General features: G+C 37.3%; 5 protein-coding genes and 1 long non-coding RNA gene across 11 annotated transcripts; 2 read left to right on the top strand and 4 right to left on the bottom strand.

Moving 5' to 3' along the window:
• Positions 1-95,530: 95,530 nt before the first annotated feature.
• Positions 95,531-103,277, bottom strand: LOC127383087 (uncharacterized). The gene is made up of 4 exons (XR_007889112.1): positions 103,212-103,277; positions 102,962-103,076; positions 102,717-102,790; positions 95,531-100,414 (listed from the first exon to the last, which is right to left on the bottom strand). It is a non-coding gene; the product is annotated as an uncharacterized LOC127383087 (long non-coding RNA).
• Positions 103,278-191,773: 88,496 nt separating this feature from the next.
• On the bottom strand, positions 191,774-206,530 carry LGSN (lengsin, lens protein with glutamine synthetase domain). The gene is made up of 3 exons (XM_051613736.1): positions 205,441-206,530; positions 194,977-195,155; positions 191,774-192,973 (listed from the first exon to the last, which is right to left on the bottom strand). Exons 1-3 carry the CDS (start codon positions 206,528-206,530, stop codon positions 191,774-191,776), a joined length of 2,469 nt encoding a protein of 822 aa, XP_051469696.1.
• Positions 206,531-281,355: 74,825 nt separating this feature from the next.
• On the top strand, positions 281,356-295,705 carry PTP4A1 (protein tyrosine phosphatase 4A1). 2 transcript variants are annotated; one of them, XM_051613792.1, is made up of 6 exons: positions 281,356-281,620; positions 288,834-289,382; positions 290,924-291,016; positions 291,386-291,516; positions 293,134-293,208; positions 294,111-295,705. In XM_051613792.1, exons 2-6 carry the CDS (start codon positions 289,278-289,280, stop codon positions 294,226-294,228), a joined length of 522 nt encoding a protein of 173 aa, XP_051469752.1. In that variant the 5' UTR covers positions 281,356-281,620; positions 288,834-289,277; the 3' UTR covers positions 294,229-295,705. The 2 variants fall into 2 exon arrangements, with proteins under 2 accessions (XP_051469752.1, XP_051469753.1); XM_051613793.1 differs by having other exon boundaries at positions 281,421-281,620; positions 288,837-289,382.
• Positions 295,706-306,456: 10,751 nt separating this feature from the next.
• PHF3 (PHD finger protein 3) lies at positions 306,457-353,156 on the top strand. Of its 5 annotated transcripts, none has more exons than XM_051616245.1 (16): positions 306,457-306,631; positions 315,339-315,607; positions 322,805-322,963; positions 324,184-325,999; positions 334,891-335,218; positions 336,222-336,399; positions 338,739-338,889; positions 339,345-339,501; positions 340,526-340,642; positions 342,831-342,962; positions 343,549-343,675; positions 344,183-344,378; positions 345,168-345,315; positions 346,236-346,325; positions 347,568-347,763; positions 348,956-353,156. In XM_051616245.1, exons 2-16 carry the CDS (start codon positions 315,364-315,366, stop codon positions 351,130-351,132), a joined length of 6,216 nt encoding a protein of 2,071 aa, XP_051472205.1. In that variant the 5' UTR covers positions 306,457-306,631; positions 315,339-315,363; the 3' UTR covers positions 351,133-353,156. The 5 variants fall into 5 exon arrangements, with proteins under 5 accessions (XP_051472205.1, XP_051472206.1, XP_051472208.1 ...); XM_051616246.1 differs by having other exon boundaries at positions 306,458-306,631; positions 315,431-315,607; XM_051616247.1 differs by lacking the exon at positions 306,457-306,631 and adding an exon at positions 322,470-322,555 and having other exon boundaries at positions 315,524-315,607.
• A 2,309-nt stretch (positions 353,157-355,465) lies between these two features.
• EYS (eyes shut homolog) lies at positions 355,466-1,041,685 on the bottom strand. The gene is made up of 40 exons (XM_051613735.1): positions 1,041,392-1,041,685; positions 1,040,752-1,040,918; positions 1,034,290-1,034,543; positions 1,022,769-1,022,873; positions 935,763-935,885; positions 924,989-925,093; positions 905,808-905,930; positions 903,989-904,102; positions 903,476-903,589; positions 902,913-903,026; positions 880,859-881,056; positions 875,472-875,593; positions 841,642-841,763; positions 818,285-818,544; positions 811,503-811,599; positions 810,539-810,646; positions 809,757-809,902; positions 792,566-792,737; positions 791,970-792,048; positions 778,832-779,031; positions 710,117-710,241; positions 706,171-706,295; positions 698,390-698,639; positions 633,185-633,375; positions 629,984-630,075; positions 613,298-613,448; positions 573,306-573,418; positions 549,646-549,875; positions 504,827-504,991; positions 495,546-495,699; positions 465,329-465,437; positions 461,662-461,882; positions 410,126-410,298; positions 397,053-397,235; positions 392,616-392,782; positions 392,279-392,423; positions 384,985-385,159; positions 378,657-378,829; positions 366,357-366,518; positions 355,466-356,664 (listed from the first exon to the last, which is right to left on the bottom strand). The coding sequence occupies exons 1-40, from the start codon at positions 1,041,683-1,041,685 to the stop codon at positions 355,466-355,468; spliced, it is 7,320 nt and encodes a 2,439-aa protein (XP_051469695.1).
• A 700-nt stretch (positions 1,041,686-1,042,385) lies between these two features.
• On the bottom strand, positions 1,042,386-1,134,114 carry LOC127382309 (protein eyes shut homolog). The gene is made up of 9 exons (XM_051613733.1): positions 1,133,445-1,134,114; positions 1,131,251-1,131,364; positions 1,092,314-1,092,507; positions 1,088,915-1,089,039; positions 1,083,861-1,083,975; positions 1,064,378-1,064,537; positions 1,047,253-1,047,357; positions 1,046,845-1,046,984; positions 1,042,386-1,042,565 (listed from the first exon to the last, which is right to left on the bottom strand). Exons 1-9 carry the CDS (start codon positions 1,134,112-1,134,114, stop codon positions 1,042,386-1,042,388), a joined length of 1,803 nt encoding a protein of 600 aa, XP_051469693.1.
• Between the last annotated feature and the right edge of the window lie 19,319 nt (positions 1,134,115-1,153,433).

The following is a 1,153,433-nucleotide window of genomic DNA, read 5'->3' as shown; positions in this document are numbered from 1 at the left end:
ATGTCACTTCTGAAGATATGCCATCAACCCTTAAAAAGCAAGGCTGAAAGGCTATAACTTACTGTGCAACATCTGCCACCAAAGGCTAACAATATTGTTATGTCTTTTTTCTGGCATATAACTAAAATTCAAACATCACTATAGATACATAATTCAGTTTGTTTCTTTTAAATTTATAATTAAAAAAAATCATCCTCAGAACAGAAACTGAAGTATACCTGTTGTTTACTAAAGGGTAAAAGAATAATTTCTCAAATTGCTATGTACAAACTTCCTTTTCTCTGTAGCATTTGAAAGCACCAGCTAAACTCCACAAAAGAGAATCAGAAGATTAGGCAAAAACAACTGCAATAGCCTCTAAGTGTTTACCTTGAAGCAGTTCTGTAGTCATTCACTTCTTCTTTCAGATCTTTTTCTTTGATTCTCATTCTCAAATGCCATTCAAAGAACAGTGCTCTTTGCAGTGACATATTGGCCTAGGATTTTAGTTTGCAAATTATATGTAAACATTGGGAAATTCTTTTTAGCTTCACTGGAACTTTTTCTAAGATAAGCATTTAGATACTCAATTTGGTACTACTCAAGAGGGTGCTGGCATAGATTTGCTACTGCTCCTCATAGCAGTATGAAGAGGCAAATTCAACAGCAATGTCAGCAGTCAACTCCCTCTGTGAACTTTTGACCTAAATTTATTTATAATTTGGCTTTTCCTCCCTCCTTCTTTTAATACATTGAATAAAATATGAAGGGAAAAATAATTACTCAACTTGATTCCACACTGTTATATTTCAACTTCTGCTCTGTCTTACAAAACCTCTAGTAGGAATGGTGACCTGTTATGTTCTAGTCATCTGAGATCTGTGAGTGTTTTCAGTACCATCAGGCAGAATTAAGTGGCGAAGTGTGGCTGTGCTAGTAGCAGGCTGTGCAACCCTGTTTCATAATGGAGTGTGTTGTGACTGGCTGCTGCCTTTCATGTGTGAACCTGCTCCTGAGTTTTCTGTCTCACTTATCTTATATATGGAACGTAGCCTGGGGAGTTCTCATAAAGATATTAATGTGCCTGGTATGGTAACTACTGCTGTGCTAGCATGAAGACTGATGTCACATGAAAGCTCTTTCACTGCTGGCCTTTTGACCGTTGTTATTAAAGTGCTAAAAAAACCCCCCACAAACTAATCAACCCCCCTCACATTTACTGTATTTAAACTGCTTGTTTAAAGTGGTGAGGATTGTGATTGGTTGATTTTCTTTTTTAATCCTCCACTCAGGTAATAGACTCATCTGTAAAGATTTTGTTTTGTTCTGTTAAATTATTGTTTCTATGAAGTCTAAATTAGACAACCAAACAGGAAAATATAAAAGCTAAAATTGGGATAAACATTTAGGAAAAACAACATGTAAAACTACAAGTACAGGTTATGCTTTGATTAAAAGCAAAAGAGGACCTTGAAGTAACCATTTTGTATCTTGGCTTTACTACTGCTGCCTTCTTTGCCTCCTTGTATGCCTTCCTGAAACACTGGACCCTCCATTTACCACCACCTCTGCAATCATTGATGATTCCACTTGATAGAACAGCTCCCTTCCTCTTCTCTCCAACCTACTGCACTGCCTCCAATGACATTTCTGTGGCCTTTTGGTACTGTATTGTTGGCTATGGATTCGGAGCTGGTGATAAGAATGTGAGGCTGTAAACTTAAATCTGGGAAATGGAGACGTGAGAAGAAGATGGGATGTCAGAGGTGTAATTCCACTTGGCCAATTACATCTTGTGATTAAGTTATGGAGAAGGTATACATACCCACAGGGTTGCATTTTTAGAAGTTACCACTTCTGTATCTAAGTAAACAGAAATGGGGCTAGGAAAAAAAAATATTTTTATATAGATGTGCATAGATATCAAAATGGGTTTTGCTAATATCTCTGCTGGTGTTGTGTGACTAGATTATTTTGGAGAACTTTTTCACTAGGGTATTTTCTTAGGCAGAAACTGTATGCTGGGTTTGGAGATGGTTTATGCAGAGATCCAGCTGTTTATAAGAAGGCTTTCACTTTAGCTTTACAAAATGGATATCCTGAGTTCATAAGCTATTTTTTAGACACATAAAGCGTGACCTGAAGGAAGAAAATATTGATCTTATCATTGCCTAAATCATGCAGGTGTTTGTATTTACCATTCTGTTCCATTTGTGGTAATCCATTGTAGATCAGGTTTGGTATGGGACTAAAGGGATAGGTCTGAGTTCTTATTTCCAGGTTGGGCAGATTTGCCTATTAATAAACATCTACCAAATATAGCAGTTTTCACCAACCTTTAAGAAAAGTATGAATATGATTATGTTGTTGTTGTCGTTGAACTATGCTTTGCTGAAAGTTCGTCATTTTTTCTTCTGCATCTGAAATAAGTATACCTGGAGCCTTAATTTGATCTAAGCACTTATTGGCATTAGTGTTTAGAGCCTTTCACACTGTGCAGCTTTTTGTTTTTATATATATATTCTTTGAATTTAATCAGAGATGCAAATACTTAAGGACATAATTCGAGTTTGTGCCAAGGAGACTTTAAGTCTGTAAACTATTGAATTAATATTTACATCTCTACCAGGAAGGTACTAAGCAAAACTTATCACTTAGGATTTGAATGTTGAGGGAAAAAAACAATGACAAAAGCCACACAGTACTTTAGGTATGTTCTTATGAGAAAGGGAAGAATTACTTTTTTTGTTAGCAAATGCTTATAGAGGTTAAATGTTTTATGCATTTCATGGGTTTTTGAATCATAGAGATGTCTTTGATACATATTTTCCCTTCAAGAGGTAAATTTGCATTTAAAATTTTAGCAGCTACTAAACTGTCTGCTTCTTTAAAGCCTGGTGTATCTTTTGAGTTTGGTCCCTGCCATCTAAAGAAAGATGCTCACAGAACTACATCCTTTCAAGTTGTTTTCCAAGAGAGCTGTTCGTGAGATTTAAAACTTGTCTTTCTATTCTGTTATTAGAGTTGAAGTCTGTTAAAAAAAAATCTTATTTTAATCTCACGCACTATGCAGAGAAAAGTTATGCAATGTATTACATTTTTAACAGTTTTACCTAGGGTTTGCAATTTCCTCCTAGTCCTCAATTATTACTTCAAAAAGGCTTCAAAATTGTATTAGAAATAGTTTTAAAGCAACATGATCAATGCTAAGCAGCTCATATTCTGACAGCCCAAATCTGAAAAGAAATGTTCTGTTTTATTGAGGAGTATTTTAAAACATAAAATACCATTTGGAGAGGGAGAAGGGTCAACCTTGCTAAGTCTCTATAATGCTTCTCAGGTAGTTTACATTAATGATCCATGTCTATCATACATCCCAATAATCTTGAGTAGGAACTTTGGTTAACTTTCTGTTTCATGTTATAGTTTTCAGTCAAGCACCATTTCATTGGGTAAGATTTTATTCTGGTACCTGTAAAATAGCTCTGCTGATGCTTCATAAAAGCAGTACCTTCATCTCATTTTATGCAATGCAGGTAGGTCTTCTTTGTTAATTACTTGTAGCACAAGACGAACTAATCAAATTGAGTTCTGGATATTGGTCAGACATCCTGAAGAAAATGCTGGGAAAGGTAAGTGTTTTTCCAGTATAGCTAGCATCATTCAGAGAAAATTCAAAGCTCTTTCTTTTGCACATAGGCCTAAATCTTTCCCATTATTGAGGCTCTGCATTTGTTTCATCTTCCAAAAATGTTGATTTTTATATTACATGACAAAGACCAAAATTTTGTAGTGGCTTCAGTTTTTACAGATTTTCATTTCTATATGTATTCACGTATAGATTTTTACATAAGAGTTAATTTCTATTGAAGAGAAACTGTTAATACTTTGCTTGTACATAATACAAAATATAATTAAGTAATTTAAAAGTCATTTTTATGCTATTAAAACTATAGCTCAGAGCTCTCTGTAAAGTACTTGCAATTTCTTAAATAAATTCCAGTGCTTGGTGTTGAAACTGGTGGATAAAAAAAAAAAAAAAAAAAAAAAAAAGAGGTATTAAATGACGCAGCTGTTATTGGGCATTTGCAGTGAGATTCATCTGAGCTAAGACATCTGGAAGTTATTTGTCTAAACTTAAATAGCCAACCCAGACCACTGTCATCTTCAGGAAGTAGTGACCTCCAGGAATACATAAGAAAAATGTGCACCTTTAGAGGGCTCTACACTTCCTGCAAGTATTAGTGTGCACGGCAAGTTCAATGAACTGGCACTGGAACCAATTTTACCTCCATTAACTGTATGGATACATATAGTAAATAATTTAGAATTAGACAACTAACATTTAGGTGTTCAAAACTAAATTTCATCCTTATGTTCCAATACTGTACTTTAAAGGGTGTTTTCCATGCATAATGTCATTCACTATGTAAAAATGATGCAGAAGTGAAGTGATCCAGTACTCTGCCTTTCATTCAGAATGTTGTAGTCTCCTCTGATCTGCACCTGTTTGGAGATAGTCTAATAAAGCAAATATGTTAGGAATCTGCTACCTGTCCTTAGATTTCAGGCATATGGCTCTTGAGATGTGAGACCTGAACTGTCCAAACTTCCTGTGATAGCTCAGTCACTGAAGTAATCCCAAACCCACCATATTTATATAGCAGCATTTGGTACCTTTCTAATCTTATGCAAGTTCAGCCATTCAGACTAATAGCAATTTCATTCTTTCAGGTAAAGGACAAATGCAAATAGATCAACTGCAAAAATTGTGCTTCTCCCTGTTGTAAAATCCATTTGCTTCTTGTGCCAAATAATTGAGAGTGCATTGTGTGGTGGGCAAAGTCAAACTGACCACTCTGTGCTTTGTGAATTTGTACTTACTAGAAGGAAAAGGCCATGAAAAAAATTGCAAGAAAGGGAAATAGAGAGAAACTCTCAATTTACTCTTCTTATTGCTTTCACTACTGTTTCTATTCTGATTGACAGAACAGACAAATAATATCCTTCAAAGCCATAAGCTGTTTCAGCAGATATTCTTCCATGTGAGCACTTCAAATGTATCTTGACTGAAGACACACACACTAATCAGAAAAACAAAACCAAAAACAACAAAACAACAGATTTTCTATGTCATTCTGTTCTTAGATCAAACCCAAAGTGTTATCTTCAGGACTTATAGCTTTGTCTTAAAAAGTCTTGGCCATGCTGGACCACTGAAGATGGCATTAGAGAACTTCATTTCCCATAGATATGATTAATTGCTCTTCTCCCTCCTATACCTGAGCAGAGCAGTCATTGCTCTAGTGCCAGCCCTAGGAGATGAAATGCATAGAAGACAGTATGTGAATTTTTATGGTTTCTCCTCACAGAATGAAGGGAAAGAATGTTTATCTTTCATGTTTGAAGAATAATTGCTGTGAAAAAAACACCACAAAAGACTTGGCTCTTTCTCTGAAATCTTACAAAAAACACATTAGTAATCAATTATTTATAAAACTTGGGAAAACCCTAGTATTTCACATATTTTCCTAGCCTGAAAAATACAAATATGGAAAAATACACATACAAAATTGAAACAGAATCTTTCTGTCTGCGGTTCTTTCTCCCCAGACTGATTGAATTATCATAAGCATTCCTAAGAAAACATCCAGATCTCAGGGGAAGCAACCCATTCCTGCAAAGGCAAGTGAGATTTCAATAAGAAATAGATTGTTGAAGTTTAGGAATTACTGTCACTTTTCTTATTTCCTTTTTTTTTCTTTTGATTTCTAGAGCAGGTTGCCAAGGACTGTGCCCAGATGGTTTCTGAATATATCCAAGGATGGAGAACCCACAACCTCTCTGGACAACTTATTCCAATACTTAGCTACCCTGATGGTGAAAAGTTTTTTTCTCCTGACATTCAGATGGGATGTCCTGTGTTTCAGTGTGCAGCCATGGCCTCTTTTCCTGTCACTAGGCACCACTGAAAAGAACCTGGTTCTGTCTTCTGTACACCCTTCCTTCAGGTATCTACACACATTGATGAGATCTTCCCTGAGCCTTCTCTTTTCTAGGCTGAACAGTCCCTGATCTCTCAGCCCTTCCTCATACAAGAGGTACTATAGTCCCTTAATCATTCTTGTGACCCATCAGTGAACTCTCTCCAGCATGTGCATATCACTCTTGAACTGGGAAGCCCAGAAATGGACAAGGTACTCCAGGTGTGGCATCATCAGGACTGAGTAGAAGGGAAGGATACCCTCTCTCAGTGTGTTGGCAACACTGCTCTAATGCAGCTGAGGGTATCTTTAGCCTTCATTGCTGGAAGGGCACATTGCTGGCTCATGGTCAACTTGGTGCACACCAGGATCCCTAAATCCTTTTTGACCAAGCTGCTTTCCAGCTTGTCAGCTCCCAGTATATCCTGGTGAATGGTGTTGTTCCTTCTGAGATGCATGGCTTTGCACTTCCCCTTTTTGAGCATCATGTGATTCCTATCAATTTCCCAGCCTGAAAAGGTCCTTCTAGATAGCAGAGTGTACCTCTGGTATATGAGCCTCCTTCTACTTTGGTGTAATCTGTAAGGTGAGGGTACAGTCTGCCCCATCAGCCAGACAATTAATGAAGATGTTAAAAGGAGAATGACCCCAGTATTGACCCCTGCAGTACACTGGTAGTTAGTGGCCTCCTACTAGCAGATTTTGTGCCATTGATCACCACACTGTGAGTGTGGCTGATCACAGTTTTCAATCTATCTCAAATTCTGTTAATCCAGCCCATATTTCATCAGCTTCTCTATAAGGATCTTACAGGAGATTGAAAAGCTTTACCAAAGTCTAAGTAGATAATAAACTGTCCTTTCTTTTATGTAGTTTTTCTTAACATGTTAGAATGTACCAAACAAAATTAATGTTATGGCTTGGGCTGGACTGACAAGCAAGGTCAAGGAGAGCAGGTTATGTTGGAAGACGTTGGATTGATACCAAATTTCACCCTTTTAAAATGATGTTTCTATAGACTACAAGAGATACAGGACTTGTAAGTTCGCCTGGTAGCAGAAATTGTGTCCTAGACCTCATGTTTCATGAGTGAGCCTTAAATACACTCAGATGTGAGAAAAATGCTGCTTATCTTCAGAAAATGTTTGTTCAAGGTACGAACAGGAGTGGAAGTACAGGCAATATGACTGATGAGAAGTGTCTTGAACTATGATCCCAAATCCTACTGCAGTTAATTATCTACTTTTGAAGCTCTGAGTCTCAGAATACAGAAATTAGGCATTGTAGCTGTGAGCCAGTAGGTGTCAAGGGCTACCCAGAGTCACTTTAAGGCTCTGAGAGAGAAAATACTGTATTTTAGTTTAATGCAAGACAAACTGGCACAAATCTAATATGACAAGCAAAAAGTGCAAGTGATTTTTTTCTAATGTATAACTCTCCATATGTAAAGTACTGTGTTTAAATTATCATATAATTATTTCCACAATTTAAAGCTCTTTCTTTTCTAAAAATAGATGTATGTAAATTTTACGGAGAGCTGTTCAATTCCTTTCATTAAACAAACAGTAATGTAAGATCCTGTGTCTGTATTTGTCAACATATTCCTAAAACTTGTTAATTAACCTGAAAACATATGCATGACCTAGGAGTATTTTCCTTTATGAATCCCTATTAAGTTCTAACTTTCCTAACAGTTCTACAGTGAAATGACAGATGATAACAGCTCTAAATGAAACATTTAATAAATACATATTCTGGAAATTTCTTCATCCATATCAAAGACTGAAATAATCTATTAAAAAAGACATTTTAAAAACTGTTATCTTTTTTTTCTAACCAGTGTTAAATGAGCTGTAATTTGCCATGAAACAGTAGAATGTATAGATATCATTAGAGCTAGCTACTGGATTAAAAAGAGTAATTCATAATTTTGACTCTTGAATTTACACAGAACCTTTATGTACACATTTCCTTCCGGAGAGAATGAGATTTAAGGATATTTCTGCTGACAAAGGGACATAGATACTAGTTTATTGCTATCTTATGTATCTCCTTTTCCTGTAGCTGTTTTAAATGAAGAAGTACAGAAAAATAAGAAATACAGACCATCTTACTGACATGGTAAGAACCAACCCATTTTTATTCTCAGAGTTCTTCAACAGGATTATGCTTTCACCTGTACTGGTAATGTAACCAAAGAATTTTTTTTTCCTTATTGGTAGTACCTTTGGGGAACATTAATCTCCAAATAATTGAGAAACACTGGCTAAGCTGTTAGTTTTAAATTACACATTAGTAGCTGTCTTTTAAATTGACAGTTAGAGCTGTAATTGAGAGCAATGGTCAGATGGTGACTACTCTGAATTTTTACTGCTTTATTAAATTACTGATCTGATGCAACTCTGCACCTAGCTGGGGTGTTTAATCATAAGCGATTAGAATCTTTTTAGTACATAAGAGGAGGAATTGTGATTTTAATCCTTCCTAGCACAAAGCTTTCTATTCTGGTTTGGTTTGTTTCTGCTCTCCAATTCTGGATGGATATGTTTTCTTTTAGTCTGTCATCATGTCTGTACTATTTGCTGTAGGACCTTCAGTGCGGGACTCCCTCAGTTGCTTAGACCTTGCAAAAAATCAATAATAATTTCTTATACAGAAGGCAAGTACAAAATATTCTGTATGGAATACTTTCCACATTGTGGCACAAAGATCAGTCATTTTAGTTTTTTTCAATTTTGTTTTGTTTTGGTCTGGTGTTTTGCAGAGAATTTATTTAATTTATCAAATTATTTGAATGAATCATTGTACTCTCATGAATGTTATGCAAAACAGAGTAAAAGATACTTTCTCCTTAAATTCTGCATTGTTTCCTTGTGACATTGAAAATTGCCATTCTAAAAGAACTCCTCATATTTGCCATCTTTACTATCTATATAAACACAGTACAATTCTTAAAACTGCTATTTTTGCTAAGTTATATTTGTAGAGATATTCATACTGAGCATTCTGTTAAAATTTAGTATTTGACTACTATGAGTGCTCGCAGTTGAATGCTTTCACTAAAACACTCAGGTTGATCTCAGACCTGCACTTTATAAATAGAAGCAGCTGTAGAAATTACTAGATTACTGAACTGTCTGAAAGCCAATTGTTTTTAGCAGTAATGGACTGAACTCTCGGTAGGAATAGAAACAACAGCAGAATTTAATTTAATACTTGAATCTAATTTTAACATGAAATATGTACTTCATAGCTTTCATTTCAAATTTGGATTTATCTGGGCCATGATTCTCTTTTTAAGACATTTAGTCACGAACTGCTGCATTTTCAGATCTCCCTGCTAAATTTGCAGTTATTCTGACAGTTAACAAAAATATGTCTCAAAATAAATGCAGCAATATAGTGTAGTAAGGCTTACCAGATCTTCTCATCCTGTGACATTATTTGCACACCTGGGCTTTCTCTCCTCATCTTAATTAATCTAGATTCTTGTATTTCCCTCCTTTAAGTTCTTTGGTTTGTACAAGAATAAATTGTGCACAAGTCAAGGAAGGTTTAGCTCAATAACCTCTAAAATAAGTAGTGTAACACAAGTTATAGTTTAAAGCTGTACCTGACAAAGCATCTTAACATTATTATTTGTTTTTATATTAATGTACTTGATGGAACCATTAAACAAGATCTTTCCTATTCAGTGCAATATTTGCTAGGGCAAGGTCCCATGCTCTGGGGCTCCAGAATTAATGTATCATGGTTGCTTCACATTAATTTTAGTAACTGTGTAATTCAAAATAATAATTTAAGCTTTTTATGTTTGATCTGATAAACAGTATAGTAAACAAGTATATCTCTGAGGGAGAACCACGTCGTCATTTTCTGACATTCAGGAACTGAATATGAAAGCACAGTTTTTTCCTCTGTCATGTCAAAATCATTATTTTAGTAGGGCATGTATGCTGGGTGGTTTCAAGATAAGTAATTTTGATTTTTATGACACTACGTTTTCTTCTGTGCAAATAAGTACTATAACTAACAGGGAAGCTGAATGTGGGTATCCAAGATGGACTGGAATCTATTTTACATGAACTGACACTTGGTCCTTCCTGTGGTGTTTTTTTTAAGATTGAGTTGATGTCAAAGAATATATGATCCTCACTGCCTACTGAGGAGCTCATCATTCAAAGAATGACTCCAGGTGCTCAGGAGGCTGGCATTTTGTGCCCTTATTTATTTTTCCTTGTTCCTCACTGTCACCAGTGTTCATGTATATTCTGCTTCCAGTCACCTCATTGATAATTCCCACTTGTGCTACTGGGTCACAGGTTCAGGCCCCTGCTCAACACAGCACCTCTCTCCTCCATGGTCCAGCAGAGACACTTTAAATGGGAGGCTGAATAAGACGACCTTCCAACCCAAATTTCTGTGATTATATTACTTTCTTCTCTTGGACTACTAAGGCACTGATGAGTTTAGTTGATTTCTAAAGAAAATGGATTATAATTTCTTCTGTCAAGAGATACCTGAATCTAATGAGATTACAATTGGTTATAATTCATAGACCAAACTCTTCAAGACATTACAGTCATATTGCAAATATTAGAAGTTAGGAATATTATTTGTATCCCTTTCCTAGTTCCAGAATGGAAATGTGAAATGTCATTGAATCATAAGCTGCAGTGTATAAGTGATTTTTCTTTTGAGTACAGTTTGAGGCATGCTGTCTGCCATTGTCAATACTTCATTGGAATGCACATATGAGTATTTTGTGTTTTGGAAATGCCTTGGCCAGAATCCTTTAAGATTAGTTGTGGAGTGTTTTTGAATTATCTCCCTTGTCCATCAGGTTACCAAGATGCTGTGTTTGATTGCTGCATCATTATATGCAGTGTGCTGCTGTGAAGGGATGCAGCACAGGGTCCACATCCTTTCGCTGCTTTTGTGGAAAAATTTGACCCTTAGTACTTGTGAAGTGAGCATGCTCTTAGCTATTTTTAACTTTTTATGTAGATTCTGGGATAGAGGGTAGGATTCTGGGATGTTCTTGTCCATTGTCTCTCTGCTGAACAGAGATGTTTATCTCTGTTCATTCTTTCTGTTCAGTTTAATGTTCTCAGTATGCTAAATCTCTCTTCAGAGTTCTGGGCAATATCTAGAACATACTAAAAACTAATCTATGAATTGTGAGGAAAGATATCATATCTGCAATTCTTTTAATATGAAGTCTGCCTTGACTTTTCTATAATAATCTGATATCCAAGTGTCATATGGTACTGAGATAGTGACTGCCCTGGGCAGCCTGTTCCAATGCCTCACCACTCTTTCAGTGAAGACATTTTTCCTAATATAAAATATGAACCTCCCCTGGCACAACTTAAGGCCACTTCTTCTTGTCCTGTCGCAGGTTACACGTGAGAAGAGATCAACCTGCACCTCACTACAACCTCCTTTCAGGCAGTTGTAGGGAGCACGTTGCTACCTTCCTTTATTTCAAATTACTCTCGTTTTTTCCAAAACAATTTCTGAAAAGGAATACAAATCCTATGTCAACAAAACACAATGTAATGGCAAGACACCACAGAAGCTTGCATTTATTGTCAGCTGTACACTCACCATTTTCTCCTGAATGTTATTTTCATAATAGATGATACAGAGAAAACCTATCTTGCACTCTTTAATGGAACATGACAGTAGCAGTTAAGCCTGCATAGGAATAATTATCTCTGCCCAGCACCACACTCAAGTTCTTCCTTTGAATTGCAGTTAAACTGACAGCCATTCTGTTCACTTGCAGCAATACAGGCTGTCCTGGTTTGAGCCAGGATGAAGCCAGTTTTTCTTTTGCTGATTTTTTTTTTATTTCAGTGAGCTTTCTTCAACTAGCAACTGTGTGTTCTGCTAGGTTGATAAGACACTGGAATGTTTTTGTAATTGCTGGGCTCTCAAGGTTGTGCCTTTGCTCTGCTGGCTCAGACACTACGGGGGGATCTGTGGTCCCCCCCGTGGGAGGCTGGGTTAGACGAACAGCAAAACTGGCCAGAGATATTCCATTCCATATATCTACGTAGGCTCGGGGGAAGGTCGGAGATGACAGAAGAAAACTTCCTTCCTTCCTGCTTCGCTCTCTCGCCGCTTCACCTTGCCTGTCTATCTGCCTTCCTTTTTCTCTCTTTTCCTCTTTCTTTTGTTCGTGGCCGGCGTCTGGGAAAACACCATCTGCCCATCATCGTCGAACCATCGACCTCAAGCCCTCCTGACCCTCGTAACTCTCTGCCTTCTCCAGGAGCAGCTTCGGGATTCCTCGGAATTGTCTCATCTGAGGGAAGTGCTGTGGAAGTTGCTGGGGGTGGGGGGAGGCGAGAGGCTTCTGCCACACTTTTGTATAATCACTATATATATATATATACACTCTAACATCACGTATTAATATTCTAAATAAAGTTGCATGGTTCAGTTTTCAATCTAGACAAGTCTCTTTTTTTTCTCTCTCTCCTTCCCTACCTGGGTAGGAGGGGGAGGGGATCGAGAGCATTGTTGTCCAACTGGGTCAAACGTTGACACAGGCCTACCTCAGCCAACCCATCTATGCAGTTAAAATTATTTGGCAGTATTCCACTTTATAGTTCAGTTCAGCTTAGTACTGCATAGCATTCAAATTAAAAAACAAACAAACAAACAACAACAAATCACCACGAACGCCAACCATACAGTTACCAAAAGGTGACAGGGAGGGTTGATTCAGAATAGAATGTTTTAACAGGGCAACTGATGTCATCTACTTGGACTTGTGCAACACATTTGACACTGTCCCGCACAGCATCCTTGCCTCTAAATTGGAGAGACATGGACTTGATGGATTCCTCAGTGGACAACGAATTGGCTGGATGGTTGCACTCAAAGCATTGTGGCCTACGGCTTGATATCCAAGTGGAGACCTGTGACAAGCAGGGGTGGGTATTGGGACATCTTTGTCAGTGACATGGATGGTGGGGTCGAGTGCACCCTCAGCAAGTTTGCCAACAGCACCAAACTGTGTGGTGAGGTTGACATGCTTGAGAGAAAGGATGATATCCAGATGGACCTTGACAGGCTTGAAAGGTGGGTCCATGCAAATCTCTTGAAGTTCAACAAGGCCAAACACAAGATTCTACACCTGGGCTGAAGCAATCCCAAGCAGAGAGGTTGGGCAGAGAATGGACTGATAGCAGCAGGACTTGGGGGTGTTGGTTGATAGAACAAGCCTGCAATATATGCTTGCATTTCAGAAAGTCAACTGTATCTTGGGCTGCATCAAAAGAAGTGTGGCCAGCAGATCAAGGGAGGTGATTCTTCCCCTCTACTCAGCTCTTGTGAGACCCCTCTTGGAGTACTGTGTACAGTTCTGGAATCCCCAATGGGATTGCAGATTTACCCTCTCCAGACTGGTTGTCCCAGTAACAGGGACAGCGATTATAATCTTCTCACTGGACCTGTCTCAGTTTTTTGGCTCATTAATCTGTTTTCTGCTCACTAGCAATATAATGTTAACAGGAAAGATTAAAATTGACCATTCTGGTATTTAGGGCTTGTTCTTGACAGATGTGAAGCATTTGATTGCCCTTAAGATGAAGAAAGGAAAAAATGCATGTCTCCCTGGGTGGGTGCTCTTCTCCCACAGGTTAATTTATAAAAGATGCATTACCCTACACAACATCTATGTTTTAAAGAAATATGAACAACCCAGTCTTGGTTTCTCTCAGCATCTGTGACTCCTGAGGTCTGAGAAAAAGTGACAAAGCTAAAAGACAATGGCAAAATATCCTACATCTTGTACTAAATGCAAGAAGGAATTGAAGGAAAATATTTTTTTCATTCCTATTCCCAAACTCTCCTTTTTAGCTCTTTCTATTGACATACTTGCTTTCAAAAATGGTGTTGTTCAGTGAAAACATTGAGCATCATGAAGAACTGATCCATCATGAGATAAAATCTAAGCATGGTGTGATAAGCTAGTTATGGTTCACAGCAAGAGACAGCTTAACTAGCTGACAAATGACAAGTCTGTTGTGGCTTTTGCTGGTCCTAGTCTTTCATGTGCTTCTCTAAGAGATTTATGAAGAACACGGTCCTCTGTAGGATATTCCTTCCTGTGCTCTATTACTACTGCAGTTTTGACAGCAGTGCATCTTTTTGCTTCATCACACAGGTACTCTGGAAGCCCATAATTCAGAATATATCTAGATGTTACTTCCTCATGCCAGCACAGGTTGCTGCTAAAATGACTGAGTTATCAATATATTTTAATTAATGATGCGTCTCCTTTCTTTCGAGTCAGACCACAGAGATTGCACAGCAACTCTCTGTAGCTCCATTACTATTGTGGGGTTTTTTGTCATGGCAAATAAAAAAATTCATGGCTACAGGAAACAGCTTAAGCAAGAAATGTGCATTTTGGAGAAAATGAGTATGCATGCAGCCAGGTTTCAGAACTCCACAAAGGCCTCAAATCATCACTGAACTTTGGCTCAAAGTGGTGATTGGACTTGAGTTTTCAGGCTACAGTGCAACTCACCCAATTTCTGTTCTACTTCTATCACATGAGTAAAAATTAAATATGCAAGCAAAACCATAAAGACCATGAAGGAGTATCAGCATTTCCCAGAAGTTCTGTTTATTGCATTACTAGATTTTTTAATTCATGAACTTTCCTCTAATCATGTTAGTATTGAAGTTTATTATTTTTACTGATTGTGTCATTAATCTAATTACTAATGAACAGTAATTAACTGCTGATTTTCTGTATTCGCAAAATAATGTTAGTTTGTAGAACTAATATGCTGCTAAATTTAAAAATAGGTAACAAGTAGACTTTTCTTATACATACACATACATAAATGAATAGTATTAATTTTCAGGCTTACTTTTACTATTTCAGCATATTTTTGTACAAGACATCCTTTCATTTCTTTGGACTCAAAAATCTAATTATTTAAGGAGGCATAAGAAGTGGGACTCCTAGGTTATTATTTTCTTATCTCTATATATTGTCATGTAGATTGAATTCAGAACTTTCAATTGTCAAAAAATGCTGTGTGAAAGCTGAAAGGTTCTATACTGATAAGCCATTACTAAGAGAATAAGTTGGAGAAAAAGTAGATATGCAGGACTGAAGAGAACTTGTAACCAAATGAGGGGGGTGTTGCAGCCAGAGATGTAGAAGCATGCTAAGTAAGATATAATTGGCAATACTTACTTTGAACCCACAAATAGCATCATAGGAAATGGTACAAGCTTTTACAGCACAATAATGATGCTGGGAGTGTACTGAGCCTAAATACATAAATTGTACAGAACCAAAAAAGGGTAAAATAAGGGCTTATGTCTCATAGCACAGTGAACATCAAAACATGTTCAAGTAGGAAAATCTGCAAGATGAAAAAAGGCTGTAAAATAAGCAGGAAAGAGGTCTGGTAGTACTCTTGCATAATGTGTGGGATGAAAAGCAAAACAAGTACAAATTTGTTGAAAGCAGCTGAGATCACAGAATCACAGAGTTGCAGAATCATCACAGTAGGAAAAGACCTCTAAGATCACCAAGCCAAACCATCCACCTAGGGAAGAGAAAGAAGGAAAAAAAAAAAAAAAAAAAAGGAAAAACCACAACCACACACCCCACCCCAACAACATGCCCTGAATTGCCACATCTACACGTTTCTTGAATACCTCTAGGGATGGTGACTCCACCACCTCCCTGGCTAGCCTGTTCCAGTGCCTAACTACTCTTTTAGTAAATAAATTCTTCCTAATATCCAATCTAAACTTCCCCTGGTGCAACTTCAGACTCCTTCCTCTGGTCCTGTTACTATTCACTTGGGAGAAGAGGCCAACACCCACCTCCCTACAACCTTCTTTCAGGTAGCTGTAGAGAGCAATGAGGTCTCCCCTCAGCCTCTTCTTCTCCAAACTAAACAATCCCATTTCCCTCAGCTTCTCCTCACAGGACTTGTTCTCCAAACCTCTCACCAGCTTGGCTGCTCTTCTCTGGACACACTCCAACAACTCAATATTCTTCTTGTAGTGAGGGGCCCAGAACTGAACACAGCACTCAAGGTGCAGCCTCACCAGTACAGGAGCACGATCACCTCCCTTCTTCTGCAGGCCACACTATTTCTGATACAAGCCAGGAAACTGTTTGCTTTCTTGGTCACCTGGGCACAATGCTGGCTCATTTTAGGCAGGCTATCAACCAGCATCCCCAGGTCCCTTTCTGCTGGGCAGCTTTCCAGCCACTCTGCCCCAAACCTATATTGTTGCATGTGGTTGCTGTGACCAAAATGCAGGACTCTGGACTTGGCCTTGTTGAACCTCATAAATTGGCTTCAGCCCATGGATCCAGCCTTTCCAGGACCCTCTTTAGAGCCTTCCTACCCTTGAGCACATCAACACTCGCACCCAATTTGGTGTCATCTGCAGACTTACTCAGGGACCACTCAATCCCCTCTAGATCATTAATAAAGATATTGAACAACACTGTCCCCAAAACTGAGCCCTGGGGGATACCACTGGTGACTGGCTACCAACTGGATCCAACCCTGTTCACTACATCTCTCTGAGCTCGACCACCTGAACAGCCAGTTTTTACCCAGCAAAGAGTGCACCTGTCTATGCCATGTGCCACTAGCTTCTCTAGGAGAATGCTGTGGGAGGTGATGTCAAAAGCTTTACTGAAGTGTAGATAGACAATATCCACAGCTCTTTTCTCATTCATCAGGTGGGTCACCTGGTCATAGAAGGAGATCAGGTTGGTCTTCACCCTCTATTTGAGGAAGGGAAAGGAACTGAAAAAAATAACAATGAAAGAGCTAAATGACGAACAAAGAAGTCACCCACTTCAGTACTAGTCTCCTTCACTCAAGAGCACTCCAGCCACTTGAGGACCAAAGCCATTTGGTTTCTGACCTTCACTGCCAACTACATCATCAGCTCTGATTACTGCTCTGCATGTGGCTCTGAATGTATAGAATCAGTACTGCATACTAATGGTGAGTTTAGGGCAAGATTGTTATGGATTAATTATTTGAATACATAGTGATAATGGCAGATAATGAGTTAGAACTAAGTCTTGGCAGCAGTGGGGTTGATGAATGTCTGTCTCATAAAGTGCTGTTCTGAAGTTTGAAACTGGCCTGATTTACTGATCTTTTAATGTTTCCATCACAAAGATCTCTAACTTCCTGTTTGGTTTTTTTTTACATGTACAGCCATTTACTTAACTGCCAGAAGGCTTTGCACAAGACCTGATGGAAACTCACTGACATGTCTCGTCACTCCCTTGTAGCCAGTTTGAAAAAAAAAAAATTTAAAAAAATAATATATATATATATAAACTGAATAAACTAATAAAGACAAATAAGCACATTCTAGTAGTAAGGGGCTTCCCCTCACCTAAAACACACATCACGAGAACTAGTTTTTCTTCAAATTTAACTTTCTTCTTGTTCTAATGGACAATATTAAAGATGTGATGGGAGCTGGAAGAAAGCAGTGGAAATTATACAAATCCAGGTGATGGAAGTGCCAGAAAAGCTGAGAAGCTGTTGAGGAACTGCAACACATTCACTGAGGGAAAAAACAGGGTGCACTCATGATAGAGCAGTGGAAATGGGTAAAGTCAGGGATCAGCTTCAGACTAAACTCTTCAAAGAAATGTTGCCTTTCTGCAACCAGAATCCAAATTAAAAACAGACAGATAGAGGAAACTCTTTCTTGTAGGTAGGATAAAGACAGGGAGACACCTTACTGATCGCCATCATGGGCAAAACAGACTCAACTTGGGAAGAATTATTACCAGTTAAAATATATTTGTGCAGTGAAAATTTGAAAATACCTCAATTAAAACAATTACCAAGCTCATCTTCACTCTTTCATTCCTGACTCCCAAGTAGTGCTGGGGGGCCAGAGGTAAAATAGGGTGAGTACCCAGCAGTTCATCTGTCCCATTCCTCTCTCTCACATTTTTCCACTGCTCCAGCATGGGCTCTTCATGAGCCACAGTTCCCTCACAAGATATCCACCTTCTCCAGCATGGGGTACTCCATGGGCTGCAGGGGAACAATCTGCTTCTCCTTGGTCTTCAGACACCACAGGGGAATTTCTGCTCTGGCCCCTAGAGCACCTTCTCTGACATTACCCACTCTTTTTGTCCCCTCCTCATCTCTCTGTCTGGTATTTTACCCTTTTTTACACACATTTTCCCAGAGGCTCCAAGACCTTGGCTGAGGGGCTGAGTCGTGCCCTGCAGGGGGTCACTTGGAGCCAGCTGGAACTGGCTGTGTCCGGCACAGGGCAGCCCCAGCCTCTCCTCACAGAGGTCACCACTGCCAGCACCAGGGCACGTGAAGCCCATGCAGCCCCACATCTAGTTTTTCTTTCCACTGCATATGATTCTTGTTGGTATTTTATGTGAAAAGAGCTAACTGCATTTCTTTTTCTGATATCTTATTTCAACACAAATACAGTTACAGGAAATAGTATTGTATTAGTCTGCAATCTTGAAAAAAAAGACAATTACCAACTAGAGAAGAGCCTATCATCCCTTGGAAGCTGCAGCAGCAAAAAGTGTTATTGATAAATACTTGAGGGACTACCAGCTATGAAGGTAAAGGTTGAGCAGCCTGTGTTACATCTGAGGTGCTGGGAGGTTGATTTGCTGAGAAAACTCATGTATTGTATCATAGCTACAGCTTTAACCACAGATGTGAGCTAGAGGTTTTATCACCACCTGTGATAGACAGTCAGAGGTCACCTATCTCTGCCTTGCCAGGCTCACTGTCTGGCTGAAAGGGGCTATGATGCAACATGTCAAATTCTAAATCATTGGTATTAAGAATGACATTTTGCCCCTTATTGTAATGGATATATTATCATTCTTCAGTACAGTTTTACAAAACATAATGGGGTTATTATGGGATTATTACTAGGGACACAAGACACTCCTAAGGTGGATCTTCAGGCTAAGCAGTGTTATGGTTTGGGAGACCCCGACACGGTCTTGAACATCTATAGAGAGAGAGGGTCCTTAGGACCCTAAAACACTGGAAGGGTCAGTATTCCCGGCCACTTCTGTCACAATCTATAAAAGCCAGGAGAGCTGAAAACTGGGCCCTTCTCCTTTCCTGCTCCTTTCTCCCTGCCGGGGCTGCTGCTGGTTCCTTCAGTTTCCCACGTGCTCGCTCCAGAATCTGACTGCATTGGGTGCTGTGAGGAGCTGTGGACCTCTCCCCTAGAGTGGCCCTGCCTTTCCCATATCCCTACCATCATCAGGATCTGTTTTGTATATAAATACTTACCTGTTTTTCTCCCACTTTCTACCTTTTTTCCTTGTGTTATAGTAAATTTGTTTCTAGTTTCAATTTCCAAAGTGTAAGTCTCTCTTCCTTATTCCTCTTCTGTCTTCCCTTGGGAGGGGGGAGAGGGAGAGGGGTAATAGAGAGCAATTCTGTCCTTTGTTTTTTTGGGATTCGCTTTTAAACCAGAACAAGCAGTAATACAGTATTTCCAAAATGTGCCTTTTTATTTCTGAGTTTTGGAAGTTAAATAAGATGCATCTACTAGTGCTGTAGTGAAAATTTTACTTAAAAAATAACATTTTTTTTATACCACAAAGTACATTGTTACTTTAAATACGTATTTTATATGTATTTATATAACTTGAGTATCTAGACAAATCTCACAGAGGAGATCATTTGTGGAAAGAGATTTTCATGATATGATTCAGACATAAGAAAAGCCGGTGCTGTAGAATGTGTTCTTCGTGCACAATTCCTAGCAAATGGACCTTTCATTAGAAAAATTCTGCAACACCTGTGCCCTGAACAAGCCTCACCACCTTTTATAAAGTTGCTATGTAAACCAAAATAATGGAAATTTGGCATGAAAACCCAGTTATATTTCCAGGAACTTTTTCATTTATTTAGACTTACATGAATGCTAAAAATGAGCTCACGAGAAGCTTTAAGTACCCTTGACAAAATAAATTCTAAGGACAGCAATCTGAAGTAGCCCAGAAATAAACTGCCTTCTTTTTTGAACAGCTTCATATGTGATTAGTACAATTACAGATCTGTTCCTTCCATTGCAAATATTGTGAAAGATAAATCTTTGAACAATAATGCTAGCTGGCAGTGTGGTACAGTAAGGATATAACATTTGTAACTCCATAGTTCTGCAGTGCCATTTCAGTAAGTCTCTATATGTCAGATCCCTCTGCCTATTTTTTTTCTGTGCAGAACTGCTATTCTCAGTGTAATTGGAGCAGGGAATGGATGGCTTCAGATGTGGTGTCACAAATGGTGTTTGCATTAAATTACTGTCCTGTTTGATCTTTAAGATACAATTATTTTTCTAGATTTCATGTGGAGCAGTTATTTGCCTTTAAGATCCTCTTCCTCCTCAGAGAGATATGGAGTGTGTATAACAAACATGCATTGCAATAGTCTGTGGTAGTGCTTTGTCCTTGAAAGTGGCAAAATGGCATGCAAGTTGCATTGATGCAAAGGGCAGATGCAGTCAAACCATGGTTGGAGAGACTGTGAAGCCGTATGATTGCCATCCACCTTGTGAGCATGTGTATCTCCCCAGCCAGTGAAAAAAAAAAAAAAAAATTAGAATTGTCTTGGCTACTTTTCACTCTGTCTGACATTATCTCATTTTCTTATAATTTGCTCTGAGTACTAAGAAAACAAAAACTGTACCAAACCTTTGTGTTGCTTTTGATAATTTCAGCGATTCAGGCATATATTGCTATTTCACACAGCTGAGAATCTGGAACAAAATGATTTTTTGTTGCCCTAACATTAGTGACATTTAGATAATCTGACAAAATATTCTCTTTTGCATTTCTGATGTTTCTTTATGTACATGCACAGTCTACTTGTGCTTTTGCTTCTGAAAGCGAACAAATCAATCTGTCTCTCACAAAAGAACAGCAAGAAGCCTGTAAGTATCCCTTGTGAAAGAAACTTAAAAATAAGAGATAAGTGAAATAACCTAATAAAGTCTGAATTACTACCCAAAAAACTGGTATTTTCTCCTAGTACCAGCACTGTCTGCAGAAAATGAGCACTTTAATGAATTGTGTTCAGACCCAAGTGGAGGATGTCAGTGATTGAAAAGAAAACATTTTTGTTTATATTTTTCACCATGAGGTAGTAATATTGACTCAAGCTGAGCAAAAAGATACTCTGAGTATATATGAAAGACTACTACTGGCCCCTCAGTTCAAGAAGGACAGGGATCTGCTTGAGAGAGTCCAGTGCAGAGCTACAAAGATGATTAAGGGAGTAGAACATCTCCCTTATGAGGAGAGGCTGAGGGAGCTGGGTCTCTTTAGCTTGGAGAAAAGGAGACTGAGGGGTGACCTCATTAATGTTTACAAATACGTAAGGGGTGAGTGTCAGGGAGATGGAGTTAGGCTTTTCTCAGTGATGACCAGTGATAGGACAAGGGGTAATGGGTGGAAATTGGAGCATAGGAGGTTCAAGGTGAATATACGAAAAAATTTTTTTACTGTGAGAGTGACAGAGCACTGGAACAGGCTGCCCAGGGAGGTTGTGGAGTCTCCTTCACTGGAGACATTCAAAACCCACCTGGATGCGTTCTTGTGTGATGTGCTCTAGGTGACCCTGCTCTAGCAGGGGGGGTTGGACTAGATGATCTTTCGAGGTCCCTTCCAACCCCTAAGATTCTATGATTCTATGATTCTATGACTACATTTAAAAGAAATGTTAGGATCCTGTTGTCACAGTGCAGTACACTGCAATTTGATTCCTCTTGCCTGTCTCTTCCATTACAATTTATTACGACAGCAAAGCTAGAAATCCCAGCTCCTGCCTAAGCAGGAAGCTTACCTGGATCAAAAAATAAGTCATTGGTGTATGCCTAGAATGAACACCACAATAGGCATGCCCATTTCACCTTTAGGTGAAAAGTCTTTTTGCAGCAGTGGCAAATTACACCTCCCCGGTTTACATTTGCAGTGCCTGTATTGACTCTTAATTATTGAGCTAACTCACTTAGGACTAGATTGGGGGTCCCTGCACAATATTGCCTACTGGAGGTGCCAACTTAGCATTGATCTGGTGAAGATAATGATTGCTGCATGCCCACAAAGGAAAAGGTCCTCTCTGCTCCACCCAGAGCTTTGCTAGACAAAGCACTAGGGCAGAAGATACTCCAGCTTGACAACTTTACTAGCTGAATTGTATCACCATGCAGCACCCAGTGATCTCTCATGATGAACTGAAAAAAGGAAATTTAAAATAATTTTCTGGTGACAAATGACAAAATAGCATGAGTGGTGGTACACATTTTATTGTGATACAAATAAATGTCTTGCCCAGTCACTGAGTACTTATAGGGAAACTGTACAACATACAGTAAGGGGGGGAAAAAAAAGGAATTTTTTTTAAATTCACAGTACTGGGTCTAAATGATTGTAGCTTTGTAACAGCATGGCAATGGTAATTAATCATATTTTAATTAAATGGCATTGTGGTACAAATCTGACTCGTTAAGTCACCCACAGATCAGTTTACTTAGAGTTCAATACCCATGTGTAACTAATATGGCTGAATATGATGCAAAGAAGTCAGATAATACTTTCATAACAAAAAAAAGCAGTATTATTTTCTCTGGAGACTTTGTTGATTTTTGCAGTGGTGCTTTTAAAAAATACTCCCTCAATATCCTACACAAGTTTGAATTCTGTTAAATCTATTTCTTACTTTTTAAATTACTGGTGTAGCCATATGGTAAATACTCCTTGTATTTGTGCAGGCATCATCTATAAAGTAGGTTGAGGTTCTGCAGAAGATTTTGAAGTATTCTACAATGGTGAAATGTGGTTGTATCTAACATGAATTTTGGCCCAGAGCATTCCCTAGACAGCAGAAATCAATGTAGGGGACTAGATTTTACTGGGCACATTGTGTGAAGCAGTGGCTAAGAAAGAAAATATACTGCTTAGATAAACGGAAAGAGGAACAGAAAATGAAAGCACAGAGATATTTTTGATTCTCTATGATACTAGTGAGATCTGTCTTATTTTTTACTAACTCATTTTAAAACAATGTTGAGGTATTTGAAATGGCTTTAAAAAGACCTACAAAAATGATAGAAGTTCTGAAAAAAAAGCCGTTACAGTGAGATACTAAAGCAGCTCAATCAATTTAGCTTAATGAAATGAAGTTTAAAAAGTGATCTGATCATGGTCTATAAATGCAGACACTTCCAGCACTGGAGGGAAGCTTCATCTATCAAAGGCATGAGAGACCTACAGCCTGAACACTGAGCATAAGTCAATTGAGACTAGAAACACGCATTTTTACAGTGAATCATCACTAACCAACAGAACAAGTTAACCTAGATGCTTGATAAGTGTTCAAATAAAGATCAGATGTCTTTCTGAAATATACATCTCAGCCAGAACAGAAATACTGGGCTTGATCTGCCCTTCAGAAAAATCAGATACGTTAACTGCAGGTCTCTTAAAATCTTTGGGTTTAGCCAGTTCTGCTTTTTTTTTTTTTCTTCTGTGACAGAACTCTGGACTCAGTATGAAAGCTGCACATACACTATATAACAGCACGGCTTTCCTGGGCTGCAAATGAAGTTTGCCTGTCCTGTAACCTAGGTTCTTTAGATTGCTTCTGGGGGCAGATTCACCACCTCACTGCTGCTACAGTCTCCAATTCTACTGTAAAATAAGAAAGTGAGAAAATTCTTGATTGCTGTCAGCAAGAAAGGCTGAAGAGCCAGCTTTAGGACTCAGGATATACCCTGTAAAATTGTCGTCTGGCAAGAGGGAGGCTGTTGTGTGCATCCCTTGGGCCTGCCCTGATTAAATACACTCAGAACAAACAACTTCAAGAGTATTCATGTAAATGAGAATCAAACCTTAATATTGCAGGTTATAACTTTAGGGTCAATGCTCTTTGTATAACATTGTTAAAGCCAGCTTCCCTTTTAGAGCAGCACATCCTATTAGTGTTCCTAATGGAGATTTTTGGTTCTGATTTGCCATGAGCTGTGGAGCATTAGAGATACAACATATTTAGGCTGTATTCAAAATTGGGGACCTAGGAACATTTTCAAGTGAAAATACTTACTGAAACAATTCAAAAGTCCATTCCTAATCTTGCATGTGTGTTTTTTTGGTGGGAAGTTAGAAAACTATTTAACATTACTGCTGGGAAGGTAGAGACAATACAGGGTAGTCAAAAAGGTGCTATTTTGCTGCTTTGTTCTTTGGCAGATTTTGCTTTCAGTGTAAACAGTAAATAGGACCTTCCAGTGGAACAAATTTTAAAGTTGTTGTGTAATTACTTATTCCTTAAATGTTTTATGAATACCCAAGTGTAAATTCATCTAAACTATGAGCTAATGTTACTACATAATTATTGACCAGGTAACTGGCTTTGTTGCAAACCAGTTTCAAGACGAGACTTTCTTTGTAAAACTAATGTTATCTTTCATTTCTGGAAGTGCATGAAGTATCAAAACAATTGTCCTAGTAGATTTTGTTTTGTAGTGTATTTCCAAACTTAGAAAGTTGACAAGATGTCACTGTCACTCATTTTTAGATAGCCACCATTTATTTGTCTTAGAGACAAAGACAGAAGCAAGATTGAAGACAATTATGCTTTATTTCTTGATTAAAAACTGCAGGAAGTGTAGGAGATTTCTTATAAACTGACGTTCACCAAACTGATAGTCTACAGGTTATCACAGCTCTTTCCTTTTCTTTCCCAGGGTCACAAGAGACTTCTATTTTACTTTTTACTTCAATGTGATAACATAGAATTTCTAGCTGAACCTCTCTCTTCAGAGCTGTGCTGGCTCTCAGACAATTTTTAAGATCAGAGGCAAATGAACCAACCAAGCAACTTGAAGAGACAAATACCACTCCAATGCATATTTACTACAGCAGAGTAAAATTGTTCTTCATATCAGCCTTAGCTCCCAGTACAGTTTGGACAAAGGTACTCACTTGAGTAACATTAGAATGTCTGCTATGGCTGCTTTCACAAGATGGGGAAAGGACTGTCTTGTTTCACCTGTCAGTGATGTGTTTCAAAATCTATCACACATCTCTCTTTTACCAGTGTCTTCCTTTGTGCTTTACAGTTTCTATCCCATTAACTTGCAGTTTTCTGTTTGCTATTTACTATTTCTGTTTTTCTATTTACTCAATTTATTACATCTGCCTCATTCCAATTTCCTTTTTTTGCATACTACTTCCTTTCCCCTTATTTCCTCTCCTGCTTTTCTTTCACCTTGTCTTCTGTCCTACTAGTAGCCTTCCATGGAGTTAGCTGGTTCCTTTTCTTCCTACAGTTCAGTCTTTAAACCTTATAAAATTACTCTGGTATTGCACACTAATATGCATTATTTACATAATATGTCTGCAGTGGGTGAAATTAATTACTGCCAAAATTCTCTTGATACTGCTGAAGTTGTTCCTACATTCAGCAATAAGAAGGCTGAAGGAAGTATTTTAAATTTCATAGATGCTGTCACCCCAAAGAATAGCAATGCATAGAGGTACCTTTCAAAAACAGAAGAAAAAATGTAGGTTGTGTAATGAAGTTATTTTCTTTAATAAACAAGATAGAGGCTTGTGTCTCTTGAGTACATTCCCACTAGTACAAATATAAGCAAAGCAGAAAAAGTGTGAGTTGTTACTCTTCTTTCCCTTTATTCCTCCAGGCTATTATTTCAACATACTGTTTTTAGGGGAAGGCAATGTGGTGTTTCATATGAATTATGGATAAATCTGAAATGTGGGTATTAGGGTGAAATGTATATTTATTTAAATTATAGACAAACACAAATGAAGAGATTCAAGTTTTCTAATGTACCGGTTCATAAAGTTGAGAAGTAACTGAATCTTGGAGTGAGACATTCAAGATCATTAAACAGAGAATTAAAGCAAACTGCTCCTTATTTTACTGAGAAAAACCTTTTCTGTGTGTATCACTTAGGTCACAAAGAATTTTTTTTTTTGTCTTTTTAATAGAACAACATATATAACTGTGTCAGTACGGAAGTAATAACTTACTGGATATATGCACTGTACGTTGATACTGTTAATATCAGAAGTAATGTTTTTAGGTAAAATGCCTTCATGCCTCACAGTGCCATACACACTGAGGGTACTGGTACAAAAGCAGTCCTCAACTGAGTACCAGACTGTTGAGTAGTGTTCAATGTCATCAGCAGCAGGAACAACTTCATCAGGTCTTCTCCAAAAACTGTGTCTAGTTGTCTCACTACAGAACTATTTTGTATGAAATCTGTTGATTCTAGAGACCTGGATATTTCAAAGCTTTTGCAGTATCCCACGAGCCATCCCCTGTACTTTCACACAGTTCACACTGATTGTCAAAAATGCTTTATAAATAATTCAGAAGCTAAAAAGAAAAAAAAAAAATAGGCTTAATATGGGGCATTTTTTTGTTTCTCAGAAGAGGAAATGGAGAGATATCCCAGCCCATAAGGCTAGCACAAAGGCAAATAAAATTATTACCTATTTAAAGGGTTGCAAGAACAAATATATTAGTAAAAATAGTAAGAAGGCCTACAAATTCAACAAATAATAAGTGCCCACATCAGTTTTAGACTTTATGTTTCATACACCCTTGGCTCCTTGCAATTCTTTTCCTTCACACTGGTAGTATAACCACAGTTGTGCTGTCCCTCACTATCAGAGTTTGATTTCTAATTTCTGACTTAGAGAGTCAGGAGGCAGTGAATATTGATTCCAAAATGTTCAGGTTGTGCATATGTTTTTCAAGCAGTGGGCTTTCCCTGTTGTGGGAAACTGTTCTTTTCTTCCCCACATAAGTCTAAACAAAATGCCTTTTAAGCCAGCAAAGGCCTCTCCTGATTATCCCCAGCTAACGAACTAAAACAGACTTGCTTCTCAAGGACAACTGAACCCAAAACAACAGATGTGGTACGGGACAGAAAGGATGGGTGACAAGCCATCCTGTGCCCCTGGCAGTCACCGCCTTAAAGTAGGGCTCATTGGCTCTGGACAGTGACACTGACTGGACAGGTGGGTCAGGGGGTATCAAAGGCGGCGAGTGCAGCAGGTGGGCCCTTCCCTCCTCCCTGAGGCCCGTTTGGATGCTTTCTGTGTGGCACACCCCCCTGCTGCGGACACTGGTGCTGGGACCCTGCCTGCCTGCCTGCCCCGGGTCCAGCCTGGGCCTCAGCGCCAAGCATGCCGGGGTCGTGAGCCCTGTGGTCGGGGCTGGAGCCCGCTCCCTGTGTTGCTGCCGGTTGAGGGGAAACCAACAGACACACACATTCACACACACACACATCACAACACACACAAACACACCCCTCTCTGCATACTCGCATACACAGCCCGACCTCTTCAGGAGGACTGACGTTGGGCTTCCTCCCTTCTCCCTTTGGTCCTCAACCCCCTCTCGGAAAGAACGCCTTAAAAGCACGGGACCTTTTGCATAACTCCCTAAAGGACACATTCTTACTGCATATATATATATGCAGTATATAATATCCCTGGTAGCCATTTACATTTATATTTTCCCTAAACATCACACCTCAGTTTGTGTTAACCCTTAATAAACCGATTAATTCGTGAAGTAAACATTGGTCTTAGAAGCAATTTGTGAGCGTGGTGGGGGTGTATCTAACTACCACTCTAAAATACGGTCCCACAGCAGCCGTTCCTCTGTGAAAGGCAGCGCCACGTGTGACTCTTGGTCTTGTTCAAAAACCCCTCAACATCACGAGGGGGGGAAGTCGCGAAAACATCCGGACAGCCGGTAGCTCCCCAGTAACGGCTCGCGACAGCTGTCGGGCTTCTGGAAACACAGTTGTCCAAAGCAATGGTTTTCAAGTTGTTTGTGGATCCTAAGGGTATAGTTTATCACTATGTAAAACAGCACCAGGGCACAGGTCTAAACATTCGTATATGCTTGTTCATGCTCTTAAATGGTCGGAAGAGCGTTATGAACAGTTTGAAATCCTCCCATCAGGGACCTTTCCCAATAGGCAGCCAGGAGATAACCACTTTATATAGGAGGAGGGTGAGAATATTTTGCTATGGATGCCAGCTTGCTTCGGGCCAGCAGACATTCCTTGGATTATTTTATGTATTGGTATACATTTAGTTCAAAGATTGTTACTTCAAATGTGTAAACAAAGGGTAACTAACAAAAAATAAATTTAGTGTCAGAAGACTAGGTTTTCCTTTAAGTTTTTAGGGGGTGTACAAATAGAAGACATCAAGCACTAATGAATAGGGAGTTAGAAAACATACCAAAATTTCTTTTCCTGTCATGGTGTGTTTTCTCACTAAATGCCAGGCTTATCTCTAACAGTATTGTCTAGCTTGGAGAAACTGTCTGCACATACAGTGTTTCAGACAAGACTTGTGGAAAATAGTGCTTTAAAAATACATGCATATATATATATATATTTATAAAATATAACTCAAATTTAAAAGTTGGCATATTAACATGACAACATCTATTATTTGTTTTTAATGACCAATTTACATGTTGGTGAAACAGAGATAGTGTTGGTCTTTTTTTCCCTCCTTTTTTGACCCTAAGGTTTTATTCCTCTGTATCATGTAATGAGGAAAGATAAGGGAATCAAAGTAAAGATGCTGGAGAATGAAGTAAAACACCAAAATGTTTTAATAGAATACCTAGAGTTCATTTATATAATTGCTACTTTTGGTGGAAGGCCATAGAAAAACTAACAGTTGAAAAATTATGTAAATTTGAGGCTAAAGTGAAGCTATATTATGATAGTGTATATCAGACATGGTGTTTGATACAAAAATGCCATGTCTCAAAGATCCAGATCTTACAGCCTTAAAGAGTAGTTCTGCGAAAGGTAAAGCATTGTTCTGATAACTGTAGAGAAGTTTCCCGTATCTGATCAGTTGCAGGTAGGGAGTTGCAGAGTTTTACAAAAAATAAGGTAGGTATGCATAAGGTTTGAAAAAGGAGGAGGGTGAATACCAGCATTCACTGAAATGCTTTTAATTATGCTTGGTACAATCAAAAGCTTCACTGAGATCACAGAAAGAGATCTCTGAAGTAAGATCTGAAGTAAGGAACAGGCTGCTGAACATAAATCACTCCAGTTTCTCATCAGCCATTAACATTTACAAAGTAAAATACCTCTGATATTGCTTGTTTATGTAGCAAAAGCCATTATCTTCTCATGGTTAGATTGTGATCTTCCGTTTTTTGGTGGTGTTAATTACAGTGTTCATCTCACCTGGCATTACACGTCTAACAGTCATGTATTTGACTTTGTGCTGGTTACTCTGGTTTTCAAGTGAAGGAGAGAAATAGGCACCTCTCAGCTATGGAATTTTTTTTCCCTAGCATGGATGAAGTCAAAATAATAGGAAGATTTGACGGCATTTCTTCAGCAGCAAAGAAAGTGTTGGGAAGAGAACAGTGATATCTCTACAGAAACCTGTTGCACACTGGAGGACAAAGTGTCTTTCCATATAGCAGCATCAGCCCCTTTTCGCTTGATCTGGTATAAGTTTTGAAGAATCCCACAGTAATTTCAACCAAAGCCCATGCCCTTTCTCCCCGATGTCTCTGACTGCCTGCTGCAGTCTCATCATGTCTGAGAGCCTGTCCAAAACCTCCAGCAGCCAAGAACATATTTGTAGTTTTCATTTTGAGTGTTCTGGAAGAGGACATTGGGCAACTGCATTGGGCCCACTTATAACGGGAGACATGAGTGCTGCAGATGAGATTTTTAGAAAATGAATAAAAAAGCCTACTGATCTTAGCAGACTAATTGTGATAAAAGAAATACATTCCCAGAAGTCTAAGGTTGCCATTTCTAATCTTAAACTTGTGATTATTTGGATACCTTGACACAATTTTGTTCCACTCAAAACATTCAAAGGGGAAACAAGATTCCATGAGCCCAATTCTGTATTGATCTAATGCTTGCAGAGTGTTTTAACTCATGCTGATGTCAATCTTATTAAAATTACACAAGTCATAGAATCATAAATTCATAGTATCATCAAGGTTGGAAAAGACCTTCAAGATGATCAAGTCCAACCGTCCACCCTACCCCTAACCACTAAGCCATCTCCTGAAACACCGTGTCTGCCTGTTTTTGAACACCTCCAGGGACGGTGCCTCCACTACCTCCCTGGGCAGTATGTTCCTTTGGGAATACCTTGTCAAATACTTTGCTAAAGTCAAGGTAGACAACATCCACAGGTCTTCCCTCAACCAATAAGCAGTCACTGTGTCATAGAAGGAGATGAGGTTAGTCAAACAGGACCTGCCCTTCATGAACCCATGCTGACTGGGCCTAATCACCTGGTTGTCCCACCAAAACCAGTCAAGAAAGTGAGTGGAAGAGTATCTCTGTTAACATTACTCTTGTCACAGTGGCTACTAGCTGCTGAAATTCCACAGAGCTATGATGAAGATATATTCTTCTAAGGGCAGGAATGCAGTTCCTATGAACAGGAGAACAATTCTATAGTACAATCCATACTTCTAATTATTGTACATTAGACAAACAATTATAACATTAAACTATTCATATTTGATTGTTGAACAGGAATAATTACAATAAGAACAGGCTTCTTTTATGTTCTTGTAACTACTGGCTACAAAATTTTTATTAATAAAACATCTTCATTATTTATGCATTGCTCCCAGTCTTTAATTTTTGTTTGTTTGTTTAGTTGGTTGGGTTTGGTTAGGATTTTTTGTTTTATTTTGTTTTCCTCCTAACAAGGTTATGGCTAGCCCATAGGTATTAAGTACTAAGAAAAGACAATGAGGGAATGAGCTGAGCACTGAGGAGGGGAAAGGACTGAGCAGAGCAGTAATATTTCTGGTGAAGGGATGAGACTGAAGCAGCAAAGCAGAGGTTTTGGGCTATTTCAGTCTTAAGCTAGTATGTAATATCTTCCCTTCATTTCTTCCTGCCATCCTTGAGAGAAGCTCTTCTCCAGCAGCCTCAATAATTCCCGAATAAACAGGAATTACAGGGACCATTCCATAGTCACTCCTTTAATAGATTCCCCAGCATGGGAGCATGACAACATCAGCAAGAGTTTTGTTACAAGTTCTGTGCTGAAGGGCTAGTGAGAAAATAAAGTGATTATAGTGATCCCAGATTTCAGATCGTATTCATCAGTTGGATTTTACTTCTGTCTTTGGTTAATAAAATTTAGAAGCTCCTTAGTAACTTAGGAAGTTAAATATAATTTTCTAAAAGTATTGAAAACCAAGTTTACAAAGTATTTAAAACATTAATGAGGTAGGAATATTTGCTAACTGTCCTACTAGGAATTATAAAAGGAAAATGTGATTATTACTGTGTGATCATATAATCAAGACATAATAACTATAAAAATTAATTAAATATTTGACCTGCTTATATATATCAGCTGTATATTAGAAAAATTTAGTACATACATTTAAGTATGTATCTGTCTATGTATGCATCTGTAGAACAGCCCTGATTGGAAAGGACCTCAGAAGATCATCCGGTGTGTGTATATAAAATTTAGTGGTTTTCTTTCTCAAATGTCTACACATGCTGCTCCCAAGAGCCTACATTTCCTTGAAAGTCATGAACTTAGTTTTCCAAGTTACTTGGGAGCTGTGAAATTCTAAACTTTCTAGTTTTCTATGAAAGGTGAAAACCACTGCTTCATCAGTTGAACTATCTTGTGATGGTTTTAGCTTCATACTTGAATTCTATACAGATTCTCTTGTACAGATGGAAAATGTGAGAAAGTTTTTTTTGAGAAAAAAAAAAGCTAAAAGGGTAAGTTGTAAAACAGGGTGAACATTCCTGCAGGTTGCATCCTTTAAGAGATGTCTTTCCTTTTGTATAGGAGAAAGCCTATAATGTCTTGCAAATCCAAAAGTGGAAATACTGGATACTAAAATGATAAAAGGAAGGATGATCTGGTAGCATTTTTAAAGGATTATCTTCAACAAATTACTTTGGCCCCAGGGCAGTAGTTTTCTAACACAGGTCTTTGCTCTCTGATATAGTTTTAGCAAGTGCCATCCAAAGTTTTGAGTAATTTGATAGGCAGATTTGCAAAGCTCCATAAATTGTCCTTTAATTTCCAAATGTGACACTCATCAATTATTAAACTGTACTTTTCCCTTTAAATTATATGGGCTGCTCTGTCCCCAGAACCACAGAGATACCTGAGCATCCTCATGCTGCTAGAGGAGGAAGTTGCTTGTTACCACTCAGTCTGGCACACATACCATGTGTAGGGTCTCAGCCACAGACTCATTCCCAACACATAGAAAAACCTGCACTGAGGGAATGAAGCATCCTGTATAACATTGTCAGCTTAGTCATAATATAGCTCTATCTTGCCTCAAAGGAGAACCTGGTGCATTCAGTTTTATTGTAATACGTAGGAGTGGAAGTGGGACTCCCAGAAATTTTGCCTTCATTTTGTTTTTTTGACCCCAAGGATGGAAATTCTCCAAACCACTTTTGGGTGGTCTGAATATGTCTGTCTTGAAAAAACTGTAGATCTTTCAATCTATGACATGTATGGCATACCACTTCCTAGTTTTATTAAGTATTTGCATTTTATCGCAGTTCAGACTCTCTTTTTTGATGATGGAAATATTTGCTACATCTGCTTACAGCTGGAACTTCAAGTCTTCTCTGTTGGTTAATAATATGAAAAAAATCATTAATCCTGAAAATATTTTCCTTGATGTGGTCTAGCTTGGTTTGATGAGAAAAATATTCAGGCAAAATCCTGAAGTAGTAATTATTTTAACAGTTTTAATTTTCTCACCGTTCACTGACTGAGAGCTCATGCCTAAATGATACATGATCTAGGCTGCTTTCTCATTTGGAACAAAATTCCGAAGTGTTCTTTAAAATATTTCAAAGATGGCTCATAAAGTCTCTTACCTGCAGGTCAATACATTCCGTACCCTATCAGCTGAACATTAGACCATCAGCTTCAGTGGACATTGGGGGCAAGCTTTTTTCTTTCCTGACTGGTGCAATCACAGGCAAGATGAAATAAATATTCTGTGGCAAATTGTAAGAATGTGTCTGTGTGTCTTGAGAAGCCATCACCACTCTATCCCAATTTCTATTACATTTGTCCTCATTTTTGCTCTGATTGTTTTTGCCTAATGATTTAGTAAATATTGTCAGATTTTTAAAATTTCTTCTATTAAAAAAAAAACAAACCAGAAAGGTGTGCCCATAATTCTCAGTACAAATTATTAACTCTGTGTTCACTGTAATTAAAAGCTTATGTTTTCCCAGTTCCTGTAACCAGTAATTATGTCCCTTAAGAATGGATGTAGGGTAGCAACAGATGAAAAAAAAGGTTATAATCCTAAAGGAAACCTAAAGAATAGTATTCTGTGTTTGCTTTTTTGGATGGGTTTGGGTTTGTTGTTGTTTGGTTTGGGTTTTTTTTTTTCCCTTTTAGTTCAGTCCCCAGTGAAAGGCACGACTCAACCTGTCTCCTTCGGTTGTTGCTAACTGTTTGAGAGACTTCTATTTCTTGACTGTAAAGATCAGATACATTGAGGCTTTTTTCATCAGTGGCTCTTTAGTCTGTGATGTCTTCTTCAAGGTCCCATACTCCCTATTGTTGTTCAGAATCAGGTATTTATTTTCTAGTTCCTGTAGAAGAAAACTTAATTCCTGTTTATCTTTGAAGAGGTGTTAATAGGTTTTTCTACTACATTCTTTCGTATTTTATATCCGTAATTACTTTGTAATCAATAAGCTATTATTGCAATAATAGTTTGCATGGATTATTTCATGCATTCTAATTTATTAAATAACAGTAACATGCTTCTTGTTGCACAGCACACAACTAATAACAGCAGTTACTTCCAATGCCTTACAAAACTGTTGCTGTCATTTGCAACTTTAGGTAGGGAAGATTCCCAAAGAGCAAGTGACAAAAATGTGCGATGGGCAGATTCTATTCCAATGCAAACTACATAAAACTTTTGCCTTCAGATTTATTTATATATAACCACTTAACATTGCTTAGATAGGAGATTTCTTTTGAAGCTTTCAGGGATACTTTCAAGTCCTAACTACTTCATAAAGTGCGAGTGACCCCCACAACACATGGCTGTCAGTTTGAATGGGATACCACCTCCGGTCTAACTTCTCACTAAGACAGGCAGCTGTGCTCTGACAAAATTACATTTTTTGCTATTGAGAACCACATTTTCATGTGTTCTGTAAGCAGTAAATTTGAAAAACATAGAATTCATGCCTTCATATTTTAACAGTTGATCTACAAATCATTATGAGAGTATTTTTAAGACACTCAGATATATCTGATCCAGAATGTTAGACAACAGAAAAGCCACTGTAACTTTGATATCTTCTTTTTACTTCCCATAATATATCCTCTAAGAAAAATCCGCATATCATTAAGGAAAGTACAAGCTCATTTATCCTAAAAACTGGGCACATGAAATTACTAAATTTGATGAGAACAAGAAATGTAATTGCATAAGGAAAGTGAAATATTAGTAGAAGTAAAATAATCAAACTTCTCAATACATTTTATTTTATTTTATTTTATTTTATTTTATTTTATTTTATTTTATTTTATTTTATTTTATTTTATTTTATTCTACTTCACTTTCCTTTGACATTGTCTTCTTTTAACTTGGAGTAGTGGTTAAGTATGTCCACGTAAAGTGTATATGTGGATATGTAGATGGAAATAGATACATGTAATGTAAAAGATCCCAAAATGTCAGACACCACCTTCCCACCATTCATGGTCTTGTAAAGGAGAATACATGAGAGATGTTAATCATATTATTTAATCTACCAAAGACAAATTCGTAAGTATTATGGTGGTACTGATGATGAACAAAGTAGAGGAGAATGAAATAGGAAGGATGTCAGAAGCTGGTCCTTAAATGTGATCCAATAATTTGTCCCAGAAATTTGTCCAGGCAGGATTCCTCTTGTCCTTCTTTCTCTTTGCTGAGTGGAAAGAAAGGGGATGGAAAATATTTCAGCCCTTGTCACTGTCAACGCAGGCGGAGTAATCACCTTGGGTAAGGTTAAAGCCAAGGCTCTGTGGACTGTATTCTTTCTACTAACCATCTATTGCAGGAAGAAAGAAGGGGAAAAGCAGTTCTTATTTATACCTGTACAGATGGTACCAAGGATGAGGAAAAGAACACAAAGTGCTCATGAAGGGCACTCCCTAGTGCAGTCCCACAGCCAGTGGTGAAAACTAATTTTAAAACCTATGTACTCTTTACATAATTGATAAGAATTTGTATTATGATAGATTTTTTTAACATTAATAATTATGTACATATGCGTTGTTTCCACATTAAATGTAACATTTTAATGTAATCATTTATCAAATAACTTTACATTAATTTTTTGAAGTGTGGCTGTGGCATGTCCAGGTAATTTTTTTCTCTCTGAATACAGAATCAACACGAGACCTTCACTACCTGCTATTCTAAAATGAGAGAGTTTTAGACTGTCAAAGAACTATCATCTGTGGTATTAACTATCAGTAATTTTACTAAAATGCTGATGTAATGTGAGCTAAGAGCATTTGACTGATTTCAGGGGAAAAAAGTGCAGTTAGCGTGTGTTTATGAAATTGAATTGCCCTGAAAAATTAATTGATTCTTCAGTGTTCATAAAGTTTAATCAACAGACAGGAAAATTGATAGTTTTATTGCTAAAGTAAGTCATCATATATGTACCTCTGTGTATATTGTGAAGATATTCTTAACTCTTCAGTCCCTGCACTTAATAATCCAGAGCTGTAATTAGATAATGATAAAACCAGTTCTCTCAGAAACTGCTTTCCTGGGTGCAGTTGCACATAAGAAATTCACTCAAATGTATCTGTAGTAATATATAACTGCACAGCCATGCTTGGATCACTGTTGCTGTAGATGACTCAATTCATTCAAAGCAGAAGGGAAAAACAGCTATGCCTGCAGAATAATGTTCTTACTCTTGACTCCCTGCTAGCATCTTCCTCTGTTTGATCCCACCCTTACAAAACTGTAATCATCAAGTTCCAGGCAGCATGCTCTTTAATGGGAAAATTGAAACAGGCTGAGAAGATTACTTCGAAATGCAGGTACCACAGGATTGTGCCCTGCAGTGTGATGTGATACAATTCAGAGACAGGCAGCTGTAGTGCTGCTTAAATTGTGGACATATGGAATGAGATCAAAACAGTCCAACAGGCATTGAGGGAATACTGCCAGGAGGATGTTGCAGGAGAGTGTTTCATTGTCGCCTTCATTTCATGGAGATAAAGGCTTAGCGGGGAGCAAGTGAATAGTTCTGGTCCTGATTACAAAAAACAAGAGGAGGTCCTGGAGAGAGGCTGCAAAAAGAGTAAGTTTAAAGTCCTAAGTGACACTGCTAATTTGAAGGCTTTCATCCCCTGTCTTGATTTCATCCTTGAAAGTAATGGCTAGTGCAAGGACCTGTCTCTGAATGTTGGAAACTCAATTACACCCTGTGTTCATGTGGGTTGATTAGCTAGTGGCCTTCCACAAGAAGGCAGTCACCCTGGATATTTTGCTATGGATGTTCACATGCTAAGAAGATATGTTTTTCAAACTGTTTCAATGCTAAATTCAACTATTCATCTGTGAAAAGTTCTTTTGAAACACAGACCAAAACCACTGGTTCTTTTAAATTAAGGACTTCAGATGGATATCTGTTAAATATTTGAGAAAAACAATGCTATGGTAATAGTTTATTTATTTTGTTGAAATAAGATTTCAAGCATAACCAGTTCTCTGTTATTGTTTCTGATTGAACAGAATCCACAGACTAGCTCTGTGATGATTCTAAAACCTCATGTTCTTCTGTTCTTGACTATGACTAAACAGCTAATGGCACTCGAATTGACATTGACATGATCAAAGCCCATAGATATTTGAAGATACTAATATAGAAATGAATAATTATACTTACATTTCTTGCTGTGTTTCAGAGAAGATAATTCTCAACACTCAAGTCATGTCAAAAGTAAGAATTATTAAGGTGAATAATCTCTAACTAAGTGACCAATGCATATGACACTGAGAACAGAGTTTGAAATGTGCTGTAAACTTTCTTCTTGCTGTATGTTTAATATGTATTTGTATTCAGGCTGTTTACATATTATAGAAGTGTTGATTTACTTCACTGTTTCTCATGGCATGAAGAAGGAGGACTTGAAAGCTGTTTGACAGGAAAGATTTGGGAAAGACCAGCCACAATATTGATAGTTCCATCTTATCATACCTCTATTTGCAGATAAAGTGGAGTGTGTGTAACAAGAAAGATAATGCAGAGTTCTGTTACCCTCCATTATATGCACAAAAAAGAAATGATTAATAAGATGGACCAAGACTTCCAAGAAGAGGCACTAGGCAGAAATTTTTACAAGGTTTAATATGATGCACTGGCTTGGAGAGAAAATGAAATCTTAAACCAAGTCATCTGTTGAGAAGTTGTTGTTCTAATACATGTGGCATCTCTAAAAGTCATGGAGAAGAGGGTCAGTTTATTAGCACTGCTATACTTATTCCTTGAGGACGAAAGAAGACAAGCAGCATTGCTTTTCCCATTAAGGAATTCCATCTTGAAACACGTCTTTACTAATCTTTTTTCCTTAAAACTTAAATACTTAATTTAGATGCTCAAGTAAATTCACATTTCCTTAAATTTTATTGATACCTCTTACTATTGTGCTTATTATTTTTCAGTCTTAACATATTCTTACTCTTCTCAAATGGAAAAGAACTAATGAAGTTTGACATTTCTCCACTTAGTCAGCCAAGCACAAAGCAATCTAAATATTCCTAGGTTAGCCAGGGCATTAACATCTAAACCTACCATCCTCTGTAAATCCAGAGCTTTCTATATCCTAAGCAGGGGCTATGTCCTAATTTCAGGTTCCTGTTGGAAGTTCGCAAGCTCAATTTTATAGCATATTGCACATAGGAAGAAGATATTGGGAGTACTTGTCTTTCCAGTCACTTTTAACAATAATATGTGCTCTTGATGAGACTTCTAATCATTTCCAAATATGTAAAATTACACACTAGGCATTCACTTCAATATTTTTTTTTGAAGTTATACTAGGTTTTTCCATCAGCCAAATGCTTAATGTTAAAAATTTTTAAAATAGGAGAACAAATCCAAGGTTATACTGTTTTGTACCTGCAGTTCAAATGCACACACAGCCTTCATTTCAAAAAAGGTATAGTCCAATTGGAAAAGCTGCAAAGAAGGCCTATGAGAGTGATTGAAGCCTCTGAACATGCTGTTATAATGTTTCTTAGTTTATAAAAGTGTGCTGGTTTGTAATTCAGCAGGTTTTGTCTGTCTTTCACTGTACTTTGAATAAAATTACCTTATATGTAAATAATTTTCTCCAAGGTTATTTTAGATAACTAACTCCTCCCTAGTACCCTCACAAGGTATCAAAATGGTATCACCATTTTTAGGTCACTTGTCACACAGTGTAACAATTTAAGCAAGTGCTTAAATTTAAGCATATGACTGCTCTTTGGTACATGGGAACCTTGATGAACTATTTTGCAGCTAAAGAATTAAGTCACATGAACTTCCTGTCTTTCAAGTGAAAGATAAGCCATGAAGTTGGTACAACTGAGGTCTTTTAGACATCCCAGTACTTTGTATGGAATGAAATAATTAACAAATATGAAGCAATTTATATAGCATCTGTCTTACTGATATTGAATCTCTATGTTTTGTTTCACCTTGTTAAAGCAAAATTTGCTTTTATCTGAGTCAGAATGTTGTATGTGAGTTCTTTGATTTTCTAATCTCTTTCCACATCATTCTTTTAATGAGATATTATCCCATATAAATATCTTATTGCATATTCTAAATTGTGGCTACTGCTAAAATTTATAGACACAGAGATACAGAAACTGACAGAGACAGACAGTAACAGAGTAGCCAAGGGCTAAGGTGAGCAATATGTCCTTCTAGCCTCAGTGCTGGTCAATATCTGAGTCAAACCAGGTTTGGTCAGTATGCAAATATTTCTATGAGTCAGTAATCTTACCCCTATGAATGGTGAGCAGCTCAAGAGCCCTTGGAGCTCTCCTGAAATGACAGCAGGTGGCATGCCTAGATCTCCGTCTGAGTAGGGGTGCCTCTCAGGCTTAGTCCTCGAGGTTAAGAAATTCCTTGTCACAACAGATTGTTGGTAAGTGATTATTAAATTGCACACTAAGCTTTGAAGCCTTCGCTAAGTGATATAAAGGATTGATAGCACATATATCATTCTTTAGACATAAACTGTTTACCAAGCCTGGAACTTGAATTGGATCCAGCCTCACCTAGACTCCTCTCTGAGATAGAGTTTAGGAAGATGTTCCTTTCCAAAACTCATGACTCTGTGAGGGTCTCCCTAACAATTTTGTCTGACCTACCCTTTATGCAGTAAATAATCAAGTGTACTTTGCTGTTGAACCTTGCAAAACCTCTGTTGCCTTAACTATCAAAATTTGTTAAATCACTGTTGTATATCAAGATATGTTGCTTCTCTCTTATGGGGGAAGTGTGTCACTCCATCAGCAACAAAAGTCCAAAAAGAAATTGCTGACTAGTGGAGTCCCTCAGGGGTCCCTACTGGAACTGGTATTATTTAATATTTTAATAGTAATAACAACAATAAATTCATATAAATAATATTTGTTAATTATTATAATTATTATATATAATGATGATTTTATATACGTTAATAATTATTATTTTAATTTTTATTTTCATCAATGACATAGTGGGATTGAGTGCACCCTCAATAAGTTTGCAGATGACACCACACTGAGTGGTGCAGTTGACATTCAGGAGGGAAGGGAGGCCATCTAGAGACACCTTGACAGGCTTGAGAGTTGGGCCAATACTAACCTCATGAAGTTCAAAAAGGACAAGTGCAAGGTCCTGCACGTGGATTCGGGTAATCATCCGTATCAATACAGAGTGGGAAATGAATGGATCAAGAGAGGCCCTGTGGAGAAGGGCCTGGGGATACTGGTAGATGAAAGGCTGACATGAGTCAGCAACGTGTGTTTGCATCCGAGAAAGCCAATTGTACCCTGGGCTGCATAACAAGAAGTATAGTGAGCAAGCCAAGTTATGAAAACTATAGGGGCAGATTTCCTACAAGGTCAACCAACAGTTGTACCTTGTGCCACTTTAACAGCGAAGCCTTCCACTAAGAGGCTTTCCTATAGGGGCTCACCCTATTGAAGCTAGGGTGAGATCTTAGTTTTCAGCAAATAGTATGTCTGATCATAAAGCATTTGAGTTTTACAATTTTGGGGTATCTATACTAATTTCTGCAGATTTGCTTATTATTTTAATCTTTTTACTGAAGTCTGCCTACTAGCATGCAAATGCAGTTCAGCTCGTGAGACATTTACAAAAGATTTAATTTGATAATTCACTGTAAATTATTTGTGGAAGCTGATGATAGACATCTACTCTCCAGGGAAACTGAGAGCTCTAATTAGTTTTGGACAAGTGTGTTATCATCTGTATAAACAGGGTGTCTTAGGAAAGATTATGGGTTATGATCTTATGTTCTTCGTTTTGCAGGCAGAATTCCTCATGATTGCTGAAAGGTTAAATGCTTTGGTCTGTTGTTACGAAAGCAGCGTAAGTTGGTGACTGCAGCATTGTCCTGGGAGATGCACGTTCAAGTCCTAGCATGACTACCCACTATCTTACTTCTTAACCTTTCACAACTCGTATCACCAGTTTCCCATCTTTTTCTTTTTTCTATATTTGAGGCTCCCTTGGGTTGAGCATAGATGTTAATTCCCTGTATAGTCTGACAAAAAATCTCGTTTTATATTATCGTATCACAAATTCATAAGTATGATCATTATTTGCATCCATAGTTTGTTTACTATTCAGTTTTGCTCTCTTCGACCTCTGAAATTCAAACCTTGTATTTTCAAATTTTGCTTTTGTTAAGCAGTTGTCAAAAGAGTTGTCTATTTAGCATGATTCATGGTGAAAAAGTATATTTAAACTTTTCAATTTCATTTCACATTTGTTTTACTGAGTTTTCTTTTTCGTTTATTTGCAATTTAAACTTTTATTTTAATCCATTATGTTAGACAAGAGAGGGGTGGGGCAAACTGTATGCATTGTTCTTTGTTTAACTTGCATCACTTTGGATCAGCTTTTATCAAAAGGTCTCCCTATAAACCTATACAGCTCTTGACTTCTAACACTTTTTTTCACATTAGAACCCAAAATAATTTCTAATGTAATGGTAATTTTTTATTCCTTTTCACCCTTCAGCCCAAACATCATTATATATACTGTGCCTATTTCATTAAAAATAAATGAATAAATAAAAACAGCAGCTGGCTGTAAAGCTCAAAGAAATTACTGTTCTGTGCAAATGTAGTAATACTTACTGTAAGTTGTTATTCTTTAATGTGATGAAAATTTTGAGAAATGAATAGACAATTCAAGATATTGATTATGTGGAATGAGTAGGAAAAATGACCCAAAATTTGGAAAACAAGCTTATTGCATGAATAAAGAGGTATGCATATATTTACACATACATACATAAATAGATATTAAAATATTCTGTGTTGCTATGGATACAAATTGTCCAACAGTTTTCACAGTTCAGCCAGATTATTCTCTTTACACCATGTTGGCATAGTATTTGAAACTGCAGTTTTGAATGTACATGTATGTATCTTCACTTAAAATGGAATTACTTAATAAAAAGTGAGAGAATTAAAAAATATTTTTCATTATCATGCCATTTTGACCCCTACAAAATAATAACATTATAAAATAATTCAGGTTGGAAGGTGCCTCAGGAGGTCTTTCACCTACATTCTTCCTCACAGCAGGGTAAGGAAACAAATAATTGAGACCGGGGCTTTATCCAGCCAGGTCTCAAAAAGCTGCAAGAGTAGAGACAGCACAACAGCTCTGAAAAACTTGCTCCACTATTTAATTATAGTCATAATGTAAAATGCTGTCCCTATGTCAGAATCTCCCTTTTCAATTTATGGTCATTGCCTTTCAACCTTCTGGCATGCATAGCTGTAAAAATCATAGAATCATACAATGGTTTGAGTCAGAAAGGTCCTTAAAGATCATCCAATTCCAATGCTCCTGCATGGGCAGGGACACTCCCACTAGATCAGGTTGCTCAGAGCCCCATCCAGCCTGGCCTTGAACACTTCCAGGGAAGGGGCTTCTACAGTTTCCCTGGACAACCTGTACCAGTGTCTCACCACCCTCACACTAAAGAATTTCTTCCTAATGTCTGACCTAAACCTTCCCTCTTCCAGTTTTGGTCCATTACCTCTTGTTCTCTCACTATAAGCCCTTGTAAAAAGCCTGTCTCTTATCTCCTTGCCGTCTTACCCATAAGAGCTGGGGGACTAGTTATGTGCCCTCAGAGCTGCCTCTCCTCACACCCAGCTCACTCACAAAGCAAGTACTCTTGCCCTTGACAATGTTGGGTGGATCAAGTCTGCTGGACTTGTGCACAGATATCAGCATCACCTTTGGAGGTCCCAGACTGGATTGCACATCCCATATATGTTGCAACAAGGACTCATAGAAGGGAATAGCTGTTTCCCTCAGTCAACTCCGAATGCTTCTGTAGACAAAGCCCAGGATGCTATTGCTTCCAGTGCTGCTCAGTCATACTGCTGGCTCATGGTTAGACTGCTGTCCACCAAGACTCCGAGCTTCTTCTTCTAACGGGAAATATTGGTAATTTGTTTCTAGGTCATATTTTCTGTATGTTCACTTTTTTAGTTTTTTAGGTGTTGTTTTTTTTTTTAAGCAGAATTCACTTTTGTGAAGTCGAAGGCATCTTGAATGACATTGCAGAATTGAGTTTTTCTGCTCAGGTGAAATTTCCTGTCAACAATTTTCTCTCTCTGTAGAAACATCAGTTTTGAATACTTTTGTTCTTTTTTTTGTAAAATTCTTTATACATTCACATTTTATAAATTCAATCAACCTACTTATTGCTTAGCAGTACTGAAAACATCTACTCTTCAATAACTGTCAGTTGGCTCAGGACCATAAATTGCAGGCTATATCTTTAATGTGGATCCTAGTACTCAATTTTACTTTCTTATGGGAATATGTTAACTTCCCTGTGACTCTATGCATCTCCAAACAGGCCTTTAGCAAGCTGTGGGGAGCTTTAAGTTGTGTAAAACAATTTGGTTATTTGATGTGTTTAGTGTTTGTAATATATTGTTAACAACTCTGTGTACCAATATAACATTTACCCTGGGCATGGATTTTAAGTGGAAGAAATTAATTATAAGACACTACTCAGAAATACCTTAATTCTTAAAGATTGCTTGCTTAAAATAAAGCCAAGGGTTGAATACAATCTCATAGTCACTGGGGAGAGATTAAGCTTTCTTCTTGTGTTGCATTTGCCCTTTAACCAGTGAGTGTTCCCAGTACAAGTCACATAATAGAAGTACAGTCTTGCTGTGCAGGGTTGCAAAGGAAAGGAACAGACGCTACAAAATAATCCTGGCTGCTGAGCAATATTACAGTTGCTATCAGGTAGGTAGAAATGGTAGCACTGAGTGGTAGCTCTGTGCATGTGTGTGCAAGAATAAAAGCTTGATAGGGAGTTAAGTTTGCTGCAACCTTTCCTCCTCTTTTCTTCTCAGCATAGAAATGTCTAAAAACTGTTTAAAATTCTAGACTTTTTTTCTTTGAAATCTGAGTTTCTTATTCTAACTTTATTGCATATGAAATTATGCAGTTCAGGAAAATGTGAGAAATACAGTGAAGTTTCTTTGCCATATACTGTCTAAGCTGCTAGTACAGTATTGGGCCTTGGATAAGAAACTTCACCCGAGCCCAACTGGAGAATTAGATTAAAGCAGAACTTTAGGGCAATCAAATGTCTCAACTGAAATTAGTATTACACATACATACTATATATATATATATGCAAACAATTGTGATCTTGGAAATTTTTCAGTACAATGAGAGAATATAAACAAAGGCTGGATGTTTAAAGATTCTCAGGCACTTTAATGCTCACTTCTGCAAAGCCTTATGGTGAGATGCAAAATGGGACATAGGTAACCAAGGTGAGAGTTGTGAATGTGTCTCCAAGTTAAGTCTCCAAATTCAGATTAATCACCCTCAATGTTTTTTATGGTCATGACAAGGAAAAGTAACCCCCCAGAGAGTTTCATACAGCCACATCCTAGGTATGACTTTAAGAATGTGAACTTAATATCCCTGCAGCACTCAAATTTCCAGATACTGCTTTTTACAATCCCCTCACGCATCAGTTCAGAACATAATGTATAAATACAATGGTGACTGAAGCTGTGGAACAGAAAGGCAGATAAAAAGTTGAAAAATGGGTCTAAGCTGATGAGCATGTGGATGGTGACTGCATTAAAAAACAAAACAAAATAAACAAAAAAACCCCACAAACAAGAACAAACCCTCCCCCCCAAAAAAAAAACCAAAAAACCAACAAATGAAAAAACCCCACTAGATAAAGCAGCAGAGACTGAAAAATCTATGGCAAGCTTTTTGGTAAGTATGTTAAGAGTTGACCTTGCTCAAAAAGCTTGGATCTTGAAGTATTTACTTAACCACATAAACTTAGTGATTTGAGAAAAAGCCAGTGGAAACTGATGCAAGCCTCAGTCCGTGCCAAAGAGCAAATGGCAGAATGATTACTGTGCATTCTTATGTCTTTTAAGCCAATCATGCAATTTGGAAGATTTTGTCCTTTTCAGTACTTTAAGTTGACTGTGCAACAAATAATAGCTAACAATATGAAAGAAAAAAGGTGTAACAAGGGCTAGTAGTCACAGGGAATGTCTTGAGTTCCTATGACAACTGAGGACATTCTGGAGGGTGCAGAAGAATCCCGTCTTAAATATGTGCCACTAAAAATGTTCAAAGAGGGTATTTTCCTTTTATTATTGAATTTCCATTCAGAATTGGTTGCTTGCTTAGTATCTAGTTGAATGCTAATAACATACAGTACCATGACAAAGCTGTTAGTATAACTTCAGAAAGCTTTGTGAGTAATATATAGCTTATATTCCACAAAAGTAATTAATACAACTACAACAGGGAGAAAAGTTCTGCATGTTTATCACTTAATTTTATCTTCTTGGCTTCTAACAGCCATAGATTATAAATAGTTCACTGTACAGAGCCTGGACTAGGCTGATATATTTTATGGGTTTGTCATGGGGAAAGTGTTAAATTTCATGCCCTGTCGCAGATTAATAGCAAAATTATATTAATACAATGAAGACCATTTATATAGTTTAAACTGAATTTCAGAGGCATACTTAGAAGAAAAACAGAATAATGTAAGAATTTACATAGGAAAAGAATGGCAATACAATGTTGAGACACCTTGTAAATTCTCTATGGTAAGAGAGAAATTCATATTACATGGGGTTTACCCCTGCTGTATACATGTGGTTAAAAGCAAGAGCATGAAATCTTCATATGCTTTCTGATTTATTCGTGTGACCAGGTGGCCAAGAAGGTCAACAGCATCCTGGCTTGCATCAGAAGTAGTGTGGCCTGCAGAAGAAGGGAGGTGATCGTGCCCCTGTAGTGGTGAGGCTGCACCTTGAGTGCTGTGTTCAGTTCTGGGCCCCTCACTACAAGAATATTGAGTTGTTGGAGTGTGTCCAGAGAAGAGCAACCAAGCTGGTGAGAGGTTTGGAGAAGCTGAGGGAAATGGGATTGTTTAGTTTGGAGAAGAAGAGGTTGAGGGGAGACCTCATTGCTCTCTACAGCTACCTGAAAGAAGGTTGTAGGGAGGTGGGTGTTGGCCTCTTGTCCCAAGTGAATAATGACAGGACCAGAGGAAATGGTCTGAAGTTGCGGCAAGGGAGGTTTAGATTGGGTATGAGGAAGAATTTCTTTATCAAAAGAGTGGGTGGGCACTGGAACAGGCTGTCAGGGGTGGTGATGGAGTCACCATCCTTGGAAATATTCAGGAAACATGTCGATGAGGAACTTCAGGGCATGAGCTAGTGGCCAAGATTGTAGGTTGTGTGTTGTGGGGCTTTTTGGGTTGTGGTTTTGTGGAGTTTCATGGTTTGTTGGGTTTCTGTTTGTTTGTTGGGTTTTTTGGGGGGTTGTTTGTTTTTGGTTTTGTTGTTGTTGTTCGTTTGGTTGGTTGGTTTGGATTTTTTGGTTGGACTCAGTGATCTCAGATGTCCTTTCCAACCATGACTATTCTGTGATTCTGTGATCTCCCCTAAATACCTAAATGTTAGACATGTAAGCTAATCATCCTAGGTCCCTTGAAAAGTTAGAAAAGAGAAATAGGCATTTCCTGAGGGTGATTCATCTCCACTGACCCAGACTCAAGTTTTAAGATGACATTAAGTGACTTCTGGATTTTTCTGGAAGAACTACTCCAGTAAGGTCAATCTTACATTTTGTGTGGGCCTGTGGGATGACTGCGGATCTATTCTGTGGATAAATTTTTTATACAAGACCTTTAGAAAGTGTTGAATAAGACAGTGGTAGAGTACAAGAACAAACCACAGGGAATTGGTCTTTTCTAGTCACTGGAACAGCGAATTAGTGTTTGTCTGTTTTTTGATACCTTCAAAATTATAAATTATTCAGAAGATCATCTATGCCACAAACATCATAGAAGAGCTTTATATTTTCTGTTACAAAGACTTATGGAAAAGGCCTCAATGTGGCAAATGTGTATGTTTCACACAATTTGTCTGTAAAAGCCTCATATTTTCCTTGTTTGGATTCAGCAAGATATCACAATAGTTTTTCCTTTCAAAGTCATACAAAGCCCAGCATGTATTTTATCTCTATTTCTTTCTACTGTATCTTTGTGATATTTCATATTTTCATCTCTTGCTTTCAGCATTACTATTCTCAGAGTACTATGATGCTCAGCCTCATCAGTTGAAGCAATAATCATAACATCAGCAATTATATCTTCCCTGAAAGTATCACCAAGTGCCTCATAACTCTCTATCTACAATATTTCACTGACACATTTAATCTCAAATGTTAAACTAGAAGACTGATAATGTCCTCCTAGAGAGTTAGAGGTACGTAAAAAGAGACATACCTCTCTAATTTTACCTGCCAGGCCTTATCTTTCTTATCCAAAATTGTAACAAGTAGCTTGATTGCTAATTGATGCTGCAAATCTTCTGATGTCAGTACTGAGCAGTAGGAATAGGCATGGTGATATTTAACCTTCTGGTGTTAAACATATTCAGTCTTTTTTTGTTCTTTGCTTTTTTCTGCTCCAGTCAAAGTGCTGATGCATTCTCTTGCAATAACAACTTTCTCTGCACTTCCCTGGCTAAGGACAAAATTTTGATACCACCAATCAATTGAATCGTAGCTGGTTGCCCTAACTTTACTATTCATTGTAGTAAAACTACATGTGCATCTTAACTGAATTTTAGGTTTTTCAAGTGTAGTAGAAGTTATCTTACTGCAATCACATGAACCTAATGCAACACTTATTTCTATGTAAATGTGCTCAGATTCTCCAATTCCTTCAAAAGTATTAATGATAAACTATGACAATAGCCTCTCTCAATGTTAAATTTATCATTAAGTGTCTCTAAACTGTATACTAAAGGTGTTGTAGATGGTCATTCAGTTATGAAAAATTGCAATTTGCCTTGCTTTTCTGTCTGACACTTCCAGCTTCACCAGTTCTTTTGATTAAAAGTCCGTTGCTGTGATGGAAAGATGTAGGCTGAAAAAAAGATAGTATCTTTTGAAAGTGCTCTCAAATTATCCTTAGTTTTCTTCACCCCAGTTCTGCTAAGGAGAGCAATTCTTGATAATCCTTTTATCTTTCACATGGAACTCTCCTTGTGCTTATCCTCAAGGAACACAAAAGTCTTGGAAACTATTGATGTCAGCAATCAAGTCTGGTTAATAATACTGCCCTGACTGGCATGTGCTTTGGAGATGCACAGGAAACCCTGCATCTGCAGGGGCACTGGTAACTTTAGAATCCCTTCACCTTTAGCTTTGCTACTTCTTCTTTTCTAGGAAACTCTGAGGTTTGTCAGTCATTCAAAAGGTCTCTGAAAACTTTCGGCAAAAGATAGTTGCCAGAGAGGAATTTTCTTTGCTAAAAGAACCAGAGCCAGGAGGTGGACTTTGCATGATAAAAAGCTCAGGATAGTTATACTTTTATTGTGGGATGGCTGGCACTGTAGGGATTTGCTGTTCTGCATCTCTGTGTTGTAGAGGAAAATGCTAAGAGGACTGACAGCCAAAATATGAATGTAGATCACTCTAATTATTTCTATGAAAGTGAGGTAGTTAATGGTTTTGCTAGAAAATAGTAATTCTGCAATATTTTTCTGTTTTTAGAGAATGAACTGGATCTCAGATAGTCTGTAATGCACAGAGAGTTAGGAAGCAATAGGGGTAAACACTATCATCTGAGGTGGCAAAAACTGTGTCAGTGTGCTTTATGTGTCCAGCTGAGCAGAAGCTTCATATTTGCTCTCACTGTAACAAAAACTGAGCAATTCAACATCTCTTCTACTTGTGTGTCTGCTAATGCTCGTTCTTATTCTTGATGTGTGGCTTACCACACAGGCAGCATGACAGAAGTATTCCAGAGGTGTGACATTTATGTTCCCATATATGAGACCAAATTTCCACACAGAACCTACAGAATTTCCAAACAAAATACTTAGTTTTTCAGAAGTTCCAAGCATCTGTGCAGGATTCAAGGGCACACTGCTAGACTATTCTGCTGGCAGACACCCGTGTCCAGCCCCAGATGTTGTCAAAGTTTAAATAAAAGCTCAGTACTACATTTTCAACATCCCTGGACATTTTAGAACATCTGCACAATGGAAATACCCAAGTTCTTGGAAGCTACAGAGGCAAATAAAGGCCATGGGATCATTGAATGACATGTTGGAAAGGACCTCAAGGATCATCTGGTCCAACCTTTCTAGGTAAGAGTGTAGTTTAGATGTGACGGCCCAGCACCTTGTCAAGCTGAGTCTTAAAACTGTCAAGTGTCGGGGAATCCACCACTTCCCTGGGGAGATTATTCCAAAGTCCAACTGTTCTGTCAAGTAATTGAAAGAGAAGTGGACTCATTGGTTGTTTGTGAAATGTGACTGTGATATGCAGATATTTGTGTGGGAAGGTACAACAAAGAACACAGCCACTAGAGTCACATCTTCAACAGAGACAATGCAGTTCTATGAACTCATTCCTCCTAAAATAATGTATTGCACATTGAAAGAAGAGGACAAACATAACAGTGTCCTGTTTTCTAGAAATGACATCTGCTGCACACTCAGAGTGGACATTCATTCACTATTTTAGAGGTGGTGGCAATGACTGCCCAGCAGAGTTGGTTATACCTTTGAAGCACCATGGAAGCCAGCAAATAAAAGAAGTGTATTTGTCTCAGGCTGAACCACAAGTTTAGTGACAGACTGTACATGATGAATGAGGCAAAGTTAATATGTTGATAAATGACTTGTTGATAGATAATGTAGAACCAAAGACAAAAGTGGAAGCAGCCAGATCAAAACCAATGAGAAATCTAAACTGTTTTGAAGCAATCATCTTTACAAATGAAAGGAGGCAGCAGAGACTATTGTGTGAAAGAATTGTTTCTACCTTAATCCACAAAGGTGCAAGTTAAACATGTAGGTATATTTAAATTTCATGCTTGTTTCACAGTCCTAGTACCTCACAAATACATTATCCCAACAAGACAACAATCAGTTTAATTTGATACTTGTCACTCAAATGCTGTTAATAAGCTTGCAGTATTCATATGACTGGGTATTAAATTAATCATATCCTAACACATGCTTAAAAGAGTCTCTGCTTCCTTTTTTTCTGAATATAAAGGAAGCTGTGGTAGATATGGCCAGTGTAGCTGTCTGAAATTAAGTGACTCTGTCTGGAGAGGTAAAGATATTTGGGTGAGGCTTACATTGGTCTGAAGGTCTAACATTTTCAAAGCATGCAGTAAGAAATAGCTTGAAAGAAGATTGAGGCACATCCCCATTTCTTTTTAAATGAATGCCAAATGTATCGCAGACATGAAAGATTTGAAATATATACGAACTATTCACAAAAGAAAGCATTTCCAAAATCAGACTTCCTTCTGTGAACAGAAGTTCGGGCGTAAGAATTATGTGAATGCTCAGGAACATTCATAAATTTCATTTTATTACCTGGATTATATCAGGATTGAATGAACCTTGACAGACGAGTTTAACATTACCTAGATAAAGTTTTCATATGTATGTATGTGTCTTAATAAAACTACAAACTCTCCTGACTATAAATAAACATATTATTTTTACCTCAATATGATAGTAGTTAAGGGTGATTTAAAAGTGAAAAACTCAAAAACTATTCTAACTTGAAAAAAAACAAAACAACAAACCAACAAAAGAACAACTTAACTAGCTTCTTGGTTTTTACAGGATGTTATAAAAAAGTTTCTGGATAGGAATTTTTTTAAGCTGCAGGTTTTTCAGTTGACAGTTAGCAAAGCAGATGTCTTAGGGGTAAAAGTCACTTCCAGCATCCATGAATAATCAGAGAAGCTCTCTGGAATAACACAAGGTAATGTAGATCACATTGAAGCCCTAAGGGTCTTCAGTGAGGCTATGACACATAGAATGTGGACTGGGCAAGAGCTCAGTTAAAACAAAGATGGCATAATCAGTGGCCCAAAACATTGTGTTGCACTGCCAAAAAACATTCACCTGTATATGTACAGTTCCTGTAAATAATACTGATGGACTGGAAGAAAAATAAGTGTGAAAAATGAGAAGCTTTACCTATACAGACAGGCTCTTCAGAGTCCCTTTCCTGGACCACTGGACATAAATGCTGTAGTTCACATGGCAAAGATGAATACAATAATCACTTATGCCAGATCTTGGAATCAAAGAATCACAGCTGGTTTGGGTTGGAAGGGACTTTTAAAGGTCATGTAGTCCAACCCCTCTGCCATGGGCAGGGATAAATAAAATGGGTTTAGATGACAGAGTTCAAAAGGATTGACTTGCCTGCACTAAGGGTAAAGGAAAGCACCAGCAGCATTAGAATAGAAAAAAAGAAAAACTTGGTGTGGACTTTGTCTTATTTATGTAGGAGAGTGATATAAGCTGGAGTGCATGCAGCCCTGACATGGGTAAGAGATTAAAATTTATATAAATTATTGTAAAGCCCATGTATTTTTCCTTGCTGAAATAATACTAAATGCAATACATGGCATTTGTGAGAGAACAGGGATGGGGCTGATCTCATTTAACTACAAATACATACAATATTTATAATCAATGGAGAGGAACAAGCATTTAAGATGGATAGGTCAGAAGATTTACTTTACATCAGAAGAATTACACCTTAGCAGTGCCATTAACAGCACAAATATATGAAATAAGGCAGGTGAATACCTACCTTTGAATTCTTACTGCAATGTCTTATATAAAATAACATATATTTATAAAATAATATTAATTACTATATCGTATATAGACCTATATAACAGAATACCCTTCTTTTTTTTCCCTCCATGTTTTCATTGGGGTAGTTTTTAATCAATTCAGCCTTCAGTAATTGATATAAGCTTGCAGTTTGTACATGCCTGTGCACTTAACTGGCTTTCTAATGCAAGTGTGTTCACTGATTTGGTAGAAATGAATGAAACTGTATTTGCAAGTTTTGGGATAACTTTGTGTGCTGATAATCCAGCCATTCTCTGAATAGCCAAATTCCATTTGGCATCCGTTGTCCAGCCATAATTTTTTTGATTCAACAGGATGAATTCATGCAGGAAAAATTGCCTCCAAATGGCATGCAAGGCAAGATGGAACAGATGGTCTTTGCATGGCAAGAGCTTGTTTGAGTAAATCACACCTTGTTTTGCCAGAACAGCCAACAACAGCAATATTTTATATCAGTTGTTGCACTTTTAGGAGGAGATAGAGAATATGTACATTCTTATAATTTCTAAGAGAAATCCATGAAATCTCTCATGCTTGCACAAATTCATAAAAGGTTTGTTTGGAATGGTGTTCCTTTGGTATAAGATGATGATATAATTATAATTATAATTATAATTGTTATTGTTATTATTATTATTAATATTATTATTATCATTATTATTATCATCATTATTATTATTATTATTATTATTATTATTATTATTATTATTATTAATAATAGAGTTCTAGTTTTTCCCTTGCCAGGAAAAATATTAGCTCTGCTGCATTTCAAAGACACATACAGGTATGTCAGAGTTCTGAACACATCATCAGTCTAACGGAACTGACATAATTTAGATACAGTGTCCAGTACCTCTGCCTGGAAACTTTTACTGATACAAACATGATGTCCATTGTTTCAGTGTAAGAAAACCAATATGATATTTGATTTTTGTTATTAAAATTGCTTAGCTAATCGAGGTTCTTTTTCAAATGAATGTCTCTTCCCAATAAAATAAAAATAAAATAGTGGAATTGCTCAGGTTGGAAAAGACCTGTAAGATCATCCAGTCCAACCTTTAACCTAACTTTACCAGCCTATCTTTACCAGCCCACTACTAAACCATGTCTCTAAGCACTGTATAGAAATGATTTTTAAACATGTTCTGGGATGCTGATTCAACCACTTCCCTGGGAAGCCTGTTCCAATGCTTGATAACCCTTTCTGTAAGGAAGTTTTTCCTGACATCCAACCTAAACCTCTCCTGGCATAACTTGAAACCATTTCCTCTTGTCCTATTGTTAGTTACTAGTCAGAAGAGACTAGTGCCCCCCTCACTACAACCTTCTTTCAGGTAGTTGTAGAGGGCAATGAGGTCTCCTGTCATTCCCCTCCTTTACAGACTAAACAGCCCCAGTTCTCTTAGCTGTTCAGTGTAAAGTTTGTTTTGCAGACTCTTCACCAATTTGGTTGCCCTTCTTTTGACCTGCTCCATCACTTCAATGTGTTTCCTGTACTGAGGTGTCTAAAACTGAACACAGTGCTAAAGGTAATTAGAGTAATTAGAGAGCATCAAAATATAAATGGCAGTTATCATCATAAGTATTGTTTGCTTCAGTTTCTTCTATGAGTGGATAGTATCACAGGTTAAGAAAGGAGGTCCTTCCCAAGTACCTCATATATGATTTTATGGAGGGTTATGAAGTTTTGCTTTTATTAAGTCATTATTTAGTATGCTAAATTCTATCTCCAATTCTGCAAAACCTGCTCTTTGAAGTGTTACCAGTAACACATAGAAAATTATTTTATATAGATATGGATGAGAATAAGGTTTCAAACATTATGATTTTCCACTCAACTTTGTAATTACCAGTGCTGAGGTCCTGTGACTACTTGATTTCATGGAAAAAGAGCAAGAAAAAGAGGTTTGAGGGGCAACATGGGGCAAGCACAGACTTTTTAATGAATTCACACTAAAAAAAAAATTATTGAAAGCTAGTAATTTTATTTTACAAATATTTGACCCAGATATTCAACCCTCTCGGTGTCTGATATTTGCAATACACTGTTGAAATATGGTCATATTTTCTCTGGTAGGTTTCATGGACTATCAACAATACAGATGATGCAGAATTAATATATGTAGTGCACTATAAAAAACTGCAGACTGTTGTTTGGTGCTATATTCATAAAATGTATTTTTAAGTAGTTTGTTACAAATAGTTCTTGTATATAAATGTGATAGACAGCTTTTGAATTCTCTCTAACAGCTTCTATGAAACTTCACCAATGAAACTGTCAGATGCCAGCACTGATTTCTTGGCGTACGTGCCATGATAATAAGGAAGTCTTCTGTATCTGTAGGTGTAGAATTCAAGGGAATAGTTAGCAATCTTTCATTAAACTTACATAGTTCCCATGTTTTTTTTTCTCAGTTGTTTTGATGACATAAAACTTCATTCAGTGCATTAGAAGCTTCAGCCTCTAAATCTGTTGAATAAATTATCTTCTAGATGGGACTCTACTGGTCCAGTTGCATAGTGGACTCAAATGAATGTACCACAGAGAATGAAATGTCATGCTCAAAAGGCCTTCAGAATTCAAAGGAGAATGTAAAAGTTTTAATGGGACTGTGCAAAAAGTTGACGGGATGAGATTCAGCAGAGAGCAGAAAATAGTTTCTTCGTTGTCTTCAATTAGAAAATGTTTTGGTCTATTAATCATAAATAACATGAAAATAGCTGCATATTTTTCTGACATTATTCTAATAAATATTTGGAGTAGACAACAGGGATTTAGCTTCCTCTGAAAAAGTAATTTGAACATTAATAATAGATGATGTAATGCTTGGGTCTATTATTTATTTATGAGCCATGAGACAATTGATGTTCACATGTTGTCAGTCATTTAGAAGTCTCATAGATAATATCTCCTTGTTTTTATCATTTATTTTCAGACTGTTAACTTTATAGTTTTCTCAGAATACTATACTACAAACTAGGATTTTCTTTAACCTTAAATTTAAGAATATTTTATATTTCTTCATTAAGAGTAGCTTGTGTACACTCACCAAGTTCTCTCTGTCTGTTAAGAAGTAAATTCTACTAGATGTGAAAGCTTAAGAAGTGATGAGTTTAGAATATGGAAACCTGATAGGGAAAAGGAGAAGAGGCATAGGTTGATTTCCGTGGGAAAAGTGGCATAACTGCCTTAATTTGTAGGGCAGTGCCAGAGAAGGAGTTTAGAGAGGACCTGTGGAGGACCCTATGCCAGAGCAGGTGAATGCCCAAAGGAATCTGTGACCCTGTGGGAAGCTGGTGCTGGAGCAGGCTCCTGGCAGGACCCGTGAGCCCATGGAGAGAGAAGTCCACACAGGAGCAGGTTTGCTGGCAGGATTTTTGACCCCATAGGGGATCCACACTGGAGCACTCTGTTCCTGAAGGACTGCACCATGTGGGAAGGACTGTCTCCTGCAGGAGGAATCCCACACTGGAGCAAGGGAAGAGTGTGAGGAGGAAGGAGCAACAGATAAAATGACCTCCATTTCCTGTCACCCTGCACTGCCTGGGTGGGAGATGCAGAGAATTCAAGAGTTCCTATACCATTGCGTGGCTAAGCCACCAACAGAGTTTTATAAACTTAATTTAGAGGGAAACCTTCTTAATCAGGGATTTTTATCAGGAAATTTACATGTGGTGATTAGCAACCTACCATGTTCAATATGCAATCTGTCTGGAGCTAGTATTGACTCTTTTTTTTTTTATTCTTTTCATTTTTAAACATTTAAAGTAATGACAAAATGGTCCAGCTTCATAATGTTCCATTCCCAGGACTTAACAATAATGGAATTCTTAGATTTAGATGTGTTCCTACTTTTCTTTTTAGGAATAGAAATGTAATCTGGAAGAGTATTAATAAAACTTAGTGTCTCCAAAAAAAAAAAAAAAAAAGTGACGAAATTATTACAAGAAATGTAAGGGCAATGAAGAGAGACTTCAGGGCCCTGGGACGGCTAGTTAGGGGGTCTGGAGCACAAGTCGTGTTTGCCTCCATACCTCTTGTAAGAATGGGTGGAGAGGTAAACAGGAAGAGTTTACTTATCAAGGAATGGCTACGAGACTGGTGCCAAAGGCAGGGCTTTGGTTTTTTTGACCATGGGCTGCTCTACGAGACACCTGGCCTGATGGTGGCAGGTGGGATGCACCTGTCCCAGAGGGGGAAAAGGCTTTTGGGGCAGGACTTAGCAGGGCTCATTGAGAGAGCTTTAAACTAGATGTGAAGGGGGAAGGGGAGAAAACTGGGTCTGTTAGGGACAAGCTCAAGAGAAACATACCAGGGCCTGAAGGGGGGTGGTCTAAGGAGGATTTGGTCCCACCAGTGTGCTCTGCTTGCTTCCTGAAATGCCTGTACACCAATGCACGCAGCATGGGGAGTAAACAGGAAGAGTTAGAGGTCTGTGTGCAGTCTAAGGGTTATGATCTGGTAGCAATAACAGAGACATGGTGGGACAGCTCACACGACTGGAATGTGGCCATGGATGGCTATGTGCTTTTTAGGAAAGATCGGTCGGTGAAGCGAGGTGGTGGAGTTGCTCTTTATGTGAGAGAGCAACTAGAATGTATCGAGTTTTGTGCAGGGGCTGATGAGGGGCAAGTTGAAAGTCTGTGGTTAAGAATTAAAGGGCAGGGTGGTACGGGTGATACAGTTGTGGGGGTCTACTACAGACCTCCTGATCAAGATGAGGAAGTTGATGAGGCTTTCTACAGGCAGCTGAAAGCAGCCTCACAATTACAGTCCTTGGTCCGCATGGGAGATTTTAACTACCCCGATATCTGCTGGAAGACTTACACAGCCAGCCTTTCACAGTCTAGGAGGTTCCTCCAGTGCATTGACAACAACTTCTTAATGCAAATGGTGGATAAGCCGACTAGAAGAGGAGCGCTGCTGGATCTTTTGCTCACCAACAAGGAGGGCCTTGTTGAAGCAGTGGTGGTCAATGGCAGCCTTGGCTGCAGTGACCACGAGATGGTGGAGTTCAGGATCCTGTGTGGGAGGAACAGAATACCCAGCAAGACCAGAACCCTGGACTTCCACAGAGCAAACTTCGGCCTCCTCAATCAATTGTTAAGGGAAGTCCCATGGGACAGAGTGCTAGAAGGTAAAGGGGCTCAAGATAGCTGGACAACATTCAAGGACCACTTCTTGCAAGCACAGGATCAGTGTGTCCCAATGGGTAGAAAATCTAGTAAGGGAGCTAGGAGACCAGCGTGGTTAAAAAAGGAACTGCTGGGCAAACTCAAATGGAAAAGGAAAATCTATAGATCATGGAAGGAGGGGCTGGTTACTTGGGAGGAATATAGGACTGTTGTCAGAGAATGTAGGGAGGCAACTAGGAAAGCTAAGGCCTCCTTGGAACTTAACCTTGCAAGTCAGGTTAAGGACAATAGAAAGGGCATTTTCAAATACATAGCCAACAAAACTAATACCAGAGGCAATATAGGCCCACTGCTGAATGAGGTGGGTGCCCTGGTGACAGAGGATTTAAAGAAGGCAGAGGTGCTGAATGCCTTCTTTGCCTCTGTCTTTACTCCTGCAGGCTTTCCCCATGAGCCCCAGTTTCATATAGCCCCAGTAGAAGTCCAGATAAAGGAGGAGTTTGCCCAGGTAGATGAGGATTGGGTTAGGGATCAGTTGAGTAATCTGGACATCCATAAATCGATGGGTCCGGATGAAATGCATCCAAGGGTGCTGAGGGAGCTGGCAGAGGTCATTGCTAGTCCACTCTCCATCATCTTCGGTAAGTCATGGGTAACAGGAGAGGTGCCTGAGGACTGGAGGATAGCAAATGTCACTCCAGACTACAAGAAGGGCAAGAAGGAGGACCCGGGTAACTATAGACCGGTCAGCCTCACTTCCATCCCTGGAAAGGTGATGGAACAACTTGTCCTTGGCACTATCTCTAGACATATCAAGGAGATGGGGGTCATCAAGAGCAGTCAACATGGTTTTACCAAGGGTAAGTCATGTTTGACTAACCTCATAGCCTTCTATGAGGAAATTACTAGGTGGATAGATGATGGTAGAGCGGTGGATGTGGTCTATCTTGATTTCAGTAAGGCATTTGACACCGTCTCCCACAGCATCCTTGTAGATAAGTTGATCAAGTATGGGTTTGATGATCAGGCAGTGAGGTGGATCAAGAACTGGTTGAAAGGAAGAAGTCAGAGAGTTGTAGTCAATGGGGCAGAATCTAGTGTGAGGCCTGTGACTAGTGGAGTCCCTCAGGGGTCGGTACTGGGACCGGTGTTGTTCAACATCTTCATCAACGACCTGGATGAGGGTACAGAATGTACCCTCAGCAAGTGGCTGACACACCAGAAGGCTGTGCTGCCATTCAGAGAGACTTAGACAGGCTGGAGACTTGGGCGGGGAAAAACCTGATGAAGTTTAACAAGGGCAAGTGTAGAGTTTTGCATTTGGGGAAGAAAAATGTCATGCACCAGTACAGGTTGGGGGCTGACCTGCTGGAGAGCAGTGTAGGTGAAAGGGATCTGGGCGTCCTGGTAGACAGGAGGATGACCATGAGCCAGCAATGTGCCCTTGTGGCTGAGAAGGCCAATGGCATCCTGGGGTGTATTAGAAAGGGTGTGGTTAGTAGGTCAAGAGAAGTTCTCCTCCCCCTCTATTCTGCATTGGTGAGGCCGCATCTGGAGTATTGTGTCCTGTTCTGGGCCCCTCAGTTCAAGAAGGACAGGGAACTGCTTGAAAGAGTCCAGCACAGAGCCACAAAGATGATTAAGGGAGTGGAACATCTCCCTTATGAGGAAAGGCTGAGGGAGCTGGGTCTCTTTAGTTTGGAGAAAAGGAGACTGAGGGGTGACCTCATCAATGTTTACAAATACATAAAGGGTGAGTGTCAAGAAGATGGAGTTAAGCTTTTTTCAGTGATGACCAGTGATAGGACAAGGAGTAATGGATACAAATTGGAGCATAGGAGGTTTAAGGTGAATATCAGAATTTTTTTTTACTGTGAGAGTGACAGAGCACTGGAACAGGCTGCCCAGAGAGGTTGTGGAGTCTCCTTCTCTGGAGACATTCAAAACCCGCCTGGACGCCTTCCTGTGTGATGTACTCTAGGTGACCCTGCTCTGGCGGGGGGGTTGGACTAGATGATCTTTCGAGGTCCCTTCCAACCCCTATGATTCTATGATTCTATTCTATGATTCTAAGAGTGAAGTTGAGCCCAGGAATAAGGGAATAGTGGAGAGAAGTTGTTTTAAGATTTGCTCTTATTTCTCATGCCTCTACTCTGACTTTTGATTAACAATAAATTAAATTACCTTCTTGGAGTCAAGTTAGTCTGATGTGTAGGGAAAAGATGGACCATTCTCCACGAGTCTGTTTTTCCTATGGTAGTAGTTGGTGAGTGATCTCCTGTAATTATCCCAACCTGTGAGCTTTTCTTTGTATTTCCACCTGTCCAGCTGAGGAAGGCAAGGAATAGAGGAGCTTGGTGGGCATCTGGAGTCCAGCCAAGTTCAGTTCATCAAAAGCATGAAGACCGAGCCCTGGACCAATTTTAGGATACAACATGATCTGAAGGAGAGGCAGAACAAAGAAAGGAACAAAAGTTCCACTTACTCAGAAAAAATCATGACTTCTGCAGAAATACTTTTGAACAAAATGGTGTTTTCATACTGGCCTGGCCAAAATTAAAGGATGACAACCTAGGTGACTCCTACAGGATATAGGCTCTAGCCAGCAGGCATTTCTTTGAAGGTTAAATGTCCACCAGTGTATCTTACCTACAGAGATAATGGTAAAATCATCATAAATAGATATGTATAAAAAGAAAACAAGCTGGATGTGGTGTTGGTGGATATGGTTTAGGGGAGAACTTTGTAGAGATGATGGTTGGACTTGGTGTTCCCAAGAGTGTTTTCCAACCGGAATAGTTCATGATTCTGTGATTCTATAACAACTTGAAAAAAATATGGGACTCTTGTTAGGATTTAACCTATAAGAGCAAGAAATAAATTTCTGTATTACTTTTCCAGTTACTGATTTTTCTATATAGGTTAAGTCAATGTGTACTTAGAAGAATCGAGATACAGGTTCTTGTTACCCACAAAACATTCACTGCACTATTTCATTCTCTTATTTTCTAGGTTTGCTTGCTGTGCTCTAATTTGTATAATATTTTCACTTGGATTTTCAGATTTAAGTAGCCAGCTGTGGTTTACTCTGATCACACTTGGAATGCCAAAAATTAGCTTAATCCAAAATTTTCCATTCCTACTCATTTCTATGCTTCAGGAAATAGAGATGTGCTCTTCAGAACAGGTCTTTATGATCATATATAAACTTTTCATAAATGTTTTTCCAAAATCCAGTAAAATAATAAATTTAGGAAAAAACAGCATGAAATCAAAAGCTTAAGAGTGGCAAAAAACAGGTATCTTTTTAAAAAGCATCTTATTTTGTGTGTTTGATATTTATTCTTTTTCTTCAGGCACAACATATGGAGTACATCTACAGTAGTTATTTCTGTACTTTCTATTTATAAACCTCTTTTAAGTCCACCAAGGAGACACATTTTTCAGATTATCCCAAAAAGCTCTCTCTTAAAACTGTAAGCATGGTTTCTTTTTAATGAGCTTCTGTATTTTCTGTTCTTCATTCGAGATTTGTTTTTTACAGCCATCCATTACTTTTTAAGCGATAACTGAGGAAATTAAATCAGGTTTAATTTTGTATGTACAAAAATTAAAGGAAAATGTCCTGGGAAGTCTGTACTCAGTATGAAAAGTCTCGGAACTGCATAAATCCAGTTAACTGCTCTCAGGTCAGTCCAGCAAGCAGTATTTAACCACAGTACCAGAGTTTGAAAGTGAAAAATAATGTTCAATTAACAAAGATAACTATACTGTGAAACAGAAAGTTGAGAAGTACAAATAAAGGAAAATGAAATTGCAGAGTGTTGGAGGTTTATGAAAGTAAAATGAGGAGACATCACATCAAAACTTAATATTTGGAAAAATAAAACATAACTAAATGAATATACTGTTTACCTTAGTGAAGGAAGAAAAGAAGAGGAAACAAAAGTAATCTACAACACAGAAATTTTGGGGGTGGTTGATGACTTACAGAAAGTCTATTTAAATCTGCCTGCTGTTGATGTGAAAGGAGAGCAGTGCCATTTGATTTTTCTCAACTATAGAAATTACAAAAATTATTATCCTTAAACCTGCAGTAAACATTTTAATAAATCAAGACAAATAAGGTCATTTACATATAAAACGGCTTTGAGGTTTTTTTAATCTGCTCAGTCAAAAAGCACTCTAGGAACAAATAAACAATTTTTAAAATAACTTAGGAGAAAAATGCTGGATTCTGGGAAATGCTGTCCTCTTCACCTTTCATAAATAAGGGTAGCTTTTACACATAACCACAGACTAAAGTAACTGATTGCATTAGCTCAATGAAAGATAAAACATGCTGTGCCAAGTGCATGTTGCCAAATATGAGCAGAGCACATGGAATGGCCAAGATAGCAATGGGCCAGTGTGAGACTGAGCTGTGGTTATCACTGTAAAACTGAAAGTACTGAGAATAAACCACTTTGGAGTTACTGGTGAAGAGTTTACTGAGACCCCTGATCTATCACCTGGTCTTGTGTCATTTCCACAAGAGCAAAGAGGAGAACAATGGAAATAACAAATTTGTGTTTCCTAGAGTAGTTATATATGAATTCTCTGTTTATGCAAAGATTCTACTGACAACTGGAATTTCTTTAATGTTTTCCAGAATCACTGAACCAAAGAATGATTGAGGTTGGCATGGACCTCTGGAGATAATCTTGTCCAAACCCCTCTACTCAAGCAGGACCATCTAGAGCCACTTCCCCAGGACCATACCCAGGTGAATTTTGAATATATTCAAGGATGGAGACTCCGTAACTTCTCTGGACAACTTATTCCAATACTTAGCTACACTGATAGTGAAAAGGTGTTTTTTTTCTGACATTCAGGTGGGATGTCCTGTATTTCACTGTGCAGCCATGGCCTCTTTTCCTGTCACTAGGCAATACTGAAAAGAGCCTGGCTCTATTTTCTTTACACTCTTCCTTCAGGTATTTACACATATTGATGAGATCTTCCCTGAGCCTTCTTAGGAATTCCATTCCTCCATTCCTCAATGATTTATATCAGAAGTAACTGAAATACCTACCAATGCCTCTATAAATAACTTAATCTAAATCTCTGGTCCAAGTTCTTAATTGTCTTTTCAATAATACCCCCTTTACATGCTGTTTTTAATGTTCAGGGATTTCTGAACACTCTTACAATGTTTTGAACAAAATTAGGGCAAGACTATGCAGAGATATTCTCCTTATAGTGTCAGGTATGGTGGTTTTCAGTTTTCAGTTGTTTTTTTGTTGTTGTTGGTTGTTGGTTTTTTTTATAATGGATACAAGAATAGCTTTCCTGTGAGACAGGGCTGAGAGAGTTGCAAGCATTTGGCCTGGAGAGGGGCCTCTGGTGAGACCTTATTGCAGCCTTTCAATACTTCAAGGGGGCTTATAAGAGGATAGGGACAAACTTTTTAGCAGGACCTCTTACGATAAGACAAGGGATAATGATTTTAAACTAAAAGAGGGTAGATTTAGTCTAGGTATAAGGAGGACATTTTTTACAATGGGAGTGGTGAAACACTGGAACAGGTTGCCCAGAGAGGTGGTAAATGCTCCATCCCTGGAAACATTCTAGGTCAGCTTGGGCAGGGCTCTGAGTAACCTAATTTATTGAAGATGTCCCTGCTAATTACAGAGGGCTTTGACTAGATGACCACTAAAGGTCCCTTCCAATTCAAATAATTCTATGCTTCTATGATGCAGTTAATTAAAAGAAAACTGCACCAAAAACAGTGAAGCATTGACTTGTGTGAGGAGGCAAAAATGCTGACAGAGCACCACATGTAACTCTTTGTTTTTTCACCTCAGGCTAACTCTCTGATGAAGGAAAGGCCAGAGTTCTGTCTTTTGGGGACTCTCAGATGCATTATATTGAATTAAGCCTCAAGGCTATTCCATCTAAAATCCAGAATTAAGACTTCAATAGTACTCAGTCAATTTTGTAAAGAGTTGGCTTCTTGTAGGCATACGTGTAAGGCACATAGGAAAAAAGATGATACTGTTTAAAATCATATTAAGTTTGACATAAAATCTGTTGGGCATTTATTGACATTCTCAATACCTTGTGCCTTTTATACAGGGATCCAATACAATGCTTTCACTGATTTTTAGAAGATATAAGAAAATGTGATTTTTTCTTCCCTCACTGATATCTGTCTTTAAGATGTGACCACTCTTCTGGGTTTTCTCTGATTTTTCAAGCTGAGAAGAAAAGCTTCAATGTTGACTTTTTCCAAATATTTAATAATTTCTTCAATATCCCAGGCGTGGTTTTAACAACTGATCAATCTACTTAGCTTCTGGTGAAGCAAAAATTCAGAGACTATAAACAAAATGGTCTGGGTGCTGGCATCCACAATGAAGACAATTATTTTTAGCATTCCACAAGCAAAGGAGTCTTCCCTAGATATGCCCAGCTAAATTTGGTAAGAATGTGCTGAAAGAGAATTTCAGTCAAAAGCAATCAGAGGGCAGCTGTTTTACCTTTGCCAGTAACAATCTGCATCATTTTCTGCTATTACATTCCATAAACCAGTTGCAACGAGACATAACCATTATCACAACAGAAACCTATTCTACTAAAGTTGCAGTGATGTTTACCTTTATGCAAAGTGATGTATTTGTTGAAATGTAAGCCTCCAGGCAAAAAGCAGCTCTAGCTGCTACTTGCATTAGTCATTCAATTAAGAGACCTGTCTTTAGCTTCTGTGTATACAGCCTTCCTAATCTGCATCCTAGTTTTGGCTCATTCATTTCCTGCATGGTTTGTACACAGTGGATGCCTCCAGGACCCTCTGACCTGCTGTGCTTTGCAGTCTGTACATCTATGTTTGACAGACCATACCTACACTGCCAAAATAAGTTGGGTTCAAGGCCAGTCCCGCCAAGAGCAGGCACAGATTATTTAGAGAGCAAACTGGTCAGGCTGGGCTCAGGCACAGCCTCCAAAACAGCTGGCTATTGAGAATTACTATACCATCAAGCACACCCAGATAGCCTGTTGCAGGTCTCCTGCTGCAATAGGAAGGAAGCAAGATGCTAGGGAGAAAGTTGAACACACTTTTTCAGAGCAGTCTACATGTAGTTCCTACATCCACCCCATGCACATCCTTTCTGGAGAATATACACGTAATGTCACTTTGTAGCAGAAGAGAACCACGTCGGTAAGAAACCCACAGTTCCAGTTCTCTTCTTGAGCAAAAGTGAAACAGGGAAACTGCTGACTGACAGGCTGATCTGATGCATAATTACCCTCTTTAGCCATACCTCAAATCAACCCTATGTCAATGTTCCCTATATCCATAACGATTGTGTGAACTGACTCCTGAATTAGCAGGAACAGTTTACTCATGGCAACAGTAAGGACAGTCCCTCAGAAAGGCCATTGATTAAATGTTTGTAGAGCTTCCAGAACTTTTTCTTTTTTCTTTTTTTAAAAATTTATTTATGTTCTACATTGATTTTAATTAAGCTCCCTCAACGTGAATTAGTGCATGGAGGAATATTAGTGTTTTTTAACTGATATTTGAATTTTAAGTTAAATATCTGTTGGAGATGTTGAAATATTTATTATATAGGTTAACTATGGGCACCCAGAAAATGTTAAGGGCCATGGTATTTCTTCAAGCTGGCTCATTAGGAAAGCAGCCATGCTGACATATCACCAGCAGGTCTTTTTCCAGAGAATTTCAAGTCAAGAAGTTGCTGGGTCACAGCTTTGCTCTCAAGTTTACGTTCCCAGTGTGTGAGTATAATCTGTTCAATGTGGATTTGAGACTACCATATCCCTATATGCAAAATCAAGGGAGAAGTATTTCAAGTAGTTATGATTTAATGTGTTCGTTTCTTTAGACTTCTTAAATATTCATACAACCAAAGCTCTAGGTGCACATACAAAATATTAATTGAAATTCCAGGACCATAATGAAGTCACGTGATATATGTATCAGAGCTACTTTGTCAGAGGATATCATTGCATTCTAAAAGATGTATTGCTCTCCAGAATTGTTCAATGTTTTCCTTCTTTTCTTTTGACCTAAATGTTATCAAAGAACTTTGATTTTTTCAAATAATCTGTGTAGCTTTAAATGGAGAAAAAAGCATGAAAGAAGACTGGCTGTGGGAAGGGGAAGGAGAAAAGGTGAAGGAGAGAGGGAAGACGAAAACAATGGAAGAGAAACAGCAAATAGAAACAGAAAAAAAAAAAAAGATAAAAAAAGAAAGAGGAAAAAGAAGAAAAAAAAATAGGGAAAAGAAAATGGAAAAAAACAAGTGCATGGTTCCTTATACTGAATAGGACAAACATGTATGTTCTACAATACCTTGTTATTATGATAGAGGTTTATTATCCATTAGACTAGTTCAATTAAAAAAAAAAAAATTATTTATTTGAAAAGCTTTGATTAGGAAATTTGAAAAACTGTTTACTATCACAAACCTTCTCAAAAATTTCTTCTGACCTGATGAGACAAATTAGGACCCCAGTGATGATTTAATGGAGCAATCAGCAACATGTCAAATCTGATTGATGTGTCCCTTCGGAAACTTGACAGATTATTTGATCCCCACTAGCACAGACAAATCCTCCCCAGAAGACCTGTTGCTAACACAAGCTGTAGAAAGATTTTTCCTGTCAAGTTTTTATTTTGCCCTTGAATTGAGATGGTGATTTATTTTATTTTTTTTTGCCCAACCCCTTTGCTTCAATTTGATTTGAATAGTATTGTCCTGACCTAAAGATGTTATTTATGGCAGAACATAGCTCTTACCTTTCAAAATGTCAAAACTTTTATTGGGTGGTGAAACCTATTTCTCTAATAAAACTAAATTTAAAAGTAATACATGCAGTTTGGACAAAACACCAGTTCTACTGTCTATACATGCATTTTAAAAACAATGAAATTCATACTAAGAGCCAAGACGCAGTTACCATCTTTATAGATTTTAAATCTGTTACTGGAGAATGACTGCAGAGAAAGACAGAAGGCAAACAGGCATAAAACAATTAGAAGCTCATTTTTTTCAAAACAACTACAAATTGTTTCATGTTAAATGATTATTTGTTTTTACAAAGTATGCATATTGGAACATTTTATTGAAAAATGTTGTAGAGATTTTTGCTCTGACTTGTGTCAATGAAAAACTGCATGAGGTGCTTTTCTTCTTCCAAATCTGTTAACTTGAAAGGTGTCTGTCCCCTCTGATTTACAGTCCATTCACTGTCTTACACACAGAAGTTATTTTTTTAAAGATGTCATACCAAGCTGCAGATAGAGTGGTCTGATGTGTGTTAGTAGATGTTATCCTTACTAAAGCAGGGAAATTGAAAGCATTGTAAGTAATCATAGAATCATAACATTGGTAAGGTTGGAAGGGACCTTAAAGATCATCAGGATCAAACCTCCCTGCTATGAGCAGGGACACCTCCCACTAGACCAGGTTGCACAAAGCCTTGTCCAACCTGGCCTTAAAAAACTCCAGGGAAGGGGGCTTGCACAACCTCCCTGGGCAACGTATTCCAGTGCCTTACTACCCTCATGGTGAAGAATTTCTTGCTAATATCTAACCTAAGGCAGTTAGCATACACCGTTTATGCAATGCAAAGTGCATCATGAAAAAAATACAAATAAGCAGAGTGTTAACAATGGCTGTCAGCAGAAAAAGTGAGGTGGCCAGGCTACTCCTCCCTGTCAGAGCAACTCAGTGGACCTCTGCAGCTAACTGTGATGGAGGTATGCATGCAGAGGGAAACTTCAGGAATGCAGAGCTGGAGTATCCTCCTCTCTTCCAGTGCTGCCCCTCAAACCTGGTGCTGTGGAGCAGGGAAGACTCAGCATGTTGCCAGCACTGCAGTGCAGCAATCCTCCACTGTGCCTGTCCAGCAGCAGGTTTAGTCTCCTGCTGGGTCATGGTGGGAACAGTCCAAAAAAAAGCAGCTCAGGATCTGGAGAGTTCAAAGATGGGGACACCTTTTGATTCTTGGTCTTTCTGGGTGCTCTGTGTGCACCCAGCTTTTAGTGATGCAGCTTTTTCAGTTGCAACTAGAAGTCAAGAGTGTTAGCTATGAGTGTACATGAACTAGAGTGTGATCAATGATGAATATGAGTGGGTAAGTATGCTGGTAGGTAGATTTTCGCCACATAATATCTGCAAGTAATTTCCATTAGAAAGACATGGGCTTGTAGGGAGAACTGGGAAGAGAAAGCAGAACATAAATTCTATAAATTACTTAGGTGTATATGAAGGTGTTTATTTTTCTTCATGAAGTATAAAAAAGTCTGTTTAAGCTCTCAGCAGTTGAATAAGGTAATTATTTGCAATGCATTAGTAATAATAAAAAATTTCATAAAGTATTCGTGATCTGAATCAAGAGCGTGTAAGGTCATTTCTTTTTAATGATGTCAATTCATAATTAAAATCAACACAAGAGGTTTATTTTTGGAGGATGGGAGCTGATCTTTAAATGTGCCTGTTACAGATCTTGTGTCCAGTCCCAGTCTGACTGCTTTATTAAAATGTACTTGGTGTGCTTCTCTAACAAAAATCAATTTCAACACCTTTCTGTAAACAATTTCCTTCCTGTTAGAATAATTTTTGTTTGTAATTATAAAATCATCAGTGTAACAAGATACAATTGGGGTTTGAAGAGTATAGTTTATTTTTTAATTACATGTAATGAATAACGGAAATTTGATTAATCTAATGAAAATGTATTTGAATTTGATTGTTTTATTTTAGTTTTTACTAAATCAATTTCTAAGATGTTAATCACAAGAATACTTGTATATGTTCTACAACTTGAACTTGTTGCTAAATATCCAAAATAGGATTGAAGCAATGTGATCACTTATTCCTGTTGTCTCCTAGATTACATACACATGAATGTGGTCAGTTAGGTGACTATAGTGAAATCTGGTTTCTATTAAAATTGAAGATACAATTCCTAGTGTTGTAGAGTGGTCAATACTTTGTCCTTGGAAATGCACAGCATAAACAATTAGGAAGGTCTTTGAGAATAAATGTTGCTTTCATTTCCTTCAGTCTATGCAGCTCTGACTTGAAAGATAATGGTGACCCCTGGGCCTCATTAACATCCATGGAGTCTGAGGATGTTCAAGCATTGTCTCAGCAGCTTACAGGTACCATGGCATAGTTCCACACCAAGAGCCTATTAAAGTTACTTCTAAGGCTCTCTTTGGCTCTGTGGACATAGGATCAGATTTGTTCTGTTAGCTCTGAAGGTCAAAGGAAGACTTAGCTTTCGGAGCTATTGGAAGTCATTCTTTGATAATGAGTAGACAATATCTTAAGAGATTAATCTGACATAGCTGACTGTCTTACACTAATTTTCAGTGGTTTTAAGTCTGACTGCTGCAGCTGTGGATGTTCCCTCTGGGCCAGGTTGGATGGGGCTTTGAGCAACCTAGTCTAGCGGGAGGTGTCCCTGCCCATGTAGGGGGGTTGGAACTAGATGGTGTCTGTGGTGCCTTCCAACCCAAACTATTCTATGATTCTATGATGTACCTCAAAAAAACTCTTAGGTTGAGATTATTTGGGTTCTGGAGTTTTCTCTTTTTATATACTGATTGAAAGAATAATTTAAATGAGTGTTTAGATTTTAAGTGACAAATTCACCATGAATGCAACTGAAATTTCAAAAATAATTATCAGTTCATGTGCTATCGGGTTTCCTATGTCGTCCTTCACACATCACAGAATCCCATGAGCTACAGAAAACTCTACTTTGTGGGCATTGGGGTATGCCAGTTGGCTGGAGCTATCCGTGGGTGCAGTCTTCAGAGATTTGGAAGTGCTGCATCAAGGAATGAGCTGCTATTCAGGATGTTGAACTGAGCCACACCTCTTCCACCAAAACAAACAAATAAAAAGTAAAATAACCCCCCACACACAAACTAACAAAAACAAACAAACAAAGAAAAAAACCCACAAAGAAATATTTCCCCTCAGCTGTAATTATGCTAAGAGTTAAGTAAAAAATGGTTTTGGTTATAAAATTGAGATAGAAATTGTATATGCTTACCTGCAAACTGGCTATTCTGGCCATGCAAATAGTCATTCTGGACTATAAGACCAGTTCCAGTGTCATTCTGAGAATGTTTATTAAATTATTCTGATGGAGAATAAGGAAATAAACAACCTGATTACTGATATTTTAATTCTGGATATTTTTAGGTTTCTAAACTGCAGGATGTTGAATATTCATCCCTGATCCATCAAAAAACATGTTTAAATTTGAGGATGCCAAGACTATATCCCTAATACATTTTCATTTTAGGGAAAATAGGGTTCAATTTTTATTTGAGTTCTGTTGGTAATGAAAAATGGATATTTCATCATAAAATTAGCAACCTTGCTATGTGTGGTTTGAAACTGTCTTTAAACACACGTTTTATGACTACACATCAAATTAATGTCCTTGCCTTGGAAAACCTGCCTATTTAAGAGAAAAAATTAATAGAAGATTAGGAAAAAAGATGTATTTACAACTAATTTATAATGGAATTTGCAGCAAGACCATGTAGCATAAAATCTTAATGGAAAAATAGTCTGTATACTCCTAGTTCACTTCTGCTAAAATTGTAATCTCGATTAATGATATTATATCACATGGAATAATTTCAGTTCAGACATCTCTGCATAGGACTGACCTGTATTTTATATACAATTAAAGCAGAGAATATTTTTATAAAAAGGAAGAAAATGTTGTTGGCGTAATATTTAAACACAAGACTAGGAGACACATAGCATTTTGTTTCTTAAATGAATTTATTCACTGTTTTGATACTGAAGACATTTTTGCATTTATCTAAAACCAGAAAGAAAGATATTTTTCCTAAGACATCCTTCTTGGACATATATAGTTTAAGTGTGCCTTGTTACATGTAATATCTCTATGAGTTTTACTTAAGGTCTTTGAGATGCTCTAATAATACCCCCACCTGATAGGAAAACATAAAGCAAAGTAATAGCTCTGAGTGTCAAGGTGACTGCTCATATTCATGCCCATATATTAGGCTCACTCAAAAAATATGTCATTTGCCAGTTAGATATTATTAGCAATCACAGTTGGGTAGAAAAATAATCAGGAAAAACCTTAGATCTATACTAGGCAAGCAATGTAATTTTTCAAGTTTTTTACAAGAAATAAGTTCTGAGATCAGTTTGTCATATCATTCACAGGACACAAGGAAATATTTATTCTTTTAAGGTTATCATATGCCATATGCTTTGCTCTATAGGTTTGCCAAAAGCCACTTAATGCCATATGTCCTAAGCCATTTGTTTTTCAAATAGTACCTCAGCTGTTGTAGACACTATCTGATGAAAATATTCAGAAAAAGCTAATGTCTGTGCTTTGCTACTATGAGACACTCCATTTTTCTGTGTAAAGTAGGTATCATGAGAGACAGGTACATTTTATACCTTAATATTGACTTTTCCTTGAGAGAATTTTAAGTGACATATGTAGTTCCATCTCCTATAGCACTCAGCAGAGGGAACAGGTTTGCCTGCACAGGCAGGGGGATGCCAATCCAAGCAGGCCACTCCATCATTCCCTAACAAAAATAATAGAACTCAGATCATTGAGAAACCTGTCAAAAAGGTGTTTAAGAAGCAGTGTTTAATCACAGAATGTTTGACTGTGTAGTGTATAGCTAGGAGGAGCAGAAATGGGGAAAGCATCCCTCAACTCTAATCTTTCTTTCCCACAACTGTTCGACAGCTGCCCTTCCCATTTCTTGAAAAGTCATCAATGCCAGTCTTTCGGAAAAAAAAGGTTTTTCGTTGTCATTCATGATCCTTTAAGCAAGGCCTTAACTTAGGGCAGAAGTAGTGCTGCAGGCCACACACCAAGTTAAGCTGTTTCTATTGAGTTAACCACTGTCTTTTTCAAGAATCTAAATTAAGGATTTGTGGAAGCTGGAAGCATGTTTGGGGAAATATAGTAGTAGATACTGGTAAAAATCCTAGAATGTTGCCATAAAGGTTATAATATTTGAGTGTATTTTATTGAAAGGTTTTTCTTAACTTTTATGTCACTAATTTTGAATCTTATTACATTTCATAATTTTACCATGTATTTAACTTTCAGTCTAAATCATTATCATTCCACCATCACTACTACAACTGATTGGGGAATAAACCAGAGCAGTGTAAAATGTGCCTCAACTGTCTCCAGGGGACAGTAGTCTTGCAATTTAATTTTATCTTATCTTATTTTATTTATTTTATTTTTTCTAATGGGAATGGCCTTCAAGTGGCAATAGTGAGCAGTTAAAACATGCAGTTGCCAACCTCCTAGGAAGGCTGTTGCTGGCAATGTGAAATGAAATACACTACCCTGACCCAGTTTTCTATAGCAATCATAGAAGACAACAAATCTGAGCTGTCTTGGTCTTGAAACTGCTAAAGAGGGGGGGGGAGAGGGAAAAAATGAAATTAAAAAATCTGTATTTTCAGTGTTACATGTCTAGTTGTACATAATCATAATAAATCTTGTACATAATCAGCACTGTCAAATTTGAGGAAATGCAGCTCTGCCCTACAATGTATCTTGTTCTATACAAAGAATAAATTAACAAGGCTTTACAATGACAAGTCAACAGAAAATGTACCATATTTTATAAAAGCATTTCGTAAAGCTTGCTGGAAATGTCTATTAAGTTACAACAGCTGATGAAGGATCAAAATAATTTATTTAATTAAAAATTGCAGAATATAGTAATCCCTGTTCTGGTACAGGACACTTCAAATATCCATAAGCTAGAAGTCTGCTGATTAGCAGACTATTTCTGTAGCAGCAAATTTGTTAGTGTCACAGGAGCATCTCAAACACAAGCAGGTGATTATCAGTGGTTTTAAATTGCTAATGTGGTTCGTGGTATGTTTTTTATAAACATGACTGTCTCTGGCCACTGATTGGCATACTCAGAGTTGGTGGTCAGTAGAATGATTGCTAGTCCATCAGCTTTCTATGATTTGGGGGGTTTGTTTTTGGGTTTTGATGAGGGTTTTTTCTGGAATCTGTATCAAATGCAAACATATGTAAGAAATAGAAATCAGTGGTCTGACATTTAATTTTCAAGGCAATATGAATTTCCTTTATATTTTAAGTTTTTGCCACTCACAAAAAGGAAGTCTTAAGAGAACATTGAGTTAAACATCTAACTAAAAATACAATTGAAAATGTAAGACTGCAAGGCAAGCACAGTTACTGTTTTAAAAGACGTACAAAGAATGAAAAAAAAATAATCAGAGGCTACAGTCAGAATTGACGAGTTATGGCCTTTTTGGGAAAAAAAATATAAAGTATACTTCACGGCAGAAGAAATTAGATTAAATATACATTTATATATGCCCTTAAGAAAAAATCCTATGAGAATTTGCAAATAGACCAAATAATTTATTTTTCATATTTTTAGAAACTAAAGATGAAATCTTAAACAGCTACAGAAATTACATATGAAAACCTGCTGCTTTATAGCATTAGTAAAGCTACAATGAAGGAATGAAGCTCACCTAGACTTGTTTCCTACTGAACAGAAGCTCTTATCACTGAAATCACCATAGATAAGCACAACTTTACACAAAAATAGAATCATAGAAGAGTTTGTTTTGGAAGGAACCTTGAAGATAACCTTGTTCAAACCCTCCTGCATGGGCAGCGACACCTCCCACTAAAGCAATTCTCAAAGCCCCATCCAACCTGCCCTGGAACACCTCCAGGGAGGGAGAATCCACAACCGCCTTGGGCAACCTGTTCCAATGCCTCACCACCCTCATAGTAAAGAATTTCTTCCACATGTCTAACCTAAATCTACTCTCTTCCAGTTTAAAGCCATCACCCCTAGTCCTGTTGCTACATGCCCTTGTAAAATGTCCCTCCCCAGCTTTCTTGTAGGACCCCTTCAGATACTAGAAGGTAGCTATAAGGCCTCCCCAGAGCCTTCTCTTCTCCAAGCTGAACAACCCCAACTCTCAGCCTACTTTTCTCCAGCCCTCTGATTTGTGGCCCTCGCCTGGACTTGCTCCAACAGCTCCATGTCCTTCCTGTGTTGGATGATCTAGAACTGGACACTACTTCAGGTGAGGTCTCACAAGAGCAGAGAAGAGGAGGAGAATCACCTCCCATGACCTGCTGGCCACATGTCTTTTGGTGCAGCCCAGGACACAGTTGGCTTTCTGGGCTGCAAGTGCACATTGCTAGCTCATGTTGAGCTTCTCATCAACCAACATGATCAAGTCCTTCTCAGCAGATCTTTTCTCAATCCATTCTCCACCCAGCCTGTATTTGTGCTTGGTATTGCCCCAACCTATGTACAAGACCTTGCACTTGGCCTTACTGAACTTCATGAAGTCGGCAGAGGCCCACCTCTCAGGCCTGTCAAGGTCCCTCTGAATGGCCTCCTTTTCCTTCAGCTTGTTGACCACACCACACATCTCGGTGTCGTCCACATATTCATAACAAGTCTCTAGACGTAAATCTAGACTTGTTTGTTCCTTCCTGCTGGTGAAGAAATGAGTGTACTTATGGTGGAACAAAGCCATTTGGCTGTTGCATTGAGCCAAGTAGTGTTTTTAGGAATAAGACATGCAAGCTGTTTGTAATATCAGAGTGGGAAATTCTTGAAAAGTAACAACTCAGAGACACATTAAGTTTTGTAGACAACTAATTATTCTAGTCCTTGGATGTCTACAGTGGAAATACCTGGTACAATCAGAGAGCCGATCTTGAACTCATACCCAGACTCCTTAGCTCACCAGTACAATGAGATTATTTCTACTACCACTTGTTTGGGGTTAAACTGATAATTCAGATGGTGGAAAATAAGTCTTATAATTTGTGGTTAAGAGTTTGATCTGTGCAGTTTAGAAAGAAAAGCTTGTGAGGACAGATATTTGACAGAAAGAAAAGGGGTCCCATTTGGAGTCAATGAATGAAAAAGAGAAGTAAACAAAGATGTTTTAGATAAAGAATAGCATCTTGACATCCTGTCGATAGACCTTGCTTCATTCCATCTGACCTATCAGATCTGACTGTTCTTGAGTTGCATCCAGAAGCTTATGACCAAAGGAAAAGAGCTTCAGGACCACTTAATCCAAAACCCTACTTAATAGAAAGTTAAGAAACAAAAGCAACCTGTTTTGCAACACTGAATTTCTCAATGCATTTTTTGCTGGTCCAAGCAAGTCTAGCTTGTTGTCAAACTTCCACAGTCTGAGAACAGGCAATTCCCAGTTTCTCTCTTTCCCTCAGACCTCTGTGTTTTTTGGACATTTTTGTGAGAATCAGCATTTTTTATTTTAGTTTATCATTGAGATCTTCCCTGTGCCATTGCACTGACAGCAGGAATTGAGCAGATATCAAACTATAACTGTTTGGGTTTTTTTGCTGACTACTTCTGAAATTACTTATCTGAATGAATTTCTGCTTTCTGGGCCAAACATGATTCTTGCAGGTTACAAGTCTTTAGTAGTCATAGACAAAGTAATACCATCACAATCAAATAAACATGGGCAGATTATGGTGACAAAGATAAAACAGTTTCTCTACCCCCTCATTTGCTTCAGATAATACTTGTGACAAAAACATGTATGAGAAATGGAGCTGCACTGCTTGATAATTTTTTTCTCCCCGATTTTTTAAACTGAAGCAACTTTAACATTTCTAATGGAAATTTCAGAGCAGTTGCTCCAGAAATTGTTCTGCTCTTGTCTGTCGTATATGAGCCAGGTCAGAGAATCATGGAACCCCCACCGAAATATGGCACTGGGGCACTGTTCCATTTTGAGTATGATGTGAAACCAACAGTCTGACTTCTTTTTGTTAAAGTTGAATGTTAATTTCACAAGAACAAAGTTAGTGTTTTGTCCTCTGTTCAAACTTGAGTCTTGTACTTTCTGAGTTCTCCAGTAGTTTACATAAATGTAGTTACTATTCTTTCTTTAACAGTCACTTCCCAACTCTTAGAATGACAGGCAATCTGTCATTTGTATAGCAAGACTGATTTTCTGAGATAAAATTTGGACTTTTCCTTGCTAACAATCTGTTTTTCTAAATGCTTTCTGTGGAGGAAAGGACACTAGAGCATATCTCTGTGTGATTGTCCAGTACACTCCATTTAACTCTCACTGCAAGTTTATGCAAGGATGATTTTCAAAGTGAAAGATCTAAAACCCTGGATAAATTTTCACATACCCATCTGTAAACATGACCCTCTACTCTGTCTCACACAATAGTGGGTAGTTATAGAAGCACGACACAGAAAGATAGTTGTCTCAGAAGTACTCACTCATCTTTTTCTTTCTCTGCACCAACAATTTTGATTTTAGGCATGTTGGACAAACTTAGCTCTTGTGTGCTGTAGCCAAGCTCGTTGCTACTACATCAACAAAGCTATAGAATTCCCATGAAGCTACTGCAAAGTGGGTAGTGGGAGCTGGGTTTCCTTCTTCTGCTGCAATATGGCCCAACAGTAATAGCCCATGAAGATGCATTAGAAAGTTTGCAGGTTAATCTGTGCTTTCAGTGGAGCTGGACACGGTTGGCAGTCCTTGGTTACATCTTTGGGGTTTTCTTTGCAAACAAAGAGATGGAATTGCTTTTGTGGCTTTTAAAATGAACAGTAGGACTTCAAAGAATGGCAAGCTTTTCTTTGCAATATGTCCTAAGAAACTTACTAGCTAAAGTTTGCTTTGACCGTCCTATTGCTGTGGTGATTATTCTTTGATTCAACGATACCCTGAGTCTGAAATGTAAAACAATGCATGTGAGAAGAAATTTTGCTAGTCTGAGCAATTAAAATGCACTTAATTTCACAGAATCCTACCTCAGAGCAGCCTTAAATATGACTGCATAAATTGCATTAAAAAGTCTAACCCTGCATCACTTAAGTTTTTTTTGTACATCCTAATTTCTCTATGCCATTGCAGTATTTTTAGATTTATTTCCTTTCTCTATATAGATTGTCTAATGCACAACATTTTCAATAAATTGTTAACATTTTAGAATTAGTGGCAATTATTCATGCAGTTTTGGAGGAGACTGAACTAGAAAAAGTCTAGTCTGGCTATTGTCCTTGAGAGCTGTCAGAAGTAATGATAACATACAAACTACTGAATGTAATTGCTCTTGATATTTTCTTAATCTGAAGTCACTACCAAGGATTGCACCATATTTGTATTAAACAACAATAGCAGACAGACCATTCACAACAGTTTGCATTAGTGTGGTTGTATAGTCTTTCCTAATATTGCAAAGCTTTGCTGACTTTATTTGGTGAGTGTAAGTCCACGTGGCTCATACATACAAAGCTATTTAGGACTGTAGCCTGTATTTAGGTCCCTCATTCCCATCAATTACTATGGGAACTAGCCACCTAAACACATCAGGAGCCCTGTGCCTGCAGTCCTTGAGGGTTCGTTTCAAAAGGGCTGCTAGTAGTTTCTTGTAGTGTGAAGGTTCACTAAAGAGCTTTTAGAACGCTCCTGATAAAGGAAAGGGATAGATAAAGATATATATCGTTGACGTGAGGTTCTTTTTTGCAATCTGCAGCTGGCTCAGCTCAACGTAGTTGGGTTTATTCTTCCTGAAGTTTTGCAAGACGCCAGCAATGTCTGCATAATAAAATGTTTCAGCTTACCTTCCTTAACTGCAGACTACAGGTAGGGATACGTGGCTTTTTCTTTATCATGGCCTATGAGATTTTTGGTATCACCATTAAAAAATTACATCCCTTGGTCCTTGCTCTCAGAAGAACTGATAATTCTTTTGCTTTGAATATACTCTGAAGGTTTGTGGACAGAGACAGTGCAGAATATAATTATTTCGTTCTTCAGCACAGTTAATACCTTTGACACAAAAATTGTAAGTATCTACAGTCTTTCACTAATCCTGAAATTGGGAGGCTTCCCACTTAGATGCTAACTGTCCAAATTTACAAGGACTCCATGAACTTTCCACAATATAAAAGAAGTAACAGCTACAATTAATACCATGACTAAAGAAGACTAGTTCTCTCCTTTTACTGAAATGGCAGTGTCTCTTTTTTTCAGTGCAACTGCAAAAAATACAGATGTCATAGATCATATACAATACCATTAAGATATCATTTTATTTCTTCTTGTCTTAACTAATTTTGATTCTGCAAGTGGAATACCTCTCTCTGGAACACAAAGTATTTGTCAATAAATAGTATTTGAATGAAGCTAGACTTCATACTGACAAAGTTTACAAATGGTAGCAGAAAAATATAAATATCAGTAATATCAGTTTACTTAGAAAAAGAGAAATCTTCATTATTATTTTTAAGCAGTACATTATTTTACAGCAGAGCACGCAAACTGTGATTCACTTTCCATCAAAATATTGGATTCTTCTTTGTCCTATAGCTACAAATTTTTTGTTGTTGATGCTTATATGACATTTTGTAAAAATTACTATTGTTTTGGTATTTATTGGTCAGCAGGTGACTATTCCATATTCCTTTTGATGTGCAGCAAGTTGTCTCTCCAGGTAGCATGGGGATCTATTCCTTATCTGTCCACTCCCATTGAACCAGACAGAAAACATGCCTGTTTATCCTGAAACTCCAAGGTAATAAAGGTTCTCCAAGATTGTCAGAGCTTGCAGCCTTCTTACCCACTGCAGCTAATGAGATCTGACCAAAATTCTAGTCTTCAGCATGATGATTGATGCTCCATTACCTAGTTCTTATCATACTCTCCTGTGCATCCAAAATTTATTTGATCTGAAGCATGCTTTCCCTGCCAAGTCCTTCAGCCTGGGAGCATCTTGGTTTCTGCTGAAGTAGATGTTTACCAAGAAACTGCAGATTACTGTTACTGTGTAAAAGTGGTGCCACCTGCAGTATGTGGTTGAGGAGGCCACCCTTCCTCCTAGCCATTCCACTGCCATCTTGGAAATCCTGTGACAACCTTGCAAAGTTTACACAGATTGCCCCTCACACAGACCATCTAAAAACCTGGGCATCCCAGCTAAATTGTGTGTGTTTGCTTCCCTTGTTGCCACTATGGAGAACTGTGTGATGAAAAACCTCCTGAAAGAGATTAGTGAGGAATGGTATTCAACCTCAGGAAAGTGTTTGTGTCACCCCATTAACTGTAGTATGAGTGTAAATAATTGCTTAGCCCAGACACATCTTTCAGATCACTGAAATTACATGCAGTAACTTCTATTCTGAGATACCCATGTTGCTCGTTATTTTCTGTTGTCTTTGTTGTGAGTAGTTTGTATACCTGAAGCTAAAAATATGTGGGATCAGAATCTCCTATAATTGTGAATGGAATTAATTCACTAATGAATTACTATCAAGTGCATCCATCTGCCAATAAGCTGGATCAGATACTAGGTAATTCCACATAAGAAGAAGAATTAGTTATTATCATTAAAGACAGCTGAAAGATAAAGTACTTTTTTTTGGCCATTTGAATGAAATTTTTTTTTTCATGTGTTTTCCATGAAAATGTCATTGAGATGCAGTTATATAAATTATTAAAAATCAACTACCTATAATGATTTACAGCATTAATAACTCTCAATAAACAAACAGTTAAATGCTCTAATATGCTATCCATATATTTTAGAGTTACCAGTGACAACTTTTTGCAATGCAAATCATATTCTTATAGGATCAACATGGTGACAGAGGAGTCTTTTCTTCCTTTCTCAGCACTAAAGGGTTTTGTACAAGAGAGAATAAAAAGAAAAGGGGGAGGGGAGAAAACTCCTTTGTTTTATAGAAATATACCTTTAAATTTAGAGAATAATGCCAGAATAATTCTATGTTTATTTCCAGAAAATAAATACTGTAATTACTAACATTATTTCTGCACACCTTTAAGCATCTTGAAGATTTTATGGAACAATAATTTATCCATGAAAACAGTCTGTTTCTAATGCATTCTTAAACGCTGCAGTCAGGCTCTTGCAGATGCACTTGCAAAGCCTGTGAGAATGTTTTTGAAGACTCTTTTTCATTAAGCCAAATTATTTGGGTTCACTTCATGCAGTTATATATTTTGTAAACCTTGGAACAGGATGTTTTTTCTCCTAAGCAAGGCTCTCAGGTTTTTTAGTTGATATGTTAAAAAGCACCTTTCCACTTTGGTACTGCTGTGAAAATGAAAATTTTATTTTTGTTTACTGAGAATGTTTTTTAAAGGCAAAAGACAAATTACCTACAGAGAGTTTTACTGGGGCTCCATAAGAATGCTCATGAATTTTTAAATAAAATAAAAAAATAGGAAAGATATGACAACTTATATTGTCCATAACTACATTAAAAATAAAATTGTATTTAGAACTGATAGCCATAAGGTGTACATTCATTAAACTCGTTCATGTGCACATGGCTGATGCATTACTGTAGAAAAGTGAATTTTGCATGTATTGAAGAGAAAACAGTTTTATTTCAGGTCAGCATTACTTGTACGCAGCTGGAGCTGAATCATCTGCTTTTTGTAAACAAGTTCAAGAGGATATGTTCCCAACAAACTTCATGGTGTCCCTACAGCTCTGTGACAAAAGAAACTTTGTTTGCGGAACTATGAAATACCCCTGGGAAAATCACGGAGTGTCATCTCGGCACATATTTCTCCACAGATGGAAGATAATCAGGTGATTTTGAACAGTCACCATGGATTTACTAAGGGTAAGTCATGCCTAATCAGCCTGATACCCCCACCTTGATAAAATGACTGGATTTGAGAGTGAGGAGAGGGCAATGAATATAATTTATTTTAACTCCAGCAAAGTGTTTGATGCGGTATTTGACAGATTTCTTGTGCCCAGTTTGGGACATCACAGTCTAGATGTGTGGACAAGATTTGTTATGGCTGTGGTTAATGCACCGTTTTCCATCTGGAGGCCAGTAGCAAGTGCAGGGGGTCTGCCTTGGGACTTGTCTTGTTTAATATCTTAATCAGTGACCTGGAGGAGGCAGGTGAGGGAATTTTCATTAATTTAAATTATTCAGTGAGTTCTAGATAGATTGGACAACGAGTCTAGGTGAGCCTCATGATATTCAATGAGAACAAATGCAAAATCCTGAACGTGAGAAGGAAGAGTTTCTTGTAACAGTCCTTGTTGGGGTTGACAAGCTGGGGAGTAGCTCTGTGGTAAAGGTCTTGGCAGTCCTGGTAGGCAGCAAGTTAAGCGTGAGCCAGCAGTGTGCCATAGCAGAAGAGACAGCCAACAGCATTTGGAGCTGTACTAATAAGAGCATAGCCAGTCGATTAAGGGAAAGTATTATTCCCAGTTTTGGAATACAGCACCAAAAAATATACTAATAAACTGGAGCAGGTTCGGTGGTTGTCACCAAAAGCTCAACTTCTGGAGCACTAGCCCTGTGATGAGAGGCCCAGGAAGCTAGGCTTGTTCTGCCTGGTGAAGGCATGGCTTCAGAGGGATCAAACAGCAGCCTTCCAGTACTACAAGATTATAAAGAAGACAGATCCAGACTGTTTTTAGTTTTGCATGATGGGAATACGAGAGACAGCAGACAGGACTTTAGAGAGATTTAGGCTTTCCCCACAAGGAAATCACAACAGCAGAACAGGCTGCCCAGAGAGGTTATGGAGGCTCCACTCCTGGGGGTTTCCAAGACACAGGGTCAAAAAAGTCCTGAGCAAAATTTAGCCTGACCCCATAGATGGCCCTGCTTTGTGGAGAGTGTTAGACTGGAGACCTCCTAAAGTCCCTCCACACATGAATTATCAATGATCTAATGAACTGGCCATATTGAGTCTTTAATGAAAACAAGTGTACCAGGGCATGCTATCTTCTTCTGCATGGAAAAAGGTGAAGCAAACACGACATTGATGCATGCATCTGCACTGCTGAAACAACATTTCTACAACACCTTTCTTGGTTGTTACAATAGCAATCCATTTTAACCCTGAAAAAAAAAGATGTTGTTTTGTCGAACAATAGCTTGCACAGAACACACACACAAATTCTGAATGCTCAGAGCTCCCTATTTACTCTTCAAACAGGTTTCTAAAGCCTGATAAATGAGAACATTTGGTACAGAAAGATGAGAAGAATGCAAAAAGCAGTGTCTAAAGAAAAAGAATCACACTGTGCTTACCTTAGGAAGCTGCCAGTATATAAACAATGAGTTTGGAAAAATAGTTCAGTTCATACTGAATGTTGTGATGAAGCTGAGGCAATAGCACAGAAAATGGAGAAACTTTAAATTGAAGAGTCCTGGAGACTTATTTCCATCAGGGCTACAGAGTATATATGATTTCTAAAGCTAATGTGCAACACTAGTCACCTAAAATATGTGTTTGGGTGAAATTTGACATCAGAAGACCCCAGTGATATCAAGAGAGAGGATTATGGTTCATATTCATTTGAGAAGGAGCTGGAATTTTATTATGGTTATAGTAATTGGCATATTTTTATGGATTCATTTTTTAATTTGGCACCCACTCAGACTTCATTGCTCATGCAACAGTAGCAGTGTGATGGATTACTGTGTTTTTTCCATTATTATTCAAATAAATTATTTTTGCTCATGTACCCAGATGTGAACGACGTCATGAGTTCTAATCTAATAATACAGACTGTTTGGAAAATATGTGCTATCAATTAGAGGCATTTTATAATAGAAACGATAAAAAGAGTCATTAATGAAAAGTAGTTTGTCTCACTATGTACTGGCTTCAGTTAATCAAAGGAGCTTTGAAATTGAGTAATTAATTAACTTTGACTGGTTTTGTACTGATCAAGCACTTTCAGAGTTGCTGGAAATCTGTGAAATTCAGTTCTTCTGTAAAGTAAAACAAAATTAATGTGGATTTTTTCATAAATACATTTTATTCTTTCCTCCCAATAATGTATTATACCCCAATGTTTAAGTAAAAGAAACAGGTGAAAAAAAGCTGGGAAATTCTATTATTACAGTCCATTTTTGAATGGCACCTTGCTTATCTTTTAAATGATCATGCAATAAATAATTAAATATATCTATCCAATGCATTTTTTTTTTTCTCCCCCCCTCCCCATTTCCCTGTAATATTTTAACAGGTGCACAGATTCTCAAAAAAAACCAAAAACAAACAAACAAAAACTTTAAAAAATGTCTTGAGAAACAGAATAGCTATGTGACCAAATCCCTGACAGCATGATTATATAAATGAACTTTTCTGACAAAGGTGTGATCTCCCACAGTTCTCTAGTGTGAATTTTACACAAGGAGAGAATAATGCAGGTCAGCAGAAAGTGTTATATTAGCTTCCCTCCTTATGCAGTAGTTTCCAGGCCAGACTTCCTAGCAGCTGAAAACATTATTGCACTCCTGCATAGATCTTACTTCATTTTGACAAAATTATCTTTCCTGATTTTTATGGAAGGGGTTTCTCTTGCAAATGTTTTTATGTACACCACAGGAATATGAGTTTACATTTTAAATTTCATGGGCTCATACGTTTAAAGGTTTATTTAAAACCTATTTTCTTCTTTATAATTTCAGTCAGGGAAGGAAAACTTCCTTCTTTTTGTTACAAAGTGTTTAGTAAAAAAAATTTACCAGTAGTCCCTTGTTACTAAAGGATAAGCAGCTGAATTAAACTGGCTAGTCCAGCTTTATTTTAAAAATTGTAAACATGCACATGTATGTGCAATGCAACAAATGTAAATATTGCCAGTTGGAGTAAAACAAAGCTTAGCTATGTATAACATTATTCATGGCAATTTGAATATGGCAAAGAGAAACAGTCAGAAAATTGATCCCAGGCATACAATCATCCATCCCATACCCAGTAAAGGGTCTACACTGCACGACTTAGACTACAAAGGTATTAATGTGGGACCTATTGCAAAGAAGGTGCCAAAAGTCATCGCCTTCCACTGACAGTAATAGCAGTTGAAAATGCTCAGCAGTATGACAGGAAAGATTTATACCTTTTATGTCCCAGACAGTCAATCATGTTATGCAAGGTCACAGGCCAACAATGAAAGATTTTTTAAAGCTTTTGGCAAAAAGGATTAATGAAATGCATTTCAAAAATTGTGTTAAATTCAGCTATCATAGCTGTAATATAATAGAAATTACAATAATGTGCTGTATTTTTGCCATGTTGGTAACCGTATAACACAAAGGAACAATGACAGATATGTTCTAAAATTGGGCATGCATTTACTATAAGAATGTCTATACTCCCCATGGGGAATGTCAATACTGTTCTGTGTGGGTGAATAAACCTAAGACCATAACACAACCTTGGAGTCTTTGAGAACAAATGGATAAGCCTGATAGATTTAAAATGAAATGGCATATCAGTAAGTTTAATCAGCTTTTTGACATTTAATATAGTATTGGATTGTGACTATGGAATCTCATATGATGGCTTAAAAAAGCTATAGCAAATATATTATTGACCATTAAGTACTTAGAGCAATTTCTCTATGCCTTTACACATTCCTTACTACTTGGCTGCTGTACTACTAAAATCTGTAATATTTCTTCATAAGATTACATAATGAAATTGTAATTATAAAAGCATGTGATTATATGACAGATCATATTCATATGCATGCATGTTTAGCACAGCTTGCCTATGATAATAATTGGAAAGAGAGTGTTACTGAAATCCATAGCCATCTTAGCTCTGATATCATGGGCCACGTCTTCTTTCATTTTTCAGAACAGGCCTATCATTAGGGTGACATATCAGCTCTCATTATGTCAGCATGTCAGATTATACAATATAAGTGACTGTGATGTGTCAAACCTGGAAGGAATGAATAAGGCAGGACTCACTAATACACTATGAAAGTTTCCAGGTTTTTTTCTTCCACCACCCATCTGTCCTGTTGTATCAAAACCCAGTAAAAACAGATGCAATTCTATTTTGTGCTCAAGTGGGTACCCCTATTCTGTGCAAATGGATAGCCCTGAATAAGCACCCTCCAACATTTTTTACTGAAACTTAAAACAAACATCTCCTAGGGGTTGTTTTGTTTTGTTTTGTTTTCCTGAAGATGTCATAGAGCTCAAGGGATTTGTGTCTTAGGGTTATTTTGGGTGCTTTTTTTGTTCTTTGCTTTTTGATTATTTTATTTTCCATTGAGCTCTGTCCACTCCTCCCCAGGTTAACATGCTACAGCTGCAGGTAGAGCTTGGAATCCAAAGGAAAAAAGGAACAAGACCTCTAATACACCTTCTGTTCTAAGGCACACTTCTCAGCAGGTTGTCTTCTCCCAGACACTATTATATGTCTCCAGATACCTAACAGTAGCTCTTCATACCTTGTTAGGTGAAATTGCTGAAAGTATTTTAGCAGTTCAGATTACTGGAATAGCAAGATGCAAGTAAGAGACTACGGACGAAACACACTAAAAATCAAAGCAAGAAAAGCAAAATAACCAAGAAGTTGGATGATGTCACATTTTATGGAGGTGTTTTGGTTTACATTGTAGTTATTTAATTCATAACTGCAAAAGGTACCAAAAAGCAAGTCCTAAACTTGAATATGTAGGACCAAATAATGACCACCAGAGTTTAAAGGGACTTCTTCAAGCTGCCAGGAAACCAAGAAGTTCTTTAGCACTAGAGGGAAACAATTAATGTCTTGGCATTATAAGAGAATGAGAAATTATTTGGTCAAAAGCAACTTGACAGAAAGGTAATAAAAAGAAACCAGAAAAGATGTAGCAAAGATTTTATAGTAGAATGACCTGAATTATCTGCCCATAACAATCAAAATGTAAGTGAGGTGTTTCTGACAGATTCTTGGACTTTATATCCATTCTTAACCATGTTTTATTCCTCAACTTTACTAATGGTATAGGTGAAAGTATAAAATGGCTGGCATACTAGGAATATGATAGAACACGACAAAGGGTAGATTTAGGTTGGACATTAGGAAAAATTTCTCCCTTATATTAAAGAACTAGGTTGTAATTTTTGTAAATGTGCCTTAACACAAGTTTCACCAGTACCACAGGAATCACTGAATTCTGCAGCCTGGGTTATGTGATATCTTACATTAGATGAATTACATTGCCCTTAAAAACCTACAGCCTGTAAATCGTATGAAAAGATCTGGGTCTGTAGTGAAAGCAGATCACCTGTTAAAAAATGCAGAAATTTCCCAAACTGCCTGCTGAACTAAATAATATCGTGCACCTCCTGCAAGCTTATTTCCTCCTGCTGCTGCTCTCTGTGCCAGACACTCCTCTGCCCATGCATGTGTTTCGACAGGTGGCATTTCTTTGTCTGCCTTCCTACTTATTTATGCATTGGGTTGGCAATCTCTTTTGCTGGCTTGTTTCTTTTTGTCCCAGTTCAGATTTTCTCTTTCTGCCTCCAGAACTGCTTGTTGTCATCTTATGCCAGACCACTGGAAATGTGTCTGGATGCAGAAATGCCTTCCTGCTTCTTGGGAGGTTAAAGGATGAGTCTTTCCACAGCATTTAAAAGTAATGCCATTGTTCAACTAAGTTGTGCCTGAAGGACTAGAACTCACTTTCCTGGCATTATAAAAACATGTGGGTAAACTACTGAAGTTGAAGCACTTTTATGAGAATTTTAAGTTTAAAAAGGTCTTTGAAACTAAGTACAGGTTCAGCCCAGGGGGAAAAAAAAAACAACCAAAAACAAAACAAAACCAAACCAAACAAAACAAAACCAACCAACCAAACAAAACCCAGACGTCAGCTGGCAGAATTATTTCATACACATACATACCCTCATTGTTTACACACCTAGTGGGTGTGCTTATGGTATTTGCTTACCCTGATGCTCAGCAGAGTAAATGATGTCATTGAACAGAAGTGGATTAAGTGGATATTTTTTAAGGGATCTAACAGACGTCTTCTTTTTAGCCATATAGCTATTGCCATGACCCTCAGTACCTTTGCTCAACTGCAACTGTATTTTCATGGGCACGGTGCTGTGACATTCTCCCATTTCAGAGGAAGCAAGAATTTTAAACAGTAAGGGTAAGGCCAAGGATGGTGTTTCCCAAACTGAGACAGTTATTTAGGAAGGCAGTTCCTATTTCAAATATGACTGCCACATTTAGAGTCAGATTTTCAGAAACTACTCAAAACTAAAACTTATGCTACCTCTTACCAGCCAGTTTCTTAGTTGTGACATCAGAGTTGAGATTGTCCTGGCTTTACTTCGGAGGATATCTCACTTCTTGGAGATCAGCATGTCAGGGATGTGGAGATTAAGACTAGATGCACGCAGAAGCAAACTGAAGTTTCCACCTTGCTTTTGCAGTTCGTTTCTCCCATGTGGGAAGCAGGTTTTAAAGAAGTAGACTCAAGACGTTACCACAGGATAAACTGTCTAGCGAACTAACAGCTACCTGAACTCCCTTGTATTCAGAATTACAGAATCACAGAATTGTCATGGTTGGAAAGGACCTCTGAGATAACCAATTCCAAGCATCAACACACAAAAAAATCCCACCAAACAAACACAAACAGCCACACATACCAACAAAAAACAGCCACAAAAACCCCCACAACCTCAGCCACTAGAACATGCCCTGAAGTGCCACATCTACACGTTTCTTGAATACCTTCAACATGGTGACTCCACCATCTCCTGGGGCAGGCTGTTCCAGTGTCTGACCACTCTTTTAGTATAGAAATTCTTCCTAATAGCCAATCTAAACCTTCCTCGCTGTGACTACAGGCCATTTCCTCTGTCCTATAATTATTTACTTGGGAGAAGAAGCTGACACCCACCTCCCTACAACCTCGTTTCAGGTAGTTGTAGAGGGCAATGAGGTCTCCCCTCAGCCTCCACTTCTTCAAACTAGACATGCCCAGTTCTTTCAGCCACTCCTCATATGACTTGTTCTCTAAATCCTTCACCAGCTTGGTTGCCCCTCGTCTGGACACGCTCCAGTGCCTTTTGAATACTGTAAAGACAGGAGCGTAGTCCAGAGATTAATACAGGTTCTTTTATAACGTATGAGCACAACCATTTAGAGCCAAATTAGTTTTGGGGTTTTTTTCAGTGGAAAGTACATTGCCTTAAAAAGGAGTTCAAAAGGAATAAAATGAATCAGTTCCATTCAATGTAGCCTGCAAACATTCTTAAACAAAAAAAAAACAAAACCAAGTGTAAGAATACTGAAGAACCAGATGGCTCTTTTTTTATTTTAATGAAATATTTAATAATTTATATTTAAATATTTAACTTCAACAAACTTATTTTAACTCTGAGGAAACATATATTCAAAAATACGTATTTTAAACTCAAAATATCAAAAGAAAAATAGCCACACTTAAACTAAAAACAGAAACTGAACTGCAACACTCCAAGCACTTTGTTCCAGGTTATAGTTGTTTTGATTTTGATATAGATTGTTGTTCAAACCAAAAGCCAGTATTTTTCTCTTTTCAGTTTTGGCCTTAATATTCAATCAATTTAATTTTATTGCCTTTCCCGGTGTATGATTGATGTCATCAGAGAATAATATGTGCAAGAGGCTAACTTTTTAAATTGGATTATACTGCCATACTTCTTGCTAGAAGTGTTGTAGACTAACAAAAAAAACATGTTGATAAATATATCACTGTAACATACTGTATTACAAAGAGAAGCTTATGAAAGCTAAACATAATTAAACACAGCACTGATAAGCAAAAATACCAAAAACATCAAACACAACAAGGGAACTAGGAAGTGATATTTTAAATATTTAGGAAGGAAATCATCTGTGAAGTCTGATACTTCAGGCAATTAAAGAGAACAAGGAGGAAGTATGACAGGTGTTTAAATTAATATTACTAACTGTTCAAATGTAGACTTTGCCTTCAGAATGGAAGCTTATTATCAACACTTGAAGTTTGAATATATTTTGCTAGAGGGAATAATTGCATTAGCACAAAGGCAAGTAGCTCAACTCATAGAGTTCAATGCAGAAGTGGTTTTAAATTCTGTGAAGTCCAATTATGATTGCTCATCTTTACAAGTAATATATTTGAATCTAGAGCCTGTGACATGGACAGGGAGCAAGGAACTAATATTTCTAGGTGTATTTCTTGCCTGATACTCAGAGAGGCAACATCTTGGTGTATATACATTGCATAAAAATGTATGAAGCAACAAGTTGTTGTATGAAGCCTTCCCTCACACTGTCCTGCTTCTGAGACCATTCCCTAAAGAGAATGACTAATCAAATTAATTCACACTGTTTAGGCCAACAATTTAGATGGGGTTTCTGACCACTCACTCTGTTTCACACCTTCCATGAAAGGAAAGCAACAAAAAGAGGCACTGTATAACCATTGGCCTAGAAGCCTGAAAGTTTACCCCACATGGAGATTAATTATGTATCAATGTTCAAGTGCTACATAGGGATTTTAAAAAATGCCTAGATTAGATTTTTCACTGTCATGAGTGAATATATCAAATATATTTTTTACTTGTCTGTATCTCTTTCTTTTTGCTTTTGTAAACAAAGAACTCATCTTGCTGACAAGTTTACCATCCACAGTCTGGCTTAAATGCCATAATTATGCAAAATTCTCCTTTTTTTATTACACGTACAAAAGAGAAAATATAATTTGAAGCAATGATTGGAAAACAAAAATGATAACACTATTGTCTCCTCAGATTATAGGATTTTGTTGTTAGAAGGAAGCATTTGCCTTTCTGCCTTTGAAAAATGTGGCTTGGATTAATGGAGTTGCCTTTTCTTCAGGAACTGCTTGGTTAATACAGTGGAACTGATCCATCCTATAAGAGACCCTGCAGAATCTTCACAGCAGATGGATGCTGTCAGAAGAAGATGACAAAATTTCCCAGTATATATGTGGTGTGATCAGGGTCACTCAAGCTAGGAAGGAGACTCAGAGGAGAGCCTTCAAAACTATTCTTAATTTACCTAGACCTTAGTGGATGACAGCAGGAGAGCAATCACGGTTTTTGCTGCAATGTCCATTTTGGACTCCAGAATACAGTTATTTAACAATATGGCAGTTGTTGCACCAAACAAGCAGCAAGTGCATGTGGAAGGAACACGGAATATAACTGTGTCTTGGCAGTGACTTAAAGTTTCCCTCAGAAGTTTTTTTACACTCCTACCCAGAGCAGCTTATTATCTCATACTGAGAAAGCAATATTTGCATTTTCAAGAGAAAGCTTATTTGATCTTCCATCTTCTCTTAGATTTATGCAGCTTGACAACTTTATTCCTCCCTCTGTTCTGTCAAAAAGTACCTCTAATTTTTCTCCTGCTGTATTTGGTTTGCATGGCCACGTTTTGGTCATGGGAAGACTGCTAGAGTGGCTTCTGTGAGAAGCTGCTAGAAGCTTCCTTTATGTCCCATTAAGGCAATACCATCTGGCTCCAAGACAGACCCACTGCTAGCCAATAGTAAGACCATAAGCAAGGACACCTCTGTCTTCCCTTATTTAAGAAGGGGGAAAAGACTGCCATGCAACAGCAACTGCAGCCAGAGAGAGGAGTGAGAATATGTGAGAGGAACAACTCTGTGGACCCCCAGGTCAGTGAAAAGTAGGGGGAGGCAGTGGTCTAGGCACTGGAGCAGACATTCCCCTGTGGCCAGTGGTGCAGACCATGGTGAGGCAGGTTGTCTCCCTGCAGACTGTGGAGGACCATGGTTGAGCAGATATCCACCTGCAGCCAGTGGAGGACCCCATGCCAGAGCAGGTGAATGCCCAAAAGAGGCTGTGAACCTGTGGGGAAGCTTGCACTGGAGCCGGCTCCTGGAAGGACCTGTGACCCCATGTAGAGAGGACTCCACACAGAAGCAGGTTTGCTGGCAGGACTTGTGACCCCATAGGGGATACACACTGGAGCAGCCTGTTCCTGAAGGACTGCACCCTGTGGAGAAGACCCACACTGGAGCCTGTGGGAAGGACTCAAGACAGAGAAGTCCATGGAGGACTGTCTTCAATGGAAGGGACCCTACACTCTAGCAAAGGAAAAATGTGAGAAGGAAGGAGTGCCAATGAAAACATGAAGAGCTGCCCACAATCCCCATTTCTATCCTCCTTTGCTGCTCAGGGGAAGGAGGTAGAGAAACCAGGAGTGAAATTAAGCCCAAGAAGAAGGGAGGGAGGAAGGTGTTTCAATATTTAGTTTGATTTCTCATTGCTTCTTTCTGATTTGATTTGCAATAAATTAAACTAGTTTTCCTCAATTCAAGTCTGTTTTGCCCCTGACAGTAACTGCTGAGTCATCTCCCTGTCCTTATCTCAACTCAGGAGCTTTTTGTTATGTTTTCTCTTCTCTGTCCAGATGAGGAAAGGAGTGACGGAGTGGCATCCAGCCAGGGTTAACACACCACCTGTCTCTGATCCAGAGAAATCATTACATCCTTCTGTCCTCCCTGATGTAACAAAACTGCCAATTAAATTCTTTCACTGCTTTCCCATTTTCTTTCTTATCTAGATCTTTTTGGATGCCTAACATCTCTCAGATATTTCTAGGAAACTGCAACAACTCACTGCAACAGAAGTTCTGTCAGGTCTCTGGTAGTTAGCCAACTTCTCCACAGCCATCCAAAGCCCAGCCATCTAGTTTTTCCCATTTTTTTCTCTCCTTAACTGTTCCAGCTGTCAGCAGGTTACTTCAATTCAATTTAGACACATTAGTCCACCATAGCCACGCTGAATCCAATACATTAATAAATAGCATCTATCTATTATATAATGACTATTGTAATGACAAAATTCATGTGAGGAATAGAGTCATGGGGAGCTAACAGGTCTCTTCAGACATTACCAAGTACTAAGTATAATATGATTTGTGTTGGTAAAAGAGTGCTAAGCCCAGAATCCATCTGTATTGTTTTAACATAGTCTAAAAAGCCACTAGGATAAGCCATCTTCAACAAGAGGCCTGCAAGTAAAAAGCCCATGTGTAATGTTTCCCCATGGTCCACCTTTCATGTTCATTTCCTTCAACTGTGTTGAGAATATAGACAGTTTTAAAAAAAACAACTCCTTATACTTATTGAACAAAACAATCTTTGGGAGAAATTTCCTTGCTTTGTCAGCTTTTTTGACATTATGTGTTTTACATTATATTGTAATGATACCAAGCAGTCTAAACTTAATCTTCCAATTTCACACTAACATATAACTCAGGGTGCAGATCCTTCCCACCCTGTTCTAACCTATCAATAATTCCAAGAACCCAGATTACTGCTCCCACTCAAGCATAATTTAGGACAAAGACCTGTATATTTGTCTTCCAAACCCTTCAAACTTTTATCAGTACTGACTTTTTTTTTTTACTTTTTTTTTTTGTTATTGTCCTCTCAAATGTTGAAGGATATTGTCATTCAACGCTGGTAACAGCACTTTGCGAAAGCACTGCCCAGTGCCATCGGAGAAAATTGTGAGAAAGATATTAGTCTATCTTAGCTATTGCTGTCTGAAGATGTGAGGAGCATAATTTCTTACATGACCTTATGATCCTCAACACAAAATAAGTTATTTTCTTATTTTCTTAGTATCCTTTTGGGTAGAAAACAAAAGTGAATTCTAGAGCAAAGTACTACAGCTGAATTGCTTTAAAATTATTCCAATTCTAAGACTAGTTCTACTTGATAATCCCAGGGAGATAACTACAAATATAAATGTCTGTGGTGTTTTCTTTTCAATCGTTAAGAGACAAGTTTAGGAAAGCGAGTTCTACAATTTCCTGACATTTACAAACGTGAAGGGTTTTTTAAATTTACACCTGCTGAGGACTGTTTTTTAACAAGGACTGTTGGAATTTACAATTAGAGTTAACTCAATTTGACAATAAAAATCTTTTCTACTTCCTAACAACTGACATCTTTCTTTGAAGGTGTATCTCAAAGAACTAAAAAGCTGTTATATTAATTCACTGTGCCTAAAGCAACCTCTGTAAATTAAAACTGCCATTTGAGTAAATTCCAAAAACAGCTAAAAGTGTTTGCTATGGAGAAATACAAGGCCTTTAGAAACAAAGATCATAACATTTGCTTAGTTCCATTAGAATTTATGTGAAAAAACCAGCATGATTTATCAGCAGCACCTGAAAAATGCCATCTGAACAAACTTAACACTGCCTGGCACAGGAGGCAAAGGTAGCAGCCTCTCTGTGAGAATAAGGCAAGAATTTTCTCAGGAAAATCAAACTAAAATGTATCTCACCTGTTCAAGGTGTGTATTTTGCTGATGCCTTTTCCATGCTTGAGGTAGCTTTCATAGTCATACCAGTGACATTTAAGGAGCTAAAGACTTAGCCTGGCCCCTGCCAGACCTCGGCCGAAGGCAGTTTCACCTCCATCTCAGTCTGCCTGTCGATCAGCTGAAGCCTGTAGCTGCTGCCCGGCGTGAAATTCCCATGGTTACTTACACTAGCAATAGCTAGAAGTTCTTGCTTCTCATCCACCTTTCATCTGAGCTTTCTCTAGCTGAGGGTGAAGGAGTCAGGCTGAACATAGCAGAGGCAGAAATCAAGGTCCTGGGTGTTAGGGGAAGTAACAACTCAGGCTGCCAAACTTGCTTAGGCCAGCTGTCTGGGACCCCTAATCTATGGGGAAAAGAGTGGTATCAAAACTTAGTAAGTAATTATATTTATATTTAATATTAATTAATAATAATTCAGACTGCTCAGGCTGAGTCTTGTGAAGAGGAGGTGGTGTTAACTGAGGATAATCAGACAAAGGGAATGCTCTTCCATTGGTAAAAGTAACAAGGCAGGAAATTTCACAAAATTAATTTATTTCTCTTTCCCCTCTGTCAGAACACTAATTTGTACAAGATAATATTTCTGCAGAAGAAAAGGATAATATTAAGTCAAAAGATAGATTAAACAAATTAAAAACAAATCAAGCAGGACTCAGCTTTCTATTAATATATATACATGTGCTATGTTTTGCATTCTTTTCTTTACTATTTCTAACTCCATATTTCAGGAGAAATCACATGCAAGATACAGTTTGAGAGCAGAAAAATACTGGCAGCTCTGTGGAAGAATCTACCTTCTGCTACACTGCCTGTAATCATGTACATACCCATAAGGCTTTTTGATGACTGACATCTGATAAACAGAAATGGTGACCACAGAAAACTCTTTTCCAGTTTTGCTATATTAACTTCAGTTAAAGGAAGGATTCCACTACTATGCATGCAAAAGCACTTTTGATGGATTAGAACTGTCCAAAGCTAATGGAGGAACCTAGGCTTTAGATATTATTTAGTGGATCAGAATGAATAGAAAACTCTCTCAAGATTCAAGCTTTATGGGGACATAGAAATTAATGACGTTAACCATTTTCTCTAATTAGTATCTTCATTCATTTTATTTGTTGCACAACATGTCCATGTTCCTATGTACATGGATGTCTGGATTTTGCTAATAACATAACTCCATGAACTCATCAGAAAATAGGGTATCAGTAGTATCACTGATTGCTTAGCAAGGGCAAATCCCTCATGTTAAGAAACTGATTTTTCATGTGCCTTCGAAGACTATTATTCTCACACAGCTTTCCGAATTCAAACATAAAAGTTCACCTTTTCATTTCAAATTTTCCTTTGTATACATCTCCTTCAGTGTGTATTAATGGGAATATTTATCTGATGCCTTGAAACATAACACCAAAACCACAAAGCTATAAATAGTATACTGTAGCAGTTTTACATCATCTAAAATGCAAGTTGACTCTATAACACAGATTATTTTTGCTTAATAGATTTGTGAATTCCAGACTGCATCAGTTCTGCATGTAGTAAACATCTGCTAGCTGCTTTAGTAACATTGGTATGTGCAGGATGCTGCCTACTAAGAGAGGAGAGTGCCAAAGGACTTATGATCTTTTCTTAGTTCTGCAGAATGGCATCAATCATTCACAGGAGAGAGAAAGAATGATGAAATATCTCACATTACAAATTCAGAAGTCTTGTGAGTGCACCTATACAATAGTGCAGAGATTTATCCTCATGATTCACTGATTTAATCCATATAACTCCAGGAGTTGTGTTTTTTGGAACAATATAGTCACATTTTATCAGGAAGCATGGACATAGCTGCACTGCAGCAGTTAAGTACAGAGGTGCAGTTATTGTAGCCTATTAATATTTTCTGCAAGTTCAGTAAGGTCTAAAACATGCCACTGTTTTAAAGAATTGTAGAATGAGCCATATACACTACCCTGCTGAGAAATTAAAGCTTGGTGGCAGCAACTAAGTGTGGGCATCCTTAAGGGATAAGATCAAAATAGCTCATGCTGAAGCGTAGTATCTCTGGGGCAGATAATACACAGTTCTGCAGTGGGAGAAAAGTTCATGAAGGAAGAATGTAAGGTTAGAGGGAATCTGAGATCAAAAGAATGAGAATGACTGAGTTTGGGGAAGCGGAGACTCACACAAGATTCCAAGATGCAAATGATGGAGAAACTGGGAAAACAGTGTGAAAAAAGAGCCATGTTTTAGTGTTGGATTATTTCCTTAGGCAGCAACCATCGCTGTCTTCAATTGTGTTCTTCCTGGACTAGCTTCTTTCAAACTGCCTCAGCCCTAAAGCATCAACCAAGATGTCTTCCATTGCACTTTGCATTGGCTGTATAATAAAGGCCCTTGGCATTTTGCCCTGAAATGGGAATCTGGGAACTTGCTCCCTATTTGCAGATTGTCTTGAGCTCATTCTCTAGCATATCTGGGCTCTTTTTATCTGAGAATTCTTCTTTGGTTTAGTGGTGGGTTAACCTGAACTGGCTGTCAGATGCTCACCCAGCTGCTCTCTCCCTCTACCTCCTTAAGACTGGGGGAGAAAATAAGGTGAAAAAGCTTGTAGGCCGAGACAAAGACAGGGAGATCACTCTCCAGTTACTGTCATAGGGAAAATAGATTCAACTTGAGTGAAATTAGTCTAAGTTATAGCCAACTAAAAACAGAGTTGGATAGTCAGAAGCAGAGAAAGGAGCATCTTCACCCCACCCTTCCCTTCTTCCCAGGCTCAACTTCTCCTTCATTCCTGACTTTTTTACCTTTTCCATGTCCTATACAAGGTAGTAGAGTCACCATCCCTGGAGGTATTCAAGAAACGTGTAGATGTGGCACTTCAGGGAATGCTTTAGTGGGCATGGTTGTTTTTTTGTGGGTTGTGTGTTGTTGTTATGATTTTGCTTAATTTCTCTTTTTTTTTTTTTTTTTTTTTATTCTGGACTCACGGTGATCTCAGAGGTCTTTTCCAATCATGACAATTCTGTGATTCTTTGATGCTGGGGCAGGGTGTGTGGGAAATGGGAGGCTGTGGTCAGTCCATAACAGCTCCTGATACTCATTCAGCGTGGTGAACTTCACAGATGTCAGTAAGACTTCCGTGTATGAAAAGACCACAGGAGAAAGGATTAGGAAACTGGCTGTAAGTTTGTGCTGGTTTTGGCTGGGATGGGCTTAATTTTCTTCACAGTAGCTGGTATGGGGCTGTGTTTTAGATTTGTGCTGAAAACAGTGCTGATAATGCAGAGATGTTTTCATAAATGCTGAGCAGTATTTACACACAATTGAGACCTTTTCTGCATCTCACCTCACCCCATCACTGAGTAGTCTGGGGGTGGGCAAGGAGTAGGGAGGGGACACAGAGTGAGCGAGCAGCTCTGTGGAGCTTAGTTTCTGGCTGGGGTTAAACCAAAACAAAGTTGAAGAAGAAAAAATAATAATTCTTTTGAGAGACTGAAAAAAGAATGCTCTAAAAAAAACCATTTCTGGAAAAGTGATTAAATTATGCTGCTCTATTTCTTTTCTGTATTTTTACTAAGGCTCTTAAGAGTGTTTTTGCAGGCAAAATGAAAATAAATGTCAGGTTTACTATATTTTGATATAGTTTGTATTTTAGATTATTTCTATTTATATAATATATACTTTACACTCCAATTTTACATTCATTCATAGCAAATCAGATGTTCTCATAATAGTCAGAAACACCCCAGACTAAACTGCATTTTTGCACTGCAGAGTGAGTTACAATTGCCAGAAACCAGGGAATGAGCTGTATAATTAGCCACCTGCAGACAGCATGACTGTTTGTCTGGTTAATCTATGATCTGGCATCCGGGAGAAATAGTTCAAGAAATTGTTTCAGTTTCCAGGTAAGAAGTTTTTGCAGAGTGCTATTTTATAGTTTAAATGCTGTTATTTTGTAGTGCACAATGATGGATGAAAACAATACACAGTCATTTATATATTGATAGATTAGATTTGGAAAAGAGCAGCAAAGAGTAGTCTTCTTCCTGTCACTGGAATCTGAGAGAAACCTAAAGCCTTGAAACAGCAGAAATCTACTTACAGCATTTCTAGATTGATTAGCTTCTGTTTGTCTGATTTCTGCTTATTCCAGGAGATTCATAAAACATAATTTCATTACTTGTCTTAGAGAGTTCTATTTGTTTATGCGAGATCCTGGCCAAATGCTCTATTGAACTACTGTTTTATGAGTTCTGTTTCACAGGAAACTCAATATTTTCTTTCCAATAGCAAACAAAAATTGTCTTTGATATTATATTTACCACTGCAATAGCCATAGTTAATTCAGTTATAGCTAATGGATTTCATTAATTCTGTATAATTCTTTCAATTCCTAAATATACTGCACTAAATAGGGTGCACTTTAAAATATTTAGTTGACAAACTTCAGTAAAATTGAGCATTTGCACTTCAGCCTAGTTTATAGAAAGTGTAGTTTATGGTTCAAACCTAATGTCTTAAAATAATTAATAAAAAACCAAATCTAAAACAGTGGAATTATTACTATGTTTTGTAAAATAAGCAATACACTTTTTAGTTTCCATTTGTCTTAGTCTGTAATATCCTCTTACATCACTTTTCTTATTCTTTCATAGATTCATCTCAAATATGGAGATACATTGTGTATTTTCAAATGAACTCAACCTAATAAACCATTTGCTGAGGAAGAGAGCAAGACAGCTGTTGTTTTCAACAATCATGACAAGGGGAATGTAAATGTTCCACATAATGCACAGAGTTCAGCATTTAAAACCATCCCCACACAAATAACTTGCATCAATACCTCCTTGTTGCAGAACCTTTCATAGGAGAAAGAGCAAAGCAGAGACTGTATTTGGTGGAAGGATTCATCTCACATAAAATTTCCCTTTGATCTATGCAATCCATATATCTTCACAGCCTCCACAGCAGTGCCTTTTTGACTGAAGAATTATCTGTCATACTCAATAATGAGGTGCACTTTCACAAGTATATTGTATGGATTTTTGTAACAACACTTCATTGGATTTGTAATCCTTTTTCCTTAAGAGCAGTCACCCTTTTACAAAATGTTCAATACCTTGGAAAACAGAAAGGTTATATAGCATTCAAGTTGCTTTTGTGGTCCTTCAGACTGCATAGCCTGAAAGATTTCTACAACTTACTGCTTATGGTTTGCCTTTCCATAGATGCTTTCCTATTGTACACTGACAAGTACAATAAAAACACCTTTGCTGTGGGTCTCATACCTAAAAAAAATAAATCTGTGATCTGATGTCATTTTTTTATAAGGTGGTTTGTTTGTTTGTTTCCTAGACTGAATACCTTTAGTTTCAGCTTCCACATTAGAAGAGGTAAAATACTCAAATGATCTTGGTTGATGGTAAACAAAACTTTAGTTTATGGCTGGGGAGGTTCAAGAGAGTTTTGCTATACCAGCTCTAAAGACAGGGGAAAAAGATTGCTTTGTAGAAACAATAAGCCCTGAAGTCACACTAATTCCTGCTTTTGATGTTTATGTCCACAAAAGGAATCTTTAAAGCCATCTTTTCAGCTGCTGACTGATTTGGAAGGTTATAAGTCCACATGAACACCAACGTTTTGACACTGATCCAGTTCTGCTTCTGTTCATATTAGAAATTGCTTCTGTCTTGACATCGTTGCACAGAGCTATGTACATCCCACAATAAGCATTCTTCGTCCATGCTCACCATTGAATATAATCCAGCAGGTCTTTTACAGCATTGTCCTGGTCCAGGTTACCCATGAACTGCTGTAAGAGAACAGTCCTTGGGCCTGGCAACTTCATATCGAACTCCACCAGATTCCATCAGCTTAAACATTAACTTACAGGTAAATTTCCACTTCAGTTGTCTCAAATTCACATGCAAACTGACTCCTGCAGTATTCTGGCAAGCTAATTGAATACTAATGCAATCAGGAAAGTAACTTCTTTATTCTTTATTCATTATGTCTGTATCCTGTGACAACAGATATACAGTAAAGCACACGTTGATGATATGCAGGGAATATAACTGTAAAAATATTGCATATAGGCACCTGAAGCAGCAATGAGATTGCTGACAGCAACCTCTGTCAGCTATACCTTTTTTATGTATTGTCACCACAAATTACACAGTTTACTCTTTGGTCTACTGTTGTCAATAACCTAGCTAGTCTGAAAATCTTACCTCTAGTGACTTCTCAGTGTCATGAGAAAACCTAATGAGATCAAAACAAAGTGTATGCACAACTACAATACACAATTCTTTGGACTCAGGATGGCATGCAAATCTATTTTGGATGCTTCCAGTGTTCGGGGTGACCAGAATGCCTGAGAGAATATTATTTAAAAGAATGGACACAGAAGAAGAAACGGTAATAACTGATTATTTCAGGAAAGCTGCTGAACACTAATTTGCTATAAAGACTATACCTCATCATTTAAATAAGAAATAATTAATTCTTGGTTACACCTGAGACCCAAATACTGATATATAATTAGTCACTGTAAGGCAGAAGCATCAAAACCAAGTTTAGAAGATAAATGTAGTGTTATGCAAACCATCCTCTTTTCTGCTCAAAATTCTGCCTCTCTACCTATCATCTTTTCTCTGCAATAACTCAGGAAAAAGCCTTTGAAAAAGCTAAATTACAATAAATTTTCTAAATGGCAAAGCATTGCAATGCAAGCTCAATTATCACCACTACAACTTCTGGCAGTGTTTAATCACTTCAGAAATGTTTTCAAAATAAATGTTTTGAACACTCTTGATGCAATGGCCTGGAAATATAAAGACCATTTCTATGAGACAGTTTGCAGGAAATTGCTTGATGGAAAATATTGCGTATATGAATCTTAAATAGCTTATAGACTATCAACATCTAGGAAAAATCTTTATAATCTTCAGCATAAATTGAAGTTACACATAGTGCCTAGATGGCAAGAAAACAGATGAGCTGTGATAACAATTCAATCAAAATGGTATAAAGTCTAATGGTGTTCTTAAAATACAATATGGTTCTCCTAATGGCAGTTCCACCCCTGGTGTGAATTTTGGATAGATTACCTTTCTGACTGGAAAGAACTGAATTCTTTAAACTAAATGTCAGCATTAAAATGTTTATTCAGTAAACAATCCACCACCATCTACAAGGCTACTGAACACCTGCCTTCACAGCCCATCAGCTCACTCTAGCTGTTCCTTACTGTCCCAGAAATTCAGGTGACAAAGTACTTACTCATTTCAGTTGAGATGTCCAGAGGCTTCGAGACTTCTTAATCCTTAGAAAGCTCCTTCTGCTTACACAAGATAAAGTAGGGATACCCCAAGACTATAAACTTTGTCTTTTTGTCCATCTTTATGAAAAGACAGTCATTTCATACACTTCCCTGACTGAAGAATTCTCCGATTAAAAATTCTTGGCACTATTATTGCAAGGTCTGTATTTAACTGCCTTACTCAGCCAGGTAACAAAGATTTTTGCTAGACAGCAAATTTTGTTTCAGAGAGTGAAATTAAAGACAAGCTTAATATTTTGTAGCTAGCACATGGGACAGAAATATAAAGAGGTCTTTCATTTCTGATCCATCTTTGTTGACCTGACAGTAACATTTGACACTGTCAGCAGAATCTTTACTTTAGGGTGGGCTGCTTAGATAATTCATTCTGAGTTCTAGACTGTTTCATTATGGAATTAAGGGAGGACTGGAATTTTCTTGAGCTTTTAATTCACTTCCTCCCATAGCACTGAGCAGTGTCATCTCACTAACACTGCTTAGTATGTATTTTTTTCACAATACTCTCAGTTGGTTCCTACATGCTTCAGGTATCCAGATTAGATTCAGGGCTTGATGGAGAGCTGTTAAATGCAATTTTTGTGAACAAGACTGTCTTATCTGTCTGCTGACAATGATAGCCTGATTGCTCATTCCCAGGAATCTATGCAAATTATCGTGAATTGGATTTCCTCTGCATGTTCAACTTTTGGAATGATTAATGACCTTAAAAACATCACTTTCCCTGGTAAGCCATCTGCCATTACTTACAAGAAGGCATGTGCTTCCAGTAGTACAGAAATTATCTCCCCAGAATACCTCAGTGATGGGAACAAATGAGGTTTTCAGCAAACCACAGATGCCCAGGGCAGCCTTCAGAAAATAACAAAGATATCTTTTTGACAAGAAGGCCATAATTTTGCAGACAAATTGAAGTCTGAGAGGTGTCTGTTAGGGAGCAGCAAGAGCAGGCTGCTCCCCAGGGAAGGAGAGCTGGGAGCCAGGGTGACAGGGAGGTGGGAGGGCAGTGTCCTCACCAGCAGGGGCACAGTCCCACCCTGTCTGAGCAAGGAGAGCAGGGCAGGTCCAGTGATGGCAACCGGGGTCAATCACAGGCCAGAGATCCTCAGGCAAGTCCCTGGTGAAGAAATACGCCTGAGGTCAAGCTGGGAAGTCAAATCAGTGGGTGAAGGTCTACATAACTGAATTTACTACAAGTAGTGCATTTTACAAATAATTTATGTTTTCTTTTATGCTCCTTGTTACACCTAAAACTGATTTTTTTCCAGATCTAAGCTGGCTTTTTTTTCTTTGCTTTGCTTTCTTCTCACTTCTCTGATGAATCTCTGGTGTCAGCCAGTTTCCATTTCTCAAGGCCACCTCTATCATAGCAAACTTCTGTTCCTCCACACTGTATCATCACATTAGAGCTATAAATATGTCAGTCTACATGGAATAATTACTTGTAACTATCCCCTATATAAAACCATGGCTATAGCATATGAAGATAAGCAAAACTGAAACAAATTAAGCGTAGCCACCTGGTCATTAGCACGACTGCTATTGCAGCTAAACTAAGTATAAACAAAGCTCCAGGCAGGTCAAAAAAAGTTCAGACCAAGCAAGCTTGACAAACCTAGTCCTGAGGCCATGCAAACACAATAAAAAGCCTTAGGAAAAACGGTATTTATGGAGCTCTAGTCTACAATATAGCAGTCTGTTTGGGGGGGGGGGGGAAGAAAAGAAAAAGAACAAGAAAAGGAATTTCTGCTTTAGAAATTATTGCACATTCTTATTCAAGAATCAATTGATCTCTTGATTTTAGAAGAAACTTTTTTATTCTGGAGTGTTAAATAAAATATATGCTTTGGCAAGACTTGGGAGAATTACTGAGAGTTTCTGTTGTAGTAACATTCAAATTAAGGATCACAGCAGCTATGAAGTAATTTATTCGTTAATATATTCAGGATGTTACACTTACAGGGCTGCAGACTGAAGAAGAGATTTCTTATTCAGAACAATCTTTGCTTAGTGAGAAACATCTAGTGTTTATTTTGGCATGCTTTTTTTGCTCTTTGTTAAAGTGGCTGTAGGGTAAGTGTGGAGAATTTAATACATCTGCCTTTGTATGGTACTGACAAGAATTTAAAAACAGCTTCTAAAAGCATTGATGGATTTGGGCTGGGTGTAAAACATTAATCTTATTTGTAAAAACTAGTAAACAAAGACACAAATATGCATATGAGTACTTAGTCTATAATCCTAAAGCAAGGCTACATGTTCCCCTCTGATCTTCCATTAGCTTCCATTAGTCAAGAGACAGCTGGGAGAGCAATTGTAATATTTTTCATCAAATTTACAGCTTAGTTTGTTGAGTCAAAGTGAACTCCAGTTCAGCTGAGTTATAGGAAACAAGTTGAAAGCAGAGCTTTTTAGATGGGATGAACTGTTGATGGACACATTTCAAAGTGCTTGGCGGCTTAATTCTGTTTTATGAAGAGAAAAATCCAGGAGTCTGGACATATGCCCCAAACACCTAAACTTTCTCACTTCAAAAGAAATAGACCAAAGATATTAGTCTTCTTTAAATATGTTAGTGTTATTCCAAATCAGAAATTGAGTTAGGGACACTCAAATGGAAACTCACAAATACACCAAAGTCACAAAACTCAGAAGTTTCACCTAGGTCTTGAGCTAAAACTTCACAGACTTAGGTTCTTATCCTAAATTATAAAAGGTGTCTCAACTCTATTTTAATCTTGAGTTAGAGATTTTTTCTTGCCTGCTTGGAAGTAGTTTGGGTTTGAAATCTTGATTATTTAGACATTCCTAAAATAAGATGTTATGATGCTTTTAGCTAATCCCTGGATTACTTTGCCTAGAAATATTCCCAGGTCATATGACTTTTGAATGTCTTGATGACAGGTAGCTGTTTTCTTCCTTGGTATTCTCCTCTATTAAATTCATAAATAGCGGATTTCATTTTCCTGAGAGGTCTGAACAGGACACTCTCAGTTAAAAATTACTAAGGACATTTTCACAGGCATTACAAATCAAACCCACTATAGATTCCTGGTTAGGAAGAATATTAATTGAAAACATAAATGCTGAATTCCAAATAAAACTAAATAAATACTAATATATTAAGATGAAAGTGACTTATGTTAGTGCGGGTGTCTTCATCAAGCACAGCTGAAAGGGGCATGCAAATATCAGAGGAGTAATATATGCATGTAATTCTGCTGTGAGCACATCTGGAATGACTCAACCACTTCTGAGTGTAACATTGCCTAAAATACTGTGTTGGAAACACCTCTATATAAGTAACGATAATAAGGATAAAGATGACAAATTAGTCAAGAGTACAGATAACATCCTTGAAAGTGAAAACACATTTTGAGATGTATGCATCAATCACCACGATTAACAGCCCTACTCACATGGTTCAGTATCCAGCCATATCCATCACATGTGCTTTCTCGGACTGCCCATAAATGGAACAGCCATGTATTTTCTTCAGTGAAGGGTAAAGAAAAGAGTATTAAAACACTCATGGAGGTTATTCTTAGAACATAATAATTAATTTAATAATTTATAATTAATTATCATAATTAGTTATGAGGCATAAAATATGTGACTAAAATGAATAGGATGAAATTTGTAGAAGTAAAAATGTAGGTCATACCTTAGATGAAAATATTTTCACTCTGAGATCTACTGGACTGTGGATCCACCTGTTAACTGTGGTTCTACTTCAAGGAAGAAGAGAGAATTCTCATCTCTTTTGCTGCTTCCTGTGACTGATAAAATCAGATTGAAAAAGCCTTTAGAGAAAGTGCACTTCAGTTTTCAGCTCATTTTCCACACTATAATCTCTTTCTACACCCTTTTTCTGCTGTTACAAATTACTTATTGAAGGGAAAAAAAAGTCTTACTGTTGAAAAAACTCTTCCTGGGAAGAGAAGTAGAGACAGATAAAGGCAGCTTGAAAGACACTTGGCAAATGCATTTCTGTTTCTAATATTAGCCTGACATTAAAAGGATAATGGAATATGTCCAAACTGTCACTGAACCTTTCTCCTCTTCCTGAAAATGTAACTGCAAACAAGTTGGTAGATAATGCAGACATAGAGCCTTCCAAAAGAGCTTCCTAGGTGAATGCCTCTGAACACCTTTTACATATTCCTAAAAATGTGTAAAGGAAAACTAGTTTGTTCGAAGATAGCTGTCTATGCCTGTCTAATATTGCAGACATTCATTAAGATATATTTGGGAATTATATTAAATTTTTCTTCATGTCAGCTAACAAATTTTCTTTTAGAACAGAAGGAAGTAATAAGAACTGATGTGGACATATAATTAGACAATTAAGGATAATTTTCTTGGAGGGAAAAAATATAATTAAAAACCCCCCACCAGAACTTTGAAAATTCTTTTTATTTAGGAGTTGTAATTTTGACTGGGAAAGTAAATACAGAATGTTCATATTCTAAACTAACCAATGGTTTAGAATGTTATTTTAATTTGATCTTTCTCTAAGAGTATTTGCATTTCATTATTTCCTGCTAGTATTAGTGATAATATGGATTTCAATCTGATGCTGAAATTAAAATATATCTTAGTAAATACTATGCATAATTAGTGTATTATATTTATCAAGATACACGAAATATTAAACAAAATTAAATCCTATGCTATGAAAGCCAGTAACAATTTAACCATTAATTTCAGTATTGCTAGTGTCTTGTCTATTAAACATACATTCTTATGCAATACAGATCTAAGAAATAACATTGCACTTGTTATGGTGTTTTGGTAAGTCCATGCCATAACTTACGTGAAATATCCTTGAGCAATTAATTGCACATTGTGTGTTTGGACAAAGCTTTTCACATTAAGTCAAATCAATAGCGTAACTTTGAAACACATCTTGGATTTATCTGCAGAGAAAAATCAATATCTATCATTGCAAAAAGGTTAATAGTATCTATTAGTATGAAGGCAAAAATTGTTTTTAGTTATTAATTTACAATGTAGTCAACTGGCACTGATAAAAAATATTTACATTGTCCATACATCCCTACAATAAGAATACACTGACCCTAATGAAGCAGGCACACTGAAGGTTTTATTCTGAAAGACTTCACAGCATTAAAAAGTGAATGAGAGATCACTTCAGTCCATCTTTCTGTGTAGTCCTGAGAAGAGAGTTTCCACTTCAGTTTTCCAGAGCATTGTGCTCTCTCTACTGGTGTTTGAAGTCCTCTCTGGAGTACACACAAATAAATAGCACAAAACATTTAGCTGTGCAAAGACATCAAAATATTAGATAGGACAGGATGGTTATGAAGTAACTGAGGTGGGAAGAATCAAAAGTAAATGATCAGTCATTGAGTGACAGTTCAAAGTTCTATAAAGTAATCAGATAATTATTAATGTTAGACTTCTGCTTACCCATCTCTTCATGAACCAGTAAACACAGTGCTGTTCTGTGATGCTCCTGAGGGACAACCTCCTCCTGGGGGGAGGAATGACATGCATCATGAATATGTGATAAAAGAAAGTATGGGGGTGGGATTCCCCTACCTTATTTCTCTTTTAGAGTCATCACAAATGTATCAAGCATACCTAAGTACCTTCTTGCTCGGATTTCAGGCTGAGAAAAATTCTAACCAATTCAAGTCATTTTTCAGTGGAAGTTTTGGGTTCATTGAAGCCTTCAGGGCCTGAACTCCACACTATGGACTTCCTCTAGAAAACTGAAGCCTTCTTTAAACCTCTACAGGCCCAGTTTATATTAACAGCTTCCAACACATCATACACAAGCCAGGATCAAGGCATCATTGCTGGCACTCAGAACACAGAAGAGAAAACCAGTTTCATCCCTTAAGGGTATATGTTTCAAGGCACAATGACAGGCATACTGATGGAAATACTACAGTTAAGACAGCAGGTAGTAGTGCTCCTGTCCCATCAGCAGGCAGACCCTCATTTTCCCTGTGTTAATTTTCTAATCTTTCCCAAATGCAGAGGGAAGGGAAGAAACCAAAACTTACTTACCCATTGTTTTCTGATCAAGTAGAGATGTCAGTTTTTCCTAGATCTTTATGTGAATGGGATGAAAGCTCAGTGCTTGATTTACTTTGAGGACTTCAGCATATTCCTGTTCTCACCACTCCTACAAAGTCAGGCTGAGAGCTGTGATTGTTCAGCCTTGAGTACCTGAAGGGGCCTACAGGAAATCTGGGGAGGGACTGTTTACAAGACTGTGAAGCAATAGGATGAGGGCCAACAGTTTTAAACTAGAGCAGAGTAGATTTAGACTAGACATTAAGAAGTTCTTTACAGTGAGGGTGGTGAAGCACTGAACTGGGTTGCAGAGAGGTGTTGAAAGCCCCATCCCTGGAAACATTTAAGGTCAAGCTTGACAGGGTTCTGAACAACCTGATCTAGTTAAAGAGGTCCCTGCTCACTGCAGGGGGGTTGGACTAGATGGCCTTGAAAGGTCCCTTCCAACCTAAACCATTCTATGGTCCTACGATTCTGCTGCTTCAAGCTTTTTTCTTTTATGTGCATTGAGACTCCCCTCCTATTATTCTTAGCTTGCTTTATGTATCTCTTGTGGTCTAAACTCACTGCAGCCCATATGTTCACAGTACCCTTTACAACAGCATGCACTCTATACAAATGTAGCTATGTGCCACCCTACATTTACCTGAGAGATGGTGATCCTGTAGGGTTCCCCCACAGTTTAAGTCTGGAGCATCAGCTGCAACTCTCTTCTAATTTGCAAACAAAAAAGTTACTCATAGAAGATACTGTCTTGTTTCTTACAGAGGGTAGAAATGAAAGGAAGAATACTTTTCTCAGGTTTACAAGCCACCATCCTTTCACTTAATTAACAAAATAAACAAGTTTAATGTTCTTACTTTGTGCAGTCTTGCTATCACAGGTTGATTAAGTACACTTAGCTACAAAGACTCTTCGACTGCTCAAAATTAACCAACAAAAATCTTTCTGTATGAACTTATGAAACTGGATTTTTCTCTCAAATCCAGACACAATATGTGCTATGAGACTATTTATTATGAAGTACATGCGTGCTATGGATATTTTAGTCTTTAAAGGGTATGATCATGCAATACTTATCATTCTTTGCAGGAATTGAAATAGCAAACTGGCTTTTCTCCTTCTTTTAGAAGACTATCATGTGATTTGGAGCTGGCACACAGAGGGCTGATAGTTTGTAATTTACAGTAGATAAATTCTCTGGAATGTCATAAAGAAAATGTAATCTAAGATCTCCCCTAGCTATACCTCTTTACTTCTTGTTATTGAGATGCTTACAGCCTATTCTATGTTCTTTCTTCTAGCAGTGTTAATTTTAAATCCAGATGAGATCTGCATTTTAAAATTCTATTTGAACAGCCATTTAGATGTAGAAATTTTGCTTACGGTTTCTGTGAGAATGTCTATGAGGTGTCCTATGTTAACACCTTCCTTTACATTGATTGCATAATGCAGTATGACATTCTGTGTTAATAAGTTTTTATTAAGCTGGATTCAGAGGCTGCTTCTCTTGGGGATTAAAGAACTTGTATAATGTAGCTTTCTCAGTTCAGTGGTGTTAGAAAGGATATGGTGATCTTCTAGTTAGGAAAAGTGATGGCTTTAACCCATTTTCCTATTTTTTCACTGTTGTCAAACCTGAAACACAAAGATGTGTTTCAATAAAATTAGCAAGCATATATGTGTTTGTTATTTTAATAGCCAATGAAATTTTTTTTCCACTCTTTTGATGATAAATCTGTGATTTCTCCTATCCAATAAAAGCCAGCTTCTAAATTAACTCACTCAAACATATCAACTGAGGTATTTAACATGATATACATTAAGATACTCATAAAAAGCTGCTCAGCTGAACTTTCCAATTTAGATTTCTGCTGTATACTTAAAATGTAACTGTTTTAAATTATATCCAGTGGAGTAGTTTGGACTTCCACGTTATAGCCTTAGCTGTGATGCACAGATAAAAGGCTTCATTCCGTAGAGCAGAAAATGGAAGTCTGCCTGGCTACCTAAGGTCAAAACTTAACTGAGAGTAAGAGAAAGAGACAAAAAACACAGACATTCAAGTATCACTGAAGTGCAAGTCACTGCCAGAGTTCAATGCCTGGGAAGAGCTGGGAACCTCCAAAAACTAAGCTCATTGATACTCTGAATTGCCAGTGCATAAGGAGCTCTTTTTTTCTAGTCAATAAATAAACAGACTCTTAAATCATAGAATCACACAATCTTAGGGGCTGGAAGGGACCTCGAAAGATCATCTAGTCCAAACCCCCTGCCAGAGCAGGGTCACCTAGAGCACATCACACAGGAATGCGTCCAGGCGGGTTTTGAAAGTCTCCAGTGAAGGAGACTCCACAACCTCTTTGGGCAGCCTGTTCCAGTGCTCTGTCACCCTCACAGTAAAGAAGTTTTTTCTGATATTTATGTGGAAACTCCTATGTTCAAGTTTGCATCCATTGCCCCTTGTCCTATCACTTGTCATCACTGAAAAAAGCTTGGCTCCATTGTCCTGACACTCCCCCTTAACATATTTGTAAACATTGATGAGGTCGCCCCTCAGTCTCCTTTTCTCCAAGGTAAAGAGACCCAGCTCCCTCAGCCTTCCCTCGTAAGGGAGATGTTCCATTCCCTTCATCATCTTTGTGGCTCTGCCCTAGACTCTTTCAAGCAGTTCCCTGTCCTTCTTGAGCTCTGGGGCCCAGAACTGGACACAATATTACAGATGGGGCCTCACCAAGGCAGAATAGAGAAAAGCTCAGAAGACCTTAAGAAACAAAATTACATTCCTATGTGCTGGGATAACTAGGGGCAGATTTTGAATGAATAAACAGTCATATGCATACTTAGCCCATCCCCTTGAATTAACTAAGCATAGGTCCAAACTTTCTCTTCCAACATGCTCAATATGCTCACCACTCCTGCCCTAGGCCACCCCCATAAACATGCAGTAGGGTACAGCAGGGCAGAAACGGAGCTGTAAAGCAAAATAATTTTTTCTGAAGACCAGATTTCTATACTGTGTGTGCTCTAAGGGGTTTATCTCAAAATATTTTGGCTCCATGCAACTCGGTTGGAGTTCATCAGGTGTCTTCTCATGTGTGCCCCCCCTCAGTTTTATTACAAATAAATTGAACTTATGTGCCCTGATAGTAATGTAATGTAATGTAAAGCAAAGCATTATACATAGGAATAACTGAGGATATATTTCTGAACAACAGTCCTGATCTTACCTGCCACACCAACAGAGGTGAAACCATCATGTAAATCTAGCTAAATGGACACAAAACAGTAAATAGGTGATAATGCAGAGAATATTGAAGTTATGGTAATACTGGAGATGATGGAGTGCCAATTGCCAGGAATTTTAATGATCTGGGAGTCATTAGTTTCCCAGCTAATGAGAAACTAGGACAATAATGATATACTAATCCTCTTTACTTCCAACCAGTGCTCCCATAATGAAATTTCATTTTCGTGTAACAGACTTGTTTACAATCACCCATTCTTCTTTAATTCAAAATGAAGTTCATTAATTTAATTGATTTCCCAATTAATTTTGAAAGTATTGTATCTTAAATCCAGCTGCAGTTACACAGTATAGAAACTAGAAGTTAATTTTTATTTTTGAGTGAACCTCTAAACTCTGATTGTTAGATCTAACAAAATTCTCGTGAGTTGTTTGTCAGCATGCCTCAACTGAGGTAAGTAGAGACCCAAATGCTACCTTTCCCTCGGTGAGAGAATGTGCTGCCATGAAGGTCTCTGTAAGGAGGAGAAGGGGTAGATGTAGGTCCTAAACCACTGCAGGAGGGGATTGACATAGACGTACAGACTACTTGTGTATAAGGAAAAGATATGGACAGTATGGAGACAGAGTCAGAGACACCAGAGGAAAAAACAGTAAAATGATAGCTGAGAACTGCAAGCAAATTGCTTGCTACACTTTCTAGGTGGCACTGAAAGAGTAATCGGCATTCAGCTCAGCAGGTGCCCAGCTTGTCCCTATTGAATAAGAAATGGCTACAGTCAGGAAGCACAACTGGTCTGAACACAGGTACTTTCCAGTTTTTCACCAAGCTGGGAAATTGTGGTTAAAGGATATCACTTCTATATTTATTTCTCCTTAGTATCAAGTATAGAGTCTTAGGCTATCTAAACATGACTTAATTTATCTAGCAGTGATATGCATGACAGGGACACTAAATCTTTCGGCCTTCATGCAAAAATCCAAGATACTGGGACAACCTGACCTGTCTCTGCAAGAAGGCCATGGCCACCAGCTCACAACTGTTGCTACTGTCTTGTTCCTACTAGTCTACCCTCGCTACAGTCATACACATAACACAGAGGTTAGATATAGACTTATTTTATTTGTAATAGGAAATTTTGGAACCTGAGTTCACTAGGGAAGAGCTTCTGATGTGGAGTATAACTATTCTTTTTAATATATATCCCAATGTTTGATTAGCATAAAATTTTTGTTATTCTTATACATTCGATATCACATTTTAATTAGTGCGAACACAAAGTTTTTCAGCATCTTTTTGTCCTAGTATGTTCTCTGCCTATTTCAAGGGTTACGTTGTCTTTTGTGATTCACAAAGTTACTCCTTCTTGGGAAACCAACATTTGAATGGAAAACAGTTAACAGCTCCTACATGGTGACAGAGCTGAAAATATGTAATTTTGTATACCAGGCAAATCAATACAGAATAATTGTATTTTGAAAGTTGAAATAACTTTTTTAAAAAACAACATAAAAACAACAAACCCAAGCCAAAACAAAACAATTATCCAAACATGTCTGAGAAGTTTCATTTTAGAAGGTATGAGTTGCTTCTTTTAATGATTCAAGGGGAAGATTTCATTAACAAGTTGCACTTTTTAAATTATGGATATTTCAAATGGCATGATGCACAAGAAGCAAAACTATCAAAATTCATTAGGAGGCAACAGCTGTTTTATGTATTTTTAAACTGTAGCCTAAATTGATTGTGCTTGTTTGTCTATAAACCAGCTGTCCATTCTATATTAAGGCATCTATCAGCTCTTCATAGAAAATAATAGCAAAAATTAGTACAAAACAGCTTTTAACTCAGAATCTTGCAAAGACATTACCTTAAAAGATTATAAAAAGAAGAAAAGAAAATGTAAATCAGACAACTATAAAAAACAAAACCGCATAAAATCTGCATTAAACTTAATATGTTTTATGGCAACTAACTTCAGGAGCTTTCAGCTGAGTAATTAATCTCAAGACAAATTGTTTTATTAATATTAATATTTTCCTCCACCTTTGTTTGATAACAGTAAGGATGATAATGTGAAAATACTAACCCTCTCACACTCCATTAGGAATTTAAAATTTTATTTTAATGGGCTACCTTAATCTTGGTACTAGCTGTGAAAACTAAGCCTTGCACCTCTCCACCATCATTAAAAATGGTTAGTGGGATTTTGTTAGAGCATTGGCTCCTACAGATATCCAAGTCTACAGTTAAAAACATGAGCATGGTTTTGGTTCTCTCAGTGATCAAAAATAGTTGCAAATGTGCAAGTATAGCTCAGTGATTTCATGCTTTTGCTTCACAGAACTGTAAGCAAGACAGTGCATTAGTTTAGACATAAGAAGATAACTGCAATCTCTTTAAAACTGCTCTCTCTCCTTCCTTTACAGAGAAAGGAGAAATGATGGTTGTGGGACCCAATTTATATTTGAAAGGTAAGTGTAAGATGCCAAATATTTTCTTGCGCAACTCTAATTTTTTGTACTAATCATTTTCCTGTTTAGTGATGGATGACTGCTGAATAGCTTAGCACTTCAACAGTAATTGATATCTGAGAAGCTCTCTGGAAAAACACCTTGACACTAGGCAAGGGACTTACCCAGGGGCTGTGTAGTCAGGGACCACACAGCCAAATCATGTTATATGTCTCTGAAAAATTCATCCCCACTTTGTGCAGTAACCCGAAGACTCCTTATCTCTTTAGGAATCTTCAAGGTGAGCCACATGAGCCACATGAGCAATTGCTAGAAGGCTTGAGGAAGCCCAAAGCCAAAGCCATGTCTGACCCTGGGTGACTTCACCAGGGCTGGTCCTGACCCACACTCATGAACAGGCTGACATTCCAGCATGGCCCAAATGCCTCTCTGATCCAAACCAAAATGGTAATGCACACACACACATCCCTACTCTGCTCCCTTGGGTTAGGTAAAATGAAGATCCATGATGAGAGTGTTGGAGAGTAGTCTCAACAGTTCTAGTACTACTCCAAAGACCTTTTTTTCCCTCAGTGCACGCACCTCATCTCCTCCTCATTCAAATCTCCCAGTGAAAAAGGGGTGAATTCTGTTCCTCAAACTGTTTCAGAACTGCACCAAGCAAATCCAAACTAAAGTATTGTACACCAGGGGATGAGTCCCATAGAACTGTACTACACTTAGTTATAACACTGAAAGAATGGGGAGTTATAACATGCATAAAGGATCTTTGTCATATATAATTTCTGCAATTATATTAACATAAATGCTTTCTGATTAAAAAAAAAATATATAGGAAAAATAAGCACAAAATGCCAAAAAAACAAATTTGTATTATACGAATAATACTCATTGAGAAAATTATCAGCAAAGTCTAATAACTGCTGTCAGTGGATTGCTGGAAGGTAAAGAGAAATAGAATATCTTATAACCCTGAGATCTAAAAAAAGCCCAACAACAACAACAACAAAAAACAACAACAACTAAACAAACCAAATCAAACAAAAAACACCCAAACCTCAGCTATTTCAATTTTGTTTATATTGACAGTTTCATTAATTCTTTGAACTGAATATACACATTTTGATTGAAATTTGTACTGAGCAGGAATTTTAATTTACTTATATTGACCTTTCTGATTAGTAAGAAGTCCTTGAGAAATAACTAATTTTATTATTTTATTTCATATCTTTGGTTGATTTTGCTGAGTTCTGATATCTGCATTATAAGCAAATGAATAGAAAAACCTCAAGCAGATCAATAGCACCACCCTTACCTTTCCTCTTTTCATTTCTTTAGAATGGAAAAATTGCATGATGCAATTCCTTTGCCAGTTTATCTTCTGAAACAATTGCACATGAAATTTAAATCATATTCACACAGTCTATTTAATATGTATTTCCATTACTACTTGTTCACATGCAATAAAACAAAAAAGAACACAAACTCGACACAATGGGTAGAAAAGCTGAATAAAACAGGTGGTATAAAGCCATTCAGGTTCGATTTTTGGTATTTTTCACTGTTTTTATCTTGGATTGTCAGATATGTGTTATTTCCTTTAACAGTTTGAGTTAGACTGGAGTGTCTGTGGATGTCCAAGCTTAAAGTTATACCTGCTAAGAATAAGAGAAGTAGGGAGAAGAGATCTAAATTCTTTATCGTGCAGCATTATCTTATAAGATTAAACAGTTAGGCACCCCAAGGATTTATTTTAGCACTGAGAGGGGGCTAATTAAAAATTTTAATGATAAATGGCATTTCTTTTATTTGAAGAATGAAAGAAAGCATTCAGTGCTTTTATTACCTATAGATTTTACATTAAATCGTCTTTGAGGTTTTCTGAGTCTTTGTGTTTTCTAAGGGGACCTGAAAATTCAATAGGACTCAAATTTTGTCAGTCCTGCTCTGTCTGCAGCTGGAAGTGCAATTCAATATTAATGAGATGACAGCTCCAGTGGGAAAGAGACAGCAGTCTCATTTATTGTACTAAAATATTATTTCAGGGCCAACAATACTAAAATACATTTTAAAAACTCATTTGCATTTAGCATCTAAGATAGCAAACCAACAACTTTTCTTCTCTGCATAACTGGATTGAATGCTTGCTCAAGTCAATGATTAACTTAAGCTTGAAGGAAGCCAGGACCTGGAACTTCAATCTATGGATCTGATGTTCCCCTTCCTTACCCTTAGGTAAATCTTGCCAATGGAAACAACTTACTGCAAGCAAGGAATGGATCAAATCCCGGACTCCCAAATCCCATAAACAGGTGAGCTAATTTTGTTGTAATATACATACTTGAAAGTTAAATCTGAATGCCAATCTAGAATATAAAGTAACATTCTGAAGGACTGCTTCCCAGTTGAAGTGTCTGGAGTAAATTGTTTGAATATAGTACAGGTCAAAAGCTTTTAAACTGCATTGAAAAAAAGAATGCTTTTATACACTATCCTACCAAGGGAGAGATTTAAGGGTGTTGAAGTTCACTTAAGGTCCTTCTGGTCTTTTTGTGACTCCTTCTCTGGCACTAAGATAAAGAAGAAAAATAGCAAGAGCTGATTACTATCAGAAATTTGCCCTGGTTTACAACTATATGAGCCTGCAAGGACTATTTTGCCTCAGGAAATGTATTTTAGGCTATTACCCCAAAATATTAATTTACATTGTGTCCTTTTTCCTATCTCATAAGATGATTTCTCATTGCCTTCTGAACCAATAACATTTTTTCATATTTAATAAGTTAAATCCTGCTTAGTAAGGGAATTCAATGGTCTGTAGTCATATGACGTAAGTTTTAGAAATAAACAGACGATGCACATTTTTATTGTATTTTATTTCTAGTAATAGAGGCACCATGCATTTTACTCTGAAGAGACACCTCATAAGAAACGAGACACCCATCTTTGTTTGATGTTGACTACTGTGTCTCTTTTGACTGAACTAAACAACTGTTGTGTTTCAGTACTTACACTCACAATAATATATTGCTGATAGTATAAGATTGTTTTTCAGTTACTTTTCCTGCTCTACTAACAAATAAATCTGGTGTGTTGATAAAACAGAAACTTCTAAGTATTACTTAAAATAAATAACAGAATATACATAGCCAAATAAACAATTTTAAACAAGTTCAAAATATTTAAGTGTTGAAAAATAACCAGTTGGGTAACTGAGAATGTCTGAAAACTCTAAATTCCTCATAAGAAGAAATTAAAAATATTTATTATTTTTCCAGATTAATTTTAATTTTTTTTTACCCTCTAGGTTTTTTTTTAAATTAAATTCCAGTGCTTAGGTTTTTTTATATGTAGGATATAACCTAAGAGTTTGCCTGAGTTTTAACTGAGAAAATTTCTGCCTGAAAGTAAATTCTGAAGTTGGATATTTTTCATTTACTTTTACTGCACATTTCCAACTACAAAACGGGCAACTACCCAGAAAACAAATAATGTTCTTTGGAAGCAAATTCATCATAAAAAAGAATTCAGCCACAATTTTTCTAGAGGACTTTGGAGTTTTTCACACCAAAATCAGCAATCTGAAACAGAAGCACTAAAATGGAAATAGGGTAGTGAAGCATTTGGCCATGTGTGGTTCTTGTCTCTGTTATGTACAACAAATTTTGTCCCCCTTAACAGGAGCCTGACAGTGTTTGTAAGAGTCCCCTTGCAGTTTCCAGGGATCATTACGTAGCACAATACTAGTTTGTCCCTTTTCTAATATTATTTCTCTCCATCAGTAGCATGATGCACATCTGATCAGTCTAATCACTGTTTTTTTCAGCATTTAGTAGTAGTGTTGGCATTTAGGGAATCTGTACTTCTTTGGTTTTCTTTATGAAGTATTATTGTCATTTGTTTCTTTTACCTGTCAAAAAACCATTGTCCCTCACACCTGTTTAAAGCCATGTTTATGCAATTCAGAATGTTGACTGGGAATTAGGATTGTCAGAAAATTTTCTTATAGTGGTTTTTTCCATAGAATGTGTCAGTGCATCAATACCAAAGCATTCTGCGAGAAAGGGACAAGGCCAGCAGTGCTTTGAGGAGCTTTCTCTGCCAGGAGGGATCTTGGCTGGCTCACTGTCCAGCTGCTCCCTAACATGATGCTAGGAAGCCCTGCCCTGGTGGTGATCAGGTCCTCAGCCTTCTGCCTGATTTGCCAGCCAGGATCCTGGGATCCCAAGGAGTTCCAGTTCAGATTCTGACTGTATTTGGCAGGCAGGACATTATGGAGCTAGGACTCAAAAACTAGGGAAGTCCATAAGCTGCTTCCTTAGGAAACAGACACACAAGTCTCTGCATTCCAGCTTAATGAGAAAATTGGCAGGTGTCCTGCCATATGCTCTGAGATACTTACAATGGAAAAAGCCACGAAGTTTCCCATTTCACTCAAAGTTTGATAACATTTCAAATTTTTGACATGTCATATGCTTTGGATATTTAAATATTTCTCTAGCACATCAAATAAGTTCATTGCTCAAAATACATAGTCAATCTACTTTCGATATTTTTTTCAGAAATCAGGTATTTCTGTCATTTTTTCATCCTTTCAAATTATGTATGCATTTTCTTCTCTTGCCATCTCATTATGAACAGCCATCTTCTTGCTCTTAAAATATGTTAAGTGGTATTGTAGCATTTTCCTTCTTTCAGACTCCTGTTTTCTTAAATTGTTGTGCCTTGTCTTTATTGACATACTAATTTTACAATTCTGAGAATTCAGTTGGTCGTTCCTAAGCTTTCTGTAGTTTTGCAAGAGTCTCCTATTCCTAGTTTCAGTCGATAAACTATGTTGTTTGCATAACATGAAATTTTCCCTTTGTTTGGTGATTGAAAGGTGATCTTCAGCACATGCACCACTTCTTTTCTCATTGCGGAACTGTTTGTACTTTTTTCCCTAAGCAGCTCTGTGCTTGTATTCCAGGGTTTTTTTATCTCAAGCATTTCACTGCTCTGTGATCAAGAGATGAGTGCATAAAACATAAACACCTCATTTTCAGGCTGTTATCAGTAATGCATTATGTAAAATGGAGATCAGACCACTGCCTCCGAGCATCTGCGCTCTGTAGTAGAAGGTACAAGTCTAAAAGATGTGACAAACCTTAGGGACAGCTGAATGTGTGTAAAAGAATCTCACCCTATGACTCTCTGAAGCTTAAATCTTTTGATGCCAAAACTCAGAATGGTTCCAGAGAAAGAAAGGAAGTTAACAAGAAATTGGAGGGAGCAGATTTAAGATTCAGAGAGGAGTTAAAGACAAGCATTTGGAAAACCAAATATCTGCATCTCTTTCATAATCTTTAAGGTAGATTTTGTTAGATATTTCTCACAAGACTAACAGAATTAATGAATTTCTGTTGGGTTTTTTATTGCCAAAAAAAAACAAACAAGGTACAAGTTTTGCAAATCCTGGAGAGCAGGAAAAGTGAACTGATATTCTTAAGCTTATTTTCAGTATTTTTATTGGGTTGTTTGTTGTCGGTTTGGTTTGGTTTTGGGGGGTGTGCAGAACTCATCTCATGAAAAAATGAGGCTCTGAAATGTCTTTTACTTATTTTCTTTTATGGAAATATTCTTCCTTTTATTTTTATGTTTAACTGGTTATGAAATACATCTCCATACCTAAAAGATAAAGTTTTTTAGTAGGAAATTTCTCTACCTATATAAAAGTCCTTCTGCTGAAGGGAGGGGAAAGGAAAAAAATATAAAAATACGTTGTCAACCCATGAACTTACTTCCAGATGAGTCCTTTCAACCAACGTTATTATGAAGGCTTATGAGACTTTTATCTTATTTGACACAAGCAAACACACCAAAAAAAGACAGCCTCCCCCTCCCACAACAAAGATGGTCTATGTGCAGATAATTTTGTCCTCTGCTGTGTCCTCATCCTTAAATACTGGGTTCAAGTGCTGAAGGGCAAAAAAGAGCTGTAAAACCCTGTCAGTGTTTATACTAGTATGGTGAATGAGACCCCCTATGTAAGTAAAAGGCACAGATGAGAAGACAGCACCAGGATCAAGTTACACCATGCAACGTGGCAGATCCAAGCAAGGTTCAATGCTCGTTTATGACCCTGATGTAGGTTCAACACATGCTTTGGCTTTTTCACTGCAGGGGTGTGAAGACATTTCCCAGACAGGTTTCTGCTTCACTTCCCAGAGACATAGCACAGAATATCCACAACAGCAGCTAAATTCTGTGTCTGTGTATATGATTGCAACTGATTGAAGAATTTACACTGGATTTACAGCCCTTAAGACCTTACAGGCAAGTCTCTGTTGTCCTATAAATCTAACTGTGGCAGGAGGACTGTAAGTCCCCAAATATAACGTCTACAGTGTGCTTGTGTTGCCTCCCAAAGTAATTATTCTGCTGGGATGAGAAAGAACAGGTTCCCTGATACTGCAGCTTCCCTGCAATGGCAGAGGAAAGAGCCCCAGCTGGCACGGAGGAACTAGCACTGCAAAAGCAGTAATTTGTATTTATTACACAGTTTTCACAGACTCTTGTCTCCTCAGAACAAGAAAGAGACTGAGAAAGAAAGTCTTTCTTTTCTACTTTGTCCTTAATGGAGAAGATCTATCATTCTTTGCTCATGCTGAAATTCACGTCAGCTTTCTGCATATTGTTAAGTACTGGACATAATTATAACAAATGATCATTGGTGAATTTGTTTATTCCTGAAAATTGAGGGACAACTTAGTGTGTGTTATTGCCCATTGTAGCCTTCCAAGTTTCAAAGAAAGCAAAATAAAGCTGTTCTCAACAAAAACAATGATCCTAAATCCAATAGAAAGTTTATTTACTGTAGCAGCTCCAAGTTCACATTAACTTTGACAGGCTTGAAAGGTGGGCCCACGCCGACCTCATGAAGTTCAAGAAGCCTAAGTGCAAGGTCCTGCACCTGGTGTAGGTAAATGAAAAACTCGACATGAGCCAGTGATGTGCAGTTGCAGCCCAGAAAACCAACTGCATCCTGGGTTGCATCAACAGAAATGTGGCCAGCAGGTCAAGCAAGGTGATTCTCCCCCTTTATTTCACTCTTGTGAGACCCCACCTGGAATAGTGTGTCTGGTTTTGGAGCCCCCAACATGGCAAGAGCTCAGGGTGCAAGTCCAGAGGAGGGCCATGAAGATAATCTGAGGGATGGAGCACCTCTCCTGTGAAGACTGGCTGAGAGAGTTGGGGCTGTTGGAGAAGAGAAGGCTTCAGGGAGATCTTACAGCGGCCTTCTAGTATCTGAAGGGGGCCTACAGGAAAGCTGAGGAGGGACTTTTTACCAGAGTGTGTAGTGACAGGACAAGAGGTAATGCTTTTAAACTGGAAGAGAGAAGGTTCTGATTAGGTGTTAGGAAGAAATCCTTTACTGTTAGGGTGGTGACACACTGGAACAGGTTGTCCAGGGAAGTTGTGGAAGCCCCCTCCCTGGAGGTGTTGAAGGCCAGGTTGGATGGGGCTTTGAGTAACCTGGTCTAGTGGGAGCTGTCCCTGCCTTTGCGGGGTGGTTGGAACTAGATGATCTCCTAGGTCCCTTCCAAACCAAACTATTATATTATTCTATGATTCTAACTATGTTATGGTTAAAATTTTAAAGTATCTCAAATTTTGAGTAATTAATTTACCTGAAGTAACAAAGTTTTAAAAGCCTTTCAATTTTAAACATAAATGTATAAAAGTATAAAAATTCCTGCTTTACCAAGCTAGGCTGTCCGCGCCAGGCCTTATATAATCTAGGGAAAAATTTTGCTTTAAAGACACATCTTCCAAGCTCCAGATCAGAAGTTATATTAAGATATGCCAAGGTCTTGCCCTGAGCTGTATTTCCTTCATGCAGTGTTCCAAGCAGTATCTCAGAAAGCATGAGGTGGAGAGACCATTAAAAAATCATTTTTCCATGACAAGCTGGAAATGAAACAACTTCTCTTTTGACATAAGTCAAGCCATTTAGTCTAGCTCCTCACAGAACTACATCCAAGGTGTCTCTAATGTGAGACAAGTGAAAAGGGATGAAGGGAGATACTGATTGTCACTGGAGCTCAAGAAAAATGTTAGCCTGTATTAAATTTTCTTTTGCAATATTCTTTTTATAATTTGAAAAAAACTGTTATAAGTCTTATTTGCAAATAATTTTGTAAAATATTGTGTTGTTGTAGGAAAGCTAAACAAACAGTTCTTTCACCTATAAATTATTTCAATGCAGGCATAAAACTATAGCTAGAACACAATCTTGAAAAACAACCACTGCAATGAATTCCTCCTTTACTTACTTCCAGAAGACAGCAGTGTTGAGAATGAAAGGAAATAGATTTTAAAAGTTAGTAGCCATTCTGATAACTGTGTTGAAACATATATGAACTGCTTCAGTACAGAATTGCAGATTTAGTTCTTTGCTCTCAACTTTTATGTTACTACACTGTGTGATTATAAGGAGTGGTTCAAATGGGAATTCAACAATGTCCTTGTGGACAGTGAAGCCTCCTTGCTCTCTACCCTTCTCATTTATTTTGGTATATACATATATATATACACATGTATATACACACCTCTTAATAAATAACTTCATTTACACCACTTCCCATGACAATTTCATTGGTGTCATCATGGCCTTAGAGTTATTTTAACAAAATCTTTGGTTTCAAAACAACTCAGCCTCATAAATGGTTTATCAAAATATGCTGATGGTCACTGACCAAGAAATACTTACTCAGCAATTCTAAACACCTTCTAGTCCAGCAAATTACTTTATCAGCTAGTTGTCTTGCCCTATTATTCTCTTAAAACACAGATGCATTTATCTCTACCAAAGACAAATAATTTCTAGTTTTATCTTCGTTAAGCCAAAGTCTTTGTCAGCTAGATGTCCAGATGATTGGTTCCTTTTTCTTAACCCAATGTTGATTACTAAGAAATTCATAGGTTCAGTAAGAGACTTCCTACGAACACCATCACAATGCATATGAGAATTATTAAGAGGTTTTGTTGAACCATATCTGCCTGTCCAGGAAGGAAAAACATCCACATTTCTATTCCCCTCTAATGTACTTCAAATTAGTATCAAATTTCATCAAGGAACAGAAAAGCAACTACAACAGTTTTTTGATTTCAGAGACCCTGAAGTAAGTAGTTATCAGACTTAAGTGCAATAGTTTGACAGAAATAATTAGCAAGAGTTTGGAAAGGATTAGGATTGAAAGTCAGAGAAAGATGGTTTGGTTTCTTATTTTAAGTTTCTGAATACTGCAAAGAGACTGATATTCCAGTTACTTCTGGTTTTGGTGCCATTATTTTCAATCATATTATCATAGCTATTCGCTCAAATGTATCAACTGTTCGAATCACAAGGGTCATGGGACTACAGAGAACTGGAAAATTATCTTTTATTGTCTTTAAAGGACTACTGAGAGTATGGGGATTTTTTTAGAAAAGTCGAAATGTGGAAATAACATTAGTAAAGGCCCTGATCATTGGAAAAATGGTGAAAAGTGCATTCTAGTTTCAGCTCTGTGTTCTGTAAATACTCAGCTTCATCATAGACCAGCTTTTCAAGTATTCTAAATTAGTACAGATCCATTTAAACCATTTTATGCTCCCTAAGGATCTTCCCCAAAAACGTGTCTGAGAGCTACTGCAATGCTAGTACATGGCCTGTCATCAGCAGAACTACTTCTGAATAATATTTTTTCATGGCAATTTACTGAGCTTTTCTTTTATCCAGAGAAAGACAACTTACAACTGAAGTCTTCAAATGAAATAGCTACACTCATTTAAATGAATATAACAAACAAAAATAAAGTGCTATTTGCATATACTAGTGAATGAACAAAATTGAAGGTATATCTAGTAATTGGTTTGCAAATTAAAAAATGTGTTCTTTGTATTTGATGGAGAAGCAGAAAATTGCAAACATTGATTTCAGAATAGAAGCTATTCTCTTTATTGTCTAGAGATTGCCCATCAGAGAGCAATAAATTTAACTCATAGTGATCTCTTGGTATTCATGCTAAAAACAAAACAGAAAATAGGGTTATTTTCTATAGCTACTTTGCCTCCAATTTTGAGGTTTCCTATGTGTTTGCTGCATCCTGCAAAAGAAAGAAAGAGAGAGGGAAAGAGAGAGAGGAAGAGAGGGAGGAAGGAAGAGAGGGAGGAAGGACTGAAGAGAGGGAGGAAGAGAGGAAGAGAGGAAGAGAGGAAGAGAGGAGGGAAGGAAGGAAGAGATGAGGGAAGGAAGGAAGGAAGGAAGGAAGGAAGGAAGGAAGGAAGGAAGGAAGGAAGGAAGGAAGGAAGGAAGGAAGGAAGGAAGGAAGGAAGGAAGGAAGGAAGGAAGGAAGGAAGGAAGGAAGGAAGGAAGGAAGGAAGAGAGGAGGGAAGGAAGAGAGGAGGGAAGGAAGAGAGGAAGAGAGGAAGAGAGGAAGAGAGGAAGAGAGGAAGAGAGGAAGGAAGGAAGGAAGGAAGGAAGGAAGGAAGGAAGGAAGGAAGGAAGGAAGGAAGGAAGGAAGGAAGGAAGGAAGGAAGGAAGGAAGGAAGGAAGGAAGGAAGGAAGGAAGGAAGGAAGGAAGGAAGGAAGGAAGGAAGGAAGAGAGGAGGGAAGGAAGAGAGGAGGGAAGGAAGGAAGGAAGGAAGGAAGGAAGGAAGGAAGGAAGGAAGGAAGGAAGGAAGGAAGGAAGGAAGGAAGGAAGGAAGGAAGGAAGGAAGGAAGGAAGGAAGGAAGGAAGGAAGGAAGGAAGGAAGGAAGGAAGGAAGGAAGGAAGGAAGGAAGGAAGGAAGGAAGGAAGGAAGGAAGGAAGGATGTTTTAAAGACAACTTGCAGAAATATGATTTGATTGAACTCTGTTGTGACTGAAGATTTCTTTCAAAGATCCAGCACCTTACTGAGAATATTGAACTCAAGTGAATAACCAAAAAACTAACATCAATGTGATAAGTAAACTCAAAGTTAAGTACAATAAGATGTTATAAAACAACCACAGGTTTTTTAAATGTGTGACACAGACTATAATGACAGAAACAAAGGAATATAACTAACTTATGACCACAGAAGCTGTAGATCCTTGCAGGAGGCAGGAGAAAAATTAGTTGTCTATTTTAAAAAAGTTTTGTGACCATGTGCACAGATAGGACAAAACGGTGCTGTGCTACAACTCTGTCGTCCTGAATTGCACGACAGAAGGATCTGCTGCAGTGTTTTGTAATGTTCACAATGTATACCCTATAAAATTATATTTGACTGTACATCAAGAAACCAACTGAAAAATAACATTATTTGTTAGACCACACAAGGTAGCTGAGAAAAAAAACGGACTTGCTTTCAGGTCCATTAAGTCACCTTCAGACTTTCTTAAAAAGCTGTGTCCAGCCATACTTGCATATGGAAATGCAAGGGATTCAGCCATTCTTGCTGTTCCTATGGACTATATTAAAGCCACATTTTGGTTAGGACTGCTGCCCCCGCCCATATGTAGCACAGGCCTTGCTTTCCTTCTTCTCTCCTTTGTTTTGTGATGTGTAACATGAGAGTTTCTGTTGTGATCTACAAGGTAAATCTGCACAAGTGACACAATTTTTTTGCAGCTGGACATATGCTTTTTACTGCTGCCATTTTACAAGTACTCCAGAATTCACTTCTTTTTCAGTGTAAAATTGTTATTGACAGTGTACTGACAACAACCATAAAATATGAACCTAATCAGAAATAACGAGTCTTCCTCACACAAGAGTTATGGGCCTGGTCCTTTTGGGTGACCAATGAAAGCCGTTTTCTGTGCTTTGCAGAAGATGTTTACAGATGGAGAAACAACTAGAAACTAACTGCAATTGGCTAAGTCATTTGGTTTTTTTTGTGATCCAGTTTATTCTGAAATATGGAGCAATGGTCATCATTGGTATTTTATCATTGTAATAATGACTGAAGACATTTTTAAAAAAAAATCTAGTGAGTCCCATTAATACAAAAATGTTTATAGCTGTCTGTCCCATTCTTGCAATGAAATATGTTTGATGGGGCTGCCAGTTTGATGTAACATGTTTGAGAGCTTACTTCGGAATTAATTTTAGTTAAACTGCTGCTAGAAGATTCGGCATTTATCAAGACTGCAATCAAAACTAAAAAATATAATCACCATCAAGGGATACCTCACACCACACTTACATTATAAACACATGTAACAATAGAGAGTGGATTTAGGGCAATAACAGAGCTGCTAGATAGGACTTCCGAGCATATCAGATGTGCTGAGAGAAAAAAATATTGAATTTGAGTGCACTGCTAATTGTCCATAAAAAATATTTTAACACCTTATCATAATACAGCTACAAATAATAGCTGAAATGTCAAGTTTCATTTGCCTACAGTAAGCATACTACTCATCTATGAGCTACAGAGAACTTTCAGCTTCATTTCACTCAGTACCTGTTTCAATGTACATAAACTTTCTGCAAACTGCCTTAAGGCAGTTGACCAAACCTAGGGAATTGTTTTGACAGAAAAGCATTGCCAAAACAGCTCTTCATGATGATATGCCAGGGGTATGTCAGAAACTAGGAGCACGTCTGAATTGCGTGGCACAGCTCTTGGCTAAGGATCACCTAGGGGGTAAATCTTTGTAGGCTGACTGAAGTGCTGGCAACCCTTAATGTGCTCTTAACTGAAACCAAGGACCAGGCAAGCCTGCAGTGCAGTAAGAGAGAGGAAGAAGGATTGTCATGTCATTAACTTTAGCACCAAAATAAACTTTCCAAGATGGCATTTGCCACTCCTTTAATATTTAATAGAGGACAGCATGAGACTCCAGAGGGAATTTAGAAATCCTAAGCAATGCAGTCCCTATAACCCAAATGCAAAACTTCCTGTGGAAGCACCCACCTTGAATTTAATAATACGAGAACTCTAAGTATCCAAGTTTTATCTAAAGTCGGAAAGCATGAAAGCTCCCCAAAACTCCTTTCATTTAAATTTCTGTCGAGAGTCAGAAGGATAAGTAATGCTCAAATACTGGTGGAGGAAGTGAGGAGGAGGTTCACAGAGCAAGCTGAATTTTTTTGTTCAGCTTCTTTACTGCTTAGATTTTTTTCCCCTGAATTCCAGCAATGTATTTATCTATATGCACCCCTGATGAAAAAACAAACAAACAAACAAACAAAAAAACGCACAATCAAACAAACAAAAAAAGCACCAAGAAAAACAAAACACCAAAAAAACAACCAAGTATTTTGATTCAACTTTCAGTCTCTGCAGTAGAAAATGAGTCTGTAGATATTTTTAATACAAAGGTTAAAACCCCTGGGCAAGCAGAAGCGAACCTGACATTTTTAACTTCAGGTAGTACTAAAATAGACTTTACAAAAGGCATTGCTTTTTATTTTCCTTATTTTATTACAAACAAGTCCTAACATCTCTCTTGAGAGCAAAAGCTGTCTAATAGTGATCTTTTTAGTCAATTCATCCGGTAACAACAAATGAACATTATCTTGACATTCTGTACATTGTTCTAGATATTTTCAGTTGTTGCTATTGTAACCTGCTTTAAGGCATCGTGCTGAACACAAATCCAATTTCTAAAGCACCTGAAGGTACTGGCAGTACTAGGGAAGTATGCCAAAGTTGTCATCAAGTAGACTACAGCAAAAGATGATACAAAGCTGAGCTGCAAGTCAAAAATTAAGCATCTTCTAAAATGTTTGACAGAAAGCAATACAGCCATAAGGGCTTATCCAGAGGAAAATCTACTGTAGCAGCCACAATGAACACAAAGGACAGGAAAGAACATTCTCATTGTGTTCAGATACTGGATTTTTTTTGTACAATACATTGATTCTCTCTGCAAATATATTTTCTTTTCCATTTCATAAAGGCTGCCACTGAAGACAGTGGGCTATTTTAAGTATGTTTTCACTTTTAAAAGGTTCATGTAAATATATACATCCCCTACTGTATGGATATCAGTGTTTTCCTCCATACTTTCACTATTTAAGAAAAAAAAGTGTGATATTTAATTACATTTTTACAGAAAATATCAAACAATGTATACATACCCTTTTCGCATCTTGTCAGGGCTTATATGATGAGGACTTGACAAGACAGCAGTACAAAGATTTGTTACCCTCACTTCCATCATTGCTTTTTCAAGGAATCTTAGAGATTAGAAGGAGGACTAAAGAGTCTCCATGAGTCCTTTAATGGTATACAGAATACCTAATTGTGAGGAACTTTAATTTTCTTTTGTTTAAAAGATAATCTGATAAAAGATAATTGATTGCCAAGTAGTTATATTTTTTAAATAATTAAATATCTGCAGTCTCTAGAAATAAATAATTGCATCAGACAAGGCCACTGTAATTGTTTTTTCCTAATGAACGTCCAATAACCTGATAATTACTGTCTGAGTCACTTCTTCTTCCAGGAAACATTAATAAAGTTAGGCTATTCAGTTTCTAATAGTAAATAATCATTAATACAGAAGAAAAATTAAAGGAACTTGTGTATAAGCAAACAGTAAAAAATGTTTCTTCAGAGATAATCTTTGCATATTTGTCACTGGAGTACTTTTTACAGACATTGCCATTTTCAGATTAGGTTTTCCTTTGGACTCTGTTCTCCAAGTAACTCCAAAGTGTATTCCTCAGATCAAAAGTGTGTTCTTTCACAGCTGACTGACCAGGCTTTGTTGCCTTTTTTTTTTCCTTTGAGCTTCTGATGTCAGTTTGCATCTGTGATACGAAGCGAGGAAGAGAAATGTAAGGCATATTGAGATAGGGCAGCAGTGTGGTGGAGTAATAAAACCAAACCATACTTGGGAATGTTGGTTTTTTTGTATGTCCAAACAAGCATTGCAGTAGAGCATCAACAAGCAGCTCACAGAATCTGTAGTTCAGCCTAAGCTACTGCATAAAAAAGAACTTAAAATAAATTTCAGACATGCTTTTCTTATTCTCTGTCTCAAATGGGTTGACTTTCTTGTCTTGGAGTCACTCGTAGTTCTAGAAACAAGTGTATATTGGTCCCTTCCAACCCAAACCATTTTATGATTCTATGATGTTGAGAATACCTGACAGACTGAAGCTCAGACTGCCTTGTGTATTGCATTTGTTTACAGTCAGGTGAAGTGTGATGGGAAAGCAAAAAAAGAAAAATAAATAAACTTCCAAATACTATTTTATTTTTTTTTCCAGAATAAAATTAACTACATAGAAAATAGGTCTAACTGTTGGTATAATTAATGCTTTTATAGAAGAGTAGCCTATGGATTTCTCAAGTTTCATTTAACATCTATTTTGAAAATATCTTGAACTGAAAGTTTTCACCTTGGGAAGAGATCACAGAATCACAGTATCACGGAATGCCAGGTTGGAAGGGACTTCATGGATCATCTGGTCCAGTCTCTCTAGGTGATACTATAGTTCATATGAGATGGCCCAGCACCCTGTCAAGTTGAGAATTAAAACTGCCCAGTTTGGGGGAATCTACCACTTCCTCTGGGAGACTATTCCAATGTTTGATTGTCCTCATGGTGAAAAATTTACCTCTTGTGTCGAATAGGAATCTCCTCAGGAGTAACTTGTGCCCATTACCCCTTGTCTTCTCCATGTCACTCCTTGTAAACAGAGAGTCTCCATCTTCTTGGTAGCCACCCTTTAAGTACTGGAACATTGTAATGAAGTCTCCCCTAGGCTTTTTCTTCTCAAGGCTGAACAAACACAGTTTTCTCAGCCGCTCCTCCTATGGCAGGTTCTCCAGTCCTCTGATCATCATTGTGGCCCTTCTCTGGACCCTCTCCGGCCTGTCCACATATTTTTTGTAGGGCAGGGGCCAAAACTGAACACAATACTCCAGGTTTGGACTGACAAGCACCGAGTAGAGGGGGATGATGACTTCTTTATCTCTGATGGTGATGCCCTTGTTGATGCAGCCCAGCATCCTGTTGGCTTTCTTTGCCACTGCAGTGCACTGTTCACTCATGTTGAGCCTGATATCCACCAAGGCCTGCATATCCTTTTCTACAGGGCTGCTCTCCAACCAGGTGCACCCCAGTCTGAACTGCACTCTTGGGTTATGTGTTCCCAGGTGCAAGACCTTACACTTCTCTCCGTTCAACTTCATAAGGTTCCTGCTAGCCTCCTTCTCTAGCCTGTCTAGTCATCCTGGAGGGTGGCTCTCCCTTCTGGAGTATCAGCTTCTCCACTCATCTTGGTGTTGCTAGCAAACTTCATCAGGGTGCTCTTGATCTCAACATTCAGGTCACTTAGGAAGATGTTAAATGACCTGAAACTGCCTGACAATCACAGAGGAAATCTGGGTTCCACAGGTGGAGTGGTAGACTCATAGCAAAACTCTGGCTGGGTGGCTATTGCTGAAAGATAAAAGGCAGTAGAAAATAGCTTCATAAGCTGCTGTAAAGCTCAAATTGAGGCTTGAGCTCCTAGAGACCATGCTCTAACTTAAAATTTTGATTTTGCAGCCTTTAAAAGTGTTCAGTTATCCTTGCTCAAATCTTTTGTCTGTTCTATATACATGCATACAGTAGAATTACTATTTGGACAAGTTTGAAAAAGTATTGAATAAGCTTTCTGATTCTCAGCTCTGCTAAAATTTAGTACCACTATAGCAACATCAAGTTTGCAACACAGACCATATTTCAGCCAAAAAAATACTGCAAATCCATATACTGCAAATAGTGTGAGTTTTCTTTAGAAATCATGTATGCAAAATCTTGTTCTAATCTGTATGTAGAGAAAATACATATATACATTTTCTGTGATAGAAGATCATGGTTTCATATATTTCATGTAGATCTAATTCGTATTCTAAGTGCAGGAAGAAGACAGCAGCTGGAAAATACATTGATCTCACAAACTGCGAAAATGTAGAGACAATAATTCAGGATTCCTTTCTGTGTCAGTAGGATTCCTCCACACTTCAACAAATGTTTTCTGCCTTCTGCTGATCCCTGCATTTTGCTCTGACTTTCTAAATGAAAGCCTTTCCCTCAGTGACCAAAATGACCACTTCGTATACTGCATGAGTGATGTTTTTAATTTCTCTCTCAGTTACTTTGGACATGTATTAGAAAACAGATGGTTATAACTGTGCACTTATGGAAGCATAAATAAGCATGCCACTTACACTGAGGACATCCTCAGTGAGTAGCATTTAGTAACTTCATCAGATCTTTTTGACCTTGGAAGCAGCTACTGTACTCTGGAAACTAACACGTGAGAAATGATCTTAAAACAAAACATATTTCCAGCTCAACGAGAAAGAAAAGTCAATCTGTTTAAAAGCTGAGCTCTCATCTTTTTTTGCCTATGCTATCAAAAACACAGGTACCATAAAGAAAGGGGTAAGATTTATGGGTTTGTTTTCCTATCCTGACTCCAACAAAGACTGACATGCTGTCCTTGGTAAAGACTGCTATTAAACATATCCAATTACAACCATATTATTTTTATTATCTTTATTAGGGTTATAAAGTTTTATAGGTTAGATGGAATATTAAAATGCCTCAGTAATTCCAGTATACACATTTTCTTGAGAACAGTCAAAAAGAGCCAAATTACACATCAGAGAGCTAATGTAAGAGATAACATACTTCTTCAGTTGTACTTGTAGCTCCAGTATTAAATAAACAATTTTGGTTGTATTGACTGAGTTTTTCTAACTGTATTGATGTACTTGGAAAGAACTTAGTCTGGAAAATAAAGCTTTATTTTAATATATCTTACTAAATTCTACATCAAATCATATCCTCAGAGAGTTACATCTCGCTGCTGCCTTTGATGAAGACAGGTTTTGGACCATTATACAGAGGATCATTCATTTTGGGATCTCTCTTGCAGCCCTGAGAGGTAAGGCAAAAGTACTAGGGCCTAGATTTTCAAAGCTATTTAGGATCTATGGGCCACTGAAATTAGTGGAATGTTTGTTAACTGGTATCTGGAGGAATTAATAAATAACTCATACTTCACATTATAGGTATTTCAATACTGCTCATCTGTAATATATTACTAAAAATGAGATAGATGCTCTCATTTTCCTAGTACAGAGTTTTGAGTCCACTTTTTTTTTTTTTTTTTTAAAGAAAAAGTGTCAGTAACCCACCATATTCCAGTGCATTCAAGTACACACATAATTTAGTGGAGCTGTCAACACACATTACAGGGAACCTGCACCATGTTTTTCTTCATTTCCTACTCATATACCAGAGGTAGAAAGACTAATGTTGTCACAATAGACAGGAAACCAGCAGAACTGTGTCATACATTTTATCACCAGAAAGCAAAGCAGCTGTAGCTATGTAATAGCTCTGCCTTTCAAATGCTTTATCCCGTCTTTCATTGTGTGATAGGGTATTTACTGTACCCAGACTGGATATCACCATGAAGTGAATGTTTTGAGCACGCGAAATGTCACTTAAATGTGTAAATGTGCAACTAAAAACAACAAAAATTTTGCACAGATGCTATGAAAACACTTACATTGTAGTCATTTTACTTTCCTATTTTGTGTTTTGTTGGTGTATCTTCTGCTTTCTAATTTCATATTCCTTTGTTTGCCTAATTAATGTACAGGAGAGCTCAGATAAAACATACAAACCATGTGTAAGAATCCATTTTCTTATATTTTCTTATCTTTTTTCCTTTTTTCCTTATATGACCTCAGTATGTTTTAATAATAGATGTCTTATTCCTTAGACAAATATCTAATTCGAAAGATATCTGAGAAAGGGTTATTTTTAAGTTGGTTGACTGGACTTATTTCTGTTTACCTAAACCATGGGTTTAGTATAACTATATTGCCCTTTAAAAAAATTAATTAATCCGACCTCAGTTGTAGAACATACTTGATGTATACCTATCCATGAACCGGAAACTACAATATGAGAAGTTCACCAATATCTTACATGAAAAGATGGATTGTCTATTTGTTCATCACCCTAGTTTAGATGTAAGCCGCTCTCTGCTGTGCTCCAGTTGAAATACCTAGTTAAAATTTCCAGTTGTGATTGAAAACAGTAGAAACAACTCAAAAAAGTTTCACATGGTTCAGGATTTTGCACTGAAAATATTAAATTATTTTACATGTTTTCAAGCAGTGCTACAGAAAAATGAGGAAAGCTAATTGTGAATGTTAACTACTGTGCCACAAATATTAACCATTTTAAAGAAAACATATCTAGCCTAACTAGTTCAACCTGTTTTAATAATATTATTCTGTATGATTGAGGAAAAAAAAATAAAATAAAAGGCCCTTTAGATGCTTATAGTTTTATTTCTGTAAGAAATTTGACTTACTAACAGATGACATTTCAGTTTTAAAAACTGCTACTATAGCGTAGCATTAGAGCATGATTTCATTGCTTTATGGAAACCATAATAACAGATCTCAGAAAGCACTAGTTCATGTGAAATTATCAAAGAATTTCCTCGTAGGAAAAAAAATACCTCTAAAAGAATCCACTTAGGTCCAGCATTGTTCAACATTTTCCATCTGATAAAGCAATTTCTCCTACTCAAAAGGCTGACTTGATATTCAGATCTGAGCCAAATGACATAAGGGAGAAACATGAGATCATTGGCTTTTTCCATGAGTATGCAGCTCCATGCAAGAGTACCAGTCCACATTTCCTCCTGCTACTCACTGCAACTACAGTATGAAAACCTTCGCTGCACAACTGTCTCTTCTTACAGCTTCTTCCTCTTTTTCCTCCACCATCCCAACTTCCTTGCCCAGTGTTCTTGTTAGTCTTTCTTTGGATCTCCTTGCTCAGAGGCATTACTCTAATGTGGAAGTGATTCCAAATTTATACAAATGTATAAAGTACATCTGCCAGTTTCTAAGGCTGAATTACAAAGGAATAAAATAGACTTCAGCACTTTTCTATCTGCCCCAGTACGCATTGTCAGTTTGTCCATAAAGTGAGGATTTATTTGAGCACAAGTAAGCACACATAAGTATCATATTTCTCATAACAAATATATGTAAAGAAGCTTTCAACACTTTAACTTAACTACTTTTGAACACTAAAGCAGGCATAATGTATGCATTGTTGAAAACACATCCACTTACCTTAGAAAAAAAATTGTGATGGCAAATCCAACCACCACATAACAAAATTTGCATTATAATAAAAGAGAAAAGTACATATTTTAAACAATCTATGAATAAATCTGTTTAAATCCCATTAATAATGTACCATTTATAATAGAAATCTAAGAATAGTATTTTTTAAAAAAGATTCTATCATTGGAAAATAAATTAAAATCTTTTTGTTCAGGAGTATTGATTTGTTTTAAGACTGTGATCCAGAATCAATGTTCACTTCTTTACATTTACTTCCAGCATACAATGCTTATGATACATCCATTCCTTCAAATGAACCCTTAGGATACTATCTATTACTAACACAGATAACCACAAGTGTGTTTCAACACCACATCCACCAGATACAGTAAGGAGGAAAAGGACAGCCAGAAAAAAAATATTATCTGCATGTTCAGACTACATATGATGTTTTAGTTTAAACCATACATATCTGAAATGCAGGTACATAAAAAATATCTATTATCAAATCAGCACAGTCTTCATTTTTGCAGGTAGGCACAGCTTCATTCTCATCAATGAATTGTTCCTTAAATACAAGTTTCCAATCAAATAGATTACTGTCCCTAACTCTCAAGTGAAGTCCTACCTGGAAAAGATGGTTGAAACACAGATCACAGAATAGCAACACATATTCTTCACAGTCTGCTGAAATCAACACCTCTCAATGTTAAAGGGAAAAAGTTCTAAAAAGCAAAATGTTAAAACGATCTAACAGCTAGAAGATTCACTAACTCCACATGACACAATGAGTGTGGAAAACTTTCTGATGCTATTCCAGGATATGATTTTCCAACATACATTCAATAACTAAAAATCTGTAAACTTTAATTCTTTATAACAAATTTAAAATTATAATATTTCCCCTACAGGTGTCTTCTAGGTCTATTTCTTCTGCTTTATAAACTTTTTTCTACATCTTCTGTAATTAACATTTCTGTACTTGCAATTACTCATTAATTAATTCCATATAAGTGTTCAGTGATAGCCATATTGTTCTATGTTCTAATGTTTTTCAGATAAATCTAACTACTTAACAAGCTGAATAAATTGTAAAAATTCAAAAGTATTTTTCTCTATTTCTTTAGTAATAATTCCATAGGAAACATCTTTGTAAGAGATACTTTCTGAAATACAATTCATTTGTATCCTAATGAATTAAAACTGATGACATCTGTTAAAACCAAAAACACCATGTAACTCATAATCCACCACAACACTGTGTTTTCGTCATATATAGTAAAACTTTGCTGTGATTCTGATCTCTGCTATATTTGCCTCTGTTACTGCTGCCAGTGAAATTTTACTAATAGTGGATTCTGTAGCAGACAAGGACAAGATAAGAAACAAAATTTACTTCAGTCATTAGCAGTATGATTCCACTAAAAATATTTCCTACAACTTAAAAAACTGAAAGAAACCATATTTTTGGTGGATTTTTTTGTTTTGGTTTGGTTTTTTGTTTGTTTGTTTTATTACAGAGGTCTTTGCACCTAAATAGAATTTAACTGATTTTATTACTTCATCTACTTAATAGAAAAATACAGATTATTAGATTCTGTTACAGGCCGTGATCACCCAGTCTATTCTCCAACAAAACATAGACTACAGAATCCTTTAAATTAATTCCTGTTTGAGCCTGAGAATATAATTTAATAAAATATCCAGTATAGATTTATAAATATTCTCCTGAGATGGAGAATCCATTAGTGAAATGCTTACTATACACAATTACTTTGTCTTTGGTAGTTCTCTATTAATAGATATCTATTCCCAGGAAATGATTTATCGATTACACTGGGGTCAGCCCCACAGACTTGTCTTTGATTAGACAAATAGTTTGACCTATATATTTCAGTGAGAGCCATGTTTTTCCCACCCTTCATCATTCCCAAGATTCTTCTCTGAACCTGCTCTAATTTCTCTACATCCTTTCTGCACTATAGATGTTGTACTCCATGTTCAAGCAATAATAATTCCACTGTCAATATGAAATACACCCACTTGACATTTCCTCAGTATACGTATTCCATTGTACCCCAAAGGGGTTTTTTGCCCCAAACTTACTAAATGGTTCCAATCTGTTCTTCCAGTTCACTGACAAAAAACAGTAAACCGCATAGCCAAGAGCCTGTTCTTCTGGGACACCCGGACAAGCACATCTCAGTGTAGATCTTGCTACTTGCCTGCAGAAGTGTAAGCCAGATTCAGCAATACTGTTACTTTTTCTAGCCAGCTTGCAAGTAATTGGAAGATTGTTTTTTTATATATATAATAATTATATTTCTTTATACTCCCTTTGATTGGTGTTTATTTCATTATCCTACTTTCACTGCTAATTAATCAAACCCTATCTCAGCTCAGACTCAATATCATGTCAATATAGTTTTCATTTAACCCAGTACTTTTTCCTTCCTTTTTGAATACCATGACAGTGTTGCCTTTCTTATACTTCTGCTAATCTTTTGCAAATCTTTTGAAAGACAATAACAATGTCTCAAAGAACTTCTTTCTGGGGGCATAAAAATTCCAATGGTTGTATCATATAATTATATGATACATTTTCTCAATTTTATTTCTATCTATTGTATTTATATACATTGACATTTGGAGATTACTCTCCAAATTGCATCAGCTCACTTCAAAGAGGGCAAAACCAACATCACCTACTGGGAGGTTGAATAAAGATCATTTAAACAGGAGAATCAGGTAGACAGCATTCAGTCTGTCAACAAAGATAAGACTTAGGATGTGGGTGGTGGCTTACACCAGACTGAGCTCCTTCTTCAAGTTTCCTGCTTCTGCGTCAGGCTCCTGAAAAATGATACAAGGAGTGAGCAGAAAATGGTAAAGTTTACAACCTTTTAAATGCATGCTGTTTTTTTTTTTTTTTTTTTTTTTTTTTGCTAATAGCAATAGATTCCCATGATTTAAAGCATCAGTTAACAAGACAGTTATCTGTGGTACTAAGAGGATTAAATTCCCATCTTTCCTATGTCAGCCATTTTAAAACCCTTTTTATTATGAAGATGGCTTACGCAGACTTCATTTTAAACATCTTAAAATTATATCCAGTCTCAAGCCTAGTGAGCCCACTGCAAAGACATTCTGAACTTGGCATTGATGTAAAATCTGGTTGCAGAGCCCATAAGAGCTTGCCTTAATTCCCAACCATCACATGTTCTGATAAAGCTCTTAAACATTAAAGTTTGCATCAAAATCACAGCTTCTGTCACTGTCATAGACTTGTCCGTCCCACTCAACATTTCAAAGCAAAGCATTAAGAATGTTTTGGCCAGAAAGAAGGTAAGGGGGGTAAATGCAGCAGCTTGTGCACTTTCTTGAGAAGGCCAGTCTTCCATCTCAGTATCAAATTACCTGCTTAGTAGAGTTACCTACAAATTAGCTAGAATATAGCATTAGACAGAAATGGTTACTGAGACAGTGAAGCTCAATCTGCTTTCCATGTGCACATCTTGGCCAGCTGGGAACCACTGTGCCAGGAACATGTGGCTCTTTCACCTTGAAGGTCTTGCTTACAACATGTGCCTCAAGTCAGGAGGCTGTATTTTTATCCCTTCTCAAAAGTAAAAGCAGTTCTTTACCTACTGGGTGACTGCTATACCCACTGAATGGTTGTGTAGAAAAGGGTGAGTGGGACCGCTTGACCTGCTATAAGAATGATTCCCTGATACTGAATTACAATACTAACACAAATCAAAACCTTACTAGATCTCTTTTTAGGCCACAATATATCTGAGATTCCCATGCCAGTATTGGTTGAAGTGCCCTCCAAAAAGTGGTACATGTTTAAAAGCTCCTTGTTTCTTGTCTGAAAACCATTTTGTGACTTCCCTTGGAAGAAACTGTCACAAAAAAATAATGTAATATTAGCATCAAAAGAGAATTTTTAATTAATCATTCTAACCTACTCAACTAACAATATCACCTTTCTGTGTTCAGACATTTCTGGACATTGCAAAAACATAACCTTTTCTGAATCTAATTATATCTACAAAGCTGGTAGCTAAACCCAAGTCTTGGCACATTTTTCATTAGTATGAATATTAAAAATCATCTTATACATTCAAATATTCATTTCTTTAAGACTACTAAAAAGCAGTCCAGGCTTTTATATATCTGGTTTTAATGTGACCTCAGCAAAACCTTACATATTTTTATAGCTATTCTATTTCCTGCATAATTTCTACAATCTCACTTAAGTCTACTTGGCAGTTGTGGAAGAACTTGTTTAGGGACAATTTCTAGCTGTATATAATAATAACATCTATCCAGCAAATTACTTGTTATAACTTCTTGTGCATATTGGATGTCAAAGCTGAATTGAAGCCAACTGTTGGCAGTGGTTGCCATACAAATTCTTTCATATGACCCTGATGCAGGAGAGGTGCTGCTTTGTTTTGGATTAAACAGTTGAGGTGTTTGATGTTTCACTCCACTTCCAAAATCAGGAAGTACAGAATGCTTAATGAGGGAAGTGACAGACAGAAAAACTCGAGTCAAACAAGTTTCAAAAGCCTGACTGGACCTCAAAAATCGTTGTTTACAGCTGTTGTTGTTTTTCACTCTCTGCTATCAACAAGTTTTGTGAATCCATTGGAGAAAGTGTTTCATCCACCTCCTGTGGGAGCTCCAAGCAACACTCAGCTCCAGCACAGTCTCCGCTCATGCCGTGAGCTTATCTAGCAGAAGTTCATGACATTGAGCCAAACCTGTAGCTAGCAGTTGAAATGTGCAGAAATGTTTGTATTGTTCACATGGCAAGATGTCCAACATAATTCAATGGATCCACCACAGGGCACAGCTGAGCCCCTTGGGCAAGATGGTGAAGGGGAAAATAATGCCTGACAGACAGGAGTGAGGAAAAAAAAAGTGAGAAATAGCCCTGCAGACACAAAGGTGAGAGCAGAGGGAGGGCAGGAGATGCTCCAGGCATGGGAGCAGAGATTACCCTGCAGCCCATGCAGAGGAACCACACTGGAACATTTAATGAGGACTGCAGCCCATGGAAAGTAGCTACACCAGAGCAAGGGAAAAAGCAAGACGGTGGAAGTCCCAAAGAGGAGCTGTTGTGGACTGACTGCAACCCCCCTTCCCCACCCTCCTGTGCTGCTTGTTGGGGGATGTAGAGAAGTCAGGACATTCTGGGAAAGGAGGTGGTGGGAACAGAAAGATGTTGTTTTAATTTTTGTTTTTGTTTCTCACTATCCAGATCTATTTTAATTGCCAGTAAATTAAGCTGATTATCCCCAAATCATGCCTGTTTTGCCCATAATGGTTACTGGTAAATGATCTCCTTGTCTTTCTCAGCCCATGAGCTTTTTTATCTGTCCTTTTGAACCAGGGATTGAGAGATTAACTGGGTGGGCATCTGGCCATATTATTAAACAAAACCAAAAGGTGTACATTGGTTGGAAAGGTGAAGGGAATGATGAATAGTTAATGAGGTAAGATTCAGTGATGAAAAATTACTATGCAAATAGTTTCAGGTTGTAATTTTGGACAACTACAGAAAGACAGTATTAAATGTGTGCACAGCCATTGTTCTTGCCTGTAACATTTTTTTAAACAAAGAGATTTTTAAAGCATGTTTTTTAAGATGTATGGGAGTTACCTTACTCTCTCTCTCTCTTACTATATTTATACATGTGCATCTACATATGCCTATACATATCTGTTGATTAGGATATCTGTTTAGAATTCTGTTATTCTTAACTAGGTATGTGTTATTCACATCCTTAATCTCCTACTATGCCAGAACAAATGTATTAGAGGATTTTTTGCAGTAAATTCTCCACTTTTGTAATGGAACAAATACTCCTTTGACAGCTTATTATTATGAAAACTCTGGCTGCTCACAGCATTTCAGATATTTGGAATGTAAATGCATGTCCTGCAGACAGTTAATGAGATAGTCAAATGTAATTTAACATGTTTTTGATTCTCAAAGGTAGCTTCACCGTGTTAGTGCTATGTGTGTATATCGGAGCATAATTTATCTGTGTATGTTTGCATCTGACCAGCTAAGTATTACTCTGAGCCACCAAAAAATAGCTGCAGCTAGAATACATTAGAAGTTTAAGCCCAACACTTCAGAGGTTATTCTCTCTAATCTCATCCTTCAGAAAAAGGAGCCTTTCTGTTGCAATTAATTTTAACACTCTGGGCAATCAGTTCTGAGTGGCTATTACTCCAGGCTGTTCTTGTCTCAACTTCACTGGCTAGTCATCATTAGCTTTTTCAACATACTGTAATTTAGCTCTGAGTTCCTATATTGTTTTCTCACATTCTGTTTTTGTTTTATGGGTGTTCTGTTTGGTTTTGTTTGTGTTTGTTTGTTTTCTTTTAAAAAGTGACTAGAATAAAATTACTTCTTAAAAGCACAGGGGTTGATTTACCTTATTTCATATGTCAGCAGTACAACAAGGTAGACAGTGTTTTCCTTTAGTTGTAGTCAGTAAGAGAACAAAAGAATCAAGGCTGCTGCTAATGGAAGTCATCATTTCTCAAAAATCAAGAAGTAATTATCAATATGTTTTTATAGCAGATTCAGATATTGAAACTACCAAAATGAGCTTTCCAGGTACATAAAGAGAGACCTTTTAGTCAGTATTGGGGTTCACACACAGGAGTCTCTGCTTTTCAGTAACTGATGCAAAAGCATATACATTATAGCTTCCACAGAAGGCTTCTGAGATGTGCACTCTGGCTTCCTCTAAATCTAAATTATATCAGACAGTGACTAAACCATTCTTTGTAGGGAAAAAAAAAAAAAGGAGGAGGGAAATTAATGGCAAAGTACTAGGACCAAGAAATATGCTATTGTGCTGGCATAAAAGACTAGATAAGGAGGGATGAACAATAGAGAACAGAGATTTTTGTTACTCTCATTCCTAGAAAACCTGATTAAATGGAATAATTCCCTTCCTAGGGCCATGCTAAGGTCTCCTGCATTACAATGCTAAGGTAGTATAATTTCCACCCAAGTTAGTGTTGTAATCTTTTATAACAACATAAAATTATTCCCTGTACTGAGAAACAAAATAACAATAATATACAGAAAACACACATTAAAACATTTACTGAAATATTACATGGTTGCAATAATTACAATTAAAAATAAAATCAATTGAGTATTAAATTCAGTTATTTTATACTTAGAACTATGTCTTTCTGAGATTGCACGTTTTCATTCCCTGGATCTCAGCCTGTGAAAAGTTAGCCAGTGCTGCCATAAGAGGTATCTTCTCATGCAAGTACCCCAGGAGAAAAGACAAACAGTCAGTTCTAAGACTTCTTCATTTGTTTTTGTTAAAGGAAGGCATGAGAATTATAATTTTTTCTCCTCTTACCTGAATAACAGTAATATCTTGAATTATTTCAGGGCATATCTTCCTAAATCTGCAGATCAGTGCAACACATTTTTATGACCAAAAATATATAGAAATTAAAGGAGTGATAAGATATAATTGTGAAGTAAAAAGGAGCTAGAAGCTAAGATGCAGTTCATGAACAATTTCTTCCAACCTGTCATTCAGTATTTGTCCTATATGATTCATTCCCCTAATAGAAAGCTTAATTTTCCCAATGAGACCTGACAGCTTTCTTGAACTAGTTTCACAGATGATATCTGTCATGAGTATAGATTGATGTGTCTCAGGTGGCATTACAAATGCCATTTCCAGTTGATCTGAGAAGGAAAGACAGAAACAAGACCAAAGCTTTATGAAAAGCTCATAGATTATTTTTGCGGAAAATGAAAGAAATTTCAAACTGACCTTTGAGGGGAAAAGAGACAACACTTTAGGGCACCTAGCCCAGTAAACAAAGTGACACTTTTGCAATAATGCATACACTTTGTAGATTGAAAGGTTGCTTGATGTTTAAATTGATCACCTGACAACAAAATGTCAAGATCTTGTTCATAACTATGCAATTCATTCTGTCCATGAATTTAATCAAGAATATTTAAGAATGCTAAGAATCAAACTCATAAAGTGTAGACACTTACTGTGCTTGAATATCAGTAAGCCACTGGGCTGTTGCACATGTACATATCCAATCTCCATTAAGAAAAAGGATGCGAGTTGCTCAAAAAAACCCAAGAAAAAGCATAACAAAGTAATCATTACAGTTCATATTAGGGGGAAAAAAAGAATTATTATCTCATTTTTACTATGGTGAATATCTTTGTTTGATAATGATAATAGGGTTTTTTCCTCCATGTACAATAAAAAGGAAGCACAGTAACGTAATTTAAGAAATGTAGTATTTAGATTAAGAAAAAAATAAATAAATACAGCAGGTATAGTTCTGTGCTTCATTTTGTTTTCATGAAGAATCTACTATTTGTAATGCTGGGCAACTAGCTAAGCCCATGCTAAAATATTTACCTTGAAGATTCCTTTTGAATGAGTTGTAAAATTTCTTTCCTTATAAACACGGAAAGTTATCTCAAATTTACAATATGTAAGTTAATATATTAGTGGCTGCAAATGTCAGAGTTTTATATGTAAAATTTAAATGAGAAACTACAGTTCTATACAGTTACATTCCTTCAGCTGAGTCAGTTCCATTGTACTGCTGAAGCTGAATGTTTCCAGGATGTTTTAACTCCAGATGAAGAATGGATTACAAATATAAAAAAATGTTCCCGTTCTCAAAAACAAATGTTTGGCTTCCCCTGAAAAGCAATCTGCTTTGGACATTATCACTCATCAAAAAAACGAAGGATAAACTCAGAGTAAGAGAAGATTATATAATGATCAGCTTGTCTGTGCATGACCTGTAATCTGAAATGGGAGTTTATCTCAATGAATACATTAACTGCTGAGTCTTTACCTGGATAGAGTGTCTTATGTAAAATCTTGCTTTGGCATTCTGCCATATTTCTTTTCTTTTGGAGCAATGCATTCAGCATGGAAGCCACACACTAAATCAGACACTCTCAAACAGGAGAAGGGTTAGATGAGAACAACAAAAATTATCAAAAACTCAGAAACTAAGACCTGTGAAGAAAAGTTAATAGAACAGGGCTGTTCAGCCTGGTGAAAGATGGATGAAGGGAGACAGAACTGTCTATAAATGCAGAAGGTGATGTAATGAAGTGAACTCGGACCACTTATCCCCCTAGTCAATAAGGAAAGAAAAAGTAGTAATAGACTTAATGTATAGAAGAGATGACAATATTAAACTGAACTATTGATAAAGAATGGGATTTGAAAAGTCTTTCCTGGAAAACGTGTGTTTTCACCATTGGCACAGATTTTGGGTCTAGGAAAGATGCTACTCATTTCAGGTTTGTTTAGAGATATCTAAAGTAATCCTATCATGTTTTCATGGAGTGAAAGAGCACTTCTGCAACTCAAATCAATTGTGTGATGGCTGAACTCTAAACTACATTATTGCTGAGACAATTTTTGTATGATGATACATATTTATATCTGTGTTACAGTATCTGGCAACTTTGCAACTGAATGCTTGAGGTTACTCATTAATTTTACCAATATATGTACAAAATCCAGTATTTTTCTGGGACAGATGCACTTTATTTGATTTTTATAGCTTCAAAATTACTTCAAAAATTGTGATTTGCTAGGCATTTATAGCTGCCAGCAACACATTAAAATGTATAAATTTGGCTACCCTTTCAAACTGATTTGACCTCTTTACCTTAGTAGTCATGCATTTATAAAGCATGTTCAGAATACATTCATTATCTTACCCACCTGAGATTTATGTACTTTAGATAAAGCCTTTAATTTCCTGTGAGAAAACAGTAGCAAAATCAATAACTATTTATAGCTCCTGTGCTTACCTGGAAAGAAGCATTACTTAATAAACAGAAAAAATAGCCTGGCATTTTGAGATACATCTTTCTGAGAGAGCCACACCTTCAAATTAAACTAATAGAAATTCACTGGTAGGGCAGCAAAAGTATTTTCTGGCAAAACAGACTGAGCATTGGCAAACTATGGGCACAGTTATACATGAGAAAAAATTTTGCTACTCTCCTTTCATTTAGCTAAATAACATTTGAAATTATTTGCCAAAAAGAACTATAAATTTAAATTTACATTCCTATCTATGGTCTTGTTGTTTTCTGGATGTTATTAAGAGTATTCTGATTTGCTATGCTTTCTCTAAACATGAGCTAAGTAGCACTTGAGAATCAAAAAAGTATGTAATAAATCTTAAACGGTATTAAACTTTCTGAGTTAATTTCATAAAAATATATGGCAGTTTTTTCTTTCATTTTTCTATTTATGTCTTTTCTGTTAATGCCAAACATAAGATGATTAATTTTAAACATGATTGTTTATAGTTATCCTTTTGACTATTTTCTATTAAATAAAAAAGAAGTCCAAGCCTTCTGAATATAATCTTCTCCATTTTTCCATCAGGAAGGTTTCCTAGAATTTGGTAAAGATTGAAGTTCACTCAAATTCTTGATGATGTTTTTGTTGCCAAGTATCATGTCTGAACCTAATGTAGGGTTCCTTGGAGCTGCCGGAATCAGAGATACACAAAAAATTTAAGGGCACGGAAAGCAGAAATGTCCTTTTGAAGCTCAGACGTTAAATACAGCCACAGAGTCATGATTCCACTTGAAAACTAATTTTAATGTTGGGGTTTTTTTTTTGTTTTATGTGGAGCAGTTTGAATTTTGTTACCCCACCACTGGTATTTACTGTTTTGGGGTCCATATGTTCTGTAGTGTGCAAGCCCATGTTTCAGGTATATGTGTTCACAACATTTCTTCCTGTCACTATATTGTATCATAAACTCTAGGCTCATGTATTAACTAGTATGATAAAGTCTGTAGTGTTTTTGTGTTAATTATATGTGGACAACAAAATCTGTGGCTTAGTAAAATGAGGAATATTTGTGAGGGTATACAAGCCGTAAAAAGGGAAATAAAAAATACAAACATAAATTAAAAGGGAATTTTTAGAAGTTCTTGGAAAAATTATTTGTAATAATCACACTTGAAAGAGACGCCTTAATGTATGAAATTAAATGAAAGAACAATTAATAGCATCCATTGTTTATGAGAATAGATACCTCCTGCCATGGAACTAACTTGGTTTTGATTAAGTGGAAAAACTCTTTGAAGTCAGGACTTATCTTAATGAGAATGTCCAAGACCAAATAATAAAATTCTGAACTAATAACTCTAAAATATTTTTAGATGTCTGAAATAAAGAAAAAAGTCAGTAAATGACTACATGAAAGTAATGTGTTACTCTGTCTGGCATCACTGTTACAGTGAAAACTTGCAGTATTTTTAAGGTATTTGTCATCAGGTATTACACTTCTAAGAATGCTCTTTTGAAAAATGCATATTAAAATAATTTTTGAATATTTATTCAATTCACTCTGTAAAGATTGAGCTAATTCAACACTCACATTTTGTATATTTTTAGCTGTCATAATAATAATAGATGTTTTATTGTAAGGTAATAGTGTACTCCACACACTCATTTGAACTTCTGAAGTTTGTCATATTTGGATATATAAGTAACAGCTTTAGTAAGGATAGAGTTGGGTTGAGACCTTATCACTTATAATACTGCGTAAGAAAGCAAAACAGTGTTAAATAATGGCATTACAGTTCAGAAGTGCTATTAATTTGGGACTTGTGTAACTTGCTGAAACCTCTGATTTGGAGATTAATCAAACCCTGCAGCAAAATCTGGCTGGACACATGATTTCCAGAGCTCTCTTGGAAAATATATCAGTAAATAGCTGTAAATTAATGAAGCAGTGAAGAATTTTCCTAGTCATTCTAGCAACCACTTAGTGGAAGCTTGAAGATAAACCCATTCAGTGATGTCCCTGTACACACAGAGTCCAACCCTCTACCTTGTCAGCAGGTTATGTATAGCACCTGTCACTAATGTCAAAGGAGTTTGTGTGCATTCGTTAGAATATGTTTGCATTACAAAAATGAAACTTGCTAAATTTATCAGATTAGAAATCTTGAAAATCAATTAAGGGAAAAGAACTCTTGGTTGTCTCTGCACAGTGGTTGTTTCATAGCAGTCCGTGCCCTGCTGTGCAAAAGTGGTGTGTGACAAACACCAGCCTGGCTTCTGAAGCACTTGGGTAACTGCTACTCATCTCTCACAACTTGCTTGTATTTTGGTCCTCTGTCTTCTTCTGCTTTTCAAAATAAAAGTATTTTTAACCCAACTTAATGGAGAAATGAGGCTTCTGAAATCCATCGGGCCTTCTCTTGGGCTCACTGACCTGTTTCAGCCAAGTCTGGCAGAGGGACAGGTAGCTTCAGTTTGGCAAAAATCATTAGCAGTGTAGAGCAAAACAACCTGCCATACACCTTGTTCTCCACAGAGGATTGCCAGGGCAAAGCTGTTGCTTATTTGCTGATGAAGCAGCTGTTGCTATTTACTGAGTTTAGGTTGATGGGTATAAAACAGATGAGTGTTCTATAAGGAGGGATTTCTGGGGGTCAGACAACACCAGTTGTAAGGAAACAAGCTTAAATTGTTCAGCTACATAAGGAGAAAGAGGTTGCTAAGGTTTGTAATCCCTGAAGTGTTCAAGTCCAGGTTGGATGGGGCTCTAAGCAACCTGATATAGTGGGAAGTGTCCCTGCCTATGCAGGGGGGTTTGGAACTACATGATCTTTAAGGTCCCTTCCAACCCAAACCAGTCTGGGATTCTAAAAGGGAAATTAAAAATACAACATGCTACATACTTGAAAGGAAAACAAATGTTTCTAAGCAGGCTTGTGTGTAATATGACTACAGACTTTTCATGTTAATCAACATACAGCCTGGAACATTACTTTTTGAGAATTTTTTTTATTCTGCCAGATCACTGAATAACCAAAGACCTAGTTGACCAAACCTAGTAGAATCCCCAGTCTGTGTGTGATTATCATCTAGTCTCAACAACTCAAACTGATGGGATGAAAACATCCATTCGATTTTAGGTGCTAGAGCAGCACCTTAAAAAAGATTAATGTGTTCCTATTAAGAGAGTCAAACTGAAAAGAAGGGCTTGTTAGGTGATTCAAGCTTAGGTTTTAGGCCAGCAGACTGCCTAAATTCTACAAAACACTAGGGCAAGTTCTTGCTAAACACAGAGCCAGAGTCCAAAGAATAGATGCATAAACTGCAGGTGCAAAGTTAAGGTAAAACCAAAAATTGGAAGGCTCTGTGGTCTCTGTGATAGACACTATTTTCTGCTGTGTGTTAGAGTGAGTTCTTCGATTATTTGGAAATCAGAGTTTGTTTTATCTCTTTTTTTTTTTATTGTTCACTAATTGTAAAGAAGTAACTATTTCTTCAGATCTGAATGCAGCCAAAGTAATGCTGTATTATGCATGTATTAGACTCTATTTTGCTTAAATGGGTAGTCATACAGTATTCTCTATCATTCTTTCCTTCTTACTAACCCTTTATATGGGAAAAACAAGCTGTGAATTTGTCATAGAATCAATGTGGACAAGCCGACTAGAAGAGGAGCGCTGCTGGATCTTGTGCTCACCAACAAGGAGGGCCTTGTTGAAGCAGTGGTGGTCAATGGCAGCCTTGGCTGCAGTGACCACGAGATGGTGGAGTTCAGGATCCTGTGTGGGAGGAACAGAATACCCAGCAGGACCAGAACCCTGGACTTCCACAGAGCAAACTTCGGCCTCCTCAATCAATTGTTAAGGGAAGTCCCATGGGACAGGGTGCTAGAAGGTAAAGGGGCTCAAGATAGCTGGTCAGCATTCAAGGACCACTTCTTGCAAGCACAGGATCAGTGTGTCCCAATGGGTAGAAAATCTAGTAAGGGAGCTAGGAGACCAGCGTGGTTAAAAAAGGAACTGCTGAGCAAACTCAAATGGAAAAGGAAAATCTATAGATCATGGAAGGAGGGGCTGGTTACTTGGGAGGAATATAGGACTGTTGTCAGAGAATGTAGGGAGGCAACTAGGAAAGCTAAGGCCTCCTTGGAACTTAACCTTGCAAGTCGGGTTAAGGACAATAGAAAGGGCTTTTTCAAATACATAGCCAACAAAACTAATACCAGAGGCAATATAGGCCCACTGTTGAATGAGGCAGGTGCCCTGGTGACAGAGGATATAAAGAAGGCAGAGGTGCTGAATGCCTTCTTTGCCTCTGTCTTTAATCCTGCAGGCTTTCCCCACGAGCCCCAGTCTCATATAGCCCCAGTAGAAGTCCAGATAAAGGAGGAGTTTGCCCAGGTAGATGAGGATTGGGTTAGGGATCAGTTGCGTAATCTGGACATCCATAAATCGATGGGTCCGGATGAAATGCATCCAAGGGTGCTGAGGGAGCTGGTGGATGTCATTGCTAGTCCACTCTCCATCATCTTCGGTAAGTCATGGGTAACAGGAGAGGTGCCTGAGGACTGGAGGATAGCAAATGTCACTCCAGACTACAAGAAGGGCAAGAAGGAGGACCCGGGTAACTATAGACCGGTCAGCCTCACCTCCATCCCTGGAAAGGTGATGGAACAACTTGTCCTTGGCACTATCTCTAGGCATATCAAGGACATGGGGGTCATCAAGAGCAGTCAACATGGTTTTACCAAGGGTAAGTCATGTTTGACTAACCTTATAGCCTTCTATGAGGAAATTACTAGGTGGACAGATGATGGTAGAGCGGTTGATGTGGTCTATCTTGATTTCAGTAAAGCATTTGACACCGTCTCCCACAGCATCCTTGTAGATAAGTTGATCAAGTATGGGTTTGATGATCAGGCAGTGAGGTGGATCAAGAATTGGTTGAAAGGAAGAAGTCAGAGAGTTGTAGTCAATGGGGCAGAATCTAGTTGGAGGCCTGTGACTAGTGGAGTCCCTCAGGGGTCGGTACTGGGACCGGTGTTGTTCAACATCTTCATCAACGACCTGGATGAGGGTACAGAATGTACCCTCAGCAAGTTTGCTGATGACACCAAGCTGGGAGGAGTGGCTGACACACCAGAAGGCTGTGCTGCCATTCAGAGAGACCTAGACAGGCTGGGGACTTGGGCGGGGAAAAACCTGATGAAGTTCAACAAGGGCAAGTGTAGGGTTTTGCATTTGGGGAAGAAAAACGCCATGTACCAGTACAGGTTGGGGGCTGACCTGCTGGAGAGCAGTGTAGGTGAAAGGGACCTGGGGGTCCTAGTAGACAGGAGGATGACCATGAGCCAGCAATGTGCCTTTGTGGCTAAGAAGGCCAATGGCATCCTGGGGTGCATTAGAAAGGGTGTGGTTAGTCGGTCAAGAGAGGTTCTCCTCCCCCTCTATTCTGCATTGGTGAGGCCACATCTGGAGTATTGTGTCCAGTTCTGGGCCCCTCAGTTCAAGAAGGACAGGGAACTGCTTGAAAGAGTCCAGCACAGAGCCGCAAAGATGATTAAGGGAGTGGAACATCTCCCTTATGAGGAAAGGCTGAGAGAGCTGGGTCTCTTTAGTTTGGAGAAAAGGAGACTGAGGGGTGACCTCGTCAATGTTTACAAATATGTAAAGGGTGAGTCTCAAGAAGATGAAGTTAAGCTTTTTTCAGTGATGACCAGTGATAGGACAAGGGGTAATGGGTGTAAATTAGAGCATAGGAGGTTTAAGGTGAATATCAGAAAAAATTTTTTTACTGTGAGAGTGACAGAGCACTGGAACAGGCTGCCCAGAGAAGTTGTGGAGTCTTCTTCACTGGAGACATTCAAGACCCGCCTGGACGCATTCCTGTGTGATGTACTCTAGATGACCCTGCTCTGGCAGGGGGGTTGGACTAGATGATCTTTCGAGGTCCCTTCCAACCCCTAGGATTCTATGATTCTATGATTCATAGAAAATTTTGGGTTGGAAGGCACCTAGAAGATAATCTAGTTCCAACCCACCTGCATGGTCAGGGACACCTTCCACTGCACCAGGTTGCTCAAAGCCATGGTCACATCTTTGATTATTGAAGGTAGAATACTGTAAATAAGTGTTCATGAGACAAGATAAAACAAATGTTGGAGAGATTCTATTATAAAAAAGGTCACTGCAGTGGCAGAATTTCTCAGGAAAACAGTTAGAGATTTTATTTGGATATTTCAGTGTCAAAGACACCACAAGATAGTTGATCTGATGTTATTAGTGTTGTCTTTTATGAACAAACAAAAAACCCCAACAAAAACAATGTTTAAAACAAAAAAGGTGAGAATTAAACCTGAAGGAGTATCAGTCATGTTATGTAAGTCCTTCCTTATCTTGCAGCCAGAAACCTGGCCAACAGAGCTGTGAACCAGAAGCTACCCCTCTCATACAAAACAAATTACATTTGGCTTTATAAGATACAACATTAAACCAAAATATTGCAGACAACTGGAAAGGTCTGGGATCTAACTGTCAGTGTAACTAATTGCAGTAAGATGTTATTGAGCTAGATGTACAAACAGAATATAAAATAAAATTTAGGGGAAAAAAAAAAAGTCCTTGCTCCAAATAACTTAAATGTACATTTTAAAAAAATAGAGAACAAGATGTTGGAGCACAGAAGTATATCTTCAGTGAGACAAAGAAGAGACTGCTTAATGTTTTAACATGTATGGAACAGAACCTAATCAATAGGGATGAGGAGTAACTTCTGAATATTGATCTATGAATGACATGTCTAACCGTTGTCCAAAATAAACAGGCACAGAAGAGCAAATAGCAAACTGACAGCAGATCAGCAATGATTGGGAAGGATAAGCTGACTGAAGGAATGGGTTACCACACCTGACAGATACGGGAGGCATGTGAGCAGTTCCCATGACTGGGCAATAAGTGCCTCTGTTGTCATGCCAACAACGCATCTAAGCAGAATTTACAAAGGTGAAGCAAAAGGAAAGATATTATATGGGTTAGAAAATAACAAACCTAGCTAATGAGCACTCTCTGTACTGCCTACAGTAATTGTAAATATTTACTCCCATTGCCATCTTATCAATGTTGGATAATGTGCAAGAAGGGAGTCTAACAGGAAGCACAAGCAAGAGTACTGAAGTTTATATGGACTGCATTACCAAGCCTGTAATTTTACGAGAGGATTCCTGAAGGCAGGACAACCAAGGGTTCTACAATACTCCTATTATCACAACTTGGTGAGGGGCTTACCACCCCTCCTGCTAGGAAAGATGCTGCACTGATGCACAAACCCCTGTTTATCCTCATCCAACCACCACCATAACTATGTAACTGTGTGGTTTCCTGGTTTTCAAATGCTTTTCAAACATGTTGACTTACCTGGAAAAATGGAAGATTCTGGTATTTTACACTACAGTGATTTTATAACTGGAGACTAGCTAAAACAACAACAAATACACAAAATATATTTGGGGGAAACTGAAGACAAATAAAAGATAAATATCGGTAAGAAAGAAAATAACAGCTACTATTTACTGATTCTGGGACAAGGGATCTATATAAGTTTATTCTACCTGCAGTTGCTAAGGAAGTATGGTTTCTCATTAATTCCCTCTCCTCAGAAGGAGGAAGAAGAGATATGAAAATGCACTTTGAAGGTGGGAGTCAATCAGCCATTGAGAGATGAAACGACATTTTCAGCCTCCCAAGATTCTCATGCTGACTCCCATTAGAAGATGGGTATATAATACATATATTTTGGGTGTTTGTTTTTTTCCTTCATATGTAAGCATAATCACAACTATGAATGACAACCCTTATTTTTTTCCATCGTAAGTTCATGTTTACATAAATTATATCGTGTGATCTATTAAGTAGGTACATGTTAAATTTCCAGGGGAATGAAAATGTGTTTGAGCTACTATCAAGCTATTTAGGAAAAGGTTTATGTATGATTGATTCATCAAAGATGCACATTTTATAGAACAGTTTCAGCTTCTCCACCCATCTGACAAATAGATATGCTTCCCATCAGAGACTTCCTTGTTTTTGCTTGTCACATGCAGTGAACTGCTTGGGAACATCAGTTTGCAGATAAAAAGCTGTAGGAGCACCCTGTCCATGGGTGGCCCCTAAATAAATCTGGCACAACAATCTTCCTCTATATAATGTTCAAAACAAGAACTATTTCTATAGAATGTCTCAGGATTTTAGGGTGAGGAGCTGAGCTTTGAAAGCATGGAAATAATGAGAATCCCAGTTTAATGTCCAGGGGCTATACTGTACAGACTTGTTTGAGTTAGTTGATGATGCTTAGGGAAGCAAGAAAGTGAAAATTTTAATCCCATGCATAAAGGGCAAGCCTTTCAGTCTGTTCTGAAAGTCATCTTTAAAAAAAAATCTTGTCTTCTTCTAACCATTTTTCATTACACACTTTTGTACAACTTATTTTGTTGTGATTTAATTCACAATTGCTAATATGCCAAGCAAATTTACTTTAAAGAATGTTTTCTTTTTCAGAACTGCCCTAGAAATAGGGCTCCTCTGATGTCCAATCATGTATGCATAGTGTTCATCTCTATTATAAAATACATGAGATCTGTAATTCCAGCTTTGATGCATGACTGTAAAAGTGCTAAGATTTAAAAGCCTTGAGGTGATGTTGAGTTCATTATAGGAATCTGGCAGCGCTTCTTCTACCAGATAAAAGAAACCTAATTATTGGTCTCTACAGGAGACACTTGTGTCGACTCTGGATGCTGTAATTTCTTTTGTAAGCCAGTCAGTTATAATTTCTGTACTGTTCATTTCCCCTGAATGGATCTGGTACTTCAGTCAAGCTTTTCAGCAAATAATCTTCATAACACGAATACCTTATTTTTATTTTCTTATCACAAGAATAAACATTGATCTGATGCTTGAGAAGATTATATTTATTAGAGATTTTTCAGCCAAATTTCTATTGCTTTCCCTCTTTCCTGACTCTGTAGAAGAGAATCACCATCTATGTGAGATATTGTTTATTCTATTTATAAAATACATAGCATTTTTCATCAGAGTGAGGTTACAACATTATAAATGTGTTTTAAGACTTTGAGGTGGCAGTTAATTGCTCCAAATTAAATAACATTTTCAGAAGACTGGATATTGTGATAAATGTGTTGTGATCTGGTCCAAATTTTCAAGATCCTGAAAAAAAGTCGTAGAGGTGTTCAAACTGAGGAAGTGTTGGATGTTAATGTGAATTGGAAGGATCTTAAAGTAAAAGAGAAAAATATAATCACTATTAGAAAAAGCCAGATAGAAAATACAGGTAAAACATTCAAAAAAAAAATCTCAGAAAGAGAAAATTTATTACACGCACCATTCAAATTATAGGAATATCAAAAAGAGAATTTTCATCATGCTATATGTCCCATCATATTTCTATTAAGTTCCAAGTACGTTGCACTTCTTTCCTTTTGCCTCCTGTTGTACCTTTATCTCTAATTGCTATTGTATATTTGAGAACTTGTTGGGGTCTTTTTTCTGTCTGTTATCTGTTGGTTCCTTTACTTTACACTCAGCTTCTTTCACATTATTTTATCATTCCATCATATTGCTCGTTTTCTCTACTCAGAAAAATAATCCATCAAATAATGGTATTATATGTGACTGCATTTTTAAGCATGACCTTGCATCCTTTTATCTGATTTCAGCTGACATAGATCCAGTCACCTCTGCATTGTTCATTGGTTCACTCGCTTCCTGAACAAACACTATAACAAAGATACCTATTCTTTGTCTCTTGCTGTGTTTGGACTTTTTTCTCATCTATAATTTAGTAATAATAATAATAATAATAGTAATAATAATAGTAATAATAATAATCACTACATATATGGATTACCATGCTCAAAACACCTTTATATTTAAACTTAGATTTTTCCAAAACAATTTTGTACCCACAGATTCCTATTAAGCTGGCTTCATTTTGCTGGGCTTATCTACTCTGTCAGTGTATTGAAGGGAAGTAAAGCTGGAGTGCTTTTTTTCCCCTGGAAATGGCTTCTGATAGTTCCTTTCAGGGAGGAGCAGAAAAGAAAATGAAATGAAATAGTGTAAGGTGAGAGCTGCTTTGCTCAAATTACTTCCCAAGATACAATAGAAACAAGTTAGCTTGCATGACAAAGCTCAGGGTAAGGGACTGAAACTCAAAATGATTGATAAATTTTGGATGTATTCATCTTAAGAAAGGAAGGAGAATACATTTGTGATTTATTGCAACAAGGCTCATTTTATTGACATATTTTGTTCCAAAGGCTCTAGAATATGCATTGTGCATATTGACCATCTGCTGAAACCTCAGACCTAGTTAAAAAGTAAGAATAGAACAATGAGTTGTTTTATGCCTCAATTATATGGAGACATAAGTTTCATCCATCAGTTTCATAATAGATAGTAATAACACAGGAAGTGCCTCGCCAGCCTGTGAGCTATGAGGTAATCAACAAAAAGGCTGTTGCTGCACAAATCTAACAATCAGAGTACGATTTAGCACAAGCATTAGTCCCAAAATCTTTAAGGACATACCATCCTTACAAACGATCTTGCAAACTGTCCATGGAATAGACTTTAGTCTAGTTATTACATATTCTTTAGCTGGGGAACAGAATGATAATTACGAGGGATTACAAACTTGGTATCTACTCTGATTTTAAAAAACAAAAAGTCTTTCACTTTTGTGCAACTCGGTGCTTACATTTGCACTGCTGTAACTGCTGGAGGCTCTAAGTAGGTGATGCTGTACTTGAGATTTTATATGAGATGATGACTGAGGGAATTAATAATTTATTTGTTTCAATTTGAAAGGAAAATAATGGTGTTGTAAAGTGATAAATTCCTACCAAGTATTTTTTAATGTGCTATTGCATCATTTAAGACAGAAAAGCCATAATCAGCCAATCATATAAAAGTGATCCTGGATCTTAGTGTCTCAGCAGAGAACAGAGGATGTATTTAAAGGACAAAGTCAGGCTTGGGGCTGTGCAAACTGTTAGGAAGAGGAATGTTCAGAAGATTTGGATCTATAAAATCAGTTGTTAGTGTGCTCAGGATTGATACAAAACTATGAATTCTGCTGGACCCGGGAACTCAAAGTGAGATATTCACATCCTGCATTGCTGAGAAGTGTGTGTGACATGCTTAAAATTACTTTTGATATGTTGGTTTACCCAGTAGCATAAGGCTAACTCAGAATATGCTAAGTAAGGACTACTAGTTGACTGTATGTTGACCTACCCTCATTCTTATTCTTTGTCCTGAATAAGCAAACTTCAGTCCTTAACAGATTAAAATCAAGCCAGGTCTGTCACAGTATTTTAGATGATCTTATATCTTATGGGAGCTAGAGAAGTCAATAGGAAATGAAACAGTATTAAAGAAAGAGAATTGACACAGATATTTCAGTATCTTAAAGACAGGTTAAGAAGAGCTGCTAACAAGGGAATACTCCAAGATACACCTAATAAAGATTATTCTACCAAGGAGGCTCCAGGGCTCAACAGTAATGCTTACTAAGGGTAGAGAAGCTGAAGGGTCGTCAGGAATCTGTAGAAATCCTTGGAAGGAAGCAGTATGCTCCAAGCACTCCATCTCTTCCAGCCAGAGACAGAATTAGTTGGTTTAAAGTAATATGTCAAAATTTATTAAGGAAGGAATAAGGGGAAATATGCATACATAGGAGAGTTTATATCCTATGAACTTCTAGGTAAGTAAAATGTTTTCTTCTGAAGATGACATTTTTTATCAGTGCAAATCAGACATTGACAATACCCATAAGGAAAGAGATGCAGGTGCCAAATTATACTTGTCACGTTAACTTCTCTGAGTATCATTGCACCTTTGAGAAAGGAGCTACTTGGCCTTGGGCTACTGCATTTGAACTGAATCTGGGAGTGATGCGAAGAGGCCAGAAATAACTTACAGCTCATGCTCAATCTTTAACTATGACATTGCTTTCTGCTTCTTTCTAGATGAGGACAACCCTTATGATCTTTTTAGAGGTATGTCTTGGATTAATTGTGGGAGCCTTGAAAGGTTTGTCTTTGTTCTCCACGTGAGGAGGAGAGAGGGTCTATAGTTCTAAGGTGGTTTTTTTTCACAGTGTAAGCCAATAAAGTAAATGTGGTGTAAAATAGGGACAAAAAGTGGAATGTAAGAACAAACCTCATTCAGAGATGGTCAGAAAAGGTCAAAAAGTGATGCCTTAGAGTAACAACTATGAAATCTTTTCTGTCATTTATAAAATTGGTTCAGCCCTCTGAAAATCCCTGGAGTTTAAAGATATTTTTTTTTTTTACTGAATCAGTTTACATACTGCTAGTTATAAAACCAGACACCATATTATCCACCGTGAAACTATATAATTAGTTTCTTTATGGAACTGCAGTTTTTGCTAGATAAAATAAAAACTATCACCAAATGCAGATGCCATTATGAATATGACAGGTCATTTATGGAAAAAAGGTTGTGTAAAATAACATCTGATAATTTGTTGGAAACATTAGCATATAGATGGCTATGGGATGTGTGAAATATTATCAGAAGAATTCTAATCTAAATTGCTGCAATGTCCAAATAGGGGTTAGTGGTTTGTTATTATGATGCTTATAGTAGTTCAGACTTAAACAATTTATAGACCTAACATTCAGCTGTGAATAGAATTCTGCATTCTTCTCTTTTTTTTTTCTGTTAAAATATTGAGAGTTGTTGAGTTGAGAACATAGATTATTGTTATTATACTCAGATATGTGATCAAGTGTTCAAAAGTGACTAACAATCCTGAGGAGAAATGACAATTTTTTGCTCCAAGACATTTGTATAGCTAAGGCAACATTTTTTCTAATCATACTATATGACTAAAATTGGTAGGAGTGTTTTTACAATTCATGCATGCAGGAAAAGGAAGAGTTTTTCTTTAACTCTGCTCTATTAGGGACTATGTTAGAAATGAAAGAAAAAAAACTACTTAACTGCAGGGACACTCTTCATGACAGGGACAAAAAGCCAACAAATTATATAATTTTTTGTGCAAATTGAATAGTTTAAGGAGGTTATCCCTTACCTATGGACTAAGAAGTGTCATTGAAATGAGGACCAGAAATTTCCTGAGACTGAAATTTAAGATTATCCACATGCCAAGAAAGTAATGAGATGGCAAATGAGTTGGAATTCTCTTCCAGGCTGCCCAGGGAGCAGCACTACTGAACTTCATGCCCTCCACTGCTTGCGTGGACTGTGATCTCAACTTCAAACTCAGTGCCAGGAATCATTCATCAGATCAGAGATAACTCCTAATTTTTCACATGGATATTTGACATTCCCTCTAAGAACTTCCATGAGAACCTTTGCATCAAAAATAATATTCTAACAGCTGCACATGTACATGCTACTCTGGTATCTTTGCTCTAAAACTTAACATGGGAAAACAAAGCCCTTTGCCCAAATGCCAGCGACTGTTTCCTACTAGTAAACTTGAAAAATTCCACAGTGCATGGAAACTATAAAAAATATCAATATCATTTCTGCCTGCTGAATGTGTTGCTCCATCTCCTCCAGGTCTATGCTTTCTAATTGGAATTTCTCTCCATCACATATTTTTTAGTTCTGTGAGCCTTTTCTTCAATACTAATACACTTGCATACCTTGTTTTTTAAGTAAACACACATTATTTCCAGTGTCTGCAAAGGTATAGGGAATAAAATTTTCTGCAGCTAGGTACATCCTAAAAGAGCTGCAAACTACATATGAAGAAATCAGTTTTCTTCCTGCTTATTTTAAAAGGAAACTCCCCCTAATCAAGCCTCTCAGTAATGGGAAATTGGGATTAATTCCTCAATAAATGAAGTAATTTTACATATTTGTATGTAAGTGGGTCAGAAAATACATTAAACATATGATGGACAGGACCTAGTTCTGAGCTGATTTGGGGGAAAACTTAAGGTTTTTAATTATGAATGTAATTTACCGTGACAAACTGCAATAACAGCTTCTGATTTTTTTTCTAGATTAAAAATCATTAAAACATTCTCAACTTTTTCATCTTAACTCCCTTACTTAGCGTAGGAAAATTATTCTTATGGAAGAGAGAGTGATGGGGTTTATGTGCTGGTTAGATTTTTGTATTTTTTTAAGCTGTTTGATTAATGAACTAGGCCTTACATAAGATAAAAGACCATAATCAAACTTCTAGGCATGTGTCTCAATTTCAGCCTATGTTTGTGTTCTTGGAAAAACACCTACCTACCCTCCAGCTAGAACAGCTTTCAGATCATTAACAACACAAAATTAGTTAAGGATACTTCCATAATCACTTATGGCCCAAAGTTTGCCCATTTTGAAAATGCAGGGCTACATTGCCTGCCCTAAATGCGTGGATCCAACTGTTTGACTGTAATGTTATCAATACCTCAAATAAAGCAGCACTATGTGATTTTGCAAAAGCAAAGTTCTTGTCTAGAAGTGTTGTTGTGTCCCTTGCAGCAGCCGTCATGTCTTAAAATACACATTCTTCTCTACCAGGTTACCTAAAGGAACACAAGCTGGAAAAGCCACATAAAACTGATATTAATTTAAATGATATCGCATGCTCTCCAAATTCCAGACCTCTAATTATGATTCTGGATTATACTGGGGATAGGGGAAAAGAGAACTTGTGCCAACAGCTAGGCACGAGGAATTGTGAAGCTGAGGCCATGCAGGGAACCACTCCAGTGGGTTCTTTCCTAAGGTGAACTGAGACATTGTTGCATATCTGTCCTCATAGCAAGCATGCAAATATAAAATGAACCTCTTCATTCATCTCTGACTAGGTCAACTAGATGTTCTGGTTAATTGTTTAAATGAGTGTTAAGTGATTTCTCTCTCACATTTTCTAATGCAAGAGTAAGACAGCATAAAGTGACTTGTTTCCTTTCTGTATTAATTGGTGGCTTGGACATTTGAATGCTTTGATTTATTGATTCAATTTTAATTGTGACTTTGATTGCCACAGTTATGATCATCACTCCGTGTCACTTTTAATTAGCTCTCTGAAACTGTAATATATCAGATTGATAGTGTTTGTTTAGTTTTATTAGAAGGATGAAAAAGCAAATATAAAAACCATAAAAAAACACAGATTTGTACTTCCTCCACCAGATTGCCACACGAGTCATGTACTCAAGGCCAAAGACAAAATTACTGTACTTGCAAACTACCTGGCTCACCTTCTAAATTAATATTAAGTCACTTATATCTGACTTGATCAATAGAAATGAGTGGAATAGGTTTCTTTAATCTGAAGATTAGACCATGTAGGTGAAATACAAGTTATATAGGTATTTCATGCTATTTTCTTTGTACTGTTTTAATGGAGCATGGCTTTGGATCAAAACAATGTTTTTCAAATAAAATTTCCATTTTTATTAGAATTTTTTCTGTTTTCTGATCAAGTGGAAACTAAAATGGAGTTATCTTTGGGTAAAAACTGAAATTCCACTAAAACTGAGTTTGCAAACATGAAATGTTTTTTTCAGCACAAGATTTGAAAATCACCATTTTGAGAACTTGGGTTTCTTTCAGAAAATAATTCACTGTACTTGCTCATCTAATGAACCTCAGGAAACAGAAACTGGAATTTTAGGCCCACCCAAAACACCATTTTAAGCCATTAATAATGCTTTTCTACTTCAGCCTCAACATTATCAATGAGTACGTTACATCCCCATTGCCTATTCATGGAGCAAGGCTATGATGCCCAGGAAAGAGTTCACTCCAAACATTACCAGCAACAAAAGAATCTTTCTAACTCTGAAATTTCACAACTTTGAGTAATGTCCTGGCTTTAGATGCCAAAGGTGAGTGTGAGGAGCATCTGCTCTGTTTCCATCCTCTACAGCTTTTCTGAGATACTGGGATCATGCAAGCAACTGGAAACGGTGTCTTCAAGTCTCATTCAAGAGCACACTAAGCACAAGCTTAGCAGGCTTCTTTCACTGGACAAGAAAAATACTTGCTTTTTTTTTTTCTTTTACATACATACACAGCTTCAACAGATAAAATAAAAGGGTTTATTTCAAAACGTCTTGTGTGCTTGAGCACTCACATGGAAATGAGAGACCTGTGTTTTTAAATTTAACCAGGGTGAGAATCTGAATCCAGGTGTCCAGCCAATAGAATGAGACCTTTATTACCATCATGCACCTCACTGGCAACCTGGCTTCTCTACACTCATAGCACAAATATTACTAGAACTAGATGAACTGTAAGGTTCCTTCCAACACAAAACATTCTATGACTCTGTGATTCTATGATTAGAGCAGGCAGCACAAACTATAGAGCATGTAGGACCAGGAGAAGAATATTTCCCTTGTGTATCCCATGAAGATTAAATCTAACATTGGTGCCAGGTAACTTAACCGTCAAGACCTGGGTGCTTTCCCACAGCTCAACAAATAGGTACCAGCATCTAATGAACTTCACAGATTGAAATTTCCCTATGCAGAAAGTGTCCTGGGTATATGAAGGGTTCACGATATTTGTGAGATGTTGAACATCTAAAATGACAGGTAGCTTCCCACATAACCCAAGGGGCAGCCCTGCTGCACTATAGGCTGACACCAGCCCTTTTCTGTGAGGCAGATACAACACCAATAAGACACTGAGTTCTTGTCTGCAATGTTGCAGAAGCCTGACTGTCTAGGGAGCTGGGCATCTTTTCTTCTCCCTGTGCTGCCCTCACAGAAGCTGAGATCTACAGGGATCAGGAACATGCTGAGAACCTCTGAAGTGCTCCCAAAGAGCAGCTCGTGGTGGCCTCCCCCCATTGCATTCACAGCCCTGTGAGGGATTGTAACAAAACCTCTAAGGATGTGTTTCTTCCTGTTGTTCACATCATTGAAATATTTGTCAGCTGCAAATGATGGTGGACCAGGGTCAAGTTCTAATTGGAACCTCAAGATTTATCACTAGTCAAAATACAACAGCACTGTTATTTATTCCAAGAACTCTGAAATTTTGCCTACTAGTTAAATAAGCAACACTGCAGCATTACAGCATTATTATGCTGCAGTTTTGGTTTACAACTTTAGGCTGGATTACAGAATGAAGATTAAAAGAAAACATTGTTTCTGAAGGGGACTGCAAGGCTCTTGCGGTATTTCTCCTTTCTGTCGATTAATTTACATTATTGCATTATGCAATGTTAAAGCACCAATTAACTCACAGAAAACTTCTCCGGATTATTAATCTCTGCTTTTCAAATAGCTAACTGAATTACTGTTGTGTAAACCCAGGGCATTATTCATGAGGCTGTGGCTGCAATGACATTTCTTTCAATCTTCAACCAGATCAACCATATCCTTAATGAACATGAGCAAATGGGAAATAAATCCAACACAGGATTTTGATAGTGGACTTGAAAAGACTACAGTCTATCAGTCTTTGAAAGAACTGCATAAAAAAAGCAAAAAAATTACGTTTGAATTATGCATGCTGAAAGGAAAGACAGAAATGTGTCCTGGTTGCATGAAAACATTAGAAATATTGTGATGATCAACTTTGCTGCATAAGCCTCACAAATCTCATTAAATCCACCATTCCTACTCCACAGCATATCACATCAGATCAGCATAACTGATTATTATGACTGTATGCTAAAAAAACAGAAAGCAACAGTAAGTTTCCAGGAACCTTTGCTTTGTATCCTTGACTAAAATCTCAGTGATTTTACTATTTTCCCTTAGACCCTCCAGTATATTTAGAATCGTATGCAAAAAAATTGAAACTGAAAATTAAAAGAAATTTTTTTCTCATTTTAAGAGACAAACAAGTATATTTTTGCATTACATTCTTTCTATTAAGCCAGTCTCTGCTGGGAGATAGTTCAATTCATGTTTTAATCTGAAAATCTGTTTTTTTTCAAATTCCTTTCCACAGTAAAATTAACTTGCCTCCATGATGACCATTTCTGCAGCATATGCACCATGCTAGAACACTAGACTAACTCACTGCTGTTAGTACCCACCAGTACACAGTAGGTTTTCGCATCAAGTAGCAGACTGATGAGGAGGGTCAGTGGCATTCAGTGCTACTTTTCCACCCATTAGACATACAGAGGTAAATCCTTGCCTCTGCTTTAAGACTTCCATATGAAAGGTGGGTACTGCTACAGAAGAGGTTTCCTCCTCACTTGGCAGGACAGGTTCTCCTTCTGGAGACCTTCACCCACACGTAGTCTCTTTACTGGTTGTGTGGGATTTTTCTGTACTTCCATGAGGACTTTACCTATAAGCACCTGACATTAAGGCAAAAATTAGCACCCAAGTATAGAAAACCTGAACATATCCTTCAGTTTGTAAGGGCCTTTAATTACCACACTTACATGAGTCAACAACAGCTGGGTATTCTATACTCTGCTCAAAAGCTATTTTTATTGACCTACACTAACACCCCAATCACTTCTTTCTGTTTCTTGTGTTGTGTCTGCATGGAAGCAATTGGGGGTCCTTTCTGTTAGGCACTGTGGATTTTTTTCAATAGCTATTTACTTGAAAGAGCTTGCCACTCAAGTGTAAAGACAGGAATGGATGCAACAAAGATGGAGGAATCCCAAGATAACAATGAAATTATTACAAGGAAGGAAAAGTGCTCGTAGCAAACCAGCCATAAATCTAACCAGCTAATTTGAAGATTAAAATCCTATAACATCTGCATGTGAGGGAGGACCATACCAGCAAGACTCTGCTTGCTGGTTTGTCTAGGACGGTGTTGCTAAAACCATAATCCCACCCCTTTTCAGAAGAGGAAAGCTTTGCCAGTTTTCATAATTTTGAAGGAGATGGAAGAGACTAATGAAACTAGCATGTCTGGAAAGGACTTCAGTCAGTGTTGCTGAATCTGCAACTTTCGTAGGAAAATAAATTTTGGCTAAAATATTTCATTCAGTCTATTGGTGAAGAGCTATTCTGGCCATGGACACAAAGACGTAGCACACGCTGTATATCACTCAGGATTGTCAGCTAGACCACATTCATCATTCATAGCAGCTTTGGCAAACCACCAAGGAATGCTTATTCTCAGACATTTGCAGTGCTAACTTCACCAGAGATTTCATATAAAGCAAATAATTAAATAGATGTGAGGTAAAACCAGAAGATAACATAGGTGCAGAGCTGCCACCTACTACTGTAAGTAGTAATAAGATCTTTACATGCAGCCTCCTGTTTTTGTTTTTAACTGGTCTTTGTTTCTATGCTTATGTAGTGTTAGTAAGACACTTTATTAAGAGAAGAAATAAAACTAAAATTCTTGTATAGAGTGGGGGGGGGGGTGTTTCTGTTTAATTTGTATAATATTGCTACATCATTTGTACCCATTTCAGTGAAAAGATTGTAAAGGGACTTTATCACACACTATGCCTGCAACCAATTAAGGGGAAAAGGGCCTTTGTTCAGCTAATCATCTGCCTGTTATCAAAATTATCCTTCTGGGCCCCGTTTAGAAGTCTAAATACCTCTGGCAGTTGAAGTGTAGTGCATGTAAATAATTAAAATTATAAATATCACAGAACAAATGAAGTTGCTAGTGATCTGGTAGCTTGCCAATAAACTTTTTCTCAGTGAATTCACTGAGATGAGAACAAAGAAGATGCTGTAATCAGACAGCATATGGCAAAGTTATGTCTGAAGTTTCCAAGCAGTGTTCTTTTTCTGACTCATATTTAAATTACATGCTATGGAAACAGAGGGTATATAACTCAGCTTGTGGTAGAAGACAGATGTTCCAGGCAACAAGAAAACAAAGGATTACACTTCAAGTGTCTGAATTTATGTTTTTCTTTGTATTTTTATGCTCCAAAAGTAATACGACAGATGTTGAATATAGGACTTTAAGTCGTTTGCCAATAGAAGTCATTTTACATTATTAAATAGAACACACCTCTTTTTCAAAATAATTCCATGAGCTTCATGAATAAAGCATTTTGCAACTGCAGGTTCTCACTTCTTTTTTATTTACTTGTACTAGAAGTAGTAATAATACCTTTACATGCAGTTATATATGATTACTAATATATGTATTTATTTATGAATCAGAAATAGCCAGAGCTGTGTTCAAATCACCCAGGCAAGGAAGTAAAAGTACTTTACATAAATATTTGAGATTGTCATTTGGTCTGGAGTGATGGTCCACAGGTCCTAAATTTTTTCCATTTTGGAAACATCTGTAGAATTTGGTATTCAAAGATGTGAAAATTCACTTACACTTAAAATGCTTTACTTTTTAGGTGCCTGAGCACCTAAACTCATTTCTTTTTCTATTTGAATGGAATTCTTAAAAAAAGTCATCTGCCTGTGAAAGGTAAATAAACATACTAGTCATGTCAGAAAATAAATTAAAAAAAAAAACAAAAAACTGGCCACGCACACATATCACTCCTCTTTTGTGCAGCTGTGATTAGAAATAGTGCTTGCAGAAATAAGATTTACAGCATGACACCAAATTCTGGTCACCTACAAATAGCTATAATGGATGATAAAAATGGCCCATCATTATTCTGTCCCCAGCAGTGGCCATGAACACAAGCCATGGAAAAAGCAAAAACAAAACAAGCATTTATGATATCTCCCATGAGTACACTCAGCCTCTCCTATTTTATGCTGAGGAGGACTCCTGACACTGATGCAGATTGTTATTTAGTTTTCCTTATCAGATGTCTCTTCCAAAAACTTGTGCAGTAGCCTTTGAATCCATGTAAAATTTTTGCTTCCACAAAAACCTTTGGAAAGGAATTCCACGAGAGTAATGCTCACTGCAATGCCCTTGTTTTCCTGCTGACAGAGGTAATGAACTGTTTAACTGTGATTTCCATGTCCCTCATCATTCTGCAGATCCCTGTCATATTCCCCCTGCATAAACTCTATCTGGGCTGCAGCAAATTCATTGAGTCCTAAAACTGTTTCATACTTCTGATCCTTCCCATCACCTTTCCCTGAATCATTTTTCATCCTTTAATTAGAGTAAGTGGACCAAAACTGAATGCCTTGCTTGTGAGTGAGAGAACTGAAAAATTTATTCCACAACAATGTATGTTTGTATTCTGCTCTTTTCCCTGCAGTTCTTAACTCTGAATTTGATTAGCTGGCTACTAAGCACTAAGCTGATGGTCTTAGGGATTCACAGGGCAGAACCCCAGATCTAAGTACTGTGTTCAGTTCTGGGCCTCTCACTACAAGAAAGAGTTGCTGGAGTGAGTTCAGAGAAGGGCAACCAAGCTGGTGAAGGGGCTGGAGAAGAAGTTATTTCAGGAGAGGCTGAAGGAACCGGGTTAACTGTCTCATCACCATTGCTATCTGTTCTCATAAATATTCTTGCTTGTTTCTGGATGAAGAAGAAAATACATTTAGCAGGTTTCTTGAGAGGAACCTTCATCCCAAATCTCATTAATAACTTACCAATTGCAAGTTCTTGCAAATATATTTGGTGCCTCATAGCCACATTTACAAATCTGGGAATGTTGGAAAAAATAATGAACACAAATGAAAGTTTGCTTTTAAAATCACAATAAGGCAATTGTGACTTCTGTTATTGTGGAGACAGTGATTAGTTATTCTGTGGCCTTGGACAAGTTTTGGTGCCATTGCTTGAGTCAAAGTAATATTTCTTGAAAGCCTCTAAAAGAATATGTGCTGGAAGAGCTGTTAATCACCACTATAAGCAGTCTATCCTAAAGTATTCTGGTCAACATTTATATGTATTTCTTTGTTTCACAGTATTCTTCAGAGGACAGTTATTACTGTTGTTGTTGAGATGTTTTGATACATGCTACAACTCAGGAGCTAAACTAAAGATACATGATAATAAATGTCCAGTATACAAACAGAGGATGTTTCAGAATTGTTTGTCCATACTGCATACAATTTTCATTTAGTGAGTTAACTCTTGAAACTGTATTTCTCTCTATTTGTGACAAACACTATTTTCATTCTCCTAATCTAAATTGAACTGTGTGTTGCAGTAAAGTACATTTCTTCAATTATAACTCTGGACTTACATAATTTTCACACATCCCAAAGTCTAATGTGAAGGATACAGCATGAAGTAATGCAACTTTTATAGATGGGAAAGCAAAATTAAGATAAAAATGCCATTACTTAACTTCAGGGGAAAATGTAATTGCAAGGTTTGAAAGTAATTTGAGTATTATTTGAGAAACTGGATGACTGTGTGTGGAGCTCTACAAGACATGGGAAATGTATTTCTTACTCCCTCTCCTTTGAAAGGTGCAAAGGTAAAAGATGTTAATCTTGAAGTGGAAGGCATCTGGATTTTTTTACATTATTTTTATTTCATTTCCTACCTGAGCACAATAAGAGAAAATGGCTTTTTCCCTGGAAAAAGACCTATTTTAAATTAAGCTTCATATGAAAAGGAAGCTTTAATAAAGATGTTTGAGACATATATTAACAAGAAATGAAGTAGTCAATAGATAGAAAGCTTCAAAAGTTCAGCTATGGAACTACCTGTTCACATTATGAATCATTATTAAGCTATGATCACTGTAGTCTCTGAAAAAAATCAAAGCTGTAAAATACTTCACCCTGTACATCTGAGTGAAAAAATGAAAGTAGTTTCTCCGTATTAACCAACTGAGCTACAGAGAGTTTAAAATGACCTTCCTAAGGTCATACAGGACATCTGAACAGGGACTTTCTCACTGTTTTTCTGTTTGCATTTTTTTTTCTGTTCAATCTCTTGGGATTAGTGACTGGCTTTTCCTAAATCATATGTATGCCCTAACATAATGCAATGTTGTTCAAGTTCCCACTAACAGCAGTTCTGCTCAAAGTTAACATGGTGAAGTCCTAATAATATAATTAATCAGAAAATGAGAGATAAAGAACTGTAAAAAAAAAGTCTTAATTTTATTTTTAATGTTTCACTTTTTAATTACTCAAGAGACAAATCAATTTAGCTAATTTCAGGTTTCATTTGCTTTGGAACATGTGATTTTAAATGTTTGGGTTTGTCCATTGTCTCACTATTTGTACTGTTTTTACTTAATAACAATTACTTAAACTTATTTTTACATTGTTTGTAACTTTTTCACCAAAAAGGAAAGAAAAAACGTAAGTGAAATCTATTTTTCTTCCCAGCTTTTAAATGTTTTCCAGGCTTCCCAGTGGAGGAAAGAAGAGAGATAAATTTGAAAATATTAGAAATAAAATTATCTCATTATTTTTAGAAATATAAATTTTCAGAATTCCTTCATAAAATATTAAATAAGGAACATTGTGAAAAATAATATGTTTCAGATTTTTTCCATCTACCAAATCATTCTTGAATTTAAGGTTTACATTTGTAAAGTATATGTATAATCTCAAATGTGTCAACAATTAAATAAGACAAAGTAATAAGACCCAGTCCCTGGCTTAGGAATATCCTGCCAAGGAGATGACATAGAGGCAAGAAAAAGAGGAAATACAACTAACAGACTAGTTTAGTCAAATATATTTTCATGTTGGTGATCCAGGTTTTATTAGTTTAAATTAACTTCACATTTTTAAATATTAAGTGTTTGGGGTCTATACATTTGAAATGTAAGCCATTACCCCAGTTAAGCACCCCGGTCCTGTACTGCAGATCTTGACTTGCAGGTGGTACATACAAAGCTTACACAGACTCAACATCTATGCTGAAGAACAGAACTGCAGCAGCATTCATGGACATCTACACAAGATACCAGATTTACAGAATCAAAATATCATGATTATTTGGAACACATGAGATAAGACCATAACAATATTAGGCAAGGTACAGATGCATGAAAATATAGTTCATCCTCCCAGAGCATGATTTAAGGCTACATGAAGAAACAGTGAGAGGTTACATTCAAGCAGATGAGGCTAATACACAATACCAAAAATATTTTGGACAATTTAAATGGTTAATGTATCAACATCCATTCAAAAGTTTGTAGGCATTAAAGCAACCACCCTTTATTTCTCCTCCAACCAATCTTTTCTATCAACAGAGACTGAAAGAGGTAAGAAGAGATGTTCAATGCCGCACTGCCATACATGCATGCTGCCTGAGATGTTTCTCCCAGAAGCACTGAAGCAAGGAGGCTGGCACAGCAGTGGCAGGACCTGCCTATCCCAGGCAGTCATGCTCTCCATTTGCAGTCCAAGGACTTTATGAAGTTGTGATTCTTCCTTGTGCACAAAGGGAACAGTTGCTTTATGCTTCCTAGGGATAATTAGTACAGTGAACATCTGGTGCAGAGGTGAATGTACACCATCCAATTAATTTTGCTTAAAGTGAATAATAACAATATGAGCCCAGTGTTTCTTGATAAACTCACTCAACTCACTCAAAGCACTGATTAAAGAGTAAAATGTCCCACATTCTAGTAAATATTCTTAATTCTCTGTAAGTCAAAACTTGCTCTGAGTAGAAAAGAGCATATCTTTAAGAGTATTTTTATGAACAATACTGTAATAAAGAGGTTGCTTATGCCACTCTTAACAATGATTAAATTTTTCTCTTTATAATAAAATATATTTAAATTACTGAATACTAAGCTATTATTTAGTCACAAAAAAATCATATTTTAACATTCTCATTCTACTTAGCCTAACAAGTAAACTGAATACTTGTATACACAAACTAATAAACTTATCTGTAAATGCAAAGAAATTATTCTACCAACCTGATCTATGGAAAGAAGAGCCAGGGGTAAAAAAAACCAAACCAAACCAAACCAAACCAAATAATAATAATTAAAAAACCCACAAAAAAACACAAAAAACCCCCCACCACAAACAAGATGTTGTTCCAGATTTCAGTCACCTTCGAATTCCAGATTGTTTTGATGAACATAATGTAGAAGCACATGCCATCTGCAAAATTTGTATTTCCTATATATCGATTGACAGGAAGAGTGGATAGTTGGTTCCAGACTGTGTGAATGGGTGGCAGATTTTGTTCTCTATAATATATTTAACAATACCCATATTGACATTTAATAGCATTATCATGCCAGCACATGACATTATGAGTAGAAGATTAAAAAACATTTAAAGCATTTAACTGACTTAAATTCAACAACTGACCCTTGCTGACACTACTTAAATGCTATTTTACAAAGAAAAAAAAATGTAGCTTCAATTGTTCACAGCCTGTCAGTCCTTCAAATTACTTTAGAAGCAAATAATTTTATTTTTTTTTCTTTTTCAGAAAACTGGCAGCTTTTCCACTGTCCTACATAGAGGACTGTTGAACAAGTTCAGGCACTGAAGGAGCAAAAGGAGATGCTGATAATGCTGTGGGAACAACCCAAGAAAAAAGCTTTGCTTCACAGGCTGATTGCACTACTGTCCTTTTGCTAATCTGAAACTTCACCATATTGTCAAATTCTTTCCTTGGAAAGTTAACTACATCCCCAGTTTTTCTTTAATTGTTTTTGGTCTAGAATCACTGCTTGATATTTCCAGGTATTTGACCTGAACTATGTAACACACTATGGCAGGGTGAAACTTCTGAACTGCTTCTCCTCTGATATCTTCCTGGGCTAGCACAATTTATTGTAGTGTTTCAGATGCCAATGGAATAACTAAGTACCATTTTAACTTTGGTGAGAAGGTAGCATATAGTTATTTAGACTAAAAATCAGAAGAAAACTCTGTACTCTTTTCATTGAGAATACCACATTTTTAAATAAATTCTTAAAAATGAGGGATAGTGGAGTGGGTGCTTTGGAAAAAAAATCTAATAAGAAGATCATATGTATAGAATAAAATGGTGTAAAAGATCTGTTTTCCCATTATATCTCTCCTTTAAATGAGAAGAAACACATTCATTCAATTTGTTCTAAAATTACATTTGAATTTATTTATGTTTGTGTTTCATTCTTTCTTCCTAGTTATTGTAACTATTTTCATTGTCCTACATGCTCTCATGTTTCCTCAAACTAAAAATCATCATGAATAAATACCAGTTCAGTTTCCCCTGGCATCCTTCTGCCCCTTTCAATTGTGGTAAAACAAATTCAAAGGAGTCCTTTTTGTAGTTCATACATCTGCATTTTCTTCTGACCAATACTTTAAGTAAGTTTTCAAGATTTAATTCTAGTTTATACAAATTTACCTTTTCAACTTACGTTACAATTTCTACACCTAAATCTTCAGCTATGATTAACATTTTTCGAAAACTGAGTACTTTTGTCTGCAAGGATCAACCACATCGACACACACAGCATCAACTAGCATTTCTAATATCTGCACAGGTCATTACACATCCTATTTAGCCCCTAATAGCAGTGATTTATATGCTTGATCTTCTTTTTCATTATCCTTGTCCATCACCATAAACTGTTTTGTCTTGCTAGAGAAACGCCCACTTCAGTAAAATTTTCTTATATAAAACTAAACAGAATGCAACTTATCATACTATTTTAAAAGAGGACTTGGATATGTAGAAAGATGTAACTTTTCCAGTGAAAAATAAGGGCAATAAGAGTCATGACAATGGGCTGCCTTCCTACTACTCATTTGCTAGGGGCAAAAATGGTGTTCAGTTAAAGCCATGCCAGGAACATGGAAGGTTTAATATTTCCTTGTGACTTTATAAGGGTTTGTTTGGGCTTGTTCCTCATTTTCTTTAAAATTTAAGTCAAAAATTCTAGTCTGCTAATTTAAATATATTATTTAAAAAGAGCCCTCATTTTTAATTTAAAGCAAGCTCTAATTTGGGGGCTGTGTATGAGCAAAATGGAGGACCCTTCATGCTGACAGCAACTAGATAAAAATGCAGAGGTATGATTAGTGATGTCTGTATGCTTCAGGTGTGTTAAATACTGCACAGTAGCTCAGCATTAATAGCAGTGCTGCCTGATAGCTTTGTCTCTGTTAAGATAAAGTTATTGTTAAATATAGTGATTTTTCAACCCCATGGCACTTTGAAGAGTGTGCTAGTACCAGGACACACATCCTCTTTTGAAAACCATGTGAGTTCTCTCTCTACCTGCTGTGCTTAATTTCAAAATCCAATGCTATCATTAGGGAAAGATAGCTGTTTCCTCATGTGTCTATGTGCTTTATTTCACACCAATTTCATCAAAAACCTTCCATGGTTCTTGTTATAAATTGATTCTGTGCAGCCCTACCTGACTTCCAGACCCTAGAAGCAGTGTTTTTTTAAAGTTTAAAACCTTGGGCTATGACAGATAGGAATAGCCAGGGACACTTTTGGTCCCATTGTAATTCCATTGAAACCATTTCATTTACAAAGGGAATGAGGTTTTCATACAAGCAGTGTATTTTCTAGCAGTTAGTACATCCCTGCACACTGTAGCACTGTGCAGAGTGCAATATGCTTTTATTGGTTTGACTGGAAAGAAAAGAGAAGGAAAAAGAAATGTGCAACTCCAGGTCTCACGGGATGGATGCTACATAGGCAAAAGCATCATATTTGAGTAGTGCTAAGGTGGTAAACCTGGAAGAATGGCTGGACTGATGGATCTTCATGGAACTCACAGCAATGTACAGTCTGCATTAAGTTATATCCCAGAATCCGTCTTGTTCTTCGATTTATAGCACTATTTTCACATTTTAGTGTGATCAACTGTTTATAATACTTGCTCCTACAGGAAGTATTTTTTACATCCTTTTTGTATTCCTTCTTTAGATTTCTTGTTTTAAAAGCTGTTATTTGGTATTGATGTTCATCAGTTTTGTTAGTAGAGACAAAATAAAAGTTTGTTTGGCCACTCTCCACCTGAGATAAAAACTGCAAGTAGGCCAATTTCTCTATTTCAACTGCAAATTTGGAGATTTCTAGAAATAAATACAGGGTTTGGGCTTTATTTGTTATTGGGAAAAAGACATTTTTACAATAACAAAAGTATTATCAAGTAGTGATTTTGCACCTTTTTTTTTTTTTTTTTTTTTTTAATACACTGTTAACAAAAATTAAAAACCCTCCTAGGCAAAAGCAAAGTCATAAAGGGGTTGAACAGAAGAAAAGAGTTCTTGAACATCCCAGCACAGGCAGAGTAGCTTCTACAGCTCTGCTTCATGGGACACAAGCTCTTTTTGTAATGCTAGGATGGAGTGACCTCATTAGTGTCCTCCCAATACCTTCTGTGAGCACTGCATTCTGGGCACAAAAAAGAAGATGCATCCTGCAAGGTACTCTTAGAAAACCTTACACTTTCTGACTGAAAAGGAACAATCCTTTTTCTCTGACTCCAGGATATTTCTGGGCAAGGAAATTATTATTGCTATTCCATGCAAAAATGAGGTCTGAAAATATACCATACGTAAGAACTGATTGTGAATCGGATATCAAGACACTTCAAAAATAAAACCATGGAGTTTCTTCACATGGCTCTGTAGTGAGTTTTGTGGGATACAGTCAGATAAATAGCATTAACTTCATTGGTCTGCTGAGCTAGAAACATCAATCTTGACCTAACTCTGAAGTTCTGATTAGAGAGAATTTCAGTGAGAGTTTTCCTGGAATTGCAATACTGGAGTGATGCCCACTGTCTCTGCAAAGCCAAAATGGCATCAGAGATTACTGAACATGCTTCTTCACGTATCAGTGAATCCATGCAATATTTGCTATTATATTTGCTTTCAGAATGTCTCAATAACACAGATGGTGCAATTAGGTGGTTGGCTTTGATAAGTTGCACCTGCTTTTATGGCCTCAGAACACAATATCTCTGGCCATTTTATTTCTTAGAGCATCTTTTTTCAACTGCTGCAAAGGTACTTTGTGTTGTTTGCATTGCATGACAGCAAAGTATGTCTTTACAGGAATATAAAGCCACTTTTGACTTACTGGTACTAACAGAATCATACAATTTTTACCGTTGGCTGGAAAATGACGCCACAGTGTGATGTGTGAAACAAAACTGCATTTTGCACACAAACTTCCTTGGTGAACTCAAAGAAAGTCTGCAATTACAAATGTTCTGGCCGGTAATGACAATCCACCTTTTTAAATTAAAACAGAATGTATTTTCAAAAGGAGCTAAGGGAAAAAAATAACAAGTGCTAAATGCACTAAATGCCACAGCTTAAAAAAAAGGTCTGGTTTCCAAGTGAAGCCCTTTGATTTATTTCCTTACAGGGAATTTTCTGGTGCCTTCTGCCATCAGCTAAGAAAAGGGAGCTTATTTTCACAGTGGCACTCCAAGCTTTCCCAGATCTCTGACGTGAGCAGTGAAGAGGTTAAGGGACACATTAGGACTCAACAAGGATTTGGAAATGACTGAGGAGTAGGTAAGACCATAGCTTAAACCAGAGAGCAAGGATGAGTCTGTCTAAATTTGAGAAGAAATTTTGGTCACTAGTAAAAATTTTGTAAGCCTTGGATGCTTACATTTCCTCCCCTTTAAATCTCTAATAGCTAATCAGAAGCTTTTACTTAATTTTGCACCTTTTTCACAAATTAGACGGTTTTCCTGTGTCAATCAAGACTTTTCTAATCACATCTCAAACCTATACAAAATTCTGGAAAATCTGTAGAAGGTGTTGGTAGAAGGCTCAGAGCTGGACAAGAAGCACTGGGCACTGCCAGGCATCACTCCATGGCATCCTCATCTTGTCTGGGCCAGGCCCAGCAGGTGCCCATGGGATGCAGGAGCACCCTGTACCCAGCCAGTGACACACAGCACACAGGCAGTGTGGGGCACCCCTCCTCGGTTTGAACATGTGACCATGTGGGGCACCTGCACATGGCTCCAAGCAGGTGACAGCCTGAGGGACCTGCACCCACAGAGAGGGCAGGGAGAGGTACCTGAACTGCCAGAGGGTGCAAGGGTGCAGGTAAGTATGGAGGGGTACATTAGTTATAGAAGGTTTTTTGGAAATCTGTAGGATTATATTAACATTTTTCAAGCATCTGGGATTGTGGTTTATCTGTTGTGTCACCAGTATCGATGTTGAATGTATAGCTCACTGATTGCCAGTTAACTGTCATTAATAAATCAATAAAACACTTTAATTCTGACTTCATTTAAACCATGTGAGTTGAGTTTTTCCCTGTGACAAATATGATCTATTGCTACACTGATTCAGAGGCCTGAGTGCCACAGAGGAGGATACAGGACCACACTTACATCCATAAATAAATAATGACTCTTAGCTCAAATGGTTCAACAGTGGTACAGTTTAAAATAGTGGAATGTGGAGATTAAAAAGCCCTAGAAAACAGAAACTCTCCTTGTGGCACCACTGTTAATACAGCATATTTTGCAAACAGCAAGACTCCACATGCTTGGTAGCTACTATTTTATTTTATTTTTCAATTTATTGAAATACCATACTTTCCAACTGCTGTTTACTGTCAACTTAAAAAGAAACTAAAACATTTTTTACTATTTTGGCTTCTATATGGACAGAATGAGTTTGAGATACTAGTTTTGAACATCGGTGCTTTGTTGCCAAGTATGATTTCAAGCACAGACAAATCTGGTTAGCAAATGCAACAAGCTTAAGTAATTATAACCACCATGTCGAATACACAGGTTAGACTGAAGGGACTTATTACAGCAAAATCTTCAGTTTACTCTAGAGACAAAGCACTCCTACAGCAGAGAACAGAGTCAGCCCAACAGAGACATTAGTCAGAAAGAAAATCTGAACCATGCTCCTCACTCAGAAACCATGCTTCTCACTCAGAAACCAAAAGTATGTGAACAGTTGTCTGAATATTTACTAGGGAGAAGAATCAAAAAGCCAAGAAAGATGACTGAATTTCAGAAAATGAAACACTAAAAAGGATTTTTAAATTATATACAAAACTTCTGCCCTGAATCATTCCTAGTAGAGCAGAGTTTCATGTGAAGAGACAAAATTTCCCAGCAGTTCCAAAACAGAGAAACAGACAGAACCTTACTGACATCCCAGATCCTAAGAAGAGATTGTAGGGCAATTTGCTTGTTTATAATCAGACATTGTTTCTCAAAACATCTTTTGATTCTACAGTGGACTGTAAGGGGAATGCTTGAAGGAATAACAAAACTTTTTTTTTGTTATCACTTTGTCATACAAAAAGCTGACACCAGAAATGAGACTGTTTCCCCTACATAGGTAGTGTTTTAAATCTAGAGACACCAGAAACAAACATGAATTAATTTTGCTTCTTGTCTGTGTATGTATTGCTAATTACAAACAAGAGTATCCTACATTAATTTAGGAATATAAGGAATTTATTTTAGAAATCATTTAATTTCCTAAAGTTGATCTTTAATAAATGTAAAAGAAATATTCAGCTTGAGAATTTTTTTAAGCATTAGCACACAACCTTTCTACCTAACAATAGATTATTTTTTTTCCCTTTTATTTTGGGTACTATTTGGTTTTGACAGCTAGTCACAGGAAAAAATAACACATCTGTAATTAAGATGTTTTTTCTCACCAGTTTAGTTCTGTTGCTCTTCATCCCTAAAGACCTATTCATTGCCTGATGCCTGAAAATCTCAGCTATAAATGCCATAATCCCTTACAATCAGAAATAGTAATTAATTAGTGATAGAGCAAGATCAAAAGGTTTGGCATTCTGGTTACATTCAGATGAGAAGATTTGGGTGTTCATTCATACTTAAACTTAAAAATCCAAACAGCTGGAAAATGCAGAACTGGACCTAAAAATTTCCTGTAAAGGGGTTTCTGAATGCAATTTTAATACTTCAGGGTAATGGCTGAGCTAAATGACCAGTTTTGTTGGATTTTGACACCTGAATTCTATAATACTATACAGACTAAGAACTGTAGTATCAGTAACACATTCATATATATATAACATATACTCATAGTTTCCCCCTCTAGCCCTCCATCTGAGATTTGTATCCAGACTAAAGTGGAAAAAAGTAAGAGGAAAGTGCATTTCAAGGCCAAGTTTATTGTTATTACTTAAATGCACCACAACTGTTGATGAATCTGAACACTGAAGAAAATCTGAATAACTGCCATTTTTATTAGCACTATTAGCAGGCACTGTGGTAAAATCAATACAAAAATACCACATCTGATTCAACACCTTTGTAGCAAGACAAATGTGAAAATGAAGTATAAGAATAACAATTAAGCAGTATGTCTACAAAGTAGTATGTCAGCCAACTGAATCTCACCTTGGTCTTGGCTACGAATTCCCAGTCTTTTTCTTGGATCAGCACAAGTGCTTGTGCAATCAAGCACATGGCTACATCCTACTGCTCCTACTGAGAAGTATTTTTATTTTTCTGCATTAGTGGTTAGCAGAACAAACTGTCTGAATTGGCTGGCTGCAAAGCCACTCAAGTGGTGCTGGCAGAACTGTGCAGCAGGAACACACCATGGAGAGCAGGTTGAGGAAAGCCCAATGGGAAATCTCTTCTTGAGACCAACTAGAACCAACTCTGCTCTTTAAATGTTATTTTCTGAACTGTGTCATTGATCACATCATACATATCACAAAGGCCATGTGATAGTGTTATAAATTATATGGGCAACTCTGATAGATGTATTATGCTCTGTCATGCTATGCATAAGAAGAGTGTGTGCAATATAAAATTAAGTCTGGGAAGGCAGTTCTTTGTTTTTGTAAGAAGAGTTGCCTTCTATCTCATCTTAGATTAGAATTGATCTTGTTAAGAAGGAAATTTGCAAGAGATTAAAATTTTATATTTTTGTATTTCTAATGTCACCAAAACATGCATCTGCTTATTAAGGAATATAAGATGGAAAAAGATCTCCTTAATTCTCTGATTCAGTTCCTTGCCATTGTAGACAGCTATACTACATAATCACTTTCAGAGTTTATCAAGCTTAAATATGTAACATTTTTTAATCAGTTTTAATCCACCTTTCAGTGTTAACCAGTAATAGAAAAAACATCACACAGTTCTCAATATTGTTTTTAAACACCAGACCAACAAGGTCTTCAGTTTTCTCCTCCAAATTTCTTCTCCAAAAAATATGAGACAGGTTTGTCTCATGCTGCCAGTTGTCTTCTTCCCTACAGGTTCTGTAGTCAAAAATGGCTCCTCTGTGTTTCTCATTCTTCAGCAAGCTACATTTCTCTCTGAATTCCTTCAAGTTCTTCCAGAATTTTTCAACTTCAGAGATTTTTCAAAACATATGTTACCTGGAATGCAGTATCTTAATCTGTGAGGTTTCTTTAGATACTGATGAAAATTATTAACCTCTCACAGGTAGACATAACAACACTACTCCCTTCTCATCTCTTCCCAGCTCACCTGCCAGCACATTAAGATGCAGTTTAGGGTAAAGACATGTAAGATATAAATACAGTATCATGCCCAAAAATCAAACTGGAATTAATGAAATAAATCATGCTCATGAGGCATACAGACTTTCTTGTCCTATCAAATAAGAATATGACGTTGGGACATTACCAAGGATGTTCAACAAAGGTTTTGCACTTTTTTTTTTTAGAAGTACTTTTCAAAGAAAACTTTTCTTCTCTTAACTTTCTGAATCCAGATGTGCACATCAAAATGAGAAAAGAACTGTAGCAGTCCCTTTTCTCAAAGTCAGCAGGAAGTATGGCTTAATCAAAATGTATTAACATTTTTATTACCCTTTCACTGATTATATTTCCATATCAATAGAAACAGCAGTATATAATTTTAAATAATTAAATCTATTTTTAAATTTAATCAATTATTTAAATCAAACATACGCATTTATTCTCTGAAACTGTTAAACTTCTTATAAGACCCATAAAAATGGTTATGAGAAAGGAAAAGGAAAGGAAGGAAATTCGTATATGCTGGACCACCATAGGCATGCAAAATACTTGAAGCTTTCTGTAATTCTACTACAAAGGCCTTAGTGACCAGCAAGCAGAGAATGTTTGAAAAAAACCTGAGCTATAAATAAGTCAACAGATCTCAGTCTTTATTTGAATTGGCAATGTAGCAAGTAAAAGGAACATACATCAGGAAAATAATCACCAAATAATAAATAATTACAAAAAATATAAGCATTTGCATAACTGTAGTATAACAGAAATGTTTTACAAAGCAGGTGGTATTTTACTCCATAATACTACTATTACATATCACCACATTAGTATGTAATACTTCTGTAAAGTGTGTATTTGAGAACTCAGGAATGGAAAATATAAAAAAAATGCATTGAATGAGAAGTAGCCTTGGTCACACAAAAAAAAATAAAATAAAAAAATGTTGACATTAATCTTCCTGAATCCTACAGCTCTCAGTTCTGTTTGCACCCAAGCCAGTCACTAAAGTGAGTTCTCCTAAGGCTTTTGTTTCATTATTCATAGCGTTGGCTATTCTTGGCGCACCCACAACACCCTACAGACCATGTCTCACTTCTTGGAACAAAAAACACAGGGAAAGTGACAAGAAAAAATATTTGTGTGGAATTTTAAAAGAATAAGATGTACTCACTTTCTTCTTATGCACAGGCCAGGGAAGGATTTCCAGCTGAATTCTGCAGTCCTGAGCTGGTCTGTATTCACATAGTCAAGAGCAGAATGTTACACCTTTGGAAGATGTCGTTTTCAAAACACTTTCTCTTTGTGTTAATAAATGTGGACAGTTAATTTACTGTATATTTTATGACAATGACATTCAAATACTTGGAAAGCATAAATTCTAACACAGATTGCCCTTGGCCCACCCTCTGCATCATCGACCTACCTCATCTTTGTTTCACCCTGAAACAACAAAATGCCAAGCTCTGAAAGTTGATTTGGATAAATTTAGAAATTGCAATGAATCCTGATGGACAAATAAAGTAGGTCATCGCTATGAAGTGTGCATTTCAGTCCTCTTAAAGAAAATATCTTCAAAACTCATAATGCATCTTTCATACTTGTGAGAGGAATGTTATACTTCACAGAAGTGAAATATTGTATATTTACAATGATTCATTGAACCATATTCAGGCATTCTGTAACTGGACTATTTTTTCCCAAGCACATAGGAGACAGAGATGAAGCATGGTGAGCACAAATTGAGATAATTTTAATAAGGAATTCAATGCCTATGCTATGGTAATATCATGCAACTTTAATTAGGGAAGTGCTAACAGCTACTCTCATATTGCCTGGTTGTTTGGATACCTTTATACATTTTTGTTTTAAGAAAAAAAGCTGAAATTCCACTTTAGATTTTGGCAGTTTGTTTCATGTTCTAGTCCTCTAACATAAATACAGATCTCTAAATCTGTGTTTACCAGTACATAAAGTATTTTTAAAAACTGAAAGATTTGGTGGGAAAATACCTTTTTCTGACACATTTCTACACATTAAGATTTTTCTTTCTAGAAAAGCCTCGACATATTTATCTTTCATGAACTACCACAGAAAAGATACACAAAAGCAAACCAAAGCACTCCTCGCTGCAGATGACTCAGCTGTATGATGCTGCAAATCATTATAAATATTAAGGATAATTTGTTGGTCATGGCCTAATGAAGAAAAGTGTCCTGGAGTGCCTTTCCCAGCTGAAAACTTGAGTATTTGGGAAGTGATTTTGAGCCTTATTTTCATGTTAATGTCTTGTCTGACATTTTTCCAGCAACACACAGAAGAGTATAATTTAACAGGACATGCATAATTTAAAAAGAAACACACTTTTTATTTGGATTGCCATTATTGATCCAAATATCAGCTCTCCAGTCTCAATACATTTGGCTTCACAAGGAAAGTTATGGTATCTTTCATGTCTACTGGATAATTCAGTAATGACCAAGTGCTAAACAGTTGCTGGAGCTGAAATAGTCCTGGTAAGAGTTTTTGCATATTGCTTTCATCAGTTGAGTGTAATGGCATTATTCTTATCACATCCACATAAAATATACAGATGAGCAGGATTGATCTGTCCAAATGAAGATACTTATGAATGTCTGAGTTAGAGCTGGACCTTGTGGTTTCTGTTTATAGTGAACGGAGGCAAAATGAGTAAATGAGGGTATAATTCACCCTGAACCTGAAGTCTGTAACAGGTCAGATAAATCAAAATCAAGAAGGACCAGGAACCAGGACAACTAGGTTAGAGGTAGACATTCACCATGTGTGCATCTAAAGACGATATGACTGATATGACTGATACCCACTTCATACAGGGAGGACTGGCATAGTCCAGCCACATGCATCAAATTCGCTGAAGCTGATGCCCAGCAGAATTAGTTCAATGGAGTAAAAAATTACTCAAAAAAACTGCAGCTGAATTCTGGGAGTTATTGATTCCCACAGTGCTGGGTTTTTTTTAAGATAATTCAAAATTAATTTAGACCTAAAGGAAAGTAGAACTGAACAGACGAAGAAACTCAGCTAAAGAAAACAGCTTTGAGAAATAAAATATACTATATGTCCACTTAATACACTTCTCAGCTGCTTTCTTCCTCAGATACACAAGAATGTCCTCTGAGTTACACAGTTTAATAAACTGGAGCTTTATATTCTTGGCCAACCCAGAAAATAGGAAAAACATGCAAAGACGTCTGAAGGCATATTTGAATTATTATGAAAGAAAACAAAGGGTGTATCCCTCTTTCCTTCTCATGCCTACCCTTTCCATACTCCCCCACTCATGCATCTGAATGTAGTTCTTATATAAAACACAATAAATAAATCATAGAAACATAGAATGGATTGAGTTGGAAGGGACGTTAAAGATCATTTAGATCCAGCCTCCCTACACAGGCAAGGACACCTCTCAGTAGATAAGGTTGCTCAGAGCCACATCCATCCTGGCCTTGAATACTTCCAGGAATGGGGCTTCCAATAAATTCAGAGGGAGGAGAAAGACACAAACATAGGAAAAAGGGAATATTCCATTTTCCCAAGCATTCCATTGATCATTTTCCCTCAAATGTCTACATTTTTCCCTGTCTGTCCCTCATGCTCTCAAGGCCTTGTTGCACGATTTGTAAGAGTCAACGAGCAGGCAAGCTGGCTGCAGACAAAGCCCCACCTCCATTTGCCTCCTGCAGGCTCAGCCCCCTCCCTCAGAGAGATGAATCACTTAATTGCAAGTACCTTGTGACAGTCTTTCCCTTAGCAAGTGCAGTAATTTTAGGGAAAGCAGTGTAGAATACAAGAGAAAATTTCAAAATAGAGCTGTTCGAAACTTTCTGTTTAATTCAATAAAATGTAGTGGCAGATGATATTTTTTAAAAAAAATTTCATAAGATACTATAAAAAAAAGTCGATTAAAACCTATTACCCTAGCTCAGTTGCATCATCACAAAGCTACTTGTTTTGTATTCCTGTCTATGGGACTTTATTAGATTGATCCCAATTCAATCCTTCCTTAAGAAAAGAGAGTAAATTGACAAGGGGAAAAAAAAAAAAAAAAAAAAAAAAGGAATAAGTAAATTCCAACACAATTGTAAGGTGCAAAATTCACACTTTACAAAACCACAAAATCTCAGAACACAATGTTCTATAAAATATTAGGTCACCGCCAAGGCAATAAACTCTAATAATTATAGACATTAGATTTCAAAAGGTATGTTTTCCAATGGTTAAATTACCTGTTTTCCTAGTAATTTAGTTAGGTGAGACAAAAAGGTATGTCTGATGTAAAATTTGAAGCTGAAATGCCCCTATTAATATGAGGAAACCTGACACGTATTAATAAATGCATAATAAGAGGATTTGAGTCCGTATCTTACAATTAGAAAAATTAAAAAGGATAAAAGAAAGAAAATACTATTTCTTCTTTCACTGTCTCCAACACGAGACTCAACGTATGATCTCAAATGAGCTTTCAAATAAGTTCCTAAACACAGAAACCTAACCAGTTCTCAAAGCATTTATTTGTATTTCCTGACTAATAATGAGCAGTACCAGGCCTCCCGGCAGAGGAAACAAGCGTGCCACACCGAGAAGGTTGCACCGAGGCATGAAATCCCTTAGCTCTATCTAGTGGAGAAAAAGGAGCACACTGTCTGTGTAAGAGCTGCTTACTGCTTTTGCTTGCGTATTTCTGTGCCACATAGAGACTTTTCGCTTTGAATAGTTACACTACCTATAAATGGATTTGAGTAATGGCACAATTGGCTGTGTTCTTTAGATGAATACTTCTGTTTCCTTCACCTTGCACTGTGCAAAAGATAGGCTTTAATAAATAATAGTGAGTTGAGTCTGTAGAGAGAAATAGTATTTATTAAGCAACTGGTATTATTGGACAAAAACAAGACATTTTTTAATCATAGACGTTCTTTTCTTGAACTAAACCAGACTTGTATATTTTTTCATACTAAACTAAATTTTCACCCCAAAAGTATTATTTTCATTTTCTCCTCTCTTTCCTTACATTGGTTCTGAATCTTTTGTTTACAAAAATATTGCTTGTCTCTTCCATACACAGTCTTGCATAAATAAAATGACTATGCCAATAATAAAAATATAATAGATAATAAGTTTGTTAGACCATACAAGGATTTTATATTTTTATTTTCCTTTTAAAAACCACTTTTCTGAAGGCAATTTAGTATGGCATCCTTTCCTTCATTTTGATATATTACGCCTACATAGACAAAAAAAAGACAACAGGGGAGGAAAATGTTTAGACATATCTATTAGCTGCTAACCGTGTTCCCTCTTGAAACTTGACTGTAAATCCAGCCCAGGCTTCCATCTACTCCTCCAAAACTTTGTGTGAGCAGGAGGATGTGCAACTGGGTTCTCAAGTCTGGAGCAGAGCTCGTTCAGGCAGCATGGCCTTCACTGTGGGCTCAAGGGACAACGCCTGGTATGGGGTGAGGGAGGGAAGGCTTTGGTGAAGATAAGGGGTATTTTAAAACCCCAAGGCCAAGATCACCCTTCTCATTAAATTCAAGGAAGCAGCTGAAACTCACGTTCCCTCACAAAAGCAAGATGAGTTCAATGAGTACCTCTATACCCTCCAAGCAAGTATGCTCACTCATCTCTTAACAAGATACTTGTCAGACAAAGGATGTGGGAGCTACAGTATTCTTGGAGCTGTTGTACCATTTCTTTGTTATTGTCATGCATTGCTCAAGTTTATGCATATTTGGCGTCTCCCAAATGAACTAATGAGATGTTTGCCACATGAGCTATTTTTGAAGGCCTGCAAGAAGAGTATACTTGTGCTGAACGTAGCTGCAAACTTGTTTACTGGACTGAGAAATAAGTCTTTTTCTTCTGAGGACTCTTGTTTAATTCTGCACAATATTTGGCTTTTTGTTTTGATACATAAATCCCTCTACAGTTGAAACTTCATGCACTGCCACAGCATTGATCTGCTGAAACATTTTAACTAACTTCCTTTAACTTTCCCACAGAAAGGCTTTCAATCTAGAAAAAGTTTGTTTAGGACCCACCAGCTCCTTGATGAATTGTCATTTCAGCAATGGAGTGGTGCTATAAAATTGTGTAACTCCAAGGAGAATCCCTCAAATCTAAATAAACCAGGACAATCTTGGGAAAGGAAAGAGAAGTGAATGGAAATGAAAGATCACAGACTTAGCTGACACTAGAATAGTTATTGTACAGCTGTAACGAGACATTCTCAGTTAGATACATCTTTTGACAGAGTAATACGTCCAGCTTCACTCTAACAAACTAAAATGCACTAGAAATATACTTTTTTTTTCCCCAGTGTAGTTGTGTTTACATTAAGATTTACATCTACAAATATTATAGAAAACTGTACTGCTAACTATAGTGAATTTTTAGGCAATACAGTATTTTTTTAGACTGATATAGCTTGCAAAAACTAGGCAAGTTTCATCTGAAAAAATGCAGCACTATTTTTAGTATAAAAGTTTATCTAATAAAGATACTCCTTTTCCTCCCAGACTTCATACCATCTCTGCTACAACGCTAATACCTGCAACTACCACCACCATAGTACAAAATTATTCTAGTATGGACCTGCCTCAAATCAGTACTGTTTAACTTTCTTTTTTCTAGCATTTTTCAAAGTGTAGACACTTTAAAAGATTCTCCAGTAGAGATACTGGTTCCTGTAGAGCAAATTTTACCTTAATGTCCTTCAGTAGCTTTAGCAGATTTTTGTTTAGACCAAAGATCCTGAGAGATCTGTGGAACCATAGATTTGAATTAATCTATTTTGAAACAGAAGACATATGTATCGTGGCTTTGTGTCATGAGATTTTACCCAGAATTAATATGAGGAATTGCTGAAGATCAGAGAGGAAGTGACTGGCAGAGTTGAGAAGAGGTAGCCTGATTTGATGCTTAGCTGTACACCACTCAACTCTTGTCATTTGGTTTTGGTTGGGTTTTGGGGTTTTTTGTTTGTTTGTTTGTTTGTTTTTCCTGAAGCTGAAGAGAATGTTAAAGCAAGTCTGGTGAGAGTGCAGTGCTGTCTTGAGAGGGAACGTTCAGAAAAATATTGACTACAATGAAGATGCCATTTTGCTGGGGATGGAAACATCCCTCTTCTGTTTGGTGCAAGACAGTGGTCCATCAGAATTGTATCAGTTCTAATGCATGGTAACACTGTTAATAAATAAAACTAATATTCTTCTGTCCTGCTAATATTGGTCATGCATTCAGATCTTGATGATTTATCTCACTTCCTAAGCCAAAAAATATATGCATACTCACACATTTCAGATTATATAACTACTTGATACTAAAAGCTAGAATGAAACTAGAAATATTACTACAGTTTTGCAATTCAATTATTTCAAAATCAAAACTCTACATCATGGAGAAATGCTGTAAAACCAGAAACAATAGAAATGAAGCTTGATGAAAAATTTCAAAAATCCTAAGAACTTTTTGTCCTTTAGTGAGGTTGTAGAGATCATTTTAAAGTTCTAAATATAAGTAGGTAACAGTAATTCATTCTGCATAGATTGCCACTTAATTTAATTGTAACAAGCACAGTTGCAGCTACACCCTGAGAACTCTCTGAAAATGAGGAATGAAACTGTCAGATTATTGCTTATTGATTAGGAGAAAAAAAAAGAGTGTAAAAAGCCTCCACAAATCCTGAATGCTCTTGTTGACAACACGAAGTAGCTCTGCATAATGCATAGGCAGTGATTAGACATTTATTTGATTTACTGAAACACTGCTACTTAACAGTTTGCAATGCATCAGCCTCCTGAATTGGGGCTCAGACTGCCATGTGTCTGCATCGATGTGAAAATTCATACTAGGAAACTTCCAGAGAAGTGAAATGCTTCTGGTCTTTGGCTGAAATGTTTTTGACATTTATTTCTCAGACCTTTATGTGACTATACATTATATTGGTGAAGGGATACCATCTCACTCCCACCTTTTTAAATTATATAAATAGCTACATAGATTGTAGGCCATATATGTCTGTCTCCAACTACTATCTATATTGTACCTTGCCTATTAGAAATTAGTCTTTACTAGAGAGTATAGGCTTCATTCCCAAATTGTTTATGATTGCAGCTTCTCCTCTTGATTGCCTGCAGACATGTAACAGCAAACACAGTAAAAAACCGCTGCATTTCATGTAACACTGCCTTACAACTCACACTATCACTCTGCATTCCGCTGTAATTCCTGATTTGCAGACTACTGCTGTAGGCAGCCCTGCAATACAAACAACGATCCATGCAGAGCAGCACAGAGGTGCTAGTGTTCACAGAAACTAATTTGTGTCTAGTAGTTGATCAGCCTCAGGAGGTGCCACACTGAAGACATGTGGAAGCACAGGAAGTCCTAGAAACATCTGGGATTAGAAGTACTTTGTTCCCTTAAATTTTTAGGTATAGGTTAATTAAAACTCTGTTAGGAGTCTGCCAGCACAGAGCCCAGTCCCAATCCTGGGACAAGCAAGCCAACATTTCAAGGACTCTTTCAATGTAATTTCCACAAGTTCAGAATTTTATGAAGGAACAGGCTTCCAGCTCACACAGTCCACCCAGAGAGACACAGCACCCTCCACTATCACAGAAAAACAATAGTTAACCTCGGTATTTTCCCAAAAATTATTACTTCGAACAGTGGGGAAAACATAAGGTAGATATTGTGTGATGATTCAGCTGGTTTCAACAAAACAAAATAAGCATGCTGCCATTTCTGAGTGCAAAGGTGGAGAGTCTATCTCATACAACCGGAATGAGCCACATGTTTTTTTCTAACCAGATTAATTTAAAAACCTGTTCCCCTGCTATTATGAGAAGCAGATGGTGGCAACACCCATTTCTGTTCATTACAGCAGCAAGGTGGGTAGTGCAAGCTTTTCAAATATATGCTTCCCTCCGAGCAAGTAACCCAGATCCACAAAAGCAATTCACTGATACTTTGTGGCATTTCAAGACTTAATGAAAATTATGCAAGATGACATAAGCATTTCCCTGGTCATTCCACACAGCTGCTTCTGAAATCAGCACTGAGCATTTGGTTAGAGTGGTACAGCAAGAAAAATTGACATACAGGGATGTTACTGGCTTCGAAAATGCTTGGCATGCTGAAGGCTACCCATAGGCTCCAAGAAGTGCTCTGTATGGACTCTAGATTTTAAAATAAATTAATCTCTTTTTATCCTGCATGAGAAAGAAATAAACCAAGCAATGCATAGATCAGTTGATACTGCAAGTGCCTTTGGCTGGGCCGTGATCCAAGTGACAGACCACTGTCATTCCTGGAGTCAAGCACTGGGCTTCAGTTTTCAATTGAAGTTTTCACAAAGCTTCTTGGAAATACTGTTTGCCAGTGACTAGTGAAGACTTTACTGAATGGCAAAATATCTCCAAAAGACAGCTGAAAGTTACTTTCAACTTTTTATTTAATGAATCCTTATGCTGCTAAAGTAACCTAGAGAGCCCCAGGATTATTTCAACCTCACTGTCAAGTGAGGTCAGCAGGTCAGCAGTGATGGAGCATTGTGCAGAATGCCTATGCTAAAGAGACCATCTCACTGTCCTTGGATGTTTAAAACTCTTTTGTTAATATGTCCCTGTGTTTTGCAAAGCTACCCTGTTTCCAAGCAGCTTGGTGAATAACCCAAAGGAAGCACAGATTTGATTTAGCAAAAGGTGGCCAAGTTCCATGTACAATCTCAAAGTCAAAGTGATTTGCCATTTTCCTTAATTTTACCTGTCAATGACAGATGCCCCTGTACCACTACAGCAATAATATTAGCCCAAATAAAACACGGTGTTTGATGAGCCTTGCTGTAACTTAGTGGTTCATCATATATTACACGGGAGCTTAAAGGTTAACTCTATTGTGAATCTCCATTATTTAATGTATAATACAGAGAAGCTTAGCATGTCATTATGTTGTAAATTTATATTGATTTGCTGTACAATATTCAGAACCTTACGGTGTACTTTCATTGTGAGACTCTCCTTACTCCCAGTATCATGCAGCTGTAGATGTAATTGTGACTGCAACTTCAGTGTGAAACACTCCCATTTCCAGAGGGCACAGAAAATTTCACTAATGAACTCCTAATGATGTGCTCACTGAGTCCTGTTGGAGAATAGGCTGGACATTAACAACTGCAGCCAATGAAATATCTAAATATAAAAAGTTGCCTCCAGAACACCAAATTTGTGTTAAAGTACACGATCTGTTAATCTGCCCACTAACGAGGAAGATTGTTTTCTCCAAGACATCTAATACCCAGGCATCTACAGTTTACTATGTGTGCCTCCTATCTCCCAGCTTTCAAAACCCTCAGAGAAAGAAATCCTGATATTAGTAACACTACACATCATGATTCCCCTCCAAAAATTCCAAGATTTTAGCTAAAACCCAGTCTTTCACTTAGATTTGCTTTGGGCCAGGGACACAAGTATTCAATCAACCTCCTACGGTGAGTTGACTGTGGCCAGCAGCTGAGCACATACCCAGCTGGAAGAGCAAACACAAGAAAACCTCATGGGTCAAAATAAAGGTAGTGTAACAACTGAAGGAAAGTGGGGTGTCCCAGTTTAACTCAGGATTGGCGATTAAACTAATTACAATAATGCTCTCTATGCCCTCCCACCCAGATAGGGAAAGGAGAGCACAACAAAATATTGTAAAGGCAATCACCCATCTACCCCTTTCCACCAGCAGATCAATGCCCAGCCAGTCTCTAAGCAGTGTCTTCTTTGAAAATAAAATATCCCAGATTTATTGCTGAGCACGGCATCAAATAGCATGTGATACAACTTTTTCCAGCTCAGGTCAGCTGTTCCAGCTCTGTCCCCTCCCAACTCCTTGCCCACCCCAGTCTACTCACTGACAGGGCAAAGTGAGAAACGGAGAAAACATTGATGCTGTGTAAGAACTGCTCACCTTAGCTAAGACACTGCTGTGTTTCCAACACTGTTTTGGTCACAAATCCAAAACACAGAACAATATGGCCTGCTATGAAGCAAATTAACTCCATCCCAGTCAGACCCAATACACTGTTAAATGATGTATATGAGAACAGTGTTCAGTAAGGTTGTCTTTAGCCTTGACTTTAAAGTCACTGCAACAGAACTTAAACAGTGCAGTATAGAAAATAATATAATATTTTAATTACCTTTTAGAGATGTGTATTTCTCACTACTGAGTAGCCAGGGGCCCTATGGGAGCTATTCTCCTGTCTGAGGTGTACCAGCTAAGTATCTAAAATTCAGTGGGGTGAGTCTGCTTTGAATTCAACTCAATATTCTGCAGAAAAAACACATAGAGTGTGTATGGAAGACACATAACTGTCATGTATTAACTGCAATCCTGTAAGTGGCAACAGGTTCCACCTCATACTGAAGATTTATAAGCCAAATAAAAAGAAAGCTGTGAAAAACTAAGGACAGCACATTTACCAGTGTCGTAACCAGTGGGAGATGGTAGAAAAAAACATTTGTGGATGTTGTTATGGTAAGAGTTAGAAAACCAAACAAAAGAAATCAAAGAGCTCTCTTAAATTATGGATTCGATTGAACAATTGTTGTTGCATACCTTCAATCAAAGAAAATTGCTCTGTAGTTGCAAACTCATCCAAGAGGTTTCTCACCTTCAACCAACCATTCTTCATCCAATAGCTCCTGACCCTTGCCTTTCTGGGTTTTTCTCAGGTGCTGAACTGGAGCTTTCACAGAGCACTCACACCTGCTCAGGCACCTTCACTCCTTTCTCCCCTTGACAAAGTCTAACACACATGTTTAGTGGAACTGCTTTTAAATGGTTTCTCTTCTCTTTACTGCCATATCCTGGGATCACATTTGTATGCTTTCCACAGATGGATTATAAAAAATGCTTCAAAACAACAGAGTTGCAAAGCATTAATTTACTTGATCTGAAAGAACCTTGCAGGATTGGGGTTTTTTAAAGTATTTAAAGAATTTTGAACATATTTGAGCTCTTTACAAAAATAATTAAGATATTGCAACAAAAGGGTTGAATGAATGAGATTGTTAAGCCAGCAACTTTGTAAAGAGATTTAATATGTGAAAAAGGTGAGGTGGGTAAGCAGACATGCAGAGCAAAGCCTTATATATAAATGTAGTTGGAATCACTTTAAAATGGTAATACCATGTGCTGATTGATATCTAAACTTCCAATTGTTTACCCAGAAGTTCTGGGCAGAACTAAGTTTTTGCTCAGAAATAGAAAGCTGGTTGGAATTGGTGTGCATTGAGTGCCTTTATGTGCTACATATTTACACTTTTCCTATAGAAGAGAGGAAAAAGTAAGTTGGAAAGGAAGGAAATCAGTATAGGCAAAATGGCAGTCCCTAGAGGCAAGTAGGCTTCCCAAAGTGTTTTAGTAAGGATGGTGTACATTCAGTTACACATACTGAATACTGCCATTAAATTACTTGTATTTGTGTTGCAATGTTGTTAAAGACTACATAAAGATGATACATACATGCAGACTCACACAAATATACACATATACCTGTTATTAGATTAAGGTTTATATAATGTTATTTAGAATGAAAACATATTTTTTGTCCCATGGTGCATCCTTTACGGAAAAGGCTACACAAATTCAACAGTTAATGAAGCTTAACTAAACAAATTAGAAAGATATGCATTATCTTTCAGTGCCATACTACCCTTTTTTAAAAATATTGTAAGTACATTTATAAAACATATAGGCATATTTTAATGTGGCATTTTTCAGCACAGCAGGAGAGCTTGAGAACCCAGAGGAAAGTTGCACAGTACACTGCTGCCCTCTGCCTGGAGCCTGAAAGAAAAAGACTGAATATTCACTTGTGTACACTGTGACAATGGCTACACAAGCAGTAGAAATGATAGTTAATAAATCGTGTTTTCATATCTCACAAAACCTGAAGCCATTGGAAGCATGGCACTTCCAAATAAAAAATACCCTACTGTATGTAGGGCTTTGTAGCTGTTGCGTTGTTTCCTGATACTATAACACACCTGCCATCTCGCCATGGCTTGCAGGGAAACTTCTGCTAGGGCACCTTATTCCCCTTGTTCCTCACCAACCACCAGCACAGCTCTGCCTCTCCAGCTCAGCTCTTCTTTTTTTCTTTTTAAGTGCTCACTCTGCTTACCTCTTATATCAGTTCTTTCATATGTGAATCGCTGAGGTGCATCTGTTGTCCCTCTAATGGCTCCTTTGCTGGATTTGGAGCAGGGGGAGCTTCTCAGCTTCTTGTCAGAGCCACCCCTGGTGCCCCTCCCCCACTACCAAAAAACCCACCAAACCAAACCAGCACTATTTATTGCCTATCAAATCAGAGAAATGTAATGAGAAAAAACTCCTAAATCTTAAAACATCTTCCCCTAACTCCTCCCTTCTTCCCAGGCACAACTTCAGTCCTGAATTCTCTGCCTCTTTCCCCCAAGGAGAACAGGGGAACAGGAATGGGGCCTGTGGTCAGTTCATCATGTCTTTGTTGCTCTCTCCTCCTCAGGGCACGGACTCTTCACACTCTTGCCCTGCTCCAGTGTGGGGACCCTCCCACCACGGGTTCTTTTATGGGGTGCAGTCAGTCCTTCAGGAATAGACTTCTCCAATGTGGCTCCCCCACGGGTTCACAAGTCCTGCCTACAGGCTGCAAGGGAATCTCCGCTCCGGTGCCCGGAGCACCTCCCACACCTCCTTCTTCCCTGACCTGGGGGTCTGCATTGTTGTTTCTCTCACATATTCTCACTCCTCTCTTCAGCTGCAGTTGCTGTTGTGCAGCAAATTTCCCCCCTTCTTGAATTTGGTATCCCATAAGTGCTACCACCATCGCTGACGGGCTTGGTCTTGGCCAGCAGTTGGTCTGTTTTGGAGCCAGTTGGCATTGGCTCTGTCAGACATGGGGAAAGCTTCCAGCAGCTTCTCATAGACATTAGAAGACCTGCAGCCCTCCCCCCACTACCAAAACCTGGCCACGCAAACCCACCAGAGGAACCAAGATCTCGCATGGATAAACATATAGAAAAGGAAGAATGTCAAAAGCAATATAAAGATATAAAGATACAGTCTGCTTAAAGTTGAAAATAGTAAAGAATGATTTATTACTATCAGAAGCATCTTAAATAAGGCTTTGCAACATCTGACTGTTCTGGAAAATTAGCAAAACTACAGATTTCAAATGTTGTTTGTTCTGTTGTTTGTTTTTTTTTTTTATTTATAACCCTACATAAGTTTAAATTATCTATCAAGATAATGCTCAAGACATTGATCTTGGACATGCAGAACAGTGAATAGCCTTTTCAAACAACACTTCAAGATGAAATGTTAGATGCAGCAGTCAATAGTAACTGATTTCAAATGATCAGTATGAAGTAGTTATTTTTTCTTGCTGCCTTTCTAAACAATATGCATGAAAATTTGGGAACACACACAACTTTAAAAATTCATAGTTTCTCATTATGAAGTATTTTTTATGTTTTCCCACAGAGTTGGAATAATCTTATTTCAATTATATAGAACATAGTTAGGAAATAGTATTGAACAAAATATTGACCTAAATTTAGGACACTCTAATTTCAAGCTGCATTCTTGAACTTTCTTTAAAAAAAAAAAAAAAAAAAGTTATTAATTTTCTGCAAACATTATTTTTTTTTTAATCATATAGTCACTGTATATTCAGAGCCTTTGTCACTGAGTGCTACTTAGAAAATACATGCGGATTTCTCTTATCTTCTATAAGATAACCTGTAGAACATCAGTTTTTGTTGTTTTTTTGTTTGTAAATAATATCTTCCTATATCTTAATCAAATATCTGTACATATATAGTGAAAGTTTTAGGTCTAATGTTTTTATTGCTTCAGTGTTCTGACTAAGAAAATTATATGGGTAGTATATATAATATATAATGAACTCCATGTTCTTTAAATTTAGTTTTAGGAGTTCATTATATGCTACCTATTAAAAAGTGACTGTATAGAGTGACACATAATTGTAAATCCAAGGTGAGCAGCAAATTGCCCTATAAACCTACCAAAAAAAATTGTTTGCAAATTGGCATAGTAAGTGGCATGATATCCTACTAATATCTATTAAGAGGAAAAGTAAACCTTTTTATCTGATTCTTTCATTTATTTTACCATCACTACAATAACATCCATAAGAAGTAAAAAGTAGAAAGTGAACCTAAATATCTTCTGAGATTTCGCCTTAAAAATGTGGTCAGTGTTATGCCAGCGTAGCTTTCCAAATCCCAGAAGAAATCAGAGTAGTATAACTCCATTTTATAAGGCATTTCACTGAGAAGAGTAAGATCACTTACATTTTAATATGCTTTATTTTTAAAGAATAATTTGTGAAAAATAGATACAGATCTGAGATTGGTTTTTAGAAACTCCACTGTGGCAATTCATTTCTATTTCAAAATCAACTTCCAGAAAAACTTTAAAATTAAGATAATTATGCCTGCAGAAGTTCAAGATGTTCCATAGTTATTTCTGGTACAACTTTGCTTGGTCAGTGTATTTACTACCCTAAAAAAATCCCATCAAATTAAGACACATTGTACATGCAGAATTGTGCTTTATTACAGCTTTGCTGGATGAAGAGCAAGTAATAGCAATTAATCTGTGTGACTGCTGGGAGTAAATCATGAGCATGGTAAGTAAGTCATCTGAGCAAGAAAAGTCTTTTAATGGGTGTTTTCTGCCAAGAGCTTGTGAAGGCAAGAGTGGGAAATAACCAGAAAGAGAAGACAAAAGACAAGTCAGACAGATTTCCAGGCCCCCTGAAAAATTAGACCCACCAAAGCAAATCAGCTTGGAGCAGAGAAAAATAGTCTCGTGACCCGGGCATCCAAAAAATGTGTCAGGTGAGTAAGGGAGAGACGCAAATCTACACATCAACCACAGACTGAGACAAGAGAATGCATTTATCATGTTTCCTCGCATTATTTATTTCCTTTTCTACCCAAGTATAAAGTTATTCCTTCTTTTGAATTCCACAGAGTTTTAGTATACCAGGAGCTAAATTTCCAGTACAATATTTTGTAGGGGAAGAGTGGAAGATCCACCAGTAGGAAACTAGCATGTTTCAGTTGACACCTCCTAGTTCTGCAGGCTGACAGATGCATTGACTGAATCTTTTCACTCCACTGATGAGCAGTTTCACTCACAAATTCCTATATATAGATGAAAATATTGTGCCAAGAATATCAGAAATTGCTGCTAATATGGAGGTGAAGTATGAAACCAGGATTATCTTCAGTAATAAAGGACTATACTGGCAACAGTAACAAAAAAAGAAAGCAAATCTAAAACCCACCTCCTGCCATTTAAAATCTTTTTTTTTTTCCTTACACAGCTGGCCTTTATAATTTTAGGGTTTTTCCTCTGCTTTAACCACTATTTGTCAGTATCTGTATTAACACCTTCACTCGTTCTTTCTTGTCTTAACCAACCCTTTTTGTTCCTCTCTTCATAATCATCTTCTTCATCTTTGATATCAGGTTTCCCAGTTAATTCCAGTTTAAGATCTTAATTCTCTGGTTTCTTTGCCTTTTTTTTTTCTCATTTGCTATTCAACTCTGAAGTAACCCATAAACTACCAAAACAGACATTATACCAGCTCCTTTTTCATTGCACAATAATAACACTCCTGTCTTTCTATGAATCATTCTGTCTTCAAGCCACCGTTTTATTTCTTTTAGTGCCTTCATCCATTATAATTCTTGCAAACTTCATTCTGTAGCAGGATTCCTGATATATAGATTACTTCATAATCCCTCCTGTCTTCTTATTCGTGCTCATTAAGATACTGATTCCTGCTTCTTAGGATCTACAGCCTCCGTCCTTTGCCCCTCTCTCTATAATGTTCATCATTCTAGCCTAACTTTTAAATCAAACTCAAATTCTTCTGGCTTAGAAACTCTTCAGCTACTGAAAAGAGGCTGATAAAAATCCCATAACCACACTGAACAAGTATTTTCCCTGCTTCCTTAGTTCTCCTGCCCCACTCCACTGCCCCCATTATTCCTACTTTTTTGCACAATATACAGTTCCATTACAGTTGTACAGTTGTGCTTTTCCATTTCACCTTCTCTTTTCCTCTTTTTGCTGGCAGGTCTGTTCCATTTTTCAAAAACCTGTTACTGTTATTTCATGAATATCAGCTTTTCGCTGTCCTGAATGTACACAGACGACAAAATGCAATCACCATATACTATACAAAGGAGGGGAAAAAATCCAGAAATGTTAGGAAGTTTTAAATACATTTACAAATCTCAAGATTCTTGGCCATTCACTGTATGCATTCACACTGCATCACTACACAAGAGTGTTCCCTCTAAATAAAATACCCCAGGCATTTATTCCTTTCACTATCCATTTCTTCAGTTTCTAACTCATAATGTTTCATGGCAATGAAGTATCGGATAAAAGTTTCACCTAATGCTTCCTTGATGCATGAATCTTTTTCAAGTGCAACAAGAGCATCTTCTAGTTTCAGAGGGACTGATGAATGTTTCAGATCCGCAGTGTGATCTTCTTCTTGGAGCACGTCATCATACCTAAGTTCTCTCTTCACTCCATCTAGACCCGCAGCAATAGTAGCAGCAAGCACCAAGTAGGGGTTTGCTGCAGCAGAACTTAATTTATTCTCTATGTGAGTGCCTTTTCCACCATGACTTTTGACATTAAAGGCACAGCTGTTATCATTATATCCCCATTTTGCATTGACAGTCTCTTTTGATTCTTTACTGTATTTAGAAAAAGGCTTGCGGCAGCTGGTGGTAGGAGCCATCAAGCAGCTGATAGCTGCTGTGTGTGCCAAGAGACCTGACAACCAGTTTTTTCCAATATCTGAGAGCTCCTCAACTCCATAACCAGCAGAAAACAAATTCTTCTGGCCATTCACATCCCACAGGCTATGTGACAAAGCCCCTGAATTGTAGAATCCTGACTCTGAGAAAAAGCTAGCTATGTAGTTATACTTCTTAGCCACCTCTTTAATGCCTGTTCTAAACGTGAAGGCACTGTCAGCAGCATCTATGCCAAACTCTGGATGAAAACTAATCTCCATTTGCCCAGGCCCACTGGAAGAAGAAAAGCTTTCAATATTGGCACCAGCATAATACATTCCTTCAATGAGTTCCTGAATGAAAGTCTGGTCGTGGTTATTTAGTATCGTGGCAGCAGGAAAAGATATTGTCTTTGAATTTACAACTTCAGTAATGCCATAAATACAGAATTCATACGTGAAGGCAGAGTGCAGAGAAAAACCATTGTCCTGAAGCTGACTCAGCTGTTTCTTGGCAATGTGCCTCGGTGAGGTCATTAGTGGGTAGCCCAGAATGGTGAAGGAATCACATATCACTCTTGCAGTCTGCTCAGTCCAGGGTAGTATTCGAAATGTTGATAAATCAGGGTTCAGGATTATGTCACAATTAAAATTGGTTGCATTTATGTAATCTAATTCATTATCTTTAGGATTCAGGGTCAGCTCAAGATAACTTCTGGGCATGGCAACACCATTAATTGCTTTCTCCTAAACACAGAGCAGAATGACAGATTACCAAAAAGAGCTCAACAGTATTTTTATGTAGGCAAAACATCTAAAATTTAGATTCTGGGTAAGAACAATGGTGTTTTTCCTAAAAGAACATCAAAATGCAATGATCACTAAAGTGGAGGGCAACAGCTGGCTACTATGGTCTTTTTGAAGCAGAACAACCTTCTACAAGATTGGTATTAAAACCCTGGCATCAAGTATCCCAATGACGTTTTTAAGTTTCCATTAAAAATTTTTAAATGGTTCAACACTTATCTTGCATGGTCTCACAATTATGGTCATACAATTATGGGTATCACCAGTTAGGTGCAAACTGTGCAAGTCAAACATCCATCTATAGTTACTCCATTAAGCTTCCATATCTTCAGAAGATTTCATTTTACATACTTTATTCTACATTTGAACAGAGAATTTCAGCTCATGCAAATGAAACGTAGACAGGAACCCAAGGAAGGATCACCTATCTGCAAACAAGCACCTTTCCAACTTCTCTTACATTCAAATTTTTCGCTTGTGAAAACTTTCAGTATGACAGATTTTATTTAATTTGGCTCATGTTCACATCTTACCTGTATTCTTCTAAGGTAAAGGATTTCCATCTGAGTGAGGAGACAGAACAAACCTAGAAAGGGGCAAGCTCAGAGCTGAAAATTTGCCTATCCAGCTGGAAAATTGCTGAAACACTTCAAACTGCATATGGCTGTTTCTTTTAAAATAAATAAATAATTTAGATCTGCCTTCTCTTAACTAGGTGGCAGTCCAGGGGTAGCAATTTTCCCATAACCAAAACTGCACAACATGGAGAATACTGCTAAGCTGTCGATTTGACACTGAAAAGCTGTTGAAGGCAATTATCTTTTAGTACTACCTATCCATCCTCTGACCCCTCTAACCAAAAATGTGAAAAAGAAAGAAAAGGAAAAAAAAAGGGAAATTACTCTCAGTCACTCTGTGTGTATACATATGTGTGGGTGTGAGTGTACACATACACCATTTTTTAGTGTCCTTTGAGACTGTCAGGCAAAGCTCTGATTTGGTAAGGTAAACAAATGCTCTCCTTGAACAAGCTGATCTAAGCATTTGCAACTTGACATAGCAACTGAAAGAGAAGTTGCAATTAACCTACAACCCCTCATAAGAATTTAAATGACTGAGAGAAAAATTAGTTTGATAAATTCCAAATTACATCAGGAAGAGCAAATTTTATCTAGATTATATTGTTGCATTTAGCAAAATCTAAAAGGGAAAATACAAAAACATGGCTAAGGCTTCTGAAGGTACTTGAAACAAAATGATCTACATCTTTTCACCTTCATATATTTTTTTGTGATCACTCAGTAAAGCTTAAAATATTCATAGTGGTATCTGAGTAAAAGTATAATGTAACTATGTATATCAAGTATCACGGAAGCAATATATTTAAAAGACTGATAGCTCAAGGATGCAAATGGTGAGGACTGCTTCCTCATTTGGTTCTTATACCCTGAATCATCAATTTAGCAAATATTGCTATTAGATCATCATGCAACCAAATTGTATTTTCTTATGTGACTGATGACTATAAAATTTCTCATAGCTACGGTGATCTTCATTAAGTCATGTTCTTTCTTTCAGTGTTTATTCTTTTCTTTTTGCAATGTAGTGGTGTTCAGTAAAACAAAATCTTTATAACGCATTGAACCTGAAAAGATAATTCTGAGGGAAGAGATTATTAGAAGTTAAAGAGCTGAAATTACTAGCCTTATTTAATTAGATTACTATCTGGAAGAACATAAAAATAGATGACTGCAGTGTTGAAAAAGTCCACATCCTTTGGGAACATTAGCAAGTGGAGGGAACAGATAATTTGTCCTAAGTTTGAGTTTCTGTCTGCACTACAGGAAAGAAAAAAAAAAAAAGCAAACACAACCACCACCACAAATTAAGGAGAGGGCCACGAAAACACATAAAAGTACAGCTAGAAACAAAAAAAAACTTACGTGAAAAAAGCGAGAAGGAATATTCTTTGATCTTGACACACCATGGAGGTCTATTGATTCAAATCTGACAAACTGTATGTTGTCCCTGGCCATCTGCTGCTTAATAAATTCAATATGAGAGAACAGGTGAAGCAGAGTTGGGCTTCGAAGGCTGTTTACATCAGACTCTTTGCTGGATGCTATAAGTGAAGAGGAATGTTCACGTCAAACAAAATAATGAATGCTGGAATACAGGCTGTTCTCCTAAAAAGAGCAATAGAGGAAAACTGTGACATGAGGTGTAAAACAAAAACAAGAAAAAGATGTGGATCACAAAATATCTTAGTAAATAAACACACTTCTTCTCTCCTGAGGACCTGTATAAAATCCATTGTTTTTTGACAATTATCTATAACTTAAATATTTTTCATGTTGATAAGAGAACACAGGAGAATGGTAAAGCCAGGAATTTCTGGGGGATGCTTCAGCTGGTTTTTTGGGTATTTTCAGGAGCACAGAGAGAAGCTGGATACGTATTTCCCACTGAAAATAGAATTCAAATATTATATTTTTTCAATGCATTTGAAAAGTTCATGGATACAGAAATATGATAAAGAGGGCAACAGTCTTCTACTAAACCTTTCTCAAGACCTTCTGAGGAGGCCTGCAGTCTTGTCCAGCAGAGACAGCAGACTTTTAGAAGTTTATGTATTTGCTGTTACAGAGTTTTTTCTTAACTGTTTTACAGTAGCTGTAGGACTGTATAAACTTTTTTATACGGAAGCAATAGCATCTGAGTGTAACATCTGTAATGGAGCAGAGAGCTGGGCACAGTAACTTCCTTACACAAACTTATTTTTATTATTTGAGCTAAACTACATAAGGTATTAATTTCCATGTAGTATGATAAACTAACTAGACCAAGGTTAAAATTTGATATTAAGATATGAAAAAAATGTGGAAAAAATCTTTCTTTCTACATTACTGGGAGGAAAATCCTCCACTCCTCCAAGAAGGCTGAGAATATGATCATGTGATTTTTCACAGATCTCTCAGTTCTGCAGTGGTTGATCCACAGCAAGCATTCTTCACTTCCCTTCCAGTGGAAGTTAAAAGCTTCATGCTGAGGCCCTACAAAGGCTGGTGGGAGCACTACCAGTCTTTCCAGTACCAAACTACCCAAACTGGAGTCTATCTCCTTCAGCAGTAGACAGCAGGCACAAACACATCTTTTTGACCTCCCTTTTGGGGCAAGTGGGGCTCTCCAGCTGGTCCAGCACAAGGCTGTCTGATTATTCCATGACAAGGCAGCAAATTAATCCACAGTCACAGATTTCTTGGAGCCTTTGAATGGAGCATCAGATGTCAAGGAGGTGGCAAGGTTACTGTGGTCAGTAAAGTAAGAAAAGGTTAAGTAATAAGTGTTCCCAGAGGAGCGGCAGGTGAAAGCACAGCACAAAACTTTAAGTAAATAGAAGAGTCTATAGGAACACAGAAAAAAGAAAAAAAAAAGAAAAAAAAAAGGGAGAAGCAAGAGAAGAATTCTGTTATATCCACTTCTTGTAACATTTTCTGCTTTGATCTGCTTCAGCTGTAGGCTTCTTATGGGAACAGCTTCTTCTCTCTGTCTTCTGCAAACAGTAGGGCAATATGTCCTTTAAAAGATGTACATTAAAGAAGCAAGTCCTGTTTACATATTTGTAAACAATCATCCCATAATGATGTTTTGCAACATAAATGTTTACTGGCATTTAGCAAATTCAACCTTTTTATGAGCCAGACCATCAATTATAAGTTTACTAACAGGTAATAAAGTATAGCTATTTATTAGATTAATAGAATTTTAAAGATTCTGAAATTTTTCTTACAGACTACAGTGAGTAGCAGATGAGAAGCCTGAGGTTTCAGCTTTGTAAAAAGCAGTGTTTAATCCCTTATTCTACACATGCTTAATTTCCTGTGCAAACATGGTAGACATCTCCTGTATCCCACCCGTCACACAGAGATTTTTGTGTCTTTAGGTTATTCAAAGTAAAATTTGACTGGCAATCCTTGATATCAGAATATTGCCAACTTTTGATGTAAATATTGCAAGTATTTCTTACAATGTCCTGAATGTTGCCTGCTATATTTGCATCTACTGAACAAACATTTTTCAAGCAAAAACACATAATTAAGGAAAAAACAAGAACTCTAATACTGACCAGAGCAATTTTTTTTAATCAGTATTCCTGAGACACTAATTATATAAAATCAATATATTAAAAAAGCATGAATGTTATATGCATTATACTTAATTTAAACATCTACCAATGGGAGATAATTTTCCAAATTTTATTACTTCAAGATATAGTTATTTGAATAAATACATAAACACATAATTAGATTATATATAATAACATTAAAGAAAATCCCCATAAAATAATGTTTTAAATAACATTAAGCAAGCAAAAATTAGTAATTGAAGAAGGAAAAATTTGTCTTCTCCAGGGGACTTATTATGAATAATGATAGATCTTTTTAAATTATTAGACTAAAATTTATATACTGGTCTGTTATCAGTCTAAAATTAGGCAATATACCAGTCTAGACAGCCCAGTAGTCAAAAGACAGATACTTAATTATTTACAGTAACCTTTGTCCAAACTCTGTTACAATCAATAGAAACACTCCTGCAGCTTTCACATACTTTTTAGTGGTAGTTCATCTTTTATATCATTTGCAGATTATCTTATTCATTGAAAGAAGAAGTTTGTATTATAAATAAAAAATATCATCATGATTTAATATCTCTGACTCATTTTGGAAATATGAAAGGGAATTTGTTTCTTAAATAATATTAAGTGAATAACTACTCACAGTACTTTGTTTTCTCTAGCACAGGTCCTAAAATGTATTTTCTTGATAACCACTAAATAAATCACCCACTAACTAAGCCTGTGAAGCCAATGATGACTAAAGTTTGGAAAGGTATAGTAGAGAACTGAGTACTCTGTCTTTTTCCAGTTCATACAGTCATTATCCAGAGCAGTAGCAACTGGACATAAAGTAGCTAATAAATAATAGACATGTCTAGCTGATTTAAATACACAGTCTAAAAGTCTTACATACTTATGAGGGATGATTGTGTTCATTAATATAAGTGTTTCCCTTGTTTTATGGGCCTTTAGAAATAATGTCATCTTTCATTTCATTTCAGAAAGTCTACTTATGAAAACATCCATAAATTTCAAAAGATGCTCAGATTGTGGTTGAGATTTTAATTTTAAATATAAATCCAGACTGGCCATATTTCTTAAAGCAGAATGATACATACAGATACTTAGATAGATACATCAAATCAGGAGTACAGAGAAAGCACTTAATGTTTGTTTTTCTATGACTCTATCTGTATTTCTCATTTATGTTATCACCGAGAAACAGTATTACTCATATTTCTTTTGTATTTAGTACCATATGCCTACAAATATAAACAAATTATCTTCACCTATTTAAATAATATTAATAACACAAACTTAAAAATATGTTTAAAATCTGCAAATTATATTAGTATTTCTAGCAGAAAAGTGGTGCCATTCTTAGATTATTGGTACTGTAATGATTCAGATTGCTGAAGGCAGCTGACATTAGGAGAGGGCAAATACTTAACTTCAGCTTTCTCTTCTCAGCAACAGAAAACTGCCATAATGGAAGAAATCATTTTGCATGGCCCGTTATTAAATCAAATTGCATCTAAAGCAAATAATTTATCTGCTCTACAAGAGTTGACTGTGTCAAACTGATGAAACAAAAAGAATGTGCTACATCTTGCCAGGGGACTTAATAATGGCAGGAACAGGCTGACCTAACAAATGTAGTAATATTGGAAACTCTTCACTGAGAAACAGGATGTAACATAAAGTTATAGCAGCCACCAGAAGGTAGAATCTAGACACAAACTACATAAAAAAGGAGACATGTTTCCATTAGCTCTCCTCCACTTTCTTCCTCCCGCTCTGTCTCCAGCTGTGCCAGATGTGCTCCTTCTGGAAACGACCCTGCTGCAGCCATGCAGCTGCTGCCCACCCTCACCCTGCCCGGTGACACGGGGTCTGCTCTCACTTGAGTCCCACACATGTCCCTGTGCTCTGTGGCATATTGTGTCACCTGTTACTGTCTCAGAGCAGTAGGAAATACAAACCCTTACAAGCATAGGTACTGCTGTGCCAGTCAAGGCAGGGTTTCATCACACTATGGCTGTCTTTGGTATCAGCTCTCTATAGGAAAGGCAAGGCATTCTTTGCAAAATAATCTGTCTAAAGATAATTGGTTCTGCAATTCCTCACTAAATACACGGTCTTGTGATTAGAAGCACAAGAAAGATTAATATCCAGATTTGTCTGAATTTCGTCTTCATCCTTAGAAATCTAACACAGGGTACTCTGAAGATTTGTATTAATATTGACCCCATCTATAAAACAGATGTGTTTTTGATCACAGAATCATAGAATCATAGAATGGTTTGAGTTGGAAAGGACCTTAAAGATCATCTAGTGCCAGTCACCTTGCCTGGGACAGGGACACCTCCCACTAAATCAGGTTGCTCACAGTCCCATTTAACCTGGCCTTGAACACTTTCAGGGACAGGGCTTCCACAACTTCCCTGGGCAACCTGTTCCAGTGCCTCACCACCCTCACACTAAAGAATTTCCTCCTAATGTCTAACTTAAATCTCCTTCAGTTTTGATCCATTACCTCTTGTCCTCTCACAACAAGCCCTTTAAAAAAGTCCCTCCCCAGCTTTCCTGTAGGCCCCCTTCAGATGATAACTCCTGGCAATGAGTCCCACAGGGTGATCACACATCTATACCCTTTTAAATCCTATGGAAATTTCTGTCAGTACCAATTTAAATATGTCTGCTCATCTTTACAGGATTCTAGTTTGTGTACTTAAGATCTGCCAGTCTTCTTAGTTCAGTATATTACTTAGTATTCTCATGTTTGTCTTCAAACACTGAGTCTCTATTTCTCAAACCTCATATCACAGCTTTTGCTATGCTAGACATTATTCTTACTGCTATTATTTAAAGCCTCTCTTTCCTATTCCTATCTGCTTTTTAACATGCTAAATAGAAATGAGTGCTCAGTTACATTTGTATAGTATTATTGATGTGAATAATGATCAGAAGCATTTCCAGTTGAAAACATCATGTCATTTATATTTCTTCGTTAGCCAGAAATAGTTTCACCAAGAGTGTTTACTCATCGGTCAGTAAAGTATTTGATTTCTGCCATAAAAGAAATAAAAATACCTCTTATTTTTGCTCCATTATGAGACCCGTAACAGGGGAATAAGTATGTAAGCACACCAGAAACTTATCAAAGCATGGGAGACAGTAATACCATTTCCCTGATCTGCTTTATATCAATACTTTCAATGTTTTTTTCCATCCATTTCTTTGTCTCATGACAGTCTGCTTTCTTTGTTAATCTTAACTGTGAGACAGGCTTTTTTTTTGATACAGCCACTGAGAAGCTCAGCTTTTTTTCATGAATTTTATAGCTAATTTAGAGACTAACGAACAGCTTAAATCATCCATGAATTGTTCTTTCCAAACTATATGACAGCATGACACAGCTTCTCAGAGGATATAAATCATAAAGAATTGAAAACAAACTAAGATTTTATTTCTCAAATATATGGAAGAGAAAATAAATAATACTTATTTTTTCTGTCTTCCAGGGTATTTTATAAAAAGAGCTCTTCTGTATTGAATGAGAAAATTATCACTGTTTTATAGACTAATACCTCTAGACAAGAGGATGTGAAAACAAAATATGCAGGTGGATGAACAAAAAATTAGTGTGATTAATACCCACTGGAACTACCTAACTAATAATCCTAAATATGATGAATCTAGACTGGCACCTCTTCCTTCAAACTCAAACAGAAAATTTAGGTTTAAGGAAGGAATCACTGAGCAAAATCCCATGCACTGAGGGATGCACTACTGCAAAATAGATAGCCATTTCCAGTCTAAAAATGTTTGACCTAATTAAAAACAATCAAGTGAGATTGAGTGAGCGTGCCTTGTTAATTGGAAAGCAAGGTTATTTAGGAAAGAGAAGATTTTGCACAGTACTGAAGGTAAGGACTACTCTTTTCTTGAATAAGTCATAGAAGAAGAGGTAGCTGGCAGAGAGATCAAGCTGAGAATACATTTCACTTATATTACATTTAAAGTAATTGTTTTGGCAAGCTTCCACTAATAATAGAAAGTAAGCAACTCCAATGGGTGGAAAGAGTTACTGCCTGAATACACCTCTTTCTCTCATAGAGTCACAGGATGACTGGCTTACTACGGTCACCAGAGTTAGATGAGTTGGATCTTACCTGAAAAGGACAAAAATATATCAGAAAGATAGGATGGAAGTTCTGTCTGAGCATTTTTGTTCTGTTTAGATTGAGGGTAAAAATGGGAAATCATATCAAGTCAGAGAGTAGGAAGATTTCAGTTATTGGTGTAGAAGATAAAGACAAGCTTTTGTTTGCTTTTGGGAAAAATAGCTGCTCTTTAGAGCTTGTGAGATGAAAAAATTAGCAAATTGTATATAGCTCAGTTCAGAGGGAAAAGGAAAGAAATAAGCAGAAGATATGACAGTTTCTTCAACAGAAAAAAAAGGCAATCAAGTAGATTTAGGAAGGAGCTGAACTTCAGCCCTGCTATGCTTGAGTTCAAAATGTCAACAGATACATTAGAAGTTTCATGAACTGAAGATGAGGAAGGAACAGTATGGCTTTGGTTTTTCATTTTAGGAGAGATGCAAAAGCAGCACAGTTATGTAAAACACAAAGCAGAGAAAAGCAGCAAGTGAAAAACACAGTCATAAATAATCCCCAAAGTAAGACATGGTTATTCTGCAGGAATGACTGCAGAAGCAATGAATATGAAGCCCCTGGAGTAGGAACTTACATACCTCCTTTGAGACTGACTAAATATACTGAGCAGAATCAGTGGGGACAGGACATGCCTCTTCCAGGTGAGCACAGAGAACAGTAAAACCATAGAGAGAATTCAAATTTTCTTTGAAGTATGTAGGCAAACATTTTCATTTCAATGAAGCAAAAAGCCCAGGCTGTTTGTTTTGTTAAAATGTTCTTTTACATGCTTTCATCCCTAACTACCAGGTATTGTCCTTTGTAACAGCTTTACTACCAAAAATAAGACCTTTAAACAAGTTAGGAATTATAAAATTAGGTTATTCATTGTAATGGAAAAAGGAATTACTTGTAGGACTGATGAGCTCCACTCTAAAGGATGAAAGATAGCCTGTTAAGCAGCTACTTCATTTGCTTTTTTAAAAAATGGCAACTTAGCAAATGAACTTAGTTCTGGATTACAGCACCCACATAACATTTCATGTGATTCTTGAAATGTTCAAACCTTTTTCTGTGAACTTGGAATTTCAACAGTCACTAGGTAGCTACTGATGCCTGCAGCTACAGCTAAGTCATATTTTCTTTCTTAAGAAATTTCCTTCTCCCTCCTACAGTTCTTGATCCCATCCTGGTCATATTTATGTGGTTTCACTTGTAGTATGCTCAAGAAGATGAGTTCTGTTGAGAAGGCCTGCTCCTGAAGCTACTCAGGTTTCTGCAGGTGAAGCTCTGCACTTTGCACTAAAGAAGATTTGAACAAACTTTTTCATCCCCAGCAACAGACCAGGATGTACAAAGGGAATTGGAAGCCTCAGGTGACAGCCTGATTAGAGGGTATTGTACACCTACAGCCATGTGGATGTGCTGTTTGAAGGTCCAGGAGAGAGATTTCTCCCAAGCCTGCGAGACCATATGTAGTGCTGGCAGTCCCTGACTCCTGCAGCCCCCTGTGACAAAAAGAACCCGAACAGTGTGGTGTGTCACCATCCTTTGGAACTTCACATTGTGTGAATAAAGCTATTTTCTTTGGCTTCCTCTCTGCCTTCCACAGCATAACTACTCTAATTTAGTATCATGAAGAGCAGTATGTGATGATGTTGGAGAGGTCAATACACACTTATAAGCTATATATACCATATGTATAGTACATGCATGCATTCATGTATGTGTGTATGTACAGACTACGAATTGCTAGTTAATGCTATGTACATGAAATTTCACCTGAATTTTTAACTTTTTGGAAGCCTCTCTCTAGTTCCCCCAAGCATGCAGGTACTGAACAGCTTAAGCACACATCATTATCATATATAGATACTCATGCAAATAAAATCCATAAATTCGTGTTAATGCAGCGAGTGTGCTTTTGCCTAATTAGCTGTATGTATTATTTCTGTATTTCCCTGGTGATGAATTCAATTAAAAAAGCTTTATCTTCAGCTCCAGTTTGACTGACACCGCTCAAGTAATATTTTTTATCTTGACAAAAGTATTTTGTGTGTCTTTTTTCTATTATTTTTTTGCCGCTGCCCAAACACTTCTTTTACAAAACAACTGTCAAGCAATGGACAAAATGCACATGCAGAAATACTTCCACAATTTCCAACCTGAATTTTTGAAAAAAAGATATGGATTTATTATTTGAGAGAGATGTTAACCATATGACTGTGTTTCAATCCTCTAGATTACACTGAATAACTAAAGCTCCGCTATGTCTGAGCCTTTCATCTGCTGACCTCCAGAGACTGTCCCTTAACTGTGTACTGTTAGAAAAATAAGATATATTCCTGCCATATTTGACCATGGCATCCATATGTACCTAGTGCTGAAAACAGCAACCAAATAACTGCACTGGGCAATGTTTATGTAATAACCATGTGTATGTATGTATGGACATATGACCTCAGTGCTCTCCTACTTTGTATTCCGTATTAAAGAAACAAAGAGAGGAAGAGAACAATTTACTTCTTAATGTGTATTTTTAAATCAAATGTTTCAAAAAATTTTGGATCAAGATTTTTGTTTTGAGCAAGTTCAAATATTTGAAAGCTTGAAAAACACAAGAGCTTGTATTTCAGAAGTACTCAGTGTTGAAATACATTTAGATCCAAGACTTCTGTTCAGGCACTTTGGTAACTACAGGATTTAAGATAATGTTTCAGTCATTTAAAAAAATAGGATTTTATCTTATCAAACTTAATAAAGTATCACTCATAGCAATGAAATACTGTTTATGCAAAGGCTCATTAAGGACTGCAGAATGTTATCTAACACTTTCTTCTCTTCAGTTAAGTTACTGAACGTATTGAGCAGGGTAATAATATTGTACAAATGTAACTCCTACCATTATTGGAAAAGACCCTTGGGATCACCAAGTCCAACCATCATCCCTACTCTACAAAGTTCTCCTCTTAACCGTATCCACCAACACCACACCCAAACAACCCTTAAACACATCCAGGGATGGTGACTCAACCACCTCCCTGGGCAGCCTATTCTAGTGTCTAACCACTCTTTCTGTGAAAAAATTTCTCCTAATGTCCAGTCTAAACCTACCGTGTTGCAGCTTGAAGCCATTCCCTCTTGTTCTATCGCTAATTACCTGTGAGAAGAGACCAGCACCAGCCTCTCTACAATAGGGTCTTTTCCAACCTGAATAGTTCTATGATTCTATGATTATATTTTATTATGTAGTTAATGATGGACAAGGTATTTTACCAACCAAGATGAAAGATTCCTAGTTCTTGAATCAGTGAGCTAAATCAGAGGGTAAGGTAACTATACTGAAAAGATGATAAGATTATTTGAGCCTCATGCTCCTGGAAATTTATTAATCTAATATCTATTCAACTGGCAAATTGTTGTTTGTGTGCTTCCTGGAATAGACACAAAACAATGAACTGCTCAAGCCCCTTACATAATCATAGCTAATAGCAGCTTTCAGTCTGCTCATCCAGCTAGCCCTGAAGTTTAGCCTTTACAGATTCAAAAGCCACAGGCTATTAGTAGCAATTAATTGATTCTATAGATACTTCCAAAATGGACGTATTGAACAGCATGAAGATAAGTGGAACTTCTCTGCCTCATTTGCTTTTCTTCCCTTTTAGTTTACATTACATGTTTTTGTATTCAAGTCCTCTCACATGATGGATAATTGAAAATATCATCCCTACATGGGAGCAATTTCCACAGCTGGAAATGTTAATGAAAAGGAAATTTTAAGAAGCCCAGACTCTGACAGATATTTGCAGTATCTAGCATACCTTTGGGAAATGTTGCCTGACCTCAATTTAAATGAGGAAATATTTAGGTTTTAGTGAAAAAAGACATGACCACTTGCACGTGGCTGTTTTAGCAGGTAGGTGGGCTTCAGAAATCCTTACTTAAAAAAAAAAAATAAAAGCACCACAGTTGTAGAGTGCAATTTCTGATCCATCCCAATCACACAGAAACTACAGGTGTCAGTTCTCTCATGCTCTAACTATGACTAAAGTTTGCAGCTTAACAAAACCCCTCAAAACAACAGTTAGCATTTTCCTTGACAGCAGGTGATGTTTAAATACCCTTACCGTCCTGGCCTTCGGAGGAGTCAAACTGCATCTCGGGAGCTGCATTTTCTGCATTCGTAGAAGCTGCTGGTGGCCTCTGAATAAGTTGATCCATGTCGTTCTCTGCTAGTTGATGCTGATCAGACCCAGCAGAGCTGAGGACCAGGAGAGTTTTGCTCTTCTGTCCTGCTCCCTCCTTGTGGAAGCTGTGGTACTTTCGATTCTCCTCTCCAAAATGGGAACTAAAAGTCTCAAAAGGTCGGCCCTGCTTGTCAGCTGTTTTCTCCCAGGGCTTCAAACTTTTCTGAGGAAAAGACCCACCTGCCTTGCCACTGTAATTGGGCCCATAATCAGGCAGAGGACCTTCACTAAGCAGGTTTTTCAATTCTTGCAAACTTCGTTTATAAATGGCAGGTGTCCTTGTGAAGGACTCTCCAGTACAATTTCCTTGTGGGGCCACAGCTCTGTGCAGGGAGCCCATCTGTGTCACAAGCAACTCAACATCATCTTCTTCCATCTCCTCCCGTTCATCTTGCTCACTCTCTGCCTTCTCATAACCGTTCTCCCTGCCCACTGCCTTTATGCGCCCAGCTTTCCCTGCGCTCCTCACAGGCCACACAACCACGGGCAGCTCCATTTTAGCTGCTGTATCTATGTGTTCATCTATTGTTCCTATTCTTTTCCCAGGGTCAGCATTTTCCTGGATATCTTGGGTTTCTCCAGACATATCTTCTTTCACATCACTGCTAATCTGAGGACTGTCACAACTCCCTTGGTCTTTTTGTGCTGGAGGAAGGCTAGTCAGGTTTTGAAGAGGCTGGTCTGATGGTGATTCTGAGCAACCACGGGTTGCTTGAAGGGGACAAGGAACTGGGATTTTTGATGTGTGGGACAGCTCCATCTTCTCACTTTCTAAAGGAGAAACGTGCTTTGTAGGACCTTTGGCTCCCTTTTTCTTTTTGAAACCACATACATTGTTGCCATCAACTTCATCATTGTCACTTTCAGGTATGTTCTGTAACCAGTAATAAAATATACAACCAGATAACACACATGAATGAAACAGAACACAGCAATGGAGTACTATGAGCTGCACTTGTAGCACTTCCATTACTTCTTGCTGATGGAGGTATCTGTAGACAGAGCTATTTTATTTTTTTTAAATTTCACATAATTCTTTTACTAATGTTTTACAACAAAATTGCTGAAAATGCCTTCATAATGTAGTTATTACACAGATTTAGATTAAAATATAAGACATTGTACGACTCATGACATCATTTGTTAAATATGTGACCTTTAAATGTGAAAAAAAAAAAATTACATTATTACATTTAAGTATATTCTTGCTCAAATTAAAAGCATTTGTATTTATAAAGGAAATAATTGTCCTGGAATGCAGAACACTGGTAATCCTTATGAGTAAGGTGAGTGAAACCTTAAAATAAGCAGCTTTTAAATGAATTTCAGTATCTAATCTGGCCAAATAACTGGACTTCCAGGGCAGTGGTCAAAAGACAAACCCAAATGCGGCTGTGTACACAGGAAACAACCAGAAGATGATGGTTACCTTTATATACAGTATTGATGTGATATGTATTGTAGTGGTGGGAGCAGATTTTTAAATAGATGTAAACATGTGACAAAAAAGTGTCAAAAGAAGGCACAAAAATTAAACTGCTTGTGTTATCCTAAAGAATATCAAGTGTCTGGATCATCATCCCTCCTAAATATCCTGATCCTACCACAAGTATGATTAATGCAATGGTGACAAGGAAAAGGACAGGAAATCAAATCTAGATACATTCAAATTATAAAATAACAGATATTTTAATATTTTGGTTGATTAATTATTTCAGAAGCTATCAAGGTAGGGGTTGAATTCTCCATCTCATGATGTCTCAAAAAAGACTCCATAATATGGTTTAACCAAAATATAAATCACTCCATAATAAAGTACAAATTGTTATATTGCTTCTGGATACCTACTCAAGCATGTATTTAAGACTTGGTAGCTTAACCAATAGTTCTTGGTTTGCCTGGGTTGAGATGGATTTACACCTGTAAAAAAACTGGGAAATCATGATATATGCTCCAAACGGGGCTGCTCTTTACCCTTTTCACAAAGGAAAATTCTTCACTCTCTCCAGTTTCTGTATTTCCAAAAGAAGTAGGGGTCTGCACAAAAGCAAAGTGAATGCCACTCAGGATAAGGCAAAAGAGATTCCTGTTGCCTGGCAAAAAGCATGTAGAAGAAAAGGCGGCGGTATCTGATGTGCATATGGAGAATTATAACACAGAATTTTACTGTCCATCGCCCCTAATAGTGAATGAAACTATTCACTACACATGGGGAAGAAACAGGAGTGCTAGAGGAAACAGTGCTTCCCAATTGGAAAAAAACAAGTAATTTTGAAATAAAAGAGACATCAAGTAAAACTTCGAGATGTATTTCAAAACTGTTTTCTGAGAGAAAGAAGATAAGAGTTACATCTATGATAGCTATGGTTGTAAAAAGATTATATTTTTAAATTAATTTATGAAAAATATTTACTTAAATATATGTTGTTGCAGAGATTGCCAATATTAAAATATCCTGATTTATACTTTATGAATTTTTCAGAATTATTCTGTTTCCCTTTAATAAATTGAAACCAGTGACATAATGACAAAACCTTCTGTATTTCTGCTTTATAATATATTCCCACACTCTTTGCTCAAAGATAATCACTGCAAAATTTAACGTTAGGCTAAACTCTCACCTGTTGTGTCTATTATAGATATCTTAAAAATTGTTGAGTATAATGACTGAAGGAAAGATGAGCACATCCTTTTGTATAACACCTATATCCTGAAGTCAAAGAGTACCTCATGTATCAAAAGCAAAACATCAGAAAACTGTCTGTCCATATAATTAGCCATTAGAAATGGTTTCATGAACACAAGGTACCATCCCGACATTATTATTCTTATCGAAACAGATTCCTTTTGAATAGAGATGAGCAGGATAAGGACTGACCACTTGTAAATTTGTTAATGGAAACATTCCTTTGCAATAGAGCTTTAATAACTAATGTGGCTATAATAATTTGATAATTAAAAGAAAGATACGGGGCCCATTACTCTTAAACAAAACAGATTACCTTCAAATACAAAAAAAAAATCACCTATAGAGAGCAGTCTATGCATTACTTAAGGCCCTCAGCACAAGGCACACCGACTTTGTGTCTGAGAATGACTCTTAATTTCTAAATAAATTCAGGCATTTATGGATTTTCATTTATAAATAATTCACAGTATTTTCTGCGGATAATTAAATAGTGTTAGATTTGTTTCAAGGAACAAATACAGCATCCCTTTACATTAAACACAGTCATATGCATGAGTTATGACACAGCCTTACTGTCTATTAGTTCATGTGGTGTCTACCATCAGAAACGGCCTACTGCTTGGACACAGAGGGGAGAGTATCCAGGAAATAAGATGTAAGAATTATCTTTAACCTTTTATTTCTAGCAAGTTTTGTTTGAAGAAGACAGGGATGATTAAGTAAAATAGGCCTTTGAAAGGGCAAGTGAGCTGGATACAGAGTGTGACTTAATTTCATGGAACCATGTGTCCTGCTGTGGAAGGAGGGAAAGCAAAACAGTCATGGCATTAATGTGACAAAAGTTCTGATCATTTTTTTTTATTTCATTGCTGAATGTTCCTACTGTTTCTTTGTTGTGAGGCAACCGTAACAGGAGATACTAAAGCTTCTTGAAAGTTGTCTTAGCCAACATTTGTTTCAGCATCATTCAATTTTTATGTCCTTGATTTCAAATATTTACTAGCACCCTAAATCAAGGTCTTGAAAGTTCCAAAATTTGCTTCTCTCTCTTAGCAAGCAAGCGCCTGAGTGGCGAGTCGAATATTCTTGCCAGAAAGATTAGATCCAAAAATATAAACAGTGTGGGCCACGTTATGCAACAAATCAGAGATTTAGATTTTCTTTCTAAAAGATGTATCTGGTGTTAACCATCATTGATAGGTTTTGGTGTTACCTCAAGTCCTGATTTCAATCAGGACTTCGTGCCCTGATGTGCAACTCATGCACCTCTACATTGGGGGTTTGCACCTGGTTTTGTTCAGTAGAGGCAGATCAGCACAAGTCCTACAACAGATAGGAAGAGTAGGGGTGGATCAGACTGCATTTACCCTTATGAATAATCTCAACTCATGCAAATAACACTTTTGCTTGTCTTTACTGGTTAACTACTGTGTCACTTCAGGTACACAAGAGTCTGGACGTCTGTGGCTATCAGCAGAGTGTAAGGGCTACACTTGCGCATTACAGCAGCATATGAGGGCAACATGCAGGTAGGAAGAGAACAGAATAAAGGACAGTATCAGAAGACAAATATTTCAGCATAGCACTGATGAAATTGCCTGTTCTGCTTAACCCAATTACATGCCATTTCTGGCATGCCAACAGGCTTCTACAGCTGGTAGACAACTTAAATCTTGTGGTAACATGGAAAACATACATCTAAAGCAATTTTTCGTAATCAATTTGTGTTCACTTTTAGGCTTTGTACAAGCTCTGAAGTGCAATAACTGTATCATGAAATACAGCACTGTCAAAAGGCTGTTTATCTGGAAACCTGCCAATCAGCAAGCTGAGAACCTTTTGGAAATGTAAAGTGTTGCCTTTTGGAGGAATAATGAGTGCTGAGCTTTCTGGTGTGTGAAACACAGGTGAAAGTCCAAGGCAATTCTTGAACTTTTGCCTTAAAAGGATTTTATAGATGATAGAAAATATATCTGCAATGTTCTATGACACAAATTCAGAACTGCAGAGGGGACCTTCTGTTTTTTTCCTGCTTTTTGTTTTTCATGACATCAGGCAAGACTGCAAATGCTATCAGGGTTTATAAAACTCTCTCAAAAGATGTATTGAGAAGAAGAGACAGGGAAATGAGAAAAAGAAACTCACACTATGGCATTTGAAAGGAAAAAAAAAGGGAGAAAAGGAGTTAGTTTAAAGGATGCTATGTGTAACTGTACGTGATAGCAGCAGAAAGATTTCTATCACCAAAAAAAAGGGTGAAAGAGGCAAGGTGCAACTCTAGCAGGAGCTTTTGTGTATCTAAACAAAAAGATAACACAATGTTCCTGCTACTGGCTACCCAAAAAGTGATGCACTCACTCAGCCAGCAAAAGGCACTGGGATCTCAGTCACAATCTCATTTTCTATTTTGTTTCAGATTACTAAGCAATTATAGCCATTATTTTAACTAACTGATAAGAAGTCAGATTATGATCTTCCTGAGTTGTTGCTAAAGATTTTTCAAGAGCAAAATATTAATTTTGCAAAGAACATCAAAGTGTCAAAATGTGGTATAACTAAGAATTAGAAAAACATAGGAAACAAACAAAAAAAAATCCTCCTAAGCAGAAAAGTCAAAAGTACACACAGTTTAGTTGGTTGAATTTTTTTTTTTATGAAAAGCTAAACAGCTTCTCTTAGATTTTTTTTTTCTATTATATATTTTTAAAAAATTGAAAAACTCGCATGAAATATTTCCATCTAAAAATCTAAAAATATTTTTCAAATTGTGCTACATGTGATATTATTCCCATTGTTACTTTCAAAAATAGTACAGTTTCTCAGAGTACTTCAAGTGCTATGTAACCATAAACACTGAGGAACTTTCTCTGACTCACTTTGGCTTTTACCAGACTCCCCTTTTTTACAGCACCCCTCCACGTCAAGTTTAATCTTTTTGTGTGATGACTCAAAAACAAGAAGTCAGGTCTCAACAAGAGACCTGTTTAAGACCTTAGACAACAGTGCCCATAAGGCAAGTATGCCTGTGCCCAAGTGCTTTCTCTGCCCCTTCCCCTGGCAAATGGAAAGCATTGCCCACCTGCTTTCCCAGTAACCAGGGAGTGAAGGAGCAGAGGACACAAGAAGAAATTATCTACTGCTGGGATTTAGTGCATCTTCAGTGGTCTCTGAAGCTGCACAGACTTGTACCAGGAGGGAATGTGGCCCATAGAGTGGCAGGAAGGACATGACATACATTTCCAGGGAGTAGATCCAGGCAGAGAGAGGGGATTTGGCTCTTGCATGCTGTGCTAAAAGAACGCATGCTATAATGAAAAGGCACCGGTGGCTTGTAAGCTAAGAGACATGATGCACGCTGTCAAGATATTGCTGTGACTAATTTCTCCCTCAGTGACCCTGTGTGATGAAGTGGTTCTTTCAGAGTGATTTACAGCTACAGAAACCTCCTGGTGAAGGACTTGCATAAATTGTAGGTACATGTGATTATTTTTCAGTTAGAGAAGCTGAAGCACAAACTAGCCACAGGTTGCTGGGAAATGTGTGGCAATGTAAGGAGCAGTAGCAAAGTCTTCTTACTTCTTCAAAATTTTTTAATATACTCAAGATTATTATTCTTTAATGTGAAAATTAATGGGATTAGTTTAGCTCACAATACTGTATAATTTATTTTCACATCTGACATCTTCTTTATCTGCTACTTCCATCCAAAGCCTTCATGTTGTTTATGCAATTATCGGATGAGCTCCTCAAGGTCATTAATTCTCTGGCTGCCTCAAAGTAGCAAAGTTGTCCTTGTGATAAGGTTATTTGCAAATACTTTCCCTTGGACTATGCCACCTGCGCCATGTGGAAAAAAAAAATCCCTAAAACAGTCTCAAAATGAAGAAGCTGATCCTGCCTTCACAGTGACTTGTCATCACAAAGATACACTGGTGTTATTATCTCCAATTTGCAGCAGTTTAAATGAGATCTAAAAGCCAAATCCATTTCACAGCTGACTAATCCTCAGGAAGATGTTTGCAATGGATCGAATTTAATGACCTACAGAACTCATGTCTAATTTCTATGACTCATTTCACACACAAAGATGGTCTAAGAGGCAGTCAGTGACTCAGAGTAGGTGCACCTCTGGCATATAAAGTATCCATTTTTCCCCTTGAAAAAAACTTCTAGTAGCCTCAATCTGCCTGCACCATCACTTCCAACCCACATTACATCTTTCTCAATATTATTAATGAAACGTTTTAATTTCACATTTTCACATGAAGATCTGGGCACTACGCAAAACAATAGACACTTTTAAATTCTTTTTAAATTTTCTTTTATTGAAAGTATGTATTAGAACTTCAGGACCAGAATCTGTTTTAAAATGCACTAATCTAGAAACTGAGCTGCTCCACTTAAGTCACTAGCCTGAGTCAAGAGTGTCACTTGTCTAAATCAGCCTGTGATCCATGAATTATAGTGTTTTCATTCACATTCATGAAGACAATCTGTTTTCCCACAAATCTTAATGGGATCATATTGAAAACTTCTGATACTTATAAATGAAAGATATCCTAAGTTATAAAGTGGTAGATTTTCTTCCTGAAGCAAATGAGGGGCTTTTTGGCTAAAAAAAGAAGCCTTTCTTTGACCTACATTTTCTTCAGAATTAGACCATTCCCAATACACATGCATGAAGAGCCTTGCACACAATCCAAACTCACTTGAAATCTTGAAGTGGATACCAAAAGTATTTTATATCAGTGTACCTGCTCTGAAATAATTCAGTCAGTCTCTTACCTGCTGAGTAAGATCTTCGTTTCTGTTCATGTCCTCTTCATTCTAGTTCAGGTCACCATTAGAAATGGCCTAGTAAAAGTCTAGTAGAAACACATCCTGTATTTATAGGCACAGATACAATAAAGGTTAGTTAAAACAGAATTGCTGTAAAGTTCTTTTCCCAGAAGACCATGCAGATGATGAACCATAAAGAGCAACCCCAATGTGTGATGGCCAAGAGCACCACTTTCTGGAACAGCGTTAAAGTAGTAAACTGACAAATGCACATTACTAGCTGCCTGCCTGCCTGGAAACAAAGACAACTGGGTATAAAACTGTTTTGCTCAACTTTTCTCCTCACAAAAGGCTTTTGTCCCATAACAAGCCATTTCTGTTCTGGAATAGAAGCTATTGTTAGGCTCCTTAGAGGTAAAACCTATATTGGGCATTATAACAACAGTATGTTATTGAGGCACATGGACAGGGATTTGAAAGGCACAGCACACTGCAAGAACAAAATGCAGTAGTAGTCTGTTATTCTAGGTGTTTGTATGTTGCTCATTAATATTGGTGGATCTGGCTGTATTACTACTGAAGGAGGGACTTTTTTGTATTAGATCTCAAAAAATATTTAAAGATTAAATAATTAAGCTTGTCTTTCTTATGTTTATTTATTTATCAGGTTTAACATGGGTTCAAAGGAATGTGTTTAACTGACATGTCATTCTTACAAGTTAATTTAGCTGAAAAAACCTTACAGGATGAGTATATCGGGTGTGCTTACAGCAGCCCTTCCCAACAACTGGTTTCTCAGTGAACTCAAGTAAAAATTGTGTTACAAATGACCTTTAATTACCCCATCAAAATAATTACCCTGGGTTAGGAGCTATAGTTCATAAAAATCTTAGGTATCTCTAGTCCCAAACTATGTTTCTGAAAATCCTTCCTCATCTTGGAGGCACCAAAAAGCCACAGCTTCTAACTTTGTAACTCTATCTGCACCATTTCTGTAACTGTTCTGAACTGCCCCACTTGTCACAGAGCAGAGCAGGCAAAAGCTGAAACTTTATTAGTATTTAAGAAATTCTTGCTTAAAAGACTTGACATTTTGTCAAGCAGACATTAAAAAAAAAAACCAAACACTTGGCTCAGTCTATAGGACTGGGCTGGTGCAAGACAGAAAGGATGGAAGCCAGCATTTTGCTTGCAGAATACTTTTTCCCAGAATTTGCCCTCAGACAGTTACCACAGAACAGTTAGCACTATTGCAGAGATCCCTATTTTAGCCAACATCCTGGTGCCACAGACCTATAGCTTGCCCTGGCAAAGTTGCTTGCTTGTCTGTGTTGTGATTAACTGTGCCAAGAGGAGAACAATTATGACCAGGACTACTTAGACCCAAATAGTCTGAGATGCATGAGGCTGGGAAGAAACAGACCTTCTGGATCTCCACTTTTTCCATTTTTAATATTAGCCTGAACAACTTCAGCCCATATTTTGAAAAAGACACACTTCAGTTTAAATAGCTCATTCATCAGAGAAAAAAAAATTCTTCACAACAAGGGTGGTCAAACACTGGCACAGGTTGCCCAGAGAGGCAGTGAGATCTGCATCCTTGGAGATACTCAGAACATGACATGCAAGGCCCTGAATAACCTGCTACAACTACAAAGCTGGCCCTGATTTAAGTGGTGGATCACATCTGGTGACTACCACAGATGCTATCTAGTCTAAATTATTCTGTGATGGTACATCTGACTCATTTATACATATTTTTAATGAATTTGATGGCATTTTTAAAAATACAAAATATCTTCACTGTACTTTGTGTTCTGTTCTGCTAAACTGAACAGAGAGATGAGAAAAAACACCTTTTGTCTTAAAGAGTGTAGCTTTTGAGGCACCAATCTTGCAACCACCATTAGTAATGAATAATATTTTCCTTAGCATTTGAAGGATCAGCTATTTCTATCTCAAGTGCCTATTGGATCCTCCTAAAAACACTGTTGTTTTGTTCTGTTTTCTGTACAGGATGAAACAGGAGAGGGTTCTGTAAGAGGCCTGTGAGAGGCTTCTGTTTTCAGTAGAACTGTGCTGATCAGAGAGGCTGAGAATCTGAGCCAGAAACTGGTGGAAACCCATTTCACATCTACCACAATACTGGAACTACTGCAAAGAGCATAGTTTTGTCAGTAATACTCATTATCTTCCCACCTTTGGCAAATAAGATAAATCAAGCCAAATCTACTGTATCTGCATGAAAAATATTCAGGTTTTTATAAATAAATTGGCTTTTATCTATGGATTCAGAAGGATATTTTCTGTCAGCAGGCTTTTGCAAAAAACTACTTTCACATAGATGTGGGAGTATCACTTCATAAAAGCAAATCTCTCTGCAATCTTTCTCCAGAAAAAGCCGCAGAGAGGAAGGCATTCTAGAATCATAGAATCATAGAATCCTAGGGGTTGGAAGGGACCTCGAAAGATCATCTAGTCCAACCCCCCTGCCAGAGCAGGGTCACCTAGAGTACATCACACAGGAAGGCATCCAGGCGGGTTTTGAATGTCTCCAGCGAAGGAGACTCCACAACCTCTCTGGGCAGCCTGTTCCAGTGCTCTGTCACTCTTACAGTAAAAAAATTTTTCCTGATATTCCTCTTAAACCTCCTATGCTCCAACTTGTATCCATTACTCCTTGTCCTATCACTGGTCTTCACTGAAAAAAGCTTAACTCCATCGTCTTGACACTCACCCTTTACATATTTGTAAACATTGATGAGGTCCCCCCTCAGTCTCCTTTTCTCCAAACTAAAGAGACCCAGCTCCCTCAGCCTTTCCTCATAAGGGAGATGTTCCACTCCCTTAATCATCCTTGTGGCTCTGCGCTGGACTCTTTCAAGCACTTCCCTGTCCTTCTTGAACTGAGGGGCCCAGAACTGGACACAATATTCCAGATGTGGCCTCACCAATGCAGAATAGAGGGGGAGGAGAACCTCTCTTGACCTACTAACCACACCCTTTCTAATACACCCCAGGATGCCATTGGCCTTCTTAGCCACAAGGGCACATTGCTGGCTCATGGTCATCCTCCTGTCTACCATGACCCCCAGGTCCCTTTCACCTACACTGCTCTCCAGCAGGTCAGCCCCCAACCTGTACTGGTGCATGGCGTTTTTCTTCCCCAAATGCAAAACTCTACACTTGCCCTTGTTAAACTTCATCAGGTTTTTCCCCGCCCAAGTCTCCAGCCTGTCTAAGTCTCTCTGAATGGCAGCACAGCCTTCTGGTGTCTCAGCCACTCCTCCCAGCTTGGTGTCATCAGCAAACTTGCTGAGGGTACATTCTGTGCCCTCATCCAGGTCGTTGATGAAGATATTGAACAACACCGGTCCCAGTACCGACCCCTGAGGGACTCCACTAGTCACAGGCCTCCAACTAGATTCTGCCCCATTGACTACAACTCTCTGACTTCTTCCTTTCAACCAGTTCTTGATCCACCTCACTGCCTGATCATTATTGTTAGTATCCAGTAGGCAAAAGGGAAGATGAAACAAACAAGACTGTGTTTATTTTACTTTTATGATTTCATTCCACATGAGAGGCATTTCCATTAAAGGTAGGTGTATTATAAAGTACAGAAATGTTTATAAGTGTACAGAAGACTTTTATAACTATAATTATCTGTGCCCGGAGTGAATGGCTATTGTAAAATAAGGCAACAGCCGCCAGCATCAAGGTGCAAAGATAATAGGCCTAGAAAATTAAGGTGGGCAGAAGATTTTGGTGTTGGCCACCAAGGAAAGTGTTGAAGAGTAACGACTACTGCTTGATCATGGAAGCAGTTATGAAAAACCTCCACACCACCCACATCACACTGACCTTGGCTCCTGGCAGATGGATGGGCTAGCGCAGACCTGCCTCTCAGGCTCTTCCTCCTTCAGCTGTTTGTCCCATCTTCTCTCCTCTCCTCCTTGATTACAGAAGCACCTTTTCCATTCTTTAATTCCTTCAGGTAGCTGTAGCAAAATTTAGTTCATCTTCCTTGCTAAGAAGCCTTGAGATGGTTTCAATCTTAACATTAGCATACGTCAGTGCTGAAAAAAAAATCCAGCTTATACAGGTTACAAAACCATATTTAACACCATTAAATAAAAATCCAGTAAATCCAGTTCCTCAAGGTTGAGTATCACAGTCTTATAAATTTTGATAGATACATTTCTTTGTAGCATTATTAGAAGAGACCCTCAGAAGAACAGCTTATAAGGGTTTGGTTTTTTTTTTCTGGAGGAGAAGCAGAGATGATCTCTTTTAGAACATAGAACTGATTTCAAAATTTTGTGTAATTATTTAACTGAAATATGTTTGGCTTCAACCACAGTTTATCAAATACTAATCTAAAAACCTAGACACTTTGGAAATATGATACAGAGGAAACATCACAAAAATGATCAATTAATACTTTAAGTACAGGTACTTTGTATGCACTGTCTCTCATGAATAACTGGTAATGAGAAAGTGTGAACTGCTCATTATCCCATTAGTGGCTCTTCAGCAGCTAAAAAAGGGATACAGCTTCTCTGAATACAGCTAGTGAGGCAAATAGCTGCCTATTCACCCGAGCTCTATGCTGTTGAGCTGCCAGCAACCCACATACACACCACTTCAACACAATTGTGGCATAAAACTATTTCTGATTCCAGCTACCTATTTTAGGGTTTGTTTTCACTTATTTATATGTATGTTTGTGATCTTCTCCCATTCAAATTGATTTTACAGAAGGGAAAATTTCTGTACACTCTGAATTAAAATTGTTTTAAAACTTTTTGTTCTCCTGACTGGTTTTGGTTACCTTCAGCTGTTAATTTATCTTGGTCCCCTGAAATGCCTAAATTGTTTAAAAAAAAACTTCAGAGAATACAGATTTTGTATCTGGGATAAGTCTTGGATAGTGTCTTATGCTTCTCAGGTTGGAGAAAGCGAAGCTTGCAGCCTATCATCTTACATCTTAAGGTATAAGGGAGGCTTACATTTTAAGTGTGAAAAATTTCTCAGAATACTTTTATCACATTTTTTAAATACTTAAATTGTATGGGATGCAGCCACTCCAATTTCTGAATCTGTCAGACATGCCAGAACACATTTATCCGTGCTGACTCGCTTTAAAAGTAGTGCTCTCCTTAAAGACAGCTAAAGTACATAAGTAAAGGTTAACAGATTAAAAACAGTTCAAATTGAAAATCATTTCCTCCAATTTCAGAAGCCTTAAAAACAAAAGGCTTTTTAAAGACTTACAGTATTCTTGTAACAGGCAGAGATTTCCAAACAGGTGCCAGCTGGCTAGTGCTGACTAACAGCCGTACTACATAGTACTGTACAGACATAAAAGCTGATGGATTTTTTACAGGCCTATCTCAGAAGCTTTTGAGAACAAAGACCTCTGAGGTCCCCATTTCCAAAGCTGGCAATAACATGGTCAGCAAAAGCAGATGTTCACTAAGTCTCTACCTCACCACCATAAATCTATAAAATTCTGTACTAATACCTAAAGGCTGCATTGCAAACCCAAAAGAGGAATTCAAACATCAAAATCCCTTCAGAAAATTCTGACCTAATGTGTTCCTTCACCAAGAGGTTGTATTTCTAGTTTTACCTCTAGCCCAGTGCCCTGCTATCACTATTAAATTACACCGTGGTTTGTCTTGCACAGTGTCTTTTTCTTCACCATTTCTTCACAGCTGACATACAGTATTATTCAGCATCAAGATTTAAAAAATACTTAAGACAGTTAAATTCTAGTTTATATTACTACTTAGCAAAATATAAAAATAGAAAAACAATTAGAGCTTAGAGTTGTACTGATCCTTACTCAGTTACTGTTGCTGTCTTTCTGCTAGGCCCTCTTTCAGGATTTCTTCATATGGTTTTCTCTTCCCACATTCTCACAAGTATGCTTTCTCTTTGCTTGACTACTTTTATCCAGTATCCCCTATTTATTGCTCAGAGATTTATACTCCAGTTAGCTAGCTAGGCATGCCTCAGCAAAGCACTGCTCACTCCTTTATTTGCAGGTGTCAAAAGGTGAACACAAATGGTACACACAGACAAGGATAGGACCGAAAAATTGGCATAGGATGTCTTAGAAGTTAATGGACTTAACTTTTACATCAATGGCATGTATAAGAAATCTTCTCAACAGGTAATAAGCAATTATTTATACTCATAATAACTGCACTTGTCAAAAAGGTTGATTATTTGAAACTGTAGCACTATTTGTCCTTCAAATGATGCCTTAATATATGGTCTCCAATTTCAGCGTTAAAATGAAGTGACAGACCTTATGTCCTGGTTTAAGCCAGGATGAAGCCAATTTTCCTTTTACTGATTTTTTTTTTCCTTAAGTAAGCTTTCTCATAACTAGTAGCAAAGTGTTCCAACTAAGACTGATAACAGTGGAATGTTTTTTCTAACTGCTGGGTCTTCAAGGTCACATCTTTACTCTGCCAGCTCAGACACTATGGGGAGATCTATGACTGAATTAGACAGACAGCAAAATTGGCCAGAGATATTCCATTCCATGTATCTATGTAAGCTCAGAGGAAGGTCAGAGATCACAGAAGACTATTTCCTTCCTGCTTCTTCTTCCCTTCACTTCCATCCATGGCCGGCATCCAGGGAGGACTCTGTCCATCCATCACCATCAACCTCTGGGCTCGAGCTCTCCTGACCCTCATCACTCTGTGCTTTCTCCTGCAGCTCTGGGATTTTTCAGGACTGCTCACAGCTAAGGAGAGTGCTGTGGGAGATGCTGGAGGTGGGGGGAGGCAATAGGGGTTCTGTACATTTCCTGAGTATATTTGTATATAATTTTATATATTTTATTTTATCATTGGTGTTTAATTAAAGCTGTGCAGTTTAGTTTCAATTCAGAGAGTCTCTCTCCTAATTCTCTCTTTCCTTCCCTTCCTGGGTGGGAGGTAGAGGGGATCAAGAGCATTGTTGTCATACTGAGTCAAATAGTGACACGTTATTACACCTTTCCCCATTCTTGGTCTTTTCTATATTAAATGTGCAAACAAAATGCTGGAATCCTTTATTTATTTTACTCTTGTCAACATATTTTATTTATTTTATGTACTGAAATTTTAAAATTGCTTTTTCAAATTATAAAGAACCACTGATTAGGAGATCTTGAAGAGTCAATTTATAAGTCAAAGTGATAAACTTGCACAAACAGACAAGACCTTGTGACTCTGTGTCATTCCTAATAAGAGGAATCAAATATTTTTGTATTCCTTCCATTGCTTCCTCTGCCTTATTAAGTGACTGGAAATTATTCTGTTTCTGTTATCTATTGCTTTACTTTTTGCTTTCATTCTCTGCCAAAAATAGAAATTCTCTTCCAGCTTGGAAGCCAGTCTGTTCTTCGTATATTAAATAGAGCCTTGCACCGAAAGTCTCCTCATTGGCCAGCTTTACTTGCAAAGCATATGCTACTTTACCTGCTCCTGCACACAGCTGTCACTGTAATAGGATTTAAAAAAACAACTTACAGAATAATATTAAGGTTTTTAGGTGATGATGAATATTAAATTGAAAACAAACTAAGACCATAGCTAAAACAGGAATTCCTGTATCCCTAGCTCTGCCCAATACACCTTCCTCCTTTGCCACCATGTTGGAAATATATGGTCACTGCCCTGGCAGTCACACACTGCTACAAGGAAGACGTTGCAGCAGGTGAACACCCATAGAGCTGTGCAGCAGCTAGAAAATTGTCTCCATGCTTTCCCATACCTCTTCCAGCATGGCATCAGCTGGGAAGGCTGCCTCACAGCTCGTCACATGTAGCCCATGCTGAGGCATAACCTGAGACAAGTTCTGGGGAAGCAGACCAGCAAGCCAGGAGCAAGACACTCCTCCCAGTGGACATTAGTGCTGTGCCTGGCCCCGCAGACTATAATTAGCAACTAAACTGGATTAAATTAAATCCAGGTAATGCTTGAATTTCTAATTCTGCAAAATACACCATGTGAGCGTTAGTAACAGTATTCCAGTTTTACAGCTATCTCTGTAATGCTGTCTAGCAATTACTCACTCTCTGAGGTGAATTCAAAGAAGCTACACAACAGAAACTGCACAACAGAAGCACCAACACCAGCTCTGCAGCAGATGGGATTTTCCACATTAATTTACTATGCAAAATCCTGGCAGATGTAACAGATTTTACTTGACTCATCAACACAGCAGTGTCACAGACGGAGGTGTTGTAGTTACAGATCTTTGCATCCTGCATGAAGTCTTGGTAATTCATTCCAGAATCAGGCTAATTTGAGAGGCCGTGAACTCATGCTGGAAGGTTAGATGGTTACCATTTGCTGTCAGCATGGACCATGCCCAGGGCAGCATGGTTTGATTCTTGTTAGTTGCTACCACTCTCTACAGCTTTTTCTTTTCCATGTTCAGTCAGTCTTCAAGAGCCTTCTCACACCTAGTCTACCAACCCCATTTTAGCACAAGGTTGGGGGAAATGTATTGTCTTCTTAAGGCCTCTATGGTTTACAACTTCCTACAGCATTTGCCTTTATTTTCATCTTCCATGGCCTCCAGGTGAACACCACAAAATTCCAGTCATGCCTCAATGTTTACTATTTGTCTAGGGTTACCTCTATGTACACAACCCTGACCAGTGCAGAAAAAGTAGCAAAATTACACTTTAACAGCATTGACCTTCCATTTAAACTTAGGAAGAGAGTTTAGATGTGTCTGTAACACAGCTTCCAAATTCTCCCAGGTTAAACCAAACAGTAGACTGCAGGCTGGCACTGAAATGCATTAACACTCCAATCAGGGGTGCTCCATGACAATACAGTGGTGGAAAGAGAAACATCCCTCAAGTACACCAGGAACAGACTAATCCAACCACCTTGAAAATATTTCAGCCTGCCTGGTGAATGACTTATTTTTTGCTGAGGAACTACCAGTGATTTCATAGAACACAATTATGCAAGTCACTGAAAGTAGGGACATATACCATAGGAAAATTATGAAATTTCCTATGTAATCTAAGAGTACTAACAACATTAATGAAAGTCATTCTGCAATTTTCTAATTGCTGTCCAAAATGTGCATATAATAGTAATGAGAGAATAATTATCTGCTACTTTAATTTGTACTTGTAAATTGGCAAAAGTCAAAGACATTGTTTAGTCCACTCTGACGTGATCTGCACTGATCTAGCCTAGATAGTGCAGACCTGACTACTCACTGCATCTTTGCTACCCACATGCCTGAGTTTTCCTTCAAGAGAAGCATGGTCAAACAGAGGGTGGCATTCATCCATTTCTTATCCTAACACGGAGTCAGGACACAGCTGGGAGCACACCAAGCAGCAAGGACTATGATGGGCATTCTGCGGGGCATACAATCCCACAGTTAGATATACCCAAAAAGGAGCATTTCTAGCCTCTTTAAATGGCTGGACACGATCATGTCTAAGTCTGCAGCAATGCAGGTAAAAAGAGCATAGTCAAGAGAGCTGCTACTCCATTAGGTTTCTCTGAGTCATTTTCCCTTGTTTATTCTTGGTTTACTAGAATTTATTATCTCCTCTTCCAGTGGTGTTTTAAAATGCTCTCAGGTTTAATTAATCCAGCTGAAGCCAGGAGAACTGCATGTAGCTAATATAAGATCTTTTTGGTAAAACTTCTGCTATTTCATGTTTTAAAACCTTAAAATAGTTTATAACGTGTTGATGGAAAAGATCAGAATAGAAGTGAATCTTGTAGGAATTAGACCTTCTTAGTCATTCCATTAATATCCCTGGCAGAATAGCCTTGCAGGTAATTAGGCAGAAGGGATAAAAAAAAATACCAAATTCCTAACCTTTCAATCCCACCTTCTTTTTTAACAATGTCAAAGAAGCGGAAAACACTTGTCATGTTCTCTATTTACGTTAGGTGGCACCATCCTCACAGAGTTATGGTTTGTAAAGCAGGGATTCTGAAACCGAGAATACCTTGATTCAACAGGTACTTGATTTGCAAACAACAGGATCGTCTTACATTACTTAGGCAAGAAAAAGTACTGAGTTTCCGCATAAAAGAAAAATTTCCATTACTGAAGAACAGCTGCAAGGAACAGCTAGCAGACAAATAGAAATGCCAAGGGATTTACCAGTTAACCTTGCTTTGTGATAGGCTTATCATTAAACCTGCAATGCACTCTCCATCTCTAAACAGGTTCTGTTCCCAGAAGAGTAATAGCTAAAACCCACCTATGATTCAACTTATTTAGCTGGGTTATGATAATTTGCCAGGACCTTTACATTCTTCAGTTATTAATGGAGGAATTTCTAAACTAAAAAAAAAAAATAAATAAAAAAATAAAAAATTAAAAAAAAAAAGTTTACTGAGGTTGTCAATTCTATTTTGTAATTTTGTAACAGGTTCTGACTTCATTTCAACATGGGGAGAACCACACTGTGAAGACAGAAATTTTAAAAAACTTTTAGAAAAGGAATGAAAGTGGGGGTAAGTGGCTACAGCAATCAGCTTCAATTAAGATCAGCTCCTTCTCAAATCACCTACATGTCAGGCAAGGATATCCAGTGCTTGTAGGTGGTACCCCAAAACCAGTGGTAATATGTAAGAAGGCTCCCTGCCTCTGAAGAACAGAAAAATTTGTGCATTCTTAAACACATTTCTGCAAAATGTTTTCAGTCTGATGTACTTCAATACTTTTGTACCAGTGTTCCAGCTGGCTGTAGTCCTATTTCAATGTCATTAGTCTTCCATTACAGCTGAAAATCTCATTAGAAAGAAATTCTTACAAGGCTCACGACACTGGTGTCCCTGGTCTCTAGGAGAACTCTTGGAAGAACTGTACTTGAAAGCCTGGGGTTTAGTTTTGCCAAACTTGGAAAAATAAATACAGTCAGATAGGAACAGATGTATGGGAACTGTCTAAGTAATTCAGGAACTTGTAAGGGATGTGACATTCTGTTTCATTGTTCCATCTCCAGTTTAACACTCTAGCAGCTCATGCAATCAGTTTAAGCAACCTCTTTTTCACGGCCTAAGAAGTTATGGACAAATTTCTAAAGGCAAATAGATGCAGTTTGGAATTTTCACCCACACATCTTGTTGCTTTTATTGCTGATAATCTTCTGATACCAAATTTCCCCTCAGTGCAAGCTCATGCCATTTATCAGTGCTCATTGAGACAGGCCACCCAAACAGCCTGTGAATAAAATGGGAGTTAGATAACAAAATGCTTTTTTTAAAATCTCCTGAGGACCCAATCTGCAATTTTAGATACCAGGTAAAGACATCCTCTGAATACTATTACAACTGGTGGTATGGCTTTTCATAAGTTTTAAAATTTGACCCACTCGGTTTATGTCCAGACAAAAGAGCTATGATAATTTGAAGCTATGATTCAGAGTAGGAGATTTAGGTAAAACACGTTAAGGAATGGAAGGCCCTAAACACTTCAGCTTAACTGTGTCTTCAGATGACTTCATGCCATGGTCATGCAATTATTAAATGCATCATAGTATTTCAGTCCCAGGTAAGACTGGACTGATTACAAGACACAGCCAGTGTTTTCCTGCCCATATTGCTAGTTCAGAGCTGAATTCAGGATGACCAGCTTACTTCTTAAAAAATCCTTGCCTCATGCAACAGCAACAAGAGTTACAAAATATTGCAAAAGAACAGAGTATACTTTCTCAAGGAAACTGCATTGCTATCAATGTTAAAAATTTTTCAAAGAACTGCAGCAAGGTCTTGACAGCAAGGGTTCCTGGGTCACTTTAAAGTGCCTTTCTGCATTCCCTCCTACTAAGGGTCTTTGCAGAGCAGCTGTAATGGGTTTTTCAGCACCCATTAAGTCAATTGGAAAATGGAAACACATAGCTGCCTAATATATGGCATTTATAAAATTACGAGTCATCTGGGTCTGTTTTCAATATAGCAAAGCACAGTAGTCCTGGAAAGCAGATTTACTCCCACAGAACTGTGCATGTCTTTCTTATACCCTTACTGAGTTAATAATACTGTGCATACTTAGAAAGAGGAGGAAAGACTCAGAGGCTTTTTCTGTAGTGTGCTGAAACTGGGACTGTAACGGCAGCTGCAGAAAAGAGGCTTGACTATAAAAAACAACCATAGGAGTTAAAAGTAGTTAATATGTATAGCAGCACATATTACAGCAGATAATATAATGAATTATTATAATCATTGTGCTGCAATTTTGCACATTTACTTGAGTCAAGTAGTATCAGTGGATTCCACAAATGCCATTTATCATTTGTAATACTTGAAGCAACCATCCTCAAGGTTGAACCACTGAATTAAATACTCATTATCTATAATAGGAAAGGAACTGGACAGAGTGGAGTGTGCTGCCTCTGTGGCTTTATAATACACATACTTAGTGTTTCTGCGGAATCCATTGAAATACCACTGGGTCAAGGCTACATAAATATATGTATATATTGTCATTACTGTTATTTTAATCAAACCTATGAGGATAATTCATACCCTGATAGACCTCCAGAAAACAGTATGTAAACATTTATGTGCACAACAGATGAATGGACTGAAGGGATATAAAGAAATCAGTATGGTAAACCCTCTAATAGCACACTTTTGACCCATCACTCCTCCTTGCCAATAGTGGACTATTAGAACACTTGCCTCCACTGGTGAGCCTGACATGGATTTGGTACATGCCCACATGCCCAGTGGCATTCCACCTAGCAATGCCTTGGCACAGTTCAGGACTTAGCACAGGCCAGGGACCATTCCTAATAAGTGACTTAGATACATCAAACCCATTTTGGAAGGCACAAGAGACTAGATATAGGACACAAGATCACACTTACCATGCTTCTGCCTTCTCCAAGAAGGTTAGGTACGGTATCATAGGCAAGCTCTTCTTTCCCACCTCCAGCCCAGAGGTTCAAACTCCTGCTCACAAATAATTCCCTCTATCCTGTACTACTTTTAATAATTAATGAATACTATTTGTAGCCACCTGCTTGCATCTTTAGCAAGTACCTGAATGTCCTTCCAAACAGAATCCAGAAAAGGTATGAGGAAAGCCTCTCTATCTGCTTACATGAACAAGAAAAGGTGCCAAATCCCTACTTCTTTGCTACTGATTCAGTGTAATTTAGAAGACAGGTTTTTACCAGTGATCCATGTAGCAGGCTGCTCTAGCCAAGCATAAGGTCATGAAGTGTAGGAGCCCAAGGTAAAATCCCTTACAAAAACAGCAAAGAGGAACCTGACCTTGTAATGAGACAGTGCCTTCACTTCTGCCAGGCTACATCCACCTAGAAAAAAGATTAACATGAAGAGTGGAGCAGGTGGTTAAGCACCTGATTGGTGTGATAAGAGGAGAAACTTCTTGCAGAGGAGCACCAGAGCCTAGTGCTACACACTGGCCCAGGTTCAAGGGATACTTGTTGGGAGTGCTATGGAGAGTGAATGTTCCCAGCTTTTCCCTTTATATTCCCATGGGTATTTGTACCAAGGAAATTTGTACCTTCTATGTACAGAAATCCAGTAGAGTGTTAGAAGTGCCTCAGGGCAATAAAAGGTTTTTTTAGTTCCCCCAAAGTCATTGAAGCAAATTTACTCTGTAGGGAAAGTACACATAACAAATCCGGTCAACTAAGGGTAAAGCAACAGCTTAAAGGAGAATTTCCAGCATCTTGATTTCCAACCTCCAGAGACAAACAATGTCTGACAACTTTCCTGCTATCCCTTCCTCAAGAATTCCTCTGCTTTTCCTCTTGTAACCTGCCTTTCCATCACCTCTTTCTCCTTCCATAATTCAAGTTATTACACTCCTTTCCTTGCTCTCCTAGTCCTAGCATATATTTCCAGCATGTTTCTTCCAGTTTCTTTACCCCATAATCCCTGTTCTCTTCTTGCAGGCTCATTTTTAACCCTAAAACATAGATTACCATCCTTTCTACAGTCAGACTCTAGGAAATATTTAGGCTCCATTCTGCAACTGAGCTTATTCTTCTCCTTCTTCCCCATAGACCCTATCTCACCAGTCTCCTTTTCTGCAATTCTTTCCTTTCTCAGATCATAGAATCATAGAATCAGGGAATCATTAAGGTTGGAAGGGACCTTAAAGATCATCTAATTCCAATCCCCCTGCCATGAGCAGGGAGCCCTACTGCTAGACCAGGTTGCACAAAACCTCGTCCAGCCTGGCCTTAAAAACCTCCAGTGATGATGCATCAACAACCTCCCTGGGCAACCCAGTCCAGTTCCTCACCACCCTTACAGTGAAGAATTTCTTCCTAATATCTAACCTAAATCTCCTCTCTCTCAGTTTAAAACCATGATGAGCACTATTCTATGTTGCTTTCCCTTCTATGTACAGAAATCCAGTAGAGTGTTAGAAGTGGCTCAGGGCAATAAAAGGTTTTTTTAGTTCCCCCAAAGTCATTGACTGAAGCAAATTTACTCTGTAGGGAAAGTACACATAACAAATCCAGTCAACTAAGGGTAAAGCAACAGCTTAAAGTAGCAACTAACTTCACAACGATCCTTAGTTTCTGTAGGAGATACCTAAAATGCCTAAAGTAACAGCTTTCTCAGAACTTCCCTTAACCTGTGTAAATTGTGATTGACATAATTATTAAGATTTTGAGAAAAAATGGGAGGATTGTCATGGGCATGATGGAAGGCTTATTTTTTACATCAGAGCTATCCCTCTGCCAAACTGAAAATCCCTGCTTCAAAGGAGCGTGGTACTGGAGCATTTCAAACAAACAACCTCGAAGTATTAACATGAGCAAAGTGGCACTTTCTTCCAGAATTCATTCATGGAAGAAACTGAGTTATTTAGCTGAAATATTATGGAATTCAACTAGGGGCACAGGCAGGCTTAAACTCAGTGCTTCAAAAAGGTGCAAACAACTAAAACCCGTATTATACAATGGGAATGGAGGCTGACTTCACTGGTGCCTTTAGTGGTGCACAGTAAGAGGTGCTGCCAGCAGCACCTGTAACAGACACACAGAGTTCTGACCCTGCTTGTCTTTCCATTACTGCAGCAGGGAGAAGGATCTTTTAATAGAAACACCAGAATAAAAGGTTATTAGTGATCCATTTTATAGAATATTCATTTATTCTCCACCTAGCATTCCATTTTAATTAGGAACTCAAGAAGCAAATAGGAAAGAAACATTGTCTGAACATATTTCTAACATTATTCTCTATGACATCTCCAGAGCAGACCTCAGCCCTCAACCCATGAGAGACAAGGAGAGAAGTGAGGAGTGAGAGATGAGTATCAGTCGTTCCTGTATGCCAGCTGAAGTTAACAAGATGTACATGCCACTATGACTCAGCAACAACAAACCTGCAATTTCCTGCAGGTTTCAGGCATTTGACATCAGAATGACTCAGCATCCATACCGAGAGTCAAGGAATTCTTTGCACAGCACCAGAGCATCTTCAAAATAATTTAGGATAAATAACTGTAGTTTTCAAGGTCTTCTTTTTATCGCTTTTTCAATTATTGCAGTAATCTTTCAGTGATTGCTTCAACAATGAGATACCACTGCACAGGACTGGTTGTGGCTCCACTGCTCTTACAAAACTGGATTGCATCTCCTCTGAGAACACCATCTTTTTACCAAATCTTTGGTATTTGGCAATACTAAAATAAGTAAACACACAAATATTATAAGGTAGGACTTGTCACTGAATTCTGGTCAAAAGGAGCTGAGCCACATCTTACAGGCTTGAGCACTTTTCATGCCTAAGAATGAGAATCACAGAATCATTCTTGTTGGAAAAGACCTTCAAAATCATTGAGTTTAACTATAACCCAACTCTACCAACTATTAACCTAAGTCTACCAAGTCCTGTGCTTAAATCATGTTCCTAAGCATCACATATATACATCTTTTCAATGCCTCCAGGTATGGTGTTTCAACCACCACCCTGGGCAGACTATTCCAGTGTTTGATTACCCTTTCAGTGAAGAAGTTTCTTTTAATACCTAATCTAAACCTCTGATGGTGCAACTTGAACCCATTTCCTCTTGTCCTGTTGCTTGTTACTTGAGTCAAGAGACCAATCCCCCCCTCATTACAACCTCCTTTCAGGTAGTTGTGGAGAGGGATTAAGTCTCCCCTCAGAGTCCTTTTATCCAGGCTAAACAACCCCATTTCCCTCAGGCATTCCTCATGGGGCTTGCTCTCTAGACCCTTCACCAACTTTGTTGCCCTTCTTTGGACAAGCTCCAGCACGTCAATATCTTTCTTGTAGTGAATGGCCCAAAACAGTACTTGAGGTGCACCAATGCCAAGTAGAGGGGAACAATCACTTCCTAGTCTTGCTGGCCATACTGTTTCTGGTACAAGTCAGGATGCCATTGGCCTTCTTGGCCACCTGGGCACATTGTTGACTCATATTCAGCCAGGTGTCAATCAAAACCCCCAGGTCCCTTTCTGCTGGACAGCTTTCCAGCCACTCTTCCCCAAGCCTGTAGGTTTGCATGGAGTTGCTGTGACCCGAATGCAGGACTTTGGCTTGTTGAACCTCATGCGATTGCCCTCAGCCCATCAATCCAGCCCAGTACAGACCCCTGAGGGACACCATTTGTCACTGGTATCCACCTGGATGTTAAGCCATTGACCACTACCTTTTGGATGCAACCATCCAGCCAATTCTTTATCCACCAAACAGCCCACCCATCAAACCTGTATCACTCCAATTTAGAGAGAAGGATGTTGTGGGGGACTGTTTTGAAGGCCTTGCAGATGTCCAGATAGATGACATCCATGGCTTTTCCCTTTTCTACTGATGTAGTCACTCCATTGTAGAAAGCCACTAGGTTGGTTAGGCAGCACTTTCCCTCAGTAAAGCCATTCTGGCTATCTCAAATCACCTTACTGTCCTCCATGTGCCTTACCATGTCTTCTAGGAAGATCTGTTCCATGATCTTCGCAGACACAGAGGTTAGGCTGAGAGGTTGGTAGTTCCCGGGCTCCTCCTTTCTACTCTTTTTAAAAAATGAGTAATGTTTCCCTTTTTCCAATCACCAGGAAATTCCCCTGACTGTTACAACTTTTCAGATTTCATGGAAGAGTGGCTTGGCAACTGTATCAGCCAATTCCCTCAGGACTGTGAGATGCATCTCATCAGGTCCCATGGACTTATTTAAGTTCAGTCACCACTTGTGACTGGCGAAGCAGATCACACTTCACCCAGTGAACAAACTTCCTAGCACAGCCCCACACTTCCTAGCACAACCTCAAAGGGAGTTCAAGGGCCTCCAACTCTGAATGAGGAGTAGGAACAGAAAACATGCTAAAACGAGCAAGATTCCTCCACCCATGCTTTGAAAGGAGGCCACAGCTACCCGTACTTAATAAGTCCCATGCAGAGAGCACAAATTCACTCCACAGAAGAATCATTGTGTTTCTCCTTCACAAGGGCATCTAAGCACTAACATATGGACTCATATTCCTACAATGAATAACAGACTCCTATTGTCCAAAAGTTAGATATGTCAAGTTTTGACATCACTGATGTGAAAAACAACTGAGGGTCCAAATCTGATGATGGATAATCTCCCACTGTCACATAACAGAAGTTGTTTCAGTCATCCCTTCAAACAAACAGCTGAGGAATTAACCTCAAAACTAATATGCTGAAAGAATGTTACTTAGGTTGCAAGTTCTTTTGCTATCATTTACTTTTTTAGGTGCTGCTGTTCCTAAGCAAGCTTCACTTGTGCTGTTGGCAACATAGGTACTGGCCAGCTTCAGTCCATATGTGGGAGAGTCATTTTAGCAGTTGCTCTAGCAGCCACTTTAGTAGCTTTAATCTGCTCAACCTAAAAAGCACACAAGTCCTTGAATGTGTTCACTTGACTCTAGGGACCACAGCTGGTGGGTGACCATCCGGCGGGGAATGCAGGCTGAGGAACTGAGGTCTTACACTGGAAGTTAGGAAACATCAGATAAATGATTTCCTGGCAACCTTTATTCTGTTCCTTCATGCAACTACATTTCATTACAGTCTTTAATTATGTAATCACATCCTATTCTTCCCCTTTTTTGCCTCTTACATTTAATGCAAGAAATGGATCCCCATGGTAGCTAAGTTAAGGTTTCAGAGGCAACTGTAGCTGTAGTGATCACTAGCTTCTGTGCAGCTTGACCATTCATCTTAAAATATATTTTGGCATAGTTTTTTTAATGTATGTTTATAAACTGATAATATCAAAGTCAGCTGAATTTTGAGTGTTCTTTACCATAGCTTTGCAAGTGGCTAGCAGAGGCAGTCTTTGCTTTTCATGCATCACAAGCTTGAATTCCAACTTGTATTGCCTTGTGAAAAGTTTCAGTGTTTGGTTGGTTTGTTTCCAGGAGAAAATTATTTCTACTAAACACTAAAATGTGATCATTTTTCATGTGAGATATTGCATTTCACTGAAAATCACGAAAGAAAATGGGATACAAGCAATTGAGCTGCAGTTCCCACAAGGCATGAAAGTAGCATTCTACATTAAGAAAATATAGTTTTAAACAGAAAAGTTTGTGGTTGAAAATTGATGAGGTCAGGCTCAGACCATCAACATCCAATTTTTCTCCAAAAAGCCAGTATTTTCTTTGAGAGAAGAAAATCAGTCCTCTTATTAATTCTGCTTCCAAGTGGTAGCCAGCACTGTTTGAAAATGTTACTAGGCAATGGCAGGACAGCAGAGAACAAATGAAAGAAAATTCTTTCCTCAATGTACTTTAACTTGCATTTGGATTTTAAGAGAAGAAACTGTTTCTAGTTTTGTTTACTTAGCCTATTTCAGCTCTTTTGTTTATAGTTATAATGAAGTTCTAGGGGCAGGATGAACTGCCTCAAAGAACACTGCGTTTCTGTCCCTGCCAGCCAGTTCCTCCAAGGACTGAAATACAGCATTATGTTTTCTTTTTGGCAATATAAGAAGTTTTGATATTCGCTCTTTATGCCTGCTTAAAAGTAACTTTTCCAGCAAACTACTGACCAGACCTGAAAGCTTTTTGCATTGCTCTGAAGGGGTTTATTCCCTCTGTTTTAATCTGTGATTAGCTAATATGGTCTCAATCTCAGGTTTGCTCTTTTTTGAACTAGGTGGCTCATCTGTCATGGCTACTTCTATTCTGGTCCATATCCTCAGCCTGTTTATCTGGGTCTGCCTGCAGTCTGTGCTTGACTGCCTTCAGGCAGGTGTTCTTCATTTCAGCTCCTCTTTTTGGTCTCATAACTAAGCCTAAGGTGAGACCATAAAAAAAATCAAATACTACATGAATCTGATAAAAAACAAAGGTTTCTTAAAGGTCCTTAACCTGTGAACCTATTTAACCAGTCAAGGAAATTCGATGTGTCCTGGTTTGAGCCAAACCGTGACACGATGCTACCATGGAACACAGGCAGTACTTGAAACTTATAAAGTTTCATTATAATACAATCTTTTAGCTGATGGGCTTTTGTATTAAATTCTTTTATGAATATTTAGGAAAACAGATTTTTCACTGTACAGCCCCGAGACTTTGTTATGGCTTGCACCAGACATCCTGTGCCTGGAGCTAATAAATAGCTGCAATATAAAAATTTAAAAGGCAACACTGCAGATTCCTATGGGATTAATCCTTTTCAAAAGTATTTCATACTATTGAAATGCCTCTACCCCACTAAAATCAGGAGTTTAATCAGAAGTGGCTTGATGCAAATTGCCTATGCTATCTCATCGCTATATCAGTTTATGGGAAAGGGAATCCACTGCACACAAGAGGAACCTCTAACTAATCTGTTCAAGAAAAGAAAATTAGTAATTGTTTTTGCTTATCTGAATCAAATCCACTACTGTGCACTGATTATGGATCTTCCAGAGAGTCGCTGTTGATTTGTGGAAACATTTCTTGAGATAAGCATTCTCTTTTCATGGTATAGCGACAAGGGGGTTTTAAATTATGGTTCTCAGGTTTATTATTATGAAAATAAACATTTGCATGAAAAGAGGATTTTTATTATTTTATATTTATTCATAACACCATGACTTTTTTGCATTTGTTTAATTGCTTTCATCCTTGAAGAGCAATAAAACATCTGTTTGTTACTACTAACTAGTTGCTATCTATCATAATAGTCCAGCATAAATTAATTCTTTTTCCATTAATATCATACAGACATATGTGACATTGCAGTGGACTGTCATAAAAAATACTATTTTCATACACATGCTTATGATAATTTTACATGGGAGATAAATGACTGCCAGGAATAGAACTTTCACACAACTGTTTCTAATAAAAACAAGTAAGTAACAGCACAGCACAAAAACTTACTGAACTTCGTTGCTTTCAGACTACTGCTGCTTCCTGTAGTCCTGCTTTGGAGTCTTAATGTCATGCGTAAGTGAATTTAGGATGCAGGAATATGGATACTGCTTGTAGAAGATACTAAACAAATAAAAAAACAAGCCAAAACAAACAAAAAAACAACACAAAAACAAAAACCCACAAAGCAATGCATTATATTTTACTATCATACTTTTTCTCACTTTTTTACATGAGTTTGTGCAGCCATTGCAAAACTGCCACAAAAGAAAAAGCACTGTTAGAAACTAGTTTTCTGTAGGAATAAAACATATGGCTATTTTTTAGTGAGCAAAATAACCTTATGAAAATACCTCCATCTTTGACATTTTTGTGCCTATTGAAGCTTCAGACACTTAAAATTTACTTACAGAGGCGTAATCAAAGCCTATTAATCCTAATTTTCTCATAATTAAGCTATTGAATCCAGGTTTAAATTTTCAAGTCCAGTCTTTTCTTTATGGAATACAGACTAACTGCTGTTAAGGATATAATAAGGAAGTACAGGCCTTATGATATGTCCTCATTATGATGTTTCCTATCACTCAACATAAGCATGATTTAATCACACAAAAAAAGCCCAACAAACTGAACAGTTATGGGTGCTGGAAATCTGTCTGAAAAATGGATCATACACACAATATAATGTTTTATTTACATTTTCTTTACATATATTTACGGAAGCCTCCTGCTACTGTCATGTGCTGGCCAGACTATATTTCCCTTTATGTATTGGAGACACCCTTTACTAGAGTGAAGAATGGCATTTCTTTATCAGACCACAGGTTTCATCTGATGAGCTTTTCATTCCTCTTTCCCCCCGTTATTAGACCACATTTCTGAGGTGAAGGACTAGAGCATCCAGGGCTGAAATTCTTCAAACTTCACAGTCTTCAAGCACTCTTGGGACTTGGAGAGCCATGAGTTGCAGCCCACTGTACTTTCCCTATGGAAAATTCACATCAGCGGAGCACCCTGTCCGCTTTACAGCATTTGACTGCTGCCTTGCCACAAAGACTGGATATAAAATAGAAAGCACACAACACATTGTCTGTGCCTTCTGGCTGCAGCACACTATATAGTTCAATGATCCATCTGGAAGTCCTGGATCTAGTTACAGATAATAGCCACATAGTTCCACTTCAATGAATCCAGGACCCAACAGCCAGAGAAAGTCAGCAGAGTATTTTAACTTGAGGTTGAGGTCCAGGGATGAAGAATACCACTGATGGGCAGAGTCCATTTGCCAGTGTTTTTTTACCATTTAGGAGGATTAACAGAAATAATGGTATTAAATTCAACTCCTTTCACCATTTAGTCAAACTAATAATTAATTCATTAATATTCACTTGTCTTCTTGAGGGGTGACTCACATTCATGGCTGAAGTGCCATATATTTCAGTCTGACTCATCACTATTTAAGTTCTGAATTGTTCTGTCTCACATTGTTTTCAGCTAGGCTGCTAGTCTTTGCTTACATTAATAGCTTTGCTATGGCATCATATCTCCCTCCCCAGAACCCTCCCAGCATCTGTGGGCACACGCCAATGTTTGCGGGGTGAGGCAGGATAGAAGATTTACTGTCTTCTCCGTGAAAGAGGAATCCTGGCTCCTCTGAAAAAGCCAGTGACAATTTTATCACTCCTTGCTGCTGAGTGATCTAAAAAAGGCTTGGAAGGTGCTTGAGAACTAAAGCTGCTGGTGAGGCAAAGAAGTGGCAGTCACTCCCCACCCCCTCCAAGAATTCGCATTTTTCAAGGGGGATTTTCCTCTCATTTAAGCCTGAAAACATTCCTGAGAGGAACAGTTTGTCCTCAAGTTGGCATAGTGTTGCACTAAACATTTGCCACTTACTGTTCTGCAAGCTGTTAAGCTTCCTGTGAAAGCAGTAAGATACCACAGAAGCACTCTTTAGTAAACAGAGTCCTACATCATTTTATTAAGGCACTGTGGCAATACTTATCTGGGAACAAAACAAGGGGAAGTTGCATCAGTATGTGGGCTGCAAATGGGGCAAGGGGAACTATTATCCTAAATTAAGACAGAAAACCAAATTATATTCAACCAGGAAGCCTTTTATAAGGAACAGCATGTAGAAAGAAAAAACAACTGTAATACCAAGCATAGGTTATAGGATAGACAGACAGAAACAGAGGAAGGGTGTAATTTGAGACTAGTCCTGACATGTAAATGCAATGGAAAATAAAGAGAAGAAAAACAACAGAATTTTAAATAGGATCTGAAAAAAACCCAGAAATAAGGAAAAAATGCAATTCTTACAAAGATTCTAAACAGCATTCCAAGTGAGCAAGAAGTCCCTTCTTTTCTCACAGTGCAAGGACACCAGTATCACACTGGTCAACACAGGCCCCTAGGTTGGCTAAGGCCATTGTGATTTCCTTACTTAGTGAACTGTGAAGCTTATTTGCAGTCTTGAGTCATAACTCTATTTGCTATGCACTTTAAAATCCCCCTACTGCTAGCCACCTAATTACAACACAAGCATTAACAGGTAAATGCAGATGAACATCGCTCAGTGGATCTAGGTGGTCCTTTCTAATTTAGCAGTCCCATAATGAGAAAGCACCCTGAAACTTTATTGTTCACCATGACAGGTATTGGTCAAGAACACCCGCACCCTAACTGGCGACAGGTTTTGCAGGTCTCTGATTTTCTTAATGGATCTCAGGAAACATAGCAGAATGAGAGTCCTGTGCTTGCCTGAATCCCTGAAAAAAGTCATCAGGCTGAACCTGTTCAAGAGGTCACAAGTGAGCAACTTGCTGGGACAAACCCATGAAAGCACTGTGTTACTTTACAGAAGATTAAACATACCCAGAACTTCCCCCTGATACTGAAACCAGCTGGAATGGAATGTCCTATATCTGTGTCCAAAGCACGGTAGCTGCTTCCAAACTGCCTAAAGGGAATGACCTCTATTCTGTAGTAATTCTCAGGTAGTGCCCAAGAACTGCTGGAAGGAGTCTGAGCTGATCCAGCCCAAGCCAGGGACCAGGTTAATGGTCTAGCACTACAGATGACTGAGTATATTAGTCCAGAAGATTTAGTGTAAGAGACAACACCTGTGGCACTAACCTCAAGCCCTAACCTCAAGGAAATCATGAACAAAATTAACTGAAGGAGAATAAAGGTACTTTCATGAACTTGCTGCAAAAACACATTAACTGGTTTGCATGTCTGTATGTACCAGAGGCAGAAAACGTATTGATACTCCAGAAGCAAGCTCCTAAATGAGGTCTCGTTCAACAGAACTCTGCTTGGAAGGGCAAACTCAGTACTGGAAGCATAGAAACTATTTCTCTTTGCCTGTTCCTACTGCAGGATAACGGATTTGTTGAGTACTATAGAGAGCAAGGCTGAGGAGGATGACAGTGGCCTCCCTATTTACATACAGACAAGATCAGACCACACCAAAAGTGCCTGACTTACATAAGCAAATTGTCCTCCTGTTTGTGTAAGCAATCCAGCTAGACCACAAATACCTTTCCAAGTGCTCAGGTGAAAAGCAGTTGCATGTCATTGTTCTGAGAAAATGCTCTGAAACCCAGAGCCCAAGGCTATGACATCAACCACAGACCAAGACTGGATGCTGGTGAGTCATGGCATACATAAAATAGCAGCATTTGTGAAGTCCTTCATAACCAAGTCCAGTAACATTCATTGTTCTTAATTTGCAACTCACTTGGATTAAATTGACATAATTGGAGAATCTGACTCATAGCCTTTTAATAAGTATATTTAAAATTCTTATTTATAAAATACATGCATTTTATGCTTCTGAATTGACATAAATGAGCAGTATTTGCTTCTAAATGAGGTAATGCTGAATTTTACCCTGTAAAGGAGGGAGAACCTAGTTTCTTAGTGCTTGTTCTGTGGCTGAGCTGAGAAACTAATCGATACCCTGAAATTCTATCCCAAATGAACTTTTGTGCTAACTTGTGCCTTACAGCACAACTGAGAATGTACAGCAATGCACCGAGTCAGATTCTGCCTTAAGCCATGACTGGGTTTATGTTGCTCTAAAAGAGACTAGAGTTTGGCCCACTCCCTCTTTCTTTTTTTCCAATACCAACTCCAGTTCTGATTTCCCGGATTGCAGGATAAACCCAAACCCACTTATCCCATGTCAGGGCGGCTGGTTTGGGGCAGCAGCAGAATGAGCTGTGCTTAGCAGCAGGGGCATGAGCAGGCGCAGCTCAGCAGTGTAAGGCTGGTGTCACTAGGCAACAAAGTTACCATGGTTACCAGCATCCCAAGTGACTTGCGGATTTTTGAGATTAGTCATTCATCTAGAAAAGCACTTTAAAAAAATTAAAATAAAAATTATTAATCACAATACAACACTGTCTCTGCTTAAATATTGTTGTAATGACAAGATGCCATTAAACAGATCTTACTTGACTGGGACCTGTTTGCTCTGCCTGAGACTCAGAGAGCTCTAGGTCACTTGCTTTCAAACATTTGGGGCTGCAGGGTAAGTGACACAACCAGACTTTTGGCCAGGGGTGAAATGTTTTTAAATTAATTAGGGAAATACCCTAGAAAATCTTTGACTGCTACAGGAAAAGCAGTAGAGTTCCTTTACATATAAATTGTTCAGTGAGACTGACTGTTCCTTTACCAGAAAGATGGCATTGGTGTTCAGTTGATATGTATGATTGTTTGTTAATTAATATCAAAGTTGCCAGTAATCATGTGTCCACACTAATGTTCTCATATTTGTCATCTTACATGTGCTTGAGATTTCCAAGTTGTAAAGGTAGCTCAGAGAGGGCAGCATCCCAGAAGCCTGAATCAAGCCAAAGAAGCAGGGACTTAGAGTAGCCAGGGTCGTCATCACCTTTCCTCCAGCACTTGCAAGAATGTGATTGTGTGGAATACACCTGCATGATTTTAATGAAACCAGAAAATCTCCAAAACCCTCAGCAGTCCATAGGCACTACACTCCTGAGCAAAATTCCCTCCCAATTCTAAGCCTGGGAATCCATTCAACTCTGCATTTATGTGCCTCTTTGAACACATCCCCTGAGACACTAGTACTACCAGTCTCTTTCCTACCACTTATTTCACCTAATTCTAAACAGATGAGTCAATAAAATTGTTTGTAGTTAGCATAGGCATGCATGGATTTGCCCTTGCATGAGGAGTATGTTTAAAGTGATTAGCTCAGTCATTCCTTAGAGGGGCTTGTAAACAAGTTCTTGATTTCTGGGTGTTTGGGGGATGCTAATTAGAGTTTACAGTAACATCTCTCCTTACTTCATCAGAAGAAATGGTAAAGAAACATACCAAGGAGCTCAGCTGGTAATTAAAAAGTAATCATATTTTCTGTGATATATTGGCTACTTTCAATACAAATGTAAAATGATAAGCAAATGAAGTAATGATAATACATATGCTATATTTAGCATATATATATGTATATATAACCTATCTTGCTTAACCTATCTTAAAATGGTTTACTTTATTTACCATCGGAATGAGGCAGCCCCAGCATCTTACTTTAATCTACTTAATCCACTTCTTTATTAAAATCATGCTTTTCAGCTGTGATCACTAAGCCAAATAATACACAGTGTGAGCAAAAAGCTTAGGAAAATCTGTATAAACTATTTTGATCAGTCTTAACCAAAAGATGAATTTGGCTTCAAACAATGAGCCTTTTTTTCTATGAAGCCTTTTAGGAAATCCCACTGCAAATATTCCTAAGCTGAAAAGGTAGCTACTCAGGGTACCATTTGTATGCTAGAAACATTAAATTCGATTTACTGTGCATTGCAGAAAAGCAGAGGCAAAAGAAGAAGAAAAAAAAATTGTCTGACTCAATCGTACATTTACAATACTGACACATTCATAAACCACACTGTGATCAATCTTGTGGTTGGGCTTCAGTGATGTTGGCTTCCTTGGACATAAGAATATGGTATAAGCTCCATCATTTCATAGATTTTGCTTCATGAAGCATAAATGTATATGCACATCTACACAGTTTCCTTGCAGACATTCTCACACATGGTTGCACAGTTAGCAGATATTCTGATACAATAATCAAGAAAAAAACCTTTTCTCAATCAGACATGTGGAGAAGAAACACAGTGTTTTAATCCCAAGCAGTGAGGGGTTTCTTTGTAAATGATGTTCATGATGAAAATCTTAGGCTACATAATTAGAATTAACATATCTTACACTGAGGTGACAGTCATCTAGAAAACAACCCAAAGAAAGACTGGAACAAGACACACTACAATGGATGTTTATTATTAAAACCTATTTGAATTAGAAGTTGGGCTGCAAATCTCATAACAAATTTATTTTCACATGACTACCCAGATTTTCTGCTTCAGACTGGCTCAGAAATGCCTTGGTCTTTCTCAGTGTTACTGCATTTCTGGTCCCAAAACCAGAGGCATAGCAGACTGCAAAAAATGAAGGAATAAATTATTTACTAAGTAAAACAAACCTCTCCCTAAACATTAAAGCCAAAGCTTTGTTTCGTATAAATTTGTGTGTTGTACTTGATTGACTTTGGCCAGACATGAGCACTTGAAGTGATGTTTTTTCACAACCTATACTGTCCAAATGAAGCTTTTCATTCCAGACCCCAGACTTCTTTTTCATTCTAAGAGAGTGTAAATTTCTACTACATGCTTTAATAAACAGACTTCCCCTCCTCTAATTGAAGCTTAATTATTTTTGAGATCTCAACTATTTTTCCAAGAAATCAGACTGGACTTTCCAGTTATTAGGGAGGATTTGGAAAATCACCATATATGTAGAGTAACCTCAGCACATACAATTATATCAACCTCATTTGTGTTTGACAAAAAAAAAAATTACAATTATTATTCCAAGACTGGTTTGCATTGAACTGAAAGTTGCTACATTAGCCTGGACCTGCCTCGTAAAAGATTCAGATCTGGATTTAAAATGTGCAGGTTCTTGAATCTTAGGACCTGGAGCTGCCCATAGGACTCCACAAAATATTTATTTAAATCTGGCTTTGACTTTTTTGTGCCATTATCATCTGCAAAGTTTTAACAGACAGATTCTTGGTTCAGATTCTTCAGTGACTTCTATTAATCTGTTCTTTCTCCCGTTTTCTCTTCATTATTAATCTATTCACTGAAGTGTAGGAGTTGATGCTGAATGCTAAGAAGTACCTATTAGCTTGCTAATGAAGACAAACACAAGTATTTTTGCAAAATCCTAACAAGTGTGACTAGCTTTAGAAGAATTTTCTGAGGTTATAAAATCAGTTCTTTATATAAAGGGGGGCTGAACTTTCACAGAAGATAAAAGTTTGTGTATGTGGTTCTTGTACAACACTGTAATATTTATTTTTTAATGTATTGTTAGAGCATAGGTGATAAAACATGGTCAAGTATGAGTGCTTTTACATTTCAAACTTCATTAAATTGAGTAAAATCTTACCATTACTGAGCTTGTGGCTGAGTGCAGAACAGATTTCTCCCCAGAAGAATGCCTGGAATTGGCTGTTAGATATGATTTTTCTTAATTTATTTCACCACTTCATGCCCTTCAATTTTATAGGCTGATATCTGTAACAAACTGCAATTTTAACATCTGTTTTCACAACATTTTTCCCATGGGCTTCAATACAGTCCAACAATATTTCACATAGTTTGTGAAATACATATAAATGGACAAAATTCAAGTGGACTAGAGTCACAGTCGCTGAAATTGATCCCACTTACCTCCAGTCTGGTTTTGGGGGTTGAATGTACCTGGACAAGAAGTGACCTCTCATGCTGCTGAGCTTCCCTCACCTGCAAACATTGTTAGACCTGCTGGGACCTTCAGGCCCTTGTCTATACCCAATTTGTGCAAAATTAATGCCTTACAGTACTCACTAGCCTGAGAGGGCAAACAAGAAGGCACGTATGTTTACAGCCTTTTTGAGAATGTCTCTCATTCTGGTTCCTGATCTGAGCTCTGCCCATGCAATATCCATTTAAGAGACATGGGGTAAAAAACACAAACAGTATTGGGAACAGACATTTCCCCATTCCCTGTGTGTTTTTTTCTTTCCAGCTCTATGAATTTTTTGCAGTCTTTTTCTGCACAGTGTTCCAGCTTCATCCGCACTGTAGATTATCCAGCAGCCACGTGGTCCCTGGGCTCTGAGACAAAGAAGGTGTGGTATCAGCATCTCCCAAGAACAAGGGTGATGGCCAAGGTCTTATATTTTCTGAGCAAGTGCTCTGTTTCCCAGGCTATTGAGCAAAGGTAGGTTTTCCTTCAAAGGGAAATCAGGACTGGCCCCAAAGGTGAGTCCCTCCATGCCAGAGTTTCAGCCATTGAACTAAGCACAGTGTTGGTGACCAGGCTGTGCCCAGTGTCCATCTTACTGAAAATACTTTTCTAAATCTTTGGAAACCTCTACCATTTCTTCAGAGGTCAAAAGCATCTAATACAATGGAAAATTGCCAGAGATTGGCTTCTCAATATATATCCTAAGACAAATGGTAACAAATCAATAAAGTGGGTTTTTTTGGTCCATTGGAAAATATTCTGTAATACAAATCAATCCTCAATTAGACTACTGAGGGGAAAAAACAACAACAACCTCAAAACAAAACAAAAACCCAACACCCAAAAACCAAAGAGCACACACACACACACAAATTTTGTCTGCTTTATTAGGGCCATCTGACATTGCTTAGAGTTTTGTTGCTTGTTTTTTGTGGCTTAATTTGTGTAGGTTGCTGACCTTGCCAGGAATGCATATGACATCTCGTAAGCATGTCATCTGATTTACTTAGCTCTGATGTGATCATTCTTTTCCATGTGAAATGCTAAACAAAATCCATAACTGAATCAAAGACCTGTACATTTGATGGTTTTGTTAATACACTGTATTTAACTAACTTTCTGAAAATCTTTTTATCTGTGTAATTCTCTTGGTGTTAGTCACAAAAAATAATACAAGTGCGTCACCGCAAATAGTATCTACCCATGGCAGCCCAAGCCATCTTTAACATCTGTAGGATTGCACACTAGATTGTTTTATGATATCCCCCATGAACAGAAGGTGTTAACACAACTTAACTGAAGGAAGAATTTTTAGGGGAGGATAAATCAGATTAAATTTTCATTGGTATGCAGTGAAATGCATGGAAGATCTGATATCTGTCCTGATGTTTTCTTCTTTATAAACATAGACAAGCAAACAGTCCACTTCCTTATATGTGTGTAACTGATACATATTTATACATATAAAAAATTGAGAAACACATAAGGAAAAAGGAGGTAAAAATGCTAGTTATCCTAATCCAGCCATCTTAAATTAGAAAACAGGCTCACAGATTTCACCTCAGAGAAGATATTGAGAAATCTGGAGGCGGAGAAATCGGCAGTTGAAATTTATTTTAATCAAATTGCAAGATAATTATTGTTTAATATTCCATTTTAATATAGTTTATTTTCTGCCTGACACATCTGTTAATCTGTAAGAGTTTCAGAACTGTTCTCAGTGAGAATTTGAAAGCATAAATTACTCATCACCACCTAATTTGTTAGTGTCCACAGTCAAAAAACATGTTTGTATTCCACTATACTTGCACGGCATCTGAAACAAACATAACGTAGCTAAGGTCACAAGGTACCCGAAAACAAAAAGGTAGAATTACAAAGCTAATGAATTAGGCAACAGTGAACTTCAATTTAGATAGCTGAAAATACTGGCAGTCCCAGGTTGGTTGTTCCCATCTACCTGTTGGAGGCTTCTGACCTCAAAGCCCTGCTGTGTGAAGAATCCTCTGAGCCATCCTCAATTTACTTCAGGCAAAGGTGTCTGGGCTGGTACAAAGTCTTATATCACCACTGCCTCTGACTATCTTGTCATCCGACCTGAAAGCAGATTAGAAAATGAATGCATGAGCCTTTTTGCAGCCAAGTCATAAACAACTGAGTGGTACATTTGGGACCATTAATGGCTTTGGCTGAGACAGGTAGATTGTGAGGGGCTGTTTGCCCATAGCCGGATGGATGCTTTTTATTAAATTTACATTGCTCATGCAAAGAGTCTGAGTTTTCTGCAGGCAAAAGATTTATATTGGAATGTGTTTTGAGTATCTTTCTAAGGTCAGTAAAGCATTATTTTTTTTTTTTTTATTTTTTTTGCTAAACAACAATCTCCCTTTGCTGTAAGCTTTCAAAGATTTTTTTTTTCTTTTCTGTTTTGTTTTGTTGTTGTTTTTTTTTTAAAGTAAATAAGAACACTCATGGTCATAATCACTGCCTGTGACAGGATGTGGTACAAGGAGCTTTCCTTCCAGGAATTAAACAGGGCTGCAAAGCTGGAGTATAGTTTTCTAAGTCATCTGCAAACATGCCCACATCCAGGCACAAAGACACAGAGCCCTCCAGAAGCTCCAAGACTTACAGCAGAACAAAGCAGCCAGCATTGTTGATGCAGAACCTGTTTAGCAAAAAGCAAAACAAAATGCTGAAGAAACACCACTGGTTCTGGAGGTCAAATAAATTACTTTAGAGCAGCTTTCCTCATCATCCAGATGTGAATATTGAATTGTTCATAACAACTTCTGCCATAGTCACATCCTTGGACAGTATATTCCAAACACTGCAGGAAATGCTACACTCAGCTCATTTTATTACTATTTCCTTTCAGCTGGAAACACAGGGGATTTTGTTTACTTTTTCATCATGACAGTATTAAGTTACACAAACCAAACAATTAGTCAATAAAATGTTTGTTTGTTTGTTTTTTTAAACCAGTAGAAGACTATTATCTCTTTGAAAAGCTGCTTTTTTTATTTCGCAATTATGGCAAAAAAATTCCCCTTGAAATTATCAATTCTAGCTGCAAACACAGATGAAACATGCTCAGGCACAGTGAGAGGCAGCCACCACAGGAAGGCAAACTGGGAGCCAAGGTGACCCCAGCATAGGTAGCACCTCATCAGCAGGGCAGAGTCTCACAGGGTCTGATACAAGGTCCCTCAACAGTGGCAGACACAGCAAGAGGTGAACCAGGTCCAGCATCCATCCAGGGAGTTCAGATAGGAGCAAAAGAGATAGGGCTTGAGACAGGCTCAGACATATGCCTGAGGGGTCCATCCAGGAGATCAGTCACTGACAGCACAGGTCTGAGGTCCATCCAGGAGACGAGCACACCTACACTACATCTCAGGCTTCAGGACAGAAATGAAGGACAGGGAGCCCCAGGCCAGAGCAGGGGGGCCTCAGGTGAGGCTGGTCAAGGCCATTAAGGCCAGTTGGTTCTCTCACGGCCCTGACATGTCTCAACATGAAGTAGCTGCAATATGTGTTACAAGTCCTTCTTTATTGCAGCTTTCCTACAAGAAAAAAAAGAAATCAGTCCAAGGATTATACCAGTATCAGTGGTATCAAGACATTTTGCACAAGTCTTAGAGGAGAAAGTTTTATTTGATGTTACATTTCTTTTACCTATCTTGAAAACCTTCTAAAACACTATTATATGTCTTAGTACTAGATATATTCCAGCCCAGGACATAATTTCTTATTTTGCATTGTGTTAAACCACTACTATTTATCCCTTATCAATGTTTCAGTTAAGCTCTAGGTTGCGAGTGCTGTACAAGTCTAAAACAGAAACCCAGCAGCAGTTAGTTTCTGCCTACAGTAAGCTTTGCTCAAGATACTACAACAGATACAATAAATAGTAGAAAAAATAGAAAAGGAAATATAAAGGAATTTAGACTGTGTGTTAACAAAAGCCAGTAAAACGCATTTGCATCATTTCAGTTTAATTCTTTGGTTGGAAATTACACCTAATTATCAGAAATCCCTTTTTGTTGTTTATCTCCAGTAATATTTCTGGAATACAGATTCAGATTAGTGTAAAATTCAACCCACATAATTACTGTTTTGTTTCTTTGTCACCAAACATTTTCTAGTATTAAGAGTTCCTGGCACTGAATTTGAAACAAAAATGTTTTTCTTAACTGCCCTAGGCTCTAACCTAGCAGTACCCAACATCCCCTTGGCTCACTGGCTAGATCAGTATCTTGTGATAATGGGAAATGGATACAGATCTGCTATTTCTGAGGGGAAGCAACAAATGAATATGAGATACACAGCAGATATTCTGTTCTTCTGACACAAGCTCGGAACACAGATCTCTCCAAGATACTCTTAAATTCTACAGATCTGTGAAACTTGGGGATATTAGTAACAAAGCTTTAACATGTACAGAAATTATTTAATAAAATAAATCCTACAATGTCTAGCTTGAGTATCTGGTCACCATATAACCTTCTTTTAGAGACCACAATTTTGTAAACAGCCATTAGAAAGAGGTAGGAATAACATACATCACAGACACACAATGTATATGTTGTTTGCTAAAGTCAGACATAAGGGATCACTTTTAAAAAAAAGGGGGGCTTGTGTCTCTTTTGGATATTTGGTGCCTTTTTCAAACCTGCAGATAAGTTCAACTATCACCAGAGATCAAAAATTCAGATGTGTCTGTGGAGGTTTGGCTTTTTAAGCCGCATTTTGAAGAATTCATCAGTGAGGACTATATTTAAAACACAAATGAAGGCTGAGGACACAGAGCTGCCCTTTACATTTTACACATGAACATCAGTTTGATGTCACATCTCCTTTAGCAAGGTGGATGTGCAACGTCAGCACTACCCACTACTTGATGAATTTTAAGTACAAATACCTTTGGATTGAAACTTAAGCTCTGGACAAGGAACTAACTGGATAAAAATGGTACTCACCATCTTTTTTGCTGGGACTCATATTGTACAGAGAACAAAATAAAAAGTAATTTGGCCACAGAGCACAAATGCAAGAGGGAATATGATGAAGTAGGCAAAACCGCTCTAAGCGCTGATCCTGATCCAGAGGTATTTTACATCTTTTACCTGTGACAATCTATTATCAATGTTCATCGCAGAAATATTTCAAAATCAAGATCACTGCTATCCTGGTGCACACCCTAATTACTACTCTACAGGGTCAAGATCTGACTGTTGTTGTTGGGACCTCTATTTACTTTATGGTCTTGTGTTCCTATATGCATTGGCCTTATTCCCACACATCAGCCACATGCTACAGTGGGTCTGACCTATCCATAGCAGCTCTACCTGACTGAAAGGCAGGAAGCTTACTGCACTGCTCCTCACAGAAAGAGAAAAATTCCAGTCAAAAGCAAGTCTTTTGAACCTTTAATAGCTTAGGATCTATTATAGTTACTTTTGGCAGGAAGAGGATCAAGTACAGTTTAAATCTTGGGACTGGACATCAATCCCATAAATAAATATAAGCAGGTCAAAGGAGTAGCTCTAGCATCCAAGCCAGCACAATCATGGATGTCAGATGACATTAAGGAAATGAGGAATCCCCAAAACCAGCTTGGATCCTCCAAAAATACCAGTAACCAGAACAAGAGCAAAAGTTACTCAGTTTTAGATTCAAATTACTGCAGACAGTGAACTGCTGAGCTGCTTGGGCATGTAAGTGGGTTTGAAAGCATTCCTCTGTATAAACTGTGGAAATTTTGTATGCTTTTCTGAGGGAAAAAAATATATGAATACTTACAGGTTTCCCAAATTCTTCCCTGGTATGAATCAAGCAATTTTTTTTCCTGTTTTGCTTCTGAACACACTATTTTCTGCATCTGCAAAGGCTGTGCAGGGCAGTCTGGTAGCCCATGCTAAATAAGTCTCAAGACCCTGTGGTGCATGGCTGGAGACCTAGGCCTTTCTTAAATTAACATGGGTCGTCTCAAGGGAAGAACAAATAATAGTCAAGTTATTTGATATCAGCTAATCCTTTCAGAAACTGCACTGAAAGTCAAGAAATCAAATTGCATTACTATACCTTGGTCTAGATTTTCACAAATAAGTAATCCTTGTATATAATCCTTGTGTAAAAAATAATACAAGGGGTAGCTGCACAATACAATCATTGCAGTATCAAATAAAGCATTTTATCTTACAAATTATTTGTTGCCATTACTTCTGAAATATCTGAATATTAAATATGTTTGAATACATTAGGATAACTGGTAACACAAACAGACTACACTTGTCAGAGAGCTCTTTAACAAGGATACAACTCTGTCAGCAAGTCCTTATCTGCTGACAAAGCTAATGAATGTGCCTCATGAATCTTTATTTTATTATTCTAATATAAAAATTTGGTGTTGACTTGAAGCTGTATTCCTGTAATGAGTTTCTATCTTGCAAAACAAAACTTTAAATCATATGTGTATAGCAAATATGTCCAAGTATAGGTGCATAACTGAAGTCCAAGAAGCAAAACACAACCTTAATGAGGCTCCAGAGGTTCAATAGGGTTAATTAAGAATAAATACCTAGACTTGTTTATATTTCTTTTATGTTGGTTGGTAGATTTTAAAGCAGTGCACCTTTTTCACATATTTCTATTCAGATGTGTTTTCCTTTATAAATGATATTGAATTTCAGCCCCTTGAAGCCCTCATATTTATTTATTTATATTTTAGCAGACTATACCTTTGAGAACATGCCAGTTACAGATACTTAAAGCTGTTTTGTTCTTCCAAGACGGCATCTCTTATGAAGCAATCTCCAAATCCCATTCCTCACCTAAACCTTCCCTTAGTTTAGTTAAAGCATAAAAAGTTCTACTCATAACCAGCTGATATTTGACAGACATCACATGCAATATTCTGACACATTTTCCCAGGCAAGGAAAATTCAGTCTCCACAATAACTCTAAAGATGGGTCATAGTAAATTTTGTCTATTGCTCAGAGATATCTCTTATTTCCAATCAAGAATGGTTATCAGCGAGTAAAATTGCAAAGAAAAATACTAGTAGGTTTGACAAGATTGCATCTGCCTCTTTGATTAAATTTAGGTATTCCTTGACTTGTCAAGTTTCACACACTGAAGCTAAGATACATGTGGTTCCTATTTCCAGCAGCTAAGACTACATGTATTTACACTTTGTGACATCTCTGCTTTTCTGTTATCCCACAATCCCAAATTAATCACTCTTATCAATGCACACTAGTAGGTCTGGCCTATAAGGTTAAGGAGCCAAAAAGAGGCCAAAAAAGGGCTACAAGAGAAAAAATGTCTCTGTTGAGGAAACACAGAATCTTGTGGAGCCAAGACTCTAAAATATGGAAAGTGTAGTCTTGGTGTTCAAGAAAACAGGAAGAGATTAATAAAAATTTAATTCCAGCCCAGCTTCCCATCAGTTTGCTGAGCCATTTTACAGGGTACTTTTCCTATTAAGTTATTCAACCTTAGAAGACTACATTTGCCTTCACAATGAAGACATACTAGTGATGATTTGCAGGGAACTGCATGCTGATTTTTATCTCTCTTTACAGTGATATCCAAGTCTTCTAAATTGGCAGTTACAGTGGATCTCTAGACACTAGCTACCCAAGTCTTGATTTTAAAAATTTCATTTCCAGCTTTCATCCTCTCATGTCAATCACTAACATGGAGTTTGGGGTAATGCTTAGCTCACTCTCCTCCCCAGAAACACAGAAAAGTGGTCAACTGAAAAAATTGCCTGGAGAGACTCAAAAAACAGCTTCCTGCTACTTCCTTGAGCATTTTTCATGATACATTAGCCACTTACAGGTGTCAAGCCTGGACCTTTTGGCAGCATAAGCATGGCTAGATCCTAACCTCTACCAGGAACTATACATTATTTCTCTTATAATAAGTAATAATTACCTTAAGGAATTAGTATTAAAACTCCTTGATGAATTTAGACTTTGAAGAAGCTTTTGTAAAGATTCTTTGACAAAGGCTCTGTTAAAAAAGTTCACTGTTAAAGGAGGAAGCAGGAAAGTCCTTTCATGTACTAGTAACCAGTCAAAAAAAATAAATAAAGATTACAAATCAATAGTAGATTTTTCACAAAGAAAGAAGGTATCAGCAGAGTCCCTCAGGTATCTGTGTTTAGACATACGATATTCTTAAACAATCTGGTTAAGAGGCAAGTAGTGGAGCAAAAAATCTCCAAGTGGTACAAAATTAATGACAAGAGCCAGCTCTGGAACTGACAAGGAAAAGTTACGGAATGGTCTTGTGATACAGAATATCTACACCAGAGTGCCAAATAAAATTCATCCTTCATCAATGCAAATTCCTGCATTTCACCATGAAGGGGAAGAAACCATAAGTTGACAAACATAATATTAGATTTCAAATGACCATGAGGAAGGAGATCCTGGAAGTAGATCTTAGGGAAAGTTCTCTGAAAACATCTTTTCAATGTTCAGAAGTGATCAAAACAGAAAATAGAACAGCAAGAAATATTATGAAAACAGTAAAGAATTAAATTGAAATAAGGCATTCTGATTCTACCCCAAAGGAACACAGTAAAATTGGAATATAAGGATAATTGGGGATTTGGAGTGTTTCCACAATAGGAAAGATCACATAAACTAAGATTCTCTAGTATGGAAAATAAGTAAGTATGAGGGAATTGGAGAGAAGTAGGCAGAAACTGTGAAAGGCATAGAGAGGGTGAATAGGGAATAACTATTCACTGTTTCCCATAACATAAAGACAAAGTAGAACAAAATTAAATTACCAGGCAACTGGTTTAGAACAAATAAAAGGAAGTGTTTTTCATGTGACGTATAATTAAATTGTAGCACTTATTGCCATAGGATGTTTTGAATGCCAAAAGCATAAATGGGCTCAAAAAGCAATTAGACAAGATTAATGGAAGAATTCATGAAAGACTTCCATTCTAAAAGTCCCAAAGTCTCAGATCGCTGAAAGTTATAATGGTAAAAACCATGGGAAAAATAATTCTGTGTTTGCACTGTTTTATTGTCTTTCAAGATCTATTATTACCTATTGTCAGAGACAGATCAGTGAGCTAGACAGATGTTCCAATTTAACAATGCTGTTCTTTTACTTTGACATAAGAGTTGAACTTTTTTTTTTTTTTAATTGGAAGTATGAACTTCACTCCTATTCTAAAATGAGCATATTTTAAAACAAAAGTTATAGCTGGACTTTGTATATGTGGTTGGGCAGTGCTTTCAAACTAGGGATGAAATTACTGGTTTGGTGCTGTCCCAACTCCATCAAAGTGTAGAAGCTCTAGTAATTTGACTGCTATTTTACTCTTATATGCTACAATTGATGGTGTCAGTCTGATTTCCAGAGGTGAGATGATTGCCTCCTAAAGCCATATTCACAATTAAAACTCCAAATACAATGGACCTTGGTTCAGTATACTGCAGCCTACTTCTTCTTCACTGAAAGTGTTATCAAGCGTTGGAACAGACTGACCAGGGAAGTGGTTGAGTCACCACCCCCAAAGGTATTTAAAAGATGTGTAGGTGTGGCATTTAGGGATATGGTTAAGTGATGGACTCAGCAACATTAGGTTTTTGCTTGGGCTTGATGACCTTAAAGGCCTTTTCCAACTTAAATGGTTCTGTGATTAGCAAGGCACACTGACTGCAGTACATCACAATGCTTGCACTGACAACCATTCATTCTGTGCAAGGTCTTAGGATGCACATCTGTAAACCCACAGTACTTTAATTGCTAAGTGATTATCTGAAAACTGTTGATACTGTGCAGGCTTTTTCCCTGCACCTATCAGTTTTCAGGAGCAGTAGCCCTTGTCTAATTTTAAGTACTTTAAGGAATAAAAATTTCAGAGACCAGTTCTCCTTTCAGACCTATGAAAGAGCTTCAGTCTAGATGGTTGCAATTGATGTGACAGGTGTCAGTGCAGGGTGTGTCAATGCAGCCCGTGTTAGTGAACTTCATTAATTCCAGATATGAGACTGGAGTTTTGCCTATTAATTTAATGCATGTTTTCCTAGTGGTTAAGAAGGTGCTGTACCATTAAATAACCAAGGGAAGGTGATGGGATAGGCAGGAAAAGGAAAAACAGAAGCAGAGATAATTTCACATCTTTATTACTAACACATTAGTTGATACTGAATGTGGAAGATTTAGAAAACATTATAATAATTAGTTCAGAAAAGACAATATTAATGAGTTTTCTTGCTGATAATAATACATAATAATAAACCATGTCCTGATGGTTGTTCTTCTATGCTGTGTAGCTCTTTTTAATTTCTCTACAAGTTTTGTATATGAGTGTACTTCCTCTTTGACAACTACGAGGAATTTAAACACTGTAGTCATTATTTTGTGGAATATCCCTCGTTTTCATCAATGTAATTAAATAACAGCGCTTGGAAGCCAGGCAGATTAATGGAACTGTGGACTCTGAGGCATATCATGCTCTGTAGAAACAATCACTAGTGGTTCAGATAGTGCAGATGATAAAGCCAATACAGACAAGCAACCGAATTTAGACCAATGACGTAGGAATGACGTAGATTAAGTTCACACAGTTACAACACTGACAAATCCACAACCATGACGCTCAATGAGAACAAACAAGCCTGTTTCTAGTATTTTAACATGCATTAGTTGCCAAACATACTGTGAATAGACAATGTCTTGATAGCTGCAATATTCTAGATGGTCTGAGACATGGCTACATGCTTTGTGCCAGTTTGCTTTAGTCAGATTACTGCACAGCATCATTATAATTCAGGCACCAGATAGTTGTAAATTTACCAGCAATGTCAAATCTTTACTTACTGCCGAAATGAGCTGAATCTGAGGTCCAGATGAATAGGCAGCAGTGGGAGGACGGCAGGAACAGGTTGATATGGCACTGGGAGTATGTCTCACAATGATCAGCATCTCGAAGTCAGCAGCAAGAAACTAATTGTCTGCAAATTATTTTATTTATCAGTTCATCAGGGCAAATTCTAACCTAATGATATTTAAATTTGATACGCCTGCTACAAAATCAGACAGACCATAAATTAATTCTTTCTAAATTACAGCTTTCTCACTACAAAAGCAAACAAATAAAGGAGAGAAAATAATGATTTTATTTGATCTTTCAAAGCTAAGTTCATAATTTGGATTGTTTACACAATGATAAATTCCTGAGGTGTAGATTCACTCAAATGCCACCTAACAATACTGAAACCAAACTGAAAAGTACTAATCTAGCTGGAGTCTTGCAAGAGGTCTTCACTCCAGCTGTCTATTCCTGCCCTCTTGTGAGATCACTGCTAACTTAGCACTCAATGGCATGCCCACATTTTTTTGTATTTGCTGAGTTCACTTATTTTTCTAGTTTTAGTTTTACTTGTGACTTGGAAATAAAGCGCATCTGCAAAAGGAAGGGATCCGTTCTGTTCTGCAAATTTTTGAAAGGCTGACACATCTATGAAATTGGAAAGAATTTGTTTATATCCATTATCTGTCTAAGGGTATGAACACCACATTTTTTATCATGCCCCTGTCTGGAACTTTCCCCTTTGTTCTGAAACAAGTTGTTTTGTCAGTATAATGTTTCAGTCCTCTTGTGTCTTCTATACCTTCACAGGGACAAAATTTTAAATACCATGGAAGTGTTTCTGCTTGTTCCTTTGCTACACTGTATTGTCTTTGCCATGTGATACTTGCTTTTTTAAACTCCTTGCAACCATGTTTCTTTCCCAATCTTTCCAATTCTTTTCCTGTGTTCACAATCACAGTCTGTTGGCAACACATCTTGTTAGAACTTAAGAGACATTAAATACCTCATTGCCAAGGCAGTTCCCCAATATTCATTTTTATAAACTGCTAATAAATGCATTTTGATAGCTGTAACTGTATATTCTGAGTAGCTGGTAAATATAGTAAGATATAGCTGCATGTGTATTTTTTTCAGATGCTGACCCAGAACAGCTTCCTTCTAAAAAAAGTTCTCTGCCTAGGCAGGACTGGATCCACCAAACCACAACAGTTCCCTGATAGTATCAGACACTGAATAGCAAAGACTGAGATACAGGGCTGATCCAATGAAAGTATATACTTCTGCTGGTGCCTTCTGTGTCCCCTGTCAGATATTAAAGCCATATTCAGAACAGTCATCCAGTGCTCTCAAGTTTGATGTCCTGACTGCAGAGGAGGATTAAATGAATGTTTGAAGTTGTTACTGATTTCTTCTGTTTGCATTAGTCCTTCTCTAAAGGACCACCATAGACACCTGAGAGATCTTAGGAAAGGAAGCACATTTTAAGAGTCTGCAGGAACACCTATCAGATCTTCCAGATTATGAGAAGATGGCTTCATCCTTCCCGAGGATGAAGAGCTTATTTCTGAGTCTGTTAATTGCCTTTTTGAATAGTGTACAAGCATCTCCTAATGTATAAGTCTATTTGCTACAGTGGAAATCAAGAAAAGTTAGGTTCAGAGTCCATAGGGGGCTCTAATCTGAGCAGTGCTGCTGGTCTTCTTCTATGAGTATGTGTCTGTATCTGAATGGATATGCTTTGGCTCCAAACTGTTTTTCATTTTATGGGCATAAAATTAGGTTCTGGGTGTTCTGCAAACAGGGACATTCTGCTTCTAGAGATACAATTATGAACTTGCAGTTATGAAGCCTAGCATAGAATCCCATTCCAGGCTCCATTTCATCTCTAGAGCTGTGGCCTGTCTGTGCAAGGCCCACATAGCCCATATATCAATGGCCCTCTCACATTAGACCCACTGAATGATTGATTTCAGACTCAACACAGTCTGTGAAAGGCGCCAAGCTCTTAACTACAGCTCTTCACTCTCTTCCACTGGACCTATCCTATCACTTCTGGAAGTTCCTCTCTCCAAGCAGAATCAGTTAATCTCAGGATATTCTCAGTTAATCAGGATATTGAGCAGACACAAACACATCACCAATCATCTCATGCTATGCACATTTTGCAAAACTTTGTCCTTCCAGTGACCCATTGATAATATTTCATGCCTGGGTGCTTGTCTTTCCTTACAGTACCACATTTTGAAACATTACTAGACATACACATCCAGTCTTCTCGTGGCTTGAACAAATAGACGTTTTCATATCCTTGTCTGAAACAGACCAATTGTTCTCCTTGCTGTGCTAGGGTTGACATGTTATTCCAGAATATCAAGGAGAAAAACAGTCCTGAGCTCACAGCAGAGCATGGCAGGAAATTAAACAATTCTCTAAGATCAACACAGGCTGTAGTAAAGAACTGCCAACAGCCACTCGTTCTTCCTTAGCCTATGATACATGGGAATGTCACTGTTCCCATCGGAGGCTTCTGCATCCGTTCACAATCCTCATGGCACAACTGTCTGCTAACATTCATATTTCTCTAGTAACTCCAAAATAGTGTGGAATGACAGGTCCAACAGAGGTGGTGATGAAGTTAGCAGGTCCCAGACAGCCAGTCAGTCTGGACTGCACAATTTCCAGGCTGTCAGAGTCCCACTGAGCTCAGCAGTGATTCATTGGCTGGGTATATACGAGTACTCACATGCTTGAAACAGAAATATCATCACCTGCAAAAGTCTTTCCAGCACAGTGTTTATGTTCTCACTCCAGTACAGGTGGGAAGTTAGAAGCAGTGGCTACATCTGGCAGAGCCAGCCTCCTGGGGCAGCAGTTGAGCTCTGAAGCAAAAAGCAGATAGACAAGCACCGGATATGGCAGATTAGTAGAAGAAGAAGACAAAGTTAGATCCAAGACAACTCAAAAGATCACATAAAATACACAAGAAAAACTGGCAGAAATAATAATATATGATATTTTCAGTGCAGGCAGTGACCAGTCATGACCTGACCTTGCAATTACATGTTCAATTTGTCCTAATCTCTCCTACCAGATAATCTGGCTCTGCACCGATATGGTATAACTGCTTTTATCATTAGACTTCATAACTACGTCTAAAATCAAAGAAACACTGTGTTCTCAAACCTGCAAGTTTTATAAATCTATAGTAAAATTCCATCAGATACCAAGTAAAGACTCTCTTGCTTTAATAGAACACTCCTGATTCATTTTTGTTGAGACTCACACATATTGAAAAGTATAACCTGAGAAAGAGCTTTATCTTTTATATCTCTTTTAGATCACCAACTTGAAAACTTTTTCATTGACTAACAAACTGTGTGTACATATATATATACATACACCCATGACTCTATATATGGTAACCTGATGTTATGGGAATTTCAGCATCTTATAATTGTGACTTATACATAATACTAACAAAATAATAGGAAACAGGCCTGGAAAGGATCAGAGCGGGTAATTTAGTGTTATTCTCTGCTGCAGTGCAGGATCAGGTTTGTCAAACTTTATGAGTTTTATGTCACAGAAGATGCAAGTCTATTCTGTCCTTAAAAGTTTTCAGTGATTGATATGCCTTGGTCCCCATAACAAAAATAAATAAGTAATTAAACAAAGTCTCAATACTGAGATTGGAACTAAAACATTACATTTAAAAATCTTCAATACTGGGTACACTCTCTTTTCCCCTTTTGTTTATGTTTTGTTATAAAAAATTTCAGTACATTTTTTTGCCTGATTTGAGGATTTGAAACACTGAACATTATTTCTCAGCAAAATCAATAGTACTGAATAAAAAAAGGACTTGCATGGTATTGGTTACAATGACATAAAATTCCACTAGTCTAAAACCCAATAGAAAGAAAAAGTCAGTGAGACTCTCATTTACTTAATAAGAAGTGCGTTTATTGTAATTTTCCAGATTTTTCAGGTCTTTTTCAGATCTAGATTTACTAGATTCTTTCAACTAACTGTAAAGTCTCTTCCAGCTGAATGAGGCTAAGTTGGCAGTAGGAGATGAGTAAGTTAGTAAGTTTAACTTACTCTGCAATTAAAATTGCTGGGCTATATATGGGAAGTGAAAGAAAGATTAATGTTCTTTATCTACATGCTTGCTCCAATAGCAGAGTTGTAACTGAAATACTAAGTTTGGTATGGGCTGAATTATATACAGAAAAGTTTGTGTGTAAAAGCATCACAAGATGAACTTGGGGTACTTGGTGGACAAAAAGTTGGACATGAGCTGGCATGAGCCAACCATATATTGGGCTGCATCAAAATAATCGTGGCCAGAAGGTCAAGGGAGGTGATCCTGCCCCTCTACTCATGAGACCTCACCTGGAGTACTGTGTCCAGTTCTGAAGTCCTCAGCACAGGAAGGGCATGGAGCTCTTGGAACAAGTCCAGGAAAGGCCCATGAAGGTTATCAGAGGGCTGGAGCACCTCTCCTATGAAAACATGCTGAAACAGTTGGGGTTGTTCAGCTTGGAGAAGAGAAGGCTCCAGGGAGACCTTATTGTGGCCTTCTGGTAATTTAAGGGGGCCTGTAAGAAAAACGGAGACAGACTTCTTAGCAGGGCCTGTAGTGATAAGGCTTAAACTGAGTAGTTCAGTAGTGATGGTTTTAAATTAAAAGAGGGTAGATTGAGATGAGATATAAGGAAGAAATTTTTTACAATGAGGGTGGTGAAACACTGGCATAGGTTACCCAGAGAGGCGGTAGAGACCTTATCCCTGGAAACAGTCAAGGTCAGGCTGGACAGGGCTCTGAGCAACCTTATCAAATTGACGATGTCCCTGCTTATTGCAGGGGGGGTAGACTAGATGACCTTTAAACGTTCCTTCCAACCCAAACTATTCTATGATTCTAAAAGAAACAATACAGCAAGAGGTAAAAGAAAAGCCTGTATTGATAGCAAAGGACAAAACTGACAGCAAACTGGCAAAGACTGAGGAATGTTGTTTTGTCAAGATCAGAGGGCCCATGGTCTGGTAACAGAAGAATAGAAATAAAGATACACCATATTGTATGTATCTTTCCTGTTCTTCTTATCCTAATAGGAAAGCAGATTGTAGCCTTAAAGATACCTCAAATGAGGTATAAAAACAATGGGCAACATATTTTCTAAGATTCATGGAAAGTGAAATTAAATTTTGAAACAGAAGAATCACCCTAAAAGAATGTTTGATTTCTAAATGATATTGAAGAGCAGTTAAAAAACCTGTTTGTTATCACCAGTAAAGAGGAAGCCAAGAGACATAGTGAGAAATCAACAACCAATACTCTTTTTCATCTACGTAAGACAGAGATGATCCTTACCAGACCACACGGATATACACATACATCTCTGTGCTTGTGGATATGAGTGAGTGAAAACCTAGGGCTGACTGAAATCAGTTTTGTTTGAAATAATATACTGTTAAGTAGTCATGTTGATGAATGTGCCTCTATTTTTCAGGATTGCCATCTTTGCTGTGACAAATTCATAATTTTTCTCCCTTTGTTCAAATAACTGAATTAAATGTTTTTAAATCATGCTTAAATTATATTTGTCTTGAATTAAAGTTTCATTTTGAGTAGTAGAACTACACACAATTAAAAATTGGCTTATTTGTAACTGCTCTGGTCATTTGGTGGTATCTATTCTTAGAGTAACAGGGTACCCTACTCTGGGTTAATGTTTCCTGAAAGTTTAATAATGGACAGACTATATGACATGAAATTCAGTATGTCTAGAGCAATTATTTACTCTTTAGGTCCCATAAATTTTCCATTATTTATATATAACACACTACAGAAAAACGTTCAGATATTTGTCTAGTAAAAATCAGATTGTATTTCTCTTTTTATAGTGAGGGTAAATTCTTGTTCTTGGAAATCCTGAAAATGTTATCCGAAATTTCTTGCTTAGTCACATAGAAACATTCATACCTAATGATAAAGTAAATTTCCCCCACATTTGGCTGCTGACAGTTTCAGCGCTGAGCAAAATACTCCCAGTTTCCACAGAATGAGATTAAATCTGCCCTTTTCTCATGCTATTCTTGCTTGTAAACTCATTGCAACTGAACAGTTGTTAGAGTACAAGTAGAAATCAAGACTTTGGGATTCTGTTAGCAATTAATTGCTTACTTTTCAGACCTGTGTAGTCCTTTAACTTTCATTTCTGTTTTTGTCTACAGTATTCATGGTATAGTCCAGAATCTCATATAATTGAGCATGAAAACAGATTTTAACAATTACTGCAGATGTCACAATGTTGCTTTTAAAATCTATTTTACCTCAAACATCACTAAGGTGTTGATTTTTTCATGAACTCCTGATTATTCTTCCTGCTATAACACCCTTTGAAACTTCCTTTTGGTGGTGTTTATGTTTGCCCTGATTTGGGTCACTTTACAGAGTTCCAGTAAGAAACATCTGCTTTGCTCCCTGCCAGTGGTTACAGTGTGAAGTCAAGGAAAGAATGCTGCACAGGCAGTGCAGGAGAACCAGTCCCATGGAAATACCCCTTCCCCAGTGGTCACTCTTTCTCCATCCCCTTAACTGTAGCTGGGACCTGTGGAGTTTTACAGAGGGCTTAGCATCCTTACACCCACACACCTTTGACAGAGCTGAACATGAATGGGGCTCTGAGCAACCTCATCTAGTTGAAGATGTCCCTGTTCATTGCAGGGAGGTTGGACTAGATCACCTTTAAAGATCCCTTCCAACCCAAACTATTCCATGATTCTATGCCTTCTTTGCTGATCATAGCACTATTGTCTTGGAAACTCCTGCATGTTTTGAGTAACGTTTTCTTTCTTTTTCTTTACATCCAGAAGGCATATATTTAAGTCCAAGTGAAATGAGCTCTAGCAATGATACGGATAGCCTTCCACTAGTCATATATATCCTGGCCATGTTTTAAAGTCCCATCACTAATTTTTCATGTCTGCCAGGAGAGGTATGATGTAGAAAACATCTGCAGAAAATGTAAGAGGGGTGGAAGGACATGAAATTCTTCTTTCCTGCTTGTAGTAACAGATTGGGGATATCCTGTTACCATTTGATTCTGCCAAAAATGCCAAAAGCCACTACATAAATTATCCTCAGGAAAGGCTGTCATTAGCCTAAAGGCTGAAGTGACACACTAGTATCTGTTAATGTTTAATACCTGCAAACTGTGATTTTTAAAACAAAACTTGATTATTTTTTTTAAATGTAGATTTTATCCTCTGCTTATATAAATAAATTTTAGTGGCTTATTCCATTTTGCCCAATACTACAGCTGAATTTCTTACTTTTCAAAATTGTTGCAAAATATAAAATACACTGAAACAGAAATCTGACTCTCCTATATCCCAGTTTAAAACTACTCAGTTGTCCTTTCTATCTGTACCAGTGAATAATTACATTATAAAAATAAAACTGCTTCACTGTGTTTTTTTCTCTTCCCTATATTCTGCTGATTAGCTCTTATCATATAAAAGGGGAAAACTGCTCCATATCCTGATATATTAAAATGAAAATGTGAATATATATTTTTTTCTTTTCACAAGTGACCCAAGTACTGCTTTTTTCAAAAGAATGCATATATCCACTACCACATAGACTGTAGAAGCCTTTATCATCCATTGGAAATTGTATGAGAACATCTTATAAATTGGTCCTCTAAGAGAAGATAGCTGGGAAGAAGCCTGGTTTGGCAATCCTGTCCAGAGACAGTTTTCCGTATTGGTCTTCAATGCAGTGACATCCAGTGTAAGGTGGCAGAAGCACCTCTGGCAGATATCCACACAGTATACGAACCATAGGATTACGTGCCTGCAAAGCTGAAGAAGTTGGCACTACCTGAGTGGAAGACTTTTGCATTAAGCATCTTTTGGTATTTGACCTCTGCCTCAGATAATGGAGAGAGCTGTCAACTCCCTACCCTGCAGGGACTGTGGGAAAATAAATGCCTTAAAAATTGCAAGAGTCTGAGACCAACAGATAAATAGTCTTTCACGTTGCTTTCTAGGATAATATGCTGTGTTCAGGATCTATGATAGAATGCTTAGTCTAAACAGATGGACAATGCAAAATAGTGGAGTGGAAAATTTACAGATGGTACAGAAATAATTTCAGGAACAAAGCCAACATTTTCAAATACAAATTCTCAGAAGCCATGCAAACAGTGAAAGAAGCATCTTGCCTGAAAGAGGCGGCTCAGAAGTGTTGGCTCTACCAACACAGTCTGCCCCTGGCTATTTATTTCAGATTGAATTCTAGTTTTAGGACTTAAGTGAACATTCAAGCTTGAAAATGTTCACCTGTTGCTCGCTATAATGCTTCAAATCAGGAGTAATGTAGATCAAGTAAGTCATGCCATGAAATATTCACACACAGTAGCTGCTCATAGAGCCTGACTCCCAGGTATCACAATCACTTCTCATTATCTAAGGAGGCATTAGAGCATCAAGCACCTGTTACCCACGGGCATCAACTGATTACTGTGGTGGGTTGATCCAGGCTGGGCTACAGGTGCCCACAAAAGGTCCATGAACTGCTCCAGTGCGATTCCTTCCCACTGGGTACAGTCCTTCAGGAACAGACTGCTCCAGCACAGATTCCCCAGAGGGTTACAAGTCCTGCCAGCAAACCTGTTCCAGTATGGGCTCCTCTTTCCAATGGGTTCATAGGTCCTGAAAGGAGCCTGCTCCAGCACAGGCTTCCGACACAGTTACACCTTCCTTTGGGCATCTGCCTGTTCCAGCGTGGGGTACACCATGGGCTGCAGGTGAATATCTACTCCACTTTTAAACTCCATGGGCTGCAGAAGGAAAGCCTGTCTCACCATGGTCTTCACTCCAGGGTGCAGGGAAATCTCTGAAGCACCTCTTCCCCCTCCTTCTTCACTGACCTGGGGGTCTGCAGAGTTGTTTCTTTCACATATTCTCACTCCTCTCTCTGTCTGCAGTTGCACAGCAAATTTACCCCCTTCTTAAATGTCTCATCACAGAGGCGCTACCACTACTGCTGATGGACTTGGCCTTGGCCAGTGGTGGGTTCATCTTGGATCCAGGGGGCATTGACTCTATAGAACACAGGGGAAGTTTCCAGCAGCTTCTCACAGAAGCCACCCCTGTTGCTACCAAAATCTGGCCACACAAACCCAATACAATCACTTTGGACAACAATTTGCCCCAGGAAAACAGCAACCATGAGAGTCTGTGTGAAAATAGTCAAAGGACATTAGAGCAAGATTCCCTCTCTCTTCCTTTTTCCTCTTCTTTCCCTGTGTTTAGCTTACCTTCTCCATTTTGCTCATTTCATTTTTTTTTACTAATTTAACCTCCTTCAGAAATTTTATTCCCAAGCAAGCCTCCTGTTTACCTAATCCTCCTTCAGTAAGTCCTACAGCGGTGTAAATCAAGCTTTGGAATCAGTGTACTGAAATCCTTGTGTGATTGACAAGTCAATGGATCAACTTGACTCAGATTTCTGAAGGTGGCATTTGACTGACAGAATGAGTTCAGAATGGATTATTTCAACCTCCTCTCTTTTTTTTCTTGTAAGCCAGCCCAGATTTATTTTTTTTTTACCTGACACCTTACAAGATCAAAATTTCTCATTTTTGTTCCTTTACTCTTCCTGTCCTCTTTCCCCAACGTCTTCCCAACCTTATCTCTGAGCTCTGCTGGTTTTGTTGTGTTTTTTTTCTTCTATAACAAGATCAAATTAACTTACACTGTTTCTTCACTGTTTATGTTTAAGAAATAGAGCTCTCTGCTGGTACAAGGTCTGACATTTATTGGTTGAACAGAGTCACACATTTTTACAAATTTATTATAAGAAATAACATATTTCACTGTATTAGTTTATGTAGTTTACAAAACAATGTTATACACTTCAGAATAGGTATCAAAAAGTGGTTGTAAGTACACTATACATATACAAATATATGTGTGGAAGGATGGGCAGGTGTATGTATGTGAATGGATACATACTACCATTTCAAAAACAAGACTAGAAATATAACCTTGAAATCTGTCGCAGAAATACGTAAGTCCTCCAAATGACTGAATTTTTACTTTCCAAAAAGCAACAGTTTGGGTTATTTCCTGCATTTACTGAAATAAAATAAAGTGGTTATTAATTTCTACCCATAAAAGAATGCCTGTAAGGCTTTTTCTTCTGTGCAGCTCCTATGTCAGTACTTCCTTCTTTTTGAATATCATGAGGATGTCAGTATTTTCTTAAACTTGGACCAGTTTTGCATTTACTGAGGGTAAATTCCATGTATTTTCAGTAGAGGTTTTCCTAGAAAGTTGTGGATTCAGTCCCAGTGTTTACAGTGTCTCACCAGAACAGACAGATTGTATTCCAGTCACAAATAAAGCCATCATGTTTTTTTCCATTTAGATACATGATTAAAAATGAAAATTACAGCAATAGTTTAAATTATTATTTTAGAGGGTCATTATTAAGATTATAATTGTTTGAAAAAATAAGGAATCATAAGGTCCTTGACTAGAGTGTGTCAAGAATCTCTTGCAATCAGTGAGAGGGATGGCAGCTTTTTAATTAAAAATCCTAAGAAAAATTTTCAGGATTTCTACTCAGATAATGCTTCCTTGAAATCAACATTATTTTCTTCAAAATATATAACAGTAATTAATAGGTGAATATCTTATACAAGTGTGAGGAAATATTTCAGCTCTTTAAACACATTTCTAAAAAAAATATTTTTTTCAACAAATGCAATAAATGATTTCAAGTAGTAGGTAAGCATTATCTGTAGAATATGATTCCTGATTATTTGTGACTGATACCTTCAAAAGAAAGTCAATCTGGTTTTCTGTAAAATGTATTTATAAATTGTACAGTTTTAGATATTTATTCTTTAAGCCATACAGTAACACATATCGCTTCTTAATATCCTACCAACATTACTTCATTAAATGACTATGTTATTTCAAAAATTAATCATTTTCAGAAGAATATAGGTGAGGCAGAAGGGGAGCTAAGGCATCTTATCCTTGTGTGCTCCTTCAGGAAAAGAAGTTACCTCCACACAACTCTCCTTAGAGTTCATAGAAGCCTTGACAGAAGCCAGTAACACCTATAATGCCAAGATTTCACAATATGTCTACTATTTTTATCAGTTCCTGAAATAGCTGAAGTTTCACAGGAATGTAGTATATTTTCTGTGCACTTTTTCATTATTAAAGTAACATGATTTTAAAATAAATTGATGTTTGCATGAGACTTGAAATGAACTAACAAGGTTATTAGCAAAGAGAAGAGACTGGATTTTTGTGTGATAAACTAATTAAGTCAAAATTCAAATAAAAGATATAGGGAAAGTAAGCTGCTGCTGCAATGAAAAGCCACTGCAATGTATGTGCGTGAATGATTTGACTTAGCTCCAGATACATACAAAGTCCAAGATGTCATCCGATACTTTTAAATTCCAGATTAGTAAGAAAATAAAGGCAACATAAACAGGATACGAGTCATCCTACTCTTGCTAAGACACTGCTGTTCTTGCTACAGCATAAGTAAGGCAAAAGTCAGAGTCTTGACCATTATTATTCAACAAAATACATCTTCTGGACAACGGAATTTGCCTAGAGAGACAAGCCATTCATAGATACTTAACTTCTTACTTAAAAGTGCGAAAGAAAAAAAAAGAGGGGAAATATGCTTAGTTTATCATAATTTGAACATTTTTTTCTAGTTCAACTCATGTCTGTTCTTTCTCTTTATTGACATATACTTAAATATTATCTTATCCAACTTACAGCTGAAAATAGAAATAGAATAGAATAGAAAATATCCTAACAGTGTAAATTCCATGTAACTTTCAAATTAGTTCACTTCTCTCGTTTGCCCTAGTTTTAAAAGAATGTCCTTTCTCCTATGGCACTGAAATAACTCCTGATTTACACAATATATGTGCAAGAGATTTCTGGTCCTTCAGCATGGGATTGTTCTTTTATGAATATTAGTGGATTTCATTCTAAAATATATATAGAAATTATGCACCTCTCCACCTGATTTAGCTGAGGATTGATCTGGTTTTGGAAAATAAATTACATGTAAATTAAGTTGCTTATCTGGGATTTCTGATTGTCAGGACGCAGATAATTGAAGGCAAGTTGGAAAACAAACTAAGCTTTCTTCTAGAAAAACTGCCAGAGTGCTCGAAAAGCAACGGGACTTAGAAATACTTGCTACATACTTAATGAGGCAAAAAAAGCCATACTTCATTACATTATTGTTAGCTGTTCAGTATTCACTGCCATTATTAGGCACTATATCTCCCTTAACTAAATTAATTTTATTTCTTTTTTTTTTTAATTTGATATAATTTTGCTTAGATGTTATTTCTTTTACAAAAATGAGATTATTTTGGACTTGTACTGGTGTAACTTGGAGTAGAATGAGGCACTGAAAGGGCAGGTGGCTGAGATAACCATACTCAATACTTTTCAGTAGAAGCAGCTGAATCAGTTATTGTAAATGTGCCCAATAATAGTTTTTTAAGCTGACACTTTCCATACTGGAAATCTGGCTCAGCACAGAAACTTTTAGAAATGTTAGTAATAACACTGGTTATTTGTGAGAAAACATGTTGTTTTCTACATATATATTAAAAAAAAAAACCAAACACACACACACAAAAAACAAACACAAAACAAAACAAAAGCAAACCACAAAACAAACCACTAAAACAAACCAAAACATTCTCAGCAATATTTTAGCCCCATCTCACTCTCCCTCTTCTTCTCAATACTTCGTGCCATAGTTTTGAACTAGAGCAAGACATGGATATTTCAAGGATGGACCTCTAGCTGTCCCTGTCAAATACCACCTCAAATTGCCACATTATGGAGCTTTGAAGTCCCACTCACACATAACCATAGATACCTGTGAGAGATAACAAAATCCTTAGAAATTCCATACTCATTAAATACATTAAAGCTTTACAAGGCTTGCAGTGATGTGTAGACTGTTCCTGCAAAATCTCCATAAAGTGAATGACTGAGCTCATGCATAGAGTTTTGCAAGTTTTCCCTTTCCTGGCTGTCCCCAGCTGCTGCCTCAGAGAGGTTCTGATGCAAGAGGGGAAAAGCACAACCACGTTGTCTGATTTTTTGTGTTAAGAACTCAGACTATAACTGTTGTCAGAAAGACCTCTGCTCTAGACATACAGATTGCTAAAAATACTTCTTTATTTGAAAAATGAGGCCTCAGCCTTCTCAGTTAGACACATGAAATTAATGGATCCCTTTGACCTTAACCTCTCCATTCTTCAGCTTCCTTCAAATCAAATAGGGATAAAATACTCCATTATTTCACGTGAGCACTGGGAAAATAAGTTAATGAATTTTTTTTTTTTTTTCAGATGCAAGTGATACATTGAAGAGAAAAATCCATGAGAAAGCTACTGATTCAGAGAAGAATTTAAATAGTGTGCACAGTCAGCTATAATGAATTAGGCAGTATTTTAAATATGGGCTCCTATATCATAATACATAGGCATTTGGATGTCCAACTAAAATTGGAGAGGCATTTTTCATTTTGGCACTTACAAACATTTTAGTGCTTGGTTTCTCAACCTCATTCACATTTTTATGTTTGTGCATATGTCTAAAGTGTTTAAAAAAGTGAATTTTGCTGTAGCAGTACTTCAAGTGTGTTATCAATAGCAAATTCTACAGCCTCTGAATAGAAAACAGCTGCTTTATGACTGCCATGATTGTTTCTCCCTACAATTGTTAATAATTCATTATAGAATGCAGTTTGCTTTTACAATCTGTTTTTTCACCTTATGCCCTGCCTTGCATATTTGTAACTAGTGAGAGCTGAAGAGTTGTAAGAGACATGCTTCCTCACTGCTTTGCAACATGCTTACTGCTATGTGGTTGTCCAACCTCAGTATAGACATCTGTTTGTAAACATTTTAATCTTTCAGTTGCTCATCATCATGCAAATAAGTCCTTGATGTTAAATCTAGAGATGTGAAGGGGATTAGCAGGAATGTATTTTCTACTTTGTTTTGTAGCTAATTTTTGCAGGTGTGGCTCACAATTAATAAAGGAATAGATTTACTTGGTAAGAAAGTGCCATATTTACATAAACATTGTCCAAGGAAAGCCACAGGTTGACATTGCAACTAGAATTTTAATAAAGTGGGAACTGTACTATTCAATAGCTTAGAGCTGATAGAAAAGACAACATGCCTATACGTTCACTCCAACACCACGGTTACAGCCAACATGGAAAAACATCAAGAGTAGCAGATGCTGTGGCAAATTTTGCACATCATCAGAAAGAAGACTTGAACTGTTGCTTCATTTATACACTGATTTCCAGAAAGAGCTTTTTTAAAAATAGCATAGCCAAAACCACTGAGTCGGGACATCATGATAGCCAAACAGGTCACCAAGAAAACAGCAGTCTAACTAATTTAAAAGAGAAATAATCCTGAAGATGAAAACTAGAAAGAAAAAAAGAAAACCTCAGGGATCCAGCTGAAGCAAACATTTAAATCCTAAGAAAAAAAGAGTTTATACAAAATAATGTCTCTGAGAGAGGTCACAATAAATCCAGATCAACAAAGATTAAAATAGCAGCTGAAGAAATTCACCATAGCAAATCAATTTTACACAGTAAAAGTCTTTTATCTTAGTGATAAACTAGAGACAAACTGAAAGCATGTAGGAGAAAATCATAGAATAGAATACCAGTGATCTTTGGAGTAATATATCAAAGTTACATCTGGAATAACATCTACGTTTTAGTAAATTTAAAGATCACAAATGTGAAGAGATTAAGAGAACATAAAACTTGTGATGAATCCTGAGATCAGGACAATTGGGCGTACCAAATATAATATGTAGGTTAGAAGCATCCCAAGACCCCAGTCAGAAACAAAACCCAGGTAGAAAAAAAACATGAAATCATTAATGATCAGCATTTTAAGCAATGCATTATTAACAAGATATAGACTGAACTTGTTTTATTCATTGGAGCTTCTACAGGATAAAAAAATGTTCTCACATTTTTTGCACTGCTGCAAGTTTATCCATACATGAAGGTTCTACAAATGCTGGGTGTTTGTTAGGATAGCATTCAAATACTTATGTAGGTGTTAATTAGACATACCAAGCTGCTGGGGACCAAATAGAACACCACTTTTCCATACACATCCTTTAAAAGAACAGCTTCTGGACCTCTCAGCCTAAACTTAATAAAAGTTAAAATTCAGTTAACTGTGCACTACCTTGTGGTTCCCCTGTTCTATCAAGAATGGGAATATCTTTTAAGCTCTCTTAAAAATTCCAAAGAGATCAATTTGCATTACAGTTAGAGGAGAGTTTGCATCTAAGATTTCAAGCACTATAATAAAAATATTCTCTCTTGTGTCCTAAATGCTTCATCAGAATGCCTAAAAGATAAAAACTACAAGAGGTTTTAAAATATACTGAAAGATAGCAGGACCATACAGTCAGCACTGTTCTCTATAAATTCACTGTTGATGCTGTTGCAGGCCTGATGTGATCTCACTTCTAATCTGCCTGTACTTTTCCAGACCTTCCTCCAGAGATCCAAACTGTTTAATGTTGTCACAATATTATCCAAAAACTGTTCCTCCAGTACATTTTTCTACTCAATATCTGAATCAGATAATACTTGTAAGTCCTCCAAGTAATTGTAATGTTTGCAACACCAAACAGCTGCTAGCAATTTTACAAAAGACCAAAAAAAGCTAAGAGGTTGGAATGAAATTCTGAAAAGTCAAGCTCTAAACTCATTTTAGAGCACCTTGGATTATCTCTGCAGTTTTCAAAAGACAGTAAGAATAAAATGTTGTTGTAAGCTTTCCCATATTCATTCTTAATGTCTCCTGATTAATATAATGAAAATACAAATGAATCATAAATTTATTACGAGTTTCACTGAGATTACTCAAACTGACTGGGACTAAAAAAAATAGTGCCAAGAATGTCTGTATATATACATTACTATTTATTTATTCTATTTGTATATACTAAAGCAGGTGGGTCAGAATAAGACTTCTGAAGCACTGACAACATTCCCCTCACACGAAGAGTGACTTGGACTTCAAAAATCAAAAATAAAGAGTTCTCATGCCCTCACTAGTCCTGTACTAAGAATACTGTATATTACATTATGGGTTTTGTTTATGTAAAATATCATTTGAGTATGAATACATATCCATTTATCTACATAAGTAGATATGAAGATCAAAATTATCTTCAAATCCCACTGCTTTCGAATCACATTATAAAAAAAATCAATAAATTATCAAGAGATATGGAACAGGTAACAAGAAATTACAAATAACTAACTAGAAATTACTATAAGGTTTAGACCTGCTAAGGATTTGACTTCTTAAAATGAGTGATTCAGTCATAAAAGCAAGGATATTCAAAGACGACTGAAAAAATTGACAAGATAGACTTCAAAAATCTGAGGTATGGTAACTGAGAAAAGCAGCATTTCTTTTTCCATCATGTATTAGTGATTTAGCCAATCAGATTAGAAAACAGCAACATCAGAAAAAAGCAAGAGTTTTAGTAACAACACACGTATCTTATGATTTTTATTACTGCAAAGATACTTAAACAGCAAGGTACACAAGTGAGAATAATTATAAAGAGCACTGGACCAATTCAGCTGATGGAGTCATGTATCCTTGTAGATGTGCACAACACAAACATCAGAAATGGATTATTTAAAAGATTCCTGCCACTTTTTTATCTTTTTTTTTACAATAATTGTCTATTTACATCTTCCTGACTCCAAATCTAAGGTTCCATCTCAGTAAACTCTGGTGTCAAGAGAAAATCTTCAATGGATTATCTGCACAAAGTCTCCTCTGATTCTTCAAAATTAATTCAGACCTTGCATGCATAGCCTACTCCTTCAGTTACTCAACAATTTATTAAAAGTATGCTGGTCTTTAAATATGTGAGTGTTCTCATTTCCCTCTGCATACAAATGATTCTTCCTCAACTTTATCCAGAGGCATGGAGACCTTATGTAGTAATAAGGAAGAAGAATACAAGACATGTACAAGCACTGGTATGTGAAAGTTAACTTTAAGCTAACTTGAGCCACATGTTCATAAACTGCCAGTACTTCACTTCAGTGTCTCTAAAGGTCAGTAGTAAGACTATGGGCACTAGGTCCAAAGTGCATGTGTATTCAGATTCTAGGCTTTTTCCAGCCACAAACAAAGGTTTAGGAGGTCTTTGCTACAGATTGCTGACCTACAATAGCACTGAAGTGCATAAATAACACAAATACATGAAAAAATTGCTGATCTGTTCAGAATACTTTCTGTATTTCTAGCTGCAGGATATTAAATAGTATACTAGATTTCTTTTTACCAAAGAAGAAAGATGAAGCTTAGTTTCAACAAGGCATTTTTGCATACACAGATAGTTGTTTAGTTTAGTACAAACACAGGTGATTAAGAAATCTCAATAAGAAAGTTAGCTAAGTAATCTAGCCTTGTCAATAGTGACAAGAGGCAACTGGCAATTATTAACTAGGAGTTCTCTGTATTTGTTTTAAGTTTTCAAAGTGCTGCATAAGTCCCATTATTGTTAAATGTCCCTGTGCAGAAATTGAGAAGCTATCATCTTAACGATATTTTCCTAGTCATAGTCATGGAAGTGCTAAAAGCAGTAACAACTCTGGTGCTGACATTCCCCATTGCCTCTGAAAACATTCAATTTGAATTAATATGAATGGTAGCTTTAAAAGGTATTTTACCCATCAACTGAGCAGTAATGCATTGCTTTTAATTCCAGTTCCAGAAGGTTGTAAATCAAAACTACAGACTCCTTTCCATAATTTTAAGAAGGGAACCAAACACCTACTGTTGTTTTGTTGGTATGTTCAAATGAGAGGCAACTATCTTGCCAAATTTGAAGAACAGTTTTGACTGATCTAAAAATATGTTTCTTTAGAAAATCCAAAAATGTGTATCTTTTAATATGTTTCTGTAACATCTGTTTGGCAAAAGCAGTTGGTCCACTTGGGTTGCAGGTTTCTCTCCTAGTAATAGAATCTAATAGTTGGGTAGGAACTCAATTGGGCACTAAGTCAATTTGCTTCTAGCTAGTATTTTTACTGCATTTTATCCCAGTGCATCCAAAATGAGTGAAAAATGCTTCTAGATTTTCTAGATGTTCCCTCCCCCCGCCCCAGCTCCCCCAGTTTCTTCTTAAAAGCCAGCATTTGCCAGGTACTGATTCCAGGCTAAATTGCTCCAAACCAAACATCATAGGTCTTAGTGGCAAATGAGCTGGAGAAGAATTTTTTTCCCAGGAAGTTTTGGAACGATACCTCCCTTGCAAAGAGTGAGACTGGAAATTTGAGGTTCCCCACTCCCTTGTACAGTGTCTTCTTTTCACCTAGGGCAAAAGAAAGGAGAAACAGATGCTCGCTTGCAGGCAGATGCAGACCTGCTAGAATCGTACTGCATTTTCTGCCATTGCAAGGCCTTTGGAAGACATGCTTTTTCCCTTAATGCATCTACCTGTCTCACCCATCTTTCCTCAAAAATAAGTGAGTATTTTAAAAATCACCTTTTGGCCTTCTCTGGTAAACTGCTTGCGTTTTCTGGTGAACAGCCTGTTCTATCGGCTAATTTGATATAGCTAAAATAGAATGCCAAAAAGCTTTACACAGCTTTGCCCTACAAACACACACAAAAAAAGGCGCTTTAACATAACTTAGTTTATTTTTATATGTAAGAGTAAAATCATAAAGCTGGGCCTGTGTCTGGGAGACTTCAGTCCCCAGAATACTAGTATTACAATCATAAAAATATGGCTTTGTAGAGGCTATCCCAACTTAGCTAAAGTATTGCTCTCCTGACACTGTCATATATACACAAAGCTCTTCTTATTCTTAGCTCCCACCTGCAGTTTATAAATAGCTCTGGTACTGTGTGCAAAAACAGGTTGCAAATAAGTTGGAAGGGTAGTGGGAAATAACTTACCTTTTAGCTGGGGTCTGATTATTTTTTGTACTGCTACAGTAACCAGAGTCAAAGCACTGGAGTGCCCTTTGTGCTTTAAAAATGAAATATGTCCTTTTTCTCTTCTTGGGACTCTGTGAAAATTATTCATAAAACAATATTAAAGTTGAGTACAGTAATGGTACAGTAATTGATCATGAAACAGCTGAGATAAAAAATAATTTTACTTTTTTTTCTACGCTACCACTCCTTGACCTTTCTTCAGGCAACATCTCTGACTGACACTGACATGGGAAAAGGAAGTTTGGTGAGATGAGGGCAAAGGAGCAAGTAACGTCACTGCAGCAATTAGGAGGTACCCAACACACCCAAGAGCAGCAGTAGTACAAAGAGGACATAGCAGCTACTGCCCTTTGCCCATGGCCCACATGATCTGGTCTGCCTGAAGAAAGGTGCTATCAAATTAGACTTTGTCTGGGTAAGATCTGTGGGACAAAGAACAATTTGTACAGGAAGTAATGATCCTAAAAATCCCAATTTAAAAAAAAAAAAAAAAAAAAAAAAAAGTTGTACTTTTGCCAAGCAGCTTATCGGGAGCTTTGAAAAAGGTAAGTTTCTCCTTGCAAGCAAACTGCCCTACACATGTACTCTTTTTCTTCTTTGACTTTTTTTAGAGAGACACTATTAACCCTGCAAAAAGGCAGCAAAATCCAGTGAGTCTATAGTCAGATAGTTCTTCCTTCAGAAAGCTCAACATAGCGTCTATGAGGTCTGCTCCTAAAACTGAACAGCACCTGTCTTTCCAAAACAGTTTGCTCCTGTGCCCTGCCTGGTATTTTCAGCTGGAAACCCTGAGCACAAAATCACATTGCATTCTCTATTTAAAGAAGATCTGAAAAGAGACACAATAAAAATATTCAAATGCTTGGTCTCCGGAGATTTCGAAACTGAGGATTTGGCACCATATGACAGAAATAGCACACAGCAGTATGTAAATGACTTAGAATGACAACAAAAATTGATATCTTGCTGCCCAGACAATAAAAAATCCTGAGAATAGTGAAGTGAGAAATCCATGTTAAGTGTGATGCCAGACAGCAGCAAAGCATTCCTGTCCACTTGTGATCCACAGTCATGAATTCCTGTTTGAGAGTAGACTGGATCTAGATTTATTCCTTCTAGACTGCAGTGGAATGGTTTCTGCATAACTGTCTTGAGGTTAACACACTGCAAAGGCAAGGACTTCCTTGAAGTTAAAATTTGTCTTCTGTCTCAAACCCATATTTCCTATTTTTTAGAGTATTTTCAAAATTACGTGCTACCTGTAGGAGGCAAATAAGGTTCCAGAAAGAAATAGAACACATTTTAAAAGGACACAGAGAGGGAATCAGGAACTTGCCAACTGCATTTCTTAGAAAAACACTGCAATAAACAACCAAGCAATTTGAAGGTCTTTAAGGAATAGTCTAAGAGATTTGGAGGGAATCCCTGCATTAAACCAATTTAATCTTCTAAATCAGGCAATAGGCCTTTTGGGTAGGACAGAAGTAGAAAAGATCATACGTCATAACTTGCAAAAAGTTTTTTGATACTTCCATGAGACTTCATTTCAAGGAAGCAACAAAAAAATGTTGATGAAACTCAAGTAAGCTGGGTGCAAAAACACTTGGGAAACTATTTTAACTATTTTTAAAAGAAAATACAAAATGAATAGTTCATTGTCCAAAAGGAGGGATGAATGAGTTTAAGACCACCGAAACGTTCCTTATATCTGGTATTATTCAATAATGTGTAATCAGTAAATTAGATTATCACATGAAAGAGTAATTTATTACAGTAGTATTTTATATTAGGTTTTGGAGAGTACATAAGCAGACTGAATGACAAAATCAGAATTTGGATGCTTGCACAGACTGGGGAAAAGATCAATGCAATAAGAAAGTAAGACAAGTTAAAAGCATTATTCTGTTTGGGGCTTACCAAAAGTACAACTGCAAGACGACTAGAAAGAATTTCTTCAAAAAAGAGTCTGGGAGTCACTGTGGTTCATAAGCCAAGGTGAATCAATACTACCACACTATTGTGAAAAATAAGCCATACTGACATGTCTAAACAACAGTGTTGCAGACAATCCAAAATGAAGTAGCATTTCTACTTGTACAGACAGGGATGGATGCTTGAATTGAACATTACATGCTGTTTCAAGTACCTAACCAAGAAAGGAGCTAGACCAACTGGAGCAGGGTAAGAGGCAAAATATGTACTCTAAAGCAAAAGACTGAAGGAACTGGCTATATTTGATTTCAGAAGAAATATAAACCTATAGAACTCCCACAATGATTTAGGCAGATAGTCCATCAGTTGCTCTATAAAATGACCAGTGCTTTCTCTGAAGTGCCGTGAAGTGTCAGGCCCCTTCCGTTGTCTTCCTTCTGAATAAGAAAACCCAAACTGAAAAGATGGGGCACCATGTCATCCATATCAAAGATTGCAAGGAAATTACTGCTACTGGATTTTCTTTTTTTTCCCTACTTAGCATATCTGGCTTACTTCCATAAATAACTCCATTATTAGTAAAGTCAGCACAAAATGCACAAAACACAGGACTGAAGCAGATGACACCCCAGATCTTGAAACAGAAAACGCCAATGAAAACAGACTGGGGGGGAGGGGAAAGATAAAATAGCAATTTTAAAATTAAACTGGAAAAAAAAATATCTACAATATTTAACTGTATTTTGACATATATTTTAAAAGGTCAGTTTTAGCCCCTCGAAGTTAGTGAAATACTCATTGAAAATCAAGGGACCTATATACATACAGCAAGCCCGTTTTTAAGCAGATGAGGGCCTTAGCAAAGTCTCCCTTATGCTGTTTAGTCCAGCAGAAAGACTTTGACAAAAAGCCATTAAAACACTCTTTTAGCTATTAATATTGAATTTAAACTTTTAAAAATATTTCTAATTTAAAAAGGCCTTGCAACAAAAATCAGAAGTTACAACATACTTTGTCCAGTGAGAAGAAAAAACTGTTTATTTAAAAAAGTAAACTTAGTAAACTTTATTTTGTATTATTGGGCCCCTCTCCCAAATTACAGGGAGATCTCAGACATTAGTAATCAACAACCATCACATATTATTACCGTGTGGAAAACGGTGCTTCCTAAGGCCTCTAAGTCAGGTTAAAAGGCACGACAAATGTAAACTCTTTGTTCAAAATCACACCAGGAATCTTTTATTTCAACACCATGTATGGCTGAAACGATACTGAAAAGAACATTTAAAGATTGAGCTATTGCTTAGCTAGCTCCATTTTTCTCTGATGTCTGTCCTTCAGAAGGGATCTTCAAACCACAATTTCCTACATATTGCCATATTAATGGCAAATATGGAAAACACTGTTAGCACCAAAGGCTCTCTATTTGTCCCTATGGCAAGGCTGTGATTCACCCTCTAATATGTCCTAAGGAAATACTGCCAGCCTGTCAGCTCAAACGACTTGCCGAGATAAAAGTCGTGATTTATCCAGAATGTCACATCACTGGACTGTTCCAAACAGTATCTAAAGAAAATCTAACTTAAATGAAATAAAAAAGGTTCAGCTTTCCTAATGTAGAAGCTTAATCTACTTCAACAGGAACAAACAAAGAGACATGTAAAAGTGCACAACAGAAAACATACTTGAGAGCAGTATCGAGCAAACTTTATTTAAAAATATTTGTCTTCAGGATTAAACCTGTAATATTTAAATTACCATCTACTTGGATGTTGCCTAAGTGGCAATTATTACTGTTAAGCCTGCCAAGCTGACAATCACAGCATGTGCTTAAAAAGACCATGACTATCTTCAGTCATGAAAAATCCTTCTTGAGCAAATATCCAAAGCTTTAACATACTAGGCATAAAGTCAATTACAGAGACAATTTTTTGTTTAGGAGACAGAAGCAACACCAGGAATTCACTGGATTAAAAAAAAAACAACAAACCAACCAACCAAATGAAAAAGGGCTTCACAATGCTCAGTTCTATTTGTGAAGTACCAGAAGTATCAGTTCTCTACTCCCTCTAACCAGTCCATAGGCAATGCATACCAGAGTTCCAGAAATAAACTGAAATAACCATCCCCTCCAAAATCAGAAGCAGATTTAGGAGATGAAAAAGGAAAACAACTCTCATCACTAAAGCATCTACATGATGCTATACCAGAAATTGTTATCATACCACACCTTGTCTATGAAGGGCATATTTACATTAATGGGCAAAAGGGCCTCTGCTAAAGCATTAAAATGGATTCAGAGCATTTTATATAAATATACATAGACAAATAAACAAAATATAAAGAACCCACTGTAAAGTCTTTCAGTTTTTAAAATGTGTTAGTGCAACATGTAAATTTCCTACAATAAGCTGAATTCTCCATGACTCTTCAAACACTTAATTCCACTCAAAACCATAAATGTATCAAATACACCTCAAACACACTAGCACATGAATTTCCATAGCAGAAAGGTTCCTCGTCTTAGCATAGAGCACACGTCTGTTCCATCATCATACACGCTAAGAGACCTGTGATTGTTCAGCCTGGAGAAGAGGTGACTCTGGGGAGACCGTATAGCAGTCTTTCAGTGCCTGAAGGAGGCCTAGAGAAAAGCTGAGGAGGGACTTTTTAGAAGAGCATGTAGCGATTGGACAAGCAGTAATGGCTTTAAACTGAAAGATAACAGATTTAGGTTAGACATTAGAAAGAAATTCTTCACTATGAGAGTGGTGAGGCACTGGCACAGGTTGCCCAGAGAAGTTGTGAATGTCCCCTCCCTGGAAGTGTTCACGGTTGGATGGGGCTCTGAGAAACCTGATCTAGTGGGAGGTGTCCTTGCCCATGTAGCAGGGGGGTTGGAACTAGATGATCTTTAAGGTTCCTCCCAACCCAAACCATTCTATGATTCTATAATCAATCTTCCTCTAGAGCAGTGCTCATTAAGCGCTACATACCAGTAGCGGATGGGTCAAATGTGTGCTGTGACCATGTGGACTTCAGGCCATGGAAACAGAACAGTCTTCCTGACTGTGCTATTGAGCGAAACTTGGACATAGGAGAGAAATGAATTAACAGTTAACAATCATGAGACTTTTTAAATGACTGAACAAAAGGGTGCAGTTTGAAAACTGTTTTTGAATTAAGACATCCATCAAAAAATAAAGATGAAAATGGGAAGGGGGGGAAATGCATGAGACCAAGCTACAGAAATGAAGCTAACAAAGTAAAAATTGACAAGACCAAGAAATTAAGAAGAAATTCATATACACAAAATGATCCTCAGCGGAAAACTCTATAATTAACTCTGTTAAATTTTAAGTATTAATGAACTTCAGAAATTTTAAAAGCAGAATTTCCAGGCAAGACAAAATTTAAGAAATTATACACCACCTTTGTGTTGTAAATACCATAAGGATTTTGAACTAGCTAAATAAACTCAACTAAAGGATCTTCTATTAAGTCTTCTTTTCCCAATAAAGATGTGAAAATGTGTATTTTGTAGTTTATCATCTCCTTTGCATCAGTGTGTGAAATTTCACCCCGATTTCTGTACTGAACCCAGCAACATGTGAATTTATCAGAGCATGTGAATTTGTCAGACTTCTGATTCATTCCACCTTACTCTTCAAATTAAGAAACTTTAGAAAGCCTGCATTTTCTCCTTGCAAGAGACCACTGAATCTACTTTTTGAGTTAAACAGGCAGAGTCCTTTACATGTCTCACAGTTTTTTTCCAGTCTTTGAATATTTTTTGCATCTTTGCATTCTCACCGATACATCACTGTCTTCTTCATGGCTGTGGATCTACCACACCTCCTCAAACAAATTTTACAGAAACAGTTGACACTGTCCTGCCGTCTCTGCCACTCCATTACAATGTCTTCTTTTCAACATAAAACCACAAGATCACAGAACCTGAGAGACAACACAGCACTGAACCTAATCTGAAGAGGGAGGAGAAAAAGGGCTAAGAGTGGGAGCAGTAAGTATAAAGGAAGGAGTAGGTTATGGCATGTGAAAAATACCACAACAGGCACCAGCCACACTGGCTTTTTTAATATCAGAAAATAATCCAACTTGAGAGGTCTGTGGTCAACAGACCCGCACATGGTATTTCAGTAGTTAATATTAATGCTATTTCAAAATAAACATCTCTCTACCCTTTCTCACAATTTCATGTTTTGTACCTAAGGATCATATAAGGATCTATTTTACTTGCTTGTCCATTATATCCCTGGACTCTTCTTAGAGTAACAGAAGCATTCTTCAAAACCTTGAATTCTTGCCTGTGTTCCTGATTTTAGTTGTTATGACTTCGTGTGTGCTTGTACTAAAACACATTTTTGAGTGAACACAAGATATTAAATAAACTAGATTACTCTGCATAACTATGTCAACATCATTGTTAATTTCTGTTCATTATTCTTAGCATCAGTCACATTGCTTTTTCAGTGATCTTTGATTACACTCCTTTGATCAAACTGTTTGAACACATGCACATTACAGTTATGCAGTTACTTTTATGCCAAAGCATGAAGTTAATTTCTTTACAATAACTGTTTTCCCTAGAACTACATTGATTTGCATTAATTACTTTATTATCCTTTTTTGTTTTAATCAGCTTAGTCATGTATGACTTTTTAAAGAGATGACAGTCTAACCCAGTCATAGTCAACTCACTTCACATTTTTAAACATTGGCATGAGATGGGCATAAATACAGCCTTCAGAAATTTCACAACAAAAAGCTACTGTTAATGTCAGCCAATCAAAGACGTACCAGCAAACCCATGAAGTGTGTAAATTAATTCCATACAGATTGGCTAGTAATGGACATGACATCAGTACCCATATAAGATCCCCCTGATTTCACTCAAATTTAAAACAGGATTAGTTCACATTAACAGTGAAACTACATCCAACTGACACTTAAATTCAGATTCTCATATTTCTTTCCAGTATCCAATTGGAATTTTGTTGCCATCATGTTGATACAAAAGATCCACAAAAATGTCGTTAACAACTGACTTCTGTCTAGAGTGATGAAGGAAGTGTTTGCAGAAGACAAGCACATTAAGAATCAGTATTTTGATTTAGTCTTTGAGTAATACTTATATTGGTTGATTATACATAACGATACATATTTAAAAAATAAGAGCTTAAAGTTTAACTTTCATGAATCCCATAGAAGCAGCATTCTCAAACCAGAACATATGTACTAGCAAGAAATTAATATAAACCACTTCAAAGTGATGCATGGAGACTATGTGACTGCATGTTGAAGACTACTTCCTGTTCTGGTGCCTCTGGTTAAAAAAATAATATAATGGATTTTTTTAAGTACAGGAAGGTTGACAAAGATGACCAGAAGTAAAAAACTGCTTCCTAATTGTATTAGGATTCCTCTTCTTGAAAAAAATGGCTAACAAAGCATATAAAGTATATACATTTTTACATAAAGAAACTTAAGACAATAAGACAACATCAGATTATCAGAGATTATGAGCAGGTTTTACAAAACAAAATACAGTAATCATGAGGTATACCTCCCCATTTTGATTTTTGGAACTGTGGTATTCTCTGAATCGACAGGTTCAATGCACAACTTCATAGTAAAACTTACAAAAAAACATTGATACAGCCAACTAGGTAAGGGGTGGATATTCAGGCTACACCTAAATTTTATTTTTGACTTGCACTGCTTCAAAAATATATTCAAACTTTTTCTTCTTATAGACTCTTTTAATAAGAGCTGTATTCATCTTCCTAGTACCACAACAATAGTGATGATAACATCTTTGCTTCTCAAACTGATACCAGTGTCTTTAGAAATCACTCCACAGATTTCTCTTTACAAGCAATTATATATTTTTTTATCTTTAAAGTTCTTCAGGATTTTTGTCTCTTATTTTCTCTGTTCTCAACCCACTTTGTTTCATCAGCCCACTAGTTGGCACCTTGTAACTACCCACGTGTCAATTTCTCTTGTAAATATCTTTGACTCTGTCCTGTTATATAGTAGACTGCTTTATTGTAGTCTACTTCTGTGTAACACTTGAATTATGTCGTCATCTCAGAGCATAAAACACAGTGACTGCATCTAAAGTGCCAACTGATGTGACAAAATTAATCACAACAAGGGGGTCCAAACGGGGATTATCATAATAAAATTTAGTATTAGATAAAATACCACTGGCATTCTCTCTAAAAAAAAACAACAAACAAACAACAACCAAAAACCCCCAAACAACCCATGGTGGTTTTAGACTGAGCTAAATTCTTTCTTCTTAAGGAATACAGTTTCAAAGAAACTGCCAGTGACTCTTATTTCCAGTGTTTCTACTGTGCTACAGTACTGAAAGGATGTTGCGGCAGAAAGTAATTTGATCCTAAAATCCTAATCAGTTTATCGTGCAATGGAACAGTAAACAAAAGGTTGCATTGTTGGAGAAGAAAAAAAACAGCAGCATGGATTAAAGCAGGTAAAGAGCTGTTCAATCAGTCTCACAACTCAATCCTGAGAAAATTCCTCAAGCTTTACTGATGACAGAAGCTGCGTTTACTTCTCGTTTTTCCCCCACCACCTTCCAAAGTTTGTAACCATCAACAAATAAACAGTATTACAAGCAGCCACTAACCTTGGGATCACCTTTTTATATTCTAGGATTCTGAGCACGTTTTCAAGAACTTTTACATGGAGAAGTGGAAACAGCTGCAAGTTCACCAGACGCATGCCCTAGCACAGAAAATCTGCATATAATGTCCTAGAAAAGACATTTCATGGTCATGCCCACCTGAAGCAAGGTGGAGCGAAAGCTAATACAGACATGTTCCAAATAACACATCTCTCACGTGTCAGTTACCATGAAAACCACCTCTGTACAAACCATGGTTTCTGGAGGTTATACAAAACAAAAAAAAATTAGGGCAAACCCACAAACCAGCCACGCTTTTGCACAAGCCAATACAAACTGCTGAGACTCGCCATCAAGTTATTCATTTTTCTAGGTCAAAAAGAACTTTTGCAGATTCCTTTAAACTGCAGAGTAACAATAACATAAGATGAAGAAGAAAGGCTTGACTAGTTGTATATAACTGGAGTATCAGAGTGACTGAGGCTAAAAATAGCCGATTATTTCATAAAGCTAATGCTGACCCACATTAAGGTGTCTTCCAGATCGACGGTGTCCAGCTGGGGACTGACTTCCATGCCTCTGACATGGCACAAGTGACACTACAGGTGTTTCCCACCGCCGGCTTTCACCCAGGAGACGTCTGCCTTTCAGCAGCGCCTGTACCTCGGCAGACAGGGTTTCCTAGGGGGGAGAGAGAAAGCACAAGGCTGGAAGAGTCCATATTGCTTCCCACACCACTTCTGGCCTACTGGGCTGATCGCCCATCTGTAAAACCAAAAATCATGATTTTTATCTCTGCTTAAAAGCACGGAATAACCTGCGGACAAAATGCGCTAAGAGCTTCCTGTCAGCATTACACTTGCAAAGGAGGTTTTGGAGCCCGAGAGCCAAGGGGCTCAGGGATTACAAGGCATGCGGAGCCGCTGCCATTGCACCGCCGCCCAGCCTCTCGGCCCCGCTCGGAGGCCGGAGGGGCCGCAGGGCGCCACGCACCAACGCCTCGCAGGGAACGGCTCTCCCGCCCCGCCCCACCGCCCCGCACGCTGCGCCGCTCCCGCAGCCCCCGCGCTGCCCTTTCCGCCTTCCCCTCAGCTCCGCCGGGCGCCCTGCCCTCGGCCACCCCGAGGAGAGGTCGGCCAAAGCCGGCGGGCCGCCGCCGCAGCCAGGCGCTAGCCAGCAACCCCGTGCCCGGGGCGCGGGGAAGAGTCTAGAACCGGCTGCCCCGGGGGAGCCTCAGGCCGCGCCAGACGCTTCCCGGAGAAGCCGCCGGCAACGGGCGGGGGGGGGGGGTGGGGCTTCCGCGCAGAGTGGCCCCGGCCCGGCCCCTGGCGGCGATCCCCAGCGCCCGCCCGCGCGTCCCGCTCTGCCCCCGCCGCGCCGCGCCCCTCCCCAGCCCCGCCGCCCGCTCCATTCACTAACCGGTTCTCGCCGGCTGCCTCCGCCTCTCGGCTCCCTCCCGCCTCCGCCCGGCCTGCCGCCGCCGCGCCCCCCGCCGGCCTCGCTCCCGCCCCGGACGCGCTGGCGGCGCCGCTGATTGGGCGGGCGCGACGCTTGTCGCTGACGTGCCCGAACGAGGGGCGAGTCCCGGGGCACTTGTGCGGGAGGCGGCGCCGAGTGTCCCTCCTGGTGCAGCCGCGTCCGCTCCGCGCCAGCCTGCAGAGCCGCCCGCTGCCGCAGCTGTATGGTCCAGCCCCGCTCCGCCGCCGAACCCCCTCCGGCAGCTCCGCGGCCTCCAGCGCCTCCGCCTCCTCCTGGTTCTGCTCCTCCTGCCCCCGGCGGTGGCGCCCGCACCCCGGCTGTATGATCAGGCTACAGTCTTCAATGAGTAACCATATTCCTGTGAGTGCCGCTCGTCCGCCCGCGCTCCCCGCCTCCCCTCGGACCCGCGCCTTGGCCGGGCGTGAGCCCCTCCGGCTGCTCGCCTGTGCTCGGCTCCCGCACCTCTCCCCTCCTTCCTTTCCCCCGCCCCGTCTCCTCCATGTTGTCTCTTTGTTTTGTCGCCCGGGCCACGCCGAATCCGGGCGGCTTCTCGCAGAGCCGGGCTGCGGCTCCTCTCGGGCGGGCCGCAGGAGAGCCGGGCCAGCCCGGCTGCGACGCGGCTCGGCCTCCCTTCCGCCTCCGGGACCCCGCTCCCCCCTGCCGGTGCCCCTTTCCCTTCTTCAGCCGGGGGAGCGGGAGGGGGAGAGGGTGACCTCTCCGCGGGTCCTGAGCGGCCTGGGCCGGGCACAAAGCCGCTTTGTGAGCCCTGCTGCCGCCAGCCCCGCCTGCCGGCCCCGTCTCCCCCCGCCGGTGTCTGTCTGGCGGCGTCTGCCGTGCCGGGGCGTGCGGCCGCCGGGAAGGGCAGCGCCCCTACAGCCGGGGCTCCCGCGCCCCTGGGCCGTGTCAGCCCGGAGGCGGCGGGAGCCGGGAGCCCCCTGCCGGGGGGAGGCCGGGGCCGGGCGGCGGCTCCCGGGGACAAGATGGCTCCGCGTCGGGAGCCTGACCGAAGCGTGATGCGAACCCGTGACCGCCGCAGCTGGGACGGCGGCACAGTCCGGCCCGCAGGGCGCTGTCGCTGCCCGGGCAGTGTCCCGTCGCCGCGGAGAGACGGGTGGGCCAGAAGCCCTGCGGCGCTGGGGGCGGCCGGAGCCCGGGGCTCTCCAGGCAAGCCGGGGCTTGCCCGCCGTTGCCCGCCCGCCGGGGGGTGCGGCGGGGGCCGAGGGCGGGGAGCGGGGGCGGGCCGCGGCGCTGGCTGCCGGCCGGCGCTTCCCCCGCCGCGGCCCCACGTGCGCGGCGGCCGCCGGGGCCAGGGCGAAGGCGGCCGAGCGGCTTCTTTGTCTCCGGCGTGCTCGGGCGGGGAGTCAGAACCGGCTGCGGGCGAGGACGTGAATCCTTTCCGAAATGAGCTTTCTGCAGCAGAGGTGGGGTATGTCCGAGCTCACGTATGCAGCCCGCCTTGTTTAGGCTGGGCTCTGAGACGGCCCCTCAGCGGGAGGAAGAGTCCGCAGAGGCATCATTTGAGTACACGTTGACGTGGATGTTTCTGTTAGTCTGCCGTTGACCCTCAGAAGCTCCCTAGTGTAGTACCATACCATAATTTTGGCCGAACCGGCTTCTAAGACATGGCCATCTGGCTTTTCAAGGAAGTAATTTCATTCCGGGGGTGGATCACAGTTCCGCACCAGAAATTCAGGCTTTCTTCGTATGCTTGCCTTTTTTTTTTTCATTTTCCTGTTGTAATCTCGGTGTCTGTGCTAACCTAACATCTGTGACCACAGAGCACAGGGTACATTTCGGCACCAACAAGGCAAGGCTTGCCTGGTGGTAGTACATCCTCCAACAGTAGAAAAGCAAGAAAGACAAAGCGTTTTATTAAAAGCAACTAACTGTATTATGGCAATAGTGGATACAGCATTAGTGGCCATTTTGCACAGGTCTTGGTTGCTGTCTGCTAGCTAGCTACTCACTTTGCAAATATGAGTTGAGAAATGCACAGTCTTTGTGGCATGAGGGTCCTATGATTCTGATGTTTCTTATTGCTGCTGGAAGCAACTTCCCAGTATGTCTACCTTCCTCTGCAGAGTTTTTCCAAAGCAGTGTCTCAGAAGTATGAATCCTGTATCCTTGTAATCTTATAAAACCGTCAAATCAAGAAACCTGAAAATGGCACTTAAATGCTGGCTCTTTTATTCCATTGCTGATGGAACAGTGAAGAGTTTTGAAATTGTGTACAGTAACAATTGTTTCAGGGTGAAATTGTGGAAGAGGCAATACAGAGATTGCACAGGCATGGGAGGAAATGTGAGAGTGAGAAAGAAAAAATGTATGACAGATGTGGCAGGAGCCAAGGGAGAAGGGTGTCATTGTCTTACTGAAACTAAATGTGTCTGTAAGACAGTACATAAATACAATTTAGCCTTTTCTAGTAGCTTCTATCCTGTGAAACCTTCCTGTTCTGACAGAATACATGCCACGTAAGAAAGTTGTATCTATTTCAGTGTGTAGGCTGACTGTAAGCGATCGCTTCTCTTAAGATTAACCAGAATACTCAGATCAGGGTATTACTGAATTCTAAACTGGTACCAGTTTGTTACTTTATATTTAAAAAATTAAAACTCACTCTATCACATCACTACAAGAGGTATCTTTATGTTGGGTGGTGAGGAACTGGAATGGGTTGCCCAGGGAGGTTGTTGATGCCCCATCCCTGGAGGTTTTTGAGGCCAGGTTGGAGAAGGTTTTGTGCAACCTGATCTAGTGTAGGGTTCCCTGCTCATGGTAGGGGGGTTGGAACTTAATGATCTTTAAGGTCCCTTCCAACCTTAATGGTTCTATGATTCTAAATGTAAGTCTAGAACTCCTTACAACTTTCTTCCCAGACAGGACTTCTTGTTTGGCTTTCATACCTGTATTAGACTTTAAAATACAGCAATAACCGTATTTGTGTGTATATGCTAAATTTATCATGTCGTAGCTTAAAACCTAATGGAATACTTCTGAGAAGGACAGCAGGATTTATGTAGTTTGCTATTGAAGTGACAGTATTAAGTTATTTTGAGACTTCTTGCTTTCAGAAACTTAAAAAGAGGATGCATTAGACCAGGAGGTGGAATGGTTTCTGTGATGTCTTTTTTTTTTCCCCAATATCTGTTAGGACTTTTTTCCTTTTTTTTTTTAATTTTATTTTATTTTCATAGTCCCAGCTAGGAAGACAGTCACGTGGCCTCAGTTTCATCATCTCTGGAGATTGCATTGACTTGTTATACAGGAAGCTTTGAGATAATTTTTTCTTCCCCCTAAACTACATACTTGAACCACAAGAACATCCTTTCTTTTCAGAGTATGTCATAACAAATTTATGATAAACCTTTGGAATCTCCTGTCTGTGACGCATGAGTGTGTTTTCTTAGGCCATGGGTCGCTTCCTTTGGCCCAAAGTGAGTAGTATTATCACTGTGGCTATCACACTACAGGCATTTGTATGCCCAGTAGATAGGAGGTGCATCTTATCAGCAATACCTAATGAAGGTGTGCCTCTATCTTGCGTAATGACTCCACAGTTTGTACCCCTTACCCTCCCACTCCTCCCTGTTTCCCTGAGCAATTGTTACTTAAGGCTTGAGTAGTGAAAGAAAGTCCAGGGTTATTTGTCCCTCCATCCTTCAGTAACTTCATGTCAGGCAGCAAGTTAGAACAATAAACTTACTTGCACGGGTTCTTAAATTGTAACAAAATGTACTTTAGTTTAATTTTCTAGTTTTGATTCTTTGATTCAATAGGTGAGTGTGTGGCAGGTCTTGACTTCAGAGAATGGGATCCCACGTAGTTGATTCTGGGCATAAATGTTTCTGATCTATGAGCAGGTGGATTGAGCCACTATGAGCAGTCTCACACGTCTTTTAAATGGGAAGTGTCATGTAACTGTGTCATCAAACGCTTTTGTTTGCATGCTTCTCAAGATGCTACTGAGTTGTGAACAAGAATGTCAATGGCATGAGATAACCTTACACCTTTCTGTTTTCTACGCATCTGTAACAATCAAATAGATTACTTTCATAAGTAGTTTTTGCCAGACATCAGTTCATGCTTCAAACCCAGAATAAACAGACATGCGAATCTGCTTGTCAGTGAAGACTGTCTCAAAGAAGGGCACAAATTAAAACTTTTATTTTCAAGATGTCTTCCTCTTGCATGAATAAGCTATTCTCTAACTTGTCCTAGCAAGAATTATTGTAGATGGTGTCATCATAATTAACATAGCTTTATTTTGTATTGGACAGGATACCTTCTCTTAATAGGTGGCCCTGGCATACTAACCTTAGTTTTGTTTTCCAAGTCTGTTTTGATGGATCTAACAGTCTTTAAGTGGGGTTTTTTTGTTTGTTTTCTGTTACTAATAGAAACTACTGCTTCTGTTTCTAAAACCTTTCAGTGTTAATTTTCCTCAAGAAAAACTGCCTTAAGGAGTTAGTCTGTATGTGGAGCTTTCTTGCTAGCAATGGTGAAGTGATGGCATTCACATCAAAGGAACATGTGAGCTTTGCTCCTTTATAACGTGGCAGCAGCAGCTGCCAAGGCAAATAGGGAGTCTCAGATACATGCTTGGTTAGGTCCTTAGTTGAGTGAGTTAGTAAGGTGCTGATGTGTCTAATTGCTAAGCCAGTATAAAGGAAATTAATTTGTTTGTAGGGGTTAATTACACATAGAACTCAGACTTAATGTTGCATAATGTACTTGCATCAACTTTGTATAAGAATTTGAACTGTTTCTAGATGTGATTGACAATCTGCATTCAAAAAGTAGGATTTATTACTTAAATAATGCTTTGCTGCCTGCCGTCCTTACTCCCCACAATGAGTTTGATACCAAATTGAGCACTCCTACCTGCATCCTAAAGGCAGCCTGCCGACCAGGCTGGATGAATTTGGATTATTTCTTACTTCCTATTTGCCCAGTATGGGGTCATGTTAACTGAATTCTTTTCCCCCAGATTGAAAGGCTGATGGCCCCACTCTTGCTCACTTGCATGCTTTTCTGTGTCTGTTTCTCACAGCCTTCACTCTCTCATCCTCTACGAGGGAAAAGGACTGGCTATAATTCTTCTCAGCAGTCTTAAGAAGAGATAAACATGAGATCTGCCATTGCATGCGAAAAGCAGCGTGTTAAGACCTTCTGCAGCTGTATCTGCTTAAAGCTATAAGCTAGCCTGTCCCTTTTTGCTGTTCTGCTTCTTAAACTAATTGAAAGTGACTTTAAACATGCTATCTTCGGTTCTTTTCGGTTGCTATTTTAGGTGTTTCCTAGGTCTGGTCTTTTTAATGCACACCTGCTGCCTTCTAGGGCATGGCTGGTGTGTCAGATTATGAGTCTTGGAGTTCTTCTCTGAGTATAAATGCTGGATTATGTACTTATCTTAGTTTATTTCTGTGAACTTTCTTATAGTGGTTAACAGGTTTTTGTTTTGTTTTGCTTTTTAAGCCATGCTTGTGTTTAAGCAGCATCCTTACCAGAAAACTGTCTGAAAACATGGAAAAGGATTCCTGGAGGTGTTTGTTCTGCTTTTTCTAAAGGTCCTTTGTAACAATGTGTGATGCAGCTCTACTCATCTGCTGCAGTCCAATCTCTTAATGATTTTTATCTTCTCTGTTACTGAACTTCCTCTTCTCTGGACTTATGAATGGAGCAAAGCCATGTCTACAACATAAGCCTTGTTGACGTTCTTTAAATTGTACTGGACTTTAAGAACTCCCATACTGCTAGAATACCTATCTATGATTCTATACCTCTTAGAAAACTCAACAATTATTAGACTGTTGATCTGTTTGATTTCTGCTCAATGCTAATTGCTGTTAGATAGACTCAATTATAGTCTTATGCTGCTGTGTGGTTTAGTGCCTGCAGTGGAGTCTTGATCTGACTCCAGATCCTAGATGGCAGTTAGCAACCATGACTTCCTTGCATGTAACTTTCTTCCTGCCCACTAACAGAGTTTATTAAGGTACTGGCTATTATCAGGACTTACTGTATGGTTGTCTTTAGGGCCTGATCTTTAGAATTTGCTTTTTCCTCATTGGGAGGCTTTTCAGCACAGGCTGCTTCTTTCATGGTGCTTTGAATTGAAAGGTTTCAGTGCAGAGTACTGAAATACTGTCTCCTTTTCTCATGTACACTTGTCCTGATTGCATATGTGGGTAAGCTGGTTTATAGTTTAAAAAAAAATCTGAACATTGCCACAATGAAGTTATAACTTCTGTTTGGTAGAAACTAGATTTATGAAGGTAAAGAACCAAGATTACTGTGTCTCAGCTGGCAAAAAAAAATTATCATATTTTTAAGGCAAGTCTGTGGTAAAAATTCTGTAACAGTGTGTGCTCAGATAATCTATTTCCAAGGTGTCTTGAGCAATGTTTTGTTTGGGTGTGCAAATAGATGGATCCTTTCCAATGTTTGTAGTTGACTGACCAACATAAGTAATTTTTTTCTGCTAAATAGTTGTAGGATTAATGATGTTTGTCTCTTAACACCAAAGTATATTTAGTGGACATCTGGTTCAACTTGTACCTATCTTTCAGGAAACAAAACTTAGGTCGTCTTTCCTTCTGTTCCCTAGGCAGGTATTGTCAGCAGCACTGATACCATGGCTGGGCACAAAACTATTTCCTCTGCTGCAAGGTTCCACGATGTATAAAATAATTTATTCTTGGTTCATTTGTAAAGCAACATCTTTAAATGATTACACAACTTGGAGTAGTTCAGCAGCAGCTATCTTTCCTGGTTGTGCATCCTGCAGTAATTTTATAAGTAAATTTGACCATAGTAAAATAGCACACAACTAGGCAGCAAAAACCTGTTCAATAAGCTTGCCTGTTATGAGTCTGTGTGCCTTGAAGGTCTCAAAAACTTGCACCTTTTTGTTAAGCCACAAAGACTTTGCACTTGCTTCTAGGGACTCCTGTTTGAGACAGGTAGATTAGATGCATTTTTTTCCTATTGTCTGTTCTGTATGTGAGTTAATGATGCTTATGTGCAACATCTTTAGCCTTTAGGACAATAGATTCTGCATCTGTGTAGAGACTGGTAGTTTTGTGTTAACACTAGAAATTATCTTAAGCTCAGCTTGAATATTCAGGAAATCTCATCCTTGCCTTCATGAGACCACTTAAGGTCAGTGTAACTTCAGCAGGTGTTGCCATGTCTGTCAATTCAGAATGGAAAATACAGTTGTATAGACATCCTGGAAAAGCTATGATTTATAAATACTAGGATTCTTGAAATGTGCTCTCTTGTTGCTATGGTAAGCACACTTGAATTTGCTGTTTTACTACATTTCAGGTTTTGGTGTTGAAACAACCCTATGTGGAAACTTTGCATTAAGTAAACATTTTTTCAAATAATCCTTGCTAAGAAAGGTAACAGGGTTCTTAGGCAAACCTAATTCTTGGATTAAAAAATAAACCTTGTGAAACTGCTTAGTTGCTCTGGCTTTATTTTTTCATTTTATAATGCTTGGTGTCTTCTAAATAACCTTGCTTCACCTGTGCTCATTATGCTTTTTTCCCCCTTTTCTTTACAGCAGTTCTGTGGTGTTCTTGGTCACACATTTATGGAGTTTCTGAAGGGCAGTGGAGACTACTGCCAGGCACAGCACGACCTCTATGCAGACAAGTGAACTGTAGAAATTCAATACTACTCCACCAAGAAGCCCCCCTGAGAGTGGTTGACCAGGATAAGAAGTATTGAATTGAAATTGGCAGAGCATTTAACAACAGAATTCAGACCTGGATGGGGTAAACCTCTGTGCACTGCCTTTCTTTTGCCTCAGTATTACTGGATTGAAGAATTGCTGCTTCTTGTTAGGAGGTTCATTTCATTTCCCATTGCTCCCAACGTCATACTTCCAAGCACTGAGAATTCACGTGGAGTTCAGTGAAGTAGACTTCAGTTTCTCTTCATCACTTCTGTATTAGAATTTTTTTTAATCCTTTCATAATCTTGTTGCATGTTAAACTAAATCAACATGGCCCGAATGAACCGCCCAGCTCCTGTGGAAATCACCTACAAGAACATGAGATTCCTAATCACACACAATCCAACCAATGCAACCTTAAACAAATTTATAGAGGTAAGGCCAGGACAGAATTCTTATTTTTTGAATGCCTGACCAGAATGCCTTATTAACGGTGTTCTTCTTTACTAGTTAATAGCAGCTTTGGAAGCCATACAAAGAAGTACTGAGACTGTTCACATACTGACTTTTTTTCAAATACTGATGCCATGCTTTGAAGTCCTACAGACAAACCTTTTTGGCCTTTACAAAAACATACTTCTGAAAGTGAAGTAAGGAAATAGTACTGTATAGTAGATTGTACTTTAAGTACATTGTTTAGGTCTGAAAACAGGAATTTTCTGGGAGAGTTCTGTATAGAACAATGCAAAGATCTGCTAATGGAAAGAACTAGCATTTAGATTAATCTGAAGTGGTGTAATGTTTCTTTTCACCTATTACATAGTGATTTAAAAGAAGAATTCACTATACATTGTGAATCAGAATCATAGGAACAAATAACAGGATTGAAGTATGCTTTCACTGCTGATTTCCCTTTGTTATTAGTAAGTCATGGTAGGAGAGCAGCTTAATAGAATCTTCTGAGTGTCATAATGTCTTATTTGAGTGAAATATATGTCAGTAGGCTTGCTCTGCATCCAGAGTTGCTGAAACTACTTGAAGTGTTTTGGTACGTGCTGAAGTTATCTACTGACTAAAGCCAAATGGCTTGGCTAATATCTGAATTTGTCATGTAAACCTTGCATCTAGCATGCTGAAGATAAAATGCACAGTTAAAAGGGTGTGCATGTATGCTAACAATAAGTTCCTCCGATGTTACTTCCAGGTAAGGTCTGAGTTTGCAATGTAGTCCCTCAGTAGCAAGATTTTGAGTGTATCGTACCTCTCGTTTGCATTCAGTGTGGGATAGTATACAAAAAACATAGTGAAACAGTATTTGCTTGCCTTTATACTCATGTCTTGATAAAGTATGCTGAGGCTGTGCTTCAGTTATTACCATGACAGTTACAGTGTGAGTGATGGGTTGTTGCAAGCTCAAGGAAGAGTGCTCCATTTATTTATTGATTGATTGATTGATAAATGGAGGTTAATAGCAAAGTGGAAAGTTAAATTTTGTTACCTTCTAGTTATGATCGCTCCAGAACTGGAATAAGTTATTATCCTGTGGTCATAATTCTCATTAATAAGAGGTGTTACAAACCTGTTGTTTTAAGTAGAGAGATAGAAGGGGAGGATTTAAAATATGTAGCTTTGCAAATCTAGAAACTTCCTGTACCTTTGAAATTAATTATCTTCTGGAGATGGACTACTTATTTCATCAGGATGTTTATCTAGATTTGATTTTAAAAGCAAAAAGTCTGATCCAACGTAACAGAACTCTATGCAGAAGAGCTTGAAGGTATCTGACATGAGCACACACAAGTTTTCAGTGATGTCAGCTTTCCTGGTTCTTCAGAGTGGCAAGCATTTGTGCAAGTTTACTTACTGAAACTTTTGGAATTATTTAATAAGCTAACCTACTGAGAAAATTAAATTGTAAGTTCTAAGTCGGTTTACTCCTAAAGCAGGTGGTGCTTTTTTCTTTTCCCACTCCCTAGGAACTTAAGAAATACGGTGTTACCACAGTGGTAAGAGTGTGTGAAGCTACTTATGACACTGCTCCGGTGGAAAAAGAAGGCATTCAGGTTTTGGTAAGTAGTGTAAAAGCAGACTTTAAAACCAACCTACCCTTCACCCCCCTTAAAAATAAATTCAGTACTACCTTATAAAGTCTTCAAGTGTATCCCATGAGCTGTTGGGGGCAAAAGCTCTCTTGTCAGGAAAAAAAAATATATCTGTTTTTTGAGCAAAATCGGTGCAACAAAAACTGATCAAAAGGAATATATTCCTAATACTGCTATAGTTATACTATTAGAAAACCATACACGAGTGGTTCCCTTAGCTGTCAGCTCTTTTGTACAGTGTCCCCTACTTTTTTTTGTATGCACATAGCATATTGCAAGCTTAAAGAGTTCTATCTTTATGTATTTTTTTTTAATGCATGTCATGCTATATTCTAGGACTGGCCCTTTGATGACGGTGCTCCACCATCCAACCAGATTGTTGATGACTGGCTAAACCTCCTTAAAGTTAAATTTCGTGAAGAACCTGGTTGTTGTGTTGCTGTACACTGTGTTGCTGGTCTTGGAAGGTGGGTAAGGTTTTGAAGATCTGTTCAATTGCCATCCTTGGTCAGACTTGCTGAGATTTAGTACAAAAGTTCTTTGAGGCAGAAGTAAAATAGTCACATATCCAATATTGGAGTGACTTCACACTTAAAAGTAGTTTAGAGGACAGCAAGATATTGTATGTGTATTTTAGACATAAATGACTTTTAGTCTGCAGATTATGCTGTTACCACAGCTCTTGCACAGAAAGTATTAAATTAAGTAAACTAATACATTCTTATACCAATCATACTGATTACTGTCCACAATTATTTTCTCTTCCTTTTTTTTTTTTTTGAGTAGTTTTGGTTTTAATGACTCACTTTTAAGTTTCCTCTTCAAATCTTTATTCAGCAATACTGCTATGAGTACTCTTACCATGAGCCACAAGCAAGTGGGGTCCAATAAGTGGCACATCAAGACCAACTTTCATCCCTGTTGGGGCATTGAAAGTGTTCTCAAAGTTCCAGAGCTCTGTTTCTGTCTTATTTTTAACACTGAGCCTTAGAGTTTTTATGGATAATGCCAAATACTCTCTTCTAAACCCTGTTCCCCCTGTCTGCTGCTGCTATCATAAGTACAGTCCAAACAGTTGTGAGAACATAAAGGTTTTGCTGCTGTTATTTTAGACTGAGAACTATATCTGTTCAAAAAGCAGTTCACATATTCTACCCATGTGTTTCAACATTTCCAGTATAAAATGGAGGATTCTGGTCATCTTGTCTATGAGCCTTGCTTATCACTGTTTGCATTATGGCTTCACATTTAACAAAGTTGACTGTAGTGGTGAAGGCTACTAAAACAATTCCTGTTTGCTCTTTAGAATATGTTTGTCTTTTTCCTCAACACTGGACAGTTTACTAGTTGAAAATATCACCCTAGCTTTTTATCATGCAAGGTTTTTTAAATCCCTAAACATACAAAACCAATTAAGCTTGCTATACTAGATACACAGCTCTGGTGTTTTGTCTTGGGTTTTTTTTCTTGTTTTGGGGTTTTAAAGCCATAAATTGCTAATGTATTTGAGTTTGATTTTTGTCAAATTTTCCTGACTGAAAACTGTATTCTGTCAGATCAAGAATACTGTGGTAAGCAGGGAAATACTCAGGTGGGCAGCAGCCAGTGGATTTCATCTGTTCCTAAAACTTGTGACACTAGTTCTGTAAGATTTGTCAGTTCTTATTGGACCTGGTTTCTGCCTTGGGATTCTGACTGCTTCTAATGATGCTTGTTTGTGGGAATAGAAACCTGTATGCAAATCTTCTACAGAATCAATTTGCTTTGAAACAAATGGGTAAAGATTACTTGCATTTTATTCCTTTTGTCCTCTTCTGTTAACTAAAGTCAGACAAGCAAATTAAGGTTTAGTTAATTTAGTTAATTTAAACCATCTCTTAATGAGGATGGGTAACTCAAAAACAGAGTATAATGGCTCAGTTAATGTAGAAATGTCTTCTGCCTGTCTTTTTTGCTTCCCCAGCGAAGAAACATCAGATAGATACCGGACAGGAAGGAGAACTGAGGAAAGCAAGCTCCCTTCTGAATATGTACCAGAAAATGCTAAATTGATTATTTCAATTTTTTATTTTATTTTTTTCCAGAGCTCCAGTCTTAGTTGCTCTTGCACTGATAGAATGTGGAATGAAGTATGAAGATGCAGTGCAGTTCATAAGACAGTAAGTATAAAGCTAACATCTGGCTGTTTCCAAGATTTAAAATATTGATATATCCCTGGGCACTAAAGGAAATTCTGAATGCTGTTTTCTCTTTTTTTCTTTTTTTTATAAGCTACTTAGTACATCTGAACTTATTAACACATATACTGCATACAGTCAGTATTGTGAGACTTGGCCTGTGGATGGGTATTACCTGTTTCTGTGCAAACCAGAATCATTAAGTAATTATTTGAGCAAGTTTAACAAAACAAAACTCAAACCCCTTAACTTTCAGTTAGATCTGCATGGTTGTCTTTATTATTTGTACATATGGGAAGCAGAATACCTTTGAAATTCAGTTTCTGCCTGATAGTTGGAGCTAACACTCATTCACATTTTGGATCCTTTCTTCTGTATTGGATAAAAGTGTGCTAAATCTGGAAGTCTACCAAAGCAAAATATTTCCTTTAGTTTTTTTTATAAATGTATGCAAACTGGATGAGAAGGATTTTTAGTTTTGATGCTTCAACTTTGCAGGTTTCAGCTATATTTAAAAGAAGTTGTAGATCATACAAACAACACCAAAATATTTCTTGCATAATGGCCACATCTTCAAAGAATTAAATTCAGCTTGTAAATGTAAGATCTTAATGTAAGATCTTTGGCTTGTGCGTATTGGAGGCTAAAATCCTGTCTAAAATGCTCTGTACTCCTTCGAGCCTGTGGTCCAAAGAGGTATTTGAGAGAGGAACCTACCACCCTCTTTCCTGGCATGTAACTTTTAATTACCCTCATTTCGGTTAAAATCTTGACTTAATGGTGGGGGTTTTTTAAGTGACCCAAAAATATTTTTCTCTGGTTGGTGATATTTCACTGAGCAGTAGATGAATGTTCTGTTTAAAAGAATTTTTTCCTCCATCTAGGAAGCGACGTGGAGCTTTCAACAGCAAGCAACTTCTGTACTTGGAGAAGTACCGCCCCAAGATGCGTCTGCGTTTTAAAGACTCCAACGGTCACCGAAATAATTGTTGTATTCAGTAAAGCTCATCAGCCTATAGTACTTCTTTGGGAGTAAAGAGTGGAAACTAGAATTAAGCAGACTGCATGCCAAAGACATGAGTCTGATATTTTTTAGTAGTAAAGGAAGCTTCCTTAGGAGTATTGAATAGGCTAAAGGTAGAAATGCAACTTGTATGTTTAGATAAATATCCATCTCTTTGGAGACCCAGTAAATGTTTTTGCTGTGCCCTGTTTCTGAGCTGTCTCCATGTTCATTAATTACCTGTTAAATATCCTTTAATCATGCCACTGAGTCTTACCCACCTAGTTTCAATTACTTAAAATCGGGGTACAAAAATAAATAAATCTGTAGAGAGATTAGGTGCCAAAACACCCAGCATATCAGATATGTTTTTCCTTATAAATGAACATAGTTCTGATGACGTGAGAACTACCAGCTTATCTGGACCTTACTATCTTTTTTTTCTACAGTCATTTCAATATTGAAGAATATGGTCTCTAAGATAGTCTTGCCTGCTCACTCTGTTTTGTCTCCCACAATCGCACTAGAATTATCAGGATTTGCACAGTCTGTCTTTTTAATACGATGAATTACAGCAACCTTTTTACCCCAGTGTCTGTACTTTTCTGTTACTGAAAACCTCTCCATTTTACAAATCATTACTCTCTGGTTAATCATGTAGAAAATATTTTAAATTGTACAGAAGCACACAAGTCTTTAATGTTTCCAGACAAAAAGCCTTACAGTAAAATCAATGTTGGCACTTCATGTGCAACTTAACAGAGGGCCTGAAAAGGTTGGGAGGGGCTATTTAATATTTCTAGTAAAATGTTGCCTTTGTCTTGTGCAGGAAGTATAGAATATGCCCTTTACTTCAGTAAATATTTTTTTAAAATGTAGAAATGCTTTGTTATTGTAGCGAAAAATTCTTAATCAGAAAATTTCTGAAAAACCTTGTAGTTTCTTTTACTGTACCTATTGAAAGTTGTTTACCAACTATTGCTTTGTTGAAAGTGTGATTATTTTTTCTTTTTGTTTTTCCTCCTTGAGTTTCTGCTATGACTTGGGCAGACCTCTGTAATATTTTGTATGCCTTTCAAGCTGCGTAACTTAATATTTGGATACTTGATAATTTGTTTTATTATGTAATTGATAAAATGGTGATGTGTATTAATGTTAGTTTAACCATATATTTATACTGTCTTGGGAATGTGTGGTTATAGTTCTGTGGGAGAAATAATTTGCCAGTGTTCACCAGCTTGTAAAATCTAGTGCGAGAGCTTAAACATCTAAATAAATACTGAAATGCACTTACGAAGTTTGCCGAAACGCTCATGAATTTCACTTATTTTTGTGTACTTTGTCAGCAGTCCTGAGGTGCCTACATTCAGAATCTATCAGGCATCTGTTTTCTTTTTTAAATCTGGGCCTCAATGTCCCCTTTACTGTAATGTTTGCTGTTTGTTTTACTCATAAATAAACATGGACATAAATTAATAGCAGAAAGTACGGTATTTCTTTATGTAGCTTGCTTGTGACTTCCGCAGGACTAACATAGGTTACTAGCTTAGCGTTCTTGAAACTGCTTTTGCAGTAAATGCAGCTGGGTATATGTATCTGTAAAGCTTGGAAAACACAGTTGGTAGTATTAGAGTTTAATTGCAAAGTAGTGTGATAAAACGCTTAATTGTCAAGACTGATGTTGTGTCCAGTCAGGAGATATTCCCAAAATTAAGTGAGCTAAGACCTGTGCAAATTTCAGTTTCCAGAGTGGTGATGTAGCTTCCTGAGGAGAATGTTGGTATTAGCCAGCTGAGGTGCTGTTCTTACTAGTGATAAAAGCTTAGGCCCATGTCTGCTTAAAATTAAGCTATGGTTAAGCACACCAACGCCTTTCTACTAAGAGACTAAAAAATGTTGACTGTATTCAAAGTGTGTAGGTAAGCTAGCAGATGGAACTACATATAGCAAGCAAAAATAAATTTTTATGTAAGTGATACGATTTTACAAAAAGAAGAAATGCTTAAATGGAATTACTGTATCTTCATTTAGGCTAAAGCCCTCTATGGAAGATGGGCTCTGTTAAATTTAAGTTTAGATGCTTTGGATGACAGTGTAACTGGTTTGTCCTTTCGTCAAGAGTTATGCTGTAGCGCTACTTAGATACAAGATAGCACACTCATGTATGCAAGACTATTTTGTGCTGAGTACGTAGTGGCTTGGGCGAGTATGGTTTGTAAATGGTAGTAGTATTTATAGGAATCCCTAGCATGTAGCAGAAGTTAAATATAGGAACCTCAGTTCCTATACTTAGAGGGAGAGCATGATCTTACGAATATCACAGCAGAAAACTGATGGGTTCTCTATGTTGTTCTGTTACATAGTTCCTAAATAATGCTGAGGGAAGATAGTAAAGCAAAAAATTCTGTAACTTGGTATCCTAAAACAGGTAGAAAGTTAAACATTATTCTCTTGAATCTGACTTGGAAGTGCTGAGCAGTCTGTTTCAACTGAAGTCTGTAGAAACTGCTTAAATATATATGAAATTATGCAGTGCTACACATTTCTGAAGAGTCCTGAAGCATTTCAGTCTGACTACTCAAAACTAGTTGATACTTCTGATGGTTCATCTCCCTAGTCTTCATTTCTCCAATGAATTAAAATCCATTCATTCCAGTCCTCACATAAGGAGGGCAGCTGTGGAGATAAGCAGTAATTTCTGAAGTAATCAAACTTTCCTGTAATACTGCAGAAGAACCAATAGGAAACTGGTTCTGAATTAAGTACAAGTTCTGAGTTAGGCTTAAGGTCTTTGGCCATAAGGAAAGTTGTCAGGTGCTGCTCATTCATGTGAGCATTGTTTATCCTTGCAAGGGAGATGAGAAAAAAAATCTTGTGTAATTTGGTGTTAATAATTGAGAGAGCCAGATTAAGGTTTCATAAATGACCTTACCTGTATAATTTTAAAGCATTTGAATGCTTAACTGCAGTATTAATAATACTGATTTCCAAATTATTACATATTAATATAAAATAATACCGTTTTTCAAACAAACAGACTTTTACATGTAAGTAGAGATTTGCCTTAACACGTGGTGGAAGAGATTTTGAACTTGTCAGGCAATTAACCATATGCTAAAAGAAATACTTAAAACAGATGAGATAAAAACATCTCTTAATGGTGAGATCATACTCTGTCAAGGGGGCATGTTATAATACAGTCTGTTTGCAGTGTTGATATCTACAGGCAGATGTAATAAATCACACCTAACTTGTCTAAATGAAATAGTTTCAAGTATTGGGTAAATGTTGGGTATTTCTCTCAGCATACTCTGCTCTTAATGTGTAATAAACATTGAAAATTATAACCTGATTTGACTTTTTTGATACAGATTTATTCTACAGATATAGGCATGATTTTCTTCTTGATAATCACCTGCATGAATGCTGTTAATTTGGATAGATACTGTTCTAATGCATTCTGTCCTCAATGCATTGATAATTACCTCAATAACAACACAAGTTACTTATTGGTGGAAAACATCTTTGTGAGGGTAATAGTGGTTAAATAGTGGTCTGACAAGAAACGATAAGGACAGTGCCAGAAGATCAAGTTACCTCCTTCAATTTCTGATTCAAATGAGAGCTCTTTCAAAGCATAGCTGAAGAAAACCAGATACCACTGTGTTTAGATATATTGAGAATGCTCAACATAGAAATCCTCAAATAGTAGAAGATACTCTGTTTCAACACTACATGTCACCTGTGTCAGTGTAACAGAACCTAAATAAGTGGAAAAGGTATTTTCAAGTGGAGCCTTCAGTCCACTTTATTGGTGGAGTAACAGCAGTAGCACATCTTCATCCCTCAAGTAAATTTCCACATAATAATACTTTCTCAGCACATTTCACAGGTGCTTGTTCTGAAGAAGACAGAACTTGATTTATATTTGGGCTTTGGAGGAGAAATAATTGAAGACAACCTATTCTTCCCAATCCACAGGACCATAGCTATGATACTGATCTGACCAGGACAATGCCCTCTCAGTGTTGTCACACACTAAATTGGCTGGTACTAATAGGAGGCTACACACAACTTAGTTTACCTTCTTCAGTTCCCCAGTAAATCTGTGCATCACAAGGTGGGGTGTGCAAACCCCAGCGTACCTTTAACATTTCACTGAACTCTACAACTTTCAATTCATCCTAATAAAAGCACATAAAGGCAATGGGAGCATAGCAGATCTGCAAAACTGTGCAGGGGGGTTCCCTTATGCTGCAAGCACAATCATCCCTATAAGTTTTAAATGGAAGGTTTTCTACATCAATACACACCCCTCCATCCCAGGGATGGCCTTCCTTACTCTTCTCTCCACTGTTGCTAAGGCAGGATTCTCACTTCTATCTTCCTTCTAAGAGGCAATTCCTTGTTGGATGCTATGGATGCTCTTGGGTGCTGTTTCGGGTCTCCCCACATGCAGTTTCTCTGCACCATGTCTTTAGCCAGCCAGGATTAAAGTGGCTAATAGGCAGACTTTTTTTTCTAGGCAGGCAGTTGGTGGCCATTTCCTATTTTAATCTAATCAGTCAGACAACTATATAACACCCAATCACATATCCTTTTGATGGAGAGCATCCAAACTTCCCCATATTTGTCTTTAATCACAAACCTGATGACTTTTTTTTACTTCTCCCATTCTTAGGCTTCATTAAGATGTCTGATCCTCAGTGAGTTCTTTGGTGCATAAAGTTGTTTCATACCCTGGAAAGTCCTGACCTCCCAAGTTCTTGATTTCCGTGTTTTGTTCCTATTTTCCCTGTTTAGAAATGCTTGGTAATTTCATTTGTCTGCTTGTCCTCAAAAATCCCTCCTGGACTTCCTTATTGGTACCTAGTGTTCTTCACTGGAAAAAATCAAGAAGTACTATTCGATGGCACTTTATGTTTACATTGCTGTGTCAGTTGTCTTCCAGCACCACCAAGTATTTATGCTAATTTAAACTTGGGTCTCAGTAAGTTCTATGAAATGACAAGCCCTTCCACATTGTAAGTGTAAAAGGAGAAAACTGGAAGGTTCTAAGCAAAGTCCAGGAAGAGAATTAGAGAGAATTACCATGTTATTGGCTTCAAGCAGTAGGATGTTTTTGAAGATCTCCTAATCCTCCCATTTAGAGAGACAGAGTAATTTAAATTGGACAAAACATTAGGAGGTGATCTAGTCCAACACCGTGCTCAAAGAAGGGCTAACTTCACAGTTAGATCAGGTTATTTAGGAGCCTGTCTAGTCAAGCTTTGGATATCTCCAAGGATGGAGATAACTCAGTCCCTCCACACTTCTCTTCTAGGGTGTGACTGCCCTCCCAGTGAATACTCTTCCCTTGGTTCCTAGTCAGAATTTTCCTGGATGCAATTTGCCTGTTTCTCCCATTTTTTCACTGTGACCTCTTAATTTGCTTACTAGGTAGCTGAGACAATGCTAAAATTCCCTCTTCAGTCTTGTCTTAAGGGCGAAGAAACAGAGAGATCTCAGTATGCCATGTGCTCCAAGCCTCAAATCATCTCGGTGACCCACCCGCCACAGTTCACTCCAGTTTTTCAATATTTTTCTTGTACTGGTGAGCTTAAAACTGGGCACAACACTCTAGATGGGGTCCATAATAATTTCCCTTGACCTGCTGCCTGCTCATTTTCTGCTGCAGTATTTCTATTCAATTTGTACACCAGGTCCTTTCTGCAAAGCTCCTTTCTTGGCCAGTTGACCCCCAGCCTGTACTGGTGCACGGGCTCTTATATAACAGATGCAGGGCTTCTCATCTTATGCTATCAGATTGGCCAGACATAGCTTGACCTTGGTAAATCCAAGTTGGCTTGTACAGAATCTCTTGTTTTTCATGTGCTTGAAAATGGCTTCCTGGAAGATTTGCTCCATAACCTTCAAAGCAAAGGAAGTAAGGCTCATGGGTCTGTAATTCCCTGGAGCCTCTCTTGCCTTTCTTGAAGGTGTGCATGAAGTTTTCCTTCCTCCAGTCATCAGAAACCTCCCCAGTCACCATGGTCTTTCAAAGATGAGAGCACTCCCACAACAACTTCAGCCAGCTCTAACAGTACCCTTGCATGCATCCCACATGATCCAGTTGGCTTAATTGCTCCTAAACTCCATCTTTCTCTACTGTGCTTCAGTCTTGAATAAGAAGACAAAGGCTGAAAAGTTTATGGAAGTAAGGACGTAGAATGTGAATAATGTACATGGAAGCAATTCCAAATAGCTTCACGTTTTCCAATTGGAGAAACTGGAAAATGTCAGTGTCAAAATACTGAAAGAACTGATTCTTCACATTTCAAGTTCTGAGTCAAGAGGTGCTGATCTCTTCCCCTTGGTATCCAGTGGTAGGATGTGTGTGAATGGTTCAAAGCTGCACCAGGGGATGTTTACACTTGACATTAGGAAAAAATGTACTGAGAAGGTGGTCAAACACTGGAATAGGTGTCCTAGAGAGGTAGAAGATCCCTGACAGTGTTTGAGACATTTGGCAATGCCCTTAATAACATGCTTTAACCTTTGCTCAGCCCTGAGTTGGTTAGGGTGCTGATCATTGTAGGTCCCTTCCAGCTGAAATATTCTCCTCTCCTCTCTTCTCTTCTCTTCTCCTTCTCTTCTACTTTTCTATGCTCTACTCTACTCTACTCTACTCTACTCTACTCTACTCTACTCTACTCTACTCTACTCTACTCTACTCTATTCATGTACCACAACAAAGGCAGAGGCAGGCACCCAGGGGCAGTTTTTTTGTCTGTGGTAGCTAAGGCTGGGATTGAACCATGTAGCTGCAGTTGTCTCCCTACATACCCAACCTCTCTCCCTGAGGAGTGCCAGGAACAGAGACCTGTGTTAGCAAGGATGCCAAGCCTAGGAACAGATGAACTGCAGAGCTGAGTGGTGCACAGCCAGCATCCCTGTAAGCACTCCACATGATGTCCTGTTTGTGATGCATAGCTATGGAGGTTCCTACACATTAAGACTGAAAACATAGTGCCATATAGCTGGTGGTTAGCAAGTTCAATAGCTATACGTAAAAAAAAGGGGGGAAATTAGTAGAGCAGCTTTGGACCTGTGATAATAACAAATTCTGAGGGGGAAAAAAATGGGTGGAATAAAATGCAGAATGGATTTTCCAGAGTCTATTATGCCATACTAGAAATTTTTAGTTAAAGTGGAGAAGAAGAGTTACTAAAAAAGTTTAAGGTAGAAAAAGCAGGAGACAATAGCAGATAATAATGGAAGGCTGGAAACAGGAGATGAATTTCTCAACAATTCATTTGGGAACAGTGGTTTTGTGTACGTGTGTATATTATAATAATAATATAACAAATAATATCTAATCATACATAAAATCATATAATGTGTAAGAATTTATCTATATAGATATAATTATTTAATTGAATTTCAGAAAACCTAGAATATGATAAAGAATTGTGCTGCCTGAGGAAGATCAGAACGGCATGTATAGTCCTTGTTACCTTTGTCTAAGACAGATTAATTCAAATTTAAAAATGTGTGCTCAATAAGATTTCTTCTCCAACAGCCTTGAGGACTTATAAAATTCAAACTTTGAACCTTTTAAGGTCTTTAATTTGATTTTTGCTTTCCAGAGTGACGTATCATATACACTTCAGTCATAAAATAATTTATTTTATTGTATTTTTCCTTAGTCTTCATTTACATGTTTCTTTATTTAGAATTTTGAGATTAAGAAACAATTTCTGTATTTCTGCACAGTGGTCACCTGAAGATCTCTTGGTTCTGTGCTCTGTTATTCAACATAACAGTCCCCCAGTCCAGCAATCCCAACAAAAAGGCACACTGCCAGTCTGTACTTCTAGGACCATGCCTGTGCCCCTGCTACTTGATGCAGTATCACACTTGCTGGTAGGAAGCACACTTAAAACAACTGGTTATTGAACATAGAGCGTAGAGATGAATGGAGAACATGTGTGCAATGCTCAGCTGTACTGGAAAAGCAGAGGAGAAATCTCTCAAGTCAGAAACCAGTCTTACAGCAAACTTTTACACATTCTTAATGCAAGATATATGATGTGCACACTGCAAGGTATATGAATAAAGCTCTAGGAATATATATATAAAATTACATGAATAACACTTTCTTAAAATAGTTGATGCTCTCTCAGATCTCTCCTTACAATTAATTATACTGGAAACAAACAAAAAAACACTAAAAAGCTCTGATAAATATATAATGAGCATTTGTCCAAAATAAAATTATTTTTACTATAATTTGCTACCATACAATTATGTGCACAGAACATAAAAACTAAGGTAAACAATACTGGAATGAAATCTCAGGTATTCAGAGGATTAGTAACTCTAGCAGCAGTTCCATGGGCAACTGCCCAAAATAGTTTGGGGAGTAAGTCTCAAAGGCCTGATATATGCTAGTTGTCATAGTTTGTTTTCCTATAGCCCTCCAAAAATTCAGTCAAGGATGATTTTTTTACCCTGGTTTGCACGAATCTCTGCAAATAATTGCAACACCATCTTGTCTTCTGGGATAAAATGCCTTTTTTTTCAGTCTTGAATATCTGCATTCCATTGGATAATTCTTATAAATAATATGTAGTTCTACTAAAATCTACATTTAGTCTTACAGTCAATGGCTAAACATTCTTTGTCTTTGTTCTCCAAGCTGTATTGTTAATTTTAAAAGCCACAAGCCTTTTTACCTGTGGAACTGAACAGTTTTCTGCTGCTTTCCAGAGTATGACATGCCACTGCTGTTTGATCCAATGACAGCAGCTGCTGGTAAGTTTTTTTTTGGGAAAGAGAATGATCTTATCTTCACCTTGGTGGCAAGTGGATAAAGTGAAACAGGTTACAGTTCCTGTACCAACTAAAGCAAGGGACGGTGAGCAATGAAAGGAAAAAGTGTCAAGATCAGAATCTCTTAAGAAAAAGACACGCATTTTTTATATGGGGCTAGAAAAAGGTAGATTATTAGCTGTTACTGTCCTGAATTTGAGAAAGGCCAAGAATTTTTGTTACAACAAGCAGAAAAGATCTGAAGAACTAACAGTTTTAAATTTTGCTAAGGACTCTAGTTCACAATAATTTACATACAATAGGCTTCAAATGAGCTAAGGAGTTTCCTGAACTATTGATATTGGCAAATCCTGGGTATTTTGAACAGGTAGCCTGCTGTTCATCCTAGGAAAAATCATAGCAAATGTGGTATGAAAGACAGTTATCTAATTATTAAGAGGTGTAAATGTAATATTTATGACTTTTCAGAAAACAGCAGAAAAAAATAAGCTTGTTTGGTTTTGTAAACTCAGCAGATAAATGCAACTGCTGCTGCTGCATAGATACTTGAATGCCTTTCAGAGGTCTAATTCTGCTTTGTATGACATTCTAAAAGGTTATGCAATTTACAAAATTACTTTTTGTAAATTTAAAATCATTTAAATCAAGTATCTTGGGAAAATTCAGATAGACATACCCAGCCCAAACAAGAATGTTCCTGTGAAACTTTGCTTCAATAGTTATTGGCCTATCTCAGCTGTTGACAGCAGCAAATACTACCCTGCAGCATGGGAGAAAACCTGGCAGTCTGCTATGATACCCAGGACCTTCTTTATTGATTTAAGTGTATGGAGCAATCCAGCTCCTTTCTATATTTTAACAGCTGGACACCTAGTGATCTACACTCAAAAGCAAGCCACGTTTAAGACCAGTAAGATATCTGACCGTGTAGAGCATATTTTCAAAAATATCATTTGGAAAAAAAACGAACAACAAAACATGGAAGGGCAAGGGAAGGCTGTAAGGAAAATAATGTAAGAAACTCTTGGAAAGAGTTGTGGCTGAAAAGAAACGTAAAACTATAAGCAAAGAAACTGCCTTCTGCTGCTGATGATTTCCCATGTGTTCAGAATACTGTTCAGCAGACTGTTTCTGGAAAATAAATAGGTTGCTTTCCAATGGGAACAACTTGCAAGATCTGGACTACTAACAAGTAGCTCATGTGTAAAGGGACAACATGATAAAAACATTGCTAGCAAAGATAGCAAAGGATACAGTCAGAATTGTGTATAGCTGATCTGTCATTGTATACGAAGATCCCTGTAACACTTACTGAATTGTCTATTGGGACTTTTTTTTAATGCTAAATTAAACCACAACACAGGTGCTACAGGTGGACAAGTCCACTGTATATGTTACAGGCAATTGTGACTATAAAGGTACTGGCACAGCATGGGTCATGGCAAAAGAGAAGCATCTGAACTATCCAACTGAGATGGGCCACTGGAGTTACATGACTTTTGAAAGTGCAAATAAAGAACTGAATAGGGCAATGAACAATGACCAGATTACTAGCAGTGCTTTGCCTGCTGCTTGTATCAACAGGAATGAGATCAAAAGTGTTGAATGCTGGAAAATTTGCGCAATGCAAATGTGTTGAACTGAATTTCACTTCAGACAGTAATTTCATTTCTTAGTATAATCTTGACAATATACCAGAGGTTTAGTGCATTGTTGAAAGACTGTGCCTAAAAAGCCTTTGAAGAAATTGCTGCAAATTGCCCAGTAGCTCAGTTCCATACCATTATAAGAAGGCAGTATTTTTTTAAAGATGCTTGCCTTGGAAATGAGAAAGAATTTCTCAAACTAGGAAAGCACAGCATGAAATCTGGAAAAAAACCCTTGTGGTGATTTGTGTAAAGCTGACTAAGGAAGGACAGAAAGAAAAAAAATCAAGAGGGTTAAAAATTATGCTCTGCTTCAAAGGTGTTACTATCTTGTTGCAACTACCCTGCATCACCGCTGAAAAGTCACTGTGTTACTACAAGTTCAGTTTAAAGCCTCTTTTCTGACTGTGATGGCAGCAAGTGGCATGACAGAAAGCCCTAGAGAACATGCATCTCGAAAGACTCAAAACAGAACTCACAAAAAAAAAAATAAATATCCATTTTAACTTCCTCATCTTTGTTATTTTCCCCTGGCATCATATAATGTTTGATTTCATCAGAAACTATGAGTATGGAAAGGCAGTGCTAATACACAGTCATTCAGAAGATAATTCTGAATTTGACTTCTAGAAATAATGTTAGAAGTGTTTTCATTTTTTGGGTGAATTAAATTTGAAGCTTGGTATATGCAATAGCCTCCCCTTCCCCCCGCATTACTGCAATTTATACTAGCCATCAGGCTGAAAGAGCATAATGTATTTACATAATGCTATAATGTAAACTGAAAAGAGAGTCCTTTTCTTAATGAATGTGATGCAGAGAATAAATTACTTCAGGTTCTGATGACCTGACAAACCCATATCCTAAGAGTCCCTTCGGTGGGGATTTGTGTGAATGTGTGCCACGGGTACCTACCGTGCACATGGAGAAACTGTTACTGGAGGAAGGCCAAGGAGAAAATGCGTGTGCTGAGAGGCAGCGTGAAACACGTCTCCTGGGGGCTGACAGGCTCTGGACACTGTTCCTGTTCAGCCTGTAGTAACTGATGAACCTGACACATCAAGAGCTGAAGGAACCTGCCCGCAGCCGCCGGCACACAGTAAATACTGACAAGGAGCAGGTTGCGTAAGTCGGACTGCACCGAGGACGCTGGCAACTGCTCTTTGCAGACAAAGGCCACAGAATTACCTCCGCGCCCCTCGGAGCGGTGCCGGGCCGGCCACCCTCTGCAGGGATAGCGGCCCGGGCCCCGCTGCCCCCGCGCCCCGCTGGCCCCCGGGGAAAACCTGCAGGCCCTCCCGGCCACCCTCCAACGCCGGGGGGGCCGTGGCCTGTCAGACGCACGGCCCAGCGGCTGCGCCCGCGGGGCGGACACCTGGACACTGTGAGCCCCCGGGGGAGCCACGCAGACCGGCTGCGGCGACGGGCCTGGCGTGGCAGGAAGCGCAGTTCCGACACCGGACGGCAGGCCTCGCTGGGAAGAAGCCTTCCGAAAGCCTTCCTGGCGGCGGGAAACACGCGAAACACCCCTTACCCCTCCGCCCCCCGGCCGACCAGACCCGGCCTGCCCCGCCGCGCCGGGGCCCGCTCCCCGCTCCCCGCTCCCCGGCGGCCGCGGCCCAGCCCGGCCCGGCGCCTGCGCGGCGGCCCCTCCCCCTCCTCCCGAACAGCCGCGTCACGTGAGCAGCCGGGCCGGCGCGGCGCCGCTCGCCTGACGCCGCGGGAGCGCGCCTACGGGGCAGCGGGCACGCGGCCGGCAGCGCGAGCCGAGCCGAGCCGAGCCAGGCCGGGCCGGGCCGGGCCGGGCCGGGCGGGACCACCGGGGCCGGGGGAGGGGAAGGCGGCGCGCGCCCCCGCTCCCACAGGCCGCGCGCGCAGACCCTTCTCCCTTGGGCGCCTCCTCCCTCCGCGGCCGCGGGGCAGCGCTGGGCTGCGGGGCAGGGTGAGTTACCGCCGCCGGGCCGCGTCGCGGGCTGGGCAGTTGGAGAGGGAAGGGGGAAGGCCGAGGGTCCCGCCGCCCTGCGCGGTCTCGCCCTGCGCGGTCTCGCCCTGCTTTCGCCAGGGGCGCTGCGGGCGACCAGGCAGGGCTAGGCCGGGCCTGCCGTGGCGGCGGGGCCGCGGCCTGCCGTGGCCTGGCCCGGCCCGGCCCTGCCTGGCGGCGGGGCCAAGCGCGGCGGTTCGGCGCGGGTGGGACGCGGCCTGCTTCCGCCGCGGCGCGCCGGCACGGGCCGGGCGCGGAGGAGGCAGCGTCTGCGCTGCCCGTCGTGCAGAGGCGGCCCGCGGTCTGGCTCCGGGCCCGGGGAGCGCTCCCCGGCGGATCCCCGACTGCTCCGCTCTTGCCGGGCGCAGCCCCGCGGCGCCGGCGCTGGCCTTTTGGAGGCCGCGCCCCGCGGGCTCTGAGCCGGCCGGGACCCGGGCTCCTGGTCCTGCCACCCGACATGGCGCTCTGTCCTCGAGCTCGCTGCCCGCGGCGGCCTCTCCCGTCCCCGCTCTGGTTGGCGGCCGTGCGCGACCCTGCCGCAGGCTCCCTGCCCGGAGCCGTCCTGCTGCTGGCTTTTCTGCATGGCCTTCCCTGCTCCGCGTTTATTAGGTCTTGCCCCTTCTTGGCAGTGCGTGTTTCTTTTCAGTTCTTGAGGTGCTGATGCCTTCTTGCTCCATACGAGCCTTAGGAGCCAATTTAGACCCTGATGTTCTTCCTGCTGTTGGTCTGACCTATTCCGGGCTCCTCCTCCCGTCTCTCAAACTTAGCATCATCAACAGTTTCTGGGTTTAACTCTTGTGTATAGTACCCACTGTAGGAAGTGTGGGGGAAAATGTGGTTATCAGTGGTACCCGGGGAATTCAGTGGCCCGGTGGTGTTTCCAGATTCTGTTCTTGGACGGGATGCTCCTTCTGAGGCGGTGTGGACATACTCTGGTATGCAAATAATTGATACCTATAGGGCTTTGGAAGAGCTGTTGCTCACATGATGGCAAGTGTGCTTTCTGTTTGGTTTGCACAGTGGAGACCTGTTTATAACCATGAGGTGAGGAACTGGAAGAAGAGCACCGTGTGCAGTTTAGTTTGAGTTAGTAGTAGTAGCCTGCAGAAGGAAGCGTAAAAGTGAGGAAAGGAAGAAAAGAACATGGGTTGACAACATCTGTACCATACAAATTGTAGTTATGGTGTTGTCTTTTATGTGGCTGTTAATCCATTATGTACTTTCTAAGCAGTAATTTTTATGAAAATTGATGTTGCTAAAGTGGAAATATTGTAGAATTAAATGTAAGGGTGGTAAACATGGCATCCTTGGATGCATGGAGTCCTTAAGGAATTTCAAGCAGCTGAAAGGGCACCTAACTACACACCATATTGGCTAGATCTAATTCAGTGTAGTTAACTGAAGTAGTTCAACACACTGATAAGGTGTTTCTGAGAAAGCAAAAGCTCTAAATATCTGTAATTATTATCTGCCATATTTCTGTGAACTCTTCTTTCTAGAATCCTTAGCTCTACATCATAAATTCTACTCATGTACAAAGGGCTGAGGTGATATATGCTGCAAGACATTTTTTTAGCAGTTAGTGGAGGTTTACATTTCTTAGAGACTTAACTTTCTCTGCTCAACTTCAATATTGTTAAATCCAAGTCGTAAAAGCACAAAGGGGAGATAAATTATTTATAGGAAATAATAAACTTTCATTGTTTTATTGTACTGTTCTGGCATATTATGTTAGGAACTCTTTTAAAATATGAATTAAATATTTTCAAAAGTTATGAAGTAGCAATAACAAAGCCTACCAAATCGGTTTATGAGTGTTCATTATGTAGAAGCAAAAAGTGAAAAGTAGAGACAGCTTCTGAAATATGCCTGCGTGGTATCAGTGGAGGATGGTGTATTTCTGTGAAAAACTTCAGAAGCTTAATGGCTAAACCTTATTGCTATTTCTGAAAAATAATTAAAAAAAGCAAACAAACCCAGCCCGAACAAAAAACCCCCACCCAAATTCTAATGTGTGTTTCCAGATGATTCTTTATCAGAGAGATGTTGACAAATTCAAAAGATGTTACAAATGAAAAATTTCTGTTTGGGGTGACTGACAAATAGTCAGTATAACCTGTTACACAGCTTAACCTTTATGCTGTATTCAAACTGAAAATACTTGAAACAATTTTTGAGGAACTTGAAGGTGGAAAAGCATAAGAGTATTGCTGGGAAAATAATCTGTTAGCATATTTTTCGTTTCAGGTAAATGTCTCTTGGTAGTGAACTTAAAAGTTCTAGGGTATATGCAGTGATGGAGAGATGAATATAATTATGTGTAATATTTGATTATGCTTAATTTTTGTGTGATTTAAGGGTATTCATTGATGGGACAGTCCAGCAAAGGAAAACAATCTACTTAGCAAAATAGATTTGAAAGATTTCGCAATGTAAAGATGCATTTGTCAGAGAACACAACTTTTAGTGCAGTACTTTGTGCCTTTTCCAGCTGCAAAGTGAGGATAAGGAATGTATTATTTTGAGGAGAGGTTACTCTGTTTAAAGTGAAACTGTTAGGTTGATTTTCTATGATACAATAATTTGATCTTGTATGATTATGAAAGGGTTTCTCTATACTTTTTCTACATTTAATTGTCTTATAATTAAATCCTTTGTTTGAAATTTACTTTTTCTTCATGTTCACTGAAATGAGGTACAGTTCTGGCTGGTGAATGTAATTCTTCTGAATAGTGAAGATTTGATAAAGAAAATATATTGACCAATCTTCCCTTCTTTTGAATACTGTAATAGCAAGTAACAAGGGATCTGCTGTGTCAGCAAGGGGAACAGCGTGTAGATTATAGATAGATTTTGGGATGTTCTTATTATTTGATGTCTCAGACTAGTGATATTTCAGTAACAGGGTCACTTGGTGTCTGAAGATTTTAGGGCGCCTCAAACACAAAAAACATGTAGACGAGCTGGTTAAGAATGAATGAAATACTCAGATTTACATTTCTTGTTCTGTGGCATGGCATTGGTTTTGGTGCCACTAAATGCTAAATCTTTAATTGTAAATGAGAGATTATAATATTTATAATATATATAATATATAAGTAGGGGATTTAAATAAGAGAACAGGTGGCACCTTATAGTTTGATGATTCTGGTGTACAACTTTGTCAGTGTACCTGGGCCTCCTTTACAGAAATATTAGTGTTTCAAATAAACCTGTTGAGTACATGTTGCTGTTAGGCTGGTCTTTAACATAGTCCTGTTTCATGGGAGATGGGTGAAGGAGAAAGATCAAATTTGATTCCACTGAAAGATCAAAGCTCAGCAAAAAATATTCCATCTTTGTGGCTAAATTGCTATTTGTATTCTCATAAATCAGACTGCTTATCCTGTCAGAAATGTTTTGTCGATTAATTTGATTCTTGTAGACTACCCTAGATGATGAGATTTGAGCCAATGTGAGGCAGAGCAGAAAACACACAGGCATGAGAGTTGTAAAGTTGAGGTTTTCTTGCCGACTGTGCCAGTGATGCACTGTCTGCTATTGATTTCCTTTTTTTCCCATGCTGTCTTTAAACTGTGAGCTCTATTGTCCAAAATCTGTTACTACAGAAGACCTGGGTCTTGCTTTTGGTGCTGTAGTACCCATAAATGCTATAAGAATGAATGCAGCTTCTAGTGCTTAAAACACTGACAGATAGCAATTTAGCAATAATTTTCAGGTAGGTGCTTGTGACCTTAAACTTCAAGGGTTTGTATACAAGGAAAGGGGAGGATAGTAAAATTTGCCTATGCTCACCATCAGCATTTTGAAGTGACATGATTTGGTAGGTGGGTTTGAAGTGTCAAGGTATCAGTGAGCACACAAGGTAGTCCAGCATCACAGCACCAGTGAACAAAGATGCACATTTGATACCTTCAGTGCCTTTTTTAGGTACAGAAATCACAAAAAATTCATGTCAGTAGAAGTGCAATTGCCCCCTTCTGCTAAAAAGTTACTGTCAGTTATTGTTACTTATTCTTTGATTCCTCAGTGACATTGCAGAGTCAGCCTTTCCTATTTGTTTTGACATCTAAGGTGCTATTGATCCAAACAGCTCATTCCTGTTGTATACTTTTCTGGTTAGCATTTATTACTACTACTTGAGGAAATAAATATAATATGGAATTTTTTAATGAAGTCTTATCACTGTTTTTATGACTAGTCCTTGCTTGCAGATACTTTGTGTGCCTAAGCTGAAGGTGTTTACAGGACAACTGACCAAGTCTTTTATTTTGAGTGTTGCAGTGTTTCTAATGTTAATCCACTCAATAACTAGATTTACAAATGCTTTTAAAATTAAAATGAAAAGCTTTTAAAAGCACTAGCTAGTTTCAGTGAATTGGAAGCAATAGATACTAATTCGGAAAGGTACATAAATGAAATGGAGGAAGTTGTAGTGTTACTATGCTATCTTCAGCAGCTTCAGATTCACTGGTTCAGGTAGGTCAGTAGATTGGTTCTTCAACAATCTTAGGATTTTAAGTGTCCTAAATCAGCACTGTGAGTTTTTTTCTTTTCTTTGGTTAGGTTCTTTCAGGCCCTTGCCCCCTGTTTCAAATTTAGGCAATTTTTTGTTTAGTTTCTTTGTAGAGAAAAACTATTTCTGAAATCTAATTTCTGAGGACTTTGATAAAACAGATTTATTTTTAAATTGACAATAATTAAACATACAGGAACTTTGTATAGTCTTAAGTTTAAAATACAAGCTAATATATGAAAGTCAAGTTTAAAACGTAAACTGATATATGAAAGTTGTTTCCTGGGCAGAGAGGGGAGGACAGAAAGTAATTACAGTAAGTTTTATTTTAAAGTGTGAGACCTAACTTTCGCTTAGTGAAATAAATCATGTAGGAATACTACTAAAACAGAATAAAACATACGTAAAGGAAAATAATAAGATATAAAGACAAATATATCCAATGAAAATCCAAATACGTAGTTGGAAAATTAAATACTTGCACATACCTGGCGTTTAAGGGAAACTTAATTTGGAATGCAAAGCCTGAGTTGCAGGCCTGTATGCAAGCTAGGAAACACTCAGAATTTCTGGTAGTATATACTGTTTGTGATCTGTTTGAAGTGGGTTTTAGATAAGGTGGTAGAGACATGGTGATGCAGTTGTGTATCTCCACTGAAGTGTTTTGCTCTGGTCCAATAACAAAGTAATACAACAAGAATAAAAATAATTTTCGTTTCATTCAAAAACTAAACAATGAGAAACTTCAAAGTTGTACAGTGTCTCTAGTCCCGATATTAATCTTCACCTCTAAGACTAGTTTGAAAAGATATGCTTGTTTGAGATCCAAGTTTCTTTCCTTAGCAGGCAGTCATTCTGACTATTTATCTTGTACTTTTGGAAAGTCACTTAGAGCTACTCTAGATGTAATGAAAAAGGACAAGAGAGAAATCTGCCGTATAGGATCCTACAGCATGTTTATTTCACGTCAGTATTTGTTGGGATATGAGGCAATGTTGTACCAAACTTAACAACTAAAGAAATGTGTTTTATAAACTAGAAGACTCAGTTTTTCAAGAATGAGAAAAGATATGTTGAAAACGTGAAGAGATTTTATGGTGGAAATGGGAAAATTCTGGAAGTCATGTTTAACTTGACATGCTTTTTCTCTTTAACAGGGTTGGTCTTAATGATGGATTTTAGTTAGTCAGTTACTTCCATATGTACCTATAGTTGCAGTGGCGGGCTGAGTGAAACAAATCAGTCTCGAAAGTGTAAGAGAAGTGTACTTTAAGGAATTGAAGAGAATGCCCTCTACACCTTTTTCATAATGGTCAGATCTCATTGCAGCCACACTCCTGCATCTTGCTGTGCCGTGCTCCGATCTTCATGAGTCAGTGGGTGGGAGAAGTTTCATGAGTGTCCAGGCTGAACCTGGCTGGAACTTCCTCCTCTGTCATTTGTTCCTTTGCCTTGTACATGAAACACTCCTCACTGGTTCTTCATACATGAGACTTGCAGTATTCTGTTGTTTCTGATTAACTACTCAGTAACACTTTTAAATTATTGTGCAATGGGAGTACACATGGTATGTGCAGTTTTGCTGAGAGTCATGTCAAGCCACTGGCCTGCAGGGTTCAGAGGGAGGACACAGCTGTATTCCAGGGGAACAATACATTCCTCCTCCCAGTGGTTAGTTATCTTTGGAAATAAGTAACCATGAAAACTTAACTGTGTTTTTAGGTATACCTCTGGCTATTTTTCCTGGTATTTAAAATGTTTCAAGTGCAAAATAAGCCATTCACAATTCATGCACTTAAGGCATTGTGTAAGGGAAGAATTTTTGTTGTTGTTTTGTTGCAACTGTGTCTAGCAATCATCTGTCTGCTCTGAATGGCTGCATGGTAGTCTTACAAAAAAAAGTCCCATTGCTGAAGATAGAGGTTAATTTCTGTAAGCAGCGTTTTTTTTAGCGGGGGTTAACATACTGCTTGAGCCGAGTAGTAAGCACTGCTTTCATAACAGCAGTGTTTGAGTAACTGTTGTATATGTTCTCCTCCTATCCAGAAAAAAATAGAGATACATTGGTGCACCTGTGTTCAAAGCCCTTGCCACTCATTTGTATTTAGTATTGGGTACACAAGATTTGTTACAGTAATTCATGGATATTTTATTACGGTGTCATTGTCACTTGTTAGGGTCAGAGTTCATCATTATTGTCAGTCTGTTACTCTTGTGCTCCTGTGATGCTAATATGAAAAAAAAGCTGTCGTTATGAGAACGTGTTTTAAAGTACTAGATTATGGCATTTGTAATGATTTTCTTACTTTGAGACATTATCTTGTATATCAGATTGTTGTAACTACATGGCATAGTAAAAAGAGATTATATAGTGCAGCATAGTTCTTCCTCCCTTAGCTGCTTTATTTGTTGTCAAATTTGGAAATTATTTTGAATACTGCGAAGTGCGGACTCATCTAGGTGCTAGTTCGCATGGTGTATACATAGATGCACTGCATTGGTTGATAAAAATACTGCACTTTTTGGTGTAGAGAGCTTTCAAATTATAACATAATTGTCTGCTGCAAGACTGTTACCTACTTACTAAATACACTTGATTTGTCCTGCCTTCCCTTCTTGCTAGCTGTTTGGTGAGAATGACATTTTGTATTAGGCTGTTTTGTCATGGTTAGTATGCAGATACTGAAAAGACACCATGCACAGCAAAGGTGTAATGCAGTACCTGACCATTGTTTTCTTCTGAGCTGCCCTATGGGAGAAGGAAGAAATTGTCATGATGTAAAAAAACCCACCATTTTTCTTGCTCACCTGTAGTTTTTGTAATCTTGTGAAATTAAATAAATTACATAAATAGGGTTAAAATTGTAGCAAAGCTACATGACTAGGATTTTCCCTGTTGATGATCAAGAATGTTTCACTAACATGTTTAAGGAAGCATTCTTAATGTTTTAATCAGCATGACTCAAGTACTGCATTTATTTAATGGCAGGTTGCTGGAGTAGGGATCTAGAAAGTAATTCAAGTACTACAAACTCAAAATCTCACTTCTCCTTTTCCTTTAAAAAAAAAATCTGTATTGAAAAATAAATAAATCCCCTCTAGTTTGTGAGGGGAGGATGATGAAAGAAGGAGTGGGAGAGAATGTATGTCCTTTTCTGTTTCCAAAAGCTTGAATAGCTTTGTGTGCCAAAAATGGTCTCTCACACTTCCCTGTATGCTGAGTTAATCCAGGCACTACTCCATGACCATATTTATTATAATCATCCTTCTCTACTCTAAGTATTTGTTTTGTTTATGATAAACTTCTGAAGAAACATTTTGCTGACTTTTCTGTTGTGCAGTTCTATATTCTTCTTACTTGAATCTCTGCTGCATTGGTTGCATTTTTGCTATATTGCAAACAAGTGATGTAGAAAATAGGTAATTCCTTCTTATAAAATGTAGGTGCCATCTTTGAATACAGACCCTTAAATTTTACCTCAACTTTCTGAAAAATGAAGCCCTTTTGAAGCCAGCTCAGAATTCTCATGTACTTGTGTGAGGTCAATTTTACATATCAGATCTCTGTAATTTTATTGAATGTAGTGATAGGTGAAAAATAAGAGGTAAGAATTTAGCTTAAAAATAGTTACTTGCGATTAAGTATTTGGTAGTTCCTCTATGAACAGAAGTATAATCTAGTATAGGCTAGTATTGCCTCTTATGGCAAGCTCCTGATCCTTCTTAGCTCCCTTGATGTTAGCCGAAGCTGATCTCACATTTCTACATTTAAAGATAAAGAAAGATGCACGCTCACAGTGCTGCTAACCAGGTTCACTTGTTCTTGATATCCCTCTACCCCTGGTTTTGCACCCCCTTGGGTTGGTTAAGATTTAAAGACGTTTTAGAAAGGAGGTGTTTTAGTTAACCAATGTTAAACACACTCTGTAAAAGTGGCAGCACAATTATGCTGATAGAGTTTATCTTAATTTAGCATAGGATATCTTTTAAATTTAATCAGTTAGAGAGTTGAGTTTTAGATACACAGTGGGCCATACTAAGCCATAAGCAGATTTTTTTTTTTGGTTACAATCTAAAATACCTTAAGAATTCTTTAGGTGTTTTACAATTTGTAGCTTATTTTCTTATGGTATTTTTCTTGTCTTTCTATAGGGCTGAAAGACACACAGGAGTCTTCATGGATATAGTTGATACATTTAACCATTTAATTCCTACTGAACACTTAGATGATGCCCTATTTCTAGGATCCAACCTGGAGAATGAAGTCTGTGAGGATTTTAGGACAAGTCAAAATGTCTTAGAGGATTCGCTGAAGAACATGCTCAGCAATAAGGATCCTATGCTAGGATCTGCAAGTGCCCAGTTCTGTTTGCCTGTTTTGGATAGCAATGATCCCAATTTCCAGATGCCTTGTTCAACAGGTAAATCTTACAATTTTTTAAGATTACAATTTAAAATATAGTTATACTCTAGTACCAACCCTTTTTGGAAATGTAGAAATAATAATTTTGGATTTCTGTCTCCTTCCTGACCTTTTTTGTTGTGCTGCTTACATGCCTGGCATGTAAACTTTGTCTTGACTTGTACTAGACAAATCAAAACTTTACTTGGCAATAATTTACACATAGTCAAGACAAAGCCTAAATTACTTCCGATCCATATTACGAGCCTTCCTCTATTGTTATGCCACAAAGTTAAAAAGAATTGCACAGTTTTCTTTTTGCTACTTTAATAGAACCTTGAGGCCATCCTTAATGTTTTTTGTTTATTTTTGCCGTAGTCCCTCTCCTTGTACTTTTTTTGTCTGTAACTCACCAAACAATATTGTATCACTCTTAATGTACCTAAGACTGTACAATGTACACAGCTAAACCAAATTCCTCCTCTAAATTTTTTTTATTTCCTTCTGGTAAAACAATTATGTAGATTCTTGTTTCATGCTGCATCCTGTGTATCCTCCTGTAAACCTATATTGCATCTAAAATATTCTAATTGATTCCTAGGGTACAGCTGAATATTTTGGAAGTTATAGGGAGACTTTGGGGGGCTTTTTGGCACACTAGATGGGTATTTCTCCTACATGTAATCAGTAGTGCAATAATGAATGCTATTGATACTTAAATCATGACAGCTAATTTTTAAGGTTGCTGTCCATTGAAATAAGTGACCTAACTTACCTACTTGGGGGCTATTATTTTAGGCTGTCTGAAGACTCAGGGAATCAAAACTGATAGGATTTATGCTGATTTCATAAATTTAGCTTTTTGTTAACTTTTGCGAAGCCACTTTTTTAGTGAGTATATTAAAGCATCCAAGTTGGGATTAAGGTAGTAGGCATCCATAAGGACATGAAGTGTTCTTGCTGTTACTTGTTTTTGTAGTTTTTAATGAGAACTGTCCTTACTCTGAGATGGTAGGACAGCCATATATATTAATAGGGATTTTTTAGTTGAGAATAATAATTTTAAGTTTGAAGCAAAGTTTATTTTCTTGTCTTTCTTCCTTATGATTTATTTAATTTATCTGAGTCTGTTGATGATCTATCATGGTTTATGTGGTTTCCTGCTAAGAAGGCAATTGTGCAAGATGATAGTACCCTTGGTAAAATTTACCCATAAAAAGGTTGTTTTTCCAGACAGCATGCACAATGCTCATCTCTACACCAGCATCAATTTGTCTAAAAAAGAAAAAAGCATAACTCTCCCCACAAAACTTGCCTTGCTGTATTCTGATGCTTCCAGTTCTTAGCCCTGCTAAGAATTCTGTCCCCATCTTTCTTACAAGCTCCATTTAAGTATTGAAAGGCTGCAATAAGATCTCCCTGGAGCCTTCTCCAGGCTGAGCAACCCCAATGCATACAACCTTTCTTTGTAGGAGAGGTATTCCAGCCCTCTAATAATTTTTGTGGCCCTCCTCTGGGCTCACTCCAACAGGTCCTTGTCTTTCTTGTACTGAGCCTCTCAAAGTCAGCAGTATTGGTGCATGACTAGCATCAAGGAGCATGAGAATGGCTGTCTGGTACCTGTCTATTGATAGTAGGAGCTATATCAGTACATGTAAAGCAGTCTCATTTTCTTTTTTTGGCCTGAATCCAGTTTGTGCCTGATAAAAATGGTTTCTTCAGTTAGATAATGTTGTTGGTCTTTTTCTACTTGGTAAGGTTGCTTTGTAATTTCCTCTGTGTATTAGAATGAAGTTGTCTTGTTCAGCTTTGAATGAACAATTATGTGTTTGGAGAAAACAAGAAGGTACTTGACAAGTGATCCTGGTAATGGCTTTGAGCAGAGATAGAAGTAACTATAATTCTTTCACAAGCTGCAAAGAGTATGGGTCAAATTAACAAATGTCATGCTGAAATCTTTTTAGGGTATATTTGTGGAGTGACTGCTAAACGGTAAAGATGTAGTCAGGTTTGTGGGGTTAGACTGAGCAGATTGTTGCTTTTATAGCACAGTTACAAAGTTTTCTTTTAATTCCGTGAATGAAGGTGCAAGCTATTCACAGATCTCATTTGCTGCAGCTCATAGGAGCTTTGCAGTAATGGTGGACATTTACTGTCATGAGGCAGGTATTAGCAGAAAGACCTGCTGCTGATAGTGGAAGCTGATATAAATACTCTCTTTGGCAGCTTAAGGGCAGAATTTGACACAGGAGACTTTCGAGAATTAAATGAAACCTGAGTTCTTGAAACAATCAGAAGTGTCCCATAACATAACATGTTTTAGGTGTCTCTGTACTTCTGTTCATATGTGTGGTCAGGCAGCTGTTCTTCCCAGAACTAACGCAGGAGGGTAGATTATGTAGACAGCTCTTGGGCATCTAATGTTTAAAGTGTGGGCAGATGTGGAAGCATGGTTTTGAGGTTGTTGGTTTTTTTTTTTACTTTCTGAGCAATTCCTTGATCAGAAGTGAAGACTGAAGTTTAGGATATGACATAACTCTCGAGAGCAGCACCTTTCGTCAACTTTGGATGGTACCCTAGTGATAGATTTTCTGTTTTGTTCTATTCTTGTTGGAAGATACGCTGGAAGCTTCTCCACTCCTTTTATGGAGCATTGCAGGTCAGGCTGGTCACATGCCAGTGAACTAAAAAGCCAGCATTCATACTAGATTGGAATTTCTCAGCTATTCTGAATTCTGTAGCTTTTCAGGATGTCTTTTACTGGGGCAGTTTATTATACATATAACAGAGGGAATGGAATTTGAATTGCCTATAATCTAGAGATGTCTCTGGATTTAATAATAAATGAAACTTCTAACCAATTTTGTTTATGGGTATATTTATCAAATCAGTTATTTCTAATAAATGATGAAGAAAACTGACTCTGTAAGAGTGTATAAAGAGTGTTGGGGACATCTTTTTTTCCTGTCCTTCTGGATTGCTGCTGGGAAACTTTCCCCCAAGTGGAGTCTCTTCTTGTTTTAGCCTGTTTTAATGAGAGCTGTTGAAAGCAGCATCGGCTCAACTAAAATTGAGATCACTTGCTGAATCTTTGCAGCTAAACCAATTGTTCTGACTACAGATACCTCTTTTCTTTAGCTGGAGTCCTGTCTGGCTGTGTTAGCCATTTCACACGCTTTTCATGTGTATTTCTTCTCCTGCGTATGAAGTAATTTTGAATGTAACCTTCACATTGCAACCCAAATCTACAGTTGTTCCTCTCAGTTTTTATACCTGCTTTATACCTCTTCATGCCTGTCTTCCTCTAAGATGTCCATGTGAACAGTTGCAGTGTCTTGTGACCAAGGTAGTAACTTTCATGTATAAAATTTAAATTTACTCTATTGGTATTGTATTGAAAATCTAGAGAAAGTTTATTTAATGCACTTACCTGTTCGTAGATAACAAATGATCAGTTTCCCCCATTTTAGATCCATCTGAAGACTTCAGTTATTTTTTCCTTTGGGTCAGTTTTGTGGAGTTTTACGGATAGAGAGAAATTGGATCTGTAGTAAGGAACTGTTGCAAGGCAGTTTATGTATTTAAAAATCACAGACCTCATCTAAATGCCCTCCTACTAAAATAATTTAATTTGATTTGAAGTGCTTGGTTTAATGGTATGTTTTTACTTTATTGTTGGAATTTGTGCTTTACTACTCTTTATTTCCAAAGTAACAGTAGGTGTGTGATGTAAATCCATCTTTTTTTTTTTTTTAAACGGGGATTAGGTTATCCGTCAAGATACATGCTGTATTGTTTCTTAATTGATTTTCATATTTTTTTATTCTAAAGACAGGAAAAATCGCTTTACAATTTAGAGGTTAGTGGAGAATGGGAGTAAATGTTTAGTTACTATTTCACATAGTACTTACTGTGATTCTGTTCTTGCACTAGGCAGTCAGTAAAAGGTACTTGCAGATAAAATCTCAGTAAAACAGGTTACATGCTTACAAAAAAACTTATATAATCAGTGACCTAGTTTCACTTGAAAATACTTTTTTTTTCTAACAAAGAACATTTTAAATTGTTTCTTAAACATACGCATCACAAATATTAATATGTAAAAGGTTTTCAAATAAAATATACCATCTTCATTCACAGTCTTGAGACTTAGGGATAATTTTTTTAGTATACATATATATGTTTCATTGCTTTACCAGAGTTTATTTAGCTACCTAGACATGTTATTTACTGCTTTAGACTGTTACTGCTCTTAATTGAAGCATAATGTTAGTTTTTATGTTCTCATCTCATATAAGAGTAGAAATTTCAAAATATTAAACTACTGCTATATAATTTGTGATGCTAATAGAATTAAAATGTGGAATCTGCTATGGACTTACTTAGTCCTGCTGTAAGCATAATTTAGGTGGACATAACATTAAAGCACCACAAAGCAGTGACAACAGTGGAGTTCTGTTCTGTGTGGTTAGCTTAACATAACAAAATCAGGGCTAACATCTATAGAAAATAAATCTATTTCTACACTTGAGATCTACATTGACCAGTGTTTTGAAAACCTGAATATTTCTGTGTAATTTTGGCAGAAGACAGTCAAGGGAAGACTTGTGTTAATAAACATAAAGATTTATCAATTTCAAAAATTTTAATGCTGTTTTTAGGGCTCTTTTCTCCTCCATCCCTCGTCTTCCCCCAGCAAGTAAGGCTTGTTTTCCTCAATTTTACATTGCTGAAGAATTAAAAAACCAGTCATGCTTTTGTTTTAATTTGTATAAATTATTACTTTAAATTTGCACATAAACTATTTTTACTGTATGTTATTTTTAACGTATATAAAATGAGTCAGTTTCACAGCACAGTACTTTGGCAATTAAAATACTTTAAAAGTAATGGGGATACTCGGTATACTATGTTGAAGGCCAGTGGTGCCTCTTCCAGTATGAATGTGTTGAATGGGATTCATATTTTCCTTATTTGCAGCTTGTTCCATTGTACACTGGTGTACAACTTTTCTATTAATTTTTTTCTTTATTTTTCATTTATTCTATCTTTTATTCTTCTGTCTTAATTTCTATATTTATTACTGAGTTAATATTTAGATATTTATACGATCATATATGTGTCTTTCTTTTTAGTTCGGCCTGGTTTTGCTTTTGTTGGTTAACTTTTCCTAGTTCTGTTTCTCTACCTCCACTTCCCTTTCATAATTTAATTTTCCAGTCTCCTCTGTATCTATTACTATTCTATGTCACTTTTTCTCTTCCCAGCAGGGTCTGTGTCGAATGCTCCCCATCCGAGAGTCTCATGGGGCTGTACTAGCTGAGTTATAGCTCAGGTCATTTGAAATTAGCAAGATTCTGTGCTTCAAATTCTTCTGTAAAATTAAAGCTACAGCACAGAGTCTTGTAAGTATGAAAATACTTTAATTCTAATATTTCAAACTGTCTGTCAATAGTAAACTGAACATCCCTTTCGTTATTAATAAAGGAGATTGTGTAAGTTCAGTAACTTCAGCAAGAATATTGTAAAACTCAAGGCTCTAATGGCAGCCCTGAAATCTGCTGTTCCAGGAGTTGTCCTGAGTAATTTTTGTTATGTTTTCTTCAGTAGCTTAGTAGTTTAGTTCTGCACTGGAAAAACAGAAGAGGATCCTTATTCCTAGTATGTAGCTTAGAGCAAGTAAGTGATTAAAGAATGTTAGGGTGAGTGGAGTAAGACCAGCATTATCAGTCCTTTGCAGCTTGTGTGAGATATCTGTGTACATATGTACACACATGCAGGCATAAAGGTGGATCGGAAATTGAAAGCTGCTGGTAATTTCCAGAAACAATTTTTTCCTATGAATTGATGTATACAGTGCAGCAAGTAGAAATTGTGGTTAAGATAAAATGACAAATGGTAAATTTTCAGCTAAAGAAACTCCTAGCTTTCAGCTCCTGGTGACCATCTAGTTAGGAGGTTCAGAGTGCCAATTATCTGGTGCCAAGGTCAGCCTTCCTTAAGAGGCTGTTTAAAATGTTTATAATGTTTGAACCTTAACATGTTGTTTGTTTGTATTTTTAATTTTTTCAAGACAGGTGATTGTGGACTGATTTGCAGTCTTGATAGGCTTGATTATTCATAACTGGCTTTTTAGCAGTTTTACAACTCATAGTGCCTTCACAGGAGTGTTACTTTTTTTAAGTTGGAGTAACACGAGGCTTTAAAAGGAGCAGGAATTGATGGATTTTTTTTTTTTGACAGTTTAAAATTCAAACAGTTTTTTATTTCTGTTGCCTTATTTTAATTTCTAAGATAGGTATATTAATTTAAATAACTTCTAAGCAAGCAATTGTTAGAAATTTTTAGATATCTTATTTCTGTCATGTGAGTTACTTTATCTTAAAAATGCTTTCAGTAGGTGCCTTAATAGTGAAAAATAGTCATACTTGGTTGTTTAGAGTCTGTTGTGTTTGTTAGATTCTCCTATGTGTTTTGTAAAATCACTTGGGTGTTTGGCTTTATCTCACAAGGATTCATTAATCGCACATAGGATCTTGGGATAGGAGAGGTGACCATTGTAGAGCCCAACTTAGAGAAAGTGAAGAAGAGGCTGGTACAGTGCCCTGACTGCCTCTTAAGGAAACCTATTTTTAGGAGCAACCTCTGGGACCCTTCTCAGGTTAGTGGAGGATAGGAATGTGACAAAGCATTCTCTGACTCTCCTGGGAGACTAGTGCATGCTACATTCAATGCTTTCCCAAAACAGGGTTGCAGATACAGATATGTGGGTGGAACTGGGATCTTTAAGATTGCATCTTGTGAGAAAACAGTGATATTTAAAGTCTTTGCACTTCTGGATCAGCTCTTTCTGCTGTTTACCTTTCTTCACTTTTTCTTAGGTGGGAAGGGACAGTGAGGGACAGCTGATCCTCTAAGACTGGGGACCTTCCTGTGGCAAAAAAAAAAAACAAAAAACAACAAAAATGTGAGTCCCCAAAAAAGCTCTAAGGACTATCAACAGAAATTTTAAGCTTTGAGTGATAGCTTCTTCTACACTGAAACTGCCTCACATGGAAATTTTCTGTCTTGCCTGTCTTAATTTTCCCTGTATTGTTTGTTTTCAGATGGCAATTTTTTTTATTTTTCCCTGTCTCTTCACCTGTCTTGCTCAGCATTACAGCTGCAAGCATTTTTTGATCATGTTTAGACTCTGCTGTTTGTTTGTTTTTTCCAGTTATTGGTCTTGATGATATTATGGATGAAGAAGGAGTTAAAGAGAGTGGTAACGACACCATTGAGGATGATGAGCTTGTTTTACCTAACAGGAATTTGAGGAGCCGTGAAGAAACATCAGTCACATCACCAAGAAAGTCACCGCGTCTAATGGCACAAGGTGATCATTCAATAGATGATTTGTTTTTATACATTTGAAGTAGTTTGAATTTTTAGAATCCCACCCCCCAACATTTAAAAATTTTAAAAGTAAAGCTTTGCTATTTGATTGTTCGAGTTCAGGTACAGACACCACATTTTTTATACATTGCAGCTAGAAGTTAGCATCCATAGGGTACTACTCAATTAGAATTCTTCTTTTGTACATATTTAATGTCTTCCTTATAGCTTGTGGTCCTTAAGCTGATTTTTTGATATTTCAATCCTTTTATCTGCATCACATTAACACTATGGTTCTTCACCAAAAAAACATGTTGTTTTTGCAGACAGCATTGGAATATTAGGTTAGCATGTCTATTTATTTCCAATTTAAATTTTAATTAAGTTTATTTTTATTTGTGTCTTTTCTTTTTGTTTTAAATTAGGTCATAGTAATTGCAGTCATGAAGTCTTTCATCAAAATATCTCAATATGCTTAATGAGTAATTAAAAAAAATACTGAAATTCTTTGTGGTAGCTAATTGATGATGGTTAAGGTTTTTCTAACTTGTTGAACAGCTGGAGTTATTGACAGCTCTGCTTTTTCCCCCTGTAGAGTAAGCTTAGTTAAAAAGATAATATTATTTAATAATAAATAGGGAAGTCAGAATTTAAATAAGCCTGTGGTACAGAGCTGGTGAATATGCTTTTTAAAAAGGCACTGGAATGGTTTCTTGTTTAGAAAATGTATGAGATGCAAAGTGATAATGTGACTGAATCTCAGATTTGTATACTGTGTTCCCTGAAAGCTTTGTAAACTTCACAGATATGCTTCTAATCACAATATAACTTGTGCAGTTTTTGCTAGAGATACAAAAAGTTGAGTGGTAGAAATGTAGGATGGAATTTGATTGTCTTTTTTATCATCACTTCTGCCTCGTACATTAATGAGATTTTACATCTAAACTGTGGCAATGTAAAACTGAAATGCAAGTAATCGATAACATTTTAAAATAGACAGCTTTTGGTTTGGGGTTTTTTTGAGGGGCTGTTTGGGGTTTTTATTGTTTGTTTGGGGTTTTTTTCGTGTTTTTGTTTGTTTTTTCAGTTTCATAAGCAACTAAGTTTTAAATTATCTTTTGTCTAGTAAGCTAAAGCAGGCTAAATCAACTCTAGGTAATTATTGTATTTGCTAAGAGGAGAACACAGTAAGGCTAAGACGTTTTCTTTTTCCCTTCCTAGAATCAGTACGGAGTTTGCGACAGAGCACTTTAGCCAAGCGTTCAAATGTTGCACCTCTTGTTAGTACCAAGAAATCATCTGTAAAAAGTGGATCTGCTCCAAAAACTGGACAGAAACAAGAGAAGAGTCCAGCTAAAGAGACAGATGTTGCTGCACCCTTGAAAACAGAACAGCCTAAAGAAGTTAGGCGTAGTACAAGGCGATCAGGACAGACAGAAGGAACTACAGCAACAGTAACAGCATCCCAAACTAATACAAAATGTCTTCCTGGTCCCAAAGAGGTGAATGAAATAAAGTGTGAAACCCTTGAGCAGGCAGAAGTTGAGGAAACGTCACAAGAGTTAAGTTGTGGTAACTTATCAGGAGACGGTTCTCCTTTTCCTGGAGAAACAAAGGATGCAACAGAGGTTGCAACAAAGACTGAGTCTGGGAATGTGGATCCAGTTTGTTCAGTATCTGCAGATACTGAAGTTACTGCAGTTAAGAATGAAGCAAATGATGTGATTGATTCAATGGGCTCTGAAATGTCTTCAGTAGAAAAGACTGAAAATAAAACAGAGGAATCAGAAAAGAGAACAGAAGAACATAATCAGAGTGGGATAACTGGAGAAGCTAATGATCCATGTAGTGCTTGTGTGAATCCAAGTGAAATTTGTGAAACGTTTTTAAGTTTGTCCAGCTCTGTAGAAGAGAGGGATGACTGTAGTTTAGATTCCCACAATGTGGAAGTTCCTGCTGAAAATACGTCAGTAAAGGAATGTGTAATGGAAGCTGCAGATGATAAGGGAGTGGAGAAAACAGCAGCTTCATCTGAGAAACTATTGGACAGTAGTATAGAGTTTGATAATAAAGAGTTGAAAAACAAAGAGTTTACTTCTGCTGACCCAGGAAATGGCATTTTAGAAAGCACTGTTCTTGACCCAACAAGCCAAAATGTGCAGCAGCAGCTCAGCAGTACTAATGTAGATGGCCCTGAGACATCAAAAATTCATGATGATGGTAAACAAATTAGCATTTCATCAAAATGTGAGAAGAACACTAAGCCCAGGCATAGTAAATCTATAATACAGAGTAAGCAAAATCTGTCTGCAAGTACTCGGCAGAAATCGGGTACAGTGCAACAAGAAATAGTGCGTTCAAGAGCAAGAGCTGGTCTTACTGTTTCAGGTCTTCAAAGTTCAGCAAGTCTGAAGCGGACTGCAGATGACCAAGAGGGTCATCAGCATCCAAATAACCCAGTTAAAATTAGGAAGAAACAATCTGATCTGGGTTTGAAAGGCAAGACCTTTGTTTCAGGGATGACTGTAAAAAAGCAGACAAATGCAATGCTGAAGAGAATACCCTGGGTCCAGGCTTCTGGGCAAGTACAGAAGTCATCAATTCAAAGAGCAAGTGAGAAATCTCCTACTCATCAAAGCTGTTCTAAAGACACTCACCATTCTGTGCACTTGTTATCAGGGCATGTTTCAAATCTTGGTCAGAAGCAAGGCCAGGGTCATAAGCACCAGCTTGCAACTCTGCTAAAAACTAATAGCTCCACAAAGGAAGAGGCAGAGACAAAAGATCCCTCTGTTGTAGAACCTCTGAAGGAGGATGATAAAGAAAAAAACAAATCAAAAAGAACTGATAAGAATCTCCAACCCCGGCAGAGAAGAAGTAGTAAAAGTCTTTCACTTGATGAACCTCCATTGTTCATTCCAGATAACATTTCAACTGTTAAACGGGAAGGCTTGGAACATACCTCTGCTACTGAAAGCAAATCTGTTTGGGTGCCCAGCAAGCAGTGTGGCTTTTGCAAAAAGCCACATGGCAACAGGTGTGTGTGGCTTTGTGTCTGAGGAATTTATTATTGGTCTCAGAAGATTTATTTTTTTCCTCTCTCACAAAATGTTTCCTACTGCTGGTACCAAAACAATAAGGCAAGGCCTTAAAATGGAAGCCTCTCTGTTACACTGTCGATTAATTTCCAAAATACATGGATTATGTCTTTTAATTATGTCTTTTAAATAGGACGTTAGAAACTAGTTTAGCAAAAAAAATTCATTAGCTATGTTTATATTAATACATTTTTTGATGAATGTGTAATTCTGGTATGCTGTTAAAATATGTACTTTAAACTTGACTTTTTTTCAGAGAAGAAATAAGACTTAAGATGTCTGTGGTCCAGATTTCCCTCTTTCCAGAGACATCTTATGTTGAAGGATCACCAGCAACCAAAAAATCAAGTAGTTGTTTACATGACTTTCATCTGCTAGAGGCCTGATTATAATACCTAGAGATACAGGGGTTTTTTCAATTTGTATAAGTATTGCTGTGAGGCTTTTATGTAGCAGGAGTAGTGAAGTTAGTTGGGGGGGCCATATCTGAAATTGTCTTTAACTAAACCAAATAGTAAATAGTACTTTACTAAACCTAATGAGGTTGCATCTGACGTTGATAATGTCCCTCCATGACTGAAGTTTTTCTTCTACGCTGTAAATAAACTGAGAAAGGCTGTTGGGCTCCACTAATGAGCTATCGATCAAAACATAAGAATTCCTTTATTACCACTTCTTATTTTCTGGCTTTAATATTGGAGTATTTTTTAGTAGTTGCAGTTCTGACAGTTTTGGTTTTTTTTTTTCCCTTTTCAAATTGAAGATGTTTCTGATAGTTATGTGAGAGAAACTTTTAACAGTAATTTTCAGTGAATGTGCTTTAGAGCTCTGTATGTCCAGGTGAAATATGGAGCAATTGCCTTTGGTGCCTGAGGTTTTTATAGCATTCATTTGTATCTAAGAAGAGCCCTTGTGAGTTTTATTGACTTACTATACCATGTTTGAAAAACTGATACATAAAATTCATTTACTGTGCAGCTATAGTAACTGCATCAATGTCACCTATTAAAAGAATTAATGCTAGGTTTGCTTTGCCTGCTTGGTGAAAATTACGTGATTGAAGGGACACTCAAACTTAGTTCCTTAAGTTTTGGTTTTTTTAAAAAAACATGCCTTTCATTGTTTCAGCTGTTTCGTTGCCATTTATGCCTCTATAATAGTATTTAATTTTATTCAGTTTGAATTTCCTGAGTTTTTATAATCTCTTGTACTTCTACCATTGTGTTAATATATGGGTAGTCTGTTTTTCAATGAGTCATGAAAATTCAGAAAGTCTGCTTTGTCATACAAAAGCTGTTCTAAGGATATTTTTAAAGGAAATGTGCATATTTGGAGTTAAAACTGCTTGATACCTGTTAAATCGAACTCTTCCCGTTTGTATTTTTGCTAAGATTTTAAACATTCTGTGGGTTTTCTTGTTCTTAATGTCGTTAGAGTTTAGAAAATCTTAAATTTTATATACTAAATGGATCTAACCAATACTTGGAAGACACGTTAGTGAGGCAGGACTACATCTGCTTATTCTAGTCTATGAAGTCAAAATAATGCTACAGAAGATACATATACTATGTGTATCCTGTTACAGGTTTAAATGCAACAAACCAATTTTGCAGCCAGCTCTCACTGCTGCTGGATGAATAATGTAATGTATGGATCAACAGCTGATGTTGGTCTAAGAGACCCCTTGAGTTACCACAGATGGTGATTATGGTTATCCTCAGCTTTGTAATGTCAGTCTTAAATTTGTGTTTGTGATTTTTTTTTTTTTCTAATATGTCTGTGTTACAAAACTGTTGACCCAGCCAGCTGTTTCACTGAAAAATATGAGATTCACTAAAGCTAGAAAGATACTTAGTAGACGAACACAAAATTCTTGTGTATAGAGTGTTACAGACATACTAGTGGAGTGAGGAAGCTTGCAGTATTGAGCCTTGTGCTTAGTAATAGAAGACTGAAGACTGTCAGTCCAGCATCATCACTATTCTAAGAAATGAAGTTTGGATTTGTTCAAGTTACTTTTACTTTGTAGATGCTGCAAAGAACTCTAAGTCTTTCAGATTTGCTTTAGGTAAGATAGAAGCAAAACTCTTATCTTGGGTGCCTTGGCATTTTTGTACTTGTTCAATTTTTGCTGCAAGAACAAGAAAACTTTGCAGTATAGCAGTATACTGCTTTCCCAAATCCCAGTGGATTTGGCTGGGAAAGGAGGAATCCTTTTTTACAAACATGTGACTTGCATGATCAAAAAGTTACCAATTTATAACTTGTCTTGCTTTGTAACAGGCATGCCTGTATTTTTCTGTTAATAGATTTTAATTCTTTGGCACCTGAGTTGTGAAGAGTAAATATTCATGCTCTCATGTTTTCCACCTGTCTTGATGCTTATAAACTTGAACCAATGTAGCTGTTTCATATTTTATATCTCCATTACCCAGAAAAGTGGGTTGTCCAAGTTTGGCTTTAGTGCTAATTGTTTTAGTCAGTTTGCTTGATGTATTAACATAACTGAAACAAAATTGTTCTTTTGTAGGAAAAACAAAAGCCTTTTTTTTCTGGGCCTGTGAGATAACAACACTGTAACTTTCTGTATTTACTAATTCTGGGCACATGCAAAGCATCCTTTTTTCAGTGCAAAGCTTTAGCTGTTGTTACTCATAGCGTTGCTTTCAACTTGTTTGACTTTGCTATTGTGTTGCCCTATTGCTGTCAGATGTTTTCTCATCAGCAAATAGCTTAAGTAATACACATAAATGTGGGTATGTCTATGGGTATGCATAGAAAAATATTAGAGTGAAGTTACTAAACCAACTTCTTAATCAGTTAAAATGGTATTGAAAATACTAACCTTTGTCACAAACAATAGTTATTTTTCCTGAAGACGGTTCAAAGGTCTTTACAGACAGGTGAAGAAGGAAAAAATGTTTAATTTCTTGGCATAAAGCCAGGTGAAGATGAGAGCACTGCAGACTGAGCAATCTGCTAATAGAAGTTTGCTTCTTGTATGCATCATATGCATCCTTGTGATGTAGAGGTTCATATTTTAAATTTCTCCAGTTTTCACTGTAGATGTTCCAGTTCTCTGCAGGCTGAGATACAACCTAACTTGACCTTTTTCAGATTGTCTCCCTTGTCTTCGTGGTATCTTGTTTAATAGAGGAAATTCCACCAATTTCTGATTAATAATTCATAGTATGTAACTTGAGATACTCTTTTTCTAAGCAAGTTTTGTAGAAAACACTGTATCAGGGCAGAAGTTTGTAGCTTTAATTTGTTGCTGGTGACTTCCTCTTTTGATTTCTGTGATTCTAGTAGTGAGTTTTTTTAGTAGACTTTGGGAGTTTGGGCATTCTCTTTTGTGGTTTGTTTTGTTGTTTTGTTTTTTCTTGTTTTGGTTTGTTTGATTTGTTGCTTGGGATTTGATCATGCAGTTTGTGTGGTCACATAGAAATTTGCCTTCTCAGAGCTTACAGAAAAATTAAGTAGTGCAGAACCAGAGTTTTAGTTAGGGTCTTCTTTATCCCCCCATTTCGACTGCTTCAATATAGAGAAAAAGGTGGTAATATTATAAAAGACAATTGGGAAGTGTGGGAGGTGAGTTAGCTAAGATACAGGATTCCTGCTCTCTTGCATACACATAGTCACTAAAAAATTTCTGCACAACTCCAGTACAGGAAATTACTTTGGTTGATGGATGAAAATCCGAAAGCTGTATTTTTCCTGTAGTAAAAAATATTAGGACACTTCTTTTTGGAAGTAGTGCTAGTATTTCAGTAAACTATTTTGGAACCAGGCAATCATAAAATTTTTAGAACCAATACAAAGAGAATGGTTGAGGAAGGAGATGAAAGCTCCAAACTTATAAATACCGTTATGTGTGCATGTTTTTTAAGGGTAGATGCCTGTACAGCAAATGAATAATTCTTGTGACCACATTCTTCATAAGAATCAGTAACAGTATGGCTAGGATTTATGATTAGTACCAATACTGCTGGCAGTATCTTTTTCCTGTGCTGAAAATTGTGTATAAAGAGATCTGTTGATAGTATTTCTTTGAAGTTAGATTGTTCTTGTTTCTAGAAGATCAGAACCTGAAAAAATGCGTTACCTGTGTTAGATTTGTACAAAAAAAGGAAAAAAGAGAAACTACTTGCGTATATATGGTCTGAACAAGGTAGTGCACATTTTTTTGGACAAACACTCATGTTACTTGAGCTTTGAATCGATCCCATATTACTTCACTAATGTGGAACGTGAGCTCTCCTAAAGCTGCTGTGAATATTCAGGTGAGACACAGTGGTATATACAGATTTGCAACAGATTTTACAGAAGACTGCTGAACAGTGCCATTAAGAGGATGGAGGGCAGGGGCAGAAATGCAGATAAGGGACATGCTTTAAATCCTTAAGTCCTTAAAACATCCTTAAAAACTCCTCTTAGGCGAGTTCAGCGTTAGGACGTAATTTTCAATAGAGATGTCCCTCCCCATTCTGGGTGGTTGGAACTAGATGATCTTTAAGGTCCCTTCCAACCAAAACCATTCTGTGATTTTCTTTTGAGATTTGAGTCCTGTTGCAGTGTTTTCCCTGTGCTATGTACCACAGGTGCAAAGGACAGAAGTGGCAATTATTTCTATTATAAATAATTTTCTGTACAAAGTCACAGAAATAATACACTACCACTTAATCTTAAAATGCTGATTACTGGCCCACATTAACTATTCTGACAGCTCTCAGTTTTGTGTCTCTTACTTTACTCAAAAGTATAGCTTTACAGCAAACACAGTTTTTGGTTTCTGCCCATTTTACTTATTTCACAGTAACCGATTTCTGTGGAAACTTGGTTTTGTTACATAAACTGAATGTATGTAAATTAAGATGGCCTCTATATGTTGAAAATAAATAATCCAATGCTGAGTTTTTCATCTAACAGATACTTTTAATTTACTGCAAGTAGCACACTGAAGATAATTTCCCAATCCTAAGAGAGATTGTGGATGCTTTGTAGTAATTATTGTCTCTTTTTTAATGTGTCATCTATTACTTTCTGATTTCAAGGTGCATCTTTTCATGCTGATGTGTGGACTACCAAGAGGATTCTTTAATAAGAGCAAAACCATAACGTAGTCTGTGCAAAGGTTTTAATGAACTGTAGTACTTGATGTCACCTGTCAACTCTTTTTAGAATTTTCTTGAACAAAAATGTGTTTTTATAATAAACTTCAGTTATTGAATGTGGCATGATGTAATATTTTAAAACAAATTTTTCTTTCTCTTGCAGCTTTACATTTTCCAATCCAGCCTTACAACATGGGTAAAACTCCTGCACTTCAAACTTGAAGCAATCTACAGTCAGAAACTTTGCTGTTTTAATAGTCCAAGATACCAGAACCTCTTCAGTCACAACTCTGACAGCAGTGCAAGACGACATCCTTGATCATTCAAGCCAGGCTTCAGTTTCTGTTGACTCCTCTTCTTAGTCTTTGAGCATTGCCTATTACCCAATTATAACTGCCGTTAAAAATAATAAGAGATTACTAGTGTCAAAATACTAGTAGAAATAGTGAATTTTTTAGGCAGGCAGCACCAGTATTTTTATTACCATTTTGTATTAGGTTTAAGGAAGGCACTACATTTAAGCAAGTAAACACTACATTCTGTTTTATAGTACAGGCTTCATGGACATTTAAGGTTCTCTTTATAGTTTCAAGTTTCTGAATCCTGAATTCTGAAGGTTTTTTTGTGTGTTTGAATATCTTGTAATTGAAACCTTATTGTGAAGACTGGAATGAAGCCAAATGGATATTCCGTCTTCAGTAGTTTGTTTTAGATGGCTTGAATGACATGTCTGTCTATATTCTTAGGGAAGAACGATCTGTTTCTGAAACAAATTCATTATAGGTTTTTTTACTTTTTTTTTTTGTTTGTTTGGTTGGTTTGTTTGTTTGTTTTGATAGACCTGAAAATAAAGGTGTAAGACTGGATGCCTATCTGGTGCTTTACTCATCATACACTATCCTTATTCCCCACTTACAATTTGTGACCTAAGCTGAAAAATTCCACATGCTGTCAATTTAAAGTTGGAGATGTGCAGCATCTTGTGTATTTTAGTCTCCAGAGTTCATCTCTGCTTTTTTCAAATTTAGTCTGTGTTCTAAATAATGAATTTTGTTAGTTAAAGTTTGAAATCTGCCTTGTTAATTTAACAAATTAGTCTCCAGTACCTGGGTTTCCAAACAGGGTAAAATAAATAAATATATTATTAATTAAAATTCCAGTAGTAGTTGGGGCTTCAATATGGTATATTCTTGGTTTCCTTCTATTTTTAACCAAAAGCCATTAATTCATTAATACACTAAAATACCTTTTAAACAAGAAACACTTGACTGTATGTTTTGATCTTGCCTTCAGCTCTGTAGAAAATTTTACTTTTGGAATTTTTGTAATCTGTTTTGGAATTCCCAAAGCTTTACTAATAATTTCTTGCTGTGGTGAGAGATGTAACCTATGTAAAGCATCCCCTTGTGAATCCTTTCAGTTGTCAAATAGGCACGTGTCTGTATGTCCTGCCATCGTGTTTGGCTCTAGGTTCTCAGAAAGGAGCAATCATCTTTGCATTGGAGTCCATTGCTCTTGTTCTCCTGTTGTGTTTGCAGATGTTGTGGTCTTACTCTGGTAAAACCATCAGAAGCAGTTGTCTCCTGTCTGTTACCTTTCTTGTATCTTCGCTTTGCTGGAACATGGACATGAAAAGATTGAGATACTGACAAAATGTGAAGGAACCTCTGCCTTTCCAGTTAAAACTGCTAAATAGACAGGCAGATCCTGTTTGCTTATCATAATTAATATAAAAAAAATGTACTTGCAGCTCAGAAAAAAACGAAAGTTAGAAAAGAGAAAATAGTTTTATCCACAAACTAGATTAAAAACCGGTTTCTTCAAATCTAGGAAACGGCACAATAGGGTAGTGATGCTGGAAATTACCTTCTTCTCAAGCTGCTGGAGCTTAAAAGCTTCTCACACTTGTTTTGTATCAAAATGCTATTTATTTCAGCAGCATTTAATCCTGATTAGTTTTTGGTAAGCAAGGATGGAGAGTATATCCACAATATCTTCTGTCTTTCTCTTGTATTTCAAACACCTGCTGTTAAACAGATATTTCATCTTCTGAGGTACCTGTAATTTCTTGAATAACAGTACCTGCATCAAATCATCTGGAGTGTTCATCTACAGTTCTGGAAGTGAGAGTTCCTCTAAGCATGTTGTGTAGTATTTAGATGGTTTTGCAAAGTAGGTAAGTCACCAGATAGCAGATCCTAGCCTTAACAGGAACATACATATATTAGGGATTATTTTCCTTAGAATCATTTTGTGAAAGAGATATATAGGATATTAGATTAAAGAAACAGGTCTTGCAGATCCATGTATTTAGCTTGTATAATATATTGCTGAAACAATCAGCATTTCATTCAATTACTTTTTAAATCAGGTCTGCCATCTATGGTATTTAAAAACTAGTAATTCAGTGAATTTTTCAGTATTAAACAAGCACTCACGGTTTTCGTAATACACTTGCAGTTTTTCTGGATTTTCTTCAGACTCATAGTACATACATTTAGTATATATTATGTAAATTTAAATTTTAAAAAAGTAAAAAAGAGGTCGAGAACATAAGTAGATAATGCAAGATATCTGTGTCATTCGAAAGCAGATCTTTAGTAGTGATGCTAGATAATTAGTTTAAGAAAGTTTTGTAAGAAATAATTACAACAATTAAGTCCCCTGAAATAATTTTATTGAGGTGTTTAACCTCTCCAACTTTTAAATTCCTCATCCTTCCAGAATAGTTCCACTGGAAATTGTACCTTCCAGTGCAATTAGATGCTAGTCATACCTAATTAAGGTTTCAAAATACTTCTACAAAATAGTCAGAAATTATTGTTTTATTTTAGACCAAGTGAACTTTTCAACACTTTGAAAATACTGTCTGTACTTGAAATTACTTTTAGTTTGAAAATTATGAAACAGTTTAAGTGACTGTGAGAAGTGTCCTTTAAATGATAACTCATCTCAGTGTCTGAAGCATTTTTAAAGTGACTACTATCTCTGAATAGAGTAGCTGAGCAACAGATGTATCTTATTTAAAACTAGGCAATCAGTCTCTGCAAGCTAGCCAGATGTAGTTGGAAGCCAAACTCCTGGCCCTGTAGTCACCAGTGAAGAGTCAACTTTCTGGAAATAATTTAGTAATAATGGCCTAAGGAATGTGATGTAAAATACCAACTCATTTGGAATATCTTGATGCTTCTGTACCAGTCATATTTGTCAAGATGCTCAGACATCTCTTCCTGCTATGGAAGATTGAAGCTGATACGTTCCTGCTGCAGGGATGATGATCACTTTTGAAGAAAAGCAAGGATTATAAGTTCTTCCTGTAAAACTTCCTTTTCAAGTCTATAAACAAAAGTTCACTGCTTTTGAGAGTTGTGGATTTTTCATTGGTAGATACATATTTTTTAATATATTCCTGTCAGTTTGGTTGTAATAGTCTGAAAAAATCCTGTTGGTAGGATTTGGGGGCAAGTTACAAAAGACATAGTAAGGTTATGATACTCACTTGGACTATTGTAAAAGGCAAAAAGCCTGGTTCTCAGGAAGATAATACCATGTCGTAAGGCTGGAGATGGATGTAAAGCTACAGAAAAAAAATAACTTGCAAGGTAAGAAGGAATTGTTGAGATTCACAAATCAAAACAAGTATAGCGCATTCTGCTTAAGTTACTGTGTCTTCTTTCATAGCATATACACTGACTTACGTCTTGTTTTGTTTTCAGATTTATGGTAGGCTGTGGTAGATGTGATGATTGGTTTCATGGTGATTGTGTTGGACTGAGTCTTTCTCAAGCTCAGCAGATGGGTGAAGAAGATAAAGAATATGTGTGTGTGAAGTGCTGTGCTGAAGAAGACAAAAAGATGGAGTGTTTTGATCAAAGTGTAACAGATACTCAAGTGAAATTTGAAATCCATAGAGAAGAAAAGGCAACTGAGTGTGAAAAACCGGGGATGTCGAAGCAAATACCCGCTTGTAATCTAAATGTAACAGCTGAAAAATCAAAGCAAACAGAGGACACTGGGAAGCACAAAGTCAAAATCTTCAGACGAGTGAGTCTTATTTGATGCTTAAATTTCTGTTAATTATTGGGAGTAGGAGTTTCCCCCTAATTCCCTGCCATTTAAAATACCATGTTTCAAACACTTTTGTGAATCTAATTTAAGACTTCTCCATTATTGTTTTTAGACTTATTAATTTTCTAACTGGCCTGACTTTTTCAAGGTACTGCTTATAAATTCCTCTTTTATTGAGCAGGGTTATGTGCACATCATGTCTGTGGATATACATTTACAGGAGTATGAAGCAATGGTGAAGGACTTAATGTGTTTTTCTTTCAGATTTTTTAACACAGGACATCTGTCAATTTGCTGTGTGATATAAACTGCAGATCTTTTAAATACCTGTAAAACAAAATATGGAAACAGTATTTTAGTTATGATTGGTTTAACTTCAGATTGTATGTTGAAGAAAATGCTTAACATTTTAATTAGAGCAATTATCGCTCATTGTGTCTCATTTTACTAACCAAAGGATTATTTCCAGGAGTGGTGAGATGTTTTAATTACAATTCTTTGGAGTCTTTTAGTATATAGCATCACATTCATTATAACTTAATCATCAGTAGTCCTTTTTGTTGTATTTATGAATAGTTGTATTGTAATTCTGACATGTAAACTATTCTATTTAATTTTGGTCTTTATGTACTTCCTAATCATAAGTCACTTCCTGTGGATACGTGGCTAAAACTGGGTAAGGGATGTTAATTGGAATTCCTGACCTTTTAAAATAGCTGAAAACATACAGCTTTTCTGCAAATTGCCTGTGATGTGTCTTTGGCCAATATTTCAAGAAGATTGTTAAGCAATACATGGCAGTAATTTGGGAAATTGTTCAGTAACTTTTTAGAAAATACTGTATGATGGTGGGTACATCCAAGGAATTCGTTGTACAGGATAATTAAAAAGAAGAAAAATGGGAAGAATGTGTGGTAATTATGTAGTGGTTTATTGCAGCATTGAGTAGTGTACTAACACATGTAAATGTTTATTGCAGGAATCTGGTGATGGGAAGAGCTCTTCTGAATCCAGAGACTTGGATCTTAAAAAAGGGCAACATCTCCCTGTTCGAAAAGGATCACAAACTGCTGTAATTCCTCGGCGGTCCCCTGAAGATAAAAATGAAAAAATAAATAAGGAGTCCCTCAGTGTGGTGGAAAGGCCCACAAAATCAGGTAGTGAGGTTTGGTGAGACACTCCACACTGTAATTCACATACATTCAGGATGATGACTGACTTTATAGTACCAGTTTTTTTAAACCATGTTTCATAATGCAAGTCATGGTCATCTGTTTGTTCCCATTATGTTTATGATCCTTATTTCTCATTTTTTTTTAAACTTTTTTTTCCTCAGGTAAGTATTTCCTGTGTAGATGTGTGCATGTTTCCTGTTAGAATAGTAGAAGATGCTCACATAATCAAGAACTAAACTGTATTACACTTTATTTCATATTGGAGAAAACATTGAAATACTCTTCCATAAAATACTATTAAATACTTAATGTACACTCTCATTGCTATATAAATTGCAGTTGGACTTACTGATGTCTTTTGCTCAAAATGGAAAATAATAGGATTGACTAATTTCAAAGAGGAACATTGTATTGCACATTAACCATCAGATTTTCTTGTACATTTTACTTGCAAGGTTTGAAGGGGACCCATTTCCCCTCCTAGCAACCTCTATGCCCTACCGAGCTCCCTTCCAGGTAGCATTATTCTTCTAAGTTCAGGGTATTTTGGGACTGAAATCTCGGCAGCAAAGCTATTGACAGTTTTTGAGAACTGTGTCTTTAGCTCCAAAACTCAAGCTTTGATTTACTGTCTAAAAAATATAACTTGCTCTTCTGGTCTTTTGCCAATGCTGATGCATTCCAGTAACTTTTTGGTGGAGGAGAGCAATTTTAAAATGTCAGGGTTAAGTGTAAATATAAGTATTTTATACTGAATGGTATTTTACTAGACTTAAAATACCTTTTTGTTCAGCTTTGAAATTCTGAGCCACAAAATAATTTACATCCTTTTTTAACTGCAAATTACATGGAGTAAAGACTCTTCTGGCATCCATGAAATAATTATTCTAAAATACATTGTTTGAACTAAGAAATGACAGAAAAGATTTTTACAGTGATGATTTCAGAATATAAGTTAATCTTAAAAATTATTTTTAACAGAGGGGAGGCTTGGCTGTCTCTTTTGGGACTATTAGCTAAAAATACTAAGAAGCGTGTTAGTTTTAATCTCTTAACTGCTTTCAGTTATGCTTATGGTGACATTGTTTATTGCTAAGCTTGCCCATCGCTTACCTGTTACAGGACTGTGTTTTCAGATGTGAAGGTTTGCCATTTCCCCAACCCTGTTAGGCTACAACTTTGGAAAGGCTGTAGTCCAGTTCTTCATCCTCCTTCTGAGGAGATGAGCAAAAAAATGTATTCATCAAATAAAAGCATTATTAGAGCTGCTTTTATTTAACAAGCCTAGCGTATGAATACTTCAGATCACAGCACAGAATAGCAATCAGCTACTTCAGGTCTATACCATCTAGCTGGGGAGGAAGGGCAAATCAGCGATTTTGATAAGCATTATAGTCATCTTGATGATCCAGCCATGCAGCCTGCCTGACAGAAAAGGAAATCTCTCGTTTTATAGCTACTTGAAAATGTTGTTAGTTTACTCCTATATTAATTGCATCTTAAGTTGCTCTCAATAATAAAGTCTTCATTTAAGGATCCAACACTCAAGTTAGATCTTTGTCAGTCTTCAGCTGCTTTTTTTCAGAGTAGAAAGTGAATAAATATTTTTTTCCTGTAGCTTTTGTAATAGAAGCCTATTGCTCTAAATTAGTGACATGGTCACATGCTGAGGCAAGTGAGCTTTCAGTTGGTATTCTGAAAATTGAAGCTTGAAGGAATTTGGGTTTTTTGCTTTAATGATTTTAATTTTATTAGGAATTTCCATTATTTATATTATTTATAACTCAGACCTTACAATGGCTTTGTTTAGGAGTGTCTGTTACCTGAATCAGAAGCTAAGATTATTATACTTGAAATAATTTTGATACGTAACAGGTACAGAAATGCTAAGTTTAAAGAAAAATGCTATTTTGAAGTAACGTTTAATATGCATATAGTATGTGCTTCCCAGTATATTATTTCTCAGTTTACTCATTGAAATATTAATCTGTGCTATAACACAAATTCAGAGTCAAAAATCCTACTTAAGATCCAGCTAATTAGCGTTGATCATCTTGATTCAGTCTATAAGAAAATACCTTAATCAAAGGGCAGAAGTCCTGTTTGTTTCTGCTAAGGAAGTTTCTTCTGGATTAATCTGTGCAATGCAAAATCCAAACCAAATAAGAAAAAAAATTAACAACCACCCTGTGAGTCCCCTCCTTTTCTTTGAAGATGAATTCTTAGGAGTTTAAAAATAAAACTTCATTACATCCAGTAACAGCAAAGTTTTAACAATGGCTTGAGTCACTTACAATTTTTAATTTTGTGTGTTTTGATAGGTGTTCATGAGAAACAAGAAATTAAGAAAAAGAAAAATGAAAAAGGATCCGTTAGCGCAACACACCTGCCAGCCATGCCAGCTTCCAAACCTTCTGCAGATCAGATAAGACAAAGTGTCAAGCAGTCTCTGAAGGAAATCCTGATGAAAAGGTAAAGATACTTGAAGGGGGCCTACAGGAAGGCTGGGGAGGGGCTTTTCAGCAGAGAAGATAGTGATAGGACAAGGGGTAGTGGTTTTAAACTGAGAGAGGGGAGGTTTAGGTTAGACATCAGGAAGAAATTCTTCGCTATAAGGGTGGTGAGGAGCTGGAATGGGTTGCCCATGGAGGTTGTTGATGCCCCATCCCTGGAGGTTTTTAAGGCCAGGCTGGATGAGGTTTTGTGCAATCTAGTCTAGTGGTAGGGTTCCCTGCTTATGGCAGGGGGGTTGGAACTTGGTGATCTTTAAGGTCCCTTCCAACCTTAATGACTCTATGATTCTATTCTATATGTTATTAAATTAAATTAGTATTTTTTGTTTGTAATTATTTTCTTTTTGAAGGCAGGGAAAAAATACTGATTATTTGAAAGCATTTGGTAATTTTTGCTGTTGTGTTCTCTCACAGATTGACAGACTCCAATTTAAAGATTCCTGAGGAGAGAGCAGCAAAAGTTGCCACAAGGATTGAAAGAGAGCTGTTTTCTTTTTTTCGGGACACTGACTCAAAGTATAAGAACAAATACAGAAGCCTAATGTTCAATCTAAAAGATCCTAAAAATAATGTATGTATTATATTTCTGTTACACTTTGCAGAAATCTTTTGTTTGCTGCAGATTAAAGGAATAATCTTCTGTGTAGATAGAATATTAATCCTTTCACGAATTATCCAGTTTGTTGGGTTTTTGTTTTTTGGCAGACTTTCCCATCTCTTTGATGTTGTTTGGCCTCTTGAGCACTCACTGTTCTCTGTTTCCCATCATTAATTCTTCAACTGCTTGCACCCAGTGGTACTTTTTATAGTGGGATTTCAAAGTGTAGTGGATATAGCTTGCCTAGTTTAAGTGTTCATCTTCACTGCTAATCTTTTGTTTGCATGTTCCTGGCTCCCCCATAACTCTTTCCTGTTTATTTAATTATTTTTGTTTCTGCCCAGTAGCTTGTCTCACTGTGCTTTTTCATACCAGATTTCTCAAGCTCAGTCTTCACTCTTTTCTGCTCTCTATGAGCCCATTATTCAACATCATACTTACCTCCTCTACTTGTATCTTTTGTTCCTATTATCAGTTAATCTGATCAAGTTGCTTTGCCTATAATATATTACTATTACAAGTAGCCAACTGTAAATTATATGAACAGACTAACTTCTGTCACTGCCTTCTCTTTGCTCATGCTGCTACAATACATGGGGTTTTTTTACCCTGGAATTCACAACAGTCAATCAAGAAACACAGACATCCTCTTTAATACAAGCTTCTTTCTGCTGTGCAATGCAGGGGATTTGATTTGCACCTTCAAAAAATTAGTCTTGAGTTAATTGCTGCAGTGGACATAAACTCAGTATCTCCTTTGGAACAACAGTTAATTATAAGTCTTATCATTAAGGGGGATCTGTAGATACATTCTTTTACGTAGAATAAACAAAACTCTAGAGATAAGCTTTTTATCTTTGAAAATCTGCTACTGCTTCCTACAGTGGGAAATAATTACAAAAACACATGATCCATATAGCTGTGTAGAGTATGTTGTTTATTTCCTTCTTTGAGCTGGTTTTGTCTTGATAGCTTAAGGTAACTTTTCTTCTTCTAGATATTGTTTAAGAAAGTACTGAGAGGAGAGGTTACTCCAGACCATCTAATAAAAATGAGCCCTGAAGAACTGGCTTCCAAAGAACTGGCTGCTTGGAGACAGAGAGAAAACAGACACGTGAGATTTGTTAACTTTTGGTGTTTAGTTGACTGCCTAAGCATGTTTATCTTCTGTTTTCTGGTTGAGGTTGTGTAGAAAGAACAGAATGCATGTTGCACAAAGTAACTTTGACTAATCAGGAGGATCTCTAATTTAATTAGTATTCAAAACCCAAAGGGGTTGTTAGGACAGAAGTGAAAGAAGTGTAGTAAATTCCTGAAAGGGGGAGAATGTGCATTTTTCCTTAGCTGTGCAGCTTTGTTGCTGCTTGCTCTTTTTTTCTTCTGTCTCAAGACTGAAGGCTTCTTTGTCCTTATTTCCAAAAAAATTCTAAAGCTCTCACTGGAGCTTTATAGCCACCAGTTTCTTAAAAAGGTAGAGATAGCTTTTTGGACAAACCAAACCAGTGTTGTTTATAACTCACATACCAATGGAGCATGAGAATTCACCGACCAAGAAGTAAACCTGAAAACTTGATCTGCCAGCTGGAAAAGCAGTGTAAAGGAAAAGAAAACCTCACAAAAACAAAAAAAAGACTCAACCAAAGGGTAGGAAGCTTACTAGGTTAGTTTAAGCATTACTTTTCTTGAAATAGAAAGTCATGCTGTATTTATACCTGTATTTACAGGAAAAGCAGGAATGTAAGGAGCTGTATTTTTATAGAAAATTACTTTTTCTTAAATGCTACCCTGTTCATTAGGCAGTTTGTCCAATGATAGATAACTGTAGCTGCTTACAAATGCCCAGTTTGCAGCATGAAGTTTTATGGTTTACAAAATTGGATTTGTGTTGGCAGAATCTTTGGTTTTATACGCCACTTCATAGAACTGAAAGGCACAAAATTCCAGTAGTGTTAGCTGGTATGCATCTTGTATTTGGGTTTTATGGTACTAGGAATTGTTGGCTAGATTAGATTACTTTGATAAAAAATTAATGATTAGTTATTGAAACATAGAAATAGATGGAAATTCATCCTCTTGAATACTGTGTGCTCAGAATGAAAGAGTGTTCAATGATAACTGATTCAGTACTGTGGGATACTGTTTCAGAGACTGCAAGTTGCATTGCAACATTAAGTATCCCTGTTTTTTCTTCCCCTTTTCTTTATGTACTGTGACTAGACTTGTTTATGAAACATGACAACATTTTGCTACTTCCTATAGAAAAACAGTTGCTGAATTAATGTATCATCTCAAAGTAGTTTTGGGGGCCTAGAAAGTCAGGAAAAGCTTGTTTATTCCTTCGGTAGCTGTCTAAAGCCCATCTTTTGTATTACATCTTCCTTATATTTATTTTGTTGTTGTAATATCCATAAAATACTGAAAGAAGACCATACAAAACCATATTCCACTGCTGTTTCCTTCAAAACAAAAATTTGTGCTTCTCCATAATTGCTGAAAGGTCCTAAATATTTCAGAGAAATACTTCAGCATTTCTAAAGGCTGAAATGGAATACAATGTGTAAAGTAAATAGCAACTTACCATTTGTCTGTTATTTTTCTGTTCCCTATTTAAACAAGACTTTGTGACTGCTACTTACTCATTTATTTATTTTTTTAATTTTTGCAATATGTTCAGAAGTCACTGTAGGTATTTGGCAGACAGATAAAGCAATTGCAGAGTTCTTGTTTCCTTATGAAACCAAGCTTAAATATTGGGGACAATGAACACAAGCTGTTTTTGGTTTAAGAAGTAGAAATTTTCCTTAAGAAGCAATTTTAGGAAGAATGGTTTGTTTTATTTTTTGTGACAGAGCAAAGCAGCAGTGCTGATCAGAATTAGCATATCGGTTACTTTAAAAGTACATTAAAATGCTTTTTTGAGGTAGAGTGTTAGATTTATGTACTCAGAAACAAACTCATAGAAACAATAGAAATCTATATGCATTTATGTCCTACATTACCCCTATTATAATGGGAAAAGAGTTGATGCATTTTTTTTTTCTTTAGTTCTTGGAAAATCAGAATGGTCTGCTTTATAACTTGTTTAAATACATTCCTGATAAGTCCTGTCTTTACTGTAGGTGGAGTTAGACTGGCTGCTTGTGCATTTGCTTTATGAAACTACCTGACACTTGCCAAATAAGAAAATACTCTTTTTCCCTCAGAGGGTTTCCAAATTGCAGTCCTATTTTCTGTCATTATATTTGTGCATTTGCAAATTTTATTGCATGGAAGTAAACATAAATAACTTCCTGTTTTTACAGACAATTGAAATGATCGAGAAGGAACAGAGGGAAGTTGAAAGAAGACCTATCACAAAAATTACTCACAAAGGAGAAATAGAAATTGAAAATGAAACACCAATAAAAGAACAAGAGGAAGTAATGGAAATTCAGGTAATAAAGAAAACTGGCAACACGACATATTTAGTTCATAGATAATATGCTTGTAAAGTGGTTTGTGCATAATTTTGTTGTTCAGATTTGTAATTATACATTAGGTCTGTTTTAAGTTTAATTTTTCTTTCATTCTCACTGACTTTCTCTTCTGGGCCTGGTGATTTTTTGTTTTTTTCCGAGTTGTGTCCATGACTGTATGATGAATTCTGGCAATAGCAGAAAATATTCTAAATCTTACCCAAAAGATGTTTAGGAATACCAATTCATTCTTTTAATGCATTTGTAGATTTTGTGATAGCCTTTTAGGCTATACAGCTGAAGTGAGAGGTTTGTGTCTGAAGGGAAGAAAATACTGTAAAATATTTAAGCAATAGGAAGTTGTCAAAGCCCCACCCCTGCAAACATTCAAAGGCAGGTTAGATGGGGCTCTGAGCAACCTGATCAAGTGGGAGGTGACCCTGCCCATGCAGGGGGGTTGGATCTAGATGATCTTCAAGGCCTTTTCCAACCCAAACCATTCTACGATTCTATGAATATTAATAGAGGAAAAAAGGCTAACTGAAATGTATTTGACTTTTCTTAGGAACCTAATACGAAGTTGTTTGAGAAGTCAGAGGAAGCTGAAAAAGAAGTAAATGAATCTTCATCTCCAGACACCACAAGTCAACATAAGAATCATCTCTTTGATCTTAACTGCAAAATCTGCATAGGTAATTTTGAACTGTATGTCAAAATAAATACATAACGTTTGTTTAATGCTTTTCAGTCATAAATCTCAATATACCTCAAGAATGTGAATAAATGTGGTTTTTCTTTTTTCCCTAGTTTGCTGACAGAGATGTGGAAGTAGCGTTTTACACCATAATTTCCAAAAGAGGCTATTGAAGTGATAGGCTATTGGCATAGTGTTGTCTTCTATTTAGAAAAAAACACATAAAAACGCAGAGAAAGGAATCCCTTAAATGACTGTACGTGCTGTTATTGATGCTGCATTTCTTTATCCTGCTGTATTACACTGGCAATATTTATGTGTAATACTACATAAATATATACAATGTGTGAATTTATACATTGTATAAATACATATAAAATGTATGATGTCTTTATCCTGTCCCACTTAAGTGATAGTATTTCTGGTGTGTCTTCCAAGTCTTCAGAGGAAGTCCTCTTGTTTTTTCAATAAAAAAATAAGAAGCATTGCAATTCATTCTCTGCAGGCCGAATGGCACCACCTACTGATGATCTCTCTGCGAAAAAAGTGAAAGTGTCTGTTGGAGTTGCACGGAAACAGTCGGACAACGAAGCTGAGAGCATTGCAGATGCCCTTTCTTCAACATCAAGTATTTTAGCTTCAGAATTACTGGAGGATGATAAGCAAGACTCATCAAAGTCGTCGTTCACACCTCTCCCAAAGTAATAGAAACTGTAGAAACAGTACCTTTACATGGAAGACATTATTAATCTTGTTAAGCTATTATGACTAAAGCTAATTGTTTTAGTGACACTTCATTAGTCCATTTTGTGTATTTGAAATTGTGCACCTCTTCTTAGGAATGGGGTTCTCTGCTGGAGTAAAAGGTGCTGTGCGGTCATAAATAGTAATACTACATATGTTGTGATCACAAACTTCTACTTACTACTTTTTCTTTTGGGGAAAAGTAAATTGTGTTATATTTTCTGGTGCAAAAAGGTCTAAAAAGGTGCATGAATTGAAATTTAAAATGTCAGGATACAGACTTCATGTTCTATTTTGCTGCTAAGCAATGTAGTATGTACAGTGCTGCAGCTGAATGTGTGTGTACATACCTGCACATGTGCACAGGCTGTATGCCGACTTCTGCCCCCTCCCTGCAGCAGGGGAAGATCTTACCGGCTCTGCAGAACCTATATGTGTTTGTCTGTCCTTTCTGGTAGCATTTCATAACTCTTGGACTAAATAACTTCTGTGTTCTCAAAACATACAGTAGTGAATTAATGTGCTGCTTACCTGACAGTCCTTCGTGTAACGTTTATCTCCTCCACTGAAAGACAAGAAACATGGTTATCTGCCTGTCTCTTTTCATTGGCTGTCTAGTATGCTTAACTTAAAAAGAAAACAGTTGATGACTCTGAAGTTCTTTTACAAAGAAAGATAATGGTTTACATATCTTGCATTATACAACATGTTCTAACCAAAGTGGCTTTGTGTTTGTTGTTTTTTAGGTCAGAAACACCTGGTACCGTGGAATGTGAAAGTCTGTTCCTTGCACGCCTGAATTTCATCTGGAAGGGTTTTATAAATATGCCTTCAGTGGCAAAATTTGTTATTAAGGCTTATCCAGTTTCTGGCTCATTTGAGTACTTAACAGAGGTACTTATGTTTACTGCAATGAATGAAAAACTTAATTTATTAACTTCAATGACTTGTTTGCCTTGCAAGCTAATAATAGTATAATAATGAAAAGTGGTGATGCATGGTAATTGTCCTGATAAAGCATTTGTGGGAGGGCATAGGTTAGGGTATGTATTTGTAAGTAAAGTATTTTTCAGTTCGTCCTACATGGACCCATGGTTTATCAGGATTAAAATTATTTTACATATTTTAAGATGTTTTGAGCTCATCTCACTGCAAGAATGTTTCTTGAGGATGAGCAGCAGCATTTCTAAAGCTGGTTTTAGAAAATTGGTAACTGTTTCCTGTTTGTTATGGAGCATCTTCTGTAGTACACAGAAGCAGGGAAGGATAGGACAAAATTTGCTGCTGAAATAGCCACCTTGGTGGCATCCATTTTCTGAATTAGAGGTGAGAAAATTGTAGCTCAGTTTTGAAGTGAGAGCATTAAACAAGAGAATGTCTACTTGTGGTCTCTGCTGACAGTGTGAGAAGACTTCTTATCTACTACAGAAACCTGCATAATAGGGTTTATTTTTTTGTCTGTCTGGTAGCAATTCTGGTCCTAACCTGTTATAAGACTAAATTGTCCCTTAAAAAATAAGTTTGTGTAGTGCTCTCTTCATTGTAGTAAATAATTTTGGGGAAAGTATGGATGAACAGTGTTGAATGATAACTGATTTAGTACAGATCATTAATTTTGCACTGCAAATCTTAATTTAAATATCCAAACTTTAAATTAGTTTGTTTCTGCTGTTGTAACTTCTACTGATACTTAAAAATCATAATTTAAGAACCGTAAGAATTAATTATGTTTTGAATACATAAAACAGATACTAGATGAAGGATTTACCACAATTTTTACATTAGATTCAGATTTCTGTTGTCCTTTCTCATAGGATTTACCTGATAGTATTCAAGTAGGTGGCAGGATATCTCCTCACACTGTCTGGGAGTATGTAGAAAAAATCAAAGCTTCAGGGACCAAGGTAAGAATTTTACATATTGAAGACTTGCTGTTTTGTTTAATATGCATCCTATTCATCCTATTCCTATTTCCCCCCCCTGCCCCTCCCCCCCCCCCCCCGGAACATTGGCAAAACACATGACACTTCAAGGATAACTGGTGGTTTTTTTGAATGGGATGGATGACAGCTGATGGTGTTTATTTTCTTGCTATCTAACCTTAACCTGCCACATGCTGTTTGACAATATTTGTATTCATTTGAGACAGTAACTCAGCATGAATCTCTGGACACCACTTCACATAGCTCAATAATTACAGTATGCAAAACCATCTCAGTGGTTCTCTGCTGGACCTGTCCCACTGTCTGCAGTTGTCCTTGAGTGGGAGAGCCCAAAGCTAGGTAGTATTCTGCAGATGCTGTCTCACAAGTGCCAGATAGAAGGAAATAATTGCTTCTCTTGGCTTGCTGGCTGCTCTAGTTCTGACCCCCAGCATGCGGTTGGCTTTCTTGGCATGGATGAACTGCTGGTTTTCACTCAACTTGTCCACCAGGACCCCTGTGTCCTTTTATGCCAAGCTGCTTTCTAGCCAGTCAAGTGACCTGGCCTGTCCTGGTGCATGGGATTATTCCAGCTCAAGGTTTAATTTGGGATTTGCCTTTGCTGACCTTTGTGAAAGCCCATTTTTTCAGTGCTTACCCTCTGAATGGCAGCCCACGCTCCTCCACATATTGACCACTGTCCCTAATTAGGTGTCATGTCGGTTTTGCAGTCTCCTGTCCCATCTTCCAGGTCATTAATTAAAATAATTAAGCAGTATCAGCCCCAGCATCGACTCCTTAGCTGGGCTTTGGTCATCATTCCGGGATCTGAATACTGATCTTCCCCTAGTATTAATGGGTATCTCAAATACAATGGACTACAAAAGTAAAGCTTTCTAGTAATTTTAAGAGGGGTTGGGAATGATTACTTGGAAGCTGGCATGCTTCCCTAAAACTTGTTATTTAGCTGGCTCATAAAATGTTGGGTTTTCTGTCCTGCAACACAATAAATTTTTTACACTAAATTATTTTTGTTTTCTTCAGTTCTTCTTAGTTATTTTTGGCCCTTTTTCTGCTTCTTCTGTCTCTTCTCTTGTTCTCTCTGCCTCCTTGGGGCTTTTTCTCCTCTGAACTGTGCTTTTAAATTAAGAGCCGTCACTAAAACAATTAAAATTTCATAGAAAAATGGATCTGATCATCTTTTTCCCCCTCTGTTTTTAACAGGAGATCTGTGTGGTTCGCTTTACCCCTGTAACTGAAGAGGATCAGATCTCCTATGCCTTGTTGTTTGCCTACTTCAGCAGTAGAAAGCGTTACGGCGTCGCAGCTAACAACATGAAGCAAGTGAAAGATTTGTACCTCATCCCTTTAGGTTCCTCAGACAAAGTCCCACATCATCTTGTGCCTTTTGATGGGCCTGGTAAGTACAGCTTGGAATTTGGAATTTTATTATCATAATGCTACTTAAAGAAGTTTAGAACAGAAATATAAGAGAAAATTAAATTTTAAAGTGCCAGCTATTATGTTCAAACATGCCATGAGTTTCCCATAGTATTATATGAGTTTTCTTGAAAAGACATGAATTTCTTGTTGTAATATGATTCTGATACTCTTTAAGTATTGTTGTTGAAAAGCTTACTGCCTGCATCTTCATTTCAAGTTCTTTATTCTGCCTCTAACCCAGGTGGCTTTGTAGGTTACAATCTCAGTAAAGTCAGTGATGTGAGTGAACTATAATAGCTGTGTACTGAGTTCCAAACTGATACCTTAAAATAGTATTTTTTGATGTACTAATGTATGTAATGTACTCATTCCTTTTTTTCTGAAGTGTTCAAACTTTCTTAAAAAAACCCCAAAATACTACAACAACAGAACCAAAAATCATGGAAAATTTAAAAAACAGGTGGGCAAGGAAGAAAAGAACTTGTCATGGCTCTTAGTTGTTCTGCTTACACCTGAGTTACTTTGTATAAATTTATTTTGATTATAAAAATTTGTGGATGATTTCTTCTTTTGAGATAGGTGGGGGCTGAAAGAGAGGATGAACTACAACTCAAGATTTTTTGCAAGAACAAAACACATAATGAAGAGATAGTTAATCTTATACTTTGACACACAGTGCCTTCCTGAAATGAGGAAAGCCATTTTGGAAAGTCAGGCTTGGTAAACTTTGAAGAAGGACGTCTAGCACAAATTGGTTGGGAGACTTTGTGGTGCAAGTGTGCTAGCCACATTTTTTTTCCTCTTGTGCTTTGCTACCACTGTTTCAGACTGTAGCTGTGTTAGCTAACATGTTGTTTAACTTCTCCGCTTTTTCTTATGTGACTAGATGTCCTCTATATAACGCGGTCTTGTATTCTATATTTGGACATGTCAGTGGGTGATACACTGCTTTAAGAATTTTTAATTTCCAGTGTTTGAAGTAATAATTTTTACATAGGAAATACATTTTTTATTAAGTATTGATTGTTGTGTTTAATGATGGAAATTTCAAATGTCATAAAGTAAATAATTTAGCTAATACATTGTAAGAGCATGGGGGTTATTTTTGTTAAAATGATTGCTTTAACCAAAACAAGGAGATGATAAATTGCTGTTACAATTTTGTGCAGGAATTGAAATACATCGACCAAATTTATTACTGGGATTGATAATTCGCCAGAAGATGAAGAGGCAGATAACTGCTGTTACAAGTGTAACTAGTAGTTTTGTGGATGAAGGTTCTGAGAGTACCTTGAGTAACCTGCCACCAGAGAAGAAAAGCAAGCCAAACAAACCTGAAATCTCTCATGAGTTGGCACTAGAAGAAGAAGAGGAAAATGATTTTTTTAATTCCTTCACAACTGTGCTACACAAGCAGAGAAATAAGCCTCAGCAGGCTAATGTAGAAGATGCTCCGGCAGCTATTGAACCCTTGGTGGAAAGCACCAAACATGAACCACCAAAGCCTCTCAGATTTCTTCCTGGAGTCCTGGTTGGATGGGAAAATCAGCCTTCTACTCTGGAGCTAGCGAATAAACCTTTGCCAGTGGATGATATCCTTCAAAGCCTGTTGGGTACAACAGGGCAGGTATATGAACAGAGCAAATCAGAAACAAGTCCCAGTGAAGACACACCATTATTAAATGAACAAGCAACTTTAAAAGAAGAAAACATGGATGTTGCTGATGTAACTACTGAAGTTAGTGAAGGAAAGACTGGTTTGGATGATGTACAAGAATCCACTAATGCTACTGCAACTGTGGATGCAGCAGCTGTAGGAACCTCAAGTTCTGCAAGAAGTGCTTCGTCTTTGGTAGGGCTGAGTCTTAAGGGAAAACCTCCAGATGTCTCCACAGAAGCATTTTTAGCAAATGTATCTGCACAGTCACAGAATAAAGAAACTGAAGAAAGTAAAGAAAATGACCTAAAGCGGCAGTTACCCGACAAGGATAATGTTGCACAGGAAGTCAGAAGGACTGCAAATTCCAGCTTTTCTTCTTCCTCATCAAATGCAGGGAAAAAAAACAAAGAGAGCAATGTTAATGTAGGCTCTGCTGAAGGAGCCACTGCTAATACCTCTAAATCACCACCATTTATTAATCTTAAAAGAGACCCACGACAGGCAGCTGGACGAAGCCAGCAGAGTAACGCTTCAGAGAGCAAGGAAGGAGACGTTAGCAGAAATGAAGACCGACAGAACGCTTCAGGAAATGATCAGATGGAACCAGAGAATAAACCAGCTTCTGGAGAAGTGGGCTTAAGCCTGTATCAAAGTGATGCCCAAGCAGAGACGCAGTACAGTTCAACTGCAGCAAAAGCAGATAGTGCAGGTGCATCGCAAGCGGAAGATGCCAAACACTCGCAGGAAGATCCGCTGATGCAAAACATCGAAACAGTGAACTCGTTTAGAAGGGGACCGGCAGCAACTTCATCTCATTTTGAAACTGAAAACTCTTCTCGTTCTGAATTTATTTCCAAAGTCCCAGGCCCTATTACAAGTGGCACATTCTCATCTGTTAGGCCTCCACAGCAGAATTTTCAGCATCCTAAGTCTAATCCACCTGGATTTCAGTTTCAATCTCCAGCACCACATAACTTCCCTCCCCAAAGCAACCCTATGTTTGGATTTCCTCCTCATTTGCCACCTCCACTTCTTCCTCCTCCAGGCTTTGGCTTTCCTCAAAATCCAATGATGCCATGGCCACCAGTAGCTCATATATCAGGTCAGCCACCACACTATGCTGGACCCATTGCACAAGGGCTACCAGTGGCTCACAAACAATCAAGATTTTTGGGGCCAGAAAATTTTTTTCAGAATAAAGACAGCAGGAGACCAGAAAGACGCCACAGTGATCCTTGGGGCAGACAAGAACAGCATTTGGAGAGAGCGTTCAACAGAGGAAAAACTGATCAACACAGACAAAGGTTTTACAGTGAATCCCATCACCAAAAGAAGGACAGACATGAAAAAGAGTGGAACAACGAAAAATACTGGGAGCAAGACTCTGAAAGAAATAGACGCAGAGACAGAAACCAGGAAAAGGAGAGGGAGAGAAAGGGTAGAGAGGAAGGACAGAGAGACAAAGAAAGATTGCGATCTCCACACAGTGATAGGTCTGCTGATGGAAAAAGCCCCAGAGAGACTAGAAATCCAGAAAAAAAGACAGAGAAGCCTAAAAGTGAAGAACAGGCTCATGAAAAAGATAAGGAGAGGGAGAAAAGCAAAGAGAAACATAGAGAACGAGAAAGTGAAAAGAACAGAGAGAGACATAGGGACCACAGTGACAGAACTAAAAGCAAAAGGTAAAAAGATGCAGGCAGCCTTTTAAAATTCTATTTAAATAAACTGTTAGAGCAATGTTGTAAAACTTTGTATTAAAAACAAACAAAAAGCCTGCTAGGATTGTGCCATCTTTTTTATTCAGTGTTGGTGTTTTGCAGAAACAAGTCTGTGTTTTGGTACCAGTCGATGTACCAATACTCATCCTTTTTTTTCATTATACCAACTGTCGCTAGAAGTAGGAGTTTAATATTTTTAAAAAATTTACATTGCTGTATATTCAAAATTTTTAAGATTCCTTTTATTAATATGCAATAAAAGCTTAGAAATTTTCTTGCTGATAAAGTTGGCTTTAGTCAAGTCTGCAATATAGTTGCTGCCTTTGGTAATTTGTGCTCTCTTCTGTTTTAAGATGCTCTGGTAATTTTAAAGGTGAATTTCATACAATAACCTTCTTTATAAATTGCACTGTTTTTAAAGACCTGTAGCAAAGCCTCAGAATCCACACACATTACAACAAAATATAATATGCTCAGTGGTGTGAAGAGTTGGGGTTTTTTTTTATAAATTATTCAGTAGTACAATAAAATAATCAAGTGTATTTCATTAGTTTTTCAAGTATTTCCTAAGCATCTGAAGCAGTTTGTGACCAGAAATTGGAAGGCTGAGCTGCTCAAATGTTATTGCTTTAAAATGCACTTGTTTTAATAAGAAAGCATTTTTAACCTAAATTCTTGGAAATATGATTTGTTGTAGTAAATTCATTTCTCCCATCATTTTCCATGCTTCAAAAACTTGAATACCTAAGCTTGTACATTACTTTGTGTTTTGCTATCCTTTTTACTGTAAAATGTAAATATTTTAAGGGATATTTTGATTCTAAAATGATAAAACTTTCTCACATACTGTGTGTGTTTGATTTCATAGGTGTAAAACTGTAGGCTAAATATGGATATAGCAGTTACAGGGTTACAGAATGTCACATCTGTTGTACACTTCATGGCTTGGCTGTGAAAAGTTTTGAGGGGTAAAGGGGGGTGGCAAGGGCAGAGAAGGATGTTTGCACCATTGGAACTTTGAGTTAATAGGTATTTTGCAGTGATTGCTATCTATCCACTGATGCAAAACAGAAAGCAAAAAAAAATAATCTCCTGCTCGTACACTTCTTGAAATACACTGGTAATTTTCTTGAGTTTGTCAGAAACAACAAAAAAATTGCATTATATAAAGAAAAACTTAGTTCTGTTCTGTTTTTCAGTGATTTGTTTTTTCCTTTGAGTACATGACTTTATGTACTGAAGTAGCATTTTGTATTTTGCTGTGGTTTAAAAACACACAAATTGTTAGTTTTAATTACTATCATATTTTAAGGTAAAACTTTACTTGGATACCTTGCAGGTAGCTTCATGGTCAAATTGACTAAAATTAAAAATCTTGCACCAAATAATGGGGATAGCAGACTTTTAATAAGTAATTTGACATGATCAATAATCTTTTCCACATTAATTCCATGGTCTGTATACTAGTGTTGCCACTGAATATATCTGGTAGTATTATGCATGTGTTGTGTTGTTTAAATATTTACATCAGGGTTCTTTAGACAGAGAAGTGCACCAAGACATTGTTCTGGCTTTTGGAGTAACATGTAAGTTGGCAGCTCTGTTCGTGAAGATTTTCTTTTGATCCATTCAAAAGTCATCCGCTCCTGGTCCATTGGTGATCTGTCTCTCATATTCACATCCATTTGTGCTCTAAAAAGAAAGGGGAGCAGTGAAAATTGCAACTGTCTGTACAGAAGGGACAGGAGTGCTTTCTGCCAGATCTACCAGAAAACATTTGTCTGGAAAGAATATGTAGACATTTTCCAAGTTTGCCAAGTGCTTTACTGTCTGCCTCTTATATGTAGAACCTGGAGAGAGCCACAGTAAAACTGCTCTTGAGGAAGAGTTTTGTTAAGAGTTCAAAATTAACAGGCAGTGACAGTTTCCAGGATTTGGTCCTAGAATCTGAGTTAGTGTAAAGAGAATAAATCCCACTACAACAGGAATAAAGGATGTTGTCTTCTCTGTTGCCTTCAGTCACTGTCCTTCCAATACTCTTGTTAGCTGGAGGCACTCTGATTACTTGTTTTACACTCAATTGCTGCTCAGACCACAAGAAGCAGTTTGCACTGATGAGGAACTGGCAGTACACCAGCAGTCCCAGAGAGAACAGGATAAACCCTAAATGTGCCCCCATACCCAGCATCACATGGCCATAAAAGGCCCTCCTTGGAGAAACTGGAAGAATCTGGAGCCAGCTTGGGCTTCATGAGCTGCCTGTTGGGAAGAGCGGGGAAAAAAAGCTGTATTGCATCAGGCTGATCACTTGAGGGTTCAAAGCAGATAAAGAGGATAAAAAGAACCTCACAAAGAAGTTTGCACATCCTTATTAAGACATCTTGGGGTAGTTCCATCACCACCGTAGTTATCCTCAAGTAATCTGTGAGTGACTTGGCAGTGCAGTCATTGCTACATACTAATTATGGTTATGTCAAGAGTAATGTGTGTTTCCTGGTTTTACTGTGCTTACTGTCTCTGCTCGTCAGCTTTATGGAAAGACAAAAACGCCCCATCAGAAATAGCTACTTGTTTCTGATAGGTGCCCACTGTATTTGGAGAATTTCCATGTGAGGAGCTGATGATTTATTACGTGCTTTTGAGCCAACAGCAGAGTAAAAAAGGAAAATACAGGAATCAATCACTATTATTTTTATTTAATGGTTATACATTAAGACAACAGTCAAATAAGTAATGTAGATACTATCATAAATCACTTAAGCACATTAAGATATAACTTGATTTATTTTGGTTTTACTGCTCACTAAAGTTTAGAGTATTACTGAGCTTTTACAGAAGGAATAGAGTTTTTGCATATTTATATGAGGAGCTCTTTTTACTTTTGACATTATAAATCCATGAGGAAGATAGTAATGAAAATTGAATTTACTGTGGCCAAGACATTGGTTTAGTAAAACTTCAAAATCTCATGTAGGGGTATATAGACCAGAAGGGTATAGCTAAAGGAAAGCAGTTCTTAGACTTTCTAGTTTTTAAGCTGTTAGGAACTGAAGTTAGTGGTAGGCAGACTGCCCTGTTCCCACATTCCAGCTGTGAATGGTTAAAACAAGTTTTCATGTAGTCAAACATGGGTGGCCTCTGCTGCAGAAAAACAGCAGGCATATTTATATATCTGTGCAGTAACTATGTAAAATACCTTTTCTGCACTTTAATTATTTTAATTTTACTGTTTTAATGTGAAAACAGGCTTAAGTTCTACCTTTTTACTTAAATGCAGACGAGATAGGGACTTAGAAGGGAGGGAGAAAAACTTCATGGAGTTAACAAATGCAGACTGGTGTTACGATGTTAAAAATTCTCATTGCAATAAACATGCTTTAGCCCCAAGTGCACCTTTTCTTCCCCTACCAATTTCAGTTTTTACACCTGATCTTAATATTGCAAAATTGTAAAAGAGAAACTGCATTCTAATAACATTTAAGTGTTTTAGAGAACCAGGAAAGTTGCTTGTTCTCATAAAGCAACAACCATATAATACTGGATTAATGGTTGGCTTTATAAGCTAATTAATACTTTATTGTCTACAAACACATTTCCAGTACAATAAAAGAAAAAAAAAAACCTGCAGAATTTGTCATTATTTAAAGAAAATACTGAAGAGTATCTTTCTACAAGTAATTTTATGAGTAAACCATCACCTCACGTGTTACACATGCTATTAATACTCTGCATTAATAAAACTGTCCCTGATTTTTATTTTATTTTTTAAGTGCTTCCAGAGGTCTGTGAAGATGAACCAAGGGCTGGAGCACCTCTCCTGTGAAGACAGGCTGAGAGAGTTGGGGCTGTTCAGCCTGGAGAAGAGAAGGCTTCAGGGAGACCTTACAGTGGCCTTCCAGTGCCTGAAGGGGCTACAGGAAAGCTGGGGAGGGGCTTTTTACAAGGGCTTATAGTGAGAGGACAAGAGGTAACAGGTTAAAACTGGAAGAGGGTAGATACAGGTTAGAGGTTAGGAATAAATTCTTTAGTGTGAAGGTGGTATTACACTGCAACAGGTTGCCGAGGGAAATTGTGAAAGCCCCATCCCTGGAAGTGTTCAAGGCCAGGTTGGATGGGGCCTTGAGCAACCTGATCTAGTGGGAGGTGTCCCTGCCCATGCAGGGGGCTTGGAACTAGATGATCTTTAAGGTCCCTTCCAATTCAAACCATTTTATTCTACATTGTTTTCTTAGTCTTACACTGTCAGCTAACACAAGAAACAGGAGGAAAAGGAAATTAATCACTATGTAAAGAGTTTTCAATTATTTTCCATAATTTCCATCATAAACATTATACCCTTCTGCTTTAATTAGCTGAACCTTCTTAGAATCTTGGAAGAGCACAACATCTTTAATTTTACCAATAAATTCCTTCTGAAAAAGCCCTGCAGTAACTATTTTGACTTTCCTGCCAATTTCAAACCCACCAAAGTAACAAATGCCACCATAGTTTAAAGCAGTGTACTTTCTGTCTGGATCAATATCTTCAAAAAGAATTAGCTCCTCATCAAGATACGCCTTAATACAAGTTTGGTTTTGAACTACAGTAACAAAATGCCATCTGTCATCAGAACAGGTGGAGTGTTTGCTATGAATTAGAGGAACAGAGATTCCTTCTCCAAGATTAATCACAACTTTTAATGTTCCATTGGCAAGACCAATGGCAAGGAAATCATTATCTTCATCTTCACCTTTTCCCATCCATACTATTAAGCCTTCAGTTTGACTGGTAGTAAAATTTACAGAAATGCGGCTATTCTGGAGGTCTCTTTTTCCATAATAAGGATCTGTATATTTGATGTAGGAGTTGCCAACAAACTTGGCTATGAAAAATGTGATTTTTCTGTCACAGTACTTACCTGACCAGCCTAGTGCACATACACAGATATATGAAAATGAAGTAGATTGAGGAATACAGAGAGCTTGAGCCCCACACCTGTTTTGTGAACAGTGGATTGGTTGTTCACATGTGCTCCCTACCCATTCTTTTGGGCAAGAACAAGAAAAGCCTGAGTTTTTAACTTGACATATTCCATTGTTTTTGCACACTGTGTAACCACAAATGGTTCCATCACAGTCACCAACGTTGGCTCCACCTTTGGGGTCAGTCACGGTAAGCTTCAGTTCCCTGTTGTTTATAACAATTTCTCGTATACAACCGGTGAAACCTGTGGGTTCATTTTCTACTGCCATTGTGTTGACAAGGTTTAAGGAGGATACTCCTCCAACAAAAAAATCTGTGTGCGTGTCTAGTGCATTCATTCCAGGAGTAGCTTTTTGAGTCATGTTGATGCCATCCAGGTCCAGGTAGCCTTCAGTACCAACTCTTCCTGCTTTGAGCGAATGCCATGTGTTTCTATTTGCAAGGACCTTCTGAAAGCTCTGTAGAATGACTGTCTTGTCTCCAAGATTGTAGCGTAACTGTACAAATCCATTTAGTAATGATATGCATAGAAAGTCACCTGTAAAAAACAGTATTTCACAGTTTTACTTTTTAGTGGAAAACAGGATGTTCATAATCCTGATGCTTTCAAGCCTGCAGTTCCCCATATCGGTAACATATTTTCAGTAGCCTTGTATCATCACCATGTACAAACCACACAAATGGAAATGTTCCCTGATGAGCCTCTCACGGCCTTTTTTTCTTTTCCATTGTTGGAAACTAAGTTCATGTTTCCTTGAAAGAAAGAAGCCAAACATTCTAAAAAGCTCAGCTCTGGTGCAGAGACTAGGTACCTGTGAGATACAAGGAAAGAGGATCACTTTGGCATCTAAGGAATGTGAGTTGCTGTTGCCAAACAAAAAAGAATCAACTTTTGGCCAAGTTATAAATAGCAGGATACTCTCAATTTCTGTATGCTGAATAAAGGCTGGGGGGATTTGTCAAGTTTAGTGCAATGAAGGTTTGTCTGCACCAAACACACTGTTTTCCCTGAAGCTACTTTTAGTGGGGATGTTTTGGGTTTAATAATCTGACCACTGTAGGAATAGATCAGGTTTTTATTGAATTAGTCTTCTGGAGGCCTCCATGACATGAAGTATTAGCAGGGAGTTACCTTTTCCTCTACTACCAGTGTTTCTGGCCTTACAGGAACTATAAAAGGAGTGAGAGTACCACTTTGAAATATACTTGTACACATGAAGAAGAAAAGCTGGGAAAGGTAGGAAACGGGAGCTGTAAAGAAGGTGTGTAAGGGCAGAGATAGTCTGAGTGGGTAAGGTGATGGATGGAGAAGAGAACAATGGAGGAGTCTGCAAATGAAAGTCACAGTTTTAAATTATGTTTATTTTTTTTTTATTGCCTTTGGAAATACTGGGCATAAGGTTGTTGATTTTTAAAAAAAGTATAAATTAAATTAATAAATGTAAGCTTTCTCTCCTGGTAGTTGCCAGTAAAATTTAAATTTCATGTAGTATTTTATTAAGGAAGAAATACTTTTAAATTTGGAAAGTACAATTTCCTTAAAGATTCAGCAGGTGGATCTGTTGGTAGAATGAAGTTTGATTTCTTGGGCGTTTTAATTTTTTAGTATATCTAATCCTTGAATTACATTACTTTTAGTGAAGTTAAAAATGAATGGCTTAATTTACTGGAGTCTTGTGGAAGTTACTAAAATGATACCTCTCTTTTCAGCAATCATTCAAGCTCCCATTCAGGAAGGGTGGAGATGTTTCAGTTGTATTACTGGCTCACCTTCCCTGCCTGACACCCACAGAAGAATGAGAAGGCAGCTGTTCCTTTTTCCAGCTCCAGTTCTGTGATGCTAGAGCTCTTCCTTCTAGCTTGCTAGTTCCATTTCTGAAGTTTTACTTGACCTGCATTTAGTGTTCTTGTTTGTTTCTACTTTTTCCAGAAAATAAATACAATTCTCTCCACTTGTGGTTGCTCTTGCTCAGTGATGTGGCTTTAAGCTAACTTAATTTTTCAGTGCACTGTTTGAATGCACTCATCTCGCTTGTTTGAGCAATGTGCATAACCTGCTTGTCTGTTTCTTTGATGAGGACCTCAATCTTAGGGTCAGAAAGGAGCATCGGAAAAAGTTTCTGAACTACCTCTTTGACAGCCTTCAATCCTCTCTTCTTCCCAGACATGTGGACTTGCTTAAGAACATGAATACTCATTCTTTGCTGTCTAGGAAGAAGGAAAACATCTGACCAGGGTTGCTTGCTCATCTGTCTTGTAATCAAGAGCTGAAGAAGCTGGAACTTCTCCAAGACTTTCTGGTCTGCAGAGAAGGTTTTTGATAGCTTTACACATTTGACAATGATTTGTCTGGGATGACATTAGAGAAGTGTGCTTCAGTGATATCTAAGGAAAAATGACAATTTCAGCAGTTAGTCACAGTGCTTCTGACTCAAGCCTAACAATGTCTAATGTTGCTAATATACCTGCAGTCAGTTTTGCAGTCTTGGTGCAAGAGCAAATCTGTATTCCTGCATCTGCTATTTGTAGTGTATACAGAGGTTATGGCTGAGTACTCTGGATTATAACACAGATCTGAGGCCTCTCTTCAAATCTGAGTAACTTTTATTCTGCTAGTTGTGAACAAAATTAAAACTTCAATTTCAGTTCTTCATGATGCTTTCAAGAGACTTTCTTATTCCCTTGGTTAGACCCTCTCTTTTCACAGATGATTTGCTGGCTTAGGCTTTTGCAAGAACAGCAGAGTGTTGAGATAAATTTTATTATGTGGATATTGATCCCAAGGTTCAGCACAGTATTTCTCCATGAAGTTTATCGTGCCATAGGTACTACTCGGGGACTGACTGAAAATATTTTAGGGCTCTAGTATAAGGTGCTGCATGCTCAGTGTCCATGAATCTTCTCATAGTGAAGGCAAATTATGGACCTGTCTTTGTTGTTCTTCCCTTTAGCAACCAGTGACATTTTCAGCAAGGGACCTCAGTCTGCCCTGTCTCTGAGGGACAAGTTGCACAGCTGGAGCCTGTGCAAGCTTAGGCCCTCACAGGAATTGCATCACCCTTACAAACAAGTGGCATCCTTACAACTGAATTTCTTGGCAGTTTCAGTATGGAGACCATGAAGCACGGTAGTTTCCACTGTTTCAGTCTGGACATTATTCAAACCTTAACTGGGGCCAGAGGTTTTTCTGAAGACGTTTGCTTTTGTTAAGCGTGAAGGTGATTACATCCTCAGTTCTTCCAGGATGAGACTTCATAGCTGGTCTCTCTGGCAAGTTCAACCTACATGCAAGACAGACAACTTCGCTTTCAGCTTTTTCAATTAGCATCTCATCTACCATGGACTATTTATCTGCATCAGAAGTATCATCAAGAAAAGCAAAAAGCAGAGACTCCTGAGGCAGGCACTCACAGTCATTACTGTGTTGTGCTTGCAAGCCTTTGCCTAGCATGTGGGATGGTGTGCACAGAACTGTAAGGCAATCTGTCTCAGTACAGTTGAATTTTCTTTGGAAATAGGCTATTGTAGCTTAGCTGTGGCTTGAAATGGCAACATGTCAAGACCATGGGTGTTAGATAACATCTTCAGTGGTTACATCATTCAGTTCTGTTCTGATGCACCTTCCTGCCCGTCGTCTTCCCTGTTTCAGTAGAATAAAGAGGGGATTTTTACAGTCCAAATGCTAAAAGATTGTTTCCTTGTCTCCTCAGGGGAAGGGGATTATGTAGCAGGTGTTCCCTTAAGAGAACAGTTCTGCACTTAAATACACTACTACTTGCAAACCCTAGCTCAGGTTTTTCACCAAACGCCTGAAGGTCAAAGTTGCTCCACCTCAGGGTAGATTGTCTCTGTTCCATAGTAGAAGGCAGCACTCCTAAACAGGTATCAATTTTTCTTCATCACTTTAACTTTCAGGTTTTCATTTTGTGAACAATTCTCACCTTCTCCCATATCAGATGTCAGCATTTCCAGAAGCCAAGTCAACTCTATGTCCTGAGCAGTCAGTTCCTAAAACTGGAAGTTAATGAAGTCTCCTCCTATAGGTGCATCTGACTGCCTCTGTGAGATTATCCATGATGGTATCTGCTTATCTGACTTCGTATGGTGGATTCTGAATGTGTCACAAAAATTTTTAGCTTGCTACTAGTCTCAGTAAGTATGTAAGTCTGTAAGCAAGTTGGTTACAGTCATGCAGTTCAATTTAAAATTTTCTCAAATGGTGATAATGCCCTTTCATGTTCAGCCTTTATTTAGACCTGCAGGTGTGTCCGTATATCCCTGTCTTGAGAGGGCATCATGCTTAAGCAGTATCAGGTCACCATGTTTTTATGTTACCAAAGGAAACTCATCTACATCATAATGTGTCAAAGATTTTTACAGTTGGAAACACATGGTAGGAATGCTGCACTATATTTTGAGATGCCCTATTCATGCCAGAAGCACTACCAGGCATTAGCAAATGCTATAGTGATACATTTACACAGCTGTATTTGGCAAAGATCTCTGCAGCTACTGCTTCAGTATAAAATCTGCCCAGTGCTGATATACTTCCTAGGAGGACTGAATACAATGTCAGAGGATCTTAGGCTGACAGGCCACAGGCAGGGAGGGTATCCTGGATGGTATTTTGAACATTTCTCTTTCAGGGTCACTTCCCCACAGTGACTCAGTCTACCTCTGTGCTCTGTGTGTGTGCGCATACAAGGTGAACCCTTTATTACCTGTTAAGAGTACCTGAATTTATTCCTACACTTCATTGCAATTTGACAATAAGAACTTCCATTAGTTTTTAAGGCCAAAGGAGCATCCTTTCAAGCAACTTCATAAGCAGTCTTCTAGTCAGTGGTGTTGACCTTTTTGGTGCTGATGTCATGTCTCAAGTGATACAGAGATCCAAGTCCCTCTAAAGTCTGTTTGCTTGGAACTCACTGATTAGTTAGTTCCTGGACTAAAGGTCTAGATTCCTTTACAAATATTTGTAAGACATCTGATGCTTCTCCTTTTTTCTCATCCTGTGTTACAAAGCAGAAGCCTCTGTTACGATATTCTGTTGAGGACAGAGGCTTTGATAAGCTCAGTGCTTCAGAAGCTTCTGCAGGGTTGGTGTCTCCAGAGCTCTAGACAGTGGTTTCCTGGTTACAGAACACTTGTGTTCTTGGTTCCTTCAGCCATTTCAGAGCCCTGGGACAGCATCTCTGGATATATGTTTGTCGGCCTTAGTCTATGCCTTCTGTTGCTTTTACCTCACCTTTCCTTCCTCTAGCTTATGGCCACAATGTTAGTTTCTGTCATTGTGGTATTGGGTAGCATTTCCCCCATTCCACCTTTTTTTCAGAAACATTTATTCATCATTGGGACTGTCTTGGTGAGAGAGTGAACATTTGAACCTTATACTTCATAAGCAGTAACATTCCCAGGAATCATTCCCAGTTAATGAAAAGGAACTCTCTTACCATAGCTTGGTTTCAGTATATGCTCATCTTTGATTGAAATTGACCCCTTTAAGCCAACATAATGAAGTGCCTGTGTCTCCAACAGTAATATTGCTTCTGGTTGGTACGATGCATCATACCTCCAGATGTATCTTTCCTCACTGTTCTTCCTTGCCTTGCTGAACTCAGTTCACATTGCTTTAATTCTTCCTGTTCTTTAGTTCTCCCTTCACTTTGCTATTCTGCATGATTTTCCAGGGACCCAAATCATGTCCTTTTACGCTGTGACACTTTATGTATTCTTCTAGGAGCAGAACTTTGCTAGTCTAGTAAAGGCTGAAAGAACCATGTCAACCTCTAGCCGAATGGTTGTACTCAGTGGCTAAGGAAATTGACGCACTGGGGTCTCCACATGAGAGGGAACCTAACCGACCAGTAGTCGTCCCTCACAGCTGGTCTCCTGCACACTTCCAGGAGCCCAAGGCCAAGGAGAGAAAGCAAAACAGAAGAGGGAGGCCTATAAATGGGTAGAACAAAAGAACAAAGGACAGAGAGAGGAGATGAGCCTTACTGCCACCTTTCTGCAGCCTGTGCTGCTAATTGCTAGCCAATAGCACAGAAGCGTGGTTGAAGTTTGTTGTTTTCTGCTTAATCTCTATCTTTTATTGCCTTCCTTGTCCTTAGGGTTTTGTTAACCTTGACTCTGTCTTTGCCATGGTCTGAGTGCATGCACACAGACAGGTATCAGTCAGCTGACAGGTTATAGCAGCTTGTTGCAGCTATTGTAACTGGATCTTCTATCTAGTGATGACCATAGCCAGTGCCTCTAATGAACACTTAGAGGAACCACCCATGGATATGTTTTTGTGCATTATTACAAAATGGTTCTACTTCATGTATGGAGTTGCGTGTCAGCTAATACAAGATTGAGAACAGGTATTGAGCCAAGCCTGTAAATCTCTCAGACAAGTAAAAAATCACTATGTCAGCAGGTAGATTCCAGCTTTCACTTGGGAGCACCATCCTGGAACAGAAGAGGATAGCTAGGATCCAGACCTATCCTGCAGACACATGCATCTAGAAGGGACAGGCAATTATCTATTTGTAGGTTATAACACTGAGCCTCACCTTCCAAAAATGCTGCTCTCCTTGGTAAAGAAACTTTTTTCTTTAGTCACCCTGGCATATTTCAGCTGCTAGAAGGAGCCACCTTCCTCCTTGGGCAACCTCAATTTGCCAGCTTCCATTTTGGTTTGCTTGCCAGCAGCAAACAAGTAGTAACAACACTTCATATGCAACAGATTTCAGGACAATAGGGATGCCTATTCTGTCACACAGATAGCTGGCAACTCTGCTTCCTACAATGCTAATTTAGTCCATACAAATAATCTCAAAACTAAGGACAAAGCAGAAATATGTCCCTGTCAGTTAAGGAAAATGGCTGCCAAGAGAGAAGACTTAACCACTCTGTTCTAAATGTGGGTGCATAACAAATTAATTTCTGATTAGGAAAAAAAACACTCCTCCACTGTGGGTATTCTAGAAATTCTACATATTTTCAAAAGATTTTAGTCCAATTCCGTGATTCAGTTTTCACCATAAGCATTGTCTTGGAAAAACATGCAGACATCACACACCTCTACTGGCTGTTTCTTATTTTTATGCTTTATGTTTTTAAACTGAAATGCCTTAAATATCAGTAGTTAAAGCTCTGAGGTTTTCCAGACCAGGTAGGCAACATAATCCTATTAAGAGAGAGACAGAGCACTGGTGTTGCAAATGTTGAGCACTAAGTGTAGAATGAGTCATTCCATTCTGTTTATTAACCTGACTTCCTTCTTAGTCACTCAGCATAACATTTCTCATCTCATCAGGGAGCAAACCTTTCCATCACCCTGGCCTAAACTCTAGAATAGTGCAGACAGTCTGCAGCATATTGCACCTTCATGAACAAATGTAAAGCTTCAGTACTGCTATGACTCAATGAAAAACTAATGCTCCTTACTGCCTTTTAACAAGGCCTTCAGGAATATAGAGAGGTCCCTATGTAAATTGATTGAATTGTACATGGCTCAAGCAGTTGATGTGCATCCTAACAAACCTTGTCTGAATTAAAGGCTATTTATTCAATGGGGCTCTCATACTTTCTTTGGTACAAATAGGATACAATGGACTTGAGAAAATTGTGAACTGGGCTGGCCTTCTTACCAATCCTCTGCTGACTTCCACAGGAATGCTGTATTATTTGCAGAGACCTCACTCAGAAGCAGTGCATCTCCCACATTTTTACCTCATTGCCATAAAGCAAGTAATCAAAGAGGGGGAAAAAAAGTCCCCATATCGTTCTGTCTGCAAGTTTCCAAACTAAAATATTCATACACAGCTGACTTGTTGGTTTTTTCCTCCCATAATAATAGCAACAACAACGATAAATAATTTAAATATTGCCAATTGTTGGAAATTTTCTTTGGGCCTGCAGAAACCTATACTACCAGACTTGAAGTAATGCTACACATTCAGAAGTAGCTAACAGAGCAAGAAAACCAGTGACTGACAGAATTCTACGAAATTCACAGGTTGTTTTCCATTTTATGCCAATTTGCCAGGTGTTTAAATGTGTGTACTAAAGAAATTACATTGTTAGAAGAGACTGGAACCAGCCTATCAACTTTCAAGTAAGAAGACTAGCCATTTACCCACTCTTTCTAGAAATGCATGCAATGTCCTTTGAAAAGAACAAAGCAAGAAGGAAATGTTTTAGTGGAAGTCTCCTGTTTATTTCTTCATCCACTAAAGATTTTTTTTTTTTTTTAAATTATGAGATTATTTGGAAGTGGCATGCTCCTGAAGGGTAGGTCCCAGTGTAGTGTTTATATGGGTGACAAGCCAAGCCAATGTATAACCATGCCACTGTGAGATGCTACAACTAAGTATCTTGCTGAATAAGCTGCATTGTCAGAGCTCATCTCTTAAAAAAACAGCACTGTCTAGGAAGGAAAAAAATGTTCTAAGTATTCTAAGTATTAAAAAGGAATTTTAGAAAAAAAATCCTGTGATTTTGGCAATCAGTTTATTAAACCTTACATAACTGTGTAGAAGAAAAGGTTATATATAAAGTGCATTCTAAACTAATCCCAACAGAAAGCTCTTTCACATCTGCTGGCTGCTAAGAATACTTCTGAGTCTTTCATCAGTGTAGTTCTGTCTGGATTTGACAGGATTAGATGAAGGCAAATATAAAAAGCCAGATGATTAGCTTTTCCTAAATATTTCAAAACTTCAGGACAGTTAAGATGGAAGTAAGAAATTTATAAAGAAATTAAATTACTCTATGGAAAATTATTTTTATTTTGAAATTAAATTTATATGATTCTAGAAAGTGATTTAAAGAAAATATTTACTCCTTTGCAAAATAAACATCCATGAATGGCAGTAGGATGAGGGCATGCTCATGCTAAACCACTTCTGGCCCAAGTGAAACAGACTTAGCACTCTCTTTGATGTTTCCAAAGAGATACTTAATTTCTTTATATGCTTGCTGCTTCCATGACCTCTGACTATTATTTTGAGAGAGGTCCATTTTTCCTCTTATATTTTTCATGGCCCGTGTAATGCTTTAGTTTATCCAGGAGAGATCTATTCACTGAGAATCTCAGAATTTGGCCTGTAAGTAATAAAATTATAAAAGATTCATTGTAGAAGACAGAGCTCTTTGCAAATAAATGTATTTTTATTACAGATGTTCCATATATTTTTCTTTGAAGCTGCTTCTCAGTGTGGGGTTGTAATAAGAAAAAGGCAACCGTGTGGTGCCAGCAGTGTGTGATGTGTTAGTTTTACTGAACAACAGCCTGTTCAAACATCTGTGTACAGAGTAAGAAGGTGGTAAGTTTGCCATATGTGTTTTTATATCCATGTGTGGCTGAGTATGTTTACTGAAATGCCTCAAGGCTTTAGGTTTTCAACAAGGAATGTAAAAATACATGACAGTTAAGAGCTATTTTTGTCATACAAAGGCCCATTTTTGTGTAACACACTGCTTAATATAAGTGAAAAATTTGCTCTAAGATCATGTTATGAGTTGTATGTAATGCTTCTATTTAAAAGTGTGCAAGACACCATATAAATGCAACATAAAAATGATGTTAATAAAGTAAGTACAAAAAATGTTCACCTGAAGGACTAAATTTTAAAACGTAGTTACATTGGCTGGCAAAATATATTTTCTTGCCATGAAATTTTAGGAAGTTAATTCAGTAAATTTTAAAATACTTTTAATTTTGTTTAGATTTGTTTTTCACGCTGCATATCTGGCAAATGCAGAATTGTATGTTTTGCATGCTGCACCAACAAGCTTTTCAGCATTACATAATAAAAAGTCAAATTTCTGATGAGCCTTATTAGCTCTCACATAGTCTGTTTGCTTTCATTTAACTTACTTGATTTGGTTTTATATTGCTTTATTTTTGGTCATTTTGAAGCACTGGGCCAAACTTTCAGGCCTTTAATCCTACTGTAGCTGCACTGAAACTGTGGGAGCAGTATCAGTAAATGTCTGTTGAAGAGCTGGCTACAGTTATTTTTCAGGGGAAAAATGGTTTCCTGAACCACTTCATTAAAAACTTGCTGGCTTTTGTCTAACCAAACATTTTGTTATGCATCTTTTTTCTTATGAACATGATTATATTCACAGTCCAAAACCCAGTAACCATGGACAATGAGTTGCAGAGACTGAATTCCTGAATCACTCCAATGTACTGCCTGGGTGTATAACAGCAGCAAACTGGAATATCCTTACCTGACTGAGTACCCCAATGCTGGGCAGTGTAAAACAGGATACCGTCTGCAGACAGAGGCTGGAACTGTAGTTTGATATGGGTCTTATGCCGGATATAAAAGGGTGCAAATGACATCCATGATGATTCGTTATTTCTGAAAGATGGATCACTAATGGAAATATCTGAAAAATACAAGAGTAAATGTCTTCTGAACGATATCTGGAGAGAACTGCATTATTATGGCACCAGTTGTCCACAGTTATTTTGTATAGTTCATAAATGCTGGACGTAATACTTTCAATTCTTCTCTTTCCAAAGACAAAAAGCAACCTAGATTCAGAATAAAACTTAGATAATAGCAAATCAATGCCATTTTGTCTTCTGTGTGCCTTTTTCTTAATTAACATCAAGCCCGTATTTGTAATGCAAAATAAATGTGATTTGTTTAGTGTTCATTTTTAAATGTAAGTAAATTTTATATTGTTTAAAAATTATAATGCAAAATACTTCTGCAGGAGTAAAAATAAACATTTATTTCTTCATCATACAGATTAAAACCTTAGTGGACGATTTTTAATGAACTGCTTTGCGTGTCATAAGAAAGTTCATCCTAAGTGGAATACGTTCATTAATTGTTGTGGAAATTTGTTTTTAGAATAAATCATGCTGAGATGCTTGGTAATTCAAACTGTCTTATACTGAAATGAAGCACTTTCACACAATTACAGTGAAGATACAACGTACACTTCTGAGCTATACACAACTTCATCACTCTGTCTTACCCCTTTTCTCGGTGCTGATTGTTTGTATACCCCTAAGAAATCAGGCTGGTTAAAATTCCTTCAGCCAAATTATAAAGTATTCTACCTTTCTATGCTGTTTATGTTATTTGAAATGGTTTCCAACAGTTTCCAATTTTTCCCATTATAATGACATCACATATTTATACACAACGACATTACTGTGTGGTGAGGTTGACACACTGGAAGGGAGGGATGCCATCCAGAGGGACCTTGACAGTCTTGGGAAGTGGGCTCATGCAAACTGCGTGAAGTTCAACCAGGCCAAGTGCAAGGTCCTGCACCTGGGTTGGGCAATCCCAAGCAAAAACACAGGCTGTGTGGAGAACGGATCAAAAACAGTCTGGAGGAGAAGGACTTGGGAGTGATGGCGGATGAGAAGCTCAACATGAGCCAGCAATGTGCACCTGCAGCCCAGAAAGCCAACAGTGTCCTGGGCTGCATCAAAAGATGTGTGGCCAGCAGGTCAAAAGGAGGTGATTCCCGGTTTACTCAGGTCTCGTGAGACCCCACCAGGAGTACTGTGTCCAGTTCTGGAGCCCCAAACATAAGAAGGACACGGAACTCCTGGGCAGGAACAATACAGCTGGCCTGTGTGTTATTTTCCCCCCACCAGATTACAGTTAGTACTTCTCAGGAAGGTGCGTGGATTTCGCCTTACAAACTCTCAGTAAGTCTAAAAGTGACTTTTAATCTCTGTAATATCAATTATAATAGATTTATGAAATGCTCAAATGACCACAGTCATAAGCTATTATTCAACTCGTGTAAATATCCCCATGCAAACACATTGCATAAACAAATCACTCTCATCCTAAGCATCATAATAGCTGCAATGGTATCAAGGCTAGGCAGTGTGTCTACTAATGCATTACATAATGTCAGAAATGTTAAGTTCCTGGAATCTACACTTAAAAGCTAACAGAAATAAAAATAGTTTTAAGAGAGCAATTACCCTTGAAGATAAATAGCAATAAAACTTACTAAACAGATTAGGTGGTGTAATTCATATCACTAAAACTTATAAGCACTACCAGGTGCAAAAGACAAAGTAAACCAATACATTTTCATATGGATTTTTAGGTGCTTGTATTTTTTCCTGAAGATAAGAGACAATGTTATCCATTAGCAGTTAAAGAGGTAATCCCTATCCTGATGTCATCATATTTAAAAATCAATCAGAAATAATAATTAATTTTGTACAAAGACATTTTTGTTTTATGCATCATTTGGAGGTCAGTCTTCTCTTGGCAAATTTTTGCACAGCAAAACTGACATACGGAGGAACTGTGCCACAGCAGTAAATCTTATATTAAAATATGCTGTTGCTGCTGCTGCTTAAAAGGTCATAGCAGGTGAAGTGTACAATGAGGCATCTGAAAGTCTACATGTCAGATTGCGTTTCACTTTGTCAGTGCAGTTAATGGACAATGACTAGTGTGGAAGCAACATGTTCAGCTGCAGCAGGACTGAAATCACACATTGCTTATCTTTGGAAGGCATTTGAAAGGAAGATTGCTATGATAAAAAGCCTTGGGGCAGAGAGAGAACAAGGATGAAAAAAGGTGATTATTTTTTTTTTTTATAGTATCACTCAGAGAATGGATTAAATCCATGGCTTTACATTACAAACAGAGTATTAAAAAGTAACACCCACACCTTCAGCAGTAGATGTGGAAATAGTTTAGAAAGGAGGTTTTATCCTAATTTACATAAATCAAAGAAAATAATTAATATTCTTCATTCTGAAACTTACAAGATGCAAATATTTTATTTCCATTTTGCTAAAAAAGTGTTTTTATTCCCAATAAGTATATCTTAAATAATGTCATAAAGCAATGCATTTTGCCACAGTACAGCAGGAATAACTACTGGAAGTACTCGAATGACTTCTATTTTGCTTATAAATTATCTGGACAACCTGTAAGAACTGACTGCATGAATGGAAAAAAAAACAAATCTGTCTTAAGAGGCACATGGAAATGTGCACCCACAGCTCAGGATACAATGCTTTGATTCCACTGCAGTGCACAGAGATGATCACTATAAAAATAATTTTTGAAAAATGACATCTATAGATAGATAAACTTTTAAGGTGAAGGATAAGACAATTTAAGCTTTTCAATTTGCTTTTCTGGCAAGCATATGCAAAACTAACATGTCATGTTGACTAACACATGGAATGCTGAGGTACTTTACTGTTGTTTTCTTGGCAACTTTTTTTTCACCATTTAAGAAAAAGAACAAGCTAAGATAAACTTGCACAAGATAGTTCCTGTGTCACATATGCTTACCCTAAAACAAATGAGGTGAGTGGATGTCTTTGCCAATCCTATAAGCTAAATCTGTTGGACTTGTGCTGTGTAACTACATCACTCACTAGGGTGCCCATCACTGTGTGGTGCATTGAAAGCACAACAAGCATATAAGTGAACATTTCTGTTCTGTATCTGATTAATGACTCACTTTTTGAAGCTGAGTACTAGTATCTGATGAAGCTATATATTTCTAAATTATAGCAAGAGAAACTCTAAATCACTTTAGACCAGCTAGAGCTATGGGAACACAAAGTTCCTGCAAGTACTATTCCTGAAGTGTGCTTTTTTCCCCCCACTATTATGAGTAGGTTCCTCCTGCTATCCTCATTTGAGCCTTGTAATACTCTTACATCCTATTCAACTGTTGTTATGAACAAAACTTTCTAGGCTATTCTCACAGCTCAGTTCCCACCACTGAAGCAGAAGTGCTTGTACACATCTCAGTCTACATTTTGGTGGCACTACATTTCAATAGTTTCTTTAAGCAGTTTGCTTCCTCAGAACTCCCAGCAAGCCCATGTTGCTGTTCTGCGTGTCAAGGAAACTTGCAGTGGAAGAGTAAAACACTCAACATGAAAAAACTGAATTCAAATTTCAAGACAGAAGCAGAGGCTGTGGAAGCAAGGATGGGCTACCCAGCAGGAATACAGAGCCAGTGCCTGAGTTGAACAGGGATGGAGTTAGGAGTCAAAACTCAGCAGGGGTTGAAACTGGCAAGGGATGTGAAGGGAAACCAGAAGGGCTTCCAACAAGACTAAAGGAAAATGTGAGGCCACTCCTTGAAGGGGACCTAGTGACAAAGGACATGGAAAAAGCTAAAATACTCAAAGCCTTGTTTGGCTCATTTTTTCACTTGGTAAAGCCTGATCAAGCCACCCAAGTCACAGAGCCTGGTAGCTGACCTTGTGGAAGTGAAATATTATCTATGGCAGAGGAAGAATTTGGGAGCACATCAGCAAATCAGACACACACATGGGCAAGACACCAGCCAGGATGCACCCCTGAGTGTTGAGGAAGGTGCCCAGTATCACCATAAGACCGCTTGCTATCAATAAGCTCTGAAAAATCATGGTAATCACAGGAAGCTCCTGATGACTGGAGAAAGGCAAAATACCACATCCTCTTCCAACAAAGGCAAGTAGGATGATGCAGGGACCTAGAGACCAGTCAGCCTCACCTCACTTGGGAACTATCATGGAGCAAAACCTCTTTGACACAATACCCAAGCACATAAAGGACAAGATGGTGACAAGATCAAATTGTGTGTGAGCAGTCTGACAACTTTCTGTGAGGAGATGGGTGATTCAGTGCAAAGCCAAGAGCAGTGAATATTGTTTGCCTGGAGACTGACAAGACCTCACAGTCCCTCACAGTGACCAAATTGGAAAAAAGTGGTTTGGATGGATGGGTCAGTCTGTGATACTAACTATATCAGTTTGCTTTTCTTCTTTCAAATCCTTTTTGCAACTATCAAAAACAATTGGTATCAACCAATATTTTTCATAGAACCCTGTCACTTATCACAACAAATCTACTGTCCTGACTGCAAGCCACAATTCTGTCTTGGTATTTGCTTTGTTTTGGTGGCATTAGAAGCCAGGTTTACTCTTGGGCAGCCCTGAGGGATGGGAGCTGGGAGCCTGGTGCCAGGAGTGATATAGCATGGCTGGCATGGCCGAGACCTCTACTTAAAAGCTCCTCTTGAGCACTGCTGGAGGAAGTTCCTGCTGGAGCTTCTCAGCAGAGCTGTCTTTGAGATCAGTGCCAGACCCATATCTAGGCTGGCTCTGAGACCAAGTGGAGAGACCCTCAGGAAGCAGTGGGAGGATGCGCTCAGGGCCCTGGCACTTATGGTACAACAGTTCATTAGCAATAAACACTTGTCTAAAAGATTTAAACTCCACAATCAGAAATCTTCAGTGGTTTCAATCCTTCCTAGAGAGTGGAAGTCTCTAGTCTACAGCTCTGTTTGGTTTTATTGCAGTGCAGTTGTAATCTCTACTGTTACCTAATTAGAGACCTAATTAGCTAAGAAGTAATATCTAGGAGCATATGGCTAAATCCCTAAAGAGATCTCTGGTTTTCCAAATCCTAAAATAGCTGTTACTAGCCAAAGTCAAAAGAGTAGACCTCAGCTTTTCAGTATGACACAGATTAAGAGATGAGTGCCTAAGAATAAGCAAGCCAGCAAATGGTACTGGGAGCAGCGATGAAACTTCAGTACTAGGAAATCAATTGGATCAGAAATCTGAACCTGATTCTCCTGCATCTGAGGATATGGCTGTTATAGCCAGGATATGGATAATTCTTTTGTCCAATGAATACTGTAGTAAACAAAAATTTCATAGAAAAGATGAGACAATAGAGGAAAGAAAGGAAATCTTACATACCCAGTTGCTCAGTTACTGTTACAGTCTTTGAGGACATGACAGATTTCTGTTCATTTGCCTCATGATAATGAAAGTGAATGCTTAATCACCAGGCAATTAGGAAAATGTGATACACAAAATCTACAGAAGTTTAATCCATGTCTGGCTTTGGTAATAAGCTTATTCTAGGTACTAAAATGCTCTGAAGGTGCTTTCAAGATGAAACCTCTAATGAGAAACACCCAGTCTGAGATTCCCTCACTGAGACCACCAAGGTCCCTCTGGAGGCATCCCTTCCTTCCAGCGTGTTGACCACACCACACAGCTTGGTGTCATTGGCAGACTTGCTAGGGTGCACTTGATCCCACTGTCCATGTCACCGACAAGGATGTTAAAAAGCTCTGGTCCCGATACTGACCCCTGGGGAATGCCACTTGTTGCTGGTCTCCACTTGGACATTGAGCCTTTGACCAGCACTCTTCAAGTAAGACCATCCAGCCAATTCCATATCCACTGATTGGTCCTTCCATCAAGTCCATGTCTTTCCAATTTAGGACAGGGTCAAATGCTTTGCACAAGTCCAGGTAGATGACATCAGTTGCTCTTCCCTTATCCACCAATGTTGTAGCTCCACAACATTTGTCAGGCATGACCTGCCCCTAGTGAAGCCATATTGGCTGTCACCAATCACCTCCTCATTTTACATATGCCTTAGCATAGTTTTCAGGAGGATCTGCCCTGTGATCTTGCTGGGCACACAAGTGAGACTGACTGGCCTGTAGTTCCCTGGGTCTTCTTTTTTTCCCCTTTTTAAAAATGGGGGTTATGTTTCCCCTTTTCCAGTCAGTGGAAACTTCTGTCTGGATGCTTTTGGATACAAGTTTGAACACCAGGGCATTTCAAAGATCACCAAACACCTGCATTTAGAAGGCCTTCTTAACAGCTAAATAGCTCCACTAACTCTATTGAAGACATTCATTAACCATAATGGGAACTTATATATTGAACTTGCATGCAAAAATTTACATCTAGGTGCCCTGCCTTTAAAACCAGTTTCTACAGTGGACACAGTTTCTAACTCTGAATACCTTCACAAAGTAAGGTGACTAGCAAATTCCAGCAAATCATTCATGCTCATAGGCGAAGTCTGAAAAGAATTCCAGGGCCATCCTGCTAAGTGCTAGTTAGCTGCCTGTGTCTTGTTCTTATTCAGTTGGGTAAACTGAGGTAATGGTAAGTGCATGACTGAATTTTTATTGGGACATCACGTCACTCATGACTGACCTGGTGTCGAGAGCATTCCTATTGTACTGCATATCAATCCCTCCATTTTGTCATGCATGACTTCCCCTTGAGTTTATATACCGTTAATCCATGGCATATCTTTATATAGACAACTCACGTTATTCTATTTGGCACTTTAAATTATACAGAGCAATATTATAACTCCGTGTTTTCTTGTGTCTATCATGAATAATAAGTGTACTGGACTGCTGCTGAAAAATTTGAAAGCTTAGATTGCTTTCTGAATAAAGCTTTAAAAGTACCTTTTATCCTTATAGAACATGAGTGTTATAGCTACTATTTAAAGATTTTTCTCATGTTGCCACAAGTTTTCAAAAAATAATAGTGGAAACAGAAAGCTTGATGGGACTAGTGTGACTTAAATGACAAAGAGAACACAACAGTCACTGTGACTCAAACCAACAAGCTAACAAGTGCCTGCAGTTATCCTTTAAACAGTTAAACACAAGTTTCCAAATAACAACTATGAAATACTTTGTGCATTAAGCCAGCAAGTCTAACTACATTGTCAGATAAAGCTAACAGATGGGTGCATGTATGTGTGCTTGAATGCTTGTACGTAAAGTGTCTTACGTAACATTCTTGAGTTAAATCATACTGTGAATTAATTTGTCCAAACCTGGCAGTCAACACATGTCAAGCAGTGTTCTAGACTATATAGAATGAAAAAGATCTTTACAGTAAAAAATATTTCAGAAATCCATTTCTGCCATTTTCCATTAATTAATTAATTAACCATTATTACGAAGATGGATTAAATAGTTACAGAATTGTCATTATTTTTTTCCTTTTCTGCCAAGCTACCAGGTATTAAAAAAAAAAAAATGCTGTATTTTTGTCTTAGAATAATGGAACTTAACATCAGAAGAGTATCTAGAAAGTTGACTTGAGCTGATAAACATGGCCAAAGGAAGTTGTTTTCTATTTGCTCAGTGAAATGGCTTTATTGTTTGACAAGTATCTCATTAAATTGAGGATAGAACAATGAAAAGTTCCTTCCATATGCTTTCCTTTCTTCTAAAGCTGTACACTGACAGGCAGTACTTGTAGCTACAGGAGTCAGAGACTAATATACAGTTGAAGAAACACATTTATTCCCTTATTGCTTTGTGAAAAGGGCAGTAGCATTCCATTACGATGCCTTGAAGTCGAGAAAAAATATTTTAAAAGGTTTTATGAAAGTATGTGGCACAAACTAATTCTGCTAAAGAAGAAAACTGTTAAATAATTTAAAATGTACAAAAATATTGTGATTAAAACCATGCTTATATTTTAGCCACTGGCAGTTCTTCTCCAATACTGCCATCTACAGAATCTTTCAAATATTACAGTGCTGTCCCATTAAATGAGAATATTATGAGGTCTGTGAAATCTCACAATTAACTAATCTGAAATGGTATGCCTTACTCATTCCTCTGCAAAAATCGAGTAAATTATCCAGGACATAAATTCCATATGTTTAGTATCTGGAGGAATTCTAGCTTATGTGGAAATATATCTCAATGCTTAAAAGAACATCTGAGGAACTTAAAATGGGCTCCAGATTTGGAGATGTTATATATAACTTCTGAGTTATATTTTCTCTGAACTTTAACTACTGGTCACTGCTAGAGACAGGATTACTGGCCTCACACAGGGACACTTTTTATAAGAGGAATAAGCTGCTGAGATACAATTTAGCAGAGATCACAATATAATTGCAGGTAGTCTTTATGGATAACATCTCTGTATTTTTTATGTTAACATGTCTTAATAATTACTAGTTATGAAAAAGGTGTTGCATTCACATACGTAATAATGATGTCTTATAAATCAAACAATCTGCCACAAAAGAGTTTTAGGCTGTTGCATCTTACCCAAGGAAGAATCATCCTTGACACTGGACCTTGGCCACTTTTTCTCACAGTAGTGAACACATTGAAGCCAACAGGTCTACCATATACTTGCAGGAGAGCTGAAACAACCAGGTCCTTAGAGATTTCTTCCTTTTCAGAAACCTTTTAGGATATCTAATTACAAAGCAAGTCATTGGGCCAAACAGAATGAGCTGGACCTGGTGTTCAAAGCCATGCAGTAGAGTGTCCCAGACAAAGTGCTGGGAGTTGGAGCCTGTTGTTGGTTTGAACATTGTGTGTTAATGAAATAACTAGGCTAAATGACATGCTGCTCTGGGTTGGAGCTTCACTTCTTAAACAGAAGACAATTTAGAGTTGTCTGGTATTTCAGTTGCAAACCTTCACTCGAATGAATAAAAAAGATTTTGTTAACATTGCATGTTGGTGTCCTGGAAAATATAACTACTTAAAAAAAAACCCTTATATAAACTACTTCCCCTGTAACCTTGTGGTTAAGGGAGTACAAACTAAGAATTAACACTGTGCCAGATTTTGGCAATGTTTGGTTGCCATTTATGCTCTTCAGGATTTGGGCTGGTTTTGCTGTGTTACTGTTATTGTTGTGACATTTTCAAACCAGTGGATCAGAATTATTTGTTGCTTCGTGTGTCAAGAACAGTCTTAGAAGTGGTCTGAGTCCAAATGACAATGTTAACACCAAGTAAAAATTATTCCTCCATAAATTTTCCATTTCCTTCCTATTTCATTGCAACCACTTCTATTTCTGGCAGTATAAATTAATCATTTTTTGTTTGTTTACATCAGTGTTACCTTTAGAAATTTAACACACTTGAAGAACCATTCTGTCTTATAAGTGTTAACAAGTTTGGACAACACAGTACATCCAAGAAGTGGAGCTTTAAGATATTCTAGATTTAATGCATTACTCTGCCTTGACTGACAAAGCTTTGTTCCTTGGACTCATTCAGACCTAATTTCCCCTCTCTCCTTATGGATGCTTTCCTCAAAGTTGCTCTCAAATGTCATAGGCATCCTCCTACTGCACTTCAGTCACCAGTGTGCTGCCTACTTGCAAAAACTCTTCCATCTTTCTCCTAGAAAAGCAAGTCCTGGTGCTTGCTATGGCAGGTTGAAGTATGCAATGACATATTTACTCTCAGAGTGTCTGACCAAAAAATACTTGTGTACCACTTGCTGAATAGGAAATGCAGAGTAATTGAAACTGGTACACCATCAAGTCGGTTGACTTCTTTGAATTTCCTCTAAACTATATGATTTAATAAACATTTTACTGCAATGTCCTGAGAACAGTGCTCAGCATTTATGCTTTGGCAATGGGCATTGTGAGAATGGACCAACTAAGCACTGTGAATTTCAGTCAATATGAGCCATTCAAACTGTGCTCTTTGACTGATCTTGCTCTCCCTGGATTTATTATTATTTTAAATTAGTTTTCCAACTACTGAAAACTTGTTAGTGCAGCTCTGACTTCTACAGCTTAACCATAATGTATCACATCTCTGTGCTGACAGTCATTGCATCCCTGGTGGTTTAAGTTGCGGCTATAAGCAGGACACATCACACTTCCCTGTAGGAACAGTTATGTCCTCATCTGCACATATGCTTTCATCTCTCATGTACATAGTTCCTAAAGAACCACACACATTTTTGCTTGATTATTGCCAGTTTATGTTTAAGTACCCTTAACATTTGTGGTTAGAGTACTCTTCCTGATTACTGTGGTTCTACCCCTACTGTCCCTCACTCTACCTGACTTGTTCTCATGCAATGCATACTGTTGTACTTTATTTACCGGTTGCTATTATTTGGTAAAGCCCTATTTGTTCTTACTCTTTGTCACTCTCCTCTGCCTCCTTGCCTCATAAATCTCTTCTGTCTTTTTCTCACACTTCTTGCTTGCTTGCTTGCTCATTCAATTAGTCTTCATCATTTAATTCCCCTTCATTCTCTCCTGGTCCCTTGGGCTGTTCATTGCTCTCTGCCTCTTTTTCTTTTGGCTCCAATAATCACCATCAATCCTGAGATGAGATATTCGATCTTTATAAGCAGCTGTTTTTTAGCAATTTGCCATCCACTAAAAGTGCAAACTGTGCTTTGAAAAATCTCATGATAATTCATTATTCTGCCAGAGTAAGGTGAAATGCAGGGCAAAGAGTTTGGTCAGGACCTATAGTCCCTATTCATAAAAATAAAGCTTTTAAATAAAAGAGAGGAACCCTCTAATGTGTTTACCAGGTGGAGGAATTACTAAATACATGACAATCCACAAGATACACAATTTTCTGTTGCTCAGATATAAGCTACATGTCCTGTTAATAGTGGCCATCAAAAGATGATCCAAATCTATTCTGAAACTAGAATACAGGAGTGTTTAGCTGATTAATTACCTGCTTTATGTACAGGACATGTCCTGGTGATCAGTGTCCTGAATTTAGATGGCATTACTTTTGAAAACCTCACTTGCAATGAGAATTCAAAGTTTAAAAGTTCCTATAAAGAGCCCTCAAAAGCTGTTGCAGCAGAAGCAATAAGAGCAAGCACATTCTTACGCGGAATAAAGAATGTAACAATGGCTTTCCAGAAGCTATATTCTCTTTGATTTGAGCCTACCAACTGCAAGTGCTTCCTGTAAGGGGATTTCAAAACTGTATCTATCTATAGGGTGAGGACTGCAAATCAGGTCAACAGGTTCTGTTTGTCTATTTTGTGCTTGAAACTCCTCACTCTGTAGGCACAACAAGGGAGGCTGGACCTCAGCACACAGTTTGAAAAGGGAGCTATTTCACAGTAATTGGAGTTCTCCAATAGATGCCCAGAGAGCTTCTTGAGGGAAAATCACAAGGTTGTACAAAATTAACTTGAATCGAAGAGCAGCAGAAAAGAAGATTCAGACTGTTCTACATCTTCTTGCACACAGAGATGCTTCAGACACTGACAGGAGAAGTCCCCTGTGTATCCACATTGTTAAATATTCATTTATGCAAACTCTCAGAGAAGAAAAAAGACAAACTATTCCTACACATGAGGCTAAGAAAGGCAAAACTGGCAAACTGAACACATATTTTGAGCATGACATGTTGGATGAAAGCCAGGGAGAACAGACACTTTAAGATCATTACAGTGATGTTTCCATCTTTTATCATCATTCTCAGTGCATCCCTACCCAATAGCTGCTGAAGTCAACAGGAATCTCTCCATTAGTGTCACAAGAAATCGGGTAAGGTCCCAGATGCTCCCTACTTCTGAAGTTTACTCAGAAGTGTACTACTGAGCTCTTAAGTGTATTTCTCAACATACTTCATTATGGTAAGCTTAAGAATTCAACTAAGCACTGTAATGCTACTCTGCAATGCTTCTTGCTCCCTGGGTATCTTATAATGCTGTGCTGCCCATGAATTTGGTTGAACTGATTTGAAAAAATTGAAGGAATAAATGGTGTTAAAAATATGTAGTCAGAAAACAACATCCAACAGTTCATAGCTTTAAATCTCTTGATTCTTCTAACAGAATGGAGCACCACTTTCTTAAATAAAATGTATTTTGTACTTTGTGTCTCTATGTCACTTTTAAATTATATATTACAAAATATTGGTTTTACACTTGGGCATTATTGCATAACTTTATGTACAGGGTACTGTCCATTTGACATACCTTGTTCACAATAGGTACCGGTTGTTCCAAGAGGACAGTGACATGTGTAGCCGTCAGGCAGTGGCACACAGGTACCCCCTTGCTTACACTGATGGGGGGGGTCATGCTCAGGTTCACACACTGACACGGTTTCTGTGCAAAATGCACCTTTCCATCCAGACAGGCAGGCACAGCTACAGTGGGGAAGCAGGTGAAAGGAAGGAATGCAACATTATTACCACAAGAAATCAACATGTCAGTAGCAACATAATCAAGATTTTCAAGTTTGGATATCTGTATTTAGTCAACTGATCCAAAACATTCAACAGAAAAGTGTAGCAAGAAAATGTCTTATGCAATTTTTTGAGATGATTGTTTTATTGTAAAAGAAAACCACACTTACTAGGAAACATTTTACTTTGATTCTTAGAATTACAATACTAAATAAAAAAAACCCCAAACCAAAACCTTGTGGCTTTTCAATGTTCTGCTCTACAAATAACTCAAAAAGGCCTCAGCTTCATGAACTAAGAGGAGTCAAAGTGGACGTCAGAAGAGAAAGGAAGGCAGTGAAGAGCAGCCATTAAAATAAAATAATATGTCAGTATAGGATAACTGATAATAATTCCAAACTTTAGCTGGTAACAGGAGTCTGTCAGCAATGGCCTCTTTTTTGGCCATTATTCATTTGCTGAATTCTTATAATCAGCACATTAGAGGTAGGTTTGGTGAAGCACTTGATGAAAAAGAGGATTGTGGACCATGAAAGAGGTGGCAATGTGAGTGTTATGTGTATCTATGATTGTACGTCTATGCCATAAGCAAATTTTCTAAGCTGACCAAGTCATTGGACTTTTTTTGTGTCCACTACTCTTTATGCCTTTCTTTCATCCAGGCCAGGAGAATTAAAAAAAAACCACAACAAAAACCACACTAACTGGTAAATTTAAAATTAGTATGAATTCTATAGAAATTGTTAGATATAGAATACACTTGGCACTGATGTTAAAAATGACCTCCTATCTAAAAAGTTTAAAAATAGTTACAATGAAAAGTTGGATCTATTTGTATCTTCAAATTTCATGACGCTTTACAATAAAAAAATTGTTCCCCTGCAAAAAAGCACTTACTGATTTTTACCCTTAAAGTTTTCTCTCTCAAGGTGAAGAATGACACCTCATATATTTTGATTGATTCTTAGCCCACATCTTTTTGCATATGTGCAAAACCTTTAATTTTACTTCAAACTCACTGTGCTACACTTTTTCCACTAATGAGCCCACTGTTTCTAGGCAAAACATGGTGAGAAGACTGTGAAACTCTGCTGTTTCATCAAACCTTTCGATCACACAACAACATGTAAACAAAGCACAGCCAACAAGCCCTTCTGAGCAATAAACAGCTATTTGGAATTAAGAGGAAAAGAGGACAGAACCTTGCAAAAGCAAATGCACCTCAATTCATCTAAGTCAGCATCAGCATGCTTTCTGTCTCAGCTATAAATGTCATGCTTTGATCCATGAAAGCTACTGAGAAGGGGAAGTAATTTAACTCTGAGTGCAACAGAAATGTCCCTTTCTTGGCTTGTGAAGCAAGGTGTCTGGAGCTGAAGCTACTGCTGTTGGGAAGCATACTCAAAGGTTCTTCTCCTTTCCCTTGCTTATGCCTGCATGTCTATTTAGCTGAAGAAACTGAAGAAGTTTGCTGTGGCCTGCAGTGGCAAAGGTCTATCAGGGAATGCTACCTCTTCTGCGTAACACTCTTAAGCAATTTAGAGAAGTTTGGATCGAAAATTTCCTAAACTTTAGAGAGATAAGGGAAGAGGCAGCAAATCCCTTCCATCATGTGACCTGCCATGCTGGTCTAGTTTTCTCTGTGTTTTCTTCATTGTGGTTGCTTGTTATGGGTGCTTGTTGTTTTTCCAGATCAGGAGAACCCAATAGCTTGCAACATTACTAGTGCCCTGACTCTCAGGGATTTAAAGACACATTTAGAATCATAGAAAATCTCAAGTTGGAAGGGACCCAAAAGATAGAGTCCTGCTCCTTGCAGGGTGACCTAAAACTAAATCATATGACTAAGGACACTATCCAGATGCTCCTTCAATTTCTTTAGATATGAGGTCACATTCATTCTGAAATCAAGAAACCCTCCCAGATGGCTTCCAGTTGCCTTCCTAGAGGCATGTGAAAGAGGTAGCTTGAGACCAGGGAGACAAGATTCTGACAGAATGCTCAAGTTTAGGCAATTAGGGATCCTCAAGTAGGTGCCTGACTCACATGCTAATCAATGGTGTTGCAGCTGAAACAGTCAGGGGAATTGGAGCACTACCCATCCCACAAACCAATACATGCACAATTAACAATGAGGTGCTGTGATCAATTGCCTCAACATGGGCAATTAGTGCTATCTGATGTACAGCGATGTATCTGAGAGACCTGTGTGATACTAGCAGATAAGACAGAAGAACTGCGGAAGACTTGTGCTCTTCTGGACACCCAAGAAAGACCAAAAAAGGTATCCCATGACCTGTGCCATTAGAATGCCACTGCTGAGAAAACTAGAAAGGCCTGTACCACCACTGACTGTGATAGCATCTTCCACATTTAACTTACCTGGAGACACTCTAATTTTATGTGTCTTAGGAGCTAAATCTCACTGCAAGATAACTTCCTATTGTCAAGGTTTTTCAAGGACATGAATTAAATTGATTCTCCCATACTCTAGCTTTTGAGTTTCTCAAGAGCAACTGCAAAAATGTCTCATTTTTTCTAGAGCATATTTTTAGGTGGAGAAAGAATACTAAGACCTTGATAGTGTACCTGAGAGGAAATTGGATAATCTTGAATCCCCTAGTTTTCCAAAGGACTTAATAAGGTGCACTTCACAGCACATGCATCACAAAGGCAGTCAGATAGTTCAGGAAGCAAGATCTTTTAAATTCACAGCTCCCAGAGAAATGCAGCAAAAGATGACTTTCAGTTCTGGAAATTTCAGATACCACTTCAAGTTCTGCAATATTTGTATTTAGGAAGCTCAAGTACGGTTTAATTTAATGTCTTTTTCTTTCTCGTTTGCTGCTTGTCAAATGCTTAACAGTGTCATGCAGTATTCATAGAATGGCTTTCCAGGCTCAAAGTCCCTTGCCAAAGCCAAATAGAGCTCTGAAATAAGTAGCGCAGTTTCTAAATAAGTAACAACAATTTGATGTCACTGTTGATTACAGATCAGATCCTGAAATATATTGTATAACATTAAAAAAAAGATCATGAAAAGTAATTTCATTTTATAAACTATGCAAGCAATGTGTCTGTATGTACTACATGAAATGCTTACCATCAAACCAGAGGTATTTCTTGAACCTCACAGGGAAATAACTATAGGTTCTAAAGGATTTTTGGAACAAGTTGGAAGGTTTGCTTATATCCAATATTCAGACACCTGAATTTAGATGGCTACATGTAACATGGGCATATACTCAATGATCACGTATCAGAGGCTCAAACAATTTTGTATTGTATTGGAACTAAAAGATGCTGAGCAATAGAGGAGATCTCTAAATAAAAGTAGCTTTAAGTTCAGGCAGTGGAAAACTAAGTATTGATGGAAAGCAGTCTATTTTCATCCTAAAAGGTAAAAATAGAGTTTGAAGAAATTAAGATTGGAAGGAAATTAACTATATTTAAATAAAAAGAACAGAATGCTGCAAAAGTGTCTAGTAAATAAGCCAAATCGAATGACAATTTTTAGATAGCAGACCCACCCCCGAAAGTGGAAACTTTTATTGATCTAAACCACAACAATTAAATAGAGAAACACCTTTCCCCTTACAAACTATAGAAGTATGTCCTTGCATTGAAGATGGGTTCCACTGTTGCACTGATAATTGGTTCTAATTGAATCTAACCTAATAAAGAAAGTACAGCATCTCATTTTATCGCTGTACCATAGTATGATTTAATTTCTTATAACTAAATGGTTAGTGCTTTTAAAGCTATAGAACACTGAGAAATCCACATGAGGCTTGGAGATATGAAAGAAGATTTATCCGAGTCCTAAGCTCTTCTGAAGCAGCAGCTGAAGGCTAAATGGTCTACCTCGGGCTATCTAAAGTGACACTACACACTTATGTTTAGTAACTGAATCCCATTCATTCTGTTTGAAGTACACACAAGACAGACATTTTCTCTTACTTCGCCAACAAGCAATAGCCATAACTAAGACATCATAAACAATCTTCTTATACGTAGTTTTCTATTTCCTATGATTCTGTTGCATAAATAATGGATTATATTAATGTAACTTGGACATAAATTTCTTCATTTTATTATTCAATATTTCCTCTTTATTTTGAAAAAACATAGCAGTTCTGCTCTGTTGCTGGCCAGAATGTAAAGTTTAATGCTATATATTGCTGCTTCTATTTAAATCAAAGCATTATCCCTATAGCAACTGATTCTACAGCTAAACAGCACTGCACTCTTTCTGTCAGGGTGGTGAAAGCAAGACATAAAGATAGCTCAAAACAGCAACAAAAACCTCTGGAGAGATCTCTTTGAGGAGAAAAAAATATCTGAACACAAATCCAGTTTCCTTAAGGACTCTGCTCTTCAAAGGAACACTGCCCATTTGAAAACAGAAGTTTCCTCTGAGAAAATGTGACACTATTGACAGCTACTATATTTTGACAAAAATTATATGCATACTACATCCACACCTCTTTGCCAATATTTCACTTTTTTGTGAGAGAGGAAAGTGGCCACTGCTGGTACATGCATGCATATATACACGGTTTGTGAAGAACTAGCTGTCCTGAAATATGAGGAGAGGAAAATAATTCAGCAGTAGATCACTACAAATTAAAAACAAACAAAACCCAGAAAAAGCAAATCACACCCCCCCCTATTTTTAGAACAATCCCTAAACAAATCTGTAATACAAATTATGAAACTATAATGATGAAAAAGAACTTTGCCTATATTAAGCTTCCAATGTAGCTATGTCATCAGCTGCCATTCCAGCCAGCCACCTGCTTTCAGGATATTCTCTAGATGGTGGTGGTGGCTCTGTGTACCTTGTAGGCAAAGCTGGGCAAGTTGCTGAAGTAAGGATTTAGGGTGGTGTAGGTGGGTAAATGGAAGTGGCATTCTTCAGCACACATTTCTGATATGTTTGGTTTTTTTTTGCAGTTTTGGTTTTGTATCTCCTCTAATATGCACATAAGTGAAAAGAATATCACTGTATTTCTTGTTCATCAAAAAGATCAAACTCTGAATGTCAAGTAAGTAACAGTTCTAGAAGTGCAACAGTTGGGACATACAGTAGTGTAACCACTGGAAAGCAATCCCAATGTATATATTTCAAAACATTTCCTTCATTACTTTATTTAAGGTAATTTCAATATGCTCATAAGGGAAATGAGGAGAGAACTGAATGCTACATCTCAAGGGTAAGTTTTCCAAATTTCAGTATAGCCTTACTTGCTTTAGAAGCACTAGTTTTGTATAAGTTTTCTTACAGATGAAGATTTGTCTCAGGAGCAGCAAAAACAATTTCTGTATAATTCTCTCTCTGACACACAGGTAGTGTGTTTTTGGCTCGACAGGTGTGCAACCTCTTTGTAGCACACAGAGGAGAGGTCCTTGCTATTTTGAAGAAGAATCATACATAGAGGCTGCAGAGTGCAAAGGCTTGCTGTCTGCTCTGTTTTCAGGCAGTGTCTTCAAGATGTTTTAAATCAGCACTTTTCTCTTAGCAAAAAAATAATGCAAGTAGGTGTAAATAAATGAAGATATGTGAAAGCACATGAGAGGAAGCAAGTATAATTAATCTTGGCAGATACTTTTAAAATCAAAAGTTCTCCTCAGTGAAGGTTTTACAGCTGAGTTACAAAGTGTTTGAAAACAAGATTTATTACAATGGAAGTGATGACGCATGTCAGCAATTTGGAACTGCAAATGTACTTCCTTTTTGCATGCCTTACAGTCTGGACACTAGGACGAATCTACACTTAGTGATAAAGCATGAAAGACCATAGTCTTGTCTTCTGGGCCAGTTGTCCTCACCACCACATATTATCCCATAGATCAGCCAGGTGAACATCTTATTTGATGAACTGACCTAGTTCAAGCAATTTTAACATGAGATCCTGACTAACACACCTTGTTTTGTTTTAAATGGGTTAAGAAGGTCTTACATGTGAAACTGAAAGAACACTTTAGCAGTTTTTTTTCTTTCTAATAAGGTGATAGGCTCCTGGAGACTTCTGTTATCAAGCCACTAAATTACCATAGTTATTAGTCTAGAGATCAGTCTATGCTACAGTCTACAAACAGATAAATATACTTACTAAACAGTAGAGCCACTTTCTATGCACTTCCCACCATTTTTGCATTTTATTAAACTACATGGGGAACCTTTACACTGTCCAACACTGCGACCAGAATTGGGGTGACCTTCTGGAGTCCCAGGTGATTTAAATTCTTGATTCATGCTGGTACGAACTTGAACATCAAAAATGCAACCTTAAAAGTAGAAAGAAAAAATAAATGAAGTTTAAAACAGATACAGGAAGTCAAACCAAACCAAAGGACAGTGTCAACCCTCAATGAATGAGTTCCACCAGAATGTCTTCAATGAGTAGGCAAACATACCATCTACATGAGCTAAAGGTATGCAGCTATTTTCTGTTAAGACAAATGAGTGGATGGTTTTATATTCCTGCATTTAATGATAGGTAAAACAACAGAAATAATAGACAAGGAATAGACAAAATACAAAGTCAGTGACTAATGAATGACTAGGTGCAATTTTGAGTTTACACATGCATGCTTTTACAGGAATGCATCTATATCAGACAAAAGCACTGAAAAAAACCCCAACAACCCAGAAAAAACGATCAGAAACCAAGAAGTCTGTTTAAAGTAAAATATGTAAGATTCCAGAAAAAACTGTCTAATATAATTCAGGAAAGGAATAAGGACTTAGGCAGAGAAGAACTCCTTCAGGGAAAGACCCAGATTCTCCCCTTAAGTGAAATGGCTCAGTTCCTGGTACACACAGGTCATGTCGCACATGACTGCACTTTAAAGTAGGTATATACTGCTCCTTTAGCCCCTTAATTTCAGAAACGAATTCACAAGTTTAATGTATACTAGTAAGGCAAACACTTCCGTGGTCTGTTACTTAGTCCTGTGGGAAAGTGACCTGTGGCCACAATTACATTATCAACCTTTTAATACTTTCCAAACTGCATCCAGACTGCTGATGAGAAATGGTCTCTAGACAATGTTAAGTGCCTAAATACACTAAAGAATTGTTTGGAAAAGTGATAGTTGTCACAAGCCAACTTTTTGTCAGGGACCATTCTAAGAATTTATTTGTAGAGATGAATGAGTGCCAGTGCCTGGATCTATGCCCTGACTTTTTTTTTAATTTGCTAACACATTGGTATCTCAAGAGAAAACAGAAGCCAAAGCTTCAGAGTGAAGCAGAGATGTTCCCTACTTTCTACTTCCAGGCAGCTCCAGTTTAGCCTCTGGGCTTTCTGGGGATTGTCCCTTTAGACAGTCTTTGCTCTTCCTAGTGACTGCACAGGATAGTTAGCCTTATGGGTCTAACTTAATTAATCAATATTTCTGAATCACATTTCCAGATCCACATGCTTATTTATGAACTGCAAAACTGAATATTATGTCATATTTTTTTTATTAAATCCTAAGTAACTTTTCAGTACATACCTAAACATCCAAGTGATTTAGAGTCACATTTAAAGATAGCCTTAAGCACTTTTGAAATGTCACCCAGATCCGTGTATAAATATATACAATTTTAAACTAAAAATAAGCTTGTGAACCACTTTAGTTAAACCAGTACAGAAATGTATTTGGAAATGCTCATAACTTTCTAAACCTGATTTATACAATTTAGCTGATATGCAGTGAATCATAAGAATAGCAGGTATTCAGCAGTGCCTGCCAAAGGCTTCCTACTTAATATTAAAAGCAGAGAAAGAATATGATATGAAGATTGCAGGTAATCATCACACTGCTTTTTTAAAAAATCACTTAGAAAAGAAAGACTTGCACCTGAAAGACACAATTAATGTCCAATTCTGAATTTTTTACCATAATATTTGTTCTGGAAAAAATAGAAGTAATATTCATAGTAAGGTAACTATTTCAACTACAGTTAGAACAATGCTAGTAAAACTAGCTTTCTTAGACAGGCTTTTTCTGTACTACACACATTTTGCAGTTCTCTTTAAATTGAGACATAACTGGTAATTCAAAGCCTTGTATTAAGCAATTTAAAAATAACCTAGTTATAACTTTAAACCTTCATATTATTGTTTATTTGCTTTTAACAGTGTTGGTTTTAGGATGTCATGTGCTCATTAAAACCTAACAAATATTTCATCTGTTTATCAGTAGCAGATAAAGCATGTTCTGTTCTCCTGAGTCTTGCTGGAGTACTAAGAAAAGGCAGCCCAGAGCTCTGTGTAAACAATGGAAAGCACAGTGAGTACCCAAGAACTGGTAAGGTCACCATGGAAAATAAACTACCATTTGTGTTGATGACTAGTTTAACTCTACCAGCAGAACACCCAGGTAGAAACACTTCTTGAGCACTTGTAAACAAAGCATATAATAGGTACAAGAGGGTTTTGACCAGTTTTGTGAGCTCAACTAAATTTTTCATTTAATTTTCTTATTTCTATTAATTCTTAGTCAGTGGAATGTAGATGAAGGACTCAAAGCAGCAATTTGAGCCTGTTGTAGCATGCACTATACAACCTTCTGCAGAGGGATCAGCTGATGAATGTGCCTTCTTTCTGACCAGAACTCCCTCTGGTCTGCCAGTTCTGGGCCTCTTTTAATGAGAGACTGCCAACTATTCTGAATAGTGGAGAGGTTTTGTGAGACAGCCAAGTTTGCAAGAGAGACTCAGAAGTTTCTGAATTTGTAGGTTAAACTTTGATTCTGAAGATCAGAGTTTGATGCAAGTAAGCTGAAATCAGATGCAGGACATTACACTCACAGAGAATAAACTGCCTTTTTGTCATCTTTTGTCTAGTGACTTCTTAGACCACACTTAGAGCTTTCTATCAGGCTTTTTTTACTTTCAATTTAATTTATAGCTTTCATCCTAATCAAGCAGAGCTCAGAAGCCACGAAAGAGCCACCAAGAAAGGGCTAAGGAAACTTCATAGATAATATAAAAATATATGACTTTGTTATTCAGCTTTCATTTTTTTTTTCTGATATATATGCAGCAAGAGAGCTGACAGAAATAGATACATAGATAAACTGTGGTCTATCTCAACACAGTACTGAATTTACACATTGTTAAGATTCTACCTGTCCTAAAGTGCTTTGTTCTTTTCTTGTTTTTCTTGACCACTTTTGAGTAGTGGTCTGGTAGTCTAAAAGATAAGATGGACCTGACAATGACTACCTAGTGCTGCTCTGATCCAAAGAACCAAAAGGTGTGTATGAGTCATATGAAACTGTGATGTAAGAAGCAAAAACTACTTGAGAAGTCACTTTCCTTCTGTGACATCTGTGATGCAGGAACATAAAGCAAAGCAGTCTTTGCCCTGGCAGACTTGCAGTGTATTCTGGCGTATTATGAACATAAGCCTTGACCACAAGGCTATATCTATATCTAGATCTACTTGGAACTTAACTGAGTTCTGGGTTTACTTTATTTTAAAAAGTGACCGAAGCAGCTGGAATTTTATTTACTTCTTTGCAAAATAATTTATACGAAGAGGTGGCTCTTCCAGTGTGAAAGAAGTTCCTCAACAGTTCACCTTTATGGTCAAAACTTCTTTTGTCTTTTTACTTTCCTACTTAACATTATTTGCTGTCAAACAGGTTGCTTTTATAGCTGTACTTCATCGTATTTATGAACAGGATCACAAGAACAATCAGTTCCTCCTCCCTCTCTGCTCTTCACTTATTTCTGGATGAATGCCCTTTTCTACAGCAATTGCTTCTATGGCTAGAGACTGAATCCTGCCACAATGGTAGCATGGATTACGAAACATCAGAAATTTCCCTTTTTTTTTCTCCCTGACACCAGATTTTTCTCTGCCTGTCTCAGAGATGTAAGATTTGGAAATTCAGCTCTAACTTCTGCCCTTTTCCAAATAATACTCATCTCATTTTCTGCAGGTGAGTCATAGAGTTTAGTTGTGCAGATCTGAACGTGAGGCTGTTGATTTTATACTCCACTTCAGACTGTAGATAATGAGCAGGCTGAATCCCTTTGGTCCCAAGACTTGCAGCTACCTAAAACTCATGCTGACTTTTTAAAACAGCTGCAGTATGCTCTGCTACACACCTCAGAAAACTCTCAAAGATCCCTTAATTACACCATTACAAAACAATGAAGAAAAGCTGGACACTTAAGTAAACTATACTACCACTTTTCCATTTACAAAAGGCTTCTGTAAGCCCACAAGGAGCAACAAAAGCTCAAAGTTCAGGGCACCTCAAACTCGGCATGAACTTGGCTGCTTCATCTGAGCTCTATCTTTACTAGTTTCTTCAGCTTCTCATAGGGGATGAAGAAAGTTTTCTAAATTGCTCAAGATACCATCAAACATTCTTCAGCCTAATAAAAGAATCTGTAGGTGTGTGCTGGTTTGGTTCTGGCATGGTTTTTGGTAGCAGGGGAGGGGCCCCAGGGTTGGCTCCTGTAAGAAGCAACTAAAAGCTCCCCAGTTCAGGTGGCCAAGGCCAGGTCCTTAAGACAATTGATGGGCCTCTGTGATTAACATATGAAAAAACAGATACAAGACCTGAGAGCAGAAAGCAAAGGGTTAGCTGTGCTAGAGAGGTGAAAGGCAGTGTCAGGTTGAAGATAGCGAGGTTGGTGAGGAAGAAGGGGGAAGAAGGTGCCTAAGTAGAAGTTCCCCTGCATCCCACGTGAAGATGGCAGGCTGTCCCCCTGCATTCATGCAGGAACATTCTTTGACGGCACCAGGAGGGGCAAATGTGGATTTGCTGACAGTGGACTTGGATCATGCAGCCATGAAGGACCCCCTGCCAGGGGAGGTGACTGTTCCTGTGACTCTGTGGGAAGCACATGCTGGAGGAGCTTGCTCCTGACCTCGTGGCAAGGATTCATGGAGAGGGTCGCGAAGGACTCTCTCCCATAGGAGGACTGTAAGGAATCCTCCCTGAGGAGGAAGGAGCAGCAGGAACCATCAGCCTGTGAACTGACCCTAAACCCCATTCCCTGTCCCCCTGTGCTGCTGGGTTGAAGGAGGGAGAGAAACTGGGAACAAAGTGATTTGGGCCCAGGAACAAGGGAGGGGTGGGGTGACATACGCGAGCCCTGCTCTTTGTGTTGTCTGTGTCCTGTGTGTGTTTGATTAGTGTGAAATTAAATTATTATTTTTTCCCCAAGTTGAGTCTGTTTTACCTGTGACTTGTCTTGACCCATGAGCTTCTAGCTGGCCTTTGTCCTCCCCATCCCAGTGCATGTGTGTGGGGGGAGCTGAGCGAGAGGCGACGTGGCTGGTTCTTTGTTGTCGTGTTAGGGCCAAACTACGACAAGGTGTTGATCGCCAAATTTCCTACACTTAGAGTTCCCAATCTTTTAATTATTAAATTACAGCTTTTTAAAGACATGTATTTTCATTTTCCTCCTCCCCAATAGAAATCACTTGAACAACTGCATGCAAGTAAGGGAGAAAATGGTCTGAAGCAGCAGCTGTACAGAGTAAAAATCCTAAATGACTGCATACTGATCCAGAGGAGAGTTAGTCTGCAGCACCAAGGCTGATCTCAATGTTTCTTGGTCCAATAGTGATTGCTTACAAAAGGAGATGTACACCCTGGTATTAGAAACAAAATGGTTTTAATAAATCATGTCCTTAAAAGCAGACAACAGCTTTCCAAATGCCTGAGTACTTTAATCAACTATGTGCTAGATAAATTTATCTTGACTGTCACTTCCAGCGTTCTTCTGTGGGCTCCCTATAGCTGCAGATCAGCTGAAGTAAAATGGTTCAAATTTTTTTTATGTTAGCGGTACTGCACTTCTCACTTTGGAGAAAGGCTAATGGAGGTTTATTTCTGATCCTGAGAGCTGAAACTGGGGAGATTTATGAGTTAGAACAACAAATGAGATGCTGACTAGATAAGAAAATGTCATAGGAAATCAGGCATAGGGAAGCTAATAGCTTCCTTGAAAGTCAATATGCTCTGGGCAGGACAGAAGCTGCTGCCGGGCACTGGAGCATGGAATGAATTAGCAGATACAGTAGACTTAATACTGTGAATGCTAGAAAAATGAGAAAATGTTTATGTGCTACATGTTGGACAAAATTATTTTTAAACAGTTAGAACAATTAATAAATAGTATGCTAATTAACAGTATATGAACTTTAAAGTATTTTTCTATTTTTGGAAGAAAACTCATCCTGCATTTGTAGAAATTTGGCCATGGCAATACAGTTGCAACATGAGGAACCAGCAAAATTTTGTGGTTAAAGTGAAGCACCAGAGATTCCCCTTGGTCACCGCTAGCTTCAACATGTCTATAGAAAAAGCCAGGAATATTTAACAAATATTGACACTATTAAAATACTTGCATAGACATTATGGTTTATGATATGCCAATTTGCAACCAAGATATGAAAATTGTAACTATTCAACCCATGCTTCCTGAAAAGATGGAGACAGATGAATTGTTAATTCATACGACTTTCTAAGTGAAAAGCTGATTACAGCATAAGAAACTTGATTTTGAGGAAGTTTCTGTGTAAGAAGTAAAAGTAAGGTAATGGCTGGTAAAGATGCAATTGTGTGGTACTAGTAGAAATGTAGTGTAAAAGCATATGAAAGTGAATATTATTGCTATGCTTGCCTTTTGTAATGTGCCCCTGATTTTATAACTGAGAACTGAAACTTTGCTCTGCTATGGCAAAATGTTTTCAATTGAAAGGCTTTCCAGTGCTTAAAATAAACTGAAGTTTAACTTACAAATATTGGACACATTATTTCTATGAAAGTAAGGAATGCATATGCAGAAGTTTTGTGAACAAATCCTTTGTTTCAATCCTGATCCAACTGATAGGAGTTGAATTAAGATTTCTAGAGAGCTTCAGGTATCAGTTTTGATGTAGGAGTTATTATCTGCTGGTTAAATAGGTGAAATAGTCTTAATATGAATTACTTAGGTCTTGTCTAGAGACCTAGGTCACAATGTCAGGAAAAAAAAAATCAGATTTCATAATAACCTATCTGAAAGAAGCTTTCAGCATAGAAATGATTACCCAGACCAGCACTACCTGTAATAATGGTCAGAGCTTGCTGAGAGAAGAATCTAAACTGCTTTATGCAGAGAAAGGAAGCCCTTTTGGAGGGATGGTGTAGAACAGAGGCAGATGGAAATAAATGATACAATGGCAAACTTTCAGAAACAGTACTAGAAAAACTTCGCAAAGCCTCTCTTTGCATCATGTTTCTTAATTATTGTAGTGAAATAATGAAAAAGCCACAGGAATCTCAGCCAAGGAGATTCTAGTTTGCTTCCTTGTAAGACAGGGATTTTTGATCTTTATTTCTTAGGCAGCTGAAACAATCCAGTGCATGTTTTAAAAGGAATTGAAACAGTATAATCTTTACCTTGAAAGCCATTCATAAATCTGGATCCCCTTGGTAGGAGTTCTGGAGTGTACTCTTGATAGCCTCCTAAATAAAACTGACTGAAGACGTTGAGTCCAACCAGTCTCCCAGGAGAAGTGACAGTTTTATTTTTCTGATCATCCACCTTTCAATGAAACATTTATATTTGTTACAACAAAGGAATTCACCTAATTCATGAACACCTTTTAATGAACAGAGTTCCGCAAACTTAACAAGGAAACTCAAAAGTAGTTTTTAAACTTACCATATAAAATGTGAAAAAGAACCAAAACACTTCTATCTAAAAGCTATCTTTCTAAGGGAAACAATTTCTTACCTTCAGCCAGCCTTTCTGGAGACATCTGCCAAGATGGATGACATGAATATTGAGTGTCAGATCAAGTGGTCTACTAATGATAGTTGCTGTGCCAGAACCTAGATTGTAGCTATATACTACTCTGCCACTACGGAGGCCTAAAACCAAGAAATCATCTCCATTTAGACCTGAAAAGACAAAAATAGCATAACTACTTATTCCAGCATTTAGTGAATCCTGATGCATAAAATATGGTTCATATCCATTGAAAATATATCAGTTTAGGAAAACTCTATCCAGAAAGGTTTTAAGTTTTGTATATATTTTTAATATTCTCTGTTTAACTTGTAATACATTTGCAGTATTCTTCTGGATTTAAAATAGAAACTGCAGAGACATTTGAAAGTATTTACAGGCTTTTTGAAGGAAGTTATTTTTCACACTAGAGTAGGTTAGTGACATCCACAAATACCTTTGACTCTGGTGAATTTAGCAGTTATTGCTCTTCCCTCCCCCGTAACATTAATACATTTTCAACACTCTCCAAAACCTCAAAAAATGCTAATTGAAATTCTAATTTGCATGTGAGAATAGCCCATGTCTTAAAGCTATTTTGGCATATTTCCAACTTTCACAGTACGCACTTTAACGGCCCCAAAAACTTGAGGGCACCTGCTCCTATGAGGTAAGGGGAGCAACAGGGATACTGGCCTAAGGAAGCCCTAGCAGCTTCTAACAAGCTTGGTTAGGTGCCCTTGACCCAACAATGCCTGGAGACTTTATTGCTGCTGTCCCTGATTAGGGAAGGTCTAGAGCATTTGTTACTGAAGTTTCTCTAAGTCAGAACAGCTGTATCATTTAATTCTCTGAAGTCTTCTTAAACTTTCAAGTTAGAACTAATTCCTTTGAAAACTGGCAATAAATAATCTAATGTCTTTACATTTAGGACTACACGTTGTACGTGTAGCCTGTGCTTTTCAGGTACTATCCTAGAAAATCTTATTTGAAGGATTTTAAATCTGACATAAAGCTTGTGAGTAAGAATTCAGTTTCTGGACCAATTCCTGATCATCCATGTAGATGGATTTTTACACTGACATGTCTGAAGAGAATTCAATACCTCTTCTCATGTAGGCAAGAGTAGAACTATTGTTAATTAGAGAAAACTTGTTTATTTTTACAAACCTTGCTCTTTCTTTTGCATGTACTCTTTGTATGGTAAAAGAACTGGGATACAAACAAAAATAGAAGGGAAGAATATTCTCAGTCTTGGATTGGGACGTGTTGAATTGAAATTCAAAGCCATCAATTTCTTTTTACAACTCTCCTGTGAATTCAAGCAATTCAGTGCTCAATTTCATGCCAGTAAGCTGTGTTTTATTTGCTATTTTCTTCTGTTTTCATAAGGCTATCTTATTTTGTATTAGTTTTAGGGAAGGTCTCTTATTTGTTCTTGCAGTGTCATATGGTGATGCTAATTTCAGCCATGTAACTTGATGCCCCTGCCCTGAGTGCGTGGGGAGTTTGCTTCATTTGCAAAAGATAAAGTGGACTTTTCCCCACAAGAAGCAATGATAAATATAGCTCATCCTCACACTGAAGCTCTGCATACTGTTTTTTCACAGCCAAAACTGCCATGTTCCCCTTACCTTGCATACTGCATTATTAATGTGGAGAGGGAACAATGCTCTACTTTTTCTATACAGAGATTTGATTTTTCTATAGTTATTATTTTGGTGCAACATGAATATTCATAAAAAGAAAAGATTATTCAAAAGAATTTCAATACACAGCCTCTGTACAAAGTGTACAGTTATATACAGTTTAATAGAACACAAACACTGTTCATTTTTATTATAATTATTTGTTCATGACTGAATGAAGCCCCATTGCCTTCAGTTACCCTGGCACATTACCAGTGAAGGACTTCCAAACTGTAAATAACAACCTTTTTTTCTTCTTTTTTTTTTTTTTTTTTAGTCAGTCCCAAAGTTGCTATTTTCAGCAGTGTCCACAATGTACTTGTGTGATTTGGCCTGCAAAACTAGGGGAGGCACATTAATGACAAAGTGTTATTTAAAATGATCTGTGCATTTTTAAAATTCTTTTTTGGAAATTAACTACATGAAAGAAATGCAACAGTGTCACCATCCCAAAACACTGAGGAAAATTTTAATTAATAGTTTGCATAAATGAGACAGCATTTAACTGCTCTGTTGTTTTTTTATTCTTTTTGTCTTACTCTTTGTCTTCACGAAGGATGGAAAAGAAATCAGACTCTCAAATAGGCTTCAAAGAAATCAGGCCATCTTAAATTCACATTATTTTTATGGATTTCTGATCCATTTATTTAGAGACTTAATAATACTTCCCTACAGCAAGGGCACAGGCTGTGAAAAAGCTCAAGCTCCTCACAATGAGAGCACTGTTTCTTGATACTTTGTAAAAGTGAATTGTTAGAACAACAGCATGTCCTTTGAAATAAGCCAAGAACTCTCGGTAAGAAATACTGCTTTCTGGTAATTAATATGGCAGTTATTCTGTCTCCCCAGCCATGGAGAAAATAAATAAAACTGCTACTCAGCAATTTACCAAGCACCTCATTTTTTCTCAGCTTCACTGACACCTGGAGCTCTGCTGCCCACCCATCATTTGACATAGGGCTGCAGAAATGCATTACTACTATATGGCAGTGTTCATGAAAGAAATTATATGCAAGATAAAAGAAGCCAGGCTTCCACCTGACAACTACATAATAAGCCCAGAATGCTACTATTCTAGTTAATAAAAATGACACCAGTAAAAAATTTTTTATTCAGTTCATCTCAATATGGTTGCAAGACCTATACTTCATAATGACTTTGACATTACAGGGTACATTCTGTGGGCAGGTTCATTGCAAGCAAAATGTAACAGGCTTAATTATATCACAGACATATAAACTGCCAAGCCCTCCTAAGCAAACATAAAACATTTCAATAGACTAACAGTGTACCACAGGGAGAAGGCAGAAGCAGCCCCAAAGTGTACAGAACCTTAAATAAAGAAAATTAACAGACCTAAGAATATATCAAATATATCAACACAGTAAATGGAGGATACCCTGTATCTTATTCAGATGATGTATTGCAGTTGATGTGTGCAATATATATGTGACTGCATAAGCCCCCACACCCCGGCAACTGGTTTTTAATACTGCAGTTTGAGATCTCACTATCTTAAAATGGCTAGTAACACTTTCTTCCGCCTTTCATCTTCCTGCAGTATTAGTTTTCTGATGCTGTTCTGCGTAAGCATAGGTTCCCATACCTGTCAAACTCTCATGATGTTTTGGATAAGGTAAAGACTTTTATTTACATCCCTAAATCACTTTTCTGCTGTGATGGGTTTAGACCTAAAGACACATTACCAAACCTCCCTCCTAGGCTTCAACAATCTCATAGGACAGTTCCCAATGCAAAAGTTAGCTCATGCTCCAATTGAAGAAACAATTCAGGAAAAAAAAAAAAGTATTAAATATGAAGTAATTTCTACCCTAACTGCTTTAAGTCTGCATTAACGTGTCATTAAATTTTTCTCAACTTTCATCAGTACTATGTGTTCTGGGCTGACAGTAATGCTAAGATGGACAGAACACAAATAGTATTACTGTTTCACCAGATTTCAGTGCTAAGGACATGTCAGTCTGCCACAGTGGGTTGCTATGAAGAGGTACCTAAATTATTGGTACAAATGTTGTAGTAACAGGATTTATATCACCTTTTTAAAATAGATTCATATGACCTGCTTCTAAGCTATGTTAATCAGATCAAGTTGAATACTTCACTATACAAATTGCAGCACAACGTATTCATAGCTAGCTTGGGTTATACTACATTGAGTGATCTCAGGGGTTAGGGTCTCATATTGTATGTAAATAGCAAAGTCCAGATCTGGCTGCCACAGGATTGGATTTCAAAGATTTCTGTGGGCCATGGAAGTGCCCACTGTGACAACAGTAGCAACTCATGGCTGCTTCTGCAGCAGGTTGAGGACACAAGAAGAAACAGCAGGGTGGCTGTGGCACGTTGGATGAATGAATTGATTTTCCAATAAAGCATCAGTGGAAGAAGACTTGAGGCAGCAAGTCTCAAAACTGGGAACTAAATAAATGTATTCAATAATGAAATTAAAGTTTACAACCAAAAAGAGAACCTTAATCTTCTGGTTCCCATTTATTTTTTTCAGAAATATTCTACTTGAAGTGTAACTACTAGAAGCTGTTATACTCCTCCTTAATGAAAAGAAACATTTATACAATCTGATTGTTTACAAGTCAATAAGGTATTTAAGAGATTATTTTTATCCTAATGAAATTATATTTTTAAAAAATCAATAAAAAGCTGTGTATATTTTTATCCTACTTGTTTAATGAATATGTGAAAGACTATAAGGATAGGTAATAAAAACAAAGCTTACCTTGGCCCTTCTGTCCAGTGAAAAAAATCAAGTTATCTTGTAAAGCTGAGCGGTGGTTTGCCAACTGAAATTTCAAGCGGAATTCAAAGTAGAAGGTGATATTTGGGATTGCAGAATAAGCTAGGAATGAGGTATAGCCGAAGACATCTGTGCCACTGAAACTAGGCTGGCTAATATTAATAACTGGATTAAAGAAAAAGAAATCCAGTGTTAGGGCAAATTCTTTAACATATTTATTTGCAAGTTCTATTTAAACAGCCCAGTTTAGAACTTAAAAACTAAAAATATTAAAATACTGACATTTTGGTATGTTGTCATACTGTACACACATGCGGATAGTTTGGCTTTTCTCTGAGAGTAATCTCTATTTCTTTGCTTTGTAAATACTTATTTTACAACTGAATTATTGACAATTACTGCCATCTCCTGGATTCTAGATAGCATTGTTACAAATAGAAGTACACTGCAGTATTTATTCAAAACTCAGACAAAAGAAACTATACAAAGAAATTATCCTGTTAAAAGAAACACCATCTCTGGCTCACATCTGAGTGCAAGTGAGTAAAAGGCTGTGCTGCAGAGTTTAAGGAATAATAACTCTTCACAGACAGAGAAATAATAAAAAGAAACAAGGGGTAATGATTTTAAACTGAAAGAGGGCAGATTTAGGTTAGATATTAGGAACAAATTCTTTACTATGAGGGTACTAGTAAGGCACTGGAATAGGTTGCCCAGGGAGGTTGTGGAAGCCCCCTCCCTGGAGGTGTTTAAGGTCAGGTTGGATGAGGCTTGTGCAGCCTGGTCTAGTGTGATGTGTCCCTGCTCATAACAGGGAGGTTGGAACCTGATGATCTTTAAGGTCCCTGCCAACCTTAATCACGTTACGATTCTGATTCTACAAATGGATGAATTTACAGCACAGTGAATAGGACCTACACGAATTACATTGTTCACATTATTCACTTCATAATTTAAACTGTCTGAATATTAAGGAATTGAGTATTTTAAAATGTGTAACTTACAGTATTTTTTGAAAATTATTTAACCTTTTTAAACTCTCATTTATGTTCAATTTAATGCAAATTTCCTTTATGTTGTACACTGACCAAGCAAAGCACATACCTTTTTCTAAAATACCTTTGCCAACTATATACTCCTCTTTCCTCCAAAGCTGTGAAGGCCGCAAGGTCATTTAAACACCTACTAGTTTTGTGACACATAAATGTATAATTTATTCTCAGAAAAACTGCACATTAAAAAAGTACATCAAATCAAGGATGCATATATATCTTTACCGGTAACCAGTCAACACAGCACTGGTACCAAGGACTCTGTTGGAGCTGAGCAGCCAGGCTTCTGTAGTCGATTCCTGTAGTTGAAGCCCAGGGCAGAGATAACATAAAATGCTGGTTTTGACAAAAGTGAAAAACAGAAGGGGAAGAATAGCTGAGTAAAGCTTAATCCTGAAAGACTGGGGCTAAATTTAAAAGAGTTGAGCAGTTATCTCCAAACAACCTGACTACCAAATTTGGCTGATCCAGTAGGATACTCCTAAGGCAGTAGGAGGCATTGGGGGAGGAAGGAATACATAGCTGCACCATGTACAAACCAGATTGGGAAGTGCTAGTAAAGAATTATAATCTTCTCCAAGTAAATCTGTGTTAGCCTAAGTACCTTTAAGCATCTGGCCTTAAATACTTACAGGGTGGGAGAAACAATGACACATAAATGTGAAAATTATGTAATAATCTCTAGTTTCTGGAATCTGGTTCTAAATTTGCAACCTGGGAAAACTGCCATATTGGCACTGAAGTGGCAGACAACACCGTAGTATCTGCCTCTGACAAAAGGTGCAGACGTAGGCTCTGACAAACCTCTTCTAGCACAGACTCAGAGTCTGCAGCAGTACAGAGTGTCCTGTCCCATTTATTAAGTACTACTTCACATGTGGCACATTATGCCTTGTTCTGTGATTTTAAACGGGAGCCAGGAAATTTCCATATGAAACAGTGGGTTTGCCCTAATTAGAAGAAAACTGGCAATAAGCTTGTTCTCAACCTAGTTTGAATGTCTCAACATAACCTCCAGTCTCAGACCTTTATGAGTCATGTGCATTGGAGGAAAACCATAACTTTAACATACTTAAATTTTGTGTTGGTTACAATCCATTAGTATTCGCTCAGATTACCTGAACTTGCCTGAGGGAGGCTCAAATTCTGCATTTTTAGCTTCTCAGGAAGCTATAAGACACAGGCAGCTCATTTAATACGAAGTATTCTTCCTTTTACTTTTCTTCATATCTCTCTATATATTTAATAAAGCACAAAATATTTAAGAGACAAGAAGATTTCAAAGTAACGGAAGCCTTTGTGTTTGTTGTCTTTTTCTGCTCCCCTTTATAATGGAAAAGGCAAAGTCTAGCACGTGCCTCCACAGAGCCAGGTATTTTGGTTTGCTTACAGAGATCACTGACGACTCTATTCCTGACAAGGTATTCCTGGCAAGGTAAAATGCTGTTCTCAGGATGAAATATGCCATTGCCTCAGCTGTTTTCTTGTTATTTTCTTGCCTTTTTACTTTCTCCTTTTAGAATTCCCTATAAAGATGGATTTGAACATTGTTAAAGGAATATCCTGCAAAGTGTTCTACAACAGAAAGACCTGGACAGTAGGAGGATGCCACTCCCACTGACCAGGCACACAGCATAAAGATTGTTAAGATATCCATAGTCTTAGATTATTACTGCATACCAGTTTCAATTTCACTGCTGTTTTGACATGTCCTAGAGCAAAAGGCTCAAAGATCTCAAAACTTAAAACTAAACCCACATCTCATTTAAGCAAGAATAATTTTGGCCTGTGAGCTGGGGGCAGCAAATTCAGAACTACTGAGACCAGACTCAGCTTTTCTCTATGCTTTTTCTTATGTAACAAAGTGACAGATTTGTTGGGTGCAAGTTCTTTTGGAGTCACAACAAAATTGTGTTGATAACAGCACTGTTCCTATTTAAGGTTATTTAAAAAATGTATTTAAGTAACTTCTATACTAAAATGACGGGCATGTGCCTAGTCTTTTAAAAAGGCAGAAGTGGGAACTCGCCTTAGTAAGTTAAACATGTTAACCAAAATTTAGTTTGGTAAGTTTGCTATTGTAGGGAGTTGCTATCATTTGACTTCAAAGACTAGTATCACCATGTATATAAAGCCTGTGATCCCACACATGGCCTGGGCTCCCCACAGTACTGAAAAGGTTGGCCATTCTGTCTTAAGATTGTGATTTCATCTCCGGCTTTTAGGATAAAGTCTAAGAACACAGGCTCAAAAGAAAACTTATAAGGCCAAATAATGCTGAAGCTTTATAGCAATAAATTAACAGAAAATGCAACAGAAAGGTAAGTGGTTTTATTAAAAATGTTAATATCAGTAAATATATAGACAGCACTACTCAGAATCTGCAGACAGGTTGTGTGTGCTATATTTGGTAAACTGTTAGATGTAAAAATCTTGACACTGTCAAGCTTCTTTAGAGATATCAATTTAGGGTCTAATGGACACCTCAGAGATAGTCCAAGATCAAAACACCTTAGACAGAAGTGACATGTATATGGGAAAAGCTTACATATAATCATACCTTCTGCACTCTCACAAAAAAATTAAAAATAAATAAATAAATAAAAATCTGTTATGGAATCTTTTTCTCTGTTCTGCAATACAAACCCATTTTATTTCACATTAGTGTTTGTGGTCAATGGTTTGATGTCCAAGTAGAGACCAGTGGCATTTCTCAGGAGTCGATATTGCGACTGGCACTGTTAACAACTTTGTCAGTGACATGGACAGTGGTATTGAGTGCACCCTCAGCAAGTTCACTGGCAACACTAAACTGTGTTGAGCTCGACACACTGGAGGGAAGGGATGCCATCCAGAGGGACCTTGACAGGCTTGAGATGGGGGTCTAGGCAAACTGCATGAAGTTCAACAAGGCCAAGTGCGAGGTCCTGCACCTGAGTCAAGGCAATCCCAAGCACAAATACAGGTTGGATGGAGAACAGATTGAGAGCAGCCCAGAGAACTTGAGGGTCCTCACTGATGAAAAGCTGAACATGTACTGCCAATGTGCTCTTGCAGCCCAGAAAGACAACCATATCCTGGGCTGCATCAAAAGAAGGGATGGGGCTTTGAGCAACCTGGTCTAGTGGAAGGTGTCCCTGCCCATAGCAGGGACATTGGAACTAGACATCTTTAAGGTTGTTTTAAAACCAAACCATTCTATGATTCTATGATAACAGTAAGTCCAGCAAATCACTAATAGTGGGCTAAACTTCATATCTGGGCACACAACATTTTACAAAACAGTGGTTATCAAGGAGGCTGGCAGAAAGCAGGGCATGTTATTCTTCTCCAGATGAGCAACTCCAGACTCACCAATGTGTTAAAGGAATTTCAAATTTCCTGATCAGACTGTCCTTTTTTGTTACTGGCTTGCAGAAGCACTACCTGCACTTGTTACCCAGCTGCCATACGTAGCCCTGATCCCCTCTGTGTTGGTCCTCCCCTGTGTGTGCGTGGTGCTTGGATTCTATCTGAAATGGTGTGTGACCACTATATGGAGCTATACATGTGTAAGGCATGTGGTCATCAAATGGAGAAATACTGTAAAAGGCAATAGGAGCCCCACAAGAATGTTTTACAAAAACTATTACATTATTTTAGTTTACTTCTTCACAGTTTTCTCCGGAGTGTTGAAAGATTTTCTCACACCTAGTAAATGTCAGATGCATTATCTAATTAACTACCGCATCCTTAGCAGGTAGGTACATGCAGTGTTTGTAAGTAAGACCCTACGCTGGTCTCTGGAGAGTAAAATGTATTTAGAAATGTTAATTAAACCTGATTCAAAAGCTTATATTTCTGTCTAATTCAATATATCTGGCTTGAGAGCTATTCCATATTTTACCAGGTTCTGGACTGCCACTTACAGATTTTATAACACATTTTTAACCATTAATATTCAATATTATTTACTAAGAGATCTTTATCCAATCACATCCAAAAGTTAAAGGTTATCTATGTAAAATATTCAATCATTGAGATATCTTCCATGCAATGACCTTCAGTAGTTTAATTTTAAGACAGACTAGTTTGCCATGCTGTTACATATTTTTAACTTACAAAAAACCCCACAAACAACAAAACTCACTAAAAAACCTGTATGAAAAATACACTGATTGGCAAAACTGTGTCAAGCAAGATGTTTTGCCTTTTCCTTTTATAGCCTTTTTTTTTTTTTTTTTTAAATTATAAAGCTATGGAGCAAAGACTGTGCATAAAATTGTATAATCTTCTGGCCCACCTTCCTTGATACAGAGTCCTTAAAAATGTTATTTATAAAATGTTTGTGGCTGGTTGAACTAGCACAGCTAACCACCTCAGGATATTTCCTTTTCCTGCCCAGACACCATCCAAACTAATTCCACACTTGCTCTTGCAGTGTACAGTCTGAAATGGTAAAGAAAAGAGATGTGTCCCAATGGCTCTGAGTATAAGCCATGCAAAAACACACTCCAAATTAACACTGTGCCCAAACCACACACCGCTCTGACTGAGGACTGAAGACTTTTATCAACTTTTTGTCCTTGATCTTGTCCTGTGTCTCTTTGTCAGTCCTACACCATTCATCATTGTCCTTTTCTGCATTCCTAGTACTGAAAAAATAATAGGGTATGGTATGTATGTCCCAATGCCTCACAAACAAATAATGACAAATTATCCCATTATATAAATATAGTAATATGGTCGGCTACCTACTTCCCTAACGTTGCACATGATATCAAAGATAAGCATAAAAGTGGGATGCAATAAATCAACTATAGTTTGAAAAAAATCTTAACAAAGGAGAGAGAATAAAGTGGCAAAAAAAAAAAAAAAAAAAAAAGGTTTCATTATCTTTGAATTTTCTGTTAAGAGTTAAAATTAATGTTCCTTTCAGCACTCACTGCCAATGTATCTTGAACCACAGCTTTACAATATGTTGCAAAAACCAAGACAGATGAAGGAGGTGAAGGAAAAAGAAGAAAACTTCAGGCTACAGAATTATAATCAGATAACCCACTTTTTAATATTATCATTGACTAACTGTGAATAGTTATCAGCTCATTGTCTGGCTCTAGGATCAGCAGCCATATACACTGTGGAATGAGTATTACTCAGTTTCCCTAAATACCAGCTCATATATTTGCAAAGGCAATATTGAAAAAGGAATGTATATTACTACCCAGCATGGTATTTTCCAGTCGTCTAAGCTGTACAAAGTCTTCAGAAGAATGTCCTTTGTCATCACGAAAGTCTGCCACTACTGATTTGCAGTATAGCTCTTAATACACCAAAACTCACTTTTGAGCACAGAAATGTTGATGAACAGAGTGCAAAATGTTTTCTTAGCTGAGTTTAGAAAAATAATTTTTAAAGCAGCTGTGCTATTCCTTCTCTTACTCATCTTGCTTCTAATGAAGCAGCAAGAAGATTGCATGTTTGAGCTACACCACATGCAAGTCTTTGTTAAGCTCACTTAGCAAAGCTATATGAAGCAAGTTATAAATGCATTTCTATAAATTCCTATATATTTACAATCACCAATTTTAAATACTGACTTGCATGCAGACCTCTGGCACAAGGTTCTGGTAGGAACCTCTCTCTGTGCACTGCAGTACATTAGGAGGTATTAGATCAGGGAATGCAGTCTGACAGGTGAAGAAAAAAATGGTGCTGCAGTTCCCCTGTCCTTTGTGCCTGGAAAGATGCAGAGAGATGGAGAGGACAAGGAGCTACCTGGGGACCAGCCATGGAAATGAGGTGAAAGGCCCTGCTGTATGGACATGTGATATCTGTAGCATACCTTGGAAGGACAGGCTAGATGAGGGAGCTAATCTGGCAATTATTTTACATGTTTTGCTAGCTCTACATTGAAGCTGTTTTCTTTAATAGCCAACCAGCTTTCCTTGCTGGAAACTCTGGGAAGTGCAAGAAGGAAGAGATATGGGGTGCTGGAGCTGCAGGGAAGTGCAGCGTCAGCTGAGTGTTCAAAGGGGTTGTTGAAGACTCTTGATTTGTGGAAGATGATTGCATGAGGAGTTGGGGATCCATATAACAGGTTATTTAGTTTTATACCTTCTCCTCCCCGCTCCCAGTAAATACTTAGGTATGAATTTTATTTGTCTTGTGGTATCTGTAGTCACTGGGCCCATGGGCCCTATTAGCTTAGTTTATTTCTGTAATCATACACACTAGCAACTTGTACTTTGGCTTGGAAGCAAAGATTTGAAATAAGAAAAGTTATTTCACTGCTCAAGGATGAAAACATGAATCTGAAAAACTGGTGATGCAGCAGTGACATTAATAACGTGGGTGTGAGTGCACCTATATGTGTTTTGAACATTTTTATGACATTCCTCACATTGGAAGGTAGCGGGAAATTAAGGCCCAGCTAAAAGCAAATGAGCCAGAAAATAACTTCCTTTTAACAGGAAGAAGACCAACTTTGATCAGCATTCCCTAGTCAGCATTCCCCAAAGTCTCTTACCACTGCCCCAAAACCCTGAGATGCAGTTTTTGCATTTCAGCAAATCCCCTTTGGGCATCTGATGTCACCAAACTGCAGGATTTAGTCTGTAGACCCAAACAACCCTGAAGGTGACACTGTGTGCCAAACAAAGCTGCACAGAAGCCATTTGCTTGCAGGCTAATTTTCACTCTACAGAGCTCGGAGCTACATCCTACAGAAAAGCTGCTGGAATCCTTTGGACTGTGAAGCGTTACCATAAATGTTGCTCAGCAGTGTCTCAGGGAACATACAGATGGCTGTGAACACATGCTATGGATGGTCCTTTTCAGAGGGTGTTTATCAAATATGATGTCACAGTTAGGTCTCTAATGTTGTCACACATGTACATATGTAAAACACAATGTGAAATTAAAACACAGAGACTTGGTCTAATACATTGCAATTGACACAATTACTCATGATAGCAACGTACATTCCTTTGAAATCCTCTGAAATTTACCTTTGTGCTTACAAAGCATTTGTTCTTGATTCCTGGCTTAATAAAATGCTTCATATTATGACCAAAAACTTCACAGAAGGGCCCAGTTTTTTTCTGTGACATATAATTAACAACAACATAAAGAGTTGAGAAGTCTAGGTGATAATTACCATTCCCGGTCAATGAACTATTTCTGCTTCACTCACATTGAGGAAGCCATCACAACTCTGCCGTACAATGATACCCTGGTATTTCCTCTGTAAAATTTCTGCATCTTATATAACAACATTTCTTACACTGAGATACTTCAGACATTTTGGCCTGACATTTTACAGACCATATCGGTTTCCTGCACCAACCAGGGTATTTCCTGAGTCTGCACTTACATGAAAGTGTTAAAAAATACAGAAAAAGGAAATAAAGGCTGAATACATAGATGGTAACAATTGAACACTTATTTATTTGTGTATAAGAACGTTGTCCTAAGCTGTTTCTTTTGGTGAGATACAACAATAGCATTTTTAGTAATTTGGCTAATTAAAACTATTTTACTTTTATTTCATGTTAAAACTAGTGATTTTGTCACATCTATATTAAAATAATTATAATTATTTATTTTTATAGAGTTGAAGTATGGTCATATGGACATCTCTCTAACTGTCTGAGCTAAAGCTTCTCTTTGGATCAAACAAGCACCACAGATTTTCATTTATATCTCAGATCCTATTAAATGACAAATCTCCCCAAATTATAGGCAGTTCTAGTGCTAACTTAAGTCATTGCTTGCTCCATAATGAGTTGTTGAAATGTCTTCCTGGCTAACTTTTAAAAGTTCTCAAAAGAAAAATAAAATATAAAGGAAGCAATTTTTGAAGGCATTTAACAGAAAAAAATGTTCATAGCACTGTTGGAGAATGTGTATTTATTGGGTCTGTAATGATGCTGTTTGTAAGTACTTTCATTCACCAGTGCGATCCTAAATAATGGAGGAGATGGACAATTTGTAAGAAACACAATGCAAGCAACTTTTTACTAAATTAAATGTGGCAGGACATTTATCAGACTATGGTTTGGATGTTGGCTGCTTTCACACAAAACTACTGAAAAGCCAGAGCTGAGTAACTGGACTCACTTTAAATGATACAGATCCTTTTATGTACAGCTTTAAAAAGCAAAGTCACTTGTGAGATTGAGTCAAGCTGCCCATGTAGTCATAGTCTCTGTTCCAAATTGTTGCATATTGATGATGTGCATTTTGTTTTCTGTTTTAGTAAGTGACTAAATTCTTGTTTCAGGCAAGTCCACCCACCTGAGTTGACAGTCACATGATTATGTGACAAATGCTAACATGCACACCCAACAAAGCAGGGCAGTGAGACAGTGGCAGATGTTCCACTACCCTGCCCCACCTACTCCCAGCACTATCGCAGGAACCATCAGCTCACCACAGGTCCATCTCTGCAATTGCAGTCGAGCACAAATCCCAGAGGCAGGCGGGAAACCAAGTTAAGTATTCAGAGGAAGGGACATCCTGTCTGGGACCCTCCCAGGGCTGCCCCAGGAGACCCTCAGCTCTAGTGTCCAGGTGTGACATTCACCAGGATGAGTGAACACTAGAGCACCTTTTGGACAGGAGGGTGTGATTGCCAAGGGGCATGGGACACATTATGGGACACAAGTGAAGAACAGCATTTTGGAACAGCACAGGACTAATGGGATGATTAAAGGAGGAACCAAAAGTGGAGAGAAGGAAGGAATTAGGTGATTTGAGGAGGAACAAGTGTGGAAAAATAGAGTGATACAGGTACAAAAAAGACCAGTCACATATAAGTAGCTGGCTGATCAGTATGCTGGTCCCCCTGGGTTCATGATCTGATCAGAGCAGCCTTGCTTCTGACTTATATTATGATCCCTCGTCCCCTTTGGTCCATTATGCCTTAGCTATATGGCTTCTTGAGAGAGTTTTCAATATATAATGGTCATGCTAACAGTCATAACATGGTCATCTAGTGATAAAAGCAACAAAAGATGTGTAGTAAGAAATTATGCATTTTATTATATATATTTGGAAAATTCAACATGCTTTTAGAAAGCTTTTCTTGATGTCTGAAATAAGTATAAAGTAACTAAGATAAACTCAAAGCAATTGTTCCCGGCCTGCAGGGAACTGCAGTATGCTCCATCTGCTTCAGAAGTGGAAGAAAAGTCACTGTTAGTCCCAGGAGCCTGTCTGTTTTCCAATATTTATATAGGTTTATACTCTCTCCTATGAAGCTGGGTATTCTTCCCTGTTTTGCTTGCTTACACTGATGATATTTCAACTCAATAAGATTTCATTCTTTCTGTATTTTCAAAGCCTTCAGCTCTGTAGTGTAATCAAACTAATGAATTAGTGTACTTCCTCTCAATTTAGACCCTCTCAATTTTTACTGAAACTCCCAATTCAGTTAGAGAGAGCTAACTACAAAGAGCTGTGGAAGAGCTTCATTGAACGACCACAGGGAAAAAGATGATACTAAGTGTTGACAGATGTAAATTGAGGTAGATGACAGGAACAGTCGTAGCCTTAGATACAGAACAGTGAGCTCTCAACACCCCATCAGCATTAAAAGAAAGAGGTGTTAGGAGATTTAATAGGCAGTTTCAAGAAAATGTCAGTGTACTCATAAAAGGAAACAGAATGGAAAAAAATATTTAAAAAAGGACAGAGTAAAACAGAAAACTGTCAAACCACTGTATAAAGCAGTGGCATTATCACACCTCGAATACTGTGATCAGCTCTGGAATATCATTTTAAATAAGGATGCAGTGGAACTGAGAAGGAACAAAGAAAGGCAGCCTGGATTACTAAACACACAGCTTGCTGGTGTCCCAAAAATGAATGAATCAACTTGGACTATTCAGAAATATTTTTGGGATGGTTATAAAAAGGATATGTATAAAATCAGGAGAGGCATGGAGAAGGTGAACAGGGAAACACTCATAAAACATGGAACAACTGAAACATCTGTTCTAACACAGAAGCTTGAGGCATTAATGTCATTAGCAATTGGTGTAATTAAGCAAACAAATGGAAGTACTTCAGTGCAAGCTATATACTTAAGATATGGAGCTCTCTGCCACAGGATGTTGTATATCAAGTTTACATGGACACGAAGACCAATTAGAGAAGTGCACGGAAGAAAATAAATCTATCAAGGGCTAACCCAGATACAAACTGCAGCACAGGAAGCCCTAACATCTTGTACTACTGCAAGTTATGAAAGATTACCAAGGAAGTGTCATACATGTTTCATGCACTTGCCTACTTGCTTGCTTCTGGCTATCAATTATCAGGGTTAAATGAAAACACAGAATCACAGAATCCTAGGGGTTGGAAGGGACCTTGAAAGATCATCTAGTCCAACTCCCCTGCCAGAGCAGGGTCACCTAGAGCACATCACAAAAGAACGTGTCCAGGCGGGTTTTGAATGTCTCCAGTGAAGAAGACTCCACAACCTCTCTGGGCAGCCTGTTCCAGTGCTCTGTCACTCTCACAGTAAAGAAGTTCTTCCTGATATGGAACCTCCTATGCTACAGTTTGCATCCATTGCCCCTTGTCCTATCACTGGTCATCACTGAAAAAAGCTTGGCTCCATCGTCCTGACACTCAACCTTTACATATTTGTAAACATTGATGAGGTCACCCCCCAGTCTCCTTTTCTCCAAGCTAAAGAGACCCAGATCTTTCAGCCTTTCCTCCTAAGGGAGATGTTCCACTGCCTTAATCATCTTTGTGGCTCTGCACTGGACTCTTTCAAGCAGTTCCCTGTCCTTCTTGAACTGGGGGGCCCAGAACTGGACACAATATTCCAGATGTGGCCTCACCAAGGCAGAATAGAGGGGGAGGAAAACCTCCCTTGACCTACTAACCACACCTTTTCTAATGCCCCCCAGGATGCCATTGGCCTTCTTGGCCACAAAGGCACACTGCTGGCTCATGGTCATCCTCCTGTCCACCAGGACCCCCAGGTCCCTTTCTCCTACACTGCTCTCCAGCAGGTCAGCCCCCAACCTGTACTAGTACACAGGGTTGTTCTTCCCCAAATGCAAAACTCTACACTTGCCCTTGTCGAATTTTTTCAATAACAAAACATTGATAAAACATAAACGTTCATCTACTGAAAATTTTGGAAATGTCTTCTGATTAAGATTTAAAGAGGTAAAGATGTATATGTTATGAAGAACATAGACTTTGATCCAACCTGAACATTTTTTAATATTTATTTTAAAAGGCACTTGATATGCACTGCTGAATCAGCTCAGAACCAGTGTTTATATTCTATATGCAGATTTTTCAATCATTACTTCTTGCTACATTGAGTATTAGGGGAAAACTAATTCCTCGGATGTTCACACACAGGAATTTCTGACCTAGAACAATCAATGCTTGAGGAATAAAAGTCCTTTGTTTGATAATACTAGTCAAATGACCTATTTACTTAGCTGTATTAATTTCTCTTCATCCTGTCTCCTGTTTCATAGCGAAGTACTGGTAGGTTTTAAATGTTTCCCCTTTTTGACCTGAAAAATCAGCCAAATTTTAGCACCTGAGGGTTTTTTTTACAATCCAGAAAGTATTGTTTATACATTGCTTTTATTTACAAAATGTACAAAATCATGCTTTCCTACGTATATAAAAAAATCAAATTATATGAGAAATTAATTTACCCAAAGAAACTCTCGGTCAAATCTCTCTTTCAGCTTCTCTCCAGGTAAATTATTTAAACACACACTACCTGGTGTTTCCTAACTTGTCTGCTCCCAGCTTCTTTGATCACTCTGACTCTCTCTGCCTGACACTGTTATGAAAGAACATGCAAGAAGGGTGCTCAGCTCAGACACTCCTTGCTTGTGACTGGATTTCGGATTGTGCTTGTAGGTGGGGAGTTGGTCACTTCCAGTGCTTTGCCTTCACAGCATTTGACCTGTTTCTTACCAAAGCTTCTAAGAATGACAGAAACTATGACCAATGCATGCAGAATATTGTTCTTACCATCACTGCAGAGGATGCCAGATCTTCCATATGGACAAAGGCAAACAGCATCTTGCCTGGACTTTGGAAAACATGTGGCACCATTTCCACATGGATTTTCATCACAAGTTGCGAACTGGCAGAGTTTTCCAGAGTAGAGTTTAGGGCATTCACAAAACCAATTTTCTGCATCACTGACAAATGTACATTAAAAACAAACAAAAAAATATGTGTAAGTACCAAAACACATTTAAAAAGACTAGATGGGTTTTACACTCACAGAAAATCATGGACATTTGACTTATGATTGTAATAAATATCTGTGGGTTTACTCTCTTTTTTCTTTTTTTTTTTCCTTATGTACCTGGCATTACAGATGCCAGAACTGGAGTTGACTTGAGTACTTTATGGGTGACCCAAAGTTCTTTTGGGTTTAGTTTTATATTTTAATTTATCCTTTCCTTCAGCATAAGATATGTGACTTTTCTAATGTCTCACTAGTTATTTGTGCTGCTGGTTTCATAACAGCTGTAATAACTGCTACAGAAAAACTGCTCTTCTTTTATGTCTGAAAAAAAGAAAAGAAAGAGAGAAAAAGTAAAGTTACTAGTTTATGTTAAAAATGGAAACAATTTGTACATTCAGGTATTAAAAATACCTTTTGACAACACCGTAGAATGTAAAGAAAAAAATAAATATGAATGATTACAGTAGTTTTTATATTAAAATTTAACTAGAATAAACAGGTAACATCTCTCCTTTCATGTATCTTATGTTCTCAGTCATAGAAAGAATATTAGAAGAGGCAAGGGAAAAAAATAAATTCTAATCAGTCTTGAGGGGTGATAAACATGTAAAAATGTGCACATTCTGTTTGTATGAATTTTCTTTTTTTTTAGTATACAAAGATAGCACAATAGCACATATGGTAGGAAAACCAAAATCAGATAGGAAAAGCAAGAGTGTAAGATATTCCCATCTATCACTTATTATAAATATAATTTCATTAAAGGTCTTATTTGATTTTCCCCTTGTTTTATGACTGAAATTGGATGACAGCTAGATAGGTCAGTTGATGTGTTTACTATACATCCTTGGTATCAAACAGAAATATGTCTGTCTTACACTTGATAAGGTCACATGTGACAATGAGTATGAATGCAGAAGACTTAATGTGAACTGTATCAAACCACAGCCACTGTGTTTTTCCTGATAGCACATAATCTTTAGGATGTTCAGTGATAAAAAGTCAAAGACATGTCATTTCTAAAAATCTGCTCACTGCTTATAATATCCATGCAATCAGGCTAGAGAAAATAAGCTGAGAGAACTCATGCATTTTTTAAAAGAGGGAAATAAGGAAGTCTTCTGACAGTCTTTGTGCATAGCAGTTGATTAGTGTGTTTCTCAACTGACCACCTGCAGTTGGGGGAGCGAGGATCTCAGCTGGAGAGTCTGCCAGAATGAATCTCATGAATACTGCCTCCAGACACCTTTGCAAAAGAAAATTGCCATCAGCTGCAATAATAAATTTCTGTGTGTAGCCTATTCTATTTATAGATCTGCTGCAGGCAACAGGAGAGGAATGTAAATGAGATACTCAATTGCTTTCGTTTGTGCAGCTTAAGGAAGTCTGCTTTACAATGGTTTTAATATCTGCATTGCTGTTCAGCTAATTAAAAAAGCAACAATAATCTGAGCTCTTTATAGAAACCTACAGGTGGTGTTGACAAGCTCTGAAACTTATGAAATATCTTCCTGTTTACTTATATAAAAGAAGACAGCTCATTGCTGCTGACTGCGAAAATATAGAGACTTTAGTCCTCACCTTTAAAAAAAACATTTTTCATGCATTCTTTTATTGAGCTGTATATGTCAAAATTGGCCATCTCTTTTTATAGTCTTATATTTTGTTATTGTGGAGATGATTAAAAATAACAGGTCTCATAAGAAATCGTGAGAAGTTTATTGTTATCAAAATGAGCAATGTTCTATCATTTCACTATTGATGCCATTAAATCCTAATAACAAAGAAGAGTGATTCCCAATGAGGCAAAGAAAACAGTTTCTAAAAATTTCTACAAAACAATGCAAAGCATGAAAATATAACAGCTAACGATACAGAAAAAACTATCACAGCTAATTCATAAGAATTAGTACACTGAAACATGAAGTCCCACATGACTTCTCTCCCAAAGCAGTCTGCCACTGTACACGATTAAGAAAAGGACAAGGTCTTCCATATTCTGCTGAATTAATCTCTGCTGCAGGAAACACAAAAATGCCTGAATGACAAGGGAATTCTCTCCTCCCAAGTGGGTTACACAATTTAATTATATCCTGCAATCTTTTATAAATGCCAGAAGCAAACAAAAAGGGACAGCAAATCAGAATGGTACTATCTTTTGGCTATACAGTACACCTGTGAATGGTTCAAAGGAAAAGCCACTGGATAATTACAAGCACAAGCTGAAGAAAGAATAATGCATGAAAGAAAGAAGGAAAAATCAGAATTTTAAGGTTGCAAAATTAGGAACAAATTTGAAATGTTTTGCTGAAATGTGTCATATGTCTATTCAGATTCAGAGAATGTTTTTGAAGCAAATCTCCTTTTGCCCAGTTAAAATGCCTTGGTTCATATTGTGGAGTGATCTCAAGAGTACATTAACTCAATTTCTTTCAGATGGACCTGCACCAGAAGATTGTCTCATACCTCAGGTATTCCAGCTGCTAATGGGTATTCAGTACATGGGGCCAGACCAGGTCTAGTGTGAGTTAAAGCTCCCTGAAACATTAATAATGGGGATGTTGATTCCTCAGCACTAATCAATTTGCCCTGTAAACCTACTTCTATTGAACTACATTATCTGCTAATATGGATGCAGATTTCTAAGCCATAAACAGAAAATCAGGTAGCTCTGTTGTATATTATGTATCAAAAAGGCTCCAGATTTTAAACTGGGGTACTGATGAGCTCCAGAAGGAAAAAAGTAAGCATTGGGAGACCAGACAGAACAATGTAGAAAAGGAATCAAAGAGAAGACCAGTACCCCTAGAGCACCATCACCTCACATCACCAGCCTTATCATATATGAAGAAAAAAGTGTAGGAAAGATGAACTGTTCTCCAACATTCTTATAATCCTCCTCTTAAATGGTAAGGGACATAATTTTCATTGCCATTTCCCAATTTAAACTATTCCTTTAATCGTTGCTCTAGACATTAGATTGGAAAGAAAATCAATAAGCTTTTGCAGGATATGACATAATACTGGCAATACAATAATATAATAATACAAATTTTTCTCCTTGAATCAGTACCACATCAGTGACCTGATTTAATGACATTTTGATAACTTATCTTTTAAAATATTGCATGATGCGGAGGGGACTGAATTGTAGCAGATTAGTAATGCAGTAACAGATGTATTTAATCACAGTTTTGGACTTTTAAATTAAGTCAGTTTTAAAAAAAATGCTATAATCCCTCTGAACAATGTGTTATAGACATAATTTATACTCTGGTGATACAGCAGTGTGGCTCTACAAAGCAGAGTATCATTTTCTATATGCCTGGGCTTTTTTCATCTTTAAAAAGGGAATGCTATGCTCTGCGATTCCCACTGAAAGCACTGTACACTGTACTCTCACATTTGTGTGGCCAAATGTGAGAGGGCTTCCCTGAAAGGAAGCCCACTGAACACCCTTTAATCATGACTAAGCTGGCAATGTCAAAAACTAAGTGTGGCAGTGGGCTCAGCATTTAATGACACAAGTTCTTTTAGCGCTCCCATTATCCTATCTAGGACAAAGCTATGGAAGTTGGAGGGAACAGCTTCCCAAGCTTGTTCAGTTAATAAATAGTAGATGTAATTCAGTTTATTTTACATTTGTTAGTATTATTTATTCATAATGCCATTTTGTTTTAAGTTATTGGAAACTGAAAGGAGCATCATATTTCATCAGTTTAAACTTTAAATTGAATTACAGTTCATGCAAAGACTCATTAAATCTCCTCCTAGAAAATGCCAGGATAACGTAAAAGTGATTAGGAAAGGTTTGTGTAATAGCCAAATCCACAAAAACACATTGCAGTCAGAAGTATAACCTTATCTCAGCGATAAACTTAAAAATATCAAAGGACAATATATAAAGGAGGCATTTCTTCCTTGTGCACAGCAGGTGTTCTTCTAGTACATAATATATTTCCCAATCTTTCCTTGTATTATACAGCTCAAAAAATCAATTCAGCCTTCCTGCTGCTTTAGTACTCAAGTTTCCTCAATTACGGTATCTTCCCTAGATCTGAGTGCTTTTGTTAGCTTTACTGTTTCAAATCCTTTTTTCCCTATCAGGAATTATTATTCTGCAGGCTCTGGTGATTCACTTTAAATATCCCTTCCTTTCACTGAAAGCACTTTCTAAACTGCTTCTCTTTGTATAAACAGCCACTGACAGGCTCTCATTAAATCAAGTCTCAATCAATTGTGAACTAAATCGGTTTTGAAAACTCCTTGGGAAAATATTTCCAGATTGGTTTGGTGTACTCATGGATAAAACTTCTGCTTTCAGTTTTCTTTGAGGCAGGCTTTACGAAAAGTTATTCTGGTTCTAGCATGGACTAAACAGAAGCTCACATTTAAAGGATACTTCCAAATTCTTTGATCCAGATTAAAAGTATTGGAGTGGGGATGTTCTAATTCCACTTCAAAAAGAGAATAGGAGTGGCAAAAAGGTTGCAGCACCTCACTTGCCTGCTGCCAGCATACAAGAAGGAGACCATCACATATAAAATAATTCAGCTCAAAGAGAAAATTATTTTATAGGACTAAATTGAGAAATGCAATTAAATACATGCTTAATCCATCCCACCCAGAAAATGAGAATCTGCTCAATCTTATCATTAAGCATATGTATATGAGTTTCTTTGAACAAGAATCCATACTTAAAAATACTTTAGAAAAACCTTTAAAAAGTCCACTGGAGTTGTATTTGAATTAGTCATGACTTGGGGAGGAGAGAATTTGTTTTATGGAAATGATGAAGGAGTAAGCACTCTTGCTTATTGGCAGAATATTAATTTCAGACTATCGAAAATTATATTATTTTCAGGAATTTTGGATTATTAAAATTTATTTTAAAATGTAATCATTTCAATATCTAACATGGTACTATCTAACTTTTCAGGATCATAAAGCCTATTCTGGAGTCTTTTATATAGGCTCTTTAACCTCCACTTTCCATTCAAATAGTGAATACACAGGTGTTTCCTCATCACATGAAGTATACACATCCATTAACTAATATGATGCACAAAATTCATGTAACAATTATGACCATCCCTGTCACACAAGAGGATAGACAATTGCGGTATCAAGCAATTCTGAACACATAATACTTAATAGTGGATGGTTAAGACCTCTCAAAAAGGGATGCCTTACAAAAGAAAGTACAGCAAGAAATGGTTGGTGAAAACAACCGCTGTGGGCAACAGTCCATTCATTCCCTGGCCACATCTAGGAAGAGAAATAATGGGCTGTCAGGCTGGGTGTATCACAAGGGCTGTAATTAGCTCTGACACTACTCTTTTCCCCAGTTTCCCCAGCCTTTTCAGTTAAACCTACAGTTTACCTTTCCTTGTGTGGTAAGAGGAAAAATAGTATATAGATGATATCTGCTAAAATGTACTTATAAAAATAATATTTTTTTTAAATTGAAAGGCTATGATGTTGGTAAAATTAAAATTAGCACTTTATGGAACATAGCCAGGAACATAAAGATTTTCAACAATACAATGTAGAAGCCAGATCTCCACCTTTCACTGAAATCACATGCTGCCTAACTTCTGTTTGTCTTTTGCAAATCTCTCATAAATCCTTATGATAGAAAGTTTACAATTGCTCCCAGCTGTCCCTAGAGCCCTACACAGCCTTTGTTTCAACATATCTACTACTTGCAGCAGGACTCATGAGCACCGTATGCAAAGTCATAACACTGAACATTGCTGTGCAACATAGTGCTTGTTGCAGTGTTTCCATTAAAGAGGTAGTGTACATTATTGTTCTTTAGTGTAAGACTTTTAAAACAATATTTTAAAACAAATACATTCATTACTTCAATGTTAGATGAATGTATAGGTCAAAGAACTATAGAATTTAGTAATTTCTAAGATTTCAAAGTCTCCTCGCAGATCAAATGTAGTTAGCTACACTGATTGTGAGGAATAATTTTTCCTAATATCCAATCTAAACCTCCCCTTGCACAACTTAAGGCAGTTTCCTCTCATCCTATGACTTGTTACTTTGGAGAAGACACTGCCCCCACTTCACTACAACCTCCTTTCAGGTAGTCATACAGAATGATAAGGTCTCCTGTCAACTTCCTTTTCTCCAGACTAAACAACTCCAGTTCCCTCAGACGCTCCTCATATGACTTGTTCTCTAAACCACTCACCAGCTTAGTTGGACACACTCCAGCACCTTGACGTCCAAGTAGTGAGGGGTCCAAAACTAAACACAGTACTTGACGTGCAGCCTCACCAGTGCTGAGTACAGGGGGACAATCACTTCCCTAGTCCTGCTGGCCACACTATTTCTGATATAAGCCAGGATGCTGTTGGCCTTCTTGGCCACCTGGGCAAAATGCTGTCTTATATTCACCTGATTATGACCAACACTCTCAGGTCCTTTTCCTCTGGGCAGCTTTCCAGCCACTCTGTCCCAAGCCTGTATCATTTTATTGGGTTGTTCCAGTTCAGGGGGCTGGGTACTCAGAGAACAACTGGTCTTACTATGTCTTACTACTAAAGACTTAGGCAAAGAAGGCATTAAGTACCTCAATATTTTCCTCATCCTTTGTCACTGTGTTTCCCCCTTGGAATCCAATAAAGGATGGAGATTCTCTTTAGCCCTCCTTTTGTTGGTAATGTGTTTACAGTAACAATTTTTATTGTCTTTCATGGCAGTAGCCAGACTAAATTCTAGCTGTGCTTCGGCTCTTCTAATTTTCTGCCTGCATAACCTCATGGCATCTTTTTAGTCCTCCTGGGTTGCCTGCCCCTTCTTCCAAAGGTCATAAACTTTTTTTTTTTTTCCCTCAGTTCCAGCCTAAGCTCTCTGTTCAGCTAGGCTGGTCTTCTTTCCCACCAGCTTGTCTTTCAGCACACAGGGCTGGCTGGCTCACGCACATTTAAGATTTCCTTCTTGAAGAATGTCCAGCCCTCTTTAACTCCTTTGCCCTTTAAGACTGCCTCACAAGGGACTTTGTCCACCAGTCCCCTACACAGGCCAATGTCTGCCCTCTGGAAATCTGCTAACTCCATTGCTTACTTCTGCAATAATTAAAACCACTATAATTTAATGATCACTATGCCCAAGATGGCCTTCAATCATCACATCACCCACAAGTCCTTCTCTGTTCACAAAGTCCAGTGGGCCATCTTTCCTAGTTGGCTTCATCACCTAGTATGCCACACACTCCATGAACCTCATAGACTCTTTCCTCTCTGCTATACTATATTTTCACTTGACATCTGGTATAGTTGAAGTCCCCCATGAGAACAAGGGCTAGTGATTGTGAGACTTCTCTCTGCTGCTTATAGACTATTTCCTCTGGCTCTTCATCCTGGTTGGGTGGTCTATCATGATTCCAACCTCATCTGCCTAACCCCTAACCTCTGAAGAGTTTATAGCCATCCATTACACCACTCCAGTTGTGTAAGTCATCCCACCGTGTATCCAGGAGACTAATAACAACAAAATTGAACAAGAAAATATTAAATAGTTTGTAAAACATCAGCATTTACTCTAAATTCACAACATAATAATTTTGAACTATATTGAATATAATCTAAATGCAGAATCGTCTACTGTGGAAAAAGAAGGAAAGTTTGTGTTAAATCTAGGTTTTTGTTATACTTTTTCTCATTTTCCTCCTAGTATTTTTTTTAATGTTTCTAAACCAGTTTTTTATTTATGCATTTATTATTTTAAATTTTCGTAGATGCAATCTCTTCCTACCTGACCCTGAATTCAATTTAGAGAAAGTTTTCATAAGCACTTCTTCATTGCATTGTCACTAGTTTAACCAATTTGCAGCTCTAATACTCAGTGTCTCAGCATCTTCTTTGTATCTAATTAGCACCCATTACTTTTTTTATTTTAAATACACCCTTAATCATAAGGAGTTGATCATCAGTACTTTCCGGTAAGCCTGCTTTATGTACAGGGCTTGAAACCAGGAATCTCTAAGAAATCACATAAAGGGTAAGCTAGGCTTTGAACTTGCACGTCATCATCACCTTCCCCACAGTGATTTGCCCTCTTCACAAAATTACTTCCCAATACCTCCTCTTAATTCAAATGCACAGCCTTCTTTTTAATCCTAGGTAAAATCTCAGGTCCTTCTGTTTTCAACTCAGTCTTCGAACTTTCTACCTCAACAAAATGGAGATAATTTCACCTTACACATGTAACACAACGTAGTATTTACATACAAGCATTAATGTTTATAAACATGTAAAATCAAATGAACCCTAAGCTATGAATAAAAGCAACAATTACAGAATGTTCTATGAAAACTTGACAACATTGTAATGAGACAAGATAAATCATAGCTGGTAATTTTTACCACTCACTTTGGATACTCCCTTTTCTAACAATCCTACAAAAACTGCAAGAGATACATTCTGAGTGAATGAACTTCATGAAGGAGAATCAAAATTGAACCTTTCTCAGAGGGTTCGTCTTTCCATATTACATCTGCACCCTATTTTTCTCAGTGATTGCCATAAGAAAAGTTGTACCTCACTTGTTCCTTTCTTAATGGAAACACGAAACAGGGTGCACAGGCACACACTCTGCTTTATCTCTGGACAGCTAATGAAGCCACAAGAATTTTTACATGAGACAGAGCAGGTATTATCATGAAGCTTTTCCATGAAAGGGGATGACTATGAGACATACTTTTACAACAACATTTTAATATTAATGAGAAAGTATATCTCTCCACTTTGCTTATTCAAAGCTTACAAGTAGCTTCTAATTTTTTAATTGCATTTGTTTTCTATCCATGAGCCTTGAGAGCTTCTGTTATTTTCTGATTCTTTAAGCTGACAAAGTAGAAAATAGCATTCCTCCCTACAAATCATGCCTTGAAGCAGTAAGCATTCATGGACAGGTATTATCTGTTTTTACACAGTGCCTAGTGAAATGTAGCCTCATGTTCCTTCTGCCTATACAATACAGCAAATATGATAAAATAGTAACATAAACCAATATATGTCTAAGATGTTTACAAAAATGTACCTTTCTTGTACAATGTCATGGTGTAATTTAGATATTAAAAGTGGACCACTGACTTAATCTCTAAAATGACAATCCAGGATACTGCCAGGACTTTTACACATTCTTTGAAAGAGTATAATTTGAGATATAACCAAGTCATTTGCCTATAGAAAACAGTTTTTCAAGCTCCTGGTCAAATGAAGGTTATGACTACACATGCAGCATAGGAGATTGTAGCCTGTCAAACATAAAATCTTGGGAATGTTGTAGGCTGAGTTAATTTCTATTAACACCTGAATCTAAACCTATGATGAAGCTTGAGGTAATATATGAATGAAACAAGTGATTGCACTTACTGTATTTTCTACACATTTCTACAAATAGTGCTTGCAAAGGGTGGTAGATTAGCTGAAATTCTCTGGCTGGCACAAACTAGATCATGCAAGTTTCCTTACCAATGACCAAAGTAATTTCTCTGCCTCAGAAGTAATTCACACCTCTGTGCTTTTTCAATCTGTGGTTTCTTTGACTGACAAGAGCTTTAACTCTAATATAGATAGCTCCTAGAGAATTGAAATAAAACTCTGGGAAGTTCCCAAAGAACTTCGTATAGCTCTCAGACTAGAACATCATAATTCACATGATACAACTGAATTGGTAGGTCATGTTTGAAGAGCACTTATTTCAGGAATCATCTCACATATACTGGGAGATAAAGTCTACTGCTAATTCTTATTTCAGCCCAACAGTGGTGTTGCATCATTGGAGATGTATCTAATTACATTGTAAGCATGAAATGTGTGCTGCTGCTGCAATGAAGCACAGATTCCCTTTGCCCATGGCTCTACCTGAGTATCTCCAGTTAATTCTGACTAAGCTATTTCTTTAAATGACATCAAAGGTAAGTCAGAAAAACTGAAAAGAAAAAGTGATTAGGAACTTCAGTGCATTTGAAGGACCAAATCTTGATCTGTCTACCACATTTTTCTCCTACTGCAAATTAAAGATAACATAAAGGAGACTACACAAACCTTTTATGAAGACTAATTGTTTAACTTTGCACAACTATTTGAATGTGAGAAGTGCAAGAGAAGTCCTGAGTACTAGAACTACTGACAATACCAAATGAAGTAAAAACTTAGCAATCACTATGTGCTTTCAATTTTTTTTACAATATAGTCTTTATCAATAGCTTGAGTTGTTCTGTCTTGTAGCCTGACCTTTTACTTTGATCACTGCCTCAGCTCTGAATTTCACACATTCCTGGATGATGGCTATGACTTATGAAAGATAAAAGGTGTCCTAAAGACTGTGAAATCAAATGCTATAAACCACAAAGTTGGCATTTTTCAAATGTGCAAGAACTGTAACTGTTAAGAGTTGTTCCACTGTTCAGAATTAGCATAGTTGGGTGACACACCAGGCTAAACTAATGAAGAATGCAACAGAAAAAGTCTGTTTTGTAGCTGACCTTTAGTATTGGTACAAAAGGCCATTTGTGTACCATTTTCTCAAACAGACCTAACCTTAAACGCTATGAGATTAGTCTTTCTCTATCTGCCACTCAAGTGGCCAGTTAAACCAGGTAATGTACATGACTATTTGAAAAAGTAAATTCTAGGAGAATTTATGTTAAAGGAAAACCAGTGCATCACAGGATCATTAGCAGTACTGTTAATTGCTTCCAGACTTCCTTCAGAGAAACAAGTCAGTTCCTCTTCTTTGATATCATGATGCTAATCCATTTTTTTGCATTTATGCAAAAGAATAACAGGATGTATTCTGTCAGTCTGGCATCTTATCTTGCAAACTTCAGGCAAATGGAAATAAGCTGTTCTTTTAAATAAGACACTCAAACTTAAAAATTAATACTGGAAGTAACCCAAATTCAGACTGGAAATACATATGCAAACATTAATAAATGCAGTGGTGTTTACAGTAGTCTTGTGGAAAAAGCAGACATGATTTTACATCATTTTCTAGATATAGGGTGTCTACAACTAAGGTTTAGCAAGATGGTGGGTATGACAATATTAACCTTTGAATAAAAAAGAACATCTTCAAGTCTTCTGAACATTTTTGTTTTCCAGTGTTTCTCAGTATGATGTCTATCCATGCAAAATGAAAGTGCTGGAATAATTGCTAATTAGAACGTCTCACTCTAATGTCTGGATATTTTATAGATAGGGCTGTTTACTACTGGGTGGAATGAGTGGTGCTTCAGTCTCCAGCATATGCTGCATTTTTCTTGACAGAAAGATGTCACTGACTCAGTAGCAAGAATGGTGATTTGAAAGGTCTATCAGTATTTTTGTCATAAAGTTTCAAGCAGAGTAAGGAGATCATGGAAGTAGAATTAAGACCTATTTGACTTAGCTTTAATCTAATTAGCAGTTACCAACTGCAGTGAAAATGTTGTGGGCTGTTTAACCCTGACTGCTAATCCTTCAAGGAAATCAGGGGGTTATTCACTTTACTAGCACATACTGATATTACTACACATCTTGTCTTCATGAAAACTATCTTAGTTGTGCCTTTTCCACAACCTAATATCTCTTTATTTTGCTTTACAGGCATGCCCTCTGTGTAACCATAGAAACAAGCACAGAATGAACTGTGATGCCTTGAGGTCACAAGATTGTTTTAAGGTTACCACAAAATGGAAGTGAGAGCGTCTTAAAAATAAACAAACAACAAAAACATGGAAAAAATAAGGCAGAGGGCTAATGTAGCCAGAGGAAAGAATACTTGTTAACCCTTCCTGTTTACTTCCTTTAGGCAACTTAAAACAAACAATTGCCAAACCCATACCAGTGCAATGTTGATGCAGAAATGTCTTCCTTTGCTATCAATACTCCAATCAGTGAAATGCACTTCAGAGCTAGCAAGTATAATAGACTATTGCAACAGCTCAGTTAATTTGTTGGGGAAGAAAGTTAAACATGTTGCTTGTGCATATACAGTGATTTGGTAATGACAGCAAGTGCTTGGGTGTTTTCCTAGGTTACTAGGTTCAGCTGTCCAAATCAGGACAGCTCTACTGAAATCTTTGATACTCTTGAAAAGTCACAGCTTTTCACACAATTTAACACAAAGAGGCATAGTTAGAATCAGGTATTTAATTTGGGGGTGCTCAGAGGGAAGAAGGTCAACTGGAATCCAATTTTCTATTTGTGGGCTGCTCATGCTTTAATATTAGAAATTTATTGACAAAAAGAAAAACTAACCCTGGAGTACCAACTGGAACCTCAGTGCTCTTTATTTCTGTTATAGGCCTCATCAAATGTAGGGCCAGGCCCCCTACTGATTATATCTGGCCCAGAGCAACAGACTCTTTCACTCTTGAATTCTTGACTGCAAAGGTCTTCACTTCTAAAGAGGAGGTGGAAATTTCTCCCAGAAAGCTTCTGAGAGACTTGGGTATGTAAAGACTAACCTAGAACATGCTCTGGAGTCCAAAGGTTATTTGAGGCATGTACCATAAATTACCCTAGAATTATGAATACTTAATAGAATCTGAGGTTACATAGCATTTTTGTTTTACAGGTGTAAAAATTAAAAGTACAAATTCCATCTGTATGTCTAGCCAAATGAATTATACAATTATTAGTCAAAGGAGTACAATGTCTTTGTTAACTGGTTCTATTTCCTGATGTGCTTTGTAAAACCTTTTTAAGAGATTCAGGACTGCAAGGCAGTTCCCTGCAGTTGAGGTCCCTCCATAACTAACCAGCTTTCACATCAAATAATATGCTTCTCTTGAAAATCCTACCTGTGACTGTATTTTCAACACAATAGCTTTTAATGTGTTGAAGAGTCAGACCATGGTGTGAATGTTCAGGTTGAGTCTGAACCAGATCACCAGTTCTGTGAGGATCATAACCTCTAGCACAGTGGCAGATGCTTTAATGCAGACAAAGATCTTCATGAAATCACTTAGCAAGTACAGAGGATGGTAAAACAGCTGAATTCTTTGATGCATGTGCTTAATTTTGCTCATTGAATCAAAGGAAAATTAAAAAGAAAAAAGAGCTCTTGCTTTACTCAATGTTATGTAATCCTGAAAAGCTAACACTAAAAAGTATGCAATTGTGTGACAAATCAGGATGTGATACAAATCAAATGCATCCAGAATAAAAATAGAAAACACTGGCTTTTAATACAGAGGTGGTAGTATTTTATTTTTTTTTTTAGTTGGATAATAAAAGAAAGGATGCAAGAAGGCAGGAAGTCCTACAGATACACAGCTATGATTGTGGTATATAATCTCTGCACTAAAATGAGGTGCATTCAGAAGTAGAAAACTATTATGTTATATATTTTTGTCACAAACAGGTATAGTTTTCAATCTGCTTTAATTTTATTTTCTTTTTAATTTGATTTGTGAAAACCTGACTTTGTTAATATTCACATAGAACATTTTATATGTGATCTGAGTAAACATGGAATATTGTAATGAAGGACATAAATTGTTAGGTCAGTTTGACATTGTATCATCTATGAGATAAGAGCTTTAACAGATCTTTAACTTCAACTGATATAAACCATAGCTGATTATAAACATTTACTAACCATTTTTCTGCTGAACTATTAAAAATCTAAAAGCAATGATTAAAGTTAATTAGTATTTTAATTTTTCAAACAGCAATAACCTTTGTGCCACAGTTGTACTTGTGGGAGGGGGAATTCTGACACAGGCTTCTGCTAATGCAGCTTGACTGGGATTGAATCTGGATTGTGCCTGTAAAGAAAGCAAAGTAAGAGCAGTTTGTGTTGTAGTTGTAAGAAGCTGGCTCAAGTCCTCCAAGATCTTGTAGTGCACAAAAACTTTTCTGGCAGAAATTTTTATAACTCAGACGGCTTTTCCTAAATGTATTTTCTGTGTGTGATATAATTCTGTTTCTCCTAGTATGATCTAAACCATTATGCCAATGTATCAGTTATGGTTTTCCTACGTTCCAGCAATTGGCTTTGTGCTAGACTGGAAATTACAGTACTGGAAGAACAGAGGCATTCAATGCTAGGGTGTTTCTGTGGTAAGCTTTTCATGGCTGTAATTTTTCAATTCCACCGGTGGTAGCTATAGCAGCATCACTTGTACAGCTTCTGTGGCAGCTTCTGATATTTAAGGAAGGTTAAATTTTTTATAGCTCAATGCAGTTCCATAAAGCACACTACTTGTATTAATTACACAGTTACTATTAAAAATTAACTTATGCACAGTGAGAGTATCTGTAATAAATGTTAGAAATAGAAAAAAAAAGATACAATGGAGTGACTTAACAAAGAACATTTGAAGCTGTTCAAGTAAAAGCTCTAAGTAGAAGACACTTTAAAAACTGGTAGACATGGCTTTTAAAAAGTCTATACTATATGTAACTGTAACTAAGATTTTGGTATATTTGTCCATTTTTCTATCTCCAAGTTATGTCCCAAACAGATAAGCTTATCTATTTTACACAGGATTCCATAAGTCTCAAATTTGAGGGAAAACAAGAAAAAAAAAATCTTTTGTGGTGCCTCTTTAGCACTCTATTTGTTATTTATCAAATATTTTTTTGTATCCATAGTATTGAATTTCCACCCCTAGCTAAGCTAAGCTATGCTACTGATGCAATACAATAAGATGGAAGCAGCACTTAGACTCATCTAAGTATCACCAGCATAAATCATACAGGATCACAAACCATACATTAATCACTCCTTCCTCATACGTCACCACCTGCCAGGGGATGGCCGGTAATGTGACCTCTCTCATTCTTAAACAGTTGCAGGCAGTTCCTGAAATAGTATTATGTCCTATTTTATGAAGGTTAAGTATCCTGGAGAAAAAGCAATGTCCTCTTACTACCCAAGCCATTAAAAAGCCTTATCTCCCATTCATCATAATTTCAATGAATTGCTCTGTGGTCACTGCACACTCCTGCCTGCCAGAGAACTCAGCTCTCTGAAGAACAAAATCTGCAGCACGTTCCTACCACTGCAAAACAGAGTTTTTCCACATGTACAGCAGAGATTCTGTGAGAAAGCCCCAAAACACACTTTATTGCAGCCAGTCTAATGACAAGAAAAAAAAATTCTCTTCCCATTGTCCCAGAAGAAATTAGTGCAATGTTCACAGTGGCTCGCAGGAGTCACAGCTGTGCTCTGACCTATAAATGAAAACTAGTGATCTCCCAGCAAAAGAGCTGTGGCAGATGAGGCAGCATCATACACTCTTTCTTTAATGAGATATGAAAAAGAACTGATGATCTATCTGATTCATTTTTAATGTGTCTTATTAACTCATGGGAGAAACTCAGAACCCTTTCTTCCTCCAGACAAAACCATACTCCATTTTAGCTCATGTGACTGGCATTCTTGAAATGGAACCTTTTTGCTTCTAAGACCTGTCCTGCAGCCGAGACACACTGACACAAGTCTATGCCTCCTCACCTGAAACAGTATAGAGTAGCGGAGACACATGCCTTTTTTCTTTTGCTACTCTGGTAATATTTACAAAATAAAGAATTTTGATGAGTGGCAAAGAGAAAAAAGGTGAAAAGTGAAAAAAAACAGTTACTACACTGTATCACATCCAGCAGCAAAAAGAGAAGATCTTCCCTCCTGGCCCCGAAAATGCTTTTGATTAAAAATGCTGTTATTTTAAAGGCTAACCTCTACTGTTATTACCCTATTATTATCACCATCTAATACTAATATCACTTCTAATACTGCAAACATTTCACACTGATGAGATAGTCTGCCTTATGACAGTAGTAAAAAAGGAAGTTTCATTTTCTTCTAAGTTGAAATTTATACAGGATTTGAAAAACATGAGGTTTTTGTTGGGAAGTAGCATTTGCCAGAGACTAGATAGGGCCCTCATGCATTAGATGTAGGTAAAATTTTATACTTAATTTATTCATAGTTTCTCACTCCCACCAAAGAAGCCAATCACCACTGAAGAAATAAACAGTGAGGACACTCTCATCTAAAAAGTAAACAAAACATAAGGCAGCTGGATGTGGACTTCGTCTATTATTTTATACATTGACTTAATACTGAAGTATAATCTTCTGGCTATTTTGCAGTTCACTGCTGTTGCAGCAGATCAGAGAATCAGGCTCTCAATATTTATTTCAGTTAGCTGTCCTGCATCTGACTGGGAGAGAGTTCATTTTCTTCACAGCAGCCTCTATGGTGCTGTTTTGGATTTGTGACCTAAGCAGTGTCAACACATCAATGTTTTAGCTGTTGCTGGACAGTAGTTGCACAGCATCAAGGTTTTCTCTGCTTCTCATGCCATGAGTAGGCTGGGAGTGGGCAGGAAGTTGGGAGGGGACACATATGGGACAGCTGCCCTGAACTGGCCAAAGGGATATCCCATACTCTTGCATCACTTGTTGGTTGCTGTTGTGTTTGTTTGATTTCCCTTTCTTTTAATTTACTTATTAAACTGTCTATATCTGAACCCTCCAGTTTTCTGGCTTTTACTTTTCCAATTCCCACTGACCCTGCTAGATGTGCATTAGCAAGTGACTGGGGGGCCTACCTGTTGGCTGCGGTTAACCCACCCCCTTGAGTAACTGACAAATTCTAAATGGGCCTGGGAGCTGCTGAAGCAGTCACTCTGGAGGAGTCTGCATTTGGCATGCCATTCAAGGACAAATTATGTGGCCCAAAGACTGGAAAATGTGGACTTTGCAAGGGACATTAACTTCCTGCAATTCTTCCCCATTTTGATAACAACAAACATTTGTCAGAGTGAGTTCACTAGCAGGTCAGGATTTGTGTGACAACCAGCCTGCAACACATTTTTGTCAAGAAAGAGAGAGCAGAAATCATGCATATCCTTAAAGGCTTTCATACTTCATTTTTCACTCTGTTCCTGCTGGTTCACAGACCACAGCAGACACCTTGCCCTGATTCTAAGACAACAAATAAAGAAAACCCACTACCCTGGAGTCTGTAGAAATGCCAGTAGCATTCCCACAGAGGTATGAGTATGTCCTTGGAGTTTACACTAAGGGAGGCTGAGCAGCAGCACATCAAAATACGCAAAGACCTCTTGGTCTGGCTCAATGGTGTCCTTGAAATCCAGGAACAAAAGGGACTGCTGGGAAGACGGGCTGCTTGCTATCAAGGGGATCTTTGAAGATGGGGAATATGTATCATTATCAAGCTGTTTAGCAACTCTTACCTTTGCTTAATAGATGTTTTTCTCTACAAACCTGTCTGATCCCTTACTAAAACTCATCTCAACTTTGAACATCGACATTGTGTGGCACTGCTCCACTGCTTAAGTATCTACCTCTGCTCTGTTCGAACTTCTGTCTCCTTTTATCATGTGATGCACACAAGCTCTTCTATTAGAAGATGAACAATCATTTTCTATTTGCTTTTCTCCTGTCTCTCTTGATGTTGCAGACATCTTTCATAATACTCTCAAAACATGTCTTTTCCACACCAGAAAATCTCAAAGTAATCTGTTGAATGGAGACATTACATTTCTTCAATCACCCTTTTGCCTTTTTTCCTTTAACTTCATCACTCCTTTTTGAGATGAGAGAATAAAAAGACAAAAAACAAGTGGGGTAATGGAGCCCTATCAATTAATATTTGTCTATGATTTCCACACCCTCCCCTTCCTTAGCATTTGCTCTTTGCTTTCTTAATTGCTCCTGAGCACAGAGCTAGTGTATTTTACAGACTACTCAAAGAATATTAGAACCTATGAATTTCCAAAACTTTTCCTGACAGGTAGTTGCTGATTGAGAGCCAGCCCTTCCTTTTGCAAAGTTAAGATCTTATCCTCTTTTAATGTGTTTTACTTCTCAGTATGTATTGACTTTATGTTTATATTGAATTTCCATCCACATTTATCCCTCAGTACTTTGTGAACACTGATACAAGTCTTCACAGTCGGACACCTACACAACAGCCTTTAGAGGTAAAGCCTGTAGTTTTACAGCTATTTAATTTAAAACAAATTCTGTTAGAACTTACAATGTCTGCTCGTACACTCATCCAAAACTAGTGATTAATTTTGACTTCATTTTAGCACTATTTGCTCTTTGGCCTTAGCTTTGTGTGTTAGTGTACTGGCTTGAGGGAAACACTTTTTTCAACACTGAAAGATTTTTGTTTGGAAAGGAAAGCTGAAAATTGCTGAATGCGAAATTACCCATTTTATTCTTAATTAAGCAAATCACTACTGTTATTTTTGTATTTGGATTTGAAGTCAGGCTCATAAATGCAAGGTTTCATAAACAAAAGCAATAATATCACAGAATCATTCTGGTTGGAAAAGACCTTTAGGACCAAGTCCAACCTAGCACACTGCCAAATCCACTACTAAACCATGTCCTTAAGCACCACATCTACAAGTCTTTTAAATGCGTCCATGAATGTAATATAATTTGTAAAGTTTCATAATGTAAACTTACGAAAGATATTTCCATGCAAATGGATATGTGACTTTCTTTGCATTAGCATGCTGAAGACAGCTTTAGTGCTAGCCAAACATTGCTGGTGTAAGAAGGGCTTCAGGACATTCTCTACAAGCTTGCCTGAGCCCTGGGTACATTCCCAGAAAACATTTATGTAAAACTGCATTCTCTTCACTGAAGCTCATACACAAGTTGTCTAGCTTTGATGTGTCTACTTATGTTCTGCTAACTTTTTAGAAGAAACGTTTTTTTTTTTCCTAAAATAACAGGAGCTTGAATTACTATGAGCATATTTTTTTTAAATAAGCTTATATAGAATAAATGAGTCAGCTTCCGAACAATCAAAAGAAGCACCCACTAGTCTGAGACTTTTAATTCCAAGCTGCTGCTGGTATCTACTACAGAACTGAAGGGGCAAATGTGACACTAACTAGCAGGCAAGTATCATTGTCACAAGGACATAAGCAATCTTGTAATTATAAAACCCAAGAAGATAAAGACTGTATAGGATGATATACTGGATGTAACATCATAGGAAAAGTTCCCCTTCCACTGCTTTTTTGCTTAGCTGTAAGTAATTAAAAAAAAAAGAAAAAAAAGAGCAGCTCTTAGAAAAATGCAGTAAGTGCTGAATGCACATACATGATAGTGGAACCTCTATAAAAAGAACTTGCAAATAAATTGCAACCATTGTTGGTCCAATTGGAGAATGAACTATTTTAGCAAATGAAATTCTGCCCCGCATGTAAAAAATGCTTTGTGTATTTGCAGCTTGTTATCAGAGAGCAACTGGTTGCTTCTAGCTTTGGTATCCAGAGCAGTAAGCTTGAGTACAAGGCAGCACAGCTGAGAGCCTTCATCAGTCAGGTTTCAGAACTGCTTTATGACAATTTGCAGTGTTTATTATTCTGGCAACTGTCTGTAATGTAAACTCTGTGGTCATCAGGATAAAATAATGCTCTTATACTAATATGATAAATCAAAACTACTACGTAGAATTTATTACATATATTATGATGATCTTGGTTCAGCATTCTCTTAATGTATTCCTCTGCAATAAGGCCCTGTATATTTGCAGTAATATACTGCAATTTTATACAGTTACATCCAAGCTTTATTGAAATAACACTGCATAGAATTTTTACGCATTTTCCTAAAATAGCAGAGACATAATGTAACCCAAAAATTGCGGGCTATTTCATAATGCATGAGATGTTACAATTATGCCACTTTTGTATTGTAAAATGTTCTTTTTTGCTTCTTGGTGTCTCAGACACTCTCTTCAACACTGTGCTACTTCACTCCCTGTCACTGATCTCAATGCAAAGAAGTATAATTTTACAGCACATTATTGTTGTATTTTCCCTACCATTCTACAAAGCATTGTAAGAAGCAGTTAAAGAATAAAGGAGTTTCTTTTGCCCCTGCTTCCCCATTTTCTTTGCTTTATTTGCACACATTCAGAGAAAGCTGAAGGAACCACCACATTTATCTTGCTGAATGCTGTTACAGACTTTATAAAATCAAGGGAGAGATTCAGGGATCATGCTAATCTTATACATAATTTTATTGTCCTTCAGACACCCTTAGATGTAAAAAGCTATGTTGACAGAAATTAAGACTTTATCTGCCAGTCTAGGAGTTTGTTTTTCAGTCAACATAAAGGTATTACAGAAGTCAGTGCTCACATAGTTTACGAGAAAGGAATACCCTTGCCTGTTCATAGAATCATAGAATCATAGAATCATAGAATCATAGGGGTTGGAAGGGACCTCGAAAGATCATCTAGTCCAACCCCCCTGCCAGAGCAGGGTCACCTAGAGTACATCACACAGGAAGGCGTCCAGGCGGGTTTTGAATGTCTCCAGCGAAGGAGACTCCACAACCTTTCTGGGCAGCCTGTTCCAGTGCTCTGTCACTCTTACAGTAAAAAAATTTTTCCTGATATTCATCTTAAACCTCCTATGCTCCAACTTGTATCCATTACTCCTTGTCCTATCACTCGTCTTCACTGAAAAAAGCTTAACTCCATCTTCTTGACACTCACCCTTTACATATTTGTAAACATTGATGAGGTCCCCCCTCAGTCTCCTTTTCTCCAAACTAAAGAGACCCAGCTCCCTCAGCCTTTCCTCATAAGGGAGATGTTCCACTCCCTTAATCATCCTTGTGGCTCTGCGCTGGACTCTTTCAAGCACTTCCCTGTCCTTCTTGAACTGAGGGGCCCAGAACTGGACACAATATTCCAGATGTGGCCTCACCAATGCAGAATAGAGGGGGAGGAGAACCTCTCTTGACCTACTAACCACACCCTTTCTAATACACCCCAGGATGCCATTGGCCTTCTTAGCCACAAGGGCACACTGCTGACTCATGGTCATCCTCCTGTCTACCATGACCCCCAGGTCCCTTTCACCTACACTGCTCTCCAGCAGGTCAGCCCCCAACCTGTACTGGTGCATGGCGTTTTTCTTCCCCAAATGCAAAACTCTACACTTGCTCTTGTTAAACTTCATCAGGTTTTTCCCCGCCCAAGTCTCCAGCCTGTCTAAGTCTCTCTGAATGGCAGCACAGCCTTCTGGTGTGTTCAACTCCTGAAGTAGGCAAGCATTTTCTCCAGTGTACAACACACTTCTGTCAGGAGGGGACCCTAAAGCAGTACAATCTTGTTGCTTAGCAATATCAAACAAACAAGATTAAACACAATTCTCTTCATCCTATTTTCCTCTGCCCCGCACTTGTTCTTCTTCTGAAATATCTGGAGGTCTTTGTGACTAAGCCATACTAAGATCTATACAGATTGATAGCCTATATTTTTTAAATATGGAAAAGGCGCTTTTATAAAATTCTTTAATAGAAGTATCATCCACTAGTGAATGTTTAAAATTATTAGACTGCTACTAAACCGTAACAATCCACTTAACAATGATGTCTGTGACAAACAAAACCAGCTGTCAGATCCAGATTCCTTAAAAAAAAGAGGAAATACTGTGCCAGGAGCAGATTTTATTGTCCAAAGATTAGAGAAGCATAGAATGGTTGAGATTGGAAAGGGTTTTCTGGAGGTCACATAGTTCAACCCTCTGCTTAAGCATGGTCACCCACAGGCAGTTGCCCAGGACATTGTCCAGACAGCTTTTGAATAGCTCCAAAGGCAGAAACTCCACAACCTCCCTGGGCAATGCGCTAATAATGTAATACAAAGCAAATTCTAACAACTTGTGAATGTATTTTACTGCTCATTTCACACCTTATCCAGATAGTTATAAGGAGAAAAACAAGAAATACAGACACTGGCAACCTGAAAAAGAATCACTTTAATTTCAAAATAGATTTTACCTAATAATGGTTAGAGCATTCAGTCAAATGGAAGTTGCTTACACAGGTGAAATAACATTTAAACAGTTCAAACAGACAGTGAAGGATGTTCACTGGATTTTGAGCATTTTTTATGCTGAAAATGCTTGCTTATCAGTGGGCTAGCTTGAGTTTATAAATGTTTGCAAACAAAAGCCAAGTAAGACTTATTTTTCACAAACTGTAACATCCAACTATTGAACTGAATGATTGTGATTTCAGAATGTTCAATTTTCCCAGCATTTTATGTTCATCAGTCAGTTCAAATTACTCTTTTTAATACTCTATATGAGATGGGAAGATTAAAAGTGTGTTAATAAATGTATACCTAACATTCAAAAGCTTGCATGGATCACAGATGAATCCATGCCTGTAAAGAATTAAAAGAATTTCTTTAGATGAGACAAATGATGCTGAATAAAGATGCAGAGCCAAAAGAGCTGAACAATGCTCAGGAGAATATACAACAGAGAGAGAGCTATGTTACATAGGGAGAAAGTTTTTATTGTTAGAAAAAGATAATATATTTTTTCTCCTTTTTATGTGATAAATACAAATCTCATAACTTTTAATGACATGGCCTCTTATACACACATTTCAAATTTAGCTCGCCTATATACTGTTTAATACACTAGGTGGCAGCAAAAAGTAAGCTAACGAATCCATAACATTAAGATAGAAATTAAGATTTCGTAAAGAAAAACCTACATTATTTCAACAGAGAATAAAAGTGAAAAGAAATTCTAGTCTTTTGCTTAGATATTTTCCATTAAACAGTGCAATGCCTAAGCATTGCCTGCATCCATAGGACTATTTATTATTCTATCAAAAGTGTTCAAAACGTTCCTTCAAGTAGAATCACTATGTGGTTCAGTGCAAAGAAAGTGAGTAACAAACCCGATGGTGCTAATAGATGCACAAAGGACTATGCCATGCTCTCAGTAGTGTGGGTCATATATTTTAGTTAAAATGATATGCAATACATATATATAAGAAAATGCTGAGAATATAAGGCTCTGTATTCCAAATTATTTGTACTGCTGCCTCCTCTTCAATATATTTTAGTTTTTACAATTAGGATTTCAAACTGCAGCCATGCAGTGGATATATTCCCTAAGAAAAAACCAAACCAAACCAAACCAAACCAAAAAACCAACAAAAAAAAAACAACCCAAAACTTATGTAAAGCTGCTCCAGTTAAATCTTATCTAAAATGTCTGCCAGAATTTTAGGTATAATACATAGAACAGCTCTACTGATTTAATACTCTCAAAACCATTTGGAAACTGTTATACAGTACTTATAATGGATCCCATTACAGTTAATTACATACATCTAACTGTTTGCTTGCCTATACAAGAGATAAAAAACTTACAATTAACAAAGAAAAGAATACCGTAATTCTTATCTCTTGAGAAGGAATCCCCTATAAATGTCACCCTATTAAAATAAGCAGGGAATCAGCACATAGATTAAAAGACAAAGAGGCAAACTATGCAAATGCAAACAAGCATTAAGCAGATAACTTGCTATTTATAATTCTTTATATATCTTTATCTCTTCCTAACTTCCCTTCTATCACAGACAATACACCATTTTTACTAGGTCTTACTTTACATCCCAACATGCTCTCCCACATACCTATCTTCCACAGGATTAGCTTTGTCTAGGAGAGGAGGAATGAGGAAAAAGAAAACAGACTCTGCTTAGAGATCACAAAACTGAGTATCAGTTGCTTTAGGTTATACAACAACAGAAATTAAATGATCTATTGAATAAATCAGGATCAAACATGATGGAAATTTGTTGTCTAGAGAGATGGAGCACCTCTCCTACTACATCAGGCTGGCAGTTGGGGTTGTTCAGTCTGGAGTCACCTTATCGCAGCCTTTCAATAATGACCGGGGCTTATAAGAAAGATGGGGACAAACTTTTTAGCAGGGCCTGTTGGTTTGGACAATGGGTAATGGTTTTAAACTAAAAGCGGGTAGATTTAGGGTAGATACAAGAAAGACATTTTTTACAATGAGGGTGGTGAAACACTCAAATAGGCTGCCCAGAGAGGTGGTAGATGCCCCATCCCTAACCCTAACCCTAGCCCTAACCCCATGCCTGGAAAAATTCAAGGTCAGGTTGGACGGGGCTCGGAGTAACCTGGTCTATTGGAATACATCCCTACTTATTACAAGGGGGTTGGTCTAGATGACCTTTAAAGGCCCCTCCCAATCCAAACCATTTTATGATTTTATGATACTTTTATTGAAAAACACACATACAAACACACTTCCATGTTATTTCTCAATGGCTTTATATTAATTTTAATGAGTTTTTGCAATACAAAGCGAAATTGTTTAATTTTCCATTCTGGAAGTATGGTTTCTCAATTAGGGCTAAAAACATCTTTGCACAGAGTTCCATGGGAAATGTTCCTTTTTTGAAATGGTTGTTCTATTTGGATGAAGTAATGCTGTCCTCTGGAGACATGGGGATTACCTGTTCTGCCATGAATTCAGAATCAGGAAACACAGCAGATCATGGCAGAGAAATTCTTTGTCAACTTTGCAAAATAGCAATCTCCTCAGCTACTGTAAAAAGGAATAGTACCCTGGTTACAAAGAGTTTTTTTAAAAATGGTTTTACTACTACCTCGAAAGAGAAGTAACTATTCAAATGCAGTCAGTACAGAAGACTTCTGCAAGTTTTATCTAGCTAAGAGCTTTTGCTGTAGGTGGAAAAAATGTCCCAGTACAACAAATTACACCTCTCAAAGAACCCATTTTAAAATTACTTAAATTAATATGTTTAATTTACCAAAAAAAGTTCCGCTTTTTAATCAAGGTAGGGATATAACTTTGGTGATAAATTGTATTCTGACTGTATTCTGTATATAAAGTGATTGAATGCCTTACTAATGTGTGAAGTTCTTTGTGGCTTAAGCTACGGAACACCAAACCACAATTTCTGAAGTTAATAAATCAAATTGAAAAATACACTTAAAGGACCCGTCTCTGTACTACTTAAATGCAGCCTTTCAAATGCAGGAAGGAAAAAAAAATAGTGGCTTAATGAGAACTGAACATCTGTGCAGGAAACAATCATTCATTTGGGTGTGCAAGCAGAAACGCAAGAATCCATCTCGTTTTCCACTCAGTAGGTTACTCCTGTGTAAATCTGCCATATGTATTTTTGAAGTACCAGAAAATCTTAAGCATTGAAAACAAGTAAGACTTATATCTAAGGCCTCAATTGAAAGAGAATAGCTTTGTTCCTTAACCTCAGACTCAGACATTTAACCAGAACTGATGAAAGGGATGAGTGTCCCTTACTGAGTTAACAACGATGACTCTCTGCCACCTGGGTTTTCTGCAGAGGTTTTCTATCTGACCACCAAAGCAGCATCACACAGCTTCACAGTTCTGACAGTTTCACTGCAAAATACAATAGACCTACAGAGTATTTGCACCTCTCATACTATCATATGAACTTTCCTTTTGAAAGGCAACTATTTTTTTTTACTCTGCTTCCCCTTTTGGGTCAGGTGGACCTTATAGGGATCCTTTACTGATACAGTATTGCAAACGACAAGATCTGCTCAGGTAAACACATTTATACATGCAGCTTTAAAATGCTTGCTCAAATTATTACTCATATCTCAGAAGCTCTCTTGAAAGGTAAGTATATAAATCTGCATTGAAGAAAATGTATTCCTCTCTATAAAATAAACTGAAAGGACTATTTTACGCATGATTTTATAATAATTCTTGAGGGAGAAACTGTTTAGAGCAACACACCTAGCACGCAGGCTTCACACAAACTCAAGAAAGCATTAAGAACATTTATTGTTGCAGCAGAAGTCCAATTAACATTGAGCTAAACTGAAGGCATGACTTAGAATTATCAAGTATGCAGATAAGATGAGCAGGGCAGAACAGGATCAGTGTCACACCTTTGGGTATGTCAGAAGCAATGTGTACTAATGTATTATTTAAAGGATTTTAATGAAAACTGAATCAGATTAAGTGAACTGTTTCTAATCTGCTTTTCATCAAGCCAAACCCTACTCTGTGATAATAAAGCCCAAGAAATCTAAAGAAAAATAAGCAGTGATCAGCAGAGTGTGAAAAACTTCAGTCTGCAGGGCCAAGAGTCAAGCACCAACTTTCTGTTATTAGTTGACTCCCAAGTTGCCAAGACTTACTTATACTTTCAAGAGCAATTAGTCATTGATAAAAAATGCCACTTTTCTCCTCCAAGGACTGTCAGGCATCACAACCTCTACTTAGGATTTCTCAAGTGGAATATGCATTATTAGTTTCTTCTCCTCATCATCAAATACTCCCTCAAAACTGGCACTTCTCATCTGTAATTAACAAACAGAATGCAAGGTAAAGTGCCACAAGTCTCAGTTGGGCAAGTAATAATGTGAAATTGCTTCCACAGACTCCAGGTCTTTTGAGAAGAATAAAAAGGCTGTACTATATAACCCTCTCCAGACCATCTCAGACTCTACTGCTGTTTCTCTCCTACAACACGCTCCTCTGGGGCTCTAAAGACCACTAATTAGTAACAACGAATTTTTTTGTAGTAGCCAGTTGATACAGAAAACTGCATCAATATTTCTACTAAAACCCCTTTTTTTCTATGAACTGTAAATACTTGTGCAGTCATTTCAAACAAGTTGCTATGAAGAAAAAATAGTCTCAAGAATGCAGCTACCACACACAAGGACTGATAAGCTGTCACTTTCATAAGAAAGCAGTTAAATTTGCAACCTCAGTTTAATCTTTTACTAGTTTCAGCCAAGATAAAGGGACACTTCGAGTTTACTTGACCTAGTAACTTCACACACAGACCAACTTAAAAAGATTTTGCTAGAGCTGACCATTGGTCTTGGCTGGTGAGAAATATATATTGGTGGCTTCTTTTTTGCAACATTTCTTTTCTCAGATCTAAATTTTGAAACCTTTCTTACTAAAGGTGGTAAAGACAAGGTAAGAGTGAATGGCATGTGTACTTCCCACTCTTAATGCCTTGTCTAGTCTTAGAACTATATTAAGATTGTTTCTAAATTACGAAGGGAACAAAATCTTCTCTCAGTTTCCCAAGGGTTTCAGTCTATATTTTGCACTAACTAATCACAATTTGTCTCTAACCTTTGCTTCTTGTCTATTATGTTGGCTTGTTGTATTTCAGCATCTTGCCCCATAAGCTTCAGAGAGGCTGATTCACACCTTCATGTGTTAGCACTACATTGTTTTAAATGTTGCAGCTTGTAACACTCAGTTCCAATTATTTTTATGAAAATGGATATGACAACAACCCATGTCTCTCTTACCTCTAATTGGATTCCAAGGTTTAAAAGGCATTTTTCAGCCCTTTTAACTCTGCATCATGATTGAAAAAATATTATTTCTGTAACATTGCTCTTGTTGCAGCACTGCAGCCCAGTATTTCTAATAGTTTCCAGATAATTCCTCCTTGATGTGTTTCTGCTATATGATATGTCTTTCCCTCTGGGCTTCTTTAAGGAAAATTATTCTCCACAAGGAGCTCAGGAAGACATTTACTGCATAGCTGCAACTGCCAAGAAATTACTATTTTTACCATAATGCTACTTCTACAGACAGAGCAAGGCTATTCTTTCTATAAAAGCAGACACGCCAGTTAAAACTTGAATGCCCAACTTAGTTTTTTTTTTAATTAATTTTCTCTTTGGGTCACAGCTTAAGTTTGACTTAATTCTACGTATTTCTAGACACGTACCAAATGCAGTGCCACGAATCCTTGATGATTATGTAAAAAAAAAAAAAAAAAAAAAAATTCTTACTTATGTTTCACAGCAATGGCAGCAATTACTTAGCCTTCTATCTGTTGTATCTGTAGCTCCCAAGAATACTGTTTCCAGGCTCTACATTTCCACTTGCATGCAGACTTTCAATACTTAAAGAGTCCAGATTCAGAAAATTATTTTCTGAAATATGCCAACATATTTTTGTGCCTTGGAGAGGTACTGTACATGTGTACCTGACCAAAGCCACCTGAAAACAAGTAAAAAATCCTAATTAGCCTGTTTTTTGATGATCAAGAAAAGGAACAAAACACTAACGGAATGTCAGCATGTACTAACACAAATTTTAAAAATTAATTACCCAAATTTTCTTTGATTTGAGAAACTAAATCTATTCCATTCAGCTATAAATATTAAGTGATGATCAGGAATGCAGCAATAAATTCTTCCAGCTTATGAGAAGTTATATAGAAGTGTCCAGTTATGGAGAAGTGTCACCATTATCATGTCTAAAAACTTAAGTGCAAAATGCAAAATTCATGAAGGTGACTTGATTACTTAATTAAACAATAAGACTTAGCAATGAAGACAGAGGAAAGACTGCAACATGTTAAGAAAAAGTAATAGCACTATGTCAGTGCTATGAGCACACTGCCAGCTCACTATGCTGTGAGCACGATGTCAGCAATTTGCTGAACTTTTAGCACTGCCAACTTGGCACAATGATTTAGCACTTTCAAGGAAAAGAACAAGAATTCTTCAGAATGTTTTAAAAGAGGCAAAGATGATGGAAGAAGGGACTTCATAATAATTAAGAAAAATTTATCCTCCCTAGTTATGCACTGAAATCTGATGCTCTCCTACACTTATGAGTTGGAACACTCATTAATTTTAATTATGAACCAGAAAAGTAAGAGACAGTAACTATCTAGCACATTGTCAGTGCAGCTCTGACACTTGTTCTTCAGCACAAAATGAGAAATTTTCTCCAGTCAAATATGTAGCAAACCCCAAATCCTATTGTTTATAGATTTGTCCTACATGGTTTTTTTTGAATGTCCAAGAGAAAAACGAGCTCTGTAATCTTCCCCAGGTGTTTAATCTGGGACACATTAACTTCTTACTAGTGTACTTAGTAAGTCTCTTTATAAAGTATCACTAAAGAATTATAAATACAATTAATGGAGAGATCATTATTAACAGCTTTAAGTAACCAAACATTCACTGAACCTACGTTAATCTTTACTGGTACGTAAACCTAAAAACTGAAAACTACCCAATCTTTTAAAAATCTTAAAAAAAAAATTACGGTTAATAAACTCACAAAAGCCACCAAGGTCCTGTCTTATCTGACTTCCCTTCAGCAAATCTTCCTAAGTATTTAGTAGAGACGTATATATGACTTACTACTTAATTAGAGCTCCATAAATAGAACTGTACACCCAGATATTTGCATTTATACAGAAACAAAAATATTTGTAATTTTACACAGAAGCTAATAAATTGAATCTGAAATTGAATAGTCTTTTTGCCTTTAGACAAGAACTTTAACTATTTAGACATGTAGATTAGAACAGTATTTAATTTCAATTCAGTTACTCTCCATTTTTTGCATTATAGGAAACAATACTTGATTACACTTCATAAGACACCCTTCTTTACACTTTACATGGAAAATGATTAAAAATGGTTATTAGAAAGGAGAAAATACCACAAGGCAGATGAAAACTTTTTCTAGAAGAGGATAAAGCCTCAGCTTTCAAATATAACACATTGTATTCACCGAAGTAAGTTTGAAGGAAGCATTAGATGTGAGATATCATCATAAGGCTAAACCCATGACCGTATCATCTGTCTTAGCAAGGAGCAGCACTGCTCTATCTCAAGAAAGACAGAGATACATTAATGAGTCCCATTGACTACAATTATTACCAATAAATAATTTTTGCTGCTAAAGTGGCAGAAAGCACAAATTACGTTGGAACAGCAAAAAGAACTGAATGCATTTTAAGGGATATGCTACAGGTAAAGCAAATACAACAGGCATACAAACAGATTCCAAGTAAACTCTGTTGTCGATGCTATGGAGTATCTCAAGATAGACAGTCACAGTGATGCACCTGACATTAAATCCATGTTTTCAGTGGACTTACAAATATGATAAAGTACTTTGGTTATTAAAGTTATAAAGGAAATATAGACAGATTTAAACCAATTAATAATTTGGGATCTTAAAAAAACCCTAGCAAAACCCCTCACCAAACACAGCAACCAAAAAAAGAGAGGGTATGTTTCTGTCCTAGGTACGGGATTCTCTCATTTCTGGCTTTTGCACATTTTGCAAGCAGTCAGATTGGCCAAGTGTCTCAGGTCCTCAGTTGTCAGTACTATCCCCTGTTGGAGGCAAAACCACTGCAGGACCATCAGTAGGACAGATCGTGTAACCATGGTTCAGTTGCTCCTCCTCACAGCTCAATACCTTAATACAAATCCACCTGGCTTACACTAAAATGTCAAACTGGGTGATGAGATGCAGGTATACATTCCTTCACCTGACACACAAGTGGAGCAGACAGCTTGAACAGACACTGCCAGCATTATCTGTCAGAACTCCAAATGAGTTTAGCTAGAAATGAAAATTTCTAAAGGACCAGGGCAAGTTTATGTGACACCTTTCTCTTTGGGCTCTACAGTCTACCTAATTCAGAAAGTAAAGCTGGCACACTACCTGAAATAGAAAAATAATGTTCCTACAAGTATATTTGCTTACAGTTTGGTGATTCCACCCAAGTACCTGGAACAATGGATTTTGGGACTGCATCTGGCAAACTAAAAAAACCCTAATTAATTAGAAATAAAATTAACAAATATGAAAGATAGTGTTTATACCTTAACTGCACATAAAGAAAGCAAAAATAGGTGAGAAAAGATACTTCAATCATAACTTAATCATAACCTAATACCAGCAATAAGATTACAAAAAGCAAGAAGAAAATACAATTATTAACCAGTACAATAACAGACCAATTTAGTTAGCAAAATGATTGCATTTGAGCTAGGAGAGTGGATATTGGCAGTGGGGAAAATAATGGCCCCTAGATATTTTAGTATTAAAATGTGAAGAATTAAAGCATTACAAAGGAAAAACCCAACAGCATAAGCAGATCATAAACCCTAATGTAATAAAAATAATACAAAAATGGTGAAATAGCAAGTATGTCTGGAACAGAGGTTTTAAAAGGAAAGCAGTCTTTAGGAAAAAAGCAGGGACTGGGGTTAGCGCTGCACAAAGGTGTTATGATGGACTATAATTATTTCTCACGGGAAAAAAAGGGTGATGCTCTCATAATGCAAAAGAAACCTAAAATATCTGGGCCTCAGGAGATAATTTATTTGGGGTTATATGCTCAAAATTGCTAAACTGTACAATAATGTTGACTGGGGGTGTGCATACCTGGCTCACCTTCAACAAAATGTCCTCAAAACCAACAGCTGACAACACAGGCTGAGTGTGTACCAGTGTGTGTCATGGGACACCCAAACCCACCTGTTTGTTCCAAATTCATAATGCTAAGGAGGAGCTCTATGACATCAGCCAGGCAAAGCAGTAACCAAGGAATTATAGAGACTTCTGAAACAAAGGACTCACCTTGAATTGCACTGTAGAAGCACAGAAATTTGTAAAAGGTGTTGGGAGAGGCGGGGTCAGGAGCAGTGACCCTGGTTGGGCACCACCCGTCATCACCTGGTGGAATCCCCAGCCCCGCCTGGATGAGGCCCAGCAGATCCCTGTAGGGCACAGGAGCAGCTTGCACCCAGACAGAGATCCACAGTGTGGGGGTGGCACAGGAGGACCTCATGGTGTGTGTAGGGCTATGTGGGGTGCCTGCCAACGCTGGTGGCTCAGCAGGGTGTCAGCAGTGCAGGGGTGGATGCTCAGCTAGAGCACCCACATTTCCATAGGACTGTCTGCATGTGGGGGGCCCACGCTTTTCAGTGTTTGCAAAATCCACTGTCTTTGAGGGGCTGGGTGTGTGCAGCCTATATTTGGTGTACATTAGTTACAGAAAGTTGCTTAGAAATCTGTAGATGTATTAGCCTTCTGCAGTGTCTACTGAGGTTCATCTGTGGTATTGCTGATATTGATCCTAAATGTTTAGATCATTTATTGGCACTTCAGTAATAGGTCAATAAATATACATAATTAATAAATCAGTAAATCACTTCAATTCTAATTTAAACCACATTAATTAAGCAGCTTTTCCCTGTGCCAAATATCTGTAAAAAATTAACATAGAAAAAGAACTGCCAGTATAAGCTGCATCTAGCTTACTATAAAGCATAATTCTAAACATACTGTTGTGCCTATATATTTAGGGAACTCTGTAAGTCAAAATGAAAGTAGCAGCTAATTTTGCACACTTCTTGGAGCTAGGAAGGGCTTGAAAGTGAACAATCTGAGCTACTGGCTGAAACGACAAAAAGTTTGTCTAAATTGAGAAAATAGGTGTAGACAGAAAAAAAATTGCCATTGTGGATACCCAAATAATTATATATATTGCACTGTGGCAATTTGTTCCCAGCTGTATCAAACACAGATGAAAGCACTTAATGGGACAAAATCTCTGAAGCATTCAGTTGGCTAAAACCAGATGCGAAAGTTCACAGTCATATTCTCTGTAGAATAAAGGAGAGCCCTGAATTAGACTCCCATTTGTCAGACAGAACTAATTGGTTATTACTTAATATTTCTGTTCTCTTTTCTGATTATTGAAAAAAATCAGCCCCTTTCCTTTTTTCTTTAAAGAGAATTATAGGCAAAACAGAAAGAATAACACAAACATAATGCTGTTTACCAGTAGCTATGGTGACTGCTTGAAGGAAAGGGTAATACGTTCACAGAGGAAAAATAAAAACCCACACTGTCTCCTCCTTAGAGTAAAATAAAGCCAAATCAAGCCAATTCATTTGTTAATATATATTTCTTTACCCTAAGAAGCAGAGCGGGAAGGGAAATAACTTTCTAGAGCTCAATGCATTAATTGGAAAACTGTTCTAGGAAGAGTGTCATAACACTTCAGGAATTCTATGCAATATCATTATATTATATTATCTTTCTGTGCTATAGATCTCTGTAATAGCTGACAGCTTTGTAATAATTAACTCCTTCCAGAAAGCAGGATGATAGAGTGGAGGGAAAATGTTAATAGTTCATGCAATAGTCAAGATTACTGGCACGCTCTCATTATAAATAATTGAATCAAGTAAGTCTCCTGGCTGTAACATATCCTTGAGATGTTGGATTGTTGTTCATATTGATGTGGTTCAGGAACACAATATTGATTTAATCATCCTTTTCTATTAAATCAGTGTTGAGAAAACAGGCCAAGTTTATACTCCTCTACATGTTCATTCTGAGATATGAATATCTGAAAGTGCTTATTTGCAGCTGCCATCTCTGTTTGCTCTGCACCTATTCAGAAGCCATGTTTAAGCTGCAGTACCAAAATACTGTACTGCTTAATCATGAGCTCGTATGCATTCAACTAACAGTGAGCTCTAAGGAACACATCCAGTCCTTGTATTTTAGCAACATTAAATACATATTAATACCTAAAATATTGAAAGAAAATGTGACAGAATTGACTTTACATTAGTTCAGAGCTTACAGTGTAACCCTGCTGTTCTTAATCAGGCCTGTATGGATCACTTAGACACTCTATGGCAAGGGTTGCAAAGTCATCTAAAGATGAAAATACTATTTTTTTTTTCCAAATGATTAATTCTCAGACTTCTTAGCAACACATACACTTAACTGTGACTGCTATCGCTAGGGGTAGAGCAGGTTTTGCCCTTTTCCTTGTGTCAGAGTGAGAGGTGAGTGGATTTCTCTTTTTCCCCGTTTCACTTTACGCTGACACCCATAGTGTCACACGCTGGTAGCAGCAAGCCAGTGACACTACAGCAATTTCTCTCCAACAGAGCCATTCATCCAGCGGTCTGAAATGACTCAAACAGCACTTTATTGCTCTGTTTTCTGTCTCTTGTCGTACCACCCTTTCTCTCCCCTTCCAGCTAGCTACAATTCTCTGAAAAGAATAATAAAGGTAAAGCTGAACAAATCTCTGATCAGTAAGACTGCAGTGGTTTTGGTGGTATCACCCCTGCCCCTAGTCTTTAGCTTATATGCATAGAAATCACTTAATAAGCTGAAGACATGTTTATGCATACTTCTGACTGCAGGTCCTTCATTGATTTCTAAGGATGATCCAGCAGAGTATGGCAATGAAACAAGCAAACAAGCACCTTAAGAACTTTTATTAGGTTCTAAATGAGCCACGGTTTCTCAGATTTCCCTCCTGTTGTTTTCTGTTCAGTTCTATAATGCAGATCAATACAATCCAGGGTTATTCTGGGTGAACAAAAAGTTGTTGAATGTATCCAGCTGTGGGCTTGATTAGATTTTCACTTCAGTGGTATAAATCAAGAGTAACTCCACACAGGCAAGGTAAACTCAGCACTCTAAAATGGTGTAACCTCAGATGTAAAATGAAAATCAAGCTTAATTTTCTTTCTTTATCCACTGGCAGTGTTAGCTCTAAATCCTGCATCAGACGACAAAGCTCCTTGACATGTAAACACTGAATTGTACAATTGCTATTTATTAATTTGGGCAGAGAAGAATATGCCCCTAACATCTGCTGGCAAGAAAAACAATTGGAGATGCCGCTTGAAAGAATACGTACTTCTGCCTCTGTGACTCAGATGTCAGTGCATAATTCCTGTTTGAAGAAAAGCAAGTGTTCTGAAGAAATGCTGGTTAGGGCATAGGTTAGCTCAAACAAACAGCAGTTCTGATGGATGGCTGCAGTATGTTGATTTTATTTCTTTATTGGCATAATGTGTTCCTGTGTTTTTCCTTATGCTCATTTTGCTTTCAAAAAGGAAAACAAACAAACAACTCTCAAGTTTTATTCCTATATTATAAATGCAGGATAAAAAAAAATGTTTTCTGTACTGTGAATGAAAAGAAGGGAACAGTGTCATGCAGGCTCTCGCCTATGTGCTTACACACTTCACTGCGCAAGAATAATTTAGTGAACACAGCATTTCTACTAAAATACATCATTTGCTAAATCTCACTGGATCTACTTACATAATAAATCCTTTTGGGAGCTAAGTAGCTTGATCAGCCCACACACAGCACTCTTCTTCAATATGGCATAGAAAGGGAAATGAAATCAGGAAGAGCACAGGAAAAAACCCTCAGATACCACAGTAGTGGTGAAAAAAGAGGAAACAAATAAAAACAATTTCCCTTCCTTCCCATGCACACAGAATTTTTTATGCCAATATAGACCAGCTTAAACAGCACAGAATAATTATTAGAAGTAAGCAAGCAACCCTGAATTTTCCTTATTGAAAAAGATACTGCAATGAAGCACAGAGCAAAAAAGGTAGGAGTAGTCGCAGAAAATGGCACATCACTGCTGGGCATTATTATTCCTGCTCTCCTGAGGTCTTAATTTAGAGCATGCTTTTTAAAATTTTTTTTAAAACTTTTTTTTTCCTTTCATTCTTTCTTTTTTTCTTAAAAAAGCTGCAGAGTTAAAAATGTAGTGGAGGGACTCAGCTTACAGGAGACAACTATCATTCTAACTGTCTTAAAAAAGTAACAATACATAAAACCACAATGACAAAATAGGTCCCAATACGGTACAGTATTTTTTTTTTTTTTTCTTGTTGCATTTCAAATGTTAGCTGACATAAGGATTGTCAGAGATGAGTTTTTTTTTCTCCTCTCTATGAAATTTAAGCTCTGCAACATTTCTGCCAAGCTACTGACAGCAGGAAGGTGCTTTTATGAGAAGAAAATTGCTTGAATATGCTACTGGGGGATTTACTTTCTCTGTAGCCCTAGTTTTATTTAAATGTCATAAAAAGCCGGCAAATGGCGATTATTGCCAGCTCTGCAAAGTCCTCCTTTAGCTCACCTAAATACAAATCGACTGGATTTTGTCCAGAGGATGTTTAATGCAAGGTCCATTTCTCTAGCTGGGAGTGGGTGGCACTCCAGCTGTAGGTGGCAGTAACCTACAGCTCCTCGGTTTCCGAACCTAGCAGAAGATTAAAACCAGCCCAGGCACACAGAACAGTGTTTCACTCAGATGCAAAACAACAAAATACAGATAATAAGGATTTATCCCAGTCAAGGATCTCAGGATTTTCCCAGCAAAGGAGTTTGTGAAGCATCTATTTAAATTATGATCTCTTTTATTTTAAATAAAGAGTACAAATTGAGTATTTTTCTTTACCTTGTGTGTGCTTTTGTTTTTTTCAGAGAAGATCTATTTCACATACACATGCTCTTGGACAGTGTATAATAAAATGAATAAAAATATAGAATCTGGCATTTAAAAAATGTTAATTTTTTAATCTTTATTTTATCTTCTTCTTTTTTTTTTCTTTTTTTTTTTTTTGTAAATTGGGGTAATTTGTGGTAGGTGATATCAGGATGCTCTGAGTATTTCTTTTGGGTTTGTGCCTAAAGTTGCAGTGTTCCTGTCTAAGGGAAGTTAATCACACATGTCCCTAGCTTCTTAGTATAAAATGGTAGAATACAGACCCAATCTGTGTCAAGGACTAGAGAAAAACACGTATATCGACAAGGTTACTAAAAATGAGTATTATCAAGACAAGCAAACAGTTGCAAATTTAAGCATCCAGGAGTTAGGAAGAGCCCAATTTATACTGAAAAAACGACACCCCAAAATATGGACAAAAACATACTAATGAACAAAATCATTATCTATTGATAAATATACCAGTATATCGTTGCATACACTTACATAAAAATGCACATCTGGTTTTGCTACTACAGAAATAGTACTCCATAAAAAATTGATCAAATCTGAGGTTTTACCTACATCGTTTCCAGGCAAAAAAGATACGTTAATTTCAATTACTATTTTGCACCCATTTTGCACCTAGCAAGGTTAGTTCATACCCATGAATGCTGTCTTGTTCATACTAAATCATAGCATTTTGCCATCAAAGTACAGGACAAACACCCTCTCATTTTAAACCTAAGCATTATAAGCCCACATCTGCTCCTAAATCATCAACCCAGCTTTAAAGATCTGCTTGAAAACAAACAAGCAACTGTCCATAAATAAAAGACTGTCCTGATACTGCATCCTGCTCCATCTCAGTATTGGCTCCTGCCTTGCAGTAGTTCATATGCAAAACATGCTCTCCTACAGATGGAATCCACTTGTCCTTGCTATTAAGTGAAACACAGCAGGACCCAGAGAGCATTTGCTGAAGCTGAAAACCGACTTTATAATTTAGCCTTGAATCTCGAGCTGGCATAACTATCACATTATAAATCTGGATGCTGAGTCTCAACACTTGTAAAGCAAATAAAAATAAACTCCTGATTGCTTTGTCTCTCTCATTGCATTTTAAGCATACATACTAAAGCTAGATTTCAATGTTAAAAACATCTGATGTTTGTCCACTTGAAGAATTTCAATGCATTACAATTAAATAGGTAACTGCCAAGAGCAAAACAAATACAATTTGTCTACCTCACCAGTTTTCAAAGCAGGGAAAATAGTAAGGATATTCAAACACTGCAACCACTTTTAAAATGAGTGGCTACATTTAAGTTCCTGTGAAACTAAATCCATGTTCATACATTGCATTCTTGCTCCATCATCCCTGCAACAGTGACAAATCAAGGAGATGTTTTCCAAGGGGCAGTGCAAAGCTCTGCTTCCATGGTTTAAGTGAATCTTAAGTAGGCAAAGTTCACCCTCGGGAAGGCACGGGTATAAGAATTGTACTGATAGAATCAGAGACAGAGAGAAAGCACCAGGAAAAGCAAATCGGTTGTAATTGTGTTTCTGTGTAGCCTCCAGGCTGGGGGGTGGCATTTAGACCTTCTGCCTAATTGTTAGGTTTGGTATTACGCACCAGGAAGACTTTTGGGTAAAAGGAGAATAGGGTTATATCAGGCATCAACCGCAGGAACATTTTTTTTAATCAAATTATCTGCTAAAACTGCATCATGTAAGTTGGAGTAAAATTACTTTATGGACTGTTTGTCTGGAGGAGCAAAAAGGGAGAGTTGAGTCCAGCCCTTTAGTAAATTTGTACCTTTCCTTCATGAAAACTGCTTGTGGGAAAGCTGAAAACAGGTTAAAAAAGCTAGCTGCCTTTACAGTACACGATTTATTTGTTAATGGTTCTTAACTCCAAATACTTCTCAGTCCAATTTACCCCAGATTTTTGTAAAAAGTTTATTCTCTCCCTTACATTAGTATATCCAGGTAGTGACTCTGATCTCTGTAACAGTATCATGACTACTAATGAACATTAACAAAAAAATCGGGACTACATAAAATGATAACATGATGTAAACAAGCTTAGCTTGAGTTTTGCAATTTAAATCAGCCTCTGAGTATTTTGGTAAGGTATGAAGTCCATAATTAATCCCTGAAAGATCCAGGAAAGAGCTTAAATCTGGGTTAATAAATGACTGTGTTTCGTTTCCAGTTAAGAAATACAATTCACTCTTTCTGAAAATGGTTTAAATAATGGAAAAGTGGATGAATAATTGGGTGAGTCTGACAACTGAAATGTAATGATGCTGGACTACCATATTATATACTACTACTGTGCTGGTTTTGGCTGGGAGAGTTAATTTTCTTCGTAGCAGCTAGTATGGGGCTGTGTTTTGGATTTGTGCTGAAAACAGTGCTAATAAAGCAGAGATGTTTCAGCCATTCCTGAGCAGTGCTCACCCAGAGTCAAGGCCTTTTCTACTTCTCCCACCATCCTACTAGCGAGTAGGTTGTTGGTAGGCTAGGAGCTGGGAAAGGACACAGCTGTGACAGCTGACCAAAGGGATATTCCATACCATTCCATATCACGATGTCATGCTCAGGATGTAAAGCTGGGGGAAGAAAAAGGAAGGGGGGATGTTCAGGGTGATGATGTTTGTCTTTCCAAGTAACCGATAGGCATGATGGAACCCTGCTGTCCTGGAGATGGCTGAACTCCTGCCTGCCAATGGGAAGCAGTGAATTAATTCCTTGGTTTACTTTGCTTGTTTGCACAGCTTTCGCCTATTAGACTTTGTCTCAACCCATGAGTTTTCACACTTCCACTCTTCAATTCTCTCCCTCATCCCTTGGGGGGGAGTGAGTGATTGTCTGGTGCTGTGAGCCAGCTGGGAATAAAAGAATAAATAAAGAATAAACCCTGTATATATTCAGCCTACAGACTGTAGCAGTCTTCATGTTTTACTTATACAATTGTGTTCAAAATGCTATTTACAACTCAACCCTCCTTGTTGTTAATAAGTATTTTTTTAGGTTTAACATCTCTGTTATCGATTCTATACCATTTTCTAACATATTTCCATGTATTTTACAGTGACTTTTCTTGGCTTTTCCAGACCCCTGCTCTGATAAATTCTGAAGAAAATAAATTAAAGCTGAACATAATTGCAGGGCTAAAACTGTCATCAAGAAAAATAGATATAAAAGGTTATTTATAGTACAACAACAATGCATCTTGATTTGTTTACTTACATTTCATTAATAGAATTATTCACTCCCGATGTACACCAGTTTGCATGTCTGTTGGGGACTTACCTGTTTGTTTTCTCAGTTTCCTCATCTTTACAACTGGGAGAAGTTACAAAATAAGCCCAACTGCCCTTAGCCCCCTCACCAACATTTTATTCTAAAACTCCATATTATAATGAAGAGAAGACAATTCTGAACAAAGGAACAATACATATGGCACAACTATAGCTACCACATAATTAAATACAGTGCACATACATGCTCATGTGTTTGCATCTGTTCCCACACAGATACTTAACTCACACTTCACTAACTCCTGATGATTGCAGCAAAGATGATGACATGGTAGCTAAGTGATGATGAAATTTCACATCCTATTAGCAGCTTCAAAGGCTGGTTGTAAACAGAAAAGAGATGTCATGACCAGAGCTTCTGGAACTGAAGGCTTCCATACCCCTTTATAATCTTGACAAAATTTGCAGGGAAATGGAGAGAGGTATCTCTAAATAATAGTGCTGCTCAGAAGAACCCTTACAACTGACAGTTTCAGTAACTGTTTGAAGCAACACTTCTGATGCTGTTTTCTGTCTTGGACATTTTACCTTGAGGGAATCCTGAGGTACTCCTTGCCACTGGACTTTTTTGGAACTTGATCTCATTTCTATTATAACCCATTCAGACATGAGTGTGAACAACTGCTAGCACTTCTATATTCTTTTATGTACACACTGAAATAAAGTATCCATTAAAGTACTTTGTATGTTAGTACATATTGAAGTAGTCCAGGTACAGAACTAAGTAGGATGTCCAAAAACTCCTATGAGTATTTCATGTGGCCCACTTAAATGTCACATCAGAAGATGGTAAGAACTAGCACAGTCTTCTATGTAGCTTCTCTTCAGAGCAATGAAATGTTTTCTTAGCCATCTGTAAAACGCCCCACTGAGAAAAAGACAGAAGAAATCTAGTGCATGTGCTAACCTACAAGCCAGATGAATTGTCCAAATCACACAATAAGCCTAGACTGATGGGCATGCTGAGATGGTGACCTGAATACAAGAGAACACAGCACTCTTTACTGAAGGCTCATGCCTGATGGAATAATACAAATCATGCCTTAGCTTCCCGGATCATCTAACACATAACTCCTAAACACTATCAGATTTTGAAACACAGAAGAAGCAATACCAGCTGTACTCTTACAGTAAAACACACAACAAGCATAGTTTAACTGGGTATGACTAATAAGTCTAGTAATAATACTACTATTAAAATGCGTAGTCTGTCTCTTAAGGGAAACATCAAGCCCTTTAAAGCTGTAAAGGACTTTTTGTTTAGTAATACATTATTGTAGATAGATAATTGAACAGTATTGATTCTGAAGAAGAGATACACAAGATAGGCAAGAGATAACTATTACTACAAATAATCACATCAGCTTTCAAGGTACCATTGTGAAAGATGCTTACTGTTCCACAACTAGTCTATAGCAATGGCTCCACAGATTATGGAAGATGCCAATGAACCCATCTTAGGCCTTGTGCTGACCTCTTCTACTCTTCTACTATGATTTCAGGTAACCTAATGCAGGCCCTGGTAAAGGACAAATGGGGTTTTGTGGTCCTTTTATCTTCATATTTCCTAAGATACTATAGGTTACAGAGAATCAGTCTTTAAAAGCAGTTGTTTCATACAAATTTTAACCAAGATAGTATTTTTTGAAGAGGGATGCACTAACTCTCAAAAGGGACACAAGAAGTTTCTGGATTCTCTATGAATGACATACTGGTCTTCCCCTTCACTTAAGGGTAATACAGAGCTTCCTCTACAACATGCCAGACTGCTACTTAATCTGAAATAACTGGAGCCAGTTGTGGGGAAGACTGTTCAAGCAGCACATGTATTGACTCATGACAACCGGCAGAGAAAAAACATGTGAGGGACTAGTGAGGTTACTTTTCCCTTTGAATAGTCAGCTGGACAACTGCAGATACTCTGGATACATGTAGAACATCTCGTCTATTTCTACCCTTTCTCCTCCCTAAAAGCTGTATTTTAGCTAGGTAAAATAAACCTAAACTAAATGTATTATATGCATGCATACATGGCATGAAATTCCCATGACTATGTAGGCACCACTCTTTCTATTAAGCTGTACACATGATCATAAAGTTGGTTGTTTCTAGTTTCCTACCTTTTTAAAAAGCAAACTTAAATATATGCTGCTACTGAGAAACAAACAAGATAATAAAACTAAACTTGGTGAGATGCTAACCTTCTGTATTAATATGATACCTCATATCCAGACTTCCAAAATTCCATTTGTATATTAAGCATGTTCTCAAATTCAACAAGATACCAAAGGTGAAGAAGGTTTCTTGAAACCATAATCAAAATCTGTTCTGTTCTGTGACCTCACATATACTGCACTCTTCCTTTCAATATTAAGCTCCCCAAAACAGAGATTCAGAACAATGATGTTCTCCTCCATTCAATCTCCAGTCAATCATGCAACTCAGGATTGCAATTTCTTTTTTTTTTTTTTCCCTCCCTTCTGTAATTTGCATTGCTTGAAGTGTAGAAATCCATCACTAGTAGGTAGGTGTGTATGTCAGGATAGCAGCAAAGGAATAAATGTTCTAACATATATTACAGATAGTGCATTATTAATCTTCTGCAGTACCAGTCCTGTAATTTTATTGTAATATCTTACAGTAAACAGCTAAAGCATATAATGGGTCCTCACGGAAAACTTACACATTTTACTGAAAGGATTATCTCTGTGGAATTTTTTGAAAACCATTAGTTCAAGGAATATTTCACATTTATATTTTTTCATACACATACTACATATGATACAACTTATAACAAAGAGTATCAGCTATCCTATTTGTCAGAATTTATAGCTAAGTGAAATTCTTCTAAGAATCCCTGAGCTGCTTCTGCAGTTGAACAAATATGTATGAACAGTTTTTGAGTATTTCTATATACACTTAAAACATCTCACTGGCCTTGGAAAAAAGATAGCATTCAGTGCATTTTGCTGATACGTTGTATTTTAAAGCTACTATAAATCAGATACCCCTTTCTGAATCAAAGCTACCAGAAATGCTTATTTGGTTGTGTTACAATTCTCAAAAATGATGTTACATAATATTTCTGGGAATGGAGTCAAAACATTCTAAGATGACTGGCATTTATTGGCACTTATTAATATTAATATTTAAATACTGACACTGAAATTGTAGCCGTGGCAGCTTCTCTGATTTAAGTACAGTTGAACTGATCTACAAACATCATGTTTAATAAATCTGTACACAGCTTTCCTATTATCTAATAAGGTATTTAAAGTCTTATTTGTATTTGGATCCATGGTTTTCCTGCATGCCTTTTTTTTAGTGTGTTACTTTTCTCACTGACCAAATACTAAAGCTGCAGATCTGAGAACATAAAAATTTGTTTTTTCCACAGACATTTTTAATAGACCCACCACTGCACTGCATAAAATAAAAATAGGGAAACTTTTATTATTTGTTCATCACTTTTTTAAACTTGTTTGCTCGGGTTATTTTTCAACTGCCAGAATTTTTTAATTCCTCAATACTTCTATAATGAAATGACATTGAGAAGCAAACAAATTTGGAAGATTGCATTGCATATTAATAATTAGTAAAGAAACCGCATATTCTAAATTAATTAAAATATAAATTATGCTTAATTAAAATGAGCAACAGTCTAGTACTAGTATATTCAATAATATTTATGAGCTTGTATTTCCTCATACATTATCATTGCACAATTTTCTGAGGGTCTACAGATGTTTTGTCTAAAATTGAAAACATCAGCTCCTAACACTGCTATCTTAAGGGAACACAGCTTTGAGTTCTTTGTCAAATCTTTAATCCATACTGCAAGAAACTGAGGAACATAATGGCTAAGAATTAAGGTACAATAAAACGGGAACGTGTTCTGAAACTATGTGAGATACACCTAGTTCAACTAACTTGGTCTTGAAACAGATATTTTAACACAACTGTGGATTAGAGTAATTTACTATCTAAACTTGAAGGGCAAGAAGCCAGGTTAAAATGTCAGTTTCCACTTTAAAGAAAATTAAAGGTGGGAGACATGCATGTTTAGTTTAGAAAAGAGTGTGCAGAGTTTTTATATGGGGCTTAAGCCAAATGCAATTCCATTTTCCAGAAAGATCAACCTGAATAAATGAATTCCCTATCTGTCAAGATCTAGTGTCAGGAAAAGTGCAGATGAAATTTTCTCTTTTGCTTATTTGACTTTTCTGTGAAAATACAACATAATAAATGCATGTCCAACAGGATTTTGGTCATTCTGAGCAGCTCAGTGGCATTATCTTTCACACTTCTCAAAAATTATGTGGAAGATTTTTAAGAATGACATTTTTTTTTTCCTAAGATTATGTGAAACCTGAAACAATGATCTATTTCTCTGCCAGAAAATAAATTAGTTCGGAAATAAATTTAAATTAATTCTTCTCTTCACCAACTCCCAATCTGAAGTAAGTATTAGAAAACAAAACAAAACAAAAAAGGATTTCCAAATGTGAATGTCTTTGTAAGTGCCAAATTCCAGCTAAACTAGCTACTCAATCTCATTAATATACAGGATCCCAAACATTCAGATCCCCTAACCAGTCTTTCTAAAAAAATTGTGTGTGTAAGCATGAATCAAAATAATAATAATACCAGCAGTTTCTGGAATTGTAAAACATGTAAGCCTCTTTAGTATTACCAGATCTGCCCCAAAACAATCCCTTTAAAAGGAAGCAGGTTATCTTCTTCATGGATATTACATATCTGCTTATGGTGCAAATTCTGAAAAGATGTGAGAATACACAACTCCCATCTGGAAATTTTCTTCTTTTGCAAATCACCTAAAATGAAATTGAATCCTTTTGTTTGGTTTGTCTTTCTGCAAGAGGTGAACAGAGTAGAACTTAAAACATTACTTCTGGACTTAATATGGATGTTAGTGAAGTTAACTAGGATTTAGACTTGTAAAAAACCCAAAAAATGTATATTTGTCTGAGTCTCTTAGTCTATAAAACAGAACTATTAAAATATTCTTAATATATGTTCAGTTCTGCTTTTCTGACAATATGGTTGCTTTTTTAACCAGACACACCTACATCTAAAGCAGTGATAGTAAATCCATGAGCAATTCTAAACATTTGGTCTGCAATGCTGTTAGCAGTTTTGGGAGGTGCTTCAGTGCTCCTTGGTTTGAAAATGGGCACTTACTCATTCTTGTGTAACAATTTTATCTTCAGTTGAACAAACACACAAATCAGATTTTGTGAGCTGGAAGCAAACTACAGCTCTGTGTAGAAACTGGAGAAAAGCATTAATAAGGGCATAAAAGCCTATCCTTAAATGAGTATATTCAGCCAAAACTTGACATAAAATGCGTTTTTGGCTTATGGGCACAAGGAAGCACAAGAAGTGCTTCTGGTACATGATCTGGGCAAGGTTCACCATGACTACCCTTTCAAATGGAAAATGAGATGTAAATAAAAGTTGAAAAGAACATTTCAATGTCTCTGAAGTCTGTAGTTCAAGCTCCTGCTGTTTTTCCTGAAAACAGTCATATTCATAATGACATTTTTTACTGTATGTTTTAATTAACACTGAGGATATATACTGAAAAGAGACCACAACATTTGTTAAGTCACTTCACTTGGTCTCTGCACTATCTGCAACATATGGAAGTCTATCACTTAACGAAGTTCAACTATAAAATTTCCTTTAACTAAAAGAAAGCTAATCTAGAACTAATTTTTATACCATTAAAAAAAGGCATTCAAAACATTATCAGATGAACTTAAGCAGTTTGGATTGAATTTTTGATGTGTTGATCAGATATTTAAGGTTTAAGAAGAATGGTGTGATGCTCCAGTATGCAGAAAAGAGTTTCTGAAATACAATTTTAAATATGGCTTTTCCTATTCACAGATCAAAAGTTACCCTTCAGATGGGACCTATATATCTAGGAAGGTATTTCTTACATTATCAGGGGACGAAAACTGAAAAATTACATTCCTCATGTATTTTTGGTGATTAAAGCATTCATAGTGGTTGAAATCTGAATATGTGTGTCTCTCTATTGAAATGTATTGCTAATTGAGTTTGATTTTTCAGTCTTGGTTAATTGATTAACATTAAAGGACCCATCTGCTGCACCAACACATGAGGAACAACAGTAAGAATAATCACTATGAGAATAGTTTGAGACACAGGAAACATGATAATTTGTAGGAGCAATTAACTTCTGAGATTGTACTCTTCTCTATAAAAGCTAAGCTTGTCTATGCTTGCTGTTTCTTGAGTCTTCAGAAAATTTGAAGCAAATGTATTAACCACTATGAGTGTAGTGTCTGACATAATCACCAAATTGTTGGTGAAGTAATTTTATGGGTTTATTTCCTACACACAGATGTGTCTTAATTAACACTAAGCTTGGTTTGAAACATCTGGCTCATATGATCAGGGGGCCACACAGAATATTAAGAGCTTCTTAGGTTAATCTTTCCATGCCCTTTTCAAACACATACTTTTAGTCCAATGCACTTTGAATTCACAAAATTAGTCATAGAACGATATGACACTCAAACCTTCAATTTACTGAATAGTTGGTTTTTTCCTCTGAAATTAACCAGTCTCTGGAGTTCTACATTACCATGGATTTAAAGTGCAGTAAAAGAGCTAGTGAACTTGCTTCTAAAAACAACTGAGCATTTACACAGAGAGTGCTTTGTTTTTAAAAACTAATAAAATAATGACTATGTAAAGAATTACAGATTTTCACTGATACTGACCCACTCACCTGATACAGCATATGTTTAAATACTCTTGAAACAGAATGGCTTTTGTCTTATACACAATTTTTATTGTCAAAATGTAATGGGAACCTGGATAATGTTTTTTAAAAGTGAAAGTGGAGTGGATCTTAGAAAGAGTGAAGACAACTACAGATTTCCAATTCCACTATATGCTATGTTCAGTAGTTTCACAGCAAAATTATAGTTGTGCAGCCCATCCACAAGTACATGCCTGGCCATCCTGGGGCTGGGTCTGACCCTGGTTCCCCTCACTGGGCTTGATTCTGATCCATCACCAGTGGACTAATGTCCCAGCCTGGTGTCAGTCTGTCACTATCCCCAGGGATGTGCCTGATGCCCAGGGTTGGGGCCGTCCTATTCTTGGGACCCTAGATGCTGGGCTCTGCTCCAACAGACCCCTGGGGAGCTCCTAATGCAACCAATGCCCTGATAACAGGGAGCTGCTGGCCTGTGCTTCATCCTGAAATTTTGTATCCAAAAACTAGGTCCTGTCTTTTGCTACCAAAAATACAAAGAAAACTTTTTTTTCCTGCCAAATAAATATCTTCTCCATAATTACTGTAATTAGTAGGATGAACACTACAATAGGATTTTTGTACTCTGATGACAAGAAAAGGTAATTAACTTTCTTTTAAAAAAGACTGCAAAAAATATTTCTTATGAAACACACCTGTCTATGCCCGGAAGCAGGTGTTGACAAACTCCACTATAAAACATGCCTGAGCTATTTGCTATGTAATACTTTCAGAATCAAAAGCTCAAATTAGTTGGAAAGCACTTGAAGAACATCTTGCAATGAAAATTTTTTTATTATTATTTTTTTTGCCGCTAAACTATGTAATTGAAACAACTGGCAAAAATTTAAATAAGTCAATAATATTTTTATAAGAATCATCTAATTGTTGCTTGTTCTATCTGAATTCTCAAAGTATTGAATATGAAAATGGACTATTAATAATGTTTAAGGGAATATTTTTAGCATTACGTCTTATTTATGGCTCTCACTGGCTGCAGTCTCTTGCGTATAAAATCATTATCTGAAGATCACACAGTTGTATAGTCCACTTACATCACTTGAGCATCGGAACAGAAACCTGGAAAGTTTTCCCTCCAACCTATACACAAAGTGTCCACCTCTGGCTTTTCAGTTCTCCTGCTCCACACATGACATGGTGAGAATCACTACAGGTTGATGACCCAAGTAATTAATGAAATCGTTGCTAGGATAAAGCAATTAATAAATTGAAGCGGAGCAAGGGGACAAACTTCTATCTTTCAGCTACAAGAGGTACCAAAGCATGTTTGCAACCAAAGCACTAAAGGAAGAAGGTGACAAGCCCAACACACTTGAAATTGGTCTATTTAATGAATGCATTTTATTACAGTATGTACATTTACTAAATAGATTCCCAGTAGTAGCAGACACTGTCTGGAAAGAAGGAGAGGAAAACTACAGCAGAGAATCTCTCATAATTCCTTTTGAGAGATGCTTCACCAACTGAAGCACTGGATTTAAGTCTTAAGACAACAGATTCCAAGGGATAAACTTTGTACAGTGTTCAGGTCCAGATGAAAGACGTTCTGGAGCAAGATCCGTCAAGGCTAATCAGAAGGTATACAAGTCATTGTTTTCCCATATCTCCTCAATCTGCTCTAACCTGTGGAAAATGGAATTGGTATGCAGAAAACTGTAGCATTCCCCAAAGGGGTTTTTAACCCTGGCCTTCTGTCAGGCAGAGTCTGTGTAAAATGCCTGCCAGTACTCCTGAAAAATGACTGCAAATTCACATCCCAACTTGCCACCTTGTTTACATCCTCTACAAAGAAAATGGTTCAGATAGACAACTTACCAGGAAGTGAATCTTTTAGGTCTGTCACACTTGTTAGCAAAGCAGAAGCGATTTGGCTGATTACATGTTATACAGCAATGGAGGAGTGTGTTCTAACATGCATGTTTAACTCTCCAGGAAAGAGAATGTTGCACACACTGTGCACAAAATTAAGGTTCAGGGCTTTGGGATGCAGGAATTGGTCCTGTAAAGACCATTACCTAGGAACCTATCCAAGTGAGATCTCCAAAATCTGAAAGAAAATCTATTGTGATAGATTTTGTTGGCAGTCTTGACAGCTTAGAGGAATGATCAGCCTCTGAAAAAGCAAATTCTGCTCTGGCAAGCGAATAGTATGAAAATAGAGCTGTAGAACTTGGGTGTGAAAAATAGCATCTGGATCCTCCTAGAGAGGTGAAGCTTACTGAATATGGACAGTTTGTGAACTGACTGAAAAATATATGTACACACATATAAAACCAGCACACAAGGTGAGAAGAGAGGGAAAGAATGACCTTCCTTGATCCACTCTTTCTTCCTAATGTAGCCCAGGATACTGTTGGGTTTCTTTGTCACTAAGCCACATTGCTGACTCACAGTCAACTAGTTGTCCACCAGAACTGGCAAGTCTTTTTCTGCAAAGCTGCTTTCCAGCCAGTCTGCAGTATATACTTGTGCCTGGGGTTATTCTACCCCAGGTGCAAGACTTTGCACTTCTTCTTGTTGAATAATATGAAATTCCTGTTGGCTCACTTCTCCAGCCTGTCGAAGTTGCTCTGAATGGCAGCAGACACACCTGGTGCATTAATCACTTCTTCTTGCTTCATATTTAACACTTGTTTCTGGGGTGCTCCATGTCTCACCTTATAGGTCATTAATTTAGATTAACAGTATTGGATCCAGTGTTGAGACTTGGGATGCTCTGCTAGTGATCAGCCTCCAGCTGGAATTTGTGTCACTGATCCTTTCTAATTTTTGAGCCTGCTCTTTATCCAGTTTCCCATTCACCTCACTGTACACTTACCTTGGGAATACTTAATCTGTTTGTCACTGAAGATGTTATTGGAGGCAGTTTTGAAGCCTTACTAAAGCTTAGTAAACAACATCCAAAGCTCTCACCCATCCATCAAGTCAGTCTTCTCACTGTGGAAGATGATCCTGTTGGTTAAGCACAATTTCCCCTTCATAAATCCATGGTGACCACTCCCAGCTACTTTCTTGCCTTTCATATACTTGGAAACAGTTTCCAGGACAATTTGCTCCTTCAGTCATAGACTGCTGACCAAGTCTGGGACTAGGAGAAAACTCAGCCACACATAGACTCCTCTCTCAGAAGGAGTTTAGAAAGCAAAGGGGTCCATTCTGGACCTTGTGACTTAATGGGAGGGCCTTCCTCATTCTTTTCCCTGATCCCTATGCAAATCACTCCAACCCAATCTTGACTCAGTCTCCCCAATCTCTGTGCAAATTATTTCCTCCCATCCACATATAAGTCACTACAATCCAATTCCAGCCCCTACATGTTCCTTCTACACAGTAAGTAATAGTGTAAATCTTGCCACTGAACTCTGTTGTGCTTTTATAAATCTATATTAAAATCACATTTTCCCCATAAATTTGTTGGTGATCTTAAGTTCTTTCACTCTTGTCTGCGACAATAAGTATTCTTTGCTCCAGACTTTCTCCTACAGGTCTCAGAAGAAAATGATTCCTGAAGGCCAGTCTTATCAATAAAGACTGAGGCAAAGAAGGCACAATGTATTTCAGTCTTTTCTAGATTTTTTGTCCCCAGAACAGCAAGCCCATATTTTTCCAAGTCTTCCTCCTTTTGCTGCTGATGTACTTGTAGAAGCATTTGGTTTTGCCTGGCTTATCTCCTGCCAGATTAATTTCAAGCTGGACTCAGGCTTTTCTAACCCCGTATCTGCACATTTGGACATTTCCTCTATATTCCTCCCACGTGACCTGGCCATGGATTTTTTGAGTTTTGTCAGGAGCATCTTCTTCACCCATGCAGACTTCCTGCCACTTGATTTCTGCTCTTCGGAATGGATCATTCTTGGGCTTCGAGGAGGTGATCCCTGGAAATTAGTTGGCTGCTGCAGAAAATAATGAAAATCATGCTTCCATAGAGCTGCTTATTCCTGGTTGGCACATGCAGAGTCTTCCATGACTCTTCTGGACAGAAAAGCAGTGACTCATTTCAGAGCAAAAGTGTTTCTGAAAAGGGCTGAGCCCAGAAGTTGGAAAACAGAAAAAGCAGGAAACAAATCCAGTAGTCATGAATTATTCAGGACCCAGGAAAAGGAAACAGGATTCCATAATGGTAGACGACAGGCCAATACATAGAATGACAGAGATATAGCAAGGAACAACAGAGGAAAAATAGACTCATTACTGTCAAGTACACTTAGTTTCACCAGTCTGGTAGGCAAATTGTGTGTTTTCATAAAGTTATGTTGCCCTCAGTTGTGCTCTAGTCAAAGAAGGCTTAGAGATCAAAAACCTGTTTCATGTTCTTTGTGTGCTCACATCAACCAAGAGAGGCAGAGAACCACCTCAAAACTTTGATTCAAGGTCTCCTCAACCTACGAAACACACAGTGGTCCAGAACTTTACAAAAACTTTAGCCTATGTTCTGTTCAGCATTTGCCTTGAAGTTGAAGTACAATTTTTAAAATAGACACAGCAGCTACTTCACAAATTCTATCAACTTTGAACAGAAATGTCAGTGCCTTAGACAATTACCAAGTTACTATCATTTATAAACTTACCATGCTCCAACTGAATCATCATTCAACTGAACCATCATCCTCTCTGCTTTTAGCTCATGCCTCCTCCTTTGGACCCCATTTAATCTTTCAGCATGATGCACTTTAACTTTGTTTGTTCCTTTGACAATATCTCTTCACACAGGGTGAAGGTGCTGACTTATTTGTTAGTGTTTTCATACCATGATGAAGAAGGCCTATGCTGTGTACCCAGAAGCACACCCTGAAAGTGTGAGGATACAAGGCCTACTAAGATACAGATTTTTTAGACAGAAGAATGAGATCTTATATGTTTCTGTCCAAAATATCTATACAAAGAATTAGTCACTGAGCCTTGTAGGGGAACTGATCTAGTTGATTGCAAAGGAATTCTGGCAGCAACCAAATACGCATACAGTATGGGTAATGTAGTTACATTTTACATCTTTTTTCATGTAAGCAAATAAGGTATAAAATCACTTTGGTTAGGCATGAAGATGTCACATTTTCCATTTAGTACTATCAGAACAAAAAATTGGTGATTACTTCATTACACAGAAAATTATAGTAATTTCTCATTATGTATGAATCTACCAGCCACAGTGTATGTAGATAAGAGGATAAAATGATTAAAGAGGTAACTCTTACCTAATGCAGGTCCCACCATTGCGACATGGATGATAATTACATATTGGAACATTGCAGTTCTCAACATTCCTCCCTCCAAGAGCCTCATCTATGATGAACAACTCTTTATTGTTAACTTGAAAATCTCTTATGCATCCTTTATAGCCATGTATCTGCCCAGCACACTGATGAACCTCTTCATGAACAGGAACATTTCCAAGGAAGACTGATCCAAGGGTGATCTGCAGAAACAAGAAGAGAATCACCAGAAGAGAATGTGATTTGTGACATTCATGTAAGTGATGAATGGACAATAATTACAGATAAAGGAAATTGCCATTACTTGAAGCTGATAAAAAACTGTGATACTTGCTGAAAGGATTTTTTTTTTTTTCAAACGTGGTTCTCTATTTAAAAAAAACAACAGTAATTCATACATAAAGAGTGGTTTAATGTATTTGCTTATCTTCAAATATCTAAGACAACATATATCCCATGAAAACCAAATTGGAATTCCCAGCCTTAACCACAACAATCATGGTAAGGTCTTCTCATTGCCTTCCTCATTTCTATACGATGAGTTCCACATTTGTGGTTGAGGGTTGGTGCAGGAACACATGGGGAAGCTGTAGACTTGAAGACAGAGCTTTTCTTTAGGATCTAGGACCTACAGGTCACAAGGGGAAAATAGAAACAGGATTTTACTTTTTTTTGGATGAGTGGCAGAAAACAGACTGCTATACTGAAGCCCAGGGGAAAAGGGCAAGTTTTTAGTAGTAAAGTCTAGGGCCACAAATGCCTAGAACTTCCTTATAAAAGTGTCAAAGAAATACCCACAACTATTTCATACTGGGACTGACCAAATCATATCAGTGCTAAGTATGGAATTTCCTGCGCTTCCTGATGTACGAGTCAAACCCTTGACCATAACACATAATGGATCTGTGACTAATTTAGCACTATGAATTCCACTCCTCAAGTTGATGCCTGACTTCCCGAGGTTCTGACATGGGGCTTCACCATTCCTAAGTTCCTCTGCTAAATGCCTGTCCCTAAGAATTGAAAAAAAAATATTTTTTTCTTTGTGATCGTATCACACTGTGATGCACTTATTTGTACAATGTCATTAATACAGATAGTGGGTGAAACACAGACAATTCAAGTCAAGTAAGAATAAGCCAGTGGAATAAAAAATACATCACAGCATGTGTAAAACAAAGAGATAATTTATGTGAGAAGATAATTTACAATGAAGGGTCCTTTCACTATCATATCCAGACATCAACTGTAAAGAACTAGGAACAGGGGGAAAACATGACATTGACTTATTGGAAATTCATACATCTGTATGATTTTGCTTTGGTGTTTCCTGTCTTGCTTTTATCAGTCCCGGAGCTCTGCTGCTGACAATTTCAAGTGAAATTCAGAAATACAAAGAACATGAATACCTCCAAATAGTCCTCTACTTACTGTGTCTTTCAGTTAGAATAGAAAGGAAAAACAACTTACTTATTTTAGAGCATGGATAAAATTAAATCAGATTTTTCATGTGGAAGAAATCTAAAGACATTAACTCAGCACTTGTCAAATTCATTTCATATCACTGGACTTCATCCCTTTTCAAAGCTATAAACAAGCATAGCTACAGACAAGATTTGTGAGTTGTATTTGAAGACAGACATTTTATCTCTGCTTGTGCATCTGTTACAAGAATTAAGCAAAGCATTGAACTGGAATGTAGAGTGCTTAGGACTAACAGAAGTGTTTTTAACATGTCTCTTGCAATACAATATTTTATTATTGGGCTAATTCTACAAAAGCATTGGCCTTGGGGGTAGATTCAATGTAACCCAGAACAACTACAGTAGGCTCTGCTCAGATTCTCACATCAATGGATTTTATCATTATGTCAGATGTTCAGACTCCTCAGTACACCATAATACACATTTTTTCCTGTAAAGGTCCTACTCTGAATTTAACTGACTTAAAAAGAGTATCTGTCAAGGAAGCACACAGGAAGAATTCCTGTAAGTCTTCTTAAGAAAATAGCAGGCTTAATATAACATTTTATTAATATTATTTTAACTTCTGTAATATTCATGCTTAACTTCTCAAATACTAGTTTGAAAATGTCCTTCTTCACTTGAAACCTAAGTAGTAAGAAGGATTAGCTTGGCCAGTAACATGAAGAAATTTATTAGTCCTCCCAGAGATAAGAAATGTCTTCTTTTTCTTCATTTGTGTACTTTGAAAATAAAATAGGGGTTCTGGAAGAGTAGAAGCAGATCTGTGAAGTGTAATAGCTAATTATGAGGATATGACATTCACACTAAATAACACAGAAAGTGTTATTTGAAAGTATAATTTCGTGCCATGATACACCCATTAGTGGGTACAGCACATTAAGTGCACTCCTATTAAGGAGTTTTTGCACTGTTTTATCCTAAAAGAATTAACCTGGCATGCTCCAGGACTGCTCTGCAACATGAACCAAAATGTGTTAAGTGGGGATGATGGAACATTCCCTTAAAGAAACAATTCATGATACAAACTGAAACTTAACTGTGGATTCCCACCAAAAGAAACTGAGTTGTAGACTTACTTAGGAACCAAGTAAAATTTCCTGATGAGGGGCAGAAATATTCTGATGTATGATCTTAGTACATGATACCGAAGGCGGCTACTTGTAAGCTTTTCTTTGAGTGAGGTATTGCTGCCTTCTCTATAAAATTAGATATCTATAGGTAAGTTCTTTTCCTAGATTCTCTATGCAGAAGCTGTAAATAGTGTTTGCATTTTGTCAAGAGTTATGAACCTGAGACATAAAAGGAGAGACAAAGGAACCTTCTGCATTGTGACACCAGGTTGATAATCCAGAAGCTATGAACAGACAAATGATGAGGCTAATAGCAATATCTAATATAAGTTAATTCTTTTTATCAGACTGAATAAACAGGAAATAAATTCTATTACTAACTGGCAGTGCATAACGTGAGATACACATCATGACTAGCATCTCTACAGCTAACTGTCCTGCCTTCTAGTGAACAAACTTCTAATGTGATCTGTCAATCACAGTTCAAAGTTTCAAGTCCAAAAATTTTTAAAATGCATCATGCAGAAATAATGTTGTGGTGAGTGAATGCATAACAAAAAGGGGTGATAACATTGAGGCAAAACCCAGAAAAACTCAAGATTTGGGAAAGCTGGCCCATTGTCCATTTAGAATGAGTCTCCTGATACCAATTTCAAAATAGAGACAGTCATTTTTACAATACTATTTGGAAGTGAAGTCATAGCAACAGTACTGACACCAGGTTAACTGATGATTTGTAACTGCCTTCCACTAGTTGTTGTGGCTTGCAAATCAAAAGTAACCAGAATTACTGCTTAACAATATCATGGCCTATTGAAATGACACTGCTAACATTATCTTTCTTCTTTCAAGGACTTTAGGAAGCTGAAATAGTTTGGCGAACTGAAGAAATTAATGGAAATACCATAGATGCTTGATGTGAAAAGACATGTTGAAGAGAAACTAAGTACCTATAATGATATCTGAGGAGGAGTTACATTTCCTCCTTTAGAAAAAGTTAGAATGTGCATTCTCTCTTTAGAGTAACTAAAGTGCATATGATGATGAAATGTTCAAAGCAAACAGCTATATTTTGATGTTTTGCAGACTCACCTGAGGTGTTTGATACGAGAGAGAAAGTCTGTGTTGTACAGGAGTATTTCCATCTGCAGCCATTTCAATCATACAATAACCTTCAGGACTGCTCACCGGCAACATATAGCTGGAAGGAAACAGAAGATCTCATTAGGGTTTATGCTGTTGACAGCAAAATATTCAAACCTCACACAGGAAAGGCCAGGTGAAAGAGATGTTTCTGTCTCCATGAAAGATGACAATCTAGTCACTAATAATTCCAGTTTCATGGCTACTAGGAGAATCTAGGAGATAAAAGATGTAAGTTTCTTCTACTCATGTCCCTCTTCTATTTGCTTTCCTACTGTTCTTGACTCTAGTGTTTGAAATGTATGCTGAGACAAAGAAGAAAGAGATCTTTACATGCGTAAGTGGGTAATGATAAATTGTAAGTGCTAACTGGGGCTGACATATGGTCTCCCTAGTATAGAGGACTGTTGGACAAGTAACATCAATGTTGAATGATACTGAACTCCCTAGGTGGAAATTTCCTTTTCCTGCCCTACAGGGCAAACAAAAATGGAATAAGAAATGAAAGGCTGCATACCTCTGAGCAGCAAGATTACACTGTGATATAGTTATCACTACTTGGGAAGCATGCTGTTATTGCAAATTCTGGTACTGAGTGTCAGAGATAAAGGTAAATAGAACTTGTAAAGTAAATACTGGCAAACATTCACTGAGAATTCTTCAGGGTCTTTCTATTATGAGATGTGATTAAATGCTACTAATATTATAAACAATACATTTCAATCAAACAAGAAGAGTCTAAAATATACTGCTTTATATTTAGAAAGGATATTTGCATGAACATCCAGCAATGGCAGAATAGAAGAACAGTAGTCAATAGATTATTTAAAACTAAGCTCTGCTATTTCTGTAGAGGCAACTCCCAATTCCAGTTTGCCTCAGTTGCAATTTTCACATCCTTTAAAAGATAATGTGTCCTTTTCGGAAACATGTTAAGATTTTCTGACTACATGCATTCTGCACATGAAACTCAGATCAGTCAAATCCATATAATCAGGTTTCCAGAGCAAGGCCGTTAAGTAGAACAATGTTACATTTTTGTGTAATATTTCACAAAGGTTACACAACAGATTTTACAAAAGATTCTGAAAAAAAGATTATATATTTATATGGACTGCCAAATTTTCAATTTCGTTTTTTTTAGCCAGAAAAATGTTAAAGGACATTGACAGGAATCTCATAAACTATTTAGTGTTGGGATAGATTGTTTTTTATGTTAGGTTATAGATAGAGAAAGAGTGTATTTTAAAGCCAAATGCCAACCTTTTCTTATACCACCACTTGGCTAGCTGTGAGCAGCTGCCATGGTATGATTTATCCCATATTATGCCTTGAGCTTTGCTTTTGTACTCCTGTGTCTACAGTCTCACTATTTTATCCTTCAGTATAATTCAGTGTGAAATTTAGAGTCACAGTTTTTACCTCTGAAGTTACTGGGAACATTGTATTGACATAAATGGATATAATGTTAGGCCCCTCATGAATATTTATAACATTCACTACAGTGCAGTGATTTCTGAGTGAGCACCAAAGAAACAGTGCATCTACTAAAACAAGTCTCATAGGCAGTGTGTCTATATGAGCAGGTGATGCACCCTTATTAATAAATTCTACCTTTCCAATGGTTATCTTGCTTCTGGTTCCAAAGCTAATCCAGTCAATACTAACTCATTGACTTTTCACTGTGCTCTGCTGCATGGGGCTGAAAAGTGCTGAAGTATCTAATCTTTGTAAATAGGCAACATTTTCCTATTTCTGAACAAGGAACAACATATTCTCACTATTTTGTATACAGAATTCCTCTTGTTTTGGTTCCTTCCTAAGGGAAAAAAAGTGGAAGTTTAAAAATAGAGGCAATTAAAATAAGCCTTAAAGATCACTTGATGCTGACATGATCCATACTGTGGTGTATTTATGTAGACAAGCGCAAGTATCCTAAATCAAAATGGATAATAACACAGTCACCCTTATGCACACACACCTGGTGATCCATTCTACCTTTAAAGAATTGTCTCAGAAAAAAAAAAAAAATTCCAAAGGAAAAAAACCCAGTATCTACCAACAGCAGCTATTATACAGTGATTTTGATTATCATGTCTCAGCTTCACAAAGGACACAAAGTTATTTTTTTTAAAGATGCAGCAATGAAATCTCAAAGAAGAAACCTGATTTGTTTGATGTCAGCCAGTAGATTAGATCAGTTGAGAGGAAAAAAACCCACAGCCTATAAGTAGCATCCTACTGCCCTGTATTCTGGAGTACATATTAGGAAGGCTATCACTACTTTCTTCAATATTTGCTCCTTTCTCTGCAAGGATTTCCAAACAAAGAATACTTGAAATTTCTCTATTGTATCTCACAGAAAGGAGAAACTGTCATTTGAAATGTGAACAAACTGAATATTTTTCATGCTTGCATTACCACAAAATTAGGACTGTTTGAATTTGCTAGATTACTTAAATATGCTTAGAATAGCTTTTATACAGAATCAGAGCATGGAAAATTATAGTCCATGACAGTTTTCTAAGAAAATTATGAAAAAAATGAAAAATAGCAATTAAACCAGAAATGCTGTCTCTGTCTTTACTATGGCAGTTAAAACCACAAAGTGCTACAAAATGGACAAATGCAAGACATAATTACACTAATTTGTAAGAACAATGATGGAAAAAAGAATGCACTTGAAATATTCTGTGGCAGAAATCACCTGAACTAAAATACCACTTCATGTATCTCTATAACCTGATAATATTTTTCTTGTAATCTGAGATCTACCTTAATCTTGCAACTGGATAAATACAGTTGTATTATTGCATGCATCTCACTGAAGATTGAATCCATTATCCACATTAGAAAAGATAAAACAGAACTGATGATTTACGCGCTTGACCTTTTTTTCTTTATTTTTCTAATTAACCTCATATTATGAGATACTGACCTCACATTAAGAATATCTGACATGAAAGTGGCTCATCAATGACATCTTTAAATTTTTAAGTATTTTTATTTCAGTTGTGCTTTCTCACTCGTTTAGATGCTGAAGGCATTTCAGTCCATCTGCCTCACATCTCAGTGGCAAACTTCAGTTGCATTCAAAGCCAGCATATTTTTTCCCTTCAGAGACAGTGATAGGGGAGAATGCAATATGAATCCTACTTCAGGATTATTTTGTCAGGCATCAAAATTGTGATTCATGCACATCACACGCATAATGATATAAAAAGGATTCACAAAGCAGTCGAGAATTCAGTGCGTGTTGAGTAGGTATGGGAAATGGCTGTGTGGTGAGGATGTATGGGAACGTTATGTACAACAATCTAAATAGATCTAAAGCCATGTGGAGCCCAGCCTGTTCTTGTAGATGCTAAGGTACAGGCTTGACGTAGTCAAATCTTTGTTTCTGCAGATTTGAAAGAAGACGTTCAGCCTTCTTTTCTGCGCTTGGCTTAGAATAACATGATTTTTTCATAGCTCCTGTGGATTTTACATAAGCTTGTTAAGAACAAGAATTAACACAGGATTACTACAGAGGCCATTTCTTTACAAAGACTCATGGGCCTCAACTGTTGCAAAGCAGAAGTTACATACAGTGATTAATGACAGTACTAGCTTCATCTTGATTAATTATGTGCATAAACACTGAATTTCTAACAAAGTGCAATGCTTACCTAACACGCCCATACCTATGACACAATTTTGGATATTGGATTAATTTAGGCCTGGAAATGACACTGAAAGAAATTCTCTTCAACTAACTAAGACTGAGGCGCTTCTAAATCAAACGTTACCTGGTATAATCTTGCTTAAGCAAATGTTTTAGCTTAATTATCACAGCTACTTTTCCACATGAGAAATAAAATTATACTTCTTTTTTTCTTTCAAGTTAGTCAGCAGGTGGCACTAAAGGAGCACAGCAGAAAGCATGAACACAAAATTCATACTGATGTCTCTGCTAATCATTGGAAAGACTGACTTCAGCCCTAATTGATAGCATGATTGCTTCAGCTTCCAGTTTATATCAAGGGAAACACAGTAAAATATCTTAAACTGATTATATATGTGACAATATGGATGAGAATAGGTCCAAAGACTGGAACTTCTGGAAGACTTCTAACTGCATTCACGCATTATAATTACCTAATATATTCACGTAAAAACGGTGCATTCATGGCTGTGTAAACATACTTAAGACAATTTAGTTTATAGCAATTATGTTTTCTATATAGTGCTGAAGGTGCAGCCATATTTCAAACAGATTAAGGAAAGGCATAACAAAATTAAAATGTCAGATCATCAGGTATAAAAAATCTCCAAGCATTTTAAAGACAATTGGCCTCTGTTCTTATCCAAGCTAAATTAACATAGTAGGATTTTTTCTTAACAAAGATCTCTCACTGATCTCACACAGACCCAGATTTTTGATCTTCTAAAAAATTATTGCAAACTAGTTATAGTATTGCTCATTTTCAAATGCCATAACTGGAGGATTACATTTAGAACTATTTGCTATTTTTTCCCTACAAGCTGACAAACAGTAGCACAAGTTAACAGAACATTAGGGGAAAAAATCCTCTTTACTGAAAAAGTGCTGATATTAAAGACACAATCTAAAAGGACTCCTGCAAAACACTGGAACAGTGGCTTCATTTACACCCTTGATTAACCAGAGCAGTTGTCAAGGGAACATCTAACCAGATGTCAAGTCATACAGGAGATTTTTCAAGAACAGCGATTTCACTTTTGACTGAGCACATTCAATCCACAAGTGTGAAAATTTGTACTGAGTCTTACAGTTTTAATAATCTTTGTGTACTTCTTTCAAAAATTCATGCATTTACCGTTTTTTTTTCCTTAAAAAATATATTTAAAATATTTCATTATTAAAACCATACCTTATCTTCCCAGAATTAACTTCAACATACTGCTTTCCATGGAAATGTTCACATGTCTCTCTACCCTCTTCTATTTCAACAAGGTTAAATTTTGGTATTTCTTACCACTTTCGGTTACAACACTAAGAAGCCATAATTATAAAAATGAGTGCTTCATTTTATGTCTGACATTTTATTTGAAACCAATGAAACATCTGTTGTAACCTCCAGCCATTCAGTACCAAATTTCAGGTTTTCTAGTTGTTAAGAGCTGACAGATCTGTAAAAGTGTGCCAGTAGGGGAGAGGGGGAAAAATCCTCTTTACTGAAAAAAAGTGCTGATATCAAAGATACAATCTAAAAGGACTCTCACAAAACACTGAAACAGTGGCTTCATTTACACCCTCGATTAACCAGAGTATTTAACAAGTGCTGGATTCTTTACCTGGGATGGATAATCCTTATACATACAAACTGGGGGATGAGAGGCTGGAGAGCAGTCCTGGGGAAAGACATCTTGGGGTTTGGCTTGATGGCAAGTTGAATATGAGTCAACAGTGGGCTGTGACAACCCAAAGGTCAAATGTGTCCTGGGGTGCATCAAGCACAGCATAGCTAGCCAGTCCAGGGAGGCGATTCTCCCACTCTATACTGCATTGGTACTTCACCTCAGGTACTGTGTGCAATTTTAGGTACCTCAATATAAGAACTTCAAAGTATTAGAGTGTGTCCAGAGAAGAGCAACCAAGATTTGTGAAAGATCTCAAGGGCAAGAATTTCAAGGAATGACTGAGGTCACTTGGTTTGCTCAGCTTGGAGAAGGCTGAGGGAGGAACTCATCACAGTCTACAAATTCCTTAAGGAAGGCAGTGGATCTCCTGTCTTTGGTGACCAGCAATAGGACATAAAGAAATGGAATGAAGCCACATGAGGTGTAGTTCATATTGGACATTAGGAAAAGGTCCTTCACTGAGAGGGTGGTCAGTAACTCAAACAGGTTTCTCCAGGGAAGTGGTCACACCACCAAGCCTGTCAGAGTTCAAGGAGTGTCTGAAAATGCTCTCAGTCATATGGTTTAGTTCTAAGCAGTTCTGCGAGGAGCAGGGAGTTGGACTTGAAGATCCCTATGGGTCCCGTCAGTTCTGCTGATAACTTATTTTCAGTGTTTTCTAAATTGGGCCTTAGAATGTCTGATATTCCTGCAAGATTAAAGAGTTTTTCCCCACTAAGTGAAGAAAACCAGTTAACAGTCCTTGGCAGAGTTACACTGAACACTACATTCCCTGTCACTGCTGGCACCTTCCTCACATCCATGCATCAAAGGCTGTTCCTCCTAACAATGCAAACAACAGATTCTGTTATTTGTACTTAAATTTCTCCCTTATTCCTGGATCAGTTTTACTAAAATATGTATGAAAAGATGAACTTAGAAAAACACACAATAGATGTACAAACTTAACACAGTGAGCCCTTGAAGACAGAAAATTAGTGTACATTAGAGTGGGCACAGTAATGCACATTTTTGGGGTTCTAGCCTGCCTTATGAATATAAGCATTTGCTCTGATATATTTGTACCCAGTAATAAGGGAACTACAGCTAGGATACAAATTATACTGCTCATCTATCTCTATGCCTTATATAGCTTGGTGTCTTTGAATGGCATAGTGCGTCCTGCACTACTGCATTGGTTCTCTTTGATTCAAAAGGACACTAGAAGTCCCGCTACTCGCTACTGCAGAAAATGAGAAAGATTTCAAGTTGAACTGGAGATTTTTCCTACTTTTATACGTAGCCCTTTGTCAGCTCAGTTTGTTCCTAAGTGCTCCATGTTGCATTGATGCAAAAGACTACTTAATGTTTTAAATGAAAAGAATAGCAAAAAGGACCACCTAAAAAGAAGTGAAAACAGAGTTTTGAGAACATCAGTCCAGTTACATTACTTTGACTTTGAAAGTCTTCCAAACACTCCATTTTCACTTTCTTCATTGTGGTTGCAAACAAGAAAACATGAAAAGAAACTATACAGCTGTTTTTTGAACACAGATACATAGTTTTATGGAAATACAAGTCTCAGGCACCACTTTCAACATCAATTTCCTTTTAAATTAAATGTCTTGTATTTGCATTTGATTACAGATTTATTGACAGGGTGGTTTTATCCACAGAACACACTTGTTTTTTTGCCAGACTTTTTGATTTATCTGTGGGAAATACCAAACAATTCAGTCAACACTTCAAATGTATGAGGAAGTTTCAACTGAACTGTACATGTGATATTTACACTAGAATTCCTATGTAATACAGAGTGATCTGAAGAGTAATATAATAATTTTTCTACTAAATCCCTCATTTCCACCCATTTTCCTACACAGGTCTTTTTAAAAAATCTTCATGAAAGAGAACATTTCTGAATGAGAAAAGTAACACAAACAGAGAAATCTTACAGCTCTTCTTGATGTGATTTTGCATGTTCCAGGAGGTCATAAAAAAAAATCTTACCATATTAACAAAGCTGGTTTTATTTCAAATCTTTCCTACAGACGCTTTATGAACTTTCATACAAAGATAATACAGAGTACTACTTGCCTTTTGTTTCTTAGTAGATTTTCAACTAGCATAATTTGCTGGACACTCAGAGAATGCCATTTTTCAAAATTCTGACTTAGAAGGCCCAGCAAGTACTGTGGTAGCAGTTTCAGAGAGTAGGCCAAATTCTACCAAAGTATCACACAGGTCAATAGATTCACATTAACACAAGGCAGAAAAATATGACCAGCTCTTCCACAATTTGGATTAATCCAGGAAGAACAATGGCATCGTTACATGGCTCTAATATTAAAGTTGCTGAGCATTCTCCACTCAAACATATATCAAGCTAAAAGAAAGATATATATGTCTTCATAAGAGTTTTTGGTTTTTTGTTTTGTTTTATTTATGTTTAAAATGTTTATTTATTCTACTCTTTCATTTCCAAGGTATTTTCTTTCATTTAGAGATAATTTAATATAATTAAGATTCACCAGAAATTGGCTTGATGCAAATAATCAGCTTTCTTCAAGTTAGCTTTTGAGGAGGGTGTTTTGCTAGGCTTGTTATCATATAATCTAGTAATAACTAATCTATTATTAACATAATGAACACAGTGCTTAAATTGGCATAATAATTATAAGCAAAACATACTTCACAGTGGATTTTGAAAGCTCCTTGGACTTGAAAATCGTTATACAACTGACAACAGTTCTACAGTAGAGATCTTTAAGAGCAGATGACAAACTGAAAATAAGTCAACAATGTCACCCTCTCACAGAAAAGGTAAGCACAAAAATGGGATGTATAGATAGCTATAGACACAGCAGACAAGTAAAGCATTCTTCTGCTTTCTTCCAAGGCAAGGACAATGAATGATGTCATATTTCTTAATGACCAACTTTATTAATCAGCAAGAGTTTTGCCCTATCCATTTTCACTAATCACCATTTCTCTGTTCCCTTACTGTCATCAACATATTTGGTATCTGCATTACATCATTACTATTTCTGGAGAGCAGTCCTGAGGAGAAGGACTTGGGGGTGGTAGTTGGTGAGAAGTTCAACATGAGCCACCAGTGTGTGCTGAAGCCCAGAGAGCAACTGCATCCTGGGCTGCATCAAAAGAAGTGTGGCCAGCAGGGCCAGGGAGGTGATTCTGCCCCTCTACTCTGCTCTGGTCAGACCCCACCTGGAATACTGCATACACTTCTGGTGCCCTCAGCACAAGAAAGATATAGACCTGTTGCAGAAGGTCCAGAGAAGGGCCACCAAGATGATCAAAGGCCTGGAGCACCTCTGCTATGAAGACAGGCTGAGAGAGTTGGGGCTGTTCAGCCTGGAGAAGAGAAGGTTCCGGGGAGACCTTGTGGCAGCCTTCCAGTGCTTGAAAGGGCCTGACAGGAAAGCTGGGGAGGGGCTTTTCAGCAGAGAAGAGTGATAGGACAAGGGGTAATGGTTTTAAACTGAGAGAGGGGAGATTTAGGTTAGATATTAGGAAGAAATTCTTCACTGTAAGGGTGGTGAGGAACCGGAATGGGTTGCCCAAGGAGGTTGTTGATGCCCCATTCCCTGGAGGTTTTTAAGGCCAGGCTGGACTAGGTTTTGTGCAACCTGATCTAGTGGTAGGGTTCCCTGCTCCTGGCAGAGGGGTTAGAACTTGATGATCTATCTTTAAGGTCCCTTCCAACATTAATGATTCTTTGATTCTTCTGTTGCTGCTACATAAGACTAGTAACCTTCAAATGGTGCACTGCACTGAAGAATATGTGGGCCAAGAGAATCAAGCCTAGAAAATGCTTCAAGAACCACTGGAGATATGGAGAAGTGACCTGCAAGGTACATTTAAATCCAGGTTTCCTCAAATCCAAGATACATCCTTTTGTTTTTGGCATTCTTCGAATGGATATCAGATGTTGATAATACCATATATCACTCTGGCAAAATCAAATGAGCTGAAGACAACAAGCCTAATAAAGTGGACAATATAATATCCAAGTATGTAGTAGGCTGCTACATACAAGAAATAAGTAATCTTTCCTTTGTCTCCATGTCAGACATTACAAAAAATCTCTCTAATAATATGGATACTGAGCAGATTGCATGGGCTTGTACAGGCTCCCTCATTGGAGGTTTTTAAGGACAGGTTAGACAAACATCTGTCAGGAAAATGCTTTTGTTCACCTTTAAACTGTATCTTTTCTCTTTTGCTGTGGAAATACTAGTAGAATTGAATAGCATAAAGAGAACAAATATACTTTATCTTGCCTAATATTGTCTACCTTGCACAGAAGATGAAATTTCTTTATTTAATATTGACATACAGTTTTTCACACATGAAGAATCTAAAAAAAAAAAAAACCAACAACCCAGAAATTCATGTTTGTGATAAGCACAATACTAGCAGAGAAAGGTAGTATCTACATTAGATGAAACAGGTAGTGTTTATGCCAAGTTATACTTAGCTTGCTTTACGCCTCACTTACTCCAGCTCTGCCAGTCCAACAGTCAAGTATATGATCCTTTAGTAGATTGGTTAATAGGACTCTCTATTGCATATATCACAGGCAGCATGTGCCCAAAGATCATTTACTTCAATGGAATGCTTTTCTTCAACATATATATTTTATGAATAATGACTTTAAAGATATCTGCTCTCAGACTGGCTCCTAAAAGGAAACTCTAAATTCTGCTCTTAGTCATATCTCTGCAATTCCACTGGCTTCACAGGGACTGCACTGGTGTAAACACAGTACTTCCATGTCTGCAGTCTTTGCACAGCTCATTCTTCCCCTCCAATCTGGCTTCTCAAATTCACTGATTTTCTATGTAGATGTAATTGCATTCAAGCAACTTGATTAAAAATTACATCACAGAAAGGAAAGTTTGCTTCCTCCTTCAGTTAAAAGCTTCCAGTTAAAGCCTATGCAACTCCTAATCAAAAGTGTGGAAGATATATGGAAAACAGAGAAATTAAACTATAATCTTCACTGAAGGAAAATTCTGATATGAAAAAAAAAAAACAAAAAAACCTTTTATATGAAAGATTAATTAAAAAAAAAAAAAGAGTATTTTGGTTTCAGAGTCTTTAAGGCTCATGTCTTCTAATCCTCTGTAACCTTAAGTCTTTGGACCTTGGAGCTACTCTCACCCTGCCCTAAATGAGACTCAGCCTGCTTCTCATAGTAATATTCAGACAGCCTATTCTTGGGCTCTGCTGATGACATTCAAGTAATTTGCTTCTTCACATTCTCAGAAGCATACAAGGCAGAAAAAAATCTCTGCTGTAATTCAGGAACAGATGCTGAAGCACCTATATCCCCTATACAACTCTTCTGTAAAAGTCTAAGAATGCCTAATTCAGTTGAATTACATTAAGATCTACTGAAAATATGGCAAGAGAATGTGAGTCAGGGCATACGGAGGATGAGACAGCCTCTTAAAATAAGGTATTCAGTTGTCCACTATAGTGCTCATTTAGAAATTATTATTTTAGTCTCACTGAAGGTACAAATATATGCTATTGGTAAAGAAGAGTTTTCTATGTATGACAAGAATTATAATAGCATTTTATTTGTGGTAAGCATTACTTCTTATGCTGTCATAAACAAAGGGCCAAGCAGACCTGTAGAGCATACTGCAGAACGGTAATACACCATTTGTAGCCTAGAGCAAACTGGGAATGAGTACTTCATCTTTCCTAGTAAGCTTCATCTCTCTGCCTACAACCTTCACCAACATTTTGTCTCTTGTTTTGACACCGTCAGTAAGAAAGAAGGTAAGTCCTTGTCATCATATGCCCTTCAGGCTCTCTTCAACACATGTAAAGAATAACACTGATTTTGGACAAATGAGAGGTAGCAGTGCTACTGAAAGGGCTGGGCACATTACAAATCTACTTTCACAAAGTGTGAGCAACTCACCTGAAGTCAATAATACAAAGTAGAAATGTTAAATGACACACCCATTTACCAGACTTAAGATGTATCAATCTGTGAAGCCAAACGGCCAGGCAATGCAATCAGTTAACGGCATTTTTAAAAACCTGATTTTTGATACTTACTTTTTTGCACACAAAGGAGCAGCATGGAGTAGATCTGTGCTTTCAGAATACACACAAAAATATAGATATAGAATTATATATCTAGAAAATATAGAATTGCACAGAATTTACAATTCACTGTTGTCATCTAGCCTGATTAAAGGGGTCCACTCACCTCTATCTGTACCAAAGTCATTAGCTATTTTGTTGTAGCTTGTTTATGATAACACATATTCTGTGGGTTTCCCTAACATGAAAAAGTATGACCTTTAGAACTGTTATGTCAAAGAAATAAAGATTCTCATAATATTTTCATATGTACTTGATACTTGAAGCTGTCTAAATTGCAGCATCCACCATGAACAGCTAAGAACATTTTGCTAAGCTATAACCAACTATTTTTTTAAAAATAGAGAAAAATGGGACTGCTTTATGGTGATATGTTAATACACATTTTAACTGCAATCTTCTTTAAAGCTACTCTTAAATACACATGAAAGTACAAGATCATAACGCTTATTCCCTATTTGAATATAAAAAGGTAAAATATAGATTATAAAGTAATTTGGATGTGCTTCAAGAGAGACTATTTAAATAGCCAGATGTATGTTTTATAATGTCCTATGAATGTCTCACTTTTTTTTCAGTCACTCTGGTTAGTGATGTATATTGGAGCTGAAATGTATTGTTTGGAAAATACGTACTGGACAAAACTCATGAATACTAACTGCCAAAAACCAAAATACAAGGTAAATATAATACATTCAGCTCGTATGAGAAACTGTGTGTTCATAAATAACCCTTTATTAAGTTTTCTGTTCTTTAAACAAGACAGATTACTTTCATCAGATTTTAGAAATAGAAAGTATGAGGTGTTCATGGAAAAGGGCAATCTTATATGATGTGAAATGTGCTACATTTCTTCATGGGTTGACAAAAAGAAGCCTTTTAACAAGATTCTATTTTATAAATGCAATTAATTAAGGAAATTGCAGAAGTGTAAACAAACACCATAATGACTGCTGCTCTGTATGTACAATCTGGTTTTCCTCTCAGATTAGGGTTTTTTATTCATTTTGATGTCCACTTTTTCGCTTAAATATCATGAATGCAATTATACACATATTGAATTTGGAATTATTAGAAACTATTTCACTACAAGAAAAAAAACAAGATTAACTATTTAATTTCAAAGGGATGCTCGGTGCTATTAACCATGTAGACACTTCCAGTAAAATTTCAAGATTCAATTTATCAGAATAATCATTTTCAATTGACAAAACATTTATTTCACATTAAACCATCTCTGATCTGCACAATGTAGGTTAGCTGCACAGAAAATCAGAGTCAATTTAACTATCCTATTAAACAACATGAAATAAAAAATTTCCTACCTGTAATTGTGATTTCATTCTGATTTGTGCCCACAGCAGCAATAAATCTCATTTGGTTTGATCTTACCCTTAAACTGATCTATTTAGTAGGAAATCACATGTCCAGTGAAAAATTAAGAATATAAAAATGTTTGGGCTGCCTGTCTTTGTGGTAAAAAACATGACAAAGCTTGTTTACAAAAGAAAGAGCTGAGTTAATAAACATACAAAATACCATATTTGTCATAACAAGGCATATGGCAAACTTTACCTTTGTGTATTGAAGCATAAGAAACATTTTGAAAGCCTGGATCCTCCAGTGTCAATACAGCAGAATAGCTCCTAATAGACAAATGCTACAGGGAGAAAAACACACACCTAGAGTACAGGTTCAGTAATTGCTAATTTTCTGTATGTTTGTATTCATGATTCTGAATGGTCTTATTGCAGCATTCCTCCTCCAAAATTATTTGAGGGTTTCTTTTATTTTAAATGATTAGTGGGAACTTTAGAAAAATGGAGGTAACATGATCACATTGTGGACATCACTTTACTCAATTTGACGATGATCAATAGTTGAGTTCCATAAGATGGGTTGTAAAAAAACGAGTTTTTCAAGTTTTGTTTTAGAAAATAAATAAGTACATAAATAAACAAACATATATAAGGGTATTATGGGGGACAATGATGAAAGCCTTGTTGAAAGGACAGCAGTTTGTTAAAACAAAGTTCATCTTTTAAAAAATGTTTTAACTGAATAGCAGTATATTTTAGGAAACAACTTTACCTGTCAGACATAAGCTATTTGTTAAGATTATTTTAGTCTTCAGCTATGAATCTCAGCACTTTGTGATTATTAATTAATTTTATAATAACAAGGTTTCTGCAAATGTATCACAGGGAAGGAGCTGAAGCAAAGACAGTTTTAACAACTTGCCCAAGATCATGTCCCAGGAATCCCAAACACATCAGGTGATTGTCATGGTTATATTCACTACATAATCATTCCCATATGAAGTTACTAGAAACTAAGAAGAAAAAATTTAAACCCATCTCACTTTTAAAGAACATATCTTCTGTACAGGTTAAATTGTAGCACTTAAATATTTATCTGTCTTCAGTGATTAAGTGCTTTCTTTAATGATGAATCTGAAAAATTTCCTCTAGTATGTATCTGCCTCTCATTTGTGAACCAGAGGAAGACAGTGCATAGGAAGATATGGTGAGCAGGATCAGATCAGCTAATCCTGCTCCTGGTTTCAGTAAACAGCTATTGTATTGGTTTTTTAATTTAAAAATAATAACAAAAATAGGCTTCTGTCTGGTCAGGATAATTCTGATGGTGATTCAACTGTAATATGTACTGTATATAATTAGATAAGCAGACTAAGTTGTGTGTGGAATCTATTATGGAAAATCTACTGCATCATTAATTAGCTTTATTTTGTTTTCATTGTTTTCCTTTGATCACCCTTCTCTCACTCAGGAAGGGTTGGAGGAGCAAAGGCAGTTCTGTGTTTGTGTTCTATTGTCACTGCCAAATGTTGCTGTAACAGTTCGGATAGGTAGGGCACAAACAGCCTTTATTTGGCTTGAATCAGAAACTTACTCTGCTGATGTGAATAGTCAGCACACTTACTTTCAGAGGGAAAACTGCAAAGGAGAGAGTAAGAACTTACTAGGCAAAGTTGTTAATACTCGTTTTTGATCAACTCAATGTCTTGTCCTCCATTCATGCTAATGATTTAAAGCACCTTAGTTTTATAGAAGATGTCCTTTGGAGCTCATAGAAAACCATCCTCACTTATCTGGGATTAAAATGAGCAGGGATACTTCCAGTTGCTGACATCTAAAAGATCTCAAATGTTTGAATATGCACTTTGGAGGAATAAAGTATCTGAATTGTTCTCTTTCTGTTGTTTAAGTGTATGCAATGAGATATGAAAAGTGTAGACTATATAACTACAATTTCCCCAGTTATTAGGCAATTTAATTCATTTCATTGTCTGAAGCTGAAGCAGCACTATGCCCTGAAAGTTGCAGGTGGCAAAATATTAGTTCATGTTTAGTTCAAGAACTTTTGTAAGGTGAGATGAGATATACCAGCTTCTTGCAGCTTACCTTGAATTTAAACTGAACGATTCTGTGCTGCTTCATTGCCTAACTAATGTAGCTGTAAATGTTTTGGCCCTTTGGTCTTCTGTATTCAGTTTGCAACCTTTGGCATACTTAACAGTCTTCCTGCTCACAAGTGAGAAAAATGACACCCTTTCTTTGTCTTTTTAAAAGCACAGTTCAAGTAGTTAACAAAAAATAAAATAAAGATAAAACATCATAGAAAGAATTATAAGCAAGAGCAAAAATGTGTTCTGCATTTAATAACCGATTTAGTACTACATGAACAAGCTAAAACTACTGAAAAAAATCCCACAACCTTGTTGCAAACCTATGAGAAAACATGACCAGCTGCAATTAAAATTATATGGATAAATCACTTTAAATCATAAAGCAATAGTATGAAGTGAATTCTGACAGTTTTGGACCCACTGTCAGGATAAGGTTTGTCTTCTACACATTAACTTTCCAAAGTAAGAGTCAACAGAATCTGGTATAAAGAATGAGAGAAGATTTTTCAAGACTTAGGTCTCTTTGTTACAATGAAAGTAAATCAAAATGCCTACCACTCTACTATTAAATATTTTCCCTATTATTAAATATGTGCTCTGTGCTTTGGACAAAGAACACCAAAACAAACCCCAAACTCTCTGCCTTAAATCTGAGGCTTAAAGAGTTTAAGAGGAAAGAGATGAAATAATATAGGCTTTGGAAGCATTCTCAGCCCTTGAAGCAGGAACTGAGTATTTAGCGAGACAGAAATGCTGCATCATTGTCTGGAAGAAACTCAGTGCATCACTACCTGGATTCTAAAATTGAAATATATTTATTTACATTTAGCACTGGCTGCTGCTGAGATTATTGTCTTTATCAAGCAACCAGCAAACTCCATTTATGTGTCACTTCGAGCCTGTTTTATCCTACGTAACTCCACCTTATGTTTTCAGTAAACTGCATGTGTACATGCTGCTCTACAAGGGAATAGAAAAAACACCATTGACAAAGTGATATGATAGAAGTGCTAGATTAACTACCGACATGAAATATAGTTAGAAATCTGGGGCAAAGGAGACTACCAAAGTATAGGGGTATGTATTTGGTCCAAATAACTTCACTAAAACAAAGCAATATGTACTTATCTTCTGTTAGAGATGAAGGAAGAACTCAATAATAAACACATTCCTTTTTGGCTGCTTCAGAAAGAGTGTTTTTCATCTTCTTCAGCCAAGGAAAGAAATAGTCAGATCATGCCTTGTCTTGGGTCAGCCACAGACTTATGTTTAGCTTCGTATTTTTCACAACAGTTGCTGTTGAGCAAAACTTACACCTTCACCCAGAAGGCAGGCAAGTATGATCCTGTTATTTTCCAGATGGGTGAACAAAAGAGGTTGCAGAAAATTGTTTCTGACAGTGCTGGGAACAAAACCCAGGGGCCAAACCACCTATCAGATTTACATAAAATGTATTCAAATGCAAGAGAAAATGTATTTTCTGAAGGTGTTTTGAACAGCTGCTGAGTAATTCGGTAGCAACACAGCATGCTACGCTATAGCTCCCACTGTCACATCTTTCATTACTACTAGTCCCCTACGTGCTGGCAGCTCTGACAAGACAATGTGAACTGTAGGGGGGATAAAACAATTTCTGTGACAATGTACAGATCCCTAGTTCCTGGTGTTCTGTCTAAAACCCATCAGTTCAGTAGAAAATCGTATCCACCATCAATGCAAAAGGATGACTGCAAACTGCATAGAAGCTGTCGAGTAAAAACCACATGGACATATATCCCAGAGGCACAGATGTGAATTGGTGCTGTATAGGTCCCGTCTCCCCAAATGGGAAAATGTCCAAAAAACATATGATACTGCAGTTGAGCAAAGCCTCCAAAAAAGGTAGTCCACAGCCTGAAGAATAATTTTATTTTAAAGTACCTCAAATCTCCACATATGGGTTAATATGGTTTACTTGGAGTGTGCGCTCAAATGCAGATTTGGCCTTATATAACATTTCATAATTTCCTAGCAAAAGCATAGGGTTTCCACAGACACGGAGAACCTGTTTACAAACTATGTTAAAATTATTAATATCTCCTGAAATACCTTGTAATGCAGCAGAAGCTTCTTATGTCTCTGGAAAGACAATAGTAGTGCTAGACATTCATTACTTTTCTATGTGTACATTTACTTTTCTATGTTCAGTATATGCTAACACTTAGAATGTGACTACGAGAATTCTGCAACATATTAAACTTTACCTTCTTTTGAACAACAAAAGTATAAAACCTTATAGAATCATTAAGGTTGGAAGGGACCTTAAAGATCATTAAGTTCCAACCCCTCTGCCAGGAGCAGGGAACCCTACCACTAGATCAGGTTGCACAAAATCTCATCCAACCTGGCCTTAAAAACCTCCAGGGAATGGGGCATCAACAACCTCCTTGGGCAACCCATTCCGGTTCCTCACCACCCTTACAGTGAAGAATTTCTTCCTAATATCTAACCTAAATCTCCCCTCTCTCAGTTTAAAACCATTACCCCTTGTCCTATCACTCTTCTCTGCTGAAAAGCCCCTCCCCAGCTTTCCTGTCAGGCCCTTTCAAGCACTGGAAGGCTGCCACAAGGTCTCCCCGGAACCTTCTCTTCTCCAGGCTGAACAGCCCCAACTCTCTCAGCCTGTCTTCATAGCAGAGGTGCTCCAGGCCTTTGATCATCTTGGTGGCCCTTCTCTGGACCTTCTGCAACAGGTCTATATCTTTCTTGTGCTGAGGGCACCAGAAGTGTACGCAGTATTCCAGGTGGGGTCTGACCAGAGCAGAGTAGGGGGGCAGAATCACCTCCCTGGCCCTGCTGGCCACACTTCTTTTGATGCAGCCCAGGATGCAGTTGCTCTCTGGGCTCCAGCACACACTGGTGGCTCATGTTGAACTTCTCACCAACTACCACCCCCAAGTCCTTCTCCTCAGTACTGCTCTCCAGCCATTTTTCCCCTAGTCTGTATTTATGCCTAGGGTTGCACTGACCCAGGTGCAGGACCCTGCACTTGGCCTTGTTGAACTTCATGAGGTTGGCACTAGCCCACTTCTCCAGCCTGTCAAGGTCCCTCTGGATGGCATCCCTTCCCTCTTGGATGTCAGCCACACCACACAGCTTGGTATCATCTGCAGACGTCCTGAGGATACACTCAATCTCACTGTACATGTCTCCAACAAAGACATTAAACACAAGGCAGCACTGCCTATAATTTAAATAAACTACAAAGGTCCCATGTTTATTTCAGTTTTGCCCACACAACTAGGTATGCAAGAAATGTAGAAAAATAACTTTCTGTATCATTTCACAGTGCCTTCTGTGGTGTGCTGACCTTGGCCATCTGCCAAGCTGCACACTCAGCCACTCTCTCACTCCCCCTACTCAACATGACAGCAGAGGTGGGGGGATGACAAAGCTCCAGGGTTGAGATAAAGTCAGGGAGATGATCACTTGCCAATTAACATCACATGCAACACAGACTTGATGTGAGGAAAATTAATTTAATTTATTGCCAATTAAATAGATGAGTGGTGAGAATTAAGGAAAAAAAATAAATTAAAACTTTCTCCCTAAGCCATTTTCTCCCAGGCTCAACTTTATTCCATTCCCAGCTCCTGTATCTCTCCACCCCATGTAGTGCAGTAGAGGGATGGGAAATGTGGAGTTGTAGTCAGTCCATAACAGCTCCTCCTTTGCTCCTCTGTGCTTACACTTTTCCCCTGCTTCAGTGTGGGCTTCTCACGGGACACAGTTTCTTCATGAAATACCCACCTGCTGCAGTGTGGATATGTGCTCTGGCTTGGTCGCTCCATAGGCTGCAGGGAAATCTCTGCTCTGGGGCCTGGAGCACCTCCCCTTCTTTGATCCTGGTGATCACAGGAATATAATTTTCTTTCCCTTTCCCTTCCGTCCCTCCCTCCCTTTCCCTCCTTCCCTTTTCCTTCCTTCCTTCCTTCCTTCCTTCCTTCCTTCCTTCCTTCCTTCCTTCCTTCCTTCCTTCCTTCCTTCCTCTCTCTCTCTCTCTCTCTCTCTTTCTCTTTCTCTCTTTTCCCTGGTGCACCACCACCTTGGCTGGGGGGCTCAGCTGTGCCTTGCAGAGGGGCTGGCTGGAGCCGGCCGGAACCAGCTGTTTCAGGCAGGGAGCAACCCTGGTCTCTCCTCACACAGGCCACCCCACGGCCCCTACTGTCAGCCCTGGGGCACCTGCACACAGGACACCTTCTTTCTATAAACTTTGCATGCACCTTGCTAAAAGACTAAGCTTCTGACATAAATTTATTAGCTGAAAACCTAAGTGTCTTATTTTGCCACCTTGTCAGTACCAGTATGACAGAAATATCTTTGAAAACTAGTCCATTTTAAACTATCTCTGTTCTGAACAGCATAATGTAATAGATGTAACACTAGCACAATCTGCACACCTAGCCTGTTTCTGATGAAAGTGTGTACCTGCTGGTTCTGCTATGTTTCCTCACAGCTTAAATTTCTATCTACAGTCAGCCTCCAGTGAAGTGCATGTTTATTTAATTCTGTATTTCCAGCCATATCAAGGACAAGATCAAGTAAGGGTCACAAAATGACAAAGCATTTGATGAAGGTGATGAAGAAGATACAACATCAGCATCAGTAACTACATAGAAAATCAATCAACAAAGCTAGAGAGTGGGATGAAAGGCAAAGCTGCACACAACAACGAGCAAGTACAGAAGAAAGTTTCATGGGCAATTTGAACTTTAAAGGTCTCTTCCAGCCCAAACTATTCTATGATTCTATGAGTTCACGGCCTAATAAAAACACAGGTCTGTGTGCTTCAAAGAACAAGCAAAGGTTAATAAAGACAGTCAAGTTAGTGGAGAGAGGAATAAAACAGGTTTTCCCACAAGAATTGACTACATTCCAGAATATAAATTAGTACCATAATTGATGTACTTTAGTGAAAAGGAGAGAAATACCTTCCTTCCCTCAGTTGTGTTCCCTAAATGAGTTTCTTTCAGATTTTCAGAAAGATGCAGCTTACATGTCTGTCTCTCAAACCTGACTACCAAGCAGGACTACTTAACAAACGTGAAAATTCTCCTTAATACTCTCCAATCAAGTGATTCAGTTTGCAGTACCAAATTTTCCTACTGCCCATGTATAAAACTAGACTTTAAATGGATAGTCTTGAAACAATCAGCTGTTTATTTGGTTCCTTTACTCAGATAGGTAAGTTCTACTTCCACTTTAGAGCTACGCAAACGAAGTAACAAGCTAACATTAACGAAATCCTTTAAAAACACATCAGAAGTTTGTTGCTGAGCTAGGAGCTAGCTGATGATTTAGATTAAGAACTGTTCCCTACTCAGCACAGGTGGGGAAATTTAGCTAACCCTGCAGCAGTGTGGATTGCCTGACTTCACTCCCTGTTTGTTTTTTGTGCAGACCTGCCCTCTGATTCCTCCAAAATTGCTGGTGCTCATCATGTATATCAAAGATAGCCAGACTGGCCCGTTGGGAGATACATTTGCTTCCCCCTCCCTCCATCACTCCTTTTTTGGACACTCATGCAAAGACCATTTGCCTACTGTATTTTTAATTTTTACTGATTTTCAATATTAGCAGAGCAAAAACCACTTATTGCTTTCAGCTAAAGCAAACCTGTAGAGAACTGTGAACTGTTACAAGCACACTGAACCAATTTTATTTCTTTATCAATTTTCCAAACAACAGGTTTGAGGAAGAGAATTTTCAAAAATTGCTTTGCCTTTACAGATTTTTGTTTTGGTTTGGCTCTTCAGAACTCACAAACACAGCAGTGTAAACATTTACTATCATCTCCCTTCTTAGGGAGAAGACAACACGGTCCCTTCAATAAGCTACTTGGCAATATACTTCATTGTTACAGTTCCATGTGCTGTGCCAGACTAACAGAAATCAAACAGCTGTCTGAAAAGGCAGCTAATGAATTTTAATGAATTCTATATAATTTAGAAATAAATTAATAAATATTCAAAGTACCAGAATATTAAACAATATTGTTTTTTTTTTCAATGTACTAGATTATGTTGAATTTTAATAGTTTATTATTCCCTCTGTAATCAAGTGACTCCTTTTTCCTTCAAGTCACAGATATCTGTGATACCTAGTGTCTCTTCAGTAGTACTGAAATCTTGTATTATCATATGAAAGAACTGTTCTTCCTTTCAAGCAAATCAGAAAGGCTCCGCATTCTGCTTCTTCCCTGGAACAGAGGGAACAACCAAATATTTTGACATCTTTACTATCTGTTTCATGCAGTCCAACATAGTCACAAGAAGATGAAAAAGTGAATCACCTGAGATCACTGAGCAGAAACTATCCATCTAGAGAAAGTGCGAGTAAGCAATCACATCAACAGTACCTGGAATACAATGCTTTATGCAGCACACAGAAATAAAAAAGACCACAGCAAACTTGAAAGGATCAGTATGCACCACTATAGCAGTGTCTCCTTTAATACACAGAAGAAGAGTTCTAAATAGCTTAGCAAAATTCTGGAAATTTAGGTTAACTGCAGTTTATAATTTCCATGATATATTAAAATGCTTTAACAGTAACATTGCAGAAAGGCAAAGAACATATTTTTCAAAGCTAATGTGCCCAGAAAATGGGAATTTGGCTATATGGACTATTATAACTTTAATCTTGTATATTTTTCCTTGCATTAATACAGACATTCTTTTACACATGGAATTTAAAAATTGTAACATCAAGCCAAATATAAAAGGAAAAGGTAATGAAATGTGCATTCATTATGTTTTATAATTTATACCTTAATTCAGGTGAATCCACAGCTCATTGTCTTTAGAAAACCCAGTAAATTGTGACATAGAGCCTCAGTAAAATTGCATAAACCCTATCAGCAGCATCAGACACTGAGAAAGTAATATGTAACTATTGTGAAGATCAAGAGTGCATTGAAATTGTTTATTTAATGTGATTATTAATACTAAGCTTTCTTTGGAAAAAGAGATTTTCTAATTATTCTTGTTTCTTCAAATTACACTAGCTTTTATTTATGTCATTTTTTATAAGAGGGGCTGCTATACAAGGAGTCAGAATGTTTTGAATCATCCACTACTTTAGTCATGCTTTGTGAAAGTTCTATCATGAAAAACTAACAATCTTTTTACCTATCTAATTACCAGCATATTTTTAGTATGTTTAACAATTAAATGCTGAACATATATTAGAGATTACCATGGTCAGTAAATATCTGATCTTCTTTAACCATGTGAATATTGATAAAACAATTTTTTTAAGTGTCCCTCATTAGTCCTATTCCTTCTACCATTTCAGTTCAAGTAGGTAAGATATAAAAAAAATATGCTATCTTGGACCACTTGGTATTTCTTTACAATCAATAATTGACAGCAGTGAAGGTGTACTACGGAAATGCTAGACTTGTATTAGGAAAAAATATTATAATAAAAATATTCATAAAAATGGAGAATATCAACCTTCATTATTATTTTCAAGTCTACTCCTATACTTTAGATAGGGAGAATAGTGGAAATGCAATAATATTATTGGTCAGGAACGCACCTTAACCACTGGAAAGATTAAAAAAATCCCTTCACTTATACCACTAGGCTACACAGGCACTCTCACTGGAACAGTCACTATACAAAATACAAAGCTTGACTCATGTCAAAATGACCACTGACAAGACAGAAATGGCTTCCAAAGCATTTCTTTCTTTGCTTACCATCATAAAACACAGAAATATAAAATAATTTTGGTTGGAAAAGACCTTTAAGATCACTGAGTCCAACCACCAACCTAGCACACTGCCAAGTCCACCACTAAACCATCTTTTGAATTTTTCCATGGAGAGTGACTCTATCATTTCCCCAGGCAGCCTGTTCCAGTGCCTGACAACTCCTGTAGTAAAAAAAACATTTATTTGCATGTCTTCTACATCAGTGAAAAGTTAAATCTTCAAGTCTTTGTGGTGACTGATTAATTATTTTACATAGTTACGAGACAGTTATGCCTGCAGGCAAGCTATATAACATTTTAAAATAAGGAAGAAAAACATATCTCTTATTTTCAATATAAATGTTGTGTAAGAAGTGGAACAACTTTATGGAAATCAACATTCTTCAGTTGTCACAGGCATGAAGAAGGGAGCTCACAACAGTCTTTCTTCACATATAATATGTCTATGTACCCTACAAATAAATCTATTCCTAAGATAGTATACTTGTGCAAACAAAACCACAGTTTGGTAGAATTTATTTCTTGTGCTGATTTTCAAATTAAATTTTATGCTTAAAATCTCTAAATGAAATAGGATTTATCGGTCTTCTTTTAGGATGAGTTATTTCATCCCAAAAAGGCAAATGCGATCCAAAATAAACTCCTACAAGTTACTGTAATTTTTCTGTGTTAACTGATTTTGCTTTATTATGCTAAGTTGAATATGCTTACAAATATAAATACCCTCTAGCAGTATTGGCAATACAATTATGTTACATTCTTAAAACAGATAATACTACAGAATCATAGATTGTGTCATTCTTAAAACATACAATATGAAGATGAAAATAAGAGCTATCCTTGCTTCTTACAGCAAATACAGCAATCTGTAGCATCTCATTCTGTGAAGTAAAACCTTAAAATTCTGGTGGATGTTACCTTGAGGAATGGAGGTTAAATTATGCCCTTTTTTTTCAGGACACTGAAGGGCAGACAAGAATTTACTATGTCAATTTCGAGCTCAAGTTCGGGGCATATTTTTGAGTTAAAAGTCAGCATTTGCTCCCAGACAGAGTTTAATTTATCAGAATGGCAGTTTTGACTTACATAAAATTACCAACAAAATATAATTTTTAAAATTCTGTGTTCAACAGAATAATGGAGGCTGGGCCATTCTAACAGGACTTTCAAATGAGATATTTGTTTGAAATCTACGCTTGTATTTTTCATGGTATTAAGCCATTCATAAAATGTATTCTTTTTATCATTGAGGCTCACAACATCAGAACCTTGAATTTTCAAGTAGATTTGAAGTTGCAGTAATTGTAACAGAAAGAGGAGGTTATCAATGGGTAAAAATTATTGCAAAAAAGAAACAGGTTTTGATTTGCAAGCTCATTCTTTTATCTTTTCAGAATGCTTGTCTTTTAAACATCAGTGTCTATTTCAATGGAGGCAGGAAACCTAAAGACAAGCTGCCAAGTTTTAACCGAATGGCAAAAAGGCCCAGCAAGTAATAATAGTAGGAATTTTTAATTTTTGCCATAAATTCACATAGTTAAACAGAAAAACTCATTTAGACTAGATATCTAACTTGAAAGCAGGTACAGTTAGATTGAGTGAATACAACTCAATAGTAGAATGACATACTATGAATGGGAAGATTAAAATAAACCATCCAAAATTAGTTAATGATGGACATTCAATTTCATACTATTATAAATCTACCTGGCTAGAAAATTTAAAAATAAAATCATAATTGTATCCTTAAAAATCACCCTGTTCTAGGGAAAAGAAAAAACCATCATGGCCAAAGCACTTCTGTCCTCCCCTTAACACAGACACCATAAAAAGCTCAGTGAAGGTAACTGCATTTAAAAAAATATAAATCTTTATGGAATTAATAAGACAGTCTACAAGCATTCATCATACAAATAGCATTTAGTAGGCATATTATACAAAGGTTTGTTCATATTGAGAAAACAAAAACCACCAAACCCAATGGGTTCTGCAGTTCTTTCTTAATAGAATGAAGCAATCGATCTGGTCATGACCCAGTAAGACAGATATGCAAAAATTTTTGGCAGAATTTTCAGACTAGAATAAGAGTTATTAACCACCCAGGTATCTGCTGGAGAGACAATATAGCAGTGTTCCAGCCATCTCATGACAATCTCATGGTATGGGTGCTCAAATAGACAAGAAGTGCAGATGCTTTGTTGGACCTGATACTTACAAACACAGAAGCATGGGCAGGTGATCCAAGAGGACTATACAGTTGCAAAAAAAACCTGGAGGGACAGGGTTAGGAAAGTACTTGACTATGGCAAGTGACATTCAGGGCAACAAGAAGGAATTCTACAATAAAACTAGTACCATTAGAAAAACTTAGGAAAATGTGGGCTCATTGCTGAATGGGGAAGGCAATCCCCTGAAAAAGGACCTGGAAAAGGTTGAGATACTCAGTGCCTTCTTTACCTCAGTCTTTACTGCCATAACTGTCCTTCAGGTCAATGCAGGTAATCTTTCCCCTCTGTTCTACAATGGTGAGACCACATCTGGAGTGCTGCACCTAGTACTGTGTTCTCCAGTACAAGAAAGATACCGACTTAAAGACTGTGTTCAGCAAAAGGCCACAAAGATGAGTAAGATACTGGACTCTCAGATATTCAAAACCTGACTGGGCATGGTCTTACATGCTTTATGTGCTCCTGCTTGAGCAGGAGTGTTGGACAGGATGATTTCAAGAGGTCCCTTCCAACCTCAACAGTCATGAGGTTCTGTGTTTCTGTGTTCTTGAGATATTTCTGTAAGGCCAGTTACTTTGAGAAGCTGTAGTCTAAGGCAGAACATGAAGGGCACAGCAATCCAAACATCTGCTCTCCAAGTCAATAGCTAATGAGCTTGAATAGCCATAGCAGTTGATTTGTTGACTTTGACAGATCACTGATTAAATACTGAATACAGACACTGAATGAAAGCAAAAAAATGTTTCTAAACACATCGAGTGTTCTGTTCAAACATGAAATCTGAAACGGAATCAAAGACAAAATGTAATCTTTTCTATGCTCGTAAAGGGAATTCATTCTCTTATTTATTTCAGGTAGCAGGCCACAAAGAATAATTTAACTGGTTGATTCTCATGTTCCACAAAATGTTCAATTTTAATTGCATACACAATAATATATATGCATTAGTTTGATGTAATGCATGTATTAAGGGACTATTTTTGAGACTGAACAGCAGATGTAGTGGTTTACCCAAGTAAAACTGCAACAGATGGATTGATGGAACCAGGATTAAGGTTTTCAGAGAACAAACAGTACGTAAGCAGACATTGCGCAAACCTTCCTATCTTGTAGTGGTAAATGTGATTTTATGAAATACATATACATTAAAAACTGAACTGAATGGATTACTGTTTTTACAAGGCTGGATAAAACATCATCAACTGCTATTTTTAGGTTTTGTCCTACTAAGGTTTATGCTAATTTACAATCTGCAATTTCTGTAAAAAATGCAGTAAATATAAATATGTATAGTTGTATATGCAGTCCTGTTATAATTAAGTCAAAATTTAATTCCAAATGTATTACATTTACTTCATGTCCGACAGCACTTCTGGTTTTATGCAAGACAATATCCACATGGGTTTGATTCACATATGTGTTGACTTAAGATTCAAAACTAAAATATACAGTATGTATACATCCATACCCCTAATTACAGAGTGACAGAAAACTGCAAAAATCTACATGCAGTATGTTCACTTAGGGAAATACATGAAATATTAAGGCACATAATACAATGATAAAGCTCTGTGAGGATGGGCACTGTGTTAATTAAATTCCAAAGCAAAATTCTGACTATTCTGAAGGTAAATAAAATGGAAAAGGGTGACACTGTCTTACACAGCCATTATTGTAATTAATGCTTGCCTAGAATCTTCCAAACAGAAGAGAATCTGGCATCCCCCATCAATGTCTAGAAAATACTATCTAAACTTTTTAAGGTAATATAATTAAAAAAAAAATCATTTAAAGAAGAAAAGTTGAAGACATCTAAAAATAAATAAATCAGTAGTCCTACTATAAAAACTAAAATCAACCCCACTATCTAGGAAAATCAAAATCCTGGTACCTTGATTATCTCAATCTCATGCTTGTTAAAAGTTACTTTCCTTCATCCACTGAATTGATGAAACACCATCTGGCCCCAGTGACAGTCACATCACTTTAACCACAAACAACGTACGGTATATTTTGTATCAGGCAAACACATTTCAGAACCACATACAAAATCAAATGTGTTTGAACTGAATGAATAATTTTAAGGAACAAATCCATAAAAGAAATCCAAACTACATCTGGAGTGTGTACTCACAGATTTAACTGAAAAAATCCATACAATCTCAGCTTAAAAGTAACAAAAAATTAAAAGCAATTAAAAGCAAAAAAAAAAAATTAAAACAAATGCATATTTTTAAAACCAGCAATCAAATAATTCTAAAATAAACAGAAATGGAAACAGTTAATAAAGCTGGATTGAAACAGGTCTGTAGTTTGTTTAGGAAAGGCAAAAAAGTAAGCAATCATAATTCCTTTGTTTTTTTCTATAAAGCTGTCATGTCACAAGGACAGTAAAGGCAATGACTGAACACTTAAAACTAACTTAACCTTCTTCAGGTTAGAAGGAAATGGCTATATCTAAGGAAGCTAATCATACAGTTAAGAGAAAGCAATGGCTGTAAACTAGCGTATCCCAGCTTCCTTTATATGGTGCATTTAGAATTAAAAAGTTTGGAAAGATGAAAATCTGCTGCTATAGATGTTATTGGTTGTCTTAATTATGCTTTTTACCCACTGGAGCCAGAGTTGCATCCAGAACTGGAGTATCTGTCATATATGATTTTATAGACTTATTCCAAGTCAATTTTAACATAAATACTGTCTTCCACTTGGACTGTTTTGAAACAATAGCAAAAATAGTTATTTATTCCAGTCCTTGTCACTTTTCCTGCATTACAGGGAAAAAACCTCATTAATTTTGCAGGTAACACATAAAGATAGAGTTATCTATCTTCAACAGCCACCAAGAGAACACAAATCAACAGTTTTGTCATGGATTCATATTTTACATCCTATGATACAAGATCCTGGGGGCCACAAATGCCTTGTCAAGTTTGCTTTTTTCTTTGGCAAAGGTTAAGGATGATTGCTGAATGACTGCAATTTTATTGCTGTTTGGTGAAGGATATACTGCTCTTTCTATGTTTTAGGAGGACTCACAAGAATAATGACTAGTCACTCTGAAGGCCAAGCCCATAAACCCAGATGCATGTAAATCCTTGTCAGTCACAGTCTACAATCACACCTGGCAAGTTATTTAGTATCCCACAATTTTAAAGATAGCAGCATAAATTCCAGTAAACAAAGGTAATGTGCAAATTGAACTGACATTACTTTTAGTGCTTGTAACACGGAGAGTGAAGCCATAAATATATAGGTGATAATTATAAGGTAAAAAAGAGAGAAATAAATTTATTTTTCATTGCGAACTTGAACTCTGTAGCCACGAAAATTCTTTCCAATGCCCCTTAAATGCATTTGTTGCTAAGATATTATTATACTTTGAAAACTGTACAGCATTTTAATGTCTTAAGCTTATGAAGCAGACAATGCTACCACAGCTAATACAGTGCAGACAATCAGCTGACCAATGTCTCACAGAAGTGTAGTCTCTGAGATTAAAAAACAAACTTAGAATTGTTTGTTTGTATTGAGCTGTATACTTGTAACCAGGGATCTTTTAAGAGAAAAAAAATCTTTATCTGGTGGCTCATAGGAAGAGGAAATGATATAATTGTCTTTGTAAATTGTACGTACATTAACAATTTGTACAAAAATCCAAAAATAGATTACTATACTGACAGCTAATAAGTGATTAGATGTGAATATATGGTATGCAGCTTTGTTTCATTAATACTAGGCATTAATATTAACATAGAATAAAAGGAAAAAAACATTGTTTTAAATGGAGTATAAGATTAATGTACTGACCTGTGGCTGGAAAGAAATATAAGGTGGAATTGAAACAGTTTCTTAAGTGGCAGATCCTTTCATATACTGAAAACAGGTTTTGTATTTATATTCTATCAAGTTTGATTGGAAAAAAAAAATAGTAAAGATTATGGGGTGAGCATAAAACCTAACTAAAACAAGCCTAAACAGTTTCTTCTCCCCATACCAATCTACTCTATATACTGAAATCATCAAACCTCCTGGCATCAGTAGCATTTTAGAATTTCCCAACATTTACATAATACACAGCTCGGAAGACAAATATAAAAGTCTTCAAGAGGATGCTTTTTATTTTTCTTTTTTTGGTAGTAAGAAGGTAATTTTGAGAACAGTGAAACTTTCAGGGAAATTTCGGCAGTCTCCTTCATATAGCGTCCTCTTAACAGCAAAAAAGGTCCTAGTTAAAGCTACCTTTAATAAATTCCCTCACATCATAAATGCTTACAGTTCAGATGCACCAATTATCTCTGATACTTTAATACTTTAATAAAGAATATATTAATCATGGTAACTTGGAATTTTATACAAACACCAGAATTATTTCTAAAATATTTTAAAAATAAACTTTACATACTTTACCATTATTTTAATGCAAATACATTAAATTAATAATGTAAATACAACACAACATTAATATTATTTCATTCTAGAATTTTCCTAACTTGCACATATGAAATATCATGAGTGGAAAAGTGTTAATGCATTATCAAGGCAAGACAATAATAATTTTTCCAAAATTTTAAGTTAACCATTCTATGAACTATTTTGTATACTAAATAAAAAATGGCAGTACTGGTCAGCCACTGTTGTGTACTGCTGACAGTACAGTTGCATATGTAGCTATGATGGCTTATTGCATTGCAAGATGTCGGCATGTTCATTTTCCATATTAGAAGTATACAATAAACGAATCCTATACTTACCACAAGAATTCTGATGACAAATTTAATGTATTAAATGAATAAGCATAAATTAATAAGCATGCAATATGAATTACCCATTTGTAAACTCCAATTTTACATTTAAATTGTTTCAGTTCTCAAACTGACTTCCTCTGTATCTGTAATAGTGTCTGGAGATGGAACAATTAAGAAGTTCTGCAACAGACTGAATTACTCTATGTGTACTGAAATGTTTTTTCAATCATGAAAAAAGGTTTCCAAATATACATAAAATTGGACTTTGAGGAATCTGGTCTACAGGCAAGTGTCTCTGCCCATGCATTGGAGCTGGGATGAAATGATCTTTAAGGTCCCTTCCAACCCAAACTGTTCTATGATTCTGCAGTTCCATGACTTGTCTTTTTATTGTGAAAAAAAACCAACAAAACAAAACCAAAACTTATGTCATGCTTTATTTCTCAGTATATATGACTAAAACTCTTTAGTGTAACATAGTGGTAAGTTCTTACCTTATTGTGATAGGGATTAGTATACCCTTGCTAATGGATTGATTGACGGATACAGTCAGAATGTTCTGAGAGTTTCCACAGCTGAATCGAACTGTTGGTCTTCCCTCCACAAGATACAAGTGAAGAAATTGTTCTCCAAAATTCCTTTCACTAGCTTTGAAAACAAAATACAGACAGTCACACTCATGAAAGTGTAGGACCTCAAAAAATATTCCACACTACCGGAATATCATTGCCAGTCATAATGCCTACGTGACATTGAGGAGTCTCCTATCCATTTACAGGATTGATTCAACTTGAGTGTGTGTGAGAATATGTATCAAGAGCTGATAACAGATCAAAGTAAAATACAATAACTAAAAGACAAATTTATTTTCATACCACTCTAGTAGCCTAAACCCTTTATCTTTACATCAATTGAAGGTGAACTTTTGTCTACATCCAGCAGTATCATGGATGGATGGATGGATGGAAGGAAGGAAGGAAGGAAGGAAGGAAGGAAGGAAGGAAGGAAGGAAGGAAGGAAGGAAGGAAGGAAGGAAGGAAGGAAGGAAGGAAGGAAGGAAGGAAGGAAGGAAGGAAGGAAGGAAGATAGATAAAGAATTACTATTTCATTCATCTCTTCAACCATATTATGGAAAACAAAAATGATAAGAGAACATCTCTTTCATATAACCTCTGTAAAGATTATGAACAATTCACCTTTCCCAATTAATGATACATTTCAGACTTGACGACAAAAATAATTGTGAGCTACCAAACATAAGACATACTGTGCTACTTGTGCAGTTTAAAATAAGAACGTAAAGATGTTTTAAAAATACTTTCAATCTTTCTTCACTTCCACTAAGTAGTATATTGTAAATATGACAGCTAAATATTTCTATTTAAATTTTGGTTGGAACATTCTTCATCTACTAAAAAAAAGAACTGACACCTACAATTGCAAATTATTTTGGATGGGTATTTTTTTATTAATTTGAACTTTGAATTTAAATGTATTTACTTCTCATAGAAGGTAAGACACAGTTCTCATTTAGGATTTTTATTCCCCTTCAAGACAAACTATTAAAATGTTAATCTGTTTTTTGCAATATAATTTACTATATTTAACTAAAGTAAGAAAGATGTAATAGCTAGCTTATGAAATTCAATGTAATACACATATTTGTTTTGCAGTACTTGAGCATAATAAGTTTACTATGTTTTTCTTAACTTCCAGATTCACAATGCTTGGAAACCTGGAATCATGATTTCCTGAATCCTATCTGTATCCAATTCTTCAGCTTGTCTGGAGCACATATATCGCTCCACAACACATCCACAGTACAAATAACCTTTTTATGAGAGTATGTGGTAGGAGAGAACATTTGCTTCCTTTTTGTCCAGTGGGATGATAAGAAAAAAGAGGAAACCAATACATGCAGAGGCACAAACACGACCAACAAATGGAGTCTCAACAAGAACCAAACCCGGTTGGTTACATGAACTGGTTTGGGCATGCACAGTCTGGTAATGCTTATTTCAGTAAGATTATCTGATTAAGGACCCTGTAAAAATTGGATAATACAGAAAAGGAGAAGGCAATAAGGAAAACACAGATGTGACAAAGAAAAGAGAAACAATGACAAGAAACCAGTTTTGTCAGCCACACTAATGGATGGGCTATCACGAAACTTGATACATCATCTGTGAAGGACTGGACTTTTCCTCACACGAACACAATATGCCCTTTAGGTCAGCAGTCATAACTAATTTTAAATGGCTGCTCCATCAGGCACTTTAAACCCTCTCCTGTCTGCTCGCCTCCTCTGCCACAAAACAACTTAAGACTCCATGAGGGAGTAACCAGCCACCAGGGAAACCAGGGACGGTGCAGCAGGACGGGAAGAAAGTCCCGCCTGATTGGCAGGGAAGACCCAGGAACAAGAGACTTGTCAACCGGGGACAAAGGAGTGAGTCCCCAAGAGCCATAAAGAAACTGCCTGCCTGCTGCTTGTGGCCGCCCTTTGGATGGACACTGAACCTGCTGCTGCTTGCCTTTTGGGGTTTCCCTGTTCTTTGGGGGTTCTTGCTCGCCTGCAGTCCCTGCTTGCCTGCAGAACCTGTCTGCTGTTAACCACCTGCGGTGAGACTTCTTCCCATCACCCCACACATGGGCTGTGATACCTGAAATCCAATTGTCAGAAGTTATAGACTACCATGTATAGCACAAGTTAAAACCATCTGTCCTTGAAGGGATTGTGAACAGCGTTATGCTGACTCCAATAAAAGTGAAAATGATGAAGTAAAACTTTATAACTGTATCAGTTTTTTATGACCACTTTATTTTGCTTTGTGGCTAAATATTAAAATTTGGTTTGACATGTTGATGACATTAAATAATGCAAAAAAGTAAAATCAGTAAGGAGTAGAATAAAGAATTCATAATGGATTTAATAACTAAATATTTCTCAAATCATGGATAATCTTGATTGGCACAAATGTAATAATTGTGCATTTTTTTGATTTTTTTTTCTCTGACATATTTAACAAGAAATCTCCAGCAAAAATTGGATTAGTTTATTTGCTTCTGACATATGTAGTAATTTTTATAAAACTTACATCCCATCTCTTTCCCCATGTTTTTAACAGACAACCTCTACAAAAATTAGTTAGTTCTCGGTAATTGTTACTCTCAGCCAACCATTGATAAAATCCTTGATAATAAAAGCGTTGAAAAGGAAAATCGTCTTCAACAACAGTATAGTAAGATTTAGTAAAGTGATGTCCTGACAGCTACTGATTCACATATTCTGCCTATCAGTAGCCTATAAGTGTCTTTGTTTTCTGTATATACATATTTTATTGTTCTTGCTTATTTTTATAGATATATTCACATTAACTGCTAATGTTCACTTCTCTTTATATTAAGACCCATGAATAAGAACAAGTGGAGGAGGCATGGATCTCCTTTTTTTGGTCCTCACTGGCTGTTGTAATACATAAAGATAGATACAAGTTTTAATTCTTTTACAAAAACCTTAAAATTCTGACTTAAATATACTTCTTATGTATAGTTTCTGATTCAAATCCATTTGTCTATCAAAAGCATCTTGTCTTGAAATTTCTCACTGTAATTAAATGTTAAGTAATGATCTGCCAGAGAAACATACAATCTCATCACCACCTCTTAATATGAGGTATTTGTAAAATGGATGATCTGAAAGTGGACTAACTTAGGGAAAAAGAAAAAAAAAGTAAAATGTGCAATTTTTTTCTAGTAAAATACACCTGAAACAAGCAGATGAATGCAATTTTCTTATTATTTTTAAATATGCTTTCGACAAAGAGGATTATTCTTCTGTATCTTTGTGAAACTTATTTGAACTTTAATTATGGAGGCATTGCTAACATCAGTACATTAACAGAATATTAAAATGTCATGAACATTAACCCTTTCTAATAATTCTGCAGTTCTTGTACCCAGTGAATGCCCTAGCCTCCAGATTACTTTCTGCTGACAGTTCATTTGTCAGCTGTTTGATGGTAGCGCAGCTTTGAAAAAGCAGTAGCAGAAGCAGGAGTTGTACTACTATTAAAAGGAGCACAGCTGACAACAGCAACTTTTCTTTTGAAGTGAGTAGAAAGGAAGAGGAAAGACAGAGCAAGGAGCAAAAAACAGGAACGAAGGAGGAACAGAGGGAGCATATGGAACTCATAAAGGATATTATGTTCATCGGACTGAACAGCTTAGTGCCTGCAGACAGAAATAATAAATTACAAAATTCTGGAGAAAACCTGTATATGCACACAGTATTAATTCAAAAAAAGTGAAGAGATACTTATTTTGCAAATGTATATAATACTGCATTTTACATTCACGTAAAAACTAGCAAGGATATTGACATGGACGATCATAGCAAGCATTTGTATTATCTGAAAAGTAAACTAATTACAAGAGAGAAGCAGAACAAAAAAAAAAGGAGCAAAAATAAGGGAAAGAAATTGGTGCTATAGAAAGGGGAGAAGAGCCTGACAGAGTGAAAATGTAAAGCAAAGATGTAATTAATGTTAAATACAGTATCAGAATCCTACAAGTTATGCAGTCCTCCACTACTTTCTGTGTCTGCACTCAACAACCAGGAAGAGATAATTAAGCTGTGTAATGTTAGAAGTCTTTGTTCAGATAAGATGAAATAAGCTTCAGAATCAACCCTAATGTGAAGGAACCTGAGAAGTACTCAGCTGAAAAAGACACAGAGTAGACAATGATGTAAACAAGTGAAGGGTTGGAAGTATACATAAGTATAGGGAAAATGTGAAAGTGACACATTCGTGCCTAACTCCTTGCATCCAGAAAAATTAAGAGCTTTTATTCTATATACATCCTTTAATAAGAAAAGTGAATCTTAAAAATCTGGAATACTTTATGTTCTGTTAAACAGATATGCCACAAAGGAATTAAGTGGTAGCATTGAAACCATCACTTCTTCTACTGTTCCTGTAATTACTAGAAAGAAAAAGCAACACCCTCCACGGTTTAAGACATTCCTGTAGTTAAGAAACTTGCTATTTTCAATGTATATCTTTTTGCCAGCTGATTTATACTTCTGGGTTTCTATTGTAATCAGGAGAACAAAACAATGCTTTTTAGCTGTATTGAAAAATAAATCTTTTTTTTCCACCAAAGTTCCAGATATACACTTCAATTACCAGTATTTACAAAAACCATAGAAATTCCCTGAGAACTACACCATCATCAGCATTACTATTATTACCATAAGGGAACAAGTCACCTCTCTCCTCTAAAGCCATTAAAAAATATGCATTTCTGTGACATATCCCCAGTTTGTTTCAAAAAGAATCAACAAGGCATTTATAAACCTACACTCTGTAACAAAAGAAAGTGTACTCATACACCACCTGAATCTCATGGTACACATTCATTTCCCTTTCTCTAGTACAGTCTTATTTTCATGGGCCACAGAAATCCAAAGGCTTTTTCAGATAGTAAAGCATGTTTGAATTTTCACCTTAACTACTGATTTTACTTCTCTTCCGCTGCCACGCATGATCTGTTACATGTTACTGTTCTTTAGATGCAGCTTTATTTCAAGAGCAGAACCTGCCCCGAGATGGTCTCAGCCCACCCTGCATGCATATTCACCTACATGAGTCAGGGGTTCAGAGAGAGGGAAATGCAAGTGTACAGATTTCAGTAAAAAACGTCATACAAACCCAACAGCAATCACTAGACAGCTTGAAGGAGTTCAACAAACTTACACATACACAGCAAGTATGAATGCTTGAGAGGCCAGTATAAAGAACTTCAGATATAAATATGTTTTTTCATGTTTTTTTGTTTGTTTTTTTTTTAGTGTTTCTCTTTACAGGTAATTGTTCTACCTACCTCAAAGAGTCAAATTTATGCACCTGTGTTGACTGGTCTGAAAATTGAGTATCTTTGCAAAGATATGTGGGAAGTGAAAATTGCATTGTCACTAATATACAAATGATGAATTTTTGTCTATGATTTCTGTATATTTGAAAATGTGTCTGTAAATTTTTAACTTAATGATTGGGCCTGGAATAGCCTTAGGAATATCAAAAGTGTCTTAGGTGCAAGTTCTAGTCGGATGGAACTTTATGTTTAAAAACTTGATTTTAAAGCATCCATCACAAAATCTTAAGATCAAAATCTTAATCCTTCCAATCAACAGAATCCAAGAGATAAGAGCCTGCTAGGAAGACCATTTTCTTACTTCTCCTTCCACCGCACATCTATTATTTATAGTATTTCTACTAAAAGAATGATGCAACATTTTTATTAGCTCATGAAAACTCATTGAAATAAATTCAGTCCAGCACTGAGATGAAATTGTATTTCCATAGATAGTAAAAAGCTTTTTTACAGTAACATGTTACTGAAGAGGTTTTGAATGGAAGAACACAAAGTCGAATAAAGGCTAGAAAAAATGCACATAGGCTAAACACAATTTACATGCTCTGGAACCATATAAAGAAGGCAAAACTAAGGCTCCATACAGAAAAAAAAAAAAAAACACCTTATAAAATAACTATGGTGGGATCATTCCATGCAAACCCTTCTGACACAGCTTCAAAGTTTTTTTCTTCTAGGGTATTTGAAGTGAAACACACCCTTGTGCCACAAAATTCTCTAAGTTCTACTCTTCTTCCTGATGTTATTTTTATTTACTTTTAAAATGAAAGACTTTTGCCCAAAATGTATGCCTGCTACACCTGCAGAGCCAGAAGACTGAAAAGACATAAACTCACATTGGTTTAAAAATACTTTCTTCTCTTTCTTTGCATTTCTTTTGAGATTTTCTACAATAGGTAATTATCTCTAAGTTTCTTAGTAGACCACTAGCTTTTGAATTTATGTTTGATATGAGAAAAAAGCATTAGTTTCTACTTCTGGTACAGAAAGATTCTGTGTACTTGTACACATGTAAATAACTTCTCTGTTTAAATGTAATTGAGGAAAATTAATATTTTCTCTGATATTCAAAAGCAGAAACTATCTCAAATAGAAGGACATAATCTGAAAAAGACTAGAGAATTTTTTTTGAAGCAGCAGCATCTTGAACATATTTGGTATGATCTTGATTATTTTAAACTGGCAATCCCTCTACCTAATTCAGTGGGGTTTATTTTGCACTGATTATCCCTAGGATTATCCCGTATCTGTATCCATATAACTGAATTAGGCATAACTATTTTTGTTAAATCAGTATGTCTTAAAAAATAAAAGCAGTGGTAGAAGGAAATTCACTGGGATATGGAAGATGAAATTCAGAAGCATAATACAGCTATCAACTATGCTCACTGTGGTGTCCTCCCTTGGTACACAAAGAAGGCACCCACACCCTGTCTTCCTTTCACATCATCATTTCAGCTGCACCTAAAATTTCAGGACATAACCCTGAGGCAGCCTATCTGCTTCATCCTGTGTTGCTTAAGATACTTAAATCTCTGAACATCTACTCAAAATACTCGACCACACTTATGAGACATGAAAAATTATGTGCAGATTACCTGTCTTATCACAGCAATTAGTTAGAACTAGACATATAAAATGTAACAATTTCTAGGGTTCTTAAAACAATTTAAAAAATTACTAGCAACAAAGCAGACATTCCACAGCCCGCATAGATTTATATCATAGTCTGAAAGCTCAAGATAACACTCATCTCTGATTCTCAACACTAACTACTCTAAAGGAACTCACTAATTCCAAGTATGGCTAGCTCTAACCTGACAACTGGAAAAACCTAAAAAGAAAAGGCAGAGACATCTAAAAATTACCAAGATTGATATGCCTCCCAATGCACTTTCACTTTAAATGATGATTATGAACACAAGTGTGGAATACCTGCTACTAAATAAAGCTTAGTTTGTAACTCTGTCTTGTGTAGCTGGATGGAAACAAAAAGAAGGGGATATCCACTGTTAATCTTTCTGTAATTTCTGTATAAAATGCAATGGAGAAGCAAGTATCTTATATTTGTAATTATGGGAAAGCATAGATAATGAAAGTGTTGAAATTTTAATTTCAGTTACAAATTTTGCAGAACGTATCATGTTTGCCAAGTAAGCAATTTCATTAAGTGTAAAATAGTTGAGCTGTAAACTAGGCAAACAACATCTACCATTGCAAATTCTGTTTCAAAGTTACTCCAACCATCATTGCTCCCCAGTTTCTTAAATTTGCTACATTCAGATCAAAACCTTTTCCAACAAATAGTGACAGAAACAAATTTGGCTCTGGTTGTAGGATTACACTTATCCAAGTTTTCAGAAAACACCACTTTGTCCTAAGGATAGTGGAGAAACTTTCTTGTTGAATTTTTATTTTTCTTTTTAACAGACATTCTTACTCATTAGGCTTTATGGGTAGATGGCAAGATTTACTTTAACTTTGGCTGGAAGCCAACCATTTTGCAGTGATGAGGCAAACAAAATTATTAAATGCCAAATATATTCAAAGTACTTCCAGTGACCTTCCTCGAATCCTTCTTGAAGGACAAAAAACGCCTCTTGAAATGGAAATAACTAACAAGTATATAACACTTCAACATCAAGAACTGCTACATCATCACTTATGCGTGATTCTTTGCAAATTCTGCAGCCTTCTAGCTTAGGCAGCTGCAGCAACGGCGGAACTATAACAAACAAGGATTTGAGATAGCATTTTGAAAAGCAGTGAACAGAAATGTCCAATTAGGGGCTACAGGGTTCTATATCTAAATAAAATATTATACAAGTAATAATAAAAGCCATTATTAAATAATGCCAAAAAAGCTTAGACTACTTTTAACCTTGGATTATAAATATTTACACTGTGCAGGTAAATTCATATGTATTACTTCCAGTTTAATATAAAAATAACAAAAATGAATAAAAATAATTTATATCAACAAGCTTGCTTTGTGTAGATGAACCCTAGGTAGCTGCATTGAACAAAGAATGCTCCTAATAATTTTTTTCTTTGTGGAGTAAATCTATCACACATTGCAGAACACATATTTTTCTAGCTTTTCCTCGGTTCAGGAAAAAATCACCTCACTTTCCAGGTTTTCCATTTGGATAGAAATGCATAATGAAATACTCTGCTGGCAGAGAAGCCTGTTTTTCCTGCTGACTAGTAAAAAGCATACTGCCTCAGAAGTTCATGCCATGCAGCGAGGAATGAAATATGCAGGCAAGAAGCAACATTCTTATGTAGTATTAACAAGCACACATCCAAGTTCGCAAGTGTACTCTCCAGGGACCACAATAAAATCCTCTCAAGTGTGAAATCACAGTAAATACTCTGAAATACAGAAAATTTGCAGAACCTAGGCTAAACCTGCAAGTCAAAAAATCTTTGGAACCAAGATCACAATTATAATAAAAACTCAAAAATAAGTCTCAACTCAATTATGCAAAAGATGCCTCTCTGTAATAAGTTGTTCAACATTTGTATTTTAGAGCTGGAACACTTTATTACTGGAGTCATATGATTACTATGTTCTTTCTTGTAGGAAGCAGCGTTTTCAATTTTAAGTTATGTTTTGCTCAATGAGTCATAAATCAAAGAACTTTCCAGAGTAACCCAAAGACCGATAGTTCAAATTTTATACTGCATCCTGCATTAGAACACCAAAAGGCTTTTACTGCATTTTAATGACTCATTTTGCTGCTGAACAGGAAATGCCAGCTGATGTACACTGAAGTTAATAAAGACCTGAAGGAGCTAAAACTGATACTTAGCTTCAAGTATCAGTGGTACTCACTGTAAAGAATTGTGCCATTTAGAGCAGTTGTTTTCACCGTCAAGTACAGAGTCGTCAGATTGCTTCTTTCCTGCCCAGATGCAGTCTTGGTCTCAGATACAGATGTCAGAGAAGGTAGTTCCAAATAAGAATTTCCAGCAAAGGATGGAAAAAACAGGGCTGTGTCTGAAATGAATAACCAAAGGGTAATTTTATTAATTTATTACAAAATAAACTAATTAAATATGGTATAATCAGCAAAGCACATTTAAAAACATCTCTTCTGAATACCTGTGAATAGTGTAATCAACTACATTGAGCATGCATTTAAATGTACTTAATTTCAAACCTTCAAGTTAAATATGCAGAAAATGAAAATGTTCTAGCATCTGCATATTACCAGAAGTGAAAAGACCATTAAAGGAGGAGTACTGCCAGACGATGCAATATAGTTCAAAAGACTGAGACAATTTTTTGCTTTTTACACGTGTCCATGCAGAACTTTCATTTTGTGACATCCCTGTGAAGTACTTTGCACAGAATCACAGGATGTCTTTGGTCGGATCAGACTTCCAAGATCATCCAGTCCAGTCTTAGACCTTAACACTGCAAGCTCGCCACTAAACCATGTCCCTAAGCACCAGGTCCACATGCCATTTAGATGCCTCCAGGGATGGTGACTCCACCACTGCCCTGGGCAAACTATTCCAACGCTTGACAACCCTTTCAGTGAAGAAATGCTTCCTAATATCTAACCTAAACCTCCCCTGGTGCAGCTTGCATCCATTCCCTCTGGTCCTATCACATGTCACCAGGGAGAAGAGGCTGTCCCCGTCATTGCTCCAGCCTCCTTTCAGGTAGATGTAAAGAGCAATGAGATCTCCCCTCAGCCTCCTCTTCTCCAGACTAAACAACTCCAGCTCCCTCAGCTAATCCTCAAAGGACTTGTGATCTAGGCCCTTCACAAGCCTCACTGCCCTTTTTTGGACATGCTCCAGCACTTCTATGTCCTTATAGTGAAGGGCTCAGAACTGAATACAATGTTCAAAGTGTGTTTTGGTTTATAGCTGTAGATAACAGGTGCAGGTTTTCTTCATTTTGAGGATATGCAAATCTTCTGGGTCTTATATTATGATGAAGATGCTATTGGGCAATATATACATTTTTCCACTACACTACTCCTGTCATTAAAATAAATAATTGCAAGACAAAATGGTCCGCTAGGAAGGCTTAACATTTGCAACATTTATTGCATTAATTACCTTTGTCATTATGGTTTTTTTACCCTGCAGCTGTGATAATAATACCACTCAAGCAAGAAAAAATAGAGTAAAACTAATTGAGGTTGGGCAGAATGCTTTCTTGATGCCTTAAGCATCCTAGTTAAGCATTACTCCTTGATGACTGTCCAAATTCATCACCAGGGGTATGAATAAGGTATGAGCAACCAGAAAAGCAGTCTGAGTTCAGATAATGTTTTTGTAAAGAAATTTTTAATTTAGTGAACTAAATCTACACAGTGGATTTGTGACTGATGCTTACACATAGACATGACTAGTGCATGTTGGGATTTTTGTGTTTATTTGCTCTATTAATTATTTTACTTGTGAAATTGTTCATGGTTTATTCTCTACCATTTCAATTGGATTTAAGAAGAAAGAACATAATGAAACCGCCAGTTAAACAATGTGTTGAAGGGCATTAATTACAAAAATATGGACACATCCTGACAGCAAAAGAAAGGCAGGGCAGAAAGCAAGAAGTAATGTTTCTAAATGGTAGGTTTGGAAAAATCAGGATTGTTGAAGGAAGTGAAAAAATTATGGGATGAAAAAATTTCCTGGGAGGGTGGGATTATGGTCAAAGGCATTGCAAATCAGAAACAGACCTACAGAAATATGAAAATGCTGTTTGTCTAATTGAATTCATACTTGCAAGGGAAGCACTGCTTAAAGATCTAGCTACTGCAGTCCAGGGCCACACTCTTAAGGGTTCAAATGGATCTAATCAATGTCTATAAATATCTGATTGGAGGACATGGATAAAGAGGGAGCCAAACGTTTCTCAGTGGTGATGCCCCATGACAGGCAATGGGCACAAATCAAAAACAAGGAAATGTCACCTGAACAGATGAAAACACTTTTTCATGCTGAGGGCAGTCAGACATCGCACACAGGTTGCCCAGAGAGGTTTGTCAAGTCTCCATCCTTGGACATGGCTGGGGGAAACTTGCTCTATGTGACCTTGCTGTGCTTGAACAAATGGTTGGACTCCATCGTCCCTTCTAAACTCAGTGATAGGGTGATTCTGTGATCCTTCCCACAGATGCTCTGTACAGACAACATTAATTCTTATTCTTCAATCATCGTGCCTTCAGAAACCTCAGTGTCGTACACAGTGCTCCGAATATAATGGTACATCTTGCAGCTAAAGCTATTAAAATATTTTATTAGTTTTAAAAAATACTAAACTTCAAGATTAACTGTCCACAATTTGTTTTTTTACATTAAAACCAGTATTTTGTGTCATTTCTTTCAGCTAGCTGAAGGGGAGGAGGGGGAGAGAAAGAAGGGGAAGGGAGCACAGGATGTCCAGGCATTTTTTAAAGGAAGGACAACCTCCTCAGTCATTTAGTTAGGATAATTCCCTTCAAAGGAGAGACATTCCATAAAGACCTGCAACATTCCAAGCAGTCCAGCACCCTGCATCCAGAAGTCTCTGCATTTATGGAATGCCAAAACTACTGAGAAAAATATTATTTCAACTGCAGTGACTACACCCTCAATGCTGAACCCAAAGCAGCTCAGGACTCCATTACCAGTGCAGTGAAGTCCTCTCAGGAATCAGCAGCAGGATATATAGCAAAGACAGGAGTCTTCCTCAGAGACTTAAACTCATACCTTGCCAACTGAGCCATTCAGAATTGCTAAGAGGCAGAGTATACCCTCTCCCCCATGGTGTGCAAGCTATTAGTCTGCTGATCCTCAACAGTCACTCTCTGCCCTGAAGCTGTACAACAGTTGCAACCTGTCGCAACTGTTCAACATCAGCAGAGAGAGCACCAGGAGCACAGGGGTTAGTCCTCTCCTTGGATGAAGGGCCTATGTGGGCATCTCCTTGAGCTTTTATCTTCACACAAACTGGGATTGATTATCTGCAGTGTAGATCAGAAGAAGGAATTCAACCTCCACAGGTAGTAAAAAAAAAAAAAAAAAAAGCCACTAAGGCCTTCTTGAGTTCAAGACACCAAGGACAAAGCTCCTACCCAGCAAGATGAATCCACTATGAAGCATTTCAATTCAACAGCAGAGAAATACTGAAACAGGACACAAGACAGCTGTGCCTTCTATGCCCTGTAGGGGACAGAGAGGTTTGACTAGTCACAGACTCTGCAGGGAAGAACTTCCCAGCCTCAGCGAGAGTGCTCTGACAGAACATTCTCTCTACAGGAAAACATAGACATGAAAACCCTCTAGGGCACTCTCCTCCATTTGGCTTAAAAGCTAACTTGCAAGCATCACAAAAAAGATGTAGTTCTTGAACAGCACAGAAAAATCATCAATCATACTGTTATGTCATTTTATCTTTTGTAACTTTGTTAGTTAAACTTTTTAAGTACACATATTGTCTTGTTCCTTAAGCCTTGATGAATAACAAAGCTAATTCTGAGTAAATAATATACAAATGAGAACTCAATTCCAAAAGCAGGTCTGGAGAGGAAACTAATTCAGTGGCAAGCATTGGTTAGGTAAGAAGCCCAGCATATGTCAAGACAGTGAAGAGCACGCAGGAACACCACCATCCCAAGGGCACCTGTAGCGCTATCCATCAAGTCTTCTTGTCTTAGCTTGTATATAGTGGAAATACATTTTAAGTACTCTCCATATTTGTTATGAAACATGCAACTCATTTTCAGTTTTGCTGGATTTGGCAAAAGCAATAAAATACAAACCCCACTTTTCAATTATTATCATCCGCTCCACTGTTAGGTATAGGCAGCCTCCCCTCGGCTCCTCTGGGCAGCGGTCCCAGGGCAGCCCCTCCTTCTCTCTCGGCTTCTCCGGACAGTGGTGCTGGCCTTCCAGGAAGATGCAGCCGTTTGGCTTCCCTGGCAACTGGCAGCAAAATGGGGGTGGGGGGACCTCCGGCCCTGGCACCAATGGCTACGGAAAGGACCGGGTGCTCCAGGGGTCAGAACCCCGGCACACTCACCATGAAGGCTCAGGCTCGATCCCTGGGGCAGGCAGGCCAGCAGGCAGGCAGGTCAGCAGGCAGGCAGAGTCTGGGCACCAGGCTCCACATTAGGGCAAGCCTGAGGAACAGCAGGGGCGTGTCCCACGCAGGAAACGTCTGAGCAGGCTGCCCCTTTTTACCTGCTGAACTTGCTGCTTTTCATACCCCAGTGACCCCCTTGTCCAGTCAGTGTCAGTGTCCAGAGCCAACTGGCACCCATGAGCCCCAAGTCAGGGTGGTAACTAGCAGGAGCAATGCATAACCTGCTGCCCATCCTTCCTGCCTTGAATCACACCTGTTTTACTTCTGTTTGTCCTTGAGCAGCAGGCCTGTTTTTGGTCCATTAGCTGGGTTTAATCAGCAGAAGGCCTTTGCTGGCTTAAAAGGCATTTTGTTTAGACTTATGTGGGGAAGAAGAACTGTTTCCCACAAAAAGAAATACCGCAATTCTAAATGAAGACCTTGTCAAGCAGCTGCTGCACTATACAGGTAACTATAGATCCCTTCCATAAGACTATGTTAAATAGTAATAAAAGATTCCCCAACACGGGGAAGGTGACATTCTACAGACAATAAGAAATCATCATGTGTCTCAAGCATATAATCAATAACGGTAGACAGTGAAAAAACATAGAAAATTATGTTTAGCATGCACATGAGTACACAAAGATGGTTAATGTAAATGCTTTCTAAAAATTAACAAAATATTAGCCTTGAAACAAACACTCGGAATTCCAAGTGAAAAAACAAAACAACAAAAAAACAAATCAGAATAAAAAGTAACTTAAAAACCAAAACAAAACTTTGATTTTTTTACAAAACTCTGATTTAGCAAGAATTAAGTCCCATGTAGCACTGAGCGTGGCTGCACACTGGTAGGTTCCATGAGTCAGAGCTAAAGAGGACACAGCTGAACTACAATAAGCTAATAAAGAAATACTACCAATGCCAGCTACAACATATATATAAAATGCTACCAGAGTATGAGAGCATTTTGGTTTGTTTTCTATTAACATTTACAGAGCTTCATATTTCGAGACAGTTGCTGACAAGAAGTAATTTTGTATTTCATTTATTTCTCAGGACAGGCTGACAGAAAATATGGTTACTTTACTCTTTCCTGGGGTCACTATCTAACACTATCAGCTCTGTCCATGACCCCAAGGGACTGTTCCTCTAAAGTAATGGTCTAAATTGGAGTTCATGCACCCCAGGGTGTGCACAAGACAATTCACTGGGGTGCAGGAAGAAAAATATTAGAACTAGCATAGTACATATTATGTAATTTATAAATACATTTGGTGGCGTCCTCAAAAATTTTCTACTGATGGGCTACATGATGAAAATAATATGAAGACCACTGCACTAGAGGAAAACTGAAGGGCAATTGGGACTTTCCAACCGTGTCCCACACAAGAAGGAGAGGAAACCTAATAGGTTCACGAGTATGGCAGTTCTGTACTATGAAGAATTTCTACAAAGGAATCGCATTACAATTCTTTGACAGGATTGGCAATTAAACCAACGACAATAATGCTCTCAATCCCTCCCCCTCCCACCCAGGTAGTAGATAATGAAGGAGAGAGACTTCCCAGATTGAAAACTAGACAACTAAACTAGACAACTTCAATTAAATACTAATGATGAAAGAAAATATGTACAATTAGATACAAGTATGTGCAGGAATGTGCAAAACCCTATTGCCTCTCTCCTCCCACAGCATCTCCTGAGCTGTGAGCAGTTCCCAAATGTCCTGCAGCTGCCGGAGAGAGCGGCAGAGCAGACAGGAGCTGAGGGGAGAGTTATGAGGGTCAGGAATGCATGGGCCTAGGGATCAATGGTGATGGATTGAGGGAGTCCTCCCTGGATGCTGGGGATGAACAGAAGAGAAGGGAAGAAGGAGCAGGAAGGAATTTGATTTCTGTGATCCTTGACCTTACACTGAGCTTATGTAGATATATGGAATGGAATACTTTGGTAAATTTTGCCATTCGTCTAGTCCACTTGTCCCTACGGGAGGGCTGCAGATATGACTCCTCTGCTCCCCGTAGCACCTGAGGCCGCAGATCAAACAAGCAGAGCAAAATGACCTTGGCGCCTCAGCAGCAACATAAACATTCCAGCATTATCGGTCCACTAGCTGGAAAACTTGCTGCTAGCTAAAAGAGAGCTTACTGAAGAAAAAAAAAAAAAAGTAAAAATAAAATTGGCTTCGTCCTGGCTCAAACCAAGACACCTACATTTAAGATATTTAAACAGGATGTTACTTTTTGAGATACTAGCTGTTACTATAACTAAAAAGTGACACACATGACACTCTACCAAAAAAGGACAGTGAGAAAACTAATACAGTACAGCTTCTCAAAGCTGTATGGTTCTTTTAGACATAGAGTATGTCCCTGTTTCAATAAACAAAATGACTTAATGAATTTTAGTCCCCAAACTGTTTTTTTTTTTAGGATATGTATGTGTCTAACAGCTTAACTGATGAAACTCAGGTCCCTATCTGCATACAACCTCCTTCTGTGCTAAGTTTGGCTTAGTACTGAATTCTATTAAATTTTATCAAATTCTATTAAAAATAAGAGTTTTTAATCTTGAAGATATATTAAGACCTATCAACTGCACCAGTGTTGCTACATACATTCAAATGACAAATATATACACACTTCTAATACTAACCATGAGTATCAGAAAAAATACCTACCACGAAACCCTAGAAAGGGAAGTCATGCATTCATCTTCTTGTGGGACAGATCCAATCAAACATCTGACCAAACTGTCTACATTCTACAGAGCAGATAACTAGATAACTTCATTGAAATTCCTAGGTCCTCTTTAATAATGAAGATAAATGGATAATCCTATAATGTGATTCTCCTCACCTTCTAATAAACATATAAATACGCCAGATGAATCATAACCTAAACCCTCCTATTTCTCTCCAGTTGCTGTAAAAGCACTGGAGGGGGCACTAATTTAGCTGTAGATATGTAGACCAGCAAACTTTGAAGTTAAATTAACAATTCTCACTCTTGTCTGTGTATCAGAACCAAATGGCTGGCTGGAGTATTTTCTTAAGGCAAAAATAAGTTAATACATTAGTTCTGAGTGGAAATCTTAGAGATGAGAACTGAACAGGATGTCAGAATATTTAGTCAGGGCCTAAACTCTGAATTTACTATTTGCATTTTTCAGTTTTAGTGGTAAACATCCTGTGACAGAAATCTGAAACTTACAGACACATTCTGTGCTTGTTCTTCCTTTTCATCACTCGAAGAATATAGTAGAGCACAGATGATAAAACCTTTTCCATTTTACCAAGAATGGAGGTGTTCCCAGTAGGGAAAAAGTCAGTTTAGCAGCAATATCAAGGGATGGATGAATACGTGACTTGCTCAATTCATCTTGTGATCCCAGAACATCGCAGAGAATCAAATTTAAGTACCTGAGAGTAATGAATTCTTTTATCTCATGTTCATGGTGGGAAGAAAATCAAAGTGAAATAAATATGATTCAGAAGATTCCTAGGGATTAGGTCTGGTACATACAAAGTCTGACTTGGATATTTAATAAAGCATCACACACACCTACAATAGCACAGAAATACAATAAACATTTCCTCAATTACTCTAACTAAAGAAATATAAAAAAAAATTGATTAGGTGAGTTCAGCTGTTTCCAGACAATAAAATATGAATCAAAATAAATCTCACCTCTGCTGCCTTCATTCATTTCAATGCTCAAGAGCCTTCTGCTTACTGTAACTGAACTACTACATTATGAGGCAAAAATTCCTCATGGAATAAGAGGCACAAGTTTTTCTTTATCAGGCCAGCCTGGTGCCTTGTTGATAATGCTTTCTGCTGTCAACTGGGAGATGTGAATTCAGATCACTGACTTAATCTCTTACTTTGCAGATTGCTAGGGGTTTTGAATGGCAGAAAGACAGTGTGTTTATTCATGAAGACTTGGAGGAAGCACTGAGAAGCAACGGGTCAAACAACTAATCCTTAAGAGCAGTACATAATTTCATTTTCATTGAAGGAAACTGCCATAAAAGTGGAGCAGTATTAGACAAAGAGTTAAAAAAATTCTGGGAAAATACAGCAGATTATGCTATTATAAGTCTCTTCTGCATTTTCTGAGCAGGTATCATGCATCTTCAAAGGTGCAATGAAACACAGAAGAGAAGAAGGACTGATTAAAGGAATGAGATGGTTTCCAGACAGGGAACAGATCGAGCCTATTCAACATGGATAAAATATGCAGAAGAAAATGTGACTAAGAAATTACTACTCCATGTCTTTTAACACAAAACCAAAGTACATGCAATGGTGCTGTTGGGTCACACGTTTGAAAAACAGAAGGAAATTATTATTAACTTTCCAACAAACATACATTTGCATTGGGTAATTTACTGCCACAAGACATGATGTGCTTCATAAGTAATTAAAAAAAAAAAAAAAAGGAAAATTATAAAAATACAGGAAAACCAATCCACAAGACCAGCAATATAACCACAGCTCAGGAAATCCTAATCTGACTGACTGATGGAAGTTGAAGTGATATATTTTGAGGAAAATCACAGTCGCCCTGTTTTTTATATCCTTTTCAAAGTATTTCTGACTGGTTTCCTCAGAGACAGGATATTGAGCTAGATGACCTACTGGCCTGATCGGACTGGTCATTTTTATGTGACTTTTTCTGCTTTCAATATCACTGCTAAGATTGCATGACAGAATGTAAGAGATATGCACACCATTTAACATAAAGGAAATTAATTATTCCATAGTTACCTGAAACATATAGCAATTCTTAAGACCTAGTGCACAGAGATCAAGTTACCCACTTCTTCTGTCAGCTGCACTATAATACATAGATTAACCCAGTGTATATATGATATTAGTTTTATTTCAGAAAAAAAGTAAAATATTGATATGCTAATAGTTTTAGCACTCCTTAAATGCTGAGAAGTTCAAGAGGTAGCTAAAGAAAAGAAGCTATATAAATTGCAGATTGCCATTTTCAGAATTGTGAGCCCTTCAGTGCCAGTTTGTTTTTCAGACACACTCGTACACAATTCACAAAGAAAAATAGCCTTTTTACCATGTCTAACAATTCACACACCTTTGGTTTTGGTATGTGTACCTACCATGTTATACTGAATAACCTAATTACCTGTACTAATGATTACAGGGCTATTGTGATATCTCTGATCCTTGCAAACTTTGGTTCAGAAATGGCTCACAATAAGGAGACAAGACAAATAGCATGCTGATGAGTCACACAGAGAGAGCTTACGAGGAAAGAATCCTGATAGCACTCTGTGTTACTTGCAGAGGTAAATTCAGCAACACTTCTCTGCAATCCAATGAGGTGGAAATGCCCGTAACTATAACAGCAGGTGTGTAGCTCTGCTTATTCCTGCACTTAGCAGTTCACAGAAGTCCCATAGACAGAGTTGAGACATGCAGGAGCCATTTTCCATATTTTACAGAAAGAGAAGGAACAATAGGATCTGTCCCATCATGAAAACTCTGGGGAGACCTTATAGTGGCCCTCCGATAACTGAAGGGGGCCTATAGGAAAGATGACGAGGGACTTTTTAAAAAAGGGCCTGTAGTGACTGGACAAGGGGGAACAGTTTCCAACTAAAAGAGGGTAGATTTAGATTAGACATTAGGAAAAAATTCTTAGTGTGTGGGTGGTGAGACACTGGCACAGGTTTCACAGGGAAATTGTGGATGCCTTATCTACAAGTGTTCAAGGCCAGGCTGGATGGGACCTTGAACAACCTTGTCTAGTGGGAGGTATCCCTGCCCATGCAGGGGGTTTGGAACTAGATGATCTTTATGGTCCCTTCCAACCCAAAAAATTCTATGAATCTATGATAATATGCACAAAACAAAATCATAGCAAAGCAGTTTGATGTTCATGTGCTTTGGGAAACAGGAAGCCACAAGAAGAAGATTTTTTTTTTCATATTCCTGTTTTGTAGGGCTCAATATTCCTCTTCCAACCTTATATTTTAGGGGGGAAGAATCACCTTTTTTTTTTTTTGTCTTTTTTTTCCTAAAGCCTGTTGCTATACATCAGCAAAGTTTTAACTGCATTAGTTTACAACAGATGAGAATTTCCAGCCAAATCCTGTGCAATAGTAAAAGGAAGAAAATGGCCAGTCTCACAGAATAAAATGAAACTTCTTCAGTTAATGCCCGCTGTCCTGGTTTGAGCCAGGATGAAGCCAATTTTCCTTTTACTGATTTTTTTTCCTTCACTAAGCTTTCTTTTAACTAGTAGCAGAGTGTTCCAATTAAGACCAATAACGGTGGAATGTTTTTCTAACTGCTGGGTCTTCAAGGTCACATCTTTACTCTGCCAGCTCAGACACTACAGGGAGATCTATGACCCCCCTGTAGGAGGCTGAATTAGGCAGACAGCAAAACTGGCCAGAGATATTCCATTCCATGTATCTACATAAGCTCAGAGAAAGGTCAGAGATCACAAAAGACAACTTCCTTCCTGCTTCTTCTTCCCTTCTCTTCCATCTATGGCCGGCATCCAGGGAGGACTCCATCCATCCAGCACCGTCGCCCCCCAGGCTCGAGCTCTCCTGACCCTCCTCACTCTGTGCTCTCTCCAGCAGCTCTGGGATTTTTCCGGACTGTTCACAGCTAAGGACAGTGCTGGGGGAGTTGCTGGGAGTGGGGGGAGGTGAGAGGCTTTTGCAGATATTTGAACATATTTGTATATAATTGTATATATTTTCTTCTATCATTAGTGTTTAACTAAAGCTGTGTAGTTTAGTTTTCAATCCAGTAAACTCTCTTTTCTTCTCTCTCTCTCCTTCCCTACTTCGGTGGGAGGGGGAGGGGATTGAGAGCATTGTTGTCGATCTGAGTCCAACGGAGACAGCCATGAGGCATGCTGAACTGTCCAGCTGAGAGATGCTGTACAGTTATTAAATTCTGTTATATTTTACTGGATTTTACATAGGCATGTAAAGTAAGACCAGATGTGTAACAGAATGACATGAGAAAGGAAAAAGGAAATTTATTGATACTCAGTTCAAGATTTTGTGAAAACAGGTATGACAGAGGTACCTCAACAGAAGGTACAAAAAGCAGTGAAGAATTTGGGTGCTGAAAAAATCCCGAACAATCTAATTATTGTTAGTCCAAATCCATGAACAAATTTAGCATTTTACTACCTGCTTTTAGTAGTTTTGAAAGCAACAAAGTCATTTATCTTTCTCTGTTTTATTAGTTTAATCTCAAAAATTTATCACTGTACTCCTAAATGTGTTGGATTTTGAAGTCAAGAGACTGTTCCTAATTTATACTAGCACCTAATCAGATGTATTTTACCACCTGCATTCAGAATGATGTCTAAGTGCTTAACTCTTTTCCTGAATATGACAAAGAGGAAATTGGGAAGCTATTATCTAATATTTTCTTCCAGCTCAATATATTTGACATGAAATAAGATCTTTGGAAAAAACACCAGTTTTATCTATTTAAAAAATAATAAAAAAATAAAGAGATGAAGGTCCTTTCTATCTTCATTTATATTTTTCAATCTCTCCCAATTACAGGAAAGATTCTGAGGCAGACTTTGAATATCAACCATAATTTATACTGGAGTTGTCATAAAGCGCTACTATATTTGATGCTGAAAAGTTGCTTGCTTTTAAGGTCACTGTGACACATATTATGGCAAATTTTAATGAAGCGAGGGCTTGAAAAAGCTTTTGAGGATCACTCATTAATATATTTATTCTGTAAAGTATCACAGAAGGTTTACCTGAACATTAGCTTTCACATTTTTGATTCAAGCCTAATGAACTGATAAAAGGACTGAATGAAATGAAGTACTAGTTTTCAATGGGGGAAAAAGGCAGCTGTTGGAATACATTGGAATACTGTTACAGTAATGTTCATGTACTAGAGATCATACATTAGTCATTGTAATGAGAACTGTTTGGTGACACAAATGAATGCAACCCAGTAGCTTCATTTTCTGTTGTTTTACAGAGAATCTCAGATAAATGTGTACATATTTTATTTGTATATTTGAAATTTTTAGGTTTATCAAAATTCTAAGGCCATATTTTTGCATTATGACATATCAATGTATTTTCAGTCAACACAATTTTGCTTCTGCCAAGTAAATTTAATTTTATTCTCTGCAATGGTGATGGAACACATAAACATTCCTGTCCCAAAGGATCAGAGCAATAGTTGCTGAGTAATTTGCTATAAAAGTTCCATTTGGACAAATACTCAAGACTTTTTCAGTGTATGTCATATTTATTCATTTGAAGAGGAATTTTCCATCTGAATAACACTGCAAACTAATTTGTCATATGGCTGGCACCAGATAATAGATATCAATATTATATGTGAAATGCAAGCTGTAGTTTTAAGCGCACCAAATCTAATGTGCTCATGTAAATTAAAGTTTCTGTATTGCTACATTGTGCAGGCACCAAGTGTGTATTACTTTACTAGAAGTAGACTTTGCTATTTTTACTTAGACATATAGATGGTTCATTTACAGAACTGTGTAAATCTAATCTGTATTATTTTAATCTGAGCTTGTTTTCATAGGTTTAGGTTGCAAAGGTAGTTCCTGAAACTTCTAATTTTCTGGTTATCAGCACCTTCACTGTAAAAGGAAGTTCCGCATAAATGCGGAAAGAAAAAAGAGAAAACAGTGTTTCAGTGGCACTACTGCTGTGCCCCTGTGAAACTAAAAATTTTCTTTATCTTCCTACTAAGATGTTGATAATACAGTACTGTTCATTTCAGGTATTTATGAATGCTCTCCTAATATTTTAAAAACTTCTGCATAAAACAGAGAAGTTAATTTCATATGGTGTCAACTGGCTAATCAACAAATGATCAATTGACATCTTTCTAGCAATACTTTTAATGTAGAAAACACTGATTTAACCTTTTTACATTACTCTTTTGAAATTAATTTCAGTCTGCCTCTTTAGACTTTGCAAGATCTCTAAATCATATTTATATATATTATGGTTTTTATGCCTCTGTTTTGATATGTGATAATCTACGGTCAATACATTATTCAGTGTTTCTCCAGAAAAAGTTGTTAAATTATATTGAGTTTGGTATGCTGATTTTTATTTTTTCTTTTTTTTCTTTTGCACAGTCAGAATAAATGGACAGATGGAAGACTATGGAAAATGTGGGCCCTCTCCAGAAGGAATCAGGAGACCTGGTCATGTGGGATAATGGAGAAGGCTGAGGTACTCATTAACTGTGTCTCAAGTCTTCACCAGCAAAGGCTCTGGCCACACCACCCAAGTCCCAGAAGGCAAACACAGGGACTGGGCAGAGGAAGATCTCCCCACTGTAGAAGAGGAGGTTTGAGACCATGTAAAGAACCTGAAAGTGCACAAGTCCATGGGACATGACAAGATCCATCAGCAGCTCCTGAAACAAATAGCAGAAGAATTTGCAAAGCTGCTTTCCATAGTATTTTAGAAGTTGTGGCAGTCCAGTGGAGTTCTCACTAAAGGGACACGGGTCAACATAACTCCCATTTTCAAAAATGGAAAAAAGGAAGACCAGGGTAACTATGGGCCAGTCAGTATCACCTCTTTGCCCAGCAAGAGCATGGAGCAGATCCTCTCCAAGGCTCTGCTAACTAAGTGGAAAACTTGGAGGTGGTTGGTGGAGGTGATGGGGTCACAGCATTGGTGGACGAAGGGAGGACAACTGACATAATCTACCTGGACTTGTAAAAAACATTGAATACTGTCCTGCATGACATCCTGGTCTCTAAATTGGAAAGATATGGATTTGATGGATGGACCACTTGGTGGATAAGGAATTGGATGGTTGCACTCAGTAGTGATCAATGGCTTGATGTCCAAATGGAGACCTGTGATGAGTGGCATTCTTCAACACTAAGTACTGGGACCAGTGCTGTTTAACATCTTTATCAGTGATCTGGACGATGGGATCAAGTCCACCCTCAGCAAGTTTGCTGATGACACCAAGCTGTGAGGTATGGACAACACACGAGGGAATGGAGGCCATCCAGAGGGACCTTGACAGGCTTGAGATGTGGGCCCACACCAACCTCATGAAGTTCAACAGGGCCAAGTGCAAGGTCCTGCACAAGGGTCAGGACAATCTCAAGCACAAATACAGATTGGTTGAAGAATGTATTGATAACAGCCCTGAGGAAAGGGACTTGGGGGTGTTGGTTGATGAGAAGCTCAACATGGCCCAGCAATGTGCATTTGCAACCCAGAAAGCCAACTGTGTCCTGGGCTGCATCAAAAGAAGCATGGCCAGCAGGTTCAGGGAGGCAGTTCTCTCCCTCTACTCTGTACTCGTGAGACCCCACCTGGAGTACTGTGTGCAGTTCTGGAGACCACAACATAAGAAGACATTGGAGCTCCTGAAGCAAGTCCAGAGGAGGGCAATGAAGATGATTAGAGGGCTGGAGCACCTCACCTATGAAGACAGGCTGAGAGAGTTGGGGTTTTTCAGCCTGGAGAAGAGAAGGCTCCATGGAGAACTTATAGCAGCCTTTTAGTACCTGACTGGGGCCTACAAGAAAGCTGGGTAATGGCTTCTTACAAGAGCTTGTAGGTTTACTCAATCAGGCTGTCAATTTGATTTACAGCATTAGTTTGCAAACATACATGGTTAAATGAATAGCAAGGTGGCCAATGAAAGGACAGAGATAACTTTATCTTACAGAAGACTACGTGTAGACAAAAATTTCCTTTTCTCCCTAGCTTTACTGCAGAATTCAAATACATTAGTTTCAAGATAAGCAAAACTACTGCTTGGTAATAACTCAAGTTCAGGTGGCCAAACTACACCACCAGAATACAGTTTGGAAAATATAGTAAGTGAAATGCTGGAAAGCAGATGAGAAATTATTTCCCAGTGTTTGCCAATTTTTAAGAAGCACTTTATTGTATACATGAGTGTTTCTGCAAAGGATCCCAGTAGGAAAATTCTCTTATTTTCCTGGCAATGAAACAAATACAGCAACATTTGTCATGGACTAAAGTAATCCTTGTATCTTAACACAACACAAAAGGGAATTTTAAAAAGGTATGTAAGCAGCAACAGATCCCAAGTATATTTGGCTTGATTATGGAACAAATGCAGGAACTACTAAAAAAATTGTTTGATGCTCTCTGATGTAAAGAATAGGAACAAGAAGTTGTATTAAGTTTATGTGGCAATAAAAGGATGTAACATGTCAATGTTAGAGAGTTTCTCAGTGTAATAAGACATGAAGCCCTTAAAATATTCTTGTTCAGTATGCTTTTTTTTGCTCAGTTCAGAAGTTAACAGCACTTGTGCTACTGGAAGCTTCCCTGTTATAGAGACAAAAGCAGGAGGCCAATGTGGAAGTAAAAGGGACTCACATTTTGTAAGCCACTGAGCTCCCCTTTGTTCTCATGCTATGATGACCTATTCTGCCTACTCACACCCACAGTTAGATCATCTTGGAGACTGCACTGTACAAAGCACAGCAAAAGATCTGAAGTTTTTTTAAAGCTTCAATAAGAAATGAAGTGCAAATAATTAAACTTCTTCCAGATTAGGTTGATTCCTACTCACATTTACGTCTCTAAGGAAACAGCTCTTCTTTTCATCTCAAGAATTGGTGCTGCTGCACTCCATCAAGCAGAACTCATCTGAAGCCTGTCAGTTATTCCAGTGCTGTAGGACTCAATGCACTGCATAGCTTTTCACTACTGTGCCCAGAGGATGTAGAGAAATGACAAAAGTTCTCAGAAACCACATCCAAGCTTCCTGCATTGTGCTGTTGAACTTCTTTAAAAATACTTTTGTTCCTTATTTTTGTTACTATTGTTTTTTGAGGGACAAAAGTCTAAGCAAGTGTAATGGAAAAAGACCACTAAATTAAAAAAAAAAAAAAATCATGTATCACATGTAGGATTCACCACATTAGTGCTATTTATCTATCTTAAAAAGAAGTAAATTTAAGTAATATTAAATAATTTATTTTTAGCAATTTTTGAGCTAGGGAATTCATGTCATGATATCTTATTTCCCATTAATTATCTACTTTTAAATAGTGTTTTGCGTTCTCACATAGATTTTCAAAGTATCTTTCTTTCATCAATGTCCACTTCCTTACTTAGGATTTAGAAATCTTCAGATGACCTGACCTACGGCTCTGGGGAAAGAAATCCTACACTTCAGGACACTCCTCAGATCATTGAGGCATTTCCAGATTATTGACTACTGGGTCTGAACGCCGATTAATTTCTGCAAAACTGAAGAATCAGCTAGCTCAAGATTAGAAAACCCATGTTGAATTTAAAGTGGTAGTCATCACAAAATACTAGGTCACAGTCACCATCACATTTTCTTTCTAATGTTTCAAATTAAAATTAGAAGAAAAAATCAATCTCCTGATTTTTTTCACAGCTGCAGAACCCATTTCCTTAGAAACACTTAAAAACTATTGACAAAACACACTGTGCAAATAGTAGCTTTTTTTGCTTGTAGTAATTTATATATTGTTGTCTATTACTTTGTGACACTACACATTTTTATATGCTCTTTCCAAAGACCAGGAGATGAGGTGGTATCTGAGGTTGTTTACCTTTTTTCACACTTATCTTAAAATGGAAATTTTGAGGCCAGAAGTTTAGATATGAATTACAGGCAAAACCACATCTGGTGAAAACCAGCACTAAAGACAGAATGAAATTATACAATTTTGTATACAGTATATTAACTTTCCATATTTAGACAGAAATGTTTTAGCAATTCTAAATTATTATTTCACTAGGAAAACTTTCTGAAGAGCACCTTCTCAAGGATATCCTCAAGGAGTTTTTATCAACCTCATGCATTTGCGTTCTGTGGGACATCTTCAAAGACAATCTTAAAATGTAGCAAACAATGTAAGAAAAATGACATTATAATCATTGGAAGGAGTTCTGAGTCCAGAAGCTTTTTGTAGATGTGATTCAGAGAAAGGTGATGAAGATATGGGGAAAAAACCCAGCCCAGAAGAGAAATATTTTTCTCTCATGGGTATAAAAGGCAGATATGCAATCTATCTCTCAAGCCTGAATGAGGGAATTGGGGGTGAAGGGAAGTGGGGAAAGAAGAAAATTTTTACACTTGAGTGAACTGCTTAGATCACAGCAGAGTGAAGTACAAATCATGTTGAACAAACCTACTCTGTAGAACTGCAGTTCATAAGAACAGATCAGTTTTAGGATACTGCATCAAGAATCCACAACAATTCAAGGTCTTGGAGAACTAATTTTGGGTTACAGGTGAGTGGAGTAATTGTCTGCTTGAAGCTATTGAAAACTACAGAGTCTGGACTTAGAGTGTTCTTTTCTCTCCCTTTCTGATTTGGATCAATGCTTTGTACAAACAAAATACAAACTCTCAGGACAAGTAACTTTGTATTTTGCTTGATATTTGCATGTCTACTAATTCATTAATCTTCATTGGCAAGCCACAAATTATAATTTTAAGCAATTTATTACATCTCAATTAGAGGTTTTGTATTTGTCCAACAGCTGTTCTCCCAGCAAACTCGTAAAGGCCATTTCAAAATGAAGCTACTGATGTTGCTGTGACACGCTGTTTTTTCTCTTTTTAATAAAATCATAGACAACCCAGTAAACAAATCCCATTATTATGTTAGATATTTATTTATTTAAAGATTAAATAAATCCACCCATATATTCCATTGGAATATCACTTCACTGTCACACATGCAGCTGTGAAATCAGTTAGATTTAACACAGTGAGCTAAAATAAAAGCAATTTCTCAGACTGGAGAGGCAAACACACCTGAGGGACAAATACCAGCTTTTTATTACATTTTTGTTAAACTACTGAAGCTTTGATTTGATTCAGTATCAGAAAATAAATAAATAAATAAAAAAATAACACCTTCCCTTTAAAAGTAAGCATTTCTGATTACCTTATCTTCCCTCCATCCATCATGATTTCAGAACATATATTCTAATCAACTCTAAGATTTCAAGATTAATACGTTACCTCAAGTCTGATATTGATTTCAGATTTAGCTTTAACAGTCTTTCAGCAGCAGCTACAATCAAAACCATACTAAGTCAGGCAGGAATGCATGAGGCAAGGCAATAATCCGGATTATGTGATTGCAGAGATCTCAAACTATCGAGTTAAGAAGTCTGCTGCCCTCAACAATGGAAAGCCAAAGGCACTTCCAGCGTTCCAGCTGGTGTATTTCTATTTTTGACCTTAAGAGTTGCTCACAAAGGACTTGCTACATCCAAAAGAGTTTGGCAGCAAATTCTGAAAGGTCCTATTCTGCCTCTAGAGACTATGGGCCTGAACTACATAGAGTAAAGCCTCTCCCAAGATCTGCTCTTACATAACAAAACAGTTACTAATAAACCCTTTTTATTATGACATGGTACTTTAGGATGGGAGATTTTATTTAAAATCATTGGTAAGGGCTAAGTTTCAATTTGAGAACTACTTGCACTACTATCATTTTCTAGACATTCTTCCCAGTCTGATGAGCAACTGCAATTGTAAAACAACCTTAAAGCAACACCACAGCTTTGCCACTCACACCATATGATACTATGGTTCTCTAGAACATGATAAAGAAAACAGGAAAGCAATTAATAGAACAATACTGAAATCACATTCACTGCTACTTTTCAATACATGTTCCCCATCTGCCTTACTAGTACTTGCTTGGCTATAAATAATCATCTAAGAATTATTTCTTTTTCAAATCACAGAAGAAAAATGAGTATGAGAGGAAAAAAACAAGGTTGAAATGAATTACCATCCAGCATAGCTGAGATGCAGTTTAGAGCAGTAGCAGTGGTTATTATTCTTCTAAAAGAAACAATCTCAAAACACACTGAAAGGGAGATAAAAGCAAAAGAACACGTCCCAGGATAAGGAACACCTGCCCTTTTAACTTGTGGTATCTAATTATTAAAAAAGGGACACTGCGTTTTAGTGCTGTCTGATTTTTCCTCTGAACCGTATTTTATCCTGAGTCACACCTCAGAAATTTTCTCTGTCTCAGTTCTGATGGATTTCAGATTGGAAAATGTAATTGCTTTTCTGTTTTTTTACTGCATTCATTTGGTAACAACCCTACTAAAAGGTATCACAATGGATGAACTGCAGTTAAATGATCCAGGACAGATTCAATCTAATTTCTTTACTAAATCACTTTAATTAGTTTTGGACTGTCAGTTGTTACTCCCTAGATTTTTTAAACAGAAAAACAACCCACAACTTTCATTTCAAAGAAGGCTCCTACACACTTTTCTCAAGTAAAATAACTTCTCACAAATTAAATAAAAAATGGAGAAAAAAACATGTCATTAGTATACCACTCCCAGTTTATAACTTGGATGATAAAGGCACAAAATAACTAACATCTGTCATCTTGAAAAATACTCTTTATTATCTAATGTTCAGAGTCAGACATGTAGCAGTCTTGTTCAGACTGATTTAAATTCACATTTATTTAATCCATGCTTATAAAAATAGAAATTTGCCATTTGCTTTGTTTTTCTACATTGCTTATTGATGTCAAAAACAGTAGTACAAAGCCAAAATAAAGAGACTATAAAGCTAAGTACGATAGTGACTGCTAACACAAAGCATGAGCAGCTGTCACTAGCAATATAAATAATCATAAAAAATATACTTAATATATTTTTTGTATCTTGGGCCAACAGAATGAAAACTTGTTTATGCTTTTTCTTTTGTGCACAGTATGTAAATACACAAGAGATGTTATAAACCTCACAATACAGTGTACTCCTTTGTTCCTAAGCAGAAACTGTTTTGAAAGAAGTTTCATATTGATTTTAAAGAACAAATTGTGTGAAATAAAGCCATTATTTCAACAGTAAAATGTTTTAAACACTACGCCAAAACATTAAATGAATTTGTAAATCCTGTTGGCATTAGTAAGAGTACATGGTAGTGGTTTTGTTCAGTTATCATGTTGACTTTGTTAGATTGTTTAAAAATTAATCATTGAGGAAGAGGAACAAGAGAGAGAAAATAACATGAACACAGATTGAAAATTAAGCCTTCCCCAACCATCTAAGTAATATAAACTGACATACTTGCTTCTTAATCTGTGGAAAATTTTCACTTAGAATAAGAACAGAGTGACGTCCCTTTTTATTCTTTGTCAAAATAATGCATCTGCTCCTATGGCATACAGCTCTGTCATGGAACTTAAAGTGTGGCAATTGAACTGATACTACTGTGGTAAAAATGTACTGAATGGCCTTTAATTATATTCACACGATTACGTAAGGAGGTATCTGGAGCCAAAACATCACAGAATCACAGAAACATCAACATAAATTAATAATTTCTTCTCTTCCTTTAGATGTCAATCCTGTTTTCCTGGTGGGGTTAGGATGGCACCAGAGCAGCAGCTGGTGCAGGTCACTGATCAAAGCTCTAAGTGGAATGTTAGAATGGAGATTTCCAGGCACAGAAATATGAAGGAGGGATCTGAGTTATCTTATCTTCAGATCTGGGACCAGAAATGTCAAGGTGGTATGTCTGTTCTAAAGTGCTGACCCCTGAAACAAGGACTAGCACGCGGGACAGAAACACACGCAGCCTCTTATAACAGAACACTTTTTTACCTAGAAATAGCCAAGCTCTAGCACAGATGAAACTTGCCTATGAGCCAAACTTATACAAGTAAAATCCTGATGTCATAAGAACAGGTAGCCCAACCACAGCCTAGCCTATCCTCTTTAAGATAGGGGCTAAGAGAGGACACCACAAGAGAGGAGAACAGGAACATGGCAAGTACGCAGTGATGCTTTGCAAAAAACTGCACAATTTGCAGCTTATGGTCTGTATGAGTGTAAGATTTTGTCTTTGCATTTAATATCTTTCAATGAATTTTTATATAATGAATTTATAGAGTTTGCTTTTTGAAGCCATGTAACTTATGGTATCCACAATATCCTACAAAAAAAGAAGTCACACTGCTTAATTATGCTACGTGAAGAATACCAGCAGAAGAATACCCAATGATTTCAACCAGGCTGAGGGTTTTTTTTTTTCTCTCAGAACATACACTGCCTTAAAAGAGGTCTTAAAAGCTGTGGGAAAATATGAATCCATTAAACATGTCTTTGGACATTCCACTAGCAGTTATGCGTTACACCCCAAGAATTTAATTCCAAAACCGATTTACTTTCTTTTTGTTTTGTTTTGTTCCTGAAGAACTCCTTATTTATCTTCAGAATCTGAAAACAAATAAAACCTACTGGTTTTAGCACATTTGTTGAGAATAATAATAAAAAAACAACTATTGCAGATTACAAATAAAATAAATCTGATGACTAAAGTGTATATAGCTGTAAGAAAAATATAACCGACTACCATTCCTAACATCAAAAAGAATAAAAGAGAATATATTCTGTTAAGAAATTACTTTCTACCAGTAGAAGGGAGAACTCAAGAAGCCCTGAGCCCTCAACTGTTTCTCCACAGTACCCATTCTGATGTCATAGGAGAGATTTCTGTTCAAAATCCTCATGTTCATACAGACACGTTTAGCACTTGTCTATCTGTAAAAGTAAATTAATTTTATTCTTCAATTAATTGGATTTTTTGTCTTCTCACAAATACTACTGTCTGATGAAAGAATTGAAGATTAACTAAATTATCTGAAAAAGAACATCACAGATCACACAACAGAGAACAATAACAACTTTGAAAACGAAGGCAGGAAGATGTTTCTCTAAATGAGCTATGGTTTTGGAAACAGTGAAAATTCTAGGACTATAGTCTTGTTAATTTATGAATTAGATGTAGAAGCTTATAATGTTAATATTCTTCAGCTGCTCATTACTGTGCCCTCAGATAAGATCTTTTAATAATGTCAATTGTGAATCCTTTCAGTACATTTCAGTACACAGCAGAACATGTTAGCTTAAATCATCTTACAAATGAGAGTGTTGCAGAATCAATTTTTATCACCATGGATTACACTAATATCCTAAATTAGGTGAAAAATTAAACAGTAGACCCACACTTTGCCAAGCCTCTGAAAAATCTCTAAAAATAAGCCTTTTGCTTCATGCACTCACCTTTTTTCTTCCAAAAGCTAAAGCAGCATTCAGCTTTTCAGAAAACAGAACACAATATAGTTTTACAATTTTGTTAACTCTTACACAAATCATGAAATGAGTACTGCCTTGGGGCAGGCATGTGCAAAACACAGCTTTCTAAATTACCAGAACACCCTTAATAGCTTAATTAGCCAAAAATAGTAATAATAAACCCTCAACACATACTTAGCAGAAGCTTCTTTGGCCTTTGTTTCCTCTTCTTATTTAACTCATGCATTTTTCATTGGATTGTATTGTATATTAGTATAATACATAAACTATTATTGCTAAACTCAGTTTTTCAAGAGTTACACCTTCTCCTGTGTTTGGTATTTTGGCACGATCCTGTTCAGAATTTTTTTAATTGAAGAACTCTCAAGCATGACCAAAAAACTCAAACCAACTCCCAAGCATGACAAGAGGCTTATGGTGGTCGTATTTTAGATAATCAGAAAGGTACTACTGTTGTGTAAAATCAAAGAAGCAAATTACAAAACCTTTTCTTTAGGGTTTTGTGTTTCTTGGAGAATTTTTAGGAGCATCGCCTTGTGTGAGAAATTTTTTTTCGTAGTTATAGAACAGCTGATGTGGAGCTTAAGCCCAGAACATATAGGCATGGCGTTGAATACTGATGTAAAATGACCACTGAAATTTGGTATGTTAAAGTTTGTAACAGCATATTTCTATTTCTTTAGCTCTACTACACATCCAGTAACGCTAGGTATTGTGTCATGGTATCAGTGGGGCATTACTTGACATTTCCGTAAAACAGAGTTTCAGTTGTTCAGCACCCAGTTAAATGAAACAAATTGAAATTTTGACCACATAAAGTCTGACTCATGCATGGCCAAAAGATGTTACTAGAATGCTAAAATTTAACTGTACAGACTGAAAGGAAAACAAGAAAATTAACATTCATGGACTAAGTCTGGCTAAACTCAATTGACCTTTACACCTCAGAAAAGATGCCCATCATTCATACTTAGAATCACAGAGTGGTTGGGGTTGAAAGGGACCTTTAAAGATCATCTAGAACAACATTCATTGCTTGAGTGAGAACTGCTAAGGGATGCTGTATTTGTGGCAGCTGGGAAGTAGCCTGCATATCACACATTCATGTGGGGAGGTAGAGCTCTGGCTACCGCACACTACCCAGAGCTGAACATTCTGAAGCTGCTTCTGCATACCAATTAACCGTGTACAATGTAGCACTAGGGCCACTCCAGGGAGGTGAGGAGATCACTGTGAGACTGTGAGCTTTCAATGATCTATATAGAAAGACTTGCAATCACATTTCCGATTCAATGTCAGTACCATGCTGTAACAAGTTGTACTATGAGTAATTTCAAACCTATCAGTTAAAGCAGATCTGTCATGTCCTAGAGATAAATGCTCTAAATGTCAGTAATTCAGTGAGGATGCTAGTACCTGTTATAACAGGTGGACTAGTTATAAGCGCTCTGCTTATTTGGTTAAAAGAAGAGACCTGAGAGTTTTGTTGCATGAGACTCTTCAATCCTAAAAAAACAGTCTGCCATAGTAAAGGATAAATAACGTTTATGAAATGTTATTTCTTAAATCTCTTCACAATTCTATTTTAATTTTTAAAGAAATTCACTAAATATTATAATGTCAAAACTAACAGTGGAGTCCATATTTCTGTCATGTGAGTATCTGATAGTGCAAAAAAAGTACGTTTTAGACTACAATTAGCTGTTTAGCTTGCAGACACTGCTAAATCCTAGTGCAGACACCTTTAAGACTCTACTACAACATTCGTAATACATTTTCTCTTTAATTTTTCTGCTTTTTTTTGACCAAGATGTTTGGGTCAGCTTACATGAAAGTTGTACTAAGCTGCACCATGTCAGCCAAATCAATTGGTTACAAATAGATGACCTTCATTCCCATCAACAGAACAAGATCTGCATTTGCTCCTTAAATAGAGTATATATTCTTCCATCATTACTCTCTTCAAATAATGGAAAGATCCTCTGAAATGAAACACCTAAGAATGCAAGTGGTAGAATCTGTGTCAGCAAGTACTCTATGTTTCTGGTCTTAATCTTTGTAATAGATAAAATACACAAAACAATGCACAAAAGTCAAAGACAGGTACTGATTCTGTCATTCTCTCACTCATAGTACTCATTCAATGGATACTTTATACATAGTCACTTTTATCAGTTTATAAGTGGTTTGTTAAGATATCCTAGGCAAAATACATAAATAATGAGAATTATATGGCAATTTATATATAAAATATATGCAGGTGATGACAGACACCGAAGTGCCTTATGGCAGGAGTGGGTTTTGAAATGTACCATGCATTATACTATTTTCCTCTTGTTCAAGAGAGATTCAAAGCATACAATCCAGAGACTTTTTGCTAACAGCAGTTGGGGCAGTTCCCCCTCTGCAAAGTTTTCATGACTAAGTACTGGTAATAGAGGGAGCATCACAGAATACAGCTACAACATGTTTCAAAGTTCACTGTTCACTGGGGAAAACAAGGCAGTTTCTTCCTTGAGGGGCTGGGTGTACAAGTTCTACTGATAATGATCTACTGCAGTAGGTTTTTTTAATAGAAACTCTCACAAAAAATTATGTACAGTGACCAATGCAAAAGCATACCAAGTTTTGTTATCATCAAAGCAAAGGAACAGGAATGCATTTGGCAAGAGGACATTAAGCAAGATGACTGTATCACATTTCTGACGGTATCCAAGCTAAATAAGTGCCTGTGTCCAACATTCACCTGACAGTCCTAAGTCCTAAACCAACAAGTTGAAATTTTGTCAGAAGCAGCATGTCTTTCAGTCATGTGATGGCATAACCTGCTACATTCAGATATTCCACTGGAGATCCTTTCATTAGTGGTGGATCTGTGTTTTATTCTTCAACCATATATTGCCAACTAGCCAGGACATTTTCTTAAATGTACCTGTCTAGACAAGAGTGAAAATTTTCTGCAAAAATGCAATATTATAGTCTGTGTTCTCCTTACCTGAAAGTCATTTGAAAATGCTGGTGAGGGGATAGGTTCATTTATGAAGTGACACACAGCTAACTTTAGCATAAGATGCAATTTCACAGAAACTTCATGAAATAAGGCAGAAAATTCAATTATCAGTGTCTGTCATCCACTTCTTTCATGGAGGTGTTGCCACTAGTGATGAGATACAAAATAGTAAAAAAGTCTGAAATGTGGGATTGTGAGGTTTGATAAAGCCAAATGCAAATTTAATCTCAATATACTACATCCACTTAATGGACAGTTTTATTTAAATCCTTTAGAAAAGCTGTCATTTGCTGACAAAATGCTGAAAAAGCCCTGCAGAAGATGATACATGGCTGAGGTATCAGCTAAATATACTGTTATGAAATTCAGTGACAGACACAGCTGCTTAAGCAAATAGTTTAGGATATCCAGAATTGGAGATATTGTTAGTAATGGATGTTATTGTGGAGAAAATGACAGATTGTTTTTTCATTTTACAGGTATCTAGGTCTGCTAGAATTGCTTCTGTTATATTCAAACCCCTGTGGTGCTTCTGAAGCATGCATCTTGTCGTAAGAAAATCGTGCACTCAGACTCCAATATGGCAGGCTGCAAGATGAACTTAAACAAGGCCTAGGTTCACTAAATTACCTTTACCATAAAAAGACTGAAGTATACAAAGTATGGGTGGCCTGAAAAAGTAGAAAATAATAAATTATTATATTTCAGAACAAACAAGACAATTACACTGCAATTACTGCTGTCCATATATAAAGACAGCATGCTTTTAGCATAAAATGAACATACTTACAAAAACCTCTACTATCTATGGAAAAGTAGGGAAAGACATGAGAGTTTCCTATGGCCACAGAGGAAAATGGTGACAACCACTGGAAAGAGAACAACGGTCCACAGGGGCTGAAAGACTTCTGTTTTGTTTGGGCTTTATTACCATGTGAAGATTGGCACTCACAATTAGTCAGAATTTCCCAGAAGTGAAAATGTAGCAGCAGCTGTATCACTAAACCTTTAGCCTGGGTTAGAGTGCCAAGAAAAAGAAAGACCAGAGCAACTGTGAAAAGATTTTAGAAGTTATACTTTAAAATCTGGTCATACAAAGTAGTTATAAAGCACTTGTGGTTTGTCCTTATTTTTTTGCCATAAAATATAAACTTCAATGTTTAAGCAAACATTCAGAAATGTAAGAGCTACTTAGATGACGCTGAGGCGTATTTTCAGCCTTCCTTGCCTGTTAATGCTTCTGCCCAGCTCATGTCTTTAAAGAATATCTGAGGATTCTTTATATTTTCCTTTATCTCTGGTTCTATTTAGAATTCAGTGTTAGATTAAAGTAATAAAAAAAAAAATCTGTTCTGGTTGCCTTAGGGTGATGTTGCAGCCTCAACTAAACAGGGATGAATTATAGAATTTCCAGTTTTATTACTACCAGTGTAAAGCATCCAAATAATGTCAGTATGAATTATATGCAGATCCCAGAATCATAGAATGGCTAGTTTTGGAAGGCACTTTAGGCACCCCTGCATGGTGGGTTGGATCCCACTAGACCATGTTGCTCAAAGCCCCATTCATCCTGCCCTTGAACATTTCCAGGAAGGAGGCATCCATAACTTCCCTGGGCAACCTGTGCTAGTGTCTCACCACCCTCACAAGAAAGTATTTCTTCCTAGTGTCTAATTTTGTCGTAATGTCTAACCTAAATCTACCCTCTTCCAGCTTAAAATCATTACCCCTTGTCCTATCACTGCACATCCTGGTAAAAAGTCCCTCCCCTGCTTTCCTGTAGGCCCCCTTCAGGTACACTGTAAGGCTGCTGTAAGGTCTTCTCAGAGCCTTCTCCACGCTGAACAGATCCAACTCTCTCAGCCTGTCTTCACAGGAGTTCTCCAGCCCTCTGATCATCTTCATGGCCCACCTCTGGATTCGCTTCAAGAGCTCTATGCCCTTCTTGTGTTGACGGCTCCAGAACTGAACACAGTACTCCAGGTGGGGTCTAACAAGAGCAGGATAGAAGGGGAGAATCATCTCCCTTGACCTGCTGCACACATTTCTTTTGATTCAGCCCAGGATATAGTTAGCTTCCTGGACTGCAAGTGCACATTGCCGGCTCCTGTTGAGCTTTTCATCAACCAACACCCTTTCCTGGTTTGACACACTCCTAGGTCTTTCTCTTTAACACTGTTTTCAATGCATTCTCCATTCAACCTGTATTTGTGCTTGGGGTTGCCCCAACCCAGATGCAGGACCCCACACTTAGCTTTATTGAACGTCATGAGGTTGGTATGGGCCCATGTCTTGAGCCTGTAAAAGCCCCTCTGGATGGCATCCCTTTCTTCCAGAGTGTCAACCGCACCACACTGTTTGGTGTCATCAGCAAACTTGCTGAAGGTGCACTTGATACCACTGTCCATGTCACTGACAAAGACGTTAAACAGCACTGGTCCCAGAACTGAGCCCTGAAGAATGCCATTTGTCCCTGGTCTCCATCTGGACATCAAGCTGTTGATCACTACTGTCTGAGCAGGACCATCCAGCCAATTCCTTATCTGCCAAGTGGTCCATCCATCAAATCCATATCCTTCCAATTTTGAAACCAGGATGTCTTGAAGGACAGTGTCTAGACATCCTCGCTAAACAAAATCCCAATAAATACAATTAACATATACATGAGAGTTTACAATTTCAGTGCCATAAACCAATAGCCAACTGTCTAATAATCCTCTTAAATAAGCATTACCTTCATTTTACAAGGGAAAAGCAGTGTTCCCAGTCAAGTGTTTATACTAATGAAGAGTAGTGAGTCATGCACCTTAAGCCAGTTAGAAAACCTGCACCTTCAGCAATGGCCCAGCAGGCTCAAACACAACACGCTACTGTCTGGATGATAATAAGAATTCAGTTTTTGGCTTCGGGCTTTGAGTTTAACTCTCTGTTTACCGTGGCACACAGCTGGTTGGTCTTCAGGCTAATCCCCTGTCCCCAGGCACTAATGGTTACAGTTACCTGGGCATGGAGAAGGTCCCAGAGAAGAAGCAGGGAGCGCGTGTGCAGCCACAGCCAATTGCCATGCGCCATGGGAACTTGAGCCAACCAGAAGTGGGCATTCCCTCTTCGCTCCTGTGAGTGACAGGAGCTGTGGTGGCTGAGGGAGGGAGCTGCCAAAAGCTGTCAGGAGGCAGCTGGAGCACTTTGGGGCAATAGTGTCCTCTGGCCCTACCCAATACACATGGCTGGGAGCATGGCCATGGTCTGCACAGTTATTTCAGTCTCAGATACTTTTATATCCTGATTGAAACACCAATTGCTTATAGTGTTCCCAAGGAAAGGCTACTAGAAAAGGACTTACTGACAGTTATAAAGTGATTGCTTATACTGCACTTACTGCATTAAATTTTTAACAAAATTGAGCTCATTACAAAGTATGCATTCAACAAAGTTCATTAATAGCATGGCATCAATACAAGTTTGGGGCAAAACCAGAGTCATGTCCAGCTGTCTCCAAGCACACAAAATACAAGCTTGACGCCAAATTCAAAGGACTGCTTAGACACATGCTGTATGATCTATTGTCAAATTAATTCATTTAGGGAATAAAAATTCATAATTTATTTAAATATTTTCAGGGTTTCAGTCTGTTTCTAAAATTTTGAATTTAATTTATGTCCCATTCTCTTTCTCTAGTTTTCTGTACAGATCTCTCACAATTGTCTCTCCTCAGTTTGTTCAACAGAAGAGCGATCTCCATCACTGAAGTCTCTGATCCAGATCTTAACAGTCAAAGTCTAACATCTGCTGAAGTACTAGCATTCAATCTCCTGCACTGATACAATTAAGCTACATTCACAGATTCTGTGTCTTCAGATTTGAAAAGAAAGCATGTATAGACAGGTAAATAAATAACTTTTTTGGGTTAGAATGCCCATGAAAAGTGGGCTTGTGGTGATTTAAGATGGGGCAACTTCCTATTTCCTGAATTAATTTAGTGTTTTAACACTTATCAAAAATACTTCCTCTTACTTTTCTTCTATGTCTTTAGGGTAAAATACAGCCGATGAAATCTTCCTGCCCAGTGGCCAGAAATGACAAGGGTCAGGCAAGCAAGCAAGCATGTAAGGCAGGGCTAGGACATTTACTTCTAAAAACCCTTCAGTTTTAAGGATTTTTAAATCATATTACTTCCTGGAGTTGCACTGCATGCACAAGTATGGAATGAGGGAGAGAAAGAAAGAACTTTATCAACTGCTGTCCCAGTTATGATGGGCACTGATCTGTTCAGAAAATTGGCTCTGCACAGTGGTGTGTGAAGTCAGAATCAGTGAGAATTCATGGAGGCTCTGGAAAAAATGAGACTGCAGTTTTGGTGCTGCAGTGAAATAGGAAAGGCAGAATGCACCAGATCAATCACTGAATATTCTTATGAGCAGGTAAAGCACTGACCTGACAGTTATTTAATTGACTGCAGCTGACATGAAGCTTGGTATGGTGGAAAAAGTACCTATGTAGTTGAGGTATGATGGATACACAAAGCCACAACATACGCTAGCATTAACGTTAATCAATTAAAAACTGACTTGGTGGTGAATGATCTGTAGGAGTAAAATCTATGCAAACCATCACTTAGTGAGCAGCATGTTTTTCATATATTGAAGGAGCGGAAAACAATGGAAGACTCAAGTCATTGCTGCTGTAAAAAGTGTCTCTGCTTGAAACTTTGTAACAAGAGGTAGCATAAAATGCATCTCTAATTATAAAGAGAATAAAGGAAAAAAAGCAACCAGAGCCTACAACTGAAAATAAACCGCACAACTATTTTTGATTCCTGGCTTAACTGTTGGCACTAGCTGACTAACTTTCTAAGCTCATGTTCACCCGATCCAGTATGAGTTATTCATGCAGGTGCTGTTTCTAGTTAGTGAGTCAGCTGAGTGCCTGAATCCTCTGCACTGTTTTAGGTGGGTGAGATAATGGATGCCCAAGAAAAGTCTCCTTCTCTTCACTAACTAAATGTATCTAGGATGTCCAAGAAGGATGCAACTAACATCAGTATTACTTTTAAAAAATTAATATGAAAAGTTGATCCATACCAGGGAAAATTATCCAATCAGTTTTGAAACATGCTTTTTCAATTCTTGTTAAATATTAATTTCCTGAATACTTTACACCCTGACATGCAAAGACTTGAAATATTGTTCTTACTAAATGAGTCTCAATTAAGAATATGATTAATACAGGAAAAAAGTTGCAGTACATTGCAAGGTTAGTTTGATCAATTGGTAGAGCAAGCAGAGTCTCCTAGCCAATTTTATAGGCTGATGATCAAGAGAGAGACACTTTTCTTTTAAAATTACACAGTATAACTTCACTGGATATGAGTCACAGGAGACAAGTCATGTGGTCATTCACAAAATGCCTAATCCTAATTAGTAGTAAGGACATCAGCAAGTATGTATCACCACTCACAGTTCACTAGGTTCTAACTTAAAAGCAATGCAAATCCAAAGTCTGTAAACACCTCTTATTTCATATATAAACAATTTGAAAGCCAAATACTTGCTTCTAGAAAGCTGGGAAAATGTGTTGTCTGCTTAAAAGCTATTCTCACATTCTGCATCTTTTTTTTTTTTTTTTTTTTTTTTTTTTTTTTTTTTTTTTTTTTTTTTTTTTCCAGAAGATAAAGCTTCCTTCCTGTTGAGGGAAAGCTGGATACATAGCACTGTATATCAAACAAAAGTATAATTAAAAAGACAATGCAAGGAGTGACAGCTTAGCTACTTAACCTGCTGGCAAGTTATACTTCACTATCTTCAAACTGCTGTAGTTACAAAATTGCCAGAAAAAACTGTTACTTTATCTAGCAGTGAATAATGCTTGCAGTGTTTTAGTTCTCCTATGCCCATCCATCTTTTTTTTCACCTAGCACTCTAGTTAAAATAACGCTCTCCTACCTAGTTTTGCAATGCAACTTTCCTTTTTCACTAGTCTTTTATAAGGGCATGCTCTCTCAGGCAATGGATTTAAGTGATTTACACAGTGTTAGACCAAAGGGGAAGAAATGTCTGTGTCCCCCAGAGCAGCCACACTTTTAATCGAATATAGCTCATAAATCACATTTACAACTTTCAGAGCTCAATCAATAGGATACTTTATAGTCTGTAACAAAATTATCTGGAAAGAAGTAGAAGTACAAGAGGGATGTTACTGAGGGACCACACACATCTAGGCTCTGCACCCTGTCTGACTTTAGGGATTAAGCTGCCAAATTTAACAATGAATGATCTCTCCCAGAACTCTTAATGCATTTATAAGCAAAGCATAGTTGGCTGATAATGAAGCATTCTAGGAGGCCATAATCAATAGTACCAAAGCCCAACAAGTTTCCTGTTCCACTTTACCCTAGTTTGGGGATAATTATTAATACCTTTCTCATTAAACTTTAGTTAAAGACTTTTGCTCTCATGGGCAGAAGTTTTCATGGCTTTGGTAACTTCACACTATTAAATTTCTCTGAAGCTCTCTCCAAGTAAATCACAGAATACAAGGGATTTCTCAATGCTAATTCAGTTACATGTCTTCCTTAAGTTCAATTTGCATATTTATTATAGCAAAACCTTCACCAAGTGTTTTAATTGTATAATACTGAACAGCTTCCTTCTATAAAATGCCGTAAAAATTACTTCATTGTATAATACACAGAAGTTGTTGTTTGTATAGTACTTCCTCTAGGAACGAGGTAAATAAGTCAACACCAGGTTTATAAATTACTGCTAAAATATCCACATAACTTCAATTACATACGAGATAACTTCCTCATAGTTTTTGGAGTATGCAATAGAAAATGTGAACTTAATCACCTCAAATTAGGTACTTCTTCAAAATTTATTACCTACTCATATATTCCACTAATGACACAAATGCGGCTTTTTTCCCCTGGAAAAGACATAATGAGAATTCATACACTCTGTGCTAAGAGCACAAATAACAAGTATTGCCACAACCTCTTGAAGATCTAATGACAGCAGTTCCATAAAATTTAAACAGATGCCTGCAGCTGTTGTATCAATATTCAAATTGCACACATACTCCAGTGATACCAGGGAGTGCTGGCTTAGTGACTTCTAAGTGATAGACTACTCAATAGCAAGTTTTCATTCAGATGAAAATCATCTCAATAGACCAAGTTCAGACAGCTTTGCCTTTCATTCCTTTTTCAGACATCTGCAGAAAGTATTTGCAAAGATCTATATGATTCCAGATTTTGAAGACAGAAGACTAGAACACACTAAACACTGAAGATGTGAGAGCTGTTACCAGCTCTTAAAGCATACAAAGTATGTAAGTTAGGAAACAGTACTGATCCATTAAGAATTTGCATTAAAATGTGTTTCCGTCACTACTTTCAACAACTTAGATGGAAATTGCAGAAGACAAGGAAAACGCCATCACAGCTCAGAAGTATATTCTCTTGCCAAACAGCAAGGGACTTTTAATATTACGTCTATTAAAGAACATGTTGCCACTGATTTAAGACATCTTCATAGCTGAAAAACCATTAAATTAAGGTTCTAGCTGTGACTGGGTCTTTAGCTGGTTTAAATACAGCCTTTTGAATAAAAACCTTCAGAATTTCTTGCTTTAAAGGAAGGTGGGAGAAAGTTCTTTGTCACAAAAAGTGCCCAATTTAATGCCAAATTACTCTATTTCAGTTTTAATAAACTCTCTAGGATGCAAGGTACCAAGGTACCACTTCCTGAGATACCTCCAGAAGTAACACGAAGAGCATCCCTTATACTACAGGTCCCGTGGGTTTCTGATGAAGACAAGCGAATCTGGTCACAAAGTCTGTAAAAGGTTGTTTGTTCTTTGTTCTGTGGTAAGACATTCAGGTGGAATCGTAGGATACTGAAGAGGGGAGCTGCAAGGATCTGAACCATAGAAACCAACTGTTCGAAACCTGCCTGACATCAATGTTTTAGGAACTAATCCAAAACAAAATATATACATGTCTAAAGGTAACCCCAAGCTTTGAAATGATATTTGGATATCCCCATTTGATTTCCCACATACAGTATGAGGACAGTAGGTCTGCTAAGGTTTTCCACTATGGTGTTATGCAGACCTGATGAGTGAGTCAGAACAAATATGATGTGGTGCCAGATGGTCAGCTTCCATCTCTTCTTGTAAATGGAGAATATGGCATATAACAAAATCGCCATATTTCTTTATTTTCTATCATAATCAGAATTCTCTGACATACAGTCAGATGTGAAAATGTTGGCAATACCTTTCTGGTGTTGCAGGGACAGCAACGGGATGAACATAGAGAGGCCTGTCTGCATGATCTTGTGCAGAAAACACTAAATCAATTTTTATACAAAGTTGGCAGGGCATGAGTAAGATCTGGTCTAAAAGGCATGATGCTGCAGTAATGAACACAGATGGTAGCAATTTTCCCAAATGTGTGAATTCCCTTGCTAATAAAATCACATTATTTATGATTTCTTCACATACTCCTTCAAGACCAGTGATTTCTCAGATGAAGTTAGATCATGACCATCTGTCACTGATGATGGTGACGTGCCCAGAGCAGTGCAATCACACAGCATCTGGTCAAAATGTAATTCAAAAGGCCAATAATGGGAGCATAATGTGGAGTATGATATGATAAAAGTTCTCATATCGCGAAACAGCTGTATATTCTAGCAAGGCAAGTAACATACTGTGGGGTCTGGATTTTCTTCTGATTGCAAAATTCTGGAATCAGTACTAAATCAGATAAGCTATGAATTTATAATTTTTCTCAGGAGAAATCACATATCAAAGCTACTACAGGTTTCTTAACATCTTGAATACATGCTGAGCATTCAATTAGTAAGAGGATGTTTTCTCTCGTATCAGCTAATAGCCAAGGAAAGATGCAGCAAGATAAGATTTTTTAATTACATGTGCAACTGATTCTATTAGAAATTAGGGAAACTGCCTTTATGCAATTATGAGACTGACAAGTGTATTTTTTATTCATAACAAATAGGATTTGTTGCCAAGAATGAATTACTGATACTTAATGTACAGTCACAGTAATGATATACAGAAATAGGTATTTTAAAATTGATCAGTGAAATGAATCCTCAATATTTTTTGCTACTTTACCATGAAACACATAACTAGTTGGTTCCAGGAAACTAATTCTGCAAAGCTATGTGACATTGTCTTTCACAAAAACATCTCTCTCTCAAGTCAAACTCTCTGGAAACTAATCTCTCTCTATGCTCAGCCTTGGTGAGGTGGTGGTTTTTTTTTTTCTTTTTCTTTTTTCTTTGCTACCTTTAATTCAGCTTTATAATCTACCATGTATACCAAAGAAAACCATTTCTGTGGTCTCACTAGAGTGATTCAGGCTATCTCAGAATATATGTATTATTCTTCCTCCCTAAGTCCTTCCCCCCTTTCTTTTATTCTTACTGTAGATCTGATGTGGCATGTGCAGAACACCAAGCTAAGCTGGGTAGTGGATTCTGTTCTCTGCTGTATCAGATATGTGATGGTCCAATGACCACAAAAGCAATGGAAATAAGCAGCAAGCCACTGCAGATTTTGCAAGAAGGGCTTATGGAACCAGCAGAAAAACACCTAGTACAGGCAAAATACAGGTCCTGTGGTCAAAGACAGAATGAGTAAAGCACAGTAATTAATAATGTCGAATTGTAACATAACTGTTTGGATATACTGTCTGAAATAATCTCTGGCTGATACCAGTGAAGTTACTCTGCTTTTAGTTCAAATTCTTAAATAATTTCCTAACATTGTCTCAAAATGTAACCCCCAAATTTTCATGAAATTGTTCATTTTCACCTTCACAACATTCTATTAATCTTGATGATCACAACTGCTGCTAATTCAGTTGAGTCTCATGCTCTTTATATTACATTAGCTTTTGAAAGCAGCTGATATGAATGATCAGACATCCCAGGATTAAACAAGGAAGTAAATAAGGACCTCACAACTCTACATAGTGAAGTGCTGATTGGAAAACTTGCTGGTCCTACATTGTCTCAGAACATTATGGGCAAAAGAAACAATATTAATATTTACAAACATTATGAAGTTATTCGAAGATTAACTTTTTATCAGTTTTTGCTTTCATGGTTATTCTTCTGAGTAGTTATGGAGTTATGCTGCCGTACCTTTGATCAACTACAAAGTTTTCCATTGTCTGCCAGAATAAAAAATCTTAATTAAAGCATAGAAAATAAATGGAAGTAACAAAAATAAAGATCCTTTCCCTGCCTCTGCTCCCAAAAAAGGGACAAAAGTTCACAGCTCAGTCTTTATTTAGTGGTGACAATAAGGAAACATTTATGCTCAGAATTTATATTTTGTTTAGTAAGTGTCTTCTCATTTCCAAAGTTATTGTCACCACAATTTATAAAAAAAACTATAAAGCACAGTGTGTGCAAATAGCACATAAAAGCAATGAGAAAATGGAAGGAGCATTTTCTGTAGAAGTATTTTTACCACTAAGCATTTAGTAAAAACATCAGTAGTAAAGAACCTCACTTAATCTTGTCTCACCCACATTCTCTACTAAATGGCACACAGTACACAACAGTTCTACTGACCTGACCTTCCCACCAGAGGGGCCACCACAACCACCTTTAGCCAGAACCACAGAATGCATCTCCTGGTGGCTTGTGTGAAATGAGCAGATTAGTCTGAACAAATGCTGTTTTAGGTGAGCAAGCTAAGCAAAGGCGACATGGCTCAGGCTGCCTCACACAGCGATATTACAGCTGATACCCATATACTCACATGCACTTTGCTGTATCTCTTAAGTTACCTTTAGATTACACCGGTTTGGACTGGAAATCAGAAATTTTTTCAACAGAGAACTACAAAAAGAGTAAGGCAACCTGTACCGGTGGGCAGGCACTAAGCAGAAGATATCACCTTCCATCTTAGCAAGGACTGAAAACCCTCAAACCAGGATGTATTCTTTTTGGCAGACTATCATGCTTTTAGGATTGACAAGAAATTGTCAAATAAAAGAATATATTAAAAATGTTCCTATCTTTATACTGTGTCTCTTAAAGAGATGCAGAGTCAGTCTTTTCCTGTTCTGTTCAGGCTGCACTGGGGGGGCAGGGGGTTGGCAAGTGACAGAGGACTGTAACAGCTACCAAAAAAAGGAAAATATATAAATGAAAAAGGATGACAGGAAAAGAGAGAAAACAATAATGAAGTTGAAATACAGTATTTTTATGTGCTTTTTGTGTATTATACACACGTACACTATAACATATAACCAGTTTATTATCATTTGGGGGGAACAAAGTTGGAAAATAAATAAGGAATTAATATCCATACTGCAGGGTCTGTAACATAACATTAAGAAAGAAAAGAAGAAACAGTGTTGGTCAAGTTCAGTAAGAAGTATTTCTGTTATTAGCAAAGAGACTACTATCCATAGATTACTTTAGCATTTTTCTCCTTCATTCCCTTTTTTTATGACCTGATTGTATCCTCTCTTAAAAGATTCATTAATCAAATGTGAAGGAAGAAGACATTTCTTTGTTAAGGAGAGCATTCTCCACTTTTAAAGTGGAGAAGGAAAATAGTCGTCTTATAAGAAAAAGCATGGCATATATAAATGAAGACACTGCCAAATCTTATAAAAATCCTAATGTAATGCACAATGACTAAGCCTCATTGATTATTATGAATAACATCATAGAGTAATTCATAGAGTCCTATATACTTTTGGCAGGTTGTTACATGAAAAATAAAGATACAGAAATACAGTAGTACAGTATTAATCTACTGCTTCTGAAAGTGTAGCTCAGCAGGATTTCAGGGTACCACTGTGGAGTCAGAAGAAAGAAAATCTCTGTTCTGAAAATGTGTGATGTATTTTCAGAGGTAAGAGAAAATGTGAACAAATGGAGGGGCTGGTATGGTCCCTGCTGAAACCTCATTTTAACAACAACAAAGTAGAAGGCTACCTCTGCAGTGAGAAAAGATGCTAACACCACAAGCTGAAAGTGTTTGTGGCAAATGTCAAGTATAAAATATTTATTTCCTTTCTCAAATAGTTTTGAGGTTTTATTGGTATTCTCTGTGTTCAAGAATATTTTCAGTATTGAGCTGCCCTGTCTCACAACCTCAGAAATCAACCCTTCCTGCCATTAAGTAACACATTAGTAGTTTCTTTATCATGTTCCCTGTTCCTTTCCTTATGTGTCATCAACTTTTTAGCATGCCTGACAGGCACCAAAGGCTTAATCACTTTGTTTCTTCCCACAATGGTGGCAAGAAAAACTGGCTTTTTGTATCATAGAAGAGAAGCCTCAAATGGAGATTTGCTGTCCCGAGGAGCCTCAAAGCAGTGTCTTTCTAACATTTGTATTGGAAATTTTCCTCTCCTTTAAACAAAAATAGTTTGAGATTTTAAGTAAACATAACCACCAGTATTCTATGATGATGCATAAAAAGGCATTTGTCAGGCACTTTTAATTAGATATCTTCATAGAATCACAGAATGGTTTGGATCATCTAATTCCAACCTCCTTGCACAGGCTGGGATACCTCCCACTAGATCAGGTTGCTCTGAGCCCCATCCAACTTGGCCTTTAACACTTCGAGGTATAAGGCTTCCACATCATCTCTGGGAAACCTCTTCCAGTGTCTCCCCACCCTCACAATGAAAAACTTCTTCCTCATGTCTAGACTAAAGCTACCCTCTTCCAGTTTAAAGCCATTACCCCTTCTCCTATTGCTACATGCCCTTGTGAAATGTTCCTCCCCAACTTTCTTCCCTTCAGGTCCTGGGAGGCCATTATATGGTCTCCCTGGAGGCTTTTATTTTTTCATGCATAAGTAAGAGTTTTATTCTTTGGCCAGGAAACTTCCCAGACAGTGACTGTCCACAAGACCAATTTCTCCAATACAGTAATTTCCTCTGTAACCACATCATGCAAGTAGCCAGTGTCATAAAAAATGACAACTCCCTTTGAGAGGTAACATGGAAGGGTCTGCCAGTTGGAATGTCCCTCTGGAAGGATATAGAAGAAAGATGCTTTAGTGGGGCCTCCCTAGAGAATCCTGATGTTTGCTAGCTGAAGCTCCCGAGAGTGGTCTGGGAGTAGAGCAGTCATTGCACACCTTTGCATCCAGGAACTAAATAGTCCCACTGTTTATAATCGCAGCATTCTTGAAATCAAAGTGTTAAGATAGCAGGATATACTATTATCCTAACTCTGAGACACAGGTGATTTAACTGGAAAAAGACCTAACTAACTACTGTTTATTCTGTGCTATAAAAGCAAACCCAGTCTTCTGTGTCTCCTTCCTGCAGGCTCTGTAATAAAGCTCAAAGACATTATTTAATACCTCACCTGCTTTATTACATGGTATTTCCTGTGAAAGAACACAAATGAGTCAAGGTCAGAAAATGAGCATTGCCATACCACCTGGGGAGAAAGAGGACATTACCCCTGATGACTTGATTATCAGCAATTTAACACCAACAGAAAAAAAAATGGCAGCAATTCAGGTGTTACTGAATGAAAGTTTTTCCTGAAAATGCTATAAATGGAGAAGTAACAAATGAAAAAAGTGAGTACTTGTCTTCTATGCAAAAATGGTTTTCTTTGAATGAAAAATTACTACAAGGAGCTGGAAGATTAGCACCTGAAAAGGTTACAAGCTTTAAGAAACAATAAATTTTTATACTAGCATTTTCAAGCAGAAAATTAAGGGAAGAAAGCTTGTTCCCTACAAATTCTAAACTTGCCATTATTTTACTTTCTGTTATATGTTCCTGTTCAAAATAGCAGTTGCTCTCTAATTGTTTCAATTCTTCTAAAGATTATTATGACAAGAAAACTTTCACCCACATTAAATAAATACTGATTTGGATGCCTGATGTTAGAAATGCCGAAATTTAATAGGTCTTAGTTGCATCACGAGACAAGAGGTTCTACAGGTTTTATCAATTGTTTTTCTCAGAAATAAAGGATAACTGTAAAAAGTGCTTATCCATGCAAACCTTTATAAGAAAATGCTACAGATGTCTCATTTTTTAAAACATCCAAATGAAAAAATAAATTTTAAACAATACTTGATTATTTTAAATGGCTCATGACTGGATGTCAATGGATGTGAATACAAAACAGAGAATGCACTAGAAAACTGACAACAGTTTAAAATGTTACTATCACTATCAACTGTTTTCACAATAATCTTTTAAAGCAACTGGCATACAACAAGCTCCATAACGTTCTTTCCCAGAAGAGACTTCCAGAATATTTCTCAAGTCTCTATTCAGTAAGAGAACCCTATAGCTCTATATTATGCCCTATAGAGATAGAACCTATAACTGTTTTGAAGATGGTGCTTTAGGGGAAAGTGGCAGTGCAATGGTAAATAGCTTTACATAGACTGGAACACCAGTTGTTAGTTGGCTAGTGCTTGAAAAGCTCTTTCCTTAACTCAGCAAGGTTACTCTTTCCTCTAGGTATAACTAAGGTGTATCTTAGGCTGTAATTTAATCACATTTTTAATCTATTCTTAATAAACATAGAAAATTGCCGTATCTGTTTACCATTTCATGAAGTCCCCTCAAAGGGCTTGAGATGTAGATTGTTTTTTACTGAAAAGCTACACAAATGACCAAACTAGGAACAGAATAGAGAGATTCTGATTCAGAACCTGATGTAGCAGAATATATTAAGTGCATGAATCAGACAGATTTCTTACACTCTTACAATTAAATGCATGTAAAGCATACACACTCCACTGGATCTCAGATATAATTTCTAAATTAGATGAAAACATAATATTAACCTTTATTAAAGCTCAGTCACACTGGCACTTGGCTTTGAGGTGGTAAAATTCTACAAAACTGTTCAAGAAGGCAGAAGTGTTAGCTGAAAATGGTTTCACCCCTTCCATGTGAACCCAGCTGCTGTTCCCTCAAAATCCTGTTTTCCTTCAATTTCAAAAACACTTCAGCAAATTAACCCACAATAAAATTAAAAAAAACTGGTAGGTAGTACCTGACAAAACAAGATGGCATAAGACTGCAGATATTTTAGATGTCTTCAGAAAAGGAAAACATTAGGGACCATCTGCTAAGTCCAGGTGACTGGGCAGCTAATGAGATTACTTGAAGATGTAGTTACAGAGTGCTATGAAATTACACCTCATAAAGTTTGCCCAGTCTGACACTGTTCACTTCAAGACTATGTCCATGAGTAGAAGTGCAGAGGAGAATTTTTAAGTTCATTTAGATAACTCCTTTTTGCACTGCTCACCAAAACACTACTTCTGTTGAATTTCATTGTCTTAGGTAAATTGCGAATGACTAGCTATTTCCTACACACAACTTTAAAATTGCTATAATTGCAACTAAGGAATCAAAGCCAGTGTACAAAGTTATTTGATTTCTGGCTAAATCTTAACTAGCCTCCTCATCTTCTAAACCACCATTCTAAATCTGAAGGGAATACTTACTATTTTTTTTTCTTTTTCCATCTAGCCCAAGCACTAGAGAGGTGATGTCACATATACAAACAAGTGCATTTTGTGGGAAACCAATAGGTATTTTCAAGAGTTTAGACACTGGCTGTGGTTTAGAACATCAAAAGAATTGCCGAAGTTAAACATATCTAAGCACATTATTTCTTCTATTTACAGAGTCCTTCAAAGTTATGAAACATTTTGAGGGAGGACAAAATGGGTGAAAAGACACTTGAATTCTGGGAAAAAACAAGAGGATATGTGGTAACAATACACTGTTCTTTCTGGATACCTCAAACTGAGTCTTGAATGTCTCCTACAGCAGACATGAGATTGTGTCGTTCTAAGTATGGCTGAAGTCACAGAAATTTGACTAATCACATTTATTTTCTAACACAAAACATAAAGACAAAAAAACCTCAAAACAAACCCAACCTGTCAGCAGAGCTGAATTATACTAAATAATGAAAAAAGTTAGAAATGTTAAGTCAAGAAAAATGCCTAGAAAAGCAGCTAATGAAAGAAAACTCTAATGTTTGAGGTGACACAAACATTGGTCAACAAACAGGAATTCAACAAGTGTTTCTCAGGGAAAAAATGTAGCTAAGTGACCAGGTGGGATTGCTGCAAGATAAATGCCTGTAATAGCCTCTCATTTTATTCCTGGTTTTTCAGCCTTGTCAAAGGAGTTGACCTTTAAGTAATGTACATAATATACACAGGCAATGTATCAAATTAAACGTATTTCCTGGTTTTAACACATGACATTTAAATACTCTTTTTATGGAACAATTTAAAATACTTTCACAGAATACTAAAAATTTTGGAGACTTTAAAAAATGCTAATCTTTTAATTAACAGTCATGGACATGCTTTCTTTGCACATGCAAGACAGTGATATTCCAAACCTATTGCTATGAACTTTACAGTAATAGACAACCATCTGCCTTCTTGCTAAAGCAGAAGCATTACATTTTTTTCCACATGTGTGCAGGGATTTCACAATGAAGCAGATGTAACAGCTTAGCTAATAAATAATTGTTTGATGGAGGAAAGAATGATACATTTCATATTAAAGTAAAAAATATGTTTACCCAGAAAGGAAAAAGAAAAAAAGGTACACTAGCTACCTTTCACTGCATTCCCTATCTACACAACCCTCCCTTTCTATTAGATGACCAAGCACTACTGTTTAGTAATAAAGATTACATTTACACTGGCAGCAAATTTTCTAAGCTGCATTATGTATCCATAATTTTGTGTTTCCTTAGAAAAATAAAGATAGCTTTCCATTTTTCCAAATGGGCATTTCTCATTTCAGAGGTATCTGATTGCTTACAGTAAATAAACAACGTATTTAAATAAACTGGCTTGGCCTTATGTATCCATGATGACACTTACTACTTTAATGTATTTCTCGTAAGGGCAGAACAAACTGCTGGAGTTTATTAGTTAAGGAACAATAAATAAGAAAATGCAATACTGCATCTAGTAACACTATTGAGTTGAACCATGTAACTGAGATAACGACATTCACTTGTTTTCACTCAAGAAGATGGTATTCTATGCTGTCAGAAATACACAGTTGTGACTAAGAAACTTAAGTGGTGTATCTTAACCTAGACATGAAATAAACAAATACACACATTCTACTGAAGCCAAGATGCCTACACAGGATTTGTCTATAAGACCCTGCGGTATGCTGTGTGACCATTACTACACCAGTTTAGTATGTGATATATTTTCTTGCTGAAATGTACTTATTGGTAGGTACAAGATAGATCACTGCAATTATTAGTAAGTACATACTTCTGAAATGTACAGGTATACATTACAGCATGACTTAAAAAGTTCACAGCTATCTTTAATGAGTCAAGTGACAATTCCTTGACTAGAACACAGTTTCTGGATTGCATACACGATAATTTACTTTCGCCTTTGCAAGGTCTGTAGTAAATTGTAAAATGATTGCAGATGCCCTTATCTCCTGTAATTATGAGTTCTCTCTAGACTTCTGGAAGAACTGCTCCCTGAATTTATAATATAATTGTGGTTCAGTTGGGTAATTTCTGGTCTCATGGCATGAAAATTATCAATCTCATTGATATTTATTGGATTAAATAAAATCACATAATGCTTTGGTTACTTTTCAGCTGCTGAACACAGAACACATCAAGTCTGATCCTGATCTATATAAATATGCAATATGACAGCACATGGCCTGGGTTGTAGCTGGCCCAGTGAGGTGCTGATGAGCCTGTCACATATTACACCCCTTGCTGACCTGGGAGCACTAAGCCCAAAGCAGGAAGCTGTTCCCTGTATGGATGGTGGGGTTGCACAGGATAAAAGCAGAGTTCTGTGAAAAGAGGAACTCTTTTAATTGCCTCCTTCACACAAAGGGAAAAAAAAAATATGTTCTTCTTCCAGAGCCAGAACTATTAAAAAACACATCCTACGCAAAAAAATGGATCACTGTTAAAATCTCATCACCAAGCATGTTTGCAAGCTTCAGCAAAGCAAATGACACCTCTTCAAATTTTAGAAAAAAAAAAGATATCTAACGGAAACTAGACAATCAACGATTAAAAGCATGATATTATTATGCTGCTGAGGTTATATTCTCAAAAGGAGCTACTTGTGTCAGGTTTTTTTAAAGCCTGTATTCTGATTTTATCGAACGGAATTGTTTACAACTGTGACTTGTTGTAATACTTGCCTGCTTTTAATTTGCTCTTCAGCTAATCATAAGTCATATTTTCACACATGATTTTTGAAATCAAGTCCCAGAAAGAGAGAGAAGGGGACCACTTCATTTACACAGGTATGATAAACACGTGAAAGTCCCTTGGAAATGCAGTTAGAAGACAGTGAACTCACCCCATTGTATGTACTCAGCAGGCCTGTACTGGTTAAGCTTCAAAGTAGAAAACTTATCAGTGTGACATGTTTTTGAAAGATCAACTCAAAAACAGCTGTCTTAGTCAAAAGAGTGGAAGGTACTTCTACCAAAGTCGGTGGCACAGGGAAGAACCAGTTATCAGCCCAGATAGTATGATTCAAACACAGAATATGTCATTTTTAATTAAAAACACCAAACCTATGAGACTACTGGAGACTGACAGATCAACCATCAGAAGAAGGCAGCAATCAGACTCTGGTGGAAGGCACCACTGGGATCCAGACAACATGCCAAAAGAGAGTTGTCCATATACACTGATATGGCCTATTACTACAGCATGTCTATCAAGCTCCTGCTTATATTTAATATTGCTTTCTTCTGGGTTAATCCTCCATAAAAGCCAGAACCTGCTGCCATCCAAAATACTGCAGATGATGCTGATACAAAGGATGTTAACTACATTCTTTGGAACACAGAAGGGAATTCTGGCACATAAAACGTGTGTAAATAAATAAAACACTCAAAAATACTGAACATTCTTCATTGAAATGCACACTGAAAGGCAACTAAATCTGTTATGTCTGAAGGAAACAGTCTTTTTAGGTTCCACTATTTTATGGTGCAGTTTGCATGGGTCCCATGTGTTGAAAGCAAGTGCAAATAGAATGCCCAGATACCAAGTGCATAGAAGATATTAACAGAATTCAATTTTAACACTGAAAATTCAAAAATATATGAATTAATTCATTACAAAATAGAATAAGCTATAGAAATGGGAAACAAAGTATTTTGAGGAAATTTTTTCTTAAGTTAACTTTCTTCTGCCTTTGCCTATCTTACATTGCAAGTAAGTATTAATCTTAATGCCTCAATTAATCTGTTCTTGAGTTATCAACAGTAACTGGGATGAAAAGAAGGGAAATATGATGATTGTTACCTCTTCCCCTTTTCCTGCTCCAAAGAAGCGTAAGATTTGCATTTCAAAACTAATAAACCATGACTACCTTTTTCGCAGAACCGACCAGTGAAGTGCAGTGGGCAGTCGCACCAAAATGAGGAGGCCCCAGTAGGCAGAGAGAGAGGACGACAAGTCCCTCCGTTACGGCACAGCCCTTCCTGGCATACAGACTGCAATTTGGGGGAAATCTGAGAGGGCACAACTGGCTCAGGTAACTCAGGCACACCAGAAGAAACCATAGGGAATGCCGTTGACAGATGTGTAGGTACAGGAATCCTGAAAGGAGAGAGACAACATATCAAAACAAAACCAATATCACAAGAGTTAATTTTGCCACTATACTTTAACTTAATTTAAAAACTGTAGGCTTTTTTGTTTAGAAATTCAGATTATATTTAAGAAAACATGAGTATATTAGTAATTCCCAAATCAAGTCCCCTTCCTGAAATCTAGTAAAACTATAATGAATATATTTTCTTCCCAAGAGGGAGCAAGAAATAATCTCCATGTATGTAGCACATTTTGTACATGTTCTCCTAAGTCCTCCTGTTCAGTGGATGTTAACAACAGAGTGATAAATAAATACAAGCTTGTATTAGTAAATATTTTATTGCTTGAAGTTACCAAATCTTGTAAGACTGTTCTAGAAGACATGATTTCCATACAAGTAGATTAAGCATGCCTATGCAGAAGGAAAATCCTGTAATACAGCAATAAAACATCTTTCAATTCATGGAAATAACTGTGGAGAGGGGAGGGAAAGGGAGATACTTTGTTTTCTTTTTTGTTCCCCATAAATTGTCTTATTTAGAATGACATTATATCTCTCTTCTCAGTTTTCTGAGCTCTCACATTAACTACTATACTACGTTAATAATTTGCCTCCTTTTCAATGGTTTCCTACCTCAAAGTTACTAGAAATTAGTTTCAATATCATCTGTTTGTCCTCATTATCAACTGGTTTTTGTTTTATGAGCCAAACTTGTGACTCACTAAAACCATGCAAATTTAAGGCTACCAATTTACCAACCAAAACGACTTACGTGCATCACACAATTTACTATAATGAGGGCAGAGTGAAAGGAATCAAGTCATAAGAAGCACATTAGAGAAAGGGAGACTAGGCTGAACTGAAATGTCACTAACATTTTGTCCAAAACAGTACACAGAAATTAAATACTCCATACAATGCCAGTCAGCATTTTTGGCAATGTGTTAAACATCAACAGCCATATTCTTACTCATTTTGGTGAAAACAGTAGTATAAACCTGCTTTACAAAAAATAAAATTTAAATAATTGTATATTGCCACCTGCTGCACCCTCCATTCTCTCCTTGTCACCTGCTCTTGAATCAGCTAAAACTTCTGCTTCACCATACTGTAGAGGTTGCAGTATGTCTTAAAAAGAAGCATCTGAAAGGGATGATGCATCATGAGAACAGAGTGTGTCTGCAGAAGCAAGAGAGATGGGGAGTTAGTGGTGTGCTGAGACAACTTGAGTGTGACTTCGCATTCACCACTCCAGGCATGTATCTTCTCAAATCTAGCTTCCAAATTTCCAACGTATCCCATTTAGTCAGAAGAACTTGAAAACTGATTTCAATAATTTACTTTTTGGAATCCATATTTTAGAAATTAGTAACAATCTTACTAATATTCAGAAAGAAAACAATGTATTACATCCCATGTAGTGTACAAAGGTCACTACTGAAAAATCAGTACTCTGAATTATCAACACAGCACATGTACAAAAACAATTATATGTGCTGAGAGGCAGGTAGGAAGGAGAGAACCTGGACAGGGGCCTAGGATGACTTGGCACCACCAGCTTCCTGGGGCAAATAAGGCACCAGTATGGGGCTGCTGGGATGATGCTGGCAAGAAATTGTCCCTGTCCCAACAACAAAGAGGAGACATGCAGAGTGATTATGGTGAGGGAAAGTATTAGGATGGAATGCTGAAGCAGTGACACAGACTGCATGCAATACATAACACAGCCAAAAGACACACACTGTGGTGGTTAGAGAAGAGCATCCAAAAAGATGGCAGACAACAAGCAGGCTGAGAACTTGCTGATAAGAGGCTTGGAATTTTAAGAAAATAAGTGACTTCTTGTTTATTTCTGTTTACATGAACGGAATAACATTATTTCTATTTATATGAACAGAATTACAATAAAGAAATTGCTAGGTTTATAACCATCCTTTTCTCTCAAGGGAAATGACTAACATGATATTCATATGAGCTATTCCGTTCAGAGCAACATGAAGGGTGCAGTAATGTGTGTCTTACCTTCTATCAGGCTAGTACAGCAAATTAAAAGTGCTTAGTCACCTGCTGCTGAGATTATAAACACTGATTAAAAAAAAATTAAAGCCTTAATTTTTCTCCCTAAACCAAAACTAAATGTATTACAAACTCTGAACTAATAGTAGGTTTACATAGAGAATCAAGCATTTACAGGAGAAATTTATTGGGAGCTATTCCTGGGATTTAGGGTTGAATTTTCTGTTCCTCCTGGAAAAAAACAAAACAAAAAACCAAAAACAACAAACCATCACCAACTAAACAAAACAAAACATGGGGAAGCTGTCACTTCTAGCTATTAGAAAGATGATTTCTCTAATCACAGATAATCCTCTGGATGACCATAGCAAAATTTATTCCTCTGAATCTGGTCACAGCAACCACGAGAGGTAATAGAATGAATGAGAGGGATCTGCCTGACTGGCAAAATACGCGTTCCTGTGTCCAGATTTCCAGACATGGAAGTTTCAAATCCCCTTTCTGATGGGAAGCTACTGTTTATCTCTAGAATGACAGGAGTCTGTTTCAAATAAAATCTAAACAGTTCAAGTGACACAGCCTTGCTTCGCTTTTTTGGTTGACATTCTAATCAGTGGTGAAGAAAGAAAGGAAAGCTCCTTGGGCAGGTTGATTTCTCTCTGGTTCATTTTCTAGTCTTCTGCAGGGTGTCACTCGTCACAGTGCTGTTCTGGATGTTTTGCTTCTAAATGGTGCCTGACTGCTTGCAAGCCAGCATGGCTTCCAGGCACCCTGCAGCTCGCTGCCGTGCTGCAGAAGCAGAGAAGAGTTTGCCTGGGCTGGTTAGTGGGACAGACCTCTGTAGCCATTCAAGCCACTGCAGGGAATTAGCAATGACCTTGGCTCAATGCAGTTTAACTAAAACATTTATTTGAATAATGAGCCGGGAAGCGTTTAAAGTAATTAAGTAATTGAGGCGTTAGAAGCTTTGACAAAGTGTAAGAAAAATAAATCAGCCAAAAATTGATTCACTGATACTACACAACAAGGCCACAATTTTCTGGGTTTTTTTCTTTTCAATTTCCCAGCCTGTCACTACATCTCCGGTCAATATTGTAAACAAAGATCTTCTAACCTGCTGCAAGCATCAACACATTGTTTTTAATCTTAATATGAGGTCAAACAGCTGAGTTTTAGAGGCCTGTAGCCTTGTGTTTCATGGCTGAGTGCATGTAAGTTGGAAATGCTTGTCTAAATATAAATGTTAGTGCTATTTGAAGTCTTGTTTATTTTATTTTACATTCTTTACCACTCAAGGAGATAAATGATCAACTGAATGGCAGTGATACAGTACTCCGGGTTCACCCTTGACATTATGTCGTTAAACAAAAACACACATAACCTAACTGACTGTGCTTCCTACACTTCTCTTTTCAAAAGCAGTCTGAAATTACTAGTGTGTGGAGTTAGAGGCACTAACCAAGAAGTTAACACAGCACTGGCTGTGTGCTGACTGGGCAGTGCAAGAGCTCAGCCACACTGGGTTGCTGGTTTAACCCCTGTGCCTGGGCCAGGGACCTGGACCAGCTGGGGCTGTTCAGCCTGGAGAAGAGAAGGCTCAGGGGAATCTTATCAATTCGTATAAATGCCTGAGGTAGAAGGTAGGGAAAAACCTGGAATCAAGACTCTCCTTGCTGGTGGCCAGTGAAAAGTATATGGGCAATGGATACAAACTGAAATATAAAAAATCCCACTTAAATATAAGAAAGAAATTCCCCCCCCCCCCCCCCCCCCCCTGCATAGGGGTGATCTGTCTGTATAATGGACTTCCAACTGAGACCTGCAAGAAGAGCAGAATTGTCCCTAAGGTAATGAATTATCAGGATGATGGCAGTCATGTCTGCACAAGCACTCTGACATTTTTCCTGAAGCAGGTTGATGAGACATGCAATGGCAAGGGGGTCCCAATGATACGATAACATCTCTACTGCCTGTATCTTCTGGTACTTAGGCACTTAACATTTTATTACTGAAGTAATGGATTTAGCCTTATCTGATATGAGTGTGATAAGGAAGTTTGTATTTTTAGCTTGTCAATAAAGTAATTTGTGCTGGGAAGCAACTGCTTTTATTTGCAATTTTCTTAATCGGCGAAGTGTGTACATGCCATTTTTCTTAGGTTGTGACAGATTATTTTAAGCAAATGTTTTAGATTTTGGAGCCAAAAGAAAGATTTTTCAAGGACGTTAGCAGGCATGGTAGAATATAATTTCAATATAGTTTCCCTATGAAACTGAAAACAACTACACTTCATGGAAATGTTAGTTTAAACAGGAATTAAAAAAATCTAGTACCTGGCATGTAATTTGGCAAGAATGAACAAAGCCTTTCACAAGCTATTTATTTCACTGTTCCCAAGCATGTCAAGAATAATACTTTAAATGGCATTTCACTGACTTCAGTGAATCTATGGAACAGTAGATCTGTGCACTTACCCTACTGGAGAAAACACTTAAATCACTCGACACAGTAATTGAGAAAACAATTTAAGAGGTTACCAGAGGGGGATTATTTTTGTGCAGCAGTTTATATCTCAATCTTATTTCCTCCCCCATCCCTATCTTTGTTTGATTTGGAAGAATCAGGTGTCTGTCCTTAAAAGAAAGATGACTTACGATCAGGCATATCTCTTTAAAAAATTCAGTTCTCAATGTATGTTCCAGGCTGTGAGCCCAGCTTCTTCCTCCTACTAGGCACAACATTTGGTAGCAGAACTCAGTGATACTGTAGTTGCAGCTTTCCATTTAAAAATTCACAGTTGGTATATCATTTGCAACTGCTTTTGCACACACAGAATCTCATTTAATGGTGCAAACTCTTAGCAATGCAAATAATATATTTGATATACAGTGCAGCCAAGGGTGTGAGAATGCAATTAACAAGATACAACCAAGTTTATAAAAGCTTGTTCTACAAATCCAAAGAAAAAAAATCATGAACTCCAGGATGCATAGTGGTGCTAGATTTGGGAAGAAATGTCAGATATGGAAAGGGAGGTGAAAGAGAAAAAGGAAGTATATAGACTAAGGTAAAACTGAAAGGGCAATTACCAACAAAGTTTTGTAAGTCTCCATGAAACACCACTGCAAAAGTTACTGCAAGGTATATCAGCATTACAGACCGTATCCCAACTGCAGCTGCCGAGAAGCTCTTACCACTGATAAACCACAAAAAAAACCCCAACAACACTCAAAACAGCTACAAAGGAGCATATCACATAGCCTATATACCACAGATACAGCTTGGTCTGTTCGATTTCCAACCCTTTGAGACCTTCAAGAGACCTCTCAAGGGAGCCATCTGGAAATATCCTCCCACCGGAGGTGAAATTCAAAATACTCAGACTCCAGTTCCGCTTGCTTGAAAGCATGTAATTTCCATAGACTTTACAACAGATAATTGTGACACAGATTTTGCATTAACCATATATGTCAAAAGTGTAATAGCAAAAGCCTTCTTAAACAAGGTATCAAAGTCTTCCATAGAAGAGTCTCCCTTAGATGATATCTGAAAAAAAACAAAACAACAAACAAAACCAACCACCTTTTAGTCCCTAAGTTCAGAACCTGACAAATAATGGCTTTGCCACAACTGAATTTCTGTACCAAATCCAGTCTTCCTTTTACTTAGCTGGCTTGCAGAAGTGAGGGAGCACTGAATCTCTCAGTTGTTCACTGGATATTACTTTGGCTTGGTTTTGCTGTTTCATAGCCTTCCCCATTCATCCTTTTAAGCCTCTCAATTTTCTGTCATCCAAACACTAAACTCGACGAAGGAGCACTGCATGGACCAATGTGCAGATCTTACACTTTCTGCAGCAAATCTTGAATCTGTCTGAACTTCACCTTTCTGTTTTACGTTTAGTCAATATCAGAAAACCTCTTCCAGTTTCATCGTAGCTGCTGTTTAGGAAAGTAACACTTGAAAGGCCTGAGTACTCTCTGTGCTGATTTATGCAACTCATTGTTTCTTGAAAGAAGTGATTTTGAATGGAAAAAATATTTTCATTTCCTCCTTGAAACTTCTCTCAGGAGATAAGAAATGTTTTGTTTGTTTGTTTGTTTGTTTGTTTTTAACATGGCACTGTACTTGTCCTTCTGAAAAGACTCTGCAAGATTAGAGTATAACAATTCTGTCCTAGTCTGAAATGGCTGAGTACATCGTACTAGATAAATTGAGTTCCTGTAACAGAGATGCTGAGAGAGCTATCTGAAAAATCTTAGTTCCAGAATGATGTCACTGTTTATCAAAGCTTCTACCCAGCTTCAAGAGACATTCTTCCACCTCTGTGACACCATCCGTAACTTAAGACTCCAAAATGGAAGATTACTTATAGCATATCATTGCACAATGTTTGTGTGTGTGACAAAGGAAAAATCACTTCTAGATCCTAAATATGTAATTGATTTCTGAAGTATTCATGCACGTCAGGTAAGGCTTCTGCACTGTAGTTTTGGGAACTGTAGTGGCCAAGCCTTTGGTCTTTGTGCACAGTGAAGATTCTCCACATGCCTAGAGCCCTGCCTCACCAAGAAAGGAACCAAAATCCTTCAAGAGAAATATTAAAAAAAAAAACAGTTGATACAGAGGAAAAATCCAAATCTGTACTCAGATGAATAATCTAAACCAAGGGATAAGAACCATATGTTGAAGACTTTTCCTTTCTCTGCTCAACCTAATGCTTGTTCTATGCAGGACAGAATAGACCAAGGGACTGGTTTGTAGAATTCCTACAGCACTTCTGGTAGCAGACTGGCAAGCTTGTAATTCCATCAAGGTGAGGACACAACTGAAGTCCACTATCTGATAAAGCAGAACAGTGCTCTTACTGCTGATCTGAAAAAAATAAAAAGGGAAAGTAGGTATGTACCACCACTGGATAGGTCTTCTACATTCTCAACTCAATTTCTTCTGGGAATGCTTAGTAGATCTTGCCCTCTGTGAGATACACTTACTAAGGATGAGTTGAGCCATTTTCAGAACCTAACAGGAGTAAGGGGTACTCTCAAGAGAATCGAGGTACTTCCAGAAATACATATAAACACACACCTTTGCATTCTGGAGTATCAATGGAACCTGATTACACTACAGCTAAAATGCAGTTTTGAGAGGAAGTACTTTGATTTTAGGCATCTAAGTAATTTTCAGAGACAGAGTCCTTAATCTCTTTTTGCATTTTTTCCTTATGTGCTGAAAATAGTTATTGCCTACATAATAGATGTAGGGGAGGCCTACATTTCTTTATAAATATTAATTAAGATTGTTGGAGATAAAGCATGTCGCTGTTCAAAGACTGTGTGACTGAAGAGAGATCGAAATATAAAAAGGCATCATGTATCACACCATATTGAAACTACTGTAAGAGCTGGCCTGAGCAAGATGAGACAGACATGTAGAAATCATTAGTACAGAAAGAGTTAAAAATGCAGAGTACTGTTACATATTATCTAGTCTTTCTTCTAGACTTAATTTCTAATTATATCTTAATGCTGGAGAAAGTCTGGCATGCATAAACACAAACATCATGTATTCATCAGTAATCTGGCATTTAATTAAAATATTACTGCATTCTCATTGAGTGTATAAGAAAGAATGTTGTAAATATGGCAGGTCAAACCCCCCCCCCGTGACAGCAACAGGTAATAGTAAAACAACTGTACTGCTGAAAACTTCCTTAATACTATTTTACAAGATAACAGATAAAACATTAAAACAATAGGCTGTTATATAAATTTTTTTTAATGAGGAAAAAATTATTTTATTGTCAATGAAGCATGTTTCATAGATGAGAGAGTAAAAAACCTCTCACAATGGATCTGAGTACTGGGGATTACTGAAAACCCAACAAGATAAGAGCTCCTATCCTGCTTGATTATCTCATGCACCCCCTCATGACCTCAGTCCACCCCATGCCCTGTTATGTTCACTAGGTCTCCACTTCCTTCCCAACTTTCTTCCCAGCTGGTCTGGGAAACTCAGGTGGAAAGTCATGTTGATTCACACTGACCCACTTCTTGTAGTAATTGGTCTTGACTGTTATCAGCCACAGTCCCTTTGCAGCCCCTGATATTCATCTCCATGCATCTTTCTCATCTTCAGTAACTTCCCCCACTTCCAGGATTTTTCCTCCAGCCAGAATGTTCACCTCCTTCCTTCCTGGCCCCAAGACCACATATTCTTTTTAGGAGCTCTTGTTTTTCAGCACTCACTTTTCTTTCCATAACCCCAGCACTCACACTCTATGTAGAAGCACAATATGAGATCAGCCTCCTAAATGGTGCTTTTATGTCATGTCTTTTGAAAAACTGGAAGCTTCAGGATGTGCTACTTTTGTTTGGTCCAAACATTATAGAAATTTACAACCACCTCATACTGATTGCAGCTACCAACTAGGAGGCTTCTGTTTGAGAATTCAAAAGTCTAGTTTTGGATATTTATGTGTATGCATGTGCAAAAATGTGCTGCCTCCTATTGTTTACAGTTTAATAATTTCCTCCCCCCCCCAAGCACTATCATATTTTGAATGTCCTAGTATAAGAGGCAATGCAGCTAGATGTCTTTTACTTCTTCCTTGTAATAACATAAAAATGACTGTAAGGGCACACTAAACAAAGGGATGTTCTTATTAATGGAATTTTCCTAAAGGAAAGTTGTTAGATGCTGTTGTTTCAAGCAATTGGAAAACTATTTAAATTTCAGCCACAATGTGTTTTTGTAGTGAACACTCTCACTTTACTTGAGAGGGAACAAATAGTCTAACAATTACAATGACAGCAGCAACAAGAAAAATCATTAACATAGTAATTAACATGTTCAATACTTATGACCTCACGTTCAACCTCTTTTCAGTTCCAAATTCTCCAAGGCATCAGAATATCACCCAAAATGGCCTTTTCCCTCCTAAATATTTAAGTCATTTCATCAGCCAAAAAACTCTTGGGACAGAATTTAGTTTGTCAAACACTATCTGCCTAAGAGTTTGGAAAACTGTCTGAGGTCATCACCTTGGTTCTCTCTGTAGATGATCTACATGGAGAGAGGCATCTTCAGTTCATCCCATTGTAAGATAGGTGACCACCTTTCTCCATGTAGTACCGATGAAACTAAACAAATTAACTCCGACCAGTGAGGACAAATTCTCAGTTCTAATCACTACGGCACACTTAAAATCACGTATGTTTTGATTATATAACCGAAAAAAATCCCAAAGCATTTTTAGGTATTCAAAACATTTGCTAAAAGTATTCCTTATTAATTGCATACCTTTACAGCAAGGATAGATCTTACTTTACCCTGTTACAACCTAAACCAGCAATTTTAAACTCTTAAGCAATTTAAGTTTGTAATGAAGACACTGATATGACTCCAAGATTAGCAAGATAATGTGACTCTCATTTATCAAAATATTAAAACATGGAAAGATAGCTAACAGGCGGCATTATCAAAACTGAGAAGTTTTATTGTTAATGTGAACAACTGCAAGAAAAGTGCAGAAGTTCACAAACAAGAAACCCCAGATGCCTTGTCAGTAGATTTTGGTCTTTCCTTCCAAATTGCAAAACGGCACTCAAAACTGTCTGCAGAGGAATCAAGATCAAATGCAACAGAAGAACAACATGCCACTGTGCTGCACTGAACTACACAGTTTTGGTTAGGTGTAGGAATAATTAAGGAGCTGCCTTTTCTTGACCTGGATTACTTAACAGAAAAATTCTAAAAATGGATTATTCATACCCTCCCATTTTCTTACCAGCCTAAAGCTTGTGATACGGCAAGATCACATGGAGGCAGAGAACATATTAAACTAAAAAGTGTGTTATATTGAAATTATAAAGGGGTCAACCTCTTCCAGGGTAACACTTAAATAAGTTGGTATTTCCCATCTATTGAACCTAAAAGCTTTTGGTTTTCATAAACACTATCTGAACCCAAATGGTATGTCATTGAAGGTTCAAGTATCTGGTTGTGATCTGCACCTGCCAAAGCAAGAGACAAAGAGAAACCTGAGGTAAAACTAGGAGAATATTCTCAAAGGCAGAGTGAATACTATTGCACTGTATTTTTCTCCCATTCTTTCTTCAGTAATTCTAAGTCATGAAGGGCACCTATATTTAAAGCATCAATATTAGTGATTTAACAGGGTCATTCTCTTAAAGCCAGTAGACATAAGAATATAAGCCAAATCATCATCATCATCATCATCATCATCATCATCATCATCATCATCATCATCATCATCATATCAAAATCCTAAGCTTTTTTAATGAAAGGTATCATTTGGACACAATCAGGAAATTAAAAAGTTATGAGATTACTTTGTTGTTCTTACTGTTAACTTTCTTTCTTTTTTTTTTTTTAATTTACTTCATGGTTTCCTTGTGAAAAATGTAAAGAGCAAATTAAGAATTCAAGATTAAAAATATCTAAACTTTTGATTTGATGAAAATAAAATCCACTGTGGCATGAAGATTGTGCTTTGTCATTTGTAAAGGGCTTAGCAGGGCTTAGGAGATACAAATACACCTCTTTTAGCAAAATATAAGAAGTTCCTTCAATTAGTAAAATGTAATGAAAACCGAATAAAGGCCATATGCCCAATGAGAGAATTTACCTTACTCTGTTTATATCAGAAAATGTATTTTGAAGGAAAAAAAAAATAATAAATTGCTGTAAATAAAATTAATCTGACTTGCAGCTAGAACCATCTTGCCACTGAAGAGTTCTGAACTCTGCTGCATTTCTGTAATATACTTTAATTCCATTAAGAATGTTTTGTATCTTTTGATTTATGAAATGGATTTTAGAATTGGTAAATGCTGGAAGCCAGTTGTTGATGTCACACCTGTGTTTATAGTGCCCAGAAACTGAAGTGAGCTAATCACTTCATTTCATACACCACTTAATTTTATACCATCAGCTAAATATGTTAGGCAGTTAGGTCTAAGAAATCATTGAATTTTCAATGGGCTGATGTCATTTGGCCTTCAGCCTTGCTCCTTACAGATGTAAAAATTTCATATTACATCTTGTAACTTCAATAAGGCCTTTTTTTGATGGTTATGAAATGCTAAGTCATGCTTGCCAACTAGGACCTTGTATGAGTACTAGAAGTGCAGCATCTCCTCCTATCTACCTCTTAATTTAAGAGTGGGTGAAGAGAGGAAAAATGGGGAAATCTGGCTTCAGAAAGCTGGTCTGGAGCATATATATCTGAACAAGTCCTTGTACAGCACAGAGACAGGCATTTTTTTGAAGTTAATTGGTTTATAATCATAGAATCAGAGAATGACCAAGGTTTTAAGGGAACTTAAAAGATCATCTAGTTCCAACCTCCTTGCATGGGCAGGGACACCTCCCACTAGACCAGGCTGCTCAAAGCCCCATCCAACCTGGCCTTGAACACTTCCAGGGGAGGGGGCATCCACAGCTTCCCTGGGAAGCCTGTGCCAGTGTCTCACCACCTTCACAGTAAATAATTTCTTCCTAATGTCTAGCTTAAATCAACCCTCTTCCAGTTTAAAGCTATCCCCCCTCATCCTATCACTACACACCCTTGTAAAAAGTCCCTCCCCAGCTTTTTTGTAGGCCCCCTTCAGGTACTTAAATGCTGCTATGAGGTCTCATTTGGAGCCTTCTCTTCTCCAGGCTGAAGAGCCCCAACTCTCTCAGCCTGTCTTCATAGGAGAGGTGCTCCAGCCCTCTGACAATCTTCACAGCTCTCCTCTGCACTTGCTCCAAGAGCTCTATATCCTTCCTGTGTTGAGGATCTCAAAACTGGACACAGTACTCCAGGTGGGATCTCATGGGTGTGGAGTAGAGGTCTACTTTTTGACACTGCTTGCAATTTTAACAGCTCAAGGTTTTATGAGCTGAAGCCCTACTCCTGGTTTTCCATATACACAGATATATTACTAGTTTTCCACTATTGCTATGACCAACCACTGCTTCCTTTAAACTTCAGAGCTTCAAAGTAAATTCTCAAACCCATAAGTAATGCTTCTAGAAACTTAACAGTGACTTGAGAAAGATGTGAGTAGGAGCTGAAGGTGACAACACAAATCCCAAACTTATGTGTGATTTTTAGTGAATTGTCAAAAATATACATGAACACCTAACTGCAGTTTTGCAGACAAAGCAGTGATTTCTCTATTCTGAACAGTCTACACATTACAGAATTTGATCTTCTGAGAGCCAGGGTTTCTTTTTGTAACTATTCATTTTAAAGTTTAAACATATATTCTGAATTGCTCATGCTTATGGTTTATGCTTTTAATATGCTTTTTTTTTCCTGAAGAAATATATTTATCAGAAATATATCATGATCTGTCTTGATTTTTAGCTTAAATTTCTCAAGCATTTGTCAAGAGCTGTGATTTCACTTTTAAAGGAAGGAGTAAAAAATTACAGGATATAATAGGATTTACAGCTGTTCTTTTTTCTGAAAACAAAGATCAATAGCATATTTTTCAAAATCATTTTACTAGTGATTCAAGGCTGTAGGGGGCACTGATGCACTGTAAATCTACAGTACTGCAGAGCAAGAGTCAGACAAGATATGATTAAATAGTCCTGCAGGTTACAGATACAGAAAAAAAATATAAACTATTCATAATCAATTTAGTTTTTGAGGAATTAGGTAATTGTAAAATATTTATATAAATTTTGGAGGGGAATTAATGTTTCTTTTAGTGGTAAATATATTTGTTTTTCTGCTGCAATCAAGTAGTTGTAGGGATAAGAGTGTTTCCTTAACTTTAAAACCAAGGTCCCTTGAAGGATGATACATCTTTCTAGTATTGCATTACTTAATATTACAGCCTTAAACAAACAATCCTCATTCCCTGTAGAAAATAAAATTTTGCTTAGCTTCTCCCCAGAGAAGGATGTTTATTGGTTGTTGATAATAACTTGCTTATATATTAATAAGCCAATACAGATACGATCTGATTTACAGACTCGTTTAATTAAGAATGTATTATAATAAGAAATAATTCTACATGTTGACAAATATTATCTTTTTTATCAGCTTATTCAATATTTTTATTTTAGGAGCTAAGAATTATGGCATCTAAGATGTAGAGATTTCCTGATAATAAGAATGTATGAAAATTTACCACTCAGCAACGTATGGTAGACACACAACTATGCCTGCATCATCTATTTTACATTCAGTACTACTTATTTATTCTTTAATTCCTTTATGCATTTTTAAATTATTTTTTAAAATGCAGCTTACACCAGAGTTTTATCTCTGTTTCTCTCAGATCTTCATATTTCCCACAGTTATAACTGTACTAAGCCTAATAAGTTATGGCTGTCTAGAGAATCCTTTCTAGAAAGACATAAAGTATAATTTTCATATAGCAACACATGAAGAAGACATCACTTCAACTGGCACTTTGTACCAAGTATAGTAATCATTACTGTTGCTTTTTTTGGTTGTTTTTTGTTTGTTTGTTTGTTTGTTTGTTTTATTACCAATTCAGATGTTCAGGATACAGCTTTTAACCATTGGTTCTCATGTGCTGGTCTCTACTGAGGTAAAGAAACCTCCTTCATGTGTGTACCTCCTCATTAAATATATCTGCTGTCTTCAAATGCACTATAACCACTTCAGCCACAGTTTAGAAAACAAAAAACAAACAAACAAACACAGAAAAAAACCAAAACAAACAAAACAAAAAAACAAACAAAAAAACACAAAAGAGACTAAATTACCTAAGTATCTTGCTGTGGGTTGTTTTTTTTTTTTTAAATGTATAATCAATTTCTTTGAGGATTTTTTAGTTATACCTGTCATCTTTTTAGGTCCTGCTCTAGAGCACACCATTACACAATGAATTACAGCACAACCAAAATCACAATCAATAGTGTACACAGAAATGAAATGGTGTTATTTCTTGTTCAGACACACAGAAACCACATTTATCATTTTGTTCCAGAAGCTTACATTGAGTTGCTTGTCTGCATTAGCAAAAAAGCCAAAACTCTTCAGGACAGTGCTCTTCCTTCAGGGTTCAGCCCATTTAAAGAAAAAACTTGACATATGAAGTTTTGTACAAAATTAATTTATAAAAAGTTACTATAGATTTCCTTTTTTTAGGCTTTCCTTTTCTTAGACTACTTTTGAGCAATTTTAGAGGAATTTTATTGTAAATACCTTGTATTAAGTTATTTGCATATTAATATACATTTTTTTATTTATAGGATAACAATATGTATCACTACAATGGCCATCTTCTGGATATCATTCAAGGACTTTAAAAATATAAACTTTTAAAACTTGGATTCTTTAATAATTTTTAGATCTGAAATGGACAGTTGCTATTAAAAATGCACTGCCAAAGAGAAGCCCAAGTCACCTTTTTAATTGTAAAAAATGTTCAATTTTTTTTCAAAACATGGAATACTATTTGTGATGGATTTTACTTTCTATAAAAACACATAAGGTTTTGTGAGATTGTTGAGTGTTGCACTTTTAGCTTTGTAAATTAGGTTTTTCCAAACCCACAAAGACTTTATAAGTCATGAAGACCTGTGGTCTATTCACTGAGATAATGAAGGAGACTGAATACATGCCAGCAGAGATCTGCTGGCAGAATATAACTGAATTTCCAAACTTTTCTCTTGATATTCTGGCTGTTAGCAGTTGAGGGCAGCGCTTACGATTTCTTATTACTTCTGTATCAGATTCAAAAGTGACTCTCAAATATAACAAAAGTCAGAGATCACAAAGTGTTCTACCAATTGAAGCTTCCAGTAGTCAAATTATTCCTTTCAGTACGATTCTCATTCTTACTTTCCTGTGGAAAATGCCCCTCTTCACAATACAGTCTGGTATAACAAGAGCAACTACATCTCCACTACGAGGCATTCCCTGCACATAACCCAGAAGTCATGCTCCAAACCTTAATTATTTGTATGTAACAAAACATTGTTTTTATCTATTTCTAGATTTCTGTAATTGGAATGACATCAAATGCTAACACTAAAGCTAAGTGTGATTGTATTCCAATAAGAAAAGCATGAAAGATAAGTTCTTTTACTATTTAATTGTTTTTAGACAATTCTTTCTGTCATATACTTAGCTCTTCTGAACCACTGTTCATATTAAATTTAACACTAGTTATATAGGGAAATACTCTTAAAGCAGAATTCTGTCAAACCATTCACATGCACATCTTCAAATTCTAGACAGGAAGAAAAAAAATGAGATTATTTTTTCTATTCTAAACCAGCAGAAGAAAGGTTTATTATTCACATACCTGTCTGGATAGAAGCCCAAGTGATTATTTCAGGAAGCTACTGAACCATAACACTTGATATCTTGTGTCACTAAGATAATTTTTCTTAGGCATTAACGTTAAGTTTCCAAAGAGTTTTGCAATGACTACAGCACATAATATTTTTAATGCTGTGAAAAATACATGTAGTGATGTTTTAGGAACTTTGAAAAATGGCTTTCAATTTAGTTTCTATTCTGTATCAATGCTGTTTTGTTTTTTTTTTAATTCTAGCAAAACCCTTCTGTTTTCATATTTATAATATTTTTTTTTAGGGGAAGCTGTATTGAAATCTGAAATGGAAAAGTTACGCTCATGAGAAACATAGTCTTTCCTATAAATCCTAAATATGTATTTTCTTGATTTTTTTTTTTCCATGGTTTTACATTTAAAAAGTTAATCACGTTCAAGTGTAGTTCTTGTTTGGATGATGAAATTTCTAGAAAAGTATAAATACTTGATGCAATCTGGCAGAACGTAATGATCACTGTCATTAACACAGAGCAAACCCGAATGTTACGGCAATCCGCAGGACTCCTGGAACTACAATCCTTGATGCAAAGCAAAAAAGATAAATCCTCTTCATTTGCTGGAGCAAAAAATACACAGCTGAAATCCTACACTTCTCCACCCTTCAGATTACTGTATAATCCATGGTAAGAAAGGCTGAAAGATTGCAAAAAGGCTATTAAGATATCTTGGCAACCCTCTAATTCTGATCATTGCTGATGCTGAAGAAACTCCCAAGTACAGAGAATTCACTGTGTTGTCTTTTAGACTGTAATGTTTCCCTGAATTTCCCTGAGCCACGCCAGGCTGGTCCACTGAGCTCTGTCACATCCTTAACTCTCTTATCTTCCATGTAAGAACTTGTGATGTTCTGCTGAACAGGCACCTGCTACGTAATTTCTCCTATTTCCTCATTTTAAGAATGTACTGTGGATAGAAACACCAGCTTTATACATTAATCACAGTTGATTGTGGGACTTTCAATCTACCATTCAGTTTAAAGAGGCCAAAGCAGATATAGATTTGTTGTAACACAAGCCTGTAATACATACTTCTACTTCCTAAAGTATTTATGCAATGAATTCAGTTCTATGAGTGTTCTGATTAAAGCTTAGTACTTTATTGCCCCAATGTATAAAAGGATCACTTTATATGCAATGGTTAAGCATCTGGGGTGAAAGAGGATGAATGAATTCCATTAACAAATTTAGTAATCTAATATAGAGTAAAAATCACCAGTAACTGGAGATATTCAATATTATATAACTGCACTAAAATAGATACAAAGGTGTGTCATGAGTACAAAATAGCATTTATCCAGAACTGGAACCTTTTATTTAGCACATGGAACAAATATGTTATAAAATAATGAAGTGTACACAAAAAGTATTAGAGATAATTTCATTTAAAAACCTATGACTCTTATTATAAGAAGGTTTTCCTTCCTTGCAACTGTGTCAGAGTGTTTTCCAAAATATCTGATTGTGCTTTTATTTATTTGCATTATCACACTGCCTCAGACTTATACATTGGCATGTGTACATTGACATATATACCTGCAAATGCCTCCTCGAGAAAAACCAGAAAAAAAATGAATGTAATGCTTTCAGTCTTGTTTTAGTACCTTCCATGCAATTCCAGCAGAAATCAAGATCTCATTACAATTGTTCAGCACAGACACACTAACAGTGACTGCCACTGAATTCTGTTGACAGAATTAAGAAACAATCTTCTGTTGGTATAATGCACATGCATAAGGTTACAGAAGATTAAGTCAAGACAAACATCACCAAAAATTATGATTAACCTTTTAGAAGTAGCGAGTTGCCCCAAGAAAGGCAGATGTTAGTTTTGTGGGATGCTGATGAGAGGCAACCTTCCCCAAAAATGAGAGAAATGTAATATTAACAAACATATTATCTTTGACACTGTCTCCCACAGCATCCTCGTAGATAAACTGAGGAAGTGTGGTCTTGATGGTCAGGCAGTGAGATGGAGCATGAACTGGTTGAAAGGAAGAAGTCAGAGAGCTGTGGTCAATGGGACAAAATCTAATTGGAGGTCTAGTGGAGTCCCTCAGGTACTATTCAATGTTTTCATCAACGATCTGGATGAAGGAATAGAGTGCGCCCTCAGCAAGTTTGCTGCTGACACTAAACTGGGAGGTGTGCCTGACACACCAGAAGGCTGTGCTGCCATTCAGAGAGACCTAGACAGGCTGGAGAGTTGGGCAGGGAGAAACTTGATGAAATTCAACAAGGGCAAGTGTAGAGTCTTGCATCTGGGGAAGAACAACTCCATGGACCAGTACAGGTTGGGGGCGGACCTGCTGGAGAGCAGAAAGGGACCTGGGGGTCCTGGTGGACAGGAGGATGACCATGAGCCAGCAGTGTGCCCTTGTGGCCAAGAAGGCCAATGGCATCCTGGGGTGTATTAGAAAGGGTGTGGTTAGTAGGTCAAAGGAGGTTCTCCTCCCCCTCTATTCTGCCTTGGTGAGGCCACATCTGAAATATTGTGTCCAGTTCTCGGCTCCACAGTTCAAGAAGGACAGGGAACTGCTTGAAAGAGTCCAGCGCAGAGCCACAAAGATGATTAAGGGAGTGGGAACATCTCCCTTATGAGGAAAGGCTGAGGGAGCTGGGTGTCTTTAGCTTGGGAGGAGACTGAGGGGCAACCTCATCAATGTTTACAAATATGTTAAGGGGGAGTGTTAGGAGGATGGAGCCAGGCTTTTTTCAGTGATGACCAGTGATAGGACAAGGGGCAGTGGGTGCAAACTGGAACATAGGAGTTTCCATGTAAATATCAGAAAAAAAACTTCTTTACTGTGAGAGTGACAGAGCACTGGAACAGCCTGCCCAGAGAGGTTGTGGAGTCTCCTTCACTGGAGACATTCAAAACCCGCCTGGTGACATTCCTGTGTGATGTACTCTAGGTGACCCTGCTCTGGCAGGGGGTTTGGACTAGATGATCTTTCGAGGTCCCTTCCAACCCCTAAGATTCTGTGATTCTGTGATCTTACCTGTATACATTTGACACACGGATTTGTCTAATATACATTACAATTTCCGTAGAATACTTCAAAAGATTGAGCTAAAGGCTTACATAACAATTTACAGTGATTTTGAGGATTTGTAACAGCAGGAAAGATGAGATATGTCACTTCTGTATTTTTTGTCTTTTTCAACATTGACATCTCTGTAACTGAAAAGTCAACTGAACAGGAATGTCAAAAGAGGAAGAAAAGGCAGCAGAAAAATATCCAGGTTGGATGGGGCTCTAAGCAGCAACCTGGTCTAGTGGAAGGTGTCCCTGCCAATGCAGGGGGGTTGGAACTAGATTATCTTTAAGGCTCCTTCCAATGCAAACCATTCTCTAATTCTGTTATTCTGTTATGGTTATTAACATATGACCAAAACATACAGAATGGAAAAGGGACTACTCAAACATAAGGAAGGGGATTAGAGCTTGTTGGAAATAGTGTAAGTGAGGTGAAAATGGAACTGAGGGCTTACTGAAAACATGCAGAGATCTCCAAAATGTGTTGCACAGCTCCTGAGAAAATTGCCTAATGCATTAGGAAACTCATCAGTCCTCTTGATGGAATGGAGCTTGGGTAATGCACATTCAAGAGCCTCTTTCCTAAATGCAAATAGCAATCAGAGTCTTCTAGCTGAAATAAAGCTCGGTTTCAGCCTGGAAAAAACATCCTGTGATAAATTAACAGCAAAATAAAAGAATTAAAAAAAATCAAATGTCCAATAGGCAATAATGAAGAACTCAGCTTATTAGCTGAGTGCAAATCAGCCTTGTAGATTTGCATTCATCATTATTCTTCTGTATCACAGTAAGGTATTTTAAAAAAAAAGAACAAATAATGGCTTGGATAGATGTATATGAACATGCATATACACATGCATATAGAGATGCATACACATATGCATACATTTTTTAAATAGCTGTGTGTGTGTATGTGTGTGTTTGGAACCTCTAAATTTACTACATGCAGTAAACTCTGAGAGGACTATAAAGCAGACCTAGCTCCCAGACACTAAACCAGAAGTGAGCTGCAGTAAACATCAGCTTTTAATACCAGGACTCAAAGCTTCATTTATATCTATCATCTGAACTCTACCTGGAAGTGACAGTCATTTTGCCTGCAAATCCATTCCAGTAATGATTTCTGAAATACTTACAGGAGCTTTATATTGCATTAACACCTCCTATGTATCTTACTTGCTTCAAAAGAAGGAAAAAATAAAATGAAGATTTCATTTCTAAAAAGATCTCATCAGAGATCTGCTATTTCCAATTGTCTCTTCTACTTATGTTGGCCATCATATGATCTCTTTCAAAATTGCCTATATATTCATAGCTCTGAGACACTAATAATTTTAACAGAATCATAATATAAACTTTGACAAGATTTAGATAAGTATATAGCCTAGTGTAATTCTAGAAAACTACCTATTGGAGGGTGACCTTTGCTAATTCCTGTTACAACCTTTCCTGAAAGCAAAAGCTGAGTAGCTCAGAGGACTCTTCTGGCTGCAAATCTGATCTCAGAGAGTCAAGTTTAAATTCATTATCCCGCCAAAATATTATTCTGCCATTTGCTATTTTACTTTGGTTACATCTTATGTCAGAAAGCTCTGATGAGTCCTTATGTGATACATCCCTCCTAGCTGATCTCTCCCTCCTGGGATATCACATATTACAGCGTATTTGCAAACTCCAGGCTTAAACAGTGATGCATGCTATTACGAGAAGGATCCGGGCCATGACCTTAAAGATTAACTGAGTTAAAGCCTCATGCTTGAAACTTCAGTGTTTCTGAGTATGCACAGAAATCCTGCATCTTTCAGAATGATCAGGATTATTGAAAATTTTATGGCCTTTGATCTTATCCCATTACACAGTGCTGCCTTTATCAATCCTTTTCTTGAATTTAAGATGAACTTAGCACCTACTTCCAAAACTACATGAAAGACAATTTCCATGTTGCCCCCATCTCCCATTTAGTCCTATGAGGTTAAAATACTTTACCCTCATTTGCAGTGTATATTTGCATCACAAAATATGAATGAACAAACAGCATTCTTGCCCTATATATTTAGGGTAATTCAGACAGCAAATAATCAGATACATATGCCAGTGAGATTAATTTTATGGCTTCATTTTTTACATTTCTTAATTCTCAAAAATTTTAAACAGTAACCTAAATTGCATTAATCTCTTGAGATAACAAACACAAAGTATACAATATAATATGAAAGGTCCTGAAGTAGCGATGCCTATAATTTTGAAAATGTTAATAAACTGTATCTAACATTTGTTTTTGAAATCTCTCTATATTCCTTGCACATACTAGCTCATCCTTTTGGCCTTTTAAAATTTAAACAGATCCAGTTAAAAAAATAGCAGAATGCATTTAAGTAAATTTCAAAGCTATTGAAAATTCATAAGCTTAAAATTTACTCACAAGCCTATACACTTTAAGAAGTTCCTGCATGTCTCCCTTTGGCTGACCTACACCACAATAATGAAGTAATCCAAGCTGCTGGAGCACCAAGAAGTAAAAACCGTAGCAGAATAAAGAAGTAAGACTACAGAATGGCTAAATATGCAAATGAAGGGGCATTAAAAAGGATTAAAATAAAAAAAAACGGGTGATGACAGGTAGAAGGTCAATTGAAGAAATACATGGTGCCAGTGGATGGATGATAAATACAGTAAGAAGTTGGGTTGCTTTGTCTGCCACACTGTAGAGTATTCTGTTACAGCCAGGCAGCAGTAACTGCAGCACTACAGAATCATACCAGTTCTGCAAACACAATGTAAGCACACCAGGCATTCTAGCATTCACCAGGTACTCGTATTTGCAACACACATAATACATTATAGCCCTATTTAAGCAACTTGCTTCAAGCATTTTCTCCTTCCTTCTCGAAACAAATGCCTCTTCTTGAAGAAGCTTGTCTTGCAAAAAGAGAATGGCAGCTGGACTTGCCCAGTGCTTTCCGGGAAGCAGAGTTTATATGTAAGGACCGATGACAGTCAAGATGCATGTGTTAAGTCTCAAGTGAAGATGAAAGGGTGATGCAAGCTGCCATGTGTGTGTAGATACGAAATTCATGTATCACTGGGCAGGGAATATGTAAGGAATATGTAAGCTTGCCAGGCTTCCCTGCAGTCCACTTCTATGGGACAACCATGACACCAAGGGAAATTCAAACTAATTTCAATTATGTTTCCATGCTTTTCACAGACTGGAATAGCTGTGATTTGGATCAGGATGGAGCCAACTCTGTGGAGGCTGCATGAGGCTGGCCAGTGCCAGGCTCATCTGCAGTTCTGGAACAAAAAACAGAAGGAAAAGGAACATACTGTTCAGGATAGATCCTTCCAGCATCCTTTCATCTATAAGACTATTTTCAAAGTACATCTATACAAAGTCTCATATTATTTTACTAACTCAATCAGTTACATGTACCCTCTAAATATGTCCAAGAAGCAGCTGTACACAATAATCACCAAGTTCTGATTCAAATAAAGAAATCTTTACCATCTATATTAAATGTAGCAGCCATATTTCTGTACTAATTCGCTAACTATGAAGTATCAGAATCAATAAGAAATGCAAGAAATCTTGGCCAATAATTCTATATAGTATAGCAGAAAATACAGCATTCTAAATAAAACAATTTTAAAGAGTCAAAGCTGAATCTGTCAATAAGCCTTCTTCCTGTCTATACAGCTTCTTGAATGCTATTGTTTCTGAAATGACTGGTTATATAAACTACTCAATAGTTACTGAGTTAACTCAGTTAACTTGTTTACTCACATCTCCATGAATTTCTTTTCTGCACAGAGGCACAGTTCCACAGAAAAGAGTATGTGTCCCCATTTTGGAAGAGACCACAGTTCTGACTAGGAAAAAACTTTGCAGAAAAGCAAAAGTGGAGCCATCACTTCTTTCTTAGCTGCATTTGTTAGAACGGAGGCCGGAGTTCTGTACTGTGTGCAGGACCTACACCCACAACACACCTACAGAATTTCTTCCAAACAAAATGTCTTACAGAGTGCAAAGGATTATTTTTCTGTCATGTTTGGACAGGAGATGACACTGAGCTGCTATTCTAAATAAAAATGGTGGCAAGTGTAATAAGCTAAAATTCATATTCACAGTAAGTTTTACTGGCAAAAGCTTTGATGTCTACGACTAGAGGCAGCTGGTTGGTTAGATAACGGGTTTGATGTTTACACTTCTTTCATACCTTTGAGTGTGATGTGTGTAAATTCATTAAGAGGTTAGTGGTAGAAGCGAACACAGAGTCCAGTTCTCATGGATCTTTTAATTAACAAACTAGTGAGCCACCACTAGGTTTCTAACATGCTGTTACAATAAAAAGAGGAACATTAATTAAGCTACTCTGTAAATCATGCTAAAACCATACTTTGTTATTAAAAACTTAATTATCTATATATGCAATTAATCTCTATTTCCTATTGTTTTCAACTTTCCCATGTCCAGACATGTTATATGCCAAAATAGAATCTTAATCTACACCACTGTCTCTGTATAGCCTTTGATTCAATTACTGTATGATAAGCAGCAATGAGAATATGCAAAAGTGAAATAAAGTGGGTTTTTCTTAATATTCAGAAGCAACGCTTTGCAGCATTTTCCACAATCTCATATATAGTAAACACAGTAGCAATTCACTAGTATTTGTTACAAAATTAATGGAAACCCCCAAACCACAAATAGAAACACAACCAGCACATCACTCCACCCCCAAGTCCTGTATTTTGTTCCAGATTATCTTGCTTAGTGTACTATGTTTCAGCATCCAGTGGGCGAAAATTTATTCTAAATAAGCTGTCAAACTTAATGGAACTACTTGGCAAAAAGTATCTTACATAAAGAAAAGGCTTCAGAAGCATAAAAGAAAGCACAATATCCACATAGAGAATAACTTTTTCTTGTAACCTTTGTTTAAATAATCTAAAATAGTCACCCCATTTAAGGAAGAAAGCAAAATCAACAGTTTCTTCTAACTTGAAAAGGCAAAGAGGGTACTTTACCTGCAATTGCCAACATTATTACTTCCCACAGCATTAGAGAAGTTGAAAGGTCCCACATTATTGATTTTTATGACTTGTATACAGCCAGTGAAATTGCAGACAGGTCCAGTTACCTAAGAAGGAGAAAATACACAGCTCTTTTGCTTGTTTACTTTGTAATCAGTTTTAAAATAATTAAATTTCTGTAAAAGATTTGTAAGGTATTTTAACCCTACTCCTGGAAGAACCCTGCCAGTCTCCATTTTTTCTCTAATGAAATTCTGTTAAAAAAAAATAATAAGAAGAAATTACAGCGAGATAAGCTTTGAAAAGTCTACTTTTAAGTTTACTACATTCCTGCTCAAAAGCTATTTAGTTCCATTAATCATGTTTCAAAGATGCCTAAGGAGGTACTAAAAATGGGAATCACTGTAGAGGCAGTGAAACAAGACAGAAAAATAAGTTTATATGTGTATCTTGCTAGCTGAACAAATAACGCTGCCATGGTATGTTGACAGGTGTTATAATGCACAAACAAATCTCAAAAAATGTTGCAACTGAGTCTTTATGGACTGGACTACTGGACTAGGACAAGTTCCTGGTCACACCAGATCACATGTACCTGTCCTTGGGACCATGTAACAGTTACAACTCCATAGATTATATAATAAATTTCATGCCAAAATAGGAAAAAAGTACTGCTAGGACTGTTCGTGAAGATGAAACTCATTGACACAGCTAAATAGGCCCTGAGAAGACTATGCAGGAATGAAAAAACACAGTTAAAAGGGGAAGAAGGCATGACCTAAGGCACATAAATGACTACTAGAAGAGAAGCAAGTCTTGGCTTTGTTCTTTAACACTGCAGAGGACCAACTCCTAACACTGACCATGTAGTCAGGTTTAGATACCTGCAAGTTTAGATACCTGCAAAACCAAAAAGAAAAAACAAAAAGTCATTGAAGTAATAATTTTGTACAGGAGCACTACATAAGAATAAAAGGACTTTTCAAAATAAAATTCAAAGAAATATCCCAAAGGGTAAAGCACATGCACACGAACACTTGAAACAAGCTATCAGAGGTTCACACAAAATGTAAATAAACTACTAGGAAAAAAAAGAGACTACAGAGACCCTCCAAAACCGGAATGTTTAAATAGCAAGGTACCAAATGTTTACAAAGGCTGAAAGACATCATTTAGAAGTTGGAGTCATGTCCAAATGAAGGAAAATAAGAAGGTATATAAATGTTGGCAGTAAAAAAGCAATAAAGCAGGCCACGTAAAGAAAAATAAAATCTTGAGGAACAATTTGCTAAAAGCATAATGGCAAGTGTTAAATGCTTTTTGAAATCCAACCGGAGTGTTAAGCCTGCCAGAGAGGCTGTAGGGCCAATAGACCATCAAAGTACAAAAGGAGTGTTCAAAGAGATAAGGCTCTAGCAGGAAATATAAATGAACTCTCCAAATAAAAATTTAATGTAGAAGAGCTCTGGGAGGTTCTCATGCCAGAACCCCTTTTTAGCAGGGATACATCAGAGATCTGTCTCAAATGGAAATATTACTAAAAAATGTTTTAAAATAAATTAACAAAGTGAACAGTAGCGGAGAAAAAAATACCAAATAGTGTTGCCTGAAGGTCCTAAAAGAAATTACCCAGGTCCTCACTTAAAATGGCATCCAAATAATGGGACTGGTAAGTGTGGATTTTTTGGGGTTTTCGTTTGAGTTGGGTTTGGGTTGTTTTGGGTTGCTTTGCTTTGTATGATTTGGGAAAGGGAGACAGACTAAGGATTGCAAAGGCATACTTCAAACTATGGATCAGGAAATCCCAGATCCATTCTATAAAAAATATTAACAGCTACATTAAAGAACAGAATTATGAGATATATAGATGAACATAATGTACTAGGGAATAGCTGAGATGGTTTCCAAAAGGGGAAATAGTAACTGAAACTCAAAGGAGCAACACTGAATATGTAAAAAAGGATGCCTTAGCACAAAGTCTTTGATTTTCAAAGTGCTTTAAACAAGTTTCTATGAAAAAAGATTATAAAGTAACTCAGTCACCCTGGGATAACAAGGAAAGCCTTCAATAAATGAAGAGAATGGATAAAAAAAGAAGCAGAAAAATTGGGAGCTTTCTCAATATGGAGAGTCCCTAGAAATTCCCTCAGCAGTCTGTATTAGGTCCAGTCTCTTCAGCATATTCACAAGTGGCTTGAAGTTTCCTACATTACTTAGGATAGCAAAAACAAAATCCTGAGAATGTCACAATATTCAAAAAATATAAAGTAAGGATGATGAAATATACAAGAGTTTCTGAACAGAGAAAGATGCTATAGACAGGGAATCTTTGCTCAGGAAAACCCACTATTAAGCAGAGTTAGAACAGAGTAGTGTGCCGCCAAATAGGGAGTTTTCAGTTTCTCATGGTACAAGACCAAGAGGACATAAAAGTACATAAATCAGCATGAAGATGAAGGCAAGCTAAAAGGTGTACTTTTAATATGACACAAAATTAAGCTGTAGGATTCTGTCACAGGATATTGTGGATGGTGTAAGTCCAAAATGGGTCAAAAATGGTCAAATTAAAGGGAAGAGATTTTTCCACAGAAGCCCTCTGTATGTCTTTTCTTATCATTAAAGGTCATAAAAAGAATGATGACCTCTAGCTAGTATATTTGCCTTCTACCTCACCAGTCAGTATGCCACATTTCATATTGTGACAGCTTCTTGCTCCGTCAAGACCCTCGAGACAAAACCACCTGCCCTTTTCTTCAAAAGGGAAATGAGACTTCGAAAGAATGAAAGATTTCAAAGCTCTGCTTATTAGAACACAAAAGATTAAATTAGAACCATTTGAAAATATTTCTGATGTGCTGGATGAGATGATAGATAAAATCTCTCCCCTTTCTTCTCTGCCCTTTAATTTTGTTTTTTAAGAAGTTCAGTGGCTTTGATACCAAAAACATTTGGTGTTCCGAGTGCATAACAGCTGCTTCTGTGTCCCAAGGAAAATGTCCTTTTTGTCATCACTTCTACAGGATGGCTGAGACACCTCCAAGCTTTAAATAAGAACCCTGTTCCCCTCCGGACTGCGCCAGTCTCCTTTCCTCCCACAGGCCTTCTGTCTAGGGCTGCCTAAAGCTGCTCCCAGACTTTTGGAAAAGGACAGGTGGTGCTCTCCCGGCAGAGAGATATGCTGCACAAGTACGACGTGGCTGAAGCAAGGTGAATTGTTTTCCTCTGCACTTTCAACTGCTCTAAAACATAACACACCCTGCCATGCCATACACAAGCAACAAAATGAACCAGCCTTCTAACCCATGGGAGGGCTCAAAGTTCGGGGATTATTTTTTTAGCAGCAAAGGTTTATGGGTAGTTAAGACTTTAAAACAGATGTATCACTGTGATAGGACAATGTGGGAAGTTATCATAGAATCATAGAATCCTAGGGGTTGGAAGGGACCTCGAAAGATCATCTAGTCCAACCCCCCTGCCAGAGCAGGGTTGTGGGTAGTTAGGGTCCGGCGGCCGGAAGATTTCGCGCTGTACGGAAAGATAAGGCCCCTCTCCTAATAGCCAATAGCACTTAGTTCACTATGTAAGCAGACGGAAGTGACACCACAGACCTAACTCATATAAACACCGCGGTAAACACTAATAAACGCCATTTGCCATCCACCACATTGGTGTCTGTGAGCTGATGGACCGAGCGGCCTGGGGTTGGCCGCCGTGCCGTTCTTGAACCAGGTCGTCACGCCTTTCCTCGAAAGGCAACACAGGGTCACCTAGAGTACATCACACAGGAAGGCGTCCAGGCGGGTTTTGAATGTCTCCAGCGAAGGAGACTCCACAACCTCTCTGGGCAGCCTGTTCCAGTGCTCTGTCACTCTTACAGTAAAAAAATTTTTCCTGATATTCATCTTAAACCTCCTATGCTCCAACTTGTATCCATTACCCCTTGTCCTATCACTGGTCTTCACTGAAAAAAGCTTAACTCCATCGTCTTGACACTCACCCTTTACATATTTGTAAACATTGATGAGGTCCCCCCTCAGTCTCCTTTTCTCCAAACTAAAGAGACCCAGCTCCCTCAGCCTTTCCTCATAAGGGAGATGTTCCACTCCCTTAATCATCCTTGTGGCTCTGCGCTGGACTCTTTCAAGCACTTCCCTGTCCTTCTTGAACTGAGGGGCCCAGAACTGGACACAATATTCCAGATGTGGCCTCACCAATGCAGAATAGAGGGGGAGGAGAACCTCTCTTGACCTACTAACCACACCCTTTCTAATACACCCCAGGATGCCATTGGCCTTCTTAGCCACAAGGGCACACTGCTGACTCATGGTCATCCTCCTGTCTACCATGACCCCCAGGTCCCTTTCACCTACACTGCTCTCCAGCAGGTCAGCCCCCAACCTGTACTGGTGCATGGCGTTTTTCTTCCCCAAATGCAAAACTCTACACTTGCTCTTGTTAAACTTCATCAGGTTTTTCCCCGCCCAAGTCTCCAGCCTGTCTAAGTCTCTCTGAATGGCAGCACAGCCTTCTGGTGTGTCAGCCACTCCTCCCAGCTTGGTGTCATCAGCAAACTTGCTGAGGCTACATTCTGTGCCCTCATCCAGGTCGTTGATGAAGATATTGAACAACACCGGTCCCAGTACCGACCCCTGAGGGACTCCACTAGTCACAGGCCTCACACTAGATTCTGCCCCATTGACTACAACTCTCTGACTTCTTCCTTTCAACCAGTTCTTGATCCACCTCACTGCCTGATCATCAAACCCATACTTGATCAACTTATCTACAAGGATGCTGTGGGAGACGGTGTCAAATGCTTTACTGAAATCAAGATAGACCACATCTACCGCTCTACCATCATCTATCCACCTAGTAATTTCCTCATAGAAGGCTATGAGGTTAGTCAAACATGACTTACCCTTGGTAAAACCATGTTGACTGCTCTTGATGACCCCCATCTCCTTGATATGTCTACAGATAGTGCCAAGGACAAGTTGTTCCATTACCTTTCCAGGGATGGAGGTGAGGCTGACCGGTCTATAGTTACCCGGGTCCTCCTTCTTGCCCTTCTTGTAGACTGGAGTGACGTTTGCTATCCTCCAGTCCTCAGGCACCTCTCCAGTTACCCATGACTTACCGAAGATGATGGAGAGTGGACTAGCAATGACCTCCGCCAGCTCCCTCAGCACCCTTGGATGCATTTCATCCGGACCCATCGATTTATGGATGTCCAGATTATGCAACTGATCCCTAACCCAATCCTCATCTACTATGTCCTCACCTATCTTGACTACTTCTGGGGTTATATGAATCTGGGGCTCATGGGAAAAGCCTGCAGGAGTAAAGACAGAGGCAAAGAAGGCATTCAGCACCTCTGCCTTCTTCATATCCTCTGTCACCAGGGCACCCACCTCATTCAGCAGTGGGCCTATATTGCCTCTGGTATTAGCTTTGTTGGCTATGTATTTGAAAAAGCCCTTTCTACTGTCCTTAACCCGACTTGCAAGGTTAAGTTCCAAGGAGGCCTTAGCTTTCCTAGTTGCCTCCCTACATTCCCTGACAACATTCCTATATTCCTCCCAAGTGACCAGCCCCTCCTTCCATGATCTATAGATTTTCCTCTTCCACTTGAGTTTCCCCAGCAGTTCCTTTTTTAACCACGCTGGTCTCCTAGCTCCCTTACTAGATTTTCTACCCATTGGGACACACTGATGCTGTGCTTGCAAGAAGTGGTCCTTGAATATTGTCCAGCTATCTTGAGCCCCTTTACCTTCTAGCACTCTGTCCCATGGGACTTCCCTTAACAATTGGTTGAGGAGGCCGAAGTTTGCTCTGTAGAAGTCCAGGGTTCTGGTCCTGCTGGAAATTCTGTTCCTCCCACACAGGATCCTGAACTCCACCATCTCATGGTCGCTGCAGCCAAGGTTGCCATTGACCACCACTGCTTCAATAAGGCCCTCCTTGTTGGTGAGTACAAGATCCAGCAGCGCTCCTCTTCTAGTCGGCTCATCCACCATTTGCATTAAGAAGTTGTCATCAATGCATTGGAGGAACCTCCTAGACTGTGAAAGGCTGGCTGTGTAAGTCTTCCAGCAGATATCGGGATAGTTAAAATCTCCCATGAGGACCAAGGACTGCAGTTGTGAGGCTGCTTTCAGCTGCCTGTAGAAAGCTTCATCAACTTCCTCATCTTGATCAGGAGGTCTGTAGTAGACCCCCACAACTGTGTCACCCATACTACCCTGTCCTTTAATTCTTACCCACAGAATTTCAACTCGCCCCTCATCAGCCCCTGTACAAAACTCAATACATTCTAGTTGCTCTCTCACATAAAGAGCAACTCCACCACCTCGCTTCACCGACCGATCTTTCCTAAAAAGCACATAGCCATCCATGGCCACATTCCAGTCGTGTGAGCTGTCCCACCATGTCTCTGTTATTGCTACCAGATCATAACCCTTAGACCGCACACAGACCTCTAACTCTTCCTGTTTATTCCCCATGCTGCGTGCATTGGTGTACAGGCATTTCAGGAAGCAAGTAGAGCACATCGGTGGGACTAAATCCTCCTTAGCCCATCCTCCTACAGGCCCTGGTATGTTCCTCTTGGGCTTGTCCCTAACAGACCCAGTTTTCTCCCCTTCCCCCTTCACATCTAGTTTAAAGCTCTCTCAATGAGCCCTGCTAAGTCCTGCCCCAAAAGCCTTTTCCCCCTCTGGGACAGGTGCATCCCACCCGCCACCATCAGGCCAGGTGTCTCATAGAGCAGCCCATGATCAAAAAAGCCAAAGCCCTGCCTTTGGCACCAGTCTCTTAGCCATTCGTTCATCATCAAACTATTCCTGCTTATCTCTCCACCCATTCTTGCAGGAGGTATGGAGGCAAACACGACTTGTGCTCCAGACCCCCTAACTAGCCGTCCCAGGGCCCTGAAGTCTCTCTTCATTGCCCTTACATTTCTTGTAGTAATTTCGTCACTGCCAACCTGAAAAATCAGCAGTGGGTAGTAATCAGATGGATTTACCATACTAGAGAGTTTCCTTTGAACATCTCTAATGCGAGCCCCAGGGAGGCAGCAGACCTCCCTGTGGGATGGGTCAGGTCTACAGATGGGCCCCTCTGTTCCCCTCAGAAGGGAGTCACCCACCACAACTACCCTCCTTTCCTTCTTAGTTGAAGAAGTCCTAAGTCGTGGAGCTGAGCGACAAGTCATAGGCGGTTCACTAGACAAATCTGTCACTCCAGCTTCATTTTCCTTTCCCTGAAGTTCCAAGACCTCGTACCTATTCTTCAAGGGCAATTCGGAGGATGGACGGAGTTGGGAGGGTTTTTTCTTTCCTCTCCGAGGACGGACCTCCCTCCATTCCTCCATGTTCCTGAAGTTCTCTCCTTCTGTCTGAGAACAGGAGGGGAGGGGATCCATCACTTGTTCTAGCATCTCTTCCTCCTGCCCTTGCCTCAGGGTTTGACTCCACCAATCTATTTCGTTCTCACATTCTCTGATAATTCTCAGTCTTTCAACCTCCTCTGTCAGTCTAACCACCTGCCTGAGGAGATCATCGATTTGCTCGCACCGCACACACGCGGTGCCACTGGCTCCCTCTACTACCAGTGCCAGGCTCAGGCACTCGCTGCAGCCAGAGACCTGCACGGCTGCGTGCCTGCTCAGAACCTCCGTCTGAGTTCCCATATCCTTCTTCAATACAGTTTTAGGGCGTGTTGCCACCATGCTAGAGAAATTTACTGGTGTTCTCTGCTTCCTGCCTCCACTCACGCCGCTCTCCCCCTGCCCTCGCGCCACTTCACTTCCTGTGATGGCCGCTGCTGCTCTGCGCTCTCACCGCTGCCGCGTGCTCTGAGGGAGCTGCCGAGATGGCCGCTTTTAAACCTTGCCGCGGTTCTCAGCCACACCCCCTGCCACGTCAGCCTTCCTGCTCCTCTCAGGATTCCCGCTCAGACTCGGGTCTCCTCGCTCTGCTCCGGCTTCGCCGTCTCCGGGAAGCCCGGTCTCTTCTCTAATCCTCAGTAATTAAAGGAGCAGCTCTCACCGCTGCCGCTCTGCGCTCTCACCGCTGCCGCGTGCTCAGTTATGTAACTGTTTAAGGAGGCATTTGAAGTCAGCAAAAAGTTCAGCTGCTGGAATGAGGAAGGTCAGCTCTTCTCTGTAGCAAACACGTTTTAGAAGAGTGCACCGGAGCTTCCTGGAGCACAGAAACAAAAACCTCATTCAAGGACTGGAGGTGATTACTTCCTTCCTCAAAGTTATGCTTCAGATATTCAGAGAACAATATTATTTGATATACCATGAGGGCTGACACAGACTTTAGATATGGATTATGGACAAGAGAAGACTCTCTCTAACTCCTTTGCCAGTCACTTTGGCAAGGAAGTAAGGGTGATGGACTGTCAAGTGTTATAATCAGCAGGCTGCACTTGCTGCCATTATAATGACAAATTATACAAGGTAATCTTTGAAAATGTATTGTCTTTTTAATTTTCACATTTTACTTTTTATAAGATATGTTTGTTTGTTTGTTTTTTTCCTGCCTTTTTAAAATCACAAATAAAACATCTTTCAAATTGACAGGATGCAGGATCTGTTGCAAATTTAATGTGAACACAGACAGAAACAATTACAGAGCTGGAAATCATATGACAGCCGTAACATTCCCTAAAAAAAATGAAAAAACAGTATTTTGATATTGGTCACATAATTAGACCTATTAGAGCTCTGCTTATTCTTATCTTCCTTACTGTCTTATGAAGTTTCACTAATGCTTAGTTGTCAACAAAAGCCCTCCTTCTTGAAATTGTAAAAACAAACAAACAAAAAATAGAAAACAAAATGACTCAATAAATCCAAAGGTCAGCTACAGCACCGTTTTAACATTTATGACGGCTATTGTGCCTAGGTAAGTTCTTTCAAGACTGAATGTCAGATTGGTAGGGAAAATTCACAATGGCAACCTATGATCCATTTTGCACACTGCACAGCAAAATAATTGCTTAGTTTGAGAATAAACATTTATCTGCATATGCCCCAAACACTATTATCAGTGAACATTTTAACAACTATTTTAAGTGAGTATTTAAACAGCATTATTTCTTTCCCTCCAAATACAAACACTGTTTGGGCTCCCAATAATTTTTCCTACACTGATGTATTCTTTGTTTTGTAATCTTAACTATACCACAAGCATTTTGGTCAAATAATTACTTGCCTCTGGAGTGCTGTGCTATCTATACAAAAACATACTGTCTTAAGACATATTTAGGAATAAGGGCTATTGATACAAATAATTAACAGTTAGCAGCTATTATTCCGCTCTTTTTGAGACCGGATAGTTGTTTGTGATTGCCAGAGTACTAAAACGTAGACTTCACAATGTAGTTGGGTTTCCTTCCATTTTCAAAAATACATTAATATGCTAACAAACTCTAATACTTAAATTGCCTGAAAATGTCAGGGTCATAGCAACACCAGAAAATTAATTTAATACAATTCACTATTCAGAAACTATGCTGATATGTTTGACATATAGTAACTATGGTCTTTAAGTGCCCTTTATACTTGAAAAAATTAGTATAGATACTTACCTGCTAGGAAAAGTTCACACATATATGCCAAAGCATTTATCAACATCCCTTACTGACTAGCCCAAATTTGAGCTGATGTTAGGCATAATTAACCTAAAATTGAGTTCCATAGTGAAGTGATCTTGCATGTTGTCCTTTCACTACAGATTCATAAATAATATAATTACATTTTGTCTTCTAATCAGAGCATTTATAAAAAATAATTAAAAATAAAACAAAGCATAGCACACACTTGCCTCATTTGTCCCTGCACATCATAAACTTCATATATCTTAAAAATTCTCACTACAGATATCGTAATGTACCAAGATAAACTATTCAGTAATCTTTCACATTTTCCTGACTCCTGTGAAATAAGCCTGGTTTTGCAGTCCAATTTCTGGAATTCTGTAAAAGACTGTGAAACTTTTCAAATTACAGTATTTTAAACATAAACAAAGTGGCTGACGTATTTTTCAATGCTCTAATAACAACTTAATTTATATATACTAGCAACATGATAAAAAGTTTTGGAAAACAATGCTTAACTCCAAGATAAAAATCAACCTTGAGATGGCAGTTTCTCTAACAGTTTTAGTTCTTGCTCATCATCAGAATCATATGAAGTGATCATAATGAACTTTAAAATTAAGCAAGTTCAACTCTCAACACTGTATTCACTTCAGATGGCCCAAACAGAAACAAATTTGATTAATCATCTCAGTTTTAACTTGCTTGAATCCTACAGTAACTGAACTTCAGTATCAAACCTACTAAATAAAAAATCAAACCCCCAAAAATAACAGGTGTTCTGTTGTTTGTTTTTTTTTTTTTAAATATCCTAAATTCCATGGTTGCTGTTGTTGGTCCTTCATCCTTAAAGAAGAATTAGTTCTTTAAGAAATATTATTTTAAAACCTATGTTCCTGGATTACATATTGAATTAAATTTAGTGCAAAATAAAAGTATATAGATTACCAAATTAGAACAAAGGCAAACAGAACATGCTTAATCCAACAGGACTAAATTCTGCCTTTGTGTGCCATTGAGTGAGCACTGAAGCTTGCCTGCATTCAAGGCAACATGCTACAGGAACGATACATATTTTCCCTAGTCTCTTGAAGCCACCAGTTTTCAAAGATCTGTTAAAAATCAAGACTAGTCACTCAGACACCACCTTTAAAAAAAAAAAATGTTAACACTTTTGTTCTTCAACTCAAATCAGAGGTTGCAAAATTTGCTACTCTGGTAGTTCTCCTCTTATGGGAATTCAATCATTTGTGAGTTCTTCTACTCTCCTGCATTCTAGGGCAAGAAACTGAGACTATCCTCTCACACTGCATTTATGAGTGGATCAGTAGTGGTAAAAAACGGCTTGGATTGTTGTACTTTACAGTGGGAATCAGACTGGTCCCAGATTCTGACGGAGTCAGCTCAACATATAAAAGACATTCATATTCCTCTTGCATCATTTTTTCATCTAAATTGACTGGAACTGTAAAACTTGAGCATAGATGTTTGTCTGTCAATTTCTCATGATTCTGCTAGTTTGTTCTGGCTGAGAATGGTAAATTAAGCCACAAAGGATTAATTAAAATGAGTATGTCTGAAAGAATCAAGGTTACTGAGAGAAAGTCATCTTTGGCTAAGATTCCTCTTTTAAACTTGCTCTTGCCCTGCAGTTAAGCAAGTGCAATGCTGCATTTCAGAAGTGATATGAAGACTATAAAGAAGGGAGGAGTTTCATGGCTAGCAATGTCTGGCCTTTTTGTAAATATTAGGGTCTCTATACTTATAAGCATAATGAATAACTCACAGTGTTTGCTATTGCAATTCTTACAAATTTCAACTGTAACGTATCTTTTTTAATTCTCTGTTCTTGATGTGGTACAATACCTTGTCCGTGGACAAACTGGAAAATATACAGGCCTGAGATCACTAGAAAAAGTAGAGTGAAATTTGGAAAACACGCTTCTGTTTCTTATCTATTACAGATTCTATCAACTAAATATGGAAATCAACTTATCCCCCTATCAAGGAGAGTACTTCCCCTTTTCAGAATGATGCTGAAGCTAAGCATTTTGTGCTACACTAATATAAAGTAGTATTGCAGCGTATTAGAGGGAAGCTGTTTGAATTCAATCACCCTGAACTAGTTTTCAGTCCAAGCCAATTAACTTCTGTAACTCTGGTTCTTGTTCAATTAATAACCAGTAGCTCAGACCTACAAACATTTAACCCAAGAAATGTTTGTATCAAGTATATGTATTATATACAGATGGATTTCATGATACTCATGGGTAGGCTTCAACTCAGGATATTCTATGACATCTGAAATAAGATTCAGTGTGAAACACTGATTACTGAATTACTTTTAAAAAAGGGAGGGGTTTTAGCAAGACACTACATTTCTGAACTCGAAGATTTAACTTCTTGTCTAACAGAAAGACATCTGCATGTTAAAGAAATTAATACCCATATGATTATCAGACTACCTCCTGGATAAGGAGGAAATACCTGTGTTTCAGGGAGAATGACTGTATTTATCTCGAAAACCTTGGAGGTCTTTAGAAGGAAAAAATATCTACAAAAGTTAAAATGTTCCAACAAAAAAGGTGTCCATTTAGTGAATGTCACCTTGAGTGAAGAGGTATGTGGTATTAAGAAGAGGTTCATTTTGTCAGAGTTCTAAGACAGTTGAAGAATCTCAGATGAAGATAAGAAAATAAATTATTGAATAAATTTTTATGATTTTGTGCTTTCTTATGTCATGGCTGTACATATCATAGAATCATAGAATCCTAGGGGTTGGAAGGGACCTCGAAAGATCATCTAGTCCAACCCCCCCACCAGAGCAGGGTCACCTAGAGTACATCACACAGGAAGGCGTCCAGGCGAGTTTTTAATGTCTCCAGAGAAGGAGACTCCACAACCTCTCTGGGCAGCCTGTTCCAGTGCTCTGTCACTCTCACAGTAAAAAAAAAATTTCTGATATTCACCTTAAACCTCCTATGCTCCAATTTGTATCCATTACTCCTTGTCCTATCACTGGTCATCACTGAAAAAAGCTTAACTCCATCTTCTTGACACTCACCCTTTACGTATTTGTAAACATTAATGAGGTCACCCCTCAGTCTCCTTTTCTCCAAACTAAAGAGACCCAGCTCCCTCAGCCTTTCCTCATAAGGGAGATGTTCCACTCCCTTAATCATCTTTGTAGCTCTGCGCTGGACTCTTTCAAGCAGTTCCCTGTCCTTCTTGAACTGAGGGGCCCAGAACTGGACACAGTACTCCAGATGCGGCCTCACCAATGCAGAATAGAGGGGGAGGAGAACCTCTCTTGACCTACTAACCACACCCTTTCTAATACACCCCAGGATGCCATTGGCCTTCTTAGCCACAAGGGCACATTGCTGGCTCATGGTCATCCTCCTGTCTACCAGGACCTCCAGGTCCCTTTCACCTACACTGCTCTCCAGCCGGTCAGCCCCCAACCTGTACTGGTACATGGGGTTTCTCTTCCCCAAATGCAAAACTCTACATTTGCCCTTGTTGAACTTCATCAGATTTCTCCCCGCCCAACTCTCCAGCCTGTCTAAGTCTCTCTGAATGGCAGCACAGCCTTCTGGTGTGTCAGCCACTCCTCCCAGCTTGGTGTCATCAGCAAACTTGCTGAGGGTACATTCTGTACCCTCATCCAGGTCGGTGATGAAGATGTTGAACAACACTAGTCCCAGTACCAACCCCTGAGGGACTCCACTAGTCACAGGCCTCACACTAGATTTTGCCCCATTGACTACAACTCTCTGACTTCTTCCTTTCAACCAGTTCTTGATCCACCTCACTGCCTGATCATCAAACCCATACTTGATCAACTTATCTACAAGGATGCTGTGGGAGACAGTGTCAAATGCCTTACTGAAATCAAGATAGACCACATCCACCACTCTACCATCATCTATCCACCTAGTAATTTCCTCATAGAAGGCTATGAGGTTAGTCAAACATGACTTACCCTTGGTAAAACCATGTTGACTGCTCTTGATGACCCCCATCTCCTTGATATGCCTAGAGATAGTGCCAAGGACAAGTTGTTCCATCACCTTTCCAGGGATGGAGGTGAGGCTGACCGGTCTATAGTTACCCGGGTCCTCCTTCTTGCCCTTCTTGTAGACTGGAGTGACATTTACTATCCTCCAGTCCTCAGGCACCTCTCCTGTTACCCATGACTTACCGAAGATGATGGAGAGTGGACTAGCAATGACCTCCGCCAGCTCCCTCAGCACCCTTGGATGCATTTCATCCAGACCCATCGATTTATGGATGTCCAGATTACTCAACTGATCCCTAAACCAATCCTCATCTACCTGGGCAAACTCCTCCTTTATCTTGACTTCTACTGGGGCTATATGAAACTGGGGCTCATGGGGAAATCCTGCAGGAGTAAAGACAGAGGAAAAGAAGGCATTCAGCACCTCTGCCTTCTTTAAATCCTCTGTCACCAGGGCACCCACCTCATTCAGCAGTGGGCCTATATTGCCTCTGGTATTAGTTTTGTTGGCTATGTATTTGAAAAAGCCCTTTCTATTGTCCTTAACCCGACTTGCAAGGTTAAGTTCCAAGGAGGCCTTAGCTTTCCTAGTTGCCTCCCTACATTCTCTGACAATAGTCCTATATATAAACTATATAAACATCTCTAACTGGATTGGCTGGCTATGCACATTGTAAATATGTAATACTTTTTTTTCTACCTCAGTGTCTTCTAAGGCAAGGGAGGTTCCAACGTAACTAAATGGGAACACAGTATTTCTCACACAAAATGTAAGCAATGCATCAGCTGGCACATTATGGCTTTCAACAAATGCCTTTGTTTTCCAAAAACACTTCAGACAATTCTAAATCTAACAGTCTGGCATATCTGAGCTACAGGACAAGGTGAGAACTGGTATTGTGGTGGTTTGCAATATTAGTACAATGGCAACAAGGAGAGATGCCTGACACAAACAAGGTGTTTTTGAACACGTGAATTCCAAGGTCACCAAGATGTTAGTCCCACATATTTATGTGATCAGAGGTGTACCTACAGTACACAGATCACATAAACATGTTAACCATGATGTGTGAAGAAGGTAATGAATCCATACACTTCCAAAATGCCTCTAATTCTCTTATAAGGCCAGACAAATTTTTGTATTCCAAAAACAATGAACAATACCAATGAGTAAAAAAATTTAAAACCTCTATCAATTTTTATAAGACAACTGACAGTTTACTACCCACTGTTGTCTGCACTGTTCTTCAGCTAGATGTGACCATCCCTGTGACAAATAGAATAGGAAAATACATCAATAATTCATTATATTAGCATAGATTGCAATTTCTGGCAGTTTAGCTTGGAACAATTGAGAAGTCATGACCTGTTTTCACATCTCTCCTGAGGAGACAAAAACCTATAGCAAAGGACTGAGGTAAACCACTGGATTCAGTTATTGAATTATTTGTTTTAGCTTTACATTTTTTGCAGTTTGAGAATCATAGTCCTGACAGACTTATGATAGTATGTGTTTCCCCAGAGCTATGAACTATCTTGGTACTTCCTACCCATTGCCAGAGGTAGATGTTGGTTAATGTGGAACATCTCCTTTTGTTCTAGCTGTCAATTCTATCTCCCCCCACCTTGACTCATATACTATTAATATACTTGTCAAAAGAAACACTTAGCACTTGTCTTCAGTATTGTGGGGTTGTTTTTTTTTTTTTAAATTCTTTTTATTGATAGTCTTCAGGAAAGCCAGATGACAAAAATATCAGCTTCACCTGTATCCACATTATGCACTAGATGATCTAGAGGAGAAATAAAACAATATTCTAAAAACTGGAAGTATTAAGTAAGTTCTTAATTTTAACATTTTTTTAAAAAGTATTAAAATAAACAGACAAGCATAGCAGATTCTAAACTGCTTCCTTAATTGCTCCTGTCACTCAGACCCTGCAACTGTATTCCCTCCTCTCCCTCCCTAGCATTGATTTAAGCCTCAATGCTGACCTGCTCTATTCTTCTAAAAATGAAATCTTACTTTTTTTTTTTTACTCTTAACATACCTCAGGTTTGCCCATTCAGGGCAAACACCACAGTGTCATCCACCTTCCCTTTCTTAAGGTTCTAATGCATTTTTATTTTTTCTTTAGTACATTCCAACTGTCACAAAATTTTAAAAGCTAATAAAAGGCTTTAGAATTACATATAAAAAACATGTTTATGCAACATACACAATACCAAGCTTGCAGCATTTAGTTTTATATTCAGTCTTCACAGATACTACAAGTGTCATTAGTAACAGTATAGAGATCTGGTACTTAGAGGGCTCTCAACCCTCCCTTCCACTATTCTGCAGCACCCGAGGTTTCTACTGCCACAATGTCATGGTTTGGTCCTAGTCAACAACAAAGAACCAGCCACGTGACCACTCACTTCTCCCAGATTCAACTTGAGGCTGATTAGGGCCCCTGGTTCCTCCTCTACAAGAACTCTACAAACTCTTTCCCATAAAAACCCTGCAACTCAGTGGAAGCTGAATGATCTCAAGTGTTTCTTCAGTAGGGAGTATTTGTCAAGTTAGTAGAAGACATTTCACATACTGATTATCAAATGATTAATGTCACATGCTAATTCAGCTATATCAGAAGCCAGAAAGAATGAACTTTTATATATAAATACATACATACATACATGCCTGCTTGTGTGCACAAAAATTGGTTTATAATGTGCTCATTTATGCTGTTAACCAGTAACTCTTTTAACTAAATATATCTGGTTAATTTAAATTCCTCTCCTCCAGCCCCAGTAAAGGGTTCAAAAATATTCTACTGTATGCAAGAGAGCTACAACAAGACAGCAAGTCTGCAGCACAGATTAACAGTTTTTTCCATTTTCGCAAACTCACTACAAGGCAAAATCAATAGCCTTTTCTTTCAGGTATTGAGTATAGGTGAGCACACAAATGGTAAACAATACAGGATGATGTGAAAAGCCAGGATATTCCTGCCATTTCAGATTTATATTAACATTTGATCTTAGAATTAATTTGCATTCATGTTTAAATACATTATAAAAATCTATTTGGTTTTATTTTTTTCCTTTTTCCATACTATGCTGCCTGTTCTGTGAATATGTCTGTAAAACAGCATTCTGTTACTTGGAATTAAAATCTGTATAACGAACCAGTGACACAATCAAACCACGTTTTTTTCTGTTTACTATTATATACAGAGAAAGCTGCTTCCGGTAGTTGTATATATAATTCTCAGATTTTGTAAACAGCACCACAGTAGGTAGAAGCTAGGAGAGTAAGAAGGAGATTTAAACCACAGAAGATAGTGGCCGGTACTGATACAGTTACTAATCTTTACTCCCTTTTGCCTTCAAAAACCATAGCATTAATACTATTTAAATGAGAAATAAATTATTTTATTAAATGTTTCCTCCTCCTTTGTTCTTTCATTTCCAAATCTCTTTTTATTTAGAAGAGTACAAAATAAGAGTTATTTTTCTAGTTGTTTCACATATAACAGCTCCTTTCTTGTTTTTGTGATACACACACACAAAAAAGATAATTTAAAATGTGATAACCATGTTCCTCTTCTAAAACTGACTTTCTTCATATTACAGTAGCTTAGTTGCCTACTACCATTAGAGTAGAGAGCACTTCCTGCTGGCTTGGCAAATAACTGTTATTTTACTGTTTTTCAGGCTCAGCTATTTGCTGCGTGCCCAATAGGTACATTCAGATACTCAGTTTAGAGTGAAGTCATTAAGCAAACAGCACTGAAGGGCTTATTTGCCAGGGATCAGGAATGGCCTCCATTTACTTCGTTTTCTGTAAAAACTGCCTCTGCTACATAGATTCCAGTTGGGAAAAGAAATCAAATAACAAAGTGAAATATCAAAGCTGCTGAGATTCATAAAGTCAATTTATTCTTACTGAAATAATGGAAATTTGTGTGTAGAAGATCAATGAGCATGGAAGATCCCAGGAAGATCCCAGGACTGAGAATGAGTGTGGAGAGAGATCATAAACATTTTTTAAAAGTAGGTTCTAGCGGAAATCACACAACTATGAGACTAACTTGGCATGCATAACAGGAGAACAAATGCTTTTGGTATCAATGAAGTCTCTGTTCTTCAGCAAAACATTTGACTTGTTTTTATTCACCAAGTACACACTCAGCCTTAAAAATATGACAATACCTCATATTTTCTTTTGACAAACACTGAGTACATCAGAGATACACTAGTTACCCAGACTAATTCTGGAAGGGCCAAACAGTAATCACAATAATTTAAACAGAGCCTAGACAAACAAAACTGCAACTTTAATGAAGATTTTGTGCTTTGGAAGGAAAAAGCACTAAATTAAAGGAATAATTTAAAGAGCTGAAAACTTAAAAGATGGAAGGTGTGAAATTTCCTTAATTAAAGTGGCAGAAATATCTGGCAATCACCAGCTGGAAGAGGTTGAAGATTGACTGACGATTGAAGAACATGAACAAATAAACACACAAAGAAACAGCAAAGAATGATACATGTTAGAAGTACAAAGCATAAAGATGAAATAAAGCTTGCCGAAACTTAAAACTGATTTGGGCCTTACACAAAATTTAAGCATACTGAGGAAAGAAGAATGGCTGACTACAAGTGAGGAGAGGGCCCAAGTTACAAATACTGCAGCTGTCACCAAAAACCTTTGTCCTACTAACAATGGAGAAGCACTTCTAGGGTTCTCCTAGACTGTCTTCTATCAGTGTACTGCTGCAATAGGCTGAACATTATTAATGCTTCTATTTTAAGTTAGTATTATATTCCCAAATAATAAGTTACCCCCGTTAGAATGAGAAAATATGATGTATTTCCGTATGAAGCCACAGAGTGGACTCTCGTTATAAAAAAAGTTCCACAGAAGAAGCCAGATGGCAGGTAACAAGACAAAGTAGGGAAGCAGGAGACTGTGCTTCAGCAGAGAAACTGAAACTGCTGTAAGGAGATCACAGCAGAGAACCTGGGCTCAGTGGTGACTGAGAGGAAAACAGGATCAAATAAAATGCAAATTCACCAAACTTCAGAAGGCAGGGAGAGACTAAAAACCTACCTAGAAGATCATGGTGAGTGGGGAGGATTACATCTAGACTTTTTTCTGTAATTTATCTGAGATCATAGACAGATTTTATTATAAAGAGGTTAAATGTTCTAGTTTTTATTCTACCCAAACCTGGGATGTTTCTTATTTTGAAGACTTTTGGTCTTCTTTGGTTAAAAAGAACCATGCAAAATGTCATGCAAGGTAGCTTCCTGTAATTTGCATCAGGTTCTCAACTGTGAGAGTATTTGTGTAACCTTCTCTTAAGGTTGCATTAAGAAACCCATTATTTCAACATTCTCTTCACTGAAAAATGAGGGAAGTATATAACCTCATATGACAATTTTCTTGCTGGGGCACCTCTTCTGGTAAAGAATTATTAATATTTTCATTTCAGAAATGCTGGGAAGCCTGTTCCAATGCCTGACCACTTTTTCAGTAAAAATAAAATTCCTAATACCAATCTAAACTTCCCCTGATGCAAATTGAGGCCATTTCCTCTTTTCCTAGAGGTTTGAGGATGGTATTTAATGTGTCTTGAGGAAGATACTTAAAAATGTGGTAGCTAAAGATAGTATTAATTCTGTCCTAGGCAACCTGGATAGGTAACAAAAACTTCAGAGGCTCTTGAACACCACACTTAAATTCTTTCTCCATCTCATGACCAGGAAGGTATCTTTAAGGAAGCTGTAAGCAGCTACTGCTGTGTGTTGGGATTATATTTATTTACAGAAAGAGAACACAAATAATTAGGTAGCAGGACCCATCAGTCTTGGTATGCTATTGAAATATATCTATCCCATCACCACAAGATAGGGATCCCCCTCTACATAACATGGCTGGCTACATAAGATGGATGGCTAGTCTTAGGATAGGCTGTTAGGATTCCCTGCATCTTGATTGTCTTACACACACATTTCCCTCACATGAGGAAAGAAATATATATTAAAAGATGGCAGGATAGCTGCATATTGATCATGAAGCAGATGCTCTCTGAGCACCCACTGAAGGAGGGATGATTAGCTGCAGAAATCGGGGAAATGACAGGATTCAGGAGAGAGGAAATCAGGAAATAGGCTGCTAAACAATTCTTGTCACTTGTGAACTATTCTGCTGATGTATGAGTTTCTGAACCAATAAACCAAACCAAAACATCAAAACACCAAAACTGGGGTGAGAAACTGTCTGTGGTTTAGATTTATTGCTCTGAAATCAGACTGAGCGCCCATGAACTGGTGACTATGTCTGTGGTCTTCTACACCCATACATTCCTGATCTTAACACAGGTAAAATAGTTTCTGATCAGAATAGTCAGATTTTGAGTTTACAGGCTTAAAATTACACAAAGAAAATGCTCATTCAGGTGTGCTGATTATAGCCTAAAGCTAGCATAGGTGCTTTTTTCTGTATTTATATAATACATTGTCAAATTTTTTAATTATCCAGCTTGTCAGTCACTTCAAAATCACAACCACTGCATCATTTTGTCAGTGGATCTCCAAATACTGCAATACCGCATTATAAATTTTGCTGAGGAACAGAAATTTCATTAACCTTTGTGAGTTCTGGTGCTCTGTTGACTTAAGGAAATAAGGCCAAGTGAATTTGTACTGATGGCAGGAGACTGCCAATTATGACAGGAACTCGTGTAAACATTTACTATTATCACAACAAGTCAACAGAAGAGTAAATTGATAGCCAAAGGAGATCAGCTCTTGATTTTATCTGTGTATTATGGGAATGCATTAAGAAACACAAGGTAAGATTTACGCATTCTCATCAAGTGCAGAGAGAACCAGCCTGCAAGAGATGAACCTTCAGCTCCTGAACACACAAAGAGTGGGCAACTTACTCTAGTGAACTGTTGATTGATACGGTCATTTGGATAATTACTGCATTAGTTGACTGACAGATACACACATTCTGTTAAATAACTTTCTGCCTTGTCAAATGGGCTGTAGTCTTATTTCTTCTGAAGCTGAAAGGGTCCTACCTAAACTACATACAAGTAACTGCTGTTGCACAGCTCCCTATTAGGTTTATCAGGCTTAACATGCCAAGAACTACAAAGGAAGATTATAGGCAACTAACTGATATCTGCTGATATACATGGTAAACATAACCCCTCTTCTGATGGGTAAATCCTAGCTCTTCTCATTCTTCATTTATAGTGAGTGGCCACCATTCAAGTCTCTTAGAATTCTGCCTTGAAAAAGAGGCTGAAAGGGAGGGATAAGCCATAGAAATGCAGGTGTAGAGTGCACATGAAATTTCTGTGTGAAATACTTTTATACATTTTCTGTCCAAGTAGATAGTCTGCCATCAAGCTTCTTGCAGAAGGTCCCAGAGTACACTTATGCAAAGAATGATTACAGTCTATTCTCCCAGGCTTCGAGATGCTGCTTGGGAACAGCAGCCTCTGTTCAGTTCAGTTCAGTGTTTGGAAGGAACTCAAAGTGATCAAACAACAGATGTCTAGGATGCAAACACTGAAGAGCATTGCTGTATTAAGTCACTTCACCATAGTTTCCTGAAGCTTTGAGCTTTGCTGGAAGGGACTGATACCAAACACATCCTCTAAGGGCTCATGACAGTTATCTACTAACTGCTCAAGCCTTACTTCTCACTTACCAACCAGACATGCTGAAATTTTCCAAAAAGGATCTCAAGGAGTTACACAGAGGAATTACTGAAATGTCATCTTCACAGATTATGACATCTATTGCGCTTCAGTGATTCAAGACAAAGAAAAGTATTCTTTTACATTGTTTGCATAACATGTGGTGGCAAACCTATACTTACAATTCTCAAAGATATGTACATTACGAATTGCATTGACTTCCAAGATGTCAATGTGAGGCCTTGGCTCCATCAAACACCACAGATTCTGCACAGCAGACTCCTTGAATGTGGTCTCCCCATCCCATAATGGTATTTGCCGCCACTTTATAGATAACAATTACTTTTGAAAAAGTAGCTTCCAGACTGGACCATGAACAATAGGCACACAAAGGTGAAGAGCCTAACAGGGTACTTGAGACACATACACACTCCCACATTTCCAGTTAAGCCAGACAATTTGAGAACATGGAAAAAAGATATTGGATAAAAAGGCTGACTATGCTCAGCAGGAGATAAGCTATCCCAAATGTCTGCAACTGCCCTGAATTTTGCACGCTGACTAGAAAGAGACAAATGGTTAATGTTACTAAAATAAAACAGGTCGTTAAAGAATGAAAGCATCACACAGACACTGAAAATTTTCTCCCAGGACAATTCCCATATCAGCCCACACATCAAGAGAAGGTGTCGGGGAGATGTCTTGCCAGTGAAAACAGGTTGTGGCTGTTCCCAGGGTCCTGTTGAATATGCAGGAGCTGTGGACTAATTAAGTGGCAACTTCAACCACAAACTGAAGATCTTCACAGCATGTCAGCCTGCCAGCTATGGGAAAACAAGTGCCCTCACAGTAGAAAGACAAAAAGCATCGTGCAGCCTTGCCAATATGTTCAAAGAGAAATGATGACCTGGATTTGAACTTGCAAATTCATAAAAGCAACTTGCATGCAGGTTCAAAACATTGTCATCCCTTCAAAATGTTCTTCAAAATAAGGAAATAATCTCTACAGAAACAGAATTACATATTTGCACATCACCGAAAGATACCTCTCCACATCACCAAACCAGTATCTTTATCATAATAAAACTAGTGTCTCTTTGTTTAGCATGTAGGCATGAAGTTTTTGGCAGTGGAAAGGGTGTTGAGGTGACCTCTGTGAGGAGAGGGCTGGTGTTGTCCAGACACAGCTAGTTCCAGCCAGCTCCAACAGTCCCACTACATGGCACAACTGAGCCCCTCAGACAAAATGGTGCCACTGTGAAAATGCTACAAAGGTATAGGAGGCATGGAGAAAAAAAGAGAGAGAAACAGGTGTGAAAATCAAGGTCAGTATCTGCTCCATGGTGCCAGAGTAGATATTCCCCTGCAACCCATGAAGAGGACTATGCCAGAGAAAGTGGATATTTCCTGAAAGAACTGTGGCCTGTGGAAAGGACCCACAGAGGAGCAGGGGAAAAGTATGAGGAAGAAGGAGCATCAGAGAGGAGTTGTTAAGGACTGACCAAAACCCTCCTTTCCCCTGCACCACTTGGGATTGGGGCAGGAGTGTGGAATGAAGTTCAGGCTCAGAAGAGGAAGTGTGGGTGGCAGGTGGGCTAGGGGTCAGGGAGAAGGTACGGTTTTGTCTTTGTTTCTCACTTCCCAAATCAATTTTCACTTGCAATAAATTATTTTCCTCAAGTCATAGAATCATAGAATCATAGAATCCTAGGGGTTGGAAGGGACCTCGAAAGATCATCTAGTCCAACCACCCTGCCAGAGCAGGGTCATCTAGAGCACATCACACAGGAATGCATCCAGGTGGGTTTTAATGTCTCCAGAGAAGGAGACTCCACAACCTCTCTGGGCAGCCTGTTCCAGTGCTCTGTCACTCTCACAGTAAAACATTTTTTTTGAATATTCACCTTGAACCTCCTATGCTCCAATTTGATCCCATTACCCCTTGTCCTATCACTGGTCAACACTGAGAAAAGCCTAACTCCATCTCCCTGACACTCACCCCTTACATATTTGTAAACATTGATGAGGTCACCCCTCAGTCTCCTTTTCTCCAAGCTAAAGAGACCCAGCTCCCTCAGCCTGTCCTCATAAGGGAGATGTTCCACTCCCTTAATCATCTTTGTAGCTCTGCGCTGGACTCTTTCAAGCAGTTCCCTGTCCTTCTTGAACTGAGGGGCCCAGAACTGGACACAGTACTCCAGATGCGGCCTCACCAATGCAGAATAGAGGGGGAGGAGAACTTCTCTTGACCTACTAACCACACCCTTTCTAATACACCCCAGGATGCCATTGGCCTTCTTAGCCACAAGGGCACATTGCTGGCTCATGGTCATCCTCCTGTCTACCAGGACCTCCAGGTCCCTTTCACCTACACTGCTCTCCAGCCGGTCAGCCCCCAACCTGTACTGGTACATGGGGTTTCTCTTCCCCAAATGCAAAACTCTACATTTGCCCTTGTTGAACTTCATCAGATTTCTCCCCGCCCAACTCTCCAGCCTGTCTAAGTCTCTCTGAATGGCAGCACAGCCTTCTGGTGTGTCAGCCACTCCTCCCAGCTTGGTGTCATCAGCAAACTTGCTGAGGGTACATTCTGTACCCTCATCCAGGTCGGTGATGAAGATGTTAAACAACACTGGTCCCAGTACCGACCCCTGAGGGACTCCACTAGTCACAGGCCTCCAACTAGATTCTGCCCCATTGACTACAACTCTCTGACTTCTTCCTTTCAACCAGTTCTTGATCCACCTCACTGCCTGATCATCAAACCCATACTTGATCAACTTATCTACAAGGATGCTGTGGGAGACAGTGTCAAATGCCTTACTGAAATCAAGATAGACCACATCCACCACTCTACCATCATCTATCCACCTAGTAATTTCCTCATAGAAGGCTATGAGGTTAGTCAAACATGACTTACCCTTGGTAAAACCATGTTGACTGCTCTTGATGACCCCCATCTCCTTGATATGCCTAGAGATAGTGCCAAGGACAAGTTGTTCCATCACCTTTCCAGGGATGGAGGTGAGGCTGACCGGTCTATAGTTACCCGGGTCCTCCTTCTTGCCCTTCTTGTAGACTGGAGTGACATTTACTATCCTCCAGTCCTCAGGCACCTCTCCTGTTACCCATGACTTACTGAAGATGATGGAGAGTGGACTAGCAATGACCTCCGCCAGCTCCCTCAGCACCCTTGGATGCATTTCATCCGGACCCATCGATTTATGGATGTCCAGATTACTCAACTGATCCCTAAACCAATCCTCATCTACCTGGGCAAACTCCTCCTTTATCTTGACTTCTACTGGGGCTATATGAAACTGGGGCTCATGGGGAAATCCTGCAGGAGTAAAGACAGAGGAAAAGAAGGCATTCAGCACCTCTGCCTTCTTTAAATCCTCTGTCACCAGGGCACCCACCTCATTCAGCAGTGGGCCTATATTGCCTCTGGTATTAGTTTTGTTGGCTATGTATTTGAAAAAGCCCTTTCTATTGTCCTTAACCCGACTTGCAAGGTTAAGTTCCAAGGAGGCCTTAGCTTTCCTAGTTGCCTCCCTACATTCTCTGACAACAGTCCTATATTCCTCCCAAGTGACCAGCCCCTCCTTCCATGATCTGTAGACTTTCTTTTTCCACTTAAGTTTGCCCAGCAGTTCCTTTTTTAGCCATGCAGGTCTCCTAGCTCCCTTACTAGATTTCCTAACCATTGGGACGCTCTGATCCTGTGCTTGCAAGAAGTGGTCCTTGAATGTTGTCCAGCTATCTTGAGCCCCTTTACCTTCTAGCACCCTGTCCCATGGGATTTCCCTTAACAGTTGATTAAGGAGGCCAAAGTTTGCCTTGTGGAAGTCCAGGGTTCTGATCCTGCTGGGTATTCTGTTCCTCCCACACAGGATCCTGAACTCCACCATCTCATGATCACTGCAGCCAAGGCTGCCATTGATCACCACTGCTTCAACAAGGCCCTCCTTGTTGGTAAGTACAAGATCCAGGAGCGCTCCTCTTCTAGTCGGCCTGTCCACCATTTGCATTAAGAAGTTATCATCAATGCACTGGAGGAACCTCCTAGACTGTGAAAGGCTGGCTGTGTAAGTCTTCCAGCAGATATCAGGGTAGTTAAAATCTCCCATAAGGACTAGGGACTGTAGTTGTGAGGCTGTTTTCAGCTGCCTGTAGAAAGCCTCATCAACTTCCTCGCCTTGATCAGGAGGTCTGTAGTAGAGCCCCACAACTGTATCACCCATACCACCCTGCCCCTTAATTCTTACCCACAGACTTTCAACTTGCCCCTCATCAGCCCCTGCACAAAACTCAATGCATTCTAGCTGCTGTCTCACACAAAGAGCAACTCCACCACCTCGCTTCCCCACCCTATCTTTCCTAAAATCACGTAGCCATCCATGGCCACATTCCAGTCATGTGACCTGTCCCACCATGTCTCTGTTATTGCTACCAGATCATAACCCTTAGCTCGCACACAGACCTCTAGTTCTTCCTGCTTACTCCCCATGCTGCGTGCATTGGTGTACAGGCATTTCAGGAAGCAAGTAGAGCACACTGGTGGGACCAAAACCTCCTTAGACCACCTGCCTTCGGGCCCTGGTGTGTTCCTCTTGGGCTTGTCACTAATAGACCCAGTTTTCTCCCCTTCCCCCTTCACATCTAGTTTAAAGCTCTCTCAATGAGCCCTGCTAAATCATGCCCCAAAAGCCTCTTCCCCCTCTGGGACAGGTGCATCCCACCTGCCACCATCAGGTCAGGTGTCTCATACAGCAGCCCATGATTAAAAAAAACAAAACCCTGTCTTTGGCACCAGTCTCTTAGCCATTCGTTGACCTGTAAACTCTTCCTATTTATGTCCCCACCCATTCTTGCAGGAGGTATGGAGGCAAACACTACTTGCGCTCCAGACCCCCTAACTAGCCGTCCCAGGGCCCTGAAGCCTCTCTTCATTGCCCTTACATTTCTTGTAATAATTTCATCACTGCCAACCTGAAAAATCAGCAGTGGGTAGTAATCAAAGGAATCTACTAGATTAGGGAGTTTCCTTTTAACATCTCGAATCCGAGCCCCAGGGAGGCAACAGACCTCCCTGTGGGATGGGTCTGGTCGACAGATGGGCCCTTCTGTTCCCCTCAGAAGGGAGTCACCCACCACAATTACCTTTCTTTTCTTCCTGATTGAAGAAGTCCTAAGAACTCGGGGTGACTGACGAGTCCTAGGTGCTTTGCTAGGTAAGTCTACCCCTCCAACTTCATTTTCCTGTCCCTGAATTTCCAAGGCCTCATATCTATTCTTCAAGGGCAATTGGGAGGGTGGAGGGGGTTGGGAGGGTTTTTTCTTGCCTCTCCGAGGTTGGACCTCCTTCCATTCCTTCATGTCTCTTAAGTCCTCTTCTTCTGTCTGGTGACAGGAGGGGAGGGGATCCATCACTTTCTCAACCTCTTCCATCTGCCCCTGCCTCAGGGTACAACTCCACCAATCTATTTCACTCTCACATTCTCTAATGGTTCTTAATCTTTCAGCCTCCTCTGTCAGTTCAACCACCTGCCTGAGGAGATCATTTACTTGCTCACACCGCACACATGTGGTGTCACTGACTCCCTCTGGTACCAGTGCCAGGCTCAGGCATTCGCTGCAGCCAGAGACCTGCACGGCTGCGTGCCTGCTTGGAAGCTCCGTCTGAGTTCCCACATTCTTTTTCACTATGGTTTTTGGGCGCGTTGTGACCATGATCTCTCTATCTAGCTAGTTTACCTGTCCTGCTATGAGAAAGCAACCACTGCTCTCTGCTCCCTGCCTGCCCTCGCGCCTGCCCTCTGGAGGCCGCTGCCGCTCTCCGCTCTGCGCTGCCGCGTGCTCGGAGGAGGCTGCCAAATGGCCGCTTTTTAAACCTTGCCGCCGTTCACAGCCACACCCCCTGCCACGTCAGCCTTCCTGTTCCTCGCAGGCTTCCCGCTCAGACTCGGGTCTCCTGGCTCTGCCCCGGCTTCACCGTCTCCGGGAAGCCCGGCTCCTTCTCAAATCCTCAGCAATTTAAAGGAACAGCTCCCACCGCTGCCGGTGCCACTGCCGCTCTCTGCTCTGCGCTGCCGCGTGCTCCAAGTCAAGTCTGGTTTGGCCATTATGTTAATTGGGAAGTGATCTCCCTGACTTTACCTCAACACATAAGCTTTTTCCTCTTCTTCCCCTGTCAAGTTGAGGTGGAAGAGTGAGTGATCATCTGGCACTTATCCAATCTTCACTCATCACACTCCTGAAAACTGACATAGGCTTAGAAGGCAGCAGGATGGTGAAGTTCATCAAATGACCATTGATATCTAAGGTCAAACACTGAACATAAGAGGACCAAACGATGGTAGATGATGCTGCAGTTGCATGCACTAAAAGGTAGAAAGGAGAAAAATAGTATCAAGTAATCCAACACATACTTAAGGCTGCTGTTATGCAGGAACGAGCTGGTGGGAACAATGCAGACAATCCATGATTGATAAGAGCTACCATCTGTGAGGCTGGAAAATGACTGTTGAGTTTAACCTTGAGAAGCACCTAAGGGAAGGAGGTAGAAACAAACTGTCTCATTCTTCCTATGAGCCATTAGAAAGATGAGGGAACATGGGATGACACAGCTTTTAAGGAGTAAAGAACTTAAATTGGTTTTCTCCAGCAGATCCCTCCATTTCCCTTGAGAGCCCTGTGAAAAACCTGAACTAGGAAGGATACCAACAGGAGGTACCTGATACATCATGAACAGTTTTCAGCACTATGCAATAATTGGTGACAGTGGCTTAAAAGTCCTCTAAGGCACTATTCAAAACAGATTCTGCAGTTTCAGGTACTTTATTGATGAGTTCTTACTGGTGAACAAAGCCTAAAAGTTTACTAGTTAAATCCGAGGGATACAGGAAAGTAAGTAAGCCTTTTCTTCTAGCACTCAGTCTCTTATCCTTCTTTCCTGTGAGACACATGCCTCTATATTCCTCTGATGCAGTCATGAAAGTAAAGGAAAATGACAGAAGAATACATATAGCTACTGAGTGTTCCCGGGGGTTTAGCAGTTGTAGTCCATTCAATTTACAGATAAGACTAAGAGGGTAATAGTTGCCAAACAGCCTGGTCAGGCTCCAACAAGGCCTGAATGATGGAAAATAATCTTGTATAGCCTAATACAGAAGAAAATTTCCATTACGCTGTGTTTGCGTTCACTCTTTGCACATTGGACTGAAGTTTCCAGGATCAAACAGCACAATGGATTAGCATAGGAAGGCAGACTTAACCTGAAAATCTCCAAAGCCGAAGAACAACACATCTCAAGGTCTGCATGCCAGTAATAGATGTGTGTGAAGTCTGTCTGTCTCCTGGAAACTGTTGGGAAAACTATGGTCACAGTGCCATAGTATGGCAAGGCACACAACACACCCTGAAGGAAAGTTCAAGCTTTTGGCTCCAGAGCAAAAGAGGGGAGGGGACTCAATAGAGTGAATTACCAAGGATAGGTAAACCTGTCAAACCATGACATCTTCCTAGGGACTGAGGTGAGAGTGTCCGACCGATAGTTTCCCACATCTTTCTTCTTACCCATCTCAAAGATAGTGATATTTGCTCCCCTTCAGTCTTCAGGAACTTCTCCCGATTGCCATGACCATTCAAAGATCATTAACAGTGACCTCATAATGACATCAGACAGCTTCCACAGCATTCATGGGTGCACCTGTCAGGTTTCATTCATTGAGTTTAAGTGCTCCCTAGCATGGTCCTTCTCCACCAAGGATAAGTATTTCTTGCTCTAGGCTTTTCCTCTGGTCTTACGGACTTGGTATTCCTGGTTTTATCAGCAAAGACCAATGAAAAGAAGGCACTGAGTACCTCAGCCTTCTGTATGTCATTTGTAACCAGCTCCTCTGCTCCATTGTTTCACTAAGAGGTAAAGAAGTGGATGCCTACAATGGACCTGTGTTTCATGTTAAGAATTGAATCACAAGTGTCAGTACATAAAACATACTGTGTCACAGGAAACGAGGTACAAGCTCACAGCTGGCACAAAGTTGAAAGGGAGTCAAAGCTGAGTTTCTAAAATACAAAAGGCAAAGGGTTACTTCTTTCAAGCAAGAAATACATAGTAGAAGAGCATTTCATCTCTGTACAGTGTGAAATGATTGCAGATATTCTTATATTCCGCATGTTGACTAAGAAGAAAGAGATCAAGCAGGTCCTCAAGAGGCACTGCAACAGAAAAGCCTTCTGGTGTCACACAGGAATACACAACACGTACTTTCTTTCAAATATATATGTATTTTTACAGTGGTATATCAATTCATTGGAGCGTGCCCACCAGTTGCCTTTAGAAACTGAATGATAACATGCTATTTTCCTTTTAATTTATGATTTATTTCCTAAGCCCTTATTTCTCTCTGTAGGAAATATTAGCCAAAAAGGTTTGTTCCCTATTAAACAGAAATCTGAACTCGGTTCTCTTATTAAATTCTCCAAATACAGAGTTTGTTTACATCCTGTTCCCCATAAGGTTTTTCAAAAATTATCTCAAGAGAACAAGATAGAGGAAGTTTCAGTGAAGCGTTCGTGTGTGTCTTTCAATTTACTGAGGATGCTACCTGCTTAGCTTCAAGCAAAAGAAAAGACAGGACTTCAGGCACTGTAAGTATGAAACAATAAAAATACTTCTAGGAAAAATACTTCCGTAAAGTCAAATTCTGAGGGGTCTGCAGCAAGACAGTGGCAGTCATCATAATTTGGGTTTTTTTCTTTTCTTCCTGCACTCCTTTAACTTCAGACTCAGAAGCTTCATCAGTTTGATTTCTCCATGTACAAACAGAGAGGTCTAGTAATTTCTAACTGCAGAAAAGATCTTCTAGAGAACTTGACTAAAGCCATGCATATCGAGACTCTCATACAAATAAGAAACAGGAATAATACACACGGCTCAGCATTCTGATTCTGCCCGGAGTTTTGGAGTGCAAACCCATTGTTTTTAATGTTGTGATTCAGTGTGGCTGTTCATAGCCAAGTCCTGCTGTACAGATGGCCTGGGGCCATGAACTTTTAAGAAGTTCATTGCCTTCGACCCTATAAGCATGTAGTGTAAATATAATATTACTGGTTGATGTTATCTGTAGCTCTGTATGAAGTGTAATGAACTTGGCATTCTGCATTATCTAATGAGACAGAGTTACATTTTTTAATCTTGCTTATAGTAATCAGTTTATGCTGTGGACTGACAACATACTATATATAAAGAATGCAAACACATTTTTTTCATGTAGAGTTGTTGATATAAATGAGAGCTATGCACATCTGTGAGGCACAGTCATTTGAAAATGTATCACTTTACAGATAACCTTAAGTGTCCGATTTGATGCAGATGATCACGAGAAAATATCTTGATTCCTCACCAGCAATTTGTTCTGGGCTATGTACTTAACACAGTGAGGGTAACAGAGCACTGGAACAGGCTGCCTGAAGAGGCTGTGGAGTCTCCTTCTCTGGAGACATTCAAAACCCACCTGGACGTGTTCCTGTGTGATCTACTGTAGGTGATCCTGCTCTGGCAGGGGTGTTGGACAAGATGATCTTCAGAGGTCCCTTCCAACCCTGATCACTCTGTAATTCTTTGATTATATTAATATTAGTATCAATAGTTCATTTATATAATATTTACATTACAATAATTACTATGATACAAGAGCAAAACCAATGTAAGGTGTAGTCTTTCCCAGAAAAAAGACTATATAAAGAAAGCAGTCAAACAAACATATACAAACTAGCACAAATCCTTTTGCACTGAAATTTCATGCAGAAAGAAAAACATGGTGTTAGAGATATATTATATATATGACCTAAGCACAATTATGTTAGTGCTTGTTAAATACTAAAGCAGGTTAGAAAGGGTAAGGCAGAAAAAAGAGTAATAGGAGAGTTCAATGACTGCCAAGCAGTCTGGTAAGAAATCATGACAATATACGATACAGGGACTATATTTTTAGATGCTGTAAATAATGGTTTCTCGGAACCATTAGAAAAACCCCAAGAGAGATAACTCCTGGCTTTGCATTAAACCAGGCACAAGATTTCTTTAGATATATAATAAGCAAAAATCCCCAACATTTGAAAACACTGACTATAATGTATTCAACTTCAGTGTCCTTCTGGGATCAAAACACACTTAAAAATCCATCAACAATAGTTTTAACTGCAACAAAACATATTTAGTACGAACAAAAAGAGAAGGCCAAATTAATGTGTGGAATGTTTGTATGTTACCAAAAAACACTTCCATAGAGTTCATATAACTATGCATGTTCTAGCAGGAGAAAAATAAGAATCAAGCATTAATTGTTTTTTGGATTTTTTTAAAAGAGCTACAATGACAAAACAGCAGAATAAAGAGGAAGTTTAGACAACATCTTTCAGGGTGAAATAAGGGTAGGGGGTGTAAAGGGAACTTATCTGGTAATTTAAATCTACAATTGTGAATATTCAAAAAGGTTCTGGGATATAATTTATTTCAGGATGAAAAAAATACTCCTAGAACCATAGAATCCTAGAAACATAGAACAGCCCAGGTTGGAAGCAAACTTGAAAGATCATTTGGTCCTACCTTTCATGGGAAAGGTAGCTTAGATAAGATTACCTAGCATCCTGTCCAATGGCATACTGAAAATCTCAAGTGATGAGGACTCTGCCATGTCCAGAGTTGTTGTTCCAGGGATGTTGTTCCAGTACTACTCAAAACTTTCCAAGATGTGAAATGCAGGAAGCCCGGAATTGTTTAGACAGTATGTAATTTATCACATAAACTGCACTTGCTACCAAAATACAGGAATGTGGCTAGGGAGGGACTTCTTACCAGGGCATGTAGTGAGAGGACAAAGGGTAATGGCTTAAAACTTGAAGAAGGGAGGTTTAGATTAGACATCCGGAGAAAATTTTCACTATGAGGGTGGTGAGACTGTGCTGGTTTGAGCCAGGATGAAGCCAATTTTCCTTTTACTGATTTTTTTTCCTTCAGTAAGCTTTCTTTTAAATAGTAGCAGAATGTTCCAGCTAGGAATGATAACAAACGGTGGAATGTTTTTCTAACTGCTGGGTCTTCAAGGTCACACCTTTACTCTGCTGGCTCAGACACTACAGAGAGATCTATGACTCCCCCGTAGGAAGCTGAATTTGACAGACAGCAAAATTGGCCAGAGATATTCCATTCTATGTATCTACATAAGCTCAGAGGAAGGTCAGAGATCACAGAAGACAACTTCCTTCCTGCTTCTTCTTCCCTTCTCTTCCATCCATGGCTGGTGTCCAGGGAGGACTCCATCCATCCATCACCATTAACCCCTGGGCTCGAGCTCTCCTGACCCTCATCACTCTGTGCTTTCTCCGGCAGCTCTGGGATTTTTCAGGACTATTCACAGCTAAGGAGAGTGTTGGGGGAGGTGCTGGAGGTGGGGAGGTGGCAATAGGGGTTCTATATATTTCCTGAACACATTTGTATATAATTGCATTTATTTTCTTTTATCATTGGTGTTTAATTAAAGCTGTGCAGTTTAGTTTCAATCCAGAGCATGTATCTGCTAATTCTCTCTGTCCTTCCCTACCTGAGTGGGAAGGGGATTGAGAGCATTGTTGTCGAACCTGAGTCAAACAGTGACAGAGACCCTGGAGCAGGTTGCCTAGAGAAGCTGTAGAGGCCCCATCCCTGGAAGTGTTCAAGGCCAGGCTGGATGGGGCTCCGAGCAACCTGACCTACTGGGAGGTGTCCCTGCCCATGAAAGGGGGTTGAAACTAGATGATCTTTAAGGTCCCTTCCAACCCAAACCATTCTATGATTCTATGATTCTAAATACAATGCAAATTTTTTTAAAAGGAACAAAGAAAGGCCAAAACAATTGAAGCAATCTATATCCCAGCAATGAAGATTATAAGCAGGAAAAACACAGAACAATATGACATAAACAATAAAATTTTGTAAAAGGAAGTTATGCTCTCTCAATTACTAGAATTCCTTGAACACATTAATGGTCATATACAAGAAGGTCACTGAACAACATAGCTGTTTTCAAAAACATTTTGACATTGTTCCCCAAGAACAAAATTAATAGTCATGAGAAATACAGAAGGTATTATTTTGGGTTAATAAACTAGTTAAAAGAGAGTAAACAAAATTTACATGTACTAGGTCAGTTTTCACATTGGTTAGCTGTCACAAATATTGCCAACTGAGTCCTGTGCTGTTCATCACATTCACAAATTATCTGAGAATATAGGAAGTACTGAGGTGAAAAAGTCTGAGGATCAAAACAAACTATTCAGAACAACCAAAAGAGTAGCTCCATGCAGAAGACTGCAGAATTATCTGTTCATTTAAGAGGCAGGATTCCTGATTTCAGGAAAATGTTTAATTGTGTAAGAACAGAACATGTAGACCATGACATCTCAATCTAAAGGAGTAAATGTAAATATGACAGCAGTCAATAAAGCAATGAGTGACATGTAGATGTATTTTTGGTGATGTGACAACTTCCTGTTTAGTCTCTATCTGTGTATTTATATGAAACTTCATAAACATATAAAATAGCTTGAGGAACAATAAGCAGAGCTCTTAATCGGAATAAACATTTGAGTGATGCAAAGTACACCCTAAATGAGAAATCAGAAAGAAAATACCTGTCAGGATCTAAGGCTGTCATGTCAAGATCCAAGAAGCAATTAGGATGTATAATGCATTTCAAACCATCAAACTCTTTGAAAAATTTTTCTGAACACTGTAATCACAAACTTGACTACAGAGCAGATTTAAAATATGTACAATGTGTGTGACTAAAATAAAATTAAAAGGGAGTGACATAAATACAAGGACAAGTGCTTTCATCACTTTTTAAAAAAATACAGGCACTGGAATTGATGCAAAGAGGAAGAGCTCCAAGTTTCTGCAATGTAGCACAGAAACCACATGAAGATGTTGGATAGTTCACTTTCATTTGCTGTATCACAGCAGAACCTCAAATTCCAGTGCACAGCTACTACAAGTTAAGCACCTTTACTCCACTATATCTTGAGTGAAGGCTAATGTCTGGCAACTAGCTCCCACCTACTTACTCTGCCCTGAGCTACAGCATAAACTCATGGAGTAGGTGATGTTTTTCTTATACCAAATTTGAAATATCCTTAGAACAACTGTCAAGATTTATAATCTCATAAAAAAAAATTATAACCCGACTACAGGTCTCACTGTATACACTGATAAAAACACTTAAGAAAACTGAACATTTTTTAGAAAACGTAGACGTCTCTGTGAAGTGATCTGGCAATTTGATTGGCAATCACTACGTCAAAATTATGTCAAAATAAAATGGTTTTACAGATCATGATTCTTACTAATTAACTATGAAGATTTCAGAAGTCCTGTGGACCAACAGGAAATCTGTGAAGGTTCAAGAACTGGCCTTTCTAAGGTTTCAAGCTACCCATTCTTGCTCATACCAGTGTAGCAAACAATTGCAGCCATGTAATTGTTTCTTATGCCTTGCAATCTTATGAAAGATTGGATGTCCTTTTACTTCGTTGGCATCTCCAGGATTCTTAAGTTGAAAACTGCAGCCCAGGGGGCATTAACTGGGTCAGGAACACTGTAATTTGCTCAAATTCAATGACTACTCAAGAAGAGTGTTAAAGCATCGTGTAAATATAATATTATTATAAACTATTTTGTGAATGTTATTGGCAGAGCTAAACTCTGCAGCTTTATCAGATCAGGTGACTTCCAGATAATCAAACCTGTATACTCCACACAGATTGTACTGAATTCTCCTGCTGCTTTGCAATGCTCCAGTAAGGGAAATGGATTATAAATTATGTCTAACTAGACAGGTACAGAGGTATGAGTGTTGCTTTGGTCTATGGAAGCACAACAGCTGTAACATACAGCAAACTGTTTTCAGATCATTTGAAATAAAGGGCCTCATTCTATATTTTGTGACACTTGTTTTACATTGTCTGTTTCTTCTCTCAGTGCCATTGAATTCAGTGGATGAGTAATTGCAACAGAAACAATGCCATTTTATACATTTTGCAATCATGTATTAAAATGTTTTAAACATTTTTTCTACATAAGTTAACACCTGAGAATATTCTGAGGCTAATGGGCAGTTTTGTAGCACCATATGACTGTGATATCACCCTGTATCTTTTTCTAATACATGCACAGCATTTTTTTTTTTTTTTAATATGTGCACTCATAAAAATTTTCACCAAGGTATGCACAAGTAGTCTAACTGAGACTTTAGATGTATAATTACTTCTTTCTTTTACTTAAAACACTAAGACACTACGATCCTAAGCATATAACTCAATTATCTGATTTCATTTCCCCATTGGTAAAACAGGGACACCAATGCCCACATATACATTTAGGCTTTCCACTTAATCTTTAATCTTTATTTTACTTAGAAGATTCTTCTCCTAGTACAGAAGTTTCTTTTCCTTCTGAAACTTCCCATTTTGAATACTTGCAGATTTTAATTATAGAGAACTGCTTATGACAAAAAGGAATATGAAGACATAATGATATTTCACATTCTTAATACTAAAATACAAATAAGCCGATAAATATAAGTTATTGGAGTAATTATAGCAGCAGAAATAACACTATTACCGCAATCAACTGGTGCTCTAGGTATTGGAAAACAACCTTTAATTTCCCTTTGAGTGTTTAAATCTTATCGCTGCAGAGGAACACACTATTGTAAACAATTATCGATACTAAAGATAGTATGAAACAAATTATTCTGAAACATGTAGAGATTTCAGAAATAATATATTTTTTTTCAATTTCTGATTCAAAATGTCTTATTTTCTGTGTGTAATGAGGTTCCTGTTCCCCTGTTGATGATTTTTATGTCTTAGAAAACAGCTATAATAAACAGGTTTTAAAACCCAATATTTGTAAAAGGTGATGCTATGTAATTCTTTAACTGATTTTTTTGTTTACCTGTTTCACAGATGTGATGAGTTTGAAGCATGCTTGAAAAAAAAGTAATAAAAAAAGAAAGAAATATCAACTGCCCTCCTTCTGTCCAGAGCCAGTCATCTCAACAGGAAAGGTAATCATACTGGTCAGGCAGTTTCCCCATGGTAAATCCATGCTGGTTGTTCCCAAGGACTTGCTTGCCCTTCATTTGCCTCTACAACTGTGTCAGGAACTGAGTTGTGCCCATTGGCCTGACCAGCTTATGGTTACCCAGATCTTTCACCCAGGCCTACCTGAAGATTAACATGGCATCACATTATTCTTTTTCCAGTCATTAGCGACCTCCCTCAGATTGCTTAGTCTTTCAGAGTTTATAAAGAGTGGCCTTGTGATAACATGAGTCAGTGCCACATGCTTGTACATATCCCATCTGGACCCATGATACTTCATATGTCTGTTTTATTTAAGTAGTCTATAACTTTATACTGCTCTGCTGTTGGTAGTGTTTTTCTCAACCATCCATTGTCACAAGGCACACAGACCTGGGAAGTCTGAGAGCTTCTGATTAATGCAGAAGTCTATTGGGTATTTTGGCATCACTTCCTTAGATGTCACAGATGTTCTTTTTAAATATATCACTGATTTGAGGGTAAGGCTGTAATCTCTTATTCTGAAGAGCATTCCCAAGCTGTGGCAGTAATGAGGGAAATCAGTAGAGGGTGACTAGGATGGAAATTCAAACTTCTGCTGATAGTGTGCTGTTATTACCTTCAGCAGTGGAAACATACAAAGTTGGTACTTATCAAGCCTTCCAGTTTAGAACTGTTATCACTTTGTTTATTTGATATTTCTATTCAAAATAGTGTATAATATGCAGAATGCAAACCAGGTTTAGAACAGACTCAAAACACCTCTATGAGTACATACAGAGAAAGAGTAACTTCTCTTAAGAATTCCTGAAAGACCCTATGGTTTCCTAACCAAATTTTAAGGAAGACTGAAACAATTTCCTCCTTTAAATTAAGAGTAAAAGGCTACCCCTTATAGTGCTCTTTATACAGAATGGCATTAAAAAACAAAAGGAAGAACAGTCAACATGGAAAGGCAATTCTCATTTTTGGAGAAGACAGCTTCAACTTTCTGAGACTGAAAGGCAGAGAATATTTGTTACACCTTGCCTTAAATATTCAGGGAACTCTGACCCTAAGCAATACTAAACAATAAATATACAGACTAAAAAAATAAGCGTGGAAAAAAAATGCATTGACATTTGAGAGCTGATTAGGAACTTGCAGTATAGGAAATCCTGATAATTCAATATTTTACACTACGGGTTTCACAGATCATATTAAACTTTGTTCGTAAGGAAAGGAAGAGGAATCTAGCCTAGAAATTAATAGTGTAACATTAGCTAATTCCAGTAACATGGAAATCTTGTGTCAACAGTTTCTGGTACTGACAGCTACAAGTTCCTGTCAAGTAGAAACAGAAGCAGTCTAGGTCTGAAGTCACTGTTCTATAAAACTTCCACGATACTGGAAGGCAGGAGAGCCAACAGCAGAGTGAACTACTACTCCAGAGAGTCAAGGAGCTCATACAAAACAAGACAATGTATTATTAGGCAGATACTATGGATATCACAAGGGTCATTATCAGACTTGACTCCAAGAGAGATCAGAGCATTTGCCAGAAAAAGCTGAGTCTCAGCTGGAGCAGAAATCTCCCTTGAAGGGAACTGCAGGATGAAGGTCAGAAACAGACCTTTTCTGTTTCAGGGATGATGAAGGTTTTACAATAGAAGCCTGACTGCCTGCGTCAAAGCTGATGAGAAAGAAACTTCCTGGAGTGGTTTTCTAGTGCTGGGGTTGAAAAGCCCACATAAAGAGAACTTGGACAGAACCTACTTCATTCCTTGACAAAAAGGAAAAATACAGCTTTTATAGACTGTAAGTGGCTTATAGCCAACAGACTTTGATAGGGAAGCCAAGGAAAATTAAACTTGCCAAAAGAAACAGAAAAGTAAAAATTAAGCAAAATGAGACACTGAGATAAAAACGAACAAAAATCACACAGGAGCAAGGGAACTGAAGTGAAATAAAAGGCTGAGGCAATCTCAAACAGAAAGCAATGAACTGCAAAAAATTTTCATGGAAAACTAGAGAGACAACTGAGAGTCAAGGATGTATTTTTACTTTCTGGGAAAGTTACATGAACATATGCTTTCCAAGTACTAGTAGAGGTTAATATCAGCAGCTTGAGCACTTGCACATGTTTCACATCTATTACTTCATCTAAGGAACAAGCATAGGCCATAACATTTCACCTAATTATCCTGAAGATTAATAAGAACAGAATAATCTATTGAACTGCAACATCCTTAAAGAAAGAAAGCCCATCTTGATATGACAATCTAACAGATATATATGTAAAGGTTTTTAGCATTAAATTACCCTTAAATCATTGAGGCTTATCACTACTTTAACTTACCTAAGGTAAAGCTATTGTTCTGGATTTTATTTTGCCTTTAGCTAGTGAAGGGCTATTTACCATCTCAAATTTACTTCTCACAATACACATTATTATGTATAACCCTCAAAACAAATCTTACCTGATTCTAAAAACACTCTATGGATTGACCTTCTGTAAGCTTTGCTATAAATTCTTTGGGGAATCCCCAAAAATGTTTCTCTTAGCTTCTAGAAGACAGGTCATATAAACACTGAAAATATCATTCTCATAGATCTTCCTAGTATGGAATGTTTCTTGAAGATACATTTCTACATTAAATAAAATCTTATATGCAACTAATAGGATACAATATTTCAGATGAATGGGTAGTTATATGGGAAAGTTATATAATCACAAATACTATTTGATGCATTCTTTTAATGTCAGCACGTGGTATTTAGAAGTATATTTTTGGCTGAGTAATTTGCAACCTTGAAAGCACCTACTCACAATTATTTTTGAAGATGTATTTCAACAGTATTGTCATTGCATTGGTTACTGTACAATTCAAGGTGAAAGCAATCTAGAAATGCTGCGTTACAGTAACGGCATCCAACCCACATATATGATTGAGATTACTGTATTTACCTCATTATAAGATGACCTTCACTTACCAAAGAACAGAAATAAAAAGGTTAAAAATTTGTACAGGGTGAAGCCTACCCAAAAGTATAGCTCAAAAAATGAAATCTGGACTATATAGGTCCATCTCTGACTACGTGATTCTTCTATGCATTACTATGCATTTGTTACAGTTTTGGGGTGACATCTATCCCAAAGATCATTGCTCAGATACATTAATCTCTCTGGTTATGGAACCCAGTGCAGTTACTCTTTTCAGATCATAATAAAACTAGCACCTGAGGCAACAGGCACCTCACCTAAATTCTGTATTATTTGCTCCTTAACTGCTGCCTACTCAAGACAAACAAAAATGCAGATCATAACTTCAGGCCAGAATGATGTTTCTGTTTACTTACCAAGGTCTCAAGCACCAGCAAACTTCTGCAAGCGACCGTACTTATTCCTTAGATGTAATCCTCAAAAAGCTGTAAATCTTATTTTTTACATAGTGTAAATCTCTTCAGTTATATCCTATTCAAAATGCCACTCCCAAAATACCAAACATCTTAAATAAAAATAAATAGTAAGAAAAAAAATAAAATACCTGGTTCATTGCATAATGATGAGGCAGACCACCAATATATATGGATCCTGTTTGAAGCCAATAGGAACTGGACCAGAATTTACTAGGAATACTTGTCTTTGCAGATATCCCCAGGACCGACATTTCTGCTTCACAGGGTACCATGCCTTGTCTGCATAAATTTAGAAATAGGCACATTTATCACCATATATAGTTTACATTACTGTCAATCTGACAAATTAATTAGGGTGTTACTAAACCAATGAAGAAAGAAAATCAAGTAAACAGCTCTTTTTACATTAAAGACTATGAACACAAAAGAACCTGTTTAACAAGCTGTGAGTTGGCATGTCTTTGGGGTTTGAACTTGCATTAAAATGAAGCCATATTGTAAATCCAAGCAGTGCAATTGCTAAAAAAGCCAAACCACATAATAATGGCAGCATAAACAAGTTAGGCAAATTTTAACAATAATAAGACAACTTTGTAATTAGAAAAAAAAAAAAAAAAATCCACTGACTTCAAATATTTCAAATATCCCTCTTTTTCATGACAATTTAAGAAAAGTCAGAAAAGCAATTTTAAAAAGCTGTGTTTTAGCGAGTGCAGACCTATTATAGTCTTCAATACTTACCAAAAGCATTGTTCCTAAAACTGAAGGCAGCAAGATTAAGCCCTTAAATTAATACATATTTTCCCTCCCCCTGAACACATGCCCTCTTAAAAGCGTCACTCTTAACAGGATGCATAAATTGTTAACAATAGACAGAAGGTTAAAAGACTTTTTTTGTTTGTTTGTTTAATGATGCAAAGTTCCTTTACGGTCCTATAAGCCACTGGCAACAAGCACTCTGCCTTCAGGAAAGAAAGCACAGTGAGGAGGTATCAGAACACAACCAATCAGAGTTCAGCCAACTCCATGTTTAAAAATATTGAAGTGCCTTTGTAATATAGATGCCCCCAAAAATGTGTGAAAATAGCATATGCCTAAGAAAACTTATTATAAAAGTAACAGACTGTAATTTAGCTAGGATGCTATAGGTAAAATATAAATTCAGTTTAAATTGGCTAATGCAAAATTGGCTTCTGAAACTTAGTTACAAAAAAGGCATGGAAAGTATTCTTCAGTCTTCTGTCACATAACGATACACAAAGGATTTCTCACATACTACTTGTTATGGCCTGTAATTTCTTAATTGAGAGGATGGAGGTTTAACTTCAGTGACATCTGCAAACAGTTCTCTATGTTAGTTTTCTGTATAATTCTGTTTTTGTGATACTGTTGTGGCTCCTTGTCTCTCTCCTGCCTGGCTCGCCAATAATGTCGTGGTTTGGGCCCAGCACGACAACAAAGAAACAGCTCCATTGCTGCTCACTCAACTCCCGACACACACACTCTGGGATGAGAAGGTCAAAGCTCCCAGGTCCAGACAAAGAACAAGGAGGGTTCTTCACTGATTAAGATCCCAGGCAAAACAGACTCAACTTGGGGAAAAAATAATAATTTAATTTCACACTAATCAAACACACACAGGACACAACACAAAGAGCAGGGCTTGCATATGTTACCCCACCCCTCCCTTCTTCCTGGGCCCAAATCACTTTGTTCCCGGTTTCTCTCCCTCCTTCCCCCCAGCAGCACAGGGGGACAGGGGATGGGGTTTAGAGTCAGTTCTCAGGCTGATGGTTCCTGCTGCTCCTTCCTCCTCAGGAAGAAGGATTCCTTACAGTTCTCCCCTGCTTCCCCGCAGGGCCCCTCCCATGGGAGAGAGTCCTCCAGGAACCTCTCCTTCATGAGTCCTTCCCACAAGGTCTGGAGCTGCTCCAGCCTGGGCTTTCCACAGAGTCAAAGGCTGCTTCAGGAACAGCCAACTCTTCTGGCGCCGGGGTCTTCCAAAACTGTGTAATCAGAGCCCACAGGCAGCAAATCCTCTGGCCACAAAATCCGAGTCCACTGGCCAAGTTCACCCCTCCTGGTGCCTTCAGGGAATGTTCCACCACGCTCCTCCATGAGTTCAGGGGGACAGCTGCCATCTCGCCATGGGTTGCAGGGAAACTTCTGCTTGGGCCCCTTCTTCCTCACCAACCACTGGAATCTTCACCCCAGCACTGCCTCTCACCTCTTCAGCAGAGCTCTTCTTTTTTTCTACCTATTAAGTGCTTCTCTGCTCAGGTCTTATCTCAGTTCTTTCGTATGTTAATCTCTGAGGCCCATCTGTTGTCCCTCTAATGGCTCCTTGGCTGGGTTTGGAGTAGGGGAGCTTCTCAGCTTCTTACCTGAGCCACTTTGGGGCCCTTCCCTGCTGCCAAAAATCCCACCAAACCAAACCAGCACACTTTCAGAAAAATAAGCAAACATGGCATTAGCCCTTTAACAGACAGGACTACAAGTGTTTTCGGCAGCAAAATGCCTCGTCCTTCCCGGAGTAAACACGTTCAGATGAAGAAGATTAAATTCTGTGGGCTGGTTTTTGTGTATGTGTTTTTGTTTGGTTGGTTTTGTGCTTGTTTGTTTGTTTTTTTAATCAACATAAAAGATGCGAAATAAATTGGTGTCTTAATTCTGTGAATGAAACATAAACTTCTCAAGGGATTATTTGTTTTCACTTCAGATTTTACAAAGTTTTATTGTAACTTGCCAATTAATAGCAAATGAATGAGTAAAAGAAGGATAAAACTGTAGCAAGAACTGGTATCAGGGAATGGAATGTTTTCCTACCACACTGGGTAGGTGATACGTAATGGTTGTAATTCTGAGCCCATACACAAGGTTTTGCAGCCCACCATTTTCATTATCTGGTTACAAAGGAAGTTTGCATTCTCAGTAGCTCTGCTTGCAAGGATCAGGCATTTTTTTCCTAAGGCTTGAACTCAGTGTGACATCTCGGATATATTCATTCTCTAGCAGAAAACTTTGGTGGGACCTCTAAGGAAAAAATATTGATTTTAAAATATCTAAAATTTGTTCTCTTTCTGATAAAAGGATATAATGTTTATTAATAAAGGCACAACAGTAAGATAAAATTATTTCTGAAATGTTTTAAATGAGATGTTTTAATGCAACATTATTCTTAAGATTAGAATAAAAGACGGTCAGGAGGGGAATAGACAGGCTTTTTTTTGGTTGTTTTTACACTAACAGATGTACTAAATAAAGGAAAGCTGCCCAAAGAATTTTTTTTTTTAAATGTTGTTTCTTCTACACATTTTTCTGTGCTAATCCTGTAACTGGTATGTGATCATGTATATATTTCTATTACACCTACTTACAAATGTAGTCCTTTTCACATTAGTTTTAGACATATATTTGTTATCTTGTCCTTAATAGCTTATACGAGGGGTATGTAGAAGTATTTTTCTATGCATATATACAAATGTATTTTGAAATTAGTTCCCAGTACTTTATGCCAGAAAACAAGCTACTGCAATTCAAGAGCACGAGCCGCCTTCGCCCTAAGCTTGTTAGAATGTCAGCCATGCTCCTTTGATTGTGCTTGATTGAATCTAGCAGGGTCTGGCCAAATTGGAATAACAACCTTAAACCATTATTGTTTAGCATTTGCTGATGATACAATCACTGGGTCATATATGCACTCTATTAAATTTCCATCAGGTTTTTAAAATACTTTTTCTACAATCAGCACGCTGGGTGCTTTAAAGGTCAAGTAAGACAGAGCTTTTTGCGTAATTATAAATGTGGAAATGCACACAGCAACTCTCAACCACTTTTGCTGGGTAAGATACTAATAATTGTGCCTCAGTACAACCCAGGAGTAATAGTTCACAGATTCCTCATTTGTACTCACATAAATGTAATGATTAAATACTGGCCTATTAATTATAACCTGCAGATGAGTTCTGTCTAAATACTATTAAATCCGTTGCCCAATGCCTTGCAGGTTGGAAGGATGGAAAGGCCAGATAATAATTTGGTAACTGTTGGGATAAAGGTACCTAAACATGACAATGTCTGCATGAAAAAGAAATAAGGACTGTACTTGCTGACATTTGTTAGTGATGATGAAATTACATGTTGGAGATTATTGAAAAATGGTAAAATGTAACAAAACAAATAAGGAAAGAGGAGGGGGAAAAGGGGATCTCTATATGAAGTATTACATGTCAGCCACAGTGCACAGTCTTGCTGGAAATAAACTCCTTAAATCTGGTTTTCCTGATAAGAAAGGGAAATACCTTGTTCTGGAAACGAGATTGAAACTTTCACCCTTCTCTAGCAATTTCACTTCAAACACAATCATGCTAAACAACAAGAAACAATTCACTAATTACCCTTAAGCTGTTTAGGATGTAATGTTAGCATTCACTCAACAAATACAACAGTAGGTTTGTAAACACCTATATCAAATATGTGTTGTGAACTATAAGAATAAAAAGTTTTATTTATATTCTAAAAAACAATCCCAAAGTACCCTGATATTATTGATGACAACTGATTGATTAATTAAAGCTGAGAAACATATTTCATTTTCATGGTGTTTGATTATTACTTTACAGATTTCTTAGGTTTAAAAAAATCAAAGCCAACTCATGCTTCCTCTGCTTTCACTCAGTATCCAGTAGATTTCATTTTATGGTTTTATACTCCAAGTGCTCCTGCAGCAGAATGTTTGTTCATAAAATTGCAACAGAAAATAAACCTGTTGACAGAGACAACTGAGCATGAAATTTTCTTAATGCACATTTTAAAAGTACTGCTTTTAAAAACCTTAAGGCTTTGCAAGGTTGTTTGAAACAACTTTAAAGATCAGATATCAGGACCTCTCTTCTCAGAGAGGTTGTGCAATTTTCATAGAATCATAGAATCCTAGGGGTTGGAAGGGACCTCAAAAGATCATCTAGTCCAACCACCCTGCCAGAGCAGGGTCATCTAGAGCACATCACACAGGAACGCATCCAGGTGGGTTTTGAATGTCTCCAGAGAAGGAGACTCCACAACCTCTCTGGGCAGCCTGTTCCAGTGCTCTGTCACTCTCACAGTAAAAAAAAAAATTTTGAATATTCACCTTGAACCTCCTATGCTCCAATTTGATCCCATTACCCCTTGTCCTATCACTGGTCAACACTGAGAAAAGCCTAACTCCATCTCCCTGACACTCACCCCTTACATATTTGTAAACATTGATGAGGTCACCCCTCAGTCTCCTTTTCTCCAAGCTAAAGAGACCCAGCTCCCTCAGCCTGTCCTCATAAGGGAGATGATCCACTCCCTTAATCATCTTTGTGGCTCTGCGCTGGACTCTTTCAAGCAGTTATTTTCATGCTAGCTTTTCAAAATCTAACTGAATAAACCCCTGAGCAACCTGGTCTGACCCCTTGGCTGGCCCTGCTTTGAGCAGGAGGTTGGACTAGAAACAAGCTGAGATCCCTTCTAGCCTGAATTATCCTACACTTCTAAATTCCTGTGACATTTTGTCTGCAAGATCTATGTAGCAAAAAAGCCCAACCTCACAGTAGTAACAGTTAGAGAATAGCCTCATATTACCCTCAGTAGATTAATTTAGATTAAAAAATATACCAGTTACTCTCAGAATAATTAAATTTCCACTCTGCAGTTAGTTGCACTATTTTAGACTGCTCACATCTGTTGGTGCTGACTGTGACCCCCTGACACACATGTCTTAGAGAGTGATTAAAAAAAATAAATAAGGACCATGAAGCTAATGATTAAGCATCATGGAAATTGCTCCAAGAATACAGGGAGAAAAAAAAAAATAATCTGTTTCATATTCTAAGGAATGAATAAATATGGTATCCTTCTTATTCTTACATTTGCACAACTAAACTAAAAAGGTCCACGACATGAGTTCAAGTCCACACCCATAATAATTCATATTTTTATGAAGTTATCATAGTTGTTGTTACAGTTGCCACCAATGATAGCTATGACCTCCCTTTCTGAAACTGAAAAAGTTCACTGGTTAATTTAATTCAGAAATCATTCCTAGTTTAAATGCTGCCAACCTATTTCACTATACATGTTTTCATAGACATGAGCTGGGTCCTGCCAGCTGGCCTCAGGTCCAGAGAACAGTCTTCAGATTTCAGTTTTATTTACTACAGGAGATTTAGCTAGAGAAAAAAACAATAATCTGTGCTTCTGGCAACTACTGCTTTTTTAGCTGGGAGAGCTTCAAGTTTCCAGTTGCTCACAGTGTAACAAACTTAAATACTATTAACAAAAATTAAACTTAAAAACCAAAATGCACTTATTTCAAGTTGATGTAGATGTAAAAAAAAGTGTCATCTAGTGAACAGCTTGGCCCAAATACAGAATACTGTATTCACATCACATTGCCATTCAGGCAGTGGTAAGTTTAGAGTTGGATATAGACTTGCAACACTGACAGTTTATTTTAGGTGAAACTGAAAGACTGCATTGAGTAAGAAGATAGTTACACAGTGGGAATTCATATTTACAAGAACTCTGCAGACCAGCATTAATTCTCAGCTCTGTACCCTGTCTATGTTTTCCACAGTAACATTTCTATGCTTGTGACATGGGCCTAAAAGTAGCCACAGAACACTGAACCCACTTTTGGTATCAGTAAGCATCCTGTGATGTTTCTCAGAAAATAAGTTTTAGGTGTATTGCCTGTTACTATTCTTACTCTAGTCTTTCTATAGTTTTGTCCCTGCAATAAGTTGTTTCAGAAGTTCAAGTAAAAAATTTTCATTCTTAGAAGTGAGACTAATGAGGTCTTTTGAAATCCAAAGTAAAAGAAAGTAGCAATGACAGAAACATTTTTAGTATTTATTTGGTTAAATAATCTGAGCAAGAACACATCAGTATACACTACAGATTTCTCTTTGATGAGTCTAAATTTTAACTTCTGAATGTCTCCTTTGATGGCACAGTTCTGAAAAGATGTAGAATGTGATCTGTACCCATGATATGGCATGACTAATTAAGCTTTTACCTTAAAGAGGCTGTAAAACAACAGTTTTTATCAAACAAATTGGTGGTATTGTTATTAACTGCTATTATGATCAATTTAGCATAATTAAATACATTGCAGTCAATTACACTCTTCGAAAAAGCCAGTTGTTTATTCTCTGTTGATTCATATGAAGTTTATGAAAAACGTCACTCTCTGGAGTATAAAATCATGCACAACATACTGAGCTTTGATGTTTTTTTCATTGAAATTATAATTTTTTACATTGCATTGACGCAAAATAAGATAGTATTATTTAGCTTCAATCAAGTGCATTTAGTTTTAATATTTTGTTTTATTAGATTTGATCAGTGCAGTTTTCTTTTTATACTGAGACAGATACGCAAAGTCTGCTATCATTAATCTCAGTTTCTGGAAACCAGCTGCATGATCTGAGAGCATGAACGCCAAGTTTCTACCATCATTTCTAGGTTTTGCCCATTTTTACTATTCCTTTTTTCTCTGTGAAATCTTAGTTATTGTAGAATGAATAAAGCAATTGTTGTAGAGACTTCAGAATAGCAAGGGGTATTCTTACATGTTGTGCAATGCAGAACTGAGATCTTTACTACACTATGTTCAAAATGAATACTGCTTATGAAACATCAGCAGCATTAGGGTTTTTTTTCTGGGGAAAAAAAAAAAAAAAGCTTATTTTTGAAAGGAGGGTAAATTGCTCATTTTATAAAGACAAACTTTAAGCTAATATTTTAGAGAAATTCTGAAACTGTGAGCCTGGATCATCTCACTGGCACTTCTTATACTTCTTTGCGTGTGGTTTGACTGGCAATTCAGGCAAAAGAGTAAGTTCCAGCCTTTATTACATGGGCATTCTTATGTTCCTTCTCCCTTTGTTGAACAGCAATTTGCATTAAGGAAATAATTTGCCTAAAAAAAAAAAAAAAAAAAAAGGCTACATATTTTTGACTGGATCAGTTCTATGTATGAGCTCTGGCCACCTGAGCCAGTAGCTGGATGAAAAAAAAGAAAGGGAGAAAAAAGCAGCTTGACCATGGAAAAAAAAGTTCAAGCCTACCTTAGGCCAAAAGTTTCTGTTTTAAAGGACTTTGAATCATCCCCCTTTTGAGTAAGTTACTTTTCCCCCCAAAAAAAGGTAATTTTTTAAATAAAGAAAATGTAGAAATAAGTATGACAGATTAAATAACAGGCTTGACAATGAATTTATTCTCTAACTTGAAAAAAATCTTTATACTGTTAGCCCTGAACAAACAAAATCGCCTTCATTCCATGTTCTTACAATGTTTACCCTTTTTTTTATTTATTCCCCTCCCCTCATTATTTTCCTAATCTGTGCTTTTGCTGCAGACTCTCTGCAAGCTCCATCCTGTCCTTCAGGAAGACAAAGCTTATTTCCTTTCAGAAGAGGAGCAATCTCCCTGCCTCCAGATGCCTCTGAGTGAAAGGGAATAATGCAGAATACAGTAGAAAGGCAGCTTCCCTCTTATGAAGTAGGAGTTCCAGTGTACAGTATTCATGCAACTCTGTATGAATAAAGAAGATACCTATCCTGCCTGTCCTACTCTTTGCATATCCACCCCTCTTTGTTCAGTGTGAAAAAGGATCAGCTTTCAAACACTCATGCTGCCTCATATCTGCCTCAATGATTTTCATAAAATTTATGCCTCCAGCCTTCCAGATGCAATGCACAGTGACAAACTGCATTTTTCTCCCAGTATGAACCTGGCTAATTATTTTGTTTCTCTGGGACATCTCTCCAAGAGAAGAGCTTGAGTTTTGCAGTGAAAGGATATGTAGCAGGCAGAAAAAAAATCTTTTGAGGTCACTGCCACTACTTTTTCATCTAGTCAGGGTCACTGATCTGAGACATAGGATTAGCAGGGTTAGAAAGGAATCTTTACTCAGCTTTTATTTTCAGCTTTTCACTGAAGTACTGGCTGGAATCTGCCAGCCAGAATCATTTGGATATATAAACTCCTCACCAATACTATGAGTTTAGGAAGAGGTGATCATGGTAGAATGTATGTTAGGAAAATATTTAAGAAAATAAGGGCTTGATTTAACTGATGTCTGTGGGTTTCTGAACAAAATATTAAATATCTGCGACACACAGAAGGTCAATCTGGTGGTGCCTTGGTGATCAAATGAGTGGTCCCTTCTTAGCTGAAGCTCTAAACCTAACATATTTTTGTAAGTTTTATCTTAGATAAAAATAGTAGCCTATGATATCTTACTCTGTACTCTGTAGTGTTCAGATGATGTAACATGCTAATCTATAAAGGGGAAAATAAATTCTATAGAATATTTCCAAAATCCTGCAATGTTGGTTATTGGGGTTTGGTTTGGTTTCCCGCCCCCCCCCCCCCAAGTTCCCTTTGTGATATTTGGTGTATTTACTCTTAATGACTATGCAAATATTATATAAAATATATTGACATCACGTGAAAACATGACAATTTAAAAACACGCTATTTAGAAAGTCAAAAGGTCTCAGCACATCTAAGCAATTACTGGGTTGTTTGCATTCTATATATTACGTCTGCTTTCCAAATAACAAAAACCATTCAGAAATAGGATACTGTTACGTTCTATTACTTTTTATCAGAAAACATTTTTTCAAATGTATAAAATATTTCAGTCAATACTGTAAGTACTTTGTTTTAAAACTTATCCATTTAGGCTCTTCTGAGAATAAAACAATGAACAGTCTGAGACATTAATAATGTGTAGAATGGAGTTAAGAATTACTGCATAGATAACATGGGATAGAAAATTATTTAAATATGCTTAAACAGACAACCAGCTAAGGACATGTCCTGAGGAAAAGCCTCTGGCAAATACATTGCTAAGACGGTATCTCAAAAAGATACGGAATTTAGTGATATGCAGTGGTCAGTAAGAGAGAGCATGCTGCTTCTTTGGTTTTTCTACTGAAGAAAGAGAAAGAAAAGCAATTTTGAGTAAGGAAAAAATGAGCAGTTTGCAAACCTTGAAATAAAAACATAGCTCTGTTTTTCACAATAATGACATTTCAAAGAATAGAAAAAAGTTTTGGTACCGTAGTCTTAATACTGAAGTTTGAGATGTTCTGGTTTTAGAAAACAAAATTTAAAATAAATATTTACTTTACTTAAAATTAATAGAAGATAAATGCATACTAATTTCTGGTATTTGTACACAAAACTAATTTTCAGCAACATAAATCAGTGCTTACTCAAGAAGCAAACAGGGTGAGTATAATTTCATTGTTTGCCTATCACTTTCTTTAATACTTCTTCAGTAGCAGGTATCATCAATGCATTCTCAGTATTTAACCTATTCCCTTATCTAAGCTTATTATTGTTTAACTGACTGATGATTTTTAGTGAGATGCTGTATTTGTATTTATATTGCTACTTCTCTCTAGCATCCACAAAGTCATTATTTCCACAGCTTTCTAAGTCATTAAAAAGGGAGGATTAGATTCTCAGAAAAAAAAAAAAGTATATTTTGAAAACCGTTATTGATTGAACATTTATTCTTAAGAGGCATCACCATTTAGTTTGAACACTTGACCTCCAAGTGGAAAGATACATTAACCTACATTTAAATTGTGAAGTATTTATGAGATAAAGTAATGAATAAAATTAGGCACAGGAGGGAATGTTATTAGCCTGGCTTCCCTTCTACTTATCTGTGAAAGGATTAAAATCAAATTATCTCTAAATGTACTGTGCAGGTTAGCAGAATGAACTGGAAAACACATAAAGGTATATTCTGAATAGTAAGATTTCTAAACTTTTCCTCTATTTGTTGTTCTCTGATTCATATTTGGTTTTAATCTCACCATTCATAAATTAGAATCTCCTTTTATTCTCTTACTTCAATGCAGCATTGCCATTTCTGTGGCTTGTTTTCATGCTCTGCTAGTGGGCAGTGTCACCATGTAACAGAAATCTTCAGCATGAAAAGTTATTTTCCCACTTTTTGAGCAACTTGTGCCAATAGCCACTCTTTATTGTTGAAAAGTCAGTATATTTTTCTTTTCAGATGTATACTAGAATACCCTTTTGGGGGTATATTCTTCACTTCTTCCTATTCATTTGCCTGATAGTTACCCTAAGTATTTTAGGTTAATTGTCTTTATCTCTGGCCAAAAACCAAAACAAAAACAAAAATAATTATTCTCATTTTCTTGATGCTTCATTATCAACTCATTCCTAGTTTCCACCTTACAAATCGATGTCTTGATTTTAGTATTATTATTTTTAAAGTTTTGGTTGTTTTTGTTCCATTTCAAATAAAAATGCCTCTACATCTAAACTATATTCTCAAATTAGGTTGTTTTCATTGATTAAGCCTCACTGAAATGGATACCAGGCAGTAAGCAGCAGATATAACCTAGGTAAGAATCAAAATATAGTGGGATTTAGGAAACAAAAGATATTATTACCAGTGTTAATGAATTATAAATAAATGTGACTAAATGCAATAAACTAGACTTTTTCCCGTTAAGACCAATGAGATGTGAAAAGTTTTAGACTATACAAAAATGTGACACTGTAAGATAAGTCAGCACTTGTGTTGTATTTCATTCAGTCCTACTTTTGCAGTAGGCACTTTAGGAGGGACTGAATACAAGACCAACACAGCAATAGCTAGGCAGGTAAGTTTGTTTGTGAGGACCCTGGCCAGTTCAGAGGTCCAACAACTTCCTAAATAATTTGCAATGGTAATAAACATAAATCAGGCTTAACTCTATGTATGTCCAATTACTTCAACATGTCTGGCAGGTGTTTCAAGTCCTCTGATAAACTTCCTTGGGAGAGGCCCAGAAAATGAAAAGAACATGAAGCTATCTTATACCAAGAATACACTTCTTATGGCATTAGATAAATATTGAATACACTTTTACTCTAATTAAGCAGCAGCTATTGCTATTAGTATCTTCTGGCTTACAGTGTTTTTGGAGGAGATCGTCCATTAAGCATGTTTCCATGAAGCAGAGTATACATCATTTACACAATACAAGAAACAACAGATGGATGACCTCTTCACCTCTACACTGTTATATTAATAATCAAGGCAAATGTTCAGCATCTTTGTGAGAAAATAAAAATAGGACTTTACAACCAAGTTAAATAAAACCAAATAAAAAAATAATCAGAAGCATATGCATTTTTTTCCAACCACTTTATCATCTGCTTATCTTACCTGCCTGAAAGCCCTAGGGAAACTATGCATATTTTATAGCATATTTTGTGCCATATGGATTATCTCAGGCCTTCATAAAAATCTATCAAAACCAAGCAATATACAAGCTCCAGAGTAAGCATATGTTGCATTATGCCAGGATTAGAAAGAACTTATTCTGACTAGAGGAATCAGAAAACATCTACATCTCAAAAACAAGACAATCAATCATTGAAAGTCCTGCAGTTAACTAGTGCAAACCTCAAATTACAAACATTATGAGCTAAGGAAGAAGAATAATGCACTTTCTAAAAAAGCAAATTGCTACATTTTTCATTGGTTTCTAGAATGATGGAGCATCTACACCAGTTTTCTAATCTTAGCAGTCACAGTCAATTAAAAAGTTCAAAGAGGCAGACTTATTTTAAAGAAAGAAGATGTATTGATGGCATCTACTGCATAATCAATTTAGAAGATGATAAATTTGCTAAAGCAAGTGACATTTGTGATCTGAGATCAAGAGTAAAATAAAAAGCACTTTTTATTTAAATAAGGGAAGACACTACTATTATCAGTACTGTGATAATCATTGAAATGGACCATAGTAGAAGAACAAAAAAGACATTCTAATACTGCTGCTGCAGTTTGGCCTGTTTCTGTAATGTGTTATTTTATGAACTTGTTTTGATGATGAAGATTGAAGCAGATGAATCTTAAGGCAGTTAATGAAGGCAGATTTATAATGGCTGGAATGAGAAGACTGTGGTAGAGCATCCCCTGAGTTGCCAGTAAGGTAACTGAATCTTCATAACAAAACCAAACAGGTAAACTTTCCAGTGCTTGACTCCCTTTAACGTTCCCTTCCCTTCATAATACCTTGCAGAGATTTAATCCCTGTGGGATATTGCTCATATCCAGTTTTCACTGTAGCTCATTCCCTGGTAACATTCTTAAGAAAACCAAGATATGTGAGTGAAACAGCTGCAATGATTTTCATTAATAGATAGACTTAGTAAACAACTGTACTGGCTTACATATAAAACAGAACTCTCAGGCACTGCTCTGAGGCAAACCTTGGCAACACGTTTGTTTTAACAGCCAACGCTGTAAATAAAGATTAATCTGATGCAAAAAGTTATTATCCTTTTCAAAATTATCAAGCTATCCAAGATCTCAATGTAAATCCAGTCATTTTATCATATCTAACTTTATTAAATTGTTACAATTGTAGTCACAAAATTAACCAAAAAAAATACAGTTCAGCAATACTGCTAATTTACTTGCAGCATGAATATTCTGGTGAACTATGAGAACCGGATATAGTGTAATATATGACAGTAATATGCACGTTTATTTGCAAACATTAAAAGGTGTGACATTCCTTTTATTCACACCAGGAATTATTTCTGTGGGATAAAGGAAGCAGTAAAATGTTCCTCTGTAAGCAGAAAAAGATTTTATCACTATCTATGTTTCTGTGTATTTCAACTTGTATTACACAACATACACTGCTTTTAAGTCTATTTCTTCAATTTAGTATGATACTGTAGAGGCAGTATATTCTTTCCAGATGCCTTATCTTCAGTGGTTGAAATGCACTGCTTTTCGGGAAAAATCTTCCCATCACAGGACGACATAAGCAGGACTATAAACAATTAGGAATACTCGAAGCATTCACAATTAGCAGCTTCTTTCAGCATACTAGTACAAAACAATATTTTTTAAAATTAATTCTGATGCCTGTTCATAATTCTTAACATCTACAGAACAGAGAAAATCCCACACTGTGCATACTCACTGAATTATAGTATTTAATATCTCCTATATTCCAACCCTAAATTTGACAACTTCCCAGATACCATTGTTCAAAACTTCATTTTCTTATCTTACTGCAAATCAGTTCTGTGAAGATTAAATAATGTTTGAAAAGCTCTAGAAAGCTGCTGAACAAGCTGTAGCAATTTTTCACCGAAGTTCTTTTAAGTTTTACTATTATACTACAGTTGATTAAATTAAATGTTAACTTCATAAAGCAAGTAACACATATTTTAATAATGACTCTATAAAATCTAAAAATCAATAATGTCTTTTTAATAAGAAAATTAATTTTTAATAATTAAAAGGCTATGTAAAACAGGGGTCACTATTCTTTAGAGCATATACATTTTCTTAATTAACTTAAGCACATATGAAGATTTACTAGATGAAAATAAGAAGTAACTTCTACCCAAATCCTCTGGATATCTGCACGATTAAGATTTTAAATCTTAAAATAATGTCCACAACTGTTTCCAGTCTACCAAAGTGAGTGATTAACTATTAATGGCTTACTAATTAGCCTGGATCCCATAAATATAATGCATTCCTTTTCTTTCAACAGCAAAAATCTGTGTGGCTCATCTTACTTCAGCTGCTCTGAAATAATCACCGTACTCTGCAAATAAAAGAAGGGAACAATTTCTTCCTTCTTTTTTAGGCTCAGAAGGAACACAAGAAACAGAAATCAGGTTGTTTTTCTCTCCAGCTATTGACATAGGCTGATTTATAGATTCAAGTTATTTTCTGCACAAAGGAGTTGGGGGAAAATGCATAAAATAGGTGCACTCACACCGTGGTTGTGAATGCATCCCTGAGTAATGTCAATGACATAGCAGTTCTAATGCTCTGGTGCCAGGGGAAAGGATGTTTTTCTTAACATCTCCTACAGTACTGAGGGTTCTGGCAGTCATGTTTTTGTTATCTTCAGGATCTTAAATCTTTCTTAAAATAAACAACCAAGGAATAACAATAGAATTCTAATGGATTAAATTAGCTAACATTCTAAAAAAATTATGTCTCCAGTCCTCATACACTTTCTCTGGTTCACCTGGGAATTTTTAAACTTCTTTGGGTATTCTCCTTTGGTTGTCTCTAACAGATTTGCAGAGTCCTTGACAATTTAGTTAGCAAGCTTTGGTTCTGTATTACTCACTTTTTGGGTAACAAGCACAACTGCAGTGAATTAGTGGGTTTTGTTCCATGTGTTAGTTTGCATTTTCTTACTGTGTGGTCTGGAGCTTGCAGCTTGGAGATTAACCATGCTGGGAAAAAAATATGACAGTGATGACAGCTGTAATGCAGCAACAAACTGCAGTCCTTCTCACTGACTCCTTACTGCCACATCTGAGGCAGCAAGGCACAATATAACAGATAATCACCACCACAGCTTCCCACAGAAGCTAAGGGTCTAGTGCTTAATTTAGCTATGTCTGGACAGATTTATCTATAAAAGGTCTATTCCAGTAAAAGGCGTTTGCTCCTTCTCTACCCCTCCAAGCAGTCATCAAACTCTCATTCTTCTTGTTAGAGGACCTGGACCTATTTGATCTGTCTATAGGAACAAGCCACCTGGACTGCTCAGTAGGACTCATGCCTATTTTTCTTCAAAGGTTGTGGATTCTAACAGCACAGATATTTGGTCATTAGATATATCTGTGTACATTTGCTTGGTTAAAAATATCCAAAATACCTGTAGGTTACCATTGCCCCTATGCAAAGAATCCTAAAAAGTATCCACTTTTTATTAGTGATCCAGATTTGCTGTTTAACTTAGTAACACAATTAGCGCATTCTGGTAATCTCTAACAGATATCTGAACTGTGTTTAGACAGCTGCTCTAGAAATCCCATATAAACCAAAAACTGACTCTTCTTTCTACTTTTTTCTTTTCTTTTTTCCTTTTTTTTTTCATTTTTTTTTAAATTGAAGCACAGATGTTATCTCAAAATTAAGTACAGTTGATTTTGGTAGGTCGTAGTATGTCATAATTACTTGGCTTAACTTCATAATACAAGAGGGTTATCAATTAGTTTAATTACAAAGCCTGCTCCACTTTAATTTTCTGCACATCTATTTCCAATTGACACCAGGTTCTTTTTCCCCTTTCATTTATTATATGATATCAAAATGGGATTGCTTTGGCCAGCCTGCTTTTGGTTTCTTACAATGGTAAGTATTTGTGTTATTCCAAAACATACATTTCCCTTTCCCATTATATTGTCATAAAAGGAAACAAACACACTCTGGAAACAAAAATAATGGAAAATCTACCTGTCTCATTTTCCTTTCATTTCATCCTCCTTCAGGTGCAAGTATTGTTATTTTAATGAGTAATATATCCTACTATGAGTTGCAGTAGCAGCAACAAAAGTCATGGTACTACTTCTGTTTATCTATCTACTTCCCAAGATTTTTCTATTAATTACACTTATATTGTCAGAAATTCCACTTTTTCCCAGACTAAGTAGCTTGGACCTACTGCACAGTATCTTCCCAGACTGAATGTTTCTGTTTGCTATGGTACATGATTTAAGGGAGAAATACTTTTTTTCCATCAAGCACTTAAGTGATGTGATGAGCACTGTCCAGCTGTACTATAGTTTCAAAAGCTCTCTCTAAGGATCTGTTGTAGTCCACACAGCCATAACATGGTTTTACTGCACACGTTCAGGTATTATTCAGAGCTAATCAGATATAATAACAATGGAATTCACTAACTATCCAAACTATATGATCTGCGAGGCAATTATAAACACAGACAACAGTAAAATGTAAAACTTACCTAATCAGCACTTTATACCAGTGTCCATCATCCACTCTAGAAGTAGTAGTGATGTTTTTGATTTCTGCTGCTTCATCGCATAAAAAATGGTACTACAGAGTGGGAAAAATGCTTTTATTACACAATTGATAATAATAAAACACATATAGGATTAAAATCTTCTATCTAAAAAAAAAAATAATTTTATAAAAATATGAAGAATGTTATCATAGAATCAGAACTATTTAGGTTGGAAAAGACCCTTGGGATCACCGAGTCCAACCATCATCCCTACTCTACAAAGTTCTCCCCTAAACCATATCCACAAACACCACATCCAAATGACCCTTAAACACATCCAGGGATGGTGACTCAGCCACCTCCCTGAGCAGCCTATTCCAGTGTCTAACCACTCTTTCTGTGAAAAAAATTTTCCTAATGTCCAGTCTAAACCTGCCCTGTTGCAGCTTGAAGCCATTCCCTCTTGTTCTGTCGCTAATTACCTCTGAAAAGAGACCAGCACCAACCTCTCTGCAATGACCTTTCAGGTAGTTGTAGAGACTGATGAGGTCTCCCCTCAGCCTCCTCTTTCTCAAACTAAACATTCTCAGCTCCTTCAAGTGTTCTTCATAAGATTTATTCGCTAGGCCCTTCACCAGCTTCGTTGCCCTCCTCTGCACTCGCTCCAGGACCTCGATATCTCTCATGAATTGAGGTGCCCCAAACTGGACACAAGACTCCAGGTGTGGCCTCACCAGTGCTGAGTACAGGGGGACAATCACCTCTCTACTTCTGCTGGTCACATTATTTCTAATACAAGCCAGGATACCATTGGCTTTCTTGGCCACCTGGGCACACTGCTGGCTCATATTCATCTGCTTGTCAGTTACATCCCTTAGGTCCTTTCCTGCCAGACACTTTCCAGCCACACTTCCCCAAGCCTGGATCATTGCATGGGGTTGTTGTGGCCCAAGTGCAGGACCCGGCACTTGGCCTTGTTGAAGCTCAGACCATTAACATTAGCCCAAGGATCTAATCTATCCAAGTTTCTCTGTAGAGCCTCCCTATCCTCATGCAGATCAACACTCCCGCCTAGCTTTGTGTCATCTGCAAACTTATTGATGATACACTCCATGTCCTTATCAAGATCATCAATAAAGACGTTAAACAGAAACCTTCCCAACACTGAGGAACAACGTATATCAAGGAAAATTAATGTTTCATTAAAAATGAGGAGCAGGATATCTGCTGTATCTGGAAATATACAAGCAAATATACATGCCTCCTAGCCTGCATGAAAATGTTTTAATCTTTGTGCATTGTATAATCAGATATTATGTGCCTGATTTGCAAAGAAGCTGACCATCTGCAACCCAGCTGAAATTAACATTGGCCACGGGTGAATGTTACTTACCATTTTATGGCCTCCTTACACTTCTAAACACGTAATGTAGCATGCAAGCTTAAGCATTTTGGAACACTGCTTAATTTCCTACACTGATGTGAACAAGCACTTGATTTCATGGTTTGTCTACTTGTAATTGTAGCTTGATTGTGAGCTTAGAACCATTTGTTCATTGGGCTTTAAATCTACATTTAATTGACTAGTTTTGTGAATGATTAAGTGAATTCAATTAGTTTTAACATGGCACACTGGGATCTCTGAATAGATTTTTGTCAATTAAAGTACTTTCATATTTTATGGTGCTTATGGTATGTTAGAAAATATTTTTCTGCATCATTACTTTACGATGAATATAAGGAAGATAGACTTAAAGCCATTCAATGTTTTTTATACCTTGGGTAACTTTCTACCTCTGCCTAATCTCATTTGTTTGGATAGTCATACTATAATAAAACACCATAATTCACAACAAAATAAAGAAAAATGTTTTTTTCTTCTTTCTCTGTTTATCTAAAATTTATATAACTTTTTAGTATGATCATGGTCTTTAAAAATGACAGCAAATATAACTGAGTTATGCTGCTCTTAACAGCCATTTCATAATCCTTGCAAAAGGATAATAATTATAGCCACACATTGTGATAATTTAACATAAAAATGGAAGATCCATTATAAGAAAAGTAACTTCTCCTTTAATATATTTTTATAGCCTCCTTAGTATCTGCTCTCCTCTTCCTCAGAAAAGAAGAAATAATTTGCCAAAGACTTTACTCCTTAATGTTTACATACAGATGTGTTCCTACTTAGTTTGTCCACAAAAGCCAAGCAAATATGTTTTGGAATCCTCTGGAACTGTGAATTGACATGATACATCAAGTAAAAGGTTTCTGCTCAGTCTCACGTGGTAGTAAAGATACACTTTATTCCCTAAATAAATTTTCCTGTAACAGAATGACAGAATTGTCATGGTTGGAAAAGACTTCTAAGATTACGAAGTCCAACCGGAAAAAAAAACCACAAAAACAAAACACTATGCTTCCTAGAGCATGTCCTAAAGTGCCACATCTTCACATTTCTTTAATACCTCCAGGGATGGTGACTCCACCACCTCCCTGGGCAGCCTGTTCCAGTGCCTAACCACTTTTTTGGTAAAGAAATTCTTCTTAACATCTAGTTTAAACCTCCCCTGGTGCAACCTCAGACCATTTCTTCTAGTCTTACTTTTATTCACTTGGGAGAAGAGGCCAACTTCCACCTTACTACAACCTGCTTTCAGCTAGTTGTAGAGAGCAATAAGGTTCCCCTCCTCAGCCTCCTGTTCTCCAAACTAAACAATCCCAGTTCCCTAAGCCTCTGCTCATAGAACTTGTTCTCTAGACCCTTCACCAGCTTGGTTACACATCTCTAGAACAACTCACTCCATTCCACAGCCTCCTGATCAGGAATTTGGTAGGTTTAGGGATTAGGCTTGATACAGAAAATTGAAAACCTTAACTTATACAAGTTGTAAATACAAGATCTATGTTCTTTAGTTTTGTTTTTTCATCTGTACTTTTTTTATGAGACATTACAGTTAGACTGACTATTCAATTTTCCTTAAGCGCCACCTCTTGTGAGACATATTAAAATTATTAGCCATGAATTTGCCTTATAAGATTGCAAGTTTGAGAACTATTTTCCTTACAATACTAAAGAATCTCAGGACTCTCTGTAGCTCTATCTACTATCTCCTACAATAGGAAACAGAAAAAACCCAAACTTTTACAGATCCTAAGTTTTTGTCACTTTGCCTTCAGTGGGAGATTTTGATGCCTTACCTCTAAGGTGCCATGTTTGATGAAAAGCTGAATTAAAACATGTCCTATTGTTTCTGAGCTCTGTTCAATATACAGGAGGAGTCCATGATGATTATAGGTCTTAAATTCCAAGAGGATGAAATTTTGCATGTTCAAATGCAAGCCATGAAATTCCAGGTAAGAATCACCATAATAGCGAGTGTAACTAAAATCTGTAAATAGAATTTTAAGAGATATAAGGTTACATAGACATGTTTCTTCTTCATGCACTTACTTATTCTGCTAATGGTGGCAAATATCTAGGATACTCTCTTACACCTGTCAAGGAGACATATGAATCTGATAATTGATGTTAGTTTTCTTCTGTAGAAGACTAATGCTGAAAATTTATAAAACTAGACAGAATGGATCAGATAAAATTATATTAAACAGACAACTAGGACCAACACCTCAAAGGAAAGGCTATGAGGATGACAGAACTTGGAACATATCTACCAGCTTTGGCTCCTCATAAGTCAAGAACAGTTTTTTAAAATCCAGGCTTTCACACAGTTTTGAAGCAAGAATGAACGAGCTTGAATTCTTTGCAGAAATCACACAGTATAGCAATGGAGGAAGACATTCCGCAGCTCAATTCTGAAATCCTGTCTTAATCAGATACATCAACTATCTCTGTTTAAAACAAACAATATGGGATGTTGTTAGGGTGAAAGCTGAAAATTTCCCCTCTGACTACATCAACCTTATCTGTTTGGTTTATTTAGACCCCTCTTAATCTCTAGCACCCTGTGCCATACCTGCAAAGGGCAAATGCAGCTCCTACTTCAATGGAAAAGATATGTGAATACATGGCTACAAGCCCATCAGATGACACAGTAGTACACTTAAAAGGGACTTCTTAATAATTTATCTCCCCTTCCCTTCTTTTTCTACTATTTTCCTTATTTTTTCTTAATTTATCCTTTTTTATTTTTCCTTCCTTTCTTTTCTTTCTCTTTCCCTCTCTTCCTTCTTCCCTTCCTCTCTTCCTCTGCACTTCTGGTCCTCTGCACCTTCTGAGAATTTGAGATTTATTTATGTTTTTTGTTTTGGTGTAGGCTGTTTTTTTGTTTGGTTTTGTTTGGATTTGCTTGTTTGTTTTGTTTCTTTTGCTTTTTTTAATTGTTCAGCATATAACTAAGTAGTCATGTGAGAACAGCTCAAAATTATGTCAGCTTTTTGGTGCCTTGCACACAAGGCATCTGAACTCCTAGATCTCACTACAAGAGAGTAAAATCACTACCTCTAGGGTGACCAAAAAAAAAAAAAAAAAAGGTTAGTGGGGGAACAAAGCAGTTTACTCATGATTCCTATAATCTAACTCGGTAACTGAGGCTAGACTGGATTATCTACTAAATTTCAAGAAAGACCAAACAAACGTAGAGGCATCTACCTTTAGCATTGTATGCATAACTGTAGCAAGTACACAGAGCGCTGCAGACAAATGTAGTACTTTATTTTTTATCTTTTTTTCTTTCTGTGGCCACAAATGACGCTGTCTTGCAAGACAATACACTCCATTATTCCATGGATTTGAGGCCAGTTTGGTTTCTTATGGGAAATATATTCACACTGCCAACCAGAAAGCTTTTTAAAGGAATCGGTTGCAGTAAAATTGTAATTGATCTATGATCATAAAGATGGCAAGAGTTAATGAGAGAAAGCACTGAAGAATATTTAGCAGGTTTTTGAGAAATCCATTACAATGTGCTACCTGAATCACAAATGGCTACACACCTTCCCCTAACAGCTATTAACAAAAACCACTGCTATGGTTTTACCTATAAAGATTCTCACATTGTGTGACTAGTACACAATCTCTTTTTATAGACTGTAAGCTTTGCTTCAAATTTCCTTCAACTACACTTACATGTAGCTTTTTCATTTGACCTTAAGAGTTGGTTTCCTAGACTGCTGTATGTCCTAAAGCAGAGTGCTCATCACCCAAGCCTTTAGAAAAAAAAAAAAAACAATTGAAGCTGTATTTTATCTTTCACTCTGAACGTCTAACACTTGCTTTCCGAAGAAACAGAAAAGGCCTTTGGCTTATAAAATCCTTTCAGCTGTAGCTCATTCCCCTGTGTATGTACAACTCTCCACATATTCCCATTTACACGAATTCACATTAATGTCAGAATGTTGAAAGCTTTGAGACCTAGTGCAAGGGTAAGCATGTGGGCAGGCAGATCTGCAGCACAGCAGAAGCTTCATTAACTCTTGCCAGTACCTATTGGGTTTCCTCCACTTCAATGAGCTTCAGCTGCCTCAGCTTCAGAAAAGAGGCCTTCAAATTTAAAATTTCTTGAGATCTAGACAACTGTACATCTTGTTTTCTAAAGGCATGTATAGATAATTACAACTTCTAATATGCTTATGAACATATAGACTCCTGTGGAAAATGGAGCTTGTATATCTGGATATTTCTATGCCTAAGCAATTTTTTCTACCACTCTTCTTTTTTGTTATGTTACACCTTAGGATAAAACATTCCTGTTCAAGCTATTATTTCCTCCTCTTTCCTTGACACATCTTCTACATAATTTACTACTCCTTTAATCAGAAATACCTTACAACACTTAAAGAGAAGGCATCATTGCCCATGGAAAGAGCTCTCATGAAAAAGATAATGCTATTTGGAAATTTTATTTATTTTTTATAAAGACAGATGTCTTACAACAGTATATAAGTATGGTCATAAAAAAGTTATGTTTGTTTAAATCTGCCAAGTGACAAAAAGTTTTAGAGAAGTGAAATCAAAAGGTCAGAGCAAGGACTGTTTCACTGGTCTGGATACAGACCCCTTGAGCCCAGCAGCCACTTCCAACACCCATGGCACAGGCTTCTGCAAACAGGATGCGAGGAGCAGCGCTTCTCCTGTGACAGCCTGAGAGCTTCCACCAGAAACAGTGCCACAGCTTCCTCAGCCTGGGGGTGGTGTGTGTGGCCCACCTCACTGGGCTTACCCTTTCCATGAGTCCAGCTGGTAGGCAAACCAAAGACCTGATGTCCTGCCCTACCAAGGGCCATGGCAACAGCTGCTCCAGGTGTCACAGCCCACTCTCAGCCTCTCACTGTTGCTGTGGCTAGGTCTCCCAGTGTGCCCTGGCAGTGGCACTGTGCCATCATTGAAGGCCATGCCTCAGGGAACACAAGAGTTTTTGCAGGAATGTACAGAGGGAAGAAGCTGATCCATACAAAGCAAGGTATCAGGCACAGCTGGAAGCCATGGCTCCACACATAGTGACAAAAGGTTATCAAGATGGGGCACCTCTGAATGAAGAAGGACAGTTCCTGCTGGACCTGCAACTGCCCAGGGCAGTGCTAAGGGCAAACAAGATGCTTCAGGAGACCCGTCAGAGTTTGTACCTAGATCACAGCTGACGGTGAGAATTCACTTTTTTCAGGTACATGCTGCCTTCTCCATACTACCAGTACGGATGCACAGTGTTAATGATGTGATTTAATTGCATTCCAACCACCACTGAAGGCTTCCACAGACAAAAAAAGCTCCATGTGAGGAAAACAATTGCTGAGACAGAACAAGGGTCCAGCACAATGTTCATGACGAAGATGACAAGCCTTCAGAGAAGGTTTGAGGGGGCCTAACAGCAGCCTTTCAGTACTTACAAGGAGGTTACTGAGGAGACAGTCAGGTTCTTTGTAGAGAGGAATGACAAAAGGATAAAATAAAATTATCTTAAATGGAAGAAGGTAACTTAACACAGCAGAAACATTCTTGCTATCTTACCTATAAAGAATTAATGCCTCCCAACTTTTGTGAACACTGACAGAATATAAAAGCAGGGTGAATGGATAAGACTAGTCATATGATGCCTTTTTTTAAACCTCTTTTCGAGCCTCCCATCTCAGGTAGCTTATACATGTAGTAGTGTTTATTCTCAACACGCTGAAAGTACTTTAGCTTTCATTTTCTTTACATTTCTATGTTTTATCTCCAAAATATGCATTTCTTTGAGCTTTCCCATTTAATAAGTTATGTCAATCGCTCTCTTCTGCATTCTAAAATAAGGTCAATTATTCCATGAGTCCTGGCTGACAGCCACAGCAAAATAATTCATAAGTTTTATTCTTTATTATCTTAAATACAATAACCTACTTCATATTTGTAATCAATATTTAAAAGGTATCCTGGTTTGAGCTGAGCCTGAGTCAAACTGTGACAAAAGGTTTTAGTTTATTTTCAAATTAGTCTCATGTTTTATTAAGTCTTTTTGGCTAAAATACTTAAAAGACTTGAGCCTAACAATGATCTTCAACCATTATTTCTATTTCCAGAAGCAATGCTATTTCACTGTGATATGCCCCACCTCAGGTTCCACATAGCATGCCCACAGTTACAGTGAACCTGTTTCATGCTGTCTAAGAAGTCTGTGCTGCATGACTAGAAGAGAATTATAGTTCTGTTTTTCTCTCAAAGTTGAAATGTTCTCTAATGTGGCATGCTAGACAACAATAAAATGTGGTTAACATCCAGAACCGTTGCCAGTGAAGCCCACAAGCAGCTTTCAAGCAAAGAAAAACAACAGCTATGAATAAACCCTGTTTTACTGTTCCTTTATCATACTTACATGGAGCTACAGATTTGAGTAGAATGCAAAATTCTTCTGAAAGAAAAACACGACTGTTGTAGAGCTCCTCTAATTCACAGTGTCTACACTTCTAGCCTAAACAAACACATACACACATACACACAGACATCTACAAGGAATTCAACCACCTTAAAGAGATGGAAATTCAGACCCTAAAAACCACAAAAGCCCTTTCCCTTTTCCTGCAAGTAGTGTGTATTTTTCCTTTCTTGTCACTTCAATCTTCAGAAAGCAGAGAGGTATAAAGAAGCCAAGACTGCAACAGAGATCAAAATTCAGAGATTTCTAATCATACAAGTAGCAACACAGTTGTTTATTATATAAAGAGTAGAAGTAAAATCCCTTTTTAAAAATTGTAAATAGATTATTATTTACAGTATACTATGAAAAAAATAGACATGAAACTTGTTTACATATAAGGATGATAGTAAATTATATTCACAGTAATATTTCCCCAATTTCTATATATTGGAAGATACATAGATAGGTAATACATATTAACTTTTCATTTCATTTAAACTATACTGATTTTTTAATGAAATAAAAAAAATTATAACTTTTAATTAAAATAAAACTTAATTAAAATGGAACTCACTGAACACCAGCAAATAGCTTGGATTTTGTCTCTTTTCTATGACTCAAATGGGCCAAAACCAAAGAGGTTCTGAAGAAGTCACCCATGGAACAGAAGGACTGAAATGCCGGACTCTGCCCAACAATACGGACTATGTCTCACACTGGCATATGGTATATGCCAGTAAAACATTTGTAGCCCAACAATCTTTCTAAACTATAATTTAAATGAGTCAATTTCAAACTAAATGGAAACAGATATACCTCTTTTTCCACAAAGTATAACAGTTTGGAGAGCTCTAACACCTGTACCTTTATTCATGAATGCAGGGAATTCCTGAACTACTTTGAAATTATTTCAGGATGACAGATACGCAGTTGTAACGCCTGAAACGAAGCTCCCAGTTTCTGTTGATTTCCATTTTCCATTCTGATTTTTATTGATGGCCATTTACAGATAGTCATGTCAGCACTTTGGACTGAACATCTTTGCAGAATCACCTACTGCAGGTAAACTGTGGCTGTGATCTTCCTTGGCAGAACAATTATTACAACTACATGTATTTCAGTACCTTAATGCTCTTTGTTTATTAGCAATTATTCTAAAATCCCTGGTTTTCCCCTCTCCTCTTCCATATTCTTACTGAATTTGAAGGATACCATGCTCATGCAATGTGATGTTTTTTTTACCACTGTCACTTGCCTATGAGTAATGATTTAATTGCCAGTTTTACCTACTTATTTTCAGATGTCAAATTCTCTGCCTCTTTTGCACTCAAACACCTATCAGGGCCCACAATACTGTCTTTTCCTGGGCTTAGCAAATCCTTTCTGCAGCACTGTGCCAAAGCATCTTCTGGTATATTCCACTGATGTTTAAATTAGACTGACAGAAATGCCTTCTCTAAAAGCAAGAGTATGGAAGATCGCTATACAAGACACGTCAACTGGCCCAATGGACTTGAAAAACTCTAGAAAGGGTCATATTAAATGCTTTTGCTGCTACCATCATTGCTAAATGAATTCCACCAATAATTCAACCAGAAAATATAAGTGTGCTACGTCTTGGAAAAACTGCTGATAGTGCAAAAAATGATAAATTGCGTGTAATACAGCTTAACCAAGGTCTAGGTTTATAAGAATGAGACTATAATAAAAACTCTGAGGTGTTTATTCTGTTGGGTTATAATGCTAAAACTACTTGAAATGTCTACAGACGGCTGGAAGTTTCAAGCATTTCTGTTTTAATTTGGTATTCTGCTCACTCATTCTTTGAAAATGTATTTATGTGTCTACAAATAAATATTATATTTTTAGAAAAGTTCACACATGCAGAAAGAGCAGTGGATGCTATACACTTATGTATATATTGGAGTGGAATAGAATGTATTTTCTGATTATTATTTTTTTTTCTTAAAAGTACACCTAAAACAGTAAACAAATTATTTGATTACTGTAGATTTAAAAATATAATTTCCCTACATCTTTTCACACATATATTGCTGGCAAGGAACTAAGATGATGATAAGTCTTGGCCCCTCCTTGAACTCAGGAGAAAGGGGGGCAGTCTTCTAGAAGTAATCCATTTAAATTACAGGAGGCACCTGGAATGTAAATAGTGCAGGAAATTGTTTTGTTATTATCATTAAAGTATAAGTAGTTCCTAATACGAGATTTTATGTCATGTGCAAGTGTGGATTTTAACATCAAATACACTACATGACTAGATCTATTAATTAGAACATGAGCCCAGTGAGATGAACTGACACTTGTGTGACTGTTATCTGCCAATCACATGAGATTTTTCAACATGTGGGCTAGCTCAAAAGCATATAGATAGTGGAGAGAGGTTTTAAGTTTTACTGCAATCAGCAGGTAAGGAGAAGAGATTCTCTCACTGAAGGCATAAAACCACACACACACACAAATATATATATATATATATATATATATATATATAAAATCAGGAAAAACCTCAGCTCTGTGTGTTGTTTCAGCTAAAGCCTGTGTTGTTTCTTTCCGTTTTGAATGTACCATAAGGGACACAGAAAGGATCAAGCATTATTACAGGAGAAATCAGGAACAGCTCTTACCTTGGGGATAATTTGGCCTGCTCTCAGCAGAATTTCACAAGCCTTGCTAAAATTTTTCCCTTCTGCTGCCCTTCCTACAAAGTGCTAGCAGCTGGCACCCAGCCAGCACCAAGCCCAGTGCCATTGCTCGCATGTTGATAACCCCTACATCTAGAAAGCATTACAGCCACCACTGGGAGAGAAGCAGATGTATCCCTAAGAAACAAAACCTTTTCACTATTGATCTTAACAGTGAAGCCATGGTGCTCTGAAATAATACTTCATTCACCTCTTCTGATGAAGTTCTCATTCTTTCAAACACTATCTTACATATGGCACTGTGTTCAGTCCCAGTTCCCCCAAAGTACTTTGCAGTGCAAATATGTGCTGTCTTATGAAAGATATCCTAAAGGACTCAATTAAAAATGCTGTAAGCCTTATTTCTACTTCCTTCATCTTACATCAAGTAGTAGAAGCCTGCAGGCTGTCGTGTGTGGTGGTGTGCTTTTCATTCTCACTTATAAGTTCTAATGAAGACCTGGTTCTAATGAAGACCTGCAGACACACAAAGCATACACACACACACATATAAACAAAATCATTCAGCAAACATTAAAAACACACATAATTCACAGTATTAACTTCCTCAATGATAGGCAATGAAGGGGGAATAAGCTATAGATGCATGAGACATCCCATTTTCTGTTTAACTTTCTGAGTTACAGTGGTCTAGGGCCTGCTAAAGTAAACAAGTACTATGGAAACAAATGCTGCCATGGATATTTGAGAATATAAATGAGGAATGAATCATTAATAACAAAGGAGACCAACTTTACACCACATAAAACTCAGTGTATGTTTTGAAGGTCACAAAAATGAAACTGATTAAAAACAAGGTCAGGAAATTTAGCAGGTATAATTTATGACACATAACCTATTAGAGAAAACCAACACTCAAAACCTAAAATAGATGGTTCATAAATTACATATATGTATAAAATTATATATATTGCCACCTGCTTAATCTCCTGTTTTGTATGTGATATAATCACTTGCAACATATAAATGCAAAATTCTTATTTGATAACTTTTTAATATGGGAACTGGCAGCTCAAGGGATGGGGAAGATTCAGAATGGTAGTGCTGCTCAAGTAATTTATTTCAAATTATACATATGAAGTAATTTCTGTACTGAAAAATTTAAATTCACATTCAGACTTCGAGTGTAAGCACTGTAAAATAATTTCCACTGTGTAGAAGAACTTACAGTGCAAAAGGAAGTCTTTCCACAAAATTTCTGTAGCAAAGATTTTGCATGAATCATGAAAATAAGATTATAAGTGTGCAGACAACAGACATATTCCAAAATAACGTGTATAGATTTTGTGGTAATGAAAAATGAGAAACCTCTTGTTCCTTCAGAGTAAATACAAGTGTTTTTATCATGCCTGACTGCATGTTTTTTGGTTTAAATGCACTTTGGACTCTTCAGAAACTACACTGTGGTTGGGCACTACACTGAAACTACACTGGTTTTGGACACTTTCCCATCATTGATAATGATATCGAGTTAAACAGAAATCTAACTGCAAACCTAACTCAGAGGACATGACTGAAAGATAAACGGTTTAAAAATGTTAGCTAGCAATCAGAGCTGTAAAACAAATAACAGTTACCCATACACCTATATTTGTGAAGGAAAAAATAAATGCAAATAGGTAAAGATGTCTGTTGTCAAGATGACACAGATAATTAAGGTGGCATGAACAATAAATTTTGCTTTAAAAAAAATTTAACAGGCAAAATGCTATGTTTCAAAAGCACATATATATATATATATGTGTGTGTGTGTGTGTGTTTTTCCAATAGATCTCAAACCTGAAGATGACAACAAAAGCTGGAAACACTGAACAACTGTAGATTACATCTAAAGACATGAACAAAGCAAAGATGGTGGTAGAAGATAACAGCCCCACACATAGATGTATGCCAGTTGAGAAACTAGGAACAAACGGTGATTGAAGTAAGTCAGCAACAATGAAGAAAGTGTCACAGGAATAATGACCTGATACAGAAATCATTGCCTCTTTTATATACTTTCAGCTCTACAAATCATTGCACTTCCTGTGTCACAATAACCCCAAGTTTTCCTCTATCGAGGAGTTACTGTAGACAGAGACAATGCTCTGGAAATTGCTGTTTGCCTATTCATATACAAGGCAAATCTACTGAGTTTCTCCAAAATTAAAACAAAATAATAAATTTCTTTTAGTAGTTTAACAGAGAATTCCCTATGGGTATGGAACTTTCATATAATCGTAGAATGTGAGCGGTTGAAAGCAACCTCTGGAGATCATCGACTCCAACCCCCCTGGCCAAAGCAGGACCACCACAGAACCTAGGGCAGGTCACACAGAAACACATCCAGACAGGTCTTGAAAGACTCCAGAGAAGGAGACTCCACAGCCTCTCTGGGCAGCCTGTTCCAGTGCTCTGTCACCCTCACAGTAAAGAAGTTTTTCCTCATGTTGAAATGGAACTTCCTGTGCTTTAGTTTGCCTCCATTGCCCCTTGTTTTATCACAGGGGATATGAAAAGAGATTGGTTCCTCCTTCTTGACACCCACCCTTCACATATTTATAGACATTATAAGATCCCCTCTCAGTCTTCTCTAGATTAAACAGCCCCAGGTCACCTCATAAGACAGGTGTACCAGTCCCTGAATAATCCTTGTAGACCACCGCTGGACTCCCTCAAGTAAACCCCTGTCCCTCTTGAACTGGGGAGCCCAGAATTGGACACAATACTCCAGGTGGGTCTCACTAGGACACAGTAGAGGGGGAGGAGACCCTCCCTCGACCTGCTCAACACACTCTTCTTAATGCATCCCAAGATACCATGGGCCTTCTCGGCCACAAAGGCACATTGCTTTCCCTTGGATAACTTGTCCACCAGGACTCCAACGTCCTTCTCCATGGAGCTGCCTTCTAGCAGGTTGGCTACTAATCCATACTGGTGCATCATTTTTTCCACTCAAAAATGTTGCCAGAGCACCAAATGCCAAATTGGTGGGTAAAAAAAAAAAAAAAAAAAAAAAAAAAAAAGTAGTTAATTTATGTTTGAGATAAATTCTGAAGGACTGCATGGGTTCAGAATTAGGGCCAATTAAAAGGATCACTTGGTCAATGACTGGGTTATCCAACTTATCCACACAGAACTCATAAATCAGCTCTGTATCACATTCTTCCCATTCAGTCAATGGACAGGAATACCCAGTGGGAAGTTCACTCCATCCGAACACAACTTTCTAAAAGAATGGTAAGAATACTCTGCAAATGCTTACTTTTCTACTACTGAAAGATACTAGATCACCATCATCCATGTCTCCATGGAAAGTGTCTCGTCCATGAAAACAGCAGTTTTTGCTTGACTTTACAAATCTCTATGGATCAAAGTAGCAGAGCCACTACAACTGTAGCCTGCTTTAGGATATCAAAAAGCTGCTTACAGTACAGTTACTGTTTCAGCTTTATACTTATTCCTTAGTAGCTATTACACAATGTTTTTAATATGTTTATACTGCTGTAATTATATCAAGCAGTAGTAAACCCAGTGGATTTTTTCCATCTGATGCATACCACTAATATTTAAAAACAGCCTGTATATGTCTTCTAATAAAAAAAAAAATAATCTTTGTAAACAGGGAAAATGTAAAACTCCATCTTACCTGCTTCTCCAATCTCCAAAATGTGTGTAGCCACAAAATGTCAACAATCAAGAGAAATACTTGAAGCGTTTGAGGAAGGGCTGAGGTCCAAAATTACAATTTGTATATGAGCTGGAAATAGTCTCATAGCCAAGTTCATACAGAACTTTTAGTTGTTGTTCTGTTATTTAATTTTCTGCTCGATGTGGAAATATGCCAAGGACTTCAATCTAAATGTACTTGTTAACTCTCAAAGAAATCTAAAACTCCCCTCTGGTAAGCCCACTGTTTACCTATTCTATATAAAATACCATTTTAAAAAAAAACAATGTTGTTGCCAATGCCTCCAAGTAAAGATTATGCAGGAAAATCAAACACCAAATACTGACTTGTGCTTAAATACTGTTCAGCAACAGTCACCAAGGAATTCTTGACAAGCACTGGATTCTGTTTTGACCAAAACACAGACAAAAAAATCTGCAAAAACAGATTACTATTGGGGAGCTAGAGGATATTATATTTTATTTATTTAGAAAGTAAGGCAGGAATTGTCAGCACATATACATAAGGATGGAAAAAAATAATTACACACACACAAAAAAACCCAACAAAAAACCCCTGATGTTTCATTTACCCAACTCTTGTTTGTTATCTCCAAAATCCTAGTTTGATTTATTAGCAATGTAAGGCATGACATGGAAGAATTTTCAATTCTAAAGGAGTACAGCTGCGTGCTGTAATATATGCATGGTAGGTATGATTTTCACCAAAAACATTCACATGAAAATCACTTTGTAAAAGATAAACACTATGGGATTCAATATTTGTCATTTTCAATTGTTAACACTCAAAAGCAACAAAACAGTTGCAGTGCATTTTACAACAGGAGCACATGCTCTGCATGCTTTTGGGGGCACAGTCCCTAATGAAAAACAGAAAGAGCTTGGAATGCAGAGGCTTTGTCCTGAAAACTGGTGTTAGCTCAGCACATGGAGATTTAGAGTGTAACCTGCAGTATGGCAGTACACAATGCTTGTATTACTTATGACGGCCTTTCCGGTATTAGAGAAATATTGAAAGCACAGGATTATAACTGTTGTTGATGTCATTTGCTATGTCTTCTTTAATTGGTTTGTAAAGGTCCTATGCTTCCTTCTCTTCTTGGGATGAAAATTTATAGTCAATTTCGTAAAGTAAAATTTCAGGCTAGCAAATAATGACTATCCTTAATATCCTGTAGAATTCTGAAATTAATAATTGTCTCAAAACAGCCACCCTGACAAACTAGACATTGTGCTCGGGTGGATATTCACCTGGACTCTGTTCTCTCAAGGGGAGCTCCTGGTTTGGTAACCACCCTGATAAACTAAGACTAAGAAATTCTATGTTTTAAATGAATGCACCATTTTTGGATGGGGGCTGAGAAAACATTTGTAAGAATAAAGAGGAAGAGATGTATTTGCAGATGAAGTCTAGGAAAGGTTATGCAACTACAGTGTTTTATATCAGTTGCATTGTACCTAGAAAAGAGGAAGGAAAAAGATAACATAGCTTTAATGGGTTAAATATCGTATTTAGTCTGAGAGATATAACTAGATGTATTTGGCTAGAAATAATCAAAAAACTATGCAAAATAGCTATCTAAATATTCAGTTTGCTAAATAATGAATATTTTGCTTTTGTTTCTTTACATAATTGAGAGAATTACTGATTAAGCACCAACTCTACTAGACTGATCATGACGAAATCCCTACACTGTGGCTTTTTGAACCCCTAAATTGGTATCAAGAACTATGCAGTACTTGGGAAACAAAACATTTTTGAACAATAATACAAAACTTGTATATGAAGCAGGAACCTAAAACACACAATAAAAGAAACCAGTGAAGATAGAGATTGGGACCCTGACCCCTCCTCAGGTGCCAGGTGTCTGATTAAGGATCACATGTAGATCTGTGTGTCTGGAAGCTGAAGGCCAGAATTTTCTGCTGTGCGTTGACATGTACATTTGTACTTTCAAAGAACTAAACAGGGATCATTATTTTCCTTTACAGCAGTGCCACAGAGGTTATGGTAGTGTCACTGTTCATCTTCTATGCTACAAAGCAATTATTATACCCATCAGCCAGTGGGAGACCCACGTTCATTTTTTTCTCTGTCTAGGGCTCAATACCTGTATCTTCTATGTATTAGCAAATGTTCTAGCTACTAGATAGAAAGCCAGCCCAGAGGGCACTTTGTCCCTCAGAGTGGCAAAATTCACAAAAAGGAGGAAAGTATAGATTTTGTAGCCTTAAATGAGGGCATTTCTCTGAGAGCAGGGAGACAAAGGATGATTCGTATTTGCTTTATGGTGGTTGGAGAGAGAACTACTTCTAGAACGTGATTTATCTAAATAATTTTAGATGTATTCCTGGAGATGAATCACACCCTAAAAACTTCTATTTCTCTGCATAAGGGTAGTCTAGTGTCAGACTTGAAATCCTGCCATAGGCAAAAAAGAAAACACCATTTATAAGGTTCCAAGAAAGCAGTGTTTTAAAGGTTGCATAGTACATACTATCTAAATAGTATAGCAATGCCTCATTAATACAGTTAGAATCGTTATTCAATAAAGTCTTCCAAGTATCTACGATGATTCTATGATGAAGTATCCATTCCTTTTCTTAGCTGTTATGCTCACCCTTCATGTGTCCTTCTGGGTCCTAAGGCTGACTCTTCAGTCTTCCTCAAGAGTGACAAGGCTAGAAGGTTGCAGGGGGCACAGTGAGCTGTCAGCATCCTCAGGTCTTTACCAGAAAAAGTGTCACATTTCTTTGTCCCCAGGCTTGGGCCCTACTTTGGGTTCTTTTTATACATTTCCCTGTGACAACCCATTTCCTTCTCCTGCGCTGCCAGCTGCAGCCTGGTTGTGCCACCCAGCTCCCAGGTAGCAACTGTCACGAGGTGTGTCTGTCACCCACGCCCCAGTAGGGCCACCCCCAGAGCTGAAGCTGGAGCAGGGCACGCAGCAGTCACTGGGCCCAGTGCAGGGGTTAAGCCAGCGATACCCAGCTCAGGCCACAGTGAGGCTGAGCCCCTGCATGGCTGGGACAGTGCACAGCCAGGGCCTCCCTCTGCTGAGGACACAAATCATATTTACTCAGCTGCACTGCCTACCTAGCTCCCATAGGTGTACCACCATAAATCTCAGAGGTTAGGCACAATAAAGTCTTTCTAGTGTTTGAAGTCTTGCTGAGGAAAAACCATGGACTGTTAGTGGTCAAGTGTAAGACAAACAGCATCTGTTGGACATTAAGACAGCCGAGCTGACTTTTCTGACCTTACAGGTTCTTGAAAGCACAGGAGAAAAAGAAAAGGAGTAGGATGGGGCAATGCTGACACTACAACTGCTAGTTGGTAAAAACAACCACACACTTGCAAGGTTCTGAGAAGCATCTGTTCACTCATGTGCAGAAGAGAACTTCAATGGAATGAATGAAATCTTTACCTTCATCTTCCCTCACAGTTCCCCCAAATCATCTAATATCTCAGAGAAGGAAGCTTTAAATTCAAGGAATGTGAAATGAGTCTGAATTCAATGAACTTAAACATTACAACACTATGGTTTTCCAGAGAACATAAAAAAGTAACTTGTACTACTCCTTTTGTGGACACTGAATTAAAGAATCCGATACCAAATTTGCCTCATATATTCACTCAAAAACATTCCTAATGTTATTGCACTGATCCCCCGCAACCTCCTTCCTCCTTTTCTGCTGTTTATTTAGAAGTCATCTGAAGCACTGAGTACTTGCATTTTGGTTAGGAAAAATTCTGGTTTTTCTACTCAACTGAACAGACATAAGAAGGGTATCACATCAGGATACACTGATCTTGTTTCTGGTTCTAATTTCTATGTTAACCTACAATATGTGATAAAACTTTACCCATCTATTATTCCAAACAGAAGCCTCTGACATTACTGAACCAGAATAAAAGGGAAGGCATCTCATATTCTGTGAAAAAAAAATTACAATAAAGTTCCTTGCGCTCTATCCTTTTATGAGCAAGTCCTTCACATTTTAAGAAATTAAAACAACTGTTTGTTGTCTTGAGAGACTAAGTGTTTACTTCTTAGTCATCAAAACCAAACAGAGTGTGTCTAGAACCTCCACTCCATTACATACATTTCTTTTTAATTACTAGTAAAGCCAAAGTAACAAAAAATTTCATAAACCAGTAGCAGAGATATCTTTAGTTACCATTGTATTTGGTTACCATGACAGTTAGTGCATTTTTCAAGTCTTTTGTTTCCACATGTACTGATTAATGATTAGGTTTTAAGACACATCCATCTCAAGAAAAAAAATATTCCACTTTTAACTAATAGAAATGCTGTAGTAAGAACTGGTCTCAGTTCTTCTTCTGAAGCCAGGTTTTTTTAGGGTTTCTACTATATGGTAAGTTGAATTCTAAGTAAGTCAAATGCCATATCTATTTTTAAAATATTTCAGTTTCTACTGAAAACAATCTAGTACATGTTCAGATTCATCTACAGATTACTACAGAAAAAAGGCTATTTTAATGTTAACTCCAAGCTAGTATCAAACTCAAGAAAGCACCTATTACATATTTTGACAATACTGGGTTTAGTGTTGCAAACCAGTTTTTAGATGGGACAAACCTCTCATAAGAACAGATTAGAAATTTTAGCATGCAGTGTCCCAAACTGTAGCTCAGTTTTGATCTCAAGTATCATTCCTACTAGAAATCTAATCTAAATCAAAACACAGCGTGATTAATCAGGCTCTTGTTTGTGTAAATTAACAAAATCTACTTTTTTTAAGATAAAAAAGCAGCCTGACAGAAAGGAAGTGTCTTAAAAATTTCCTATATTTATATATAATACATTAACAAAAGCAAACTTTGTCATACAAGCCTGTTGTCATTTATGTCTTGGACTGCTCTTAAGAACCTTTTTTAGCATAGACTGGCTCTGGAATATTTTGGTAACAATTCACACAGCTTGTTCAATACAGATAACCTGTACTGCTGACAAGAACAATAATAAAGAACAACTAAATGTAAGGCGATGAATTTTCTTACAATTAATTTTAACACAAGAAAAAAATGCAGTAGTAGTTCATACTGAACACCTGTAACAAACCTGCTGTAGTTGCTTGGCAACCAGGATCACTTCTTGGAGAACGATAAATACCTGCAGATAAATCTACAGAGATTTGCCTATAACAATAAGAGGGAGCTGATAATCACTGGCAGGTTGGTTTGCACGCTATGCGAGATACTATCTGTGATTAAGAGCTTGAATTTCTATGTTTAGACTGCCAATGGTTTTACATTAACTTTATTTCTTTGTCTCAACCTGTATTGGCAAACTAGCAGCCATCATGTTCAGGTTTAAATATTGACTTTTACCATTTCCCGGAGCACTTACATTTTGTCATTCCAAAAGTGTCTAACTTAGAGCTACTGCTGCTGGGGAGACTTTTTCAGAACAGTATCTCTTAAAGGCAGTGCAAAGGGCTGTGTTTGCTGTCACAGCCAATTTCAGGCATCAGTATGTAGAATATGCCCAAATCCAAACCACTCTGGTTTCTGTGCTGCGAGAACCGAAGACCAGGACTAGGTCCAGACTTGGAAATGTGCAGGAAAGTATAAACAAGATGACCTGTAACACTTACTTCAAACAAACAAATGAACCCACCTACAGTGTGAATGGCTGGAGCACTTTTTCTCTGTTGTAGCTCCTGACCTATTCAGTATGAAAGAGCTGCAAGGCTGCTTTCTGCAAAAGTTAATGGGGTTTGTAGACAATGTAAACCCAGGCTGCTAAGCAAACACCTTTAGCTCTTCCCCAAGAATACCAGCATGCCCTTATACAGGTGAGTCAAGGAGGCTATGATCTGAACCTTTTTCCTGATGTGGCACTCTCCCTTTAGCATTGATAAAGCCTTTCCTGTAAGGTGAACTATTTCAGAGTTTTGGAGAAAGAAAAAATTTGCTCTCAGCAAAAAATATATATATTAACTTGGAATAACCGCCTTCTACAGAGATGCTCCATTACCTCCTATATTCCAGATGAAACAGTTAATCTTAATGTGCTGGTAAAATATCCTCTGCCCAGAAGCAGCAGTAAATCATTTTATTATAGATTGATGTCATTTCTGCTATCTGCTTTGTCACGTATGATGTAACAATGGTAGCATTAGAGGTATGAATGCACTGAGCACATGGAGGGATTCCCTTTAAAAAGAACTTCCTCTCAACTAAGTTCTCATCGTAAGTGCAACGGAAGAGGGAAGATAAGGAATTATGGTGCAAACTTTTTTTTTTTTTTTTTTCTGGTTGAGGTTAATTTCTACAATGCAGTGTAGCCTACACAGGAAAGTGCTAGTTAATCAGAGCCAGCAAGAATGATAAAGGTACCATGGCACTCTGGTACCTCCAGGTAAAGCTTAACTTCATTTTTCCTTTGGTTATAGAAGATTTTGTTTGTAGAAATGCCTCTGTCCTATCACAACCTTCCCTTCCAATTTTCACCTTTAAGCTACTGCCTAAGGCTTCAGATTACTGCTGATGTCAAGAAAGGTCTCTAAAAAGGAGTGAAAATATGGCACCACAATAATGAAAATAGGAGAATTCATTTACAACCTACAGCTATAAGAGCTTTCTTTAAAAGAATTTCCTCAGCAGGTTAATGTTCCCATCCTGTGGACATGCTATCTAATGATGAAGGAGAAAAGTTTAAATAACACTTTTTTTTTTTCTTTTTTCTCTTAGGCATTAAGAGAAAACTAAATAACTTACAAGACTAAATATACTTCAAAGGAATTAAAACCAGACACAAAAGTGTAAAACATTCCAGAATAAACAAGTGTGCTTAATTATCTTTTTCTTCCGTCTAACTACAGTGGATGAGTAAACCTAAGGTAACTCCATTTGTTTTAACTGTCTGTGGAGAACAGCATGAAACTAAAGCAAGCCATAAAAAGGTAAGCAAAGATTGTTAAGTGTTTCTAATTCTGAGACATACCCAGATGCCCCACATTTTCTAAGTGCAGTATACAGGTCGATATGCTGCAAGTCAGTCCTTTCTTACCTTAAAGAATCAGAATAAAGTGTTTTCCATTAGTAGGTCCATACAGATCATGATTTCACAGAAATTCTTTATGGCCATTTACAAGAACACAACTATTGATGGGACTGCAAAGGGAGATTCAAAAGTAGTTTGTATGTACTAATTCCAAATAATACACTTAGTTTTTATTATCTCTCTGGAGTTCACTCTACCTTTGGTGCCTCATTTAACATAATATGACTGAGTTGTAATACTGCTTCACATATGAGAGCTTCAGCAATTTAACTGTTTCTAGTGGTCTTAAAGCGATCATACCTGTAATGAAGAACTAGGAAAAGCCTTTTGATGCTTAACACCTATAAACCTGTCAATGTAGATCACAGAAAATCTATTATATCACTGAACACTTTCTGCTTCAAAAGGATATGAGCAGACAAACGTTTTATGGCAATTTGAGAGGAATTTAATGGTGTGAATCACTGTTCAGAAGTTTTTTATACATGTACTAAGTCAAATACTTGATCTTAAGAAGGTGACAAGCATTAGCTAATAATTCTGTCACTTCATAGGTTGCACCAAGTGTTAATGAAAATGACATTGAGGTCTTAGAAGAAAGCAAAACAAAACAGCTACCACCACTGTGATTTGAAAACATCACATGTAAATTACTTATGAGTTAAAACATTACAGTGCATTGAAGAAAGAAAAAAAAAAGGCCACAGGAAAAAAAAAAAAAGGGGTTGGGGGGAAGAAAAATCTGGCTGTGAAGCGTATTTCTTATTTCTAAAAAGCACTAAACCTTCCAGCAATCAATATTGCTCATACCTTTTCAAAACAAGCCCAGCTTAAGTACTGCCTACAGAATCAATTTGTTAATTCAGTCAACACCTGTCCCATTACTAGGGAAAAGTTTTCTATCTAGAACCTGTGATGTACTTAATAAAGTTGCTGATAGATTTAATGAAGATGTACCTAATCAGGTATTGAGTGCTCCATCTCCATACAAAACCTTTCACAAAACCTTTATTTTTGGGGGATTTTGAGTTAAAGCATCAAAAAGCCACAGAACTATCAGCAAGGCTAGACTTCTCCATCTTAGATTTTACGACTGTGACTCTTCAGGGTTTCTAACTTATGCAAGCAGAGAGATAAACTTTGGTGCTCAATTTTTTTTAAACTAAGTACTCATGTTCTCTTTAGGTGAGTGGAGAGATGCATGAAAAAATTAATAAAACATACTTTAACAAATGGAAATAATGAAAATTAAATGCTATCCTTTTATTTTGGGGCAAACTAAGCAAAATGCAGAGTCCACTTTGTTTAGACCTTAAATATAACTACATGCAAACCTAAAAAGCCTTTAGACAGAAACCTCTTTTCTATTTGGAATGTCTCTTAATTAAATAACATGTGATCTCTGATGATATACATAAAGCTACCCCATAAATTGATTCTTTAGAAGAGAGAAATGAAAACCACAAGAATCTGAGTGGAGTGAGATCCATGAAAACTGCTGTCGCTCTTCCTAGGTATTGTCTGACTAAATCAGAATTTTTCATACTAAAATGGAAAACAGACTAAATCTTAACATAGGATGATATATATATATATGCATGATTATGACTGTAGCAGCGAGTTCATTCTGAAGAATGTCACTGATGTTTTGCACCTAGACAGAGCACTGAATCATTGCCTCTCCTTATGACTTGCCAGTTAAAATTGTAAATCTTGCAGGAGTCTTGTTATAACACTCAGGTTTGGGTAAGTGAACATAAAGAAAACATATTTAAGTTCTGGAACATTCAAAATCAACCTGATATTCACAGTAGCAAAGTTTCAATTTCTGACCCCCCATTCCTGAATCTTTCTAATCAGATAAGTTCTTCAGATACAGATATAATTCAGCAAAGCTAAATTTTACTTTGAAGTCTTTGTTTTGTTTTTGTAATTAGCTCATCTCAGAGATGATGTAATATTAAAATTCAGCATTTGTCATAATTGAGATCTAAGGCTATTTATGTTCCTCCCTCAGTGTTTGCCAGTGACAGCACTCACCTCCAGGTCCATCATATTTCCATACATTTTAACCCCAAATGTGTTCAGAATTTTCCATTTACATCAAAGAACCTCAGCAGTGCCCTAAGATGTCACAGTCTCAATATCTCATCTTCCTAGATCTCTGATAGCCTTCAGTAATAAATGTGTTCAAGTCATCTACTTGACTTGTTAGGCTACCACAATAGTCTTAGATGATTATCACTTGCAAAAAAATACAGAACTAAATAGAACTTATATAGAACTAAAAAAACTAAGCTCCATTAAGAGGAAGTTTTGCATTTTCAGGTAAAAGAATATGGAGCTTTGTGAACCTAACTGAACAACTCACAATTAGACAGGAATGGTATACAAAACTAACATTAAGCCAATTCTCTCGATATCTGCCTGGATCATGCAGAACAGCAGGAGTTCACAGAATTTTCTCTTTCTTCCATTTGATGACACAAACTTGTTCTGCCTTGCTGAACAACTGTCAGTCTCAGTAATTATATGATCAATACTCCGGGTAAATAAATGTAATTTCATGGAAGACTGTGTGCAAAACAACATCAGAGAGATGAAACTACAACTGAAGTTGAATGTAGACACAGAAGAAAAAATAATCTCCTAAACCTGACAGTAGTTGAGGGATTCTGCATTCTGTTCTCAAATAAGTAAGCTGGCACAGGACTCTCTTGAAGACACAGACACTCCCCTATTTGTCCATCTGTAAAAAAGGGATACTCAAATAATGCATGGTAGGAAAAAAACCAACCAACTAACCAAACAAGAAACCAAAACCCCGATAACTACAAGGCAGTCTGTATCCCACAGGAATACATAGGAAAGGGATTTCGAAAAAGGAGAAAATACACCCTCTCCTACATTGATTGCATCCTGTTTCATTTTTATGGGTTTTTTTAAAAATAAAAAAACCCCAGCAAACAAAACCTAAACATCTAGGCAACAAAAGAACAAGTTTCTGCAGAGATCAGGGTTATAATTTATCTTTTATTAATAACTTAATTATGATATCTCTGCTTCTAGTCTAACTCCTTTCTCTTAGCAATTTTTGTCTTCTATTTAAACATTCACCATCTCTACCTAGATAAATGCATTCCCACAGGTGCATGCTGGAATTCTTGCATCCCTGTCTTTCCATAATTTACAGAAACTTGTAAGTAAGAGCTCTGTTCAGTCTAGTCCCATTCCCTACACAACTGTGTCACTATCACATATACTGTAAAATTCCTAGCAACTTTTTCATCCAGACCCTGAACTTCTCACCATTTCCTTTACGAGATCCTGTCCCAGTTCAGGGCCTTACAGGTCATCTGCAACTCTTGCAAAATGACTCTGTTTCTTCAGAGTTTGAATTTGCAAATTTTTCCCACATAAACTTGTAATTTCCTCTACCAAATGTCTTTGCTCTTACCTAAACCTCAACGATTCAGGTAGGTTTAAGATTGTAGCTGCACATGGTGGTGACAGGAAATAATGAGGTGTAAGACTTAATAGACACCTGTGAATGCCATGATTGCACCTTTGAGTGAAGAAATTACAGCAGCAATCACATGAGAGGCACTACAGTTTACCTCTTCAATTCAGCGAGCCCCAAGGAGGATTTAAATATCACTTCAGTCTACATTCTTGATCTAACTTTCAACTGAAATAACTTTGAAAACAGCAGTGTGTCATTCAGAGGGAATGCTGTATGGCTATGGAAGTGCTCTTCATCACAGTAACATCAAAAAATATTTGTATCCCCCAAACACACCTTTTATACACACACACAAGGAGTTGGGCATACCTGTATCTTGAAAGGCTCAGGACATTCATGACCATCAGATGAAGTGAACTGATGTCTACCTCAGCATTCTAAGTTTCACATCTTTTTCATGGCACAGGGCCAGATCACTCTTTTCTACTGTTTTTGTAACTTGCCAAAGACTGACTACTGGGAGAATGAATCTATTCTGCCTGATCAATAACCAATCATTGTAACCCACTAGTGGTTTGAAGAAAGCACAGGAAGCCAAAAAACAAGTATCAGAGCAATCAGGGTAGGATTTATGCTAAGGATATTAAAAATCTGCAGTAAAGACACTATTTCCTATTTTCCTGTTTCAGTTTGTTCTTGTCCGTGCAAATACACAGATCATTGCTACAAGTTCTTGGGAAAAGTTCTAGATTGTTGGTTGGTTTTTTTTCATAGAGTCTCTATCTGGGTAAGATGAGACACAGCATAGTGCAGCTTACAACCTAAAATTACTAAGGGCACTGATGTTACTGAAATCCATTTACATTTTAAAAGGCTGGGCTTATGTGACTAAATAAATAAGGTCAAATACTTTGTAACATAAAAATGAACTTTTTAGAGATAACTTAATCTGGAGTTTAAATAAATATCAGCAATAAAATTAAAATCATAATGGTTCAAAATTAATATAATTATCAGATTCTTAAAGAGAACTGATGCAATTAAATGTAATAAATTGACAGAATAGAGGGTAAACATGTTTTAGGATAAAAGAAAACAGGTCACAAAAAACGTAACACTGTATCGTTCAGACTACTCTTTAATATATTTTTAGGTATCTAACATAAAAGCTTAACAATTTACTGTAATTTAGCTTTAAGCCTAAGTTACTTTTTCTAGAATAGCATAAAATAATCCTTCTGGTATAAGAAGCACATCATGAATGCAAAGTATACAACTACATGCTATACATACAGATTGCTGAAACAATTTACAGGTTAAATTTCACTGATCTGAAAAAAGATTATTTCATTAATTCTACACTCATTTGTAAACAAATTGCCTTTGAAGCAGCACCATGATTTCTAATTCTGTCCATAGTAGTTCTTTATACAGACAATATTATGTGATCCACTACATCAGATCACAGAGTATGCAGAGCTGACACAATCACGTAAGTCCATCTAGTACAAAAAGCAGCTGATTTTACCAAACAAGTCAGAATTGCGGAGGATGTTGCATTGCTTGTTTTGAATACAAGGCATGATGCCTAATTTTGGTATTACAAAACATATCGGTACATAATAAATGCTTTCTTTACAGGAGCACAGTTCTTAATGATCTGGGATTAACAAGCAGAATACCTACTGCTCACAAAGAAAAGCTGGCTGTGACTGTCATGATGTAAAGCACCCTAGTACACAGGGCCTCTCCTGGAGCCTGACAACCTTTTAATGTTTTTCTAACAGACCAGGAATAATTTAATTCACAAGGAATTTCATTAACTCTAATGGTTTATTAAATGCTCCGAAAGGTTACTAATTTGTCATATGTAGATAAATAAATAAATACCAAACAAAAAAAGTGTACATGTCAATTTCAGCCATATTTCCAAGCAAAATCATTTATTTTTTTCAAAAGAGAAAATATTATGTGCAGCATTATCAGCTTGGGAATATGATTGGTGCTCAGTTTAGTACATACATACATAGAAAACTTTGTTCATCTTCCTCTTCATGCTTTTTACTTTGTCTCAACCACACTTATTACAAAATATTACATGAAATCTCACAGATATTGACTTGGCATTATCATGGCCTTGCCTTGACTGGGAGCATGAGGCAAACAGGGACAAAGTTTTGGGACCCTATTGAAAAGGACACTAAGAAGACGACCTGAGTACAATGAGTTGTGGAACCAACAGGAAACCAGTATGTGAAACTGCCAGAAAGATACATCATGAAAAGATCATTCAGTGATTTGGTTAGCAGCCTGTGCCGAGATCAGGATATGAACACCCCTGCACACACACCCCCCCTTGCCACTCCAGTGAGAGCTAAGTTATAATAAATGACAGGGGTGGGGGAACAGGGACATTTTTATGTGGATGCAGAGGACCTGGGGTATAACAATTTTGTTCGTGCCGAGCTGCTGGCCAGAGCCAACACCGGATGCTGGCCAGAATTGCCTTCTGAGCTCAATGGTCCCTGCTCATCACGGAAGCAGCAGGGACTGGTCTCAGTTAACAACGTATGTGTGCACAATACATCCCTCTGGTCTCCTTTCTAAATCAAATGTGTCAGTGGCACATTGTGTGGTGATTCCTTTCTTCTCTCCAGTGAAAATCATTATTTTTTTCCAAAGGCAGGAAAAAATAACATTACTTTTAACAAATCTAGAGGAATTAAGGACACAAGCTGATTTACTCCAGCCCTCTTGTGCTTTATCACAACTAAGTTTCCACAGAGCAAAAGCCATTAAGAATATAATAGTCTGAGGACTTATGGACATCCTTCAAGATGAAGACAGAAGAATGTCTCTGTTCTCAGCCAGGAAAAGAGAAGGCTCCAGGGAGACCATACTGCAGCTTTTCAATACTTAAAGGGGGCTTATAAGAAATATGGAGACAAAATTTTTAGCAGGGCCTGCTGTAATAGGACATGCGGTAATGGTTTTAAACTAAAAGAAGGCAGATTTAGATCAGATAAAAGAAAGATACTTTTTACAATGAGGGTGGTGAAACACTGAAACAGATTGCACAGAGAAGTGGAAAGTGCCCATCCCTGAAAATGTTTGAGGTCAGATTGGATGAGGCTCCATCATTCTGATTTATTCTGTGAATAGAATCACTGTGACTTCAATAATGGAACCAGGTATGCACCAAAGCCACCTGTGCCAGAAATATTGGTTTCCTATGTACCTCCTTACAAGAAGAGTCACAGACTGATGAACCACAGTGAAAAAATAAATAAAAACTATTTCTAGAGATTGTGCTTTCCTTCCAAGCCACTCTCCTTTGATATAGAAATATGTAATAATAAGTTCTTGTACTGCAGGTTTCTACTACAGAATTTCAAAGCTCTTTTCTGGCAGGTTCTAATAGATTAATCATCCACTGCAGAGACGGTGAAATGAAGACATGCTGCAATGACTTTTATTGAGTCGGCACATCAGAAGCAGAGACTGAAAACAGAAACAAGATGGAAACAATAGATGATTTAACTGAGAAATGATTGATATGGTCTTTTCTGGGAATCTTTGTAGAGTAGTTGAATTATTGCCTTATACATTTTAGAATTTTGCTTGACACTTCTCAGATATCATCATTTGTATGTGGATCCCTTCATCTCCTCTTATGTTCCCTAAGAAACATGACAGATCCAAGAGTGCATTCAATCAGGCCCCTTCCCCAGCCACCAAAACAACCCTTGAGACTAAATCCAGATTTTTTTTCAAATGAAGAGACTAAAAAAATAGAGTACACTGGAAGACAACATTAATTTATACTTTTTACCTGTGCAGTACTTGTGGAATAAACTATTTTTTTAGTTTCACTTTTTTTATATATACATCTTTATGTAAATCTAATCTATTTGTGGGTTGTTCAAAGCTATAGGAAAAAAGTTATCTATTGTTGAATTGTGTAATTCTAATTTTATTTCAAAAAATAAGCAAAAATCCAAAATACAAACTTTTTTCCTTTGTAGATTTATAAAGGTAGATTTTTTAGAAACATAAGAAATAGATGTTTCCTTTACTCACTTTAAATACTGAAAATGCATTTAAAAATCAATATAAGTTAACAATTTTTTGTCAGAATTAATTAATTGTGTGCAAACATAAAACATATGCAGCTAATCCATGTACAGATATTAAAGATGAATGTAGCAGTCATGCACATTAAATGGGAGTTAGTGAAAAGAATTAAGAACACAGTGGAGTTGTATTAGGTCTTATTAATGAATCTGTTGATTACAGCTCAGGAAAAATGAGAAATCTTCAGAATTAGTAATGATTTCTGAACTGTGCCCATATTAAACAGGTAGAAAACAACTGACCAACATACAAACCTTGTTGTATCTTTCTTTTTAATTTGTTCTCAACATAGACAGCAGCTGAAGAGAGAATGACAGTTATAGCACTGATCTAAAAAATTACTAAGAAAAAATTAGGCATTCCTCAGGTAGGTCTGATGCATTACTGATGTCACAAAATTAAAAATAAAGAAAATGGGCTCACAGAAGGGATTTTCCCTGACAAATACAATGTGTAGGCTACACTCAAGAGGTAAAGGTAAATTTGTAAATCCTTGAAGGAAGAAAATTGGTTAATAGTGTTAAATTATTAACACAGCAACAAAGCAGCTTTCTATAACTTCCAAGCAAATATTGGTGTCTAAAATGAACGAGGGCTGGAGACAATGGAAGCAGCTAGAACAATGAACATGTCTCAAAATATTTATGTCTGACACATTAACTTTTTTCAATTAGTTTAAATTTCAGCTGCTCAGATTCTGTAGCTGCAGTGCTCTGTAGCTGTATTTGCATTCCCCAACTCTTGGCATATCATTTCCAGTGAGCAAAAGATAGGATGATCCTTTGGGTCTCTGTCACAGTCACCAATAATAACTTCCTCATAAACAACTATTTTGCAATTGAGATGCTATTATTATAAGGAAATGCTGCTATGCATTTCAGTGATTTTTTTCCCATGCCTTTTAATAGTATGTACTTTGAATTGTAAGTGTCATGAAAATTCTATACATTTATAGCCTCAAGAGGGAAAAAAAAAGTAATAAAAAAAAATAGATAGATAGATAGATAGATAGATAGATAGATAGATAGATAGATAGATAGATAGATAGATAGATAGAGCTTCTAAATATCAAATGTCTTAAGTGCCAGACCCCCTTTTTTCTTGCAGGCCAGAAGGAGAGAGAAATGTTAGCATGGGCTAACAACCATATATAGATTTGCAGCCTTTAAGGATAGTTAAAGGTAACCACAATAAATTAAGCTTCAAAATGCATTGCCAGGAGTCTACAGGCACCCTAACTTACAAAAAAGTCTGTCAGCTGTCATCAAATTTATCAGCTGGCTACTGTAACATCTTTAGACCAGCCACTAAGTATGTCATTAGTAACTACTGCTAACATTGTTCTTATAGATCCTGGTGTTTCACAGAAAAAAAGATTTATGGCAACTGTTCACATGTATGAAAACACACTCAGCATTATTAATTGGTACTGACACAATCAGTATTTTTGCTGTATGCAGTTGAGCAAAAAGCCTCACTCTGTGCAAAGCTTTCATCAAATTATCTACCAGCAAAAGGTGACAAGCTGATTGAAAGTGTCAGAGGAAGGGGAGGTGATATATAACTGCACAATTTTCATTGCACAAAGCAATATTTTTAGCCCTTACAATTCGTACTGAAACTCATTATTCTTCACCATTATGGGCAAGGGGGAAACTCTGTAAGTGCCCAAGTCTGTGACTTCTCTAATTTTAAATCTAGCTCAAATGACTGCTTTCCACAGGGACATGACTAAATGATATACAGCCGCTCACCAGGCATTTGTCTCTTGTTCACATTCAGGGAAAGCTATCAAGAATTAAACTCTGTGCAGCCATTACACTAGTGGGAATATTAAAGCTGGGGCTGTGCTACATTAGAAGCAGCATAATAAAGGATGTTGCATTGCTGTCGGTCTAGAATTGTTGCCACAGGACAGATGCCCGTGTCACAACCAGAGAGCTACAGCAATGTAATTTGGTACCTGGTTTAGGTTGAACACTTCTTGACACAACATAATCACTTGCCATCCGTGTGGCCTTCTCATGAGAATCCAACAGGCTGACTTTTTGTTTAACACAGCAGGAATTTATTGAACTGCCTGGACACACCTGTGTACAAAATGATCTAACTATACTCATTATATGCACACAAATGAGAAAATTATACTTAAAAGCTGATGGGAAAATATATATCATTGAAAAAGCTGTAACATGTAAGATCTTAAAAAAATATTTTTTAAGGTAACTTAGAGCAGCCAAGTGGCAAATTCAATCAAGTTCAATAACTGATTTTTTTTTTTTTTGCTAGTTTTGGGTTAGGTTATTAATATTATGAACTATTTTCTATCTATGTGTTAGGAAAAAAAAAAAAAGTAAGATCAAGACATTTCAGCTGAGTCTTATGTCCTGGTATTTCCCACTGTACTAAGCAAAAAAGCATATATATGAATTATCTATTTAACAAGAAATACCAAGTCACTACAGGTGCCTTCAATTTAATATAAATAAAAAATAATGAATTAAAAATACTATTTCAAAGTAATTTAAATTTCTTCTTTATTTAAAGAGGCATTTATTTGCAGTATTTGCATTAAACTCACACTATAGTAAGACTATTGGGACAAAGAAAGTAGCAGTTTTAACTTCGCAGCACTTTTCAGGAGTTAATCCACTAAAGCCATGTAGCCACTGAGAGTAAGGAAGGATCTTACTCAGAGTTTGCCAGGAACTAAGTCCTGTACCTGACTTTCAGTTTAGAGAACTATTTGCTAGACTGTGCATGAAAAAATTCCCAGGCCTCACACAGAAGGAAGTAGCAGTAGAGTTCACAGTATACAGTGACAAAGGTCTTCACTCTTGTATGCCTCTGTGTGCCTTTAGCAGAATGTGCATTTTCTCTTAAGTTCCTCACTTCCAATGCAAACTGAACTGAGACATGTTTGTTACTCAACTGCAGAACCAAAACTGTACCAAGGGTATTGTATGAATTGTGTGAATTGGAGCAAGGGAAAAATCAAACTTGCTACTTTCTTTCCCCTAGAGCTTCTGTATTTTAGGGTTGAGGCAATGCAGAAAAACAAAACAACAAAAAAACCAGCACCTTTTGTCCTGAAAAACACCTACAGATGAAGATTAGCAGCACAAACAGAACATGTTCAGTAGTTATTCAAAAGAAAATCAAACTACAAAGCTCTAATTCACACTAGAAATAAAGTGAAGTAAATTTCTTAGACACCAACAAATTCCCATTAGAAACCAGAAATTGTTTTAGCAAGGAACAGAACCACATGTCTTCTTTCTCCCAGATAAGAGACCAGTAAGATTTTAAATAGTCATTGAAAACTGGCATTTGGGACTTTTTGCAATTGTAAATGTGAATGTAAAAATGTGTTTTCCAATGGACGATCACGGTCTAGACGGGAACTTCAGAGGCCCTGTTCTAGACATGTATTCAATGCTAAGAACATTATTTGATCATTTCATAGGAAAACTGGGACTCAAACTATTGTTTGCTGGCTCTATTCATAAACAGACTATTTAGATATAAACCTCCCCCAAACAGTGAATAATAAATAGGGTAACAACTAAGGATGTTATCTCACAAACGCAGAACTGAAGCTCCCTGCATGGGTAGTCAGCAGTCACCTAGTCACTGCAGTTCACACGACAGGCGCCAGCAACTCTATCTCAGGAATGGCAACACAAAATTTATAGCCTTGCAACCCAGGCACTCACCATGCTTTATTTCTACACAATAAACCTCTCTGAATCATGAAATGGAAACTGGGTTTAGGTTATTGTGCAGCTTGAGGAAGCAGTCATTGGGGAAAACTCAAACTTCCCATTTGCGTTTCTTTCCCTTTTCTCAGTTCATTGGCAACATTAAACTCAAAAGAGCTTTTCAATTCCTGCCACCTCAGCAGTCAGTGCAGGCCCCTAAAATAAATGGCCTGAGTCACTGAGGAGAGTGGCTGGAGTAATGGGATGTTATTTCCATCTAACCCAGTTCTGTGCTCATCCTCAAAACATCGTCAGCTGTACACAATATGTGGAGATGAAATCCTACAAGCAATTTAGATCTTTACAGAAATTTTATAACATATATGCAAGTTCTCTAGCAGCAGTCCGTGGTCAACTGAGACAGGTAAGTGAAATTAACTACTATGGCATTACATTAAATATTTGATTGAAAGATCAGCTTGGCCCATTATAATGGATGGATTTGGATGTAATATGAGAAGAAATGAAGACTTGGAATATTAAAGTTCAAGCTTTCCCCAAAATGTATAGCAAACTATTATTCCTGAGATAGCACATCAACTCAAAGCATTGACATTATGAAGACTGCATCATTTTGTCACACATTTAAAAAATTACCTGCTGAAAATTCTGAGGCAAGCAAGTATCCTTGTCTTGCTAATACACTAGTATGAGCAGATGGAGAAGCAATACACCAGGTCCGCTCATACCTACTTCTTGTGTTTTCAAGTGTTTTTACAACTACCAAAAAAAAAGCAGCTTTGCATAACATTGAAAAAACTGGTCAGTTCTGCCTTTATTACATACCATATATTATTATTCTACTCCTGTCTATAGCCCCCTGCAAGTTGTATATGCCATTTCATTAAGATTGCCATAAAAAAAACAGGAAAAAAGAGACAGGATATGTATACTCCTGTAACAGATGGCAAAATTATCTTGTAAATTCTGTGCCTGGTGGTACATAATTGTTCAAAAGTCTGTAAGAAAATTATTTCCTTGGTGGAAAGAAAGGGGTCAGAATCTGAAAGTCAACCTGATACCTAATCAAGGAAAAGTAAAAAATCACTAGTAATAAAGTTTCTGCAGGTTAAGTGTTTCCTTGGGCTACTTCTATGGAAACTGATTATTCCCAAAATAGACTTTAAATTGCATCTTTACAATTCTATTATCTTTAGTATGGTAGCATCTGAGGGCATAATTTGAAAAGAAATCAGTTTGATAAAGGACGCTGCAAGTAAAACCGAGTTCTGATGACTATATACAAAATAAAATATAATATAATTAAATTTTATATTCATTTTGATTATAAAACATTAGAGGAAGATTTGGTAAAAATATGCCATTAAAGTATGTACGAGCATATAAACAAGTAAACATAAAAGGAAGTTCAGTGGCTTTTTTATTTTCCCTCTGTCCTTTCCCCTGAGTATTGGTCAAAGATTGCTCAAAGATATTGTTATTCATCAGTGGCAGACTAGACACTAATATTTAAGTGTCTTCCTAATAAGAGCTGTAAGTTATAGGAAGGTATTCACACAGAAGGTTAAAATATGGGATGGTTTTTAATTATAATAGAATTGTGATGAAAAGAGAAGTGTAGTCTAGAAATAAAGGACAGAACAAACAAAAGGAGGGAATTCTGAAATGTCATGTTATTATTTCATGTACCTGCAGATGTAGCAAAACACAAAGAAAAAAGGAATTAGTAGAGTGTACGCTCTGTTGGGTAACTCTGCCGGGCCCTGAGAGTGGTGGGTGAATGGAGTTAAATCCAGCTGGCAGCCAGTCACAAGTGGTGTTCCTCAGGGCTCAGTGTTGGGACCACTTCTTTTTAACATCTTTATCAACTGCCTTGAGGAAGAGATAGAACACACACTCACTAAGTTTGCAGACACCAACTTGGGAGGGAGTGTTGATCTGCATGAAGGTAGGATGGCTCTACAGCGAGACCTGGACAGACTAGATCAATGGGCTGAGGTCAGTTACATGAAGTTCAACTAGGCCAAGTGCTGGGTCCTGCACTTGGGCCACAACAACCCCATGCAAAGCTACAGGCCTGGGGAAGAGTGGCTGGAAAGCTGTCTAGCAGAAAGTGACCTGGGGATTCTGATTGATAGGTGGCTGAATATGAGCCAGAATTGTGCCCAGGTGGCCAAGAAGGCAAATGACATCCTGGCCTGTATTAGGAATAGTGTGGCAAGCAGTACCAGGGAGGTGATCATCCCTCTGCACTCAGCACTGGTGAGGCCACACCTCGAATACTGGGTCCAGTTTTGGGCACCTCAATACAGGAGGGACATTAAGGTGCTGGAACATGTTCAAAGAAGGGCAACAAAGCTGGTGAAGGGTCTTGAGAACTTATAAGGAGCAGCTTAGGAAACTGGGGCTGTTTAGTCTGAAGAAAAGGAGGCTGAGGGGATACCTCATCACCCTCTACAACTACCTGATAGGACATTGTAAAGAGGCAGGTCCTGGTCTCTTCTCACAAGTAACTGGTGATAGAACAAGAGGAAATCGCCTCAAGCTGCATCAGGGGAGGTTAAGACTAGATATTAGGAAGAACTTTTTCACTGAAAGGGTTGTCAGACACTAAAACATGCTGCCCAGGGTTTACAAGTCATGTATGTGTGGCACTTGGGAATATGGCTTAGTGCTGAACTTGGTAGAGTAAGGTTAATGGTTGGACTTGATGATCTTTAAGGTCTTTTCCAACCTAAGTGATTCTATGACTCTAAAACGAAAAAAAACTAAATCACAGCTAAGTTAGGAGAAATAGAAAATGAGGTGGGCAAAACCTAAAGGCAGTTGCTGAAGTACTACAGAAAAAGAATAATTTTCCCCATTAAAAAAAAAAAAAAAAGGGGGAAAAAAAAAAGGGGGGGGGGGTGGATCTGTATCAGGGAAAAAAAAAGTAAGAAAATAAGTAAGGAGAATAATAATATATTTCTGGAACAAGAAAGAAGTTAGTTGAAATGACACAGTGGTAAAGAGTGTCGAAGACAAATATATAGGACAAGTGGTAATTCAGCAGTATTTGTTCTCTATCTTGGAATTCTTTGGCAGAAACTGCAATGTATCCTTTAAGAAATGTTTCTGCCATCTCTAGGTTCATTGAAAAAGCAATCAGTATACTGATTTTGCTATCTCTGTCTCAGTAAGGTTTTCTGTTAAGGCATTCTCAATGAACTCTCAATGAGAATGAAAACTTTAAAAATTGTAAAAGATAAACTAACAAGATTTTTTCCAATTTTTCCTGTTTACTATGAGTGTTTTTAGGGACTCGCTTGACAGTATTACTCCAAAACTCTTTACAGTTCCATAAATCCAAAGACTATTTTAAATATCTTACTAATTATTTTACTTATACAGTTAAAACGATATGATCAAGTGAAATCACTGTATCTCAGTAAAAATGTGCTTATTCTATCCAAGCTAAGAAACTACTTTTTATATAGCTGTATATCAAATCATACTAATACATGATAAGTTTACTGGATATGTTCAAACTTCCAAGTTGAACTAAATAATCACAAGACAGACCTAAGGTATAAACATATCTCCACATAAAATGTAAAATATCAAATAATTATTCAATTTCAGTTAGTCTTCCAGTACAGTTTAGAATTTTGTCCTGACCTAATTAAAAACTATTCTATCTACAGTTCATATCTATGTCAATTCATTGATAAACTACTACAAATGCAACAAACAGAAGAGGGGGGGGATCACATCCCCAAAACACGAATTCCACTCAACAAAAAACTGAAAAGAGGAAAATGCAAGGAACATGGTGCAGAAAACTATTTCCATATTGTAAACATTTACATACTTTGAGTGGTCCTTTGTCATAAATTGTGTAAAGATAACCTCTGAGTAGAAGCATCATAGGCAAAGGACAGTGCCTTTCTAAAAGGCTTTCCAAAACATTAGACCATTAAGAATGATTCTTTAGAGAAAGTAAAATTCTTCTGTATTTCTAAAATGCTTTTGAGTTCAGTCTTAACTGCTCATTATACTGGGACAAGTTTTTCTCATTGAGTCTCTAGAGTGAGATGTCCTTGTTATTGTAAGGGAGTTAGACTATATGACCTTCCAACCCCAAACATTCTATGACTGAGAATGACCGTTATTAGTTAAGTCAAATAACATGAAATCAACCACTCTTGGTAGCAAGCTTAGCCTACATTTTGATGCAAATACTACAATTTATAAAATTACTACTTCTTAATATGTTCAAAGTAAAAAAAAAAAATATAGGTGACAACAGTACATATATAAAGAAAGAAAATTATTTTTACCTACGATAATTTTTTTCTTTTTTTTCTTTCCCCCCCCCCCGTAAAATCAGCCCCATTTGCCCTTACAGAGAAAGGGACTATTAAAATTCTACCCTGACTACCCTACTGGTATTGACAGACATGCTTGAGACCACCAGAAAGTACCTCAGGGCACAGGATATTCCCCAGAAATATGAATGGAAGGATTTTTCATTCAGACCAGAGGGAGAGCAGGATGATTTGTCTAACAGTGCTCTACACTTCATAGACTTTCTAGATCTCCCCAAATTAAAACCAGACAAAACTACAGTAAGCAAGCCAACTCAGCAATTAAAAAACAACAACACACTTTAACTACTTATCAGGTGACCAAAATTTCAATGAGATTTGGAGGGGATAATACTTTTAGCAAACTAGTAGAACTTTTAAGCATACTAAGATACTGGAGAGGCTTGCATAGCAGCAATGATTTAGTAACAATAGCCTGGATTTCAAAAGGAAATATAAATGTACTCAGAGTATAGAAATTTAATTAGCATGATATAAAATGGCTATTTGATAAATTACTTATGATAAAGAACTTCAAAGTGGTTGTTTTTTTTCATAGATCTTGATTTTTCTTATACAGAACACATATAATTTATTCATAGATTTCACTGGCAATTATTTGATGTCTTTCTTATGCAGCAACCCTGTAAAGGATTCACAAACCTTGACAGCTCTGATACTTTTCTTAAGAAATTACAATTTAGCATTTAATTTTGTATTTCCTCTTACGAAGAGTTTTACAATATGCACCATAGCAGATGTGCATATTTTAAAACAACTGTCTAAAAATCCCTGAAAGAATTAAGGATTTCTGCTCCTATGTTGCTAACATTCTTCGGTATTACACACAAACATTTTAACAAGCAGCACTTGGATGGAGATTCAGGAACCGAGATCACATGTGAATGTTATGCAGAAAGCATATAATATTTAATGACTGACAGACGGATATGCAGGTTGTAGATGGATATATAGGCCACATGACCTGCACTCAAACCTAGTACTGGTTGTGTTGTTGGCCAGTCTGGCTTCTGAACTGCCTTAGCTACCTTTGCAGGTTGGTTGTGAGACCTGCCTAGCCTTCTCTGGGTAGAACCAGCTAGATTTGGGTTCATGAATGTTAAGAATGAAACCAGATCACGCATCAGTGAGTGGAACTGAAACCTCATAAAATAATTTTTATCTTTAGCACGACTGTAGAAAGGCTAATATATATATAAGACTAAATTGGACCTTTTCAGTTAAAAGTTTTCACTAAAATTTGCATTGCTCAATACTTGACATAACACCTTTATAATCAGAAAGGCCCACAATGAGCATCAAACTTCTGTCAAATTGAGATAGCAACAGTGAAACTGTTTTCATATAATTCTTTTCAAGTTTTGAGGATCAGGCATTGTCCATAAAGACCTTCTTGATGTCCATGAGTTTGTTTGTTTATCTTTGATGACTGCAAGGTTGACTCCTCCCATACCAGCTCACTAACTTGCAAAACAGCCTCTGCAGACCTGCACCATAATGATGAAAGGCTGGGAAACGCCAAAATCATACATTTCAGAATTTCCAAGTACACAAGCCACTATACAGTTTTAGAAGGATGTTTCTGTGAGGTATTTTAAGCTACAGTGTGCATTAAGAAGTCCAAAAAGTAATGGCCAACACATTTATTAATAACCACTGCATTCTGAGATTGCTTTCCTCTCCTAAAACAAAGACATTTTACTGTCACAAGAGGGTATAAAACTGTCTAAAAGCCAAACATCCAAAAAAGCAAAAAAGCGGTGTACCTTGCTTATACCTCTATATTTACTTTTTACTATGATTGACTCCTCATCTCTTTTAGTAACATACATTTTTAAAATACTGATACTGATCAAATTTTTGCCTTCCCTTCTCTTCTAATGATATGACAGACTTTTGTTCTTTTATTTCAATTTCTCTATAATCATCGTCTCCTGGCTCTCTCTTGCATCAGTTAGGAATTTTTCCCTCATTTACTTCTTGCATGTTAGATCGATTTATATTTTGAGGTGTTTATACAGTAAATGGACATGTTCTATTGGTATCAAATGCTTTACTGTATGTAGTTCCTGAATAGTCAAAGGTCTTTGTTTGCACTTTGGTTCATTCCACAAAGCTCATGTGAGGTCAGGCTCTAAAGTATGTTCAGAAAACTCTACTAAGAGATATTTGGTAGGATGACCAGAATATAGAGGTACTTCTGATTTACTGCTGCTGAAGGTGAACTATATCTGCCAGATGCCTTCTTGATGAAAGGAGTCAGGGTCTTTCCTAATGCACTTGGCAGAAATGTTATTTTTCTTTTTAAGAAGTGCAGTGCCAGTGGTACTCTAGCTGTTACCAACTTTTCATATATTTTCTCAGAGTCTAATGAAAGCAGGTTTTCATCTTGGTGAACTGGGAATGAGTTCAGAAGTTTTAAGTTCTCACCCAGAACCAGAAAGAGAGTAGGCAACACTAGTGAGGAACCCAATCTTGTTGGTGCGTGTTAAGCTGTGAACACAAAACTGACTGTACCCAAGACAGAAGAGGAAGAGAAGTCATTACTTTTCTGCAGTGTGAAGAGGACAAGTCATGCACTGCAGCAATGCTCAGTGCTGCTAAGTCCCTGGTACAAAAAAAAACCGCTATGGGCTTTTGATCAATCTGAAAAAGAGTAGCACTAACAAGTGGACCCATCTGAAATGGCCTACTTTGAAAAACTTTTAAGGATGATCGGACTGATTCATGACTGAAGGACATACTTTAAAAGCCAGAAACACAGCTGTGATTTAGTATGTTCCTGCTGTCTTCTAGTGACTAGACATTGTTCAATACTAGCTCTATTTCTTTCTTTTTTAAAGAAGTTAGGAATGCTACTATTCCCTTCTCTAGCTTTGCAAAGTTTCACCTATATTCTGGTTTGAACCTTATTTTTTGGAACTTTCTTGGGGCAGGGGGAGGGGGGTGGGGCAAAAGAGGGGGAAAGGAGGCACAAACAGTTTTTATGGTTTTATGTTTTAGAGCACAAAGTCAGTTGGCCTAATTGCGATTTGTTGTCCTGTATAAATACTGCTTTTAATCACAACTGTATGTATAAATACCTGCATCAATAATGGCTCTGCCTTTCTTTGCATTCTTAGACTTAAATCCCATTCTTCCTGGGACATTGTTTTGCTCAAAGTAAAGACTCTCATGAATCACTGGCAATGATGAAGACAGTAACTGAAAATAACACTCTGAACATGAGACTAAAGGATCAAAAGTCTAGGCTGAAAAGAGCCTGATTCTGACAAAGAGTGGCTGATAAACTGCATAATGCTGACTTCTGTGAATTATACCCTATCCTCTCAAGCCAAGAGCAAAAAAAATTATTTGTGTACATGGTTGCACACATACAGTTTACCTAGATCTATAATAAGAATAATGGTTAAGGAGAAACTTGATCATAAACAGGGAGATACCCAGCATAAAACAGTTGCTAAACTTACTCCTACAGTGAATAATTTATACAGTGCATTAAAATTCACCCAGACAAAAGAATAAACACACACTTCCACTTCATTCTGTTTTTTAAGATTAGATGTCCACTGTGACTTTTTAACCTTCCAGCTAAAATCTGAAATAACTCCTCCAAACCACAGAGCTACATTTTCCCTTCAGTTCTAGGGAGTCATGATGGCTTAAGTTTCTGAACTGATCCTTGTTACACCAAGTGAACCAGAAATAATGTAGAAAGGTTTTGCAATATTAACTTACAGAGCATTAAAACGGTAAATTAAAGTCTATGTAGATAAGCATGATGTTTGACACTAAGAATGTAAAGACAAGGAAACAGAAAAGATCTCATTAGGCTCATGTACTGGTGATGTCCCATACTATGAATACTGAGTGGTCTGTCTGGTCTCCCATCTCACAGAATGTCAGTGTAAAACTGAAAAGATAACAAAGAAGGACGATTGCCTTCATACTAAATAGAGTAAGAAGGATGGAAGAATAGTATGAGAAAGGTCTAGAAAGCTATGGGTGACATGAGAAAGGTTAACGAGGCATTCACCATTTTCCAGCAGAAAAAAAAAAGATGCATTATCTTAAATCTATCTTGGTTGATCAAGGCAAACTAACAGCAAATACACTAGTTTCTTATCGTTTCCACAGTTTTTAAAGTCAATCTGTATTGTTTTGCTCTCCTAGGATTTGTTGTGGTAAATATTAAAAATTGTCTTTAGGAAGATGAAAAACAAACATGAAGCTCAGAGCTGAATCAAAATGATTCAGCAGTGCTTTATGCTTAATTAATTGCCCGGGGCCTATGAAAAAGAGTACATTTACTTGTTTTCTGAAAAATGTGCTTGACTCTGCTACCTTGAAATGCAAAGTTTATTTTAAACAATGTGTTTAAACAATGGTACAGAGGGAAAATAATTAACCAGTCAACCATTTTTCCTCACTTGTGCAATTAAGGACTTGCAGTCATTGGTCTTTCCTTGAAAGCAGTATTTCACTGGTATTCCACTGATTTTCTTGAACTAGTGCCCACATACTCCGCAAGCTGAAGCAATGTTGTTACTTAACCACTATTGCACTTAGAAGCCACAGATCTCAAGGGTGGGGAGAAACAAACACTGCAAAAGTACCTGGAATCTGCACAGTGAGAGAGAGAGTCCAGTACAATTGGTACATAGCTGAAAATAGCTGAAAATTTTACCTCTGCATCTGCAGACTTACCACATGCCCAGACAAGCATCCTTCCCTAAGCATCCTTTCTGATGCCTAAGCTTTACCAAAATAGCCATGCAGTTTTCATCAGGATGTGCTCAAACTTCCTATAGGATATTCATGCTTATTGTGCATTGACTGGAACATGCTTGCAGGTGCTGCACACTAACTGGTAAACCTTTGTGCATGCATTTTATTGGGTTCCCTAATGTAAACCAAAAGATACAAGTAATAGGTAGGAAAAGAGGGAAGGAAGAGTTGATCTGCATGCCACTGGCATCTCCTTCTCAAAAGATCCCACTGTAATGACACCATCAGGATCTGCAGGAGCATGGCTATGAGAGTGATGGCACAAGAACAGGGGAAACATATGATATCCACACCTGCACACACTGCAGCCTCAGCTTGCAGCCCCCCAAGGTTCTTCTCAACAAAGCTGCTCCCCGGACAGCCAGTCCCCCATATTTTCCTTTTACAGACTCTAATTTAAGTCCCCTGTTCCTCTTTTACATACACCTGCACATTAATTCTTTTGGCAGCACTACTTCTGCTGCAACTTCTTGTTTTGGTTTCCCCACAACCCTGTGTTCCAACTGCCTCGCAACTACTCTAGATACCTCTCAGTGAAACACAGCCAGTTTCATTTACACAGTCCCAGCTACCTCTGTAATCTCACACCATTTTTAGAAAAACCCTCTACACTTTCAGTCTTAATTGCAAATTACTTATATGGTTAGGATTTTATTTCTTTCAGCTCTATCTCCTTCTCAGAGAAGAAGGATTTCCAGAAACCTCACTTCTGAATTTTCCACGATATGTAAGAACTTGGTCCTGGAACTCAAAATGATGCAGACTAACTGGATTCCACTATTTATTACATAAAATTATTTTGTCTTTTGAACTGTGACCACAGGTATTAAAACCATGTTTTCCACTCTGGCTACACATAATACTCTCACCTCACCTACAAAATCAGCAGAGCTTAGCAGCCTTTTTTTATGCCAGTCTTGTGCATTGTATCTCACAGATGGTTGAACAACTTATCCTCTGAGATAGGTGCCTCATTAGCTGCATGTTTAAATCCTGAATAAATATCCTACAGTCAGAATAATGGTCTCCTCTCTGCCACAGGAGACAGGCATAAGAAATTTTAACAATTTGTGTACATCATCTCAGTTTCTACTGTCTATCTTTGCAGCAAGAAAATTGTTGATTGAGCTACTGCACTCCCAGTATTTCAGATGCTGCCCAGCATTATTATGACACACCTTTCTCTAAGTATATTACTCTCTCATGTAGGAAGGGTAAGCTAGCATAATGCAACATGGAAATACAGAATATTCAGGACAGTATAGGATGTTATATCCACTGCCTACATGGAACCATGTGTAACCTTCCAGAAGGAATCAAAGGTGCAAATCTCTCAAACTTCCCTGTTCACCTCTCCTCTTTATTTGTCTAAGCAATAGCATGGCTATGGTCCAATAAGTTAAGCTTTAAAATATACTTTAAAACAATATGGTTAGAAGCACTCAGAGAAAAAAAATGGTAAACTGAAATCTATCACTCAAGATTAACAGAATTGGTATATTCCTTATAGGAAGTAGATTTTAAAAGCTTGAAAAATTCTCCTAAATACATTTCAGCTTGCATTCTTTTGCTGATACTGTTGGTAACAAATATAAACTGAAAAAAACGCCACAAACAAAAAAGCACAAATGAAGAAAAAAAGCAAGCATGCAGTTACTAAACTACAGAATGGTTCAGTTTTCAGAAGTCTGAATCTACAAAGCACTCTCACACAGACATACTAGCAAGTGTACTTACGTTTGAAAACACTTTTCATACCACGTGCCATGAATTATCACATATGAACGGATGCCTGTTTACATTATAAAGATACCGAATATTCCTTTTGTATATCATTCTGCTATTGTGAAAGGGGAAAAGAACACTACTGCTTGTAATTCTAATTTCAGCTTTAAGTGTCCAACAAATGACAGGGTTCAGAGTATGTGATGTTGCAACTTTAAGAAGTGAATTTTGTTTCCTTCTTCCTTTGTAAAAAATGAGTGAAAAATGAAGTCAGCATATATTAAAAGTTGTGTTCTTTGGTTTCTATTAAAAAGTGGATGCTGCCTGCAAATGAGGTCAAATTAAAAAGTCAGAAACAACAACAATAAAAGCCCTTGCCAACTACATGATCCTTTTATAGAGTTTTACAGCTTGTTCAACAATACAACTTATTGTCAACCAAGACTAAGTGGGCTAGCAAAAACCTTATGAAGTTCAACAAGGAGAAGTGTAAGGTCTTGCACCTGGGAACATTTAACCCAGGAGCACAGTTCAGACTGGGGTGCATTTAGCTGGAGAGCAGCCCTGTGGAAAGGGACCTGGGGGTCTTGGTGGGTAACAGGCTCAACAAGAGTGAATAGTGTGTTGCTGCAGTAGCAGAGAAAGCTGACAGGATACTGGGCTGCATCAACAAGGGCATCACCAGCAGAGATAAAGAAGTCATCATCCCACTCTACTCGGTGCTTGTCAAACCATACCTAGAGTATTGCGTTTAGTTCTGGTCCCCACTCCACAAAAAGGACGTGCACAGGCTGGAGAGGGTCCAGAGAATGGCCACAAGGATGGTCAGAGGACTGGAGGAGATTCAGAGGTCTGAGGAGAGGCTGAGAAAACAGGGTTTGTTCAGCCTTGAGAAAAGAAGGCTTTAGCGAGACATTATTACCATGTTCCAGTACTTAAAGGGTAGCTACCAAGAAGATGGAGACTCCCTGTTTACAAGGAGTCACGTGGAGAAGACAAGAGGTAAAGAGCACAAGTTGCTCCTGAGGAGATTCTGATTGGACACAAGAGGTAAATTTTTCACCCTGAGGACAGTCAAACATTGGAATAGTCTCCCAAGAGAAGTGGTAGATTCCCCCATATTGGGCAGTTTGACAGGATGCTGAGCCATCTCATATAAACTTAGTACCTAGAAACGTTAGATCAGATGGTCCCTTCCAACCTGGCATTATATGATTCTATGTTTGCACAAATCATAGTTTATCCTTTATACACCCATATGCTAGTACAAACAGAATTTCATTGTTGATATACACATTTTCTGATCAAATTCTACTACTATTTCCACTGACTTTCATTACAGCAAAACACAAACGTTCTTTCTGCTGAATCTCAAGGTTAGAGGATAGATATCAACATTTCATAGCTCTGAAATTAACCGCTGTGCCTCTTAAAAAAATCTCCAGTATGCGGTAGGGCTTTTTTTAAAAGTTGTTGACAATAACATTTCAGTCTCCAGGGACAATAGTTTTGTTTGGCATTTTACAAACAGTTACATTTTGAAGCATTATTGCACAGAGAAAAGGATGGCATTCACTCGTCCTGATTCTAAAATGTACTTCAAAGTGAAAGCAAATTCAGCTGACTCCTCAAGGAGGATCACTTGTTTATTTGCAACAGAGGAATCATTTCATCAGTATCAGAAATCATGGCATTTTAAGAAACACCATACTGTGAATAAATTAATTAACTTTTGATCAAGAGGTTTTAGCAGAAGACAAAGAGATTCAGTTAAAAGACAGGGAGAATAAGAACGGATAGAAACAGGATATCAGTGACAAAGGTGAGTCTAAGCAGCTCAGAATACCACCTTCTTCCTTGAGATTTTATCCCCACTATATCTGCCCCCCAAACCCACGGATACTTACTACATCTGATTAATAAGTTTGTGAGCTGACAAAGCACTTACTGCTTCTCACTGAATTCAGGAACTTACAACTGAAGACATCCTTGAGAAAATATACTGGTTCAATTCCCATCTTGTAAGTCAAAACAATGCCTCATTTCTCATACTTTTCACTCTAAGATCCCCAGAGTACTTTAAGTCCTAGGTCCTACATTTTGCAGTACTTTCCTCAGTGATTGCTTAGATGAATAGTTCTTTTCATTTAAGTCAGTGAACACTTACCCTGTTTCCCTAACATTCACTTTCTCTCTGTTCCCTGTCCACCTCCACAAGAGTTTAACCATAGTTTACTGTGCTCAAGAACAGACTCTGAAATGCAAAGATTAACTTAATGATGACAAAGACTTTATCTTTTTTGTTTGTTCACAGTTTATCTTTAGGACAATTCTCAGCAACAAAGGCTAAATACCCATTTGCTTGTGTCTGGCTACTGCACTAGTGAGCAGAAACACTGCAGGATGAGGTTTCTTCCTCAAAAGCAAACCTACTCCACTGGGATAAACAGAGCAAGAGATGCTGCAAGCAAGGAGTTCATAACAGTAACAGAGAATGAGAGGTATCTGAAAAATGCAGGGAGCAGGGACATAGCTGTACTTCAGTGTGACAGTAAGATTTTTTTCCCAAGGGATCAATTAGAGACTAAACAGAGATTACTGCTGTCAAACATAGGCTCTAAGTTTTAAAGTACATAACCCTTAGGAGGATGTAAAAATTCACAGTACTTACATAATTATATAACTTAGTTCCAGACTGACTCTGGTATTGCAAGAACAATCATTATACAACTGTGCTTTCAAGTCATCTGTCCTTTGTTTCACCAGTCATAATTCTGCTTCACATAAAAAGATAACGAAGTGTTAAAGCAACAGCATCTCTAGGTTTACTGTGTCCTGACTTTGGTGTGACTGAAGTCTCTTTACCCCAGTCTAGAAAAAAACCCCTACACTGTCCACCTTCTTCCTACTCTGGGACTCTTCTCATCCTCAGCCTCTTGCTCACCCTCTAATACCAGAAGAACAGTACTTGCTCTCCCTTCTGTCAAAACAATAAGCATGCTAATTGATTCTCCCCAGAAAATGTGTCATGGAATAAGTGCTCTATTTATACTTGTGGAGAAGACCATATTCATTCTTCCAAGCTACTGGTATCCTCCAACAGGCATTACATTTTTTAAGAAAATTCAGGGAAAGGGACTAAAAAAGGCTAGAAATAGAATCTTCACAGAATCACAGAATCTTAGGGGTTGGAAGGGACCTGGAAAGATCATCTAGTCCAACGCCCCTGCCAGGCAGGGTCACCTAGAGAGCATCACACAAGAACTTGTCCAGGAGGGTTTTGAATGTCTCCAGCGAAGGAGACTCCACAACCTCTCTGAGCAGCCTGTTCCAGTGCTCTGTCGCTCTCACAGTAAAGAAGTTTTTTCTGATGTTTACATGGAACCTCCTGTGCTCCAGTTTGCACCCACTGCCCCTTATCCTATCACTGGACATCACTGAAAAAAGCCTGGCTCTGTCCTCCTAACACTCGCCCTTAATGCATTTCTAAACACTGATGAGGTCACCCCTCAGTCTCCTCCAAGCTAAAGAGACCCAGCTCCCTCAGCCTTTCCTCATAAGGGAGATGTTCCATTCCCTTAAGCATCTTTGTGGCTCCATGCTGGACTCTTTCAAGCAGTTCCCTGTCCTTCTTGAACTGAACGGCCCAGAACTGGACACAATATTCCAGATTCAGCCTCACCAAGGGAGAATAGAGGGGGAGGAGAACCTCCCTTGACCTACTAACCACACCCTTTCTAATGCACCCCAGGATGCCATTGGCCTTCCTGGCCACAAGGGCACATTGCTGGCTCATGGTCACCCTCCTGTCCATCAGGACCCCCAGGGCTCTTTCTCCTACACTGCTCTCCAGCAGGTCAGCCCCCAACCTGTACTGGTACATATGGTTGTTCTTCCCCATATGCAAGACTCTACACTTGCCCTTGTTGAATTTCATCAAGTCCTGTACAAACTCACAGATATTATTATGCAAATTTTCAAGTCCATACATTTAGCATTGGTTCATAGCTGGAGCACCTCTCCTATGAAAACAGGCTGTGACAGTTGGGGTTGTTCAGCCTGAAGAACAGAAGGTTCCGGGGAGACCTTGTAGCAGCCTTCTCGTACCTGACGGGGCTTACAGGAAAGCCAGGGATGGACTTTTTACAAGGGTGTGTAGTGATAGAATGAGGTGTAATGGTTTTAAACTGAAAGAGGGTAGCTTTAGGTTAGACATTAAGAATAAATTAATTAGTTTAACAGTGGTGAGACAGCAGAACACATTGCCCAGGGAGACTGTGGATGCCCCATCCCTGAAGTGTTCAAGACCAGACTGGACAGGGCTTTGAGCAACCTGGTCTGGTGGGAGGTGTCCCTGCACATGCAGGGGATTTGAAACTAGATGATCTTTAAGGTCCCTTGCAACTCAAACTATTCTGTGATTCTATGATATTAAGTAAATCTGGCTGTCATAATAAAGAAAAGGAAAATTTAACCCACAGTTATATGAAAAAATAAGGCAAAATATATCACAAAAGCCAAAAGGTCCAATTTGGATATCCTATCTTGTCTTTCCTGTTTCTTGTTCAAAAGGGCTTTTGCTCTCCTGCCATTTCCCATGATTGCTGCAGCCTATGAGTATTCCCAACTCAGCACTCTTCCACAAGCTGTACTTCCCTGTCCCCATTCTATCCTTCATCCACCTATTACCTTTCAGTTTCTGCATTTCCTTTCACCACAGAGACAGCTCTTTTTTTTTCCAGTTTGTTCCCTGATCCAACATTCTTATTCTCTTGTCCATCTATATTTCTGTTTAAACTCAGCTTCACTCTCTGCATTTTCCACCTTCCCTCTACTGCTCCCTGCTGCAGTCAGTAAAGGACACACAGCAGGGAAGATCACTTTGCAGTAGATTTTAGTTTTATGTGAAGTAGATTTTCATAAATAGCAGTTCCTATCTGAAAATAATGCTTTCTAGATCAGGACAAGAGGTATAGCTGAAGGCTTTCTTGGGGTTATGAAGGCATCTTTGTGTTTCATGCTAACACACTGTTAGTTTTCCCACATAATTCTAGTTTACCTGTAAATATGTTTTTCCATTAATGAAGACAAATGAAAGTCATGCTTATACAGAAAAGTTTGTCAGAATCCAAGCATTTATGAAAAATCACAGATACGAGAAATACAGAACAAAACTGTATTGCATACCAGAGATTTTAAGAAGCTCTCAAAAAAAGGGAGAATTTATTTCATATTTCAGAATTTCACTGATAATTATATGTCCTTGTTTTTTTAAAACAAACAAACAAATAAAAAAACAACCTTAATTGGTATATTTAATTTGAGACATGAACTCACCAAACTTGCCCTGAAAATTTCCATGTGGTAGAATTCTTCAATTAGCCCATTAGTTAACTCTGTGTATTCCTCTTCCACTAGACAAACCTATTCTACAGAATTTTCAGCAGAGAAAGACAACACAAGCTTTTCTGACATTAACTGTATCTCAACAACTGTCAAGACTTGGGACAATTACTGCATTCTTGCTGTCACGAGGAAGCAAAAAAGTTTATCTCTGTTTCTCTAGCAAGACAAAATTTGTAGAAACAGAAGACAAAGTACATCCCAGTTTTCATGACACACTTTTCAGTTTCTTTATCATCATGTTGGATAAGAGCAAGTCTCCTGGAACACGTGTCCCAAGTTTTTCCAACACATTATACATCTAGCTTGAAAACAACTACTCCAGGGGCTGTGAGAGAGCAGAAATCAACATGTGAGAAAATAATCTATATGCCCTTCTCTGTGAAAAGCCTCATTTCAGATGTTAGTCCACAGGACTCAAGTTCAACTGATTTTACAGCTTCATTCCTCTCCATGGGAAAAAAAAAAAAGTTAAAAAGGATAACATAACCAATTGTTCAGAACCATGTTGCAAGGTTTTTAAAGGAAGCGACTAAGTACTAGAAATAAATATTAACAAATTTACAATCTTTAAAGTAGAAGCAAAACTATAAAAAAATGTTACTATAAAAGCACCAGACTAAGTTGGCATTTCACGGTAGAATAAACCAACTCTTGAATTATATTAAGAAAGATGTGCCATAAATGGTTTGTTCTTGCTTTTTTGTTTAATGCTGGTTTATGACAACCAGTCAAGAATGAGGATGGAATTCCAAATGCTGTCTTAGGAAATGTGTCAGCTGCCTTACTGTTTGATATAAGAACTCCCCGTTCTCTAGATATATTTAAAATTAATTACTGTAGAAAGGCAAGAACAGATAAAACATACTTATCGGTCTGATAGTCTCCTATTATTCTTCAGTTCTCATGTAGCTTCGATGGCTTTCATACTACTTTCATACAACTTGAAAATTCTTCTCCAATCACTCCCAAATTTTATTATATCACTTTAAAAAGAGATAGGAAGAGTGAAACTGCACACAGCATTCAATATGTGAGCACCTCTGCTGTAGCTATGATGCTACAGAATCCCCCATTTATTTTCTTAATAAATCCTAACATAATTTGGGAATCTTTTATGATTATTCAGGCACAACTCCAAATACAGCTCCTCAGTCAGTCACTGTAAATTGAGTCAGGATTTTTATTTTATTTTCCTGTTGTGCCTGTGCACCATTTCAGACATATGCTGAATTTCATTATACCACTTCATAATACAGTCCCACAGTGTCACAAGGCTCTTTTGTGTACAGTTCTTCAACTGCCTAGCTGCATGTCTTCAGTGAACCGCTATTATTCCATTTTCAGGGCATTAAAACTTACCAGCTTATAGAATTTCACAACTGACTTCCAGCTGCCACAGACATTTACTGTTTTATTGTTTCCTACTCTTTACCTGCTCAGTTTCCTTTAAAGTCTGGTTTATGGGACTCAGTAGCAGCCTTTTGGAAATTAAGAAAGCTTTCATCAAACCCTTATCCACATGACAGCTAACTCTTCCATGCCTTCACACATGTTTTAGGGTACAATTTCTCTTTTAAAAGAAAATAAATAATGTGTTGATTGTTCTTAATGAGGTTGTATTTAGCTGTGTGTTCACCTATTCTTAAATATTATTTCTGTTATCTTACCTGATACAGCAGGACAACAGTCTTATGACCTGCAGTTTCTTAGAGCTCTCCTGAAACCTTTTCTGGCATCACAGTAATGTCTTGCTTAAAACTGACTTGATATTGAAGACACAGAAAATTTCTCATGTTCACTTTCTCAGTGTTTCCCACTATCATTCATATAGTTCATTTTCCAAAATGGTATTTTGAAGACTCACACTCAAAGAAGGGATCTAGCTTAAATGCTTCCTTAGTTTCTTGTAAGTGAAGACAGAATAAAGAGTGTAAAGACATCAAGACAGCTTTCAGTTTCTCTGTAATGGCCCTGGCTTCCCCATTATTCCTTTTTTACCTTTATCCATCAACCACGGACCTGCTCACTGACATCCTGCCCTTGAAATGCAGAGGATAAACGTGTCATTAGATTAAAGACAGTTTTCTAGCTGTTCTTCACAGTCTTTTTGACCTGCCTTACGTTTTTTATGTTTAGCCTGCTAGATTTTCAGAATTTATAGTCTTTAATTTTCTTCATTTGCACTATATTTAGCCATAGCAGTTCTTCCTAAGTACTCTGCAATAATAGACAATCCTTATCATTACTCTTTTAGATTTCTAGAAAAGAGCACTAAATACTCAGAGGGAAAGCACCTAACTTTTTATTGCTGTGATTAGAACAACCAGAAGAACAGACTAATGGTTCCCACCTGTGCTTCCAGGGCTTCCGCAAATTATCAACAGATTTTAAATGCAAATGTGAATGAGTTAAAAAACAGGGCCAGGCAAGTCGTAGCTGATTAGGTTCTACTCGCCTTCCTTCCTTGGTATATTCTAACATGTTGCACTGAACAAGAAATGCTAAATACTTGCATTCTTTTTAGGTGCAAATTTATATCTCTACAGACTGTGATATTTTATAGCTGCTAAATATAAAGTGACAAGAGATTAAATCAACACTGTGAGGCACCATAGCTGGTATGCTTTATAAACAATAAAACACCATGCAGACTTCAGCTAGACTAGGCTTTGATCACACTGAGAAGTAGAAAGTTATATGCAAAGTGACAAATAAGTTAGGAAACCTGGTGGTAAAAAGCAGTCTTTGATTAACTCCCTTGCTTTGAAAAGATTTGGAAGGTGCACTGCTTGCTTTGTTTTCATTTCATACCAACTTCCTTGCTTAGAATATTCAATAAATATACCTTATATTATGCTTACTGGATTTTAAACTGTAAATTTATTTCTGTACTAGAAAACAGAAAGCAAACAAACCAGAACACTCTCCTATTGGTAACTTTAACTCTCAAAGAACTGTTATCACCTTTGCAGAAGCCCTGGCTTGCTTTGCATTCTCCAAGTCCAATATTTTACACACTTATTTCCAAACATTTTTGGATTAAGAGCTAAGGAACTAAGGCAAGAATTTTTTTGTCTTTTATAAAATGAAAGTTTCTAATCTATTTCTAAGACTGTATTTTAAAAATATGCATTTTTGTGCTTCAGTCATTGCCAGGGGCTTCAGTACTTAAGAAAATCTATACACTACACAGTTCATTCTTTTTCTGTTACATTTCAGTATTGGAAAATGAAAGAAGACAAATTTTGTCTTCAGTTCAGCAGTGAGGGCTGGTATCTGGCAGATGAACAAAGAAGTTAATGATGCTTTTTGCCAGGATAAGCAAACTAAAAGAGAAAGCAATTTAGAATTAGTTATATTTTAGTTATGTAGCTTATTTTTATTATCAGCTTCATAATCACCATATGATCACATTTTCAGGAACAATTTCTGTTCTTCTATTTCAAAGATTGGAAGGAAAGAGCCTAACTTTTTGGCATTGAGATTAATATACTCAGAGGAGTGGACTTAAAGCTGGGGGCATGAAAGATGACAGTACTAAGCAAAGAAAGCAAGAAAACACAGAAGAACTAGACCATCCTAATTTGAGTTCAAAACAACCTGAAGAAAACTCTATCACTATTATCCACAAGAATCTTGTATTGATTTAACTGGAAAAAGCTGAATTTTCTAGTTTTGTACCAAGAAAGATGGTGACTTTTTCAATAGATGTTGCTAGCTGACAGGTAAATCCCTATTCAGGGGAAAGTAAAGACAACTCTTGGACCAGGCTAGACAAAAGACGTGCATGTGATAACAATCCACAGATTCTGTTATACAGAAATTTACTTCAAAGAGTAATGGTAACAACTCATCCATATTTCAGAAAAAACCTCTTTCCTATCCCCAAGTTACAATTTTATTTTTAACTATTTTAACATATGAAATCTAATTCATTGTCTAGCAAAGAACGGAGTTTAAGATGCAAATAATAAGTATTTTCTTGATGGATCTACACCTATGCATAAATTTTTGGGTCTCTAGCCTTTAAAACAGATATCTTTAAGAGACCAAAAGTTAACATGCAAAAACCCCTAATAACTACCCTCATAAATTATCTCTCATGTTAGTCACAGCAAGTTTTAGAATACATGGTAGTGTGACATACAGGTTTATGGCAGCAACCTGTAAGATCAAGAGTTTTATTCAGTCATAGACTCCAGGTTGTATATTTGGGGTGTAACTGAAATTATGCTTTCACTGAAAAAAGCCCTTCCTCTTAAATAAAATAAAAGCCAATGTGATTGTACTAATCAGACAGAAACCTTCCTGCCCTTCCTCAAAAAGTTACAATGTATTTAAATTAATAATTGGGGTTTTTGCTTTTTTTTCATTTTTATATTTAGAAGGGTGTTTTAGCTGCCAACCTAAAGTCTAATTAGCTAATCTCAAGAAAAAATTCAAGAAATGGAAAGCAAAGGGGGTAGGTAAAGTCCCACACTATTCAAAGTCCGTTTTTTCCTGAAAATTCACTCAATATAAGTCCTTGATTTTTGCCACTCCATTATCCAAATTTGAACTTCTCAGTGTAGGACGTGCTGACAAGGAAGGAGGAAAAAAAAAAGTTGAGATCTTATGAATCATTTAACAGTCTGCCACTCTCAAGCCGTTTAAAAGCATTACTGCAAAACTAAGACAGTGGGAATGGTGGTACTCACCCAACGACTTTCTTTGTTGATGAGCACAACCTCAGCCTGCCCACTGGTATACTAGCACAAATCCATGTCCTTTACAGTCAGAGCAGAAATATAATTTAATGCAAAATCGGAACTTAAAAATAGCATTTACATAACAGTTGTGCTAGAATTATTGCAAGTATAAAGTTAAGACCTTCTCCTAAATTGAAAGGTCAGTCAGTAATTTTATTTATTTATTTTTAACTTTGATTTATACAGCTCGACATCTGAATGTAAATGAATCAAGATCTGAGGAGCAGCAGGATGGTGTATTAGACCATTTTTCCCCTTGAAATACTGTACTGTTGTTCCCTTGAGCCTGCTGGGACTTTTAATTATGAAATCATATCTCACCTTATCATCTGTCATCTCTTGGGAAAAGAAAAGCATGTTGACCTATGAAATAAATAAAATCACCTCCCACTGCTTAAGAAGGATGAATAATTTCTTTGCTTCATTTCCATGGAAGTAATTCACCTGTGTAAGCAGTTGCATACTCATAGGCCAATGGTGTATTATGCCCAGCAAATTTCAAGAGATCACACTAAGCATTAGGCAAATACTTCAGTACTTGAAGAATTGTTATTGCACTTCCTGCCACTCTTTTTTTTTTTTTTTCCCCCTAACACAAATCTGATCTAAATGTTTACCAGGAATAACCTAATGAAGTTTGTATCAACCTTGCTTAATAAAGGTATTACCAAGTGTTTCGTAACAGCTGCATACAGCAACAGCCTGCACTGCTATGAAAACTGAGCAATTTTTTAAACAGGCCATTATATAAGAGCAAAGAGTTGGAAAAAAAAACATTCAGAAATTTTATAATGATCCTGTTGATTACAAGTGGATACTTCACAATCTCATTGAGTTAATGCCTTATTAGTATAACTAAGGTTATTTTACAGGAGTAAGTGTTGATATTGAAATGTTTTCATTTGAAATTAGTGAAGAGCAATGATTAACCAATCATTACAAATGTAGAGGATTAAGGTTTAATAGCTCCAAAATATGCAGAACAATGTTTATGGTGCAGAAGTTCAGTGATACGGGTGTTTTAACAGCTTTTTCAAATTAGGTTGTAGAGCATCTGTATCATATGTATGACCCACGCTTGCTTACCCTGCAAATGGAGCATGATACTTTCAGCAGTTACTATAGCGATAACTTAGTAATTACTTTAAGATAGCAAAAAAGCTGCTTTGGTAAAAATTATTTAAAGTATCATCATCTAACTATAGCCTGCTGAAGACTCAACTTTTTTTTCTTTTCTGATTTTTTTTTTTAAAGTACTTTTGATAAAAGCAATTTTTATTTACCCAGTCTAGCGTGTTGAAAAAATAGGATGTAAGACAGAAATATGATATACATTTAAAAAGTGATCTACATTTTAAGGTGATAATCTCATAGACCCTACAAAGATTTTTAAAATGGTATAATAAAACACACACAGCTAGCTGAGGCTTAGATTCTACAAATCAAGTTAATGACAGGAAGAATTATACCCATTACTAAATGCTTGTAGGATTACACTCAGAATTTGCTTTCTTATGAAATGTATACATACTGAAACACACCTGTGTGTATAAGTATATATAGAATTTTATGCGTGTGTGTATAAGTACATTTAGAATTCTTTTAATAGGTCTCATCATAACGTTGAGGAGTAAGACGACATCTGCCACCAATTTAAGAAGAGACACTCAATATCACCTTTTTCAATTCCTTCTATTCAGTGAGGGTCCCTACATAACATTTATGTCCTACTGGATGGTAAAATAAGTTAAGTTCTTAAGCTGTTTTCCCATTTCAGGGTCTCTTCTTGATTTCAATAAAGCTATTAATTAAATCACAGATTTTTTTTTCTCAATTCCAAACCAATTTTATTCGAATTACACTTTGTGACAGTGCTGGTCATTTACTCTTTGAGTTTTTAGTCTTTCTCCTTCCTCTTTCCCTATCTTGGTGTCAAAGACAGAACACACATGCTTTCAAGTCCTCTTATTCCACAAAAAGTATGATGGAAAACACAGGCCTTCATTCTTCTAGAAAACAACCATTAATGAGATCAACAATCTAAGCAAGTTGCAAATTTATCATATGTAAGGAGGCTACCAAAATGTAACTAAAGCAAAGGACAACTCAAGTCATATGGAACACATTAATTCATATGTGTATGCTTGCCTAAAGTTAGTGGGGCCATTGAAACTATTAGAAATTGTAAACTGAAAAACTGCATTAAGGGGATAGAAAGAAGAAAGGACAGGAAAAAATATTTCAATACATTACTTCAAAAAACTTCCATTTACCTTAAAAGAAAGTTAATAGCTGCATAGTCGTATTTAAATACATTAGGAAGTAGTATTTTAAATATTTTAAGAACACTCAGAAGCAAATTTAGTGAAAGTATTATTCCAGAAGATCAGAGTTCAGAAGAGTTCTGCTGCATCATATTAACTTGGTGCATCTATTTTTTTTGTATAAATTCTAACTTTCCTTTTCTATTTCTTGAAGATATATTTTCTCAAGTAAATTCAGAATCAGCAAGAGGTGACATAACGACAATTTTTTATGCTCAAGTGCTCAATTTATTCACAATATAGGTACAACTCTCACTGTAAACTGTGGCTGAAGGATTAAGGTGGCTTTTTGCCTGAACAAGACATTGGCAATTTTAATAAATATAGCATGATGCTAACTGAATAACCTACCCAGCTGAATCATAATGAATATTGAATTTACTGCCATAAACATTAAAACAAAACCTTGAAGGATCAGTTTTTAACCAAGCACTTCTTATTTATGTGAGATACTGAGGTTTGTCACCTGGCCTACTGACCACACAGGAGTGTAACTTCTGAGGTTTTGACAAGTCCTTGTCACGTCATATTATTTTCCACAATTCCTGAAGCTACTGCCTTTACACAAAGAGAAGATAAATAAGAGAGTTTAACAACTCTCTACTTGAGACAGTCTATTGGATGTGGAAAAAAACAATCCAGTGAGGCTACAGTGAAAAAAATCTCACATAACTGAGGAATTTTGGATGAGTCCGTATTCAACAACTTGGCTCTCTTTTTCAGTCTTCAACAGAAACTGTCTTTCAACACAATGGTTCTCCTGTAGTCTTAAATAAAAAGCGTAAGAATTAGTAGTTCACCGTTTTAGAAGTGGTCAGGATTATAACTCAGGACCACAGCATTGCTGAAAGGCCCTCTATTTCCTTTGTACACTTGAGGTTAAGAAAAAAGCAGAATTTAATAAAAGCAAATTATTAGAAAAAAAAGAGAAACTAGAGAAAAAAATACTCACATTCTTTAATAGAAGAATTAACTTAAGAATTAGGTACAACAGACGTATCTACTTCAAAGCATGATGCAGGAAGAAAATGAAATCCTTTCACTTCTGCTCTCTACCATTTTTTAATTTAAAGTAATGAAAAAATAATTGTAGTAAATGCAGCCACAGTCATTCTTAAATTGTATTTTAGTGTTACTAGTACAAACACTGTTTGCAATACTCGCAATGACTAAATTGCCTTCTAAGGAAATGTTTTTGACATTTTATACTGCAGAGTTTCTTTGGTATTTGAAATATATGACAGATTGCTACAATGCAAATCATTATGTAAGTGAAGATTAGCAGCCTTGCATCTGCCTAGCTTGGGAGAAAGAAAAAAAGGAAAAAAAGAGAGGGGAGAGAGGCAGAGAGGCAGAGAAAGAGAAAAAAGCAAAAGTGAGAAAAAAAATATAGAAAAGAGAAAAAAAGGAAAAAAAGAGGAAAACACACCAAAAAAAAAAAAAGAAAAAGAAAAAAAAAGAATCTCTGAAAACACTAAGAAAGGCTTAATCACTTCTTTTCCCTCACAATATAGAAAATACTTCCCAAAAACTGTAGGGTAAACACTTAGTTGGGGAGCAGCTATTTTCATCCAATAAGAAGGGTAAAACCTTTTTCCTCTGGTATATTCTTGACCTATTCATGTATGCAGAAAAGGCCTAACTCCAGCACCTCTTCAGCTCTCCTATTTGTCTTGTAGTAACCAGCATCCATCAGCAAGTGTTTCATTATACACACACTGGCAGTGCTAGGAAAGTACTTAAGGTATCTTTAACTCCTGAAGCCAAGACAACAAATACTTGAGAGAATTAGCTCCAGCTCCATACTGTATACTAAGTAAGGACAAATGTGTTGCATTTTTCTTTTGGAGAAGAAAAAAAAAATAGTTATGTATGACACACTGCTGGCCATGTCAAGTCAAGCCACAGGATGGCTTACTTTTAAAGGGGAATAATTATCTCAAGAGTATTGAGTAATCAGTTCAGTCTTTATGATAAAGTGACCAATGTGACATCAAAGGAAAAAAATTGCCTTATGAAGTAATTTTATTATTCCCCTAAGTGCACACAAAGATTTACTGGCTACTTGAAACAAGACAACCTCTCTAGTCAAAGGTATGAGGTGCATAATCCACTCTTGCTCACAATTCTACATGCCTAATAAAATTAGAGGTATTAAAGGGGTAAAACAGTGAGAGAGGCTGAATGCCACATTGTAGGAGGACTACTGCTTTAATTTATGAGAAGGTACTGCCTCTTGTTTCCACCACAGATTTTTAGGACTAATACACTGGCAGAAACTGAAGGGAATCTGGTTTCCTTCAGGTACTCAGGTACCTGTTGTACCATTTCAGGTCTTGCTCCTGAACACCTCATCCTGAATGCTCTCATATTCTTGATCAATTTTGCTGCTTAATTCTTATCCCGTCACTGTGAACCCACTTTTCCATATCCTGTCCTGACCCTACAACGTTCCCCACCCTTCTACATCACACATTTGCCTCTTTTTTATTCCTCTCCATCCTACAACTTCTTTTTTTCCTTTTACTTTCAAAAGGACACTATGCTTCTTACATTTGTACAGGTATGACTGAATTTAGAACAAAACTGAGACTTACAGATAATGTTTAGACAACAGTTCCTCTATCTTACTGTAATCTCCACGTAAGGAGAGATCACAAACAGAGGAAAAGAGTTTCCGAGATGTACCAAATCAAGAAAGAATATTTTTCTTTTAAATGTTACCTTTTCTTAGCAGGATGGAGTCTGAGAATTCACATTATTTAAACAGCACTCGAGCTTGTTCAGTTACTCAAAATCACAGAATCACGAAGATCGGAAGAGATCTTTAAGATCATTAAGTCCAGCCTATGACTGAACACCACCACATCAGGTAGACGATGGCACTAAGTTCCACATCAAGTCCTTCCTTTACTTACCCCACATCCAGGGACGGTGCCTCTGGTTATTATTTGCAAGGAAAAGCATAAATCATCCATCCTTTTTTTTCCTTTTTTTTTTTTTTTTCCTCCAGTCTTAGATGAGTGGTAGCTGTCATGCAATATATTCAATATGGGGTTTAAGAGCAAAGTCACTAATTGTACTAACTGCACGAAAATGTAAATGTTCCTCAGAACCTACAACACTAATGACATTTAAAGATACCAGAAAAATACTCTCAGATATGCTGATGAATGTTAGCATGAATGCTAAATTGGTAAAAAAATCTACAAAAACTAACATACACACAACATAGCATTCTTAACATAGAATGCTCATATTATTTAACAAAAGTAGAAAGAGTTGCTGGGAAAATAAAAGATTCCCTATGATATTTTTTTTTTAATCATATCTGTAGATTAAGCCTGTAGAAAGTTAAGTTCCTCAGAGTATTGTCTTTCAAAGATAAAAGATACTATTGTTGATCTATCAGTCCCAGAAATAGACGCTGCTTATAGATCCCACCGATTTTGCAAATTCAAATGACAGGAGCTTCTGACTGCCACAGACAGCTTGTATAACCTGACACTCAAAATCAACTATCATTAGCATGCATGCCAAGAGTTTTATTCCTAATGCCATGATTCTATCCACTGTAAACTAACGTTGTCCAGGGATTATCAGGCAAAAAGAACTGCTGCGTAGAGGGACAATACAAAGTGTAGAAAATGTTTAAATATTGCTGGAACACACTTCATAATGAGATGGCAGAAAATAGCTGTCAGATCAGACACGAGGAGAGAGACAGTGGCAACAGTGAGTGTTGTGCCTTTAAAAATTGCCCTGGATTTTGACAGATAGGGAGGTTCCTGGAGCTAGGGAACCTGGAGGGAGAACAGTGAGACAAAGCATCTCACCTTGTGGCCAAGAAGGCGAATGATATCTTGGGGTGCATTAAGAAGAGTGTGTCCAGCAGGTCGAGGGAGGTTCTCTTCCCCCTCTACTCTGCCCTAGTGACATCCCACCTGGAGTACTGTGTCCAGTTCTGGGTTCCACAGTTCAAGATGCACAGGGATTTACTTGAGAGAGTCCAACAGAGAGCTACGAGGATTATTCAGGGACTAGAACATAGGTCTTATGAGGAAAGGCAGAGAGACCAGGGTCTGTATAGTCTAAAGACTGAGAGGGGATCTTATTAATGTATATCAATACCTGAAGGATTAACTTAAATTACATTAGGTGAATGCATAGTCCTCACTGAAGAGTTTATTTGGTCATTTGTACCAAGTATTTCTTATTGCTGTGAACCACAGTCATCAGTAAAGAACTATAGATATTTCCTTATATGCATTCTCCTTGCAAAGTTTGCTTGGTAATTTTCATGACAAGCTAGTCAATACACTCTACTGTCAGATAATACACAATACTATGAGTTAGTTTCTCATGGCAGTTTTTAAAATGGTTAGCAAAAATATTACCTGCCAAGTCATCATGGTTCTATTACATTTTTTGAGTTTCATACTTTTATGGTTTTTGCCTGCTGACACCACAGAAAATACAAAGTGAAAAAATCAAGGTAAAATATTTCAGAAATGAAAATGAGGTGACCTAATTTAACAGACCAGCTTAATTGATCTTGGTTTCATTTGACTAAGAGCACATAATACAATAAATGAAAATGTGAAGGATTTCTACTTAGTCAGGAACATTAATTATTAAAGTACTAGCCTTCAACTTCATTTTCTCTGAAGGCTGAAATCTCACATCACCTGATAAACACCACTCCTATGTTCTTCAGATACAGTGATTTATTTATTTTTTTAAATATATTATGTATGTTACTATATGAAGAGTCTTACTGGACATTACACAAGTTAGGGTGAACTTGAATTTTACAATCAGTGATTTGTCATTCATTTACTTAAACATTTTGTATATTATGAAATATAAATTACTACAGTTCACACTTTGCCAATCCCATTCTCTTATAAATGAGCCATGGATGCTATACTATTGTGCTGTTTTCATATATTAGATTGTGGTATTGTTTTTAGATTACTAAAATGTATTCCTTCTATTCTTTCTGAAACTTCTCTTCCAGATTTCACTATAGTAAGAATGCACGTGAGATACTATTTTTTTCTCCTCTATCACAATTTTATTAATATCAAAAGAGATTAATATAAAAAAATAATTGAAAGTTAGCCACATACTGACATTCTTAATTTTTTTCATCATTCTCATTGTTATGACACAGCAGATGATAGATTTAAGAGTATGACATGGATTTTTTGCCAAATATTATTTTTTTTAATATATATTTACACAATGTTTAAAGAAAAAAGAAATATCATTCACTACACAGTTATAGTATTTTAGTGAGATGATTATTGAGTATTATTGACCACAGTTATTTACTATTACTTACTGAACTAAATATTTGACGAAGACAAGTTCAAACCCGGTATTTTCAAAATGGGTAAATTATTTTTCAAAGTAATTTAACTAACAAATGTTACACTGGTAGTACAGAACATGTCTGTTTATGTCCGGAATATGGAACATGTATGTGTACGGACATTTCTCAGCATGCTTGTTAGTTGTCCCGGTTTGAGCCTGGATGAGGCTAATTTTCTTTTTACCGTTTTTTGTGTTGTTTTTTTTTTCCCTTCAGTTAACTCTTTTTTTAAGCAGCACAGTTGCTAGAATTAACAGCAATTTTTCCAGCCAGTTGACTGATAATGCTCAAATGTTTATAGTTACGGCTAAGAGACCAGGGGAACTTTACTCCACTCGTTAGATCTGCTGCTTTGGACAGTAAAGTAGCAGAAGAGTCGTATCTACAATCCTCCTATAGGGAGGAGCGGACTAGACAGATGGCAAAATTGTCCAGAATATTCCATCCCATATATGTCATTATCGGTATGAATTCAGGGATCACGGAAGTCAAGTCCCTTTTTCTTCCATCCACGGCAAGCATCCAAGCAGGACTCTATCTGCCCATCTCCTTCAATGCCTAGGCCCATGTGTTCCTGACCCCTGTATCTCCACCCTCAACTCCTGTCTGCTCTGCCACTGTCTTCTATGTACTTAAGTACATAGAATTCCCACAGATTTTCCTATGTATCTTGCTTGTCTAAACATCCAAGTATGATGTAATCAGATTAAATAATGCATCTTAAAGTTACAGCCTATCAAAATGCTTTTCCTTGCAGGTCAGCATTTTACACCTAAATAAAAGCAGAAGCAGGCCAGGCTTGCATTAACACTTCCATGTGTTCTTTATCAGATCACTGGGAAGAATGATAGCTTATGAAAGAGGTCTGGAAAGTTATCAGGTTCAAGCTTCTAGCAGTTACCAATACAGTGACAACAGTGGAGCAGGGTCCAGTGTATTAACTTTCCATGAAATTCTGTGCTAACCTACATAGCTACTATGTGTATCTTAACTATGTCAAAAAGTATTTTCTTCCTTGATCTAGCATATATAACAATACACGATTAAAATCAGCATATTAGCTCTTGAGAACAAGGAAACTAAAATGGGCTGAATAATAATGATATGTCAGGCAGAACCGATAAAAGGCAGTTTAAAGTGATTGTGAGAGTGATGGCAGCTCTAGTGAATGTAACAGACACAAATCAATATGATAAAACAGAATTAGAAGAAAAGCTTCATGTAATTTCAGCATTTTTCAGAAACCTTGTCATACACTGTTCCATATAATAGAATAGAAGTTGATTAAGGAGAAAGATGGAAAAGCATTACATTACTATGGAAAACAGTGTGTAAGAAACAATCAAATCTCTGAATTTTCCTTTCAACTAGGAGTCTTCAGGTAATAAAAACTCAGTGTGAGCAAGTGGGAAATCAAAATTTAAAAGTTGGTAAAGCAAGATTTAAAAAAAATAATAATACTGCATATGAGGAGCTCTGCAGCATGTGTCAATTTATTTATTATTAATCATATTTGCAGACCCCACTTGATACGTTAGGCAGTCTTAAAGGGAATTATGAAACATATTGAACACAAACTATTTAAGCAGTGGGAGTAAGTGGTACTTCGTCATACATTTGCTGCTGGACAATCTGCATGGAAGCCATTAGCACAGACCAATTTCCCCCCAAACAGCCCTGCATTTTAAAAAATTAACTTCTTTTTGAAGTTGGTGGAATACACTTGAGCTCCATAATCTCAACCAGAGGCACCAAGTGAACAAATCATTACATGTCTTAATAGATCTTTGGATATTTCTGGAAACTACTTCTAAAGAAAATTTATTTCACTATCGTGATGTTGAAGACCTTTCAAAATTCAGATGCAAGCTCTTCTACTATTATAATTGTGATCAGGAGAATATTCACAACAGGAGTGTGGTCATATTATGGATAGGGGTATTAAGCACATATAGAAATTTGCAGCTTGCTAGGAGACATTTCTGTGTGATGGAGCACTTAGATCAGTCCCCCTGGTCCCATAAAAGATTTCCTATAAACATGTGTTTTTCTCAGAACAAATTTATTTACAAAATATTATTTGCCACAAGCAATGGTTTGTTAGTTGATATGCATACCTGGAGACTGAGACCAAGTAATACACTTCTCTGCCAAACAGATCCCATCTCTCATAACCTTTTTCCAGGGCCCCTGTGACTTTAAACTCTCATAGAACTTGCTATAATGTATGAACTCATTGTCAGATGAAAATAACAATACTATAACATATGAAAAGTATTTTCCCCAGAACGCAAGTTAATGAATGTAGGTTATTAATAAATACACTATGTCTAGTAAGCACAGAAGTGTACAGTGGGATTGACAGCTTGACACATCTCTTCTGCTGGGGTGGAAACCCCAGTATATTAAGTATCTTACTCATTGAGAAGCACTTCTCATTTAGCTTTATTGTAGTTCTATTTCTTCAATTGAACAAGGCATAGATTTGCTTATGCATCCACACAATGGCAACTGCTACTCTTGGGCATGTATTGTTCTTCCTCATCTATTCTTTTCACCACACACAAAAAATATTCAACCACAGAAAATAAGCTATTGAAAGATATTGCCTTTCAGGTATCTTTCTGTGTACTACATAACTTACATGTGTTCATGTATTTTAAGCAAATGGATACTGGAACCATGGCAGCAGTACCTGCTTCCTGCAATTCCCAAGTGATTTTCCTCTCAAGCAGTGAGCTCTAAAGCCTCTTCTGCTTTCTAAGATAGTCTTTTTAAGAGAAATGACTAGGAGATAAATCTCTCTGATGGTTTCACAGGAAAGGTGAAAGAAAATTATGTTTCAACTCTTTTCTTTATGGTACATTTGGGCCTCCCACTTTCAAAGAGGAAGCAGATAATGGCCAACTAAACTGTTATCATGACTTTTAGGCATCTTGATATAAGCCAGTATAAGCCAGTAAGTAGGATTAATATGGACCACAAAGAGTTCACCTGGTGCCAGGTAAGTCACAGGCATTGAAAGAAAGGCTTAGAAAGCGTATGGCAGAATCCATACAAATATACTTCACACTGAGGGTATCAAAGGAAAAAAAAAAACAAAACACCAAAAAAACAGATTTTCTTAAAACCTGAGGTGTTTTTCTTTGCTAGTTCTGAGGCAACTTTTTTAAGCCAATAGTAGTTATACACTAGATGTGAAGCTTGATATTTATTTTCATATTGATTCATATCTTAATCAGCTGGGCAACCACAGTAGTTTGCTCAGACAACATGACCTCATGTGTGTAGGCACAATATTGGGAGGCACTTCTGGCAGACAGAACTTGATCTGTGTACCTATGTATGCATGCATACTGCAAGTGAAATCTACATGGAAGAATATTCACAGGAAAAAAATAAACTGTTATTCCACAAAAAACAAACAAACCAAAAACTATAGCTCTTTCCTTGTCTTTTGGCACCTTTATACTTTTCTTTCATAGTCTAGAATCTTTATTTTTTCTATGTTAAAACCATTCATGCTTTTAACACTGGGTCAGCAATTAAACAAATGACAGATGCTTTCTATTAACCCCTCTTCCTTCCCAGAAAGGGAAAGGAAATAGAATGAGGGGGAGGGACTTACAGGTTGGAAGCTAAACTACACAGCTTTAATGAAAGAGTAATGATGAAAAAGAAAATAATGAAATATACAAAAATATAGGAAGTTCAGTTACTTACAAGAGCCTTAAATGAAAAGTAAAATTACTAGAAAGAAAGTCAGTTCTATCGTGGCTCGAATGCGGACATAGGTTACTTAAATCAATGAAATAAACCCATTTTTTCCTACACAAACCCCCAAGCAAAGAATGAAAAGCAGCAGAAGTAAAAAACTTCTCCTTGGCTTGCTGGGTATTCATTTTGTAGAAAGCTTTTTTGTAAAAGTACACTGTAAACACTTAGTCCAAACAAATCAACATTCCCTATTTTTAATTCTAGAATTTATAGGGTTTTTATGTTCTTATAATTCCCCAGCTTTATTACTGAAGCGAATTGTAAGATTCTTACAAAAGTATTGTTTTAAATAGATTCAGCCATCTTGTCTCATTTTGGAATGAGAAGTAGCAAGTTAATGATATATAAAAATTATTCTCTCAAGACATAAAAATATTTTTTTCTCTATATGTATTTTACATTAAAAAATGTTAATAATCATATACTGTAACCATACTACACCAAATATTCTGAAAACTTTACTGCTGTGAAGTGAAACTGTTCAGTTGCTGATTGCCTCCTAGCATTACAGCAGCCTCCAACCTGCTCCTACATTGATCTAGCAGCCTATGTGGCAAAACATGAAGGATAACCATCTGTGTCAGGTACAGCAGCAGGTGCTGTATCCATTGAACAGGCTGCTGCCTGATTACCATAAATCTCTTTCAAACACCTGGCAACCTTGACAGACACTTTTATCTTTGTTACAAAAACACCCCATCACAGCAAAAAGTTGTCTGAATGAAATGAGAAAGACAACAGATAAAATCAAGTGATAAAGGCCAGAAACTGAATCCACTGCAGATACACTGTGAAGTCTAGGTAGGACAGTGTTTATATTCATGAAGAGCTCCTCATGCACAGCATTAGCATCTGCTCATCTCATATGCTTCAGTACAATATTGCTAATGTTCTTGTAAGGCAGAACTTAAAGCAGGGTAACAGGTATGTAAAGATAAATGCTTAGTTACAAACATTTTACAAACATCTTTTTGCACAGATGAGGCTTGTGCAGTGTCACAGTTTAATGCTGCGGATAAAACCAGGATAACTCAGCACTGGAAGATTCAAATAATGACAACTTTTCAGGGTATTTACCAGTAATTGTTGTATTAGCATCACTGTGTTCATCCAAAACATGTCATAAAATGGGGACTGTCTGCTATGCAGAACTTGGTGTGAAAACTCATCAGTTTTATTCCAGTCATTTGATGTTGCATGTATTTGGCTTAACTCACTTAAAGGATAAGCAAATAGTGAATTGATGTTTTTGAGTTTCTAGCTGATGGATGAAGCAGCAATAGCTAGATACTCATTAGAAAGAGATGGCTGCATTTGAGTTTTATGACTAACTAACCAACTAAGGAAAGCTACCTGTATTTCAATATGTATCTTACTAGGAGAATGAGAAAATTTTGAAGGACTTATTAATCTCCACTGCTCTTCCAATGCTCAAAAGGCATCTAACAATTCTTCAGGATGCTTTTGAGGCCTAGAGAGAACTGAAGCTGCTCTTGTAGAATCAGTTTTTAAGTGTAATCCCCAGGAAAATAATGACTACTTAATTTCAGCCTATCATGTTACTAATTACTGAACCCATGATGTTTGTGGCAGATAAAGCAACAGTCTGGCGCTGCTCTAATGATGAAATTTCACGATTGTGTCGTGAAAACAGTGTTATTAAGGAGCTTATTACAAACAAGATTGTATCATAATTACGTTGGGGAAGAGGTACTGACCTTAAATCTATGAAGTATCAGTAGCCACATAAGGTACAGGTATGTTATTAGACTAATTTTACTAAGATCTGAACAGCAGAATTATGAAAGTATGAAAAGAAAACATCTGTTGAGGTTGCTATCCTGAGTACTGCTGAAGACTCTCCAGTGGCAATTACTCCTCCTAGTTCATAGCTCAGTTTAGCCAAATTAGTAGTCAGAAGTATCCTATAGCAGAAAAGATCTTTTTCAGGCCTTTACGGATAAAAATGTAGGAAAAAACCCAACACACATGATAAACTTCCCATAAAAGAAAAGAAAAAAAAATAATAATAAATTTGGCCGTGGACTGAATCCGCGGCAAATTACACTGCCAGTAAAACCTCCTGAAGTCTTACTAAGGTATTATATAGTAGATGAATGCAACCCTGTTATTTATATTTTTAATAAAAGTGCACAAGAGGTTTTAGTGACCTCCGGAGTTGAGTAAACACAAACCTTCTCAATATTCATATTCTGTATGAGGGCCAGCATCAAAACAGGTGACACTGATGAGAAATACTAACTTTTCTAAATCAAACTGCTACTGTAAGCCAAGATAAAATTAAATGATTAGAAATGTTATCCATTGAGAACATGAGCAAACTAGCTGACATGATATTTGGGGAGATATACAGATGTAATTGCATTTACTAACTCAGTCACTACTTACATCAAGAAGGACTATTACCTGCTAAGAATGCAAATAAAGCTTAGGTATATCCCAAAAGACCAGTCCGTACAGAGATAAAACATTCAGTAAAACTCATTTACCCAAATTAAAAAACAATACTTTTAGCTTATTTCTGATACAAGTACTTACTTTGAAATAGTATATAAGTAAACAAATTTGAAACTGACTGTAGAGGATGCCTTGTATACAAGCTATCTGTGTAATACTAGTTTTAGTAAAATGAACCATCCACAATGAAGGTACAATCTTAGAAATAAAATGCCCCACTTCTGTTAGTACTGACTTTTCTACAAATATTTTAAAAGAATGACTTTTGCTTCCCAAAAACATCACTATAAGCAGCTAAAATGGCAGAAATGTTGAGAGGCTTGTTCCAGGTATTTTTCCTTAAAAACCATCTAGATACACAGAAAAGGAAACATTCAGAAAACATGTGCCCTAGGAAAGGAAAACGAAAAACCCCATGGAATAAGGCAAATTATATTTCTGCTCCTGACTTGGCAAGGAAGAAGGGAAGATCTGAATTAGGGTCAGAGATTGCTGAACACAATGTAAGAAATATAAAACTGTACACTCTAGCAAAGAAAACTGAGAACCAAGCTAACAGAAAGTACAGTTTTCCTTACTGGATGTGTGAGATGCCAAGAAAAAAATATACTGAGAGAAAAAAGTAATTTTCCAGTTATATATAAATGTAAGTAAGAAAGGACAATGGATAAAATCAAAATAATAAAAGGTACTATAGGAAGTAGAAAAAAACATACTTAAGAAGGAAATTAACACATTTTTAATATTCTTACCATTTCAAAAGCACTAAAGAGAAAAGAATGTAGATATACACATTACTCAGAGGTTTTTTTTCTACTTACCTTGGGAAACCTCTGTATGAAAATCAGGAGAAGCATGTATAGACAAAAGTTCAGTAGATGCAGCCAAGGCTGACGAAAGGTCATTGTCCAATATCTCAGCAGGAAACACTTCAGCCACTTCAGTGACAGTTTTCTTGCTTTGGGGGATAGTAGGTAAACAGGTGATATTGTTTATTCCATCAACACAAAGGAACCCAGTGGCACAGGACTGCATAAGGCAATCATTGTAATTAAGCTCACAGCTTCGTCCCTGAAAGAGAATTTTTTAAAAGCCATTTTTGAAGGCAATTTGCATTTCATAGTCACGTTAGTTCAAATTAGTTATTTTTTTAGTCTAAGAAAAAAATGTTTCCTTGCATTAAGCTGCCCACACTTTTAAAAGCAAATGCAATCACATGGAAAATAGTGCTTAACTAAATAAATAGTATAGGTGTATATTTTAAATTTTAACTAAATGACATTTTGACTCAGTATTAAAAATTATAAAAAAAAAAAAAAAATTTCCCCATAGAATTGTAATTGTAAAGTATCAAAGACAGTACTGTAATCAGTAATGAAAAGTGGTTAAAATAATCTTCAGTTGGCGTGTAGTTATATAGAAAACTTTGTGGAATGGACTTAGCTGTCTAAAAACGTATGGTCTGTTCTGATTGTCTAGTTAATGTTGTTTCTTTTTGTACACCGAAGCTCAATATTTGTTGCCTGATGTGACCAGACCTTTACAAAGCACCTTGTTAATACATTAAGCTCACAGATAACTCTTAAAAAAGAAAAAAAATGTAGTAGCAGTCTGAAATTGGACCTGGTGCTCACTATTTTTCACTGACTAACAGTTCATGGGAAGCCTGAAATATCCTTTCTAGTAATAAAATTTAAAAATTTCATATTCAGTGGTCTGTAGAAAAGGCAAGAAATAATGCATTTCTTTTACAGCAATAATTATGTGAATTAAATACATTCTGGAAGTGTGAAATAAATATATGCTGAAACCAGCCTTGTGCTCATTTTATTTTCACTTCTGTTGTAATGAACTAGTGGGCTACGTGAAGAGATACAGCCAACTTAGCTAACCTAGAATGATCCTACATATCTGGCCAGCTATTTAAAACTTGCAGTGTCATCCCTGAAAGACATGCCTCTCTGACAACATGCTACAGACCCACAGAATCATAGAATGGTTAAGGTTGGAAGGGACCTTAAAGATCATCAGGTTCCAACCTCCCTGCAGGGAAACCTCACACCAGGTTGCACAAAGCCTCATCCAACTTGGCCTTGAACACCTTCAGGGAGGGGGCATCCACAAGTTCCCTGGGCAACCTATTTCAGTGCCTTACTACTCTCATGGTGAAGAATTTCCTCCTGATGTCTAACCTAAATCTACCCTCTTTCAGTTTAAAGCCATTCCGCTGCCCTATCCCTACCCTCTCTGGTGAAAAGTCCCTCCCTAGCTTTCCTATAGGCCCCCTTCAGGTACTGGAAAGCTGCTATAAGTTCTCTCTGGAGACTTCTCTCCTCCAGGCTGAACAACCCCAACTCTCTCTGCTTGTCTTCACAGCAGAGGTACTCCAGGCCTTTGTTCATCTTCTTGGCCCTTCTCTGGACCCTCTCCAACAGCTCCATGTTTTTCTTGTGCTGAGGGCTCCAGAGCTCAGTGGTCTCACCAGAGCAGGGTAGAGTAGCAGAATCACTTCCCTCACCCTGCTGGCCACACTTCTTTGGAAACAGCCCAGGACACGATTTGCTTTCTGGGCTGCGAGCGCACACTGGCAGCTCATGTCAAGCTTCTCATCACCCCCAAGTCCTTCTCCTCAGACTTCTCCTGACAACCTGTATTTGTGCCTGGGATTGCACCAACCTAGATGCAGGACCTTTGCACTTGGCCTTGTTGAACTTTATGAGATTGGCATTGGCCCACCACTCAAGCCTGTCAAGGTCCCTCTGGATGGAATCCCTTCCCTTTATAGTGTCAGCTACTCCACACAGCTTGGTACCATCAGCAAATTTGCTGAGGATGCACTCAACCCCTCTGTCCATGTCTCCAACAAAGACGTTAAACAGCACTGGTCCCAGCAGTGACCCCTGAAGAACACCATTTGTCACATGACTCCACTTGGACACTGAACCATTGACCACAACTCTCTGGGTGCTGCCATCCAGCCAATTACTTATCCGCAGAGTGATCCATCTGTCAAATCCATGCTTTGTCAGTTTGGAAACCAGGATGTCATGTAGGACAGTGTCAAATGCTTTGCCCAAATCCAGGTAGATAATGTCAGTTAGTCTTCCACTATCTATCATCTCTGTAGCCTTGTCATAGAAGGCCACCAGATTGGTCAGGCATGACTTGCCCTTAGTGAAGTCATGTTGGCTGTCATCAATCACCTCTTTACTTTCCATGTGCCTAGGCAGACTTTCCAGGAGGATCTGCTCCATGACCTTGCCAGGCACAGAGGTGAGACTGACTGGCCTGTAGTTCCTTGGGTCTACCTTTTTCCCATTTTAAAAAATAAGGGCAATGTTACTTTTTTCCAATCAGCAGGAACTTCATCAGACTGCCACGACCTCTCAGATATGATGGGCAGAGGCTCAGTAACTGGATCCACCAGCTCCCTCAGGATCCGTGGATGGATCTCATCACGTCCTATAGATCTGTGCACCTTCAGCTTCTTTAGACGGTGACAAACCTGTTCTTCTACAGTGGGGGGTGCTTCATTCTCCCAGACCCTGCTTTCAGCTGCTGTGACCTTTATGATGAGGCTGGAGCACTTGCTGTGAAGACTGATGCAAAGAAGTCATTGAGAACCTCAATATCCTTCTCAATATCCTGTGTAGCTAGGTCTCCTGTTTTCTTACGGAGACAGCCTACACTTTCCTTGGTTGTCCTTTTATCCCAAACATACCCATAAAAGCTTTCCTTATTCTTCTTTGCATCTCTGGCAAGATTTAATTCTATCTGGGATTTGGCTTTCCTAACCTGATCCCTAGATGCTCATACAACCTCTCTGCAATCTTCCTAGGATACCTTTCCCTAGCTTCCACCCTCTGAATGCATCCTTCTTAAGTTTGAGTTTTTCTAGGAGTTGCTTGCCCATCCACATTGGCCTCCTGGAGTTTTTACCTGACATCCTCTTAGTTGGGATGCGTCACTCCTGGGCCTGGAGGAGGTGATCCTTAAATATCAGCCAGCTATCATGGCTCCCTCTACCCTCCAAGATGTTGTCCCATGACATTCTCAAGCAGAACCCTGAAGAGACTGAAATCTGCCCTCCTGAACTTTCCCTCAGACAATATATTTTAATTGTCTGTCTTGTCTACCTAGCTAGCTATTTACACAAAACCTAAAGCAACTTACATTTCTATCAACTGTATCAAATTCAGTTATGATATTCATAGAATCACAGAATGGCTTAGGTTGAAAGGGACCTTAGAGATCATCTAGTTCCAATGCCCCTGCATGGGCAGGGACACCTCCCAATAAAACAGGTTGCTCAAAGCCACATCCATTCTGTCCTTGGAACACTTTCAGGGAGTGCGGTATCCACAACTTCCCCAGGCAACCTGGGCCAATGTCTCACCACCTTCACACTAAATAACTTCTTCCTGGTATCTAATCTAAATCTACCCTGTCAGTTTAAAGCCATTCCCCCTCATCCCATCACTACATGCCCTTGTAAAAAGTCCTTCTCTTGCTTTCCTGTAGGCTCCCTAAGAAATATTATGAAATAACAGGAGGTGTAAGAGAAAAAGCGGTAAAAATGCAGACATAGAAACTGAAAATACTTTTCTTACAAGTAGTTTAAATCATTCAGTGTTTAAAATGGAAGAAGTTAAGTTGTGGGGTTTTTTTGATACATCCATGCTTGTTTAAATCAAATTCTCAATTAGTTTTTTCAAGCAGATGAACTATCTGGTAAATTCATGGCATCTATCACTCACTATATCATTATTCCAAAAACATGAAGGAAGAGGAGGCCAATTTCTGTTGGATTTCCATACAATGATAAGAAAAACATTTCCTCCTTGCTGTCGTCTAATTTCACATATTGCAAAAATGCAGTAATTTTTCTTTTAATTCAATTTTAATAAGATTTCTGTCTAGTAATCTTTCTTAATCCTATGAAACTTGTTTCATTATGACCTTCCCTTTGACAAATTAGTGCATTTTTATTACTTCCACACATAATGGTAAGAGCATTTGATTATTATTTTATGACTCATAGACACAAAGCAGATTTGGATAACCTCCACTGTGTGTGAAGGGTATGTTAAATAGTTATAAATATATTTGATAGCCTTGAAAGAGTCTGTAAATGTTTTAACAGTTGCCATGCGGGTAGATGCTGCAGGTTTGTACTTAAAGGTAGGTGTTTTTTCCATTTAAAAAGCAAACATTTATTCCCTATACTACTGTCTATGCATTTCTTCTCAACATTTATGAGAAATTTCATGATCCATACTTTACAATCCATAGTTCAGGTAGCATTACATACATAGATACTTAACATATACTGTGGTTGTAGTTCCTTGAATACTAATTTGTCTGGGAGTTCCAACTGTTTCTACCCACACTTACCTGTGGTTAGGAAACAGGACCCATCAGGCCTCTACCAAATGCCCATGTACTGAGATGTTTAGACCATATCTCTTTATCTTTCATACTGAAGATAGGTATGTTAAGTATAAATATTTAATGAGCAAATTTTTAACATGAAGGTCTGACTGTTTTCCATTTAATAGGACTGTGTCCCTCAACTGATACATCTTTTGTCATCTCTTGATCTCATTTAGAATGCCAGCCTGCTTTTGAAGACAGAAAGAGAGCAGTTGCTATGGACTGTGGCAAAATATCTGCTGTACCCACTGTATTCTGGAAAAAGCAGTGTAGGAAGCTATAGCATTCATTCTTATGAGCTAGTCTCTTCCTTCTTAGAGCAGTCTGTCAGTAAATTCATCCAGATTATATACATTATTAAAATTAATTTTCAAACTACCAAGCCTTTATGGTAAAATACAGAATTGAAAATAATATAGGCAAATAAGTTTTTTGTTATATTTTCTCCTCCCCATTCCATTATGGGGAGAGAAGTAAGCAGACACGTAATTCTTTGTTGCTAGCTAGGCCTAAACCACAACAGTATATCTATATTATTCCATCATACCTTTGAATGCTTTTAACTATCTGTAAAAAACAACACTAAAAATGAGTTTGTGTTATGCCCTCAAGATGACAAAAGTTAACTCTAGCACTGGCTGCCGTGTGAAGGAGACAACGTGGGACAGCTCACAGAATCAAATAATCCACTCCAATGAGTGTTCTCTAAGTTTCCTCATTTCACCTCTGTTTTCTTCACAGAAGGTACAATACCCAGAAGAAGTCAGCCACATTAGTATTTGTACACTGTTATGCAGAGAACTGAACTGTGGTGAAACATGAAATCAACTGCCATGTTCAAAATGACCTTTATCCTCCCTCTAGTATTCCCTAGAGAAATTTCAGAAAATTTTACTTAAAAGAGAAAAATCTCTGTCTCCACAGAAACCTTTCTGTGTGGATCTCTATAAGGGATTTTACATAGATAAAGAACTTACAAGTCCCAGAATGATGATTTGGCACTGTGAACAAATAGATGAGGAACAAGTTGGTGAAACTGGTAGTCCTTAAATCTAGAATGCAGGGGTATTCTACTTTTCTCATTTACATTAGCACCAGGAGCAAGTCCTAGCAAAATAAAGACAAACCCAGGGATGCCTTCCCTCTGCTGGGTTCAGACGTAATGAGTCCTTAGAGTCTATGAAAGACTTATGGTTGTATTGAGGTTAAGGAAGTAACACTGAATTCTTTCTCCACATTTTGGATTGTGGCCAATATGGAAGAAGACTCGGAAGTCTTAACCTCTTATTCTGTAACTGGATGTAAACATTTATTTAAAATAAATACAAATATATTTTTAAACCATTATCTGGTGCCATGTTTATACCACTCAAAGAAGATAGCACTTTCCTCATTTACTGCTAATGATATAGAGCACTTGGTATGAAGTTCAATTAGAATTGCAAGTTCCACTCGAAATCTTTAGGGCTGTATGTGAGGAAGGACTTAGAAATGTTCAGTGGTAAGAGCATTAACACAACAGTTTTATGGTATTTTAGACTTGAACTGAGGCTCTCATCAGCCTCAGTTTTCTGCAGTCCATCTCTTGAACTTCTTCACACTCACAGGTTTAGCACGCTGTGCTGAAAGTCAGCTCTGATATGGTGCAGCTGTGCAACCTCAGATCAGCCTACAGTGGAAAGAGCTAAGCTGTGAGAAAGACTCAACATGTCTCATCTGGAACCTTCATACCTGAGCTCAGAAGCTGCAATTAAGCTCTGGCCTTTGCCCTTTGAGCTTACAATAAAGCTAAAATCTGCTAGTAAGCCCAGTAATTTATTGATCTTGATCTTGCTTTGCTGCCTTGACTTCCTGGCTTAACTTTAAATCAGGGACTTAACCTATGATCAGGGACTTGCCTGGCAGCACCTGGACTTCTGGAAGAACGTTTTGGGTGGCTACCACCATCACAGGTCTTGTTTTGCTATCCTTGTTTGGGTACTGTGGGACTTCACCCCTTGCCTATAAGGTTGTTGCCCCTGCCTGCCTTACTACTATCCTCAAGCAGCAGATCAGTTGACACTTGAGGTCTTTGACCCATGCTAGTATCCCCAGTTGTCCTGGGGATAACCTTTAAAGAATGGGCATGTGACAGAGAGAAATATGGTGCCTGAGAAGAACTGAAGACAGACGTTTTTTCACTTTTAGAAAAACTTTTTTCTTTTCTTGTTATTGTTTAGTTAGCTTTTCCCTCATTGACTGTGCATGAGAACTTGGCTGTAGAAAGCAGCTCTGAAACTATCTACAGTCTGAAAAGTTACTAATTTATTTGAGTTGGTTGCAGAGAATCTGTGAAGGCAAATCTGAATCTTACTTGCAATAATCTGTTTCTTCCATTTCACAGACCTAAATACACCGAATAAATAGTGCATAGATACTAAAAGAAGAATCACTGTCATAACTTATAGAAAAAAGGGATTCAAATAACAATTTAGAGCTTGAAGTTGTAGATATAAAGTTGTTAAAGAAAAAATAAAAGTAATTTATTCTTTTCTCTCCTTCATTATCAACTCCAAGCTATTAAACAATAGGATTAGGTTTGATGAGGTAAAGAGCAAGCTCAAATTGTAGGCACCAACTGCATGTCTTCAGCTACAGATAGAACTGACATCAAAAGGTGATGGCAGCATAGAAATTTCAGCCTTAGATAAACAGAGAAGTGGCATTTAGCCACCCTCAAAGGATTCTTTTGGTATGTTAAACAGAGACTAAAACATAAGACCAAAACCCACAGGGTCAAGCATTCAAAAGAATTGTTTGAATCGGTTTCAGAGGACTTGTCAAAGCATGTCTGTATGCAAGTTTTAAGTATGATTGATCCTAATACATAAAAATATTAATTAGTATGTGAAATAATTAGTATTTTAAAATATTAACATACTCTGGTGACTGACAAAAATATTACATACATTGAAACTTTTACACTTTTTGTGAGTATTAGGTAATTATTTCTCTCAAAAAATTTAGTGTTCCTGCTAGTAAAACAAACAAAGAACAGTTACTAAAATATTTTATTTTTCACGTTTTATCTGAGTGAGGTTTAAAATGAAAAGGATTACATACAGAATTTTCTGTGCAACAATGAATAGTCAGGTTAAGGGAAGGAGAAGAAAGAATGTCAGCATCTCACCACAAATCCTGGTTTGCAAAAACAGGAATAACCAAAGCTGGGGTCCTTCTGAACACAGATGCCATATATGCAAGGGTTGGATATGCACTCATCAACATCCAACTCACAATGAAGGCCTTCCCATCCTGTCAGGAAAAAAAATAAACCAATAAAATAAAACTAAGACCAAATAAAATCTAAAGCTATTTATTGAGCATAAATAAAAACTAAGCTATGGTAACTATAATAATCCTCATATCTATCTATATAGTATAGAGTGTGTATGAACTACTTTAGGCTGTGATTTTTGAAGCAGAAAAAAGAAAATAAATTGTTTAAGAATAAACAAACACAACTCAAACTACATGAACTTTACAATTATACTCCACTGAACATATAAAAGAGAAGTTAGTATTTGCTGACTTCTATTTCTGTAGAGAGTAAGCTAACAAGAGTAAAACCTGAATATATTATTTCATTACTGAATTAACTGACTTGGCAGATTTCCCTTCACCTACAGAATTATCTGTATTGTTATTTCTCTCTTGACTAAGAACTGTCAAAGGTAAATAGCTCCCTGAAACCTCTTATCTCATTCCAGATCTGCACAGTGCAACCAAACCCACATTTTTTCCAAAATTCAAACTGAAGTATGAAATTGCTTATCTTATTTTTTTTATCTTTTCATCTTGTTCATTACATTTGTGCACTATTGTCACTGGGGAAGAAAAGTTTAGATAGATAAAAATAGTAACCGTTACAGAAAATAAAATAAAGAAAGTTTAAATCAGAAACTCTGAGACAGATGACTGTACCGGATCAACGAGGAGAACAATTCCTCAGCAAATACAGCTTTGTATTTGAATACCACCAGAATACCATCCTCTTATACTTAAATAATCAGAGTACTGGCCCTTTTGTTAAAATGCATTTCATATACAAAAATCTCCTTTACTACTAAGTGCACGCATATCTAAAAGGCCAAAAACTGACCTGGAAGCTGGTTTTAAGATCACATAATTTGAGCCTGTCTTGAACTTGTTCTTCAGAGGCTAAGCTGAAATAAAGAAGCCAATTTGCTTGGTACATACAAACCTAGAATTTTGTAAGCACAACTAGTTACTGAAGAACACCAGACCTTCTGCCACAATACTCTCACCACCCACTACAGCTTTGTTATTTCCCCAGTTAAATTTTCCCATTTCTAAACAAACTCCCACAGCCCAAAAACCCAGCAGTCCTCAACTGATTCAAATCTAATTTCCCCTTTCTGCATTTGCCTCATAGTATGCAAATGGACCCACTAGTTACACTCCAGTCCTGCTTTAGCTGCCCTGGTAGAAATGCTGCCTGTCCCAGCTAAGGACTTCAGCTGTGAGGCCGCTGTTAGTTCCTGCTGCTGTTGCTTATGAGCAGAGATGCTGTTAGAACACAGTTTGCATCTCTGTGTGCTGCTTCTGCACCTGAACAGCCTGCAGCTGCAGCCACAGATCCTGAACATGCATCTGTTACTCTCAGGGTATGGGGCCTGTTACTGGGACAATAGCTGACAAAATTCATGATCCATTGCAGAATGGATTTGTCAGAGATAAATCAATGTCCTTTTCTGCTATCACATGCTGTCTCCACATGCTTCATTTTGTTCTCTGGAGGCTTTTTGGAAAGCTGCAATCCTCTGCCTTGTTCCTATTTCTGTCTTGCCACTATCCCTTTTTCATTTCATTAAATCACAACTGTGGATCTGTTGCTGGGTATCGCAGACTTTCTTCCTTGTGGGAAGTTCTTTCCCACAGTTGCCTTTACAGACCTTTACTTGATCCCGTATTTCTGTAGGTGAACGTTAGCAGGGAAATCCAAGACCTAGCATATGTAAATAGCAGTGGTCTGCAACAAAAGCAGATTTGTTCCCAGCATTTCTACTGTCTGTCTCTGGAAGGTATTTTTTCTAATCCCTTTCTCCATTTGTACAGCTTTCCAAAAAGCAATTATTTCCAAAGGTTCCCACTACCTCTCCAAATTCACTTCTTTCCCAAGTTTAACCTTATCACTTCAGCTGTTTCAGAGACTCAAAAATGCCACATTAATTAAAAAAAAATAACAATATCCCTAATCATGATACATGTACTTACTGCACATGGCTCCTTCACTGTGTCTTTTCCTGGTGGAGAAATAATGTAGAGATCATAATCCCTACCAGTGAATGCTATTATTGAAAGAGATGCAAAAGGATGGCAGCTTACACTTGGATTGGAAGGTGTTTAAAACATGTTGGCAGCAAGACTGAGTTCCAAGGCCTCACAGAAGCTCCTGCTACTTATACTAAGCATTTCCATGTATAGTTGTATAGAAACAGCAGTTACAGTCTTTGGCTGGCAACCAATTTTTAAATGTCTATTACTAGCTTTAAAAATAAGAAGAAAAATTTTCAACTTGACAGTGTATGCTGAGTGATGCACTGTAATGATTAAAAAAAAAAAAATCAAGTTTTTAAGTCATCTGTATTGATAAATTGGTATTTGGCTATATGCAATAGCACAGAGTGAGGGCACACAGTTTTATCCACGTTCAACTTCCATTGTGTAACTGTGCTGAGTGGAAGAAGATACACAGTACTGAAGACAGGTCATGACTCAGATTTTTAAGATCAGAAGGGACCTTCATGACCATGAATTCTGACCCTGTGTAAGGTAGAGTCCAGAAATTTTTCACTCGGTGGTTCATACTTTAGGAGTATTTTGTCCTTCTGGGTAACTAAGTATCATTTAAACATAAAAAATTGCTATCAAAATTTTAATCTGAGAGCAAGTTACTTATCTAAGGCTTTAGTAAACCAAAGATATTTGCATTTAAGACTTGTGTATTACGACTATCATTCCTCAGTATTGACTAAACAAATGAATAAACTGTCCATATTGTTTCTCATTATGGAGGCACAAAAACATATTCTTAGTTCAATAGCTTGCATACTTTAAGAAAAATATGTTACATACAGTTTTGTAAACTGCACTAGGAATCCTTCAGAATGAAAATATGTAAAATAGAAATCTAACTGTATACATATTCCTGTTTGTAAATAGAAACCACGAAGGCAAAACACACCTCAGTATAAAGAGAATAGGGAGATCAGATGTATGAAGATATCATGGGTGAACAGAATATTTATCTTCCAGAGTGTATCTAAATAATCTATATAATAATTACTAAGAAATCTTGGTTCAGTACCATCAAAGAAAGTATTCAACAGTGCATCTCAGCTCAATCCAATAGGAAACAAGAGACTTGAACTGAAAAATAAGGTTTCAAGAGGCAGGTACTAGCATGATTCTTAAGAGTAACTGAGCTATATGCTCAAAGCAGTAATTTATACCCTACTTACAGGAGATAATGAGTAGTCCTGAACAGATTAAATTTGTGATTGCATGACAATCCAGGCTGATTGTGACCTTTGCTTTTGCATAAACAGTAAACCTCTTAGAATTTCCTAAGTCACAAAACCTATTTAAGTTGATTGATGCCAGTATAAGAAAATAAATCCCACTTTTTTAGAAAGTCCTTGATTTAATTCTATTTATAATTGTTCATAAAATTTCTTTTGTTCCCAGCCAGAAGACCTAAGCTGTTTCCCACACATGGGTATGTGTAGGAGTAATAGTAATATAGTGCCTACTTACCTGCTTGGTCAGTAAGTTACATTAGTAAAGACCATACATAATAAGCCTAGCTCTAAATAATTCTTCAGGCTCACTTAGTGCATTAGTTTTAGTTTTAAGTCTTTCTACCATGCTTATTAAACTACCTAATTATCTTTAGATTTAATTCAGAAAGTTTGTCAGAGACAGTTAATTTTTTGTACCTTGTAAGTTATATGCAAATAAAGAGCTTCATATAATTTACCTATTTTCTCAGTAGTAACACGGATAACTCAAAACTATCATTGTTTAAGATTGTTCTGTCAAATGCCAGTTACCTTGTTGACATGTACAAGTGTATCCATTAATATGATCTTCACAGGTTGAGCCATGCAGACAAGGTGATGAATTACACTCATTAACTTCTATTTCACAAAACTGTCCAGAAAATCCAGCAAGACACCTGAAACAAACAACATTCCAAGTGTTATACTATGCATAACCAACATATACTTTGCATGGAAACAATTTGTGTAAAGTATGTGCGTTAACAAGACAACCTCATATATTGCTTTCTGTTTTAAGGAGAATTTTACTGGAACCCTTACAAGTTTCACATTGTAATATGATCTTTCAGGGGATTTATGATTGGCAAAACTCATCCACAAATTTCACATCAGGATTATTATCACACCTAACAGTCTCAATTACAGTTTAATAGTTCTAGCAAGGTGAGTACAAACCTTTCTTAATGTGCTCTTGGGAGACTGTTTACTAAAATAGTTTATTTAGCTCAGTAACTGTAGTCCATGTTGCAGTACATGGAAAACTGCTTGATGATAAATGTTGCCCCATTAAATGTAACTACAGCATAAAAGCTAACCTTCAGGGACCATGGTCTCATTATCATTCTAGTTATCAAGTATTTGTCATCTTGAAAAAACTCTTCTGCATTTTTCTAGTTGTAAATCCTATGTGATCATTAATACCAATATATTTTCTTCTCATTTCAACACATAACTATGCAACTAACCCAAACTCACAAGATCTCTCATTAAGCTCAGAATTTTACTAACACATTACTGAGATACAACCTTGCATACATACACAGAGCTCAACAAATATAATCAAATTTGTTCTGCGGAAACAGAGCCCCATAATGGTATTCACAACATCTACTCTTTTGAGATGCATTGTACGTGGACATATTTCACATAAAATCAGTGTATTCAAACACTCCTGTTAGTAACTGGGTGGTGCACATTTTGTATGTTGCCATGCCTCTAATGAAGTGCATAAAACTTTATGCCCCACTTAGAGAAAGATGAATAGGTTAACAAATTATGTTTGAGTAAATTAGCACAGTCATGTCACCTACTCCTCAAGGTGCTACACTGTGTGAATACAAAACACACCATTAGAATGAGGCATCCACACTGTATATATCTTACCTTACCAGATCTTGTAGCAAAAAAGGAGGATGACCCATGGAACAGGTATCTGTAACAGTTCCTGAAGGATCATTACACTGTGTATTCATTATTACTTTTTGGGTTTATTTCTGCCTTGACTATTAGAATTCATTTGTTTCATTTTATACAGAATACACCCTGGGTAATGGGAATTTATAATCTACTGAGACAATGACAGAACAGATTTTTCAAAGTCTGCAAGTCCAGAGGAGGGTCACAAAGATGATCAGGGGGCAGGAGACCTCTTCTACGAAGACAGGCTGAGCGAGTTGGGGTTGGTTGGCCTGGAGAAGAAAAGACTCTAGGGAGACCTTATAGAGGCCTAGATGATGTTTTAAGGTCTGTTCCAAACCATTCTATGATTCTCTGATAACAAAGTTTTGTGTTCAGACAGCATAATTACATATTAATGATGCTTCAGGACTGCAGAAGGACGATTCTGAGCAATTATGAAACAACTAGCAGTATGTTACTAGTAAGTGTTTACAAGTCATAAAACAACAACTTAATGTCAGCAGCTTTCTCAAATTGCCCAAAGTGGCACTAAATTTTACGCTTTATCAAGAGCGTTAATGAAGTTAACTCTTCCTAGGATATGACAAACTCTTCAGCAATGTCTTAAATTTTTGTTTTCTCTCACATGCCTTCATTCTTACTCCTTTTTTTATAAATATGTATTTCTGTTCTGCTTCTCCACATTCTTACCTCACTTCTTTCATTACTTTTTGAGCATTAGGAGGGACAGAAACAATAGAATTTAAGTACAACTGACATTAAAAAGTCTAAGTAGATCGGGAAAACGGTTCTGGTATTATAAATGGCATTAAGCCCAAATGAAATACTTTGGACCGTGTTTGTATGTGGTGCTTGGGATATGGCCATTTAGCAAATATTTGGGCTTTTAGATAGCTTTCATATCAAAATATGGCTACTGCAAAACTTGTACACTGATTACCATTTAATAAAAACCAATTTATGCTTTTATAGGTAAATGCATATCTGAGTTCAGCAGAAAGCAAGTCTAAAGAGTTTATCCCAGAAAGCAAGCAAATACCCTGTGAAGGCTGAGCTTTTACACTTACAAAGGTATCCATGTATGATCAATAGTTCTGAACTGAAAGGCAGCAAAAAATATAGCTCATTTTCTCTATGAATAATGCATTCACAATTTAATTATGACCAGTTTATATGGATGACAGTAAAGAACTTCCTCTTTTCTATCATTCTTTACAGCTCTTTTCTCTCACATAAAAATGCTGAGATAACATGATGCTAGTATGGTCCCTTTTCTGTTCTACCTTGATATCAGTCATTATCAGGACTGATCCTCTTAATTTGGGCATATGCCAATGCAATAGCTGAACAAAAGACTGTAAAGATTCTATTGAATTGGATGTATTTGAAACAGAAGAATGTAACCAGTACTTTTACACTGCAGTAAAAAAGCAATGGGAATAAGAATCTCAGCAAAATGCTTAGCTGAGGATTAGTGTGGTGCAGAAGATGGCAGTTTATTTTCTTCTTCCAGAAAAATAAAAGACAGCTAGTCACCATTAAAACTCTTCTGTATCTACAGGAGCCAGTTTTTCTGCAGTCTTCAACCTGCATATATCATTAATTGCAAATGGTGATGTAAGGATACTTGCAAACTTTCAATGTTACCATCTTTCCTCAATTCCCATTAATCTGAGCTGGAACAGAAACTAACTTCTGCAATGAATGCACGAGTTCATTAAGATGATCTTGAAGGTCCTGCAGGAAGCTAATGGGCATTTGTCTTGGTTGTGACAAATGCTGTTTCAATAGCACCTATATTAAGTAGCCCAATGAAGAACAGAAGTGAAAGGAAGAGACATATATGCCTTTGAGTGTCTAAACCTTGGTGGTTAAATTTCACCACCCACCTGGTAACTCCTATCTAAATTAATCCTAAACCATCTAGGAAACCTGTAAATCAAAATAATCCTTAAGTGTAACCGGAACATCTTAGATACTCTGAAGCTGAAATTCCTAAAATAGGAGTGAAGTCAACTGAAAAGTTTAAAGGTCCTTCCTCTTTATGCTTGCCCTTTGGGCTACTGGCTGCTATGAACACTGAAAAGACAGATAATAAGAAAAAGATGAGTCAATAATTTGTTAAGAATTATTTTATTGAATATAAGTGTTGAGACAGATTAGATGTGACACTTGAGAGGACTGGAATACTAAAAGAACAAAAGCCTGGGGACACTGAGGTTAGGGAAATACAGGCTGAACAAAGATTCAAATAACAGTGGTCTTAGAACACAAGAAATAGAAAAAGGGAAGTAAAGTTTGAAAAGTAGTTTGTGTTTTAAAATAATATTTTTGAGACAAAAGGAAAAAGCCATCAGGAAACAGAAGGGCAAGGCGCTGCCCTCTGAGTGATGAAGTTGCTATGGCACTGCTCATCTGGAGGTGAGAGAGAGCTAGTGGCCCTAATGATGCTGCATTAGGGCCATGAATACTATTTTAGCGCTATCATCTATAAGTCTTAAAAGCAACAGCTCTGAGACAGATTATGTGCTTGTAGAAAACTAGTTTCCTTATCCTCAGTGTCAGTCTCCAGTCTTTCCAGTAACTAGTACTAGTCCACCTTAGCCATCCTCTTCCTTGCCTGTACCCCTACATCTCTGAAGGTGTTTGGTGTCATAAAGTAGAGATAATTCCAGCCTAAATCTTCTTAAGATGCCACACCTCTGTCACAGCTGAGTTTTCCAATTTGATCACTAGATGACTCCAGAACATGATCGTTGCAGTCTCACCATCCCTCAAAGTGATATTGTCAAGTTAAGCCTTGATGAGACTGATGCTTGTTTTGGTCATAGGGCTAGTTGGCAAAAAAAAGGCCTTTGACTCGTAGTTGATGTCACAAGTGGTTGCAGATACCTGGGAAGATATAGTCAGTGGATAGTAGTGAGAAATCTCTGCTGTCTGGGTCCTAAATATCAGGGTTCTGTTGGAAAGATTTGTCAGATTCAGCATTCTAGCTTTAAAAAGATTATTTTCACAATGGTATTCTTGCAATACACTATGGGTTGATGATAGCAGCTGATATTTGTTCTTGTCTCACAGGGCTTTGTGGTACTTTGATTCAGAAACAATAGAGGGAGCAGTTAGGCATTGAAGGTCTTTTTGCAAAAAGCAGCTATGAAAATTAAAGAGTGAGCGAGTCATTACACAGAATGAGGGAACAGGTAGGAAAGGGCTGAAGAATGGGCCTAAAATGGTCTAAGTATAATAGCAATTTGCAAGCCTGAAGCTGCCCTAACTACACAGTTCAGGCTAAAAGAAAGATGACTCCTTCGGGATGAGCTGTCTAAGGAGCTGCCCATTAATACAATGAAGAATTGACCTTTTTGATCTAGGAGAGCTGTATAGATACAGAAAGACTGTGGAGTTAATAGGGTGTTGTCTATATGCACTTGGCTGACCTATTAAGGAAACATGAATCAGGCCCCAAGAAACATTCACAGATTTAGTAGTCTTAAACCACCATTTAAGCATTTGATACTATAGCATTCACAGATTTACAGAACTACATTAAATAATAACATGATTGATATTTTGTCAAAGGTCAGAAAAAATGCCATCTACATGATTTAACCAGCCCTAACTAACATTGTTGTAGACATTCTACCCCAAAGCCAGCTATATAGCTGGGCTGTTAGTATTAAGAAACATCATTGCTTTATATATAACATTTAACAATCTAATGAAGCAGCTGCTGCACATGACACTGATACCAGGTCTGCACTCCTGCTCTTCATTATATCAAACAAAATCATTATAATAGCAAATGCAACAAGAAAAATTACCAAATTAAAAAATATACCAAATCCTCAAATGTTTGGGAGTTTTTTAAGTTGAATTCACAGGTAGAACAAAGTAGGGTTGTTTTTTTTTTCCCATTAGTCCATAGCTTATCAGATTGAACCTAAGAAAGTCAGTGTTTCCACATCAAAGCAACGATCTTTTTCTTGAGATTAAAACTAAAAGAGTTGCAGAGGGATCTATTAATGAATTAGAACACAGTTGGGGAAAGATCTGTCTGAATGTCTGTTTATTTCCTGAGTTCCTCACGCTTTGGCATAAACTGTCTATAGTCTCTTGTAGAAAAGTTTATCCATCAAAGCACTAGCTGTAGAAACATCTGAAAAATCTCCACAATTGCTCTGCTCTTGAAAAAAAGGCTAAATAAGATGCTGTTATTTTACCAGCTTGTTATATGAGAAGCATTTAAAAAAAAAAACACAAACAAACCCTTGCTGTTATTTAAACAAATAAGAAATATACAACTACTTCTATACAAATTAGAAATTCTGTATTTATATCAGTATTGGAAAGATTCACCAAAGAAGGGGTAAGGGAACTTTGCAGACTTGTTCAATTGTTTTATGTGGAAGTGGAGTTATTCAAGCCTAATCAGAATTCTGCAATACTAATTTTGAGGTTATCAAAATATCTGTATTTTTTGCCAACACATTTTTTTATAATAAACAAGTAAATCAGTAAGAGACTTCAACTCCAAGGTGAAGTTTTTAATATAAGTCCCAGATGTCCTATGCAAAACTCCTATTAAGAAAACAGTAATGATAATTGCTGTCAGTCTAACTTTGTGTTAGGACTGCATTCTGGGGTCTACTGGCATGCGTACATTTATACTACACCAAATGCTGCATTTAAAACAATTCCAAAGTGATTGATTCATTATTTATTATGAGAATTAAACAAAGGATTTTGATGTGTGACAATTATAGCTGCAGTCACAGTAACTTTTATTCTATGTGAGTAAACTTTCTGCCTGAGAGAAAATCTGCAAGAACTTAAATGTCATTTTTTTCCCTACACATCTAATTCATACCCTGCTGTATCTCCTCGCTCTTTGAGACTGTTTTATAACTCATTGTTGAGTCTATTTTTTATCGGTACCCTTTTCTTCCTCTCTCCCTCTCTTTCTTCATCTCCCTTGTGACCTTTTACAGCTTATGAATAATTTGTGTACCTGTGAGATACAAGGTTCAGAAAAGACATGGCATCTACAACAAAGAAGCTTATTAGGTTTATCAGGGAGCGATGATTAACAGCAAGTGTACTTAGAAGAGAGCGTTACGTTGCAACCTTTACCTGCCTATGTGACTCATTCAATCTGGTAAAACAAATGAACTTTATGGACCCACGCACAGTACCAAATTTGTTTGGGACAACAACTTTGCTTCATGTGTTAACCTTGACGAGTGGGGTAATATTTTAATATCTCTCAGTTAGGTTTTAAGACTTCAGACTGAATAATACGCCAATATGAAAAGCACACCTCCTGAACAACTGTCTTCAGGTAAAATACTTCTGTAAATGTGCAATCTCTTTTGACGTTATGATTTTTTTCTTTTTCAAATCTGCATTTTCTGTCCCAAATAAATCTAGTTAGCTGCTCTACTGTAACAGGCCAGCTCTGACACTGCAAATTTACACTAGTACTGCTATACATTATTAACAAGCTATGAAAAATAACTGGCTAAATGTCATGGAAGCTGAGATACAGCAGCACCTTGGGATTCACATAGCAAACAGTTTAGTTTTAATCATCTTGGACCACAAGGTGCCTTGACATTTGAGGCAAATTTTTCCCTTTTAACTGCCACTGGAATCAGACCTCTATTATCTCAACCATAATTCTCAACTTCAAATGTGATAGAAAGTTTTACCTTCTAAATTAAAAAAGTGAAAAATCGATCAAACATGGACCTTATCATTCATTTAATCAATGCTCATATACCAGCTTGGAAAGGAAAAACGGAAGGACAAGGAAAACTAGATATTTCAACCACCTGAGGATTACCAGAAACATTTCCTGGGAAATACATGATCCTTACCTTAACACTATGGAGGCATGACCTTCCTGAACAGTTTTAACACAACAAACTTCTGCAGAACCTTTTTAATTTCAAAGAAAAAATGAGAAAGAGCAACAATTCATTTTAAATTAAATGTATATGCCATGACAACATGTTTTCTTTAAGTTTTAAAAAATTGTTGGGAAAATTCAACAATGGTGCCAAATAGATTTGCAGTCATTCTCATACTTTGCTAACAGCCAAATTTTGGATCCTAGATTTCAATTTGCTGGGAGCCAATGCATCATTTTTACCCTTTTAAGTAGTTTTAATCACAGACAAAAAAAAAAAAGAAAAAAGACAAACATTATTTAATTCAACTGAAATTATTATGAAATTATTATTATTATGCGGCAGCGCAGATCAGAGAGCGGCAGTGGCACCGGCAGCGGTGAGAGCTGCTCCTTTAATTACTGAGGATTAGAGACGGGGCCTGGCTTCCCGGAGACGGCGAAGCCGGAGCAGAGCGAGGAGACCCGAGTCTGAGCGGGAATCCAGCGAGGAACAGGAAGGCTGACGTGGCAGGGGGTGTGGCTGAGAACGGCGGCAAGGTTTAAAAGTGGCCATCTCGGCAGCTCCCTCAGAGCACGCAGCAGCACAGACCGGAGAGCGGCAGCGGCCTTCACAGGAAGTGGCGCGAGGGTGGGGAGCGCGAGCGCACGCGGAGAGTGGCGCGAGGGCAGGCAGGAAGCAGAGAACACTGGTAAATTTCTCTAGCATGGTGACAACACGCCCTAAAACCGTATTGAAAAAGGATATGGGAACTCAGACGGAGGTTCTGAGCAGGCACGCAGCTGTGCAGGTCTCTGGCTGCAGCGAGTGCCTGAGCCTGGCACTGGTAGTAGAAGGAGCCAGTGGCACCGCGTGTGTGCGGTGCGAGCAAATCAATGATCTCCTCAGGCAGGTGGTTAGACTGACAGAGGAGGTTGAAAGACTTAGAATCATCAGAGAATGTGAGAGCGAAATAGATTGGTGGAGCCAAACCCTGAGGCAAGGGCAAAAGGATGAGGTGCTAGAAGAAGTGACAGATCCCCTCCCCTCCTGTCCTCAGACAGAGGGAGAGAACGTTAAGGACATGGAGGAATGGAGGGAGGTCCGTCCTCGGAGAGGCAAGAAAAAACCCTCCCAACTCCCTCCACCCTCCGAATTGCCCCTGAAGAATAGGTATGAGGCCTTGGAAATTCAGGGACAGGAAAATGAAGCTGGAGTGACAGATTTGTCTAGTGAACCGCCTATGACTTGTCGCTCAGCTCCACGACTTAGGACTTCTTCAACTAAGAAGGAAAGGAGGGTAATTGTGGTGGGAGACTCCCTTCTGAGGGGAACAGAAGGGCCCATCTGTCGAGCAGACCCATCCCACAGGGAGGTCTGCTGCCTCCCTGGGGCTCGCATTAGAGATGTTAAAAGGAAGCTCTCTAGTATGGTAAAACCATCTGATTACTACCCACTGCTGATTTTTCAGGTTGGTAGTGGCGAAATTATTACAAGAAATGTAAGGGCAATGAAGAGAGACTTCAGGGCCCTGGGACGGCTAGTTAGGGGGTCTGGAGCACAAGTCGTGTTTGCCTCCATACCTCCTGTAAGAATGGGTGGAGAGATAAACAGGAAGAGTTTACTTATCAGTGAATGGCTACGTGACTGGTGCCAAAGGCAGGGCTTTGGTTTTTTTGATCATGGGCTGCTCTACGAGACACCTGGCCTGATGGTGGCGGGTGGGATGCACCTGTCCCAGAGGGGGAAAAGGCTTTTGGGGCAGGACTTAGCAGGGCTCATTGAGAGAGCTTTAAACTAGATGTGAAGGGGGAAGGGGAGAAAACTGGGTCTGTTAGGGACAAGCCCAAGAGGAACACACCAGGGCCTGCAGGGGGGTGGTCCAAGGAGGATTTGGTCCCACCAGTGTGCTCTACTTGCTTCCTGAAATGCCTGTACACCAATGCACGCAGCATGGGCAATAAACAGGAAGAGTTAGAGGTCTGTGTGCGGTCTAAGGGTTATGATCTGGTAGCAATAACAGAGACATGGTGGGACAGCTCACACGACTGGAATGTGGCCATGGATGGCTATGTGCTTTTTAGGAAAGATCGGTCGGTGAAGCGAGGTGGTGGAGTTGCTCTTTATGTGAGAGAGCAGCTAGAATGTATCAAGTTTTGTGCAGGGGCTGATGAGGGGCAAGTTGAAAGTCTGTGGGTAAGAATTAAAGGGCAGGGTGGTATGGGTGATACAGTTGTGGGGGTCTACTACAGGCCTCCTGATCAAGATGAGGAAGTTGATGAGGCTTTCTACAGGCAGCTGAAAGCAGCCTCACAATTACAGTCTTTGGTCCGCATGGGAGATTTTAACTACCCTGATATCTGCTGGAAGACTTACACAGCCAGCCTTTCACAGTCTAGGAGGTTCCTCCAGTGCATTGATGACAACTTCTTAATGCAAATGGTGGATAAGCCGACTAGAAGAGGAGCGCTGCTGGATCTTGTGCTCACCAACAAGGAGGGCCTTGTTGAAGCAGTGGTGGTCAATGGCAGCCTTGGCTGCAGTGACCACGAGATGGTGGAGTTCAGGATCCTGTGTGGGAGGAACAGAATACCCAGCAGGACCAGAACCCTGGACTTCCATAGAGCAAACTTTGGCCTCCTCAATCAATTGTTAAGGGAAGTCCCATGGGACAGAGTGCTAGAAGGTAAAGGGGCTCAAGATAGCTGGACAACATTCAAGGACCACTTCTTGCAAGCAAAGGATCAGTGTGTCCCAATGGGTAGAAAATCTAGTAAGGGAGCTAGGAGACCAGCGTGGTTAAAAAAGGAACTGCTGGGCAAACTCAAATGGAAAAGGAAAATCTATAGATCATGGAGAGAGGGGCTGGTTACTTGGGAGGAATATAGGACTGTTGTCAGAGAATGTAGGGAGGCAACTAGGAAAGCTAAGGCCTCCTTGGAACTTAAGCTTGCAAGTCGGGTTAAGGACAATAGAAAGGGCTTTTTCAAATACATAGCCAACAAAACTAATACCAGAGGCAATATAGGCCCACTGCTGAATGAGGTGGGTGCCCTGGTGACAGAGGATTTAAAGAAGGCAGAGGTGCTGAATGCCTTCTTTGCCTCTGTCTTTACTCCTGCAGGATTTCCCCATGAGCCCCAGTTTCATATAGCCCCAGTAGAAGTCAAGATAAAGGAGGAGCTTGCCCAGGTAGATGAGGATTGGGTTAGGGATCAGTTGCGTAATCTGGACATCCATAAATCGATGGGTCCGGATGAAATGCATCCAAGGGTGCTGAGGGAGCTGGCGGAGGTCATTGCTAGTCCACTCTCCATCATCTTCAGTAAGTCATGGGTAACAGGAGAGGTGCCTGAGGACTGGAGGATAGCAAATGTCACTCCAGTCTACAAGAAGGGCAAGAAGGAGGACCCGGGTAACTATAGACCGGTCAGCCTCACCTCCATCCCTGGAAAGGTGATGGAACAACTTGTCCTTGGCACTATCTCTAGACATATCAAGGAGATGGGGGTCATCAAGAGCAGTCAACATGGTTTTACCAAGGGTAAGTCATGTTTGACTAACCTCATAGTCTTCTATGAGGAAATTACTAGGTGGATAGAGGATGGTAGAGCGGTGGATGTGGTCTATCTTGATTTCAGTAAAGCATTTGACACCATCTCCCACAGCATCCTTGTAGATAAGTTGATCAAGTATGGGTTTGATGATCAGGCAGTGAGGTGGATCAAGAACTGGTTGAAAGGAACAAGTCAGAGAGTTGTAGTCAATGGGGCAGAATCTAGTTGGAGGCCTGTGACTAGTGGAGTCCCTCAGGGGTCGGTACTGGGACCGGTGTTGTTCAACATCTTCATCAACGACCTGGATGAGGGTACAGAATGTACCCTCAGCAAGTTTGCTGATGACACCAAGCTGGGAGGAGTGGCTGACACACCAGAAGGCTGTGCTGCCATTCAGAGAGACTTAGACAGGCTGGAGACTTGGGTGGGGATAAACCTGATGAAGTTTAACAAGGGCAAGTGTAGAGTTTTGCATTTGGGGAATAAAAATGTCATGCACCAGTACAGGTGGGGGCTGACCTGCTGGAGAGCAGTGTGGGTGAAAGGGATCTGGGCGTCCTGGTAGACAGGAGGATGACCATGAGCCAGCAATGTGCCCTTGTGGCTAAGAAGGCCAATGGCATCCTGGGGTGTATTAGAAAGGGTGTGGTTACTAGGTCAAGAGAGGTTCTCCTCCCCCTCTATTCTGCATTGGTGAGGCCGCATCTGGAGTATTGTGTCCAGTTCTGGGCCCCTCAGTTCAAGAAGGACAGGGAACTGCTTGAAAGAGTCCAGCGCAGAGCCACAAAGATGATTAAGGGAGTGGAACATCTCCCTTATGAGGAAAGGCTGAGGGAGCTGAGTCTCTTTAGTTTGGAGAAAAGGAGACTGAGGGGGGACCTCATCAATGTTTACAAATACGTAAAGGGTGAGTGTCAAGAAGATGGAGTTAAGCTTTTTTCAGTGATGAGCAGTGATAGGACAAGGAGTAATGGATACAAATTGGAGCATAGGAGGTTTAAGGTGAATATCAGAAAAAATTTTTTAACTGTGAGAGTGACAGAGCACTGGAACAGGCTGCCCAGAGAGGTTGTGGAGTCTCCTTCTCTGGAAACATTCAAAACCCGCCTGGACGCCTTCCTGTGTGATGTACTCTAGGTGACCCTGCTCTGCGGGGGGGTTGGACTAGATGATCTTTCGAGGTCCCTTCCAACCCCTATGATTCTATGATTCTATGATTCTATGATTATTTCTCAAGAAATACAAGAGCAAGCCAAAATCCTCACCCTACCAACATTACTTTGAAAAAATTCATTTGTAAGTTACAGTATGATGTTTATAAAGTTTGAAAGAAATAAAAAGATCTGAAAATTTAAAACTTAACTCCTCTGATTTGTTGGGTTTTTTTCCCCTCTTATTTTACACATCGACCTTCACATTATCTATATTGACTTAATACACATGTCCAAAAAAAAAGCTGCCTTATAAAGGAATGCATACATGAAGTACTGTCATCATCAGGTTATATGATTAAGTTCCCTTTCCTCCTGCACAACTCAGGGGAGGAAGGAGGTAGTAAAGGAGTTGGGAACAAAGGAATGAAGATAAGCCTGGGAAAAAGGGAAAAGGGAATGGAAGGTGGTTTAGTTTTTGTCTGTTTCTGACCATCCTATTTTATTATAAATTGGCAATAAATATAATTTTACCCAACTCAAGTCTGTTTGCCAGTGATCTCCCTGTGTTTATTTAGATCACTTTTTCCACCTTCTTTTCTTCACCCATCCTATGGAGAAGGAGTGAGAAAGTGGCTGTCGGTCAGCCAAGTTCAACCCACAACAAAGCCATATGCTTTTCCAGAGATCTCTGCATAACTACTAAAATTCTCAATTGACTTTCCTCCCTCAATAAATATTTATATTTTCAGTAATTTAGACTGAAACCAGGCCTCTTCAGAGCTTGCTGGAACCTTGCTAATGAACCCATCTCAGAAAAGATTAATATAACATGAATTTCTTCATTAACTGATCTGTACTCTAAGTATATCCTGTAAAAAAAATATTAAAAAAAATTATGAGACACTTCAAAATATCATCTTCTGGTGACAATGTTTTTGGTGTTTTTTTCCCTTCTATTTCTTACAATGCCATGGTTGATGTTAAAAGAAATGGCCATCAACATTTTTATAAACCATTAGATCTGTATACTCCTGCCCATTAACACATCACAGACCATCTGAAAAAGTCAGCATTTGCAATCAAAGTTTGTATCTCAAATAAACTCATATTGTTTTAATTGTGTCACCCCACAATCCACGCTTGTCTTACATCTTGTTACCATCCAAGACTATAACATTGATTCAAATAAAAACATATATTAGCAGTAAAATCTTTTAGAGTATTCTTGTTTCACTTACCAAGTTACTAAAACTTTCTACATACTTCTTTCTGAAAGTGAGATTAATAGCTATGGAGATGCTACTGTGAACCTGATTGAGAATTCTGACTGAAAGCTTTTATAAATATCTAACATGACCAAGCACATCATTGCTTCAGAACTAAATTCTATAGGCAAATCACTTCAGCCAAGAAACCTTTCTTCCAGAAATTTCACTATTCTGAGCTTTGCATCATGCATTTCAAACAACTTTCTTAGTGAGCTTTACCAGGGCCTTGGAGTAACACTAAAAACATGGGTGATGGACTAGTCATATAATGAGCTCATCTTGGTGGTGACTCTCACACATTTCACAAGCTACATATTTTGAACTTTAATCACATTAAGTTCAGATGCAGTAATTCCCTATGGAAAGCTGAAAAATTAATGTATTGCATCAAAGCAAACTTCTGGGATCCTGTGTTGGACAAGCATAGATCTTTGTCGCGACTATGGTTTCACTGGTGTATTAAATTGATTGTCTCTATAAGCCAGATGACTCTGAGTTCAAAGTAGTATGAGTCAGCTGACTCATTATTAATACTATCGAAAATTGCTTCTCCTGTTGTACTTTGAAGCATGTTTCTATGGAGAGAATTTGAGAAAGCAATCAGTAGGGAACTTACAGAAGTCTCCCAAGAGACCTATTCTCAGATTATTTTCTCTAAAACCCTTCCCAAGGGTGATACTGTGATTGTTAATTTTAGAACACTGACAACTAAGCTTTCCCTAAGCTACAGGTCTAGTCTATCACATTACTTTTTTTCTTTCCCTTCCCTCCTTTGAATTCTCTTTGGAGATACTGTTAAGAATAAAACAAGTTTATTTACTTACCTTTGAAGTAAAAATAAATGAGAGCTCTCCATGGTTGTCAAGAAATATTAGTTCTATTTTAAAGAATAGTGAATGTGAATCAAAAAGAAGAAAAAAAAAAAAGTAATAACACACTTGAGTATATATTTTATTTTAGAGGGCTTCTTCCAGTTATTCATCTACAGTTATGTTCCTATCAAGTTAGCATCAGAGTCCGTCCTAGAGATTTACAGCCTGAAGTAACAGGACTCATCTTTTTCCTTTCTACTTTCTGTCTTTCTTAGTTTATGGGAGAATTCATTAATTATTAAAATATTTTAGAGTCATATGTGTTTTAGTGGAGTCATGTAATACAAGAGAGATCTAGGTTCAGATCTTGTAAATGTTCTGATTCTTGTAGTCAGGAACTTCCTCATTTTCATCATCAAGTTTCTATAGAATGTAGCTTTTCAAGACTTTGAAAAGGGTAAATAATAGAGCCATTTGCTTGGAGAACCAACGTTAGAACAGGACGTTGTGACCTTAGGTATATGTTTGCTTTTAACAGCTCCAGATTTTCACTAACAATCAATCAGAACTTACCATTTGCTTACAGAAATCTGACTGGTTTAAAGATGTTGGATGTTTATTGCTAGATTCTAGCCCCCTTTCTACTACATATTATTACCTGAGACTTATATTCACAGAGGTAAAAGTAAAAAAGAAAGAACTAATACTTCATCACTTTCTAAGGAATTAACGGAACAGAAGCAGTTTACTTGTAGTCCTTTTAGAAAAATGACCCTGTCAGCATACTATGCAAGATACTCTATTGCAAGGCATCCTTCTTCCCAGAGGAATGCTGCCTGCCTGTAACAGCCCAACACAGAGTCAGGTAGTTTAAGTAAGACTGGAGCTGGAAACACTGCAACTTTGCAGCTTTCTTCTGTGCTTGAAAAAAATAAAGAAATTATCATCTCTATTGGGGGAAAAAAAAAAAAAAAGTGCAATGGTATGGCAGTAAGGACCATATTTTGACCTTTATTTCTGACTATAATAATATAATAGAAATGTAGGCTAAATAAAATTACTTTTTGCTACTCAGGACACACAAAACTAGAGACATTGTCTGCATTTTTATTTATAAAAGTAACTGGGTCTTTATTCTCACAGAATGTTTCAGGACCAGCACAACACAGTATTAAACATTTGCTAATAAAAAGTTCCATTCTTTCTAAGGTCATTCTTATTAAAAGAGACCTTAAAATTTCCCGAACCACCTGGATACAGCCTTTTTTTTCCCTTAAGAGGAAAAGCAGATTTTACTGCCAATAAAATCTCCCGCTGTGGTTAACATGGATATTCCTATTAAGTGATAAATTACTCACTTGCTAAATCACAGTTGGTGGGGTGTAACTGTGTTATAAGAAAGGTTAATCTGTGGAAGATCAGGCTAGAATGAATACAGTAAAATATCCAGAATGGCTAAGCCTTGATGAAAGTGTACCGAGTTAACACACACCCTTCTTTATTTTATCAATCTACCCAGTTGGAAACTAGATGCATTTCTTCACACACCAGTAGTGTGAGCAGAATTAAAGGAGGAACTGGCACATGTGTGCATGCCTGTGTCCTTGCAGGACTGATGAAAAGACACCATTCAGCTCTTTGCTAAAATAATCCAGATTTGCACTCAAATTTCACGTACAGAAAAGCTATCATTATCTGATCCAACCCTGTTCAAACAGAAGTTTCCCTGAGCTTTCTACTAATAGTTCTTGTACACAAATTATTACATTAAGACAGGTCCTTAGCTGATGTAAACTCTCATAATATCAGCCTTGGTATGTTTCTGTACTGTCCTGGAACTCATTCACAATCCTGGATTCAAAAAAACACAGTGTGATCAGACACCATTTTCTTCTTCTTCTTTTATTAGTACCGTTTCCTTTGTTCAAATCAGCTCCTTATGTAACTATGTTAAGAACCTTGCATATGAAAATGAAAGTTTTTAATTAGTAGATTTTACATAGATGCACATAAAGGTATCACTTCTTAATGTCTCTGTGATCTCTTTGAGCTGGAGCAGCCAACAAATCATGGTAAAATTAGCCAAAATGTTCTTCAGCCTATTCCAGCCAAGACAAAAAATGAAGCAATTTTTGTTTGTACTGCCTTCTGCCCAAAGTCATCTCCCCATTTTCAGTGGAGAAAGGCTGCTGCTTCCAGTAAGCAATTCATACCACTTGAGATATCTATCCTACCCTGCAATCTCCAGAAAATGATTCAACAGTTTATTCTAGGAAGGGACAATCCATAGTTTGAAGGTGCTTGTTGCTCCTTTCCGTATTAGCAAAACCTGTGCAACTTCTTTACACAGATGCCTAATTTTTGCAAAGCAGATTTAAACAAGACGGTTCTCATTATTAAAGCTATTATTACTAGGAGTTTTGCATCCATAGTGAGATTTCTGTGTTTATAAGGACAGTTAACTATAAAAACCTTATTCTTTGCTCTCTGAAGATTCACATTACTCTTTCTCTACACTTAAATTATTTCCTGCTTATAAATAGCCAGAATCAAATGTTGCTCATGAGAAGTATTTTGAAAAGTCACAAATTCTAGACAGGTGCCTGCAGCCAGGGATTTCTGTTTCATAAAGAACATGCAAAGCACTCATTGTTCCAAACTGAAAGCCATCCTGAGGGAGAAATCTAAAGGAGTACATTTTGGATTATAAAATTTTCACTGAAAAGAAAGCACTCTTTGCAGTTGACATTTTTGTTATATTTAAGCTACCAAAGATGTTGCTCTAGATTTAGGAGGACTTCTAGACAGACCATATCTCCAAGCTAAATGAAACCTGCATTTTTCCCTTGGATGAGTCACACATTTCCTTAAGGTCATCTGGAATGTAAGAACACCTGGTTTGTAAGGGTATCTGTTTAACAGCTATTCATCATAAGTAAAAGGACAAAACCTAAGAAAAGTAATAAATGAAATTGAATTACACAAAACTTAAGGAGCAATAGATTAACTAAGATAACAAATGCAAGACCTTTCAGATCACTAACCAATGGGACCTTGAATGAACCAGCCAAGCATGACTGTGGAGAAGTTCAATCAGAACCTTCTAACTAGCAAGAAAGGAAGTATTATTATTGTGCATGCAATAGGAAAGCTCTCTTCTACTGTTTCTTTAGCTGAAGAGAGATACACTGAAAGTTCTCTCATGGTGGCGGTCTGGGGAGAAGGCTAGTGAGCTAGTACATCAAGGAGAAACTCTGATATATAAAAAATGCCTCTAATGGCTAGGAACAACTTGTTTAAAACCAAAACTGTTACCTCAGATTCCCCAGAAGCAGGATTGGAAAATACTGCAATCTGTCTGGATTACTAGCACCCACAGCAAATTCTGTGCAGCAGACATTTCAGGAGAGCAAATAGCTCCATTTAATTGTACTACACAAGAACACTGTCAAGTCAGTTTATTTATCAAGACATATTTGACTGCCAAGAATGTAGTTAAAACACTTAAAACCAGCATTCCTACAGAAAAAAATCAGAGCACTTATTTGAAAGGTTTGATGAAGCTGTAATAGTTCTTTGGAGAGCTAAAAAGCATTTTGATACCATATAAGAAAATAATGGAAAAAGAGAGAAGTTGCTTTTGATTGCAAACATAGTACTTACTGTGCCATGTTTAGCATGTATTGCTTTGTTCAAGGTGATTGCAGAAGAATAATGTAGAACAGTACTACATGCCAACTGTATAGGTGTCAATGGGGATGAAAAACCTGATTTTTAAATAAGAGCTCCTCATACTAACTAGAACATTAGTTAATTTTGTTCTTATACTGTGTAATTTTAAGATCCTATATACTAACAAAAAATCTTGAGGCATTTTTACCAATACATACATTCTATAAAATGTTCAAAGACACAACAGCACTTGGTAAAAGCAGAAAAGTAATACAGATTTTAAGAACAAGGAAAAACATTTCTAAAAATTGGTACTCACACTTCCCATGTGAGACCGAATACAAAATGTAACTTCCTTCCTCTCATGACTTCACATCTTTTTCCTTAGCACAAGATACTCCCATTCCGGGAAGCATACCTACTGCATATGAAAAGGAAAAGGTCTTCCTTACATTGTCTAGTATCCTACAAATACTGATTACTGCGCTAAGCTTCCAGTGCTGCTGCCAAGAGATCATCTCCAGTTCCTAATTTAAGATAAGAAGTGGATTTCTCTCCCCTTTTCCATTCCCCCACCCCAAAACAGATAGGATGAATATTAGCATAAAGATGGTGTTAGGTTGTGCTCAGTCATAAATCGTATTTGTAAAATTCAGTAGTGGAAATACGTATTATCCATCTTAACCCACCACTTTTCAGCACTTTTTATATGAATCCTCAACTGTTCACTCAAGACATTCGTGTTAGAATGTAACTACTTTCCCACCTTTAGGAGTAAGTTGAAGGGTCTGTTCAAATCCTTATCTGCCTAAAACCGCATCTCCAACCTTGAACACTTCCAATACATTCTCAATTCTGTGTACTCTGTCTGTTAAGCTCTGTTAAGAACCTCCTGTGTGTTCTCTGACTTAAGGCTTTCTTCTTGCCATGTGCAGCACACAGCACATTCTGCTTAGTTTTGTTTCCTAGCCTTTGATTGCTAACTAGTGGGTGGGATTCAGTCGCCTACATAGAGATATCAGGCATCACATTAGGCAATTTAATGCATTCCACTAGGCTTCCTGCTACTGTTCCAGAAGTGTTTAGCCTTCCTAGAGGTCCCGTATCGTATTTACTACCCTGTCTGCCATTTCTAGATTCAGAAGGGAAATTACAATTGCACGTAACACCTGTTGTACACCAGTAAATGTGATTTGTGCCATTAGCAGTAAAAGGACAGAGGCTCTAAACTGACCTGACATTGCAGGGTCTCCTGATTTGTCTGAGCCTGTCTTGGCCTGAACTGGGTTTGTTTTGTTGTAGCATCTACAGAGAGCTCAATGATTGCTGCCTCCCCTGCTCCAGCTTCAGTTTTTGGGACAGTCCCTCTGGGAATAGTGTCACAGTCCCCCCAAATCACTCCCAGACAAACCATAGCCCATTGTTGGTAGGGAGCTGCAGCTGGCAGCCCAGGAGAAGGAATATGCTCCAATATAGAATCACATGGAAGAAACCTAAGTTGACCAAAAAACCAAGGAAGAAGACACACCTATCAGCAGCAGCATCATGCCCCTCACAGAGAAGACAGAATGCTAAACGCTTATCACAGCCCACCCCACATTTTGCATGAGGATGACTCGAAATTACAGCCTTCAGGACATGGAGAGACATTGAAAGTGTGAGCATAAAATAAAAAAAAGAGGGCAGGTATTAAAAAAAAAATTAAAAAAGTAACAACTTTAACTGCGTTTGTAAATGTGTTTTTCTGTATTTAATTAGGTACACTGGAGTACTGGTCTGATAAAATTAGTACACGGTTCCACCATACATTTTGTGTGTTGCTTTACCCATGATAACACTATTTGCAAGCCTGTCCAGACAACCAAATCCTGCCCATCCTACCACAGAACACTTCCTTCAGTCATTTCCAACACAGCCTTCAGTCATTTCCATTGCACTGCACGCATCAAATCACAATAGAAAATCAGAGGCTATGCCTAACTCTATCTGATGAGGTAAAAAGCTTGCCCATTAAGCTGCATAAGACTTTCTCCACATAAAGTTATACTGAAATTTAAGATCTCATTATAAAGTACACAGGAACAACAATCAGCATCTATACCTGAAGGCTTGACTGAAATGATTTCCTCTACTTGTATTCATTCTTCTCTGGCATTCACAGACATATCCATTAATTATCCATTAAGAAAGTTACCTGACACTCTGTAAGCCTCTGCTTTCTTTTGCAACTTCTTCAGATCTTAATGGCTTGAGGCAGCCATGTCCTTTGCCTACAGTGCCTCACAACATGGCAGCTCACAAAAGAGACTCACTCCTCAGGCATGCCAGAGGTTCACAGGAGGGACAAAAATAAACATAGAGATAACTCAAACTTGCCTGCTAACACTCAGAAAATGCACTTTAAATGTGTCATGGCCTTGTAATGATTATCTTATTCTACCAGTAGAAATCTGATCTGCTACTTCCATGCTATAATACCAGGTTGCAAGGAAGTGAAGGGGGAAAATGGAGGATGAAAAAAAAAAGGGACACCCCCCCCCCCCCCTCACATCACCAACCAGCCTATCAGGAAACGTCTAAAAAGCAGCACCCCACCAATCAAGGAGTGGCTTACAGAAGCCATTAGATATGGAAGCCCCTGGAAGCTGCCAGAAGGCACTGAAAGCCACAGTTGGGATCCAGGGTACAGCTGAAGTGGAACAAGAAATACACAACCTACACCAGTAGCTGCCAGGGTGAGAGAAGGCTGCTGAAAGGAACAGAAAACGAACAAACCCAACCCCCAAACTCACCTCTGGAAAAAAAAGCACAAAAAAATAACCCACACAAACAACTCAGGCAGGATGGGACAAAAAGGGCAAGCAAAAGCTCCCCACAACAAACCCTATCCCAATAAAGTATCCACAAACTGCCAAAAATGGGATCCACATTGCAATAACTGCTGAAAACAAAGGAAACCCCCCCCAAAATAAAATAAATTTAAAATAAAATTAAAAAAAAAAATCACCATCTGCCTTTCTCCTACAACTGGATGTACCATCTAGATATTTCATGCCACATATCACAAGATAAGGGGCTGATGAAGGAACAAAGGCCTTCTCATGGCAGCACTGCAGATAGGGATTGCATGTTGCGAGGCCACGCTCAGGCACATCCCCACGGGACATCTAAGACTATCCCAGACAGTGACCAGAAGCATCCTGCTTTTTCCTCACCCTGGGCTGAGGCTAAGCTAGGTCACTTCCCTCGTGACCCTGGTGGATACCTCTATGGTAGACAGGAGAATGACATTTTCTGAAAGGCACTCTGGCCAGATTACTTATGGCACAACAACCTGGGCAGCTCCTCACCATGCGGGGAGGGCATAGGGCTCCTTGCAGATGTGTCCCCTCTGCTCACATCCATCTCTGCTGGCTTTTTGTCTCCCCATTTCTCACCCCTCACATCTTGCTCACCTAGTTGTTATTGAATGCAGAGTGGAAAGCAGGGGTGACGCTGAATGTGGCCTTTCCTGCATGCTACAGTTGTCAAAGCCAAACAGCAGCAAACAGAAATATGATCCCATCTAATGACCTATTTTAAAAGCCTCTGGTATACCCTGGAGAACATCCTCTTTCTTCTAGGACCTCAGAATTTCAACTACAAATTTGGCCGAGTAAAGAGCAGACTCTGTAAAGGTTCATCTACCACCTTTATTCAACTAGAGAAACTGGGTTTAACACAGAGGTAACCCCATTTGGGGTTTTGTCTGAAGACATTAGCCCCTTCTTTTTTCTTTGTGGATTTTGTCACTGAGTCAAATCATTAAAAATCATGAGTGTCCAGCTCCATTCTCAAACCTTTTTTTGCTACGTAAATTTCACACAAAACCTAAGTTTCCCCAATCTCTCTGCAGTTTTTAAATATATTTTGCAGCAGCATAAAAGAGGACAAAGACACTCTGTGACACTGTGCTGCTTTTACTGACTCTGACATTGTGCTGAACACATAGAGAGAGGATCAAATTGCTCCAACCCCTACAGTTTTTATGCTTCCCTCAAGCCACTGTACTCTCACACCAGCCAATTTAGGATGCTGGGACCTTGCAGAACTGAACTATGTGGCTTTCTAAGCCTGATCTGCTCATTCTTTTCAAGTGAGTAACTGCTCACTGGACAGACATTATAAGCAATATACTTCTCTTTCTACATCTTACTGACAACAAGAAAAATATTAATTTACCTTCTTTGGCTGAATGTGAACTAAAGCCTTAAAAGAAAGATGAGTAACCTAAACTACTTTGCTGATGTTGACCTCAAAAAGAAATTAAATACTGGAGTGATCCTAGAACTCAGTTACAGGGACTTTCAAAGGAGCAAATAATTTCAGTTCAAATCTGCCATGCCATACAAATATACTTAGTTCAACTTTATGCACTTTAAGTCTCCCGGACCCTGTTCAATTCTGAAAATGATACATACACTTAAGGGACTTAACAAACAATTTATTTCCAGCAGATTTCTCTCTGGCAAAGAAACCACTATTGAAATACTACTTTTTTCCGATAGAATCGTATCACTGATACATTTATTATTGCCATCATCACTCGTATGAATGTAACATCTAAACAGGTGGATCAAGATCTGCAAGTCTGCACATCATAAAAGCAAGTGCTACCAATATAGACAAAGCCAGAGGGATGGCAGCACAGTCAAAGAGAAGTGAGACACTCAAGGTCATCCAAAGAATCAGTGAGAAAGAGCTGAGGTTTTATCCCAGTAAAAATTCCTGAAGCATTTTATATGGTAGCCATTTCAAAAGTAACATAAACAACATGTTAAATTGGAGCAATTTAAATTTAGGATGTTATTCTGCATAATGTAATACCCTTTAGCTTAATCTTTTTCAATGAATATGTAGTGACTTGCTAATCCTATCTGACATAAACACAGAACAATCAGAAGTAGTAATCTGTAGCTCATTAACCCTAATGTTGGGTATGATGCCTAATATTAAATTTAATACCAGTGCCTTATAGCACATTCAGCAACAATGCAAATGATTAACCAACATGAGAAAAGGAGATGCAGTTGTATAGATACCTGCTTTTTTCCAAATTTTTGTTTTGTTTTTACATGTATGCACATAGTAAATCAGTTAACAATCCTCTACTTCAGAACTGCAGTATGTTCATTAAGCTCTACAATAATCTGAGATGTTTGCAACTACTTTTCTATACTACTTAAAAGAAAAAAATGCAAACCACCTCTTGTTTTTTCAGGCTGCCTTTCTTAAACATTCCACGGATGGCATGTTGACTAGTGCTGTGTAGTAATCTTTTATCTAAGTTGCACAGAAGCTTATGAATCCCAGTTAACATTTAAAGCATGATTTAATTGGCAGCAGGAAACGATCCATCTATGTCAATAGCAGAAAATGACAGCAACAAAAGTTTCCTTGGGAGGTATGCCCTTTTGAACACAAGGCAATTCACATATCTTGTAGAGAACTGTTCAGTGGGTATCCTGCTTGCACACAGTGCCTTCCCTTTTGTTTGGGCTCTATTCTTTGCACTTCAAGTTTTCTATATATCATCAGTCTTATGTGGTTGAGCCTTGTGAGTATTTCCACTCACCTAGTCCTCAAGAAGAAATACCTCCAACTGCCTTAGCTTCTACTTGTTTTTTTATACCTGTTCGTCTGTAACAGCTTAGGTCTTACATAAGTTTAAATACAGAGTATACCATCTAAAGTTTTTGATCAAGGGATAAACAGAAAGTGGGGGTTTGGCTTGTCAGGCATCTTTGCAATCACTGTTTTACATCTTTGGCTATTCTACACCCTGCAATGTCTCAGTTAAGGAAGACACAAAATTAATTTTTCTAAATACAGGTATAGTTCTGTATTATCATACATAGAACAACAGCCAACAAAAATTAAAGTACATATAATATGGGGAAAAAAAAACCTTTTCTCACTACAACACAATTCTGCACTCAGTAATCAGCGTTGTTCCTTTAAAGATGAAAAAAGATCTGACATGGAAAAAAAGAAAAAAAAAAAAAAAAAAAGAAAGAGGTCAGAGTTTCATACTTTTCAATGGTTTTCTTTTCTCTTTTTGAACAAATAAGAAATCTTACAAGTGTGCATGCCTACATACTCACAGATATTTGTGTTAGAATAAGCTCCTGCAGATATATGAGCTTCTCTGGGTAACCATTCTAAAACAGGAATGTAATACAATCTTTCAAGAGGAATTTTTTTTTAAGCATATGCAGAAACTATATATTTGTACACATTAACTCCTTTCCATTCTATAATACATATACACACTTACATTCCTGGAAACATCCATCTATGTAGTTACTGTCTCTATACAAGAAAACTGATTTGCCATTACAAATGCTAATATTTGCAGATGTCTGTTAAAATTTCAGCATCAGGTGTCAAACATATGCCTTTGAAAAAGCTTGTTTTCTGTTCCTAGTGTTCACTTCTGAATTAAATACAAGCTTACATTCTATGCATATACTTCAGAAAAGGCTAAAAAGGCAACTGAAAAAATGTAGTACTTGGACATAGAGATATCCAGATATTAGATCTTGTAAATTCATTAAACCCATTTCTAGGACAGGCACTTGATTTGTGCATGCAGATGTTTGCAACTTCAAAAGTGCATGTGCATCTGTAAGCACATGTATTGTTCCTGTGACCACAGATGCTTTGATGTAAATTGAATGCTGGATGTTCATTTGGTTCTGAATAAAGAAGTTGCAGATAACTAGGCAGCATTTATCTGTGAACACTATGGAGAACGTGGATGAGATGTAAATCAGCAAAGATATCAATGTCAAGGGCCTTGGCACACACAAAGAAGAGACACTGCTGTAGTCTTATGAAAAAAAAATATTTTCTATGGGCAGTTGTGCTAAACCTAGCAGTCATCAAACATAAAACTGCAGATGTTTCAAGATCTGATTAGGGCTGACTGAGTCCTTTTGGTTTTAGGCCATTGATTTCAAGTGTGCTTAGAGATTTGCTAGAAGGCACAGTGTGCAAATCTATATGAATAAAAGTGTTGGCAAATTGCCAGGGTATTACATACTATCTTGTAATCCAGCAAGTGCTTGTTCTGGAAAAACTGTGTTTGATGTTGCTCTCAAGTTTTTTACTAGGTAGAGCCTGGTATAAAACATACTATGTAGTCTTCTTTTTCAGATGGAAGATTAAAACATATGTACCCTGTAATTATCAGAAATTATTTCAGTGTTTTAGTAGTATGCAAGAGCTCTGATTGTATGACCAGCTAGAGAATAGGATAAGAGTGGTCTTACAACATAAATATATGTCTAAGGCTTCAAAAATTAAAAAAAAAAAAAAGTATGGTTTCACTCAGTAATTTGCCTATTTTTTTATTTATTCATTTTTCCAGTATCTGTACCAACATTACATTTTGTTAATAGGTGACACTGGCAAAATAATAGGAGTTTCCCAGTGACAAGTAGTTCTTTGGCAAGGAAGGTGTTTGAAGGTAGCTTTTGTTGAAAGGAAAGGCTAAGCAAGGAAAAAAGCATTATTTGGAGCAAAAAAAAATAATGAACATACATATAAGAAAACCCAAAAATCTGGAAGAGTAATCCAAACATGAAATTACAGAATCATAAAAACAAAGAACACAAAGTTGGAGGGGACCCTCAAGGATCACCTGGTTCAACCTGTCTTGGCAAAAGCACAGTTTAGACAAGACAGCCAAGCACCCTGTCCAGATGAATCTTAAAAGTTTCCAATGTCGGGATGTCCATCACTGCCTTGGGGATGTTATTGCAATGGCTCATTATTCTCACTGTGAAAAACTTCTTGTATCAAGTCTGAATGTTGCCATGAGTAGCTTGTACCTATTACCCCTCCTCCTTTCCATGTGCCCCCTTGTAAAAAGAGCATCTGCACCTGTTTTGTAGCCACCTTTAAATATTGGAACATAGTCGTGAGGTCTCCCTAAAGCCTTCTTTTCTCAAGGATGAGCAAACCCAGTTCTCTCAGCCTTTACTCATATGGCAGGCTTCCCAGGCTTTCACCATCTTTAGTCACCCTTCACTGGACCTTTTCCAGCCTGTCCACATCCTTATAGTATATTGATGCCCAAGGAAGTCAGTTTCACATTCTTTATCAGTACTTTGACCTCTTAAAGTTATTAAAGAAATTACAATCATACTAGAAGTCAAGTATATCTGGTTCTATATTGCAATATATGTTAAAAACTAATTTCAACATGGATCATAATCCCTAATAACATTACCATTTGACTGTTTTGCTTTCTAACCAAACTGTGGCGTAGCCCTGCAGACTAATGTATTCTAAATTCCATGAGATTGCTAACCTTAACTATTTAGATTTCTGGCAGAACACAGATCATAAAACTGCTCCCAGAAATGTATTCATTAAGCCTGTTAACTTCTGTTTAAACTGATGTGTGTATGTAGCCTCTTTTTTCAAGTATCACCCATTGGGTCCATCATTCTGTATTCAGCAGCAGGAAGGATCAATTTTTCAAGAACCTGCTCAAGCCTCATCGTTACAGGTAACTGCATATGTAAGAAATTTCCTTCTCCTTCCAGTTGTTTTTCCTTATCACTTGTAGCATAATATACATTTAAACATTTCTCTTTAATGTCAAAATGAAAAAATGGTTCATAGTAATTTCCTAAAAATGATAGATAGATAGATAGATAGATAGATAGATAGATAGATAGATAGATAGATAGATAGATAGATAGATAGATATCACAATGCATTTTGGCTTGCCTTCACTACTCATTGACTCTGTTCTGTTGAGCTAGTAGTGTATTCTGACTTGCTCAGACATTTTATTCAACTAGTACTGAAGAATCCCCAGAGGAAAACCATGGTAATTAAAGACTACATCCTCTTCTGAGCAAGGGTTAAGCCTAATTTATTTATTTTGCAGTGCTAACACATCCTGAGATGTATAGAAGTAACAGGTAAAGAGTTTAGTGTTTAACTGTTTGATAAGTCCATGTAGTTTTAGCTTAAATAGTAAACTGTTTGTCACATACAGCCAGTATAGAAAATGTATCTATTTCTTTCCTCTCATGGATATTTTTCCGAGCATTCACTGATGGACCCTTTCATTCATTCATGGCTGGGACTAGCAATAGAGGTGACTTGACTGCTGAAGAGAACAATCAAAATATGCTATTTTTTTTTGCTTCTATTTTCATCATATATTCAACTGTTATAAAGCAAATACCTCATGTCAATGTTCAGAGAGGGGTTCACATTGAAAGACAGAAAATGTTGAAATACAAATAATTTGTGGCTATAACTATATGGATATATCTCTATATTTACACATACATATGCATATATATTTACATATGCACACATATACCATGTATGTATTTACACAGAAACTCTAAAGCATAACATGACAAGTGTTTCATAGATTAATGTAATTGAAATAAATACATCAAAAATCAAGAATAATCCATTAATAGTTAAAATATTTATTTTTATATACATTTATGATGAACAAATTGGGAAACTTCTAGTTTTAAAAGTGTATCACATCAAAACAGACCAAATTTAGTACTACTCAGAGAATTTAAATGTTGATATAAGTTTTTTTAAAAACTAACATTTTACTGTACTATATACATTACATTACTTCCCTTTTCCTCTAATATATTCATATGAAGTTAATATTTTAGTTAATTACATAGTTAAATGAGTCGTATTTGTCTATATTAAATTTCTTTACCAGCTACTGAAATTAAGGCAAATAATAAATCTTTTGAATACATTTTCATTCAAAAGCAGATCAAAATTACTCCCGATATCATGGACGTAGGCAGCTAAAGCCAAGAGGGGACAGAGTAGAATACAATAGCTTTTTGCTACCACCTGTTTCTGGAGGGTAACAGCCCTGCAGGTCTTCATATTGACTCTTAACACACGTTTTCTTTATGCCATTCCAAGCAAAGACAATCAGTTTCACACATTATCAATGAGACTAGTTTGAACTAATACAATTGACTGTATCTGACTTGAATTAGGGCAGTTTTACTCAACGTTTTCTGCTACAGGCAGTTATTTCCAGTGGCTGATAACAAGCCTGTGGGCCATACAGGGTTAAAGACACAACTGGTGAGCAGTAATGAGGAATACAGACAGTATTCTTAGCTAGCACTGTCATACCTGAAGATGATGTGTGACCACCATGACCATTTCAGAAAACTCTCTTGGGCCCCTTACCTTTGGGGGAAATCAAAATTCAACCATACTTATGGTGTCAGAGGGCAACTAATTCAGCAAAATTGCAGATATGGACAAATCACAAAAATACAATGATGTAGAAGAATTCAAGTATGACCTTTTATAAAATTAAAAAATAGTTAATACTTCTGTCTACGCTGGGGAAGACTCACATTCTAATCTAAATAAACTGAGAAAGTGTGGAGTTGTTCCTGCTCTCCGACAATGCCTCTTTCTGTAAATGTTGTGCATCACCAAAATTACGTACTTTTGAGATGTTACAGCAGTCTGAATTTATCATTGTGTTAGTGACAAAACACTAATACACTCTACTTTACAAAAAGGAGTAAGGTTCTGTTCATATTGTAAAAGTTTTTACTTTGATAAATAAGTAATAATAATAATAATAAATTACTAAAATCCTGTAGCTCTAATCATAGTGAAGCCTGCTTGAAATAAAGAAGACCTGCACTACACCTGCCAGTTCTAAGTGACAAGAAGATTTGCAATGTACTGAGAAAATAAAGAACAGATAATTGGCTATGGGGAGGGTACAGGAAAGCAGTCATGAGATCTAACCTAGCCCTACCCTGCTGTAATGGTTTAGCCTGTGCTCTGTAAAGAAATAAGAGATTGACAGATCAACTGTTAGTATCTTTACATTTCTGTAGCACATTTCGTGTGGAGACCAAAAGGTGATAGCAACCTAGGTAATAACCACTAATTGGCTTTGATGGGGAGAAAAGTGTAGACATTTACATAGGGTGACTTGACTAGCAAGGTCATTGTGCTAACCATGCAAGTTAAAAAGCAATAAATAGTGAAAACAGTAGTCCCTTGAGGGAACACATTTGCAAACACCCAGTGCTGCAAAAAGGGTTGAGCCTGAAATGAAAGCGTTGCACGAAAAGACCAGACCACCAGGCAGGACTGGGACCAGCTTGGAGTGACTGTCCTGTTCCCACCCCAGGTCCATAGTGCTGGACACAAAGACAGAAGAGGAACTGGAGCCTCGGTTTGAACTTATCTGTATGAGAGAGTGTGTGTGTTATAGAATAGGAATTGCTATACAGTTGCTATACCTATCAAAATAAGTAAATAAATAATGTATTTTATGTTACTAAGGATTGTGGCTCTGTTCTTGCAACCATCCCAGCCTAAATTCCCCTGTTGCAATTTGTCTGGGTCAGCACTACACCAGCTATCAATACTAATCAAGAATGCAGTTTGCGTCACTGATAAAACTTTGAATGAGAGTTAAACAAGGGTGGCTTGTAACAAATGATATATGTACACTGGTAATTACCTTTAAAAAACCCCTGAAAAAAAGCATAAAGTTTTTTTATGGGGACCAGTACAGGTCAGAGTATCGATTATAACATATAGAGTCTATAACTCTTAAAGGTATTGTATAAATATTTGCACAAATCAGGTACTATAAAATTGTTATCTTTAAGATGTCACCATTGCCTTTGCAAATTGAAGGGGTCTTAATCCAGTAGTTGGTGTATACTTGATACTAATAAACAAAGCTAGGTTACAAATTTAGATGTCAACAAGGAAAAATGCTTGAACCTATTAACATACCTTAGAACTCAGTCTAGATTTGCAAGACGTGTACCGATACTTGATAAAGACCTAGCTGGTACAATTAAGTTAGTGAGCCAGCTTAGATCTATAGCTGACTGTTCTTAGGGATATGGATTCAGTACCCCAGTTTTAGGGGCTGCAGACTCAGACTGCTACCAGATCTGCAACAGATCTCCCATAGATACTGTGTCATACCTGCTGGTGTGTTGTGAAAGTCTTGGGTGCCCCAGAGCATTTGTAAAAGCACTGGTATCAATGTTCATGCAACAGAGCCTGAAACAGACACTTTAGTTAAGCTCCAGGTTTCTAGGGAGGGCTGAACTGCTTTTCAGGCTGAGGTCACTGTGCTGAGTGGTTTTCATTGTCTACAGTAGCAGCACAGACAGCCACCTATTTGTGTATACCTAAATACAGACACATATGGAAATTTAAATATGTATGTTTTATTCTAGAGGTGAATTGCCCCAGCTGTCTGCATTGTACACAAAAAGACGCATCACTTGCAACAGTGTGTTGCCTCTTTCAGTAACAAACCCAATATTAACATAAAAAAAGGATGAGCTAACTTTTAGTTTCATACCAAAATGGCTGGTCTTTGCCAAGAAGTAGAATGCCATTGTGTGGTGATACCCCAGATTTCTGTCATTATGCCCCAGTCTATCAGAGAACAGAAAGATTTGTCCTCCACAGCAGTCTGCCTGACTTAGAAACACCACAAGAATTACAAGAGGTTTAAAAAAAACCCCAAAATTATGTGGGCATCTACTTAAGTTACTGCAGTAGTTTTACCAAAGCCCAGGGCTTTAAATAAGATATAATGGGGGAGGGAGGAAGCCTGTGCTCAACACACCATAAGAAATACTTTAAAGGCATAAATGACATAATATGTTCCTAGCACCCATGTTCAATCCTTAGGGGTCTGGGTTTGAACATAATACATCAGTAATGGAATGAGATGTTGTGATCCTGAAATAATCTGTAATTGAAATTCACTCATTTAGAAACATAATAGATTGTAGTTTGGTAGGAGTCTAAAAGCACTGTACCCATGAAACAATTTGGAAATAAGAGAGTTACGGAATGCTACTGAGTAACAAGAGGTCACATAATATTAACCACTATGAATGCTGATGTGGACCAGGTGTAGAAATACATGTGCATGTGATGCAAAAGAGCTTGTCATCTTGATGTTAATTTCTAATATTAGTCTTATATAGGAAATTATGGACAGAATAGTAAAAATTGCACAATTTGAAGAGAACTAAAGATTGTCTTCCATTGCAAGAACATAGATAAACTGCCCTTTTTATTTCAGCATTGATTTATGCCATTCTGTTAAAAAAAATAACATAGATGGAAGCTATCAGTGATTAAAACAGATTTTGAGATGTACTACATAGTTTTCCAACATTCTTATTTTCTAATGAATATTAAGGTTTCCCATGCTCAAAAACTTCTATTTGACTTTTAATGCATGCAGCTTAATAAAACCACAAAATGATCTCTTATCTTTAGGGGGAATTGTCTTTTCAGTTAATTCACAAAATGAAAGTGACATCTATTATAAAGCACTAGTGTATATCCAAGTTATTCTGGAGTCAGCATTAAGGTGAACATAAAAGGCTTCTCTGATGACTGCTGATCACACTAGTAATATTCATATATACGCACACTAGATCTGTATGTCTAGCTAATTAGTTACTGGTTAAGACTATAGTGGTTTTGTATTCTGGTTTTAAAAAAAAAAAAAAAAAAGAAGACTGTTGATTAACATGGTAGTGACAGATTTAAAGATACTGGTACTGTTATGCAGTTTGTTATTCTAAGGGTATAATTAATTTTAATGTTTCATTTTCTATGGTGCTAAAGTGCTCATGGGTTTGTTTGAAACAAGCATCAATGAATTATCATGTACTGATGAATCTTTGATAAGAAGCATCATCCTTAAATCTTGTCTTCCTACCAGATGTAATCCATATTTTCAATTATATAAGAACTTTTGATAACAGACACTTCTAAAATTTGTTCTTCCCCTGATACATATGATTAATTTCTTATTCAGATATTTTAAAGGCCATGCAACCATTGATACCAGTGTAGAGGAACAGTATTTAAAAAAAAAAAAAAAAAAGTTTAATTGGGCTAGAACTGGCATCATATGAAATGTTCCTGTCTCTTTTAAATGTGTGCAGAAGGAACAAGCCATAGAGAACTAGAACTATTAGTCAGGCTGTGATTTTCTATCCTGATCACAGCCACTTTCAAAGCAGCATAGTATGTTGATACATCTCAGTAAACCTATCACCCTTTAAATCTATAGCAGCTACCTGTGCCTCAGGAGACAAAGGGCTATGTCAGCCTTGCCTATTAAAATGTAGCCACTACAAAATACCAAGTCTTCCTTTCTTTACCCAAAGATACTTGTACCTTTACTGTAATTTCTGATGTAAGGTAATTTCTGTATGATTTCAGGTCCATTGTTTCAAAAGCCCGTATGCAAAAACAAACTTTGATACACTGCCGTCTTTTGGAGATTTCTGAACAGTGTCATTTTTTTCTTCTCATCTTAGCATTTTACTTATTTTTAACCAGATGCTGTACAGTTTCCTTCTCAAGCATCCTCACAATGTGGTAAAAGATTTCTTAGAAGGGACCTTAAAGATCATCTAGTTCCAACACCCCCGCCATGGGAAGGGACACATTCTACTAGACCAAGTTGCGTCAAGTACCATCATCCATCTTGGCCTTGAACACTACCATTCAGAACATCTCCAACCTGTTTCCAGTGTCTCATGACCCTCAAACTTAAGAATTTCTTCCTAATACCTAACCTACATCTACCCTCCTTCAGTTTAAAGCCATTCCCCTTTGTTCTATTGCTACATGCCCTTATAAATGTCCCTCCCCAGCTTTCTTACAAGCCTCCATCAGGTACTGGAAGGCCGTAATAAGGTCTTCCTGGAGCCTTCTCTTCTCCAGGCTGAATAACCCCAACTCTCTCAGCCTGTCTTCATGGAGGAGGTACTCCCGCCCTTTGATAATCTTCATGGCCCTCCTCTGGACTTGCTCCAAGAGCTCCATGTTCTTCTTATGCTGGAGACTCCAGAACTGGGCACAGTACTCCAAGTGGAGTCTCATGAGAGTATTTGGTATAAGTTTGCCTAAATCATAGAAGAGAGTCAAAGAAAATGTTAGCCTGGAGGGCTGTAGAGGGCTTTTTAGCAAGCAATGGACATGTGAGCAATCCAGCCTTTACTGAAAACATCTGGGCCCCTGAGCAAGGAAGTTTCCATGGATACCAACTGAGAAAGTGAGACGCAAAGTAAACAGCTTCCGGATGTGCCAAAGCAGGAAGAGGGCAGAGAATCAAGACTGCATTCACGTGCTGTAAGGCTAGGAACCAATCACTGTTTAGGTCGTGGCAGGGCTTTCTGACAATTGACCAATGACAAGAGTGGTTTCAGACGCGTGTATGTAGCAAGGGGCTATATAAGAAAGCTTGGCACGTAAAATAAACGGCATTCACCTGATCATATTGATCCCTGCATGTCTGTCCTTGATGATCTCCTGCAGAGGGCTCTTATGGAGATCATCTAGTCCAACCTCTTGCTCAAAACAGCTGTAACATCAAAATTGATCCAAGTTGCTTAGGGTACCCAACTCATATTCAGCAGGGCTACACCTAAGGCCAGGGTGTCCCTCAGCTGAACTGATGCAAGGAGCCAGTGCCACAAGCAGAACTTCACATTTGTCTCTATTGTAACCCATGAGGTTCCATGGGCTTATCGCTCCAGCTTGTTGAGGTCCATCTGTTTGATATCTAGCAAGCATCAAAAGATGGGGGAATCACAGAATGGTTTGGATTGGAAGGGACCTTAAAGATCATCCTTTTCCTACCTCCCTGCCATGGGCAAGAACACCTTCCACTAGGACCAGGTTGCTCCAAGCCCCATCCAAACTGGCCTAGTGGAATGTACTGGCTCTGGCTAGGATGGACTTAAATTTCCTTTATAGCAGCTCACCTGGTGCTGTGTTTTAGATCTGTGACTGTAACAATGTTGGCAATACACTAATGTTTTAGCTGTTGCTGAACAGTACAGAGTATCAAGGCTTTCTCTTTTTCTCCACTCTGCCCCCACAGCAAGTAGTCTAGGGGTGGGCAAGAGGCTAGGAGGGGATCAGCTGACCCAAGTTGACCAAAGGGATATTCTGTACCATATAACATCTTGCTGAGCAATAAAAACTGGGAGGGTAGTATGTCCAAAAATAGCCATTGCTCAGAGAATGCCTGGGCATCAGTCTGCTGATGGCATCTCATAAGTGACTGCCTTTGCCTTGGTTCATTTTTCTCTTACCTTCATTTATTAAACTGTTTATATTGACCCCTACTTTTTTTTTTTTTTTTTTCCCCTCTTCTGCTCTTCCAGTTAGCAGTCCAACACTAAGAATGGTTGGATAAAATTTCCCTCAGGCTGGGCTGTGCCAACTCACTGGAGCGACAAGTGGAGCAGGCTGCAGTTAAATGCAACAGTGCATGAATGTGTTTGCTGTCGAGTGAAAACCTGTCTCTGACACAGCCTCGCTCTTAGGGGTGGCTCAGTTCCACCTCAGCCCTTTGCTTTTATGCAATGTTGGATGTCTGTGTAACACCTCCTCCCAGTCCTTATGGCGTTTTAAATGTACCAAGGCTCATGGTACTCAGTTCTCCTTCACCTTGTCCCATCACTCATTACAATCAGTTACTCAACTCCTAATCATGGCAAGGTCATGATGCTTCCCTGACAGTAACTTTGTTTTGCTTCACACCTTTCTACCTCCAAATCTCTTCTGAATTCTTTACTTCTTTGAGATAGACTTGTTTTTTTCCCAATTTTGCATTAATCTAGATTACAGTTGTGTGTAGTTCTGGAGTCCCCAACACAAGAAGGACATGGAGTTCTTGGAGCAAATCCAGAGGAGAGCCACAAAAACAACTGGAGGGTTGAAGCACCTCTCCTATGAAAACTGGCTGAAAGAGTCGGGATTGTTCAGCCTGGAGAACAGGAGGTTCTTCTTCACAGTGCGGGTGGTGAGACATTGGAAAAGGCTGCCCTGGATGTGTTCAAAAGCCAGGTTGGACGGAGCTTGGAGTAACCTGGTCTTGTGGTACATGTCCCTGCCCATGGCAGGGGGTTTGGAACTAGATGATCTTTAAGGTCCCTTCCAACACAAAGTCATATATTTGTAAAATGATTGATTACTCTATTATTTCTGTAATTTCTGCTTCTTGAATTAATTATTCCTTTCCTCTTGTTCCCAGCAGGACTCTGTATAAGGTAGCTTGCCCATGGAAAAATGAATTGTTTCCTGGACAAACAAGAAACTTCTAAGATCTGATTTTTAAAATAGTTTATCCTGATTTAATCAATGCTATAATCCTCTCTGTTAGTCTCCTTCTAAACAAAGACCAAAATGTGAGAAGGCAAGTGGGTTTCATATTGACTGAACAGAACATTTAAGAACCTTGCTACTTTAGTGCGAACAATTGTTTTAGGTAGTTTTTGTTGTTGTTTTTCTCTTTCTATCAGTGAAAATCTCAGCTGGCAAGCAGTGGTTTCTTAATAATAGAACAGATGAATTTCAGGTGACATACCTTGTCTCTACTATTTGGCAACCAATTCAGCATTTCATTGTCAATGCTGTCATGCCAAATGCATGATGCTTAGCAAAAGACAATAGGTTGCTCCACATAGCAGCCTTGCATCTTTCACCACATTCTTTTTCTGAAACCAAAGATGCTGCTTATGGATGAATGTGATATTGAAGAAATGTGCCTGAACTTTTAAATAATTCCCAAGTAAACTGACCCTTAAATACAGATCTGTATTGTCCAAGGAAAAGCTGTATGGAAATCAGGTACTTAAACAAAACCAAAAAAACTAGAAAAACCCAAATATTTTAATCTGGAAAAATCAAAATTAGTACAAATATTTGCTGACATACTTAAGGAATGATCCTCTGAGTGCAGTGGTAAATAACAAGACTGAGAAAAAGCAATCAGTGACCTAAAACTGCTGAATCATAAGTTACATTTCATGGCTGGGAAGTTTTAATTTCTTTAGCAATTTGACAGGGATGTCAAAGGAGAACACATAGCGAGGAAAACTGCTTCTCAGACCCCAGGTTACACTACAGCACTGTTTGTGTTTCAGTGCGTGATCTCAGAAACTGACTATAGACTGAAGTGTAAATCTTCACAGATGAACTTGCATTTGAACAACCAAATAAGACTTTAAAGACTCAGCCCTAAGGATGCCTGTATCTACTTTTTGCCACTCAACTTTTCCAAAGCAGGTCTATATCCGAAGAATCATCCAAAGGGGTTTTCCTCAAACAGGTAAGTGTTTGACTAGAGTTAACAGCACTTCTAATATGCCACTTCCCTGATTTTGACATAAGATATACTTATAACCTGATAAAGCTCAGCTCTAAGTCTGTACTGATGACGAGTCTGTTCTTAGAGAATTAACATGAAAATTTGGAAGCCCAAAAATATCTGTAAGAGGCTGACATAGATTTTTTTTTTTCTTTTGTTGCTGTTGTAGCCTGGAAGTGTAATATTTCTCCAATTCCATCCAAAAATCACTATCACATTGCTTTTTTTTTTTTTTTTTTTTTTTGTATTTTTAAGCCACTATTTTGGTTTGTGTCTTTTTGTAAACAGTTTCTATATTTTCTGTTTTCCTTTCTTCTGGCTTTTAGATTGTTTGCTTTAGAATATTTTCTTGAAAGTATATGGCACCAAATGGGATTTAAAAGCCCCTTTTTATTAAGCATCCAGGGGCAATCTAGTGTAACCAAACTGGTTCTCTGAATCTTTATGAACCCCAACCTCACCAGACACTCAAAAATACATTTTATATTTATTTACTGTTTTTTTATGAAACATGTTTTCTTTTCTGGAGTCCAGTCTGCAGGAAAACAAAATAAATGTAAATATATAACCTAGTATCCTCTCTGTACAGTTGTATTTTTGTTATATGTAACATTAAGAGCAAGTTACTTGTTTTCTGTAATCTTCTCCAAAGTTTATTTCAAGTTAACACCTAAATAAATTTGTTCATTTGTGATGACCACCGTCCCTTTTTCCTGTTTAAAACTTTGTATTTTATATTTTTCATTTTAAAAGTGTAATTAAACTTATTTTCAGAATACTATCCTATATGTATTTATACATATAGAAGTTTTTTCTTTAAGAAACGCAGGTTAGTTGAAGGCAGCAGCAATTTATTACCCTTTTATTGATATCCCTCTAGGTACCCCCCCCATGGCATTGAAACAATAGCAGCATATTCAGTGGTTTTTCTATATTGCAAAATCTCAAAGCCCAATGGGTGTTTGGCAAAAACAATGTTTCTGCAATTAAACAACAAAGTGTTCTTGTGTATAGAATTCAGTTCTAACCCATTCACACGCGCCTGAGAGGTGGTATCAGCTAATCTGATTTTATGCCCATGAACAACAATACATATACACAAAGATGCACACGTTTCAACACACACATGCCCAACATATTAGCATAACAGATTCAAAAGAACCCAACAAGGAAAGAAAAATCCATAGTATTAGCTAGCATGTTGATATCTTTTTTTTAATTATTGTATTTTTAAAGACTGTTCTAATTACAGAAAACGCAAACATGCAAAAATGCTAACCAGTCCAGAACAGCTGAATGTATAAGCTAAATCATCTAATTGTAGTAATTCTATTACACTGAAAGAACAATCTTCTGAAAAGATGGGTTCTCTGCCTTCTTTTAGGTTTAACTTCATTAGAGAATGACTTGCTATACATGAGATTAATATCAGGGATATGGAGAGCCAGGCACTCCTACGGTATTTTAGAAGAGGAATTGTTGCTTTTAGTCTAAGCTGTCCCTGGGAAAGGGATGTGATGTCACCCTAAGAAATCTTGGTGAATATGGATCTACAACTCTTAACGTCATTAGCACAAGAACAGTATTTTTTGAAGAAACAGAGTTGGTGATGTAACTCACTTCAGGTGAACATCACCTGTTCTCCAAAATTATTCCTCCATTCTAAATAAAGGATTTCAACATGTATCAATTTCCAGCACTGCTGATTCAAGGAGCTGCAGAAAAACTTGATGGAAGGCCAGATCAGCACAAAGACAACTCCCACCCAGCTCAGGATTTTAGAGTTTGAGAGAAGCAGACACCAAGCATAATGTTTCTCTATGCACCTGTATCAAGGCTTGCTAGAACTTAGAAAAGACTGTTGCACTGTGAGATCAGCCAGACAAACTGAGTTTTGCAGAAATAGCTGCAGGTAATCATTTCATAGGTTCCCGGTGTTTGTCCAGGTGGACACCTCAGCATGAGCTTTGTGAAAGGTTGTTCTCTTGGATGTTCTCCAGGATGCATTGGCATCTGGTGACAGTTGGCAGATAATTTTTACAGTTAATTAGTACGTTGTATTTGGAGGCCTTTATGACATTCTAAATGTCTGTACTACTTTACAGTCTACACACAGGACTAAAATAAAACAGAAGATGGAAGATCCTTGTTTTTCACAAATTAAAACCAAGAATTACTAACAAGTCACTGCTGTCTCTATCTGGAATACAGCTAGTGGTAAATATTTTACCATCATAGAGATCAGTAAGAGAATATAACTTTTAATTAGAAAACCAAACAGATTAAAAAAAAACCTCCAAATGTAGGCAGCGACTTAAAATTATTTAAGAAACATAAGTACTATAGAAAAATGAAAGAGTGCTGCTTTTGATCCCACTGTACTGCAGTCAGGTCTACTTGAATTCCCATAGAAAAAAAAAATAAGTCCCTTCACACCAGTGCTCATACAGATTATTCTCACTGACTTGATCATGCATTTTCAGTATTCAAAAGCAGTTTTTCTGCTGCCTTGTGGCAAATGCCACTGAGCCCAGAAATTGAAAAGCAATTCCCATGTAAAGAACTGAATCCTTGCTAACATATAGAAGACATAAGCTCATTTTCTAACAACATAATTATTTAACATTTTGGCAAAAAAGTTTTTCTTGAGCAAAAAACCCCACACCCCATCTTACTTTTTTTCCATGCATAGAAATGTTACTGAAAACCTACAGTAATTTTATTCTTAAAAACAATCATGAAACTATGAGCCAGGAAACATGTCCTTGTAGCAAATAAGGCCAATGGTATCCTGGGCTGTATTAAGGAGGAATCAAGGGAGGTGATCTTCCCCTCTTCTCAGCACTGGTGAGGCCACAGCTACAGTGCTGTGTCAATTCTGGGCTCCCCAGCACAAGAGAGATAGAGGTACTGAAGACAGTGCAATAAAGGGCCATAAAGATGATAAAGGGATTGGAGCATCTCTATTATGATGAAAAGCTGAGAGAGCTGAGGGCTGTTCAGCCTGGGGAAGAGAAGGCTCAGGGTAGATCTTATGAATGTCTATAAATACCTGAAAGGAGGGTGCAAAGACAGAGCCAGGCTTTTTTCAGTGGCACCCAGTAAAAACAACAGCGGCAATGGGCACAAGCTGCACACAGGTGGTTCTGTCTGAACATGAGGAAACACTTCACTGTGAGGGTGGCTGAGCATTGGTACAGGTTGCTCAGAGAAGCTGTGGAGTCTCCATTACAGAAATTTTCAAAACCCATCTGGACACAGTTCTGGCAGCTAGCTCTAGGTGACACTGCTTGAGCAGGAGCACAGGATAAGATGACCTCCAGAGGTCCCTTCCAACCTCAACCATTGTGTTTCTGTGAAACCACTATAGAGAAGAAACTTCTGCAAAGTGAAAACTAGAATGCCAGTCTAATGATACAATTATTTTAGCTCAACTTGAGTTGCAATACTGCAATTAAAAACAACAACAACAACAAAAAACAATACACAAAAAAACCAAAACAAAAACAAAATCCCACACAATCATTCAGTATACCTGATGAAAACCAAGTTACAGCTAAAAATACAACTGTTATAATTTCAGATTTAACCCAGGGAGGCAAACACACTAAGATTACTTTTATAATTTGACAGCTTCAGATTATGAAATGCTATTGCTCAGAATCTTAAGCAGCATGAATCCATGCAATCCCCAAATTCAGATAATAATTCATAATTTTAAAAGATTTTTTTTCTTAGATAAAAAACAAGAAAAAGAGATTCAAACTAATAGAGGACTGATGTGATTCACATTTGTCATGCAGATATTAAAGGCTGAATATCAGCTTAAAGCCTGAAACTAAAACTGATTCAACCAAGATTAACACTTTGGAGTACAAACCTTAACTTAAAATCTACGACAGTGCCAAACAGTTGTTGGTTTATCTAACAAAAACCAAGTTATCTCTTCAACCACAGATCAGAAGCTGGCAAATAAAGATTAAACTCCAGAAGACACATTAGTTGGTTGGAACCTCCCTATAAACTGATCATAAAACGAATGAAAATGTAGAGGTTATCATTCAAATGCTTATCCTTATCTTCACCACAAAACATGCAGTGGTGCTATTGAGGGCAATAACCCAATGTTATCTTTACTTTTTTTCAGCAATTTAAAATATGAAAAAAAAATCTGTCAAATATGCTTATTTAATATGCTTACTAGAAAATCTAGAAAAAAATATTGGAAAGCTTCTAGAAATAGCCAGGATTTTGCGAAAAACAGCATATGCTGCAAATTTTTCTTTCCAGGTACAGCACTGACAGCATATTGCAGACGTGACCAGGAACAAAAATTATTATGGGATAGATTATCCAAAGCATAAAGTGTCATACTTCCTTAGGCTTTATGAAGCCAAAAAATGTGTACCAAAAATGGCCTCCCTCTTGTGGTCTTTATGCCCATAATATCTTGAAGATTTTTTTCTTACTTTGGTTTTGATTTCTCATTTGGTTCCTTTTGTTTCAGTTAGAGTACAGAGGAGGAAAACAGTACCTGTAATAAAATTATTGATGTTAAAAACTTTTGCACTGATATCCACATAGATTGCTAGCTGCCTGATGAAAGCTGCAAGTTTTTGAGGGAAACACCATAAAGTTAAAACAATTTTTATGAGGCTTGATGCAAGATTTGCCCCTAGGGCTAAAATCTGGCCTTAATCTCAGACAATAATTTAGGACAATAACCTGTATAAATAAGATTATGAGAACAGCTATTACATTTTATAGAGACAGAATCAGTCACTGAGACATTATGGAAAGACTGCTTTTTTAATATTTTTTTTTAAGTAAGTTTCAAAACTGAGGTCTCTCCAAAAGATGTAGCAGACAAGATATCTATTTCATAAAGGTAAAACAAGGGGGTTAGGAGTTTATTGCTACATTAAAAAAAAAAAAAAAGAGTTCTGTTTATAGAAAAAAAAATAGCCAGTAAGAACCATAGTAACTGAAAAGACAGGCTAGCAAAAACCCATTGATTTATTTCTGTATGTAAAATTATCCTGATTGTAAATATCATCTTATTATAAACTTCTTATACTATATATACATATATTTATATCTGGAGACAAGGCTGTCAAACAGGAAATTTTTTTATAGTCACATTTACAATGGAAGGATTTACTATGCCCTGCTAAGTGAATGGAAAAGTAGGAACTGACTTTTATAGCAGGATGATTAAACTGCAGTACTTGAGGCACTATGTAGAATTTCTGTGGGGATAACTCAAGTCACAAAGTATTATAGCAAGGGCAAACAAAATTCTTCACTGAGCTTTGCTGTAGGCCTGCCTGGCTCATTTAAATGTTGCACAACTCGAGCTTTTATAATATATGTTCCCAAGGAAAGTAGGGCATTGGTTCAGAGTGAAACTAAAATGTTTGTCATGTGAGTTGTAAACAAACAGCAACAAGAAAAATATAATGGAACAAAAAAGCACACATCTCCACACTCTAGAGCACTCTAGTCCAGCTACAAAAATTTAGTTCAAGCAGAAAAAAATCACTCACTATAAACAATGGAAACTATCTAATAGAAACAGCACATATTAATACTGTCAGTGTGACAGATGGTTCTGCAGTACATAATAAAGTAAAAGGCATTTTGATGAGAAGGAAGATGTATCTGATAATTTGCAAATCAGAATCCTGGCAGCACAGCAAGGGAAGGATAACTGAATGCATGTTGTGCTGGTGCATCTTTAATGTTTCACATTTCAAGGCAATAAAGGAATGGAAGTGAATACAAGTACTTGAAGAACTGAAAGGGGAAAAAAAGGCTATGTTTATCTGCTATTAACAGTCATACACTACAGCAGCTTTTGGTTTGAAAAAATAATAGGTCCATACTAGCTCTATGGGAATGTATGTACACACTGGCAGTATTTTAATGAACAACCTAATTTTTAAAAATCACCTTTAGAGTTAATGTATATTTCAAATGTCAAAGGTTCCAATTTAGCCATAAGTAAATTAAAACCACACCTAATTACAAGAATCTCTGCTTCTAGGACAGTTGTTTTAATTTACAAGATGTATTGAGTTGCCCAAGGGTTTTATTTGAAGTATTTCCTCCAAAAATACCTTTTCCACCAAAATATCAAATATACTTGAACAATAAATTGTGTATTCTGATAGCTAGAAACTGTTAATTTTTAAATATATATACTAAGTATTCAGGACAGGAAGATATACATAATCATGCCAGATAAAAACTTGATTGACATAAATTGGATCTGGATGATGGTTGAAATATTCAGGGTCACATTTACTTGTGAATTTTGCTGTTAAAAAGTAACTATGCCAAATATTCACCAACATCTTGGAAAGAAATTGCATCAACCTCATCTGAATGCCCTTTCACACACCAGAACACACTTAAATCTCTGGAGGTTTCAGGGGAAGGCATATGCAGAATCAACATCACCTCTCCTAGCATAGCTGTCTTCATGCCAATTTGTAAATTTTCTGTTCTTGTGGAAATGACAAGATGCACAAAGTGTTCGTGTTTCTTAGAAAATTATTAATTTGCATGCCTTAGATATTCCTTGGCTTCCAACTTGTTGCTTCTGTTTATTGGCTGTTCATTTCTACCACATTTTAAAGTATCCACATTATTTCTGTCAATATCTGTATATATTTTTGTCAGTAGAGCTCTACAGGTATCTCATTATGAATATCTACCATGAAAATGCATGATGAAAAATGATCACAAATAATCACATCAAGGGATCTGGCTTTTATTCTGACAGAAGGACAAAATGGATCAGAAAAGTTCAATGAAGCTTTTAAAATACATTTTTTTAAAAAAAATTGCATGTGTATATATACCAGTATTACAAAATAATAAACGTTGGCAGCAGTAATACAACAATACAGAGGAAACAAAATGCATAACCTTCTCAGAAGACAGAAACAGCTGTTACTGAGTTTCTGAATGCTGTGTACAGCTCTGAGACAGATTTATGTTGACATCTGAGACTGCAGATTTCCATTAGGGTCGGACACAGGGACACAACTCTCATTTACTCTCCATAAAAATGGATGTTCCTGCTAAAGGTATTTCATGTATCATAAGGATATGCAATAATGATGCTCTGAGAATGACTGCTCACTTGACCATTTTATGATTACAAACTAATGATAAGTGTTAGGCAGTAAACTTGTAGTTACATTAAAGTTACTGATAAGCTGAGCACTATGAACTGTTGCTCTGTCAAGTCTGACAGAAAGGTAGTGAAGAAGTATCTCATTGCAAAAGATTAAAGTAATGTCAAGAAATGTGTGCTTGAAGCTAGGTCTCTTAGTTCGCAGTAGGTCGCTACATATGTACACCAAGCAAGTTCTTGTCTCCAGTATCCAGGTCTTTCAAAGCTTAACACACCTATTCATGCCCTGTAACACATTAAATTATTATTAACAACTGGTGATTCATGCACATACATACACCTTCTCATCCAAGAAAGCCACCAAAAAGCTAAACCCAGAAATTTTAATCTGTATTTTTATTTTATAAGCACCTTGTGCTAGTACAATCACAGAGTCACAGAGTCTCAGAATCTTAGGGGCTGGAAGGGACCTCGAAAGATCTGAGTCCAAACCCCCTACCAGAGAAGGATCACCTAGAATACATCACACAGGAATGTGTCCAGGTGGGCTTTGAATGTCTCCAGTGAAGGAGACTCCACAAACTCCCTGAGCAGCCTGTTCCAGTGCTCTGTCACTCTCACAGTAAAGAAGTTTTTTTCTGATGTTTACGTGGAACCTCCTATGTTCCAGTTTGCACCCACTGCCCCCTGTCCTATCACTGGATGTCACTGAAAAAAACCTGGCTCCATCCTCCTGACACTCACTCTTAATGCATTTGTAAACATTGATGAGGTCACCCCTCAGTCTCCTCCAAGCTAAAGAGACCCAGCTCCCTCAGCCTTTCCTCGTAAGGGAGATGTTCCATTCCCTTAAGCATCTTTGTGGCTCTGCGCTGGACTCTTTCCAGCAGTTCCCTGTCCTTCTTGAACTGTGGGGCCCAGAACTGGACACAATACTCCAGATGCGGCCTCACCAAGGCAAAATAGAGGGAGAGGAGAACCTCTCTTGACCTACTAACCACACCTTTTCTAATGCCCCCCAGGATGCCATTAGCCTTCTTGGCCACAAAGGCACATTACTGGCTCATGGTCATCCTCCTCTCCACCAGGACCCCCAGGTCCCTTTCACCTACACTGCTCTCCAGCAGGTCAGCCCCCAACCTGTACTGGTCCATGGGGTTGTTCTTCCCCAGATGCAAGACTCTATACTTGCCCTTGTTGAATTTCATCAAGTTTCTCCCTGCCCAACTCTCCAGCCTGTCTAGGTCTTGCTGAATAGCAGCACAGCCTTCTAGTGTCAGTCACACCTCCCAGTTTGGTGTCATCATCAAACTTGCTGAGGGCACACTCTGTTCCCTCATCCAGGTCATTGATGAAAACATTGAACAGCACTGGTCCCAGTACCAACCCCTGAGGGACTCCACTAATCACAGACCTTCAACTAGATTCTGTCCCATTGACCACAGCTCTGTGACTTCTTCCTTTCAACCAGTTCATGATCCACCTCACTACCTGACCATCAAGACCACACTTCCTCATTTTATCTATGAGGATGCTGTGGGAGACAGTGTCAAGTGCTTTACTGACATCAAGATAAACCACACCTACCACCCTACCATCATCTATCCACCTAGTTACTTCCCCATAGGACGCTATAAGGTTGGTCAAACATGACTTTCCCCTGGTGAAATCACAATGTGCTTCCTGAGTCCTGCCTATAAGCACAGCCAGCTGTCTTCCTAATTATTTGAATTATCAACATGTTTGTAAAGATGCTAAAAATAATAAAAGCAAAATGTTCAATAATAACAAAAACATTAAGTATTTTATCTTCACTCTCCTATTCTAGCTTTCACTTAAGAATGAGACAGAAGTAATTCATAAGCTTTTTTTGCAAAGACTAATAGTTTTGCTCAGATATCTTAAGAAACACAGAGATGAACGGATGATACTGCAGTATATAATATAACTTTATAGAATTTATACACTACCTAAATTTAAGTGTCTAAGTTTAGAGGCAAGTCTTATGAGACAGGTACTGTAAAGATATAAATAAAAGAACTTAGATAGAGAGCCTGCCACTTACATTTGGCTGTGCACAGAAGCTTGGCAAAACTCTATTAATAATTTCAATTAATTTTTTCAGGTAATCAAATTTCAGGAACTTACTTCCAAGTCTTGGCTTCTTATGATTATAAGCTTGAAATTATGTTCATATCTGCTGAAGAAAGTGTTATTACCTAGTCCCAGATGACATCTGACGTTTCAGAGCTAGAAATTAATCCTCTGTTAAGTTAGGAGTGCAGTAACAAAGACTACATTCAGTCAGGTTTAAAACTTCACTGAAGGTGGCACACAGAGTTGCTGTACTGCTTTTGGCCTGGAGAGAGTTAATTTTCTTCGTAGCAGCTGGTATGGTGCTACCTTTATTACCAAGCAGTCTTAGCACAACCTCAAGGCCTGTTCTGCTTCTCGCATTACCCTGTCAGAGTAGGCTGGGGTGCACAAGAAGATGGGAGGGAGAGGTGACCCTACCTGATCAAAGGAACATCCCATCCCATCTCATGCTGTAGCAGGAGGAAGAAGAAGGAAGGGGGAAACATTTCAGAGTTACAGTGTTCGTCTTCCCAAGGAATTGATACACGTGATGGAGCCCTGCTGTCTCAGAGATGATCGAACACCTGCTTGCCAATGGGAATTACTGCATTGGTTTGTTTTGCTTGCATGCTTGCCTTTTGCTTTACCTGTTAAATTTTCTTTATCCCTACCCAGGAGCTTTCTTACTTGCAGTAGCAATGAAGTATTCTTCTCTATGAAGTGTTAATGAAATTACAGTGGACTGCTTTTCATTTAATTTACTATGACTCAGAGATATGTAAAATAAATAGCAGAAAAGCTACCCTTGAAAATGAGCCCATTAGCCTTTAGTAATTTACAGCCAGTACATCTTGCTCATTTGTTTCTTTGCTAATGGGTAAGCCATAGCCAGTCAGATTCAATCAGATACAAATCTAACTGTTCAGCTCACTGAATTTTTCAATCATCAGATTTCACACGTGGTACAGTATTAGCTAGTTCAATGACTACGCATTTGCCTATTGCTGATTACTGTTTCTAAAGAAAGAGCCTTTATCACTATTATTTTTTCTCATTTTTAGAACAGAACTGTCTTTTGATTGTCTTTTTAATGATATTTCAAATATAAAATGTCCAGGCTACATTGCTTTATTCAGGATTTAGTACAGCTGATCCCAGCATCCTGTATTATCAAGAATACAAAGATCTGGAAAGAACCCTACAATATAAAAAAAATAATCATTCAGGACATTGAGGCATGTCAGTCAGTCAGTGGGAAACAGCATTAGAACACAAGAATTCACACAGTGAAAGAGGTGAACCTTTTTGCTGAAGAAACAAATCAAACATGAAAAAGAGGAATTAAACTGAGAAAAAGGAAACATTAAAACCATAAAAATGACATTTCTGAAGAACTGGTTGGGCTGTGTAGTGGAGCATTTTCTCTCCTAAATGGAAAAGTTAGTTTTGTATAGTCCTATGTGACAAGTTTCAAGCTTAAATATCAAACACTGTAATATATGTTTGCACTTTATCCATCCTGGGCTTCAATAAAGAAACCAAATTGAACTATATTTCTAGATAAGCTTTAAAACTTTGTATTTGACATCTCTGGCAACTATTACATACTTGTGCTAATGGAAAAACAGTAAGAATCTAGCTACATGAAGAAAGAATGAGAAAGTTATATCCAGCATTGCAACTCACAAGCCTTAAACTCAATTCTGTAGGAAAGTTAATTTCTTCAGCAATTATTCAAAACTTTTATTGTCATTCTAAATACATGAGGTAAATGTTCTGTTCTCATCACAAAAAACCCACAAGTACACACTTGCAAGCCAGCCCTTACTTTCCACCACATATATTCTGGGGTAGATTCAATGATGGTAGGGTGGAACACAGTTCTGTAAAGAGTCAGGAAAGGTAGTTAGCTGTTAACGCACTGAAAAATTCAACAAATAACAATTCTGAGACACAGATAACTCCAAAGATATCTAATAAGGTAGCCTTAACACTTAAAGTGATGGTACTACTTATGGGAATGCAAGAATAAAAATAAATATAGACTAGAAATTATTGAGAGAAAACAGAGAAAGCATTAGAGAAAGTAGAAAGGAAGTGACTTAAAGCACTATGGCAGTATTTTTAAAGTATCTTGAAATATGGGATATAAAACAAGCTTTTAACATTCACATGTTTGTATTGCATAGTGTTTTCCAAAAACTTTAGGCTTAGAATACACACCTGTGCTGGAAAGCCAGTGCAAAGACAACAAAATAACTATTTGCCTGGCTTACATTAAGAAGAGGAAAAGCTATGAAAATCGCTACTACGTATACAAACCCACTGCAGACTGAGAACCCAGACATTCTACAGTAACTTGACAGAAAAACTGTAAGGAGATATTTCTCACTGAACTCCACAATTATTTTTTTTGCTCTTATTATTTGAATTTTCCTACATACCTGCTAATTTACAGGAAAAAAAAAATTAAATTTTTTATCAATCAGAACTAAACCTTTGGTTAGGTACCACTCAATTCTCAAACAAGAAGCTAGGCTCAGGATGGGGGTGTTAGCATCAACACAGGAGTTAAAAACAATCAGATTTACTATGACTGATCTATGCTCAAAACTGTGGTTCACTTTTCTGCTAAGAGATCTGTTAAGTATTTTAACAAAGCACTACGATGGTTATTTGGCCTGAGAAACTGACAACTCACAAGCTTATGGGATCCACCCAAGAGTACTGAGGGAGCAGGCAGAGGAGCTTGCCAAGCCACCACTCTCCATCATTTATCAACAGTCCTGGTTAACAGGGGAGGTGCCAGATGACTAGAGGCTTGCAACATGACACCCATCTACAAGAAGGGCCTAAAGGAGGATCTGAGGAACTACAGGCCTGCCAGTCTGACCTCAGTACCAGGGAAGATTATAGAGCAGTTAACCATGAGTACGCTCACATGACATGTAAAGGACAACCAGGGGATGAGGCCCAGCCAGCATGGGGGTCCTGCTTGACCAACCTGATCTCCCTCTATGACCAGGTGACGTTTTCAGTGGATGAGGGAAAGGCTGTAGACTCTGTCTACTTGGACTTCAGTAAAGCCTTTGACAACTTCCCACAGCATTCTCCTAGAGAAGGTGGGCAGCTCATGGCTTAGACAGGTATACTCTTCACTAGGGACAAAACTGGCTGGATGGCCAAACCCAAAGACTTGTGGTGAACGGAGTTAAAACCAGTTGGCAGCCAGTCACCAGTGGTGTTGTCCAGGAATCAGTGTTGGGGCCAGTCTTGTTCTGTATCAATGATCTGCATGAGGGGATCAGTAAGTTTGCAAATGATACCAAGTTAACAGGGAGCACTGATCTGTTTGAGGTTCTACAGAGGGATCTGGACAGGCTGGATCATTGGGCTGAGGTCAATTGTATGAGATTCAATATGGTCAAGTGCTGGGTCCTGCACTTGGGTCACAACAACTCCATACATTGCTACAAAAAGGCCAACACCATCCTGGCTTGTATCAGAAATAGTGTGACCAGGATGAGAAGGGGGATCATGCCCCTGTACTAGGCTCTGGCAAGGCTGCACCTCAACACTCTTCTGTTTTGGGCCCCTCAGTACATCAATAAAATCAAGTGGCTGGAGTATGTCCAGAGAACAGCAAAGATGGTGAAGGATCTAGAGCTCAAGTCTTACAGGGAGATGTTGAGGGAACTGAAGTTGTTTAGCCTGGGGAAAAGGAGGCTAAGGGGAGACCCTGTCACTCTTTATAACTGCCTGAGAGGAGACTGTAGTGAGGTGGGTGTTGGTCTCTTCTCCGAAGTAACTGGCGGTAGGACTAGAGGAAATTACCTCAAGTTGCACCACAGAAGGCTTGGATATTAGAAAAAAATCTTTACTGAGAGAGTGGTCAAGCAAGTGCAACAGGCTGCCCAGGGAAGTGGTGGAATCACCAGGCTTGGAGATGTTCAAAAACATGTAGACATGGCACTTTGGGACATGGTTTAGTAGGCATAGTATTGTTGGACTCATGGTTGGACTTGATGGTCTTAAAGATCTTTTCCAACCTTAATAATTTTGATAGCCGAATGATAACTGAATGGTTCAAAGAGATCTTAGTGAACAGACTAGCTCCTCAAAAAGGAAACAACAAAAAAAAGCCAAAGCATTCTATTCAGAATCTGGTGACAACATCTCCCACTATGACTGCTAGATACTGAAGTAATACTTTGTTTTGTGGTGGCTGATTTACTTGATCACTGTGTAAATTAAAGGGGAGGGCACTTAAGTGTTCCTGAGAGTCCTGAAAGCAATCCTGCATAGTGGTATCAAAAAGACAGGGATAACAAAGAACATAAGTTGAAACACAGAATCTTTAGAAGTGGAAATAACTTTTGGAAAGATAAAATGCAACCAGACAAAACTTTAGATAAGTTAACATAAACTCAAATCTCACATTAATTTTTAATAAAACTGACCATATGCTTTGAAAAAATGTGGAAAACCATAATGTTAAATTTTTAGCAATGTTTCCATCTTTGGGTATTTATTTTCTCATTTCCATTTCCTTGAAAAAATTGCATCACACTGTTACCAGTAATAATCCTTGTCAACAAGTATGTATTCTAGCAGGAATAGTCTTAACTGCACTGCTGGCTACTTCACACAGAAGGGAACTATTTAAATGTGAATGAATAAACATAAAGAGCTAATCACACAGCAGGACATGTGCTTTGCACCACCTTGTGTAGTTAAAATCAGCTATTCCCTTATGCTAATAATTTAATTCCATCTGTTGAAATCCCACCAGCCACATGTCTAACACAACCATAGAATTTGTACTTCGGTGTCATTCACATATTTACCATGCCTATGGATTTCTTCCTAATGCTGTGGTTGTATGAGATCATCTGTAATACATGTTAAAATGGTAGGTGAAACACATCAATAGAGAAGGAAGTGAGACTACTAAAAAAAGCTTCATTTCTTACCCAGAAAACAACAAATATGACATTTGCAAGATGAATTTTCAATGAAAAAGTCAATATGTAGTAAACCAGCAGAAGAAAGACTAACCAACAGGTATACAAATTCAATTGCTTGAAAAGCCAGATTACAGTTCGAGTAGTCTTGTCTGTCTATACAAAATATCTACTCAATGCAGATGAAGCACTATTAAAAATATTAGGTTGCTACACAAAGACTGTACCACATGCATACATGATTTTCATGTTAACAGATTAGGTATTTTCTGTATTTTAATCATTTGACTTTGTAACCTGTACAAATGCCATTTTGCACACTTTATATATATTCTGATAATTCAGTTTAACAGGGAAAAAGTTACACAGATACACACCCCATGCAAGTATGACTTGGATCTCCAATCTTCCACATCACCTGCATATATTTCTGCATGTTCAATTACGTATTTGGCACAATAGGTGGCACTTGGAGAGAGTCTATTGCCACACAGAGGAACACTTCTCAGACTACATCAAAGCGAGTGCGCTGCAGAACTTTGTTTCTCTGGCAGTCACACCTTTCTCAATTCTGTAGAAACTCTTGTATGGCCTGTGATAGGTCTGCAGACTGCAGATGGTTAGAGACAGGCATTTCCTCCCCACAGCTAGCAAAACTGCTCTGGCAACTCCCAAGCACTCCCAATGCAGCATATGTTGCTACTGCAGGTGTTGCTTTTGCAGCAGTGTGAGCCTAGCTCTTAAAAAAGTTCATGTTCAGTTATCATTTTGTCAGACCACCAACTTTTTTCCTGAGGAGAAAGACAAAATGGCTGAGGCTGAACTTTATGTTTTACTAGCATAGATGCAACAAAAATGGTTAGAGGGGAGCGGAAATTACGCTCCCATCCAACACAACTAGGTGGACAAAAGACAAAAGGTACTGCTATGGCTTGTATCATTCTAGAAGACAATTTAGTTAAGGTGAAGAAAGTGTTCAAGTAGGTTTCCCTCCAGCAGAGAGTTTTATTGATATGATTGTCCTAACAAACTTGCTGCAGTTTCTCTAGTCCTGAAATTCATCATAATACAGTAGTATTTCACAAGACAATACAGCAGTTTTGCTCTTGCTCAATTTCAAATCAGAAAGGTCAGAATAATCTCTAACAACAAGAAGTGTCAAGTTAAATGGAGATGTTGACTTCTGTGATGACTTTACCATACATACATATGAATATACACACAGAGGATCTGCTCTTCTACATTATCTGTACAGAAGTTCAGGTAAAACTGGCTGTCATTCTAAAGAGCACAGCTTTAGAATGGTATCTGTCAGCTCCTATGTGGCTAAAACAAAGATCTACAGAAGTGATTGAAACATTAGTGAACTTTCTGTGCTGTACTGCAAAGGGAGATAAAATGAGAAAGTTTCTTCATTATATTTGTTTGCTTCTTGTAATATGTTATTAAAATTTTAAAAAACAAAGTAAACATTACACCATTTTCATTTCTGAAAAACACAGGGAGAACAGTGAGGATGAAACAGAATGCGTTTCATCATTCAGAGATATTGACAGAGATATTCAGAAATGTTGAAAAGTCTGACCAGAATGTTGTATCTGTTTATCTCAACAGTTCCAGTTCTGTTTTACTGCAGAGAGGGCTATGGGGTTGGAGACAGCTCTTTTTCCTGAGCATCTGTACACTCAATCTAGGAGTGGGGACGATATTCACCTCCCCACTACTGTTGCAACCTCCATGATGATGAGTGAGGAAATGCTAGTTAGGAAGGGGGTACAATGTATCAGCTGCTATTCCTGAGACAAGGAGGTGAAAGGATGCATTCCACACCTAGGAAAGGACTTGTTCACCACAGGATTTCAGGATGCTTCTCTGTGTGGAGGGAAAATGGGACTAAATTGTATTTATATATTGTGGCATTCTAGCATCATCCCAATATACTTCTCTTTCTTTGTGCTAACTTCCAAACTCAGATCATGGCCGCAATATGAATTTCTTGTAGCATTTTCTTACTATTTTTATAAGTATGGATTAGTGACAAGCTTTCATTTGTCTCTAGCATGTAAGTCATGAAAGAGTGACCCTGCTACATTTTACACAGAGCAATATATTGTACCTTCCATAGTTTTACTGATTACTGTGCTTTCACTTTCAGATTATGGGCTTTCTCAACAAGTGTAAGGTTCAGTGTGTGGCCTATACTTTGTAACTTCCAAAGTGTTGCCTCTAGGAAATTCACTGAGTAAAGAATCCAAGTTAATTAAGTGTATAAGGATTAAAAGCTAAGGTAACACATGAGGTAACTGGGAAGTTGATGAGTGCAGAATGGATCTAATCATGGAGATGTTAAATGCTGAGAAGTATCTAGTATTCAATAATGCTTATCTTGGCTGAAATTTACTCTTTGATACCTTTTACAATAATAGGATAGACCAGTGCTTGTAAGCCTTCAAAAAGCATATTGAAGAGGCAATGTCCTCTTGATTGTTGCTTCCTCCTCCCCCCCTTTGGTTATTCACTAATGTTTCAATCACCTCTTTAAATCTCTATCTTAGCCACACAGGAGCTGACAGATACCATTCTAAAACTGCGCTCTTTAGAACAACAGCCAGTTGTACCTGAACTTCTGTACAGATAATGTAGAAGAGCGGATTCTGTATATATTCATAGTGTATTGAAGGTAGAAGTCAAACAAATGGGAATGTCTGGAAGAATCCCACAGATCCATTTTGCCTGGGGGAAAGCATCAACCTGAACTGGGAACAAAGATGGATCAAAATTACAACAGAAATTTACAAACTCTAAAATTAGCTGGATATTGTTTAAAGCACCTATAAGGTAAATACCACACACATGTCACACTATTTGAATGTTATTTTACATGAAAATAGTGACATTCAAGAACCACTGACATCTGGGCTGACTTGTTTTTTAATGTAACATTTTCAACTACTACATTTTCATAAGTAAAATTCACAAACCCTGAATTGAAAAAACTAAGTAAATCTTCTGAACATCGTACCCTGTTCTGTTTCCAGCTTTGTGCCCACATATTCATAGCAATCTACAGAAATCATTAGTGACTACTTGCTTCAGAAACTACATTAATTTTTTGCAGGTAAGGCATGCTGGTTTTTTATGTACAGTGATAAGGCTTAAATTGTGTATTTTCAACCCAGTGTGTGCAGTATCTAGTACTGGAAATTTCAATTTTTTTTAATTTCTCCAGATAAACTCTTATTTCACAAAAAAATAGTATATATATGCATATATTTAAGTGCATGAGGATATAAATATACATAAATTACTGCTGATGCCAATTTTTATCATGGAATAGGATTCTACTGGATGCATCATGAGGAAAGGAGATAAATGAAACTGTATACTAAAAGAGAATGCAGGATTCTTCCACTCACACCCAGCTATTGTTGCTCTCCTATTTGAAGGATAAATGTGTCTTTGAGAGGATTTTATTTATTGTTTTGAAGCAGTCGGCTCTGAGAGTAAAGAAAAATCCATGCTGAGGTACCAGGAGCAGCATCCACTCTCATTTGAAAGCAGGTCACACATGCAGCTTTCCTCTCAGTTTCCAAAGAATCTCAGCAATATGAATCACATACTGCTTCAGTTCTCTGAAGGACTCGTACTGGTAGCACCCCTTAACATACTTACCTTATTAATGGTCTGGGCTTGTCTTTCCTTTACTTCAGTTTTTATTTTTGCACATGTGCCCAAATGAGGCAACCAAGAAGTCTGTCTGCCTGTGTCATTAACACTGACTTTTTTTCAGGTAGAAACTCAACTTTTCCCTCAAGAAAGGGGAAACAGTATATTCACTGCAAATTCAATTTAATCCCAAAAAGTATCCACATATACAAAAGAAAAACAAATGAACTATCAGCATAATAGAACAATGGACTTAACTAAGTATTGTCATCTTCAACACAATTACCGTTACTGAGAACACAACCTAGAAAGGTATTTACATCCTATTCCCAAATATGGCCATTGTGTATCAGGCAGTCACATACTCAATATACTACTCCAAAGGCCCTCAAATTAGGAAGCATTGATTTTCATTTTAATGTCTTTTGTTTCTGTATTGTACATCAACCAAAGAGGAAAAACAGAAGACTTAACAGCAGCAAATGGCAATTCAGCTGCTTACACTTGGTATATTGTACTGTAGTCACACAGCTCAAATAAAACAACAAATTCAGTGAGGGGAATATAAATTGGGGATCACCAAAATGTAACATATACTATTCTGTTTGTCTCAATTTGATTGGGTAACAATTAGAGCCATGATAATGAACTCCTAAGGTGGTATGATATTATCTGATCTAACAGCTTAGCAGTTCACTGTAGGTGTGGCCATGTTTGTGACCAAACTACTAAACAAAGTTCATGTTACTGATTTTACCACTCTATCCAGATAAGACACCTATACAGGTACTTTGTGATGATCCTACTTTAAGCTGAAGTCTGGAATAGTGACCGACAGAGGTACCTCCAAGCCACAGTTTCCATGATTCCATGATTATTTGCCGCTCTTATTTCAAAAGACAGTGTAGACCTGTACCATCACTCTAAGGTAGCTTTTGGAGAGAAACTAGACTACAGAGCAAAAGACCCAGCCTTTGTAACTTCTGCTTACCCTATTAAATGGTGCTATTTTCTGAGAGACTGACTAGTAGATGGTAGATGTGCATTGTCTAGTTGGATGCTAGGTAAGATGGTACCAACCCTAAGTCTGCAGATACACTGTCAAGCTCTTTGCAGGCACTTTTTTTCCCTGCTGAAATGAGTTCTCATTCCTGTAAAACTGGAATTTGTGAACTACGTAGCTGCAGTGAATGTTCTGCATAGCCAAAGTGGTATAGGTAAGACCATGGTCTGAAGCAGGTGTACTCTCAGGAAGCAAATGCATTTGTTTGTTAATTTCTTGGGATTCTAATTCCTGTCATTATCAGTTGTACCCACATAAGCTTAATCATCACTACATCGTCTTTTGCCACATCTCAGTCAAATCTAAACAATGTGTCAATATTTTAATCCATGTGCATCTCTTCTGCCAGTCCTTTTCCTCCATTGCCTCTCTGTAGCCACTCTCTTTAGTTGTTGTATTCATGGCAGGAGGAAAGAAAAAGCTTTAATCTGCAGTATAACTAGTCCATAATCAAATGAAGTTTCCTAATTTAAAATGAGATTATTTACAGATCTTTACTAGAACTCCAGAATAAGCTCCTCTGCAATTGCAACCCAAGTCAGCTTTTATTTGCTACTGTCTACTGATTGCTGTCTATAAGCACACAGAACTTGAATGCTTCAATCACAAAAATAGTAAATTTGGACTATAAGGCAACCTACGCTTGGACTTCTCATGTCTTCTTGACTGAATGAGCATACTCTGGTAGAATCCAGACTTGAATTTGTGAATAACTGATATGGGCATTCATATGACTTAATGCTAGGTAGGTGGCAGTTTAAACAATCATCTTATCTGCTACTAGGTATCATCTGATTTTACATGCATTTATTGATCCTCTTAACTAAAATAATCTCTTAAAAGAAAAAAAAACTTTGAAAAAAACAAACCTGACTTCTGTATCTAATCTCAAAGGTACAATCACAGATAGGAAGTCACTCATGTTAACTTTCCTTATGTGAGAGCATATAAAATAGATATCCTGAAAACAAAACAGTTAAAAAAATTGCATATTCTAATGCTTAAATTAAGTGAAACAGTTTACTCTAGAAGGAGCTTTTCCACAGACTTTTCCAGATATTTTGTCCTAATAAAAAAGAATATACAGTAGTCTGAGAATGTAAATAGATATTATATTAAAATTACTATATTAAAAAAAAATAATCAGGATATTACACTCTAGTTCAGAAATAAAGAGGATGTCAGACAATACACAATTTTAGAGTGATATAAAATTACTAGCTGGTATTTATTGTAATTCAGTGGCTTACAAGCTACTGATAGATACTAAGCCTAAAAGCATTGTTGTTCTCAGATTACATGCAACATCTTGAAGAAATATTACCTCAAATGGATATGGAGATATGTTGTATGTTATGAACATATGCTTATTAAAATAACCAAAACTTATTGATACAGTGAGTCAATAAACAAAAGAAATCATTACTTACTAGTGGCTAACATTTTCCTTTTAAGTAGGGAAAAAAGTACTTCAGATGTCATTTTTGACAAATACTATGACAACTTTCTAAGAGTCTATCCATTTTATTAAGATTACGGATAAGAATGGCAAGTTTGCCCTTCATCAAAACAAGTGAAAATAAAAATAGCTGCTAACTATATTGCCCTTCAAAGAAAACTGAATTTCTACCATGGTATAATTTTCCTCAGTACTTAATTTTTATTTCATCAAACAGCTTGTACCAGAAAAACCTCAACAGTACCTATGTCTGGTAGACCTTCCTTTGGAGAGAGTGTCAGGAAACAAGACTGTATATTGCTGGGATTACACATCAATAACCTATAAAATTAAATTTGGTTTCCCAAACTTGGCAAGAACTGAAGCAAAACCCAGATGTTTATCTTCCCCCCCCCCCCAGTGCATACAACCTCTCTAGAGAGGACACTTCAAATGATACAACTTTGGCATTGCACAAGCTTCCTATCATCCAGGTTTTTTCAAGTTTACCATCCTAAAATTACTTCAGTGCTTGCACTGCCAATGTAGTACCTGGAGTCCCATCTTAATATCTAATCTAGCCAGCTGCAAATACTGATTTACAAAACATAACACAAAGCAAATTAACGTTGTTACCAGTATAGGAGTAAAAGTGGGATAGAAAACTAGCTTAAAGCTTACAACGTTGTTTAACCTTTTCTAAGCCTTGCATCAAACAGCACTTAATAACTGGAATGAAAACACAACACACCTGTTTGCTGATTAAAAAAAACTAAACATAGTCAAAGAATAGATTTTTACTCTTCTAGTAAATGTCAGAATATTTACCAAAAGGAAGAGGAAAATTTTCAGAAGTGAAATAGGCTGTAAAGAGCCAAATTTTAGGACAGTCTTGGGAGACTTTTACTGAGGACTGCAGTCTCTTATTTCTTTGGCTGTTTGCACAGGTTATTTTTTCACTTTTTATTACCTTTTTCAAATCAGTTGAATATTCAATAAAGAACAGGCAGTGACAAATTATATCTTCTCTTTCCTACTCACATTAGTCTTGCAATCAGCTAACTTCTGCTGGTCCCTTACATTTACTTGGAATGTAAAGGTGGGCAAGTCACTTTCTAGAAGAATCTATCCCTATTATTTGAGAGCCAGCACCACTGTATTTCTCAGTGTAAGAACATCACAAAAAGATTGTTGACGAGAAATAAGAAAAAAATCATAGGAATGATTTAGTAAGATGACTTAGGAGGAACCAAAGTATCTAGTGTCTGATGTACATATTTCCTATTGCCCACAAAGAACAAGCCAGAGGACCTTCTGGGAATTAAAAACTGAATTAAAAGACAAGCCAAGACCACTAATACTAGTCTGTCAGATTGAATAAGTCAGAGTCAAATTCTAAGGGAGTAACTAATCACATTCCTGCATACTGGCACACACGTGTATTTATCAAAAATTGAATGGCTCCCCTAAAGACTAATTCTGAAATTTCTGTTTTAAAAGCTGACCATAGATGGAAAAAAATATTATTATTCTGGGCTTCAAAACTGACCAATTTACCTGAATAATGTTCTCCCCTCCCTTTCTCTTGCCCTTTCTTAAGAAGTAACAATCTGTACATCTGAAGGAAAATGTAAAACAACTTGTCCAAAAAAACAAGTTATAGTGAAGCCTTATTTTTCCAGACCTACTTCATTTTCTCACTTTGTACATGCAGAGTATAACAAAACCAAATAGCCATAAGCTACACTGTAGCTTTTCCAATAAATGCCCCTTAAAAACACAAACAAGAAAAGCTATGGAAATTCTGTTGTGAAGATTTGAAAGATATATTCCTTCAAATTCTTAAAGTGACCCATGTTTATGGACAAGAAAATGTAGTTTAGAAAAAGCACTTCTTACACAGAAAAGTTGAAACGCTACTATTCCTGTATTTGTTTTAAACTAAGAAATAATATTTTGCCTTGCTTTTTTATACGTCTTGTGACTACTTTGTAGTTTAAAAATTGAGAACACTCATTTTGTTATTCAAAAATACCCTCAAGGATTCTAGCACACTGTGTCTTCCTTCTGAGCTAGCAGCTTTCATAGAAAGTATAGCTGATTTTTTTTATTAACTTGTGGACTGCCACTCAAGATACATGTAGTAACATTTATGCTTGCAAAATGCCAGGAGTTTGGAACTCTGGAAAGAGTAAATAATGGATTCTCAATAATAACATAAATATGTTATGACCTGTTAATTTAATACAACCAAATAGAGAAATATTTTTTAATTGATGTTGTAACTTTTATGTTAGATTTATTGCTGGCTTTGTCAACAATCACTATAACCAGGCAAAGTCACTATTAGCATTATGTGTGCCATTTGTGTACATGCTCTCAAAAATACAGCTTAGAAAGAAAAAATAAGAAGGCTAAAAAAATAAAAGTTTTGAAGACAGTAGCAGTAAAAATATCAAAGGTAATGTGTATTTGAATCTCTTGTGTAGTATGCTTTAGTATTCTATATGGAATTTTGAATAAATAAGCAGCACATTACATCTTAAAACACTGTGAAATTTTAAATCTCGTTCCAGGTGTTGGATTTTATTTAGGCATGCAGGTTTTCGGTAATGTTGAATTAAACAGTCTCTGCATTGGCTTGAAAAAACTGAAACGATCTGTTACAGGCACATACCCAAATGTTCAGTCACTGCATCTTGTATAATGGGACATGAACGTGATTCCCAGTAGCTGTTTTTGTTTGGCTTCTGTCCGAAAACAACTTAAGTTAGAAAACAAAAATAAAACCCCAAATTAATATATACATAGGATAGAGGCATCCTGTGTCTTCTCATGTAATGAATTTTTAAAAGGTTTGCTTAAAACCCAGAATATAACAATTAGCAACAGCCATTCAGATATACACTTTACAATGGTTTTATTCTGAGACTGGGCAGCTGGGTCATTTGTGCTAGATTTGTGCTTTGCTTTCCAGTGTTGTTTTTTTTCCTGGTAGTTTTTAGTGCCTCATTTACAGACACTGTTGTCTGTTTTTTTCGTAGGCAATGCTAATTCTCTAGCAGATTGCACTTTACTGTTGAATTTTAGAACTTAAAAATGGTAAGGAGAGTGTGTAATTTTAACTAGATGCAGTATTACCATTGTAAATATCACTTAGTAAAATGCAACAAGACAGACCATGCATCTATTAAAAAAATGGCAGCCACATCTGGGATATGTTTCTTAATGCCTTGTTTTTCTTCATGCTTCACTTTTACAGCCTCTTATCATTTTAACTTTTTTTTTCTATATTGCTATTTAATTGATAAAATGCATCTAGATATTATAATAGTTGGATATAACATTTGAATATGAATGTAAATACTCACTTGAGTGACGGAATAATAGTTTTTCTCTTCTTTTGCCTAGAAGCACTAGGGGCCAGCGCCACAACAACTATTCCATCAGGCATATTATTGCACACATTAAGCATCTTTGGACACATCATTAGTTTGAAATACTCATTCCAAATCCTGTGACCTTGACCTTCCCGTAAATTTGCTATTATAGGACAAACCTCTCTAAAATGGATGTGTTGCTTCTTCACAGCTATATTTCTTCACTTTTTATGCAATACCATACAAAAGAGCAATGTATTCATCTGATCTAATCTAAATAAGTGAGCAGCAAGACCTACGTTAATCAAAACTTATTAGAATGTATGCAAACTATGAGCACCAAAGCTTCTTCTCAACAAGATTTCTAAACCAATTCAGAACTATAATTCACTTGTAGAACTACTTTAAATTATGTATTAACATTTTTATTATTACAGTTCTGCTTTTTGTTGGAAGTATAGGTATTAAGAGGATCAGTTAGCATATGCAGTTTATTAAATTAATAATTTACTTTATATTAACATGTGGCAAATAAAGACCACAATGCACTTTTTTTTTTTCCTTATAAGCTTATCCCATTGTATAAGTAAGGAATTTTACTACATATCCAGAAAGAAAGAAAAATCTGGGGCATGATACACATTTTTATTATATTTCTTTAGATAATACAATATTTTTCACAAAGACACAAGCATTTATCATTATAAAATGCAATAAATGGCTAGAAATTGTCTATAACATAATTATCTATTCTTATTGCTCTGAATGGGATTTTGATTAAATAAAGAAGTACAATGTAATGAAAAATTACACATATACATTCATACGTATATTTACAGGTAAACTAATAACACATGGAGTGGTATAGGAACATGTTAGTATGCCAGCTTTACCTAAGGATTCTCCTCCATAGAAACAACATTTCAGTGATCTTAAGAACAAAATTGAAACACCTGTGCTCCCTCTCCTTCCAGCATCAGTGAAAAGCTAGTTTTTCTTAAGGGAAAAATAGAGGAGAAAGTAAACATTATGCCACTGTATAAACCACAGATTGGCCCATAGCTTTGATACTGTGTGTACTCATTGGTAAAGACATAAGAGAAATCAGTAAGCCTTGAAAAAAGGCAACAAGGATGACCAGAAGTCTGGGATTGCTCCTGACAAAGGAAGGACTGTGAAAGCCAGAAGTCTTTAGCCTGCAAAAGGAAGGAGCACGGGGCAATATGGCAGTGGTCCATAAAATCAAGGTAGGATGGCTTGGAATCAGCTCTTCATTATCTTTTTCCCACACTAGAATTAGGGGACATGAAATAAATCTAGTAGAAGCAGTATTTTAAATAGGTAGGCGTTTTTTAGCTAAACAGGCTAGACTTGTGGGTCCACTTGCTGAATGGTATGGTCACAGAACAGCTGATGTCAGCAGTGACCTCTGGAGATTGCCTTGTTAAAGCTCCCTCCCCCTCAGAGAAGAAGTTTATATATAGGTTCAAGGGGAGACCCTGTTAAGTACTTAAGAGACTCACTAACTTCTACTGAACTAACCACAACATGCTCAGGAAAACCCCTGTTTGAGGGAGCATGTGCTAGTTAGTACTGGCAGACAAGCAATAACTTTTCCAATTCTTTCCTGGCAATCTGCTTATGGCCACCACTGGAAATAGCAAATAGGATTAGGTGTGTTTTTTTGCCTTGAACCAATACATCCATTTTTGTGTTTTCATGTAACCTAATACATACACACAATGCAAACCGTAAACTAATAATTTTTCACTAAACATTAAAAACTAAGCAGGTGGTTATGAAATCAAGCAAGTCATGCAGAATCTATTCAGTATCTACATATAAATGGAGGGGTATCTGTTTTCAGACAGAAGAGACATAAAAAGTAAGAAAGATAGTACTGAGCACATATTCACAGCACACACAAAAGTTTTATGACCTGCCTGTTCTAAGATACTCTGATTTTCCAGTGAATTGAAGTCAAACTTCCATATCATAAAATTATTTTCTTCCTACACTTATCTCAGTGAAACTTACATACCTAGCTCTGTGCAATGTGTACTCTGCAACTTTGGTCAAACCTTGAAAGCTGTCTATTAACAGCTAAATGAAATGAAGCTTTTCAGTTAACAACTTTCCAACAGAAACATGCCTTTTATGTTACATGGCACGCAAGACCTGCAACATGTATTTTACCATTAAGTCACTCCTCAGGTTGATGGGGGCACACAGCTGTGCAAATGCTCCATATGTTAAGCTGTCTGAAGCACAAGAGAAGCTTTTGATTACTGCCTGAAGGTACAGTCGACATGAACAGCTTCAAAGAATTCAGTTTCCTCAATGTACAGTACTGGTAAATGGCATTTCTGTTTAAAAGGCAGTTTCTTGTATATGGTGACATCACGTTCTGGTTTGTCACTTAGCTGACTAGGAAGTCATAGAGAAAATCATACTGCAGTACACATTCTTGGCAGCAACAGTCAGAAGCATTCCTATCACTTTCTATCATTTATGCTGGCCAACTTTCCATCCTATTTTTTTCAACGAGGATTTCTTCATCACAGCACTCTATACATTTGTCAACTTCAGATAGGTTTATCAAAATTTACTAAGGACAATATCTTACAGAGACATGCAAAGCCAAATAAAATAAAAATATGGCTGCACCCATCTTAAGTAGTTTTTCTTCAAGAGTGAACTACGTTGTTTGATTTGCAATCTGTAATAGCTTTCAATTCAGATACATAACTGTCACTTATCAAACCCTGAACAACTTTGTTCAAGATCATACTGATTAATTCCTTCTGCATATCACGACAGAATTAAATAGCTTTCTTGGATAGTTGGATAGTTGCCTATGTTATCCTACAAGACTCTGCTCCCCTAGGCTCCTCTCACAATGTACAAGCTTCACACTAGCAATGTATTGTTTACCTCATACATGCTTATAAACCTTTCTGCCTTTTTTTTTCTGATCTTACATGCAGTCTTTGTGACAGAGCTAGAGAGTAATAAGTTTTTCTGACTCCAAATTTCTACTCATGGAGTAACTCCACTCTTGAATTGTTTTCAGCCCTTTCCTGAATCCCTTCAGAGGGCCAAGCTAGTTATGAGTCCTGGTGCTCCAGCCGGACTCCTTACTCACACAGATAAAGCAAATTAAAATAGAAGAGGAAACAATATATTTCAAATTCTAAAGTTTGCTTCCTTACCAGCAGAATACAAGAACATTAATGTACTGATCTTAGTTTCTTTTTACCAGCTTTTCCAAAGCATAACAAGAATAAGATTGTAAGACAGCTTTGGTTTTTAATTACATGTTCTACCTGTGCTTCAAGAAGCTCTTGCCCCGTGTGCAAGAAAAGCATTAATTAAATATATAAAAGAATGTAATGTGAATGCTTTCAAGAGCAATTTTGCTTTACTGAGAGAAAGAAAAAGGAAGAACAGTTACCAGAAGAAAACAAAAGGTTTTTGTGAGTGCCAAATGGCACATGAAGAATCCCAAGAAAAAAAAAATTAAGTTGCTTTAATGTTTTGTGGATGTCCTTTCACTGACACTTAAATTCAATGTAATATTATACCTGCCATCAAAATACTTATCCTTATGAAAGTCAGGAGAGTAGTTAGGCTAAATTATACAGATTTCATATTTTTCCAGCACAATTTATACCACTTGAAGATGTCTGAAAGTGCTATATTTTACAGATTCCTACAAGATGTTCCAAGGACGCTTGCTGTTGTATAAAATGTCCAACTATGACTGCTTTTGACAACATTATGTACCACTTTAAATTAATATCTAAGCAATTATTAGGTTACAGTATTTTAAAAATGTGAGCAAATGCTTGGTTAAATATGAGACAAAGGATCTTCAACCTCTTCTCATGTGCATGAGAGATTATAAACAACAGCGTCCAGCCTTTCATAACTTATTGTTGCATTCGGTACAGTAAGTTCATTGTCACAAAGGAGTGGTAGATACCATAATAAATATTTAGAAATAATGGCACTTTATTTGGAGGAAATGTAACACAACATAACCCTATTTTAGAATTTTTTGTTAAGTAAAATCTTGTTACTTGGAAGAAAAACTTTGACATTCTGTTGCTTAAATATTCACTCTTACCTGCTCTTGGAATACAAAAAATCAAGGCCATCGAATTGTCTTTTAAGTTTAAACTAAACTCTGAAAGATGCTGCAAAAAAAAGCTTCAGTTCTGAACAAATAACAGTCAAATACAATCCAAAAAGTGGATTTAAAAAGCACCACTCTCCCTTTATGAACCGAACTACAAGATAAAACTTGTGACTATGCATTTCTAACACCAACGTTATCTTACTGCACTAAACGCACTCAGAAAAAAAGATACTCAAGAGTGGATTACCAAAGGCAGACATCAAGAATTACCCTGTTTTCCCAAACAAAAGCATTACAAAACCAAGCGTGCTATGATGTACTGAAAAATTAAAATGAAGCTGTAATATTCAACAACTTAATCTAAGGCATGGCTTGTCATAAATTGTTGACATTATATTCACCTAATGAAACTGAAAGCACTGCAGACAACCCTTCTGAATTTAGTCAGCAGGAAGTACCTGAAATTTTTATCTGAAAAAGGCTCAATGCAAGTCTGAGTGGGGAGAGGAATTTTTTAAATTACTATTATTATTTCTGCTTTTTTAAATACCAAGCCAAACATAGTCTGGGAACAAAAGATGCAAAAGTGAGGAAAAACAAACTGTAAATTAAAGACAATGAAAAAAAATCTGAGTATCTTATGTGGAACAGTTTATCTTTCTTAAAATACTTGGAAAATACTATGAAAAGGCTTCAGAATTTCTACTATGTACTCATTATAACAACCATATGGAAGTGGGTTGAATTGTCATCTGAAAGCCCCCCTGAGCCAAATTATACCTTTATTATTAATTTGTTTATTTATACGTTTGTTCTTGTGGCAGACAGTTCCTGTAATTAAGAAGACTAAACTACAAAGCAAGGTAAGTGGGCATCCTTTCAGATGGTAATCTCATTCTTGGAGCTCTGATTCAGTGGCAGCCTGCCCAGGACAGAACTGAGTTAAAACTCCCAGCACTCCTCTCATTTCCCATGTGTTGTTTTTATTTTATACCAAGGTTCTGAAGACAGAAAGAGTATTTCAGGCAAAGCACAATTCAAGGGCTATCCCAAGGGGTATTTTTCATAGTAATTTCGGGAAGAAGCCTGTTGGGGTGTTCGTGTGATTGATTCCCACATAATTCAATACAAATTGAACCATTCGCTACATTACTGTGGAAAATATCTCATACATCCTAGCTGAAGCTGGCAGTGCTGCCCACAGTTAAGGCTGCCTGACAACCATTACTGGACAGTTTTCATTACGTGCTACTTCTAGTTTCAGCAGCTACATTAATACAAAATCCCAAGTCAGATCCCCAAAACATGAATACAGGATTTTGTCTTTCCTGCTGCCTATCTATCCCACAGCGACTGTGTAACAGGCTTTAAGACTCCTGATTCATTTGGAGTTTGTGGTGCTTTGCTAGAGCAGAAGCTGTTTATCCCTTCCTTGTTTCGATTATTCTGGTTTTGCATCCTCCCTATCAGTCCTCCAGTCTGTGAGTTTTGTTCAGTCTGCTTAGTGCAAGTGGAAGGCATGGTAGAAAAGGAACGTTCACCATAATATTAACAATACAGAAGCAAACCAAACTTAGTGATCTCTTTATATTTCTTATTTCCACCTTGTACACGTTACTTTAAATGGAGCAGCTCATAAAGGGTAAGAGAGTTATGTCTGTCTTCTGAAGCACATCAACATGGAGGCAGTCAGCTGAAATAAAGTCCTTTCCCTAGCCCCCCTCAGAAGAAGGAATTAATATGAAGTATGACCCTTGATCGCAACTGTTTCACATATCAACTTAGCTCACTGTCATCTTACGTGACCGTGACGGAGGCACACAAAAACACACAGGACCTTATTAAGAATGAATATTTATTCCAAGCAACACTATTTAGCCCTCCAATAAATAAAAATTAATACCACAAATTCAGATGGCGGTTGGGAACATTAATGCACTACACCACAACTACTTCAGAATTCCTAAGCTTTTTTTACTAGTCTTAACATAGATTATTTTAACATGGATAATAGTAATAATAATCCCACATGCGTACACCCAGACAAAAAGGAAAGTCTCCCACTCATGTATCAGAATAACTTGCCCAAAAGAGACAAGGCTTACTTAAATATATATCTAGCAGAAATATATCACTCACCAACGATGAAGTCACTCAAACTCGAGAAGTTCCCCTAGGTGACCTCTCGACCTAAGGAAGTAGGCTTCCCGGTAGACATGCTACTCTAAGGAAAAACCCAACCAGCAGTCTACTAGTGAGCTCAGTTTTAATAGACTAAATCAGATCTGACCTGTCGTCATTCATTTGTTGTTCTGCCTTGGTCAGAACACCACATTGGCTTGGGACCCTGTTTGTTGACCAAAGGTCCCACCCTGGCAATCCCCAAATTGCCTTGCCAAAACCAGGTACCACTCTCTCTGCTCGCCTTTCTGCAGCCCCGTAGGGGGCAAATCATTCTCAGCTGCCACACAATTTGACCTAGCAAAGGTGGGCCCACCAGGAGTCCTTCTGTTAACTCCAAAGAGCTTAGCAGATGATATAATAACCTGCGGAACTGGGGAACATGAATGCTCTGGCATAATCACTCATTAAAACCTTTGTGACCTTGGCTAAAAATACTGATTTTAATTGTTTGCAATTTTCCTGGCTATGATTCCACAAACACCACTTCCTGATGGCTACTGCTGGGCTCAGAAGCAAGCACAAGGTAGTTAACCTCACAATGGTCGGGATAAGCTCCCAGGCAGAAGGAAGGAGAAATGTAAGTAATTTCATTGAATTTTGGAATATTTGTTAGCGAGAAGACGGGATGCTCTAGCACCCAAAGCTTGAAAAAAGTAGACTAGAATGAACATCAGCTAGGAATGAAGAAACAGGAGAAAGCACAGGATTGAATGTGCAGATTGGTGCAGATGGGGGCTATACAAATTATGAGACAACTGAGCCACAGAAATACTGACTACCTTTGTGTAGGTAGTAGGCCACTGCAGAAGTAAGCTAATGTGAATTAACTTAGCTTGTATTGATAGGTTTATGCTAAACCATAATATATTTGTGCTATCGTGGGACCAATACTATTTAATACCTTCACCAAAGACATAGTGGGAGTGAGTGCATCCTCAGCCAAGTTTGCCAAAGACTCTAAGCTGAGTGCTCCAGTTCACCTGCTTGAGGGAAGGGATGCTATCCAGAGACACACTTGCAGGTTTGAGGAGTGGGACCATGCAAATATCATTAAGTTCAACAAGGCCAAGTGCAACATCCTGCACCTGGTTCAGGGCAATCCTCAATATCAAAACAGGCTGGGGGATGAAGGGATTGAGAGCAGCTCTGCAGAAAAGGACTTCAGGGTACTGGTGGAGGAAACCCTAGAAAAGACCCAGCAATGTGCATTTGCAGCCCATAAGGCCAACCATAACCTGGGCTGTATCAAAAATAGCATATCCAGCAGATCAATGGAAGTGATCCTGCTCCTCTACTCTCATGAGACCTCACTTGCAATACTGTGTCCTGCTTTGGAGCCCCTAGTACAAGAAGGACAGGGAGCTGTTGGAGCAGATTTAGAGGATAGTCACAAATATGATCAGGGGGCTGGAACACCTTTCCTATGAAAAAAGGCTGAGAGAGCTGGGGTTGTTTAGCTTGGAGAAGGCTCTGGAGAGACCTCATAGCAGCCTTTCAGTACCTCAAAGTAGCTTAAAAGAAAGATGGAGAAAGACTTTTTTAACAGGGCCTGTTGGTGACAGGATGAGGAGCAATGTTTTTAAAGTGAAAGAAAGTAGATTTAAATTGGCTACAAGGAAGACTTTTTTTTTTTTTTTTGAGGGTGGTGAGACACTGGAACATGTTGCCCAGAGAAGCTGTGGATGCCCCATCACTGGAAGTTCAAGGTCTGGTTGGATAGGGCTTTGAGCAACCTAATCCAGGGAAAGAGGTCCCTGCTCTGTGGCAGGAGGGCTGGACTAGATAATCTTCAAGGTTCCTTCCAAACTCAAAATATTCTGTGATCTCATGATCATAGTTATTGTATCTCAGTTGACACGTGGAGATTTTTATCTGTTAATGTGTTTGTGTGTCTCAAGAGTCATTGTAACTTAAATGTAGTTATAGGATAGAAACTAATCACAGATTATGATTCTGGAAAACAATGCCAGCAATCAGTGCAAGTATTTGCTGTAACTCTTGGCTCTTCATAGGCCATTTGCCTTGTTATTTCTGTTGAATACTAGTGAAATTCCATAGAAAGAAACAAAGGAGCAACACGTGTAAACTAAGCCACAGACTGGAAGTAATACAATTATTTCTTAATATTCTTCATTTCCTGAGAAATGAAATTAGTTTCATTTGTTGTAGTACCTCATAAAGCAAGAAATTGTTTCACACAACTAAGAATGATCATTCTTGTCTTAACATTAGCAGGTTTTTTTTAAATAGAACTGTTACCCTCAAGCTTTAATTTTGGCCATCAATCAAAATCCAGGTTTTGAACTCATGACTGTAAAGAGGAAAATATATATGCTTCATTTTCAAGCATATTTACAAAATATTTTGTTAGTCTTTAATATTTCCACTAGTGTAGCAATTGAATAGGGACTCAGTAATTGTGATTTGATTTATTAGATGTAGTAGAGAGCAATGTACACAATATATAGAATAGTTTAATTTTAAAGGAGTTTCACTGTATTACAAGTATATAAGCTATAAAATTACATATATTTAGTCAGAAGCCTTAGACAGCTGAAGAATGATGATGATGGATCACACAATTTTTTTTTTATATATGTCTGTGCCCACATATTATACAAAATACCTGTCATCTAAGTTTGTTGCAAATTAAATTTCTTTTTGAGTATAAAACACAGGAGTACATACATATCCATAAACATAATGATTTAAATTTGTTTAGGATTGGTTTCTGTTAGAAGTTTCCATATTTAATTCTGAAAAGCACTAGAAGAATTTTGAGCACTAGATTGAACGTCAAATCCATTTGAGTTCACATACCACACAGTAACAACACCATCTTGAAATCTTAGCAAGTCAATGTGTATTAACTGAAGTAGTTACATGGCAGTATTCATACTAACCTGCAATAAAAAGTTCTTCCAGGTCCATCAACACACACGCCTCCATTGTAACAAAGAACTGAGTTCGGTGTGGACTCACTGCAAGCATCAATATCAACTTCACAAAACCTGCCGGTGTATCCACTAAAGCAACTACAAACAAATGCATTGACTGCATCTTGACAAGAACCTCCATTAAGGCAGGGAGCAGATTCACATTCCTGAGAAGAGAAATAATAATACATTGACTACACAGCTTTAAAACATATTCATATAACGGCAAGTGCAAGAGACTGAACCTGGAGATTAGAAAAAGCCTTGGACTTCTTTTAGTTGTCTGATAAGCAAAAGTCTCTAATTTGGGGCAATTTTAGTTTCTAGAGAAAGCCTTTGATTCCAATGCATACTCACACTTGAAACTATGCTTGTTCCTACCAATTAATCTTGGAGCAATGCAAATATATTTTTATATAAGCAATCTTACAGCTATGTAAGTATGTGCTTCCCACTCATGATTCCCTTATCAAATTTCTAAAGCACGTTCTCGAGCCACAGTTTATAAAACTATTCCTTCTAAGGTTTTATAAAAGGGCCTATCGCAGTGAAAAAAAGCCACTTTAGTAAGACAGTTCTGGACAGAATAAGAATTACTTGTATTAGTCTATGCATGCAAGTCTCCTATCAAATATTCCAGATAAATGCTTTCTTATTATCGATTAATGAGTAATATTGCAAATAGAAACATGTAGAAATGTTTGTGTTCACATAGTAGCAATTCCCTCTGATAAAGCTAATGTGAAATCAAATTCAAACCATACAAAGTAGCACCTAATTAAAGTTTCTCTAGAATTACAGCAGAATTTAGTTAGCTCAATTGCCAGTGCAAAAATGTGTTTATGCCCTTGAGCACAGAAACCTAGTTTTTGCCTATATCCCAGAGGAGTTTTATTTTGCTGCTGCCACTCAAATAGTCTAGCTCAATCCACTATTTTAAATTTATTCTCACACTGCTGTAACTTTAGAAGATTTAGTTCTTTAAGGATATCTAAGGGCATTCAGATTTCCTGCAGGTAGTACTGTTGCTTTGACAGAATGCAAATTCAGATATCCATGGGGAATTATGAGAAAACAACTTATTTTCTACAAGCTCTCTAGCTGGGTGTCTACAGGATGATTTATTAGTGAGCATTACATAAACTAATTGAATTCTGCATCCCACAGGAAGATGGGGATAGCTCTACAGACTGCCAAAAATCCTGCATCTAGACTCTAGTAGTCTTTTGCTACATTAATTACATTTGCTTTTGGCAAAATAAGTCTTGTTTTGTATATATAAAAAAAATTCAATTCACAGTTCAACTTTCCGGCCTTTTTTCCATTCCAGTAACTTCTTTTGTCTAGTCTTCTTGATTTGTATTCACTTGTATCCCTCTCTGCTACTTCTGTTTTTACAGCTTTGCTCATTAGCAGAATAAATTAAAAAGAAACTAATGGATCAAAATAAATTAATGGATCAAATTTTTACCCAATTATAATTCAAATGTTAAAATTCAAAAACTATCCAGATCATCAAAGGAAATAAGGATAAGTTCAGACAAATGTTCACAGCTTTGGCTCAATTTGCCATCACAGTCATACCAAGTTGTAAACTTAATGTATAAACCTTTTCATTTTCTTCTATGGAATGTGTTGTTCTTGTAAAATCTTACAGAACTGCTTATGGTAACACAAAAAACATCCAGTTTGTAAGAGAGATTACACCTATTACCCTCTAGTATACTTTGATGTGCTGCACTTAACAGTTCATCATTAAACTTGTAAAAAAACAAAGTACACTGTTACCCAAGAAATTCTAGCCTGCGTCATTCTTAACTCAGGCAAGAAAACTATTTCAGTGAACAGATACACAACTATGTTCCAAATGCCACAAATAACTTTATCCCAGAGTAGGTGAGCTATCACACTACCACCAAATGCTGTTAATTCCTAGTCTAAAAGAACAAAGGCATTAGATGGCAAACTGAAGTTGCAACATGGCTACCGCCAAGTCCTGCCTATATTAGATCCTACCAAGGACTGACTTTACAGCCTGGCATTAGGGAACAGCTGGTCCTACAGAAAATCCCCAGCTATACTGGTTCCATGAAGACAAGCTCACCTAATCAACAATGCTCTATCAGTTTTGTCTTCAATTTTAGAATAGGAGACTGAATCTTAACTACAGCCCCTAACCAGACAGTTCCAAAATGAGAGCAACACTGCAGGGACTCACACTTCTAGACACATTCCCTATCCTCTCCAGTACAGTATGGGAAAAATACTTCCTTGGGGATCTCAGGTGCCCAATTCCCAAACTACTAAGGCGTCCTTATATCCTTTAAACTTTTCTTGCCTAGAAGTGATCAAATCCTGCCAAAGGAAAATTTACTTTTAATAACTAAGAAACCTGAAAATTACCAAACTAATATTTATAAAGATGGATCATTTTTGTTGTTCCAAAACACAAAGTTGTTCATAAACAGAAGTGTCATAATTGCTCACTTATTTATACTGAAGTTTGTACCTTCTTATTTTCAAAGTCTTTTAAACCTTTACTAAATCTGAAATGCTGGTTTTACCTAGAATTTTAAAATGCATAATTTTTAAGCTCCAAAGACAAAGTCCTGACCTTACAGTAATCCTTCCAGAATTTTACAAATAACCTGTTTCAGTAAAATAAACAAGTATTGCTGCCACTGCTGCAGTCAGTGAGAGCAGCACAGGCTTGGTCCCTTGGAAAATTTACAGTACTTAGTTGGCAGATACAGAGAATAAATACCAAGTTTAAATGGTGGCAAATAACTCAAGCTAATAGACTAAATGCTGTTCAGCTGCAGATAAATATGGGTGACTGCAATTTTTTTGCCATTAGAATCAAAAGTTTGCTGGTAGCAGAAAAGAAACTTATTTTGCAGTACTTCAATGATCATGAGGCCAGGTTCTCTGTTTCATTTTTCTCTTTCCTCTCCTCAGTCCCATTTCTGGGAGAAAGGAAGTATACAGTGTTTAGAGCAAAAGAAGAGTTCTCTTACCATTATTATGCACTCATACTATTCCTAAAGTTGGCACCTTTATGGCAACTAAAAATCTGTATATTATGTTAAGAGAACAGAAATGTACACTCCAATCTTTATCAGCAATACAGGCCTGAAGCCCAAAAGTAATTTCACTTTTATTTCCTAGTGAAATCAAAGGGGAATAAACTTCTTCAGGAATGGCCAGTGGTTTCAGATTATCAATGTTTCAGGCACCATTCTGGCATAATGTTATTAATTCTGGTATAAATTGGAAACTATTATGGAGGGGAGAACTACCTGAAATGAGGTCATGGGAAGATCTTAATCAGAATTGACACTTGGAAACTTTTAAAATCCAGCTAGATACATAAAAAAGTAACAACAGGATACATTGAAAAGAAATCTGTATTTAAGAAGAATGCAGTTCTTTTCTGTAAAAGCCCTTTTGATAAGGCTCTTTGGAAAGTAATTTCAAGATATTTCTTTTACCTTGAACTACTAATGCTTATGGAGGCAGGAGCAGAAATTTGTCCTTTGTAAGCATGACATCACTTCTGTTCTAAATAGTCTTGTGCAGCAATAGTGATAAAAAATAACCATGATGCCTAGCCTTAAGATTTCAAATGCCACAGTGGATACTAGTGTATTAAAAAAAATTAGGCAGAAATCAGTATTGCTTTTTGACAGACAGGGTATTTGCACAGTGATTGAATGCATTAGCAACATAAAAGCATCTTGTACGTACAACTATATAATTTTATTACTGTCATATGACAAAAAAACACATGAAAAAGTTCTAAGGGAAGGTGAGAAAATAACTTTGAATGTACCAGGATAAGGAACAGTTAATGCAGTTAGAGGTTCCTGAAGAGAACTGCCTATGTACCTATGTGCAGTGTCTCTAACTCCCAAATGCAATCTATGTGTGTAAGCAAGTATTTCATTGTTCTACAACATTTATTCTTATAATGACTTAGTGTAATTTCTACCACCAATTTGCTAGCAGTGAATGACTGACTAAAAAAAAAAAAAAACACAAAAAAACCCAACCAACCAAACACAAAAAAACCCACAAAAAAAGAACAAAATATCAAGATGAAATTCTCCCCAAAAATCAGAAAATTACTTGGGAGTCCTCAGCAAAAGCACTCCATTTAGAAAGCAAAGAAAGTGCTGAGATGTCCACATACCACCAAGCAGTCATAACACTGAAAGGCTGAGAGACATTAAGGGTGAGGACAGCTTTTGTCTTTGAATTTTTTGTATGATTCCTCAGGACTGTGTAGAGCACTCTTTTTTATAACTCTCTCAGATTTCTTTATTCCTTTCAAGCAACATTTTCACTCCTAGTCTCCTCTGAGAACACAGAAAACCTCATCTTTTCACTGGGGCCTCTTTGGCTCACTCAGGGTATTAATAAGAGGCACAAGGCTTTCCTGCTGTTGCAGCAGTGTGTGTGTGTGAGCTTCCCCAGACTCACAATTAGCCTGCCCTCACAGGCTTTCATACTCTTTCCCAAGGAGTAAACACACTCTTTCAGGCATTGCAGACTGCTACCTTGAAGAAAATAAATGTGGCAAGGTTTTGTGTAAAGGGGGGTCTGCAGGGCAGCCTCTATGAGTAAAGGCAGGGGCTGCCATGTGCCAGACCCAGACGGTTCCAGTCCACTCCAGCAGACCCACCAGGCACAGCTGAGCCCAATAGCCTTGGATGGTGGTGCCTCTGGGAAAACGTATTTTAAGAAATACCAAACATTATGCAGCAAAGCATCAGAGAGAGGAGCGATCAGGAAAAACAGTCCTGCAGACACAAAGGTCAGACAAGAAAGAGGGGGAGGTGGTGCTCCAGGCAATTTCAACCAGAGATTCTTCTGAAGGCCCTGAAGAAGACCATTGTGAAGCAAGTTGGCCTCCTCCAGCCCACAGAGGAGGTCAAGGTCCTGCACCTGGATCGGAGCAATCCCCAGTATCAAAACAGGCTGGGTGATGAAGGGATTGAGAGCAGCCCTGCAGAAAAGGACTTGGGGGTACTGGTGGAGGAAAAGCTGGAAAAAAGCCTGCAATGTGCACTCACAGGCTAGAAGGCCAACTGTAACCTGGGCTGCATCAAAAACAGTGTAGTCAGCAGGTCAAGGAAGATGATTGTACTCCTCCACTCTGCTCTCATGAGACCCTGCCTAAAGTACTGTGTCCAATTCTGGAGCCTTCAACATAAGAAGGACATGGAGCTCTTGGAGCAAGTCCAGAGGAGGGCCATGAAGATGACCAAAGGGCTGGAGTACCTCCTCCATGAAGATAGGCTGAGAGAGTTGGGGTTGTTTAGCTTGGAGAAGAAAAAGCTCCAGGGAGACCTTATAGTGGCCTTCCAGTACCTGAAGGGAGCCTACAGGAAAGCTGAGGGGGAACTTTTATAAGGGCTTGTAGTGATGATACAAGGGCAAATTGTTTCAAACTGGAAGAAGGTAGATTCAGACTAAATATTAGGAAGAAATTATTTTATGTGAGGGTGGTAAGAAACTGGAACATGTTGCCCAGAGAAGTTGTGGATGCCTCATCCCTGGAAGTGCATGCCTCAAGGCCAGGTTGGATAGGGCTTTGAGAAACCTGGTCTAGTAGGAAGTGCCCCTTGCCTATAGCAGGGGAGCTGGAACTAGGTGATCTTTAAGGTACCTTCCAACCCAAACCATTCTGTGATTCTATTATTATGATTTTAAGTAAAGACTGGATGTATGTCTAAGACCTATGCTTTAGGCAAACAGAAGTTAAATACAAGTATTAATTTCCATGGGTCTCTAAATGGCAAGAATAAACAGACTTTTGACAGGAGAACTGAACAGTGGGTTTCTGGCTTTATTTTTACTGTTATTGTAATGGTACATGTAAGTCCTCATTGATTTTCTTAGCATAGGAAGATGATTTAAAAGGCAAAAAAGGGAAAGAACATTAGATTTCTAGTTATGCAGCTCAAGGGTTGCGTTTGTTACTAAGCCTTAGTTCAAAGAATGCAAAACAAGATCCACTGCATTCACTAGAGCACAATAATTTATTTGTTTTTCTCTGAACGTCATGCTGTAGTAAATCTTGTTTGTACTAGGAAGGGGATGACTGTGTCTTAAGAGAGCCCACCTGGCATGGCACAGTCCACTGGTTCTGCTGACAGGGAATTGTTCTGAAATCTGGACTCCAGTAACTGACCTAGAAAGGCACAGCACTTTGCTCAAGGCACACTGCTCCCTTATCCAAATCTCTAGGTCCATACTGACATCTGTACTTAGAAGTGAGGTCAACCTGCCTAAGAAATTTCAGCTTTCTACACATCACACTTTGTCATCTCCATAGTCACAATCCATTGAAATTACTAAGGACATATTATAGCAAAATAATAAAATCAGTGAAAATCCATGATACTTCCAAATAATGTGTCAGTTAAACTGTTTCTTAAAGCAAAATCAATAAATACATTTTAGAAGTTAGGATTTTTATTTTTTTTTTTACTGTTCATACAGAAAGGACTATTTTTCAGTAGGCCTCCTTGAAAACTCTGGTTAGAAATTTAAAAAAAATTTCTAACAAGTCTTAAAAATCTATTTCTATAGAAGAGATTCAAGATGATGACAGACATGAAGCTTTGTTTTATATAAAAAAAGGTAATTATAAGACAGACTAATTCTGAACATAAATAATTCATGCAAATCCATTACAAGGGAAAAAAATCTCTTGGACATATACATAAGCTATCTACAAATCTGTCTTTTGACATACTTATATGTATGTGGTGCATTATATACTCTAATTTCCTGTGTATACTTGCCCTAAGTACTATTTGCTGTTTGATTCCTTTGTAAACAGCTGTAAGGAAATACTTGAAGCAGCAGAAAAAGGTCTTAAACATCAAATCAGGGAGTGGAAGCAAGCATTCTATTATTTGTGAGAAAACTCGATTCCAGGTAGAAGTCACTGAGTTGTAGTAGGTAGGACCAGACAGAGCTTTAAAACTTGAATTTGATGGAGTTGAAAAGAAAGAGGTGAGAAAGATAGAATTCAAAGACACATACTGCACCAGAAAACAAATATGCTTTCAAGAGTCATAGTTCCACTCATGTAATGATAGGACTGAGAGTAAAATCATTCATTCTTGGGTCAAAAGTGGAGATTTTTGTTATAAACAAGAGCGATGTGGTTAAGCATCTGGATTAGAATTTTAAAAAAGCAGGCAGAAAGGAAATAAATGCTATAAATAAATGCTTTATAAACTAATTCATGTGTTAAAGCAAGGTTTGGTATGTACAGCATATGGTATGAATATGATTTTAAGGCAACTTGAATATAAATTTCAAAAAATGTCTAAATTTACAATATTACTTTGTTGGGAAATTACAATTCAACATTTTAACATGATTTCATAGTTAGTGAAAACAGACATGGTTCAGTGCACTAGTGGGAAACTACAAGCATTTCAATTCCTTTCAAAGACATTTTACTACCTTTTAATTTATTTAATTTATCAAAAGTGCAATCATCTGATGTAGTTACGACTGCTATTAAGAGACCAAAAGGCTCAGGTTTCCTTTATTACGTTTAAAATAGCACTTAGTTTAAACTGTGTGTTTTGCTAAGTTATGGACTTTTCCATTCTCATGAGAGTCTGAAATGCACTCTCACTTTGGAATAAATATCTACAGTATTGATGCTGTGTAAAAGCCTGAGATTTGCATAAAGGATTTAGATGAATGCTCCAGGTGCATATTCCTATTTCATGTTTAACAAAATTATAAACAAAGTGTTTTAGTTATAACTAGTAAAATTACTCCTCTATTTTTTCTGTAATTTTTTGTTAATTAATCTGTAATATTTTGTTAACGTTAACACATACGTTGAATTATTAACTTCCCAAAACTTTTTTAATTCGGTGGGTTAAGTATACATGCAATATTTTGTATTTAAGTATACATGCAAATATTTCGGGAAAATTTCTCTATTTTGGAATGCTGGTTTTATCCAACCTAATTAAATTCAAAGTGTGTTCTAAATTATCAAGATATTTTCTTTGAAATTTTGGATTATGGACACAAGGAGAAAAATAATAAAAACAAACCTATTTTTAGACAACAATACAGAGCAGCTACATACTGGATCTGACCAGTGCTCCATCTGGTCATCACAGTCATTGGAATCTAGACTCACTGATGAAATGCAGATGTCCATTTCAAAATTGGACTGTGCAGATCTCACTGAATATTCATCACATTTTAATTTACTACAATAAATGCACAGACAACTAGCTTTCACAAAGACATCTCAAGTTAGCCAAGCTGAATCCTACTGTTCTTCCCAATCAAATCACAAATAATTACATGGCTGCCAATTCTTATGTATTTTGTGCAATTTGGTAAGTTCTGGTGAATAATTGCTTATTTGCTTGGTCTAGCTGAATATTGTTCTCTGACTTCACAGGTGCATCTGCTGTGGTGCTTTTGTGTAGAAAATCAGTTGGACTTCCTGATTCCCCCCTTGTTTCTGTCTTTTATGAAAACAGAGAGAAAAGATCAGTAAAGCCAGGCAAAATAAAATAATTCTAGGCTGCAGTCTCATCACAGCTTTCTATCAGATAAAAGCAGAAGAACCAACAAGCTGAATATCCTCCTGTGTAAAGATTCAAAATGCTTTTTCCTCCCTTTTTGACAGCAGGAGACAGCCTTAACTGAGCATGAAGAAGCTCAACTGCCAATGACTTCTCATCAGTTGCAGCAAAAAAAAGCCAAAATAAACATTACTAATACTCTACCGACTATCCTTGCAATCTATGTTTACCAATATCAGAGAGAAGATATCAATTTTCAGTTATATACATTGATCTTTTAATTTCAAAAATATGCAAATGCCAAAGGAAGGAAAGTGTACTGCCACTAATTCACACATTTTTCTCTTCCTCCTTGAATTAAATCCATACAAGAAAAAGCAATGAAAACTGCAGTAGACAGGGAAGTTCCAACATCCACACTCCATATTACATACAAAAAAAGTTCTAGGCTGTATCTAAGAGATACAAAGTACTTATTTTTTTAATTGCATCCAGACCCTTCACCATCCTTGTGGCTCTCTTTTGGACACTCTCCAATAACTTGATGTCCTTTTTATATTGTGGTCCTCAAGGTGAGGCCGCACCAGTGCAGAGCAGAGTGGGACAATCACCTTCCTTGACCAGCTGGCAACACTCTGCTTGATGCACCCCAGGACACGGTTGGCCCTCCTGGCTGATAGGGCACACTGCTGGCTCATATTCATTGCCATCAACCAGGACACCCAGGTCCCTCTCCACCACACTCCTCTTCAGATACTCATTCCCTAAGCTGTACTTACCACCATGGTCGCCCCATCCCAGGTGCAGAATCCAGCCCTTGCCCTTGTTAAACTTCATGTGGTTGGTGACTGCCCATCTCTCTAACTTGTAGAGGTTTCTCTGCAGGGCCGGCCTGCCTGCCCTCAAGGGAATCAACAGCTCTTCCCAGTTTTGTATCACCGGCAAACTTGCTTAGAATTCCTTTGAGTGCCACATCCAAGTAATTGATGAAGATATTGAAGAGGACTGGCCCTAGGATGGAGTCCTGTGAGACCCCACTGATGACCAGTTGCGAGCCCACTCATTCCTTCACAGGCTCAACTTCATTCCTCTATTCCCAACTTTTCTGCCTCCTCCTTTACACCCTGAGCAGTGCAGGGCAGGTGGGGTATGGGGGCCATTCATGACAGATCCTTTTGCTGCTCCTTCCTCCCCACACTCTTCCCCTGCTCCAGTGTGTGGCCTTTCCATGGGCTGCAGTCCTGCAGGGTAAGACTGACTGCTCCTGCATGAGGTCCTCTCCCCAGGCCACAGGTCCTGCCCAGAGCCTGCTCCTGTGTGTGCACTCCATGGACTACAGTTCTGTCAGAGTACATCCACATGCTGCAGCATGGGGTCCTGCATGGGCTGCAGTGTGGATATCTCCTTTGGTATGGTCCTCTCCAGGGACTTTAGGGAAATACTTGCTCTACCATGGTTCTCTCCAGTGGCTGCAGAGGAATGTCTGTTCCAGTGCCTGCAGCACCTTCTTCACTGACCTTGGTGTCTGCTGGATTTTTTCTCACAGTTTTTCCTCACTTCTCTCTCAGCTGGGCAGCATTTTTTACCCTTTCTTAAATACATTTGTGGCATTCAGGATGTATAGTGCTTGTCTCGAACAATTCAAGAGATAAGTGATGGACTTTGGCACTCAGGATATCTGTTGTCTGTCTTGTGGCATCTGAGAGTTGAACAACATTTGCTGATGGACTAAAGAGATGTCTCAGCAACCCACCCAACCATTTTGCTTCCCCTCCTGCGATGAGTACCTGAGAACTGGGGAGTTCAGTGTGGGACATGCTGAGATCGGAGACAAAGGAGTTCTACAGCTGGTGCTGGGAGCAGAATACCCAGTGATAACCAGGCCTTGATATGAAAACCACCGACTTAGCAGGACAAGACAAAGAGTGCCAGTCTCAAGCCACTTCCTAGGACCGAAACTCCACTGCAACAAATTAATCCTGTGGTGCCAGTTGTCTCAACCTCCTCTTTTGTAATGGCTGATCTCATCAATTAGCCAAACAAAGACTACACAGCCCCTGGCATCATACCTGCCCCCTGCTATCTTGGAGGAGCAGGAGAAGATAGAAGGATTTTCTCACTTATTCAGGAAGAAAAGCGGGGGTGCAGTGGGCAAGAACTGTATAAAAATCTGAGACTCTATGGGTGCATTTGAAGCACTTCCCCACCAGGAACCACTTCCCCACTGACGACATCGCTGCACTGTGGTGGTAACTATGCTCTCACTTTGCTGTCCTCTGTATCTCTGCTTTCTCCTTTCTTTTCTGTCTCTGTTTTCCTCCCTGTCCTATCCGCTCTAGGGATTTTGCTGCGTTACTCTAATAAAAGTTTTTGTGTGCATGACATCTGGCCTCGTTTGCGTCTTAATTTCACCATTTGGGATCGCTGCCATGCAGCTCATCCCAGGAGAGGGAAGGCAGAATCCAGCCGCCCCAGCCTCCCACTGTGGTGAGGAGTGTTAGAAAGCAAGGGGGTTCTGCCCTATCTCTCATAAGACCGCACGCCAGCCCCGGTGCCTCTCTGTGCACCCGACGTTGTGTTATCTTTGTTTTGTCCTGGCAAGATCGTAAAAAATTGCCATGTATCCGAATATCGGATCATGACAACATTTCCACAGAGGTGCCACCGTCTTGGTTGAAGGACTCAGCCATGACCTCTGGCAAGTCCATTGGTGCTGACTATAAATGACTGTGTCCAGCACAGGGCAGCCCAACCTCTTCTCACAGCGGCCACACCTGCAACCCCCCCTAAATAAATCCTTGGCACCTAAACCAAACGCAGTTGCATAAACCTTATATAAAAAGAAAGGTATCTTCAAGTTAAGAAAATTCTGAAATATATTTACCTAGATGAATTCATGATAAATTTTTTAAACAAAAGAACTGGCTGATATTAATCTAGGGGAAAACAATTACAGAGCATGGGCCTACTACAATTATCCAGATGTGTACATCTCTACCTGGTCAGAAAACCTTGTTGATTGCTGTAAGACTTGCAGAGGCATGATATATGTGTGAGCAGAATGAATGCAGTGTTAGAGCCTTTAAAAATATGACACCTGCAGCGTAGTATAATCTGGAAATCACACTGCATGCAAATAGAATGAATAACAAAAAAATGAAGCCATCGTTCTGGCAGACTTATCTGTCAAATGTATATGTATACTGTTTCTTTCTATGAATTTCTAATCTATACCTTTCCAAACACGTCAGTATGAAATATGGTTATCTTTTAAATACGATTTTATGCAATTGTCTACAGGTCATTTAATCTCTCATTCTCTTAAAATGGAGGAAAGTGTAAATTGTGGATGTTGCTAGAGAAAATATTACTCAAAGGGATTCTGTATTAGCATTGGCAACAGCTGATAATCATACAGATTCACAGTATCACGATGCGCACTCTGTTATGCTGAATTACTTATTTTCTGACTTTTTCTTTTTGCAAAGGAAGTCAGAAGATAACATTCCAGCTAGATTTACTCCTACAGTGTGAGACTGTCATGCATTTTCAAAATAGAAGTTATAGACCATATTTTCTTTATGTAATATTTAGTATTTTTAGTTATCTAGTACTTTTAGCTATATAGAAAAAAAAACATGAAAGGTCTTTACATGCATGCATAAGTTAAAAGGAAGTTTTAATAACATTTTGGAAGTATTTTTGGCAATTCAGAAGCACAATATTTGAAGCCAGATAGCCAAAAGGAAGGCAGATCTTATGCCAGACTTCCTCACGAGACCATATACATTTAAAAGGATCACATCCCAAGATCTTATTAAACTCTGGCACAAAATCAGGTCTAAACAAATTCCATACTTTGCCCAAAGTGTGGCCAACACTGTAAAGGTTGTTCATCATTATACCAGCTGTAGTCACCTTCTACAAGTTAATTTGCTGACTGTGATAATCTTCATGGCTCAGACTCGCATTTACAGATTCCTAGTTATCCACAGTCATCCCCCAGGATAATGCAAAAATATTCTTGAGGAGGAAGTGGGCAGTGTATTTTGGATACCATGGTTTCATATCATGGAATTCTACAATTACCTGGATTAGAAATATTAAACAGAAGTCATGCCTACTTTCAGTGTAGAACACTGAATCCTGAGGTTTACTAATCCAAATAAACAGTTAAGCTGCAGCAAAAGGGGGTCACAATAAAAATTAGGCAGCTATGTCACCCATACTGAAGTGAAAGATAAATGATTTTTCAGGTAATGTTTGCTTAGCTTGCTAAAGCTTTTCAGATTTATTATTCACACTTCACCCTTAAAGTTCTTTAGACATTTTCTCAATAGCCTTTTTAAATAGTTTCATGTAAGTAATAAATAAAGAGCTTTTCAGAAGAGATTTGAAACAACCGAATTTCAGTCATACATTTTCAATAAACTGACCCATTCAGAAGTTACTGAAATAAAAAGGAGTTGCAAGCAGCATTACTACCCTTTCCCCTACAATTAAAATAACATCTGAAGACATACGTTAATATTTATCTCACATCTTGAGCTGGTCCATCCTGATTCACAAGAGCATTCATATCCATCAATGAGATCTATACATCTGCAATACAAAACAGTGTTATTCATATGAAACTATGCCATACTAGATTCAGCACTACTAGTATCATTCATACATTTCAAAAGAATGGTCTGATGTAACCTACTTAAATCCATGGCATTTTTAACTAGTTTTCATAATGGGTTTCCAATGTGTGTATTATGAGTGCTGTGGGGTTTTGTAAGGATACTGATTCTCATATTAAAAGACATCTTTCCGTTTCAACCTGCTGGCATATAACAGCTAAAGATTCTCTTTTAACTATATTAAACTGTAATTAATCCCCATGTAATGAAAATTCATTTATGCTAATGAACAAAAATGAAAGAGAAACTGAGATAATGTAACAGGATATTACATCAGCTTAAGCAGGCAACATCTGTCACCTTTAAGTGTGCTTGCACTCTTACTTTATGGAAGAATACAATTAATATCAAATTTCCCATATAAATAAATCTTAAATATTGCTAGTTAGGTACATTATCTTGGAGATAATAACAGTTAAAATAAAAATAACCACCTTCCATGAAGACAAGGATCTGGCGTGCATTCATTAACATTTATCTCACAGTTTGTTCCAATAAAACCTCTCCTACAGTGACACTTATATGAACTGATGTCATCAATACAACTTCCATTGTTGAGGCAAGGAGCAGACAAACATTCATCTATATTTACTTCACATCTATCACCTGTGTAAAAAACAGAAGATACAACTAAGTTTTAAAATCTAAACTCAAACCAACTAACAGTTTATTTACTGATATTAATAATTCCAAATATCACAAAAAACAGTATCACAGATTCTATTTTGAAGACTGTAGTGTCAGCCCCAGCAGCCCTAGAGCACTTTGGTCATTCTAGTGGAAAGTGCTCGGCAGGAGATTGGATTTGGCAGGTACCCCTAAGAAAATGAGCTGAGAGGGGTTGCTGTGCGATTCTGTATTTGACCAGACCTTGGCTCAGTGGTACTTCCACCATGCTAGCTGTATGTTGGTAGAAGTTAGAAGGGAGTTCTGAAGCCTGTTTATTCCCCCATCCCATACAAGCACTCAGGAGACAGCTTTTTGATCGCTTATGCTCCTTGGACACGCCTACTCACTTAGTGTCATACACTGTGGATCACTGGCATCTTATTTGGTATCACTACATGTGAGAACATAACACTTTGAGAAACAGATACTTCGTGAACACAATGCCAAAATCTAAATTCAGGAAGGGAGAAGTGAAGTTCAACTGTTATAGATCTAACTATCAAAGAGGAAATCTTCCTTGTAAGTCAGCATTAGGAAAGAAAATTCTTACTCTTCTCTTATCAAGGTATACTTCAAAAGCACTGGCATGATAGTAGTACTACACAATAATATTCTTTGAGTTCACATTACTTGCCACTCTTAAATGATTATTTTTCTTGTATCTGAATGGTGAGGGCATCTCTGTAACATCTTATTTCTATTCTACAGCATTATAAAAAAAGTTCATGTCATGATTGTGGATCTTTTGATTTTCCTGGTCCATTTAGCAAAGACTATGAGTTTTAAAATATGATAGACCTAAGGTTACTTTTTTTTTTTGGTAAATGAACAATTCCAATCTTTGCTCTTATAACCAACGGTATATTCAGTCAGTCATGCTTTCATTCTTATCTTTCCAATGCTGCTGATTAGAAATGGTATTAACTCCCCATGCAAACAAAAAAGTCTCTTCTCCTAAGAAGACTTAGTTATTTAAACTTACCAAATTAGTGAGAGGATATATTAATACAATTGGAAGTATTAATGTACACAGACTGCTGCTGGGTTTTGTACTATGTGCTCTTACTATACATTTAGACTTACATCAAAAAACTCACTTTCCTAGATAAACACATTACTTAGGAGGTGCAAATCTCCTGTATTTTAAGCATCAAAAATTCTCAGTTCAAATTCAGTAATTTGCTTTTGATAATATGAATGTGAAATCAATAAGAATTTGTAAAATACTTTTAGTGTTCTATGAATTTTAAGGCACCTCCTAAGAGGTGAAAAAAAAAAAAAAAAGGAAGAAAAAAAAAAAGAAAAAAAAACAAACCCTAGAATAGCTCTTTTCAGCATTTTTAACTACTTAAAGTAATTTGCTTTATAAATAATGTAATGCCATTCATTCCTACTGCTGCCTTTCACTGTCACTGTTTTATATCCTCTGCATAGGCATAATACATCCACTCAAGGAAATAAACCCCAAATCAAAAATATTACTCCAGCAATATACTAGCAGCAGATTCCAGAATCACCTAAGGAAATTTGATTTGAACATAATCAACTCAGCAGAAACTGAGGTAACTCAATGGCTGCAGCCATTAACTTGAAGATGTCAACAAATAATATATTGATTCTGAGAGACAGATTAAGGGTTAAAGTAATCAATGATAATTATTCTATATTCACATGTGCTTCCATTACTGCATAATCTATTGAGGAAGAAAAATTATAGTTCCTTTAGATCATTAACATCTTGTAATTAAATAGATTCTGTTTTACAGTCCTGACCTGCTCTTATTATTTATGCTACATTGATCTACTACCTCAATGTCATTGAATAAATTTTTGCCTGAACAGCTCAGTGAATGCAATGGTAATACAGTGAAAATCCATTACTGCATTCTGGGAAAAGAAGATTCAGTGCATAAATTTAAGGTGTCAATAACTGATTACAAAAATTACATTTCAAAAGACAAGACATATTGGGAAAAATATGTTTTATATTTTCCTTTTATTCCTAGGAAAAAAAACAACCAACCAAACAAAAACCACACCTTACATTTATAATCTTGCAGGGTTTGAAAAACAGGAATCACTGCAGCATTTATTTAAAAACAAAAAAAAAACATTCAGAATTTCATATTCAGAATTACCAAATTTTGGAGAAATATTCAACATTTATAGAGATTTTCCTTTTCTGTAACTTGTAGATTTAAACTAGATATGACTTGATACATTTAATAGTCACAATAAAAGAGAAGAAGTTAGTAAAATGCCACAGAACTGTAATCAAATCTGCAACAAGTCTTAAAAAAAACAATTGATAGGTTAGTTCCACTGAAGTGCCCAAACACTTGCTTAGTTGATTTGGAAAAAAAAAAGAGTAATGAATTTAGTAAAATTCTGATAAAAGTTCCAAATTAGAACTAATCATTCATATGAGGGAAGTCAGAGTGTAATACATCCCACCTAATTTTAACAATTGTAAAACTGAGCAGCTTGTTTAAGATAGCTGTCTAAAATCACTTTAAAACACATACAGAGAGAAGCAGCTTCAAAGGGTGATCTGTATAATGTCTTCAAGACCACTTTAATACCCTAGTGGCTGGGATAGAGCAATTTTTCTTCATAGGAGCTAGAACAGCGCTATGTTTTGGATTTATTATAGGATTTGGTATTAAAAGAATATTTATAATATACTGTTATTTTTATTGTTGCTAAGATATAAGGACTTCGCTACTTCTGTTGCATTCCTAGTGTGGTGGTGCAGAAGGAGATGGGAGGGAGCATAGCCAGAGCAATGGATCCAAATTGGCCAATGGAATACATACAACATCATGCTGAGTATATAGATGAGGGTTGGCTGAGAAACTCGCGCTCATCTGGGATTGTGGTTTTAGGATTTCTCTACTCAGGGATTGCTAGCCAGCAATGGTCTTGGCATTGGTCAGCTGCTGGTAAGTTGTGCACTACTGTGCACTACTTGTTTGTATATTCTAATGTTATTATTACTATTTGTATATTTTATTTCAGTTACTAAATTGTTTTTATCTCAAGCCATGAGTCTCTTTACCTTTACTTTCCCAATTCTCTCCTCTATGCCCCAGTGGGCAGGCCAGAGTGAGGAAGCAGCTCTATGGTATTCAGCTGCCTCCCAGCTTAAAATGATGACACAAAATAATATGCTCAGTAGTAGAAGTTAGTTCAAATGTTCCTGCCAAAATGCACTAAGTGAAAATATTAATAGGTTTTCTAAAACATAATTTACATTCAGATGCTAAAATTTCTTCTTCAAATTCAACATCCTTATTCTAATACCCTCTGAACAAATGAAACCAAACATGTCCCTGGCATTAATCCCTTAGCATCACTGCATTAATCCATTTCCTTATGAAAAAACATTTTCATTCAAATTATTTCCAAGAGCAAAAATGTGCTAACTTTGCAATTTGTCAAACTGTAGATACAAAAAGGCTGGCAATCATTCATGACTGTAACCTGGACATTCTGTCATTCTCTTCCATTGTGACTGTCATTTAATTTGAAACCTGTCTTCTTTTTCAATTCTTGGTCAAAGTATGAAAACTTTTTGAAAATATATTTTCTGTTTTATATACTTCTTATTAAAGGAGACATACTAGAACTTTCACATGTACTTTAAAAATACATAAAACCTCAATATACCAATAGAAATTTATTTGATTGTTAGGGCTAAGGACTGAGGAAAATTATCATCTACAGACATCCTCAGGGTTTTTTTGTTGTTTTGGGTTTTTTTAATAGGAGATCAAGAGATTTGAATGCTATTTCAGAAGGTTTCAGGATATTAACTTCTAAGTTGCTAGTATGAAAAGAGCGGAACAAGGAGAAAAACAGAAGTTTGTCTAAGAATAAAGTAAAAAAATAAAACAAATGCATAATAAAAACCAATTGGTTGCTGAGAAAGTATCTGAAATTGCAAAGGAACACTAAATTAGCCTGGTATTAAAGATATAGAAAAAAAATGGAAGTTCTATGGCAACTGAAAAATGTATATCCAGTTGAAAAGAACCAGAACTGAGAGAGAAGGAATCACTCAGCAACACCTAGTTTTTCTCTTTAAGTCAATTTTAGTATCAACTGTTATCATAAAATTACTAACAACTATTTGTGACCATTCTATGAAATGGCATAATAGATATGACTGTAATCAAAAGATCAGTCAAATTTATCATATGGTATATATGATGGACATTAATGTATAACCAATAATGAAGCTAAATATATATAGAAAAAAGATTGTATAGCGTAAGTTTAAGGAATAAAAATATTGCTAACTTATATCTGCAATATTGCAGATATATTACAACCCATATTGCAGAGTACTTTTAAGCTATGGATAAAAATTAACTCATTTGTTAGAGTGTTTAACCCCAAAAGAAGTACAAAATGAGGAGCAACAGTGTTTTCTAACATGCCTATCTATCACAGAAATTCTGAATAATAATGGTAATGCTTGTGAAAAATGTCTACATTTGTACATGAACTTTAGGTCCTAGTATCATACTTACTTGAACTTACTGGTGTTTAATGAATTAGCTTATTTTAACTCTTTTTTTTTTAAATCATAATTCATCTTTTTAATCATCATTCATCCAACAGTTGTGCTCATTACTGATATAACTCCAAGAAATATTTAACTGAAACAATTATAAATCATCGGCAGAAGCTGTGGAAAAACACTACAATATGATACTCTAACACTGGTAGGTATTTATAGCTTAAAAACCTTAGTTTGGACAGATAGAAAATATGTATTCAAGCATGTTTGATCTTGACCATGATCTAGAATGGTAGCTTGTCTTTCTTAGCTTAATTTTTGCACAAGAGAAGAAAATACAAAATACTACAGAAAAAAATATTTATATATTTATATTTATATTTTTATATATATATATATATATATATATCTGCTGAGATATCTGGGATAAAAAGCCATGAAAATATAAACTTGCTTATAAAAAAATAATGTAAACACATCTCACAACTAAAGCAAAAACAAGGTAGGAGGAGTACTAGGTGAAAAATTCAGATATGTTATTTATTACAGGAAGATGCGGAAGACACATTTTGAAAAAAAAAATGGTATGACATCAAATAATCTGTAATAGATTCTACCAGGAATAAATTTATTTCCACAGCTTCTGAAACATTTTCTGTAATAAATACATTTTCCAAATACATATGTAAAAAACATTGTAAATAAATGTTTTAGTATCCTTAGAAGCCATTTTTCAGCAGAATTTGTCTTTCATCTCCAATAAATTAACTTTGACACAAACTACCCTGATCATATTCTAAAACAACCATCTTACAAACCTAAAAATATGCTGCCTTTTAAAATTAGTAACTTACTGCAAAGAACTGGCACTCATTTGTCATGCTGACATTAATCTTGTCAACAGCATAATGCTCTTCTAACATCATTTTAGTATTGCCCCATTCAGCCTGAGTGAATAAGCTGCAACTAAAGTTTTCAAAGTATGCTGCATGGAAAACTAGGGTTGAAGAGGTTGAAGAGCTTGTTCTTGTTGATATCATCCTAAGAAAGATTTATTATAGGATAGTGACTAACACCAGAGAGTTAGATTTTCTGTTTCTATTGTATTTTATGTCAGTAATAGATTTAGTTCATACAGTTACTTCACCTTCCTTATATTAAGTCAAGTTAAACTGGTGCTGTTCGAACTGCAGAAACTTCGAGTTGTTGCAAACTACTTTGAAATAAGCATTTTTTTCTTTGTTTAGACAAGCATTGATTTCCATTCTGGATAGAAAAGCAAAGACAACTTTGCAAGATAAGACCAGACCACAGGATTCAAAGTAATTAAGACAAATACAGTTTAATTTCCTTGGTCTCAAACTTTAAAGATACTTGCTTTCATAGAATCTCAATTTTGGATCTTAGATACGTATGCATGGACAATTTCTGAGTACCGTATCTTTCAATTTAATTTAAACGTGAATGCAAGAACCAGAGGGATTACATATAAAAACATTACCTGTAGCTTGCACTGTCTGGTATTTAGATATTTGAACTGTAGACCAGAGCATGATGAAACTATCAGGAGCAGCAATCTACCAAAGCAAATTACTTATTGGATTATTGCTGTGCCTAGACACAGACAGCAACAGATCAAGCATCACATCTTAATGATTTGAACACTTTCTGCTAAAAATAATAGAAATTCAAAAATTCATAACCTTGTAACAGGTGAAAGAGAACACAACATAGAAAGAGTCTAGAATTTAATGACAGTCTGATAGTCAAAATTATCAGCATTGAAAAACATTTATATTAAAATTATTAAAGTTGTTATATCAAAAATCCCCCCAAATCTTTCCAGTATCCAACCCTTTCCACTGGTGTTATGCTTAAGTTCCACATGTCCCTGAGAGTCTAAAGTGTGCCACTGCAGTTTTCTCCTCAAAACTGCAGATGGGAGGGGAGGGCATTGCAATGATTTGCCAACATCATGACATCTTTGCCAGAAGAACTGTGATATGTGTGGTGGAGGATGTATTTCTTTTCTTCATTTGAAGGAACATGATGATGATCATAGAATCACAAAATTACCTTGGTTAAAAAAGACCTTCAAAGATCACCAAGTCCAACCATCAACCTAACACTAACAAGTTCTTAACTAAACCATATCTCTAAGTACTGCAGCTATAAGACTCAAATGCCTCCAGGGATGGTGACTCCACCACTGCTCTGGGCAGCCTGTTCCAAAGCCTGATAACCCTTTCTGCGAAGAAATTGTTCCTAACATCCAATCTAAACTTTCTCTCATACAACTTGAGCCTATTACTTCTTGTCCTGTCTCTTGTAACTTCATTGAACAGCCTGATCCCCACCTCTTTGCAACTTTTCAGGTGGTTCTAGTAGAGAGTGGTAAGGTCTCCTTTCAGCTTCCTTTTCTCTCTTTCTTGATACATTCTTCTTTCCTTAGACTTGGGCTCTGCTTGGGTGTCCCTCTATAGCTTTCCATGTCACAGCTCCCTTCCGTCTCCCAGGCTGCCAGTTGTATCCTGGCTGTGGCCCCCAACCTCAGGCCCACAAAGGACTATGGTTTGTCAGGCACAGACAGGGTGTCACTCCCTCCCAAGACAGGCCACCACCACAGCTGCAGCCAGAGCAGGGGAGGCAGAAGTCTAGCCCAGGGGTTAAACCAGTGACACCCACCTGAGCCCCTGCACAGCCAGGTCAGTGCACAGCCAGTGCCCTCTGCTGAGGGCAGAAATCTTATTTACTGGATTACAAAATTATAATATCAAGCTAAACCTAAAGATATCACAGTTTAGAATTCTGATTCAGTTCACAGATGAATAAACTTAAAAGAATGAATGGAGAACAAGGTAATTCTGAAGAGAGTGCAAAGAAAATCAATTAATTTATTTCTGAATATTAGAAACATCACGACAAAAAATGTCATAGTTGTCAATATTGCCAGAAGAAGCCAAATTGTAGCTGGGCAAGCTGCAAGTATAAATTCAATATTTATGACATTTTAACTTTGAACTTAAGAACATAAAGTTCAGCAGCAGCAATTACTTTACTGAAACTGAGAAAAACTTTTAAAACTAAAATATAAACTTGTAACTGAAATACAAATTTATGAGAATCAGAGTATCTCTCATTTGAACAAGTAGAGTTCAATAGGAAAAAAGAACTTTATTAGCGTGACATGTGGCATATATAATGTATATATTTAATATATTTCATATATATATTAACGCACATATAATCTCATAGAAATAACCATACTTTTTGCAGCACAGTCACTGTTTATTAGCTATTTTAATTTTAACATTGTAATATAAAATGGAGTGTAAAATAAAATAAGGGAAAACTGGAGAGATGTACTATGTGGTAAAGACACCAAGGAAAAGATGTTCTAGCCTAATTATAAAATAAGTATAGCTATGTTTAAAAACACATTCACACTTACTTCCTTATTACTCTATAACCTGAATATACTAATACTATTATTATTATAGCTTTTGATTTTCTTCTCTATTAGGCATGTTTTGCATAGTCTGTAATGGCTTCATTTAAACCTGAAGCACTTAAGACTTTTTTAGTCACATAATAATAAATCATCAGTTTACTGTATCACTAGAAACTTAAACTGTCTTTCTTTTCTTGGGACACAAGGAATCACACCTACTACTACTAAAGTAATGTATTATTCACATTACAGTTTAAATGTCCCACCAGCAATGAGAACCATACTGTCCTTGGAGGTTTTCCAGACCCAAATGGACAAAGTCCTAACCAGTCTTGGTCTGACACTACTTTCAGCAAGAGGTTGGACTTGAGTTTCACAAGGTCCCTTCCAACCTGAATTATCCTGATTCAAGAATGAAATTTCCCCTGGTAGCTTGACCTGGTAGCCTGGTTAATGGCAAAATCTATGGGATCTAAAATGTGCAATGGGTGCAAAGAAGCAGATAACAATGCATGAAGAATTAGCTCATGTTTATAGGCAAAATTACTTGTGCGTACTTCATTATAGACTAATAATTTTCAAGATTCTAATGCTATTAAATAACACTCTGGTCAAAGCAGGCTTCTTTTTTTTCCCATTCAGATAGGTGCTACTCACACACTGAGACTCCATGCAGACAAACTCTTGGAAATAATCTTAGTAACTAGAAATAAACTGAATAACTGATGAGGAAATTAATTATTTAGAATACAGGTATGCTTTGGGTACTATATTTAGGCATTAATCTTTGGTTCATTTAATTACTGTAGCACAACATCTTTACTATTTGTTTCAAAGTACTTTAGGCTTACGGCAGGGAAATAACATAGATCCCAGTCACGTAATCAGTGAGACCCAGGAAGCTGTCCCACACATTTTTCCACTACAAACTAGGAAAAAAAAGCCAATGGAATTACTAAGAAAGCTACTAGACTCCTAGAATGAGAGGTCAACTCATTGTACTTTAGTGAACAAAACACTCTTTATGATGTCATCTACTTCTCTGAATCTTGTTGAGGATAAACGACAGAGATTTCTGGCAGAGATAGCTACAAAGAACCAAAAATCCCATGATATTACAATGGCCATGCTTTTCAGAAATAAGCAGCACAGCTTTACAGTAGGACTTTGAATGTATAGCATGTTGAATTCTGTGAAGTGAAGCCATCATTTAGTACTCATTGCTTTAGATATTTATTGCTCTGATTGATTGAAACTTCCACGATTTTTAGGTGATTAATTGTATGGTTTGATCTAACTAGTTCCCAGTTATAAGTTTTTGAGTGCATAGCAAAAAAACATGCCATCAGAAATAGCTATCAAAATACTTACTTAATTTGTAACATCTTTTAGAAAAACTAGAATAATTTAATATACAGGATTTAGACATTAAATACATTTGCAATTTAAACAAAACCCAAAGAAATATTTCAGAATAACAGAATAATAGACTGGAAGTATAATGCATAATGTTCCTCTGTGGTGTTCTAGCATTAAAGCTGCTTAAAAGTTCCTTTGTCACAGTACTTATAGCAAAGCAATTGGTGTAGAAATTGGTATTTCAATCCCCTGGGCCTTGGTAATTCTTACAGAATAGAAACTCCTTTAAAGCATGCACAGTCACATACTTGAATAGGTTCAAAAACCTCTCCAAAGTTACACTTGCTGAAAAGTAGAGACTTTCCTAGCTAGCAGTAACAGCTAAGAAACAGCTCTAACTGTTCCATCAGGACGTTCTCCAATCTATTGTAGGCATAACATGAAGCACTGATTTTGGCTCTAGAAGCCCTAGAGAATTTAAATTCTCACCTAATAGTTTACCATAACAGATAAGATCTAGATAAAATCACGTGACAACAAACTCTCAAATGTTCTTACTGGATAGACCTATCCCCTGAATTCTGCATTTCAAGCAGCTCAAAAAATCTTCAAGGAAGTATCCTACATCTGCTTTACCTTGAAGCAGGGATCTGATAGATTGTATCTTTGAGAAGGTAAATCAGAATGTTATCAATCTCAGTTACTACCTCAGTTACCTGAGGACTGTCTCAGTTTTATTAGATGTTCCTGTTCTGTTAAATAGTATGTGTGCAACCCAAGAAGGATACTTACATGGTATATATAGTTTCATGATCAAAAGCACAAGCTAAATCACAGAACTTCACTGCAGCACTTCCAGAATTAAGATGCAATGTTTAACAGTGATTCTGCTCTCGTGAGACATTGCTTCCCAGAGGAAGGGATTATTATTACTGCTGCTGCTACTACTATTACTACTACTACTACTACAATTACTTTGACTGCCATTTTGTGGCAACAAGAAAGAAATAATAAAAGTGGTGCCAATAGTCTTAGAAGCTTCAGCAAAATCTGTTACTTTGAGAGAGGCAACCAGCCTTTGCATGAAGTTCACAAGGGAAGTCAGGAACAGAAGGTTCAGAAACTAGAAAACTAAGGGAAGAACTAGCAGCACATGTCTAGGCAGCAGGATACAGAAGGAGTGTTAGAGTTCCTAAGAAAGTTATTTTAAACAGTAGCTCTGAAAGGTCAAAAGCACTTTAGCCATGTTCGTATGGCATTGTATCTGGTTTTACTGCCATGCCTCTAAGAAAAAATAACTGGCCTGGGGCTGACACTATCTAATGCAGCTAATTTTTTTTCGTCATTCAATCTAGCTTGCAAATTCTGTACTGTGATGTATGCTTCCTGCCGTCAGCTGCGTGAGTCTAAGGGATCCTCTTCCTCCATTTTCACAAACAAATTAAAAAATTGTTCTGAAACATTTCCAGATCTGTTTGATATGGAGCAAGAATGGTTCACATAAACTGGATGTACATATGGCTCATCCACTGGATATTTTATTGAAAATAGTTCTTCTAGGGTTTGTTGTTTTTTTCACTTAGTATAAAGACTGGCTAGAGAGAGAGAGAATATGGGAGAGAATTCATCATCATCATTTTATATTATGTGTAGGAATTGGATTAAAGACTTTATTCTGGTCAATATGGAGTGATGTATGCATAAAGAGGAACAAGTTCTTAGAAACTCTTTATTAATGTTGTTGCATTTAATAACAGTGGGTGCTGAGGGAGCTGGCTGAAGCCATTGCTAGGCCACTCTCCATCATCTTTGGTAAGTCCTGGGGAACAGGAGAGGTGCCTGAGGACTGGAGGACAGCAAAAAGGGCAAGAAGGAGGACCCAGGCAACCATAGACCAGTCAGCCTCACCTCTATCCCTGGGAAGGTGATGGAACAACTTATCCTCAACACTGTCTCTAAGAATATCAAGAATAAGAGGGTCATTCTGAGCAGTCTACATGGTTTTACCAAGGGGAAGTCATGTCTAACCAACCTTATAGCCTTTTATGAGGACATAACAAGGTGGATAGATGATGGTAGAGCAGTGGATATGGCTTATCTTGATTTCAGTAAAGCATTAGACACTGTCTCCCACAGCATCCTCGTAGCTAAGCTGAGAAAGTGTGGTCTGGATGATTGAGTAGCAAGGCCGATTGTGAACTGGTTGAAGGAAAGAAGTCAGAGAGTTGTGGTCAGTGGGAGAGAGTCTAGCTGGAGGGCCGTATCTAGTGGAGTCCCTCAGGGGTTGGTACTGGGACTGGTGATGTTCAGTATTTTCACCAACGACCTGGATGAGGGAACAGAGAGTGCCCTCAGCAAGTTTGCTGATGACACCAAGCTGGGAGGAGTGGCTGACACACCAGAAGGCTGTGCTGCCATTCAGCGAGACCTGGACAGGCTGGAGAGTTGGGCAGGGAGAAACTTGATGAAATTCAACAAGGGCAAGTGTAGAGTCTTGTATCTGGGAAAGAACAACCCCATGTCCCAGTACAGGTTGGGGGTTGACCTGCTGGAGAGCAGTGTAGGAGAAAGGGACCTGGGGGTCCTGGTGGACAGGAGGATGACCATGAGCCAGCAATGTGCCCTTGTGGCCAAGAAGGCCAATGGCATCCTGGGGTGTATTAGAAAGGGTGTGGTTAGTAGACAAGAGAGGTTCTCCTCCCCCTCTATTCTGCCCTGGTGAGGCTTCATCTGGAGTATTGTGTCCAGTTCTGGGCCCCCCAGTTCAACAAGGACAGGGAATTGCTTGAAAGAGTCCAGCATGGAGCCACAAAGATGCTTAAGGGAATGGAACATCTCCCTTATGAGGAAAGGCTGAGGGAGCTGGGTCTCTTTAGCTTGGAGGAGACTGAGGGGTGACCTCATAAATGTTTACAAATGCATTAAGGGCGAGTGTCAGGAGGACAGAGCCAGGCTTTTTTCAGTGACGTCCAGTGATAGGACAAGGGGAATGGGTGCAGACTGGAGCACAGGAGGTTCAACGTGAACATGGGAAAAACCTTTTTCACTGTGAGGGCAACAGAGCACTGGAACAGGCTGCCCAGAGAGGTTGTGGAGTCTTCTTCTCTGGAAGCATTCAAAACCTGCCTGGACACATTCCTGTGTGACCTGCTCTAGGTGATCCTGGTCTGGCAGGGGGTTGGACTAGATAATCTTTCGAGGACCCTTCCAACCTCTGACATTCTGTGATTCTCTGATTTCTCCAAGAAACTTGGGAAGAAAATCTGTGAGAATCAAATTGAGATTTTCTCCATTACACCACTTTAGGCAATGGGTACAATGGGAAATTAGTATAAGTCCTAACATGTATATGACTGCATGAACAGTGTTCTTGTATCATTATAAAGTGGTGTCTTCTACACTGATGCTATTCACAAATAACAGCTTCTTTTCAGCCATCCAAAGAAGAAGAGCTAGTTCTATTTCTATTTTACTGACTCATTAACACAGAAAAAGAGGTGGCTCTATTTGAAGATAAATAGTAATTAACTGTACAACACATTGGTGAAATCACCTTAGAACTGCTATACTAAACACATTCAAATTAGACAGTAACGAGCATGAAGAACAAACACTTCACATTTATATATTTGCCAAAATACAAGGATTTACCTCCCTAAAGGCACAGATCTGCAACCCAAAACAATTTTATTTTACTAAACAAGGAAAATATACTGTCATCCAAGTTCCTAATCACCAGATTTAATTTGTATACACAGTAAGAGCTGCTGTTGCCAAACCCTCATTATGAATGGGCTGTAACCTCACATATTTTGAGCATAATCTGTACAAAAATAAGGTAGTTACCGACTTTGCCTCCTTAAGGACTAGAGACTTTGCATGCAAAAGAATCTCACAACAGAGACCTTCATTTCTTACAAATAGGATTCATAGTTGTTTTGCAACTTCACTGCTTTGAAACTAAATCCACATTTCTCTAGCTTTCTAGTTCAAGGTCACTGCTATACGGTATAGTAACCTTTACAGATCACAAAAAATAAATTTTTCCTCAAAGAAGGAAATATGTACTGGACTATCTTCCGTTGTTGAAACTGTAAAATACAAGATTTGAAATAAAATTATCAAAAGATCACATCCAAATAGTGCAGTTGAGTAACAAAGGTTAGACACAATAATCCAGCTTGGTTTCTGCTGTGGCATACAGAATACTGGGCCAAACATAAATTCTTGTATTCGGTTGTCGTATTCATTTTCTGTAATTCAGTATCCTACAGGCTGCACGTGAGAGTACTGAAAAAGCTGTCTCATGTCCTTGAAAGCTTCCTTTCTATCATATCTGAAAGGACATGGAAATCAGGGAAGGCCACTAGTGACTAGGAAAGACAAACATTGCACTTACTTCCCAAGAAAAGCTAAAAGGCCAATTATATCCTGAGCTGCACCAAAATAAGCATGACCAGTGGGGTTGAGGATGATTCTGCTAAAATACTCCCCTCTGGTGAGACCTCACCTGGACTTCTGTGTTGGGAGCAGGTCCAGAGGAGGGACAAAAAGATGATGATCAGAGAGATGGTACCCTTCTCCTATGAAGAAAGGCTGAGAGAGTTGTTCAACCTGGAGATGAGGAGGCTCCAGGGAGATCAGATTGCAGCCTTTCAATACTTAAAGAGGGCTTATATGAAAGATGAGGACAGATTTTTCAGCAGGGCAATTTTTCAGATTTTTGCAATAGGACAATGTTTTTAAACTACAAGAGGGCAGATTCAGACTAGATATAAAGAAGAAATTTTTTACACTGTGAATGGTGAAACACTCGAACAGGTTGCCCGGAGACAAGGTAGATGCCTCATCCCTGAAAAAATTCAAGGTCAGGTTGGACTGGGCTCTGAGCAACTTGATCTAGTTGAATATGTCCCTGGTCACTGCAGGGGGGCAGGACTAGATAGCCTTTAGAGGTCTCTTCCAACTCAAACTATTCAATTACTCTATAGCTTTATCTAGGGAACAATATGCCTGAACATTCTGATTGTCTTTTATGAGGAAATGACTAGGTTTAGGAAGAGGAGACAGAAGTGGATGCCACTTATCTTTATTTTAGCTTGGCTTTGACACTGTCTCCCACAAGCATTCTACCCATGTCAGGATGTTAGAGTGGGGAAGGGTAGAGAGCTAGATGGCTAAAAAGCTGGCTGGCTTATGGGGCTCAGAGGGTTATGGTTTATGGAACACACTCTGCCAGGAAGCTTCTTAAAAGAGGTGTACCTCCAACTCTGAGACTAGGCTTGGAAACCTGGGAGACTTGAGACCAGACTTTGGTAGCAAGCCCTAAAAAAAAGACAACTTTTAGTACCTCTGACTCTTCCTTGTCTGTTGTCACTAGGTCTCCCTCCCCACTGAGAACCAGGCCGGCTTTTTTAGTTGCCTTCCTTTTGCTGCCAACGTACATATAGAAGGCCTTCTCATGGCTTCCTTTTCTACTCAGCTCTAGCTGAGCTTTTCTGACCAACTGCTTCCTTTCTGCCTCTGAGCTCAGTCAGATGTTTCCTATTCAGCCCTACTGGCCTTCTGCCATGCATTCTTGATCACTCTCTTCCTTGAACAAGGATGTGCAGTAATTGGAACACAGCTGCCAGCAGACTATGATCCAGTTGGTTAAAGTATAGCTTAAGGCTCTAGTTAGTAGAGGGTAAGTCACTTTGAGAGGAAAAAGAATGTTTATTTCCTGATCTTGGCCCTCAGGAGAGGGAACTAGCAGTCTAGACTTGGCACTTCAAGCCAAATACTCTATGGTGTTACACACTACTGTTGTATGTTCCTTCTGAGATAGGAAATCTTTGCTGAAAAATTTTGAAGTGCCCTCTCCTTTCTTTACAAATCAGGCTAATTTACAGCATGGACATTATAGCACTTCTCAGGAAAACGCATAGAATAAGTTTGTCCCTTTATTATGGTGCATTCACTGAACCTAAAATTCCCAAAACTTAGTGAATGCTCTGATCACTAAACGAAAAGACCTCCACTTTTAGTACAGAAACTGTTCTGTCAGTATACATGTTATGCTTGTTCTTGGCATGCCAATCAGTTTTAACCTCTCGGTATGTAAGCTGAATCTTGCTTTGACATCTCAGAGAGCACACAATGAGATTCCTCCTCTCTGACTCTAAAATAAATAGTCACTTCAGTTAGTAGTGTAGTTGCTCTGTTTCCTCTGGGTATCAATAGCAAGGAATACAGTCAGAAGTTTGAGGAGTGCAGATGCAATCACTGCAAGAGCTGGCTGTCAGTTTGAAGTGGTAGAAATAAATGGGGAGGTAGAAAGATAAAACTTCTCTCCTTTTCATTCATTAGAACTTGTGGGACTTTTTTGTTAGGTCAGCTTACTGTATAAAAAGCAGAGCTCGGTTTTCATTGACAAGACAAACAGTTGCTTCTGAGGCCCAGGATAAGGAAGGCTAAGGCTCAGAGCTGGCATTAAAGGTAAATTACAAGATGAGTTATTTAAACCAAAGTTTTGACTTGGATTGACACAGAACTTAAGTGTACCCTTAGTCACTTCCAAATGTCAATTTGTACTGATCTCATAAAGAAGACTGTAAGGCTAGATCTGAGATTAAGAAAATAGATATTAAGAATAAACAATCATTTATCATCATGCAGAAATTACGACTGAACCTCTGTAGCAAAAAGTGATTTCACAGTACTTAGAAATTTTTAGGGATCTTTTGAATCCGATGGTCAGTTTGAATCAGAATTTTTAATTAATATTCCTCAGTTTAATACACATCCTATTTTAGCCACTGAAATCTCATTCTGAGTATTGAGTGGAGGTTTCAAGGTGTTGGCAGGGGCAGGGTTGAGGGGAAGGTGCAAGGCAGCTTCTGTGAGAAGACACATGGGACTGCTTCATGCTGGCAAACTGTATTTGTTCTTTGTTCTGTGAAGAGATTACATTCCTCTCAGTTCAGTGGATGCAAATCACATCCCTTCTAATCTTATTAATTATGTGGTAACCATCAAAGCTGAAATAGGTAGGAAAAAACATTTTATGCAGAAATAATGCAGCAATTATATAACTTGAGGCAAACAACTATAAACATTTCTGCAGTCATATGACTTCATGTGTTTTCAGTTTGCTTAAGCTGGATGTATTGAAACATTACTTATGAATTACTTCTTCTGCAGCATGCAGAGCATTTAAATAGATGTCAACATCATTTCAGACACATTTTACTACATATCTAACCATCAAATATTTTGTCATTAGTTCTGTAAAAATGTAAAGATTAACAGTAATGGCAACGGTGTCAGTCCAGCAGCTCAGCAAAGTCAAAGTGGCTGAATTCAGAAAAGAGTTATTTTCTTTGTACTACACAATCTCTCTTTTAATATGTTTCAGCTGAATGCATGGGTGACTAAAAAAAACATAAATCAAGCCTTAACGTAACTAACATCTTGAGCTACTTAGAAAGAATGGGATCAAAGTTCTATTTGAATTTATCCTCCAATAACTAGATGATAACATGTACTTTTGCTTAATTTAGTTGAGGCCATTGCTATAAAATTAAGAACATATAAAACTGGTGAAATAGCCTTCTCCATTATGGTAGAGAGTGGATCATACCTGTGAATCCAGGGGGACAGAAACACCAATAACCTCCAAGCCTGTTGATGCAGCTTCCTCCATGCAAGCAAGGCAAAGTTTCGCACTCATTTACATCCATCTCACACAGAGACCCATAGTATCCAGGTGCACAACTACAGATGAATCTTCAGAAAAGGGAAAATTGGGTAAGTCAACAGAAGTAAACAACATTATCTATTCCAATATTCTGAAGCTATATATATGTTCTGCGGTTAAGCTGATCTCCCTAATCATCATCTCTATTAAAATACTGAACACATTTTTGTGATTTCCATTTTCTGAAGCAAGCAGAGTGATTTACTCTTTTTTAAAATTAGTAGAAAAACTGTGTAAAATCATTTTAGATGAAAGTATAAAAAGTGACTTCAGGACTAACTACTGTTTGACAAAAGTGTCTGAAAAACTGTACGGTGTCCTGGAGCAAACTTAAGACACAAATTTTTTTCTTGTTTACACTTAACTTTGAGTAAACATTTACATTAGAAAAGGTCATTGTTGGAAGCTGAAAAAGAAAGAGGTAGCTATCTAACTGAAATTATTTTTTTCCTCTTTATCACTCTCATTCCAAATTAAAAAAATTCCTTTCTGTTTTCCTCCCAGGTCACATAAGAAACCATCAGCTGAGTCAGTAGCATTTGCCTACCTCATTTTACCTCAGAATCCTTGTCACGTGCTGAAGGTCCCATCCAAACCTCAAGGCAGCAAGTAGACTTAATACATAAGATAATCAGGGAATAGCTTTTCATTTAGTAGTAACTAACCTGTTTACAAGATCCAAGCATGTTCCATTGTTTTTGCAGGGTCTTGATAAGCATTCATTAATCTCCACTTCACATAGTGTGCCAGTAAAGCCATGTTGGCAAGAGCACCTACCAAATAAGATGTCACTGTATTACATTTTAATTTAACATTAAAAGATTCCAGAAATAAGATTTTGAAGGGTAAAAGTTGTGTGATTCCAAAATTATGTTTTTTTCTTTATAATTACAAAGTGCTCTACTATAAGAAGTTTCTTAAGTACAGTGACTGGGAATAGCTTCTATGGCGAGTGTGCAATTCACTGGGATGATTACAGTGTTACAAACAACAGCCTTTTGTGTCCATGTGGGCTGGGGAAGCTGGTAAACAGTGCAAAAGAGGTAATTCATTATAACGAAACATACAAACATAACTTGAATCCGGCCTGAGACTGAGGATGAGAAAACCCCCACCATCAACATTGTGCTTTGCCTGACAAAGACTTCTAGATGCTGGTGACTTGAAGCAATACTGGCATTTTTCTTTGGGGAAGGCTGAAATAACTGATCAAGGACCCAGAAAGACATTGTGAGGGTAATTGTAATAACAGAGACAAACGCTAGATAATAGCAAGATTTCTTTTATAATGCTTATAACTACATTGTTAGTGAAGCTGTTTTTGATTAATTTCAACTTAGCCTATCAGTTTTATTGAAACTGGACTAATAACTGTTCACTACATTTTGTTTGAATTGTTAAGATTTTAATTAGCCCTACAACAGATTATTAGGTCTACATAGTATACATGTATGTCTTTTTGCTCACAAGATTTTATGTGAAATGTAACAGTGTAATGTGTCAAACGCATCACCAAAAAAGACATACTACATTGCTGAAGCACAGCAAACATAATAGAGGCAAAACACTAAAAGAATCCAGATGATTAATATCCATGTATCCTACTGTCGTTTGAGTAATTTTCCACACCTGTAATGGTTAACTCCGTCCACACAGAGACCCTCATTCTGGCATGGATGGGAGATGCATTCGTCACTGTTAACTTCACAGTAAGTACCTTCAAATCCTGAAAGACAGATTACATTAACTATGAATGACTTAATTCTACTACATAAGGGTCACAGATCCTCTTGGAGTTTTGCCTGTCTGAGCTCAGACTTGAGAAACCTCACCTGCCCTCACAGCTGTTCAAGAAAGAACTAAGAGAAGCATCAGCAGTGCCCACCCCTTCTCTTGGGAGCATCTAAACTGAGTATCTTTCCCCTCGGAATCTGACTGACCTGTATTGCAGCCATGTGCATGCCTAGCCAAGTGTCTCTTTATCTGGATGCTGACTTTGGCCTGCAGAGCAGTACCCTGGCTTGGCCTTGGAGCTGCCTCATTCCTTGTACACTTGACTAGTCATCTGGCATACTATGCTGATCCTGGACACCATCATTGGTACTGCCCTGCTTGCCTCATTCAGACACCATCAGACAGGACCCTTGACATTGAAGTCCCTGCCCTGGCAGGCTTGATAAGACTTAAGGCTTATCTTCATTTCTGGAACAAGCAGCCCTTCCTGCTCCCTGCATCTAAGGTCAGGGGAAGCAAGTGGAATGCAATCTTAAAAGAACTGCCTCCAATTCTTTTTGTGTCTTAGCTTCAAAAAGTTTCCAGAGAGTACAAGAATTCTTAACATACTTTCATGAACCAGAGAGAAGAGATGTGGATGGAGCACCTGGATAAATCTACTGGGGAAATGTAACCCATTTAAAAGGATTGAAAAGGCTTTCATGGGGAGTGTGGGCCAATACCAGAAACTAAAAGCTAATTCAATAATTAATATATTACATATCATAATGGAAGTTAAAGAGACTACATTTATTCAAAGCAGTCAGTAGACAAGAAAAAAAACAAAACAACTTAGAGGGTTTTAATATTTAAATGAAGAAAAAATATGATCAAGACCTTATCTGCAGAGCACAATACTTGCATAATACATTTACCAGTGTAAGCAACCCAGAATATGTGCTAAAGAAAAACTGAGATTAGAAGTATAAGAATACTACTTTTGGTTTCAGCAGATTATTTCTTACAACATTCACATAAATATGTTCTAGTAAATACAGTTGTGTTAAAATGATGTAAAGTGGATAAACTACAGATATTTAGTTGATTTTTTCACAAAATTAATGTATGTTTCAACTGATGTAGTAATGAATCCATTAAAATGAAGAAACTATTTGCACTGTAATGACTGTAACACATGCAACCCTTGATAGCACACTTGACAGAAGAGTATTCACTGATATATCAAAATTAATATACAACAACCATAGAACAGCAACTGAAATGCAGTGTGTATTATTATAAGTATTACAAAGGCTTTACTGGATTCTCTATTAAAACTCCACGTAAAAATTGTTATTAGTATTCTTTTAGATAATGAAGTAAGGATGGCAATTACTTTCATTGTTACATTATGTATTTGTGGTTTTCAAAGTACCTCATGAAGGTGGGGAAATCATAACAGATCACTGAAAATAGCATGGCTTCTTTTTATCTAGAGAAAACCATTACTGATAAAATAAAATAGCTTGGTCAGAGTTGTAGGGAAAGCTGCAGAGAGAAACCTCTGCTGACACTTCAATGTATGATCTAAACACCAGTCCACATCGAAGCAGCTGGTATTTTCTTCTTACCAGGATGTTTTCTGTTCAATAACTTTCCTGGGGAGACCTGACTGAAGTAAGTCCTGAATATTTGCTGAAGGTTTCATAGCAGTGTCTGCTACAAAGCTGTAAAATAAATCCTGGAGTGATTTCAAACCAACCCTTCAATTAGAGTCACCTATACACTTAATATGTTAATTTTATAATTTTTAATATGTTAATGTTTTTTGGTTGTTTTTTTTTTTTCAGAAATGTCTTGAGTGTGAAGTGATACCCTTATTTATTTCCTATTTGTGTGACATTTCACAAAAACTTTGCTTTAATATGGGACAAAACCTCTCTCCCAGTGCGCTGCTCTGAAATAGCTCCCTAAGCACAGGCACTCTTGTTATATTCTGAATGGTTTACTGTATTATTTGCAAATGGGTCAGAACCAGAATGACGAAGACAAATACTTTTCTTATCTGTGGTGTGTGTAATCTGCATCTTAATACTGCAAGTTAAGCCTTCATCTGTATTTGCCTGAAGTATGATAAAGGAAAAAAGAAAGGCAAAAGGACTATAATTTGGACTACTTCATGTTCAGTACTAGACCGGGTTACAATGTTCAGTAGTAGACCTGGTAACATCAAGTAGACAGCAGTCAGTGACACACACATAAACAAGAGAATCAGGAGTTTTGTTTTGACTTATACCACCCCAGTGCCACTGACTAACAGCAGAAAAGATGATAACATGTTTCTCTAAGTCTGGTTTGATTAAGAAATAGGAGGACATAATGAATGTGAGAGACCAGGAACACGGGACCATTTGAAGCCAACTTCCTCATGTGTGACATCTCATTTATTGTAATGTTTGATCTTTCTGAAACTAAGCTTTGTTATAGAGTAGAAGACTATACCAATCTGCAGGGGAAATGGGACTTCAATGAAAAGCAATACATTGAAACAGAAAGTAAACCTAGGTAATATTATAACTCACAGATACTCTGACAGTTTTAGTTTCATAAAGTAATCAGAAAAGTAAAACTTAAAAAATACTAACAGAACTTACACAAAATAGTCTCTTCTTCTTTTGTGATACTATGTAACATTCAAGCAAGCATATTTAAAAACAAACAAACACAAACACCACAGTTGTTAGACTAAAATACATAAAATAGAAAATGGAGAGTATTCATCATTCTGCTTCTGCCTGTCATCCTCACTTGGTTATAGACATTTTATAGACATCTTGGAGTAAACTGTACTGAAGTGAATACATAAAGCACCATTTAGACACATTTTTGATTACAGTAGTACACATTTTTTCAGACAATGGCAAAATATAGGTACCTTGAAAAGACATAAAATAAGTAAACATACAGCAGACATGCTACTTTATCCATTATTCCTACAAATGGAGAAAAATATACTTTTCAACACAAAATTTTCCTGTCTATATGCTACATTACGAAATAAGGAAACTGTGTTCACTTTACTTTTGAACATTGTCTTTTTAAACTGACATGAATTACCTAATTCGTCTTTTATTGAAAAAGTTAGTATTTTTTTCTTAATGACATGTACTGTTAAAAATTAAACAGAGCTATTTAGATGATTTTTTGATCTCATGCAGCAACTTTTTCTAATAAATCTTTAATTTTGTTACCAATTTTTACAGGATATTTTAGCAAAAGCTTCTGCTTTCAACTAAACCAGTGAGTTGGAAACACTTGAGTGTGCTTAAAAGGGCCTGAAAAATATTAGCAGTGTTATCTATCTCACTCATAATCTCTGTGTGTCTGAGCAGTAGTATATTTTTAATTTATTAAGCCTGTATAAAGGATGTTTCAATAAAAGCATATGCTAATAAACCAATTTTAATTCATTCCTGATATCGATTCTCAGAGTAAATTATGAAAACAAAGAAGTAGAACAACGTGCACATTGTTCATACAAACAGGAGAGGTTAAACCTGAAAACATTTACTGCAACGTTAGGATTAAAATATTTGTAAAAATGTTTATTTTAGTAATATTCTTGGACAGACACCAATCATACTACTTTCAGATCCAAAAGAATACTTAAAATGCTCATACCTAAGTGGAACTTGTTTAAGGAAATAATTACCTTGGTAATTTACTTAGTGCTTGGTGAAGTAATGTTCATAAGGTATCCAATATGAATGGACTCACTTCTTTCTTTTATTTTACATGATAGTCAAGCACATTTAAAGGGTAATGCAATACATTAAGTTATTTTGCATAAGCTACAACTGCTGCCACACACAGCTGTGATCTTCTAGGACACTAAAATTAAAATCAGTGTGTGCAATTTTTACAGTAATGTAGACATGTTTCAAAATTCATGTGTTCCATGTGGAAATAAAAAAAAGACAATGGGGTTAAACTGACTTAAACATGTCAGATATACTACTGAAACACATTTGCCAGTTGCAAAGGAATCTGCAGTACGTAAAAAAGCATCCACATAATGTGAACCTGAATACAGGACTTTAATGATTTGTAGTTTATATTGTTAATACAGTAAAGAATTTCTTCCCAATGTCTAATTCAAATCTACCCTCTTTCAGTTTGAAACTGTTGCCCCTTGTCCTGTCACTACAGGCCCTGTAGCAATTCTGTCCAAAGCTTATATCTTGCACCAAGTTTGATTGTGCCCAATTTATAGTCTATCAGCTTTTGCCTTCTTGCTTTAGTATGACATCCCAATCCCAGCTTGCTGTAGTCAGTGGATATTCTCTTTTTCTTTGACGTAATTACTACAGTCATTAGCATGATTTATAGTTCTATTATTTGGTAGTTCTACAGTTCTATTATTTGGTAAGCACAGCTACATTTTGTGACTCTTGCTAAGCCAGATTCATATCCTCTCATGACTGGACAGTTAAATATAGGCACACTGTTTAACATGCTATTTGGTACTGAATCAGGTATCTTGGAGAATCTACCTATGACAGTGTGATTGCCTGTGTTTCATAAGACTGTAATCCTGACAGATTTACTGGGAGATTTAAGGGTGGCACATGGCAAATAAAAATAGGACAATAAAAGAAAATAAGACAACTGTGGAAACAGATTTCCATATAATGCTTTCAATCACATTTCTGTATTTTACTGTCTCTCCATTTTTTATAAGAGCCCTGAATAAATGTTTGCATTTTTTCTAGCATGAATTACAAACTCATTTCAGGAACTATTCCTTTTACCTCTTTTCAATGCTGTGATATTTTCTATTTTCCAGGATTTTTTAGCCATGCATGTTTCTGATTCATGTAACTCCCCTGCTGGTTCCCTGAAGATTTCTAGCTGCAAACTTCAAGAATCCTTGGAAGATTCTGTTAAAGATCCCTGAGAATCTTGGTTGCAAGTTTTTTGGATTCTTGATAAATTTTTCACAAAAATGTTTTGAAAAGACCTCTCTGAGAAACATTATGAAAAAAATTTGAACTACATGACTCCCTAAAGGTAATTTCTGAAAAATATTTCAAAATCAGTACATTGTATTAAAAGCTGTTTTTAAAAAACAGTTTTCTAAAAATGCTTTAAGAAGCAACTCACATACCTTCCCAGTGACATTTTTTAACTCAGCAACTTGTGGTAACCTTTACCTTAATAGTAGAAAACTGTGCTCGTTTTGCCAGGGACAGAGTTAATTTTCTTTGTGGTGGCTGGTGTGGGGTTGTGTTTTGGATTTGTACTGAAAACAGTGCTGATAATGCAGAGATTTTTTTTGTTATTGCTGAGCAGTGCTTTGACAGAGTCAAGGCCTTTTCTGCTTCTCCCACCACCCACCACCAAGTAGGCTGGGATGCACAAGAAGCTGTGAGGGGACACAGCCATGAGAGCTGACCACAACCAGCCAAAGGGATATTCCACACCATATGATGTTGTGCTCAGCATGTAAAGCTGGGGGAAGAGGAAGGAAAGGCGGATGTTCAGAGTTGTGGCATTTGTCTTCCCAAGTAACTGTTAGGCATGATGGAGCCCTGCTATCCTGGAGATGGCTGAACTCCTGCCTGCCAACAGGAAGTAGTGAATTAATTCCTTGGTTTGCTTTGCTTGCTTGCACAGCTTTTGCTTCACCTATTAAACTGTCTTTATCACAACCCACAGGTTTTCTCAATTCTGTTCTCCTGATTCTCTCCCTTATTCCACCAGGGAGAGTAGGTGAGTGGCTGTGTAGTGCTTAGTTGCATGCTGACATTAAAGCACAACAAAAAAACAAGCTATAAATACTGCTGACTTCTGTGTATTATCCCCACATCTTTGCAGCTCAGTAAACAGTGAGTAATACTATTGCGATGTAACACTATAATCAATGCATTTGCTATCCTTGATCTCTAGGACATCCTTCCCATTTATAGATATAAAAGTGACATATTCAAAATCCTGCCTAAATTCCAAATTCAGTAATTGTACTCTCCCTACTTAAATTTTCACTGCAGTTTTAATTAGTTAATGTTCTTCAATTCCTATGCAGAATTGCATAGTGATGTTCTGCACAGTTAAACTGTTGCTCCGTTCCATCTTAGCAGTTTTGTACATCAAGGGAGAGATCATGTCTTTAAAGTCATGGTCCAGGAAAGCTGTCAGCACCTGTTGTGATTTTGCTTGTTGTGCATATGAAGAGCAGTCCGCTCTACCCATTATGCAGAGGAATATTACTCCCCTGATGTGCCAGGCCTTCCTGACAGCTCAGCACGAAGAGGAACCATTCCAACTTACTCGACTTTTTGTACCTTCAACAATTTGCATAGATTTTGTCTATTTCTGGCTATCTTGTCAGTTTAATCAATCAGCTCTGTTGGCCAGGTGCACCTCTATATCTTTGTTGTGATAACAACTGACTCAGAAACATAACAGCCATAGATTTAATAAGTACTGTAATATAAGAAATTAATTGTAGGCAAACTGACTGGTATCCCACCATTCTTAACACAACTTCTAGACCTGCTGTAATACATGAAAGTTTCATGTGCTTTGAAAGGAATACATTTTTACTTTCACTGAAGACAGCATTAAATTCAACATATATTTGCAACTTTTCTGCAGCGCAACAGACAACAGAAAAGATTAATTATGGCAGTTCTTACCTGTTTTGCAAATGCACATCGGTTTTCCATTGTCTTGTGCCAAGCAGGTTGAATTGTTTATGCATGGATTGTAAGGCAGCTCACATGGACTGAAGCGCTGATGGCAGAAGTCACCAGTATAAAATGGAGGACAAATGCAGACAAACTGTCCCTGCTTAACAGATTCATAACAGGTGGCTCCATTCAAGCATGGTTCAGAATCACATTCATTTATATCCTCACTGCAGTCTGGCCCTGTCCATCCTGCTGCACACGTGCAACTGACAAAAAAGAAAAAGAAGTTAACATGGTGGAAGAATGTAATTAAAAAATTTAGCCCAATGAGTTCAATACACTTCTATTGGGAAAAAAAAACCAACAACAAAACAACAACACAAATAAAAAGAAAATATTTTTTATATGCATAGCTTTTATCTGCCAATTGTATCAGACTGCACTATGAATAAAAGTTATATATCAGGTTCTTCTTTCACAATGTATTTCAGCTAAAGCAAAGTTCCTTATTCAAATCACAGGATTTATCCACCTCTGTGAACTACCTGGTTTAGTTAATGTTGACAGAAACTCCTGTGGACCTTCTTTAAGATGAAGAAACACCACAAATTATCAAATGGGAAAGGTAAGTTTCCTTAAGCTTTAGGATTAGAAAGACATCTTTTCATATGGGCGAAATTACTAAGCAAGTACACTTCAGTGTTTGAGCTGAAATACACCAGGCAGCATTCAGTACACTTTTAAGAAAGAACGTAGGTCAAAGGCACAATAAATGGTAGAAGTATCCTCATTACACTATGTTTTTTCCCTTTTTTGTTTGCTCTTATGAACTCTTTGTACACAGCACAGAAGCAAAAAACTTAGACAAAAATCTACATTGCATCTGATTGTAAAGAATCTATCTTCATGAATTAGATAAATATGTTTTTATTTACAGCAGTAATATAATGACAGTGTTCTAAAAATGCAAAGATAACAATTTGGTGATGATTCCAAAGTTTGCAGAGAAAATTTCCTCATTTGCTGCAATAAAATAAGGCTCTATGTGTTTTAAAAGGTACACACTCTTGTTACTTTCAGCTCTATTTGGATCTATTTTGCAGTACAGCAGACAATACAAACATTAACTAAATCAGCTTTTACCTGTTTTGATTTATACTGATTTCTGCTATTAAACTATTCAAATATAGCTTGATAGTTCTAATTTATAAAAAGAATTTTGCTTAAATAAAATACAGGTTGTTCAATGGAGAATGAATTAGGTAGTTCTACACAAGAAGGCAGGGTATTGCTTGCCACACAGCACAAATGTGGCCCCTTAAAACAAACACAGTATTTTATTTGGAATTTTTAAGGGGTATTACTAAGGAACTTTATCATGTGAAAGTTCTGAATATTTTAGCAATAAGGATTTAAAAAAACAGGTTACTGTTTTTCATGGGAAGAAAAATAGTTATATCAAAAGCCATTTAGGCATTCTCAAAGTAACTATGACAAAAATCACTCTTCAGGACTCATTTATCAGTTACAGCACCCAAAGAACATTTTTGAAAATATGGTTACGAATAATTATGTTTTGTTACTCTGTGTTTACACACAACAAACATACTGCTTTTACTATACATGGTAGCATCAATTTGGTATCTGGAGGTAGTATCTACTGAATAACAGTGTGCCCACTACTTTGTACTTTAATTTTCTCTGAAGTAGTGAATCTATAAAAGTATGAGCCCCTAACAAATTAAGTATCTCAAAATCACTGACACTGGACATAGGTGAACAGTCTGCCCCAGCAGATCAGAACAAGCATTTTGGATGTTAATTGTTTTACAGCTGCTCATTCTTTTCTTTATTTATCAAGTTTGGAATAAATTGCTACCAATGAACTAATATAAAGTGGTATGTAGTACCTGGTCTATGCTCATTTGTAGTTTGGAAAGCTCATTAAATTGAGAGCCTTTCACTTCATGTTGGAAGAATGGGGTTCAATTCTTAACTGGTCCCAGTGCTAACAGTGTAACTGCGGTTCAAAGGTGCAAACATAAAAACATATTCCATTCCCTTCTTTTCCCTAATGAGTTTCATAACTGCCTTTGAGTCATCAAAACTATTCTTTATGGCCACAGGGAAGATTATGTCAGGTGCAGATCACTGAAACAGAGTAATTATCTACATTACACAACTAGCCAGTCCTACCCTGGCTTCATGCCAGCTACCAACTGAGATGCAAAGGTCAATAAAACAGTAAGTTTTATGGTACTCTTATCTGTATTATTAAGAAGTTGCTAGTGCCCTCATTAAATGTGAAAAAATATGTAGAAGTGGCTGTTTCGAGACCCAGTTTTAAGAGTCAAGACAACATTGTTGTCTTAGTGAAAACTGTTAAACAAGGTAAGGAGGTATGAGGAGAATTAAAAGCACAGAATACAGAGCAGAGTTTTTTACCTATGGCTTATCAATTAAGCTACTATATCTGATATTCTTGTAAATTATGTGATCAAAAGCCAAAACTCCACAGAAATTGCCTTTTTCAAAATGACCATTTCGTTTACTGCATTAGAAAAATCAAGATTACTTCCATGGCCCTCAAGGAAAAAAAAACAAAACAAAAAACAATGCTTTTACCAGATCACATAAAGATACGATAGTCACTGCTCAACTTCTTTCTGTTAACAACTTGTAAACTCCAAATAATGCTAGCAAAATATAATTTAAGTTTTCACATACCTTCTGAGAGAGATGTAAATATGGCAGATGTTCTGTATGCAACTTTCTGTTTACTCCTAAATAATTTAGAGATAATATAAACTATTTTGCACCTATTTGCCAATATCTGGTGCATAAATAACACCAAGTTTTAGGAAAAATGCAAGTGTTATATATATATACACTATCAGATTAATCAAACCTATTAAAATATCTTTAAATATTAAAAATTGTTATTGCCTATAAATTTCTCTGCTGTATTCACAATTTTTTTTAGAAAATGTGTAAGTATAAAACACTTATATTTAGTAGAAAACTCAGATAAAGCTAAATAAATATAAATCTAAAAGACGTATCTGTACATATAAGTTACTTTGTGTATCTGAAACAATTGTATCATCACTAAATTAATAAAATTAAAGAAAAAATGCAGAAGACAAGCTCCAGAAACAAACTGGAAAAACCTCTTCTATATTTTCTCTTAAGAACAACCAAAATCACTGTATTTCTTTAATTGTAATATTTTAACAAAGCACTTCTTACAAGAACTTTTTAATTTATCATAAAATTATAATATTCTAAAAATTAAATCCCTAAATAAGGCCTATCACATATTTCCATATTAACTATGAAAACATTTGACTTGTATTACACAGTTAAGCAAACAGCATCTTACCCTTTCATAGTCTAATTGCATCCTTGTTTTTGTAACTTTCACTTACACCAGTGAAATTACATAACCCATCAGAAAAGTCAAGAATGGTCATATCCCACTCTTTCTGTTTAATACTTCACAATCAGTTGTGAGAAAAACTTTGGGGAAGAAAAGCCAAAAAATATTATTTTTTGCTGAAAATACTCTGACAGGCTGTTGAAATGGTATTTTAATTTTAAATAATAGAAGCTTCTATTAAAGAGAAAAATAATTTCTAATGTCTTCAAAAAGAGAAAGTAATACATTAGCAAGGAAGCATACACTAGTACATGTAATGAGAGAAAAAGATTGTTTAGGTTGACATGAACATTCTTAATTTAACTCATTTTCCCTCCTCCAGAATCCATATATTTTCTTCCAAATAATCAAATCCAAATACTTCCATTGACATTACAAAATCAAATTTTAATTATTTTTTCTTTAAATTATTGATTTTAATAATATAAACCCTACACAATGCTTGGATTGTGACATGTGTAGTACTCCTCCAAAACACATAGATAAGCTTCTGTAAGCCTGTTGACTTTCCATACATCTCTCCAGAAATATAAGAGCTTTCCAGACAGACATAAGCAAAAGGAAAGGGAAAGGAAAATATAGCATATATATTATATCCATTTTATATTTCACTACCTACTTAAATATGAAAGTCAAAGATAAAAATCTCAAGCTATAGTCATGAATAGTATTCAGAAAAATTAATATTCATGCTATAAGCTCCTCTATATGACACGTTAAGTAATAAAGTATTTGGTTCTCACTTGCTTGAAAAATCCATTTTTATTTCTCACATTGCAGTGAAATATGTTAGTATCATCTGCTTAATGTTCTACCTTATAGGTTTTAAGGAATCAAGTACCAGGAAGAGTCCTAAGAACCCCTAAATGCTTGATGTTGGAAGAAGTCTCTGAGGCTCATCTAGTATTCCCTGATCATAACAGAGTCAGTCAAAGGTTTTTCAGGTCTGTGTTCAGTCTGGTTTTTTGTATCTACCAAGACTGAGACTCCACAACCTCTCTGGGCAAGGTATTGTACCACCTGACCACATTTAAAAACAGAAAGTGTTTTCTTAATCTTAAAGTGGAACTTAATGTATTTCAGCTTGTGCTCACTACCTCTTGTTCTGCCACTGGATACCACTGCAAAGAGTCTTTCTCCATCTTCTTAATTCCCTTCTATCAGTTATTTACTCATACTGGCAAAAGATGCCCTGAGCCAAAGTCATTTTTTCAGCATGCTAACTGCAATCTACTTTGAATCTTCTGAAGGGACTTTCTATCAATCAGTAAAGCCAACTGGTGGGCTAATTCAAACCTAGTTCAGATAGCAGCTCTGGAAAAATGCACATCCTGACAAAAGCAGTAATGCAGATATTATGCTGGAGCAGAACACATTTCAAAAGGATCCATTTTTTGCTTTCAGCAGAAAAACAGAAGAAACTGGTGGTTTTGGTCCTCTGCATTTTGTACCAAATTTTCAGAATATATCAGTCAAAGCACTTGTCTTTGCCACAGATACAAGTGCTTCTATGGAAAAAAATTTGGAATAGTCAAGATAGCAGAACTGTTTTTTCCTTAGTGGTTCAGCAAAAGTGATAGGAATCTTAAACTGAACCCTCAGATAAACTATGCCCATCATTCACCTGCCTCTTTATTTGATAGGATCTTGATTAGAAATCACAAGATGTTCAGTGAAGTTTAGGTCTGTGTTTGCTATACAAGACATACAACTGATCCATTTTACAGTATGAGTTTATGTTGCATGGCGCATTCAATCAAATCAACAGCCTGAAAAAGCCTCAGTGCTCAGTGACAAGTTTATTCCTTTTAAGCTAGAGGCTACTGGACCATCTGAAGTAGTAAAATGAGAACTCATTTTCAAAACACGCACATCTTTGTGTGCACCAACACACATCACAAAGCTCCAGAAATATATGCTTCCAGTCACCACAGAAGCTTCTAATACTCATTCTTCTCTCTCCTCTTTTCTCCCACAAACATATTTCTTCTTTTATTCTCTGAAAGCGTAAAGCACTGTTTGTTCCTCAGACAGCTATCTGACCCATCTTACATACTCCACCAGCTTTTACCTGCAAAAGTCTTGTTAAGAGTTTATCCCTGATATTCTCCTGGTGCTAATAGCTCTCCACTCTCATGTCACTCCCAGATGCATTCCTGAAATTTCAAACCATGTCTCTCCTCCTCCCTGCAGAATTAATGTAAGCCTCTCCTTATCATCACTTCTCCACCTTCTTCCTAGTGCTCTCCACTTGTAGCCAATCAAATGTAACACAAATGAACTAATTACAGAGGACAAGATTGGTGGCAGCTGGGCCTGCAGTGCTCATGCCATGACGGAATTCACAATGTTGAGGGATATGGATCAGCAAACTAGAAGAGTCAGGACCCTGAATTTTAGAAGAGCAAAATTCATTTGTTTAAGGAATTAGCAGATGGGTCCATTGAAGAAACTGCCATCAGGGACAAAGGAGCTGAAGAGAGCTGTCAGCTCTTTAAGGACATTTTTATTTGAGCACAACAGCTCTTGATTTCCACACATAAGAAATCAGGCAAAGAAGGCAGGAAATGAGAACGGCTTTGTAAAGACCTCCTGGACAAATTGAAATATAAGAAGCAAATGCACAGGCAACAGAACAAGGGACATGTCCCTGGAGAAGAGTATAACATGCTGCCCTAATGTACAGAGATGGGATTAGGAAAGCTAAAGCACATTTAGCACAGAGAAGGACTTGAGGATACTAGTTGATGAAAACCCATACATGAGCTGGCAATGTGCACTTGCAGCCCAGAAAGTCAAGTGTATCCTGGGCTGCATCAAAAGAAGCAAGGTCAAGGGAAGTGATCCTGCCCCTCTACTATGATCTCATGAGATCCCACCTGGAGTACTGTTCTCAGCTCTACGGTTCCCAGTAGGAGAAAGACATGCACCTGTTAGAGCCATTCCAGAGGATGGTCATGAAAATGCCTATGGAGAAAGGCTGAGAAGGTTGAGGTTGTTCAGCCTGGAGAACAGAAGGCTCTGGGGAGACCTAATTGGGCCTTTCGGTACTTAAAGGGAACTTGTAAGAAAGCCAGAGACTTTTTACCAGGATGTGTAGTGACAGGACAAGGGACAATGGTTTTAAACTGAAAGAGGGTTGACTAGACACAATATTTTTTTTTTTTTAAATAAGGGTGGTGAGACACTGGCAGAGGCTACCCAGAGAAATTAGAGATGCCCCATCATTGGAAGTGTTCAAGGTCAGGTTGAATAGCATGCTGAGCAATCTGATCTAGTGAAAGATGTCCCATGGCAGGGGGGTTGAACTAGATAATCTTTAAAAGTCCCTTCAAATCCAAACTAGTCTATGATTCTGTGATTCTAGGGTTCAGCCTCACCAGGCCTGGTATACCAGCTGGGTATCATTGGTTTAACCCCTCTGCTGGGGCCTAGTGACTGCTGCCTCTCTTGCTCCAGCTTCAGCTCTGGGAATGGCCCTTTTAGAAGGGGGGTAACATCCCTCCCACCAGCAGTCACTACCTGACAAACCATAGTCATTTTTGTTGGCAGGGCTGGGGGCCACAGCCAGGCTGCAGCTCGCACCCCAGCAGATGGAAGGAGTCATGACAGTGAAAAAAACAAGACTGAAGACGAAATTAATTGCTTATTCTGTTCTGCATTGCAAAAGCACTATTACTTTTTATTCTGCTCTTTTTTTACATACTTTTCACATGGAACATATATAGTAAACTTTATTAATAGTAGTAATGGGGTAGAATTTTTAGATGATTGAGGCACAGTCATAAAGGATAATAATGGCAAAGACTAAAATTCCTATTTCTTTTATTGCTATGGTTAAGAAGGCAGGAGCAACTAACTCTTGAAATAAAAACGCTTGCTCACTCGTTGGCCTTTTATAAGGTATGCCAGAAAATGTCTGGTTAATGTGAATAACAGGAGGCTCTTTTCCACACCAGTGCTTTCTACTTCAGGCTCCTGAACTGAATCATACAGTTCAGTGCAAGTGTACAGCTAGTCCCCAAGTTCTAGCTGACTGTTTTAAGGAGTGCTGGTCACTGTGACAGTACTGCATTATCTCAGCATTTTTTTATAAGTGGCATGTCTTGTTGCTTGCATATGTCCTGAGCAACTCTTAAGTTATTGTTATAACTCTTTAAGTTAAATATAAAGCACTATATATATATTTAATTGTGGTTTAGATACATTCCAGATGTGTTTAGGAGCTGTCCCTGACAACAATGGCATGTCAATAGGACAGATATAAGCCTTTCAGCTTTGGATTTGAGAAACATTAAGACAGCCTTCATTATTACAGTGCTATCCTTCATTATCACCATTTCTACAAGACTCCTGACCACTTTTTGTAAGTTGAGCTATCCACTTGAGCACAGAGATTGAACTATCCTCTCATCCTCTCAATTCAGTGCAAGAAGCGGTACTAAACTACCACTCCTGTGGTTAGTCAATAAGGAAGTTCAGCTCCTTGGGCTATCAGTCTGACAATGGGAATTTTCATTAGCAGTGGAATAAACAATAGCTTGATCTGACTTCAATAAAGTATTTCAGGGCATAAAAAGATTAAACAAAAAAATAGTGAAAAACCTCATCCATTATCCAGTGGTTTTGATCCATCCGTACACTCATGTCTGCCATGACCAAATGATAAATATCTTTCCAAACTGAGTAAATGTGTAAAGCACGAAAAATATCACTTCCTCTCCTTTCACCTCACTCCAAAGGATTAATCAGTAAGTGAGAAATGAGCAATTTGTCCTTCACAAAGTAGATGGGTAGGTGAGTATCAATTTCACAATTAAATTATAAAATAAATTCCATCTGCATTTATTATCTGTTAGAATAATAACAAGAAGCTGAAATTAAGGAAAACAAAATTGTTATCTTTGTCATACATATGCCTACAATTTCTAAATTTAAAAGAGACTTAGAGATTGGCTTATGGGAAGTATCATCTGCAGTCTTCAGGTTGAATCTGAAGTGGTAGCTAAGAAAGCACAGATAAAATACTTGGGGAATTGTACCAGGTAATAATAGACATGCATGGATGAACCCTTCATTGCATGACTAATCACTCTTAGTGTTGCAGAAGTTTGCATCATGTAATGCAAAATACATGCATTAGTACAATGATTAATAATATTGTGCATGAACTGAAAATGCCATGATCTACGGAAGAAACGGCTATAAGAGTTTCTTGGTATGTGAATCTGGAATAGCTTATGTGACTTTAATAATTATAACCATAATATGAAATACTTACTCCTTCTAGCTTTATGAATTGCTGAGCACTGAAAAAAATCAAAATTATAATTGCCATTAAAACAGCAGATATAAAGAAGTGTATCAGATACTAACTCATAATTTTCATTCTACATAAGTATACCATAAACAGAAGGCTCCACAACAACTGCTTGATTTCTCCTTAGTTTTTATTGTTTTCAAAAGCTAGACCTGCACAAGTTAAAAAAGCTATTTGTATTTTCTCATTCTGAAGACAGACTGATAGATCTTTTTCCATTTTTAGATTTCTGCATTATAAATCAGAAGGATTAACCCTTTTTCATAGAAAACATGAAGCACAAGACAAATAAATAAAATCTGCAAATACAAATATGCTGAAAGCCTTGGGCTTAATCTTAAAGCTGGAAATAGAAGCGGATATTGATCCCAAACTAGAGAAAAAGGATTTGGGAGGTACGTTTTTGGAAAGAGAAATAAAAAGATTATATTCTTATCACAGTAGGTAAGTGTGCCTTTTGCATGTTTGATATATACAGAAAAATATCAGAGGGCCTAGTCAGTTTTCATGCCTTTCCAGATTAACGCCTTCAGCCTTTTCATCCTTGCCCGTCCTCATTTTTTTAGGATATATTTCTGCTATTCTGTATAATTTTGCTCCCATAATTGTCTGCTCACAGTCTTCCTTTTGGCAGTAATAACTATATTCCTAATATTCAGTGTATTCAGGCTCATGACACAAAGAAAAAAATGTTTTATAGGAACAAATAGACAAAGTTGTATTTGCTTGTTTTATAGATAATTCTGCCTTAATCCTCTACTTGAAGCAATGAGTTCACTCATTCACAAGGTAACATTCAGCTCAGTAAGATAGGAAGCTGTATTTCAGCTTCTACTTTAAGCACTAGTTCAGCTGCAATGCACACATTTCTGTTTTAGGAAACAGAATTTTATGTCTTACAAAGGGTATTTCATAGACTCACAGAATGCCAAGTGGGAAGAGACATCAAGGATCATCTGGTTCAACCTTTTTAGGTAATACTATAGTTTACATGAGATGTTTCAGCACACTTAAAAATGTCCAATGTGGGGGAACCTAACACTTCCCTTGGGAGACTATTCCAGTGTTTGATTGCCCTCATGGTGAAAAATTTACCTCTTGTGTCCAATCGGAAACTCCCCAAGAGCAACTTGTGCCCATTACCCCTTGTCTTCTCCATGTCACTCCTTCTAAAAAGGGAGTCTCCATCTTCTTGGTAGCCACCCTTTAAGTCCTGAACATTGTAATAAGGTCTCCCCTAAAGCTTCTCTTCTCACAGCTGAACTACCATGGTTTTCTCAGCCTCTACTCAAATTGCAGGTCCTCCATCCTCTGATCATCCCTGTGGCCCTTCTCTGGACCCTCTCCAGCCTGTCTGCATCCTTTCTGTAGAGTGGAGACCAGAATTGAACGCAATACTCCAGGTTTGGGCTCACAAGCACCAAGCAGAGCGGGATGATGACTTCTTTATCTCTGCTGGTGATGCCCTTGTTGATGCAGCCCAGCATCCTGTTGGCTTTCTTTGGCTCTGCAGGGCACTGTTCACTCATGCTGAGTCTGTTATCCACCAAGGCCCCAAGGTCCCTTTCCACAGGGTTGCTCTGCAGCCAGGCAGATCCCAGTCTGAACTGCATTCCTGGGTTATGTGTTCCCAGGTGCAAGACCCTACTCTTCTCCTCGTGGAACTTCATAAGGTTCCTGCTAGTCTACTCCTCCAGCCTGTCTAGGTCACCCTGGAGGGTGCCTCTCTCTTCTGGACTGTCAGCCTCTTCACTTGTCTTGGTGTCATCAGCAAACTTCATCACGGTGCTCTTGATCCCTACATCCAGGTCACTGATGAAGATGTTAAACAGCATTTAGCCTAATTTGGTCCCCTGGGGGACCTCACCTGTGACTAGTTGCCAGCTTGAGTAGTATCACCCTCCAGGTATGGTCTGTCAGCCAGCTCCCCATCCATGGCACAGACCACTTGTCAAGCTCATAAAAAATCTGTTTCTCCAGGTGGAGGTTTGGGGGACTGTATCAAAAGCCTTGGAGAAGTTCAGGTAGATGATGTCCACCACCCCCTCTGCATTAACTAAGGGGGTTACTTTGTCAAGTAGAAGGTGACCAGGTTTGTCAAGCACGATTTGCCCCTCGTAAACCCATGCTGGCTTTTCCCAATCACACGCTTTAATTCACTTCTGACAGTGCCCAGGAGGATTTGCTTCATGGCCTTTCCAGGACTGAAGTGAGGGTCTATAATTATCTAGGTCCTTCTCTGAAGCCTTCTTATAGATGGGGGTGACATTAGCCTTCCTCCGAGAGGGATGTCTCCCAGTCTCCACGACTTGTGAGAGATTAGGGAGAGCATCTTTGCAACGACATCAGCCAGCTCTCTCAACACCCTGGGGTGGATGGCATCTGCACCGATGCATTTGTAGGGGTCAAGCTCCTGTAATAGTTGACACGCCAACTCTTCCTTCACTGATGGCAGATTGGTGTCTGCATCAACCTGGACTTCTGTTCCTATGGCCTGGGACCCAAAAGCACTGGTAAAAGGCAGAGGTGAAGAAGGTGTTGAGGACCTCTGCCCTTCCAGCATTTTTGGAGACTAGTTCACCTCTCCTGTTTAACAGTGGGTAATTTGTCGGCAAATACATAGTTTGCATCCTTTTTAACAGGTAGCACTTCTCACTGAGTCTAACAGACAGAAAAACCTTCATTTGTGAAAACAAATCAGTACAAACAAACAAATCAGTTTACATCAGTAAATCAATGCTACAGCGAAGAGTAAGGAAAGAATCTACCTCCAGTATGGTACTGATTTACTTTGGTAAAAATTTTTTTTTTCATTCTCTCAAGAATCAGAGGGAACCAGTTTTAACGTTGCATCCAAGAAGATGAAATTATATTAAGTTAATATGTGAGAGCCCAGATGTTGAATAAATCAGCTACCTGGAACATTCTTCTTCTTTGAAGGATTCCTTACTGAAAGAGTCCCATCTTCCTAGCTGCCTCTTTGCTTGTGCTCCTCCATCTTAATTTAATGCCCAACTTTGGTGACAAATCTGGCAGTATGGGGTTTATTGCTGCACCTATAGAAACTGGTACCTTCAGCACTATTTCCCCTTGGAAATCTCTTCCTGTCTACTATATTTCAGTGTAAATGGCCTAGCTGATATAAGCTCAATGCTTTTTTTCAGTTTAGTTTTGCTCTGATATTTTCTGAGAGTTACAGGTAACTCTTCATGTGTTTTAGTACATTGATTTTGAGACAAGTCCTCTTTGACCTGAGAAATCTGGAAGGAAGAATGCTGCACTGAAATCATAAAAGCTATCACCTACAAGCAGGTAACAGCCCCTGCAAGAGAGACATTTGTTAAATTTGGAATGTTTAGCAATGCAACAGTAGCTCTGTCAATTGACCTCAAAGCTCTTCACCTAGAATAAAGAGATGGCACTGATGACAGAAAAGAAAAATGAACTCTTCAGGTGGAGTGCTAACAGAGGAAGATACTTTTGCTCTAGAAGAGTAAAGCAGATCTTTCCTGGTCTGCTTGTTCTACTACAAGCAACAAAAGAATACCAAGTAACGGTAATCACAATGGCTAATCTTTATTAGCAATAATTAGCACAGCAACATCAAGTAGCAGATGGCATGCTGCAACTCTGAAATTTTATGAAGAGGAAGCAATATGAATCTAACCCTTAAGATATATTACTGAGAGGTTTAGAAAATTTAATCCGAAAAAATAATTGAACGTAATGCACACCAATTCAGAAGTCTGTGCAAATGACCTCTGCATAACGATTTCATTAATTTGAATGGATGAGGAAAAGAAACATTTCTCTCCCTCATTTCTGACTATTTCTGAACTCTACAAACACTTCTGTCATTTAAGCAAGACGTCTTTATCAGGGTATTTTTTTCAATGTTCTATGCTTAGTTTTCAAGCTACTTTCAGGATTGTCACATGGTCTTTACCTTGGGTCTACACTAGCTCCAAGGAGGTGTATCACAGAAGAACCTATGTCTTTGTCTCAGTTTGACATCAAAGCACTATCAAATCTAGGAATGGAAACAATGGTATAAATAAAAATGTATTTGAACAAATGAACAAACTGAATTAATTGAACAAATGTTCCACATTAAAGAATCTTCTCCCACTGCCCCCCCCCCCCCTTTTTTTTTTTTCCATTCGAAATGTAGACCACATTGAATACCTAGAAGCAATTAGCTGATGTAAACAACTATTAACAAAGGTTAGCTGTGGCACTTAGTATAGCAGAATACATCAGGTCATCAGGACATCACTTAACAATACAGTACCAATGTTTATACATTTTTAAAACACTCCCCAAGCATGTTAAAACACTCAGCAGTTGTAACTTCTACATCAAAGTTTATATGGTAAATAATTTAGTATGTGAACCCTCAAAATGCTAATTTTAACATTAAGAATGCAGATTTTCAAAGGAGTCTGCATGAAATAAATAATTAGGAAACCATCAATACTGGTATTCTAGAAAGTATTTTAGAAAATGACTAAGAAGCAAGGGTGCCTCTATTCTCACATTGATTATTAGAATAACAGAAAGAAAAGAAAAAAATTTTTGCACAAACTGATCTTCATTAATTATTTCAGTTAATATCCAAATTATAATCTCTTCCCATGGACCTAATTATTTATGAGGATTGTAACTTCAAAGAAACAACTGAGGCAGTAGATTGCATCTTGAAACATCTAAATTTACAACAGATAACCTAACATGGGCCTTGCTTAACTTTGCCTAAGAAGTATTACTTAAGTAAACCCATGAAGTATTCTATGAAAGAGTGCCACAACTTCCAGGCATATAAACAATAGGGAAAGAGAAAAAGTAAGCATTTTGATGTTCAACTCAGACACTACTTCTGCTTCAATACTGCACTCACAAGATGAGGTAGATATTTCCCTAATAAAGATTCTGTTGCAAAACAAAATTCAACTTATCATGTCCTAGCAACCAGTATTTAAAAAATAGCTATGTCCTTAAAAAGATCATTGTTCTGATATAAAGCTATGAAAGCAAACAATAAAAATAATTTTCATTTGGTCTCCAAGAGTCAGTTATATCTTTATCTACCCTTGATACATACTGTAATATAAACAATACAACCTTCTACTATGGCTGTCTCACCGAGTTATTTCAATAGACCAAACCCATGAAAATTTCATGACTGCCCATTCCAGATAGGGAACAAATAAGCCTAAGAGACATACATAACAATACTTAGGGATGCTCACAGAGAGGCGTGGCTTTTGTCTTTGTGCTCCCTTTTCTCTACTTGTGACCTTTAAAGATAAAGGCTTCCTATTATAACTGATAGATATTTTTTTCACACATCCAAACTGGCATTTCGTGGAAGCAAATATGATAATAACAGATCCTGCATTCGTCTGCTTGCTCTTGCTGAAGAGCAAGCACTACTTTATAGAGGAGCTCTAATAGTATACTGTCTGTAATTGCAGTCTAAATAAACTTTCATATAATACTTCTATTGACCTAACAGAACATAACAATTTATACCCCAGACAAACCCCAGAAGACCATTAACTAAAATTCGATTACCCATACAAACTAAAGGTGGGGAAGACAATGTCCATTTTCTAATTATGTATTGTGTATAGTTTATTTATGCTAGAACCATTTTGTATAAATTGTACATATGTACATGTATTTAATATTGTACTATCATACAGAAGCAATATTGTCAAATATGTAACAGCTCTAGATGAAAAATTCATACTTTTTCAAACATATTTTCTAAACATACAATTATACTCTTCTCTACAACTACTTTTGTAGTTGCTAGAACAAACTTTTTTTTAAAAATAGAATTTATCATGTCTTGAATGGGAAAACAAACCAAACCAGAACTCTCTTTTTACATAAAATATACTGCCAGTTTCACATATGCTAGATTTTACTCTACTCTGTCAATAGCCTTCCAGAATTCTTCTTCACGTATGTTATCTTCATCACTCCAGTGACCTAATGATGATAATATAATCTACTCATCTAAGGTATCTGAAGACCAACTGATAGAAATCAATGCTGTCTGGGTTACACAGTATTTCACTACAGAACTGCTTGACACCACTAAAACATTTGCACCTACATTACAACTAAATATATACTCATTCTTAATTTTCTCCTCTTTTCACCCAAAACAGAGAAAATGCTGTCTGCAAAATGGCTTTATATTATGTTAGGAAGAAGGAAATTGGGATTGGTATTCACAAAAATGTTTTTCTATTTCAGAAGAAACTGCCTCATGGTTGAAGATGAAACCTTGCTTTTGTTTTTGTTGGGAAGTTATTTCAGTACAAAATAAACACAGGTAACACCTTGGCATTAAAACTGACACAATTAATTAAAAAATTTTTTTAGTCTCAACCTCTTCAGAATTGCTTTAAGAAAGTAGGTAAAAGCCACAGGTTCTGCTAAAGCTATTAAATCTGTTTTAACAAGTGTAACATGCAGATTTCACTAATGACCTTTCAAATCAAAGGAAAAAAATACAGGTTTTATAGAAAAGAAAACAGTGATCCACATCTTGTCCTGTTACGTGAAACTGTTTATTACCCGTTCTCCATGGTTCAAAAGGACATGTCAACTGCAATGCCCATAATCTTTTCTCAGTTTTGTCCCTTTATTCATGTATTAGACATTACCGATGCATGAAACATGTAATCTGTAGATAACAATGACAGATGGTTTTCCCATTCCTTTCTAATGAGCCATTTTAACGTGTCAGCACCATTTTCTGTTTGTTTGTTTAAACTTCCTATTTTAGTAAGACTTCCCAGATTAAAAAAAATAAAAATAACATTAATCTGCTTTTAGGGAACTGTTAAATGAAGAGCAAAAAAAGAGCAAAATTTAGTCTATTACAAATCATCTGCAACAGAAGCACTATAACAGATTTGGTTTAGAAATAATGAGGTACAGAGTCTGTCTTGAAAACCTTTTCAGCCATTCTTCTGTCCATTGCCTAACCTATTTCTAGCCATTCTAGTGTTAATTCTCACTCTCCCCTCCCAAAGAATACTTAGCAGTGACAGCATTTTTGTTATTGTCCAGAACTTCAGCTACAGAAGACAAGCCACTGAATTTCAATTTTAATGTCATTGCTATAAAACATCACGGGGGAATGACTTCCATCAAAGCTCTGTCATGCAGAAAAATGCCAGGTATTAAAACTTACATATTTACTTCAAGGAACACATATAGGTAAGGCAGAATAAATAACATTTTTTAAAAATAAAAAATAAAAAAAATCAAAGAAACCATAGTACCTGTTGTCATTTGTATTGAATGTAATTTGGCATCTTTTTGTTCTATCATTTTTATTTATTAGACCAAATCTCATTATGAGCACTCAACTTTCTCTCTTTCTTGAACTTCTCCTTAACCTTTATCGACTCTTTCATCCAGCACTGTAGCTCATATATGTGCCTTTTAATGCACAACTACCTTATAACTGAACCTGAACAAGAAAAATATTCTGAGATGGTCCAAACTATTTCTCCAAACATCTGCTTCCTTCACCTCAATGCCTTTGAGCAAATTCTGCATTAATCTGTAGAATTCCATGTGGTTTTCTAACCCAGTTTTGGCAAACTCATACAGAGTCAATACTTCCACCCCTGCAAAACTATTTGACTACTACTATTTTTAATCTTTCTTCATCCTTAGATGTAAATAATTTCCATGTCTTTTACATGGGCCAGAGTACTGAATTCACCTGTTCATGCACATTTCAGGATACTCAGTGTGTGCTTGCAATTTTAAAACTGGGCCTTGCAGATGACTGACAAATTTCTGCCTTGACCCTTGGTCTTACTGTCCCTTCAAGTTGCATGTGTCCACTTTTCTGTGCATTTTCTTTTCAGCAGTGACCTTGAAGTCAAGAAGTTTGAGGAAAGACAAGACGTACTGCAGTGTGCTCTAAGAATTTACCGTAAGGCTTATTCCTCAAACAATACAAGGTACTCAGTCTTTTTCCACATGCTGTCAGTGCAGGGATAACTCAGAGTTTCTTTTCTGAATCTGTTACAAATTATGCCAACCTATGCTTACAGACACTGTTGTCTCCATACCGCCCCATATCATCATCTGCAGGAGATAAAGTGAAAGAGATCGACACAAGCCACACATCCATGGTTTTTTCCCTGCATTCTCACTTCAGGGACCAGAGGAGAAATGAAACTCAACAGAAGTACAGTACAGTCTTTCTCCTGTAGCCCTTTCCTTCAGGTTGGTCTTGTAAATGTTTCCATACAAATCTTATGACCAGAAATTGTTTAATTAATACCACTTTTATGTATGTTGATCAGTATTTTTTAATTATTCCTAACTATAATCATTACAGTTTATGGGCACATATCAAACTCCAAATTACATAATTGTTTTGGTTGGAAAAGACCTTCAAGATCATAAAGTCCAACCATTAATCTAGTACTGCCAAGTCCACCATTAAACCATGTCCCTAAGCACCACAACTTGCTATTTAAAAATATCAGAATACCAAATTGCACACCAGAGCTAAAAAACTGTTAATGTAACACGTATTTCACATACTAAGCATGAGTAGAGAGGTTTGAGGTGCAGAGTAACTGGTGAGTATGTTTATGTATACTTTTGCTGAATTTTAATGTCAAAATCCCCTACTTAAGCCCAAACTTTGAGGGATCTATGCATTTTAAAAGACATAAAAACATGGCTGATTACATAAAGAAACAGAAATGCACAAAATCATTGAGGTTGGAACAACCTCTGGAGATTGTCTAGTCCAAACCCCTTGCTCACAGCAGGGTCATCTACAGCAGGCTTCTCAGGACCAACTAACTCCAAGTTGCATTTTGACTATGTCCAAGGATGGACACACCACGACCTTTCTGGTCAACCTGTTCTAGTGTTCTAATAGTTAAAAAAAAAATAAATAAAAATCTTACATTTAAATAGATTTTCCCATATTTCAGTTTGCGCTTGTTACCTCTTGTCCTTAGACTGGGCATCACTGAGAAGTGTCTGGCTCTGTCTTCTCTCCCTGTCCCCCTCCCCTCAGTATTGATCCGGCTAAGCTCTTCTGTGGCCTAAACAGTTCTATCTGTGTTTCGTCATATGGAGGTGTTCCAGTCCCTGGATCATCTTAGTGGCCTTTTGCTGGACGCTCTCTGGTTTATCCATTTCTCTCTCCTACTGGGGAGCCCAGAAGAGGACACAGGCACTCAGGATGTATCTCACAAGTACTCAGTAGAGGGGAGGAACCAAGTCCCTCAACCTGCTGTTGATGTTCTTCCTAATGCAGCTCAGGATGCTGTAGTCCTTCCTTACTGACATCATGGCTACAGTTCCATGACTGCCCACCAACTGGTCTTTGTGCCTGACAGTTCAGCTAGTTCTGTCTATGAGGATGTTGTGGTGGATAGTGTCAAGAATCTTGCTAAAATCAAGATCAACATCCACAGCTCTCCCATTATCTGTCAAGCCAGTCATCTCATTGAATTCTATTGTCAGACTTGCTTTCCCCTTTGTAAATCCATGCTCCCAATCTCTTTCTTTTCCATCACATGTGTGGAAATGGTTTCAAAGATTATTTGCTTCATCATCTTCCCAGGGGTTGGAGTGAGGCTGACTGGTCCAGTTTCCCAGATCCTCCTTCTTGCATTTCTTGAAGACTACAGTGACATTTTTTAATTTCTGGCCTTCCTTTTTCTGCTTTTTCCATTCTCTGATGTATCTCCCTTTTCTGTCTTTCTTCCAAGTCTCAGGAATCTCTCCCAGTCACCAAGACCTTTTAAAGATAATCAAGAGTGGCCTCACAATGATGTCAGCCAGCTTTCTGAGGACTCGGAACACATCCTATCAGTATCCAGCAGCAGGGCATCTCCCAGTACAAGTATTCACCCTTTCATCCCAATGCTATCTCATGTCACAGGTTTGGCTGATTCAGATACTCTGCTGGACAGAGCTTCCAGTCCCTCCTCTGCCACCAGGTCACTGAAGCTACTCTGCAGCTGCAGAGCTGCATACAGGACAGGAGCACTAACCCTGATGTCAATGTCACAAGCTTCCAGCCTTCATCATCTTTGGAATCTCCATTGCCAAACATCCTAAGCACAGACTCTAACAGGTTCTCCTACACTATGTTCAGGTTCTTGTATCTGTAGGGTCTTGGAGAATGTTATGTTGTTCTTCTTATTACTGCTGAAGCTGCAGTCTGCTGTCTCTTGCAACTCATTTACTTGATCTGCGTTTACAGTTCCTCCTTCAGCTCAGAAGTACCCCCTGCAGGCAAGGACACTGTATCCTCTAGTCTCATCCTCAGCAAGAGGCTTCAGACATCGCTGCAGCCCCAGGCCTGCAGAACTACACCCCTCCAGAGGAACTCAGTCTGGTTTGAGGTCTCTAATGTGCTGAGGCAGTTACTCCTGTGGATGGTCAAGGATAGTGCCCTGTAGCACCTCACTACTTAAGTATACAGTGTTCTCAATGCAGTTTCTGGCCCCCTCCCACACTACTGCCTTTGCTGGCTCTGCTCTAGGCTTAGTAGTTACATATACTCTTTTTAGCATTTGCTGAAGGCTGCTTGACTGTCCCTAATGAGGATTCAGCTGGAAACAAAAAGCTCAAAGTCCCCATCGATCAAGCAAAGTTCAAACAAAGCTTGTGGGAAACTGCCACAGCTTACTAGCAGTCACAGCCTCTTGTAGCTATTCCCTCCTGGGAACAGCAGGCACCCTGAGGCTCCTCAAAGAGTTCACAGCAGTCCCCTGATGAGCCCAGATGTAGTTCCCAGAAAACCTAGCCTATTGCCAGCCAGAGCCCAGAAACTACTGTGCAAACTGCTTCAGCTGTTAGCTGTCTCTGTTAGCTGTGCTCATGTATTTGTAGATTATTTACACTGAAAGTGTTTACCAGCCCTACAGCTATGATGAATTTGAATAATTTTTATACCACATTTCAGGCACTCTCAAAGCTAGGCCTCAGATACCTCGTTGTTTTAGAAACTGTTTTGTACTACCTCAATTTAAACTGCAAGTTCATCAAGCGATCATTCCATGTCTCTTTGGGTGTCTGCAAACAACATGTATCGTAAAACGTTTATCTAAAATGTGTCACCTAAGGATTAGATATACCAGAAAGAGCAGTTCTACTGTTCAGGAAGGAAAAATTGATTACCTGGTTACTACTTACTCTAGGTCTCAGATGCTTACTCATTGTTGGTTTAAATTTCATGCTTCATTGGGATTTTGAGTAAAAATGCCAATGTCCTTTCAGAAAAAATTTGAATAATGGCCAAAATATGCCGTAAGGGGTGCAAAACACCAGTGATTTTTCAGTAGATGCTACTGAGATGGCACAGTGATATTTTGCTGTTTGCCTAAAGCAATGAAAACCTAAAAGCTGGTTTCACACACTGCAGTATAACAAGCAGCATGCTACACATTTCCATTTGTTAGCAGTATTACCAGAGATGGAACTATTAAACACTTGCTGGCTTGGGAGGAAACACCTATTTGCGCTTTCACAAATTTCTTTAGCTAATTCATTAGTTAATCTCCTAACTGTCCATATAAAGCTTCTGAAGATGGTTTTGAGTAAGAGACACATAACTAGCTTGGTACTAGGATGAACAAAAAAATTACAAGTCAGAACTAAAGAGAAGTCAGAAGCACAACAGACTAATATTTTGGGAAATGTGTAGCAAGAGAGGAAGAGCTGGCCAAAGAAACCTAAAGAAATGCCAGCTAAGAAGCCAAATGCTGCTTGAAAAAAACCAATGTTCCAGAGTTTGGCATCTGGGACCATTAAATGCCAAGCTGATCCCCATCTGTGGGGAAAGCTGTTTACTGCTTCTGGTGGAGAAAAAGTAAAAAAGAATATAGCAGTAGTTAAAAGGATTGCCAGTAAAAACAGAAGACAGACAAGATGGACTCAACTCAGCATTCAAATTATAATCGTATCACTATTTACTTTTTCATTCCATGACTGTTTAAAATCCCTTCATTTAGAAATAAGCATATCGTAAAAAACACTGCATAAATATGCATGTTTTTAATTACAGATCTTTCAGATAATTCACCCATCCCTATTTTAGGGATCACCTGTTTATACAATTTATCACAGAACAATTCTTGCATAGTTATGAGAAAACGCAGAGATTGATTTTAACTTTGTTTTTCCAAATAAATCCTCTCCAGAGGAAAAAAAAAAAAAAAAAAAAGGAGCAAAACAGTATGTTGCTTTTATGTAACAGTACTACAACTAAAGTTCATGGTATGCCTAACACTGAAAACATTCTAATGACAAGATTAGTCCTTTTTTAAGAACTTAGCACAGGCAGATGACAGTTACACTAATAAAAAAACATTTTTTTATTCTGAAAAGATCTGGCTTCAAATGTTAATAGGGAAAGTAGGAAGGTAGAGGATGAGATGTTTTCTTTGGAAATGGACTGAGAAATAACAGGAAGAAGACTGAATAAATCTAACTCTGGTTGACAGTATAGTTATCCAAATTGTCAGCTGGCACAAATAGTTATCTAAGGGAAGATAAAGAAAGATGATCGTGGCGTGGCTACATATTGAAGAAGTATTGCTAAGGAAGACTAGCACAGGGTCAAAAGACCCTCCACTACAAAAACAATTCAGTATTTTAAACTGGAGAACAAAGGGAAATATGAAAACCAGGGTCTCTTAAATGACAGGGTAAACAACGAAAGTGTTTAAATGAAGATCATTTAATTACAGATCACATTTTTGCACATTATCAGAAGCTATTCACATGTGCTTAAGGAACTTAACCCTCATATTAAAGACTGACACTGGCGTTTATCAACTTCTGACTTTGCAAAAGTCAGTGGGAAAAACGTTTCAGAGCCAGAGTCACCTCTGAAAAGAAAAAGCTAGGTCCTGGAATTAAAATCTTGGAATCATTGAATCACAGAATGCCAGGTTGGAAGAGACCTCAAGGATCATCTGGTTCAACCTTTTTAGGTAATACTATAGTTTACATGAGATATCTCAGCACCTTGTTAAGCTGAGACTTAAAAATGTCCAATGTGGGGGAACCTAACACTTCCCTTGGGAGACTATTCCAGTGTTTGATTGCCCTCATGGTGAAAAATTTACCTCTTGTGTCCAATCGGAAACTCCCCAAGAGCAACTTGTGCCCATTACCCCTTGTCTTCTCCATGTCACTCCTTCTAAAAAGGGAGTCTCCATCTTCTTGGTAGCCACCCTTTAAGTCCTGAACATTGTAATAAGGTCTCCCCTAAAGCTTCTCTTCTCACAGCTGAACTACCATGGTTTTCTCAGCCTCTACTCAAATTGCAGGTCCTCCATCCTCTGATCATCCCTGTGGCCCTTCTCTGGACCCTCTCCAGCCTGTCTGCATCCTTTCTGTAGAGTGGAGACCAGAATTGAACGCAATACTCCAGGTTTGGGCTCACAAGCACCAAGCAGAGCGGGATGATGACTTCTTTATCTCTGCTGGTGATGCCCTTGTTGATGCAGCCCAGCATCCTGTTGGCTTTCTTTGGCTCTGCAGGGCACTGTTCACTCATGCTGAGTCTGTTATCCACCAAGACCCCAAGGTCCCTTTCCACAGGGTTGCTCTGCAGCCAGGCAGATCCCAGTCTGAACTGCATTCCTGGGTTATGTGTTCCCAGGTGCAAGACCCTACTCTTCTCCTCGTGGAACTTCATAAGGTTCCTGCTAGTCTACTCCTCCAGCCTGTCTAGGTCACCCTGGAGGGTGCCTCTTTCTTCTGGACTGTCAGCCTCTTCACTTATCTTGGTGTCATCAGCAAACTTCATCACGGTGCTCTTGATCCCTACATCCAGGTCACTTATGATGTTAAACAGTGTTTGGCCTAATTTGGTCCCCTGGGGGAGCTCACCTGCGACTGGTTGCCAGTTTGAGGTTGAAGTATTTACTATCACCCTCTGGGTGCAGTCTGTCAGCCAGTTACAGTGTGTTCTTTATGCAGCTCTATCTATTAAGACTTTACATTCAGACACAGAAGGACGGTTCTAGTATTGAAATTATAATATAGGTAAACCCTGGCTGAAAATAAAAAGAAGCGGCTTGCTAGATTGTTTATTGAGTATTCACGCTCTGAGTACTGAAACAAAATAATTTTAAAATCATAAGTGCATGCATGAAATAAAGATCGGGCTCGAGTTAAAAAAATAATACGGCTAGAGTAGAATCTTCATGCTTTCTCCCAGTGTGACTACAAATTTTAAATTAGTTTGTTGTCATTTTAAGCCACAAGGTGGCAGCAATGATATAATCTCATCATCTAAGATTGTACAACCACGTCCACTCCCACTACTTTTAAATCATCTCCTGTGTTTACAGAACATATATAATTTCTTGCTAATTGTTTTGAAATTATGGTGTTTTTTTTTTACTTTTCCATCTACAATCAATTACGTCTGCTGACTTCAAAAGAATGTACAGTGAAGTACTGTAGCCATGACACAGGCTGTTTGCTTGTGTTCATTCCCCAAACTGACAAATCAAACTGTAAAAGTAAGTGTCATTCCTGGAACATAATAATATAATGAGAAGACGTAATACTTACCGATAGCTGTTGAAAAGATCCGTGCAGGTGCCATTGTTTTTACAGGGCTCAGAATTACATTCATTTGATTCATATTCACAAAACGTTCCTTCCCACCCAGGCAAGCAAACACACTGGTATCTCTGTAATGTATTAAGTTACATAAAATATGTTACTTTTTATCTTTTTAATACAATAGGTATTAATACTGATTGTTCTGCATTTTTTGTCTTCTAAAAGGTGCTTCATCATTTCATATTGTGTATGTATCTTTTGACCTACTCATATGATGAAAAAAGATTATCCAGTATTATCTCCAGCTTCAAAATAATCCAGTATCTGCATTCCGTAAGGTGTTTGTCATAGGATCGCAGAACTGAAAAGCATAAAGCATCTTTTTCTGCCTATGTTCCTCAGAAACAAAATAAAATAAACAACATAACAAAAAAAAACTAAAGAAAAAAAAAACAACAAAAGAGAAAGGTGAACATCTGATTAATTTATTATTAATTAGGGAGGGGCAGCAGTGTAAACACTTCCCATCAGCAGTAGTTATAATTATTTATTTTGTAACATGCCTACTTCTCACAAGGCTTGTTGCTACCTAAAGTTAGAAAATACTTTAATTATAAGCATGACCAATGTGAATTTTTTCTTTTCCTACTAAACACTGCAACAGCCTTCAGAGTAGATTTTAAAGCCTATTAAAAATCCATATAAGTTGGACAGTATTAACAGATAGGAAAAAAAGTTTAGGAGTTCTTTTTAAAAACTGAGTGCATAAATAAACTGACATAACATGATGATCAAATGTGTAACTTATCAGCATTGTAGCATCTACAGGTGGTTAGTCTGTAAATAATGTTGCTGCATTTTAACTGTTTCGTTACCGAATCTGTACATTGGAAACACAGACAATTGTGTTTCAAAGAGATATGGACTATGAAGGTTTAAGAATAAATTATTTTATTTCCTAATACAGTTTAAAAAGATACTAAGTTAAACATCAGAACTCCAAAGGAAATGCATACTGGGCAACTGTCCCAGACCCTTCTATGATGATACTTTTATCCTCTCCTGTCAAATTAAAAGCTTAGACCAATTTACTGGAACAAAGTTAACAAAATAAAAACAACGGAATTTAATGGTTTAAATTCAAGCTCAGTATGATTATCTTGAGGTGTCATATAGTGTGTAACAGCTCCACCAATTCTAGTACTTTAAATTAAATTATTTACATGTGTATTCAACTATAGTGGGTCAAATCAACTTCTGTGCCAACCAACTTGATTAGTGTATTTCCTAACTGTATTACATTTATCTTGTGCTTATGCTGACTAACTTATTTGCTACGCTTGTCTGGGACACATCGATGATTTCTGTAACATGTATTTCCTGAATCCTGAGATATATTTTAAAAGCCAGAAAATAAAACTGAAAGGAACCTTTCTGAATTAAGATAAGGCATTTTGAAAATTATGACATTTCAATCACTTGGTTACAGAGCAAAATAAGACAACAGAAAAATAACTGCCAGAAAGCCGGTTGGACACTCAAGATGAGCTGAGTATATACTCATGAGTTAACAATGTATTCTAGTAAAAAAAATAAAGCAGTATTTTGCCCTCTGTATTTTACATAGGCAAGGCTATTCCATGCATCTAAATTCAACTTTCAACCTGTGGACTCCATCTGTTAAAAAAATAAAATAAAAATAAAAAAGGTTAATTAACTGTTTACTGTTTCTGTACTCCTGAACTCAGTCTCAAGGACTGTGAAATATTCTCTGTGAAGAGAGAAGAAAATGGGTAGCATGAGTCCAAGAAGTGGGAAATATCTGAAGTGACAGTAAATCAAAGGTTAATCAAGGAGACAAACAGATTTTGTTAAAATAATTTGTATTTTTAAAATAAAACGCTGATAGACAAACTTGGAAAGAAAAAATAATTTTCTGGGAGTTGTGCCAAAGAAAGAGAAAAATTTGAGAGAAATTACACTGCTAGCCCACGTTTTCTATTACATCATAGCCACATCCAAATTATTTATTCAATATTTTCATTAACTTGAAAGTTTTTCTGATATGTTCTCAATTCCCTGCATATTTAACGGTGCCATGAAAACAAGTGTTAGAATGGAAAAAAAAAAAAGATACTTCAAACACAAAAGGCAAAACTGGGGACTACTGATCCATATCCATGAGAAAATATTAGACTTAAAAACTGTTCTAGTGTCAGGTTAGGTTTTCACATGAACCAGGAATGTAAGAAAATTAGTTACTTTCAAAAACTCTCCCAGAAATGGATTACAAAAATTAGAAGTTAAAGAAGGCTGCCAACCGTTTTGTTTCTCTAAAAACACCCATAATCAGCTAGTGAAATCCTGTGCTTTGCAGATTTCTCATTACAGGAGGATTTTCACACCGGGTGCAAAACATTACTCACATATATGTATATCATGTATAGGTGCAGTATAAAACTTTGTATATTATTTCATCGCTGTGTAGATTTACAGTAACTGAGGGTGTCATGTTAAAATAAATTACATGTAAATACAGGTAGATAAAAACATATGGATAGATACAAGACTTCGCAGAGAAGGACCTGCAGGTCTGGGTGGACACCAAGTTGAACACAAGCCAGCAACGAGCCCTTGCAGCAAATAAGGCAAATGGTATCTTGGGCTGCATTAGAAGGAGCTTTTCCAGCAGGTCAAGGGAGGTGATCCTTCCCTCTCAGTATTGGAGAGTGCTGTGTCAGTTCTGGGCTCCCCAGCACGAGAGAGAGATAGAGGTACTACCATTATTAAAAGACCGGCACACCTCTCATATGAGGAAAGGCTGAAAGAGATAGGACTGTCAGTCAAGAGCATCCTACAGACTGAACAACATAAAATGACAGGAAGCTGTGTAGTGGTAAGCATGCAGTAAACCAAGGAAGACACTGGAGATATCAAATAAGATTTGATATCTACTACTGTATTTCTTCCTCTTTATTTACTGTAATTATGTATTATTATCCATTGTAGATAGATTTAAATACATGGCATCGAGTTCCTCCATATTGTCTTTTGCTTGTCCTCTGAAGAACATAATAAAGGTATAACCAACACCTTATTTATTGTACGTATTTTTTCAGTTGTACAATATGCAGGAGAGTATTTATCATAACAGTGGGTTTTACCAGTTATACAGAGGATAAAAAAATTGTTTTTTACACCTTCTGCATACATACACAGAATATGTACCCTATTATGTCTTCATGCAATTATCCGTGTGTTTCGTAAGAAAGTGTTATTTAAGAGCATTTGTATATTTTCTCTTCTCTAACACCGTAAATGAAGAATTAATCCTTTTCTTAAGCCCTAGTCAATGTTACTTCACTGGAAAATGGCAGCTGAACATCTGGCAAATAGATACTACAATTAAAAAGGTTCATCACACACAACAAGGATCTGAATTATGAACATAGTAAATCTTCAAGCCTGTACTTTGCATATGCAGGTTGAGCAGAATTTTTACCATACAGATATATACTTCAGGTACTTTTTCAATGTTTAGTGCAAAATTTGAATGGAAGCCATTTAATTTTTAAATATACTATGGAGTTGTGGCATCTTTAGGGGTGTTACAGTTTTTATTTTTTGGTAAACAGAAAGGATAAAAAGTAACTTGCCTGGAAACAGAAACACACAAATGGAAATGTGGAAATCTCCCTCTAATCCATGTGTTCCAAGTTATTCTGCCAGTTCATGCCTCTTGGGGTGCAACTCTTTTTCCATTAAGGCCAAATAGAATGAGCACATCATAAAACTAGTTATCATCGGCACATAACGGCAGTTGTACTCCAGAAAAAAAACCCAGGTTTGCCTTTGATATTTATTTTCCTCCTAAAAAATTATCGTATTTCTACCTCTGCAGAAAATTCTTCATCGGAAAGTTCTGTTCTGTCAAAAGCAGGGCATTTTCCTACAGGAAGCCTTCATGGAACTTAATTTTGTTAGTGCTAACAGCAGTACATTTAACCTCGTGAAATAAATATGAACATAAAAACGTAAGCATCTGTAAAATCATATTTGCAATTGTTCAAAACCATATTGAGATCCTAACATTATTTATGCAGCCTTTTTTTGTGAATTTAAGGGCCTTTTCCAAGTTGCTACTTTAAGGCTTCACTTTTAATTTATAATTGATTTAATCATTTACACAACAATACATATTCTTTAGAAAAACTAGATTATTCCCATTTGTTATTCTGACATGCAAGTGTGTTTGCATTTATAACCTAAGTAAGCAAGCTTACTTTAAAATAATAATTAAAAAATCCCACAAAAACCAAACAACAAAACCAGTATAGCTGTTAATCTTCAGTCGGTTTAACCCTTTATTAAAGAAAACCAAGCTAAAAGAAGATCTACACAGGGTGAAGAAACTACACGTCAGTCTTCTGGTAATTAATTAAATAATAATCATAATAATAATGTTTTTCACATTATTTTGGAATAGTGAATGTATGAATAGTGATGCTCCACAAGTGAAAGAAAATTTACTTTGTGGTATGAAGAAATTTGCAATTGGCCCTATTCTGCCTAGTCCAAAACACGTATGTGTCTTGCTCTAATATAAATTAATAAGTCTGTAATAGAAAGAGTCAGATTGCTTAACTCACAGCAAAGGAACAGTTTTTGAGGGTAAGCACCATAAGGCTTGCAGTATGATTGTTAACATTGATGTTAATTGGATGAACAATTACAATAAGGAACATGGAAGACTAAAGTGAAAAAAAAAAGTACGAAACATGAAGTGTAGAAAAATTACCATTAAAAAATCTCATTTCTAATCAGTGCTACAACAACTGAATAGTTCTGATAAAACCACTATTTAAATATCACCAAAGTCAGTTACAGAATCTTATTATTACACTCATTAGCTGTCATAGTCTTATGTGTTACTTTATTTGAAAAAAGGGTTTTTTCTATTGCACTTTTGCTATGCAAGTTAAAAAGCCTGTGATTCTTGCACTGAGAACTGCAACATGTGAAATACTAGGATAAATACTTAAGTACTAGCTATCTACAGAAGCTGAGATAGCATTATGGACTTTCAAAAGCCTATCTACTCTCTATTTTTATTCATATATCCATCCTTAAACAGTTTCAGAGGCTAAAAATGCTGACTAGTGTATTTATTTATAATTCTAAACCTACTTGTGTTCTAATACTCTAATAAGCCTAAGTTATTATAAATTGTATATTATCTGATATAAAAAATAAAGCAGAATTTATTGTATTTAAATTTTAAGCAAGCCCTAGAGGAAAAAAAAAATAACACTTTGAATTTGCTAATCTCTCCAACCTTTGAAATAATACATTTGTTAAATTAGCAAGAAGGAGCATACTGAAAACAGCTAGTACAGACAAAGTTTGATGAGCTGTAATGAGTTTTGTCTTACACTGTAATATTTCTGTATCTGTCTATATTGAATGCATTTAATAAATATGTGCAAAAATTATTGGTATCATATTTCAACAGCACACCAGTAGTAAAGAGAAGTTTACATTTTGTTCAATAAGGGCTCCAGCTTAAAACATGGCTAGACACACTGCGTATTTACAACTCTAACTGTACTGTAATTTGTGACCACAAGGAAAATGATCTTAAATGGGAATACTAGTTATTTGCCATGCATGTCTTTATACATTATGATTTCATAAAATGGTGGCTTTGCTAATGAATTCATAATCATCACTGCTTCTGATATTGATAATTTTGAAGTCATATATTTCTAAAAAATACCATACTTAGCTGAAAGTTTCATGCTCTTTAAATCATGAGTAATGCTAGCATCAGATTCTCTTCCAATTATTTTAGATTTCACACTCCCACTGCAAACAAATGCTACCCTGTTCCTTTAGAAGTTAACCAATTATTTCCATCACCGCTTAGATATGACAGTGCTCCTAATTCAGTGGAAATCTTGTTGGGGTTAGTTTTCTTTGTGGAGATTCATCCACAAAATGCTGAGGTATACAAACACCCAACACGGCTTTTACTCATATTGACACAGGTTTTCTATTTGAGAACTGCCAATATAAAATGTGTTCGGTTTCCAGAAAAAGGAAAAATGCTCAATAACAAAGCCATGCCTCTGTGATATTATATGTTACTAGTTATTTTTAAATGTTATGGTATGAGGTAATATAAGAAACATGAGCATTATAAGACCATAATAAGTCTTTAAGAACAATCATTAAAATAAACAATGGTGACAGCTGAAGTGTAAAAAAATTAATACCACAAATTGGTAAAGAGTCTTCTTAGGAAAGCTGAAGGTCTTCTGGGAAAAAAATGAACAAATATTTCAAATTTTTTTTACTGTTTTTAGAAACATAATTTTAAGTATGGGCCTAATCTAACCAGACCAGCAGTAATTTTATGACAGTAAGCTTCAGTCGGTTTGAGATTTCTTACGTAATTGATAACTGGTGATAGGGGTGGTTTTTTTCTTTGTTTCTTGACTTGTGTTTATTTTGTTTATGCCCTTTTTTCCTTCCTCTCCTAGAGGGCTTACTAGGAAACGTACCAAAGAAATCACCTTCAACATGATAGATACTGAACAGTAAACTAACTAGAAAACTAATGAAAATCAACAGCCTTAAATGGTTTGTGCAAAATAAACTAAATAACTGGTCCAGCTAGTGGCAGACACTTAAGTGCATCTGGTTTGACGTTTAGCTCAATAGTTCCAATGAAAAGTGAAAGGTCATAAACAGATTCCTGTTAAGCAAAAGTACTGACATTAACTTGACCCACCTACAAAAGCTTGTCCAGAGCTTTCAGCTTCCTCCTAAATCTTAGGTAACAGGACAGCTTTGGGAGTTAACTGTGATATTCCAAAGTAATAGTTGAGGTACTGACAGAAGTAACATTTTGCTTCTTTATTTCAAACCTGGTTTTGCTGCTGGTAGCTTTTTAAGTAAGAAAAAGCAGTAGAACAACTACTGTTTTCCATAAAACAAAGCTATCTGGTACCTTAACATAAACGCTGATTCAAATTTAGATCTTGAGCTTACAACCATTATCACGTCAGTACGTTTGATATGCCAGAGTGCCATTTCTGCCAACCCCAGGCTAAAAAACAGGGTCAAGTTAAAGAAACAGGGCGTTCTGAATATATTTCAACCCAAATATCCTTAGAAGCAGTCAGACATTCCCAAAATTATTTGATGACAAGTCTCCTCCTTTGAACTTTCACTCATCCCTACTTTATAGGGCACTCAAATATAATAAATCACAATACAAATCAATGTGTTGCCTCAAGCAGAGGCGAGTTTTTGAAATTGCCAAACCTAGGCACTTGTGCCCTCATCCAAGTACAGTTAGCATGAAAACAACCAGCTAGACACCTAACAGACAAAGTTCAAGGAAGAAAAGATGACTGCAATAAATTTGATTAAATCTAGTCCAGTATTGATATGTATTCTTGAAGACGTTTTATTCAACCTAATCCAATATTACTATTGCCTAGAACAAGAGAGTTTCAAAATAAAGACACACAAGCTGTAAAGGAATGTCATTCTCTAAACTAAAATACACAAAACAATGATCGGCTCTATTGACTGACATAAAATGATTAACAGAGCCTCTGGGTTGGACACTGGAAACTGGTTTAATATAGCAACTAGAAGCCTAAGAAGAACAAATTATGAGAATGAGAAAAGCCAGCGGGGGGGGGGGGGGAAGCAGGACCCAACATAGCAACATAAACAACATAAAGCAAAACATGAGAAAAAAGACACGCAACCCCGACTGAGACCCGATCAACCTCAATCATAACCTTCTTCATAAATATTAGGTTCTTCAACATTAAGCTTATCCCATTGTCTGTGAAATTAAAAGCATGCTGACCAGGTGGTGACACGCTGACTCTGCACTGCAGTACCTCACAATCCCGAATAGCTGTTTGCTCTCACCGGAAGAATCTCCTTACTTGTTTCTGTCTAAAGGACTGAGAACATGTGATACCTGCTGTGGCAGCCCCGGACAAGGGGACCAGTCTTTCCACCTCGCCGTCCCTCGGGCTGCTCCCCCCGCCGCTAATGGCGACACCTCGCGGAGCGAAGGGCGGGCAGCACGCGCGCAGCAGCAGCCAATCGCCAGGCGCCGCGGGAACTCGAGCCAATCAGAATTCCCCCTCTGCTCCTGTGACTGGCAGGAGCTGCGGCGGCTCAGGGAGAGCGGCCGGAGGCTCCGCACGAGGCGGCCGGGGCGTTTCAGGGCTCTAATGGCGGCAAGGACAGGCCCTGCCGGCGTGGCTGGGAGCGCGGCCCTGGGCCGCCCACCTCCGGCCGCGCCACGGCGCCTCCGCCATCCACGGCGCCTCCGCCATCCACGGCGCCGCAAGGCAGGGAGCTACCCCGCTCCTCCCCCGGGCCGTGCCCTGCCACCTGCCGCAGGCAGGGAGGTGTATCACCGTCAGCACTAAGTACGTATCTGTGACTGAAAGTGCTTTCACGTCAAAGCGCGGTTCGTTACCACAGTGTCAGTCTGGTCGCAGCATCATCTGGCTCAGTGTCGGTGAGTGCTCCCATCACCAGTGGCTCAGGCTGGTGTCTGGTAACAGGTCTCAAGTGTTTTGCAGTAGTTAACCTGGCATGAGTCCAAATAAAGTAGGTGGTGCTGGCATTAAGCTATGAACGTACAAATGAAGATGCTACCTTGAAATCATATAGCTGTACCGACACAGAGATAAATAAGAGGTGCACTGGAAATCAGGTATTTGAAAGATGAGACCATGGATCCACATTCACCTTGGGACTGAATTTGCAGCTCTTGGCTGTGCTGGTTTTCATGGCTGTGTCATTGTTCTTTGCTTTTTTGATTAGATCAACATGCACAGGAGTTTAAAATCTGGTGGAAACTCCCACTGACTCATACAGCTAGACAGTTACTAATGTCAAGGCAACACCTTGCGTGAGTGTACGTGGAGTAACAGCATATCCTGACCAAACCCCACCATTTTTAGAAACTTCTTCCAGACTCAGATTTTTCTTTTCTTCTTTTGAATGTGTTTGTCTTACTTTGTTCTGAAAATCAGAATATTATTTTAAAAGCAACAGGAACAGTTCCAGACTTTAATAGCCTATGTCTGAAAAATGCAAGTTAGTTCTAGATTTATTGGCATATTAAAGGACTATTAAGAAGAAATTTCTATTATGAAGCATTTATACAGATAAAAGAGATGTATTCTTACAATAAAATCCTAACTTAATACCTTACATTTAAATATTAAGAACTGTCTTTCTCTTTTCCTAACATAGTTAAAATTAATTTTAATACTATTTAGTATAAAGCAATAAAACCATCAATAATTTGTGCTGTAATTAGACTATGCTGTGAGCTTAGGGAAGTCATGCTTTAAAAAACTTACTTTGAATTTTGTAGTTCTGTCTATATTTGGTATGGTAGAAGTTAACAACTCTTTACCTGCTAGCTCATATTTCATATGCAAGAAAAGGCTTTTCTCTCTGATAGCAGTAAGTTTAAAGACTTTCATTCTAATCTTGTAAGGCTGTAAAAATATTTAATCTTAGCTATAACTTGTTCTCTCTCGTTTCCACTCCCTGGGAGAGCATGATCTTATTAAGGGTACTCTTTTGCAATTTACATGTTGTAGGCCTTCCTGGAGTTAGCCTATGACTCCAATGAAGTTCTCTTTCGGAATATTGTCAGTGCTTGCCTGCAGGAGTTGAGAAGCCTCCACACCTTTTAATGATAACACAAGCACTATACCCACTACCCATATTTATTAAATCTAATACAGTTTATAATACTGGTGCATTAGGCCTTTGCTTCATTCTTAGGATTTCAGCAGCCTCTTGATGAGACAGGCAATCTCATCAACAAGCCACAAAAGATTGTGTCTGAAATTTGTCTACAAATGTGATAAATTACATTTCTTTTTTTCATATCAGTGTAATTGCACTAGTGTCATCATTAGGCCACTCACTCTTTGTTTTCTTTATTGTCTCCCCTCTGCACAACTAAAGATGCATCCTTTTCTGCTACTCATGGAATCCCACCCAGGATGGCAGGAACTGGACAAAGGTATAGATTCGTGCAGCTGTTGCAGCTAATGGGACAGTATTAAGGGATACTATAAACCAACAGAAAAAAAAAATAGAAAAAAGTGCAAAACTGTTAGGAATGTGAACAGACAGTGGTGGACCCTTGAGAGATGTACTTAGAGAGCATTAAATGGGGGAAAGCAGTAGCAAAACAGGATAGGAAGGCCAAATAGGGAGCTGAAGGTTCAGAGCAATGGAAGTATGAAAGGACATAACATCTGATCTACTCCTCTGTTAATTGGTCAATTTGTGAAATGAGGGATGCTGTGGAAAATGGGGTTTCTGCAGATTGGAAGAAAAAGAGTGCAAGAGCACTGTGAGAACTGTGGACTTGGAAGATTGCTAGAGTGTATTTCCCACCAGCCATCTAAGACATATAAATTGAGGTTTGTCAAGAGAGACATGCAAGATCTCTACGTTCTCTTTTTCAGCTACAGTCATCTTTTTTTGTTCCTGAGGCAGAGCAGTGCTATGTTAAATAGTTTTAAGATGCCAATATCTGGAAAATATAAACACGTCTGCATCTACAACAAAGACAAAACTCAAAAATTAGTTGTCTCAATGCAGTCTCAAATAGAAGTTTTCCAAAGAGTAGATTACCATTAAATATTATTCTCACAAAATACTTGGTTTTCAGAAATTCCCCAAAATTTTAGGCTTCATAATTTCCAAAGCATAGTAAACAGTGTCAGTGTCCTCCTTCTACAAATCTAACTTTGGTATGCATTGCCTGCCAAAACTCATTCCACTAATTTTTAAGTATATCGTTTCAAAATGTTTTAAATCAGAGGAAGAATGGGGCAGATAAGACATTTTTGCATGTGCAGCATAGTTTTTCTTTAAATATTTTAATGAGGATATTGAGATACAACAGAACAGATACTTGCCATCTAAGAAAAAAAATATATATTTCAAATTATTTTTACTTCATATAACTTGCTAAATTCTGTATGTGGATGCTTCACTTTGATTATATGCCCAGAGAAAAGTAAAACTGTAAGCTGATGCAACAGCCTATGATTTAATTTAACTCTTGGCATTAAATCAATGTTTTTCTGTATGTAGTTGATTTTTTTACTTAACAGAAAACTTGAGTATTTTCTTTTAAAAATTGTAGTATCCATGTACAAGCACGTCTTAAAAGACTCAAAGCTCTTATCCCTCTGCTTATAAAGTGAAAACTGAATAAGTTGAGTCCCACAGAATGATTCTTCCATTATTGGGACAGAAGCTTTAATATATTAAGGACCAATTATTTTATTCTGCTGACCCAAACTTGAGGCTGAGCTATCTCAAAGGGAAGCATACATCTAGGACACTGCAGAAGGCAAGTATAGTAATTTTTTCTTGAATTTCACTTGCCATCAAAGTGGAGTCAATTTATTCCAGAATGTAAAGGGTGTAACTTAGTAACTCACACACCAGCATAGGCCTAAAGGTAGGTAGAGATAAGCTGTTGTAGTTAGAAGATGAATGGATTACTGTTGCAAAATTTTATACTAAAAGCTAAAGGTAAGGGATAGAGGGATGGAAATTCAAGACTTAAACTTAGTGGAGAAAAAATGGACCAGCTTCTTTGAATCAGGTGTTTTAAAAACTAAGTGGATAGTTACAGAACTGTTTAAAATAAAAACGTAAATACGTTACTTTTCTCCATTTGAATGAGTGTTCTGAAAAGTGTATCAAGAGATAGAAAGTATCACTGCTTAAGAATGCTGAACATTGAAAGTTATTTTAAAAATAAAAATGGTTTCAAGAATTGCTCTTACTCTTTTCATTTGAATAATGTATGTATAATCTTCCAAAAGATAATACAGCTGAAGAAAACAAAGTATATCTCTATAATATTCTGTACATTGAGAAATTGTGTGATAATGAAGTGCACCAGAGCATCTTGCTGGTTTGATATTTCATTAAACTTGCATACTGTGATTGAGAGTAAAGAATACTTGTTTACTGATATATATGGAAACAGCCAGCATAAGCACTATCCTGGATTAGTTGCCACCATTGTACTGAATAATAGATGAGGAAGGAGGTCTCAATTTTATAAGACAATCAATGTGGTGCTTATTTAGAATACAAACTCTTAATTAATAATTAATAGTCTCTTCATTTAAAAATGAAGATGAAAAGCAGACTGGGATCTTAATTTGAAATTTTTAAAACCTTAAGTTTTTTGCTGGTATTTTGGTTTGGTTTTGGGGGGTTTTTTGTTTGTTTTTTTGTTGTTTTTCAGAATGACAATTCTGAATTACAGAATGATAAAAGAAAACTGTACACATACACAAAATCTTTGTAGGAGACAATGACTTTGTGCTCATGTTCCAGCAATCTTTCCTTATGAAAAGCATAGATATATTTAAAAGAAAGAAGCTCATTTGCCATCTAAATGCCTAAAAACAGGTAAATGGTAGGGACTTAGGCTCACATGAATAAATTGTGACATACAGGGCAGTACAGAACTGAATTTTAAAGATTGTTTAGGTAAGGATAAAGCAGTGCTATGCACTTACGGTTTATGAACAAAAGAAGAAGTGTGAAAATTGCCAGGAACAGGATGGAAGAGGATATGGCTGTCAGTCCAAGCAACAGGAGTGTGAAATAACAAAAGAAGATAAAACTGGATTAATTGCTTTCTCTTCTTCTCTTTCTTCCTTCAACACTTGATTTAGACAGAGAAATCAGTGACAGAACAAGGGGTAACAATCACAAACTGGTACACAGGAGATTTAACCTGAATATGAGAAAATACTTCTATATTCTGAGGGTAAAAGAGCACTGGAACAAGCTGCCTAGGGAGGTTGTGGAGTCTCCATCCCTGGAGACATTCAAAATGCACCTGGACATGTTCCTGCATAATGTGCTTTAGGGGATCCTGCTCTAGCAGGGGGGTTGGATAGATAATCTCCAGAGGTCCCTTCCAACCCCTACTATTCTGTCATTCTGTGTTCTGTGAAACCTGGGTTTCAAGTAGGAAAATGGTAAACAAATTTGGTAACACAATGGTAATGGAGGAGATGCAGCTGCTTGAGTTACCATCAGAGGAATGGGTTTCAGATTTTCTGGGGGTGGGAGAAGCTCATAATCTGCCTGCTACATTAAATTCTGCATACATACGTGTCTGTAATTCTACAGATACGACAATCACATAATGACTTAGGATGATAAGACTCTGCTGTTTTAAATACTGTGATCCTAGAAGAGGGAGCGAGCATCTCTAACCATTCAAATGTAACAATTACTGGTTACTACATTAAAAAAAATATTGTAGCTTCAATCTCACTAAAAATTACAGTTATTTTTTTTAACATATTCCTGAAAGAAGGACCTTCCTCTCTTTCTTATGTCCTAGCATTGGCTTTGATATTCTAAACAAGAGCAATGCAGTGGGATGTGGATGTGGGGTTTTTTTCATGTTGTGGCCCAACTAGTGATTTTGAACTGGTCTGAAGCAAAGCTGTGTCTATCCTGGTGGGTTAAACAGTGGTAGCACATGGACAGTGTCCCAGCACTGGAACTTCATCATTTCCACCACTAAATTATTAGAACTACCTGGTCCCTATAATGTTTCCTGCCTGGGACAACTAATGTGCTTTCAGACACTTCAGAGGCAAAGTTCAGGAGTAACCAAGGTCAGAGGACATTCCCTATATAAAATTTCTCAATTATAACCATATAAATATTGCCACTTTTATATTCCTGAGGAATTAGATTTTCACATACAGTGTTTTTTTTTCTCTCACCTACTTATTAGAGACAGAAAAATATTAGAAAGATACACTGATACACCCTTGCTGCATCAAACTTGACTATGTTTGATGTGTATTCTGCCTATCTGCCAGTTTGGAAACACAAGGAAAAGTCTGAACTTGAAAATCAAGTCTATGATAAAGGAAGAAAAAGAAAAAATCATACATCTGACAGGACAGTGAAATAAATGAGAAGATTTAGACAGCTGATGTAACGAGGAGGTATCTTCAGTAAAGACAGAGGAGGAAAGGCTAAACTTCTTGGAAGTCTGAGTTTTCTTAGTTTAGCATACATGAGATTCAGTACACTTGAACTGGATCAAAACTAGTAAGGTATCAAACAACTCTTGTATAGTAATTACCCAGTTTTATAACACATTTCTGATATTTATTTTTCCAGATACATATTTATTTGTTTTTTCTTTTTACTTTTGTGGTCTAAACTCACTTTACTTTACTACAAGTAGGTTATCCTACTTCAGTGGGAGAGTTGGGACTAGATGATTCCTAGAGGTCCCTTCCAACTCCAGCAATTCTGTGATTCTGCCTTTTGGCATCTGGACTTGTATCACACAGAGCAGCTGGGAATGGAGACTCCAAAAATTTCTATTGAACTGGTGGTTGTCTTATTTCACTTCTTGATTCATGCTTCAGAATGCTGAAATCTTTTGTTACTCTTCTAATTTTTTCCCAGTCTTTTCTAGCAATGGGATAGCTTTTTTATTGATGAAAGATCACAGTAAAAAGCTTGTGTCTTTCACACAAGTTCCTTTCCTCCTCCCCCTCAGTCACCTACAAGTCAGTGTTCCTTAAAAGAAACTCAAAAGAATTATTTAGCTCCCTTAATAAAATCCATACAGATTCCAATAGAAATTGCATGTAATTTTTATCAAATAAAGATTTAGTGGAGAAAACCTGACAGTCTGGAAGGTAGGAATTAAAAAATTGAGAATACAGCCAAAACCAGCACAAGTAATACAAAGCTGTTAACTTGGGAGCTATAGGGGTATACAATGAAAGCTGAGGAGAAAAAGGAACCAAGTTTTTACAGTCATATATAGTGTGAGAAGGTGTATTTAGCCTACTGTTCATAATTACTCTTATTAATCAAACTGACATATTTAAAGAATGTAAAAAACAGTATCTCAATTAATGTTCATTCCTCAAGCATGAAAAAGCTATTAAAACATGACTAAAAAGTATATGTCCACAGCCAGAGGAGACTGGGAATTATGCCTACGTAATAAAATCACTTTAGTTTTAGGAAAATGAAAATGTCAGACTCTTTGATGTGCATTTTGTGTATTTCCCTGGTGTACACACATACAGAATGCACAGTATTGTTTCTCTATACCACCAGGACTTTTCCCTGTAGATGCTTTCCAAGCTTGGACTTCTTTAGTATTCATCATCCCAGATGGAGAGCTAATCAGCAAGTGGCAACAGAGAAAGCAAAAAATTGTATTGTGTTTTGGTTAGCTGTATAAAATACAGTAGTTTCTCCGAACAAAAGAGTATATATACTCATAAGTACAAGGAACCAGACTAGCTGAAAACTTCTGCAATGCTCCATCAGTTGTCTTTTTCTTCTTTCTGTATTTCAGTGATTGCATTTGAGTGAAACTGGAACAGCAAGGTTCTTGAACACTACTCAGAACCTGATGCATCAAGAAACAAAATGTCTTTGTGCTCAGAATCCAGAAACTGGAAATAATCTCCTAACTAGGTTTCTATTTCGTATCACTAATGGAACTATGTCAAGACAGATGAGACACTGAGATATGAGTCAAGCTTGTCACACAGTGATGCTACCTAAAGCATCTAGTCCTTCACACTTAAAAGACAATGCACTTTCTTTGATATCTGCCAGTGCAGTGCTAACAACTAGCAGATCCTTCATGGTTCAATTCAATTCCATAATATACCTCTGCCAATAGGCATATTGACAAGAACTGTCTAAATTTAGTCTCCTTGCTCTGATGTCTTTTAGGGCTTGAGACAAAATGCAGAATTTTTTTGAAATGTGAGTGGTGAATTTCATGTAAATGAAAATAACATGCACTGTTATGGACCAGTAAGAGTTAAGCCATTTCAATCAGTTAGCACATTTTGTCTGGCACTGCTAAATGGACTACTGATTTTCTATTGGGCACAAAACCAGACAAACATATGGAGAATATTTATAGGCAATCAGCACACTTACACATAACTTGAGCATCTCAGCTGACTAATGAGGGACAGACTTAAAGCCAGAGATTTCCAAGCTGTTGTCCATACTGAGGTCACAAACTACTGTTTCAGAAGACTCGTTCTTTATAACTGTTTTGGGCCAAGGAACTTAAAACCAATCATTTGTTCATATGTATCTTAGGATCCATAAGGCTCAGACACATTAGTGCTTGAGTTTAGATCAGGACTATGCTTTTGACATTTATTTCTCAATTGTCCTCATGTAACTGTGCTTTGCCTTACATCACACGGTGGTCTCAGTGCACACACCTAATGTTCTCCAACCAGTAACAAGTATTAAGCTCACAGGACTATGTTCACTATGCTGTAACTAGTCCAAAATAGCAAGCCCCTGCTCCAAAAGATGTATATTGTTTGCAGGCCTCAGCTCCTGTTCTTTTACTCTGTTTTTGTTGGTCTGTGTTGTTCGCTAATTTCTCAACACCCTTAGCTCATGTGTGATATGAAACATGAATGAAAAAGACAGAATTTTTCTTTCTTACATTCCATTTCTGAAGTCTGTACCCTAACAGTAACTGTATTTTCATGGAAAGTCCCCTTCTTATGTGAGTCAATTCCACAGTGACTACCACAGCCTTTCATTAAAGTACCTATGTAACTAAATTAAGGAAGGTCCTTTTGTGGAATATTTTTTTTTAAGTAAGAAAAGCAGAGAAATGTGTTCTAAAGTCATCTGTAATGTGTCATTAGTAAGTAAAAATTTGATCCTATTCTGGCACAAGTCAGTCTTAAATGGTTTTTACTCTAATACTGGACCTGAAGACTCTGAATTTCCTATCCTTGCATACTCATTTACACTCAAGTGGTTGTTAAATAAATTCCTGCTGCATTTTCATCTGGGGGTATTTTAGTGTCACTTTCTGTCAATATAGTTTTCTCCACCTAAGTGATTTGTACAGGTGTAAACCACCTTTTGATCAATTCTAAATGTGCATTTCTTCAATGCAGTTCTAGGACTTTATTACTTGGTCTTTTCTATACCTCCACATCATTCCCATGTAAATTTATATCGCTGTAGTGAAAGTCACATATTAAACTGTAAGTGGCTGGATCAGTCAGAGGAATCAAGCTTCTTTATTACAGATGCATAAAACAGTAGATGCTGAAAGGGACTTCTAGCGATTGTCTAGTTCACCCTGCCTGCTGACAGCAGGGTCAACTAGACCAAGCTGCTCAGAACCTTGTCCAGCTGGATTTTTGATAAATCCAAGGATGGCCAGTTCACATCCAGGCAACCTGTTCCAGTGTTCAATCACTTTTACAGTAAAAAATATTTTCTGTACATTTAAGTGGAACTTCTGGAAAATCAGTTTGTGCCCTTTGCCTCTTTGACTGGGCACTGCTGTACACTGAGAATAGTCTGGCTGTCTTCTTTACTCGCTGATGTGCTGCTACGTGTGTTAATGTACAGGCACTTCAAATAGGTACCCAGTCATGCTCATTTCTGAGAAAAGGTGTGATAGTTTCCTCCATTATGCTTTCCTCTTGGCACCTGCTTATTTTTGTGTATAGACTGAGGTGGGCCCTCTGCAGCCTTAGTCTGCTGATCAGGAGGTCTCTCTTGTCTACAACACCCACACCCTTTGCTTGACAACCAAGTTCATCTCTTCACTTGATTTTGGTTGGCCAACCTGTTCTCAAAGATACTTTTGCCCCACTTCATCAAGTGGATCCCACCTGTTCCTAGCCTCAGTCCTGACACAGAGTCCCTTGATCCTAAAAGATGAAAAACTGTTATCAACACCATCTCTGTAACCAGTTGTTACAGGATTTATCCACACCTCCTCAAGCACTTTCTCTCACTAGCAGGTTCTGGGAGAAAACCATCAGGGACCCCGTTCCCTTTATCATGCTCATGAAGACCTGCAGTCAGCTATGGTATGTTCCAGGTCTGCACTGTTCATACCACAGGTATCTACATGGAAGAGCAGTGAGTAATGGCAGTCCCAGGGTTGGACAAGCTGCAATAGCCTCACCAAAATGTCCCAAATCCAGTCTCTTAGAAAACAGCAATCTTCCCTAGACAGCAGGTAACATGGTTAAATGGGGACCTTAATCCTTAGCAAAGGGTCTCCCACTACTGTCACTTGCTTCTTCTTTGTAGTGCTGCTAGTGCCTCAAGCTCAGCTGGCTTGGACACTTTGTTGGCAGAACTCCCAGCCCCCCATATACTACTAGGGCACTGCCTGTTCCGTATATTCTTTAAATAAAAACCACAATAAAATTAAGAATCTCTTTCCAAGCTTCGCCGCTTCTTCATTTCATCTCAAGTGGAGTTCAGAAATTCTCTGATATGTTCTTTTTGTTATTGCTGTTCCATCTAGAGAAAATCTAGTAATTCCTTAATAAAAATCATTGTATTTCCTCAATTAGAAGAACAATCATCTGAAAAAACAGGAGAAAACAGGTGAAACGCAAAGAAGTGCTTTATGTCTTTTCTCGTATCTCAGGCATTCATGGCCCTCTCCAGATACTCCATTATTCCACTGAGTATGTGTGAGTGAGTGAAAAATAAACATGAAATTCAGTATTTGACCCAGAGAAACTGTGGCGGTATTTATGATTTAGACTACATTATATTTATTATTTAAATGGTAATTAAAAACTATTGGACTTATCTTACCATTACGTCAAGCAGTTTTGACATTTGACTGCAAGAGAGACTTAGCAGCAGACATCAAATAACTTTTCCAGTTTTTGCTTAAGTTATCATTGACAGAATAGAGGCATCTGAATAATTCCTATGGGGCTCCTTTCGGTACTGGTGAAATCTCATCATGTCAGCAGATGATGACAAGAAATTGTAAGAGCAAAGGTATCCAGTATTATATGTGGAGCACTAGTCAGAAGAATAAAATGTAATGTTTGCTTTTTGCATTAAAAATGATAGTTATTTCAGAGAGTTAGCGCTCATCTCAAAAGGTAAGATGCAGATTCATGACACACAAGTGCTGTAACTAACAATCAACTGGGAAAATTAAAAGTCAAGTCATGAACTATAGATTAAATAACACATGTGTAAACTATACAGAAAATTCTTAAAACACACATGGTTTTAAGACACAAGCATTCAACTTAAAATATTCTAAGTAACAAGAAAAGCAAGTGAAATTATATCATGAAATGAACAAGTAAAATGATTTGTTTATGTTTGAGGAAACTGAGAGAATCTGTTTTTTTTACAAACTTCTAGGATCAATTACAGGTGCAAACTCTATCCAACTGCTGACCACACTGAATTAGTGAATCATACTGTTGGTAGAACTTACTCTGGCTGTAAGAGTGCAAATATATTAAAACCATAATAATAATAATAATTTAGAAAAAAGACTTTGAAATATGACTGCTTGGTGCTAATTCTCAACTTTTTAATATTCTGCCATGGAAACAGCACTTTTGCATACAACAGTAAATATTTTACAGTATTATTTGACTGAATAATTGTAGCTTAACAATTTAGCTATTCATATATGTTACTTTTGACATAAGATATAATTGATAATTATGAGGAAAATTGCAAGTGTGGAAAGTTAAATGCATTTTTATATTTTTATGGCTCAGAATGTGGTATGTGCCTCTCGGAAACAAATGAAGCTGCACAGTGTTCTCGTGTGCTGGGAGTTTCTAAGAACAAAATGGGAGAAATGGAACCAGGAATCGATTATTATCTAGTCATATGCACATCGGTTAGTGAACAGAAAACAGCCAACCTATTTGGTTGCTAAAGATGCTTTAACAAGATGTCCCAGGCCCCTTGATGTTAAAGCTAGGGAACAAACTCTGACATTGTTCAATTTACTATTTGAGAAGAAATCAATGAGTTTACATTTAGATGGTAAAGTTTTTGTTTCAAATAATCTATTTTCCCTATAAATATAAACATACTTCTATACAAATGAACATGGAAAAGAGTACTAGACTGAAATACAAGGGATATGATGTATGACTGGAACAGAATTAATCTGGGAGAAAACACAGTTTATTGAGATGTTCAGGAAATTTCTGGCTGGTGTTAAAAGCTTTACTGAAAGAAGCGTAAGAAGGTATTTCTGCATTGCATCAACTCTTGACCTTAGTATAAACAGATTCAGGAATTACCTAAAATGTTAATAGAGAACTCTAAAAAAGCTTTCTTTTTTATAACAGATCCAGAAGGTGATGCAAATGCTTGTGGCTAATTGACTTTAAAGTCTTGGTAGCATACCTCAGATAAGCAAATGTAAATAATGACTGCTTCAGAAAGCTTCTGGCTAACTCCATGTTCTGACTGGGTGTATGTGCTAGTGTGACCCTGCACTGGGTGTATGTGCTAGTGTGACCCTGCACGGGGCTGCAAATAGCCCTTACAATGAACCCTAAATCCCAGTCAGAAACAAGTATGAAGGCAGAACTTGAAGTGATAAGGGAGAGAAATAAGGAAATTATGAGACTATCATGATTATTTAGAAAGAAAATTTTGGTCAAGGGTCTTGATTTCAGTTGAACCCAGATCTAGTGTAATTCTTATTTTCAGAATTAGTAATAGTCCTAGAGAAATCAATTAGTACAATTACTCACTGAATGAATGTAATGTTTTCCTAGTGCTATGAGAGTAAATTATTTTGTAAAAGAATAAACTGTTAGAAATTCATCTTGAAAATTAGTTTTTCTGAACAATACCTCAGCATATTTCAGATTTTTATGTGATCCAAATAAAGCAGAGTATATACAGAGTATAACTTTAGTTATAAAACCATAATAATGTGCATCCAAAATCCAGCATGACTTGCATGGAGCCAGGGGAAACAGTCAGCAAGATGCCCCCTGGGCCGGATTTCCCCATGTAGGTGGGTACGGGTAGGAGATTTGGTTCTGAATTTATCTTGTAATACAAACTACAATGCTAATGTAAACATACCCTACAAGACAGTTTAAAGGGTTTGGACAAGACAATATGGAAACAAGTAGATAAACATCTTTTTTAAAGCAAATTTTGTTTGGTAATACCATGGCACAGAAGGAAGAAGGGAAAATAAATAAATAAATAAGAGTAGGCAACAGAGCAATTTGGTGCGAAAGAACTGAGTTGGTCTCAAATTAGCTAAGGCTAAATCCATCACTTAGGAATGAAATTCAGAACCGTGAGCAAGATGTTTTCCTAGTGAGACAAACAAGTTGGATTTGCATTGTTCTAAATTAGTGAGGCAAAGCAGAGAACTATTGAATAGTTTGCCCAGTGTTAAACAAGCCAATTCAGACACATGTTAATCTGAGCAGTTGTGTTTCTAGAATCTCTCTTGAGATTGCACCTTTTTAGGAATAAATATTATCTCTAGCCTGAGACCTTGGAAATTTTCTGTATCATTTAAACAACTTCTATGTTTTAAATTTAAAGTGATTTTCTATGCTGAGATATAGTGAGACATAGTTGTGTGACTGAGAGTGATTAGTGTACATGTGGAAAGTATTGCTGATGAGAAATATTCCACAATTTATTTTGATGTTATAGAAAATCCTCTTTTCACTTCCATCAATCAACATGCTATGCACCTTGACATGTCTTTATCACAGTGTAGGATTTGTAACACTAAAATCAAGAGTTAACAGACTACATGTGAGACTAATCTCCCATAAAACCTTCCCATGCCTTTATCCCTCCCCCAAAAATGTGACACTTACTACAGCCTGTGTGGTGCATGACTGCTTTGAATACTTTTGGTCACTTAAGGAGAACTTACAGAGCCTGAACTGTGATAGATTTCCAGCAGCTGGGGTAGCTTTTTGTAATAGAAGACACCTGGTACTGAGTGGATAGTCTGAGTGAAAACACAGGAATATGTAACAATGAGACAATCTAATCTACTTGGACGTCAAAACTGAGCACCACAAGGTCTTTCTAGTTTATATGTATTAATTGAAGTCTGCACAGACAGACTGTGAAAATTCTGGATAATTGGATTCTACAAAGTATATTTCTCAATAAATAGGTTATTGCATTCTCCACTGTTGAATCAGGTTAAATATATAGGATTTCATTTTTTTTAAATTTTATTTTTATTTTATTATTTCTTGAGGAAGAGACCTTATCTAATCTGGCAAAAACATCTTTTTATCACACGGACTGACAACTCTCTTTTTTTACATAAATGCTGAGTATTTTCCGTGCCAAGTTCCAAGTAGTTTTCACAAGCCTGAAGATAGTTCTAAAGAGAGGTTAGCAGCTCAAGAGACCTACTAAAATTAGCAAATGACCTGTTAGTCTGTGAATGACAAAAGTAGGTAAGATACCAGTTCTACATATTTAATGTGAAATATTTCACTTTTTATTATAGAAACAGGAAGAAGAGGCTGATTTTTATTCCTTCAGAACTTATTTTGTTACGGAGGAGACACCATACTCTAATCTATAATTGGTGGAGCAGTAGCAGCATTCAGACTCTCTCTAGAAATACAAGAAGTTTGAGGCAGGTAGAAAACTATTTCGTATTTTTTAAACAAAAGAGAATACCCCTCCCACGTGGAAAAAAGGGTTTTTTTTTCACCTGTATAGAATTTATTTTCAGAGTGAAAATGCCATAAGGCTTGCAAGGCTACATGAAGTGAAATCAATTTAGCGTAAAAGGATCTTTGACTGCGGCTTCAGGGGAAATTTGTCTTTATGGTATAACTGTCCAGCGTAGCAACACAATGGCTTGGATGTTCTCAGGCTCTGAAAAATAAGATATTTTTTTTTTCCTATGAAAACCTTTGGAAGTCAGTGGGAGCATTCCTGGAAACAGGCACTTGCAAAGATTACAGTCCAGCACTATGCAGCTTATAAATATATTTTCCCTCAAATATACACTACAAAGTAAATACTTTTATACAACTTAAAGGATATTTCTGAAGAACATTTTGTTTCTGTTTTTATTCTCTTCTACTATTGAAACACTAGCATCTGTCTTTTAACTCACTGCAAGCAGAGTTACATTTGCCTTGACTATTTTAAGCAAATCCCTTGGAACTGGAAACATATCTGGACAACACTATATCTAAAACCTGGATATGATTTCTGAAAAAGTAGCCAAAGACAACAATAAAAAGATCACCAGACAAGTAGCCTAAGGGCACCAAGGTATTGATAAATCTAACAGGGTTTTTAAGCTTCAGGAAGAGAATAGTCAGCTACTTTCAGAGTGACCAAATAGCAAACTTCCTGCTAACCATGGTAGTATTTGGCACTCTTGGCACAATAGGATCAATGAATTGTATTGCCAGGGAAGAATTATAAGAAGACTTGATTATTATTTTTTTTTTTGTTATGTTTGATTATCAGCTTACTATAACAGCACCCAGAAGTTCCTCTAAATTCAAGCATCAGATGCTTTTCCCTTTATGAAATTCTTGGAGAAGAGTTCATAATGTAGGCAAATCTGCTTACAGTGGAAACTTTATATCCTTGGTAGGGCCTCTTCTTTCATAAAAAGAGAAAACAGATGGAGTCCATTTTCATAAACAGAAATATTTTGTGGGAAACAGATAAAGAGATATGCAAACCCAGGGTGAGAGGTATTTCAGATCCTAGATTTTTTTATCCTTTAATGCCGTACTTGTGAAGAAGATAATGCATGGAAAATATTCTGGACTTCTTTCTTCTTATTATTTTTCTTTTTCTTTTTCTTTTTTTTTTCATAAAGAAGGTAAAAGTTTTCTTGGCAAGAGGTAATATACATCAAGTGTCTGCCACTACACAAAAAGCTGACCCTGTAATTTGAATATATTTGGCTGGTGGAGCTCTGAAATCAAGAACATTCTTCTGTCAGGTATAGTGGGAACAGAACAAGGCCAGGGCTGTGTGCTTTTCAAAAGCTCCTGCAAATAGGTGTATCATCTGCTTATGTTTAAGAGTTAAAAACACCTACTATATGGATGACAGAAAACGGGTTCCTTACTAAAACCTATACATGCATTGATTTGGATCTAACACACTAATTTTATATAAAAACGCATGCTAAAAAGAAAACTAATAAGAAAATAAAGGTGTTTTTTATGATTAGTTAGATTTAGCCCCTCTCTACCTACATACCATGAAAGCATCTTTACCTACATAGATTAAATAATTTTCTATCAATTCCTTTAGTACATAAGAGAGAATGAGGAAATTGGTCTGCTCTAGAGGAGCAGTAAAGGGAAATATGTTTGTTTCTGTAACTTGTACTTTGAGTAAAGAAGGACACCATAAAAGAGGAGTTAGCTTTATGGTTTCAGTTGACTGTTGCCCTAAGGAAATTAAAATAAATAATACTTTAGCTGAAGCTGGTTTAGCCTAGCAAGTATCTTTTTATAGGTAGAAGTGAATGCCTCCTTTTCTTTCTTTATGAATTTTCAGAACTGCTGCACTCTCAATGCCTGCAACTGAAGAAAGGAGGAGCTGTTTTAAATTAAATATTTACAAGATACTTAGATTCTTTGATAACAAATCTCAGAAAAACATATAATCAGAAAATGAGCAATGCTGTTCTCAGAAAAGGGTATAGATGAGGCTTAAAAATTCTTACCCAGAATCATCTGGCTTGACTTTAGAGACAATGACTTACTGCAATAAAAATTGGAGTGTGAAATTACAATCTGAGAGCTCCTTTTCAGCAATTGTTCTGATGCTCAGACTTATCCTACAGTAAATGGATTACTTCATCATCCTTTTACTGAAAAATAAATTTAATGTGAATTCTTGCGTGCTGTATAGTAAAGACATGCATGTGGGCAGTTTTCAAAGACTGATTGATGACCTATACATTTCACCATTTAACTTATTTCAGAGTAATTTCCTTGTGGACCTGCACCCTTCCCTGACCTTGTGCTATATAAATCTACTAAATACAGACTATATACTCTATCCATTTCTCTGAAGCTAAATCCTCTTTTGTAGAATTCTCTTCCTTCTTAGTCAATGGATTCTCTACAGTCCCAAGTCTCTATAATACCACTGCCAGTCTTTTAATCCTTTTGAAGCACTCCATATCCTGCCTCAAACAAAATGTTAGTCTTTATAATATGTAAAAATTGAATTTAGGGTTATGCTTTCCACAAACAGGCCACAGCTCTTCACCCTGCTCCTTATGTTGTAAAGTTCTTCACTTTTGCCCCTGCTGTCACTGATTTTCTCTGTCCAGCCTACTTGCTGGCAGAACTTACAGCACACCATCTGGGACTACCTTCCTGTATTGATTTGCCATCTGTTCACAACTCTTGCTTCAAAGCCCATCTTTAACTTCCTCATAATCTCTCTTTCCTCCACTTTGTAAGTTTTATCCAGTTCTGTAGAGTATTTAAAATTCAGTTTATGAAAAAGACAATAGAAGGCTTTCACTGCTGTGGCATTTACTGACATTGTTGGTTAAAGCCAAGAATTTTCATATATGTCTTCAATTTCTTAAAAAAAAAAAATCAAAGCATTTTAAAATAATGCACTAAACAAAAAAAGAAAAATGGAATAAAGGGTAATGGAGCACTGGAACAAGCTGCTTAGTTTGTGGAGTCTCCATCTCTGGAGACACTCAAAACCCTTCTAGATGTGTTCTTGTGTGATCTACTCTAGTGATCCTGCTCTAGCAGAGGTTTTGGACTAGATCTTCTGAGGTCCCTCCCAACCCTGACATTCTGTGATTCTTTGTTATTCTGGAAACACTGATGCTTGTTTGCTGACTCAAACTTTCAATTAGATGAGTAAGGCCTAAGACAGCATAATCACTTTATCAAAAAAATTTTTGTTCCACAAATTCCACAAATCAGTATGAAGGACATTATCCTAAGTCAGTAAATCAGTAGTTAATTTTGTGCATTCCAATGTCTTTAACACAACTGGACTTAAAGCACAAAGGATGACACACCATAATGACTAAGTTTTCAGTCTGTGTACTGAAGGACATGCTATATCCTCTAACTCTTTAGTACAAGGCAGAGGAGGGAGTTATTTTACTAGTTCATTTTTTTAAACTAAATCTAGGTAGAAGATGAAATATATGGAATATAATCTTCTTCATCTTTTTGCCAGGGATGGCAATTAAAATTTCAAGGGCAGCACAGTGAGCTGTATTAGCAGTAGTACTTTGCAGAAGTGCTGCTGTAGTTCCTAGTTTCTTAAATAAACTCCAGCTGCTGTATAGCTCTTTTACATGTGTAATTGGTAACCTGAGTGTGATTTGTCAAACAGCACATTCAAAATGTAAGTACAGGGATTCCCTCAGTAAATTCAATGCATATGTTTTAAGTAACGTACAACTCGAATTTATTGCTTGTTTTAAATCATGCAGATATGGCATTGCAATAAAAGCATTATTATATAACTGTAACTTTACATACAGTTTCTATTTTTTAACGTACTGTGTGCTAAGTACACAGAAATAATAGCTTTCAGGAAAAAAACTCTGAAGAAACATCTATTACCATTTGCTGCATGGATATCCATATACACTAAAGTGACAGAATTTGCATTATATTTTGACATTTAGAACTGTACAAGCAAAAACTGAAGTCAAAGCTACTGTGAAGCTACTATTATGTGTTTTTTTAAGGAAATACCCCAAATAATTTTTTTTATGTTGTATAGATTATATGCTTAATTATAAAAAAACATTAGGAACAACATCTCAACTTTTTACAATACTTTGAATTAATTATTTTAACTATTTTTAGAATAATTTGCAAATTTCTCTGAGTAAACCCTTCCAGAGGCTTATATTCAATTTTGTTTTTTTCACTTACAGTTTTCTAGCTTGTTTGGTAAAATATTATACTGTTTATGTGTTTCACTTTTATTCTATAGTTATTCATTATTTACAGAGTGAATGCAAAAAGCTTCATCGCTTTTCCTTAATTACTGAGGACTGCACTTCTTTCTTTTGAAGTGGCAGCACTACAGCCTTTCAATCATTTTCATTCTTCTCTCATTCTATTAGTTTAATCTCTGAGTTTCAATGAACAATTGAATTATTTCTATGTGTATAGAAATCCAAGTTTTCACACTGGTTTGCCTAGGACAGGCCAAATGTTTCTTTGAAATAAAATCACTTCCTTAGATAGACCTAAATCAGAAATGTTGCATAATTAAACAAAACAAAAAAAACCCAACCAACCAACAAAATATATTTATGAAGGGCAACTAGTGTCAGACCAACCTTCCCAGCATCAATCTGCTTTTTCAATATCTTAAGTTTTTAATACTCGGTTCATAAACCAAGACTACAGTTCTTGTTGAGCTAACCAATGACTGAGAATATATAGGACAGGCATCCATGCCAGTAGTATGAGAAGTATTAGCAGCTTTAATTTTTTTGCTGGCCTAAGTGACATCATAAGGAAATATCTACCCTAATTGGTTCCTCTCACTCATGCCTCAGATTAGTTGCAATAGGTAAAATTACTTTCATTTCTGTGACACTTCTACAGAAAAGTACTTTATAATTTGTCACATATTGTTTAAGACAGATAGAATTTCTTAGGTTGATAAGATGACTTTTTTATTTTAAAAAAACATCTGTTAATTCTGTGTATCTGGTTGCCACTACTTAATATTCTGTTTTCTTAACATCACATGTAACTATCCATCCATCTCATTATATGAAAATATCTGTGAACTGAACAAACAACAGATATCCCAAATTTTATCTGAGGAATTCAGACATAGTGTTTTTTGAGTCCTCAGATGTAACCATTTCTCTTTAGATTTTGGCATACAGTCTCAGCAATCCGCTGTTAGAATCTTGAGAATATAATGGATGTGGTCCTGCTTTTCTCTATAGTTAGTTAAGCAAAAGACTTTGTGTTTTCAACCTTTTTGCTACTGCTCACTAGGTGTCTTAAATTAGCATTGAGAGTACTTTTTGGGTGGAAATTCTATAGTACTGAGAATCATTATAATAGAAAAATCTTAACATTTTGAACACGCCACCCACTAAACCCTTATTGTGTAGTAGTATATGTTAAGAGTCACTTAGAAGCTTGGTTGTATTAGAATGAAGGAGACTACATCCCCTGTGGGACCAGTCAATATAAACACCTTACATAAATATTCTACAGACAGATCTTAAAAACCAGAACTTTTAGAACCTCAGGAGCTACATCAGAAACTCCAGCTTCTGTAATTTCCTGCTGTCAAGTTTAACTAACCTCCTTTTGTAGAATTCTGTCCTGTAGTAGGTCTGGCTGTTACAGAGTTAATTTTCTTCACAGCAGCCTATATGTTGCTGTGTTTTGGATTTGTGACCAAACCAGTGTCAATTAGACACCAACATTTTAACTATTGCTGAAAAGTGCTTACACAGCATCAAGGCCTTTTCTTTTTCCCACACTACTCCCCTCAGTGAGCAGGCTGGGGCGCACAAGAAGCTGGGCAGGGATGCAGCCAGACAGCTGACCCAAACTGATCAAAGAGGTACTCCGTGCTATGGAATGTCATGCTCAGTAATAAGAACAGACAGGAGGTGGGTTTTGGGAAGGTGGCACTGCTTGAAAACTGGCTAGGCATTGGTGTATGTGTGGAAGGTGACGAGTGTTTGTCTTTGCATCATTTGATTTGTTTTCTTCTTTCTACTTCCCCTTTCCTTTGCTTAGTAAATTATCTCAACCCTCAAGTTTTCTCAAATTTGCTCTTCCTATTCTCTCCTCCATCCCACAGAGAGGACAGAGTGAGTGAATGGCTGTGTGGTGCTTAGCTAGGGTCAACGCATCACACAATTATAATTTTTGCACTTAATTTTGCTGATGTATTGTTAAGATAATGTGGTTATCTAGTTTTAAGGGGCTATATTATACCACATTACCCACACCAAAGAGGAAGAATACATGTTCTGGCAATGCTAATTGTCTCACTTTGACCTAGAAAAATGCATCAAAAGTACTTAAGCTGTTGTACTGCATAATGGAACTTGTATTAACATAGGGGTAGCCAATTAATTATTCCTGAGCCACCAGAGTGGCCTGTGCTGGTATATAGTAGCTCTTGGGTCACTAGAATTCTCAGGTGCAGTAGACAATCGAAGGCTCCTTAAGATGATGCAGCTGTGTCATTCAGTTGTGTGCTTCACCTATCTTGATCTCATCCCACGGTCCAATTGCTTATGCCACCTACTGACTGGAGAGCCAAGGTAAAGACTACAAAGTGTATTTTGCAATTAGAGTGTATATTGGAATTGATTCTCAAATAAAGATCCTTCAGTCCTTGACATTATAGTAAGGCTACTGTAATATTTCTTCGGGAGAAAATTGTTTTTGGTGGAGAAATTATGAAAGTGCTGAGGTCTCCATCGAATCATAGAATCATAGAATCATAGGGGTTGGAAGGGACCTCGAAAGATCATCTAGTCCAACCCCCCCGCAGAGCAGGGTCACCTAGAGTACATCACACAGGAAGGCGTCCAGGCAGGTTTTGAATGTCTCCAGAGAAGGAGACTCCACAACCTCTCTGGGAAGCCTGTTCCAGTGCTCTGTCACTCTCACAGTAAAAAAAAAAAATTCTGATATTCACCTTAAACCTCCTATGCTCCAATTTGTATCCATTACTCCTTGTCCTATCACTGGTCATCACTGAAAAAAGCTTAACTCCATCTTCTTGACACTCACCCTTTACGTATTTGTAAATATTGATGAGGTCACCCCTCAGTCTCCTTTTCTCCAAACTAAAGAGACCCAGCTCCCTCAGCCTTTCCTCATAAGGGAGATGTTCCACTCCCTTAATCATCTTTGTGGCTCTGTGCTGGACTCTTTCAAGCAGTTGCCTGTCCTTCTTGAACTGAGGGGCCCAGAACTGGACACAATACTCCAGATGCGGCCTCACCAATGCAGAATAGAGGGGGAGGAGAACCTCTCTTGACCTACTAACCACACCCTTTCTAATACATCCCAGGATGCCATTGGCCTTCTTAGCCACAAGGGCACATTGCTGGCTCATGGTCATCCTCCTGTCTACCAGGACGCCCAGATCCCTTTCACCTACACTGCTCTCCAGCAGGTCAGCCCCCAACCTGTACTGGTGCATGACATTTTTCTTCCCCAAATGCAAAAGTCTTCCATGATTATGCCCAGTTGCTGCAAAGTCCTTCAGTTTATTATTTTTAATAAACTTAGAGGAGAACAGGGAAGGAGGAGACCCTTTAAATTAATTCTCTAGGGGATTGTCTCAATATATATACTTATACAGCTGCTCTGGTGGAAAAAAGGAGGAATGGGTCTTTTTCCATTTTTATGAATACATGTTAATTCCATAATCTACTTTGCATCCATCACTGTGGAGTCTTGGTGTTGAAAACAGCATCATTTGATGCAGAAGAAATTCAGTACCCTTTGATACTGAATACAATAAGGAATGAATTGTATGTGGAATAATATAGTCACATACAAACCAAATAATGCCATCACTTAGTGAGTGAGCCTTTTTTTTCCCTTTCTGGATTAAACTTAAAAGATGATCCACACAGAAGTTATTTCAGAAAATATATCAGAAATTTAAGTAAATATACTAGAGAGAATAGAGAAGAAAGTATAAATATTGAATAGCAATACATAATAAAAATAAAACTAGTAGCAATTCCCTATTTCGTGTCTTAAAAATATCCTGATACTAACTTTTCAATGCAGCAGATCCATTCTGTAATAATTCAGCTTTTCTTTGAGCATAAAAGTATATTACTATAAAAAATGCCAAATAACAGTCTTCTAATTAAAAAACAAACAAACCCAAGATCTTTTAATCTGTGCAGTAACACTAAAATGAATACTTTAGGATGAAGGCTTACTGTAGTGGTGACAACGTAGGTGAACTATGTTGTGAAAGCCATTGAGGTCTGAAAAAGATCAAATCCAATGTCAAAAATGACAGCTTGCCATTAAGTTTCTACAGTGTTTTTTGTATTTAGTAACTGAATCCACATAGGTTAGATTTTTTTAATGTCAGGCTTTCTCTGAAACAGTCGGCATGGACCTGCCTGATTCACTGTGTCATTTAAGACAAAATGACACAGGTCTGTGACAAAGACAATGAGAAATGTACAGGCACTGCAGGACAAAAATAAACAGAAACTAATCAAGAAAACAAAAGCATGAAAGGCATATGAAGAAAAAAATCTAAAACGGTGATAAAAATGGCAGTGAGCTGCCACTCTTTATAATGTTTAATTTTGCTCAAATTAAAAAATCCCCCTGGATCAATATTATAACTCATTCAGTGAAGCTTAGAATACATTCTTGGAAGAGCCCTATGTTCATTTTGTAAAAACCCGATAATTCTGGCTGTTTCTGATACCTTATTTTTGGGGAAGGATGTTATTTAAGCTTTTGCATATGCAGCTCCATTTTATCAATCTCAGTTAAATCATCACCTGCAGATAGAAAAAATACCTGGAATGTCTCATGGAGGATAGGATAGTACATGTGTTATAAGCATATATTATTTTTCTGGACCTCTCTAACCTGATTTTAACATGGTAGTATGTGTTCAATAAGACAGCTTGAAATATTAATTGCTGTCTACTGGGAAAAAAATATGCATTTATGATAGCACCCAAAGACAAGGAAAAAGTATCACAAGCTCTGTGGTCTCCATATCAAACATTTAATTCTGTCCAAGGTATTTACTAGTTCTTGAGGTATGTTTTCAAGAAAATGTATACAATGCATAAAGTGTTCTAACTATGAAAAAAAGAAAACATTCTGGAAATTAAGCATGTAATTTCTGTTAAGTTTAGGAAATAGTGATAGCTGAGGTTTGCTGTCAGGATTTGTCAGAAATAAGTGCAATTTCTTCAGGTATGTACAAAAAAAGAAAAGGAAAACCAACAAAAATACAAACAAACAAAACCCCAGAAAACCACTCACCCCTCACAACTTCTTCTGGGTTTTTGCAATAGGGTTCAGCTGGAAATGCAGCCTGGCTATACAGTCAGTGGTACCTACAGGGTTGTTCAGTTCACCCAAAATGTACATCTACAAGATGGGGAGCTGGTTCACTCTCTGGATTGTACTAACAGCACTAGCAAGGATTCTAACACTTGATGGTTGCTGAGATGCTTAACTTATACCATATACAGACACCTACATTTAAGCATCTTAATATTAACCAGAATTCTATACCTTGCTTTAACATTTTCTTAGTTTAATATTCTCACAAACATGACGGGAGAATCTAGAAGGGGGGGGGAAAAAAAGCCAACTTTTCTTTTGTTTTTTGTTGTGTCTTTTAACAGCTCCCAATTTCTCTGGCAGAATTAAGGACAACATTCATCATAGCTGATGACATGAAGCTGGGAAGATTGGCTGATTCGGCTGAAGGCTGTGCAGCCATTCAGTGAGATTTGGACAGGCCTGAGAGCTGGGCAGAGAGGAACCTAAGGAGATTCAACAAGATCAAGTGCACAGTCCTGCACCTGGAAAGGAGCAACAAAATGTACCAGTACAGGCTAGGATGTGATCTGCTAGAGAGCAGCTCCGTGGAGAAGGACCTTGGAGTCCTGGCAGACAACAAGTTCTCCATGGGACAGCAATGTGCCTTTGTGGCCAAGAAGGCAAATTATATCTTGGGGTGCATTAAGAGGAGTGTCTCCAGCAGATCGAGGGAGGGTCTCCTCCTCCCCCTCTGGTGAGACCTCACTTTGAGTATTGTGTCCAATTTTGGGCTCCCCAGTTTGAGAGGGGCAGGGATCTACTTGAGAAAGTCTAACGGAGGGCTATGAGGATGATTAAGGGACTGGAACACCCGCCTTACAAGGAAGGGCTAAGAGACCTGGGGCTTCTCAGTCTAGAAAGGAGAAGACTGAGGTGGGATCTAATTCATGTCTATAAATACATGAGGGCTGGGCATCAAGAAGGCAGGGACAACCTCTTTTCACTTGAGCCCTGTGACAGGACAAGTGGCAATGGACTCAAGCTCAAGCATAGGAAGTTCCACCTCAACATGAGGAAGAACTTCTTTACTGTGGGTGTTACAAAACACTGGAACAGGCTGCCCAGAGAGGTTGTGGAGTCTCCTTCTCTGGAGACATTCAAAATCCGCCTGGACGCATTCCTGTGTGATGTGGTCTAGGTGACCCTGCTCTGGCAGGGGGGTTGGACTAGATGATCTTGGGAGGTCCCTTCCAACCGTAATATTCTGTGATTCTGTGATTCATACTGTATAGTCCTAGTGTCCCTATTGAAAACAAACTGATTACTGACAGATTCCTGGAGGGACTTAGACAGAAGATGGGCCACCTCTGGTGACAAAGTTTATTCAATGCAAATGTCTTCTTTCCTTTCATGAAGCAATTATTTGATAGAATGCTTTTATTTCTGAGAAATAAAACTTATCATGTTTCAGTAACTAATATAGCTGAATACTTTTGAAAATAAATTCTGAAGTACTGAAAGTAAAGCCATTTTGAGGGGTAAGATACTTTTTGAGACCCTTTGAAGCCAATGTCCTCAGTGTAAATGAGTATTCCTGTCTCTTATTATGAGGCCATAAACATACCTAGTTGAAAATATTCTGCTGATTTTAATTTCCCCAAATGTGTTGACTGAATAGCTGCTTTTAAATTATAAAACCATTCATCTTTCCCACTGCCTATATCATTATCAATAAACAAACAAAAAAAAAACCCCAGTGACTGAAAAGTATTATTATAAAACTCTTGACAAGTGTATGGATTAAGTGCAGGTTTAGAACTCACAATAGAATTGCTTAAGATTTCAGGAGGAAAACTTAGCATTAATTATAACTTAAAAATATGTTTTACTAACCAGGTGTAGATCAACACATGTAGAATTGTGTTCACAAGCATTGTTTATGCAATCATCGATGTCCTGGTCACATTTCAGTCCTGCATATCCTGGGTTGCACAAACAATAGAAGCCATCGACAACTGTAAAAGAGATAGTATTTTAGTACTAAGAGTGTTTTAGAATATCAACTGAATGTAGTAAAATTAAGTAAGCTACAGTTATGACTACTATCTGGAAAACATTTGGACTCGCTTTACCTAAAGGTGTGAGACCACGCGGCAGCGCGGAGCGGAGAGCGGCACCGGCAGCATGAGAGCTGTTCCTTTTAACTACTGAGAGAGTTTTGAGATGGGACCAGGCTTACCGGAGACGGTGAGGCCGGGGCAGAGCGGGGAGACCCAAGACTGAGTGGGAATCCTGTGAGAACCGGAATGGCTGAGGTGGTGGGGATGTGTCTGAGAACCATGGCAAATTTTAAAAGTGGCCATCTTGGCAGCAGCACTGGCCATCGCAGGGAGCAGCCCAAGCTGGCTGGAGTGGGTCAGAGCGAGACATTTAGTGTGGATGTGCATGAGGGCACACAAGGAGCAGCAAACAGCGGTTGCTTTCTTTTAGCTAGACTGGCGATCATGGTCACAACACGACCAAAAGCCGCAGTGAGAAAGAGTGCAGGAACTCAGACTGAGCTTTCGAGCAGACACGCGGCCGTGCAGGTCTGGGGCTGCAGCGAATGAGCCTGGCACTGGTACCGGGGGGAGCCAGTGACACAGCGTGTGTGTGGTGTGAGCAAGTAAGTGATCTGCTCAGGCAGGAGGTTGAACTGAGGGAGGAGGTAGAAAGGTTAAGAAGCATCAGAGAATGCGAAAGTGAAATCGATTGGTGGAGCCACTCCCTAAGGCAAGGGCAGAAGGAAGAAGTTCTAGAACAAGTGATGCATCCCCTCCTATCATCAGACAGAAGAAGGGAACTCAAAGGACCGGGAGGAATGGAGGGAGGTCTCTCCTCGGAGAGGCAAGGGAAAACCCTCACAGCCCCCCCTCAACCTCCTAGTTATCCTTGAAAAATAGGTATGGGGCTTTGGAACTTCAGGGCCAGGCAAATGAAGATGGGAGAGGTAAATCCATCTAGTGAGTCACCCAGAGCTTATCACTCACCCCATGCCTTAGGACTTCTTCAACTAAGAAGAAAAGGAGAGTAACTGTGGTGGGTGACTCCCTTCTGAGGGGAACAGAAGGGCCCATTTGTCGACCAGAACCATCCCACAGGGAAGTCTACTGCCTCCCTGGGGCTCGGATTAGAGATGTTAAAAGAAAACTTTCTAATCTGGTGCAGCCCTCTGACTATTATCCACTGCTGGTTTTTCAGGTTTGCAGTAATTAAATTGTTACAAGAGTCCAAGGGCAATCAAGAGACTTCAGGGCCCTGGGACAGCTAGTTAAGGGGTCTGGGGCACAAATAGTGTTTGCCTCCATCTCTGTTGCAAGAAAGGATGAAGAGATAAACAGGAGGACTCTGCAGATCAATGCATGGCTACATGACTAGTGCCAAAAGCAGGGCTTTGGGTTTTTTGATCATGGGCTGCTATATGAGACACCTGGCCTGCCGGTGGCAGGTGGGATGCACCTGTCCCAGAGGAGCAAAAGGCTTTTGGGGCAGGAGTTAGCAGGGCTCATTGACAGGGCTTTAAACTAGATATGAAGGGGGAAGGAGAGATAACTGGGCCTGTTAGGGACAAGCCCAAGAGAAACATGCCAGGGCTTGAAGGATGGTGGACTAGGGAGGATTCTCACTCTGTTGTTTCATTTGAGAGAAAGGAGAGATGTTTAGAAATCATGGAAGCACCTCAGAAGGGTCTGGTAGGAAATGGAGCCCACAGTGGAAAAAAGGTGTTGGAATCATTAGCTCATCTGAAGTGCATCTATAGCGATGCACACAGTATGAGTAACAAATGGGGAGCTTGAAGCCATGATACACCAGGAAAACTATGACATAATGGCTACCACAGAAACATGGTGGGATGCATCACATGACTGGAGTGCCACAATCGATGGCTACAAGCTCTTCAGGAGGGATAGAAAGGGAAGGAGAGGGGGTGGAGTAGCCCTGTATGTTAGAGAATGCTATAGTCATGTTGAGGTTGAGAGTGTTCGGATTAGGTTAAGGGCCAATAAAGCTGATACCACTGTGGGAGTCTGCTACAGACCTCCCAGCCAAAGCAGTGAGGTGGATGAAGCTTTTTATAAGCAGCTGGGAGAAATCTCCCAGTCACTTGCTGTTGTTCTTGTGGGGGACTTTAACTTCCCAAATATCTGCTGGGATGGGAGAGCAGAGAGGGAACATTTCAAGAAGTTCCTGGGATGTGTGGAAGATAAATTCCTCACACAGCTGATAAGTGAGCCAATCAGGGAGGGTGCCCTCCTGGACCTGCTTCTGGTGAACAGGGAAGATCTTGTGGAGGAAGTAAAAGTTGGAGGCCATCTAGGGCACAGTGATAATGAGATGATTGAGTTTTTGATCCTTGGAGAAACAAGGAGAGGGGTTAGTAAAACTGCCACCTTAGACCTCCGGAGGGCAAACTTTGCCCTGCTCAGAAGACTGACTGACAGTTCCTTAGGAGGCTGCCTTGAAGGATAAAGGAGTCCAGGAAGGCTGGACATACTTCAAGAAAGAAGTTTTAAAAGCACAGGAGCAGGCTGTCCCCGTGTACCGAAAAACCAGTAAGCAGGGTAGGAGTCCAGCCTGGCTAAATAGGGACCTTTGGCTGGGCCTTAAAAAAAAAGTCTCTACAACTACCTGAAATGACATTATAGAGAGGTTGGTGCTGGTCTCTTTTCAGAGGTAATTAGCGACAGAACAAGAGGGAATGGCTTCAAGCTGCAACAGGGCAGGTTTAGACTGGACATTAGGAGAAATTTTTTCACAGAAAGAGTGGTTAGACACTGGAATAGGCTGCCCAGGGAGGTGGCTGAGTCACCATCCCTGGATGTGTTTAAGGGTCATTTGGATGTGGTGTTTGTGGATATGGTTTAGGGGAGAACTTTGTAGAGTAGGGATGATGGTTGGACTCGGTGATCCCAAGGGTCTCTTCCAACCTGAATAGTTCTATGATTCTATGACATGTTCAAAAAGTTGAAATAAATGAAATGCAGTATCTCAAAACAACTTTTAATATGAAAGCAGATTGAGGTACTGCATTTTACTTAATTCAAATATTTTTAGTTAAGACTTATAAATCGATGAGCCACTATTACCTTCTGAAAAAGTGACGGCATTTTATAAGCTGGTGAGTAATTTTCCATCACAAAACTGTACACAAAGTGCATGAGATTTCATCTTTGATATTGTACCTAAACTAGATGAAGCAGTTTACCATTGTTTGGTCTGTTGGGGTTTTCCCCAATTAATGGAAAACTGGCTTGAGTTTAATTTGGCAGCTAAACCTTTTATGTATTTCCATGTTTCATTTTTATCTTAACAAGATAAGAATTATAAGAATTCTCTTCCTTTTTCTTCATTAATGATCCAGATGAAGAGGAATCTTTAGAGTGGTATGTCCATATAAGGAGCTCGTGACAGCAATACTTGCACTTCTTGCAGGTCTACTTTTATTCTAACCTCAAAGCAGTCCCTGGATTCTTCATTATCTCTGAGATTTACCATGGAATCTGTACCGCCATTGTGTCTGTACACATAGCTGCTATTGTATTCATGAAATGCTCAAAGTCCTTCAAAAGCAGGAGAATTATTCATCTGCTAAGAGCTTTCCACCTTCCTCAGGATTCCAGCTTTCTGCAGCCAGTCCACACAGGAAGGAACACAGACACCAGTCCACAGAGGAACTGAGATGTCCACATGTTACAATTCAAGTCCAGAGGCATGACAAAGACAAACTCTCCTCAAAATATCTTCCATTTTATAAGAATGAAGAACTTCACTACATCTCATCTAAATTCCAGTTAAAAAAAAATCTTTGAAACAATAATAACTCCACAAAGTACATAAAAAACCAAATATAAACTTGTTAAGAAATAATCTTCACTTGATAAAATATGAAGCCACTCACCTTATTCCCATGTATGGAAAGACAGAATTCTTAAAGCTGACTGAATTTTATTTTGTTTTAAATAGGAGAGTTTTAGGCAATTATATATTAAATAATTTGGGGTCAGTTCTTTAAGACCACATGTGCAGCTAAGAAGTTGATTAGGTCTTCTGCAAATTTGTTTAAAAATTCTGAATTCAGGGTAATTCTCAAGTCATAATTCTCACTTGAAAAGGGATGTGGGAAACAGGAGAGAGATGCAGCAGAAGACAACATTGCTTATTGATTAAAGTGTGGAACCTATGAGGAAAAGTTGAGTCAGCTGGGCTTGCTTTGTATTAGTCCCTTCAGGGAAGGGTTAATAGTTAGAGGGCTATAAGCCAACTTCAAGGGCAGTTGCACAGATAATAGGACTGAATTCATCTTAGTAGTGTTAGATGATACAACAAAGGCCAAAAACTACAGTGTAGGAGATTCAGATGGGATTGGAGTGTGGGGAACATTACAAGAGACTATGTACATCAGTGGAACAGGCTGTCCCAAAGAGTTTGTGGAATTTCTGTCTATCCTTAGTGGCTTGCAAAACTCATCTAGAAAAATCCCTGACTCTTCTGTTCTAGCACTGTTGATAGTGCAGCTTCATGTGGGTTTGACTACATGACCTCCACATGTCATTCTGCTTTCCAGCCAGCATTATAAGATTCTTTGAAAATTATGCATGCCTCCCCCCCCCCTTTTTTTTTTAGCAGGCATAGGAAGTGTATGATAGATGGTAACAGCCCCATAAAACTTTCCAGTAAGTACTCAATACATAATGGGTGCTACTAAACTTAGCATGCCAATACAGACAGAATATAGTAGAGTAATTAATCATCAAGTTGCTTCTAAAACCTTTAAGTAGATAAATCAAAATGTAAGTTACAAGTTACATGATAGAACATATTTAATAGTAAACAGACAATAATTTTGCATCAGTTTCATACATAATGTAGGGTTTTTTACTTGTTAGAATTATGACATTTATTGCCTAACTGCTCCGTTAACTCCTTTTCAGCACCTGAATTTTCTTTCTTTGAATGCACAATGCAAGATACGTTTGGCTAATTTAGGTATCAAAGGAGACAGCACAAATCTCATTAAAATTCCTCATTAGGTGCAGTTCTGACCCCCTGAACACACAAACCCCAGTGCCAGAAGTTGAGGCATTTTGGCAAAAATAATCCTCCTGGTATTGAATGTGAAGCTTCAGACAAGCTAAATTTCAGTAAATTACCCACAGGTCTCCCCAGAGCAGCTCAGTAGCTACAGACGTTTCAACAGAAAGACTACTCGATGTGAAAGTGAGTAACCAGACTGAACTCACTGTCATAGCAGTATCCATGGAGGCAAGGGTTCGAACTGCACTCATTGATATTGATCTCACAACGTGGACCTGCAAAGCCCTTCACACACTGGCACTGGAATCCAAGGGGAAAAATGTCCAAATTCATTTCTTCTATGCACACAGCTCCATTCTCGCAGGGATTGCTGGCCTCACAAGGCCTAAACTCACAGTTCAAACCTGAAAAGGAAAATGGCAAAGCTGTCAGCATTTAACTAATGAACATATCCCTACAGCTGCTGCCTATGATGGCAGTATTTTCATTATATTCCTGGTTAAAATTGAGTTGGAGTGTCTTAGACATACATATATATATTACCATGCAGAAACATTTATTTGTTTTGTAGAATTACAAAAAAGAGACCATTTTATCTGTTTTGCTGATCTAATACTGCATTTTAAATTAGTAATATATATCTCAGTGGATTTTATAGTTTTTTCTGTTTACTCTTGTCCTCTAAAATGGCTCAAAAAGGGTCTTTAAAAATATTTTTGTTTTGAAGCTTCCTGATATCCTGTTGTCACAGCTACCATATGAGCTGTTTATGCATTAACTTGTAATTACAGAATGGTTTGAGTTGGAAAGGACCTTAAAGATCACCAAGTGCCAACCTCCCTGCATGGGCAGGGACACTTCCTACTCGACTAGGTTGCTCAAAGCCCCATCTAGCCTGGCCTTGAACATTTCCAGGGAGGGGATTTCCACAACTTCCCTGGGCAATCCTGAACGTTAATGAAATGTAAGTAACCTTGTATAATTATTTTGCTTGCAATTTGTAACTACAGACAAATTGTCTTTCTGAAAATATTTGTATTTAATAATGATTTGCTGCCTCCATCACTTATAAAAATTCCATACAATAGAAAATCTCACACAGTCCCTTTCTATTCTTTCCTAACGCACGCTCCAGTGTATAACAGATTAGGTATGTTTATCTGGTCTAGTCAAGGAACTGTGATAGTGATCTTATGCTGCAGATGCCCTCATCTAAATCTTTGATTTGCAATAAATAGATTTTTTAAAAAATTAAAAGGCCCTTTAAGGTGAGTCTTAGTTTGTTAGAGCATAAGCAAGATCGATTCATGTTTTCCAGTAGAGAAATCTGAAATTATGAGGGCAGAGAGAACAAAGAACAAATGGCTTTGCGTTTGTAAAGCTGCCTCCCTTTTCCCTCAGTGTTGCTGAAGGTGAGTCTGTTCTTTTTAAGTTTGGTTTCAGAGAGAGCTCAGTAGCTTTCAGGGCTGCAACAAACTGTGCACAAGCCTCTCTTGAGCCCCTTTGAAACCCATCTGCTTGTGAATATTTGATGCTTTCTGGCAGATCTGCCCAAGGTTTGCTGTACTTCAGGCCCTCTGCCCGTTTCCAGTGCCCTTGCCCCAGCTCCTGTTGCCCTGTCTTTCCTTCCTGGAGCAGCTTCTCCCTGCCCCACCAACCTCCCTCTTCCTTAGACAGGCTGTATCCTTAATCCAGTAATGGGCAATGTGACACTACAACATAAAGTATCTGTGTAGTCATGTGGAAAATCAAATACATACAGTTATCTTGTGGGGGGCTGACCTTGTCTAGCTGCCACACAGCCTCTTTCACTGCCCCTCAACAGGGCAGATGAAGAAAATAAAAAACCTCGTGAGTCAAGAAAAAAATAAAGACATTTACCAATTACTGTCACAGGCAAAAAAAGACTCAACTTGAGGAGAACGGATTTAATTGATTACCAATTTAAATTGGGGAAAAAAATATAAAACTAAAAATGCTTCCCACCATCCCCCTCTTCTTCCCAGCATCACCTTCACTCCAGACTCCTGTCTTCCCTGCTCCTGAGGGGAGAAGGGGTTGCCATTCCATAACAGTTCCCCTCACTCCCTCCTTCCTCCTTATACTTCTCCCCTGCTGCAGTCTGGATCCGCTACAGGCCACAATTCATCTAGGAGGCTGCTCCACCTTAGCCTTCTGCTGAGACTGCAGGCGAACTTCTGCTCCAGTGCCTGGAGCACTCCTCTCCCTCCTCCCTCTCTCACCTCGGGGCTTGCAGGGCTGTTTCTCACACTTTTCCTCACTGTCTGTGTGGTATTTTGCCCTTCCTTAAATATGTTTTCGCCAAGGCTCCACCACCTTGGCTGGGGGGCTCAGCTGTGCCCTGCGGGGGCGCCAGTTGGAGCCGACTGGAAAGGGCAGCCCGTGCTGCTCCTCACAGAGGCCTCCCCAGGGTCCCCACTGCCAGCAGTGGGACATCTGCACCCCATACACGAGGTGAGCCTTGCTCATGAGATGGATAACAGTACTGACAATTTTCAGTTTCTTTTCAGGCTCAAAATTTCATGTAAGAATTCCTGACAAAGATTCAACCCACATTACAGGTCACCTATAGGACCTCTCAGGTTTAAGTTTGTGGACCAGTTGCTAACTGACAGAACTGGTAATTCATACAGGTTGTTTTGGTTCTAATTTTGGGAAAACTGGATCAGTTAAATCGTTAGCTTATTCTAAAGGAATATACTGAATATTTTATTATGGTTTCAGAAGAACAAGACTTCAACTACAGCATAGTGGTTGAGATCAAGCTATAGCACCACTTAATGCCATTCTGTGACTTGTTTGAAGGCTTAAAATTCCTAATTTGTAGGCTATGGTGAAAAGATGAAAAACATTCATTTAATAACTTCAATATTAACGTGTCCATGGGACCGAATGTTTCTTAACTTTTACTTGGGAAATGTACCAATATTTACTGAGATATGTTGTCAGTAAAATTATTCAGGCTCTGCTGTAAGAGAGGGTGGTCAGGCACACAGCTATTATATGCTTAGCCCTGGCTGCAGTCAGCTTGAACTGCACATCTCCTTTGTTGTACTGTCATTATAGGCAAAATTTTGTTGGCTTATTCCACATTAGCTGACTTATTTTGTTTTACAGTAACTGTTAATCACATGGTAGGACACTGGCTTTGAACAGGTTGTCTTCGTAATAATGAAGAAAGCACAGTCCAAAATGCCAGCAGGATTTTAGGTGAGCTGATTCCTTAATGTAAGACAGAGTCATCTAAGGGCTGAATTCTTAAAGCTTCTAATAGCAAAAGCAACAACTAGGAACAGAACTGAGGTAAAAAGAAAAAACCCTCTGACTCCAGTAGGCATGCTGACAGAGAAGAAAAAGAATGGCACAAGTTGTTCCCTGTCTTTATGTCACCCGTGGTCTCTCTGGTGCAGGGTGATCCTGCCACAGGCAGCTGACAGTCTCAGATCTTGAATTAATGGCATTGCATAGCAAAAGCTGCCATATGGCACACTGAGATTTTGCCCTAAAGTTTTCATCTTTATATCACAACAGCTGGACATGGGTGATAACCCTGCTGATTCCTGAAGTGGAGTTCACACTCAAATGAATGAACACATGGCTCATAATCATAAGTGGAACTGTCAGATGATCCAGTAATGCAGTAGTTGTTTTTCTTCTCTGTTGAGGGAAGAACCTTTAAACAGATTTGCCCATCCTCTTACATGTGAAGTGTTTGTGGGGGCATGTGCAGTGCACCCGTTCTCCCCTATACTGTAGTATTCTTTTACAACACTAGGGACCACCACTTTTTGAATGAGAGCATAGCAGAGTTTTGGTGAACAATTGAAACAGCGAGGACATATGTACTGAAGGCTACAAATTTATAGTATTTACATATATTTATCCAGTATAAATAGGACAGTTCTGCCATATGAATGCTAATGTATTTTAAGTTTTTAATCTCAATATCTTGTGGCAAATTTTCATGACTTAACTGTATATTTCAGAAAAGTATTAACTTAAAAAAAAAACAAACCCAGACCTCCATATACTCCCAGACCCCTGGCTTCTATATGTGATTTTTATTTCAAACATTTTGTTCCACTGTTTCAATAACATATTAGATTTTTTCCTGCTTTTTCTTTCTACACTGTGTGTGGAAGATTGTATCATTGACCAAAGAATAACTGAACAACTTTTGACAGGCCTCAGTCTCTCAAAAAACCTGTGATCTCCAAAGAACTTGGAATTTAAATTTATTTTTCTTGTTCAGAAATTCATAGTCTGAGTTTCACCTAAAGATGATTTTTACTATCTCAAACACAATTTCTGAGAAGATTTTTGGAAATATTTGAAATGTAAAAGGTTCAGATTCAGAAATGGAGGTATAAGGATAACCTGCACCTTCAGTCTTTTGTTGCTTTCATAAATTTTAACAGGTATTGACAAACTGACAATAGCCCTGAAAAGAAGTACTTGGTGGTGTTGGTTGATGAAAAACTCAGCGTGAGGCAGCAGTGTGCACTTAGACCCAACCATATCCTGGGCTACATCAAAAGAAACATGATCAGCAGGTCAAGGGAGGCAATTCTCCTCCTCTACCCTGCTCTCAAGAGACCCCACCTGGAGTACTGTGTCCAGTTCTGGAGCCCCCAAAAGACGAATGACATGGAGATGTTGGAGACAGTCCAGAGATGATCAGAGTGATGGAGGACATCTCCAATAAAGGCAGGCTGAGAGTTGGGGTTGTTCAGCCTGGAGAAGAGAAGTCTCCAGGGAGATCTTATAGCAGCCTTCCAGTACCTGAAGAGGGTCTACAGGAAAGCTAGAGAGGAACTTTTTACAAGGGCATGTAATGATACAGTAAGGTGATTTAGATTAGATATTGGGAAGAAATTCTCTAATATGAAGGTGGTGAGACACTGGAACAGGTTCCCCAGGGAGGATGTGGATACCTCATTCCTAGAAGTGTTGAAGACCAAGTTGGATGGGGATTTGAGCAACCTGATCTAGCAGGAGGTGTCCCTGCCCATTCATGGGGGTTGGATCTATATGATCTTTAAGGTCCCTTCCAATCCAAACCATTTTGTGATTCTATAATATTTATCACCACAAATCCAAAAAGTAATAGTAAGGCTTAGGGGTTTTTTTGAATGCTAGGAGAGATGCCTTTCACTGTATGCTCTGAGAAAAGGAGCCTGGATCTTTCTATTAGCTCATATTAAGTAAGTGACAAACTGCTATGAGATCCCTCTGAAACTCTCTTCTCCAGGCTGAACAAGCCCAGCTCCCCCACTGGTGGTAAAATGGTGTGAAAGAGGCATTGAGTATCTCAGACTTTTCAATGTCCTTTGTCAGTTCAGCAATATGTCCTCATTTTTCTCCGTTTTCTTTGTTACTGGTAGACCTATAGAACTTTTTCATGTTGCCATCAGTTGCCTTGATAGTTTTAGTTCCAGTTGCTCTTTAGCTTTCCTAATTCTGTTCCTGTGTAACTGGGTGTGTTCTGGATAGGTAGCTCACCATTGTATGTACCTTCTGTGCACTTCCTTTTCTCTTTAAGTTCAGTCAAGAGTTCTCCATTTGTCCATTTTTCTGCCACATCCTTTTGAGCTCCTACACATTGGAAAGACCTGTGCTTTAAGGAAACTGTCCTTCAAGAAGAATTAGTGGTCTCAAGATAATCAGTTTTCCCTTCAGTGCAGTCACTAATGGGAACTTGCCAAGCAGACCCTGGAGCAAATCAAAGTCAGCTTAGTGAAGTCCAGAATCATTATTCTGCTACTTGAAGTTCTCATTTTTCTTAGGACTATAAACTCCATCATCTTGCTGCCAGTGTTGCCAGAGCTGTTTCGGACTTGTACATCCCAAACCAGCTCTTGCTTATTCACAAATAGAGAATCCAAATAAGTACCTCCACTAGTTGCCTCACTCCACAGTTGTTTCAAAAAACTGTATTCATCATAATCCATAAACCTCCTGGAATACTTGTGTCTTTCCCTGTTTTCTTTCTGTGTTTTCTTTGCGGCCAAGAAAGGCAATGGCATCCTGGCTTGTATTTGAAATAGTGTGACCAGCAGAAGTAGAGAGGTGATTGTCCCCCTGTACTCAGCACTGGTGAGGCCAGACCTGGAGTCTTGTGTCCAGTTTGGGGCACCTCAATTCAAGAGAGGTATCAAGGTGGAGCAAGTACAGAGGAGGGCAGTGAAGCTGGTGAAGGGCCTAGAGAATTAATCTTAGGAAGAACACTTGAAGGAGCTGGGAATGTTTAGTTTGAAAAAGAGGAGGCTGAGGGGAGAGCTCATCAATCTCTACAACTACCTGAAATGACATTATAGAGAGGTTGGTGCTGGTCTCTTTTCAGAGGTAATTAGCGACAGAACAAGAGGGAATGGCTTCAAGCTGCAACAGGGCAGGTTTAGACTGGACATTAGGAGAAATTTTTTCACAGAAAGAGTGGTTAGACACTGGAATAGGCTGCCCAGGGAGGTGGCTGAGTCACCATCCCTGGATGTGTTTAAGGGTCATTTGGATGTGGTGTTTGTGGATATGGTTTAGGGGAGAACTTTGTAGAGTAGGGATGATGGTTGGACTCAGTGATCCCAAGGGTCTTTTCCAACCTGAATAGTTCTATGATTCTTTCAGCAAAAGTCAGGGTGGTAATATCCCAATGAGAACTAGGGTGTATGTTCATGAGTCTTTTTCCAGTTTCCTAAAGACAACTTCATAAACTTTTCTGGACCAAGCTGTCTGTAACAGACACCTACCACAATATTTATTTAACTTGTTCCCTTTTCACAGTCCCACCAGTTTGTGGGACTATAAGCTAGCTTCTGATTCTTGGAGAAGTAAGGAGGGTTAGCAGAGGGCGTAGGAGAACTGCCACCTTGGACTTCCAGAGGGCAGACTTTGGCCTGTTTAAGAGGCTGATTGACAGAATCCCTTGAGAGGCAGCCTTGAAGGGTAAAGTTGTTCAGGAAGTCCAGGAAGGATAGACAATCTTCAGGAAGGAAATCTTGAAGGAGCAGGAGCAGGCCATCCCCATGTGTTGAAAGTCGAGCTGGTGGGGAAGACTGGCGTAGCTGAACACAAACCTTGCCTGGAACTCAGGGAAAAAAGCAGAGTGTACAGGCCTGACAGTATGACCTTGGTGCTGGAGAAGATTAAGTAGCAGGTCATCTTGAATGGCATCACATAGCATGTACAGGACAACCAGGTGATCAAGCCCAATCAGAATGGATTCATGAAGGCAGTTCCTGCTTAACTAACCTGATCTCCTTCTATGACAAGGTGACCTGTTTAGTTGGTGAGGGAAAGGCTGTGTAAACATCTGCATAGACTTCAGTAAAGTGTCACTGTTTCCTACAACACTCGCCTGAAGAAACTGACTGCCCTTGACTTGGATGAGGGTATGCTTTGCTAAGTAAATAACTGGCTGGATGGAGGAGCCCAGAGAGTTGTGGTGAATGGAGTTAAATGCAGTTGACAGCCCATCACAAGTGATTTTCCCCAGGGCTCAGCGTTGGGGCCAGTTCTCTTCAGTATCTTTATCAATGATCAGGATGAAGGGACCAAGTGCGCCCTCAGTAAATTTGCAGATGACACCAAGTTAGGTGGGAGCCAGCAGGACTAGGAATGTGATTGTCCCCCTGTACTCAGCACTGGTGGGGCCACATTTGAGTGCTGTGTTCATTTTTGGGCCCATCACTACAGCAAGGACATTGAGCTGCTGGAGTTTAAAGAAGGGCAATGAAGCTGCTGAAGGGTCTAGAACCCAAATCTTACAAAGAGCATCTGAGGGGTTGTTTAGCCTGGAGAAAAGGAGCCTGAGGAGAGACCATATCACTCTCTACAGCTACCTGAAAGAAAATTGTGGCGAGGTGGAGACTAGGCTCTTCTCTCAAGGAAGAAATTATAGAACAAGGGAAAATACCCTCAAGTTGAGCCAGGAGGATAGATTGGATATTAGGAAAAAAATCCTTTACTGATGGGGTTGTCAAGCAGTGGAACAGGCTTCGCAGGGAGGTGGATGAGTCACCACCCTTGGAAGTATTTAAAAGATGTGTAGATGTCATGCTTAAGGACATGGTTTAGTGATGGACTTAGCAGTGTTAGGTTAATGGTTAGACTTGATGGTCTTTAAGGTCTTTTCCAATCAGAACAGTTCTATGATTCTGCAATTCTATGATATTATTTTAACACAATTCTGAAAATTATTAATTATTAAATGACTAATAATGCTAATCAATATAAGTAGCAAGAAAACAAGAAAGGAAAGGTGGTTGATTTAGAGTACTTTTTTTTAAAAAAATGCATATTCACACAAACATTAAGCTTGGATAATAATAGGCAACGGTGGTAATATGTCAGTACAATGAATGCACTGCTGTTGTAGCTTTCATATCACCATTTTTCTACAAAGCTGTAAATGTATTATTAAAGCCATTAAGATAAATCAAGCAGCAAACAGATTATAGGTGAAAAAAATATTTATTAAAGTAGATTAATCAGAATACAGAATTAATGTCTTCTGCATTTTCTCTTTCTTGTAAAATATTTGTTAGAGAATTTTTGTGCAGATATGTTTAAATGCTCATCTGCAGCTGCTTAATTTGAATACATTTGTATTTACTAAATACAGGAAAGTTCTCACTTGATCTAGTAAGTTTCTGAAATACTAAGCCTGTGATTGTTGACAGAAAGGAATGCTATGCTAGGGAAACAGTTTTTAAACTGTTTTCTCCCATTGACATATCAGAATTTTTTAGTTGGTTATCACAGGATAAAAAGGTAATATTCTCTAAACATAGTTAGCTGACAAAAAAGAGAAAGAAACTATGCCCAACAGATCAAATGCAAAAGAATCAAACACAGAAGTTCATTAATGAATTGATAAGTTTGCACATCTTTCCAACCATGCTTATTTCCATTAGAGAAGTTTAACTTTTTTGCTGGTTTAGTTCTTGGCTATATATTATTGATTGCAAGAATAGATTGTCTTTACTAAATGATTAAAGGCCTCTCTATTATAATAAACCTAAAGAAACCTCAAAAGAATATGCACAAGTGATTAAATTACACAGTCAGTTGAAGGACAATTTTCTTTTCAGTGGCATGATATATTGGATTAAATAGTATACTTCTCTCTATATATATAAAAGCAAGCATATACTCCTAGCATATACTATGATTATCTATTAGCATACAAATTTATCAAATAATGAATAATTAATTTGTAAAATTTGTTTGTTTAGCAAAGAGAATCAGATTGCATACTCAGAAATTTCATTCTGCTAATGTTAATCAATTCTCTTTTCTACTTTTTTTTGCATATAATACCTCCACAGTAGAATCTCTAAATATCATAAATGAACACTGAAAATAGCTTTTTTTTTTTTTTTTTTTGCTGAAAAACACTGTTCTGTTAAGGCTATTATTTAAAGTCAAAAGCATAATTTATAAAAATTACATAAAATATATTAAATTGTAGAAGTTTTGATTTCTTTATGCAAAATCACTGACATTTGCTTGTTTTATTTGCTCAGCAAAAATCTGTACATGAAACATTTTTATGTGTACTACCAAATTCTCTTACAATCAGAAATGGCATCTCTTCAGTATTATTATTTTTGGAAAATAATTTCATTAAAAACCTATTTGCTACTGCCCTTTTAAGGAATCGAATCTGACAACAACTTTCAAAGTCAGCATTTTGCTGTAAAAGTACAGACTGAATCAATGACAAAATATATCTGATGGCAAACAGCTGTCATGATTATGACAGCATAGTGGAAATAAACTGTCTATGGCTAGTACCAAAACAAGCGTGTAACTGGGATGGCAATTTCTTAAATAATGCCAACTAGTCTGGTACTGGTGTTAAATATGCACTCATGCAAGCAGAAAGCTCTCAATGCAGACCAAGTGATGTCATTGCTAAGTGGTCCATGCAGGGATTTGGACAAGGGAGGAATAACAAAGCAGGTACAGCACCTCCCCTGAGACACCAGGCTGGGGTGAGAGGAAATAGTTCCACTATGAAGTTACAAAGTGAGTGTCACAGTACCAGTTCTACTAGCTGCTCTGATGGAAACTGTGGTGCTGGTCTGATCCTTGTATCTGATCTTTAGCCACTGGTTAACTAAAATATTCTGTTTTATTGGGATCCAGCTCCAGAAACCTTATCACACTGGTTTAATTGGATTTTGGTAGACTTGCTACTTGAGTCTATTCACCATTGTTACACACTTGATGAAACAGAGTGTATATAATACAAATTATGTTAATAGCATTTTGCTTCAATGAAATGAGAAAATTATACCAGCTTAAAGGATATAAGGGACTAACAGGGAGAAAATCTACAACAGACTAATTGTGTAAGTCTTTCATGAATGCATGACAATTTTCAAAAGTTCTTGTTAGCTCAAGAATTATTTCATTTAAATTAACATTGTTTAGTTTATATGCTCAGGTTCAGAACACAAAGTCCATGTTTTCAAAATTACACTAAAATAATTTCATATATGAAGTAAGAGCCAATGACTGATGTGAATCTTCCACAGTAAATGCATATTCTTAGATGTTTTCTGGTTTTAGGTTTTTTCTTTATCATTATAACATCACTGCAACAGCATTAAGTTTCAGTCTTTCCGTAACTCACCTTTTAACAACAGAGCTAAAAGACACTTCTAACGTTAAAGAGAACCAGCACTGTTTCCAACATAAATTAAGTAAATTGAATACCATTTAGTAAAAGTAAAAATGTGTTCAGTTATGGGAGATCATTCAGTGTACAAAGGCATTACAAAGCTCTATAAAAAATAAACAAAACCCCAAACCAAGAGAAAATCCTTGTCCCCAACCTCTATGCAACTGTCTGGTTTTCCCAACACTCTTCTGCAATTAGTGGATACAATAATTTTAATTTTTAAAAGTATTTGATCACTTCAGAGAAATTAGTGTTTTGGTTTTCATCAACTTCATGCAACAAAATGGCTCCCACCCCCAAAGACGTAAACCTATAATAAAATCCTAGGAACACTAATGAGCAGGTTACATGCCCAAATTTTGAGGTCCCTGCAACTCTAAAGGTTAAATGTCTTAATGCTAAATATGAAATTGTCTCTATTAAAAGTTCAAAATTGTCATTTTCTATAACTTTGAAAAGTTCAAATGTACCTCCAAGCTTGCCATTATTTTATAAACTGGTTGCTTAGCTTGATCTACTTTGTGGCATAAGAAAATAAATTGCTTGCACAACTAAGATGAATAAAGGGTAGTAAATGTTAATAAAAAAACAGAAGTACCCTGGAAATGAATAGGAAAAGAAAATACCAGCAGAAGCATGCATATATGGATTAAGCAAAGTATTAAGCAAAGTATTACTCTAATAGTTTAAAAATATAACAAGTCTTTGCTCTAATTTCAAATGTATAGCAAATCCATTCCTTTCCTTGGAATGCAAATTCTACTTTCCATGAAAGGAATTGCTTTGTGATTCTATATAGAATCAGTGAAAAGGCATTTTCTGTGAAATCCATACCAATTGAAAAGTCTGGGTTTGTGTTTGGTTTTTTAAAGAACAATGTTTGAAAAGTAATACTTAGCCCTTTTCAAGTAAAAAGAAAACATTTCCTTAATTGTAAATGATAATGCAAACCATGCAAGAATGCTGGAACAAAACATGAGATAGACCCACATCACAGACTTTAAAATGAAAATCACACAGAGTTGCATACATTACTGTTCCATACCTGTATAAATTTCTGTAAAAATAGACAAAAACAGAAGTTCAATATATTATCTAGGTGCATTTTTTTTCTTTTAAAATATACAAGTTTATAACTGCTAAACAATAAAGATACATTTGTATCCACATCTATGTATTTCACGTTTTAATATAAAAGCATGTTTCAGTCTTTCTCAGAAAATAAAAGAATACTACGAAGGAAAACATTTACCACAATTTTATTTCCTACAAAATATAGATGGGAATGTTTTTATTTTCATTCTTATCTTTGTTTAATCCATCAGAATTCAACTGAAATTACTAATATATGTGGAAAAGTTACAGACAGCTGGTATCAAATTCAGTTTTTCCTTATGGCCTAAGATCTGTGGATGTAATTTTCAGATGCAGTAATTGCCCCTTTTAGTTCACGTGGCTAAACCCTTCTGTGTTTTGAGATCCTGTTTTAATTTTCTTAAAATCTGGCAAATTGGCCAGACATTGTTTATAGCAGCTCGTACCATGATTATTATTTTATTACTTTTATTTGTGTGTTTGCAGATGACCCTACACTGTAAAACAGCCTGGCATGTAGAAAAATAAAGCTGCAAACATTTGTATCATCAGCCAAATCACCACCTGTCACTCCCCCCTGAAATTTGGTAAATTTTTCATTGAGCAATGCCCTCATAAATTGTAGGGCAGCCAGGGAAAATGTAACTATGTTTTAGGTCTTTGAAAAATTGTGGTTTGCACATACTTCCTGGAAAATTAAGGGAGAGATACACAGAGATTCTCATTTGCAATGGATATACCTTTTATCATCTACATAACTTAAATCACCTCCCTGTAATCAAGGTTCTTGTCACTATTCTCACAGAATAATGAATGAAATTCAAACCCCTTATCTCCTGACTGGATTTACACATGCAATAGTCCCAGTGTACTCATGACTGTAAAGGTTTAGAAAATTATTATTGTGGATCAAGTTGTGTCCCAAGGTGCAAGCTGAAACCAGAGCTGAAACTGCAACACGTACCTCACTGACTTTTTATCAACAAAGTTAAGCAACCAGGGCTTTTAGAGATGCTTTTTGGTGCTCATTGCTGTTCTGGAAGGCCATGGGTCTCCTACAGATCTTGTTTAAATTGACACTAGAAATGGCTACGCAAAAACTTGCTATTTGAATTGTACCTACTCTGGTATGGCCCTCGGATTATTACCCATTACTTCTCTTCCATGTGGATGGCAACGAAGTTGCAACATGTTGTTCAAGAGCTATCAAAAGAGACTTCAGGACCTTGGGATGGATGAGGAAAGCTGGAGCATAGGTTATTTTTTCTTGTCTCCTTCCAATTGTGGGGAGCAACATTGGAAGAAACAGATGGACACAGTCTATTAATACATGGCTTGGTCATTGGTGTCACAGTTTTGGTGGTGGTGGGATGGCCTACATGGCACCACGCTTGCTGGCATCAAATGGGATTCACCTTTCTCAAAAGGGGAAGAGGGTCTTCATTGAGGAGCTTGCAGGGCTCATTGAAAGAACTTTAGACTAGACTTGAAGGGTGAGTGGGATAATAATCAGGCTTCCCTGTGACAAGCTGTGGGATGACAAGGCAATATGTGACTTAGCACAGGCCCTCAGCCTGTTGCTTGGGGATGTGCTGGGTACATTGCAACGCACATGAAGTCTTGCAGAGATGAGCTACAGGCTCCTGAGGTAATAGGAGCCAACAGAGAAGCACCAGAGAAATACCTCAAAGGAGCTCCAGTCAGTAAGTAAGCTTCATCAGGGGCCCAACTCAACTGCTGCTATGCAAATGCAAATGACATAGGAAAAAAACAAGGGGAGATAGAAATATACTAGTGCCTGCAGGGCTATGACCTTTTTGGCATCATGGAGACATGGGGGGATGGCTCCTTTGACTGAGTATTGGCATGGAAGGTTACAGGCTTTTTAGGAATGACAGGTGGGGAGGGAGTGTCACCCATCAGTGACCTGCTGGAGTGCATTAAGCTCTGCCTGGGGATGAATGAGGAGCTGACTGAGACCTCCTGACAGGTCAGGATTAAAGGGAGGGCAGGGACAGAGGACATTATAGTGGGGGTCTGCTACAGGCCACCTGATCAGGAAGAGTGAGTGGATCTCTACAGACAGATCAGAGTAGCCTCACTTTCACTAGCCCTGGTTCTCATGGGGGACTTCAACCACACCAATATCTGTTGCAGGGACAACACAGCAGGGGATAAGCAATCCAGGAAGTTTCTGTAATGCGTTGATGATAAATTCCTTCTCCAAGGGATAGAGGAGCCAATGAGGAGAGGTGCTATACTGCATCTTGTTCTGACCAACAAGGAGGGGTTGGTTGGAAATGTGAAGCTCAAGGCCAGCCTTGGCTTTAGTGACCATGAAATGGTGGAGTTCAAGACCCTTAGGGTAGTGAGGAGGGCATACAACAAGATCACTACCCTGGCCTTCAGGAGAACAGACTTTGGCCTCTTCAGGAACCTGCTTCATAGCGTGCAATGGGATAAAACCCTGGAGAGAAAACAAGTCCAAGAAAGCTGGTTAATATTCAGAGTTCCCCTCCTCCAAGCTCAGGAGCAATGCAGCCCAACAAAGAGGAAGTCAGGCAAAAATGCCAGGAGGTCTGCATGGATGAAAAAGTTGCTCCTGGACACACTCAAACATAAAAGAGAAGCCTACAGAGGGTGGAAGCAAGGATGTGTAGCCTAGGAGGAATACAGAGAAACTGTTTGAGCAGCCAGGGATCACGTAAGGAACGCTGAAGTCCCAACAGAATAAATCTGGCCAGGGACTTCAAAGGCAATAAGAAAATCTTCTATAGGTACGTCAGTCACAAAAGAAGGATTAGGGAAAATGTGGGCCCTCTTTGGAAGAAAATTAGAGATCTGGTTACCTGGGATATGGGGAAGGATGAGGTAGTCAATGATTTTTTTGCCTCAGTCTTTACTGGCAAGTGCTCAAGCCACTCTGGCCAAATCACAGGAGGCAAAGACAGGGACTGGGCGAATGAAGCACCACTCACTGTAGGGGTAGATCAGGTTCAAGACCATCTAAGAAATGTGAAACTGCACAAGTTCATGGGACCTGATGAGATAAATCTGCATGTTCTGAGGAAACCGGCAGATAAAGTTGCTAAGGCACTATCCATCATATTTAAAAAAAAAATATTGTGGCAGCCAGTGAAGTTCCCACTGACTGGAAAAGGGGAAACCCGACGGCCATTTTCAAAAAGGCAAGAAAAGAAGACCCAGAGAACTATAGTCCAGTCAGTCTCACCTTTATGCCTAGCAAGATCATGGAGCAGATCCTCCTGAAAACTATGGTAAAGCACATGGAATATAAGAAGGTGATTGGTGATAGCCAGTGTGGTTTCACAAAGGGCACCATGCCTGACAAATCTGATGGACTTCTAGAATGAGGTTATAGTGTTGGTGGTTAAGGGAAGAGCAACTGGACTGAGTGGCATTGCCCAGGGGTTGGTATAGGGAATGGTGCTTTTAACATCTTTGTTGGTGATATGGACAAGTGGAACTGAGTGCACTCTCACCAAGTTTGCTTATGACACCCAGCTGTGTGGTGTGGTTGACACGCTGAAGGGAAGGGGTGCTGCCAAGGAGGACCTTGACAGGCTTGAAAGATGGCCTTGCACCAACCACATGAAGTTCAACAAGGCTGAGTGCAAGTTCCTCCACATGAGTTGGGTAAATCCCAAGCACAAATACAGGTTGGGCGAAGAATGGATTGAGTGCAGCTCTGAGGAGAAGGATTTTTCAATGTTGGTTGATGAATGTCTCAACATGAGCTGGAAATGTGCACTTGCAGCCCAGAAAACCAACCATCAAAGCATGGTCAGAAGGTCAAGGGAGGTGATTCTGCTCCACTGCTCAGCTCTCATGAGACCCCACCTGCAGTATTTTTTAATATTTTTTTTTGTTGGACTTGGTGATCTCAGGTCCTTTCTAACCAGGACTATTCTGTGATTCTGTGAGAAGGTCATGGAGCTATTGGAGAGAGTCCAGAGGAGAGCCACGAAGATGATCAGTGGACTGGAGCACCTCCTATGAAGACAGTCTGAGAAAGTTGGAGCTGTTCAGCCTGGAGAAGAGAAGGCTCCAGGGAGACCTTATAGTGGCCTTCCAGTACCTGAAGGGGGCCTACAGGAAAGCTGGGGAAGGACTTTTTACAAGGGCTTATAGTCATAGGATAAGGGGAGATTTTCAAACTGAAAGAGAATTTATTTAGATTAGATATTAGGAAGAAATTCTTTAGTGTGAGAGTGGTGAGTCGTGGGAGCAGGTTGTTCAGAGAAGCTGGCCTTCCAGGCCAGGCAGGATGGGGCTTTGAGCAACCTGGTCTAGTGGGGGGTGTCTATGCCAATGCAGGGGGTTTGGAACTGGATGATCCTTAAGGTGCCTTCAAAACCAACCCATTCTATTATTCTGTCATTCTGTGATTCTGTGAATTGGTGCATTTTGAAGGCAGAAGCATTCAGTTTTTTGTATCTATATGGCAACCTTTAGAAACAATACAAAAATCACCAGAAATAACAGAAAATAACAGAAAAAAAACCCCAAAGAAGTTCTTGGTTAGAGGCAATGCATATTTTCTAGGTAATATACCTTAAACATGGCCACTCTGCTCCTCTATCCACAAAAAGCTCCTGTGTGATGGAAAGTGCCCTTCATAGCTCTATGCACCAGTTCCATTTTTACTCCAAATAAAATTTTGACTGTTCAGTATCAAGAGACTGGCAAAACCTGATATAAACTGATGTTGAACGGGATATAGTCTTTTATGGACTAACACAGAGATATGCTAGAAAGGCATAGGTTCTTGCAAAACTCCCTTTTTGCATGGGTCTTGGCACAGGAGAGGCTGAGTTTTGGCCTGTAAGCACTGAAAAAGTAATTGCTCCATTATCTCTGGTCTAGTTTTTTGCCTTCATGAGCACTTACATTTCTTACTTATTATCTGTTTTGTAATTAGCTGTTCCCATAATAGACTGTCCTATGCTGAAAACTCCATTAGTACTCTTGCTTTTCAACAGACTTAAGCATTTTTTTTTTTCTGCTGAGTTGCCTTTCTCACTACTTTACTTTCTTTTGCAACATGTTTAATGGCCAATTACCATTTTTGCTTTAATCTTAATTGGAGCACATTTGGAGACATGTGTCATTAAGGCTGCAACAAACAAGTAGACATTTCCTCCAAAGTGAATTTCAATTTTCCTCTACAATTACATATATTTCATTAAAAAGGTCATACCTATTAGCAACATCTAGACCAAACACATACAGTGTATTTTTGTAATGAGTCACATAATAATTTGGATCTAAGGATGAACTTGTTTGCTCCATTTGTTAAAAACAAGTTACTAAACAGCTTTTCCTATTTTTGTTACTTATTTTTTTAAAATTACAACAGCAACAAAAAAGAAAATATTCATGTCAACTCTTGCAGGGCTATCACATATCAAAGATACAATCTCTAGTGCCATTTTAATATTTTCTTCCTTTGTGATCTTTCTTTGGGTTCTTTGGGAATAGCATGATACTGGCTAAGTCCATGGATCACAGAAATGTTAAAGTAATTTGGTTCACCTTTACCTTAAATACCAGTGTAGAAAATGGGGCAAATTTGCAGTTCTGGTGTCAGAGTACAAGATCTGTTCTTAGCTTTCAATCCCAAGTAAGAATAAAGCAGCCTATGTTATTTTCTGTAAAACTGAGCTGGTCTAGAAATTGTAGTGGGATCATTCTCATTTTGCATGCTAGAAATGCTGAAAAGCAGCATTCCTGATACACAGACAATCCCACTTTGCTACACACTCAGCAAGGACTGATGTCTAATAGTTACAACTTACTTTATTGATGACGCCACGAGATACATTAAAATGTTGACACTTCAAAGTTGTGAACAGTAAACTTGCATTTATAGATTCAGATCCAGATGTTAGAAGCATATTAGAATATACCTCAAGGTTCTTACAAAACACCAAAAACACCAATACATCTAAATTTGGATGAAACAGCTAATGCTTGGGGTGAAGCACCTAGAGTTACCTTGAAAACAAGTATGTAATACTAGAACAACTCAGAAGTGTAAGAGAGACTCATCCACAATGTATTGGGCAGGTGTTGCTCAGAGGCAGTAAACCAGTGTTAGTGGAGCATCTGAGCACCTATTCTACTAAGAAATCTTGGAAAAACCGAACAGCAGGCATTCCTGCCCTTCCCTTCACACAACTGAGCAAGACAGGTAAAGTCCTTAAACTGTTGTGCTCCTCCAGATACAAGATATAAGAAGACTTACAACTGTGGAAAGCAAATAAAGCTGTAGCAATCCAAAAAGGCAGTTCTGATTTTGCTAGCATAGATGGAAGAATATAATGGGTTCCAGCTTTTTAACAAATACATAGCTTAAGACAAAAAAATATGCTTGGCTAAATTATAATGGAAGCCAGCAAGAGACAGAAAAATATGGCAGGTTTGAGGTTTAGAAAAGTATTTTTTTACTCCATAGCAGAAAATAATGAGGAGTCTTTCATTGAAAATTAAAAGACATGTTGATTTCAAAACATGATCATTATGAACTGCTTCCTATTAATCTTTGCAAAGAAACACTTTCATGTCTGCATTTAACACGCTTTCACATGGAAGGAACAGCATGAATATGAATACAAATATAAATATGTATTATATGGATACATAAAATAAAACAATAGGGACTATAAAATATACTAATTGCCCTGTTCTTGAATTTTGTGTGAATTTTTAATGGAAAAAGACATTGTTTCCTGATAGAGACTTGGGAGCTTTCATTCTACCTTCTCTTAAGACCCCTAAATGAAATACAGTCTCACAGTTTGTTTCTCACACACTGTGCTCTCTTCTGAAGCACTTAATATCAATTCTGTAATAACTGTGATTCTATTATAGAAAGACTACAATTGTAGAATCAATATCATAATTGAAAAGTTATAATAATAGCTCCCCAGCTAGGATACTTTAATGGAATCAAACTCAGAAGAGGGCTGAGAGGCCTGCTTAACACTGTAATAGATTACTGCCAGAAACTTGGTTATAATGTATTGGGCAGAACTGTAGCTGAATGTACTTCTGAGCTGTTTGTCTCCTCTTGCTAATATTAAAATATTTAATTTGTCCTGCAGCCAAATCAAGTGTATCTTCTTTCCTTCCCACAGTTCCAATAGTCATTTTGCCAGTGGGGACTGCAACAGAAAACCAGCTGATTCTCTGTTTCTGAACAACTTGACTTCAGAATGTCCTCTGATAAAAGATGTTCAATATATATGACTAGCAGTGTTGTACCTCAAGTGTGAGAGAAAATGGGCGGAAGAGGGACACATTTCAAAAATAGGATCATATTTGGAAGGAGTAACACATTAGCACCAAGCAGAAGCAAATATATGAGAAAAGTACTTCGGTTAAATATTGTATGTAAATAACATAGTCCTACAGTATGGGTAAGGGGCAGCATGATAAATATCATTTCAGCATTTAAATGTGAGGTATAACAATAATTTGTACTATACAAGTCAGTGATAGAACACTAGCGAAAGAAACAGAGAACTGGACTTTTTAAAGTGGGCTGTTGCATTGGGGTAACTGGAACATATTCACAAGCACCTGCATAGATCACTATATTATAAATGGCTAAAGTATATTATACAAATATAGATGCCATAATTTTTTTCTCCGTTTGACCTTAGTTACAACAGGTGCTCACTGAGGCTCAGTAAATTCTAGAATTTCTGCGTGTGGGTTTACACAGGAATCTCTTTAGTAATAACATGATCTGGTATAGATTTTTTTAAAAAATTCTTTAATCAAATCTTGAGTTTCCTCCAAAATGAAATATATGGACTTTGAAGTTCATTATTTTATACTTCATTTGGACTACAGGTGGAGCTCTATGATTTTGGAAAACAGAAATTGAGTTTTCTCTTCCATGGGACAAAGAATTTGGCTGAAATACCATGAAAATACTTCAATTACTATATATAGTAATTAAAACATCGTTAGGCATTGTCATGGATGATATTTTGTACCTAGTATTCTTATAAGTTTCTTCCATTTTCCTTTTGAATTATGCATAAATGGGCTGTTAGTACCCTCAAGCTGTACAGCTGAATATTTGGGAAAAGTCAAAGGCAGCAATTTCAGTGGCAGTAATTCCACTGAAAAACTAAATTATAGAACCATAGAATCATAGAATGGTTTGGTTTTGAAGGGACCTTAAAGATTATCTGGTTCCAAACCCCCTGCATGGGCAGGGACACCTTCTACTAGACCAAGTTGCTCAAAGCCCCATCCAACTTCCAGCAATGGGGCCTCTGCAGGTTCTCTGGATAGCCTGTTCCAGCATCTCACCACCCTCACAGTGAAGAATTTCTTCCTAATGTCCAAACTAAATCCCCCCCTTCCACATTACCTCTTGTCCAATTGCTACAAGCCCTTGCAAAAAGCCCCTCCCCAGCTTTCCTGTAGGCCCCCTTCAGGTTCTGGAAGGCTACTATGTGGTGTCCCTGGAGTGAACAACAACTGACATATGGTAGCTCTGGGGAGAACCCTTGTCAGGGGAACACTGATGGGGAGGAACGCATTAGTTTTATCACTGTTAGGGTTATAGCAACAGTATCAGAAGATGTACTCCTCCAGTGCTGTCCATGCATTCGCTTTACCACAGAAATTAGATTTTCTTACAAGTTTAGTGCCCCTAGGAAAACTAAAAGTAACATTTACAAATTAGGCTTGTACAGTTAATTTGCACAGCCTGGACTGTCAGATATTTGAAGAAAAATCCAGATAAATACCACTGCCCAAGCATAATTGTTGTTAAAATCTTTGGAAATGTTAAAATCTTTGGAAATGTCTGCTTTTCTTCTGACATTAACAGAAGCAATAAATGAGTGAAAATATTTTTTAAAAACCCAAACATATTCCTATTGAACTTCTACCATTAATATAATATATTTAGTTTTTAGTAAAGCAATCCTGGTATCTGTAATTAGTGCACACAAAGGTATTATTTACAGTAACCTGAATACTTCTACACAATTAGAACACATAGTTTAACTACTCATTATGTTGGCTTACTGTGAATCTGTTAAAGATTACATTTACAATAGTTTAAATAACAGACAGTTTAAGACTGATATAGTTTTCATATGAAACTAATTCTGCTTTTATTTATGCCATCATAAATCTATGTAACATTAGTATAAGAATTTAATCTTGAAAGGTGCCAAGTAAACCTGTAAAGAAGTATACAGTCTCAAAAGATCTTTTAGTTCAACAAGAGTCCCATAGATTCTAGACATCCTGTACCAATAATGTTATGTTTCCAGAGGACCTCAGTTACTATTTATGAATCTTGCCAGCGGGGGTTAACTTTTCTGTTGTGGGTATTAGACACTGCTAACTTCTTGAAGGATGACTACAGAAATGTTGACTTTCTGAAATGTTAATAAATTACTTAAGTAGTTAAATTAATACCAATCTGAAAATCTTACTCGTTGTGAAACAAGTACTCAAGAGACCAGTATTTCTAACTATGTACTGAAAATGACTTCATATCTTTCTGAGCAAAGGCAATTCTGATACTGTAGTACTCATTTACTTGTTATTATATTAGATTTTATTCAGCAGAACATAAATTAAACTAGTAAAAATGACAAACTAAATGCTGACCATTAACTAAAATAATAAAAATAAACATTAGAGCTCACTCTTGTCTCATGAATGATGTATTTAATGCTATTCCCTAAAGGCAAAAAGCCCTGCTGTCTCAACATACCAAGAAAATTGCCTTTTAATGATTATTCTGGAATCCTAAGAATGTATCATTATATTGAACTGCTGCAGGGAAAGTGTGTTTATATTTAATTTATAAATGAACAAGCACCTTTAGTTGAGATTATCACTTGCACAAGATTTGCTCAAGAACACTGCACAATTTGTTACTTTGAACTATTATAGCAGTGAGTGTTCAAAATTAACCCCCCCAAGTTTTTATGAAAACGGTCACAATAAAGCTTGCATTTCAAGTTTATTTCCTTTAAAAGCACCAGCAGAAAGAATCACACACAATTTATGGATTCAAACATAACTATAAATTGTTTTCTGATAATGAAAAAGTAATTTAGAGAATGCCATGACCAATCAAATTAGAAAGAAACATGTATAGAAAAGAAATTGACCTTTGTGATGGCAGCTTAATAGGCATACGCCTCTCATTTTGCAAATAATCTTATTTTTTTAACAAACTGATTTTAAACTATCAATTTGATTAATAAATAAACACTACTAGTAGATGTACTTGCAGCCTAAGGCATAATTGGCTGGTCACTTTAAAAGCCTTGCTTGGGAAAATGAAAGACTAATAATGCTGTAGGAAGAGTAAAATGAGTTCAGACAATTGACAAATGTTTTCTAAAGCTAATTATGTTTGCTTTCCCCTCTCCCTTGGTGTTCATTACCTTTAAATGGAGCTACACATTGGCAGAAGTAATTACCAGGTTGGTCAATGCAGGTGGCTCCATTCTTGCAAGGAAATGAAGCACACTCATCTATATCTGTTTCACATCTTGCACCTTTGAAGAGACGAAAAATTGAACACTTAGTAAGAGAATCAGATGCCAATTTCTATTTCATTTGCACCACAAGAATCTCAAGCAACTTCTAAGATGACACTAACATAAATCAACCAAGTGAAGAGCCACACATACTAATGTCAGCATCCATTTAATTCTTATCACCACAAATACATAACAACCTATTTCTGAGTTGCTAAGTGGTACCTAATCTTCCCTGTATGTGGAAGCTTTGCAGGCCTTTAAAATACAGACTAATTTATCTTGTGATATTTAGTTTACAGATGAAGTCAGTGTTCCAGTTTGTTTGAATGCAAATGAAACATTAGACCAGGGCAGATAAAGAGAAATGAGAAGGAAACACAAGCAAATTAGCTGGTGATGTCTTAATGGATGCTTTTTGGACTACCTCCCTGTGGAAAACAAGTTTCACTATGAATACAACTCACCAGTAAAGCCAAGTAGACAGATGCATTCATAGCCACCAATAAAGTCCTCACATGATGCATTATGAAGACACGGTGAAGTGTGACATTCATTTATATTTGCTTCACAAGTTGTGCCTATAAATATACAATCAGGCAAAGAGGAGACTGCATAAATATGCCAAGAACTAATTCTTTTCCCCAAAAATGTTTGTTCTATTTCTATGATATTACATTTGCCAACAGTTTAAAAAGCTTATTCAAAATAGTATATGCTATTTGCAAAATTTCACTAAACACCACTGATCCATTTTCAACAGCTAAGCCACCAGTTATCAGAAAGCACCTAGTTCCATCCTGTCATGAAAACAAAGTATGTGACTCTAGTTAAGATGCATTTATGTTGAAGCTACAAGATTTTTTTATAATTTCAGATGACACTAAAGTAAGTATCCATACATACCATCTGACATTAAAAAATCAGTGTAAGACTCAAAGTAGATTTATGAAACTACTGTTCTAGGGATTTTTTAATACCTTGAAATCCATCCTGACAGACACAACTGAAGGCATTCAGATGATCAAGACAAGTAGCTCCATTGTGACAAGGGTCACTAAGACACTCATCCACCTCAATCTCACAGTTATTACCTGGAAACAAGTAAAGGATTAACTTCATTAGGAATGTGTAATTGGTGACTCACCAGTGCAAGCAGCAACAACAAAATGAAATAACTGAGGCTGAGCCCAGGGAAGTTTTAGGAATGAGTCAGAAATTGTCTTTGGGAAATTAATTTCTTGTTGATTAAAGACAAAAGTAAAAGGCATATATAATATAGAGATTAATTTCTGGATTTACTAAAAAAAAAACCCCACCATATTTTTCCTTTTTTAAGGCTGTAAAGTCTTTAGTTTTTCTGAAACATCACAAAAGTCTAAGTGTTGTTTCTAAGACCAAATATTAAAACATCACAGGTTTTTTCTATGTTATGCTTTTCCATCCATGTGTTAATTTCTGGATTTGTTATAGACATCTCTGTGGGAAATATTAGCAAAGGTTTCCATTATGGCCAAATATTTAACAAACATTTTTGGAAAATAATAATTAAAAAGTTAGATATTGCTATATATTTTTAAAATCATAGATGCGATTTCTAGTTGAGAATGATGTACCTATAATTGTTCTGGCCTCTGAGGTAGAATAAAGCACAGAAAATATTTATTTTCATTTTGTATATTAATTTTTCCAACAGATTATAATGGCATCAGAGTTATAATTACTTATACCTAAAAGGCAGGCAAAGAGTTCCTGATTGTTTCAGAAGGGTTTTGAGGGCTTTATTTGGCCACAGAAAATGCATAAACTAAAAATACTAATCTACTATTTTGTAGATATAAGAACTTAAACAAAAATTTCAATAAAATAAGATTTCACCAAGAATTATCACAAGTAACATAAACCAATTTTTCCTTGAATTTTGATACTAACACTAAAATAAGACAACCATAGAAACAAGATATAGCATTTCATTGTATTACAGACATAAATATTATAGCTATTAAGCTATAGATTATTTCATCTAAATGGTTGCCTACATTAGGACATAGAGCAACAGTTTTAGAGGTATGGAGTCTACTCCAGATCTGAATTGCTCTTGCTGCCTGTGTCCTCCCTGACTATCAAGAGTCACCCTCTTCCTGCTCTGGGAGCACCATCAAAGTCCCTGCAATGAGGCTGGATGGATCTTGGCTGCAGAGCTGACCTGCCACTCAGGGAATTCTGACTGTGCTTGATTAGTTCATCATACATGTGATCAAAACATCTGCATCTGCGTCTAGAAACATTTTGTTGGTTATTTTTAAAAATGTAATCTGGAATTACCATGACAGTATGTTTACACAGCCAAGCTAATTTTAATCTAGTTGGACTCTCAACTAATGACAATGACCTGCAGGGTAGGTGTAAGTATTTAAACCTGCCCAGGATCTTGGATGTATATTCAGAAGTTGAAACCCTCATTACTGCAGCTTTATTACAAGAAGCACGAAGCAGATAACATGAGGCCAACTTATATATGGCTGGAAGTAGCAATCCCATTGGTGTAAGACAGACATTCTGTCTAAAATAGTATAAAGAGTTATTGGAGTGGAAATAATCGCATGTTGTCAGTATATTTTACAGTGGAATACTTTTACACAGCCATGTACTTTTGGTTGCCAGGAAACAAAAGTTACTTCCACCTCAGTCAGAGGCACACTGCTAAATTTTATCTATTACTACATTTGAATAACCTTATCCATGGTTTAAGACTGAATTAAACATGTTAAACAACACTCCTCACTCCTTTGAACCTACCTATAAAACCAGGTGCACAGAAACAAAGATAGCCACCCAATGTGTCTTTACAGATGCTGGAGTCCCCACATGGTTGTGACAGGCAGGCAGCAACATCTGCTTCACAAAACCGACCAGTAAAACCTGATGAAAAACAGAGTAACAGAAGGCATAAAAAAATTCATTATCACACTTAATCTGAGAAAACAGACAAGTGAGAGACCAACTTTGCTAAGAACTTTTGTGTTCTTATTTTTATGTTCTTATATATATGTTCTTATATTTAAATTTTTTGTTTAGAATAAAGTAACATATTTCAGTTTCTCTGAAAGTTTCAGGTTCATATACAAAGCAATTCTAAATGGAACAGAAGGACCATATGATAAAGCCGTATTTGCAATAATAATAAAAAAATTTCAAGATACAATGGGTCTTTAAGATTTGATAGAATGTCAATTTGTTCAAATGATTTTATGCAATGTCACAGTTTGGGCCAAACACGACAACAAAGAACCAGTCCTTGGCCACTCCCTCAATTCCACCATCCCCTCCCCCCCCCACACACACACACTGTGGGATGGGGAGGACAAATGTTTCTTGCCACGCCATCCTCCTCAGGAAGAAGGATTCCTTACAGTCCGTCCCTGCTACCCCACAGGGTCCCTCCCATGGGAGAGAGTCCTCCATGAATCTCTCTTTAATGAGTCCTTCCCACAAGGTCCAGAGCTGCTCCAGCGTGGGCTTCCCACAGAGTCACGGGCTCCTTTGGGAACAAAGTCCCCTGGCGCCGGGGTCTTCCAAAGCTGCTCAATCAGAGTCCACTGGCAGCAAATCTGAGTCCACTGGCCACAACATCCAAGTCCACTGGCCAAGTTCACCCCTCCTGGTGCCCCCAGGGAATGTTTCACCACATTCCTCCAAGAGTGCAGGGGGACAGCTGCCATCTCACCCTGGGTTGCAGGGAAACTTGTGCTAGGGCACCTTCTTCCCCTTCTTCCTCACCAACCACCAGGATCTTCATCCCAGCACTTTCACCTGTCCAGCTCAGCTCTTCTTAACTGCTTGCTCTGCTGAGGTCTCATTTCAGTTCTTCCGTATGTTAATTGCTGAAGCTCATCTATTGTCCCTCTAATGGCTCCTTGGTTGGGTATGGAGCAGGGAGAGCTTCTCAGCTTCTTATCGGAGCCACTCCTTGGGCCCTTCCCCTGCTGCCAAAAAAACCCCCAAACCAAACCAGTACATGCAGTTATTTCTACTTGTATTGAAATAACAACAAGAATACTACTGATAAATGTCTTCTCATTTCTAGTGTGGTTTTCTATACACCACGCTCAGAAGCCATCCTATGTTTTCAAGCCAAAAAAGAAAATTGTCCCAATGCATTCTATTATAAAGCAGATATTACAAGATCTGACAGGTTTGGCAGCTTATTGGTATTGATTTTTTGAACCAGTTAACTTACAGTTCATAAGAAACTTAATCTTGTGGAACACTGAGCTTTTGTGTTTCTCATTGAGGGCTACACATGCACAAAATTTATAAAAGAAATTCAAAGATAAAATATGAACCTACATTTTACACTTAAGGTGTATTGGACATGGTGTTACAGCTTCTGATGCCATCATCCAGCAAGAAAATCACATGGTTCATTGATGACAGCACCTTTATTTTAGAACATACACAATATTTAGTTGCCAGTAAATACTCTATGTTTCACGGAAAAACAATTGTCTTCAAACCTAAGAAATTTTTCAATTAATTGATATAAAGCAATAAAAAATAAATAATTGTGTGTTGAGCTAGAATCCAATTGATTAATATAGATTTCAACATTTTTGTTCTAACACTTGTAATAAAAAAATCAATGAGTTAAAGTATAAGAAGTATAGCTTTCTGCTTTCCTATTAACCAAACACTTAAAAATTCTATATAGATTTTTGGAATCTTGCAAAAATAATGTTCCAGCGAAGATCAAAAGTACCAATTTATTATAATTTAATAATTACAGCATGAAAAGCTGCTAAAGACTTAAACCAGAGGTTTGGTTCAGTGAGCTAAATATAATTAATTCCTAAGTCTTACAAACTTGGATACCAAGTCTGGCTGAAGAGCTGAACTTCATGTTTCATTTTGAAAAAGATTTATAAGGGAATGCCATGTTTCAACAGCATAGGTATTCCCAGAACAGATTTTAATGTACTATTGAGTTGCCCCATATCTGACCTTGTGTTCATCAATGTTTTATACAACAAGGAGAAAAAGGAAGAATCTTTGGTCGAAGATGTTCAACTGAAGAGCTCCTGATCTGGACAACTTTTTAGTTTTTGAACAGCTGGTTAGATGAAATAACACAGCAACTTCTGACCATCAGGGTAAATTGCTGAAGAACACTGTGCTTTAGAAATCCTGGCTTGTATGACAACCCTTTGAGGCATAAATATAAGACAATGCATATTAAAGCTGCCCTACACATGCAGTCACTTTGGTTTCTAAATCACTAGATCCAGAAAGGTGTCTTCAAGCTATATTTCTATTCCTTTCCAAACACCAGCTGTGCAGCATTCTCACACAGCTGAAGTTTTTCTCCATTATGCTTGTTATTAAAAATGCAAGCATCTCTCTCATTTTTGTCTTTTTAAATAGCTGTTAACATCTGCTTACTGAAGTACTACATAAAACTAATATGAAAAATATGAAAAAGAAGTAAAATTGGATAATTAATCAGTGATGGCAACAGTTACACACAGATATATGTATAACTTTTATATGTGGTTATGTGACTGTCATCCAAGTGGAGATACTGAATATAGAAAAGCCGACGTTTTTTTCATTTGCAGAACTAAGAATAACTGTTCAGAATAACTTTATATATTGGGAATGAAGATCTTAAACTATGTATGCATGAATTTTTATGTTTTGAATTAATTATCAAAGAGTTACAGCATGGAAAAATGTATCTAAAATTACTGTACTAAACTGAAGAACAGAAGTTGGTGGTTGCAGGGCCCAATTTTAATAATAAACACCTGTCTGTATAAATTTTCTCATCAAAACAGATTCAGCAGCAATACTTAGGAGTCTGCAATTTCCCATAAAATTGAGCAATTGTCAGTTTATTTTTCTGCTACGGACGCTCAAAAGGTAATTAATGAATTTAGATAATGGAAATTTAGCAGCAGAGTACTTAAAATAGTTTTTTTTCAGAAATGCCTCATTCACAGACATTTCCTTCTGACAAACCCAAATGCTTCATGGCAAAAGTGATTTTTATTAGTCAGACCGTGACACACTGCCCAGGGAGATCATTGCCTTGTGATCCATTCTGACATACTTCAGCCTCACAGTGATTTATGGCAATCTCACTACATGGATCCTTATATTCTGAATGGCAGGTACATCTGAAGGTATTAACTGGAGCTTCACATTAAGGGCTATTGTCAGGGCCAGCAGGATTTGATGTGCGTTCATTCACTCTTACTGAACAAATACTACGTCTGGGCAAAAAAGTTACATGGCTCCTGTTAAAATTACAGCTAGGAAAAATTTAAACAGACTGAAAGAAACAAATGTCAGAATTTAATAAATTAATTTCAAACCTGGACAATATTTTCATTGTCATTAAGATTCTTACACAATAATGGGTTGCTATTTCTCCTTATTTGCACTGGGTGTGATAATAATAATGTACAAGCCATTTTATTAATTTGGTTTATGAGACAGAATTATTGCTACTCTTTTTGTCTTTCAATACCTATCATAATGAAATCCTACTTTTACTTGGGTCATCTAGAATTTAAAATATAAAATGGTGCTTGCTGCAAAGGTTACACAAAATGTAAAAATAAAAAATTATGCAACTAATAATAGCATAGTCGAACAAAATAAAGAAATGGTAATAAAGAGGTCTTTGGATGAAAGGAAGGGGGGAAAAAATGCTGCTATTGCCTCAGACAATACAACAGGAAAGTGTTTTATTGTGATGACCTGCTCTAATAAATACATGTGATTGTTGTGTTGAAGTAACCAATCACAACTATAAAGGACACAGTGGAAGATGCAATTTTCTCAGTTTTATCATTCTTGTGTATGGGGTTTCTGGAACTCAGAGATCAAAACCCACTATTTCTCAGTAAAGTCTATTTGAACTTAATAAATTAGATTAGAATAAAAGAATTATTCTCTAAAAGTTTAAAAAACTTCATATTCTAAAACAGGAAACTAAGAAATTATGCAAATGTGACTTTAAGACATTTTTTATGTTCTCTGAAGACTGCTCAGTTTCACAAGCAGACATTCTGGGCTATCAACAGCTGCAATCTGAAAAATAATACTGTGTTCGTGTGAGAAAATCAGTTGTTTTATTTCTCAGTGTAGCTCAGGGACAAGTCAGAACTTGCATTTATGTGCACATAATCTGAGAGAAAGTTAAAACATGTTGTAAGAATCTGCTATTATTAGTATTTAGGGTGTTTGTACATAAGTTTCTTACCTACATCTTTCATTCCTGAAATAAATAGATAAATATTCTAAGGCAAAATAATTTCAACAGATTTACAATTTTTTGTCATTCAGGTTTGAAGTGAAGTGTTTCAGCCATTTTAAATCTTATGCAAAGTTTTCTCAACTAAGTAGTGAGTGAAAAAATAAATCTCCTAAGCCAAAACTCAGTTTTTATCCCATCATGTCAGCATTTTCTGATGAAAAAAACATTTCATTGGATATTCCTCAAAATGCTCTGTTGGCAGCTGAAAAGTCATCATTGCAACTGTGAATTTTATCTTATGATTTTCTGACAGGAAAACTGAAAAATATTTTTTCAACAAACACTTGAATACATAATTTAAGCTCAATTCAGTCATGAGAGGAATCTTAAATATCAGTCAGTCCACCTTCTGTGTACCACTCACTCACTTCGGAATCAACAAATACATACTAATTTTAAAATATTCTTGATACCACAAAAGTCCTGCCTTAGTCGTAATTAGGTTGTTTATACACTGATGTGAGAATGATATTAAGGTGATGTCACAGACAACAAAAAGAGACTTCATCTAGATTGTAGGTAAGATCTTTTCTCCGAGACAGATTTGCTCAAAGACTGAGACCAAATGAAGTTTGGTCAGGCTAGGTAATTTCTGATAGTTCCAGGTAGACATACCTTATAAGCAGACCTTGCAGAGCCAGGAGCATACAATGTATGAGCCTGAATCCACATGCCTTTCTGGCCCTTTTCTAGGCTTTTATTAAGCAATTACTGTTGTCCAACTTGTACTAGTCACCTCCATGCCAGGGCAGAAATTCTTGGTACAGGTGTAATCATTTCTGTTCATTGATACATTTGCAAGTGCTGCTCAACCCTGGAGATTTGTTTTTATCTACATGTGCTTCAGTTGTGCTCCTGCACAGGAGAGTTAAAGGGCTTTGCTATTTCTGTTTCATGAATGCAGCCCTTTGTGGAATCAGACTGCAATTACAGGTAATATGAACTCTGTGTACCCGGATGTAAATTATCTGGTATATTTAAAAATTAAAAAAAAATCAGATTAAAATGAGTTCTCTTACTTTAACAAGCTTTCGCTAACAGTTTGGTCACTAATTATTGCACACAAGTGCTTTTCTGATCGTAATCTTCATTCACAAATGAATTCTAGCATTATGAATAACTTTTTTTTCTATTTTTCATGATCAAAATCTGAGTACCTACAGCTCCACACAGAGGCATAAATCCTTTAGAGCAATAAATATTAATAGGCTTTAGGAAATGTGTAATGCTTGGCAACACACACATTTCAGTCACGTCATGTGGTGAATCTGTATGTCAGGTCTATATCTTATCACCATATTTTAAAGTTCTGTGTTCAGCTGGGTTTAGTTTAAAAATTTTAATCAACTTTTATTACTCATAAAGGAAACATGATGGCAAGGTAGGCAGGGCACAGCCTCACTGACAAGCAATACAGTGACACAATATCCAAATAAGAGGAGATGAGCAGGACCAATGCTGGTAACCAGGGTCTGCCATGGTCCAGTGATGACCAGACAGCCTGCTGTGACAAAGTAGGTCTGAGATGAAGCTGGGAATTCGAAGTCAGCACGGCAAGGTCAGATTGGCAGGAGCGCCTGCTCGTACATTCTGACATATGACAGGGAACTACATGGCTTCTAGCACAAGCAGAACTCCTGACCAAATATCTCAGCACGGAGATTTCTTTTTTCCACAGCACCAGAAAAAATCTGAAATCCATTCAACTTGAGTTCTCTGGATCTTTTTGCAGATGAGTGCCTTGTTGTTTCCAATTTATATGTTGTTGGGTTTTTTTTTATGTCTGCCAAATAGGACAAGTCTTCGCTCAACTGAATCTTCTTTCTTTTCCAGACCATTGCTAGAGTTTTTGCCTTTCTGTCTCCCACATTGGTGCCAAGTTCAGTCACAATATTCCCAACTCCATCATCCAGGTCACTGATGAAGAACATTGATGAAGAACATTAGTGGGCCCAAAACACTTCCAGTGAAATTCTTTTCCACACTGAATCTCTATTATTTTTTTCCACTGAGTTACATCTTGTTTAGTGGTTGTTTCACTGAGACAGTGTTCCCTTGGTTTCCTTATGAGAACGCTGACACACTCAAGATATATATCAGCTGCTTCTTCCTTGTCCAGAAGGTTTATTGCCTCTTGAGAACAGAAACTGCAATGGTTTCAAACATTTTGCTCTTGAGAAATCCATGTTACCTAGTGACTGATTGTAGGTTTCAGATACTTATAAATAGTTCATCTTTACTTTTTCTCTAGTATTTTTTTCAAGAATTCAAGTTAGATCTGTCAGTTCTATTCTTCACCTCTGCTCTTTTGTACCTGTCATTTGACCTATCCACAAGCCAGCAGTTCTGAAACTGCTCTGAATAACTTCTAAATACCACAGCTGAAGTTGTGACCAGACAGACTTTAAAGTATGCATTTTCTAGATTATTTTTTTATTTTATAGTCAAAGATCTTCCTTTTTGACAGTTCAATGTAGTTGGCCTTTTTTGCTCAAGGTCAAGCAAAAAGGACGATGAAAATTTCCTGGCATTGTATGTCAACAACATTCTCTCTTCGTTAGGAAGTGGGTTGACACTTTCTCTCTTCTAAAGAATTATCTAAATATCAGGTACCCATTTCCTCCTGTCTCTTTTTTTTTTTTTTTTTTTTTTTTTTAAGGATATTTAATCTCTTCTTGAATAGAGCAAAATAGCAGAACAAATGTTAATTATCTAGAAAGTTCTTTTAAAATGAGTTACTTCTTAAACTCTGCTACTAGTGATCTTCAAATTTCTCTGTAAGCTCTCAGCTCTCTGACCTTTTGTCACTTTCTTTCTCTTCATTCTCCCCCTCTCTAGAATTTATTTCTTCCAGTGATGGTTAATGAGTGCACCATTTCTCTCTTACCAGTCTGACTTGAATGACCATTTCTACTGCTTTGGACAAGCTGGACTTCAAGCCATACATTTTAATGAGAAGATGTAAGAGAACTATTGCTCCACAGTGTTTTTCTTTGAAAACAAAAAAACTAACAACCAACCAAACTAACAAAAAAAAACCAAACACAAAAAACCAAAAAACAAACAAACAAAAAAACCCACCACAACAAACAAACAAAAAACCCCTCCTTGAACCTAGGAAAAGGGCCACAAATGCTAAATACATCTTGCAATACTGACTGAACATTTTTTGTCAGATGCACTAAAAGATGGATTAGACTCAGAGACAAAGGATTAAGTAAAAACAGAGGCATACTCTACATTTTACAGCAATACACCAAAAGACTTACAGCTATAACAACAGAAGTTTGATTACTGTACCATAGCAGGCAACTTCAGATTCTCGATTATTTACACTAAGAAACCATAGAATAAATTTTTAATCTTTGTTTGCTGCCTTGGTATGTGTCAGACTATTTCATCATAGAAGCATAGAATGGTTTGGCTTGGAAGAGACTTTAAAGATTATCTGGTTTCAACCCCCATTCATGGCAGGACATGAAAAATGGCAAAAATTTCAGCAGATAAGTAAAGCTAAGTTCCAGATACTTACTCCTCCCTCTATAGAAGAGGTGACTACACAGGCTACTTTGGTATTTTTTAAAAAAAAAATTGTGTAACAAGTCCAAAATAAATACATGAGGCATTTGATTCCAAGGCAGGCAAAAACAGATTTGGGGAAAATGCAATGCTCAAATATTACTATCTTCAGCTTCTAGACCAGTGGCATTTTTTAAACACAAAAAAATTACAATATTTCATAAGAACAGATTAGTAATCCAGAAGTAAAAAATATCTTACCACTCAAATGTTGCTAGTTTAGTTAGAAAACAAAGAAATAACATGTCTGGATTCTCACCAAAATTAAGTAAAATGAAAATGATAGTGCTCCACCAGTGAGAAAGCAGAAGGGGAGCCATAATTCTTTTTAAAAAAGAGAAAAATGAGGAAGGAAAAGAATTCTTCAAAAGTGTTTTTCAGAGTGCCTGTTCTGTAAAAGCACAGTTCTTGGAGGACTTTTAATTTGTTTGTTTTTTTCTCTCATCGATAGTTTATCAGTAGATTACACATTAATATTGCTGCTGGTCTAGAATTAAAAAACCATCACTTCTCTCTCTTTGTATCTTTTTTTTTCAATGCTGGTATATACAACAGTCATGCTTTAATAGACTATATAGGGTATGACTTATGTTTTGAGATTTTTCTTGTTTTAATAGTGTTCTTTGATGCTTCCTGTTAATTGAATTGATCTGTAATTGCTTGCTGCTATTACTGCTAATACTGGTTCTTACATATCCAACACCCCTTCATTATTGATAGTCTTACCTCAATGTGTATCACCATAAAAATCTTTTTCCATTGTGTCTATTGTGATAATATATTTTTTTCTGGAAATGAATAGGAAGAGTTTGTAGTGGAAAGAATGAAGATTTAATTAGGAGAAATAGCTCTTTCTTTCCCTCAGTGGAGTACACAATTCAAAACAGTACTTCCTTAAAACCAGTAATGGAGACTGATAGAGAAATTTACATATTATTTTTTTGTGTGTCCTCAAAGCTTATATTTATTTGACAGGTCTATATAATTTCAAAAAATGTAATATTTCTTAGAAATAAACACCTCTGAATTTTAATAGAAACCAAATATATGTGATGAATGATGTTTTTAAACAAAAGTGATAATAACAATATAAACAACAGTTATGATTAAGATATAGTTTCTAACTTCTGATATTTACACAAAATTTCACTCAGCTTAATACCTCTGAGAAAAAAGAACAATGAATATAAAGCTCCCAGTAAAATCAGTCCCATATCAGAGCTGTTTCTTGCCTTTCAGAATTCGTGTGACAAGAATAAGGAGATAAGAGGATGAGCTGTCCCCTATAGTGTGGCCTGACACTGGATTAAATAAAGAGCTCTTCATTGCAGTATTCTTGTTTTAGAGAAAAATTAAATTTGTTACAGAAAGTAAGTTCAGTGTCTTTACTTAAAAAGAGAATGGTTTCTGAAGTGCAACATAAAGTTGGGCATGCATTTCCTCAGGACTGTAAAGGTTTGTTGAAGTAAAATCCAGGAAGGTGAATAAGATAATGAAAAAAACTCTATATATTAGCCTGCTATTCATGTCATTCATGGTATTAAGCTTAGCAGATAATACACAACATTTGGGGGTCGAAATATTTCTTAGAATTTGCTGATAAAGCAACCTGTTGGAAAGAGAGAAAGCACAGAGACATTCCCTTTCATCCATCACGTATTTTCTAGTTTATCTTTTGTAATTTTCAAAGCTAATACAGGATCCAAATATGATACTTCATTTCATATGAGATTAGAACACCACATGATACCAGAAAAGCTGGGAAAAAACCCTGGATTGTTGCTAGTAACAGGTAAGTGTGTGTGTGCAGAAAGGTAGATTAAAACCCATAAAGCAAGAGCTATGGATTTTGCTCAAGGTCAGGCCAGGCAATTCTAGTAGCTGACAATGACAAGAATTTTATACAATATTTTTACTCCTTACTAATCCAAACAGTGCCACAGAAAATGAAAAGTGAACAAATGTTAATTATTTTTCAGTATATTGCAGAACCAGAAGAAGATTAATTTGACAGTGAATTGTTGAAAAAGGAGGTTATTTTATAGAAAGGGGAAGAAAGGGTAAAACAGGAAAAAAAAACATAGTTGAAGAATTAAACAGTTGTATGAAAATGTCAAAATAAAGAATAAATGCTGTTCAAAATAAGGAATGTTAATATTGCTGAAGAATTGGAAATAGAACAATTCTGTTTTTTTATTTTCTGTATCAATACACTACAGATTTCTTTTTTTTAATTGAAGATTGCTAAACAACATAGCACACCCATAATTAGAAATTTGAATATATTTAGACATGTATTGGACAAATTATTAATTATCTACTTTCCAGAAACAGAAGTTTTGGACTAAAAAATTGTTAAACATATAAACCAAACACATGTATTTTATGTTTAGTAGACAGAGCATAGGAATTTTGGAAAAAGGGCATAGCTTGATTATCACTTTAACTGCTTTACAAACACTATCATTTTAAGTATATTGACTAAAATTTTAGGTGTTTTCTGAAAATAATTGTTATCTGCATTTCTAATATCAGAAACAGAAGATGGAGAGGTGCCAGAGATTGCATCTATGTGAAAGACTGAGCAGATCAACAGGTTGATTAAAACTCAGTCTTTGGAACATTTCAAAACAAAAGATCTAACAAAAAACCCCCAAACAAACAACAAAAAAACCCCAACAAACAAACAAAAAAAAACAACCCTGAAAATTGTGTATGTGAGCATTGGTGTGCATGCTTATACATCCTCATTCCTCACCCCATGCAGGTATATGCTGGGTTGGTTTTTTTTGGTAAGGCAAAAGTACCAGTGTTCATGCTTACTAACAAATGCCTTATTTCTCACCATTATGGAATCTCTAAGTGGAATGCATCCATTACTGGCTTAATTTTCCCTTAAGTAAGTGTCTTGCATAGCTGTTTTGTGCAACAGCCAAGGTAGGTTTAGGGAGGTATATTGAAACAAAGTATTACAATATAAAAATACTCAAACCATGTTCTCTGGTCATAACTGCCTTTTTCTGGCCACCTATGTCTGACAATATAAAAGGGAAATGGGGAATTACTCATAATTCTTCTAGTCCCTCCATGCTTAGAGCTAGCTTATGCGGCAGAAGTAAAAGCTTCATGTACTTGCCTCTGTATGGTAACTGTAAATAGGCAGACTTACACTTAATAGTATATTCAATTTAGGCTTTTTTTTTTAACAACTCAGTAATGTTGTGTTTATTTCTTGTTCTCTGAAATGTGGAACTAAATTTAATTATCTGCAAGGTGTGCTTTGAAAACAAGCTAAAAGGTGTTAAGGTATAAACTTTGGAGGAACATGAGAGACATCTTGAAAATATAATTTTAAAGTATTTGTGGTCAGATAATCAATACACACAAGTAGTTACCTTCTGAAGTCTTAGGAGATGCCATAAAATCATAGAATCACAGAATTTTTTGGATTGGAAGTGACCTTAAAAATCATCTATTTTCACCCCTCCTCATAAGACCTGTTCTCCAGACTTTGAATCAGCCTAGTTACCCTCCTCTGCACCCTCCCCAGCACCTCGGTGTCTTTCCTATACTGCAGTGCCCAAAACTGCACACAGGACTCGAGGTGCGGCCTCACCAAGGCTGAGAATAGGGGCAGGATCACCTCCCTGGTCCTGCTGGCCACACTATTCCTGATGCAGGCCAGGATGCTGTTGGCCCTCTTGGCCACCTGGGCACACTGCTGGCTCATGTTTAGTCGGCTGTCAATCAGCACCCCCAGGTCCCTCTCTGCTGGGCAGCTCTCCAGCCACTCCTCCTCAAGCCTGTAGAGCTGCCGAGTGTTGTTGTGGCTGAAGTGCAGGACCTGACATTTTGCCTTATTGAAGCTCATTAAATTGGCCTCAGCCCATTGATCAAGCCTGTCCAGATCCCTCTGCAGAGCCTCCCTACCCTCATGCAGATTGACACTCCTACCCAGCTTAGTGCGCTGAGGGTGTACTCTATCCCCTCATCCAAATCATCATTAAAGATGTTGAACAGGAGCACCCCAGCACTGAGCCCTGGGGAATACCACTTGTGACCAGCTGCCAACTGCAGTTAACTCCATTCAGCACAACTCTTTGGACCTGGCCATCCAACCAAATTTTGATCCAGCAAAACATATGCACATACAAGCCAAATCAGCCACCTTCTCTAGGACAATGTTGTGGGAAACCTTGTCAAAAGCCTTGCAAAAGTCAAGGTCGACAACATCCACAGGCCTTCCTTCATCCAATACACAGGTCACCCTGTCATAGAAGGAGATGAGGTTAGTCAAAAAGGACCTGCCCTTCATGAACCAATGCTGACTGGGCCTGATCACCTGGTTGTTCTGCATGTTATGCATAATGGTACTCAGGATGACCTGCTCCACCAGCTTTCCTGATGCTGAAATTAGACTTACAGGTCTGTAATTTTCCTTCTTAGATATGGGGGTTACATTGTCTGATTTCCAATCTGCTGGTACCTCCCCAGTGAGCCAGGACTGCTGATAAATGGTGGAAAGTGGCTTGGTGAGCACCCCTACCAGCTCTATCAGCACTCTTGGGTGCATCCCATCCAGCCCCATAGATTTGTGCACATCTATGTGGTAGAGCAGGTCTCTGACCATCTCCTCCAGGATTGTGGGGGATTGTTCTGCATCTGGTCCCTGTCACCTAGTTTAGGGAGTTGGATTCCCTCAACATTGCTGGTCCTGTTACTAAGGACTGAGGTGAAGAAGTCATTTAGCACCTCAGCCTTTTCCTCATAATTCATCACTATGTTTCCTCCTGCACAGGGGGGATAGAAGGTCTCCCCAGTCTTTCTTTTGTTGTTAATATATTTATAGAAGGTTTTCTTTTTGTCCCTTACCATGGAGGCCAAATTAATTTCCAGGTAGGCCTTGGACCTTCTAATTCCCTCCCTGCATAGCCTCACAGCATTTTTGTAGTCCTCATGAGTGACCTGCCCCTTACTCCAAAAGCCATAGATTCTCGTTTTCTCCCTGAGTGCCAGCCAAAGCTCCCTGTTCAGCCAGGATGGTTTTCTATGCAGCCACCTCTCCTTACAGCACATGGGGATGGCTCCTGTGTCTTCAAGACTTCCTTCTTAAAGAGTGTCCGGCTTTTCTAGGCTCGTATACTCTCCTTTGACCTGCTGCTGGTCATGCTTCTTTTGATGCAGCCCAGGATACAGTTGCTTTCTGAGCTGCAAGCACACATTGCTGGCTCATGTCAGCTTTTCATCAACCAACTTCCCCCAAGCCCTTGTCCATGGAGATTGTGTGGATACAAACACAACCTGAGGTTTCCCAGATGTGAAAGGGAATTAGATCTAGATCTGACTAATTTGTTAACTTGATCATCTTTGGGATGATCTTATTAATTTCTTATTATATGTGAATGGGCTCATTCCAACAGCAAGAGTTAAATATGGTAACATGTTCCATTAATGCATCAGACAATAAGAAAAATTAAGAGATGCCAAATATAAGAAGCAGCAAATGAAAAATTAGTCAGCATACGGGGAGTTAAATCCTTTACTGAAGAGTTTAACTTTGGTGAATTGTGAACTGTAGGTATGACAGTTTAACAGGTCCTTAAAATAACTGTTTAATATTGAGAAACCAGATGAAGCCATTCCACTCTTTATCTGCCCATATAGTGGTTTTAGAAATGAATAGACTCAAGCTAAAGGCTGTCGTAGAGACATTTCTTCACCTGGGGGATTTGTAATGGGTTATTACAGGATTTCTCAAAACATGATCATTTTGTGTCTGCTTTTGTTAACAGTAACGCAATGTCTTATTATCCACTTTGAAATAAATATTGTTGTTTCTATTAGAAACATGTCAAATTTCTAAGTCATCTGTTAGGTTTGAAGGATTGAACTGACATTACAAATGAGTTGTTAATCAATAAAATGTTGGGTTTTTTTCTTTATTTTTAGTCTCATAAATGACAGCACATTTGGGAAAAAAAGAGAGGAAGCCATCAATTTTTTTCTTGCTCTACTGAAGGAAAATTTCACTGAACACTGGCATGAAAGCACTATACTAATAAGATAAGAACACAGGAAGAAAACTGGAATTATACAAAAAGAGAGTAATGTAGTAAAGCTATCACACCTAATAAGTTCAGATCCTTTCACACCACTGAGAAATTTGCCCTGTGCTCTCTTAATCATAACTTCACTTTCTTCATCACAACCTACCTTAACATCAAACCGTTCTAACAGACTTTTTAATGAACTTTGCAAAGTATGTAGCCCTGCTCATTCGCCCTTTCTTAGCTTCTTTTTTTCCCTATTTTCATGACAATGCTTTTTGGCTCCATATTTTTCTTTCGCCTGCACTTGGCTGCATGTTTCTTTACACTGCCTAGTTTGTGCTGGTCTACAATTAATGATTTTCAATGCTATCATGTGATCTTTCTTCTTTCTTCCCCATTTATTTCTTATCTTTTGTAAAAACTGTCTGTAATTAAAAGATAAATCTATTCAAAGAAAAGTTCTTAATCATTGTGACTTGTTTAATCTATTTTTAATTTACCAAAATTATACATATTTCAGTCTTTGAGTGCAAAACCTCACTAGATGCTTATTTTTATAAGAATAACATAATGAAACCAACCTTATAGCCTTCTATGAGGAAGTAACTAGGTGGATAGATGATGGTAGGGCACTAGATGTGGTTTATCTTGATTTTAGTAAAGCATTTGACACTGTCTCCCACAGCATTCTTGTAGATAAACTGAGGAAGTGTGCTCTTGATGATCAGGTAGTGAGATGGATCATGAACTGGTTGAAGGGAAGAAGTCAGAGAGTTGTGATCAATGGGACAGCATCTAGTTGGAGGTCTGTGACTAGTGGAGTCCCTCAGGGGTCAGTACTGAGACCGGTGCTGTTCAATGTTTTCATCAACGACCTGGATGAGGGAACAGAGTGTGCCCTCAGCAAGTTTGCTGATGACACCAAACTGGGAGGAGTGGCTGACACACCAGAAGGCTGTGCTGCCATTCAGCGAGACCTGGACAGGCTGGAGAGTTGGGCAGGGAGAAACTTGATGAAATTCAACAGGGGAAAGTGTAGAGTTTTGCATCTGGGGAAGAACAACCCCATGTCCCAGTACAGGTTGGGGGCTGACCTGCTGGAGAGCAGTGTAGGAGAAAGGGACCTGGGGTCCTGGTGGACAGGAGGATGACCATGAGCCAGCAATGTGCCCTTGTGGCCAAGAAGGCCAATGGCATCCTGGGGTGTATTAGAAAGGGTGTGGTTAGCAGGTCAAGAGAAGTTCTCCTCCCCTGTCTATTTTGCCTTGGTGAGGCTGCATCTGGAATATTGTGTCCAGTTCTGGGCCCCACAGTCCAAGAAGGACAGGGAACTGCTTGAAAGAGTCCAGTGCAGAGTCACAAAACTTTAGTGAGTGGAACATCTCCCTTATGAGGAAAGGCTGAGGGAGCTGGGTCTCTTTAGCTTGGAGGAGACTGAGGGGTGACCTCATCAATGTTTACAAATGCATTAAGGGTGAGTGTCAGGAGGACAGAGCCAGGCTTTTTTCAGTGACATCCAGTGGTAGGACAAGGGGCAATGGCTGCAAACAGGAACACAGGAGGTTCCACGTAAACATCAGAAAAACCTTTTTTAATGTGAGAGTGACAGAGCACTGGAACAGGCTGCCCAGGGAGGTTGTGGAGTCTCCTTCACTGGAGACATTCAAAACCCACCTGTACATGTTCCTGTGTGATGTGCTCTAGGTGACCCTGCTCTGGCAGAGGGGTTGGACTAGATGATCTTTCAAGGTCCCTTCCAGCCCCTAAGATTCTGTGATTCTGTGAAACCTCGCATAAGTAGAAATGGTAGGGTTTTGTTTGCTCTTAAACATTTTAACAGATAATCAAGTTAAAAAATAAAATCTTACTGTGCTTCTGGAAACATATAAACACTTAGAAGATACAGTTGCAAGTATATTACAGCATACACAATTATATATTATATCAAAACACACACTTAGAATACATAGTATCTGCAATTTTATGACCACTGCAGGAATGTCCCGCTGTGTTCTTCTTTGCCAGTGTTTTTATTTGTATAAATGTCCAAGTGTAGATTTTCCTTTGTATGAAACATGTATATTAAAGTTTGTATTACAACTTAAAACATGTGTGTCAACTTAAATCAAAAGTATTATAAGTGTGGAAACCTAGAGCTTTGCTGCACTGTAATTTTGTTCTTCTAGTGAAAATAACAGAAGAAGGGAGAGATATGTATATCTCAAAATTTGATTTTCATATATTCTGTATACCATACATTAGTATTTTAACTGCAGAATTATGTAGCTCTACAAAATCTTTACAACTCTTCTGACACTGAAAAGATAAAACAGACAAACCAATGTTGTCTTTCTGCTGCCTTGACATTTATAGCTTTTCATTTTATAAGCAACAAGCAGCAATGTCACTGCAATTGACATTGCAATTGTCAACTGCAATCTGAGTGAATTAACTAAATAAGAAAAACTGAAGTGTTTGGCAGATTTAATTTATATAATTTTAGAATTCTCACTTTTTCTGCTATGTATTTTATGACTAAATATTTACATATATCAAATAATCTAAGTCTTCAACTAATTTTGTAAAGGTTTCCATGAAAAAGTGAAATGAATAATCAGACCTTTCTGTGTTAGCAAATGGCTGGACATTCTCGGGAAGCACACTATTAGAAAACCAGCTAAATATACCAAGATTCAAAAAGACACAGAAGAACTACTAGAGTTACTAAAAATATATTTAACATTTCACAAATATATGAGAAAAATGATGCTACTGTATGGATCAGCTATAAATGTAAGGAGAAAGTCCTGGGAGGGATCTCTTGTAATGTTCCCCTTCACTCAGTGCTTTCCGGTACTGCTTTTGCAAGAGTCAGGTATATGGCAGATCCTGGGAATCCATCTGCATAGCCCCTGCTTCTGCAGCAGGTCTGTAAGTCTCCTCAGCCCTTTTCCTGAATGAAGAATCAACACTGATGCCACATGGATGTGACCTCTCACAGAATCAGTGTACAGACTTGGTGAATGTATTAACCTCTATTTCTCAAAAATACTTAGTCCACTAGGTACTGTTTTGGGGCAGTTCTGTACTCCACTATATGAATACTCAAAGCATCTTCTGTAAGTGACAGACTGCTGAACAGCATTTCTGCAGCTGAACAGACAGGCTTCTTTAGTAAGAATGCTGTCACAGTATAAGTTAGAGGTATAAGAAAAATACATTACTTTCAAATTGTATAAATTAATTGTAACTTGGAACAAGAAATTGATAATATGAATTGTATACTATGCATTTACAAAAATAATTTCAGTAAGCTGAGCAAGTTCCATGTAAAACATGTTAAAATCTCTTATCCAGCATCTTTGTAATCAAAGCAAAAAATTAATAATTACAGATTCTATGTTAAGCACAATTGTGCAGAAAGAGTGTGAATGACTGAATGATTTCCTAAATATTTCCCATATGTAATCTTGATGATTCACTTTTTTTTTTGGGAGTCACAGTGTGAACCATTTTTCCTAAGGTTTTTCCCTGGAGTGAAAACTTTCATGTATAAGCTTTTACTTCATAATAAGGGATGCCAAAAAGGTTTGAAAGAAGTACAGTCTTATTTCATGGTACAGTAAACTTTAATAACAGTGAATCTCCCAAAAAGAAGAATTTGATTTACAATTTTTCTCTGTATGAGTTTGCTCTTAATCAGAAGTACTGCTCCTTTGATTCAATGTATTAAGCTGAACAAAAATTGATTCTAGGTTGAATCCATCAATGCAGGCATCTCTACTTACAGGATTTTCTGTTTCAAAATCTGCCTACTTTGGCAATCATGCTAATCGTGCACTAATCCCACTTTAAAAAAAAATAATTAAAAAATGTGTGTATTCAGTTAGGTGTAGCAAGTATAATACATCACTGAGGCATGAACAGGGATGGGAAAGAAGCTCTGAACTAGAAGCAATGTTTTGTAAAAGACAAAAACATGAGAACATCCTGCAACAATTTAAGAAACGTCCTGTGTGGTCAGTGCAAAGGTGAATCTAGCCCAGAATTCAAAGCAGCAACAGGAGAGTTATTTAGGGAGAGCATATTAGATTAGCCACTTCCAGCATTCTGTTCCCCTTGAAATCTCCAAGCATTTAGGAGTATTAAAAGAAGTCAGAAAATCCTTTAGTATCCACTTACAGCCTTTTTGGTTGTGAATTTGTCTAAACCCCTTCCAACCTTTGAATGAAAATTGTCCATCTACATCACATCCTATGGCAACAGATTTAGAAATGTAATGTCATCTGTTAAAAGTTCTTTTATGTGGAATAGTCCAAAATTTTAGCAGGTGATTCTCCCCTTTCCTTGGCTCTGGTGAGATGCCACCTGGAGTACTGTGTCCAGTTCTCAAGCCCCCAGCATAAGAAAGACATGGAGCTCCATGAGAGAGTCCAGAGGAGGGCCACAAAGATGATGCAAGGGCTGGAGCACCTCTCCTATAAAGACAGGCAGAGAGAGCTGGGATTGTTCAGCCTGGAGAGGAGAAGGCACCAGGGAGTCCTTAGGACAACCTTCCAGTACCTGAAGGGGCCTACAGGAAAGGTGGGGAGGGACTTTTTACCAGGGTGTGTAGTGATAGGGTGAAAGGTAATGGATTAAAACTGGAGGAGGGGAGATTTAGATTAGTTATTAGGAAGAAATTCTTTAGTGTGAGGGTGATGAGACACTGGAACAGGTTGCCCAGGGAAGTTGTGGAAGCTGCATCCCTGGAAGTGTTCAAGGGCAGGCTGGATGGGGCTTGGAGCAACCTGGTCTAGTGGGAAGTGTCTCTGCCATTAGAGGGTGGTTGGACCTAGATGATCTTTAACGTCCCTTGCTGACACTGGCAGCATAGTAAGTAGCATTGTAGAGTCTGCTTCAAGAATACCTGCTCAGTCTTTCTTTTCAAGCAAAATAAATGACTACTTAGTTGTTTGCTTATGAAAAACTGTTTTTCTTTCTTGAATACCATAGAAAATTTCTCACCTAAGTATCACCTGACTTCTCACCTGGCAAGCAGCTACAGTAAAATTCACCAGTCAAATCATGGCAATGGCCTCCATTTTTGCAGGGCTTGAAGGAACATTCATCAATAGCCGTGGAACAGTTTTTGTCTGACAGAAAAGAAAACGAAACTTTAGAACTATAAATCATGCTAGGTTTGGGAGAGCAGAAAAGCTACTTCACAGTTCAAGTGACAACTGCATAATTTAAATTTCCAGGTTGGAAACACTATTTTATTTCTGCTTGATGGCTTTAATACCAGAGATATTCATAGATCATTGCTGATAGTTAACAAATTAAATATTTTAGAGGAATAATATCAGCTACATTTGCAAATATATTCTTTGTGTATTCTAGCATTACATCTCAACATCATAATTACAAAAATTATATGCCACAGTTTTAAAACTATTTTAGATATTTAATAACCTCTGTAACAATAATAAGAAAAATATTTCTCATGGTTGCTTCCACATTTAGAGGAATAAAACCACATCTCAGATCTCAACAGAAAACCACAAATTCCCTCAGATTTTTCTTTTCTTTTCTTTTTTTAATTTAATCAAGCTGCAACTCAAATTAATCCAAATCTGAAAAAAAACCCAAACAAAAAATAAAGGGGAACATACAAAAGACATGTAGAGAATATTTATAAGATAATATAATAGGTTACTTATCCATTTGGTATATCAAACAAAATCCATAGTCCCTCATCTGCTTATTGTGCACTGCATTAATTTAGATCTAGCCTGGTATAAATTATAGTGGGATCTTTCTAATCCAAAATTGATTGAAAGTCAAGGGACAGTTGCAGAGATTTAGAGCTCCCTTGAATACCAGAAGCTATTTCAGTGACACAGAGGGAAAACCATAGCTGTCACAGATGTGAGTGAGCAAAATGGTAATTGGTATTCTATCCTTCTATCCAGAAAGTACTGGAAAACAAAATTTTGGAAAGTAATCATAATTCATAAACACAAAGATTTTTTTCCTGCAATAGTGGAAAAGACAACACCGAAGATTTTCTGGGATTTGATTCTAAGTAAAAGGGAAGAGTAATCTCTGAATATGAAGAAAGGAAAATGAAAAACTTGAGTGAGATCAAATAATATCCATGGGAGGGGAGACGAGAGGGGGTGAACAACATAGAACCAAAGAAATTCAGAAAACCTGCAAAGAACGAAGAACATTTCTGATATAAAATCTGATAAGAGGGTGAACTAAAATAAAAAGAGAATTAAGAAAGTTACTCCTTTTTTTTTTTTTTAAGTACACCAGGACAAACTATCTTTTTTGTTGGAAAAATTACACTGGATATTAGGAGATCAAAGTAGCGCTTCCTGTTTTTCAAAGTATGAAAATGTCTAACTAACAAAAAATAGGTCAGGTTACTTATGATGATCTAAGGAGCATAAGTATGTAGGCATGAAATTAGACCAACAAAGGCACTGACTAACACGTAACTATCATGGCACAGTCAGGGTAATGAGAAATCATGTGATAGATACTTCAGCATTAAAGATGAAGGAAATATATGGTTTGCCATTCAATCGGGAGGGGTGGCTACTGATGATGGTAATCATGCCAAATTATTCAACACTTCTTTTGCTTCAATCATCAGCAAAAAGGTCAGCTGCAAGCAGATCATGATAACTGATACCTGCAATTAAAGGGCAAAACTTCTGTGTTGAATAGAAAAGGTAGGATGGAGAGTTGTCAGATGAGTTAGATGTTCAGATAGGCTAGTATGATGAACTTCAACCTTTGGTGCTTCAAGAGCTGGTTGATAAAAACTCAGTAGTTTTCTCCGTGCACTTGTGGAAGATGAGTAAAGTACTAGAGCGCTCAATAAAGCAAACCCTTAAAAAGGAATAAAAGAGCTTTGAAGTTACTGATCCATTTGTGTAATTTCAGTTCCTGAAAGAAATATGGGAAAAAGTTACAAAATGCATTATTTGTGAGAAGATATGTAAGATTCCTTGACTTCACTAATGTTTCTACTGCTGTCTCATGTGAAATTCTAGTAATTAGATTACATATGGATTACAACATAATATTATCAGATGAGTAAAAACTGTTGGAAAGCCTAATTTCTGCCTTGGTTATCAGTGGGTTTACTACCAAAATGGATGAATGAACTCTACAGATTTTGAGAGAACTCTGCTGTCCATCTAATTCCACTCAATTTTTCAAACAACAATCTGGATGGTGGACAGAATAAACTTATTGGTGGCAAAACAAAAAGGTACATTGAAGGACAGCATTAGAAGTCTTCATAAATTTTGACAAATGGGAGATAAAATTTTAAATAACAAATGTTATCCAATCAGAACACAAGGAAGGTATCATAATACAGCAAATCACAGATTAAGTAGGAACAAAACCCAGAATTTTGTTCCGAATCAAATAGTGTACTGGGATATATAAAAAGGAACACAGCCAATTAGAAGCATTAAGTTATTCTTCCATTCTCATCAAGCTGTGTTTGGCTATATTCAAGAAACACGTGGACCAAATGAAGACAGTCCAGATGAGCAAGACAAGAAAGACAAAGAACTTTAAAGCACTACTCTTTAGGAAAAAACAAAGTGTTTTGGGCTGTAAACCCTAAATAAGGAATATTTGAATAGAAATGTGATGATAGTCATAAAATAAGGAAAGGCTTTTGCAAATGTCTTTAGTTCTTCATGTTCATAGCAGACAGGATAAGAAGTAATGCATTTAAACTGCAGTGAAAGTCAGATTAGATGTCAAGGAACTCCTTCTAATTCTTAGTGTAGCAACATTCTGGAAAGATTGCCTGAGGAAAATAAGGAATGGTGTTGGACTTCTTTAAGGTGAGATAAGCAGGTCAGGAATTATACAGTATAGTATGTTTTCTGCTGGGATGAGGTTGGAATAGATTATCTTTAGTGTTTTCTTCTAGTGCTATGATTATATAATTTAAAGGGCACACACAGAAGGTCTAAAAGCTTTTGTGTTTTTGTAAGGAGTTGGACTGTCTGGAAATTTGCTGTTCCTCATGGTAGGGTAAAGCAGGACAAGTATTCCAAATTTGTGGTCATATAAGGAATGACCAAGAGTAATTAATATCAAAAAGCCTAGGAAATTAAAAATAGGATAGGAAAGATCTTAAGTTATTTGGTGTGGTAACAGAGCTCCCACTTTGGAACCTAGTGCTCCTCTCAGAATCTCTATCTCCACTCTGTCTCTCCATTAAAATATTTCTGTATTAATCAGATAAGACAGATATGAGTCCAGACATGCAGTAGCCAGAGAAACAGAGCACACTGAGGATGTACTAAAAATATTAACACTAGCAGGCAGAAACATTATTCATACACACCATAAATGTACATGATTAAAATATAGTAGGAAAGGTCGAAAGTCCTGCTCCTACAAAAAGAGCAGTACAGCTTTGGCCACTTTCAACCAATATTCACCCCTCAAGTATTTCTCATGAGAAAATTGTAAGGAGGCAAATGAGCCACTTGATACTTCCCTGAACCTCTCTTTCTCTAGGTGAATGTGAAAACCCTTGCTCTGTTATTTCAACACTGACTTTTAGACAAACTCTGCATTTCCATTTTCACTTCCTATCTTTTATCTCCCGGCTACTAGACAGCAACCATATGCACTAACTGAAATCTTGTGATAACTGTTGTTTAGTTAAGCAGTGATTTTTCAATTTACTGCAGATCACTTCTTGTCATTTGCGGCTGACAGATACAAAGAAAAAGATATGTAGGCTATAGCTACTGAAATGTAGCTCAACTGTATATGAGGAAACAAAAAGTGACCTGAAAAGTACTACTGAGGACCTTAGCATATGAATGCTATTGCAGCACTGTGACAAAAAAAAAAAAATAAAAAAAATCACAAATTTATTTTAAAAACCAAGAAGGACTATTGATGTGTAAAATGCTTCTGCATAAAATATTGACTGTAATGTCCCATATTTTAAAATATGTGGGAAAGATGCAGGAAAAGCTACACAATTTATTCAACAACTGAAGAAAGTGTGCTGTTGGCAAAGGCTTAAAGAGCTCCATCTGTTTCATTTAGAACAAACAAAAACAAGAAGTGACTTGATTACAGTGTATAAGTGTCTTTACAATGAGAAAATACTTGAGTAGTAAGAGTTTTTTTCATTTTGTGTAGAAAAGGTAATGAAACTCAATAGCTCGAAGTTGAAGGCAAAAATTTAAATAAAATATTTAATATAAACTTCTAAATCTGGTGGTGATTACTACTAGTAAAAAATGCCAGTGGAATTCTGGCTTCTCTTCATGAATTCAAATAAGGATTTAATGTTTTTTAATTCAACGTATGCTTTAATCAAAACTAAGTAATTAGATTCAGTACAAAATGGCTAATGGGCAACATTAGCTACCTTCTGGTATACAGACCTAATGTAGTGTGTACAACCAGCCATCTACAAACTGTTAGAAGACTTCCAGAACAAATTGACTCATCCTGTAGCCTTCTGTGGGAATTTTCAGGTACAATATCAAGACAATTCTGCGAGCCAGATATACTTCTGTGACAGCAATAGCCCAGCCCAAGGCAGCCGGGCTCTGTAACATCATTGTCACTGTGTGGACAGTGTATGTCCTGTTTTGGGAGGTTCTGCAGGTACTCAGGAAAAGCGGTTGTCAGGATCTGCTCTGCTGTTACCAGAGCAAATAATCTATGCAACGCTGTTGCTTGCAAAAGTGCCTGCAAAATCCTGACTGCAAAAGTGCTGAGGAAAAAAATAATTCTTCTTATAAAAGTTTTATAAACAGCTTTAAAAATATCCCTCTTGCCTCAAGACTCCTTAGATCTGGACAAGCAGTAGTCTCTTGTCAACCTACTCTTTAAGTGAATTGAGTCATGCTGTGGGGTAATGTCCCCATTATCACCACTGCAGCCCTGTAGTCCAGTACATATGGTTTTGCCTCAGACCACAGGTTGGAGGTAAAGCCAACACCAGAGGCCTCGGGGCTTTTCTAGTGGTGAGACGAATCTTGACTCATTTGTTTTAGTTTTCTTTAAGTTTGTACAACAGCATCTTGGTGTGCTTCTTTTTTTTCTTTTTTTTTTCTTTTTTTCTTTTTTTGAGAACATGAAGACAGGAGTAACAGGTAGTTCACGCTGAATAGAATGAACTAATTAATGACCCTAGAGTAAGGCTGCAGTGTGAAGGAGTACAGGGGAGAGAGCAGAGGCCTTGAAGGTGCATTTGTAGGTTGGTACAGAAGACACCAAGGCTGTTAACAGCTCATCTGAGGCCAGTTAATGCTAGCAAAGCAATCATTGCAGCTAGGCAAAAACAGAGGCTTGGGAGTGCATCCACCAACTCCTTAAGTACTCTTTGGTGCAACCCATCTAGCCCCATAGACTTACAGATGTTTAGGTGGTGTAGAAGAAGCTTGAAGCCCACAGATAAGGAGGATGCAAATATTACAATGAGTTCTAGGAAATCTGATGTGTATGTACCTAGTAGGACAATGTAAGTCTTGCCTGTTGTCAATTATGCCATGCATGACTTTGAGAACTATCTCTCATGCATCCAGCGCTGCAATAAAGACTGCCTGCCTTCTGAAACTTAAAGACAAACGCTAGAACCTTCTTTCAGTGGCCAAATTTTACGCTAACATGTCTGCCATAAAAAAACTAGAGAAAACCATTCTTAAGTAAGATGCCCCTTCTGTTTCTTGAATTCATTAACAGAATATCTGGGAGGGATGGAAAATGTGCATTGGGGAAGTTGTCTGCAGGTAGATTTTCTTATGTTGGAGTGCATTCACTGATTGCACATGTGATAACAGAATATTTAGTCCTAGCAGCTTAATGGAGGCAGTTATAATAAGAATCTTGGTGAAGCAGGAAATTCGGTCTTGATATCGACTTGTTATTTTTAAATATGAACTCAGATGTTAAAAGTAAAAATTGTGCTTACTGTGCTGGCATATTACTGTTAATATTAGGACCTTCCATGTTCATGCATGACCTTAACTCTTTATAATACAAATAGAAAACACATGAAAAGGACAAAGGAGAAATAGTTTCTAGAAAGAGTATGGAGTTAAAGAAAAAATTGGCTAATTTCCCACAGTAACTCAGGAAGACTAAGAATTTCAACCATATTTTCCAGAGTCTTCTGTGTGAGCTTTAATCACTGCTGTGAGCTGTTTTAGACATTATGGCTTTTCATATTTTATTTGATAAGGGCCTCCCAGCAACAATTTTATTATTTTTTTTAATTGAAACCCAAACTTATTAATTTTAAATATTTATCTTCCAATTTATCTAAAATTAATTAAATATGCACTTATGCTCAGAAATATATAAATATATGCTATACATACATTGCATTGTGGATGACAACTGGCATCACATAAACCCTCCATTATATCTAACTAAAGAGAGATATACTGAAATACAAAAATAATCTCAAAACACCTCCAGTAGAGCAATGATTAAGTAAATCCCATATAAACTAACTAGATTTTTGATTGAAGAATTAACTTTTTTTTTTTTTTTTTTTTCCCTAACAACTGTTACTCCTCAACTTCTAATTTAAAGAAATCATGCTTAGTGTTTGCAGATGGACAACTATTGGACAAATGTGCCATTTGATTGCTCAACCAAAAAATGAGACTTTGCTTATTTATTACATGACTGAAAAATAAAAACATTGCTGTTGAACTGTAATTGATTTGTTTTTCTTTCATGCAATTCATGCAATTTTTATGTATCGGTTTATAATATTTTTTTTTTTTTGTAATGTAATTTGCAGCATGATGAAATTTAAACAGGCTTTTCTGCATTCTACTAATCTTTTTTTTTTTTTTTCTTTTCTTTTTTTTTCTTTTTTTCTTTCGGTGTTCTCACCTGAATTCCTTCCGGGGGGAGCAGGTATACTTGCACATCAGACCTGATGATAAACATTCTGTAACAACCTCAGAAATACATACTGAATAAATTTCCATGTATGCATAACTAGTGTTTCTTTTCCAGCATTCACATTTGCACACCAAGCTGTGGGAATCCTGCCCTCCACAACCCGCCTTCTGGAGTATTTCTGAAAACCAGCAGCCCGTCAGAGCTTCTCCAGCCGAACACAGCGGAAAGGCAACTCTTCCCTCTCCTGATGCCATGGGTTCGTTATGCGTGAGAGCTCTGCTGGCCAGAAGCCGGGGGCGCGGGGGGAACCAGCCCGCCTTATTCAGTCTTTAGCTTCCAGGTTTTGGGTTGGTTTGAAAAATGTTAGCACTCTGACTGGAGATCGGATACAGGTTAGCACTCTGACTAGAGATCAAATACAGGCATGCTGTTTATAGGAAGCTGGTTATTAGCGGACATCAGAGAAAAGAATACCTGGCTTTGGGGCTGCTTCTGTAAGGGCCCTTGATGTGGAACAATAACGTGATGCATGAGATGCAGGCGAGACTAAGTATCTGTGACTGACTCTGAAGATGGGAAAGCACCACTAGATTTCTCAGGTAAATTCTTTCCTTTGAATTTCTAAGGACAGGACTGGAGAAGATTAGCATGGAATGGAGGATGGAATGACTCAGTGGCTTTAAACTGTGCAGAGGTCCAGGCTAAAAGCATCCAAATCAGTCAAAAGCTGCCTAAAATAGAACAGTTTTTACAGGCTTACTGAAAAAAAAAAAAAAAAAAAAAAAAAAAAAAAAAAAAAAAGCTTAGAAAATCTTAGAAAAAGAATGCACAGGAAAAGTTGTTTTTTGTTTTTTTGCTTTTTTAAAGCACAGAAAAAGGTGTAAATTTTTGCCTCGTGAAGGCATGAGTTGAACTAAAGTCACCCCATGTAATTTTAAATTTTGGGTATTCACATGGTCAGTGTTGCAGGGACCACTTCTTTAGCCACAATAGCTACTACAGGATTCCTAAAGATCACAGCATGCGACATGCTGAGGAAATTATGCAGATTTGATCTTCAGAAAGCGTATCAAAAGGCCTGCAAATTCATTCAGTGTACGGTGTAAAGCCTAAAGGCTTATTTAAATCAACATGTGACTGGTGGTATATTTTGACTGTTGGTTCATATTCGGTCACAATAATGATAAACATGAATGAGACACAGACAAAACCTAAAACAAGGATTGTGTTACACATACAGAATTTTTATGGACCATATTATAAGTAAGCAAGTCAGATTAAGAATTTAATGCATATAAATTACAACAAAATTCAGTTCAAAGTGGTAAAGTAAAAATTACTTTGGAATAATGTTTTTTCTACCCAATGTTCACTGGTGTCCTCTTACTAGCATAGGAATACCTTCTACAGTTATGCACATATGCACAGTTTAAAAATCCATTTAATTAATATATTCTAAAATTTAATTTAAGCAAAGGGTTTACACTGGACAAAATATGATCCTGTTAATTATTCAAGATGAAAAAAACATGCCTGACTTACACTACTAGAGGAAATCCATCCAAATAATGAAAACAGACAGTAACCAACACCTCACTCACTTAAGTAAAATCTACATTTGGGAGCAGAAGATGCAAGAATACTCCCTCCTCCTCTCAGGACTCTCTCAGTTGTTTTGGATGTTCTTGTCTTGCTGGCATTCATGAGCAGGAGAGAGCTGCTCTCTCCATCAGGGCCTGCTTCCCACTGTATGCATATTTCTACCCCTTCCTGACTTCTCCCAGGGAAAGAACAAGCTTCACCACCTGTGGAGCACCACAGCCAAAGCCCTTTGAACAGGCAGCTGTTTCCCTCCTGTCCAGTGCTGCCCTTCCAGCAGAGCATGCGTGCACAGGGCAAACCTGAGTGATGACACCCAGCATGGAACTAGTAAATGGCAAACAAAACAAACAACTAGGCCTGAGACAGTTTTTGTACCTAACCAGCTCAGATGGTGAAGCTAAACTTTATTTGGAAATGTCTTTTCACATGCCAGTATAGCAAAGATGCATGAAAAAAAATGGAAAAAAACCCCTCAGACCTGCACATTTACTGGATTTTTTCAAATTTGACTTCCTTGATCAAGTTTCATCAGAAAAATACAAAATGTGATTGACAGGGAGTTAGCAGATCTGTTGATGAACTTTATAACTTGTGTCTCCTTGTTCACGCGCTCATGTAAACTTATGTGACTTCAACATGAGCTTCAAGATATCCATTAAAATCTGCCCATAACTCACTGGTAACTGTTTCACTGTGGAATGAACAGATTAATTATTGGCAAACAGTTTGCATCAGTATGAATATAGGATAAAGAGTTTGTCCCAAGGAGAACTTGCCCTGTTCCAGGCTGCCTTTGTGACACCCACACGTTATAGTTCTGGTTCTGTAATGTGGATTTCATCGTATCCCAAATAGTGCAGCTGTATTTTCAAAGAAACAGCTTTTCTTGCATTCCCTAGTTCAAACCATTTGCAACTCACTATAAAAAAGTGAGATGCTTTCCATTTTGATCCTTGCAGTATAGCAGTATGTTTTTAAAGCTCCTTCATATAAAATTATTGCATTAAAATGCTTCTATTTATATAAACAAATACTTGGTAATCACCTCCCTTATTTTCATGATTGACACAAAGTAGATGTAAACTATACAAACTTGTAACAGCAAAGCCAGTTATCAAAGAAAGAAGAAAAGGAGAATATGGTCTTGTAGGAAATAGAGCACATCTCAGTTCTGTAATGCTGAATAGTATTAGAGTATGCTGGCATGAATCAAACAAAATCACAGATTTCTGTGGGAACTGTAACTATTAAAATTTTCGCAGATTCTACATCTCCATGTATCATCTTAGATTCCTTATCTCTCATCTGCCTTTTTTTAACCATTGACAAAATATGTATGAAGTGCTCCTAAACTGGATGTCACTGGTGTTACTATCAAACTGAAAGGCTTCATTTACTTCTAACTTAATTTTGCCTCCTCATCCTTTACTGCTCTACTTGTTTCTTTAACCTTTCTTTTCTCCATAATATATCTCTTTCATTTTTTTCTTTCTTCTCTATTGGTCACCACAGATTTTGAACTCTTTGGACATACCTGTTTGGCATTTTAATACAACACCCACTAAGTGTGTATGATTTCTAAGACTGTCACTACTTATCTTCCTGTTATTGCTTATGACTTATGCTTCTCCATTTGCCTCTCTGAAATCAGCAGCTAAAAGCCTGTGTGTTCCAGTCCCTGACATCACAGCATATTAGCTGCTAAGATGGCTTATTTTTGAGACAGTTTTATTGATTTCCCCATGATCCTGTTAGCTGCTTCTGGCAGAAAGCAGGGCCATGAAGACTGCTTCTGATTTAATAGCTATTTTCTTAAACCTGTTAGACACACAAATAACTGTGCCATTTACAAGCTATTTATCCTAATGGTCTGATGGTATCTTTCTTGAAGACAGAGAAGTGTCCTCTTGCTAAAATTGTATTCTCATTTATATCTCAATCAAGTATGGCTGTGATGTTATCTTATGAAGACGAAGAGCACCAGCTAGAGCTGTCAAAGTATTTTTCCTAGGCTTGGAGTTTTTGGAAGACTTTTTTTCTAGGCAAAATACAGTTTTGCTTTCCATCAGTTAATCAAACAACATACATATTGCTTTCAATTTTTATTGTATTAGTAGGGAAATTAAAGCAGATTATTAATAGCACAGAATACTGGGTTGGATTTATTTTTATTAATGGTAAAATACTGAACAAAATGCAATTTAGAAGAGTTTGTTTTCATTTTAAAAAGGGAAATAAGAAGTGTTAACTATTTAATGTATTTTCCAGAGTTAAAATTAATCTTACCAGTGAATCCTGGAGGACAAACACAGCTGTAGTCTGCAATCAGGTCTAAACAAGTTGAATTGCTTTTGCAGAAGCCGTATGTGCACTCATCAAAGTTGATTTCACAGTTCAGACCTTCAAATCCTTGGTTGGAAAAAAACCAAAAAGCTATGTAGTATTCAGCTTTATCTGTACCTTTTTTTTTTTTTTTCTTTTTTCTTTTTTCCCTTCTGCTTCTGCTCTGTCATTAATAGGAATAAATTTAACCATCAAATATACTTTAAAAGGAGTTAGTAATTGAAGGAACAAATTTAGGATTCAGTGCTTACATTAGTGTAGTTGAACTTTTTGTTTAGCAGAAACTTAAGAATCTCTATTTCTTCTGCCATTTTGAGAACCTTCCAGGCAAAGGTAACTGATGCTGAGATTTGGCCATTTAATCATAGCTTTAAAAATCAGCTCTCAAATACTTACTTCTCTACTTTTTCTCTATTTGTTTTTTTGTGTCTTCTAGCAAACTCAGAAGTCAAACAGATTTTTTTTTTGTACTCAAAATTGTTGGAGAATCTCCACTCCAATATCTGACATTTTACACTCTTGTAAATGAATTCTAATTCATGGTCATGCTACAAAATGACTGTCATTAGTGCTGTCACAAGCCATGGCTGCAGGAACACCATGACTAATGCTAAGCTATCAGCACCCTCAGTGCAAGGCATATTCCCATAATTTCTCAAACTGACCATGGAACCAATTTCCACTGATCCCTAAGTCATAAAACTTTAAATTACCCTTAGTTCATTAATAATGTATACAGTAACAGTTCTCATTTGCATTTAGGGTTTAATCAGACCCATTTCTCACAGGTAACAAGTAAGCCACAAAATTATCAGTGTGGATGCCAAGATTTATTTTAGTATAAGATGGTCAGGCACACTAACATAGCACAATCACATATTCAAAACTTAATTTTCAACTGCCTTCCAACATCTGTTTTGGCTTCTAATTTAAACTAATGACAGAGCCTGTTCTTATGAGACTTATTTGTAGCACTATCATCTTTTATGATGAGTTTCTGTACTTACAATCTCCACTAGAATGCTTGTATTAATATATAAATATCTGAAATATTTTAAGCTATGAAATCAACACACTATCAGTCCATACTGATGTATACTGACTTACAGTATTATTTGAAGATTAAAAACAAACAAGTATAAGAAAGTTTAAAATGCAAAACCAAAGTACCAGTTTATAAATCACAAACTTCACTTTATTTTTAACTAGAAATCAAATTTTTAGAAATATACAAATATTCAGAAGAAATCCATTTGTGAAAGTATCTCTAGTGAGTGAAACACACTATAATTTTAAAGCATTTTAGTTTCTCCTTTAACTACTTTTTCTTGAAACCACTCGTTTTTTCATACACTTCCGATGACACTAAGCAATATACATTTTTTAAAAAAACACCAAAAGTGCTGAAAATCTCATTATTTTTGTCTTTGAAAGGTCTAATAGATTTTTGTACTGAAGATACATTACAGTCATTATTACGGCCCTTGTAATTTGCTTGCTATGCTCAGTCACAGAGCTGCAAGTTAGTACATCAGGATGAAATATTTTATTTGTAAGTTTATTGATTGCATTTTCTGTGGATTACACATACTGCACATTTGTGTTCTCTTCACTCCTTCAGACTTTGCTAAAGTCATGAGGTTTTATCTGAAAAAAAAGTAGCACAAGTATATCTGTCTCCATTCTTTATGAACCTGCTTGTTTTATTGGGTGTCTTGCTGGACAAAGATGCAAATGTGACTTCAGGAAAGAATGAATAACTTTCATAGGAAGGAAATGCTAACAATGGTTTTGAAGACTGGCAAGAAGATGTTCTGCAGACTGCAGGCAATTTTGAAAATTGTCAAAGATAATAAAAATAAATTATTTTGAACAACTTACCTTCAGGGCAAAAACAATCATAGCTGTTGACATCATTCTGACAGACCGCACCATTCAAGCAGGGAGCTGAATCACACTCATTAATTTCTATTTCACAGTGCTGACCTGAAAAACCTGCAAAGCAAGCAAGATAAGCTTTGATTTTCTACATCTTTATGTGTGCTATTAACATGAAACTTTTATTCCAAATGTTGTTCTGTAATGAAAACCAAGAGGTGTTATAATCCATATTCCCTCAAAAAAGGAAGCTGGAAGTCAGAGCTTCTGTATTGTATTTACAAAGAATTAAATTTCACTCATTTCTTATTCAGTATTACACATGCAAGTCTTTATTGCTGGAATAAAGTAATTAATGAAGTAGGAAGTACTTCCAGAACCTGAGAAGACGTTCATAGCAATACGCAAACAATATGCAGATTAATAAGTGTCTTGCTTGTGTTGAAGTCACTTCAGCATTTTTAGATATTTATTTATTTATTTATTCATTCATTTACTGTGATAATGTAAGAGACGGTATATAAATTATCTCTCATCCTTTATCTGGAGCTTTCTACTGTGGCAGGGACCAGTAAAAAAATACAGAGTGCATATACATTGGAATGTAACAAAACACAGGCCATACAAGTCAGGTCTTTAGCACATGTAAAGTGCACAGCTTCATCACAATAAATGAGGATGTTGTGTATGTTGCTAAAAGAAGGAAAGTAGACATCATTGAAACAAAAATCCAAAGACTACTGAAAGGGTAACTCCATTTTCTTGTTTCTTACAGGTAGTTTGACACACTGGGCTATGTGTAGGTGCTCCAGGTCAGGCAGTGGGGACTGAGGTGCAGCCTCTGTGAGGAGAGTCTCGTGCCAGGCACAGCCAGTTCCAGCCGGCTCCAACCGACCCCTCAGCAGGGCACGGCTGAGTCCCCAGCCAAGGGGGAAGTGTATGTAAGAAAGGGCAAAACACTGCACAGCTAGAGTGAGGAGTAAGGGGGGGAAAAAGGGTGAGAAACAATCCTGTGAGCACCAAGGTCAGAGAGGAAGGAGGGGAGGAGGTGCTCCAGGTGTCTGTGGAGAGAGCATATATCCACACTGTGCCATGCTGAAGCAGGTGGATGTGCCCTGAAGGAACTATGGTCCATGGAGAACCCACCCAGGAAGGGAGGAAAAGTGTGAGGTGGAAAGAGCAGCAAAGAGGAGCTGCTATGGACTGACCAGAATCCCCATGCCCATCTCCCATGTACTGCTTGAGGGGGGGAAGGTAGAGGAGCAGGGAATGAAGGAAAGAAATTGAGCCTCAGGGAAAAAAAAACAAAACAACAAAGAAGGGAAAGGTGTTGTTTTGATTTGTCTGTGTTTCCCATTGTGCAAGCCTACATTAATTGGCCATAAATTAAACCAATTTCCCCTAGTTTGACTCTGTTTTACCTGTGATACTAACTGGCAATTGATCTCCTTGTCTTTACCTTGACCCATCAGCTTTTTCATCTCCCTCCTCCATGTTGATGAGAATACAGAGTGAGAGAGTGTCTAGGTGGGGATCTGACAGCTAGCCAAGGTCAACCTACCACACATCTACAGTTCTGTGTTAATTCCAACTATCACCACTAATATTTTCACAACTGTTAGCACATACAGTTTGATCGGAAGAACAAAGTAACTATCTGCATTGTTGCAAAAAAAAAAAAATAATCCATATATAAAATTAAGAGTTCCTGTTGAATGTTTGTTTTTGTTTTGTTGGTTTTTTTCTTCTGTTCAGTTTCTTTCCACATACCTTAAAGTAATTATTCAAATGGAGGAAAAGCATTAATTTTTATATTAGGTTCCCAGGACATGAATTAAGGAAGATGTATAGTGCCACACTGTTAAACAGATGTTTATTTATGTAATGCAAAAAATTCTCAATTTTTAAAATGTTCTTAAGAAATCATTTATAAAACTACTAAATGAAAATAAATCAATAAATTCTAACAATTGTATATGTCAGGAAAGGCAGATTATTTTACATCTTTCTTTCCTATTTCTTTATCGTCTTTAAGTCCCTCAACCTTATCTCATTTAGAAAACAAATTCAAAAGCCTTCAGAATAATAACAAAATGTCAATCTATAATGCATTTCTGAATACCAGGAAAAATAATTTGTATAGAGTTGATATTTGTGTCAGCAAAATAACAACAAATACAGATAAGTAATGGAATGTCCCAGTGCAATCAATGTGTGAGTTCTTTTTCCTCTTTCTTGCAGAATTTAGTTATGAATTGTAATACATGGTTGAGTTCTCACATAAGATGCAGAGCACAACCTGCACAGAATAAAAGCAAGTTGAATATCAGACATGCTTTCAAAGAATCTCCTTTTCAGTCTTGTCTTGTCTGAACTTATTAGAAGGCACCAGACAAACATAAGTATCTGGATTATTCTGTAATATTTGCTGTCATATATTCCCCATGATTCTACCTACCAAAGAAAATGTAGATAGGCAGTAGTAGTCAATATATTGATGATAGAGGGTACAAATCATGCAGATTGTAATTCCTGTGTTCGTTTCACAGATATTATAATTTAGCAGCATTGCTAGTCATGCTGTTAAATTTCAATAATGATTAGTCCTTACATTTGAGACATACATTACTAAACATTAATGACAAAAGTATCATGCAGGGAATAGATTTTTGGTTACAAACACGTTATTTTTCCCAAAGGCTTTCTTCCTGAAATGAAACATTTTTTTCCACTTGAAGATACAACAGAAAACATGCAGGGCCGTTCAGGTTGAAGCATTGTTAAGGATAAACCAGGGAACGCCAGACTGTTTTTTGTCACTCTGTTGCATTGTGTGCATCAATAACCTAGGGTGTTCCCACTTGTCCTAAATTCCAATAAGCTTTATTTTGCCACTCACTTGGATATTTGATAACAGAATTAATTTTTCAAAAAGCAGAAGTATCATAAAATTATTGTACATCATTAATGTCCTGAACTAAATTTGTTTAATTTAGCTTTCACTGCCAATCAAGTTCCCTGATTAACTGGCTATCTTTATTGTTGATTCCATTTTGTGTATTTTAAATGTAGCCTTTATGCCCATATTCAAGATAATAAATAAACTAAAATCTGAAATATCTGCATGCAACTGTGCTCCCAGGAAAAAACATGGGAGTAAGCTAAGTATTGCACTAACCCTTCATGCAGCTGAAATACACGATTCGTTTCAGTTGAGTGTACGTGAGCTTTCTCACACTAACCCCAGTCTACATGCATTGTTTCAATATCAAAGTTTCCAGCCTGGCTACCTTTCTTGAAGATAGAAAACCTAAAGCAATGTATTAAGAAACACAGACTGCTAAACTACAGGGGATACTAGTGTAGATATTTGTAACATGAATGTTTGGACCATTGCATTTTTAAATGTTCCAGCATGGAAAATGCCGGTCACCTTTTTAATACCCTCCTCACTAAAATGTCTGTTGGCAAAGCTGTCCTTGAACCATTCTTTGAGATAAACCTGTCTTCCCAGCAGCTTTATTTGTCAAACAGGGTGCTATGGTCATGGAGAGAAAACCCTGCATGTAACATCTTCTGCAGAACCAGGAACTGACATGACATTATGTTTCTGCCTCTCTCCTTGAACTGTCACCTGGAATCAAGCAAGCTTGTTGTCCCTGTGTGTTATGATGTTGATCTTGTCACCACAATCAATCCTTAGCTCAAGAAAATAACTCATAGAGATTTAACCTCACTGATCCTTGATAGTTTTCTTGGGGACAGGGTCCACTGTCTCTACCTGCCAGAAGCCCCTGTCTTCACTATTCTTACAGGTTTTCTTTAAGTTAGACTTCCTAACCTCAGTTAACCCTTCTGGCTTATTTGCAAGGCATGTGGAAGAGAAATGATTTCTCTTCTCTTTTAGATTTTTACGTATCTTGATTTTTAAAAATACATATAATGACTGATATTTCCAATCTGTTTTCTGTTGATTAAAATATCCCAAACAAAACAATTTCTTCCACATTTCCTCATAGGTCTTGTACATTACATCTGCAATGAGTCAAGCTCCTGTCATTGCCTCTTCTGATTTGTGTCATCTCACAGCCTCATGTTGAAAGAAAATGGAAAATAATAATAATAAAAAAGATTAATTGGTGTTGAAATGATATTTTGAGGGTTTTACAAATTAGTAAGTTTAATAGCAATGTCCTTTAATGTAACTGTTCTACAGCTTATCCTAATGCAGAATGGCATTATTTGTTTATTCCTTACAATTTTATCATTGGAACAATACTTTAGGACCAGCTCTATAGTTGAGAATATAAGTAAAAGTGCTCATGATGTAAAATGGTAGCTGAGAGCAATCTGTGCAATTACAGGAATGTGCTCAGGTATTCAGCTTGCATATTTTATATGCAGTTCTATATAAAATGAATTTTACCATTAAAAAAAAACAAACAACTTAAATAAATATTTTATTATAAATTCTAGCAGTCTACATACATGGACTGTCACAAATGTAGTTAATTTTTAAATAATAATCAATTATTTCTTTAATATTTGGTAAACTAGGAGCTTTGAAGAACATATTCGATTCCCAGGGAATTTATGAATTTTTTTCACAGGACTCATCAAATTTCCTAATGTAAAAGTCCAGAAGAGTGGCTTTGGAGGCACATGCAGTGCAAATCATGACATACAAATAATTTAGTATTTCAAGTTTTGCTACAACATCGAGTTGGTACTGCAGAAACTGCAAAACTCTTGAGACCAGAGCCTTTTTCAAAGAAATAATGAGAAAATTCTTTCTTAAGCAGCAAATATATAACTTCAAGATTTTGTTATATGTATCTGACTGCTCTGCAGATGCACTATCAGACATGCAGAAGTTCTAACAAGATAACTCCTGCCAGCTTCAGATGATAGAATAAATGTTCAAGACGTTAGATTGTTAAAGGCAGGTAGGAACCTTTATTCACTCCTTTTATAGTTTTCTCAGAAACCATTTCAAAAATATTTTCTCAGGGGACTGGTACAGAATAGATATCCAATACCTGATTTCTCAAGTCTTTCTTTTTTTATTATATTCCTTGATTGGTAGAAAAAAAAAAGTGCTATTTCTTTAGCAAGTTTATATTTAGTATCTTTTGCATTTCCTTCTGCATTTTCTATGAAGTTTGGCCTTAACCTTAGTCCATATGTAGCCTCTGTGGTGGCATTGGCTTGCGACAGGTATGCACGAAGTGAGGAGTAATTAAGCTTTTGCCACTTATTCTGTTTAAGTTAAACACTATGAATTATTAACTGTAATTGTCACAACTTCTTGCTGCTTTTTCTTTCCTGCCAGGAGGAAGGTAAAAATTTCCTGATGTTACAAAGCAAAAGAGGGGGGAAGGGAAACAAAGCTGTAATGAAAAGAAATACTCCTTTAACAGGGCAAGTCATACAGAAAATTCTTCAGTATATTAGCTGTTGTTGTCAGCCACCAGAATGTCAAGTTACCATCACTTTTATTTCTTATAATAAAGTATCTTCATGATTTGGCCTCTTTGAACAATTCTATATGGAAAAGATGAGAGAACACTACTGTTCTGGTAATTTCTCATCTTTCACAGCAACAGTAGCCATCTTTTATCTTGTGTCCAATAAAAGGGGGTCAGCCAACAAAAAGGAAAAGAAATAGATATACCAACTCATTACAAGTGCTCAATAAGGGAAGAAAAAGAAAAGGTATTGAAGCTATCATAATATTTTTTCTACATTGTGACATTATATCTCAGAAAAAAAGAAGGGAAAAAGAGTTTTTTCAGACTAACAAGAGACCCACAAGAATCACAAGGGGAAAATGTCTCACTTTCTGAGAAGCCCTAGTTTGGAAAGCAAGCCTTTTAAACTCTGACTGACAATTTTCTTCCCTGCAAAAGTGTTCTGTACTCACTTCCATATAGCTCATAAAAAGATACAGAGCTCAGTTTACTTCCAAAGATTAGGTAGGTGAGATCTTGTTAGACTTTAAATAAAGATTTAAAAGAAGACAGTCTGCTTTGCTCGAAACGGAGAAAATGCCATAAAGAAAGAATTAAAAATAACAGTCAGGAAAGCAAAATGAGATTTTTCTTAGAAATACAGTCTGGAGATTTCAATTTCTGGAATATAATTCCAGTATAAATAATGTATTACTTGGGTCTGTATTCTCATCTGTTAACAGGCATTAGTTAATGAACAAACTGCAACAGTAAAAATGTGTTTCTTTCTTTAATTTTTAATTTTGGATAAGCAACAGATTTGCACTGATCACATCAACTGTGAAGGTAAAAATTCCTCTCCACACACTTTAAATTTTTTTTCTATGAACTTGCATGAAAGAATAAAAGCATATGCAGAATCATGAGATAGCTCACATTGCTAAAAACTGAACCCCTTAAAAAACCCGTAAGATTGATTTTTCTCTCATGTCATTGGAAATTAGAGCAACACAGATGGAATTCACTGCAGTTTTCTAACACTGCTGTAAAACTAGTGTATGTGCATTAAACTGTGCTCTATGTTTCTTCAGACAGCATGGTGTTTCTGAGTGAAACACAATTTAAAAAAAATTCAAGGGTCTAGCAATATTTTCTTTCTTGCAAAGTCTTAAAACTGCTGTCCTTGGAACCTAAAAAAATAATAAGGGCATTAGGATGTGATAAAAGGACTTTAATAGCTAATTTGCTCATATCAGCATATATCTAATATATAAATTAATATGCTTTAAATAAAATAGAATTTGTATTGTCTGAAGATCTCTCAGTAGTAGTATAGTGTATAAATTTTTCAGGGTAAAGTTCCTTCTGAAACTTATATATGTAGACATACATGGACTTTTTCCCTTCCCTGTACTTCTTGGATACTGCATCACAGGCTCGATTCCATTTTCCCAAATGTATAATGGTGAACTGCATAGTATCTGTGGCTGTCTGTTCTTGTATCAATGGTGCAATTTTGTCCAATCATCAAGTGACAAACACAGAAACATCATCACTCAGGATATCCCAAAACACCGTCCTTTTAAGGCATGGGATCTGAGAGTTTGACCAGCTTATGTCCAAAGTGGTTGCAAGCAGTGAAAACATCTTCCTAAAGGATTTTCCAGGGGAGGATCAGAAGGTAAAGAAGTAGTGGGGCAGGTTTGAAAACTGGGTTTGAGCACTCTTCTTTCAAGTGTTACTTTCTTCCTTGCTTCCTCTCCATGAGGGAGGAGCTATAAATTGGGAAGAAATGAGAGAATTCTCCCACTCACCGTACCTACTGCCTTCCAAGTCTCTGTCCCTTCAGACCTGCACGAGTACTGCTGACCAGCAGACACATGCCAAATTATCAGAGAAATTTGAGGAAAGACAAGACTATGATGCAGTGTTAAAGGAAGACAGGAAAAAAGACAAATTCCTTCAAGCAGACAGTCTCCTGCCCTGTTTACTGTATCCCACATATGGTTCCTCCAGCTATCTACCACAATTAACCTTCATATTTTGACTTATTTTTCTCTTTTACTAAACCATTACTATTGAATGACCTGTCCAATGGCTTTCCTCCTCTAAATAACCTCCCTTTAATCCATCTACAAGGATTATATAAATAATTCTTTAAATGTGACCCATAAAAGTACACAACTGAAGTCTATGCTGGTAACAGCTTTCCTGTAGAGGAGAATTAAAAGATGGAAATAGTTTAGCAGGAATACATTGTGATGTAAAAAATAATTTTACTTTCCAGTGAAATTACTGAACCTGTGAAATTGTTTTATGAATTATGTGATTAGAAACTTGTCTCCACACACGTGAAAGAGCACAGAAGTACAATGCCAGGCAGGGCCACCCCAATGCCACACTCAGGGACACTAACCCCCACCTCAGCTCCTGTCCCCAAGCTATTTGGAGGGAGCCACAGCCCCAGGGTCCAGTGGACAACAGACCAATAGTCAGCAGGGGCAGCAGCCTGAGAACCTCAAAAACTGAAGGAAGTCACCGCTCAGGAGTCCGACACTTATTGTGGCGTGCATGGGAAGGGCATCTGGAGATTGTACAAAACTACTTATGGATGTTCAGAGGAGGAAAAAATACAGGAAAGTAGAGGAATAGGGTACAAAAACTGCTGGTGACCTATAAACAGGTGCTGGGCAGAGTAACAGTGACTATGTTCCATGCCTGTCTGGTCTGTCTTTTGTTCTCATTAAACTACATTTCTAACTGATTGTTCTGGGGACCTGAACACAAGAAGGATATGGAGCTGTTGGAGTGAGTTCAGAGGAGGGCCACAAAGATGATCTGAGGGTTGGAGCACTTCTCCTATGAAGACAGGCTGAGAGAGTTGGGGTTGTTCAGCCTGGAGAAGAGAAGGCTCCAGAGAGACCTTATGGTGGCATTCCAGTATCTGAAAGAAGCCTACAAGAAAGCTGGGGAGGGACTTTTTACAAGGGTGTGTAGTGACAGGATGAAAGGGGATGGCTGCAAACTGAAGGAGGGTAGATTTAGGTTAGATATTAGGAAGAAATGAGAGTGGTGAGACACAGGAGGAGGTTGCCCAGAGAAGCTGTGGAAGCCCCCTCCCCTGGAAGTGTTCAGGGCCAGGTTGGATGGGGCTTTGAGCAACCTGGTCTAGTGGAAGGTGGCCCTGCCCATGGCAGAGGGGTTGGACTAGGTGATCTTTAAGGTCCCTTCCAAACTAAACCTTTCTGTGATTCTGTTGTTCTATGATTCTGTACTGTATTTATGTGTGAGTGTGCGTGTTGGGAAAACCCTCTCAGCCTTGCTGCTGGTTGGATCTGGAAGCATGGGTCTGAGACATTGTCACCACTGTTGGGCTACTGGCTTCAGCAGCTCATAATAGATCAGACCTGCTCCTTAGAAAATAGCAACTTGTGAACTTCTATGCTTTTCAGCAAACCACAGCAGCACAAGTTCTGTGTTCTTGGACATAGAAATACGAAGTTTATACCATGGATATTATCTAGTAAGCTTTGAGCTACCCAAGCTTTACCTTAGCTCATATTCCACTTTAGTTTTAAGTGTATGGCTACATGGCTAAAGCTGGAAACAGTGGAAGGCATTAAACTACCTTACTGTTTAGCCTAAAAACACAGAGCCAGAAATTCAGTTTGGCAGATCTACAAAACAAAAAAATTAAATTAGCTTTCACTATGGGAAAACAGCAGAGCTAACCCACTTGTACTGAACTTATATATGTCAGATGAAGAGAAGATAAATTGGTATTCTCATAAAAAAACCCCAAATGTGCTAGATTTAATCTGAAATATAATGAAGTGTTCTAAATGGCCTATAGTATAAACCAGGTCCTATATATTTTACTTTCTTTTGATGACACTCAACACTGAAGAAACTCAAAATAAAGACAAAATGCTAAAACCACCAAAATAAGCTGATACTTTATAAATTAAAATGCAAAATGTAGAGCAGAAGAAAATAAAAATAAAGAGCTCTTTTGCATGTGTATTTATTTAAAAACTACAGGCCAAATTACTTTTACTTTTTAATGTTTTGGTCTTTAGGGAAACAAATGCAGTTAGGCATAGCTGCCAACATACCTCAATGTATTTAAAGTTTTTTAAAGTTTTAACTAATTAGAATTGCTTTCCCCTAACAGTTCCATCCTTTTGAAAATGTTAGCTTTTGACACTTCCCTAAAGTTAACTGACAAGTAGCTAACTAGGTGGAAATTAATTCAGATTGAAATTCAGATTCACGGTTATCTGTAATTTGGCTCAAACTTTAAAAAATGTTTTTGTTTTGTTTTGTTTTTTTTCACAAAGACAAAATTAACAAACAGAGAAAAACACCTCATTCTCAAAAATGGGAAAAAAAAAAATCAGTACTATTCTCCTCTTTCCTAGCATTTCCAGTTTCAGAAATTATCTCCTAAACACTTTGTGGAGAGCATCTTAGTGGAGCTACTGACAAGACTATTGCTCAGGTAATTTAAAAAATAAATACTTAACTTTCTTATAGTTTTTGCTAGTAATGCAAAAATGTTTTAGGAACTACTGCTGCCCTTTCAGAATCAGGAAACCTCATTGTCAACAGTCCTACCATTGGAGACAGTCTGAAATATAAGAAAAGTATAGTGACTCAATAGCTCCCAGCCCTCAACATGTCCAGTTGGGATGCTGCAACAACTCCCTGTGACAAGTCATGGTAGGGGCACCTTTTCTCAGGAGAGATGTAAATGCTGAGTGCCTGTTCCTGACATTCTGAGGATATTTGTTACAGTAGGACTAGTAGCCAAGGAGAAATACCATAGGGGAAAATACAGAGCTGCAGATAGCAGAGACTGTTTTTTAAAAGTTTTAATATAACTTCATGATGTTGCAGCTGTTCAGAGTCGCCTTTGGTATATTACAAATCTAAGGACTGGGAGGGAAAAAAATAAAGGTGAAAGTTGAATCTGTCTTCAATAAAATTTGGTGTACACCGTATCAATTATTCACTCAGAAAGATGTGAAAGGAAAACATATTGATAGGTTTATATTTGTTTATCTTTTCCTTATCACATTTTAGAAGAATTTGTCCTGCTGACAGAAAACACTTTAAATGCAATTTGTATTTATCTTAATATGTTTCTGGTTAGCAGATTATTAATTTTCATTATAATACACTTTTTAATGTTTCTTTCTTGCTGATCAGAATGCCGACAAATGATGCCTCTTTCAGACATACCAGTTAGCTATCTTAATGTGCTGGAGTAACATGAGGAAAAGTAATCTACATTTGCATTATTTTTAAATTACTAATTAGTTGAGAGGGGTGTTTTAAACTACATTATAATCCAAGCTTTCACATTTAGTTACCTACTTTGGATATAGTAAAATTAAGTTAGACAAGAAAATAGAATAAATAAGTCACCTAAAATATAAATATCTGCAGGCTTGAAACTGTACCTGCTTGATATGATTTTAACTGGGATACCATACAAGTTTCACTAGTTCTATACACATTAAAATATGAAAAGAAATTGACATGAATGTGAACAAAGAAAATTATTGCTAATGGAATAGCATACAAAACACTGTGTGAATGGAAATACTATATTTGTATTTAATTAATTTATGACAATGAAACTGTAAAATTAAATGTGTAGTTAAAGTTTCTAGGTCTAAGACTATGAATGATAATTCAAAGATGATAATGTGTATAGAATATTCCTATTTTATGTATTATGAGTATCACCAAATAGTCCAGATTTTTAAAACCAAGATAACTTGATAATTGACATAAAACTACTTCAAGAAGGAATATGAAAAGAGAAATTTACTCGGTGAAAAATGCAAGACACATTAAGAATCCAGTTTACGACAGTTGAGATTAACACCCTTTTCTTTGCACTTGTAAAGATCAGAGGAATGAAGCATGTAGCTTTGTGATATGAATGCATCTGCATGAGTGCTTTGCTGTAAAACTGTGTCAGCAAAGTCTTTCAAGACTACATTGAGCCTGATTTCATAGTCAAACACCACAGAATCACAGGAAGGCTGAGGTTATAAGGGACTTCTGGAAGTCACCTGGTCAAAACCTTCTGCTCAAACAGGGACACCTAGAGCCTATTGCCCGTAATCGTGTCCAGTCAGTTTTTGTAATATGTCCAAGGATGGAGGTTCCACAACCTTCCTAGGAAAACTGTGCCAGTGTTCAGACACCCTGACAGCAAAAAAAGTGTTTCTTGACATTCAGATGGCACCTCTTGTGTTTCACTTGTGCCCATTGCTTCTAGTCCTGTCACTGGGCACTGCTGAATAGAGCTTCCTTCAGGTGTTTATATACACTGATGAGATTCCCCCCTCCCCCCCAAGCCTTTTCTTCTCCATAGTGAACAGCCACAGCACTCTTAGCCTTTCCTCATAGGAGAGATGCTCCAGTACCTTAGTCATCTTTGTGGCCCCGTATTGCACTTTCCCCAGTTGTTCTATGTTTCTCTTGTACCAGGAAGACCAGATCTGGACAGAACACTCCAGGAATGGCCTTACCAGTGCCAAGTAGTCAACATTATGTTTCTTCGCCAAAAACCCCAACAAAACCATAAGAATTAATATGAAGGAGACAGAATTTACAAGCAAAAGCCAAAGTAACTTTGTATTCAGATTATCTGACTTAAGGCAATTAAACATAATTTTCATTCTTGCATTGGTTATAAGTATGAAGGAAACTTTTTAGTGTATCAAACACCAATATTTCAGTAGCAATTATCATATTGTATTAAGGAAGTTATAAAATAGAACTTCATTTATTCAATACCACATGTGCCAGTGATGCTGGCAGTATCAGCTGCATATTTGTTCATATGCATATGCAGATTACATACTTCCATTCCCTCCTCATACATGCTGCTGTAACAAACATTTACCTTTCCTCTGTGTGAGTTCTTCAAACATTTGTCCTCCACCCATATTGTCCTCCCATATGATTGATGACTTTGGCAGCCCCAACACCATGCTCTGAGAACTAGGAAACAATTCTGTTCCTTCATCCATCCAACTCCTCTCTCCATTAGCCAATGATAAGCGCTATCAAAGAAAAATCTGCCCTACGGCTTAATTTATAATACTCTTCCAATAACATGACATGACATGACATGACATGACACGACACAACATGATAAATAACATTACGTATAAAATACATGTATAGCATAGCATAGCATAGCATAGTAAAGTGTACTAAACACTGGAATTCAGAGCTTGATCATAAAGTAATGGGCTTGTATTAGCACAAAAAGTAGGTAAACAAATTACAATCTGCATACATATTTTGACATTGCCTTCACTGAGTGGCAAATAGCTTTCATCAGAGCATGTATGATGCAGCTGCTACGCTTTTTCTACACTAAAAATTAAAGGGTAAAAGACATATGAAAGATTAATTTAAAATATTTTAAAAGTTTACTTCATTTATTGTAAGGAAGGAATTGGTAACTGATAGTTTCTAGGGCTGTGGGTCTACAAAAATTTTGCATAATTGTTTACTAAGGATATAGTTTCATAATTTTTTGCCAACATACTCTTGCACCAAAGTAATTTGTTTTGGGTCTCAGGCTTTATGACTCTTTATTTAGACTTCATCCTCAGGATGGGGATGTCTGTTTCCACTGGTACTAGCCATAGTTTTCTCAGCTAATGGAAAGTTAAATAAAGCATAAATATTTAAGAAAAGGAACAAGATTCACTGGGAAACAATTTTGTGAAAAGAACCTTGCCTGAAAGGTCTTTCACACATATGAAGTTTGTTTTAAAAATTAGAGTAATTTGAATAGAATTGTAGATATTTTGTGACAACATATATGCAGCCAGCTGACACATTATGTTTCATATTTCAAAACCTCAGCATTATTTGTTTTTCAGAGATTAATGTTAAGGAAGAAATCATTAAGGGAAAAAGTGTGTCATAAATAATTCAAGAAACTGTGGGTCAGATATAAAATAATGCAGTTGTTTCAAGAGAAAATATGAAATTAAAATGTTTCTAATATTTGATACTAGAGAGTTATGATTCCACCTGAAAAAATACATTTAAATTCCTTCTCATTCTTAGCAGAAAGGCCACAACCACAGGAAATGTAATCCCCATTATGAATATGTCAGATAAATTAGACTTCCTGAGCCCTGTAGGCATACTGCTTAACAGGAACTCCCTGGATGCTTAAATCTATTAGATTAGTATTTACTCACTAAAGGCAAGAAAACTTTGCTATGAATTTTTGTTTTTAATAATGCACCTATTTGTAAAAACGAAACCATACGTGCCTATATTTTGTATAACTCCATTAATTTCTACATAATTACACTCATACAAATGTGGTCTAGGATCAGTTTCACTGGAGTTTGAATTCAGACACTTTACATCAAAGTAATAGTTTTATAAACTGGGAAGACTCCTAGACATTTTCCAAGGATGAAAGCATAAAACTGAAAAGGATTTTATGTTACAGTCTTTAAAGTCTCAAATCTCGAAATGTCAAACTAAGCCACATACTGAAGTAGTCTATATGTGAATCTCTGCACACAGGTTATGCACTGGAAAATAAGGTTAATTTAGAAAAATAATTGTCTACACCTCCAGGAATGATGTGTGAACTCTCCTTGTTGAAATAATGGGTTTTGATGTTTTGGTACCATTACTTTATTAAAAGCCTCCTCTAAGAATGAAGGAACAAAAAATTCAATGCACAGAACTGATTGGATAGAGACCCAGAGGAATGGCACAGTATTTTCTACTTCAAATGCATATTGGTAAAGTAACGGAAAGTCTTGTTAGAGAAAAGCACTGCTTGTCAAGAAGATGCAAGAAAGAATTTTTTTACCATGACAGCATTCCCTGAAACAGCCTCTCCAGGGACTTAGTAAAGTACTCATCACTCAAGGTTTTCAAGATATGACTGGAGATGTTTCTAGATAATCCTATCTAGGCCCCATCTCCCATGAAAATTTGGACCAAAATGATGTTACAAGTTACCTTCCAGTCTAGGCTGTTCTATGATTCTATAATTAAAAAAGCATGTTAGAAGGGCTTGTAGAATGATCAGGGAAAGAGAGAGCCTGTCACAAAACAGAAGACTTGGTAAGTTTAGATTGTCTAGTATAGCAAAATAGAACTGAGATACAAATGTTTCTCCTAAACCTGTCAATGTGAAAAATCACCAAGAAAAAGATGAACAACTATTTAAGTTAAAAGATAAGTATCACTGGTATAAAGTGATACTGATTTTTCACAAACAAATTTAAATTACATAGTAGAAGACCTTTAATAGCCAAGAGCAGTGACACTCTGGACTAATATTCCAGGTGGAATGGTTAGGATGAAAGGTCACTGAGACTGAAAAGTAATTTTTACAGTATTAGTTGCTGAATATCTGGACTTGATTAGTGCAGAAAATGGATTGTGAGAAGGTTGGTTACCATCACCAGGGACTGGAATTATTCATTTGGAAAATCCCTTCTACTTATGAATTCTTGAGGTTTTTTGTTTTGTTTTTTATTTTTTATTTTAACAAAGTTCAACTATACAAATCTTTTACTGAAACGTCTAGGAGCATAACCAGCATGATAATTATGGCAAATTATGTTGTTTTTGTTTTTGTTGTTTTTGTTGTTGTTGTTGTTGTTGTTGTTGTTATTATTATTATTATTATTATTATTATTATTATTATTACATATAAGCAGAGCAGTTCAACAATTTCACAAGTAATTTGGCAAATTCTTCTGGTCACTGAGGTTTGGTCTGATGCTTTCCTTTCCTAGAGAAATACCTGTACATATTTGTGCTACTTAAGACTTCTTCAGAGAGCTCCATACCAACTTCAGTGGAATCAGTTGTCTATATGTAGCTTTCTTCTGCTATTTGAGATGTTCTGGGCTGTTAAAGACAAGATATCTGCAAAGGATAGATGTCTTGGTGTTAAAAATGGTACTAGATGCCTGTATTTAGGCAACTGAATCCTACCTTTGGAGAACCTGTCTGGGTTTAAATTTGATACACTGTCAGTCTTGAAGTCAAACATCACAGAATCATTAAATAACTTCATTTGGAAGGAAACCCTGGAGGTCACCCTGTCCAGCCCTCTGCTCAAAGTAGTTCCAATCAGATCCATTTTCTTAGAATTTGGCTCAGTCAGGCTTTGTATATATCCAAGCATATTGATTCTGCAACTGCCCTGGGAAACCTCACCCAGATTTCAACCATCCTCAGAGTTAAAAAACCACAACCTTAAACAACCCAAATCAGCCTTGGAGATTGAAGAGGTTTGTTGCATCTTCTCCAGTCGTTTACCCCTTCTGAAGAGACTCTGGCTCTTCATTCTATATAGCGTCCCATTTGGTACCTGTAGACAGCAGCAAAATCTCCCTTAAATTGTTCCTCTTAAGGTTGAACAGGCGCAGTTCTCCCAGGCTCTCCATGTTCAACCTGCACCAGTCCCTTGACCATCTTGCTGGCTCTCCATTGGAGTAACTCTGCTACGTTACCACCTTTTTTATACTGGGGACCAAATGCAGCAACACAGTCAGGGAAACAAAATTTATTTATTTGTTCACCAGTCTTATTAAATTACCTAAGATAATATTATCATCTGCTTCAGATTAAAATGTATCCAACATATATGAAGGTAAAAATTAGATTTGCTACTGCTACTTGCTGTATACTTTTGTATTCATTAGATCTTTCCACAGAAGTACTCATCATCTCTCATGAGCTTCTTAAATCTGCATAAATGAATTGTGATAGTATTAGATATTAATGAGAAGATATAACATTGCTTATATGACAATCTTCATATGATAAAATGCTAGCTTTGTAATAGCAACATATAGTAGCAGCCTGAATGTGATAGAAGAAAATATTTTTCCAAAAATCAGGATTACATCTATGACTGGGTTAACACTGCACCAAATATTATTCATGGTAAAGAAGTTTCCTAAACCATTAGAATTGAGGAATAATAAAGTAGCTATTACCTCTTAATCTAAAATTGCAAATAATCCTGTAAACAGAAGACATCCATAGTATTCTGGAATTTAACTGACATCTAAGAATACTGGAGTATATTTGTAGCAATATCTACTCTTGAGTTAAATGTATAGTGCATACTTTTAGCAAAAATAATTTATGGAGCTTCAGATTATAATGGATTTGCATAGAGTGGAAGACAGAGGGTACAGAAAATCGGAGTGGCAACATTTATTATGGCTTTTCCACACTTCTACAAAATTTCACTGATCTCCACAGGATTAACTACTCCATCTGAGGGTACAGTACTGGCTACAGTACTAATCTAAAATGAATGGAATACTGGGGATTAATCTGGAAATATTAAAGAACAGAATCTCATCTTCCAGATACTAGTTTTCTAAATCTGCACCCAGATTATTTGTTTTACATCTCTGGTTGTTAAGGGTTAAGCCATTACTAGCTCCCTGGGGTTAGGAGGGAAAAGAGGGCATCCATAACTTAGCTATCTTGTTGTCTGCAAACCACCCTGTACCCCAATCGAATTTCATGTCATATTTTTATTTTTTAAGCATTTGGCAGTGTGAGCCTAAAATACCAAAGGATCAGAGAACTTCAGAACAGGGAGAGAACAAACACATTGTCTACTACAAGGGTTAGAATTATTATATGGGAGATAAAGCTTTCTTGACAGCCAGTGCAAGACTGCTGAAAAAATTTCAATAAGAATTAAGAACAAACATGTAGCCGAGACTACATGTATTCAATTATTTTTTAAAAAATCTCCATATGATTTGCCCTTGCAAAGAAAAATAAAGACACACTTGCATGTGGGAGATGCTAGTCACACAAACCATAATGTAGGACTGAATAGAAAACCGTGCCCCCTGACAGGATGATTATATAAAAACTGTGCAAGCTGAGGCTTGCTGATTTTACTTGTGCAACAGCAGGAGTTTTTCCAGGCTTTTCTTTCAACCCATTCTAATTTTCAAATGCCCTGTGAATGTTTTTTTTTTTAAAGATGAAAGGCATTAGAGTGGTTTCTTCCATTCTTGTTAAAAACAATGTAATTTTTTTTAAACATTACTATCTGTCTTTTTCAGTGGATGTCATTGCTGCAAATTTATAAAGCCACATTGAAAATAAGGATGCATGAACAGTGCCTGGGTGCCTCCCACTGTTAAAAAGCTACAGATGCCAGCACAAAGAGCTCTGTTCCAAGTGAGATGCTGAACATACTTGTTACCACAGTCAGCACAGGGACAGCTATTGTTTCAGTTATATCTCTAGGCCTGAAAAACCTATTCTCGCGTTTGTGATTTTCAAGACTTACTGCTTGAGTGAAAAGAATAACAGGATTTACAGGTTGAATAGAAGGAATTTCTTATGAAGTGCATATAGTTGTAAAAAAGTACAACACATCTATGTAGCCAAGATTTTCCCTGGTGTAAATGTATTAGCAGCAGTATATTAAAAAGCATTTTAAAAAACTGGTTTTGCTTGGCATTCTTTTGTTTGGATTTCTACTTTCCTTTCTTATTGTAGCTGTTCTCTTTTGCTCTAGTGATATCTCATTCTACATCTATTTTTCTAACAGATTTTAAATGGAAATCAAGCAAAAGTATTCTCGATTCATTCACTGTAAAATAAATAAAATGGACAAAGGGTATTAAAAATAATAATTGTACATCTGGACTCTAATAACCAGATGGAAACTTTTCTATCCAAATGACTAAAATTCTCATCCATATAACTGTTATATATACTTATTTCCCAGCAGATGCACAACACAGATGTTCTTTTTTCCAGAAAAATATCTCAGGGGACATGGAGCACTGCTTTGTTTTGTTTTTTTTAATAATTCAACAGAATATTAGTAATTTCATAACTCCTTAGATTTATAACTGTTTCAATTAGCTGTCTTTATAAGCAAAGTGTTCAGGACACAATTTTACCTGATGAAAAACTGAAACATAAGTTTAGAAATAGTCTGGATGCTCATGTTAAATCTAAATACCAAATAGTTTGAAATATGTAGCATTTGATCTATGACTTCAATGTTTAGTTTTTGCCTCTTGTTGGTAAAGCCTGCACAAATTCTATCATATAAACAGTTAATGAAGGCTCCCTAATTTCCAATAATTCGTAGAGGCAAAGACACTAAGTATGATTCCCAGTGAAACTGGTTGAATTGATATCCTTGAAAAAAAGAAAAAGGCAGATTAAATTGTAAATGTCAGCAGGCAGCAGATAATTGTAGATGGGATTATGGGTAAAAATCTTAAGCAGAAGTCTGCAGTTTGTTAGCTGCAGTTATTTTGTGGTCTTATTGTAAATTTTGATTAACATCTGAACCATAAAATGTGTCTTGATTCTTCCAGTTAACAGAGAGACATGAGAGAGAATCACCCATCTGATGACCTGTTGAGCTTCTGCACAATGGCTGCTTAGTCTAGGAGAACTGGGGGATTATGTACTCTGAGACCTTATGCTGAAAAGCATGAGCTACTGAAAAAAATTAGTAGTTTTGTAGGGGAGGGAGTTGGTGAAGGAGATGAAGATCTTGGCTGGACAAAAGATCCTAGATGAAGGGCAGTCTTGTTGAGTGTTTTTGAAGAGTTAGAAATGTGTTTATCAGAGAGAGAAATGTAGTTTATTATGTTTAAATTTCTTCTACTCTTCATATACCAGTTGATATACAGTTCAACAACTAACAGTACTTGTGGCTTACCCAAAGACACCATCAGTATCCCAAATAATTTACAATCTAAGCCTACGGGGAAGGAATGGAATATAAAAGAGATAGCATATACTGTGATGGTTCAATATCCAATAAATGAATAAACAGCAGAAATATTTTATCTACTGCAAGTTTAGATTATATAGAAATATGATGATAGTTCAGACATTTTTCTGTATTTGTAGAACAAAAAAATTGTATTGAAATAAAATAGGAAAACTGAATTATCATCTGTCTTGAACTTGATTATCATATAATTAAAAAATCATAGAATGAAGAGGGAATGGATTTCAGGCAGTCACCTAGACCGACTGCCTGTTTAGATCAGGGTCAACTATGAGATCAGACCAGGTTGCTCAGGGCTTTATCCAGTCATGAAAACCTCCAAGGATAGAGACTGTATGACCTCTCTGGGAAGCGTGTGCCACTTCTTGATGATTGTCCTGTTGAAAATCTCTTCCTCATGTCCTTTCCGAACATCTCTCCCCACTGATGTCCCCTGTCCCATCTCCAGGGGATCCTCTGGACTCAGCCTGTCACCAAGACCTAGATGGCAGCATCTTACTGAGGAGCTCTGGAGACAAGGCTCAGGGGAGGCCTTATTACCCTCGACCACTACCTGAAACGAGGTTGTAGCAAGGTGGCAGTCAGTCTCTTCTCCCAAGTGATAGAACAAGAGGAAATGGACTGAAGTTGAGCCAGGGAAGGCTTAGATTGTATTAGGGAAAATTTCACTGCAAGGGTTGTCAAGCATTGGAACAGGCTGCTCAGAAAATTGGTTAAGTCACCATGCCTGGAGTTATTTAAATGACATGTAGACGTGAAACAGGTAAAATTTTTTCGTTTTAAAAGTGAGTTAAGTGCTGGGGAAATATTGGACAAGCATTGTCCTAAAATAAAGGCATTTAAAAGCAGTACAATGACATGCCACAAGTATACTAAACAATGTGTGACTTGTTCAGACTTTGGAGGGACCTCCTTTGGGGATTAAAATTAACTTCATTTTCCAATATCTACTATATGTTATTATTTAAACTACCTAGTGGGGAAGCATGACATGATAAATTAAGAAGCAAACCAAAAGAAATAGCTTTACAGTCGTTTGAGTATCAAGGAGAAAGTGATCACCTGAATGCATATTTAAATTTGGGATATGACAGATGAAACTTAGCATATTACTGTCCACACATATGATACAACTAACTTTTACTTTGGGTTTAGCATTTTTGGTGAATTCTTCATAAAATATACAACCCATAATAGAAAAGAAATAAGTGTACAGACTGTAGCCAGTTTTGGCCTTTCCAAACTGTACATGAATTCCTATGAGTTGCTTAAAGATTTCTGGGCATCTGCTTTATGGGTTATTAATCCAGTTACACTAATAGTAGTGTTTTACCACCAATGGTATTCTGCAGTTCTAAAAAATTTAAAACAGATCAAATGTGATATAAGATCCTAAAAAGACTGAGTTTTTCTTCAGAGAAATGTGGGAATCAGCTAATTTTAGAAGCAGCCTAAGTCACAGGAACATATAACTAGCAGAACCTAAGTCATTGAATAAGTTATCTTCTCCTTTCTCACTCCTGAATGCTGCTGATCATACAATAAATGCTTCTTTCAGAAGAGTTAACATTTTCTTCACATGTCCTTCAGAAATCTTTATAGTACACTGTCATAAAGACTTGTGCCAAAAAAATCAATATGGAGTGAAAAAAATTTGAAGATCAAGAGATTGACTAAGCCTTGGATACAGTAACAACAGATATTTTGTTAGACAAACCGTCCAGATTATTTTAGGTTCAGATTATTTTAGGATTATTTTAGGCCTGTGCTACAGAGGAAGGCTAAATAATAAATAAATCTTGAGTGTTATTGATAAACTAAGGTACTTAGATATGTGACCAGTGATGTTACTTTCAGTAAGACTAAATGAAAGGTACCTGTGGGAGTTATTCACTACCTATTTTGTTAGGGCAGGTCAGGTGTTTAACTGCTGTAAGTAGTCAGTGGAAATCAGGCCCCTATACCTTTAAGGTGCTTTGGAAACTATCTCCCAGAAGACAGAAAATGAGAAAAGAGCAGCTCTGCACTTTCTCATAATTGAGATTTCATTAAAGCATTTTTGATAATGTTAATTCACTTGATTAAAATTAAGACCATGAGAACCAGCAAGGATCAACTGCCTGGGATACAGCTAAGTCATATTATCCACAGGCTTTTAAGATCACAAGATGTATTTTAAAAATGTTCACAATGGTGTATTTGAAAAGAAATGAAATATTAAAAAAGCAAATAAAGTTTAAGGTAAAGTCAGGAACTAGAACCCATCTGAATGGAAACACCAGAGATGCCCAGGACTGCAATTTATATATTGCTTCTTTCACACAGAATTTGATCCCTATTAAATTTCACTTGTCTCTGTTCTTCTAAAAATCTCATGACAGTCTGATGAGCACACAAAGTGGAAAAACACTATGAAATCTCAAGATCTGCTACAGTTCATTTGTGTTTCTACAGTCCAATTGGATATAGGAATTCAGCTTTGTTGTATAAGGATTTAAACCAAATGCCTTACAGGTAGTTGATTTCTATGAGCATTCGTTCAGGCATAAAGCTTATATTTCTCATTCTTAAGTTTTTTTTATTTTAATAGTGTGTATGTCATGGTTTGGGTCTAAGATGACAACAAAGAAACAGCACCATGGCCGCTCACTCCACTCCCCCCGCCCCACACACACTCTGGGATGAGGACAAAGCTCCTGGGCTGAGACAAAGAACAAGGAGGGTTCTTCACTGATTAAGGTCCCGGACAAAATAACTGACCAAGAACATAATAGCAGCTTAAATTGCTCTTGAACTGGTGTTAGAAATAGTGTTTTAATACATGCAATTTATTTACTCAGAAATTAACAACACAGATGCTTTCACCCACCATTCACATCCTTTCGTGTCAACAATGATTCAATGGTTTCTTGTACAGAACTAGTCCAAGACAATTAAAAAGCTAACAAATAGTCACAGTGGAGGGTAAATTGCCTGTCCTACTTTCAAGAAGCATGCATGTAGCTAGCTGTAAGATAAGATGTTGTCAATCTGCTTTGCATGGCAAAGTTTTGAAGATTTAAAGCTTTCCCAAATCGTTTTAGAAAAAACAGCCCAAAGACTAGATAGAAAATTGGCATAATGGTCTCACAGGTATTGTTCTTCCTATTAATATTTAACCACTCTCACTTCATACATTAACATCTTACATACAACATCATATTTTTTGCAACAGGTGAGATGTTACTGTGATCCATAATCCTAAGTATCTCTGAACTACACTTTAATCCTTATTTGCAAGTGTTGCCCAATTTCTCAGTTTAACAAATTGATTTTGAAACAAACACTCATTTCATCATCCAAGCACCCATCTTACCATGCCATGTAATTTTTATATCTTGCAGGTTTCCATCTATATATTACTCTGTCAGCCTTACTTCCAAGTGAAAATTTTGCTTATAATTATATATCTTTTTATTATTAAAATACTGAACATCTTTAAACTAAGCACAGATCTCTTCCATATCTACTAAAAAAAAATCCTGCTCTGCAGAGGTTTCATACTCAATATTACTTGTGTCTCAGCTAATTTTAATTTCGGTATTTCTGGGAACCCCTTAATTTGCATGGCATTGATGTATTATTCAGAATATTTTATGATACTAATTAAAAATATATATATAGGGGTTTTTTTGTTTAATGTGGGAATGCTTCCTCTTAACTGTACTTGTGATTGTGCCATAAATGTCCATTTTATTTGATACTGCATGTTTTCCTAAAATAGTGATAATTGATGTTAATTATATTTCTGTCTCAAATTTGTCTCTAAATTCTTACTATAATTGTTTTTTGGAAGTACTGTCAAGCTAACAAATCTAAATGTCTAAGAGTTCTCTTACTAGATCTTTTAACATAGCAAAAAAAAAGTGTTTCTCTCCCCTCCAGTCTTCTGAAGTTTTCCTGTTGTTCCAAACTTTGTTATAATTGATATTAATGACTGACTCAGTTAATACTTTCGATGATCTTGAATGAGAATTCTGTGCCCCCTCGACTGAAAATGTAGTAACGTGAATCTTTTAGTGTTCTCCAGTTATCTATAACATTGTAAAAATAGGAATAGAGCCTAAGATAAAGAGAAAAAAACCTGTCTTGTCTCTTTACTTTAGCTTTACAGTATTTTTATACAAATGCTTTAGCAATAATAGAGAAAAATATGCTTGTATGCTATAATGAATATTTTGTAACTTGTCCATATGAAAAACTTTTTTAAAAAGTATTTTATTGATTTCACTACGTATTTTACTTATTACCAATTTAAATCTTAATCTTTGTTGTGCTTGTTTGCAATTGCATTTAACTTAGATGACACAAAATTGTCAAATCAGTAAATTCTTAAGTAAGGGGTGTTTAACGGGATTTCCTTATTCCTGCAGTGTCATAAGTAATACTGATTTGTTTATGCTCTTACAGCGTCACAATATGGGAGAATGACCTTCAGTACGTATGGTAAGATGTTGATGTATGTGATGCTATGAACACCTGATGAGGGAAGGATTATGCTGCAGTTTCCCTCAGTTAATCTAATTTGCCTGAACAACTATGGAATTTGCATAGAGTACAAAGATACCAAAGGCAACCTCTACCAGCAGACTTTGTATCACATACACTTTTTGCCCGTTCCATTAGTCAGAATAGCTTGGGATTATTCCTGATTCTGGTTACTTTTAGATATTTACTTCTCAGATGGAAATTTGTGATGCTGCCTTCCTGCCAAACAGCAGTTCTTGCTTTGGCTCTGTCCTGGTTTGAGAGAACCAGGATAAAAATTTCCTATAGCCATACTAACCTGAGTCCTTCTGGGGACCCCCCCGCAGCCTGAGTCTGTGTCAGTTCCAGTGGGGGTGCAGCTGTGCCTGTGGGGAGGAGAGGGGGGTCAGGTGACCCACATGGTTTTGCTTCTCTCCTGCTGCTGTCCCTGCATTCTGTTTGTTCTCCTGAGAAGAGTGTAAGTTCTTGAGACAGCTTGCCTGCTCCAGCCTCCCTAAGTAGAACTGGTGTGGCTGCTCCAAGGTTTTTGTGGATGGTCACTGGGACCCTTGACTCTGGCATACCTGTTTGCTGCTGAGTCCAGTTTGGAACTTTTCTGGTTGGGAAGTAATTACCTGGAGGAGTGTGAGTTCCACACTTAAATATTTTGTATGTATTTGTAATTCACCATCACAATTACTACATCATTGAACCTATTCTAGTTTTTTGTTTCCAACCTGAAATTTTCTCTCCCATATTCCCCTTTTTATCTTCCCATGAGAGGGCAGTGAGGGGATAAGAGCATTTGTCACATGGTTATTGGCTAAAACTATGTCAGGCTCCCAGGAATGGCAATAACAGTAAACTATATCTTTCTCTTCAGACCTGAATGGAACCTGAACAAAACTCTATTCTAATTAATCTTTATTCATACAGGAACATTTAGAAAAAAATGGAATACGTCCATCTTGTAATGAAAACCTGTTTGTAATGAAAACAGGCTTTGCAAATGATTTAAAGCAAATCAACAGGCTTAATAAATTACATGTTGATTATGTATAATTTTTATTAATGAGATCCATTGACTCAATCTGACCTTATGAAATATGCATGCACCTGAGATACAAAATTTTCCAGAAATATCTCTTTTATTGTGATATTTCTCTGACATACAAAGAAACAAGTTTTCTAATGACAGTATTTTAGGCCTGAATCCAAGAAAGCACTTAAGTAGGGATACAATTTAAGTGTGTGAGGAATGGTATTGATTTCAGTGGAAGTACTTATATCATTAGACTTACTGAGGTGATTAAATACACCACTGGACTTGGACCCCATTGGCATAGCATAAAATTCAGCTTTATACAGAAATGCAGGGTCAGCAGAACAAAAAATGTTAATTAAAAACTTTAGAAATAGGGAGTCGAATGTGGGCTTACACTCAAACTTTTCAATTTTAGAAAATGGAATACCACTCCTGCTATAAAACAAATCACATGGCCAAATAATTATGTGGCTGAGTAGCAGCTCTCATTTTTCTTTTAAAACAATATTTTCCTCTACAGTCATCTTTCAAATTGAAGCAGGACACTCCAGGTACATCCAGTGTAAGCCAGGGAGTGATCTTTGCCACTGAACTTGCAGAAGACACTTGCAGTGTGGCATACTGATTTATTATGTTCCAAAGTAGGAGACATTGTGGGTTGTGCTGTGAAGAGGCTATCAGTGGGTGGGTGGATAGGTTGCAGAGCAGAAACTTGTCCACTGATGGGTGCCCTTGAGTGCACTCACCTGTTTTTCTACTTGGGTGCTAAGGGGATTTCTCTGATGTTCACTAAGGCAGCAGTGCTGCTGACTCCTACTGAACTGAGACAGTATGCTGCTCAAAAATGGGGCCAGAAATCCCCATGTGGCATCACAAAGTGGAAGGGAGGATGTGGCATAATACTGTACAAAAGAGCAACATATTGAATGAGCAGCAGAACGGTCTGGGACAGGAGCTGGTTATGCAAACCTCACTTGCACTGTGTGGGACTTACTCCATCCTAGTGCTGGTCACGATAATCAGTTCATCATTTTACTGTCATTTGACATTGGTGAAAATAGGCAAGACACCATCTAGGTCCTAGGTCTCTAAAGCTCTCTGTCAAAAGTTTCTGCTAAAAGCAGATCAAAGGCTTTATATAAATATTATTAGCGGAATTAATTTAGAATGCCATGGCATTTTAGCATACGCCTTCTTATAGGACTTACAAGTACATGACTTCAGCATATGTGTGTGCAATTTATCAAACAAGCTTCTATGTGAGATTACCAGAAAATCTAAGTTACTCAGTTTTTACAAAATCTGATTAAACCTCAGATGCCTCTGTCTTTTTTTCACTTTTTGCAGAAACCCTCACTGAATGGTTTCTGAAGTCAAACAACTGCTGAAGTAGTTCAATAGACAGACTCATTTAAAGTTAAAGAATGCTTCACAATGTAGTATTTGAATTATTCTGGTATTTTTTATTCCTGTGATTTCAACTAATTTACATAACCACATCATTAATTATATGAGAACATTACTTAGCACTACTCCTTTAAATTGTTATTTAAAACATCCATGGTTTTGGAATGCACACAAAACAACTACACTGGCACTAGACTGCAATTACTGTAATTTTGTCAATATGTATTTCTTCTTGAGAGTCTACAACCAGTCTGTCACTACACGACTTAAATTCTCTATACTTACTTTAGGAGTTTAGCCATTTCATGCCTGAAGTTTTAGATCTTAATATGGAATATTTTGGTGTTAGAATAATTATCTGAAATACTTTTCATGATGTTCTACTCAAAGTAAGAATTATCACTCAAGGATTGACTACAGTCTACTCACTTTTCCTTTTCCCTCAGTTTTTACCATGACTCTTATTTCTGTTTTTGTCAAAACTGAAGAAGTATTTTAAAAATTATTTTAGGCAGTTTTCATATCAACTTAAAACCAACAGTAAATAAATTATGTGGAAGTAAAATAGGCTTTTGGCTGAAAAGAAATAAGCTTGTTCATAAGAGACTTCTAAGTTTTGTTCATATTTAACTTTTCTTTCTTTTGTGCATGTTGCTTTTTCATTATTAGTTAATGATGTTGCAGATGCCAGTTTGCGCAGAGGTTTAAATTCATTGCCTTCAGTACTGGTATATGTGCAGCCCATATGAACCCCCACAGACAAGACAGAGAAAGTAGGGAAATGGAACAGGCACACAGACAAGAAAATTAACTTCTCACATCTTGAGCAGATTTGAAAAGGCAATCCAGGTTTAATCTACATCATTCATAGTTCAAGTTTAGTTCTCATTTTTAGAAGTGAGAAAAGAAAATGAGAAATGCAGTACAATGACTTGAGAGAAAAGAGGAATCTAAAGGCCAGTAGACTGTGCTGCAGCTCATTAACCACTGATGAAAATGATGCAGCTGAATCTCTCTGCAAGATGCATAAAGATGAAACATAAACAGTTTGCAATTGCTGTATCCTGAAGATGAATGAGAAATATTTCAAATACTGTTTTCCATGTCAGAGGAGTTCAGGCAGTCAGTATTTATTACTGAGCTGATCTGTAACTGGACTCTGGGATAGCTGGATTGTGGCTCACAGCTTTATGCAAGTGCTGATATAAAGTGTCCTGCAAAAACCAACGTTTTATCAACAGATAACACACCCAGACATATAATGTACCACAATTATGTTTTATTTGAAGGAAAGAAGGTAGGGTATATGTTATATTTATATGTTATATTTTATATTTTATGTGAACTGTGGCTATATGCTGACTATTTATCAAGGAATGCACTGAGTACCGGGCCAGATTTTTCATGGTGTTTACAACATGTATGCCTGCAGCTGTAACATAGCTGAACTGAATGTATAAAATCATTGCACAGCAAGAAAAAAAGCTTAAAATGTAAACCTTGTGGAAGTAAATACCGAAGATAGCTTTATTCAGTTCATTGACCTGTATGTAATTTGCATCATAGCAGGATTTTTACAGCTTTATTTTACAATCCTTCTGCCTACACACTTGCTTAATGCTGATTAACTTCAATACAATTATATTTCTTATTTTTATGTAGTAAATGAGTGGCGTATTTGGGTTTTCTGAAAGTTTATAGTGACTTTTAAGGCATATATTTTCTGTACATTGCTTTAAAATGGAGCCTTACTGTTTCTGCTCAAATATTTACTGTCAACATATTTTACATTGCAAATTCTTAATATAGCTATTACTCTTGCCGTATTGGTCGCTATGTTTACTCCCTTTCCGTTTTTAAATTTGTTTTAGTATTCCTTGTTACTATGTCTTTTTGGTTAAAAATCAGATAATAGACAGAAGGAGATGAAGGCTATAGTTCTTCAAAGAAAAGAACTTCAAGTTTTAAATGCTAAAGACCTTAAACTCTTTACAGAAAGAAGATTTATAGTTTTATCTTGCTATAATACTGTACAGTTTGAGGTAATTATTTATACAGGATTATTTGCAATATCTACAGAGCAACTTGTCCTCTGTACTTTTGCTCCAGTTATACACCAATAGCTTACATAAGCTACTTAACCTGTAATATTGGATTTATGGCACTTTTCTTCATACTCTTCAGAACAGCTATAAAATTAGTTTCATAAGGGCAGAATTCTTGGCCTGTGTCCAGGAACATCCCAAATAAAATATTTAAGTTACCACATATTTTAGTTGTGGCTAGCATACCTTTTTCCAGGTATGCTGGTAAATAATTTTAATCTATATATTATGTCTAAGTATTAAGTAATTTGAGATAATCAGAACAAACCCCTTAAATAAAGACAAAAAAAGTCAAACTATCTGAAAGTTTCAGATAACTGAAAAACCTTTATAACTAGAGGTATAAAATTCAGACAAGATACCAGCAGGATTTATATATTTTTATTTTTATTCTCTGTGCAAGCAGACTTAAAAAATAGCCTGTCAGGCAATTCCAGTGGCAGCTGGCTTGCTAGTGCCAGCTAGATGGTTCTGCAGGAAAATACATCCAGCCTGGAGACAAATGGTTAGCTGTGGCAAGCTGTCTGGCTTTGAGGACCTCCAGGCTACTCTCCAAAGGCTTGATCCCATTGAACTCAACAGGATTCTGTCTGTTGATTTAAATTTTCTTCTGCTCAGATCTTAACTTCCTCAAGCCAAGACCTCCACAGTGAGGATTTCATCTGCTAATCCAATACATAGCCTACCCTCAGAACACAGTAATTCTTTGTGAGGTATTTGTTAAATTTAAGGACTTTATTAAACAATAAGGACTGTTTTTCAATTTTAATGGCTCTGCATTATAATCAGAATAATTATAACTGTGCAAAAAAATAATCTGGCAGACATTCAGGTATTTCCAGAATTAGAAGATGACTTATGCAATCACCTCTGCTAGATTTTTAATGTTTTCCACACATTCTCATATTTATGACATTTCCTGTAATAACTTTTCATTACTCATTAGGCAGAATGCAGTGAAGACCATATACGGAAGATACAGGGAATTCAGCAATTAAATTAATAATTACATCAAAGTAAGAGGTTTTGTAATAGGAAGATCTTGTTTATTCTTAATTTATAAAACTTGTCGGGAAGATCAATATTTTCTATTACATACAGTTTTGCTTCTATTTGAACAAGATATACTCAAGAATACTTAGTTTTACATTCACTGATGTCTTCTAGAATATTAGCTATGTGAAGAAAATGACACTTCAACACTACTTATGTCTGTATTTTGAAAGATAATTGCCTTAAAATTAAAGTAGCAAAAATGAAGGCTTTTTATCATGTTATATCTTATCTGATATTTTATGCTTAAACCAATAATTTCCTCAGCTACAGTAGTTCAATTATTTTAGTCTCTTCTGTACTGGTATCAACATGTGGAGACTATAGGAATGCATTCCTCCTGAAAGCTCAGTAGCAGATAAGAATCTAGACCAATCAGGGTTTTTTTGTGTTAGGGCATTGCTCTGCATTCCCCATTCACATTCAAGTCAGTTTAAGTCCAATTGTATGATGACTGTAAAAACAGTTAATTAAATAAATATTTTGCCAGGAATTCTTTTTTTCATCATTTTGTTTTATTTCTACACTGAATATGCTTAATCAAGGGTGAAAAACATTCCATGAAGTTTTTTATTAGAAAGTCTAAAATATCCAGCGAGTTAACTAAAAAGTGGACTGCATCAGATGCAAGTGAGAATATAAACTTGACAAAGTATGTGTATGCTAAGATAAAAAGGAGAAAGACAACAACAAAGAAAGCAAATACTTATTGCTATTCTCCTTCTCCAGGTGCTAGGATAATGTATCTTAATTTAATTGTTCATATGAGGAGAGAGAATAAATGACTGCAGAATGGATATGCAGACTGTCAGATTTGCTTCAAGAAAAATACATATAATCATAAATGCACTGAAGCAGTATTTGTGAATTTTGTTAATTTAACAGTAAATCAGGAGTTACAAAACACTAAATATTTCTTTAAAAACTTGTGTGGATAACTAGGTAAACCATATGACTAATGACTTGTCTACTGCAATTATTCAACTCATCAGATACCAAACTTCAAATTTTTTATGTTTAGGGTTGGGGATTTTTATCTAATAGGCAATCAAAGTCAACATTATTATAAATCCATGGAAGACAGATATTCTAAAAAACACTCCACTGCTTAAACATTTTTTTTTAATTCTCATTGCATTTGAATTTTCATCTCATATAAACCAAAATATGTAACATTCTACTAATTACCAGCATGTATTTTATCTTGACACTCTTACTATAACTGGCAGCTATAACAATAGATACATACAACTTTCAGCACTTTGAAAAATAAGATCTGCATTTGATTAAGTGACCTGATCTGAATTTAAAGTTGCCTGGGGGATCTCATATAATGTCAAATGTCTTTGTACATCTGGGTAGGCTGTGCAACAGAACAGTTTAACAATGAGGATCTGCCACGAACAAATCCCAAGAGCATGTGTGTGGAACATCACTGATTTCAGAGGGCTGCTTTGGGGCAAAGTGCTGTCAAAGGTGATCCTGGTGTAAACAGGAACTAATCTGCTGCAATCAAGAAGAGAGGCAATTGCAACTTAGCCAAAAATTGTAATAAGTAGGTACTGTGGCATAAATTAATTTAACAAATTACAAATTATGCAAGTTAGATTTCTTAGGCAGGATAAGCAATTTACTGTGGTACAGTGTCCCTCTATCCCTGTCGACATCAATTTGCATCTAGGTCACAGGATAGGAATGAGTCCGTGCTGCTGTTGGACGCACTTCTCCTGCACAAACAACACTGTGACTCTTCAAGAGCTGCAATGGCTATTAACTTGGAATTGCATGTAATTGTAAGAGCTGGCTCCAGACAAGATGGGGTGCTAATGTGTGCTAACTTGTACTGGGGTAGATTGTACAGAATTTCACTTGATGTCAATGTACAATTGGGAATGAGAAATACTAGTCTTACTGTTTACAGGTTGTTTCTCTGCATATATTCTGGATCTGTTTTTTCCCTACATAAAGAAAATACGTGTAAGCTATGAATCAGTTTTACCTTCTTGATCAGAACAAAGGGCTAATAGAAAGCATACTGTATCATCACCAACAGCTGCCAAGGTGGGGGCAGGCAAGGCAGACCCCTCAAACTCCCCCCTGCTCCTTTGGCTGTAATGGTGAGAGGTAAACAAAAACATCATGGAAAATGAGGACCTATGCAAAAAATTAATTCAGTCCTTCTCTCACTTCTTCTGTCTCTCTGGATCCTGTTCCAGCCATCGATGTCAGACTACATCAAAAGTGATGGCTTGGGTTGAGAAAATCTGTATGTTCAACAGTTCAAATTAATTCAACAGGGCTATCTGCATTTTCTCCCCTTGTTTTCTCCTTTATATCAGGAAGTGGACTGAACAGGGTGTGGAAAAACTTGCTGCAGAGGCAGTGTAATGAGCAGACTCTAAACCACCTTAATGCAAAGTTGTTTGCGAGAGCAAGTATCCTTCCCTATGGACATGAGAAGAAGAAATTTTGTAAGGATTGTTGAAGGTATCATGTGCAGGGTCTGGCATTGGGAAAGATGACAGCTACAAAGCAAAACCTCTGGAAAGGTTCTAAGGAGGCACACAATATCTGGGAAATTACTTCCATGAAGTCTGGGAGGAAAGAGGAAGGTCTGGGCTGGACACCATTAATGTCAGCCCACCACAAGCTTGAGGAGTTGTGACATACAAGAGAAAGTAATATGTATTGTTAACATACAGATTGTTTAACTTCGGCCAAATTATTGTAATAAAGAATAAGGGAAGTCTACAAAGTATGATATAATAAAAACCAGTTGTGGATACATCAGATCTCTTACACAGATGTATTAAATTCAGCCTGAATTTTCATTTTCACCTGAATTGCAGTCTTTTGTTTACAAATAAATTAATAGAGCACCTTCATATAACTTCTTTTTGAGATTTTTTTTTCCAGAATTTTTCATGCTCTACAACTGCACAGAATGATGATGTCTACAGAACTGGGCAGAAAGTCCTCCATGTCATCAGAAAAATACCCAAAACACCAGTGAACAAACAGCATCCGGAATCTTGAACCTAAACCCAAGGGAGAACAGCTGATACCTTGGAGCCAACATCTGGTTGTTTCTGCCGAGTGCTTCAAAGTAAGGAGTGACTAAATATGACCAGGACCAAGGACAGAAAGGAACCCTGGAAGTTTTTTCATTCTAAGGAAGCAGTTCTTTATAAGAAAGAATTGTTCTTACTGATTTAAAATATATTAGGAAAAATTATACTGAAATTGTAAGCCAAGTCAGTTAAAACTGTCCTAGTGAGGGCATGATCTGTGAATCAACTTTCTCTTGAGGCGTATTCTGATAGACAAATCCCATTTATAGAAATATTTCATTAGAAATAGGCTATTTTCAAGAGAGAGAAAATACTTTTTTTGCAAGTTTACTGTATTTTCCATAAATCCATGGATAATGAGTTAAATGCATGGTAACTCATCTTTGATTACAGTACATACACTTTAAAGAGAAATCTCTTTAGTAATATTTTAAAAGTATTAAAGTAAAAAAAACCCCAGCTTTCTGAAAATAAGATCCAAGTTGCTAAGGGCCAGCCACATCAAACTCATTGAAAAATATGGAAGCCAGACTATCTCCAAGCACCATGTATACATAGGTTTCCTATATGAACAATCACTGACAGACATCATCCTTAATGCGTGACATCTCAGTCACAGTTAAAGAAAGTTTGACATCCTACCATTTTACTGTCTGAGTAACAGACATTCATTCCAATGAACTGGATATTCTTCAGTCAGATTCACTTATATTAATTATAAACTGGGATCAGGAAATTATAAAGATAATAAAGTAGTTGTTGATCACATGGAATAAGCTGTCAAAAGATTGATTAGGATCAGATTTTCTTTATGTTCTCAGAATTTTAGTTTGGGGGACAGCTTTGCATAGGCAGATATTGTCTTCTAAAAGGTTCTGGAACAAATATTTCCTAGGTATTTTTGGTAGAACTAGGAATTAGGGAACACTGTCTTGAAATCATACAGTCTCAATTTTACTGCTGGGGAAATCAAAACTGGGAGCAAGTGACCCAGGCCTCCATAAAGAAGCAGTATCAGAACTAAGGCTTACACTTACTGCCACATAATCTTCACTCCATGTAATCATTGAAATGGAATATTTATAGTGAAACAGTTTGCCAGGCTCCTCCAACGCCATTCCACTCTGTCTTCTGAAGGAGCTTCGTATCGGACTCCTTTGTATCTCCATTACTTTAATGTTTTAAGTTTTTGCTTAGTAAGGCAGGAAACCTGTAGTGGTAGTTCTGCTTCCATGGACTTTGTTTTGGGAAGTGGTACTGGCCATCCTATCTGACAAAGATTGCTCTGCAAGCTGGTGGAAAGAAGGGTGACATCAAAATACCCATCCAGCCAAAAAACACTCATTTGCTACAAAAGGCTCATACAAAAGGCTCTTCTGTTCCTTAGCTATGATCAAAACAAGCACCAAAGGAATTTATGTTAACTGAAAGTGGATGCAGAACAGATTAGACAGAATATGGAACAGATGGCACCAAAATCATCTTCCTTTACCGAACATCCTATTTACATGCCAGTGGTCATGTTGATCACTGGATTAATCCTTGAGAAGGAATTTTGCTCTATGCTAGATTGCCAGGGATCTCAAATTTCTGCAATTTTCTTCTATAACAATTTTTTTTTTTTTTCTGACATCATAGTAATACATTCCTTTTAACCTGTTTATACCACTGCAAGGCCCTAAGATGTTTTGATCTTTAAATTTTCTTTTCATTAGCTGTGCCCTACAACTCTGCCAGAGGACTGGTATGTTAAATCTTAGTGATTAATACAGAGAGGTGGGAGGAAGATAAGAGGCTGTAATTTGAAAGTGGGAACAGATGTTTTGATGATACCTTCTGGCATAAAACTGTGTATAGCATCTCTTCTTCACCACACAATTAAAGATAGAATAAAAGACAAAGTATCGTTTATTTTCATATATGATGAAGAATTTCTAGGGATTATTAACAGACAGGAAGATACCACCAGGAACATTTAGCAGAAATTAATCTCTTCTTATATAATGTCTCCCACTTATGCTTATTTGCTCTTCTGGGTGAGCTTATTCTTCTAATTTAAGTAGTTTCAGGTAAGTGCCTATCTTCACATCTTCCAAACTCCTTCTTTAAGCTTAAGTTGTTTGATGTGCTTTCTATGTTGCTTTGGCAGTATCTTTTACTATACCTGAAATGTTTGGGGTTTTTGTTGTTGTTGTTGTTTTTGTTTGTTTGTTTGTTTTTTGTCTATACCTGATATCTATATCATTTTATAGCTTTCCTTTTATCAGGAAAAAAAAATAATGCAAAGAAAAGTTTTTCCACTTAAAACATGAACTTAAAAACAGAATAGGAACCTGTTTGAGAAGGACAAGGAATTACAGAAGACAGTCCAGCACAGGGCCACTAAGATGACTAAGGGACTGGTGCATCTTAGAGAAAAGGAAGCTGAGAGTGGATCTCAGTAATGCTTATAAATATCTAAAAGGTGGGAATCAGGAGGATGGGGCTAGACTCTTCTCAGTGGTGTCCAGTGACAGAACAAGGGGCGATGGTCACAAACTGGAGCATATGTTCAAGATAAACATAAGGAAAAACTTCTTTACTGTGAGAGTAACAGAGCACTGGATCAGGCTGACCAGAGAGGTTGTGGGGTCTCCTTCTCTGGAGACATGAAAAACATGCCTGGATGTGTTCCTGTGTGATGTACTGTAGGTGTTTCTGCTCTTTCTGGGGGGTTGGACTAGATGATCTCCAGAGGTCCCTTCCAACACTTAACAATCTGTGATTCTAGGTACTGTTATTTGCATTATTGTTTTTGCCTTTTAACTACATTGATTATCACTGATATTTTGACTGTTATGCATGTAAAGGTATAAATACGTAAAAACAGGAACAAAATTAGCACAATTTTCAGAAAAATCTGTGACTTGCCAAATTGCACTCTTAAGGGAAAGCTAAGTGAGAGCACACAACTAGAAAGAGTACTAGAGGGACACAAAGGTTAGAGGGACTCAAAGATCAGATCAGTGTACACTCTACTTAGACTCAAGGAGAAGTAACACAAGGTGTCACCGCAAGATAAAATCTTTTTTCATTAAAAAAAAAAGTGAAGACAGCAATTACAGTCGTTGGTGCTGAATATAGCATTAATTTGCACACTGTCTTTTGGAAAATCTCTTAATTAAAGGCTTTAAATAATGAGTGGCTGACCAGAGACTCTTCTGAAACTAAGTGGAATCTAGACTGCAGTAAAATTTTCCATGTCTGTAGTGAAACAGTAGAAAGGTCATTGAAAATATGTTTGTTTCTTGAAAGGATCTATCAAGACAATAATTTGTTTACCTAACTTTAGGGATGCCAGTTATCAAATTGAGTCCTATTCCCAATTTTAAATTATTGAGGATATGGGACATAGTACACTAATTATAAAGAGACATTTTTATGGCAAAAAAGAGATACAGCTGACAGATGGATGAAGAGTAGCACTGCTCAGCATTGCCAGTGTCACATGATTTAAGAATGTATTGCCCACTAGTCTGCCCCTTAACTTAATCCATTCTTAATCAAGGAATAATGCAAACAAATCATCCATGTTTTCAAAAATTAACACAAAATGGCTTTCCTATAAGCTGTGCTACCTATGGCATTAAAAATTTTTATTACCTCAGAATTACTCAGCAGAAGAACAAATGTGAGGCAGGCACTGCTTTTCTTTGTGTGCATGAAATAACTTCTATTATAAAAATAGCAAATGCACTGAGAGAGAATCCAGCTTTAAAATTCATTTATTTGATTCAGGGTATTCCCACGTGAGCAAAATTGTTTTCACAGTAATACTGTGTACATATTTTCATGAAATGTGCCAATTAAATATTGACATTTTAAAAGGCAGTTGACCGTCTACTTCAATAATGTGAACACAGACTTATAATAAGGACTGTATTGCCCTGTATGAACTCTTAAAGTAGTCTTTATCACAAATACACGGTAACACTTCTAATCTAGAAATAACTGTACTACCTGTAAGTCAACCTAATTTTTAATATATACATTTTGTACCTTGGTTGCCTCCTACCAATATTTTGGACAAAAAATAATTTTATTTTTTCTGTAGCTGTAAAGGACACAAGTTATCAAAAGTAATAATGCCAAAAATTAACCTGCATAATCTGTCTATAATTTATCTTGAAAAGAATAATGGAGTTAATTTCTTTCAGTTCAGCTATAATTGAAGATATTTTAATCTCCATAGATACTCTTTAGAAACATTTAAATTTGCCTTTGTCAGAAATTATCTTATTTCAATAAAGATTAATCTTCATTCCTTACCTCTGTCCTGAATTCAGAATCATGCAAACTTGTTTGCTACCACAGATGCCAGGATACATAGCAATTACTATTATGCACAATCTTGCTTTTTGCCTGTAACAAAGCTTGAGTGCTCCTTGGCAAGGTCTCTGCATGCAAAATGTTATTCAGCACAAAGGGAACTTGATTATCTATTTCTTAAAAGCTTTTATAGTTATTTCTGCCCATGCAAAAAGTGTGTGATGTCCTGAATTGCTTTACATAGTTTTACAGGGACTATACGCACACAGAGAGGAAGAGATTGTATCACAGATACAGTATGTTTAGTACATGAAATAGAAAATGTGGATGTTCAAACCTGAGGCACTAAAAGTTCAAATGTAATTGAAAGAGACAGAAAAAATAAAGAAAAACTGAACAAAAATAAAGTAATAAAAAAGTAATAGTAATAAAAAATGTTGCCTTTATATCTATTCTTAATCTGCTCTCTTTCAGTTTATAAGTCATTCCCTCTTGTCCTGTTGCTACAGTTCCTTGCAATAAGTCCCTCCCCAGCTTTCCTGTAGGCCCCCTTCAGGTACTGGAAGGCTGCTATAAGGTCTCCCTGGAGCCTTTTCTTCTCCTGGCTGAACAACCCCAACTCTCTCAGCCTGTCTTCATAGCAGAGATGCTCCAACCCTCAAATCATCTTCATGGCCCTCCTCTGGACTTGATCCAACATCTCCATGTTCTTCCTGTGTTGGAAGCTCCACAACTGGACACAATACTCCAGGTGGGGTCTCAAGAGAGTGGACTAGAGGGGGAGAATCACCTCCCTTGACCTGCTGACCATGCTTCTTTTGATGCAGCCCTGGATATGGTTGGCTTTCTTGGCTGCAAGTGCACATTGAACTCAGCAACACATCCATTTTGCTGACTTTGCATTTGTAACAAATATGAAGGATGTATAAATATATATGTATAATATGTATGTATGCATACGCACACATATATACGCGCACACACACACACTGCACAGAGACCCATGGAGAGATTTCTAGGGAAACTAAATTAGCTGTAAGGGACATCATGTTGATGGCATCCATACTTCAAATTCCTGGATATGCTTAATCAGCGTGCACTGTAGTGTGTTGCTATATCCAAAAAAAGCTGTTACTATCATAAAACTATTTCCATCTTCCTCCATAAAGGCTGAAACTCCTTATCATAATATTTTATTGATTAAAGATTGAAAAAACAGATTTAAGAAATAATTGTATAGGTATGCAAATCAAGCCTGACTTACTTACATACTCAGTCAAAAGATTATTGATTTTTTCCTTAATAGTTCCTTCTTCTAATAAAGTGTGCAATCCCTTTTTATTGTCAGCAAGTTAAACATTAATTTTCTCCTTCACTATTTAATGTCACATTATTTCACTTAAGTGAAATGGGAGCTCATACTAGTTCTTTAGTTGAACACTTTTAAAATTAATATTTCATGCAAAAATATTTTCTATCCATTTCAACAGATAATCCAAGGATATCAATAAAATTATCCCACTGACTTAGTGTATTGCTGAGAACAGAATATAGGCCAAAAAATCTATAGAGAAGTATGAGGCAAGAACATGGAAGAAAAAACAAGAAAATAAGAATAGATGTAAATACTGATATTCATCAACATCCTTTTATAATACTAGGTCTATAATTGCAGTATTGAAAATAATAACCTATAGTGACTTTAATAATCTAAAAGCATTGATCCTTTTGAAAATACTTCCACAATAAAAACCAAAACAAACAAAAACCCCCTTGTGTTCTTTAAAGGGTAAAACAATACATTTTATACTTGTTGATATGTGTAGAATTATTTATGCTTGGCTATTAAAATTTCAACAAAACCACAGATGACAAATTATGAACAAAATACAGGACACGTGCCATGAAGAGAAAACACACATTTTTGCTTAAAATTAATCCATCTCATTAAACTGGAAAATTGACTGCACCACTGCTGCTGCAGTTATGCAGGCAATTCTTTTTTATGTTAAGTCATTTAAATTTGTCAAGTGGATAGTAAGTAAGCCAAATTTGTAGAAGCCTTGCAAAAAGAGAAATAAATAATGAAGAACAATTTGTCTGGAATATGCCAGAGAAAGTCAGTTTCTCATTCATTTCGAGGATGAAACTGAAGGCAACTGCAATAGTTACAGTCATAAGGCTTGACAAGGTAGCAATAGTTGTGAAAATCAAGGAAGGAGGATCTGGAGACCTACAGACCTGTCAACTTGACCTTGGTACCAGGAAATATCATGAAGAGGCTCATCTTGAGTGAGCTCACATGGCAAGTGCAGGGCAGCCAAGGGATCAGGGCTAGCCAGTATGGATTTATGAAAGGGAAATCTTGATTGACCAACCTGATCTCTTCCTATGACCATGTGACCTGCCTTTTGGATGAAGGGAAGGCTGTGTACATTGTCTACCTGGACTTTGGTAAGGCATTTGACGTGATCTCCCACAGCATTCTCCTGGAGAAGCTGGTGAATCGTAGCATAGAAAAATGTACTCTTCAGTAGGTAAAATCTGGTTGGACGGCCGGGCCCAGAGAATTGTAGTAAAGGGGTCAAATCTGTTTCGTGGCCCATCACTAGTGGAGTCCCTCAGTGCTTAGTGTTGGGGCCAGTTTAGTTCAATGTCTTTAACAATGATCTGGATGAGGGGATTGAATGCACCCTCAGTAAATCTGCAGATGACACCAAATTGAGTGGGTGTGTTGATCTGCTCGAGGGTATAGGAGGGCTCTACAAAGGGACCTGGACAGGCTGGATCTATGTGTCAAGGCCAATTGTATAAGATTCAATAAGACTAAGTTTCAGGTCCTGCATTTTGATCACAACAACCCCAGACAATGCCTGGGGAAGAGTGGCTGGAGAGCCACCCAGCAGAAAAGGACCTGGGGATGCTGGTTGACAGCTGGCTTAACATGAGCCAGCAGTGTGCCCAGGTGGCCAAGAAGACCAATAGTATCCTGGTCTGCATCAGGAATAGCGTGGTCAGCAGGAGCAGGGAAGTGATTGTGCCGGTGTACTCAGCACTGGTGAGGCCACACCTTGAGTACTGTGTTCAGTTCTGGGCCCCACACTCTAAGAAGGACATTGAGGTTCTGGCACATGTCCAGAGGAGAGCAACCAAGCGGCTGAGGGAACTGGGGTTGAACCAGTCTGAAGAAAAGGAGGCTGACGGGAGACCTCATTGCCCTCTACAACTACCTGAAAGGAGGTTGTAGTGAGGTGGGTGTTGGCCTCTTCTCCCAAGTGAGTAACGATAGGACCAGAGGAAATGGCCTGAAGTTGTGCCAGGGGAGGTTCAGATTGGTTTTTAGGAAGAATTTCTATACTGAAAGAGTGGTCAGGCACTGGTACAGGCTGCCCAGGGAGGTGGGTTGTGTGGGGGTTTTTTTGTTTTGTTTTGGTTTAATTGTTTTTTGTGTGTGTGTTGATGGTTGGACTTGGTAATCTCAGAGGTCCTTTCTAACCAGGATGATTCTGTGATTCTATGATTCTATCTAGTAGAAATAAACATTAATCCTTACTTTATAATCACAGTTCTCTTTTTTTGGTGTTTGTTAAATGTTTACATCTGTGAGCTGCTCTTGACTTAATTGTGAAATAGTTATAGGAAAAAATTAATCCAGTTTGCAATGTGCGTAATTCTTAAAGCTCAAACAGGGAGAAGTACTCTTTGCTGTCATATGCTGCATGTTGTCTTTGAAGTTAAACTTTTAAGTGGTATTACTGAACTTCCTGGAGAGGACCTATACTGTTGATATACTGCTGTATTTTTCACTTCTAAATTCAGCTGAAGACTCTAAAAGAAGACAAATCATAATCTTGAGCATTTAATAATTAAGATGTAGAAAACACAGTTTGAATCTCTGATTTTTTAAAAAAAAACTTGGATCAGATTATTAGTTAAATTTTCTTTACTGGAACCTGTGTAAATCAGATTTTATCCCCAAGTTTATTCTGTGAGAGACAGCACAAGAGCATAAAGCAGCATTGATCTGATTTAGTACATCTGTCTTCAAACTTTACAACAAAGAAAAGATCACGTTAGAAGCAAAAAATTAAGCAAAGTAAGAAAATTTTAGAAGATGTATGAAGTATCATTAAAATGCTCCACAGCCAAATAAACAAAGGATATTTTTTTACTATAGTGTAGTACAGACAGGTATATCAACTCAGCTCAAGATAATATTAATCAAGGAACATTTCTCTCAAGGTTGTTTCTGAGAATAATCTGAAAGCAATTCCTTCATGAGACAAAAACATGTAGATATTCTGAAGCTCTGACTGTTTACTTAGGAATGATGAACCATGGTCACTTTTCAGGGCAAGAAGACAGTATTAAGTTATTCCAGAGAAGTAAGTAGCTAATACCAGATAATCTCTTTAGAAATCCATGCTTTTCCTTTGAATGGCCTTGGTGTTTGGTCCACTGGTGAAATACTAAAGCTTTAGCATGTGAAATGCATAACTTAAGAAAGTTTCCTAGCACTGAAAGCTTTTTTTTTTTTTAATGAATTATATTTTTACTCATATCTTTATACATTTTATTACACTTACAGTAAAAATATTTCTGTTTCAAATGCCACAGAAAACTAAAGGGTGCTGCAGAATATATACACCTATATGTGTAAGAGCAGCAGAATCTAGCCCACTATGTTTACAATTCAAGGTGTAATAGAAGTAGCTTCTAATTAATAGCAGGTCAAATACAGGTAGTCCTACATTTTCTTGCAATATATCACATTGAAATTTAATTCAATACCTGCTTCTATAGTAATAGAAATATTTAGGCATTATCCCTAGGTATGGAAGGCCAAAAGAGCTGCAAACATTCCCAAAACCACAGAGATCATCCCCAAACAGCTTCATCTCTGTAGAAAAGTCATAACTGTGAGATTTTCCTAATATATATCCAACAGAATGAATGAGAAAAAGGCCACTCATAAATTATGAACAATTTTATTTTGTTCTGAAGTCTACTCTTCACACTACTGTAAACACAATCAGAAGCTTAAAGAACCAGCAACTAGCTTTGCTTCAAAGTAAGTTTTCCTGTATAGCTTCCAGCTGCTACTTGGACTTCTTACCCACTTCAGGAAAGCTGTGGGGCAAAAGGCATTTTAGTAGCCCAAGGAACACCTACTCTAATTATGGGGTGCAGTTACAGAGTCAATTCTGCTGAGATTCATTGAATCTGAATGAAGGAAACACAATAGGAACACATCTTGGTAGCTAAAAACAGGTACAGAAGAATTAGGTGTAAGACCAAACAGTCCATTAGCTCATCCTGTCTAACAGTTGTTTTTATCATAAAAAATGAGGGAAATAATTTTAATTTTAAAGTCATATGTGACTAGGATGTGGCAAGGTTACAGAACAGCCCTCTCTGTCCACATGCAAAATCAATCTATTTGTTATAGTGTTAATCTGAGTAGATAGGGCCAAGTTATACAATAAAGTCCTGCTCCCCTGAGAGCGATGCTTCTTCAGTTCATCAAAGTCCAGTTTGACTGACTCACTCTACTGTATAAAGTATTGATAATATGTTCATCTCTGTACAATACCTAAAAATAAAGACATCATCTTACTGAAGAAGTGCATAATTCTGGGCTGCATGACAATATATGTAATTAATCAGTGTTCTGCAGTGCTAGGAGTGACAAATATGAGCAGGTGGAGAGGCTTGATTTTCTTTTGTGTGTGTGTGTACAGAAAGATTTAGGAAAGCTGGGATAGAGGGAAAGAAATAGAAGAAAAGATTTTGATATTTAGCATTTTAGTACAAAATGTATGCAATAATATGTGAAAAAATGTGCATGTTAATGACATTTATATAATTGATAATGGGTGTTGAATTTCCAATATTCAAAATATAATATTGACAGGCAATTCAGGACAACTGCTCAAAATTTGTTTTGGAAAATGCATTTAAGCAACGTATTTTGAGAAAAAGTGAAGGATGGTTAACTGTCTTCATTATCATGACTTGTTCATGCTGTGAACAAATGAAAGAGTCTCCAAATGTGGTATTGTTTATGTGGTAGGATTTGTATTTGGGCCATATAATATTCTTGTAATTTTCTTTGCTTCAGAAGATCTATTTTCTAAATAATGTCTCTTGTCTTGCTTTGAAGATGTAAAAGAAAATTAAAATTATGGAAATACTTTTCACTGCTTAATTACAAAAAAACCCTTTAACAAATACAAAAAAGAAAGGAAGAGTGGACATAAATCCCATAAGAATAGTGCTGTCTTCTACAAGCTCTGCTCAGAAATATTATGCATTGCTGCACACTAGTATATATTAACAGAATTATTTTTGTGTATATTAAATACATTGACTGTGATTTAATAAAAAAATATTTCATAAGCAACTTCAGCAGAAATGAAATGCTGGGGATTGATAACAGGCATGTGACCTTCTTAATGGAACAAATAATATTTTTATTTAATATAATTAAGTACCAATTCTTCAGTTGTATTTGGCAACAGGACCCTGTATGTCATACAGCATAATTAACACTTTGCTTGACAAGGATGGGGGGGGGGAGAGAGAAAGCAATCAAGCACAAGAGCATGATTCTTAATAGCTACAGTGTATAACAACAGTAAGGACAGATTTAAGGACAGAAAGTCTTCCTTTTTTAATGCTTTGATATTTAATTTCAGATACTTACTTCATTTAATAATAGGTAGTAGTACATTGGTATTCCTTTCACAATAAAATTTGTCTCTAGCTTGATATGTCAAGATGGCTATACAAATTTGGAAAAAAAAAAAAAAGAGATAAAGACAAGATGAAAAGCAATTTAAGAAAAAAAAATAAGATACATAGTTTAAGCCACACTATTCTCCATTTTTATAATTGATTTCCTACAAGCTGAGTCTCAACAAGGTGAATCAACATGCCTTTCCTGCTGCCCTGCCTGTCTATGCATGTCTTGAGATAAGGACATGTGAGTCCCCGCTGACTCTGAGCAGTTCAACATGAAACTGCTGTCACTTCCAGAGCTCCTTCCCCTCCAGAATATTCCTGAATCTCTTCCAGTATTCTTCCAGAAGTAAATTGTACAAAGCTTCTGCAGTGTCTGCCATCCTTCAGCAACATTAGGAATAAAACCCGAAAAGCAAGCAATACGTTCACACTTAATTACTTTCAGCCGCCTTCAGAGTAATCATATCTTTGGCTGTCATTCTGATGATCTTCACTGTTATTACCAATGTGACTTTTTAGTTATTATGCCTTTTTCTTTTTTCCTTTTCACCTAATGAGAAATAGAGGCACAAGACCCAAAATATCTATTAGATGTTGTAATAGTTATACTAGCAATCATATTCTTGCCAATTTTATTTTACTCCTTTTCCTTGAATTCTTCTTCCAAGTGACAGCTGAAGCTGAAGAGGTTGCCATTCAAACTCCTCTGGTGGTATTCTTTGGAAAGGTAGGAGAGGCTTACAGAATGTCTATAGTTCAGTACCTGCAGGTATTGGGCAAGTTGCGTGGCTGTCTCCAGCAAGATCTCTCCAAAGCAAGGCTCAGGTCTGGTTCTTTGGGAAGTTTATTCCAGGGACAGCTCCCAAGAAGCAACACTTGTAAGACTGAACCAGCTTTGGCTCTTTCAGCTTTACGTAGTCGTCTGTGACTATGCCAGAAGACCGTATTCTCAAACATTGCCCCGTGTCTTCATATTGTATTTTGAAGCATGTAACGTGAGTTTGCGATTTCAAGCTATTGTACTGCATTTAGAATACAATATTTTGTTGGGCCACAATTTAATATTTGTTCCTTTTAGATATTTTGAACTGAAAAATAGCTTCCATACATGGATTTTAAGAAGCCATGGTCAAGTGCTGTGGAAGTAGCCAGTCTGTTTTACATGAATCTATTTTGATCCAGAGTGGATACAAGCCAGTCTATGGTATATATGAGAGTGCCAGATCTGAAGCTGGAGGTGGGGAGGCAGCAGTCACTGGACCCAGTGTGGGGGTTAAACCAGCAACATCCAGCTCAGGCCATGGCAAGGCCCAACCCTTGCATGGCCAGGTTAGCGCACAGCCAGGGCCTTTTCCTGCTGAAGGCAGAAATCTTATTTACTGGACTACAGCCTTTGTCCTGGTGCTGACTGACAGTTAAAAATTATTTCAATTTATAATTAGAATTCCGGATATTACAAGACAGTAATCTCTTGAAAATGTTAGAGATGCCTACCTATAACCTAGGAACATTATTCTAGCCCTTTTCATGGTAGTAGAACATCAGATTAATAAAGGCTGACTTGTTTTAGTAGACACTGAATCAATCCCTGCACTTTTACAATAGGATGAGATGAGTTTTCAATTTCTATTGAACTGAGATTCTCCTGTCTCCTAAATCGAATACTACACCTAAATGTGGTAAATTTCTTATGAGAATGGTTTTTTTGTTCATTTGTTTTCCTCCTAATGTATTATAAACAATGGATTTGACAAGCATGAGCAGTAGAAAACTAAATAAATATAGGTGAGAAATATGAGACCCATAGTACCCTGCTGAGTTTCAAAGGCAACTAAATTTAGTAAAAAATAATCTAAACATCCTCATTCTGATAGATTTTGAATTTAAAGTATGCTCTGAGGGACAGGAATAACGTTTTGCATTTACACAAGATTTATTATTTTAACATCTTAGGTACTGCACCGTGTCTCATTAAACCTTACAATACACCTGTGAGGGTGGAAAGTGCTTTATTGTAGATATTTTACAGATGAGTCAACTAAGGTATTCAATTTGGAAAAAAACACGGAAGATCAGTAGCAATATTAACCCATATTGCCACAGCAATTAAAAAAAACAAATGCCACAATTTACCTGTCAATGAAGAGTAGAAACATAAAAATGTGATTCAAACTATTCTAAAAAGAGGACAGGCCTTAATTCAAAGCACCAGTTTGATTTTTATAGCTTAAAACAGTACTTTGGAAGGACTGTTTAAGATGCAAACATGGCAAGGAAAGAAAAGGTTGCCCAGAGAAGTTAGGGATCTTCTGTTTTTAGAGATTTAAAAAAATTTACTTCACAACATTCTAAACAACTTGAATGAAGATCTGTTTTGAGCAGAAGAGACAAGAGAATCTGCAGAAGGTTCTCTCAGACCAAATCTTTCTCTGATTTTTTATAATCAGTATTACACTTCGGATCTTGAACACTTAACTACTTTTTTTTTTTTTTTAATAAAAATTTTCCTTCATGGACATTTGCAAATTTCACAATATTAAAGAAATAGCCTACCAAATTTTCAATGCAAGGAGAGAATGAATCCCAGATTTTTTTTGAAATCCATAAAGAATTATGCTATTCCTTTATTTGGAAAGTTAACAGATGCTATTGTAAAAAGCAAGAGTAAACATATACAAAAAGAAAAACACAGACATATGAAATATTAATTCCCATTCATATATATATATGAACTGTGTTCTTTCTCTTTTAACTGGGTTTTGAAAACTCAGTGGAGGCCATTACACTTCAGTCAGGTAATTTCATTATTTTCCTATGTATACCAGTTAGAAAAAAAAGTCTTATACTTTAAGGCACTAAGCTTAGGCTTAGAATATATATATATATTTTCTTTTTAACCTAAAAGCACCCGTATTTTGGTTAGCCCTTGCATACACATTTAGAATGCAGAAATTTTCGCCCCCAAAATGTCAAATAGCTTCTCAATTTTTCATAAAATGCAGTGACAGCTCTTAGATGGTATGCCTGACAGGGAAAATAATTAACTACTTTTCAAAATTTTAATTTTCATTTTTTCTTCCTTAATAATCAGAGGAGCTGAAGAATTAATCCAATTGTCCTTGCTAATTGTGTCATTTTCCATTAAGGAAACATTCAATGTCCACTTAGCAACTTTGAGAAATTCCTTCTGTTTAGTATTGATATAAAAGTAAATATGTGCAACAGTTTGCTTGGTTAAAACATTTGCAAGGATAGTGATGAGAAAAGTATGTTATGGGTAGTTTAAAGCCAGAAGGGACTTCAACCTGGTCTGACTTTCTGTAGGCAAAAGGACATTGCAGTCCACTCGATCCTTGCAGCCTCTTTTCTACAATCCTCTATTATGTCTTCCTGACAAATCAAACTCTTATATGTCTCACTGTAAACAGTTTAATTACTTTTAGGTATTCAGTACTGTACACTTCAGCTTTCCATCAGACTTTTAAAAATGAACAGACAGTGCACTATCCTGTCAATATCTCATGGGTGAGGCAAACTGAATGTCCATACTAAAAAGGCATTAGATTACCTATATTTCCTTGCCTATTAGACCTATTTCTAGTATATTGGAGAACTTCATTACCATATGGCTATGTAATGTAGACACAATGCCAATAGCTTCCTTTAACCATGCTAAATCCATCTTACTGGGGTTATTTAAGTTTTGATATGACATTACATTTTAGTCTATCCTCTTTCATTATAGAGAATAAATAAGGAGAAAGAAGTTATCATAATCGTAAACTTGAAGTTTTGAAGCTGATGGATGAACATTTTTAAAGATAACATGGGTTATAGCATCTTTGAAAAAAAGAGAAAAGTAAAACTTTGGATCACACATAAAAAAATATAGCCAAAACTTATTTTTTTAAAATATTTTTTTGCTGGATATAGCAAATACTGAAGTATTTTAAGAATTGTCTTTTAAAACACCTAGTGATTAATATTTTTATAAATTAATAATGGTAAAGAGAATTTTTCCTGTGAAAGGATAGATTGCTCTGTTAGAATTTTTGTTACCCCAAGAGCATTTAAGCCATAATTTCACAAATGCCACTCTCCTCTCTAAAAAAGGAGGGGGAAAAAACGACCTAGTTTCTAAAGAATCCATATATAGAGAGAGAAATAAGAAATCTTATTACTTCTGAAGAACATTGAATGAGAAAATGGATATTTTGGGTTTATATTTGGTTTCTTTTTCCAGTACTGCTTTTAGCATATCAAGTTTTAATCCTAATGTTTCTTCCCAAAGTACTAAAAATTAATCAATGAAAATAACAATAGAAATGCAGGGTAGTGAAATTAATATAAAATTAGAATTCAGAGACTTCATAAATAAGCTAAAAATACTCCTGAAACCATAGCCAAAGTGTTTTCAAGTGTTACATTTTAAAATGGTCACTTAAATGAAATAGTTTTCTTGTCCTTTCTCCCTTTAACATGAGCTTCTTTTTCTTAAAGTTTTTACCACATATAGGTCAAAACTGTTTTGTGCAGGTAAAGGCTAAGAAGTTTTGTCAAACAGAAAAACTTCAGTTTTCTTTCAGGTATCTGTTATATAAAGGTTTTCTTTTTAACAGTTTAATTTTTAAAAGTGTCACTGATAGGGGACCATACTCCAATGACTAAATTATTGTGTATACCCATATGAAATTCTAGATTTACCCTCTTCTGACTCAAACTAGGCTATGCAGATTTTTAGGGTGATGAAGTGATTACTTTTGACACTTTCCATTAAAATCTACCTTGAAGCTTTTAAAGACTGGGGAACTCTTCAAAGGTGCACGTAAGAACAGAAACAGAAAGGAGAAAAACTGTCCCTCCTGTGTCCCCAAAATGGAGATAAACCAGACCTTTTGCATCTTTACTGTTAAGTTTCTGACAGAACAATTAAGTAATATTTCTCAAGTAAATTACAATTCATAAATTAAAACTACAGCATTGGAAATATAAATGTACAGCTTTCTATACTTTGGATGATCCTGTCTACTCGTTTGCAGGAATATTTTGACTTGTTTATAATGCTTATTTCATAGATATTTTTAGCTGGTTATGTGTTCTCACAGATAACCCCAGCCCCCCAGATCTAACCATCACCTCTACATCTTATGAGATCAAGATCCTTCCATAGTTCTCTTTTTTCTCATTCTTCTTACTATTCTTTCTAGGATGACACTGTTAAACTGGATAAGGAGAAATCTACATTCTATCTACAAAAAAAAAAAAAATAAAAAAACCCACAAAAAAACCACAAAAACAAACAAACAAACAAAAAACCCACAACACCAAAAAACCCAAAACAACCAAAGAAAGAACAAATGTATCAAGTCAACTTTCTTTTAAATAAGTTTTGACACTGCAGGAAAGAATAGAGCAAAAGGCTGTTATGACAGGAAGCCTCATATGTCAGTGCACATCACTTCAAATATATTAATTCTCTATTTTCAATTACAAATGTAATGTATATTGAAACTAGTGAATCTTTGCATTACATTAAAGAGATATAATTCTGCTGAAGGCTAGGAGTTCACACTAGCTTAGTTGACTTTGGATAATCAGCTTTTTATTAAAATAAATTTTTGCTTAATGACTGTATGAATAGAATAAGGAATGGAAGGTACTTTAATTTCCTATTTCTTTTTTCTTTGGTGTACAGTAGAGTTTCCTCTCTTGAAACATTTTCTTAAGTGAGTTATGGTTTGATCTAAACCTCTCTGAAAGCACAGTCCTTGCATTAGAACAAAAGGAAGGCAAGTCAAATTTTATTTCATTTAGTAAGAATCAAAATAATAGAGGCTATTTTACTCAATTTCAGGTCCCTGGTATGATGGAACAAAGACTTAGAGGCTTAAGGTACTTTCCAGGAAATTCTACAGCAAGATGAAATCTAGGATATAGATTTGGCACTACAAAAGAAGAAAATGTTTAGAGATAGATAATGCAGTCTCTTACAAATCTTGGAAGAGTGTCCCTTTTATCATAAAAGGCTGACATAGCCCTTTAGGTATTTACTGATGTTTGGCACAATTACAGTAATTTTATCACTTTTAGCCTGAGGTATTTGACCTTGTTCCGAAACATTTAGATCTTAATATATTAAAATGCAGTGAGATCATGCTAGCAAACAAAATTAAGGATTTTATTACTAAAAATGACCCTTAGAGGCAAAAATCCCAAGAGGTGTTATTAATAACCCTTTACTCATATTAAAAAAAGTCATTACTATATAAACGATTCTGCCAAACAATAAGGGCTAATTGTGGAGGTAGCTCATAACCAAGGTGAATAAAGTCAACCACATAATGGGTTCATAGTAAAAAGAAAAAAAAGTCTACTGAGTAGAGTGCAAAAGGTACAAAGCAGTGTTGCAAACAGAGATTATAGTGAAGGGAACATTTGGCATTTATAAAAACTAGACAATTTTGCATCTGAAGCAGACTTTGGTCCTTTTGCACATAAGGCACATTTTATCTGACCATAGCCTTTTCTTTTCTAGATATCTTTTCTTTACATGTATATACATGAAACACAGCTAAATGCAATATCAATGTAATATATATGTGTTTCGCATAGAATAGGAAAAAAATATTATAAATTCCTAATTTTGAGGCATTAAAATTTGAGGATTAAAAACCTTTTATGATCTCGTTTTATTTTGTAACTCAGTTCTTCTACAATCCATAAGCAACCAGATGAGCTTGTTAATTAAAAAGCAGATACCTCTGAATACTGTCACGAATGCAACTTTGAAACTTTTGTAGATTGCTATAAATGCATTTATAAAATATGGTTTATAGACAATTTTAGAAAACCTTTCCAATATTTGAATTTAAAACTAACTGGAAATGATAAAAAATAGAGTAATGTTTCCTGCTGTCACTAGTACTGTACATTTACTTTCTCAACTAAAGTAATACTGTTTTGTTTAAGATAATCAAGTATGTTCAAGTCTTAGTCTTATTTCTTTTTACTGTATTTATTTGAAATTAGAAAAATGCTTTTCATACTTTACTTCTGAGTAAATGTTACAAGAGGACATATGGTTATTGTTTTAAATTTGAAAGGTATCTAACCCCTATTGAACTAATAAATTTCAATATCTCCATGCAAAAGAGCTTTATTAATATCTAAAGACTTCAATGACTTCTTGGAAGTTTAAAAGCCAAACCAAACCAAAAGACTAGTATATTTCTTTCTTAATAAAACAGGAATATATATTTATTGAATTTTTAGCTTTTAAAAGTCATGTTCTGTACTGTAATTAAAGATGCATATGAAACTGGTACTGCAGGATGTTGTTGACTACCTTCATTCTGTCCTTGATTTGGTGTGACAATTTTATCTTCAAAATATTCATACTTTCCTCCTGGAACTGCAGATAATCTGAAAATCATCTGTTATACAGTCCAATAAGTTACCTTGATGTTAAACTTCTTAAGTGAAATACTGAGGTTCCCATCCCAGGATTTGGGGTGACTGTGGTACTGTGTAATGGCAAAAATCATATGCTGAATGGGTAACCACTTGGAGCTGGCTGATAAGAAATATCCCCAGATGACTGTGCCTTGAATCTATGTCACTTCTAGCTATCTGCATCCATCTCCTTCAAGAGAAAAGCCTGGAATCCTTTACTGAGAATCAATACCTCTACTCATCTTCTCTCAGGTTTTTAAGTTATAAGATGCAAAAGATTTGACAGGCATGTGTCACAGCTTCGAGCCCTGCAGCCGGGCCCAGCCTCCCTGCTGCTTCCTCTGCCGCCTTTCCATGGGCCCAAGAGTTCCATTTTATCCCAGTCTCTGTTGTGGAGATGCTGTAACAGACTCCAGACTCCAGCTCTGTCTCTGCCCTGCCTCCTGGATGAACTTCAACCCTACACAGGAGGTTGATGGACCCTTCAGTTCAACCTTGTAGTCTTGTCTCCAGTCTTGCCTCTGACCTCGTTTCCTTTTGCTCCTGGCTCGACTTTGTTGATGGACCCTGGACCTGGTTCATTTCGCACTGTCCGAGTTGTCCCCTACTACCAGTTCCACACACAGGACACAGACAACTCAAAGATCAGGGTTTACATATATTACCCCACCCCTCCCTTCATCCCGGGCCCAAATTACCTTGTTCCCGGTTTCTCTCCCTCCTTCCCCCCAGCAGCACAGGGGGACAGGGGATGGGGTTTAGAGTCAGTTCTCAGGCTGATGGTTCCTGCTGCTCCTTCCTCCTCAGGAAGAAGGATTCCTTACATTCCTACCCTGCTTCCCCACGGAGTCCCTCCCATGGGAGAGAGTCCTCCAGGAACCTCTCCTTCATGAGTCCTTCCCACGGGGTCCAGAGCTGCTCCAGCCTGGGCTTCCCACAGAGTCACGGGCTCCTTCAGGAACAAACTCCCCTGGCGCCGGGGTCTTCCAAAACTGCATAATCAGAGTCCACTGGCAGCAAATCCACTGGCCACAAAATCCAAGTCCACTGGCCAAGTTCACCCCTCCTGGCATGTTCAGGGAATGTTCCACCACATTCCTCCATGAGTGCAGGGGGACAGCTGCCATCTCGCTATGGCTTGCAGGGAAACGTGCTAGGGCACCTTCTTCCCCTTCTTCCTCACCAACCACCAGCACTGCTCTCCTTCCCCAGCACTGCTTTCCTTCCCCAGCACTGCTTTCCTCCTCCAGCACAGCTTTTCTCCCCCCAGGTGCTTCTCTGCTCAGGTGTTAATGTTGATTCTTTCGTATGTTAATCGCCGAGGTGCATCTATTGTCTCTCTAATAGCTCTTTGGCTGGGTTTTGGAAGCAGGGGGAGCTTTTCAGCTTCTTACCAGAGCCATTTCATGGGGCCCTTCCCCCGCTACCAAAAACCCCACCAAACCAAACCAGAACACCCACGATGTTCAACTCCTGTTTGTGGAGCACAATCTGTTCTTGGGTCACCCTCTGACACAGTGTTCGTATTACTTTATAGCTTAATGATTTGAACCCTAACCAGCGACGAGAGTTTCAGACCTTGAATTTTTTTGCACTGACATCTTTTAACTAGGCGAGTTTCCTAGCCTCAAGGTCATCAGAAATCTTTGCAAAAAGATTCAACCTTCACGTTTTCTTTAGTGAAGAAAGAGTACATAAAATGGGCAAAGAAAATGTGGAGATAGACACAAATATGTATGACTATTTACTCTAAAGGTTAAAAACTCTTCAGAGAGAGAACTCTAGCAATTTTGACAACATCTGTGTCTTTGCAGCAAATCTGTGAAAGAGAACCTCTGTGATGTGGGTGATCTAACCACACGGCTATAAAAGCAACCTTCACTTTGTTTCTCAGGCTCTGCAATCTCTAGGCAGAAGGCTTTGGAATAGCATTGTGGGTCTGATGTGCCCCTATTCTAGCTGAGTCTTGCATTGAGCTTGTTACAGAAATGTAAGCCTTCAGCAAGTTCCTTACATGGGCAATACTTAGCACCTATCTCCCAGTGATACCATGAATTTTAAGTAATAAAGGAATAGAATTATAATAAACGCAAAAGGCTGTTTTCCATGCTAGCTGACCACTCAAGATAGAACAATACTAAGACCAAGCTTAAAGGTTTTCTCTGCCTAAAGACATTTGAAGACTTCCAGGTAAACCTCTTGCCAGTTTGCACTTACAGTAAGCATTCTAAATACTATCTGCCACAGTGTACTTCGATGTAAGAGTTATATAAAAACATACTAGTTTTAACATGCAGTATAAGTTACATCTCCCAACAGGTCAGCCATTACATTTATATAGTAAAAAAAGTTCAAAACAGCTTACAGTATAGCTGTATCAGGTCATTTTTACATGAAAAATGGGCTTCTTAAGACCATATTGTCATTTTGAATTGTTTTCTGTGTACTTACATGTGAACTATAGAGGTCTGAGAGCTCTGTATCAGTAAACTCACAGAAAGTTGAGAAGACATACATTATAAATCCAGAAAAAGTGAAAGGGAGAAAGAGAGCATGAATGCTAATGCCACTGTTTTTATAATGCATCTGGTTCAGAACAGGGGCTGTGTTAGTGTTTGCAAATGATAAGCATGAGGTACTCCCAAGTCACAGAGCAGAGCAAAATACACCTGTATCTACTGTTCATGCATATGCAGCCATATATGTGCAATATTTTCTTTTTTTAAGGCATAAGAAAAATTAAAGATTCATGGAAGAAGGTGCTCCTTTTCTCAAAAAAACCCCAAACCCCTTTGAAATCATAATTAAGTTGATATGAATATCTGCAGATAGAGAAGTGTGGAATAAAAATTACCAAACACTAGCTCCAAGCAACATCAGCTAGCAAATCATCCACCTAAGATGTAGTGGTAAGGACATAGTTTCAAGCTACATTGACTACTGCATGCTATAATACAAGCCATTTTGAAAGATAATTAGATGCATAATTTCCTATACAGACTGCATGAGAAGTCCAATCAGACTAAATTTGTCATTCTGCTGACACATTTTTGCTAGCCTTAATGTCAATTTGCTACAGTTTTATCCTCCCACTGGGTTGTTATTTTTGGTGAAGAAGAGTGCCACAGAGCCTTGAGGTGTATTTTGTGCAAATCTATATATCAAAATGACAGCTATGAAATTAATTTATGAAAAAGACTCCATAAAGTTTGAAGAAGAGACTGTAGTGGGCAGATCGATTAATTCATGTTTGTAAGACTGTCTTTCACTTTTCTTATTTCCCTTCCATATATTTTAGTTTACAAAAAAGGTAAAGATTTTATAGGTTACAAATGACAGAGATATTTATAATTCCATATTAGTGATTCTTTCCGGTCAAACAAATGGTACAAGTTCCTGATGTCCTTATGAAATATAACAACAAAAAAAGATTCTTCCATCTGATTTACAGTTCTGATGTCTTCAGTATGCTTTCCTAGTAGACTTCATTGTAAGATACGGGATCAAATAGTGTAAAAATGGCACAATTCCAATAAATCAGCATTGGTTTAAACCAAATCAGTATAACTTCCTCTCTCCCTGTTATCAACTAAAGATATTTAAGCCTGACTGTTGCAGCAGCAAGCCCCCTGCAACAGGGTGTGCTCTGAGGTCCCTGTACCCAGCTTCATATTGGGAATGAACAGCAACAAATGTGATATTTGGGAAAGAAAAATGGAAAGTACAGGCTTGTGGCTGGTAGTTCACCCAGGGTTTTAACTATACCTGCTTTAGCTCTGATCTGTTTCAAGCAGAGTACAGAAATGTTCCTGGGAACAAGGGCTGAAGGTAAATTCATACTGTCAGTGGGAATATGTCAGCCTTATGCTGCTGAGGAGCACAAACTCTCTTGCATGCTTTTTCTCACATCTGTGAACTCTGGAACCCTCACTGTTCAGTCATCTTGTTACTACAGAAAGGGTTTATACATCTTGCCCAACTCATATGCTAGTCCAATAAGTAAAGCTGTCATTTTTCTCAGTGGTGGGTGATACAAGCTGAGTAGGCAACCAAAACTTTGCACTCTTCTTCCTGTATGATTGTTATAGTAAATTGCACTGGTACAGAAAAAAGGTGCAATATTGCTCTAGTTTCTATTAATCATCAATGGAAGAAGCCAGTTATGTTTGTCCAATGTGGGTTTTCAGTCCTCACCCACCAAAACTCTATGCCTTCAGAGCATTTACCCAACTTTACTGTCAAATTAATAAATGCCTATGGACATTAAAACAACTGAAATGCTAAGCAGGGACTTAGAAATCTATGGCTTAGTTTTTGTGATAAGAACAAATATGTTTGGTGGAGCTATCTGTTTAGTAGAATGATAAGAATGCTATTTATGCAATAATATTTTTACCAATATAACGACTACACAGCTAAACCATGTTTTTAAATTAATTTCTTGCTATTAATTTCTGTATCACCTTGCAACCAATACCAAATGCACAAACACATAAAACAACATTAAAGGAAAATATATCACCACCCAGAGGTACTTTTTTATAAAGTAAGTACTGAGAAATATAGTGCAGTGATTCACTCAATAAATCACTAGATATATCCTATTCCAAAACTGGCAGGAGCTGTTGTTTCTTTATTCTTTTTGCCTTTGTTTATAGGCTTTGCTTCTACATGTGTCACATTCCTGTCAGAGACACTTTGTACCAGAGGGAAACTACTTCTGCTTCATCTGATGTACTGTGTTAGTTTTCTACTGCAGAATGAATTAAATTGCAATCATTCATTTAGTACTGTATTTTCAGATTCTTACACCTAACTAGGTCTTAATTACACCCAGTAAATGGCCAGCTATAGAGTATGGCTCCTTATCACCAGACACACAGAAGGAGAATATCTTTGTACTTATATTGTTCTCTTCTAACACCCCTCATAGGTCTGTTTTGAAATGGGAGCCTAGAGGGATGCTAATATCATTGTTTGCAATTTGAATGTAAAGAAAATTACTAATAGGTTCATGGAAGCTGCTCACAAAATGACTGTACTTATTACAGGATTCAGCATTTATGAATGCATCATTTTCAAAGCAAGCTTGTTACTGTAACTTCATGTAGCACATATTGATACAGATTCTCAAAAATGTATAAAGCAATGTATGGAACTTGCTACTAGGAAAATACCTGGAATACTATGATTAACTTTATACTGGCTTTAATAAATCAGTTTGATATCATATAACTCTATAAAGTATAGGCTGAAGGGGCTGTGTGATGGCAGAGCCACTTGCCCCTTTCTGTGTTTGGAAGTGAATGCCTTGTGAAGAGTATGCATGGAGGAGGAATATTCTCCAAACATCCACAGGTGTTCCCTAAGTAATAATCTGTAGTTTGATTTTCCTCTATGCAGAATGGACGCTATGAGAATGAGCATTTCTTAGTCTTACTGCTCTTCTGATAAATGGTAATTGAAATAAGGATCCTATAAACAAGTTACTACTAGAAGGAGTAGACTCTGAGGTAGTATCTTCATATATCCTCACTGTAACCTGTTTATTTTCATTTACATGGGTACATAAGTGGATGCATAGGTAAGCTGCAGCATAGACAAGCCTCTCTTGCTGAAACCTAAATCTAAACACCAATATTCAGTTTCTAAAAATTTACTGTATGCAGCAAAATTAAAGTATACACAATGTTTTCTTGCTGCAGCTCTCTCAAAAAAACCCCAAACCAACAAGTAATTATGATGAAAGAATATTAATATTATTATAATATTACTATTACAATTATTATAATATTAAAAAATAAATGCAAGGACATATCTATAATTGGAACATGGTAAAGAAATAGAGAAATCCATGAACTAAGTATGGCCTGAAATGTAAAGATCCAACAAGTAACTGGAGTAATGGAGTCTCGCATATTTACATAGGAGTGCTACTACATTCTGTTTTAACACTCTAGGGAAGCAGGCAGGCTGTGCCTGGCTCAAGACAACAACCACCCAACCACATGAGTCTACTACAGTTTTTCTCAGGTCTGGACTTAGGGAGAGTACCCCTGAGATGCATCCAAGTCTACCTGCTCTGAATATATGTGGAATAGTACTATTTTATGGTGCCAAATGAAGCAAAACTGGTAGATGATCACCAGCACTTGTTTCTTACACCTAATTTCATGCTTATCCTTATCTCACTTTCTATTTCCCTGTTTTGGGATTATTCTTTACAGAGAAGCATGCTGGGTTCAGTCATGCATGGACATAATAAAATTGTATTAAGACCATTGGGGGCTCTATATTGATTGAAACAACAGCCATGTAGAACTCTGACTGCTAGTAAAAAAAATATGTTGATTTTATTGTTTAATGCCAGCTGAGCAACTCTTTATTTTATAATGACAGGTCTTTGTTCTCTGTTCACCAGACTTCTGGACATGGAACATCAAATAAATGCATAATGACAATGGAAAGATACTTCTCCGGTGCTTGGATGTCAGTGAAGGAAAACTGGGCAACCAAACTATTAATAAATATTATAATGATAATATTAGTACAACATTAAAGAAAGCAAAACCTACAATTTTATAGGTTTGTGCAATTCCATGTGATAGGCACCTTGTAAGAATACATAGGAGCCAAAACTCATTCTGAGAAACAGACTTAAGAATGAAATCGCTGTGAATCCGTACTGGGCTTTGCTCAATGTGTAGCTCAGGTTTCCTAGATCCTGACAAGACTGATGAACTTGCGAATTTGGTAAGAAACAAGGCTTGGGAAACTTTGAAGTGGGACATTAACTTACTTCAGGTCATAAATATTGAAGTTTTATGTCTATTTTTACTAAGCCTTCTATCTGTATTTTTATTAAAATAACTTCAGTGAAATAAAATAGATTACTAGCAAACTAAGTGTCACAGTTTGGACAGTTGCTCTATCACCTGACCCCTCCCAGGAGAGGGAACCTGTGGGTTGAAATTAAAACAGATTTAATAGATTAATAATTAATAACTAATATTAACCCCATTGCTAATGTAAGATAAAAACTTATACTGGCCTCCAGTTAGCAGTCACAAGCAGTGTGCTTCTAGCAATGCAGGCTGGATGCCAACACTGTGAGCATGACAGCTCCATCAAGAACGTGACGGTCACAGCAAGCAGAGGAACTCAGGATGACTGATGAGACAGATGGGATCCTCTTGGGAAGGCAGCCATAGTAGAAACCCCCAAACATCTCCACAAACTTCCTCATTCACAGTGAGAGTGACATTTATGGTATGGAATACTTTTGTTGGCAAGGTTGGCCAGCTTCCCTGGACTTCACTCCTCCTAGCCCACTGCACCTGCGTGGTTCAAAACTATCATCAACCTTGGTCATTACGGAAACCTGCATAACAGAGGATCTCATCTCTTTTGTTCCCGCAGAACTGGACTCTGCAATCTCTCAGAACTATAGTTTCTTAAAACAAAAATATGATTTTAGAAAAGCAGATACTAATACATATCAATACTATGATAGCAACTGAATATGGTCAGGCATTATGGACAGATATACATTTCCTATGAGAATCAGTTTCTACTAAGCCTTTTTGTTCTTTACAGATTTTGGTTTTTCTCCAGACTGCGCAGTCCTCATGCATAATGTTGTTGGAATGTCATTGACTACCTCAGGCTCACAGTGTTTGGCAGCAGTGTGTAAAAGTGAAACCCAACCATGCTGCAGATTTGGAATTTAAAAGGAATAAAAGATTCTTCCCTTTCCTTTCTTTCCCCTCACTCATTGTAAGGGTCTAGCCTTAAGCTTTAGTATAAATGGTCATATACGGAATGTTGAGAATTAATAAAGTAATATTAAAACTATCAGAATTCTTAACCACACAGCATGGAATACACAGATCTTTTAATGCATGTATTCTGAACATGCTAAAAAGAGGAATTCAAGAAGAAAGTATTTATGACTCCCTCCTGTGTATCTTGTTTTCTCCTATATAGTTACAAACTTACTATGACTGGTTGTAATAATTTATTATCATTCTCTAAATTCTATCAATTGAAGAAGCATGTGTTTCCTGGATCTCATTTACCACTGCCGAGTTGAAAAGGTATGTGAGATTACAATAGATGCATCAGAGCCTCCCTATTATGTGAATAAAAACCCAGAAAATTAATATTGGTGAGGTGAATTCATGAATATTTACATTCCCCTTGAAATTGATTATGAGAAAAATAGTCATTTCTGTGAAATTTATCAAAGCAGACAGGTGGAAAAAGATGATAAAATGGTGGTTTTTTATTAATACAGGAATATATTTCAGTGCAAGTTACATTACAAGCTACCACTTTCTTATTCTGACTAGAAGACCAAACTTTCATTTCAGAATATGCTGATAAACCTGGCAATACTAAATGTCATGTTGAAATGCAACATCAATGGAAACAGTAAAAGAAATGTTGGAGCACCCAATATGCAGTTATTCTGACATACAGCAAAATAAATATGTTTTGAGTGCTGTGAAGTACAATTCAGTGTTTATCAGATGGAAAATAACACATTTATAAAGTATATAAGTGGCAGCACTGTATGGAAAAATAGCTGAAAGGTGCATTTAACAAGTTTTTTTCAAAAGTCTGTTTATCTCAGAAAAGTCTGAAGTTTAGTATTTGATGGCAAATAAATAAATAAAACAGAAGCTTCTTGAAATATGATACTTGTTTTCTTCCAATAATTTTGTAAAATATAAATAATGCAATACAAAGGCAAGTAATTAACATACTAAACATATGCAAAGAAGATACAGCTCATGCTTAGATGGAAATTCAGAGGATCTCAAACTCACATACAGTGGTAAGATTACAGAATGGATAAAAGCTGCCTATTGAAGTCAGGAATGCATTAGCCTAGTATTGGCATGTGAAACTGGTCATCTCCTAGAGATCTGACAAGCCCACGGCTGAGTCTGTACATCAGCAGAACAGCTGGATAGGATTTGGTCAGGATCCATATCTATAGCTGTGGTGAGGATAGTTGCCTTTTACGAGTAATGTTACATCAGCACACATCTTACCTCTTTGTCACCTGTTAATTGTTATATCTTCATTCGCATCCATTTCACAAGCAATTCTCCTCTTCATATGCTTTGTGACCCACACAAATTATACATACTTTTTTTTTCTTCCTGTTGTACTGATGCACACAGTATCTTCACCTATATATGTATGCATCTTTTAATATATATAAAAATACTGTGTGCATCAGTACAACAGGACAGAAAAAATGATTAATTTTGGTTTTATTGGTTTTGGAAAGTTCTAACTATGCATTTGTAGCACAAATGAGACATAAATATGCTTATTTTGTCTCCTTAAAATATATTTCTGTGAAAAGAATAACATTGGCAGAGAAATAAACTGGTATTAACAGGTTGTGATTTAATAGAAATAAGATTGCAAGCCGTCAAAGTGATTGATTTTACCCAAGTCATGGAAAAAAACCTTAATTACTTTTAAATGAAACTTCATTAGTTGTGAAAAGAACTATAAAATGTACTCATATGCAATAGCAGGAGACCAAGCAGATCCAGAAGGCACTTTCTGATACTGTATTAATTCAGAAGAACTTGTTTTACTTCACAGGAGTTTGTTTTTATGGAATATTTAAGATAGCTGGTTACTGAGTAGCCAGGCAAACTGCATGTAGAATTAGAAGATACCTGCAGATTCTGACAGTCAGTTACTCTGAAATTAACTTCTGGTAACTCAGCACATAGATAAATAATTATAAACTTTTCCTTGCTATGTTTCTAGTAAACAGTGTTAAAAGGTTTCCCAACACAGTAGCTTATAATTTAGTGATTCATACAGTGAGCTTTAACAATATCTGGAGGTCAAATGTACTAACCAGCAACTGAAAGTCAACTTAATTCTACAATCAACATTTATATATTGGTGTAAATGGTGATACTGGATGGATGAAGAGGGAAAGAGAATGTACAATTAATTCTGTTGCTAATGGTGATTGTTTTTCTATTTTAAAAAAAAATTAAAATTTAAAATTTAAAACAATTCCATGAGTATTGTCTCTACCTTTTCCCTGCATTACTGGATTTCAAGGGAACATTGATTAGTGATTTTCTCATGAGATGAGAACATGGATGCAGTGAAACAAGTTCCCAACTTGATGTTGTGTGTAGGCAAAAATAGAATGGTTTTGAGTACGACTGTGAAAAATATGTTAATTCTGAAAAATACACACATATATGCAATGATCAAGCTTATGGGTAGTCCAGTTTTACCTTAAAATTCAGTGGTCTGAATGACTCCGTGTAATTTTAAGAGAAGCTATAACTGACTTGTTCCTCTGGGATAGCTGCAGAGCTCACAGTTGGCTGACAGGAGAGTCCAGCCCATTCTAGAGCAACATTTGGTCAGGCTGCTCCTACCATCTAACCCTCAGCCAATAATGTCAATATATTTAGATTCAAAGTATGGAATTTTTTTTTTAAACAAAATTAGCATGTATGCTTTTGGATAGATAAGCTCCATTTGTAATATGATTTTAAATGGCTGATTTATAAGGCTCTTGAAAATGAAGGTTAATAATGAACCCATCTAAAGACACTTGAACACAGCAATAAAGCATAATGACTTATTGATATGTAAAAGAAAATTCATTCTCTTTTAAAGTTCTGAATTATTTTTCATTACTCTTTTCCAGTATCCCTGGACTACAGTTTCACACCCAATGAAGTACACTCTAATAGAAGTTTCATTGTATCACTGTTTCTTATCATTCTTATAATTTAGAAAGTGCCTCAGTAAAGGATAATTTTTTTTTTCCCTTTTAAAAAATCTAGTATTTTAAATGTAACAGCAGAAAACTACTAATAAAAACACGTTCCCTGAAGAGATGTCAGTGCAGGTAAATAAATTCTGTATCAGACAGAAAATATCTGTTAACTCTATCTGGGAAAATGCATGAAACCATTGAGTTTTGTACTAATTGTAAGAAGCTGATCCATTGTGGAAATAGTATCAGCAACAGTTCAGAAAGCATCACAAGAGACTCTGAGTTTATGTATTTGCATTCATATTCTAAATAATTCAGAGGAGACGAAATTGAAGCCTGGGAAAGACTGAGAAGAACAAAATAAGAACAAAAAATATCTGTGTTGTGTGGGATCACACAGAGAAATAAAACATGTATTTTCTTCCAAGCTGGTCTATTGGGCAACAGGGAGATGAAACAGCCAGTCTGCTGGATTATGGAGTAGTTTAGGTTGAAAAGAGAGTGGTCATTCATTTCAGACTCTTGCTCAAAGAAGTTCTCCCTTCAAAGGTTGCTCAGGACTGTGTCCTCTTACATTTTGAAAATCTCTAAGGATGGAGATTCCACAACTTCTCTGAAAGCTCTGCTACAGCTTTTGACTGTCACCACCTGCCCTTTTGTTGCATGTCAGAGAAAAGACTGCTCCATCTTCTCCATTACCTCCCATTAGAATGAAATTAAAGCCTCTCCTGCCTGATTTCTCTTCCCTGGGCTAAACAAACACAGCCCCTGTGTGTCACCTCACAAGTTATATATTACAGCTTTCAAACTGCTTTAGTGATCCTCTGCTGGATTTGCTTTACTTTATCAACCTATTCCTTTTACTGGTGCCCAGAATGAGACATATTACTTCAGATGTGGCCTCCCCAGGGCAGTAACAGCTTTCCCCAGCCAGCTGGCAATGATCCTACAAACACAGCTGTACAGGGTCTGGCTGGGATGGAGTTAATTTTCTTCATAGCATCTGGTATGGTGCTGTTTTGAATTTCTGACTAAAACCGTGTTGATAACACACCAGTGTTTTAGCTATTGCTGAGCAGTGCTTTCACAGTATCAGGACCTTTTCTTTTTCCCACTCTACTGCCTCAGACAATAGTTCAAGGATGCACAAGAATCTAGGAGAGGACACAGCTAGGGACAACTGACCCCAGTTGAGCAAAGGAATATTTCATATCATATGACATTTTGCTCAGCAATGAAAACTCAGGGAAAGAAAGAGGGACAGGGGTACTTCTGCAGTCATGTTGTTTGTCTTCCCAGTTAACCATGATGTGTGCTGAGGCTCTGATTTCCTGGAAGTGGCCGAACAACTGCCTGCCTATGGGATGTAGAAAACGAATTCCTTATTTTATTTTGTGTGCACAAAGCAAGTTTTCCTCACTTCTACTCTTCTGGTTCTCTCCCCCATACTTTTGCAGGGGAGTGAGCCAGCAGATTTGGGAATTTACCGGTCGGCTGGGGTCAAGCCACCATAGCAGCCTTCTGTGTGTTTAGCCTTTATCACCACAAGAGTGCAGTCCTGGCTCGGCTAATTTGTTCATCAAAACACTCACTCAAGACCTTAACTGCAGTGCCCTTCCCCAACACATCAGTCCCATCACTGATGCATGAGGCTTTTCTGTCCCAGGGGCTGAACTTCCCATTTGCCTTTGTTGAACTTCAAGAGGCTCCATTGGCTCATTTCTCCAGCTTGGTTAGCTCACTCTGACCAGCAGCTCTTCCTTCCAGCGTATCAGCTGTTTCCCCCAGTTTGTTGTCATCCATGAACTTGCTGAGGAAGTCAGATGCACTATTGATCCCTGAGTTACTGGAACAGGTCACTCCGAGAGGCTGTGGCATCTCTGTCAGTGGAGATTTGCAGTTTTTCACTGGACAAGCCCCTCAGTAATCTGACCTAACTTTCAAGTTAGATGTGCTTTGAGCAGGGAGGCTGACATGTTCTTAGTTTATTAAGTCATCAGAGCACTGCTTACAGAATGAATAATGAACTGTTTCCAGAAGGAATAATCAACTCTTCCCATTCTGACAACGTTTAACACCTCAGACTTGTTGTAATCCTATAAAAGTGATTTAAAAGACATAAAACTTTGAAAATCCCTGTTTTTCTAAAATAAAAGATATAAGTTCTTTCTAATAGGAAGACAGAAATAAGACTTCATAATAATTCGAGAAAAAACAGATATTTTAAATGCTACTGGAATTCTATTATATGGTAGTGATGAACACCATACAGTAAGCTGAATTGTGTTATTTACATATTTCTGTCAGCAGGCTTTCATTCCTGTAATTCCTTCCTGATTTATTCCTTAATATATGCTGGATATAGCTGTCACTGGTATACCAGAAGTTTTTTACCCTCTCTGTGCGTTCTCTTTGTGAAACAACGTTTTCAATTCAAACTGTTTTTTACAGCATGGTTTAAAATCATACCCAAAGGCATGTGTATAAATTCTTATTCTTCTCCCACTGCTCAGACCTGTTAGAGTTATGGTTGTATTCATGAAGGAACGCTACTTTTAGCTCAAAGGATATCCTTTGAAATGTCTTAGAATAACCATTCTCAATCCTTGTAACTCTCTGAATTAATTAGCTAAATTGCACACCCTCTTATCTTTGCAGTCCTGTTCCAGTGAACTAGTAAACCACTGCAGTCTAAGTTGAAGTATCAATTCACATCTGTGTAGACACATGCAAGCACACATGAAGCCTTAGGAGAGAGAGTTCATATATATATATATATATATATATATAGAGAGAGAGAGAGAGAGATATGAAATTATTTGCTTGCAGACATCTACATTTTCTGAAATAAACCTTTTTGGGAAGTTTTTATATGTGATTGATTTTATCCAAAATAGGGATCTAAAAATGATGAACTAAATTGTTTGCTAAAAATACCTCTTTTTCCCTGCTTATACTGCAGCTTTGACATTTATCCATGACTATTTCAGAGAAAGATAGCTCAGGCTGCATGAAATTAATACCATCTTTGTCTAAGGACTCCATATTGGGAACTGACAAGATTTTTATTAGGGACTTTCTACATGCTTCCAGTTTCTGAAATCTTGTCTACAAGGTCTGGTGTTGTTTCGGATATTACTGGGTGAAATCCTGAGTGTGGAATTCACTTCATCTGACTGGAGGTGTCTGCAATAATATTGTTGCCAGGTAATGGAATTACAGTAGTAGTTAAAACCTCTTGTTTCTTGAGTGAATTCGGAATACAAATAATTTAATTTCCAGTACACTCTGGAATGCCAGGGAGCTCAATACTCATAGTTCTCAATGTCCTGTAAACACATGCTTCCCCAGAATCTGATTAAAAGAACAACAGCTTTTTAACTCTTCATGTGAAAAAAAATAATAAAACAATTCCTATTTTATATAGCATAAAACAACTGAGAGAGTACACTGTTCATGTATATATTTACATTAATACACAGAAGTAAAAATTACATAGCCAAGTAATTAATCACCTTCTTTTTCTCCAGTATAGTATCTGCAAAGTCTAAGTCAAAGTCTTTCTTTCTCCAACTCAAAACGAGATTGTTTTAGAGTTAAGTTGCCTGAGAATGAAATTTGGAGTAAACTGTTCAACTCTTGTGAGTTATTCCTGAATTATCCTGGCATAATTAATTATCATCAAAAATAAGAGCAAGAAGAAAAACATTGATCGATTTATTTGTCTTGGCAAGATTAAGAAAGCCGTATACACTATTATCACCATAAGAGCCTACACATACGTTGATAATATGCATGTTCAGGTGCATTGGTTTCTATTCTTTGCTAAGACTCCCATGACTACAGCCTATGTAAAGAAAAGCTTAGAAGTACAATATTCAATGCTAAGAATATCAACAAAAACAAACCCCAAAACTAAACACTATCCCCCCAAAACCTCTAAAACCCCGTCTGTGCTATATGATTATTGCACATCTATCAACAGAGGGAATTGGGTTTGGTCTGTGGTCTTTGGCAGATTTTCTGTTTCCCTATGAGGGCTGAAAAGGCCCTTCACTTGGTCAGAGAGGCCACTGGTCAGAGCTGAGATACTGGGGTGAGAGGCAGTGTAGAGAAAACTGGGAGTGTGTACAGGCTTGGCTACACCCCAACTGTCACTTGCACAGAGAATTCCTGGTAAGTGCAGGGTGGCTTTCTGCTGAGTGACAGCCATGGGGCAGAGGTCACCATATATATAGTGGTAACAGATGTAACCTGCCTGGTAAACTGCTATAAAAGCCAGCCTTGTACATGGAACAAATACACACCTTACCTGCTTTCCCTTTGTTATTATTTAAAACAGGTCAACTTCAGCCTGACTATAGCACCTACTTTGCTTTGCCTTTTCAACCGAGGAGTTACTTTGTTTCTTCCTATATTAGCACTTCGGAAAAGAAGGCTAGGGCACAGGAAGAGGGAGAATTGTGTCTTTTTCTGGAAGATTAGAAAAGAGAAAACCTTCTTCAACTCAAACATACTTTTTATATGGAATATATTTCCCAGTTAATGCAATGAAAAATATTGCTACTGTATTAGCTTATTTACTGGATATATCTTTTCATTCATACTTGAACAAAAAGTGCACACACATACTTTATAAGATGTACAGTCAGATCTGCAGATCCTCACTAGGAAACGTTTCTGTGTACAATGCACTGAATGATTTATTCACATTGATGATGCTTATCCTTTATACCTGGTCTTCATCCTCCATCCTTTATTTGTAGTATCAAATTATTGCATACAATTTGTAGTGTCCTTAACATGCTTGCTATTAAGAAAATCAATGACCTTGACAAAAATTAATTTTCAAATATAGTCCACAGGGTGTTCTGTGAGAAATTAAACTTTGCCTTTAGATTTTTTTTCACACTGCTTGTCTAGGCAAAATGTTTGGACTTCTATTTTAAATAAATGAATGTTTTAGTTAATAAATTGAATTTCAATAGTTGACTTCTAAAATACCATTTCTATCTTTTATCTTCTGCAAACGAGAGATTTCTTTCAAACAGAGAATTGAACTGCAGAGCTGGGTTGAGAGGTTCATTATACCTTTTATGAGATGAAATCTTGTAGTTTCAACTTAGGTTTATTCTGGCAGACTTTAAATACAACATAGTGTGATAAAACCATGGAATTATTTTTAGGCCATGCATAATGATTGATTGACAGAATTACAAGATTTATAAGTGTATGCATGCAAGTTGACAATGCTATCAGTCTGTCCAAATATTCTAATTACTCTTTATTCACAAAATATTTAATGTAATATTTAAATGGTCAGATAACACCTTCCAACTGTCTATATACAAGCAGTCCTGCAACAAGAGGACATATTTACAGTAAGACTGGCTGGAGGACATAGTAATTAATTGTCTATGGTGAAGTGAGCTAAGCTGATAAATTTATTTTATATTTAGACATCAGTGAGACAATGACCCAGCCCATGTATTCTAAAATGAATAATAAATATAATTACATAATCATAGAGGCAAACAATATATTGTCAATGGATTTGGTATCCAGTTCTATTAAAACCTCACAACAAGTAATTTATTTTATTTCTATACAATATTCTGTAAATATAAACTAACTTTCTAGTATATTTTTGTAATTATTACAGTACACTGGAAAAAAATCTTTTATGTATTGTATAAGTTAAGTGTATGTATGATTCTGCAAAGTAACTTAATTTTATTAATGCTTTCATGAAAATGGAGTCCTATATATATTTATTTACTTAGTGCATAAAAATGTAAGTAAGCCCACTGTATGAAGTACCATGAAGTATACCACTGCAAATACTGGAAGGCCTATTGACATGTTGCAAGTAATGTCTCTCTTTCATTATTTTTATACAAAAAATTGTTTTGTATAGTGTTTTGAGTAATGAACTATATCTAGAGATATATTTTAGAATGTAAGTGGATATAGTGATATTTGCATATGTTTATACGCTCAGACAAAACACCTCTTGAACTAACATAGGAGAATCTGGGGATACCAGTGTCAGTCCACCTCCACTTGAGCTCTGACTTCTCAGAGGGTATTCAGAAAGTTCTCAGACTGCCTGACTGATTATTAATAGTGAATGCTGCTGCAGTTTCAGGCAACAAAGGATCATATTTAAAAGGATGACGGGTATTCAACCCATTCTGAATAACTATATTTGGAGAGAAACAATCTCCAAACTTGTTTGTGAAATATTATCAAACAACCATCTGCTTTTGAAGCAATAGTAATGAAAATATTATTTGTATACACTCCTGTCATTTTGACCAAAGCTATGCATGTTGCCAGTGCTATTCCAGCATTCCTTTGTGTCAATTCTGTTCCTACTCAGACATGAAAAAACTTACTATTAATTTCAGAAATGATAAATTTAGTAATGTCAAATCAGACACATCATCTTAGATGCAAGATACAAAATAAGTCTGTATGACTTATCAAATTTGAAAAGTATCTCAGATGGCACAGCTGATTTGCTGTGATACACATTACTTTCACATCAGATAACAACTTATAGAGCTGATGAGGAATGCTATGTCTCCCTTTGAAGATGTCTTCACTCAATTAATCTAGAAAGTATTCATATATACAGTTTATACAGTTAATTATACTGAAATAATCTGATGTGTATGCTACTTTACAAAATCAAGTTATAGTGAAGTTGGAATTAATGTGTGCTCATAGATAGCCCATTTTTATGAGGTATTGATATGCAGAAGTAGGCCACATCCCACATGTAAGCAACCTGTAGCCAGCATGTCTAGATGTGACTAGTGATACAGAAGAATAGAAAAGTCTACATCAGCAAATACACCTGGAGACCATCTGGTCCAACATTCTCTTGAAAGCAGGGCCATAAATTAGGTTATCCAGGGCTTTGACAAGCCAAGTTTTGGGTTTTTCCAGCAAGGGACATTTCACCACTTCTCTGGACAATTTATTCCAATGTTGAATTGTTCTTACAGGGAAGACTTATTTTCTTGAAGCTACTTATGCTCTTTTTTTAATTTTTTTTTTTTTTTTTAAGTTTAAATTATAGCTTTCCATTCTCACTGTAATGGGAAATAATTTAGCCCTATCCTGTAGCTCAGTTTTTCTCATACTTCTGAGAATAGTATTGGGGCTCTACAGAAGTTTCTTGCCTTATGATATTTGCACTCATTTTTGAGGCAAAAATCAAGGCTTAACTTTGCTTTTTAAAATGTGGCTGAACACTATTATCCAAATGTGGTCTTTGTTGAATAGGAATTACAGTTACTGCAAACTTTAAAGTTTAAATTAAAAGAACAAAGAGAAGACTCTCTTAGTTATACAGTGGTTATTAAAGCAACGGCATGTTGGGTTTTGTGTAGCATTTAGGTACATGCCTACCTCATTCCACATTGAAGCCTGCATCTTTCTTGCCAATTCAGCTCTTTGCTCTAATGCCTATGTCCTTTGATCTTTCATTTCATTGAAATATAATTCACTGTGGTCAAAAAAAAATATCTTACATAATAATTAAGGGTCAGAGTATTGATTCTACAGTTTCTCTCTGTGTGCCAGGCGACTAAATCTTGAGGTTACTTGCCATATTTTCAAATAGCAATTAAGTTCAGTGCATATTAATATAATTAATGATTATGGGCTACCAAACAGGCTAGTAATTATACACTGTGATTAAGTAATCATTGAAATTCAACTAAAAAAATAAAATAATGGCATAAAATAAATTTTTATTAATGCTTTTAGGATTAAGAATACATGAAATTTCATTTAAAAATTTTTGTAGCACCCAGTTGTAAGGAAATACTGGAGCAGTAGTTTTTTTCAGCTTTTTCGTCATGGCTATTTAACACCTTGATTCATCTGTTAATATGCAGGGCATAATAAAGCAGAATGAAAATATATTTATTTTAAAATGTTCTTAATCAAGTTATGCACGAAATACACCACTAAAAATATAAAAATTAGAATTTGGGGGGAGTTCCATGATTTTCCTAATTGTATTTCTATTTTCAGATATTTTATTTTGCAGAGAGCATGCACCTATATTATAAAAGTTATAAATATTTTTGTTATGTTTATTAGTTATTAAAATCAAGTATATGGAATGGATATGAGAAAGAATCACTTTAATGGGAATAAATCTTTTAAAAGTAGGGTCTTCTGTCTGCCATTTAGATAAAAAGAAACAACTATTCACCTGTAAAACTGGATTACAAGACAGAGCCCTCTGAGGAAGTGGAAGAGGGTGTTCTAGGGCAACAAGACTACAGAAAAACCAACATCTCTTGGCAAACTGAAAACAATATAGAATTCAGCTGCTTTAAAATGTTACAAGGTGAATTGATCTTTCCTGTTAATACATGAAACTTTTAACCTGCATCTAGTCAGTGTATCTATACACCAAGCCTATTAAATTCCATTTAATGCAGAGAAATCCTAGTACAGCCATGTTATCTGACTCATAGTCTTGTATTCCTTTATAAAAACATTTTTTTACTCAATAGCTGTTAAAACTTTGAATTAAAAAATTAAAAAATGTCCAATAATAATAATAAATTAAACAAAGTGGCATAAACTGGAGTGACATATAGAGCCAGTTACATGACACAATATATTGCATGCATCTAGAGATGTCCTAAAAAATGAATTTTGGGTGTTCTTAAATGTCAATTATTTCCTAATTGGGGCAAAAAATAATAATTCTTTAAATCAAAGAGAAGATTATTGGCAGGGGGGGTGGAGGGGTGGGAAGCATGTCTGTAAAGGGGATCCAATTAGATGTATTAGGCAGATTGAGATAAAAACTCTAACCAAGCTGTTACACCCATAGGTGCTACTAAGAAAATGCCTTTGACAAATTGTTATTTTTAATAGTTTCAGCACTGATTTGTTGCCAGAGATTCTCAGAATATTATATTTCTTCTCTCGTGTTACTGAGGAAGAAAGTGATTGTATTAGTTCCCTGGCTCTAGTACCTTTTCCAGTCAAATATGTTCCAGTGTTACCATGCTTCAGCTACACCACATCTGTCAGCTGATGGGTGCACACTCTCCTATGCATTCTCTGACTTGGGGCTCTGCTGTCTATAGACCAACCCAATGTCACTTCAGGCAGCTCCGTACCCCAGGCTTTAGAGGTAGCATTTTTTTATTTATTTATTTTTTTTGTTCAGACAAGTGCTCACCCTTCTATGATACATGGTTCCCATTTACTTCTGTCATTTTGTCAGAGCTGGTATTTAAATTTTAACTTTCCATCATTGTATCAAAATGGAGTAAATTGTTGAGAAGGCTTGACTTCAGCTTCAAAGATGTAGCTATGATTTATCACTGAAATACAATAAGAAGTAGTAGTTTATGAAATAAAAATAAATGAAGCACCACTTTTTTTGGTTATGGTTTAGTTTTGGCTAAAAGGTATTTTTCTTCCAAATTAAATTTTTCTACTGAAATGCACTTTTTAAAAATTTATCTCCCCCCTCCAGCTCTCCCCTAAAAAGAAATATATAGAAACTGAATGCAATTTGACAGGCAAGGCAACATTTTAGCATTTTGGTATTTTTCATTGTTTCGAAAACCAGAAGTTCATATATTCTCTTTTTCAAAGCTATACTCAGCTTGGAAAATACATAATTTACTGGTAAGCAAACAAAAAAGTCCATATCAATTCAACAGTCAAAATTTTACCATGGCTTTCTGAAGTCTCTCTACTAAGATCCCACTTTTGTAGCTGCACCCAGTTGTTTTTGTTTGTGTTTTTTTTTTTCCATGTAAATACATATTGTAATAAAACCAGTTACATACAAAAAAACCCCCACAAAAACAACAAAACAAAACAAAACAAAAACAACAAACAACCCAATGCTTAGGAGCACTACTATGTTACTTCATATTTTGTGACCAAATAACCTCCCTCTAATATTACTAAGTCTGGCAACGTTTTTGGATATGGGAAGGAGCAGGGGAGTACATACTGCATAATAGTGATAATCTTTGTTATTTTCTATGGACGATTCTCTTCAAGGAATACTTTGAAAAAAGCGGACTTTTAAATAGGATCCAAGTGTCTCACAGTATGGCAGTGAAAAGCTAGTAAGACCTTCCTAACTTTTATTATATTAATTGGTGTAGTAGCCAAGACACAGTTTGTAACCACTTTATCCCCAGAAGGTGTTAAGCACATTCGTGCAGTTTACCAACCAAAACCATCAGTGGTAAGGATTGTATGAGCAAACGCTATTTTACAGATTTCCTATAATATATTTTATAGTTTGTTTTTGCATAGCTAGCTTAAAAACTACAACTATCTACAAGGCAGAGAAACAAACAAACAACTGAGCTGCGCAGGCGCCTTGATGGGACGAGGGCGTGGACACCCTTTTTCCTTCTGCGTGGCCAGACCAGCTCAGACTGGACCAGCGCAAGCACAGCCAGCGCGCCGCACCCCAGCACCTCAGACTCGCGGCATAGCAGACCTCAGCGAAACAGACCCACCATGAGCAACTTAGAAATTTTAAGAAGTGATGTGAAGGCATTGAAAAGTGATATCCTGAACGCCATGCAAAAACAAAATGGGATCCTAGAAGGTGCCATACATGTCTACTTTGCCATGTTTATTGTCATTATTGTTTTTGCTGGTCTTGTTTTGTATTTGCTCTGTCCTTGCAATCACTTGCATGAAGTATGTAGTCGTTTGTGTAGACGGTCACCCTCATTCCCTGAAAATACTGAACCTACCCCCCCTACCTCCCCCCTACCTTCCACCTCTAACCCTTCCCAGCCATAGACCTCGGTCCTGGCCTGGGATCTCCCCAGTTATGTAAAAATAATGTTAAGAAATTGTTAATTGTTAATGTTGATTGTTAGTTGTTGTAATTGATAATTGTTGATAATTGTTGAGTTTTACAGTTCCTTTCTGCTATCACCGTGGATGGAAAACACCGGTTGGAGTTGGACTGTTACAGCCAAAGGACTAAATTTTCTTTGGGACTTATACCAGAATGCTGGATAAAGGTGGAGACATCATTGACCCGAGAAGAGTGGTAGCAGAGAAAAAACTATTTGGACTTTTTGGGGACTTTGGGTTGAGGGTGGTTGTTATCTTTGTAATTGTTCTTAGGATTTTTTATATAATTGTTGTTGTTATTGTTGTTGTTTTTAGCTGATGCTCTCTTCCTACTTTTCTATCCTTTCTTCTCCCGTTTGTGCACATCTGGTGGCCTGCAGCTCTAGGCAGGCAAGCAATAAGTGTGCTAAAATTTCCTATTTTCCTTATCTATCTTTCAAAACCACCACGTAGGAAAAAAAAAAAAACAACCACAAACAAACAAACAAAAAAAACCCACAATGTTGAGCCACCCAGGAAAGTAGCATTGGATTGTCGAGCCACGGGGTGATGTGGCATTCAGAATGTACAGTGCTTGTCTCGAACAATCCAAGAGGTAAGTGATGGACTTTGGCACTCAGGATATCTGTTGTCTGTCTTGTGGCATCTGAGAGCTGAACAACATTTGTTGATGGACTAAAGAGATGTCTCAGCAACCCACTCAACTGTTTTGCTTCCCCTCCTGCAATGTGTACCTGAGTACTGGGGAGTTTAATGTGGGACATGCTGAGCTTGGAGAAAAAAAGGAGATCTACAGCTGGTGCTGGGACAGTGATAACCAGGCCTTGATATGATATCTCATGAAAACCACCAACTTAGCAGGACAAGACAAAGAGTGCTGGTCTCAAGCCACTTCCTAGGACTGAAACTCCACTGCAATAAACTAATCCTGTGGTGCCAGTTGTCTCAACCTCTTCTTTGAAATGGCTGGTCTTAACATTTAGCCAAACAAAGACTATCTGCAGGACATAGCCCTGGAGCCATACCTACCCCCCTGCTATCTCGGAGGAGCACAGAGAAGATAGCAGGATTTTCTCCCTTATTCAGGGAGAAAAGTGGGGGTGCAGTGGGCAAGAACTGTATAAAAATCTGTGACACTATGGGTGCATAGGAAGCACTTCCCCACCAGGAACCACTTCCCCACCGACGACATCGCTGGACCGTGGTGGTAACTATGCTCTTGCTTGCTGTCCTCTGTGTTTCTGCTTTCTCCTTTCTTTTCTGTCTCTGTTTTCCTCCCTGTCCTATCCGCTCTAGGGACTTTGCTGTGTTACTCTAATAAAAATTTGTTGTGTATGTGACATCTGACCTTGTTTGCGTCTTAATTTCACCATTCGGGATCACCTTTAATAAAAAAGTGCCACGTATCCGAATACCGGATCGTGACAATTGGAAAAAAAGGTGTTCTAAATGTAAAGAATAAAAAAACTAAATAACAGTTTCAAAATGACAGGTATTTCCTCAAGAAATCTAATTAACTGACTGCTAATATTCCTTCCACTGCTTTTAGGATTGCTCTTCTGGAGGCATATCACATCTATTTCATTGAGTAATCAAGTTTGGTTGGTAATGGCTGGTATTTGGATGATTTTAAAGACATTAATTCTCCCATAGAAAATTAATAATTAGAAGACATTTAGTACAACTAATGATTTATGTGGATTGTATTAAATAGAATAAATAATTATTTGATTCATCACATGCACAGCTAGCAACTGTGATTATCTGGTCAATGCACTTTCATAAATGATAGCAACATTATAGACATTGACACTTTTTGCTGATATTCTTTCAGATGTCTTGAAAACCTTTGTATGTCTTTATAAAAGGCAACGAGATAGCTAGTGTATTCAACTTAAGACTTGTCCTGATAGCTTATCTCTTGTATTAGGTATAAATCCTCCTGAAATGGATTATTATTCTATTTTTTCCTCTAAATTCTTATAAAGCTTTTTTATAAAATGTCATTATTTCTTGGAAGTCTTGGCTCTTAATTTCTTCTTCCAAAGCAAGACAGTCTTTTGTATACTACACTATATACAAAAATCAGTAATTTTTAGCTTGTTAAGAAGTTCTATCTTTGTTACAAATTTGTCAGATAATTAACATTAGAAAATGAAGACTAAGAAACGATAAAAAAATAAGTAGTTTATGTTCATCCTGGTACCTTTATAAATTAAACTTTGTGGTGATGTTCTTTATGAAATAAACTTTACATAAAGTTGCTTTTTGCATTTATGCATGAAAAAAAACCCCTTAAATTCACTGGCTAATTTCAAATTCTGAAAAGTCACAAGACTTAAAGTGCTATTTCTATATATTCCATGTAAGTGAAAGCTGTTGCTAATGACTGAAATGCTTTACCATTAGCTTTCCAGGCAGAGATGAGAATTCAGGAGGGATTTTGGTCTTCATGTGGCTAAAATTAGACATGTTATCTTAACTATAAAAAAATTACAGTCTATGATAAGGAAGCCATAATACTCAAATATGCAAATAGTATTATCGGTCTTTCAGCTCTCAGTGATAAAGGATGCTATCTGTCTCATGCTTCTTTGTCTTACACATGTTGTTTAATTCCAAGCAAAAAGAGTGGGAAGAGAAACATTTAATAAATACAACTTTCCAACCTGTATCATTTAAAAGAAAGGGCAATTAACTCAGAAATGTGAGAGAGAATGGCAAAATCTGAATAAGCCACAACAAAGAATGGGATTTGTGTTACTGTCTATAAATATTTACAGTGCAGATTTACATTTTACAGCTGATAAATTCTTTCTAATTACTTTTAAATCAGTGGTGAAAAACAAAAGCATTTCTGGGTTGTGAAACAACATTTTTTGCCATGTTTTGCCAAGATAAATAAATCCTATCACTAACTATTAACACACTATTAAAGAGATCAGAAAACAAATTTTCTTTCAGGCAGACACCTGCAGTTCCTGGGTGACTTCATTAATGTCTGTGTTTAAAGAACTACAGTCTCAGGATAAAGTTCACAGATAGTAAACGGCCAATGAAAGGCTCCTCCCTCCCAGAAGTTCCCAAATCTCCTTTTATTCAAGGTTGATAAAGGATTGTAGATTAATTTATGCTTTTTTATTTTTTTCTTTTTTTTCTTCTTTTTTTTCCCGTCCAGGTTATGGTCATGTGTGGCTACAATATTTTGGTGGCAATTTCATTTGGAACATTCTTATTGACACTTCAGACATTCCTGAGTCAGTTTACTTCAACAGTTCAGGCAGCAGCTTTACTATTTCAGTCCTGAGTTATTATTTAAAAAGGACTGCCAATTATATAGAACTACTACACACTATTGTGTAGTAGCTTTTATGAAATTTAATTTTATTGAACTTTTTAATTGTGCCTTATTACAGCTTATTTTCACTGTTGTATAGGGACTGCAATTCTGCCCGTATCATCCTGGTGTGCATAACTTCTCTTATGTTATTTCTTTGATGATTCACATTTAGTTATAATACATACAGGTTTTCCACTTGTCCTTTTGAGATCCAGTCAATAGACTAAAGCAAAAAATTGTGCCTTATTGAAGTAGATGAACTCTTTTTGGAACCTCAAAGGTAATGAGAATAACAGAGAAGAAAACTGCGTGAACCAAAAAACCTCATCCCCAAAATTCAGTTGTAAAGATGGAAGAAAGGCATCAGAACAAGATTAAAGAGACCTTGGTCTGCTTTTACTGTAGTGTATCTAGTAACAGACAGAAATACTTCATCTGGGATTCAACTCATCTTATCTACCTTCAGCTGTCTGAAACTTAGTTTTCTAAATCAAAGCTCTCTCAGTTTAAGCTCTGGTACAAGAGACTGCATCCTCTAGCTAAATGTCCATGCCACCTGTATTTGTGTTTTTTCTCCAACTACAAAATAGGGAAAGCAATATTTAATATATGAAATAATTCATTATTTTGTTCACAATAATGATATTTGCACTTCAACAAATAAACCAGCCAACAAACAAAGCTTATTGAACTTTCTGGATCGGATTGATGCCTATGCTACTGTAAAATGAAAACATGTACATAAAGCACATAGTATAATTTTCCCTAATACATATCAAGCATCACAGACGCTATTGTAATACAAATAAAATATCTTCCATTGTGTATTTCACCTGACTTCTTCATATGGAAAAAAAAATATATATATGTATCCATTGAAATAGCATACAATGAAAGTGAGAAGTAGCACAGGAGTAACACAGAAATGGTATTTGAAACTCTGAGAAGAGAGGTTGTCATGGAAACAGCTGGGTTAGAAATCTTTTTGTTGCTACAATTTTATTTAGCTGCTGTTTAGTGTTCATGTTATTATAAGAAATTGATCTTTCCAAGTTAATCATGGTTTTATTTTTCTCATAACAAGATGTTACATTAAGAACTTCTCAGATGCAAGGCAATGACTAACAGCATATTTACGTATATTGAAACATAAAAAACTTGTAAACTTCCATTTTACTCCTACACTCATCTAGATGAAAGATTAAAAGAGAAAGGTGAGTAAAAGAGTTAGGCACTGTTTCCATAAATGCTATCATGGCATCCTAGACAATGTTTACCTAGAATGAAGTAAAGGAAGAAGATAATATGTATAGACAGTCCTTCAAAATGTGAAATGCTTAAATTATTTATTCTATCTGAATGTAACACATGAACTGAAAAAATCAACTAACAAAACTTACCTACAAATTTTTTAAAAAGTTTTACAATTAAAACAAATAAACAAAGTTAGAATCATAGAATCACAGAACTATTCAGGTTAGAAAAGACCCTTGGGATCACCGAGTCCAACCATCCCTACTCTACAAAGTTCTCCCCTAAACCATATCCACCAACACCACATCCAAATGACCCTTAAACACATCCAGGGATGGTGACTCAGCCACCTCCCTGAGCAGCCTATTCCAGTGTCTAACCACTCTTTCTGTGAAAAAATTTCTCCTAATGACCAGTCTAAACCTGCCCTGTTGCAGCTTGAAGCCATTCCTTCTTGTTCTGTCACTAATTACCTCTGAAAAGAGACCAGCACCAACCTCTCTGCAATGACCTTTCAGGTAGTTGTAGAGACTGATGAGGTCTCCCCTCAGCCTCCTCTTTCTCAAACTAAACATTCCCAGCTACTTCAAGCGTTCTTCATAAGATTGATTCTCTGGGCCCTTCACCTGCTTCGTTGCCCTCCTCTGCACTCGCTCCAGCACCTCGATATCTCTCTTGAATTGAGGTGCCCCAAACTGGACACAAGACTCCAGGTGTGGCCTCACCAGCGCTGAGTACAGGGGGACAATCACCTCTCTACTTCTGCTGGTCACATTATTTCTAATACAAGCCAGGATGCCATTGGCTTTCTTGGCCACCTGGGCACACTGCTGGCTCATATTCAGCCACTTGTCAATTAGAACCCCCAGGTCCTTTTCTGCCAGACACTTTCCAGCCACACTTCCCCAAGCCTGGAGCGTTGCCTGGGGTTGTTGTAGCCCAAGTGCAGGACCTGGCACTTGGTCTTGCTGAAGCCCAGACCATTAACATTAGCTCAAGGATCTAATCTATCCAAGTTTCTCTGTAGAGCCTCCCTATCCTCATGCAGATCAACACTCCTGCCTAGCTTTGTGTCATCTGGAAACTTACTGATGATACACTCTGTGTCCTTATCAAGATCATCAACAAAGATGACAGAACAGAAACAATCCCAACACTGAGCCCTGAGGAACACCACTTGTGACCGGTCACCAGCTGGATTTGACTACCAGGTTAATTAGAAATAAAACACAAATACTCAGGTGACAAAGTAAAAAAAATGCTTGCTAATCAGCCTGCCTACAAGAAACAGAATTGTAATTAGTCTGTACAAGCATACCTACAACAAATAAGAGTTTCTTAATATTAATTATCATCAAACAGAAGAAGTGTGAAATTCCATTGAGAGAATAATGGAAAGGGCAACAATTGGCACATCTTCAGAAAACAACCTGAAGCAATGAATATAAAACAAGCTTAAAAGAAAAACATTAATGATGTTTCAATGAACAATAGAAATTGTCAAAATAATAAAAATGTGAGGACAAATAAAAACAATCTGTGGTCCGAGCCACATAAACGAAGGAGAATGAATATAAATAATGAATAAAATATACAGGCAATGAATCCATGGGTTTTGAAAGCATGGTATTTTTTAGAACAAGAGCAGATTTAACACTCTTCACTGACATTTTTCTCCTTGCTAAAAAAGCTGATTTACTGATAGTTAAAACGTTTTGAGGACACATCAGTCTTAAAAAAGCTAGGATCACAACATAAGTTCAAATACTGCCCTTTAGGGCTTCCTTGTCAGTAATCTGCCCTTTAGCTTTCTTAATGGACTGTGTGAAAAATTACATTTACTCGATATTGAGCCAACACCATATTAGCTCCAATATCATATATTAGATTGAATGCCATATACTAGCTGTGTGTGTATCATCATTGAAAGTTACACTGATTCCTTCCATCGATGAAGATGGCATTATGTTGCACTTTTAATATACTTCATTTGGAATATAAATTAATCAATACTGATCAGTCCTTATGTTTCTGATGAAAAAAATCACATGGGGACAGTGAGTGATGGAAAGAGACATACTGCTAGTGTCTACCATGTTTTCCATAGTACTTTTATTTCTCTCTTGAGGTTTTCTCTCTTCCAGTGAAAGAAGCAGAAATTTATTCCTATAGAATTGATGAAAAACATCTTTCCAGTAGGTGTTATTTAACAACGAAAGACTGACTGCTGTGTTGGAACACATATTTCAGACTTTTCCAATGCTGTCTTCCAGGCATTTCTGCCATAGGCAAAGCACTTGCCTCTGTCAAAGTACAGAGCAGAAGGTTTCTCTAGGACCTTTCCACCCTGCTTATAGGGCTTATTCTTATGGTACTTTCACCATATTTCAAGACTCTTAAATAGAATTCCTTGTTAGTTATATCACTGACTAAGCAGGATTGAAATATTTTAGAACTTTTTGGGTTTTTTTTCTTTAGGTGCAAGACATACCTGAAAAGGTTAAAATACAGAAGGTTCCTATTTTTACTTTTATTAAATCTGGTGATCCCCAAGATTGATGCTTGTGGGTGTATGGTCCTCTCCAGGGGTGTAGTACTTCAGGAAAAGACTGTTCCTGCATGGGCTTCTTCTCCTCATGGTGTGCCTCATTTTTTTGTTCTAGCTTTTTCAGTGTGTGACTAATGTTAAGTTCCAAAGTCATGACCCTTCTTCCACAGTGACTGGAAATCTGGTGCACAAGAAACTCATGTGCCCTGAAAAACCAGTCACACAGTGCCAATGTCATCCAGTATGTCCACAATGATCCATATATTTAGTGGGAGGCAGAGATCACTTTTCTAGAAGCTATTCTTTTAGTAAGATATAGATATAGAAAGGTATACCTTTTAGAAAACTATGCATATATAGTTAGAGGTATATAGATGGTGTTCAGGTGGTATATTCTATGCCCCTGAAATGAAAGTCCTATAAAAGAATGCAATGAAAACACTTAAAAAAATTCATTTGAAGAAATTCACTGTTGATAATCATACGCCATCATCAACCAATATTGTTCATCACCTAAATGGAAATACTGTTATCTAAAATGTTAAAGTTCAAATACAATGCTTGTAAAATCCCCTGTATAAGGTCATCAGAATATAGGAAAAGCCATACTAGCAGCCACCAGCCACCTAAGCTATAATATTATAAAAGTACTTTCCTGTTAAACACTTCCAAATGATGGCTATTCTGTTCACCTGAAAGCCATGCATTTATTCTACACAGATAGAAAAGGAAGTATGTAATCATATCATACAATCATAAAGTCATAGAATGGCTTGAGTTGGAAGGGACTTTAAAGATCATCTAGTTTCAACCCACCTGCATGGGCAGGGATACCTTCCACTAGGACAGGTTGCTCAGGGCCCTATTCAGTGTGGCCTTGCACACTTCTCGGGAGGGGGCACAACTTCCCTGGGCAGCCTATTCCGGTGCCTCACCACCTTAACACTAAAGAATTCCCTACTAATGTCTAACCAAAATCTCCCCTCTTCCGGTTTTAATCCATTACGTATTATCATCTCACTGCAAGCCCTTGTAAAAAGCCCTTCCCCTACTTTCCTGTAGGTTCCCTTCAGGTTCTGGAAGACCTCGATAAGGTCTCCCTGGAGCCTTCTCTTCTCCAGGCTGAACAGCCCCAACTCTCTCAGCCTGTCCTCACGGTAGAAGTGCTCCAAAGACATTCTCCAATGCCATTTTATGTTACTCTGTCCTATTTCTTACCTTGAGATGTAAAAAAAATTGTAGTCTATCAAAAAAGTAGAGTCCCACAAGAGTACATTACCTAAAGTAACCTATACCTTTTGATGGATGAGGTTCTTATGCTGTGATACAAAGCTAGACTACAGTGCAGACTATTAGACAAAATTAGATTATAGAAATTAAAAAAAAATGCAAAAATTTCAACATCTCATATCAACCGATCCCAAATGTTTAAAAGGCAAGAGCTTCTCTAGTTAAGTATTTAAAAGTTCAGACTCTAGTTATGTCAGGTTTCCAGCAATGCTGGGATATATTTATATGAATTAATGATCTGTGTGATTAAATGACCTAATTTAATCCTACTTAGTGACAGTATCTTATCAACAGCAGAACGGAGTACTGAAGTAATCTCTAAGAAATATCTCAACTGTACCACACAGAATTGCAATGTATTATTTTTAAAGCTGCTGAAAGATTTGTCATATAAGAATAATAGTTTTATTGTTAAAATTGACAACATATTAAGACAATGAACTACCTGACAATAACTAATAAAGCATGAAATGTATTTCCATGAAATTAGCACATACAAATTAAATGTGTATATTTTAGATTTACTAAATACATATAGTTCTTCTGATTTCTTAACAAGGAAGAGCAATCCTGCTTCTCAAGGATGGAGGAATTATGTACGTATGTTTGAAAACTAAAACTAAGAAAGGTACTTTTTTTTTTGTAATTTTAACTGACTTTGTGGGATAGAGAAGCATTCAGAGTAGATCTGGGTGGCTTTCTAGAGAGAGAAGGCACACCTAAACAGGCACCAAGGATACAGGTGAAGATTAGAGTTACAATTCAGATTTGGATGAGCAAAAACTAGTGATCAGGATCCTCAGCTCAAAACTGCCATCAGCATTGTTCTGCAGTTCATATTAGCAGAACCAGTTATTTGATTAACTTGTGATATTATATATATTTTGTAAAAAATTACTCTGTTAATTGCTTTAGCCCTTAGGTCATCTTTCCTTACCACTTTAATAAATGAAGAATTACCTTACCGATGTTCTCTTAGTTTCTAATATGTGGAATTTCCTTCTGGAATAAAAAAAAGTTTGCTGTCACATTCAACCCTATCAAGTCAGTCGCAGTTTTGACACTGGATAGGCAGATGAAAAAAGAAATCTGGCACACTCTTCACAAATTTGAACTTTCTCTGAAATAAGAGTTCTTTTCAAGTTCTTACGTCTTTCTCTGTTATCACTGTTGAGTTATCCATTATATTATATATTTCAGCAGCCTGTGATTATCGTCTATTTATTTCAGCTTGGAAAGTATATAAATATTGAAAGTCTTGGACTAGGAGTATCTACACCATAACTGTTTTTCCTGTTTTGTTGTGGGGTTTTTTGTTTGTTTTTTTTTTATTATTATTTATTTTATTTTTTAATAATTTGGTTTATTACAGCTCTAAGTGTACTCTGAAGACAGAGAAATATAGACATATATTCAAAAAAGCATACAATTTTTTTAACCTCTTCTTCACTTTTAAAACTGTGCTTATATCCCCCCCCGGTTCTTCTATAAATACATTGAATGTGTCCATAGGATGCTCAGTGGAAAACAATGAATGGGTTTCATATAATACATCACTGCACATCCTTTACTAAAAACTTCAAATTACTATTACTTGTTTTGCCATCATAAATAGCTAAAACCTGTCATTAAGGGTGTTCATCACACTTTACTAGTGTATGTTCTTATGCACAGACTTACAAGTTTCTCTGATTTCAAAAGAGACAGAAGAGATATGAAAACTTATGTGCTATTTTTTCTCTTAAATTGTCATTTATTGCAAAATGTCATTATAAATAAAATTGTCATTTTTCACGTAAGGATTAGCTCAAATTATCCATCTTATCTTTTGATGTGATTCTCTTGCTTGAACTGAGCTAGCAGTAAAAATATCCAGTAATGTGGTGACTTGTTTTCAGGCAATTTACAGTCATTATCCATTTAATGATTGCAATAACTTTATGTGATAGTTACATTTGTTTATCTACACTTTCACCTAGAGAGTAAGAAGTGGGATATTAATTAATTTACCCAAGGGCACAAAGGGAATCTGTATCACATTTAGATTAATAGTCTCCTCTTTTCAAGTCATTGTTAGGTATGCACATCACTACACAATTTACCCCCTCTCTAATTCAGCTTGCCATTACATTAATAATGACACTGGAAATAGTAATACAGGAAGTCTTAACTCATGAAAAATAACTGATCATTTCTACAGATAAGCTCTGGTTCACTGTGAATTATTTGATCCTTTGACTGATGATGGTGAAGAATCACTGTTATGCACAATATTTTAGTAGAGATACTAGAATGAAACTCATAGCTCTAGTGTATATGTGTCCATTACATTGACCTTCATTGCAACAGATGAATACCTGGATTAACCTCAGAGACACGACTCAAAGGAATTAATAGTTACAGACACTCAAACAATACATGCACACACAACCAAGAATAATAATAAAATTAATTGGTTAAGGCCTATCTACAGAGTGGATGACTTTTGTTTAAAGGAAGAGGCACAGACGACCTACTAAGAATATGTCACAACAATTTTCTTTTCCATCACTGACAGACACACATTCTGCTGTGTGAAAGAGATCTCCTTTCAGATCTGTGGGAGGAGGTGCAGGATGCTTCAGTCTAAAATCTACTGTATGTAAGAGTGTTAGTGAACACCAATAGGAGTTAAACATGAGATAGCAAAGAAGTACATTGGAAGTAAGAATCTCCATTTCAGAGGAACAGAGGAGATAAGGTTTGTACTAATGTCTACAACCCTTATTCATTAGAACACTTGAACACATGCCTACCTGTGTCCCAATGAAGCAATAAAAATGAAAGCATCATCTTACCTTTGAAGATGCAATTCAGTATTGTCTTCAGTTCCCAGCTCTGCAGGATACCACCCTTACAGCATTTAAGGACCTCTAAATATCCAAGTCCTCTTAAAATCAATTACTTTGCTTGAGAGGAAAGGTTGGAGACCTGTTTTTCAGTACTATGACATTTCCAGGTTTTTACTAATCACTAGCTTCTCTTCTAAACACCCTAGTACTGTAAGACGTCTTAGACCATGAGTATAAAATTAATTTTTCTGACCTTATTCTCCATAATAACCACACACATATCAAAACCAAAAACTTTTTTAGAATTTACCAGTAATTTCTTATCCATATTTAGGAATGAATTTGCCAGCTGCTAAATCTCTACCCCAGCTTCCTTTGACCACAATGATTATAAAAATTGGAGACAGTCTGTTGATCCTGGTCAAAGGATTTTAGTCAACAAGAGATAACATGTAAAATCCCAATTTATACAGTGTATATATAATTAGCAAAGCAAAATCTTCAACATCGTATTTCTTTCTCTTTTTATTTTGCTAGGTTTTTTTTTGCACTGTATGCTTAGCTCGTTTGCCACCCGGCCTGATCGATCTTGTATGTCCTTTATATCCAATACCATCTTTTCCAGACTCATACAATATTTTGGATACTTAAGTGCACTTCAGAAGACACAAAATGCACATGCTCAGGCAACCAGATTGAGGCTGTACATGATTTAGGCTTCAGTTCTTTCAGGTATGAGTAACGTAGCTGGCAGAACAGGATTCCAAAGACTGTGATTTTGGATATTGGCTCAATTGCAACATGTTTTCCTGCCTAAAACATACATTTTTTTTAAAGAAATATGTTGCTATAAGATGTCTATACAAACAGGCACTAAATAATAGAAAATCTCCAGTTCTACCTTATTTCTTTACCAACGTGTTTCAGCACTTCAAGTACTTCTTAATCTAAGTAATCTATTATTTATAAAAATCAGGCATGGGAAAATTGTCAAGGACAACAATTCAGAACATTTTCCTTTTTATTAGCTTAAATAACTAGCTCTGTATCTTTCAAAATGTAAGCAAATGCTTTCTTTCATATACAAGACTTCATATCACCCAAATAATGGATGTAGAACTTACACACTATGTCAAGCTAGAAATTGTATAAAATTGTGGCAAACTACAAATGCTTACCAAAGGGGCAATCACATTGAAAGCCATTGATTCTCTCCTCACAGGTTCCTCCATTCAAACAGAGTCCATCTAGACAATTATGTACGTGAACAGAACATGTTTCTCCTGAAATTTTAGATATTAAAAAAAAAAAAAAAAGACAAATGAGCTGGTATGTTCAACTCATAGAGACTTATTTTCAATGAAAAAGGACTATGGGATTGTCACAGTCTAAATGCTGACCCACTGGCCAAGGGGCACTTATTGAGTACACAGGGATACTGACAAACATCCTGTGTGTCATGAATTTCTCTGCTTCACTGGTTACAAGACAGTCCATTTTGACAGGCAGTGTTGGAAACATGACAATCAGGAAAACAGAAAGCTTTCCTACTGAGAGTATGCATAATCCTGGAGCTTTTTTCCATTACGCAAAATTACTATATTCAAGCAATTTTTGCTCAGTTGTGTCAATCATTTTCGTTTGCTTCACTCACTGTCTCCTTTGAGAAAGAATGGCAAAGTAACACTGCATATGAAGATCAGGCCAACACTAATTTGCAGACAGTTATGTACAATAGTAGTGTTCTGTCCATGTTCTACAGAAAGTTGTTAGTACTACGCTACTGGATGTTCCTCTTCTTCCATGTAATACAAGGGAGGAGGATGATCAAGTTACTGAAAAATATTTCATGAGGCAAAAAGCAGATGAGAGGGAATGAAATAATTAAGGACAAAGATAGGAAGTACAGTGAAATGTAGATTTGTAATCTACATCAGAGATTACTTTGATTTGTAACAGGGAAAGTTATTTCCAGTCACTGGAATACATTCGTCACAGGTCAGCAGCGCACAAAGCAGGCTGGGCTTCCAAGGAACCTCACAGAAGGTAAAACGAAAATGAATGCTGAAATTCCTCTGAATTCTTTCCACTATCTGCAGCACACATACACGTCCTCTCATACAATCGTATGAATCAAAACAGTCAGCTCACAAAACCTGTATTTTGTGAATCTACGGTATCTAAAAGGCCTTCATTGAAGAGGCCTGTAGTAACACCAAGTATTTCTTCCACACGTAAGCTGATAGAGTGGCTCCTATTAGGGTTTTTTTCTGCCTCTAAACATGCTCTGCCTTTTCTGTAAGGCTTCAAGATATCTGCATGAAAAGGGGGAGACCCAAGGAAAGACCAGGGAGAGTCCAGGTAACTCAGTAAACTAAAATGCTATCTGCTAACAGCAGCTTCTGAGTCCTTATCAGAGTGTTCTGAGACATCAGTGAGGAATATAGAAAATCATGACTGCCCAAAATATAAATCCTTTTCTAAATTCTTTTACTTTTTAAAATTTCCTTTGAAGTACTGATAAGGTAACAACACTAAGTGCAATCTTGGTGATCTGATTCTGATACTTCGATTTTCTTAAGTTCAGATCCATTTCCACAGTTAAATCAGTGATTATGGTAGGTCTCTTTTGAGAAAGATAAATGGGAATGCATTGGCATCTGTTCTCTTCTGCTGCATAGACAAGTGGCTAGAAGTAAATCATCTGGCCACAAGCTATGGGTGAGCTGTAGCATGTACAAGAAAAATGCCTTGAAAAAGATTCTTCCACTTCTCTTGAGTTGTTGTGTACTCCTAGTAGATAAAAGATTAAAATAAAGCTAATGTAATTGCAAGAGAAATAGTGTAATGAGATCTTCCTCATTTATTCATGATATCCAATATTTGTGAACTTCTTACCACATGGCTCTGTTTTCCTCCTGAATCCAAGAAGGCCAAGGTATCTTACTGAACTGGATAGTACCGTAATTTTAACACATGGCTTTACCACGTATAACTGCAATTCCTTATGAACTCCTTTGCTTTGCTTTTCTTTTGGGGACAGGAAATAGGATGCGGCATTCAACAGGAAAATGAGTCAATTATATGTAGGCTTCTGACTATAGATCTATACTTTTAAACAGAGCATTTAGAGTGAAATGCAGTTCCCTAAATATCAGTATCTAATGCAATATAGGAAAGGTGAGAAAAGAGTCAAAGCCAATCTCCCGTTCTAAGTCTGACAGACAGCATAATGATTCTGTCAATGCGAGAAAGGATGCAGAAAAAGATAAGATATTTTGCATCTTCATTTGAAAAAAAAGAAATATTCCTATACAATATAGCAAAGGAGTTCTCAGCAGTGGCATCAGAAACTGAATTTCATTTCTAATATCATGCCACTAGCCTCCCTTATTTTATAACTTCAATGAGTACAGTTTTTCTTAATGTATTAATCTATATTGCAACACAACATAGATTAAAATATTTACTTCCAGTTTAGACAATTAATGCCAAATGTCCAAACTAATGCTTTACAGTAGAGATATACACACTATACTTTTTAATAGATAACTGTCTGATTTCAGTTATTTTGTCTTTATTTACTTCTGGCCATGCTAAATGTGTAAAATTCAATTCTTCATTTAGGAGAACAAGGAAATGGGAAAAAAACAAATAAATCCCTGCTCTGATTATAAAGGTGCTGATTTTATGCTGGAGGCTGTTATTACAGCTAAATTACTTCAGTTGACACAGAAGCAATTACATGCCACTCAGCCTCATCTGTGTTATCAAACACTGAGAATACCTTTCTCAGAACTAATTGAAATAATTGTGAAAAACACTGACTGATTTACAAGTTGTACTAGCTAACAGTACTTGCAGATAGGTTTAGAAAGATACCAAATTTTCTAAAATATTTAACTTGAAAATATTGTTAACACTTTAAATGAAGACAGTTCAATTCTGTCTATTTTTTTTCTGACATTGTAAACATACACAGCTAAGACTTCAGTGTCTATGCATCTTTGTTACCATTCCTTCAAGATCACATTTGGTTTCCTTCTAATTTTGTTATCTAGGCACTGAAAAATATACTATTTACAGATACTAAACACTGATATTGTTTTTGATTTAAAAGTTAACAGTGCAGTTTTGGTAATTCTATATATCATATTAAAACTTGGAAAAGCCTTGATGTTTTAATGTAATTTCTGTCAAATGCATATGTAGTGAAAATAAAAGTAATTGTTTTTTGTGTGCTGTAGACAATGACTAGCTCTTCTGGTTATGAGCTGTAACACAGCACACTATTAAACTGGCAGTTGCACCTGACAAAAGGCATGTCCCAAAACGTTTTTGCAGTTGCTAGGGAAATTTAAGAATTCATGTCCTCAGAGTAAAAAGGCAAAATACAGACAGTATTTTTTTAATATTTCATAGACAATCAAAGGATCTATGAAGCTACTGTGAGACCATATTTTCTGAATATCTGAGAAGTGGAAAAAGCTGGACACCTACAGAGGAGCCTCCTTTTTCCAGTATACATCTAATCTCAACTATGCATTCAAAATGGATTATGAGAACCTTCTTTGAACATCAGATAAAAATCACTAATTGGCTAAAAATTACTTTCAACATCAAAGTATGTTAATAAATTCTTTTCTGGGTTTACTCTTTCAAGGCTAACACTAATGCAAGGCATCCAAGCATAATTAGTAATAAAATATAATATTTAATTAGTTATTTAATAATTAATAATTTGAGTCTGAATTCCTACACAGTTTACAAGGACCACGTCACCAAATTCTGAAGTACAAAGAGAATGTTAAAACTGACTGAGCTGATTCTACATCTGTTAAATCTATAGTATGTTTGTTCCTGTATAAAACTGTAGTGCTCTTAAAATATACAACCAATAATAACAACTGCTTAGGAAAGTATGTCACTCTTGTAAATTGCATGGCTTGGTGTTTAGACAGCAGCATTTTCTACAGGCACACTGAAGATACAAAAGAGATAGATTGTTCTGCAACAGAAGTCTTCAGAAGATCCTAAGGACATGAGTAGATGCATGCTAAAAAATTTGGTAAAGATATTTAGTCTTCCACTAGTGTTACTGGTGCAACTTGCTCTGTTTAAAAAAAAATGGTGCTATTTTAGCAAATGGAGATGTTTTTAAATTCTCCAGTAAATGTAATGGGAGATTGAAGACAACAAAGAAACATTCCTTTTCATAAATATAATGGATAAAGCCTCATTGAATATTCCTTCACTTAAAAAGTAAAGACATCTCTGTATGATCACTAGATTGAAATTTTGCCCCTTTCAGAGGTTCAAATATTGGATTATTTATTTATGCTTAAATTAAAGAGCTTACCTTCACACTTTATCTGAACTAAATGAAATATTTTTAGATCTTGCAGAATATCCACAGAACTGATTTTTACATGGATATAGAGCTGTTGGAGCAAGTACAGAGGAGGGCCACAAAGATGATCCGAGGGCTGGAGCACCTCTCCTATGAATACAGGCTGAGAGAGCCGGGGTAGTTCAGCCTGGAGAAGAGAAGGCTCCAGGGAGACCTTATAGCAGCCTTCCAGTACCTGAAGGCCCTACGAAAAAGCTGGAGTAAGGAATTTTTACAAAGGTATGTAGTGATAGGAAAAGGGGAACATTTTTAAGCTGAAAGAGGGTAGATTTAGATTAGATACAATGAAGGTTCTAAGACATTGGGGAAGCTATGGATGCCCCACCTCTGGAGGTGTTCTAGGCCAGGTTGATGGGCCTTTGACCAACTTGGCTTAGTGGTAGGTGTCCCTGCCTGTGCAGGAGGGATGGAACTAGATGATCTTTAAGGAGCCTTCCAACCCAAATAATTCTGTACCTTTCCACACACCCTAGCCATTGTCCAATGAGCTCTGTTTAAGCTCAGCTCTACTCAGGTGCAAGCACCCAGAACTGCTCTGAGCTATTCTGTAGATGTGTTTGTTTCCAGTCCTGTCTGTGGCCCTGTTTCAAGAACAGACTTCAGCCCACACTGTAAGTATTTTTTCTCTTTGGATGGGTCCAAGCTTTGTCTCTGATCCTGTCTCCCACTGCTTGTAACTTGCTTCCATGGATGTACCCTGGATCTTGTTACCATCACAAGTAAGGTTTACTGTTCAAAAGGAGGGACTGTGGTGCATGATGTTACAAAATATTTGTGTTTAACATGCAAATACTTGAGCCTTGGATTTTTTATAAAGTTTGTTTTTTACCAAACAGATCATGCTTTTCATGTTGACAAATCCTATTATGCTGCCTAAAGGGTCTCCAGCTAATACAATGTAAAGCGCTTGGGAAATACTGATAGACATCAGACTGATCAGTCATCTAGATAGAGGAGACAACTATAAGTTGTCTATGTATAGAAACCAACTTGGTGACTGGGAACTCATGGCTTATTTGCAAATCTATTAATCCTATTATGATAGTTCTTCAAAGATGTATAGAGTCCTGAGCGACAGTAACGTCTGTTTTACTCTCTAGTTTATTTACTACTGCCTTTAATGCTTCATCTGAAAGTGAATATACTGTTTATGAAGAAAAAGGAAGTATATCTGGATATGTAAAGAAGTTGAATTATAGGCAAATTACAAAACAAACATACAAAAAGAAATGACATGAGAATAAATGTGGGGATTTTAGTATTACACTGAGAAACTCTTCACTGATTCATAATGTGCAGTTATGGCCAAACTTCACATCTCTTCTGTGGTGGAAAATATCCCAAGATCTTAAGCCATAGTTGATTATATGAAAATGGAATTGCTAATGTAGTGATAACGTTTTTATAAGTTTAAACAGCCTTTTATTAATTGTGGTTTATATTCTCTGAAAAATGAGAATTCAGTATGTTCAGTACAAGTGATAATGTGTTACTCTGTGTAATATTGTGAAATTATTTTTTTAATTTGAATTTGCATCTATAAGAATTTTATACAACAATAATGCATTGGGTGATTAAAAAAAAATAATCCCGTAATAGACATTTTTATCTTTTGTATATCATGTTCACAAAGTCACAGGATGGTTGAGGGTGGAAGTGACCTCTTGTCATCTTGTCTAACCCCCCTGCTCAAGCAGAAATACTGAGAGACAGCTTCTCAAGACCACATCCAAATGTCTTTTGAATATCTCTACAAAAGAGACTCCACAGCCTCCATGGCCAACCTAGGCCAGTGTTCAGTCACCTTCATAGTGAGAAAGTATTTCCTGATGTTTAGACAGTACCTCCTGTGTTTCAGTTTGCTCATTGCATCTGATCCTGTCACCACAGAAAAGCGTCCAACTCCGTATACTTTGCACCCTCCCATCATGTGTTTATATACATTGCTGAGATACTTCTCTGAGCCTTCTCTTCTCCAGGCTGAACAGTCTCAGCTCCCTCAGCCTTTCCTCATAGGAGAAATACTTAGTGACCCTCTTAGTGACATCTTAATGGCCCTTTGCCAGATTCTGTCCATAGTAGTTCCACATCTCTCTTGCATCAGGGAGCCTAGAACCAGACACAGTAAAGGTGTGGCCCCAGTACTAGTGCTGAGTAGAAGGGAAGGATCCCAACCTGCTGGAAAAATGCCTCCTAATGCAGCCAAGGCATTTGCCTTCTTTGTCACTAGGGCTCACATTCAACCTGATGTTCACCAGGACCCTTGGGTCCTTCTATGTAAAACAGCTTTCCCGCTGGCCAGCCCCCAGCATGTATTTGTGCTTGGGGTTATTCCTTCCAAAGTGTAATACTTGGCATTTCTTCTTCTTGAACTTAATTGGATTAATGTTTGTGCACTTCTTCAGCCTGTTGAGGTCCCTCTGGATGGCAGCATGATCCTCTGATGTGTTAGGCATTCCTCCCAGTTTTGTGTCAGAAATTTTCTGAGGCAAATCAGATCAGGCAGATCTTTAATGTAGATGTTAATAAGACTGTACCCACTATGGCCCCTTGGGGTACACTGCTAGTTACTGGCCTCCAACTTGACTTCATGGCACTGATCACCACCCTCTGGGCCTGGTTGTTAATTCAGTTTTCAGTTCATCTCTCTGTCTGCTCATCCAGCCTATACTTCATCAGCTTGTCAAGGGAGGCAACATGCACTGTTCTCCCCTTATCTGTCAAGCCAGTCATTTCATTGTACAAGCTTATCAAGTTAGACAAGCATGACTAACCCTTGGTGAATCCATGATGACTACTCCAGATTATTTTCTTGTCATTCATAGTTTCCAGGATTAGCTGCTCCATCACCTTTCCTGCGACTGAGGTGAGGCTGACCTGCCTGTAGTTCTACAAGTCTTTCATTTTGCCCATCTAGAATATATTAATTTTCCTTCAGTTTTTGGTTAATACTCCTAATCACCATGATCAAATAAAGTTTGTCAATAGGACCTTGCAATGGCAACTGCCAGCTCCTGCAGCACTTGTGGGTGCATCTCATCAGGGTGCATGGACTTCTGTATATTCAGTTTTTCTAAGTATTTCCTGGCCTGAACTTCTTTGCTCCAGACTTTCCCTCTGGTCTTCACATAATTGGATTTCTGAAGGACAGACTTATTAGACTTATCCATTCAGGCCTCCTGGCATTTTTGCCTGTCTTTCCGCTCTTTGAGATGAATTGCTTTTGAGTTTGGAGGAAGTGATAGGCTTTCTTGGGTCCCTCTTCCCTCTAGGGCTTTGTTCCATGGGACTCTTTCAAGTAGATCTTACACCCCTCTGTATTGTCTCTTCAGTAAATATCTGGATGATTAAAGTTCTCCATAAAGACCAGCAAAGTACAAATAAGGGTTGAAGTTTCAGTAGTGAATGGAAATGGAAATATAATGTGTTTGAATTGGTACAGATGAACTAAGTATTTTTTTCTCTTTGCTTGTAGTCAGACACATATTTGCACTGTCTTAATGGAACCCAGGCCACCTCAAGGACAATATTCTGCTTTGTTACACATTTATTAATAAATGAGCATGAAGAGTAAATGTGATCTTTTAATTAATGTGTATTCAAATGACCAAGAAATTATATATTCACCTCAAATTGAGGACAACAAGTCTGAAATGTGTATATATAAAATTCCACTTTAAAAAGTGGAAAAAGGAAGACCTGGGGAACTACAGGCTGATCAGTCTCAACTCTGTGCCTGGCAAGATCATGGAACAGATCCTCCTGGAAAATCTGCTGAGACACATGGAAAATAAGGAGGTGATTGGTGACAGCCAACAAGGCTTCACTAAGGGCAAATAATGTCTGACCAATTTCTATGGCAAGGCTACAGAGGTGGTGGATAATGGAAGAGCAACTGATGTCATCTACCTGGATTTGTGCAAAGCATTTGACACTGTCCCACGTGACATCATGGTCTCCAAACTGACAAGACATACATTTGACAGCTGGATCACTCTGCAGATAAGTAATTGGCTGGATGGCAGCACCCAGAGAGCTGTGGTTGGTGGTTCAGTGTCCAAGTGGAGGCAAGTAACGAGTGGTGTTCCTCAGGGGTCTCTACTGGGACCAGAGCTGTTTAACATCTTTTGTTTGCTGATGACACCAAGCTATGTGGTGGGGTTGACACCCTAGAGGGAAGGGATGCCAAACAGAAGTAACTTGACAGGCTGGAGAGGTGGGCCAATGGCAACCTCATGAAATTCAACAAGGTCAAGTGCAAGGTCCTGCCACCTGGGTTGGGGCAACCCCAGGCACAAATACAGGCTGGGGGGAGAATGGATAGAGAGCAGTCATGGAACAAATCCTCCTAAAAGACATGCTAAGGTGCATGGAGTACAGGGAGGTGATTCAGGACAGCCAGCATGGCTTTTCTAGGGGCAAATCCTGCCGGACCAACCTAGTGGCTTTCTGCAGTGGGGTGACTGCATCAGTGGTCAAGGCAAGACATATGGATGTCATTTATCTGGACTTCTGCAAGGCCTTTGAGATGATTTCCCACAACATCCCTCTCTCTAAGCTGATGAGATACAGGTTTGGTGGGTGGACTGTTCAGTAAATAAGGAATTGGCTGAATGGTCACATCGAGAAGGTAGTGGTCAGTGGCTTAATGTCCAGATGGAAAACAGTGACAAGTGGTGTCCCTCACGGGTCCATACTGGCTTTAATAACTTCTTTAATGATATTGACAGTGGCATTGAGAGCATCCTCAGCAAGTTTGCTGATGACACCAAGCTGGTGGGTGCGGTTGATACGCCAGAGGGATGGGATATCATCCAGAGGGACCTGGGCAGGCTGAAGAAGTGGGCCCAGGTGAACATCATGAGGTTCAACAAGGTCAAGTGCAGGGTCCTGCATCTTGGCCAGGGCAACCAGAGATATGAATACTGGCTGGGGGAAGACATGCTAGAGAGCAGCCCTGTGGAAAAAGACCCGGGGGTACTAGTGGATCCAAAGCTGGACATGACCCACCAATATGCAATTGAAGCTCAGAAGACCAACTGCATCCTGGCCTACATCAAAAGAGGTGTGGCCAGCAGGTCAAGCATGGTGATTCTGCCCCTCTACTCTGCCCTTGTAAGACCTCACCTGGAGTACTGCATCCAGCCCTGGAGCCACCAACACAAGAAGGACATGGACCTGTTGGACCGTATCCAGAGGAGGGCAATGAAAATTATGAGAGGGCTAGAGCACCTCTTTTATGATGACAGGCTAAGGGAGTTGGGGTTACTCACCCTAAAGAAGCGAACTCCAGTGGGATCTTATAGCGACCTTCCAATACCTGAAAGGGGCCCATAAGAAGGCTGGGGAGGAACAGTTCCTCAGGGCATATAATGATAGGACAAGGGGTAATGGTTTCAAGATAGAGAAGGGTAGATTCAAGTTGGGCATTAGGAAAAAGTTATTTAATATGAGGGTGGTGGATCACTGCAACAGGTTGTCTAGCCAGGTAACATTCCAGGTGAGGCTTGATGGGGCTCTGAGCAATCTGTTCTAGTGTGAGATGTTCTTGCTTATTGTATGCGGGTTGGACTAGATGATCTTTAGAAGTCTCTTCCAACCCAAGACATTCTATGATTCAGTCCTGAGGAAGAGGACCTGTGGGTGGTAATAGGCAAGACGCTGGACATGAGCTTCCTGGCGCACCCAGAATATTGTGTATAGCTCTGGAATCCTCAGCACAGAAAAGATATAGGCCTGTTGGAAGGGTCCAGAGAAGGGCCACAATGTCAATCAGAGGACTGGAGCATCTATGCTACATAGACAGGCTGAGAGAGTTGGGGCTGTTCAGCCTGCAGAAGAGAAGGCGCCGTAGAGACCATATAATGTCCTCCTAGTACCTGAAGGGGGCTTACAGGAAAGCTGGGGAGGGACTTTTTACAAGGACATATAGTGAGAGGACAAGGGGTAATGGTTTTAAACTGAAAGAGAGCAGATTTAGGTCAGACATTAGTAAGAAATTCTTCACCATGAGGGTAGTAAGTCACTGGAATAGGTTGTCTGGGGAGGCTGTGGAAGCCCCCTCCCTGGAGGTGTTTAAGGCCAGGTTGGATGAGGCTTTGTGCAACCTGGTCTAGTGTGAGGTGTCCCTGCTCATAGCAGGGAGGTTGGAACCTGATGATCTTTAAGGTCTCTTCCAATCTCAACCATTCTATGATTCTATTATATATATGTAAATGAAGATTAACACATTTGAAAAGAAAAATGTTAATTCTGAAATGTTAAAAGTAAGTAAGTATAGCTGCCAAAATTCATTATGAAAAATCAGCACTGAAGTTATGATTAATAGCTCGGCACTTTGGTAGTGGCCCAGAAATACCCAAATACACATTATCTCAATGGTTTAACTGGAACTTACAAATCTAGTGCTATGCATCTTCCTGAACTGGAGCAAGAGTTCTTAGCAACTTGGAAGAATAAAATGTAAATTAATTATTAGTTAGTACAGATGACACTGCATACTATACTATTTATTTTTAACTTTGTTGGTGGTAACATACCACAGATTTTCAATAAAGATAGAGAGCATTAACACTTGTGCTCAATGATATAGACTAAAGGCTGGGAATGCAACACTTCAGAATTGCTGAATCCAAAATGATTTTCTGCCTCCCACACAGAGTCCGAGTACCAGGATATTCACACAAAACAGAAAATTAGGACAAATAGGAATGGTGTTTTCAGCTTGTGTGGGATTCTTCTAGCCCAATGCAGAAATCTACAGCCCATCTCATCCTACAACAGATGTCTAAGATATGCAGATTCCTTATCTCCTCTGAGTAGAAGGGGAGCCTGAATAAATAATTCAGATGTAGCTGTTTATATTCCAAATGTGCAGAGACATGATATTACTGATCTTATTCATCCTCATGCTTTGATTTTCCTGTTCTGTACCAAAACATTTGTTCTCATCAGCCTGTGTATAACTAAGTCCATGACACCTAAGACTGTACAACACTGAAGTTAAAATACAAATATTTTTTTTATTATTTATTTATTTTTTTTGCTAACAGCATCACATCTCATGCTCAGAGTTGTACATTTAGTGGAGGAATGGTCAGCCGAGGAACAATTAGAAGACACAGTCTAAAAGTTTTTATGCAAATTCAGTTAAAACTCTTGTAACTCAGACACACAAATATGTATATTTATATATATATAGTTGTTATTCAACAATCATATAAACCTCAATTGCACAGAATTGGACAATCACACTTGTAGCACAAGGCACTTCAAAAGACAAGACTTACCTTTGAACCCAGCAGCACAATGACATAAAAATTGGCCAATTAAATCCATGCAGGTAGCTCCATTTTTGCAAGGTGAACTTGAGCATTCATTAATTTCAACTTCACAATAACGTCCTTCATATCCAGGCAAACAGTTACAGCTGTAGTTATGCAAATGGTCCTGGCAGAAACCATATACAGAGCACTGGTTTCCAATGCAATTGTCTATATCAACTTCACAAAATATGCCAGTATAACCAAGGGGACATATGCACCTGTTATTGAAATGAGAGAAGAAATAAAAAAACCTCAAACCAAACCCCACCAATGATTAATATTTAAGTCAATAACAGCTAATGTTAACAATATTTTCACTTTGAATTTCTCACAAATGAACTGAAATTTTTTTGTCTTCTTTCTTTACATTTAAGTAGTCACTAAGAAACTTTGTTTCACACAGACTGTTTTCAATAATTAAATGGAACTGCACATTAATAAAAAAAAAATAGCTATTTAAATGGAACAAATTAGTAGCTATACAGCTTTTAATATCAGACTTCCAATGACAATATTAAAATAGAAAACTGGATAAACTATTAATATTATGCATTTTGAGAATTTATTTTCTGATAGTATTAGTTGCTTGCTACAATATCAGTAGAATAAAAGACAATAGTAGATCCATCTTGTTCAGAACTTAAAATCAGTATAAAAATGCTTTATCATTAGAAGCAAATGTTGGAATTTATGTCTGTAACTGAAAAAAACCCACAACAAAATCTATACAATTTTAAAGAAATTAAGCAAGATATTTTCTCCCCACAATATAGGATGACATATAAATTGTATAAGACTAGAGATTACTTTTTTATGCTTACCCTTCTCTAATTTTTTTTAATGTGTGAATGAAAACAAAGTTAGATTTTCTCATAGCTGATCCACATCTCATAAAATTAGAACATCCCTTGTACTTGGCAATATTTTCTTTGATTGATCTTCTCCTCATCATGTCCAGAGGTCTCCTCTCATAGGAGGAGATAATCTTACATATTATTGATCCACAGAGGTGTTATGTAGAAGCTGAAATGAATTAGCAAGTTAAGGAAGCCTCAATTGTAGCAATTTTACCTACCGAAACATCTGGAAAAAAGGAATTTTTTTTCTTTATTTTTAAGCAGAAATGAATGTGCATTGTCTTTGCTTACTATTCCTGCACTTTACTGTTAGACTTGTGGAAATCTCCATTTAAATATTTTAATATCCTTACCAAATTTCCTACAGGTTAATCATAAGTCAGTAGAAAAAAGATCCCATGTAAGACTCTGTGTACAGAAAGGATCTTATTAAAGACAGAATGATGATAGCTATTTTGAATGTTATTTCACAAAAGCTTCTGGCAATATAACCTTTGGACTAAGGAAGTTATAACCATAAGGAAGTTATAACTCCACTGGTATACTTTGTTGGGTTCTAATTTTAACTGCAGTTCTTCTTGATGAGAAAATCTGAAAGACAAAAGAACTCTTTCTATGTACAAACTAGTGACTGCGAAGGGCAAAATACTGTGAGAGCTCCATCTGTTGTAGTACAAATTAAATACTTCTGAAGAAAAAGGAAGAGGGAAAAGAGATATATATAAAATGGAGAGCTCCTAGTGTTTAATCCAATTAACTTTTTATGTTTTTTTTCTCCCAAGGTAATCTGTGGACACTAGTGCAGTTCTGAGAGTTCAAGAATAGCTTCAGTACATAGAAAATCAGGTGATTTTGCCCTTTTATGTTGTGACTACAAGAAACCTACAGTAAAGAAGGTATCTTTATAAGGAGATATTTTGGTTGTTACGTGGAATTGTACAGAGTACTGAGTTTAGAGATCATTTCGTAATTTTTTTAATAATTAAAAGGCTTTTAATCTATGGAAAATACAGGTACTACAAGATAATAAAAATGGTTAATTCTTTAAACAGAAAAATCACTGAGTGTTTCAGCCACAATTATTTTTTTAGATGTATATAAACAGCTCCTTCCTTTCCACTGACTCCTTGCAGGAAGGTCCAGGCTTCCCTGTCAAGCTTTTGTCATCTTTGTGTAAGCTTGATCTCTAGGAAATTTTTCCATAATACCTGAGGCCTGGCTTTGAGCTCCCTCATGTCTCAAGGTACATGTTTACAAGAGTTTTAAATGAGATGAAAAGAAAACTTTTATGATTAATTTCCTGGTTGTTCCAAATGGCAGTGTTTTGAATCACATTGCAGAGCACTATCCAAGCATGTAAAATTGATTTGTTTCAGTTGAATTTAAATCAATAAATGTGCTTCTTGAAGGACAGTTAATGCACACCAACTGTTGATGGGCTTTTAGTCCATGGACCAAAACAGAGCTTGGTTGAAGTAAGCCCTCCATATCTTGTATAGTGTGGATGTGAGTTCTTTAGCACCACCCTTTTTGCTTTACAGATCCATTGCTACTGCTCTGCAGTACCTGCTCAAGTAGGTATAGTTAATGTATTCTCTCTTCTGCCCTCAGTCACTCCTTAGCAAAAATTGTCTTCCCCTCCAGCTAAGAGAGCTCCAGCTGATTAATTTTCTCACTGTTTAAAGAATGAAGTTCACAAAAATAGTCTAATACAGTTGCTTTACAGCTAAATGTAAATGTTTATTTACATAAAATTTAATTATGCAGAAACGTGCAAAGCATGTACACTGTTAGTTACTTGCACAATTTCTGAATCCACCAACAGTAAAACTTCAGTATGGAAATAACAAACAATTAGTCATACTAATATTTCCGGTGCAGTTAATCACTTTCTTTCCTTGGTCAGTTGTTATGTAGTAAAAAAATATTGGCATTTTTTAACAATAATGATTAGTGTGTACATTGTGGAAACACAACTATTCAATCATTGTTTGAAAATGTGACTCTTATAGTGGATGTTGAATATAATATTTAACTTGCACCTCTCCGTAACAAGAAAGAGAGGACAGAGAGAAGGAATTTTCTACTGTTTCATTATTATTACTAGTTGTGTAGCTTATCTTCAGAGACCATAGAAGAACTACAGAGAAACAGATGTGATCAAAAATCTAGTTTCAGTTTCATGTTTCTTATTCCATACTGCAAGCAATGGTGTTATGAGTGTTATTTAGAAAATAACTTTAAAATTGGATCTTCAAGGCATGTGAAACAAAGTGACTGACTTACAGAGTTAGTCAAGCCCAAATCTGTAGCAGTGGCCCAAAACAATGCAAAACTACGAACTAGTGGTGCAGAAAGAGGTTTTGTTCTGTTAGTGTTTGCCAAAAACATACATTAATGCAAACAATATTACTCTAGCCCTCTTAATAACAAATCAATTTCTTGCTGTGTTTTGAGGATTAAAACATCTAAAAATAATGAAATTATTTTTTATAACCCAGACTGATGTTTAGAGGTGACAGGATCTAGAAGTTAATTGTTGTCAAGCTGAGTCAAACGGTGACAATTCCTTATAAACATAATTTATAATAATCTACATAAAATTCTAATGGTGGCTTTACACATAATTTTAGTACATAATATCATATATAGAAGAGCTACAAAGGAAGTTTAAATTTATTTAAGTAATAACCTGCATTTTAAATCTGTACTTTATAGTCTGTCTGTTTTTCAATAAAAATGTACTATTTTTATGCACTAAAAGTCTAAAGTCATGAGGTCTTTGCTGGGTGTATTTTTTCTTAATTTAACAGTATTAAATGTCCAACAGTACTATGTACAAGTCAGATACAGTTTGCACTCTGCATATTTCTTACATTTAATATATAGTAGTGTAAGTGCAGTTCTGTGGGCTTTGGAAATCAGCATCTGACTGCATTTATTTGTAGCTTTAGATTCTATACGATCCAAATGGAGATGATATAATTTCATCTCTTAGTCAATACACGAAATTGAATAGTTTTGTTAAATACTGTGCTTCTTTAAGACTGATATAGCAGAACTTCAAATGTTTTCCTATCCATCTTAGACATAGTATCAAGACCAAAGATTTTAATTAAGTCTTTTACACTTGTAGTAGCAAAATACCAGCACCACATAAGATTTTAATGAATATGACCTTGCATTAGTACTTCAGCAGCACTAAACCACTGAATATGATAGCAAAAGTTTTGATTTGCTGTTTCAATTTACTGTTGTAAGAGAAGGCTAACTAAACCAAAGGACTAAAACTCTCAAGACTTATTATTGAGATCATGTTGCTCTTATTCAGTAATTTTACTGAGCATTACAGTATTTAATTGTTTTGACGTCCCCCTCCTTCACCCAGAACAGTTCCCTTTCCTGAAATCGAAGAAAATTCTCTGCATATATATTAAATATACACCTACATGACACTACCAGCTGGATTGGTAATTTTAAAATGGATGGAGAGATAGAATATACCATGGTAAGAAGAGTTTTAATTTCCAGTCTGGAAAAAACTGACAGCCTGCAGAATGTGAGAACGTAAAAGAGGGAGATGTTCTCAAAGGTAAGCAGGGTACTTGTCATGCTTTCCTGGTTTTACCATTACTGTAACGAGCCACCACCGGAACACCACATTATAACCAAAGTTAAATAATTAGATTGGAAGTTAAAATTTCCTAACTAGGACAAAAGTCTAGAGTTTTACACTAATGTTACATAAATAAAAACCTAATATATAGCATTTTGTCTTACTCAATCTGTGCAGGAGATAAAGGTAAGTGATGTTTTGAATTAGTATAACAGCTTTAAAAATGGATCACAGTAGGACTGTTAATGGCACTTACAATCTCTGTATTCTAGTTTTCTTATATCTCCCTGAAACTACTTTGTATTAAATACAGCTCTTGATAACTGCCTTATTAAAAATTATATCCATTTTAGGATAGAAATGCAGATCAGAAGAATTTTTAGAAAATGTTGGGTGACTACAGTAGTTACATTCAGACTTTTTTTTCCTTTTCATTTTAATGGTGTATTGGAAAGGGAAAATCACATTTCTTTTCTTTTGCTTGCTGACATTAAATAGCTGGTGGGAAATACTATGATTTTTAAGGAAGAAATAGTGCAGTTCTCTTAAAAAACACTTCACTGACATTGAGAGAAAACAATCCTCTGTCAACAGAGCAGGTATTATACAATAAAAACTGAAAGCTGTATTTGCAATATTACCAGTTATGTTTCTATGGGGTCAGGTTCTCTGTTAGCAAAACTGTCCGCTAACACATTAGGACTGGGATCTTAATATTACATTTTCCTGTTCCTTGAATAAACAGACTGATCTGTCAAGTTAATTTGTCTTTCAAAGACTGAAAAAGCAAAAATTGTTTTCTGTCAGTAGTCTGAGTCTTGATTAGCAGGCTAAGTTGGTCTTGTTTTACCAGAAGTCTTCAGACATACTAGTTTCTCAGTAAATGCTAGTGATTTTTTAAGACAGACACAGCTTTGTTCTTCTATGAGATTTGTTTCCCTGATACAGACAGGAAAACCAAAGATAAATCAGTCAAATAAAATGTCAAAATACTGTCCAGTAATTTGATATGAGAGCTGATTGCAATCTGGCAAAAAGGACGGTATGTACTTTGTACCAACTCTGTGGCAAAAATTCCTTTTAACTCTCGTATATTGAGAATCATATACTTACCTGTATTTGTGAGTTTATTTGGGGATTTCAGTTATTATTATTATAGAAGATAATTATAAAGACAGAGGTAGAGTGGAAGAAATTTCTAATTACTTCTATTTTAATTTTGTCCACTATTGCAAACTTTTCTAAATAGAAACATTGGAGTGTATTAATTACAGTGCTTCTAAGTATAGGACACAGTATAAAATTAAAGCCTTTCAAAATAAATTAACAGATATTATGGAGGGATTTTAGTTTTTCTGTTTCTTGTAAAGGAAAAATAAATAATTCAAGTCTGATAAGAATAGCTGAGATCTGCTTATTGAAGAAATTCTTTTCCATTTACATCTTCCCCATATTTTAATAGTGTTTCATTTTCAAGGACCTACAGCATGTTACAGCTCACTAGGGAAAGCACATTCTTGACAGCTTTATCAATACCTAAATAAATAAATAAATGAAATCCACCAAAACCTCAGAATTTCAACTATTCACTTGAAAATTATAACTGAAATTTTAATAAGCAAGGTCACTCCATGTCACACTCCAGGCTCATAAAGTGATTACCATTTACTAAAAAAGATTATTTCTTTATCCCATATTTTGCATAGTTGGTTTAACTTCTTTGTCCAGCAAAGGGGAATATTTGTCAGGCCTTCCTGTGCAGTACTTCAGACTATACAATCTCATTCAGTGTGCATGCTTATTGAAAGTTAATATCCATGGCATTTTAGAATTTGAGAGAAACATCATTGCAATAGCAACTCCCTTTGTAATTCTTGTCGAAAAGAAAAAGCAACTGTATATGGCTGTGTAACTTCTTTATGAAGGCTTGCATGGAGAGCAGGATAATCGTACCTGTATTTATTGATTCCATCTTCACATGTGGCTCCATGTTGGCACAGGTTTACCTCACAGTCATTAATATTCTCCAGGCATGTTTGTCCTGTCCATCCAACAGCACAGACACAGTGAGGTCTCTGGTTTTCTTCATCATAGAAGCAGTTTCCTCCATTTGCACAAATCTGGAGACAAGAAGTACGAATACATAACAAGCCTTTTTTCTGCACGTTGGGTTTTTCCCCAAAGAGTGTAACTAAATAAGCTGTTAATAAATGTGGTTATTTAATGTTTTTGTTTTGTAATTTTACAAAAGACACATCTCCAAGAACCTAAAATACTGAATGTCATTAAATCAATATATCAATTCATTTATTAGCTAGAAAGGGGCATTTATGACTGAATTTAACAGTGTCATTTTCATGACAGATGTTAAAATGTGCTTGTTTTAGATAGTGAGGGATGATGGTGAAGTAGTCTTTCATTTTTCCATTGAAAGAGTAGAACAACTATTCCTGTGCCTATCTGCTGGAGGGACAATACAGCAAAGCACCAGAAATCCAGGAAGTTCCTGGAGTGTATTGATGACAACTTCCTCCTTCAAATGGTAGAGGAACCAACAAGAAAAGGTTCTTTGCAGGACCTTGTTCTCACCAACAGAGATGGGCTGGTTGATGATGTAAATCTTAATGGGAGAGCAGGCTGTAGCAGTGATGACATGGTCAAATTCAGGATCTTTGCGGCAGTGAGGAAGGAGCGAAGCAAGCTCACTACCCTTGACTTCAAGAGAGCAGATTTTGGTCTCTTTGAGGATCTGCTTGATTGGATACTGTGGGATAAAGCCCTGGAAAGAGGGGTAGCCCAGTAAAGCTGGTCCATATTTAAGGATCCCCTCCTCCTTGCCCAGGAGCTCTGTGTCCCAAATGAAGAGGAAGGCAGGCAGGAGAGCCATGAGGCCTGTATGGATGAGCAAAGAGCTTCTGGACACAGTTAAATGTAAAAACAATGTATACAGAGAATGGAAGCAGGGCCAGGTATCCTGGGGGGAATACAGACAAGCTGTCAGAGAAGCAAGGGATTGGGTAAGGAAGGCCAAAGCACAGATAAAATTGGACTTGGCCAGGGATGTTAAGAATAACAAGAAAGGTTTATACAAGTATGTTAGCAATAAAAGGAAGACGAGGGAAACTGTGGGCCTGCTTCAGAAGGAAACTTGAAACCTGGCCACGCAGGATATAGAGAAGGCTGAGGTACTCAATGACTGCTTTGCCTCAGTCTTCACCGGCAAAGGCTCTGGTCACACCATCTAAGTTGGAGAGGGCGAAGGCACGGACTGTGAAAAGAAAGAATTCCCCACCGTAGGAGAAGAGCAGGTTTGTGACCATATGAAGGACTTGAAGGTGCACAAGTCTATGGAACCTGACAGGATTCATCCATGGCTCCTGAAGGAACTAGCTGATGAAGCTACAAAGTCTCTGTCCGTCATATTTGAAAAGTCTTGGCAGTCTGGAGAAATCCCCACTGACTGGAAAATGGGAAACATAACTCCCATTTTCAAGAAGGGAAAAAAGGAAGACCCAAAGAACTATAGACCAGTCAGTCTCACCTCTGTGCCCAGCAAGATCATGGAGCAGATCCTCCTGAAGGCTCTGCTAAGGTACATGCAAAATAAACAAGTGATTAATGACAGCCAACATGGCTTCACCAAGGGTAAATCCTGCCTGGCTAATTTGGGGGCCTTCTATAATGGGGTCATGGCATCGGTGGTCAAAGGAAGAGAAACCAACATCATCTACCTGGACCTGTGCAATGCTTTTGACACACACAACACCCTGGTATCAAAACCGGAACAGTACAGATTCAATGGATACTCATTGGGTAAGGAACAGGCTGGATGGTCACACTCAAAGAGTGGTGATCAATGGCTCAATATCCAGATAGAGACCTGTGACGAGTGGTGTTCACCAAGCGTTAGCACTTGGACCAAGGCTATTTAACATCTTAATCAGTGACATGGACAGTGCCATTGAATGCCCCCTCAGCAAGTTTGCCAACGACATCAAACTGTGTGGTGAGGTTGACATGCCAGATGATCTTTAAGGTCCCTTCCAACTCAAACTGTTCTATGATTCTATGACATAATTTATTTCAATTTGAGGCTATCAAGGAAAAAAATAATTAATTATTGATATTGATATTGAAAACATAATAAACCTAGAATACATCATTTTTTCTTTTAGATATTATTTAATATTTTTTACTGAACCAGTATTTCCTGTTTTCTTCAAAAATTACTGAAAGTTCTAGGTTAGAATGAATACTCCTTTCTCAGTTTTACCATTAGAATCCCATTTAATTTCCATGAAAATTTTACCACTGTAAAAATGGATAACTACATTTTCATTTCAAACCAATTAAGATGTCTCCTTCTAATCAATTGGTTTCTAAAGAAAATGGTGTCTAGAAGATGAGCTAACGTACTAGTACTTCAGTTTGATTGAGTCTGTATCTCTTTATAATGTCATGAAGATTTGTAATAATAACGATTCTTGGCAGAAGTCCTCTGATACTCATTTGTCTTTGATTAAGTTTTAAATTGACCTTAAAATTAAGATAATTTTGCTATGCTCTCAGTATTGAATTTTAGACTTTACTTGGGATCCTTTTTCAGCAGTACAACTTGAAGAAAAGAACTGCTCCACATAAATGTGAAGAAACAACTTCCAACTAAATTATGGAGGTGAACCTCAATAATCCAATTGGACACAGCTTCAGCACTGCTAAGATGTAGGTAGACACTGAGACGACTTTTCAGGGATGGTTCTGTTTTTAACTCATATGGGAATTATTTTTAACAAACCAGGTAGATGCCAAATAAGTTTGCCTGTCTACATTTTAATATAGAATTAAAAAGTAATTGAAGAGTGCTTTTAAACTCCTGTTTCTTTCAATAGCAATAACCATTCCTATAGGTACTCCTGTAATTTCAAATCTTTTCTTAGGAACCTATGTGGGAGATGCACCTGCCTGAACAAAGACCCGACAAACACAAGAGCTTTCGGGCTGTCAAAATCTGATTATTTTGGTTTTTTTTTCATGCGACTACTTTTTTTTTTGTGTGTGTGTACTTATAGTGGCTGTTACTGGGTTCACAGTCACTGGAATATGGGGCCCCCAGCCAGTCAGAAGTGACCACAAGTCAGACTTGACTAAGGTATAAATAGAGTCCTGCAGAAGAACTGAGTCATTCATCCTCGGAGCAGGGGGTCTGAAGTCCCCCCTTGGATTAGGGCACCACCCAAACTAACTTCTCTGGGACTGAGAGCCCTCATTTTATGGGGGAGTGATTGCACATTTTGGGTCATCATTCTAAAGGATTGTTAATGAAAAGCAGGAATTTTTAGATTAGCTGTGTAGTAATATTTCTGCTTGGCATCTGAACTTGTGGTTCACTACTGTTTTTCAGAGTGTTAAGTAATTTTGGTTAGAATAAACTTCATTTTGAGTGTCTGACTTGTCTATTTTATGTGTGCCTCTGCAAAAACCTATGATTTTGTAAGCTTGCTGACAGAATTTGGAAAAGCTAGCATGGGAGCAATAAAGGGGCTCAATAGGATTTATCCATGGCCATTAAAAATAATCACACATTTTAGGATGCCTCTGTATTTTTGATTTTTTGGGTAGTTTGGACTTTTGAAGTCAATAATCTCTTCAGGAATATGGTGGTGTCCCTGTCACTGGAGGCTTTCAAGATGTGATAGGACACGGTGCTAGATAATCTCACCTGGGTTCCCTTTCTCATAAAAGGTTAGTCTAGATGGTCTTTTGAAGTCCCTTCCAGCCTGGGTTGTTCTGTGATTCCATGGTTCTATGATTTACACCCAGTGTGTTGCACCACAGTTAATTGTTATTCCTATTGTTCTTCTTAAAAATATTATAATATAAAAATATTGCAGTAGATAGCATGCATTCTATATTCACATGAGACAAGGATATTTATTTCTTTTGACATCTTCCTGAGTAGACAGAAGACAGTATAAAATGAAGTGGCTAGATTTGTTCGTATTGGAAGTAATTAATTTAAAGATGTCAACATTTTGATTTATTTGTAGGTCCTTCATAATTCTAGGTACAGGACAGGCTGGCTTTATCCTGGTCACAATGTTAAAATTACATTTTCAAATCTAAAGGAACATATAACCTGTTTTAATATGTTCACATTAAAAAAAAATAAATTTAAAAATAAATTTTAATTAAAGTAAAGTATAATTAAAATAACATTAAAAACCACCTTAGTGTTTTAAGTGTTGTGCTGGGACAGGAAAAAAAAACATCTTAGCACTGAATACACAGAGGTAAAGCAGTTCAGCATGACTAAGTTACCATTGGAAAAGGAAAAAAACTGAGACAATGGAAAAATATATACTTAGTTTCCAGACACAAAGAATAAATAAAGAATTAAATCCCAAATTATGTAATTTACTAAATAATATATACCTTTAATTTCAAATGGTTACTTACAATACTTGAAAAAGTATTCGAATGAATATTCATTTGTTTGAACAAGGTCTATTTTTTTTTTTCGAATTATAGTACTGTAATGATGTGGAGGCTAAGAAAAAAAGAAAACCCCAGAGGTATAACTCTTTTATTTTACTTTCTATTTCCTTTCGTATTAGAAAATCACTAATTATTCACTTTATGCCTAAATTAAGTGTTTCATACAGTGAGTGTATACGGATACATATACATATGTGTTGGTTTTTTTCCCCACATAGTATTTATGGTGATCTATGAGATGCTTGTATGAATAAATTAAATATGTCTGAGGGCTTCTAAGAAAATATTACAGTAAAATGTTTTAGTAGGTCCCATCAGCAGCCTTGGCACACCATCACTTCCAATTCTAACTATCCATAATGATTATTACATCATTATGGTCTTATGCCATGTACAATAAATTTGCACTCAGTATGACACCTTAAATCATAAAAATATTAAAATTTACCAGATGCTGAGCAATTTAAATATAAACCTTTGAGACAGCGAGTATTTCAGTGTTACATTTCATATTAATTGGTGAGTGTGTACCCATGGACTTCAAGGTGACATAAATGTTGATTGCTTCTTTATAAACACATTGCCTGCTCCACATATTATATTTTTATGGTGAATATATTTCCATAAAAGAATTGATTAAGCCTTTGAAACACTGGTTATCATGTTTGAGCAGCTGTTTGAAAGTGCTATATAGCATTGTGTACACAGCTTTTAAAATAACTATAGTAATAAAAAGTGCAACAGTATTTTACTTTATCCCATATTGAAATCTCAGTAACTCAAGGGCCTGGAATTTTAGTCCACTCTAATGTGAATTAATTCTACCCAAACCAGTAATTTATTTGAAAAGGTCACTAAAGGGAAATGAGAAGGATACAGCAAATACATTTTTTGAAGATATCTTGGTAAAGAATGGATGCAATTTTGGCCTTAATATTGTCAGCATCTAACTTGGAGATTTCTGGAATAATTTAAATGTACAAAAATAATATTCATTACTATATTCTGTGAGCATTTGAGAGTAACTTGCAAGGAGAATTTTGATTTTTTCTAACTGCATTTTCAGCTCTCATTGTAGCACAGTTAGTCGTGTTTTAGGTTTTATTTTGGTTAGTTCATTATGGCCTTTATTTTTGCTTTTAATGGAAATGAAAATTTTGTCATTCTTTCTGTGCATTTATGTACCATCAGCCTTCTCTCTAGTAACTTTTAAACACTTCAAACATTTCAAGGAAATTTTTCCTTTAGCTCCTACAAGTTTCACAAGATAGCAGCAAGTAGGGAATGGAGGCCAGCAAGTAAAATTATAGATCAAGACAGGCAGAGCTCAGATATTCCATGGTTTGTCAGACAAGGATTAGACTAGTCACATCATGCACTTTTTAATGTATGTGTTACACAGGGAAGAGGAAGGTTAGAATGAGAATATATCAAGAACAAGTACTGTATTTAGGAAACTCATGGAAAATGAGGCTTTGTCAGCTTGCTGCTCTTAGAATAACTTATTTGGTTTCCCCAAAACACTGGGGGGAATACATCAATTTATCCTACCTCTGTTTTGCCAATACATGGTGATAAACACGTGTAATTAAATCCATGAGATTTATCCATACACAGTGCTCCTGGGGCACAGCTTATATTGTAGAATAGGCAGGCATCAATATCCAGTTCACATCTTTCACCTTCAAAACCTGCACCACAAAGAGAATGTTTAATCACAGTTCATTCAGAATATTGACATTATGTCTGTTTAGGGTGTTAGCAGTTAACACCACTCTACTAGAGTAATTTGGTGGTTTTATTTCCCAAACAAAGTGAAAAAGTGGGATTCCTCATAAAAATGTTCATTGCGTACACTGAGATTTATTGCTGACTTTAGGTTGCTATTTCTTAAACTTAAATATCTGGATGACATTTCCTTTGTTCTGCTTAGAAAAGAATAAATTTCCAATGACTCACCTATTGGGCAAGCGCACTTAAAATGACCTTCATAGTCAACACATGTTCCTCCATTTTCACATGAATTGGAACCACAGTTATCAATTTGCACCTCGCAGAATTCTCCTGAGGTTGAAAAAAAATACCTAAAATGGTTAACAATTAATATCATATTCTTAAAACACCTCATGACCCATATTAGTAATACTGGCAAAATAACTATGGCTTTAAATAATCTTTCTGAAATTATGGTTAGAATTTAAAGACATTTTGTACATTTCCAGACTCCTTTCTCTCCACTTACATGAAAAGAACCCTCAGGTTCTTAAAAAAAAGGTAAAAAAACCCCAAACCTTTCACCAATTAAAAAAAAATTTAGATGGGATTTAAAAGGAGATAGAGAGCCGAAGAGGGAGGATTTACACTGAAATGAAGGTAATACCTTTGCATTTTCTACTTTTTACTGTACAGGAGTCAACACAGATCTCTACTCAATAGTTTGATTCTATTATGTATATATTTCATTACATATTTTCTGGGTTCCATTTTGTCTAGGAAAAGCTAGTCCACATTTGTCTGAGGTAACCTTTAGTGTTATTCTAGTAAACAATTACTTGCTCATTTAGATGAAGACTTTTTTTTTAACCTCAGCATGAAGAGATACCTGAACTTGCAACTGGATAGTTCTAAAAATAGTGCACTGAAGAGAAATACATGTCTAGCAAATTGTAGCAGTCAATAAGGAAGATTGTCAGCTTTACCACTAGTCTTGGAAAATTAGTAGGTTTGACAAAAAAACCCCACCACCTCAGTAAGGTTTTCTTACTCTTTTTGGTGCTTAAAACAATGCAATTAATTCTGTGTAAAGGTTCTTGAGATTTTTTTTTCTTGTTATTGGTGTACGATTGTTCCTTCTTCCATAACATATTTTTAAACTTTGATTTACTATTTATACAGCAGAAGGTCAATGTTTTCTAATTTTTTATCAATTTTAGAAAAGATAAAGAAATGGAAAGCAAATCAATCTTTGCTGCTGAGAAAACTAGAAGAAGGTGGACAAATTTTGAAAAGTTTCAAAGAGGAAAATTCAGAAAAGGATTTAAGAGTAGATTATTGATGTGTTTACCACCAACTTGTTTGTAATCAGTGTTACTTCACTTACTGGCTTAAGCAGAAAAAGCAGAAGGGCAGTACAGGGGAAAAATGTTAGAGATAAATATATAAGAAATTGGAATAATTTCTTTGATCAGATAATATGTTCTCTAAAAGGTTGTGTCAAAAGTTAGTATTATAATTTAAATTCTTCATATGGCAGAAAAAGACGGTAATTTTACTTCAAACGATTAAATTACTTTTCAATTTTTAATCAGCTCTCTTTTTGATCTAAAGCTGGATACATCATAAGAACATGAACTAATTTTAGTATACTGGAATGGAGTGTCAAACTAAGGCCTAAAGTGTGCTTTTTATGGACATCTATAAGTGTAAGCAGTCATATACATATTAAGACCTTAATGCTGCTTGTTGGCCAGAAATTTATACCTTTGGCCAACAGGTGGTGAACTATATCTACAATCTCATGTATTTACAGAGGTTGACCAGCATGCTATACAGACTTTTAAGATTTATTTTGCCCCTTTGTTCCTCAGTTGAAAATAACCCAGTATTAACATATAATGTTTTTTCAACAGCCATGAATATATTTTACTGTAAGTTATAAAAATTACTGAGGTAGAAATATTATTACTGTAACATTTTAAAAACAGATAAATTAGGAAATTATATAATTCTCGCTGTTTATTCTTTTAATACAGTATGCAATGGGAAATTGATATAATATCACATAATAGAGCATAACATAATATAGTATAATGTAATATAATACAATGTAATGTAATATATCATATCATTTACATGGGAAACTATGGACAACTTGACCTTACATTTAGGATTCTCATTTGTTCACTTTGTATTGGCACTAATGGTAACTATATCTCTGTATCCCCTGTATTGCTGGGAAGATATGGGAAGATAACCTTGTGATCGATACTTTTAGAAAGCCATGCTATGAGCCAGGATGAGAGTCATAAAATATAACCGTGTAATACTGGTTGGCAAAAATACATACTAAAAAGAAATAGAAATTTTAATTGTGAAATCAGCTGAATGTATTTAGGAAGTGTCTATCTCCTAGGAAATGTGTTTTCATTATTTTTTTTTCTTAATGAGGTCTGGAAGGCAAAATCAGAGAAAAAAAGTCTGGGAATACACGTAAACTCAATATGTATTTTGGAACAATTTTTTCATAATTATTCATGAGGGTGTATTTGTCTTGTCCAAGAAACCTTATCAGCAACTTAATACAAACTGGCTTTAAGAATTATTTTGCTATAAATTTGAAATCCTTATAACAGCTGTATCCTTTAAGTGAACTTTACGACTTCCCCCTGCCACAATGAGGTCAAGAAAACCTAGTAACTCCATACTGTTTTAAAATTTATTAGACTCTGAATACTGCTGAGAAATCCATAATTTATGGTATTAAGATCTGATTAAGTGTTAAATGGATGTCAGGAGAGATCTCCACAGTAATCCACTTAGCTTTTAATGCCTAATTATCACTTCATAGTGAGTGAGTGCTGAATAATTGAGAAATGCAATACTTAGAGAACTCAAACAAGATTTTTGTGTGCAATTAGGCAAGTTATTCTTGTATCAGGAATAAGTTCAGCAGGTAGAGAGAAAAAAGCAAAAAATAAAGAGATTATAGAATTTAAGAGGGAGGGAAAGATATCCATGGGATAGCAATGTGTACTCAGAGCCAAGAGAGCCAACTGTATCCTGGGATGCATTAAGAATAGTGTCATCAGCAGGTCAAGGGACATTCTTCTCCCCCTCTACTCTGCCCTACAGACCATATCTGGAGTATTGTGTCCAGCTCTGGGCTCCCCAGTTCAAGAGGGACAGGGATATGCTGTAAAGTGTCCAATGGAGGCCTACAAGGATGATTAAGGGACTGGAATATCTGTCATATGAGGAAAAGCTAAGAGACCTGGGGCTGTTTAGTCTTGAAAAAAAAAAGAGAGGGACCTTAGTAATAATAAATATCTGAAGGGTGGACATCAGGAATGGGCCAGTCTCTTTCCAGTGGTGCCCTGTGATAGGACGAGGGGAAACGGCACCATGTTGCAACACAGGAAGTTCCATCTCAACACGAGGAAAAACTTCTTTACTGTGAGGGTGACAGAGCACTGGAACAGGCTGCCCAGAGAGGTTGTGGAGTCTCCTTCTGTGGAGACTTTCAAGATCCATCTGGATGCATTCCTTTGTGATCTGCCCTAGGGGATCTTGCTGCAGCAGGGGTGTTGGACTCGATGATCTTTAGAGGTCCCTTCCAACCCCTACCATTCTGTGATTCTGTGAAACAAATTTGATTGAAGTTTACTGTTATACTGTTTGTTTTAAAGAATGATCTTACGCATTTTCTATCAAAGCATGTGTTCTTACAAGTTATATTGTTTAATTCCAAATTATATGTTCACAATATCAGCAAAATAAAGCATGAGCACAAACAGGCACAACCTCTGGTTATGCATGAAAGTCAGGAAACATCTTTTTACTGTATGGGTGACCAAGCACAGGTTGCCCAGAGAGGTGGTGGAGTCTCCATCTTTGGAGATATTAAAAATCCATCTGCACATGGTCCTGGGCAGCCTGCCCTGGGTGACCCTGCTTGAGCAAGGGAGTTGGACAAGATGACCTCCAGAAGTCCCTTTCTAAACTCAATCCCTCTGTGATTCACAGAACCATAGAATATCTTAAGTTGAAAGGTACCCGGTATGGATCTTTGAGTCCAACTCTCTGCTCCTTGCAGGGCTACGAAAACTAAACCATATGTCTAAGCATCGGCCAGACGCTCCTTGAACTCAGGCTGGGTGCCATGACCACTTTCCTGGGGAGCCTGGTCCAGTGACTGACCCTCCTCTCAGTGAAAAGCCTTTTCCTAATGTCAAATCTGAACTTTTCCTGATGCAGTTTCATTTTTTTATCCTCATATCCTACCTCTGGTCACTAGAGATCAGCACCTCTCCCTCTGCTGTCCCCCTTGAAGAAGTTGTAAACTGCAATGAGGTTGCTCCTCAGCCTTCTCTTCTCCAAACTGAACAAACCAAGTGACCTCAGCTGCAACTTGTAAGTTTTGCCCTTGAGGCCTTTCTCCATCTTAGTTACCCACGTAAGGACACATTCTAATAGGTTGATGTCCTCATATTGAGACTCTCTAAACACAGTACTTGAGGTGGAGCTATACCAGTGAAGTGTAGAGTGGGACAATTGCTTCCCTTGACTGGCTATCTATGCTGTGCTCGATGTACTCCAGGACATCATTTGCCCTTTTCGTTGCCAGGGCACACTGTTGACTCATATTAAACTTGCCATCCACCCATACCCCCAGATCTCTTTCTGTGGGGCTGCCCTCCAGCATCTCATTTCCCAGTTTGTGTGTATAACCAGGATTGCCCCATCCCAAATGGAGAATCTAGGAATTCAATAAATTTCAGTTCTTAAAGGTGGGATTTTTCCAGTCAAGGATTTAACAAGTTTACCATGACTTAAAAAAAATGATAATGACTTTCCCAATGGCATTGGACAGGTTCCTCATCACCATTTGGGTATGTATCTTCTAGTGCCACAGATCTGTATATGTCTGATGTACCTATGTGCTCCTAAAAGTATCTTCCTTTACTGTGGGTAATGCTACATTCCCAGAACTTGTCTGCTCCTAGGCTAGAGGAACTGCAAGGCACCAGAGCACACACCTACAAAAACTGAGGCATAAAAAGCAATTTACTTTGCATTGTGCCCACTGCCCTATTGAGCAGAGGGCCCTTATTTTTCTTGCCTTTTATTAGGCTACCAATATACTTTAAGAAAACCTTCTTGTCCTCCCTGATTTTTGCTAGCTTCACCTGCAGCTGAACTTTAGCTTTTCTAACTAGATCCACGTACACTCAGATAATGTCTCTGTATTTCTCTCAAGCAGCTCATCCCCACTTCCACTTTCTTTGTACTATGAGATGAGACATTTACCCAAATTAGCATATTAAACATAAAAGAATGTACCTTGCTTTTCATCTGTGTTTGTTATCTTGGAATCCATGATGCACTAGATCTGGGGTCAGTACCAGCCAGCTAAGCAAGAGATAAACTAGCATACTTATGTCTGCACCAGACTATAAACTTACCAGTGCATATAAATGAACAATCACAAATAACCAAATCCAGGTGACTTCACCAAAGAATTCTAAAGGGACTAAAAATATGACAATGTTGAAGCACTGTCAGTGGCATGTGGGTAATAATTTAAATTTACTTTTTTTTTTTCTTTCTTTTTTCTGTTTTTGAATGTAGTTATGTTTTAAAAGCCAGTTAGATCTAGTGCATATGTTCACACATGTACAGACATGGACATACACACAAAGTCATTACTTCTTGTTCATTTAAAGTAAGACGCCAGTAGGAAAATGAAAAATATGCTCTTTGGGAAGGCATGGACAGTGAAGTTTCATTTTCTGAAATGTGGGCCTTTATATCCATTTTGTTGCATTTACAGGCTATGAAAAACTCTTAACTTCTGAAGCAGGATTTCTCTCATCCTGAACTCGAGCTCCAAAATAGGTCAGATGATTGGAGTCTTTAAAATTCTTTCTACTTTCCACAGAACTTGCAGAGAACACAAAGTGACAAGCCTTGTGCAAGCCTTGTGACAAGCCTTAAGTGCCTTGTAGGCACTTAAATATTAGCCTTGATTAATTCTTCTCCCAGGAACTTTACAGTTACTTATTTTGAAAAACAATAAATCCATTTCCAGCAATCTTTATCGGACCCACTACAAGTTGGAAAACAGGTTAATGAATTCTGAACGTTGCCTTGTTTACTTTTGGAGTTGTGTAGAACTGTGCAATTTATTCTTAGAGAGGCCTAGTATAGTGATTAATTGCTGAGCTTTTCAAAGTAAAGTAGTTCCAGTGAATGACAAAAGAATTTTAAAAAGATTTGAAATAAATAACTGCTTTGACACATGTAGGTGTTGAAAGCATCTGCTTGACTGTAACTCAGAAGGCTGAACAATTAAGTTTAAATTACTTGGTTTAAACATTAGAATTTGAAATTTAAGTTATAAGCTAGATGAAAAATTTGTCTTTAATAACCTAGTTACAGAAATATTAAACAGAAGATATATATAAGATCAATATAAGTATTTTTAAAGTCATCTTAGAAAAAAATATAATTTTATACAGGTTGAAAAAAAGTTGTCTTGACTCTCTACAGCTGAATGTGAAATACAGGAACATAAAATTAATCTCATCAGTGGAGACATTTCTACTATAGTTGGGTATGTGCTTACAACTGGATAATCTCCACTGACCATATATGGAATCTAGCCAACCTATTTAGACTAAATTATTAACTTTTAGATTGCTAAAGATACATCATACTGGATTAGTTCACTCATTGAGTATCCCCACCTCTATCCCAATATGTAATAATAATAAAAGAATGAATGACAAAGCCATCTGAAATCACAGTTGGCTTCAGAATGTACATATTTATCTACAGTGGTATTTGGAAAATAATCTATGAACATATTTTTTTGTGAAAATTTGCAGTTTTCATGATAATTTATCACTTAGTTTACTTTAAAAATTCCTTGTATCTACATTTTAGGATGGTGTTTAACAAATCCCTGTGAAGGAGTTAGTCTTCTGAGAGGAAGGAATTCTAGAAGGGAAACTCAAGAAAAATGTGATATTAATAATTCTATTACATGGTTTTCCTGATTAAGATCTAAAGGAAAATGTTTCCTTTAGCTCCTGAAAAACAATAATTTCCTGGGGTTGGAAGAACAGGTCTGAGACTGGAACTCTATAATTTACTAATTTGATTAGATGAGAAATATTAGGCACATTTACATAATACAATGGACCAGTGCTCTGGAAAGCTACTTCCCTCTTGTAAAAACAACATAACCTTTTCTAACACAGAGTCACACATATCCCAGTAAGTGAGAGCAGCCAAAATGAATCATATATGTTCACTAAATACTGTCCTGGCTTCAAAGACTAAAGAGATCTCAGCTTTAATATAAACATTTTCCAGTTGAAGTGAACATTAGTATGATTATTCTCAAATTTAACTGGTGGTATCTTTTTATTTACATGGTGTTGGGTTTAAAGCTTCTTGAAAAGATCAAGAAGACTACCGCTGGTCACAGTCAGCTTATGGCCTACCCTCATTGTCTACTGCTGCATGAACTATAACCATGGACACATATCCTCAAATGTTAAATGTGCAGTTAAAATTTCACCTTTTCCTGGTTTAGAATGAAATAAATAATTTGAAGACTCTTAGGAATAGCCCCTACTGAAAGTTTCTTTGTAACTGTTGTTACAGAGTCTTTTAGCTGAGCTACTTTCCACAGAATGTCTTTAAATTTGAGATATATTTTATTAACCTTGGCTCTTAAATGAACTCGTTATTCTGGAACATATACTTTGACATTGGACCATTTAATAGATTATCTGTCCTTTCTCTTAGCTGTCTCCAGGACTTACCTGGAAATATGGCCTTAAAGGTTCAATCCTTGGCAAAGTCTTCTGTAGACCTCACTTTCAAGCAGTCTCTTAGTCTCTTGAGAGTTTTTTGTTTGTTTGTCTGTTTTGTTGCCAAAATGCATTAGATATGTCTCACTTTAAATTCTTGTTCATTAAAATCCCCAGTATACCAGAATGATATATAAAAACTTTTTTTTCATGCCTGGAACACAGAAATTTCCTACAGCTTTTCCCCCTTTCACTCTCTTTTAAACTCTTCCTTTTCTGAAGGGAATCACTCAACATGAAACACAAAGAAATCCAGAAACAACTACTCACAAAGTGACTTACAGAGCGAGAGAACATTCCAGAATTAGCATCATACCCAGGCTGGTTAAACAACACTGTCCTTGCAGGTTCTTCTGGCCTCTGGATCCTACAGATCCCGTAATCACCTCACTGAAATTCTCAAAGGAACATGAAGGCGCTCCACCTACCTTAGACGGTGAGAATATAACTAGTAGAGCACTGATATTTCTGTATGGTTGCTTACAGGATTAATTTCAGTGTTGACAAGTACAGCAAAATCCTGCGTATTGCAGGAAGGGAATGTGCTCACAGCTGTATCAACAGCTATCACAAACCTGTGACTCTTCCAGCTGGGTCTGTTCTTCAGCCAGATACCTGCTCTGACTGTCATCATTCTTCCTCTGCCCTTGCTATTAGCCCAGATAGAGTAGTAGGATACTTAATCAAAACTTCAGATTTTTAAAAAGAATGATTGGGATCATTATTTTAAATTATTAACTTCCATCTTAGCTAAGTTTATTTACTCTCATTTAGGAATCTAAAAGATTGATACCTTTAATAGTTAGAAGGGGTTTCGTTTGTTTCATTTCTAGTTTAAATATATTGATATATCATTTGCATTCATATATGCAAATTTTGGTGCACTTACTCCACAGTCTGACATAAAAAGTCAGGGTAAAATATAGTCAAAACACTCTGTGTTCTCTGAGAGATTTTCCGTACTTTCCACTTAAAACCCCATCAAACTGAAACTTGCATCTAGCTTTCTTGCAAAGGAAGTAGATCAAACACAGACTTATCTGTCAAAGATCTTTTAAACTGCTTTGTGTATTTTTGTGGTGTTTTTTTTTTTTTGTTTTTTTTTTTTTTTTTTTTTTTTTAATGTTAGCATACAAATAAGTTTAGTTCCTGGCTTCATTAGACATTTTCAGTCTGCAGCTGCGGCTGCCTAATATTAGACAAAGCTAATTATGATTTTAATGTGTCTGCATATCAATGCCCCCTCTACAAGAAAAGGATAATGGTAGTAATTTACTCAGGGGAATGTCATAAGACTACAGACTAACGGTGCTAGATGATGACAGGATTTGCTGTTGATTTCACAGTATGCCAGATATTCTTTAATTTTTTTCTATACTCCCATATACTATCTCTCAGGCTCCCCTTAACCTTTGTTCTCTATCTACTACTGCACTCAGTATCACCCTCACAGATTTGTCTCTCATACAAGCTCTCATACAAGAATCTGTGTCATATTAATTTCACTCTATACGCTATACTTTGTTCACCAAGCTAGGAGAAATAGTTTACTCTTTTTCAGAAATAATATTTTACTTTATTGAAACTGTATTGAAATATTTAGCTACAGCACCTGTGCAGCAATGTACAGATTGTTCTTAAGGTGCCAGGAAGGAAAATCTCCTAATGAAAAACTCCTGAGGTTACCTAAAGAATGCATGGAATCAGGATATTGCCCAGTGTCCTTAGTACAACTGTGATGTGATCAAGAGCAGGTTATTGTGGGTATCCTGCTGCATACCCACCAACCTTAGTTGCACAGCCAAACCTTCTGCTCCTGAAGAGGAAGAATGCTTTGCAATAAGAGGCATGAATATCACACATAGAGTTCCAGAAAGGTGGTGGGTTTAATTTTATAAAAATTTATTTGCAGATTGACTCATTATTTAGATACAAGAATTCTGGATTGAGAACAGAATGAGACAGGTTATAAACCTGGAGTAAAGATGAATTACAGTGTATTGGGATGGCAGCCCAAATTTGGGTAGTGTGACAGATTTTGCTGTTTTAGGGTTATTTAATGTTGTTATTAATGATCTGGAAAGTAAATTAAACAAAATTTTAATCATATACAGAGTTCATGATATATAGGTAGGAAATACCATGGAGAAAATATCATACAAACAGATCTAAAGAGGTTAAATATTTTAAAGCAAAATATTTTAAAAGTGAGATATGTCTTAGGAAATAGAAATTGAAGCATGTATATTTCAGAAAGAGTAAACCTGAACTCTTCAGAGAAAGAGTGTAACAGAATGAAGAACAAAGTATATAAGTTATTGCTGAATATAAGTTTCTAAAGTAATACAGGTTAAAGAGAAAGTGGATAGGTCTTCCAATGCCTATGAAAACTCCTTATGTCACAGGAAAAAAAAATACACATCAGTAACAGACATCAATAACACAGACAAAACTATGCCTCAGTCTATCATGTTATAGTACTGTAGTATTTCAACAGAATGTTTTTTGTTTGGTTTATTTTTTGTTGTTGTTGCTGGGGTTTTTTGGGTTTTGGTTTTGGTGTTTGTTTTCTTTTTGTTTTTGTTTTTGTTTGTTTGTTTGTTTTGGTTTTTTTTTAGAAGGAACAACTGAACACAGAGCTTGGGAAGTAGCCTAAGAAAGCCTTTAAGATTTAGTTCACATGTTAGCATAATTCTAGCTTCAGTGGAGTTACAAGGGAAGACATCAGCTCATGATGTGGTGCATTGTGTCTGAGAAAAACAAGCAATACATCATTAAGCATGATTATCCATACCTTAAAAAGGACAGTCCATGTTCAGGTTGGTATAAGAATACTGTGGTGTGTTAGCTCACTTGAACATGGTGAATCATAGAATCACTGAACTGCAGAATGTTAGGGGTTGGACTCAAAAGATCAAGTCCAACCCCCCTGCCAAAGCAGGACCAAAAAAAAAAAAACAACAAAAAAAATCCCAAACCAGCTAGGGCCGATTACTCAGAAAGGCATCCAGACAGGTCTTGAAAGTCTCCAGAGAAGGAAACTCCACAACCTCTCTGGGGAGCCTGTTCCAGTTCTCTGTCACCCTCACAGTAAAGTTCTTCCTCATATTGAGATTGAATCTGTTGCCCCACATCCTATCACAGGGCACAAGTGAAAAGCGGTTGTCCCTGCCTTCTTGATGTCCAGCCCTCATGTATTTATAGACATAAATTAGATCAGCTGTGTAAAGAAAAGTCAGTAGATCTAAATGGTAGTGTTGTACATCTCTCCAATGCATTTTCTATTTTTAAACATGATATATTTACATATACACTATACACTTTATAATGTTTTAAACCTATTAGTTTGATAGGTGATTTAATGGGGCTGTCAACAATTTTTGTATTTAGGCGAGATCTGAAATACTGTATTCAGTTGAGCTAATCAACACAAGATCAGCTGAGAAGCAGAAAATATGTCTCTATTACTATTATACATCATCAGCTTTTAAAACCACTTCAAACAACTTGTTCTGAAGGCTTTTGACTGAATTTACATAAAATACCTACTTTCCTCCTGTTCCTTATTGATGTTCTGATGATTTTTTGAGTTGATATATGGCTATTTGAATGTACACTATCTCCCCATCTGCATCTCTGGATGCTTAAAGAAAGATGAACATTCCTAGTTTCCCTTGTGACTTCCAGGAGATTTGCATATTGGGCATTGAGAATTAATAATGCACTGCTGTTCTCTATGAGAGGCTTATTAAACTATCCATGGAGAAAAGATCTTCAGTTCCTTTCTATGTTTTACTCTGAATGACTACACAAGGAAACAATAGATGTGGGTAGATGTAGAGCCAGAAGAGACAGACAAGCAAAAACAAATCAGAAAAGTTCTGGGAAGTCCCTGAGAAAGTTCTGGAATCTCCTTGAGAGTAAGTCCGGGAGTTGTATGTCTTAATAAATGACTCGTGGAAGGTTCTTAGGAATTATAAAGCAGGAGAGGAAAGCTGAAAAGTGTGTAGTTTGGTTTGCATGCACCTGTCTTTGTGCACACATTGATATTAGGAAACACTCCCACTATGTCTTTGAAACTTTTAAAATATTTAGTCAGTGATGCAGAACACCATTCTAATTTGAGTGTTTGACTGATATTCCCAGAAGGTAAAAGGTCAAGGGTTTTGTAAATTGCTTAACAGAAAAAAAAAAAAAAAAAAAAAAAAAAGGAGAAGTTTGACAGAGGTAGGTGGAAGTAACTTTTGGAGTTCCTGAGCAGATGTAGCCATCTGAAGTATTTTATATGTCAAGTTTAAGGGCATGTTTTTAAAAACTCTTTAAGTCGGGAACTTTACTCAATTATCTACTTAGAAAGCCACAGACATGGATGTTACATATGCTTTTTAACAAACTGCAGCATCTTTAATTTAGCCATTTGATATATAGTTATGCTTGATGGACAAGAATTATTTCAAAATTCTTTATTATTCATATATGTTGAATATATTCACTGTACAGTGACTTAAACTGGAAACATTAAATAACCAGAACATACTAATAAATATCCTTGTGCATTGGGAACATTTTGTTCTACTTAAAAAGTAGCCAGAAATTAAATACTAGTATCATATTTCTCTTTGAAATATCAGGTTGACCATTTTCTCAGTCTTTTGGGATTTCAGGCAATTGCTACATGCCAAAAAAAAAAAAAAAAAAAAAAAGTATTTTCAGCATAAAATAATAGATCAGTAGTGTTACTGTTTCTTCCTTCCCAACTCAGTAATCATTAGCAAACTTACTGAGGGTGCACTCAATCCTCTTGTCCACATGATTGACAAAGATATTATACAACCTGGGGAACACCACTTGTGACTGGCCACCAACTGGATTTAAGTTCATTCACTACCACTCTTAGGGCCTGGTTTTTTACCCAGCCAGTTTTTTACCCAGAGAAGTGAACACTGATCTAAGCCACATTTAGCCCGTTTCTCCAGGAGAATGCTGTAGGAAAGTGTCGAAGGCATAATGGCACTCAGGATGATCTGCTCCGTAACCTTCCCTGTCACCGAGGTCAGACTGACAGGTCTGTAGTTCCCTGGACCTTCCTCTTCCTCCAGTCACTCCCTTTTCTAAAAAGCATTTTAAACAGCAGGAAGCATCTATAGACATCTGCTTAAGAGTATTAGAGATTAGCTTACTTTAGTTGTTTTTGCTTTCTGCCAGTTACCACCAAAAGTTCTTTAACAGAAAACTAAATCCTCTGCAAAGTGGCAAGCTATTCTTTTTTTTCCCCTTCATTTAGTAAAGATAAGTGTTCTGAGCAAATTCCTCTAGTAATACTTAGGAAGTGACTTATTTTATTCCATTATTTCAATCCATGGTCATTGATGTTTGGAGTTTGTGCGCACTAACAATTTTTCTTTCAAATGTGACAATGGTAACAACACATAAAGTATAATGAACAAAGCTTAAAATGACAGCATTTGGTGCTCAGAGATATACTGCTGTGTAATTCCAGTGACACTCCTTGATATAAGGACCTCTCATGATGCCACAAAAATTCCTTTACCTTTAGTACAGGGAATAGAGCTGTGGAAGAAATATTATCAATCTTTTTATCTCTTTGAGTTTTGAAATACTTAAGTCTTCCACTGTATTTCAACACGAAGTAGAGACTTTCCCCAGATATTGTGGAGATAGCTGAAGACTTGCCTTCAAATAGGAAGTAGTGAATTAATTCTTTAGCTTTGCTTTTGTATGTTAGTTTTTGCTTTACCTATTTAACTGTTTTTACCTCAACTTTCAGAAGTTTTCTTATTTTTGCACTTCCAATTCTCTCCATCATACTGCTGAGGGAGAGTGAGCCACCACTGTGTGATGCTTAGCTGCCCACCAGGGTTAAGTCATGACACCACTGTGTTCTGGAGAATGAAAGAATTAAAAATGTAGATTTGATCAGATAGTAGGGTTTAAATTAGGCTGTGTCATTGTTTTGTTTACCACTAGAAATGCTGTCTTAACTAGATCGTGAAAGATATAGGAACTTGTCTATCCCATATCCTCCTTCCTGGGACATTGTTTCTACAGAAGACTGTTTCAAATCACTTGCATAGTTCAACAATGTGAGCTTCACCTAAGTCTGTTTATATTAATGTCCCATATACCTGTAGAAATTAGCAGTCTTGCCTCAATTAAATAAAAGAGAGAAAGAGAAAAATCTGGGATAAATCTGGGAATGATCTTAATGAGTCTTCTAAAAGGAAAGTTTGAAAATGAGGTAAAAAATAAGTTATAGAAGTAGTACTTTAAATTCTGGTTGCTGAATTTGCTTGAGGTGCAGTTCATTTTAACAGCAGTAAGATTATTTTAATTAAAGGACTTTTCTACCAACTAAATGAAGTGTCTGACATGCCCAATCAATTCCTGCCAATACGATTGCCCTACACATAAGAAAAGATAGTAATTAATTAGAGGAGGCCTCTTCAAGGACAATTTGTCTACTGTGCAAAACCTGAGAAACAGCTGACTGGATTGCTTCATTTCAATGTCATAAGCCATATTACTTACATGCACTGTTGTAGGTACAAAGGTTTTTATCCATTTTCAGAGAAGAGAAAAAGAGAAAGGAAAAGAGAAACTAACTGCAGAAGGAAATCAAAAGCACAAAAGTCATGACATCTATTCAACAAAAATAATTATATTTTATAACCTTGTATTGTCTCATTTGAGAGTTTAAGCCAAACACATGGATATTTTCCTGAGTCAGTTATCCAAATTGTGTTTTACATATAAACAGAAATAAGAAATGTAGTTTAAAATTACATTTGTTTGCATATGCTAAGCTTCTCCAAGGTTTTATTGAAGAGTATGAAACCAAAAGGAAATGTTTTTATTATTTAAATCAAAGTTCTGCTTTTCACAGGTAGGAATGTTACACATTGCAATACTTTTTTTCCTGAAGTTAACTCTAAATATAATTTAAATGTTAGCACAAAGCCTGCAGCTGTAGTGTTTCTAATTTACAAACACAAGTAAGAACAATTAGATGAGAAACTGCCATAGCCTTTCTGTTTGCAGATGTTAGTCAATTCAGAATCAAGTAAATATGCTAAAATTGCCACTGTGTTGCCTTCCCTCTTTCCCTTTTCAGAAACAGAAATTAAACAATAAACAAGTATAAATTGAAAATGCTATGGAAAAAGAATGAAGGAGTAACTTATTATTATAAATAAATAAATAAAATAAATAAATTATATATTAAAATATGAAGAACCTCTTAAAATGAGATTCCACAAAGGAAAGACTGTTGACCTTATAGTAAGATGTCCCTGAACACTGAAGTCATTTTCACTTGAACTCAGTCATAACTCAGTGTTTAGTAAGGTTAAACTGTATTCATTTAATAAGTTGTATTAATTGTGGGTTTTATAAGTATATAAATAGCCTGTTAAACTTTTGTTTCATTATTATATTGTAGACACCTTACTATTATCTCAAAGCCCTGAAGTGTTGTATTGAAACATTACTTTTATTAACAAATTCATAATTTCTTTGTCACACCAATAAAAATAACCCACGACTAGACTGAAAAAAAGAAAATCACGCAGATGATAAGGTAGAAGTGGAAAGATAGGTGGATAGTTACTGCTGTCTAGGTTTTCTTTTTCAAAGACAGTAAAGTCCATTTCCTCTGTGTATTAGTAGCATTTCTTTGCATTAATTTAATTTTTAATGTATGTGTAATAAATATTAACTTTCCATCTTTCAATTGGATATTTTAAAAAAATCTGTTAATCTTTTGTCACTTTGCCATCCAGAGGGACCTTGACAGGCTGGAGAGGTGGGCCAATGCCAACCTCATGAAGTTCAACAAGGCCAAGTGCAGGGTCCTGCACCTGGGTCAGCACAACCCCAGGAACAAATACAGGCTGGGGGGAGAATGGCTGGAGAGCAGTCCTGAGGAGAAGGACATTGGGTGGTAGTTGATGAGAAGCTTGACATGAGCCACCAGTGTGTGCTGAAGCCCAGAGAGCCAACTGCATCCTGGGCTGCATCAAAAGAAGTGTGGCCAGCAGGGCCAGGGAGGTGATTCTGCCCCTCTACTCTGCTCTGGTCAGACCCCACCTGGAATACTGCGTACAGTTCTGGGGCCTTCAGCACAAGACAGATATAGACCTGTTGGAGAGGGTCCGGAGAAGGGCCACCAAGATGATCAAAGGCCTGGAGCACCTCTGCTATGAAGACATGCTGTTCAGCCTAGAGAAGAGAAGGCTCCAGGGAGACCTTATAGCAGCCTACAGGAAAGCTGGGAAGGGGCTTTTCATCAGAGAAGACAATGATAGGACAATGGGCAATGGTTTTAAACTGAGAGAGAGGAGATTTAGGTTAGATATTAGGAAGAAATTCTTCACTATAAGGGGGGTGAGGAACTAGAATGGGCTGCCCAGGGAGATTGTTGATGCCCCGTCCCTGGAGGTTTTTAAGGCCAGGTTGCATGAGGTTTTGTGCAACCTGATCTAGTGGTAGGGTTCCCTGCTCCTGGCAGGGGGGCTGAAACTTGATGATCTTTAAGGTCCTTTCCAACCCTAATGATACTCTGATTCTATGATTCTATGATACCTATCTCTGAATTGATATACATATAGCTAGTACTCGTTTCCTTCCTAAAACTGAAGTGATTCACGTTCAAGTGCTTTTTTCTCAGTGAAGAAAGCTTAGTGAAGGACTTTAGAATCGAACTGAAATCCACTTCGATTTAAAAGGTAAGGCTGGAGGAAACATTAGAAATTGTTTTCCATGCCAGCAAAACCCGGTGTAGTTAATTTAAGCTATTTTTCTAGGTTTCTTTTGTAGAGAATAAAAGAAACACACGTCAAGAAAGTTTTCCAACCACTAACAAAAGTAACACAGGTAGCCTTAATTCCCCTCTAATAATGCTTACTTATTGATGATACACACAGCCTTCAAGACTTGTTTACTAGATCTCACATTACCTTGGACTTCTAAAGTCAGCTAAGTGAGTAGTTAATCCCACCTCAAATTAAGTTGCGTAAGTAATTGGTGGTCCACCAAGGAATTAAAACAAGAGTTGGTATTCAGCTGTTGGAATGAAAAATAAAAGTTATCTGAACAAATACAGGCTCATATAAAGCAGCAAACTCCCTGCGCTACATTGCTTTCATTAATTAGATCTCCAGGAACTGTAACGAGAAAGCAGACATCTGGGTCACGTGCAGAACTTCTACATGTAGACATAGATTTAGTCTCTTAAGCTGAAACCTGCCCTAGGTCTATTCTTACTAAAACCTTCATATGGAAGCCTCAAAATTAACCTGTAAATATCATTTAGATTTTGTAGGCATCAGCAAAGAGGGCAGAAAATGCAAAGAGATGTGATTACCCCTCCAAACACTTTCTTATTTTTGAAAATTTAGAATTCCTATACTTGAATATTTAAAAGGAAATGAAACTACAAACTTCTACATTATTTATGTATGCCTTACCTGTGAAATCAGGAGGACACAAACATTGAATCAAAGGTTGCTCTTTCAATTGGCTTGTATCGATGCAAGTTGCTCCACGAGAACAACTATTTGGGTTAATTATGCATGCATTTTCAGCAAATTGGCAAAATTCTCCTGTCCATCCTCGTGCACAAAGACACTACATGTAACAAATACACAAACAAACAAAAACAACAACAAAGAAAACACAAAATGAAAATGTAATGTGAAAGATCCTAGGAATTTATTTGGGTCTTGTATTTTACTACTGAATAAAAGTATGAATGAATGTAGAGTGAGACATCCAGCCGAGACTGTTTCTTATGTCTGTATTTGCAGATGGCAAAACAGCTGAGAGAAGCAGAACTCACCTGTGATGTCTGTTGAAAAAGTGCGGGAAGAAGAGGACACATTTATAGGAGGAAATTGCAAAGATAATTACTGTATATGAGGGATGGAGGTGTCTGCATAGCATTATTATTCCATTAGTATGACAGAATTATTAAGCGTGACTATAACAGAAACATGTTGGTAGAGTCTTTTTACTTGAATATCCTTCAAGGAACAAGATGCACCATTAAAAAAGAAGGAAGACATTGGTTATAATTCTCTCTATATATAAAAGACACTGCAAATATCTTGTTGAATTACAATTTTATATTAATTTATCAAAAGAGCCCTGTGAAACCTGTAGATTACATATGGCCTGATCAGGATATGATTAATAGTAGCTTGCTTTGAATACAATTATAGGGACAATAAAACAGTATAATCAATAGAAGCATAAAAGTATTTTAGAACACTGAGAGGGTATAGCCAGGCACAACGTATATGGCATCAGCTCCATAGTATTGTATAACTACAGATAATTTAGAATGTGCAGTAAATAGCAGTATGTAGGTATAGTGAGAATGACTAATAATGTGTAAAAACTTTTAGCATTAAGTATGATGTTTATGAATTAATTCAGTAAAGTTTTGTTTTAAAGTTAAAACTGGCCCAACCTCTCAATCTTCTAAACATTCCCATTACAGTGCTCTCTGATTCCCTTATTTATATAAGTGTTTTGTTAAAATTAACAGTCTTCAGGTGGACAAAAGAAGCCTTTAAGAGAACTGCAGTGTTGGGAATCCTATATTGTGAATCTCTGAATTGAACTAATGAAGCAGCAGAGAGCTAGAGTGGACTGTCATCTCTTGAGCGACCCGTATATAAAAGGAGCATGATATGGACATGGACAGTGGCATTGAGTGCACCCTCAGGAAACTGGCTGACAACACCACACTGTGTGGTGAGGTTGACATGCTGGAGGGAAGAGATGCCATCCAGAGGGACCTTGATGGCTTGTTCAAACTGCATGAAGTTCAATAAGGTCAAGTGCAAGGTCCTGCACCTGAGTCAGGGCAATCCCAGGCACAAATATAGGTAGGGTGGAGAATGAATCAAAAAACAGTCCAGAAGAAAAGGACTTGGGGGTGATGGTAGACGAGAAGCTCAACATGAGCTGGCAATGTGCACTTGCAGCCCAGAAAGCCAACTGTGTCTTAGGCTGCATCAAAAGAAACGTGGCCAAAAGGTCAAGGGAGGTGATTCTTCTCCTCTGCTCTGCTCTCATGAGACCCCACCTGGAGTACTGTGTCCAATTCTGGAGCCCCTGACACAAGAAGGAAATAGAGCTCCTGGAGTGAGTCCAAAGGAAGGCTGTGAAAATTATCAGAGGGATCTCCTATGAAAACAGGCTGAAAGAGTTGGGGCTGTTCAGCCTGAGAAGAGAAGGCTCTGGGATCTTTTTGTGGCCTTCCAGTATCTAAAGGGGGCCAACAGAAAATCTGGGGAGGTACTTTTTACAAGGACTTGTAGAGAGAGGTCAAGGGGTAGTGGATTAAAACTGCAAGAATGGAGAATTAGGTTAGATATTAGGAGGAAATTCTTTAGCATGAGGGTGGTGAGACACTGGAAAAGTTGTCCAGAAAAGCTGTCGTTGCTCCCTCTTTAGAGATGTTCAAGGACAGAATGGATGGGGTTCTGAGACACCTGATCTTGTGGAAGGTGTCCCTTCCAATGCAAGGAGATTGGAGCTAGGTGATCTTTAAGGACCCTTCCAACCCAAACCATTCTACGATTCTATGATACTACAATTTTATCTGAACATTACTGTTTACAGTATTACAATTTATAACTAGTATTTTTTTTCTTTAACTATACTATTAAGTCCATTCTGCAAAAAACAATTTCTTCAAATAAATTCACTTAAGTTTAACTCGCTTCCTGGTGGATACATATTAATTTGAAAAATCTGTTTTCAGAGTGGAGAAAAAATGTGAGATTCAGTTGTTGTGAAAACTACATTTACCTTTCATCTAGCAAAGTGGCTTTGCTGTACCCATGGTGAAACCTATTACTTGCAAGAAAGCATTCAGGAATTAAATCACTATTTCTAGATTATACCTGAATTGTTATGAGAGTAATTAAAAGACAAGTCTCAGGGATGCTTAAGCCAGCATTTTCCACCCACCTTAAGTAATTTTTTTAAGCTGAATTGAAAAAACATCAAGAGCATACCGGTTATTTAATTGAAAAGTGGTATAATTATTTTGTTCTCCTTCTCAGTTTTTAATTGCCTGGTAAGATAACTTGCTAAATGAAGATGTTCATGTGCATACAGTATTCTTCTACTTTTAAAATACATGGAGGAAACCCCAATTCAACCCAAAATTTAGAAATAAAACTGTAAAGAATGCTTTCTTTGCAGAGGATGAACTTTTTTTTTTTTTTTTTTTTCCCCGCAAGCACTACACTACTGTCTTGCAAATTATTCTGAAAAAAAGAAAATGAAAAATAAAAAAGAAAGGTAGAATTATTTACAGAACGTTTTTTTGAAGTCTGCTTCCACATTTATATAAAATACTACTGAACCACGTGTTTTAAACTCCTTGAGCTGAATCATAGTAATAGGGATATCCCACCTATGAAATTCCACACTGTTTGATACTTAGGAACTCCAAGGGAAGAAATTTCCCTTTTTATAGCTCTGAAGTGATGCTGGCATGGAAACCCTGATTTCTTCTCCCAATTCACAGGCTGCAAGGATTGCCTGAAAGTTCTCTGATTAGGCATTTCTTTTAATGACGTTATCTCAGCCAGAGTGTATCAGAGCTTGCAAAGTATATGAGTGGAGGTTTTCAGTTCACCACATACTGCTTATGTTCTATGAGCCATTATTAGCCTAGTGGTTCTTAATAGCTGCTCAAGTGGCTGATATCTGTAACTCATTTGGTCCCAAATCTGTTACTAGGGGACCCACAAAGGAGATTCAGCTTTCTGCTGCTACAGCTACAGTATCCTGTCTACTGTGATGATAGCAACTACTGCACCTGTTCAGCTGCTCTGGCATACATAGTCCAGAATGCATTTTCTTTCATGTGTTGTCAGTGCAGCTTATGAGAGGTCAGTTTTTTTCAGTGGGGCATCTCTCAGGCAACAGTCTAGCTCTGTGGATTCTTTTAAACTTCTTCCAGGAAGCCCAGAGCCCCTTCAGGAGAGTACTCTAGTAAGAATAATGATGCATTTTCCCCTTCCTCTCTCACCCTATCCAGACATCAGATGATCTAGAATTTTTATCAGAATTACCCTTCTTTTATGATGTATAACAAATATGTGCATATAGATATATATTACTGGAGATTGTTATTATACTCAGAACTACCACTTGGACTTCTGAAGGGCAGACTTCAGCCTTTTCCAGAGCATGGTTGAGAGTGTCCTTTGGTAGGCAGTCTTGAAGGGCGAAGGAGCCCAGGAAGGCTGGTCATACTTCAAGGAGGAACTCTTAAAAGCACAGGAGGCCACCCCCAGGACCCAAAAGATGAGCCAATGGGGAAGAAGACCAGCCTGGATAAACAGAGAGATTTGTCTGGACCTCAGGAACAAAAGGAAAGTCTACATCCTTTGGAAAAGAGTGTTGGCAACTTATGAGGAATACCAAGATGTAGTGAAGCTATGTAGGGGGAAAATTTGAAGAGTCAAATGTCAAGCAGAAGTCAACTTGACCACTGTGGTTAAAGACAAGAAGAGTTTTTTTCAGTATATCAATAGAAAAAGGAAGACTAGGGAAAACACAGGCCTGCTGGTGAATGAGGTGGTTGCCCTAGTGTGGTAGAAGACACAGAGAAGGTGGAGCTACTGAATGCCTTCTTTGCTTCAGTTTTCACTGCTACAGCTGTTCCTCATGAATCCCAGACCCTGGAGGCAAGAGGAAATGTCTGGAGAGAGGAAGACTTTCCCTCAGTAGAGGAGGACCAGGTTAGAGACCACTTGGCCAAACTGGACTTCCTTAAGTCTGTGGGCCCTGATGGGATGTGCCCATGACTGCTGAGAGAGCTGGCAGATGTTATTGATAGGTCATTCTGCATCATCTTGAAAGGTCATGGAGAACAGGAGAGGTGCCTGAGGACTGGAGGAAGGCCACTAGGCCACTATCACTCCAGTCTTCAAAAAGGGCAGGAAGAAGGACCCAGGGAACTACAGGCCAGTTAGTCTCACCTCTGTCCCTGGGAAGGAGATGGAGCGACCTGTTCTGGGTGTCATCTCTAAACATGTTGAAGAACAGGAAGTTACTAGGAGTGATCCACATGGATTTACCAAGGGTATATCATGCTTGACTAATCTGCGACCCTTTATGATGCCATCCAGCATGGTTGGCTGGATGAGGGGAGAGCAGCAGTTGTCATCTAGCTTTACTTCAGCAAGGCTTTTGACAATGTCTCCCATGGCATCCTCACTAGAAAACTGAGGAAATGTGAGCTAGATCAGTGGACAGAGTGGTGGATTGAGAGCTGGCTGTGTGACAGAACTCAGAAGGTTGTGATTAAAGGAGCAGGGTTGAGTTTGAGGTCTGTAACTAGTGGAGTCCCCCAAGGGTCAATTCTTGGTCTGGTCTTGCTCAACATATTCATCAATGTCCTGGAGGAGGTAACAGTGTATCCTCAGCAAGTTTACTGATGATACCAAATTAGGAGGGGTGGCTGACACTCCAGAGGGCTGTGCTGCCATCCAGCATGACCTGGACAGGCTGGAGAACTGGGCAGAGAAGAACCTAAGGGTTCAACCGAGGGAAGTGTAAAGTCCTGCACCTGGGGACGAAGAACCCAATGCACCAATACATGTTTGAGGTGGACCTGCTAGAAAGCAGTTCTGAGGAGAAGGATCTGGAAGATAGTAAATTATCCATGAACAAGCAATGTGCCCTTTCCACCAAGAAGTCCAACGAAATCCTGGTGTGCATAAGGAAGAGTGTGGCCAATCATTGTCCCCGTCTAGTCTTCCCTGGTGAGGCTACATCTGAAATACTTGTCCAGTTCTGGGTTCTCCAGTTCAAGAGAGACAGAGAACTACTCGAGAGAGTCCAGCAAAGGGCAACAAAGATGACTGGGGGACTGGAGCATCTCCCTTATGAGGAAAGGCTGAGACAGATGGGACTCTTTAGCCTGGAGCAGAGAAGGCTGAGGGGAGACCTTATTAATGTCTGTAAGTATCTGAAGGGTGGGTGCAAGGAGGATGGAACCAGACTCTTTTCAGTAGTTCCAAGTGACAGGAGGAGGGGCAATGGGCACAAGCTGGAACACAGAAAGTTCCATTGAAATGAGGAAAAATTTCTTTACAGTGAGGGTGACAGAGCACTGGGACAGGATGCCAAGGGAGGTTGTGCAATCCCCTTTTCTGGAGACTTTCATGACCTGCCTGGATGCAGTCCTGAGCAATGTGCTCTAGGCAATCCTGCTTTACCAGGGCAGTTGGACTAGATGACTTCTAGAGGTTCCTTTCAACTGTGACAATTCTGTGATTCCGTGATAGCCATTGTAAAAAAAGGTGAGGTTACTGTTCTATAGGAGTTTAACCTCTTACATCAAAAGATGTTATGAGGTGTTAATTACTCTGAACTTGGGCCAGAGCCTTTACCACTGATTCATATAATCTCTAATATGAAGTGCTCATTCATGCAAAACCCTGATTTTGGGTAAAACTATTAGGGGTCTGAGCAGAAATATGGCATAGCTTGCATTAATTAATTGATTTTAATAGAGATGATATTATTTCATTTTTCAGGTGGACATTTGGGGAAACAGAAACTAGAAGAGTATTCCTCTGCCCTTTGATGAAGCAGAATCAATCCATGCATATCTCATTTAGGGAGGGGGAAGATGAACTTTGATTTCATGTAACTCAAATGCATGCCACCTCTCTTTTCATCAGTGTTTATAAAATACTACAATATTATTAATATTTAAGTATAACCTAGAGAAGTAATTAAGAATGTGCATTTTCCAGTGTTCTGTAGTAGCTTAAGAAAGGGCAGATATTGAAGGACGAAAAATAGTCAGCAAGAAGCTGTAGCATCTGTACTAGAAACTTATTGTGCAGTATTGCACACAGATGCTGAAAGCACCACTAAATTTATATAGAACATGAAAAATGTGTGTCTGACCTTTCTGGCATTAAAAAACAGGTTAAAGAATTTTATTATAAGTCAGGCACTAAAGAAATATACAGTGCTGACTTGGCTGGCTGAACTTTTATGGCAGCTTTCTACAGCCATCCTCCTTATCTCAAGGGGCCAGCTCTATATTAGATAGGGAAGCCAGAAAGGAAGAAGTTTGGGGCATTTCTGTGTCCTTGAAAATTGGTTTAAACTTCAGCATAGGCTTGATTTTAACTGATTTTGTTAAAAAATAATTCAAACTCCATTCCTTGAACTTTTTCATGAGATGTAGGAAAACAACTTATTTTAATGTTACACAGAGTTGTCAGTTCTATATTGTACAAGGTGTGGGGCTGAGCAAACCGCGCTCACACGCACAGTGCAAATGCGTAAAGATGCAGTGGTCTTGTAAAGTACTGTTTTGTTACAAAATCATAATATATAGGGACCAGTGGGAAGAAGCTCACCTCTTCGGCTTTAACCGTCATGATTTAGCTGATATGAAAGGTACCTGTTGATCTATTTGCAGTGAAAATTTAGCATACACTCTTAATAAAAGTAAAGTAGTACAGTAGTAACATTCAGTCCAAATTTCTTTCTTAGATTACTGATTATTCTTCAGGCTTACAGGGCCCAGGGCCCATTTTTTTTACTGTGAAACACCCAATCTTTTAGATTAGTTGAGTCACAAGAGTGTTAGAGAAATTGAAATTGTGAAAGACCGAACTACTATTTTGTTTTCATATTTCTCGTGAGCTCATGTAACATAAGCTTTTTTTTTTTTTTTTTGTCTGGCTTGATTAATTTGCTCCAAACTGTGAATAATCAAAGCTGGAGTTTTCTAGTTTTCAGTGAGTATGCCCATTATCATGATCCTTTGCCACGCTGGGACGGTAGTTTAATTCTTTTTGGCTGAATGAAGATCATTCAATCACCAGGACTTCTTATTTGGAAAATTAGTGTAATTATTTTTCAATGTTAAAAATAGTAAAAAATATACTAACTGTCCTTTTGGTTGGTTTATGCAATCAACATAAAAGAAACATCAGATATTGCTTTCACTACTTGTTATTTCTGTTTTGGGGATATTTGTTGTCATGTGACTTATTGCTTTGTTAAAAAATGCTTATTTGTATAAAGGTTTTGTGGAGGCTTTTTGTGATTCTGTTATGATATTAAAAAGTTTGGTGATTCTGAACCACTGATTTCTACACTGGAAAAGGAAATTAATAAAACAATTTTTCAGATAAAAACTTAATTTTAAATTTTCACAGGTGCCTAATTACTTTAGGTATATGCAGCTGAACAAGGAAATTCTGGCTACAATTTATCATTATGATGGCTGTTTAATATTTTGTACATGTTACTCAAGCGGTAGAGACTAAAGGACACTGAGGTGTCATAACCTGAGAGAACATTGTACATTTATGATTGTCTGCCAACAAATATGTACCAACAATCTCCTGCTCAAAGCATGGCCAGCTATGAGACCAGATCAGGGTGCTCAGAACTTTATTCAGTTGAGCCTTGAAAACATCCAAGTTTGGAGTCTGCACAACATCTCTAGGTAACCTGTTCCAGTTTTTTGCCTGATTGCACAGTTAAAGCATTTCTCCTTATATTCATTCACTAGGAATGTGTCTTGTATCAATTTATGTGTGTTGATGCACACATAGACTAAAAATCTTATCTAAAGACAATAAAATACACTTCCAGCTGGAGAAATTTGTCATACCATATGGAATTATTATTTTCTTTTCTCTTTAATGCTTGAGTTCCCTAGCTGCTGTGTTAGGCAATAACAAATAGTTTTTTTTGAATAGGATCTTAGCTCATTGAAAATTTACTTAATAAAGGATTTTAAAGAAGCTGTGATTATTAACATTGCAGCTATTTATTATCCAACATATTAAACTTCTACATATGTTATCTGTGGCTCCACTATATGCAGTAAAAATTATTATTTTTATTGAAAACAAAGAAATTATATAGTTGCTTGTTAGCACTGTTCTTTCTATTTTTCTGCAACATGAAAGTGCATTACGGACACTTATGTTTGCATTTTTAATTATCATGACATTCCACCCAGGTGCAGGTTTTAATCTCCTTTTATACTTGTCATCTCTCTCTATCTAGACTTCAGGTTGTATGATCTTTGATATACAAACTATTTCATAGTACAAAAGTAATGATAAATGTTTCTACTGTTCTTATTTGAACCCTCTTAAGAATATTTTCCTTTCTCCTTGAAATTTCCAAAGTATTTTTGTCTTTCTGTTCCTGTTGTCTAAAACTCGTATTATTTTTTCTCTTTCACCATCTCAAAACAATCTAATTATTTTTCCTCTGCATACAATTAATAGAAATAGCATTGCATTTTAACAATAGAAAACAATGAATATGTAGCACCTCTTTCACTCTAATATTTACCCGTTTTGTGTATTTTAATGTAATTATTTTTGCTGGGTTATGCTTTTATTTACTTTAATGACAATGGGTTAAAATGACTCTGTCATCTGCTCACAGAAGTTTTGTTTGAAAATGAAATTAAACATTCTTATTGGCTGCTTCTGGTGTATTTTACTGTGTATTATATTATATGCTATTTTAGTAGATAAATTAGTTTTAAAACTGCTGTGCTACGAAATCACAGAATTGTCATGGTTGAAAAAGGACCTTTGAGATCACCAAGTCCAACCATCAACACAACCCTTCTCCCCAAAAACAAACAAAAAATCCCCAACACAAGCACAACCCAAAAAACACACACCCATACACCCCACCAAAAAGCACTCACAAAAAACCCACACAACCTTGGACACTAGAACATGCCCTGAAGTGCCACATCTACACATTTCTTGAATACCTCCATGGATGGTGACTCAACCACCTCCCTGGACAGGCTGTTCCAGTGCCTGATCACTCTTTCAATAAAGAAATGCTTCCTAATAGCCAATCTAAACCTCCGTTGTTGCAACTTCATGCCCTTTACTCTGCTCCTATTGTTATCCACTTGGGAGAACATCCATCTCACTACAACCTCCTTTCAAGGAGTTGTAAAGGGCAATGAGGTCTCCCCACAGCCTCCTTTTCTTCAGACTAAACAACCCCAGTTCCCTCAGCTACTCCTCGAATGACTTGTTCTCTAGACCCTTAACCAGCTTGGTCACTCTCCTCTGGACATGCTTCAGCACCTCAATGTCCTTCTTTTAGTGAGTGGTCCAGAACCGAGTGCAGTACTCGAGGTGTGGCCTCACATGTGCTGAGTACAGGGGCACGATCCCATCCCTAATCCTCCTGGCCACACTATTCCTGATGCAGGCCAGGATGTTATTTGCCATCTTGGCCACCTGGGCACACTGCTGGCTCATATTCAGTTCATCTGTCAACCAGCAACCTCAGCTCCTTTTCTGCTGGGCAGCTTTCCAGCCACACTTCCCCAAGCCTGTAGCATTGCCTAGGGTTGTTGTGACCGAAATGCAGGACCCAGCACTTGGCCTTACTGAATCTCATATTATTGGCTTTAACCCATTGATACAGCCTGTCCAGGACCTGCTGTAGAGCCTTCCTACCCTAATTAAAATACACTGTATGAAGATACATAAAGATACTACATGATCAAAGCTTTAACTAAGTATTTTGATTTAAATTAACTCTTGGAAAGCAAGATACTTAGGTTATTGCATGAAGAATTCTCCTGTCCATTAACTTCTGTACTGGTCAGAGATATTTAACAGAATGTATGAAAAGGAGCTAGGTTACTATTTATTTCAGTAGAATAAGAAAAGCTGGAAAAAGTTGTTTTGATAAAGTTCAAACTAAATACTGAAGAAGCACAAAACTGTATAAGACATTTCAAAATTTATGTGAACTTTTCTGTAGAATTACTGCTACTGTGTTGAAGAAAATGGACTAATTAACCTGGGCAAAACTAGCTCTTAATGAAAGTATCTGACTTTGAAGTACTGTTGTTTGAACAGTCAGCTGGAAGGACAAATACAGGAGAGACATCAGTAGAATTAATGACAGTGGCTTCACAGAGATGAAATTGTATTGCTCAAAATGGTCTGTGAGGAGAAAAGAGTAAGAGACACTCTAGATTTTTTTGACAATAATCTATTTTATATGTTGTACATAAGAATAAAAGTTGCATCTGAGATCAGTAGATTTTGCAGTGCCAATTTTCATTGCTTCTAGCAATGCTAGTACATAGCAAATATTCATAACAATTTTATCACCCCAAACAACTGCTTTAATAGATAGTATGCCAAATATATTAAATATTTTTTCTTTATGGCTTTTTTATACTCAGAAAACAAATGTTGATTGATATAATGCAGAGGGCTTTAAAAAAGCTCTGCTGTTTTTTTGTTTGGCTTTTTGTGTGTGTGTGTGTTTTGTTTTCTTTTTTATAAAAAAAACCCTCAACAACCCCTACATCTGTGAATAAAAGTAATGTTTTCTCTCAGCTGTATTTCCTTTTCAGTCTGGATATGTTATCTAGAATGTATTTCTCCTCTCATGCAACAAATACAAATGGCTTCTCTATCAATAAGTCTGAGGCCTTCTCAGGGCTATGAGATCTAAGCAGTATGACTGATGTATCTCAATTCTGGAATTTATTGCTAATTCCCCAGATAGATACTTTACTTCTGGGTTATAAATTCAGCCAAACTTCTGTGGATAAGTGTTATCAAAGAGTGTTAGAACTGAGAGGGAAGCCTTACAGAAGAACTACTAAGTGGCAAAGGGGAGCAATGGCAACAGAGTTTGCACAAAGTTTACTCAGGCTAATGTAAGGCGTACTGCATGCTTTTGGGGACTGGCACTGCTTGCTACTCTTCTGAAAATAATCAGATTGATTTCCAGCCTGACAGCTGGCTGATGGGTCTGTTTCTGCACCCACAAGTGCAAACCTCATCTGGTTAGGGATGAAACTTGAAGCTTTGTCTGCCTGACTGTAATTTCTGCAAGACTTCTGTTGAATGCATACCACATACCGGCTTTCTGACATGGGGAAAAAAAACAGGTGAAAGAGAGATTCCCTCCTCTCTCCTCTCTCCCTCATCCCCCCACAAATTTGCCCATGGCAAAGGCCGTTCTTTATACTACCGTGTAAACCTCTTCTGTTTTACCTGATAATATGATTATTCATTTGTACTCACAATTATACTTTAGCAATAATATACCCTCTTGGTTAATACTTTATTATTAATTTATCTCAAATTCACCATCAATCTTCAAATATAAGAGTGACGGCTTTGATATATGGTTGAGAGGAAAAGGATCTAAAGCATATATCATGAACAGCCACAGAGCCATCTTCAGGGCAAGATTTCAGATACCAACCTTTTCTACCATATTTATTTTTCTATCATGTTACAGTCTATCATATTATGTGATATACACTATCAAATACAGGTCCATACAAGAAAGCAAAAATTGAGTGACTGGGGAGAAATTAACTGAAATGTATGCATGTTGATACGTAGTCAAGTGTTTTCTGCTTTAGTTCTGGTCTATACATACAACTTTTTATTAATCAGTATGTTTCAATCAGTATGTTTAGATGTTTACAGAACATACATTCTGCAAATTACTTATTGAAGTTGAAAGCATGACTTCTTTTTGCTTAGCTTTACGCCCTCTTAACAGCACAACCTAATTCCAGTGCACTATATGAACACTAGGCAGAAACTGTAGCAATTCCTACTGCTCTTTTGGAAGGCATCAGGACATTCTTTGACAATCATTCCAACATAGACTTTCACATTTAAGTCTCAATACAGCCTCTCAAAGTGATGTAAATATTTTCTTTGAATGACCAGCAATAGGTGTAATTGTAAAACCCATTATGATAGCACAGATTACTGTGTCTTTCTTTATATGCTGCTCTAATGCTTATTTGATTGACTACACAGCCCTGCTATCCAAGCAATATGTATGATTTGCTTAGCCCTTGTTTCAAGTGTGGTGGATGCAAATGGCAATAGACCTTACAGTAGCATTGCTTTCACTTCATCTTTCAGCTTCATTTTTTTGTGCCTATATAACTCAGTTCCTTGTTAGCTGTAAGCACATAACATTACATAAATCAGTGGTTTGTCATGATGATAGGAGAAAGGCATATGGACAAAAAAGACTTGGATAAACTATGAAAACCATGTAAGTTAAAAAATAGTTGCTAGTAACATAATGAGCTGTGAGGCAAAAAAACCCCAACAAAACAACAAACCCAACCACCAAACACCTGTGAAGGAGGATTTTTACACCCTGGAAGAAGTGTAATGAATTTTTGATCCGTATGCTGTTCCACCAGAAGTATGTGGGAGAGCAGAAATAGGAAAGAAAGTGTAGCTATTCCAAATCTCCTGCTTGCAACTACTGTAGGGCTACACCTTCTTTTCCCTCATTGCAATTCTGTAGGTAGTTAAAATCGGCCTATGGATTCTGTAAATTCTATGCAATTCAGTGGTTGAAACCAAAGAACACAATCTCTTCTCTCTTCCTAGAGAGTAAAGACAGCTGGTATGCCAGAAACATGAAAGTTTCCATATCCTTCACTTTCACAATATTCTGTTTTAGGAACTGTTAATCTTCTAAAATTTTACAATTGACAGTTCTGTTATCCTCACGATTTACACTGAATTAGCTGAATAATTTTTTCCCCAGTATCTCTTGGTTTGTTTTTTTTGTTTGGGGTTTGTTTTGTTTGTTTGGTTGTTTTTTTACTTTCATGCTAATTATTCAGGAAAAAAATAAAACAAAACCCACTACACCAAAATTGAGCATCTTAAGCAAGAACAATTCTTTTGCCTTGATCTAAGGCACTTGCTGTGGATAAGGAGATAAAAGAGATAGATTCCTAATTCCCCCTTGGGACCTAGAGGATAGCTTTACAGTCTCCAGGTGATTCCCTGTTTGCATTTCCCCCTCTTTGCCTTATTTTTACAGCCCAGTTTCCTTGTCCTAGAGGCATTGCTGGAGCCAGTCTACTTCAGTGGCAGAACTCTATGAAAAATACTACACGCCCTCAGGCGATTAGCATGAGACAGCAGGATGATTAGCATAGAAGCAACAACAGCTCTTGCTACCCCATCAGCTGTCCCTTGGAAACTGTTAATCTTTTCCCGATCTTCTCATAAAGAAAAGGATAGCAGATACCTATAGTCCTAAATTGTTTTAGACACTCAAATTAAAAGCACTGAGGAAATACTATCAATTGCAAATTAAGAACGCTGACTTTTCGTTTATAAAATCAATTTAAGAAGAATAAATTTGAGAGAAATATAAGACTTGAGAATGAAATGTCTATTGAAATGTGTCTCTGCACAGATTTAAAAAAAAATGTTTTTAAGAAACAGGTTATCATATTGTCAAAATGAAGTACATTAACAGTTTTACTCAATAAACTGCTACTGGTATCTGCAATTGATTCACACTTAAGTACACACTTAAGTTAAGTCCATTCTAATATAAATTTTTCCTTAAGACATTGCTCCCTGTCTTCTAACACTGAGTAGGTGGAGGTGTTTAGAATAAAGCTGGTAAATCAGGATAGTATTAACTAAAAATTTTCCTATGTGATATCAAAGAAAAATGAGTTACATTTTCTTCAGAAGTTTACCAGTGATTATACAGATTTTAAAAACATTGCAGCTCAAACTAGACACATTCAATAACTGTTCTTGCAATAACTGACAAATCAATAGCATATAACAGAATTTTACATAGCAGTATTTTTTGGAAGAGGCAGATCTGTAATGTTGAAAAATTATTTGCCACCTGGTAAAATTGTGTTCAAAAGATATCCAGATTTATTATACTGAGGCGAGATTGCAATCTTATCTTTCTGTATTTTAGAAACTAGCTAATAATCTAAATGTCATATCTTTGACCTTCTACAAAGCCCAGATAAAGCAGTGTTGTGTTTTTTTTTTTTAATGTTTTGGCTATTTGTGGCAACTGGCAAATATGACCCTTTCTCAGTCTTTTAATATCAGGTGGAATAAGTCTGCTGCTCTGACTGCTGGAAGCAATCTGGAATAAATTTTCCAGCTTTCAGATTTCTGTGGGAATTTTGGGGTTTGGATCCTGCAGTAGGAGAGTCTTATGAAATTTAATGTTTGGTCAAGTTATTCACTAGGACAGGGCAGATGTGACCTGGCCTTGTTGATCTGATATAAAACTGCCAATACACTGTCTTATACCATATTTTATTAACTAAAAAAATTTGAATAATTTCCTGGTATAATCAATAATGTAGAGAAGAAGCAACTGCAGAGGTATGCACGCTACTGTTAGCACTTCTTCACTGATGTGTCTTCAACATTTTTTGGTTCTCAGAGTTAGATATTTTAAATGGAACCCTTTGTTTTTATTCTGAGAAAAACTATTAGGCCATGGACTGGTTTAACTTTGTGAATTTGTAAATACGTTTGAGGATATAGTTTTAAAGTGTTGTTTTTCCGTAAAACTCAATGTCAATAGAGTTTTCCAGTTTTTCAGCCTTGTTAAAACAATTTAGATGATAGAGCTTCCTATGATGTACTCTCCACTGACAGTCACAGAATTATGACTGCTTATAAATTCTTCTATATACAAGTGCTCTATTTATGACTACAGGGATTGTCTTTCTGTCTTCATCAATAGTGCAGTGTCAAATTCAATATCTACCTTGAACTTAAAGTTGTCTTCTTTGTTACTGACTGTCAGGAAAGAGTCACTACTGTGAACTGACATTCTTCTTCCTATGCATACAACACTGCTTTAATCTCTTTCAGAATCCATTTTTTTTATAAGTAATATAGCTTAACAATAAATCTTGAAAACTTTCGCTTGTTATTAAATATACTACCATTTTCTAGGGTCATGGGCACATTTCAATAGAAAAAAATTGTTTTTTCTACTACAGCAAAGAACTACAAATCACTAGCCCAAAACCAAATAGCCATGAGGTCCATTAAAAACACTCACAGGGGACAACAATTCCCAAATTATTATTATTTTCTTCTTTGACTACTCAGTTTTCAGTTATCTTAATTTAGTGAATATGTTTTGCAAACAAATCTAAGTAAAATTTTTAAATTAGAATAACAACTATTTCACCGATGTTCAAGCTTAGGAGCCAAAGAATTAGTGACAATATTTTAATCTGTTAATATTTTAATTTTGAAGAAAAAAATCCAGAAATCTAGCTTGTCAAATGGCTATGACATGCACATATAGCTACACCAGCTCTGGTGGCTTCTGCTTTATCTGGATGAGTGATACATGGTGTGTGTGCTATGAAAAGAAGAACATACAACTATTCAGAAATGAAACAACTTTCCTGTGTCAATACATCTGCTTTGCTGTATTCAGTAAAGTGTCATCAAGATTTAGATTTTTTTTTTCCCTTGGAATTGTACTTACTCCATTAAACAATTTATTGTATTTAATGAGTGAGTTGCAGCCAAAAATATTTCTCCATTGCTATCTGTCAGGTCATCTCATAAAATCTGCTTTATCTGATGTGATCTGTTTTCATTAAGCTATGTTAACACAGTATTTTCCTATTGACAAATTCTGTCTCAATATATACATCATGACTTTGGTTCCCAGAAAGAACAAAGGAAATTATTTGCTACTACTACAGTAAATTACTGCACATAATAAATATAAGCAGAGTAGCTATTAATATTACAATTACATATAATTAATGCTAATTGGGGATCAAAGGCTTGTGCCAATAACTTCCAGCAATATGGAAAATATAAAACTACTCTTCTTCAATTCCAAGTATTTACTTCTCTTTGAAACTAAACTAGAGATTAATTTTACAATTTGAAATCTTAAATTAGATTTCAAGATTTAACACCTTGATTTTCTAAAAAACCCAAACAAACAAACAAGAAACCCTCCAAATTTCTCTCAGCTGAAATTCTCAAATTACTCATCACTATTCGGCTTTCTAATAATGCTGAAAATATGTATTTTCTATGAGGAACAAAATTATGGTCAAGAAAGTTACAACTGAGAGAAGCAAAATAAAAACATGGCTGGGCAGAATCCACAGCTGTTCGTTTATTCAGAGAGAAGTTAACTTATAACTGATGTACAATTCCTTATCATGCAAATAGAGATGCCACACTACAGACTGATTGTCAAGGAAAAGTACAATTATTTTCAATCGTAGTTCAGTATAATTTATATTTTAACAAACATTCCTCCAATTTGTATCTTGCTCCTTAGTATTTTTCTTTCTTTCCTTCCCTTTTCTGCTCTCTTATTTGTCAGTCCCAAAGGCCTGCCATACTAGTTTTCTATCAGGTACTATACCAAACTTTTCACTGCTGAGGACATTAAAGCTTAAGAAAAAAAACAATCCAGCATTTTCTGTGCCACGTCATTTAGTTCCATCTTGTAGCCTAATTCAGTGTCTGCTAAGAAAGTATCACATCTTATACTGGTCATGGAAGTGTTTCTGAGGATTATTTCTGAAAACATTTACTGTTACCCAACTATTTTGCTCATTTCTTACAGTAAATGTTAGCATACATACAAACTACACAAAAATTTGGTTCCAAATTTTTGTTTGCTTTCCTGAAAGTTTTTTTTTTAATTGTTTTGTGTTTAGTTACTACTCACTTTGATGTCTGCATATGTTGCACACATTGTACTTACGGATTAATTATAACACCCTTGTATTACAATTGTTATACTTTAGTTTTTGCTATTGCTTGCTAAATTAGAGTAGCGGAAAAGAGCTAAATCAAATGTTTCTGGTTTGAATCTATTATTTCTATCATGTAGGAAAAATAACTAAGAGACACAAACGTTTTAAAATCAGTACATCTTCTCATGAACTCTTTTACTTCGGTGCATTAGAACTGTACTCAGCATTTATTTGTTTCATGTGCTATCAACAATGAAAAGAGACAAAGTCTCACAGATAATTCCTTGCCATCTTTATTCTTCTATGGGTATAATATATATATATACTCAACAAAGCAAGAATTATGTTCTTCTAGGTATGCATGTTTTAGTAGCCTATTAGCATAAATCTCTTGCAATATTTTGCAAATTGCCTCAGATTTTTTGTTAAAGCACATTTTTTCTACTTTTGATCTAATTAATACATGTTTACAGGTAGTATTAAAAATGTTCTTAAAACACAGATTTTAAAAGTGTTTTCATCAGAATGAAGAATTTACAGATAAAACGTACTTATTTCTTTCAGCAGTACAGTATTCATTAATTTTTGAAATTATCATTTGCATACACTTCACCAACTTTTTCATGCTTTGAAATAAAATTATTGTTACAGATTTTAGATCTGATTATATATCTGTGGAAGCACAAGAATTTGAATGAGTAACAAGCCAATCTAAACAGCTGCTCCTGCCAATTAAGATCAGGGACTAAGGGAAAGGACAAGATGCAGCAACTGGGAGACTGTGATGCTGTCAGGAGTGCTATAAATTTTTTTCTTAGTGACACATAAAAAATCCACAGCAGTAGCTGACTTAGAATAAGCACACAGAACTAGGTGCAATAATAAGGGCTGGCCACTTCGAACAAATGTCTGGAAGCTTTTTTTCTCTTTGTTCTCATAAGCAAATAGGAGAAGAAAACCTTGGTCACCTGCATATAGCAGTTTTCAGATCTGGCAAGGCTCAAGAACATGAGCAAACATAAGGAGTCAGGTGGAAAGCATTGGGAAGAAAATATCAATGCCTCTTCAGCTTTTGTGATTACAATAAAGGCAATGATATTTGGACTGAATGAATAATTACATGGAAAGAACATTCAGTGAAACTGTCAGAACCTTGAATTCATCAAGATGGTCCAATTGTTCTGACCAGCCTATAAGCATCTTTCTCTGTCATCTTTCTTGGTGACCTATTTCCCTTCTCTCGCAGGTTTAACTACCTGTTTTCAAGATCAGTTCTCATGTGCACCAGCACTGTCACCTTGAATCATCTTACTATGAAAATAGAACTTGCCTCTGAAATGTCCACACATTTTCATTTACTCATGAGCTGCATTTAAGCTCAGGTCTTTGCACTAGATCCTGTCCTGAGCTATTTTGTCAATATGCCTGCATATAGCTTTGTATCTTGCTGATTCTGATCTGTTGACTTCACTACCCAGCTTGACTGCAAATCTGCTTCATCACAAATGACTTGTCTAGTGATCACTCTTCCTACTTCCTGAAGCAAAGAGTAACAGCAATCCTAAGTACATTTTGTCTGGACACCCAATCAGATACATGGGCTAGGATTAGGTGGGTCTAGGTGACACTGCTTATGCTGGGTGGTGGACAAGATGACTTCTAGAGGTCCTCTCTAACCTAACCATTTTGTGATTCTGTGATTTGGAGAACAAGTTGTTTAGCACAACCTTTAGGCTGTTCCTGGTTACTGCTATTGGAGAAACTATTTCCTCTCTTTTGACAAGCTATGGCCAGAAGAATCTTGATACTTAATGGATCTTTCTCATAATTTTCAGGAAATGTTTTGCAAGTTAAAAGAAGCAGAATTAATTTTTTATTTTTTTTTTTCCAAATTATGCACTGAAATCAACCTCACCAGACTGCAGTTTCATCATCAAACTCCTAAGTTTGTATTAAGTTTAAATGTGCATATGTTTAAATTACTAATTTTATTCTGTTTAACACAATAGCAACAGAAACACTCAAAGTAATGTATTTTTAAAAGCAATATAGCTATGGCTATGTGTGGATAACCACACTGGACCACAGTTATATATTGTTTTACTATAAAAATACTCTTAATTTCTCTTATTTTATATAGTGCCCACGGTATCAGTAGAAAAGTAATACAAAAGTCCATACTACTCAAGTGAATCATCAAGGTGTTCTTGATTTAAATAAATAACAAACACATACATATATATGTCCCTTTCATCTCTTAGAGTAATGAATGTGTTTCAAGTTCTGCTTTTCTGAAGCTTTTATACTTTGGAGCACTGAGTAAGTTTAACATGTATTAAATTACTTACAGTGAATCCTCCAATTATATTAAGACACAATCCCTCATTCAGACAGTTGACGCTGAGCAGCCTGCAGTAGTCGATTACTTCCTCACAGTTCTTTCCAGTGAATCCTGGCATGCAACTGCAAATACACCAGCGCATTTTAGAGGACTTGCATTTTAAAAGTTAATTGTATTTAATTATATTCCATAATTCTATTAAATAATGCTCTTGCAGCAGCAAAAAAAAAAACAACCACAAAAAAACCCAACAAAACAAAACAGACCTCATGGTATTTAAAATAAGGAGAACATGTTTTCAAGCAATTAAAAATCAGTTGCATGATTCTGGATATTCTTGTTTCTCAATAAAATAATTTATTTCATAGATGAAAGCATTTTCATACCAATACTTGATATAATATTTTGGAAACAAAAAAATCTCAAATGAGATAACATTTAATAAAACGTTATAAATGAGATTTTGAAAATCTATTAGAAAGGATGGGTCAACTAAATAATCAGAAAGAAAAATTAAAAAAATTATTATAAATTAGGTTTAAAGTAGTTAACATCAATCATCACTAGAAATTAACACAGAACAGTCAATAATGACTTGCTTCGGTATATGAGGAACAATGTCAATAGCCTGTAACATAACAAATTTTCTCAGAACACAATTTCAGATTTTTTGTGACTTTATTGTCTTAAAGAACAAAGATAATAGAAGATGATACAAAGTAAGCAATCACGATTTATTTTGATGAATATCCTTATTCACTGCCTATTTGAATTCACCTTAAATGTCACCATTTAAGAAAAAATGCAACTATTGGATTCTGAGCACAAAGTTGCATATGGTATGAAGACTGAAAGGATGGAATGAGGTTAGTCATACATCATACCTGAAGTGAAGAAAATTATATTGAATCTGTTTGGTTATATGTTTAGAATGGAAGAAAACTGCTTTCCCAAAGAAGGACAAGTAAATAGAAGAGGAGATGGTGATGGATGTATGCAGAATGCAGCTTGGGCATAAGGAGATGCAGACAAAATAGGGGCAACCAAACCAAACCAAAAAGGATTAAAAGGTAATTCAGCTATTATTTGAATTTCTATATGCACGTGAACTAATTTCCATTACATTTATTTAAAATGTTAAAATGCAGTAAATGGGGATTATGTAGTAGTATCACACTGAATGAAACACAAGCAATTTTTTTTTGCAGAGTAACTAGACATAGTCATAACCTACCATGTTTGACAACCATTCCAAAAAAACCCCAAAACTTCCACTTAAAGCTCTGAATGAGCACCTCCAAATCTCCTGAATAAAGCAATATTGTTGATGGGAGGTTTCCTTTGGGTAAAATGAATTAAAACATGACTCACAGCCAGAAAGGTTCCAAGTCTCTGACTAAAAAAACAGAAACTGTTAAACCACCATTCCTATAGGGCTTCCAACATTCTCTGTTATTCAAGTAGCTTATGCAGGACATAAATTTGCAATAAGTCAATCCTAAATTTTTGAATACTAAAATCAGTAAAACCTGCTGACTGTTGGCCCTCTCTAAAATTTGGCACCTCTTCTACATTTCTCCACTCTGATTTTGGCAAGACTGATGCTCTCACAACCAAAATACTGAATCTCATGTCCATATGAAAAGTGTATGATTCATACTCTCTCAAAATGTTTTCTGTCACCTAAATGTCTTTTGAGTATACAAGAAAAATATGCACAGAATTTACATTTATTAAGTATTTGGGATTAAGTGGTAGAAAAACAATTTTATTTTCACCACAAATGAGGAAATACATTTCAGTTTATTAAAATAAACACTAAAAAATGTTGCTTTCAGAAGTTGGAGCCTTTAGGGACTCTGATTCAGGAGACCAGTCCAGTCCAAATTCAGAATCTCTCTGTTTGGAAGAGATGAGTCACTTTATGGAGTTATCTTCCTTCACCAAGACAAAATCACTGTGCAGTTTAGATGTTAGGAGAAAACCATGTGAACTGAATACTACCCAAATTTTTTAGTTAAACAGTATGTATAGGACCAAACACCCAATGCTCTAAGATGTTGAAGGATGCACTCTTCATTAGTCTATTCATAGTGTTTTGTCTAGTATGTTATTTCCCTTTTTTACTATAATTACAATCTAAGCACCACTTATACTAATAGGATCTCAATGCTTGATGTAAGTAGCAAACAGGATTGTACCATCTGAGTCCAAAACTAAAACCTCTAGTACCTAGGTTTGCCACATAATTTAAGTGATTCTCTTGTTAATCAGTAGATCATAGAATGGTAGAATGGTTTAGGTTAGAAAAGACTTCTAAAACCATCAAGTCCAAACATTCACCTAATGCTGGTGGACTTGGGTCCACCACTAAACCATGTCCGTAAGCATGACATCTATACATGTGTTGTGGTTTGGGTCCAACACGACAACAAAGGAACAGCCCCGTGGCCACTCAATGAACTCCTCCCTCCCACACAAACACTCTGGGGTGAGGAGGACAAAGCTCCTGGGTTGAGACAAAGGACAAGGAAGGTTCTTCACTGGTTAAAGTCTCGGGCAAAACAGACTCAACTTGGGGAAAAAATAATTTAATTTCCCACTAATGAAACACACACAGGACACAGACAACACACAGAGCAGGGCTTGCATATGTTGCCCCACCCCTCCCTTCTTCCCGGACCCAAATCACTTTGTTCCCGGTTTCTCTCCCTCCTTCCCGCAGTGGCACAGAGGGACAGGGGATGGGGTTAGGGGCAGTTCACAGGCTGGTGGTTCTCGCTGCGCCATCCTCCTCAGGAAGAAGGATTCCTTACAGTCCTTCCCTGCTTCCCCACGGGGTCCCTCCCATGGCAGAGAGTCCTCCAGGAACCTCTCCTTCATGAGTCCTTCCCACAAGGTCCGGAGCTGCTCCAGCAGAGTCAGGGGCTCCTTCAGGAACAAACTCCCCTGGCGCCGGGGTCTTCCAAAGCTGCGCAATCAAGAGTCCACTGGCAGCAAATCCGAGTCCACTGACAACAAAATCCAAGTCCACTGGCCAAGTTCACCCCTCCTGGTGCCCCCAGGGAATGTTCCACCACGTTCCTCCACGAATGCAGGGGGACAGCTGCCATCTCGCCATGGGTTGCAGGGAAACTTCTGCTAGGGCACCTTCTTCCCCTTCTTTCTCACCAACCACCAGCACTGCTCTCCCTCTTCAGCACTGCTCTTCTCCCTCCAGTGCTTCTCTGCTCAGGTGTTATATAAGTTCTTCCATATGTTAATTGCTGAGGCACATCTATTGTCCCTCTAATGGCTCCTTGACTGGGTTTGGAGCAAGAGGAGCTTCTCAGCTTCTTGGAGCCACTCCTGGGGCCCTTCCCCCGCTCCAAAAAACCCAACAAACCAAACCAGAACATCTTTTAAATACCTAAAGGGATAGTGACTGATGACTTCCCTGGGCAGCCTGTTCCAGTATTTAACAAACCTTTCAGTGAATGAATTTTTCCTACTATGCAATATCTAAACCTCTCCTGGCACAACTGAGGCCATTTTGTCTTCTTCTGTTGCTTGCTAAGTTGGAGGTAGTTGCAGAGAGTGAGAAGGTCTCGCCTCAGCCTCCTTTCCTCCAGGTTGAACAACCTGAGTTCCCTCAACCACTCCTCATAAAACACGCCCTTCACCAGCTTGGTTGCCTTCTCTGGGACACACAGTAGGGTTGTTAATTGCTCATTTTTTTCTTTCTATTATATGGATCCCATTATAAGGACTCTTATTTTCATATAGTATATCAACGGAAAGGCTGTTAAATCAGCATGCCTTTTCTTAGCTTTTTTTATTTAGGTACAATGAGGTTTATGGTACAGAACATTTCTACCTGTAGTTTGTGAAACTGTAGATTATTCAATCTGTGTTGTACACATGACCAGGATATATATATATATGCATTTTTAAAGGAAGGTAATCAACACAGTGATATTAATTATTCATGTCATGCATATTTTTATATGTAAGCTTCAGGCAGAAATTCATACTAATTCTTGTACCAACATACTGTGTAAAAGACTGGCTATATAATAGTAAATTATGAATAGATTATATCTTCGTTTAAAGCATTGGAAAATAAATGATAACACTGTTGTTCTGTGCTATGCATACCTATATGGGAAGATATAACTCTGTGTATGTGTTTGTGTGTGTATATATGCATTTAGCTATAAGACTAAATAAAAAAGTGTGTATTTTTTTTTTCTTCTTTGGGAAAATTGTAAACATAGTTATATTCTGATTTCCAGACTTCTCAACTGAATCTCTTCTGATGGGCTGTAACTGTATGTCCTATACTTCTGTGATGCATTTGCAGTTTCTAAGTTAATTCATAACGTGTTTTCAGGCTTTTGTGTACCACAGCTTTCAATTTTCTGCTTTTATTAATATCTTAAAATTTGAAAGTTGTTTACTGCACTTTAGCAATGCTTACCAGAACTTACTGGAGGCAGCTAGATAAAAGCCAAGCAAATGTGAAGAGCATAAACTGTACTCCTTAGTAGTGTAAGAAAATATCTAAAAGCTATTTAAAATTGAATGAAATTATATACCTACTGGGCCACTTCTGCTGTGTTCGAATGGATAATTTTTAGCATGGTCTTTCTGAATAAAGTACTTCTTAAGATGCTGCTTGTAGGATCAATCCAGGACCTACTAATCTATGTCTGTGAATCATAAATTAACACAATTGTTTTATTCTTTCAGAAACATAAACATCATAAACCCTGAATGGGAATGGTACCTGTAGTTTAAGTGTCTCACTTGTCATCAATGTGTCAGGATTTATGTATTTTACCTTACAGAATTAATGAGGAAACAAATTAGAACTCCTTAACTCTTAAATCTTTTTGTAGGACTTCAAGAGTTTTCAAGACAAATAACACAGTAGGGCACCAAAATTAAATTAAATTTTGTTAAAAGAAAAGGTTATAGCTTTCTGTGTCCTCTGTGACTGATGATGACTTTTCTTTCTGCTACCAGTGGGATACCAAGTGATCCAATGAAGTACTGAAATAAATGAATTTATAATCTTACCGACAGTTATAGTTCTGTTGAGCTACACAAGTTGCATTATTTAGGCAAGGCAACCACTCACATGGATTCAGAATTCTCTCACAGAACTTGCCAGTGAATATTGGCAGGCAGATACATGCCACGTCCTATAGAAGAAAAGGAAATTAGAAATAATTATTTGTTGCAACCAAGACAATACAGAAATTAGTGCTTACTTCCATTACTATAGACTCTAAATAGGATAGGGTCTCATCATATTAAACAGTTTACAAAGACAGAACAAAAAGCAGCCCTAACCACAAATAGGTCACAAGCATAATTTAGGCCAAGTGGAATAGATCTTTCAGCACAGATTATTCCAGAGTTGGGTTTGCTAGCTGGACATACACCAGCCCTAAATTTTACTGGCATTGTGACTTCATAACTGAGTAAAGAAGGAGCTTTGTAATTAATTTATGTTTTTTCACAATTTCTTAATTTACTCCAGTATAATCATAGAATTATAGAATCATTAAGGTTGGAAGGGACCTTAAAGATCATCAAGTATATAATGTTCACATCTATCAAACAATAACAGTGCACAAGGTACCTCAGATACCAAACAAGATTCACTAACTAGAGCAGGAATGAAAAAGGTTTGTATCCTTTTTTCACTTCAAAATGAAGAACAGAGACGATACTTCTCTGTGATGGTGAAAGACATCTGTCAGTTAATGCACTCTGTAATTTAAACTGTAAGAACAGTAAGTTATTTTACCAAAAAAAAATATTATTTATTATAGCTGTCACTGTCATCCTTATTTTTCAATAAAAAGCAATGTTCTCTATAGGCTTTTTGATGTCAGAAAGGAAAGGAAAAATATATAAGGGCTTATTCCCCCAGTAAAATTGGAAGTGTTCTGGTGCTTCTTCAGAATCAATCTTAAAGGCATGATTAGGGAAATTTGTTTTAACATCTGTTTAGAGACTTTTACATGTGTGAAACAAACTACTGCAACTGTCTATGGAAATGATTGTACAAAACAGTATGTGCTAGTTTGTGTGTTAGACAAAACTAGACAGATTACATATATACTTAGAAAGAGAGAAAGAGAGAGAGAAAAAGAGAGAAGGAAAGAAGGAAAGAAGGAAAGAAGGAAAGAAGGAAAGGAAAGAAGGAAAGGAAAGGAAAGGAAAGGAAAGGAAAGGAAAGGAAAGGAAAGGAAAGGAAAGGAAAGGAAAGGAAAGGAAAGGAAAGGAAAGGAAAGGAAAGGAAAGGAAAGGAAAGGAAAGGAAAGGAAAGGAAAGGAAAGGAAAGGAAAGGAAAGGAAAGGAAAGGAAAGGAAAGGAAAGGAAAGGAAAGGAAAGGAAAGGAAAGGAAAGGAAAGGAAAGGAAAGAAAGAAAGAAAGAAAGAAGAAAGAAAGAAAGAAAGAAAGAAAGAAAGAAAGAAAGAAAGAAAGAAAGAAAGAAAGAAAGAAAGAAAGAAAGAAAGAAAGAAAGAAAGAAAGAAAGAAAGAAAGAAAGAAAGAAAGAAAGAAAGAAAGAAAGAAAGAAAGAAAGAAGAAAGAAAGAAAGAAAGAAAGAAAGAAAGAAAGAAAGAAAGAAAGAAAGAAAGAAAGAAAGAAAGAAAGAAAGAAAGAAAGAAAGAAAGAAAGAAAGAAAGAAAGAAAGAAAGAAAGAAAGAAAGAAAGAAATAAAGAAAAGAAAGAAAGAAAGAAAGAAAGAAAGAAAGAAAGAAAGAAAGAAAGAAAGAAAGAAAGAAAGAAAGAAAGAAAGAAAGAAAGAAAGAAAGAAAGAAAGAAAGAAAGAAAGGAAAGAAAGAAAGAAAGAAAGAAAGAAAGAAAGAAAGAAAGAAAGAAAGAAAGAAAGAAAGAAAGAAAGAAAGAAAGAAAGAAAGAAAGAAAGAAAGAAAGAAAGAAAGAAAGAAAGAAAGAAAGAAAGAAAGAAAGAAAGAAAGAAAGAAAGAAAGAAAGAAAGAAAGAAAGAAAGAAAGAAAGAAAGAAAGAAAGAATTTTAGTAATAGAAATATTAGAAATACTACACATTTAAACAATGTCATGTTCCTTCATCAAGTATGCAAAGTAACTTAAAAAGTTGCATTAGAATTAAATGTTTTGGCACTTCCATGATAGAGATCCTCCTGGATGTCAAAGCATATGGATGGCAGTGAAGTGATTAGAAAGCCATGTGGCTCCACAAAGGAAAAATAATGTCTGACTGTTGTGGTGATTTTCTATGATGAAGTGACTGTGTTGATAGATAAGGGATAAGGGAAAAACCAACTGATGTTATCTGATGATTTCTGTAAAGCCTTTGACATTGTTCCACATAACATAATTGTTGTCCAACCGGAGAACTACGGGCTTGATGAATATGCTATATGATGGATAAGGAATTGACAGCCATGTCCAAAGAGCTGCAATCAACTGCTCAATGTCCAAACTGATATCAGTAACAATGACTGATATCACTCATGACCCTGTACTGGGACCACTACTGTACAATACCTTTATTAATATTATAGATAGTGTGACTGGATGTGCCCTCAGCAAGTTTGTGAATGATACCAAGCTGTGTGTGGTGCAGTTGATTCACTAAAGGGAAGGGAGGCCATTCAGAGGGACCTTGACAGGCTTGAGCAGTAAACCCATGCAAACCACATGAAGCTCAACAAGGGCAAGTGCAAGGTCCTGCATCTCGGTCAGAGCAGTCACCGTACCAGTGTAGACTGGGTGATAAATGGATTCAAAACATTCCTGTGGAGAAGCATGTGATAATACTGATTTGTGAAAAAACAGACATCAGCTGATAGTGTGCACTTGCAGCCGAGAAAGCCAACTGTACCCTGGACTGCACAAAAAGAAATGTGGCCAGCAGGTCAAGAGAGGTGATTCTCCCACTCTACTCTGCTCTCATGAGGACCCACGTGTAGTACTGTGTCCAGGTGTGGTAATTCAACATAAGAAAGGCATCAACCTCTTAGACTGAGTCCAGATGAGTGCCATGGAAATGGCTATAGAGAAAGGCTGAGAGCAGGGGTTGTTCAGCCAGAAGGCTCTGGGGAGACCTTGTTGTGGCCTTTCAACATATAAAGGGGGCCTATAAGAAAGATGGAATAAGACTTTCTACCAAGACCTTAAGTGAGAGGACAAGGGGCAAAGGTTTTAAACTGAAAGATAGTAGGTTTAGATCGGGCATAAGGAAGAAATTTTTTATTATGAGAGTGGTGAGACAGTGGAAGAGGCTGCCTAGAGAAATTGTGGATGCCCTGTCACTGAAAACATTCACGGTCAGCTTGAATGGGACTTTGAGCAACCTGATCTAGATGAAGACGTCCTTACCCACCAGGAGGGCTGGAACTAGACCTTTAAAGGTCCCTTCTAATCCAAGTAATTTTATGGTTCTATGTTCAAATAGGGATCTCTGAAGTTAATACTTACATTTGGCAAATCGATACATGTACCTCTGTTCTGACATGGTGTTGAAGAACATTCATTGATATCAATTTCACAATAGTGACCAAGAAATCCAGCAGGACAATCACAGACATGTCCAGACTGATTATATTGGCATATGCCTCCATTGAGGCATGGCTGAGGTGCACAAGGATCTCCAAGTTCCTCACAAAATGGACCTAAACGAAATAAGCAGAAAAAATTAGAGAGTGTTTGAGTGAATGATGTTTCTTGATATGCTGCGCATAAACATTACTTTGTGACTATGTTGTATTTCCCTATTATTATTATTTTTTATTATTTTTTTTATTTTAAGAGACATTTAGAAGCTTTTATTTATTGTGTTTTTTCTTAAATTGTCCACACTGCAAAGCTGCTTTTACTGACTGGGACACCATTTAACATTAACATTAACATTAACATTAACAACTATCACCATTTAAAAAAAGGAAATAACTTAAAATATTCCTATATGTTTTGTTTGTTTTGGTCAATAAACATGGTAGAAATCTGTGGTAATGAGTAAACTTATCTGCAGCAAAGGGAGGATGAGAAGTGGAACCCTAGTCCTAGGAGACACTGAAGAGTCACTGGACATCTTTTTTTGCAGCAGTTACTTTTAAGGGAGCATTAGTCTTTGAAATATGAATACAGTATTTGTATATCTTCATATAAACTTCTAACCAAAATCAAGACAAGATTTTTTCTGCATATGAAGTTTCAATGAAGTTTTAATACAAATTAAATCTACTTAAGGCACTGTAAATCTAGGTCTCAGAAGACACTAAGTGCAAATCTCTACAAACATTATAAAGACCACAATCTTAATTTTAGACCAAATAGGCAGTATCAAAGCTCGCTGATGTGTTTTATAAAAAAGCTCTAATCAGCACACTTGAAAATAGACATTTTGGAAGTAAATGAATGAGAGGAACATTAGCTTCCATCAGAGGAAAGCCTATTAGAAAGAAAATTACAGTACCACTGGAAAAAACTTCATCAAGAGTCCTTATAAACTTTTAGTTTTACTTCTTATCTTGACTAACCGTGGTGTTCAGAAATTCTAAAACAGACAAAGTCAAAAGAGCTGGGTTGATTCTGAGCCTATGCTTCTCTGGCCACTGCTAAGTCAGTGCACATGGGCTGTCTCAGCTTATGGAAAGCTATCATTCCTTGGGGCAAGAGCAGGGCATTACACAATTTAGATCAATATACTATTCCTAGTCTAAAATCACTTCTCAGTGCCTCAGTTTGTTACAGAAACGGATGCTCAAATTGCTGGTAGGGGCAGCAGGAAGAAAAGCGATAATGCTCAAAATTGACAGCTATGACTTTGACCAAGAATGCCAATGTAGGCCACTCACAGAAAATCTAGATTTAAAATTGACTTTTTCCTTGCAGCTAGCTGCTAGTGTTTGCCACACACCACGTACAGAAGAAAATCTAAGCTTATCCATTAACAGTGAATTTACTAATACTCCACATTTTTTACAGAACTAAAATGGTACGATTACGTAACCATATTCCGGAAAGGTGTTTTTAAAAATGTAAGGATTAATCAACTCTTTCTCTAAGGCAACATTTTTTCCAGATAATATTATACTGGCTTGAGTCAGGATGAAGCCAATTTTCCTTTTACAGATTTTTTGTTTATTTCCCCTTCAGTAAGATCTCCTTTAACTAGCAGCAAGTTTTCCATCTGATGGCCTGATAACACTGGAATGTTTATGTTACTGCTGAGATGCCAGTCACTTTGCTTAGCTTCCTTAGATGCTACAGGGAGCAGAAGAGTTGTATCTGTAACCCTCCCATACAGAGGAGTGGACTAGACAGACAGCAAAATTGGCCAAAGTATTACATTCCATATATCTATGTAAGCTTGGTGTAAGGTCAGTGATTATGGAAGTCAACTTCCTTCCTGCTTCTTCTTCCCTTCTTTTCTGTCCATGGCCAGTGTCCAGGGAGGACTCCGTCCATCCATCACTGTTGAACACTAGGCTCCTGTGTTCCTGATCCTCATCCCTCTCCCCTCAGCTCCTGTCTGCTCTGCCACTCTCTCCAGCAGCGCTCCAGGACATTTTGGGATTGTTCACAGCTCAGCAGATGCTGTGGGAGTTTCTGGGGTGGAGAGAGGCAAGAGGGTTTTGCACATTCCTGAACACATTTGTGTATAATTGTACAAATTTTCTTTTATAATCAGTTTTTAATTAAAGCTGTCTACTTTAGTTTTCAACCCAGAAAGTCTCTCTCTCTTTATTATCTCCCTCTCCTTCACCACCTGGGGGAGGAGGGAGTGTATCAAGAGCATTATTGTCGCTGGTTTAATTGCCGATCCTCAGTCAAACCATGACAAATACGAATCCAGTTCCCCAGCTGCTCCTCATGTAACAATACCGTTCCTATCCTCAAATGCAAGGTATGTTCCTGATGGCTCACATACTATTGTGAGAGGCTAAGTGTTTCTGAATTCTGAAGTATTTAATCTCTTAGAGATGAGGAGGTCCCTCCTGACATTTATGGACTAGCATTGGGACTGAGGTTAGTCAGTACAGTTTCTGAAGGTATAAATGGGATACATACTTTTAATTTAGTTTCTAAATTATAATAGATGAGGTCAATGTATTTTTTTTAATTGAAATACAAAAGTCTGTGTGATTTCAAACTTCAGAAGTACAAAACAGGAAAAGAAACTATACAAAACTGTTAAGCATACAACTGTACATACATGAATACCAGACAACAAAAAAGGGCTTAATAATACAGGAAAGAGAACACGCTTCGAGGAACACTGTAAGTCTATTACATTCTCAATGGGCAAGGTGTTATGACTTCTATGGAGGTCTATAAAAATCCCATAGGAAACTGAAAGGCTGTGAACTTTTATGTTCTTTCTGAAGCAGGCAAACCACAGAACCGTAGAATCATGGGCAGGGAGACCTCCTTCAAGACCAGGTTGCTTAAAGCCTTCAAAACTTCCACGGACGTGGCACCCACGAGCCCTGGGCAACATGTTCCAGTGTGTCACCGCCTTCAAACTAAAGAATTTCTTCTTTATGTCTAACCTAAATCTCCTCTCTTTCAGCTTAAAACTGTTCCTCCCTCATCCTATCACTACATGCCCCTGTAAAAAGTCCCTCTCCAGCTTTCCTGTAAGTCCCCTTCAGGTACTGGAACGCAGCTATAAGGTCTCCCTGGAGACTTCTATTCTCCAGGGTGAAAAATCCCACTCTCTCAGCCTGTCTTTGTAGGGAAGGTGCTCCAGCCCTTGAATCATCTTTGTGGCTTTCCTCTGAGCTTGCTCCAACAGCTCCATGTCCTTCTGTTGGGAGCCCAGAACTGGAAACAGTACTCTAGGTGTGGTCTCATGAGAGCAGAGCAGAGGGAGAGAATCACCTCCCATGACCTGCCGGCTGTGCTTCTTTTGATGTAGCCTAGGATATGGTTGGCTTTTTGGGCTGCAGGCATACATTGTCGGCCCATGTTGAGCTTCTCATCAGCCAGCACCCCAAAGTCCTTTTCCTCAGGACTGTTCTCAATCCATTCTCTGCTCAGCTTTTATTTGTGCTTGGGATTGCCCTGACTCAGGTTCAGAACCTTGCATTGGGCCTTGCTGAATTTCACATGGTTTGCACAGACCAAATTCTCAAGCCTGCCAAGGTCCTTCTGGATGGCATCCCTTCCTTCTAGCATGTCAACTGCACCATGCAGCTTCGTGCTGTCAGCAAACTTACAGAGAGTTCACTCAATCCCACTGTACATGTGAGATTCCAAATTTCCTTTTATTTTCAGTGGAGTAATGAGCAACGTTTAGCTACCTGTTGAAATGCCACTGTGTTTATTTTTTTTTGGTGGTGGAGACCTTAGGGCTCTTGCTTCTTCTTAGGGTCTGAGTTGTTCAATTGTTTTCTCAAATTGACTCTTTTGCAAAGGTCAAACATTTGGAAGATCTTTAGCTTACATACCTATTTCACATCAAAGGAAACACCAAAATAATATGTCCTGTAAGTATGTTAGGAACTTAGGCCTTGCCTCTTGAATCAACAGCAGTTTTTAGTTTAAACTTTGAATAAGTTTTTCTGAAAAGGAGATAATGTGATCATTTTGTGCAAAGTCTTTAACACCGTCCCACGTTACATCCTTGTCTCAAAACTGGAAGGATATGGATTTGATGAATGTATCACTCAGTGGATAAGGAATTGACTGAATGGTCACAATCAGAGTAGTGATCAACAGCTCAATGTCCAGATGGAGAACAGTGATGAGTGGCATTCCTCAGGGGTAGCTACTGGGACAAGTGCTGTTTAACATTGTCAGTGACATAGGCAGTGGCACTTGAACACACCCTCAGCATGTTTGCTGACAGCACCAAGCTGTGTGGTGTGGTTGACATGCTAGAAGGAAGGAATGCCATCCAGAGGGATCTTGAGAGGTGGGCCCATGCCAACCTGGGCAAGGTCCGGCATCCGCACATTTCTAGCACTGTAAAACTAGATGAGATTTTAAAGAACACATAATGAGCCTCAGTTGCATTTTTAAAAACACCTAAATGATTTAACACACAAAATAAATGTGCAATGAATGTGCAATGTGATATATCTCACTTAAAGGTCTCTTAGTATAGCTAGACTATTTCACATCTTCAAATACCTTGTATGAAGCAGTGTTAGCAACACCATACTGAATTTTATATTTTTTTAGATGACTTACACACTTTAGTATCCTGTGAATCCCTATTTTCAAAAATTATCTAGGCATCTTTGGAACGGAAATTCAATTGCTGACTCTGTAAAATATCCTGATAAATGACAGCTTTTGAAGGTAAAATACATAAGTCAACAATGTATTTTTGAAAAGTGATTATTAACGCTGTGCTAAGAGGCTTACGGTAGTCTATGCAATAATTTATCGACCACCTTCTTGACACACTTTTTTATTAGCAAATGGATATAGGTTGTTTTGAATTAATTTATGCAAATATGTGAAATGATACACCTCCCAGTTTTTGGGATGTTGTAATCGTGTTGCTTTGTTAACTTATTTCAGTATCATCTCACATAATCTGATGTAAACCAGAAGAAATCTTATAATAAAATAATAAAATTGATGAAGTGATCCATCAGTAGCTAAAATATGTAGATTAATCAAATTTCTCAGCTTTCTTTCCTACAGAGTATAAGTCAAGAGCTCAATACTAGATTTTTGATATTTGGACATCAAAAGCTTAAGATCAGTACTTAGTAAGATCCAAATAAAGAAATTGACCTGCAACTAGAAGTTCCCTACAAGAGTTTTTAAAATTTGCTCTAACATGCCTGTATTATGTGCCTCAGTATTCAGCAATCATGTCTACAATCTAATAAATGCAAACACTTAAGAACTGTAAAACTATTCAGGAGTTTGTTGTTGTTGTTGTTATTATTACTACTGCTGCTACTACTACTGCTACTATTATTACTATTGTTGTTATTATAATCCATTCTTTTGGCAGTAATATTTTCAAGAATTCCTCTGAAACTAGCATAAATTAAAGATGCAATAGTTTAAATATTGATAGTGAGCAATTCAGCTAGTTATATGAATTCAGGAGGAAGAGTGAATAAAGCAGCAGCTGGAAAGTTGACATTTTGTGTTTTTCTGCTAGTATACAGACTTTCTAGAAGCACATGGCAGGTGTTTAACTTTGTTTTCTCTCAAAGTTACCACAGCCAGCTGACTGATGATGAAAGATGCATATGGAATGAAAAATCAAATGGATTGATTAGAATACTTGAGCACTTCCAGAGCGAATTATATCATCTGCAGCTTGGCCTTCTCTCTTGTCTACAGTCAAAACTGTAATGTGTGAGAAGACAAAAAAGATTGTGTAAGCAGGTGCCAAGCCACTTACATCACTGTACATCAACTCTTAACTGAATACTCCTGCAGTTGAATGCAGTTCACAATAATAGTATACCATGTACAGCTAAAAATATTAAACTTGACAAAAACACCGACGCATTTTCATCACTGTCTAGTCTTCAGAGGGAGTCCACAGTGATATACAGTTATTAAAACCTTTTAATTCCTCCAAACAGCTTCAACCTTTAGAATTCATTAATTCTTACGAATCCCTTAACAAAATTTCTTTCAAATGAATTTGACAGATGTGAATGACTGAAGCCAATGATTCATTTCTCTCTATACTTTGCAGCTAAATGTCAATTATTGCTAAAGATTATATATCTTCTTTTTCTAATCTGTAGTAGTGTAGCAGCAGGTTTACAATTAATCAAGAAGAAAGAAACTGACATAGGGAATAATTTTATCAAAAGCTAACTGGTTGTTCAAGTCTTTGACAAAGTAACCTATTCAAGATGTATACATTTTTCTTCTTTTCTTTTCTTTTCTTTTTTTTTTCCCCCCATGGTCCTCAGAAATCACTTTCCAAATGCCAGAGTCCTTCTACTACAGTGAAAGAGGATTTTGGCTAAGATTAATTCCTACTAAATTACTTAACAATGTTCAGACACATGATTTGAAGCAACTGCTAAAGACCTGGGAAACAGATCTTCAGGGACATATCGATTTGAAATTCAATAACCAAGGCAAGGATTGAGGAAGAGATGTAAATTATAGAAATATATTCTGGGTAGGTGTGCCCTTAGGCAATTGCTGAAACCAAGGATGTGTGCTAAAAAAGGGGAAGCCTGAGGCAGCAGTGGAGATTGAGTATATTGAGGAGGAGAATGAGAGGAGGTGATATAAAAAGAGCAAAAATAGTCCTTGAATCTCAGGAATAAAGGAGCCCATTGCACTAACACAAAAGCAGCAGGATGGGCTGAGTAGCTACCAATAGCCCTGTTTTGCAACCTCTTGTATCCCCGCAGGCAGAATAATAATAATAAAAAAAAAGAAGTTGAAAATAGCTGTTTAAAAAAGCAGTTTATAACCTTTACCTTATCAGTGAGAAAAAAATATTGTTTTTTTAACTTGACTGTTTCCATATTGTTGATATTTTATACTAACTCCTACATTTTAAGAATATTGACTGTCAGAAAAATCCCAAGAAAGTTCAGTTGTGCTATTGCCTAAAATGAAGGCTGTTAATATGGACAAAATGTGTGATATGTTGTTCAGTGACCACATCACATAATTTCATAATCCAAATTTATCTTCTCATCTTCTAGACGATGCATTAATTTAATGAGAAAAAAATATCCCTAGATGTGCCTATAGAAGAAAACCATAAAACCAAAATAAATATTAATTCAAGTTAGATAACTAAGTTTTGTTTATCTGTACATTCTATTAGAATTGTGGTGAGAAGGAAAAGGTCTGCTTATTGTAGCAGTTGATAACATTATTAGGTTCTGGAAAACAACAGATTAGTACAGCCATTGCAAGAAAATCAGCTTTTGAACTTTCAAAGCTTCTTATAACTGTAACTTTTAATCTCCAGTGACCTCTGGGTATATTTCCAATTCCTGAGGCCAAATTTGACAACCATCAGCATTATTTAATGAGACAAACCGGGAGTATTCACATCTCTGGATACTGGGCAGAGCCTGGCAGCACCTGGCAGTTCTGGATGCACTGCAGACATAAAATATACTCAGTGCCTGACTACGTGCCAGGGCACTAATACTGAGAGACGAATGGGGCTTGCGGTTTCTCATAAAAAGGGTAGTCATCTTCAAAAGCTGATGGTATCACCATGGGTTTATGATTCTAACATAGTGATGTAATATATAAAGAAATACAGGCCTGATATGTTTAAAAAAGCCTTGAAAATTGAAGACACAGCATGTAGTGTAGGGCAGTACAGGTATTGCATTGGAGACCCCATGGCTGTAAACAACTCACCAGTGAACAGTTAAAGGAATGCGGGCCTGGAGTTGGTCTTAAGGGCAACAAAAAGACAAAGGAATAGTATCTATCTTATTAAAAAACCACTACATAGAACTACAGGCCAGTCAGTCTCACCTCTGCGGCCAGCAAGGTCATGGAGCAGATAATCCTGAAGGCTCTGCTAAGGCACATGGAACACATGGAGGTGGTTGGTGGCAACAGACATGGAAACCAAGGGCAAATCACACCTGACAAGTGTAGTGGCCTTTTATGTTGGGGTCACAGCATCAGTGACAAGAGCAGCTGATGTCATCTACCGGCACTTGTGCAAAGTGTTCGACACTGTCCCATGTGACATCCTGGTCTCAAAATTGAAAGGATATGGATTTGATGAATGTACCACTCAGTGGATAAGGAATTGGTTGGATCGCCACCCTCAGAGAGTAGCAATCGATGGCTCAATGTCCAGATGGAGAACAGGGACAAGTGGTGTTCCTCAGGGGTCAGCACTGGGACCAGTGCTGTTTAACATCTTTGTTGGTGACATGGACAGTGTGATTGAGTCCATCCTCATCAAGTTTGCTGATGACACCAGGCTGTGTGGTATGGTTGACATACTGGAGAGAAGGGATGCCATGCAGAGGGACCTTGAGAGGCTTGAGAGGCGGGCCCATGTCAACCTCATGAAGTACACAAGGCCAAGTGCCAGGTCCTGCACCTGGGTTGGGGCAACCCCAAGCACAAATACAGGTTGAGTGGAGAATGGATTGAGAACAAGTTTGAGAAGAAGGACCTTGGGGTGTAGGTCAATGAAAAGCTCAACATGAGTCAGCAATGTGCACTTGCAGCTCTGAAAGCCAATCATGTCCTGGGCTGCATCAAAAGAAGTGTGGCCAGCAGGTCGAGGGAGGCGATTCTGTCCCTCTGCTCTGCACTCATGAGACCGAACCTGGAGTACTGTGTCCAGTTCTGGAGCTCTCAACAAAGGAAGGACACAGAACTCTTGAAGCAAGTCCAGAGGAGGGCCACAAAGACGATCCAAGGGCTGCAGCACCTCTCCTGTGAAGACAGGCTGAGAGAGTTTGGGCTATTCAGCCTGGAGAAGAGAAGGCTCAGAGGAGATCTTATAGCAGCCTTCCAGTTCCTGAGGGGGCCTAGAGAAAAGCTGGGGAGGGGCTTTTTACCAGTGTGTGCAGTGATAGGAAAAGGGGTAATGGTTTCAAGCTGGAAGAGGGGAGATTTAGGTTAGACATTAGGAAGAAATTCTTTATTATGAGGTTGGTGAGACACTGGAACAGGTTGTCCTGGGTTGTGGATGCCCCCTCTCTGGAGGTGTTGAAGCCCAGGCTGGATTGGGCTTTGAGCAACCTGATCTAGTGGAAGGTGTCCCTGCTGTTGCGAATGGGATGGGATGGCAGGTGAGACGTATATGCACAGATCAAGATTTAATGCATATAACACTGGGGTCTTAAATCCTTAAAGGAGAAGGCACAAGTACAATCAAACTGTAGGGAAATTGGGAGATTGGAACAGAAGATAAAGTTTCAATGCAAAAGGTATCTTAATAAAATTTTCTACTTGCAGGTAGATCAAAAAATAAAGGTTAACCATTAAAATGTTAGCAACTTCTTTATTATCAAGTTTTATACTAGGCCTAGAAGATTAATTATAAATTTTAAAGATTTCTATAATCTTAACATTTAATGATGAAAATTACTTAATGTTAAGTTTGCTAATAAAGACAATAAAGGATTTAATATTTCTCATCCTTGCCTGGCTGCAGCTGGGTGTTCCTGGGTGGATCGTAATTCTCGAGAATTAGTCTGTTTGGCAGGCGTCCCTGCTGGAGAGGAGAAGGTCCAGCAAGCTCCTGGGAAAGTGTATGGGAAGTCCTCCTGATCAAAGATGGGAGTGGACTTCTATTGAATAAAGTGGATTGACTGCTGCCATTTAACCATTAGCCATACCTCCAAAATCTCTCATTGGAGAATAAAAATAAAACAGTAGAAGAACCACAAAGGCCCTTTTCTCACCAAGCAAACTCTTCTGTTTATCTGTTCATTCTACTTTATCTCCATTTCAGGCCTAGTTGTGGCTGGGCTGGGCTCCGTGTTCTTCAACACTGGAGAGCAGCTGGTGTTACGTATGTCAACTTGGCCTCTGTACCTTTCAAGGTTGTTACCAGCTCACAGTTTACTAGGCCTTTTCCTTCTCATGGGAATCTTTCCACTTCAGGCCTGGGCCTGCAAAACTGGGAGACAAAAAGCAGTTGAATCATAGAGGGGAACTGAGGCAGGCATATTGAGAGATGGAGCCCATGTGGGGGGGTTGGAACTGGATGATCTTCAAAGTCCCTTCCTATGCAAACCATTCTATGATTCTATGATATACAGTAAATTCAGATGTGTTGTGGATATGCAGCCCAATGAAAAAGAAAGGTATAAAAGTATGATAACAAACATATAAAGATGATCTTAAGTAGATCCTAGAGCAAGGAAGATGAAACTATCAGCACAAACATTATATTCTCCTGGTGAAAGACTCCAGATGCTCACAATGACATTCACCATAACGCCTGTGCTGAAAAGGAGCAGGGAAAGGGTAAGCATGGTATCTGGAAAAGGGTTAGAAACCAAGAAGTGTATATAAGAACTCTACCTGTATTACCTGTTGAAATATTTTCTGTACAGATTACTCTTAACATTTCAATTATCCTATACCTTTTTGGCTTTATATATGCAGTGCTTTTTTCCATAATCTTGTATTTAAATATCATGCATACTGACACATATAATGGAAGCACGGTAAAGAAACCAAATTAAATGAAAGCCAGGGAAAGTGAAAAAATACATAATGACTTTCATATTGAATGTATTTGCTGGGTTAATAAAAAGACCACTTCAGTAATAAGTGAGAACTGCAACATCAGAAGACTGTATTTTCTCTCCCCATTATGTTCTCTGTAATATATTAAATGTAATTTTGTACAACCTGACTTGGGCCATATAAAAACTAGATGTCCACTAACACTTGTTAGAATGAACAGTTTGAACTGGACACCAACTATATCTAGGACAGGTGCAACTAATTGCTCCTGCAATACCTGTTTTTATTCTAACTAAACAGCAAAATAATGAAATATTTCAGGTTATATACCAAACTTTAGACAGCTGATATTGAATAGCATGCAGCCAGTCAATGAAGAATATCTGGAAGTCTGCCAAATGAATGGATTAAAGCTAATCAGAGAATATAGTTCTGCCATGGATTTATCCTTAGAAGCATTCACTTTGCAGAAACCTGCAAAGTCTAATTGATAAAAATAATCTTTTTTAGTCTGTTGGTTTTACTGTCAAGGTGGTAAGACTTGTTTTGAAATGACTGCTTACTATTTGGAAAAAAGCTAATGAAATCACTTCCTGCATCTTGGAAGAAAAGCAACTTCATATATGATGTTATCCTAACTATGTGGATTTAGATTTCATTCACACATATACTAATTAATATATTAACATGGACAGTGATTAATGTAATATTTTCATTATTCCTAGTGTGGGGAACAGTCCATCTTCTCTCCTCCCACGTAAGACTGAAAAAAATGCCTTCCAAGCCAGCAAAGCAAGAGTGGTGTCTTTTTGCTGGTTTAGCCAAGGACAGACTGGAACAGGCCCCTTGCTCTGCCAGGTAAGTCCACAGCAAGAAAAGAGCATAAGGGTTATGATAACTGGCAGGAAAATGGACAATAGGTTAAAGATGCCTCTGACAGAGCACGTACCTGGCCAGTGCTAATTGGCTAATTTGAACAGTGGTAATATACTCGAACAAGTGATTTCTGATCTATAAAAGAGGGCAAGTTCTGCAGGCCCGCAGCTCGCTGCCTGCCCAGAGGGACACCCCGCAGCAGCACCAGAAGCCGCCTGGAACGCCAGCCCCGCTGTGCGGAGAAGCCAAGAGGTAAGAGGGGGCTGCTCCGCAACCGCTGCCGAGAGAAGTCGAGGGGGGCCTTCCCTACCCGCTCCGCGGGGAGCCAGCCCGCTCCCAAGGGATTGCTCCTTGCCGGAGCCTGCCCGGCTTGAGCTGCCCAAGCCCAACACCGGAGCCGAACGGGACCGGAGCCCGCAGCTGCCTTCCTGGTCCGCCTGCCGCTCTGCCCCGGGGTTGGAGCTGTGTCCGCCTGCTGCTGCTGCTGCTGCTGCTGCCACTGCTGCTGCCACTGCTGCCGCTGCTGGGGTCACCCCTGTCACTGGGAAGCCGGCCCCCCGTGGACCTGCTACCGAGCCCTGCCAGCCGGAAAGCCGCATCCCAGGAGCCACACGCTACCGAAGGGTAAACGCACACACACACACACTCACACTCATTCTCTCTAACTTTCTCACCTGGCTCAACTCCTACCCTTTTAGTCCATTGATTCCCCTCCTCTCCCTCGGAGTGTACATTTAATAAGGCCATAGTACTTCTGAATTATTTTCCTGACATATCCCCAGCCTACCTCTCCTGAACCTTGGTCCCTCAATTTATGTTAACCATTAATAAGCCGCTTAATTCGTAAACTAAACATTGGTCTCTTTAACAATTTGTGAGCGTGGTGAGGGTGGTAGTAAAATAGGGTCCCGCAGCGGCCGCTCTTCTGTGAGAGGCAGCGCCACGTGTGACCCTCGGGCTCACTCAGAAACCCCTCCGCATTGCGGGGGGGACGTCGCGGAAGCACCTGACAGCCGGTAGCCCCCTCGGCATCGGCTCACGACACCTAAATAGCATTTTTATTTTAATCTGTAATTTTAATTCACTTTGCAAATGCCTTAAATTGAAAAAAAAAAAAACCAACAAACACACAACAAACAAAAGCAGAACAAAACAAACAAACAAAAAAACAAACCAAAGAAAAAAGCATTATTTCTATTGGTATTATGTTTGAATGGTTAAGCAAATAAGAAGCTTTAGGACTTAAATTCATTTTAAAGGGATTTAAATCAGCAAAATGAGAAAGGAAATTCTCAAAGCCTTCTGAAAGTTTTTAAAAGCTCTTGAAATAGTGAATTTGTGTCATAATTCACAGTTTGCCATTACCTGATTGTAATACAAATTTGGCTTTTGTCTATTCTATAGTCTGTATAGCTATAATTTTTTGGTATGCAAATGTAAAATCACCATTAGTATTCAGTAGCTGGTATTATTAAAAGTATCTAAGTGCAAGAATTCATTGTGTTTAATTTTGGAACTCTATTGGGAAAAAGTATAGGTGCCCTATTTACCTACTTGTTGAGCAAGAGAGAATAAGGATAAGGTGTGAGTGAATATGGCTTTGTTGTCTTGACATTAAGGAAATTATTTGGCAATATGAAATGCATAAAATGTTCAAGATTCATATTCCTTCCACAGATAAGGTCGAAGATCCTGTCCTAGTGTCCAAAGTCCAGAGTCATCTCATCTCTCTCTCTCTTTCTCTCTCTCTCTGGACTAATTAATTCCATGGAAAATGAAAAAATTTCAAAATGTCATTGTAAAAAACCACTCCCACTTCATCACATAGACTACGGGTTGCTCTTAATGACATAGACTTGGCATGTATTTTACTTCTGGAGTTATTTCTAATTTGAAATGAAAAACTATTCTAAATACTGTTATTCACACTTAATTTAACATGATTTCACCACTGCCATCATAGATCGTAAGTGTAGGGACTCTAGGAAGTGTGTAGTCCCGCTTCTTGTTCAAAGTAAGATAAACTCTGAGGTCAGGCCAGGGTAGTCAGGGCTTTACCTAGTCTAGTTTTCTAACCCAGTAAAGATGGAGACTGTATAATCTCTCTGGGAAATTGTTCCAGTTCTTGACTGAACACACCGTGAAAAAGATTTTCCTAATAATGCTTGATGCCTCTTTGTTTCAACTTACCTCTGTTGTCTCTCATTCTCCCAACATGCACTACTCTGGCAAGCCTGACTCCACCTTCTCAATAACCTACCTTGTAGGAGTAGATGGATGCTATTAGGTCTTGCCATATGACCAGTTATAGAGCAAGGACCATAAGGTGTAAAGTTTCAGACATGAAGCAGTAAGAAATCCTGAGGGTCTTAAAGATGTAATTTGCAAATGGTTATGATAAATTGTATCAAAAGCCATATAAGTGAATAATAAATAATTTGTTGTTTCTAGAAAAATAAACCTTATTTTATATTTCTTTGGTTATTACCTTGTACTAAAACAAATATTTTGAGATTCTGAACATGTCAGTCTTCCAAACTTATTCTGAAGAATAAAGAAAATTGCACAATGAATTCTAGCATTTTTAATCCATCAGTGGTAATTAATCACTAATTTAGGGAAAAAGGTTAGTATATTGAATAGTGGGATTATCAATCCTGTGAATTTCTGTCTGGAAATATCTCAGCTATTTCTTTCAGATACAAGCTTCGGGTGGAATGTCACTATGCAAGAAATGTGACTTTAGTTCTTAAAAGAAGTTCTTATTTCTGGTGGTGGGAGTTTCAAATTTTTTTTAAAAAGAAAAAAAAGTACTTGTTATGTCATTTTTTTAACTAAATATAAAATGACAATATAAGTTAGTATCTGTTAAATTCTTTTTAAAGGCATGTGAATTAGCAGCATAAGGGAACACTGGCTGTTTAAACTTTTCCTGTCTACTGCAATATGGATTAGAAGAAAGCTTCTAAAGGGAAGGGTTGAAGTCACTCCTGAGTATAACTGAAGCTGCAGAAATCCAGGCAGAGCTGTAAGCAACAGGATGAGCAACGTGAGCATAAAGTAAAGGATTTGCAGAAGAAAAAAAAAAATGGGAAAAAAAAAGTCAAAAAAATTGATTCTTATCATTTGTGTTATGAATTTGGTAGAAACTGAGAGTGACATAAAATGCACAAAATGTTATGAGCAAAAGAAAACACACCATGTGATCCAACAACTTACTGTTAGTTCAGTTACTGTTTTAGCTGTCTAATGGTTCATGCTCTCTTTAATACAGGAACACCTAAAAGCCCTAAAGTACCTATAGAGTGACATTTACTAACATTCTCTTTCTCTGGATTTATGTTCATGTTTCCAGTGTCTCTATGGAGCACAAGGTTACTTCTCTCTCTTTCTTTTTCTTTCTTTCTTTCTTTCTTTCTTTCTTTCTTTCTTTCTTTCTTTCTTTCTTTCTTTCTTTCTTTCTTTCTTTCTTTCTTTCTTTCTTTCTTTCTTTCTTTCTTTCTTTCTTTCTTTCTTTCTTTCTTTCTTTCTTTCTTTCTTTCTTTCTTTCTTCCTTTCTTTCTTCCTTTCTTTCTTCCTTTCTTTCTTCCTTTCTTTCTTCCTTTCTTTCTTCCTTTCTTTCTTCCTTTCTTTCTTCCTTTCTTTCTTCCTTTCTTTCTTCCTTTCTTCCTTCCTTTCTTCCTTCCTTTCTTCCTTCCTCTTCCTTCCTCTTCCTTCCTCTTCCTTCCTTCCTTCCTTCCTTCCTTCCTTCCTTCCTTCCTTCCTTCCTTCCTTCCTTCCTTCCTTCCTTCCTTCCTTCCTTCCTTCCTTCCTTCCTTCCTTCCTTCGCAAGAAGCAATTACATTTTCAAGCCTTCGCTAAAAGACTTAGGGCCTGTTGATGTCTTGATGGAAAGTATGATGTTTGTGGAAGGGGTTTCTTCCTCCTCTGCCTTAAGTCTAGGTTGTTTTTTTTTGTGCGTGGATGTATGTGTGTTTTTGTGGTTTTAAAAATACATTTTCTAATCACAGACCACTTCCTTCTTTTGGGCTGCCAGCTGAAGCTTTGACCTCCAGCCCTGCAAGCCCCACGCAGACAATGGGCTATTATTTTTCTGGCACTGACTGTGTAAGTTGGTGTGGGTGGCATCCTCTCCTCCTTAGAGGGGCCATCTGCAGAGCTGATACTGTAGCAGGGGAGGCAGCAGTCACAGCATTCTCAAGCAGGCGTTAAACTTCCAAAACCCAGATCAGGCCAAGGTGAGACTGAGGCCATATACTGCTGGGTCAGCATGCAGCCTGAAGGCTTCTACTGTTAATAGCAAAAATCACACATTAGGTGCACTATACAAGCTTGACACTCTCTCAGAAGTGAAAGATCCTGGCAGCCAGCTAATCAGTAGCATGTTTACCTTCTAACAGGCAAAGTAAAAGGCACTCTGGTGTACATATACTGAAGGACTTCAGAAAACCCTTTATATTATGCATCAACAGACTGCCTTGCTATCCAAATCTGTATCTTGTTAATATTACTTATTCTGCTGTGAAAAAGTGTCATTCTCTCGTTTTATTCATTATTTTCATATTTGGTCTTCTGCCTTCATATCCTTGACTTTTCTCATATATATACTGGGCTTATTTTCTGTACTCATATTGTCTGGGATAAAGTTAAATTTCTTCATAGTAGCTTGTATGAAGATGGATAACGTATCTGTGTTTTAGTTATTAGTGAGCAGTGTTTTCCACTTTCACCCTTTCAGCTTCTCTCCCCCATCCCACTGTGGCAGAGTGAGTGAGGAGCTGTATTTGGCTTAGCTGCCCACTGGGGTTAACCCAGAATGACCGTTTGGAGAGTTATGTAGACCTGTGCTGTAATGTGACTGAAAGCTTATTTCCCATATTGTCTTTTCACCTTTCCCCTAAATACAATTTCCAGGAGTTGTATTGTTCAAAGTTCCACGAGCGACCCGATGTATCGTAATTTTTTAAAATTATTTTGAATAGTAGAATGTATCAGTACTTTTTTGGGGTAATTTGACCTCAAGAATAAATTGTATCCTTGCCTCTTGGAGTAATTAAAGTAAACTGAGTTTTAAAAATACTATAATTGACTGGTTTGGTTTGCTCTGATTTCTTTATTCCTAACAAATTTGTTCTGATTTTGGTATAGCTGTTTTTGGTGTTGTTTGAATCTTGATTTCCTTCAGGTTTCCTGAAAGAAATGGAAATCTGTCTGGATGGGTTAAGTTATGAGATAAGCTGAAGGATCCATTAATGAACTGGGCTTTTTTAGAGTTTCCTTTGATATTGATTTAGCAAGGAAATAGAATTAGTGCAGGGTACATACACATATATTTAAATTCTATTTTATTCAGTGGGAAATACTGAAACAGGTCACTAAGTCAGCCATCACTTTGAGGTGAACATCTTCTTCTCAGTGAATTCTTAAATAATATTTGAAAATTTCTTAAAAAAAAAAAGGGGGGGGGGGGGGGAGGGGGGTTGTTTTTATTAGAGTATGAGCTAGAACAATCAGTTTTTTAAACAAAAAGAACTCAAGTGAGCCAACCAGCTAGAATTAAAGGAATTAATACATTACTTTTCGCCCTCCATGATTTCTCAACAGACGAGTTACTGTTTCTGGGCTTGGCTGCTTGGCTAGCCACACAGTCATGCTAGCCCTTAGGAAGCTGTTTCAGATACCACTGAATACTGCCTGCATGTTCCTTACTCCTTTCCAGTAGTCTTTCACGTAAGCTGCAATGTCTTTTCCTACTGCCTTCTCCTGTTTGCTACACTGTCATGTGGAAGTTTCCCCTCTAAGTGCTTATGTGTTCACTAGGAAGAAGCAGTATTATTTTGGCTTATGTTTTGTTGTTGTTTTTTTTTAAGGGACAGACCACATAAACTGAGACAGACAAACAGTAGTGATTCTTTTAATTGCTTACATTTTTAAGTGCTCTGGTGGATGGGTGGCTTTATTCTATAGTGCTCATTTTTGTTACTTTAAAATTATACTACTGGTAGCAGTAACTCTGACTCATTTATAGTCCTCTCACTTCTACCTGGCCTGTGATTGTACAGCCTTATATTATTCTTAATAAACTGTCTTATTGCATAGTTTTATTGAAGACTTTTGAATATTCCTACAAAAATGATGAAGGTACTGTCATTCTTGAGTCATGATATATGTTTACTGTTACTATTACTATTAATTAGAGTATGGAAGATGTTTTTTAAAAGGATATTCTCTTAATCTCTCCAAATCTCTTATGCCTGTAAGAGAGGTGTGTGTGGATTTACAGAGGCTGCTTTTAAGAGATTCCATTATGTGACACTGTAAAAGGGCTATAGTTATTGATGCAGTGGTTTTAGTTATTGATGCACTCAAGCAGTATATAATGTGTTACACTATATAGTATGTTACACTATATAGAATATTACAATCTATTTAAGCATTTGGAGGCATAGAATTGTGATTTGAGGCTTATACCTATGAATAGTTAATATATTGTGATTTTTTTGTTTGTTTGTTTTTAACTAGGTAGAGAAAAGTTTTGAAACATTTCTTCTAGTGTGAATATAATTTATATTTTTTCCTTATTGGGATTTAGGTTCAATGCACATAAGCTATAGTTGCTTTTGTGTGATTATAGTCAGTGTGCTGGAAGGTTTTAAACGGATTTGTATTCTCAAAACATTGACCTATTATAAATCCCAGTGCATCAAAATTAATACAAGAACTGAACTCCCAGGTCCAACTATCTCTCCTTGAAGAGTGATGAAAAATCTCTTGTGTTAATGGCTTGTTCAGAATTAGAAGAATTATTCTGGAAAGTGAATTAAATAATCAATCATCAGTCATTCTCTGCCCTGTATTGAACTTTCTATGTATTTTGCAAGAGCAAGACCACCAATGCCCAGGATGAATTCCAAATGGATCACAGGTTAAAGTAATTATTTAACCTTCTTTATTTGAACCTGACCTGAAATACTGCATGTAAATGAAATCTATAATAATGAGTGTACAGACTAGTAATTTGTCCACATAGTAATGGACAACACATACAAATTCTAAATTGATATGACAGGGTAAAAGACCTGAATGTATTATGTTCTTTATTTATACAATGTGTCATGAACACCTTATATTTCTAGAAATAATAAATTGAATTGCTTTCATTCAAATTTGCTTACAGGAAATGCTGATCTCTCCAATTGTATTTGCAATTAGCCTTTTTAACACATAAACTTCAATCAGGCTGCCATTCTTTTGAAACAATGCAGAAAGATTTTCTTAAAATGAAAGACTGTCTGATACAAAAAGAGAAGAGGCTTTGCTTTCAAATGGCACTATCTTGTATTTTCATGACCTTGATTCATTACTATATGGACAAAGTTAAAGTCAAAATGTGCTGAAAGGTGTACTATCAGTTAACTTCAGAGTGATTAATGATGAGACAAGATATCAGGTATCTCAGAGTTGAGAAGCTATTAACTTGGGAGAAAGCTGAAAAGCCAGAGGGAAGAAATAAGTCATAGTAACAAAAGAAGATGAAGAAGTTATGCAGTTCTCTTGACTATAGATTGATATGCTCCTGTAGCGATGCTTAGCGTCAAAAGGAGTTTCACATTACTCCTTGTGTACACTCTGGCTTTACATTCAAACAAACTACCAGTAAGCACTAAGGGCTTAAATAACAGAATCAAATTAAACAAATGATTCTTTCGAGTGAGTTCATAAAAACAGTAAAAAAAATTTAGATCTAGGAAAACAACGGCAGTATTTCCACATCCCCCCCTCCCATTTAATGGTTTAAAAAAAGGAATTGCCCTGTATTCAATAGAATTGTATGTGTACAATATATGTCAAATCAATAACACATGTACAGATTTTTTTTTTCAGACTTGAGTGTTCAATCCACTCAACGTACAGTCACCATAAAACTCACAAGTTTACCAAAGATAGCCACTGAACAATAGTAAAATATTTAGAATTAATCAATCTCAACAGCCAATGTACACAGGTTACTTTACATTTCAAAATTCACCATGTTTGCAGTGATTTCCATCATTAAAGCCCCCCCCCCCAACCACTTTATTCCTCGCATAGCAGAGCATTTCTTTACAGGGAGGAACTCCGTGTATGATTTCTTATGTTAGCAGGCATCCACAAAAGTTTCTGTATTGTACAAGAGTTTTAAACAGCATATTAAACCTTTCTGTATTTTGAATAAAACTGGTGTCAGGAACAGTTCGGATTGTTTTCTTTTTATAAAGCAACAGCAACAAAAAAATCCCCAAAGCATTCTTTAGTTGTCAAGTGTTGATAAAATGGTGCCTGCTTAGTGATCTTCTACAAAATTAATTGAGTAGAGAGTACCTGCTGGTTTTAAAGACCACTAGTAACAGTAAGAAACTGTGAAATTGTAGGGTTTTGTACTGAACACTTATTAAGCTCTTTATGCCTGCAGTGAAATAGATTTCTTTTGGACAAAACAAATGGTAAATGCACACCTACGGTCTATATCAAAATACAGTAATGGAACCCCTCAAGTTACAGCGATCGGATTTTTCATAGGAAACTGTCCTGGCTTGAGCCAGGATGAAGCCAATTTTCCTTTTACAGATTTTTTTTTTTTTTTTTTTTTTTTTTTCCCCGTTCAGTGAACTCTGTTTTAACTAGCATCTTTCCAGATGGACTGATAATGCTGGAATGTTTATGTTACTGCTGAGATGCCAAAGTCACTTTGCTCTGCTACCTCAGATGCTACAGGGAGCAGAAGAGTCCTATCTGTAACCCTCCCATACAGAGGAGTGGACTAGACAGACAGCAAAATTGGTCAAAGTATTACGTTCCATATATCTACGTAAGCTTGGTGTAATGTCAGAGATCATGGAAGATAACTTCTTTCCTGCTTTTTCTTCCCTTCTTTTCTGTCTGTCGCCGCCATCCAGGGAGGACTCCCTCTATCCATCACCACTGATCCCTGGTCCCGTGTGTTCCTGGTCCTCATCCCTCTCCCCTCAGCTCCTGTCTGCTCTGCTGCTCTCTCTGGCAGCTCCAGGACATTTCAGAACTGCTCACAGCTCAGGAGATGCCGTGGGAGTTGCTGGGGGTGGAGGGAGGCAAGAGGGTTTTGCACATTCCTGAACGCATTTGTATATAATTGTACATATTTTATCTCATTATTAGTTTTTAATTAAAGCTGTCTATTTTAGTTTTCAATCCAGAAAGTCTCTCTCTCTTTATTATCTTTCTCCTTCACCACCTGGGGGACGGGATCAAGAACATTATTGTCACTGGTTTAATTGCTGATTCTGAGTCAAACCATGACAGCAATTCAAGGGAGTGACAAGTCTAAGTATGGAAGACTCAGGTTGTGGTTATGAAGAAGAAACAGAGATTGCAGCCTAGGGGCCAGGAAAGCTTCCTTGTTGGTGACAGGACATTATAAATGAGATCTCTGTCAAAAATTATGATAAAATATCCTCTAAACAGCTACCACCTAATCAGCACCTACACTCTATAAGCATCATGATTTTGGTGCCTATTTCTCTAACACGCAGTTGCTGTATTTAGGGTTGAGCTACCTGTTTGGTGTGCTCACTGCCTAATGTAAGAAAGATAACAGAGCTAAATGACATTTATTCACATCTAATTGAAATAACAAGGACATCAGCTTATCTATTTTTGACACTAATGCTACTATACCCATGTTCAGTAAAGACACAAGAATTAGGAGCCTCTCTAAGTTCCCCCAGAAGTTCAACAAGGAATATACAATTGGATAAATTCCTGCATATCTGTCAGAAGCAAGTCACTCCATACCATGAGAAGCAACAGTAATGGGTAATCACAGTTAATTTTAATAAAAATAAGCTATACCCTTTTGCTGTGGAGAAGATCATACTACTTTCACAAAAACTTTCTACATAATGTTTACATCTTTGTTCTCAAAATTTTATCTTGTGCTTAAAACACAAATATTCAAAAAATATCGTTACATGGAAATGCAATTACAGTGATCTAATACTATCAGTGGAGATAAGAGATTACTATATGGAAGAACTTGATTGTTTTAAAACAAAGACTTCATGGTTATTAAATGGGTGTAATTAATTAAAGTTTTACTTGTTGTAAATCATACAGGTACATTAATGAATTTAAAATTGAATTAATGAAACACGTGGTTTGACTACTATCTTTTTGCACAAAACTAAATCTCAGCTTAGGTCATTTGTTCCTCTTAGCAAATAAAGCCATGGTTATCTTGCAGCTGCAATTCAGTTCATTCAAAACCTATTTATTCTATTTCTAAATGTGTATTCATTCACAGAAGGCTGTTTGAATTTGGTTTTTCCATTTTTTTGTAAGTGATCACTGAAATAAATCCATAAAATCATGCTGGTCACACTGAAAAATGAGTTTGCTACAAAAAAGAATCTATAATCACAAATGATTAAAATGTTTTGGGGACAGGTCTTTGCTACGGAATATGGATTACAAAATACTTCAGAAAAGTAGGAGTGCAATCCAGTGAAACGTCTGGAGTCACCAATTAGATAAGAATAGTTATTTATGCAATGACTGGCTAAATAACAGTTTTTAGAAAAGAGTTTTTCACTGCAGGCTTTTCAAGCACCACAATCAAATGTGAATCAGTAATTTCTTGCTGTTGCAAAAACTTCTGCAAAAATGGTAATATTTTCTATATAAATAAAAAAGTAATTTCTGTTATGTGTTAAGTGTTCTCCCTTCCAGTTTGTTTGTTTGTTTTTCTTTGTACATAGTTTCAGATTATAGAATCAAAGAATAGTTTGGGTGGGAAGGGACCTTTAAGGTCATCTAGTCCAACCTCCTCTGCAATGAACAGAGAGACCTTCAACTAGATCAGGTTGCTCAGAACCCTATTCAATTTGACCTTGAATGTTTCCATGGATGGGGTTTCTACCAGCTCTCTGGGCAACCTTCACTGTAAAAAATTTCTTCCTTGTATCTTGTCTAAATATGCCCTCTTTCAGTTTAAAATCATTGCCCCTTTTCCTATTGCTATAGGCCCTGCTAAAAAGTCTCTCCACATCTTTCTTATAAGCCCTCTCTAGGTATTTGAAGGAGCTTTCTCCAGGCTGAACAACCCCAATTCTCTCAGCTTGTCCTCACAGGAGAGGTTTTCCATCACTAATAATTTTTGTGGCCCTCCTCTGGAATATCTAAAACAGGTCCTAGGCACCTGCTGCATTTTGGATAGAAATTAAGGCAACAGTGGTACTTTGTAAAGTCTTGAAGGCTCAGAAACCACCCTTATCCCAGTGTAGCACTGTTGCAATTCTGGTCCATGGACACACATGGAAAGTTTGAAATAACTCAAATTTGTAGAGGTTTCTGCAATTTTGTATTATCAAACATGAGAAAATTACACTAATTGACCATATTCAGACAAACAATTTGCACTTTCCTACCTAATTTTTTTCAATTATCTACATCAATAGATGATTAACAGCCATATTTCGGAAAATTGGAATGGGATTACAAATTTTTTCTTGATACAATAATACAAGTTTAATATGTTTTCCAAAGGAGTACTGCACTATTCCTCTTATTCTTGACTATATTTTTCCATGGTGCAGAAAAATAGAAAATGTGATAGGCAGATGTCACAGTTGGAATTTAGAAATGCTGGCTAGCAAATCTGAACTGGAAGACTTTGAAGCTGCCTGGGTGGGCAAACTGGGGGAAGAAAAAGAACATTACATGATTACTGACAAATGAGTTCTCTACCTAAGGAACAGGTAAGCCAACTGTTGGTACTACAAAGAGCCAGCTCCTTATTTTGCTACTATTGAGGTAGTACGCTCTCTATGATGAAGAACATAGAAGCTCAGAAAACTGTATCTTTACAATGTCATGAAGATGAGGGCACGGAATGACAAACCCTTGACTTCTTATTTAAATAAAGGACCTAGATAGGCATAGTTTTAGGGAACTAAATAGCCCCATGATGGTGCTATTACACAACATTTCAATTGAGATCATCAAATTCTGTCAAGTGATGGAAGAGAAATTCTGAGTCACTCATCAAAAGTGAACAAGTGAAGACCATTTAATCATTCATCTATCATTTTTGACAAAATGCTGAATGAAACTTAAGCTAGTCATCAAGAGGCAGATAGTAGCAGTATCACCTTTATGATATGCTTAAAACTACTGAACAGCTGCAATACAGCCATTCTACAAGAACTCATGGTATTCCCACTAAAGTATAGAAATACAGGAGACACTAGTGAGTCAAAAAGACTGTACGTTTGACCAAATTCATACAAAGAATATTTTCCACATGAAAAGTTAGTGAGAAACATGACCACTCAGGCATGAAAATTACAATATTGATTCTCTGTGGCAAAAATGTTATAAGAAGAATTATTGTTAACAGTGCTGATGTTAATAAACTTCTAGCAAATCCTTTAAGTTTCTGTTTGTACTGTGTTTGGCTGGGATAGAGTTAATTTTCTTCACAGGAGCTGGTATGATGTTATGTTTTGGAGTTATGCTGAAAACAGTGTTGATAATATAGGTACATTTTAATTACTGATGAGCAATGCTTACAGAGCATCAAAGACTTTTCTGTTTTTCATACTTTCCCACCAGTTAGTAGGCTAGGGGTGCATGAGAAGTGGGGAGTCGACACAGCTGGGACAGCTGACCCCAACTGATCAAAGGGATATCCCATACCATGTGACATCATTTGCTCAGCAACAAAAAGCTGGGTGGAAGAATGAGGAATGGTAACATTTAGAGTTACAGCGTTTGTCTTCTCAAGTAAGAGTTATGTGTGGTGGAACCCTGCTTTCCTGGAAACAGCTGAGCAACTGCCTGCTGATGGGAAGTACTGAGGGAGTTCTTTATTTTGTTTTACTTGTGTACATGGCTTTTCCTTTACCTATTTAACTGTCTTTATGTCAATACACGAGTTTTCTCACTTTTACCTTTCCAATTCTCTCCCCCTTCCCACCAGTGGGGGGTGAGCAAGTGACTACATGGCTATATGGTGCTTTGCTGCCTATTGGGGTTGAACCACAACACTGATCAAGCTGAAAGAAGTGGTACAACAAGGGAAAATTACAAAACTAGTTTTATGTAACATGCAGAAGTTAAGAAACTTCCAGTCATCAGAATAAACATCTCAATGTTTTCCATATAAGTCTGTATGAATTCCTTTGCTGATATAAAATGATAGAATGTAGTTTTGAACATTGAGATCAGCAGGACAGCTATATGTTTCTTTAAGCACAAATACTCTGGTCCAAGCATCTATATATCAAATAATAGATTGTTCAAACCTATTTTCAGTGGCCAGATAAAATATACATAAATGGCTTCAAAGCTGATGAAACATTACATGACATGCCCAAGACAAATCTTTAGTGAAGCGGCAGCAGTACCACCATAATATGGAAAACTAAAGAATGAGGGTAATTTGCTGAATCAGTGAACCTATGTTGATATTGCCCAGGCCTTCAAGCAAAAACTAATTCAAACAACATGGACAAAAGGCACCAAAGTGACTGTAGTGAAGAGGACAAAATATTTTTATGGCATTTATCATACTAATTGGCTACAAAACAGTACCATGAATTACTGTGGCTACAAATTACAATGGCTACAAAAATGAGAGTAATTTCTCATGAAGAAGCCACAAAACAGATTCTTCCTACATTGAATTGCTAATGGCTCTGTAAAAACATTTCTGAAAAGCCCATCTGTCTAAAGAAACACAGGAAGCTGTTTGAGATTTAGGATATTCTGAAGGAAGTCTGGCATTGCAGAGCTTTGAGTGGTGGGGAGCAGGGAGAAAAAAAGGCTTATATGGGGATAAAGCCAAGTGAAATATCAAATGTTCACATTAAGAAAATACCTAAGTATCATTTGTGCTGTTGGTATGTTATTTTCTTTGGTGTATGGTAGACATTAGGTAGTTTGGTGTGAAGGCTTTTAAAAATATAACTAACCTGATTATAACTTATGTATATGATACAGAGTCTCTGCTGCCAGAAAATACCTACTTACTCATTTTACTACTGTGTATGAGTCAGCACTGACACCATTACCTTTTACTTCTCATGGTTACCAAAGCAAGTAGTTTATCATGTTAAACTTCTGTTATCATTAATATCTTTAATTTGTACTTTAACTAAGAATCTTCACTTATTTTGTGCTTTAAAAATAAAGATCAATACATTCTTAAATAATCCTTCATTTATTCAACAGCATCAACAAGTTCTTAGGTAATCCTTGGTTTCTTCTACACTAGAGTTTCCTTTAGTTGAATGATTCAGCCTTCTTTTTCAGTATTTCTTTCTCTCCAATAATTTAAACTGCCCTTTCAAACTTCATTTTTCCAATTAGTATTCATTGAAGATTCATATGAAAATAATATTCTGTGAGCTTAGCTGATAATATTACATAGCATTAAGAAGAGCACATTACACTGAAAATAATGCTACTTGGTTGCACAAATTTGCATCTCCAGTATTTGCATGAAAGCAAGGAAGTGCCTACAAAGTACTACTGTGGAACAAAAAAACCGTACCCTTTTTGGGAGATCAGTCTGCTGAAGTATTTCTCTGAAGTACCTGTGGACAAATGCACTCAATGTTGGTAATAACATGAGGAACTGGAGATCTGCATGTTGTTGTATACGAATACTGGAAGGGAGGGTGCAAAGAAGACAGAGCTGTCTTCTGTGTCTGGTGACAGGACCAGAGGCAATGCACAATAACTGAAACACAGGATGTTCCATCTGAACATCAGAAAAAACTTTTTCACTGTGACGGTAACAGCACTGGCACAAGCTGCCCAGAGAAGTTGTGGAGTTGTCACACTCAAAGATATCCAAAGCTCATCTGGACATGGTCCTGGAAAACTGGGTCTAGGGACCCATGCTTGAGCAGGAGGTTTTGACCTGATTGCTTCCAGAGGTCACTTTCAACCTAAACCATTCTGTAATTCTTTTTACAGTTAGTCAGGTTGTTTTTTTCACAGGCTAGGTTTTTTTGTTCTACAGGATATTCACAACAGCACAATGACAGAACTGTTTCAAACTCCACTTAGAAAACAAAATATCATATTTCTTCTCACTGCATTTTGCCAGACTACAAAAAAAGTTAAAATAGTCTTGTCTTCCCTCCTTTGTTCTTTACTCGCCCAACTTTATTTATCTTGCATGAGAATAAGCAGAACTTTACAGAAGGTATGTCAACTGAATTTCTTACTTTATTACTGTACTTTGTAAAGTTGTGAATAATTCCATATGTCAGTTATAAATATCCTGAGTAAAATGTCACAAGATTGCAATTGCTTTTTTCATTATGGTACTGTACTGGTAGCTCTGAGTTTTGTTGAGATTAGTCAAAATGCATAGGTTTTTCTTCCCATCTATAGCATTTGACACTTATTTCTCCAGTCTTCCAGGTTACCCAAATCTTCCTGCAAAAATGTTCTAATTCTCTTTTTTATTGACAGAATATTCTAAATGGTATGTTTAGCAAATTTATTTACCACAGCTTTAACTTTTGCACAGAAGTCATTAATGGATTCTTCTTAAGTCACTGTTTGTAATCTCTCCTACATATTTGCTCATCTCACTTACCTAAGAACTAGTCTTTGTAGGTTTACATTTCCAAATGCAATCACCTTTCTGCATGGTTGTCTGATACACATTTGCAAACCACAATATTTTGAATGTTTCTAGATGAATAGCATTCTGTCTTACTCTCTTTCTTTTTTTCTCCTCTGTATAGATTTCATAAGTCTTATTACCACACCACTGTGAAATAGTAACATCTGCCTTTTATTTTTGCTCATAAACCATGTATTTAATTTCAAATTGCTTCTATTTTATAAATTTATTATTTGCTTCATGTTGAGAATTTTAAATAGTCTGCTGTTCAGAGATAGTACCTTCATCGGTCATGTCATTTTTATTGTTTCTTGCCACATTTGTCCTCTTTCTAGGATTATTATTATTTTTAATATTTGCTTTGTCAGAGTTTGTGAGACATCAGTATGCCCTCTATGCTTACGTTTTTGTATCATCTGTGTTTTTTTTCTCTCAGTAAGTATAATTTATAACTCTGTAAGTGAAATGACAGCACAAGCAGAACTAAAAAGAGATATTACATCTCTATGTTTTCATCAATATTAACCCAATATATTGCAATGTATGCTTTGTCTTCAACAATCCAACTGTGATTGCTAAATATGAATAATGACAGTCAAACCATGAGCAATCTCTGTTTGTTGAATTATCTACCTATCTGTCTATTCATCCATCACCCCAGTATCCAATCACTTCCATAAAAAATGAATAGTGATAAAATTTGTAGACTTAATGGAGCTTTTGGCATATGTCCCATCGCAGGCCCAGCATTGTGTTGGGGTAGAGTTCTTCTGTTCTTGGTATTTGTTGTGGTTTATGGTTGACAAAGACTGTCACATTTGAGAACCTCTCATTCATCAGCCTCATTTGTACCCTTGACTCCTATGCTTAACCAGTATTCCTCAAACTCACTTTTGGCTTTTATAAAGTGTGGCACTGTTTTTATTTCAACCACTTCTATTTCTCTCTCTCTCTTTTTTTTTTTTTTTTTTTCCCATTGTTTTATTTCTTCTTCTCTTTTCAGGGTATTTTTCTTGAAATACAGATTACTAAATTTAAAATGTCTTTCTCTGATTGCTCATTTCTATCCATTCTCTTAGCTGATACCAGCTTCTGAGCCTATCTTCTGTGAAGTCTCCCACTCATTCAAAACTAAATCTCCTTTTCTGACTTTTTTTTCTGCCATTCCTCCACTATATTCTCTTTTGTAATGTCACTCTCTCTTCTGAAGTTATTAAAAAAGTTATTATTAAGGAAGGCTACAAGGGGAACTGGAACTGGAACATTCATCTTATGAGGAAAGGCTGAAAGACCTGGGGCTGTTTAGTCAGGAGAAGAGAAGACTGAGAGGGGATTTTATTGATGTATACAAATACCTGAAGGCTGGGTGTCAAGAAGAGTGGGCCAGTCTCTTTTCACTAGTGCCCTGTGGTAGGACAAGGGACAACAGACACAAACTGGAACACAGGAAGTTCCACCTCAACATGAGGAAAAACTTCTTTACTAGAAGGGTGATGGAGCACTGAAACAGGCTTCCCAGAGGGGCTGTGGAGTCTCCTTCTCTGGAAACTTTCAAGACCTGTCTGGATGCCTTTCTGAGTGACCTGCCCTAGATTCTGTTGTGGTCCTGCTCTGGAAAGGGGCTTGGACTTGATGATCTCCAGAGGTCCCTTCCAACCCCTACCCTTCTGTGATTCTGTGATTCTGTGACGTGTTGGCTCTAAACCCTTCTAGTTCTTCACTGATTATACTTATTACATGAAACTGAGCAGTATTCAGTGTAGCTGTACTGACCTATTAAGAAAACAAAGAGCATGCTCTTTCTTGGTGGTATGGAAGGAAGTGGAAATGCTCTTGCTGCTTACTACTGCTTGTCATACTTCACATACCTTTTATTAAATAAAGTGTACTATAGTGGTGTGCTCTGCAGCTCTAAGAAAGCAGCCTGTATCTTTTTCTTTAAAAATATTGTACAGAACTGGCTACTTTATAAATCAATACTATTTATGCTATTCCCTTTTACGATTCATCAAACACATGTTAAAGCAATGAGCTAAAATTAACAATGCCTAGAATTAATGTCCAAACATTTTTTCATTCCCCGTTTCCCCATATTTTTATACTCTGACTCATCCCCTTTTTCTTTGCTGAAGAAATAAAACCTACTGAATTTCTCCATCAGATTTTATGTATTTAACTGGGGTAGGCAAGTTAGTTGTTTCTGTAGGTATCTTTGTTGTCAGTGGAGAGACAGACAATTCTAGTGTAGATCAAGTAAGGTCAAAATGTATGTCTCTGCTCACTGCATATTAAGGTTCTGCTATAATCTGAAAGAACCACACTCAAAACTGTAACAAAAAAAGCAGTGGTTAGTCAGATACTAATAATAATTAGTCAAGAAAGTGATATATATCCAGTGATATGTTTTTAAAAAACAGTGTTGTGCACTGTGAGCTATTGCATACTAGTCAGGTATGTAAAAATAAATAATTACAAGGCTGCAGCAGAGGTCCCTGAGAGTTCAAAGCCCAGGCTTTGAAAGTGCAGAAACATATCAAAGACTGCAGTGCAGTGCAGACAAATGGCCAATTACCAATATAAAATTGTATAGCAAACTAATGAATCTGCCCATAACTCATAGCACGGCTGGAAGTGCCTTAATAGGCACTTTATAGGCACAAGTTTACGTGAAAAAGAGCGGATTTTGCAGATGCCATGTTCAGAATTGGGTATGCAGAGCTGATCATTCTGAAATCCTATAATGCATTGCTACATATTGAAGAACTATGTTTATTGCCATTAAAGCAAATTTTATGTTGTATTTGGTCTGAAGCTTTTCTGCATATGTTTGATTAGTCTGTTTACTCATATTTAATAACTGTCTGTTTAAACTAGATATAATGTTTTACTTAAGTAAAACAAAATTATCAATCTGATTCTAACCTTTTCAAAAGTACAACATCTGGGATTTTTTCAGCTGTCATTGTCTTTTCTCAGTATACAAAAAAATATTAATAAAGCTATCCTTGGTGCCCTTCTGAGTATTGTTTTCATGTTGCAACAGAAACTTTACAACTCCTTGTTTTATTAGAAGGAAGTTACACTATATTCAGAGGTAGTCTTTCTGTTTATGCATTCCTTCCTGACAGAACAAGAAAAAATATCACATCTTGTGCTTGATTGGTTTTGTTTTTTAATTTGAAATAATGTTTAAGTAGGTTCAATTACACTGTAGCAAATACACACATTTGCAATACATGTTTTGCAAAAAATGTAACTGCTTTCAGGTCCCTGCCTAGCATGTGAGCTCATTGCACTGAAATAACAGAATTAAGGGTAATGCCTAACTTTAGAAAGGAAAAAAAAAAAAAAAAAGAGAAACCAAAGAATTTTAGATCAGTCAGTTTATAACAGGTCCCAGAAAAAAGTCTAGGAAAAAGTACCTAGAAAATAGCAAAGGGATTAATATATTTGGAGTAGTCTAGACTGAGGAAGATAAGACTCAATAGACCAATAACCATCTTCAGGTATATCAAACACTGTTGCAAACAGGGAAGACAATTTTGTTCTCTATGCTCAAGTCATAGCACTAAAATTAGCTTTGCAAAGAAGATTTAAATCAGTTTATGGAGAGAACAGAATGGCTTGGGAGATTATGAAGTCCCTGCCCTTGGAGATCATGGCCAGAAAATAAGAACAGCAGGAATGAGAAAGCTTGTGGCTGGAGATAAGGACAGGCACGTTGCTTACCAACTACTGCTGTGGGCAAACAAGACTTAATTTGAGAAAAAATAATTTTTTGGTAATTAAGATAGATTTAGGTGGTGAGAAAAAAACCCAAACATTAGAATTACACCTTTCCTCCCCCGTTTTCCAGGTTCAAGTTCACTCTACTCCAGACTGCTATACAACCTATGCACTCCTACTGTCATATACACCTGCTCCATTGTGGTCTCTCCATGGACTCCTGGAGCTGTTCCTCATCTCCTTCTACTCTGACCTTGGGATTCATAAGGCTGTTTCTCTTTTTTTTTTCCTTCACTCCTCTATGATGTGCAGCATTTGGTCCTTTCTTACTTTTCCCCCAGGTACTACCTCCTTGGCTAGGGGCTCAGCTGTGGCCTATGGGGGAGTGGGTTGAAGCCAACTGGAACTGGCTGTGTCCAGTAAGGGGCAGCTCATGCCTCTCCTCGCAGAAGCCATCCCTGAGCCCCTGCTGCCAACAGCAGGGCCTGTGATTATAAATATAGCTGAACCCTCTGAAGGAACAGGATGGGTTCTAGATTACTTTTTGGTATCACATCCTCTTCTGTTTTTCTATGACAATTTTACATATTTTTAATTATTATAGACACAAGTAACAACCCTTTCTTTTGCAAGTATGAAAGCTCTTTGTAAAGGTGTTTTCTTCTCTCCTAGTTATATATCCTTGTCTGTATTAAATGCTGTAGCTGCATCACCTGCATCACCATTATACACACACTTCTAGTTTTGAAAGGTTTATATATGTTGGTTTCATGTTTTTTATCATACACAGAATTGATCAGATTAGGAACAATCATAAAACAACTTAATGATTTAAGCTTACATCTGAAATGTCAACCAGTTTTGCTTCTATCTTTTACAGACTGCAAAATATTTTAGCACTTTACAGATGCTGTTATTTTCCGAAGTTTAAATTTAGTACATAAACATAATGTAAAGTTTCTTCAAGATCTGTTTTCCTGATGGCCATTTTAGTAAGAGTTAACCGCATAGTCATCAAGACTATTGAGATGTGAGCCACGTTCTTCCACTTCTTGCTTTTGAGAAGTCGTGGTAATATTTTATATAGAAAAGCCTTTTCTTTTTCCTTCTTCTAGATTGAGCTTGGAAAAAAAAAACAACTGTTGCTTTAAGCAAACATTTGATGTAGTTTTGACAGATCTTTGCTGTGTGTATATCTTTATTACTAACTAAGAGAGGTAGATCTGTATCACGTTTTTAAGATTAAATTATAGCTATCTATACAAGAGTTATCTAGTAGTCAAGTGACAATAGCCTAAACTGCTTTAGCCTCAGAAGATGCATCAAATATGCTCATTATCTAACTTATGGGCATTTACCTTAACTCTCAAACTATAATGTTCCTTCATTGCTGAAGTAATCTCTTCAGAGCCTTGATTCCCTGGAACACGAGCACCTAGAAAATATAGTCTTCATAAAAGTACCTTAATCAAACATGATATGAATAAAATGTTGGGCTCTTGCTGACTCTGAATTTAAAACAATTACTAAAGAAGCATGTATAGTGGCTGGATCAGAGAACAGGGAGACAGGTTTCACATTTTTATTTTTACATCTGGGTCCTATGTGACTGACAGATATTATGGTGTCTGGCATAGAATATGTGTGTAGTCTGGGGAAGAGCTGAGTCTCTTAATCATCAGATCAGTTTCACCTGTCATTAATCTGCTTCACTTGGATACACAGAAAGTGAGGACAAGTACTGCCTGTGGTCCATGGTGAAAGTACAGTGGAACAAAGTGTCTCCCAAATGGTAGTTTATGACAGTTGTTAAATGTGTCAGAGGACCCTGAGGAAGACTTACAGTCGATCTTTGAAATTTCTACTTTAAATTGCTTTAAAAGGTGAAGAATAAGATGTAGAAAGGGCAAAGAAAAAAATATCAGCTGTAATTCTTATACAGAAATTATCTTATAATAAAAATTTAAGATTTTTGTGATTACTTGAATCATGGGAGAGATGTAAACTCTTATTCGAAGATGTTGAGATGGCTGGAGCACCTCTCCTATGAAGACAGACTGAGACAGTTGGGGTTGTACAGACTGGAGAAGAGAAAACTCCAGGGAGACCTCAGAGCAGCCTTCCAGTACCTGAAGGGGGCCTATAGGAAAGCTGGAGAGGAAGATTTTACAGGAGCACAAATGACAGACAAGGGGGAATGGTTTCAATCTTTAAGAGCATAGATTTAGGTTAGACATTAGGAAGAAACTATTTAGCGTGAGGGTGGTGAGATGTTGGAAAAGGTTGCCCAGAGAAGCTGGATCACCCTTCCTTGGAAGTGCTGAAGGTCAGGTTGGATGGAGTTTTGAACAACATGGTCTAATGGAAGGTGTCACTGCCCACGGCAGGTGGGTTGGAACTAGATGATCTTTAAGGTCCCTTCCAACCTAAACCATTCTATGATTCTATGATGTATGCTGGACATGTTTTAACAGATTTTACAGTACTTTTTAAACAAGCATGTAATATACACAAAGTGATGTGATTAAAAATTTTTGTAACTTCATTAAAATCCCCAATACAACAAGCATTTTCTTCCTTAATACTACAAGTACTACATCCATTTCAGTGTCCTTCATAAAAATGGCCAAAGAGCTGTATTATTATTTCTCTTGGGACCAAGAGGAACACTGTAAAGCTGAACATAATACAAAAGTAAAAAATAGATGGTAGGAAGATGTTTCTGTATGAAATTTTAGGGGCATTATTAATAAGGCTTTGGGTATTAATTTGGTCTGTGCATGTTAGTAGTAGACAAACTGAACAATTAGGCTGTTAAAACGCTTATTGTACAAAATAAATTCTTCTCTCCATACATACAAATTCAAGTCCTTTTACAATTATAACCTTCTTCAAAGTATTCTGGCTGTAATCCACTAATTAAGCAAATAGACCATTTTAAAGTAAAGAACCTGGATGATGAAAACTGTAACAAAGTGGCTCCACGCCAAACCATCTCATTCTTATAGTATTTCCTGTCCCACAAGTGAGGAGGAAACTCATTATTGCCTGCAAAGAGGCTAATTGGACCATTCAGGGAAGACAGAAAATGCAGGTTTCCCTTAGAAGAATATGTGAAAGAGGACAATAATCTCAATTGGTCTAGAGAGAGTTGGTTTTTAATCACTTCTCTTACCTCCCATCTTTCCATCTAAGGAGTAAAAAGTACGCTAAATTCAACAAAGCATATTCAAATAGAAAAACTGCTTCTCTTAATTCATCAAACATTGTCTAGGGTAACAACACCAAGGATTACCATTATGGAGGTAGTTAGGATACTGCTGTTTCCTGTAGGTTGTTACTGAGTCACATTAATTTTCTGTGCATCATCAGAACAGGACCAAAACATCCATTAGAATTTCTGAGATGTACTCTTTGTTAGGCGTTGGAAAAGAGGCACCTCCTCCGGTGGACTCTGGGGCCTGAGGAGCTTCCTTTCTTGCTGCTGGAGTCCAGCCCAGTGTAACCAGAGACCTGGGAGTCCCTCTGTCCTAGGCCAGTGGATGTAGCTGCTGCTTTCCTGTTTACAACCTTGACTGCCAGCAAAGATAAATGTATGCCAGACATGTACACATGCAGACACTAACAAAGCCAGCTACGTAGACTTCCCCCAGACAGGGACTCTAACAACACCTACAACACAACATCCAGTGCCAGAACTCACATAAAACATATGTACAAACAGCCAAATCCTAGTCCTCCTCTTCGACTAAGCAGAATTGAAGCTCGCTTGTCAAAACATAAAGCCATTCACTCTCTAGTTCAAAAGGAAAGACACATTCATGGATCCCTTGAATAGCAGCATGGGACCTCAGCTCACCTAATATTGATGTTCAGATCCTAGGCCTTCTACTCACTAGATAGTCCAGCTTGAAGTCTTCTAATGAATTACACATGCACATACATGCATGCACACGCATGCACATGTAAATATATGCACACACAGTGTGTTAGGGAAAAATGCAAACATTCTGGTCTTTCCAGTGGCTCATGCCCAGACATGCAGGCCCTATGACTCTTGATCCCTTCTCCACTTGCTGGTGGTGGGACTCTTCCCTGCCTCAGTTGGCACCAGGCATTGGAGCCACTGTCACCCATGGTCTGATGCCGGTCCCTAGCACTAAATTCACTCAGTGCAGACACACGCTCCTACTATTCATAGTCTCCCTTCAGCTGCTGATGTTGAAACCCTCATTCACTCCAGCTGCCGGCACCACAGACATTAGGATCACAAACACCAGTGATCTGACTCCAATTGCAGACCCCAAATTCAGTTACATTTATCTCTCCTGTTTCTGGCATCTAGAAGTTACAGCAATCACAGATGGGTAGAGGCTGAGATTACATAGAAAGTGAGTTCAGAAAGGATTTAATAAGAAGAAAGGACAGACTACAACGATTCAGCCCAGGTCTCAGTCAGAGAAGTGCACTAACCAGTGACTGCTTGCACAGACTGTTTTATACTTCCTTCCTCTCCATACACACCCTGTCTTCTTTTCCCCAGCATCCCTTTCCTCTGAACATTCCTTAAAAAGTTTAAGGGTGCAAACTCTGTTACGGGTTATTAAATCATAAGAATAGTGGCATGCCTAAAGTTAGCTGTTTGATATTATGTTAAAAAATATTACTTCAGGAAAGAGTGAAGAGAGTTTTGGGACCCCGGTGAATGAACTAAACAATTAATAAAAATTAAGAATACATAACTGACATGAACATACAATTGCTAGCCCAATAGGGCCATTCTATCATTGTGAACACAACAACTTGGACAAAAAAACCTTTACTTATTTTTAATCAACACTTGTAAATAGTAACTATACTTATAACTTTATTATAATTTATTTACATCTCATGAATTTATAGTGACAAGAATATTTCATACTATCACTCAGATTATGTGAACTAGCTACTGCAAGTGTCTTACCTTATTTTAGGAAAAGTTATGTCAAAGCTTATCAAATCTCAAACATAATTTGCATAGTCTTGGTATGGTTTGTGTTTTCTGTGCCAAAGTTAGATATCAAAACCAATGAATATTTTGCATTTGCTGCCGACTTCACAAACTTAAAATAGCATTTGAGAGACAAAATTCATAATTACACAGCTCATCTTCTCTAAGAATGCAATGCAGCAATGATGGAATAATAATTGAAAAATCTCTGCTTTCATAGTAAAAATATATTTCAACATGGTTTGGGATTTTTAAGGTAAGTGTTCTCAAAATTGCCTTAGTCTTAGCAAACACAGGTTCACAAGAAGACGTGAACTTGAAACAACCACATTTGGTCAGAAAATAATTGCAAAATTATATTGCATGTTAGTCAATCTGTCCTGTCGCAAAGTATATTGATGCTTTCCTGTTACAGTAGGACCTGAGGCAATTTTTATTAGAGCAGGGAAAAAAAAGAGGTAAATTCCTGAAAGTCTGTCTTATCCTCCTTTGATAGTTATTATGCTTCAAAATAAGAAAGGATTCTTGATTTTCCTTTAGCTAACTAGAGAATAAAAAGGAAGCTATTTCACACTAATAATCTCTTTTTCTTCTAAACAACCCTTACCAGTTACCTAGAGAGTAGATTGCAATGATTGCTGCCAGCCATAAGAGTTGACTGTATTGAACTGTTTTCATGTCATTTTACCTTTGCATTTATTGCATCTGGAAGGGTGTTTCTTCCCTCTCCTACCCTCCTTTCCGCCATCACATACAATTGCAAGGATACAAAAGATTTCTGTTGGGAAAATTTCAGAAATAATGTGCCTGAAAAATGTGTGTGAAAGGGTTGAAAGTAAGTGTTCCTAAAAATATAGACCATGCATGGGGGAAAAGTTAGTTTTAGAAAACTTTACTGATGGACTTTCCTCCTTTGAAAGTAAAAGGGTAGGGTTTTTTTCAGTTTTCTCAGAATGATGCTGAACATGATGCCCTCTACAGTGAAGGAAAGGGAAGAAAAGGAGAATAATATAAAAAAGATTTGCTAGGAATTTAGAGTTAGGCATGTCTATTCCATTTTTACAAGTGTAGTTCTACACAGACTTAACTCAAATGTCAACAAGAATGTTCAGTCTTTCACTATGAAAATAAAGGTGGGCTCTTGGAACCCCCTTAATCTTTGTTTTGTGTTTCTTTTAACTCTGTATCTCAATGTTATTATTTATTTATATTTTGTGATTACCAGGGATAACTGATGCTTGATAGAAAAAAATATTTTTAAAAGTTTTACTGTCCTTGCACATTCAAATGCTAGCTTTATACTTAGTGTCATCTACCTGGACATTTGCAAAGAGTTTGACACTTTCCCACACAACATCCTGGTGTCTAAATTAACAAAATATGGATTTGATGGGTGGACTGGTTGGTGGAAAAGGAATTGTCTGGATGGTCATACTCAGAGAGTAGTGGTCAACAGCTTGATGTCCAAGTAGAGGTCTGTCATGAGTGGCATTCCTCAGAGGGCAGTACTGGGACCAGTGCTGTTTAAAATTTTTGTTGATGACATGGACAGCGGGATTGAGTGCACCCTCAGCAGGTTTGCCAATGACCCCAAGTTGTGTGGTGTGGTCGGCATGCTGGAAGGAAGGGAGGCCATCAACAGGCTTGAAACATGGGCCCACGCAAACCACATCAAGTTCAACAAGGCCAAGTGCAAAGTCCTGCACCGGTGTCAGGCCAATCCCAAGTATCCTGGGCTGCATCAAAAGAAGCATGGTCAGCAGGTTGAGGGAGGTGATTGTTGCCTTCTACTCCACTCTCATGAGGCCCCACCTAGAGTGTTGTGCCCGGTTCTGGAGCCTCAACACAGGAAGGAAAGGGAGCTGTTGGAGAAAATTCAGAGGAGGTCCATGAAGATGATGAGAGAGCTGGAGCACCTCTGCTATGAAGACAGGCTGAGAGAGTTGGAGCTGTACAGCCTAGACAAGAGAAGGCTCAAGGGAGACCTTATAGTAGCCTTACAGTACCTGAACGGGGCTTGCAGGAAAGCTGGGGAGGAGCTTTTAAAAGGGCATGTAGCAACAGGACAAGGGGTAATGTCTTTAAACTGGAAAAGGGTAGATTTAGGTTAGACATTAGGAAAAGATTCTTTAGAGTAAGAGTGTTGAGATTCTGGCACAGCTTATGCAGGGACATTGTGGGTGTCCCCTCCCCAGCAGTGTTCAAAGACAGGTTAGACAAGGCTTTGAGCCACCTGGTCTATTAGAAGGTGCCCATGGTGGGGGGCTTGAACTAGGTGGTTTTAGGGTCCCTTCCAACTCAAACTTTTCTGTGATTCTATGATTCTTCTGAGTAATGTTAATTCTCTTACACCAAAACAGTAAATCTCTACAGGAAGTACAGGAAAAAAAAAGTGGTTTAAGTTTGCCTCCTATCCTGACCCTCAAGAAAAAGTGTTTAGAATAGAATGGCTTTAGTGACATTTTCTGAATTTTTTTCTCATGAAAGCATTTTATATGTCTAATATATCACAAGTGAACTGATTAACTTGTAAAAGTTTTTTAATCAAGACAGAACACTAAATCATGAGATTATTGACTCTTTAAATTCTTTCCATCCTATTTTTCTAGCACCTCTATTAAGGGGATGCTGAAATTATGAATATAGGTGTCATGATCATTCTAAATCATCCAGCAAGAGCTTCTGATCCTGTTCTTGTGAACTCTGAGAACTAGTGAGCAAGTGATTATGAGTCTTCCTTCATCATGCTGTCAACAGGAGAAAGGCACTTATGGATGGGATCCAGTTATGAAAAGCCTCTATCATATATGTGGTTTTACTTTAGTATGTTATTATTTTAGAATAACGACATGGAAGTCTGATTTCTTTATTTCACAAAACCTATTTAAAAAAGACTCTGAGGAAATTTCAGACTGTGCAACAATCACCTAAAACAACTGTTTCAGTAAATCAAAAGTCACATCATTATTATAAGACAGGAAATCATTATTATAAGACAGAAAACAAAGATGTTTCTTACCTGTAAAGCCCTTGTCACATTCACAAAGAAAAGTGTTCGGAGTAATATTGCTGCAGTTACCATTGAAACATGTATGTGGCTGGCACTGTCCAACTAATTCTGTACAATTTTTTCCTATTTAAAGGGATAATAAGAACATTGAAATTTAGTATATTTTTTTTTTTTCCTGAAATGTAAAATTTATATGTAGAATATAACTTTTTATTTAGTAGGTAAGTGAATGTATAGGTAGGTGTTTGTGCTAATGCTCATCACTAGATTGCACCAAAATTACTGACATTCTAAAGCAAGGCAGAAAGATATTCAGCTGCTGTAATATGAGCTACTATGTTCAGCCTCATCTGCCAGATAGTTACAAATTAATGTATATTAGTACTGTAGTGTATGTTTCTTTTTGACACAAATCTAGCTTACGTTTTCTTTCAGCATTGCAAATAAAGGATGTTCTCATGTAAGTCCAACCTGACTGAATTTTTCTTAATGTGTAGCTTTCTGGAAACTGTTATTCCAATTATAAGTTGTTTATGTTATTACAGGGTCTAAATATCATATAATTATAGTTGCCACTTCAATTGTTGCTATGACATTATTCACACCTCAGCAATTTTTCAAATTTCTAATAAACCTAATATTATGAGAGGCACTTTGTTCCTCCCTTACTCTTGTGCAGCCAAGCCCATAATATATAATGGTTTAATCTCCTAGATCTTGTTTACATACAGCTTATTTGCTGGACCAGTACTTCCATACTTCCAGTAAAAAAAAAATGGCATTAGCCAACACTGTCCTGTATAGGCTAACAGAATATTTTAAGCATTGTTTGCTGATAATATTAAGTATGATGGTTCCTTTTAACAGAAATGCTTGTAAATCTCTTCATTCCTTTGAAATAAAGTAGTACCAGAAACCTTTTGATATTGTTTTCAAAGCATTTTACACAGCCCCCAGAAGTCATAAAGGGCATAGAAAACATAATGCGTGTGATTGGAGTTTACCACTATATTACTAAACTGTGAATAACTATTACAATATTTTTCTCATAGCATTGACTTACTCATACCTTCATAATCTTCCATTTGTAAATGCATAATTAACTAAATTGTTATGCAGATTGAAAAGCAATCAAAAATAAATTACAGCAAACTTTATGTGACATATCCTTCATTTCTGTGTTCTATGAACCTCACTTTTTTCTGACTCATCAGTTCTGTTTCATAGCATAACAACACTTCTGTGAAAGCATTCAAGTCCAGTCCCTCAAACAGCATCGTTTGAATTTTGCTCCACAAGTACAGAAAGAGCTATAACAATCCTTTTTGTGATGTGAATTAATATTTCTGGTACTTTCTAAAGGATTCCCAAGCTCCATTGGTCTGAATGCAGGAAAAATAGACTCATAATTCCCTTCATTCCTTTTTCTTCCTCCTTGAAATGGTGACAGTGGTTAGGTAGAACATGTCTAATTGTCCTATACTCTCTGCTAGCCTAATCCCAAACCCAGACGCAGTTTCTCCAATGGATTTTGGGTAAGTACTACAATATTTTCTAGATAGAACAAGGTGATGATTATTATTTTTTTTAATTCAAGAAATATTAAATTGGTGATAATAGCATGTGCAAAACAATCTGGAAGAAAGGACCAAGCATTTAATTTTGCTTACTCTTCTAGTTACATGTTTGAATTTTCTAATTCAAATTTTTATTTAATCTTTTTTTCTCATATAATTTAAAAGGTCTTTAAATTAGGAGGGGACTGAATGAAATGTTAATTTCAACAAAAACTGCTCTTTTTCAGTAGTGTGGATAACTAACTCTTTTTAGGAGCTTACTCCAAATTATTTTTTGGTGTAAGAACTTGAACTGCTGAAAAAACAAACACAAAAATCAGTTTCTTCTCTAAGTTCACAAATATTTACATTTGTCTCATGTTTAAGTGGGAAAGAAGCATTACAAGAACTTACTCAGTTTTTCCCCACAATGCATACATGAATGAAACAAATACAAACTATCTTCAAATGGCTGCAAAGTCTTCTGTAAGTGACTAGATGTAAAAGAGACTCAGTGCAGGTATAGTCAAACGACGGACAGTCAAACTATACAAAAACTTTGCTAATGATGTTCTCACTGTTTTATTATCAACTAAGAAAAATGTATTATCTATGCAACGTTTATTCCTAGAAAGGAAAAGAAATACCTGAAAATTGTGGAGGACACGTGCATTCATAAGAATCTCCAGAAAGTTCTGATTTCTCAGTGCAGGAGGCATTGTTGTGGCAAGGTTTAGTGGAGCACATGTCAAACTTCTGGCAGAATCTTCCAGAATACTGTGAGAAACAGTGGCAATTATATGCTTTTTCCCAAACATGGCTTAGACACCTTCCATGCCCAGAGCATAATGGTGCATTTGGAGACTGTTGGCAAAACTGCTGTTTCACAGTTATGTTCAGACGAAGGCCCATGTTGCACAAAAGTGGGCCTCCTTTATGAAGCTCTGCAAAGTAATGAGTTCCAACACCAAGCCAGTTAGGGTCAACTTTATGCAGTCCTCTTATCTGGCAAACAAAAATCAAGTGCTCTTGAAGAAAACCAGCTTTAGGGCAGTTAATAAATTCTTCCTTGGAGACATTTACCAAATTCATTCCATAGGACTGAAAGGATGGCTCAGAGGAGATGAAGAGACTATCACCTAATTGAAGCTGTAAAGGACATATCTGAGGGATACTGAGATATTGTTCTTCCGAGATTTCCCCAGTAATACTTTTTTTCATATTCCAGCATTCAGTGTAAAAGTCTGAACAGATGTTTTCCCTTGGTGTCCATTTTATTACACTAGATTTTGGTTCCACCCTCCATTCAGCAGTCATTTGCCTCTCACATATTACCTGCCCATTTATAATGTACAGTTGAAGAAAGAACACTAGCATGCAAACTGCTGATTTTGTAGTCATTGTTTCACCTGGCAAATGGGTGTTGTCTTTCACACTTGCTTCATTACTGAGATTAGCTTCAGAATACTTATTCCTTAAGGTTTGTCTGTATGTTCCGTGTCAGCCTGGGAATTCAAACAGAGAATTTTGTTATTTTTATTTTATTATTTTTTTTACAGCAAATGAAGTTGAAAATGAAAGCCTCATTTCAAGAATAGAAAATACACAATGTAGTAAGACCTACATCCAGTTACACTGATGGGAAACTGGACAAAGTCTAATTAACTGACCAGGATCATACCACCGTAACTTAAATCAGATTTTTACTGTTTATATTCCTGCTAGTGTTTTTATTTTAAATTTGTACATTTCATTGTACTTGTGTGTGGAAGAGAAAGTGCTTAGCAGCATATTTTACATATTCCTTCCCTCTGTTGACAAAAACAAATGATAACGAAGTTAATAGAGTATATCTGTGGCAAAACTAACTAGTAAACCAGAACATCTAAGCTCTAGTAATGAGCTTTAACCATAGATGTTTTCCTGATTATGTGTTATCATTTATTTATGATAAAAGTGGATATTCTGAAGATGTACATATATGAATTATGGCTTCAATGAAGAAAACATGCAAGTACATCCTCAACTCTTCTATGCTCACATAAACTCAGCAAAACAATTAAATATTTAGTTATCAGAGTATCTGTCTGAAAACCAAAGGTCTTTAATCATATGCTTGAGATTTTTTGATACACCACAATCAAAGCCAGCAGACTAGAGAGTCCTCCAAGATTTTTCAATGCAAAACTAATTTTTGTTTTATAAAACTATACTGAGGAAGACACATAAATTGTCCTTCTGTGTTCCTTTTTTCTTCTTTCATGTTACTACATTGTGATTCATGAATGACACATTACTGCTTTGAAATCTCAAAGACACAGATTTTATAAATTTACTTCTTCATTCCTGTTTCTACATATAAAATAATTACAAATATTAGAATTTCACCTTTAAAAATCTTCATCAAAGAGGTGAGAAGGTCAGCCAGTAGTTCTTCATTCTTTTTCCTCTGAAGAATTTGGTTATTGAAAATAATTGAATATAATGCATTTATTTTACTTTTTAGAAAAGTTACTTGAATTTTCTTAGAGAACAGTACTCTTTCTGTAAAAGGCTGAGCAATGAAACAGTTTGAGACAAAAGTACTGCTATTGTAGTTAACTTACATATAGTGCTATCAACCCATTTTATAATACAGTGAATTACAAAACATGTGAAGTACCTTACATTCAGCTGATTGGAATATTTACATTCGTTTATTTGCATTTGAATTGAAATCTCTGTGAAAGATAGATAAAACCATAAAAAAAATAAATTGCAAAAATTAACACATCTTGCAGTAATGAACAATGACTTTCAGTTAGACCTTGTATGTAAACATTTCTCGGTTGAATAGAATATATAATAAAAATTCTATATACAAAACTATTTATGTGTCAAGTAATGCCTGATTTTATACCAAATCTGACTCTCAGTGTACTTTTAGCTTTTTCTTTTATTTATCGCAATGAACTAATTTTCAAATTAAAATGAATCTACTATTATCAATCAATATTTTCAATAAGATTTTTATTCTTCAGCTAAATACCTGCCTGATGACGGGAAGTGCTGAATGAGTTATTTTGCTTTGCTTGTGTGCGTGGCTTTTGCTTGACCTATTTAGTTGTCTTTATGTCAACCCTTGAGTTTTCTCACTTTTATCTTTTCAGTTCTCTCCCACATCCCACCAGTAGGGAGTAAGCAAATGGCTGTGTGGGGCTTAGTTACTGGCTGGGGTTGAACCATGACACTGTCTCACTTTAAAAAATGTATTTTATTGTTTCACACTGCTTGAAAATGAAGACAAACCCATGAACTATGTGGTATTCAACAAAATTGTTTCCTAATCAGAGCAAAAGAATTAAGTCCATCATGTAGAATAATCTGCCTGAAAACTAGCATAAATCTTGAATATAAAATTTGTTTTGCCAACTCCAGCTAATTTAGGTCCAGTGAATTGGTCTCAGCACTGTGTAAAAGAAAGTATTAGCCTGATTTATTTGTTCTCAAGGAACCATATTAGTCAAGGTTTGCTTGACTATTGCAGTCTATTGTAACTGTTGTTCAGGATAGAGAGAAAAAGCAAGGTTATTGGAGACTTCTAGAAGTTCTACTTTACTGAAAAATTAGTCAGGAGAGGAGCAAGCTAGATGTTAAAGGAAGGTTCAGTTCTCTTTTGCATTTGTATCAAAGTATTCAGAAAGGATCATAGGACTATGGTTTCACTTCAGTCTTTTGTTTGTAATGTTTCTATAATTTTTAAAATATTTATTTATTTAATTTAAATTTTTCCATTATAAGATAGACCCTTGTTCTACTAAATGGTTAAATAAAATTAAAATAAACACCATTGAATTATTAAGAACGAAATGGTATTATTTAGGGTCTAGATAAGTATTAGAATCTAGGAAAATAGTAGGAAATAAAACATTTAAGATACAGCAGCTGTGTGTATAATAAGGATCAAATATCAGTTTATCAATTCTGAAAGTGAGAAAATAGCATTGATCTTCCACACTGTTACACTGTTAGACTGGTTCATGGAATGATTGTGACCATTACGAACTTGTATTCAAACAATTCGTTCTCAAGCACAATTTGTGAGAGATTTCAAGCCAAGGATCATTTCCAGTAGGCAGCTGAGTGCAGACACATGTTCTGGAGGCTAAGAAAAAGTGATAGTTTGGATGGGTCAGACAATCCCATTAAGCCTCAAGACATGACAACAGGCTCTGGAAATATACAGTTACTAGAAAAATGCCTTCAGGCCTTTAATTTTGGATAAGATTTCAGGAAACTGGGAAGTGCAAGACAAAATACAATGCATACGTCTAACAGATAAAATAATTGCCCAGAAGACATGATCCAGAACACATGCCCAGAACATGACTGCTGCTTTCCTAGTATTTAAAAATATATAAAATTAAAATAATTGGACTCATGATTAATGAAAATAAATTAAATTGTATGGCTCACAATATCAAAGGGTCTATATTTTTGTTGCAAATATTCTATATCTGACAAACATGCACTAAGAGCACAACTTTTAAATACCTCCAGGGATTGTGACTCAACCACTTTCCTGGGAGGGAAGTGAATAGACACAGGGAATGCATACTCACTGTAAGTACATTCCTAATAGGTCAGAAATTTTCATTTAATCCTAAAATTGACAAAGTCAGGCCTCCTAAAATGTTATGATTTAATGTATTTGATATCAAGCATACAATGGGGTATCTAGGCAACAGGATAAACTGAATAACTGGTTTGTCTTTGTAGGATTTAGCAAATTACTACTTTATGAGGAGAATAAGAATTAGAACACCTTGCAACTGCTCCTCTAACTACATCCTCATATATGGTGATTTAAAGGGCTTTTTTCCAATTTTGGGGAATTTAATTTAGGATTTTTGTCCTATTTGTTAGTTGTATTTTTGAAATAATACAAAAAAAAAAAAAATTAGGATTTATGCCACCTATGACAGTTATGTACCATTTTCTATGTTTCTAGTTGTCTCGACCATAATTCTTGTATGGATTCACTCAATAAAGAATATGTGACCTCTATGTTTCAGGGATAAGAATGAAAAATCTGAAAGCTCACAATTATCATCAGATGTATTTTGAATGACGCAAATAAATAGACAGATCCTAGGTCTTTAAAAGTCACTGTTAACACTCAGAATATCAACCAAGCCTTTACAAGTAATATAATAACCAGAGTTCTATCTGAGCTAAGCTGCAGCAGGTGCAAAAGGAGAATCTTTTTCACATATGGCACAGAAAAATAAGGTAGTTTTCAAAGTCTACCCTTCCACTAGTAAAGATGAGATGAATGGGTTTTTAATCTAAATTTTGAAGAGGGTATAATGTGGATTGCATAAGAAAATTTCACTCTTGATATCAAAATTATATGAAGAGCTAGCAAGTATAATGTTAGAAAAGAACTTGCAGTTCTTCTAAAATCTCATCTGAAATGGACACTCAGGGAGTAATCAAGACTCTACAAATTAGCCTTAAAAGCAGATTTTAGCTGATGGTGGGAAAAAAAACCAACAGCAAACTTGTGGATAGCAAAAAAAAGAGAGAAAATTATCATCATTATTCTCCAGATTCTCGTAACAACTAATGATCACAATGAGTTATCATTTGCTGACATATATCTCTTAGTGTCCTTGGAACAGTATTCAAACTCTCTATTTGTAAGAAAGCAGGTATCTTGTCACTTGTTTAATTTGCAGAAACACACTACAGGATGGAAAGTTTTATGAAACTTTGGTGAAATTATGCTTGAATTTAATTACCTGAAAAGATCTACTTTGGATGGACCTCATATTGCTTTTACTCAAGTGGTGATGTTATTGAACTACGCTTGCGTTACTAGTAAAAGAAGCAACATTTCCTGGCTCAGAGGAAAAATATTACAGATGCATGAAAATTAATTTAATTTGGTATCTGAACTTTGGTTTTTCTTTTCTTGAAACAACATTGCTCCAATGGTAAATTTTGGATGGGGTGAAGTGCACTTATCTTACTCAGACTCTTATAATGATCTCAGAAAAGTAATTTCTCCCACAGCTGTGAGAGATTCCTTGCTGTTTTCCTGATCATTCATGAAAGATGTGCATGTGCCGGAGTAGCTTTCAGCTCTGAGGGAAACATGCAGACTGTATTGTCAGAGCACAGAAGAAACTGGTTCAATGCTTCCTGCTGAGAGCACTTCATTTTTCACAGTAAGCTTTGGTAAACCTCAGTAGAACTCAGGAAGAAAAAAAAAACAACACAAAAACCCTCCCAAAAACCACACAAAACAAAAAAAACCCATAGAAACAAATAAGCAAAAAGCAAAACAACAACAAAACCCCTTTAGAACATCTGACAAAGGAAAAAAAATAGTGAAGTCTCTCCCGAACTTCTAAACTTACAAACTGATTGATAGCTGCTGACCCTGAATCACCTACAGCTTTGAAATAGGTACAACCCTTTTCATTTTATTCAGGAGCCAGATTGGTTTAGATTTCTAGGACTATTAGAAGAAAATACTTATAAGTTAGACTGCTGATAAGACAATAGAAGGATTTTGTAAACAACATTACTAATTTAATGTGCAGTTAATGTGCACTTAAACAGTATATCCTTTTCTGTGGCCTAGCAATTTTCAGTGATTTCTATCACAAGTATAGGGAGATAGACTTATCTTAGAGAGGAATCTATAAAATTAATTGGTCAAGCTGAGAACTACATAGGAAGTTCCAAAAGGAAACCAGAAGATACATTGTCTGCCTCTTGATAAGAGTGATTGAAAATAAATGTTTAATGTGAATTTAAACAAAAAATTTTGATAGTTTTAGAACTAAGGAAAATGTTGCTGGGTTTCCAAGTTTTATTATTCTTATTTTGGCATTAGAAATGTTACTCCACATTTAAAATGAAGACACTGGAAAGCTTTACTTAAATCTATACTTTTTTTAGTCTGAGTTACACCTAGCATCAGTCACAGCAGTGTTTTTAACACTGAAAAGTCTTCAACATTAGGAAGACTTAAAGGCAATGTTTAACATATAGTAATTTGGAATATTAACTACTATGTAAATAATATCTGAACATTAATTCAATTTACTGTTAGTAAAATGGCTTCTGAAGCTTTTCAGAAAGTTGCATGAATGTTGTAGAAGCTATAAAATATTTTAATCCATAGCATGTTCTTTTCTAAAGAATATGCATATGTTGTCTTCTATAATATGTTACAATACGTGTGCTATACCTGAGTGGCAGAGACAGTATGCGGTGAACTGGCTGCGACTTCCATTCCCTGTGCCCCTGTGCTGCTTGGGAGGGGAGGAGGTAAAGAAAACAAAGAATAAGATTGAGCCTGGGAAGAAGGAACGGGTGGGGGGAAGGTGTTTTAAGATTTTTTTATTTCTTATTATTCCACCCTGACCTTGCATTGGCAACACATGAAATGAAATGAAATGAAATGTAATAATGAAATGAAATTAAATTCCCAAGTTGAATTTTTTTTTGCTCATGATGGTAACTGGTAAGTGATCTCCCTGTTCTTATCTCAACTCATGAGCCTTTTATCATGTTTTCTTTCTCTCCTGTGCAGCTAAGAAGGGGTTTGGTAGGTATGGGGTGTCCAGCCAAGGTTAAGCCACAACAGTCATCAAGTACTTTGAAGGAGCTGGGAAGGGAGTGAAGAAAGGGAGGATTAGCTGTATAGCTGTGACCCAAATGTTTCAGAATTCATACCATGCTTTCACTAAGGGTTATTGCTAGACAAAATCTATTTTTAATACCAGTTGAACCACTGGGTAAGAGGAGATTGGTTTGTCATAATGATAATCTGGATCTCCATTATCTTTTTAAATTCACTTTCTTCATTAGTTTAGAATCATAGAATGATCTTGGGTTGGAAGACACCCATAAGGATTACAGACTCCAAATCCTTGCTCCTCTCGGAACTAGACCATATGAGTATTGCCCAGAGCAGCTTGAATTCTGATAGGCTTGATGCTGTGACCCCTTCTCTGAGGAGTCTGTTCTAGTGACTGACCATCCCTTTAAGTGAAGATCCTTTTCCTGTGCCCAATCTGAACTTCACCTGATACAGTTTCATTACATTTCAATATGAGTGGTGAACAGATACGTTAACAGACACTGCTCACTTTTAAAGCTTTACTGCTAAACCAGCAATCTTCAGGTCCCTGCTGTTTATATCAGATTCTAAAGACTTTTCAATAATATATATTATGATATTTTTGTTAAGATTTGAGGATTAAACTCCTTACATCTAGGGTTAAAATATTTAAAACATTCAAAACATTCAAAAGCAGTGGACGTAAACCCTGAGCTATCTTAGCTGCCGTGGTTTCACTCATTTATCTGAATCTATGACAATTTTTTCTCTGAACAATTGGCCTCTTATGACTCCACAGCACCCATTGTCACTACAGGCTTTATTATAGTCAAGATTTGGGCAACATCTGGTAAGGTTCTAACAGAATCTGAACCAGAAATTATATATTAATTTATGATAATCCATGCTAAAACGGAGGGGTCAAACTTCTTTATATAGCTTTCAAGTATGAATTGGTTTATGACTGGCCGGCTCAGGTCATAAACACAGAAATTTCAGCACTTCAAATCTAATTTCCAAAGTCTAGATAGAAGGTTAAGAGAATGAGGTATTGCAAATATTTGTCCAGAAAAGTTATAAACAACTCTTTCCATTTTGTAAATAGCTTATATAATAAGTTACTTAGATATGTTTCTGTGAGTTACATCAAATGCTAAATGAATACTTGTAGGAAAAGTCGTTATTATCAGCCATGGGTATAAACAAGCTACTTAACAGCCTCAGGAAAGAGTAATAGTATGCTAACATTTATATAAATTCTTAGTATTTATGAATGATTGGGAAAAAATAAAAGACAAACAAAAAACCCCAAAAACCAACAAACTGGCAAAAGGTATGGTATTTTGTTATTTTTTTTTTTTTCTCATACACTATATGTTTCATGATTATTGGATTTATACCTAACACCCCCTAAGAAATCTAGAAAACAGATAGTACTAGTTATAGGAAATGTTTCCACATGAGAGTGGCTGTGATTGTCCTGCAATGGAGGAAGGCTGAGAGGAGATGGAAAAAGCAAATTGCCCATTAAAGTAAGGGAATAATATAGGGTGTTACAATAACGACCAATAATGACCACAGCTGTTGCAAAGTAGACTCTTTCTCAACACAAAGGAGACCAGAGAGTGGCTGTTGCTTTGGATGAGCAGCTATCAACACTTGAGTGGATCAATTGCTGGTGTAAATGTTTCTCCTTGAGTCCATTAAAATTATTAATGTCTCCCTGACTTTGCCAGAGTAGCATGGGGGGTGTGAATACACAGATAAACCAGAGAATATAGAAGTCAGACAACTAACAAAATAATTTTGAAGAGATTTAGGGGGTTTGAAGAGGCAAGGGGCTTGATCCCATTTCAACCCGTGTTTGCCTTTGTGGTGACTATTGGATACCCAGCATTGTGACAATGATTGCATTATAGTGACCAGTAATGAGGATCATATTGGTATTTTGATTGAAAGGCATATTTCAATTTTTGCTGTAATTTTTTTTTTTACTAAGTTTAACTTACAATTGTATGGTGTTATCCAGTGTATTTTTTATAATTATATGAGATTAAACATTACATCTTCCATGTGTGGACTATCTGAAAGAAACCGGTCAGAGAGTATTGGACTCTCACAGTGGCTTACCTGAAGAACTACTCAACCTTATCATTCAATTTTATTTAAATGCAGACTTCTCATTTTACTCTGTCGTATTAAAAGCATGCTATGGATTTCACCTATATGCTTGAAAATTACTAAATTAATATTTAAAGTTAGGACAGCTAAACACTTGTGGCATAACTGTCATAGTGTTGTCTTTTTGTTTTTACATTTCTTTCTTTATTTTCTTCTAACTTAGTGTGTGTATTCTCTGTGTCATTACCACTATTAAAGATTACTCATTAATTATGAGGACTATTATTACTGCAGCTAATCATATAACAAGATTCAAACATGTTGTCTTGTGAAAAATTAAAAGAAGAAGACCTGCTCCCATGAATCTTCATAGACTAAGTCGGCAAATAAAAAAAAAAAAAAATTAGAGAAAAAAAATAATAGAAGGGTCAGAAAGGTACTGACTTTCCTAGAAAATAATTAGAAATGTATTTATCTGCATAACTTCAGTCATTCCCTTTCCCCATAAAGTGTTTGAAAACCTTCTAGTTTCCTTACTGTATCTTACGCATTTCCCTCATTTATAGCTGTAATAGCCTTTCTGAGAGTGGAATTTTTCTGATTTGTACATTTGCTATTCCTCTGTTCCCAGGTCTTGCCTTTAGAAGGCATCTTTCAACTTTCTTTTATGGATCTACAGTGTCATTCTAAAAGGATACATTTAAAACAGCTGAAGGCTTGACTTGTAAGCCATGAAACCAAGACCTGTGAGAATTAAAGCTAAAACTCTGAACTGACATTGGCCTATTAGTATAAATCCAGTTCAGCAAGTAATCCTCTTAAATAGTTCCTTTTTCCATTATCATATTTGTAGTTCAAATAGAAAAAAAAAATAATAAGAAAATCCTTTAAGCAGTAGAAGTCCATTAAATTAAATTCTTTCAAATTTATAGTGAAATCATGCAGATAGACACAGGAAAGGAGAAGTAAGAGAAGCCACCTTATCTTGCACTGCAGAGCCACCTTAAGTTATTTGTCCTACATTCACTGTACTAAATTAATGAAATGGAAATAAGTAGACTTCTTAGACACAGAAGTCTAATACATTTTTCTAAGTTTTGGTTAATAACATACTTTCCCCTGATTTATAAACAAGGTTGATCAAACAATAACTTGGTTTCATTATTTTAAGAAACTTGGAGGAAGATCTTCAATATATTTTGATGATGCATTGGTATTTTGCATAAAAAAGGAAATATTTCATAAAAAGTAAATAAAAAAGAAATTCCACCATTTCATATTGTTCTTCATATTCAACTAGATCTTTGTTTTAATTTCTTTGCCACTTTCTCCTTTTGTCCCTTTCAAGGGGAGAAAAGACAAAAATATCTAAAAAAACCCAAATATTTTGAATTTTTATATGTTTTATTTTATTCTATTAATCAAATGACAAAAAACCCCGCCAAATTCCCTTTTTGCAAAATTTCAAATAATTAAATACGTCAGCCAGCACCCTTCATGTATCCATTTTTACTAGTTTGTTCCCACAGTTGTCAGTGGGTTCTCTAATACTCACTTCACCTCCACACAACAAGTGTGAAGCTGAATTAAGAAGTGCTGCATTTTAAATTTTTCTCTGTGTAGTTTAATATTTTTACCAAAGTTTTTGCTTTGGATATTTTTTTCTAATTGTTTTATTTTCTAACACAAATTCCTATTAATTTTTTTGCTTTTTGCATATTTGAGTATAGAAACAATTCTTATGGGCTCCCATTTCTTTTTGCCAGAGTTTACTGAACTTTGATTCAGTATAATATGCTATCTCTGCACATCAGAAAACAGCTATTTGTTCCAGAAATGAGTTGTTCTTACTTTCAAAAATACGTGCGGTAATTTCATATTCAAATGATAAATTAAAACCCAAACAAACCAAAACTTAAACTAAAAAACAGGTCCCCTGGAATCTTTAATTTTACTATTATAGTATATAGAGTCTGAATCTCCTAAGTCTCCTACATATTAACTGTCTTCCTGACCTCTTTAGTAATTACTGCATTCTCCCTCTCCCGGTTGTGATTTTTTTCCATCCATTTTACCAATAAACACTTAATTTTGAAAACTCTCTTGAGGAGCCATAACAAGTTTTTGAAACTGATTTTAGTTTCCTTACCAGATAGTTTACTTGCCCATCTTTTGTAATCTAAATAAGTATACAGATAAATAAGATCACATAAAAAGCAACCCCAGTCTGGTATCTTCAAGTCTTGGGTTTGAATGCTCTTTACCTACTGTAAGATTTTCATAGGAAAAAACATATGTATCTATAAGTTGCGAAGCCATTAATTAGGCACAATACATACTTTTTTTCTTGTATTCAATTGTATGTCAATTTTCCTTTAAAATATCATTCTAAGATCTTGGTTTCTGTGAAGCATATAAGCTAAGCTATGCAGATTTTCTAAAATCAATCTTTGTTGTAGTATTATATGTAGGCATATTTTGCATCTAAAATAATCTTAAAATGATACTCATTATTTCAGACTGAATATTTAATGCACCCCACTAAACCTGTAACCTTTTCATTTGATACACCATTTTATTATTATATATGTATTATTACACTGCCATATCACACAGATGATTGAAATTGACTCGTAACAGTATAGAATTGGGTTATGTTTTTGGCAGTTCATATTTTGACATTAAAAATTAGTACAATTTTGTTTTTTCCTGTTATTAATGATAGGATAATCCTATTTTTTTTTCCTAAAAATAGTGGGTTTTTTAAAGTTATGTAGGCAATATGCTGTTCAGTGTTACTAGGAAGATAAAAGTAGAAATTTGCATTTCTTTCTAATAAATACACTAATAATTTTAGAATTTTGGTAGGCAATCAATAGAATATATAAACATATAGGAGAAAAAAGAGAAAAGAGACTATATACAAATGCACTGCAGCCAATCAGGAGACTAAAGTATTTTAAAATTGTAGAACTTCCTCATAAAGTAGTTAGGGTTGACATCTGCTCAGCTAATTGTTAGTAATCAGTCTTACAGAACAAGCCAGGATGTTATTCTCTAACTCACAGATTGCCTTTATGACTGGGTAAAACACAAACTTATTGCTTATTTTAAAACTCTTATTTATTTTCTTGAAGCATGGAGCAGACATTGAATGAGTACAATCACAATAGCTACTTTGAGCACGCGGCAGCGCAGATCAGAGAGCGGCAGCGGCACCGGCAGCGGTGAGAGCTGCTCCTTTAATTACTGAGGATTAGAGAAGGGGCCGGGCTTCCCGGAGAGGGCGAAGCCGGAGCAGAGCGAGGAGACCCGAGTCTGAGCGGGAATCCTGAGAGGAACAGGAAGGCTGACGGGGCGTGGCTGAGAATGGCGGCAAGGTTTAAAAGTGGCCATCTCGGCAGCTCCCTCAGAGCACGCAGCAGCACAGACCGGAGAGCGGCAGCGGCCTTCACAGGAAGTGGCGCGAGGGTGGGGAGCGCGAGCGCACGCGGAGAGTGGCGCGAGGGCAGGCAGGAAGCAGAGAACACCAGTAAATTTCTCTAGCATGGTGACAACACGCCCTAAAACCATATTGAAAAAGGATATGGGAACTCAGACGGAGGTTCTGAGCAGGCACGCAGCTGTGCAGGTCTCTGGCTGCAGCGAGTGCCTGAGCCTGGCACTGGTAGTAGAGGGAGCCAGTGGCACCGCGTGTGTGCGGTGTGAGCAAATCAATGATCTCCTCAGGCAGGTGGTTAGACTGACAGAGGAGGTTGAAAGACTTAGAATCATCAGAGAATGTGAGAGTGAAATAGATTGGTGGAGCCAAACCCTGAGGCAAGGGCAGAAGGAAGAGGTGCTAGAAGAAGTGACGGATCCCCTCCCCTCCTGTCCTCAGACAGAAGGAGAGAACGTTAAGGACATGGAGGAATGGAGGGAGGTCCGTCCTCGGAGAGGCAAGAAAAAACCCTCCCAACTCCCTCCACCCTCCGAATTGCCCCTGAAGAATAGGTATGAGGCCTTGGAACTTCAGGGACAGGAAAATGAAGCTGGAGTGACAGATTTGTCTAGTGAACCGCCTAGGACTTGTTGCTCAGCTCCACGACTTAGGACTTCTTCAACTAAGAAGGAAAGGAGGGTAATTGTGGTGGGAGACTCCCTTCTGAGGGGAACAGAAGGGCCCATCTGTCGAGCAGACCCATCCCACAGAGAGGTCTGTTGCCTCCCTGGGGCTCGCATTAGAGATGTTAAAAGGAAACTCTCTAGTATGGTAAAACCATCTGATTACTACCCACTGCTGATTTTTCAGGTTGGTAGTGGCAAAATTATTACAAGAAATGTAAGGGCAATGAAGAGAGACTTCAGGGCCCTGGGACGGCTAGTTAGGGGGTCTGGAGCACAAGTCGTGTTTGCCTCCATACCTCCTGCAAGAATGGGTGGAGAGATAAACAGGAAGAGTTTACTTATCAATCAATGGCTACGAGACTGGTGCCAAAGGCAGGGCTTTGGTTTTTTTGACCATGGGCTGCTCTACGAGACACCTGGCCTGATGGTGGCAGGTGGGATGCACCTGTCCCAGAGGGGGAAAAGGCTTTTGGGGCAGGACTTAGCAGGGCTCATTGAGAGACCTTTAAACTAGATGTGAAGGGGGAAGGGGAGAAAACTGGGTCTGTTAGGGACAAGCCCAAGAGAAACATACCAGGGCCTGAAGGGGGGTGGTCTAAGGAGGATTTGGTCCCACCAGTGTGCTCTACTTGCTTCGTGAAATGCCTGTACACCAATGCACGCAGCATGGGGAGTAAACAGGAAGAGTTAGAGGTCTGTGTGCGGTCTAAGGGTTATGATCTGGTAGCAATAACAGAGACATGGTGGGACAGCTCACACGACTGGAATGTGGCCATGGATGGCTATGTGCTTTTTAGGAAAGATCGGTCGATGAAGCGAGGTGGTGGAGTTGCTCTTTATGTGAGAGAGCAACTAGAATGTATCAAGTTTTGTGCAGGGGCTGATGAGGGGCAAGTTGAAAGTCTGTGGGTAAGAATTAAAGGGCAGGGTGGTATGGGTGATACAGTTGTGGGGGTCTACTACAGACCTCCTGATCAAGGCGAGGAAGTTGATGAGGCTTTCTACAGGCAGCTGAAAGCAGCCTCACAATTACAGTCCTTGGTCCTCATGGGAGATTTTAACTACCCCGATATCTGCTGGAAGACTTATACTGCCAGCCTTTCACAGTCTAGGAGGTTCCTCCAGTGCATTGATGACAACTTCTTAATGCAAATGGTGGACAAGCCGACTAGAAGAGGAGCGCTGCTGGATCTTGTGCTCACCAACAAGGAGGGCCTTGTTGAAGCAGTGGTGGTCAATGGCAGCCTTGGCTGCAGTGACCACGAGATGGTGGAGTTCAGGATCCTGTGTGGGAGGAACAGAATACCCAGCAGGACCAGAACCCTGGACTTCCACAGAGCAAACTTCGGCCTCCTCAATCAATTGTTAAGGGAAGTCCCATGGGACAGAGTGCTAGAAGGTAAAGGGGCTCAAGATAGCTGGACAACATTCAAGGACCACTTCTTGCAAGCACAGGATCAGTGTGTCCCAATGGGTAGAAAATCTAGTAAGGGAGCTAGGAGACCAGCGTGGTTTAAAAAGGAACTGCTGGGCAAACTCAAGTGGAAAAGGAAAATCTATAGATCATGGAAGGAGGGGCTGGTTACTTGGGAGGAATATAGGACTGTTGTCAGAGAATGTAGGGAGGCAACTAGGAAAGCTAAGGCCTCCTTGAAACTTAACCTTGCAAGTCGGGTTAAGGACAATAGAAAGGGCTTTTTCAAATACATAGCCAACAAAACTAATACCAGAGGCAATATAGGCCCACTGCTGAATGAAGTGGGTGCCCTGGTGACAGAGGATTTAAAGAAGGCAGAGGTGCTGAATGCCTTCTTTGCCTCTGTCTTTACTCCTGCAGGCTTTCCCCATGAGCCCGTTTCATATAGCCCCAGTAGAAGTCAAGATAAAGGAGGAGTTTGCCCAGGTAGATGAGGATTGGGTTAGGGATCAGTTGCATAATCTGGACATCCATAAATCGATGGGTCCGGATGAAATGCATCCAAGGGTGCTGAGGGAGCTGGCGGAGGTCATTGCTAGCCCACATCTCCATCATCTTCAGTAAGTCATGGGTAACAGGAGAGGTGCCTGAGGACTGGAGGATAGCAAATGTCACTCCAGTCTACAAGAAGGGCAAGAAGGAGGACCTGGGTAACTATAGACTGGTCAGCCTCACCTCCATCCCTGGAAAGGTGATGGAACAACTTGTCCTTGGCACTATCTCTAGGCATATCAAGGAGATGGGGATCATCAAGAGCAGTCAACATGGTTTTACCAAGGGTAAGTCATGTTTGACTAACCTCATAGTCTTCTATGAGGAAATTACTAGGTGGATAGATGATGGTAGAGCGGTGGATGTGGGCTAGAGGGCAGCAAATGAACCCTATGTGAATGAAACTCCCTCAAAGTAAACGTGGAGGTTTGCAACATACGAGATTTTGGTGTGGGGAGGAGAAGCTGTGAACTGCAATGTAGAATACATAGAAAATTAATATAAATAAAAAATGTTTTTTAAAGGAAAATCTTGTTCAGCCTAATGCATTTTATAGTGTGCAGTATTTAGGACTATGTGTTTACTGGTCAAGTCTCACATTCACAAAACTAGTACCATCAGTGAATGTCTGTCCTCATGTCTGTCACTGAAGTCCAGACCATGTAACTGGAAAAAGAGAGAGAGAAAGAGAGAGAAGAGAGAGAAAGATTTATACCCCGTTTCAAAATTCTCTATTCCAGCCTTTAACGGAGTGAATTTATCCTGTGGTAGAATGCATAATCTTCACAGTACAAGTCACTTCCCTGGGAATGTATGAAGGAGTGCTCTTACATACAGATCACTGCAAAATATGAGTTTATAGAGGTAAGTTATAGGCTTCATGAAAATGAGATTTGATCATTGAAGCATTTCAGGTGATGATCATGAGAACAGTTAATGAACTTGAAAAAAGGTGTTAAATCTCCTGAGATAATCTCCTGGTGGCTGGGAGGTAATGATACATATCTGCAGAAGCAATTGCGACAAGACATAGCAAAAGGAGAGTCAACTAATTATCAGAAGTGTTACTATATGTTGCTGTATTGGAAATACAAAAATCTATTGCTGAAATTAAAAAAAAAACAACAACAACCCAGCAAAACAAACAGCAAACCCAACATGCAGCTTTCAGTTTTTCTAGCTTAAAAAAATAATACATATCTCATCCTTTCCCATCCAAGCAAACAGTCACTCCAGGAGGTTAATATTTCTGCAGATTTCACAGGTTTCCAAGTATTGTGAGTCAGGAACAATAATGAATTTTCAAGTAATCCAGACTCACTGTGAAGACTTTTATGACTGCGAAAAAATTAACTCGGCAAGAATTCAAAATAGCTGATTACCAGAATCTTGTTAGGAGTAAAATTCTCATTTTAAAAAATAACAACATTGTACTCCAAAAGCATAATCTGTGTAATATAAATTGCACTGCCAAGTACATTGTTAAAAGGAGCAGCCCAGGTAAACCATAATGTACAATACTGAACATTTTAATCAGGTTGTAACGTAACTTGTGTTATGCAGAAAATAGTGCAAGTACAGTAGACACCACTGGATAAAAAACTAAAATCCACTGAACCTGATATCCTTCCTATTTTCAGAGAATAAGAAAATGGAAAAGTGTTAAAAATACTACTGTTGGTAAGAGCCATAATTATTTCAGTTTAATATATTTTTTACAGACTTTCATATCAAATAGCCTTTATCTACTTTTTTTCTATTATATACTTGTAAAGGATAACGCTATTGCTCTTGCATAAAAATAATTTAAAATTATTCCATTTGTTATAAAAAGGATAGTTAGCCACAAATATAGTGATCTGAAAAAAGTTAATGGAGTGCCCCAAAACTGAAATGAAATGATTCACATATTTTTTGACAGCATCAGTTCTAAAACTCTTTTGAATGAGTTTTTGTTTAAAATAATTTTTGTTTTTTAATAATGCAACTGAGAGGTGTATGTATGTTAGTCAGAAGAGAACAATGCTTCATGAACAGGGAAGTCCTTCTTACCTGAGACTCCTCCAACACAGGGTCACATCCTTTTGATTACTTAAAATTATTTCAGATCTAGATTAACTCTGTACGTTTGTAGTAGGCATTTATGGAGTTAAACTGAATAAAGAGGCTCTTCAGCAAACATTTTGTTATGCTTCAGTCACAAGCTTCCTGACCTCTGTAGCTGTGCAGCTGGTGGAAGTCTAATGTTGAAAACATGAGTGCACGATCTGACAAATATAAAGGAAATTGTTCTGCAGCTTTCCTGCATAGCAATCACCTCCCCAAACCCCAAAACCCATGGAAATCTTCACTCAAGTAAGTCTATTACAAAGCATGCATATAATTTGTTGCATTTCATCCACAGAGTTACAAGTTTTAACTAGAGTAACCTATATTCATAGGTATACAGTTCTAGTGTAGGTGCTGTTATCATAATCTACGGTCCACATATTCTGAATGTTTTAAATAATTTCTGTTTAACATGAAAAGAAGAACAAGACTTACAAGGAGAAAAAAAAACAACCTCTACACTAATTAAAAATGTATGAAGAGTTAAAAAAGCCCCTTGTTTTCATAAATGATGGTGGAAATTTGAAAGAAGAATGTATTCTCAGCAATTTCAGGAATTGCTTTGCTAACAATTATTTAAGATATTTGTAATCAAATAATAGATTACAGAAAAAATTCTATACTATCAAACAAGTAAAAGGTAACAGCACTATAAAGTCTTTTCCATTTATAGGAGAAACATGTTACATGTGCATATCAGCTTCATTCCTGCAAAACAAAATGCATCTCTTCACAGAGAAGCCTCCACTGTCCCACATTCTGCAGAAACTTTCATTCCTGTCTGACTAGGATTCTTCTCTGGAATTGTGGGTTAGCCATGAAAAAAATAACCTATATTAGAAAAAAGCAAAGCAACTCTCTTCCATCACCACCTGCCTCAGAGAGTTTAACTGGCAAACTGCTGCAGTAGCAAAGCCAATACCTGAGGATATGCTTGAGAGTTTACCTGACAAAGTAACAGTTAAGGAGCAAGGCAGCTGTGTACAGACGCTGAAGAGATTGTCTGCCAAAGACACATTCAGGTCCATGTGTGGAGAGCAAAATGGCTCAGTTAGTCAAATCAGCATGGCTTGCTTAGCATACAAAGAAACCCTGGGCAGCTTGAAAGATGCATTACCCTTTCAAAAATGTTACTGAGAATCCAGATGTATTGATTTCCTGGTTTTCTGGTAAAATTTCCCTTTTACTTTTTCCCATTATGCTAAGCTGCAATACCTTGCTAGCACTGGATATCTTCAATTAAGTTATACCTTGTCTACACCTCTAAATAGACATTTTCTCTGCTCAGTCTGGCAGGTAGAGCAGCTGCTTAAGGCCAGTATTTTCCCTAGGAGAAATTTGGTTAAGGAAAGACATGTGACCCTATATAAGCAAAACATTTACTGAAGTGTGATCAACAAAGACTGCAAAATTAACATGAAGTTTTGATAATTTTTTATGCAACATTATTCTGTATTCTATTCCATTGAAAGCAAAATATAACCTCTTTCCCTTGTTAAGAACAAGCATTTCACTGTAAAATACATATGAATCTGTTTATACCAAGGATTTAACTTCATTCAAATACTAGTAGAAACAAAGCAAACTTATTATTATCATGATTTCTGTGGAAAGCCTAGCCTACAACATTTGATCAATGTTTAAATGACAATGCCATTCAGTGTGCTTTGTTAAGACTATCAACCTCCCTACAAACAATACTCACTGAAGGTGGTGGGTGGTAAAGTCCAATAAATTTGCAGGTCATTCTTTTTCCACAGTGTACATAAGAGTTGATGATCTGGGTTATAATAATGACTAAAACCCACCTACTATAAGTCTCTGTATTGACAAAATCAAATATACTCACAGTTGATACTTGAGCTATGGCTATTCTGCTTTTCACTTAGCTTTCAACTATAAACTGACTCTTGCTGAACATCTCTTTTCATCCTGTTGGCAAGGTGTTCTAGCTTTTGTGTGGGCAGTGAAATGAGTATGACGATTAATATTTGAGTATATGTTAAGAATACCAATGTGATGATATAAAGCTTAGGATAAGCAAAGATTAACTAAGATAATAGCAATCACAAGCCTATTGTGATAAACAAAGAAAAACACTGGTGAATCATCAATAATAACTTCATTTTTTGCCACACAGCATGGGCTGTATGATTATTCTCTTCACTTGAGAGTATAGCAATGAGCTTTTCTGAGTCCTGTATAGCTTGCTTCTTGTCTTTTGCAGTGGCCAATTGTAAATAGTTAGGAACAGGGCTTTTTTTTTAAAAAAATTATTTTATTCCAGCTTTCAGAGACATGCAGCCTAAGCCAATATTCATATGCTTTGTATTTCACAGCTGTCAATGGATTTCTATATTAATGAAAATTTATTCTTCAAGTTCTTTCTAAAGGATAGGCAGATTTTGATATACATGAATACATATTATTACTAATACTGCTCTGTTACATTTTTGCAGATTCAAATATAAATATTTCTGTACTAAACATCTCAGGAAAACATTAGAAAGAAGTGTATCAATCTGTAAATCAAATACTGTTTTTTGGGGTTAAGAACTGTTTCTTGCCAATATAAAGAGCTGTGAAAATAAAGAGAACAGTCTGTCTCTACCAAGGCAGAAAGACACAAATACACTCAGAAACTCCACACCTTTTACATGCACAGTTCAAACTACTAAATTCATAAGGCTGAACTAAAAATAAAAAAATAAA

Source organism: Apus apus, chromosome 3 (assembly GCF_020740795.1).
Source record: "Apus apus isolate bApuApu2 chromosome 3, bApuApu2.pri.cur, whole genome shotgun sequence".
Classification (NCBI taxonomy): Eukaryota; Metazoa; Chordata; class Aves; order Apodiformes; family Apodidae; genus Apus; species Apus apus.
This window is presented reverse-complemented; position numbering and strand designations above follow the sequence as displayed.

Bases quoted from the DNA above. Each gene is read 5' to 3' on its own strand.
- EYS (XM_051613735.1), bottom strand. From the start codon at position 1,041,685: ATGGCTCTCCTGCCTGCCTTCCTCTTCATTTGGGACACAGAGCTCCTG. The intron at 630,076-633,184 runs GTAAGGCATCAA...CCCACTCTGTAG, and splicing joins TCAAACATGGCACCTTAGAG to TACCATTTTTTATGCGATGA. The intron at 461,883-465,328 runs GTGAGTCTGCAA...TTGTTTCTGCAG, and splicing joins TCTCGTATCAAACACCTCAG to ATCACCCTTGGATCAGTCTT.
- LGSN (XM_051613736.1), bottom strand. From the start codon at position 206,530: ATGGAAGTGCTACAAGTGCAGCTCATAGTACTCCATTGCTGTGTTCTG. The intron at 195,156-205,440 runs GTAAGGGTATTT...CTTCACTTATAG, and splicing joins CTCCTCCGAAGGCCAGGACG to CATCCAGCAAAGAGTCTGAT. The intron at 192,974-194,976 runs GTAAGTTTTTTT...CTCTGTGTTTAG, and splicing joins TTCCTTCTCGCTTTTTTCAC to GAGAAAGCAATTAATGGTGT.
- LOC127382309 (XM_051613733.1), bottom strand. From the start codon at position 1,134,114: ATGACTGCTGAATGGAGGGTGGAACCAAAATCTAGTGTAATAAAATGG. The intron at 1,131,365-1,133,444 runs GTATTTCTTTTC...CCCTTTAAATAG, and splicing joins GTGTCCTCCACAATTTTCAG to GAAAAAATTGTACAGAATTA. The intron at 1,064,538-1,083,860 runs GTAAGTAATTTA...TGTTACATGTAG, and splicing joins ATATAATTGGAGGATTCACT to TGTCTTTGTGCACGAGGATG.
- PTP4A1 (XM_051613792.1), top strand. From the start codon at position 289,278: ATGGCCCGAATGAACCGCCCAGCTCCTGTGGAAATCACCTACAAGAAC. The intron at 291,517-293,133 runs GTGGGTAAGGTT...ATTTTTTTCCAG, and splicing joins TGTGTTGCTGGTCTTGGAAG to AGCTCCAGTCTTAGTTGCTC. The intron at 293,209-294,110 runs GTAAGTATAAAG...TCCTCCATCTAG, and splicing joins GCAGTGCAGTTCATAAGACA to GAAGCGACGTGGAGCTTTCA.
- PHF3 (XM_051616245.1), top strand. From the start codon at position 315,364: ATGGATATAGTTGATACATTTAACCATTTAATTCCTACTGAACACTTA. The intron at 339,502-340,525 runs GTATGTATTATA...TTCTTCTTCTAG, and splicing joins TAAAAGATCCTAAAAATAAT to ATATTGTTTAAGAAAGTACT. The intron at 340,643-342,830 runs GTGAGATTTGTT...CTGTTTTTACAG, and splicing joins GACAGAGAGAAAACAGACAC to ACAATTGAAATGATCGAGAA.